This window comes from Erythrolamprus reginae, chromosome Z (assembly GCF_031021105.1).
Source record: "Erythrolamprus reginae isolate rEryReg1 chromosome Z, rEryReg1.hap1, whole genome shotgun sequence".
Lineage (NCBI taxonomy): Eukaryota > Metazoa > Chordata > Lepidosauria > Squamata > Dipsadidae > Erythrolamprus > Erythrolamprus reginae.
In genome coordinates this window covers 65356057-66273556 of record NC_091963.1, presented here as the reverse complement: position 1 = coordinate 66273556, position 917500 = coordinate 65356057, and the positions used below count along the sequence as shown (strand labels likewise).

The following is a 917500-nucleotide window of genomic DNA, read 5'->3' as shown; positions in this document are numbered from 1 at the left end:
GGGAAGAGGAGAGGTGGAAAACCCTCCGTGAAAGGTTGAGGACACATGGAGAGCAAACTGGGAAGAGGAGAGGTGGAAAACCCTCCGTGAAAGGTTGAGGACACATGGGGAGCAAACTGGGAAGAGGAGAGGTGGAAAACCCTCCGTGAAAGGTTGAGGACACATGGGGAACAAACTGGGAAGAGGAGAGGTGGGAAACCCTCCGTGAAAGGTTGAGGACACATGGAGAGCAAACAGCTTTCGGAGACTGCTGGGGAGCTGCACGGCTGTTTTAAAAGGTGACAGCCGGGCTGGGGGGCTTCCCAGCAACCTCCTGAAGCCAACCCGGAAGTTCGGGTTTGGTATTCGTAACATGAAAAAAGTTCGTAAGAAGAGGCAAATTTTTTCTGAACCCCGGGTTCGTATCTCGAGTTGTTCGTAAGACGAGGGGTTCGTATCTTGAGGTACCACTGTATATATATATATATATATATATATATATATATGTTTTCGTAGATTTTCACGGGTACAGGTATGACGGTCTTGGTATATTCGGGTTTCTTCCCGTGTAGGATTTGGAAATTTCTGGCGACGTTTCGATGAGGTCCCACTCATCATCTTCAGGCTGGTGTTTCTGTCCTTGTTCTCAGGCGAACACTGCGAGACCTTAGCTGCCTTCCTTCTATAAATACTGGTGGCTGGGTGTGGTTTGATGGCTCAGCAATTGCCTGCTGTGTAGAAACTTCCTGGTGGGTCAGAGGGGTAACAATTGGGGTCGTTGATGTAGCTGAGGTATGCTGATTAGTTAATGGTTGTAGATTAGGCGTGATGTCCTGAGTAGTTAGAACTTGCAGGCTGCTTGATTGCTTTACAATGTGTGTCCTGAGTCTGGTTTCTGTGGCTGGGATATGTTTGAGGGCTGGTTTCCAGATGTCTGGTAAGCGAGAGGTATCATCCCGCTTGTTCATATTTTGGGGATGTTTTTCTATCTCGATAGCTTCCATGATTATTCTTTTGCTGTAGTGTTCTGTTTTGGAAATTAATTTGGTACTGTCAAAATCAATTTCATGTCCTGTGGTTTTGAAGTGTTGGAAAAGGGAGGAGGTTTTTTCTTTTTTCTTTAATGCATTCTTATGTTCTGCAACACGTGCATTTACTCTCCTGTTTGTTTGTCCAATATATGTGGCTGGGCAGTTTTTACACGGTATTTGATACACTCCCTGGTTTTCAAGTTGGATATTGTCTTTCGGGTTTCTTAGGATGTTGGCTATTTTTTTATCTGTACCAAAGGCTGTCTTGATGTTGTGTCTGCGGAGAATTTTACTGATTTTATCTGTGGTGCCCTTGATGTAAGGGAGGAGGGCGATGCCATTGTCCTGTTCTGTGTCTTGGTTCTTGGGGGGTGTCTCTTTTTGGATTAAGTTGTTGATTGCCTCTCTTTGGAATCCATTGGAAATTAATACATTAGTGAGACTGTGTAATTCAGGTTCCAGGTGGTCTTTGTCGGCTAGGCGTTTGGTTCTGGAAATGAGGGTCTTGGCTACGGAATTGATCTGTGCGGGGTGGTGGTGGGATTTTGCGTTCAAGTAGCGGTTGGTGTGTGTCTTCTTCTGGTATACGGTGTGTCCTAGGGAGCCATCGGGTTTTTTGTAGATTAGGACATCCAGGAAGGGAAGTTTGTTGTTGGTTTCTATTTCCATGGTGAATTGTATTTTGGGGTGTAGGCTGTTGAGATGTGTGAGAAAGCTGTCCAGTTTTTCTTTCCCATGTGGCCAAATTACGAAGGTGTCATCTACATATCTAAGCCAGAGTTTGGGTTTGTATTCAGATTTGTCCAAGGCATTGGTTTCAAAATATTCCAAATCCTACACGGGAAGAAACCCGAATATACCAAGACCGTCATACCTGTACCCGTGAAAATCTACGAAAACAAATATCTTACCTCTACGGGGAGGATACCTTCTTGCTGACCAGGACCTATGAGAAACTCGAGGTCCAAAGAGCTACCATCCTATGTGACCTCAAATTTCTACGCAACTGCCGAGACAGAAACCTGATCCCCAAATGCTGCCAACTAAAATTCCATTCTAAAACCCCATCCACTGAACGGATCCTGAAAAGAACTGAATTAGCCCTAATCAGAAACGAACTCCACAGAAAAAGATTCCTACTAGACCAAACCAACAAAGACCTACTCAGTCTTCACCTCAAACTCAGCAACAGAATCCACCCAATACTCTGGGACAAATCCAAACAACTAGCCCTCTGGAGAGCTGAAACAGAAACCTCCCTCAATACAGACATACACACCAGGAAACTCCATAATTTGGAAAAACACCAGAAGCCAAAACCTTTTCCACAGCAACTCATAAAGAATACAGTACATAATATATCGGACAGGACCCTCACCACAGCAGAAACCAACGTCCTCTCCAAAGGATTCAACTTTGCAGTTGCCCCCAAACGCATACCCACTGAAAACATCATATGCGGAGTTGAAGCCACCCTAACCAAAATCAACCAAGATGAAGCCAACAAAATCAGACTCGAAGTCACCAATGTCCTCTGCTCTAGCATTCCACCCAGAAGCAACTTACATAAAGATGAACAAAAAGCACTCACCAACTTGAGGAAAGACAATAACATAATCATCCTCCCAGCAGACAAAGGCAATGCCACCGTGGTGATGAACACATCTGACTACCAAGACAAGCTATCCAACCTACTCCAAGACCCCGCCTACAAACCTCTAAGCACAGATCCTACCACCTACCTGGAAAAAACCACCAAATCCAAAATAAAAGCTTCTCCCATCAGTCAAGAAATCCAGCAAAGAATCATCCCCAGAGAAAAATCATCCAGATGCCCCAAGCTCTATGGCCTCCCCAAGATACACAAAGAAGGAACACCACTCAGACCCATAGTCAGCTCCATAGGCTCACCCCTACAGAATCTTGCCAAATTTCTCGCCAAACAACTCCAGCCCTATGCAGAATCCATCATGTCTCATGTACAAAACTCATTCCACTTCATAGAAATCATAAAGGAACAAAACCTACAACCCAGTGACCTTCTCGTAAGCTTCGATGTCATATCTCTCTTCACCCAAGTGCCTATCAAAGAAGCCCTGACAGCCATCCAAAACAAATACAACCCCCCGAAGCACATCTTAGATCTGACCAACCACTGCCTGATGAATACATACTTCATCCACAATGGACAGAGATACAAACAGATAGAAGGAGCCCCCATGGGATCACCCCTGTCACCCGTCATCGCAAACTTATACATGGAATATTTTGAAACCAATGCCTTGGACAAATCTGAATACAAACCCAAACTCTGGCTTAGATATGTAGATGACACCTTCGTAATTTGGCCACATGGGAAAGAAAAACTGGACAGCTTTCTCACACATCTCAACAGCCTACACCCCAAAATACAATTCACCATGGAAATAGAAACCAACAACAAACTTCCCTTCCTGGATGTCCTAATCTACAAAAAACCCGATGGCTCCCTAGGACACACCGTATACCAGAAGAAGACACACACCAACCGCTACTTGAACGCAAAATCCCACCACCACCCCGCACAGATCAATTCCGTAGCCAAGACCCTCATTTCCAGAACCAAACGCCTAGCCGACAAAGACCACCTGGAACCTGAATTACACAGTCTCACTAATGTATTAATTTCCAATGGATTCCAAAGAGAGGCAATCAACAACTTAATCCAAAAAGAGACACCCCCCAAGAACCAAGACACAGAACAGGACAATGGCATCGCCCTCCTCCCTTACATCAAGGGCACCACAGATAAAATCAGTAAAATTCTCCGCAGACACAACATCAAGACAGCCTTTGGTACAGATAAAAAAATAGCCAACATCCTAAGAAACCCGAAAGACAATATCCAACTTGAAAACCAGGGAGTGTATCAAATACCGTGTAAAAACTGCCCAGCCACATATATTGGACAAACAAACAGGAGAGTAAATGCACGTGTTGCAGAACATAAGAATGCATTAAAGAAAAAAGAAAAAACCTCCTCCCTTTTCCAACACTTCAAAACCACAGGACATGAAATTGATTTTGACAGTACCAAATTAATTTCCAAAACAGAACACTACAGCAAAAGAATAATCATGGAAGCTATCGAGATAGAAAAACATCCCCAAAATATGAACAAGCGGGATGATACCTCTCGCTTACCAGACATCTGGAAACCAGCCCTCAAACATATCCCAGCCACAGAAACCAGACTCAGGACACACATTGTAAAGCAATCAAGCAGCCTGCAAGTTCTAACTACTCAGGACATCACGCCTAATCTACAACCATTAACTAATCAGCATACCTCAGCTACATCAACGACCCCAATTGTTACCCCTCTGACCCACCAGGAAGTTTCTACACAGCAGGCAATTGCTGAGCCATCAAACCACACCCAGCCACCAGTATTTATAGAAGGAAGGCAGCTAAGGTCTCGCAGTGTTCGCCTGAGAACAAGGACAGAAACACCAGCCTGAAGATGATGAGTGGGACCTCATCGAAACGTCGCCAGAAATTTCCAAATCCTACACGGGAAGAAACCCGAATATACCAAGACCGTCATATATATATATATATATATATATATATATATATATATATATATATATATATATATATATATATTTGTATTTAAATTTATTTAAATCAAACCAGTCTGCAAACTCTTGCTCCAGTTGTATCTCTGGGTCATCAAAAGCTAGCCATTAATTCCAGGTTGTAGAGATTAATATGAAAGGACAGACAGATTCCTGATCAAAATGTTTTAAATTTACATCAAATCACACCATAATTCTTCTTCCAGAAGTCTTTTAAATGTCCGCCATTGTATATGCCTTCCTTCCGCTTGTTAATGACAGTCCACCAGTCTCAACGGAGATTCTCTGGAAGATCCTAGATCATTTGAGTCTTTCTGTATCCTTCTCTGTCTTTCCAAGGTAAAAATCCCAGTTCTCAGTTCCCCAGTCTTTAGTCTTAGTCCAAGTCTTTTTATTTTAGTATACAGTAGTCCCTCGCTATACCGCGCTTCACCTACTGCGGCTTCACTTCATCGTGGGTTTCTGAGGAAGCCGATCGGCAGATTTAAACAGCCCGCCGAACTCGAACGGCAGGTTTTTTAAAAAAATAAATAAAAATCTAAAATTGTAAATACTGTATTTAAATACTGTATCTAAAATAAATACTGTGTGGGAAGGGTTTATAAACACTTAAAACAATGAAAACTTACCAAACAATTACAATATAAATACTTAAATAAGTACTATCAGTCGATAAATTCCCCATCGCGGATTTCACCTATCGCGGCCAGGTCTGGAACGTAACACCAGCGATAGGTGAGGGACTACTGTATGTACAGTATAGTCCACCACGTAAAGTGAGACAAGACAAGAAGGGAAAAAAAATACATAAAGTAAGGTCTAGCGTGTCCTGATATTAGGTAAATCCACTGTCACTATTTCTCAAACAAAAAAGGAAAAAAAGCATTGTTTTTTGTAGCTTTTAATTGTCCTCAGGGAGCGTCAGATCTTCTAAGTGAAAATAGCAAAAGATTTAGAGGCTTCTTTGACCATTTTTTTCGTCTTTTGTTTTAACTTGCCGCTAGCGGAGGGGGGGGGGAGATGGCATCTCCCTCCTCTTTCCTTCTGAGATCTTTACAGTTCGTAAATAAAATTGGAAAATGGCTCAGTTCCAAAGGGTAAACTCACTGTTTACTCTCAAAGTTCATCGGATTCTGGTATGTTTGGAATCAGATCCACCGTCACGATCGCCCTTGCTGGTTAGTGCTTCGTCTCCAGCTGGAAGCACTCTAGGCCACCATGTTGCTCCTAGTTTACAGGCACACGATCTTTCCGGGGGATATTTCGCTTCGTCGATCGGGCTGTCGCCCCAAAAATCAGACTGACGATACCCCCTTCCTTCAGACTTTTGCATGTAAGGTCTGTGGCCCACAAAGACCAATCGGGTGTCTATAGAACAGCAGTGTCAAACGGAGCTCAGCTCCACACCGACCGTCCGGCTCCACAGTTGGCTCCGCCCCCGTCAACTATTTTCCTTTTTCATGTTACGGTTCATATTAGCTAATTAACTAATTATCCCTTGTGTTTAATGTATATGTACAAATTGATTAATTAAGTGATTATTATTTTTCTTATCCTTTTTCTTTTTTTCTTTTTTTTCTTTGTTCTTGTTTCTTTTTTCTTTTTCTTGTATGCTCTATTGTATGTTTTAAATGTTCTTTATGTTTTGTTTTTAATATAAATATTTCAATAAAAACTTTTTTTTTAAAAAAGGAAGTAGATATAAGAAAGAGGTGGGGTAGAGAAAGGATAAGGGAGAGCAGGATAAGGGAAATAGATTTGATACAATTGAGAATAACAAAGAGAAGGGAATGGAATACCCTATTAAAATTGAAAAGGAATCAAATGAAGTTGATGAGATCCAATTGAATAAATTTGGATGACAATGAGACAAAAATAATGAGTTGGGGGACAAAATCAATGAAACAAAGGGCAAGATATTTAAAGAACAGGAAAGAAAAATCATGTATATTAGCATTAAGAGACCCTTGTGGAGTAGTTAGATATGGTAAAGAGCAGCTGGAGCAGATAATGAGGAAATATTATGAGGATTTGTATAAAGAGGAGCAGGTAAATTTGGAGTTATTAATGCAGAAATCACACATGATGAAATTGCTAGAATAATTAAAGGGTTAAAACAAGCCAAAGCACTGGGCCCTGATGTGTATACAGGAGAATTTTATAAAACTTATGTGAATGAATTGTTGACAGATTTGGGGAAATTGTTTAATGATATACAGTACTTCAAACTCATGATATTCCACAGACATGGAAGATTTCAGAGATTGTTACCATCCTGAAGATCTATTGTGATCTAAGAGATCCAGGGTCCTATCGTCGCATGAGTTTGGCAAATCAAGATTATAAAATATTTATGAAGATATTGGCAAATATTAAAAATATCTTACCAAAAATTATTGAAGAAGAACAATATGGGTTTGTAAAGGGTAGGAAGTAAGTGAACCAACAAGAAATGTAATAAACATGATGCACCATGCTATTGTTACTAAAAGGAAGCTGAGAATTTTGAAATTAGCCTTTGACAAAGTTAATCATAGTTATTTATATAAATTATGCAAGAAATTAAATATGGGGGATAAATTTTGTGAGACTATAAAAGGAATATATCAAGGAAATGAAGCATATATAAGTGTGAATGGACAAAGAACGCAGAGGATTAAAATTCAAAATGGCACTAAACAAGGCCCAATGTGATTTGTAATGGCAATAGAGACATTACCTTATAAGATAAGACAAGATAATACTGGGGAGGATATAAAGTAGGAGAATTAGAAATGAAATTAAATCTATTTGCAGATGATGCAATCATATTGACCCCAACCCCGACAAAGATAATTAAAGGTATATTTTGCAAGAGTTTAAACAGAAATCAGGATTATCAGTCAATATGGAAAAATCAGAGATCGTGTGTTTAAATATAGACCTGAGAGAGCAGATAGAAATTAGGAAGGTATCAGGATTGAAGTTGGGACTGAAGAAAATGAAATATCTGGGAGTTTTGTTATTGAGAAATCCAGGGGAAATTGTGGAGGTGAATTATAGACAAATATGGAGGAAAATGTTAAAACAGATGAGGAGTTGGAAAGAGAAAAGGTTAAGGAGAATGGCCAAAATAAGAGCATTAAAAATTATGATAGCTGCCAAGATGATGTATCTGTTTCAGGTATTGCCAGGTGGTTTATCAGTAGCAAAGTTAAGGGATTGGGACAAAAAACTTAATTATTGGGTTGAAGAAGATAAAAGACCATGAGTAAGGAAAAAGTGGTTAATAGCTAATGAAAAAGATGGTGGTTGTGGAAGCCCTTGTTTGGAGCTGTATAGAGATGCATTTCAAATTGAAAGATTAATGAAGTTGCAATTATTTGAAAATAAATGGGTTAAGTTGGGAAAAGAGATGAATGGGATAAAGAATAGATAATTAATATTTATAAGGTGGAATCAGAGTGATCTAGATAAACTAAAAGGTTCCTTGAAAGGGACTGTAGAAATTTAGAAAAAATGGCAGGGGAAACTAGGATTACAGTGTTCCCTCGATTTCCACGGGGGATGCGTTTTGAGACCACCCGCGAAAGTCGAATTTCCGCAAAGTAGAGATGCGGAAGTAAATACACCATTTTTGGCTATGGACAGTATCACAAGCTTCCCTTAACACTTTAAACCCCTAAATTACCATTTCCCATTCCCTTAACAACCATTTAGTCACCATTATTACTGGTACTCACCATTGAATAAGACACTTAGTGATCCTGATATTTATAAACATAATTATTTATTAACAATAATTAATTTTTTTGTTATAAATTTGCAAAAATTATTAGTTTGGCGATGGTTTTTCCCACCCGATGTTGTCATATGTCATCGCGAAGTATTTTTTAATTAATATTTTTTGAAAAACCGTGGTGTAGATTATTCACAAAGTTCAAACCCGCGAAAATCGAGGGAACACTGTATACAAATCAAAATTGTTATCGTTATATGTAATAAACAGAGATAATGAAACAAATTTAAATAGGGCAATAGGAGAGTTGAAGGGAAAAGGGATAACCAGGATAAAACAGTTATATGAGAAGGATGGGAGGGTTAGTAGAAATCGTATAGAATGGTGGTTGGGCTAGGGATGATGGCTGCAAATAAATGTGATATGTAAATATTTGAATAAAAGCGAGAATAAAGAAGTACTGCTAAGGGAGGAGATAGAGTTAGGGAAAATAATGAGAGAGAAAAATGATGGCACCAAGGCACAGGCAAGTAATATATATAAGATGTTATTGCAAGCAGACAGGTGTGTGATCCAAGGATTGACTAGATGGTGGCAAAGTGAATTACAAGTAGATGTGCAAGAGATGAAGAATATAATGGAGAGTATAAGAAAAATTAAGAATACAAGGGTTAGAGAAATGAGGAGGAAAATATTCCATAAGTGATATAACACACCTGCCCAACTTGCATATTTTCAGCAGAATGTTAGGAATACTTGTTGGCATGGGTGTCAAGATAAAGGGGTGTTTATGCATATGATCTGGTAATGTCCAGTAGTGCAGAAATTTTAGAAAGAAGCACAAGAAGATAGTAATAGGATGTTAAATATACGATGGACAATTACAAAGGAAATGGCAGTATTAGTTAAAAGGAACGAGAGGGGAAAATTTACAGAAATAAAAGAAGCAGCGATAGTAAGTGCTCAGGTGGTAATAGTCCTAGATTGGAAAGATGCGACAAAATGGACAATAGAAAACTGGTGGATCATATTCAGTTTGAGATTATGGATAAGAGGATGAATTCGGCCAATGAAACTAGTCTGAAGGAACTGATGGGACGATGGGACATGGTAAGAATGTGGTTAGTAGAATTCGAGACCAAGGTACAAAGAATAAATTAGAATTACTTTTTAATATGTAAATAAATATATTGTTCTTAAGTTAAAATGTTATATAGAAAATATGCCCTCCTCTTAGTGGAGGGATATGAATGATGTTTGGTGGTGGGCACTCTAAACACTGAGTGTTACTTGTTATGTGAATGTTCTATTATTGCTATAAAATCAATTAAAAATTCTAAAAAAAATATGAAAACTGATTGTAAGACATTTTTTTCAATGCTGTTGTAACTTCAAATGATTGCTATACAAATCCTTGTAAGTCAAGAAGTATCTCTACAGCATAAAAGATAGTATTCAATTACACAACAAATATTTTAAAATACCAAAATTGTATTCATGTAGTTATCTGTCAATCATTGAAAGCTCTGCTTTCACTATACCCTTCAAAATTGGCAGAATCTCTTTGTGCTACCAACTGGGGGATTTCACATCATAAAGTTCCCAAATTTGAAAAACATTGCAGTGCTTTTACTCAGGATCAAATTGGGGTGACAGCACAGAACAGCAGATGAAGGGGGAATTAAAAAGATCTCTCAGCAATATTATCAGAGTATTTTGCTTGTTATAGCACAAAGATGGTCATTTAGCCAAGGAAAATACTCTCATAAATGGCTTTCATCTTGGAAACACTCCACCGATAAGGCAGGCAGAAATTGGGCAATGGTTAAGTCTAAGGCTTTCCATCTTATAGCAATATCACATAGACTTGTAATATGCTTTATAGTCCCCTCTAAGTGGTTTACAGAGTTAGCATATTTTCCCAATAATGTGGGTTCCTTTTCCCCAACTTTGGACAGATCAAAGGCAGCATCAAACTCCTCATGCCATCATTGGACTTCCTATCTGGACAATTCATGACATATGGAAGAGTTACTAACCTGTGAAATTCTACTGGCATGTTGAAGGACTACACACCTGGTTGGCTCCCTCGAGGGGTGTGTGGGTGGGTGGGTGGTATTCCTCATCTTTCCCGGAGCAGTTGCCCCCCCCCAACCGAGCATGTTTTCGGGGTGCACTGGGCTAGCAATGGACTGGCCCTCAGGAAACCCGGGTGAAGGCTATCTATCCATCCATCCATCCATCCATCCATCCATCTATACATCATCTATCTATCTATCTATCTATCTATCTATCTATCTATCTATCTATCTATCTATCTATCTATCTATCATTATTATGTCAATACAACACAACAAATGAGATCACTATATGCCGGATTTCGTATTTCACCACCAGTCAGGTGCTTCCCAAATACCTAGGACTGCGTGATGTAGCGGCGAATTATGTTTGCCAATCCCAGTAAAGTCAGCTAATGCATGCTTCTCTTCTTCCACTGTCTGCTTCACTTGCAAAAGTCCTCTGCCACCTATTTTCCTTGGTAAATACAGCCTGTCAACATTACTGCAGGGGTGTAGTGCATGATGGATCATCATTAAGTTTCTGGTTTTCCTGTCCAAGTTGTCCAGCTCTGCTTGAGTCCAGTTCACTATGCCAGCTGTGTATGGCCCAAGTATTTATAGCTTTGATAGTGTTGCCACCATTCAGTTTGCTCTTCAAAAATTTTCTGGTCCTCTGGACTATTTGCTAATCACAGTTTTCACATGACCATGCTTGATATTATCCAGTTGCAAAATGCCCAAGCATCTGTAGGCTTCTGGCTGGTGGCACTTGATGGTTTGACCATTTGGCATTTCAATGCTCTTGCTTTTAGTGATTTCCCCCTTTTTCAGTGCCACTGTGGCACATTTATCCAGGCCAAACTCCATGCTAATGTCATTGCTAAAGATTACCACAGTGTTGGTTAATGACTGTATCTCAGTTTTTGATTTTCCGTACAACTTCAGGTCATCCATATACAGCAGGTGTGAAATTTTTGGTGAAGTCCTAGCAGTTTGGTAGCCTAGGTTTGTTTTCTGTAGAATGAGTGACAGCAAGATTATAGCAATGATGAATAGCAATAGTTTCCTGGTATGGCTCCTGTCGCTGCATCTTTCTGTATTAAATATGTTCTGACAGTTGTAAGCCATTCACTGATATCTCCTGTCTGCAGCATTTTGTTGAACTATTCGGCCATTTTTGCATGCAGGTTGGTCAGGTATTTCAGCCAAAACTCATGCACATGATTAGTGCCAGGGGATGTCCAGTTCTTTACTTTCTTCACTCTTTTTGCAATCATTTCCAGCTGCTGCATATTGCTCTTTGAGAATTTTTTCTCAAACTCCTTTATCCACCCAGCAGTTTTGTTATAGACCTTTTCGACCTCCCAGAGATCTTTCCAGAACTTTGTTGTTATTTTCACCTCTGGCTTTTCAATTTTCTTATCTGTTTGCTGATGCAGGTTCTGGTAGAACTGCCTCTGGTTGGATTGAAATGTTTGATTAAGCCTGTACTGGGTGATCCTAGCTTCATATCGCTCAATTTTCCTGGCTGTCGCTGTTATCTGCTGCTTTACAATTTCCAGACCTTCCTCGATTTTTCTTGTATTAAGCCAGTATTTTTTGTCATATAGTCTTTGATATTTTGATTGTTCAGTTTCTGCTCCTTAATGTTCTTCAAGTTACTTGCATCTGATCTCAAGCTTTTGATTTTCAGTTCTAGTCAGATTTTCCATTTTGGTTTTCCAGTTGGTTTCTATTGCAGTAACCCTGGTTCTTCAGTTACTATTACAGCTGTACTGTAGGCAAGCTGATTCAATTCTTCAATCTTCTTCTTCTTCTTCTTCTTCTTCTTCTTCTTCTTCTTCTTCTTCTTCTTCTTCTTCTTCTTCTTCTTCTTCTTCTTCTTCTTCTTCTTCTTCTTCCCAGAAATCGAACATTCCCCCTGAACACTGAGGATTGAATTTCTAGAGCTCACCTTTTAGACCTTGGTGACTTGGTGACATCATTGCTGACTTGATTATGAATTCGATCTACCTCCTATTTTCTTAATAATTTAATAATTAATACTTTTGTATTATTTAGAGTAATTTTAGAGTGATTGATACTAAGTATTAATTATTTTTAGAGTTGTATTTTATTGATATTGATGTTTTAGCAATTAATGTTTTAGCTAATTTATTGGGTTTTTAAAAAAATGATAGATATCGGGTGGGTGGGAAGGTATGCATGGGATGGATGGTTAGGGGGGGTCGGCATGTACGAGATAAATGGGAATAGCATGAATGACCAATTGTGCTGACCAATTGGCCCCCATCTTCACCCAAATCTTCAACAAATCACTAGAGTTGTGCTATGTTCCTTCCTGCTTCAAACGCTTGACTATCATCCCAGTGCCGAAGAAGCCCTCCATCAAGGAACTGAATGACTACAGACCAGTTGCTCTAACATCTGTAGTTATGAAAACCTTTGAAAGGCTAGTGATGTTTCACTTGAAAACCATCACGGATCCACTGTTAGACACCCTGCAATTTGCATACCAAGCAAATAGATCAACAGATGATGCTGTTAATATGGCTCTACACTACATCCTTCAACATCTTGAATCTCAAATGACCTACGCTAGGGTCCTCTTTGTGGACTTCAGTTCAGCATTCAGTACCATCGTACCGGACATTCTCTTAACCAAACTAAATCAGCTAGTGGTACCTGAACACACTTGTAAGTGGATCACAAGCTTCCTAATAGACAGGAAGCAGCAGGTGAAGCTAGGAAAAATCACATCAGATACATGTACAATTAGCACAGGTGCCCCCCAAGGCTGGGTACTCTCACCACTTCTCTTCTCTCTATACACTAATGACTGCATCTCAAACGATCCATCTGTTAAACTACTGAAGTTTGCAGATGATACAACAGTGATCGGACTCATTCGAGACAATGATGAATCCACATACAGATGGGAAGTTGAACAACTATCCTTGTGGTGTGACCAGAACAATCTAGAGCTGAACACACTCAAAACCGTAGAAATGGTGGTAGACTTTAAGAGAAACCCTTCCACCCTTCCACCTCTCACAATACTAGACAACACAGTATCAACAGTAGAGACCTTCAAATTTCTAGGTTCTATCATATCTCAAGACCTAAAACGGTCACCTAACATCAAAAACATCATCAAAAAAGCACAACAAAGAATGTTCTTTCTGCGCCAGCTCAGGAAGCTCAAACTGCCCAAGGAGCTGCTGATACAGTTCTACAGAGGAATCATTGAGTCTGTCATCTGCACCTCTATAACTGTCTGGTTTGGTGCTGCAACCTAACAAGACCGACACTGACTTCAGAGGATAATCAGAACTGCAGAAAAAACAATTGCTGCCAACCTGCCTTCCATTGAGGACCTGTATACTGCACGAGTCAAAAAGAGGGCAGGGAAAATATTTACTGACCCCTCACATCCTGGACACAAATTGTTTCAACTCCTACCCTCAAAACGTCGCTATAGAGCACTGCACACCAAGACAACTAGACACAAGAACAGTTTTTTTCCGAACGCCATCACTCTACTAAACAAATAATTCCCTCAACACTGTCAGACTTCCTACTAAATCTGCACTTCTATTCTACTAGTTTTTCTCATCATTCCTATCACCCATTTCCTCCCATGTTGACTGTATGACTGTAACTTGTTGCTTATATCCTAAGATTTTTATTAATATTGCTTCTTCATTGGTTATTTGACCCCATGACAATCATTAAGTGTTGTACCACATGATTCTTGACAAATGTATATTTTATTTTATGTACGCTGAGAGCATATGCACCAAGACAAATTCCTTGTGTGTCCAATCACACTTGGCCAATAAAAATTCTATTCTATTCTATTCTATTCTATTCTATGAGAATAGGCTACCTGGCGATGGAGAGGCAGGAGGGATGGGGGGTGTCTATCTCTGGGGTGGCAGAGGGCCAGAATATTCCAGTCCTGCTGGGGAGAGGCAGATATGGTGGGAGCCATGGGGCAAGCTGTTTGAGGGGAAGAAGGGATCACTGCTTGAAAGTGATCCCTTGTTCCGGGCCCATGAGCTCAACCCGGGGTATTGGTGACAAGTGTAATCTGGGCCCTGGGCTCAAGCTGCTGCTACTCAATGCCAGGTCGGTGGTTAACAAGGCTTTCCTCATCCGGGATTTGATCCTGGATGAGGAGACCGACCTGGTAAGTGTGACTGAAACCTGGCTTGGCCCAGAGGGAGGAGTTCGTCTCTCTGAAATTTGCGGAGCCGGGTTTCAGGTATGGCATCAGCCGCGACCCCAGGAAAGGCAGGGGGAGTGGCTGTAATAGCCAAGGAGACCTTTTGCCTACATGGACTCATTGCTCCCAAGATTGCGGGTTGTGAGTCCCTCCTGGTGAAGTTTGACTTAGGGGTGCGGGTGGGCTTGTTGCTCATGTACCGCATGTGAACAGCCCTGCCTGTGCTGCTTGAGGGGTTGGCCAGGTTTGCGGTGGAGTTCCCCAGACTTATTGTTCTGGAGGACTTCAATCTACTGTCACTTGGCAGATCTTCTGGGTTAGCCCAGGAGTTCATGGCCACCATGACAGCCACAGACCTGACTCAAGTAGTTCCAGATCCAACTCACAAGGGGCAGCACGCACCCAACATAGTATTATTCTCGGAGCAGCTGAGCAATGGTCTGAGACTAAGGGACTTAGGTGTGTTGTCTTTGTCATGGTCAGACCATTTTCTACTGTGGCTTAACTTCTTAGGTCCAATTCTCTCCCGCAGGGAGATGGAACCAATTAGGTGGTTCCGCCCCAGATGCCTAATGGACCCAGAGGGCTTTCAGAGGCTGCTTGGGGTTATACCAGATTCACCCGTCCACAGTTCAGGAGAGGCTCTTGCCGTGGCCTGGAACAGGGCTACGACAGAGGCTCTTGACCAGGTTGCGCTGTTGCAACCTCTCTATGGCACTAGACCTCGGAGAGCTCCTTGGTTCACGTAGGAACTCCGGGAGTTGAAATGCTAGAGGAGACGTCTACAGAGGAAAAGTAAGTCCGAGTCCGATCGAACACATATAAGAGCTCACATTAAGACTTACAAAGTGGCACTCAAGGCGGCAAGATGTGCGTATCATGCCGCCTTGATTGCATTAGCGGACTCTCGCCTGGCCGCTCTTTTTAGGGTGACCTGCTCCCTTCTTAATCAGGGGGGAGTTGGGGAGCCCTTGCAGAGCGGTGCTGGGGATTTTAACAAATTTTTCGCTGATAAAATCGCTCTGATCTGGGCGGACCTTGACTCCGATTGGATAACAGAATCGACTGACAATGAGTCAGTGGAGGTGACTGGGGGCCATCCTTGTCCATCTTTCTGGGAGGAATTTGACCTGGTGACACCTGATGAAGTGGACAAGGCCATTGGAGCTGTGAGTTCGGCCACCTGTTTGCTGGATCCATGTCTCTTTTGGCTGGTTTCGGCCAGCAGGGAGGTGACACGGAGCTGGGTCCAGGAGATTGTCAATGCTTCTTTGGGGAGGGGGTCCTTCACAGCTCCCTACAAGGAGACACTTGTGTGCCCCCTCCTCAAGAAGTCTTCCCTGGACCCAGCCGTACTTAATAACTATTGTCCAGTCTCCAACCTTCCCTTTATGGGGAAGGTTGTTGAGAAGGTGGTGTCACTTCAGCTCCAGCAGTATTTGGAAGAAGCCGATTATCTAGGCCCCCAGCAGTCAGGATTCAGGCCCGGCTGCAGCATGGAAATTGCTTTGGTCACACTGATTGATTATCTGTGGCGGGCCCAGAACAGGGGCTTGTCTTCTGTCCTGGTGCTTCTTGACCTCTCAGCAGCTTTCAATATCATCGACCATGGTATCCTTCTGCGCTGGATGGAGGGGTTGGGAGTGCGAGGCACTGTACTGCAGTGGTTTTCCTCCTACCTCACCGGTCGGTCACAGTCAGTGTTAGTGGGGGGTCAGAGGTGGACCTCTAGGTCTCTCCCTTCTGGAATCAACTCCCCCCGGAGATTAGAACTGCCCCCACCCTCCTTGCCTTTCGCAAGCTCCTAAAAACCCACCTATGTCGCCAGGCATGGGGAAGTTGACATGGCCCTTAGCTACTACAATTTATGTATGGTTTGCTTGGATTGTGTGATCAATTTTTTATGATAAGGGTTTTATTCTGTTTTTAATATTGGATTTGTACATTGTGTATTATGTTGTGAGCCATCCTGAGCCTTCGGAGAGGTGTGGCATATAAAGTTAATAAATTATTATTATTAAATTATTATTGTTATCTATCTATCTCTATCTATCTCTATCTCTATATATCTCCATCCCTCTATCTATCTATCTATCTATCCATCCATCCATCCATCCATCCATCCATCCATCCATCCATCTTCTATCTATCTATCTATCTATCTATCTATCTTTCTTTCTTTCTTTCTTTCTTTCTTTCTTTCTTTCTTTCTATCTATCTATCTATCCATCCATCCCACACACTCACACACACACACACCCCGCTCTCTCTTTCCTTTCCTGTTTCTCCTTCTCTTTCTCTTTATGATGGGCAGGAGGGGTGAGGAGAACTTGGAGCAGTTTCTCCTGGACAGAGAAGCCATGCAGGGTTGCCGGGGCTGCCGAGGATCAAGCGGAGGGAGGAGAAGCAGTGGCCGGATTAGGATTTCGGGCTGCTACTTCAACTGGCCGCCACTTCTTTGACCGAGGAGACAAAGGAGAGTGCGTGGCTGTCCCCGCGGGCTCTGGAGAAGGAGGAGGGAGGGGGCATCTCGCCCAGATGCTGGAAAGCAAAGGGAAAATCCCAGGCATTTCAGCCGTCAACAATCGATGTTGGCAATCTGGAGGTGGGGAATCCTGGTGGGGGCCGCAAGCAAATGGGAAATCCTAGTGGTGACAGTCACAAGGCAGGGGAATCCCTGTGGCAGTAAGAGAGCGCAGCCACAGTAAGAGAGCCCACGCACCCAGGCTCCAGTTCGTAAGGTGAAAATGGTTCTTAAGACAAGGAAAACAAATCTTAAACCCCGGGTTCGTATCACGAAAAGTTCGTATGAAGAGGCGTTCGTAAGACAAGATATCACTGTATATATTCAAAGCAGGGTTGGCTTTAGGGAACAGCAAGCAGGCACTGGCCTAGGGTTCTAAAACTTAAGGACTACACATGCTGCCTCTCCTTTTGAATCATTCTAAAAATGAAAATCTTTATAACAACAGAAGGAAGTACCACCAGTCAGTGTGCCATATAATATTTAGTCAACTATCTTTTTGTGTGTGGGTATTTTCTTCTCTTTTTTGCAGGTATGTTTTACTCAGGAGGATAGAAATCTTCTGGAAAGCAAATTTCTCTTCCATGAGGTTAATATTACAACTACTAAGGATAAAGCAGAACTTCATCCAGCAATGTGGAATGGGAATGAGCAGCTGCAGAGTATTTTTCCCATGAATACTATGCCATTAATATTTTATCCATCCTGGAATAGCAAAATCATCAGAAGACAATTACACATTTTCTAGATAGTTTTTGGATCATGAAGTCTTTGAAACTAGTTAAATGTTATTTTAAGTATTTGTACAGTCAGTTACTCTGTTTAGATAAGTACATACTGAGCCTAAGAGAGATAGGCTCTAAGGCTCATCATATTACTCTAGGCGTTATTTCCGATAATGGTCTCTGCTGGGCTGGCAAAGAAGAAGAAACAGGAAGACATAGAAGAAAATTACTCTGAGAAAAAGGAGAAAAATGGCTGGCAAAGGGGAATCTATATAGGATTGGCTATTAAAATTTTATTTATCCCAGAACATTCTGGGTCAAGATTCTTGAAATAATTGTGAGTAAAGAGGAGTCCACAAATCTATTGAAGGAAGAGCACTTGCGGTGGAACATTTCTATTCAATAAAAATGAAGCATGCGTCAATAAACCAAAAACTGCCGAGACTTCTGTTGTGGACAATAACTATATTCTTCTCTAAGAATCTGAAAAGGAATGAGTGTTGTGCATTTTGGATATTCTAATCTTTGAAACATAATTTAGTTGGTCATCAGCAGACTTACCCAAAATTTCTTCAACAGACACTAAACTTCTTCAACAGACACTAGCATGTAAAGCTGACACAAATTAATAAACCACCAATGATAAAGAAATAAGATCACTTTCAGCCTGCTGGAAAAGAAATTATATCCCTATTATATCAGGAGGATAAAAATAGGCATGCTAGGTTTGCTGCTTAAACTGATACAAGAAGCAACTGGAAGCTTTTAGGTCAAAACTGATTTCACTAAAGTAACCTTAAATTGTGATTATGAGTGCCAAAATATTATCTGCATTATGATACCTGTGAAGGAGATTTAGGACGTGTAGGTGCTGGAGAACTCGGAGTTGCCAATGTATGATTTGCATTAGCTTCAGGACTAAGTGGTGGGGAAGCCTCTTCAGGTGGTGATGGAGTTTTTGCAATTCGGAGTGGACCGGAATCACTGGGGGAATGCAAAATATTAATATATGTAAAGTATACCCATTCTCAAGGAACATCTGGGGACATTTACAAAAGAAAATAAAAACATTTTGCTTATTTATGTTATCTATAAAATGCAATAAATCCCAGAAACCAATCTAATGTTTGCTTAGATTTTGATTTTATAGGCTTCTTCTTTTCCTGAATTCTAAAACCCGCTATTATCTACAACAACTACTATAATAAGTTTATACAACTTTCCTATATTATACAAAATTAAGTGGATGTGAGCACTTAATATAGTCCTAGTTTATTTTATGAATATCCACAAAGATATACCTACTTTCTTATTTTTCATGCACTGACATGTGAAGAGTCAACATTCAGATTTTATCTCTGAACATAATCTTTGATTATATGGCATTGCTAACTTTCACTTCTGAATATCAATGCTCATCAGATTTTATTAGAAAATATTTTTCTATATCTCTCTGTATTACCATTTATATTTTGTGTCCTAGTTTTTATTTATTTATTTATTTGTTTGTCTGTCTGTCTGTCTGTCTCTATCTATCTATCTATCTATCTATCTATCTATCTATCTATCTATCTATCTATCTATCTCGATTTCTAGACCGTCCTTCTCTGCGGGACTCAGGTCGGCTTACAAAATAAAGTCAAATACAAAATTAATATATATTTCATTAAAAAATACATATTATGGCCCTTGGCTTTTAAGCTGCAATAAGAAATATATTTGGAAATGAAAACCATTGAGCTAGTCACTGAATTAGTGAAGTCTCACTGTACTATAGTTTCAGTGTTAAAGAGCCAAGCACTTAAGCATCATTTTGGATTAGGTGCCCAAAATCCACCTAAGATTTATAATTTATAAAAATACTAATGTCATATTCTGAAGGTACTGTTCTGTCCAGCTCAGTCAATTAGCAGCAATTAAGCCCCAATGAAGACTCGGAATCCAAAGTAATATGTACATTAGTCTATTTACTGAGCAGCATGCTGAAAACAGTGAGGAAATCAAAGGCATAGTACTTCGCCTGCCAAGAATCCAACATTATCAGTCCCACTGATAATGAATGTCCAGAAGAAAGTCTTAAATTAATTCTTGGCATGAACAAATACTCACAAAGGTTTCTCAAGACTAGATTTTTCAAGGTTGCAGACAGAAAAACACTTTTGCTATTAGCTCTCTATCTATTCAGAAAGGAACATTGCAATTCTGCAATGAACTTCCTTTTTTCCTCCCCTTTCATGCTACCTGTGATGATGTGATCTACGTTGTCGGAAATATTCCTGTCTCCCTCACATTCTTCTGACTCTCACATCTAAAATGGGTCCACCATACCCCGCTCCTCCTCTGACTCTGACACCCTCGTAGTGGTGTGTGTGTCTGTAGCCTCCGGAGTGTCTCAAGGCCCCAACTCTCCCTCGCTTTCACTGTCTGACTCCTCAAATACACTGGCCTATGACTCTCAGATAGACCCGGTTCATACTCCTCAAAGTCTGAGACCAGAGAAGCCGGACATGAGCCAGGTACATGCAGCTATTGTATTCTAAAAGCATCACCAGGTACATGCAGCTATTGTATTCTAAAAGCATCACAACAAGAAGACATGTGCTTTTCAATATCTTTGTGAAGTACTAAAGTAATACATGATTGTTTAAATTTCAATCATGTTTTCTATACTAAAACAGAGCAACATCATTTTTAAAATACAAAAAAAGTTGGTGTTCACTCACCACCTCTTTCTATGGAAAGAGAAGAAATATAAAAGAGAAAGTTGTAATAAAAGAAAGAAAGAAAAAAATTTTTTTCCTTATTTTATTTGCCTCTATTCTCAAAGAAGGTACAGCTACAAGACACTTCTTAAGGCTTATAAATATTTTTTGTGCAAACATGTCTGGTGCAAAAGAGATGTACTTTCAGAAAGTATAATATATTTTTGAACTCAATCATCTTCAGACTTTTCAATGATTTATTTACGTGCTACTTTAATGTTGTTTTCTTGTTAAAATGTTTGAATAGTTCCCCAATCCCGGGCAATAAAGATTTACATAACCCACTCTTCACCTAGCCTTCAGATAAAATAGACTTTATATCCCATAATCAGAAACCAGTCTGAACAATCCCCATAGTCATGCTGGCAGGCATCAAAGTAGATGAAGACTAACCCATATTGGTTGAGGAGACATGAAACAGCCAGTTAAACAGTATCAATACACTTCCAACCAAGATAGGTTTGATGTGCTGATTCCAAAAATATGCTTAGTTTTGCTCTATCACATAAAGTTTCTGATATAGAAGCATTTTTCTTATTACATTTTTTCTACATTTCCAATGTATGTCGTTTTTCTGTTATTCCCAATATCAATATCAACTCAATATCAACACTTCCCAGGATTGTTATTTTGGAGAAAATAGCAGGGGGAAGATCTATTGGATATATTCACTGCCTTGAGTTATTTGTAAAATAATATAGGTGGGATACAAATAAATACAGTAGAACCCCGACTTACGAGACTAATTGGTTCCGGAAGGAGGCTCGTAAGTCGGAACGCTCGTATGACGAAACATTGTTTCCCATAGGAAACAATGTAAAGTCAATTAATCCGTGCAACAACAAAAAAAAACCGCTGCCGCCGAATGTGGAAGTTAGCGTTTGGCTTCAGGAGACAGCTGCGAAGCGGCGCGGGTGTTTTAAAACGTGGCAGTCGGCCTGGGGGGTTTGGGGGCTCCGAGCCCCCCAGGCCGGCTGCCACGTTTTAAAACACCCGCGCCGCTTCGCAGCTGTCTCCTGAAGCCAAACGCGGAAGTTAGCGTTCTGGCTTCAGGAGACAGCTGCGAAGCGGCGCGGGTGTTTTAAAACGTGGCAGCCGGCCTGGGGGGCTCGGAGCCCCCGAACCCCCCAGGCCGGCTGCCACGTTTTAAAACACCCGCGCCGCTTCGCAGCTGTCTCCTGAAGCCAAATGCGGAAGTTAGCGTTCTGGCTTCAGGAGACAGCTGCGAAGCGGCGCGCGTGTTTTAAAACGTGGCAGCCGGCCTGGGGGGCTCGGGGGGAAGCCCCCGAAGCCCCCAGGCCGGCTGCCACGTTTTAAAACACCCGCGCCGCTTCGCAGCTGTCTCCTGAAGCCAAACGCGGAAGTTAGCGTTCTGGCTTCAGGAGACAGCTGCGAAGCGGCGCGCGTGTTTTAAAAGGTTGCAGCCGGCCTGGGGGGCTTGCCAGCACCCCCCCGAGCCCCCCAGGCCGGCTGCAACCTTTTAAAACACGCGGAATACGAGCGCCAAGGAGCTGTCTCCTGAAGCCGAACAAGACAGCTCCTTGGCGCTCGTATCCCGAATGTGAGCTCGGGAGGCGAACAAAAATGTCACTCCCCTCCCAGCTCTTATCTCGAGTAGCTCGTAAGTAGAGCTGCTCGTATGTCGAGGTTCCACTGTAAATGAAAAATTCTGTAATAATGCTATACATTTTATAAATTAATGAGCTGCTCTTTGTCAGGAGCAGCCCTCCCAAACAAGGTCTCCTCCAGACAGAGGCGGGCCACCATTTCTGAGGCTACTCGAATGTGTGCGCAGAAGCTGAATCTCACGCAAGGACGTGTGCATGCAAGATTTCTGGGTTTTTTCGCTTGTGCGCATGCGCAGAAGCAAAAATGCCTGGAAATAGGCCAAAATAAGGTAAATGACCACCGCTGCTCTCCCCACTGCTCCCCTCACTGTCGCTCCCACTGCCGCGGGGTTTATGGTGGTTCCATCCTGCCGCAAGTGGCAGTTCTGCAGTGAATCGCAGCGGAATCCGCAGTGAATCATAGCGGAATCGCAGCTCTGCTGTGAGTGGCTCGCCCACCATCTGTTCTGCCACACCACCCGGCCCTTATTTTGCTCTGGCGCATGACCTCCTGCAGGGGTGCTGAGAAGATGGGCCAGGGCACTGGGAGTAGGCCAGGCAGCCCCAAGCTCTGGACGTGCAGCTTCTCTGCGCTCTCCCGCGCTGCAAGCATATTTCTCCTGCAGTGCGGGAGAGCAGAGAACATATCATGTGGCCAGAGCTTGGGCAGGCCGCTTTTGCCACTGGCCCCAGCTGCCGCTCTAGGCTCCATGAGATTTGGCTGCTGCACATGTGTATCAGCTGAAATCTCACATGCAGACATCCTTCTGGCAGCAAAAATTGCAGTTTTTTTGCTTCCTATATGCTTCCTTCCCATTTAATGTCAAGCACTTTTAATTTTTGCTCATATTTTGGTTTATATTTTGCATGTGAAATTATTTTGGTTCAATAAAAATTGTTTTGTAAAGTCAAGCATTTTTTTCTGATACACGGTGCATTCCAAAAGTAATGCAATTTTTAAAAGTAATTTATTGAACAGATTTGCACAAACACTTAAAATTCTTCAAAGTCCTTGGGCCTCTACACATTTTTTCCAGAGACCCTGCCATGACCGGTATGCACCCTGGAAGGCATCTTCAGGGACCTCTTGCAAGGTCTTCGTCATGGCTGATTGGATCTCTTCTATGGACGAAAACCATGCTTTGCCACAAACCGCTACAAGTCCACGAGTTCCTGGCCAAACACCAGGTGCCAACACTGCCCCACCCCACCCCATGGTCCTGATGTCACCCCAGCAGTCTTCTTTTGGTTCCCAGCCCTGAAAGGAACCCGTTTTTCATCCATAGAAGAGATCCAATCAGCCATGACGAAGGCCTTGCAAGAGAATAATTAACTATGATAATATACTGCCACCTTCTGGTCAGAGGAGCTTTTACAAGGAATTTTTACAATGCATATTCATACCAGATGGTTCTACATTTGTTCTTTGCTGGAAGGATTGAAGGATTGAAGCTGCCCGTTATTCATCTACACTGTGGAAAGAATGTTGTACCTAACTCTATTTCTGATTATGGCCAATTAGAAGAAATCTTTTTGAAGCTGGAAGGTGTTATAGTTTGAAGAATATGCTAATTAATCCCATTGGAGGTAGACTGGGACATATTGGATAACCTCAGTGATCTAGCAAGACAAACCTTGCAACAAGGGGTGGAGGCAGGAGGACTTAAATAAAGCTCTGCTGTTTCTGACCCCAGATGCCACTAGATATGTTGTGGCTCCAGCCAGATATCATAGACAGCTGGAATAAGCAAACCACTCAAAAGGATTTGCTCTTATATGGTGCCATATGCTTCCATCCACCATTTTGTATGGCAAGTACAAAAGAATACCATTCACTGAAAGATTTTGCCCTTGTGGCTCAGGAGAGGTGGAAACTGAGGGACCCATGTTCCTGAGATGCTCCTTTTATACAGACATTAGGAAAAAACATATTTTGCCACTAATTGCAAGGTATCCTGGCCACTCAGACACTTCCTATCTCCAGTGGTTGCTTAAAGATGAACAGGCCATAATTACAGCACAGGTGGCCAGATTCTGCACAGCAGCAGTGGGGATTCATCGCAAATGTGTGCCTTCATCATAGCGAGATATGTACATCTTTTGTATATTTACAATGGGTCAATTTTGGTTGGTCAGCCAAAAGTCATGAATTTTGTAAGTCATTTGTCTCCAGATGTCCAAGAACCTCAACACCTAGCATGCCTTTGTTGACTTGGGTGATGACTAACTTTGGATGGTCAACAAACTGCTGTAAGTCAAGGACTACATTTATCACCCAAGGATCTGCTATAGCAGCGTTTCCCAACCGGTGTGCCGCGGCACACCGGTGTGCCGCGAGACATGGCCAGGTGTGCCGCCAAGCTCCGGCTGGGCGGGGCGCTGCCGGTACTTCCGTCCCGGGGCTCCCGCTCGCAGCTGTCCCCCGGCTCCTGCTCGATGCCGCGGTTTTCGGCGCTCTCCTGCTGGGCTCCAAAGAAGGAAGGCGGGAAAAAGCCTTTTTCCCGCCTTCCTTCTTTGGAGCCCAGCAGGAGAGCGCCGAAAACCGCGGCATCGAGCAGGAGCCGGGGGACAGCTGCGAGCGGGAGCCCCGGGACGGAAGTACCGGCAGCGCCCCGCCCAGCTGGAGCTTCTCTGTCATCCACGGCAAGTGTCCTTTGTGGCCCCGCGGGAGGGCACTGGCGTTGGGAGCGGGGGGGGGCGGCCGCAGCAGCCGCAGGCAGTCGCGAGGAGATGTTGGCGGCGAGAGGGAGCTCTCTCTCTCTCTCAGCTGACTGCAAGCGGGAGCCCTGACGGTGGCGGTTGAACGTGCTGCTGGCGCTGCGGGCCTGGCATATACGGTGTCCAGCAGCACGTCCAGCTGCCGCCGTCAGGGCTCCCGCTTGCAGTCAGCTGAGAGAGAGAAAGAAAGAGAGACATAGCAAGAGAGGCAGAGAAAGAGAGACAGAGCAAGAGAGGCAGAGAAAGAGAAAGAGAGATAGAGAAAGAGAGAGAGAAAGAGAGACATAACAAGAGAGGCAGAGAGAGAGAGAAAGAAAGAGAGACATAGCAAGAGAAAAAGAGAGACTTAGCAAGAGAGGCAGAGAGAGAGAGAAAGAGAAAGAAAGAGAGACATAGCAAGAGAGACAGAGAGAGAGAAAGAGAAAGAAAGAGAGATAGCAAGAGAGGCAAAGAGAAAGAAAGAGACATATAGCAAGACAGTGAAAGAGAGAGAGAGAGCAAGAGAGAGAGAGAAAAGCAAGAAAGAGATAGCAAGAGAGACAGAGAGAGAGAGCAAGGGAGAGAGAAAGACATAGAGGAAGGGAAGGAGGGAGAGAGAAAGAGAGAAAAAAAGAGAGGAAGAAAGAAAGAAAGGAATGGAGAGAGAGAAGGGAAGGAAGGAAAAGAGAGAAAGAGGGAGAAATAGAGCGAAAGGGAGGAAGAGAGAGGGGTTTTTTGTCCAAACTTTTCTTTAGCCCGCCCCCCCGCCCCGCCCCCCTTCAGTGTTCCCCAGGATTTTGAAAATATGAATAATGTGCCGCGGCTCAAAAAAGGTTGGGAAACACTGTGCTATAGGATCAAAGAAATACTAAAATGTCTAAGTTCTAAGAATCTGAAACAGTTCTTGGAAGTTCTGCTTTTTAAAAATTATTATATTGATGGTCTTTGACTGTAATAAAGGTCTATTGGATAATATCAGTGGAGACAGATTTGAGACTGATTGAAGTGACATCTGGGCAAATATGGATAAAGGAATACAAAATGGAAATATGGATGCTGATAGGATTTCTAAAGAAGAAGAACATTTTCATTAAGGAATTTAAATGAAGACTTAAAAACTCTTAAATGTATCTTTAAATTAAATTGGACTTTTAATTGGACTTTATTATAAGGAAAATGTAATGAAATTTTTAGGAACAAATTGTTTTAATGGAGGGGGAATTAATTAAAGATTTAGATTTTAATTGAGTTGAATTGAATGTTTAACTAAGACATTTGAGACTTATAAAATTTTCTTGGTGGGAAAAAAATAATGAAATATTATTGTCAAAAGAGAAATTGAAAATGGTTAGGTTTGATAGGGTTAATTAGCTTTAATGATTAATGTAAAGATTAAGATTTTAATTGAGTTGCATATGAAATAAAGATCAACTACGTTAATGTTTGAGATGTATAAAATTATTTCGATAGGAAAAATTTTAGAATAATGAAATAATATTATTAAAAATGAAATTGAATTGAAAATATTTAGGTCTGGTAAGATGATTAATATTAATGATTAATGTTTAATGATTAATTTGGTTAATTTGGTTCAAATATATAGAAGGGAGGGACTATGGAATTATATAAGTAAATAAACTATAAGTAGATAAACTGATGAATACAAAAAGAAAAAGCATGGAAATAGAAAATATTCTTAATGATATTTGCTGATATTTATTTTTTTTAAGTTAAAGAAAAGGGAATAATGATAACTAGAAATATTGATTATATGTTTAATTTGGAATGTGATTATTAAATTTAATTTAATATTTCCCCCCTCTTTTTTCTTTTTCTTGCTTTTTTAGAATAGGGTATGATGTTTCTATTAGATTGAAAGTGTCAAAATTAAAGTAGGGCAGATGATTTCACTGGCTATACAATGACTTTTATACAGTGATTTTTTTCCTATAGAATAGGGTATGATGGTTTTATTGGATTGAAAGTGTTATAATTAGAGTAGGGCAGATGTTTTTACTCTTTTTTAGTGCCTTTTTATTTTCTTTAGAATAGGGTATGATGATTCTATGGGATTGAAAGTGTTTTAATTAGAGCAGGGAAGATTATTCCACTGGGTATACAGTGATTTTCTTTTTCTTTTTAAAGAATAGGATATGATGATAGACTGAAAGTGTTATAATTAGAGTAGGGAAGATGATTTCATTGCAATTACAGTGACTTTTTTTCTTTTAGGATAGGGTAAGATGGCTCTATTGGATTGAAAGTGTTACGGATTGAAAGCCTTATAACCAGTAGGGTATGATGAATGTATGAAGTATTTAGTTCTGTTTTTATTCTTCCTTTTTATCTTCTTTCTTATCTTCTTTCTTATTTTTTTTCCTTGCTATTTTTAATCCTCTTTACTCTCTATCTTTATTTTGCATTTTTATTCATTAAAGGGAATTATTTTTAATCAGATTTGTTATTAATTTGGTTTATTAATCTGGCCATATTTGGGATATACTATTTGGTGGGTTCTCCTTTTTGCCCCCTTTATATATATTTTAACCATTTTTTAGCAATGGCTGGATTTAATTTAAATACTGTGCTGCAGGTATTTGGAAATTTTTGCTCCTTTTCTTTTCCCTTAATGTCCTTTTTCCTTTTCTCTTTTATTTTAAAGGGCATTTATTATGGAAGAGGGTTTAAAATATACATGAAAATTGATATGGAGGAGATTTTGAGAAAATTGAAGCATTATGATCTAATTAATTTGATTTGATTAAGAATAGTAACAGCCTAAAATGTATATTGGTTAACAGTTTTTTCTTTCTTCTTTTCATATAAGGAATTGGAATAATTATTTTTTGCTCAGATGTCAAATGGTAAGTAGGTGGCATTGGTTAATCTATGTATACCGAAATTGCAGAAATGATATATTGTAATGTAACTTAAAATTAATGGTATCTTTTTTTCTGTACACGTGATTGGAGAAAAAAAATTTTACACCCCCCCAAAAAACCCCTAGACAATGTCACCTGGCGGGGCCTATGGGAAAAGCCTTCTCTGTGAGGGCTCTGGCCCTCTAGAACCAGCTCTCCCCAGAGATTTGCACTGTCCCGACCCTTCTCACCTTCCACAAGTGTTTTCAGTCTCATTTGTGTTGTCAAGCTTGGGGACATTAGATACTAGCCCCCTGGCCGATGAATGAAATGTATGTTTGCTTGTTTGAATGAGATTGATTGATTTTTAATGAACTTGGGTTTTAGATTAATTAGTTTTGCATTTAATTGGATTTATTTATTTTTATTTTATTTTTTTATTTTATTTATTTTGATCTGGTGACACCTGATGAAGTAGACAAGGCCATTGGAGCTGTGAATTCCACCACCTGCTTACTGGATCAGTGTCCCTCCTGGCTGGTCTCCACCAGCAGGGAGGTGACACGGAGCTGGGTCCAGGAGATTGTCAACACTTCTTTGGGGAGGGGGTCCTTTCCAGATCCCTACAAGGAGGCACTTGTGCGCCCCCTCCTCAAGAAACCTTCACTGGACCCAACCATTCTCAACAACTATCGGCCAGTCTCCAACCTTCCCTTTATGGGGAAGGTTGTTGAGAAGGTGATGGCGCTCCAACTCCACTGGTCCTTGGAAGAAGCCGATTATCTAACCCTCAACAGTCAGGATTCAGGCCTGGCTACAGCACGGAAACTGCTTTGGTCACGTTGATGGAGGATCTCTGGCGGGCCCGGGACAGGGGTTTATCCTCTGTCCTGGTGCTTCTTGACCTCTCAGCGGCTTTCGATACCATTCACCATGGTATCCTTCTGCGTCGCCTGGAGGGGTTGGGAGTGGGAGGCACTGTTCTTCAGTGGTTCTCCTCCTACTTCTCCGGTCGGTCGCAGTTAGTGTTAGTGGGGGGTCAGAGGTCGACCTCAAGGTTACTCCCTTCTGGGGTGCCTCAGGGATCGGTCCTCTCCCCCCTGCTATTCAATATCTACATGAAACCGCTGGGTGAGATCATCCAGCAGCATGGGGTGAGGTATCATCAATATGCAGATGATACCCAGTTGTACATCTCCACCCCATGTCCAGTCCACAAAGCAGTGGAAGTGATGTGCCAGTGCCTGGAGGCTGTTGGGGTCTGGATGGGTGTCAACAGACTCAAACTCAACCCGGATAAGACGGAGTGGCTGTGGGTTCTGCCTCCCAAGGACAATTCCATCTGTCTGTCCATAACCCTGGGGGAGGAATTATTGACCCCCTCAGTGAGGGTCTGCAACTTGGGCATCCTCCTTGATCCACAGCTCACATTAGAGAACCATCTTTCAGCTGTGGCGAGGGGGATGTTTGCCCAGGTTCGCCTGGTGCACCAGTTGCGGCCCTATCTGGACCGGGACTCACTACTCACAGTCACTCATGCCCTCATCACCTCGAGATTCGACTACTGTAATGCTCTCTACATGGGACTACCTTTGAAAAGTGTTCAGAAACTTCAGATCATGCAGAATGCAGCTGCGAGAGCAATCATGGGCTTCCCCAGGTATACGCATGTTACACCAACACTCCGCAGTTTGCATTGGTTGCCGATCAGTTTCCGGTCACAATTCAAAGTTTTGATTATGACCTATAAAGCTCTTCATGGCACCAGACCAGAATATCTTCGGGACCGTCTTCTGCTGCACGAATCCCAGCGACTGATTAGGTCCCACAGAGTTGGCCTTTTCCGGATCCCGTCGACTAAACAATGTCGTCTGGCGGGACCCATGGGAAGAGCCTTCTCTGTGGTGGCTCCAACCCTCTGGAACCAGCTCCCCCTGAGATTAGGATTGCCCCCACCCTCCTTGCCTTTCGTAAACTCCTTAAAACCCACCTCTGCCGTCAGGCATGGGGGAATTGAAACATCTCCCCCTTGCCCATGTTGTTTTGGTGTTTGATTGATTGTGTGCTTGTTTTTTATATATATTGGGGTTGCTTTTATGAATTTTTAACCTAAAACTGTAATTAGATTGGTAAATATTAGATTTGTCACTATGTATTGTTTTTGCCATTGTTGTGAGCCGCCCCGAGTCTGCGGAGAGGGGTGGCATATAAATCCAATAAATCTAATCTAATCTAATCTAATCTAATCTAATCTAATCTATAGCTTTCCTAGTTTAGGGTATTCCAATAGTTTTTTCAAGTTTTCTTTAATGTGCACTTCCTGTATACAGGTTATATACATATTTTGTTTTTTAAGACATAGCTATACACCAGTGATGGCAAACCTTTTTGAGGCCGAGTGCCCAAACTGCAACCCAACACTCATGTATTTATCTCCGAGTGCCAATAGGGCAAATTACCGTATTTTTCAGACTATAAGATACACCAAGATTTCAAAGAGGTAAGTAAGGAAAAAACTTTTGTCCCCCCTGCCACCCCCCCACCCCCCAGGAGCACCTTGCAGGCCTCTGAAACAGGTGAAAAGCAGACCCATTTTTTCAAAAAAAAAAAATAGAGCACATAGAGATTTGGGAGATCTCAGAGTGCTTTTGAGGGGTCAGGTAAGGCACAAACACTCCAGTTTTTGTGAAAACTAGGTGCCATAGGTTCACCATCACGGGGCTAGAGGATGAGCTTAACATCTTCATTGTCCACGTGGCTTAAAGGTAGCCTTGGCTTCTGCTTAGGAAAAGCACAACTAGCAATAAAGGGACTGAAGAACTTGAAGGAATTGTCCTCTAGTCGCAAAAGGGGAATCTTTGAAAATATCTTTGGTTCCCCTTTCCTCCTCCTATTCCCCCCTCCCATGTGCAGGCTTGGCTTTGTTGATAATCTTGGAAGGGAAAATGCAAATGGGTAAGCGAGTCCCTTGATGTTGGGAAATGAGGCTGCTTCAGCCGGTCTCAAATCTTCAATCAATCTGGTAAACATTGTGATGAAGCGGCTAGGACTGGGGGGAGGCAGAGACTTTGCTTCCTTTCCTCCCCAAACAGAAACCTGACAGGGAAAAGCTTCACTGAGTGAAACGCACAGCCAGCTCAATCAGCTTGAACCTGGTAGCTTCTGCCTCTCCCGATTGCAATCAGGAAGGCAGCTTCACACTTTTGTGGCTTTGGCTTCAGGGAAATAATACAAAGATATTTTCAAAAATTCCTCTTTTGCGGCTGGAGGGCAATTCCTTCGTATAAGTGGTAATAACCAATTAAGACTGTGTTTTGAAAAATTATACATATAGCTTTTTGATTAAGTTTTCTTTCTCCTTTTTTTATATATAGATATATTACTTTTTATTGGATTGTCTAGTATTCTTCTTTGACATTGTATTACAGTATTCAACTTGCATTTTTTCTTTCTCTTCTATTGTATTATTGTATTCAGTTTGATTACAGTTGTTATAACATAACAGTTGCAATATCAAAATTAAATAGCCTAGAATATTAGAGGTATGAGAAGTTCTTCCAGGATGTCAAGTACGACCACCACCACCACAACAACAACAGAAAAACAGACATCGACTCCATCTTCCACTCCAAAAGGATCTCCAATACCATCTCCACTACAACAAAGATCAATAACAACTATGTTGGCCAAGGAAAAAGAAAAAGAAAAGGAGAAAGCTCCGACAGAACCAAACTTTCAGACTATACAAGATTCCTTGGCCATTATCCAAGACTTTATGCAGAAAACTCAAATTTCTATGGATACAAATAGAGAAGAAGTGAAAAAATATCTTGAAGAAATGAAAGTTGAGATGGGAGATCTTAAAGTTGAAATGGGAGAAGTGAAAGGAAGCATGAAAGAAATGGATGGAAACATGAAAGTTATACAACAAAATTTTCATGATAATGAAAAAAGAATTAAAACAATGGAAGACAAAGTGGAGAATGTAGGACAGAAGATGGGAGAATTTGAAGAACATAGTTACATAATTAACAGAGGCTTTGATGAAGCAATAACCCATCTGGAATTACAATCTGCCTCACACGGACTGAGATTTCAAAATATAAGTGAAGAAAAGGATGAAGATTTAAGTGTACAGATGGCAGAGATAATAGGAGAGATCCTGCAGATGGACCCACAAGAACTCTTAAAAGAAATAGATGAAATTTACAGAGTCCAGACCGGCTATGCGAGGAAGCAAAATCTGGCAAGAGAGGTTCATATTAAGTTTTCCAGGAAAACAATCAGAGATGATATTTTAAAATCAACAAGAAACCAAAATTGGAAGTATAAAGGGAAAGACGTCATCATATTAAAACAAGTTCCAAAAAGAATAAGAGAAATCAGGAGAGAATACTATTTTCTTACTAGTATCTTAATAAAAGAAAATATAACCTTCCGATGGTTGGTACCAGAAGTACTTTCCTTATACTGGCAAGGAGCGAGGATCAAGATAGATAACGTAGAAGAAGCTAGAGCCTTTTTTATGCAAAGTGGATTGAATAGAACCGAACAATCATGCAAAGAAATCAAAGACAAAGAAGAGGAGCAGGGGGCTGCCTGTAAAGAAAGGGAGGAAATACAAGATGTTAGAAGGAAACAGCCACAAATACAACAAGAATTGGTGTTACGTAGTAGATTACGAGAGCCCAAAGAAACCAAGAAATACTACAAATAGAGATGTTACCAGATCTAAAAATTTTCTCGGTCAATGTAAATGGATTGAATAACCCTAGAAAAAGAAACCAAATATTAACTAAACTTAAAAAACAAAGAGCACAAATAAATATCCTGCAAGAAGTACATATAAAAAAATCAAATAGAAAATTACTAAATAAACCAAAATTAGAAAATATCTATACAAGCTTAGCTGATCAAAAAAAGAGGTGTAGCAATGTATATTGATGAATTCAATTCAATTCAATTTATTAGATTTGTATGCCGCCCCTCTCCGAAGACTCGGGGCGGCTCACAACAATAATAAAAACAATATTCCAGCGAAAAGAAATCTAATATTAAAAAGCACATAAAATCCTATCATATTTTTAAAAAGCAAACAACATATACATACCCAAACATAAATATAAAAAAAAGCCTGGGGGAAAGGTGTCTCAACTCCCCTATGCTTGGCGGTATAGATGGGTCTTGAGTAATTTACGAAAGACAAGGAGTGTGGGGGCAGTTCTAATCTCCGGGGGGAGTTGATTCCAGAGGGCCGGGGCTGCCACAGAGAAGGCTCTTCCCCTGGGGCCTGCCAAACGACATTGTTTGGTCGACGGGACCCGGAGAAGGCCAACTCTGTGGGAGATAGGATGAAGCAATAGATTCAAAACAAATATATAGTGATCAAGAAGGTAGAATCTTAATTGTACAATTAGATTTAGAACCAAAGCCTCTAGTTATTATATCTATATACGCACCGAATGATAACCAAAAACAATTTTATAAGGAATTACACGACAAAATAATTGAATTATCAATAGAAAATATGATAATAGTAGGTGACTTTAATGCAATCTCTAACAGACAAATTGACCATTCAGGTAAAAAGAAAGAAAAGAAAAAAAAAAAGGTAATCTCAACAAAAACTTTCTGGAAAATGAGCACTGAATTGTTGCTAAAACATGTATGGCGTGAATGCCATCCACAAAACAAACAATATACTTTTTACTCAAACCCCCACAAAATTTGGACTAGAATAGATATGGCTTAGGCACCAGCCCACACGATGGAATGGATCACGGATATCTAAATAGAAACCAATAGTTTGGCAGACCATAACCCACTAGTTATATATTGGAAAGGTGAGGAAAAACCCAATAATTGGCATATGAATAGAAATATTTTGCGAGACCCTTTATATAAAGAATGGATCAAAAAAGAATTGGAATTCTTCTTCGATATAAATAAAAATAATGAAACAACCCCACAAAATCTCTGGGATACAACAAAGGCATATATTCGGGGCCTGACAATCTCCTATATGGCCAAAAAAAGAGAGAAAAAGATACAATATCTAAAATTAGAGGAGGAATTTAAAAAATTAGAATTAGAAATGCAACGTAATGAATAAGATAATAAAGTTAAAAATCAGAACGACCTACTAAAACACAAAATAAAGTTGATAGAACAAGAACAAATAGCTGAAAAAATAAAAAGAGAAAAACAAGAATATTTTGAGCATGCAAATAAACCAGGAAGATGGTTGGCTTATAAACTAAGAAAATACAGAGAATCTAAAATTATTAAAAAATTACTAGATGGTAAAGGAACAATAAGACACAGAATAGACGAAAAGAAGTAAATTACATCAACCTTTTACAAATCAGAAAAATAACAAAGCTCCAGGTCCAGATGCAATACCTGCAGAATTTTACAAATTAGACAGTAATATACTCTCTTTGAATATGTTAGAGATATTTAACAAGATTATAGCGGATGGTAAATTACCTAGATCATAGTCAGAAACTTTAATAACATTAATACATAAAGCGGGAACAGAAAAGGAAAAAATTGAAAATTATAGACCGATTTCGGTATTAAATGTAGACTATAAAATGTTTGTATCAATATACGCATTTAGGCTTAAAAATATTATAAATGATCAGAATGGATTTTTGCCAGGTAGACAAATTAAAAATAATCTGAGGACAATCATAAATACTTTGGAATATTACAAACAACACCAAGAAAAACAAATGGCACTAGTATTTCTAGATGCCAAAAAAGCATTTGATAATGTAGACTGGGTTTTCATGAAAATGCAATTAAATAAAATGAATGTGGGAACCAAATTTTTTAACATAACAGACGCTATTTATTCAAACCAATCAGCTAAGATTATATTAAATAATGAACAAGCAGAAAGATTAGAAATACAAAGAGGAGTCAGACAAGGTTGCCCTATATAGCCATTATTATTTATTTTAACACTAGAAACATTATTAATAAAGACAAGAACAAAAAATGACATAAAAGGATTATAGATAAAAAAAGAAACATACAAAGTCCAAGCATTTGCTGATGACATGGTCTTTATAATAGAAGATCCTTTGACATCAATACTAAAATTAATAGACTTAATAGAAGAATATGGGAAAGTGGCAGGTTTGAAAATTAATAAGAAAAAGACACAATTATTCACAAAAAACATGATGGATTCACAGATAAAACAATTAGAAAACTTAACAAATGTGAAGATAACAAAAAAAAGTAAAATACTTGGATATTTGGATCACTGTCAAAGCTATATCTTTTAAAAAAATGATAACTACACAAAACTCTTAGTTCAAATTAAAAAAGAATTGGAAATATGGAATAATCTATAGTTATCTTTATTAGGAAGAATTTCTACAATTAAAATGAACATTCCCCCTAAAGTATTATTTTTATTTCAGGTAATTCCAATAAACCCGGGAGGGAATTTTTTAAAAAGAATTAACTAAGTTTACCCAAAAATTTATATGGGAAGGTAAAAAACCAAGAATAAAACAAAGTTCACTAGAAGTTCAGAAAGAGAGGGGCGGGCTCGCCCTCCCAAACTGGAAGTTATATTACCAAGCGGCAGCATTATCTTGGATAAAAGAATGGTTAACTTTGGATAATAGAAGATTATTTAATTTAGAGGGCCATGATTTAATGCTAGGTTGGCATGCCTTTGTCTAGTATGAAAAGTTTAAAACCCACTCATATTTTAAAAGACACACAATCAGAAAGGCATTATTAGATGTCTGGAATTAGATAAAAAAATCATTTCCTGGTAATGCCAGAATGGATTTCACCAATAGAAGCTATATCTCCCCCTAATTTATTAAAAGAAGGTAAAATATGGAAATATAGAGATTTACTTGATAATCAACTAAAACTGAAAACAAAACAAGAATTACAGGAGGTAGGTGTAAAAATGGATTGGTGGCAATATGCCCAGATCAATTCCAGATTTCAAAAAGATGTAAGAATATTTATGTTTAAGAAAGATACATTAGGGAAATTATTAATCCAAAATCAAGGAAAACTGATTGGGAAAGTGTATAAATATTTAATAAACTACAAGATGTTGTGGTTAGCTCTGGCTAGCTCCTGCCCCAAGGACTGTGGATGTGGGGGAGACATCCACATGCTGCAGGCCTGTTTTGCCCCCGGTGGAATCTGCTGATGAAGGCACCTCTGACCAAGAAGACATGAGTGACAGGGAGGAGGAGAGTGTGGCAGACAGCTCAGAAGGAGATCAATTATCTAGCTCCTCCTTGGATTCAGAACAAGAGTTAATGATACAGCCACCCATGCGGAGAGCGATGCATAGGCAACAACAACTGAGAGATTATTATCAAAGAAAATGAGGCCACCTGTGGTTGGGTGGGGCTGTGGTAATTAGCTACCCTTCTGATTGAGAAGGCTGCTAACTCGGAGATCCTACGGGCCGAAGTGATGGCCATGAGGAAGGACACCTTGAGTGTCAAGTTCTTGATGGATATGCTCTCTGCCGGTTCAAATGGGTCCCTAGTGAGAGCCGAGAGTACCAGTGCCAGGTCCCAGTTAGGGAACCTGTGCACTGTGGGAGGGCATAGCTTAGAAATCCCTTTAAAGAATTGCTTAATGAGATCGTGGCCCACCAGCTATTCCGGCGGGTGACACTTCAAGACTGTTGACAGTCAGTGTTCCCTCTAATTTTTTGGGGGGGGGGGGGCGGAAAAGTATAGTGTCTGAGCGGCAGTCCCTTCGGGACTAGGCGGCACAGAAATAATAAATAAATAAATAAATAAACAAACAAACAAACAAATAAAAAACCCACCCTGTTTTGCCTCAGAGAATTTCAAAATAAAATACTGTACTGTGTGTCTATAATAGTGAGCTCATAATAGGGCAACTCTATCAATATCAAAATGCCACTTAAACAGTTGAGCTAGTTTCAAACTAGATTTTGATTTTCTTTCTCTCTTCCTTACTCCCATTCTTTTTCTTTCTCTTTTCCTTCCTCTCTTTTTTCTATCTGTTTCTCTCTCTTCCTCTCTTCCTCTCTCTCTCCTTCCCTCTCACTCTTTCCCTCTCGGCTTCTGGGCAGTTTGGAAAACTCTGAGTTGATGATGATTTTTAAGTGAGCGATTGCTCACTGCTCAGCTTAGAGGGAACTATGTTGACAGTGCCGCTATTTGACGCCTGAGTGTGTTGACAGACAGGCCTAAGCTTATGCCCTTCTTTAGGAATTTGAGAATGTCTACTATAGAGAGATCCAAGGGGGATCGAGCCGTCTCCGCGCACCATTTACAGAAGCTCCTCCAGGTTGAAGAGTATATGCGCTCTGTAGACAACCTTCTGGCTGATAGCATAATGTCCGAGATGTCCTCTGGGACCCTGCGTAGCTTTAACGTGAGCCGCTCAAGCGCCAGCCGGTCAGTTGCCACCAGTTGGGATCTGGATGCGGGATGGAGCCCTGCGACAGCAACCACTCTGTCACTGGAATCCTCCAGGGGGAGACTATTGAGAGAGCCACTAAATCCGCAAACCAGGTCCTCCGGTACCAATGTGGGGCCAGTAGTACCACTTCTGCCCGCTCTTGTACAATCCTTCTGACTACCCTGGGGATGATTGGAGGGGGTGGGAAGGCATACAGAAGGCCCTTCAGCCAGGAGCAGTGGAGAGCATTTATGCCCTCTGCCCCGTGGGACCTGAATTTGGAAAGAAATCTGGGGACCTGAGCATTGAGAGGCATGGTGAAGAGATCCATTACCGGGCAGACGAATCTGGAGGTGAGTTGCTTGAACACCCACGGGTCCAGGACCATTCCGCCTGGTCGATGTTGTGGTGGCTGAGCCAATCCGCCGTCACATTGTCCAACCCAGAAATATGTTCTGCCGTGATTGAAAGGAGCCGTGCCTCTGCCCACAGGCCTAGAGACATGGCTTCTGCCATCAACTGTTTGGACACAGTACCCCCCTGTCTGTTAATGTGTGCTTTGGCTGTGATGTTGTCTATTAGCACCAGTACATGACGCCCCTTCAGAGTTCGCTCGAAGCGACCCAAGGCCAATGCAATGGCCCGCAGTTCCAGCAGGTTGATGCTGAGGAGCGCCTCCTCTAGGGACCATGTGCCTTAAGCCACCATGTTCCCCAGATGAGCACCCCACTCCAGAGTACTTGTGTCTGATGTGACAGTCACTCTGTCTGGTTCAGGAAGCAGGTTCCTTTGTCGATGTCTCCTGATTCCCACCAGCGCAGCGACGACCGGGCCTCTTTGGTTAAGCGAACCTTGAGCGGCAACACTCCGTACCCTGCTCGCTGAAAAGGGAGAAGAAACCACTGGAGACCCCTCGATTGGAGGTGTGCCCAGGGAACAATGTGAATAGCTGAGATCATCTTCTCCAGCAGTGAGGACAATGTATGGAGCTGTGATACTGGGGAATCCCTTACTGCCCTGGTCAAATCCTTGAGACTGTGCCGTCTTTCCTCTGATAGGAACACCATGCACAACATTGTGTCTATCGCCGCCCCCAGATGGGTTAGGGAAGTGTTTGGGGTCAACTGACTCTTATTTTGATTGATCATGAACCCGTGGCCCTCCAATACCTCCCGAGTAATGGCGACGTCCTGGAGGGCTCGCTGTCTGGATGCTGATTGAACTAAGACATCATCGAGGAAGCACTGTACTCTGACTGGGACTGTCCTGAGGTGTGCTGCTAGCACCGAAAGGACCTTGGGATGCTGAGGAAAGGCCAAAGAGAAGGGCCTTGTATTCATAGTGCTGACCTCCGTATGCAAATCTGAGGAAACGGCAGTGGGAGTCTCTGATGGGGATGTGGAGGTAGGCTTCCGAGAGGTCTATGGAAGTGAGGTAGTCACCTTGCCTGATTCCCCCCAGGATGGTGTGGAGGGTATGCATCTTAAACCTCTGGTACTTAACATACTCATTTAACCGCTTTAGGTCTAAAATGGGCTGCCACCCCCGATGGTTTTGGCACGACAAACAAAATGGAGTAGAATCCCTGTCCTCTTTGGGCCTCGGGCACGGGACGGATGGCTGCTATGTCCAGAAGGTGCTGGATGGCTTCTTTCATGAGTGCCCTCTGTGCCAGGTTTTTTGGCTCTGGGCAGCCCACGAAGAAGTCTGGGGGAGCTGTGAGGAATTCTATCACTAGGGCCTTGGATACGGTCTCCCGGATCCAGTGGTCACTGGTCGTAGCTTCCCACCAGCTGGCAAAGGCTGCCAGATGACCCCCAATGGGAGGGCAAACCCCTTTAGCGGTTTCGGTGGTAGGGGTAACCGCCTGCCCCTCGAAAGGGGCGTTTGAACTGATTACCCATATGGGGGTTCTAGTCACCCCCGTTCTTGGCCTTATAGTTGTAGTGGGAAGGAAAACTGTTGTAGTTTGAGTGGAAATGGTTGTAATTGAAGTCGTGGGGCCTATACCCCTTCTTGGGGGGGGGGCGACGAACCGACGACCGGGGGCTGTCCGTCCGTGTTGGGTGGTGCAGGGCAGGCACAGGCAACCCCAGGGGAGAACAAGGGAGGGAGAGAAAGGAAAGAGAGAGAAAGGGAGGGAGAGAAAATTGAATGAAGGAGGGAGAGAAAGAAAGAGTAAGAGGTAGAAAGGATAGAGAAAAAGGAAGAGAAAGGGAGGGGGAGAAAGGAAAGAGGGAGGAAGGGGGGAGAGAAAGAAGATATGAAGGAGGGAGAAAAAGAAAGAGAGATAGAAAGGAAAGAGGGAGAGAAAGGAATGAGAGAAAGGGAGGGAGAGAGAGAGAAAGAGAGATAGCAAATGAAAGAGAGAAAGAGAGATAGCAAGAGAGAGAGGGAGGGAGATAGCAAGAGAGATAGAGAGAGAAAGAAAGAGATAGCAAGAGAGACAGAGAGAAAGAGAAAGAAATAGAGATAGCAAGAGAGAGAAAAGAGAGAGAGAGATAGCAAGAGAGAGAGAGAAAGATAGCAAGAGAGAAATAGAGAGAGAGAAAGAGAGATGGCAAGAGAGACAGAGAGAGAAAGAAAGAGAGATAGCAAGAGAGACAGAGAGAGAGAAAGAAAGAAAGAGAGAGAGAGATAGCAAGAGAGACAGAGAGAGAGAAAGAAAGAAAGAGAGATAGCAAGGGGGGGGAAGGAGGGAGAAAAAAACACATAGAGGGAAGGAGGGAGAGAGAAAGAGAGGAAGGAAGGAAGAGAGAAAGAAAGAAGGATGGGGAGAGAAAGGAAGGAAGAGAGAGAAAGAGGGAGGGAGAGAGAAATAGAGCGAAAGGGAGGAAGAGAGATTTTTTTGTCCAAACTTTTTTTAGCCCCCCCCCCCCCCCCAAATGTTCCCCAGGATTTTGAAAATATGAAAAATGTGCCGCGGCTCCAAAAAGGTTGGGAAACACTGCCTTATACTATGGCTCTGGATGTAACTATGTATTTTTGTCTTCCATACCGTACAAATGCACGTGGCAAATAATTTCCCTCTAACATCATAAGTCTTTCATTTCTAAGCATAATCCATTCTTTAATCCACGTCATTGCTGTACCCTGATATTAAAGCTCCCAATTTGTGCGTCCGAATTCCCCTCTTGTTCTTGCATCTTGTAGCATCTTTAAACTAATCCTCGGTCTTTTCCCTTGCCAAATGAATTTCATTACTGTCTTATTCATATCATTAAAGAAAGTTCAATTAGAAAGAGAAGATTAACCTAAAAAATTAACTTATTAACTAAACATTCAGCAATCATACTTAAGGCATTCAGTAGTCAGGGGAAGATCTAAGAGTCCCAAGCCTGGCGGCAAAGATGAGTTTTTAAGCTCTTTCAGAAGGCAAGGAGAGAGGGGGCAGTTCAAATCTCTGGGGGGAGTTGATTCCAGAGGGCCGGGGCTCCCACAGAGAAGGCTCTTCCCCTAGGTCCTGCCAACCTACATTGTTTGTTCGACGGGACCCTAAGGAGACCAACTCTGTGGGACCTCACTGGTTGCTGGGATTCGTGCGGCAGAAGGCGGTTTCGGAGATAATCTGGCCCTGTTCCATGTAGGGCTTTATAGGTCATAACCAACACTTTGAATTGTGCCTGGAACTGATCAGTAGCCAATGCAGTCTGCGGAGTGATGGAGAGATGTGGGCATTTCTTGGAAGGCCCAAAACTGCTCGCGCAGCTGCATTTTGGACAAGTTGAAGTTTCCGAACACTCTTCAGAGGTAGATCCATGTAGAGTTCCTAACCCACAGTTAGGAACTCATCCGGTAACAAAAGGATTCCCTAATCACCGGATCCCCAGCTGAGCCATCCCATAGCCTCTTATAACTTTTAATTCGCCTAACTTCCAGCTAAGCCATTCAAAGCTTCTAATTTTTAGCAAATGCTAAAAGAGTCTTTTTACTCTGCATTGCCTGATCCCCAGCTGAGCCATCCTGAAGCCTCTAATAACTTTCAAATCGCCCAACTCCCAGCTGAGCCATCCCAAAGCTTCTAACTGACTCCCAGCTAAACAATCCAAAGCTTCCAGCTTCTAGCAACATCAAAAGGAGTCCAGCTGGTGGCGAAAGGGTTTCTAGCTCCAGGCAACAGCGAAAGGAGCCCAGCCAGTAATAGAAGGACTCATTCCCAGCCGAGCCAACCTTAAGATTCAGCGTTAGGAGCCAAGCCAGTGGCTGAAAGACTCTGAAAGTGCCCAATTCAAAATTGCCTGATTCTACAGCGTAAACACTCAGCTGCAGCAGCAACAGGAGCCCAGCCATTGGTGGAAGGTCTCTGAAAGCACCCATTCCCCAGCTGAGACATTCAGAAGCTTTAGCACTGGAGATTCTCAGCAGAGCCATCCCAAAGCTCCAGCCTAGCTGGTTGCACAAAATTCTGGAAAACACCCGCTCCCCAACTGAGCAAAGAAAGTATACTAATACAATAAACATAATAATAAATAAACAAAGCCCATCAAGCCAGGACTCATTCCAGATTTCCAAATTCCTGCTGATCCTGATTTTACTGCAACCCACTCTTACACCGGAGGTCAGCCACCATTTAAAGAAACAGTCCATGTGGCTCCCTAGGGTAACAATAGACCACTGACCCTGTTTGTGCATGAACCATCCCAAGAAACAGAAATCAACTGTGAAACGTAGCTAAAGCTTCTTGACACTCTAACTCAACTGTAAAAAAGCTAAATCTTCCTAACACTCTAACACAACCAATACCTTATCATTAATCATGCCAAACAAAAAATAAAAAAACACTGCATACAAACACCTCCAAATGGATGACACCTCTAAGAAAGATAACATTTGTTACAAATGCAGTAAATTCATCTATTATATAGAAGAATACAACAGATGCCAGATATGCCTGAACTACGCCCATAACACCTGCCTTGAAATAAACAAAAAGTTAACCAATTTCCTTCAAAGAGCTCCCACCTTCCTTCATTTTTGCTTAATGAACTGATCACCATGTCCAATAAATTTCTCAATCTCGAATCAACCTCATCTGCACAAAAAGATTACATTGAATCTGTGGAAGCCTGTATTAAAAAAGCACAAAAGAAGCATGCTTCACATCCTTGGACAATAAAATCAGAACACAGGCAAAAATAAATTCAATAGACCTAAATCACACTTCAACACAACAACAAAACCCTCAACCAATAACCCACCACCGTATGAACAACCACATCAACCACCTCCTCATCAACCACCCAAATAAGATATCCCTACTAATCAAAAATACCCTTGAAAGAGAACAAAAATGTAATAATGCCATCGTATTTGGACTAAAAATCACTAATCAACCTGACATCAATAAAATTCGCAATATAATTGCACCAATATTCCCTATGGACGAAATCATTGCAGTGTCCAGAGACGACCCCGAGTTCAAATACAGAAATAAAATTCGCAATATAATTGCACCAATATTCCCTATGGACGAAATCATTGCAGTGTCCAGAGACGACCCCGAGTTCAAATACAGAAATAAAATTCGCAATATAATTGCACCAATATTCCCTATGGACGAAATCATTGCAGTGTCCAGAGACGACCCCAAGTTCAAATACAGAGATGGCTCAGCAGCACTTCAAGTCGTTTGCAAAAATGAAATTAGCAAACATAAATTCACCAACACTATAAACTCCATCAACTGAAATGACTCTAACCCTAAAAAACTTGGTACAAGACCAGATCTATCCATATTACAACGAATACAATCCCATGAACTTTGTGCTGAACTTAAAAAGCATCAAGATCAAAGACAAACCAACCTATACATCGACTACCAACCATGTTGCATTAGGACCAAGACCCACATCCCACCATCCAACCCTCCAAACTCCATCATCCAAAAGCAACCTAGCATACATCTCTCCATCAACCAAGAACAACCCTCTGTCAACCAAGTACAACCCACCATAAACCTCAAACGTCAAACAACGATAACTCAAATCCATCCTAACTACCTACCCACCTCCAATCAAAACCTCAACCCTCCAACAAGTATCACTCAAATCCACAATAACTACCTACCCACCTCCAACCAAGACCAGCTCCCAATCAACCAAGACTAGGGATGCACTCCCCTTACTTCCTCATCATCAACCACTTCTAACATTAAATTAAACTTAATAAACTCAAGAAGCATTGCTAACAAAATACCTGAGCTCCTTATCTTACTAAAAACCGCCATATATGACATCATATTTATATGCGAAACATGGTTAAACGCATTTCTCCCCAACTCCATTATTACAATTAATGACTACCACATTTTCCAATCTGATTGCAAAATCCATAGAGGAAGTGGAGTTGCAATCCTCTATTAAAAAAATCACTCAGCCTAAAGGAAATCCAAGGTTCTTTACCTTCCAGAAACTATCATATGTGAACTAAACTCAGTCACCACACTCTGCTTCCTCCTATGTTACAGAGTCCCTGACTATGACATCTCACATGCAAACAAGCTAACCACACTACCAACATGGGCAAACTCCTACCAACATCCTCTTATATTTCTTGGTGATTTAAACCTACCACATATTAACTGGTCCCTAAATGAATGCACAACTGAACCCATCTACTCAACACTCTACAATGCTAACACCATCTAGGACTAGTGTAATTAGTTACATACAACACCAGACTCAACAACTGCCTAGGCTTCATCTTCTGCAACAGTTTACACTCAATTTATGGACTCAAAGTAAGAGAACCCTTTTCCAACAGCAACCACAGCACAATCAACTTTTGCCTCAATGTACTTCCTCAAATAAACAACCCCAAGAACAAGACAACCAACTTCAACTTTAAAAACGCCAACTATGAAAAGGACCGTTGAACTTACCTGAACGGTCTTCTCGATGCACTGCAAGGAGAGTCCAACATGGGGTAATTCTACAGTCTGATTGGTAGGGACTGAGTTTAATTTAAATATTAGCCAGGCACCGCCCCCTTAGCCCTCCAGTCTAATATGAACGAAGGAGCAGTAATGTAAAACAAAACAATTTATTTGAACAATAACATTCAAACACCACCTCCAACAAGAACTTCAACCAACAGAGACCCTGGTCCCGAATTCGGGTGGGTTTGGACTCTCCTTGCAGTGCATCGAGAAGACCGTTCAGGTAAGTTCAACGGTCCTTCTCCAATGCACTTGCAAGGAGAGTCCAACATGGGATATACCCAAGTTACTTATTAAAGGGAGGGAGAAGGCTGGACCAGGGGCATTGAAAAGGAACAAACCCCTTGTAAAACCCTCCTCCCAAACACAGCCTCCAAAGAGGCAAAAGAGTCAATCCTGTAGTGCTTAATGAACGTGGACGGGGTCGCCCACGTTGCCACCCTGCAGATGTCTTCCAATGGCGCCTGAGTCCTCCAGGCCGAGGATGTCGCAGCACTACGTGTAGAATGCGCTGTTATCCCCTGGGGGATAGGAGTGTTCTTGGTCTTGAATGCCTCCGATATGCAGACTCTCAGCCATCGACTGATAGTCTGGGAAGATACCTTATGTCCCATGGCCCTTTCCGAAAAGGACACAAAGAGGGCTTTCGAAACTCTAAATGTCTGAGTTCTGCGCACATAAATCTTTAAAGCTCGTCTTACGTCCAGCTTGTGCCACTTAAGTTCTAAAGGGTGAGTTCCATGGGCGCAAAAGTCAGGGACCACAATGTCCTGAGACCTATGGAAGCTGGAGTTAACCTTAGGCATGAAGGTCGGGTCCAATCTCAGCACTACTTTATTAGGATAAAAATGACAAAGATCCTGTCTGGTTGACAACGCCGAGATCTCTGACACCCTCATGGCAGACGTAATGGCTACCAAGAAAGCAGTCTTGATGGTCAACAACCTTAAGGAGATCTGGTGAATAGGCTCAAAGGGAGGGCCTGTGAGGGCGTCAAGGACCAGGGGCAGATCCCACGATGGAAACCAATGAGCAGCGGGAGGCCTAATGTTGGTAGCCCCCCTCAGAAAATCCCTGACCCAAGGATGTCTTGCAAGGGGCTGGTAATGATCTTTCCCAAGAATTGTGGATAACGCCGCCACATGGCGCCTAAGGGTATTGGGTGCCAGGCCCTACTCCAGACCTGACTGCAGAAAGGACAAGACCCCTGTGGGTCTAACTGTTGATGCTCGCAAAAGGTACAAAAAGCCCCCCAGGTGGCTTGATAGATCCTCCTAGTAGAAGGCCTATGGGCAGCTAGCATGGTGTCTATAACCCTGTCAGGCACAAGCTGATTTTTTAGATGGAACCGCTCAAGTGCCAAACGGTTAGTTGCCACCACTGGGGTTCCGGATGGTCAATTGTCCCTTGGTGGAGTGAGATCCGATGGTCGGTAATCCTCCAGTGGGGTGACACTGAGAGCTCTGCGAGATCGGCAAACCAACTGCGTCGAGGCCAAAAGGGAGCCACCAGCAGCACCTCCGCCCTTTCCTCTAGTATCTTCCGGACCACCTTTGGTATTATGATGACCGGCGGAAAGGCGTAGAGCAGACCGGGTGGCACAACGCATTCACTCCTTCCGCTCCCGGGGAGGGAAAGCGAGAGAGGAAGCAGGGAAGCTGAGCATTGGAGCTGGTGGCGAAAAGATCCATAACTGGACTCCCAAACCTCCCAACAATCTCCTGAAACAGTGAGGGGTCCAGACTCTATTCCCCTGGGTCCACAGTCTCCCGACTTAACCAGTCCGCACACACATTTTCCGCCCCTGAAATGTGCTCCGCAGACAGAGAGGCTAGATTGGCCTCTGCCCATGTCATCAGGGACTCAGATTCCTCCATCAATCTCCGCGACCGTGTTCCCCCTTGCCTGTTTATATGTTACCGTGTGGAGACATTGTCCGTCATGATCAAAACGTTGTGACCCCTTACCAAGTGGGAGAAGCTCCGAAGGGCTAGCGAGACCGCCCGCAGTTCCAACAGATTGATGTTGAAGTCTCGTAAGTCCTCTGACTCCCAAAGGCCCTGGGCCATCTGAGAGGAAGTGTGAGCCCCCCACCCAGTTAGGCTGGCGTCCGTTGTTACCGTAAGAAGATCCTTCTGTAGGAACGAGGATCCCCTCTCTAACGCCGGGGAAACCCACCATCGAAGGGACCTGCGCACCTTGGTGGTGAGGAACACCTTCCTGTGAAGATGACTGCACTTCTCCCTCTGAAAAGGGAGCAGGAACCACTGAAGCGGGCGTAAATTATGTCAAGCCCATGGTAAGATGTCTATACATGACACCAGGGTTCCTAAGACCTTTGACAGGAATGAAAGGCGCGGACATCGTTGTTTCTGCAGGTCTCGCAGCAGCATCCGGATGGAGGATTGTCTCTCCTGGGACAGAAAAACCATCCCCAGGGTTGAGTCTATAGTCGTCCCAAGATGTGCCAGACGCGTCGTCGCTGTTAGATGGCTCTTTTCCCAATTTACCGAAAAACCGTGAACCTGGAGTGTCCTGATGGTCAGGGGGAGATGTCTGTCCGCCTGCTCCGTTGTCCTTGCCAGAATGACGATATCGTCGAGATACGCCATCAGGTGTACCAATCGTTGTCTCAGCCAGGCCGTGAGGACGTCCAGCAACTTCGTGAATGTTCTCGGCGCTGAAGACAGTCCAAAAGGCATAGCCCGGTATTGGAAGTGATTGTCCCCCAGACTGAATCGCAGAAACTGTCGGTGCGAAGGACAAATGGGGACATGGAGGTAAGCCTCCTTGAGGTCGATTGAAGTCATCACATCTCCCTGCCGAACGGAAGCGAGGATAGACCGGAGCGAATGCATCTTGAACCTTCGGTACTTGATGTAGAGGTTTAGTTGCCGAAGGTTCAAGATCAGTCTGACTCCTCCAGACGACTTCGGGACAAGGAACACCACAGAGTAGAACCCCTTGCCCCGTTGCCCTGGGGGTACCTCTTCTATGGCCCCTATTTCCAACAGATGCAAGACCTCTTGGTGTAAGAGGGACCTTTTCTGGGGCTCCGAAGGAACAGGGTATGGAAGAAATCGCTGAGGTGGAGGGTGGAAGAATTCCAGCATCAGGCCTTGAGCTACCGTGGAAGTCGCCCACGCGTCTGTTGACGTGGACTCCCAACGGTTTGCGAAATGTGCCAACCTGCCGCCCAATGGAAGAGAATCCCAAGAGTCACTTATTTTTCCTAAAGCCACGATTGGCTCCCCGGAATGGGCGGCGGCCCTGTGAGGATCTGTTGCGGTCCTGCATGTAGGGCCTGTCAGATCTAAAAAACCCCTGGTTGGAGGAGCCTTGGAAATAAGGCCTCGCCGCCTGGGTATTGGTGGAGGCGGGCTCCTGCCGAAAGGGCTGGCGCCTTTGATAAGGCGTGAAGCGTCTATCTTGCCTCCTATTTGACTTGGGCATCACCTTCTTCTTGTCCTTGTCCTCTATTAACACCTCATCAAGGACTTCACCAAAAAGCTTTTTACCCGTAAAGGGAGAAGATGTCAGGGACCACTTTGACTTCACGTCCGCCTGCCAGTGGCGGAGCCATATAAGACAGCGAGAGGCCACCGACGAGGCCATGGCCCTGGATGCAAACTTGGCAGCGTTCGCTGTGGCGTCAGCCGAGAACTCAGTGGCCGCCAGAAGCTTGTTGAGATCTTGCCTGAGGCGCCCATCCTCCGGATTTACCCTCGATTGAATCTCCCTAATCCAGAGGAGGGTGGCCCTGTTAAAAAACGAGGCCGCAGAGGCAGCTCGAATAGCCCAAGCCACCATCTGGTGAGTCTTTTTGATCAAGTTCTCCGCCCATTTATCTTCGGCCTTCAGTCCTTCCTGGGACTCAGAAGGCACCAGGGCAGTAGATACAAGGCTTGTGATGGGCTTGTCCACAGATGGAAAGATTAACAGGTCTTCCATTGCCTGATCAAAGGAATAAAATTTACGGTCCAGGACAGATGGACCCTGAGCCGCTGCTGGGTTTTCCCAAGGACGTTGGATGGTCTCGAGTAACATCTGCAAAGACAGTATGCTCACAGTTTCTTGCTTTGGCAAAACGAAGAGGCCACCCGTGGTAGGGGTGTCAGTAGTGGGCTCTGTCTGTCTCCCTTCACCAGCTTGATCGATAGTCCATTTAGCCTTGTTTAACAAGACCTTGTAAAGGGAGGACTTGAACAGACCAGTGAAGGAGGGTTGCTCTGGCGGTTGTTCATCGCCTGACAGGTCATCACCTTGGTCACTGAAGGTCTCCCTGGCTGAATCCTCCTCCTCCATAGAATCAGCCAATGACTGCGTCACTGGGGCTGTCCACGGATCCCGGAGCCTCAACGGTGGTGGCCCCGCAGGTTGTTACTGGTGCGCCCCTATTGCCAGGCCCTGAGAGTATACCTGAGCAATCAAGTCCTGAAGGGCCGGAGGCATGCTCTGCCAGGCATTTTGAGGGCCACGCAGCCCCGCCGCTGTCGGGGTAAATGAGGCCGACTGCGCTGGGCCATAGGAAAAACTAGCAGAGGCTTGAGAAGATGGATAAATTCCAGGCCACACAGAGGGTTGTGGTGCATAGGTGTATGTCTCATGCGCAGGGCCTGGAGCCTGTGTAGGGCGCTCAGGGGACCAATCCCTCTCTGAGGCCGAGCCTGCAACCCCTGGTGTAATCACGGGGGAGGCTGGCAGGGGAGTTGGCCCAAATGGCAATGTTGATAAAGAGGCCTGTTTCTGGGGAGCCTCCAATTGCCTCTCAAGGGCTTTAATCCTTTTTTCTGCCTCCCTCAGCGAGGCCCCTTGAGATGGTTTTGCCTTGTGGCCCTTCTTCTTGGGAGTGCTGGGTTTATTTGAGACCGAAGTCTCCACCGGAGGAAGGGCTGGTGTCTCTGCCATTCTATTTTTAACTGAAACACTCACTAACACCATCTTGAAGACACAGACCGGTCAGCAAAACACGCCAGAAGAAAGCCAAGCTCAACTGTCATTCCTCTGAGAGCTATTGAGGCTGCGTGTCACCCAGCAGATTCAGGCAGGCAGGACTTCAAGCGTGACCTCACGCTGTCTCCCGGCCTATCAAGAGGCTGCATCCCGGTTGCTGTGGCAACCACATGGGCCCACACAGAGCGGCTGCGCTTCCCAGCGAAATTCATGGCCACCGTTACCCTAGAAACGGGCGGGACGCTCCTTCACTTTCCCGCCCGATTTTCCTCTTTAAACATGGCCGCCGCCATAGAACGGCGATCCACCTCAGACTGAGGAACCGCTCGCAGAAGTCCTTAAGGCGGCCAGCGAGGATTGGAGGGGGCGCTTCCAGCTCCGAATCTTCTCTCGGCGTCTCCGCCACAGGGGGCAGGCCCCCCATGACGTCAGCCGCTTTAATGGTCACCGGGGGCTCCCTCCAATCCATGCCTGGATTGGGTAACTGAGGAGAGGAGCCGCAGCCTCAAGGGTTCGCCCCGCGGAGGGTAGGAACCCTATGCTGCCCAGGAGCTGCCCCATCTTGTGCCTGTAAAGAAAGAAAAAGAGAGAAAAAACACCAATTAACAAAAGGTAACTCTCAAACATTCTTAACCTATTTAAACTTTACTTAAACATTAACTTTTTTTCACTTTCAACTCAAGTTGAAACCCAGAACGAAAAACTCTTAAGTCCCATTACTGCGACTGAGTTTTTAGACTGGAGGGCTAAGGGGGCGGTGCCTGGCTAATATTTAAATTAAACTCAGTCCCTACCAATCAGACTGTAGAATTACCCCATGTTGGACTCTCCTTGCAAGTGCATTGGAGAATGTACTTCCAATGTACTTCCTCAAATAAACAACCCCAAGAACAAGACAACCAACTTCAACTTTAAAAACGCCAACTATGAAAACATAGAATCTTCTCTCTAATCTCTTGACTGGACCACAATATTCTCCAGCTGTATCATCATAGATGACTATTACAATATATTTTTGCTCAAAATCCAAATAGTCATAAAATTACATGTACCTCTAATATTCACCAAAACCAAGAAAAATAAATCACCCATAAAAATAAGAAAGCTACAATCCAAAAAAAGATTACTCTGGCCTAAAAATACAACAGGCCATGTTGCAAACTTTAAAAACCACTATAAAAATTTATGTCATCAAATAAAGACTGAATGTACCAAATATTGCATTAATCAAAAAGAAAACCTCCTACGTACAAAATCCATTCAGGCCTTCTATAACTTTGCAAACAATAAACTCAAAGACTCTGGATCCATCCCACCCCTTAAAGGACTTAACGATAGAGTATAATGATGAAACAATTAAAGCCAACCTCTTAACACCTTCTTCAGCTCTGTCTTTGTTAACAGCAATGGCTCATGCCCAGCATTTCCTAGTCACAACTCAACTAACTTCAATGATCTAACACAAATCGAATTTACACAGGAAAAAGTTAAAAAATAATTATACAACCTAAAACCTTCCCTTTCTATCGTACAAGATGGACTATGTGCATACTTCTTTAAAAAGCTCTCCTCAACCCTGGCTGAACCCCTAAGCATAATTTTTAAAATATCTTCTTCAACTAACTCCCTACCTAAACTCCGGTCTCTAGCCACAGTCATCCCTATCTTCCAAAAAGGCAATCCAAGAAACGTTGAAAACTACAGACCAATCTCCCTGACTTGTGTCACTTGAAAAGTCATGGAATCCATCATAAACCAATTCATTACACTTCATCTTGAAACCAATAACCTACTTTCCACCGACAATTCCGTTTCAGGAAAAAATTATTCTGCAATCTGCAACTCTTACACTGTAAAAACATATGGACTACCCAACTTGATCAGGGTAGATCAATAGATGCAATCTATAGAGACTTTTGTAAAGCCTTTGACTCAGTAGTTCATGACAAATTTCTTTTGAAACTAAAATCCTATGGCATCTCTGGACCTCTGCATGATTGGATTTCAGCGTTCCTGTCCAACAGACAACAAGTGGTCAAAATAGGTAATGTCATATGTAATCCTGCTCCAGTTAACAGTGGTGTCCCACAAGGCAGTGTTTTAGGACCTATTCTCTTTACACTCTACATAAACAATCTCTGTTACAATATCACAAGCAATTGTGTTCTCTTTGCTGATGATGTTAAACTGGACCTTGACCATGTAGCTGAATGGCCTAACAACTGACAACTTCAAATCTCTATCAACAAATGCTCCATTCTACACATTGGTAAAAAGAATCCGAATACTAAATACATACTTGGTAAAACTGAACTTACAGAGGACCCTCACTCAGTCAAAGACCTTGGAGTACTCATTTCCAATGACCTAAGTGCTAGAGCCCACTGTAACAGCATTGCCAAAAAAGCATTAAGAATTGTAAACCTAATCTTATATAGCTTCTTCTCTAGAAACACTGATTTATTAACCAGAGCATACAAAACATTTGTCAGACCTATTCTAGAATACAGCTCACCTGTGTGGAATCCACACTGCATATCAGACATTAATACAATTGAAGGAGTCCAGAAATACTTCACAAGAAGAGTCCTTTACTCCTCCTCATGTAACAAATTATCCTACTCCTCCAGACTTCAAATACTACATCTAGAAAATGTACAACTACATCATCTCCGCACTGATTTAACTGTTGTTCATAAAATCATATATCATAATGTACTCTGTGTCAGTGACTACTTCACCTTTAACAACACAAGAGCACGTAATAGATACAAACTGAATATAAATCGCTCCAAACCTGACTGCAGAAAATAGGATTTCAGCAATAGAGTGATCACTGCCTGGAATTCATTACCTGACTCTGTTGTTGCTTCCCCCAACCACAAAATCTTCAATCTTACATTATCTACAATCGACCTCCCCCCTTTTCTAAAAGGTCTGTAAGGAGCGTGCATAAGTGCACTTTTGTGCCTAATGTCCCTGTCCTACTGCCTTATTATCCTTTCTATTTCTACATTCTACTTATGTTATATTATGTTAATATGTACTATAATACTATACTTGTTTGACAAATAAATAAATAAATAAATAAATAAATAAATAAATAAATAAATAAATAAATAAATAGCTGATGAGTCATGCACATTCCAATGGCTAGATGACCAGTAGAGGAGGAGAAAAGTCACCAAGCAACCAGCTCCCATCTTGGTTGGACAATGTGACAGGTTGTTTTGGAAAACTTAAGAATCTGAAACTTATATTGGGATGAAAAGCCCAGCAATTTCAGTACTGGCTTTTTACCAGTTAGTGCCAATCAAGTGCATCTAACAGGATATTTTGGAAACAACCAACTGTACTAGTAGTATTGACTAACCCCACTGTGCTGATCTCTTTGGAGGGTGTGTGTGTCCCTTCTGTTCAGGGGAGTGTCCATTCTGTTGAGCTGCAACCAACTGAGGAAACATTCTATTGATGGGATATTATATTGATAGGAGCCCTACCTTGTACCTTGCCTCAGAGTTCACTTTATGATCGGTGCATTACTTGGAACCTGACATTAATCCAATACTGTCCAAAAGAAAAAAGAAAAAAATCATACTTCACTCCAACCAGAGCTACATTCTGGGGTCCTGAGCCCTTACTGCTTCCTGGTCAGCCCAGGGAGTAGGAAGACTCAGGGAAGATGAAGGATGGAAAAGAGTCAGATGAGGACAATGGGGGCTGCCTGAACAAATGAGCCCCTGTGAATGCCTGGTGATGGGCTGGATTGGCAGTGGAGAGCACCTGTCTGAGACGTGCAGCTGGCACCCAGCGATCTGAGCACAGCTAGGGGAAGCCTACCTAAGGAGTCATCAAAGGGATTGATGGCTGTAGTTGCCCAAGGAAAGTGGTGCCTATCAGCCCTAGGTAAGTCGGAACCACATGATCCATTGAGGTTGGCCCACAATTGAGGATGGAGGCTCCTCCTCCCACAATTGAGGATGGAGGCTTCTCCTGAGATGCTCCCATGGGACAAGCTACACCTCTGCAACCCCAGCTGGTGGTTCCGGTGCAACCTTGTAGGAAGTGCAACATGGGTCATAGCTGGCTTAATTCACCATGGGCTTTTGTTTCTCAGTTGCCTCATATACTTCGATAACATTCTCATCTTCACTGAAACCCTAGAGCAGTGATGCTGAACCTGTGGCACGCAGAGCCATATCTGCAGGCATACGAGCTGTTGTCTTAGCTTAGTTCCAGCACACATGTCCACACCAGCCAGCTGATTTTCAGCTCACATAGAGGCTCTGGGAGAACATTTTTGGTTTATGGAAGGCCTCTGGAAAGATTGGGGAGGGTGTTTTTGCCGTCCCCAGGCTCCAAGGAAGTCTTTGGGCAGGGTGAAAAACAGGTCTACTGGGCCCACCAGAAACTGATAAATGGGTTCTTTCGGGCCTCCAGAGGGCCTCCAGGGGTGGTAGGGGATGCAATTTTTGCTCTCCCCAGACATTGAATTATGGGTGTGGGCACTTGTGCAGGCACGATAGTGTGTGTGCACATACGTTCAGCACCCGAGGGGAAAAAGATTTGCCATCACTGCCCTAGAGGACCATGTGAAGCTAGTATATCAGATGTTACCAAAATGTCTGGTGGCCAAACTATATGAAAAGCTGTCAAAATGTAAATTCTACAAAACCCACCTAGAATACCTGTGTTACTGAGTGTCAAACAAGGAACTGGATATGGATTCAGGTAAATAAGAGTAGTACTGGTTTGGCAACCCCACTGCATACACAAGCAACTACAATGTTTCCTGAGGCTTGTCAACTTCTACCAGCAATTTATCCCTGCCTTCAGTGAACTGTAGCCCAGCCTATTACTGAATGGTTGAAGATGAGGAAGGGCCCAGAATATTCACAACTGAATCAACCGTTAGAATGGACCCTAGAGTGCTAACATGTGTTCGAGCAGCTGAAAGTATAGTTTGCCAAAGAGATAACCCTCAAGCACCATGACCCAGAGCAGCCTTTTGTGATCCAAGCCAATGCCAGTGACCTGGTCATCATGGCGAGCCTCCTCCAAAAATACGCAGAGGGCATCGTACATCCCTGTGCATACACCTCTAAAAAATGAACAGAAACCAAGTGGAGATGGGCAGTGTAGGAGAAGGAAGCTTATGTGATCCAATGGGCCTACAGATATTTCTTCAATGGAGGTCCCATGTCTTTCTAAGTAAGAGCTGATCACAAATACCTAGAGGCATTACAGACACCTCACTAACTCTCCCAAAAGCAGGTCAGGGGGGGTGCAATACTTGAAGTGATTCAATTTTGAACAGAAGTATGATGTATTCTGGGGTGGGGGTGGAGAACCTTATAGCTGATATTCTGTTGTAAAAACCACAACGCCACCGCAAATGCAAAGTGGTGGTTCAAGGGTTGATTCACCTCTTCAACTGGCATCACAAGTGCTAACCCAAGGGCAGGCCACCTGAAGGAGAACTGCAAATGGCAGAGGGATGACCCAAAAACTGAAAGACAAGCTACCAGCTGACCCATGGCACAAGGCCAACCAGGGAATGCTAAACATTAAGGATGTACTGGGCTGGAAGGGATCGAAATTGTATGTGCCCAGCAGTTTGCAGCTCCAGGTCCTTTAACAAAGTCATGACTCCAAGTAAGCAGGGCACTTCAGCTACCTGAAGACCCTGGACATGGCCAGGTGACAATTCTGATGGCCGAGAATGAAAAGAGACATTGAGGACTAGGTAAAGTTCTGTGCTATTTGGGCGGCAATGAAGACGAGGTCAGGGAGCCCCCCCCCCCCCCTTGGATTACTCCAGCAACAGGCAGACCTGTCTCAACTCTGGAAAGAGATAGCTATGGATTTCATCATCGAACTCACTGAGAGTGGGGGGAGTACACTCATTTGGACAATCATAGACTTGTTTTCCAAACAGGCCATTTTGTGGCCTGCCCAGGACTTCTGCCTGCGTGGAAGTTAGCTAACTTATTCATTTAGCATATCAATAGGTTGCATGCAGTCCCCCACAGAATCATTTCCGATCAATGGGTCCAATTCACAGCTAAGTTCTGGAGGAAATTCATGAGGGCCATCGGGTTCTTGCAAGGACTTAGTTCTGCATTTCATCTGAGTACTAATGGGGCCGTAAAATGGATTAACATGCATAGTGGAACAGTACTATCAGCAATTGAACTGGGAGGAGCTGCCACCATTTACTGAGATGTCATACAATAATGCCATGCACAGCAGCATTGGTCTGACCTCCTTCCAAGTGACAAGTGGAGTGAAATTTGTCCCTATGCCAGAACTGCCTAGGGAGCCCCTCTCCTCCATGTCACTAATGGAATGGATTGATTCAATGAAGAAGGCATAGGAAAAAATGAAACAGACCCTATGTGAAGCAACAAAAGCATATAAAAGGCTGATAACCACCAGTATCCCCAACTGGAATTTAAGGTGGGGGATACAGTTTATTTGTCCACAAAGTATCTGAGAAGCTCAGTCCCGTGTTCTTAGGACTACAGTGATCCCTCGATTTTCGCGATCTCGTTCTTCGCGAAACGCTATATCGCGATTTTTCCCACCCGATGACGTCACTCTCTTCCTTCCTTTCTCATCTTTCTTTCTCTCTCTCTTTCTCTATCTTGCTTCTTCCTCTCTCACACTCTCTTCCTCCCTCTCTCATCTCTTTTTTTCCTTCTCTCTCTTTCTCTATCTCTCCCCCTCTTGCTGGCGGGCGGCGGGCGGCGGGCGGACGGGCGAGCGGGGGCATCAGCGTTCGGCCGCCCAGCAGCTGATCTGCTCGGTAGCGCAGCAGCAGTGAGGAGCCCGAATCGGGGTTTCCCCTTTGCGTGGGCGGCGGGGAAACCCCGATCTTCGTCTGCTCGCTGCTGCTGCGGCCGCCCAGCAGCTGATCTGCTCGGCAGCGCAGCAGCAGCGAGGAGCCGAATCGGGGTTTCCCCTTTGCGTGGGCGGCGGGGAAACCCCGATCTTCGTCTGCTCGCTGCTGCTGCGCTACCGAGCAGATCAGCTGCTGGGCGGCCGCAGCAGCAGCGAGCAGATGAAGATCAGGGTTTCCCCGCCGCCCACGCAAAGGGGAAACCCCGATCTTCGTCTGCTCGCTGCTGCTGCGCTACCGAGCAGATCAGCTGCTGGGCGGCCGAAGGAACCTTCCCTGGGTCTTCCCCGCCGCCCACGCAAACTCCACCATCTGCGCATGCGCGGCCATGAAAAAAAGGGCGCGCATGCGCAGATGGTGTTTTTAATTCCGCAACCCTACATCGCGAAAAATCGATTATCGCGAGGGGTCTTGGAACGGAACCTTCGCGATAATCGAGGGATCACTGTATACCCCATAGTGAAGGTGATAAACCTGGTCACAGTATGTCTTCAATTCCCCCAGTTACTGGGAAAGGTACATCTGGCATTCCTCTGCAACCTGTTGAAATCTGCAGTGAACTCAAAACTCCAACCAATGGGGGGGAGATCCTACAAGCCCATGGTGATGAGGGTCAACCTCACTATGAGAGAAAGAAAATCTTAAACTCAAGGGTGCAATGAGAGCAATTGGATTACTTGTTGTATTGGAAGGGGTATCCACCAGGCCACCTGGTGAAGATTAGGAAAATAAGGACAGATAGATTGGTAAAACAGTTCTATGACAAGTACCCCCAGAAAAACAAGAGGCCTCCCAAAGGGGAGCTAGTAGCATTGACTAACCCCACTGTGCTGATCTCATTGGAGGGTGTGTGTGTCCCTTCTGTTGAGGGGAGTGTCCATTCTGTTGAGCTGCAACCAACTGAGGAAACATTCTATTGATGGGATATTATATTGATAGGAGCCCTACCTTGTGTGTGTGTGTGTGTGTTTCTTTGTTCACACACAAAACCAGAGGCCATACTCAGGAGAAGATACAATCTCCATGAAGCAAAACATGCTTCGTCTCCCTGTAGGCTACCTCTCAATTTCCATCTATTTTGCATTCATTTATATTTGTTACAAAAAGGAATGTGAAAATTCTATTAGTAATGCATTATCTCCAAATGTAGTACACATATATAGTTTTATATTATTTTAATCCTTTAAGCTGCCAAAATATGGGGAACTGAGAAATCTAGATGATAATTGCATACTGAACTCCACTTGAATTGGAAGTTACCATTGAAAACAGTTTGCACTGGAACTGGCAACAAATGGCTCCCTTAATCATCTCTAGTAAATATCCAACCTCTTTCCAGTGCAAAATATAATTTACTTTTACAAAATTATAGCAAATTTCTAACAACTAAAGTGTCCTTTTTATGCACAGATAAGAACTGATAGGAAATAGGAACACACATATTTAAAAACTTTTTTTTACTCTTAGCTGATTTATTTCATTCTGTCTAATAATCAAGTCATATTATTTGTACATTTAGCTGCAGTTTGATAAAATATTTTTACCTGGGTGCCCCAAGGATTGTGAAGGCTTTGTCAGCATGTTGCTCTCCCAATTTAGTTATCACCTCATAAAGTTTGTGGCAGAGCTGAGAAGAAAAACCACCACAACAAAACCGTCATTTTAATAAAACTATTTTAGTATTTGTAGAATATAACACATTTTTTTCACACAATGGAACTAAGGTTATACACAATTTCAAATATGGGACATTATTGCGGTCACACAAATTACAAATTGCACAAATGCAAAATTTCACCCTTAATACTTATAATATACTAAATAAGAGTTTGTTTACTGGGATGATTCAATGCAAAAAATGAAGGAAAAATGATGTAGACATGCTTGGTGTAATTAATATAAATCAGAACAAAGACAAGATACATTTCAGGTTTAGCACCTTGGAATTATGAAGCTCAAGTTATGGTTAGAAAGGATGATTTAATCAACTCTAAAATCTAACCAAATCTGTTACAATATATAGAAAAGGCTAGGGAAACAGAACATAGGGGTCCAGTGAGCTCCTTCTCGCTGTCTAGTTCTACCCCACACCTTCAACAAATTTGATTGCAAGAAGTATGGCTATGAATTTCCACTTCTCTTTGCTGCCACATCTAATGGTTGTTCAGTAGTAATGGGCAAACCAAACCCGCACAATTTGGGTCCGTACCGAATTTTGCGGTGTTCGGTATGTTGAAGATGAACCTGAAAGTTTTTCAAACTTCGGACAAACTCCGGGGTCGTGTTTGGCATTCGGAGCTTTGACGTCACCAGCAGGTTGCTAAGGACGCCACGGTGATCACTTCCTGGATTCCATGGAATCCAGGAAGTGATCAACCTGGCGTCCTTAGCAACCTGCCGGTGATGTCAAAGCTCCACCCCCGGAATATCTTCATGGGAGGGATTCCCCAGTTCCTTCAAAGGGAGGTCTTCACGTAAAACTAAGCATTGTTATTTTTACGAAAAAGGACGCCTTAGCGGTGCTGCAAGCAAAGGGCGGTCTTTTCATGTAAAAATAAACATGTTTATGTGAAGACCTCCCTTTGAAGGAGCTGGGGAATCCCTCCCATGAAGAGATTCCAGGGGCGGAGCTTTGACATCACCGGCAGGTTGCTAAGGACGCCAAGGTGATCACTTCCTGGATTCCATGGAATCCAGGAAGTGATCACCTTGGCGTCCTTAGCAACCTGCCATTGACGTCAAAGCTCTGCCCCCGGAATCTCTTCGTGGGAGGGATTCCCCGTTCGGGTTCAAGTTCAGGTTCGGTTCAGGTTCAGCCGAATTTTGCGTAAAGTTCGTCCGATCTTGCCGAACCCAAACACCGTTGGGTTCGCCCATGACTATTGTTCAGATATTTGTAGCACAACACAGTAGCCCAAGAATGAACTTGGAACTATTTCATCACAGCAGCACACATAAAAATTGGGGGGGGGGGGAGCACACTGCACTATTACCTCCCCCTATTTTTTTAAAAAAAGAAGGAATGTTTATTCAGTACATCCAAGAGTTGGCTACTAGCAGAAATTCTTAATTGGGCTCACCTCTACGGCTCTGGAGGTCCCATGAATTTGAGCAGAGTTATGTTGCTGCACCCATGCAGATAGTGAAATCATGCACGGAAATGTAGGTCCGCCTGTGTTCTGGTGAGGTTTTTTTACTTCCATGCATGCGCACGCACATTCTCCATGCACGATTTTACTATTTACACGGGCACAGCAGCATAACTCTGCTCAAACTCACGGAACCTCCAGTGCCACGGAAGCAAGCCTAATTGGGCATTATGGCTCGTAGCCCATCACTAAGTACATTTTACATCAGCATCTTTCATGTTTGGTTTCTGGAATGTACTACAACTAAGCTATTCATGTACTAGAGACTCATAAAAAATTAATTCACTTCATCCACTGTATGTTTTATTCTGCACTGTTTCCTTCATTTAAGCAATTCACCAACTAAAAACTAAGAGAATCTATTCACTGAAGACTGACACAAATATAACTTGCAGAGCTCTGCATATATAAATGAACCTCAGTTATCTAATCTGGAAGCCTGATTAGAACTGTTTCCTAGAAAAAAACATTGTGTGAAATAATACCAGATTACAGTTAGAATGTTTAGCCCTGTGTACAAAACTAGAGTGTTGAACAGTTACTTGTTTCCTTCTGAAATTAGGCCCAAATTCCTCAACTTGGTGCCTATCGATGATAGCTTTGAATTCTTGGGATTTTTATCCTTAACACTTCTGGTGAAACCAGATTGGGGAAGATAATGTTTCTAAATAGCTACTGCATATTAATTGAACTCAAATATTTATCCTTTCCATGCTCTACTTCATTTAGCAATAATTTCAGTCACTGCCAAATTTGAAAGGATTGTCATCCCTCCACTGCCAACCCTGAAAAAAAGAGTGGGATTAAGCACAAATTCATATCATTGACAGCTAAATTCAGTTTGTTTTTTAGGGGAGCAGCAGAATTTTATTTTCTATTGTACTTAAATATACATAAAACAGAGGTGTCCAACCCTGGCAATCTCAAAACCTATGGACCTGAATTCCCAGAATCCCCCAGTCAGAACTGAACACCCCTGACAAAAAACCTAGATGCTCATACATTTACCAAAACTGACTTACAATGCTCAAATTGAAATACAAAAACACACACAAACTATTGCTTTTCAAATGTTGCTCCTGCTTGAAAAATAAGAGAAAGATATACAGTAATACCTCGTCTTACGAACTTAATTGGTGCCGGGAAAAGGTTCGTAAGGTGAAAAGTTCGTAAGACGAAACATTGTTTCCAATGGGAAAGCGATTAATGCGTGCAAGCCGGCTGCCACCATCGAAGGAGGCTTGAGCCTCCCGATCCTCCCCGCCCCTTTGCCATGCATATCATCCTGGGTGAAGCACTGGGGGGAGGGAGTCAGGAAGGTCCTCCTGCTCCCCCCCATCCAAAAACACAAAGGCGGTCTGCCGCCGCCCGCGGAGCAATGGGAAGCTGAAGCCGCCAGCGGTTTGAGCCTCCCTTTGCTGCATGCTGCTTCGCCCTGCCTGTGGTGCTGGGCGAAGTGCTGGGGGGAGGGAGTCAGGAAGGTCCTCCTGCTCCCCCCCAGCCAAACACACAAAGGCGGTATGCCGCCGCCCGCGGGGCAATGAGAAGCTGAAGCCGGTGGCGGTTTGAGCTTCCCATTCCTCCACGCCGCTTCTTCCTCCTGGCTCAAGCGGATGGTGGCAGACCGGCTTTGTGTTTTTGGCTGGGGGGGGGGAAGTAGGACCTTCCTAACTCCCTCTCCCCCCCAGCCAATAACCCAAAGCCTGTCTGCTGCCGCTCGCTTGAGCCAGGACAGGAGGGGCGAAGTGAGGTGGAGGGATGGGAAGCTGAATCTGGCAGTGGTTTGAGCTTTCCATTCCTCCACGCCGCTTCTTCCTCCTGGCTCAAGCGGATGGTGGCAGACCGGCTTTGTGTTTTTGGCTGGGGGGGGAGAAGTAGGACCTTCCTAACTCCCTCCCACCCAGCCAAAAACACAAAGCCAGGCAGCCCCCAGCGACCAAAGGAGCCTCCTGATTCTCCCCGCCCCTCTGTCCCGCTTATTGCCCGTGTCTGGCAGAGGCTGCTGCCCGAGTGCTCTTGGCTGGCAGGATGCAAAATGCTGGGGTGGGGGGTGCCAGGCCGGCCCTCCTGCCTCTCCCCCAGCCAAATACACAAAGCCAGGCACCCCCCCAGCCGCCAAAGGAGCCTCCTGATTCTCCCCGCCCCTCTGTCCCGCTCATTGCCCATGTCTGGCAGAAGCTGCTTCCCGAGTGCTCTTGGCCGGTGGGATGCGAAGCACTGGGGTGGGGGGTGTCCTGACAGCCCCCCACCCCAGTGCTTCGCCTCCCGCTGGGCAAGAGCGCTTGGGTGGCAGCTTCAGCTGGATACGGGCAATGGGTGGGACAGAGGGCGGGGTTAAGCCTCCTTCGGCGGCTGGGGAACTGCTCAGCTTTGGCTTTTGGGCTGCAGCGGGTGCTCTGGTGGGGACCTTTGGGTTTTTGGCTGGGGGGGAGGTGAGGCGCTGGGGTGGGGTGGTCGGCCCTCTTGTCTCCCCCCCCAGCCAAATACACAAAGCCAGGCAGCCCCCAGCCACCAAAGGAGCCTCCTGATTCTCCCCGCCCCTCTGTCCCGCTCATTGCCCGTGTCTGGCAGAAGCTGCTGCCCGAGTGCTCTTGGCCGGCGGGATGCGAAGTGCTGGGGTGGGGGGTGTCCTGACAGCCCCCCACCCCAGTGCTTCACCTCTCGCCGGGCAAGAGCGCTCGGGTGGTAGCTTCTGCTGGATACGGGCGATGGGTGGGACAGAGGGCGGGGTTAAGCCTCCTTCGGCGGCTGGGGAACTGCCCGGCTTTGCCTTTTTGGCTGCAGCGGGTGCTCTGGTGGGGACCTTTGGGTTTTTGGCTGGGGGGGAAGGTGAAGCGCTGGGGTGGGGTGGCCAGACCTGCTGCCTCCTCCCCCAGCCAAAAACCCAAATGTCTCCGCCGTAGCAGCTGCTGCAAGAGGCTTCCCCGCCCCTCGCCCGTGGCCGGCAGAAGAGCGCTCTTGCCCAGCGGGAGGCAAAGCGCTGGGGGGGGGTGTCAGGACACCCACCCCCACCCCAGCTCTTTACCTCCCACCGGTCAAGAGCGCTCAGGAGGCAGTTCTGCCGGCCACGGGCGAGGAGGATCGGGAGGCTTAAGTCTCCTGCAGCGGATGCTGTGGTGGGGACCTTTGGGCTTTTGACTCTGGGGGGGAGACAGGAGGGTCGGAATGACACCCCCCACCCCAGCGCTTCATCTCCCACCAGGCAAGGGGAATCCCTCAGTCAGTAAGAGAACCCACGAACCCGGGCTCAGGTTCGTAAGACGGAAAGTGTTTTTAAGACGAGGCAAAGAAATCTTAAGCCCCGGGTTCGTATCTCGAAAAGTTCGTATGACGAGGGGTTCGTATCTTGAGGTACCATTGTATATTACTTTAAGGATTCTACTTTACCTAGACAGAGAAGGAAATGCAATGGCAACTAAGTGGTATTGAAACCAGCACAAAATACAAACTAAAGAATGCAAATTGATCAGCATTTCATTCACATTTGTTTGAATTGGAAGCCCACTGAAATCAAGAAAATCAAAAAAAGAGCAGCAATTTTAAAAAGTTTATACCAACTCTATGAAGAAGGCATAAGAAGATATACTTAGAAAGAGTTATAACATGACAAAAAGCATTTGCCCTACTACATGAAGTAAAGATATCAAAAACTATTCCAAGTAGATATGTTTCTTTAAAATTCATTTTATCCATGAAACTGAATACAGTACACTGTGCTTGTTTCTGTTTCTAAGTTCATCACATTTCCTCCCCTTTTTACAGTACAAAATTTATTGTTATAATAATAGCCTGAATATGCAGTAGAAGTGAAAGGCTTGGGGGTCAAGATCAATATCTCTATTTTTTTTCCAGCGTGGGTGCAAAAGTATAGTGTCTGAGCGACAGTCCCTTTGGGATTGGGCAGCATAGAAGTGTGTGTTTATGTATGTATGTATGTATGTATGTATGTATGTATGTATGTATGTATGTATGTATAAATAAATAAATAAATAAATAAATAAATAAATAAATTTTCATGCCTGAGCACCTGATTTTTTTTCACAGATGTCACCCAAGACAACTTATTGTGTAATTATTTGGGGCTCGGTGCTGGCCCCTTCCCACTATGTTATTCTGTTATTTTATATTTCAATTAATATCATTATCCTATATAAATCCTTATAAATCCAGATAGGCCGTCATGCCTACTCCTCCTTCTTATACATTCTTCTTAAAAGAAACAAAAACCCTTATACAACTTTTTCCTAATTAATGGGGGGCGGGATTCCCTTTTTTTAATTAAAAGAAATTAATAATAAAACAAAACCAAAATCTATTACTATTAAAACTAAAACAGCCAGCAAAACCAAAAACACAACTATTAATAAATCCATGCTTTAAAATCTTCAACAATACTATGAAAATCTATCTGAACACCAATGCATCAATTAATATATTTCCATATTTACTTTCCTATAATTTCTTTCAATATTTCCAAGCTATTATTAACTTTCATCAATCTTCTACATTTCCAAGTATATTTTAAATTTATAATGCAAAGTCAAAGTCCAATTTAATATTGAGTGTAATTAACATTGAAACTACTGAAATAGAAAATTGAGAGATTGGTAAAATAGATACCATGATTTAGTTAAACTGGTATCCAGTAAAGGACAAAGTTGACCACGGGTCAGTAGTGCCATTAAGCCTGTCTTATGGCAATAGAAGCAGCCAAGTACCAGTACTTCTCTATTTTTATTTCATCTCCTGATTGCTCCCCTGTAGTCCTACTTTGGATGACAAATGCCCTATTGGGCATAGAAAAATTCTAAAAGGAATGTGGAAAAACATGTTGCATAAAATTGGATTCATTACCAGGAAAGATGCCACGGAAGAGTCTTGTCAATTTAGTTGGGAAATCTCAGTTTGAATATGAGAAAGTGGATACTAGTGGATAACAGTATTCCGTTATTTGAGGGGTTGCTACAAAGAAGATGTATTTTCCAAAACACCAGAAGGCAAGACAAGAAACAATGGATGGAAACTAATCAAAGAAAGAAGCAATCTACAACTAAAGAGAATTCTACATAAAAAAAATTTAATTAATTTTTTTATTTAGTTTTTTTAAATGTTACACACACAGACTGCACATCATACAACATAAAACAGTGCCCTGTGAGGGTGCACCCACCACCTAACAACATACATACCCCGCCACCAATTAGAGGGTCTGTACAAACATCTTTAACATTCTTCTAAGCTAGGATCTGCATTTTATTTACATATCAAAGAGTGATTCTAATTTATTCTGTATGGCTAGATCACAAATTCTACTTGTCATATAACCTCTCACCATGTCCCATCGTTCCATCAGTTTCTTCAATTTATTTTCATTGTACATATTTATCCTTACCTCCATAATTTCAAAGTGAATGTGGTCCACCATGTACCGATACCAATTCTGTATCGTCCATTTTGCTGCTTCTTTCCAACCCAATACAATTACTGCTTGAACGCTTTCCAGTGCTGTTACTTTTATTTCTCTAAATTCTCTTAAATTTCCCTTTTTTACTAGTACTGCCATTTCTTTTGTGATTGTCCAGTTAATATTTAACATTCTGTTCATTTCATCTAGCACTTCTTTCCAAAATTTCTGTACTACTGAACACTCCCAGAACATATGCATAAAAACTCCTCTCTCTTGGCATCCATGCCAACAGGTGCCCTTCCCCTTCTTCTGAAAATATGCAAGTTGTGTTGGTGTATAGTAATTTTCCTTCTCATTTCTCTAACTCTTGTATTCTTTATTTTCTGTGTATTTTCAACTATATCCTTCATCTCTCTTTCAGCTATTTGTAATTCATTTTGCCACCATCTGGTTAATCCTTTTATCACACCCTCTTACGCCTGTGATAACATTCTGTATATATTACTTGCTTGTGCCTTTATATGATCCCTTTTTTCTTTTAATATTTCCTCTAAGTGAGTTTCTTCTCTTAATAATGCTTCTTTATTCTCCCTTTCATTCAGATATTTACTTATTGTGTTTATCTGCAACCATCTCTGTTGGCCCAACCACCTTTCTAAATGAATTCTACTGACTCTTCCATCCTTCTCATATAACTGTTCTATTCTGGTTATCCCTTTGTCATTCAATTCCTTTATAATTTTATTTAAATTGATTTCGTTATCTCTGTTTAATACGTGCAACATTGACAGCTTTGATCTCCTTATTCCCATTTTCCCCTGCCATTTTGACCACATTTCTAAAGTCCCCTTTAAAGGGTCCATTAATTTATCGATTTCCTTTTTATTCCATTTTATGAATAACAGCTCTCTATTTTTAATTTTATTAATCTCTTTTTCCAATCTAACCCATTTATTGTTCTCTAATATCTGCAATTCCATTAATCTTTCAATTTGAAACGCGTCTCTATATAGCTCCAAGCTAGGGCTACCCCATCCTCCATCTTTTTCATTAGCAATCAGCCATTTTTCCTTATTCTAGGTCTTTTATTCTCTTCTATCCAATAATTCAATTTACTATCCCATTCCCTCAATTTTGCCCCTGAAAAGGTGCCTGGTAAAACCTGAAATAAATACATCATTTTGGGGATAATCATCATTTTAAGTGCTCTTATCTTTGCCATCCTTCTCAATTTTTTATCTTTCCAACTCTTCATCTGTTTTAACATTTTCTTCTACATCAGATTATAATTAACCTTCACTATATTATTTGGATTTTTTAATAACCATACTCCCAAGTATTTCATTTTTTTACATCCTAATTTCAGTCCTGATACCTTTCTAATCTCAATTTGCTCTTTAGGACCTGTATTTAAACAGATTATCTCTGATTTTTCCGTATTAACTGATAGTCCTGACTGTTGTTTAAATTCCTGTAGTATAATCATTATTTTTTTAATCATTTCAATCGGAGTCTCAGTTAATATAATAGCATCATCTGCAAAGAGATTTAATTTTAATTCTAATTTTCCAATTTGGTATCCTCTCCAGTTTTTTTCCTTCCTTATCTTGTTGGCTAGCACCTCTATTGCCATTGCGAATAACATTGGAGATAATGGGCAATCCTGTTTAATGCCGTTTTGAATTTTAACTTTTTCCATTCTATGTCCATTAACTCTAATATAGGCTGTATTTTCTTTATATATTCCCTTTATAGTTTCACAAAAATTATCTCCCATATTTAAATCCTTACATAAGTGATATAAATAATTATGATTAACTTTATCAAAAGCTTTATACACATCTAATTTTAAAATTCCCAGTTTCCTTTTAGTAGCGGTAGCATGGTGTAACACATTGACAACATTCCTTATTGGTTCATAGATTTTCCTTCCCTTTATAAATCCATATTGATCTTCTCCAATTATATTCGGTAAGATATTCTCAATCCTATTAGCTAATACCTTCATAAATATTTTATAATCCTGATTAAGCAAACTGATGGGACAATAGGAACCTGGATCCTTCAAATCATGATCTGGTTTCGGAATAGTTATAATCTCTAAGGTCTTACATGTCTGTGGAATATTAAAAGTTTTGAAATACAATATTAAACAACTTCCCCAAATGCGGTGTTAATTCATTCATAAAAGTCTTATAATATTCTCCTGAAAATCCCTCTGGGCCTGGTGCCTTGGCAGGTTTTAACCCTTTAATAACTCTAATTATTTCCTCATTTGTTATTTCTGCATTCAATATTTGCTTATCCTTTTCAGTTAGTTTTTCCTCAACCTCTATAACTCCCACCTTCACTTGCTCTTCTTTATATAAATTCTCATAATACTTTTTCATTATTTTTTCCAATTGAACATTACTGTATTTTATTTCACCATCAGCATCTCTTAAAGCTAATATACAAGATTTCTCTTTTCTCTTCTTCAAATAGCGTACCATTTGTTTCACTGATTTCTTCCCCCATCCCATAATTATTTGTTTTATGACCATCCTCATATTATTCCACTGTAACTCATCAAAAAGTTTCAATTGTTTTTTCTTTGTTTTCAATAGATTGTTCCATTTCTTGTTACTCTTAATTTCTCTTGTATTAAATCTATTTCTCTTATTTTCTTCTCCCTTTCTATTCCCCATCTCTTTTTGATATGGGTTTCTGTACTAATGCATTGTCCTCTCATAAAAGCTTTCTGTGCATCCCAAACTACTGTTTGCTGAATTTCTCCTGTGTCATTTATACTAAAATACTTACATAATTCTTTTTGCAATTTAAGTTTATCATCTTCATTTGCAGAGTTATATCTCCAGATTCTTTGATTTCTATCTAAACCCATTTCCACTACTGATAATAGTGGGGCATGGTTTGATAACCAAATGCTTTTTATTTCTATCTTCTTAAGATGTATATTTCCCACTCTATTCATTAATATATAATCTATACAACTAAATTTATTATGTCTTGCTGAATAATATATACTTCCATTTGGTAAGTCTGCATGGAGGTCCATCATATTAAGTTTATTTAAATGCAACATTTTTTAATTCCCTTTTCCTGCTGTTAATTGGATATTGAAATCCCCTGCCAAAAACACTGTGCCCTCCCCAAAGTTATCCAATTTCCTTTTTGTATTTATTATAAATTGTTTTGAATTCACATTTGGGGCATAGATTACTGCAAATGTTATCTTCTTTTGATTCATTTTCCCTTTAACAAATAACATTCTCCCATCTTTATCCCTTTGAATTTGAATTTCTTCAAAAGGGACTCTGATGAATTAGCAAAGCTACACCCCTACTTTTTGTATTTCCCTGCGATTCATATCCACTTTCAATTGTTATCATTTATAAGTTTATCTGTCCCTCTACGTCTTTTATGTGTTTCTGTTAATAACAAAAAATCCATCTTATTATCCCTTGCCAATTTCAAAACTCTATGACGTTTCAACTGTGAAGCCATACCATTCACATTCAAAGTCATTATAACCCTTTCACTCATTGTAAATGCTTTAAAAAAAAATTCTCCCCATTCTTGCAGTCCCAGGCTTAATTAAAAAACTTTTAACTACTCTACAGACTCCCCACCTCTGTGCCTCCACCCGTGTGTTTCCCCTAAGGGGAAATAACAAGGCTAACCCTTGTCTTACTTTGGAGACACTCATAGGATTGCTTATCCAACTTCACCCGCCCTCTTTACCCACTTTTAAAAGTAAGAAGAAAACCCCTCCTTCCCCCTCTTCTTCGCTTTCACTTTAACAGAAAAGAAAGAAAGGAAGAAACTTTAATTTACAGAAATTACGCAATACCAATCATTAAGATACCAACATAGATTATTTCTTTCTTTGGCGTCTCACTCTGCCTTCCGCTTTATCTTCTCTCCATAAGGCTGTAATTTGATCTTGCAAGGCAGCAATCTTGGCTAAATTATCCTGCTCATCCAGAGGGGGTTCCTCAAAAGTCACTCTTTCACTTAAACCTGCAGATATTTTCAGTCCCCCCCCCCAGCCGCTGTAGATGAACTTGCTTCTTGCTCCCAAACAATTCCAAGCTGCTGCAACATAACTTTGCCTTCTGAAACATTCCGTGCCCGAAGAATTTTCTCTCCTCTGAAGACTATTATAACAGCAGGGAAGCTCCAGGTGAATCTGACTCCATTTTGGAACAAAAGGCTTGAAATTGGTCTCAGTTGATTCCTGGCTTGCAGAGTCTGAGCAGAAAGATCATTTAAGACCCAGATCGGATTTCCTCCTTGGTTGAGATTTGGAATGGCTCTTAGCTCTCTATATCAGTGTTTCCCAACCTTTTTTGAGCCGCGGCACATTATTCATATTTTCAAAATTCTGGGGAACACTGAGGGGGGAGGCGGGGGGGGGCTAAAGAAAAGTTTGGACAAAAAAAATCTCTTCCTCCATTTCACTCTATTTCTCCCTCCCTCTTTCTCTCCCTTCCTTCCCTTCTTTCTCTCTCTCCATCCCTCTTTCTTTCTTTCTTCCTCTCTTTTTTGCTCTCTTTCTCTCTCCCTCCTTCCCTCCCTCTATGTCTTTCCCTCTCCCTCCTTCCCCCCTCTCTTTCTCTCTCTCTCTTGCTTTCTTTCTCTCTCATTCTCTCTCCCCTCCTTTTTCTCTCTCTCTCTTTCTCTCTCGTTCACCACGCCGGCAACAAAGAGAAAAAGAAAGTGAGAGAGCCGGAGAGAGTGGAGGGAGAGAGCCGGCGGCTGTTGTCTTCGCCTCCGCCCGCCGGCTCTGCAGCTAAGAGGCAGCAGCCATCAGCCCCCTCGCCCTCCCAGACATCCCCAGCGCCCAGCCACACGCCGCCTCCCGTTAGCCCGGCTGACTTTTCCCTGCTGCCGTTTTCTCTTCATGGCGCAAAGCCACAGTCCCGGACTCCCGGATCGCTCGCTTCTCCAGCCAGCAAGCCGGCTGCCGGAAAAGCATCGCACTTTTTCAATGCGCGGCGCTTTCCTGGGCAGATGGCTTTGCTGACCGGAGAAGCGAGCGATCCGGGAGTCCGGGACTGTGTGGCTTTGCGCCATGAAGAGAAAATGGCTCGGGCAGCAGGGAAAAGTCGACCGTTTTCTCTTCATGGCGCAAAGCCACACAGTCCCGGACTCCCGGATTGCTCGCCCCAAGGCAGGAAGCGGCGGCGGAGGAGAGGGGGCAGATCATGCCCCAAGACAGGAGGCGGCGGCGGAGGAGGAGGAGGAGAGGGGGCAGCTTACGGGGAACGGTGCTCGCAGCTGTCCCCTGGCTACTGCCAGATGCCGCTGTTTCCGGCGCTCTCCTGCTGGGCCCCAAAGAAGGAAGGTGGGGGAAAGGAGGCGCGAATAATGAAGCTCTCCTTTTTCCCGCCTTCCATCTTTGGGGCCCAGCAGGAGAGCGCCGGAAACAGCTGCATCAGGCAGTAGCCGGGGGACAGCTGCGAGTGGGAGCTCCAGGTCCAAGGCACCGGCGGTCCGGCACTGGCAGGGCCCCGCCCAGCTGGAGCTTCCCTAGGCTTCACGGCACACCTGGCCGTGTCTCGCGGCACAACGCTGCTCTATATAGTTCAGCAGCTCTTCTTTCGGATATAAATGCAATAATAACATCTCTTTGCCAACCTGGACCCTTCTGGCCAAAACTCCAGTGGGCTCTTTCGAATTAGTGTATTTCGACTTTTATATTATTTTCTTGAAGCCACTGATGAACTGCCTGGGTCAATTTTTTACTTTCTGCAAAGTCCTGTGTGAACCCACATAAACGTAAGTTTTTTCTTCTTTGCCTATCTTCCAAATTGTTAATTCAGAGATCCTGCTGCTTTTTAAAGTCAGCTAACTTTTCACTTTGAATTTGCTGATTTGTTTCAAGCTTTACAATTTTTTCACTTTGGTCTTTTGTCTGTGTTTTAAGCTGCTTAGTTCCAGCAGTCACATCTTCTATAGCTAATTGCATTTCTTTAAATTGTTCACCCATCGATTCAAATAACATTAAAATTTTATCCATTTTCTCCCCCAACTCAGCAGAGGCCGCCATCTTTTCTTTGTTCTTTATTCCTTTGTTTAACTCATGGTTTTAGACTGAAGATTCCAAGCGTCTCGACCTCTTCCAGGCTTTTCCCTCCACGTTTTTATATTCTCATTTAGTTTATCTTCCTCTCAATCCACTTTTCTTTTAGTTTGAGAGGATTTGTCAGGGGTTTTAATTACTTTTTCAACTCACACTTAGAGAGCATCCTGTGAAAGCGTCTAATCCCGTTGGAGACGCATGCACAATCCCCGAATTCTACATAAAGTTTATAACAGTAAGAACGATTAATCCATTGAACAGATTGCCTTCAGAAGTTGTGGGTACTTCATTACTGGAGGATTTTAAGAAAAGACTGGACAAGCACTTATCTCAGGTCGACTCTAACTAATCTCCAAATTTATATTACCCTAAATTGGTCACTCTCTTTGCTTTTCCAAGGTCTTCACAACTTCTCTACTGCACTGCTTTTCAAGCTTTTCACAGATTGTACCACTTTGGGGATTTGGCAATATTTTAGTACCACCAATTGCCTAGCAAAGTGTCAAAAACGTGATGACAAGAAAAAAAAAGGAAAAAAGTGATCAAGTACAGATAATCCACATCTTACAACAGTTTGCTAATTACAATTTACAACTGCACTGAAAATAATGACTGACCATTTTTCACACTTATAGCCATTGCAAAGTCTCCAGGGTCACATGATTTACATTCGGATGCCTGGCAACATATTCATATTTATGATGGTTGCAGTGTTTCAGCGTCATGTGATTCCCATAAATTTTGGACTCAATTATGATTGTAGGTTGCGGACTATCTTATACATCCACTTACCACACTTTTAATGGGAAACTTTTGCCTGTTTCTCTGACATCAATCTTTGTCCTTTTTCTTCCTCTGCTTGTCTCAAGGAAGCCTAACCCTTTCTCCATGTCTCTTTCTCCATCCCCTTCTCTTTCCCATCATCTTTTTATTTTACATCCTTTTATTATAATTTAGATTTCTTACATATTGTTACATTTATAATGTTGTATGCCGTCCTGAGTCACCTCGAGAAGGGTGGCATAGAAATCTAATAAATGAATGAATGAATGAATGAATGAATGAATGAACGAACAAACAAACAAACAAACGAACGAACGAACGAACAAACAAACAAACAAACAAACAAACAAAATGTTTCTCTCTCTCCCTTGCCTGCAAAACTCCTATTTTTGTATCCTATACTCTATCCCCTCTTCTTTTCTGTTTGGTGCCACTCAGCTAACTTTTCTCCCCAAGAATATATGCTGGTCTTGGAAGTGCCAATCAACTGGAGCCACAAAAGCAGATCCTGGGTGTTCAGCAGAGCCTCAACAATGCCACAACTCCAGCTGACTCCCCCAGAGACTGTGTGATACTACCACTCCTTTAGCTCATCGTGCCCCCCCCCCACTATATTTTACCATTTTTTACAGTACTTTTCAACCCATGGTACCTGCCAGGTACACCTGCTAGGTGCTGAAGTACCATCCAAAGTATGTACACCATGAGTTGAAAAGCAGTACTCTACTGGATACATATGGCACATTTATTGATTGTTTCATATTTTTGCACAATATGAGAGGGCGAGGCTGACGTCTCAGCAAGACAATGTGCCTCTCATGGGAAGTTCTCTGAGACTATCAAAATTCCAGCTGCCAGGCGGTCCTAATTGGACCTTAATCATCATTGTAGGGGTGATAAACGAGGGGAGCTCACTCCATTGGTCTCAGGGAGTCCACAAATTCCCTGATTGATCCAGAGAAGCTGCCTAACCTGACAGCTGGGAAGGCGGCCATTGTGAGCTGCTACAAAGCTGAGGTAGTCACCATAAGAATGAGAAAATGGAAGATGTGATTGATTTGGGTGAGATACTTTTAATACTGGACTTTTAAGGTTTTTCAAACTTTTTAAAAGAAGGGCCTCCTGGGGAATAACAGAGGAAAGTGTGACTCAAAAAGAGGGGGAAGAATTGGTTTTTTTTCCCCACCTCCAGAAGAAAAGCTGTGAGGAAGGTTTTGGAGCCAGAATAAAAAATGAATCTGGCTTATAAGGATTTGCTTGAAGAGTAAAGTTAGAAATCTGCACTGCGTATCTTAACTTTTAAATTTGGAATTATTGGCTAATATAAAAGTGACTATATAAGTTTATACTTATAAACATTGCATTTTAAAACTTGCTTTGAGATATACAATTAAAAGAGAAAGAAAGAGGGGTGCAGAGCAACAGTGCCATTTACAGGCAAAAGTGAAAACTGGAAGACATTTATTTATTTATTTATTTGTAAAATTTATATGCTGACCAGTTCCACATTGGACTCTGGGCTACTTACAATAAAATATCAGTTAAAACAATTTAAAAGTATGTTAATAACCCTTAATAAACCATACATATCTGAGAGCCAATCATTCACCTAACGGCCCCAGGCCTGATAATAAAAACAGGTCTTAACAGCTTTTTGGAAGGCCGGTAGGGTGTTGATCTCCGGGGACAGATGGTCCCAGAGCATTGGAGCTGCCACAGAGAAGTCCCTTCCCCATGGCCCTACCAATCAACATTGTTTGATAGATGAGACCTAGAGAAAGCCAAGTCTGTGGGCCCTTATTGGCTGCTGGGAAATGTACGGCAGAAGGTGGTAATAATCAATACCTTGAATTGCATCCAAAGACCAATGGGAGCCAATGCAGCTCACAGAGAGTTAGAATACCTCGGTGCACCCACAATACCTTGCGCAGCTGCATTTTGGACCAACTGAAATCTCTGAATGCTTTTCAACACTGTTCCCTCTAAGCTGCGCGCGTCTGTGCGCACGCACCCCAAAACACCCCCCGCACACCCTTTTCCAAGGGTGCGCAGGGAGCCGCGGCCGCCCCCACCACCCCTGCACCTCTGGCCCCCTTGCGCCCCTGGCTTCTCGTTGCTGCCTCCTGCCCGCCCGCCTGATCTGCCTCTCTTTCTCCTCCTCTGCTTCCCGCCTTGGGGCACGACTCCTCCCGCAGTGGGAACGCCTGCCCCGCCCCTCGCAGTCCCTTCGCCGAGAGCACTTTCATCCCAGCCTGTCAGCAAGGGGGTTGCAGGAGAGGCGGGACAGGCGTTCCCAAGTTGCAAGCCCAATCTGAGAGGGTTATTTCTTCCTCCTCCTACCACCAAAGATGGAAAGATGGTGTGGTCCCTAGGGGGCAAAACCCCACAGCCACTCAGTCTTGTCAGGGTTGAGCTTGAGCCTGTTAACTCCCATCCAGACCCTCATGGCTTCCAGGCACTGGCACATCACAACTATTTCTTCACTGAACTAGCACAGGGTGGAAATGTATAGCTGAATATCATCAGCAAACTGATGCCCTGTGCCCTCAGATGATCTCATCCAGTGGTTTCATGCAGATATTAAACAGAAGAGGAGAGAGGACCGAACTCTGTGGGATTACACATGCATCACAGACAGCTGTAGACGCTCTTATGGGAGCTCCGATATGAGAGTTTGAAAAAAGTGGTAAACATCCCTCAAAACACCATAAATCTCCTTTAAAGATAAGCAGAGATGTATAGCAATTACAAAACTTAAAAGAGAATCTAAGATTTATGGCTGCAAAGGAAGACGGACTTTCTTTCGCTATCATAAAAGTGAGTACAGTGATCCCCCGTTTATTGCGTCCCCAACCATTGCGAACAGGGTACTTCGCTATTTTTCAACCCGGAAGTCAAAATACCATCTACGCATGCGTGCCCGTGGGCACGCATGCGTAGATGGCAACCGGGAGATCAGCTGCTGGGCGGCTTCCCTGAGTCTTCCCCCTCTTGCTGGCGTCAGCGAGGAGTTTCCCCACCGCCCACGCAAACTCCTCGCTGCCGCCCGCCCTTCGCCCGCCCACGCCGTTCGTTCTCGCCGCTTTCGAGCTGAATCCGGGAGCGAATTCGCTCCTGGATTCAGCTCGAAAGCGGCGAGAATGAACGGCGTGGAAAAGGCGTTCCTTGCCGTTCGTTCTCGCCGCTTTCGAGCTGAATCCGGGAGCGAATTCGCTCCTGGATTCAGCTCGAAAGCGGCGAGAATGAACGGCGTGGAAAAGGCGTTCCTTGCCGTTCGTTCTCGCCGCTTTCGAGCTGAATCCGGGAGCGAATTCGCTCCTGGATTCAGCTCGAAATCGGCGAGAATGAACGGCGTGGAAAAGGCGTTCCTTGCCGTTCGTTCTCGCCGCTTTCGAGCTGAATCCAGGAGCGAATTCGCTCCCGGATTCAGCTCGAAAGCGGCGAGAACGAACGGCAAGGAACGCCTTTTCCACGCCGTTCATTCTCGCCGCTTTCGAGCTGAATCCAGGAGCGAATTCGCTCCCGGATTCAGCTCGAAATCGGCGAGAATGAACGGCGTGGAAAAGGCGTTCCTTGCCGTTCGTTCTCGCCGCTTTCGAGCTGAATCTGGGAGCGAATTCGCTCCCGGATTCAGCTCGAAAGCGGCGAGAGCCAGCGCCCCCCGGACCCCCAACCCGGGTTTGGGGGGCTGCTAGGAAGCCCTCCATGCCGGCGGCAAACAGCCGTGCCGCCCCCAATCTTCGGCTCCTCGCTAGCGCTGTGGGAATAAAAACACAATCTGCACATGCGCAGAAGGTGTTTTTACTTCCGCATCGCTACTTCGCGAAAACCCGCTCGTTGCGGGGGCTCCTGGAACGGAACCCTCGCAACGAGCGGAGGATCACTGTACAATAAATCTTAACAAAGGGGAAAAAATGGCGCAGGGAGGAGACCCGAGCCTCTGGGGGAAAGTTGAAGCGAAATTAGATAAACTGCTTCAAATTGTTGGATGCTTTGAAGAAAGATTTCAACATGTAGAAGGGATGCTGGGAACCCTTGCCCAAGATATTAAAATAGCTAAAAAAGGAGCAGAAGTGTCGGCTGGAAAAATTCAAAAATTAGAGCAACAAGTTAAGAGCCAACCTGATGAATATAAGCAGTACAATTATAGGCTTACCAATCTGGAGGATTGTCAAAGGAGAAGAAATTTATGTTTGCATGGTTTTAAACCACGTTTTGCTCCAGGCTCAAAATTAGCTGAAGCACTTTTTGATTGGATGAAAGCAAACGGCATTCAAATTGTTTTTTGGGGGGGGAGTATACATTTTTTATTATTTTCACACACTACAGAGATTCCAATTTACATACCTCAAATCAAAATATAATACAATACAATATCAAATGCCAAATTCTTAATCAAATTAATCAAATCTATTTATCCAATTATTTCTGGTATATATCATTCATCCTGTGCTACCTCCTTTCCAAATGCTATCATCCAGATTTTAGATAATGTTCTTTGCTTTCATTTATATTTAAATTGTTATAACTATCTAGATTTCTCTTGGCTATTTGCTATTTGCTATTTTTCTTAACTGTGCCATTATGCTTCAGTCCCTTTCTAGCGTTCTTAGAAAACACATTTGAATAGAACCCTCATTTTATCGTAGCTGCCCTTAACAATAGAAAATATCCAAATTCACATCTCTTTAAAAGCCCAGAAAGGAAGAAAAATAAAAAAAATTAAAAAGGAAAAAGGAAAAAAAGAAAGAAAGAAAAAAAGAGCGGAAAAAAGAAAATAAAAGAAGAAACACTATTCATATCGTATCTTAATACAGTGGTACCTCAAGATACGAACCCCTCGTCTTACGAACAACTCGTGATACGAACCCGGGGTTCAGAAAAATTTTGCCTCTTCTTACGAACTTTTTTCAAGTTACGAACCGGCATTCGGAGACTGCTGGGAAGCCGCGCGGCTGTTTTAAAAGGTGACAGCTGGGCGGCGGGGCTTCCCAGCAGCCTCCCGAACGCCAGTTCGTAACTCGAAAAAAGTTCGTAAGAAGAGGCAAAATTTTTCTGAACCCCGGGTTCAGTTCGGGAGGTTGCTGGGAAGCCCCCCAGCCCGGCTGTCACCTTTTAAAACAGCCGCGTGGCTTCCCATCTGTCTCCGAACGCCGAACGCGGAAGTTCGGGTTTGGTGTTTGGCTTCCGGAGACAGCTGGGAAGCCGCGCGGCTGTTTTAAAAGGTGACAGCCGGGCTGGGGGGCTTCCCAGCATCCCCCCGAACTCCGAACCCAGAAGTTCGGCAAAAGTTCGGGGTTCAGGGGGGTGCTGGGAAGCCCCCCAGCCCGGCTGTCACCTTTTAAAACAGCCGCGCGGCTTCCCAGCAGTCGCCGAACGCCGAACGCAGAAGTTCGGCTTTGGCGTTCGGCTTCGGGAAGCTGCTGGGAAGCCACACGGCTGTTTTAAAAGGTGACAGCCGGCCTGGGGGGCTTCCCAGCAACCTCCCAAACCCTGAATTTTTGCCGAACTTCCAAGTTCGGGGTTCGGGAGGTTGCTGGGAAGCCCCCCAGGCCGGCGGTCACCTTTTAAAACAGCCGCGCGGCTTCCCAGCAGTCGCCGAACGCCGAACACGGAAGTTCAGGTTTGGCGTTCGGCTTCAGGAGACAGCTGGGAAGCCGCGCGGCTGTTTTAAAAGGTGACAGCCGGCCTGGGGGGCTTCCCAGCAACCTCCCGAACCCCAAACTTTTGCCGAACTTCCGGGTTCGGGGTTCGGGAGGTTGCTGGGAAGCTCCCCAGGCCGACTGTCACCTTTTAAAACAGCCGCGTGGCTTCCCAGCAGTCGCCGAACGCGGAAGTTCGGGTTTGGCGTTCGGCTTCGGGAAGCTGCTGGGAAGCCGCGCGGCTGTTTTAAAAGGTGACAGCCAGCCTGGGGGGCTTCCCAGCAACCTCCCGAACCCCGAACTTTTGCCGAACTTCCGGGTTCGGGGTTCGGGAGGTTGCTGGGAAGCCCCCCAGCCCGGCTGTCACCTTTTAAAATAGCCGCGCAGCTTCCCAGCAGTCGCCGAACGCCATTTTTTTGCGGGGGGTTTTTTTTTGTTGCACGGATTAATTGACTTTACATTGTTTCCTATGGAAAACAATGTTTCGTCTTACGAACCTTTCGTCTTACGAACCGCCCCCTGGAACCAATTAGGTTTGTAAGACGAGGTATGACTGTATATACATAGGAGAAAGGGTTGTTATTAGAAATTTTTAAATACATTTCCTACTCAATTCATTTATTTCACTTCTTTCATTATATCAGTATATCATTTCTACTATAATAATAATAATAATAATAATAATAATAATAATAATTTATTATATTTGTATGCCGCCCCTCTCCGCAGACACAGGGCAGCTCACAACAATAATAATAACAATGTGACAGGGTAACAAATCTAATATTTAAAAGAAAGCATCCAAAAACCCATCATTTAAAAACCATACAACACAAGCACACCATACATAAAACTATATAAGCCTAGGGGAGATGTCTCAGTTCCCCCATGCCTGGTGATATAGGTGGGTCTTAAGCAATTTACGAAAGGCAAGGAGAGTGGAGGCAGTTCTGATCTTTGGGGGGAGTTGATTCCAGAGGGCCGGGGCCGCCACAGAGAAGGCTCATCCCCTGGGGCCGGCCAGACAACATTGTTTAGGCGATGGGACCCGGAGAAGGCCAACTCTGTGGGACCTTATCGGCTGCTGGGATTCATGCGGCAGAAGACGGTCCCGGAGGTATTCTGGTCCGATGCCGTGTAGGGCTTTATAGGTCATTACCAACACTTTGAATAGTGACCGGAAACTGATAGGCAGCCAATGCAAGCCACGGAGTGTTGGAGAGATGTGGGCGAACCTAGGTAACCCCATAATAGCTCTTGCGGCCGCATTCTGCATGATCCGAAATTTCCTAACACTTTTCAAAGGTAGCCCCATGTAGAGAACGTTGCAGTAGTCGAACCTCAAGGTGATGAGGGCATGAGCAACTGTGAGCAATGACTCCCTGTCCAAATAGGGTCTCAACTGGTGCACCAGGCAAACCTGGGCAAACGCCCTCCTCGTCACAGCTGAAAGATGATATTCCAATGTTAGCTTTGGATTGAGGAGGAAGCCCAAGTTGCGGACCCTCTCTTAGGGGGGCAATAAGCCCCCGCCAAGGTAATGGATGGACAGATGGAATTATCCTTGAGAGGCAAAACCCACAGCCACTCCGTCTTGTCCGGGTTGAGCTTGAGCCTGTTGACACCCATCCAGACCCCAACAGCCTCCAGGTACTGGCACATCACTTCCACTGCTTCGCTGACTGGACATGGGGTGGAGATGTATAACTGGGTATCATCAGCATGCTGATGATACCTCACCCCATGCCCTTGAATGATCTTACCCAGAGGTTTCATGTATATATTAAATAGCAGAGGGGAGAGGACCAACCTGAGGCACCCCACAAGGGAGAGACCTAGAGGTTGACCTCTGACCCTCAACTAACACCGACTGCGACCAACTGGAGAGGTAGGAAAATAACCACTGAAGAACAGTGCCTCCCACTCCCAACCCCTCCAGCCGGCGCAGAAGGATACCATGGTCGATGGTATTGAAAGCCACTGAGAGGTCAAGAAGCACCAGGACAGAGGACAAGCCCCTGTCCTGGGCCCGCCAGAGATCATACATCAGCGTGACCAAAGCAGTTTCCGTGCTGTAGCCGGGCCTCAATCCTTAGTGTTGAGTCCCTAGATAACCAGCTTCTTCTAAGGACTGCTGGAGTTGGAGCACCACCACCTTCTCAACAACCTTCCCCATAAAGCACGACTGGGTCCAGGAAAGACTTCTTGAGGAGGGGGCGCACAGGTGCTTCCTTGTAGGGAGCCAGGAAGGACCCCCTCCAATGGGTTTGTCCACTTCATCAGGTGTCACCAAGTCAAACTCCTCCCAGACAGATGGACAAGGACGGGCCCCAGTCACCTCGACTGACTCATGGTCAGCCGACACTGAAATCCAATCGGGAGTTGAGGTCCGCCCGGATCCGAGCGATTTTATCAGCAAAAAATAAGTTAAACTCCTCGGCACTACTCTGCAAGGGCTCCCCAACCCCCAGATTCAGAAGGGAGTGGGTCACCCTAAACAGAGCGGCTGGGCGGTATTCCGCTGTTGCAATCAAGGTGGCATGATACGCGCATCTTGCTGCCTTGAGCACCACTTTGTAAGTCTTAATATGAGCTCTTACAAGTGTTTGGTCGGATTCGAATTTAATCTTCCTCCATTGCTTCTCTAGACATCTCTTCTGGCATTTCAACTCCTGGAGCAACGGCGCAATTTGGTCAAGAGCCTCCATCACAGCCCTATTCCAGGTCACGGCAAGAGACTCTGCCAAACTGTGGATCAGTGAATCTGGTAAAGACCCAAGCACCCTCTGAAAGCCCTCTGGGTTCATCAGGCGTCTGGGGCGGAACCATCTAGTCAGTTCCGCCTCCTTGTGGGGGGGATTGGAGCCAGGAAATCGAGCCTCAGTAGAAAATGGTCTGAGCATGACAAAGGCAACACTTCTAAGCCCCTTAGCCTCTGACCATTACTCAATTGCTCCGAGAGGAATACCATGTTGGGTGCATGTCCCTCCTTGTGAGTCGGACCCTGAACTACTTGAGTAAGGTCCATGGCTGTCATGGTGTCCATGAACTCCTGTGCTAACCCAGAGGAACCGCCAAGTGAAGGCAGATTGAAGTCCCCCAGGACAATGAGTCTGGGGAACTCCACTGCCAACCCAGCCACCTCCTCGAGCAACATAGGCAGGGCTGTTGACACGTAGCTGGGAGGCAGGTACGTGAGCAACAAGCCTACCTGAACTCCTAAGTCCAACTTCACAAGGAGGGACTCACAGCCCGCAATCTCGGGAGCTACGAGTCTACATAGGCAGAGGTTCTCCTTGGCTATAATAGCCACTCCTCCCCTCCTTCCCTGGAGTCGAGGCTGATGCCATACCTGAAACCTGGCTGGGCAAATTTCTGAGAGAGGAACTCCTCCCTCTGGGCCCAGCCAGGTTTCAGTCACACATGCCAGGTCGGCCTCCTCCTCCAGGATTAAATCCCGGATGAGGAGAGCTTTATTTACCACCGACGTGGCGTTGAGTAGCAGCAGCTTGAGCCCAGGGCCTAGATTACACTCATCACCAGTACCCCGGGTACTGGTCACAGATCAAAATAAATATAAATCATTATTATTTCACTATTTTGTATGAAAAGTATCTTCCATTAAAAAACCCCAAAGTTTTAATATTCTTCCTTAATCTAGATATTTTCCACTGCCATTCTTAGTGTGATAATCTTCCCTAATCTACAAGCCCCACTGCCAATCCTAGCGAAATAATATTCCCTAATCTCTCTGTCACTGTCATATCAGTGCAATAATCTTCCCTATTCTAATTATTTTCACTGCTAAATGCAGTGCCATAATCTTCCCTAATCTATATATTTCCCTAATCTATATATTATCCCTAATTCTTTTTTTTTTGTAAAATAAAGTTTATTGAGTATATATACAAAACTATATACAAAAACAATACAAACAGTATGGACAGGACAGGGTGTTCTTATCATATGTATCTAATTGTTATTCTCATTAAGGTCGAACAAACCATATCTAACACTAACAAACAACAAAAAAAAAAAAAAAAACAAAAAACAAACGTAGGACGCCCCTTCCCCCCCCCCCCCTCTGCCAACCTGCAGTTATATTTATATTTCATTTTTCCGGTTATATTTTCAGTGGTATCCTATTTCTTAATATTTGCTTGATCTATTAGTCTAGTATTTCCTTTTCTAGGTGTTGCGTTTCAAATTCTAATTGTTATGTTTCTGGTATATTCCTTCATATTGAATAAATAAATAAAAGAGTAGAATATCGGCGAGCAATCAAATAAGTTGTTTTGTCTTGTTCTTCTCCTCCTTTCTCTTCCTTCCTGGTCTCTTTGTAATTTGTTCTAGTTTCTTCTCGTTTTTGTCTCTCTCTCTCTCTCCTCAATCCAGTTATAGAATTTATCCCATGTGGTTATATTTTCTGTTTCTTTATTATCTTTCAGTTTTTGTGTTAGGGAATCATATTCGGCGCAGTCAAATATTTTTTTAATTATTTCTCTGTCTGATGGTACCTCCTCCCTTTTCCAGTTTTGAGCTATTGATATTCTGCTTGCTGTTATAATATGTTGAATTATATGATAATCTGTTTTCCTTATTTTTATGCCTATTATTCCCAATAGGAAGATCTCTGGCTTGAGAGGTAGGTTTGTGCCCGTAATCTCGAATATCCAATGTTTTATTTTAGACCATAATTTTTTTATCTTTGGACAGCTCCACCAAATATGGAAAAAGGTTCCCGACGGATTTGAACACCTCCAGCAATTTGGTCTGGTTTTTGGAAAGATCTGTGCTAGTCTTGATGGCGACATATGCCACCTGTAAAACATTTTTATGGTGTTTTCTTTGAATGATACTGACTTCGTAATTTTATAATTTTTATTCCAAATTGTCTCCCATTGATCTATATGGATGTTATAGCCAAAGTTCTTTGCCCAGCTGGTCATTGGGTCTTTAGATATTTCCGTTTCCATTTCATACAGACTCTATGGAGACTTCCGGGGCGGGGCTGGGCCGGTGCGACGTGCAAACTTGGGGCTCCAGGTTTGTAGTCGAAGTTTTCGCTCATTAGCCGTGATAACGGAGATAGTCTCTCACGGTCGAGGGTGCTAAAGAAAGGGGAAGTCCTAGAGAAAGGGGGTCTCGCAAAACCCCCTGGAAATAGAGACAAATCCCCGTGAGTGGGCGGAAAAAAAAGTTGTGGTTTACCTCATCCCAAAGGCCGAAGGGCCCGCGGCAGATTACCACCAGGGAGTCGAAACTACAGGCGGTTTATTCAGTGAGAATTTAGTTAATTTCTAATAGTTAATCAGGTGTTGAGTTTACCTTTACATCAAAAGTTGTGTGTCTCCTGGAGTGCGATATAGCGGCAATCGTTGTGTGCGGAGCATAAGTTTAAGAAAGCAAAGTAAGTCGGAGTGTGGGGAAGGAAGTGAATGGCGGAGGAACGGAAGTGAAGGAAGTGAGGAAGAGAGAGAAGATACGGCCAGACTTGACTTCTGTGCATTTTGCTGACAACTGAGAACTGAGAACTGATTCAACAAGCCGAAGAACAGAACGGAGGAGTATTGTTTGTAACGTAGGCTTGGAAGAAAGAGCGGCGAAACAAAGCTACACAGAAGAGGAGAAAGGCGTGGTGGAAGGAGAAAAACGAAAGAGTCATTGCGGCGGAGCGGCGGAGTAGCGGAGTGGCGGAGAGGTGGTCGAACGGTAGCGTGAGACAGCGTGAGACAGAAGGAGAAAGGAGAGAGGAGCGGTGTGGATAAAGCAGAAGAAGACCTGCCGGTTTGCCGATTTGCTGATTTACTTGAGTTGTTATTCTGCCTCGTTTGAGGTTGGGAGAGCATTCGGGGGGTGGTAAACTGGTTGTGCAGCGAAAGAAGTTAGAAGTGACGCAGAGGGAACGAGAGCCGACACCAGACGCCGAAGAACAAAGTGAGACGAAGACACGGAAAAAGGAAGGCTAACACCTTAACGTAACCCGGAAAGTGGACTTTTGTAAACTATTTTAAATTACCTTAGATTACTTTAAGCTAGCTTTTTAGTTTGTAACCTTTACTCCAAACTAGTTTTTTTTTTCTTTAGTCAGTAACTTTTCTTTTCCTCCTCTCCTATCATCCTTTTTCTCCCTTTTGTTGTTCTTATCCCTTAATTACTATCAAAATCTGCATATAATAAATTTGCCTAATTAATTATTTCATAGTACATTTTAAATAACCTATCTAATTTGCATGCATCTGTTTCATAGTTTAAATATATTTCAAATATTGTAGAGTATAAAACTTCTGAACCCTATCCCCATACCATTAACTGTGATTTAACTGTGATTACTATTGACTATTTAATATTGATTATTACTTATTGGTAGACTAAACAGACTTAAGAGACCTGAGAGACTCAATGAATTGTATTGGTATTTGGTAGAATTTTATGTTTAGCATTTAATGGTTGATATTTAAAAGTTAATATTTAAACATTTAAAACATAGTATTTAATATTTAATATTTAATATTTAATATTTATTGAAGATCAATTATATAAGTTTATTAAATATATTAACATAAGTACACTAAATATATTAGCACTAAGAGAATTTTTAACTCTACAAAATTATCTTTAACGCTAAAAAGGGCCATACAAAGTGATATACAAGTCTTTTACAATCTATGATATTTGGTACTTCAGTTGAAATCTAATTAATTGTTTTTATATAATCAACCTGTTTATAATATACGTTGTATAACGAAAAGACTTGAAAAGATAGAAGTGACTGGGAATTGTGGCCTAGTGGAAAACAGAGGAAGACTTATTTATTGACTGAACCAAAACATTTAAACAGTGTTAAGACACACTACACATAAAATCATTCATTTAGTAAATTTAATAAGAAACGGATTTAGGTTTTTTTTTAGCAGTAAGATATTTAAACATTTTAGACAATTCACGATGAAATAAAAAAAAAAAGAAAGCTTAGGTAGATGGTCTGAGGGCAAAAGAAGAAGTGGCTCAAATTTGTAAACCCGCTTATGAGAAAAAGAAGCAGACTAACTATCAACTAAACACTGTTAGAAAACGGCATTATTTAACAACAAACCTTGTACCATTAATTTTATAAGTAATCTCCCTCCAAATATGTCAACCACCTTTACCAAAACAGCCAAGAAAACAAACATTACAGGAAGCCCGAACACCCTCAACTTGAAACAGACTACAGAGATGGCCTTGACAGAAAAACAAAATCAATTACCAACATTACAGTCAATCCAAGCCTCTCTGGATTTGATCCAAGAATTTATGGCTAGAAGCCAAGAGACCTCTATTGCAACACAAGAAACAATGGCCAAAAACCAAGAAGAAATCAATAAAAATTTTGAGAAGATGGCTGATAAAATCGAAGGCCTAGAGGCAAAAATGGGATCAATCCAAGAAACGGTCAATAACCATGAGTTGAAAATCAGAAACATGGAAGAAAACATAATAAAAGCAGACAAAAACACCGTTCTTGTTGAGGGAAGACTAAGGGCGGAAAATAAGGAGTTGGAAGGGGCTGTGGCGGTCCTAGAGATGGAGAAAGCCTCCTATTATCTCCGTTTTCAAAACGTCCCCGAGCAAGCGGACGAAGATCTGACTTCTAAAATGGTAAAAATCTTATCAGAAAATCTGCAGATAGACGAAGAAGAAGTAAAAAATCATATAGACGAGGTCTTCAGGATCCAGACAAACTATGCCAAAAAAAACAAAGTCCCAAGAGAGGTACATATCCGTTTCACAAAAAAACCCGCAAGGGATGCGATCTATAAAAACACAAGAAACGAGCAAATTCTGTTTAACGACAGAGAAATAACTATACTAAAGCAGGTACCCAAGAGAATTAGAGAGGGACGAAGGGAGTTTCACTTCTTGACCGCTAAACTGATGAGAAGGGGAATCTCATATAGATGGCTGATCCCAGAAGGCTTGTTGGTGACATGGAAAGGAAGAAAATATAAGATCGATTCTTTCGAAAAAGCAGACAACTTTATTATACAAAACCTAGAAGGAGAAAACACACTTGGCCCTGAAGGAATCCCTCAGACCAGACCAGAAGAAAACGAGCAAGGACAACAAAGTGCAGAAAGCGAGAAGGATCTTAGTTTTAGAGAAGAAAACAGAGTAACAACAAGAGCAACAGCAAAGAGGAAGTAGAAAGGAAAATACACAATATCAACCATAACAGACCATACATTTAGATAAATAATACACAACAGGGGAGCCCATCGGCGAGCAAGCAAATTATTTTTACTCCCTCCGTCTTTCTTTTTCTCTCTCTCTCTCACTCCCCGTATCCTTTATAAATAAATATGAAATTATTAAAAATTTTCTCAGTTAATATAAACGGACTAAACTCAATTATAAAAAGAAAACAAACGATGATTAAATTGAAGAAGGAAGAAGCAGACATAATCTGCTTACAAGAAACGCACATTAGATCGCAAGATCAAAACCTACTTAAGAATAAAAAATTAGGGAAACTGTTTACGGCGCTAGCAGAAACAAAGAAAAGAGGCATAGCAGTGTATGTAAAAGAGAGGCTACAACCAGAGCTAATTTTTGCTGATCCCGACGGAAGAATACTCAATTTGAAAATCAAAATTGGTCAAAGTCTTGTAGTCTTGATGGTGATATATGCCCCAAACTCAAACCAATCAGAATTTTACCAAAAAATAAAAGATCAATTAATACAATTAGAAGCGAAGAATGTGTGTATATTAGGAGACTTCAACGCGATCACTGATAAAAAAAAAGACTACAAAACATCTAAAAAAAAAATTCAGGATAGGAAAATCCTACCTAACAAATTTTTTGAACTAACAAGAGAATTTAATCTTATGGATCTATGGAGAGAAAGACACCAGGGGAATAGTGAATATACCTTTTTTTCTAACCCACATCAATCCTGGTCAAGAATAGATATGGCCTGGGGTGACCTGAACATGGATAAATATACAGAACAAGTGGAGATTGGTCCCAATATTTGGGCAGATCACCACCCAATCACAATCATGATAAAAGAACCAAGGAAAAACTTTCAGAAGTGGTCTTTGAACCAATTATTACTTAAAGAAAAAAATTACACTGACCAGGTCAAAAAAGAACTAATTCTATTTTTAAAAGATAACTGGAATGATGATACTTCTGTACAAAATCTATGGGACACCTTAAAGGCATATCTAAGAGGAATTACTATATCATACTCCTCTAGAGTAAAGAAAATTAAAAATCAAAAGATTAAAGATTATCTAGTTAGAATTAAACAATTAGAAATGGCAATACAACAAGATCTCTTGAATGAGAAACTTACAGAGGAAAAGGATAAATTAACCCACCAAATTAATCTAATGGCTCAGGAGGAGTTAGCAGGGAAAATAAAAAGAGCTAAATTAGACTACTTCGAAAATGCAAACAAGCCGGGCAGATGGCTTGCCCACAAACTAAAAAAAGAAGAAAAGGAACGATATATTCAGTCGTTAGAAGATAATAGGGGAGAAAGACAATTCACTCTAGAAAGGAAAAAACAAATTGCTACTGATTATTATATAGAATTATATAAAAGGGAAATAAAAACCCCAGAGAAACAAAAGTTGTATATAACAAAATCGGAACCGGGAGAATTGACGGACAACGAAAGGGAAAGATTAAACAAAGAAATTACGATAACGGAATTGGAGGAAACAATTAAAAATCTAAAAAACAATAAAGCCCCAGGCCCAGATGGCATTATTTCTGAATTCTATAAAGAATTCTCCATTGAGTTAGGAGATCTCCTACTAACACTCTACAATGAAGTTCTAGAAAAAGGCCTAATGCCCAACTCATGGATGGAGGCATTCACAAGTCTGATTCCTAAAAATGAAGAAGAGAAGCATAAAATCCAAAACTATAGACCTATCTCCCTGCTAAATGTGGATTATAAAATTTTTATGTGTTTAATGGCAAACAGACTAAAAACAGTTTTAAATAATAAGATACATTCTGACCAAAACGGCTTTCTACCTGGCAGGCATATAAGGAATAACACGAGGATAATATTAGACGTATTAGAATTTTATGAAAAACACTCAGACAAACAATTAGCTCTTATTTTCCTAGATGCCCAGAAGGCTTTCGACAATCTAAATTGGGGATTTATGATAGAAGTAATAAAACATATGAAATTTGGTGCCAAATTTATAAGAATGATCGAGACAATCTACCACAAACAACACACAAGAATAGCAATAAATGGAGATTTAACCGATAGAATTCAAATTGAAAAAGGAGTTCGGCAAGGCTGCCCACTTTCCCCATTACTATATATTCTCACTACAGAAACTATGCTAAGACAAATTAGAGCCAACTCTAAAATAAGAGGATTAAAAACTAAAAGACAAGAGTTTAAATTACAGGCATATGCGGATGATCTGGCCCTGATAATAGAAAACCCACTGGAATCGGGGAAATTTACTATGAAAGAGGTGGAGGATTTCGGCGAGGTAGCAGGTTTAAAAATAAATATGCAAAAAACCAAAATTATAACCAAAAATATGACAAAGGAGCAGGAAAATGATCTGGAAGAAATTTTGAAAATTAAAATAGTCAAAACAGTTAAATACTTGGGGATTTTACTTACAAAAAAATGTAGTACCATTAAAGAAGATAACTACGAAAAATTATTAAAGACAACTGAGAAACAATTAAAAGACTGGGACAAGTTGCAAATCTCATTACTAGGTAGAATAGCGACAATTAAAATGTCAGTACTGCCGAAATTCTTGTACCTCTTTCAAACAATCCCAACAAAACTAAACAACGACTTCTTCAACAGATTGAATAAAATCACTTCTAAATTCATATGGAACAACAAAAGGCCCAGGATCAGATTAAAATGGCTACAAGATAGAACTAAACAAGGGGGTCTAGGATTACCGGACTTTAAGATCTACCACTTATCTTGTAATTTGCTATGGATAAAGGACTGGATAGAGCTTAGAGCAGAGAGAACATTAGCTCTAGAAGGCCATGACTTACTCTCTGGTTGGCACAATATGCTATGGAATCAGCACCAAAAGATTCCAACTTACTTTAAAAACCACATGATCAGAGATGTTTTAATAACAACATGGCTTAAATTAAAAAAGGACCATTATACAAAAATACCTAGATGGTATTCCAGTCTGGAAGCTCTTACTCACCCGAACACTATTGAATTAAAAAATATGATAACTTATAACCACTTATTAAATACAGAAGGAAATATAAAAACGAAAGAAGAGTTAGCAGAGCAGAATATAATCTTGAACTGGTGGCCATATAGGCTAATATTTTCAAAATGGCAAAAAGACTCTAAAGAAGAAGGAATAGCAACACACAACACTTCCCTGGACAAACTTATATTAGGAAGTGATAAACATTTTATTACAAGAATATATAGTTATTATCCCTAATTCTAAATATCTTCCACTATCGAATTCAATGTGATAATATTCCCTAATCTATTGATTTTAATTCTTTGTTGTTTCATCTGTCTTTCCTTATAATGCCAAACATAATTAGTGCTAGTTATTATCCCATGTTAATCATACTCCTGTTATTGTAGATTTCCTCCCTTTTCTTTTCCACCTTCCTCCCACTTTGTTTATCACCATAAATCAAATAAGCAATTTATAATTCAATCAATCAGAATAATAATTTTAAAAAAGAAATGAGAGAGCAAAGAAGAGGAAAAAAAAGTCATCCCAAAATAATCATAATCATTGTCAAATATCTCACCTATATTATACACAATGATCAAAGCTATTTTCAATTTTTTTCATTTATAAGCCATTAAATTTTCTCCTCTTATGTAATTCTTCCATTTTATACTTATATATCACTTGCTTATATTTGTATATATATAGAGAATATATATATATTCATTGATAAGCTCCCATAAGATTAAAATGTTAATAAATCCCATTCATTATGTATGCTCAATTCTTTTTTATAATTTATAACTGTGAGAGAAAAGAAAAAGAAAGTGCTAATATCTTTTAGTAACTTCTAAATAATTTTAGTAACTTCTAAATATTCTTACAAGTATTTTAATTTTAATTTTTTAAAAAGTATATAATTCTTAAAAGTATTTAATTTCACTTTATATTATTCAATGTAATTTAAGTGAGATCAGGCAGTCCAAATGTAATTTCAGTCAAATCAATGTCCAATTAGATCAAATCAATTCAAATCAGTTTAATTCAGATCAAATAATTTCAGCTTGAACATTGTCTTCCTTCCATGCATTGTCTTCCTTCCATGCATTAGCTAGACAGCAAGAATACTGTCTTTAAACCTGTAGCAAAATGCTATTTTTCCTCCAGCCACACAATGTCGCCAGGTGATCAATTTTCCAAGTCTTCTCTGAATCGCTCTTTTATAGTTCCTTCCAGTTTTAGTGATTTGAACTTCTGGTCTTACGTTGCTCTTTGTTTATAGAAGAAAAGATAAGGATTTCACAACAGAAGTTTAAAATTCCAAATTCCAAAAGGCGAATTTTGAAGAAAACCAATTAGGCAGTTAGAAAAAATCAAATGAAGGGCAATTCGCTACTTTCAAAGCTTCTGCTGAAATGCCACACCACAAAGATAGCTGCTTTCTTCAATCTCAGGACATTTTAACTCTGTCCAGAAACCAAGCTAGAAACAAAAGTCTAAAATCCCATTCAGGCACTCTCCGCTTACCACCATAGACAAGAAATCCCTTATTCCCCCCCTGCAAGTAACTACTCCAATTCTCTTTCCAGATCAATTCATTTGGGCACCATCCCAGGATGCATAGTCTCCACAGCTGTATCAGAAGAGGCATGGCTGCCTGTCCGGCTTCACCACAGCCAGTGCAAGACAAGGCAGTTCGCCCAGCGGGGCATGCCGGCCCCTGCCAGCATCCCATGTGTCACTCTCCCTGCAGGACCATCCCCAAAAGGACCAGAACCCCCAGACAATGGGACTTTGGGACATTTCCCAGGAGAGAGGGAAATATCCCGGTGCTGCGACCATGAGACTCTACCCCCAAATCATCCCAAATTGTTTTTGATGACAGAATGAATTCATTGGGGCTTTTCACATAGAAAACTTGAGAGAAAAAGAGACATTGTTATGGCCTTCGCCAGTGAGAAGAAAGCATTTGTCATGGTCAGACCATTTTATATTGCGGCTTGACTTCTTGGCTCCAATCCTTCCCCGCAGGGAGGCGGAATCGACTAGGTGGTTCCGCTGCAGATGCCTGATGGATCCAGGGGGCTTTAAGAGGGCACTTGGGGTTATTCCAGAGGCACTCGTCCACAATTCGGCTGAGTCTCTTGCTGTGGCCTGGAACAAGGCTGCAGCGGAGGCTCTTGACCGGATTGTGCTGTTGCGACCTCTCCGCGGCACTAGACCCCGTAGAGCTCCATGGTCCAACGAGGAGCTCCGGGAGTTGAAACGCCAGAAGAGACGTCTAGAGAAGCGATGGAGGAAGAGTAAGTCCAAATCCAATCGAAAACTTGTAGGAGCTTTTATTAAGACCTACAAAGTGGCACTCAAAGCGGCAAGATGCGTGTATCATGCCACCTTGATCGCATCACCCGAATCTCGCCCGGCCGCTCTGTTTAGGGTGACCCGCTCCTTTCCTAATCAGGGGGAGTTGGGGAGCCCTTGCAGAGTAGTGCCGAGGATTTTAACACATTTTTCGCTGATAAAATCGCTCAGATCCGAGCGGAAGTGGACTCCAATTGGAACACAGAGTTGATTGAAAATGAGTCAGTCGAGGCGACTGGGGCCCGTACTTGTCCATCTGTCTTGGAAGAGTTTGATCTGGTGACACCTGATGAAGTGGACAAGCCCATTGAAGCTGTGAGTTCCGCCACCTGTTTACTGGATTCGTGTCCCTCTTGGCTGGTTTCGGCCAGCAAGGAGGTGACACGGAGCTGGGTCCAGGAGATTGTCAACACTTCTTTCGGGAGGGGGTCCTTTCCGGCTCTCTACAAGGAGGCATTTGTGCGCCCCCTCTTCAAGAAGCCTTCCCTGGACCCAGCCATTCTTAACAACTATCAGCCAGTCTCCAACCTTCCCTTTATGGGGAAGGTTGTTGAGAAGGTGGTGGCGCTCCAACTCCAATGGTCCTTGGAAGAAGCAGATTATCTAAGCCCTCAACAGTCAGGATTCAGGCCTGGCTACAGCACGGAAACTGCTTTGGTTGCATTGATGGATGATCTCTGGCGGGCCTGGGACAGGGGTTTATCCTCTGTCCTGGTGCTTCTCGAACTCTCAGCGGCTTTCGATACCATCGACCATGGTATTCTTCTGCGCCGGCTGGAGGGGTTGGGAGTGGGAGGCACTGTTCTTCAGTGGTTCTCCTCCTACCTCTCTGGTCGGTCTCAGTCGGTGTTAGTGGGGGTCAGAGGTCAACCTCTAGGTGGCTCCGTTGTGGGGTGCCTCAGGTGTCAGTCCTATCCCCCATGCTGTTTAATATCTACATGAAACCGCTGGGTGAGATCATCCAAGGGCATGGGGTGAGGTATCATTAGTATGCTGATGATACCCAGCTTTACATCTCCACCCCATGTCCAGTCAGCGAAGCAGTGGAAGTGATGTGCCAGGGCCTGGAGGCTGTTAGGGTCTGGATGGGTGTCAACAGACTCAAACTCAACCCTGATAAGACAGAGTAGCTGTGGGTTTTGCCTCCCAAGGACAATTCCATCTGTCCGTCCATCACCTTGGGAGGGGAATTACTGACCCCCTCAGAGAGGGTTCACAACTTGGGAGTCCTCCTTGATCCACAGCTAACACTAGAAAACCATCTTTCAGCTGTGGCAAGAGGGAAATTTGCCCAGGTTCACACCAACACTCTGTTCAGTCTGCCTTGGTTGCTGATCAGTTTCCGGTCACAATTCAAAGTGTTGGTAATGACCTATAAAGCACTTTATGGCATCGGGCCAGAATATCCCCGAGACCGCCTTTTGCCGCACGAATCCCAACGACCGGTTAGGTCCCATAGAGTTGGCCTTCTCCGGGTCCCGTCGACTAAACAATGTCATTTGGCAGGACCTAGTGGAAGAGCCTTCTCTGTGATGGCCCCGACCCTTTGGAACCAACTCCCCCCAGAGATTAGAATTGCCCCCACCCTCCTTGTCTTTTGTAAACTCCTCAAAACCCACCTCTGACGCCAGGCATGGGGGAACTGAGACTTCTCCCCTGGGCCTATACAGTTTATGAATGGTATGTTTGAGTGTATGTTTTCTTTTTAATAAGGTTTTTTTAAATTATCTTAATTATTAGATTTGTCATATACTGTTTATTATTGTTGTGAGCCGCCCCGAGTTTACGGAGAGGGGTGGCATACAAATCTAATAAATAAACAAACAAACAAACAAATTTACAAGTATTTGAAAAGTTGTGCTGCCCTCAATCAAGATAGAAACAAGATAAGAGTCCTCAGAGATCTCTCCCGGGAAATCTTGAAAGAGAGAGCTGCTTTATGTCAGAAATTAAAAATACCTAGGTAATATCATAATGCAGAAAGTAGGCCTCCGTTAAGAGGCATTTGAGTGTGAAGCAACCTAATAATTATGAGAAAAGTATTTAACTAGGCAAGAGCTCCCTGCTCTTTCTCTCTCTGTCTGTTCGCTGTTAGCTGTGTGCTGGTGCTGTTCGTGGAAGTATGCTTTGAAGAAGCTGTAATACTGTAAAAGTTGGTTCCTGTGAGTTATTGAACTAAGATAGTTGTAGCAAGGTACTAGTAAGATACTAGTTTATTCTATGTATAGTATAGACAGCAGCAGTAGTAGCAGTAGTATAAAGAAGTAAATATATTTTTCCACAACTTTCTACTACTGCTGTGTTTCATTGAAGACTTCAACTCCATTTCTACTGGTCTGTGGCTGGCTGGCTGGTTGGGTTTGTGAGCTGGCTGGACTGGTATGCTGCTTGGGAACAAACAGGCTAGCTTCTGCAAATGCAAGTTCTGATAGTTTATGGGCCCAGACTCTGGCGCCCAGGATCTGATAGGTTATAAGCCAGGATTAAGCCCAGGATAGGCCAGGATTAGCTTCAAAGTAAACCAAGATTAAGTACAGAGTAACCAAGCTAAAGCCCATATCAGGCTAGCCCAGACTGAAGACACATGTTCCTGTGTGGGAGAAGAAGCAAGAAGACCAGGATTGGTGGAAGCCAGAATTGGTGGCCAGTGCTGGTGAGATTTGCTACAAACTAGTAAAAGTTAAAGTTTTACAAGCCAGGTTTCTGTATGAGAGAGAACTTAGTGGATTGCTGAAGAATTGCTTAAAGTGAACTGTTTCTCTGCAGGTAGGGTCCTGTGTGCTGTTTAAGAATGGCGTTTTCAGCAGCAAATTGGCCATTTGAAAGATTAAACGAAACAAACTATCATGCATGGAGCAAAAATATGAAAAGTCTGTTAATTAGGGAAGAACTTTGGGAAGTGATAGATGCTCCTCCTGAGGAAGATGATGAAAATAAATATGAGAATCAGAGGTTAGTTCAAAAAGCAAAGGCAACTATTATTCTGGCTTTGGATGATAACCAACTTGGTAACGTGAAAAGTGAACATAGTGCTTTTGAAAGATTTAAGGAGCTGTATCAGAGAGACACAGCTGGTGCCAAGGTTATTTTGACCCAACGTTTGTATAATATGAAGCTGTAGCCGGGGCAAAGTATAATGAACATTTAACAAGCATGAAGATTATTATTATTATTATTATTATTATTATTATTATTATTATTATTATTATTATTATTTATTAGATTTGTATGCCACCCCTCTCCAAAGATTCGTTTGCAGAATTGTTGTTTGCAGAATTGAATTCACGCGGTTTGAATTTTCCAGAAGAGCATAAAGTGTATATATTGTTATTCTTGTTAGATAAGACTTGGGAGAAGTTTGTGCTAAGTATTTCCGAAAGTTCACTGAATTTGGACTTTGTTAGATTGTGATAAACAGAGACAATTTATGGCCGAGAGTAAAGAAGGGATTGTTAAAAAGAGAACTGAGCACATTGCAGTTATAAAATGCTTCACATGTGGTAAAACAGGCCATGTAGCTAGGAATTGCTTCATCAAGAAAAAAAAGCAGCAGTTTACAGCCAAGAAGGAGCGTATCGACGCAACCACAGAGAGCTCAGCGAAGCTGGTGTCTGGCAGAGATCACCTGGAAGAAGCAAAATGGATCCTGAATTCTGCATGTTCTCAACATATTGTTAATAATAAAAACTTTTTACATGGTGGTTTAAAGTCTTCGCAGATAAGCTATGTTAGTTTGGCAGATGGAACTGAGTCAAAAGTACAAGTATCAGGATCAGCATATGTTTCCTATTTAGATAAGATAATTGACAATGTAATTTGTGTACCTACGCTTAAATTTTGTCTGCTAAGTGTAGGAAAACCAGCTGCTGAAGGTTATATAATTAACTTTTCTGAAAACAAATGTTGTATTATGAAAATTAACCTGGTTTGTGCTGAATGGGAATTGCACGATAATTTGTATGTAATGAAAAATAAGAATAATATTGTTAAAGGAAAGCTACATGTATTGTAAACCAACCTTTAGGTGACAATTGTTCACACTATTATCGTAGAGTATTAGGTCATGTTAATTTTGGTGCTGTGAAAAAAATAAAAGAGAATTGTGGTTTAAAGGTAAAAGACGGCAGAAAATTTATTTATTTATGTATTAAATTTGTATGCCGCCCCTCTCCGGAGACTCGGAGCGGCTTACAACAAGTAACAATACAAATCCAAAAATTAAAACAGATTTAAGACCCTTAATATAAAAAACAATCATCCATCTCATACAGACCATACATAAAGTGGAACAACCAAGGGGAATCAATTTCCCAATGCCTGACAACAGAAGTCGGTTTTGAGAAGTTTGCGAAAGGCAAGGAAGGTGGGGGCAGTTCTAATCTCCGGGGGGAGTTGATTCCAGAGAGTCAGGGTCGCCACAGAGAAGGCTTTTCCCCTGGCTCCCGCCAGACCACATTGTTTTGTCGAAAGAAGGCCAACTCTGTGGGACCTGACCTGTCGCTGGGATTCGTGTGGCAGAAGGCGGTCTCGGAGATATTCTGGTCCAATGTCATGAAGGGCTTTATAGGTCATAACCAACACTTTGAATTGTGACCGGAAACTGATTGGCAAGCAATGCAGACTGCAGAGTGTTGGTGTAACATGGGCATGCCTAGGGAAGCCCATGATTGCTCTCGCAGCTGCATTCTGCACGATCTGAAGTTTCCAAACACTCTTCAAAGGTAGCCCCATGTAGAGAGTGTTACAGTAGTTGAACTTCGAGGTGATGAGGGCATGAGTGACTGTTAGCAGTGAGTCCTGGTCCAGATAGGGCCGCAACTGGTACACCAGGCAAACCTGGACAAACGCCCTCCTCGCCACAGCTGAAAGATGGTTCTCTAATGTAAGCTGTGGGTTGAAGAGGACACCCAACTTGCGGACCCTCTCTGAGGGGGTCAATAATTTTCCCCCCAGGGTAATGGATGGACAGATGGAATTATCCTTGGGAGGCAAAACCCATAGCCACTCCATCTTATCTGGGTTGAATTTGAGTCTGTTGACACCCATCCAGACCCTAACATCCTCCAGGCACCAGCACATCACTTCCACTGCTTCGTTGACTGGACATCACCCCATGCCCCTGGATGTCTCGCCTAGTGGTTTCATGTAGATATAAAATAGTAGGGGGAGAGGACCGACCCCTGAGGCACCCCACAAGGGAGAAACCTAGAGGTCGACCTCTGACCCTCCAGTAACAACGATTGCAACCGACCAGAGAGGTAGGAGGAGAACCACTGGAGGACAGTGCCTCCCATTCCCAACCCCTCCAGCCGGCACAGAAAGATACCATGGTCGATAGTATCGAAAGCCACTGAGAAGTCAAGAAGCACCAGGACAGAGGATAAACCCCTGTCCCGAGCCCGCCAGAGATATCCATCAACGCGACCAAAGCAGTTTCTGTGCTGTAGCCAGGCCTGAAACCCGATTGTTGAGGGCCTAGATTATCGGCTTCTTCCAAGGACTGCTGGAGCTGGAGTGCCACCACCTTCTCAACAACCTTCCCCATAAAGGGAAGGTTGGAGACTGGACGATAGTTGTTGAGAATGGCTAGGTCCAGGGAAGGCTTCTTAAGGAGGAGGCGCACAAGTGCCTCCTTGCAGGGAGCCGGGAAGGACCCCCTCCCCAACGAAGCATTGACAATCTCCTGGACCCAGCTCTATGTCACCTCCCTGCTTGCCGAAACCAGCCTGGAGGGACACGGATCCAGTAAGCCGGTGGCGGAACTCACAGCTCCAATTTGCTAGACTGCTTAGTTTGCAATAGTATAAAAGTGAAGTAATACCCTATTCCAGAGTGTAGCACACGCATAACCAAGAAGCCATTTGAATTGGTATGTGGACATTTGTCTGGTCCATTTAAAGCCAGTCAAGGTGGTGCTAAGTATGCATTTGTACTTGTATATGACTTTACTAGATATACATTCTGCATCTTATTAAAGTTCAAGAGTGAGGTTTTGGAATGTTTTGGAAAGTTTAGGGAATGGGTGGATAGAATTGAAAGACAGTTTAATTACAAGGTTGGAAAGCTGCAGTCGGACAGAGGTGGTGACTTTGTTAATTTACAATTTAAAAGATGGCTTGAAGTAAAAGGGATAGTTCATAGAATGACTAATTCCTACTCTCCGGCTGAAAATGGGGTTACAGGGAGAAAAATTGGAGTGATAAATAGTATGAGAGACATGTTGTTGGCAGACGCGAATATGCCGTTTAATTTCTGGGGTGAGGCTGTGATTACAGCGACTTACCTAGTTAATAGAACATGGAGTTCAGTAATTGATCAAACTCCATATTATAGATGTTTCATAAAACATCTCAATTTGCAACACTTAAAGATCTTAGGTTCTTATGCTTATGTGCTGGTACCTGAGGAACAGAGAATAAAAGGACAGAAATGAAAGAAACTCAGGTTTGTGGGATATGCTGAGCACTCCAAAGGTTATAGATTCTCTTTGAGTTATGGCAGATTAATGATTACTAGAAGTGCAATTTTTGAAAAACACAGTAATTGGGATAGGATTCATTCCGATACAGAGGTATTTTTAGAGAATAAACCATCAGAGGTTAGGCAAAGTGAGATTGAAAATAAGCCAGCAGAGTCTAAGCAAAGTGAAGTTAATGATAGACCACAAGGTGAAAGCAGTATAAAATGTGAAGTAGAAGAAGAACAGATAGAAGAGCCTGAGGAAACACCAGTAGTTAGTGAAGAAAGAGAGTTACTTAGGAGGTCTGAAAAGTCAAATACAGTGATCCCTCGATTATCGCGAGGGTTCCGTTCCAAGACCCCTCGCGATAATCGATTTTTCGCGATGTAGGGTTGCGGAAGTAAAAACACCATCTGCGCATGCGTGCCCTTTTTTTCCATGGCCGCGCATGCGCAGATGGTGGAGTTTGCGTGGGCGGCGGGGAAACCCCGATCTTTATCTGCTCGCTGCTGCTGCGGCCGCCCAGCAGCTGATCTGCTCAGCGGCAGCAGCGAGGAGCCGAATCGGGCTTTCCCCTTTGCGTGGGCGGCGGGGAAACCTCGATCTTCGTCTGCTCGCTGCTGCTGCGGCCGCCCAGCAGCTGATCTGCTCGGCGGCAGCAGCAAGGAGCCGAATCGGGCTTTCCCCTTTGCGTGGGCGGCGGGGAAACCCCGATCTTTGTCTGCTCGCTGCTGCTGCGGCCGCCCAGCAGCTGATCTGCTCGGCGGCAGCAGCAGCGAGCAGACGAAGATCGGGGTTTCCCCGCCGCCCACGCAAAGGGGAAACCCCGGCTTCTCGCTGATGCCCCCGCTCGCCCGCCCGCCCGCCGCCCTCCAGCAAGAGGGGGAGAGATAGAGAAAGAGAGAGAAGGAAAGAAAGAGATGAGAGAGGGAGGAAGAGAGTGTGAGAGAGGAAGAAGCAAGATAGAGAAAGAGAGAGAGAAAGAAAGATGAGAAAGGAAGGAAGAGAGTGACGTCATCGGGTGAGAAAAATCGCGATATAGCGTTTCGCGAAGATCGAGATCGCGAAAATCGAGGGATCACTGTATAGGAAATCCTCCAGATAGGTATGGTTATACAAACAGTGTTTTTGTATGTAGTGTGATAGGTGAGCCAGGTACTTATAGTGAAATGTTAATGAGGCCACTGGAGGAAGTGGAATAATGGCAAAGTGCAATGAAGGGTGAATTGGAACAATTGCAGAAGCAAAATGTTTTTGATATAGTTGGTGTACCCAAGGACAGTAAGGTAATTAGTACAAAATGGGTATACATTTGATCCCGCAAATGCAAGCTCTGATACTTTACACCCAATCTCAAGCTGTTTATATCAAAGTGGAGTAAAGTTTACCTGGGCTTTCCCTGCTGCTATTCTGGTGTTCCAGAAAAATAAGATGTTTAAGGCACGATCATTGGAGGAGGGGAAAGGACTATTGCACCAACTGGGTATCGAGTTCAGAGAAACGGAGCAATTGAAGAGCCACAAGGAGCAGAAGGGGAAGATTATTCCAGCGGTCGCAGTACCCCAGATGAGGAGGAAGGGCAAAGGGAGGAGCAGTTGATGGAGTTGTTGGGGCAGGTGGAGGCCATCAGAAAGGAGCAGAGGAGAAGATTGAGAGTCCAGCCCGAGAGGAGAGTGAAGAAGTAAAGAGTTGAAACTGATTCTGTCTCCTCTTTTTGGAGATGTTTCCGGAAATTATTGTCAATTTTTATTCTCTTTGGGAGAGAGATGGGAAAAAAGTAAAAGAAGGTATTACTTAATGGTAAAATAAAGGAGGGTGGGAGGGTTCCCCCCCCCAATAAAAATATATTAAAAAGTGGTTGTAAGGAGAGCTCAGTGACGTCGGAATGTAATCATCAAAGATGCCTCATGATTGGACAAGGGAAATTCTTGTCCTCCCCCTCTTTGGGGAGGGGTGATTGGGGTGAAGAAAGGGGAAATAAGTAAAACAAGAGTAAAACAAGAGGGGAAAGGGTTATTTTTGTATATTATGAGTGAATATATTATAATGGTTTTAAATGTGAATGGTTTAGGATCGGACTTGAAACGTTATAGAATATTGAGGATGGCTAAGCAAAAAAATTATGATATTATTATTATTATTATTATTATTATTATTATTATTATTATTATTATTTATTAGATTTGTATGCCACCCCTCTCCAAAGACTCGGGGTGGCTCACAACAGTAATACAAAAACAATATAACAGTGAGACAAATCTAATATTAATGGTAACTTGTTGCTTATATCCTAAGATTTTCATTAATATTGCTTCTTCATTGCTTATTTGACCCCTATGACAATCATTAAGTGTTGTACCACATTATTCTTGACAAATGTATATTTTATTTTATGTACAGTGAGAGCATATGCACCAAGACAAATTCCTTGTGTGTCCAATCACACTTGGCCAATAAAAATTCTATTCTATTCTATTAAAATAAAACATATCTAAAACCCCAACAATTTAAAAACCATACAACACATACATACCAAACATAAAATATATAAGCCTGGGGGAGGATGTCTCAGTTACCCCATGCCTGGCGATAAAGGTGGGTCTTGAGTAATTTGCGAAAGACAAGGAGGGTGGGGGCCGTTCTAATCTCTGAGGGGAATTGATTCCAGAGAGCCGTGCCGCCACAAAGAAGGCTCTTCCCCTGGGGCCTGCCAAACAACATTGTTTGGTCGATGGGACCCGGAGAAGGCCAACTCTGTGGGACCTTATCGGCTGCTGGGATTCGTGCAGTAGAAGGCGGTTCCGGATATATTCTGGTCCAATGCCATGTAGGGCTTTAAAGGTCATTATCAACACTTTGAATTGTGACCGGAAACCGATCGGCAGCCAGTGCAGGCCACGGAGTGTTGCAGAAACATGGCAAATCTAGGGAGCCCCACGATGGTTCTCGCGTCCGCATTCTGCACGATCTGAAGTTTCTGAACACTTTTCAAGGGTAGCCCCATGTAGAGAGCATTGCAGTAATCGAACCTTGAGGTGATGAGGGCAGGAGTGACTGTGAGCAATGACTCCCGGTCCAGGTAGGGTCGCAACTGGTGCACCAGGTGAACCTGGGCAAACGCCCTCCTCGCCACAGCCGAAAGATGGTGTTCCAATGTTAGCTGTGGATCGAGGAGGACGCCCAAGTTGCAAACCCTCTCTGAGGGGGTCAATAATCCCCCCCCAGGGAAATGGATGGACAGATGGAATTGTCCTTGGGAGGCAAAACCCACAGCCACTCTGTCTTCTCTGGGTTGAGTTTGAGCTTGTTGACACCCATCCAGATCCCAACAGCCTCCAGGCACTGGCACATCACTTCCACTGCTTCATTGACTGGACATGGGGTGGAGATGTATAACCGGGTATCATCGGCATATTGATGATACCTCACCCCATGCCCTTGGATGATCTCACCCATCGGTTTCATGTAGATATTAAATAGCAGAGGGGAGAGGACCAACCCCTGAGGCACCCCACAAGGGAGCCACCCCCCACTAACACCAACTGCGATCGACCAGAGAGGTAGGAGGAGAACCACTGAAGAACAGTGCCTCCTACTCCCAACCCCTCCAGCCGGTGCAGAAGGATACCATGGTCGATGGTATCGAAAGCAGCTGAGAGGTCAAGAAGCACCAGGACAGAGGACAAGCCCCTGTCCCGGGCCTGCCAGAGATCATCCATCAGCGCGACCAAAGCAGTTTCCGTGCTGTAGCCGGGCCTGAATCCTGACTGTTGAGGGCCTAGATAATCGGCTTCTTCCAAGGACCACTGGAGCTGGACCGCCACCACCTTCTCAACAACCTTACCCATAAAGGGAAGGTTGGAGACTGGACGGTAGTTATTAAGCACGGCTGGGTCCAGGGAGGGCTTCTTGAGGAGGGAGCGCTCAAGTGCCTCCTTATAAGGAGCCGGAAAGGACCCCCTCCCCAAGGAGGCATTGACAATCTCCTAGACCCAGCTCCGTGTCACCTCTCGGCTGGCCAAAACCAACCAAGAGGGACACGGATCCAGTAAACAGGTGGCGGAACTCACAGCTTCAATGGCCTTGTCCACTTCATCAGGTGTCACCAAGTCAAACTTCCTCCAGACCGATGGACAAAGACATTTAGCCCCAGTCACCTCGACTGACTCGTTGTCATCCGATACTGCTATACAATTGGAGTCGAGGTCCGCCCGGATCCGAGCAACTTTATCAGAAACGCTTTTGATAGAAACGCATAAAAGACGAGGAGGAAGGGATAAATTGGTTAATGATAGAAATTGGAAATGAGTATATGAATCTCGAGGAACGCAAAATAATAGAGGCACTGTGATTTTTATTCATCAAAGGGTTTTATTGGAGAAGGTTGGAGTTCAGAAAGGTAGATAAGGGAGGTAGGTGGCTGTTTGTTAAAGGGAAAATAAATCAAAAGAAATTGACATTGGTGGCAATTTATGCCCCGAATGCGAAAACAAAACAATTTATAATAAATACAAAGAGGAAGTTGGATAACTTTATGGAGGGCACAACGTTTTTGGCAGGAGATTTTAATATGCAACTAACAAATAGGATTGGAAATAGCAGGATGTTACAGACATACCAAATAGAGGTACAGTGGTACCTCTACTTACGAACTTAATTTGCTCCGTGACCAGGTTTGTAAGTAGAAAAGTTCATAAGAAGAAGCAATTTTCCCCATAAGGATCAATGTAAAAGTGAATACAGTGATACCTCATCTTACGAACCCCTCTTCATACGAATTTTTCATGATACGCACCCAGTGTTTAAGATTTTTTTGCCTCTTATTCCGAACTATTTTCACCTTATGAACCTGAGCAGCTGCTGGGATTTCCCTGAGGCTCCTCGATTCCCTTCATTTTTGCCAGCGCTGTTTTGAATCCCAGCGACAAACTCCCCCCTTCCAAACTGCATGGGGAAAAGACTCATGGAGCTCAAGAGAGGAGAAAGGTGTGGGGAAAATGAGCAGGACAGGGTGGGCAAAAACAGGAGGGACCCATGGAGCTCAAGAAAGGAGAAATGTGTGGGGAAAATAGGCGTTGATTGCTTACCTGAACGCCTCTTCTCGTACGGTGAGTGGGTACAGCAGTCACGTGGGTTGCTCCTGTCCAATCCGATGGGACTGAGCCTAGTATTAAAAAAGCCTGCTGGATCCGCCCCTTCCCCAGAATTCGCAAATCCGTAGACTAGGCTCAGTAGTGAAGCTCCATAATGTTCAACTCTCATGTGTTAGAAGAAAGGTAGGAATAGAAGTCATAGAAGACCACACAAAAGGGAGGGAAGTGACTGCTGTACCCACTCACCGTACGAGAAGAGGCGTTCAGGTAAGCAATCAACGCCTATTCTCCGTACTGAAGGAGTGGGTCCAGCAGTCACGTGGGACATACCCAATAGATAGGTCCCTAGGGTGGGATTAGATTGCTATTGTGAGAGATAACGGATTGCAGTACCCTTCTGCCAAAGGCAGCGTCCGCTGAGGCGTAAGAATCGATTTTGTAGTGCCTTATGAAGGAATTTGGCGAGGCCCAAGTGGCTGTTTTGCAGACTTCCTCCAACGGGGCTTGAGTCGCCCAAGCGGCAGATGTGGCAGCACTTCTGGTGGAGTGCGCTGTAATATTCTTTGGAATGGAGAGGGAAGCTGTCTCATAGGCCTTAGAGATGGTCCCTCTGATCCAACGGCCTATTACTGTTGAAGACACTTTGGATCCCATAGATCTGGGATGATAGGCCACGAAGAGTGCTTCAGACCTCCGAATGGGTCCTGTGCATTGAATATAAATTTTTAGCGCTCTAGTAAGATCCAGAGTGTGCCATCTAATTGCCAGGGGGTGCTCCCGTTGGAGACAGAAGGAAGGTAAAACAATATCCTGGGATCTGTGGAACATGGAACTGACCTTGGGTAGAAAGGTGGGGTCCAGTCGCAGAACCACCTTGTCCTGATGGAACTGACAGAGGTCCTGTCTGATAGAGAGGGCTGCCAACTCAGATATGCGTCGGGCGGATGTAATCGCCACCAGGAATGCTACCTTAAAGGATAGGTACCTGAGGGACGCAGATTTCAGGGGTTCGTAGGGTGCCCGAGTAAGGGAATGGAGAACCCGTGGCAAGTCCCAGGAAGGATATCTGTGGATCTTAGCAGGCCTGAGGTTGGCCACTCTTCTGAGAAATTCTTGGATTTCCGGAAAGGAGCGGAGAGGCTGCCTGCGAGGCCCCGCCAAGACAGAAGAGATTGCTGCCATGTGGCGATGGATGGTGCTGGTAGAGAGGCCTTGGTGGAAACCTTTCATGAGGAAGGAGATTATCCTGTGAATGGGAAGACACAGGGGAGATAAGCCCTCCTGCGAGCACCACTGATGGAATTTGGACCAAGTATGGTCGTATATCCGGTTGGTAGACCCTCTTCTAGACTTCAGGATGATTTCCACTGTGTCCGGGTCGTACCCTCGCAGGTCTAGGTCTCTCCGGATAATAGCCAGGCGGTGAGGTGGAACCACTCCGGATCCGGATGGAAGGAGGCCCCCTGCCGCAACATATCCTCCGAAACGGGGAGTCGCCAGGGGTCCTGGACGGACAGCTGTTGGAGGTCCGCGAACCAGGGCCTGCGAGGCCAGTGAGGGGCGATCAGAATTACTCGAGCCCTCTCCAGGATGATCTTGTGGACCACGTCTGGCAGAATTGGAATTGGAGGGAAGGCATACAGTAGACCTGGAGGCCAAGGACTCCTGAGAGCATTGATTGCCTCTGCTCCCGGGGATGGAAACCTGGAGATGAAACGAGGGAGCTGGGCGTTGGCTTCGGTCGCAAACAGATCCAGCACTGGATGGCCGAACCTGAGGCAGATTTGGTGGAACAGTGCTTGATGGAGATTCCACTCTCCTGGATCTATGGTTGCTCGTGAGAGCCAGTCCGCTTGGACGTTGAGGCTCCCCGAGATGTGATCGGCTAGGAGCGACTGGAGATGTTTCTCCACCCAAAGGCCTAACTTTAGGGCCTCCCTCATGAGGGCCTTGGATCTTGTGCCTCCCTGTCTGCAAATGTGGCTTTTGGTGGCTATGTTGTCGGTAAGAATCAGAACATTCTGGTTGGAGATGTGAGGTTTGAATTGCTTTAGAGCTAGAGACACGGCTCTTAATTCTAGCCAATTGATGGGCCTGGAAGCCTCCTCCGGTGACCACGTGCCCTGGGCTAGTAGACCCTGGGCATGGGCTCCCCAGACCGAGAGGCTGGCATCTGTGGTGACAACAAACTGGTCTGGGCACCGGAAGGGAGATCCCTTGTCTAGGGCTGGAGAAGTCCACCACTTGAGGGATCTGCGAACTGTCGGTGGAATGGCGATGCGACGAGTCGAGTTGCTGTGGCCCGATCTCTGGAATGGTAACAGAAGCCACTGTAGTTCCCTGGCGTGAAGGCGGGCCCAGGGAACAATGCCAATACATGACACCATCTTTCCCAGTAGGGAGGATAGGGTGACGATGGAGGCAGATTGCTGGGATAGGATGCGAGCGATGAGATCCAACATGCTGTGTTTTCTCTCAAGAGAGAGGAAAACCTGGGATATCTCAGAATTAATGACAGTTCCCAGATGTAGAATGGAAGTAGATGGCTTAAGGTGGCTCTTTTTGAAATTTATAGAGAAACCATGGTTCTGTAGAACCGACATGGTGGAGGAGAGATCTGCAGCCACTCCATTTTTTGAATTCCCATGAATTAAAATATCATCTAAATAACATAAAATATGAATGGGCGTGGCCCGGATATGAGCCGCCAGGGATCCCAAGAGCTTAGTGAAGACTCTGGGAGCTGAGGAGAGCCCAAATGGCATAGCCCTATACTGAAAATGCCTGCCTTGAAAAGCAAAACGCAGAAATTTTCTATGGCCTTTGGCAATGGGGATATGGAGGTAGGCTTCCGTAAGGTCCAGGGAGACCATAAAATCCCCCGGATGTAGGGCAGCTAAGATGGAGGATAAGGAATGCATTTTGAATTTCCTATATTTTATGAACTGGTTCAATTTTTTTAGATCTAAAATGGCTCTCCAACCTCCAGAGGTCTTAGGGACCATGAAGAGGATGGAGTAGAAGCCCAAGCCTCTCTGGAGAGAGGGGACCGGCTGGATAGCTTTAATAGCTAACAAATGAGAAATAGCCTCCTCCATTCGGATACGAGATGTAGAGGAGCTGGGAGAAGGACAAGAAATAAAACGGTTAGGGGGAGGAGAAATGAACTCTAAACGGATACCCCTTTCCACAGTATCAATGACCCAGGGGTCCTTACAAGAACGGTGCCAGGCGGAGGAGAAACAGGCCAGGCGACCGCCTATGGGAAAAGAGGGAGACTCACCATCTGCATTTTTTGGAGGCTCTGGTAGAGGAGGATCCCCTCTGGTAGCGGGAACCTCTGCCCCTGGAGTTTCTAGATTGGGATCGAAATTGAGGGGAATACTGACCTGGATTCCTTTGAAAGGCGAAACCTTGATCCTGTTGACGACCTGTGCGCCGAAAGGACTGCGGTTTAGAGGCCTTCTTGGTGGTAGGTCCTAAGACCTTTTTCTTGTCCGTGGTCTCTGTGAGAGGGTCCAGAAGGTCTCCGAAGAGGAGATTGCGTTTCAGAGGACCCATGGCTAACTGCCACTTCTGCCTTACTCCCGCCTGCCAAGGGCGGAGCCATAGAAGTCTTCTGGCCGTTGTGGAGGCCGCTACTGACCTGGCTGCAAATCTGGAAGATTGGAGAGTAGCATCCGCTACATATTGGGCAGCTGCGAAGATTTTGTTGAAATCTTGTTGGCCTCGTAGATCATCTGGAGGTAGATGTTGTTGGAGCTGACGAAGCCACAAGAGCATAGCTCTGGAAAAAAAGAATGCTGCTGCAGCACTTTTAATGGCCCATGAGTCAGCGAAGAAATCTCTTTTGAGCATTTGCTTTGCTCAAGACGCTTGTCTTCTGGATGGAGGACCTCCTCTGCTTCGCCAGGCATGGCAGCAGCCGAGTGAAGAGTCTTCACCGGATCATCTGGCCTGGGACAGGCTAGGAGTTCCTCATAGGAGGGAGAGAGCTTGTAAAGCTTCTTGTCCTTGGAAGTGGGAGTGAAGCCAGAGGTTGGGTGGTCCCACTGTTTGAGCAAGGCGTCCTTAAACAATTGGGGCATAGGAATTACCTCATTGTCTTCCTGTTCTTCCATGAAATAAGGAAGATTTTCCTCCGGAGGGTCTGTGGAAGGAGTAGCCTGCTTTTCTTGCGCGGCTAGCCCCGTGGATACTCTTGCCTTAAGAAGGAGAGATTTGAAGAGTTGAGGTGGAAAGATGGCAGCTGGGGCTGGAATCTTAATTTGAGAGTCCTCATCTTCCGACAGATGCTGAAAGGGGTCATCATCCTCTTCTGCATCCACGTCCTCATTCTCTTCCTGAGAGGAATCAGAGTCCTCCATGACTGGGGCTCTGTAGGAAGGAGAAGAACTCACGGGACGGGAGGAACGTGGAGGGGGATGAGACAAGGAAGGAACATTGATGGCCGAGAGTTTAGCATCAATGGTTTTAGTCAAAACAGACAAGATAGACTGAAACTCCGGAGGCAAGGAAGAAATATCAGCCGGAAAAATAGGAGGATTCCTGAAGGCCTGAGAGGGTTCTGGCTGGGAGGAATCCTCAGTAATATCTGGCTCCTCTGGACCTAAGCCCCATAGGTTAGGTTGGGGTGGATTTAGGTTTGGCTCATCCAGGGATAGCACAGGAACCCCAGAGAGAGGCAGGTTAGAGGCCTCTGGGGGGGTTGGATTCATATGCACTTGGGCCTGCACCTTTAAACGTTTGGCTGATTTATCATGTATTTTTTGCAGGGCTAGGTCCCTTCTCTTCTCAGCCCTGGTGGACTTAGCCAAGGAATGGGCCCCTGAAGAAGAGGAGGAAGAGGCCTGGGGGATATTAGTAGATACATCACCAGTAGGCCTAACCTCTCTGGGACCTTTAGTAGTGCCTCTCTTGGGAAAAGAAGCCATAGTCTGAACAAATTACAGAAGACGAGGCTTGAGCCAAGAAAATTAGGGGGGAGAAGAATTTAATGAGCTTCCCAAGAGGAGAGGTGACCCTGCTCCTAGGCCCAGGAGCGGCTGCGACTTAGGGGCAATCCGGACAGTACCAAGAGTTCATGTCCCTAAATGCAGCGTGGCAGGCCTCACTAAACTTAACTTAAGTAAACCAAGGCACACTGGTTGGAGGCCACTTCCGTGGAGAATAGACCTGAGGGACTCACAGCTACTCCAGGGTCAAGCGGCGGACTGGAAGCACTGATGGCTGACCAAGAAGGGCAAAACCGAAAGTGCGAAGTTACTGGATGCGAGGGCCTTCGCGCCAAAACCCCCGCTCCGTTTAATTTGCAATCGGAGGGAACTAAGTCCGGGAGACAATCAAGTCCCACATCGCAGGAGGTAAATAGCCCTTAAATCCTTATATAAACAGTGGCTTGCCCCGGCAGGACCTCCAGGCCGAGAGGAATAAAGTTAAATTCCAGGCCGGCCGCAGCGACAGCACGGAGGGAAAACAAAACCGCGAATGGCTGTGCCGCTCACTTCTCCCCCAAACTCGAAGCCCGGTAGGGCTGAGTAGAATCCACTGCCGGCAAGCTTTAATAATAGAATAATCTTACTGTTTTTAGAAGAGAAAGATCGAAGGGAAGGTGTTTTGAGAGGAACGAGCGTTCACACGACCGCAGGATAGCGGGACTGAGCGAATTCTGGGGAAGGGGCGGATCCAGCAGGCTTTTTTAATACTAGGCTCAGTCCCATCGGATTGGACAGGAGCAACCCACATGACTGCTGGACCCACTCCTTCAGTACGGAGAATGAGCAGGACGGAGTGGGCAAAAACGGGAGCGACTCATGGAGCTCAGCAGAGGAGAAAGGTGTGGGGAAAATGAACAGAACAGGGTGGGCAAAGGCGCAATTCGGTCCAGAGCCCCCAATGCTCTGGACCATGCCATCACTAGAGACTTGGTCGAACTGCAGACAAACAAGTCGGGAATTTCCCCAAGCTCTGTCTGAAACCCATCCAGGTCCATTAGGCCCCTGGGGAGGAACCTCCTAATTGGGGGATTTGCCAATCAAAGTCCAGCCTCAACAGAGAGTGATCTGACTATGACAAGGGTATGGTGACTATGCCCCTTAAAACCAGATCAGTTTCCCACTGCTTCAAGAGAAATACCATGTCGAGAGTATGTTCCCCTCTATGAGTTCGACCCTGAATTACTTGGGTCAGGTCCATGGTTGTCATGGAAGCCATAAACTCCTGTGCTGCCTCTGAGGTTTCACCAAACAATGGCAGGTTGAAGTCCCCGAGGACCCCAAGCCTGGGGAACTCTACCGCCAGCCAGGCTACCGCCTCAAGCAGCACAGGGAGGGGTGTTGCAACATAGCTGGGAGGCAGGTATGTTAACAGCAAGCCCACCTGAACCCCTAAGTCCATTCTCAAGAAGAGAGATTCACATCTGACAATCTCCGGAGCAGAGGTCCTGTGAGGGCTTAAAATCTCACCAACGATGGAGGCCACTCCCCCACCCCTTTCCTGGTGTTGCGGCTGATGCAGGACCAGAAACCCACCTGGGCACATTTTTGAGAGTGGAACACCTTCCTCAGGACCCAGCCAGGTTTCAGTCACACAAGCCAGGTCAGCCCTCTCCTCCAAGAGTAAGTCTCGGATCAAGGGGGCTTTGTTGGCAACCAATCTGGCATTGAATAGCAGCAGCTTGAGACCAGCGCCCTGACAACATCTGACACCAGCTACACGGGATGAGACCGGGGGGCCAGAACAGGGAATCACTTCCAAGCAGCGAGTCCTCATTCTCTGAGAGCGGCTCCCGCCATACCTGCCTCTCCCACTGCCTTTCCACCACTGACCTAATCGTCAAATGTATACTTGCCTTTGGAAAATCTCCGGCTCTAAAATTTGCATTAATGTGTGACACAGTCTCAGAAGTGGGCACCATTTTCACAGCAGCTCCAATTAATTATGCCAGCTGCCTCCATAACCATGCCATGTGTTGTGATTCAGCCTGAGGCTCCTCAGGGACCGGCTGGATCTCTGCCGGATCCATGCCCAGAGGAGGAGGACAGTGAACAGGAGGGGGAGGACCAGGCAGATGGGGGAGAGGAACATCAGGAAGAGGAGGAGGGAGAGCAGCCTGAGACCCCCGGGGGGGGGGCTCTCCCCAGCTAGTAGCCTTGATTGATTGGATGAAGACGCACAGGATATAATAGACATGAGGCAGCAACGTGCAGCTCAAAGACGGGGCCAATTAGAAAGGTATTTCCATCCCTGAATTGGCAACAGCTGCGTTTGGGTGTGGTTCTCCTCAGCATGGGTGAAAAGGCAGGCCCGCCCTTACAGTCTTGTGGAGAGTTATCAACTAGGAGTCCTGTGACCTTGCTTTGATTCTCGGCATCTCTGATCGTGGCTTGTGGCCTAGAAGTCTGGAAGACTTTATTTATTTATTTATTTACTATTTAGATTTGTATGCCGCCCCTCTCTGCAGACTCGGGGCGGCTCACAGCATAACACAACAGTTTATAACAAATCCAAATATAAATTTAAAATATTTAAAAGAACCCCATTTTGCTAACAAACACACACTCAAACATACCATACATAAAATGTACATGCCCGGGGGAGGTGTTTCAGTTCCCCCATGCCTGACGACAAAGGTGGGTTTTAATGAGTTTACGGAAGGCAGGGAGAGTAGGGGCAGATCTAATCTCTGGGGGGAGTTGGTTCCAGAGGGTCGGGGCCGCCACAGAGAAGGCTCTTCCCCTGGGGCCCGCCAACCAACATTGTTTAGTTGACGGGACCCGGAGAAGGCCCACTCTGTGGGACCTAATCGGTCGCTGGGATTCGTGCGGCAGAAGGCGGTCTTGGAGATATTCTGGTCCAGTGCCATGAAGGGCTTTAAAGGTCATAACCAACACTTTGAATTGTGACCGGAAATTGATCGGCAGCCAATGCAGGCTGCGGAGTGATGGTGAAACATGGGCATACCTAGGTAGGCCCATGACCGCTCTCGCACTGCATTCTGCACGATCTGAAGTTTCCGAACACTTTTCAAAGGTAGCCCCATGTAGAGAGCATTACAGTAGTCGAACCTCGAGGTGATGAGGGCATGAGTGACTGTGAGCAATCACTCCCGGTCCAGATAGGGTCGCAACTGGTGCACCAGGCGAACCTGGGCAAACGTCCCCCTCGCCACAGCTGAAAGATGGTTCTCTAATGTGAGCTGTGGATCGAGGAGGACGCCCAAGTTGCGGACCCTCTCCGAGGGGGTCAATGATTCCCCCCCCAGGGTAATGGACGGACAGATGGGATTGTCCTTGGGAGGCAAAACCCACAGCCACTCCGTCTTATCCGGGTTGAGTTTGAGTCTGTTGACACCCATCCAGGCCCCAACAGCCTCCAGACACCGGCACATCACTTCCACTGCTTCGTTGACTGGACATGGGGTGGAGATGTAAAGCTGGGTATCATCGGCGTACTGATGATACCTCACCCCATGCCCTTGGATGATCTCACCCAGCGGTTTCATGTAGATATTAAATAGCAGGGGGGAGAGGACCGACCCGAGGCACCCCACAAGGGAGAGACCTCGGAGTCGACCTCTGACCCCCCACTAACACTGACTGTGACCGACCGGAGAGGTAGGAGGAGAACCACTGGAGAACAGTGCCTCCCACCCCCAACCCCTCCAGCCGGTGCAGAAGGATACCATGGTCGATGGTATCGAAAGCCGCTGAGAGGTCAAGAAGCACCAGGACAGAGGATAAACCCCTGTCCCGGGTCTGCCAGAGATCATCCATCAACGCGACCAAAGCAGTTTCCGTGCTGTAACCGGGCCTGAAACCCGACTGCTGGGGACCTAGATAATCGGCTTCTTCCAAGGACCGTTGGAACTGGAGTGCCACCACCTTCTCGACAACCTTCCCCATAAAGGGAAGGTTGGAGACTGGGCGATAGTTGTTAAGTACGGCTGGGTCCAGGGAAGGCTTCTTGAAGAGGGGGCGCATGAGCGCTTCTTTATAGAGTGTTGGAAAAACTCCCCTCCCCAAGGAAGCGTTGGTAATCTCCTGGACCCAGCTCCGTGTCACCTCCCTGCTGGCCAAGACCAGCCAGGAGGGACACGGATCCAGTAAACAGGTGGCGGAACTCAAAGCTCCAATGGCCTTGTCCACTTCATCAGGTGTCACCAGATCAAACTCTTCCCAAACAGATGGACAAGTACGTGCCCCAGTCACCTCGACTGACTCGTTGTCAGTCAACTCTGTTTTCCAATTGGAGTCGAGGTCGGCCCGGATCTGGGCGATTTTATCAGCAAAAATGTGTTAAAATCCTCAGCACTGCTCTGCAAGGGCTCCCCAACTCCCCCCTGGTTGAGAAGGGAGCGGGTCATCCTAAACAGAGCAGACGGACGGGATTCCGCTGATGCAATCAAGGCGGCATGGTATGCGCATCTTGCCGCCTTGAGCGCCACTTTGTAAGTCTTACTAAAAGCTCTTACAAGTGTTCGATCTGATTCAGACCTACTCTTCTTCCATCGCTTCTCTAGACATCTCTTCTGGCGTTTCAACTCCCGGAGCTCCTCGTTGAACCATGGAGCTCTACAGGGTCTAGCGCCACGGAGAGGTCTCAAAGGCGCAATCCGGTCAAGAGCCTCCGCTGCAGCCTTGTTCCAGGCCTCTGCAAGAGACTCCGCCGAACTGTGGACGAGTGCCTCTGGAATAACCCCAAGCGCCGTCTGAAAGCCCTCTGGGTCCATCAGGCGTCTGGGGCGGAACATCTTCATTGGTTCCGCCTCCCTGCGGGGGAGGATTGGAGCCAGGAAGTCAAGCCGTATTAGAAAATGGTCTGACCATGACAAAGGCAATACTTCTAAGCCCCTTAGTCTCAGACCATTCCTCAATTGCTCAGAAAGGAATACCATGTCAGGTGCGTGCCCTCCCTCGTGAGTCGGACCCTGTACTACTTGAGTCAGGTCCGCGGCTGTCATGGTGGCCATGAACTCCTGTGCCAACCCAGAGGTTTCGCCGAGTGACGGCAGGTTGAAGTTCCCCAGGACGATGAGTCCAGGGAACTCCACCGCCAACCCGGCTACCTCCTCGAGTAGCACAGGCAGGGCTTTTGACACGCAGCTGGGAGGCAGGTACGTGAGAAATAAGCCCACCTGAACCCCTAAGTCCAACTTCATCAAGAGAGACTCGCAACCCGCAATTTCCGGAGCAATGAGTCTACGCAGGCAAAGGCTCTCCCTGGCTACAATAGCCACTCCTCCCCCCCTTCCCTTGGGTTCGAGGTTGATGCCATATCTGAAACCCGGCTGGGCAAATTTCAGAGAGAGGAACACCTCCCTTCGGGCCCAGCCAGGTTTCAGTAATACATGCCAGGTCGGCCTCCTCATCCAAGATCAAATCCCGGATGAGGAGAGCTTTATTTACTACCGACCTGGCATTCAGCAGCAGCAACCTGAGCCCAGGGCCAGAGTTACACTCACCACCAGTACCCAAGATTGGGCTCACAGAGCCAGAACAAGGGACTGTTATTAAGCAACGGTCCCTCATTCCCCTGGAACGGCTAACTCTGTGGCCCCCGCCATATCTGCCTCTCCCCAGCAACACAGGGATATTTCGACCCTCTGCCCCCCCAGAGATCGGCGCCCCTTCCTCTCCTGTCTCCCGAGCATCAGGTGGGCCAGACCTATCATTCACACTACTATCAATAAACTCATCCATACCACACACACACACACACCCCACCCACCCAATCATACCAGTCATTCCATTCATAGCCACAAGCAAATTTATCCCAGTCATCCATTACTTAGAACCCCAATTACTTTAAAAATCAATTAAATTAATAATAGTATAAAATGGCAATTAATAACAATTTAAAAACACTAAAACCGTTAAAATATAACTATATACAATATACACTAAAATTATAAGTTAATATAAAAATTGATTTCGTTGATGGTATAAAACAGATCTTAAAATATTCTTCAATCATCAGTAATCAGTCAGTCCAGGCATGATGTTCATCTGGTCTTCGAAGGTCTTAGGTCTTAGTCTAATTTAAAAAGGCTTGATCTTAATTTCCTCTCTTTCTAGGAGTCTTTTTAAATCAGTCCACAGGGGGGCAGTGTTCTTCAATTCATCCACAGTCCGCAGGGGGCATAGTCTTTCAGCAATAATATACATAGATCACAAAAATTAAGGTTAAGAGGGGAAGGAGGGGAGGGGGGGGAAGGGAGTAGATAGAATGGTCCTCGGTTTTTTGACTCCCCTTGGCCCCCAGTAGCTCTCACCCACTGGTGCCAACGGGAGGGGGCTAATTTAATTTCCCCTGAACGTCCTCATTCATCTGTTGGTGTTACAGCTGACTTCCGACACTAGACTCCATTTCTTCCCCGCTGTCTCTCTCTCTCCCTCGTGTTGTCTCTGCCGTTCCCAATCATCACCATCTCGACACCGGACCTCTCACCTCCGGAGTCGGGCTGGGGATCCATCTCAGTGGAGGACTCGACTCCCTTTGCTCCCCAAAATTCCTCTTATCACCTCTCCGCCGGCGCCGCGAGCCTCCGACCTCTGTCCGGTCCTGCCGCATTCTCCGCGCCGGCCAGATGTTCCTCCGGTGCCGCGCTCTCTGTCAGCTCTCCCTCGGCACCCTCGACACCCCCTCAGCAGTGAATCGGTGTTCCTTCGTCCTCTCCTCTCTCTCCAGCAAGGCTGCATCTCACAGAGGTTGTATCCTCTGCGAGGCTCCGCCAAACGCCAAACGCCGCCGCCATCTCCGCGTCTCAGCTGGCCACCTTTTCCTTGCTGCGGTCTTTCTCGCCCCCCCCCCAGGCGGGAACATTCCCGACCCTCAGGATCATAAAAGTAGGGGGACAAAGTGACCGGTGGACTCTGACCCGTCTCCAACCGTCTTGAGCCCAGATTGACCCATTTTTCTGATGATTCCCGTCGTTTCAGAGGAGCAGCGGACCCACCATGCTCCTCACCGCATCTGCGTCTCCGCGCACAATTCTGCTACCTTATCTCTTAAGCCTGGAGATTCAGACAGGAAATCTTTTGTCTTTCCCAGTGTGGTGAAGAGGGCCTGTGTCCCAGGTGAGTGCATGGAGCCAATCTGGATTTATACTCCTGATTTTGAAGTTCTGCAGCCCCTTTCTCAAATTTCTTTAATTGAACATGCTGTGATCATTCTTGTTAAGGTTGTGTCCTCATAATTCGTTCCAGCTTCTCCCTGCAGGGAAGGATTGGAGCCAGGAAGTCAAGCCATAGTAGGAAATGGTCTGACCATGACAAAGGCAATGCTTCTAAGCCCCTTAGTCTCAGACCATTACTCAGTTGCTCGGAAAGGAATACCATGTCAGGTGCGTGCCCTCCCTCGTGAGTCGGACCCTGTACTACTTGAGTCAGGTCCATGGCTGTCATGGTGGCCATGAACTCCTGTGCCAACCCAGAGGTTTCGCCGAGCGACGGCAGGTTGAAGTCCCCCAGGACAATAAGTCCGGGGAACTCCACCGCCAGCCTGGCTACCTCCTCGAGCAGCACAGGCAGGGCTTTTGACACGCAGCTGGGAGGCAGGTACGTGAGAAACAAGCCCACCTGAACCCCTAAGTCCAACTTCACAAGGAGGGACTCGCAACCCGCAATCTCCGGAGCAACGAGCCTACGCAGGCAAAGGCTCTCCCTGGCTATAATAGCCACTCCTCCCCCCCTTCCCTGGGTTCGAGGTTGATGCCATATCTGAAACACGGCTGGGCAAATTTCAGAGAGAGGAACACCTCCCTTCGGGCCCAGCCAGGTTTCAGTAATACATGCCAGGTCGGCCTCCTCATCCAAGATCAAATCCCGGATGAGGAGAGCTTTATTTACTACCGACCTGGCATTCAGCAGCAGCAACCTGAGCCCAGGGCCAGAGTTACACTCACCACCAGTACCCAAGATTGGGCTCACAGAGCCAGAACAAGGGACTGTTATTAAGCAACGGTCCCTCATTCCCCTGGAACGGCTAACTCTGTGGCCCCCGCCATATCTGCCTCTCCCCAGCAACACAGGGATATTTCGACCCTCTGCCCCCCCAGAGATCGGCGCCCCTTCCTCTCCTGTCTCCCGAGCATCAGGTGGGCCAGACCTATCATTCACACTACTATCAATAAACTCATCCATACCACACACACACACCCCACCCACCCAATCATACCAGTCATTCCATTCATAGCCACAAGCAAATTTATCCCAGTCATCCATTACTTAGAACCCCAATTACTTTAAAAATCAATTAAATTAATAATAGTATAAAATGGCAATTAATAACAATTTAAAAACACTAAAACCGTTCAAATATAACTATATACAATATACACTAAAATTATAAGTTAATATAAAAATTGATTTCGTTGATGGTATAAAACAGATCTTAAAATATTCTTCAATCATCAGTAATCAGTCAGTCCAGGCATGATGTTCATCTGGTCTTCGAAGGTCTTAGGTCTTAGTCTAATTTAAAAAGGCTTGATCTTAATTTCCTCTCTTTCTAGGAGTCTTTTTAAATCAGTCCACAGGGGGGCAGTGTTCTTCAATTCATCCACAGTCCGCAGGGGGCATAGTCTTTCAGCAATAATATACATAGATCACAAAAATTAAGGTTAAGAGGGGAAGGAGGGGAGGGGGGGGAAGGGAGTAGATAGAATGGTCCTCGGTTTTTTGACTCCCCTTGGCCCCCAGTAGCTCTCACCCACTGGTGCCAACGGGAGGGGGCTAATTTAATTTCCCCTGAACGTCCTCATTCATCTGTTGGTGTTACAGCTGACTTCCGACACTAGACTCCATTTCTTCCCCGCTGTCTCTCTCTCTCCCTCGTGTTGTCTCTGCCGTTCCCAATCATCACCATCTCGACACCGGACCTCTCACCTCCGGAGTCGGGCTGGGGATCCATCTCAGTGGAGGACTCGACTCCCTTTGCTCCCCAAAATTCCTCTTATCACCTCTCCACCGGCGCCGCGAGCCTCCGACCTCTGTCCGGTCCTGCCGCATTCTCCGCGCCGGCCAGATGTTCCTCCGGTGCCGCGCTCTCTGTCAGCTCTCCCTCGGCACCCTCGACACCCCCTCAGCAGTGAATCGGTGTTCCTTCGTCCTCTCCTCTCTCTCCAGCAAGGCTGCATCTCACAGAGGTTGTATCCTCTGCGAGGCTCCGCCAAACGCCAAACGCCGCCGCCATCTCCGCGTCTCAGCTGGCCACCTTTTCCTTGCTGCGGTCTTTCTCGCCCCCCCCCCAGGCGGGAACATTCCCGACCCTCAGGATCATAAAAGTAGGGGGACAAAGTGACCGGTGGACTCTGACCCGTCTCCAACCGTCTTGAGCCCAGATTGACCCATTTTTCTGATGATTCCCGTCGTTTCAGAGGAGCAGCGGACCCACCATGCTCCTCACCGCATCTGCGTCTCCGCGCACAATTCTGCTACCTTATCTCTTAAGCCTGGAGATTCAGACAGGAAATCTTTTGTCTTTCCCAGTGTGGTGAAGAGGGCCTGTGTCCCAGGTGAGTGCATGGAGCCAATCTGGATTTATACTCCTGATTTTGAAGTTCTGCAGCCCCTTTCTCAAATTTCTTTAATTGAACATGCTGTGATCATTCTTGTTAAGGTTGTGTCCTCATAATTCGTTCCAGCTTCTCCCTGCAGGGAAGGATTGGAGCCAGGAAGTCAAGCCATAGTAGGAAATGGTCTGACCATGACAAAGGCAATGCTTCTAAGCCCCTTAGTCTCAGACCATTACTCAGTTGCTCGGAAAGGAATACCATGTCAGGTGCGTGCCCTCCCTCGTGAGTCGGACCCTGTACTACTTGAGTCAGGTCCATGGCTGTCATGGTGGCCATGAACTCCTGTGCCAACCCAGAGGTTTCGCCGAGCGACGGCAGGTTGAAGTCCCCCAGGACAATAAGTCCGGGGAACTCCACCGCCAGCCTGGCTACCTCCTCGAGCAGCACAGGCAGGGATTTTGACACGCAGCTGGGAGGCAGGTACGGGAGAAACAAGCCCACCTGAACCCCTAAGTCCAACTTCACAAGGAGGGACTCGCAACCCGCAATCTCCGGAGCAACGAGCCTACGCAGGCAAAGGCTCTCCCTGGCTATAATAGCCACTCCTCCCCCCCTTCCCTGGGGTCGAGGTTGATGCCATATCTGAAACCCAGCTGGGACTTGGGGGAGGCGTGGGTTTTATTATCTCCAGCGTTGTTTTTGTCAGCAAGAATCCTGTTTTATTGCCTGCCCTTCATGAAACCTCTGTGAAGCTTCATAGTGTTCCTGTCTGTAAGAACAGTTTTTGTTACCTGTGTTTGCTTTGAATTATATAAACTGCCTTTGCTTTTTACCAGTGTGTCTGGCTACTCTTTTTGGTTGGTGTTGGCGCCTGGGGGGACCCAGACAGAACACCATGTAGCTTGTAGGGATCTCAAGGGGCTTGGCAGTGGAGGGGCTGTTCTCCCTCCTCAACATGAATTCTATCCCTTATGTTCCTGAGGCTGCATGTTGCGGTCCCAGAAATGGTATTTCTAGGAATATGCCACACAGCCTAGGGAGAATGAAAGATGAAGTGGCCTGCTCTGTTTCTCCAATGTGAACTTCAAGGCTTTGGAGATATACAAAATCAGTAATCTCTGTGCTCAGTCATTCAAGCCCTAATAATTGCAACACACTCTATATAGGGCTACCTTAAAGAGTATTTGGAAGGTACAGCCTGATACAAAGTGCAGTGGCGTGGGCAGTGCTTGGGGTGCCTAGGGTAGCCAATGTAACATCATTGCTCTGTGAGTTTCACTGGCTGATAATTTATTTCTGGGTGCAATTTACCATGTGATAATTACCTTTAAAGTCTTTTGGCATAGGTTCAGGTTACTTGAGGAATTGTCTCATTAGCCCACACTATCTATGCTGGTGGAAGAGGTATATTGCAGGCTCCATTGACTACGGTATTCTGGCTGGTAGGATCCAGGAGAAGTGTCTTCTTTGCCACCTCTGCTTTGGAACATCCTGCCCCCTGGAGGAGGTCTTCTCCAACCTTCCTGATCTTGTACAAGAGCTCTGCCAGTTGGCTTGGGGCTCCAAAACCGTGGCTTTATGTTGTAGGTAGTTGACAGATTAAAATCAGATCTCACCTGCTCATCCTATTCCCTCCTTCCCCATCTTTTACCTATTGTACCTATTATATTTTGGAGCATTTTATTCATATAGTTTTATCTTTTAATTAATTAATTTATTTATTTATTGGATTTGTATGCCACCCCTCTCCGAGGACTCTGGTGGTCACAACATGTCAAAAACAATATACCATATACATGTCTAAAAATCCAATTAATATACTAAAAAAACTTTTAAAACTCTAATAAGGTTTAAAATCATTCATCACCATTCACACAGCAAAACATACTACACTTGTCGGCCAAGAGTTACACTGTAGTAAGAATTCAATTTCAATTCAATTCGCAGACTCGGGGCGGCTCATAGCAATAATAAAAATCGATATACAATGGCAAATCTAATAAATAAGATATCTAAAAACCCTTATTTAAAACAATACATTCACACAAACATTACAATGCATAAACTATATAGGCCAGGGGAAATGGCTCATTTCTCCCATGCCTGATGGCAGAGGTGGGTTTTAAGAAGTTTTTGAAAGGCAAGGAGGGTGGGGGCAATCCTAATCTCCAGAGGGAGCTGGTTCCAGGGGGTTGGGGCTGCCACAGAGAAGGCTCTCCCCCTGGGTCCCGCCAGACGACATTGTTTAGTCGACGGAACCCGGAGAAGGCCAACTCTGTGGGACCTAACTGGTCGCTGGGATTCGTGTGGCAGAAGGCGGTCCCAGAGATATTCTTACAGCCAACTAATTATTAAATAAATACATTATAAGTGAAAGATTGTAGGTTGGGGTATAGGCCACTTACTTTCTGCAGCTATCTGTATCTTTGGAGAGTCACATAAGATAAGTGCATGATAGGTGATGGAGTGAAAAGGAAGGCAAGAGATTTGGTTGAGTTGGAAAGCAGGCCCTAGACCTGTAGGGTCTGAGGGCAGGAAGTATAGCACAAGGTACCTCAGGAGGTGGAAGAGTTTTGGGAGACCTGGGACAGGTAGGCCTCTCTCACATCTCAGGTTCTCCACGTTCCATTTAACAATTCATATGGTCACTTAATGATTGCATCTGGGAAAATAGTCAGATTTGTTAAGTGAGATGATTGTGATTTGCTACCATAATGGCAGGCTCCATTACAGTCATAAATCAAGGATTACCTGTAATCTAGGCTGACATTTGTGATCATCCTAATAAGTTCCTTTGCTCTATTGTACTAAGTTCAGAATCATTCACAGGGGTTTTGTTTGAGAAGCATAAATCCTCTCTTAAATTCCAGTTGCCGAAAGCTTATTTGTTTTATTATTATCATATCACCTAGTAAGCATTCATTCATTCATTCATTCTACATGAGTGTCCATCTCAAGCATATCACTCTGGTGGCTAATAGAAACCCCCCCCCCCCCAAAGATTAAAAATAATAATCATAGAAATTGATTTTTTTTAAAACCCAGCATAGGCAAGATACAAAATTAACCACACAACCTGGGCAACAGCAAAGTCAAGGAATCAACTCAACAAATGATTATTGCTATAATAATTTTAACATCAGTCTAGTCTTCTCCAATAATTATAATTAGAGCAAATATTAATAACAAAAAGAGACTGCTGCAGTTAGCAATAGCACTTAGACTTATATACTACTTCGCAGTGTTTCACAGCCCTCTCTGAGCATTTTTACAGAGTTAGCACATTGCCCCTAAAAATCTGGGTTCTCATTTTACCAATTTTGGAAGGATGAAGTTGATTTAACCTTGTTACAAATTAAATATGTATTTCTTGACAGCTTTATATTTTAATCCAGTTCATACCTTTTTCCTATCTCACTTTTACACTGCATTTATCTATATCTCTCTATGTATTTACTCACCAATGCTATTTCTTTATGAAATTTGGCTTCAAGACTGGAGATATTTTTAAATGTGTTCACATAGAAGCCCACACGCCTAAGTAGAAATGACAGGTAAAGATGAAAAGTTTGTAAAAAAAAGAAAGAAAAGAAAGAAAGAAAAGCTGTTTATTGTACATGGACACAGCACATTTTATTCTTATTCAAAAAGTCCTGAAAATGTAAAACATATATCGTTTACATGTGTACCTTGAATGGGCAAACAACATCCTTCTTTGCAAATTTCTAGCATGATACTAAGCTTAAATTAAGCTTTCTTTAGATACATTTATCTCCATAATGTAGATCCCTATTGCTTGGGCTTGTTCTTTACACAATGGATGTCAGTGAAGCAGCTGTGGAAGCACAAGGTTTGCCCATTTGTTTTCATTGTTTTATTGTCTTATTGAAAATAAAATTAAGATTTAGTTTCTCAACAAGCTCCATTTTTAAATCATAGTTAAATAGTTCACTGTGCTAATAAGAAAATGACTATTAAAAAAGCCAAGTGAATTCTTCTAAGGGTACAAACATACCATTTAAAGTTCAGGGAGAAATAACAATTTAATTGTTTAAAAACTTTGGGGAAATACAAAGATGAAGCACATAACTTTCCAAACAATATACCTTGACCATAAGGATGGTAGTTCTTCTTGCAAATCAGTGTTAAAATCTTCAAATACCTTCTGTGCTTTCTGAAACTCTTCTTCTGCCTACAAGAAAGTAAAATACCTAGCAAACCTTTTTGGGGAAAAAAAACAAAACAGTTCTGAACAATGCAACATATTATTCCTGGTGGGATTTATTTGGGATTGTACGCCTTTTAAAGACAAAAGCAGTCCATCTCAGAGCTTAATCCAGAGGTTGACTATTTTTCAGATACCAGGGACCAAACAAAAAGGAAAAGAAAATTAAACTTCATTAGATTTTTGTTAATCTACCAGAGATTTAATGAGATTCCAACTTCCTTGCTTTAAATATGAATGAATTTAAGGCATTCATTATTGTATGAGGTTAATAATTTTAATTTTTCTTAATTTCCAATTATTGGGATATATTGAAAGTCATCTGAATTTGACTCAGAATGTGAATAGCATATTATTGGCTTGGTTACACAACAGAAGTTGCTGACTCTAGAGCCAAACTTAAATTTTAGGGACCCTATACAACCAAACCTTTAAAAAGAAAGAAAAAGTTACTATTGTAAATGTCCTGATTTAGAATCACAATAAATGTGAACTTATTCCTTCTTTCTCCATTCCTAATTCTTTAAAATAAGTGGATGATGAGATAATGTCATTTAATGCTTATGGGAACTTTTTAAAGGAAAGCTGACAGTCCTACCAAATGTGGTTTTCTTTCTTTTTCTTCCTTTTTTCCTTGCAGGCAGAAATCATAGCTCTAAAGGGAAATGTTAAGCTTACTCGTCCAGTGTGCTACTATCCTTATAAAAGCCATAACTTCATAACTGTTACTATTTTAAACAGTCATATCAAAATACTTCGCCTCCTAAGGCTGCACAACAAGCTTTTATTTCCATTATCAAAGATTATTCCAAGCCAATCATTTTGAATTTTGATACAGAAATCTTGAAGCACATACCTAGTACCTCCCAGGCACTAAATATAACTTTAATTAAATTATCAGTAGGAAAGTAGAGCAAAAATAAAATGACAATCTGCAAATTTCCGCTTTCCTATAAGGGAGAACTAGTCCCTTACAGGAGGAATCCCTGCAGATATTTAATTCACATCTATACTAAGGTTTTCTGTCATTAATCTGTACAGATTTTATCAAAATCAAAGTAATCAAAAGAGATATTACTCCCAGAGTTTTATCAGCTTTTGTTAACATGTTATTGTTGTAAATATTGGATTATAACTGTCATACTTTCCCAAAATTAAACAGAATCATATTATCACTAAGATCACAAAGAGATTTCAGCAGTGTAGGCTGAAATCAGGCTAAAAAGTTGAAAAACAAATCATAAATTTCTTAAGATTGAATAAAATAACTTTTGTACTATGGCCAAGGAAATGGATGGACCAGATGTAAATCTCCTTTAAAAGGAAAAGACAAACTAATACATCCAGGAAGGACCTCTCATAAAATTACATCTAAATCTGTTCAAACTGATGTCATGCACATACTGAATTCATTTCCAATGCAATGGTGAAGAGAAAATGCTATTTTATTTGGAAATGCTAGTCTCAGAGGCATGACCTAAATGTCATTTATGGACATCTTAATCATTAGCTATCTGTGATATACTATCAATATACTGCAACTAGTAATATTTAACATGATTGGCTCACACTAAGCTTTTATTCACTATTTGGTTTACTCAAGGGAAGGTTTGCAAGTATCCTCTTGTATTTCTGAATAAATAACATTCATGATTTGTCTCTTGGCCTTGACCAAAAACTGACCAATGTTTATTTTATTTATTTATTTTATTTGTCAAACAAGTATAGTATTATAGTAAATATTAACATAAGTAGAATGTAGTAATAGAAAGGATAATAAGATAGTAGAACAGGGACATTAGGCACATAAGTGCACTTATGCATGCCCCTTACAGACCTCTTAGAAAAGGGGAGAGGTCAATTGTAGATAAGGTAAGGTTGAAGATTTTGGGGTTGAGGGAAGCAACAACAGAGTCAGGTAATGAGTTCCAGGTGGTGACTAAGATAACAATTTTTTCTAGTGTGAGAGGTGCTAGTTCCTATCTCACTAGCATCAATATTGCAATATTGATCACCCAAGCAAATGATAAAATGAGTAATCACTTGTATCTCTTTCTCTCTCTCACCTTACAAATTCTTCCTTCATCTTTTCTTTTTGAACTTTGCAAAGCTTCCAGATGATGTCTTGCACTATCATAGTCTACTAGCTTCCTGCTCCGCTTTGCAATGCGATTCTGTAAATAATGATATCCAAGTCAAAAATCACAGTATAATGCAAGGTACCTGAATAGAACTTTCCTGTTTTAAAAAATATTATGAGTTTTTTCCATCACTTAAAAACTACAGTAAGTCAGTGTGATGCATGTCAGTGGAAGATACAAGTCTCTTTTCGCCATCCAGACACTTGAACTATCATTTTCTCTGTCTCTAATATGTCTGGAAAAATTGTTATGAAACTAAAATGATAGGATTTTAGATAACCACAAATATAGTGTTTTTTAAAAAAAAAACAGGCGTAGGGATTGTATTTTTCAAACTGAAATCTCTTGATGAAAGAAAACACATAGATTCAAAAGCCACAGACTTTGAACTTTTAAAATTCCATATATATATTTTAATATACAATTTAAAATTTGCAGACTTTATTGAAAACATATGAAATCTTCTCCAAAGATTAAAAAAAGAAACCCACAAAAGTATTCAGAAGCTAATTTTCAGCAATGTGTATAAATCAACAAAATAGTCTCTTCCCTCTCTATCATTCTGTAAGTCTCCTGAATGAGAAGGGGGTTAGACAAGATGGCCACTGAGGTTCCTTCCCTCTCTTTCATTCTGTAAGTCTCCTGAATGAGAAGGGGGGTCAGACTAGATGGCCACTGAGTTCCCTTCCCTCTCTATCATTCTGTAAGTCTCCTGAATGAGAAGAGGGTTCAGACTAGATGGCCACTGAGGTCCCTTCCCTCTCTATCATTCTGTAAGTCTCCTGAATGAGAAGGGGGTTAGACAAGATGGCCACTGAGGTCCCTTCCCTCTCTTTCATTCTGTAAGTCTCCTGAATGAGAAGGGGGGGTCAGACTAGATGGCCACTGAGTTCCCTTCCCTCTCTATCATTCTGTAAGCCTCCTGAATGAGAAGGGGGTTCAGACTAGATGGCCACTGAGTTCCCTTCCCTCTCTATCATTCTGTAAGTCTCCTGAATGAGAAGGGGGGGTCAGACTAGATGGCCACTGAGGCCCCTTCCCTCTCTATCATTCAACTGGTCGGTGTGTGTATGAAAGAGCAAACTGTCCCATTCTTTCCTTCCAAAAGTAGCATTTTGTAAGAACCATTCTGATTGGATGGTGGTGTAGTGTCCCATGTGGCCAAAAGGCTGTGGCTGAATATGGATTTTTGTGATGAAAGGGCTGGGGCGAAAAGCTAGGGGCCTTTGGGCGAGGGAGAGAATGCAGCGGCCGATCAGCTGCTGCGGAAGAAAGAGCTTTGTCCAACTGGCAGAGGCAAAAAGTCCCATCCCCATACAAGGGATACAGAAATGTTAGACCGTTGTGTGAGCGGGACAGAATTTCTGCTGTAATTTCCCACTCTCTGGAATCCCAAGAATTGACTGAATATCAGGTGCATTGCCAGCCTTATTAAATATTTCAAAATTTAGTCACATTTGTGCAAAGGCAAAACAAACAATAAAGCCATTTGTGTCCATCCCACCTAGAATTCCCAGTCTTATTAACATTTTAAGTTGAGGGGTAAATTTCTAAGGGAGTGCCTTTTAGCCAAAGGGGTCAGGCCCAATTCTCTTTGCCTGTTTTCTGGTAATTAAATGTAAGCAGCTGGAAGAAAGCTTTCATAGAGCATTATTATACATGAAGCTGGCAAATCTAAAGTTCAAATCATCTGCTTTTCAAATGGAGTATTTTTTTAATTCTATTGCTAAGCATTTGACCTAAGTCGCATAGTGACATAATATACCTTTATATCAGGAAACTGTCCCAAATATGTATCCAAAGTCAGTAGTGACCCATCTACCAGCTTTTGGTGAAAATCTTCCCAAAGTACATCACATTTCTGTACAGAAAGATAAAATACACTGAAAATATGGATTAAAACAAAAAAATTAACACCTACAAACATAAATAGGCATTTTTATCAAACCAAAAGTCCAAAATTGAAGGAGAAATTCTGGTTATTTGAATTTTAATGACATTTACTTTTACATTAATGTACTTAATATAATCAAAACAGTGATTTAGGATTGACCATATGTTTTTTCAACATTAATTCAAGAGAATGGAAAGTAGGGAAAGTATTTACACACTCATTCTTGTCAAGTGCAAAACCAAAAATTCATGGTTGCCTAGACAGGGCGTTTTGAAATTCCCTGATATTTCCCTGATATTTCCCTGTAACTTGCAATCTAGTTAAGGTGCGGTTGTAGATGATGCTATACCAAACGGCTAAGCTGTGGAGAAATATTGGTAGTTGAGGAAGCAAGTTGTTGCCACAGTTATGCTCATTTTTGCTGGACTCTGCCAGCCAGCGCAATCCATTTTTTTAAACATGATTTTTCCCTGACTTTAAGACATTTTTATACAGTTTGTCTCCCCCCCCCCGATTTATTCCATTTTTTCAAAAATTCCCTGATAATTCCCTGATATTTCCCGAACTCTGATTTCTCTGATAATTCCCTGATTTCCCTGTTTTCCAGGTTTGCTGGACACCCTGCTAGAATATATTATTTATAATTGAAAAATTTTTGCTCTCATTTCCCTAAGGTTGTGATGGGGAACCTATGCCACATGTGCCAGAAGATGCACACAGAGCCATTTCTCCAGACATGGACAGTTGTTGCCCCTTGTTCTTCCAGGTTCCAATGCCTTGGCAGGCTGATTTTCTTTCTTTGGGTAATTTTTTTTAAAATTTTCTCCATAAAAGCTTCTTCAATACATTTTAAAATATTTTCATATTATAATAAAAACAATATCGAATTAGTAAATTATTTATAATTAATCTCCCCAAAAAAATTATTACATCCCAATTAATTACTTCTAGTATCAATTCAGCCACCCCAACCTTGATCTATAATTTGTCATCTAGATATCCAATTTTCATCTAACTGAATTCAGATTTAATTTCCTTTAAACCTCATTAAATTAACATCATTCTCCTTAAGTAATTCAAGTATGCCATAGTGCCTACTCCTCCTTCTTCTGTATTCTCCAAAACCCCTACAAAAAAGAAGACTTTATCAACTACAACAATAAAAAAGGAAAAATGTAATTCAGAAAAGAAAGAAAAAAGAGAAAAAAACAAAATAATCAAAGAAAAAACCAAGCTCTATTATTATAACAATAACAATATAACAATGTAAAAATTAACCAAACCATTATATAAATCTTCAATTAATCATCATCATATTATAATCTTATTTCATTCCAAATCATAACCAGTTATTATCACTTCATTATCATTATGTTTCCATATCAATAATCCAATGATATAAGTATTTCTATCTATTTCTGTATGATTCTATATTTCAATAAAATTCTGTAACTTGAAATATATCTTCAAAAACAACACCCAGTAAATCTAACTACATCGTTTCAAAATTAATAGATATTTAATAATCTGTCATCCCTCCTCAAAATACCATGTTTGCCAAATCCCAGGGTTTTTATTTCTTATCATTTTAGACCCATATATTCTCTCGTTCCCTCTCTTTTTACCAAAATACAGAATCTTTTTCATTTCCATTCTGACTTCTTTCTTATCCTGCCATTTCTGGGGTATCAGGTCATATCTATTCTTCATTTTCTTAGTGCTTAAATATTCAAGAATTTGACCATCAATCCCCTCAACCCCTTCTCCAACCAAACCATCTTCTAATTCATTTATAAAAACCACTATTTCATTAATGTTGTGTCCTTTAATCAGTTCCCTTTGAGAATGCCCCTTTGATGCCCCTTTTCTATTTCCATTTCTTAGTTGCTCATTCAATTCCAGCTCATGAAGACTTTTTTCTTCTTCTCCTTCAATTTCACTACAATCTTGATGAAAACTTTCAATATACAAGATGGTGTTGTCATTTCTATTTTCTTCTTTCCATTCTTGGATATCTTTTAGAATATCTTTGAACAGGGACTTCCGGTTTGGACTGGAGCTGCAGCGGGAACTCCGGGACAGGGCTCTGTCCCCAAAGTTCTCTTTTTCCCTCCAAAGGTCGCATTTTGCGATTAGATCGGATCCGGACGGTCCGACCATAGAACAGGGGGCTTCCCCGATCCTGAGGAGCTAACGCCGAAGCTCCAAAGGGAAGGGTTTGCCCCGCAGCTTTGGAGACCGACAAACCATAGCAGCCATAGCAGCTCAACCTTACCTGCAGAACAGAAGAAGACCAGAAGAAAAAGTCAAAATTGTTGCAGCAGAACAGAGAAAGAATAAGAAGAAAATAAGAAAATAAGATACAAGTCTATTTCAACAGTTTGAGAACGCTTTAAAGTATTAACTTTTTAAAATAGAAGGCGAACAAGAAAGGAAAAAAGGGGGGAAAAACCCATATCCTTGGGCAAAAAAGAACTTACAGCCGAAACTTCTTTATTAAGTACATTGACTAAAGTTATAAGAATAAAATTAAGGACTACAAAATTACTGTTTGAATGTGAATTTCCTATCTCCGAAGAGGATTCTAGGAGATGAGAGTTCATTAATTAAAAATTTAAAACTTAAAGACGAAAGAGAAACGTAAAAACTGGCAGCTGTTTTTGGAACTCTTTCTTCATACTGGCTGCGGAAGGATTGTTTCTTGAAATAGTCTTGAAATAAAAAGTACGAAAGGAAAGAAATAAAAACTACGAAATAAAAGACATAAACAGAAAATAAAGGAGCGACCTGGAATAGATTAATTGGGTTTTCAAAGAAGAATGGAATATAATTTTTCTACATAATATCAAGAATAAATCTTTTTAAAAGAAAGTTGAATATCTGAATTGTTTCTATTGCTCGGAGGGAACCATCTTAAGGAAATGTTTAAATTGTAACAGATATTAAAAATTAAAACTGGATGTGGATTATAATTGAATCATAAACTATTGGATTAAAATTACTGCATTACAATTTGCAATAAATGGATTTCAACGACAAATTGGATTATAATGAACTTAATTGAGATTAAAATTAGAAACTTGGATTTGCATTTTAATATACTTTTAACTCTTTTGGATTATAATTACAATTTGATTTATTGGACTACATTGGAACTATAACTGGAATATACTTCAAACCTAGACTTGGATTATAACTGGACAAACTTTGGATTATAATTAAAGACTAAACTGACTTTAGAAGAAGATACAAAATTTGGGCCCTCCTATTTATAAATAAGAACATTCAAATGGATTTTTGAAGAAAAGAAGAATTATATATTAAGTATATTTGAATATTGTTGGCTTATTAAATGGTTTTTTAAATATATATTTTTTACTTTATAGTAATAATTAGATTCAACCATATTTGATATCTATCTTGGTGTTTTCTTTTTCTTAAATATTTTTTTCTTATTGTGCTTATTTCTGTTTTATCATTTTGATATTTTCTTTAGATTGAAAATTAACTGATATAATGAATTGCTAATTTGAATTTTCCTCCTTCCAGGTTTGGTGCACTTTAACTTAAAAGAAAAAGGTTGCTATTGTTAAAGCTAGATTAAAACTAATTTACTTGCTCAACTTTTTCAAATTAGTATAAATTAGTATTTCTTTTTAATTAATTCATTTAATTATATAATATATTTTACAATTATAAGCTCAAAGTTTTATTAAGTTTTGTGTAATAACATTTTACATTAAGTTTTTAGATTTTAAGTCTTTATATTATTTTACATTATTAAGTTACATAAATTTTAGAAATAAAATAACTAAGTGATATTATTGTTCATGAAGTATTTTAAGTATAAGATAATTAAGTTGTTGATAATATTGATTCTTAAGTTAATTGTCTGTTAAAGTGATAGATTTAACTCTTATTGCCTTTTTTTGCTTAAGAGTGAAACATAAATATATAAGAAGACTATTTTCTCTTCATTTTTTGAATTAGACCCACAGTAGAAATTTTTAAATCTTGTTTGGACTTTATTTGGATAAATCAATTTTTTATTAAAAAGTAAGTGAAAATTTAAAGAAGTGGAAGGATTTCCACCTCTTCTATAATACATTATATACAGAATGTCAAGTACATCCACCACTATAAAGACAATTTAAAAATCAACCTTAACTTCTTCTATATCTCCACAAGTGTCTCCATTACCTTCTCCTGTACATCAAAAAACAATTACAAGTATGTTAACTAAAGACAAAGAAAAGGAGAAGGAAAAACCACAATCACAGCCTACATTACAAACAATCCAGGAAATGTTGGCGGTTATGCAAGATTTATGCTGAAATCTCAAAATGAAGCAAAACAATAATGTAAAGAGTTAAAAGCGGAAATGGGGGAGTTGAAAGTTGACACAGGAGAAATGAAAGCAACGATGAAAGAACTGGACAACAAAGTAGCAGAAATACAACAGACATTGAAAGAGAATGAACAAAGAATTAAGACAGTAGAAGATAAAATGGATAAAGTTGAACAAAGAATAGATGATTTTGAAGATAGAAGTGATTTTCCAAACAAAGGATATGACGAATCAATAACACATCTAGAGTTACAACGTGCATCTTACGGCTTGTGATTCCAGAATATAACAGAAGGAAAAGATGAAGACCTCCAAGCAAAAATGGCAGAAATTATAGGAAGAATCCTTCAGGTGGATCCTCTAGAACTAATAAAAGAAATTGATGAACTTTATACAGTGCAAACAAGCTATGTCCGAAGACACAACTTACCACATCAAATTTGTGAGGAAAACTATAAGAGATGACATTTTGAAGTGGACAAGAAATGAAAAACTGCAAGACAAAGGAAAAGAAATTACAATACTTAAGCAAGTTCCAAGAAGAGTACGAGAAAGCAGAAGAGATTATTTTCTGACCAAAATTCTAATTAAAGAAAATATAACCTTCCGCTGGCTTATACCAGAAGGCCTCTCTTTGTATTGGCAAACACAAAGAGTGAAATTGCAGAATATAGAAGATGCCAGAGAATTTTATGAAACAAGCGGTATATGAAAATTTGAGCAACCAACAAAGGAAGTATCAATAAGGAGAGAAGAAGAGTGGGGTGACACCAGCCAGGAAAAAGAGGAAGCCATGAGTGTAAGAAGGAAGCAACCACAACGCGAATCTAAAGATACCAAGAAGTACTACAAATAACTATGTCAGAAGATATGAAAATATTTTCTGTAAATGTAAACAGACTTAATGAACCAAGAAAAAGAAACCAAATATTTTCTAAACTTAAAAAACAAAAAGCACAGATAGCGATATTACAAGAAGTTCATATTAAAAAAACAAATAGAAAACTGTTACATAATCCAAAAATAGGAAATATGTACACCAGTTTTGTGGATAAAAAAAAAAGAGGCATTGCAATGTATATTGAAAATTCAATAAACTCCAAACAACTATATACTGATCAGGACGGTAGAATACTAATTGTACAAGTGAATATAGATCCAAAACCTCGTGTCATTGTTTCTATTTATGCACCTAATGATAACAAAATGGGATTTTATAAAAAATTACATCAAAAGATAAATGAATTAAATATCGAAAATATTATCATAATTGGCGATTTTAATGCAATTTTGAATAGATCATTGGATCATTCGGGAAAGATAAAAGATAAAAAGAGAACAATTCTGCCAACCACTTTTCAGAAAATGAGGTCAGAATTGTTATTGAAAGACATTTGGAGGGAACAACATCCTTTAGACAGTATACTTTTTATTCGAACCTCCACAAACTTTGGACAAGAATAGATATGGCTGGGCTTTGAAAACAGTAGATACAAATACGTGGGCAGACCACAATCCCTTAGTGATATACTGGAAAAGAGACAAGAAACAAATTGGCAGATGAATAGAAATATTATTAGAGACCCAAAATACAGGGAATGGATCGAAAAAGAATTAGAAATTTTTTACAAAATTAATAAAAATTCATAAACTTCTCCTCAAAATTTATGGGATACTACAAAGGTGTATATTAGAGGCTTAACAATTTCCTACACTGCAAGGAAAAATAAAGAAAAAAAGATACAATATGAACAATTAGAAAAAGAATTAAATCAGAAGTACTTTCACAATGCAACTCAGAAGATCGAGATATTTTAAAAAAAATAGAACTAGTCAAACATAAAATAAATCTCATAGAACAAAACCAAATAGCTGAGAAAATCAAAAGAGCCAAACAGCAATACTTTGAATACACTAATAAGCCTGGAAGGTGGCTCACATATAAACTAAGAAAACATAGACAATCAAAAATAATAAAGAAGCTAGTAGATAAGAAAGGTATGATAAAATTCAAAACTGAAGAAAAATCAAAAATAGTATAGGAATTCTACAAAGAGTTATATAAAAAAGAGGTAATAAAAGAAGAAGAGATTTTTAAATATCTAAACTCTTTAGATATACCTCAATTATCAGAAGAACAACAGACAAGTTTAAATAGTTTATTTACAATGACTGAATTACAGACAACAATAAAAAATTAAAAAAATAATAAAGCTACTGGGCCAGATGCTATTCCGGCAGAATAGTATAAAATAGAAAGTAATGTTACAATGACGAACATGTTAGAAACTTTTAATTGGATCATAATGGATGATAACATTCCTAAATCCTGGTCAGAAGCCTTAATAACATTAGTACATAAAACAGGTTCAGATAAAGACAAGATACAAAATTATAGACCCATATCTCTATTAAATGTTGATTATAAAAATTTTACTTCTATTTATGCATCAAGACTTAAAAAGATTTTAGATGAAATGATAGATGAACAGCTTTTTACCAGGTAGACAAATAAAAAATAATTTAAGAATGATTATTAACACTTTAGAATTTTATGAACAACACCCAGGAAGACAAATGTCATTAATGTTCCTAGACGCATAAAAAGCTTTTGACAATGTAGATTGAACATTTATCAAAATGCAATTAAACAAAATGAGATTTGGAACAAAATTTGTTTATGTAATAGATGCAATATATTCAAATCAAACTCGAGAAGTTTGAAATTTTCAAAGGAGTGCGATAGGGTTGTCCTCTCTCGCCCTTACTGTTTATTCTAATTTTGGAAGTTTTATTGATTAAGATAAGAGCAAAAGATAAAATCCAAGGACTAATGATAGGAAAAGAAACTTATAAAGTGCAAGCGTTTGCAGATGATTTGACTTTTATAATTGAAAATCCTATAACAACAATACCAAATCTAATTAAAATGATAGAAGTATATGGCAATGTAGCAGGTTTAAAAATAAACAGAAATAAGACCCAATTAATAGTTAAGAATATGACAGAAATTCAGAAAAGAAAACTAGAACATATTACAGGTATGGAAATATGGAATAATTTGAAATTATCCTTCATAGGGAGAATTTCAACAATTAAGATGAATATATTACCTAAGGTATTATTTTTATGTATACCTAAGGTATACATTTTCCAAATGTAAAATAATGCACTTGGGGAAAAGGAATCCTAAATCTGAGTATTGCATTGGCAGTTCTGTGTTAGCAAAAACTTCAGAAGAGAAGGATTTAGGGGTAGTGATTTCTGACAGTCTCAAAATGGGTGAGCAGTGTGGTCGGGCAGTAGGAAAGGCAAGTAGGATGCTTGGCTGCATAGCTAGAGGTATAACAAGCAGGAAGAGGGAGATTGTGATCCCCTTATATAGAGCGCTGGTGAGACCACATTTGGAGTACTGTGTTCAGTTCTGGAGACCTCACCTACAAAAAGATATTGACAAAATTGAACGGGTCCAAAGACGGGCTACAAGAATGGTGGAAGGTCTGAAGTATAAAACGTATCAGGAAAGACTTAATGAACTCAATCTGTATAGTCTGGAAGACAGAAGGAAAAGGGGGGACATGATCGAAACATTTAAATATGTTAAAGGGTTAAATAGGGTTCAGGAGGGAAGTGTTTTTAACAGGAAAGTGAACACAAGAACAAGGGGACACAATCTGAAGTTAGTTGGGGGAAAGATCAAAGGCAACATGAGAAAGTATTATTTTACTGAAAGAGTAGTAGATCCTTGGAACAAACTTCCAGCAGACGTGGTTGGTAAATCCACAGTAACCGAATTTAAACATGCCTGGGATAAACATATATCCATTGTAAGATAAAATACAGGAAATAGTAAAAGGGCAGACTAGATGGACCATGGGGTCTTTTTCTGCCGTCAGTCTTCTATGTTTCTATGTTTCTATGTTTATTTCAGGTGTTACCTATAAACCCAGGAGGGAAATTTTTTAAGGAGTTAACAATGAGAAGAACACTAAATTTAGGTCATGATCTTATGTTTAGTTGGCATGCCTTTATTTGGTACGAAAAGGACAAAATACACCCTTATTTTAAAAAACATATAATAAGAAAATATCTACTAGAAGTCTGGAAAGACATAAAGAGAGACTACTTTTTAACTATTCCGGATTGGATCTCTCCATTAGATGCAATTTGTCACTTTAGTTTAATGCAGGAAAGGAAGACACCAAAATATAAAGAATTATTAGATGACCAAATGAAATTAAAATCAAGACAAAAATTACAGGAAGAGGGAACAAAAATAGATTGGTTGCAATATATCCAGATACAGTGTAGATGTCAAAAATATACCAAAATATACTTATTTAGGAAGAGTAAAAACTATTTAGGGAGTTAAATAACAAACCAGAGTAAATTAATAGGGAAAGCTTACAAATATATCATAGGATATAAAAATATAGATTAGACTTTGACAGATAATATGATAAGTTGGTGTAAAAATTTAGGAAGAGAAATTGACTTAGAAACTTGGGAGAAAGTTTGGATATCCAATTGGAAAATGACAAAATCGGTCTCATTAAAAGAAAACCAAATTAAGATGTTTTACAGGTGGCATTTTCCACCAAACAGAATTGCCAAGATGTTTCCTAATATGTCCCCAAATTGCTGGAAATGCAAGCTAGAAATAGGCTCCTATTATCATCAGTGGTGGACTTGCCAAAAAACTAAACTATATTAGAATAAAATAGCAAAGTGGATAAAAGAAATTACTTCACAGGATATAAAGAAAACTCCAGAATTTTTTTTATTAGGTATAACGAAACAAAAATATAAAAAGGATATTTTTTTCTTAATTATTCATATTCTGACCGCGGCTAGGATAGTATATGCACAAAATTGGAAGGGAGAAGATATTCCCAAGGAAGATGAGGTAATAAGAAAAATTATAGAATGTGCCGAAATGGACATGATGACAAGGCGGTTAAACAATGAAGATGAATCAGATTTTTATAACATATGGAATAAAGTTTACGTATGGTTAAATAAAAAAATAAAATAAAAAATGCAAATAATTTGAAAGTATGTAATTGTATTAAAATAGCTTATTTTTGTTCAAAATATTAATGGTGAAATTACATAAATATAAAAAAAATTCATTCATTTAAATTACTATGCTGATTTTATAAATTATTAGTATATTCTTTTTCTGTATTAAAATGACTTTTTTTAAAAAGTGGGGTAATTGTAACCCCAATTACATGTTAAATGTATGTATGTCTGGGGTGGGGCAGCAGGTAGAGTGCTGTACTTCAGGCCACTGAAGCTGACTGTAGATCTGAAGGTCACCGGCTCAAGGTTGACTCAGCCTTCCATCCTTCCGAGGTGGGTAAAATGAGGACCCAGATTGTGGGGGCAATATGCTGGCTCTGTTCAAAAGTGCTATTGCTAACATGTTGTAAGCCACCCTGAGTCTAAGGAGAAGGGCGGCATAAAAATTGAATAAATAAATAAATAAATAATAAATGTCTAGTTTGTCTTTTTTATGAAAATTAATAAAGATATTTTTTAAAAAAGAATATCTTTGAACAGGAAAAGACATGGTCATCCACCAAGGCACTACAGCATTTTTCTTCTCCTGCAGAAAATTGCTGAAACCCCACTTTTGAATCATCCCAGAATCTCCCTGAAGGGGAGGGGAAGAAGATGATCCAGGCTGGTGCCTGTTTGGGGTTTTTTGCACACTCCACAGTTGTTGTCCAAGAGCCTCCACTAGCAGTGGAGTGGAAGCAGCTCGCTGCCTTTAGCCTTGGGAGACTATGAACAGGAAAATTGAAGTGATTAATGGATGTCATCCAGAATGAAAAGGGAAGTAAATTTTGTGTTGGAGGAAGAGAAGCAGAGAATTATTGACTGTGATTTGCACTTTCGCCAGAGGAGAGATTTTGTTAAAGAACTGTGTTATGATAAAGGAACTTTCTGACTAATTGGGGTAAGCAGCTAAATTGAAACCAGAACTTTCTAACTTGCAAATTAAGGAGAATAAGCAAGCAATTATAAAATCCATTTAGATAAAAATTGAATGATTTGAAGTTTTGAAATTGGATTTAAAGAAAAAGGAAAAAGAATTTTAAGAGTTTAAATAGTTAAATGGAATCTTTTTGGTTTTAAATGATCTTTAATTGTTGTTTGATAATGATTTGGTGAATTGGTGGAGCCATCTGTTGGTCAAAGCTTATGAGAGCTTTCATTTACTCAGAATTTGTTATTTTAGCACTGGCCTTTGGAAAGAGAAATTAACTGGATTATTGATATTTTGTCTGCAAAGGAGGGCTTGCAAAACTTGTGGAAGCCTGAACTTTGTTTGAACTGTTTATTTATTTGGTGACTTCAAAGAATTGAGAGGAATGATGAATGGGTTTTTTCAAACTACGAAGGAACTTACAATTGAAGCTAATAGAAAACTACATGATGTGGTAGAATTAAAGGAGACATTTGAAGATGAAATATTATGGATTTGCAGATCAAGGAAACAACAAGGGACTAAGGCGAACTAAGCAAAGATAAGAATGAAGTTCTACTAGTTAGTGGACACGATATTAAATACTCTTTTGAGTGATGATATAACAAAATCTTTTAAGAATTTCCTGGATATGGAAAGGGCTGATGACCACAGATTTTGCTATATACAGATTGAGATAAGCACAACTAAGGGGAAAGATGTGGTCAAAAGCACTGAAATTTCCAGAATAACAGAAGAGTTAAAAATAAAATTGATCGGTTGGGATTTGTAAGGAAGCAAAGGATGAATAGAAAATGAAAGCGAAGGAAATGGGGATATAAAATGACTAGAAAGAAGTTTAAATTTAGATTTATACAAAAGATATGGGATTATGAGAAGGGTTGCAATTATGAAAATTGTTGATTAGATTTAGATTAATTTCTAATTATTAGCTTCTGTTAGATGTCCTATTTAAGATTTGATGTGTGGATTTTATGGAAATTTTAGGTTTATTGATTATATTAAAATAGGTTTAACTGGATTTAATAAAATGTATTAAATATGCTCAGAATTTTGGGAAATATTTGATTCATTGAATATATTAAAATAGGTTCAAACAATTTTAGTGAATATATTAAGGAAATATTAGGTTGGTTGATTATATTAAAATAAGCTTAATTAGTTTTATTGAAATGTACAAATAAAGCAAAATGAATATAATAAGTAAAATTAGAATATAAGAATAGAGATATTTTAAAAATAAGTATATTAATAAAGCAATTTGAATTTGATAAGTAAAATTGGCATATAAGAACAGATGGTTTTGAAATATTCATAAAAATGGAATTAATGAACAATAGATGATTTATGGTCCACTGGAAAAAAAAGTATGAAATTGGTTCTTTTCTTTTCTTTTTTTCCTTTTTTAGTATTTTCAATGTTTGTGATTTGATAGCCTATATAGGGTTTTTTTTAATTAAATAAAATGTGTAAAGAGAAATAGGAGGCGCTACAGCCCACCAGTTAATTAGAATGTTAGAAATATTGTTTACTTGTCAGTATATACTTGAGGGAACATTAATGAAGAGAGGTAATACATGATGATTGTGATTGCTGGATGACAAAATTAGATTTAAAAAATTGCAATAAGGGATAAAAGATCTATAGAGAAATTAATAATTTTGTATTATGATTTTTTTCTGGGATTATACAAGAGTTACTAACAAAATACTGCATTTTATTGTACTGGAAATAGAAGATATTTGACATTGTACTAAAGCTTATGAAGGAAAAAATAAAAAATTTATACTAAAGAATATTTTTGAACAAATCTCTTGTGTCTTCCATCTTTTGCAGAATTAGTATATCAAAAAGCTTTATCTAAATATCCAATTAACCTTTATATCATCCAGAAGCCAAAATTTTCCAAAACAGGTATCCTTTCCTTCTCACCCTTTCCAAGTCCAAATAAAGTTCAAGTCGAAGATGTTCTCTTTCTATTTATTTTCAGTTCCTCTTTATCACTGGCCAGTTGTTTTTCATGTGCATGAGTATGCCAGAAAGCAGAAATACAGCTGCCCACTCCACCCTCTACAATGCCATCACTAATCTAGGGCTAGAGCAACTAGTTACAGTTAATACCAGACTCAACAACTGTGTCGACATCATCTTCTACAACAGTTTACACTCAATTTACAGGCTTCAAATAAAATAACTCCTTTCTAACAGTGACCATAGCACAATTGACTTTTGTTTCAACATACATCCCCACAGAAACAACCTCAATGATGGGACAACCAATTACAACTTTAAAAAGGCCAACTATGATAATATAAAAGCTGATCTCTCATCTTTTGATTGGCATACAATATTCTCTGGGTGTATCACAGCTGAAAAAAATTACAATATATTTTTGCCTGAAATCCAAAGAGACATAAAATTATATGTACCATTAATATTCACCAAAACTACGAAAAATAAATTACCCATAAAAATAAGGAAGCTTCAATCCAAAAAAAGATTTCTTTGGCGTAAAAATAAAACAGGCTATATTGCAAATTTTAAAAGCCACTACAAAAATTTGTGTCACCAGATAAAGATTGAATGTACCAACTATCACATCAATCAAGAAGAAAACCTTCTATGTAGGAAGTCCACTAGTGCCTTCTATAATTTTGTAAACAATAAACTCAAAGACTCTAAATCCATCCTACCCCTTAAAGGACCAGACAATAAAGACTATAATGATGAAACAGTTAAAGCCAACCTCTTGAACACCTTCTTCAGCTCAGTCTTTGTTAACAGCATTGGCTCATGTCCAACATTTCTTAGTCATACCACAACTAACTTCAACGATCTAACACAAATTGATTTTACAGAAGAAAAAGTTAGAAAGACATTATACAACCTAAAACCACCTCTATCTACTGGATCTGATGGACTATGTGCATACTTCTTTAAAAAGTTCTCCACAACCTTGGCTGAATTTCTAAGCATAACTTTTACAAATCCTTCAGGACTAGCTTCTTACCCAAACTATGGTCATTAGCCACAGTCATCCCTATCTTCAAAAAAGGAGATCCAAGTAACATTGAAAATTACAGATCAATCAATCTCTTTATGTTATGTCACTTGCAAAGTCATAGAATCTATCATAAACCAATCCATTACACTCCACCTTGAAACTAATAAATTATGTTCCAACAAACAATTTGGTTGTGAGAAAAAATTATCCTGAAACCTGCACCCTGCAAAAACATATGGACTACTCAACTTGATCAGGGTAAATCAATAGATGCAATCTACATAGACTTTTGTAAAGCCTTTGATTCAGTAGTCCATGATAAATTTCTATTGAAACTAAAATCCTACAGCATCTCCGGACCACTACATGATTGAATAAAAGTGTTCCTGTCTAATAGACAACTAGTGTTCAAAATAGGTAGTGCCCAGGGGTGGACTGCTGCCCAGATGGGAGGGAACACTGTGGGATAGCAAAAATTGAGCTCCACCCCAGAGTACCCAATTTGTAGTGAAAGATGTTGAAAGAAAATGCAGGGCATCCTGCATAAGCCATGCCCACAGTGTAGTAGTAAAAATTTTGGTAGCCCTTCACTGGTAGTGCCATATCTAATCCTGCTTCTGTCATCAGTGGTGTCCCTCAAGGCAATATTCTAGGACCAACACTCTTCAAACATAAATGATCTCTGTGACCTTATTATCAGCAATTGTGTTCTCTTTGCTGATGATGTTAAATTATTTAATACCACTGACTATACTGCTACTCTTTAAAATGATCTTGACCATGTAGCTGGCAACTTCAAATCTCAGCCAAGAAGTGCCTTGTCTTACACATTGGCAAAAAGAATCAGAACACAAAATACATACTTGGTGTTCTGCCGGGCTCTATGGTATGAGTTTCCCGAAAATTCAAGGGTAAAAATTTCAAACACACACACATTTGAAACAATGATTTTTATCACAAAATTCAAAAGAAACAAAGCACCCTTTTTGTATTGCAAAGAGCACTCATCCCAAAACAACTTTGTAGGCTGTACAATCCCCTTAATCAGTCCTTAAGTACTTAGCTAGCAGCTGTGAAGAAACGTCACAGCCCTCCTTCTTCCACGAAGTGAGACACACACACTTTGCCCTGCTTTGGTTTCAAAGTCGTGAAAAATCAACAAAGTCCGGAAACAGCAAGGCACGGTCCTGAAGAAACAACGATCAGATAATCTTCCACAACGGCCAAGCCAGCACACTGCTATTTATATCAGTAGCTCCAATTGCTGGAGCCCCATCCAAACACAGGTGGCCTCTCTTATCTCCTGTAATATTTCTTCAATTGATCTCTTCTATGCATAATTCTGCGCCTGCATGGGTCTAACACTTCCTCATCCGAATCGATCAAAGATAATGGATATTGGCTTCCTGGACTGTGTGCCAAGCCCCCCTCTTCCAAGTCACCACCACCTTTGTCTTCGTCTGAGAAAACTGCACTACCTGACTCTGTTGGCAATAAAACAGGCCTATGACATGTTGATGTTTCTCCTGTATCCACCTCCACATTCCTTGGGGCAGGAGCTGGGCCAGAGTCAACCACAATACTTGGTGGAAATGAACTTGTAAATGACCCTCACTCTGTCAAAGACCTTGGAGTACCCATATCCAATGACCTAAGTACCAAAACCCACTGTAACAACATTGCCAAAAAAAAGCATTAAGAGTTATTAATCTAATCTTATGTAGCTTCTTCTCCAAAAACATTGAACTGCTAACCAGAGCGTACAAAACGTTTGTCAGACAAATTCTAGAATACAGTTCACCTGTATGGAACCTGCATTGCATATCAGACATAAATACAATTGAGAGAGTCCAGAATTATTTCACAAGAAGAGTCTCCTCCTCTTGTAACAAAATACCTTACTCCACCAGACTTAAAATACTGCATTTAGACAATTTACAACTACGTCGCCTCCAATCTGATCTAACAGTAGTTCATAAAATCATATACCAAAATGTCCTTCCTGTTAGTGACTACTTCACTTTCCACCGCAACAACACATGAGCACATAATAGATTCAAACTTAACGTAAACCACTCCAAAGTAGATTGCAGAAAATACAACTTCAATAATAGAGTGATCAAAGCCTGGAATGCATTACTTGACTCTGTAGTTTCTTCCCCTAACCCCAAAATTTATTTTTATTTATTTATTATTTAGATTTGTATGCCGCCCCTCTCCACAGACTCGGGGCGGCTCACAACAAAGTGAAAACAATTTACAACAAATCTAAATTACTATTTAAAAATATTTAAAAGACCCCATTTTCTAAACACACATACATACAAACATACCATTCATAAATTGTATATGCCCGGGGGAGATGTCTCAGTTCCCCCATACCTGACGACAAAGGTGGGTCTTAAGGAGCTTATGAAAGGCAAGGAGGGTAGGGGTAGTTCTAATCTCCGGGGGGAGTTAGTTCCAGAGGGCCGGGGCCGCCACAGAGAAGGCTCTTCCCCTGGGGCCCGCCAACCGACATTGTTTAGTTGACGGGACCCGGAGAAGGCCCACTCTGTGGGACCTAATCGGTCGCTGGGATTCGTGCGGCAGCAGGCGGTCTCGGAGATATTCTGGTCCAGTGCCATGAAGGGCTTTAAAGGTCATAACCAACACTTTGAATTGTGACCGGAAACAGATCGGCAACCAATGCAGACTGCGGAGTGTTGGTGAAACATGGGCATACCTAGGTAAGCCCATGACTGCTCTCGCAGCTGCATTCTGCACGATCTGAAGTTTCCGAACACTTTTCAAAGGTAGCCCCATGTAGAGAGCATTACAGTAGTCGAACCTCGAGGTGATGAGGGCATGAGTGACTGTGAGCAGTGAGTCCCGGTCCAGATAGGGCCGCAACTGGTGCACCAGGTGAACCTGGGCAAACGCCCCCCTCGCCACAGCTGAAAGATGGTTCTCTAATGTGAGCTGTGGATCGAGGAGGACGCCCAAGTTGCGGACCCTCTCCGAGGGGGTCAATAATTCCCCCCCCCCAGGGAAATGGAAGGACAGATGGAATTGTCCTTGGGAGGCAAAACCCACAACCACTCCGTCTTATCCGGGTTGAGTTTGAGTCTGTTGACACCCATCCAGGCCCCAACAGCCTCCAGACACCGGCACATCACTTCCACTGCTTCGTTGACTTGACATGGGGTGGAGATGTAAAGCTGGGTATCATCAGCGTACTGATGATACCTCACCCCATGCCCTTGGATGATCTCACCCAGCGGTTTCATATAGATATTAAATAGCAAGGGGGAGAGGACCGACCCCTGAGGCACCCCACAAGGGAGAGACCTCGGAGTCAACCTCTGGCTCCCCACTAACACCGACTGCGACCGACCGGAGAGGTAGGAGGAGAACCACTGGAGAACAGTGCCTCCCACCTCAACCCCTCCAGCCGGTGCAGAAGGATACCATGGTCGATGGTATCGAAAGCCACTGAGAGGTCAAGAAGCACCAGGACAGAGGATAAACCCCTGTCCCGGGCCCGCCAGAGATCATCCATCAACATGAACAAAGCAGTTTCCGTGCTGTAACCGGGCCTGAACCCGACTGCTGGGGACCTAGATAATCGGCTTCTTCCAAGGACTGTTGGAGCTGGAGTGCCACCACCTTCTCGACAACCTTCCCCATAAAGGGAAGGTTGGAGACTGGCCGGTAGTTATTTAGTACGGCTGGGTCCAGGGAAGGCTTCTTGAGGAGGGGGTGCACGAGCGCCTCTTTATAGGATGATGGAAAGGATCCCCTCCCCAAGGAAGCGTTGACAATCTCCTGGACCCAGCTCCGTGTCACCTCCCTGCTGGCCGAAACCAGCCAGGAGGGAGATGGATCCAGTAAACAGGTGGCGGAACTCACAGCTCCAATGGCCTTGTCCACTTCATCAGGTGTCACCAGATCAAACTCTTCCCAGACAGGTGGACAAGTACGGGCCCCAGTCACCTCGACTGACTCGTTGTCAGCCGACTCTGTTTTCCAGTTGGAGTCGAGGTCCGCCTGGATCCGAGCGATTTTATCAGCGAAAAACGTGTTAAAATCCTCGGCACTACTCTATAAGGGCTCCCCAACTCCCCCCGGTTAAGAAGGGAGCGGGTCAACCTAAACAGAGCGGCCGGGCGGGATTCCGCTGATGCAATCAAGGCGGCATGATACGCGCATCTTGCCGCCTTGAGCGCCACTTTGTAAGTCTTAATAAAAGCTCTTACAAGTGTTCGATCGGATTCAGACTTACTCTTCCTCCATCGCTTCTCTAGATGTCTCTTCTGGCGTTTCAACTCCCGGAGCTCCTCGTTGAACCATGGAGCTCTACGGGGTCTAGCGCCACAGAGAGGTCGCAAAGGCGCAATCCGATCAAGAGCCTCCGCTGCAGCCTTGTTCCAGGCTTCCGCAAGAGACTCCGCCGAACTGTGGACGAGTGCATCTGGAATAACCCCCAGTGCCGTCTGAAAGCCCTCTGGGTCCATCAGGCGTCTGGGGCAGAACATCTTAATTGGTTCTGCCTCCCTGCGGGGAAGGATTGAAGCCAGGAAGTCAAGCCGTAGTAGAAAATGGTCTGACCATGACAAAGGCAGTACTTCTAAGCCCCTTAGTCTCAGACCATTGCTCAATTGCTCAGAGAGGAATACCATGTCGGGTGCGTGCCCTCCCTCGTAAGTCGGACCATGTATTACTTGAGTCAGGTCCATGGCTCTCATGGTGGCCATGAACTCCTCTGCCAGTCCAGAGGCTTCGCCGAGTGACGGCAGGTTGAAGTCCCCCAAGACAATAAGTCTGGGGAACTCCACCGCCAACCTGGCTACCTCCTCGAGCAGCACAGGCAGGGCTTTTGACATGTAGCTGGGAGGCAGGTACGTGAGAAACAAGCCCACCTGAACCCCTAAGTCCAGCTTTATCAAGAGAGACTCGCAACCCGCAATCTCTGGAGCATTGAGTCCACGTAGGAAAAGGCACTCCCTGGCTATAATAGGCACTCCTCCCCCCCCTTCCCTGGGGTCGAGGTTGATGCCATATCTGAAACCCAGCTGGGCAAATTTCAGAGAGAGGAACTCCTCTCTCTGGGCCCAGCCAGGTTTCAGTAATACATGCCAGGTCGGCCTCCTCATACAGGATTAGATCCCGGATGAGGAGAGCTTTATTTACCACCGACCTGGCATTAAGCAGCAGCAACCTGAGCCCAGGGCCAGAATTACACTCATCACCAGTACCCAAGGTTGAGCTCACAGAGCCAGAACAAGGGATCGTTATTAAGCAACGATCCCTTGTTCCCCTGGAACGGCTAACTCTGTGGCTCCCGCCATATCTGCCTCTCCCCAGCAACACCAGGATATTCTGACCCTCTGTCCCCCCAGAGATAGGTGCCTCCCCCCTTCCTGCCTCTCCAGCGTCAGGTGGGCCAACTATGTTATTTGCATCCTTCCCATTCATCTCGCCCATATTGTAACCCCATCCATCCCATCCATACCAATCATTCACTCCATACATACTACACCCACCCCAATTATCCATCGTTAAATCCCCCCCCCAATAATTTAGTTAAAATATAAATCAATTTATAGTTAAAAATACTAAAAATTAAAATACTAATAAAGGTAATAGATACACATAAAAATATAAAATATATAAAATATAGATAATAATGCAGTAATTTAGTTGATTAAAATGAGTCAAATCTAATCAGTAGTGCATAAAGTGCATATATAGAGAATATAGGAATATAGGAATTTGGTTAGCAGCAAAGTCGTATCAGTTCTCAGTTACTAAGTTCTGGATTAATAGTATGTTCTATGTCCCGGGGGGGGGGGAAGGCAAAAAAGAGGGGGGTTGGGGTAGGGGAATGTCCCAGTCCTGGATAAGTCGTCTCCTCTTGATGTTACCCGATTCTGCCGCCGGCTCCTTGGCTCCGCCCAGGACCCCCGGCTCTCGCCAGTCGTTGGTCTGCACTTTCTGTTGGTGTCGCTGCAGTCCAAATGATATTTCCGCCACTCCCTTTTGCCAAACAGCACTGCAGGACCACCAAGCATTCATTCCACAGCTCCAAACGCTCACAATACAGCCTCAGCGTCGCCCCGACATCCTCCTCAGCTCCTCTCCCCTCGCAGACCTCGCTTTCCGTTCCTCTCCGCTCACAGACCTCGTTCTCAGCGACGACAGTCAGTCCGGCCTCTCCACGCTGGCCCTTCAATCGGCAGACCCTCCAGCGCTGAGCGCTCCCACCAACAGCGCACCAGCGTCCCAGGCCCATCTCCAACATCTCCAGCCAGCACAATCCAGGACACTCGCCTCTCATTCTCTCACTCCTCACTCTCCTGCCTCTCGTTCTTTCCGCCTTCGTTCTTTCCGCCTTCCATGTAAGTCAGTTCGCTGTGGCGGTCGCCATTTTCCACAGCCCAGCTGATCAGAATCCGACTCTTCCGTGGCCAGTAAAGTTCTTAATTGGCACACAAGAGTGTCAAGTGGGGGCTCCAAAGGCAGGGACAACTCACCCCACAAGAATTTCCAGAGACAAGTTCGCTGACACAATCAAATCCCCCTATATTCTAGATGTTTCACCCGTTGTCCGAGGAGCTGCAGCTTCCTCCCTCCCTCCTCCCTCCCTCCTCCCTCTTTAACCTCAGATTGTCTACAGTTGACTTCTCCCCTTTTCTAAGAGGTCTGTAAGGGGCGTGCATAAGCGCACACTATGCCTACCATCCCTGACCTACTGTCCTATTGTTTTCTTTTATCATTACTACTTACGTTACGCTTATACAAACTGCAATCCTATACTTGTTTGACTGACTAAAAAAACAAACAAACAAACAAACAAACAAACAAACAAACTGTACAGACATTCTTGGTATAGAATTCTGGCCCAATTCAAATGCAGAATTTTTTTTAAACTTTAGTTTTAGTTTTTAAACTAATGTTATGAAAAATTAAAAGGTAAAAACTAATACAAACAAAAAACAAAGAAAAAATAGAAGGTACAGAAAATAAAAGTAGAGAAATAAAAAATAAAATAATATAGTAAAAAAATCCATAAAGCAGTAAATTCACTCTTCATAACAATAAATATAAACATTTGTAGTAATTTATCATTTTTTAATAAAACAAACAATCACTTCTTTCTATATTTCAACTTATCTATAAAGAAATTCTTAGTCCTCTTGTTTCAGATCAAATTTCAAATTTCAACTTTTATCAAAAATTAAGTGTTACCACAGATAACCTTAATCAAATAAACTAACTAACTAACTAACTAACATATATATATATATGTTTTCGTAGATTTTCACGGGTACAGGTGTGGCGGTCTTGGTATATTCGGGTTTCTTCCCGTGTAGGATTTGGAAATTTCTGGCGACGTTTTGACGAGGTCCCACTCGTCATCTTCAGGCTGGTGCTTCTGTCCTTGTTCTAGGGTGAACACAGCCACCAGTATTTATAGAAGGAAGGCAGCTCAGGTCTCGCTGTGTTCACCCTAGAACAAGGACAGAAGCACCAGCCTGAAGATGACGAGTGGGACCTCGTCGAAACGTCGCCAGAAATTTCCAAATCCTACAAGGGAAGAAACCCGAATATACCAAGACAGTCATACCTGTACCCGTGAAAATCTACGAAAACAAATATCTTACCTCTACTGGGAGGATACCTTCTTGCTGACCAGGACCTATGAGAAACTCGAGGTCCAAAAAGCTACCATCCTATGTGACCTCAAATTTCTATGCAACTGCTGAGACAGAAACTTGATCCCCAAATGCTGCCAACTAAAATTCCATTCTAAAACCCCATCCACTGAACGGATCCTGAAAAGAACTGAATTAGCCCTAATCAGAAATGAACTCCACAGGAAAAGATTCCTACTAGACCAAACCTAGCAACAGAATCCATCCAATACTCTGGGACAAATCCAAACAACTAGCCCTCTGGAGAGCTGAAACAGAAACCTCCCTCAATACAAACATACACACCAGGAACCTCCACAATTTGGAAAAACACCAGAAGCCCAAACCCTTTCCACAGCAACTCATGAAGCATACAGTACATAATATATCAGACAGGACCCTCACCACAGCAGAAACCAACATCCTCTCCAAAGGATTCAACTTTGCAGTCGCCCCCAAACGCATCCCCACTGAAAACATCATATGTGGAGTTGAAGCCACCCTAACCAAAATCAACCAAGATGAAGCCAACAAAATCAGACTCGAAGCCACCAATGTCCTCTGCTCCAGCATTCCACCCAGAAGCAACTTACATAAAGATGAACAAAAAGCATTCACCAACTTGAGGAAAGACAATAACATAATCATCCTCCCAGCAGACAAAGGCAATGCCACTGTGGTGATGAACACATCTGACTACCAAGACAAGCTATCCAACCTACTCCAAGATCCTGCTTACAAACCTCTAAGCACAGATCCTACCACCTACCTGGAAAAAATCACCAAATCCAAAATAAAAGCTTCTCCCATCAGTGAAGAAATCCAGCAAAGAATCATCCCCAGAGAAAAATCATCCAGATGCCCCAAGCTCTATGGCCTCCCCAAGATACACAAAGAAGGAACACCACTCAGACCCATAGTCAGCTCCATAGGCTCACCCCTACAGAATCTTGCCAAATTTCTTGCCAAACAACTCCAGCCCTATGCAGAATCCATCATGTATCATGTACAAAACTCATTCCACTTCATAGAAATCCTAAAGGAACAAAACCTACAACCCAGTGACCTTCTCGTAAGCTTCGATCTCATATCTCTCTTCACCCAAGTGCCTATTAAAGAAGCCCTAACAGCCATCCAAAACAAATACAACCCCCCGAAGCACATCTTAGATCTGACCAACCACTGCCTGATGAATACATACTTCATCCACAATGGACAAAGATACAAACAGATAGAAGGAGCCCCCATGGGATCATCCCTGTCACCCATCATCGCAAACCTATACATGGAATATTTTGAAACCAATGCCTTGGACAAATCTGAACCCAAACCCAAACTATGGCTTAGATATGTAGATGAATGCTCGAAGCTTGAGCAACAAGCTCTGTGAGTTAATGGCCATAATATCTAGAGATAATTTGGATCTGGTTGCCATAACTGAGACATGGTTTAAGGATTCCAATGAATGGGAAATATCCATACCAGGATATACACTGTATAGGAAGGATAGAATAGAGAGAAGGGGAGGTGGAGTAGCCATTTATGTTAAAGAAAGTCTAAAAACAATACTAATTCAAAATACATGTAAAGATCTGGAGACCCTCTGGATTTGCATGCAAAATAAAGACGGTTCTGTCATTAGAATTGGGGTGATCTATAGGCCTCCAGGGCAATCTGAGGAACATGACAACAAGATGGTGGATGAGATTACCCTAATGGCAGTAAAGGGAGATATTGTGGTTATGGGTGATTTCAACATGCCTGATGTTGACTGGAATATCCCCAGTGCCCTTACATGCAAAAGTAAGAATATAGTAGAGGCCTTTACAGGAGCAGCTATGGCACAGCTAGTTAAGACACCAACTAGAGGGGAGAATATTCTAGATTTAGTTTTTACAAATGGGAATCGGGTTTCAGAGGTCAAGGTGGGAGAAAATTTAGGTTGCAGTGACCATCTATGTTTGTGGTTTGATGTAAAAACTGATGGTGAGCAATCCTATACTGCAACCAAAGTATTGGATTTCAGAAAAACAAATTTTAATGCAATGGGGGAATATTTAAATAATGAATTAAAGGGGAGGGATAAAATGGCAGGAGCGAGCACCCAGTGGACTGTATTAAAAAAGGCCATCTTAAAAGCCACAAGACTTTATGTAAAGCAAGTAACTAAAGGTAAAAGGAAGAAGAAACCGCTATGGTTTAGCAATGATGTAAGGGCTATAGTCAATGAAAAAAAGGCTGCCTATAGGAGGTATAAAGAGTCTGGAAGTATAGCTGATAGAGAGGTGTATAAAATGAGACAGAAGGAGGCGAAACAGATAATATATGCTGCTAAAGCCTCAAAAGAGGAAGAAATAGCAAAATCTGTAAAGAAGGGGGATAAAACCTTCTTCAGATATATTAGTGATAGGAAGAAGAAAAACTGCAGCATCACAAAGCTTAGTACCGGGAATAATACATGCATTGATGGGAATAAGGAGATCGCTGACCATTTCAATAGCTACTTCTGTTCAGTTTTCTCAAAAGACACCTTACAAAATAATACTATAGAGGGATATAGCATTGCTTCCAGCTGTACGGATTCAGCTCCAGTGATCTTAGAAGCCGATGTCTTAGAAGAACTTGAAAGATTAAAGATAAATAAGGCAATGGGTCCAGATGGCATCCATCCCAGAGTTCTTAAAGAACTCAGATCTGTCATTGCTACCCCCCTGACTGATTTGTTTAACCAATCCCTGTTAACAGGAGATGTTCCTGAGGATTGGAGAATGGCCAGTGTTGTGCCTATCCACAAGAAGGGCAGTAGAGAAGAAGCTGGAAACTACAGGCCAGTTAGCTTGACATCAGTTGTAGTTAAAATGATGGAGACTCTACTCAAAAAGAGGATAAATCAGCATCTAAAAAACAATAACTTATTGGACCCAAATCAGCATGGCTTTACTGAAGGCAAATCGTGTCAGACTAATCTCATTGAGTTCTTTGACTATGTCACAAAGGTGTTGGATCAAGGTGGTGCCGTGGATATTGCCTATCTGGACTTCAGCAAAGCTTTTGATACGGTTCCACATAAAGAGCTGATAGATAAATTAGTGAAGATTGGACTTAATCCCTGGATAGTTCAGTGGATTTCAAGCTGGCTGAAGCATAGACATCAGAGAGTTATTGTTAATGGCGAGTATTCTGAGCAGAGACAGGTTACAAGCGGTGTGCCACAAGGGTCTGTTCTGGGTCCTATTCTTTTTAATATGTTTGTGAGTGACATAGGGGAAGGTTTGGTAGGGAAGGTTTGCCTATTTGCCGATGACTCTAAAGTGTGCAATAGGGTTGATATTCCTGGAGGGGTCTGTAATATGGTAAATGATTTAGCGTTACTAGATAAATGGTCAAAGCAATGGAAACTGCAGTTTAATGTTTCCAAATGTAAAATAATGCACTTGGGGAAAAGGAATCCTAAATCTGAGTATTGCATTGGCAGTTCTGTGTTAGCAAAAACTTCAGAAGAGAAGGATTTAGGGGTAGTGATTTCTGACAGTCTCAAAATGGGTGAGCAGTGTGGTCGGGCGGTAGGAAAGGCAAGTAGGATGCTTGGCTGCATAGCTAGAGGTATAACAAGCAGGAAGAGGGAGATTGTGATCCCCTTATATAGAGCGCTGGTGAGACCACATTTGGAGTACTGTGTTCAGTTCTGGAGACCTCACCTACAAAAAGATATTGACAAAATTGAACGGGTCCAAAGACGGGCTACAAGAATGGTGGAAGGTCTGAAGTATAAAACGTATCAGGAAAGACTTAATGAACTCAATCTGTATAGTCTGGAAGACAGAAGGAAAAGGGGGGACATGATCGAAACATTTAAATATGTTAAAGGGTTAAATAGGGTTCAGGAGGGAAGTGTTTTTAACAGGAAAGTGAACACAAGAACAAGGGGACACAATCTGAAGTTAGTTGGGGGAAAGATCAAAGGCAACATGAGAAAGTATTATTTTACTGAAAGAGTAGTAGATCCTTGGAACAAACTTCCAGCAGACGTGGTTGGTAAATCCACAGTAACCGAATTTAAACATGCCTGGGATAAACATATATCCATTGTAAGATAAAATACAGGAAATAGTAAAAGGGCAGACTAGATGGACCATGGGGTCTTTTTCTGCCGTCAGTCTTCTATGTTTCTATGATACCTTTGTAATTTGGCCACATAGGAAAGAAAAACTGGACAGCTTCCTCACACATCTCAACAGCCTACACCCCAAAATACAATTCACCATGGAAATAGAAACCAACAACAAACTTCCCTTCTTGGATCTCCTAATCTACAAAAAACCCAATGGCTCTCTAGGACACACCGTCTACCAGAAGAAGACACACACCAACCGCTACTTGAACGCAAAATCCCACCATCACCCTGCACAGATCAATTCCGTAGCCAAGACCCTCATTTCCAGAACCAAACGCCTAGCCGACAAAGACAACCTGGAACCTGAATTATACAGTCTCACAAACGTATTAATTTCCAATGGATTCCAAAGAGAGGCAATCACCAACTTAATCCAAAAAGAGACACGCCCCAAGAGCCAAGACACAGAACAGGACAATGGCATCACCCTTCTCCCTTACATCAAAGGCACTACAGATAAAATCAGTGAAATTCTCCGCAAACACAACATCAAGACAGCCTTTGGTACAGATAAAAAAATAGCCAACATCCTAAGAAACCCCAAAGACAATATCCAGCTAGAAAACCAGGGAGTTTATCAAATACCGTGTAAAATCTGCCCAGCCACATATATTGGACAAACTAACAGGAGAATAAATGCACGTGTTGCAGAACATAAGAATGCATTAAGGAAAAAAGAAAAAACCTCCTCCCTTTTCCAACACTTCAAAACTACAGGACATGAAATTGATTTTGACAGTACTAAATTAATTTCCAAAACAGAACACTACAGCAAAAGAATAATCATGGAAGCCATCGAGATGGAAAAACATCCCCAAAATATGAACAAGCAGGATGATACCTCCTGCCTACCAGACATCTGGAAACCAGCCGTCAGACATTTGGAAACCAGCCCTCATTAACAAATGTATCCCAGCCATAGAAACTGAAACCAGACTCAGAACACACATTGCAAAATAACCAAGTAGCCTGCAAGCTCCAACTACTCAGGATATCATGCCTAATCCACAATCGTTAACTAATCAGCATACCTCAGTTACATTAACGACCCCAGGTGTTACCCCACTGACTCACCAGGAAGTTTCTACACAGCAGGCAATTGCTGAGCCATCAAACCACACCCAGCCACCAGTATTTATAGAAGGAAGGCAGCTCAGGTCTCGCTGTGTTCGTCCTAGAACAAGGACAGAAGCACCACCCTGAAGATGACGAGTGGGACCTCGTCGAAACGTCGCCAGAAATTTCCAAATCCTACACAGGAAGAAACCCGAATATACCAAGTCCATCATATATATATTAATATTAATATATATATATTAATTTTCAAATCCAGCAAAAAAACATGTGACACATACGAGATAGAATTATCAGCTATCAATAAAATTAACTGCCTTGGAAATGGCCCTGGGTTGGGCTGAGAGGCAAATAAGGAGCTTGTGATGTTCCTTCAATACACCAGGGTGATTTGACAGAAAGATATGTAACCCTTCCCTGGTGCAGAGCTGAAGGGATTGGATACTGTAGCCTAGAGGATAATTCTCTGCCTTACAAGGCAAAGGTTGCAGGTTCAAGTCCCAGTGGGTATGGCTAGCTGATGAGGCCAAAATAAGGCCAAAATAGATCTATCCTAGTCTCCCTTAATTTTCAAATTCAGCAAAAAAACATGTGACATATATCTATCTATCTATCTATCTATCTATCTATCTATCTATCTATCTATCTATCTATCTATCTAGTTAGTTATATCCCTTGTATTTTTCAACAATCTTGATCTTTAATACCTTTATATAATGTCCTAAAATTTAATTTCTTTTCATTTCTTTTGTCTCTTTTCACAAAATTCTTCAAATCTTTAACATTTTTTGGAAATACAGTATAGGCAAATAATTTCTTGTTGTTGTTTATAACAAATAATTGTTTTAGAAAGATGGGCAGTTTAAAAATGTAAAAAAACCTTCATGTAAATAAATAAATACACATTTTAATTACTAAAATATCAGCCAGTTATGCCAGAGTAGCATCTTTTTCTTTATGCACCCTACCATTTTTAAGTCTACTGAGTTCACTTTCAATTTTGTCAGGTAAAAACTATTCCTCTTCTATAACTTTTTAAAAATGTAGTATCTATAGAAGCAGACATTTCTGTGTCTATTATTCAAAAATATAATTCAGTTTGCCCCATGTTAAAATATTTTGCTTTGTACTTACTGGAGATCACTATCTGCAATCTCCTCATAAGGAGCAACAGTCTGAAGCACTTTTTGACAATCTCAAGTGCTCTCCTTCAGAAAGGAATTGTGAAGAGATGGTCTACTAGCTGGCTCTTTATCCTGCTAGCAGTCATCAATTCTACTTTTAGTAGAACTGTCTACTGTCAACTGTAGCCCCACTGCACATGTGCCTCCCACCAACCAGCTAGACTTTGGGTCCCTGCCCTGTATGCAAGGGCCACGTTCACATGCACAAGTGGAGGGTATGTGTGGGGTGCACCCATGTGGGGAGGCACATGCAGGGAGAAGTGGGCACATGCAACCAGGGGGAAAATGCAGGCATTGCATTTTGGGAGTTGGGACATGCACACAATTTGGGCATTCAGTTTAGAAAAGGTTAGCCATCACTGGTATATCAGAACAAGAAAGCAAAATCCAAACATGGAAGTAATATAATGGCTTAAAGATAAGAATAAGCCACCATAACTGCTATACAGAATCAAATTAAACCTCAAGGATAGACCCAGCAGTGAAGTGCAAAGTTAAAGTTGATACCATTTCTTATAAAACACAGGAAGGGAGAGTTAAAGTCTCAGCAGAGATGTACTATAAATTTTCCTTTCAAAATGAAAGCCTTTAGGACTGAAAGGACCTGAAGGAGTGGATGGTTCAAATCAGAAAATCTATAAGAAGTCACTTATAGAAAGTGGTTTATGGACGTATAGTAGAAAGATCATATTAAAAGGACTTTTCTCTTTTTTGCTCTAGTCAAGACAGAACTTTAAAAAAACTCTGACATTTATTCACTGATACTCCAAGTGCTGAAAGCAATGTGACAGAAGACAGTAAATCTTCAGTAGTAGATAAGATCTTAAACTATTCAGAGATGAGATACAAGGGGAACCAGACAACTTTGGAGAGAAGGGAGGATTACTGGAAACAGATGCAGTCAAATCAACCATAATATGAGTCATAAATGGGATGACTGACTGCATCTAAGCTATTTAATAAACACTTGGCAATGTTTATATGAGTATTATTATTATTATTATTATTATTATTATTATTATTATTATTATTATTATTATTATTATTTAGATTTGTATGCCGCCCCTCTCCGCAGACTCGGGGCGGCTCACAGCAGTAACAAAAACAATATACATTGACAAATCTAATAATTCAAAATCTAAAATAACACTTGTACATTTAAAAATCTAAAAGCAAAGAACCCCAATATAAAAAACATATATACAGTCATACCATGCACTAAAACTACATAGGCAGGGGGAGATGTCTCAGTTCCCCCACACTTGATGACAGAGGTGGGTTTTAAGGAGTTTACGAAAGGCAAGGAGGGTAGGGGCAGTTCTAATCTCTGGAGGGAGCTGATTCCAGAGGGTCGGGGCCGCCACAGAGAAGGCTCTTCCCCTGGGTCCCGCCAGACGACATTGTTTAGTCGACGGGACCCGCAGAAGACCAACTCTGTGAGACCTGACCGGTCGCTGGGATTCTTGCGGCAGAAGGTGGTCTCGCAGATATCCTGGTCCGGTGCCATGAAGGGCTTTATAGGTCATAACCAACACTTTGAATTGTGACCGGAAACTGATCGGCAAGCAATGCAGACTGCGGAGTGTTGGAGTAACATGAGCATACCTGGGGAAGCTCATGACTGCTCTCGCAGCTGCATTCTGCACGATCTGAAGTTTCTGAACATTCTTCAAAGGTAGCCCCATGTAGAGAGCGTTACAGTAGTCGAGTCTCGACGTGATGAGGGCATGAGTGACTGTGAGCAATGAGTCCCGGTCCAAATAGGGCCGCAACTGGTGCACCAGGCGAACCTGGGCAAACGCCCCCCTCGCCATAGCTGAAAGATGGCTCTCTAATATGAGCTGTGGATCGAGGAGGACGCCCAAATTGCGGACCCTCTCCGAGGGGGTCAATAATTCCCCCCCCAGGGTGATGGACAGACAGATGGAATTGTCCTTGGGAGGCAAAACCCACAGCCACTCCGTCTTATCAGGGTTGAGTTTGAGTCTGTTGACACCCATCCAGGCCCCAACAGCCTCTAGACACCGGCACATCACTTCCACTGCTTCGTTGACTGATGCTTGGCATTTCCCAAGGCATAAAAGCAAATATTCTATCCCCCTATCTGGCACCTGCAGAAAACTCTGCAGCTAGAAAACTGTGCCTTTATGAGGTGTATGAAGATTACTTAAATAAGATAAAAATAAAAACAAATGGAAAAACCAAACATAAAGAATTCATCATGAAGAATGAATACCTGATCACCATGGGAGTTGCGGAATAAAATTAATACTGTTCTTATTAGTAAATGCTGTATAGAAGGAAGGCACCTGCCAAGAAACTGATATGATTTGCAAAATTTTGCTAGGCTTTGGACAGGCAGATATTGCCAGTCAGGGTTCAATATTACCTGAATGACATCCTCATCCAGTCATCCTCCCCACCCCAGGTAGAAAGGGATGTCCATGTAACACTTGAAACCCTCCAGCATGAGTTCCTGGTTAATAGGGATAAAATCCATCTATCCCCTTCCACCAGACTGATGTATTTGGGGGTCATTATTGACTCTCTGGAGTACAGAGTGTCCCTGTCTCAGGAGTGGAGGGACAACCTATTGGATATAGCTCATCAAGTCCTGGCTAAGGGTATGGTTCCCCTGAACCTATTGTCCTCTCTCCTGGGAAAGATGATCTCTGCCATCCACATTACACCTTTGGCTCACCTGCACTCCAGAGCCTCCAATGGTTTCTTCTCCCATTTCAGCGGTCAGCCTGCAGTGTCTTGCTGGCCAAGGTCCAGGTTTCAGCTTCTGTTTGTGACTCCCTCCAATGGTGGTTATTGCCAATCATAAACAAGGGAACCAGTTTCTGGAGCCCCACAGATTGACAGTGATCACCAACATGAGCACTCGGGGCTGGGGGGCTCACACATTATTGGAAGTGGTGCAGGGAACATGGTCACCAGCTGAGATCGATATCAACATCAATCTGTTGGAACTTTGAGTCATATACCTGGCCCTGCGGCAGTTCCTGCCTCTCCGGTCAGGTCAACATGTGTTGGTGTTAATGGACAATGTTATCACAAAGGCAGATGGAAATCATGTCCAAGCACCTGATGGCTGAAGCAAAAAGACTGGGTTTCTGGGCGGAGAACCATCTTCAGTCTCTAGTGGCAGAACACATTTCCGGGATGAGAAATGTTATGGCAGACTTGCTCAGCCAACACAAAAATCGACCAGGCGTACTGGAACCCAGATCTATTCCAGCAACTGGTGGGGCACTTCGGGATGCTAGTCATGGACCTCTTTGCCACCTCAGTAAACGCAAAACTGCCCAGGTTCCTGACCAGGTACCAGATTCAGGGGGCAGAGGAAACAGATGCTATTTGTGGCACCTGGCCTCAAGGCCTATTGTATGCATTTCCACTCCTGCCACTGATCCCCTAGGTCATCAAGAAGGTTCTGTGTAAGAGGGCTGAAGTGGTTCTCCTGACCCCCCACTGGTTCACAGATCCATGTTCCCTCCCTAGAGGATCCCTCCAACAGAGTGGTTGCTTGCCCAGGGGTCAGTCCAGCATCCTGATCTACGCTGTTTACAACTGATCGCCTGGTGTTTGAGCGGCTCACTCTGATGTACCATCAAAACCCTGAAGACATTGTACAGATAATATTGGCCTCCAGGAGGCCATGCACAGAACAAATATATTCTACCTTCCGGTTCCGGTGCGAGTGGTGAGAAGATAGTGGGTCCACCGCTCCTCTGAAATGACAGTGAAAATCATCAGAAAATGAATTAGTCCAGGTTGGAAATGGCCCGAAGTCCATCTGCTGCTGTGTCCCCCCATCTTGAGGGCTTGAGGGCTGGAAATAAAATGCTTCCGCCCTGTTGAAGGGGCGCCGAGAGAGATTACTGCATTGAGAGGCAATCAGCTGAGGCGCGGAAGATGGCGGCAGTGCCTGACGCAGAATACAAACACCGGAGGGGAGGAAAGGAGTTGAGAAAGCGTCGAGCAACTGCCGAACCGAGCCTCCCAGCTGGGCCCCGGTGAGTGAGAGTGACCGGTGCCGAGGCGGTGGAGGCCAGGGGGTGACGGAGGCGATGGAGAGGTGATGGAGGCGATGGAGAGGAGCGGGGGCCGACACTGAGGTTGAGATGGGAGTGACCTGTTGTCAGTGGCGGAGGATAGCTGCAGACGCCGATGGAGATGTGGCGAGCGAGGAACATCCAGGGGCAACAACCCAGCCCCCCCCTGCATGGCACCAGTGGGTGAGAGCTGCTGGTGCCGAGGGGAGGTTAAAGTGGGATTGAGTTATTGAGGAGACAGATGGAGTTGGTAAATATCGGAATAACAACGACTAGAATGATTAGGGGGGTGAGAATGATGGAATCGGTTGCTCGGGAACATTATGGCCAATTTGACTGGGGGCATTGCCAATGTCAACTTTGCCAATGTTTGTCATCATTTGTCGTCTCTCCCCCCATCCTCCTAATTATTATTTACGATCATAGAAGAACTGTGCCCCTAGTAGAAAGACTGTAGAAGACAGCAGACTTTAAGACTTTAAGACCTTATGGAAGATCTATAGAGGACATCATACCTGGATTGATTGATTGACTGATGATTAATAATGACTAAGATCTGATTTTATATTATCAATATTAACTTATTATGAATTTTTTCTATCTTCTATTTTATATTTATATATTGTGATATATTTTATTAGTGTTTTTTAATTACCACTAATTTAATCTATTTTTAATATTATTGGGTTTTTTTTAAATTAATGGATGACTGGGGTGGATGTAATAATGTGTACGGGATGAATGATTGGTATGAGTGGGATGGTTGGGGTGGGTGGGGCTATGGTATGGATGAGATGAATGGAAATAGTATGAATGATAGATCTGGCCCACCTGAGGCTGGAGAGGCAGGAGGGGAGAGGGCACCAATCTCTGGGGTGACAGAGGGTCGGAATATTCCAGTGTTGCTGGGGAGAGGCAGATATGGTGGGGGCCACAGAGTTATCCGTTCCAGGGGAACGAGGGATCGTTGCTTAATAACGATCCCTTGTTCTGGCTCCTTGAGCTCAATCTTGGGCACTGACTCAAGTAGTACAGGGTCCGACTCATGAGACTAAGGGGCTGAGACTAAGGGGCTTAGAAGCATTGCCTTTGTCATGGTCGGACCATTTTCTACTATGGCTTGACTTCCTGGCTCCAATCCTTCCCCGCAGGGAGGCGAAACCGATTAAGTTGTTCCGCCCCAGGACGCCTGATAGACCCAGAGGGCTTTTAGAAGGCGCTTGGGGTTATTCCAGATGCACTCATCCACAATTCGGCGGAGTCTCTTGCAGAGGCCTGGAACAAGGCTGCAGCGGAGGCTCTTGATCGGATTGCGCCTTTGCGACCTCTACGTGGCGCTAGACTCCGTAGAGCTCCATGGTTCAACGAGGAGCTCCAGGAGTTGAAATGCCAGAAGAGACGTCTAGAGAAGCGATGGAGGAAGAGTAAGTCTGAATCCGATCGAACACTTGTAAGAGCTTTTATTAAGACTTACAAAGTGGCCGCCTTGATTGCATCAGTGGAATCCCGCCTGGCCGCTCTGTTTAGGGTGACCCGCTCCCTTCTTAACCAGGGGGGAATTGGGGAGCCCTTACATAGTAGTGCCGACGATTTTAACACGTTTTTCCCTGATAAAATCGCTCGGATCCGGGTGGACCTCGACTCTAATTGGAAAACAGAGTCGACTGACAACGAGTCAGTCGAGGTGACTGGGGCCCGTACTTGTCCACCTGTCTGGGAAGAGTTTGATCTGGTGACACCTGATGAAGTGGACAAGGCCACTGGAGCTGTGAGTTCCGCCACCTGCTTACTGGATCCGTGTCCCTCCTGGCTGGTTTCGGCCAGCAGGGAGGTGACACGGAGCTGGGTCCAGGAGATTGTCAATGCTTCCTTGGGGAGGGGGTCCTTTCCAACACCCTATAAAGAGGCGCTTGTGCGCCCCCTCCTCAAGAAGCCTTCCCTGGACCCAGCCATACTTAATAACGATCGTCCAGTCTCCAACCTTCCCTTTATGGCGAAGGTTGTTGAGAAGGTGGTGGCACTCCAGCTCCAGCAGTCCTTGGAAGAAGCCGATTATCTAGGTGCCTAGCAGTCGGGTTTCAGGCCCAGTTACTGCACGGAAACTGCTTTGGTCACGTTGATGGATGATCTCTGGCAGGCCCAGGACAGGTGTTTATCCTCTGTCCTGGTGCTTCTTGACCTCTCAGCGGCTTTCGATACCATCGACCATGGTATCCTTCTGCGCCGGCTGGAGGGATTGGGAGTGGGAGACACTGTTCTTCAGTGGTTCTCCTTCTACCTCTCCGGTTGGTCGCAGTCGGTGTTAGTGGGGGGCCAGAGGTCGACCCCAAGGTCTCTCCCTTGTGGGGTGCCTCAGGGGTCGGTCCTCTCCCGCTTGCTATTCAATATCTACATGAAACCGCTGGGTGAGATCATCCAAGGGCATGGGGTGAGGTATCATCAGTACGCTGATGATACCCAGCTTTACATCTCCACCCCATGTCCAGTCAACGAAGCAGTGGAAGTGATGTGCCGGTGTCTGGAGGCTGTTGGGGCCTGGATGGGTGTCAAAAGATCAAACTCAACCCTGATAAGACGAAGTGGCTGTGGGTTTTGCTTCCCAAGGACAATTCCATTTGTCCGTCCATCACCCTGGGGGGGAATTATTGACCCCCTTGGAGAGGGTCCGCAACTTGGGCTTCCTCCTCGATCCACAGCTCACATTAGAGAACCATCTTTCAGCTGTGGCGAGGGGGGCGTTTGCCCAGGTTCGCCTGGTGCACCAGTTGCGACTCTATTTGAACCGGGACTCACTGCTCACAGTCACTCATGCCCTCATCACCTCGAGGTTCGACTACTGTAACGCTCTCTACATGGAGCTTCCTTTGAAAACTGTTCAGAATCTTCAGATCGTGCAGAATGCAGCTGCGAGAGCAGTCATGAGCTTCCCCAGGTATGCCCATGTTATACCAACACTCCACAGTCTGCATTGGTTGCCGATCAATTTCCGGTCACAATTCAAAGTGTTAGTTATGATCTATAAAGCCCTTCATGGCATCGGACCAGAATATCTCTGAGACCGCCTTCTGCTGCACGAATCCCAGCGACCTATTAGGTCCCACAGAGTGGGCCTTCTCCAGGTCCCATCAACTAAACAATGTCGGTTGGCGGGCCCCAGGGGAAGAGCCTTCTCTGTGGCGGCCCCGACTCTCTGGAACCAGCTCCCCACAGAGATTAGAACTGCCCCTACCCTCCTTGCCTTTCGTAAACTCCTCAAAGCCCACCTTTGTCGTCAGGCATGGGGGAACTGAGATATCTCCCCTGGGCCTATACAATTTATGTATGGTATGTTTGTATGTATGTCTGCTTAATAATGGGGTTTTTAAAATATTTTAAATTGTAAATTATTAGATTTGTCATGAACTGTTTTATTGTATTGTGAGCCGCCCCGAGTCTATGGAGAGGGGCGGCATACAAATGTAACAAATAAATAAATAAATAAATAGATAGATAAATAGATAAATAGATAAATAGATAAATAGATAAATAGATAAATAGATAAATAGATAAATACAGTAGATAAATAGATAAATAGATAGATAAATAAATAAATAAATAAATAAATAAGGCCTGTCCCTGGTGTGGACAGGTGGAGTATTAATGTCTTCCAGTTCTTGCATCAAGGTCTGGCCAAAGGTCTTTCCCGGACATGCTCAGTTGCCAGCTTGCAGCTATTTCAAAGGTCCTCGTCTTGCAGGTCCGTGGATGCCCTGGATGCTCAGCCCTTACTTGGTAGGTTCTTTAAAGGGGCAGACAACTTTTGTCTATCTGCAGTTCATAGATACCCAACTTGGGATCTGACCAAAGTACTGCAGGCTCTGTTGGGAAATCCATTTGAACTCTTAGCGACTATGTCCCTCAGACATTTGACTTACAAGGTAGTTTTTCTTGTGTCCATGACATTGGCCCCCTGAATCTCCGAGGTTGCTGCCTTGTCTGTGAGGGGGGACTTGTGCATTTTCCACTCCAACGTGGTAGTATTAAGACTAGACCCAAAGGTTAATTCCTACTTTCACAGAGCGCAGGAAATTGTTCTCCCCAGTTTTTACTCAGTTCCAACCACTGATGCTTAAGCATAGTGGCATCAGCCAGATTCGCATAGGGCCCTAGATACCTATGTACAAAGCCTCTCTGGGTCATAAGGCCTCATCTTCAATGGTAGATTCAATGGTGGATCATTGGGTTTGCTGTTATTGCATTGTCTTATGATTGCCTTTCTTTACCTCGATCTTCTATTCTACATGTAGCGACGCAAATACCGCAGCTTGGACAATGTAGGCATCCATTGAGGAGATCTGCCAGGCAGCACCTGGTCATACCCAACACCATTCATCCATCACTATATACTGGATGGGTTTGCCTCACAGGAGGCAGCCTTTGGACAGTGGGTGTTACAACAGGTGACTCAATACATTGGGAATACCTTCCCTATGGACAAGAAACTTTGGAATGTCCCATCCTAACAGATAGGAAGCAGCAGGTGAAGCTAGGAAAAATCACATCAGATACATGTACAATTAGCACAGGTGCCCCCCAGGCTGTGTACTCTCACCACTTCTCTTCTCTCTATACACTAATGACTGGATCTCAAATGATCCATCTGTTAAACTACTGAAGTTTGCAGATGATACAACAGTGATCGGACTCATTCGAGACAATGATGAATCTGCATACAGACAGGAAGTTGAACAACTATCCTTGTGGTGTGACCAGAACAATCTAGAACTGGACACACTCAAAACTGTAGAAATGGTGGTAGACTTTAGGAGAAACTCTTCCATCTCTCACAATACTAGACAACACAGTATCAACAGTAGAGACGTTCAAATTTCTAGGTTCTAACATCAAAAACATCATCAAAAAAGCACAACAAAGAATGTTCTTTCTGCGCCAGCTCAGGAAGCTCAAACTGCCCAAGGAGTTGCTGATACAGTTCTACAGAGGAATCACTGAGTCTGTCATCTGCACCTCTATAATTGTCTGGTTTGGTGCGGCAACCCAACAGGACTGACACAGACTTCAGAGGATAATCAGAGCTGCAAAAAAACCACAATTGCTGCCAACCTGCCTTCCATTGAGGACCTGTATACTGCATGAGTCAAAAAGAGGGCGGGGAAAATATTTACTGACCCCTCGCATCCTGGACATAAACTGTTTCATCTCCTACCCTCAAAACGTCGCTACAGACCACTGCACACCAAGACAACTAGACACAAGAATAGTTTTTTCTCGAACGCCATCACTCTACTAAACAAATAATTCCCTCAACACTGTCAGACTTTTTACTAAATCTGCACTTCTATTCTACTAGTTTTTCTCATCATTCCTATCATCCTTTTCCTCCCACTTAGGACTATATGACTGTAACTTGTTGCTTGCATCCTAAGATTTTTATTAATATTGATTGTTTCTTCATTGCTTATTTGACCCCTATGACAATGATTAAGTGCTGTACCATATGATTCTTGACAAATGTATCTTTTTCTTTTATATATGCTGAGAGCATATCCACCAAGACAAATTCCTTGTGTGTCCAATCACACTAGGACAATAAAATTCTATTCTATTCTATTGTAGGCTAGCTCCACCTACTGGAGAATAGGTATTGGATACTCACCTGAACACCTCTTCTCATACGAAAACTTTCTTCTGCCATAGCTGAGCCCTTAAGCATTATCTTCCAAAAATCCTTCAGGACCAGTACTCTCCCCAAGCTGTGGTCTAAAGCAGTAGTCATCCCCATCTTCAAAAAAGGAGACCCATCACTAGTTGACAACTACCGACCAATATCACTATGCTGCGTCCCTTGTAAAATCATGGAATCAATCATAAATCGATCAATCACCCTTTACCTAGAATCTAATAACCTACTATCAAAAAAACAATTTGGATTCAGAAAGAAACTATCCTGCAACCTACAACTACTTCACTGCAAAAACATCTGGACTACCCACCTTGATCAAGGAAAATCCATAGATGCAATTTATATCGACTTCTGCAAAGCCTTTGACTCAGTGGTTCATGACAAACTTCTCCTAAAACTCAAATCCTATGGCATCTCAGGACTCCTCCACAACTGGATTACTGCATTCCTGTCAAACAGGCAACAAGTTGTCAAAATCGGAAGCGCCATTTCCTCCCCTGTCCCTGTCAAAAGCGGAGTTCCCCAAGGCAGCGTACTAGGTCCTACTCTTTTCATCCTATACATCAACGACCTCTGCGATAATATCGCAAGCAACTGTGTGCTCTTTGCCGATGATGTAAAACTTTTCAACACCACTGACAACACACTCACTCTCCAAAAAGACCTTGACTATGTTTCAGATTGGTCAAACATCTGGCAACTTCGAATCTCATCCAACAAATGCTCTACCCTCCACATCGGCAAAAAGAACCCAAACCTCATATATGAACTGAACAAACAAATTCTCACAGCAAACCCACACTCAGTAAAAGACCTCGGAATACTAATTTCAAATGACCTAAGTGCTAAAGCCCACTGCAACAATATTGCCAAAAAGGCTTCCAGAGTTGTAAACCTGATTCTACGTAGCTTCAGCTCTGGCAATCTCACACTACTGACCAGAGCCTACAAAACCTATGCCAGGCCCATCCTCGAATATAGCTCATCTGTCTGGAACCCTCACCACATCTCAGACATCAACACTCTCGAAAACGTCCAAAGATACTTCACCAGAAGAGCCCTCCACTCCTCCACCCGAAACAGAATACCCTACGAAAACAGACTAACTATCCTGGATCTTGAAAGCTTAGAACTGCGGCGCCTAAAACAAGATTTAAGTACTGCCCACAAAATCATTCGCTGTAATGTCCTTCCGGTCAACGACTACTTCAGCTTCAACCGCAACAACACAAGAGCATGCAACAGCTTCAAACTCAATGTTAATCGCTCCAAACTTGACTGTAAAAAATATGACTTTAACAATCGAGTCGTCGAAGCGTGGAACTCATTACCTGACTCAATAGTGTCAACCCCCAACCCCCAACATTTCTCCCTCAGACTCTCCTCGATCGACCTCTCCAGGTTCCTAAGAGGCCAGTAAGGGGCGTACATAAGTGCACTGATGTGCCTTTCGTCCCCTGTCCAATTGTCTTTCCTTTCCATTTTATCATATATATTCTCCCCTTCCCACCTACTTCTCTTCCTCTTCACTTCCTATCTTTTATATACCACTTAATGTCTATTCCCTTTCATATGTATTGTATATTGGACAAAGAATAAATAAATAAATAAATAAATAAATAAATAAATAAATAAATAAAATAAAAGACTTAGTTGACTCTCTTAGAGAAGTTAAAGAAAGGTAAAGAAATAGAATAGGGAGGGAGATGACTACTGTCCCTGCTCTGTGTATGAGAAGAGGCATTCAGGTAAGTATCCAACGCCTATTCCCCATACTTGGGAGTGGGGCCAGTAGTCATGTGGGACATACGTAAGAGATGTGTCCTTGTAGGGAGGGATAACCTTTAAAGATCATGAGAGATCACACTTTGTTTTGGTTTTTTTTTCAAAGATCACGCTTTGGAGGACTCTTCAGTCAAAGGCCGCATCTGCGGAGGCATAGGAATCTGTTTTGTAGTGATGAATGAATGAATTCGGCGAAGACCAGGTGGCTGCTTTACAGACTTCCTCCAATGAAACTTGATTAGCCTATGCTGTTGAGGTTGCTGCGCTTCTTGTGGAATGAGCAGTAATGCCTCTGGGAACCAACATGGCAGCTGATTCGTACACATTGGCAATTGTGCTTCTTATCCCTCTGCCCAAGATGGTGGAGGATACTTTGGTGCCTAATGACCTGGGATGGTAGGCATTGAAAAGGGCCTCCAATTTATGGAATGCCTGGGTGCATTTGATGTAAATGTGTAAAGCCCTGGTGACCTCCAGGGTGTGCCATCCAATGCTTAGACAGTGATTCGGTCTGTTGCAAAAGGATGGGAATGTAAGGTCCTCTGTTCTGTAGAACATGGAGCTCACTTTCAGGAGGAAAGTTGGATCCAGCCTGAGGACTGCTTTATCTGGGTGGAACAGACATAGGTCCTGCCTAGTAGATAAAGCTATCAGTTCTGAGATGTGATGGGCAGAGGTTATTGCCACTAGAAATACTACATTTCATGAAAGGTGTTTCAGGGAAGCCGTCATGAGAGGTTCATGTGGCAGAGATGTAAGTGATGACGGGACTTGAGGTAAGTCCCAGGTTCAGTATCGGTGGGTGGTTGGAGGTCTCAGATTAGATATCCCTTTGATGAGTTCCAGAGAAGGTTCCCAACCAGACCCGGCGAGGACCTAAGATAAGGCAGCCATTTGCCTACGGAGGGTGTTGACCAAAAGGCTTTGATGAAACCCTCTCATGAGGAATGTAACAATTCTGGGGAGAGGAATACATACTGGGGAGATTCCTTCTTGAAGACACCATTCACAGAACTTGGACCAGGTATGATTATATATATGGTTAGTGGATGGTCTTCTGGAAGTCTGCATGACCAGAATAGCGTCAGAATCATAGCCTTGGTATTCTAGATCTCTCTGGACAACCTCCATGTGGTCAGGTGGAACCAATCTGGATCTGGGTGGAAAGATGCACCTTGCTGTAGCATATCCTCCAAAACAGGGAGTTGTCATGGGGATTCGACGGACAGTGCTTGGAGATCCGCGAACCAAGCACGTCTTGGCCAGTGTGGGGCAATTACGATCACTTGAGCTTTCTCCAGCAGGATTTTGTGGATGAAGTCCGGGATGATCAGAATTGGAGGAAAGGTGTAAAGCAATTCCTGTGGTCATGGGCTCCTGAGGGCATTAATCGCCTCTGCTCCCGGAGAGGGGAAGCGGGAGAAAAAGCGGGGTAGTTGTGCATTGTCTGGGGTCGTGCATAAGCTGATTGAGGGGAGACCAAATTTGAGGCAGATCTGGGAGAAGAGTGATGGGAAAAGCATCCATTCTCCTGGGTCTATCACCTTGCGAGACAGCCAATCTGCTTGAAAATTGAGGTCCCACGAGATGTGAACTGCTGATAGAGACTGGAGGTCTCTCTCTGCCCAGAGACCCGGTTTCAAGGTTACCCACATTAAGGCTATGGAATGAGTGCCCTCTTGTCTGCATATGTGACTCTTGGTAGCCATATTGTCGGTGAGTATTAGGACAGGGTGATGTTTGATGTGGTGCCTGAAGTGTTTGAGGGCTAGGAATACAGCTCTGAGCTCCAGTCAGTTGATGAGGCAACTGGCTTCTTGCTTCGATCACGTGGCCTGTATTATCATACCTGTTGACTGGGCACCCCACCCTGTGAGGCTGGCATCTGTTGTGATGATTGTGTGCACTGAGATCCTGAAGAGGGTACCTTTAGCTAGAGCAGAGGATAGCCATCATGAGAGAGATCATGTGACGGATTGGGGAAGTGAGGTACTCTGTCCAGATCTCTGAAATGGTCACAGTAGCCTTTATTTCTCTACTCAGCCACTGCATTTTCTCAGTGTTTGGTATTATCTCATTCAATCCTTTTTCTGTTCAAATTAGGTGTCAAAATAATTCTCTTCACTTTGCTTATGTAATGCTCCTCTTTGTATTGCTATGTTTATTTGTTATTTTTGAATCCAGCACAACCTTCAGAATCTTCATAGCTTTGGGTAAAAACTATATAGAATCTAATAGAAATAGTGTGCTGTTTTCAATGGCATCAGGCTGGTTTCCAAGCCTTCAAGCAATTCAAGCTCTTGTTTTCAACCAAAACCATAAAAAAGCTGAAGCAACATATGATCTTCAGGAAAAATATTCACAGTTGCTTTAGTTATTTTAAAATATAGGTAGTCCTTTTGTAAGTCAAGGACTACCTATATTGAACTGTGTCTACACATCCAAAATTAATTGAGTGCAATGAAAGATAGATTTTTTCAATAGCTGTTTCTTGGAATTTGTATCCTGCAGGAAATCAGTTCAGTTGATTAAAAGTTCAGTTTTAGACACTGTTTAAAACTCTTTATTTGGAAGATCAAGAATAGAATTACTGGAAATTAAAGATGGATGTATTAACTAATAATTTGTTTTCTTCTGCTATATCACTTAATTTTAAATATTTTTTCTTAACTTCCTTGTATTAATTATTACACAAATTAGATTCAGTAAAGTTAGTAATATTTAACTTAGTCATTGTTTGCTTATCACATTAATTTCATTTGTCTATTCTAAGCACAATTCAATCTAAATGTACAATTTCTTAAATAAATAAAATAAATTCTTACCTCACCAACCATTTTCACATCTTCTCGGCCATACCAATCAGGTTCATATACTTCATGAAGAGATTCTGTAAGCTTTTTGGAAGCATCTTGCATGCCTAAAATTTTGATCAGAAAGAATCTGTTGTTCACATCTATCATCTCAAAGTTGGATTCCATTTGATTTGCCTTTATGAATGTCATCTCTAAAGTTCATAAACATTCAATAAAGCTCTCAATCAGGATTTTGTTAGAATTTATTATTTTGAACATTATTTCAAAAATAATAAAATGACAAAAATTAATAGATTTGATATTAATGACAAATGTGAATACTAAGAATGAATGAGATTGACTATATTTTTTTATTTTTTTAAAAAAGTTTATTAAATATATAAACACTAAAAAATACAGTACATGATCTTTTAACTTCTGTTACATATTCATTTACATTAATATTGTATTATATAGTGTCTTGAGTCAGACAAATAAATATAGAAAGAAAACAAAAAAAAACAAGTAGAAATAATAGATGGAAAAGAGACATATACACATATAACAACCTCCTCCCTTCCCCCAAGCTGTCTATATAGACAGCTCTTTCTCTTATGTAATTCTACAGCAGTTAGTACCAATGGTCATTTTTCGGTTTTATGTGAAACCTTTTGAATTGTAATATGTTTTTCTTATATCTCATTTCCAAAACGTTTTTATTATATTTTTATATTTATTAAACATAAATCTTTCTATATACAGCTTTATTTCTGTTTGCAAAATTCTTTCCAGATCTCACAGTATTTTGCTTCATCTTTGTTTTTCAGCTCTTGTGTTAGCTTGTTTAATTCCGCACAGTCATATATATTTTTTAATCACGATTCTTTCTGTTGGCGTTCCTTCTTTTTTCCAGTTCTGGGCTATGCAAATCCTAATCACTATGATGATATGCTGAATAAGATAGTAGTATTCTTTTTTTCATTTTTAGATCTATTATGCCTAGCAGGAAGATCTCAGGTTTTAGTTTAAGGTTTTGTTCAGTAATTTCAAAAATCCATATATTTATTTTGTTCCAAATTTTCTTTATTTGGGGACATGCCGACCACATATGGAAGAAAGTTCCATTTCCATTTCCACATCTCCAGCACTTTGGCTTTAGGTTATGGTATATTTTTGCTAATCTGGCTGGTGCTAAATGCCATCTGTAGAACATTTTATGGGTATTTTCTTTATATGCTATTGATTTTGTCATTTTGTAGTTTCTGGCCCACATAGTTTCTCATTGGTCTAGATCAGACCTGGGCAAGAGGCGGCCCGCGGGCCTCATCCAGCCCACCAGCTGTCTGTAACCGGCCCGCCGCCAGAGCCCTTCCAGCCTGGGCTCACCCAGTCACATGCCAGTCCTTGTTGCCGGCTGGATGGGCTTTAACTCTTGGTGGCCCGGGCTCCTCCTCCTCAGTTCCAGGCGAGCAACAGTAATGAAGGGCTGGGCAGGCCTGGGAAGAGCAGGGAGTCCCCCTCCCAGCGCCCTTGACCATGGAGGCCTCAACCCGCAGGTAGAGAACAAAGTGGGGAGGTGGCCGGCATCACAAACTGCCACAGCCCGAATTGGCGCTCAGCCTGGCCCCGCTTCCACAAGAGGTGACAGTGGCAGGGAGCCTTTGTCTCCCAGTGCCCCCAAGGACCAGTGTGGCTGACCAGGAAGGGATGGGCAGGGGGAGTGGGCAAGCCAGCGGCAGGTGGCAAAGGGAGCCGGCCGGTCACAACCGCTGCATACATGGGCTTCTTTGTGTGCCTCACCATCACCGCCCTTCTTCCCAGCCACCTTCTGCACGCTCGCTGCGGGCCGGCTTTTATAGTCATGCCGGCCACCCACCTGCCAAGGGTTAGAGGAGCTGGGCAGGTTGTCCCTGCCAGCCCGTCCTCCTTTCCCCTCCCCGCCCGGTTGCGAGGGATCGGGGGCAGCATGGCCTGGCTGTCTGGCCCCTTTTCCAGTGCACAGCTGCCCGGGGAGTGCAGCACTGGTCCTTGCCGGGAGAAGTAGCCCGAATGGAGATGTAAGCCAGCCAGCCCAGCCTCGCCTCACCGGCAGCGCCTCCAAGCCCGCATCTCAGCCATGAGGGGAACCCAGGCTGAGGCGGAGATGGCACAGCCAAGCCAGTGGGTGGGTGGGAGCGCTCCTTAGGCAAGGCTCCTCAGGCAAGGCTCTCCACAGGCCGGGAAGGCTCACTCTCTTTCCCCCTCCCCGCTGGCCCCAGCTGGGAAAGCCGGAAGATCTCTTAAGTCTGGCCCTCTAAAACCATCCCAATTTCTCATGCGGTCCCATGGAAAAATTAATTGCCCATCCCTGGTCTAGATGAATGTTATACCCTATATTTCTTACCCAGTTAATCATGTTTCCTTTCACTATTTCAGTTTCCATTTTATATTCAATCTAAAAATTATATAATTTAGTTATAAGATTTTTTCCCCTCAACTAATAGTAATTTATCCAGTATTGAGAATTTTTCTTGAATTCCACTATTTTTAAAAATCTTTTTGTAACTTTGACTGAATTTGGGCATATGGCCACCAATCAATTGTAGCACCCTGTTCCATCAATAGTTGCCTTGATTTTAAATTTCCCTTTTCATCTAATATTTGATCATAGTTAACCCTTTCATTTAGTTTTATTGTGTTTGGTTGTGTTATTGCTTCCATACTGGAATACCATCTTGGTATCTTCCTGTAACGTTCCTCTCTAATTTTATTCCATGTCTCCATTAGTGCGTCTCTTATTTTATGGTTTTTAAAATATGCCGGAGTCTTGTTTTTCTAATTCCATAAAAATCCATGCCATCCCTGTAAAAGATCATGCTCTTCCAAAGCCAGAAGTCTCTGATTTTTAATTTCAATCCAATCTTTAATCCATAATAGTGATGAGACTTTATGGTAAAGTTCAAAGTCCAAAACCCCCTTGTTTTTATTTATATTACAACCATTTTAATTTTATTTTTGCCTTCTTACCTCCCCATATAAATTTAGATATAATTCTATTAAATTTTGTAAAGAAAGTGTTAATTTTACTGGATTTTTTTTGAAAAAATAGAGAAATTTGGGTAATATTGACATTTTAATAGTTGAAATTCTTCCAGTTAGGGAAATGTGAAGTTTATTCCATTTTACAAGTTGTTCTTCAGTCCTCTTTACTATTTTTTGTATGATATTTATCTTCTTTAATTGTACTACATTTGGCGGTTAATAGTAACCCTAAATATTTAACTTTCTTAACAATTTGAATTCCTAAATTTTTTTCTAGTTCTTGATTTTGTCCATATCTCATATTTTTGATTATTATTTTGGTTTTCTGTTTATTAATTTTAAGCCCTGCGACATTTCCATAATCATTTATTTCTTTTAATAGTTGTTGTCCTGCCTCTAATAGTTCATCTAATATAAAAACTAGATCATCCTCGTAGGCTTGTAGTTTAAATTCCTGTCCTTTAATTTTCAAACCAGTGATTTCTGAGTTTCCCCTAATTTGTCTTAACATTGTTTCAATAGAAAAGATGAAAAGTAAAGGGGATAGAGGACATCCCTGACGTACCCCCTTCCAAATTTGAAATGTCTCAGTCAATTCTCAATTTACCATTATTTTTGCCGATTGTGTATTATAAATTGTTTCTATCATCCTAATAAATTCAGTGCCAAATTTTATTTGTTTTAGTAGTTCAAATATAAATTCCCATTTCAGGTTGTCAAAGGCTTTCTGTGCATCCAAAAACATAAGTGCCATGGATTTTTCTGCATGAGTGTCATAAAATTCTAATGTATTAAATATTATCCTTGTATTGTTTCGAATAAATGTACTAGGTAGGAACCCATTTTGATCCATATGTATCCATTCGTTTAAAATTGGTTTAATTCTATTTGCCATAATTGTCATAAATATTTTATAGTCCGCGTTAAGTAGTGAGATAGGTCTATAATTTTGTATTTTTTGTTTTTCTGAATTATCTTTTGGTATTGGGGGATTTGCGCATGCGTCCAATTAGCTAGACGCATCTACAGAAAGCTCCCGCATGTGAATTAGGAAAAGGGAAAGTTAACCCCTGACAACCCTCTCTAGCTTGGTGAAAAGTGGTTGGGAGGAACTGGATTGAACAGTGCTGTTGAAAACTCTACAAAAAAGAGTCAAAAGAAGGATTAAGTCACAGTTTTAAACGTGAGTAGGGGGAAAAAGTGAGAACAAAGAAAAGATGGCGTCTACTACGGAGCTGGAGGGAAAAATGGATTCATTGTTAACGGCATTTGCCAATATGGGACAGTTGCTCCAAGATATGAAAAAGGAGATAACGGCCGTTGGGGCTAGTGTTGCAGATTTAAAAGAGCAGTCAAAAATACAAGATCAAAGAATTGTGAAATTGGAGGAGGTCAAGAGTCATCAGGAATTACGTATAATTAACTTGGAGGACAGACAAAGAAGAGCTAATCTCCACCTGAGGGGATTTAAAAAAGATTTTGCGGAGGGTAAACATCTTATCCAAGCAATTTACCAATGGTTCAGTGAAAACAACATTAAATGTGATCTAAGTGAATTTGAAAGAGCGCACTGGGCATTTGGATCTCGGAATCAAGGAGATCAAAAAGATGTTATTGTAAGATTTAATTCGGAAAGGAAAGCAGCAGAAATCTTCAGAGAACTAAAGCAGATTTCAAACTTACGTTACAAAGCCATTCCAATACGCATTTTAAAAGACTTGTCTGCAGAAACGCTCAAGATGAGAAACCAGATGAGAGACGTCACCTCCCAATTATATGAAAATGGAATCCGTTTCACATGGCGTTATCCTGCCACAGTAATCGTTTTTAAAGACTCCAAAGTTTTCCAGGCGAGATCTCTGGAGGAGGGGAAGAAACTGCTTCAACAGCTGGGGATTGATTCGAAGGTAACTTCCCAGGCATCAACATCGAAGGGCAAGCCAGAAGTTGGAGACGGGGACGGGAGACACAGAAGAGGAGAGGAGGATTTGTTTATGCTCCAACCAATTCGTGCAGCAGAACAAAGTAAAGAGGAAAAAATTGCAGCTCTGCAAAAGGAACTTGAATTACTTCAGGAGAAGGAAAAAAGAGAAGAACCGAGAATCACGCGCCAGAAGAAGAAATAATGAACTGAACTGAGCTGATCTGCCAATATGGTATTATTGTTCTCAACTAACTAACTTCTTCTTCCTGTATTTTTTGCTAACCAACAAGGGGAAAAGAGGGAAGGAGGGGGGATCTTTCTTTATTGTGACAAAAGGGGAGAGATGGGGGAGGTTTCTAGTGGAACGCAAATTCAGGAGTGCCTCTTGGATAACGAAAGGTTTTTTCGTTGCCTCCCCTTGGGGGGGGTGTAAGGGAAGAGGCACTAGGGTGGGGATTCATGATAATTAACAAGCATTTTTCCAGCAGGCTCTGTTTTGCAGGAGGGGGAAATATATTTAAAATTATGTAAATGGGTGAAACAGTGTTATTATCGTTAAACGTAAATGGTCTTTCATCACAGAAAAAACATTATAGAATCATGAAGCTGGCTAGGGACAGTAAAGCTGATATCTTATTTTTATCAGAAACTCATAAAGGAAGGGAAAAATCAGATAAATTAGTTACAAATAGCGAGTGGCAACGGGCTTATGAGTCGAGAGGGACGGCAAAATCCAGAGGAGTCGCCATCTTGATTAATCAAAGACTAATAAGCTAGTAACCTTAGCAGTAATCTATGCCCCCAATGTAAATGCAAAACAATTCATAATGAATGTAAAGCGTAAATTAGATAATTTTGCGGAAGGCACAGTGATTTTAGCAGGCGATTTCAACCTGGAATTAACAGAAGGGAGGGGAGAAAAGAAAAAGTTACATTTAAATAAAATTAATATGATGGACTTACATGAAAATATAGTAAACAGGGATACATTTTATTCAGCAAGACACAATAAATTTAGTTGCATCGATTATATATTAATTAATAAAACAGCCGAGGTACAGCTTAAGAAAGTAGAAGTTAAAAGTATTTGGTTATCAGACCATGCCCCACTGTTAGCAGTGATTGAGATAGATGGTAGTAGGCAACAAAGGATTTGGAGATATAACCCTGTGGTTTCAGCTAGTGAGAAAAATAGACTCAAATTACAAAAGGAATTGAGTGAATTTTTTAGTATTAATGCAACAGGCGAAATAAAGCAAACAATAGTTTGGGATACACACAAGGCTGTCATGAGGGGTAATTGTATTAGCACTGAAGCTTTTATTAGGAAATCCTGGGAAGTTGAAAGAGAAAACCTATTAAAAGAAATAGATTTAATACAAGAAATTTTAAAAATTACAAGAAATAGAGCTTGGAATACATTATTATTATCTAAAAAAAAGAAATTACAATTACTTGATGAAGAAAGATGGAATAAAATGAAGATGATTGTAAAACAGAGAATCAGGGGATGGGGGAACAAATCAATGAAACAAATGGTACATTATTTGAAAAAAAGAAAAGAGAAATCCCATATCTCTGCTTTAAAGGATAAGGAAGGTGTAATAAAACGTACTAATGCAGAAATGGAAAAAATAATGAGTGACTTTTATGGGAATTTATACAAAAAAGAACATATTACATTGCAAACCATAGAGGTTAATGAGAAAGTAACGGAAGAAGATAGACAAATTTTAAATGCAAAAATAACAAATGATGAGATATCTAGAGTTATTAAAGGATTGAAACCTGCTAAAGCCCCAGGTCCAGATGGTTTTACTGCTGAATATTATAAGACTTATATGAATGAATTATTACCGTATTTGGAAAAATTGTTTAACAATGTAATTGAGACGTTTGAAACTCCACAGACGTGGAAAATCTCAGAAATTATAACTATCCCAAAGCCGGATCGTGATCCAATGGACCCAAGTTCTTATCGCCCTATCAGCTTACTCAACCAGGATTACAAAATATTTATGAAAATATTGGCAAACAGGGTAGAGAATATCTTACCAAAGATAATTGGAGAAGACCAATATGGATTTGTTAAAGGGAGAAAGATTTATGAACCAATTAGAAACGTGGTTAATGTTATACACCATGCTACCAATACCAAAAGAAAACTAAGTATTTTAAAGTTAGATGTGTACAAAGCCTTTGATAAAGTTAACCATGAAATAAAAAGAGGACACATTTTCTTGTGGGTGATTCGACCGTTAGAGGTGTTGATTTGGGACAGAGCAAGGATGTGGTTAAGGTGCTGAGGTGTCTCCCAGGGGCCACTGCCAGCAGGGACAGGAGGCGGATTACAAACATTGTTAAGACTGTGAGTAAAGGTAATAACGTTGATGTGGTGGTGCATCTTGGCACAAATGATTTGTCCCAGAGAAATGTTAATGTAGTAAAAAGAGATTTTCAATGTCTAAGTGTGGAGCTGGGTAAAATAACTGATTCAGTGACTTTCTCAGAGGTGTTACCGCTTTGTGGCCAAGAGGATAAAACAACGTGTATCAGAGAGTTTAATGTGTGGTTAAGGCAGTGGTGTAAAGCTGAAGGTTTTGGCTATGTAAGTCATGATGTCAGTAGGTGGTCTAATAGGGAGTTGTTTAAGAGGGATGGTTTGCATCCATCAAACAGAGGTACCCAGGTGCTCGGTGAGGAATTCAGAACTTTTTTGGACAGGCATTTAAACTAGGTAAAGGGGACAGAGATGTAACTGATGTGGGTGATTTCTGTCCCCGACCAATGAGGATAAAGCAGTTTTTGGAAGCTTATGAAAAGGGAGCTACAAATAATATAGATGTAGTTGTTGATGATAAGGGGCAAACTAATAACGAAAATAATGTTCTTCGGGTAATGTGCACAAATGCTCGAAGCTTGAGCAACAAGCTCTGTGAATTAATGGCCATAATATCTAGAGATAATTTGGACCTGGTTGCCATAACTGAGACATGGTTTAAGGATTCTAATGAATGGGAAATATCCATACCAGGATATACACTGTATAGGAAGGATAGAATAGAGAGAAGGGGAGGTGGAGTAGCCATTTATATTAAAGAAAGTCTAAAAACAACACTAATTCAAAATACATGTCAAGATCTAGAGACTCTCTGGATTTGCATGCAAAATAAAGACGGTTCTGTCATTAGAATTGGGGTGATCTATAGGCCTCCAGGGCAATCCGAGGAATATGACAACAAGATGGTGGATGAAATTACCCAAATGGCAGTAAAGGGAGATATTGTGGTTATGGGTGATTTCAACATGCCTGATGTTGACTGGAATATCCCCAGTGCCCTTACATGCAAAAGTAAGAATATAGTAGAGGCCTTTACAGGAGCAGCTCTGGCACAGCTGGTTAAGACACCAACTAGAGGGGAGAATATTCTAGATTTAGTTTTTACGAATGGGAATTGGGTTTCAGATGTCAAGGTGGGAGAAAATTTAGGTTGCAGTGACCATCTATGTTTGTGGTTTGATGTAAAAACTCATTGTGAGCAATCCTATAATGCAACCAAAGTATTGGATTTCAGAAAAACAAATTTTAATGCAATGGGAGAATATTTAGATAATGAATTAAAGGGGAGGGATAAAATGGCAGGAGCGAGCATCCAGTGGACTGTATTAAAAAAGGCCATCTTAAAAGCCACTGGACTGTATGTAAGACAAATAACTAAAGGTAAAAGGAAGAAGAAACCGCTATGGTTTAGCAATGATATAAGGGCTATAGTCAATGAAAAAAAGGCTGCCTATAGGAGGTATAAAGAGTCTGGAAGTGTAGCTGATAGGGAGGTATATAAAATGAGACAGAAGGAGGCGAAACAGATAATATATGCTGCTAAAGCCTCAAAAGAGGAAGAAATTGCCAAATCTGTAAAGAAGGGGGATAAAACCTTCTTCAGATATATTAATGATAAGAAGAAGAAAAACTGCGGCATCACGAAGCTTAGTACCGGGAATAATACATGCATTAATGGGAATAAGGAGATCGCTGACCATTTCAATAGCTACTTCTGTTCAGTTTTCTCAAAAGACACCTTACAAAATAATACTATAGAGGGATATAGCATTGCTTCCAGCTGTACGGATTCAGCTCCAGTGATCTTAGAAGCCGATGTCTTAGAAGAACTTGAACGATTAAAGATAAATAAGGCAATGGGTCCAGATGGCATCCACCCCAGAGTTCTTAAAGAACTCAGATCTGTCATTGCTACCCCCCTGACTGATTTGTTTAACCAATCCTTGTTAACAGGAGAAGTTCCTGAGGATTGGAGAATGGCCAGTGTTGTGCCTATTCACAAGAAGGGCAGTAGAGAAGAAGCTGGTAACTACAGGCCAGTTAGCTTGACATCAGTTGTAGTTAAAATGATGGAGACTCTACTCAAAAAGAGGATAAATCAGCATCTAAAAAACAATAACTTATTAGACCCAAATCAGCATGGCTTTACTGAAGGCAAATCATGTCAGACTAATCTCATTGATTTCTTTGACTATGTCACAAAGGTGTTGGATGAAGGTGGTGCCGTGGATATTGCCTACCTGGACTTCAGCAAAGCCTTTGATACGGTTCCACATAAAGAGCTGATAGATAAATTAGTGAAGATTGGACTTAATCCCTGGATAGTTCAATGGATTTGCAGCTGGCTGAAGCGTAGACATCAGAGAGTTATTGTTAATGGCGAGTATTCTGAGCAGAGTCAGGTTACAAGTGGTGTGCCACAAGGATCTGTTCTGGGTCCTATTCTTTTTAATATATTTGTGAGTGACATAGGGGAAGGTTTGGTAGGGAAGGTTTGCCTATTTGCCGATGACTCTAAAGTGTGCAATAGGGTTGATATTCCTGGAGGCGTCTGTAATATGGTAAATGATTTAGCTTTACTAGATAAATGGTCAAAGCAATGGAAACTGCAGTTTAATGTTTCCAAATGTAAAATAATGCACTTGGGGAAAAGGAATCCTCAATCTGAGTATTGTATTGGCAGTTCTGTGTTAACAAATACTACAGAAGAAAAGGATTTAGGGGTAGTGATTTCTGACAGTCTCAAAATGGGTGAACAGTGCAGTCAGGCGGTAGGGAAAGCAAGTAGGATGCTTGGCTGCATAGCTAGAGGTATAACAAGCAGGAAGAGGGAGATTATGATCCCACTATATAGAATGCTGGTGAGACCACATTTGGAATACTGTGTTCAGTTCTGGAGACCTCATCTACAAAAAGATATTGACAAAATTGAACGGGTCCAAAGACGGGCTACAAGAATGGTGGAAGGTCTTAAGCATAAAACGTATCAGGAAAGACTTAATGAACTCAATCTGTATAGTCTGGAGGACAGAAGGAAAAGGGGGGACATGATCGAAACATTTAAATATATTAAAGGGTTAAATAAGGTCCAGGAGGGAAGTGTTTTTAATAGGAAAGTGAACACAAGAACAAGGGGACACAATCTGAAGTTAGTTGGGGGAAAGATCAAAAGCAACATGAGAAAATATTATTTTACTGAAAGAGTAGTAGATCCTTGGAACAAACTTCCAGCAGATGTGGTAGATAAATCCACAGTAACTGAATTTAAACATGCCTGGAATAAACATATATCCATCCTAAGATAAAATACAGAAAATAGTATAAGGGCAGACTAGATGGACCATGAGGTCTTTTTCTGCCGTCAGACTTCTATGTTTCTATGTTTCTATGTTTCTATGATTATCTGTTTCAATTATGTAAAGATTTAAATATGGGAGATTCATTTTGTAGAATTATAGAAACAATTTATAAGGATAATATAGCCCATATTAGAGTAAATGGTAACAGAACAGAGACGATTAAAATACAGAATGGAACCAAGCAGGGTTGTCCACTATCCCCAATGTTATTCGCACTAGCAATTGAGACTTTAGCAAATAAAATTAGAAATGATAAGGAATGGAGAGGTTATCAAATAGAAAAATTTGAATTGAAATTAAATTTGTTTGCAGATGATGCTATAGTGATGTCCGAAACCCCAATCGAAATGATGAAAAGAATAATGATATTACTCTAGGAATTTAAAGACCAATCGAGACTTATGGTAAATATAGAGAAATCGGAGATAATTTGTTTAAACACAGGCCCTAAAGAGCAAATTGAGATACAAAAAATATCAGGATTGAAATTAGGATGTAAAAAAATGAAATATTTAGGAATCTGGTTGTTTAAGAATCCGATAAAAATTGCGACAGCCAACTATAATTTAATATGGAAAAAAATTCAGAAGCAGATAAAAAATTGGAGGGGGAAAAGGTTGGGAAGAATTGCCAAGATCAGAGCCCTTAAAATGATGATAATACCAAAAATGATGTATTTGTTTCAGGTTTTACCAGGTACCCTCCCTGGGGCAAAACTGAGAGAATGGGATAGTAAATTAAACTTTTGGATTGAAGGAAACAAAAGGCCTAGAATAAGAAAAAAATGGCAGTTTGCACAAGAGAAAGAGGGGGGGTGGGGGAGCCCATGCTTGGTACTATATAGAGAAGCATTTCAAATAGAAAGATTAATGGAATTACAGTTATGGGGGGAAAAGAAGTGGGTAAATTTAGAAAAGGAAATTAACAATATAAATAATAAAGAGCTATTATTTAAAAATTGGAGTAGAATAGAAATCAGTAATTTAATCGACCCTCTGAAAGCATGTTTAGAAATATGGTCTAAATGGCAGAGAAAATGTGGAACTAGGAATTCCAAGCTATCAACGTTACATGTATTGAACATAGGTGATGATGTTAATTTAAGCAGAATTATTAAAGTACTAAATAGCAAAGGGATAATGAGAATTGAACAATTATATGAGAAGGATGGAAGAGTTAGCAGAACTCGATTGGAATGGTGGCTTGGTCAACAGAAATGGCTGCAGATTAATGCAATAAGCAAATATTTAAATAAAAGTGAGAATAAAGAAGCTTTCTTACGAGAAGAAAATTGTTTAGAAAAAATAATAAAAGAAAAGATTAATGAGATAAAAGCCCAAGCCGGTAATATATATAGAATGTTATTGCAGGCGGAAGAGGAAGTAATAAAAAGTTTGACAAGATGCTGGCAAAATGATTTACAAATAGATGAAAGTGAAATGAAAGAAATAGTAGAAAATATACCGTTTTTTCCGGCGTATAAGACGACTGGGTGTATAACACGACCCCCTAACTTTTCCAGTTAAAATATAGAATTTGAGATATACTCGCCGTATAAGACTACCCCCGGCGGGGAGAGCAAAGGTGGCAGCGGGAGTAGCGGAGGCGAGGCGGAGAAGAAAGAAGCGGCGGAAAAGTATAGTGTCTGAGCGGCAGTCCCCTTGGGACTGGGCAGCATAGAAATACAAATAAATAAATAAATAAATAAATAAATAAATAAATAAATAAATAAATATAAATAAATAAATAAATAAAATCTCTACTTTTTTATTAAAATAAATTAATAATAAAACAAAACCAAACTCTATTACTATTAAAACTAAAACAACCAGCAAATCCAAAAACATAACTATTAATAAAAACAGGTGAGGGCTGGGGGTTTTTTTCTCTGTTATTATTTAAGTGCTTTTACCATATGCTTTAAATCAAGAGTCACTTCTCTCTCTATTTCTCTCTCTTTCCTGTCATTCTCTGCCTCAATCATTTTCTCATTTCTCTTCCCCCCTTTTTTCTATCATTTCTCTCTCCCTCTCTCTTCCTTCCACTCCTTTCTCTCTCTTGCTTTCTTCCTCTCTCTCACTCTCTCTCTCTTCCTTCCTCTCTCCTCTCTCACTCTTTCTTTCTTTCCCTCTCTCACTCTCTCTTCCTTCCTGTCTTCTCTCTTTCTCTCTCCCTTTCTTTCCTTCTCTCTTCCTTCCACTTTTTTCTCTTTTTCTTTTCCTTCCTTCCCCTCCCTCTCTCCCTTTATATTTATCTCTTCATTCCTTCCTCTCTTCCTCCCTTTCTCTCTCCCTCTCGTTCATTTTGCTCTCCCTTCCCTCCCTCCCTCCTTCTTTCCTCTCCTCTATCCCTCCCTCTCTTTCCTTTATCTCCACGTCTCCGGCTTTGCTGACATGCACAAGGCTCAAGCCAGCTGCCCGGAAAAGCCATGAAGGTCCTCCTGCCCCCCACCCCCAGCAGAAAACACAACGGAGGTCTTCCGGTACCAGCTTGAGCCTCGCATTGCTCCACCCCGCTTCGCCTGTCATCCTGGACCTCCGTTGTGTTTTCGGGGGGAAGCGGTGGGAAAGCCCTGTGCTGGCCAGGAAAGCCGGGTTTGCTTTCCGTGAAAGCAGCGCGCCTTTTAAACACGCTGCTTTCTTGCAACATTTTCCTGGGTGGGGGGGGAGGAGGCGCCCCCCCCCCAGGAAAGAGGTCCAGGAAACAGCGTGTTTAAAAGGCACGCTGCTATCACGGAAAGCAAACCCGGCTTTCCTGGCCAGCACAGGATTTTCCCACCGCTTTCCCCCCCCCCCCCGAAAACACAACGGAGGATTACAGGCAGGACGAAGCAGGGTGGAGCAATGCGAGGCTTGGCGCGTTTCTTTTGGCGGAAGAGGAGGCGAGGGAACGGATCGGGCGGGGGCAGCACCTTCTACTGTCGGCGCCTACCCGCCCCCGACCCCCATGGGCTGGCAGGGGGATGGAGACTGCGCACCCATGGAAAAGGGCGCGTGGGGCGGTATTTTGGTCTGCGTGGGCGCAGCCTACGGGGAACGGTGCTATGGAATCAGTATCCGGCGTACAAGACGACCCCCCACTTTGGGAAAGATTTTCAGGGGTCAAAAAGTCGTCTTATACGCCGGAAAATACGGTATATAAGATTAAAAATACAAGAGTTAAAGAGATGAGAAGGAAATTTTTACATAAATGGTACTATACACCGGCTCAACTTGCACACTTCCAGGGGAAAGAGAAGGGTAATTGTTGGCATGGCTGCCAAAAAAAGGGAATCTTTATGCATATGTTCTGGGAGTGTGCAGAAATTCAGACATTCTGGAATGAAGTACAGAACGAAATTAACAAAATGTTAAATATTAACTGGATAATTACAAAAGAAATAGCGATTTTAATTAAACAAAGAAAATTAGGAGAATTCAAGGAAATAAAATCTGCAGCATTGGAAAGTGCTCAAGCAGTAGTGGTATTGGGTTGGAAAGACTCCACAAAATGGACAATACAGAATTGGTACTGGTACATGGTGGACCACATACATTTTGAAATTATGGAAATAAGATTAAACAACTTTGATGAAAACAAACTGGAGAAGCTGATGGTACGATGGAATAAGGTGAAGGATTATATGTTGAGTAGAATCTGTGATGTAAATGTGAAAAATAAACTGCAATCACTCTTTTAGTAATATCTAATGCAAGATAGAGCCAAGGAAATACAGATAAACAAAAATTAAAAACCTTTGAATCCCCTTGTATGGGTGGTGGTGGTGAAGGGGGGTGTTTTGTCTGTTAGGTGATGGGCACACGCACTGTGCACTGTTATATGTTTGTTTTATGTAATCATTTTATAAAATCAATAAAAATGTATTTTTTTAAAAAAATTATCTTTTGGTATTAAAGTTACCAATGCTTCAGTCTAGGATTTTGGAATTTCCCCATGATATAACACCTCATTAAATATAGATAGTAATAATTCTTGTAGTGTTTCTCTTAGCTCTTTGTAATATTCATTCAGAATCCCATCTGGCCCTGGTGTCTTGTTGTTTTTTTGTTTCTGAATCGCGTTTTCTAATTCTATTGCTGTTATTTTTTTATTCAGTAATTCTTTATTTAGTTCCGTTAATTCTCCTAAATCTATTTTGTTTATATATGTCTTCAACTGTTTCTCATCTACCTCTTCTTTTTTGTAAATTCTTTAAAATATTCTACCGCAATTTTCTTCTTTGCTTCTATTGTATGTTGCCTGTCTCCATTCCTATCCTTTAATTGTTGTATATATCTTTCCTCTTTTTCTTTTTTTAATTTATACACTAACCCTCTGCCCACTTTATTCGCATTTTCAAAATAATTCTGTTTTACCATTTTAATTTGTGAAGCTATCTCTTCCTGAACAATAAATTAATTTTGTGTTTTAATTTATCCCTTTCTTCTCCTAATTCCTCATTCTGTGATTCTTTTTGCATTTCTTTTTCTATGTTTTGGACTTTATTTCGATACTCTTCCATCTGTTTAGTTTTAAATTTCTTTTTCTTAGCCGTATATGCAAGCGTTAGGCCTCTAATATATGCTTTCATGGCATCCCATAAATTCTGGGATGTTGTTTCTTCATTCCAATTATTCTGAAAAAAAATTATAGTTCTTCCTTCATGTATTTAATGTAATTATTTTCTTTTGTCAAGGCTTGGTTCATTGTCCATCTATAGTGTTCCATTTTTGGTTCCTTTAGTGTTAATATTACTGGGTGGTGGCCAATCCAAATTTTCTCGATGTTGTTTTCTACTTCTTTGTCTGCCCAAATGTCTCTCTTCTTTTAATAACCGAATTTAAACCGTTGAGGTTAACTGATTTTTTTTTTAGTGGTTTCATCTCTCTATTGTTTTCTCGTTGCCGCTTTTGTCACTATTTTTTCTTCTCTTTGCATTCTACTTTTTTCTCTTTTGTCTTCTAATTCTTTCCTTTCTATTTATTTTTCTTCTTCTTCCTGGCTTTGAGAGTCTACATCTGAGCTGCTTCCTCCTTCTTTTTCCAGATATTGAGAAATAAATTGGTCTGCTTTTTTGAAAGGGTCCATTTTTATCTCCCCCCCCCCCCCCCCATGTTATCAAAAGTCCTTCTGGCATTAGCCATCTAAATGGTATTCCATGTCTCAGTAATTTGGCAGTTTTTTAAAAAATATTTTTTTTTTTTAATAATATAAAACACACACACAACATATAACAAGTGCACAGTGATTGTGCCCACTACCAGACAATCATTCCTACCCCACCACCAATGGGGGGTATTTCTTGAATAAACCATTTTAACCCAAGAGCAAAATATCTTTTTACATATTATAAAGTGATTCCAATTTGTTTCTTATAGCTTGGTCTCGGATTCTACTTGCCATGTATCATCTTACCTTGTCTCATTGTCCCATCAGTTGTCGCAATTCAGTTTCATTGACCAAATTCATCCTTTTGTCCATAATCTCAAAATGAATGTGGTCCACCATATACCAGTACCAATTTTGCATTGTCCATTTTGTTGCATCCTTCCAACCCAGGACTATTACCACCTGAGCGCTTTCTATCGCTGCTTGTTTTATTTCTCTAAATTCTCCCATCTCATTACTTTTGACTTAATACTGCCATTTCCTTAGTGATTATCGATCCTATCTTTAACATCCTATTAATATCCTCTTGCACTTTTTGCCAAAAATTCTGCACTACTGGGCATTCCCAAAACATATGCATAAACACTCCTTTATCTTGACACCCATGCCAACAAATACCTTTAACATTCTGCTGAAAGTATGCAAGTTGAACAGGTGTGTAATACCACTTATGTAATATTTTCCTTCTCATTTCCCTAACTCTTGTATTCTTAATTTTTCTTATACATTGATATGTCGTCTTACAAACCCTTTGTCATACAAACTTTTCGAGACACAAACCCGGGATTTAAGATTTTTTTGCCTCTTCTTCAAAACTTTTTTCACCTTACAAACTCAAGCCGCCGCCACTGGGATGCCCCACCTCTGGACTTCTGTTGCCAGTGAAGCACCCATTTTTGCGCTGCTGGGATTCCCCTGAGGCTCCCCTCCATGGAAAACAACACCTCCGGACTTCCGTGTTTTTGCGATGCTGCAGGGGAATCCCAGCAGCGCAAAAACAGGCACTTCGCTGGCAAGGGAAGTCCGGAGGTGGCGATTCCTAGCAAGGGGAGTCTCAATGAAATTGCAGCATCACAAAAACACAGAAGTCTGGAGGTGGGGTTTCGAGGACTTCTGTGTTTTTGCGATGCTGCAATTTTGCTGAGGCTCCCCTCACTGGGAAACCCCACCACCGGACTTCCGTTGCCAGCAAAGGACCCATTTTTGCACTGCTGGGATTCCCCTGCAGCATCACAAAAACACGGAAGTCCGGAAGTGGGGTTTCCCAGTGAGGGGAGCCTCAGTGGAATCCCAGCAGCACAAAAATGGGCGCTTTGGCTGGCAAAAGGGGTGAGTTTTGGGCTTGCATGCATTAATCGCTTTTCCATTGATTCCTATGGGAAACATTGTTTCGTCTTACAAACTTTTCACCTTACAAACCTCATCCCGGAACCAATTAAGTTCGTAAGATGAGTTATCACTGTATTCTCTACTATATTTTTCATCTCTTGAACCTCTACTTGTATCTCATTTTGCTGCAATTTAGTGAATCCTTGGATCACATCCCCGTCTGACTTCACTAACATCTTATATATATTACTTGCTTGCACCTTGGTACCCTCACTTTTTTTCTTATTTTCTCTAACTCTATTTCCTCCCTTAATAGTGCTTCTTTATTCTCTCTTTCATTCAGATATTTATATATTGCATTTGTTTGTAGCCATCTTCCCTTACCCAACCACCATTCTATACGATTTCTACTTGGCCTCCCATCCTTCTCATATAGCTGTTCTATCTTAATTATCCCTCTCCCCTTCAACTCTCCTATAACCCTATTTAAATTTGTTTTGTTATCTCTATTTATTACATATAGCGATGACAGTTTTGATTTATATAATCCTATTTTCCCCTGCCATTTTTTCCAAATTTCCATAGTCCGTTTCATGGGATCTATTAATTTATCTAAGTCACTCCTATTCCACCTTATAAAAATGAATTCTCTATTCTTCATCCCATTTATCTGTTTTTCTAATTTCACCCATTTATTTTCGAATAATTGCAGCTCCATTAATCTTTCAATTTGAAATGCTTACCTATACAACTCCAAACAAGGAATTTCCCATCTGTCCTCTTTTTCATTCGCTATTAACCACTTTTTCCTTATTCTTGGTCTCTAACCTTCTTCAACCCAATAATTAAGTTTTTTATCCCACTCTCTAAACTTGGATGCTAATAACTCCCCTGGCAATACCTGAAACAGGTACATCATTTTGGGAACTGTCATCATTTTTAATGTTCTTATTTTAGCCATTCTCCTTAGCTTTTTTTCTTTCCAGCTCCTCATCTGTTTCAACATTTTCCTCCATATTAGTCTATAATTCACCTCCTTGATTTTCCCTGGATTTCTCAATAACCAAATTCCCAAATATTTAATTTTCTTTAATCCTAACTTCAACCCTGAATCTTTACTAATTGCTATATGTTCTCTCGGACCTGTATTTAAACACATAATCTCTGATTTTTCCATATTGACCGACAATCCCGATTCCTGTTTAAACTCTTGCAAAATATTTCTTATGCCTTTAATCATCTCCATAGGGTTCTGGGTCAATATAATTGCATCATCTGCAAATAGGTTTATTTTCACTTCTATTTCCCCTATTTTATATCCTACCCAAGTGTTATTTTGTCTTATTTTATTAGCTAATGTCTCTATTGCTATTACAAATAACATTGGAGATAAAGGACATCCCTGCTTAGTGCCATTTTGTATTTTAATTCTCTGCATTCTTTGTCCATTCACCATTATATTCGCTTCATTCTCTTTATAAGGAGTTAGACAAGGTTGTCCCATTTCTTCATTGCTATTTATTTTAACATTAGAAACTTTATTGATAAAGGTAAGAAAAGATAAAAACATTAAAGGCATAGAAATCAAAAAAGAAATATATAAACTACAGGCTTTTGCAGATGACGTTGTCTTTATATTAGAAGATCCATCAATTTCTATTTCAAAGTTAACAGACTCATTAGAAGAATATGGGAGAATAGCCGGTCTGAAAATCAATAAAAATAAGACACAAATATTAACTAAAAATATGACAGACCTCCAGATAAGGCAATTAGAAATAAAATCAAATATGAAGATAACCAAGAAAGTAAAATGCTTAGGAATTTGGATATCAGCAAAATCCATGTCATTAACAGAGGATAATTATACTAAACTTTTAAAGCAAATTAAAAATTACTTAGTAATTTGAAATAATCTGCAATTATCACTGTTAGGTAGGATCTCCACAATTAAGATGAATATTTTACCTAAAGTTTTGTTCCTATTTCAAGTAATTTCGATAAACCCAGGAAAATATCTTTTTAAAAGACCTAACGAGGATAACAAAAAAAATTATATGGCAAGATAAAAAACCTATAATAAAGCAGTGTGCATTAGAAAATGTAAAGGAAAGAAGAGGCCTTGCCCTCCCAAACTGAAGGTTATATTATCAAGCTGCAACCTTAACTTGGATTAAAGAGTGGCTTACTTTACAAAACAGAAGACTATTAAATCTAGAAGGACACGACCTAATGTTAGAGTGGCATGCCTTTATATGGTATGAAAAGCATAAAACACATTCCTACTTTAAGAGACATATAATTAGAAAGGCACTTATAGAAGTCTGGAATGATATAAAAAAAGATTATTTTTTAGTTTTGCCAGAATGGATATCCCCAATTGAAGCTATAAGTTCCCCAAATGTAATACAAGAAGGTAAGATATGGAAATATAGGGACCTAGTAGATAATCAGTGGAATTTAAAAACAAACCAGGAATTGCTGGAGGCGGGTATCATCATAGATTGGTGGCAATATGCACAGATTAAGTCTAGGTTTCACAAAGATAAAACAACATACATACTTAGACAGGATAATAATATTTTAGGTAAACTATTAACAACAAACCAAGGAAAACTGATTGGGAAAACATATAAATACTTAATTAACTGCAAAAATATAGAATGGATACTAAAAGACAATATGATTAGTTGGTATAGAAACTTAAATAAAGAGATAGATTTAAATACCTGGGAAACGGTATGGACATATAACTGGAAAATAACAAAGTCAACTTCCTTTAAAGAAAACCAAATTAAGATGTTTTATAGATGGCACTTGCCACCAAACAGAATCTCAAAAATGTTTCAAACTAAGTCACCTAACTGTTGGAAGTGCAAAATAGAAATAGATACTTATTATCACACTTGGTGGATATGTTCAAAAGCAAAAGAATGCTGGAACTTAATAGAAAAATGTTTAAGAGAAATTAACAAGCAAGAAATTAAGAAAACACCAGATTTTTTTTTATTAGGTACAGTGGAACCCCGACTTACGAGTTTAATTGGTTCCGGAAGGAGGCTTGCACGTCGAACAGCTCGTATGTCGAAACATTGTTTCCCATAGGAAACAATGTAAAAGCGATTAATGCGTGCAAGCCCGAGGGCTGAGGGGAAAAGACGTCGGCTGAAGCGGGGAAGTTCGCCAGGAGTCAGCAAAGAAGCCCCGCGTGTGTTTTAAAACATCGGAGCCGGCATGGGGAGGCTTTTAATCAGCCCCCGAGCCCCCAACCCGGACTCCGGGGTTGATTGAGAGCCTCCCCATGCCGGCTCCGATGTTTTAAAACACACGCGCAGCTTTTCCGCTGCCTCCTAAAGCGGGGAAGTTTGCCAGGAGGCAGCAGAAAAGCCGCGCGTGTGTTTTAAAACATCGGAGCCGGCATGGGGAGGCTTTTAATCAGCCTCCGAGCCCCGAACCCGGACTCGGGGGTTGATTGAGAGCCTCCCCATGCCGGCTCCGATGTTTTAAAAGACACGCGCGGCTTTTCTGCTGCCTCCTGGCGAACTTCCCCGCTTTAGGAGGCAGCGGAAAAGCCGCGCGTGTGTTTTAAAAACATCGGAGCCGGCATGGGGAGGCTTTTAATCAGCCGCCGAGCCCCGAACCCGGACTCGGGGGTTGATTGAGAGCCTCCCCATGCCGGCTCCGATGTTTTAAAAGACACGCGCGGCTTTTCTGCTGCCTCCTGGCGAACTTCCCCGCTTTAGGAGGCAGCGGAAAAGCCGCGCGTGTGTTTTAAAACATCGGAGCCGGCATGGGGAGGCTTTTAATCAGCCGCCGAGCCCCGAACCCGGACTCGGGGGTTGATTGAGAGCCTCCCCATGCCGGCTCCGATGTTTTAAAAGACACGCGCGGCTTTTCTGCTGCCTCCTGGCGAACTTCCCCGCTTTAGGAGGCAGTGGAAAAGCCGCGCGTGTGTTTTAAAACATCGGAGCCGGCATGGGGAGGCTTTTAATCAGCCCCCGAGCCCCGAACCCGGACTCGGGGGTTGATTGAGAGCCTCCCCATGCCGGCTCCGATGTTTTAAAACACACGCGCAGCTTTTCCGCTGCCTCCTAAAGCGGGGAAGTTCGCCAGGAGGCAGCAAAGAAGCCCCGCGTGTGTTTTAAAACATCGGAGCCGGCATGGGGAGGCTTTTAATCAGCCCCCGAGCCCCCAACCCGGACTCCGGGGTTGATTGAGAGCCTCCCCATGCCGGCTCCGATGTTTTAAAACACACGCGCAGCTTTTCCGCTGCCTCCTAAAGCGGGGAAGTTCGCCAGGAGGCAGCAGAAAAGCCGCGCGTGTGTTTTAAAACATCGGAGCCGGCATGGGGAGGCTTTTAATCAGCCTCCGAGCCCCGAACCCGGACTCGGGGGTTGATTGAGAGCCTCCCCATGCCGGCTCCGATGTTTTAAAAGACACGCACGGCTTTTCTGCTGCCTCCTGGCGAACTTCCCCGCTTTAGGAGGCAGCGGAAAAGCCGCGCGTGTGTTTTAAAACATCGGAGCCGGCATGGGGAGGCTGTTAATCAGCCTCCGAGCCCCGAACCCGGACTCGGGGGTTGATTGAGAGCCTCCCCATGCCGGCTCCGATGTTTTAAAAGACACGCGCGGCTTTTCTGCTGCCTCCTGGCGAACTTCCCCGCTTTAGGAGGCAGCGGAAAAGCCGCGCGTGTGTTTTAAAACATCGGAGCCGGCATGGGGAGGCTTTTAATCAGCCCCCGAGCCCCGAACCCGGACTCGGGGGTTGATTGAGAGCCTCCCCATGCCGGCTCCGATGTTTTAAAAGACACGCGCGGCTTTTCTGCTGCCTCCTGGCGAACTTCCCCGCTTTAGGAGGCAGTGGAAAAGCCGCGCGTGTGTTTTAAAACATCGGAGCCGGCATGGGGAGGCTTTTAATCAGCCCCCGAGCCCCGAACCCGGACTCGGGGGTTGATTGAGAGCCTCCCCATGCCGGCTCCGATGTTTTAAAAGACACGCGCGGCTTTTCTGCTGCCTCCTGGCGAACTTCCCCGCTTTAGGAGGCAGCGGAAAAGCCGCGCGTGTGTTTTAAAACATCGGAGCCGGCATGGGGAGGCTTTTAATCAGCCCCCGAGCCCCGAACCCGGACTCGGGGGTTGATTGAGAGCCTCCCCATGCCGGCTCCGATGTTTTAAAACACACGCGCGGCTTTTCTGCTGCCTCCTGGCGAACTTCCCCGCTTTAGGAGGCAGCGGAAAAGCCGCGCGTGTGTTTTAAAACATCGGAGCCGGCATGGGGAGGCTTTTAATCAGCCCCCGAGCCCCGAACCCGGACTCGGGGGTTGATTGAGAGCCTCCCCATGCCGGCTCCGATGTTTTAAAACACACGCGCGGCTTTTCTGCTGCCTCCTGGCGAACTTCCCCGCTTTAGGAGGCAGCGGAAAAGCCGCTTATTTTTTCTTGCTTATTTTTTCCCGCCACTCGCAGCGAAAGTGCCCCAGTTTTTTTGCCGCCCCCCCCCGCCCGCCTCTCGCAGCAAGTGCTTGTCCGGGTGTTTTTTTTGCCCCCTCCCCCCCGCCCGCCTCGCAGCAAGTGCTTGTCCAGGCGTTTTTTTTGCCGCCCCCCCCCCGCCCGCCTCTCGCAGCAAGTGCTTGTCCGGGCGTTTTTTTTGCCCCCCCCCCCGCCCGCCTCGCAGCAAGTGCTTGTCCGGGCGTTTTTTTTTGCCCCCTCCCCCCCGCCCGCCTCGCAGCAAGTGCTTGTCCGGGCGTTTTTTTTGCCGCCCCCCCCCCCGCCCGCCTCTCGCAGCAAGTGCTTGTCCGGGCGTTTTTTTTGCCCCCCCCCGCCCGCCTCGCAGCAAGTGCTTGTCCGGGCGTTTTTTTTGCCGCCCCCCCCCCCCGCCCGCTTCTGCACCCCCAGCAGAAGCCAAGGACTCACCAAGAGCTGGATACTGAGAAGAGCCGGCCTGGCTTGCTTTGCTTCCGAGCTGATGCAGAGCCGAATAAAGCATCACGCCCCCCTGACGCTTTTGGCGGCAAAAGAGCCCAGCATCGCTTCGGAAGCCGCCGAAAGCGTCAGAGGGGCGTGACGCTTTATTCGGCTCTGCATCAGCTCGGAAGCAAAGCAAGCCAGGCCGGCTCTTCTCGGCTCGTATCCCGAATGGAAGCTCGTGAGTCGAACAAAAATTTCTCTACTCTCCCAGCTCGTATCTCGAGTAGCTCGTAAGTAGAGCTGCTCGTATGTCGGGGTTCCACTGTATATCAAATAATAAATATAAAAAATACATATATTACTTGTTCATATATTAGTAGCAGCTAGGATAGCTTTTGCTAAAAATGGAAAGAAATGGAGATTCCAAAGGAAGAAGAAATACTTAAGAAAGTTTTAGAATGCGCCGAGCTCGACATGATGACGAGACGGTTAAATAACCAAGAAGACTCAGAGTTTTATGATATTTGGCAGAAGGTCTATACTTGGTGGGATAAAAAGAAAAAGAGATAAGCTTGTTGTTATATCACTTTGAAAATTTGGAATTAATAGTAAAAGCGTATTAGATTGTGATTATTTACAATATAAATGTTATTTTTTTTCCCTTTTCTCTCTTATCTTCTTTTCCTTAGTTTGACTTAATTTACAAATTAAGAATTTCCATATATATCTTTATAAACCTTTAGATGTGTTTTTATGTACTGTCTTATAATAGATATTTTCATATATTTTGTTGACGGTGTTAGACAACAATAAGATCTTTCCTTTTTTCTTTATACAAAGAAGACTTCTATTTCGAGTAACGGTAGCATGGTGCATCACATTTATTACATTTCTAATTGGTTCACTTATCTTCCTACCCTTCACAAATCCATATTGATCCTCTTCAATTATTTTTGGTACAATATTTTCAAGTCTTCATAAATATTTTATAATCTTGATTTGCCAAACTAATAGGACGGTAGGACCCAGGCTCTCTCAAATCTCGATCAATCTTCAGGATGGTAACAATCTTTGAAAGGTTCCATGTCTGCTGGATATCATGAGTTAACAATATATTATTAAACAATTTCCACAAATGCGGCAACAGTTCATTCATATAAATTTTATAAAATTCTCCTGTAAATCCATTCAGGCCCGGTGCTTTGGCTTGTTTTAACCCTTTAATTACTGTAGCAATTTCATTTTGTGTAATTTCTGCATTCAATATTTGTTTATCTTCTTCACTTAGTATTTTCCCAACGTTAAGGACACCTATATTTACTTGCTCCTCTTTATACAAATCCTCATAATATTTTCTCATAATCTTCTCTAGCTGCTCTTTACCACATCTAACCTCTCCACTAGGGTCTCTCAGTGCTAATATACATGATTTTTCTTTCCTCTTCTTCAAATATCTTGCCATTTGTTGCATTGATTTTGTCCCCCAGCTCAATATTATTTGCCACATCATCATTCTCATCTTATTCCATTCGATCTCATCATACACCATCAATTGTTTCTTTTTCAATTTCAATAGAATATTCCAAACCCTACTCTTAGTTAATCTCAGCTGCTCTTGTATCAATTCTATTTCCCTTATCTTCCTTTCCCTTTCTCTACCCCACCTCTTTCTAATATCTACTTCCGTACATATACATTGTCCCCTCATATAATCCTTACATGCATCCCACACAATTGATTGTTTAATATCGCCCACATCATTAATTCTAAAATATTCACATAACTCTGTCTGCAATTTATCTTTATCTTGTTCACTAGAAGTTACAACTGCATTGTATCTCCAAAATCTTTGATTGCATTCCTGATCTATTTCCAATTCTGCCAGTAGTGGGGCATGATCTGACAACCAAATACTTTTAATATCTACTTTTTAAACTTGTATATTGCCCCCCCCCCATTCATTAATATATAGTCAATGCAACTAAATGTATGATATCTTGCTGGATAATATGTACCTCTATTTGGAATATCTGCATGGAGATCCACCATGTTAAATCTATTTAAATGTAACATCCAAGTATTTCCAATCCCATTTGTTAATTGCATATTAAAATCTCTTGCCAAAAACGTTGAGCCCTCCATAAAGTTATCTAACTTCCTCTTTATATTTATTATAAATTGTTTTGTTTTCATATTAAGGGCATAGATTGCTGCCAATGTCAACTTCTTTTAATTAATTTTCCCTTTAACAAATAACCACCTCCCTCCTCTATCTTTCTGAACTCCAACCTCTTCAAATAAAACCCTCTGATGAATAAAGAAGGGGGATAAAACCTTCTTCAGATATATTAGTGATAAGAAGAAGAAAAACTGCGGCATCGCGAAGCTTAGTACTGGGAATAATACATGCATTAATGGGAATAAGGAGATCGCTGACCATTTCAATAGCTACTTCTGTTCAGTTTTCTCAAAAGACACCTTACAAAATAATACTATAGAGGGATATAGCATTGCTTCCAGCTGTACGGATTCAGCTCCAGTGATCTTAGAAGCCGATGTCTTAGAAGAACTTGAACGATTAAAGATAAATAAGGCAATGGGTCCAGATGGCATCCACCCCAGAGTTCTTAAAGAACTCAGATCTGTCATTGCTACCCCCCTGACTGATTTGTTTAACCAATCCTTGTTAACAGGAGAAGTTCCTGAGAATTGGAGAATGGCCAGTGTTGTGCCTATCCACAAGAAGGGCAGTAGAGAAGAAGCTGGTAACTACAGGCCAGTTAGCTTGACATCAGTGGTAGTTAAAATGATGGAGACTCTACTCAAAAAGAGGATAAATCAGCACCTAAAAAACAATAACTTATTGGACCCAAATCAGCATGGCTTTACTGAAGGCAAATCATGTCAGACTAATCTCATTGATTTCTTTGACTATGTCACAAAGGTGTTGGATGAAGGTGGTGCCGTGGATATTGCCTACCTGGACTTCAGCAAAGCCTTTGATATGGTTCCACATAAAGAGCTGATAGATAAATTAGTGAAGATTGGACTTAATCCCTGGATAGTTCAATGGATTTGCAGCTGGCTGAAGCGTAGACATCAGAGAGTTATTGTTAACGGCGAGTATTCTGAGCAGAGTCAGGTTACAAGCGATGTGCCACAAGGGTCTGTTCTGGGTCCTATTCTTTTTAATATGTTTGTGAGTGACATAGGGGAAGGTTTGGTAGGGAAGGTTTGCCTATTTGCTGATGACTCTAAAGTGTGCAATAGGGTTGATATTCCTGGAGGCGTCGGTAATATGGTAAGTGATTTAGCTTTACTAGATAAATGGTCAAAGCAATGGAAACTGCAGTTTAATGTTTCCAAATGTAAAATAATGCACTTGGGGAAAAGGAATCCTCAATCTGAGTATTGTATTGGCAGTTCTGTGTTAGCAAATACTACAGAAGAAAAGGATTTAGGGGTAGTGATTTCTGACAGTCTCAAAATGGGTGAACAGTGCAGTCAGGCGGTAGGGAAAGCAAGTAGGATGCTTGGCTGCATAGCTAGAGGTATAACAAGCAGGAAGAGGGAGATTATGATCCCGCTATATAGAATGCTGGTGAGACCACATTTGGAATACTGTGTTCAGTTCTGGAGACCTCACCTACAAAAAGATATTGACAAAATTGAACGGGTCCAAAGACGGGCTACAAGAATGGTGGAAGGTCTTAAGCATAAAACGTATCAGGAAAGACTTAATGAACTCAATCTGTATAGTCTGGAGGACAGAAGGAAAAAGGGGGACATGATCGAAACATTTAAATATATTAAAGGGTTAAATAAGGTCCAGGAGGGAAGTGTTTTTAAAAGGAAAGTGAACACAAGAACAAGGGGACACAATCTGAAGTTAGTTGGGGGAAAGATCAAAAGCAACATGAGAAAATATTATTTTACTGAAAGAGTAGTAGATCCTTGGAACAAACTTCCAGCAGACGTGGTAGATAAATCCACAGTAACTGAATTTAAACATTCCTGGGATAAACATATATCCATCCTAAGATAAAATACAGAAAATAGTATAAGGGCAGACTAGATGGACCAGGAGGTCTTTTTCTGCCGTCAGACTTCTATGTTTCTATGTTTCTATAAGAATCGCCGTACCTCTACTATCTTGCGTTCCTCGTGATTCATATACCCATTTCCAATTTCTGTCATTAATCAATTTATCCCTTCCTTCCCGTCTTTTATGTGTTTCTGTCAAAATCATAATATCCACCTTGTTTTGCTTAGCCATCTTCAATATCCTGTAACGTTTCAAATCTGATCCCAAACCATTCACATTTAATACCATTATAGTACACTCACTTATAATATACAAGAATAACCCTTTCCCCCTCTTGTTTTGCTCTTGTTTTGCTTATTTTCCCCTTCCTCACCCCAGTCACCCCCCCCAAGTGCCTCCCCCCGTGCTGCCCCCACCAAAAGGGGGGAGGACAAGAAAAACCCTTGTCCAGTCATGAGGCACTTCTCCTGATTGCGTTCCCACACCGCTGAGCTCCACTTGCAACCACTTTTTAATATAATTAGAGAAAAATTCCCCTCCCAACCTCCCTTATCCATTTGAATAATACCTTATTTTACTTTTTTTTACTTCTTTTACCTTTTTCCCTTCTCCCCCAACAAGAATAAAAATTAACACTAAGTTCCAGAACATCTTCAAGGGGGTACAATAGAATCAATCAACTCTTCACTTCTTCCCTTTCTTCTCATGCTGGGCTCTTGTTTTCCTCTGCTCCCTTCTGATGGCCTCCACCTGCCCCGTTAACTCCTTCAGCTGCTCCTCCCTTTGCCTTTCCTCCTTGTCTGGGATACTGTGACCGCTGAAATAATCTCCTTCTACTCCTTTTGGCTCTCCAACTGCTTTGCACTGTCCTCCTTCCATTCCTTGTGCTTCTCTTTCTCCAAACTCAATACCCACTTGATTCAATAATGCCTTTCCCTCCTCCAATGATCGTGCTCTGAACATCTTATTTTCTTGGAACCCCAAAATGGCAGCTGGAAAACCCCAGGTAAACTTTTTTCCACTTTGATATATATGGCTTGAAATTGGGCGTGATGCAGCTCTCGCTCTCAAACTTTCCCAGGAGAGATCTCTAAGAACTCATCTCATTTCCATCTTGCTTCAGCCCGGCACAGATTTTCAAATACTTGTAAATAATATCAGGTTTTTTCTCAGTGGCCAAGGCCATAACAATGTCTCTTTGTCTCTCCCGGTTTCTATGTGGAACGCCCCAATTAACCCATAAAATGTCATCAAAAACAACCTGGGTACCCTGTGTTTTCATCCAACCAAGGATTGCTTCAGCTAATTTTGAGCCTGGAGCAAAATCTGGTCTAAAACCACGCAGGCGTAAATTTCTTCTCCTTTGACGATCTTCCAAATTAGCAATTCTATAATTCAATTGTTTACGTATATCATCCTGACTTTCAGCTTGATGCTGTAATTTCTGAATTTTTTCAGCAGACACATCTGCTCCTTTTTTGACTGTTTTAATATCTAAGGAGAGATTTTCCAATACAGATTCCACTTTCAGAAATCTTTGTTCAAAGCCAATAACAATTTGAAACAGTTGGTCTAGTTTCATTTCAATTTTCCCGAGGCTAGGGTCAGCCCCTTCAGCCATTTTATTAAGATTTATTGTACTCACTTCGTGATAGCGAAAGAAGATCCGTCTTCCCTTAAAACCGCAAATCTTGGGTTCTCTTTGAACTTCTGTGAATGCTCTACACCTCTGCTTTTCTTCAAGAAAGATTTATGATGTTTTGAGGGAGAATTTCCTTTATTTAATTTATCACATTAGAGCTCAAGATGGGTGTGCCTAGAAAAAACTGTGGCACATGCACAATCTGTAATTTGGCAGGTAGATAGTGAAAATCACATTTTCTTCATCTTATTCTTTTAGGTATATTTTAGAATTATTTTTTCCTTTCGTTTGTAGAGTATTTGTTCATTTCTTGTACTTTTGTAGATTTCATCTCTAACCGGGTTTTTTGTGAATCTTATATGTACAGTGGTACTGCTACTTAAGAATGCCTCTACTTAAGAATGTTTCTACATAAGAATCAGGTGTTCAAGGTTCTTTTGCCTCTACTTAAGAACTATTTTCTACTTAAGAACCCGAGCCCAGAAATATTTCTCAGGAAATTTGAATGCCCGGCCAGTTTCCTGCCATTCCCCGGCAAGTTTCCCCCTTGATCCCAGCCATCTGGGCTGCCAGTGGAGCCTTTTGATGGCGCTTAAGGAAGCTTTGGCAGTCCAGAGTGAACAAAGCATTTTTCTTTCTCTGGGCGCTTGGCCAGGGAATAAACCTCTACCAGCACCCAGAGAAAAGAAAAGAAATGCTCCCTTCTGTTGTACATACTCCTGATCAGTTGGAGGATGATGAAGATATTGAGGACTCAAATTCAGATAGTGTTTATGAATTAGTGGGGGGCCTGGGGTTACAGGTAGTAGAACAGGTGGGAGGCCAGCCACAGGATGGGGCTATGAGTTCAGGATCTAGCGAGGAAGAATCAGATGCTCACTGGGTTAACCCTAAATTCAGAAGGGCTGAAAAACATAGAGAACAGAGGTCTGGAAGAAGATATTAAGGAGAGGAATGGGTTAAATAATATAGTGATGTATTTGGCACGTCAGGTGGTCAGTGGATAAGAAGGGTGGAGTTTCAACATTGCCGAAGGGAAAATGGATGTGTTTTTGCCGTGCTAAAGTAAGCAAAAGTAGTTCTGTGTTGTTAACAGTCAGTTCTGCTGTTTTTCAAAGTTATGCTGTTAGGAAAATAAATCTTGTTAAGTGGAGCAGGAGGAGGAATGTGAGGAATGCAACTAAGAGAGATAACGGACCGAGTGCATGTATGGAATGTGTTTGAATTACAGGAGAGCAGAGAAATAAATGGAGTTTCTTTATTCAAGAAATGATGCATTTAATAAGAGCTGTTTGTAATTGCTAAATTTCTACCAGAAACCAGAACACCTTCGGTCTGGGCAGCTGAGGAGTCACCTCAGTCAAGGAAAGGTGCTGGCTATGAGTGTGAGGAGAGGGGAGCCCTTCACTATGGGAAGGAAGAGGCAGCAGGTAGCAGCAGCAGCCATTGTATGGGAGGCAGTGTATGGGAGACAGCCTTGCATCGGGTGTATTGGAGGCACATGCTCCTCCTCGTCGCCTCAGAGTCCCTCTTTTTTTTTTAAGCCTTAAAGTTTTGGATTTTTTTGATTCCCCTCACCTCACCTTCTTCCTTTGGCAGCAACTCTCCTCCTCCTCCTCTTCTTCCTCCTCCCACCCAAATTCCAAGCTTTTATTTCTTTCCTAATGGTTTTGCATGCATTATTTGCTTTTACATTGATTCCTATGGGAAAAACTTAAGAATGTTTCTACTTGGTCACGGAACAAATTAAGTTCTTAAGTAGAGGTGCCACTGTACTTCCTTCAGAAGTTTGTGTCTTCTTGCACAGTTTGTTTGAACTAAAGACTTCATCTATGTGATTTTTAACTCCTTCCTCATCTATTTGGAGAGTTTCTGTTAATAATTCAACCATTTTATTAAATAAGTTTTCCTCCATCGTTTCTGACACATTCTGAAAATGTAAATAAAAAGCCAATTTCTCCAAATTTCCACACCTTCCGGTTCTTTATTACATGCTCTAAGCCTCCTTTCTGCTTCGTCTATTTTATCCTCTGTCTTCCCCATATTTAGTTCATGGTTAGTAATCGTTGTATATTTTCCATTCTTGCTTCCAGTCCTTCAATCTTTCCTGACATTCTTTCAAAGTTCCCATTTCTTTCTTCTTGGTTCTGTTTCATCATATCTTACGTTTTCATCATAGCTTCCTGGCTCCTAATCATAAATTCTCGTATCATCTCTAATCGATTGTAGTGTTGGTACTTGACCTTGTTTATCTGCTGATGCCATTTCTGTACTTGTTTTAGTTCCAGAGGAGGTTGGAGTCCCAGGTGTTGTCTTCTTCAATGTTTTGTGATTGATGTTGACATATTCATAACACTCAGAAAGTTGCTCCAAATTCTCATTCACTCTTTATATCTACTTTAATAGAATTAGTCTTATTATTTTAAATACTCTAAAATAACAATTATTTTAACTATTTCAGTTAGTCAATTAATTAATGAAATATTAAATCAAAGTAAATAATAATAAATTTTAATACCTATTAAATTAACTTAGCAAATTAAGTATGTTATCTATTCAAATGAAATAATTAGAATAAATATAATTTAAAACAAGAGTTGAGGAAAAAATGAGACAAAAAAGAAATAGATTGAAATATAGAGTCACAAAAGAGAAGAGACAGAAGAGAAAGAGAAAAGAGAGGAAAACAAAAAAGCAGAAAAAAACAATCTTTACATATCAATATCAATATATAAGCAGTCAGCTCTCCGTATCACATCTAGCTGGGAAGTTCCTTCTCTTTTTACATTCCTTTCAAGTCAAAAGTAAAAAAAAGAAAAAAGTTTGTTTGATGTTTCTCTTTAAAGTTCATGTGTTTTCTTCTTAAATCACCCCAAAGTCCAAGAGTCAGCAATCAATAATCAATAGATAATAGATAATAGCCGGGGTGGTGCAGCAGGTAGAGTGCTGTATTACAGGCAACTGAAGCTGACTGTAGAACTGTAGGTCAGCGGGTCAAATCTCATCACTGGCTCAAGATTGGCTCAGCCTTCCATCCTTCCAAAGTGGGTAAAATGGGGAGCCGGATTGTGGGGGCAATATGCTGGCTCTGTTAAAAAGTGCTACTGCTAACATGTTGTAAGCCACCCTAAGTCTAAGAAGGGCAGTATATTAAAAAAATTGAATAAATAAATAAATAAGTCATCGATGGTCGGTAATCCAACGGTCCAGATGGTGCCCGCCACTTTATTCTTCCTCTCCCTTCCTAGATGTCAATTCAGAGTGTCATGTCTTTGGACCAAAAGAAGCTTCATTTTTTTCCCCATCCGATCACAGGGGATTCCACTTATCACAATGTGGGCTTGCACCTTCACCCACTGCCTTAAGTTTTCCCCTTTGTTTTGCTTTCCCCTCCGAGGAGTTGCATTACCAAATATACGGTTTCAGAATGGAACAGAATATATATATGTAATCATTTCTTATTTAGCCGTTCTGTACTTTCTTTATTGCCAGTATAAATGCTAAGTTAAGCTTAGCAGAAAATTCAGGTTTTGTCTGGATTTCATTATGCAAGAAAATTTCAGATGTAGTTACACACAATGGATGAACAAAGGTAAATAGGTCAAGGCAACAGCTTTGCTGTTTGCTTTGTTTAAAACTGCATAAAATTCCAATTCAAAATATACAGGTCAAAACTATCATATGGCAATTGATGAAAAATAGCTCTTATGGGTAGCTAGATTTTCAGTGATATAAATCAAATAGAAACAATCACATTCTAAGCCATAAATTATTACAGAACAATTGTCAGTAGAAAAGTTGAATAATTTCATAGTTCTTTTAATGTTGTTCAGTAGGATCCCCATTTGAAAATAATTTCATGGCATCGGACAGGAATATCTCCGGGACCGCCTTCTGCCACACGAATCCCAGCAACCAGTTATGTCCCACAGAGTTGGCCTTCTCCGGGTCCCGTCGACTAAACAATGTCGTTTGGTGGGACCCAGGGGAAGAGCCTTCTCTGTGGCGGCTCCAACCCTCTGGAACCAGCTCCCCCCAGAGATCAGAATTGCCCCCACACTCCTCGCCTTTCATAACCTCCTTAAAACCCACCTCTGTCGTCAGGCATGGGGGAATTGAGATATTCCTTTCCCCCTAGGCCTATACAATTTATGCATGGTATGTTTGTGTGTATGTTTAGTTTTTAATAAGGGTTTTTAATAATTTTAAATATTAGATTTGTCATATGCTGTTTTATTATTGTTGTTAGCCACCCCGAGTCTGCGGAGAGGGGCGACATACAAATCTAATAAATAAATGAATAAATAAAATTTTAAAACATTTTTGCCATTCTAACGCTCCCCTTCATTTTTGGCTTATCTGCTTCTCTTTACTCTTTGAGTGTTTTCTTCGGCAACCTCTGTTTCTTCTAAACATCTCTTTCTTTTCTAAAACTATTTCTATACTTTATTCATTCATTCATTCATTCATTCATTCAACTTCTGAGTCCCGAAGGACTCAGAGCAGCTTACAACAATATAAATACAATATAAAAAGATACAAAATGATAGAAAGAAGTTGAACATTATCTAAGACTAAAGCATTATCTAAAACTAAGATCCCATTAAAAAGTTATTATACAAAAGAGAGTCACAATCATATACATGCACAACATTCAAACAGCTGGCCCTCAAAGAAGTAAATATATGACCCCCAGGCCTGCAGGCAAAGCCAGGTCTTCATGGCCTTACAAAAGGCCAGCAGGGTGGGAGCAGTATGGACATCGGGCGGTAGTTGATTGATCCCAGTAGTTGATTTCACTCCATGCCTCTTGCTTTTCCAAGTCTATAAGAACAAATCTGACAGGCTGATTTTGAAAAATATCAGGATTGGACCAGATGAAAAATCACCAAGAAATACTCAGTTGTAGGCCAACCACGTCCATATTTTGCCACCACATTCTACTCAAGGCAAATATGATAGTCATATCAAACAGTGGGTATCTGCAATCACATACCACAGAAATGGGCTGCTGCCCCCATGGGGAGGGGTAAGCAGTGGGGATATTAATTTTATGCACTACTTAACTTCCTGGCTCCAATCCTTCCCTGCAGGGAGGCGGAAGCGATTAAGAAGTTCCGCCCCAGGCGCCTGATGGACCCAGAGGGCTTTCAGAGGGCGCTTGGGGTTATTCCAGATACACTCATCCACAGTTCGGAAGAATCTCTTGCTGAGGCCTGGAACAAGGCTGCAGCGGAGGCTCTTGACCGGATTGCGCCATTGCGACCTCTCCGCGGCACTAGACCCCGTAGAGCACCATGGTTCAACGAGGAGCTCCGGGAGTTGAAAAGCCAGAAGAGACGTCTAGAGAAGCGATGGAGGAAGAGTAAATCTGAATCTGATAAAACACTTGAAGGAGCTCATATTAAGACTTACAAAGTGGCGCTCAAGGCGGCAAGATGTGCATACCATGCCGCTTTGATTGCATCAGTGGAATCTCACCCGGCCGCTCTGTTTAGGGTGACCTGCTCCCTTCTTAACCAGGGGGGAGTTGGGGAGCCCTTGCAGAGTAATGCCGAGGACTTTAACACATTTTTCGCTGATAAAATCGCTTGGATCTGGGCAGACCTCGACTCTGATTGGATAGCAGAGTCGACTGACAACGAGTCAGTTGAGTGACTGGGGCCCGTACTTGTCCACCTGTCTGGGAAGAGTTTGATCTGGTGACACCTGATGAAGTGGACAAGGCCATTGGAGCTGTGAGTTCCGCCACCTGTTTACTGGATCCATCTCCCTCCTGGCTGGTTTCGGCCAGCAGGGCGGTGACACGGAGCTGGGTCCAGGAGATTGTCAACGCCTCCATGGGGAAGGGGTCCTTTCCGGCACCCTATAAGGAGGCGCTTGTGCGCCCCCTCCTCAAGAAGCCTTCCCTGGACCCAGCCGTGCTTAATAACTATCGTCCAGTCTCCAACCTTCCCTTTATGGGGAAGGTTTATTATTTATTTATTTATTATTTGGATTTGTATGCCGCCCCTCTCCGAAAACTCGGGGCGGCTCACAACAAGTGAAAAGACAATCCAATACATAATCCAATTAATTAAAATATTATAAATTTAAGAAAAACCCCTATACTAACATACACACACACAAGCATACCATATATAAATTCAACGTGCCCAGGGGAAGATGTTTAGTTTCCCCATGCCTGACGGCAAAGGTGGGTTTTGAGGAGTTTACGGAAGGCAGGAAGAGTAGGGGCAGTTCTGATCTCCGGGGGGAGTTGGTTCCAGAGAGTCGGTGCCGCCACAGAGAAGGCTCTCCCCCTGGGGCCCGCCAACCGACATTGTTTATTTGACGGGACCCGGAGGAGGCCCACTCTGTGGGACCTAATCGGTCGCTGGGATTCGTGCGACAGAAGGCGGTCTCGGAGATATTCTGGTCCAGTGCCATGAAGGGCTTTAAAGGTCATAACCAACACTTTGAATTGTGACCGGAAACTGATCGGCAGCCAATGCAGACTGCAGGGTGATGGTGAAACATGGGCATACCTGGGTAGACCCATGACTGCTCTCGCAGCTGCATTCTGCACGATCTGAAGTTTCCGAACACTTTTCAAAGGTAGCCCCATGTAGAGAGCATTACAGTAGTCGAACCTCGAGGTGATGAGGGCATGAGTGACTGTGAGCAATGAGTCCCGGTCCAGATAGGGCCGCAACTGGTGCACCAGGTGAACCTGGGCAAACGCCCCCCCTCGCCACAGCTGAAAGATGGTTCTCTAATGTGAGCTGTGGATCGAGGAGGACGCCCAAGTTGCGGACCCTCTCTGAGGGGGTCAGTAATTCCCCCCCCAGGGTAATGGACGGACAGATGGGATTGTCCTTGGGAGGCAAAACCCACAGCCACTCCGTCTTATCCGGGTTGAGCTTGAGTCTGTTGACACCCATCCAGGCCCCAACAGCCTCCAGGCACCGGCACATCACTTCCACCGCTTCGTTGACTGGGCATGGGGTGGAGATGTAAAGCTGGGTATCATCGGCATATTGATGATACCTCACCCCATGTCCTTGGATGATCTCACCCAGCGGTTTCATGTAGATGTTAAATAGCAAGGGGGAGAGGACCGACCCCTGAGGTACTCCACAAGGGAGAGACCTCGGAGTCGACCTCTGACCCCCCACTAACACCGACTGCGACCGGCCAGAGAGGTAGGAGGAGAACCACTGAAGCACAGTGCCTCCCACCCCCAACCCCTCCAACCGGTGCAGAAGGATACCATGGTCGATGGTATCGAAAGCCGCTGAGAGATCGAGGAGCACCAGGACAGAGGATAAACCCCTGTCCCGGGCCCGCCAGAGATCATCCATCAACGCGACCAAAGCGGTTTCCGTGCTGTAACCGGGCCTGAAGCCCGACTGCTGGGGACCTAGATAATCGGCTTCTTCAAAGGACCGCTGGAGCTGGAGTGCCACCACCTTCTCGACAACCTTCCCCATGAAGGGAAGGTTGGAGACTGGACGATAGTTGTTGAGTACGGCTGGGTCCAGGGAAGGCTTCTTGAGGAGGGGGCGCACAAGCGCTTCTTTATAGAGTGATGGAAAAACTCCCCTCCCCAAGGAAGCGTTGGTAATCTCCTGGGCCCAGCTCCGTGTCACCTCCCTGCTGGCCGAGACCAACCAGGAGGGACACGGATCCAGTAAACAGGTGGCGGAACTCACAGCTCCAATGGCCTTGTCCACTTCATCAGGTGTCACCAGATCAAACTCTTCCCAGACAGGTGGACAAGTACGTGCCCCAGTCACCTCGACTGACTCATTGTCAGTCGACTCTGTTTTACAATTGGAGTCGAGGTCGGCCCGGATCTGAGCGACTTTATCAGCGAAAAACGTGTTAAACTCCTCGGCACTACTCTGCAAGGGCTCCCCAACTCCCCCCTGGTTAAGAAGGGAGCGGGTCACCCTAAACAGAGCGGCCGGGCGGGATTCCGCTGATGCAATCAAGGCGGCATGGTACGCGCATCTTGCCGCCTTGAGCGCCACTTTGTAAGTCTTAATAAAAGCTCTTACAAGTGTTCGATCAGATTCAGACCTGCTCTTCCTCCATCGCTTCTCTAGACGTCTCTTTTGGCGTTTCAACTCCCGGAGCTCCTCGTTGAACCATGGGGCTCTACGGGGTCTAGCGCCACGGAGAGGTCGCAAAGGCGCAATCCGGTCGAGAGCCTCCGCAGCAGCCGTATTCCAGGCCTCCGCAAGAGACTCCGCCGAACTGTGGATGAGTGCCTCTGGAATAACCCCAAGCGCCGTCTGAAAGCCCTCTGGGTCCATCAGGCATCTGGGGCGGAACATCTTCATTGGTTCCGCCTCCCTGCGGGGAAGGATTGGAGCCAGGAAGTCAAGCCGTAGTAGAAAATGGTCTGACCATGACAAAGGCACTGCTTCTAAGCCCCTTAGTCTCAGACCATTGCTCAATTGCTCGGAAAGGAATACCGTGTCAGGTGCGTGCCCCCCCTCATGAGTCGGACCCCGTACTACTTGAGTCAGGTCCATGGCTGTCATGGTGGCCATGAACTCCTGTGCCAACCCAGAGGTTTCGCCGAGTGACGGCAGGTTGAAGTCCCCCAAGACAATAAGTCTGGGGAACTCCACCGCCAACCCGGCTACCTCCTCGAGTAGCACAGGCAGGGCTTTTGACACGCAGCTGGGAGGCAGGTACGTGAGAAATAAGCCCACCTGAACCCCTAAGTCCAACTTCATCAAGAGTGATTCGCAACCCGCAATTTCCGGAGCAATGAGTCCACGTAGGCGAAGGCTCTCCCTGGCTATAATAGCCACTCCTCCCCCCCTTCCCTGGGGTCGAGGTTGGTGCCATATCTGAAACCCAGCTGGGCAAATTTCAGAGAGAGGAACACCTCCCTCTGGGCCCAGCCAGGTTTCAGTAATACATGCCAGGTCGGCCTCCTCATCCAGGATCAGATCCCGGATGAGGAGAGCTTTATTGACCACCGACCTGGCATTAAGCAGCAGCAACCTGAGTCCAGGGCCAGAGTTGTTGAGGTTGTTGAGAAGGTGGTGGTGCTCCACCTGCAGCGGTCCTTGGAAGAAGCCGATTATCTAGGTCCCCAGCAGTCGGGTTTCAGGCCCGGTTACAGCATGGAAACTGCTTTGGTCGCGTTGATGGATGATCTCTGGAGGGCCCGGGACAGGGGTTTATCCTCTGTCCTGGTGCTCCTTGACCTCTCAGCAGCTCTCGATACCATCGACCATGGTATCCTTCTACGCCTGCTGGAGGGGTTGGGAGTGGGAGGCACTGTTCTTCAGTGGTTCTCCTCCTACCTCTCCGGTCGGTCGCAGTCGGTGTTAGTGGGGGGTCAGAGGTCGACCCCAAGGTCTCTCCCTTGTAGGGTGCCTCAGGGGTCGGTCCTCTCCCCCCTGCTATTCAATATCTACATGAAACCACTGGATGAGATCATCCAAGGGCATGGGGTGAGGTATCATCAGTACACTGATGATACCCAGCTTTACATCTCCACCCCATGTCCAGTCAACGAAGCAGTGGAAGTGATGTGCCGGTGTCTGGAGGCTGTTGAGGCCTGGATGGGTGTCAACAGACTCAAACTCAACCCTGATAAGACATTGTGGCTGTGGGTTTTGCCTTCCAAGGACAATTCCATCTGTCTGTCCATCACCCTAGGAGGGGAATTATTGACCCCCTCGGAGAGGGTCCGCAACTTGGGCGTCCTCCTTGATCCACAGCTCACATTAGAGAACCATCTTTCAGCTGTGGCGAGGGGAGCGTTTGCCCAGGTTCGCCTGGTGCACCAGTTGCGACCCTATTTGGACCGGGAGTCACTGCTCACAGTCACTCATGCCCTCATCACCTCAAGGCTCGACTACTGTAACGCTCTCTACATGGGGCTACCTTTGAAGAGTGTTCGGAAACTTCAGATCGTGCAGAATGCAGCTGCAAGAGCAATCATGGGCTTTCCAAAATATGCCCATGTTACTCCAACACTCTGCAGTCTGCATTGGTTGCCGATCAATTTCCGGTCACAATTCAAAGTATTGGTCATCACCTATAAAGCCCTTCATGGCACCGGACCAGGGTATCTACGAGACTGCCTTCTGCCGCACAAATCCCAGCGACCGGTTAGGTCCCACAGAGTTGGTCTCCTCCGGGTCCCATCAACTAAACAACATCATTTGGCAGGACCCAGAGGAAGAGCCTTCTCTGTGGCGGCTCTGGAATCAGCTCCCTCCAGAGATTAGAACTGCCCCCACCCTCCTTGCCTTTCGTAAACTCCTTAAAACCCACCTCTGTCATCAGGCATGGGGGAACTGAAACATCTCCCTTGAACACCTATGTAGTTCTTTGTGTATTATATGATTCTATGTATGGGTGGTTTTTTTAATATATATTGGGGTTTCTTGTTTTTTAGACTTTAAAATGTATTATTGTTATTTTAGATTCTAACTATTAGATTTGTCATTATATAGTTTTTATCATTGCTGTAAGCTGCCCCGAGTCTACGGAGAGGGGCGGCATACAAATCTAATAAATAATAATAATAAATAATAATACTTATTGAATGCTTAATAGTTTTTTTGTCCTTCCTTCGCTAGGATCTTAGTATGATCCTTAATTACTTTTGAAATGAAAATAATTAAATAATATGTTTTAACCCATAAACATTTTAATCATTTTAATCATTATCTAGAACTGAATTTTTATAACAATTAAAGAAAATTGAGGTGCTTGAGGTTTTATAAGCAGTGTGACAGAATGAATGGATGAGTGACTGAATTGGGAGAATGAGTAAGCGAAGGGCAGGAATTGGAGGGCTCCTCCACCCCCCGCCGAGTGTGCAAACAGAAGCAGGTGGTGGTCTGACTGTAACCCCCGGCTTGGTATGAGTAGTATGAATGAGATGTGGGTTGGGGGTGGAGTGGGGAAGGGGATCTCTAGGGGGTGGGAGAGCAGGAGCTTTATGGTCATGACTGGGAGAGGTAGGTATGGCAGGAGCCAGAGAATAGGCCACTCAAGGGGAAATAGAGCCTGCTGTTTAAGTGCGATTACTTGTACCAGCCCTCAGATTCTAATGTATTGAGCTTGCCCCGTATAGCTATTGTCAACAAGGCCCCATTTATCTGAGATTTACTCTTGGAGGAGGAGGCAGGCCTGGCATGCATAATCAAAATCTGTCTAGGCCATGACGGGTGTGTTCCCCTCTCAGGAATGTGCCTAGATGGGTTTCAGGCATTGCACCAGCCATAACAGCAGGGAAAAGGTGGAGGAGTGGCAATCATTGTTTGGACATCTCTCAGTCCTCACAGGATCCCTACCCCTGAGATTGTTGGGTGTGAATCTCTCCTCTTGAGATTGGGCTCAGGGATTCAGATGGGCTTGCTGTTATTATCTGCCTCCTAGCTGCAATAGCTCTGCCTGCACTACTTGAGGTGGTAGCTGGGTTGGTGGTGAAGTTCCCCTGATTTATGGTTCTGGGAGACTTAAATTTACCATCACTTGGCAAATCCTCAGATGTGGTGCAGGAGTTCATAGTTTCCATGGCAACCATGGACCTGGCCCAGGTAGTTCAGGGGTGGGTGTACATTTGACAGTGTTCCTCTCAGGGCAGTGGAGATATGATCTGGTTTTAAGGGGCCTAGATTTTTTGTCCTTGGCATGGTTAGATCATTTCCTGCTGAGACTGGACTTTAATATACCTATTGTCCATCACAGGGAGGCAGAGCTGATTAAGTGGCTCTGCCCCAGATGCCTACTGGACCCTGAAGGGTTCCAGAGGGAGCTTGGGGAAATACCTGACTTTCTTGTCCACAATCCAACCAAGTCCCTGGTGGCTGCCTCGAATAGGGCTTCATCAGGGGCACTGGATCGGATTGCGTCTCTGTGACCTCTCCATGGCAGTGGATCCAGGAGAACTCCTTGGTTTACCAAGGAACTCTAGGAGATGAAGTGCCAGAAGAGACATCTAGAATGACACTGGAGATCCAGTAACTCCAAATCTGACTTAACACTGCTAAGAACCTTTATTAGGTCTTACCTAGTGGCAATACAGGTGGCAAAATGTTCAAATTTTTACACACTTACTGCATCCACAGATTCATGCTCCCATTTAGGGTGACCCATTCCCTCCTCAATAGGGAGGGAGCAAAAGAACCCTTACAAGGCAGAGCTGAGGAAATTGCTCAATTTTTAGCAGACAATGTTGCCCAGATTCGGATGAATCTGGACTCGGATTGGGCAGGTCAGACTGAAATGATAGGGGCATTTCTTAGTCCTATTGTGTGGGATGGACAAGGCTATGAACTTGTGAGGTCCTCCACTTGTCCGTTGGACCTGTGCCACTCCTGATTGTCGGCCAGTAGTGAGATTACATGAGGCTGGTTCCAGACACTGATCAACGCTTCCTTGAGTGAGGGATCTTTTCCGCAACCATTAAAGGAAGTGGTTGAGAGGCCCCTCCTCAAGAAGCTTTCCCTGGATTCAGCGGAGTTAAAGAACCTCTGTCCGGTTTCCAACCTGCCCTCTGTGGCCCCTGGCATCTTTGAAAGCCTCATGGAATGGCTTCTCCAAGGTCTTCAGGGGGTGATGCCATATTTAAATTATGTTCTCTTTTCGGGATCATCTCTGCCAAACCTGTCCTCTATACTCAGAGCTGTCTCATCCACTTCAGGCAGGCTGGAGTTAAGCTTAGAAAAGACAAATGCATTACTGGGGTGTCTCAGGTGGAGTTTTTAGGATTTCTTATTGATGCCTCCAGCGTCCATTCAACCCCATCCAAACTAGAAGCTATCAAGAATGCTCCTGGTCCTGTCTAGGGCTCAGCTGCAGGCTTTCTTGTGTCTGTTTAACTTTTATGCCATATTCTTGCCTCAAGGCTTCTGTGACTGAACCATTACACAGGCTTCTAGACACTAATGCTGTTTGTCGCTGGGGGCTAGCAACGGCAGGGCTTTCCAATCTGTTAAGGGTCTGTTAACCTCACAGACTATCCTTGTCCAATACAGTGACCATTTGCCACTACTTTTGGCATGTGATGTCTCTCTCTATTGCGTACAGGCAGTGCTTAGCCACATCTTGCCCAACAGATCTAAGGCCCCCACAGCATATTACTCCAGAATCCGGTCTCAAGCTGAACACAACTCAGCCAACTAGATAGGAAGTCATTGCGTGTGTGGCTATAGTATGATGCTTCCATGATTACCTCTATGTTTTCAGTCAGTTTCATTTAGTGACTGACCATAAGCCACTCCTAGGCTTACTTGTGGGGGATCGACAAAGCCCTCGAAACTGTCTCTCTGCATATTTCAGTGGTCAGAGTTCTTAGCTGGGTACAACTACCAACTGCAACATAGGCCTGGCAAGCTATTAGGGCATGCCAACATCCTAAACCACTGCCCACTGCCCAAAACCATATTGGATTCAGCTCCTGCTATTTCTGTTCTTCTTGTTGAAGAATTACTAAGCCCCATTTCTGCTAGACAGATTAGCTTCCCTCATGAGCACTGATCCTATTTTGTCCCTAGTCTTGGGCATGAAAAGAGTGGCCCATGGACTTGTCCCTTCCCCATTGCTAGGCAACATGAGATCTCTATTCAGCAGGGATGCCTACTGTGAGGACATAGGTTATGATATCTCAAGGGGTTAGGCAAGCCATACTTACATGCTTGCACTCCACCCACTCTGGCATTGTGCAGATGAAAGCATTGGGACACAGCTATGTCTGGTGGCCTTCATTGGAGCAGGAGATAGCCTCAATACCCAAATACCACACTTGCCAACAATTCAGGCCTGCACCACCTCCTGCCCTGATTCATGAGTGGGAATCCCCAAGGGCATCCTGGGCCAGGCTCCACATGGCCAGTCCAGGGATGCACATTCCTTGTGGTTGTAAATGCATATTTAAAGTGGGTCAAGCTGGCACACTGGCTATTCTGAGGCTATTATTAAGATTTTAGACAAACTGTTCACCACCCATGAGCTCCTTGACACAGTGGTAACAGTCAATGCCCCCAATTCACTGCAACCTCATTCCAAGTATTTCTGGTCAAACTGGGGATCTGCCATGTCCCATATGCCCAATCATCCTGCAGTCAATGGCATAGCTGAAAGAGCATGAGCTACATTGGCTACCAATTGGTCTCCGAACACAATTTAAAGTGTTGGATACATGAGGTAGGAGACGGTAAGTAATCTGGTCCTAAGCTATGTAAGACTTTATAGGTAATAACCAACACTTTAAATTATGTTTGGTGACCAATCGGTAGCCAATGCAGGGGCCGGTCAGATCCCACAGAGTCAGCCTTCTACAGGTCCTGTCAGCCAAGCAATGTCACCTGGCACGGCCTAGGGGAAGGGCCTTCTCTGTGGTGGCTCTGATCCTTTGGAATCAACTCCCCTTGGAGATTAGCATCGCCCTCACTCTCCTGGCTTTTCAAAAGGTCTTAAAAATGCACCTTTGCCAGCAGGCTGAGACTGTTGAGCATTGATATTCTGCTACAGCTGATAGTATGAATGCATTAGAATGAATCGGGTTAAATGGTTTTAAATTGTTGGGGTTTTAGATTTAGATTTTATACTTGGGTTTATAAATTTTGTTTTTTCTATTGACTTTATAATGTAAGCTGCCCCAAGTCCCTTGGAGCAGGGCGGCCTAGAAATGTTAACAAAGAAACAAACAAAAAATAACTGATGCACTAACCATAGTTAGTTATACATACTATTCTCCAGATGTGGACTTTTTAACTGTCATTTGTCGGCCTTTTTTTTTTTTTGCCTAGAAAGATTTTTATTATAATTATCACCACTGATTACCTGGAGCAGTGTTTTTCAACCAGTGTGCCATGACACATGGTCAGGTGTGCCGTGGGGAAATTAGAGAATGCTACAAAAACTGCCTAAGTCACGTGTCAGCCCCCCAATGAGGGTGAGGCCATGCTTTCTTAACAACTCCCCTCAAGCGGGAGTGGCAGCTGGCATGTACAACCACTTTTCAGAAAGGGTAAGCAAAAGGCCGAGCCTTGGGAAAAGGGGGACATGGGATTCAGGAGGTGTGTGTGATTGACGGGGCACAGCTCAATAGGCGCCCAGCGGTCCCCCTCAGCTTTCCCACCCCTCTCCAACCATGGGCGGGGGTGGAACAATGGGAGGAAAAGGAGATGGAAGCAGGAAAATGGCAGCAGTGTTGGCAGCAGCGGCGGCTTTAGCGGTGGCTTCAGGCAGTGGCAGCTCACGGCAGGGTGTGGCGCCCACAGCCAGCTTCCCCGCACTGCTCCTACTTGCAATTCTTTCATCCCTGCGTGAGTCTCAGGCATGTCATATTGGACAGCTCTGGAGCTGGGGGGGACGACAACCAAGGGGAGTGCAGATGGAAAAAGAGGCTACTTCTTCCTTGGAGACCCACCACCCTCTTAGCCAGACATGGTGTGTGCTGAAGGTAGAGGAGGAAGACCAGTACTAGTTTGCCTGGGGTGCAGTGGGGAGGAAAAACAAGAACGCCAGGCTGGCTGCTGGGCGAAAGGCAAAGGGAGTGGAGGGCAATGCTGCTTTTGTAGGATGGATGGGAGGGCTGGATAGAATGGAATGGAATAGAATTGAATAGAATAGGATTCTTTATTGGCCAAATGTGATTGGACACACAAGGAATTTCATCCCGACCACTAGCAATGAACCAATAGCAGGCCGCCTCTCATCCACACCCAGGAAGGTCCCCACTCAGGCTGCTACACACTTGTCATTGTGTGGCCACGGTGAGTAGTTGAAGCTGCTATTCCGCCCCATGGTCCCGATTTCTAATCCTGGTCAGGACTGGAGGTAAATGTTGCCACCACTACTCAGCCTCAGCTGGTTATGTCTATCTTGATGGTATATATAGATATTTGATCTTTTTCTTTTTGGAAGAGGCCCCTGCAGAGGGTGATATACAATGCATCACAAAGCATCACAATGGTATCTATATTGTATATGGCCTCCTGAAGAGTCATCTTCTTAAAGAGCTCAAATCTCTATATACACCATCAAAGCAGACAGAACCAGGGCCCCTGCATTCAGCTGACACTATATGTATAACATGTACCGTGTTAGAGTGTCATTTTGCGTCAATTTGGTTGGTGGTGTGCCCCAGGATTTTGTAAATGTAAAAAATGTGCCGTGGCTCAAAAAAGGTTGAAAATCACTGACCTAGAGAGATTTTTGTTATAGTTTTTTGGGGGGAGGGGGGTGGGTATTTTTTTTTCCATACAAACTTTTTCAATACAATTTAGAATAGTTTCATACAATAAAAACAGTATCAACTTAGTAAATCAAATTATAATTAACCACCCCCAAAAGATTTTAGTTCCCAATTAATTACTTCCTGTGTCAATCCAACCCTCCCCCCAACCTTGACCTCTAATTTTGTCATCTAGATATCTGATTTTCTTATAATTGAATTCAACCTTGATTTCCTTTAAATCTTATTAGATTAATATCTTTATCTTTTGGTAATTCAGATATGTCCTAGTGCCCACTCCTCCTAATGTATTCTCCAAAACCCTTACAAGAAAGAGAAGACTTTATCAACATAAAAAGAAAGTTATAATTCATAGAAACATAGAAGACTGACGGCAGAAAAAGACCTCATGATCCATCTAGTCTGCCCTTATACAAAAGGAGGGAAACAAAAAGAAAAGAAAAAAAAGAGAAAAAAAGAATCAAAGAAAGAACCAAACTCTATTATTATAACAATGTGAGCATTAACCAATCCATTATTTTAAATCTTCAATTAATATTTATCATAATATTGTAATCATATTTCATTCCAAATAGTAACCAATTATTATTCAAATATTTATCACTTCATTGTCATTATCTTTCCCATAATTTCAATAATCCAGTGATCTAGATAATCTATTCTATAATTCTCTTTAATAAATTTTCATAAATTGAAATATATTTTAAAACAACACCCAAATAGATCTAACTACATCATTTCATAATTAGTACATATTTAATTATCTGTCATCCCTCTTCAAAATACCATCTTTGCCAGTCCTCAGGGCTTTTGTTTCTTATCTTTTTAAACTCCCATATTTTCTCCTTCCCTCTCTTTTTATCAAAATATAAAATATTTTTCATGTCCCTATTAATTTCTTTTTTACTCTGTCAGGTCACATCTATTCTATTAAATCATCAAGAATATTACCATCAACCCTATCAATCCCTTCTTCAATCAAACCATTTTCTAATTCATTTGTAAAAACCATTATTTCATCAGTGTTGTGTCCTTTAATCTGTTCTTTTTGAGAGTGACCCTCTGATGGCCCTTTTCTATTTCCATTTCTCTGATACTCATTTGTTCCAGCTGCAGAAGGCTCTTTTCTTCTTCTCCTTCAATTTCACTACAATCCTGATTGAAACTTTCAATGGGAAGAACAGTGTTGTTATTTCTATTTTCTTCTTTCCATTCTTTATTTCTTTAAGCATATTTTTGGACAAATCTCTTATGTCTATGTCATTAAAACACGCATAGACAATGTAATAGTGAACAAATGCATCAGAGTTTACAGTAATTGTAAACCCTGGATGTCAGCAGAAGTACATACATTTCTGAAAGCCCGAAACTCCATCTTCAAGGCAGGAAATGAAGATGAATACAATAATGCCAGGGCAAACGTGAGAAGAGGAATTAAGATGGCTAAACAGAAATACAAATAGAAGATAGGGAAGCATCTGGATGATAATGACTCAGTAACTCAAGTCAGGTATGGCAGGGGCTGCAACACATAACCAACTATAAAGGCAAACCAACTATAAAGACAAAAAATAGCCAATGTTGATACCCTGGTGATGGAGGAGCTAAATAGTCTCTTCGCCTACTTTGAGGTCAAAAGCCCTCTAACCTCCAGCCATTCACCCTGGATGAACATTAAGTGAGAGCTGTGTTGAAGGCAGTAAATCCCAATAAAGCTGCTGGTCCAGACAGGGTGCTAAGGAAAGTGGTAAAAACCTGTATTGACCAATTAACAGGGATCCTTACAAGGATTTTTAACACTTCTCTGGAACAGGCTAGAGTCCCGTCATGCTTGAAAGTAGCTATAATAATCCCAGTTCTGAAGAAAGCAGCCATGAATAGCTTGAATAACTATAAACCCATTGCACTGACTTCTAAAGTGATGAAGTGATTTGAGAGACTGGTCCTGTAATACCTCAGGTCCTATCTTCCACCAAATTTCAGTCAACATCAGTTTGCTTATAGAAGCAACAGGTTGACAGAGGACACCATCCCCACTGCTCTATATATTGCACTGAGCCACCTTGAGAAATCTGGGAATAATGACAGAATGCTTTTTATAGACTATAGACTCGGCCTTTAATACAATATTGCCAGGCATTCTCATTGAAAAGCGGTTTGACCTAAATTTCCCTCCCCTCACTTGTGACTGGATCAAAGACTTCCTAATGGATCATCCACAAATTAAGGACTGGGTCCTTTAAGATCCACAGGTTTCCCTCAGGGCTGCATTGCTATATACACATGACTGCATATCCTCTGATCCATCTGATATCATAATAAAGTTTGCAGATGACACAATGGTGCTGGGTCTCATAACTGGACATAAGGAAAAAGTCCAGAAGGTATTGACATTGTGCTCAAAAACAATTTATATTTAATGCTAATAAGATGAGGGAGATGGTGCTAGATTTCGGGAAGCACAGAGAGGAATCTGCCCCACTGGGGGGGGGGGGGGCTATGTGGAGAGGGTTTCCTCTTTTACATTCTTGGGAGTGCTTATTAGATCTCATTTGGAAAAACAACATGTCCCTGATGATTGGTAAGGCACATCAGAGACTTCATTTCCTTAGAGTCCTGTGAAAAAAATCAGGTGGAACACGGCTGAATTATCTCTTTTTATTAGTCCATAATACAAAATGTCCTCATGGTACACTGGTTTAACTTGCTGCAGACAGATCTATTTGGCATAAGAAATCATTGGTTGCCCTCTAATACTACTGGATGACATCACCAGGTCTCGCTGCTTTAGTAGCGTAAGGAAGATACTCAGAGATGATTTACTCCCTAGTCAGTGTCTCTTCACACTTCTACCATCAGGCAAAAGATATTAAAACATAGCCAGCCGAACAAGTACATTTAAAAATAGTTTCTATCCTTAGGCTATCAGACTCTTAAACAGCCACAATCACTCCATGCACATGTAGAAATTTATTATTGGTTTTTCTTTTTCTTTCTTTTTTTCCTAATTACATTGGAACTTTGGCTAACGACCACAATCCATTCTGGAATGTTGGTCGTTAACCTAAATGTTCGGTATCCGAAACAATTTTCCCCATAAGAAATAAAGGAAATGGATTTAATTGGTTCCCAGCCTTTATTGCTTATGGGGAAAATTGATCCCTCATTTATCGCGGGTGTTCCATTCCAGGACCACCCACGATAAAGGATTTTTTTCTCACCCCTCACACCCATTTTCCCTCACTCCCCCACTCTCCTTACCTCTTATCTCTCTGCCTTCATCTCCTCAGCAGGCAGGTGCTGAGTTTGCTGGTCCCAAGGGGGCTTCTCTTTGAGGACAGCGGCGGCTGTGGCAGCGGCTGCAGTGGCTTCTTTTCAAAGACAATGGTGGCGGCGGCAGGGGTCTGGGAGCCTGGGCATGGATATGAGGTTCCTGGCGCTGCTGATCCTCGAAAGGAAGCTGCCAGAGTGGCCTCAGCAGTTGTCAATGCTGCCACTGGGACCAGCTTCCTTTCGAGGAGCAGCAGTGCCGGGAACATCAGGTCCATGCCAGGCCCCCAGGCTCCAGCCACCGCTGCTGCCACTGTCCTTGAAAAGAAGCTGCTGGAGCTGCCGCTGGAGCCTCCATCGCCGCCGCTGTCCTCAAACAGAAGCTGCCGCCTGGACCAGCAAACTCAGTACCTGTGTCATAGTCAAAGTGACGCTTTGCTGCTCCCCTAGCGAGGAGATAAAGGCAGAAAGGCAAGAGGTAAGGAGAAGGGGGGAGTGTGGGACAATGGAGTGTGTAAGGGGTAAAGAGGTAAGGAGAACAATCAAAAATTTCTGCTTGGTATTCGAATTTTTGTTCGGTATCCGGTGCAAAGTTTTAACAAAATTTTTAGTTGTTATCCAAAATGTTCGCTATCCAAGGCATTCGTTAACTGAGATTCCACTATACTTGCATAGGAATTATTCTCTATGCTATTTATGTTGGTTTTTTCAAAAGAATAGAATTCTTTATTGGCCAAGTGTGATTGGACACACAAGGAATTTGTCTTTGGTGCATATGCTCTCAGTGTACATTAAAGAAAAAGATATATTTGTCAGGAATCATGAGGTACAACACTTAATGATTGTCATAGGGGTCAAATAAGCAACAAGGAAACAATATTAATAAAAATTTTAAGGATACAAGCAACAAATCATAAATGAGAGGAAATGGGTGATAGGAATGATGAGAAAAAACTAGTAGTAATAGTAGTGTAGACTTAGTAAATAGTTTGAGGGAATTGTTTAGCAGAGTGATGGTGTGCAGGAAAAAACTGTTCTTATGTCTAGTTGTCTTGGTGTGCAGTGTTCTGTAGCGACATTTTGAGGGTAGGAGTTGAAACAGTTTATCATGGATTGCACCAGTGAGGCTAAAATCAATTTTGTAGTATACATAATGTACAAAGATGATAAAGGCTGCTGCTGCTGTTGTTTTTGTTGTTGTTGTTGTTGTTGTTGTTGTTGTTATTATTATTATTATTATTATTATTATTATTATTATTATTCACATTAAATTTTATTTTGTTTGATAGAGCCCATTATTTAAGTCCTTTTGAATCCTGAGCTTGTCTTCTGGAGAGTTGCTATTCCTGCCAACTTAGTGTCCCCTGCAAATTTGAGGAGTTTGTTTGTTTGTTTGCTTAGATTTCTATGCCGCCCTTCTCAACTGACTCAGGTTGAGGTTTCCATTCTATTCCCTCAGCTAGGTCATTTATGAAGACTTTGGGCCTAAGATAGAACCCTATAGTATCCCATTACTTATTTCCCTCCATGTAAATGTAGTATCATCAAGGACTGTTCGTTGAATATCGTTTGTCAGCCAGTTACAAAGCCATCTGGTCATGATGCTATCTATCCCAAATTTTTCTAGCTTATCAAGGGGTAGGTTGTGATCTATTTTCAAAAGCATTGCTGAAGTTGAAACATACTATGTCCACAACATTTTGCTGATCTACTAATTTAATCACTTTATCAAAGAATGAAATAAGATTAGGTTGGCATGATCTGTTTTTAACAAACCCATGATGGTGTCTAGTTAGAATAGAATGGAATGGAATGGAATAGAATAGAATAGAATTTTATTGGCCACATGTGATTGGACACACAAGGAATTTGTCTTGGTGCACAACATTTATTCATGTCTAAATCTTCACAAATCTGTTTTTAAATAATCTTTTGCACTACCTTTCCAGATATTGATATTAGACTGATTGGTCTGTGTTGTGTATACTCCCTTGCAGCCTGAGGAATGTTCAGATTCGGAGGTGGAGGGTGATTTAGAGATCGTAAATTTACCTAATTTAGCAACCAATGGCAATGTTAATGATGACCACAGAGCTAATGACATATACATGAGTTCGCATGAATCAAATGGGGGAGATGACAGATGGATGGATGCCCGTTTTAGGCGCTATCAGAGATGCTTGGAAGAAAGAGGAAGGAGATATTAGAGAATGAGGAGTTAATTAATCAATTACCTCACATCCGGGTGTGAACGGAAGAAGAAGCTGATTCCCTTCAATCTTGTAATCCCAAAATAGGAGAAGGCGTGGTCATCCACCAAGGCAACATGGCATTTTTTTGCTCCTGCAGGAAATTGCCGAACCCCCACTGTCTGGGGGGTGCTGATTCTTTTGAATCAGCCCAGAACCTCCCTCAAAGGGAGGGGAAGAAGGGGACCCGGTCTGGTGCCTGTTTTGGGGTTTTTGCACACCCCACAGGTGTTGTCCAAGAGCCTCCACCAGCAGCGGAGTGTAAGCAGTTCGCTGCCTTTAGCCTTGGAAGACTGCGAATGGAAAATGGGACTGATTAATTGATGTCATCCGGAATGAAAAGGAAAGTAAATTTTGTGTTGGAGGAAGAGAAGCAGAGAATTATTGACTGTGATTTGCACTTTGGCCAGAGAAGAGATTTTTTTAAAGAACTGTGTTATGATAAAGGAACCTTCTGACTAATTGGGGTAAGCAGCTAAACTGAAACCAGAACTTTTTAACTTGCAAATTAAGGAGAATAAGGAAGCGATTCTAAAACCCATTTGGATAAAAATTGGACAGTTTGAGGCTTTGAAATTGAATTTAAAAGATTAAAAAAAAGAACTTTAAAAAAAACTTTAAAAGAACTCTTAAATAGTTAAATGGAATCAAATTGGTTTAAATGATCTTTAATCACTGTTTAATAACGAATAATGAATTGGTGGAGCCATCTATTGGTCAAGGTTTATGAGAACCTTTATTTATTTGTTAGAAGATTATTTAAGCACTGGCCTTGGAAAAGAGAATCTATCTGGATTATTGACATTTTTTCTGCAAAGGAAGGCTTGCAAAACCTTGTGGCAGCCTGAACTTTGTTTGAACTGTTCTGCAAAATATAACCAGGCTGCTGGGAAGAGCTTGGAACATCTGGAGATACAAGACCTGAGCAAATGGAAATGGAAATTCAAGAGATAAGAGAATTGTGTAAAAATTTATTTGATGACCTCAAAGAATGATGAATGGATTTTTTCAAACTACTAAGGATCTTACAATTGAAGCTGATAGAAAATTATATGATGTGGCAGAATTAAAGGAGACATTTGAAGACGGAAATATTATAATTATGGATTTGCAGATCGAGGAAACAACAAGTGAACTAAGCAATGATAAGAATGAAATTCTACTAGTTACTGGACACGATATTAAATACGTTGATTATCAAATTTTGAGTGATGATTTTATTGAGTTTTCAATATACATTGCTATCCCTCTTTTTCTTTGATTTGCCAAACTGACATACATATTTCCAATTTTAGAATTCAATAATAATTTTCGATTTGTCTTTTTGATGTGAACTTCTTGTAATATTACTATCTGTGCTTTTTGTTTTTTAAGTTTAGAAAATATTTGTTTCCTTTTTCTCGGTTCGTTTAGTCCATTTACATTCAAAGAAAATATTTTGATCTTCTGACATAATTATTTGTAATATTTATTCGCGTTGTGGTTGTTTTCTTCTTGCACCCAATTCCTCCTCCCTCCCCTGGGCAGTGTCACCCGTCTCATCTTCTTTTCTTTCAGGTATTTCTGTACATCAAAGCAAGTATCTTTCCCAGTATGTTAGGCTGAATGGTCCTCTTTCTTTAATTTCTTTCAATAATTTTAATTAGGTTTTTCCCTTGCCAAATAAATTTAGATAACATTTTGTTCAAATTTCTGAAATATTCTTGGCCCAATTTTAATGGTATGTTCTGAAATAAAAAAAGAATTTTTGGCAAGATGTTTATTTTTACAGTTGTAATTCCCCGTATAAAGCAGAGTTGCAACTTTCTCCATCTTCCCAAATCCACCTTTATTCAATTGTTTAAATTGTTATAATTATCTTTTAAAAATTTTTACACATCTTGCCATTAAGAATATTCCCAAAAATTTTCATTATTTGAAGACTTATTCTCTCCTTCAGTTCTTTTTTTTCTGTATCATGGACATATTTTAACTATCATTTTAGTTTTTTCTTTATTTATTCTCAATCCAGCTGCTTCCCCATACTCTTGTAGTACTTCCATAAGAGTGTAGTAGCTCTTCTATTAGAAATATGAGATCATCTGCAAAAGGTTTCGGCTTGTAAGTTTCTTTCTTAATTTCCAGTCCTCTGATTTGTTTATTCTTGTCAATACCTTTATAGTTAATATAAATAATAGCAGTGATAATGGGCATTCTTGCCTCATATCCTACTGAATCTTAAAGATTTGCATTATTTATTATGACTCTTGCCTCTTGATTAGTATATACTGCTTTAAACATATTTATTAAATTGTTTTTATTTTTTTTATAAAACATTTATAAAATTATAAATTCAATATAATTTAACTGTTTTACATTTTACAATGTTTCATATAGTCAAAAGCTTTTTGAGCATCTAAAAATATTAGTGCCACTTGTTATTTTATTAATTGGACTTATATTTGTTAATTGGAATTATATGCTGCCCCTCTCTGTGGACTCATACTACACACTACATACTATTCTAAAACATCTAATATCATCCTCATATTGTTTCTTATTTGCCTTTTGGGCAAGAAACCATTATGATCAACATGTATAAATTTATTCAAGTATCTTTTTAATCTTTCAGCTATTATTGTCATAAATACTTTATAGTCCAAATTCAACAATGATACTGACCTATAGCTTTAACTTAGTGAGGTCAATATTCCCATTAATTAATTAATTAATTAATTCAAAACTAACCCCATATAAAAATCAATTTATAATAAAAGACATAATCATATACATACACACCATTCATACAGTTTGGCCATGAAGGATGTACAATTCATGGGCCCCAGGCCTGCTGGTAGAGCTAGGTCTTTGTGGCCTTACGGAAGGCCAGTAAGGTGGGAGCAGTATGAACATTGGGGGGTAGTTGATTCCATAGAGCCGGGGCAGCAACAGAGAAGGCTCTCCCCATGCATTGCTTAGTCGACAGGACCCAGAGGAGGCCAACTTATTGGTCTCTAGGAGATGTGTGGAAAGAGGTGGTCCCATAGATAGTCTAGCCCTGAGCCATAAAAGGCTTCACAGGTAATAACCAATGTCTTGAATTGTACTCGGAGACTAATAGGAAGCCAATGCAGCTCGCAGAGCATAGGTGTTATATGGGTATACTGAGGCATACCCATGACAGTTCTTGCAGCTGTATTCTGGACTATTTGCAGTCTCCAAACACTTTTCAAGGGTAGCCCTTTGTAGAGTGCATTGCAATAATCAAGACGGCAGGTGATGAGGGCATGAGTGACTGTGTATAGAGCCTCCTGGTCCAAATAGGGCCACAACTGGTGAACCAGGCAAATCTAGGCAAAGGTCCCCTTGGCCACAGCCAAAAGATGATGGTCAAGACTCAGCTATGGGTCGAGGAGGATGCCCAAATTGCAGAATCTATCTGAGGGGGACAGTGTTCCCTCCCCCCAGAACAATGGACAGACAGATTGAAGAGTCCTTCGGAGGAAATGCCTGCAGCCACTCGGTCTTTTTCTGGGTTGAGCTTGAACCTGTGATCAAAGTGTTGGCCTCCATCCATGAAACTGGTATCTTTGTTTCTTTTAATACCACATTGAAGACATTGAGTAGCATTTCTCCTAAGGGGTCTTGTATTTCTTTATACAATTCTGATGGTAAACCATCAGGACCTGGTGTTTTATTGTTTTTCTGATATTTGATTGCTTCTATTAATTCTGATATTCTTATAGAATAGAATTCTTTATTGGCCAAGTGTGATTGCACACACTTCCTCTATGTTCTGTGAGATCATCTCTGGTTCTATGGAGAAATCCGTTTTTAATTGATTTTTTTACAAATTTAACATGAACTTCTTTTGATATATTATATCATCTAGCATAATTAGTATGTGTTCGGTAGATCTCATCCATTTCTATCAACATCTTTTCTTTTCCAATTCCCACTAATATTTCTGCTATCATCTCTGACAGGTCTTTCCTTTTTTTTCTTTTAGATTTTGGAAGCACAAGTAATGTATTGCTTTCTCAGATTTTCTCATTCATTTCATCTACTCTTTTTTCTCTTTCCCCATTCTCTCTACCATCTCTTGAAGTTTTTGTTCATTTCTCATAATTTAGTGTTGGAAGATTTCAGATTTTCCATCCATTGATTGTATTTTTTTTCTTTGACTTCTCCTGTGTCGCTTCTCCCTTTTTAGATCTTTACGATTCTTTTTCATTGCATCTTACATTTGATGCAACATGACATGTAAGTCTATAAATGAATTAAATCTTTCTTTTGTCACCATGTCTTCTATTAATCTTTCACCATTAGGACTTGAAATAATTGATGTGGACTGGAGTGTCTGCTTCCTCCCCATCCCAATCCTTGTTAGATTTATAATATCTGTCGTCTTTAACTACCTCTTTGCTTCCCTTCTTATATCTCTCTCAACTGCTCTGATATGTTTTTCTAAAAAATAATCTTTATTAACTATTTACATTAAAAGCAAACACCATAAAAAGAAAAACAAAGACAAGACACATCTTACAAATACACACACATAAACATATATGATCTTTCATAATTACAATTATATATCAAATCTTAAACACTCAATGATTTACACAGACATCAACCATCCTGTGACCTTATTTATTACAGCCTAGTTATAAAAGCCTATTAAAATATACTTTGATATTATGTATCTTTTGTTTTCTATATCTTAATCATATTATTTTTAATAATATTACTTTTTTTTGTTATAAATTATTAAAATTGCTAGACAATGACTTAACTTTGTATTATCTATGCATCATGGTTTGATTAAAGGATTAATAATCTTTATTACTCTTTAAGTAGAATAATCTACTTATATTGTTTAGTTTACTTTCAAATTATGAGAAAACTTACAGTTTATAAGTATTTAAACTTTTAGATATTTTTTTCTTTTCTTTTTTTTAATATATTTTTATTTTATTTATATGACTTACAACATTAAACATTTACACTTAATATATTTACAAGATTAATTTTTTAACAATTCTATTTACTATACCTTTTTCTTGATTTCCACCCAGTTGTAAATTTTTTCCCACACTTTGTAATAGTCCTTATTTTGTTGGTTTTGAATTTCGTATGTTAATTTGCTAAATTTGGCGCAGTCTAATATTTTTTTAATTACCGTTTCTTTGTTTGGAATCTTATCTTGTTTCCAGACTTGTGCATATGCTAATCTTGCAGCAGTAAGTAAGTGATTTATTAAGTAGTAATTTTCTTTGCTATGTTTGCCTCTAATTATGCCTAATAAATACATTTCCGGTTTTATTTCAATTTTATAGCCCAATATTTCTTCCATCCATGCCCTAATTTGAATCCAAAATTTTTTTGCTTCGTTACATTGCCACCATATGTGGTAGTATGTTCCCACTTCTTTTTTGCACTTCCAACATTTGTTACTAATGTTTACATTCATTTTGGCTAGGCGTGCTGGCGCATAATGCCATCGGAAGAACATTTTATAAAGATTTTCTTTATATGGTGTTGACAAAGTCATCTTATAATTAACTGACCATAGTTTTTCCCAGTCTTCTAGCTGAATTGCATATCCAAAGTTGGTCATCCAAGATATCATGTTAGGTTTAACAATTTCTTCGATGTTTTCATAGTTTAATAGATAAATATACATTTTGGTTATAAATTTTTTGTCAGATCCTGTCAATATTTTGTCTATTTCATTTTGTTTATTACATATTCCAAATTGTACCAAGTCCCTTTTATATCTGCTTTGAATTTGGTAATATGGAAGCCAATCTATTACTATACCTTCCTCTTTAAGTCTTTCTCTAGTTTTAAGACTTCCTTTAGTATTTAATAGGGCTTCGTAGGTTATTTTTTGTTCTTGGCTTATTATGTTTGGATGAATTTGAGCTTCTAGAGTGGATAGCCATCTGGGAATTTCATTGTAATGTTTTTTCCTGACTTTCCGCCAGTGTGTCAATAGTGTATTTCGAATTTGGTGTTGTTTAAAGTGAGAATGTTTTGAATGTTCTTTTTCCCACAAATGTGCGTGCCATCCTTCATTTATATCGTGGCCTTCTATTGTTAGAATTCTAGGATTTTCAAGGTTGACCCATTCTTTAATCCATAGTAATTTAGTGGCTTGGTAGTATATTTCTAAGTTGGGTAAACCGAATCCTCCTCTTGTTCTTAAATCTTGTAGGGCTTTCATGTTTATTCTAGGTTTTTTATTGCACCAGATAAATTTAGAAATTATTTTATTTATTTTAGCAAAGAACGATTTGTTTAGTTGTATTGGTGCTGTTTGGAAGAGATAGAGCCACCTTGGAAGTATATTAGACTTTATTGTATTGATCCTTCCCATTAAGGATAGATTTAACTTTGACCATTTTTCTAAATCTTCTTTTGTTTTTGTTAATAATTTTATATAATTTAGTTCTTTCAGTGAAGAATACCTTGTCGTAAACCAAATCCCTAGATATTTAATTTTTTTTTCTATTTGAAAACCTGTTTCTTTTATTAATAATTTGTTTAAATCTTGATTACAATTCTTGGTTAATATTTTAGTTTTATTCCTATTTATTTTTAAGCCAGCCACTTTCCCATAGTTCTCTAATTCTTTTACTAAATATATCATTGAGCTAACTGGATTCTCTAAGAAGAAGACCAGATCATCAGCGAAGGCCTGTGTTTTATAAGTTTGTTGTTTAATTTGGGTGCCCTGTATTGATGATTCCCCTCTAATTCGGTTTAATAGTATTTCTATAGACATTATATATATTAAGGGAGATAGTGGACAGCCTTGTCTCACTCCTTTTTTAATATCGAATGTATTGGTTAAATCTCCATTTATAATTATCCTTGCCTTTTGTTTGGAGTATATTTTATTCTCTAGTCAACGAAGCAGCGGAAGTGATGTGCCGGTGCCTGGAGGCTGTTGGGGCCTGGATGGGTGTCAACAAACTCAAACTCAATCCAGACAAGACGGAGTGGCTGTGGGTCTTGCCTCCCAAGGACAATTCCATCTGTCCGTCCATCACCCTGGGGGGAGAAACATTGACCCCCTCAGAGAGGGTTCGCAACTTGGGCGTCCTCCTCGATCCACAGCTCACATTAGAGAAACATCTTTCAGCTGTGGCGAGGGGGGCGTTTGCCCAGGTTCGCCTGGTGCATCAGTTGCGACCCTATTTGGACCGGGAGTCACTGCTCACAGTCACTCATGCCCTTATCACCTCGAGGCTCGACTACTGTAACGCTCTCTACATGGGGCTACCTTTGAAAAGTGTTCGGAAACTTCAGATCGTGCAGAATGCAGCTGCGAGAGCAATCATGGGCTTTCCCAAATATGCCCATGTTACACCAACACTCCGCAGTCTGCATTGGTTGCCGATCAGTTTCCGGTCAGAATTCAAAGTGTTGGTTATGACCTATAAAGCCCTTCATGGCACCGGACCAGATTATCTCAGGAACCGCCTTCTGCCGCACGAATCCCAGCGGCCAGTTAGGTCCCACAGAGTGGGTCTTCTCCGGGTCCCGTCAACGAAACAATGCCACTTGGCGGGACCCAGGAGAAGAGCCTTCTCTGTGGCGGCCCCGGCCCTCTGGAACCAACTCCCCCCAGAGATTAGAATTGCCCCTACCCTCCTTGCCTTTCGTAAGCTACTCAAAACCCACCTCTGCCGCCAGGCATGGGGGAATTAAGACCTCTTCTCCCCCTAGGCTGATACAACTGTATGTATGGTATGTTTGTACGTATGTTGGTTTTATACATTAGGGGGTTTTAAGTTAGTTTTTAGTATTGGATTTTTACTGTATATTGTTTATGACTGTTGTTAGCCGCCCCGAGTTTTCGGAGAGGGGCGGCATATAAATCCAATAAATGAAATGAAATGAAATGAAATGAAATATTTATTGTATTTTCAAAGTTCTCTCCTAAATCCATAGTATTTATTAATTTTTTGAAAAAGTTCCAATTGAGGTTATCGAAGGCTTTCTCAGCATCTAGAAATAGCATTGCAAACTCCTTATCATTATGGCTTTCATAATATTCTAGCATATTTAATGTAATTCTTATATTATTTCTAATTTGTCTGTTAGGTAAGAAACCATTCTGATCAGAGTGTATTATTTTGTTTAATATTTTTTTAAATCTGTCTGCTATTATTGCCATATACATTTTGTAGTCTACATTTAACAGAGATATTGGTCTATAATTCTTAATATACTTTGGATCTGTGTCTTCTTTATGTATCAGCGTTATGTTAGCTTCTTGCCATGATACCGGGCATTCTCCGTTCGTTAACATTTTATTATAAATTTCTAATAATAATTCTCCCGTTACATGGAATGTTGCTTTATAGAATTCAATTGGGAAGCCATCTGGGCCTGGTGTTTTATTATTATTCTGTTTCATAATTGTTCTTTCCAATTCTTCTTTTGTTATTTCTTTGTTTAATATTTCTTTATCTTCTTTACTTATTAAATTGATTTTACATGTCTCTAAATATTTTAATATATCTTCTTCCTTAATATTTTCTTCACTATACAATTCTTTATAGTATTCTAATGCAATTTCTTTCTTTTTTTTTAACTGGTAATGTGTTATTTCTTTTTTGTCTGTTAATTGTTGGATTAATTTCTTCTCTCTTTCTTTCCTCAATTTATACGATAGCCATCTGCCAGGTTTATTTGCGTGCTCAAATTGATTTTGTTTTACTTCTCTTAGTTTCTTAGTTACTTCTTCTATCTCTATTAATTCTAGTTTGTGTTTTATCAGCATAATTTGTTGCCTTATATTTGGGTTTCCTGGGTCTTTTTGGGATTCTTTTTCTAATTTTCCTAATTTAAATATCCACTCTTTTTGATTTTGTCTTTTTTCCTTGTTTTTTCTTGATTTATAGGCTATTGTTAAGCCTCTTTGATAGGCTTTTGCTGTATCCCATAAATTCTGGAGGGAGGTATCTGGATTGTTATTTTCTTTTAAAAATAATTTCATTTCTCTTTCAATCCAATCTATATGCTTCCGGGGGCGGGTCTACGGCGAGCAGGCGTGCGAGATCAGAGCTCCGCTCTCCCAGGCCTGATTTTGCAGTTCGGGGGGTTGAAATTTGGCAGAATTTCGACGCAACCACGTTGGAGAGGTGGCTGAAGTAGCGAGGGTTCCTCCTAGCACGGAGGTGTGAAGCAAGCACCCCGTGTGCAGGAGTGAGAACCTCGCAAACCTCGAAGCAAGACAGTCACCAAACAACATGGTGACGTTAGTGCTGTGACAGCCCAGCGTAACAGAGGAAGCAAGAGAGTGTAACTATAATCCTATTTACAAAGAAGAAGAACCCAAGTATGATGACAAAAAATATATATAGTCAAATGGAAGATTAAGTTAAGAGAGAGAGAGCAGTAGCGTGGGACCCACCAAAGTTGGTTAGCGGCTACTCAGCGGTGTGGGAGAAAAGACAAAAAAAAAAATTCTACTGAGAAACCTGGAAGACCCGGAAGACGTTTGGAGTTAAAACCTAAAACAACAGGAGTGGACTAACAAGCACCCCGTGGAGGAGAAACCTGAAAAACAACTTAAATAACTTAACAACTGTTTGTGAGTTTTGTGACTGAAAGAAGTTTTGTGACTGAAAGAAACGGTGGAGAATACTAATTTTTGGGGAAAAAAAGAGCCAAACGACGGAGACTGCAGGGACTACGGAATCAGCGGAAACAGCGGTAGTGACGGAGACACGGAGATACGGAGGTTGCTGAGAGATCGGAAAAGGGAGGAAGTGCTCCAGAGTTTAAAGAAGTTTAAAGAACAAACGGTAAAGATCTGAGGTCCACGACCAAAGGAATAAATAAACAGCAGCGGTGGAGTGTGCTTGGAAGTGACGAAGGAGCCTGCAGAAGCTGACGAGATAAGCGGGAAGAGTCAAAAGAAGGTGCAGAGAAGAGGAACATTGTGGGAGGAGGAAGTCAGCTTAATTAAGCACTTATTTATATCTCTTTTCTCTCCTCTTTACCTTCCCTAAATCGAAAAAACTGACTAACTGATTTACTAATTAACTTTCTCCCTGATTAACGGATTAACAGATGACTTGCTATTTATAGCGGAAGAAAAAGAAATTTGACCGAACTTTGATTGAACTCTGATTGAACCTTGATTGAACCCTGACTGAACTCTGATATACCGAACCTGAATGTGAACTTAAAAATCTAAGGACGAAGAATTAGGTAAAACCTCACAACAAATAGAAAGGCTGATTATTATTATTTTCTGGATGAATTGAATTCCTATGAAGTGAATGGTATTAACGATACAACGAAATAAGTAATTAATCTGTATTTCTATTTCTATCTCAGCTATAACATATCTACAATATCTATACTTAGAATATATATATTAGCTTAATAATATTAATATTACTATTGAATATATTGAATTACATTGTATGAATTATACTGATCTATTGGAGTAAAGGAAGAGGGGGGAAAAAGGGGGGGAATATAAGAAAAGAACAATAACAATAACAGCTCATCAACAAGTAGCTCATATTAAAAGTCTAACTGCGCATTATATACCTTAAGTCTAACTATATATTAGACTCATCTGATTCTAAGAAAATATTAGACATTCAAGTTAATAATCAATTAAAAAGATTAAAATGGCAACTTTCCAGAAATATACAAAAAAACCATCTGGCTCCCCCTCAACCCAAAAATCAATAGTTAGCATGTTAGCAACAGAAAAGGCCAGCAGTACTGGTAATATTAGCAACACCCCACAAACAACGCAGGAGGCATTAATGGCAATTCAAGAAACAATGCTCAAACTGGAGGAAAAATTAGATAGGAACCATGAGGCAATGAGGGAAGATATGCAAAAAATGGATAATAAAATTGAAATAATCCATCAAATTTTGGAAAAAAATGAAAGAAGAATAGAACAAATTGAAAAAAAAGTAGAACAAAATGACAAAAAAGTAGTAACAATGGATGATAAATTGATGCAATTAAATAGAGAGTTAGAAGAATCAATAATTAATTTTGAGGTCGATAGAGCAGAATTTTATGTTAGATTCCAAAATGTAGAAGAAGAGAAAGATGAGAATTTAGTAGAGACAATGACAGAAATGATAGCTAATATATTACAAAAAGATAAACAAGAAACAGCTAATGGAATAGATGAGATTTACAGGGTGAACACTAACTACGCCCGAAAACATAAGCTTCCTAGGGAAGTACACGTGAGATGTGTAAAAAAGGAGATTAGAAATGAAATATTAAAAATTACAAAAGACGAAGCAATAATTCATAATGGGAAGGAAATCAGAGTTCTTAAGCAAATCCCAAAAAAATTAAGGGACAATCGAAGGGGATACCGACCGTTGGCAGATTTGTTAAATCAAAGTAAAATTACCTTCAGATGGTTAATTCCGGAGGGGATGCTTATCACATGGAAGGGGAAAAAAATAAAAGTAAATAATGAACTAATGGCACAGGAATTTTATGATGAATTAATAGCGGAAGAGAGGGTGGAAACAGGAAGTCAAAAAGAGATAGAAGAACCCCAGGTAGATTCAGATAGCGGGAAAGAAGGAACTTCTAAAGATATAGTACAGGAGGAAGAAAGAATATTGACAAGAGCACAGAAAGAAAACAGGACAAACAGAAGACAAATAAGGAATTAAAGGGGGATGGGAACAGAAATTAAATTAATCTCAATTAATGTAAATGGCTTAAACTCATTTATGAAAAGAAATAGTATATTCAATAAATTACAAAAACAAAATTTAGACATTGTTTGTCTACAGGAAGTACACATTCCACAAAAAAATGAAAAGCAATTAGAAAATGAGAAAATTGGGAAAGTATTTACGTCCTTATCACATAACAAAAAAAGAGGGATAGCAGTTTACGTTAAAAAAGAATTAGATCCAAGGAAAATATATGCAGATAAAAAGGGAAGAACTTTAATCATGACAGTTAAAATTGTTAATGTATTTGTATCATTAGTAGTAATTTATGCACCAAATAAAAATTTAAAAAAAATTCTTCTATAACTTGCACCAGAAACTGATTGAATTAGAAGTAGAAGACATTTGCATGATAGGTGACTTTAACGGTATTATCGATCCCATTAAGGATTACAAAAGTGCTAATAAAAATCGATATAAAAAAAGAAAAGTACTGCCAAAAACGTTTGATCAGATGTGTGAAGAATTAAACCTGAGGGATTGTTGGAGAACAAGGAACCAAAATAAAAAAGAATATACATTCTACTCCAATGCGCACCAAAGTTGGTCTAGGATTGATATGGCGTGGGTTAATAATAAGATAGGAAACTTAATAAAACGAATTCAAATTGATAAAAACGATTGGGCTGATCATAACCCAATTAAAATTATATGGAATGAGGAGGAGAAGGAAAATAGGAGTTGGAGATTAGATCTACAATTATTAAAAGAACAAGAATATATAGATATTTTTTTCTGATTGACCCATTCATACCACCTGCTCCTTGTTTAGTAAAATTCTGTACCATCTGTTTCCTATAGTTCAAGTGTCAGTTTATTCATTTCTGCAATTTCATGGATTTTATTCATTAGATTTAATGTTGAGGGGATGGTGTCTAATTTCCAATTCTGCACATATACGAGCCTGGCAGCGGTTATCATATGCAATATTAAGTATCTGTCTTTGGATATTTTTTTGTCTAATTACTCCAGGTAAATATAATGGGATTTGCTGAGTGGTAATTTGCTCTAAATAATGTCTAATTTTTTTGCAAATGGGCACATTCACCATATATAATAATATGTTCCATTGTTTTCTTTACATTTTCAACATTTTGCGGACAAATTTGAATACATTTTAGATAAGTGGGTAGGTGGCAAATGACACTTTATGTTTTCCTTGAATGTGGATGATATTGTTAATTTATAATTGATAATCCATATTTTCCCATCTGTTTAAATTAATAGTATAATAAAAAATTGGGGCCCATGCAATCTTCTGATGATCACCCTGGGGAACAGCAATTTCATTGTCTTAAATCTGTGACTTATTTTCAACCAACTTTTGGCTTCTGGATCCAAAAATAACCACAGTTTTTGTCTATCACATCAACTTTTTAAGCTACAGGATACCCTCAAGTCATACAAATTGTGCATATAAAGGAAAGGAAAGTAAAAAGTTACCAAATATACTGTTTACAAAGAATACTTTTATTCATACAAAGGCTATAATAGTTACTGCAAGTTAAATTGTGTTCATAGTTGTTTTTTACCTAAAGTAATTACTGTATTTTTAGAGTATAAGACATACCTTTTTCCTCCCTAAAAGAGGCTGATAATTTGTGTGTGTGTTATACTGCATTTAGCTCCCCCCCAACCCTAACTAGCTGCTAATGATCTTTCCAGCTCTTACCTTGCAAGCTCTTTCATTGTTTCTCTCTGTGAAGAATGTTTTCCATGCCCTAACTCTTTGGAGGGTTATTTTCATTCCTCTAACTTACTCCGAATAAATTTCATACCAGCTCTAACCAGGTGATAACAATATTACAGCTCTTACCAGCTTGAAAGCTCTTTCATTGTTGCTCTCTGCAAAGAATGTTTTTCAAGACCTAAGTCTTTGCACGATTTTTTTTCTGCAGTGGTCTAACCTGTTCCAAATGTTTTCCAGCTCTAACCAGGTGCTAATGATGTCCCCAACTCTTACCCCCTTGCAGGCTCTTTCATTGTTACTCTCTGCGAAGAATGTTTTCCAAACCCTGTTTTTGTAGGCTTTTTTTCCATTGCTTTACTTGCTCCGAATGTTTCTTTCTAGCCCTAACCAGATACTAACAATGTTCCCAGCTCTTACTGGCTTGCAAGCTCTTTCATTGTTACTTCTGCAAATAATGTTTTGCAAGCCCTAAGTCTCCCCCCCCCCCCATTATTCTACTTGCTCCGAATGTTTCTTTCCAGGTGCTAATGATGTTCCCAACTTTTACTGCCTTGCAAGCTCTTCCATTGTTTCTCTCTCCTAATAAAGTTTTTTTAAAGCCCTAACCAGGGTATAAAATAATGTGCTGAAGCTCACCAGACTAAGGACGCTTGGTAAGCAGATTCTTTTCCCTATGTTCCTCCCAAAAAATTAAGGTGCTTCTTACACTCCAAAAAATACAGTATACATATTAAGGTAAAATTTTTCACTTATAGCTTTTTCTGGAGTATTTAATCTGGGAACATTCTTGTGTGATGCTCAGTGATGGGTTACCAAAAGTTTTACTACCACACCGTGGGCGTGGCTTATGCATTTTGTTTCAACATCTTTCAGAGCGAATTGGGTGCTCTGGGGTGGAGCTCCAAATTTTGCTACCGGAACTGCATTCCAGACCATTCCCATAGGAGCCCATCACTGATGATGCTCCAACAATAGTTAGCCATCATATGTATTTCTATTTACCTTGATAACATGCCTCCATGACCTTCAAATCTTGGTGGAATCACTCACCCTGCTCATCACTGACTGCATCAAGATTTTCCGGGAAATTAGCAAGATGGCTATATAAAAAATACAATTTGGTGCTCATGTTGCCTCTGTGTGTGTGTGTGTGTGTGTGTGTGTGTGTGTCACATGTTTTAGCTGATTTTTTAAAATTAAGGGAGACTAGGATAGCGCTATTTTTGCCTTGTTCTGGTCTCATCAGCTAGCCATACCCTTACTGGGATTTGATCCTGGGGCTTCTGCCTTGCAAGGCAGAGAATTTGTGACGTTCCTTCAATATGCTAGGGTGATCCAATAGAATATATATATCCCCAAACGCATCCCCACTGAAAACATCATATGCGGAGTTGAAGCCACCCTAACCAAAATCAACCAAGATGAAGCCAACAAAATCAGACTCGAAGTCACCAATGTCCTCTGCTCCAGCATTCCACCCAGAAGCAACTTACATAAAGATGAATAGAAAGCACTCACCATCTTGAGGAAAGACAATAACATAATCATCCTCCCAGCAGACAAAGGCAATGCCACAAGCTATCCAACCTACTCCAAGACCCCGCTTACAAACCTCTAAGCACAGATCCTACCACCTACCTGGAAAAAACCACCAAATCCAAAATAAAAGCTTGTCCCATCAGTGAAGAAATCCAGCAAAGAATCATCCCCAGAGAAAAATCATCCAGATGCCCCAAGCTCTATGGCCTCCCCAAGATACACAAAGAAGGAACACCACTCAGACCCCTAGTCAGCTCCATAGACTCACCCCTACAGAATCTTGCCAAATTTCTTGCCAAACAACTCCAGCCCTATGCAGAATCCATTATGTCTCATGTACAAAACTCATTCCACTTCATAGAAATCATAAAGGAACAAAACCTACAACCCAGTGGCCTTCTCGTAAGTTTCTATGTCATATCTCTCTTCACCCAGGTGCCTATCAAAGAAGCCCTGACAGCCATCCAAAACAAATACAACCCCCCGAAGCACATCTTAGATCTGACCAACCACTGCCTGATGAATACATACTTCATCCCCAATGGACAAAAATACAAACAGATAGAAGGAGCCCCCATGGGATCACCCCTGTCACCCGTCATCACAAACTTATACATGGAACATTTTGAAACCAACGCCTTGGACAAATCTGAATACAAACGCAAACTCTGGCTTAGATATGTAGATGATACCTCCGTAATTTGGCCACATGGGAAAGAAAAACTGGACAGCTTTCTCACACATCTCAACAGCCTACACCCCAAAATACAATTCACCATGGAAATAGAAACCAACAACAAACTTCCCTTCCTGGATGTCCTAATCTACAAAAAGCCCAATGGCTCCCTAGGACATACCGTCTACCAAAAGAAGACACAAACCAACCACTACTTGAACACAAAACCCCACCACCACCCTGCACAGATCAATTCCATAGCCAAGACCCTCATTTCCAGAACCAAACACCTAGCCGACAAAGACCACCTGGAACCTGAATTACACAGTCTCACAAATGTATTAATTTCCAATGGATTCCAAAGAGAGGCAATCAACACCCCCCAAGAACCAAGACATAGAACAGGGCAATGGCATCGCCCTCCTCCCTTACATCAAAGGCACCACAGAAAAAATCAGTAAAATTCTCCACAAACACAACATCAAGACAGCCTTTGGTACAGATAGCCAACATCCTAAGAAACCTGAAAGACAACATCCAGCTAGAAAACCAGGGAGTTTATCAAATACCGTGTAAAATCTGCCCAGCCACATATATTGGACAAACTAACAGGAGAGTAAATGCACGTGTTGCAGAACATAAGAATGCATTAAGGAAAAAAGAAAAAACCTCCTCCCTTTTCCAACACTTCAAAACTACAGGACATGAAATTGATTTTGACAGTACTAAATTAATTTCCAAAACAGAACACTAAAGCAAAAGAATAATCATGGAAACCATCGAGATAGAAAAACATCCCCAAAATATGAACAAGCGGGATGATATCTCCCGCCTACCAGACATCTGGAAACCAGCCCTCAAACGTATCCCAGCCATAGAAACTGAAACCAGACTCAGAACACACATTGCAAAACAATCAAGTAGCCTGCAAGCTCCAACTACTCAGGATATCATGCCTAATCCACAACCATTAACTAATCAGCATACCTCAGCTACATCAACGACCCCAAGTGTTACCCCACGGACTCACCAGGAAGTTTCTACACAGCAGGCAATTGCTAAGCCATCAAACCACACCCAGCCACCAGTATTTATAGAAGGAAGGCAGCTCAGGTCTCGCTGTGTTTGCCCTAGAACAAGGACAGAAACACCAGCCTGAAGATGACGAGTGGGACCTCATCAAAACGTCGCCAGAAATTTCCAAATCCTACACGGGAAGAAACCCAAATATACCAAGACCGTCATATATGTATGTATGTATGTATGTATGTATGTATGTATGTATGTATATGCTGAAAGAGATCAGATCTGGTGGCCTAGAGGTTAATTCTCTGCCTTACAAGGCAGAAGCTGCCGGATCAAATCCCAGTAAGGGAGTGGCTAGCTGATGAGGCCAGAACAAGGCCGAAATGGTGCCATCCTAGTCTCCCTTAATTTTAAAAAATTCAGCAAAAAACATGTGATATACACACACACACACACACACACACGTCTGTAGAGAAAAAACTTGATGTGGTAGAAGAAAACTAAATACAGTTTAGAAACCAACATGCCTAATTGACTATTAAAAAGCTCAAAAATCAAACTCAACAGAATTTGTGTTACAAACTGTTTCCCAATTTAACAAAAAATTATATATTTTGGAAAGGAGTTTTTTGTCCATGCCCAATAATATTTTATCCAATTCATTTGTTTTCTGAAATCCTATTTTGTTTTTATCTTCGTTATATTTGGATTTTATCTGTAAATAATGTGTCCAATCTACAACAATCCCTTTGTTTTGTAAATCTTGAATTGGAATAAGTTGATTGTTTTCATTGTAATTGTTCATAGGTTAGAATTTTGTTTGTAGCCAGTGTATTGGGATAAATTACAGCTTCTGTTGCTCTGATACTGTTAATACTGTTAAATTGCTACTATTACCTATTTTCTATCTTATCTTAGAATTTGCTAAGCTAGTAGCATTGGTACAATAATTACCACGAGATCCTTATTATTTTAATTATCTATATCTTAATATTAGAAACAAAGAGAAAAAAAGATTAGTTAATAATGACAATCATTTAAACATACAAAAATACATTAATATAAACATCACTATTTAATATTGTTATTATTATTTCTATACCCCCCAGGAATTGCTCATATATATATATATGGTATATGTATGTATATATGTATGTTACACATATGTATGTGATTTTTTGTTGAATCTCCCTGGCATATGGAAGAAGCACCACAGCTTCCGTTTTTGCCTCTTGACCCCAGTAGGGGCCATATTCCAAGGCAGATAAGCTTTTTATAGCCAACAACTATAATCTATAAGTGTAACATATTTTTTGCTGATAATAAAAAAGAAGGGAGACTACTATAGATCTATTTCAGGCTTGTTTGGCTTCATCAGGTAGCCACACCCTTACTGAGATTTGAACCTAAGGCTCTGCCTTGTAAGCCCGAGTAAGCTTGTAAGCAAATATGATTCGACAAAGAAATCACAAATAACCCTTCCTTGGTACAGCTGATACAGGAGATGAGCCTGTAGCCTAAAGGCTAAGGTCACTGCCTTACAAGGCAGAGGCCCAGGTTCCAATTCCAGTAAGGGTATGGCTACCTGATGAGTGCAAATAAGCTCAAACTATATCTATAGAAGTGTCCTTTCCTTTTCATTATCAGCAAAAATGTTACACTCACTCTATCTCTCTCTCTCACACACACACAATTATATATATATTTGAGTATTCTTTTCTTCAAAAAGTCTTTTTCCTTAAACAAGAGTTTACAAGTTCAACTAATCTTATAAAGACCCACTTTTTATCATTGTTGTTGTATTCTCCCCACCCCCATGTCAACTTTCATAGAAACCAATCTTCTTTTCAACCAGTAGATGTCCTTCTTGTCACTTCTAATGTATAGTACTGTATTTCCTAGTTGTCAGTTCTAATGTATAGTATTTCTACTATTAATTAGAAGTGACAAGAAGGACATCTACAAAATGTTAGCTTACACTATTAGTCATCTCTTTTTAATTATCAAAGCTGTGACAGTCTACTTTGTACCTTCTTCTTGAGTCTCACCCTGATTTCTCCTTGATTTGCTTAGATGATTGCATTTGTTCAACTTCCTCTTGTTCACCCAAACTTTCCCTTGCTGGCTTAAATCACGAAGGAGGGAAGAACTTTCCACATTTCTTCTTTCTGGGGCCCCTTCTCTCTTTTAATCTACCACCTAGCGTCTTCTCCAGGATGCTCTTCTCCCAAAACCACTCACTTGAAATAATCAGAATCAATTTTCTCCAGGATAAATCATTCTGTTGTCCCGCTAGCTTGTCACCAGTCTCATCCAGCTGTCAGCTCTTCATGACTGTCATTGCAGACCATCTTGTTTCTCATCCAATCTCTCTGGTGCTTCTCCTGCCTATCCTACTTGGATCACCATCCTAGATTCAATTGTCAGGATGTCTCATTCTTCCCATCCCCTACATCTCCAAAAAATTTATAGGACAGCTGGAAGTGGCTGTGTTTCATGGAAAGCCATTTTATACACTTGGTAAGCTTGGTAAGTGGCCCAACACCCCCCCCCCCCCCCTTTGTGCTGTTCTTGAAGAAATGGGCAACATCAAGGATTGTAAATGCAGTGGTTGGCCAGGAAATTAATGCAGCAGATGAAAGACACATCAAGCTTACTTGCCTTTGACATTGGAAGTTGTGCAGCAGTGCCATCAGTACGAAACTGATAGAAACCAGTGTAACTCAAGTATATTCATCTACTGTTTGAAGAAGTCTTCCCAGAAGTGATTTTCATGGAAGAATTGCAGCCAAAAAGTCATAGCTTTGATGTGAAAACAAGGCTAAGCGATTCCACTAGGCAGTAAAACATCAGAACTAGAGGGCAAAAAAATAAAAATAAAAATGGCAGGAGGTTGTCTGGACTGAAAAGTCAACATTGGAAAGATCTGGCTATAGCAGGAGGCAGTTTGTTTGCCATAGAGCTGGAGAACAGTACAATAAGGCAACAATGTAGCATGATTCCTTTCAAGTCTGGGACTGCATATCTGCAAATGGAGTTGGAGATTTGGTCAAGATCAATGATTCCTTAATGCTGAGAAATACAGGCAGATACTTATCCATCATGCCACACTGTCAGGGAAGCATATGATTGGTCTCAAATTTCTTCTGCAGCAGGGCAAGTACCCAAAATATATAGCTAATGTCATTCAGAACTATTTTCAGCACACAGAAAAACTAGAAGTCCTGGAAGTGATGACTTGGCCTCCACTGAGACCTGATTTCAAGTCTGTTTTGGATTACATGAAGGGGCAGAAGGTTTGATGCAGCTTACATCCATAAAAGATCTGTGCTTAATTTTCTAAGATGTTTGGACCTTGAAGGAATTTTGCTGAGTTATTTCAAAAACAGTATGCAAGTATACCTAGAAGAATATATGCTGGTTTGAAGGGAAAGGGTAGTCACATCAAATATTGTTTTGATTTGGATTTCTCTTCTTCTGTACATTTATTTTCAATTTGTTAATTGATAAAAATAGACTATTAATATTTCTATTTCTGAAAGCATTTTGAATTTACATCATTTTTGCACAACTGCCTAACACTTTTGCACAATACTTATATGTAGGTTTATATTTGGGGATACATCTGCAGTTTAGTAATAATAATGACCTTTCTCACTGAGCTGTTTCTTGTATATCATGTGGACTAGTAGTTTTATTCTTTTAGTAGTCTCAGTTTGCTTGATAGGAGACCTGGAGAAAACAACTTCACAAGTTTCACAAAGAAATGAATTAAGTTTTACATTTAAACTTTGTAGCAAAAAATGTACTGTTTTCATTGCAATTACCTTTAATTGCAGCTAAATATCCTCGGAGCTCTTTTTGAAGTCTGGAACCTTCTGCCTGAAATACAAAATATAAATAAAATAAAATCCTGTAAGCAACTCAGAACCATGAAGAAAATAACTGAATTATCACATATGATTATTATATATACTGTTGTGAGTGATCTGTGTCTGGCTCATCTGGTCATGGATTTTGAGGAAGATGAGCTGGATCTGTTTTGGTATCCTAGGCCAGCATTGCTGCCAGCTGAGTCTGAGAGTGAAGGAGAGTTGGAATCTGAGGGACCATCAGAGACTGTGGAACCCCCAATTATGATAGGGTCTGAGTCAGAGGGTGATGGGGACATTGGGGATCAGGAGCCACTATTAGATGCCAGGGTGAGGAGGTTAAAATCCAGATATCAATATCTCTATAGAAGAGGTCTTGGAGGTGAATATTTCTATGAAACATTTGGCCACACCTGGCAGTATATAAAAAAGGCTGATGGGAACATGGGGTTTGGAAAGACAACATTCGGCATGGCTGCCATACCATCAAAACTGAGAGCCGTATTTTGTCTGGGTTTTGCTAAAGCATTGAAATTTCCCTGGGACATATGTTAGTACTTTGTCAAAGTAAGAAAGACAATTAAAGATTTACGATCCTTTGTTGGCTAATATCCCAGATGAGGCCATCATAATCTCTGGCTAATGAGGGAGATGCAGCTAAGATCAAATGCAGCCAGTGCTTAACTCTTGTATTTCTGAAATTGATAAAATAAGAGACTTGCTTTGCAGAGGTCCATTGTTTAAACAGGAAATACACAAGACACACATTAATGTACTGCATTGCATTGTATTGGGGATCTGATATAGGTATAGCAGTTAAACAATGCTGGAATAGAACATTTAGGTTCTAGTCCTCTATTAGGAATGGAAATTGGAAACATTAGACATTAACTGTATAAAACCTTCCTCTTGTTCAGCTTAGTTCTGAGGGGCAATCTAAAAATGGTCATATGTCACTTTTTCCAATTGTAATTTTGATCATTAAACCATTGTAAGTCAAGAACTACCTGTACAATTTTCTCTCACACAGCTGATGGAAAGACTTTGTTAATGAAGATCTATTTAAAACAAGCCCAGAAATATTTCAAAGAGAAAAAAATAAACATCAAAGCATGAGTTGCTGTAGTATCATTCTGAATATGTTAGGAACATATTAGGAACAAATACACAGTTATTCAAAAAGAATGAACTGATTTTATGAGCAATATTTTATTAAGGAAAAGTAATACAAAACTCCAGCCATCTCACAATCAACTTTTATTTCCTGTCTTACAAGTGTTCAATGTGACTACCACCTGCAACATGGGCAACATCAATGCGATAAGAGAATTCCTCCCAGGTGCATATCTGCATATCAAAATCCACCGAATTGATGCTGTTATTATTCGAATATTTACAGTCACTGAAGTTAGTGGGTAATGATAAAACATAAACACGATCTTTTACTTATCCCCACAAGAAAAAGTCACACGTGGTTAGGTCTGAGGATCTCACAGACCAAACACAAAGAGCAAGGTCTTGGGCTCGCAAACAGCGAATGTCTTTTCCTGAGGACTTGCCATTCCAAGGGTAAACAAACAACTGAACATTGCCGGAAGAACGACGTGATTACATTGCTATTGTGGCAATCATTCAAAACTTAGATAACTACTCTTTCAAATGGTCACTGACTCATTTTATTTATTTTATTTGTCAAACATGTATAGGCTAGTAGTTGTTTATATAAACAAAACATAAGTAAAAAGTAACAATAAAAGGACAGTATGCTTATGCATAGCCCTTACAGACCTTTTAGAAACAGGGAGAGGTCAACAGTAGACAGGTTAAAGTTTTGGGGGTTTGGGGAAGAAACCACAGAATCTGGTAGTGCGTTCTCAGGCATTGATCACTCTATTGCTGAAGTCATAATTTCTACAGTTGAGTTTGCAACGGTTTACATTAAGTTTGAATCTATTACTTGCTCGTGTTTGCTGCAGTTGAAGATGAAATAATTATTAACATGACGATGCTTGAGAATTGAAGCAATGTATTATGAAATTAGCTCCTTTTTAAAAATAATCCCGTATTTCACATACTCTCATGGGTATAGACCAAAAATGACGATTTGTTTTTTAGGTCAGTAAAAACAGTAAAAAGTGTTATTATGGCAAATTTGAAACTTTTGGCAAATACCATCTCTTTCTTTAACATATAAGGACAGAAAACTACAACATATTTGTAATCAACAGCAAATTCATCCGTAAGTATCTCACACATAATTTAGTCACATCTTTTTCATTTAAGCTTTTGAAAACTGCTCCAACTAACTTCAAACCCTGATACTTTGGTTGGAGCTATTCCTTTGGTTCTTAAAAGATATATAAAATATACAGAATGAATAATAAATAAAACCTATAACAAATTTAGCAAATTTTAAGCCAAGAGTTTCCCTCAGGATTTATCATTAATCATTAATGCTACATGTAAGAATAACTTGAGTGAAGCTTTCAGAATACCACAGTTTGTATCTCTTAACATTTGCCTTGGAAAATGGACAATAGAGGAAGCTGCTAGAGTTGAATCATGCAAGAGGTTTTGTGAACATCAGGAGAGCCTAATTAGAGAATCTCCTTTATTTTTTTAATCAACGCTCACAAATAATGGTACAGTGATACCTCGTCTTACGAACGCCTCTTCATACGAACTTTTCGTGATACAAACCCGGGGTTTAAGATTTGTTTGCCTCGTCTTAAGAACCATTTTTGTCTTACGAACCCGAGCCCGGATGCATGGGCTCTCTTACTGTGCATGCGCTCGCTTACTGCCACAGGGATTCCCCTGCCTTGTGACTGTTACCACCAGGATTTCCCATTTGCTTCCCGCCCCCGCTGGGATTTCCCACCTCTGGACGTGCATAAGAAGACAAGCCAGCCGAGTGGGTAGGGGGGCTGAAAGAGAGGGAAGCCACCGCCAAGCCGAGGAGGGCAGCTCCCTGCTTCTCTGACCCTCCCCTAAAAACCCCCGGTCCTCAGAACAAAAGAAAAACTCAGAACGAAAGACAAGTCAGCTGGGGGGGGGCCTGAAAGACAGGGAAGCCACCGCAGATGAAGCCCTTGGGGGAACGAAAGACAAGCCAGCTAGGGGGCCTTTCGTTTTGAGTTTTTCTTTTGTTCTGAGAGCCGGGTTTTTTTAGGGGAGGGTCAGAGAAGCAGGGAGCCACCTTCCTGGGCTTCGGGGGTACCAAGAGAGATGACTCCCTCCCCCAGCTGGACATCCTCCCAAGGGCTTCGTGTGCGGTGGCTTCCCTCTCTTTCAGCCCCCCACCCCGGCTGGCTTGTCTTTCGTTCTGAATTTTTCTTTCATCCTGAGAACCGGGGTTTTTTAGGAGAGGGTCAGAGAAGCAGGGAGCCACCCTCCTCAGCTTGGGGGTGCTGAGTAGAGGCGACTCTGGACCCCCAGCTGGACATCCCCCTAAGTGCTTCATCGGCGGTGGCTTCCCTCTCTCTCAGCTCTCCTCCCTCCCCACCCGGCTGGCTTGACTTTCCTTCAGAGAGCCAGCAGCCAGGAATGGAGCATGGGTCCCAGCTTCGGGGTTTCTGAGGGGAGGGTCCACCCACGAGGCTCCATCCAGGCAGCCTGCACTGTCTCCCCCTCTCCTCCACCCCCAAACTAGGATCTGAATGCCGGCAGTAATGAGGCAAAAAGGGTGAGTTTTGAGATTGCACGCATTATTCTCTTTTACATTGATTCCTATGGGAAACATTGTTTCATCTTCTGAACTTTTCAGCTTACGAACCTGGTCATGGAACGAATTAAGTTCGTAAGACGAGGTACTACTGTATTTGGTTGACTAAAGAGAAACAATTGAAATAAAATACAAATTTGAATACTGCCTTCTTTCTAAATTAAGGTACTAATCTATGTGGACAGATTACCTATCTAAAATCTTTAATCTGTGTTCTGCAAGCAGAAATTAGACGCCCAATTCAGCCATTCCACTCTATTGAGCTGCCCCACTATCAGCCCCCTCTACCACAAAGATCCTGCAGGAAAAGGCCAGTATGAACAATCATGGAATCTGGTAGTGTGAGAGCTGTGAACCATAGACACAAAGCTTTCACATTACAGCATAACAGATTACAGTGCCCTTGCTGACATTAATAGAAACACTCAACTGACAGGACAAGGTAGTTGTGATAATGATAACTCAAATAAGTAGAAGATGAAGAACTTACTTTGAAAAGGGAAAGTGTGAATCAGGTATTGCACATCAGTCACACAAAAAGAGCAAGGTATCCAAAAAGAGAAGCCACCTTCTGGTAGGTGATTCACTTGTAAGAGATATAAATTTAGGAAAGGATTTGAAAGAGGCCAGGTATCTGCCAGGTGCTACTGCCAGCAGAGACAAGAAGCATACTTAAGATAATCAAGAATATCAATAAGAACTGTGATGTTGTTGATATTATACATCTTGGCACAAATGATATGAATAAAAAAGATGTACTTTCTGTACAGAATGATTTCCAGAGCTTGGTGTATGAACTCAATAGTATAGGTGGTAGACTTATATTTTCAGAGGTTTTACCAGTATATAAGGAACAAAAAGGGAAAGGGCAGTGTGTAAAGGAATTTAATGTGTGGCTAAAAGACTGGTATAAAAGGAAAGGCTTTGGTTTTATTAGTCATGATCCTGCAGCTGGTCCAATGAAAAACTCTACAAAAGAAATACACAGTTATTCAAAAAGAATGAACTGATTTTATGACCAATATTTTATTAAGGAAACGTAATACAAAACTACAGCCAACTAACAAGTATTCTACTCACAATCAACTTTTATTTCCTGTCTTACAAGGGTTCAATGTGACTACCATCTACAGCTCCGAGTCTTCGGAGAGGGGCGGCATACAAATCTAAATAATAAAATAAATAAATAAAATAAAACATCAATGCGATAAGATAATTCCTCCCAGGCACATATTTGTATATTGAAATCCATTGAACTGATTGCTTTTATTATTCGAAGTTTAAGGTCATTGAAGTTAGTGGGTAGTGGTAGAACATAAACCCAATCTTTTACTTATCCCCACAAGAAAAAGTCACACATGGTTAAGTCTGGGGATCTCGCAGGCCAAACACAAAGAGCAAGGTCTTGGGCCCCCCAACACTGAATGCCTTTTCCTGAGGACTTGTCATTCCAAGGGTAAACAACTGAACATTGCCAGAAGAACGATGTGATTACATTGCTATTGTGGCAGTCACAAGAGATGGTTTGGATCCATCAAAAAGAGGGACTGAATTACCTGGCATTAAATTCACCTCCTTCTCTCACTAGGCATTAAATTCTCCTCCTTCTCTCACTATCTCAAAATGCCAATAAAATTGTCCCTTTCTTGCCTTTCTCCTTCTTCCCAGTCAGTAATATCTGCCCAAGCTCTTTGAATTCAAGAAATAGAAAATGTCTTAAAAAGCACTACCTTTCTCTCCTCCTTCTCTCACTAGGTCTCAGGTCCCAGCCAGGAGCAGTTTTTCTGACCTCTGTGATCTGAAAAGCTCTGCAGTCTGCATTGGCTGTCAATTGGTTTCTGGGGTCAATACAAAGTGTTGGTAATGACCTACATGGCATTGGACCAAATTACCTGCAGGACCATGTCTTGCCGAAAGAATCCCAACGATTGATTAAGTCCCACAGAGTCGGCCTTCTCCATGTACCATCAACTAGACAATGTCACTTGGCAGGACCAAGGGGAAGAGTCTTCTCTGTGGGGGCCCTGGCCCTCTGGAACCAGCCCCCTGGAGATTTGTACTGCCTGCCCCCCACCTCACTTTTCGTAAGAGTCTTAAGATTCATTTATGTTGCCAGACTTGGACCGATTAGATCTTAACCCCTGGCCAATGAATGATTGTATGGATGTTGTAGGAATGAATATGATTGATTTTAATGTAGCTTGACATTTTAAATAGTTATGCAATTTTTAATGTAATTGGATTGATTTTCATTGTAATTTACTGTTTTTTATATGTTGTAAACCACCCCGAGTCTTTGGAGTGGGGCAGCATAGAAATCCAATAAATAAATAAATAATAAATAAATAAGGAATAAACAGGGTGAATTAGAAATTCAAGGAAATGCAATATCAGATATGATATTGTTGCCATTACAGAAACTTGATAGGATGAAACCCACAAATGGAACATACAGCTAGAGCAGCGGTCCCCAAACTACGGCCCGTGATGCCATTTACCCGGGCTGCGGCAGCGTACGAGATTTTACCATCTATATACAGTACTAAGTTCCTGAATCTCCCCTCCACTCTGCTGCTGAGCGTCTGGTGGCGGCAAGGAAGAGGAAAGCCAGGGGGCGGGGAGGAAAGCACCCTATGGCAGAGCAGCAACAGTTCCTCTCCCTAAAGGCGAGAAAGAAATTGGCCAATTGCTTTCCTCCCCACCCCCTGGCTTTCCGCCTCCTCCTCCTCCAGAAGCCCTGCAAGAGCGTCTGGGGGGGCAGTAAACAAGCCATCATGATCCCCCGTGCACTAACTTGTTAACGGCCACGCCGTCCCAGATCGCAGGGAGGGGAGCTTTTCCCCAGCCAGGTGACGGCGAGGCCCTTCCGATGCTTGCCCACTGCCCAGACCCCGTGCTTGGAGCCAGGGGCGACGGGCCTAGCCTCGGTTTACTTGGCCCCGGCGCGGCCGAAGCACGGGATGGAGTAGGCGGCAGCGGCGGCTGCTTCAGGCCCGCCCCTGAGCTGAGCTTCCTTTGGCTTCCTTCGAGGCAAAGCTGCAAAGCTCACCTGCCGCCTCGAAGGAAGCCAAAGGAAGCTCAGCTCAACGAGGACCAGCTGTTGGTCCCTTGAAGCTGCCGCCCAATAAGGAGATCCCTTCGCCCGAACGGAGGCGGCGGCGGGCTCAAGAGACCAAGAGCCGGTCTTTCTCGGGGCTGAATTGTTGCAGCCTCTGAGGCCGCCTCCACCTCCGGGCGAAGAGATCTCCTCGGTGGGCGGCCTCGGAGGCTGCAGCAACGCAGCCCCGAAAAGGACCGGCTGTTGGTCCTTTGAACCCGCCGCCACTGCCACCTCCGTTCGGGTAAAGGGATCTCTGCAGTGGGCGGCGGCAGCTTCAAGGGACCAACAGCCGGTCCTTTTCGGAGCTGCGTTGCTGCAGCCTCCGAGGCCGCCCACCGAGGAGATCCCTTCGCCCGAACGGAGGCGGCGGTGGCGGGCTCAAGGGACCAAGAGCTGGTCTTTCTTTGGGCTGAATTGTTGCAGCCTCTGAGGCCGCCTCCGGGCAAAGGGATCTCCTCGGTGGGCGGCCTTGGAGGCTGCAGCAACGCAGCTCCAAAAAGGACTGGCTGTTGGTCCCTTGAAGCTGCCACCGCTGCCGAAGGAAGAGAGAAGAAAAGGAGAGAGAGAGAGAGAGAGAGAAAGCAAGAGAGAGAGGGAGAGAAAACAAGTGAGAGGGGGAGGGAATGTGAGAGAGAACAAGAGAAAAATGAGAAAATGATGGAGGGAAAAAAGGAGGGAGAGGGAAAAAACAAATGAGAAAGAAGGGGGGAAAGGGAGAGGGAAGAGAGAAGTGGGAAGTGGGAAGGAGGGAAAGAAGGAGAAATGGAGGGAAAAGGAAGGAAGGAAAGGAAGAAGGAAGGAAGGAAGAAGAAATGGAGGGAACAAGGAAGGAAGGAAGAATGAAATGAATGGAGGAGTGGAGGAAGGAAGGAGGTTTTTTGGGGGGGGGGTAAATTTTTTAAAATTTTTCTCTCAACATACATTCAAACAATACAATGTACCATCTAATTTTCCCTGAATAAAATGTCAGTGACTAATATCAATCATCAAAAAAGATGCAAAAGTTTTTTTTCTAATGTTGTCATCAAGGTACATAATTTTCTTTTAATTAAGTTCCCTCCTTAATGTTCCTTCAAAAAGTACAACACCAATTATATTTCTAACTTATTAACCATTATGCCAAAGTGCTTCCTTCTTTCTTTATATATTTTTCTATAAACATTTTTATACATTTTTCTATAAACCAAACAAACCTTGTATAGCCAATCAAAAGAAAATTAAAAACAAAACAAACATGTATGAATTTCAGACTTCTTCCCCCCCCTCTAAATAGTACATTCCCATTTTGTTTTTTTACGTTAAAATAAGGCATGTGCAGTGTGCATAGGGATTTGTCCATAGTTTTTTTTTATAGTCCGGCCCTCCAACAGTCTGAGGGACAGTGAACTGGCCCCCTGTGTAAAAAGTTTGGGGACCCCTAAGCTAGACGGATTAAATTATTTAATTTTTTAAAAAATGAATTTTAAAAATAAAAACAAAACACAAAACAACAATGACATTAAACTTTAAATAAATTTATACAGACATAATGGATGCAAGCAGTGAAAAACAAAACAAAAAAACAAAACAGCAGAAAAGAAAAAATAAACATAAATAAAACATACATTTGGGATATTTACATCCCCTTTTCATTCAGAATTTCGATCAGAGATATGTGCATTTTTACTTTGTTTTTGTTAATGTATTACTTTGCATATTTACACACTTGCATACTTTTTTACGCAATTAAATTACTTAAAAGAGATAAACCAAATTAAAGAGGATGTGGAATTGTATTATATACAGTGGTACCTCAAGATATGAACCCCTCGTCTTACGAACAACCCGAGATACGAACCCGGGGTTCAGAAAAATTTTGCCTCTTCTTATGAACTTTTTTCGTCTTACGAACGCCAAACCCGAACTTCCGGGTTCGGCGTTCGGGAGGCTGCTGGGAAGCCCCCCGGCTGTTTTAAAAGGTGACAGCCGGGCTGCGCGGCTTCCCAGCAGCCTCCCGAACCCTGAACTTTTGCCGAACTTCCATGTTCGGGGTTCGGGAGGCTGCTGGCAAGCCCCGCAGCCCGGCTGTCACCTTTTAAAACAGCCGGGGGGCTTCCCAGCAGCCTCCCGAAGCCGAACCTGGAAGTTTGGGTTTGGCGTTCAGCTTCGGGAGGCTGCTGGGAAGCTCCCCGGCTGTTTTAAAAGGTGACAGCCGGGCTGCATGGCTTCCCAGCAGCCTCCCGAACCCCAAACTTTTGCCGAACTTCCGGGTTCGGAGTTTGGGAGGCTGCTGAGAAGCCCGGCAGCCCGGCTGTCACCTTTTAAAACAGCCGGGCGGCTTCCCAGCAGCCTCCTGAAGCCGAACCCGGAAGTTCGGGTTTGGTGTCTGGCTTCGGGAGGCTGCTGGGAAGCCCCCCGGCTGTTTTAAAAGGTGACAGCCGGGCTGCGCGGCTTCCCAGCAGCCTCCCGAACCCTGAACTTTTGCCGAACTTCCATGTTCGGGGTTCGGGAGGCTGCTGGCAAGCCCCGCAGCCCGGCTGTCACCTTTTAAAACAGCCGGGGGGCTTCCCAGCAGCCTCCCGAAGCCGAACCTGGAAGTTTGGGTTTGGCGTTCAGCTTCGGGAGGCTGCTGGGAAGCTCCCCGGCTGTTTTAAAAGGTGACAGCCGGGCTGCATGGCTTCCCAGCAGCCTCCCGAACCCCAAACTTTTGCCGAACTTCCGGGTTCGGAGTTTGGGAGGCTGCTGAGAAGCCCGGCAGCCCGGCTGTCACCTTTTAAAACAGCCGGGCGGCTTCCCAGCAGCCTCCTGAAGCCGAACCCGGAAGTTCGGGTTTGGTGTCTGGCTTCGGGAGGCTGCTGGGAAGCCCCCCGGCTGTTTTAAAAGGTGACAGCCGGGCTGCGCGGCTTCCCAGCAGCCTCCCAAACCCCGAACTTTTGCCGAACCTCCGGTTTTGGGGTTCGGGAGGCTGCTGGGAAGCCCCACAGCCCGGCTGTCACCTTTTAAAACAGCCGGGGGGCTTCTCGGCGGCCTCCCGAACGCCAAACCTGGAAGTTCGGGTTTGGCGTTCGGGAGGCCGCTGAGAAGCCTCCGGGCTGTTTTAAAAGGTGACAGCCAGGCAGCAGCGGTTTTTTGCGGGTTTTTTTTGTTGTTGCACGGATTAATTCATTTTACATTGTTTCCTATGGGAAACAATGTTTCGTCTTACGAACCTTTCGTCTTATGAACCTCCCCCGGGAACCAATTAGGTTCGTAAAACGAGGTATGACTATATAACAAATCACTACTTCTTTACAGAAATTGAGCACAACAATGATGAAAATTATCTTGAATGCATTTGGGTCAATATTAAAGGGGGATGGAACATGACATCACCATAGATCTACACTATAGGCCAGTGTTTCTACCTGTACCCCCAGTGGTACGGGAAGAGTTTTGTAGGGGTACGCATTGCACTGGAGTTTGTTGGGTATATGCAATGCACCGTGGTTATATGTGCCTAATTCTACATTCTCATGAGTCAAGTAAAGACAGTCTTGTGAGGCATGACGTAGTCCGGTGTGACACAGTGTTAATATACCCCACATCGTTACAGAGACAACTTACTTTGTTAATAGTGGCTTCTCCAGGCGCCTGTGTATTTTTAGTTTTGTGCGATTTTTATTATAGGAAAGGTTTGTTATGTGCTTTAGTAAGTCCCACTGACTTTGATTATTTTTATAAAATATAACTTTTATCCCTAATATAGATTAGGGATCGCTAGTTAAAATCTGGAACTACTACACTGAAAGAAAGTAATGATTAAAGTGGCAATCAACAAACAGAAAATAATGAAATTTTTCCAAGTATAAAAGTTTTTATTGTTTTTTTTCCTTTGTACACTTTAATACAAAAATCAAATATCTTCTATTTCAAGTACAATAAAATGCAGTATTTTGTTAGTAACTCTTGTATAATCCCTGGGGAAAAAATCATAATACAAAATTATTAATTTCTCTATAAATCTTTTATCCCTCATTGCAATTTTTTTAAATCTAATATGGTCCTCCAGCAATCACAATCATCATGTATTACCTCTCTTCATTAATGTTCCCTCAAATATATACTGACAAATAAACAATATTTCTAAAATTCTAATTAACTGGTAGAGCCTCCTATTTCTCTTTACACATTTACTTAAATCTAAAAACCCCTATATAGTCTATCAAATCACAAACATTAAAGATACTAAAACAGAAAAAAAGAAAAAAGAAAAGAAAAAATATAACCAATTTCATACATTTTTTTCAGTGCACCATAAACCATCTATTGTTCACTAATTCCATTTTTATAAATCTTTCAAAACCATCTCTGCTCTTATATGGCAATTTTACTTATCAAATTCAATTTGCTTTATTAAAATACTTCTTTAAAAATATCTCTATTCTTATATTCCAATTTTACTTATCAAATTCAACTTGCTTTGTTTGTACATTTCAATAAAACTAATTACCGTATATACTCGAGTATAAGCTGAGTTTTTCAGCCCCAAAAATGGGCTGAAAAACCCGACCTCGGCTTATACTCGGGTCGCCACAAGAGGGCGCCGGATCACCACAAGAGGGCGCACCGCGGGAGCCTGTCAGACATTGCTGGCTTGGGCGGGGTGTGGGAAAGGGCAAAGTGCGGCAGCAAAGGGCGCTCCAACCGAAGCGGCTGTGGCAAGAGTGGGGCAGTTGCCTCCTCCCCAGCTCTAGCAAAGACGCCAGCCCTTTGCCTTTGCTCTTAGAGCTGGAGCTTCTGTCTTCTTGCAGGTGCCTTCCCTTCCCTGGCTCCAGCAAAGGCGCCAGCCAACTGCTCCAATGGCGTGCGAGAGGGGGAAAAGGCGATGGTGAGGTCGGGGGGTGGATTCCTGCTTCACGAGTCCCCCCCCACCTTGCCGGCTTCCCCTCGCCTTTTTCCCCTCGCACGCCATCGGGGCAATCGCGGGGAAGAAGAGAGAGAGGGTGCCTGCATGCGCCCTTTCTCTCTCCCCCCCTCCACCTTGCCGGCTTCCCCTCGCCTTTTTCCCCTCGCACGCCATCGGGGCAGTCGCAGGGAAGAAGAGAGAGAGGGTGCCTGCATGCGCCCTTTCTCTCTCTCTCCCCCTCCTTGCCGGCTTCCCCTCGCCTTTTCCCCCTTGCACGCCATCGGGGCAGTCGCGGGGAAGAAGAGAGAGAGGGTGCCTGCATGCGCCCTTTCTCTCTCCCCCCCTCCACCTCGCCGGCTTCCCCTCGCCTTTTTCTCCTCGCACGCAGCTGCCCTACCCTTCCCACAGCCGCGTCACTTGGAGCCCCCTTTTACTTCCCTCTTGGAGCTCCTGTCGGCATCTTGCAGCTGCCTTCCCTTCTCCGGGTCCAGCAAAGTTGCCAGCCAACTGCTCCGACAGCGTGCGAGAGAGGAACAGACGATGGGAAGTCAGGGGGGAGGGGATTCCTGCTTCATGAGTCCCCCCCCCGACCTCACCAGCTTTGCATCGTCTGTTCCTCTCTCGCACGCCGTCAGAGCAGTTGGCTGGCAACTTTGCTGGACCCGGAGAAGGGAAGGCAGCTGCAAGATGCCGACAGGAGCTCCAAGAGGGAAGTAAAAGGGGGCTCCAAGTGACATGGCTGTGGGGAGGGTAGGGCAGCTACCTTCCCTTCCCCAGGTCCAGCAAAGTTGGTGGTGAGTTGCCTCCTTTCCCCGGCACCAGCAAAGTTGCCAGCCAACTGCTCCGACGGCGTGCGAGAGGGGAAAAGACGATGCGAAGCTGGTGAGGTCGGGGGGGGACTCATGAAGCAGGAATCCCCCCCCCAGACCTCACCGGCTTTTCCCCTCTCGCACGCCGTCGGAAGCAGTTGGCTGGCAACTTTGCTGGTGCCGGGGAAAGGAGGTCAACTCACCCTTCCCAGTGTTTCGAAAGACAAGTTCTCTGTCATTTCGTCATTTAAAATAGCCCGTCGAAGCCGTACATCCAAGAGACCAGCCTGTCGGAAAAAATCCACCTTGCCAAAACCGCACCCGCATGTGTTTTGTGGTTCACCAGGTGCAGTTTGGCTCCTGTTCTCTCCTTTAGCAATTATTCCAGTTCCCCGTTTGAGCAAAGGGCTTAAGGGATCATTAAGGCATAATAGATGAGTCTGCATATTTTTCTCCAGCTAAATGTGGTTGCTTCATTGTAAACTCTAGGCCGGTGAGAATTACAATCACTTGGCTTCAACTTTTACAATCTTGGAGGCTCAGCCTGGCTTTGGAAGAAACTGGTGAACTTAGCTTCTTGTCATTATTATTATTTATTTTTATTATTATTTATTAGATTTGTATGCAGCCCCTCTCTGTAGACTCATTAGTAGACCATGTGGCTGACATGGACAAAATATAGCAGCAACAACAACAACAAAAACAACAACAAAATCAACAAACAACAATAACAGAGTTGGAGGTCATGCTGATAACCTCACAGCAGCTAATGCTGAAGCTCTTCTTTGGATACAGATTTATTTATCTATCTATCTATCTATCTATCTATCTATCTATCTATCTATCTAATTGGATTTGTATGCCATCCCTCTCCAAGGACTCAGGGTGGCTGACAGCATATATAAAAACAGAACAATAATGTAAATCCAATTAATGATGAGAAGGAATCCAGTTTTGAAGAATTCTAACTCTTAGGTTTTAGCTTTGTTGCTGATTGAGCTACTTTTTTTACTTTTTAATTTATTGTTAATATTGTTAATTTGTTTACCCTCTTTTAAATTTACAGAGCTAGTTTACTGGTTTTCTTTAAAATAAATATTCTAAAACATGTCTCAATTAATGTAATTTTATTGGTTTCCATTTTTATAAGTTACCAGTAGCCACTGCATTTTCTAACCTCGGCTTATACTCGGGTCAATAAGTTTTCCCAGTTTTTGTGGCAAAAAAATTGGTGCCTCGGCTTATAGTCGGGTCGGCTTATACTCGAGTATATACGGTAAGCTTATTTTAATGTAATCAACCAACCTAATATTTCCTTAATATATTCATTAAAATTGTTTGAACCTATTTTAATATATTAAACGAGTCAAATATTTCCCAAAATTCTAAGCATATTTAATACATTTCATTAATCTCCTTGTGAAGTTAGACCTAGGGGTTCAGGTTGGCTTGTTGCTCACATACCTGCCTCCCAGCTGCGTGTCAACAGCCCTGCCTGTGCTGCTCAAGGAGGTAGCCAGGCTGGCACTGAAGTTCCCAAGACTTATTGTCTTGGGAGCCTTGAATCTACCGTCGCATGGCGAATCCTCCGGGTTAGCACAGGAGTCCATGGCCACCATGACAGGCATGGATCAGACCCAAGTAGCTCAAGGTCCAACCCACGAGGGGGGGCACGCACCTGATATGATATTTCTCTTGGAGCAGCTGAGTGATGGTCTGAGACTAAGGGGCTTAGATGTTTTGCCCTTGTCCTGGTTAGACCATTTTCTGCTATGGATTGACTTCAAGGCTCCAATCCTCCCCCGCAGGGAGGCGGAGGGGTTGGGAGTGGGAGGCACTGTTCTTCAGTAGTTCTCCTTCTACCTCTCCGGTCGGTCGCTGTCTGTGTTAGTGGGGGGGGTCAGAGGTCGACCTCTAGGTCTCTCCCTTGCAGGGTGCCTCAGAGGTTGGTCCTCTTCCCCCTGCTATTTAATATCTACATGAAATCACTGGGTGAGATCATCCAAGAGAATGGGGCAAGGTATTATCAGTATGCCAATGATACCCAGTTATACATCTCCACCCCATATCCAGTCAGCGAAGCAGTGGAAGTGATGTGCCAGTGCCTGGAAGCTGTTGGGGTCTGGATGGGTGTCAACAAGCTCAAACTCAACCCTGACAAGACAGAGTGGCTGTGGGTTTTGCCTCTCAAGGACAATTCTATCTGTCCGTCCATTACCCTGGGGGGAGAATTACTGACCCCCTCGGAGAGGGTCCGCAACTTGGGCGTCCTCCTTGATTCACAGCTAACATTGGAGCACCATATTTCGGCTGGGGCGAGGAGGGCGTTTGCACAGGTTCGCCTGGTGCACCAGTTGCAGCCCTATTTGGACAGGGAGGCATTGCTCATAGTCGCTTATGCCCTCATCACCTCGAGGTTCGACTACTGCAACACTCTCTACATGGGGCTAACTTTGAAAAGTGTTCAGAAACTCCAGATCATGCAGAATGCGACCACGAGAGCAATTGTGGGCCTCCCTAGATACGCCCATATTTCATCAACACTCCGCGGCCTGCACTGGCTGCCGATCAGTTTCCAGTCACAATTCAAAGTGTTGGTTATGACCTATAAAGACCTACATGGCATCAGACCAGAATACCTCTTGGACCGTCTTCTGTCACAAGAATACGAGTGACCAATTAGGTCCCACATAGTGGGCCTTCTCTGGGTCCCATCGACTAAGCAATGTCATCTGGCGAGAAGGGGAAGAGCGTTCTCTGTGGGGGCCCCAGCCCTCTGGAACCAACTCCCCCCGGAGATCAGAACTGCCCCCACCCTCCTTGCCTTTCTTAAGTTGTTGAAAACTCACCTTTGCTGCCACACATAGGGAAATTGACACCTCCCCTAACTACTGCTTTATGTATGGTTTGATAGGGTTGTGTGATTATTTTATTAATAAGAGTTTTTAAATTGTGTTTTTAAATATTGGATTTGTACACTGTTATTATTGTTGTGAGCCACCCCAATTTCTTGGAGAGGGGCGGCATACAAATCTAATAAATTATTATTAATTATATTATTATTAAATTCAGTTAAACCTATTTTAGTATAATCAATAAACCTAATATTTCCATAAAATCCACACATCAAATCCTAAATAAGACATCTAAATCTAATCAACCATTTTCATAATTGCAACCTTTCTCATAATCCCAAATCTCTTGTGTAAATCCAAATTTAAACTTCTTTCTATCATTTTATAGCCCCAGTTCCTTCCCTTTGGTTTTTTATTCTGTTTCCTTCACTTCCTTACAAATCCCAACCGATCAATTTTATTTTTAACTCCTCTTTTATTCTGGAAATTCCAGTGCTTTGACCACATCTTTTCCATTTTGTATTTGTACTTACCTCAATGTACTCATAGTAAAGTCTGTGGTCAACAACCCTTTCCATAGCCAGGCAATTCTTAAATTTTTTTGTTATATCATCACTCAAAATTTGATAATTAGAGTATTTAACATCATGTCCACTAACTAATAGAACTTCATTCTTATCATTGCTTAGTTCGCCATAGTCTGTTGTTGTTTCCTCCATCTGCAAATTCATTATTATAATATTTTCATCTTTAATTCTACCATGCCTTGTAATTTTCTATTAGCTTCAATTGTAAGTTCCATAGTAGTTTGAAAAAATTCACTCATCAATCCTCTCAGCTCTTTAAAGTCTGCAAATAGGGCTTTACACAATTCTCTTATCTTTTGAATTTCCATTTTTTCAGGTCTCGTCTCTCCAGATGTTCCAAGCTCTTCCCAGCAGCTTACTTATATTTTGCAAAACAGTTCAAACAAAGCTCAGGCTCACACAAGAGCCTGACCCTCCTTTCATCTCTTCTTAGTCTCCTTTGCAGACAAAATCTCAATAATCCAGTTAGTTTCTCTTTTCCAAGGCCAGTGCCGAGACATCAAATTCTCTAAGTAAATGAAGATTCTCATAACAATAAAGCTTTGACCAGCAGGTGGTTCCACCAATTGGTTCTCAAAAAACACTTAAAATCATTTTAAACCAAAAAGTTTCCATTTTAATTATTTAAACTCTTAAAGTTCTTTTTTTCCCTTTAAATCCAGTTTCAAAGCCCTCAAACCATCCAATTTTTATCCAAATGGGTTTTAGATTCGCTTCCTAATTCTCCTTAATTTTTGCAAGTTAGGAAGTTCTGGCTTCAATTTAGCCGCTTACCTCAATTAGTCGGAAAGTTCCTTTATCACAACACAGTTCTTTAACAAAATCTACAAGTCTCGAACAACAATTCTCTGTTTCTCTTCCTCCAACACAAAATTTACTTTCCTTTTCCATTCCAGCTGACATCCATTACTCATTTCAATCTTCCCGTTCATAGTCACCGAGGCGAAGGGAGGCAAGCTGCTTCCACTCTGCTGCTGGTGGAGGCTCTTGGACGGCGCCTGTGGGATGTGCAAAAATCCCAAAACAGGCACCAGACTGGGTCCCCTTCTTCCCCTCTCCTTCAGGGAGTTTCTGGGCAGATTCAAATGAATCAGCACCCCCAGACAGTGGGGGTTCAGCAAATTTCTGCAGGAGCAGAAAAATGCCATGGTGCCTTGGTGGATGACCATGCCTTCTCCAGAAAATAATGAAATTAATGATGAATCAACTTCAATTCTGAAAGAACCCGTTAAAAAAAAAAGCAAGGAAAACTCGCAAGTACAACAAAGAATATCTTAAATTTGGATTCTCATGGACTGGAGATGAAAATGAGCCTATTCCACTTTGCATCATTTGTTTTGAAAGTCTAACAAACAAAAGCATGAAACCATCCAACTTAAAGCACCATTTTGAGATATACCATAATTAGTACAAAGTTAAACCCATAGATTTTTTTGAAAATAAACTTAAAGATTTAAATCAGTCTCGAAAAGTAATGTTTGACAGGAGATAACAATCAAAAAATACTAGAAGCTTCATATCACATGTTGCTTTTAATTGCAAAATGTAGTGCAAAGGAAACCATTGGTGAAATTTTAATCAAGCCGGCAGATAATGACAGAAGTAATGATAGGAGATAGAGTGAAACAAACTTTTGACCGTGTTCTTCTCTCAAATAATACAGTTCAATGACAAATCATTGATATGTCTGATAATGTGAAACAGATGTTATTATCTGATATTTCTCAAAGTCGTTATTATGCATTGCAAGTCGATGAGTTCACTGATATTGCGAATTTTGCAAATCTTATGGCGTTTGTTAGATACAAAAAAAATCAAGAAGTTAATCATGACTTTTTATTTTGCCAGCCTTTATTAGGTCACACAACAGGAAAAGATATCTTTAATGTTATGAATAAATTTATGCAAGAGAACAAAATAGATCAGAATAGATGTGTAAGAATAAGCACAGATGGAGCAAAAACTATGGTCAGAATTAATAAAGGACTTGTTGCAGGAATTCAAAATATTGCCCCAAATGTTATATCCACACATTGTTATATACGCAGAAAGGCTTTGGAAACACATAAGATGCCCGCTGATCTACAGAAAGTTCTGGATGAAAGCATGAAAATCGTAACTGCATTAAAAACCATTCTTTGAATGCATGACTTTTTTCACAAATATGTGAAGAAATGAGAAGCAGTCATACCCAGCTTCTTTTTCATACCGATGTTCATTGGCTATCTCGAAGAAAAATTGTTTGAACTTAGACATGAACTTCAATGTTTCCTAATGATAGATTTGAGTTGAGAAATTGTTTACATGACTGGAAATGGCTTTGTAAACTAGCATACCTAGTAGATATATTCTGTTTTAAATTGCCTCAATTTATCGTTACAAGGCAAAGAAATTTCATTTTTTCATGTTCAAGATAAAGTGAATGTTGTCATTGCAAAATTAAATGTATGGCAAAAGAGAGTTGGTAATGGAGAAGTAAACTCGTTTCCCTCTCTCTTCATGACTTTATAACAAGTTCGGCTACTAAAATTGATCCTGATACTCTGAAATGCATAACACAGCATTTGGAGAGTTTGCAAGTGGGCTTGAAAAACCATTTCCCTGATTTAAACAAAAATATTGAAAGGATAAGATATCCATTTAATATTAACACAAAATCCATGCCAGAAGGTTTGTCGCATGCGGAAGAAGAACAATTGTTGGAATTGGCTGCAGATGGATTCTTGAAAAATAAACATAAGGAGTGTATTTTAACATCATTCTGGTTACAAATGCAAAATACGTATCCGGTTTTAACAGAAAAAGTTCTGAAATACATCTTGCCTTTTCCAACTTCATATTTATGTGAAGTTGCTTTTTCAGCATTTGTAGACATTAAGTAAAAAAAAAAGGAACAGACTATTGGATGTGGAACCACATCTCAGATTAAAATTAACAACCAGGGAACCAAATTATGACGATCTGTCATCTCAGCACAAACAGTTTCATCCTTCTCATTGATCCAAATAAATGTTATTTATAATATAACTTGGGCGTCCTCCTCGATCCACAGCTAACATTGGAACATCATCTTTCAGCTGTGGCGAGGAGGGCATTTGCCCAGATTTGCCTAGTGCAGTGATTTTCAACCTTTTTTGAGCCGCGGCACACTTTTTACATTTACAAAATCCTGGGGCACACCACCAACCAAAATGACACAAAAAGACAGTAAATATTATTTATTTATTTATTTATTTATTTATTTATTTATTCAATTTTTATGCCCCCTTCTCCTTAGACTCAGGGCGGCTTACAACATGTTAGCAATAGCATTTTTTAACAGAGCCAGTATATTGCCCCCACAATATGGGTCCTCATTTTACCCACCTCGGAAGGATGGAAGGCTGAGTCAACCTGGAGCTGGGGATGAGATTTTAACTGCTGACCTTCAGATCTACAGTATTTCTACATGTATTTATACATAGAACATACAATCCCATGTAACATCCCCTTATAAATACAGTCAATCATCAATCATCCCTCCTCAAATTTATACTACTGTCTCATTTCTGTCTCTCCCCCCGCCCCTTATATGTCTGTGTGTACTCAAACCATTTCCAAAACCAGGTGAGGGCTCGGGTTTTATTCTCTTTTATTCTTTTCAAAAACAGGTGAGGGCTGGGGTTTTTTTCTTATTATTTGGGTGCTTTTTACCATGCTTCAAGAATCACCTCTCTCTCTCTTGTTTCTCTCTCCTCTCATTCTCTGCCTCAATCATTTTCTCATTTCTCCTCCCCTTTTTGTTCTCATTTCTCTCTCTCTCCTTTCCTCTTCCTATCTGTCTCTCTTGCTTTCTTTTTTTCTCTCTCTCTCTTGCTTTCTTTCAGTATCTCTTGCTATCTCTCTTTTTCTCTCTTGCTTTTCTTCTCTCGTGCTTTTTCTTGTTCTTTCTCTCTCTGTTGCTCTCTCTCATTCTCTTATTTTCTCTCTCTCTCTTTTCTTTCTCTCTCTCTTAGTCTCTCTCTCTCTCTTGTTCTCTCTTATTTTCTTTCTCTCTTTTGTTCTTTCTCTCTCTCTCATGCTTTCTCTCTCTTGTTCTTTCTCACTCTCTCTCTCTCTCTGTTGCTCTCTCTCGTTCTCTCTCTTCCTTTCTTCTCTGTGGAGGCCAGCGAAGGTTTCCCTTAGTTTGAATGTTCCGAGCAAGCAGCCCCTTTACTGACAGCCCGGGACGGGACTATGAGAGGGGTGGGCGTTCCCACAGCGCTTGGAGCGGCTAGCGGCCGGATTGCCAGCGCCGCTGCAGCCACCGCTGTGGAAGAAGCCGCACCCCAAAAAAGCCGGAGAGAAGGAAGGATCGGGCGGGCGGGGACAGCCACAAGTGGAAGCCTCAGCCCTGGAGCCCCCTCGCGCCCATGGCTTCTCGTCGATGTCTCTGCCTGCCCGATCCGCGGGAGTGATAATAGCGGCGGCGGCGGGAATAGCGGGGGGGGGGGGGCTCCTGCAAGTGGAAGCCTCAGCCCTGGAGCCCCCTCGCGCCCATGGCTTTTCGTCGATGCCTCTGCCTGCCCGATCCGCGGGAGTGCTAATAGCGGCGGCGGGAATAGCGGGGGGGGGCTCCAGGGCTGAGGCTTCCACTTGCAGGAGCCCCCCCGGCTATTCCCGCCGCCGCCGCTATTAGCACTCCTGCGGATCGGGCAGGCAGAGGCATCGACGAGAAGCCATGGGCGCGAGGGGGCTCCAGGGCTGAGGCTTCCACTTGCAGGAGGCCCCCCCCGCTATTCCCGCCGCCACCGCTATTAGCACTCCCGATGCCACAAGTGAAAGCCTCAGCCGCTGCTATTGCCATCCCGCCGAGTCCCAAGCTCACCTGCTGCAAAGAAGGCACGAAGAAGAAAGGCGCGAAAATGAAGGTGTGAAGAAGCAAGCCGGGACACTCAACTTCCGGTTTGGAAGCGGAACTTCACGGCACACCTGACCTTGTGTGCCGCGGCACAGCGGTTGGGAAACGCTGGCCTAGTGCACCAGTTGCGGCCCTATTTGGACAGGGAGTCATTGCTCACAGTCACTCATGCCCTCATCACCTCGAGGTTCAATTACTGCAATGCTCTCTACATGGGTCTATCTTTGAAAAGTGTTCAGAAACTTCAGATCATGCAGAACGCAGCCGTGAGAGCCATTGTGGGGCTTCCCAGATTCACCCACGTTTCTACAACACTCCGTGGCCTGCATTAGCTGCCAATCAGTTTCTGGTCACAATTCAAAGTGTTGGTTATGACCTTTAAAGGTCTACATGGCATTGGACCAGAGTACCTCCGGAACCGCCTGCTACCACACGAATCCCAGCGACCGATAAGGTCCCACAGAGTTGGCCTTCTCCGGGTCTCGTCAACTAAACAATGTTGTTTGACGGGCCCCAGGGGAAGAGCCTTCTCTGTGGCGGCTCCGGCCCTCTGGAACCAATTCCCCCCAGAGATTAGAACTGCCCCCACCCTCCTTGTCTTTCGTAAACTACTCAAGACCCACCTATATCACCAGGCATGGAGGAGTTGAGACACCTTCCCCCAGGCTTTTTTATATTTTATGTTTGGTATGTATGTGCTGTTTGGTTTAAAATATGATAGGGTTTTATATGCTTTTTTAAATATTAGATTTGTTTCACTGTAATATTGTTTTTATTATTCTTGTGAGCCACCCCGAGTCTTCGGAGAGGGGCAGCATACAAATGTAATAAATTATTATTATTATTATTATTATTATTATTATTATTATTATTAATTATTATTATTATAAATAGATAAACTATGATGAATGCAAAATGAAAAAGCACGGAAATTGAAAACATCTTTAATAATATTTGCTGATATTTATTTTTTAAAGAAAAGGGAATAATGATAACTAGAAATATTGATTATATTTTTAATTTGGAATATGATTATTAAATTTAACCTAATGATTTTTTTCCTTTTCTTTTTTCTTTTTCTCCCTTTTTTTAGAATGGGGTATGATGATTCTATTGGATTGAAAGTGTTATAATCAGAGCATGGCAGATGATTCCACTGAGTTTACAGTGTCTTATTTCTTTCGCATTTTTAGAATAGGATATGATGTTTCTATTGGACTGAAAGTGTCATAATTAAAATAGGGCAGATGATTACGCTGGCTACACAGTGACTTTTTTTCTTTTTAGAATAGGGCATGATGATAGATTGAAAGCATTATAATTAGAATAGGGCAGACTATTTCACTGGATTTTCAGTGTTTTTTTTCTTTTTTTTAGGATAGGGTATGATGGTTCTATGGGATTGAAAGTGTTTTTAATTAGAGCAGGGAAGATGATTCCACCGGGTATACAGTACAGTGATTCTCTTTTTCGTTTTTTAAGAATAGGGTATGATGGTAGAATGAAAGTGTTATAATCAGAGTAGGGAAGATGTTTTCACTGGAATTACAGTAACTTTTTTTCTTTTTCTTTTAGAATAGGGTAGGATGATTCTACTGGATTGAAAGTGTTATGGATTAAAAACCTAGAGTAGAGTATGATGAATGTATGGAGTATTTCAGTTCTGTTTTTATCCTTCCTTTTTAATATATTTTTTCTCTTTTATTTTCTTTCTTATTTTCTTTCCTTGCTATTTTTAGTCTTCTTTAATTTCTATTTTTTTATTTTGTAATTTTATTCATTAAAGGGAATTATTTTTAATTAGGTTCTTTTTTAATTTGGTTGATTAATTTGGCGATATTTGGGACACTATTTTTTTCTGCCCCATTTATATATATTTTAACTATTTTTTTTAGCAATGATTGGATTTAATTCAAATACTGTGTTGGAGGTAATTGGAAATTTTTGCTCCTTTTCTTTTTTCCCCTCAATGTCTTTTCTCTTTTTCTTTTTTAGTTTAAAGGGCATTTATTATGGAAGAGGGTATAAAATATACATGAAAATTGATATGGAGGAAATTTTGAGAAAATTGAAGCATTATGGTTTAATTAATTTCATGTGATTAAAAATAGTAACAGCCTAAAATGTATATTATATATTAGAATTTTTTTCTTTCTTATCATATAAGGAATTGGAATAATTATTTTTATTCAGATGTCAAATGTTAAGGAGGTAGCATTGGTTAACCTATGTATACCAAAATTGCAAAAATGATATATTGTAATATAACTTAAAATTAATGGTATTTTCTTTTTTCTGTACACATGATTGGAGAAGAAAATTTAAAAAAAATTTAACCTCCCCCCCAAAAAAGGAACGGGTTAGGCGAGGTGGGGCTGTGTTGTGGACGGGGTGGTGGTGGTGGCAGGAGTGCGCCTACCTCTCCAACCCCTCCAGCTGCTTATCCAGTGCTACGATTCCCCCATTGGCACGCACAGTTGGCAGACCAGTCAGCAGTTTCTACTAGTCTGGCAGCTGCTCCTCCTTTTTTTGTGTCATTGCACATGTGCTCCAGAAACCTGGAGGTTTCATGGCCACCGTGTGGTATGCCCAGGGAAATGGCTTCGCGTGCCACCTCTGGCACACATGCCATAGGTTCGCCATCATGGCTCTAGGGGAAACAAACTCTGGAAATTTTGAAAACTGAGATTATAAAAGCCCAGTCTAGCACAATACCAATAGAGAAGAAAAATAACAGCTCTCCAAAGGAACCAGCATGGCTTCAAAAAGAACTCTGTGACAAATTGAAAGAGAAAAAGGACAAGTATAAAAAGTGGAAAGAGGGGCAAATAAAACAAATAAATAAGGCAGAATATTAGTAAATAGCCCAAGCCTGTAAAAATGAAGTGAGGAAAGCTAAGGCTCACAATGAACAAAGACTTGTGACAAAACTGAAAAATAACAAAAAATGCTTCTTCCAATGTGTTAAAAATAAAAAAAAAAGTCAAAGAAACAATTAGTCCATTGCTGGGAGAAAGTGGAAAGAAGGTGACAAGCAACAGGGAGAAAGCAGAACTACTTAACTTGTTTTTTTGCACCCTCTTTACACAAAGAGAAAGAAACAGCCCAACCTATCAAAAACAGCACCACAAAAACAGATTAGAAACACAAATTAAAATAGGGAAGAATATGGTAAGTGAACACCTGTCTACCCTAGACGTTCAAATCACCAGGACCAGATGGATTACACCCCAAGTTCGAAAGGAACTGACAGATGAGATCTCAAAATTACTGAACTACTGTATATATTTCAATAATCCTGACTGGAAAAGAGCTGATGTAGTTCCAATCTTCCAAAAAGGAAAAAAAAATAGATCCAGGAAACTATAGACCTATCAATCTGACCCCAATACCAGGGAAGATTCTGGAAAAGATAATCAAGCAATGATTCAATGCAAATAAAGCCAAAACCAAGAGCCCGCATGGGTTTGTCAAAAATAGATCATGCCAGATTAATTTTATTGGACAAGGTGACAAAATTAGCGAACCAGAGGAATACTGTTGATATAATTTACTTGGACTTGATAAAGTTGATCATAACCTACTACTACATAAAATAGAAAAATAAAGGTTAGACAGCATCACCCCCAGATGGATTTGTAACTGGCTGAACATGAACACTGCACTCAACATATAGTCCTCAATAGAACTGTATCCACATGAAGGGAAGTATCCAGTGGAGTACCCTAAGGTTCTGTTTTAGGCCCAGTACTCTTCAACATCTTCATCAATGACTTGGACGAGAGAATAAATGGGAAACTCATCAAATTTGCAGATGACACCAAGCTGGCAGGAATACTCCAGAAGATAGGCTTAAGATACAGGAAGATCTTGACAAACTTGAACATTGGGTGCTATCTAACAAAATGAAATTCAATGGTGAAAAAAGTAAGGGTCTACATTTAGGCAAGAAAAACAAAATGCACAGGTACAGTATATGTGGTACCTTGCTCAATAGTAGTAACTTTGAGAGAGATCTTGTGATCCTAGTGGACAACATTTAAATATGAGCCAGCAGTGTGCAGCAGCTGCCATAAAAGCCAACACTGTTTTAGGCTGCATAAACAGAGGGATAGAATCAAGATCACATGAAGGGTTGATATTCCTGGAGGCGTCTGTAATATGGCAAATGATTTAGTTTTACTAGATAAGTAGTCAAAGCAATGGAAACTGCAGTTTAATGTTTCCAAACGTAAAATAATGCACGGGGAAAAGGAATCCTCAGTCTGAGTATTGTATTGGCAGTTCTACTTTAGCAAAAACTTCAGAGGAGAAGGATTTATGGGTAGTGATTTCTGACAATCTCAAAATGGGTGAACATTGTGGTCAGGCAGTAGGGAAAGCAAGTAGAATGCTTGGCTGCATAGCTAGAGGTATAACAAGCAGGAAGGGGGAGATTGTGGTCCCATTTTATAGAGTGCTGGTGAGATCACATTTGGAATACTGTGTTCAGTTCTGGAGACCTCACCTACAAAAAGATATTGATAAAATTGAACGGGTTCAAAGATGGCCTACAAAAATGGTGGACGGTCTTAAGCATAAAACTTATCAGGAAAGACTTAATGAACTCAATCTGTATAATCTGGAGGACAGAAGGGAAAGGGGGGGACATGATCGAAACATTTAAATATGTTAAAGAGTTAAATAAGATTCAGGAGGGAAGTGTTTTTAATAGGAAAGTGAACACGAGAACAAGGGGGCACAATCTAAAGTTAGTTGGGGGAAAGATCAGAAGCAACATGAGAAAATATTATTTTACTGAAAGAGTAGATGCTTGGAACAAACTTCCAGCAGACGTAGTTGGTAAATCCACAGTAACTTAATTTAAACATGCCTGGGATAAAAATATATCCATCCTAGGGGGTAAAGCAGGGCTATGAGGCATTGCTTTGAAGGTACTTTTCATTGATCCCTTCCCCTCACTGTTATTCCTCTTCCCCTTAGACACACACATTGCCCCATCTAACATCTGTTTGGCCCATGATCTTGTGATGGGTCTCCATTGTTCTTCACTCACCATCTTCCTCATTCTGCTGATTTTTCAGTATGCTCTCTTGCATTCAGTTGGGGTTTATCACCCCTTCATTGGACCAATTGCTATGCCTAAAGGGGAGAATTTGCACCTGATCTCCATTCAACCATAATGATCCGTTCCCCCTTGAGTCCTTCCTGGTGTCTTAATGCCTAGTATGTGTTCTGTCTTAAACAGCCGCCGGCCAGTAATTAGCCCCAAATTAGAACTCAAACACAAAGGTTTCAAAAAGAACAAGAGTCCATTTATGAGACGTTTGTTGAACTGCACAAACACAAACCAAAACAATGCCTTTCCCCTGCCAAAATCCAGGGGTGAGGCCAGCTTGAGAAGATAAAGTCACACACAGTGTTCCCTCTAATTTTTTTTTGGTGTGAGCAGAAAGGTATAATGTCTGAGCGGCACATTTCCATGCCTGGGCGTGTATCAGTTAGAAACAAAAGGGGGTCACGTGACCTCAGGACACACAGCAACGGTCATAAAAATGGAATGGCAGCAAAGTTTTGATCCTCTGATCATCGGGCTGCTGCAAAGGTCCTAAGTGTGAAAAGGGGGCATAAGTCACTTTTTTTCAGGGCCGTTGCGACTTTGAACGGTCAGTAAATGAACCAATGAGGGCAACATTTCTATCTCCTGAGTAAGATGGTTATTAAGTAAGTTCTGCCTCACTTTACCACCTTTCTTGCCACAGTCGTTAAGTGAATCTCTGCAGCTGATTGAACATCCCAAAAGATGTTCACATAACCCTGGGACGTGGCCACCATCATAATTAACTTGTCAGTTGTCCATAGTTTGATCCAATAACCCCTTTATTTCTCTAACAAAATCCTTTCTTCCTAGAAGGAAGAATAGAAAGAATAAAATGGAAAAGGGGATTAAAAGGGGATACAAAAAATAAAAAAGAAAAGGGTTTGGTTCAAAGTTCTGCTCAGATTAAAGAAATTGGAGTTTGAGAAGGGTTGATTAAGCTTGGAGTATTGTTTTGTTTGCTCCATTTTAACTTCTATTTTTCTATTTAGATATATGAATTTAGGAATTGCTGATCTGTTTTAATAAAGTTAGAAGTATTCATTATAATAAGATATGCAGTAGGTGATACTGATTTGGATTAATGCATAAATGGAATTGAATTTAGCACTTTGGCATACTGGTTAATCAGTTAGAAATATGATTGGTGTTGTACTTTTTAAAGGAACATTAAGGAGGGAATTTAACTAAAAGAAAATGTATATAACTGGATGACAAAATTAGAAAAAAAAACTTTTGCAAATTTTGGGATGATTGATATTCGTTACTAAGAAAATACTGCATTTTATTCATGGAAAATTAGATGGTACGTTGTATTGTTTGAATGTATGTTGAGAGAAAGAAAAATTACCACCCCCCCCCAAAAAAAGTCCTTCCACCCTCTGTCCCTCCATTCATTTCATTCTTCCTCCTTCCTCTCTCCATTTCACTCTCCTTCCTTCCTTCCTTCCTTCCTTCCTTCCCTCCTCTCCACTTCTCTCTTTCCCTCCCTCTCCCTTTTCTTTCTTTCTCTCTTTTCCCTCTCTCTCATTCTCTCCTTCCAGGTCTCTCTCATTCCTGCGTCCTCTCCCTCTCCCCCCCTTCAATCTCTCATTTGTTTACTTCTCCTCCCTTGTGTGTCCAATCACACTTGGCCAATAAAGAAATAAAGGAAGGATTGTCCCGGAGCAGATTCCATTGATTCCAAAACAGGGGGTGGGGGGACCCAGCCGTGTTGGAGGGAAACAGGGTGGGAAAGAGATGTGCTGCCAGGCATTCGGCTCCAGCCCCCCCGCATTTTCTTCCTCCCTCTCTGAAGCTTCACCCTTCCTCTCCAACCTCCATCCCTCTCTCCGAAGTTTCACAACTCCTCCCATTGTCTCAGCACTCACAATGGACAGCTCGCCTCTCTTTTGACTCCCAGATTCTCCATTTCAAAATGCAGTGGGGGGGGGGGCAATCTTCCAGGTCCTGCTTTAAATCCCCTCAGGAGGCTTTTGAGACTCCTTCACAGCGATTGGGTGGTTGCCGTCAGCAGCTTTGCTGGCCATCGCAGGTCTTGATGTCAGGGGGCCCCTGCTGCCCTGACCGCCATGCTCGCCTTGTGCCATGGGGGGGGTGCGTGCAAGCCCCTTGCCTCCACCGCCTCCTCTTCCACCGCCCTGCTGTCTGAGCCTGTTTACAAGGAGCTGGTGGAAGACCCGATGTCGCTTTTGCTAAAGGTAGGGGGGGGGAAGAGTAAAAGCAACATCGGATCTTCCACCAGCCCCTTGTAAATGGGCTCAGGCAGCGGGGTGGTGGAAGAGGAGGTGGTGGAGGAAAGGGGTTTGCATGCGCCCGCCCCCCGACTGATGTTAACTCTGCCCGGGGAAGCGGGCTTCTTGCAAAGAGCATCTTCCAACTCCTCCCCCTTATATACTATTGGAGAGTGCACAGCTGAATTCACTTCCTCTTTCTGAACTTTCTTAACTGCCCCTGCTGCCCCTGCATTCTTCTCACCTGAACATTCAGGATTGAGTCCCTTATCTCCTCTTCCTCCTCCTCAGACCCTGACAAACCCCAGCTGGGGCTGCAAATCCCCAATTGGGGGTTCTATAGCCTCTGTAGGCTCCTCACACCAAGATTCTCCCTTCTCCAGCTTGTTGTCTGACTCCACTGACAGCCACACAGGCCAACCGTACCCAGATGACCCCCATTCATTAGGTTCAAAGTCTGTTGCCAGAGGGCCTGCCTGCGAGCCAACCACAACACTATCCCCCCCGGAAGGCCCCTTCCCGGGTCCTGCGCAGAGGACTGGGTCTGAACGAATGCTGTAAATGAAAAGCCAGGAACATTGACAAAACTGGTGTTCACCCATGGCCAATTGTCCGGTCCCCCATCAGTCCACTGCACCAGGTACTGGAAATGGTCCTGAAGCTAACGGGAGTCCCAGATGGTGGCAATCTCTACTTTGGGCAGGTAGTCATGGACAGTGGACACAGGCAGTATTGGGACAACAGGCCGAAGTGGACACTCGGGACTGACTGGAACCAGCAGGGAGTGATGAAAGACTGGATGGACCTTAAGAGTGGGAGGCAAAGTCAAATGCTATGTCATGGGATTGATTACCTGCTCCACCATTAAGGGACCCATAAAGCATGAATCCAGCTTGTGGCATGGCATCTCTGAGGAGATGAACTTGGTTGAGAGACACACAGTCTCCCACAACCAATGGGGGAACATCTCAGCAAGAGCGGTCTGCATACTGCTTAAAGTTATCCTTGGGCTTAGTCAAGTAACGCTTGACCATTTCGTGCATGGACTGGACCTCAGACAGGAAGTCCTCCGCGACTGGGATGGAAGAGTCCAAGAGCATGAGTAAGAAGAAATAAGGATGGTAGCCATAATTTATAAAGAACGGGGTGGTCTGCATGGACATATGCTGTGCGTTGTTGTTGTTCTGCCACCGGGAGATACTCTGACCAGTCCTTCTGCCGATCATTCATCAAGCACCACAACTATTGCTGCAGAATGCCAATCACCTTTTCCATACTGCCGTCGGTCTGGGCATGCTGCATTGAGGCCAGGCAGATCTAAACATTCAAAGCCGAAATGAGCTCCTTCCAGAACTTGGCTGTGAACTGAGCTCCCCTGTCTGACACCACCTTGTCAGGAAGGCCAGTGGCCTGGGCTTTCAGCACCCATCAGCAGGGAATAAAATGGACCATCTTCGTGAGGATGTACAGGACCACTAGCACACCTGTGAACCCATAGGACAGGGGCAAGTGCATGACAAAGTCCATGGAAACAGCCGCCCATGGTTTCTTGGGCAGTGACAACAGTTGCAATAGTCCCGGAGAGGCCCCTGGGGCTGCCTTGGCCTGATGGCAATGGCCACAGGTGTTGACATAGGAATGAATATCATGCCAAACTCTAGGCCACTAGAACATTCTCGAAACCAAAAGGAAGGTCTTGAACAGACTGGAGTGACCAGCTGCAGTGGTGTCGTGGCACTGAGTCAGTCTCAAACCTCAGAGTGGCCCCGCAGGAATATGCAGTTTTCCCCGGAAGTGGAGCAGTCCCTCGGAGAATTTCCAGGGGGAGTTGGGGCTGAGCTCCTGCTTCTTCTGGTTCAGAAATCTGTCTTCCGTTGTGCCTCCCGAATCCGCCCTCGCAGGTCCACCAAATCGTATGTAGCTGTGATGGACTCCACAGGCAAGATGGTCTGAAGTGGTGCTGGCTCTTTGGGGTGCAGGTACCTAGGCTTCTTGGACAGGGCCTCCGTGCGGGGTTTTCACCAACTCAGTGTGAACTGGATACAGAAGTTGAACTGGCCGAAGAAGAACAACCACTGGATTTGCCTCTGGTTCAATTTCCTGGCAGTTTGCAAGAACTTGAGATTTTTGTGGTCAGTGGGGACCTCGACTTGGTGCCTGGCCCCTTCCAGGTGGTGCCTCCAGGTCTCAAAGGCTGACTTGATGGCCAGGGGTTCCTTCTCCCAAATCATGTATTCCTCTCTGAGGACATCAACTTTCTCGAGTGGTAAGCGCACGGAAATAGAGGACCTCCATCCTGATGTGCCTGAAGAAGCAAGGCCCCTGCCACAATGTCCAAAGCATCGGCTTCCACAATGAAGGCACGGAAAGGATCTGGTGCTGAAGGATGGGCTCCCATGTAAAGGCTTCCTTGAGAGACTGGAACACTCATTGCTCTGCCTCCCCCCACTGAAGGGGCACTTTCTTTCTCAGAAGCTGGGTGAGGGGTGCAGCCAAGGTGGCAAAACCTGGGGTGAAGGTCCGATAGTAATTGGTAAAGTCCAAAAACCTCTGTATATCTTTGATTCACTGTGACAGTTGCCAAGTTTTCATGGCCTTGACTTTCCTGGGATCCATCGCGATGCCTTCAGAAGAGATGATATGCCCAAGGAACTCGATAGTGGACTGGAAGAACTGACACTTCTCCAGCTTTGTGTATAGGAAGAGTTCCCACAAACGCTGCAAGATGTGGTGCAGGTGCTGGAGGTGGTTGGAGCGGGACGATGAATAGATCAAGATATTGTCCAAATAGATGTCCATGAACTGATCCAACATATCCTGAAAGATATGGTTCATAAAATGTTGGTACACTGAGGGCGTTGGTGAGGTTGAAGGGCATGGCAGTGTTTTCAAAGTGGCTGTACAAAGTGGTTCCAAACATGGTCTTCCACTATATCACCGGGCTGAATGTGCACCAAATTGTACATGCTCCACAGGTCAATCTTCGTAAAAATCTAGGCCAATCTTAGAGCTCGGGGATGAGGGGCAGAGGGTACTGGTTGTGCAAGGTGATGGCATTGAGTTTCCGGTAATCGCAGCACAAACACAGGGCTCCTGTCTTCTTTTTCACGAATAAGACTGGGGCAGCAAGGGCCGAATGTAACCATTGGCCAGGTTCTTGTCCACAAACTCTTTCACCCGGACTTGGAGTAGAAGCTCGGCCTACTAGAGGCTGGGCATTGGGGATCAGGTCGTTGGCACATTTATTTATTTATTTATTAGATTTGTATGCCGCCCCTCTTCGAAGACTCGGGGCAGCTCACAGCAACAGAACAATACAAATCCAATAGTTTTAAAACAATTTAAAACCCTTAATATAAAAACAAACATACGTCTCATACAAACCATACGTAAAGCGGGAATGGCCCAAGGGAATCAATTTCCCCATGCCTGACAGCAGAGGTGGGTTTTAAGAAGTTTGCGAAAGGCAAGGAGGGTGGGGGCAATCCTAATCTCTGGGGGGAGTTGGTTCCAGAGGGTCGGGGCCGGCACAGAGAAGGCTCTTCCCTTCTTTGTCGACAGAACCCGGAGAAGGCCAACTCTGTGTGACCTAACCAGTCACTTGGATTCGTGCGGTAGAAGGCGGTCTCTGAGACATTCTTGTCCGATGCCATGAAGGGCTTTATAGGTCACTTTGAATTGTGACCAGAAACTCATCGGCAACCAATGCAGACTGCGGAGTATTGGTGTGACATGGGCATATCTAGGGAAGCCCATGATTGCTCTCGCAGATGCATTTTGCACGATCTGAAGCTTCTGAACACTCCCAAAAGGTAGCCCCATGTAGAGAGCATTACAGTAGTTGAACCTCAAGGTGATGAGGGCATGAGTGACTGTGAGCAGTGACTCCCGGTCCAGGTAGGGCCGCAACTGGTGCACCAGGCGAACCTGGGCAAATGCCCCCCTGCCCCCCACCACCGGATGGTTCTCTGATGTCAGCTGTGGATTGAGGAGGATGCCCAAGTTGCGGACCCTCTCTGAGGGGGTCGGTAATCCCCCCCCCAGGGTGATGGATGGACAGATGGATTTGTCCTTGGGAGGCAAAACCCACAGCCACTCCGTCTTATCAGGGTTGGGTTTGAGTCTGTTGACATCCATCCAGACCATAACAGCCTCCAGGCACCGGCACATCACTTCCACTGCTTCGTTGACTGGACATGGTGTGGAGATGTACAACTGGGTATCATCAGCGTACTGATGATACCTCACTCCATGCCCCTGGATGATCTCGCCCAGTGGTTTCATGTAGATATTAAATAGCAGGGGGGAGAGGACCAACCCCTGAGGCACCCCACAAGGGAGGAGCCTAGAGGTTGACCTCTGACCCCCCACTAACACTGACTGCGACCGACCCGAGGAAGGAGGAGAACCACTGAAGAACAGTGCCTCCCATTCCCAACCCCTCCAGCCGGCGCAGAAGGATACCATGGTCGATGGTATCGAAAGTGACTGTATGTTAAAATCCCCCAAGACAACGAGTCTGGGGAATCACACCGCCAACCCGGCCACCTCCTCGAGCAGCACAGGCAGGGCTGTTGACATGCAGCTAGGAGGCAGGTACGTGAGCAACAAGCCCGCCTGAACCCCTAAGTCTAACTTCACTAGGAGGGACTCAAAACCCGCAACCTCTGTAGCAATGAGTCCAAGGAGGCAAAGGCTCTCCCTGGCTATAATAGTCACTCCTCCCCCCGTCCCTGAGGTCGAGGCTGGTGCCATATCTGAAACACGGCTGGGCAAATTTCAGAGAGAAGAACTCCTCCCTCCGGGCCCAGCCAGGTTTCAGTCACACATGCCGGGTCGGTCTCCTCATCCAGGATCAAATCCCGGATGAGGAGAGCTTTATTTACCACCGACCTGGCATTGAGCAGCAGCAGCCTGAGCCCAGGGCCAGAGTTACACTCATCACCAGTACCCTGAGTTGAGCTCACAGAGCCGGAACGAGGGATCGTTATTAAGCAACGATTTCTCGTTCCCCTGGAACGGCTAGTTCCGTGGCTCCCGCTATGTCTGCCTCTCCCCAGCAACACTGGAATATTCTGACCCTCTGCCACCCCAGAGATCGGTGCTTCCTTCCCTCCCACCTCTCTCTCATCAGGTTGGCCATTTAAATCATTCATATCATTCCCATTTGCCCCATCCATACCATAATCCCACCCACCCAACCCATCCCACTCATACCATTCACTCATTCCATACATATAATTAAACCCAACCCAATTATCCATAATTTAAAAAATTAAAAATTAATTAATTAATTACTACTATTAATATTTTAACAAATCTAAAATTAATAATAAAATTAAAAGTTGAGGAAATAGGAAATAAATTAAAATTCATTAGTCAGCAGTCAAAGATAGCACCAGTTCTCAAGGTGGACTCCAAATGTTCAATGTTCGATTTGGCACAATTCAAAAGGGAGTTGCAAAATCCTAGGTATATAAATTCTGTCCTCCAGAGTCTCTGAGGCAGGTTTCTAGATCTTTCTCTATATTTCAACCACCACTCACGGCCTCTCTGACAATACATATTCAATACATCAGTTCATTTACAGCAAAGTAGCAAAAAGGTACCAAGTTCTCAATGGTAAAGTCAAAACTCGCTTAGGATCTAAAATTAATTCAATGCCCCCTAAAAGTGGGGGGGGGAGATATCCAGGGGAGGGAGATGTCCGAATCCTGGGTATGCCAGTTGTTAATTACCCTATCCTCCAGGCTCTTTGGTGCCGGCCGCTGCCACTGGTCGGCACTCCCAGGTCTTTCTTTCTATCTATCCTGGTTCTTGTAGCACCTCCGTTCTTCGCTGGTTGGCCTCCAGTTAGATCCCAGTAACACTGCTGCTTTTAGGCAACACCTCCAACTCCCACTCACCCAGCGGCGTGGCATGGCCTCCAAATGTACCCAAATGCTCCCAACACCTCCAATCACCCTCCAATCACCCTCAAAACGCCTCCGAATGCTCCTGGGCAATCCCAAGCAGTCTCGGTGCAACCTTGACATCGCCCTCGGCTTTCTCTCCTCTCTCGTGACCATCTCTTCCACCGCCACAGCCAGGCCCAGTCTCTCTCGCAGGCCCATCATCCGGCAGACCTTCCGACACCGAGTGCCCCCACCAATCAGTGATCCAGTGTCTAGGTCCACCCAGGGGGGGCTTGAATACCATCGGCAATGTCCCTTCCGTCCAATCCACCAAACCTGGGGCTTCTTATTCACTTGATCTCCCACCACTCAATCAATCAATCTTAAATATTAAAAAGCAGCAGCAATCAATCTTAAATATTAAAGCAGCATGGGTCAATGAGTCAGCAAGTCCTACACAGTGGCTGCCATTTTCCACAGCACAGCTGACTGCCTCCCAATCTTTTGCAGCTCTCTAATTGCAAGGGAAGACGTCAGGCAGGGAGCTTCAGAAACAGAAACAACTCACCAAGCCAAATTTGCAAAGGAGTAAGTTTGCTGACATGATTTATTGCCTATATCCGAGATGTTTCACCCGTTGTCGCAGGGAGCAGCCGTTCCTCACCTCCTCCTTGCTGCCCCACCGGAACCGGAAATCCCCCCATTACCCTGGGGGGAATCATTGACCCCCTCAAAGAGGGTCCGCAACTTGGACATCCTCCTTGATCCACATTTGACTTTAGAACACCATCTTTCGGCTGTGGCGAGGGGGGCGTTTGCCCAGGTTCACCTGATGCACCAGTTGCGGCCCTATCTGGACAGGGAGTCCCTGCTCAGTCGCTCATGCCCTTCTCACCTCGAGGTTCAACGCTCTCTACATGGGGCTAACCTCATGCAATGCTCTCTACGTGGGGCTACCTCCGAAGAGTGTTCGGAAACTTCGAGTCGTGCGGAATGCAGCCACGTCCATGTTTCTACAACACTCCGTGGACTGCGTTGGATGCCAATTGATTTCCGGACACAATTCAAAGTGTTGGTGATGACCTATGAAGCCCTACATGGCATCGGATCAGATTACTTATGGGACTGCCTTCTGCTGCACAAATTCCAGCGGCCGATTAGGTCCCACAGAATTGGCCTTCTCCAATTCCCATCAACCTAGAGGAGGAGCCTTCTCTGTGGCAGCCCCTGCCCTCTGGACTCAGCTCCCTCCAGAGATTCGTACTGCTCCCACCCTCCTCGCCTTTCGCAAAAGCCTTAAGACCCATCTATGTCGCCAGGCCTGGAACAGTTAGATCATGCCCCCTCTTCTTTCTGACCATTAAATTTTATGTGTGGATGTGATTGAGTTAATTAAATTTAAGGGGTTTTTTAGTTTAGAGTTCTTAACTATTTGTAAGATTTGTACACATGTTATTGTATTGTATTTTGTGAGCCGCCCCAAGTCCTTGGAGAAGGGCGGCATATAATAATAATAATAATAATAATAATAATAATAATAATAATAATAATAATAATAACGACTACACATCTCGATCAGAGCAAATCAATGGATGCAATTTACATTGACTTTTGTAAAGCTTTCAATTCAGTGGTTCATGACAAACTACTTCTAAAATTCAAATCCTATGGCATCTCAGGATCACTATATGGCTGGATAACTGTGTTCCTATCAAACAGACAAAAGTTGTCAAAATAGGGAGCACCATATGTAATCCAGTTTTGGTTAACAGCAACATACCCCAAGGCAGTGTACTAGGACCAACACTCTTCATACTCTATATAAATGACCTTTGTGATCACATTACAAGTAACTGCATTCTCTTCACCGATGATGTAAAACTTTTCAACACCACCGATAACACAGCTACTCTCCAAAAAGACTTTGACTTTGTGTCTGAATGGTCAAACATCTGACAACTCTAAATCTCAACCAAAAAATGTTCTGTCCCACACATTGGCAAAAAGAATCAGAACACCAAATACAAAATACAAGCTGAATAAACAAGACCTTATCGACAACCCTCACTCTGTAAAAGACTTTGGAATACTCATATCAAATAACCTATGTGCCAAAGCCCACTGCAACAACATTGCCAAAAAGGCTTCAAGAATTGTTAACCTAATCCTGTGTAGGTTCTGCTCTGGTAATCTCACACTGCATTTCGGACATATTAATTGGATATAAATCCAATAAACAAACAAACAAACAAACAAAACTTTAGAAAATTTCCAGGTACTTTACTAGAAGAGCCCTTCACTCCTCCACTTGCAACATAATACCCTACGCAACTAGACTTACAATCCTAGGTTTAAAAAGCTTAGAACTATGTGGCCTTAAACATGACGTAAGCATAGCCCATAAAATCATTTGCTACAACATCCTTCCTGTCAATGTCTACTTCAGCTTCAACCACAACAGCACATGAGCACACAACAGATACAAATTTAAGTTAACTGCTCCAAACTCAACTGCAGGAAATACGACTTTAGTAACCGAGTAGCTAATGCATGGAACTCACTACCTGATTCTGTAGTATCCTCACCTAACCCCCAAAACTTTACCCTTAGACTATCCAACACAAGCTGACCTCACCCGATTCCTAAGAGGTCAGTAAGGGGCATGCATAAGTGCATCAGCGTGCCTACCTTCCCCTATCCTAATGTTTCTCTCTTATTAGTATCATATACTGTACATAAAGATTGCTATATCTTTGTATGCTACCAATACATACTTGACAAATAAATTAAAAATAAGAATAAGAATAGGAGGAGGAAGAGAAAGAGAAAGAGAAAGAAGGAGAAGGAGGAAGAGAAGGAGAAGAAGAGGGACAAAAATGCCAAATCCAATCTGAACATCTGATTGGCTATGTGATGGCAGGTAATTTGTGCTAACAAATTCACCACTGGTCAATTGTAAAAGATAGCTTTATTCGTAACAGCTTAGATTCTTTGACAATATCTCTAACATCATCAAACGTGAAAATCATTGGGAAGGATTGATAGCTAGACAAAAATGCCAAATCCAGTCTGGACATCTGGCTGAGCGTGCAGTAAATCGTAATAATGACAACAGAAGGCTGCATGAGATAAATATATGAAACATAATATCCACATTATCTCTAGTATAATTTTCCAAACAAACAAAGTAATGCCTGAAAAGCGCTCCCAGGAGTGCTTTCTCCGAGCTCTTTGGGAACGCCCTGCCCCGCCTCTCCTGCAAGAGGATAGTGGCGGCGGTAGCGGTTTACCTTTCAGAAGCAGCAGCGCCGGCAATCTCTCCCCCCGCTGCCACCCCCCCTGAACAAGGATCTTAATGCCAGCAGTAATGGGCAAAAGGGGTGAGTTTTGGGCTTGCACGCATTATTCGCTTTTCCATTGATTCCTATGGGAAACATTGTTTCATCTTACGAACTTTTCACCTTACGAATCTCGTCCCGGAACCAATTAAGTTCATAAGACAAAGTATTACTGTATTTCACACTCACGCTTTAATATAAATTCACACTAAAGGATTTTGCTTGAATGCAGATGATTCTAAACAGGCAGACAGTGGGAAATACAGGTAGTCCACAATTTACAGCCTTTCATTTAGCAATCATTTGAAGTTGCAACAGCACTGAAAAATATGAATAATAATAGGTTCTCATACTTACAATCATTGCAGTATCCTCACAGTCACATGACCATAGTTCATGTGTTTGGCAACTGGCATGTATTTACAATAGTTGCTGCATCACAGGATCATGTGATCCCCATTTGTGACCTTCCCAGTTGGCTTGAGGATGAATAAACTGGGATGTAGTCCAGAGAAATATGAATTTCTACACTAGATTATCTATATTTATTTGATATAATTTGGCCTAAAGGATTTCCTTAGCACTTTACTAATAGAATCTGAGGCAATTTTTTGCTAAATCGTGGTTGATCTTAAAGCTTTGACAGAACTTTTGAAACATAAGGGTTTCATCCACATTTGAAACTAAATGTATTTTCTGTTCTATTTCTCAGTTATAGTCATAGTTTTTGTCCTGAAAGGAGATCCAGGAAAAGCATTAAGCACCTAAATATAGAATAAATTACATACAAACACATTTCTAGTTAATGTATTTGTTAGCCTATGGGTTAAGATCTAGTGAATTAATATGATAATCAAACCAACAAAAATTCCTACCTCTTGCCGTTTGAAGTTCTGAACATACTCTTCAAACTGTTCATCTTTTGTTTCATCAGCTTTGCCTAGTTTCTGAAGCACCTGTAAGTGAAGAACAGGAGAACTCATTACTTTGAGCAAGTCTCACTAAGTATCAGTGGAGTTATTATACATTTGACATTATCGCTGCTTCATTTTATATCTTACTATCTTTTTTCTCATCAGTTTATATCACAATACTAATACAATAGTAGCTATGAAGCTACTATTGAAAAACATTCAAGAGGAAAGTGTTGATTCAAAGTGTTGATTCACCAATCTCATATCATTTTTCAACACCATAACCAAATCAGTAGACCAACACAATGTAGTTGACCTCATATACTTGGACTTCAGCAAAGCTTTTCATAAAGTAGATTACAATCTCCTAATCCACAAATTAGAAAAAATGGGGTAGACTACAACACATGCAGATGGATAAACAGTTGGCTGACCAACCACAGGGCGGACATGATAGCAGTCTACACGTACTTGAGGGGTTGCCACAGAGAGGAGGGGGTCACGCTGTTTTCCAGGGCACCAGAGGGTCAGATGAGGAATAACGGTTGGAAGCTGACCAAGGAGAGATTCAACCTAGAAATAAGGAAGAACTTCCTGACAGTCAGAGCGATCAACCAGTGGAATGGCCTGCCAGCAGAGGTTGTGAACTCCCCAACTTTGGATGTTTTCAAGAGGAGATTGGACTGTCATTTTGCTGGGGTGCTGTAGGATTTCCTGCTTAAGCAGGGGGTTGGACTTGATGACCTGCAAGGTCCCTTTCAACTCAAATAGATAGATAGATAGATAGATAGATAGATAGATAGATAGATAGATAGATAGACAGACAGACAGACAGACAGACAGACAGACAGACAGACAGACAGACAGACAGACAGACAGACAGACAGACACCTGGCAGAATAATAAACTGCTAGGGTGTTGAAGACTAAAATATACAGTGGAACCTCGACATACGAGCAGCTCTACTTACGAGCTACTCGAGATAAGAGCTGGGAGGGGAGCAACATTTTTGTTCGCCTCCCGAGCTCACATTCGGGATACGAGCGTCAAGGAGCTAACTTCCGCTTTCGGCTTCAGGAGACAGCTCCTTGGCGCTCGTATCCCGCGTGTTTTAAAAGGTTGCAGCCGGCCTGGGGGGCTCGGGGGGGTGCTGGCAAGCCCCCCAGGCCGGCTGCAACCTTTTAAAACACGCGCGCCGCTTCGCAGCTCTCTGCTGAATCCGGAACGCTAACTTCCGCGTTCGGATTCAGCAGACAGCTGCGAAGCAGCGCGCGTGTTTTAAAACGTGGCAGCCGGCCTGGGGGGCTCGGGGGGAAGCCCCCGAGCCCCCCAGGCCGGCTGCAACCTTTTAAAACACACGCGCCGCTTCGCAGCTCTCTGCTGAATCCGGAACACTAACTTCCGCGTTCAGATTCAGCAGATTGACTTCAACTATGGATTGACTTCAAGGCTCCAATCCTCCCCCGCAGGGAGGCGGAGGGGTTGGGAGTGGGAGGCACTGTTCTTCAGTAGTTCTCCTTCTACCTCTCTGGTCGGTCGCAGTCGGTGTTAGTGGGGGGTCAGAGGTCGACCTCTAGGTTACTCCCTTGTGGGGTGCCTCAGGGGTCGGTCCTCTCCCCCCTACTATTTAATATCTACATGAAACCGCTGGGTGAGATCATCCAAGGGCATGGGGTGAGGTATCATCAGTATGCAGATGATACCTAGCTTTACATCTCCACCCCTTGTCCAGTCGGCGAAGCAGTGGAAGTGATGTGCCGGTGCCTGGAGGCTGTTGGGGTCTGGATGGGTGTCAACAGACTCAAGCTCAACCCGGATAAGACGGAGTGGCTGTGGGTTTTGCCTCCCAAGGACAATTCCATCTGTCCGTCCATCACCCTGGGGGGGAGTCACTAACCCCCTCAGAGAGGGTTCGCAACTTGGGCGTCCTCCTCGATCCACAGCTCACATTAGAGAAACATCTTTCAGCTGTGGCGAGGGGGGCATTTGCCCAGGTTCGCCTGGTGCACCAGTTGCGGCCCTATTTGGACCGGGAGTCACTGCTCACAGTCACTCATGCCCTCATCACCTCGAGGCTCGACTACTGTAATGCTCTCTACATGGGGCTACCTTTGAAAAGTGTTCGGAAACTTCAGATCGTGCAGAATGCAGCTGCGAGAGCTATCATGGGCTTTCCTAAATTTGCCCATGTCACACCAACACTCCGCAGTCTGCATTGGTTGCCGATCAGTTTCCGGTCACAATTCAAAGTGTTGGTTATGACCTATAAAGCCCTTCATGGCACTGGACCAGAATATCTCTGGGACCGCCTTCTGCCGCACGAATCCCAGCGACCAGTTAGGTCCCACAGAGTTGGCCTTCTCCGGGTCCCGTCAACTAAACAATGTCGGTTGGCGGGACCCAGGGGAAGAGCCTTCTCTGTGGTGGCCCCGACCCTTTGGAACCAACTCCCCCCAGATATCAGAGTTGCCCCCACCCTCCTAGCCTTTCGTAAGCTCCTTAAAACCCACCTCTGTCGTCAGGCATGGGGGAATTGACATGTTCCTTCCCCCTAGGCTTTAAAATTTATGCATGGTACGCTAGTGTGTATGATTGGTTTTTTAACTTTTGGTGTTTTTTAAATTAATTTAAATATTGGATTTGTCTTACATTGTATTGCTATTGCTGTGAGCCGCCCCGAGTCCGCGGAGAGGGGCGGCATACAAATCTGATTAAACTTAAACTTAAACTTAAACATGAACTGACAATTGAGTTTTGGTATTTATCACCCAAGTTAGGCTTCAAGTATATTTAATGCCATACAAATATGTACAAAATCAATAATGGTAAATATTTGCATTGCTCAAAAATATGCTGAAAGGACCACGCTAGGCATAACATCTGTGGGTGAATTTTCAACAGAGTGGCAATAGAAGCACTTCACGAACAAGCTGAGATAAAATTGAATGGGATTTAAAACAAGTGCAAAATAGGATATACATGTTTTCCCAGAAAGAAGCTTCAGACCCCTTAGACATTGAAGAGTTTAGCTCTGCTATTCATAGAATACTGTGAAGATCAGCTGCATATGAATCAGACAAAATTGAAGCATGAACTTCTTAGATGGCAGAACTCAATTATACACACAATGAACAACTCCACAATTCCATTAAAACAGAAGAGCATTTAAAGCTTGTTCTGCAAACTCTTACTCTAACCCAGGGGTAGGGTATGATGACTCTTTTATGACTAGTGGGCTTCAATTCCCAGAATTCCTGAGCTAGCATGATTGGCTAAGAAATTCTGGGAGTTGAAGTCCGCAAGTCATAAAAGAGCCACCGTTTCCCAACAGTTCTAACGAATGCACCTTCACTCTGTTCTTTCTTGGCTGTTTTCCTTTTTAAGAAAAGAAAGAGGTGGAAGAGAGAAAGAGCTGAAAGAGGTAGGACTAGATAGTGATATTTAAAAACCCAGGACAATTAAGTCTTGAATTTAACAAGACTTACGTTTCAAATTTTAGATAATGTTGGAAGAAATTTTTTCTGCTGTCAATCTTCTATGTTTCTAAGAAATGTTCATCTGGGTTCAGTATTAAGTGGGAAGAAAGACACTGCAAACATGGATGATTAGAAAGATATTTTAATGATGGACAGGATCATATGGTTTGAAGTCCTAGGCAATCAAGCACATGGGTCGGAGAGAGTGAGAGAGATTCTCTTTTAGGGGAAATATTCTGCCTTTTTAATATTTCATAGAATATTTCATTCTTCTAAGAGAGGGGGGTAGGTGCTAGCTTTCTATAGATAACTTGGTCTTAAAATGGGAATTTATCTGAGATTTAATGAAAGTAAAGAAATTGGTTTTGATTGAGGGGATTTTTCTATATAAAAAGGCAAGATGTGAGTAAAGAGACTGTGTGCATGTTTGTACATATACACCACCACATGTACACTTCTCTCTCCCTCCCCCCTTCCCCCAAGTCCCATATGTTTCTATTGGGATGCTGGCATTCTGATGGGAAAGGAAAGATTAGAGGGATCTCTATATGAATTTTTTGTTTCTATTTCCTGCTTGGATAGATTTCTATATGAAGGTCTGTTTCTGTTTCCTTTATTGTGAATTTCTGATTCCTGCATTGCTGTAAAGTGGGAAGAACTTTACACTGCTTTAAACTGCAGTTTTTTAAGTGTGAAAATTGAGTTTCTGTCTAGACCTTTTGTTATCACAAGTCTTTCAATAAAAGCTCCTTTTTGAACAACTGCAGTTTCAAGAGTTCTGCTTTCTTGAGAAGATTGGAGAGGTGACACCCCTCCCTCCCTCACACACATCTGCAGTCAAGAATGTGAAGAAAGTTACATGATTTTGTCAGTTTTTGTTTTCTGGATTCTGCAGGAGACAAAAGAAAGGCACATTGCACATCTTTATGTTTGATTTGGTCTGCCCACATGCATTCACAAACTATGAATACACACATCCATAGATAATGTCTTCTGCAACAGAGGATATCTGAAGGCAAAGACTTAGATTTATTTTATTTATTTATTTTGTCCAATAAACAATGAGGGTTTTAGTGGGTATATATATATACACACACATAGAAAAATACATGATGAAGGTTATAGAGGAGATATTCATAGTAAAATATATCTAAGAAAGAATAGAAAAGAAGATATAATAATAGAACATATCAATGAAAGAATAGAAGAGATATAGGAATAGAAGAATATAGAAGATATAGGAGAGTAATAGGAGAGGGGACGGAAGGCACTCTAGTGCACTTGTACTCGCCCCTTATTGACGTCTTAGGAATCTGGATAGGTCAACCATAGATAATCTAAGGGTAAAGTGTTGGGGGTTTGGGGATGACACTATGGAATCCGATAATGAGTTCCACGCTTTGACAACTCGGTTACTGAAATCATATTTTTTACAGTCAAGTTTGGAGCACTTAATATTTTAGTTTAAATCTGTTGTGTGCTCTTGTATTGTTGTGGTCTCCTTGATTTCCGTGAATGAGATATCCTTGATCAAGATCAAGGAGTCTCCTTGATCTCCTTGAATGAGATGTCATGGCCTAGGGCACTGAGGCATCATCAAATAAAACAGCTCTGACTCATTCTTGAATCTCCAAGAGTGCCTTTTCCCTGCCTAGAAAAATAAAAGTGAAGATTAAAAGGGAGGCATCTCAAGAGAGATGACAACTAGTGATGGGCAAACCCAACGAAGTTCGGGTTCGGCGGATTCAGGCAAACGTTTAAAAAAATTCAGGTGACGTCACAGAACCCAAAACCCAAACCCGAACCAAACTCCGATTTTTTAGAAAAATAGAGCCGCGGAAGACAGCGCAGCCCTGTGCTTGCCCACACAAATTAAATTTGCAGGAGGGTGAACAGGGACGCAGACTAGCAGGAGGAGGCAACAGCAGCCACCCAACCAGATTTTACCCAGCAATCCGATATGCCGCAGGCATCACATTTTTCACAGTAATCCCGTGTGATGGAAGGCCATGCGCTCTGTGGTGCCATCGGTCTCTGGCCACTGTGACCAGTAGTAACAGCTTGAGGCTTCAGCTTACACAGAAAAAGGAAAGGCAGAGAAAGATGTCCCTGCAGTTGACCCAAATGTACATTACAGGTTCTCAGAACAAATCTGTGCAAAAAATAAGTTTATTGAACACAAACTTTAGTCAAACACAAATGCCCAAAAGCCCGCGAGGGGCCAAAGCTGGGTGTGGGGAAGGGCGGAACTTTCAGCTTCTGGATGGACAGGAGAGCCCAGAACTGCCACCTTCCCACCCAGCCGCCTTGCCAGTCACCACCCCCCTTGTAGAAGGCAGGAGAGCAAGAGAGAGAGAAATGAGCCTTCTCCAGCGGTTGTTGGGAGCTCCAGTGGGAGGAGCAGTAGCCTGGCCGGGTAGGTCTGCCCTGCTGCAGCGCACCCGAGAATTCGGGACCAACTCCTTTTCCTTCGGGCGGCCGAAGGCTAGTTTCTCTCTCTCTCTCTCGCTCTCCTGCCTGCTACAAGGACACCGCTGCTCATCTCGCTTGCTCACTCACTTGCTCTCCTACCAGCTGCAAAGACAGGGAGGCACGGCGTCAGGACTTTCTCCCCGCGATGTCCTTGTAGCGGGCAGGAGAGTGAGCAAGAGAGAGAAACGAGCCTCCTTCGGCCACTTGAAGGAAGAGGAGTTGGTCCCGAATTCTCATGCGCGCTGCAGCGGGGCAGCTCTGCCCGGCCAGGCTACTGCTCCTCCCACCGGAGCTCCCAAAGACCGCTGGAGAAGGCTCATTTCTCTCTCTCTCTCCTGCCCACTACAAGGACACCACAGCTTGTCTCTTGCTCGCTCACTTGCTCTCCTGCCACGTTGGGAGCTCCAGGGGGAGGAGCAGTAGCCCAGCCAGGCAGAGCTGCCTTGCTGCAGTGCACACGAGGATTTGGGACCAATTCCCCTTCCTTCTTCCTGGCAGCATCTTTGCAAGGATGGTCTCAAGCATCCCCCCCTCAAGAATCCCCCCCGAAGACAGCCCACTCCAGATGGCTTCAGCATTTGTTTTCCACCGGGCCGGGCCAGCTGCCACCGCCTGCCCAAGATACAGTGGGGTGCAGACTGGGGGTACCAGCTGAAATGCCACAGTGAAGGAAAACTTTTTTGTCCTCCATTTCGGCAGCAACCACCAGCATGGAGTGAGAGCCAGGGAGCCATGTCTGAGGCCGAAGCACGGGTCCTTGTTATAGCCAGGATTCCCCACCTCGGGACTGCTGGTGCAAGCGAAAGGAGGCAGGAAATCCCAGCAGGGGCAGCAAGCAAATGGAAAATCTCAGCGGTAGCAGTCACAAGGCAGGGGAAATCCCTGCGGCAGTAAGAGAGTGCACGTGCAGTGAGAGAACCTATGCACCTGGCCTTGGGTTCATAAGGTGAAAATGGTTCTTAAGAAGAGGCAAACAAATATTAAACACTGGATTCATATCTTGAAGTCCGTATGAAGAGGCGTTCGTAAGAAGTATCACTGTACACCAGGGTGATCCGACAGAAAAAAACTAATAGTAATAGTTGGTATTGTGCACCGTAAAATAATTTTAAAATAAAGATTAAGCTGTCAAAGAGATTACATATAGAGTGATACCTTGTCTTACGAACTTAATTGGTTCCAGGATGAGGTTGGTAAGGTGAAAAGTTCGTAAGATGAAACAATGTTTCCCATAGGAATCAATGGAAAAGAGATTAATGCGTGCAAGCCCAAAATTCACCCCTTTTGCCAGCCGAAGTGTCCATTTTCGCACTGGTGGGATTCCCCTGAGGCTCCTCTCCATGGGAAACCCCACCTCCAGATTTCCACATTTTTGCGATGCTGCAGGGGAATCCCAGCAGCGCAAAAATGGGCACTTCTTTGGCAATGGGAGGTCCAGAGGTGGGGTTTCCCAACAAGGGGAGCCTTTACCTGTCAACAGAAGTCCGGAGGCAATGCTGCAATTTCACTGAGGCTTCCCTCGCTGGGAAACCCCACCTCTGGACTTCCATTGCAAGCGAAGCGCACGTTTTTGCAATGCTGCGATTCCCCTGCAGCATCGCAAAAACGTGGAAGTCTGGAGGTGGGGTTTCCCATGGAGGGGAGCCTCAGGGGAATCCCACCAGCATGAAAATGGCGCTTCACTGGCAACAGAAGGTCTGGAGGTGGGGTTTCTCAATGAGGGGAGCCTTCGCCTGGCAACGGAAGTCCAGAAGCAGGGCATCCCAGCAGCGGCAGCAGGTTCGTAAGGTGAAAATAGTTCGGAAGAAGAGGCAAAAAAATCTTAAACCCCGGGTTCGTATCTTGAAAAGTTTGCATGACGAGGGGTTCATAAGACCAGGTATCACTGTAGTTTGTTTTCATTATGTCTATGTTTTTCTCCTTCATTTTTTTTCTGTTTTTCTTTTCTTGTGTATGTCCTTAAATGTAGACATAATAATGATCAAATGCAATGGTGCAATGATTGAGAAAACATCTTTTTAAATGTATATATACCAAATAAATAATATTGTTTTTTAAAAAAATTTAAGTGTGGCTGCCAATATAGCACCCGTTGTTCCTATAACTATTTGGACCACAGTTAGTTCATGTCTTACTCTTTTAATTTTGATGTTAAGATCTTGATATTTTGTGATCTTATCCAATTCTTTGTCCTCTATTATCTATTATCTGATATTATTATTATGGTTAGTTGCACAATCAGTCAAACATTTAGACATAATCTGGCATTTTTATTCATCTATCGACTGGGAATAGGCAGATGTAGATGTTTGGTGGTATTAAAGGTACTGTTGTTGCAGAATGTAAGCTGTTCTGATTAAAGTCACTTTTTGCAATTGACTGATTATTAATTTGTTAATGTCAATAGCGTTTAACTTGTGTTCCAGTTCAGTTGGGATTACATCCAAGGTGCCTATTAATAGGCACCTTAATTAAAACCTTTGTTTAATTAATTAATTTTAATTAATTAAAACCTTTGTTTTCTTTTGTCATAATCATTATATTTCTATTTGCAGGTGTTTGTATTTAGTTGCCTTTTCTTCTATTAGTTCCTTTTCTTCTATTCTGTTGTCTTCTGGTGTTGCCATATCAACTAACTAACTTTTTCAGCCCCCCCCCCCCCCGGCTGCCTGAGAAAACACTTTTCGAGAACCCAGCAGGTGAGAGCTGTTGGTGGGCCCGAGTAAATTGGGTGAATTGATGGGAGAGGGGGTGAACCACCCAGTCAGAAAGGAGTGTGAGCAGATGCCCCTGAGGGAGTCAAAGGTGACCAACATTGCTGAGATTTCCGAACGTGAGCAGCTAGCAAGAACCAGCATTGGCGAGAAAGCTGTGAACTGTGGTTCCATTCCTGTCAGAAAATGAAAATGGCTGACAAGGACAAGGACTTTACCAGCATGTCAGCGTTTTCTGTTTGGCTACTTTTGAACTGTAATATTGGAACTTGTCACCACCGGACTAGAGGAAGGAGCAAGGAGGGACTCATAAATTATGATATGCCCATGATAACATTTGTTTGGGCCACTCTCTTCCCACAAATGGACCTTATTAGGAAGGCTGTTAAGTTGTTATCTTACTTAAAATTTTACCATTCTCCAGCTGTAGGAGAACAATCCCTAGTAGGACTGGGCTAGACTGGACAGTATATCTTTTCTCATCTGGACCTGTTTTTTAATTAATTTAATACTGTAATTTTATTGGGGATAATTTTTGTTTATTAAGTGGGGAAAGGTGAGAATGGAGAGAGGTTGTGTGTGTATTGTTTAGAAGGGAATGCATGGCTTATTTTAATACTAGAAGAAAGAGACAGGGCTGGTTTTATTGAATATATATTTTTATTATTGTAATTTTAATTAATTTTTAATTATATCAAGGCTAATTCTAGGGACAGATGAATTGATATGTTTGGAATGATAGAATGTTTGGGACGAATGGTGGCCTGGAGGCAAAAGGAGTGGAGGATCCCTTCTCTGGGCCAGAATATCCCAGTTTTGCTAGAAAGAGGTACCTGCCTCCCAGCTGTATGTCAACAGCCCTGCCTGTGCTACTCGAGGAGGTGGCTGGGCTAGCGGTGGAATTCCCCAGACTTATTGTCTTGGGGGATTTTAATCTGCCATCACTTGGTGAATCCTCTGGGCTGGCGCTGGAGTTTATGGCCACCATGGCAAACATGAACCTGATCCAAGTAGTTCAGGGCCCGACTCATGAAGGGGGACACACTACAGATACGGTATTCCTCTCAGAGCAGTTGAATAATGATCTGAAACTAAAAGGCTTAGATATCTTGTCTTTATCATGGTCAGATCATTTTCTGCTATGGTTGGATTTTTAGGCTCCAATCCTCCCCTGGAGGGAGGTGGAACTGATTAGGATGTTCCGCCCCAGATGTCTGATGGACCCAGAGGGCTTTCAGAGGACGCTTGGGGCTTTGCTGGATTCTCTTGTACACATATCGTCGGAGTCTCTTGCTGCAGCCTGGAATACACCCCAAATCTTTGGAGAAGGGCAGCATACAAGTCTAATAAATAACAATAACATGGCTGCGACGGAGGCTCTTGACTGAATGCAATGTTGGCTGACAATGAGTCAGTCGAGGTGACGGGCTCATCCTAGTCCATCTATTTGGCGGCAGTTTGACCTGGTAACACCTGATGAAGTAGACAAGGCCATCAGATGAAGAAGACAAGGCCATTGGAGCTGTGAGTTCCGCCACCTGCTTACTGGACCCATGTCCTTCCTGGTTTGGGGAAGGTTGTTGAGAAGATTATGTTGCTCCAGCTCCAACAGTCAATGGAGGAGGGCAATTATCTAGGCCCTCAACAGTCAGTATTCAGGCCCGGCTACAGCACAAAAACTGCTTTGGTTGTGCTATGGATGATCTGTGCAGGGCCCAGGATAGGGGTTTATCTGTCCTGGTGCTCCTTGACCTCTCAGCGGCTTTCAATACCATCGACCATGGTATCCTTCTGCGCCGACTGGAGGGGTTGGGAGTGGGAGGCACTGTTCTATGGTGGTTTTCCTCCTACCTCTCCAGTCAGTTGCAGTTGGTGTTAGTGGGGGGGTCAGAGGTCAACTCCTACGTGTCTCCCTTGTGGAGTTCCTCAGTCCTCTCCCTCCTGATGTTTAATATCTATATGAAACCGCTGGATGAGATCATCTGAGGGCACAGGGTGAGTTGTCATCAGTATGCTGATGACACCTAGTTATACATCTCCACCCTATGACCACTCAGTGAAGCAGTGGAAGTGATGTGCCGATGCCTGGAGGCTGTTGGCGTCTGGATGGGTGTCAACAGATTCAAACTCAACCCTGATAAGACGGAGTGGCTGTGGGTTTTGCCTCCCAAGGACAATTCCATCTGTCCATCCATCACCCGGGGGAGACTTTTGACCAACCCAGAGGGGGTCCACAACTTGGGCATCCTCCTTGATGCACAGCTGACATTAGAATATCATCTTTTGGCTGTGGCGAGGGGTGGGTTTGCCCAGGTCTGCCTGGTGCACCAGTTGTGGCCCTACCTAGACAGGGAGTCTCTGTTCACAGTCACTCATGCCTTTATCACCTCGAGGTTCGACTACGGCAATGGTCTCTACATGGGGCTACCTTTGAAAAGTGTTCAGAAACTAAAAATTGTGAAAAATGTCACCGCGTGAGCAGTGATGGGCTTGCCCAGACATGTGCACATCTCTACAACACTCCGCAGTCTGCATTGGCTGCCAATCATTTTCCAAACACAATTCAAAGTGTTGGTTATGACCTATAAAGCCCTACATGGCATGGGACCAGAATACCTCCAAGACCGCCTTCTGCCATAAGAGTCCTAGCGACCGGTCATATCCCAGAGAGCCGGCCTTCTCCAGGTCCCGTCAACTAGAAAATGGCATTTGGTGGGGCTTAGGGAAAGAACCTTCTCTGTGGAGGCCAGCTCCCCCTGGAGATTTGTACTGCCCCCACCCTCCTTGCCTTCCATAACAGTCTGAAGACTCACTTATGCCGCCAGGACTGGGGCCATTAGATCTTGCCCCCGGCCAATGAATTTGTTGAGAGAATGGGGAATGAATGGAATGATTGTTTTATTATTATTATTATTATTATTATTATTATTATTATTATTATTATTAATAATAATTAGCTTTGTATGCCGCCCCTCTCCGAAGACTTGGAGTGGCCTTTTGGTGGGGTATAGATTATGGTTTTTTGGTGGGGCATAGATTTTGAATTAGTTAATTGGATTTAAAATATTGTGTACTTTCTATTTTATATGTTGTGAGCCACTCTGAGTATCAATCATGTTGGGTATCATGGATACATGTTTCATCCATAGCCTTGTAGTTTCAATGGTCAGGTCACAATATTTTCCAGGTCTTTTTCTTCAACTCTGGCATCTCCTGGTAGTGATAGCAATAAACTATATGTTTCAGCCCTTGGCAACTATGATGTCTGCTATGTTGTATTCCAAATGACAATCCATCTGTATTCAAGTCCCACAAGATCTTCATGGTCTTATTTTCAGTAACTTTTTCCATTTTCATGGGAGCATAAAATATGTAATATGTAAAGCCAAATGTTTTACATAATGACCAGTGAATTAATTTAAGAAGTCAGTCATGTCTTTGTAATAGGTTTGTGCAATTTTGTTGTATTCACATATTAATTGTGAAACAGTTTCAACTTTGTTCTTGAGCAGCAAGTATTCATCCTTCTGTTTCTTTCTTGATGATTCCCGTCTTAAGCCATGTCCATGTAAAGTTGTCATCACATTTTCCTTCAATGTTTTTAAAGTGTTGTATATGCAAAGCTTTGATTTTCCATCTATTTAATTTTTTGTCCAGCTGTTTTTCCTTATATTCTGCCTTTGTTTCTGTTGTTTTTATAATGTTCTCAGTTTTCAGAGTCTGCAGCAATTTTTTAGACTGGACTGGCATTTTTATCCACCTAGCAAGTATTTTCCAAGATTGGATTTGGCATTTATAGCTACTTATGAAGTTCTTTCTAGGGACCTGGAATAATTATTTGTAATTAGGTTACAGTATGGTGTCTTAAACCATCCCATACTACCACCTCTTACAATACTAGACAACACGGTATCGACAATATAGACCTTCAAATTTCTAGGTTCTATCATATCTCATAACCTAAAATGGACACCTAACATCAAAAAGTCATCAAAAAAGCACAACAAAGAATATTCTTTCTGTGCCAACTGGACAGACCTGGACAGGCTACCTGGCTTTTAAGCATAAGGACAATGATTCAACAGTCCAATTTGGAAACCTAAAGCGGCCCAACTCAAACCACAGCTTCCCATGACTCCTCGCCTCTCCAGCCCCGTACCTGTACAGTCTGGGTAAAAAAAACAGGTAGCCTGCCGAATGCCGCCGCCACCATGGGAGGGCTGCCACTTGGGATGGGGAGGGAGAAAGAGCCAAGGACCTTTACTCGGGAGAGCTGGAGAAATGAGCAGAAGGTGTCTGTCTCTGCTCTGCTCGCAACTGGAAGCGTCCTAGGCAGCCTGGTCGATGCACTGGGATTTACGAAAATGCGAGGCAGCCTCATTGTCTCCTTTTTTCCTTCTTGTGAACAACTTTAAGTGACAGCTGCCAGTAGTTTCCTTTCAGGGAGAGAGCACATGATTCACCTGCCCCCCCTGCAGTCGCTTCTGCTGAGGCAGCCAAATGAGAGCAGTGCCCATGGAGTCCTTAGGTGGCTGTACCTCCAGAGCTGCTGCCTGCCCATGGCACCCTGCAGGTGGCTCAAGGTGGCAACAGCCATAGCTGTGAAATTCTCTTGCGAAATTTCTGTAGATTTGAGTGTGTTAAAAAGTTTTCCTTGGCTTTTTGTGTTGTGTCCTGGCTATCCCTTTATAATAATTCCCGGCCCATACCTCTCCAATGGCTCCCTTTAGCTATTGCAAGAATGGTGAGTGACCTTTATATAAATTGTTTCCTTCCCCAGTTTTTCTGGCACGATCCTGAGTTCCCCTCCCTCCTTCCCCAAACCCCCAATGGGTACTGTATGTTCTGCCCGTTGTTCCTTCCCACTTCGGCCATGGCACGTTCCAACAGACCGAGGGAGGGGAGGTGGATGTTAAGGGAGGAGAGAGATTTGTTGTCATGTGTATTCCTTTACTTTCAGTTTGAGGGATGTGTGTTTGTATGTATGTGTGTATGTGTGCATGTATGTGCATGCATGTGTGTGAATTCAGCCCAGCGACTTTTTAAAAAAGAAAAGCGGTTCAGTGTGTTCGGCTCCCTCCTGTTTCTCAGTGCCAGAGCCCGTGCGTGCTTGAAATTCCTCAGGGCAAGTTTTCCTCTTCCTCCCAGTCCTACTGGCCGGCTGCTGAGACCCTTCTCCTTCCCCCACTCCTCCTCCTCCCGTCTCTCGCCTCCCATCCAGCCCCCCCCCCGACCGGCCAACAGCTCCACGGCATTCGCCTTCCTCCACTCCCACCGGCTCCTCCTCCTCTTCTCGCTTCTGAGAAGGTCCGCTTCCAATCACCCGATTCTCCCAGCCTCCGCACCGCCGCCTGGATGTCATCTTGTCCTGGGGGTGGCGTGCTCGAGCCCTGCACAGGAGCTGCGCCTGGCACCCTTTCTGAGCTTGGGAAGGCTCTTCAACTGGGAGGCAGCGGAGAAAGAGGAGGAGGAGGAGGAGGCGCGGCTCTGGCTTCAGGTCCTGCCTGCCTTTCTCCTCCCCCTCGGCTGGCCTGGCTGCGCCTCTTCCCAACCTCCCTACCTCCCTTCGGTGAGGAGTGCGCTCGCAAGGCGGGCCGGGGGTGGCGCTAAGAGTGGGTGGGTGGGGATGTCAGCCGGACCGTGCCCCCAATGCGCTCTCGACAAAAGGGGCTTTGGAACTGCCGATGGGACTGCCGACTGACAAGCAAGCCAAAAGGAGCCGCCACTACCGCATACTGGGAGAGCACAGAGGGTTCTGCTGCAAGTGGCTATGGAGCCTGAGGAAGTGAGTGGCTGAGGAGTGGCAGCAGCGGCAGCCGGCCGGCCATCCCGTCCGGCCAAGGTGGCCAAGCTGGGTGTCGCTACCCTGCTCGCCCCAAGGGAAAAGCAAGGTGTTGGCTGAGAGTGAAGCGGCACTGCCAATGGGCAGGTTTGGCTAACCCATCCCGGAGGGAGAAAGCCTTGGCGAAGCTAAAGGGTTTTGCCGAGTCCTTGGAAAGGAAGGACCTGTCTGCAAATTCACCTTGCCTGTTTCCCGGCCGGTAAAAATGCCGGGTAACCTGCCAAATGCCACCGCCACACCATGGGGAGGAGAGAAAAGGAGGCTCCCTCCCTCTCAAGTCTTTGGCAGTAGAGCCAAGCACCAATGGTAGTCACCAGCTTGAGTCACCTGCCGGGCGCTTTGGGCAGGCAGCAGCTCTGGAGGCACAGCCGCCTAAGGACTCCATGGGCACCACTCTCTTTTGGCTGCTGCAGCAGAAGTGACCACGGGGGGGGGGGGGCAAGGTGAATTGCACGTTCTCTCCTTGAAGGGAAACTACTGGCAGCTGTGCAAGCAGGCAACTCGGGATCGAGGCCCATTCTGGGAGGACTCTGGCACGGGAGATGCTGCAATGGGATGCTCCGCACCACACTGACTGTAAGGGACTCCCATCCCTCCCCATTGCCTTCAAAGGATGTTGTAAGCCTGGCTTCTCCCCCACCCCCTCTTTCGCTGCCTCCCAAGGGCTTTGCTAGACTTTCTTTATCAACCCGCCACCCTGGGGCGGCTGTGGACAGCTCCTTGGACACTCTGTTTTCTAGCAGAAGGGATTGGGGGGGGTGAAGACCCTGTACGGCAAAGCCTGGCCCCAGCTCCCTTAGGTTTATCAGAGCCTGCAAACTTAAAATCGCTTGTTTTGGCCGCTGCTCGCAGCAGCAGCAGCCGGGAGAGATGTGAGGGTTCGTAAAACGAAAATGGTTGGTGAGAAGAGGCAAAAAAATCCTGAACGCCCGGTTCATATCTCAAAAAGTTCGTATGAGGAGGCATTCATAAGGCGAAGTATCACTGTATTAGAGTACCTTTATACTGTCTATGTTTTTAAAAATGCAGAGCTATCTTGCAATTTTTTATATTTTGGGAAGTAACCATCTCTGCTGCCTACAATCTTACATAAAAATATGTTTTCTACCTTTCTTTTATTTTACTATTGCTTATCACATTAACAATGCCTAATATCTCACAGTAACTGTTAGATAATTGTATATACTGAATAAATTATTTCATTCAAAGAAGATTTGACTCAAACTGTTATCAAATTTTCAAAGTATTTTAAAATATTCTATCAGTTTTGAATTCCTTTAGAGATATTTATAGGTTATTCAGAGGATAATAAGATTTTCTCATTTTGCAAAAATGATTTTCTCATTTTATAATCTATATAGATTATAATATATCACTGCTAGATTATATAACTAGCAGTAATATCTTAACAACATTTGCATATATTTTTTAAAAATGTTTAATCTCCTCTAAAGGAATTAAAGGAACTTCATATTTGTATTGCAATTTGGGGGGGGGGGGGAAGAAATCTCAGGTACTTTGTTTTTACTTTATCATAGCCCATGAATAAAGAAAAACTTATATAGGTTCAAACTGGATTCCCTGACAACTCCTTCTGCTGTAGTCTGAATTTGGAGAAAACCCCGCTAATTGGGGTCCTGAAATTGAAGACCAGTTAAACCTATTTTAATATAGTTAATAAACCTAAAATTTCCATAAAATCCACACATCAAATCCTAAATAAGACATCTAATAGAAGCTAATAATTAGAAATTAATCTAAATCTAACCAACCATTTTCATAATCGCAACTCTTCTCATAATCCTAAATCTCTTGTATGAATCCAAATTTACACTAGTGATTTTAAATCCCCATTTCCTTCTCTTTCATTTTTTATTCTGTCTCCTTTGCTTACTTACTAAACCCAACTGATCAATTTTATTTTTAACTCTTCTTTTATTATGGGAATTCCAGTGCTTTTGACCACATCTTTCCCCATTTATATTTGTGCTTGTCTCAATGTGCTCATAATAAAATCTGTGATCATCTTCCCTTTCCATATCCAGGGAATTCTTTAAAAAAATTGTTATATCATAACTCAAAATTTGATAATCAAAATATTTAATATCATGTCCACTAACTAGTAGAATTTCATTTTTATAATTGCTTAATTCATTTATTGTTTGCAAATCCATAATTATAATATTTCCGTCTTCAAATGTCTCCTTTAATTCTGCCATATAGTGTAATTTTCTATTATTTATTTATTTATTCATTCATTCATTCATTTATTGGATTTGTATGCCGCCCCTCTCCGTGGATTCACTTCAATTAGCTTCAATGGTAAGATCCTTAGTAGCTTGAAAAAAATCCATTCATCATTCCTCTCAATTCTCTGAGGTCATCAAATAATTTTTTACATAATTCTCTTATCTCTTGAATTTCCATTTCTATTTTCTCAGATGTCGTATCTCCAGATGTTACAAGCTCTTCCCAGCAGCCTAGTTACATTTTGCAGTTTAAACAAAGTTCAGGCTGCCACAAGGTTTTGCAAGCCCTCCTTTGCAGAAAAAATCTCAATAATCCTCGATCCACAGCTCACATTAGAGAACCATCTTTCAGCTGTGGCGAGGGGGGCGTTTGCCCAGGTTCGCCTGGTGCACCAGTTGCGGCCCTATCTGGACCGGGACTCACTGCTCACAGTCACTCATGCCCTCATCACCTCGAGGTTCGACTACTGTAATGCTCTCTACATGGGGCTACCTTTGAAAAGTGTTCGGAAACTTCAGATCGTGCAGAATGCAGCTGCGAGGGCAGTCATGGGCCTACCTAGGTATGCCCATGTTTCACCAACACTCCGCAGTCTGCATTGGTTGCCGATCAACTTCCGGTCACAATTCAAAGTGTTGGTTATGACCTTTAAAGCCCTTCATGGCACTGGACCAGAATATCTCCGAGACCGCCTGCTGCCGCACGAATCCCAGTGACCGATTAGGTCCCACAGAGTGGGCCTTCTCCGGGTCCCGTCAACTAAACAATGTCGGGTGGCGGGCCCCAGGGGAAGAGCCTTCTCTGTGGCGGCCCCGGCCCTCTGGAACCAACTCCCCCTGGAGATTAGAACTGCCCCTACTCTCCTTGCCTTTCGTAAGCTCCTTAAGACCCACCTGTGTCGTCAGGCATGGGGGAATTGAAACATCTCCCCCGGGCATATACAATTTATGAATGGTATGTGTGTATGTATGTGTGTTTAGAAAATGGGGTTTTTTAAATGTTTTTAGTAGAAATTTAGATTTGTTGTAAATTGTTTTTTTCACTTTGTTGTGAGCCGCCCCGAGTCTGTGGAGAGGGGCGGCATACAAATCTAAATAAACATAAACAAACATAAACATAGATTCTCTTTCCCGAGGCCACTGCTTAAATAACAAATTCTCAAAAAAAAAAAAAAGTTCTCATAAGCTTTGACCAACAGATAGATCCACCAATTCGTTATTAAACAGCAATTAAAGATCATTGAAACCAAAATGATTCCATTTAACTATTTAAGAGTTCTTTTAAAGTTCTTTTAAAGTTCTTTTTAATCTTTTAAATCCAATTTCAAAGCTCAAACCATCCAAATTTTATCCAAACGGGTTTTAGAATCGCTTCCTTATTCTCCTTAATTTGCGAGTTAAAAAGTTCTGGTTTCAATTTAGCAGCTTACCCCAATTAGTCAGAAAGTTCCTTTATCAAAACACAGTTCTTTTAAAAAAATCTCTCCTCAGGCAAAAGTGCAGGTCATAGTCAATAATTCTCTGCAATTAATCAGTCCCATTTTCCGTTCGCAGTCTTCCAAGGCTAAAGGCAGCGAACTGCTTCCACTCCAGTGCTGGTGGAGGCTCTTGGACGATGCCTGTGGGGTGTGCAAAAACCTCCAAACAGGCACCAGACCAGGTCCTCTTCTTCCCCATCCCCTTCAGGGAGGTTCTGGGCTGATTCAAAATAATCAGCTCCCCCCAGACAGTGGGGGTTTGGCAATTTCCTGCAGGAGCAGAAAAATGCCATGTTGCCTTGGTGGATGACCACACCTTCTCCTCCCCAACCCCCCAAGCAAACTTTTGGCTGCTCACTGCACCAAGAAATCTTTCTCTCTTTCAAACTCTGCCAGAAATGACTTTCATCACATGCCTCTTGAAGCAAAAGGGGAGAAATGTTTCTTATGTTCAGTGTGCAGCCAAAAAGTTCCTTCTCCTGGTGCTGTGTCTTAAATGCAAGGCCACCTGCTGAGAGTAAGAGGGGCAGGTTTGGAAGATAAAAGAAAACACTTACCCAGCTGCTTTTGCTGCTGAGTCCAGCTAAAGGTTTGGCTAACAGCTTGGCTTCCATAGGTATCCCGTGAATGTTTCTTCCCCTTCCCGCTTTGCTGGAAGGTGGGGGAGGATCAGTGGATACAACACCAACGAACAAAATGAAGCTACAAGTCCCATGTAGGATGCGCATGTTACCTGCGGGACCGCCTTCTGCCGCATGAATCCCAGCGTCCAGTCAGGTTCCACAGAGCTGGCCTTCTCCAGGTCCCGTCAACTAAAGAATGTCGTTTGGCGGGTCCTAGGGGAAGAGCCTTCTCTGTCGGAGCCCCGACCCTCTGGAGTCAACTCCCCCCAGAGATTCGCACTGCCCCCACCATCCTTGCCTTCCGTAAGAACTTGAAAACACACCTATATCGGCAGGCCTGGGGTCACTAAAATGTATTGAATGTGACAGCATGGATGTTATTGTTCATTTTTAAATGACTAGCTTTTTAAGACATATTTTTAAAAGTAATTATTTTATTAATTGGCTTAGGACAACGGTTTGTGGCCAGGAGGATAAAACAACTTGTATCAGAGAGTTTAATGTGTGGTTAAGGCAGTGGTGTAAAGCTGAAGGTTTTGGCTATGTAAGTCATGATGTCAGTAGGTGGTCTAATAGCGAGTTGTTTAAGAGGGATGGTTTGCATCCATCATACAGAGGTACCCAGGTGCTCGGTGAGGAGTTCAAAACTTTTTTGGACAGGCATTTAAACTAGGTAAAGGGGACAGAGATGTAACTGATGTGGATGATTTCTGTCCCCGACCAATGAGGATAAATCAGTTTTTGGAAGCTTATGAAAAGGGAGCTGCAAATAAAATAGATGTAGTTGTTGATAATAAGGGGCAAACTAATAATGAAAACAATGCGGGTAAGGTGCACGAATGCTCGAAGATTGAGCAACAAGCTCTGTGAGTTAATGGCCATAATATCTAGAGATAATTTGGATCTGGTTGCCATAACTGAGACATGGTTTAAGGATTCTAATGAATGGGAAATATACATACCAGGATATATACTGTATAGGAAGGATAGAATAGAGAGAAGGGGAGGTGGAGTAGTCATTTATGTTAAAGAAAGTTTAAAAACAACACTAATTCAAAATACATGTAAAGATCTGGAGACTCTCTGGATTGCATGCAAAATAAAGAAGGTTCTGTCATTAGAATTGGGGGGATCTATAGGCCTCCAGGACAATCTGAGGAGTATGACAACAAGATAGTGGATGAAATTACCCAAATGGCAGTGAAGGAAGATATTATTATTATTATTTATTTTATTAATCAGATTTGTATGCCGCCCCTCTCCGCAGACTCGGGGCAGCTCACAGCAATAATAATTAATGTAAACAAATCTAATATTTAAGTTAATTTAAAAAACCCAAATTTAGAAACCAATCATACATACTAGCATACCATGCATAAATTTTATAAGCCTAGGGGGAGGGAAAATGTCAATTCCCCCATGCCTGACGACAGAGGTGGGTTTTAAGGAGCTTACGAAAGGCTAGGAGGGTGGGGGCAACTCTGATATCTGGGGGGAGTTGGTTCCCCCCAGATTCCCACCAGAGATCATCCATCAGCACGACCAAAGCAGTTTCCGTGCTGTAGCCGGGCCTGAATCCTGACTGTTGAGGACCTAGATAATCGGCTTCTTCCAAGGACCGCTGGAGCTGGAGCACCACCACCTTCTCAACAACCTTCCCCATAAAGGAGATATGTGTGATTTCAACATGCCTGATGTTGACTGGAATATCCCCAGTGCCCTTACATGTAAAAGTAAGAATATAGTAGAGGCCTTTACAGGAGCAGCTCTGGCACAGCTGGTTAAGACACCAACTAGAGGGGAGAATATTCTAGATTTAGTTTTTACGAATGGGAATTTGGTTTCAGAGGTCAAGGTGGGAGAAAATTTAGATTGCAGTGACCATCTATGTTTGTGGTTTGATGTAAAAACTGATTGTGAGCAATCCTATACTGCAACCAAAGTATTGGATTTCAGAAAAACAAATTTAATGCAATGGGGGAATATTTAAATAAGAAATTAAAGGGGAGGGATAAAATGGCAGGAGCGAGCACCCAGTGGACTGTATTAAAAAAGGTCATCTTAAAAGCTACTGGACTATATGTAAGACAAATAACTAAAGGTAAAAGGAAGAAGAAACCGCTATGGTTTAGCAATGATGTAAGGGCTATAGTCAATGAAAAAAAGGCTGCCTATAGGAGGTATAAAGAGTCTGGAAGTATAGCTGATAGAGAGGTGTATAAAATGTGACAGAAGGAGGCAAAATAGATAATATATGCTGCTAAAGCCTCAAAAGAGGAAGAAATTGCCAAATCTGTAAAGAAGGGGGATAAAACCTTCTTCAGATATATTAGTGATAGGAAGAAGAAAAACTGCGGCATCACGAAGCTAAGTACCGGGAATAATACATGCATCAATGGGAATAAGGAGATCGCTGACCATTTCAATAGCTACTTCTGTTCAGTTTTCTCAAAAGACACCTTACAAAATAATACTATAGAGGGATATAGTATTGCTTCCAGATGTACGGATTCAGCTCCAGAGGTCTTAGAAGCCGATGTCTTAGAAGAACTTGAACAATTAAAGATAAATAAGGCAATGGGTCCAGATGGCATCCACCCCAGAGTTCTTAAAGAACTCAGATCTGTCATTGCTACCCCCCTGACTGATTTGTTTAACCAATCCCTGTTAACAGGAGATGTTCCTGAGGATTGGAGAATGGCCAGTGTTGTGCCTATCCACAAGAAGGGCAGTAGAGAAGCAGCTGGTAACTACAGACCAGTTAGCTTGACATCAGTTGTAGTTAAAATGATGGAGACTCTACTCAAAAAGAGGATAAATCAGCACCTAAAAAACAATAACTTATTGGACCCAAATCAGCATGGCTTTACTGAAGGCAAATCATGTCAGACTAATCTCATTGATTTCTTTGACTATGTCACAAAGGTGTTGGATCAGGGTGGTGCCATGGATATTGTCTACCTGGACTTCAGCAAAGCCTTTGATACGGTTCCACATAAAGAGCTAATAGATAAATTAGTGAAGATTGGACTTAATCTCTGGATAGTTCAATGGATTTGCAGCTGGCTGAAGCGTAGACATCAGAGAGTTATTGTTAATGGCGAGTATTCTGAGCAGAGACAGGTTACAAGCGGTGTGCCACAAGGGTCTGTTCTGGGTCCTATTCTTTTTAATATGTTTGTGAGTGACATATGGGAAGGTTTGGTAGGGAAGGTTTGCCTATTTGGCGATGACTCTAAAGTATGCAATAGGGTAATATGGTAAATGATTTAGCTTTACTAGATAACATAAAATACATAAACATAAAATAATGCACTTGGGGAAAAGGAATCCTCAATCTTAGTATAGTATTGGCAGTTCTGTGTTAGCAAAAACTTCAGAAGAAAAGGATTTAGGGGTAGTGATTTCTGACAGTCTCAAAATGGGTGAACAGTGCAGTCAGGCTGTAGGGAAAGCAAGTAGGATGCTTGGCTGCATAGCTAGAGGTATAACAAGCAGGAAGAGGGACATTATGATCCCGCTATATAAAGTGCTGGGGAGACCACATTTGGAATACTGTGTTCAGTTCTGGAGACCTCACCTACCGTGTTTCCCCGATAGTAAGATCCCCCCGATTGTAAGACCTATGGGGGGTTTCAGGGGGGTTGGCTAATATAAGCCATATCCCGAAAGTAAGACATATGTCTTACTTTCGGGGAAACACGGGGGTATTGCGGGGGGGGAGCCCGATGACCAGCGCCGTCCTTCGCCTCGCATTTCCGGGTTGGCGAGCCTGGAGTGTTTTTCCTGCGAGCGAGAATTCTCCATCTTCCGCTGAAGGGGTTATGGCGTTTCGGACCAGCGCCGTCCTTCGCTTTGCCAAGCCCGTGAAGAGGCGGTGGCGGCGAGGCGAAGGACGGCGCTCCCCTCCGCTCGGCTCGCTTCGGACCAGCGCCGTCCTTCGCCTTGCCACGGCGCCACCGCCTCTTCCCCAGCTTGGCAAAGCGAAGGACGGCGCTGGTCCCCGCTAAGCCTTCTGAGCCTGACTCGGCGAGGCGAGAGGGAAGAAGGAGAAGCGCAAGTGGATGCGGAGCGCCCGGGAGACATTTATCCGCCCGGGAGGCATTTATCCGTCCTTCGCTTTGACGGCGCTGGTCCGCCTGCTCGGCTCGCTTCGGACCAGTGCCGTCAAAGCGAAGGACGGATAAATGCCTCCCGGGCGGATAAATGCCTCCCGGGCGCTCCGCATCCACTTGCGCTTCTCCTTCCCTCTCGCCTCGCCGAGTCAGGCGCAGAAGGCTTAGCGGGGCTCCCGGGGCAAAGGCCGGGGCGCGGCGGCGGGCAAGGCACGTAAAAAAACCCCGGGCAAGAAGAGCCCTCCGGGAACGGCTGCCTTCACCCTGTCAATTTGGTGAGTGGAGGCGGGAAACGGCGGGGGGGGGGTCTGAAAGGACACACGCGCCGCGACACTCGCACCTGGCTCCGCGCCTTCCCGGCGCCCGTAGTTCCCTTCACTTCCTTTGCCTCGCGTCCCCCCGCCCCCCCAATCGTCCGGCCCGTAAAGCGGTATGGGGCTGGGGGTGGGTGAACGCCTAACGCCGCCCGCCCGGAGGAGAAGAGGCCTCGCCCGGGCCAAAGCCCGAAGACGAGCCGGCCCCGGTGCCCAGGACAATATAAGACATACCCCCAAAGTAAGACACAGTGGGGCTTTTGGGGGTAAAAAGATAGTAAGACACTGCCTTACTATCGGGGAAACACGGTACAAAAAGATATTGACAAAATTGAACGGGTCCAAAGACGGGCTACAAGAATGGTGGAAGGTCTTAAGCATAAAACGTATCAGGAAAGACTTAATGAACTCAATCTGTATAATCTGGAGGACAGAAGGAAAAGGGGGGACATGATCGAAACATTTAAATGTGTTAAAGGGTTAAATAAGGTCAAGGAGGGAAGTGTTTTTAATAGGAAAGTGAACACAAGAACAAGGGGACACAATCTGAAGTTAGTTGGGGGAAAGATCAATAGCAACATGAGAAAATATTATTTTACTGAAATAGTGGATCCTTGGAACAAACTTCCAGCAGACATGGTGGATAAATCCACAGTAACTGAATTTAAACATGCCTGGGATAAACATTCAGTGATCCCCCGAGTTTCGCGATCTCGATCTTTGCGAAACGCTATATCGCGATTTTTCCACCCGATGACGTCACTCCCTTCCTTTCTCATCTTTCTTTCTCTCTCTCTTTCTCTATCTTGCTTCTTCCTCTCTCACACTCTCTTCCGCCCTCTCTCATCTCTTTCTTTCCTTCTCTCTCTTTCTCTATCTCTCCCCCTCTTGCTCTCGAGCGGCAAGCGAGCAGCCGGGCGGGCGGGCGAACGGGCAAGCGGCAAGCGATCTTGGGGTTTCCCCTTTGCCTGGGCGGCGGGAAGACCCAGGGAAGGTTCCTTCGGCCGCCCAACAGCTGATCTGCTCCGCAGCGCGGCAGCAGCGAGGAGCCGAAGATGGGGTTTCCCCGTTGCCTGGGCAACGGGGAAACCCCATCTTTGGCTCCTCGCTGCTGCCGCGCTGCGGAGCAGATCAGCTGTTGGGCGGCCGAAGGAACCTTCCCTGGGTCTTCCCCGCCGCCCACACGCAAACTCCATCTGCGCATGTGCGGCCATGGAAAAAGGGGTGCGCATGCGCAGATGGTGTTTTTACTTCCGCACCACTACATCCCGAAAAATTGATTATTGCGAGGGGTCTTGGAACGGAACCCTCGCGATAATCGGGGGATCACTGTATATCCATCCTAAGATAGAATACAGAAAATAGTATAAGGGCAGACTAGATGGACCATGAGGTTCTTTTACTTCCTCATCTAAATCATTTATAGAGATATTGGAGTACTGGGCATAAGACAGATGTTTGAGGTAGCACATTGCATACTTAACCTTCATTTAGATATAGTTCCATTGAGAACTAGATGATGAGTATGGTCAGCCATCTGATGATGCTATTGTCTATTCCAGTGATTTTCAACCTTTTTTGAGCCACGGCACATTTTTTACATTTACAAAATCCTGGGGCACACTGAGATATTGGAGTACTGGGCATAAGACAGAAGTTTGAGGTACCACATTGCATACTTAACCTTCATTTATATATAGTTCCATTGAGAACTAGATGATGAGTATGGTCAGCCATCTGGTGATGCTATTGTCTATTCCAGTGATTTTCAACTTTTTTTGAGCCGTGGCACATTTTTTACTTTTTCAAAATCCTGGGGCACACTGAGCGGGGGGAGGGGGTGGCTAAAAAAAATCTCTCTCTTCCTTCCTTTCGCTCTATTTCTCTCTCCCTCCCTCTTTCTCTTCCTTCCTTCTTCTTTTTTGCTTTCTCCCTCCCTCTCTCTATGTCTTTCTCTCTGCCTCCTTCCCTCCCTCCCTTTCTCATCAACTCTGTGATGTAATCCATTCGGTCATGGAAATTTGAACTTATCTGAAGTTTAGATATTACCTTTTCTTGCCTATCTTGATTTGTATTCCTAATCTATCTTTTTATAGATTGAGCTACTGGTGAAAATTGAAAAATTAGAATATCATGCAAACATTCATTTATTTCATAATGTAACTTAAAAGGTGAAACTTAATATATGAGAGATATTCATAACATGCAAGGCAAGATAGTTCAAGCTGCGATTTGTCATAATTGTGATGATTATAGGGTACAACTCATGAAAACCCCAAATCCCCAATCTCAGAAAATTAGAATATTACATGTGATCAATAAAAAAGGATTGTACATAGAACAATATTGGACTTCTAAAAGGTATAAGCATGCATATGTTCTCAGTATTTCGTTTGGGCCCCTTTTGCAGCAATTCCTCAGAGGGGCGGCATACAAATCTAATAAATTATTATTAATTATTATTATTAATTACTGCTTCAATGTGACGTGGCATGGATGCTATTTAGGATCCATGGATAACTGTCCTTGATTAGCCAACAAATTTGCCTGACTGAACCCCATGGAGAATCTATGGGGCACTGCCTAGAGAAAGATGAGAGACATGCTACGGTACAATGCAGGAGAGCTGAAGACTGCTATTGAAGCATCCTGTTCTTCCGTAACATCTCAGCAGTGCCACATGCAAATAGCATCCACGCCACAGGCTAAAAGCGTCCATGCCATGCTGCATCGAGGCAGTAATTGCTGCAAAAGGGGCCCAAATGAAGTATTGAGTACATATGCATGCTTATACTTTTCAGAAATCCGATATTACTCTATGTACAATCCTTTTTTTATTGATCACATGCAATATTCTAATTTTCTGAGATGGGGGATTTGGGGTTTTCATGAGCTATACCCCAAAATCATCACAATTATGACAAATCACTGCTTGAATTATCTTGCCTTGCAAGTTATGAATATTTCTCTTATATTAATTTTCACCTTTTAAGTTATATTATTGAAACAAATGAACGTTTGCATAATATTTTAATTTTTTGAGTTTCACCTGTATTTTCTTTTTCTATAAAGAAAGAATTAAATTAGTTTGGGTTCTGGTTAAGGCATCGGGATAACAGTTAAGACACTATGAATTCTAGACCCATCTTAAGTATAACACATGAGTTATTTGGGTCAGTCACTGTCTCTCAGCCTTAAGAAGGTGGGGGCAATGGCAACTACTTCTGAAATCTTGCCAAGAAAACACCAGGCATTATTCCAAGGAATTGTCAGTATCCAACCTATCTCAAAGGTACAGACACGCAAATGTAAGATAAGGGAATATATACCGTATATACTCGAGTATAAGCCGAGTTTTTCAGCCCAAAAAATGGGCTGAAAAACACAACCTCGGCTTATACTCGGGTCATTGACAAAGTCACCACACGAGGGCGCCATTGCTTGAGCCAGAGCGAGGAGGCACCAGTTTTTGCCCCCTCTCGCATACCGTAGTTCCTCTCCCTGGCTCAAGCAAAGGAGGCAGCCATTTGCTCCAACCGAGAGGGGGAAAAAGCAATGGGAAGCTGGTGAGGTCGTGTGTGTGTGTGTGTGTGTGTGTGTGTGTGTGCATGCCCCCTCTCCCCCCCACCGTGAAAAAAGCCAGCTACCTCTTGCTGAAACCCAGAGGCTTTTTTTTTTACTCCCTGTGTGTATTTGTCAACAGGTTTACAGTAACTATTCCTATCTATCTATCTATCTATCTATCTATCTATCTATTTTTCTATCTGTCTGTCTGTCTATCTATCTTTCTATCTATATCTATTTGTCTGTCTGTCTATCTATCTGTATCTATTTCTATCTATCTATCTATCTATTTTTTCTATCTTTCTATCTATCTATTTTTCTATCTATCTATTTTTCTTTCTTTCTATCTATCTATCTATCTGTATCTATTTCTATCTATCTATCTATCTATCTATCTATCTATTTTTCTATCTGTCTGTCTGTCTGTCTGTCTTTCTATCTATCTATATCTATCTATCTGTATCTATTTCTATCTATCTATCTATCTTTCTATCTATCTATTTTTCTTTCTTTCTATCTATCTATCTATCTGTATCTATTTCTTTCTATCTATCTATCTATCTATCTATCTATCTATCTATCTATTTTTCTATCTGTCTGTCTGTCTGTCTACCTGTCTGTCTGTCTATCTATCTATCTATCTATCTATTTTTCTATCTGTCTGTCTGTCTGTCTATCTTTCTATCTATCTATCTATATCTATCTATCTATCTATCTATCTATCTATCTATCTGTATCTATTTCTATCTATCTATCTATCTATCTATTTTTCTATCTTTCTATCTATCTATTTTTCTATCTATCTATTTTTCTTTCTATCTATCTATCTATCTATCTATCTATCTATCTATCTATCTGTATCTATTTCTATCTATCTATCTATCTATCTATTTTTCTATCTTTCTATCTATCTATTTTTCTATCTATCTATCTATTTTTCTTTCTATCTATCTATCTATCTATCTATCTGTATCTATTTCTTTCTATCTATCTATCTATCTATTTATTTTTCTATCTGTCTGTCTGTCTGTCTGTCTGTCTGTCTATCTATCTATCTATCTATCTATCTATCTATCTATCTATCTATCTATCTATCTATCTATCTGGTTTTCTATGCTGATAACCTCACAGCAGCTAATGCTGAAGCTCTTCTTTGGATACACTTATTTGTTTGTTTGTTTGTTTATTTATTTATTTAATTGGATTTGTATGCCATCCCTCTCCAAGGACTCAGGGTGGCTCACAGCATATATAAAAACAGAACAATAATGTAAATCCAATTAATGATGAGAAGGAATCCAGTTTTGAAGGATTTTAACTCTTAGGTTTTAGCTTTGTTGCTGATCGAGCTACTTTTTTTACTTTTTAATTTATTGTTAATATTGTTAATTTGTTTACCCTCTTTTAAATTTACAGAGCTAGTTTACTGGTTTTCTTTAAAATAAATATTCTAAAACATGTCTCAATTAATGTAATTTTATTGTTTTCCATTTTTATAAGTTACCAATAGCCACTGCATTTTCTAACCTCGGCTTATACTCAGGTCAATACGTTTTCCCAGGTTTTTGTGGCAAAAATTGGTGCCTCAGCTTATACTCGGGTCGGCTTATACTCGAGTATATACGGTAAATACAATTGTTCCCTACTTTCCTGGCAGATGAAACAACTGGAAATAATGACAGTAAACTATAATATTTATATATTATAAAACTATATAATCATTCAAGGTTGCAGCATGTGAGTGCTGGTGAAGCAATCCCACCCCGTTCAAGGATATTCTATTTCACTCCTTTTCCCAACCAGTTGTTTTGGAAAGCAGGTCTGTCATCATCACATTATGACATTTTTGCCATCCTCCAGCACCCAGGACTCCCTGCAGGCTTCCCAGAACTTTGTCCCACCCAATTTATCCCTTTTTAACCAGGGGGGAGTGAGGGAGCCCTCACAGAGTAGTGCCGTGGATTTCAACACGTTTTTTGCTGATAAAAATCGCTCAGATCTGGGCAGACCTCAACTCCAATTGGATAACAGAGTTGACTTACAATGAGTCAGTCGAGGTGACTGGGGCCCGTACTTCTCCATCTGTCTGGGAAGAGTTTGATCTGGTGACACCTGATGAAGTGGACAAGGCCATTGGAGCTGTGAGTTCCGCCACCTGCTTACTGGGTCCGTGTCCCTCTTGGCTGGTCTCAGCCAGCAGGGAGGTGACACATACCGTGTTTCCCCGATAGTAAGGCAGTGTCTTACTATCTTTTTACCCCCAAAAGCCCCACTGTGTCTTACTTTGGGGGTATGTCTTACATTGTCCCGGGCACCGGGGCCGGCTCGTCTTCGGGCGCGGGGAGCTGCCGGAAAGGAGGCGGGCGCCGACCTCGACGTTCGGCGGGTTGCGGGGAGCATCCCCTCGCCGCTCCCGGCAATGTTTCTCGGCAGGGGAGGCCAACTCCGCGGCGACACGGACGCTCGGCTGGCTGGCTAAAGGCAGGTCAAGGGGTGGATGGGCAGTCAAAAAGGGTGAGCGGCCGCCGCTGTGCCCTCCTTCGCCCGCCTCCTTTCCGGCAGTTCCCTGCGCGCCCCTCGCCTTCGCTCGCCGCGGCGCCACCGCCTCTTCCCCTGCCGAGGCTCAGCTGCAAGCGGCTCCGAGGCGAGCGGAAAGGAGGCGGGCGAAGGAGGGCGCAGCTCCGGCCGCTCGTCTCGGAGCCGAGCGGCCTCGCTGGCCGCTTGCAGCTGAGCCTCGGCAGGGGAAGAGGCGGTGGCGCCGCTGCGAGCGAAGGCGAGGGTGCGCGCAGGGAGCTGCCGGAGCTGCGCCCTCCTTCGCCCGCCTCCTTTCCACTCGCCTCGGAGCCGAGCGGCCTCGCTGGCCGCTTGCAGCTGAGCCTCGGCAGGGGAAGAGGCGGTGGCGCCGGCAGCTCCCTGCGCGCCCCTTGCCTTCGCTCGCCGCGGCGCCACCGCCTCTTCCCCTGCCGAGGCTCAGCTGCAAGCGGCCAGCGAGGCCGCTCGGCTCCGAGGCGAGCGGAAAGGAGGCGGGCGAAGGAGGGCGCAGCTCCGGCCGCTCGCCTAGGAGCTGAGCGGCCTCGCTGGCCGCTTGCAGCTGAGCCTCGGCAGGGGAAGAGGCGGTGGCGCCGCTGCGAGCGAAGGCGAGGGGCGCGCAGGGAGCTGCCGGAGCTGCGCCCTCCTTCGCCCGCCTCCTTTCCGCTCGCCTCGGAGCTGAGCGGCCTCGCTGGCCGCTTGCAGCTGAGCCTCGGCAGGGGAAGAGGCGGTGGCGCCGGCAGCTCCCTGCGCGCCCCTTGCCTTCGCTCGCCGCGGCGCCACCGCCTCTTCCCCTGCCGAGGCTCAGCTGCAAGCGGCCAGCGAGGGCCGCTCGGCTCCGAGGCGAGCGGAAAGGAGGCGGGCGAAGGAGGGCGCAGCTCCGGCCGCTCGCCTAGGAGCTGAGCGGCCTCGCTGGCCGCTTGCAGCTGAGCCTCGGCAGGGGAAGAGGCGGTGGCGCCGCTGCGAGTGAAGGCGAGGGGCGCGCAGGGAGCTGCCGGAGCTGCGCCCTCCTTCGCCCGCCTCCTTTCCGCTCGCCTCGGAGCCGAGCGGCCTCGCTGGCCGCTTGCAGCTGAGCCTCGGCAGGGGAAGAGGCGGTGGCGCCGCGGCGAGCGAAGGCGAGGGGCGCGCGGGGAGCTTGGAAGCAATGTCATCGCCCCCCCCGCAATACCGTTTATACCGTGTTTCCCCGAAAGTAAGACATATGTCTTACTTTCGGGGTATGGCTTTTATAAGCCAACCCCCCTGAAGCCCCCCATATGTCTTACAATCGGGGGGGTCTTACTATCGGGGAAACACGGTAGCTGGGTCCAGGAGATTGTCAATGCTTCTTTGGGGAGGAGGTCCCTTCCGGATTCCTACAAGGAGGCACTTGTGTGCCCCCTCCTCAAGAAGCCTTCCCTGGACCCAGCCATTCTTAACAACTATCGGCCAGTCTCGAACCTTCCCTTTATCAGCGGTCCTTGGAAGAAGCTGATTATCTAGGCCTTCAGCAGTCAGGATTCAGGCCCGGCTGCAGCATGGAAACTGCTTTGGTCACATTGATGGATGATCTCTGGAGGGCCCGGGACAGGGGTTTATCCTATGTCCTGGTGCTTCTCGACCTCTCAGCGGCTTTCGATACCATCGACCATGGTATCCTTCTCCGCCGGCTGAATGGGTTGGGAGTGGGAGGCACTGTTCTCCAGTGGTTCTCCTCCTACCTCTCTGGTCAGTCGCAGTCATTGTTAGTGGGGGGTCAGAGGTCAACCTCTAGGTTTCTCCCTTGTGGGGTACCTCAGGGGTTGGTGCTCTCCCCCCTACTATTTAATATCTACATGAAACCTCTGGACGAGATCATCCAGGAGCATGGGGTGAGGTATCATCAGTATGCTGATGATACCCAGCTGTACATCTCCACTCCATGTCCAGTCAACGAAGCAGTGGAAGTGATGTGTTGGTGCCTGGAGGCTGTTAGGTTCTGGATGGGTGTCAACAGACTCAAACTCAACCCTGATAAGACAGAGTGGCTGTGGGTTTTGCCTCCCAGGGACAATTCCATCTGTCCATCCATCACCCTGGGGGGGGATCATTGACCCCCTCAGAGAGGGTCCATAAGTTGGGTGTCCGCCTCGATCCACAGCTCACATTAGAGAAACATCTTTCAGTTGTGCTGAGGGGGGCATTTGCCCAGGTTCACCTGGTGCACCAGTTGCGGCCCTCTTTGGATCGGGAGTCACTGCTCACAGTCACTCATGCCCTCATCACCTCGAGGCTCGACTACTGTAAAGCTCTCTACATGGGGCTACCTTTGAAAAGTGTTCGGAAACTTCAGATTGTGCAGAATGCAGCTGCGAGAGCAATCATGAGCTTCCTTAAGTATGCCCATGTTACACAAACACTCCGCAGTCTGCATTGGTTGCCAATCAGTTTCCGGTCACAATTCAAAATGTTGGTTATGAGCTATAAAGCCCTTCATGGCATCGGACCAGAATATCTCCGGGACCGCCTTCTGCCGAACGAATCCCAGCGACCAGTTAGGTCCCACAGAATTGGCCTTCTCCAGGTCCCATCGACTAAACAATGTTGTTTGGCGGGGCCCAGGAGAAGAGCCTTCTCTGTGGCAGCCCCGACACTCTGGAGCCAGCTCGCCCCCAGAGATCAGAATTGCCACCCTCCTCGCCTTTCATAAGCTCCTTAAAACCCACCTCTGTTGTCACGCATGAGGGAATTGAGATATTCCTTTCCCCCCAGGCCTATACAATTTATATATGGTATGTTTGTGTGTATGTTTGGTTTTTTAATAAGGGTTTTTAGTTATTTTAAATATTAGATTTGTCATCTGCTGTTTTATTATTCTTGTTAGCCGCCCTGAGTCTACGGAGAGGGGCGGCATACAAATCAAATCAAATCAAATCAAATCAAATATTAAATATCAAATCAAATCAAATGAAATCATAAATAAAAACAATGGGCAAAAACAGTCCATTTTTTTGCAAAAATGGGGCTGGTTTGGCCTTCCAGTTGCCCCATCTAGCATGACTGGAGGAGGAATTCTGGGAGTGGAAGTCCACTAGTCTTAAAGCTATCAAATTTGAAGACCCCTGGGTGCAAGGATCTTCAAACTTGGCAAGTCGAAGACTTGTGGACTTCACCTCCCATTCCTGAGCTAGCATGACTGAAGAAGAAATTCTGAGAGTTGAAGTCCACTAGTTTTAAAGCTGTTAAGTTTGAAGACCCCTGAGTTAGGGGTTAGGGGTGCAAGGATCTTCAAACTTGGCAAATTTAAGACTTGTGGACTTCAAGTTCAATTCCCATTCCTAAGCTAGCATGACTGGAGAAGGAATTCTGGGAGTTTTAAAGCTGTCAAGTTTGAAGTTTGTAAAAAGTGTACATGGTTGCAAAAGTATGCATGTTATCTGCCACAATGATATTTTATTAAATATTACTACACCGTTTGGTTCAGAATACCTTTTTCTTTGTTTTCCACCTCTAAAATCTGGGTGCATCTTATATTCCAATGCCTCTTATACTCTGAAAAATATGGTATACAGTGGTACCTCTACTTATGAACTTAATTCATTCCATGACCAGGTTCTTAAGTAGAAAAGTTTGTAAGAAGAAGCAATTTTTACCATAGGAATCAATGTAAAAGCAAATAATGCATGCAATTGGGGCAACCCCAGGGAGGGTTGTTTCCTCCCAGGAGATTCCTAGAGGCCCGACAGAGGCTTTCCCCTGCCTTTTCCAGCCTTGCTTCCTTCCAGGAGATTCCTAGAGAGGTCCCATGGAAGCTTCTCCTTGCCTTTTCCAGTTACAGTTTCAGAGGCTCGAGTTTGTAAGTAGAAAATAGTTCTTGAGAAAAGGCAAAAAAATCTTGAACACCCGGTTCTTATCTAGAAATGTTCATAAGTAAAGACATTCTTAGGTAGAGGTACCACTGTATTATAGAGTAGTATAAATTGGATCTGTTGAAATAAATTTAAAATGACATATTGGTAATATTAGAGGGAAATATACAGTATAATGAATAATGAATGATAAATGGTTGATTGTTATGTGATCATTATTTGTTTATTATATAATGACTCCTTGCCCCTAACATATAATGGATTATATGATTGAATATATTGCATGGTTATAATTAATATTTTTGATTTGATGGATTAAATTAAAAATTGTTAAATACATATTGGTATTTTGAGAGGAAAATAATCACAATTAGTAATGGATGAAACAACTTAATCTTGGGAAATTTGGGGTTTTGAATGATTAATAGTTGATGATAATCAATATTGACATTGATACTGATTAATTTTATTTAAGAATTACACTTAACATGTATTTAAAAGTAATAAATTATATAATAAAGTAATAATTTGGGGGAAGACATAATTATACCATAGATTTGTTTAAATTGAATTTGTGGGGGGAAAAGTTAAAAGGTTATATCTGAAGCACTAGAGGGGAAGACCCAGTATAATGAACAATGAATTTGTTTAAGCTTTGAAATTGGAAAAATATCTGCTTTCTCCTGAATTGTAAAAGAATGAGCCATGGTCGCAGTGGTTGGAGTGCAGTACTGCAAGCTGCCTTTGCTGACTGCTGGCTGTAGTCCACTAGTTCAAATCTCACCAGGCTCAAGGTTGACTCAGCCTTCCACCCTTCCAAGGTGGGTAAATTGAGAAACCAGATAGTTGGGGGCAATGTGCTGACTTTGTAAATCTCTTAGAGAGGTTTGTAAAGCACTGTGAAGCAGTATATAAATCTAAGTGCTATTGCTATTATTATATATAAGATATAAAATATTTAATATGAATGGACATTTCATTTCTAAAAATAAATAATTCTGGAGGGTGACCAGAGCAACTGATGAGAACCATCATTGTTCAAGCGAGGTAAAGAGACAGGGACTACCTATCATCATTTCCAGAGACCTGAATACCAACATTGGACTTTCTAGAACTTGCCAGTCTGTACTCTGGCACCATCTTGCTGTTGCTGCTGTTTTTTAATGACTATCTAGCTGACTTATGACCAAGAACTATTAATTAATAACTGATTCCCTATTTTATATATTTTTTGTATATTCTATATATTTTATAGCCAAATGTTTATGTTTATTGTTTTTAGCTAAATTATCTGGGGATTTTAATTGATAGACACAGTGGTACCTTATGATACGAACCCCTCATCATACAAACTTTTCGAGATACGAACCCAGGGTTCGGAATTTTTTTGCCTCTTCTCACGAACTTTTTTCACCTTACGAACCTGCCGCCGCCACTGGGATGTCCCACCTCCAGACTTTCGTTGCAAGCCAAGCCCTAGTTTTTGCGATCCTGGGATCCCGAGGCTCCCCTCCATGGGAAACCCCACCTCCTGACTTCCGCAAAAACGCGATGCTGTAGGGAAATCCCAGGAGGGGAATCGTCAGATCAAAAAAACGGGCAGAGTAGGGGGGACAAAAACAGGAAGAAAAGACTCATGGAGCTCAAGGGAGGAGAAAGGTGTGGGGGAGATGAACAAAGTGGGGTGGGAAAAAACAGGAAGAAAAGACTCATGGAGCTCAAGAGAGGAGAAAGGTGTGGGGGAGATGAGGAGAGTGGGGTGGGCAAAAACGGGAAGAAAAGACTCATGGAGCTCAAGAGAGGAGAAAGGTGTGGGGGAAATGAGCAAGACAGGGTGGGCAAAAACGGGAGGGACCCATGGAGCTCAAGAGAGGAGAAAGGTGCAGGACAGGGTGGGAAAAAATGGGAGGGACCCATGGAGATCAAGAGAGGAGAAAGGTGCAGAACAGGGTGGGAAAAAACGGGAGGGACTCATGGAGATCAAGAGAGAAAGGTGCAGAACAGGGTGGGGAAAAACGGGAGGGACTCATGGAGATCAAGAGAGGAGAAAGGTGCAGGACAGGGTGGGCAAAAATGGGAGGGATCCATGGAGATCAAGACAGGAGAAAGGTGCAGGACAGGGTGGGCAAAAACGGGAGGGACCCATGGAGATCAAGAAAGGAGAAAGGTGCAGGACAGGGTGGGAAAAAACGGGAGGGACCCATGGAGATCAAGAGAGGAAAAAGGTGCAGGAGAGGGTGGGAAAAAACAGGAGGGACTCATGGAGATCAAGAGAGGAGAAAGGGGCAGGATAGGGTGGGAAAAAACGGGATGGACCCATGGAGATCAAGACAGGAGAAAGGTGCAGGACAGGGTGGGAAAAAACGGGAGGGACCCATGGAGATCAAAAGAGGAGAAAGGTGCAGGACAGGGTGGGAAAAAACGGGAGGGACCCATGGAGATCAAGAGAGGAGAAAGTTGCAGGACAGGGTGGGCAAAAACGGGAGGGACCCATGGAGATCAAGAGAGGAGAAAGGTGCAGGACAGGGTGGTTAAAAAGGGGAGGGACTCATGGAGATCAAGAGAGGCTCTTTTCGCCTTGCTTCGTTGGGACTGCCACCTCTTGCCACCTCTCGCTGTCCCTCCCCCCACTCCGTTCGCCTCAGCTTCGTCTGCCGGCAGCTTTTTTTTTTAAGCCTTAATGTTTTGGATTTTCCTAATCGGCTTGCATGCATTATTGGCTTTTCCATTGATTCCTATGGGAAACATTGTTTCATCTTACGAACTTTTCACCTTACGAACCTCGTCCTGGAACCAATTAAGTTCGTAAGACGAGGTATTACTGTAATTGGGATGGATGTATATTAATTCTTTCTTAACTAATTTAAGGGGTTAACTTATATATGCTATGAGTGAATGGACTATTTTATTAATGTTTTAATTAATTTGCATTTTAAATTAATTATTAGGGTCACCTAACAATGGATGTCTATAACTACTGGAATGAATGGAATGGTGTGAATGGGAGTGGATAGGAGGGGGATGGTAGATGGAATTATAATATGTATGAAGTGAAAGTACGATATGAATGAAATTCTTGGCACACCTTATGCTGGAGAGGCAGGAGGGGAGGGGACACTTATCTCTGGGGTGGCAGAGGGTCAAAATATCCCGCTCTTGCTGGGGAGAGGCAGGTATGGGGGAAGCCATGGAGCTAGCCGTTCCAGGGGAAGGAGGGATCGCTGCTTAGTAGCGATCCCTTCTTCCGGCTCCATGAGCATAACTCAAGGCACTGGTGATGAGTGTAATTCTTGCCCTGAGCTCAAGCTGTTGCTACTCAATGCCAGGTCGGTGGTAAACAAAGCTCTCCTCATCCGGGATTTGATCCTGGATAAGGAGGCCGACCTGGCTTGTGTGACCGAAACCTGGCTGGGCCCGGAGGGAGGAGTTCCTCTCTCTGAAATTTGCCCAGCCGGGTTTCGGATATGGCATCAGCCAGGGAAGGGGTGGAGGAGTGGCTATTATAACCAGAGAGAGCCTTTGCCTACGTAGACTCGTTGCTCCAGAGATCGCGTGTTGCGAGTCCCTCCTGGTGAAGTTGGACTTAGGGGTTCAGGTGGGCTTGTTACTCACGTACCTGCCTCCCAGCTGCGTGTCAACAGCCCTGCCTGTGCTGCTGGAGGAGGTAGCCGGGCTGGCGGTGGGGTTCCCCAGACTTATGGTCTTGGGGGACCTTAACCTGCCGCCGCTCAGTGAAACCTCTGGGCTAGCACAGGAGTTCATGGCCACCATGGTAGCCATGGACCTGACTCAAGTAGTGCAGGGTCCGACTCATGAGGGTGGGCATGCACCCGACATGGTATTCCTCTCTGAGCAATTGAGTAATGATCTGAGACTAAGGGGCTTAGAAGTGCTTCCTTTGTCATGGTCAGATCATTTTCTACTGCGGCTTAACTTCCTGGCTTCAATCCTTGCCCACAGGTAGGCAGAAGCAATTAAGAAGTTCCGCCCCAGGCGCCTGATGGACTCAGAGGGCTTTCAGAGGACGCTTGAGGTTATTCCAGATACACTCATCCATAGTTCGGCAGAGTCTCTTGCTGAGGCCTGGAACAAGGCTCCAGCGGAAGCTCTTGACCAGATTGCGCTGTTGCGACCTCTCCGCGGCACTAAACCCCGTAGAGCACCATGGTTCAACGAGGAGCTCCAGAAGTTGAAACGCCAGAAGAGACGTGTAGAGAAGCAATGGAGGAAGAATAAGTCTGAATCCGATCGAACGCTTGTAAGAGCTCATATTAAGACTTACAAAGTGGCGTTCAAGGCGGCAAGATGCGTGTACCATGCCGCCTTGATTGCATCAGCAGAATCTCGCCCGGCCGCTCTGTTTAGGGTGACCTGCTCCCTTCTTAACCAGGGGGGAGTTGGGGAGCCCTTGCAGAGTAGTGCCGAGGACTTTAACACATTTTTCGCTGGTAAAATTGCTCGGATCCAGGCGGACCTCGACTCCGATTGGATAGCAGAGTTGACTGACGAGTCAGTCGAGTGACTGGGGCCCGTACTTGTCCACCTGTCTGGGAAGAGTTTGATCTGGTGACACCTGATGAAGTGGACAAGGCCATTGGAGCTGTGAGTTCCGCCACCTGCTTACTGGATCCGTGTCCCTCCGAGCTGGTTTCAGCCAGCAGAGAGGTGACACGAAGCTGGGTCCAGTAGATTGTCAATGCCTCCTTGGGGAGGGGGTCCTTTCCAGCGCCCTATAAGGAGGCGCTGGTGCGCCCCCTCAAGAAGCCTTCCCTGGACCCAGTCATGCTTAATAACTATCGTCCAGTCTCCAACTTTCCCTTTATGGGGAAGGTTGTGGCGCTCCAGCTCCAGTGGTCCTTGGAAGAAACCGATTATCCAGGTCCCCAACAGTCGGGTTTCAGGCCCGGTTATAGCACGGAAACTGCTTTGGTCGCATTGATGGATGATCTCTGGAGGGCCTGGGACAAGCGTTTATCCTCTGTCCTGGTGCTCCTTGGCCTCTCAGCAGCTTTCAATACCATCGACCATGGTAGCCTTCTGCGCCGGCTGGAGGGGTTGGGAGTGGGAAGCACTGTTCTTCAGTGGTTCTCCTCTACCTCTCCGGTCGGTCGCAGTTGGTGTTAGTGGGGGGTCAGAGGTCGACCCCGAGGTATCTCCCTTGTGGGGTACCTCAGGAGTCGGTCCTCTCCCCCCTGCTATTTAATATCTACATGAAACCGCTGGGTGAGATCATCCAAGGGCATGGGGTGAGGTACCATCAATACGCTGATGATACCCAGCTTTACATCTCCGCCCCATGTCCAGTCAATGAAGCAGTGGAAGTGATGTGTCAGTGCCTGGAGGCTGTTGGGCCCTATATGGGCCGGGAGTCACTGCTCACAGTCACTCATGCCCTCATCACCTCGACTACTGTAACACTCTCTACATAGGGCTACCTTTGAAGAGTGTTCGGAAACTTCAGATCGTGCAGAATGCAGCTGCGAGATCAATCATGGGCTTTCCAAAATATGCCCATGTTACTCCAACACTCCGCAGTCTGCATTGGTTGCCGATCAGTTTCTGCTCACAATTCAAAGTGTTGGTCATCACCTATAAAGCCCTTCATGGCACCGGACCAGGGTATCTACAAGACCGCCTTCTGCCGTACAAATCCCAGCGACCGGTTAGGTCCCACAGAGTTGGTCTCCTCAGGGTCCTGTCAACTAAACAATGTCATTTGGCGAGACCCAGAGGAAGAGCCTTCTCTATGGCAGCTATGACCCTCTGGAAACAGCTCCCTCCAGAGATTAGAACTGCCCCCACCCTCCTTGCCTTTTGTAAACTCCTTAAAACCCACCTCTGTCGTCAGGCGTGGGGGAACTGAAACATCTCCCCCTGCCTATGTAGTTCTTTGTGTATGATATGACTGTATGTATGGGTGTTTTTGTTTTTTTTAAATATATATTGAGGTTTCTTGTTTTTTAGACTTTTTAAATGTATTATTGTTATTTTAGATTCTAACTATTAGATTTGTCATTATATATTGTTTTTATCATTGCTGTAAGCCGCCCCGAGTCTACAGAGAGGGGCGGCATACAAATCTAATAAATAATAATAATAGTAGTAATAATAATAATAATAATAATAATAATAATTGTGGAGGTTTTAGGGATATTTAGTTATGAGAAAACGGGTTTAGAAAAACAAAGAATTAATTATATAATAAAGTAATAATTTGGGGAAAGACATAATTATACCATAGATTCGTATAAATTGAATTAAGAAAATAAATGAAGCACAATGGCTTTGATTTATTAAGCAAGAGAGAATAGCTAGCAGAGGAAGTAAATAATAGCATTAAAAATTAATTGGAGAATGAAACAATCTGTGTAAACTGCGTGACAAAATTAGACAAAGGAGGCAGCATGAGACTAATGACATATACTGAGAGTAACAGATATGAAATTAAACAGTATTAATGATATTTAGTAGATGATATATGTTTACTAAGTTGATCCATATCAGTGATGGCGAACCTATGGCACGGGTGCCACAGGTGGCATGTGGAGCCATATCTGCTAGCATGGGAACTGTTGCCCTAGCCCAGCTCCAACTTGCATGGGTGTGCGGCCAGCTGATTTTTAGCTCATGCAGAGGCTCTGGGAAGGCAGTTTTGGCTTCCAGAGAACCTCGGGGGGGGGGAAGGGTATTTTTACCCTCCACTGGCTCCAGGGAAGCATTTGGAGCCTTGGGTGGGAGAAACATGAGCCTACTGGGGCCACCAGAAGTTGGGAAAGAGGCCTTTTCCGGCCACCAGAGGACCTCCAGTGGGCAAGGGAAGCTGTTTTCGCCCTCCCCAGGCATTGAATTATGAGTGTGGGCACTCGCACATTCACGATAGCACACGCCCATGCTCTTTTGGCACCTGAGGAAAAAAGATTCACCATCACTGACCTATATGATATGTTTTGTTTTGTTTTAATGGGGAGAAAAATAATAAGAAAAAATCTTTGTAATTAAAACTATCCACTCAGGGCAGGATATAGAGGCCGTAAGAGGAAATAGGAAAAAAGAAGAGAAAGGAGAGAGAGTAGAAGGGGAAGTAGAGAAGGAGGAAGGAAAGAGGAGGAAGGAGAAAGAGTAAAGGCAGAGAAGGAAGAAGGAAGGAGGAGATGGTAGTAGGAAAGGGGAAAGAAGGTGTAAGAAAGTAGTTACAAGAGATGGAATAGCCACCTGAAATAAAAAGAGGGGAGTGAAAAGAGGAAAGATTGAGATAGATTGAATAATAAAATTAAAATTGGAATGTAACTTAGGTTTTATACTATTATTTTTAAACGACAATATATGTATATTGATCTCTATTGAAGATGTATGTAAGATACCCAGAAGTTTTTTTCAGTAAGTTTTTTTTATTTTTTCCTCCACATCAAAAACATAGATAACGTACATATTATCTATGTTTTTTATGTGGAGGAAAAAAAATTAAAAATTATTTTTAAAAAATCTGGATATCCTGCTCATAACAATATATGCACATATGCCAGCCTATACAGCCATAATGTGGTTTGTTTGATTTTAAAGATTTTATCATAATTGGCATTATGTGAGAACTAGGTTCAGTCAACAAAGCAAAACTAGCTTAGCTTGGTCTATGAAATCAGCAAATAAGATGTTTCATGACCCAGCTAGGTAACATCATCAATTAGGAAGAAGGGAATGGGAAGGCAAGAGCTGACAATTAGAGCAACTGAGTAAACAGCAAATTGCAATTATACAACTTGGATGGAAGCCAGTAGGTGGACCACTCCCTTTAATTCCCATGAAATGCAGCATGCCCTTTTTTTAATGAGCAGGGAACAGCCTTTCAGTTTCCTCTGAAGGGAAGAGCTGTCAAGGCAGCCTCTGTTTAACTCAGGGGTCCTAAAAGAAGGGTTGCAGAAAGTTGGCATGGCTGGTTTAGTGAAGAGAAGGACCAGGAGGGCATGATAGCAGTCTTCCAATACTTGAGGGGCTGCCATAGAGAGGAGGAAATCAAGCTATTTTCCAAAGCAACCGAACCAAACAAGGAATGGATGGAAACTGAGTAAGAGATTCAACCTGGAAATAAGGAGAAAGTTTCTGAAGTGAGAATGATCAACCCATGGGACAGTAGTTGTGTTCAGATGTGGCAACTTCATCACTGGAAGATTTCAAGAAAAGATTGGATCAGATCTCTGGCGGAGCCTGTACCGTATACTGGTACTGTTTATGTCCCTTCAAGGCGAGCCTTGAATATTAAGGAGGGAATTTAATAAAAAGAAAATATTTATTTATTTATTTATTTATTTATTTGATTTGATTTGTATGCTGCCCCTCTCCGTAGATATATTACAAAATATATGTAACTGGATGACAAAATCAGAAAAAAAACTTTTGCAACTGTTTTGATGATTGATATTAGTTACTAACAAAATATCACATTTTATAAAGTCCTTCCTTCCTACGTTCCTCCATTCATTTCATTCTTTCTCCTTCCTTCATTCCTTCCTTGTTCCTATTTCTCCTTCCTTCCTTCCTTCCTCCATTTCTTCTTCCTTCCTTTCCTTGTTACCTCCATTTCTCCTTCTTTCCTTCCCTCCCTTCCTTCCTCTCCACTTCCCTTTCCCTCCCTCTTTCCCTTTTCTTTCTCTCCACTTCTCTCTTTTTCCTGTCTCCTCTTTTCCCTCTCATTCTCAACCTCCAGGTCTCTCTCATTTCTGTGTACCTCTCCCTCTCTTCTCTCTCTCATTTGTTTCTCCTCCCTTTTTGCTCTCATTTCTCCCACTTTCATTTGTTTTTCTCTTTCTTTCCTCTTCCTCTCTCTTCCTTCTCTCTCATTTATTTCCCCCTTCTCCCTCACATTCTCTCTCTCTCTCTCTCTCATTTCTCTCTCCCTTCTCTCTCATTTGCCTCTATTTTCTCTCCCTTATCCTTTCCCTCCATCATTTTCTCATTTTTTTTCTCTTTCTCCCTTTCTCTCTCATTCCCTCCCCCTCTCACTTACCCCCTTTACCTCTTTACCTTGCACAGACAGCACCAGCGTGTAGAAAGGGGGGGGAGTGCGGACATCGCTCTGGTCCCTTCAGCCTGGGGTTGGTGGACGGGAGCTCCCTGTGCCTCTTCTTTACAGAGCAGCGCCCCCGCCAGAAAGAAACAGCAGATGATCGGCAGGGTGGGCATGGTCCAGAGAGCTAGAGCAGCCAGGCGGCGCGGGGCTCTGACCCACAGGTTTCTCCCCGCCCGACAGCTTAGTTGCCGGTTGCAGCTGTCGGGCAGAGAGAACAGCACTAGCTCCGCAACACGGCATTTGAAAACACTGCGCGGGGGTTCGTTTCCTTAGAGGGAACAATATCCCCGAATAAGCATTCTGGGAAAAGGAGGAGGCAAAAGCGGAGTAAGGCGGAGGGGGTGGCGAGGGCTGCTGCTGCTTCTGGTTGGTTTCTTTTTTTTCCTCATTAAGTCGTGGAACCCCTGGCTGTTTCTTGCAGAACCCTTGGGTTCCACAAAATCCCGGTTGAAAAACACTGGTATAATCTCTTATTTGTTTCTATTGGGTCTTTCTTCCTATGAATTAGAACTGACTTCCAGATTCAGCTGCAAATCATCAGGAATCTGATTGATGTGGATTTTGTTTCCTTTTAATGCATTTAAATAGCTGGAACTCTGAATCTTGAATAAAAACCTGGCAAGAGTTTCTGATAAAACACTGGAATAAGGGCTGTTTGGTGGCCATTGTGGATTAGTGACAGATGCCATTTGGAGAATGCCACTCTGATCAATGCTGCTTCAGTCTTCAAATGAATACAGCCAGGAAATCAAATAACTTTACACTAAGCTTGGGCAGTTATTAAAAGAAACACAATCCTCTTTTAGTCTAGTGAAATGGGCACATAAGGATGCTTAGGGAGAATCAAATCTTTATTTATGCAGAGAGAACTATAGTTCCAATCCTCCTTCCAAGCTGCAGGTTACCAAGAGGCTTATGATTCTTTGATAGCAGCTGCAGTATTAACAAAGCACCAGAATGCTGGAAAAGAAAAGTGGGAAGTATAAGACTGAGGGGCCCAATGTCTTTCCAAAATTAATAAATAAATGGTCTTAGCAAGACTATCCCCAGAAAGTAGTGAAATCATACATCTCTGGGGACCTTATTATTCAACAAAAAGGATCAAAACTCCAGTGTTTTGTATGGAGCGCACTATCTCTTGGCAAACAATTTTTGACTCTGAGCAAGCTAACTCCAAAAGCAATATTCTTGGTCCAGGCAAAACAGCACATCACCTGCAACTGTTTGATTTTCTGTGGTAGGGAATAATAGATTGGATTAATGACAGAAGAACAGGTATAAAACAGTCTGAATCTAATTCTGCCCTACATCCTTCCTCTGATTATAAAGGCTTCATAAGGATCGTAATTATTCAATGGGCCAAGGGATATTATATAACACCACTGATGAGGGCAGTTTACCAACAGAAGAGGGAGGGAAAAACATCACCATCAGAAAAGGTATTAACTAAAAGTTAATAGACGAGGTATTAACTAAAAGTTCCTTGGGGAGGGAGGAATTTTTCCGGGGCCCACCATCTCTTTATCAAAATGTATTTATGCTCCAGTCACAAATACAGGGCACACTTCTGGCACACAAACGAGCACAAAGTCCACGCCTGTATTTCTATGCCGCAGCTCCCCAACCCACTGAGCCCAAATTCAACCATTTTCCCAAAGCGCGCTGTTCTGTGCACAAGCAGGGACGGTGGTTTTTGATGGTACATGGCGATTCCTCTGGGTTTTTAAAAATTTTTTGCAGAAGACAAAGAACGCCACCTTTAACTGCCCTGCAAGGCATTGAGGCAAATGGGGCAACGAAGATCAGACGACCTTGAATATTTCATTTTAATTTCCCGTGGGGAGGGATTCGATAGAAAATTTAAAATTATGATTAATTCAGTTACTTGATTTTCGCTCGCCCTACTCGTAAGAGCTCCAATTCATACAGATAATGCCCTCTGGGCAAACCAATCTAGAGAAAGCCGATCGGGCTAGGGCGGCAGCACAGCTGTAAAAAGCCAGACGTTGATCCACGCCGGCAGCCGCTAACTTGTCCGAAATCTAATTTCGATTAGAGCGATGGAAGTGCTCAGCATTTGCATTTGCATTTGCAACGCAGTAGCAGCGCTGCACATTTGCTGACTCGGCTTGGTTGTGCAACTGTTCTTAGATGGATCCGCAGGGTGCTGATCTCTGTCCCCCGCATTTACTGAAAGATCTGCAGCAAGGTTCCCCCCACCCCCGCTTCTTCTTGCACTTCTGTGCTTCCTCTCCAACGCTGTGAAATCCCAAAGCGCAAAGACTCAGCTTTTTGTTTAGCAGTTGCTGCATCTTCGCTTACCTTTTCTTGTGCCCTGTTCAGCCTCTTTTGGACATTTTTCGCAAAGATGCCCGTTTTCATGTCAGCCATGGTGGTTGGTTCAAGGAATCCTGACGCGGAGGCAATTCAAGAACACAACTGTAAGAAGGCGAGAAACAAGGCCGAGCAGTAGCAGAGAGTGAGAGCGAGAGCGAGCGAGCGAGAGAGAGAGAGAGAGAGAGAAAGGGGGGAGGGTCATAGGGAAAAGGGGGCGGTTACTTAAAGAGAGTTGGCGTCGAGAAGACTCAGATATAGGATCACGCATGACACAATCTGACAGAGTGGGAGGATCAAATTAGAAGACTACGGTTTTAAGCATATTTCTTAAAAATTAAGCTTACACTAATGTGATAACGCCTAGCGCATCTTGTTGGTTCTTTTTCCTCCCCCCTCCCCAAAAAAATCCTGCGTGAGACCACAGGGAATTCCAAGTACAGGTATTGCGATTTTGAGGTTAAGGCGAGGCGTATTTTTTTTAAGTCCTGGAATAATGCAAGAAGAGAGTTATCCTCCATATTGCTGCCTACAGGCATACTAGCAATTGGTCTTTCTCTTTATGTTATTACAAAATTACACGACAATTAGGAAAAAGTTTGGAGAAGTTTTAGAATTATGTATAGAATTAAACCTGGGAGGTGACGAACAATCTTGGTTGACTGAAATCGGGATTTTCTCGTCCATTTGCTCAGTCCAGAGGGATGCTGGGAATTGAAGTCCCTCAAAGCTGAAAAAACTCAGGTTGCCCACTCCTGGACTACAATAGTACAGCTTGTGTCTTTTTCTCCGTTCTTATTAATTGTATTTACATGTTAAAACCACGTTAAGGCAAATCATTCAAAGAATGTCCAGAGTCTATGATTCTGCAAGAGAACTCTTTGTCATTAAATCCCCCCTCCCCCGCAAAAAAAACCCATGTACAGTGCTACCTCTACCTAAGAACGCCTCTACTTAAGAACTTTTCTAGATAAGAACTGGGTGTTAAATATGCAGAGAGAGTTGCTAAGGCTCAGTATTTGAATTTATTTATTTATTTATTTATTACTTAGATTTGTATGCCGCCCCTCTCCCAAGACTGTTGTCTCGGATTAGCTATTCGTTCTGGCGGGAGACTTGTTACCATGTCAAATAAGGTTTGCTACTTTGTGAAGCCTATAAATAAGTTAAAGACGCGCCACTTTCTCTCAGAGAGAATTTTGCCTATACTCTAACCGATCTGTTTAACCTGACTGTTGTGACTAAAAGAAAATAAAAGAAACTGCTAATTCACCAGTTGACTTCTCTGAGTATTTTTCACTGGGTGTTCAAGATTTTTTTGCCTCTTCTTAAGAACCATTTTCTATTTAAGAACCTGAGCCCAGAAAAAATTTCCAGGAAATGTAAGAGCGGCACAAAGGCCCGGCCAGTTTCCTACCATTTCCCCTGGGTTTCTCTCACTGGCACAGTGTATGGGAGGCAGCCTCGCGCCGGGGTTTATGGGAGGCGCTTGCCTCTCCTCTCTGCCTCAGAGTTCCTCTTTTTTTTAAAAGGATTTTTTGATTCCCCTCATCTTTCCTTCATCCTTCAGCAGTGACTGGCCTCCTCCTCTTCTTCCTCCTCCTCCCATCCAAATTATGAACTTTTATATCTTTCTTAATGGGTTTGCATGCATTATTTGCTTTTACATTGACTCCTATGGGAAAAATTGCTTCTACGTACTTACAAACTTTTCTACTTAAAAACCTGGTCATGGAATGAATTAAGTTCTTAAGTAGAGGTACCACTGTACTTTGAAGGATGGCAGCTTCTTAATGAAAACCTACAAAAAGATACAGGAATCAAACATAAGATAATAAGCAAGGCAGAGGAGATTTCCGGGGCAGGGCCACGAACAGCAGGTGAGATAGAACAGGGCTCTGTTCCCCAAACCTGGATCCATAGCAATCGGGCCCAGGATCGGGCACATCCACTTTGGAGGAGTGGGTGAGAGAGTGAGGTTGAGAGAGTGAAGAGGGAAACCCCAACGCAGGAGAGCTGCCTGCTATTATTATTATTATTATTATTATTATTATTATTATTATTATTATTATCATCATCCTCCGGTCTGAGTGGCGAGAGGATGGTGGATCTGCCGCCCCTCTGAGATTGTGTAGAGGACCCCGAACAATGACTCATTCTGGGCCAGTTGCTGCCTATGTCTTCTTTGCTGCTGGGCCCTTCGTTGGGGGTTCAGAAAATAAATGCTGCTATCTTGCTCTGGGAGTGCCGGGACAACAGTGCCAAGAGGCCGGCCAAGAGGATCAGCTGAGGCGCGGAAGATGGCGGCCGCTCCTCGATGCCGTTCTTTAATGCCGCCCCTTGATGCCGAGGGAAAGAATTAATGGCAGAAAGATCCTGCCACAAACAGCACCAGTGAGTGGGAGCGACGGGGGTCGAGGTGATGGAGCAGAGATTAGAGTGGTGGTTGGGAGAAACTTGCTCATCGAGTGGAGCCGAGGACACCGAGGATGCAGAACGGTGGGAGCGGTCTGCTGTCGGCGTCGGAGGGTGACTGAGGAGATCTGAAAAGCCAGGGATTCCGGCTGGGGATGGCTGCTGATGCTGCTGGGCAAGGAACAACAGCCCAGTCTCCTGTATGGCTCCGGTGGGTGAGAGCTGCCGGTGCCCGGGGGGGGGAACAAAAGAAACAGGTGGCCAGTGGAACAGAGGAAGGAAGCCGAGGCTGGCCGAGGACCACCATATGAACTGAGGTAGTTGACTGATGAGGGAATGGAGGGAGAACGACCAGTGCTCGGGGAGGAAGAGATCAATGTGCTGAACTGCCTGACCATCAAGGCTGATTGACTGGGGGTAGCAGCCAGTATTAGAGCTTGCCTGTCATCTTTCCCCCGCCCCCCTCTCCCACCTCTATCTTCCCACTCTTTTTGAAGAACTTTACCGAGGAACTATGCCCCTGGTGGATGATTTGATATATAGCAGACTTAAGACCTAATGGAAGACATTGTCTATCTACCAACCTGGAATGACTAATTGTTTGATTATATTTTTATATAGAATTGATTTTGGATTAATTAACTATTACTGATTAATGAATTTTTTAATCTATTTGTTAATCTTTTAACCTTTTAATTTTAATATTAACTTTTAGACTTTTTAATATTAATTTTGTAGTAATATCTAGATTTTTTCATTTTTAATTGATGGATAATTGGGGTGGGTGTAATAGTATGTATGGAATGAGTGAGTGACACAAATGGGATGGGTGAGGTGGGTGGGATTATGGTTTGGATGTGGTAAATATGTATGATATGAATGATTTATATGGCCCACTTGATGATAGTAAGGTGGGAGGGGAGGAGGCACCGATCTCTGGGGTGGCAGAGGGTCGGAATATTCCAGTGTTGCTGGGGAGAGGCAGATATGGCAGGAGACACAGAACTAGCCGTTCCAGGGGAATAAGTGATCGCTGCTTAATAATGATCCCTCGTTCCGGCTCTGTGAGCTCAACCCAGGGTACTGGCGATAAGTGTAACTCTGGCCCTGGGCTCAGGTTGCTGCTACTCAATGTCAGGTCAGTGGTAAATAAAGCTCTCCTCATCCGGGATTTGATCCTGGATGAGGAGGCCGACATGGCATGTGTAACTGAAACCTGGCTGGGCTCGGATGGAGGAGTTCCTCTCTCTGAAATTTGCCCAGCCGGGTTTCAGATATGGCATCAGCCTCGACCTCAGGGAAGGGAGAGGAGGAGTGGCTATTATAGCCAGAGAGAGCCTTTGCCTGCATAGACTCATTGCTCCAGAGATTGCGGGATGTGAGTCCCTCCTAATGAAGTTGGACTTAGGGGTTCAGATGGGCTTGTTGCTCATGTATCTGCCTCCCAGCTGCATGTCAACAGCCCTGCCTGTGCTGCTCGAGGAGGTAACTGGGTTGGCGGTGGGATTCCCCAGACTCATTGTCTTGGGGGATTTTAACCTACTGTCACTCGGCAAAACCTCTGGATTAGCACAGGAGTTCATGGCCACCATGACAGCCATGGACCTGACTCAAGTAGTGCAGGGTCCGACTCACGAGGGGGGGCACGCACCCGACATGGTATTCCTCTCTGAGCAATTGAGTAATGGTCTGACATTAAGGGGCTTAGAAGTGTTGCCTTTGTCGTGGTCAAACCATTTTCTACTGCGGCTTGACTTCCTGACTCCAATCCTTCCCTGCAGGATTAGGCAGTTCCGCCCCAGATGCCTGATGGACCCTGAGGGCTTTCAGAAGGCGCTTGGGATTACTCCAGAGGCACTCATCCACAATTCGGCGGAGTCTCTTGCTGAGTCTTGGAACAAAGCTGCAGCAGAGGCTCTTGACCAGATTGCGCCGTTGCGACCTCTCTGCGGCACTAGACCCCGTAGAGCTCCATGGTTCAACAAGGAGCTCCAGGAGCTGAGCGAAAGAAGAGACGTCTAGAGAAGCAATGGAAGAAGAATAAGTCCGAATCTGATCAAACACTTGTAAGAGCCTTTATTAAGACTTATAAAGTGGCGCTCAAGGCAGCAAGATGTGCATATCATGCCACCTTGATTGCATCAGTGGAATCCCGCCTGGCCACTCTGTTTCATCTGGTGACACCTGATGAAGCGGGCAAGGCCATTGGAGCTGTGAGTTCCACCACCTGCTTACTGGATCCGTGTCCCTTCTGGCTGGTCTCCGCCAGCAGGGAGGTGACAAGGAGCTGGGTCCAGGAGATTGTCAACGCTTCTTTGGGGAGGGGTTCCTTTCCGGATTGCTACAAGGAGGCACTTATGTGCCCCCTCCTCAAGATGCCTTCCCTGGACCCAGCAATTCTTAACAACTATTGGCCAGTCTCCAACCTTCCCTTTATGGAGAAGATTGTTGAGAAGGTGGTGGTACTCCAACTCCAACGATCCTTGGAAGAAGCCGATTATCTAGGCCCTCAGCAGTCAGGATTCAGGCCTGGCTACCGCACGGAAACTGCTTTGGTCGCATTGATGGATGATCTCTGGTGGGCCGGGGACAGGGGTTTATCCTCTGTCCTGGTGCTTCTTGACCTCTCAGTGGCTTTCGATACCAGTGGCTTTCGATACCGCCGGCTGGATGGGTTGGGAGTGGGAGGCACTGTTCTTCAGTGGTTTTCCTCCTACCTCTCCGATCGGTCACAGTCAGTGTTAGTGGGGGGTCAGAGGTCGACTTCAAGGTTACTCCCTTGTGAGGTACCTCAGGGGTCGGTCCTCTCCCCCCTTTTATTTAATATCTACATGAAACCTTTGGGTGAGATCATCCAGAGGCATGGGGTGAGGTATCATGAGTATGCAGATTGATTCCAGAGTGTCGGGGCCAGCACAGAGAAGGCTCTTCCCCTGGGTCCCACCAGATGACATTGTTTTGTTGATGGGACCCGGAGAAGGCCAACTCTGTGGGACCTAACCGGTCACTGGGATTCGTGCAGCAGAAGGTGCTCCGATGCCATGAAAGGCTGTATAGGTCATAACCAACACTTTGAATTGTGACCAGAAACTTATCGGCAACCAATGCAGACTATGGAGTGTTGGTGTAACATGGGCATACCTGGGGAAGCCCATAATTGCTCTCGCAGCTGCATTCTGCATGATCTGAAGTTTCCAAACACTCTTCAAAGGTAGCCCCATGTAGAGAACATTACAGTAGTCAGACCTCGAGGTGATGATGGCATAGTCCAGGTAGGGCCACAACTGGTACACCAGGCGAACCTGGGCAAATGCCCCCCTCGCCACAGCTGAAAGATGGTTCTCTAATGTAAGCTGTGGATCGAGGGGGACACCCAAGTTGCAGACCCTCTCTAGGGGGTCAGTAATTCCCCCCCCAGGGTGATGGACGGACAGATGGAATTGTCCTTGGGAGGCAAAACCCACAGCCACTTCGTCTTATCAGGGTTGAGTTTGAGTCTATTGATACCCATCCAGACCCTAACAGCCTCCAGGCACCGGCACATCACTTCCACTGCTTCGTTGACTGGATATGGGTCCGTGGGTCCATGACTGCCCGTAGAAACAGAGAAAGACAAGAGATACAATACATGCCCAATCTACTAAGAAAAATCTGATATGGTATTTATTTATAATATATTTCATAAGAATAAAAATTGAAAGTTTTGAAGGTGAAAAAGAGAATTTAAAAGTTAAGACAACGATTGCATAGTGGTGGAAAGAGAGGAGAAAGAGGGAACCATCGAAGGGTACATGCAGATTTGTGCAAAGTGAACTGAATTGAACTGATCTGAAATAAGAAGAACACAGAGGAGAATTAAGGAATAAGAGAAATACAAAGAGAAGTGATTGTGATCATAAACTGCAATCTTTGAACAAAATATTTTAGATTGTACAAATACTCTTGATAGGTGTTGAACAGAAGTGCGAACTGAATGGTAGACTTAGATAAGCAGAAAGATAAGATAAACAGAGCGTGCGGCGTGTGGTGGTACAAATAAGAGAGATGTTTGGCAAAAACTAGGATGAGAGTGAAGTAGCTATCGGGTGGAGATTGGACACCAGATGCATACAACAACCAATATTTGGCATTTGGCAGAGATCAGAGGCGATATCTGCAGAAAAACTAAGTGGAGACATCATCCTAGATAGAGACTGGAGACCAAAGATCGGTGACTGGTGGAAGAGAGGATGGGGGATCGAGTTTGAAATTGCTGATGACAAGAGGCTGAAAATGCAACGAATGAGGAGGAAGGGACCATAAGATCAGCATCTAAGATGGAAGACTGGGATCTAAAGTGGGCTACATTAATTTGGAAAACAAATAAAACTGATAACTTAATTGAATTTTTTATTTAAATCCCATTTTGAATAAGAAGAACATTGGACTCTGATGATAATAATACTCTAAGTTAAAGGCGATACTGGTGATCCCATAGAAAGAACATTTAATTAATTAAATAAGGGATCTTCAGGTGCCACATGAACTGAACCAAGTGATATGATTTGAATGGTTTCAAATAACCTTTATCTTTTTCCTTCTGTTATTCTTGATAATTTAGTATAACTATTTATTATTTCTTACTATAATATCATTATTGTTTATTTAGTGCATTTACTGTAAGCAATATTCTAATTAACTCTAAAGTAATATAGTTATGCATTGATATGTATTTATTCATATTTATATTTACATTTATAACTAAAGACATATTTCATATTTAGAATAAATTGATATACATTTAATTAGTTACTATTATTGCCATATTTTACCTTTGTTGATACTGTTAATATTAATTGCATAGCATTGGTATAATTCTTTTTTTAATAGACAATATTATTAATTATTATTTCTAGGAATTATTACAATCATTATTTTTGCTAGTATTATTTGTATTTGAATCTTTAACTGCATTTTGTATCCAAGATAGATAAAAAAGATATCTTACAAGTGAATGGTACAATTAAGCCTAAACATTAAGCAAATCAAAATGATAACTGTAACTACAGTTCAGAAATTAGCCAGAGAAACCAGTGTCCAATGGGTCATTTATTGTATCCATTGTATATAATTCCTGATAAAATTGGTGTATTATATGTCTTTTGTTTTCCCTGTTTGATTTTAATGATCCTGAGTCGTCGTATAAAGCTTCTATGGTTTTCTCAACTTTTTGTTGTGCCAGTTTAAAAGCTAACCAGTGCCCTGGTTTATTAGCAGATTCAAAGTGTGTTTGTTTTTCCATTTTTAATTTGTAGGTAAGTTGTTGTTGGGTTATTAGATTTATTTCATATCTGATGGATTTTTTTTCAGTTAAGGTCGCTGTATGATCGGGATTTTGTTGGAGGGTTGTTTCTGCATTTTGTAGCTTGACATTGAGATTATGAAGTTTCTCTTGTTTCTGTTTTCTAAAATTGGCCATGTAGGATATATAGATTCCGCGAACGTAGGCTTTTACTGTATCCCAGACAGTCTGCAGTGATGTATTTCTGTTACAATTAATTTGAAATAAACTGGGTAGGTCACGTTGTATGACATTCTTAAATTGTTTGTCATTGATATTAGCCTGATTTATGGACTATATCTGTCGTTTTTAATATTTAAGCCTTTGAAAATTAACACTAAGGGGTTGTGGTCTGCACAGGAACCAGATAAGATCTGAATGTCTGTTATTTGATTTGTGATGTGGGAATTAGACCAAGCCATATCGATACGGGACCAGGTTTTGTGGGGGGAGGAAAAGAAAGTATATTGTTTAAGGTCCGGATGATGTGATTCCATATATCTTTTAATGCGAATTCATATGTTAGGTGGTCGAACGTAGTTGGTAATTGTTTTCTTGAGTTATATTTAGTGGTGCCCTTGTAGTCTCTTGTTTTGTCTAGTATGGCATTGAAGTCACCTATAATAATAAAATTTGTTAAATTCAGATCTAGTATTTTTGCGTGTAATTTCGCAAAGAATGTGGCTTGTTTAATGGAAGGTGCGTATAATCCTATTATTGTTATTTTTCCTGTGCTATGGTTACCTGGACCATTAAGATCTGGCCATTTTGATCAGCATAGATAAGTTTGGGTGCAAGTTTAGGTTTGATGTACATAGCTTTACCCCTTTTTTAAACTGATGCTGAGGATGTAAAGAGTTCACCGAGGTTGGGAGAATAAAGTACAGAAATATCATTTTTGGAAATGTGGGTCTCTTGCAGACATATTGTGTGGAAGTTGTAATTGGCCAATTTGTGAAAGATTTTCTTCCTCTTATGATTTGAATTTAGTCCATTTATATTAGTTGAGAATAATTTAATAACTGTTTCCGTGTGGTTAATATGTAAGATCTCTTGTCTGTTCTTTCCTCACTTCGGCTTTCACTCTTGTAATTGGGCCATGTCTTCCATGATTACTGTGTCTGTGTGTTTGTTTCAATTCAATGTCCTTGTCTAAAATATTGTCATCTGAGCTGAGTTCTCCTGTGCTCATCTTGTCTTTACTGTCGTCTTCTTTATGGTTTCTATCTTCAAGAGGTTTAAGTATTTCTTCGTAAAAGTCTTTTGCATCCTGAGGTGTATTAATTTTATATTTCTTGTCCATTATTGTCACCAGCATACCCTCGGTGGTCAGCCATCTAAACAAAATCCTATTTTTATTTAGTTTATTTGCTAGAGTTTGATACGGTTTTCTTTTCACTCTCACATGTCTGGGAATCTGGTGAAGCACGGTAATCTCTTTTCCTTTATGGGATATGACATTCTCTTTCAACATTCGATAAATCTCATCTCTAGTGGTTCTTTTGATGAATCTAATATGGACCTCTCTCAGAAGTCTGTGGTGTCTTGTGAAAGATGTAGAAATTCGATGTATCTCATCGATTTGGTGGATCATCTCTTGTGGCGTTTTACCTGTTATTTTTGCAAGTATTTTAACCATCGTTTGAGGTAGGTCTTGTTCGTCGGATTCTGTCACGTTTTGGAATCAGAGGAAGAAAGCTGACTTTTTAAGTTACAAATTCATCACTGCTTCTTTGAGATTTTTGTTTATGTATTCAGTCCTTGCTTCCGCAAATTGTAGGCATGTCTCCATCCGTTTGTTTATCTCTTCAATTTTCTTTATTTTTTTATCATTATTGGTCAGAATTCCATGCACATCCTCCATTTTTTCATCCATCTTTTCCATGCGGTCGTCAAGGTTGCCTACATGGTCTTGTATTTTCTTTATATCATCTTTCATCACCCCCATATTTGCTGTCATGACTTCATAATTACGGTCAATAAATTCTTGCATTTTCATCATCATATCAAATAGTGAGACTAGTATGATTTATTTATTTATTTATTTATTATTTGGATTTGTATGCCGCCCCTCTCCGAAGACTCGGGGCGGCTCACAACAAGTGTAAAACAAATCATAAATAATTCAATTAATTAAAATATTTAAAGATTAAAAAAACCCCATATACTAACAGACACACACACAGGCATACCATGTATAAATTAAATGTGCCCAGGGGGACATGTTTAGTTCCCCCATGCCTGACGGCAAAGGTGGGTTTTGAGGAGTTTACGGAAGGCAGGAAGAGTAGGGGCAGTTCTGATCTCCGGGGGGAGTTGGTTCCAGAGAGTCGGTGCCGCCACAGAGAAGGCTCTCCCCCTGGGGCCCGCCAACCGACATTGTTTAGTTGACGGGACCCGTAGGAGGCCCACTCTGTGGGACCTAATCGGTCGCTGGGATTCGTGCGGCAGAAGGCGGTCTCGGAGATATTCTGGTCCGATGCCATGAAGGGCTTTAAAGGTCATAACCAACACTTTGAATTGTGACCGGAAACTGATCGGCAGCCAATGCAGACTGCGGAGTGATGGTGAAACATGGGCATACCTGGGTAAGCCCATGACTGCTCTCGCAGCTGCATTCTGCACGATCTGAAGTTTCCGAACACTTTTCAAAGGTAGCCCCATGTAGAGAGCATTACAGTAGTTGAACCTCGAGGTGATGAGGGCATGAGTGACTGTGAGCAATGAGTCCCGGTCCAGATAGGGCCGCAACTGGTGCACCAGGCGAACCTGGGCAAACGCCCCCCTCGCCACAGCTGAGAGATGGTTTTCTAATGTGAGCTGTGGATCGAGGAGGACGCCCAAGTTGTGGACCCTCTCTGAGGGGGTCAGTAATTCCCCCCCCAGGGTAATGGACGGACAGATGGGATTGTCCTTGGGAGGCAGAACCCACAGCCACTCCGTCTTATCCGGGTTGAGTTTGAGTCTGTTGACACCCATCCAGGCCCCAACAGCCTCCAGGCACCGGCACATCACTTCCACCACTTCGTTGACTGGGCATGGGGTGGAGATGTAAAGCTGGGTATCATCGGCATATTGATGATACCTTACCCCATGTCCTTGGATGATCTCACCCAGCGGTTTCATGTAGATGTTAAATAGCAAGGGGGAGAGGACCGTCCCCTGAGGCACTCCACAAGGGAGAGACCTCAGAGCCGACCTCTGACCCCCCACTAACACCGACTGCGACCGGCCAGAGAGGTAGGAGGAGAACCACTGAAGCACAGTGCCTCCCACCCCCAACCCCTCCAACCGGTGCAGAAGGATACCATGGTCGATGGTATCGAAAGCCGCTGAGAGATCGAGGAGCACCAGGACAGAGGATAAACCCCTGTCCCGGGCCCGCCAGAGATCATCCATCAACGCGACCAAAGCGGTTTCCGTGCTGTAACCGGGCCTGAAACCCGACTGCTGGGGACCTAGATAATCGGCTTCTTCCAAGGACCGCTGGAGCTGGAGTGCCACCACCTTCTCAACAACCTTCCCCATAAAGGGAAGGTTGGAGACTGGACGATAGTTATTAAGTACGGCTGGGTCCAGGGAAGGCTTCTTGAGGAGGGGGCGCACGAGCGCCTCTTTATAGAGTGTTCGAAAAACTCCCCTCCCCAAGGAAGCGTTGGTGATCTCCTGGGCCCAGCTCTGTGTCACCTCCCTGCTCGCCGAGACCAACCAGGAGGGACACGGATCCAGTAGACAGGTGGCGGAACTCACAGCTCCAATGACCTTGTCCACTTCATCAGGTGTCACCAGATCAAACTCTTCCCAGACAGGTGGACAAGTGCGTGCCCCAGTCACCTCGACTGACTCATTGTCAGTTGACTCTGTTTTACAATTGGAGTCGAGGTCGGCCCGGATCTGAGCGACTTTATCAGCGAAAAATGTGTTAAACTCCTCGGCGCTACTCTGCAAGGGCTCCCCAACTCCCTCCTGATTAAGAAGGGAGCGGGTCACCCTAAACAGAGCGGCCGGGCGGGATTCCGCTGATGCAATCAAGGCGGCATGGTACGCGCATCTTGCCGCCTTGAGCGCCACTTTGTAAGTCTTAATAAAAGCTCTTACAAGTGTTCGATCAGATTCAGACTTACTCTTCCTCCATCGCTTCTCTAGACGTCTCTTTTGGCGTTTCAACTCCCGGAGCTCCTCGTTGAACCATGGGGCTCTACGGGGTCTAGCGCCACGGAGAGGTCGCAAAGGCGCAATCTGGTCGAGAGCCTCCACAGCAGCCGTATTCCAGGCCTCCGCAAGAGACTCCACCGAACTGTGGATGAGTGCCTCTGGAATAACCCCAAGCGCCGTCTGAAAGCCCTCAGGGTCCATCAGGCGTCTGGGGCGGAACATCTTCATTGGTTCCACCTCCCTGTGGGGAAGGATTGGAGCCAGGAAGTCAAGCCGTAGTAGAAAATGGTCTGACCATGACAAAGGCAATGCTTCTAAGCCCCTTAGTCTCAGACCATTTCTCAATTGCTCGGAAAGGAATACCATGTCAGGCGCGTGCCCCCCCTCGTGAGTCGGACCCTGTACTACAGTGATCCCCCGGTTATTGCGTCCCCGACCATTGCGAACAGGGTAATTTGCGATTTTTGAACCCGGAAGTCAAAACACCATCTGCGCATGCGTGCCCTTTTTTTCTATGGGCACGCATGCGTAGATGGCGCCCGGCAGATCAGCTGCTGGGCGGCTTCCCTGGGTCTTCCCCCTCTTGCTGGCGGGAGGGCGAAGCCCCCCCAGCACCCACTCGCCCGCCCTTCGCCCTTCGCCCAGGAAGTTCGCCAGGAGTCAGCGGAGAACGGCGCAACTGTTTTAAAACGATCGGAGCTTTCCAATGAGTCCCGAAGACAAACGTCAAACTTCCGTGTTTGTCTTCGGGACTCATTGGAAAGCCGCGTGGGTGTTTTAAAACGTCCCCGCTGACATGGGGGGCTCGCTAGCACCCCCCCGAACCCCCAACCCGGCGGGAGCCCGAGCGCTGCCGCTGCCTTTTGTCTCGCTCCTCGAAGTGCTCCAGCTCGAGGCACCGCCGTGGGTTGGCCATGGACGGGGCTTGGGGTGGTCGCCTGCACCACACACACACACACACCCCTCCCTCGCCTTTCCCAAATAATAATAATAAATAATAAAAACAACCCAAACCTTAAAAACCGCCTCTTAAGCCCCCTGCCCAACGAGACGACCCCGAATGGGTAGCCCGCCCAGCCTCCCACCCATACGAAGGCGTCGGCGTCCGGTCCCTCTGCGGCTCGGCGTTCACACCACCCGCCTTCCCCAGAGACGCAGCAGCGGCAGCAGCAACCCCGAGCCGTGGCCGGGACTCCGTGTCCATGAGGAGACGGGCAGGTCGTCGGCTCAGGTGCGCGCGAGCACAGCCAAACCGGGGGGGCCGGGCGCTTTCTTGGAGCCGCGGCTCAGCATCTCGCGCCGTCAGAACGTGACTAGCCAAAGCAAGCGTCCGCTAAGGGATTCCCGTTATCAGCCGCCAAGCCTCCCCCCCGGCTGGCTTCCCTCCAGTTTGAAGCCCGAAGGACTTTGGGGGGGTGCTAGCGAGCCCCCCATGTTGGCGAGGACGTTTTAAAACACCCGCGCGGCTTTCCAATGAGTCCCGAAGACAAACGCGGAAGTTTGACGTTTGTCTTCGGGACTCATTGGAAAGCTCCGATCGTTTTAAAACAGTTGCGCCGTTCTCCGCTGACTCCTGGCGAACTTCCCCGCTTTAGGAGTCAGCGGAGAACGGCGCGCCTGCTTTAAAACGATCGGAGCTTTCCAATGAGTCCCGAAGACAAACGTCAAACTTCCGCGTTTGTCTTCGGGACTCATTGGAAAGCCACGCGGGTGTTTTAAAACGTCACCGCCGACATGGGGGGCTCGCTAGCACCCCCCCGAACCCGGGTTGGGGGTTCGGGGGGGTGCTAGCGAGCCCCCCATGTCGGCGGGGATGTTTTAAAACACCCGCGCCGCCCCCAATCTTCGGCTCCTCGCTAGCGCTGCAGAAGTTAAAAACACCATCTGCACATGCGCAGATGGTGTTTTTACTTCCGCAGCGCTACTTCGCGAAAACCCGCTCGTTGCGGGGGGTCCTGGAACGGAACCCTCGCAACGAGCGGGGGATCACTGTACTTGAGTCAGGTCCATGGCTGTCATGGTGGCCATGAACTCCTGTGCCAACCCAGAGGTTTCGCCGAGTGACGGCAGGTTGAAGTCCCCCAGGACAATGAGTCCGGGGAACTCCACCGCCAACCCGGCTACCTCCTCGAGTAGCACAGGCAGGGCTTTTGACATGCAGCTGGGAGGCAGGTACGTGAGAAATAAGCCCACCTGGACCCCTAAGTCCAACTTCAACAATAGAGACTCGCAACCCGCAATTTCCGGAGCAATGAGTCTACGGAGGCAAAGGCTCTCCCTGGCTATAATAGCCACTCCTCCCCCCCTTCCCTGGGGTCGAGGTTGATGCCATATCTGAAACCCGGCTGGGCAAATTTCAGAGAGAGGAACACCTCCCTCCGGGCCCAGCCAGGTTTCAGTAATACACGCCAGGTCGGCCTCCTCATCCAGGATCAAATCCCGGATGAGGAGAGCTTTATTTACCACCGACCTGGCGTTAAGCAGCAGCAACCTGAGTCCAGGGCCAGAGTTACACTCATCACCAGTACCCAAGATTGGGCTCACAGAGCCAGAACAAGGGACCGTTATTAAGCAACGGTCCCTCGTTCCCCTGGAACGGCTAGCTCTGTGGCCCCCGCCATATCTGCCTCTCCCCAGCAACACAGGGATATTCCGACCCTCTGCCACCCCAGAGATCGGTGCCCCTTCCTCTCCCGTCTCCCGAGCGTCAGGTGGGCCAAATCTATCATTCACACTACTATCAAACCACTCATCCATACCATAACCACCCACCCACCCACCAACCCAATTATACCAATCATTCCATTCATACCCACAAGTATACTTATCCCAGTCATCCATTACTTAGCACCCCAATTTTATTAAAAAACAATAACAATTGATAAAAAATTTAAAACACTAAAACTTTAAAATTACACTTATATAAATATAGGTTAAAAATTATACATTAGTAAAAATTGATATTCTTTGATGGTATAAAATCAGATCTTAAAACATTTTATAATCATCAGTAATCAATCAGTCAGTCCAGGTACGATGTTCCTTGGTCTCCATGGTCTAAGGTCTTAGTCTAGTTCAAAGAGTCTTGATGTTAAACCTCCTCTCTTCCTAGCTGTCTTTTTGAAATCAGACCACAAGGGGGCATAGTTCTTCAATCCATCCACAATCCACATAGTTTTTCAATCCATCCACAATCCACAAGGGGGCATAGTTCCTCAGTGGTGATACACACAAATACACACAAATCAGGAATCAAGGTTAAGAGGGGAGAGGGGGGGGAAGTTGGAGAAATAATCCTCAGTTCTTAGTTTTTTTTTGTTGTTGTTGTTTTTTAATCTCCCCCTGGCCCCCAGCAGCTCTCACCCACTGGTGCCATACAGTGGAGGGGGCTAAATTATTGCCCCTAGATGTCTTCATTCATCCATTGGCGTTGAAGCTGGCCACCGTCACTGGGCTCCATTCCTTCCCAAAAAAGCTGTCTCTCTCCCCCCGTCGTTCCCCGACACTGCCATCTCGACACCGGACCTCTCACCTCCGGAGTCAGGCTGGAGGTCTATCCCGGCGGGGACTCGGCTCCTCTCGCTCCCCTCGGCTCCTCTCATCGCCTCCCTGCCGGCACTACGACCCTCCATCCTCCATCCGGTCCGATCCCGCCGCCCTTTCTCCGCATTTCTCCGCACCAACAAGATGTTTCTCCGGTGCCATGCTCTCCCTCGGCTCTCCCACGGCATCTCCACAGCGGTGGCTCGGCGTTCCTCCGTCCTCTCCTTTCTCCAGAAGGCAGCATCTCCCAAAAAGGCTGCTTCCTCTGCGAGGCTCCATCAGACGCCGACGACGCCGACGACGTCATCTCCGCGTCTTAACCGGCCACCTCTTCTTGCCGCAGTCTTACTCGGCGTCCCCCCCCAACAGGCGGGGACATTCCCAGCCCTCAAGCTCACAACAACAGGGGGACGAAGTGGCCCGTGGGCTCTGACCCAACATCGACCGCCTCAGACCTGGACTGACTCATTTTTCTGATGATTTTCCGTTGTTTCAGAGGAGCAGCGGACCCACCATGCTCCTCACTGCTCGCACAGGAACCGGATAAAGTGAATTTAAAACCAAAGTTTGCTTACAAGAATGGTCTGCTGAGAGGAAAAGATGGATAAAAGACTAGTGACTTTACAGCTGCTCCCACAGAGAACTGCAATCTTTAAGATTCTCCTCCATCATGGGTTCATAGCCATCCAAAAGTCATCTTGGGTCTTTCCTGAGTGCTCCAATTCAAATCTAGGGAATAACAATGTCAAAGAACCAGCTTTGGCAGCAAAACCAGCATATTGCCAGCAGGAGAGAAAAAACTTCCTACCGGTGAGCAGCCATCTTGTTTTTGAAGTGATGTTCTGTGATGGTTGGGGGGGTTGGGCAGTCACTGTTTTTTCGTTAGAAGTCATTTCCGATGGATGAGGTGGTGAGGGACAATGAATAGACAGAGTAAATTTAAGGTCCTGGGGGTGCAGAAAGTAAAGAGAGGAAGGGGGAAAGAAAATTCTGATTGTCTTCTCTTTGACCTCTGACTCAATCCCCTCAAAAAATGATCGAACGACACCAGCAAAGTCACATCAACTTTCACTTGCCTTCTACACATTCCAAACAATCTCTCTCACGTTTTGTAGTAAGTATCTGGGGTGTTATGCTTCAGAATTTGGTCAGTCTGAAGTCGGAAGTCCCACAGTAGTTTTGTTTGCTCATTTTCAACCACTTTTTCAGGCTTATGATCCCACCACTTATTTGCCACTAGTAAATAGTAGTTCTGGCACAAGTTCCAGTGGATCATCTGTGGCACAGCATCATGTCTATGCTTGTAGTCAGTCTTTTTGCAGCAGCTGAGTATGTGATCGATTGTTTCATCTGTTTCTTTACAGCAGGGGTCCCCAAACTTTTTACACAGGGGGCCAGTTCACTGTCCCTCAGACTATTGGAGGGCCGGACTATTAAAAAAAACTATGAACAAATCCCTATGCACACTGCACATACCTTATTTTAACGTAAAAAAACAAAACGGGAATGTACTATTTAGAGGGGCGGGGGAAGAAGTCTGAAATTCATACATGTTTATGTTTTGTTTTTAATTTTCTTTTGTTAACATCTGATTGGCTATACAAGGTTTATAGAAAAATGTATTAAAATATTTATAGAAAAATATATAAAGAAAGAAGGAAGCACTTTGGCATAACGGTTAATAAGTTAGAAATATAATTGGTGTTGTACTTTTTGAAGGAACATTAAGGAGGGAATTTAATTAAAAGAAAAGTATGTACCTGGATGACAACATTAGAAAAAAACAATGTGCAACTTTTTTGATGATTGATATTAGTTACTGACAAAATACCGCATTTTATTCAGGAAAAATTAGATGGTACATTGTATTGTTTGAATGTCTGTTGAGAGAAAAATTTAAAAAAATTTACACACACACCCCAAAAAGTCCTTCCTTCCTCAGCCCCTCCATTCATTTCATTCTTCCTTCCTTCCTTGTTCCCTCCATTTCTTCTTCCTTCCTTCCTTCTTCCTTCCTTCCTTTTCCCTCCATTTCTTCTTCTTTCCCTCTCCCTTTTTTTCCTTCTTTCTCATTTGTTTTGTTTCCCTCTCCCTCGTTCTTTCCCTCCATCATTTTCTCATTTTTCTCTTTTTCTCTCTCACATTCCCTCCCCCTCTCACTTGTTTTCTCTCCCTCTCTCTCTTGCTTTCTTTCTCTCTCTCTCTCATTTTCTTCTCTCTTCCTTCCTCTCTTCTTTTTTTTCTGCCCTGCAACACGCCGTGGGGCAGTCAGCTGCAAACAGAAGCTCCAAGACGGTGGCACCAATGTCGGGTCGCAGTACATTGCTGGCGCTGCACTGGGCATGGGCACGGGCTGGCACTGGCCTGCTGGCTGGGCCGGGACAGAGGTGCCAGCCCCATGCCCAGCGCAGCACCAGCAATGTACGGCGTCCTGCAACACATCAAGCTGCCGCCGCCGCCAGTGCCTTGCAGCCAACCGCCCCACCGCCGCCCCACGCTACCGCTCAGTGCCCTCCCGCTCGACCCACGTTTGGCTGCGCCACCTTCGCGGCTTGCCCTGCTGCCCCACGCCCACCAGAGCTGCCTGGTGCGGACTAAGTGCGGGGCAGAGTAGGTGGCGGCGGTGGCTTCAGGCCCGCCCCCAAGCTGAGCTTCCTTTGGCTTTCTTCGAGGCAAAACTGCAAAGCTCACCTGCCGCCTCGAAGGAAGCCAAAGGAAGCTCAGCTCAATGAGGACCGGCTGTTGGTCTCTTGAAGCTGCCGCCGCCGCCCACTGCAGAGATCCCACCGAAAAGGACCGGCTGTTGGTCCCTTGCAGCTGCCGCCGCTGCCGCCTCCATTCAGGCGAAGAGATCTCCGCAGTGGGCGGCGGCGGCGGCAGCTTCAAGGGACCAACAGCCGGTCCTTTTCGGAGCTGCGTTGCTGCAGCTTCCGATGCCGCCCACCGAGGAGATCCCTTCGCCTGGAGGCGGAGGCAGCCTCAGAAGCTGCAACTATTCAGCACCGAGAAAGACCGGCTCTTGGTGACTTCCCGGTGGAGCCCAATCGCGCCGGAGGAGCGGAGGCTGAGCTCCGGCACCGCTGTCCTCCTTTCCAGCTTGCTGGACGCGGTTGTGTGATTTTAGAGGCGTAAGGATATTTTTTGTGTTTTTACTCTTCTACTCCTTTTTGTTCTTTCTTTTTTTTAAAATATATAATATAGAAACTTGGACTATTTTATTAGTATTTGAATTTAGAAATTTCTCTGGACATTGATTTTGGATCTATCTTTTTTTTCTCCTTTTTTTTTCTGGATAATTTTATTAGAGCATAAGTTAGGCTCACTGTTTTTGGACCCAGTAGAAATTTTTGGACCCCTTTTTCTTTAAGAGTTTTTGATATATCTTTCTTTTTTAACAAAAAGTTTGTTCATTTCAATTACTTTTGGATTAATTTTTATTTTTTCATTTTATTTTATTTTTCCATTCCTATACATACAAGTATATTTTCTGAATATTAGAAATAATCTCAAATATATTTTTTTACAATTTTCTAAATATATAAAATATTTTCTTCTCTGCTCTCTTTTCTGTCCTCTTAAAAGAAACTCTCTCTTTCTTTATATTTGCCTTTCTTTGAAGAAACTTCTCTGTATCTTTCTTTCTTTTTACTTTTCTTCCTTTTTCTTTTCTTCTTTCCTTATTACTAAATAGTTATGTGCTAGAATATTGGTTTCTTCCTTTCCCCTACCTGATCCCCATTTAAGGAATTTAGGAACTCACCAAAATATTTTTTCTTTCTCTACCTTTACCCCTTTACTCTCTTTCTTTTCTACTTTCCTTTCAATTAAACTCAACAATTAATCACAGTATTAATTGAATTAAATCAATATATTTAATCTTTTTCTTCACCTTTCGCTGCCCCATTTTTCTATAAAGATACATAAGATCCAGATTAAAATATTTTTCTTTTTTAACATCAAATAAATAACAGTAAATTTTGGATTATGAAAGGTTCCCACAGGGCACAGAGTGTGACTTCAGTGACTACAATAACAACGTGAAAACAACCAACTACTCCTGCCCCAACTTCCATACCCAGGTCCTCCCCAACCTCATCACCGCTACAACAAAGGACCATACCCACAATGTTAGCCAAAGAGAAAGAAAAAGACAAGCCTACGATGGACCTTGGTCTTCAGACTATCCAAGAAGCACTAGCAGACATCAAGGCATTACAAACCCAGGCAAAAACCCAAAGTAACACAGACAAAGAAGAAATGAAAACCTACCTACAAGAACTGAGGCAAGAGATGAAGGAGATGAAAGATAAAATTAAAAAAGAAATTGCAGAACTTCGAACTGAATTAACTGAAGTAAAAGGAAATGTTGCCGAAATGGATGGAAATATAAAAGTTATTCAACAAAAATTACAAGACAGCGAAAAGAGAATACAAGTGACAGAAGGGAAAATCCAAGATGTGGGACAGAGAGTAGAAGAATATGAAGATCGTAACTACGCCGCCTGCAGAGACTTTGACATAGCAATAACCAATCTAGAACTCCACTCTGCACAACATGGCCTGAGATTTCAAAACATCAAAGAAGAAAAAGACGAAGATCTGCCTGCAAAAATGGCAGAAGTTATGGGAGCTATTTTGCAGTTAGACCCAACAGACCTGGTAAAAGAGATCGACGAAGTCTACCGAGTTCAGACTGGATACGTTAGGCGCCACAATTTACCCAGAGAAGTCTACATCAAGTTCACAAGAAGAATTGTCAAAGATACGATACTGAGATACACAAAAAACGAGTCTTACCAACGTAATGGAAAAGAAATTGCGATTCTGAAACAAGTTCCGAGGAGAGTCCGAGAGGCTAGAAGACAATATTATTTTCTTACAAGTATTCTAATCAGAAAGAGCATAGCTTTCAGATGGCTGATACCAGAAGGTTTGACCCTAACATGGCAATCAACGAGAGTGAAAATAGAAAGCGTAGAACAAGCACGATCCTTCCTAGCACGTAGTGGACTGGACAGTACTGCACAAATTCAGATTCAACCAAAGCCTGGCGACGAAGTGTTGGGGGCCACAGGTGGTGGAGGGGAAGAAGCGTTGGTGGTAAGGCAGAAACAACTACAGATCTCACAAGACCTAATTTTAGATACCTGACTTCGAGAACCAAAAGAACCCAAAAGGTACTATAAATAAAGATGATACATGATCTGAAAATATTTTCAGTCAATGTAAATGGATTAAATAACCCAAGGAAGAGAAACCAAGTATTAACTAAACTTATGAAACAAAAAGCCCAGATAAGCATCCTACAAGAAGTCCATATCAAAAAATCAAAAAGAAGTCTCCTTAAGAACTCAAAATTGGGAAAATTATACACAAGTTTGGCCAATCAAAAGAAAAGAGGTGTAGCAATGTATATTGATGATTTAATTGAATCCAAAGAAATATATAATGATGGTGATGGAAGGATTTTGATAGTACAATTAGATTTAGAAATAAAACCTTTAACAATTGTCTCAATTTATGCACCAAATGATAATCAAAAACAATTCTATAAAGCCCTACATGAAAAAATCAATGAGTTATCAATTGAAAATATGATAATAATAGGAGACTTTAATGCAATATCAGATGACCAAATGGATTATAATGGGAAAACAAAAGAAAAGAAAAAAAAGGTAATATTACCGGCATCATTCTGGAAAATGAGAACAGAATTGGCATTAAAAGACGTATGGCGAGAACAGCATTTAAAAGATAAACAGTATACTTTTTATTCCAATCCACATAAGACATGGTCTAGAATTGATATGGCATGGGCCCCTACTCATATAATGGAACAAATAAGTGAAATAGAAATAGAAACAAACACTTGGGCCGACCATAACCCTTTATCCATATATTGGAAAGGTAAAAGGATAATAAAGAATTGGTCAATGAATAGAATTATAATAAAAGATCCTGAATATAAGAAATGGATAGAGAAGGAATTAAAGATTTTCTTAAAAATAAATAAAAATGCAGATACTACCCCTCAAAATTTATGGGACACAACCAAAGCATATATATGTGGATTAACAATAGCATTCATAGCAAAAAAAGAATAAAGAAAAGAAAGAATACCAAGAAACATTAGTAGAAGAATTAAGAAAATTAGAAATTTTAATGCAAAAAGAGGAGAAGGACGACAAATTAAAAAATCAGAGAGAATTAATAAGACATAAATTGAGATTAATAGAACAAGAATCAATTGCAGAAAAGATAAAAAGAGCAAAACAAGATTATTTTGAATATGCAAATAAACCTGGAAGATGGCTGGCATACAAACTTAGAAAAGAGAGAGAAAATAAAATTATAAAAAATCTGATGGATTCAAAAGGTACAATAAAACATAGAATAGAAGACAAAAAGGAAATAGCTTCGGAATTTTATAAACAATTATACAAGAAAGAAGAGATAAGCGAGGATTTAATTTTTGAATATTTGGAACAAATAAAACTTCCAGTTCTAACGGAAGCTCAACAGCAAAGACTAAATAGACCCGTCACAGATATAGAATTAAAACAATCTATAAAGAATCAAAAAAATAATAAAGCGACTGGTCCAGACGCAATACCAGCTGAATTTTACAAACTAGATTTAGAAATATTCTTTTCCAACATGCTTGAGATATATAATCAAATATTGACAACAGGTAAATTACCAAAAACCTGGTCAGAAACTTTAATAACCTTAATACATAAGGCTGATACCAAGAAAGGAAAAATTGAAAATTATAGACCTATCTCATTGTTGAACGTAGACTATAAATTTTTTATGAAAATACAATTAAATAAGATGGAAGTAGGAACAAAGTTTTTTAATATAATAGACGCTATATATTCTGAACAAACTGCTAAAATTATAATAAACAGTGAACAAACAGAAAAAGTAGTTATACAAAGAGGAGTAAGACAAGGTTGTCCAATATCACCATTGTTATTTATTTTAACTTTAGAAGTATTGCTGATAAAAATAAGAGCAGATCAGAAAATAAAAGGATTGAAAATCAGAAAAGAAGTTTATAAAACACAAGCATTTGCAGATGACGTAGTCTTTATTTTAGATGACCCAACAGAATCTATCCTAAATTTAATAAATGTGATTGAAGAATATGGGAAAGTCGCAGGATTGAAAATAAATAAGGAAAAGACACAGATACTAATAAAAAATATGACTAAAATACAGAGAAAACACTTAGGAGACTTATCAAACATGAAGATCATGAAAAAAGTGAAATACTTAGGGATATGGATGACCTCCAAAGCCCTATCTTTAAAAAACGACAATTATTTAAAATTATTAAGTCAGATTAAAAAAGACTTAGAAATATGGAGTAATCTACAATTATCATTCGTAGGAAGAATCTCCACAGTTAAAATGAATATCCTTCCAAAAATATTATTCCTTTTTCAAGTGATTCCAATAAATCCAGGAGCGAAATTCTTTGCCGAATTGAATAAGATAATAAGAAAATTTATTTGGCAAGGTAAAAAATCAAGAATAAAACAAAATTCATTAGAAGACCGTAAGGAGAGAGGGGGCCTGGGGCTCCCAAATTGGAAACTATATTATCATGCCACGGCTCTGACATGGATAAAAGAATGGCTTACACTAGAAAATCAAAGATTGCTTAACCTAGAAGGCCACGACTTGATGGTCGGGTGGCATGCATTTGTATGGTATGATAAGTTAAGAACCCACTCATATTTTAAAAATAATGTTATTAGAAAGGCATTGATAGAAGTGTGGAATGAAATAAAGAAAAATCATTTTTTAGTAATGCCAGAATGGGTTTTACCCCTTGAAGCCATAGTGCACCCAAATCTTAAAGGAAAAGGTAAGATTTGGAAATATAGTGATCTGTTAAATAATCAATTAAAATTAAGAACAAAACAAGAGTTATACGAGTTAGGTATAGATTTAGATTGGTGGCATTATATGCAGATTAGTTCTAGATATCAAATAGACGTAAAGACTTACATTTTTAAAAAAGAAAATAATGTACTGGGCAAATTATTATTCCAAAATCAAACAAAGACAATTGGAAATGTTTATAAATATTTACTAAATCATAGAATGATAGGTTGGATATTGAAAGATAATATGATCAGTTGGTGCAAAAATTTTGGCAAAGAGATTGATTTAGATACTTGGGAAAAGATATGGATGTATAATTGGAAAATAACAAAATCAATCTCTTTCAAAGAAAATCAAATTAAGATGTTTTATAGAGGGCACCTTCCACCATATAGAATCTCTAAAATGTTTCCTTCGGTATCGCCCATATGTTGGAAATGCAAAAAAGAAGCTGGCACATATTACCATGCATGGTGGACCTGTCCGGAGACAAAAATATTTTGGAATAAAGTAGAGAATTGGATAAATGAAATAACAAAGGAGAAGATTAAAAAATCTCCTGAATTTTTTTTATTGGGTATTTCAAATATAAAGTATAAAAAAGAAATTTACTATTTAATAATACATATATTGACGGCGGCACGAATAACATTCGCGCAGAAATGGAAAGAAAAGACGATACCGAAAGACACTGAGGTGTTTAAAAAAATTATAGAGTGTGCAGAACTAGACATGATGACTAAAAGGTTGAATAATCAAACTGATACAGAATTTTATAAAATTTGGGATAAAGTATATGATTGGTGGAATGTTAAAAATAGTATTAAAAATTAAACATATAAGAATAAATGACTATTTAAAAATCATAAGATAGAATTATATAGTTTATATAGTTTATATTATAACTAACTCAGAAGTGTTTATATTATCTTCTTTTTGTATTACTAATAATTTGTTTATTGTTCTTTGATATATATATACATATAAGTATATTATTATTATTTTTTGTTAAAAATATATATATATATATAAAGAAACTCAATCAACAATCTTAATTTTAAAAATCTATAATTAAATTTAATGATAATGTAATCTTCAAGTGTGGCTTTTCTGCTTAGATCTTGTAACAGTTAGAGTTTTTTATATTTTGTATTAGTTAGACTTCTATGATAAGCGGAGCAATAGTAGCTCCTTAAATGTTCAATGTTGTATGTCTTTGTTCGTTTTACTTTGAAAATAATAAATTTTAAAAAAAAAGAAAAGACCGGCTCTTGGTCCCTTGAGCCCGCCGCCTCCACCTCCATTCGGGCGAAGGGATCTCTGCAGTGGGCGGTGGCGGCGGCAGCTTCAAGAGACCAGCAGCCGGTCCTTGTTGAGCTGAGCTTCCTTTGGCTTCCTTCGAGGCGGCAGGTGAGCTTTGCAACTTTGCCTCGAAGGAAGCCAAAGGAAGCTCAGCTCGGAGGCGGGCCTGAAGCCACCGCCACCGCCTACTTCGCCCCACGCTTTGGCCACACCGGGGCCAAGTAAGCCGAGGTTAGGCCTGTCGCCCCCGGCTCCAAGCGCGGGGCCTGGGCGGCGGGCAAGCATCAGGAAGGCCTCGCTGTCGCCTGGCCGGGGAAAAGCTCCCCTCCCTGCGATCCGGCCGTTAACAAGTTAGTGCATGGGGGTCCTGATGGCTTGTTTACTGTCCCATCCAGACGCTCTTGCAGGGCTTCCAGGCTCCCCGTGGGGCAGCGAAGAAGCAAAATAGCAGCACTCTCCCGCTGTCTCTCCCCCTCTTTCTTGCTTTATTTCTCTCTCTCACTCCCTTTCTATCTCTCCCTCTTTCTCTCTCTTTCTCTCTCCCTCTCCGCAGCAGACCCCTCCAATGCAAAAGTGCCCAAACGCGCGCAAACCTCTCCGGTGCAAAAAAAAAAAGCAAAAAAGCGGCACTGGAGGGACCAAGACGGTCTGCAGCTGAGTGTTTGGAGGAGGAGGAGGCGTAAAGCCAGGGGGTGGGGAGGAAAGCAATTGGCCAATTTCTTTCTCGCCTTTAGGGAGAGGAACTGTTGCTTCTCTGCCATAGGGTGCTTTCCTCCCCGCCCCCTGGCTTTCCTCCTCTTCCTTGCCGCCACCAGACGCTCAGCAGCAGAGTGGAGGGGAGATTCGGGAACTTAGTATATAGATTGTAAAATCTCGTACGCTGCCGCGGGCGGGGCAAATGGCCTAAGCAGACCACATCCGGCCCGCGGGCCGTAGTTTGGGGACCGCTGCTTTACAGAGTCTGCACTTTGGATCGTCTGTTGATTTTTCAATTCTGGCTTTGACAGCATTTGTTCTAATGGCCTGTTCTTGTGCCACCAGTATTAGTCCTTCTGTCTCCTTTTTGAGTGTTCCACTTGTAAGCCATGACCAGGTCTTTTCTTTATCCACTTTGCCTTCAATCTTCTCCAAAAACTGTCCATGCAATGCTTTGTTCTGCCAACTGTCCATACGACATTGAGTTACATTTTTTCTGTACTGGACCTTAGTTTGCTTCACCTTGAGAAGCTTCCTATTGTTGACCTCCATCAACGCTGACTACTTCTTCTTCTTCTTCTTCTTCTTCTTCTTCTTCTTCTTCTTCTTCTTCTTCTTCCTCTTCTTCTTCTTCTTCCTATTATTATTATTATTATTATTATTATTATTATTATTATTATTATTATTATTATTGATTAGATTTTTATGCCACTCCTCTCCAGAGACTTGGAGCGGCTCACAACAACAAAGCACAGTACAAATCTAATGATTAAAAACAGTTTAAAACCCATTAATATAAAAAACAATCATACGTCCTAAACAAACGATACATAAAATGGAATGGCCCGGGGGAATCAATTTCCCCATGCCTGAGGGCAGAGGTGGGTTTTAAGAAGTTTGCGAAAGGCATAGTGGGTGGGGGCAGTCCTGATCTCCAGGGGGAGTAGATTCCAGATGGTTGGGGTTGCCACAGAAAAGGCTCCTCCCCTGGGGCCCACCAGACAACATTGTTTCATCGACGGGACCCGGAGAAGGCCAACTCTGTGGGACCTAATCGGTCGCTGGGATTCGTGCGGCAGAAGGCGGTCCCAGAGATATTCTGGTCCGATGTCATGAAGGGCTTTATAGGTCATAACCAACACTTTGTGTTGTGACCGGAAACTGATCAGCAACCAATGCAAACTGCAGAGTGTTGGTGTGACATGGGCATATTTAGGAAAGCCCATGACTGCTCTCGCAGCTGAATTTTGCACGATCTGAAGTTTCCGAACTCTATTCAAAGGTAGCCCCATATAGAGAGCATTACAGTAGTCGAACCTAGAGGTGATGAGGACATGAGTGACTGTGAGCAGTGACTCCCGGTCCAAATAGGGCCACAACTGGTGCACCAGGCGAACCTGGGCAAACGCCTCTCTCACCACAGCCAAAAGATGGTTCTCTAATGTTAGCTATGGATCAAGGAGGACACCCAAGTTGTGAACCCTCTCTGAGGGGGTCAGTTGTTCCCCCCCAAGGGTAATGGATGGACAGATGGGATTGTCCTTGAGAGGCAAAATCCACAGCCACTCCATTTTATCAGGGTTGAGTCTGTTGATCCAGATCCAGACCCTAACAGCCTCTAGGCACTGGAACATCACTTCCACTGCTTCGTTGACTGGACATGGGGTGGAGATGTATAGCTGGGTATCATCAGTGTACTGATGATACCTCACACCATGCTCTTGGATGATCTCACACCATGGTTTCATGTAGATATTAAATAGCAGGGGGGAGAGGACTGACCCCTGAGGCACCCCACAAGGGAGAGACCTAGACGTTGACCTCTTCCCCCCCCCCACTAACACCAACTGCGATCAACTGGAGAGGTAAGAGGAGAACCACTGAAGGACAGTGCCTCCCACTCCCAACCCTTCCAGCCGGCGCAGAAGGATACCATTGTCGATGGTATCGAAAGCCGCTGAGAGGTCAAGAAGCACCAGGACAGAGGATAAACCCCTGTCCCGGGCCCGCCAGAGGTCATCCATCAACGTGACCAAAGCAGTTTCCATGCTGTAGCTGGACCTGAAACCTGACTATTGAGGGCCTAGATAATCGGCTTCTTCCAAAGACCGCTGGAGCTGGAGCACCACCACCTTCTCAACAACCTTCCCCATGAAGGGAAGGTTGGAGACTGGATGATAGTTTTTGAGAATGGCTGGGTCCAGGGAAGGCTTCATGAGGAATGGGCACACAAGTGCCTCCTTGTAAGGAGCTGGGAAGGACCCCCTCCTCAAAGAAGTGTTGACAATCTCCTGGATCCAGCCCCATGTCACCTCCCTGTTGGCCGAGACAAGCTAGGAGGGACACGGATCCAGCAAACAGGTGGCGGAACTCACAGCTCCAATGGCCTTGTCCACTTCATCAGGTGTCACCAGATCAAACTCTTCCCAGACAGATGGACAAGGACAGGCCCCAGTCATCTCGACTGATTCGTTGTTGTTATCCAATCGGAGTCAAGGTCTACCTGGATCCGAGCGACTTTATCAGCGAAAAATGTGTTAAAATCCTCGGCACTACTCTGCAAGGCTCCCCATCTCCCCCCTGGTTAAGAAGGGAGCGGGTCACCCTAAACAGAGCGGCTGGGTCAGAGCGGCAATCAAGGCACAATCCAGTCAAGAGCCTCCATCGCAGCCTTATTCCAGGTCACGGCAAGAGACTCTGCCGAACTGTGGATGAGTTCATCTGGTATAACCCCAAGCGTCCTTTGAAAGCCCTCTGGGTCCATCAGGCATCTGGGAGGGATCCACCTAGTCAGTTCCGCCTCCCTGGGGGGGAGGATTGGAGCCAGGGGGTCAATCCGCAGTAGAAAATGGTCTGACCATGACAAAGGCAACACTTCTAAGGCCCTTAGTCTCAGACCATTACTCAATTGCTCAGAGAAGAATACCATGTCGGGTGCGTGCCCCCCTTCATCAGTTGGACCCTGTCCATGGCTGTCATGGTGGCCATGAACTCCTGTGCTAGCCCAGAGGTTTCACCGAGTGATGGTAGGTTAAAGTCCCCCAAGGCAATAAGTCTGGGGAACCCCACCACCAGCCCGGCTACCTCCTCGAGCAGCACAGGCAGGGCTGTTGACACGCAGCTGGGAGGCAGGTATGTGAGCAACAAGCCCACCTGAACTGCTAAATCCAAATTCACCAGGAGGGACTCACAACCCGCAGTCTCTGGAGCAACAAGTCTACGTAGGCAAAGGCTCTCCCTGGCTACTCACTGGCCACTCCTCCTCCCCCTTCCCTGGGGTCGAGGCTGATGCCATACCTGAAACCATACCTGAAACCCGGCTGTGCAAATTTCAGAGAGAGGAACTCCTCCCTCTGGGCCCAACCAGGTTTCAGTGACACATGCCCAGTCGGCCTCCTCCTCCAGGATCAAAACCCAGATGAGGACAGCTTTATTAACCACCAACCTGGCATTGAGTAGCAGCAGCCTGAGCCCAGGGCCAGGATTATACTTGTCACCAGTACCCTGGGTTGAGCTCCAGGTGCCGGAACAAGGGATCACTATTAAGCAGCAATCTCTCTTTTCCCTGGAATGGCTAGCTCCGTGGCTCCCACCATATCTGCCTCTCCCCAGTAGCACCGGGATATTCTGATCCTCTGCAACCCCAGAGATAGGTGCCCCCTCCCTTCCTGCCTCTCCAATGCCAGGTGGGCCAAATATGTCATTCATACCATTTCCATTTACCTCATCCATACCATAATCCCACATCCTCCACCCATACCACCCATACCATTCATTCATTCCATACATATTACTACACCCGACCCAATTATCCATCAATAACCCCCCCAATCATTTAATTAAAATATAGATTATATTATTTCCCTCATTGGGGCTTGTTTTCTCCCCTATCAGAGCATGCTTGTTTCTTCCATTGGAGCTTGTTTCTCCCATCAGAGCTTGTTTCCCCCATCAGAGCTTGTTTCTCCCATTGGAGTCTGCTTGTTCCCCCTCATCAGAGCCTGCTTATTTCTCCTATCCAACCAATTTAAATAATTGATTGATTGTCTCAAATACTGAATGCATGCAAACAAGGAATTAATTAGAACTTAAACTTCAATCTTATTATTATTATAAATTATCCATTTACTATGGATAATTTCCAGGGGAAACTAACTATCTAAACCTAGTCAAGAGCCAGCAATCTTAAAGATGAAGGGATATAGGTGCACCAGTGTGCCTTCCATCCCCTGTCCAATTGTCTCTCCTTATCTCATTTATCTTTTCTTCCTTTCAAATATATTCACCTATACTTTTATATCTTTTCTTCTATTCTTTTCTTTATTTATATTATTACATATCTATTATCTTCAATGTGTATTATGTATTGGACAAAATAATAAATAAATAAATAAATAAAATATCAACTCATTGTCTCCAAGTATGTCTCATGTTTTATGTGGCAGCAACCTGCAGCTTGTCTCTTTACTGCAGGAGAACGCCAGATTTTAGTGGCACTTTATTGTGGAGCTCCACTGGGAAAAACTGCAGAATGCAGACTGTTTTTGGGAGTGGGTCCCTGGAGCATCAACACCATCTTTGCTGGGGGATTAATCATTGGCATCTGTACCATTGACTCTCCCAAGTCTTGTCATCATGCTGCAGAGAATTATGGTTCGGACATCATTCTGAGGGAGAGTGACATATGGCTGCAAAGAGTTCTGCAGAGGACATTTTCTCCCCTGGGAGCTGCTGTCTGTTGCAGCAAAGACACCAAAGAGAAAGACAAACTCTGACCAGTTTGGCACCTTCCATACTTGCTTTCCTTACATGTCCCTCCATTAACTTGCTGGGTTTTTTTTTACATTGATATTTTATCTCAGGGGGAGTGCTTCGGTATATGTATGAAGATATGGATGATTCAGATAGAGTGAGTGGCTGGAGTGATTAATTTGAAAGAGTGAGACATCCAGGGGCAAGAGATGGAGCACACACCCTTCTGAGTGTGCAAACAAAATCAAGTGGGGGCCTGGTTATGACTCTGGCTTGCTATGAGTGAGATATATGGTCTGCCAGAGAAGAAAAGGGATGAAGGGGTGGGGGAAAGGATCTTTGTGGGGTGGGTGAGCCTGAGTATTACAGTCACCACTGGGAGAGATACTATATATATGGTGAAAACTGAGGGGTGGGCTGCTCACAGAGAACTAGGACTTGCTTTTTCAAAACAATTACAGCTCGTACACCTGGCAACTTGGGATGTCAGGAACCTGGGCTCAAGATACTGCTGTTTAATGCAAAGTCTATTGTCAACAAAACTTCCCTCATTTGTAATTTAATCACAGAGGAGGGAGCCAACCTGGTATGTATAACTGAGCCTGGCTGGGCCAGGAGGGGGTTGTCCCCCTCTCAGAGATGCGCCCAGACAGGTTTCAAGTATGGCATCAGCCACAACCCCTAGGAAGGGGTGGAGGAGGGGCAATTATAGCATGCAAGAGTCTTCTTCCTCGCAAGATCCCTGCCCCAGAAATTGTTGGGTGTGAGGCTTCTCCAGAAGTTAGACTCAGGGGTTCAGTTGGATCTATTGCTGACGTATCTGCCTCCCAGCTGTGTTACAATGGCCCTGTGCTGCTAGAGGCAGTAGCAGGACTGGCGGTGGAGTTCCCCAGGCTCATGGTACTGGGGGACTTTAACTTGCGATAGCTCGGTGAATCCTCTGATGCAGCTCAGTTCATGGCTTCCATGACAACAATGGACCTGACCCAAGTAGTTCAGGGTCTGGCTCATAAAGGGGGTCACATGCTTGACCTAGTGTTTCTCTTGGGGAAGTGGAGAGATGATCTGAGATTAAAGAGCATAGTCATTTCTCCCTTGTCATGGTCAGATCATTTCCTGCTGAGGTTAAACTTTAAGGCACCATTCCTCCATTACAGAGAGGTGGAACCGATTAAATGGTTCCACCCCAGATGCCTAATGAACCCAGAAGAGTTTAGAAGGAGCTTGGAGAGTTACCTGAATGCGTTGTCCACAGTCCATCTGAGTCCCTAGTAGTTGCTTGGAATAGAGCAGCATCTGGGGCACTGGATTGGATTGCGCCTTTGCAACCAACTTTGTTGTAAATTGTTTCACTTTGTTGTGAGCCGCCCCGAGTCTGCGGAGAGGGGCGGCATACAAATCTAAATAATAAATAAATAAATGAACGAACGAACGAACAAACAAACAAACAAACAAACAAACAAACAAACAAACAAACCTCTCTGCGGCAGTGGATCCAGGAAAGTTCCCTGGTTCACTGAGTAGCTCCAGGAGATGAAACACCAAAAGAGATGTATAAAGTGACACTGGAGGCCCAATAACTCTGAATCTGACCAAACACTACTAAGAGCCTTTATTAGATCTTGTTTTAGTGGCAATATGGGCAGCAAATATTCACATATTTCTGTACTTATTGCATCTGCTGACTTGCGCCCAGGTGCACTATTTAGGGTGATTCGTTCCTGCCTTCAAGTAGAGGGAGTGAAGGAGCCCTTACAGGGCAGAACTGAGAAACTTGTACAATTTCTCTTGGATAAAGTTGCTCAGATTCGGATGGACCTAGACACTGATTGGGCAATGCAGGCAGAGATGATAGCGGCAGATCTTAGTCTTATTGTGTGGAATGAATTTGAGCCCACAGCTCCTGAGGAAGTCGACAAAGCTATGGGACTGATGAGTTCCTCTACCTGTTTGTTGGATCCGTGCCCCTCTTGGCTGGTTCCAACCAGCAAGGAGGTGTCAAGAGGCTGGCGCCAGGTTTGCCTTCATGAAGGTGGGTTTTGTCCCACAACCAGTTGTGAGTCTCCTCCTCAAGAAGTCTGAAAATAAATGTTTACAAATACACTGTATAAGAAATGGTATACTTTCAGTATGGGAAAAGGTAAATGCAAAAATGTATATTAAAATTTAAATTAAATTAATAAAAAATGTACTAAATGTATTAAATTTCCAGTTTGGCCCTCAACAATGGAAGAATTTATACATCCAAATATAGTAAATCTGGAAAAAATGTTAACATATAAAGATATTTTAATGTGGAATGTGAACTTAAAACCAAACAAATCAACATGTGGACCCATCATGGTGGCTGCATACGCAAATAAAATCAAAATGTTAGATAGATATTGTTAGAAAAATACATGTATAGGGCCTACATAAAAACAATTCTTTAGATTTCTAAACTTGTGAACTTTTGTTTCAAACAAGCAGGCCTTGCCGGGAAGAGATTGCAAGACAATGTAAAACGGGGAAAAACAAGATGGTGTCGGGAAAAGTTTGGATATAAAGCTCTAAGAAATGTCCTTATAAGGGCACATCGACCTTACAAGACCTGAGTTGAGCCAGAAAATGTTCAGAAGAGTGAGGAAAACAACATGATGGATAATGTGGAAATTCCCGAAGAAAGGATGGTAGAATATTAGGATGAAGTAATAACTTGTGTGAAAAACAACTCCAAATATGGACAGAATATGGACAGAAGCAAGACATCAGGAAACCTATATAAGATGATCCCTGTAGTTGAGTAATTTACCTCCAGAGGAACATGGGTATCTTCCTGTGACCTCTTCGGGTCCCTGTATGATCATACTGGTCTGATGTTTTCTATGTTTTCTATATTTTCTATATTTTGTTGTTAATAAAGACTTTTGCTTTTATTCTCTTGGTCTCTGGGGAATTTTTCTAACAGTTTTGGCACCCAACTCATGGCCCAAGAACTTTTTTCCTGGCTGGAGGACAGGGGGAACCTGGCAGGGTGCCCTTACTGGATTTTTTCCCCAGTGGCTGATTTTCTTTTGCTCCCGTGTCCAGGAATTAGCTTCTTTTCGAACTCGGGGGGGGGGCAGGAGAATAGGAGGTTTCCCCGGAAAGGTTGCAGCTGCTGGCGAAAGCAAGCGTCCTTGGTAAGTAAAGTTGACCAAGGGGTCTGAACTGGGGTCTGAACTGGGTTGGTGATATGTAGAAATATGATTGGATACATGTGGGCACAATGAGCATGTGGGAAAATGTCTCTATATTTGTGTTGGGCTCTTGTACACGAGAGCTAATTTAAAATACATGTTGGGTGGTGATACCATTAAGTGAACGTGTTTATGTATCAGTTTAAATATTTAGATATTGGGGCCTGGCTTGCTTTTGTTTCACCTCTGGGTGAACGTCTACGATATATTGAAACAGTGGTTTTATTATGGAATGTAAATATGAGTACAGTGGTACCTCGAGATACGAGTTTAATTCGTTCCGGACCTGGGCTCTTAAGTCGAGCAGCTCTTATCTCGAACGACTTTTCCCCATAGGAATTAATGTAAATAATTTTAATTGGTTCCAGCCCTCAAAAAACTCACAAAGTTAGTCTAAATTATGCAGAAAGACATGTTTTTAATGAAGAAATGTACATGTACATATAAATGAATAATGAAGTTTCTTTCACTTAACTTGTAAACTTTCTTAAACTTTTAAATTTACATATGTTCAACTTCTCTGCCACCCAATCCTGTAGGACAGAGGTCCCCAACCCTTTTTGCACCAGGGACCGGCTTTAAGCGATCAAGAGAGGAATGGGTGAATGAATGGACGGAGGGTGGGAAGGAAGGAAGGAAAGAGGGAAGGGACAGGAACAGAGGAAGGAAGCAAGGAAACTTATGAAAGGGGAGAGTAAGAGAGGAATGAGTGAAGGGAGGGAGGGAAGAAGGTGGGAAGGAGAAAGAAAAGAAGAAATAGAGGAAGGGAAGGTAAAAGAGAGAAAGAAAAAGAGCAAGAAAGAAAGAAAGAAAGAAAGAAAGGGGGAAGGGACAGGAACAGAGGAAGGAAGCAAGGAAACTTATGAAAGGGGAGAGTAAGAGAGGAATGAGTGAAGGGAGGGAGGGAGGGAAGAAGGTGGGAAGGAGAAAGAAAAGAAGAAATAGAGGAAGGGAAGGTAAAAGAGAGAAAGAAAAAGAGCAAGAAAGAAAGCTGCAAGCACTCCCCCGAGCCCCCCAGGCCGGCTGCAACCTTTTAAAACACGCACGCCGCTTCGCAGCTGTCTCCTGAAGCCGAACGCGGAAGTTAGCGTTTGGCTTCAGGAGACAGCTCCTTGGCGCTTGTATCTCGAATTTGGGCTTGTAAGTAGAACAAAAATATCTCTCCCCTCCCAGCTCTTATCTCGAGTTGCTCTTAAGTAGAGCAGCTCTTATGTCGGGGTTCCACTGTATTTAAATTTTGGATGAGAGCATAGAAAGGTTTTAGTCCACTTAAAATGACAGGAGATGCTCCCGTGGAGTGTTGAATTCTTCTTTCTTTTCTTCTCCCCTCCACCCCGACAAGGGACATAGGCTGCTTGTAAGTTGAAGAGCAGAACAGTGATTCTATAGGGTGAAATGTGAAATGTAGTATTTTGCCCTTTTGCTGGTATTATTTTTTGGTTCCGGCTGGGGCAGCAGGAGAAAGGAGAGAGGCGCTGCTCTGCCAGATTACGGCATACCATCCAGAATATAGACAGTTTTATGCAGTTTGAGCTAGTATTGTAACACTGTCCTATTGAATAAAAACCTGCAGCCGAGTTTCGTGCTTGTCTGAGGTTCTGGAGACTGAAGCAACCAGTGAGAAACCTCAAAGAACACAGTGAGGAGGGTTGCACATACGTCAAAGTTTTTTCTGACGCTCCTATCTCGAGCTCTGATGTGATATATTAAATAAAGGGGAAATTCTTCCTCAAAATACATTAAATTCTTCTTGAAGAAAAGCAGAGGCGTAGAGCATTCACAGAAGATAAAAGAGAATCTAAGATTTGTGGTTTCAAGGGAAGACGGAACTTCTTTCGTTATCACAAAGTGAGTGCAATAAATTTTACTAAAATGGAGGAAGGGGGTAAACCTAGCCTTGGTAAGATAGAAGCAAAATTAGACCAGCTGTTACAAATTGTTTTTTTTTTCAATATTTTTTTATTAATTTTCTTAAAATAACAGACAGACTTACAAACATTCAACATAGAATGTGGGGATGTATCATCCCCGCTTTTCTCAAAAGTATAAATGCAGATACAGAAAAAGGAATACATGGTTAAATGCGTAATTCAATACTACTAATACAAAAATATCTAGTAAGGAAAAGAAAAAAGAAAAAGAAAAAAAGGTATAACTAATATAAAGTCAAACAATCTTGTCAATTCTATGTATATAAACTAAATCTAATATTAATCTCAATAAAAAGAAAAGAAATATTTAAACCAAAATATCTATACTTATTATTAATCTTCTATTATTATTATTTTTTCTTATCTATCCATTCATAAACATTGTTCCATGTTTCATAAAATTTCGTTTCTTCTTGATCATTCAAGCGTCTTGTCATCATATACATCTCCGCGCAGTCTAATATTTTTGTAATAACTCCCTCTTCTTTGGGGATATTTTCCCCTTTCCAATTTTGCGCGTAAATAATCCTTGTCGCTGTAAAAATATGTATGATTAAGTACAAGATTTCTTTTTTGTAATTTTGGTTAGTAATTCCTAGTAAACAGAACTCCGGGGTAATTTCTATTTTTTGCTTTGTAATCTCTTTTGTCATTTTCTCTATCATTTTCCAATACATTTTGGCTTTATTACATGTCCACCATTGGTGGTAGTAGGATCCTATTTCTTTCTTACATTTCCAACACAAAGGTGATGTCTTAGGGAACATTTTTGCTATTCTACTTGGTGGGAGATGCCATCTATAGAACATTTTAATTTGATTCTCTTTCAAAGAAACTGATTTTGTCATCTTCCAATTGCACATCCAAACTTTCTCCCATGTGTCTAAATCTATTTCTTTGCCTATATTTCTGCACCACAGTATCATACTATCTTTTAATGTTAAATCAATATTCTTGTGAGCAATCAGATATTTGTATATTTTCCCAATTACCCTGTTTTGATTTTTAGTAATTAAATCACTTAACAAATTTTTATTTTTATTGAATATATAAAGTATATTGTCTTTCTGGTATCTAGATCTAATCTGTGCATAGTGCCACCAATCGATTTGTATCCCTTCGTCTTGTAATTTAATTCTAGTTTTTAATTTCATTTGATCATCTAACAAATCTTTATATCTTATTTTTCTTGTATCCTTGATGGAATTTGGATGTATTATTGCATCTAATGGGGCAACCCAATCCGGAATTGTTAAGAAGTGGTTTTTCTTTATATCTTTCCATACATCAAATAAATATTTTCTTAATGTATTATGTCTTTTAAAATAAGAATGTTACAAATTGTTACAGGTTTTGAACAAAGATTTCTGACAGTGGAATCTGCACTAGGAAATCTTTCCTTAGACATTAAAACAGTTAAGAAAGGTGCTGATGTGGCAACTGAAAGAATTCAGAATTTAGAAGAACAAGCTAAAAGTCAGGAGGAGGCTTTTAAACAATTGAATTACAGAATTGCTAATTTGGAAGATCGCCAAAGGAGAAGAAATTTACATCTAATTGGATTTAGACCAGATTTTGCTTCAGGTTTGAAACTAAACAAAGCAATTCTTGGTTGGATGACAGCGCAAGGTACCCAGGTTGATTCTGATGATATTTTACATGTCCATTGGGCCACCCGACGTAGAAACCAGGAGAGGCAAAGAGACATTGTTATGGCCTTGGCCAGCGAGAAAGGAGCTGAGATCATTTACAAATATCTGAAAAGATGTGCTGGCCTTAAGCAAGATGGAAATGAGATAAGAGTTCTGAGAGATCTCTCTTGGGAAACTTTGAGAGCGAGAGCTGCCTTACACCTAATTTCAAGCCGTTTATATCAAAGTGGAAAAAGGTTTACTTGGGGTTTTCCAGCTGCCATTTTGGTGTTCCAAGAAAATAAGATGTTTAGAGCACAATCATGGGAGAATGGAAAGGCACTATTGAATCAACTGAGAATCGGGTTTGAAGAAGGAACTGAAAGAGGGGAGAGCACAGTAGTTGGAGAGCCACAAGGAGCAGAAGGAGGAGAAGATTATTCCAGTGGTCGCAGTACCCCAGATGAGGAGGAAAGACAAAGGGAAGAACAGCTGAAGGAGTTAATGGGACAGGTGGAGGCCATCACAAGGGAGCAGATGAAAACAAGAGCCCAGCATGAGAAGAAAGCGAAGAAGTGATTTTGTTGTCCCCCCCCCCCTTGGAGATGCTTCTGGAATGTAGTTTTAATTTTTATTCTTGTTGGGGGGAGAAGGGAAAATGGTAAAGGAAGTTAAAAAAGTAAAAGAAGGTATTATCCAAATGGGTAAGGGAGGGTGGGAGGGGAATTTCTCTCTCTAATTATATTTTAAAGTGGTTGAAAGTGGAGCTCAGTAGTGTGGGAACGCAATCAGGAGAAGTGCCTCATTACTGGACAAGGTTTTTTCTTGTCCTCCCCCTTTCTGGTGGGGGGAGACATCTGGTGGGGGGGAGCATGGGGGAGGCACTTTGGGGGGGTGACTGGGGTAAGGAAGGGGAAAATAAGTAAACCAAGAGCAAAACAAGAGGGAGAGAGGGTTATTTTTGTATATTACGAGTGAGTGTAATATAATGGTTTTAAATGTGAATGGTTTGGGATCAGAGCGGAGATCATCTACAAGTTTTTGAAAAGTTGTGCCAGCCTTAAGGGAGTGAGATAAGAGTTCTGAGAGATCTCTCTTGGGAAACTTTGAGAGCAAGAGCTGCCTTACGCCCAATTTCAAGCCGTTTATATCAAAGTGGAAAAAGGTTTACTTGGGGGTTTCCAGCTGCTATTTTGCTGTTCCAAGAAAATAAGATGTACAGGGCACATTCATTGGAAAAGGGAAAGGCATTATTGGATCAACTGGGGATCAGGATTGAAGAAACCGAAGAACAAGGTGCATTGGGTGAGACAAAAAAAGCAGAAGGAGGAGAAGATCTTTTCAGCGGTCGTAGTACTCCAGACGAGGAGGAAAGACAAAGAGAGGAGCAGCTGAAGGAGTTAATCAGACAGGTGGAGGCCACCAGAAGGGAGCAGAGGAAAACAAGACCTCAGTGTGAGAAGAAAGCGAAAAAGTGACTTTGTCGCCTCCCCCCTTTCAGAGATGTTTTTGGAATGTAGTGTATCTGTTATTCTTGTTGTGGGGAGAAGGGAAAATGGTAAAGGAAGTTTAAAAAAAGTTAAGAAGGAATTATCTAAATGGATAAGGGAGGGTGGGAGGGGAATTTTTCTCTTTAATTACATTTAAAAGTGGTTGAAAGTGGAGCTCAGTAGTGTGGGAACACAATCAAGAGAATGTGCCTCATGACTGGACAAGGGTTTTTCTTGTCCTCCCCCATTTTGGTAGGGGGAGCATGGGGGAGTGACAGGGGTAAGGAAGGGGAAAAAATTAAACTAAGAGCAAAACAAGAGGGTGAAAGGGCTATTTTGGTATATTACGGCACAGGTGGCCAGATTCTGCGCAGCAGCAGCGGGGATTCGTCGCAAATGTGTGCCTTCATAGCAAGATACATACATCTCTTGTATCGTTACAATGGTTCAATCTTGGTTGTTCAGCCAAAAGTCATGTTTCCTGTTTTTTTCCCTTTTAATTATTATTAATATATTGATGGTCTCTGACCATAAATAAAATTTTATATTATATTATTGGTATATTATAATTGAGTGTAATTTAATGGTTTTAAATGTGATTGGCTTGTGATCGGATTTGAAACATTTCAGGATATTGAGGATGACTAAGCAACATAAGTGGACATTATGATTTTGACAGAAACACATAAAAGAAGGAGAGGAATAAATATACTTGTGGTTATGAATGGAATGACTGGTATGATTGGGTGGATGGGGGTTGGGGGTATGGTATGGATGAGCTCATTGATAGTAGTGTGAATGATAGGTTTGGCCCACCTGACGCTTGGGAGACAGGAGAGGAAGGGGCACCGATCTCTGGGGGGGCATGGGGTCGGAATATCCCTGTGTTGCTGGGGAGAGGCAGATATGGCGGGGGCCACAGAGTTAGCCGTTCCAGGGGAACGAGGGATCATTGCTTAATAACGGTCCCTTGTTCCGGTTCTGTGAGCCCAATCTTGGGTACTGGTGATGAGTGTAACTCTGGCCCTGGGCTCAGATTGCTGCTGCTGAATGCCAGGTCGGTGGTAAATAAAGCTCTCCTCATCCGGGATTTGATCCTGGATGAGGAGGCCGACCTGGCATGTATTACTGAAACCTGGCTGGGCCCAGAGGGAGGTGTTCCTCTCTCTGAAATTTGCCCAGCCGGGTTTCAGATATGGCATCAACCTCGACCCCAGGGAAGGGGGGGAGGAGTGGCTATTGTAGCCAGGGAGAGCCTTTGCCTGCGTAGACTCATTGCTCCGGAAATTGCGGGTTGCGAGTCTCTCTTGATGAAGTTGGACTTAGGGGTTCAGGTGGGCTTATTTCTCACATACTTGCCTCCCAGCTGCGTGTCAAAAGCCCTGCCTGTGCTACTCGAGGAGGTAGCCGGGTTGGCGGTGGAGTTCCCCGGACTTATTGTCCTGGGGGACTTCAACCTGCCGTCACTCGGCGAAACCTCTGGGTTGGCACAGGAGTTCATGGCCACCATGACAGCCGTGGACCTGACTCAAGTAGTACAGGGTCCGACTCATGAGGGAGGGCACGCACCTGACATGGTATTCCTTTCCGAGCAACTGAGTAATGGTCTGAGACTAAGGGGCTTAGAAGCATTGCCTTTGTCATGGTCAGACCATTTTCTACTATGGCTTGACTTCCTGGCTCCAATCCTCCCCCGCAGGGAGGCGGAACCAATGAAGATGTTCCGCCCCAGATGCCTGATGGACCCAGAGGGCTTTCAGACGGCGCTTGGGGTTATTCCAGAGGCACTCGTCCACAGTTCGGCGGAGTCTCTCGCGGAGGCCTGGAACAGGGCTGCGGCGGGGGCTCTTGACCGGATTGCGCCTTTGCGACCTCTCCGTGGCGTTAGACCCCGTAGAGCCCCATGGTTCAACGAGGAGCTCTGGGAGTTGAAACGCCAAAAGAGACGTCTAGAGAAGCGATGGAGGAAGAGTAGGTCTGAATCCGATCGAACACTTGTAAGAGCTTTTATTAAGACTTAAAAAATGTGGCTCAAGGCGGCAAGATGCGCGTACCATGCCACCTTGATTGCATCAGTGGAATCCCGCCCGGCCGCTCTGTTTAGGGTGACCCGCTCCCTTTTTAACCAGGGGGGAGTTGGGGAGCCCTTGCAGAGTAGTGCCGAGGATTTTAACACATTTTTCGCTGATAAAGTCGCTCAGATCCGGGCCGACCTCGACTCCAATTGTAAAACAGAGTCGACTGACAACGAGTCAGTCGAGGTGACTGGGGCCCGTACTTGTCCACCTGTCTGGGAAGAGTTTGATCAGGTGACACCTGATGAAGTGGACAAGGCCATTGGAGCTGTGAGTTCAGCCACCTGTTCACTGGATCTGTGTCCCTCCTGGTTGGTTTCGGCCAGCAGGGAGGTGACACGGAGCTGGGCCCAGGAGATTACCAACGCTTCCTTGGGAAGGGGAGTTTTCCATCACTCTATAAAGAAGCGCTCGTGCGCCCCCTCCTCAAGAAGCCCTGGACCCAGCCGTGCTTAATAACTATCGTCCAGTCTCCAACCTTCCCTTTATGGGGAAGGTTGTTGAGAAGGTGGTGGCACTCCAGCTCCAGCGGTCCTTGGAAGAAGCCAATTATCTAGGTCCCCAGCAGTCGGGTTTCAGGCCCAGTTACAGCACGGAAACCACTTTGGTCGCGTTGATGGATGATCTTTGGAGGGCCCGGGACAGGGGTTTATCCTCTGTCCTGGTGCTCCTTGACCTCTCAGCGGCTTTCGATACCATCGACCATGGTATCCTTCTGCACCGGCTGGACGGGTTGGGGGTGGGAGGCACTGTTCTCCAGTGGTTCTCCTCCTACCTCTCTGGTCGGTCGCAGTCGGTGTTAGTGGGGGGTCAGAGGTCGACTCCTAGGTCTCTCCCTTGTGGGGTGCCTCAGGGGTCGGTCCTCTCCCCCCTGCTATTTAACATCTACATGAAACCGCTGGGCGAGATCATCCAAGAACATGGGGTGAGGTATCATCAATATGCGGATGATACCCAGCTTTACATCTCCACCCCATGCCCAGTCAACGAAGCGGTGGAAGTGATTTGCCGGTGCCTGGAGGCTGTTGGGGCCTGGATGGGTGTCAACAGACTCAAGCTCAACCCGGATAAGACGGAGTGGCTGTGGGTTTTGCCTCCCAAGGACAATCCCATCTGTCCGTCCATTACCCTGGGGGGGGGGAATTATTGACCCCCTCAGAGAGGGTCCGCAACTTGGGCGTCCTCCTCGATCCACAGCTCACATTAGAAAAACATCTCTCAGCTGTGGCGAGGGGGGCATTTGCCCAGGTTTGCCTGGTGCACCAGTTGCGGCCCTATCTGGACCGGGACTCATTGCTCACAGTCACTCATGCCCTCATCACCTCGAGGTTCGACTACTGTAATGCTCTCTACATGGGGCTACCTTTGAAAAGTGTTCGGAAACTTCAGATCGTGCAGAATGCAGCTGCAAGATCAGTCATGGGCTTACCTAGGTATGCCCATGTTTCACCATCACTCCGCAGTCTGCATTGGCTGCCGATCAGTTTCCGGTCACAGTTCAAAGTGTTGGTTATGACCTTCTCCCCCTGGGCATGTTTAATTTATACATGGTATGCTTGTGTTTTTTAAATCTTTAAATATTTTAAATTTGTCAGATTATTTATGTTTTGTTCCATGTGTTGTGAGCCGCCCCGAGTCTTCGGAGAGGGGCGGCATACAAATCCAAATAATAAATAAATAAATAAATAAATAGGAAGGGATAAATTGATTAATGATAGAAATTGGAAAAGGGTATATGAATCTCAAGGAACGCAAAATAGTAGAGGTACGGCGATTCTTATTCATCAGAGGGTTCCTTTCAAAGAAGTTGGAGTTCAGAAAGATAGAGAAGGAAGGTGGTTATTTGTTAAAGGGAAAATTAATCAAAAGAAGTTGACATTGGCAGCAATTTATGCCCTGAATACAAAAACAAAACAATTTATAATAAATACAAAGAGGAAGTTGGATAACTTTATGGAGGGCACAACATTTTTGGCAGGAGATTTTAATATGCAATTAACAAATGGGATTGGAAATAGTAGGATGTTACATTTAAATAGACTGAATATGGTGGATCTCCATGCAGATATTCCAAATAGAGGTACATATTATTCAGCAAGATATCATACATTTAGTTGCATTGACTATATATTAATGAACAGGGTGGGTAATATACAAGTTTAAAAAGTAGATATTAAAAGTATTTGGTTGTCAGATCATGCCCCACTATTGGCAAAATTGGAAATAGGTCAGGAATGCAATCAAAGAATTTGGAGATATAATGCAGTTGTAACTGATAGTGAACAAGGTAAAGATAAACTGCAGACAGAGCTATGTGAATATTTTAGAATTAATGATGTGGCTGATATTAAACAATCAATTGTGTGGGATGCATGTAAGACCTATATGAGAGGAAATGTATATATACGGAAGCAGATATTAGAAATAGGTGGGGTAGAGAAAGGGAAATGAGTATAAGGGAAATAGACTTGATACAAGAGCAGCTAAGATTAACTAAAAGTAGGGATTGGAATAGTTTATTGAAATTGAAAAGGAAACAACTGATGGTGTACGATGAGATCCAATGGAACAAGATGAGAATGACGATGCGACAAAAAACATTGAGCTGAGGGACAAAATCAATGCAGCAAATGGCAAGATATTTGAAGAAGAGGAAAGAAAAATCATGTATATCAGCACGGAGAGACCCTAGTGGAGAGGTTAGATATGGTAAAGAGCAGCTAGAGAACATAATGAGAAAATATCATGAGGATTTGTATAAAGAGAAACAGGTTAATATAGGAGTCCTCTATGTTGGGAAAATAGTAAGTGAAGAAGATAAACAAATATTGAATGCAGAAATTACACAAGATGAAATTGCTAGAGTAATTAAAGGGTAAAAACAAGCCAAAGCACTGGGCCCGAATGGGACTACAGGGGAATTTTATAAAACTTATATGAATGTATTGTTCACGCACTTGGGGAAACTATTTAATAATATATTGTTAACTCATGATATCCCACAGATATGGAAGCTTTCAGAGATTGTTACTATCCCAAAGATTGATTGAGATTTAAGAGAGCCTGGGTCCTACCATCCTATCAGCTTGGCAAATCAAGATTATAAAATATTTATGAAGATATTGGCAAATAGACTAGAAAATATTTTACCAAAAATAATTGAAGATGATCAATATGGATTTGTGAAAGGAAGGAAAATAAGTGAACCAACTAAAAATATAATAAATGTGATGCACCATGCTACTGTTACTATTAGGAAATTGGGAATTTTGAAATTAGACGTTTATAAAGCTTTTGATAAATTAACCATAGCTATTTATACAAACTATGTAAGGAATTAAATATGGGGGGACAAATTTTGTGAAACTATAAAAGAGATTTATAAAGGGAATGAAGCATATATAAGGGTGAATGGAGAAAGAACGCAGAGAATTAAAATACTAAATGGCACCAAGCAGGGATGTCCTTTATCTCCAATGTTTTTTGTAATAGCAATAGAGACATTAGCTAATAAAATAAGACAAGATAACACTTGGGCAAGATATAAAATAGGGGAATTAGAAATGAAACTAAACTTATTTGCACACGATGCAATTATATTGACTCAGACCCCGATGGAGATGATCAAAGGTGTAAGAAATATTTTACAAAGGTTTAAACAGGAATCGGGACTGTCGGTCAATATGGAAAAATCAGAGATTATGTGTTTAAATACAGGTGTGAGAGAGCAGATAGAAATTAGGAAAGAATCAGGGTTGAAGTTAGGATTAAAGAAAATTAGATATCTGGGAATCTGGTTATTGAGAAACCCAGCAAAAATTGAGGAGGTGAATTATAGATCAATATGGAGGAAGATGCTGAAACAGATGAGAAGCTCGAAAGAGAAAAAGCTAAGGAGAATCTCTAAAATAAGAGCCTTGAAAATGATGATAGTTCCCAAAATGATGTACCTATTTCAGGTACTGTCAGGGAGGGTTAGAGAGTTTAGAGAGTGGGATTGAAGAAGATAAGAGACAAAGAATAAGGAAAAAGTGGTTAATAGAGATTGAAAAAGAGGGTGGATGAGGGGTTCCTTGTTTGGAGCTGTATAGGGAAGCATTTCAAATTGAAAGATTAATGGAGCTGCAATTATTCGAAAATAAATGGGTGAAACTGGAAAAACAGATAAATGAGATGAATAATAGAGAATTAATTTTTATAAAGAGGAATAGGAGCAACTTAGATAAATTAATAGGTCCCATAAAAGGGACTATGGAAATTTGGAAAAAATGTCAGGGGAAAATATATAAATCAAAACTGTCATCACTTTATGTAATAAATAGAGATAATGAAACAAATTTAAATAGGGTTATAGGAGAGTTGAAGGGAAGAGGGATAACTAAGATAGAACAGCTATATGAGAAGGATGGGAGGCCAAGTAGAAATTGTATAGAATGGTGGTTGGGTAAGGGAAGATGGCTACAAACAAATGCAATATGTAAATATCTGAATGAAAGGGAGAATAAAGAAGCACTATTTAGGGAGGAGATAAAGTTAGAGAAAATAATAAGAGAAAAAAGTGAGGGTACAAAGGCGCAAGCAAGCAATATATATAAGATGTTAGTGCAGTCAGACGGGGATGTGATCCAAGGATTGACTAAATGGTGGCAAAATGAGATACAAGTAGAGGTGCAAGAGATGAAAAATATATGAAATGAGAAGGAAAATATTACATAAGTGGCATTACACACCTGTTCAACTTCCACATTTTCAGCAGAATGTTAAAGGTATTTGTTGGCATGGGTGCCAAGATAAAGGAGTGTTCATGCATATGCTATGGGAATGCCCAGCAATGCAGCATTTTTGGCAAAAAGTGCAAGGGGATATTAATAGGATATTAAATATAAGATGGATAATTACTAAGGAAATGTCATTATTAGTTTAAAGTAATGAGATGGGCGAATTTAGAGAAATAAAACAAGTAGCAATAGAAAGCCCTCAGGCGGTAATAGTCTTAGGTTGGAAGGAAGCGACAAAATGGACAATGCAAAATTGGTATAGGTACATGGTGGACCACATTCAATTTGAGATTATGGACAAAAGGATGAATTTGACTAATGAAACTGAATTGCAACAACTGATGGGGCGATGGGACAAGGTAAGATGATATTTGGTGAGTGACTAATGAAACTGAATTGCGACAACTGATGGGGCGATGGGACAAGTTAAGACGATATTTGATGAGTACGATCCGAGACCAAGCTATAAGAAACAAGTTGGAATCACTTTATAATATGTAAATAAATATTTCGCTCTTGGGTTAAAACGATTGATATAAGAAACACCCCAGATTGGTGGTGGGGTATGAATGTTTGTCTGGTGGTCGACACAATCACTGAGCACTTGTTATATGTTATGTGTGTGTTTTTCTTATATTATAAAAATAAATAAAAATTATTTAAAAAAAGAACACAGCGAGGAGATTAGTTGTAGGGCGGAAGATGGCGGCTGCCTTTTGGAGCCACCTCCACCTCCACACTTGCCTTTAATGCCCTGGGAATCCCGAGTAGAGGGGAGCGGAGGAATTGGACTGAGTGACCAGAGACCACTGAGCCGGAATTGTGAGTCCTGCAATTTTAATCTGTATGAGGAAGGCGAAGAGAGCGATTAGCCGCTAAACCGATGGAAGCCAGGCCGGGCAAAGCTAGGAGAGCGAAAACAGACTGAGCAGAAGCTAGGCCAGTGAAAATCGAGCAGAACGACATTGGAAACTGCAGGTGGAGATTGATCGGGTGAGTCTAGGACCTGGCCGGTGAGAGCAGGCAGACCAGGGATGCTGGCAAGAAAGAGCAGCCAACGCCGGGAGATCTGACTGACGAGCCCCAAACTGGCCACCAGAAAGAGAGTTATTGAGGAGCTGATGGTCGGACATGTTACGAACATGTGAGGCACCAGGAGGCCGGATGGCACCCAGTATGTGTGGCCGGCATCGGAGAGGGCCCTTGGGAAGTCAAGATCCAGCCAGCGACGACAACCCCCCCCCCTTCCCCATGGCATCAGTGGACAGAAAGGTGGACGAATCTGGCACCAGGAGACGGAGGTGGCAGAGGTGGGGGGGGGGAGAAGAGACTATTGAAGGTGGAGGCTGAGGTGATACCCCTCCCCCCCATGGACTGTCACCATCGGAAGGACAGTCCTGTTCCCCCATTTCCCTCTGTAAAGACTGTAAAGACTTCTTATTTGTGAAGAACCTGTGATCTAACTGTCTCTAGGACAGTGCTGCTAACTGACTCAACCTATCTCTTTTATTGCACTTTATTGCACATTAATTAATTGATTTTAGCGGGATTGGATTTTAGCATAATTATTCTGTCTATATTCTTGTATAATTTTAGCTTGATAATTTTAGTTAAATTATTGGGGGAGGGTTAATTATGCATGGATGTTTTATGGAATGACTGGGATTGCATGTATGGAATGGATGATTATAGAATGGATGGATATGGAATGAATGATTGGTATGGGTGGGGTGGATGGGATTATGGTATGGATGAGATGAATGGGAATGGTATGAATGACATACTTGGCCCACCTGGCATTGGAAAGGCAGGAGGGGAGGAGGCACCTATCTCTGAGGAGTCAGAGGATCAGAATATTCCAAGGCAGATATGGTGGGAGCCATGGAGCTAGCCATTCCAGGGGAAGGAGAGATTGCTGCTTAATAGCGATCCCTTGTTCCAGCTCCATAAGCTCAACCCAGGGTACTGCTGATGAGTGTAATCCTTGCTCTGGGCTCAGGCTGCCGCAACTCAATACCAGGTTAATAAAGCTGTCCTCATCTGGGATTTGATCCTGGAGGAGGAGGCCGACCAGGCATGTGTGACTGAAACCTGGCTGGGCCCAGAGGGAGGAGTTCCTCTCTTTGAAATTTGCCCAGCCGGGTTTCAGGCATGACATCAGCCTCGACCCCATGGAAGGGGGGGGAGGAGTGGCGATTATAGTCAGGGAGAGCCTTTGCCTACATAGACTCGTTGCTCTAGAGATTGCGGGTTGTGAGTCCCTCCTGGTGAATTTGGACTTAGGGGTACAGGTGGGCTTGTTGCTCACGTACCTGCCTCCCAGCTGCATGTCAACAGCCCTGCCTGTACTGCTTGAGGAGATAGCCGGGCTGGTGGTGGGGTTCCCCAGACTTATTGTCTTGGGGGATTTTAACCTACCATCGCTCAGTGAAACCTCTGGGATAGCGCAGGAATTCATGGACACCATGACAGCCATAGACAGGGTTCGACTCACAAAGGGGGACATGCACCCGACATGGTATTCTTAGAAGTGTTGCCTTTGTCATGGTCATTTTCTACTGTGGCTTGACTTCCTGGCTCCAATCCTCCCCCACAGTGAGGCGGAACCAACTAGGTGGTTCCGCCCCAGATGCCTGATGGACCCAGAGGGCTTTCAAAGGGTGCTTGAGGTCATACCAGATGCAGATCCACAGTTCAGCAGAGTCTCTTGCCGTGGCCTGGAACAAGGCTGCGACGGAGGCTCTTGACTGGATTGCGCCATTGCGACCTCTGTGGCACTAGACCTCGGAGAGCTCCTTTGTTTACTGAGGAGTTCCGGGAGTTGAAACACCAGAAGAGACATCTAGAGAAGCGATGGAGGAAGAGTAAGTCCGAATCCGACCAAAGACTTGTTAGAGCTCACATTAAGACTTACAAAGTGGCGCACAAGGTGACAAGATGCGAGTATAGTGCCACCTTGATTGCATCAGAGGAATCTCACCCAGCCACTCTGTTCAGGGTGACCCGCTCCCTTCTTAACTAGGGGGGAGATGGGGAGCTCTTGCAGAGTAGTGCCGAGGATTTTAACACATTTTTTGCTGATAAAGTCGCTTGGATCCAGGCGGACCTCGACTCCATTTGATTAACAGAGTCGACTGACAATGAGTCAGTAGAGGTGACTGGGGCCCGTACTTGTCCATCTGTCTGGGAAGAGTTTGATCTGGTGACACCTGATGAAGTGGACAAGGCAATTAGAGATGTGAGTTCCACCACCTGTTTGTTGGATCCTTGTCCCTCCTGGCTGGTTTTGGCCAGCAGGGAGGTGACATGGAGCTGGGTCCAGGAGATTGTCAACCCTTCTCTTGGGAGGGGGTTCCTTTCCGGCTCCCTACAAGGAGGCACTTGTGCGCCCCCTCCTCAAGAAGCCTTCCCTGGGCCCAGCCATTTTCAACAACTACCATCCAGTCTCCAACCTTCCCTTTATGGGAAAGGTTGCCGAGAAGGTGGTGGCAGCGACCGGTTAGGTCTCACAGAGTTGGCCTTCTCCGGGCCCCCTTGACTAAACAATGTCATCTGGCAGGACCCAGGGGAAGAGTCTTTTCTGCGGCATCCCCGGCCCTCTGGAACCAACTCCCCCCAGAGATCAGAATTGCCCCCACCCTCCTCGCCTTTCGTAAGCTCCTTAAAACCCACCTCTGTCGTCAGGCATGGGGTAATTGAGATATTCCTTCCCCCCCAGGCCTATATTTGTGTGTATGGTTGGTTTTTAATAAGGGTTTTTAGCTATTTTAAATATTAAATTTGTCATACGCTGTTTTATTATTTTTGTTAGTCATCCCGAGTCTACAGAGAGGGGCAGCATACAAACAAACAAACAAACAAATTGCAAGACACTTTTTATTTGTCCATTTAGGAGAAAATAATTTGGTGGGGCCTAGGAGAAGAGCCTTCTCTCCGGGGACCCCAGCCCTCTGGAATCAGCATTACCTCCACCCTCCTCACCTTCTATAAAAGTTGAGAGACCTATTGGGGCCATTAGATCCTAGCCCCCTGACCAATGAGTGTTTAGTATGTTTGGTTGAGCAAATGGTGATGCATGTTTTAAAAATAATATTAGAGCTTTTAAGCCTTTATTAGCCATATTAATTGGATTTTTAGATGTATTGTTATGTTATATTGATAAGTTGCGAGCCCTCCGTAAGGAGTGGCATAATTAATAGATAGATAGATAGATAGATAGATAGATAGATAGATAGAAATAGATAGATATAGAGATAGATAGAATAGAATAGAATAGAATTTTATTGGCCAAGTGTGATTGGACACACAAGAATTTGTCTTGGTGCATATGCTCTCAACGTACATAAAATAAAATATACATTTGTCAAGAATCATGTGGTACAACACTTAATGATTGTCATAGGGGTCAAATAAGCAATGAAGAAGCAATATTAATAAAAATCTTAGGATATACGCAACAAGTTATAGTCATACAGTCAACATGGGAGGAAATGGGTGATAGGAATGATGAGAAAAACTAGTAGTATAGAAGTGCAGATTTAGTAGAAAGTCTGACAGTGTTGAGGGAATTATTTGTTTAGTAGAGTAATGGCGTTCGGGAAAAAACTGTTCTTGTGTCTAGTTGTCTTGGTGTGCAGTGCTTTGTAGCGACGTTTTGAGGGTAGGAGTTGAAACAATTTGTGTCCAGGATGTGAGGGGTCAGTAAATATTTTACCCGCCCTCTTTTTGACTCGTGCAGGATACAGGTCCTCAATGGAAGGCAGATTGGCAGCAATTGTTTTTTCTGCAATTCTGATTATCCTCTGAAGTCTGTGTCGGTCCTGTTGGGTTGCAGCACCAAACCAGACAGTTATAGAGGTGCAGATGACAGACTCAATGATTCCTCTATAGAACTGAATCAGCAGCTCCTTGGGCAGTTTGAGCTTCCTGAGCTGGCGCAGAAAGAACATTCTTTGTTGTGCTTTTTTGATGATGTTTTTGATGTTAGGTGACCATTTTAGGTCTTGAGATACGATAGAACCTAGAAATTTGAAGGTCTCTACTGTTGATACTGTGTTGTCTAGTATTGTGAGAGGTGGAAGGGTGGAAGGGTTTCTCTTAAAGTCTACCACCATTTCTACGGTTTTGAGTGTGTTCAGTTCTAGATTGTTCTGGTCACACCACAAGGATAGTTGTTCAACTTCCCGTCTGTATGCAGATTCATCATTGTCTCGAATGAGTCCGATCACTGTTGTATCATCTGCAAACTTCAGTAGTTTAACAGATGGATCGTATGAGATGCAGTCATTAGTGTATAGAGAGAAGAGAAGTGGTGAGAGTACACAGCCTTGGGGGGCACCTGTGCTAATTGTACATATATCTGACGTGATTTTTCCTAGCTTCACCTGCTGCTTCCTGTCTGTTAGGAAGCTTGTGATCCACTTACAAGTGTGTTCAGGTACCGCTAGCTGATTTAGTTTGGTTAAGAGAATGTCCGGTACGATGGTATTGAATGCTGAACTGAAGTCCACAAAGAGGACCCTGGCGTAGGTCATTGGAGATTCAAGATGTTGAAGGATGTAGTGTAGAGCCATATTAACAGCATCATCTGTTGATCTATTTGCTCGGTATGCAAATTGCAGGGGGTCTAACAGTGGATCCGTGATGGCTTTCAAATGGAACATCACTAGCCTTTCAAAGGTTTTCATAACTACAGATGTTAGAGCAACTGGTCTGTAGTCATTCAGTTCCTTGATGGAGGGCTTCTTTGGCACTGGGATGATAGTCGAGCGTTTGAAGCAGGAAGGAACATAGCACAACTCTAGTGATTTGTTGAAGATTTGGGTGAAGATGGGGGCCAATTGGTCAGCACAGACTTTTAAGCAAGAAGGAGTTATCTTGTCTGGGCCTGGTGCTTTTCCAGGCTTCTGTCTGAGAAATAGATCTTTCACTTCCTTTTCTGTGATCACTAGGGGTTGTAAACACAATGGGATGGGTTCAGTTGTAGAAGATTTAGCTGTTGTTGGTGTGTCTGGGATGGAGGTTGTGCACATAAGTGGTTGAGGTTTCTTTTCAAACCTGCAGTAGAACACATCCAGGTCATCTGCCAATTGCTGATCTCCTTCAGCTTGGGAAGGTAGTTTGCTGTAACAGGTGATGTTTTTGAGAGTTTTCCACATGTTTGCTGGTTCATTTGTTGAGAATTGATTCTTTAGCTTTTCAGAGTACAGTGATCCCTCGATTAGCACGGTCTCGATTAGTGCGAAACGCTACAACACGGTTTTTCAAAAAATATTAATTAAAAAATACTCCACGGTTTTTTTGCTATACCACGGTTTTTCCCACCCGATGACGTCATACGTCATCACCAAGAGTCACTTCTCTGTCTCTTTCTCTTTCTTTCCTGTCATTCTCTGCTTCAATCATTTTCTCATTTCTCTTTTTTTCTCCCCTTTTTTCTATCATTTCTCTCTCTCTTTCTTCCTCTCTCACACTCTCTTCCTCCCTCTCTCATCTCTTTCTTTCCTTCTCTCTCTTTCCTTCTCTCTCCCCCCCTCCACTTGCCCACGAGAAGAAAAAAAGCAACCTCTGCCGGGCAGCTCCCCTTGTGCCCCCGCTTTGTGCCTGCCTCTTGTCCCTCTCTTTTGGGGATTTTTTTCCTTTTCTGTCTGAGTGCGTCTGTGTGAGCGTGAGAGAGGGAGTGCGTGTATGTGTGTGTGTGTCTGTTGCGGCTTGGGCTGGTCGGCCTCGGAGGCGGGAGAAGGCGAAGAGGTAGCAAGCGGGGAACCCGGCGGGGTGGATGGCGGCGGCGGCGTGTGTGTGTGTGGTGGCCACCTTCAGCTTGGGGTCGCTGCCGGCGTGCTCAAAGGACGCGCCGCCGCCCGCCTTGGAGCCCTCGAAAGCCTCGTCGTCTTCTGTGCTCTGCTCGCCACTGCTCTCCAAGTGGGGCGCAGTGGCTGGGAGCGCGCGCCTTTTCTCCCCTGCGTGGATCCTGGCTAGCCGTCGCGCCTCTCTTGAAGATGGGGAGCCTGGCGACGCGCTGTTTTCCCCCACCGAGGACAATCGGGGTAAACTCTTTTGGTTGGGAACCAACCGGCCCGGTGCTTTTTTGGCTCTCTTGGGGTTTCCCCTTTGCCTGGGCAGCAGGAAGACCCAGGGAAGGTTCCTTTGGCCGCCCAACAGCTGATCTGCTCCGCAGCGCGGAAGCAGCGAGGAGCCAAAGATGGAGTTTCCCCGTTGCCCAGGCAAAGGAGAAACCCTGGGTCTTCCCCGCTGCCCACACGCAAACTCCACCATCTGCGCATGTGCGGCCATGGGAAAAAAAGGGCGCGCATGCGCAGATGGTGTTTTTACTTCCGCACCACTATAACACGGAAAATCGATTAGCGCGGGAGGTCTTGGAACGTAACCCCCGCGCTAATCGAGGGATCACTGTAGTTCCTTTTTGCTGCTCTGATCTCCCTTGTTAATATATTTCTGGTCTAATTGTACAGCATTCTATCACCTTTTCTGTAGGCTTCCTCTTTGGAATGACGTAACTGCTTGAGTTTGGCTGTGAACCAAGGTTTATTGTTACTGTATATTTTCAAGTTCCTGGTTGGTACACAAAGGTCTTCACAGAAGCTGACATATGATGTTACAATATATGTTAGTTCATCTAGATCTGCAAAGGTGTCTTTAAAAATATTCCAGTCTGTGCAGTCAAAGCAAGCCTGTAGCTTTAACTTTGCTTCCTCAGTCCAAGTCCTCACTGATTTAATTATTGGGTTTGTGGCTTTAAATCTTTGTTTGTAAGCAGGTACAAGGTGAATCATGCAATGATCAGAATGGCCCACAGCTGCTCTTGGTAAAGCCCTGTATGCATTTTTTACAGCTGTGTAACAATGGTCTAAGATATTATTGCCTCTGGTGGGACAATAGATAGATAGATAGATAGATAGATAGATAGATAGATAGATAGATAGATAGATAGATAGATAGATGATAGATAGATAGGAGAGCAAGGAGAGGGAGAATGATGGGGTGAAACTTCCACCACCACCCTGCTAGAAGTCTCCTTCTGCCCTGTCGAAGACATCAAAACTAGCTTGGAGGACCCCATGAAGCCCAGATGCTCAATCAGAGTGGGGAAGAAAGATAATTGGGGTGGAAGAACCCAAGGAGTCACCCCCACACAAGGCAGTCGACAACCAGGCTGGAAATGTGATGATATGCATTCCTGGTCCTGCCTGACCAGTAAGAGACAATAGTAGGACCGGTCAGAGATGACCACCTCAAAATAAATGTTATGCAGTTTGTGGTGGAGGTTTTTGAAAACCTCAGAACCAAGGGGGGATTAGATCAACACCAGAGGGGAGGCAGCAGCAGCAGCAGCCAACAAAGTTGGGGCCATCATTCCAGATCCAGCAGCAGCAGACCAAGCAGATGCAGCGGGGGGAGGGCAGTAGACATCCAGAGTGGACGGGCCAAAGGACATTCTAGTGATCTAGTTTAAAGATACCTGCCTGGCTTGAGGGGCCCCAGACCACCTCCATGACTGGTACATCCTGGCTGAAGAAGTGGAGATTGACATGGCCAGAAACCAGTATCAATGGGGAAAAGCCTGAAAGAGATTCCCACCCCAGGAGAAGCAAGAGCTATTCAAGCTGCAAACCCTCTGGTGCTGAGATCATCTGCCTGCTTCAAATGCAGGAAGGAGAGGCATCATGCGGCTGAGTGTCATTCAAAAATTCGCACTTGAAAGCCAAAATGCCTGTCCAGAGGAAAGCCTGTGAAAACAACCCCACAATGAAAAGACACTACTCTTGAGAAGTGGAGAGGCCTTAGAGTATTGCCCCCTCACAAAATCAGAGGAAGGAATTCTGACATCACCCAGAGAGAAATTGGGCTTGTCCAAGAGCAATTCTGAAGATGCCTCACTGGTAAGTGAATTAGTTGAGTCACTCACCTTGCCCCTAGTTGAGTCACCTTTATCCCCAGTGGGGGTAGGGGGAGTGAAAATCTCACTCTTGGACTCAGGGCGCACCTGATATTTGATTAGCTCAATCCTAGTGGGAAAATTGAACATATGCTAAAAAGCTAAAAAAATCCCCCATCGCATTCTGCCAGTTAGATGGGTCAGTCGCATGGAGGAAATTGGCCATTTTTTGCCACAGAACTCTGGACATAGCTATGGAGACTCACAATGATACTCATTTTCATTATGATACTTGGAATGGAATGGCCACTAGTTCTGAGACTCAACTGGCTAAGGAAATGGCAACAGGGAACTCTAAGATTCCAATGGGGAGTGACTGACCAGTTGATTGAACGAACTGGGAGGAAATCCAAATAAAGAAACAGTTGTGGCCAGAAGAGCCATGCCAATGCAGGGCATTCCAGGGGAATATAATGATTTAGCTGAAGTGTTCAGCAAAGAAGGCTCCGACAAGCTCCCGACCACCACCACCACCATCTAACTGGCAGACTGCAGGACTTCAGATCCTCCCAGGCACCAAACTATCAAAGCCCAAGAAGTATAGCATGCCCCCCAGAGAATTCTAGGAATTGAGGATCTTTATAGAAAAGAACCTGGCTAAGGCATTCATTGAACCAACATGACCAAAAATCGCTGCCCCAGTGTTTTTCTGAGAAAAGAAAGATGGATCTTTGTGCTTATATGTAGACTATAGAAACTTAAACACTGTAGGCATAGAGAACATGTACCCCCTTCCCCTCATGAATGACATGTTAGCCCACCTATCCAAGGGGAAATATTTTCAAAACTGGACCTACAATAGGCTTACTACCAATCTAGGCCCTCAGCAATCAGGATTCAGGCCCGACTACAGCACAGAAACTGCTTTGGTCGCACTGATCAATGATCTCTGGTGGGCCCAGGATAGGAGTTTATCCTCTTTCCTGGTGCTCCTTGACCTCTCAGCATCTTTTGATACAAACGACCATGGGATCATTCTGCGCCGTCTGGAGGGGTTGAGAGTGGAAGGCACTGTCCTATGGTGGTTCTGCTACCTCTCCGGTCAGTCGCAGTCGATGTTAATGGGGGGTCAAAGGTGGACCCCTAGGTTACTCCTTTGTGAAGTTCTTCAGGGGTCAGTCCTCTCCCCCCTGCTATTTAATATTTATATGACACGTTGGGTGAGATCATCCAAGGACATGAGGTGAGTTGTCATCAGTATGCTGATGATACTCAGCTGTACATGTTCATCCCATGTCCACTCAGTGAAGCAGTGGAAGTGATGTGCTGGTGCCTGGAAGCTGTTAGGGTCTGGATGGGTGCCAACAGGCTCAAACACAACCCTGACAAGATGGAGTGGCTGTGGGTTCTGCCTCCCAAGGACAATCCATCTGTCCATCCATTACCCTGGGGGGAAATTATTGACCACCTCAGAGAGGGTCTGCAACTTGGGTTTCCTCCTCAATCCACAGCTAACTTTAGAACACCATCCTTTGGCTGTGGCGTGGGGGTCGTTTGCTCAAGTCTACCTGGTGCACAAGTTGTGGCCCTATTTGGACAGGGAGTCCCTGCTCACAGTCACTCATGCCCTTATCACCTCGAGATTCGACTACTGCAATGTTCTCTACATGGGGCTATCTCTGAAGAGTGTTTGGAAACTTCAAATTGTGCAGAATGCAGCTGTGCGAGTGGTCATGGGTCTTCCCAGATACACCCATGTTTCTACAACACTCCACGGACTCCATTGGTTTCCAGACATAATTCAAAGTGTTGGTGATGATCTATAGAGCCCCACATGGCATCGGACCAGATTACTTATGGGACCGCCTTCTGCCGCATGAATCCCAGTGACCAGTTAGGTCCCAGAGAGTTGGCCTTCTTCGGGTCCCGTCAGCCAGACAATGTTGTCTGGCGGGGCCTAGGGGAAGAGCCTTCTCTGTGGCGGCCCTGGCCCTCTGGAATCAGCTCCCTCCAGAGATTCGCATTGCCCCCACACTCCTCACCTTTTGCAAGAGTCTTAAGACCCGCCTGTTTCCAGGCATGGGGCAGCTAGACTATGCCCCCCAACCATTAAATATTATGTGTGGATGTGACTGAGTTAATTGACTGCTTTTTGATGTAGTGGGATCTTAGCTGATAGTTTTAACTAATTAGATTTGTATACATATTGTTTTTGTATTTATCCTGTGAGCCGTCCTGAGTCTTTGGAGATGGGCAGCATACAAGTCTAATAATAATAATAAAATTAGGATTAGAAAATGGGACAAATGGAAAAAAGTTTTTAACAGCCCCTTGGGGTGTAACCAATTCAAAGTGCTCCCATTTGGACTACAAGGGGCTCCGATTGTGTTCATGCAATTCTTAAATGAGGTGTTCCATCAGCACCTATACAAAGGAGTTTTGGTGTATTTAGATGACATTTTAATATACACAAAAATGAAAATTGAGGATGTAAAACTCATCTGGGCAGTCCTAAACAAATTCTGTGTCATTAAGCTTTATGCAAAACTGTTTAAATGTGCATTACACAAAGATACTGGATACCCATGAGGGCATGAGATGGACCCAGGGAAAGTACAAGTGGTGATTGACTGGGTCCCTCCCTGCACAGGCAAGCAACTGCAGAGTTTCCTGGGGTTTGCTAAAGTCTATCAACAATTTATCCCAGCTTTCACACAAATTGCACTCCCCATCACTAATCTTTTGAGAAGAAGACAAGGTAAAACTGAGGCAACCCTTAAACTAGACTATGGAATGTCAGGAAGTGTTTGAGATATTGAAACAATTATGGGCACATGCAGTTCAATGGGCTCTCCTGAAAACATTTTTTAGAGGGGAACCAAATCCTTTTTGAAGCATGGATCGATCATATGTATCTGGATGCGCTGATGATCCTGCGGAAACTCTCCCCCCAAATAAGTGTGCTGGGCTCAATAATTTAAACATTTTGACTTCAGCCTCAAATATTTTCCTGGGGAAAAAAATTTCTAGCAGATGCACTGTCCAGAAAACCACAGTATAATAGCAAAAAGTCTTCTCCCAGCCTCCCAATTGGCAGCCAAGTTGATAACCAGGGCACAAGTTAAAGAAGACTCCCTAGTGGGCAATACCACGGTTCATGTGTCCAATCAAGCCCTACTTAATGACAAATAGTTTCAAGTCCATAAAAAACCTGTTTACTTAGAAATATGGTTTTATGGTTTGGTTGAGGGGGGGGGATTATCCATTCCAGCTAGCCAGAGGCTGCCACTCATGAAAGTTTACCATGATTCCAAACTGGCTGGCTACTTCTGCTTTGTGAAAATCTTGCACCTTATCAAAAGACAGTTCTGGTGGCCATCCCCCAAGGATACAGAAATCTACATTGTCAGTTGCCCTGTCTGCGTAGCAGGAAAAAGGAGCCAGGAGAAAACTCCAGGACTCTTACAAACTATAGCCAAGCCTTCAGGATCCTGGAGAGATATCTCTATGGATGTTATTGTACAGCTTTACTTCAAAGTTGTGGAAAGCTTTTTTGGGGCCCTCTAGGTACTGGATAAGGCCTAAATTCAAGTCATCATCAGGTCACTAATGGTGGATCAGAGAGAATTAACAGCTTTCTAGAGCAATATTTGAGATGTTTTATTAACTATCAACAATTGGACTGACCTTCTGCCCTTTGCAGAGGTTGTATATAATAACTTTGTGCATTCTAGCACTGGATTCACCCCATTCCAAATTGCAACAGGCCAGGATTTCACAGTAATGCCAGAGCTTCCAGTAGAGGAGCAACGATGCTCTCCCTTAAAGAGTGGATGCAGAACACCTGGCCTGTGTAAGATTGGCTCTGAATGAGGCTAGGACTGCTTTTAAAGCTCAGGCTGACCAAAAAACCTCACCAAACCAAAAAAAACCAGAGCCAAAACCTTCCAACATATATGATAAGGTCTACTTATCCACCATGTTTCTCTCCCAAAACATGTGACCTAAGTTCATAGGACCTTTTCCTATAACTTGGATCATTAACTCAGTGAGTGGAATTTATTCTAACGGCATTGCCGTAGGGGACCTTAGAGCCTGCTTTGCTTTTGTTCTGCAACAACTTTTCAATGAAAGGTTCCTTTTGAAATTCTGGTATTTCAAGAGTTTGGAATTTATTGAATGGGAAGGAGAGGAAGGACCTTACACCAGGTTTTTTTATAAAATAGACACCAGGTTTTTCCATCAAAAAGCAATACTTATGGATCTCTGAACCATAGACTTTGAGAAAAGGGAGTCTCACCAATAGCTTCCAACATGGTGCACACATTGGGGTGGGAAAGGTTTGATTCCATGTGAAGGAGGTAGTTTTGCAATGTGAGGGAGGTAGTTTTGCACAGCATATCAGGTTATAGAGATAACAGTTAATTACATCATGGATTAATTATCAGCTTGGAGCATGACTGGAATAACTCAAAAATGCAAAGTTCCTCCTTGGTTCTTTGAACAAACTGTAATTCCTGATTACTCGTGATATTTATTGTTGTTTTTCAGATACTGTGTTTCTCTGAAAATAAGACCCTTAAAATTTTTTGCCCTTGGTCTTATTGCCATGCTTTCAAAGCCTGATTGGGCTTTTAACAAGGAATATCTTATTTGGAGGGAAACAGGGTACCTATATTTTCATTATTGCAAAAGTGGACAGCTATATTTAGGTAGGATTTGTACCTATGTTCCCTCTAAGGTGCGCAGCCTTTTCCAAGGCTGCCCAGCTGAGCTGGGCGTCAGAGTTGGGGGCAGAGAGCGACAAGGTTTTTCTTCATTTGAAAAACCGCACGCTCTCCTTTCCACTGTGCCCTCCCCAGTTCAGGGAAAGATGGCGGCGCCCGTCAGGCACTTCCCCCCTTTCCCTCAGTAATTGAGGCTCAGCCTGCGCTGTGATGGAAGGGGGGAGGCGGCGGCAGCATTTGAAAAGCGGCGGGTTTGAAAAGCAGCACGTTTTTCAAACGCGCCACTTCCCCAGGCAGCCGGCTTCACCTCCTCCTCCCCCACTGCTGCGCTGGGGCTGCCCCCTGGAGCTGGGGGCAATGGGCCACTCGGCCCCGGTGTGGCTGAAGCACGAGCTTTGCCTCCTCTTCCAGCGCCGTGCTTAGGGCTGCCCGCCGCCGCTGGGTCCCCTCTGCCACCCAATCTCAGTACAAGACGGCGGCAGCCGCATCAAGACGGAGCTGGCCACCGTTAAACAGGTAGGAAGAGGGGGGAGAGAGAAAGAGGGGGCAAGAGGGGGAGAGAGAAAGAGGGGGGGAGAGAGAAAGAAAGCAAGAGAGAGAGAGAAGAGAGGAAGGAAGAGAGAGAGAGGGAAATGAGAGCAAAAAGGGAAGAAAAAAGAGAAATGAGAAAATGATTGAGGCAGAGAATTAAAGAGAGAGAAACAAAAGAGAGAGAGAAGTGACTCTTGATTTAAAGCACTCAAATAATAACAGAGGGGAAAAAACCCAGCCCTCACCTGTTTTTGGAAATAGTTCAAGAGTTCACACACATACACAAGAGAGGAAGAGACAGGGATGGAAAAAGAGAGGGGGGAAGGAATGAGAGAAAAAGGGAGGAAGAGGGAGAAATGAGAGAGAAAAGGGGAGAGAGGAGAGGTACCCAGAATTTTTCCCAATTTTATTTATTTATTTATTGTTTGTTTATTTATTTATTTTTCTATGCTGCCCAGTCCCAAAGTGACTGCCGCTCAGACACTATACTTTTCCACCCACACCAAAAAAAAATTAGAGGGAACATTGATTTGTAGTTTGAGATGACTTTCAAAATCCACAGGATGGCTTTCAAAGGCCACAGGATGACTTTCAAAATCTACAGGATTAAGGATTGGTGATGTACCAGGAAAGTTGAGGGTTTTTTAAAGGGAAAATAGGTATGTTGGTTTGAACTTAACAGTCCAAATATTGCACCTATGAATGTTCGTGCCTTGTTTCAGAAATTCAGGAGAATAATTTATTGAAAGTGTAGGTATACAAAAATGGGATTGTATTCAGCCTATAGATTGTGAAACTACCTATTTATTAGGAAAAAAAACCAGCAGTTAAAATCTAAAGGCAAAAGAAACCTTGGAGCAGATATGAATGTGATCATGCACTAGTCTATGCCTCTTTAAAGAAGCTGCATCTTTTCCTGAACTTGCATGATAGTTGCCATGATCCTATGAACACATATTTTGTGTGGCAACAATACATTATAGGATGTTTCTCAATACATACAGATTCACTGTTGGTAATGTTTCAACTAAAACATCTATTTTCATGATTGTGGAATCTCACAAAAAAAATTACAATTTAAGGAGCTACTGACAGATATTGTATACATACAGATTCACTGTTCATTCTAGCTGATCATCCTATTTTTTCTCTTTATATTATACTTCCATTTTCCTACGTTTCTTTCAAAGATAACTCTCCTTTTAAAACTACTTCTGTCAGTTTAAGATGCATCATCCAATAATGTGAAATACCATAGAATGATTTATTACACCAATCATTGGTTACCTTACTCTGCTTTTAGATTTGATTTCCTACCCTATTTTGTTATATCCAAATTAATGAAATATATTTATTTATTTAGATTTCTATGCCGCCCTTCTCAACTGACTCAGGGCTGCCTCATAGGCACTATTGCCATTAAAAAGCATGTAGATAGATGTATGTATGTGTGTGCATAATGGTAAGAGCTTATTTATCTCTCACAATAATGGATTATGATATGGGTCTCTCTCTCTCTGATTTGAAAGATAGCACATTTAAAATTTGTCCAAGATGTCATCCTTGTGAAACAGTATGAGTCTACGTGAAATTCATATCACATACAATGTAGTATTGAAAATGTTTCCCCAAAATAATGGTTAATATTTACAACACGGTATATAATATGTTAATAGTTATATGGTATTTATAAAGACATGAATTACAATATGACAAAATAAACTGGATAAAAGAATTTTGTGACATCCAAGAACTACTTTAATGAGCAGTGTATATTTAATCATACAATTCTATATAAAAGCCATGCAGGTGCTATGGAAACAGATATTACTGAAATCATACAGATAATAGAAATAAAGATTAAATATTGCTTCAGATATATTAAACATAACTGCTCCTACATTTAAAGCACAATGTGAAAGTTTGGATATGACAGATAAGAACATGAAAGAATCTTCAAACAGCTGGGAAGAAGTAACCCAGATGACAGCATGGATGTACAGCACATGATTGCATATAATTAAAGCTTGCCAGATTCATTCACCATGGGAATGCTAAATCTATTATTATTATTATTATTATTATTATTATTATTATTATTATTATTATTATTATTTTATTGGATTTATATGCGGAGACTTGGGTCGGCTTACAACATATAAGAACATAAGAACATAAGAAGAGCCATGCTGAATCAGGCCAAAGCCCATCGAGTCCAGCATTCTGTGTCACACAATGGCCCACCAATTGTCCATGGAGATCTTGAGCAGAAAGAGTAGGCAAGACGCTCCCTATCCCCACCAAATGGTACTTAAGGGAATCCTGCCTGCCTCAACCAACATAGAGGCAGCACATTGACATATGTTTCAATAACCACCGTTATAGTTGGCATCCATGAATCTGTCTAATCCTGCCTTGAAGCTATCAAGGCTGACAGCTGTCACGACCTCTTCTGGAAGTGAATTCCAAAAACCAACAACCCTCTGGGTGAAGAAAATATTTCCCTTGATTTGGCCTCACTTTCTTATAAAAAAACCCCAATACAATATAATGCATTAAATTCAATTAAGTAAAAATAAATAAACTACTCTAAAATCGTTAGCTACATTAAAAAAATCAATCATACCCATTTGAACCACAACTATACATAACATTTTGTCGGCCAGGGGGTAGATCTAATCACTCCAGGCCTGGTGACATAAGTGAGTCTTAAGACTCTTATGGAAGGTGAGGAGGGTGGAGGCAGTACGAATCTCTGGGGGGAAGTGGTTCCAGAGGGCCGGGGCCCCCACAGAGAAGGCACTTCCCCTAGGTCCCACCAAATGAAATTGTCTAGTTGACGGGACCTGGGGAAGGCCAACTTGAGTTATGGGGTTTTTAAATTGGGGTTCACAGTTTTAGATTTTCCTTATTTGACTTCTTTTTTATTGTATTTGTATTTTTATATTGTTGTAAGCCGCCCTGAGTCCTTTGGGATTGGTCAAACAAACAAACAAATAAACAAATCAGCATTGTAGTTCCCTGTCGGGTGGCCGGGGTAGGTGGGATGGAGAGACAGGATGGACACTTCCTGCAGCACCCTGCTGGCCCAAAGGAGTTGGAGGGGGCAGCAAACAGACCATTTTGACTGTCAGAGGCACTGTGGGCCAGTCCATTGCTATTTCCAGGCCAGCCCCGTGGACTAGATTTAAGCACTCAATGGGCTGGATCCAGCCAACAAACTGGGTTCAGTCTATGGGCCTTAAGTTTTACACTCCTGGCATACATGGTAAAACTTATTTGCAATTCAAATATCCACATTTGCGTCACCCAACCTCCAGGTTCCATTTAAGGTTTCGTACCGTATTAACTAGTTCAATTATAGAACATGAAATAATTAGTTTGTTATATATTGTCTATTGCTACTGACAGTTGTTGCCTGATATCATTTTTAGGATTATAAGCTTCTTGAAATTGAAAATTGGAATGATATTATGAACCCAGGAAAAAAGTAGACAAGATTTGGAAATACTTTAACAGCAGTGAACAATATATTAGCAATACTTTAATCACTTCTTTAATACTTTCTACCATTAGTCACACCCACAACCCATGTTCTCTCTCCATATCTGAAACAGTTTTAGAATGCTCAAAGCTACAGATTTTCCATTCAAATGAAATTATTTTGCAATTTGAAGAGCATAGGGGAATCTCCATTTAAAACAGGATGTTTAAATTTAAAATGGGCCATGTTTTGCATATTATCTGATATGTCACAAGGTTTCCTGATTATGCACAATATATATTTAATCTATCACTGTACTCAGTCACACATATAAATTATCTGCACCCAAACCATGTCATACAGAGAAAAGTCCCATTAATTTCAGTGTTCTCTTTGGACAAATGAATTCAGGGCATTATTTGTGGTCATGTAGGAAAAATACAACAACAAAGTAAATAAAACTTTAAAAAGATGTTATATACCAGATGACTGTCATCTGGTATAGGCAGAAATTGGTGCCTATAGTTCTTTTCATCAAAGCATCTTTCCGCTTGCAGAACTAAGTCTTTTCCCATTATATATATTTTCAATAACTCCAACCATATTTTGTATATGTAAAAAATGATTATAAGCTTCTTATAGATCTTCAGGCTCTACTGCAGGGGTGTCAATCTCAATTTCATTGACAGCTGCATCAGGGTTGTGGTTGAACTTGGGGGGCTGGGTGAGCATGGGTGGGATGGTCATGGCCAGCACACTCCAGCAAGCAGCATTCCCATGCCATGGGCAGTGTTGGTTCCTGCATCCGGCCAATTCCGATTCCATGGTGGCCTTACTGTTTGAGGGCAGGAACAAAGCCTTCAACTGAGTGAGGAAGCACCCACATCCAGATTGTCAGAGTTCATCATGCCAAAGGAGAAATGAGAGACCCTATTGTTCAGCAGAGCCCGCTGCCATTTGAGTGGGGAGGATGAGGAGAAGAGGAGCAAGGTTTTGTGCCAGCCAGCCAGTAGGTCAGGCAATGTTGGCTGGCTGGGGAGGGTTATCAAGGCTGCTCAGGTGGTTCCCACCACCACCACCACCACCAGCAGCTTGGGTGTCCCGGCTGTGTCTAAGCTGAAGAAAGCAGAGGCACAGCAGTGGGATGGCCCTCAAAGATAGTTCCATTTCCAAATGCCCCATTTGCACACAGACACCCCATTTGCATGCAGGTGGGTCTGCGAGACAATGGGGTCTTATTCCTCCCGAGGTGCAGCAACCTCCAGCAGGCTGGATGCTGGTAGGAGGGGCCTAGACCTGCAGTGTTTCCTTGCTCAGCTATAGGCTTCATTCCTGAACTCAAACATTAAGGCCAGTACATGTGAGTGAACAGCGCACCTAGGCCACGGATGGCATTGGTTCCTGCACCCAGCCTTAGATTCAACCCTTGGGGCCACTCTGGAGCCAAGAAGGGACTGCCAAGCCACCTTGGCTCCACCTCGAGTGTATGCATAGGAAGTGATAAGCACAAAGGGCTTGTCGTCCTGGGTGAAAGGGACTCAGAATGCAATCAGCCTCTGGGAGAAGACCATCCCCAGGGATGCCATGCCCTGTGCACTCTTGCTGCCTCTCATTGGCTCCAGGGTGGCCCTGCAGATCTAAGTCTGACTGCTTTCCAGGCCAGATGGCTGCCACTGGTTGTCAGCTTGGGCTGAGCTGAGGCGCCACAGGCCAGTACTTCACTGTTTCCAGGGTGGCTCTGTGGGCCAGATCTAACCACAGTGGGCCATTCCTGCTCTATTGTCTTCTTACTACATTGAGTGAATTGTAAAAAAATATCATTTCCAAATTTTCTTGTCCCAGAGTTTTTTTCTTTATCAATCCCATAGTAAGTTCTAAACACATGTCTACAAATTATATTCTTTAAAATTCCATTTAAACTTAAAACATGTCTTTATTGAAAATTTAAAACACAAATACATTTAACAACCCTTTATCCATTTCCACCATAACTTTGTCCAGTATCTTGTTACTTTTTAAATGTTCCGTACAGAGGATCTATAGCTACTCTTTATTTTATTTGTTCCACAAATTACTAATATAGTTCAAGTCAGTAGTCAGGAAAAGTATATTCTTGAGAGCTGCTTAGCACCCCCTCAAATAAAAGATAAATATCATGACTATCTAATAGAACTTTTGATCAGCCACCTCCTGCTGAGGTCTTTCTAGAAGTTAAATTATAATTTCCATCATCCCATATTTTCAATAGCCAATGATACTAAGATCAGTTGTTCTCTGAATCAGTTCTGCAAATTCCCAAGGGATTCCAATTCTATGTAATAGCACAATAAATTTGCATAACCCTCTAAATATAATTCGGAAGATAGGATTATTTCAAGTGACAAAGGGGAAAATCTTTGCTTTAAGCTTTTTAGAGGCAAATGCTTGCATCTAGTATCACTTGAATATTTAAATATTTCAGCATATTTAAATATTATTAACACTGCCTGTCTTGCTACCAACAAAAACTGTTTGGAATTCTCAGAAGAAAAACCATGGATAAGATCTAAACAATGATGAATGTTTGAACCTGTCCATAAATGCAGATTCAAATTGCATTCTGTATAACATGATGTATCAACACTATACATTTTCCGATAGACATTTATCTTATGTCATATAATATAGATTTGGCTATACAGAAGACCAATTTGAACTCTAGCAATAATGTATCAGTAACAGAAAGAAAGGTATATATGAAGCATTGTTCTTTTGTCCCATATGAAAGCAGTCACGTACACATACAGATATTTTTGATATGCCAGAGAAGGTTATTTTTTCATCTCCAAGATGGCACTGCCTTGTTCACGGTGTTTAGCACTGCAAATATTACAGAAGTGTAATGAAGATTCCTGGAAATTAAAAAATAGATTGGTTTTATAATATTACTGCATCTTTGGCAGCAAATGAAAACAAAACTAACAAGATTATGACTTTTTTAAAAAAAGTGCAACCAACATTACTTTATTAGCAGAATTGAAATAAGAGGTTATATTTTTTGCTTGTTTTATTTAATAAAGAGTGAAGTTTGGCCAGAGCATTACAATATTCACCCTTAAGTTAAAATTCATATACCCAATCTATGGTTCAAATCCATTAACTGTGTCACATGCAGTCACATAACAACATTGTGATAGTGTTTCGTCAGTTTCTGGCAAAAAAAAAGAGAGAGAGCTCATTTGGGAAAATGGAATTCCTTAACAACCAAGTAATTTACTTAACAACAGCAGTGACTTGTTTTATGACTATTTATAAAAACATTGTAAACTTAAGTCAGTAACCCGCTTAAAAATTGCAATGACTTATGACTAAGATTCCAGGTTCAGTTGTGCTTGATAAGTGAGGATTACTTGTATCTCACAATATTTTATTGTATTGCTTTACTATATATATATCATGTTCATATTCTTTGAAGTAAAGGCTTTGATATAATTACAAACTACATTTGATAGCAATTTGCTTTAAGAATGATGGATTGTACTGTTGCAAAAAAAACCCCACATTCAGATTTTTTTTTTGCATGCATGGTGTTAATCAAATGCTTTTTCCAAGATTAATAAATATTTATGAAATATGCTCAGTATGAAATGTGCCCCCCTATTTTGTAAACTGCACTGATTCTCTGTTTGCTTTGAAAAAAACCCAGAAAAAGACCCCCAAAGACACTTGACTCAGCCGGTCAATTTGCACGCTTCCTGCACCTTCGCTGTGCTTTGGCCAAACCTATCTGCTCACTTGAGGAGGGTATTCCCACTCCTGCGCACCCTCCCGACCCCACAAGAGCTGGCAGGAGTCACATGAAGAAAGTCATATTCATGGAAGCCGCCACTACAATTTGTGCTCGCTTCTTAGCTGTGGGCCTGTTCCCTTTCCATCGTACCCTCCTCCCAGATCCCATTCCCACCCCACCAGCCCTCGTGATAGTGATGTTGGCATTGGCCATGGCTGACTTGGGCCAATCTCTTGGGGCAGAGAGCAGGTCGCATGACCAGGTCAGCAGGATGCCGCTGGAGAGAGGTCAAAGAGCCACATGCAGCTCTGGAGCTGCGAGTTGATGACACTTGGACTAGGACAGTGATGGGCAACCTTTTGAGCTTGGTGTGTCAAAATTCGCCAAAAAACCGAGCATAACTCGGGTGGTGTGTCACCTTGAGAAAAAAACCGGAGGGTCAGGAGCGGTCCCAGCTACGTCTTTTTTTTCACTCCCCTCCTCCTTCCACACGTTTTGCAGTCATGGCGTTGTGGAAAGAAAGGAAGGAAGGAAGGGGGGAGAGAGAAGAAGCGTGCAACACAGTTACTACTTGGGAGAGAAAGAGGGTGGGGGGGAGAGAAAAAAAAACTAAGGAACACCCCCAAGTCAGCCTTTCTATGCTTTGATTTGAATTAGGGTTAGTTAGGATGTAAAGCTTCGGGGTCTCACTTTCAGGTGCCTCCAGCCCAGCTTGTGGTGCATTGTGGGGGAGAAAAGGTCCCTTTTATTTTGTCTCTTTTTTTTTTTTTTGCTGCAGTCAAAATATCAATTCATCCAAGACTGTGCCCTGGGCAGCACGGAACTGGGGTTTACTTTCGAGTAACATGCATAGGATGACACTGCGATCTATTCAACCCACTCAACCTACTTGATCTTCTCAATCTACTTGATCTCCTCAAACCTTTCCCCCCTCCTCGTCCCCACCCCTCCCGGCATGTGCTTTTATTTAGAGGGGAGTTGTAAAAATCTAGTTACGAGCCGCCAAAGGAGGAAGCAAATGGCGCCACGTCCACGCAGTTCTTTTTTCGGACTCTCTTTTTTGCGAGCCCGGCATGGTTTTTTTTATTACAAATTAATAACCCCTCATCCTTTACGTTTAAACCGGTAAGGGTTTACCTTAGTACCGTCTCCTGTAACAGCTATAAGAGGAAACGGCGCCTTGAGCAGGACTCCGCCGAGGGGTTCCAACTATTATTATGACTACAGCAGCAACTGCTGCTGCTGCTGCTACCTTACTTCCGGGTTTACAAACTCAGGACAAGACCCATCTCGGCGGAGGGGTTTCCATTTTTCTCTTCCGCCCTACCCGATGCAATCGCCCCAAGGGGAGGGGCCATCGCTCACTGCTCGTGGAGGGAAAGAAGCGAAGCAGGGGAGGGGAGGTTGGAGTAGATTTCCTGGCGGAGCAATATTTGTTTACGGGATGAGCAGTTTAATGTAAGCAAAGTAGGACCCCAGGGTAAATAGCCCTGGGAGTGAAATTAAAATTGCAACCGGTGCAATTTTTTTTTAATAGGTGCAAAACAAATTTAAGGGGAGAGGAAAAATAATAATAATAATTGCGCTTGCTGTACCTGCTTGCAGTCGGTGTGAAATTGGAAAGTGGGGAGATTTGCATCTTGGCCACTCCCTAAAGCTCCCCGTTTCTCCGGCGGCCGCGTGTCACCGAAAATGGCTACGCGTGTCAGTGCTGACACGCGTGTCATAGGTTCGCCATCACTGGACTAGGATAATGTTCAGAATACAAAGAGGTTAAATTGGTCACTTACTGTGTTAGGTTCAGGAAAACATTCTTTGTGGAACATATGCCTGCAATGGAATATTATTACACTGAAAGATTTAGATGCATCTGGCAAGGGGAAAGAGAAAAATACATGATGTACATTAATGTAAGTAAGTAACAAAAATCAGCAAAATATTGTACTATGATAAAATATTACTTTATTAATGAGGAGATATTTATGAACATTTTTCAAATTTCTTTCACCAATTACATAAACTGAGATTTTTTCTGTGTATTCATGGAGATAGCCTGTAACTATGTATTATTATGTGGAAATGTTAACATCTAAAAGTCATTAGAAATACCTAGATATTTCCTACTGTTTTATAGCTTTATCCAAGAAAGATTGTCTTGTAATGTTCTGTTTGCATGTTAGTGTGATTGTGACTACATCTTTCAGTCAATCCTAATACCTGATGGTTATTTACACAGGTCCATGTAACTTTTTTGCATTTTCTGAAGTGGTTTCCCATTGCCTGCTTCCTAAGGCTTTTGATCAGCACAAAATCAACCACCTGGTTTAATGGCTAAGATAAAACTAAAATTCACTGTCCTAATTTCTAGCCTAGTGCCTTTAACCACTCATACTATACTGGCTTTCTAATGTCCTGCTTACAAATGCAAATACTCCCTACCCCTATATTAAGACACTCCATTCTTTTAAAAACATTCCTTAGGCTATTGTAATATTGTGATTCCATTATTGGCAGTTGGAAATAAAAAATTTATCAGAAAGAGAGATTGCTGTATTTTTGCACTAGAAGGAAATCGAGAAAAAAAATTGCCTCTTTCTTTCAGCAATTTGCCTCCTTGTAGCAAACAGCAAACAGCCTGGCCAGCTTCAGCACAGTTTGATTTATCACAAGCTATTGATTGACAACTGGATTGTCCACCCAGAATACTGCCGGTAAGTTGTTCCAGGCTGCAGGGATCACTGCTGCATATTGCTGCCTCTGCACACCCTACCTTTGGCCTCCACATGTCCCATTTTTGGTTTCCATGTGTTCTGTTTTTGGCCATTCCAGGCAGCAGTGATCCCCACCACCTGGAAAGGGCCTAAACAGGATGTGTGGGCAGGCGGAGTCTAAAAATGGGATACACAGAGGCCAAAAATGGGGTGCACCCCTGATGATAATAGGCAGCAGTAGTGGTGATCCCCAAAGCCTGGAATGGGCAAAAAATGGGATACACAGAGGCTGAAAATGGGACAAAAGAGTCTGGAAATGGGATGTGGGAGGCCAAAAATGGTGTGTGTGTATAGGTAGTGATGATGGGTAGCGACAACAGTGATCCCCACAGCCTGGAAGAACAGTTGAACTTACCTGAATGGTCTTCTCGATGCACTGCGAGGAGAGTCCAATGTGGGTTATTCTTCAGCCTCATTGGCAGAGACTGAGTTAAAAATTAACATATTTATTATGTCCCACCCCTTAGCTGCCCTATTAGGTCAGTCAATAAAAACGAAGGAATAGTATAAAACAATGAAACTTTTTATTGACTGCCCTATTAGGTCAGTCAATAAAAACGAAGGAATAGCGTAAAACAATGAAACTTTATTAACTATAAGTACCGTATTTTCCGGCGTATAAGATGACTTTTTAACCCCTGAAAATCTTTTCCAAAGTGGGGGGTCGTTTTATACGCCGGATACTGATTCCACGGCCGGCGGAGGAAGTGCGGCGGCGGCGGCAGGCTCCGGAGGGAGCTCAGGCGGTGGCGAGAGGATGGGATTCCGGGTGCCGAGTGCCACCTGCCCGCCGTTCCAGCGCCTCGGCCTGCTCGCCCGGCCTCTTGCCCGGCGGGAAGAGAAAAGGCGGCGGCGGGAGTAGCGGAGGCGAGGCGGAGAAGAAAGAAGCGGCGGATAGCTGCCGAGGCACCGGCTAGAGGGCTGGACCCCGCCGCTTGGTGGCGGGAGCGGCGGCAAAGCGGCAGGGTCCAGCCCTCTAGCCGGTGCCTCTCCAGCTATCCGCCGCTTCTTTCTTCGCCTTGCCTCCGCTACTCCCGCTGCCGCCTTTGCTCTCCCCGCCGGGCAAGAGGCCGGGCGAGCAGGCCGAGGTGCTGGAATGGCAGGCAGGTGGCGCTCGGCACCCGGAATCCCGTCTTCTCGCCACCGCCCGAGCTCCCTCCGGAGCCTGCCGCCGCTGCTGCAGAAAGAGAAAGCTGGCACCAGGCTGCGTAAGGGAGACTCTCCTGGGCGCGAAGCTCCCTCGCCAGCGCCGCGAACTGCTCCGACGCCTCCGACACCAGCCGGTAGCGCCCGAAGAGGGGTAGTCTTATACGGCGAGTATATCTCAAATTCTATATTTTAACTGGAAAAGTTAGGGGGTCGTCTTATACACCCAGTCGTCTTATACGCCGGAAAATACGGTAATATAATAAAGGAACTGGAAAGTGTGTCCCTGGGCCAAATAAGCCGGGAGGGTTTGGACTCTCCTCGCAGTGCATCGAGAAGACCATTCAGGTAAGTTCAACGGTTCTTCTCCACTGCACTGCTACAGAGAGTTCAATGTGGGATATACCCAAGCACAGTAATCAGGGTGGGATAGGCTGGACCAGGGGCGCTGGTTTGCATACCCTTTGCAGCACTCTTCGGCCGGAGGCTGCCTCCGCGGAAGCATAGGCATCTAAGCGGTGGTGTCTTATGAACGTTGTAGGGGCGGACCAAGTTGCCGCCCGACAAATGTCTTCAATTGGAGCTTGAATAGCCCAAGCCGCATGTGGCCGCACTCCTGGTGGAATGAGCGGTCACTCCGGTTGGCAGAGGAGTAGAACTTGCCTTATATGCCTCCATGATGCAGTAGCGGATCCATCTGCTGATCGTCTTCCCTGACACATTGGTGCCCATAGATGATGGGAAGAAGGAGACGAATAGTGACTCAGTTCTCCTAAAGGGCTTAGTGTGGTGTATATATACTTTTAATGCCCTACGGACGTCCACCTTGTGCCATCACAATTCTAACGGATGTGATCCATGAGTGCAAAAGTCAGAAAGAAGAATGTCCTAAGAGCGATGAAATCTAGAGTTGATCTTTGGCATGAAACAAGGATCTAATCTCAAAGTCACTCTGTCAGGGTGGAAGGTACAAAGGTCCAGTCTGACAGATAGTGCCGACAGCTCTGAGACCCTATGTGCTGAAGTAATTGCCACCAGGAAGGCCACTTTGGCAGACAGTAAGCGTAGTGGGACATCCCTTAATGATTCGAATGGAGGATTCATAAGAGCCTGTAGGACTAAGGGAAGGTCCCAAGATGGAAAACGATGGATGATTGGCGGAGAAAGGTTCGATGCTCCCCTCAAAAAGTCCTTTATCTGTGGATGGTGGGAAATCGGGGATAAGGGATCAGGTCAGAGGACCATGGCTATGGCCGCCACCTGTCTGCGCAGGGTGTTCAGTGCTAGGCCCTCCTCAAGGCCTTTCTGTAAAAAGGCTAGAAGTTGGAGTACAGAAGACACTTGATGTTGTATCCCCTGGGCTCTACAAAAATGGCAGTAGGCAGCCCAGGTGGCCTGATAAATACATGTTGTCGATGGCCGATGGGCCGCTTGGATGGTATGTATGACCTTGTCAGGAAGATGTTCCCTCCTCATACAGTCATCTTCAATTGCCACACGGCAAGTCTCCACCACTGAGGGTCTGGGTGGACTATTGACCCTTGAGAGAGGGAAACCTGGTGTGTGGGAGCATCCATGGCAGGAAGATTGACAGGTCCATGAGATCCGCAAACCATGGTGGTCTGGGCCAATATGGTGCGACTAGGAGGATCTCTGCTCGTTCCATTATGATCTTGATGACCAACTCTGGGAATCAGATAAATCGGTGAGAAGGCATATAGAAGACCTCTCGACCATGGGGAAAGGAGGACACTGACATGCTCCGCTCCTGGGGATGGGAATCGGGAGAAAAACGGTGGGACCTGGTTGTTGCGGTGGGCCGTGAATAGGTCCATGGTAGGTCTGCCATAGCGGTGACAATTTCCTGAAACATCTCTGAATTCAGGCACCATTCCCCTGGGGCGAGGATCCTGTGACTCAGCCAGTCTGCTTGTATGTTTGATGTTCCTGAAATGTGTTCCGTGCGGATTGAGGCTAAATGTAGCTCCACCCAAGAAAGGGGTGTGTGGGCCTCCTGCATCAGTGGGCCTGATCTCGTGCCGCCCTGATGATTCACATGTGCACGAGTCACTACATTGTCATGATTAAGATGTGTTGTCCCTCGATCAAGTCCTCAAAGCTCAGTATTGCCTTAAACACTGCCCGGAGTTCCAAAAGGTTGATGTTGAAGCCTCTCAGGTCCTCCTGTGTCCAGAGGCCTTGTGCCACCTGAGAGCTTGAGTGAGCTCCCCAGCCCGATAGGCTGGTGTCCATAGTGATAGTCACCTCCCAGTGGTAGAGAAAGGGTGACTCCTTGGTTAGAGCTGAGGAGGTCCACCAAGGCAGTAGTAGTTGTGATAGGAATGCCAAGGTTACTCTGCTGTGATGTTGTAGATAGGTCACCATGGCTGTGATTTTCTCCTGCCTTTCTGATGAAAGGAAGACTCTGCATTCTGTTGTGTCTATCATGGTACCCAAATGGTGTAGGTACCGAGTAGGTTCTAGGTGATTTTTGTCGTAGTTGACTGTGAAACTATGGAGTTCCAAGGACTTGTGGTTTCTGTCAAATCTCTCCGGGCCTGCTGTGGACTCCTGGACAGGACAATGATATCGTCCAGGTAGGCTAATAGGCATAAGGAGTGCATCCGGAGGTTGGCCGTCCACACATCTAAGAGCTTGGTGAATACCCTCGGGGCTAATGACAAACCAAAGGGCATGGCTCAGTATTGAAAGTGCTGATCCTGGAAACAGAAACGGAGGAAGCGACGATGTTGTGGGTGGATGGGTACATGCAGATATGCTTCTTTGAGGTCGATGGAAGTAATCCAGTCCTGTTGTCGAATGGACGCCAGGATGGTGCGGAGAGAGTGTATCTTGAATCTCTGATAATGGACGTATACATTCAGCTGTCGAAGATTCAGGATTAAACGGCATCCGCCAGAGGCTTTGGGGACCACAAAGACTATTGAGTAGAACCCCTTTCCTCATTGCGCCGATGGTACTGGCTCGATTGCCCCAATGTGCAGTAAATGGTTGACTTCTTGGGACAAAAGAATTCACTTCTGCAGATTGGTTAAAGTTGGGCATTGTATGAACCTGTTTGAAAAGGTCTGTAAGAAATTTATCCACAGGCCTTGTGCCACAGTGTCCAATGCCCAAGTGTCTGTAGATATAGCCTCCCAAGATTCGGTGAAGGACTGCAACCGACCACCAATGGGGATCCCTTCTAGGGAGTCACTTCTGTCTACAATATCCGCCTCTGCTGGACCCTCTGAAGGACTTCCGGGGCTGTTGGAACAGTCTGTTCCTGTCTCCGTATCCGGTCCTCTCGGATCTGTAGGATGACTGGTTGTAGGGCCCCTGCCCATAGATCCTGGAGACCGGGGGCGCAGTCATAGAGGGGTCTACTCGAAAGGGCTGCCCCATCTGTCCTGTCTCCTGGCCGTCCTTGGTAGTAGCTTTTTCTTATCTTTATCTTTTATCAGTACAGTATCCAAGGATTTGCCAAAGAGTTTTGATCCTTGGTAGGGCGCTGTGGCCAGGTGCCACTTTGACTTTGCATCTGCTTGCCAGGACCTTAGCCACAGCACACAACGTGATGAGAGGTTCATTGCAAGGGCTTGAGAGGAAAATCTGGCTGCCGATAAGGTTGCATCCGCTGAAAATTCGGCAGCAGCAATGAGTTTGTTAATATCCTGCTGTAGGCGGGTATCTTCTGGGCCCAGTCTAGGTAGGATGTCCTGTAGCCTCAGGATGGATGCCCTGTTGAAGAAGGATGCAGCCGAAGCTGCTCTTAGAGACCATGCAGATAGTTGGTGCTTCCTTCTGGTTAGGTTCTCCGTCTTCTTGTCATCAGGCCTTAAACCGTCCGCCATGTCCGACGGTACCAAGGCGTTGGATATCAGTGCTGTCATGGGTGTGTCCACTGATGGATATTGAAGCAGGTCCTCTATGTCTGGATTGAAGGTGTAAAACCTCCTGTCTAGCGCAGAAGGCCCTAGTGCTGTGGCAGGGTGTTGCCAAGGTCTTTTTATGTTCTCAGAGAAGATGGGAGACGAGGGTATATGTTCCGAGTCTTTCTGAGGTTTGGTGAAAAGATGGACGGCAGGCAGTATGCCCACAGATTGGCCTACCGGCTTTTCTGTGGTTTCTAAAGCCACCATCTGCTTTGCCTTATTTAGTAAAATGCGGTAAAGGGATGGTTTGAAGAGACTAGCCAAGGCAGGTTGCTCAGGCAGGTTTGTTTCGTCCTTGGAAAGGTCATCTTCTGGGTCTGTGGCAGCCTCTCTTGGCATCTGTTCCTCTTGGAAGGAGTCATGCTGAGAGGGAGGTGGGGCTGGTGCTGTCTAGAGGTCTTGGCGACTGGTATGTGGTGGTACCTGGAGCGGGCGCTGCTGTGCCCCAAGCGTAATGCCCTGTGAATAAGCCAAGGCAATCATGTCCTATAGTGATGGGGACATAGTTTGCCAAGAGTCCATAGGGACATAAAATCCTGCTGCAGTTGGGGTGAATGTTGCTGCTGCAGGCGGAGGCTGGGCAAATTGTTGCCAAGACTGGGACGGTGGCCTGGCCCATTCTGGTCTTTGGGCCCCATCAGAGAGTAAAGGGGCGCTTAGTGGGCGATCTGGGGACAGATCTCCTGGCCTATTAAAGGTGGGCCCCATATAGGGTAAAGTTGGCAAAGTAGCTGGGGCTGAGGGGCTCAGTTGATGGGCAGGAAGAACGCTAGCTGATGGGCTGGTCCCAGACCTATTCCTTGCTGCCTGCAACTGGGCCTCAAGGGCCTTGATTTTTTCTCTGACTCTTTCAGTGCAGTAGAGGATTGAGAGTTCTTACTTTTAGTTTTTGAGGCATGGCTCACTCGATTTGGCTTAAGACTGAGGCATAGTGAAAATTGGTACACTCACAGATCAAAATTTTCCTCAAGATAAAGGCACACCAAAACGCTCGAGCAGAGGCTCTGACAAAATGGCAGTGTGCATGTGCCCGCAAGCCTCATTGAGGCACTAGCCTGCTTGTCACACCCTGGCACCCCAATGACTGGTTGCTGCCTAGTAAGGGGGTTGGCCGTCAGCTCCGGTTGCCATGGCAATGCCCAATCAAAGTGTGCAATGTTTTTGGCATTTTTGTGAATCCAAAATGGCGGGCGCTACTTGTCAGCAGCACTGTGGATCCGTTTAGCCTGGAAACACCCCCAAAATTGCGGGTGCAACTTTGGGCGGGAAAGGCAATTGTACCGACTTTTTGTTGTCGGTAATGCTAGCCCAATTCGGCTTCCCTCTGGCTCCGGCGGCTGCGCTGTCGGCAAGTGAAAGTAAATGAAGCTGACAAACAGCTGATACAGACTCGCTTGACAAGGAATCCCTGGTACGGCCGTTTGCAATGCTTGAGGGGGCAATTTCATTGTCGCTGGAGCTGACCAGGATATTTGCTGTTTGCTGCAAGGTGGCAGAGGATAAAAAATGGGGGCTGGGGGGTGGGCAAGGCTTCATCAACATTCGCTCTATAAGAAAAGAACGGGGTCCCTCCCGCCACCCATTGTTGAACAGGGAAATCTTTACTTTTTGTTGAGTGGCTTTATTTATTTTTATTTTGTTTGCCAAAAAGTGTACAAGGTAATGGGTATGGGTATGGTATAAACATAAACAAAAAGCAGAGTAGTCTAGAGCCTCGCAGAATCCCTAGGGAGATGGGCGGCCTACAAATTGAACAAATAATAATAATAATAATAATAATAATAATAATAATAATAATAATAATAATAATAATAATGCAGGTCTAGGTAAATTTGGACAGTAGGACAGGGATGGTAGGTGTAATGGTGTGCTTATGCACGACCCTTGCAGACCTCTTAGGAATGGGGTGACAGTCTAAGATTAAAGTTTGGGGGGTTTGAGGAAGACATATTGGGAATGGGAGATGGGTGGCATACAAATTGAACAAATAATAATAAAGGAAGTATAGGTAAATTTGGATAGTAGGACAGGGATGGTAGGTGCAATGGTGCACTTATGCATGGCCCTTGCAGACCTCTTAGGAATGGGGTGACAGTCTAAGATTAAAGTTTTACTGGGTTTGAGGAAGACTTATTGGGAATGGGAGATGGGTGGCGTACAAATTGAACACATAATAATAATAAAGCAGGTAAAGGTAAATTTGGACAGTAGGACAGGGAGGGTAGGTGCAACGGTGCGCTTATGCACGACCCTTGCAGACCTGGGGGTTTGAGAAGACGTCTTGGAAATTGCAAAAATCTTCAGGGGGAAAAAGGAAAATAGGTACTGTACTTCTTTACAGATTGGGAGCCAGGTGATGATCAGCTATCTGGTTTAAAGTGAAGTCTGAAAGAGTGATACTGCTTTTGACAGCTCTTTCCTATTCTATAGTTCGGTATGGATTTCAATCTTGGGACCTGAGTCAGAACACACCTTTGTGGAGTTTCTTCCATTCATTGAAAATATCTCTCTATCCTCTGCCAATGTCTAATAGAATTACCTAAGTTCTAGCCATTGTTGAGCTGCTAGAACAGTAGCAAAGAAAGATTTATATTGCCTCCATGGTGAACGACTGCTGGAAAAAATGCTCATCATTGGCATCCTTCAGTCTCAAAAGGCTATGGTATTGCGTTCTAGAAAGAGTTCCTAAAATGCCATATGCAAAGTTGGAGTAAGTTCTCCAGAGTAGGAGGCCTGGGTAGGTTAGTATGGAGGATAGACTGTTACTCAAGCAGCAGATCCCCACTCTCCACGTCTCTGAAATGGAATGGCAAAACCAATACAATTGATTCCAGCTATGTCACGGGAGTTGTCAGAACGTGGCTGTACACAGTCATGAACTGCTTCCGGGACTCTGGATTTTGCTTCAAGGTTCATTCCTGAAGCCTTCTCCAATGATGGATATAGTCACAAGGGAGTGCAGGTTTGGAGTCAGTTTCCCTTCTCCTAGAAGATGGTTCTGCCACTTTATCTACCTTTTGTAGATAAAAAAATTGCTAGAATGCAGTATAAATTACAAATAAGGAAATAGCTTTAAGAATCATCTTGCACTGAATTAATGGTCTTGGCTAGTTTTGAACCATGTTGTGACTTATAACAATGTTTAAATGAATGCATTTCTCAATTCAGTTAGATATGTAGTGTAACCATGACCCCTATTCATTATTCATTCAAATCTAGTTATAAACGATCTTGATTTAGTTAAAATAATTGTTGGATATTAAAAAGGTTGATTATAGCATGAATTGGGATATTTAGAACTCTGTGCAGAGGTTCTATAAATTATATTGCCCAAGATGATGATTATGTCATTTGTTTAAATACTGTACTTGAATATAGCTTGACTTCATTATTTTTTTGTGGGAAGTAGAATGTATTGCAATTTTTGTTTTTTGCTCTGCTATTTTAGCTTGTTTTAGGTTGTATGAAGTTATCAAATATGAGATTGCAGATTCTTGTTTAGGCACATTATTGAAGGTCACCCACATTATTTTGTTATTAATTAGACATCATAGCATGGTTGGGCCTGTTACACAAGACAGTTTGTTGCTCTGATGAGTAGATGGCATTCTAAATGGGATTCAGTAAGGGTTATCAATACTAACATATTGCTAATATGTCCAGATGCTAATAAAATCTTACTGATTTATATTTAGTTTAGGAGTTGTATTCCAAAAAAGATAAAATAGATATATCCAGCTTACTGGAGACATGCCTTTTTCTTTGTATTTCCCAACCTACAGAAAACTATCGTACTATATTATTCAGCAATTTGTTGGTGTAAACCCAGCCTGCCCAATTAATCCATACTCTATGACTTGTCAACGTACCATCAGTAAAAACGTAAGGGTTTATGCCACGTGTAAATTGCTAAAAAATATATGTATGTATGTATTCCACAGCAAGGACATTTTCTTTCCATTAATAAAACATGGTATATTGCTGCTTCACTTGTTTGGTAGCCCAGTTAATCTACTCAAGAAGTTTTGTAATAAATGAGTCATTCCGTGTCAAGTGGACCAATTTTAAAGATCATCCCCACCTTACCATCTCAGATTTTGATGAAATTTGGCACATAGTTTCTTTATGACATAAAACTAGGCTGTGCAAAATTTTAGTTCAAAAGACTAAAAATGGGGAGTTTTAGGAGACTTCAAGTAAAGGGTTGCAAAATGCTGAGTCCGTAAAAGTGACGTTTTGAGCCATATTCCAGAAGCTGTAAACGCGGCAGTTTCAGTAGTATGTTGGAGATATTTGGATAACCTGATATTATTGAGATAGCAAATAGAATGATATTTGAAATTGAATAGCCCCTGTATTACTAGCTATACTTCATATAGCTCTAGTATATTAAAGAATGTTGGTTTCATTTCTGGGATATACAGTGGAACCCCGACATAAGAGCTGCTCTACTTAAGAGCAACTCGAGATAAGAGCTGGGAGGGGAGAGATATTTTTGTTCTACTTACAAGCCCAAATTCGAGATACAAGCGCCAAGGAGCTGTCTCCTGAAGCCAAACGCTAACTTCCGCGTTCGGCTTCAGGAGACAGCTGCGAAGCGGCGCACGTGTTTTAAAAGGTTGCAGCCGGCCTGGGGGGCTCGGGGGGGTGCTTGCAGCTTTCTTTCTTGCTCTTTTTCTTTCTCTCTTTTACCTTCCCTTCCTCTATTTCTTCTTTTCTTTCTCCTTCCCACCTTCTTCCCTCCCTCCCTCCTTTCACTCATTCCTCTCTTACTCTCCCCTTTCATAAGTTTCCTTGCTTCCTTCCTCTGTTCCTGTCCCTTCCCCCTTTCTTTCTTTCTTTCTTTCTTGCTCTTTTTCTTTCTCTCTTTTACCTTCCCTTCCTCTATTTCTTCTTTTCTTTCTCCTTCCCACCTTCTTCCCTCCCTCCCTTCACTCATTCCTCTCTTACTCTCCCCTTTCATAAGTTTCCTTGCTTCCTTCCTCTGTTCCTGTCCCTTCCCTCTTTCCTTCCTTCCTTCCCACCCTCCGTCCATTCATTCACCCATTCCTCTCTTGATCGCTTAAAGCCGGTCCCTGGTGCAAAAAGGGTTGGGGACCTCTGTCCTACAGGATTGGGTGGCAGAGAAGTTGAACATATGTAAATTTAAAAGTTTAAGAAAGTTTACAAGTTAAGTGAAAGAAACTTCATTATTCATTTATATGTACATGTACATTTCTTCATTAAAAACATGTCTTTCTGCATAATTTAGACTAACTTTGTGAGTTTTTTGAGGGCTGGAACCAATTAAAATTATTTACATTAATTCCTATGGGGAAAAGTCGTTCGAGATAAGAGCTGCTCGACTTAAGAGCCCAGGTCCGGAACGAATTAAACTCGTATCTCGAGGTACCACTGTAATAGGAATTCTGTTGGTGCACTGATACTGCCTAAAAACCTGCCTGCCTGAACTGGCTCAAGATTTCATAGTTTCTGTGCCTCTCTTCTTTGCCTCCCCAAAGTGGAATCATATGCCTCTTCAAAGTAATAACTAGATATAGCTTGTGATATTTGTTTGATCTATTATTTTGTTTTGGGATAGAAAACTGGTTTTGGGAGTGGATAAAACTGCTTGGGCTGTTGGTTTCTTTCAGAACTCAAATTGTTTGGGATCTATGTTTCTTGAGGACATTTTTCCTTTGCTCTGTTTTTTCCTATATATGTTTTACTCTTCTAGAACTTTCATGAATTTAGCATGACATTCTCCATTTAGCCCCAAAGTTTGTGATAAGACTTAGGCCTTCCCATGCAGTGTAGCAACAATTTTTAATTTTGACTAAGATTGCTGAAAGTGTCATTCAGCAATGTCTTGAATTTGTAAGTTTCTTTTTGTAGGTATAATAACCTATGAAATGTTTTCATGATGTTTTCCCAATAGAACTGGTATATATGGTGATGTATAAAATTTGCTTTTTAGGAATGTGTTTAATAAACCTAGTTATTTATATTTTGGGAGCCACAGCTAAGCAATTTGGTAAACTTTTACCCTGATGTAGACTACAAATTTTTATCATGGAATATAAATGAAGTAAATGCTCCTCAAAAAAGATAAAAGACTTCATTATTAGAAGAAAGAAAGCAAAGCCAAAGAGGTGGGCGGAGGGCGCTGGTTTCACGAGGGAGTTGGTGGAAGGAAAGTGCCACACCGTTTGGGGAGCTGAGGAAAGCTTTGGGCAGCAGAGTTTTTGGCCCAGTTTCCTCCCCCCTCTCCCGTTTGCCTTGTACAGTTCAGAAAGAGAGCTCTGACTCAGCAAAGGCTTGAACGTCTGCTCTGGACGCATCCACGGAGGGTCGAAGATCCCCTTGATGGGGCTTTGTTGGGCAACCGAGTCTGGAAAAGAGAAACTTTTCACCATTTTTGATTGTTGCCTGGCACAGGAAGGGTTTTTGGGAGGAAATGCGGTTTCTTATCCAGTGATAGTCCACTTTCAGAAAGGTCAAGGAGCCAGACACCTTCACATATATATATTCAGGTAGTTTACTTAAAATGGGAACTCGGGTTTTTCTGGTCTAATACTGTCTCCAGTATGAAGTCACTGGGTGTTTATTATAGAGTAAGTCAGCTTGGCATTGTGGTTTTATTGTTGTAAGCCGCCCAGAGTCTTTTGGGAGTGGGCAGCATACAAATTTAATAAATAAATAAATAAATAAATGCACAGATATTTCCACCAACCTTTTCAAAAAAATATGGAAGCAGGTAGATCTTAGAATATATGGTTCTAAGATGAACATACATCGTGAGAAAGAAACTAGATGTGACACATCTAGTTTAGTAAAATATCCTATCCTGAGATCTCTATCTATAATTGGATTATTATGGCCACTTGAAATACAGCAGTGAAATTTAAAATCAGCTATTATTTCTTTTCCTACTTAATCTCTTGTAGCTTCTCAATTTGATTACATAATAATTATAGTAACCATAACAGAGTTGGAAGGTACTTTGCAGGTCTTCTAGTCCAACCCCCTACTTAGGCAGGAAACCCTACACTACTTCAGACAAATGTTTATCCAAAATCTTCTTAAAAACTTCCAATGTTGGAGCATTCACAACTTCTGGTGGCAAGCTGGTCCACTAATTAATTGTTCTGTCATGAAATTTCTCTTTAGTTCCAAGTTATTTCTCTCCTTGTTTATTTTCCACCCATTGTTTCTTCTTCTACCCTCAGGTGCTTTGGAGAATAGGTTGACTCCCTCTTTTTTGTGGCAACCCCTGAGATATTGGAACACTGCTATCTGGTCTCCCCTGGTCCTTCTTTTCATTAAACTACACATACCCAGTTACTGCAACCGTTTTTCATATGTTTTAGCCTCCAGTCCCCTTATCATCTTTGTTTCTCTTCTCTGTACTCTTTCTAGAGTCTCAACATCCTTTTTGCATCGTGGCAACCAACTCTGAATGTAGTATTCCAAGTGTGACATTACCAAGGCATTATAAAGTCAAGATAACACTTCGTGTTATCTTGATTCTATCCCTTTATTAATGCAGCCTAGGACTCTGTTGGCTGGTTTGACAACTGTTGCACACTGCTGGCTCCTATTTGGCTGCCCATTAGGACTTTTAATTTTAATTAATTTGTGAATGAACTATGACATTGCACCGTCATATTGTGAACCGCCCCGAGTTCTTGGAGAGGGGCAGCATACAAATCTAATAAATAAATAATTAATACTTAAATAATTAAATAAATATTGTAAATTAGATTTCTTTATCATAAAAAATAGTATAGCCTAATCTCCTTTTTAAAAAAGAAGAGGTAATTGGATTATCACTTTAAATTTGGGAGGCAACATTTTGATAGTGGAGACTAGAGTTATGAATTTTGGAGAACCACAGGCTTTTTTTTTCATATTTGGAACTGAAGTGAACTCACTTCCCAATTCTGCAAAATGGGTTATAAGTCATGAACTACCTGTAATTTGAAATGTTTAAGATATCTCTTGAAGCAATATCAACTGTTTCAAGCAAGTATCAGAAAGGGTTCAAATGGTATTTTTTGATACCATTTAGCTCAGATCTTAAATTACTCAACTGAATTCATCTGGCAAAAAAATGCAAATGGAAAAGAAAAGAAGACAGGACAAGGACTACTGGTTGGGCACTAAAATAATATTTGTAATAACTAACATTATAGTAACCAAATATTTTGAACAGATTCCAGTCAGTATTTATTCTCTACAGAACATGTATAGTGAATGCAAAGTATAATCATATAATCCTACCTGTAGGCAGTATAGGAGAAAGGCATATTTCACAGATATTTTCCTCTATATAAAAAAATGACATACAAAGGTTAATATAATACATTGGTTTCTGTTTTGAGCAGTAATTCTCAAAGTTGATAATTTTTTTAGTACAGGTAGTCCTTGACTTATAACCATTGTTTAGTGACCATTTGAAGTTACAACAGCATTGAAAAAAGTAATTTATGGCCATTTTTTATATGTACAAAAATTGCAGCATCTCCATGGTCACATGATCAAAAAGGGATGCTAGGCAACTGGCAAGCATTTATGATGGTTGCAATATACCAGGGTCATGTGATTACCACTTATAACCTTCACAGACAGCTTCCAAAAAGCAAAATGAATGGGGGAAGCCATGTTCGGCTTAATCACTAAAATTAATGGGATAAAAGTCACTTAACAACTGTTTTGCTTAGCAACAGTAATGTTAGGCTCAATTGTTGTTATCAATCAAGGACTACCGATATATGAAAAAATAGGTTTTGATATCAATGAAAATATTAATATATATTCAGCACTTATAAATATCTCATTAACTATATTTTGTAAACTAATAAAATTGAGAATACTGCTCAAATATTGTTATAGCAAGCAAAAGGCTTAGCTCTTAAATCTGTTAGTTGAAGGATACATAAACTGAAATAATGAGATAATTCCAAAATCTCTTCAACTGCTGTGGTAAATTTTAAGAGAAGAGAATATTTGTAGCTCAGGAATGAAGTCCTTGGTGCTCAGAGATAGGCTTATACAGTGATACTTTGTCTTATGAACTTAATTAGTTCCGTGACTGTTGTGGTTGGCTGTGGCCCAGCTCCTGCCCCAGGGAATGTGGGCACATGTCACATGTGTTATTGCCGACAGAGTCAGTTCAGAGTTTAGTTTCCTCGGATAAAGAAGAAGGTGGGAGTGACTCGGCAGAGGGGGGCTTGGCACACAGCCCAGGCAGTCAATCTCCCTTATCTTCCATTGATTCGGATGAAGATGTTTTGGACCCACGCAAGCACAGAATTATGCGTGGAAGAGACCAACAGGCCAAAAAAAGTGAAAAGGCTTCTTGATCGGGGAGCGCAGCTGCTGGGGGTGAGGGCGCGTGTGAGCGGGCAGGGAGAAGAAGGAGGAAGAGACAGAATGAATGCCGGCAGCCAGGACCACGGCGCTGTCTCCCAGACCCAATTCTCCAAATTCTTCCTAATTGCATGGCCGAGAGCAGAAAAGAGAGCCAAGGCCGGAGAGGGAGGGAGCCTCCTCCCTTTCTCTCCTCCCCCCGGCATGGCGGCAGCATTCGGCACGTTACCCGGCATTTTTACCAGCCGGAAAACAGGCAAGGCGAGTTTGCAGACGGGTCCTTTCTTTGCAAGGACTCAGCAAAACCCTTTAGCTTTGTCAAGGCTTCTTCCCTCCATCCGCTTGCTCCCGAGTAAAGGTCCTTGGCTCTTTCTCTCTCCCTCCCCCTCTCAAATGGCAGCCCTCCTCCCAACCTGGCATTTCAAATCACTCTTTTAAATGTCTGGGTGGCCCAGCCAGACCTGGACAGGCTACATGACTTTTAAGCATAAGGACAATGATTCAACAGTCCAATTCAGAAACCTGAAGGGGCTCCAACTCAAACTGCAGCCTCCCATGACTTTTCTCCTCTCCAGCTCTATCCCTATACAGTCTGCGTAAAAAAACCGGGTAGCCTGCCGAATTTCACCACCGGAGGGCTGCCGTTTGGGATGGGGAGGGAGAGAGAAACAGCCAAGGACCTTTACTTGGGAGCAAGTGGACAGAGTGATTGTCCACTGGAGAAATGAGTAGAAGGTGTCTGTCTCTGCTCTGCCTACAACTATAAGCGTTCTAGGCAGCCTGGTCGATGCACCGGGATTTGCGAAAATGCAAGGCGGCCTCATTGTCTCCTTTTTTCTTTCTTGTGAACGACTTTAAGTGACAGCTGCCAGTAGTTTTCCTAGAAGGAGAGAGAACGCGATTCACCTCCCCCCCAGTGGTCACTTCTGCTGCGGCAGCCAAAAAAGAGTGGGGCCCATGGCGTCCTTAGGTGGCTGTGCCTCCAGAGCTGCTGCCTGCCCACGGCACCCTGCAGGTGGTTAAAGACTGCGACTGCCATGGGAGAAGCAGGAAAGTAGGAGACGCGGGCGCCCTTTCTCCGAAGCTCCCGCCGTGTGGAAGCTGCATTGCCTGGTTCCTGGATGGCTCAGCCTGAGCTGTTGGCGCTGTGCCAGAACAGGGCAAGACTGGCTCGGGGCAGCAGGCCAATGGCTACAGCCTGCCCAAATTTTCCTGACCCCATTCGCCCAATCCTGTAGCAGGAGAGTGAAAAGAGTGGTTGGCCCCCTTCTCCTCCTCTGCCCCCCCTTCGAGAAAAGGCTTCGCTCCCCTGGAACGACGCGGTCCATGCAGGGACAGCGAGAGGGGCAGCAGAAGTGTCTCTTGGAGAGCCTTCCACAAAGACCGAAAATCCAGAGTTACTGTCTGGCTGCAATGACTGCAAGGGAAGGAAACGCACGGGCCGTTTGTACGTGCGTCTTCTCCAAGTTTTTGTGTCTGGGAGGCCCTCTGGGGTTCTAGGATCATCCTGTGGGAAAGAGAGAAGCTCGTCGAGAAGATAACATCTACTTCGCCCGCTTGCCAGGAATGAGAGCTGCTTTCCTTCCCGGAGGATTTCTTTCCGCTCATGGCTTTTAGGCAGGATCTCTAGATATGGCCATTAACTCACAGAGCTTGTTGTTCAAGCTTCAAGCATTCATGCACATTACCCAAAGAACATTAATATCATTATTAGTTTGCCCCTTATCATCAACAACCACATCTATTTTATTTACAGCTCCCTTTTCATAAACTTCAAGAAACTGATTTATCCTCATTGTTCGGGGACAGAAATCATCCACATCGGTTACATCTCTGTCATCTTTACTTAGTTTAAATGCCTGTCCAAAAAAGTTATGAACTCCTCACCGAGCACCTGGGTACCTCTTTTTGATGGATGCAAACCATCCCTCTTAAACAACTCCCTATTAGACCACCTACTGACATCATGACTTACATAGCCAAAACCTTCAGCTTTACACCACTGCCTTAACCACACATTAAACTCTGTGATACAAGTTGTTTTATCCTCCTGACCATAAACTGGTAACATCTCTGAGAAAGTCACTGAATCAGTTATTCTGCCAGCTCTACGCTAAGACATTGGAAATCTCTTTTTTACTACATTAATATTTTTCTGGGACAAATCATTTGTGGCAAGATGCACCACCATATCAACGTTATTACCTTTACTCACAGCCTTGACAATATTTGTAATCCGCCTCCTGCCCCTGCTGGCAGTGGCCCATGGGAGACAACTCATCAGCTTCACCACATCCTTACTCTGTCCCAAATCAACACCTCTAACAGTCGACTCACCTACAAGAAAATGCATCCTCTTTTTATTTCTACTAACTGCACTTGATGTTTTGGTAACACTATGCACCTAACTTACAACAACTTCCCCTTGGAACATCCCCTCATCCTCCGCCTGAGGGGCCTCGCCAATATCTGCAACATCCTTACCATTTAAATCCGCAAGAACGTTATAGGAATTAGATACAGAGAGACCAAAATTGCTATGTTTGTGCTCCACTGCACGTAATCTTCCTGAACTGACAGTTGTCCACAAAGCCCTCCTTCTCAAGGGCGCTGAGGAAGTGGAGGCTGCACACATGGCTGCGTTACAGCATGTGGCTGGGACAATCTTTCCACTTCTGACTGCAAGCTACAAACTAAGGACTGCAATCTAGATATCTCGCCATATAAACTAGATGTCCTTATGTAAAGAGGGCAGCATCCCAAGTTCCACAAGGTACTATGGAACACAACAGTCAAACAAGTGTTACACTGCACCAAGCCAGACAGTGTAACTATGTATTATTATTATTATTATTATTATTATTATTATTATTGTTGTTGTTGTTGTTATTGTTGTTATTATTGTTATTGTAATTTATTAGATTTGTATGCCACCCCTCTCCGGAGACTCGGAGTGGCTTACAACAGCAAAACAATACAAATCCAATAGTTAAAAACCATTTAAAAATCCTTAATATAAAAAACAATCATACATCTCATACAGACCATACATAAAGTGGAGAGGGCCCAGGGGAATCAATTTCCCCATGCCAGACGACAGAGGTGGGTTTTAAGGAGTTTGCGAAAGGCAAGGAGAGTGGGGGCAGTCCTAATCTCTGAGGGGAGTTGGTTCCAGAGGGTCAGGGCTGCCACAGAGAAGGCTCTTCCCCTGGGTCCTGCCAGATGACATTGTTTCGTCGACGGGACCCGGAGAAGGCCAACTCTGTGGGACCTAACAGGTTGCTGGGATTAGTTTCTGCAGAAGGCGGTCCCACAGATATCCTGGTCCGATGCCATGAAGGGCTTTATAGGTCATAACCAACACTTTGAATTGTGACCGGAAACTGATCGGCAGCCAATGCAGACTGCGGAGTGTTGGAGTAACATGGGCATATTAGAGAAGCCCATGATTGCTCTCGTAGCTGCATTCTACACGATCTGAAGTTTCCAAACACTCTTCAAAGGTAGCCCCATGTAGAGAGCATTACAGTAGTCGAGCCTTGAGGTGATGAGGGCATGAGTGACTGTGAGCAGTGACTCCCGGTCCAAATAGGGCCGCAACTGGTGCACCAGGCGAACCTGGCCAAACGCCCCCCTTGCCACAGCTGAAAGATGGTTCTCTAGTGTGAGCTGCGGATCGAGGAGGACACCCAAGTTGCGGACCCTCTCTCAGGCGGTCAATACTTCTCCCCCAAAGGGTAATGGATGGGCAGATGGAGTTGTCCTTGGGAGGCAAAACCCACAGCCACTCCATCTTATCAGGGTTGAGTTTGAGTCTGTTGACACCCATCCAGGCCCCAACAGCCTCCAGGCACCAGGACATCACTTCCACTGCTTCATTGACAGGACATGGGGTGGAGATGTACAGCTGGGTATCATCAGCGTACTGATGATACCTCACCCCATGCCCTTGGATGATCTCCCCCATCGGTTTCATGTAGATATTAAAAAGCAGGGGGCGAGGACTGACCCCTGAGGCACCCTGCAAGGGAGAGACCTCGAGGTCGACCTCTGACCTCCCACTAACACCGACTGCAACCGACCGGAGAGGTAGGAGGAGAACCACTGAAGGACAGTGCCTCCCACTCCCACCCCCTCCAACCGGAGCAGAAGGATACCATGGTCGATGGTATCAAAAGCTGCTGAGAGGTCAAGAAGCACCAGGACAGAGGATAAACCCCTGTCCCGGGCCCGCCAGAGATCATCCATCAACACGACCAAAGCAGTTTCCATGCTGTAACCGGGCCTGAAACCTGACTGCTGAGGACCTAGATAATCAGCTTCTTCCAAGGACCGCTGGAGCTGGAGCGCCACCACCTTCTCAACAACCTTCCTCATAAAGGGAAGGTTGGAGACTGGACGATAGTTATTAAGTACGGCTGGGCCCAGGGAAGGCTTCTTGAGAAGGGGGCACACAAGTGCCTCCTTGTACGGAGCCGTAAAGGACTCCCCCAAAGAAGCATTGATAATCTCCTGGACCCAGCTCTGCGTCAGTTCCCTGCTGGCCGAGACCAGCCAGGAGGGACATGGATCCAGTAAGCAGGTGGCGGAACTCACAGCTCCAATGGCCTTGTCCACTTCATCAGGTGCCACCAGATCAGATTCTTCCCAGACACATGGACAAGTACAGGCCCCAGTCATCTTGACTGACTCATTGTCAGTTGACTCTGCTATCCAATCAGAGTCGAGGTCCGCCTGGATCCGAGCGACTTTATCAGCGAAAAATGTATTAAAGTCCTCGGCACTACTGTGCAAGAGCTCCCCAACTCCCCCCTGATTAAGAAGGGAGTGGGTCACCCTAAACAGAGCAGGCGGGCGAGATTCTGCTGATGCAATCAAGGCGGCATGATACGTGCATCTTGCTGCCTTGAGCGCCACTTGCAGGACCCGTCTGCAAACTCGCCTTGCCTGTTTCCCGGCTGGTAAAAATGCTGGGTAGCCTGCCGAATGCCACCGCCATGCCAGGGGGAGGAGAGAAAGGGAGGAGGCTGCCTCCCTCTCCGGCCTTTGGCAGTGGACCCAAGCGCCTATTGCAGTCGCTGCTTTGAGCCACTTGTGGGGCGCTGTGGGCAGGCAGCAGCTCTGGAGGCACAGTCATCTAAGGATTCCATGGGCACCGCTCTCTTTTGTTTTTTTTTTAAAGATAGTTTTTATTATATTACAAAGCTCTCTTTTGGCCGCTGCAGAAGTGACCAGGGGAGGGGGAGGCGTGCTCTCTTCCTGAAGGGAAACTACTGGCAGCTCTGCGAGCATGCAGCCCGGGATCAAGGCCTGTTCTGGGAGGGCTCTGGCATGGAAGATGCTGCAATGAGACGCTCCACACCACACCGACTGCGAGGGACTCCCATCCCTCCCCATTGCTTTCAAAGGACACCGTAAGCCTGGCTTCTCCCACCCCCCCTCTTTTGCTGCCTTCCGAGGACTTCGCTAGCCTTTCTTTATCCACCCGCCACCCTGGGGTGACTGTGGAGAGCTCCTTGGACGCGCCGTTTTCTAGCAGAATGGATGAGGGGTGAAGACCCCGCACGGCAAAGCCTGGCTCCAGTTCCCCTAGGATCATCAGAGCCTGCAAACTTAAAATCGCTTGTTTTGGCCACTGCTTGCAGCAGCAGCAGCCGGGAGAGAAGCGAGGGTTCGTAAGATGAAAATGGTTCGTGAGAAGAAGCAAAAAAACCCTGAACGCCCGGTTCGTATCACGAAAAGTTTGTATGAAGAGGTGTTTGTAAGATGAGGTATCACTGTATTTCAATATTTGCAACAATTTATGGAATTTACCATCCGCAAGTACTCCACGCATTTGTGTTCGGTGCATCTTTTTCAACAAAGAAAGAGAGTCAGCCACAAGTATCTTCTTGCATCCTTCTCGAAGCAAAATCTAGGAAAGACAAAAACACAATTATATGATAATTTGTCAACAGATTTTAAAATTTTATTACTATTTTATTATTATTAAAGATAGTGACTTCTGGAGCTTTAAAAAAGGAATAATTAAAATTAAGCATAATCAATGTTAAGTACATGTCATAATACTGAACAATATGTGTAATCCTACTGAAGATGAAACTCAAATACTTTGGCCACCAAATGAGAAGGAAGAACTCACTTAAGAAGAGCCTAATGCTGGGAAAGATTGAGGGCAAAATAGGAAAGGGACGACCAAGAATGAGATGGATGGATGAAGTCACTGAAGCAATAGGTGTGAGCTTAAATGGACTACAGAGGATGGTAGAGAACAGGAAGGCCTGATGGAATGTTGTCCATAGTTTCATAATGGGTCGGAATCAATTTTGTAACTCACAACAACAATCCTACTAGAATTTCAGGATAAAACATTTTTCCATAAGTTTTCTTAAGAAAGATATAGATATCTTCAAATGAATTAATTCATATTTTCTGATACATTTTAATGTCACTTTTGACAATAGCATTTAATATCTTTTTTGAAAACAGCATCTACATTTTCTTAATCAGCTACATTATAATAATTAAAGGAAATCTATATCAGGAGCAACATAGCCTTCTAACAAATAGCTATCCAATCAATTTTAGATGAATATTCCTAATTGATTAATCAATTAAATTTTATTTAATCTTTTACATATTGATATCTATTGCTTCTACTTTCTGCAATATTTTTCATTCTATCTCATTTTAAAATTTCCTTTTGCTAAAGCTTTGTCTTAGAAGAAATAACAGATTAACTAATTAACTAATTATTATTTGAAGCCGTGCATTAACGGCAGTATATCTGGGTTAGGATCAAGTATTCTAATTATTTGACCCAAGTAAACAAAGGAGAAATGAAAGCAAGTGTCCGGAAGTCTGGGAAATCAGTAGGGAAACCATGCTCATGACTGAACCTTATTGTCTTTGAGACAATTTCATTTCACATTTTGTTATAAAAAAACCTCTCATTCTTACCATTTGTCTGCCAATTTTTAATGATTGTCCAAAGATTAAGAATTCTATGTACTAGTGCAAAAGTTCTCAGATTTTATGCTACTGTAATCTTCTAAAATCATAAAGCTATTTGTAACCCCTCTATGAAACTAAATAATTAGGATTATAAGATATAAACACTTTTTAAATAATTGAATTGTAATTTATACATCATAGGACTCTCAAATATTTTGGCCTTGCACAAATAAAAAGTGACCAAGTTTTGACAATACTTTTTTAATCTTTATCCATTAGGCTTTTTGACTAATTTGTTCATCACCTTGGAAGTAGATCACAAAACAGTTTGAGAACCTCTGCATTAACAGAGAGTTGTAAAACTTTTCATTTCTTTGATTTCTACAGATATTATTTCTTCTTTGTCATAACACTGCCTTTAATCAAAAAAGAATATACTATAATGAGTTAACAAGACAGTATTTATTCATCTTAAAACATGTAGATTTCAGTTCCCAGAATTCTACAGCTATTATGCTGGGAATTCTGGAAGTTCAACTCACTCATCTTAAAGTTGTCAAATTTAAGAAACACAGCCTTTGAAGCCAGAATTAAAGACAAGTACAAGTCTATTGCCAAAACCAGGATGTTCATATGGGGTGTTTCTCCCCACATTTTCCTACTTATATCATATAATTGTGAAAAGAGGCTCTGTATTAGTCATCTCACCCAGCTAAAACCTGTGACATCCCAAAACACCACCAGCAGATTTTATTTAATTAATCTATAATCAGATTTTTCTCCCACCACATTTTAGAAAAAATGAGCTGTTGAAGAGCAGGATATAACTGAACAATAAAATGTTATAAAAATAAAAGGACAAAGAGTGAATTTTATATATACCTCTTCATTTCCTAAGCCTAGGAAGTCAAGGCATATATAATAATAACCACAAATACTGCAGTTTGCTTTTCTGTATTATTGATTGCAAAATGTCAAATGTACTGTGATGCTAGTCTAAAAAAATGATTTTTTTAAAAGAATAAATGTGTCTGATTCTTTGTGCTGCATACATTGTTGTTATTTTGTAATGCAAGAGCTATTTTTAATATAACCTGAAGTGGCTAAAATAACATGATAATCTCTGTAATGTCAATGGCTCAGATCAATATCAATATTAAGAATCTGAGCTAGGATCAATGGCAATTTATTCCTGAATTCAAAGGGGTGTAAAATATGCTCATTATTAGCAAATGAGATCTGAAAAATGTTCTGTGAAAAAGTTGCAGTGACTTTTCACCCTCTGAAAACAAGCATCACATAAATTGCTTCAGCAGTACCCAAATACACTTATTTTCTGGATGAATTAATAAAATGAATTTTCATAAGAAAAGTTACCCCCCCAATGACAACAAAAGCAATTTTCCCATTATGCAAAAGTGCAGCCATATACTAAACACGTGAAAGGGTTTCTCTGACATCCATTAGATTAATTTTTACAAGTTTATTTAAAAAAAGAACCCAACAGCTTGCAATTTTGTATTTAGTCATTTGCTCCATTGCCTGGATCCAGAGAATAGGAGATGTAAACTATTCAAATAAGAATCTTGTGATGATTTCCTCATACAATGTTTTGTTATCATGTAGAAAAATCTAAGTATGTCAGCTGTGAAGAGCCTATGCTCTGTACATATTTAATATTTTTATTATGGAAAGTTTATCTGTCAAATAAGTGAAGGAGCCAACTCAGCCTGAAAAGTCCATACTAGTTGAAATATGAATATATGGAAGATAAAGAAAGCAAGAACGTATTTTATTTAAAATTTAGTTTACTAGAGTATTAGAAATCCTACAGCTCACCCTGAAAGATCATTTTTTCATAATTTATCGAAGCAAAATATTCAGGTTTTTGAAGCCTGTTGTGTGCGTGTTGAAAATACAGGATCCTTTGTATGTGTGTGTTTGTGAGAGTGTGCGCACGCATGCATGTGCCTGTGTGCACATGTGAAATGTAAAAATTAGGAAATTATTGCTTTATTGCTTAAAATTCAATGTAATCTTGCTCACCCTGGCAGATCTGTCAGAGTGTCTATTGTGATTTAATTATAATAAAAAAACATTGCCAGTGAACGGCAATGTATTTTCTACTAGGTATATACTGCTCCAAGGCATGTGTCACTTTTGATACACGAGTGGCTCTACTTTAAGAGAACACACAATTATGGCTATATAAATTAAACTGCAGTTGCCAGAACTCTTACTTTATTTATGAGTTAATATTCACTTTATTGAATAGTGAGATATAAAATACAGAGTTTTAGAATGCAGCTTTAACTTACTTACTTTTTAATTATAGACAGACAACTTTGTCTTGCCCTGCAATCAATATTAGAATACCATCTCATAATACTGCCATTATTAGATAGGCTTAAATTATTGTCAGTGAGGACAATATCATTACCAAATTTAGTGATCTTCATGCTACTTCTATAAAAACAGTAGCAAGCATACTACCTCATGCAAACCATATCTTGATGACTAGAATTGCTTGAGCAATATTGTCAAATATGAAATTTCATGAGCTTCCTTTGAATGAGGAGATACCAGTATGTAAACCAAATAGTGAACATGGGTAATGATTTGGCACTTATTGGCCTTGATGATCATTTTTTTCAAAGAAAATCATAGTGTGAATGGATCTTAGATTGCTCTGACTCTTGCTTGGTATATCTGCTAAAGGAATTCATGTAGATGGTTATTGAGTTTCTATTTAAAGATCTCCAAGTAAAATTAAATATATTCCTTTGAGAGGCAGCCTATTCCACTGATTGATGGCTTTTATTATCAAGAAATAACTCATTTCTAATTTGAATCTAGTTTCCTATAATTAAATTCTGCTGCTGTTTTCTTGGACGACATAGTTCTCCTCCATTTGACAACTCTTTCCATATTCAAAGATTGCTATAACATTTCCCTTCAATCTTCTTTTCTGCAAGTTTATATACCGTATATACTCGAGTATAAGGCGACCCGAGTATAAGCCGAGGCACCAATTTTTGCCACAAAAACTGGGAAAACGTATTGACCCGAGTATAAGCCGAGGTTAGAAAATGCAGTGGCTACTGGTAACTTATAAAAATGGAAAACAATAAAATTACATTAATTGAGACATGTTTTAGAATATTTATTTTAAAGAAAACCAGTAAACTAGCTCTGTAAATTTAAAAGAGGGTAAACAAATTAACAATATTAACAATAAATTAAAAAGTAAAAAAAGTAGCTCGATCAGCAACAAAGCTAAAACCTAAGAGTTAAAATCCTTCAAAACTGGATTCCTTCTCATCATTAATTGGATTTACATTATTGTTCTGTTTTTATATATGCTGTGAGCCACCCTGAGTCCTTGGAGAGGGATGGCGTACAAATCCAATTAAATAAACAAACAAACAAACAAACAAACAAATAAGTGTATCCAAAGAAGAGCTTCAGCATTAGCTGCTGTGAGGTTATCAGCATAGAAAACCAGATAGATAGATAGATAGATAGATAGATAGATAGATAGATAGATAGATAGACAGACAGACAGACAGACAGACAGACAGACAGGGAGACAGACAGGGAGACAGACAGACTAGCGAGACAAGCAAAACTTGCTAAACACAGACAGCTCTTGTGGTTTTGTATCCTAAATATGCAGGTCCTATTTAGAATCAAACTCATTTTTAAAATATGTAAAATGCTTCACATTATTAGATCCTATCCAAGCAAGGACAGCAACTACCACAAAATACCATTTTTTAAACAGTTTAAATCCTTTCAAAGGAGGGGGAGGAGAATCTGACAGCAGGGGGCCTTTTTAATCCAACTAAGGGCAATGCAGAGAGAGCAAGGAATAGTTACTGTAAACCTGTTGACAAATACACACAGGGAGTTTTTTAAAAAAGCCTCTGGGTTTCAGCAAGAGGTAGCTGGCTTTTTTCACGGTGGGGGGGAGAGGGGGCATACACACACAGACACACACACACAGACACACACACACACACACACACACGACCTCACCGGCTTCCCATTGCTTTTCCCCCCTCTCGGTTGGAGCAAATGGTTGCCTCCTTTGCTTGAGCCAGGGAGAAGGCACGAGCTCCACCCCTCCAACAGCTCCTACAGGGTGCGAGAGGGGACAAAAGCTGGTGCCTCCTCGCTCTGGCTCAAGCAATGGCGCCCTCTTGTGGTGACTTTGTCAATGACCCGAGTATAAGCCGAGGTTGTGTTTTTCAGCTAATTTTTGGGCTGAAAAACTCGGCTTATACTCGAGTATATACGGTATTTAGTTTCTTTCACCATTCTTTACAGGCCTTGATTTTCATTCCCCTTAGTATCTTGGTTCTCTTCTGTACTTTTTCCCATTTATTAACGTTCTTTTTAGACTATGGTATCCAGGATTTAAAGTTGGCTTGAGTAGGATGCAGTAGAATGAGACAATTATTTTTATGGCCTGATTATTCTTTAAATTGTCTTGTCATCTGTTCCTTAAAAGCTTCTTTTATTCTTCACAAAAATATACTCAGTTGTGACATGAGTGGAGGAATCGATAAAGGCAGCCATAATCTTAAATTTTACCTGCAAATTATAATCCTGAAGAATCTTTACTAATGAATCTCTCAGGTTTGGAATCTCCATACTTTCCTTAATACGATGAATTAGGAGAATAGGGTCAACATGAGTACCTATATTGTTTAACAAGCCTGTAATAAAAGCTGTAAAAACACAGAGGATATTTAAGTCAAAATCTTAAGTGTACGTACATTATTCTTAAAAGCAGAGAATGGAAAATAAATGGAAAACTAAAAATGTCTCTATGAAATATCTAATTATCTATAGGACTTTTATTTAAATAAAGATAAGCTATGTTTTCCCCCCACTCTAGGTTTTCTTGTAGATCGAATTCTTTGAATAAATTGAGAGGACAGTCTGAAATACTGTTAATTTTTTTGCTGAAATCTAGGTTTTTTAGACATCTTGGTTTTAATATGGGTCTCCTTTTATTCATATTTTCTCTTTGATTGTAGCAAGAATAATCTTGATAGTTTTACTGTAATCCATTCTCCCGTATTCCATAAGGTCTTTTCATTCTACATCATAAAATCATATCTGTTCTTTGTTCACTGCCTAATTCATATCATTTTTTTCACTGTACTTTGTATTTAAGTTCCTAGACTTCAAACCTGCCAGTGTTTATTTATGTGTTTATTTAGATGTATACATTATTGTCCTTCAATAAGATATATCTCCCTTGTCTCTCTAGAACAGGGGTGTCAAACTCAATTTCTTTGAGGGTCACATCAGGGCTGTGGCCAACTGGGTGGATGTGGCTGACTGGGTAGGTGTGGCCAGCGTGATGCCACTCACTGGGTGTGGTTGACTGGGTGGGTGTGGCCAGATGGATGAGTGTGACCAACTTCATGCCACTCCCCAAACTGCTGGCATGCTTTCTCTTTGCATTGAGTGGACTGGGCCGAAGCTATGTTAGTTTGATGTTTCCTCTTTGCTTTGAGTAGACTGGGCCAAAGCCACACTGGCCCAATGTTTGCTCTTTGATTTGGTAGACTGGGCTGAAGCCACACTGGCCCAATGTCCTGTTTGCATTGGGTACACCAGACTGAAGCAACATGGCCCGGCCTCTTACATTTTCCAAGATGGTCCTGCGGGCCAGATCTAACCACCCTGCAGGTCTTGTGTTTGACACTCCTGCTTTAGAAGTTTTCTTACACCCTATTCCTATTAGTATCTTTTCCTGATACATTTTATTATTGTTTTATATCAAACCTCTGACTATTATTTCTGAAGGCTGTGTCTTTGTCTATGACTTTTGGGCAATTTTTCTAGTCTATGTTTCTCAGAATTATATTTTTCAATTTTACACTATTTCCCCAAATCAGCTTTTGCACTTAAAAAATCTTTCTCTTCTTCTAATATATATTAAAAAGTCCCCCCCCCCACAATCAGAACATCCTACTAATTCCTATTAATGTATTTACATGTAGAGAGAAATTAATTTTCTTTGTAGAATGATTTGCAAATGCCATTACTGACTTTACATTTTGGCAGGAAAAATACTATTAAACATTTCATGAAATTATAACAATTCCAGCAATAAAAGATAACATGTTTGCAGATGTATAAGGAGAAGGCACTTTCTTTTCTTAAGATAGTCTAGTCATACTTAAAGGAATTTTTCTTAAGAAAAAAATGTATTATATTTTAAAAGTTTCTATTAAGGAAGGCAAATTGCCTTTATAAAGATGCTTCTAAGGAAAACCCTAAAGTTCCTAGCAGCTTCCCTAATTTGTTAGACAATTACAAATGTCACACAACTATGGAATAATGTAATCATTTACCTTTTTCAGAGCCATGGTGTTCTTTCAATAATTAAACTGATGTTTATTTACAGTGATTATATTGCAACTCACTTCTTTGTACCAGTTATTCAGGTTGGCATTATTTTAAAATCAATCCAGCTGTACTGTTCTCCTTACCATTAATTAAATTAATTCTCTGTCTCACTGACACAGACATAATAATATGATAAACTGGGCAAAGACTACATTGCTTACGAGGTTTGTCTATTGAATACAAAATAAGGTCTTCCCAAAGTTCAGCATCATCTTGCTCCTTAGCAAACTCTATAGCTTTATCTACATCATTTAGGTCTTCCATGATCATTTTCAAGGCACTCTGACTATTGCCCATTCGACCTGGAAAAAAATGCAAAAAAACCCAACAACACCATTAAAAACAACAGCAAAGCATCAGTTAATTCTATGAGCAGAACCCCACTTCCCTTCTGGTTTTATTGTCTTCAAAAGTACCATCTCTAACCTAATGGTATGTATGAATGAATGAATGAATGAATGAATGAATGAATGAATGAATGGAGCACAATCATTGCACCATCTTTCCAAATTGGGGGAAGCTTTTAAAAAAAATCCATGATTTTTTCCCCTTTTTAGGAAAGAACATCTATTTAAACAAAACCAATATATTCAATTTCCAAAAAAATCAATAGTCTCAGAGTACATTCAAATACTTTTTGTGGAATTCAGTTACATACTAAATTATATGCAGCAATACAGGTTAAAAACAGTATAGAGTGTAGGCAGGATAAAAACATTGCCTTCAGATTCCTGCAAAATAGCAACAATGCAGCTTCTTACCATTTTCAGTTGGAGAACTTGATTTAAGAACTAAAATTCTTAATTCTAACATTAGTTAACATGAATTAAGTAATAAATTTTAAACAAACTCTGCAGGCAAAAAACCCTCAGAATTTTAGAAGGAAATGTACTAGGAACCTCTTGTTAAAAGCAACATCCATGATCATATCAGAACAGCCAGAATATGCAAAAAGCCATCTGAGGTAGTCATAACAATCTGGATCATTCATCAGCAATGTTTCACATTCATTAGCTACTGGTTACACATGTTTATTTTTACTGCTTTAAAAAGTATTTCCCCTTCCCTCTCCCAACTCCCTGCCCCCTCATTCTGAAGTTCCTAACTTGAGGATAATTTTATACAGTGCTGATAAAAAGTCTTTATGTTCCTGTTAAAATGCCAAGTATTTGAGGTGTAAAATTCAGATTTATTTTCTACATTTTTTAACATATAAGTTGTACTATTCAATTGAAAAATAAACTGAAATCTTTCAGTGCAGAAAATAACTGTAAGAAAAGTACACGGTTGTATACATGGTTGTATAAGTGTATATACTCTTATAAATAGGGATGTGGCTATGTTCAGAAGAACCGTTGTACATACCTGAACGGTCTTCTCGATGCACTGGAAGGAGAGTCCAACATGGGTAATTCACCAATCTTATTGGTAGAGACTGAGTTAATTTAAATATTTAAATATGAGGTAGTCACCGCCCCTTAGCAGCCCCCAATACCTCAGTTTTAAAAACGAAGCCAGTTTAAGGATAACCTGTTTATTGAACAATAACCATATAACCTCATAACTGTTTAACTTGTATCCCAAACTCCGGCGACCTGGCGAAACAACCATGCCGGGTGGGTTTGGACTCTCCTTCCAGTGCATCGAGAAGACCGTTCAGGTATGTACAACGGTTCTTCTCCACTGCATCTGGTAGGAGAGTCCAACATGGGATATGCCAAAGATTACTGCCCATGGGAGGGAAAAGGCTGAGCTACGGTCGCAGGAGTTGAACACACTTGCTGCAAAACCCGTCTCCCAAACGCAGCTTCCGCCGAAGCTATTGTGTCCAGTTTGTAATGGCGTATAAAGGTGGTAGGAGATGCCCACGTAGCCGCCCTGCAAATGTCCTCTATGGACGCCTGAGTCCTCCAAGCCACCGAAGTGGCTGCACTTCTAGTGGAATGCGCTGTTACCCCGGTTGGTGGTACTTGAGACCGAGCTTTGTAAGCTTCCTCAATACAATCCCTCAGCCAGCGACTGATGGACCTAGCTGATACTGCCAGACCCATTGACCGCTGACCAAAGGACACAAACAGCCGCTCAGATTTCCTGAAATGTCCAGTCCGTCTGATGTAGATTTTCAAGGCCCTCCGAACATCTACCTTGTGCCATCTCAGCTCGAGAGGGTGCTGTCCATGTGTGCAAAAGTCTGGCAACACTAACTCTTGAGCCCTGTGGAACCCCGAGTTAACCTTGGGAATAAATGTAGGGTTTAACCTCAACACCACCCGATCAGGGTGGAATACACACAAATCTGCACGGGTAGATACGGCCGACAGCTCCGATACTCGGCGTGCCGACGTAATTGCCACTAAAAAGGCAGTCTTTAAGGAGAGCAATCGTACTGGAATCGTCCTCATCGACTCGAAAGGAGGGGCTGTCAACGCCTTGAGTACCAGGGAAAGGTCCCACGTCGGGAACCTGTGTACTGGAGGCGCGTGGGTGTTAATCGCGCCCTTAATAAAATCCCTAATCCAAGGATCTTGCGCCAGGGAGCGAGCGTGGGGTACTCGGATGATGGTCGCCAGAGCAGCTAAATGCCTTTTCAATGTATTTGGGGCTAACCCTTTCTCTACCCCTGACTGTAGGAATCGTAAGATTGACACAACCGAAGCCTCCCCCGGATTAAGGTGGTGGTTCGAACAAAACCTACAGAAGGCCGCCCACGTGGCCTGGTAGAGTCTTACCGTTGATGGGCGACGTGCTGCCTGTATGGTGGATATAACCTCGTCTGGCAAGGCTTGCTGTCTCAGACCCGCCCTTTCAAGTGCCAGGCGGTCAGTTTGAACCACTGAGGTTCCGGATGGCAAACTGACCCCTGAACTAACACTACCTCGGGATCTGGAATCCTCCACGGGGGAGACACCGACAGGGCTACTAGGTCTGCAAACCAAGGCCGTCTCAGCCAATAGGGAGCTACCATTATTATCTCCGCCCCCTCCCGAATTGTCTTGTCTAATATCCTTTGAATGAGACACGTCGGGGGGAAGGCATACAGTAACCCCTGGGGCCATGGTGACCATAGGGCATTGACCCTTTCTGCCCCTGGCGTCGGAAACCGGGAGAAAAACCTCTGCAATTGGGCGTTTGCTGGGGTTGTGAAGAGGTCCACCAATGGAAGACCAAATCGTAGCACTATCTGCTTGAAGAGTGCCGGGTCCAGTTGCCACTCCGAAGGATCCAGAGTGGACCTGCTCAGCCAGTCCGCCTGCACATTGCTGGTCCCGGCAATATGCTCCGCTGTCAGAGAGGCCAGATGAGACTCGGCCCAATCGAAGAGATCCGTGGCTTGAACCATGAGACGATGAGATCTCGTACCTCCTTGATGGTTCAGGTGGGCTTTTGTGGCCACGTTGTCCGTCAAAACCAGGACATGTCTGTCCTGAACCCAGGGAGCGAAGGCCTGAAGGGCTAAGAAAACCGCTCTGAGTTCGAGAACGTTGATATTGACCTGGGTTAAGTCCTCCTGAGACCACAAGCCCTGAGCTATATGAGGACCCATATGGGCGCCCCAGCCCGACAAGCTCGCGTCTGTTGTGATGATCACACGCTCGTGACTGTGAAGAGGAGAACCCTGGATCAACGCTGGGGACAACCACCATGCCAGCGACTGTTTGACTGAAGCCGGGAGTCTCACCTTCCGGTGCGAGTGACTCACCTTGTCCCTCTGGGCCGGAAGGAGGAACCATTGGAGGCCCCTCATGTGATGACGAGCCCATGGCACAATCCCTATGGATGAGACCATAGTGCCTAGTATCTTGGACAACGTTGCCAACGGTGTCTGCCTTTGTCGGCGAAGACTGGTTATCAATCTCCGGATATTGAGTATCCTCTCTGGTGTTAAGGAAACTGTGTCCTTTGCGGTGTCTATGATGGAGCCCAGATGTTGGATTGATGTGGTGGGATGAAGATGGCTCTTCTCCACGTTGACCGTGTACCCATGCCTCTCCAGAGTTTCCCGTGTGAGCGCCAGATGGTGTTGCGCTTGGCCCATAGACTTGGACATAACGATTATGTCATCCAAGTACGCCATAACCCTTATGGACTGGGCCCTTAGATGTGCTGTCAGAATGTCCATCAGCTTCGTAAATGTACGGGGTGCCGAAGACAGGCCGAACGGCATGGCACGGTACTGGTAGTGGACCCCATTGAGACAAAACCTGAGGTAGCGACGATGTGCTGGCCAAACCGGAACATGCAGGTAAGCCTCTTTGAGGTCAATAGAGGTGAGGAAATCGTTGTGGCGAACAGAGGCCAAGATTGATTGCAGGGAGTGCATGCGAAATCTGCGATACCGAATGAAGGTATTCAGGAGTTTCAGGTTTAGAATCATCCTGAACCCCCCCGATGACTTCGGCACCAGAAACACAATGGAATAAAATCCCGTGCCCTTGGCATGCTCGGGCACCTTCTCTATCGTTTGTATGTTGAGAAGGTAAATTATCTCCCGTTGTAGATGACACCTTTTGAGTGGGTCTCGTGTTAGCGGACAAGTGACAAACCGGTTCGGCGGGGGCTGCAAGAACTCCAGGCGCAGTCCTCGTGATATTGTGGCTATAGCCCATTTGTCGGAGGAGGTAACCCTCCAGGAGGCACTGAAGCGTTGAAGTCTGCCTCCTATGGGCTGTAATGAAGCCAAGTCATTTTGTGCGCCTGAAGCCCCTTTGGTTCCCTCTGAAAGGACGCCGGGACTGCTGGTATCCTCTGGTCCTATCCTGAAAGGCTGCACGGTCCCCTCTAAAGGTGGGTTGGCCATACTGATTTTGAGCGTATGACCTGTTGTTCTGTCCAGCCGAGGAAGAGGGGTCCCAACGAAATGGCTGACGGCGAGCGTAGGGATTGGGCCTGCGCTCTTGGCGCCGGTATGCTCTGGGAAGGGTCTTCCGTTTGTCCTTATCCTCAATGAGGACAGGGTCCAAGGCTTCTCCAAAGAGCTTTTCCCCTTGGTATGGAGATGATGCCAGGTTCCACTTGGACTTCAGGTCCGCTGGCCAGCTCCTCAGCCAAAGGAGGCGTCTGGATGCAAGTGACGCCGCCATCCCTCTAGCTGAAAATTTTGCGGCATGTAGGGTAGCATCCGCAGAGAACTCTGCAGCCGCCAATAATTTACTGAGGTCCTGACGTAAGCGACCTTCTTCTGGACCTAGGCGGGCTTGTACCTCTTGCAGCCACATGATAGAGGCCCGATTGAAAAACGAGGCTGCGGTCGCTGCCCTAAACGCCCAGCTTGCCATTTGATGGGATTTCCTTAATAAAATTTCCGCCTTTCTATCCTCTGGTTTCAGGCTATCGCCGGTTTCAGATGGTACCAAGGCCTTAGAGATCAAAGTCATTACCGGCTGGTCTATGGGCGGAAATTCCAGCAGCTTTTCCATGTCATCATCCAAGGTATAAAACTTCCTCTCGATGACCGAAGGGCCTTGTGCTGCTGCGGGCTGCTGCCATGGGCGCTTAATGCTTTGGCGGAATATCTCCGAGGATGGCACATGATCAGTCTCGGGTTGGGGCTCCTTGAACAGTACTGCCGATGGCTTAGGGTCATCTGAGGCCTCAGTAGGCTTGGTTGGACCCGGTAAGTCTGCCACCTGCTTAGCTTTATGCAACAGTATCTTGAAAAGGGGAGCCTTAAAGAGCCCAGCTGTCACAGGAGGATCAGGAGTTGTCTCATCATCCGAAAAGTCATATTCTTTTTCGGTGTCCTCTAGGGGTGACAGCTCCTCCATCCAGGACCCCATACCCGAGGGGGGCGGTGCAGCCCATAGGTTCCTGGGCTGTGCTGAGCGGGGGTGTTGGACACTCTGTTGCACCCCCGCTGCCATCCCTTGTGAGTAAACATCAGAGATGAGTCCCTGTAGGGCAGGGGACATCTGCTGCCAGGTGTCTGGTTGCACACGCAGCCCAGCCGCAGTGGGTGTAAAGGTGGCAGATGGGGCACTCCTCAATGAGTGGCTGGCAGACCCTGGTCTTAGTTGCTGAGGGCCAGAAGGAGGAACCACCTGAGGCATAAATGGGTGCTGCCTCTCTGGAGACCAATCTCTCTCTGATAAAGTTTCTGAGGGTCTCAAAACAGATTGGGCTGGTGGATCCCTGGCCTGCAATAAGGGAGAGGCGGTTCTTGGAGTTAAGAGGGCTGCCTCCAGCCTCTGCTCCAACGCTTTAATGCGCCTCTCAGCCTCCTTGATAGAAGAAGAGGCTGGAGCCTTAGATTTATCTTTTGACTTCCCCTTGCCTTTATCCTGAGGCAACCCAGTGGGGGAAGAAGTCTTCTCTAAGGTCTTATCCTCCATTACTCACAGTTGACAGTTGTTAATTGACAGCAAGCCGAAAAGACACGTTGACAGACACGACTGTCAATGGCCAAATGACAGCCAAAATGGCGTGCAGGCACTTCAAAGGTTAATTCTGCCCTGCAACAGTTGGTCGCACCCAGTGATTGGGCGGAGAGCAACCAGTCTCCCGCCCAAACATGACAGGCGCGGGAATCAGTCGCCCGCAAAATGGCGTTCCCACTCATTTTCCTCGCCTTCAGCACTTCCTGGTAAGGGGCCATGCCCCCCCCCCACGCTCGTATAGTAAAGCCGACGAGCTAGCCGATCCCAGCGGCTTCTCCGGCTCGGCGAGCGGCTTGCGGCGGCGGCGGCGGCTGTCAAACAAGAGCCGCCGAACAGCTGAGAGGCGCTGGCTCGGCGCCAAGCCCCAACCACCTTCAGTTCTCGCCGGAACTTCGCTTTCCAAGCTTCCCAGTGAGGGGGACGGACCCCCTCACCTTCAGCTGGCAGCCGGGTATGGCCACTGAGGCCGGGGACCCTGGGCTGAGGTGCTCCTCGGTAAGCATAGTACCCTCTGAGGGAAGGGAAGCTCGAGGAGAGATACGGTGGGGGTGATTCTGCCCGCGGAGGGCAGAGGCCCCTAGAAATTCCTTTCACGATTCACAGCACCTGTAAATAGAAAGGGAAGAAAAACAGAATTTTTAAAAATAATTTATTATCATTATTATTATTAATATTATTATTAATATCAATATTATTATTATTAACATTATTTTAATTATGATACTTCACAGAGAAGAAAACTCTACAGTCTCTACACTAAGACTGAGTTTTTAAAACTGAGGTATTGGGGGCTGCTAAGGGGCGGTGACTACCTCATATTTAAATATTTAAATTAACTCAGTCTCTACCAATAAGATTGGTGAATTACCCATGTTGGACTCTCCTTCCAGATGCAGTGGAGAATTAACCAGTCACATTCAAACTGATGTTAAACAAGCCAGTACACAGCTGCCTTTAATTAACATATTTATATTTATTTATTTAATTATTTAGTATTAGAGTTGAAAGGGACCTTGCAGGTCATCAAGTCCAACCCCTTGCTCAAGCAGGAAACCCTACACCACCCCAACTCCAATTGGCAGTCCAATTTTCTTTTGAATATGTGAAGTGATGGGGCAATCACAACCTCCGCTGGCAGGCTGTTCCACTGGTTAATTGGTCTCATCGTCAGAAAGTTCTTTCTTATTTCCAGGTTGAATCTCTCCTTGGTCAGTTTCCATCTGTTGCTCCTGGTCTGGCCCTCTGGTGCCCTGGAAAATAGTGTGACCCCCTCCTCTCTGTGGCAACCCCTCAAATATCTGTATACTGCTATCATTCCCCTCTGACCCTCCTTTTTGCTAAACTATCCATGCCCAGTTCCAGCAACCTCTCTTCGTATGTCTTAGTTTCCAGTCCCTTTGTCATTTTAGTTGCTTTTTTTCTGTACTTTATCTAGAGTTTTTACCATGGGATGTCCTTTTTGCCATGGGATGACCAAAATTGAATGCAGTACTCTAGGTGTGGTCTGACTAGGGCATTATAAAGTGGTATTAATACATTCTTAGTCTTGGGGTTTCCCCCTGTTGATGCAGTTTAAGATTGTGTTGGCTTTTTAAACCACCGCTGCACATTGCTGGCTCATGTTTAGTTGGTTATCCACCAAAATTCCAAGATCTTTCTCACAGTCGCTGCTATTAAGTGTGGTTTCTCCCAATTTGTATGCGTGTCTTAGGTTTTTCTTATCTACGTGTAAGATTTTGCTTTTTTCAACATTAAATTTCATTTTGTTAGTTTCAGCCCACAGTACTAATCTATCCAGATCTTTCTGTATTTTGAGCCTATCCTCTGGGGTATTGGCTATCCCTGCCAGCTTGGAGTCATCTGCAAATTTGATTAGTTCCCCCTCTATTCCCTCATCTAGGTTGTTGATGAATATGTTGAAGAGCATTGGGCTCAGGATTGAACCCTGAGGTATCCCACTGCCTACCTCCTCCCATATGAATTTGGAAGCTGTTGAAGACTACTTGTAGGATGCAGTTCATCAGCTAGCTATTAATCCATCTACATGTGTTGTAGTCTATCTAATTTTTTCCAATTTGTAGAGTAGCAGGATGTGGTGCCCCAAATAGCATCTGAGAAATAAATCAAGCTCCAGTGCAATTCCTTCACTCAAGGTTCAATTTACTAACAGAGTCATGTTGGGCACGCCATCTCCATTCCAATACTAACGTTTTCCCAGTTCCCACCCATGTTAAGGTTTATCCCCACACCCACAAGTCCATCACGAGACCCAGTCCGGGGCAGGGATTACACCAACTTTGTCTTTTCTTCAGTTGATGCAGAACAAAAGATGACCTTATCTCGAAGAAAGAAATTTGTTATGTCTAATAACTTTTCCTCTTATGCTCTACCCCTCCCAAGGTCCCTAATGCTAAACTACTGTGGCAGGCCAAAACCTCTGAATCCACACGATGGCTTCAGCCTGACAGGCGCCCCCCCCCACCGCGCAAGGACCACCTCCTGTAACATATAATAAAACATATAGGCGTTAGTATCATTCTTAAAGCCTTCCCCTCCTGGGGGACTCTGGTTTGGTTGGGTAATTTTCGTGAAACTGCTTAATTAATCTATCAGTTTTGACATCCCGACTCTTATCCCAAGTAGCTTCCACAGAAGATACCCCTTCCAATGAATCAGGTACTGCAATTTACCTCGAAATATATGGGAATCCAAAAAATTTTTCACTTCATAGTGGGTCTCCCCCTGTATCACTACAGGGGTCGGGGCGACTGTGCACGTGGCCTGATGTTGGACCCAATCACTGGCTTAAGCAGGCTGCAGTAAAATACAGGGTGGATCCTCCCTAGGATTCTAGGCAATGCAAGTTGCACTGTGACTGGGTTGATTACTTTCACAATTGGGAAAAGGCCCAGGAATTTGGGCCCCCGCTTTTTGCTAGGCAGCTTTAGCTGAATATATTTGGTTGACAGGAAAACTTTATCTCTCTCTCTAAAAGGGGGTTGGAGAGATTTGTGCTTGTCTGCTTGATTGGCTTGTGCTGCTTCTGCCAGCGCCTTTTGGTGTCCTCCCATCCTCTCTTTAAAGTCTCCATCCACTCCACCAACGTGATGGACGAGGGAGGTTCTGCAGGTAGTTCCGGCATGCAAACGAAATCTTGTCCACTGGTGACCTGAAAAGGAGTTAATCCTGTGCTGCTGTGCATGGTGTTGTTGTGCGCTGCCTCTGCGAAAGGCAGCCCAATTGGTTTGTTGGTAACACACATAACATCTGAGGTATTGTTCCACTAAGGCATTAGCCTTCTCTGCTGCTCCATTTGTAGAAGAGTGGAATGCAGAACTAAGTCCTTGGGTGGAACCAATGGTGCAGACGAATTCTCTCCAGAATCTGACAGTGAATTGGACCCCCAATCTGATATGATTCTATGGGGGACTCTATGCAACTTGTAAATGTGTTTTAGGATAAACCTAGCCAGATGTCTGGCTGTGGGTAGCGATAAAATGAGCTTGTTTGGAAAATAAATCAATGACAGTCCAAATAACAGTGTTACCATTGCTCTCGGGGAGTTCCACGGTGAAATCCATCGCTATTTCTTCCCAGGGTCTGCTAGAATTGGCAAGTTGCTGCAGCAACCCTGGAGGTTTTCCAGGTCTATGTTTCCGGGTGGCACAACTTCTCACCCAATCTTCGACTTCTGCTCGCATTCTAGGCCACCAGAACTGCCTCCGCACTAGGTGCAATGTTTTCAGGAACCCGAAGTGACTCCCTAGTCTGGAGTCATGATTCCGTTGGAGAATCTCTAATCGCATGCTGCCAGGCACATATAATTTGGTGCTCTTCAAAGCTAGACCTTCCCTCAGTGTTAAAATGTCCTTGTGGTTGTTGAACCACTGGTCAGTTGGCAAGGCAGACTTCAATTTGTTCTCCCACTTTTTTTCTCTTGGTAAGGGTTGTCTCCTAGTCTGGCATCAGGTGTGGACTGGTGCAACTTTCTCTGTACTTTCCAAAGGTAGTGGAAAATATGGAACGATCGGATGGATTTCTTACTCTCTCTGGCTGTTGTTGTTGTTAGTATTATTAGTATTAATATTATTATTAATTAGATTTGTATGCCGCCCCTCTCCGTAGACTCGGGGCGGCTCATAGCAATAATAAAAACAATGTACAATAACAAATCTAATATTTAAAAATATCTAAAAAACCCTTATTTAAAAACAAGACATACACACAAACATATCATACATAAATTATAAAGGCCTGGGGAAGATGTCTCAATTCCCCCATGCCTGACGGCAGAGGTGAGTTTTAAGGAGTTTACAAAAGGCAAGGAGGGTGGGGGCAATCCTAATCTCCTGGGAGAGCTGGTTTCAGAGGGTCAGGGCCGCCACAGAGAAGGCTCTTCCCTTGGATCCTGCCAGATGACATTATTTAGTCGATGGGACCCGGAGAAGGCCAACTCTGTGGGACCTAACTGGTTGCTGGGATTTGTGCAGCAGAAGGCGGTCCTGGAGATATTCTGGTTCGATGCCATAAAGGGATTTATAGGTCATAACCAACACTTTGAATTGTGACCAGAAACTTATCGGCAACCAATGCAGACTGCGGAGTGTTGGTGTAAGATGGGCATACCTAGAGAAGCCCATGATTGCTCTCGCAGCTGCATTCTGCACGATCTGTTATACTGTTATACTGGGGTTTACATGTTAATGAGTCAGCAAGAAGATTCTTTTTGGCTGGAATATGCTTCAGTGTGAAGTTGAATCATTTAAAGTATTTGGCCCATCGTACTTGCTTAGGAGAAAGTTTCCGAGGGGTTTTTAATGCCTCGAAGTTCTTATGATCAGTCCAAACCTCTAAAAGAATTGTCCCCCTTTCTAGGAAATGCCTCCATGTCTCTAATGCCACACATATAGCAAAAGCTTCCTTCTCCCATATGGCCCACCTTCTTTTGGTGGGGGTCAGCTTTTTGGAAAAATATGCTCATGGTAACAACTTGCCCTTCACATTCTCTTGTAACAACACAGACGCTATTGCCACATCACTGGCGTCTGATGGAATCACAAACTTTTGCCCTGGGTCAGGGTGTTGCAGGATTGGCTCCTTGGCAAAAAGTCTTTTGAGCCTTTCGAAAGCCTTCTGGCATTCCATTGTCTACCTAATAGGCTGAGAAGGTTTGGCTTAGTAGGAGTAGACCTAGTCTTTAATAGTTCAGTTAGGGGCAAGGCAACTTCAGTGAAAGATGGAATGAACTGTCGGTAGAAGTTTGCAAATCCTAAGAAACTCTGCAATTGTTAGCATGTGCGGGGAGCTTGCCAATCAAGTACAGCCTTCACCTTGGCTGGGTCCATCTCTATGCCTCGATTTGAGATGTGGTATCCCAAATAGTCTACTGATGTTTTGTGAAATTCGCTCATTCGCTGATGTTTTGTGAAATTCGTACTGAGCTGCAGTGCCACCACCTTCTCAACAACCTTATCCAAAAAAGAGAGGTTGGAGACTGGCCTATAGTTCTTCAATTTGGCTGGATCCAGGGACAGTTTTTTGAGGATGGGTCACACAAGCACCTCCTTCAAAGACTGCAGGAACAGCCTCTCACTCAAGGAAGCGTTAATCAATGCCTGGATCCAGCCGTGTGTCAACTCCCAACTGGCCGAAACCAGCCAGGAGGGGCACGGGTCCAGTAAGCAGGTGGAGGAACTTACAGCTTCCATAGCCTTGTCCACTTCCTCAGGGGTTACCAGGTCAAGCTCTTCCCAAATAACGGAACTAAGATCTGACCCTTGTTAGTCTCTGCTAAGAATTTTTCCCAAACTCTGTCTTTGTAGGGGGTTTTTTCATTCTCTACTTGCTCTGAATGTTTCTTTCCAGCCCTGACTAGGTGCTAATGATGTTCCCAACTCTTACAGGCTTTCAAGCGCTTTTACTGTTACTCTCTGTGAAAAATGTTTTCCAAGCCCTAAGTCTTTGCAGGTTTTTCAATTGCTCTACTTGCTCCGAATGTTTCTTTCCAGGTGTTAATGATGTTTCCACCTCTTACTGGCTTGCAAACCCGTTCATTATTACCCTCTCAGAATAAGGTTCCTTTTTAAAGCCCTAACCAAGGGATAAAATAATGTGCTAAGGACACTAGCCAGATGAATATCTGGTAAGCAGATTCATTTTCTTCCCCAAAACTAAGATGCGTCTAAGGAGGTTCCGCCCCAGATGCCTGATGAATCCAGAAGGCTTTCAAAGGGCACTTGGGGTTTTGCCGGATTCACTTGTACACAGTTCGGCAGAGTCACTTGCTGCAGCCTGGAATAGGGCTGCGATGGAGGCTTTAGACTGAATTGCGCCTTTGCGACCTCTCTCTGGCAACAGACCCTGGAGGTCCCCTTGGTTCACTGAGGAGCTCTGGGGAATGAAATGCCAGAAGAGATGTCTAGAGAAGTGTTGGAGGAAAACCAGATCCAAATCTGACCGAACACTTGTAAAAGCTCATATTAAGATTTACAAAGTGGTGATCAGGTCGACAAAATGTGCATAAAATGTCGGCCTGATTGTGTCTGCGGAATCCTGCCCAGCCCCCCCTGTTCAGGGTGACTCGCTCCCTTCTTAATCAGGGAGGAGTTGGGAAGCCCTTGCAGGGTAGTGCCGAGGCTTTTAATCACTTTTTCTCAGATAAAATCGCTCAGATCGGGACTGACCTCGACTCCAATTGGAGTGCAGAGTTGGCTGACAACGAGTCAGTTGAGGTGACGGGCTCGTCTTAGTCCACCTGCTGTTTGGAGCAATTTGACCTGGTGACAGCTTATGAAGTGTACAAGGCCATTGGAGCTGTGAGTTCTGCCACCTGTTTGCTGGACCCATGTCCCTCCTGGCTAGTCTCAGCCGGCAGGAAGGTGACATGGAGCTGGGTCCAGGAGATTATCAATGCTTCTCTGAGGGAGGGGTCCTTTCCAGCTCCATACAAGGAGGCACTTGTGCGCCCCCTCCTCAAGGAGCCTTCCCTGGACCCGGCCGTATTTAACAACTATTGTCCTGTCTCCAACCTCCTGTTTATGGGGAAGGTTGTTGAGAAGGTAGTGTCGCTCCAGTGGTCCTTGGAAGAAGCCGATTATCTAGGACCTCAGCAGTTAGGATTCAGACCAGGCTACAGCATGGAAACTGCTTTGGTCGCAATGATGAATGATTTCTGGCAGGCCTGGGACAGGGGTTTATCCTCTGTCCTGGTGTTTTGTGACCTCTCAGTGGCTTTCGATACCATCGATCATTGTATCCTTCTATGCCGACTGGAGGGGTTGGGAGTGGGAGGCACCGTTCTACAGTGGTTATCCTCCTACCTCTCTGGTCAGTCGCAGTCAGTGTTAGCAGGGGGCAGAGGTCAACTCCTAGGTCCCTACCTTATGGGGTTCCTCAGGGGTCAGTCCCCTCCCCTCTGCTGTTTAATATCTACATGAAACCGTTGGGTGAGATCATCCAAGGGCATGGGGTGAGTTACCATCAGTACGCTGATGATACTCAGCTGTACTTCTCCACCCCATGTCCACTCAGAGAAGCAGTGGAAGTAATGTGCCGGTGTCTGGAGGCTGTCAGGGTCTGGATGGGTGCTAACAGGCTCAGACTCAATCCAGACAAGACGGAGTGGCTGTGGGTACTGCCTCCCAAGGACACATCCATCTGTCTGTCCATCACCCTGGGGAGGGGGGAATTATTGAGCCCCTCAGAGAGGGTTCACAACTTGGGCGTCCTCCTCGATCCACAGCTGACATTAGAACACCATCTTTCGGCTGTGGTAAGGGGGGCGTTTGCCCAGGTCCGCCTGGTGTACCAGTTGCAGCCCTATCTGGACAGGGAGTCTTTGCTCACAGTCACTCATGCCCTTATCACCTCAAGGTTCAACTACTGCAATGCTCTTTACCTTTGAAGAGTGTTCGGAAACTTCCACTTATCCAAAATGCAGCCCCACGAGCAGTCTTGGGCCTTTCAAGACATGCCCACATCTCACCATTACTCCACGGACTGCATTGGCTACCAATTTGTTTCCGGTCACCATTCAAAGTGTTGGTTATGATCTATAAAACCCTACATGGTATAGGACCAGACTATCTCTGAGACCGTCTTCTGCCGCACAAATCCCACAGGTTCCATAGATTTGGTCTCCTTAGGGTCCCATCGACCAAACAATGTCGGCTGGCGGGACCTAGGGAAAGAGCCTTCTCTGGGGGGGGGGGCGGCCCTCTGGAATCAGCTCCCCCCGGAGATTTGTAGTGCCTCCCACCCTCCTCATCTTTCGAAAAAGTTTAAAAACTCATCTTTGCCGCCAGGCCTGGGGTTCCTTAGATGTTCCCCCCTGACCAATTAATGCTTTAGTTTGACTGTTGAATGAATGATATTGATAGCTTTTTAATTAGAATTTTAAGATTGTTTTTTAAGGTATAAATTGGATTGTTATTATTGTTTCCTGTTTTTCTGTACATGCTGTGAGCCGCCCCAAGTCCTCGGAGAGGGGTAGCATACAAATCCAATTAAATCTAAATCTAAATCCAAATCTACTCAGGTGCATCTTATACTCTGAGAAATACAGTAGTTGTCTGTTACAACAAAAGCCATGGTCAGCAAAATGTTTACAAAGCATCAAAGAGGTCTTATTGTTTGAAGGTATTACTTAAGAAAAGGATATTAAAATTTCTTAGGCATTCGATAAACCATGGAGCACAATAAAGACAGACGTCAACAAGTGGAGAAAATATATCACAACAGTAACATTATCAAGAATTGGATGTCCCTCCAAAATTGACGAAAAAACAAGAAGAAAATTAGCCCGAGAAGCGGCTGCTAGAATCAATTGAAAATCTGTGGGGTGACATGAAGAAGGCTGAATACAGGATATGCCTTTATAATCTGATAGATTTGGAGCACAATTGCAAGGAAGAGTGGACAGATATCCAAGGTGAGCTATGCCACGCTGATAGGTCCTATCCAAAAAGACAGAAATGACATTTAACTTACCTGAATGATCTTCTCAATGCGCTGCATGGAGAGTCCAACATAGGTTATACTTCAGTCTAATTGGTAGGGACTGAGTTTAAAATTTAAATATTTAATATTCAATTAGGTAACACTCCCTAACTGTCCAAAGAGTTCACTTTTAAACAAAGGCATAGACAAAAAAAATTCACCAAAGGAACTTTATTAAAAATAACTATAACAACCACAACTGCGACCCTAGGCCCAATGGCGGGTGGTTTTGGACTCTCCATGCAGCAGGAGAGTCCAACATGAGATATACCCAAGCTAAGAAGGCCGGGAGGGAGAAGGCTGGATCAGGGGAGCAGGAGGAACACAAATGTCCTGAAGGACCATGTCTGCCAAAGACTGCCTCCGTCGAAGCAAAAGAGTTCATACAGTAATGTCTTATGAACGTAGATGGTGATGACCAGGTGGCCACACTCTTTGTGGAGTGGACTGTGATACCATCTGGGACTGGTCGAGATTGGGACTGATATGCCTCTGAAATGCAGGAGCGTATCCAGCATTCAATGGTTTGAGATGAAACTTTCTGACCTTGGTTCGTAGGCAAGAAGGAGACAAACAAGGCCTTGGACTTTCGGAGTGGTTCAGTCCGGTGAATGTAGAGCTTTAAGGCTCGTCGAATGTCCAATTTGTGCCAGCGAATTTCAAGGAGATGGGATGCCCATGAGCAGAAGTCAGGAAGTACAATCTCCTGTGACCGATGAAAGGGTGTATTAACCTTGGGTAAAAAAGTCAGGTCTTGGTGGAAAAAGCAGAGATCTTGATGGAAGGAGAAGGCTGACAGCTCTGACACCCTTCTGGCCGAGGCAATCATAACAAGAGAGGCCGTCTTTAAAGAAACGAAGGGAGGACCTGTAAAGGCTGGTAACACAAGTGGCAGATCTCAAGTAGGATAAAGATGAATGATCTGTAGCAGAACCGTTGTACCTACCTGAACGGTCTTCTCAATGCACTGGAAGGAGAGTCCAACATGGGTAATTCTCTAGTCCTATTGGTAGAGACTGAGTTTAAAATTAACATATTGTTAGGCACCGACCCTTGCCTGCCCCCAATGAGCTCAGTTTTAAAAATGAAGGTATTATAATCCAGCACAATTTTATTGAACCAACAGAGGAACTATAATTTCCGAACCCAGCTTCCCTGAAAAACAATCTAATGCTGGGTGGGTTTGGACTCTCCTTCCAGTGCATTGAGAACATCGTTCAGGTAGGTACAACGGTTCATCTCCATGCATCTGGAAGGAGAGTCCAACATGGGATATACCCAAGTTCAGGTTCCATGGGTGGGAGATTGTCACTTCAGGGTAGCTGGAGAGGAACTCACTCTCTGTAGAACCCTTCTCCCAAATGATGCCTCTGCTGAAGCATAAGACTCTAGTCTATAGTGTCTGATGAACATAGAGGGTGTAGTCCAAGTTGCAGCCCGGCATATATCATCGATTGAGGCTTGTGTCATCCAAGCTGCCGATGTGGCTGCACTGAGGATAGAGTGCGTGGTGACTCCCTGGGGAGGAGTCTGAGCTCTTGCCCTATACGCCTCATAGATGCAGTCCCAGATCCAGCGACTGATTGACCTAGGAGACACTCCCAGTCCCATCTTCGGTTGTGAAAATGAAATAAATAGCGTCTCTGATTTCCTAAAGGACTCTGTCCTTCTAATGTATATTTTAACTGCTCGTCTGACATCCAGTTTGTGCCACCTGAGTTCCGCGGGGTAGGTCCCGTACGAACAAAAGTCAGGTAATGCCAGTTCTTACTTCCTATGAAATATCAAATTGACCTTAGGAATAAAGGTCGGATCTAAACGTAGAACAAGTCTGTCCGGATAGAAAATACAAAGGTCTGGATGGGTAGACAGCGCTGACAAGTCCGAAACTCGTCTAGCCGATGTTATTGCTACCAGAAACACCGTCTTGATAGAAAGAAATCTAACGGGAATCATCCTCAAGGGTTCAAAGGGAGGGCCCGTTAATGCCTTCAGTAATAGTGATAGGTCCCAAGTCGGGAATCTATGAAGTGGCGGGGGGTTCTTGTTCATAGCACCTCTGAGGAAATCTCTTATCCAAGGATGAAAGGCTAAAGACCGATAGTCCTCTAGTTGAATAACAGTTGCCAGTGCCGCCACCTGTCTCTTAAGGGTGTTTGGGGCCAGTCCACTCTCGAGACCCGCTTGCAAGAATTCCAGTACCGTAATCACTGGAGTCGTTTCCGTGTTCACCTTTTTGTCGTTGCAGAATTTGCAGAAGGCCGACCACGTTGTCTGATATATTCTAGATGTGGATGGATGGCGGGCTGCTTGCATCGTGGAGATGATCTTGTCAGGTAACCGATGTTCTCTCAGCCTGCTCCGCTCAAATGCCAAACGGCTAATTGGAACCATTGAGGGTCCGGGTGACAAACTGACCCCTGGCTGAGGGAGATTTCCCTGTCTGGAATCTTCCATGGGGGGGGGGGGAAATCGACAGGGCTGCCAGGTCCAAGAACCACGGGCAGCGTGGCCAGTGTGGTGCTACGAATAGCACTTCCGCCTCCTCCAGTAGTATTTTGTCGATGACTTTCTGTATCCGATTTGTTGGAGGAAAGGCGTATAAAAGGCCGCGTGGCCAACTCGACCTCTGGGTATTGACTTCCTCTGCTTTGGGCGAGGGAAATTAGGAGTAGAATCTGGGGAGCTGTGCATTGGTGTGAGACGTGAACAGATCCACCAGCGGTGTGTCGAAGCGCAACGTGATCTCCTGGAACAATTGCGGATCCAGTCTCCACTCCGTCAGGTCCAAAGTGGTTCTGCTTAGCCAATCGGCTTGGATGTTGTTGACACCGGCGATGTGCTCCACAGACAAGGAGGCCAAGTTGTTCTCAGCCCAATTGAAGAGGGCCATGGTCTCCTGCATGAGGCGCGGTGATCTTGTGCCTCCCTGGTGGTTGAGGTAAGCCTTTGTCCATTAGGACTAATATGTGCTTGCCCTGAATGAGTGTCACAAAATGTTGAAGTGCCAGGAACACTGCTCTGAGCTCAAGGAAGTTGATGTTCACAGGGTTGAGGTCCTCCCTGGACCAGAGACCTTGTGCGACTTGAAGACCAATATGTGCACCCCAACACGATAGGCTGACGTCTGTAATCAGGGTGACCTGATCGTGAGTCCGGAAGGAACACCCTTGTAGTAAGGCTGTTGACGTCCACCAGGCCAGGGAATCTTTGACCCTCCATGGTAGCAGGATTTGTTTGTTTGAGTGGCTTACTTTTGCCTTTGGGGCCGGGAGTAGAAACCACTATAGAGTTTGAATGTGGTGTCTGGCCCACGGTACAATCCCTATGCAGGAGACTAAGGTCCCCAGAACCTTGGACAACAAGGCCAGGGAGACTCTCCGTTGCTGTTGAAGGGAAGATATCAGGGTTACGATATTGTTCTGTCTTTCCGGTGAGAGTGACACTATATTTGCTGTCGTGTCTATTACGGACCCTAGGTGCAGAAGCTTTGTAGACGGGGTCAGTTGGCTCTTGGGCATGTTGACAGTAAAGCCGTGTTCTTCCAGAACCCTCATTGTAAGAGTGAGATTCTCCCGCGCCTGAGTCTGAGACTTGGACAAAATTATTATATCGTCCAAGTATGCCATCAGACGGATAGATTGTGCGTGAAGACTTGCTGTAAGTACATCCAACAGTTTGGTGAAGGTTCGAGGGGCCGATGAAAGGCCGAACAGCATCGCCCTGTACTGATAGTGTGTCCCTTCTACACAGAATCTTAGGAACCTTCCATGTGGAGGAAAGATTGGTACATGGAGGTAAGCCTCCTTCAAGTCCAGAGAGGTAAGGAAGTCCTGAGGGTGGATTGCCGCTAGGATTGTCTGTAGGGAGTGCATCCTGAACCTCCTGTAAAGAATATACTGATTCAGCTGTTTTAGATTCAGGATTAACCGGCATCCTCCCGATGTCTTCGGAACTATGAATACCACAGAATAAAATCCCATGCCTTCCACATGTCTGGGAACGGGTTCTATGGTTTGGATGTCCAGGAGGTGTGATATTTCCTGGAGTAATTCCATCCTTCTGATAGGGTTCCTGGATCTTGGACAATGAAGGAAGTGGTTGGGTGGGGGCTGGATGAACTCCAACCGCAGTTCTTGGGCCACTGTGGCCAGTGCCCATCTGTCTGATGATGTGACATGCCAGTGTCGGGATGGAGAGACCCCCTTACCTTAGACAAGGCGCTCAGCCCGCGAGGAGTGAGCCGGGAGCTTCCAAAGGCGATGGATATTGAAGTACAGACAAAGCATGTTCGAATGAACAAGTTACTTTATTTAAAAGGCATAAAATAATAATGTCATGAGAGACAAAGATGGCACATCTTGTAGCTAACAAAAGATGGACCGGAAAGTTTGAAAGTACAATGGACTCTGAATAGAGACCGCCCTTCTTCATCAGAAAGAGGGGATGTGAGCAAACAGGTTACATCACACAGGAGGAGCTATCTTACTAGACAGAATTAACTCTCTAACTACTGGATGTTTCTCAATGTCGTTGGGGGCTGGCAATTTCCAGCGCGACAGCCAGGAGGTACTGTAAGGATGGAGCTTCCCTCCTACAGGCTGTGTCATGGTTGAGTCATTTGGGGCGTTTAAAGCCCTTCTGGCTAGTGCCTCTGAATGGGCGCCTAGCTTGTTGGTATCCCCTTGTCCTGTCTTGGAATGGCACACAGTCGTTCCTGTATGTATTTTGGTTGAAGTTGCCCTGAGAAAAGGGCCTTGATGATTGGCCTGACCTTGGGGAAGGATCCCAACGAAATGACTGATGCCGGTTGTAGGGGTTCTGCTGGCGGTCTTGTCTCTTGTAGGATTTGGGCAGTATCTTGCGCTTGTCCTTGTCCTCTATGAGGACTTTATCCAACGCCTCCCCAAAGGGCTGAGCGCCTTGAAAGGGTGATGAGGCTAGGCACCACTTCGATTTTGTATCCACCTGCCAATTGCACAGCCACAACAGTCTACGCGATGAAAGGGTGGTTGACATCCCTCTCCCTGCGAACTTGGGGGTGTGTAAGGTGTGTAAGGTGGCCGAAAACTCCACAGCCGCCAACAACTTACTAAGATCTTGTTGCAGTCTCCCCTCCTCCAGTCCCAGTCGGGAGAGCTTGTACTCAATCCATACTATGGAGGCCTTGTTAAAGAAGGAGGCAGCTGCCGCTGCGCGGAATCCCCAGCTGGACATCAGATGTGTCTTTCGCAGGAGGACTTCAGCTTTCCTGTCCTCTGGCTTCAGGTTGTCTCCCATCTCAGTGGGAACCAGAGCGTTGGATACCAGAGTAACCACTGGCTGGTCAATCGGGGGGAATTGAAGCAAGGCCTCGACTTCATCGTCAAAGGTGTAGAATTTCCTTTCTAAGACCGATGGGCCTTGAGCTGCCGCTGGATGTTGCCATGGTCTTTTTATGCTTTCCACAAAAATCTCTGATGCCGGGATGTGGTCTGTTTCAGGCTTGGGTTCCTTGAACAGAGTGGTGGATCTGGTTGTCTCGGTGGTCTGTGCAGGTTTCGTTGGACCTGGCAAGTCCACCGTCTGCTTTGCCTTATGCAGCAGGGTTCTAAACAATGAAGGCTTGAATAGACCTGCCGCCAATGGTTGTTCTGGAGATGTCCCATCATCTGACAGGTCATATTCCTTGTCACTGTCTTCAAGTAAGCCTGGTTCCTCTGCCACGGACCCCAGACCTGAAAGGGGCAGTGCAGACCAAAGATCCCGATTTGTGGCTTGACATGGTTGTTGAATACCTTGTTGTACCCCAGCTGCCATGCCCTGTGAGTAGGCATTCTTAATCAAGTCCTGTAGGGCTGGTAACATATCTCGCCAGGTGTCAGGCTGAGCCCTGAGTCCAGCAGCTGTAGGGGTGAATGTAGCAGTTGGAGCCACCCTAGGCTGGGGGGAAAACCCCCACAATGGTCTGCAGAACTTGGTCTGCTCATAGAAGGAGGTAACTGAGGTAATATCTGGCGATCTGGAGACCAATCTCTCTCTGTTATTACCTCCCCAGGAACCAATCGTGGAGTTGTTGACCCAGAAAGATGGTCAAGGCTTAGGGGTGGTCCTGCTTTAGCCAGGGGAGTCACGTGGAGGGCTGCCTCCAGCTTCTGCTCTAAGACTTGAATTCGCCTCTCGGCCTCCTTGAGGGCTGAGGAGGATAAGACCTGTGATGATTTAGCTTTTTGACTTCCCCTTGTCCTTGGGCTTGGGAACAGGGGTAGAGGGAGTCACCTGATCCCCACCGACAGTTGTCTCCATGGTACTCACTGTCAAAGAGCTGACAGAGTAAACGGCTATCGCCTTCCACTCTCTATCAGGATCTCACAAAATGGCCCCCGATCCTCTCGCAGACTACGCTTGCATCTCTCCGCACCTCCAGCCTTCTTTTCACGCCCTTTCGTCATCCGTTACAATAAGGGAAGAAGGGGGCGGGGCGGACCTCCCACCAACCGCCAAAATGGTGGGCGCGGTGCGAAAACGTTTCCAACATGGTGGTTCTGCCCTTGTAAGCCCCAGTCTTTTGGGCGCTGAGGAAGTGGCCGTTAATGTATTCACGGTGACGGCGGCGGTCCCCGGCAGCTTAAGGCCGGCTGCCAAACATATGGGAGGCGGTAACCTCCCCTTTCCCGATTATTTTGCTGCATTTTCCTGGTCCGGCGGCGGTTCCTGGCGCTCACAGCTGCCCGTTGAACATATGGGAGGTGGTAACCTCCCCCTCGCTAATGTCTTGTCACGGTTGTTCGGCTCGGCAGCGGCAGCGGGTCCTGGCAGCTCATGGTCGCCCGCCGAACATATGGGAGGCGGTAACCTCCCCTTTGCTGATTTCCTGCCGCATTGTTCTGCTTGGCGGCAGCAGTTCCCGGTGGCTCACAGCCGGCCACCAAACATATGGGAGGCGGTAACCTCTCTTGCCGATCTTTCTCGCCGCTTACTTTGTCTGTTGCTGCAGCCGTCCAGGAGATGGAGGCAGCTCCTCAGCTTTAAAGGTGTTGCCTTCATCCTACTATCTTCGGGGGACTCCGAGTCCCCAAGCCTCCCAGTGAGGGGAGGTAGACCCCCCCCTACCTTCGGCTCACAGCCAGGTTTGGCCGCGGAGGCCAGTGACCCAAGGCTGGCACCCCTTGAGGAGACAGTACCCTCTGAGGGAAGAGGTCTCGCAGGGGCATTCGAAGGGGGTGGTGCCTGAGGAGGGCAGAGACCCATCCCGATCTTCTGCAGCATCTGAAACACAATAAAGAACAAGAAGGAAAAAGGTTAGTCAATTTATAAATTAATTTATTTACTGGCTTAAACTCATACATCTCTTCACTTGGACTGAGTTTTAAAAACTGAGCTCATTGGGGGCAGGGAAGGGGCGGTGCCTAACAATATGTTAATTTTAAACTCAGTCTCTACCAACAGGACTAGAGAATTACCCATGTTTATTTATTTATTTATTTATTACTTAGATTTGTATGCCGCCCCTCTCCTTCTAGATGCAGTGGAGAATCTTGTATGCATGGGTGGTGATACAGGGATCTGAAATTGTCCAGTTGTATGATAGTAGAAAGAGCCACCATCGGGCGATGAAGGATATTAAGTGCCAGTCCTTTGTTGAACCCCGCCTGGAGAAAGGCTAGGATCTGCTCCATTGATTCTTGCAGTGGATCCTGGCGCTTGGAAGCGCAAAAGGCATAGTAAGCCGACCAGGTAGTGCCATAGATTCTGGTGGTTGAAGCATGGTGCACTGCCTGGAGCATGGTTATCACATTACCTGGCAAGGAGGGGATTACGCATGTGTCACAGACAACAGTGGACGCCTCCACAAAGACCTACCAAATGTGGGATTGAAAAGTTGAAAATAACCCCCCAAACCCCCCTTAAATTCCTTAAAAGACAGATAGAACTGAAGAGAAAGTAAAGCAGATCAAAGAGGGTTGAAAGGAGAGGATGCTTCTAGATTTCGCTATCGGCAAAAGTGAGTAGAAAACAACAGAACAAAGGAAAGATGGCGGAGTGAGGAGCTTTAAATCCCATTGAAGCAAAATTGGATAAATTGTTGATATTTGGATCTATGGATGAGAGATTTAAAGCTGTCAAAAATGTGTTGGAGAATCTTGCCAAGGACATGCAAACAGTTAAAAAGGGGTCTGTTCTGCCTGGTCGGCTGTGTCACGCTGGAAATTGCCAGCCCCCATGACATTGAGAAACATCCAGTAGTTAGAGAGTTAATTCTGTCTAGTAAGGTAGCTCCTCCTGTGTGATGTAACCTGTTTGCTCACATCCTGTCCCTTCTTGGAGAAGAAGGGAGGTCCTTAGTTAGAGGACATATTCTTTCTATACATCCTAGCCAGAGGATGTGCTTTTCTATGTCTCTTCAGACATTTGTTGTTTTTATACTTTCATAATAAAAATAACTAGTTCATTCGAACATGCTTGTCTGTACTTCAATATTCATCACCTCTGGAAGCTCCCGGCTCACTCCTCACGGGCTGAGCGCCTTGTCTAAGGTAAGGGGGTCTTCTAAATCCCGACATGGTAGCAGAGGATGGTTATTATTGAAGTAACAGACCCCGCTTACACCCCGTAAGCTTCCTAGGAATTTTTCCCTGATGCCAGCGAAAAAGAAACGTAATCCTCTCACGCAGTCATACGTTGATTCCCTCACGAGTGACCAATTGGCCCAACTCAAGGAGACAATTCGTGTAACCGATTGTAAAAGGAATCCAACCATGTCTCTACAAGGTGAGAAGGAACTTCTTCTAGCTGACCCCTGCACTCAACAAACCGTAAGTGAATCTTACTTGATTGATGTAGAAACCAGGGAAAAGGATTGTAAATCTACCCAGGGTGAGCCCTCCGGCAGTCTTTCCATTAATCCTAGCGAAGATGAGGAGGAGGAGACGTTAACTCTGTTCCCCTCGCAATCATCTGGTACCCACGTTAAGGCTCAAACCAAGACAAAGCACTTAGATGATTTTAGCTCTCTCACTTCTGCTAAAATAAAAGGAACTTCCTTAAACCTGCAGAAAATTGAAGAGCTCATTGACAAGGATGAGAAGGAGATAAATTCTTTAGAATCAGTCTGTCTCCGTTTCGATAATCTTCCTACAATGAAAAATATAGAGCAGCAAGAAATCTATTTCAGTTACTTAAAAAAGGCTAATGAAGTCAGGACTGAATTACGATCTCTGAAAAAACTTCAGCTTAAACTTCTTGCAGAAAAAATGGAGTTTATGTCCCTGAGAGGCAGTTCACGTGCTCATTCTCCACAGGGAGAGATAGAAGGAATCCATTCCTCCCACTCACCCCAAGATACGCATGGGCACATCGTAAATCCTCCTGTGGTCACACATTTTTTCCCATCACGCTCTCACATAGAACACATTCCTTACAAACAAGGGAGGGCTACCCAGCTCGAAGATAAAAAAATGGTTCATTTGCAGTTTGAAGCCGTTGCAAGCCGAGAAGGGGGGCTTTCCCCCACTGCTGCAAGTTACGCAACAGCGGCCACTAGTGGATGGAACGTCCGAAAGGAAAAACCATTGCCAGAAGCCAGACAGGGACTTTCCCAGGCAGACATGGCTGCTGAAATGCAAAGAAAAGATCCATTTAATCCAGGTACTTCTGTTTCATCGCAGATACCTCCAGTTTTTATTCCACAGATGCCTGCACAACTTCCCCAGGTGGTACAGCCACAAGGTTTGTCAGGAGGGGTTGGGGCTCAACCCCAGCCGCTCCAAGCGGTCCAGCTGACTGCATCAACAAGACAGACCATCACCTCCTCTGTTCTGAAAGGTGAGTTTGTGCTGTTACCTAATGGACACAATTATAGGAAGTGGCTTCACAGAATAAATTTGCACCTACTGGCTCATGACATAGATGGGATTGCTCATAATCCACCAGTAAGGCGCTGGACTGCAGAAGAAAGGGAAGCTGACATAAAAGCCAAGCTACTCATTCTCATGAGCATGGATTCACAGTTGTCACAGAGATATGACACACATGACATTACTTCAGCTCAGATATTGCAGTCAATAGATGGCATGTTTAGGCCAATATCAGATGAAAGCAATTACATACTGATAGCCAAGTTTAACAATACTAAACTTCCAACAGGGGGCGAACTTGCACCTCACCTTTCTAAAATCCTTACAATGCATAGAGATTTAGAAGAAAGAGGATACCGCTATGATGATAATCAAGTAAATGCGGCTATTATAACTTCTCTTGGTCCTGAATGGAAGGAAGTTATTTACAAGTTCAGCATACTCCCAATGGCCCAGAAATCTACTCAGAGACTCTGTAACATGCTAACTGAAGAAGCAGAGTTGCTGAACACTGGCCTTAGACCTATGTCAGCAGCATTTAAATCTAACTTGGCCAAGGGCGGTCAGCAGAAAACACGCCAGAAACCTTTTAAGAAGGATGACACCCGCATTTCTCCTGATGTGCAAAGTGTGAAGTCTGGCGAGACTGATCATCCACCTTATCCAACCCAGCCTAAAGGCGCACACAAGAAAGGATCCAGAGGAAAGAGTTCTGGAGCTGCAAAGTCAACTCCCAAAGACTCAAAAGATGAGAAACCTACTTATGTTGGTACCATCCACCTCAGCATTGTTCCTGACAAGAGTCCACTCTACGACATTCGTGAGTTATGGACCCTAGACAGTGGAGCAGCGGCACACATCGCGTACCGGAAGGAATCCTTCAGTGAGCTACACCCGACACATGTCAAGGAAGTGTATGGAGTTGGTGATCTACGTTCCAAGGTGGAAGGAAAAGGAAAAGTCTTCGTCAAAGAACTGGACTCCCTTATCTCAAATGTTTTCTACGTTCCAACTGCCAAGAACAACATTCTTAGTGGATATTGCCTGAGAGAAGAATTGAAGGTTGTAATAAACTTTGAACTTGTTGACACCAACATTTTCAAGGATGGCAAACTTCTTGCTACTGCCATCCCCATCAAAGGTGTCTTTTATTTGCAACCCAAACCTGCCAACAAAGGTAGTGTAAGTATAAGCGTTCCAAAGGGCGATTGCACAGGTCCAGAGAGAAACCCTGGTGCCACCGCTAGTTCAAAGGTTCCTAAAACCAATGAAACCCCTGAGGTTCCTAATGCTGTTAAAAATGTTAAACATATGTTAACAAACAAATCTTTTCATTCCAGGTGCATTCACAGATGGCATCGTCGCTTGGGGCATGCTTCTTACCCCGTCTTAGCAAAGATGTCTGAATATGTTGATGGGTTCACAATTGATGGGGCTTGCAAGGTTTACCTAGATTGTAAAATTTGTAATTCCGCAAAATCCCGTCATTCCCCAGTTCCAAAAATTGCTGTCCGGCTCTGTACACGCATCTTTGAATTGGTCCATACCGACGTTGTCGGTCCATTTCGGCCTACTGTTGGTAAACGTAAGTACTTCTTAACTGTAGTTGACAGTTACTCACGATTTGGCTTTGTTTTTCTTTTAAAACAAAAATCAGAGGCGTTTGAGGCTTTTAAAGGCTTTGCTGCAGATATACTTACCCAACACGACGTCTGGATCAAGCGGATTCAAAGTGATCGTGGAGGCGAATTTATGTCGCAACAGTTCCAAGGATGGATGGCCAGGAATGGAATCCGCCAGCAGACCTCATCACCCGGGACGCCGGCTCACAATGGTGTGTGCGAACGCAGAAACGGGATTCTGCAGACAATGTTTCGTTGTCTCATTGAGGATGCAAACGTGGACTTTTCATACTGGGGCGTAGCATTAAGGTATGCTAATTACATTGTTAACAGAACATGGAGTAGCGTCATTCAAGACACTCCTTATTACTTGCTCCATGGCAAGAAACCTGACATTCAAAACATTTACATTTTTTGTTGTTATGCCACTGTTAACATTCCAGTTGAACAGAGAAGAAAAGGAGGTCCTGTGTCAGAAAGAATGAGATTCATCGGCTTTGATGAAGTCTCCAAGTACCACAAATTTGCTGACTCTCATCACAGAGTTTATATTTCTAATTCAGCCAAATTTGAGGAAGACACAAATTGGTCCAGTATACATAGTAATGATACTTCAGTTTATTTCCCTAAGGAAAGTGTCCAGAGTCCTGAAGCCCAGGAAGCTGTGCCAGATTTCCCTGATGTTCCAGATGATGAACAGCCTTTGACAGTTGCCGAGGAAACCTCTGGTGATGAACTTGAAGGCGGAGATGATGATGAAGGATGGACCAGCGTTCCCAGACGTTCCAAGAGAACTACCAAAGGAACTCCTCCAAAGAGATTTGCACAGCAAGTATCTGACTCTCCTTATCTTTTCATGTGTAACAATCTTACACTTCCACCTGATCATTTTCACCAGATCAAACTTTTGCCTGAATCTGAACAAGAAAAATGGCATGAGGCTATGGAACACGAACTGGACTGTTTAAAGAAACTTAATGTGTTCCAGAAGGTGGAGCCTCCTAACAAGAAGAAAGTCATTGGCACACGCTGGGTGTATAAAGTCAAACAAAAGCCTAATGAAGAAAAGCTGTACAAAGCTAGGCTTGTAGCTCAAGGATTTTCCCAAATTTATCCGGATGACTACACTGATACATACTCACCCACAGTCAGAAATGAAAGTGTCAAGATTGCCTTAATCACTGCTGTTGCTTTGGGTTTAGAAGTTTTCCAGTTTGATGTAGAGACTGCCTATTTGAACGCTGATCTGAATGAAGAGATCTACGTCAAAGGTGCTCCTGGATTCCAGAACCGAGAAGGAGAGGTTTGGTTTCTGAGCAAGTCTTTATACGGCCTCAAACAGAGCGCCCTCTGCTGGTACAAATTATTATCCCAAAAGCTAAATTCAATGGGCTTTATTAAGTCCGAATCTGATGGATGCGTGTTCACAAAAGGGCAAGGTAAGACTTATGAAATTGTTCTTGTTTATGTTGATGATATTGTTTATGTAGGTCTCAATGAAAGCACTAGTCAAACTTTTGCTAAGGGCCTTGAGAAACATTTCACCTTGAAAAGCCTAGGGCATATCAATGATTATCTAGGTGTTCAGTTTGAGAAAACTGAGAAGGGGTTCTCTCTTTCACAAGAAAGTAAGGTTGACCAGCTTTTGCAAAATTGTAACATGTCTGATGCGCATACTTGTCGTTCTCCTATGCAAACTGACTTTTACAGGTTAACCCGAGAAGAGTATCCTGATTTTGAGAACAAAACATTGTACCGGTCAGTGATTGGTTCGCTATTGTACATCAGCAGCTGGACGAGACCTGACATTTCACTGAGTGTGAATCTACTGTCCAGATACGTTGGAAAGGCTACCACGTTTCATTGGTCTTGCATAAAGAAGCTGCTCAAATACATGAAGCTCACGAAAGGCAAGAAGCTGTACCTTGAGCCAGATCATGTTGGGTACCCTGAAGTGATTTGTTATGCTGATGCTGACTGGGCAAGTGACACAGAAACACGAAAAAGTACTTCTGGTTATATCATGTTTTTAAATGGTTGTCCTTTCTTTTGGAAAGTTAGGCAGCAGAAGTTTATTTCTTGCTCTTCAACTGAATCTGAATATGCATGTGTTTCTGATTGCTGTAATGCATTAATGTCTCTTTTTCCTCTCATTGATAGTATTTGGAAAGGTCCTATGACACCAATTGTTATTATGGAGGATAATATTTCAGTTGCATTCATTGCTGAAGCTGAATTTGTTGGAGCTCGTTCACGGCACATTCACATCCGGTATCAAAATATCCGAGAGAAGGTGAAAGATGGTTTCGTGAAATTTCAGTATGTGGCTACTACTGAGCAGATCGCTGACTTGCTGAATAAGCCATTGCCAGCTGATCAACATGAATACCTCACCAACAAATTGTGCCTTAAGTGAATTGATGTCTTGATGTCCTGATGTCCCTCTTGTCTCTGATGACTGACAAAGAAGGGGTGTCACGCTGGAAATTGCCAGCCCCCATGACATTGAGAAACATCCAGTAGTTAGAGAGTTAATTCTGTCTAGTAAGGTAGCTCCTCCTGTGTGATGTAACCTGTTTGCTCACATCCTGTCCCTTCTTGGAGAAGAAGGGAGGTCCTTATTCAGAGGACATATTCTTTCATACATCCTAGCCAGAGGATGTACTTTTCTATGTCTCTTCAGACATTTGTTGTTTTTATACTTTCATAATAAAAATAACTAGTTCATTCGAACATGCTTGTCTGTACTTCAATATCCATCACCTCTGGAAGCTCCCGGCTCACTCCTCACGGGCTGAGCGCCTTGTCTAAGGTAAGGGGGTCTTCTAAATCCCGACATGGTACCCGAGCACGGTTATTATTGAAGTAACAGACCCCGCTTACACCCCGTAAGCTTCCTAGGAATTTTTCCCTGATGCCAGCGAAAAAGAAACGTAATCCTCTCACGCAGTCATACGTTGATTCCCTCACGAGTGACCAATTGGCCCAACTCAAGGAGACAATTCGTGTAACCGATTGTAAAAGGAATCCAACCATGTCTCTACAAGGTGAGAAGGAACTTCTTCTAGCTGACCCCTGCACTCAACAAACCATAAGTGAATCTTACTTGATTGATGTAGAAACCAGGGAAAAGGATTGTAAATCTACCCAGGGTGAGCCCTCCGGCAGTCTTTCCATTAATCCTAGCGAAGATGAGGAGGAGGAGACGTTAACTCTGTTCCCCTCGCAATCATCTGGTACCCACGTTAAGGCTCAAACCAAGACAAAGCACCTAGATGATTTTAGCTCTCTCACTTCTGCTAAAATAAAAGGAACTTCCTTAAACCTGCAGAAAATTGAAGAGCTCATTGACAAGGATGAGAAGGAGATAAATTCTTTAGAATCAGTCTGTCTCCGTTTTGATAATCTTCCTACAATGAAAAATATAGAGCAGCAAGAAATCTATTTCAGTTACTTAAAAAAGGCTAATGAAGTCAGGACTGAATTACGATCTCTGAAAAAACTTCAGCTTAAACTTCTTGCAGAAAAAATGGAGTTTATGTCCCTGAGAGGCAGTTCACGTGCTCATTCTCCACAGGGAGAGATAGAAGGAATCCATTCCTCCCACTCACCCCAAGATACGCATGGGCACATCGTAAATCCTCCTGTGGTCACACATTTTTTCCCATCACGCTCTCACATAGAACACATTCCTTACAAACAAGGGAGGGCTACCCAGCTCGAAGATAAAAAAATGGTCCATTTGCAGTTTGAAAAAGTTACAAGCCGAGAAGGGGGGCTTTCCCCCACTGCTGCAAGTTACGCAACAGCGGCCACTAGTGGATGGAACGTCCGAAAGGAAAAACCATTGCCAGAAGCCAGACAGGGACTTTCCCAGGCAGACATGGCTGCTGAAATGCAAAGAAAAGATCCATTTATTCCAGGTACTTCTGTTTCATCGCAGAGGCCTCCAGTTTTTATTCCGCAGATGCCTGCACAACTTCCCCAGGTGGTACAGCCACAAGGTTTGTCAGGAGGGGTCGGGGCTCAACCCCAGCCGCTCCAAGCGGTCCAGCTGACTGCATCAACGAGACAGACCATCACCTCCTCTGTTCTGAAAGGTGAGTTTGTGCTGTTACCTAATGGACACAATTATAGGAAGTGGCTTCACAGAATAAATTTGCACCTACTGGCTCATGACATAGATGGGATTGCTCATAATCCACCAGTAAGGCGCTGGACTGCAGAAGAAAGGGAAGCTGACATAAAAGCCAAGCTACTCATTCTCATGAGCATGGATTCACAGTTGTCACAGAGATATGACACACATGACATTACTTCAGCTCAGATATTGCAGTCAATAGATGGCATGTTTAGGCCAATATCAGATGAAAGCAATTACATACTGATAGCCAAGTTTAATAATACTAAACTTCCAACAGGGGGCGAACTTGCACCTCACCTTTCTAAAATCCTTACAATGCATAAAGATTTAGAAGAAAGAGGATACCGCTATGATGATAATCAAGTAAATGCGGCTATTATAACTTCTCTTGGTCCTGAATGGAAGGAAGTTATTTACAAGTTCAGCATACTCCCAATGGCCCAGAAATCTACTCAGAGACTCTGTAACATGCTAACTGAAGAAGCAGAGTTGCTGAACACTGGCCTTAGACCTATGTCAGCAGCATTTAAATCTAACTTGGCCAATGGCGGTCAGCAGAAAACAAGTACTCCAAAGTACTCACGCCAGAAACCTTTTAAGAAGGATGACACCCGCATTTCTCCTGATGTGCAAAGTGTGAAGTCTGGCGAGACTGATCATCCACCTTATCCAACCCAGCCTAAAGGCGCACACAAGAAAGGATCCAGAGGAAAGAGTTCTGGAGCTGCAAAGTCAACTCCCAAAGACTCCAAAGATGAGAAACCTACTTATGTTAGTACCATCCACCTCAGCATTGTTCCTGACAAGAGTCCACTCTACGACTTTCGTGAGTTATGGACCCTAGACAGTGGAGCAGCGGCATACATCGCGTACCGGAAGGAATCCTTCAGTGAGCTACACCCGACAGATGTCAAGGAAGTGTATGGAGTTGGTGGTCTACGTTCCAAGGTGGAAGGAAAAGGAAAAGTCTTCGTCAAAGAACTGGACTCCCTTATCTCAAATGTTTTCTACGTTCCAACTGCCAAGAACAACATTCTTAGTGGATATTGCCTGAAAGAAGAATTGAAGGTTGTAATGAACTTTGGACTCAAAGACTCTAACATTTTCAAGGATGGCAAACTTCTTGCTACTGCCATCCCCATCGAAGGTGTTTTTTATTTGCAACCCAAACCTGCCAGCAAAGGTAGTGTAAGTATAAGCGTTCCAAAGGGCGATTGCACAGGTCCAGAGAGAAACCCTGGTGCCACCGCTAGTTCAAAGGTTCCTAAAACCAATGAAACCCCTGAGGTTCCTAATGCTGTTAAAAATGTTAAACATATGTTAACAAACAAATCTTTTCATTCCAGGTACATTCACAGATGGCATCGTCGCTTGGGGCATGCTTCTTACCCCGTTTTAGCAAAGACATCTGAATATGTTGATGGTTTCACAATTGATGGGGCTTGCAAAGTTTACCTTGATTGTAGAATTTGTAACACTGCCAAATTTCAGGATCTCACTATCCCCAGATTTCCTGTCCGCCAGTGTACACGCATCTTTGAATTGGTCCACACCGACGTTGTCGGTCCATTTCGGCCTACTGTTGGTAAACGTAAGTACTTCTTAACTGTAGTTGACAGTTACTCACGATTTGGCTATGTTTTTCTTTTAAAACACAAATCAGAGGCGTTTGAGGCTTTTAAAGGCTTTGCTGCAGATATACTTAGCCAACACGACGTCTGGATCGAGCGGATTCAAAGTGATCGTGGAGGCGAATTTATGTCGCAACAGTTCCAAGGATGGATGGCCAGGAATGGGATCCTCAGGCAGACCTCATCATCAGGAGCGCAGCAGCACAACGATGCATGCGAACACAGAAGCGCGATCCTGCAGACAATGTTTCGTTGTCTCATTGAGGATGCAAACGTGGACTTTTCATACTGGGGCGAAGCATTAAGGTATGCTAATTACATTGTTAACAGAACATGGAGTAGCGTCATTCAAGACACTCCTTATTACTTGCTCCATGGCAAGAAACCTGACATTCAAAACATTTACATTTTTGGTTGTTATGCCACTGTTAACATTCCAGTTGAACAGAGAAGAAAAGGAGGTCCTGTGTCAGAAAGAATGAGATTCATCGGCTTTGATGAAGTCTCCAAGTACCACAAATTTGCTGACTCTCATCACAGAGTTTATATTTCTAATTCAGCCAAATTTGAGGAAGACACAAATTGGTCCAGTATACATAGTAATGATACTTCAGTTTATTTCCCTAAGGAAAGTGTCCAGAGTCCTGATACCGAAGGATCTGTGCCAGATATTCCTGATGTTCCAGATGACGAACAGCCTTCGACAGTTGCCGAGGAAACCCCTGGTGATGAACTTGAAGGCGGAGATGATGATGAAGGATGGACCAGCGTTCCCAGGCGTTCCAAGAGAACTACCAAAGGAACTCCTCCAAAGAGATTTGCACAGCAAGTATCTGACTCTCCTTATCTTTTCATGTGTAATAATCTTACACTTCCACCTGATCATTTTCACCAGATCAAACTTTTGCCTGACTCTGAACAAGAAAAATGGCATGAGGCTATGGAACACGAACTGGACTGTTTAAAGAAACTTAATGTGTTCCAGAAGGTGGAGCCTCCTAACAAGAAGAAAGTCATTGGCACACGCTGGGTGTATAAAGTCAAACAAAAGCCTAATGAAGAAAAGCTATACAAAGCTAGGCTCGTAGCTCAAGGATTTTCTCAAATTTATCCGGATGACTACACTGATACATACTCACCCACAGTCAGAAATGAAAGTGTCAAGATTGCCTTAATCACTGCTATTGCTTTGGGTTTAGAAGTTTTCCAGTTTGATGTAGAGACTGCCTATTTGAACGCTGATCTGAATGAAGAGATCTACGTCAAAGGTGCTCCTGGATTCCAGAACCGAGAAGGAGAGGTTTGGTTTCTGAGCAAGTCTTTATACGGCCTCAAACAGAGCGCCCTCTGCTGGTACAAATTATTATCCCAAAAGCTAAATTCAATGGGCTTTATTAAGTCCGAATCTGATGGATGCGTGTTCACAAAAGGGCAAGGTAAGACTTATGAAATTGTTCTTGTTTATGTTGATGATATTGTTTATGTAGGTCTCAATGAAAGCACTAGTCAAACTTTTGCTAAGGGCCTTGAGAAACATTTCACCTTGAAAAGCCTAGGGCATATCAATGATTATCTAGGTGTTCAGTTTGAGAAAACTGAGAAGGGGTTCTCTCTTTCACAAGAAAGTAAGGTTGACCAGCTTTTGCAAAATTGTAACATGTCTGATGCGCATACTTGTCGTTCTCCTATGCAAACTGACTTTTACAGGTTAACCCGAGAAGAGTATCCTGATTTTGAGAACAAAACAATATCATCCAACAAGGCAGTATACAAACAAACACAGACATAAGCTTGCAAAAGGCAAAGGTTTCTTTATGTACACAATTAGATAAAAGCCACAGCAACTGCAAAAGGAATGCTGGTTTATGAGTCCAATGGTCAGGGTTAACGACTCAAACCAGCAACAAAAGTGGCTTATTTCAGCCAATTAGTCACTTGGCTTGAGTGTCAGAATTCCAAAATTGTCCAAAGAAAAAGCTAAACCAGAAAGCGTCAATGTCTCTCTCTCAAATCCGAATGATAATTTCCCACACTGCCTTTCGGCAGCCCTTCTCGGAGAATCTCTGTCTGCGTCTGCGCAGTTGCTCCTGGCATCCCATCGTTTTATGACCCTGACATTGAGGATGGGGTCATCCATCACCCTCTCCTCATCTGTCCCAGATGAGGCTCTTACTGGACATCCTACAGGCTCTGCAGGCCTCTCTGCCTCTCCGGCACCTTTCACATCCCCTTCTTCTCCTTCCCCTTCACAGTCTGACTCTTCGTTAAGCCAGACAGATCTTCTTTGATCTGAGGGACCTGGGTCCTCTGAGTCAAAATCAGTGGCCAGAGGAGCTGGTTGTGAGCCAACTACAACAGGGTCAGAAGAACAAGCAGGAAAAAAAATAGAGGGGCAGGTGAAAAGCCAAGTTGAAGTGCACAGGGAGCATAATTACAGACTTACTAATTTAGAGGATCATCAAAGGAGATGAAATCTTCGTTTGCAGGGTTTTAAACAAGTTTTTGGTGCAGGATTGAAATTGGCTGAGACACTACAAGACTGGTTAAAAGTGAATGGAATTCAAATATCTTTGGATGACATAGAAAGGGTTCATTGGAGTGTTCCGCGTGGAAATCCGGAGAGGCAAAGAGATACTGTGATCCCGTTTGCAAGCAAAAGGAAAACTAAAAGGTGGGCAACACGTCGAGGTGCTGCTCTTGCCTTGTGAGTATGCATTGGCAATCATATCTTGTATGGATGGAGACAGCTGATGCCACATGTCTGCTCCAGAGGGTAGTGGTGCTGGTCTCTGTGGAACTTGTGCTGAGGTTCAGCTAACAGGATTGCCATCTCCCTGATCTATGACTGGCAATGGACTTGGAGGCAAGGTAAGAGAAAGGATCTCAGGGCGTTCAGGTGGCTACCCCTTTGTCCATAGCCATCCATATCCACTTGATAGTGGAGAGGCAACCACGGGTTGAGGTGGAACCATTATTGGCCCAATGTGGCTGCAATTGTGGAAAAGGAGATGTTAAGGCCTGTTTCTGAGCCTGCTCCATCATCTTTTCTAATAATAATAATAATCATAATAATAATCATAATAATAATCATAATCATAACAACAACAACAACAACAACAACAATAATGATATTTGTATGCTGCCCCTCTCCGCAGACTCGGGGCGTCTCACAACATAACAATAGTACAATGCATTACAAATCTAATATTAAAATTTAAAAAGTCAATTAAAAAAAGCATTAATATAAAATAATCAATATCATAAAAGCACAACTACGCACTTATCCACACAACCTAATTAATCATACTACAGAGGTCAGAGAAACAACGAAGGGGGGAGATAATCATTCTCATGTCGGGCGACAAAGGTGAGTCTTCATCATTTTACGCAAGGCAAGGAGGGCGGGGGCTGTTCGAATATCTAGAGGGAGTTGATTCCAGAGGGCCGGGGTCGCCAGAAAGAAGGCTCTTTCCCTGGGCCCCGGCAACCGACATTGTTTAGTCGACGGGACCTGGAGAAGGCCAACTCTATGGGACCTAATCGGCCGGTGGGATTCGTGCGGCAGAAGGCGGTCTTCTAGATATTCTGGTCCGATGCCATGTAGGGCTTTATAGATCATTACCAACACTTTGAATTGTGACCAGAAATTGAAGTCTTTTACTGAGTGGGGGTTGGCTGTGAGAATTTGTTTATTCAGTTTATATATGAGGTTCGGATTCTTTTTGCCGATGTGGAGGGTAGAACATTTGCTGGTTGATATTTGAAGTTGCCAGGTATTAGACCAATCTGAGACAAAGTTGAGGTCTTTTTGGAGAGTAGATGTGTTGTCTGTGGTGTTGAAAAACTTTACATCGTCGGCAAAAAGAACACAGTTGCTTGTGATATGATTGCAGAGGTCATTGATGTAGAGAATGAAAAGAGTAGGTCTTAGTACGCTGCCTTGGGGAACGCCACTTTTAACCAGGACAGGGGTGGAAATGGCACTTCCAATTTTGACAACTTTTTGCCTATTTGACAGGAATGCAGTAATCCAGCTGTGGAGGAATCCTGAGATGCCATAGGATTTGAGTTTTAGGAGTAGTTTGTCATGGACCACTGAATCGAAGGCTTTGCAAAAGTCAATATAAATTGCAATAATGGATTTTCCTTGATCTAGGTGGGTAGTCCATGTTTTTGCAGTGAAGTAGTTGAAGTTTGCAGGATAATTTTTCTGAATCCAAATTGTTTGTTAGAGAGTAGGTTATTAGATTCTAAGTAAAGGGTGATTGATTGATTTATAATTGATTCCATGACTTTACATGAGACGCAGCATAGTGAAATTGGTCTGTAGCTGTCAACGAGAGAAGGGTCTCCTTTTTTGAAGATGGGGATGACTACTGCTTTTGACCATAGCTTGGGGAGTGTGCTGGTCCTGAAGGAATTTTGAAAGATGATGCTTAGTGGTTCAGTTATAGCAGAAGAAAGTTTTTTTAGGAAGTATGCACAAAGACCATCTGGTCTGACTGATAGAGAAGGTTTGAGGTCTCGGATTGCTTTTTCAACACAGTCTATAGTGAAGTCTACTTGGGTTAGGTTGTTGAGAGAGTTTGAGGTACGATTTGTGAAGATGGGGGATGAGCCATTACTGTTAACGAAGACAGAGCCAAAGAAAGAGTTGAAGAAGTTAGCTTTGGATGGATCATCATGGTATTCTTTGTTGTTGAGTCCAACGAGAGCTGGAATAGGTCTAGAGTCTTTGAGTTTGTTGTTGACAAAGTTGTAGAAGGCTCGGTTAGATTTGGTGCGAAGGAGATTTTCCTCTTGTTTGCTGTGGTAGTTGAGACATTCTGCTTTTATTTGTTGGCAAATGCTTTTGTAGCATCTTTTGAAGTTGGTTACTTAGCCTTTTTTATTTTTACGCCAGAGAGATCTTTTTTTGGTTTGTAGTTTCCTTATTGAGAAAGGTAAGTTATTTTTTGTTTTTCTTCTGGTTGAAGCTAGTGGTACATGTTGTCTGATAAGTCTTTTAACTTGTAGTAAGAATGTGCTGTAGAAATCATCAATAGTGTTGCAGTTAGAAAATATAGTTCGCCAGTCGAGAATTGAGAGATTGGCATCTATGAGTTCATAGTTGGCTTTCCTAAAATTGTACTTAGGTGACACATTATACAGGTGAAAGTTATCCTGATGTAGATTGAGATTGAAGTTAATCATACTATGATCACTGTTGTAAAAAGGTTATTTTACATGCAGACCATAGATTACGCTTTTGCTATTACAGAATATGAGGTCAAGACAGCTGTTATGTCTAGTATTGTTTAATACTAATTGGTCAAGTCCTGGGCTGGTGACGGCATTGTATAAGGTAGTGTGGAGTGGTCCCGTGCTGCATTTATTTAAGGTCCAGTTAATGTGAGGTAGGTTGAGGTCACCTAGGAAGATAATGGGGTAAGGGCAGGAGGTTGCCCATGTTAGCAGTGAGGTTAATTTGGTTGTATGAGTGATGTCGGAGTCAGGAGCTCTGTAGCATAGTAGGAAGTGAAGTGTGGTATTGAGGGAAAGATCACATATAATGGTTTCTGGGTGGATAAGATATGTGCAATTTGGATGTTTTTTAGATTGAGTGATTTTTTATAGAATATAGCTACACTGCCTCCTCTGCGGGATTCACGGTCAGACCGAAGGACAAGGTAGTTACTTGATGTGATGATGGAGTCAGGATAGGATGTATTTAGCCATGTTTCACAGACAAAGATCAAATCAAATAAGTTGGTGTCTAGAAGGAGGAATTCAGAGAACTTGTTAATTATACCTTACATTGATTAGTTTACATTTGAGATTGAGTTTGGGTTCTGGGTTGAAGTTGGGCTGAGTTGAGTTGAATTTAAATTGGAATGGATTGAGGTTGGATTGAACTGAGGAAGTAAGGGGCGCGCTTTCCTACTCTTGGCTGAAAGTACTAGGGATGACAATTTGTTAATGAGGGGTGGTGGGTTGGGAAGTGTGGGATGATTGAGGAGGGACGGGATTTTTGAAGGGAGGGTTATAGGTCTTGGTTTTGATGCATTCAGTGTGGTAGTCTACATATAGGTTGGTTTCACCAAGCTCAAGACATCTCTTGAGTTCGGCCCGTAGTTCATGAGAGCGGATATGTTGAAGTAGAGTTAGATCTGGTCTGGATCTGAGTTTGTTATAGTTGTCATTATTTCTGGCGATGGAGTTTGTTGGCTTGTCTCGGTATAGCTAGGCTATGAAACCTTCGACATCACCGAGCAGAGAATTTTAACAGAGCATGGATGTGTGATAAAGCCAAGACACAGACTTAGTTAAATAAGTATTATTTACATATAAACAAAATATAGAAACAATCCAGAATAAGCACGAAGCAAATACAGGATAATAAGCACTGAGCAATTACAAGATTAGAAGCACAAAGCAAAATACAATATAGATAATAAGCACGAAGTTAATACAAAGAAGATACGCACGAAGCATAAACACAACTCCCCCCCTCTCAGGCAAAGTAAGAGAATGACTGAGCAGAAATGTGCGTCACAACCTCATTTGAGGGATGGAACACTGGCACCCTCTAATGACGTACCAGCCTAGAATAGTTAACAGTTAAAGTGACAGTACACTTTACAGTGATAGTACAAGTTTAAAGTGATAGTACAAGTTTACAATGGCAAACCCTAACAAACATGTACCTTGTACTAACAGAGTTCATGATTTTGATGAACAGTTGTTTGGCAGTTTCATTTTTGAAGACTAACTTACAGAAATGAGGGGCCTTTGATCCATCGCTGTACCTAAGTGCAGGGCTGTTTCTAGTAACCTCTAGGATGTCATCAGGGGCAAACGTTTGTGGATGTAGGCGGCGGATGATGTTGCATATATTTGTTAAATCAGATTCCCCATTTTCCTCAAGGCAAAAAAGGATGGCATTCTGTCGCTTTTGTTCGCGTTCCATGACATCTTTTACAAGGGTGGGGATGTCAGTAGTTGAGCTTGCAGATAATGATTGTGGAGGACTTGGTGGAGTATAGACAGGTGGTGGTGGGGTAGTATAGTGTATTTGTTTTGGTGGTCAAGATGAGCAGAAATTTGTTCCCGCTGCATTTTTTAAAAAATGCAGCGGGAACCAATGGTGGCAAAAAAAGGCACGAAAAGGAAGGACTTGTTTGCACTTTCAATCATTAGAGAAGTGAGCATTCAGCTGCTGTAATACCTGGGAGATGATTGTCGGACCTGAAGGGAGATTCTTAAACAGTGGAGGGACGGACCCTGCCAGCTAACAACAACAAGGCAGTAGAAGCGAGGCAATAACTGCGGAGGACAGGGGCCGCTCTGCCCACGGAGAGCAAGAAACTCTATTTCAATCAATATATCTCATGAGTAAAGTGATTTGTGTAGAATGCAAAGAATTTTTGCCAGTTCTTGCCAGCGTACCGACTAACCAGACTATTTAATTCATTAACTTACCTGGAAACAAGGGGGAATTTTTTTTTTTAAAGGAGAGTCCAACATGAGTAAATTACAGCTTGATTTGTAGAAAGATAAAACAGACATCCCTCCTCTACAACTGAGTTTAAAAAACTGAACCCTTTGGGCAGCTAGGGGGTGTTACCTAATTGAATGTTAAATATTTAAATTTTAAACTCAGTCCCTACCAATCAGACTGAAGTATGACCCATGTTGGACTCTCCTTAGCAGTGAATGAACTTATTTATTTATTTATACTATTTATTGATTCCCATCTTGCCTAAGGGTACTCTGGGTGTGTCATAAAATCAAAAGGTACTTCAACGAAGTATTGATTTAAGGGTGTGCATACTTTTGCAATCACATTATTGTAAGATTTTTATTTTTTCCCTAAAATATTTGTTTGCTCTTCAATTCAGTTGTACAGATTAAATGTTATATTAAAGGTTGAAAAGTAATATATCTTCATCTATTTTTTTTACATCTCAAAAACTTGGCATCTTAATAGGGATGTATAGTATCTTAAAAACTGTATAATACCTATGCTTTTTCTTCCTTTCTTTTTTGAATTTTCTTCTTCTTCTTCTTATGAAATGGACAGTATTTGCAATAAATATAGACAAAAATGTTCTCAATTAATGTAAAAATGTATACGGCTCCATATGTGCTTCTGATGAAAATTGGAATGTAAATCATCCCTGATGTGTGTATTTTTCTTTTATGTTTGTTTTTATATATTTTGTTTTAAATAAAAAATAAAAAAACCTGTATAACACCTGTATACAGGTGATAAAAATACTTGATAATATGTCAGTAAAAACAAACAAAACGAAGCATAATACAGCTACTTACTTAAAAGATAAACTGTCTCTTCCACAAAGAATCTTTGCTGACAAATTTCAAGAGCCTGTAATTTCAAAAACAAAGTGTTAATATGAAACAATTTAATATGGATAAATAATGACATCAGCTACACATCTCTAAGATCCACTGCATTCAATGGAATATAACGTTTCTGAAAGTTAATGAACATCAATTTTTTTCTGGTTTGGTGAATGCTAAAAGGGGACATATTTTATTAATTGCCTTGTAGAATCATTTCTAAATATAATGAATAAGAGTACATAAGTGACCTTAATTTAAAATTTCTAAATAATTCCAGAAAGACCAGCCCAGTGATTTTTGTAGTGTTGGGGTCTATATTTAAGATTGAGAAGCAAAATTTTCAAGACATTTTTGAAGTTATTTTCATAAACAGAAATGCATGATAAACATAGGCAAGAAGCCTGAGAAGCTAGAATGTTATAATGAATTAAATATAGTTTAATTCTCTACTTTCTGCTCCTTCAACATGAATACAGTATAATATAATGGGGGGGGGGGGGAATATTCTACATGGATTTATTTGTCATCTTTTTAAAATAGAAATTCCAATTCCTTGGGGGAAGGCAGGGAAGAATGGAGGCTGCCTTTCATTTTGAATAACAATTCTATAACAACCAGTATGTTAAACAAACTGAATCAGGGAATGAGGTCCCTGTCCAATAGAGGCATGAATCCGGATCCCAGAACATAAAAATTTAAGATTTTCCAGATCAGCAAAACTTGTCCTAGAGAAGCTCGTTGGCAACCAATCAAATTACTGTTTTCCAATGCTAAAAAGAAAAATGACTGACTTTAATTTATAAAAAAGTTTTAGCTTACTGTGAAATTAATTTTCTGTTTTACGCTGCTCTACTATTTTATTCCATACATTACTTTTTAAAAAATTATATTTCTTATGATTAAACAGCCCAATATTAAACAAATGCATAACTATTAAAATAAAGAACAGTGCAGTGAGAAGAGTGAAACATTACATTTAGTTCTCATATTTTCCAGCAGAGGGTAGTGTTATATAAAGAGTTGACCCAGGTTTTAAAACCCATTGAAAACAAATACCAAGCTGATTCTGATTAATAAAAGAAAGTCTTTTACATTACATATCAAAATAAATAAAATCAATCATACTACACTAGGTGAAAAAAAGGCATATTTTGAGATATCTTTCTTACCTTTTCCAATGGGCAATGAGTGCTATTTTTCAAAAAAGGGAGTAAATTTGGTCGGTCGTATTCAGCATACAGACTGATTTGGTTCTCATGATACTTTTGTCCTTTGTGATGATCTCTCTTAAACAGCTTATGCAAATACTATAAACCAATCAAATGTATTAAACCATAAGAACTTGTAAATCACCATTATTACTTTTTATCATTGCTTTTTCTAATGTTATGTTTATACAAACTACCATCCTATAATTTTTGACAAATAAAATAAATAAAATAAAATAAATAAATCACCCCAAATATGGATTTCAGAATAATAACTAATTCAGTTTTCCAATTTCCTTAAGTATCAATCCCAAAGAAAATCAACCCCCAATTCCATCTGTCCATCCATCATCCTGGGGGGGGGGGGGAATTTAGATCCCCTCACACAGGATCCACAACTTGGGCATCCTCTTCGATCCATAGCTGACCTTAGAACATCATCTTTTGGCTGTGGCGAGGGGGGCGTTTGCCTAGGTTTGCCTGGTGTACCAGTTGCGGCCCTACCTAGATAGAGAGTCTTTGCTCACGGTCACTAATGCCCTTATCACCTCGAGGTTCGGCTACTACAATGCTCTCTACATGGGGCTACTTTTGAAAAGCGTCAGGAAACTACAAATTGTGCAAAATGCAGCTGTGCAAGTAGTCATGGGCTTGCCCAGACACGTGCATATCTCTCCAACACTCCATGGGTCTGCATTGGCTGCCAATCGGTTTCCGAACACAATTCAAAGTGTTGGTTATGACCTATAAAGCCCTACATGACATGGGACCAGAATACCTCTGAGACCGCCTTCTGCATGAATCCCAGCAGTCAGGTCCCACAGAGTTGGCCTTCTCCATGTTCTGTCAACTAGACAATGTAGTTTGGCAGGACCTAGGGGAGAGCCTTCTCTATGGAGGCCCCAGCCTTCTGAAATCAGTTCCCCCCAGAGATGCATACTTCCCCCACCCTCCTTGCCTTCCGTAAGAATCTGAAGACTTATTTATGCCGCCAAGTCTGGGGCCATTAGATCCTTGCCCCCTGGCCAATTAATGTGTTGAGAGAATGTTAAATGTATGGAATGATTGTTTCTTATGCTTTTTTGGAGTTTTAGATTTTTAATTAATTAATTGGATTCAAGATATTGCATATTGTTTATTATATGTTGTGAGCTGCCCCGAGTCCTTGGAAAGGGGAGGCAGAGAAATCCAATAAATAAATAAATAAAAAATAAATTTCATCTTCCTTAGCATTGCTAATTGATGGCAAAATTTGATTAAGAACAATGTATGGAGTTTCAACATACAGTATATTTCTTCCTTATATCATTAAATATAGATAGTCCTCACAATAATTCATTTAGTGACCATTCAAAATTCCAACATCACTGAAAAATTAATTTATGATCATTTTTCACATTTATGATTGTCATGTGATTTACATTCGGATGCTTGACAATTTTGTTCCCATTTATGACATTTGTAATGTCCCAGGATCACATGATCTCCTTTTGCGACCTTCTGATAAATAGAGTCAATGGGAAATCAGTTTCACTTAACAAATGTGGCATAAAAAATCATAAAGTGGGGCAAAACTCAACACATTTTTCATTTAGCAACATGTATTCTGGGCTCAATTGTGGTCATAAGTCGAGGACTATCTGTAAATGGATGAGGAAAGTTCAAGGAAAAATCAGAGGTGGGAAGTACACTATAAATTGAAGTCATTTTATTATGTGATAGCATCTTTTCACAATAACAAATGTGTTAAAGAAATGTGTTCATGAATATTCATGCTAACGTCATCAGATACATAGATATAAGATTTAAATTGGATGAGATGGGAGGAAGGAAGGAAACAAGAAGGCAGATTCTTGTTATAAATTATCAATTAACTTATTTTTTGGAGTATACCTTAGGTTTTAGGGAGGAAAATAGGGGGGGGGAATCTGCCTATCAGATATTCATTTGGCTAGTCAGATATTAATTTGGCTAGTCCTTAGTCTGGTCAACTTCAGCACATTATTTTATCCCCTGGTTAGGGCTTTAAAAATGTTATTTGGAGAGAGTAACAATGAAAGAGCTTGTAAGCCACTAAGAGCTGGGAACATTGTTAACACCTGGTTAGGGCTGGAAAGAAACATATTTGGAGCAAGTAGAGCAGTGAAAAAAAGCCTGCAAAGATTTAGGACTGGAAAAACATTCTTTGCAGAGAGTAACAATGAAAAAACCTGCAAAGTAAAAGCTGGGAAGATCATTAGCACCTAGTTAGGGCTGAAAGAAAAAGCTTTAAAAATGCTACATCCAGGGTATAAGACGCACCCAAATTTTCAGCCTCTTTTAGGGAGGAAAAAGATATGGTAATAATTGTAATGTTAAAAACCCAGTACAGTATATAAGTTTCAATATATAGTTTGTGATGCATCTGAGTTAATCAATTTCTGATTTAATTATGGTTATAATTTCTCCCTCCGTTCTCCAAAAATACAGTGATACCTCATCTTACAAACCCCTCGTCATACAAACTTTTCGAGATACAAACCCAAGGTTTAAGAGGGCATTTTCTCATCAAATATACATATTGCAATATCCTTGAAAGGTTCAGGGTTAATATAAATGTAATAATAGTATGGCATGGCATGGCATGATATAAATATAAATATAAATATAATATAGTTCAATACAATAAAATACAATACATTTATGTTTCATACATTTTAATGTTATAAAATACAGTATAAATATAAATAATATGGCTTTTAATGAAAGCTAACAGGTGACTTTGGCCAGTCACTCACTCTCAGCCCAACACAGCTCACATGACTAATGGAGGGAAATGGGGGAAGGAAGGTGTATTGGAACACTAGTCTTCCCCAACCCAATGATTTATGATGTGATGAACTAAGCTTCTATATCAGTCAGAATATGGAAGATTAGGGAAGGATGGTCTATGCTATAACTGGCTAATGTATTATGGAATTTGAATTGGCAGCAACCTAAAGCTGATCCACAATATTTTAAGCAGGGTCAAATCTGGTTAAGATTTTGAGGTCAACATAAAATTCCAGATTCATTAGAGGAAATGAGGACCTGGATTGTGGAGGCAATATGCTGGCTCTGTTAAAAAGTGCTATTGCTAACATGTTGTAAGTCGCCCTGAGTTTAAGGAGAAGGGTGGCATAAAAATTGAATGAATAAATAAATGTAAAAAATTCAGAAGAAGTCAGTTACAAATGGCCTTATACATTATTGATAAGAAAACAGCGCGGACATTTTCAGGAACTAAGCTTAACTTGAAGGTTTCCCACTTAGACCTATAATGTGATAAAATTAGCATTGTTTATTTCAGACTGATCCCAATGAGTTGTCTTGGTTAACCATGTGTTTTTCTTTAATAAGTGTGCTTGAATTTTATCTTTAAAATATTCTATACCACTCTTGTTAAAATTGAATTATATAGCCACTGTATTTATGATCTTATGTGTTAAGACAAAGAACAAACAAATATACTTACCACATGCTGCAATTCAGGCCTATCTTTTAATTCTTCCACAACTTTATCCATCTAAACCAAAGAGCGTTAAGATTTAAGACTTGATTGTTTTTGTGGCAAATAACATAGTTATTATTTATAAAAGATAATGGGGCAATCATCAAACAATAACATAATTAGATGTTTAAACTCACAGAGATTTTGTCTTCATTATCCAAAAACATGTCAACAGCTTTCTAAAGGAAAAAAAGAAGTCCAAGATAGTGAACAGATAGACAAGAGACAAAATGTCAACTAATTACAAACATCTACAGACTCTGAAGAGCTATGTTGAAGAAAAATGACATAGCTGTGACATGATCACAGTTGCACACCCAGGAAGAAGAATACTACAAATATTGAAGCAAAATTATATAGTAAAGATGGGATTCTCTTCCTGCATAGGAGAGCCAGTTTGATGTAATAAACTGGCACTAAGCTAGAAAGCAGGATATTATGAGTTATAATCCTGTTTTAGGCACAAAGCCAGGTGCAGGATCTTGTGTCCTTAACTCTCAACTCTTGGAAGAAGACAAGGGTAAACTACTTTCAAAAATCTTGCCAAGAAAAACATAGATACATATCCAGACAGTTGCCAGGAATGAAGATAGTCACCCATTCATGAAAAAACAACCCACCATCAATTGTGGCCTACAGTTAAAATATTTGAGTTCTGAAGTTCACTGTGAGTTCACATAGCTGATGCTTGGCAGCAATCAAAAAACTGGTTCATACAACCTAATTCAGCCACTAAAGAAAATACTCAGGAAAGATGAATGGTACTGTGTTTCTCCAAAAATATTTTCCCTTCCAAAAGAAGCATTAGGGTTTATTTGTGTGTGTGTGTGTGTCTTATTTCTTTCATATATAGAAGGCGTTGAGTGCAGGGATTGATGGGATTGCCGGCCCTGTCCTCTCCATCTTACTGTCTGCTTGCCTGCAGCTGCAAAGGGCCAAGCTCTCAGCATAACCCATCTTCTGCCAGCCCTGCCCTATTGGTCCTGCTGGAAGACTTCTCGGCTGTTAGCTGCTGAGCAGCTGCCCATGTTGCTGCTGGCCTTGTGGGGGTTCTTCGCCCTCCTGGCAGTGCTGTTCTTGGCTACCCTGCTGGCTACTCCTGCCTAGTGCATGGAAAGTTGGTCCAGATCTACGACCTCCATGCTGCCTGGCCCACCACCACTTTTGAGCTGGTGAGTGCCAGCCTGAATGTCTGCTCAGTGCTGCAGGCAGTGGGCTATAGGCTGAGCCTGGCAGTCTTCAGGCTCTGGCCCTGGTGGATGCTGCAGCTCTTGGTTGAGGTGGGCATAGGGCTGTCCCTCAACTTCTACCTCACCTGCAGCTGCTCTGCAACTGGCTGCTGTTGCCACCAAGCTCCAGCTGCTATCCAGCAGCCTTAGTACCTTGTGCTGGAGCTACCTCATGCAATCTGCAGCCTGGATGATATGCCCTTTCCCTGACCGGCATGGCTTCAGTATGTGGCAGGTGGAAGGAGGCAGCTCTACACTCCCATCACTTGCCTCACCTCACTGTGTAGTAGCAGCACTGTCCCAATAGGTGGACCAGGTGAAAGAGGAGGAGGCAGCATTAGCTGGCCGCAGTGTGGTCTCAGGTGAGTAGAGGCTGAAGGGGCTGCCCCATGCCTACTTCAAACAGCTGAAACAAGAACTGCATCATCCACTAGGGCTAGGGCCCAAAGTGTGATAGGCTCAGCCTATAGCCTGGGACCTGCAGCATAGGTTAGCCCTCAGCAGCCTAAAGATATGACCGGTAAGATGGCATGGGCAATGCAACTCCACTGGCGGCCGCTGGCAAAGGGTCCTTACAGGCTTGTGAGGTTATGCTCCAGCAGTAATAGATCGGGGCCAACTCACCTTGAACTAGGCAGGAGTAGCCCAAAAGGGGGCCGAGAGCAGTATTGCCAGGAGAGCAAAGAGCTTTGTATGCTGCCCCTCTCCGAAAACTTGGAGTGATTCACAACAACAAAACACAGTACAAATCCAATGATTAAAAAAACCATTTAAAACCCTTTAATATAAAAACACATACATACCAGACAAACCACACATAAAGCGGAAACGGCCCGGGGGAATCAATTTCCCCATGCCTGATGGCAGAGGTGGGTTTTAAGTAGTTTCCGAAAGGCAAGGAGGTTGGGGGCAATCCTAATCTCCAAGGGGAGTTGATTCCAGAGGGTCGGGGCCGCCACAGAGAAGGCTCTTCCCTTGGGTCCCACCAGACAACATTGTTTCGTCGACGGGACCCAGAGAAGGCCAACTCTGTGGGACCTAACTGGTCGCTGGGATTAGTGCAGCAGAAGGTGGTCCCGGAGATATTCTTGTCTGATGCCATGTAGGGACCCGTTTTCAAACTTTGTGACCCTGAAAAAGGTTTTCCCTGCATATCTGAAACTTGAAATTTCATGAGTTTGCATCATTTCAGGGGTTCTCTATATGAGAATTTTACTTGGGGGGGTGGGGGGCTTCTTTCTTGCTGAAAAAAAGTCACACTTGTACTCTTCCCGGGTCAGCCTGACCCGGACCAAAAATTCTTCATTTGAGGTGCTTTTGTTTGGTCAATTTGAAAACTTTTTTCACTTGGAGGGTAGTCTGAACACAATGATATGAAAATTGAACTTAAAAAATTGATGCTTATTGGTTTATTTTGCTGATATAAGGTGGGCCCCCTTTTTGTGAACTTTTTTTCAATATAGATAGTTTAGCGTGCAAAATGCATTCAATTTTACTAAAGTTGGTGTGGGATTGGTAGCTTGAACATTACTGAACATAAGAAAAATATAAATGAACTAAAAAATGATGCTTATTGGGTTTTTAAAATCAGAAATAAGGCCTCACCCACCCACCCCCAGGCGGCTTGCAAACATTTTCACTTAAAAAAAATTTTAGGCTCCAAATTCGAAATATTTTTAACATCTTAGGCATTGATTAACTAAATTTAACATTGCTGATCATCATAAAAATATTTTTGGGGGGTGGGGACAATTTTTTTTTGGGGGGAAAGATACACTTGCACTGTTTCGAGTTGTATAGGACACGGACAAAACAAATTTTTTTTTAGTATTTAAATTTGGTCTTTTTGAAAACTGTTTTCACTGGGAAACTAGTGTGAACATTTCTGTACACAATGATATGAAAATTGAACTGAAAAAAGTGATGCTTATTGGTTTATTTTGATCAAAAAGCCCCCGCCCCCATTTTTGAGCATTTTGTGTCAGTTTATATTTTTTTTAGGCTACAAATCTCCAAGGGATTTTTCCCCAAAAGGTTTGATATTCAAAATTGAACATTCCTGAGCATAAGAAAAATATAAATGAACTGAAAAAATTGATGCTTAGAAGCCTACTCAAGTATAAGCATGGAGGGTGGAGAAGGCCCTTTTATGAGCAAAATAAAACAATAAGCATCAATTTTTTCAGTTCAATTTTCATATCATTATGTTCAGAAATGTTCAAGCTACCAATCCCACACCAACTTTAGTAAAATCGAATGCATTTTGCAGGCAAAACTATCTATAAATTGAAAACAATTTCACAAAAATGGGCGGGAGGGCTTTTATGTGCAAAATAAATCAATAAGCATTAGTTTTTCAGTTCAATTTTCGTTTCATTCTGTGCAGAAATGTTCAAACTAGTTTCCAAGTGGAAAAAAAACTTTCAAAAAGACCAAATATAAGTACCTAAAATAAGCAATTTTCGGTCCAGGTCAAATAGACCTGGGAAGAGTACAAGTGTATAGTGTTTTTGAAGAGAACAGCAGGGTTAAATGGGGCCTAGCAGAGCAAGCCCTGGTCATCTGTTTTGCTCCAATGGAGCCTCTGCCATTGACCATGGGAAAGGAGCTGAGCCAACAACAACCACTTTCCCTGTGGACAGCTGCTACAGGTGAAGCAGAGCGCTCGCTGTAGCTGGGGGCCCCTGTTAAGCATAAACCCTCCCTCGGAAAGGAAGAAGAGCCCCATGCAAAAGCAGACTGAGCAGTTGCCACGCCCAGTGCCTCAACCCCCACTGGTGACACTCTTAACAGGGCTTATTTTGAGGGTTGGGCTTATATTGTAAGCAGCATGAAAGGGCTTATTTCCTTTTACTTTTGAAGAAAGTAGTAGTAGAAAGTTAGTAGTAGATCTTGGCCTAAGATGCTGGCTAGCATTTCTACAAGCAGTTTCAACAGAAATGCAAATAAACTTGTTTTCTTGTTTGCAAAGAACTGTACTTTCAAACACAATATGGTATTTTACAAAGTATAGTACAGTATTTTAAAAGAAGCAAAGCAGTTCTTACAAATAGTACTGTACTATAATGTAGAAAGTCAGCATCCAGCCCCCAGAAGAATGAAATATTTTGTTAAATATCAGAGGCAGAATATTATAGTTCCCTAATGTAGAAACATGTTTTTTTAAAGAGACTTAATAGCCTACCCTCAGCAGATATTTTGTGCCCATTAAGAAAGACTGGGCCAGCCTAACTATAAAACAAAAGATCTTCATCTGTAGGGTGATGGTATTAAGAACAGAATATGATCCTTTAGGACATAATAAGATTAACCCATTACCATTTAGTAGAAGACACAGACATTGTGTCTTCTACTTCTCACTACATTGCACAACCTCCTAAAGGTATTTCAGTCATTGCATTATCTTAAAGCAGTCCAATCTTCAACCAAACTTGGGAGCTCAGACAAACACCTAGGATTTGCATTTCCTATTTTGCCTATAGAGTCAGTTATGATGCCTATATAACCCCAACATGACCCCTCCATAGCAATCTGACAACAGCCAACAGAAAACATTCTTGCATTGGAAGATGAAGCTCAAGTGTAAAGCCCCAAAAGAAGGTAAAAAAGCCACCCACTCTCAACTCCATTTTGTCCAAAATCATAAACTACGTGGTTCTGCTTCATCAGTAAACCATCTTTCCAATCAGCCTCCATATTTCCAGTATCTTTCTCCTAGGTTAGAACTGAACCAGATGGATATTCCTTTCAACAATAGAGTAACAAAAAACAATATTTTAAAATACTTACAAGAGCACTTTTAGTAATCTAGTTCTCAAGCCCAAGCAGCAGCAGATCCTGTATAACCCCCAACACACACACACACACACACACACACACACACACACACCAGTTGGAGCCAGGCTGGTTGCAAAGATCACCAGGTTTTGTTTGTTTATGTGATCAGAGATTTAAAAAAAACCCATTGCCTTCTGGAAATTATATCGTAACCCTGAACGTCTCAAGCAAGATATGGAGTTAAAAATGGTGGCGGCTACAACAGTGACTGAATCCAAGTCACATCACTAGAGAGGCCTGTTTTTGATCACAGTTTTGAATTTCTAATGTATGTACCCTTTCTAAATAAGCTCATTCTGGTGAAAATTTGCTGAAGGAACCCTCATATCTGAGGGTTTACTTGTATAAACTTTTACCAGTACTAAACAGGGATACTGGAAGCTATATTAAGAACACCAAACCTAGGGAGACTACAGTGTTTATTGCAAAAGTCACTGTAATTTGACATTTCTGTCACTTGAATTCAGCTATCTTACTTCTCTCAGGAGTAGCAATACTGGGGAGGGCATGGAGAGTCTGCAGGAAAACCAGAATGGTTATTTGTTGGATCAAGTTATAATAGAAGAATGTTTAAAACATATCAGTCAACAGCAAAAAGAACAGAATGAAAAGATTCTGCATCTGTGTGCTAAATTAAAATGTTTTCCTCACCATTAAACAGCTTGGCTCACTATTCCTCGTGTTCATTTGGAAAAAATGGATTATTTAAGAAAATGTTTATTATTTAAAATTGTTTATAGACTAGAGTATGTTTTTTAACATTTTGCGCTTTCAATTTATACAACAATTATGGATTTTGATTAGAAAAATGAAGAGTCTTCTCCCAATATAATATTATATCTTTTTCCTTAACCCAATGTAGCTTGCCCACTTTTAAAATATTTTAGAAAAAGCAAGCATTATTGTTAATAACAATTATGTGACTGTATAACTAATCTACCTTTCTCAGATATCATAAAATAAAGTTCTGAATAATGAATAATTATTTTTATCTGCAAGCATTCTTAAAGAGAAAAAAGTGTTAACAAATAACTTATAATTCATCATACCTCTGAATCAAACTCCATTAGTAGAACAATTTTGTCTCTGATGGAACTGAAAAGATTGTGTTTGTGGATCAGCTGAAAAACATCTTTATGTCTCAGTGTGAGGTAAATTTCAAGGGCCTTTCTATAGCGCTGGTCATAGGTGTACCTAATAAGAAAGATCATGCTTTATGAATAGATCCAAATGTGGACCTTTTGAGAAAGCAATCCAATAGCAAAGAAATCATTTGGCTAAAACATCCCATTTATTTGGAATACTAGAAAACATTTTCTGTCTATATGTATTAGAAAAGTAATAGGATATCACTTTTTTTCTTCAATTTTCTTCAGACCCTCAATAGTCTTTAGCCTTTTAAGACATGCTTCAAGGATAGCAAAAACCTTAAATAGTGCAGGCCAATCTGCAGTATTGTTAAGGATGTATTCAAGCATTCCTGAGAATAACACAAAATAGAAGAACATATTTATATGTGGATATTGCTATGAAAAACTTATGAAAATGAAATTTGCAAAGCAGCTTGTTTCCAGCCTCTGACTGAACACTGCTAAGTGCTTATGTTAAGACTTACCAAGTGGCGCTCCGGGTGACAAAATGCATGTATAATGTCGCCCTGATTGCATCTGCTGTATCCTGCCCAGCTGCCCTGTTTAGGGTGACTCCCTCCCTCCTTTTTAAAAAAATATTTTTTACTAATTTTTCAAAGACAGACATTACAAACATAACATAAAACATATAGAGGAGCTACCGTCGCTCCGCTCAGAATAGAAGTCTTCATTGTATAGGAACAAAAAAGATTACATTGTATTTGATAAAACCAGAGAATATTTAAAGGTATCTGTAACTATGCTCTATTATATAAAAAAATAAGATAAAATAATAAGAAAATAATAAAAAATAAAGGAAGATATAAAAAGAAAAACACATCTAATAATTTATATGTAAAAAAAAGATTTATAAAGAAAATTTGAATCAAAAAAGGTAAAGTATCTACTGTAACTCGCTGTATAAAAACACATTTAGTCATATATTATAAAATGTATAAAACTTAATTATAGATCAAATCAAACTAAAAAGAAGATATTACGTTTTAATCTTGAAATGTCCTAATTTACATAACAAAATCTATTGAATTTAATCTTACCAATATTGCAACAACTTTATGAATTTTTTGTTCTATCCCACCAAGTATATACCATTTGCCATATATTATAAAATTCTGATTCTTCCTAATTATTTAACCTTCTTGTCATCATATCGAGCTCAGCACAATCCCGAATTTTCTTCTTCCTTCCGTATCTCCATTTCTTTCCATCTTTGTGCAAAAATGATCCTAGCGGCTACCAATATATGGACTATTAAAAAATAAATATCTTTTTTTATATTTGTAATTCAAAATTCCTAATAAAAAGAATTCCGAGGTTTTCTTAATTTCTTGCTGGGTTATTTCTCTTAGCCATTTTTCTATCATGTTCCAATAATTTTTTGCTTTGTGGTAAGTCCATCATGTAAGTACCTATTTCTGTTTTGCATTTCCAACATAAAGGAGATTTATTTTGAAACATTTTTGAAATTCTATTGGGTGGTAAATGCCATCTATAAAACATTTTAATTTGGTTTTCTTTGAAAGATGTTGATTTAGTTATTTTCCAATTATAGGTCCACACCCTTTCCCATGTGTCTAAGTCTATTTCTTTGCCTAGATTGCTGCACCAACTAATCATATTGTCTTTTAGAATCCAACCTATGGTTTTAAAATTAATTAAAAATGTATATGTTTTCCCAATCATTTTTACTTGATTTGTAGTCAATAATTTACATAAAATATTATTGTCCTTTCTAAACGTATAAGTTTTTATATCTTTATGAAATCTTGACTTAATCTGTGTGTATTGCCACCAATCTAACGCAGCACCTGTATCTAATAATTCCTGTCTTGATTTCAAATTCCATTGATTATAAATTCCATTGATTATCTAATAAATCTCTATATTTCCATATTTTTTGTTCTTGTATTAAGTTTGGGTGACATATAGCTTCAATCGGGGATATCCATTCTGGCATGACATAGAAATGATCTTTTTCGATATTAATCCAAACCTCTAAAAGAGCCTTTCTAATTGTATGGTTCTTAAAATATGAATGGGTTTTATATTTTTCGTACCATATAAAAGCATGCCAAACTAACATCAAGTCATGGTCTTCCAAATTTAGTAACCTTCTATTTTGTAAAGTAAGCCACTCTTTAATCCAAGATAAGGCTGCTGCTTGGTAATATAGCTTCCAATTTGGAAGGGCGAAGCCTCCTCTTTCTTTCATGTCTTCTAATGTGCATTGTTTTATTCTGTTTTTTCCCCTTGCCATATAATTTTTTTTGTTATTTTTGTTAATTCTTTGAAAAAATCTTTTCCTGCATTCATTGGGATTTATTTATTTATTTATTTATTAGATTTGTATGCCGCCCCTCTCCGTAGACTCGGGGCGGCTCACAACAATAACAAGAACAATGTAAGAACAAATCTAATAATTTAAAAAACGCTAAAAACCCCATTATTAAAAGCAAACATACACACAAACATACCATGTATAAACTGTATAGGCCCAGGGGAGATGTCTCAGTTCCCCCATGCCTGATGGCAAAGATGGGTCTTAAGAACTTTACGAAAGGCAAGGAGGGTGGGGGCAGTTCTAATCTCCGGGGGGAGCTGGTTCCAGAGGGTCGGGGCCACCACAGAGAAGGCTCTTCTCCTAGGTCCCGCCAAACGACATTGTTTAGTCAACGGGACCCGGAGAAGGCCAACTCTGTGGGACCTAACCGGTCGCTGGGATTCGTGCGGCAGAAGGCGGTCTCAGAGGTATTCTGGTCCGATGCCATGAAGGGCTTTATAGGTCCTAACCAACACTTTGAATTGTTACCGGAAACTGATTGGCAACCAATGCAGACTGCGGAGTGTTGGTGTAACATGGGCATACCTTGGGAAGCCTATGATTGCTCTCACAGCTGCATTTTGCACGATCTGAAGTTTCCGAACACTTTTCAAAGGTAGCCCCATGTAGAGAGCATTACAGTAGTCGAACCTCGAGATGATGAGGGCATGAGTGACTGTGAGCAGTGAGTCCCGGTCCAGATAGGGCCGCAACTGGTGCATCAGGCGAACCTGGGCAAACGCCCCCCTCGCCACAGCTGAAAGATGTTTCTCTATTGAATGAATTGAATGAATTGAATTAACAGCGATAATATAAATTATTTACTAAGTAAAGCTTATCAGCAATAGGGTATTTTAGTAATTAGCAATTTTTAGTGAATTTGAAATACATTGTGATAGACATACTTTCTGATGAAATAAAAAGGAGAAGTATTGCAAATATATAAAAAATAAGGAATAACAAAAAAGGGAAAAAAATCTTTAGTCTATTTCATTCGGTTTGATCCTTACGCTGTTGCCATTTGTAAAGTAGTCCCTCTGCAGATAGCTCCAAGTCACCAAAATCCTTTTTATGCAAGAAGATCGAGTTCAGTCAGGTTAGAAGTTGGAAAGTTAAAATTTAATCCGTTGATATATAAATTCAGTAAAAAAAATTAATCCATATGCCGCGATTCCTTTTAAATTACTTGAGAATTTATAAGGATCTCAGATAAGTTCGTAGAAATTCATTTTATAAAATGTGGGTAATTTATATTAGGAGATTTCAGTCCATAATTTTCAAAAATCAGAATCAAAAATCTAATATACAATAATTAAAATATAGAATCATCTCTTTTTTAAAAAAAATCTAGACAGACAAAGAAAAGTAGATCTGGCCGTGTCTTACTTTTGCGGAAGGATTTAACTCTGAGGAATAAACTTTTCCTTTGTTCGCCTTTTAGGCTCAAGTTCTTCCCAGCTGTCTCCCAAAGCCGAACACCAAAGCCAAACTTCCGCGTTCAGCGTTCGGAGACAGCTGGGAAGCCGCGCGGCTGTTTTAAAAGGTCACAGCCGGACTGGGGGGCTTCCCAGCAACCTCCCGAACCGAACCCGGGGTTCAGAAAAATTTTGTCTCTTCTTACGAACTTTTTTCGAGTTACGAACCGGCGTTCGGGAGGCTGCTGGGAAGCCCCGCCGCCCGGCTGTCACCTTTTAAAACAGCCGCGCGGCTTCCCAGCTGTCTCCGAACGCCGGTTCGTAACTCGAAAAAAGTTCGTAAGAAGAGGCAATCAATAGAGGCTTTGACGAAGCAGTAATTAATCTCAAACTACAATCCGCCTCACATGGCTTGAGATTTCAAAACATAAGTGAGGAGAAAGGCGAAGACCTAACAGCAAAGTTGGCAGAGATAGTAGGAGAAATTTTACAAATGGACCCACAAGAACTTACAAGAGAGATAGATGAAATTTACAGAGTCCAAACTGGCTATGCACAGAGACACAACCTACCAAGAGAAGTTCACATCAAGTTTTCTAGAAGAGTAATTAGAGATGACATCCTAAAACAGGTAAGAAATCAGACCTGGAAGTACAAAGGGAAAAACATTACAATCGTGAAACAAGTTCCAAAGAGGATAAGAGAAAGTAGAAGAGAGTACTATTTTCTCACAAGCGTTTTAATTAAAAAAGACATAATTTTCCGATGGTCAGTACCAGAAGGACTTTCTTTGACTTGGCAAGGAATGAAAATCAAGATAGAGATTGTGGAAGAAGCAAGAGCTTTCTTTGCACAAAGTGGATTGAATAGAACAGACCAACTACAGAAAGAACCTAAAGATAAAGAAGAAAGGGGCTACCTGTAAAGAGAGGGAGGAAATACAAGATGCTAAAAAGAAACAACTACAAATTCAACAAGAATTGGTGTTAGACAGCAGATTGCTCGAAACAAAAGAAATAAAAAATTACTATAAATAGAAATGTCACATGACTTGAAAATCTTTTCAGTTAACGTAAATGGACTGAACAACCCCAGGAAAAGAAATCAAATATTGACTAAACTCAACAAACAAAGAGCACAAATAAATATTCTACAGGAAGTCCACATTAAGAAATCAAATAGAAAATTACTTAATAAACCAAAATAAGGGAAACTTTATACCAGCTTAGCAAATAAAAAAAAGAGGCGTAGCAATGTATATTGATTAAATAATAGTCAAAACAAATATATAGTGATAGCGAAGGTAGAATCTTAATTGTACAATTGGATTTAGAATCAAAACCTCTCGTTGTTGTATCAATATATGCACCAAATGACAATCAAAAACAATTTTATAAGGAATTATATGATAAAATAATTGAGCTATCAATAGAAAACATGATAATAGTAGGTGATTTTAATGCGATCCCAAATAGTCAAATAGAAAAAAGAAAGAAAAGAAAGAAAAGGTAATTTTACCAACAACATTTTGGAAAAACGAGTACAGAATTATTATTAAAAGATATATGGTGCGAATGCCACCCACAAAATAAACAATATACTTTTTACTCAACCCCCCATAAAATCTGGACTAGGATAGATATGGCCTGGGCACCAGCACACATAATGGAAAATATTATAGAGATATTGAGATAGAAACTAATAGCTGAGCATATCATAATCCATTAGTTATATATTGGAAAGGTAAGGAAAAATCTAATAATTGGTTCATGAATAGAAATGTATTACGTGACCCCGGATAAAAAGAGTGGATAGAATTAGAATTTTTCTTTAGAACAAATAAAAATAATGATACAACTCCACAAAAACTTTGGGACACAACAAAGGCATAACAATTTCTTACATGGCAAAATAGAATAAAGAGAAGAAGATACAATATACAAAATTAGAGGATGAATAAAAAAAATTAGAACTAGGGATGCAACAAAATGAACATGATGATAAAGTTAAAAATCAGAGGGATTTACTGAAGCATAAAATAAGGTTGATAGAACAAGAACAAATAGTAGAAAAAAATAAAGCAAAATAAGAATATTTTGAACATGCAAATAAACCAGGAAGATGGCTGGCTTACAAACTTAGGAAAGAAAAACTAAAATTATTTAAAAAAACTAACAGATAGTACAGGTGTAATAAGACATAGAATAGATGAAAAGAAGGAAATAGCATTAGAGTTTTATAGGAAATTATATGAAAAAGAAGAAATAAAAGAAGACATAATTTCAGGTTATTTAAGCTCTATAGATTTACCTATACTAACTGAAGATCAACAACAAAAATTAAATAAACCCTTTACAGAAATAGAGTTACAGCAATCTATTAAAAACCAGAAAAATAACAGAGCCACTGGCCCAGAATATTATGAACAACTCCCCGAAAAACAAATGTCACTCATATTCTTAGATGCCAAAAAAGCATTTGATAATGTAGATTGGACCTTCATGAAAATACAATTAAATAAGATGAATGTGGGAACCAATTTTTTTTAATATAATTGATGCCATTTATTCTAATCAATCAGCAAAAATTATAATAAACAAAGAACAAACAGGAAGATTAGAAATACAAAGAGGAGTTAGACAAGGTTGCCCTATATCAGCGTTTCCCAACCGGTGTGCCGCGGCACACTAGTGTGCCGTGAGACACAGTCAGGTGTGCCACGAACCTCCCCGCCCGATCTGCCCCCTCTCCTCCTCCGCCGCCCCCTGCCTTGGGGCGCGCCTTCTCTCGCGGCGGCTGCGGCTTCAGCTCCTCGGGACGAAAGCGCTCTCAGCCAGGGGGCTGCGAGAGGGGCAGGGCGGGCTTTCCCGAAATGGACGGAGAAAGCCTTCTCTCGCAGCCCCCTGGCTGGGAGTGCTTTCACTGCGAGAGAGGGCTTTCTCCGTCCGTTTCGGGAATGCCCGCCCCGCCCCTCTCTCGCGCGCACCGCTCTCCTTTTCTCTCAGCCCTCCCTGGCTTCGCTTCTCAATCCCTCCCTCCTTCCGTCTTTCCTTCCCCTCAGCCGTTCTTTCTGGGGGTCTCCCGCTCTTCCCTTCCCCGCCTCCCAGGCTTTGCCTTCGCCACCCCCACCCTTTTTTGGTTGGCAAGGAGTCCGTTGCCGCATCCTGCAGTTCGCACTCAGCTCGAGGCCGCTTTCCCTGGCTGCGCTCGGAACCGACAGGGCGCTGCTCTTTCTCTCTCTCTCCCTCTCCCGTGAGGCGGGGGAAGGAAAAAAGAGAGCAAAAAACCCTTCTTGCAGCGGGACCGCGTGCGCGCTTGTGCCCGCGCTCGTCCCTTCAGCAGCGAGGGAGGGAAGTCAGAGGGCGAGGGAGCGAGCGAGCGCTCTTGTCCTCGGTGCCCTCTGCAGCCTGCCTGCCTTCCTTCTTCTTTGCCGCCGCTGAGGCATGGAGAGAAAGATAGAAAGGAAAGAGGGAGGGAGGGAGAGATAGAAATGAAAGAGGGAGGGAGGAAAGAGGGAGGGAGAGATAGAAAGAAAAGAGATAGAAAGGAAAGAGGGAGGGAGGGAGGAAAGAGGGAGGGAGAGATAGAAAGGAAAGAGGGAGGGAGACAGAGAGAGAGAGAAAGAGAGACATAGCAAGAGAGAGAGAGAAAAAGAAAGAAAGAGATAGCAAGAGAGAGAGAGAGAAAGAGATAGCAAGAGAGACAGAGAGAGACAGACATATAAAGAGAGAGAAAGAGAGATAGCAAGAGAGAGAAAGAGACAGAGAGAAAGAAAGAGATAGCAAGAGAGACAGAGAAAGAGAGAGAGAGAAAGAGATAGCAAGAGAGACAGAGAGAGAGACAGAGAAAGAGAGAGAGAAAGATAGAGAGAGAGAAAGATAGAGAGAGAGAAAGAAAGAGACATAGCAAGAGAGACAGAAAGAGAGAGAAAGAGAGAGAATGAAAGAGAGAATAGCAAGAGAGGCAGAGAGAGAGCAAGGGAGAGAGAAAGACATAGAGGGATGGAAGGAGAGAGAAAGAGAGCAAAAAAGAGAGGAAGAAAGAAAGAGGGATGGAGAGAGAGAAAGAAGGGAAGGAAGGAAGAGAGAGAAAGAGGGAGGGAGAAATAGAGTGAAATGGAGGAAGAGATATTTTTTTGTCCAAAGTTTTCTTTAGCCCCCCCCACGCCGCCCCCCGTTCAGTGTTCCCCAGGATTTTGAAAATATGAATAATGTGCCGCGGCTCAAACAAGGTTGGGAAACACTGCCCTATATCACCATTATTATTTATTTTAAAACTAGAAGCTTTACTAATAAAAATAAGAACAGAAAACGAAATAAAAGGTTTGAAGATTAAAAAAGAAAGATATAAAGTTCAAGCTTTCGCTGATGATGTGGTTTTTATAATAGAAAATCCCTTGACATCAATTTTAAAATTAATAGATTCAATAGAAGAATATGGGAAAGTAGCGGGTTTGAAAATTAATAAGGAAAAAACACAAATACTTACAAAAAATATGACAGATCTACAGACAATACATCTTGAAAATTTAACAAATATGAAAATAACAAAAAAGGTTAAATACTTAGGTATTTGGATTACCTCCAAAGTTATGTCTCTAAAAAATGATAATTATATAAAACTCATAGGACAAATTAAAAATGACCTGGAAGTATGGAATAATTTACAGCTATCCTTAGTTGGAAGAATTTTCACAATTAAAATGAATATTCTTCCCAAAGTATTGTTTCTATTTCAAGTTATCCCAATTGACCCTGGACCAAATTTCTTTAAATAATTAAATAGAATTACAAAAAAATATTATATGGCAGGGTAAGAAACCAAGAATAAAGCAAAACTCATTAGAGGACTGGAAAGAGAGAGGAGGGCTCACCCTCCCTAATTGGAAGTTATATTATCAAGCAACTGCACTAACATGGATAAAAGAATGACTAACCCTGGAAAATAGAAGATTACTAAACTTAGAGGGTCATGATTTAATGTTAGGCTGGCATGCCTTCGTATGGTATGAAAAGTCTAAAACTGACTCATATTTTAAAAGTAATAAAATTAGGAAGGCATTGATAGATGTCTGGAATGAGATAAGAAAAAATCACTTTTTAGTAATGCCAGAATGGATGTCACCGATAGAAGCTAATTTGTTAAAAGAAGGTAATTTGTTAAAAGAAGGTAAAATATGGAAATGTAGAGACTTATTGGATAATCAATTAAAATTGAAAACAAAACAAGAATTTCAGGAGACAGGAGTGGATATTGATTAGTGGCAGTACGCCTAGATTAACTCTAGATACCAAAAAGATGTCAGAATATTCATCTTTAAAAAAGATAATAATATACTTGGGAAATTACTCATTCAAAACCAAGGGAAATTAATTGGGAAGTTATATAAATATTTAATAAATTATAAAATGATAGGTTGGATATTGAAAAATAACATGATTAGTTGGTGTAAAAATTTTGGAAAAGAAATTAATTTAGACACAAGGGAAAAGGTATGGGTACACAATGGGAAAATAACTAAATCGATCTCTTTCAAAGAAAATCAAATCAAGATGTTTTATAGATGGCACCTTCCACCATATAGGATTTCAAAGATGTTTTCAAATACCTCCCCTATTTGCTGGAAATGTAAAAAAGAAATTGGTACATATTTCCATGCATGGTGGACTTGCCCAAAATCTAAGATCTATTGGAATAAGGTAGAAAAATGGTTAAAGGAAATTACAAATAAGGAGATTAAGAAGACCCCAGAATTCTTCTTATTAGGTATTACCAATATTAAATACAGAATTTTTTTTTTTAATAATCCATATATTAGTAGCGGCAAGAATTACCTTTGCACAAAAATGGAAAGAAAAGGAAATTCCAAAAGATGAAGATGTCTTTAAGAAAATTATGGAATGTGCAGAATTAGATATGATGACGAGACGGTTAAATAATCAAATGGAAACAGAGTTTTATAAAACTTGGGAGAAAGTATATAATTGGTGGAATGTAAAAAAGGATTATCAATAATACAAAAACAAATTATAGAAAACTTAAACTTACCAGACTGAATAAATTGTATACCGAAACTTTATGGATAAGTTTTAGCTTTATTAACGGATTTCAATTATTTTAATCACAGTGCTATAACGAAAATGCTGAAGTATTTAGATGTTATATTATAGTAGTATGTTAAAAAATATGTTATTAACAATTTTTACTTTTCTGTACTGATCTAAATCATAACTAGTCTTTCTTTTTTGTATTAGTAAGACTTCTATGCTTAGCGAAGCAATGGTAGCTCCTTTACATGTTAAATGTTGTTTGTCTTGTCTTGTCTTGTCTTATATTTAAAAAAATCAATTAAAAATGTCAAAAAAAATAAGAGTATTCAATATTTAAATACTGACTCAATTAACACAATTATTATAGGTCTAATATAACAAATCACTTATTATATTATGAAAGACAAAAGAAGAGAAAGGAAGAGAATTGGGTAAAAAAGATGTAATATATAGGAAAAGGAGTAGGGGCTTACCAAGGAAGAGGGAGGGGAAAGAAATTTGGCAATTCATTTATACTTTAAGTAAAGTTAGATAAAAAAATTTTTTTTTAACCAACAGTAGTTTAAAAAAAAAGGGGGGAAAGGCTTTAATCCAATTTTCGATAATGTCCAAAATAGTCCAGGTTTCTTCTTCTAGTAGTTGAAATAAGGCAACTCAGTCTTATTATTATTTAAGAGTAAATCAATGTCCAAAGTTTATATAATATCAAGAAGAAAGTCCAAATTATAAACCAAAAATATAATTCAAATGATGTCCAAATGAAGTTCTAGTCAGGTTCAGAGAGGGGAGAAAAAAAAGGAATTTTTTTGATAGACAATATAAGTCACAATTCAAACTAACAATGGCTTAAAATATTTTAGTCCCAGTACTTTAATACATCAAAAATAAAAATAAAAATTAATCCTCTTGCTTCGTAGATATTCCAAATCAAAAGTTCAATTCCAATCCAAATTATTCCATTATAAGGTAATCCAAAATTAGTTTAAAAATCTCTGGAATCTCTTAAATCTTTTGAATTAGTCCATCAATTTAAACTTTTCCATTTTTATTCTAGTGGCGTTGGTTCAATTACTTTACTTTTTTATAACATCATATAGTCAATTCTTATTTCATGTTATAGCTTCTTTCTCACTGTCTCTTTAAGATCACACGATTCACTGTTTATGTTTCAGGACAAACTCTCTTTACTTGGTTTATAAGAAAAGAGTCATACATTACGAATCCTAAACCCCAAACCCCTAAAACTTAATTGAAATGTATTATAAAAATTCTTAGTTTTTAGTTGTTTCCAGGGTTTGGATTGTCAAACGTATAGGGAAAAAGAGATATTAATGCGGTTTACACAGCTTCTTTGTTCTTGTCACGTATTCAAGTTCCGGTTAGTGATTTTCCACTAGTGCAGGCTTTGTTTTTTGTTTTTTTACTTCTCTATGTCACCTTGTTTCAAGATCTTTCCTTATAGAATTAATTCATTTTATGCTTTTACCTTTTCTTCTTTTTTGGTGATCTGCTTTATTTGACTTCTTTTACCACTTTTCTCCCTCCTTCTGCGTGTGCACAGTGCTATGGCTGAGAACCTGCCATCGCTGGGTCTCAGTTTTTCTTGCCGGAGCTGCAGGGCAATCCCTCATTGTTGGGGCCGTGGTGATCAGCCCTTCCGGATCTGGGAGACCCCCTTTTCTATGACCGAGCCCTCCAAGCTCGGTTGGATCGCAAATCGTGGCACCCGAGAAAAAAAACGGAGGTTCAGGGACGGAGCTCAATTCCCTGCCTCCTGTCACAGCACTGCCACAACCCGGAAGTCGACTCACTCCCTCCTTAACTGGGGAGTGGTGGTGTTTGAAGAACCCTTGTGGGGTAGTGCTGAGGACTTTAATATGTTTTTTGCGGATAAAATCGCTCAGATCTGGACAGACCTTGACTCCAATTGGAATGCAGTGACAGCTAACTACAAGTCAGTTGAGGTGACAGGAGCCCGTCTTAGTCCTGTTGTGTGGGAGAAGTTTGACCTGGTACCATCTGATGAAGTGAACAAGGCCATGGGAGCTGTGAGCTCCGCCACCTGTTTGTTGGACCTGTGTCCCTCCTGCCTTGTTTTGGCCAGCAGGGAGGTGACACGGAGCTGGGTCCAGGAGATTGTCAACAATTCCTTGAGGGAGGGGTCCTTTCCGGCTCCATGCAAGGAGGCATTTATGTGCCCCCTCCTCAAGAAGGGTTCCTTGGACCCAGCTGTATTTAATAACTATTGTCTGGTTTCCAACCTTCCCTTTATGGGAAAGGTTGTTGAGAAGGTAGTGTAACTCCAGCTCCAATGGTTCTTGGATGAAGCTGATTATCTGGGCCCTCAACAGTCAGGATTCAGGCCTGGCTACAGCACATAAACTGCTTTGGTCGCACTGATGGATGATCTCTGGTGGGCCCGGGATATGGGTTTATCCTGTCTCCTGGTGCTTCTCAACCTCTCAGCCATAATATCCTTCAATACCATCTATCATAGTATCCTTCTGCACCAACTGGAGGGATTGGGAGTGGGAGGCACCGTTTTATGGTGGTTCTCCTCCTACCACAGGGAGTTTTGCCCATTGTCACAGTCAGTTTTAGCAGGGGGTCAGAGGTCATCTCATAGGTCCCTCCTTTGTGGGGTTCCTCAGGGGTTGGTCCTCTCCCCCCTGCTGTTTAATATTTACATGAAACTGCTGGGTGAGATCATCTGAGGGCACGCGGTGAGTTACTATCAATATGCTGATGATACTCAGCTATACATCTCCATCCCATGTCCACTCAGTGTTAGGGTCTCGATGGGTGCTAACAGGCTCAAGCATAACCCTGACAAGATGGAGTGGCTTTAGGTTCTGCTTCCCAAGGACACTTCCATTTGCCCATCCATTAACCGGGGAAAGCTTTTGACCCCCTCAGGGAGGGTCCACAACTTGGGCGTCCCCCTCGACCCACAGCTGACCTTGGAACATCATCTGTCAGCTGGGCGTTTCCCAGGTTTGTCTAGTGCACCAGTTGTGACCCTATCTGGACAGGGAGTCTTTACTCACAGTCACTCATGCCCTTATCACCTCGAGGTTTGACTACTATAATGTTCTCTACATGGGGCTACCTTTGAAGAGTGTTCAGAAACTGCAAATTGTTCAGAAACTGCAAATTGTTCAGAAACTGCAAATTGTGCAGAACGTGGCCACACGAGCGGTCATGGGCCTGCCCACGCATGCCCATGTTTCTCCAACACTCTGTGGTCTGCACTGGCTGCCAATTGGTTTCCAGACTCAATTCAAAGTGTTGGTTATGACCCATAAAGCCGTACATGGTATCAGATCAGATTACTTGTTAGACCACTTACTGCCACATGAATCCCAGCGACTGGTTAGGTCTCACACAGTTAGCCTTCTCCAAGTCCTGTCAACTAGACAATGCCGTTTGGTGGGACCTAAGGGAAGAGCCTTCTCTGTGGGGGTTCCGGCCCTCTGGAATCAGGTCCCCTCAGAGATCCGTACTGCCCCCACCCTCCTCGCCTTTCGTAAGAGTCTTAAGACTGAGTTATGTCGTCAGGCTTGGGCTGATTAGATCTTGGCCCTGGCCAACAAATGATTATATGCTTGCTGTAGAAATGACTGGAATTGATTTTTAATACAATTAGGGATTTTAGTAAATCATGTAGTTTTAATTTAATTGGATTAATTTTATTGTAATTTACTGTTTTTCATATGTTGTGAGCCGCCCTGAGTCTTCGGAGAGGGGCGGCATACAAATCCAATAAATGAATGAATGAATAACTTGAATATAAATGGAAGAAAAACTGGAATGGAAGAATAAATAACTTGAATATAAATGGAAGAAAAACTGCAATTATTTATTTATTTATTTATTTACATTTGTATGCCGCCCCTCTCCGCAGACTCGGGGCGGCTCACAACAAGGTGAAAAACAATTTACAACAAATCTAAATTTCTACTAAAAACATTTTAAAAAACCCATTTTTTAAACACACATACATACACACATACCATTCATAAATTGTATATGCCCGGGGGAGATGTCTCAGTTCCCCCATGCCTGACGACACAGGTGGGTCTTAAGGAGCTTACGAAAGGCAAGGAGAGTAGGGGCAGTTCTAATCTCCCGGGGGAGTTGGTTCCAGAGGGTTGGGGCCACCACAGAGAAGGCTCTTCCCCTGGGGCCCGCCAACCGACATTGTTTAGTTGACGGGACCCGGAGAAGGCCCACTCTGTGGGACCTAATCGGTCGCTGGGATTCGTGTGGCAGCAGGCAGTCTCGGAGATATTCTGGTCCAGTGCCATGAAGGGCTTTAAAGGTCATAACCAACACTTTGAATTGTGACCGGAAGTTGATCGGCAACCAATGCAGACTGCGGAATGTTGGCGAAACATGGGCATACCTAGGTAGGCCCATGACTGCTCTCGCAGCTGCATTCTGCACGATCTGAAGTTTCCGAACACTTTTCAAAGGTAGCCCCATGTAGAGAGCATTACAGTAGTCGAACCTCGAGGTGATGAGGGCATGAGTGACTGTGAGCAGTGAGTCCCGGTCCAGATAGGGCCGCAACTGGTGCACCAGGTGAACCTGGGCAAACGCCCCCCTCGCCATAGCTGAAAGATGGTTCTCTAATGTGAGCTGTGGATCGAGGAGGACACCCAAGTTGCGGACCCTCTCCGAGGGGGTCAATAATCCCCCCCCCCCAGGGTAATGGAAGGACAGATGGAATTGTCCTTGGGAGGCAAAACCCACAGCCACTCCGTCTTATCCGGGTTGAGTTTGAGTCTGTTGACACCCATCCAGGCCCCAACAGCCTCCAGACACCGGCACATCACTTCCACTGCTTCGCTGACTGGACATGGGGTGGAGATGTAAAGCTGGGTATCATCAGCGTACTGATGATACCTCACCCCATGCCCTTGGATGATCTCACCCAGTGGTTTCATGTAGATATTGAATAGCAGGGGGGAGAGGACCGACCCCTGAGGCACCCCACAAGGGAGAGACCTCGGAGTCGACCTCTGACCCCCCACTAACACCGACTGTGACCGACCGGAGAGGTAGGAGAACCACTGAAGAACAGTGCCTCCCACCCCCAACCCCTCCAGCCGGTGCAGAAGGATACCATGGTCGATGGTATCGAAAGCCGCTGAGAGGTCAAGAAGCACCAGGATAGAGGATAAACCCCTGTCCCGGGCCCGCCAGAGATCATCCATCAACGCGACCAAAGCAGTTTCCGTGCTGTAACCGGGCCTGAAACCCGACTGCTGGGGACCTAGATAATCGGCTTCTTCCAAGGATCGCTGGAGCTGGAGTGCCACCACCTTCTTGACAACCTTCCTCATAAAGGGAAGGATGGAGACTGGCCGGTAGTTATTAAGTACGGCTGGGTCCAGGGAAGGCTTCTTGAGGAGGGGGCGCACGAGCGCCTCTTTATAGGATGATGGAAAGGATCCCCTCCCCAAGGAAGCATTGATAATATCCTGGACCCAGCTCCGTGTCACCTCTCTGCTGGCCGAAACCAGCCAGGAGGGACACGGATCCAGTAGACAGGTGGCGGAACTCACAGCTCCAATGGCCTTGTCCACTTCATCAGGTGTCACCAGATCAAACTCTTCCCAGACAGGTGGACAAGTACGTGCCCCAGTCACCTCAACTGACTCGTTGTCAGCCGACTCTGTTTTCCAATTGGAGTCGAGGTCCGCCCGGATCTGAGCGATTTTATCAGCGAAAAACGTGTTAAAATCCTCGGCACTACTCTGTAAGGGCTCCCCAACTCCCCCCTGATTAAGAAGGGAGCGGGTCACCCTAAATAGAGCGGCCGGGCGGGATTCCGCTGATGCAATCAAGGCGGCATGATACGCGCATCTTGCCACCTTGAGCGCCACTTTGTAAGTCTTAATAAAAGCTCTTACAAGTGTTCGATCAGATTCAGACTTACTCTTCCTCCATCGCTTCTCTAGACGTCTCTTCTGGCGTTTCAACTCCCGGAGCTCCTCGTTGAACCATGGAGCTCTACGGGGTCTAGCGCCATGGAGAGGTCGCAAAGGCGCAATCCGATCAAGAGCCTCCGCTGCAGCCTTGTTCCAGGCTTCCGCAAGAGACTCCGCCGAACTGTGGATGAGTGCATGTGGAATAACCCCAAGCGCCGTCTGAAAGCCTTCTGGGTCCATCAGGCATCTGGGGCGGAACATCTTAATTGGTTCCGCCTCCCTGCGGGGAAGGATTGGAGCCAGGAAGTCAAGCCGTAGTAGAAAATGGTCTGACCATGACAAAGGCAACACTTCTAAGCCCCTTAGTCTCAGACCATTGCTCAATTGCTCAGAGAGGAATACCATGTCGGGTGCGTGTCCTCCCTCGTGAGACGGACCCTGTATTACTTGAGTCAGGTCCATGGTTGCCATGGTGGCCATGAACTCCTGTGCCAGTCCAGAGGCTTCGCCGAGTGACGGCAGATTGAAGTCCCCCAAGACAATAAGTCTGGGGAACTCCACCGCCAACCCGGCTACCTCCTCGAGCAGCACAGGCAGGGCTTTTGACACACAGCTGGGAGGCAGGTACGTGAGAAACAAGCCCACCTGAACCCCTAAGTCCAACTTCATCAAGAGAGACTCACAACCCGCAATCTCTGGAGCAATGAGTCCACGTAGGCAAAGGTACTCCCTGGCTATAATAGCCACTCCTCCCCCCCTTCCCTGGAGTCGAGGTTGATGCCATATCTGAAACCCAGCTGGGCAAATTTCAGAGAGAGGAACTCCTCCCTCTGGGGCCAGCCAGGTTTCAGTAACACATGCCAGGTCGGCCTCCTCATCCAGGATTAAATCCCGGATGAGGAGAGCTTTATTTACCACTGACCTGGCATTAAGCAGCAGCAACCTGAGCCCATGGCCAGAATTACACTCATCACCAGTACCCAAGATTGAGCTCACAGAGCCAGAACAAGGGACCGTTATTAAGCAACGGTCCCTCGTTCCCCTGGAATGGCTAACTCTGTGGCCCCCGCCATATCTGCCTCTCCCCAGCAACACCGGAATTTTCTGACCTTCTGTCACCCCAGAGATCAGTGCCCCTTCCCCTCCCGCCAGTTTTGTACCATGATTTATGTGCTGTGATTTTAATGATATTTTAAATAGTAATCCCTCTCTCTGAATCCCTTCAATTTCATTATTAAAACTTTACTGACAGCATTTTCCTATTAAAAATTTTATTTTAATATTTAATATTTAAAATAATTAAAACAGAACATACTACTAGATTCTGTCTGTCTGTCTGTCTGTCTGTCTGTCTGTCTGTCTGTCTGTCTGTCTATCTATCTATCTATCTATCTATCTATCTATCTATCTATCTATCTATCTATCTATCTATTAGAATATAATTATAAATATATATAACTATAATTAAAACAGAACATACTGCAGTGGTACCTCTACTTACAAACTTAATTTGTTCCGTGACCAGGTTCTTAAGTAGAAAAGTTTGTAAGTAGAAGCAATTTTTCCCATGGGGATCAATGTAAAAGTAAATAATATGTGCAAACCCATTAGGAAAGAAATAAAAGCTCGAAATTTGGGTGGAAGGAGGAGGAAGAAGAAGAGGAGGAGGACAGTGGCTGCCGAAGGAAGAAGGTGAGGTGAGGGGAATAAAAAAAAAATCCAAAACTTTAAGGCTTAAAAAAAAAGGACTCTGAGGAGGCAAGGAGAAGAACGCACCTCCCATACACCCGACACGAGACTGCCTCCCATATACTGCACCAGAGAAAGAAACCAGAGTGAAGGGAGCATTTCTTTTCTCTGGGCATTGGCAGAGGTTTATTCCCTCTCCAAGTACCCAGAGGAAGGAAAATGCTTTGTTCACTGTGGACAAAGCCTCCTTAAGCGCTACTGAAAGGCTCCTCTGGCAGCCCAGAAAAGCCCGAGATGGCCGGGATTAAAGGAGAATGGCAGGAAACTGGCCAGGCCTTGCTGCTGCTCTCAAATTTCCTGGGAAATTTTTCCGGGCTCAGGTTCTTAAGTAGAAAATGGTTCTTAAGAAGAGGCAAAAAGATTTTGAACACCCGGTTCTTATCTAGAAAAGTTTTTAAGTAGAGGTACAACTCTACTAAATTCCATCTATCTGTCTGTCTGTCTATAATCTATCAATTATCTATCTATTTATTATCAATCTATCATATATCATCTCTGTCTATCATAAAATACAGATGGGGATAATAATAATAAAATTTTATTTACAGTCAAAGACCATCAATATAGTATTAATAATAATTAAAAGGAAAAAGAACCAGAAACAGGACTTTTGACTGAGCCACCAAGATTGACCCATTTTAACTATACAAGAGATGTACATATCTCGCTATGAAGGCACACATTTGCGACGAATCTCCGCTGCTGCTGCACAGAATCTGGCCACCTGTGCCGTAATCCTGGCCAGCTCATCCCCAAGCAACCATCAGAGATAGGCAACGTCCGAGCGGCCAGGATATCCCTCAATAAGTAGTAGAATATGCTTTCTCCTAATGTCAGTGTAAAAGGAGCATCTCAGGAGCATGTGTCCCTCAGTCTCCACCTCTCCTGAGCCACAAGGGCAAAATCTTTCAGTGGCTGGAGTTCCCCTGTACTTGCCGTACAAACCGGTGGATGGAAGCTCACAGCACCGTACAAGAGCAAATGCCTTTCGATGGCTTGCTGACTCTAGCTGTCCCAGGTATCTTGCAGGAGCCACAACATATCTAGTGGCATCTGGGGCCAGAAACAGCGGAGCTCTACCCAAGTCCTCCTGCCTCTCGATGTCCTCCACCCTTTGTCACAAAGTCTGTCCTGCTAGATCATAGTTCATCTTGAGTATTAAATCTGGGGAGAAGCCTAATTTGTGAAGATTGAACTTGATGGCCTTAATCCATGAGGAGGAAAATTCATCGTGAAGGATTAACGGAGCAAGACCTTGCTGAAAAAAATTAAACTTTAACCACATATTTAGGGACGCTATACAGATTCTTGCTTCAACTTTTATCAGTCCAGTCTCCAGGCGCAGAAGTGCGTTTGAGACGCAACGTGGCATCTGGAGAATTGCTCTAATAAATTTGGATTGAACTAATTCTAGTGGTGTAAAGTGTAAAGCTGAACCTGGCGGTCAAACCGTAAAGAAGCTGAGCTAGCGACTTGGCCTTAAAAAGCTTGATAGCAACAGGAACATAATAACCTCCCTTCGTGCGGAAAAAATTGAGAATGGCGTTCGCTGATCTTTGTCCCAAGGCAGCTGCATATTCTCCATGTGCTTTCCTTGAGCCATTGGCCTGAAAGACCACCCCCAGGTAATTAAAGGTGGTTACCTGCTCTATTTTGTGCCCATCAAGATACCATGAGTAAATTTTTGGCCTTTTTGCAAAGGCCATGATCTTTGCTTTTTCATAATTTATACTCAGGTTATTGTTATTACAGTACTGAAGAAGGACTCGCAAGGCTCTTTTAAGGCCTACAGTACTGGCATCCTGGAGAGGATCATGGCATCATCTGCATAGAGCAAAAGGGCGATGTTTCGGTCGTCTATTGTGGGGTGGTGGTGATTTGGTTTGTTCAACCATTTTGCCATATCATTTATATAAAAGTTGAAAAGTAGGGGGCCAGGATGCACCCCTGTTTAACTCCTCTTTCAGTTTTAACTGGCTTTGAGAAGGACCCTTGCATATTACACCTTACCTTGAGGGACATCTTGATATCTAGGGCACACAGTAAATGAATCAGTAAATCACATTTCCAGCCTCTTTTGTCCCATTTTCAGCCTCTGTGTATCCCATTTTTTGCCCATTCCAGGCTTTGGGGATCACCACTACTGCTGCCTATTATCATCAGAGGTGCACCCCATTTTTGGCCTCTGTGTATCCCATTTTTAGACTCCTCCTGCCCACACATCCTGTTTAGGCCCTTTCCAGGTGGTGGGGATCACTGCTGCCTGGAACGGCCAAAAACAGAGTTCAGTTTTCTCAAAAGACACCTTACAAAATAATACTATAGAGGGATATAACATTGCTTCCAGCTGTACGGATTCAGCTCCAGTGATCTTAGAAGCCGATGTCTTAGAAGAACTTGAACGATTAAAGATAAATAAGGCAATGGGTCCAGATGGCATCCACCCCAGAGTTCTTAAAGAACTCAGATCTGTCATTGCTACTCCCCTGACTGATTTGTTTAACCAATCCCTGTTAACAGGAGATGTTCCTGAGGATTGGAGAATTTATTTATTTATTTTATTTATTATTTAGATTTGTATGCCGCCCCTCTCCGAAGACTCGGAGAGGGGGGGCATACAAATCGAAGAATGGCCAGTGTTGTGCCTATCCACAAGAAGGGCAGTAGAGAAGAAGCTGGTAACTACAGGCCAGTTAGCTTGACATCAGTTGTAGTTAAAATGATGGAGACTACTCAAAAAGAGGATAAACCAGCACCTAAAAAACAATAACTTATTGGACCCAAATCAGCATGGCTTTACTGAAGGCAAATCATGTCAGACTAATCTCATTGATTTCTTTGACTATGTCATAAAGGTGTTGGATCAAGGTGGTGCCGTGGATATTGCCTATCTGGACTTCAGCAAAGCCTTTGATACGGTTCCACATAAAGAGCTGATAGATAAATTAGTGAAGATTGGACTTAATCCCTGGATAGTTCAGTGGATTTCAAGCTGGCTGAAGCATAGACATCAGAGAGTTATTGTTAATGGCGAGTATTCTGAGCAGAGACAGGTTACAAGCGGTGTGCCACAAGGGTCTGTTCTGGGTCCTATTCTTTTTAATATGTTTGTGAGTGACATAGGGGAAGGTCTGGTAGGGAAGGTTTGCCTATTTGCCAATGACTCTAAAGTGTGCAATAGGGTTGATATTCCTGGAGGGGTCTGTAATATGGTAAATGATTTAGCTTTACTAGATAAATGGTCAAAGCAATGGAAACTGCAGTTTAATGTTTCCAAATGTAAAATAATGCACTTGGGGAAAACGAATCCTCAATCTGAGTATTGCATTGGCAGTTCTGTGTTAGCAAAAACTTCAGAAGAGAAGGATTTAGGGGTAGTGATTTCTGACAGTCTCAAAATGGGTGAGCAGTGTGGTCGGGCGGTAGGAAAAGCAAGTAGGATGCTTGGCTGCATAGCTAGAGGTATAACAAGCAGGAAGAGGGAGATTGTGATCCCCTTATATAGAGCGCTGGTGAGACCACATTGGAGTACTGTGTTCAGTTCTGGAGACCTCACCTACAAAAAGATATTGACAAAATTGAACGGGTCCAAAGACGGGCTACAAGAATGGTGGAAGGTCTTAAGTATAAAACGTATCAGGAAAGACTTAATGAACTCAATCTGTATAGTCTGGAAGACAGAAGGAAAAGGGGGGACATGATCGAAACATTTAAATATGTTAAAGGATTAAATAGGGTTCAGGAGGGAAGTGTTTTTAATAGGAAAGTGAATACAAGAACAAGGGGACACAATCTGAAGTTAGTTGGGGGAAAGATCAAAGGCAACATGAGAAAATATTATTTTACTGAAAGAGTAGTAGATCCTTGGAACAAACTTCCAGCAGACGTGGTTGGTAAATCCACAGTAACCGAATTTAAACATGCCTGGGATAAACATATATCCATTGTAAGATAAAATACAGGAAATAGTATAAGGGCAGACTAGATGGACCATGAGGTCTTTTTCTGCCATCAGACTTCTATGTTTCTATGAAGAAGCTTTTGATCAATGGAGGCAGCTTCCAACTTCTCCCATAATTTAGTCCTAGTTACTGAATCAAAGGCTGCCTTGAGATCTATAAATCCAGCATATAGTGATACAAGACTATTTGAGATATATTTTTCTATAAGATGGCGGAGGACTAAGCACTGATCAATAGTGCCCCTTCCCTCTCTAATACCGGCTTGCTCTTCAGTGATCAGATTCTCAGAATCCAGCTACTCCTTTAGCTTGCCTTGTAGGTGTTTGGCGTAAAGTTTACTAATTATATTTAATAGACTTATTGGTCTATAATTGGCAGGGTCATCTTTTTTCCCCCTCTTAAAATTGGGATCACAATTACCAAGCCCCAATCTTCTGGGACGTAGCCAGTGGAATCAATATACGTGAATACTGTAGCGCTGCCAAAATTGGTGTCCACCACTCTAAGTTATTCTTCAATATTTCTGAGGTAACCGAGTCAGCTCCCGGGGCTTTGCCTGACCTGAGTTGGCCAATGAGCGATTTAATTTCAGACTCTGAGACTGGGGGCCAATTTGGCAAGTCCTTCTTTGTAGATCTTATACTTTGTTTAGATGGGTCTTCATACATCCTCTGAAAGTGAAGTTCCCAGGTGTTAGTAGGTATAGGAACGTCTAAAGGAGTATGTATTTTATCTGAGTGTCTGGCTATTAAATGCCAGAATAGAGAGGAGTTCTTTTGTTTTGCAGCCCCAATAAGCTGTTCGCAGGAGGATCTTTCATCTTGTCTCTTCTTGAGGGTAATTAGTTGTTTTTTGAGGGTAACAAGATGGTTTAGGCTTGTTTTGTTGCCGTTCCCAGTCTCACTGTGATGAGAGTCTCAGTCTCATGGGTGGCTGGTTTCCCCCCTGCCATTGATCTATCCAACTGGGTAAATGAAATGGGGGACCCTCAAGCCTCATAACCTGAGGCCCAAACTCTCCGCCACCTCCGGAGACAAAAAGATCTGGTACAACCTGAATCCAAAAGGGCTAACATAGTTCCCCTTGTCCCCTCGGTCGGGTCCCTTAATGTGAGGGGAATGTATAGGCATCTGGGGGGGGGGGGGACTTACCAACACAGCTTCTTCCGGCTCGCTATCCATGATGATTGGATGCACCGGAGATCCCAACTCCTCCCCTTTTTGGGGGGGGGGCAACCTCTATAGTTTTCTTTCTTTCTTTCTTTCTTTCTTTCTTTCTTTCTTTCTTTCTTTCTTTCTTTCTTTCTTTCCTTCTTAGATTTGTATGCCGCCCCTCTCCGTACACTCGGGGCAGCTAACAACAATAATAAAAACAGCATATAACAAATCTAATATTTAAAATAACTAAAAAACCTTATTAAAAACCAAACATACCATGCATAAATGGTATCCAATTGGAGTCAAGGTCCGCCCGGATCCGAGCAATTTTATCAGTGAAAAACATGTTAAAGTCCTTGGCACTACTCTGTAAGGGCTCCCCAACTGCCCCCTGGTTAAGAAGGGAGCGGGTCACCCTAAACAGAGTGGCTGGGCGGGATTCCGCTGATGCAATCAAGGTGGCATAATATGCGCATCTTGCCGCCTTGAGCGCCACTTTGTAAGTCTTAATATGAGCTCTTACAAGTGTTCGATCGGATTCGGATTTACTCTTCCTCCATCGCTTCTCTAGACGTCTCTTCTGGTGTTTCAACTCCCGGAGCTCCTCGTTGAACCATGGAGCTCGACAGGGTCTAGTGCTGTGTAGAGGTCGCAACGGCACAATCCGGTCAAGAGCCTCTGCTGCAGCCTTATTCCAGGCCTCAGCAAGAGACTCTGCCGAACTGTGGATGAATGCATTTGGAATAACCCCAGGCGCCCTCTGAAAGCCCTCTGGGTCCATCAGGCATCTGGGGCGGAACCACCTTGTCGATTCCGCCTCCCTGCGGGGAAGGATTGGAGCCAGGAAGTCAAGCTGCAATAGAAAATGGTCAGGCCAGGCGTCTGGGATTTTCTTAGTGCATTGTTCCAGCTTCTTTCTGCCAGTAGGGATCACTCTCGGCACAGGTTTGGCCAGGCACTCTGCTGCTTGGTGCCCCTTCTTCTCGCATCGGAAACAAGCTGTAGTTTTGGTTTTCTCTGGAAACGCCCTGGTGCCCTTCTTCAGGCCCATTCCCTCGCTGGCTTCTCAGGAGGTCGATCTCTACCTCCGCCGCCAGCTGGAACCATCTGCTGAGGTTTCTCGGGGTTGCTCTGGTTCAGCAATGCTGGTAAACATCATCATTTAACCATAAAGTACTCCATAAGGATGTTCATTGGATACGAACTGACATAAGCCATCAGCTCCTGGAACTCTTGGATATATTCTGTGACTGATTTCCACCCTTGTTTCAGGGTTTTCAGCTTGGTTCTGGCTTTTCTTTCAGCCTAGAGATCTTCAAAGCGTGCTCTGAGGGCAGTCATAAACTGATCAAAATTCCTAAGGACGGGGTCGCCCTGTTCATGGAGGGACACAATCCAATCTGCGGCTTTCGTGTTTAATGAGCAGGTTATGACCCTCACCCGGGCCGGGTCATTAGGGAACTCATCCTCATAATCTTCCATGTATTGATTTACTTGGGCTAGGAAATATTTCAGGCCTCCTGGAGCTTTGATGTCATGGAGACGTCCTTCCTGGCCAGCCGAAATGTGGACTCCAGGAAGGACGTCTTCGTGATGTCAAAGCTCCACCCATGGAATTCCCTATTGGGATTCCCCACCTCCGTTTGAGCCTCCCGACCGGCAAACAGCTCCACGGTTCTTCTGCAAAGGTGACAGCCGGGCGGCGGCACTTCTCAGCGGCCTCCTAAACCCGAACACCGAACCTGAACTTTTGCCGAACTTCCATGTTCAGCGTACGGAAGAACACCAAGAAGCCCCTCAGCTGTTTCGGAAGGTGACAGCTAGGCAGTGGCATTTCTTGGCGGCCTCCCAAACCTGAACCTGAACTTTTGCCAAACTTTTCAGGTTCGGCGTTCAGGAGAATGCTGAGAAGCGCCCGGCTGTTTCAAAAGACAGCCGGGCGGCAGCACCCAGTGGAGCACCATATTTGCATATTTTTTCTTTGCATGCATTAATCCGTTTTACATTGTTTCCTATGGGAAACATTGTTTCGTCTTATAAACTTTTCACCTTACGAACCTCCTCCCGGAACCAATTAAGTTCGTAAGACGAGGTATCACGGTATATAAGTGTTTAAGATAGCTCTATAATGTTACAAACAGGCTAAAATAAATAACAGTCAACAGGATGGTTTACATTCGTGTTAATCATTAAGTACTTAAGCTTTGATATAGATTTGTAAATATGGAATTTCTTTTTTTATGTGTGTATGTTTTGTATGCTATGTGCTGTTTTTGTTTGTCTTTTTAATGTAAATATTGAATGAAGATATTTTTTTAAAAAAAAGAATGAGGAAAATTAACAAGATTGTTGTGGTTAGCTCTGGCCCAGCTTCTGCCCCAAGGACTGTGGATGTGGGGGAGACATCCACATGCTGCAGGCCTGTTTTGCTCCCGGTGGAATCTGCTGATGAAGGCTCCTCTGACCAAGAAGACATGAGTGACAGGGAGGAGGAGAGTGTGGCAGACAGCTCAGAAGGAGATCAATTATCTAGCTCCTCCTTGGATTCAGAACAAGAGTTAATGATACAGCCACGCATGCGGAGAGCGATGCATAGGCAACAACAACTGAGAGATTATTATCAAAGAAAATGAGGCCACCTGTGGTTGGGTGGGGCTGTGGTAATAAGTGAGGCTGCTATAAATAGCAGCCTGTGGGTTTGGCCATTGTGGAGGATTATCTGATCGTTGTGTTTCGTGACTGCTTTACTGACTTTGACTTTTTGTGTGCTGATTTTTCCCCGCTTTGAAACTAAACCAGAGCAAAGTGTATTTCACTTTGTGAAAGAAGGACTATGAATTGCCTCACAGCTGCAAGCTAAGTATCACAGAACTGATAAGGGACTTGTACAAATTACCAGTTTGTTTGGAGACCAGTGCTCTTTGCTATACCAAAAGAGGGCTTAGTTTAAGTGAATTTTCATTATAAAGAACATTGTTTTGAATTTTTTAAAAAAAAATATAGTTTTTTATTGGGTTTTTTTTTAAATTTAACAAAAAACAAAACAGAAAACATAAGTGTACCATCACCATACAGAAAAAAACCCTTCACCAGGGAAGAATCAATTTTTGTCCTTCATATGCTTTGTCTCTGGGTTACATTGTTCATTCTTTATAGAGTGATTGAATTTTATTTCTTACATTTGCATCGCTTACTGATGTTAATATATAATTTTTTACCTTTTCCCACCGCCTCATTGTTGCTGCTAATTTCCCTTCATTATAATTATGTAGTCTAATTTCCATAATTTCATAGTGAATGTGATCCACCATATATTTGCACCAATTTTTAATCGTCCATTTATTGTCATCTTTCCACCCAAGCACTATAGTTGCTTGGGCACTTTCTATCGCTGCAATTTTGATTTCTTCGTATTCTTTTACCTCACTATTTTTAATCAATAATGCTGCTTCCTTGGTTATTTTCCAATTACCATTTGTAATTTTGTTCACTTCCACTTGTATTTGTTTCCAAAATTTTTGAACTTTATTACATTCCCAAAACATATGCATAAATACTCCTTTTTCCTTGCACCCATGCCAACAATTTCCTTTCTTCGTCATTTGAAAACGTGCTAATTGTACTGGTGTATAATACCATTTATGTAATATTTTTCTTCTCATCTCTGTTATTCTTGTATTTTTAATTTTTTTAATATTTTCAATTATACCCTCCATATCCCATTCATCAATTTCTAATTCGTCCTGCCAATATCTTGTCAATCCTTTTTATATTAACATTGGAGACAAAATAAGGAGCAACAAAGAAAATATGCAGAAGATATACTAATTTTCCTACAAGAACCGATAACACTAGGACAATAACTAATCAAAGAAATTGAAAAATATGGAGAATCAGCAGGATTAAAAATTAACAAACAAAAGAATAAAAAATATGATATTAACACCAAAAGATAAATTGGAAAGATTGTTGAATTTACAAACAACTAAAAAGATTAAATATCTGGGTCTAATAATAACAAATAGATGTTCATCTGTTAAAAAAGACAATTACAATAAACCAATGCAGTAAACAAAACAGGATTTTGAAAATTGGAAAAAAACTACTACTTTTTTATTGGGCTGCAGAGTATCTAAATTTTTCAATGAACTGAACAGAAATGTAACAAAATTCATTTGGCAAAACAAGAAACCAAGGATTAAAATTACAAAAGCAGAGGTGGCCTAGGGCTTTCAGACTGGAAACTTTACTATAAAGCAGACTCCCTAAATTAAAGAATGGATATATTTATCTAATAAACGGATATTAACAGTAGAAGATCACCATTTGCAAGCAGGATGGCACACAAATTTATGGAGAGATGGTTCAAAATTGCAAACAACCTTTAATGAACATTTAATTAGGAAATCACTTATAAAAACATGGCAAGAAATTAAAAAGAAAACTTATACAAGAATTCCAAGATAGCTTTCGATCATGGAAGTGATAATCTATCCTAATTTGATTGACCTAACTAAAATTCTAAAATATAGCAATATTTTAGATTCAACTGGAGATATAATAATATAATATAAAAATTGACTGGTAGCCATGTAGGCAAATCAAATGAAGATACAATAAAGATAGGGATGGCATAGGCATAGATAGAAACATACAGTACAACAATACGACAAAATTCTGACAGGTCCAGGTGAAAAAACAATATCAAAAATATGCAAATACTTATTAGAAATGGACAAAATGGAAAAAGTAGTAAAAGAACAAATGATAGTGTGGGTGAAAAATATTAGGTATAGCATACATTTGGCTAACTGGGAGAAGACCTGGAACATAAATTGAAAAATTACAAAATCAGTGGCATTTAAAGAAAACTATTTATAGATGGTATCTGGCACCATCAAGATTAGTGAAAATTTATCCAAATTTAAATTCAAAATGTTGGAAATGCAACAAAGAATTAGGCACCTTCTTTCATTTGTGGTGGACATGCCCCTAAGCAAAAGGATTTTGGAAAATAATACACAAATGGCTACTGGAGATAACAAACATAGAAATAGAATTTACCCCAGAATGCATGTTATTAGGAATTAAGAAGAAAAAATAACCCCAATAATACAATATCTAATGAAGCGTATAACAACGGCTGTAAGGATATCATATGCACAATTTTGGAAGAATAAAGCAATTCTGCCGGAAAACAATATTATAGACAAAATTTACAGATGTGTAGAAATGAATGACAATGGAGATTAAGGGAACATGTAATTCAGAATATTATCAGATTTGGAATAATTGATATAATTGGATTGAATATAGAAGCAAGAGACTGTGATAAAATGTGTAAGGACATATGAAAAATGAGAAATATATAAACATGAAATATAATGTATATGACTATATAGATGTATATATATCTGTATTAAATTAAAGTGATGTACAGTGGAAACATTAATAAATAAAGTGGATAAATAAATAAATAAATAAATAAATAAATAAATAAATAAATAAATAAAACTTTAAAAAAACCTCAGAGTCAATCCCATAGCTGAGCATCTCTTTCCAGCAAAAGGAACCAACTAGAGCTAGTGGCCAAGACAGTCTAAAAGATAAGTTGAAAAGGAGAATAGTTTTGATAAAACAACATTGGGAGATTCTGCTTAAGGTTTAGATTTAAGATTTAATTGGATTTGTACGCTGCCCCTCTCCAAGGACTCGGGGTGGCTCACAGCATATACAAAAAGAGAAAACAGTAATAAACAATCCAATTAATAATACATTAAGACAATCCTTAAAATTCTGATTTTAAAATGCTATCATTAAAATTCATTCGACAATGATACTAAAACATTCATTGGTCAGAGGGGAAGATATAAAAACCCCAGGCCTGGTGGCAAAGATGACTTTTTAAACTCTTTCGGAAGGCGAAGAGGGTGGGGGCAGTGCAAATCTCTGTGGGGAGGTGATTCCAGAGGGTCGGGTCCCCCCAAAGAGAAGGCTCTTCCCCTAGGTCCCCCAAGCCGGCATTGTTTGGTCAATGGGACCCTAGAGAGACCAACTCTGTGGGACCTCACCGGACGCTGGCAGAAGGTGGTCTCGGATGTAGTCTGGATGCAGGACTTTATAGGCCATAGCAACACTTTGAATCATGTCCGGAAACAGATCGATAGCCAATGAAATCCATTGAGTGTTGACAAGATATGGGCATGTCTTGAAAGGCCCAATACCGCTTGCGCGGCTGCATTTTGGACACTCTGAAGTTTCCGAACACTCTTCAAAGGTAGCCCATTGTAGAGTGCATTGCAGTAGTTGAACCTCGAGATGATAAGGGCACGAAAGACCGTGAGCAAAGGCTCCCTGTCCAAATAGGGCCGCAACTGGTGCACCAGGTGGACCTGGGCAAATGCCCCCCTCGCCACAGCTGAAAGATGGTGCTCTAAAGTTATCTGTGGATCGAGGATGCCATCCAAGTTGCGAACCTTCTCTGAGGGGGTCAATAATTCCCCCCCGGGTAATGGATGGACAGATGGACATGTCCTTGGGAGGCAGTACCTACGGCCACTCCGTCTTGTCTAGATTGAGTCTGAGTCTTTTGGCACTCATCCAGACCCTAACAGCCTCCAGGCACCGACATATCACTTCCACTGCTTCGCTGAGTGGACATGGGGTGGAAATGTACAGCTGAGTTTCGTCAGCATACTGATGGTAACTCACCCCATGCCCTTGGATGATCTCACCCCACAGTTTCATGTAGATATTAAATAGCAGAGGGAAGAGGACCGACCCCTGAGGAACCCCACAAGGTAGGGAACTAGGAGTCGACCTCTGACGCCCCACTAACACTGACTGTGACTGTCCAGAAAGGTAGCAGGAGAACCACCATAAAACAGTGCCTCCCACGACGAACCCCTCCAGTCGGCGCAGAAGAATACCATGATTGATGGTATCGAAAGCCACTGAGAGGTCAAGAAGCACCAGGACAGAGGATAAACCCCTGTCCTGGGCCCGGCAGAGATCATCCATCAGCGTGACCAAAGCAGTTTCTGTACTGTAGCCAGGTCTGAATCCTGACTGCTGAGGGTCTAGATAATCAACCTAATCTCTCCATAAAATCAGTTATTAAAACTGATACAGCATGAACAACAGCATTCATAAATATGGATTGCACGAAAAAAGAACCAAGATACCACATTCTGATATTTGGGAGCCTCCGCATAGCATTTCTCTTCCCTGCCTTATAAATTTTATGTATGAAAAAGTAAAGTACAATAATATTATCTCTTAACCAATCTTGCTGTTGATGTAAACTTTTTCAAATGAAATTTCTAATAAATATTTGAACTTTGCCCCCCCCCCAAAGTAGAGATGGGAAAATGTCAAATTAGTTTTATGTGAAAAAACATATTTAAAATTTTGATTATTCAAGGAAAGAACCACAACTAGTTATTTAGAGCTTAGACAACTGTGAGTATCATTCGAATTTCTGAGTCAACAGACTTACAATTCTGCTAGGGTTTTCAACAATGTCCTGTTCTGTGGGTCTTTCTTCAGATGCTCCAATACAGCATGGACAATGACTGGATTGTTGTACAGGTTCCCAGGCCATTCCTTAATTAACGTTGCAAAACCCTTAGAATAATTGAAAATATGATGTTATTTTAAATATTGTATATACTCCTTCATTAAGAACAATTCCATCTTTTCCTTTTGTTCAATTTGCTCAATTTGCAAAAAGGATTGTCTTAAAAAAATGGAAGCCTATATAATAGTTGAACAAATAGGTGGCTTATTGAGGCATATGAATAAACACTTGATAAGTGTTTGATTTTTTTTTTAATTGGCAAGTTGTAATGCCATGCCTGTGGTCTCCTCAGATTTCAGATCCTGGTTTGTGAAAATATCTAGCATCAGAGTCTGGGTGATAGTCTGCCCAATGACTAGCTTAAGCAATTTACACTTTGGTGTAACATTGATTAGAAACTGCACGCACAATGCAATTAATTATAAAAAAGCCTCTATATGAGAGATGGATTTACTTGAGAGACAATTTTTGCTTGTCCATAAGTAGCTTGGGTGATAAATCATTCAAAATCTCATTATACTTTCCCTCTCTTAAAAAGGATTTTACTTGCAACAATAAATATTTAGTGCATTCAAATTATTTCAGATGAGAGCCAGTATAGTGTAGTCAGTGATCGGCAAACTTACACACTCAAAATGCCATTTGGACCCATTTCACACAGGGAAAAAAAAACATTGGGAGCCACAAAACCTGGATGTGCATGGCTAACTCAACATCACTTACTCCCACCTAGTCATATACCCCCTCCTAGCCATGCCTACCCAGCCAGTCATTAGAACAGATGTTGGATGTTGGATTTCCATGTGATTTATGATTATAAGTGATCTTCTTCGCTTCATCCAACAGAATCTCTTTATAGCAGAACTGTGCTACAATGTATATTTGAGTACACAATACAATGACTCCAATATAAAACTTATGCTTTTATTTCTTCTTTTCTCATTGAACTGGTTTCATATTTACACAAATAAACAACTTGATAGTATAACTATATTTCTCTACAATCTGCTCTCTATGATGCAGATCCACCAACAGTCAACATACGAATCCCCTGGAATCAAATTGCCAAAAACTGATTTACATACCAATATGCAAATTAGCTCTCTCTTAACATTCCATTCCCTTTTTCCATGCTATATGCTGAAATAATTTACTTTTTTTTTTCAAACTAAAACAATATAAATTCATTTTGTATTTCATTTGTACGGAAAAAACATTATTTACATTTTCTTTACTGCTAGCAAATCCATCAAGTCTCTATGTCTTTCATTTGTAATGGCTTTGTAAATATATCAGTTAGCATATTTTCTGTTGGCACATATTCTAAGACAATTTATTTCTTAAACACCATATCTTTTACATGAAAATAGCGAATATCAATATGCTTAGTTCTATTCTTAACCTTTTCTGTTGTGATTCTTTTTAAACAAGCTTGGTTATTGTTCTACCGGACTTCTCGGCACGAGCCCTCAATTAAGTTCAAAGGTAGGAATTCAGACACACACAGTTATCAAAAGTCAGGCAAAATGCTCACCTTCAAAGCAACCGCCTTAAGTGCTGTGAAGAACAATAAACCAACACAAAGCAGATAACAAGCAGCTGTGAAGACGTCACAGCCACTCTCCTTCAAGAGTTTGCAAAGTCACAAGCTTGACTATGATTTAGTTCAAAAGTCCTGGAAACAATTCAAAGAGAGTCCTTGTAGAATCCTGATACAAAACACACGTCCTCTTTTACCGAACGATAAACTTCCACACCCAGAGGCCAGAACGCTGACTATTTAACAGCAGCCCCAATTAGTCTAATTACACCCAGCCACAGGAAATCTACCTTATCTCCTGTAGTATTTACGTAATTGCTCTTTCCTAGACATTGCCCTGCCCCTGCATACATCAATGAATGTCTCTCCTTCCGAATCCATTGATGATAATGATGATGATGTCTGCCATTACCCCCTCTGAGGATCCCATTTCACTTCCACTATCTACTTCAGACACTTCACTGTCAGAAGCAGTTGGCAATAAAACTGGTCTCTGACCCTGGGAGGATTCACTCACATCCACCCCCACAGTCCTCGGGACAGGAGCTGGCCCAGAGCCAACCACAACAGTTATCTTCATATATTTTCACTATTTCACTTGCATTTACACCTGCATATTTCAATAATTGTTTAATCTATACTGAATGATTACAAGCCTCTGACAATGCTATAAATTCAGCTTCCATTGTGCTGACACTTACTAAAGTTTGTTTTTGAGATATCTAATCAATTGTACATTTTCCATATTGCATAACTATTCCTGTTATTGATTTTCTATCCGATATGTCTTGAGCAAATGAAGCATCTTCCCATATGTTCTGCCGAGCTCCATGGCGCAAGCCCCCAATTAAGTGCAAAGATATGAATTCAGACACGCACACTTGGAAAGTGAAGAACACAGTTTTTATCAAAAAGAAAAGAAAAGCAAAACACCCTTTTTTCAGTCAAAGGCACACTTTCAAAGCCAGACTTGAAGGCAGTGAAAAGCAATAAACAAACACAAAGCAATTAGTAAGCAGCTGTGAAAACCTCTCAGCTACCCTTCTTCAACCGTTGGCAACTCAAACACTTGACTATGGTTTAGTTTCAAAGTCCTGGGATCGATGCAAAGAGAGTCCTTGTGACGAAAGCAACTTCCTCTTTCTCCAAACAGATAATCTTCCGTTCTGATTGGATGGTGGCGAAGTGTCCCATGTGGCCAAAAGGCTGTGGCTGAATGTGGATTTTTGTGACGAAATGGCTGGGGCGAAGAGCTAGGGGCCTTTGGGTGAGGGAGATAATGCAGTGGCCTATCAGCTGCTGCAGAAGAAAGAGCTTGATCCAACTGGCAGAGGCAAAATGTCCTAAACCCCACTATGGTGCTTCTATACAAATCTTGTTGCAAAAATATTTCGCTCTCATCTATATGATTTGTATATAAAGTTGAAATAGGTGTATTTGTTATATTTGCCTCTTCCTTATTGCATTCTTGCAATAATTGTTTTATCTTATTTTCCTGTGATATACAATGTCCTTTATCTGTTTTTTCTATTATTATCCCTATGTAATAAGAAACATTTCCTAACTCAACCAGTTTGAAATTCTTCTTTAACATCTTGACAAAATCTTCATAAATTCCTTCTTCACTATATATTATAAGTATATCATCTACAAATACAATTACTTTAGTATCTATTATACTCTTTTCTTTGGTATACAAACATCTGCTTTGCTTGCTGTAAAACTCATTCCTGTCAACACTTTAGTTAATTTATTATTCCAGTTGTGAGCTGATTGCTTCAGTCCATAAATGGATTTTTCCAGCTTACATATCAAACTTTTATCCTTACAAAACCCAGGAGGTTGTAACATATAGATCTCTTCTTCTATATCTCCATAAAGAAATGCAGTTTTATATCCATGTGTTATATCCACATTTTGGCTGGCCAGGAAGGACGTCTCTGTGACATCAAAGCTCCGGCCATGGAATTCCCTATTGGGATTCCCCACCTCCGTTTGAGCCTCCCGACCAGCCGACAGCTCCGCGGCTCTTCTGCAAAGGTGACAGCTGGGCGGTGGCACTTCTCGGCGGCCTCCCGAACCCGAACACCAAACCCAGACTTTTGCTGAACTTCCAGGTTCGGCATTTGGGAGAACGCCGAGAAGCCCACCAGCTGTTTCAAAAGGTGACAGCTGGGCGCCGGAGCTTATCGGCTGAACCCGAACGCCGAACCTGAACTTTTTGCCGAACTTCCAGGTTTGGCGTTTGCGGCAGGTTCGTAAGGCAAAAAAAGTTTGTAAGAAGAGGCACAAGAATCCCGAACCCCGGGTTTGTATCTCAAAAAGTTCATAAGATGAAGGGATCATATCACAAAGTACTACTGTAATACAGAAAAACCATCCTTATTTAGTCTAGACACAGACAATAAATTGCTACTAATTTCTGGAACCAACATAATATTGTTCCACACATTGTTGTCTTGATCTTCTGGATGTTTCAGTGCTGATATCTTCGCCTTTCCAACCCCTGCTATTCTTATCTCTCGTCCATCAGCTATCTCGACCCATCCATCCGACTCTTCTTGCTTTCTAACCTGCAAAAAATTATTTTTATTATAACTCATATGATTTGATGCGACCACCCGGTGTTGTAATTCATCCTCCCCTGCATCATTTTCTCTGCACATCATCATCTTCTCAGGTTTCTTTTCTTCTATAGCTTTGGAAGTTTTCTTTATTTTTGGTACTCTGTTTCTCTGAACGTTGTCCAATAAGATGTTTGTCAGACCCACATCTGAAGCATCTTTTCTTCTTCACCTTTAATGCTTTGTCCACATTGCTCTAAGCTAATCTGGTGCTTCCATTGTCATCCCCTGCTGATGTTTTAGTTCTTTTATTGTATTCTTCTATCAATCTACTTGTTACATTTTCTACAGTTATCTGTTCATTTGGCAAGTTTTCAAGAATACTATGATTGAGTAACTATTTCCCACTGAACTTACAATTACTGCAACTTGCTCCTCTTCATCTATTTGTGCATTATTCTTTCTCAGCTCACACACAGTCTTTTCAATTTTGTCTAGGTGATTTATCATGCTTGTGCCAGGTTTCATTTTCATTTGATACAACATTCTTCTCAGAAACAGCCTCTTGCTTACTGATGGCCTTGCAAATAAATTTTCAAGTGTATTCCAAATTAATTTAGCTGTTGGTATATCTTGAATTCTGAACAACATTGAATCTTCTATATTCATAACCAGCAACAATTTAGCTTTGGTGTTTTCTCTATTGTATTTCCTTCTGGCTTCACATTCTTGCTCAATAAGATGCCATAAGGCTTCAGACTCTAATAATAACTTCACTTTTTAAAAAAACTTCCGGTGGCTGTGAGCCGCGTCGGGAGGCTGGAGACAGAGCTCCGTCCCCAGACCTCCGTTTTTGCCCTGGTGGTCACGATCCAGCGGTACAATCGGGCCCGGAGAGCCCAGTCAAGAACAGGGGGTCTCCGTGCATCGGAGGGGGTGTTTGCCGCCGCCCCCAGGTGCAGGATTGCCCTGCAGCGTCAGGCGCAAAGATCCAGGGGCCGTATTCCACTGGCACCTCCAAGCAGAGGAAGAACAAAGAAAAAAACTGGAAAAGTCCTAAAGAGTGTTTGGAAATAAAGAAAACTGAGAAGAACAAAGATTAAAGGTAAAGTGATCATTACCCCCACAAATAAATCCATACGCTGAATTAATAAATTAAAATAAGGTGAAGAAGAATTAAAAAAAGAAATTCCTGCCAATGTGAGCGGACTTTGGCAAGCGGAAACGGCCTCAGCTTATGTAATCTTAAAGACGGCAAATGGAATACCAGTCCAAATTTTTCTTTAACTTTATTCCTGGAAGGTTATTTAGTACATCGAAACTGAGGGGATAAGAACTGTTTAAATTGTATTTCAAATTTAAAATATCCGGTATTCTTTTCTCTTTAATTTGCCTTGAAAGTGGATTGCGCACGATACGTTTGCAGCACTGAATGCAGTTTAGAAAAAACTAAATAACATACAAGATGGAGGATTAATATTTTACAATAACAAAGAATTTGATTTGATTTGGACGTGTTGAATTTTCTACTTTTACTATTTTCTTTTTTAATATCATATTTTGCTTGGATTATAGTTTATTACTTTCTGATTTTCTTTTTGCCTTTTTTGGGAAAACATTGTCAATGAAGATATATTTGTTTTTTTAGTTTGAAGTACTATTTGATTTATTTGGATTATTTGGATTCTATATTGGACTCATTGGATTAAACCCTGATTTTTTCTTCTTTCTTTTTCTTTGAAGAATAATAAGAACATTTCGTAAATACTGGACTTATAAATATTAAATGAAATTTGAACATTGAACACTGATTCATTTTTAACTTACTTTTAACCCGGATTTTTTTTGGGGGAAAAAGACGGTTTAAGTACCTTTTTCCCTTTTTCTCCTCCCCCCCCCTTTTTAATATTTTCCTTTTATATAAATTAGCCTTTTTTAACTTTGTAAATGAATTGCTAAATTCGTTCTCTTCCCCTCCTTTGTCTGGTGGCTCCTTGCAATTCTGTATCCCCTTTTTACATATAGTTTGATATTAAGTATTTTTAAATGTTCCAGGATTGATCCGGATCGGTTTAAAGATATATAGAAATTGCTCTAAATATATTCTCAGCTTGTTTTTCCTTTATTGTGCTCCTTTTTCTCCTTGTTTAGGTTTCTTTTAAAATTTTAGAGCATAAATAGATTTGGTGCCAAAGCAGATTTATAAATAATTATATTTTTTTTCTGACTTCCCCTCTCACCTACCCTTCTTATTTTAACGAATTTTAAATGAGTGTTTAATAATAATAACTATATTAATTGACTTAGGGACCTAGTGATTTGGTACTATATTTGATATTATAGTTCTATATTTTTCAACTGAAAATTAAGTTTGCATAGTGTTGGAAGTACTCTTATATATATAAGCTACCTAAGTATTGTTGATATATCCTTTCTTTTATTTCTTTTCAATTTTTGTCTTCTCTTGCCTTTATTAATTGATGAAATTCAGAGTCCAAACTAGCTATGCCAGAAAACATAATCTACCAAGAGAGGTACACATTAAATTTATTAGAAAAACCATAAGAGATGATATCTTGAACTGGTCAACAGATGGAAGTTTAAAATACAAAGACAAAGATGTTATAATACTAAAACAAGTGCCAAGAAGAGTACGTGAAAGCAGCAGGGAATTTTACTTCTTAAATTTTTTGATTAAAGAATTTTAATCAAAGAAAAAATAATTTTCTGATGGCTGATTCCAGAAGGGGTATTTTTCTATTGGCAAAGATCCAGAATAAAACTAGAGACTGTCGATGAAGCAAGAACCTTTTATGAGCAATCCGGTCTGTATAGACATTATGTATCATACAGAGAAATCGGAGCGGGAGGAGAGGAGCAGGGGGCGACCTCCAAAGGGGAGGAAGAGACTCAAGATCCTAAGAAAAAACAATCACAATCACAACAAGAATTGGTACTAAGCACTAGACTTCGAGAACCCAGAGAAACAAAAATATACTACAAATAGAAATGTACTCAGATGTAAAAATCTTTTCTGTAAATGTAAATGGATTGAATCACCCAAGGAAAAGAAAATAGATATTTTCTAAATTTAAAAAATTAAGAGCGCAAATTATGATTTTACAAGAAGTTCATATTAAAAATACGAGCAGAAACTTATTATGTAACCCTAAATTAGGTAATTTGTTTACTAGTTTTGCTGAAAAAAAGGGGAGGGATAGCTGTTTATATTGATGAAATGATTGAGGTTCCGCAACTTTATAGTGACAATGAAGGTAGAATTTTAATTTTGCAAATAAATTTAGAAACAGGACCTCTCGTCATTATATCGATTTATGCCTTAAACGAAAACAAAAAAATATTTTATAAAGAATTACATGAGAAAATATTAGAGTTATCTATTGACAATATGATTATAATTGGAGATTTTAATGCGATAGCCAACAGCCAAATGGACTATTCAGGTAATAAGAAAGATAAGAAAAAGAAAACAATTCTACCCACAACCTTTTGGAAACTTACTTCAGAATTAACACTACAAGATTTATGGCGAGAGCACCACCCCACAGATAAACAATATACTTTTTTTTTCAAATCCACAGAAAATTTGGACTAGAATAGATATGGCATGGATTCCAACCCAAATTTCCGAACATGTTTCAAACATTGAAATTGAAACAAATAATTGGGCAGATCACAACCCATTGACAATTACTTGGAAGGGAAATAAAAAACTAAGATATTGGAGAATGAATAGAAACATTTTGCGAAATCCTCAGTATAAAGACTGGATAGAAAAAGAATTGGAAATGTTTTAAAATTTAAATAATAATAATGAAACCACACCACAAAATTTATGGGATACAGTTAAAGCATATATACGTGGTTTAACAATATCCTACACAGCAAAAAAGAATAAAGAGAAAAAAATACCAACTTCAAAAATTGGAGACAGAACTAAAAGATTTAGAAGTACCATCACAAAATAGCCAAGGCGAAGATGTGAATAAAAAGAAAAGGGAGTTAATTAAACACAAAATAAATTTAATAGAAGAACAGTTAGCAGAAAAAATTAAACAGGCCAAACAGGAATATTTTGAACATGTTAACAAACCAGGGCATTGGTTAGCATTTAAATTAAGAAACCAAAAAGAGGCAAGACAAAATTAGAAGACAGTAAAGGCATACTGAAACACAGAATCGAGGAAAAGAAGGACATAGTGTTAGAATTTTATAAACATTTATACCAAACAGAAGATAAAAATGAAGACAAAGTCTTCGATTTTTAAAGCGCAATAGATTTACCTATTTTAACAGACGATCAACAACAGAAATTAAATGCCCCATTCACTATGATCGAATTACAGCAAGCACTTAAAAGTTAAAAAAACAACAAGGCCACTGGTCCTGATGCTATTCCTGCAGAATTTTATAAATTAAATAGTAACATACTCATAAAAACATGTTAGAGATATTTAATAATATAATACTACACGGTAAAATCCCCAAAACATGGTCAGAAGCCCTAATAACTTTAATACACTAACCTGACACTGAAAAAGACAAAATTCAAAACTATAGACCAATTTCACTATTAAACATGGATTATACAATCTTTGTTTCAGTATATGCTTACAGATTAAAAAATATTATGACTGGAATAATACATGAGGATCAAAATGGATTTCTCACAGATAGGCAGATTAAAAATAATATGAGAACAATTATAGATACATTAGAATATTATGAGCAATATCCAGGAAAACAAATGGCATTAATATTTTTAGATGCACAAAAAGCATTTGATAACGTGGACTGGTCCTTTATGAAACTACAACTTAACAAAATGAATTTTGGAACTAAATTCTTTAACATAATTGATGCTATATACTCAACTCAAACAGCTAAAATTATTCTTAATAATGATCAAACAGAAAAATTTGCGATACAAAAAGGTGTTAGACAAGGCAGTCCTATCTCTCCACTATTATTTATCTTAACATTAGAAGCTTTATTGATAAAGGTAAGGAAAGATAAAAATATAAAAGGTTTACAAATTAAGAAAGAAATATATAAATTACAGGCCTTTGTAGAAGATGTTGTTTTTATATTAGAAGACCCAATAAATTCCATTTTAAAGTTAATACACTTTCTAGAAGAATACGGAACAACGGCCGGCTTAAAAATAAAAAAAAACAAGACACAAATATTAGCCAAAAACATGACAGATTTTCAGACAAAACAACTAGAAATAAAATCAAACATGAAAATAACTAAAAAAGTAAAGTATTTAGGCATCTGGATATCAGCAAAGTCCATGACATTAAAAGAAGATAACTATACTAAACTTTTAAAGCAAATTAAAAATAATTTAGCGATCTGGAATAACTTGCAGTTGTCACTGTTAGGCAGGATTTCTACAATTAAAATGAATATTTTGCCTAAAGTATTGTTTTTATTCCAAGTAATTCCGATAAACCCAGGGAAAGACTTCTTTATAGAATTAACTAGAATAACAAACTAATTTATATGGCAAGACAAAAAACCTAGAATAAAACAATGTGCATTAGAGGAGACAGTCCAGAGTCCACTTGCTGCTATGTCCCCCTATTCTGAGAACTTGAGGGTTGGGAGTGGAATGCTTCCACCTGTTGGAGGGACGCCGAGAAAGACCGCAGCACTGAGAGGCGACCGGCTGAGGTGCGGAAGATGGCGTCGTCGTCTGGCGGTGTCTGGCAGAAGGTGCAGCCTTCGGGGGTGAGGAGAGGAGTCGAGGGAGTGTCGAGCCACTGCCATAGGGGTGTGCTGAGAGAGAACAGAGAGAGAGCGCGGCGCCGGAAAATGACCAGCTTGTGCGGAAGATGGCGGCGGGGCCGGATGGAAAGTATCAATATCGGAGGGGAAGAGATGAGAGGAGCCGAGAAGAGTTGAGAGGAGTCGAGCCTCCGCTGAGTCAAACTCCCAGCCTGACTCCGGTGGGTGAGAGGGACCGGTGTCGAGACGGTGGTGACCGGGGAGTGACGGAGACGACGAAGGGGAGAGAGACAGCGGAAAGGAACGGAGTCTCGTGGCGGTGAATAACTTTAGACGCCAACGGAGATGCGGCAAATGAGGAACATCCAGGGGCAACAACTCAGCCCCCCCCGTATGGCACCAGTGGGTGAGAGCTGCTGGGGGCCGAGGGGAGGCTAAAGTGAGGATTATTGCCATTGTTTGTTACCGCTTGTTGTCCCACCAACCCCTTTCCCCCCTCCCCTCTTAATCTTGATCTTTGTGTACCATCGTTGAAGAACTATGCCCCCTTGTGGATTGATTAAAAAAGACAGTTGAAAAGACAGTAGTTTTAAGACCTTAAGACCCTATGAAGACCTAAAGGAACATCACACCTGGACTGATTGATTGCTAATGATTAAATAATGATTAAGATCTGATTTTATACTATCAAAAATTAATTTATATAATTATATAACCTTTTTATCTTATATTTTATATATTTTATATATATTTTTAGTGTTATTAGTGTTCTTAAATTGCTATTAATTTAATCTATTTTTAATACTATTGGGGTTTCTAAATTAATGGATGATTGGGATAGATATACCTGTGTGCATGAGTTGAATGGCTGGTATGATTGGGATGGCGGGGGTGGGTGGGGTTACGGTATGGATGAGATGAATGATAACAGTATGAATGATAGATTTGGCCCACCTGACGCTCGAGAGGCAGGAGAGGAAGGGGCACCGATCTCTGGGGTGGCAGAGGGTCGGAATATTCCAGTGTTGATGGGGAGAGGCAGATATGGCGGGGGCCATGGAGTTAGCCGTTCCAGGGGAATGAGGGATCGTTGCTTAATAACAATCCCTTGTTCTGGCTCCGTGAGCCCAATCTTGGGTACTGGTGATGAGTGTAACTCTGGCCCTGGGCTCAGGTTGCTGCTGCTTAATGCCAGGTCGGTGGTAAATAAAGCTCTCCTCATCCGGGATTTGATCCTGGATGAGGAGGTCGACCTGGCATGTATCACTGAAACCTGGCTGGGCCCAGAGGGAGATGTTCCTCTCTCTGAAATTTGCCCAGCCGGGTTTCAGATATGGCATCAACTTCGACCCCAGGGAAGGGGGGGAGGAGTGGCTATTATAGCCAGGGAGAGCCTTTGCCTACATAGACTCATTGCTTCGGAAATTGCGGGTTGCGAGTCTCTCTTGATGAAGTTGGACTTAGGGGTTCAGGTGGGTTTATTTCTCACGTACCTGCCTCCCAGCTGCGTGTCAAAAGCCCTGCCTGTGCTACTCGAGGAGGTAGCCAGGTTGGCGATGGAGTTCCCCGGACTTATTGTCCTGGGGGACTTCAATCTGCTGTCACTCGGCGAAGCCTCTGGACTGACACAGGAGTTCATGGCCACCATGACAGCCATGGACCTGACTCAAGTAGTACAGGGTCCGACTCGCGAGGGAGGGCACGCACCTAACATGGTATTCCTTTCCGAGCAATTGAGTAATGGTCTGAGAATAAGGGGCTTAGAAGCATTGCCCTTGCCATGGTCAGACCATTTCCTACTACGGCTTGACTTCCTGGCTCCAATCCTTCCCCGCAGGGAGGCGGAACCAATTAAGATGTTCCACCCCAGACGCCTGATGGACCCAGAGGGCTTTCAGACGGCGCTTGGGGTTATTCCAGAGGCACTCGTCCACAGTTCAGCGAAGTCTCTTGCGGAGGCCTGGAACAAGGCTGCAGCGGAGGCTCTTGACCGGATTGCGCCTTTGCGACCTCTCCGTGGTGCTAGACCCCGTAGAGCTCCATGGTTCAACGAGGAGCTCCGGGAGTTGAAATGCAAAAAGAGATGTCTAGAGAAGCGATGGAGGAAGAGTAGGTCTGAATCTGATCGAAAACTTGTAAGAGCTTTTATTAAGACTTACAAAGTGGCGCTCAAGGCGGCAAGATGCGCGTATCATGCCGCCTTGATTGCATCAGCGGAATCCCGCCCGGCCGCTCTGTTTAGGGTGACCCGCTCCCTTCTTAACCAGGGGGGAGTTGGGGAGCCCTTGCAGAGCAGTGCCGAGGATTTTAATACGTTTTTCGTTGATAAAATCGCTCAGATCCGGGCGGACCTCGACTCCAATTGGAAAACAGAGTCGACTGACAACGAGTCAGTCGAGGTGACTGGGGCACGTACTTGTCCACCTGTCTGGGAAGAGTTTGATCTGGTGACACCTGATGAAGTGGACAAGGCCATTGGAGCTGTGAGTTCCGCCACCTGTTTACTGGATCCGTGTCCCTCCTGGTTGGTTTCGGCCAGCAGGGAGGTGACATGGAGCTGGGTCCAGGAGATTACCAACGCTTCCTTGGGGAGGGGACTTTTTCGAACACTCTATAAAGAGGCGCTCGTGCGCCCCCTCCTCAAGAAGCCTTCCCTGGACCCAGCCGTACTTAATAACTATCGTCCAGTCTCCAATCTTCCCTTTATGGGGAAGGTTGTTGAGAAGGTGGTGGCACTCCAGCTCCAATGGTCCTTGGAAGAAGCCGATTATCTAGGTCCCCAGCAGTCGGGTTTCAGGCCCGGTTACAGCACGGAAACTGCTTTGGTCGCGTTGATGGATGATCTCTGGCGGGCCCGGGACAGGGAATTATCCTCTTTCCTGGTGCTCCTTGACCTCTCAGCGGCTTTCGATACCATCGACCATGGTATCCTTCTGCACCAGCTGGAGGGGTTGGGGGTGGGAGGCACTGTTCTTCAGTGGTTCTCCTCCTACCTCTCCGGTCGGTCGCAGTCGGTGTTAGTGGGGGGTCAGAGCTCTCTACATGGGGCTACCTTTGAAAAGTGTTTGGAAACTTCAGATAGTGCAGAATGCAGCTGCGAGAGCAGTCATGGGCTTACCTAGGTATGCCCATGTTTCACCATCACTCCTGTATCTTGTTGTGAGCCGCCCCGAGTCTGCCGAGAGGGGCGGCATACAAATCTAAATAATAAAATAAAAAATAATAAAATATAAAAGAAAGAGGCGGCTTTGCCTGCCCAAATTGGAAGTTATATTACCAAGCTGCAACTTTGACTTGGACTAAAGAATGGCTCACCTTACAAAATAGAAGATTATTGAACTTAGAAGGATATGATTTAATGTTGGGATGGAATGCCTTTATATGGTATGAAAAGTACAAAACGCATTCTTACTTTAAGAGACATATTATTAGAAAGGCACTTATAGATGTTTGGAATGACATAAAAAAAGATCATTTTTAGTCATGTCCGATTGAAGCTATAACTCTCCCAAATTTAGTACAAGAAGGTAAGATTTGGAAATATAAAGACTTAGCAGATAATCAGTGGAATTTAAAAACAAAACAGGACTTGTTGGAAGCAGGGGTGGTTATAGACTGGTGGCAATATACACAAATTAAATCAAGGTTTCATAAAGATAAAACAATATATATACTTAGAAAGGATAACAATATACTAGGCAAATTATTAACAACAGATCAAAGAAAACTGATTGGAAAAACATACAAATTTTTAATTAATTGTAAAAATATAGAATGGATATTAAAGGATAACATGATAAGTTGGTGTAGAAATTTAAATAAAGAGATAGATTTAAATACCTGGGAAAAGGTATGGACATATAACTGGAAAATAACAAAGTCAACTGCTTTTAAAGAAAATCAGATTAAGATGTTTTATAGATGGCACTTACCACCAAGTAGAATTTCAAAAATGTTTCAAACTAATTCGCCTAATTGTTGGAAATGTAAAACAGAAATAGGTATCTATTACCATAGTTGGTGGACGTGCCGAAAAGCAAAAGAATATTGGAATTTAATAGAAAAATGGTTGAGAGAAATAAAACAACAAGAAATCAAGAAAACACCAGAATTTTTTTTTTACTAGGCATATCAAATAATAAATGCAAAATATATTATTTAATGGTTCACATATTAGTTGCAGCTAGGATAGCCTTTGCACAAAAATGGAAAGATACTGAGATCCCAAAAGAAACAGATAAGAAGGTCTTAGACTGTGCTGAGCTGGATATGATGACGAGACGGTTAAACAACCAAGAAGAATCAGAATTTTATGATATCTGGCAAAAAGTATATACTTGGTGGGAAACAAGGAAAAAGGGATAAGTGTGTTGTTATATTACCCTGAATATTTGAATTTGGTAGTAGAATTGTATTAGATGGTAATTATTTACTTATATAAACATAAATTCTTCTTTCTTCTCTTAAAATTTCTTTTTCTTATATATACTTTTATAAACTTTGATATAGCTTTAGATTTACTATATTGAAACTGACATTTTCACTTTATACATTTTTATAGACAAAGTTTTTCTTTTATTATTATGATGATGACTTCTATTTTGAGCGGAGCGACTGTAGCTCCACTAAATGTTGTATGTTATGTCTGTTATATTTGTTTTTTGAAAATTAATAATATACAGTATATATATTTTTTAAAAAATAACTTCACTTTTATTATACACGATGAACTATAATTTTCTCCATTCAATTTGCTGACTAGTGACTTTTGTATCATATCCTTGCCTTTTGTGAACTCCTTAAAACCCACCTCTGCCATCAGGCATGGGGGAATTGAGACATCTCACCCGGGCCTATACAGTTTATGCATGGTATGTTTGTGTGTATGTTTTTGCTTTTTAATAAGGGCGTTTTAGTGACTTTTAAATTATTAGATTTGTTATACATTGTTTTATTGTTGTTGTGAGCCGCCCAGAGTCTACGGAGAGGGGCGGCATATAAATCTAAATAATAATAATAATAATAATAATAATAATAATAATAATAATATCCCCAGCCATTTTGATAAATCTTCAGAGAAAAAATTGAACTTATAATACTATGCCTTTAAATTTTCTCCTCACACTGACAACTGTCACAGAAATTCCTGCTGCTGCAGTTAACACCATCAACTACCACAGCCTTCAACTGTCTTCTCCACAGAAATTTTTCTTTCTTCTTTTTATTATTAAACTTTAATGAAGCACATTTTGGAGCCATAACACATTATGTTGGATTTCTACGTGATTTATGATTATAAGTGATCTTTTTCATTTCATCCAGCAGAATCTCTTTATAGCAGAACTTTGCTACAATGTATACAATGATTCCAATGTAAAAGTTATGCTTCTATTTCTTCTTTTCTCATTGAACTGGTTTCATATTTACACAAATAAACAACTTGATAATATAACTATATTTCTCTATACATCTGCTCTCTATCATGCAGATTCGCCAGCGATCAGCATACAAACCCCCTGGAATTCTATCTTCCAACTGCCAAAAGCTGATTTACATACGAATATGCAAATTAGCTCTCTCTTAACATTCCATTCCCTTTTTCCATGCTATGTGGTAACAACAGGGAACTGGGAACCACAAAAACCTTCTCTCTCTCTCTCCCTCCCTCCCCCTTCTCTCTCTCTCCCTGTCTCTATAGCTCACTCAATCTCCCCCTTTTCTGTACCTCTCTCCCCTTCTCTCCCTCTCTGCATCTCTCTATGGCTCTCTCTCCCTTTCCCACCCGATCTCCCCCCTCTCTCTGTATCTCTCTCCTCTTTGTATCTGTGTCTCTCCCCCTCTCTGTCTATATCTCTCTCCCTCCTCCTCCTCCCTCTATGTAACACACTCTCTCTCTGTATCTCTGTCTCTCTCTACCCCTTTGTATTCAATTCTCTCCCTGCTCCCCAACCTGATTTTCCCCCACTGGGAGTGGGAGAGGTTCCGCTGCAAATGCCCAAAGAAGGTTAAGTCAACTTACGAGAAAGGTGGAGAGGGTGAGGCGAGAGTTCCGGTGTAGGCAGTGCCATCAGCCAAGCAACAGGCACGACGCGACTGCCTTTGTGCTTTTTGCTTCTGTGCGCAGATGGCAGGCTGTCCGACTCCATTGCCCGGCTTTTGGGAACGCCGCACGGCTTTTGTAAACGCCGCACAGCTTTTGGTTTTTGCCTGCACACCCAAGTTGGACCAACCTCTGTGTGCTGGTCACAGACAGCGAGTGGGCCGGATGCAGCCTGCAGGCCGCATCTTGCCCAGGTCTGCTTTGGAGTGTGGCGAGTTGGGGAAGGCTGAGCAATTTCACTGCCTGACTGTGCTGAACATGGGAAAAAATTCTTGAGAAAGGGCTTTTTTAAAAAAAACTTTAAGCAAAATCTGTGTTTAGTTGCTAGCTAACATGGGTCTTTCATTTGACATTGAGATATCTAAGCATGTAGACATCCATCCATCCATGTAACAGAAACTGGAAAATCAGCAAAAGCTTCCTTTCCCCTTTTGTGCTAGAATTATTTTGGATCAAAATGTCTTGATTTATTATGCTGTTACTGTCAGAGAGTGGGGTGGGCTGTGTGTGGACAGCTCCTCTCTTTCTTTCTCTCTCTCTCTCTCTCTCAAAATGAGCCACACTCAAGGGGGCAAAGAGCCATACGTGGCTCATGAGCTGCAGTTTCCACCCCCTGGTCTAGGTGATTAAGAAAACCAGAAGACTATAAGTTCTGGTACTACCTTAGGTATGAAAGTTGGCTGAATGATTTTGGGACTGTCACTTTCTGTCCACCCTAGAAAGGAGACAATAGCAAAAACTCTTGCTAAAAAAAGCCAGTGTCCAAGAATTGGTCACCACTAAAAAGAAGACAAAAAACTATACTATACTATATTATACTGTACTACACTACACTACACTACACTACACTACACTACAGTATACTACTTCTATTACTTCTAATACTATTACTACTACCACCACTACTACTAATTATTATTTATTTGTTTATTTGTTTATTTATTTATTTATTTATTCGATTTTTATGCCGCCCTTCTCCTTAGACTCAGGGCGGCTTACAACATGTTAGCAATAGCACTTTAACAGAACTAGGCTATTGCCCCCACAATCCGGGTCCTCATTTTACCCACCTCGGAAGGATGGAAGGCTGAGTCAACCTTGAGTCAGTGATGAAATTTGAACCGCTGACCTTTAGAAATACAAGTCAGCTTCAGTGGCATTATTATTATTATTATTATTATTATTATATTATACTAATATTCCTTTGTACTATATACACCATGTACCAATTTTCAAAAATAATTTTGTTCCCAGTTGTTAAGTGTGTTTTCCTGATTGTTTGTACCTTAAATGAATAGAAAAAAGTTATTATTCCCTGCAAACTTTGCTTTTGTGGTCAGCACAATGATATTTTGAAATTGATCTATTTTTAAGGATATTTGCAATATTTCATGATACTTAAGAAGCTTCTGGAATTGTGAGAACTATCAAGAAGTTATATAGGGCCACTATAGCCCTTCCTGAGAGACGGAGAGACAGGATCTAATTGATTGGCATTGCATAGTAAGTGGGCAATGGCCATCACAGACAAAGGGGAATTGACCTAGAAAGACAGGTGTGAATTCAATATCTATTCAGATTCTGATAACGACAGTATTCACACTTCACCCCACACCCATTACAGGAGGAGCTTAGGAATGTAAATGTATATATATTGTGTTACTCTGGTACCAGGTGATCAATCTTGCTCTGCTGAATCCTCAGTACACTCTTGTACTTTAATACTGCATGGAATAAAGACCATTTTTATCAAGTTTGGAGAGACATCCTTTTTCCCTACAGGACACAGCAACTTAGTCAATTTAGATGGCATCAAGAGGTTGCATACATCCAGCAGACACATTTTGCTACGTATGTGGCCAGTTTATAAAGAGAAGAGCGAAAAAGTACTCCGTGGAAGCATCTGCTAAGATGTGTGAGGCCTTCAAAGCATACTTCGGTATGCCTGTTGGTGACCAAGACAAACCATGGGCTCCTCATTTCACATGTGAGCACTGCAAGAAAACTCTTGAAGGTAAGTGGATAAATTATACTCTCTTAAATAGCAGATTAACTGTGTTAATATTGTAAATATCACTAGTCTTTAGTGTGAAATAGACCTAAATCAAATTCTCAATCCAAATTTTATTTTGTTTGCTTATAGGTTGGTACAGGGGAAAGAAGAGAGCCGTACATTTTGCTATCCCAAGAATTCGGCGTGAACCGACTGATCACTCAACAAATTGCTACTTCTGCATGGTGGACCCTTCCAAACGTCGCACTGGCAAAAATGCACCGCCTGTAACGTATCCTGACATTCCTTCATCTATTGTCCCAGTACCACATTGCCCTGAACTTCTTGTACCAACACCTCAAGACAGAGCTACACCACCTTCAAAAGAAAGCATCAGGTCAGACACCGAGGAAAATGATTTGCAGTATAGTCGTAAATCTCAGAAAACCGCACACTTCTGAACATTTTTGATAATTTGTGTAAATTTGCAATGTATATAGTGTTCTTAGTCTGACTGTATAAATGAGAAGATGCAAAATTGTCTTTTTCTTTAGTAAAAATTCATAATTTTCGTTACCGTGGTCACAAAAGCGAAGTTTATGATGAATGTAAGCAATTTCTAATTTGTTTTAGACATAAGCAATTGGTCAGCTTCAGTGACCTGCAGTACAGCACGCTACCTGCTGCGCCACCCCGGCTCATCATCCTGGAGAGGGTTGATTAATTAAAATCTAATCTCCCCCCTCCCTCCCTGTATCCAGCTCCTGCCTGTCTCATCTGGTTTTAATGTTTGTAATTGTCAATGATTTTATCTGCTGTGTGCCCTGACTGTTGATTTAAATGTCTTTTCTGTTTTAATGTCTTACACTGTAAGCTGCCCAAAGTCATTTGATATGAGATGGGAAGCAAGTAAGCTTTCTAAATAAAAGAAATAAAATTAAAAGGTTGGGCACTTTAGTCAAAAGTACTAAGAGAATAACAAAAATCATCATTATCATCTGGGCCAGGGGCAATGTACCCTCTAATTTTTTTTCGGTGTGGGCGGAAAAGTATAGTGTCTGAGCAACAGTCCCTTTGGGACTGGGCGGCAATAGAAGAAATAAATAAATAAGAAAAAAATCCCTTCTTTTTTATTAAAAGAAATTAATAATTTAAAAAACCCCAAATCCATTACTATTAAAACTAAAACAAACAGCAAAACCAAAAACATAACTATTAATAAAAACAGGTGAGGGCTGGGGTTTTTTTCTCTGTTATTATTTAAGTGCTTTTACAATATGCTTTAAATCAAGAGTCACTTCTCTCTCTGTTTCTCTCTCTTTCCTGTCATTCTCTGCCTCAATCATTTTCTCATTTCTCTTTTCTCCCCTTTTTTCTATCATTTCTCTCTATCTCTTCCTTCCACTCTTCTCTCTCTCTCTTGCTTTCTTCCTCTCTCTCACTCTCTTCCTTCCTCTCTCATCTCTCTCTTTCTTTCTCTCTCTCTCTTTCTCTCTCTCCCTCTTGCTCTCTCTCTTTTTCTCACTTTCTCTCTCTTGTTTTCTTTTTCTCTCTCTTGTTTTCTTTCTCTCTCTCTTGCTTTCTCTCTCTCACTCTTTCTCTCTTGTTTTCTTTCTCTCTCTCTTGCTATCTCTTTCTCTCCCCCTTTCTCTCTCTCTCTCTTTCTCACTTTCTCTCTATTTTGCTGTCTGTTGCTCTCACTCACTCTCATTCTCTCTCTGTTCTTCTCAGCGGAGGCTGGCGAAGGTGATATTCAATGTCGGGGGGGCGCGGGCGGTTGCGCGCGCTCCCTATCTTCATACCAGCCCACTCGGAACATTCAAAATAAGAAAAGCCTTCGCCAGCGAAGGTTTTTCTTATTTTGAATGTTCCGAGTGGGCTGGTATGGAGATAGGGAGCGCATGCAACTGCGCGCGCGCCCCCGACATTGAATATCACCTTCGCCGGCCTCCGCTGAGAGAACGCCTGCCATGCCTCTCCTGCAACCCCCTTGCTGAGAGCCCGGGACGAAAGTGCTCTCGGCAAAGGGACTGTGAGATGGGCAGGGCATGCGATCCGGGTGCGGGAGGAGCCGTGCCCAAAGGCAGGAGGTGGCAGAGGAGCAGAGGGGGCGGATCGGGCGGGGGGCAGCGCCAAAAGGCCAAGGGGGCCGGAGGTACCGTGGGGAGGCAGGGGCGGCCGCGGTTACCTTCCCTTCTGCTGCCGGCGCCTCCCCGCCCCCCCACGGGCTGGCAGGGGGATGGGGAGTGTGCAGCTGTGAAAAAGGGTGCGCATGGGTATTTTGGGGCGCGTGCGCATGCCTGCGCACAGCTTTCAGGGAACAGTGGCCAGGGGTAGGCAAAGTTGGCTCTTCTATGGATTTCAATTCCCAGAATTACTGAGCTAGCATGATTGACTCAGGAATTCTGGGAGTTGAAGTCCACAAGTCATAAAAGAGCCAACTTTGTCTACCCCTGATCTGGGCAATATGAATTGGGTAAATTTAGCCCAATAAACTGCCCTCCCCCACTTTTAAATACTATTGTAGGAACTACAATAGGAGCTTCAATTAGGCGTCCATAATTCCAAGTGGAAAAAACTATTCCAATTTCAAGAGGGAAGGACACAAGTATAAAGATTTCTGTCTGATCCAGAATATATATGTGTCCTTTCAATTTTCTGGAGAACCTTCTTCATGGAGAGCTCTTTCATTTTCTTGGGGCTAACCTAGATAGAATATATTTTATGTATGTATGTATGTATGTATGTATGTATGTATGTATGTATGTATGTATTCATTCATTCATTAGACTTCTATGCCGCCCCTCTCAACTGACTCAGGGCAGCGTACAACATAATAAATATAGTACAAAGTGTATGGAAATCTAATATTAAAATATTAAAAATTTAAAAAATTCTAAAACCCCATTTATTCTAAACACAATCATCCACATTCATCCAACTGGGTCCTGCCGGCAAAAATGAGTCTTCTAGCTTTATGAAATGCCAGGAGGGAGGGGGCAGTACATATCTCCAGAGGGAGTTTGTTCCAAAGGGCTAGGGTTGCCACAGAGAAGGCTCTTCCCCTAGGCCCCACCAGACGATATTGGCTGGTTGACGGGACCTGGAGAAGCTGACTCTGTGGGACCTAACCGGCTGCTGGGATACATGAGGCAGAAGACGGTCCCATAGGTAATCTGGTCCTAAGCCATGTAGGGCTTTATAGGTGATAACCAACAGTTTGAATTCTGTATGGAGCCCAATCGGCAACAATGAAGCTTGCAGAGTGATGTTGAAACGTGGGCAGATCTTGGAAGACCCACAATAGTTCACGTGGCTGATTTTGCACTATTTGCAGTCTATGAACATTCTTCAAAGGTAGCCCCATGTAGAAGTCATTGTAGTAGTCGAACCTTGAGGTAATAAGGGCATGAGTGACTATGAGAAGTGACTCCCTGTCTAAATAGGGCACAACTGGTGCACCAAGTGCACCTGTGCGAATGCCCTCCCTTGCCACAGCCGAGAGGTGGTCTTCTAAGCTCAGCTGTGGATCAAGGAGGACACCCAAGTTGCAGCCCCTCTCTGAGGGGGGCAAAAACTCCCCCCCCAGGGTAATGGACAGACAGGTGGGATTGTTCTTGGGAGGCAGAACCCAGAGTCACTCTGTTTTGTCGGGGTTGAGTCTGAGTCTATTAACACCCAACCAAATCCTGACAGCCTCCAGACACTGGCACATTACGTCCACTGCTTCACTGAGTTGACATGGGGTGGAGATATAAAGTGAGTATCAGTATAGTGATGGTAACGCACCCCATGCCCTTGGATGATCTCACCCAGCAGTCTCATGTAGATATTAAACAGCAGGGCCGAGAGGGACGACCCCTGAGGAACCCCACAAAGGACTAGAAGTTGACCTTTGGCCCCCTGCCAACACCGACTGCAACCTGCCAGAGAGATAGGTGGTGACCCACTGTAAAACAGTGCCTTGGACTCCCAGCCCCTCCAGACGATGCAGAAGTATACTATGGTCGATGGTTTTGAAAGCAACTGAGAGGAGAAGGGGCAGGGTCAAATGGCCACAGCAACACAGACTCTCCCATGGAGGGACTCCGATTCCCCACCGTCCAGGGGTTTTGGTTCTTTTGAACCTGACCCAATCCTCCCTGAATGGGAGATGATGCAGGGGACGCTACCAGGGGTCTGGTTTGGGGTCAGCATACCCCACCAGACGTATCAGCCTAGTCTCACGCCAGCAGCGGTGCAAAGTCAGCCAGATTGCCAGGCTTGAGCCAACACTAGCCACAGAAGACAACACAATGCAGCCGTGGAAGACAACACAATGCAGGGATTGAAGAATGGCAACACCTGGAAAGAGGATGGTTCTAAGTGTTGGCAAGGTGAAGAGAGATTAAGAGAGGCACTGGAAAGTGAAGATTGCAGAAAAGAGATTCAAATTTGATTTTTCTGATTTTTTTAACAACGAAAACTTAAAATGCCGGAAATGGAAACGGAAGTGGCTGTTCAGTGATGAGGCGAATAGCGAAAGCTTCAAAACTACAGCAAATTGCTCAAGATTGGACTTCTTTTTAAAGAGCTTAAATATTTTCAATTTGGATTTCTATTTGATTATCAAGCCTTTTTTTTCTTTTTATTGAAGCTATTTTCCTTTGCATTAAAAGAAGAGAATTATTAACTGTGTTAATTGACTGCCATATTCTGGTTGGAGGAGTCACTGCAAGAAGAGCTATGATTTATATTTGCAACAGATGGTACCTTATCTGTTCTGGTTAGGATGATGGAATGTGCTTGTTATGCATTTACTCTTGTGAAGATAGGATGTTATCAGCTTTGGTTTGGTACAAATGAATTTCTGAGAGAAGAGACATGGGAACCAACTGATTGAGATATGGTTTCATGGACTGACAAAATTAAATACTTGAAAAGCCTGAGGATACATTGGAGAATTTTACCAAAAACAGATTCGAGACACATCTTGGCAATATGGATTAAGGAATATGGAAAATATGGATGGCAGCAGTATTTTAAGAAGAAGATTAAAATTATGATAAAGTTATAAATTTATAAGAATAAATTTATGTAAAATGATGTATTGGAATTAAATGAGGAACTTTCATTTTAATTGGAATTTATTATAAGGAAATTATATAGGGAAAAAGAATGAATTTAGACTAGGAGACTGAAATGGTTAGATGGAAAGGGAATTAATTAAATTGAAAGATGTTAATTGAGTTATGCATCATAATGTTTAATTAAGGTATTTTAAGATTTGTAAAATTATTTTTGTGGGCAAATATTGGAACAATGAAATAGTAGAATATTGGAAATGGTTATGCTTATTTGGGATGATTAATTTTTTTATTCTTTTAAATATTTGCAGGAGAGAGATGGAGGAGAAGAAAGGAAAGGGACAATATTGAGAATTAATTTTATAGTTAAGAAGGTTTTATCAAGGATAAGCACAGATTATGGAAATTACACATGTGGATGAATTATGGTATAGAATTATGGAAATAGAAAATAATGACGATTATATTAGAGAATTATTTTTTTTAAAGAAATAATGGTAGTGTAAATTATTGACTATAGAATTTATAGTAGTACAGAATTTAAGATCATGATTTATTAATCATAATTTTTATAAACTTATAAAAAGTTATAAACTATTTTGATTTAGAGAGGGAACAATGTTTTTATTGGGATTACAGTAGTTTAAACTAAAATAGGATATGAGGTTTTTAATGGATTTATTGTTCTATAAAAGGGACTAGGCAGGAAGATCTTACTGAGTTCAGAGTAATTTTTAAAATAGAAATAGGGCATGATGATTCCACTGGGTTTACAGTGACTAATTAGATTAGGGTATGCTGATTCCATTTGGTTTACAGTGACTTTTTTTTTTAGATTAGGGCATGATGATTCCATGGGGTTTACAGTGATTTTTTTTCTTCTAGAATAGGGCACAATGATTCCACTGGGTTTACAGTGATACAATTAGAGTAGGGCACGGTGATTCCACTGGGTATGCAGTGATAAAATTAGAGTAGGGTATGATGATTTTACTGGGTTTACAGTGATATAAATGGAGAAGGAAATGATGAGTTTACCATTTCACTGAGTCTACAGTGATATGAATTAGAGTAAGGTTGGAGGATTTTATGGGTTGACTTTAGAACCATAAAATTCAACAGGGTATGATGACTATAATGGGCTCTATAAGGAATGTATGAAAGAAAAAGGAGAAATATATATTTTCTCTTTTTCCTTTCTCTTCTTATTTATTTATTTATTTATTTATTTATTTATTTATTTATTTATTTATTTATTTATTTATTTATTTATTGGATTTGTATGCCACCCCTCTCCGCAGACTCGGGGCGGCTAACAACAGTAATAAAACAGTATATAATAATAATCCAATACTAAAAACAGTTAAAAACCCATTATTATATAAACCAAACATACATACAGACATACCATGCATAAAATTGTAAAGGCCTAGGGGGAAAGAGTATCTCAATTCCCCCATGCCTGGTGGCAGAGGTGGGTTTTAAGCAGCTTATGAAAGGCAAGGAGGGTGGGGGCAATTCTAATCTCTGGGGGGAGTTGGTTCCAGAGGGCCGGGGCCACCACAGAGAAGGCTCTTCCCCCGGGTCCCACCAAGCAACATTGTTTAGTTGACGGGACCCGGAGAAGACCCACTCTGTCGGACCTAACTGGTCGCTGGGGTTCATGCAGCAGAAGGCGGTCCCTGAGATAATCTGGTCCGGTGCCATGAAGGGCTTAACCAACATAACCAACACTTTGAATTGTGACCCGAAACTGATCGGCAACCAATGCAGACTGCGGAGTATTGGTGTAACATGGGCATATTTGGGAAAGCCCATGATTGCTCTCGCAGCTGCATTCTGCATGATCTGAAGTTTCCAAACACTTTTCAAAGGTAGCCCCATGTAGAGAGCGTTACAGTAGTTGAGCCTCGAGGTGATGAGGGCATGAGTGACTGTGAGCAGTGACTCCCGGTCCAAATAGGGTTGCAACTGGTGCACCAGGCGAACCTGGGCAAACGCCCCCCTCGCCACAGTTGAAAGATGTTTCTCTAATGTGAGCTGTGGATCGAGGAGGACGCCCAAGTTGCGAACCCTCTCTGATGGGGTCAATGATTCTCTCCCCAGGATAATGGACGGACAGATGGGATTGTCCTTGGGAGGCAGGATTCACAGCCACTCCGTCTTGTCTGGATTGAGTTTTCTTTGTTTCTCTCTCTCTCTCTTTTCCTCTTTTTTCCTTTTAAAATCTTTTTCTATTTCTTTATTTACCTACCAAAGGGTGCATCTTATACTCTGAATGTAGCTTTTGCCCTTTTACCCCCAGCCCTAACTAGCTTTTAATGATCTTCCTAGCTCTTACCTTGCAGGCTCTTTCATTGTTTCTCTCTGTGAAGAATGTTTTCCAAGCCCTAAGTCACTGCAGGGTTTTTTCATTGCTCCAACTTGCTCCAAGTGAGTTTCTTTCCAGCCCTAACCAGGTGCTAACAATGTTCCCAGCTTTTACTGGCTTGCAAGCTCTTTCATTGTTACTCTCTGCCAAGAATGTATTCCAAACATTGTCTTTGTAGGAGTTTTGTTTCATTTCTTTACTTGCTCCAGATAGTTCTTTCTGGCCCTAACCAGGTGCTATTAATGTATTTCATTGTTACTCTCTGTGAAGAATGTTTTCCAAGCCCTAAGTCTTTACAGGTTTTTTTTAATCTCTAACTTGCTCTGAGTAAGTTTCTTTCCAGCCCTAACCAGGTGCTAATGATGTTCCCAGGTCTTACTGGCTTGCAAACTCTTTCATTGTTACTCTCTGCAAAGAAGAATGTTTTCCAAGCCCTAAGTCTTTGCAGAGTTTTTTCTTCATTGCTTTACTTGCTCCAGATATTTCTTTCCAGCCCTAACCAGGTGCTATTAAGGTACCAAAGTTCTTTCATTGTTACTCTCTGCGAAGAATGTTTTCCAAGCCCTAAGTGCAGGTTTTTTTCCCCCATTGGTCTAACTTGCTCCAAATGTTTCTTTCCAGCCCTAACCAGGTGCTAATGATGTTCCTAGCTCTTTTCCGCTTGCAAGCTCTTTCATTGTTACTCTTTGCTAAGAAGAATGTTTTCCAAGCCCTAAGTATTTGCAGTTTTTTTCCATTGCTCTACTTGCTCTGACTGTTTCTTTCCAGGTGCTAATGATGTTCCCAACTCTTACTGGCTTGCAAGCTCTTTCATTGTTACTCTCTCAGAATTTTTTTTAAAAAAAGCCCTTAACCAGGGGATAAAATAATGTGCTGAAGCTGACCAGACTAAAGATGCTAGCCAGTTGAATACCTTACCTGGCAAGCAGATTCTTTTCCCTATTTCCCTCCCCAAAAACTAAGGTGCGTCTTATACTCCGAAAAATACGGTAATTGTCTATTTCATTACATAACTAGGTAATATCAGAGGAAGTGAGTATGGAGTTTCCCTTTCATATCAATTGGCTTCGTTAATTTGGTTCATGGTGATATATGTCACACATTATTTGGATTTTTTCCCCTTACAATTGATTCCCCCCCCCCTTTCTTTCTTGTAAGGGTTAGATACAAATTAAGAACTACATGTATTGGATGTAATTGGAAATTTTTGCTCATTTTTCTTTTTTAATGTTTCTTTTAAAGGGCAATTATTATAAAAGTAAGGTTAAGAAAAATACACAAAAATTGATATTAAGAAGATATGGAGAAAATTGAAGCACTTTGGCCTAATTAATTAGATGTGATTAAGATTAGGAAAACCCTAAAAAGTATATTAGCTAACACCTTTTTAATGTCATATAAGAAATTTGAGTAATTATCTTTTGTCCAGATGTCAAATGTAAAGGAGGCAGCATTAGATGGATTATGAATACTGAAATTTTAAAAATGATTCATTGTAATGTAATTCAAGATTGATGGTATTTGATTTTGCATTTGTGATCGGAGTGAAAAATAAAAAAAATCTTTGCCGAAAGCTGCTCAGATGTCCAGAAGTACCGGGATAGATGAATAACCCCTATCCCAAGCCTGCCAGAGATCATCTGTCAGCATGACCAAAACAGTTTCAGTGCTGTAGACGGGCCTGAAACCAGATTGCCGAGGGCCCAGATAATCGGCTTCATCCAAGGACCATTGGATCTGGAGCGACACCATCTTCTCAACAACCTTCCCTATAAAGGAAAAGTTGAAGACAGGATGATAGTTGTTCAGTTCCCTTGCCCAGGGAAGGCTTCTTGAGGAGGCACAACTACCTCCTTTCAGGGAGCCGGAGAGGACCCCTCCCTCAGGGAAGCATTGACAATCTCCTGGACCCAGCCCCATGTCACTCCCTGCTGGCCAAAACCAGCCAGGATGGACACGGGTCCAATAAGCAGATGGCGGAGCCTACAGCTCCCATGGCTTTGTCCCCTACATCAGGCATCATCAGATCAAACTCCTCCCACACAACAGGACTAAGATGAGCCTCTGTCCCCTCGACTGATTCGCCAACTGCATTCCATTCGGAGTCAAGGTCTGTCCGGATCTGAGTAATTTTATCTGTGAAAAACTCATTAAAGTCCTCAGCACTGCCCTACAATGATTCGTAAAACATCCTCCCCCGGTTAAGGAGGGAGGGAGTCACCCTAAACAGGGTGACTGGCCAAAATTTTATTTATTTGTTTATTGCATTTGTATGCCGCTCACTCCAAAATGGACTCTGAGCGGCTTAAAAAGACCCCCCCCTAATAAATTAATTTTTAAAAAGCAGCTGTTAAAAAGCTATTAAAAACAAATATTAAAAGCATAAAGTCCAATGTATAAAAAAGGTTTCCCCTCTCTTTTGCCAAGGGGTATCCCCTCCCTTCCAAGGAAGGGGGGAGCAATGTTCTTAAAGAGTTCATTCAGTCTGAATAGTCTATTTCCATGTTCACTATAATGTTCACTATAATGTCTGCAGTAAAGTCCACTAAAACAATAAGAGTCCAAATGGCCCTGGAGGAGGTCGGCAATATATTGCTCAGATTGCGAGCAACCTCTATTTACAAATGTTGGCTAGTAATAGCTTGTAATGATGTTATATTGTGCTGTTTGCGGTCTCACCTTCCTCCCCTGGATGTTCCGTTATGGTGTCAGTCTCTGGGGTGGGTAGTCCTTTCTCAGTAATTTCCAAGTGTTACCCCTGCTAGCAACTCTCATCTGCTCGTTCTCTTCCATCCACCGCATTTTTCTCACCATTCTACTGTCCAACTCTGCCTCCACCGACTGCTTGCACCAGCAATGTCAGCAAAGATGGTTCAGCTTAACTGTGAGTCTGTCAGCTGCTCTCACCAGTTGGACAGACATTGGCTCTTTTGGTTTTGTGTCCCCCATTCTCAGTGTCATCACCTCCGCCATCACCACTCTATTCCTTCAGCTGCCAATTCCATACGCCCTCCACATCTCCAATCCAATGCCAGCCATTCTCTCTTAGAGGATCTGTTCTCTGTTTGGCCGCAGCTCTGCTTGGAAACCGTCGACAGTGTGGCTCTGAAATCTACAATCTACTCCTTCTCCTTCGCTGCTGTATCAGATTCTCCACAGTTTCTTAATGGCTTCCTTGCAGTACACTCTGTTCTACGCAGCTGCAGTTTTCCAGCCTGCCACCTCAGCGATCTTACAGTCTTGCAGGACAACTTGTAAAAAATCCAATGAAATGGCCCACTGCAGTATGGCGAATCCAGCCAATTCAGTCTCAGAGATATAAAAACCCTTGGTGTGGTTGAAAAGCAGGGGTATGCTACTTTGGCTTAGGTTAAGTAGATGTTTTTACTGTAGTTCATGGCAGCACTCTCTCCCTACCTCCTTCCTTCTCTGCCACTGGAACTGGATATACCTTGCTTTAGCAATGTAGGAATAATAAATACTTTATTGTAATTGTATGTATATACACAGAATACCCATACAATGAAATTCACAACGCCTAAAGGCCAGTCTCAACCTAATCTCGTCTTTATCAATAGTGACAAATTTAGAATTAAGCTGCTGCTCTGTTTCAGTGTTATTGCAACAAATAATACTTTACCTCATAATCGCTCTCTAGAAATTCATGCAGAACCATTTCATAAATGAAAGGCTTCAGGATTGAATCTTGTCTTGGCAAATAGTGGCTAATTGCCTAAGGAAAGAAACAATTAATGTTTTAGGAAACATTACCAAAAACAAAGTTAGAAAAAGTGACAGTATTCTAACTAAGCTATTTAAAATCCTAAAGTATTATGCTGTTAAAGGGCTGCATGTTAAAGCTGACTGCTAGATCTGCAGATCAGAGTTTCAAATTTCATCACCTGCTCAAGGTTGACTCAGCCTTCCATCCTTCCGAGGTGGGTAAAATGAGGACCTGGATTGTGGGGGCAATATGCTGGCTCTGTTAAAAAGTGCTATTGCTAACATATTGTAAGCCGCCCTGAGTCTAAGGAGAAGGGTGGCATTTAAAAGAAATTGAATAAATAAATAAATAAATAAATTCTATATGCCGGAAGACTTTGAAAACTCCACTATAAACACAGGATTGGAAAAGGTCAGTTTAGCGACTTCCAGTGGTAGTGTTAGGACTCTGCTTATACACCTCCTTTTTCTGCTCTGAAGAACCTTTAGAAAGTTCAGCTGGACTTTTTCAATGGAAAGGGGAGTTTCCGAAGCTCACGAGACAAATCACCATTGCTTCATAGGACGAACATAAGCCCCTCATCTTCAACAGGAAAGAACCGGCATTTATTGTCTGGCCTAAGCAGGGATGGGCACACAGCAGAAGGAGAAGATTGGGTTACAATAAGTGATATCAGAGAAGCAAGAATTTTACTTGGTGAATTGTACTGAATAGAAAGAAGAGTGAGAGGATTATGAATTGAAATTCAATTCAGCAGCAAACAGAAGGAGGGACTTGAGAGACCATGAAATGGACACCGCATTTCATGACAGTGTGAGAAAGACAGGTGGAAAGATTGAATGCCTTACAGTGAAAACTTTGTGTTAACGTAAATTCACAAGAACTAAGCTTCTAGTCCAGTGGACCTGTTCTGGATACAAAGAGGTGAGCTGCTTTAAATAATAAGATAAAATACAGAAAATAGTATAAGGGCAGACTAGATGGACCATAAGGTCTTTTTCTGCCGTCAGACTTCTATGTTTCTATGTTCTATGTTTCTAATAATGGGAACAAGGAGTTGGACGGGGGGATAAAAAAAAACCAGGAAACAACAAGAACTCAGCGCTATTATTGTCCCAGATGAGAGTGACTGTGCAAAAAACCAAAAAGGTTTTTACGAACAGAAAAAAATAGAGTTTGGACTCCATGACTAGGATATTTGTGACAGATTAAAAAAGAACTGACTAAATATAAGAATCGGATTCTTGATTGTGGATTTAGAACTTTAAAAGTTTGGTTAAAATGAGGAGCACTTGGGAAATAAACCATGATCACAGCAACAGACATGAATAAAGGATAAAATTAAGATCGGATTGGACTATATACAATCTCTTCAATTCATGATAATAGGACCTTGTAAGTGTGAATAACCAGATACAGAGGAAAAAAATACAAATATATTTTGATTGGACATGCATATCTAAAAAAGAAGGGGGAAAAGAGAAGGAAGAAATAACAAAGGTGTAAACTGCAATTCCATATTCTTCTTTTTTTCTTCTCTTTTCTTTCCTCTGCAGCTCATATGAATAATGGTTATTAACTTTTCAGTGCTTGCCTTCTCCTCTTTGCTCTCCCACTTTTTCAGCTCCCATCATTTCTCTCTCTTTATTTAGTTCTTCTCAACTTTCTATTCTTGATATTTTACTACCATTGATAATTTATATTTACCTTCTTTGATCTTTTTCAAGCGAAAATATAATTTGTAATAACAGAGTCTTAGAATCACCAGAGTAGCGACAAGTGGATATAAAATAATCAATGTATATATTAAAAGTTTATTATATTTTCTCTTTACCTTTTTCAGGTAATTAATTGCTTAGGAATTATGTGTACATTTATTAATTATATAAATGAAGATATCTATTATTTATATCTACAATTTAACATTTACATGAAGCCACTGAGTGAGATCATCCAACAGCATAGATGAGATATCATCAGCACATTGATGATACCCATTTATACATCTCCACCCCTTGCCAATTCAGTGAAGTGGTTCATGTGATGGGCCAATGCCTGAAAGTTGTAAGGATTTGGATGGGAGCCAACAGACACAAGCTCAACCCAGACAAGACCAAGTGGCTCTGGGCATTTCCTCCGAAGGACCACTCCATCTGTCCATCAATTGTTTGGGGGGGGGGGAAAATTTGACCCCCTCAGACAATGTCCACAACTTGGGTGTCCTCCTGGAACCACAGCTGGTTACCATCTCTCAACTGTGGCCAGGGGGATCTTTGCCAAGGTTCGCCTGATATACCAGTTATGGCCTCTTTGGACCAGGCTTTGCTCAGAGTTACTCAGGCCCTCACCTCCCATCTTGATTATTGCAATGCGCTCTACATGGGGTTACCTTTGAAGAATGTTTGGAGACTGCAGATAGTCCAGAATTCAGTTGCACAAGCCATCATGGGTATACCTCAGTACATGCACCAGTACATGCTCTGTGTGCTGCACTGGCTATCAATTAGTCTTGGTCACAATTCAAGGTTTGGTTATTATCTATAAAGCCCTACATGGCTTAGGACCAGACTATTTATGGGACCATCTCCTGCCGCATACTTCCCTGAGACCAATAAGATCACTTCTCCACGTCCCACTGACTAAGCAATACAGGTTGGCAGGACCGTGGGTAATTTAGAACTAAGGAGAAGTTTCCTGACTGTTAGAACAATTAATCAGTGGAACAGCTTGCCTCCAGAAGTTGTAAATGCTCCAATACTAGACGTTTTTAAGAACATGTTGGGTAACCATCTGTCTGAAGTAGTGTAGAGTTTCCTGCCTAAGCAGGGGGTTGGAGTAGAAGACCTCCAAGGTCCCTTCCAACTCTGTTGTTGTTGTTATTATTATTATTATCATTATTATTATTATCTAAAACAAAAAAGAAATAAATATAATAGTGAGAATAATTAATTTAGAGATGTATTAATTGTATTAGCTATAGAAATATTTAAGTTAACTAAATATTGTTCTGGGCATGGCTATGTTTCCCACAAATTCTCATTGTCCTCAGAATCAGACATGTCTTGAGGCTGACAAGGATCACTCACAACAAATATTAATAATTAACTATCTGTAGATTATTTACAGAGAAGTTATATATAAGGAATTTAAATTTTGTTTTTGAATAACCATAATATGGAAGAAATCTTTAATAAGGACTAATTAGAAAAGTTGGATCATTTATCTCTTTTATAAAGACCTTTTAAATTAAAGTATAACAATTATATGTTACTTTGGAAAAATGTACGTAGCTCACTTAATATATACAATTATAACTACTAAAGTGAACAAAAAACAAACATCTAATTCCACTCTAATTAGTCAAGAGTCACCTTTGCATCAAAAAACTATTGATACTATGCTATCAAAGGAAAAATCAGGATCTTCTATTCGCTTGCAATCTATTCAAGAAACATTATTACAAATGCAAGAATCAATGGCTAGAATCCATGCTAGCTACCAGAAGTAAAAACTGTGTTTCAAAAAGAGAGGCAGAGGAACTAGAAATCAAATTTTCAACGTTTCCTGGGCCTTGGAGAAATAAGGAACTTATTAAAAAATGTACTTTTGCATCATTGATTATGTTAAAACCTTTGATTGGGTAATCAAAGGTTTTAACACTTGATCATAATAAAGTGTGTCAAGTTCTTAAAGAAAGGGGAGTACCAGACCAATATATCTGTCTTTTGAGAAACCTGAGGGAAAATAGGTGAAGAGGTATAAGCGGGCTGTATATTAAATAAACATTCTGCTTATTTAACTTACCTTATTTTTCGGTGTATAAGACACATTTTTTTACTTCAAAAAAGTGTGTCAAAAACTGGGTGCGTCCGAATGTATATACCGAATGTTGCCGAGGGGCACATTTTCATGCCTGGGCGTGGATCAGTTAGAAACCCAGTCGTTAAGCGAATCTGGATTCTCTCCCCCCATTGTCTTTGCTTGTGAGACAGTTGCAAAAGGGGGTCACGTGACCTCAAGACACAGCAACAGTCATAAATATGAAACACGGCCAAGTTTTGATCACACGGTCGTGGGACTGCTGCAAGGGTTGTAAATGTGAAAAAGGGGCATAAATCACTGAAAAAAGTGTTTCTGTTCTGACCCCAATGGAGGCCAACGTTTCTGTCTCCTGAGTAAAACAGTTGTTAAGCGCGTTCTGCCACACTTTACCATCTCTCTTGCCCTAGTCATTTAGTGAATCCCTGCAGTTGCTTGTCAGAAGATCCAAAAATAGGTTCACAAAACCCTGGGACATTGCCACCATCATAACTACAGACCAGTTGTCAAGTGTCCAAAGTCTGATCCAATAACTTATTTTTCTAACAAAGCCCTTCTTTCCTAGAAGGAAGAATAGAAAGAATAAAATGGAAAAGGGGATTAAAAGGGGATACAAAAAAATAAAAAAGAAAAGGGTTCAGTTCAAAGTTCTGCTCAGATTTAAAAAATTGGAGTTTGAGAACGGTTGATTAAGCTTGGAGTATTGTTTTGTTTGCTCTTTTTTAAAACTTTAATTATTTTTTTCTATTTAGATATATGAATTTAGGAATTGCTGATCTATTTTAATAAAGTTAGAAGTATTAATTATAATAAGATATGTAGTAGGTGATACTGATTTGGATTAATGCATAAATAGAATTGAATTTAGAATTATTGGGGAGATAAATATGTTAATGATTTTTAATTGATTGAAAATAGAGAATATTTTTGATGATTGGTATTAGTTACTAACAAAATACCACATTTTATTCATGGAAAATTAGATGGTACACTGTATTGTTTGGATGTATGTTGAGAGAAAAAGAAAAATTTGTCCCCCCCCCCAAATGTCCTTCCTTTCTCCTTCCCTCCATTCATTTCATTCTTCCTCCTTCCTTCCTTCCTTCCTTCCTCCCTCCCTTCTTCTCCACTTCTCTCTTTCCCTCCCTCTCTTTCCCTTTTCTTTCTTTCTCTCTACTTCTTTCTCTCTTTTTCCCTCTCTCTCATTCTCTCCTTCCAGGTCTCTCTCATTTCTGTGTCCTCTCCCTCTCTCTCCCCCTTCACTCTCTCATTTCTCTCTCCTTCCTTGTGTGTCCAATCACATTTGGCCAATAAAGAAATAAAGGAGGGATCATCCCGGAGCAGATTCCATTATCTCCGAAACAGGGGGGACTGTGCTGAGGGGTCTGGATCCCGGGCGTGCTGGAGGAAAACGGGATCGGGAAGAGATGTGCTGCCAGGCACTCTCACCTTTTCTCCCCCCTCCCATTGTCTCAGCACTCACAATGGACGGCTCGTGTCCCCTTTGACTGCTGGATTCCCCATTTCAAAATGGGGGCCCCGCAATCTTCCAGGCCCTGCTTTAAACCCTCTCAGGAGGTGAAAAGCACCGTTCCTGGGGATGGCCCAAGACTCCGGTGCCTGGTAAAGATGGGGGGAGAGATGGGCACGAAAGGCAGGGCTGCCCATTGCCATCCTCAAAGACTTTCTCAGAAACAAAAGCCGGTCTAGGAAGTCTCGTCCTGCCAGTTTGTTGTGAAGGTGGGGGGAGGGAAAGGATGGAAGGAGAGAAAAAAGAAATGGTGTTTGGTCCCATGACAACCCCGGCTTTCCCGATTCCGGACACAAAGGGCATCACCTTACCACAACAGGAGGCGACGGGGAGCAGGAGCTGCGCTGACCTCCAAGCAATGGACTCTTCTGTTCCCCAGCAAGAGGCCATAACATCGTCATGCAGGGGAGGGAGGGGGGAGGAGGAGGAGACCAACCAGAGTTGCATCGCACAAGCCCCACAGCGGAAGGGTCTCGCCATCGGCTGGCTGGGGTAGCGTTCCCCTCTTCCCCCTCCGCAGCCTGGGCTTTGCTGGGGGCTGGCTTGGAAAGGGAGTCCAAGGCACAGGACCAATACTTGGGGTTGGGGCCAAGGACCCTGGGAATAGCGCTCGGCTCCTGCGCAGGGTTGAAAAATTCTGCACGATAGTTTGTTGCTGGGTGCGCCAGCGTGCATCTTAGGGGAAACACTGTTCCTTGTGTGTCCAATCACATTTGGCCAATAAAGAATTCTATTCTATTTTATTCTATTCTGTTCTGTTCCATTCATTCCATTCCATTCCATTCCATTCTACTATTACTATTTAATACTACACCATTTGGTTCAGAGTACTTTTTTGCTTGTTTTCCTCCTCTAAAATCTAGGTGCGTCCTATACACCGGTGCGTCTTATACACCAAAAATACGGTATATGCAGATTAATGTGAAATGCTGGGCTGGATGAATCATAAACCAGTATTAAGATTGTGATGAGAAATATAAACAACCTCAGTTATGTAGATGATACCTCTCTAAAGGCAGAAAGTGAAGAGGAACTAAAGAACCTCTTGATGGAAAGAGGAGAGTGAAAAAGATGGCTTGAAACTCAACATTAAAAAAAACCCCTAAAATCATGTAATCCAATCCCATCACTTCTTGGCAAGTAGAAGGGTAAGAAACGAAAGCAGTTACAGATTTTATTTTCTTGAGATCCTAAAACACTGCAGATAGCAACTGCAGTCATGAAATTAAAAGATGCCTGCTCCTTGGAGGAAAATTATAAGAAACCTAGACAGAATATTAAAAAGCAGAGATAAGTTATTATTTTCCAAATAGTTTTCTATGGCTGTGAGAGTTGGACTAAAAGCTGAGTGCCAAAGAATGGATGCTTTTAAGTTGTGATGTTGGAGAAGACTTTTAAAATTCCTTTGGACTTCAAGGAGGTCACACTAGTCAATCCTAAAAGAAATGAATCCCAAATGTTCTTTGGAAGAACAATCACTGAAGCTGAAACTCAAATATTTTGGCCAGCAAATGAGAAGAGATGACTCACTAGTAAAAAAAACACTGATATTGGGAAAAGATATTGAAGACAAAAGAAAGGACAGCAGACAATGAGAAGGTTAGATAGTGTCATTGATGAAATGAGCATCAATTTGAGCATTTTTGGGGGGACAGGGGCCTAGTGGGCAATATAGTCCATGGGCAATATAGTGGGCAATATAGTCCATGGGGTTGGTTATGACTTGAACAACAAAAACAATGATCACTTTGGAAACTCATTAATTTCCCTGACAGGCTTTTTGGACAATCTACAAAGATTTTCTAAATTTAAAAGTATTCTGGATAGCATAAGGCACTATTGTTAGATGTTTACACCCAACTTGAAAATAAATCTAGAAGAAAGTGGTGGTGGCAGAAATAGTATATCACCCATTTATCCATACATATTTTAAGGTGAAGTGAAATAGAGGAAGGCAAGCAAACCTGAGAGGCTATCTTCTAATCTAGCAAAATATCTGCCTATTATACCTACTCTTCCCCCATAAATAGTGCTGTTGTTTTACCATCCATCTTTAATTCTGTACAAGACAGCTGCTATGAGAAAAACTGCAGTTTTGCAATACTTTCATACAGTGAAGTGCTACCAAAATTTTTACTACCACACTGTGGGCATGGCTTATGCAGGATGCCCTGCATTTTCTTTCAACATTTTTCAGTGCAAATTGGTTGCTCTGGGGTGGAGCTCCATGTTTGCTACCCCACTGCGCACCCCCCACCGGTCTGAGCCCATCCCTGCTTTCAGACTCTTGAGCAGAATTTAACAACTTAAAAGGACTATCTACTGAGATTTTAATAATATGCTCCTTTTGGTTCATTGAGTTTGAATAGGAAGACATAAGATCTATAGTGAGAATATGGATATGAATCAATACACAGGTTCATAAATTATTTTTACTATTTGAGAAGTAACAGCCTTTTAAGCAATATGCTATGGTCAATCTATTAATTTTGATGTTTGCTAACTAATATGTCCATTAAAAATTCCTGATCTGCTCTGCCAGTAGTCAAAGTGCATGAGTTTTTTCTAATCTTGCAGTACACAACAGGCCCAAAATCTGTCACTTTGAAACACAATTAATGCTGAATGTATTATTAATTAATCAGTCTACAAACTCTTGAATCAAGAGACCATAAGTGTCTACTGTGCTTTTAAAGACTCTTGAAAGTTTACAACTCTCTGAAGTATGAAAGAGAATGGACAAACTCAGACAGACATAATTCAGCTTCCATGTCTGACATATAAAAAATCGTACAAGGAACCAAAATACTATTTTGTTAAGTTTCTTGTTTCAAAAACGATTAATAGCATGTTTCAACATTTTATTATGCCATGAATATCAACTTATTTCTGTTTTAGATTCTAGGATATGTAATGCTATTTCTTGAAATTCAATGAATAAACTTACCATATTGTGCATTAAAGAAATATAGAAGCATCTAGACAGACCCAATTCACATAGAGAAAATAACAGATGAAATATAGTACAGCAAATTTTGAATATGCCTACTTTTGGGAAAAGTAATAAAGACATAAAGAGTATATGATTTATTAACTTCTACATGTGACAAGCAAGCAGTGTTAAGTCATACAAACCTTAAGTTGCCCAATTTCTTTAAATCTGTATACTTCACATTCCCATAAATTTGTGTTTTTGCCAAGTATCTTCTGACATTTTCTGAGAAAATATATAATAAGCAAAGTGTTCATAAATAATATTTTCAATGTTAAAAAATTTACTTGCATACTTCATTACTTGTGAATTAACAGAACAGTAATTTAAAATGAATTATGAATTACTTTTTATTCTGACTGCGAGCACTCAAAAAACATAAAATTCAACAATTACAATCAAATATATATTTGTATGTGCACAAAAATAAGCTAAAAACATTACCTTGCGGCTAAATCATAATCTCCAATTTCTAATAGATGGTTTATGTATGATAACCCTATATCCTAAGATAAAACAAAATGAGTCAAAATTAGTTAAAAGTTAAAGGTAGTACTCAGTAATTAAATTTGTTCTTAAGTATTGTAAACTGTTAAACATAATTTAGTTCATCCCTCATAATATACAAATCTACATATTTCCACTTGTCAAAAGTACTATTAAAATAAAGTTTGAAAAAAATGGACTCAGGCTGAATATTATATTGTTTGATCAGTCCTACAAATAGTCGTGGAAAAAGACCATGCTCTTCTATTCATTGAATGTAATTGTGCTCCCTTCAATGCTCTTAATCGGTTATCCACATATAATACTGAAGATAATGTAGACTTGAAGAAAGAAATATGATCAAATAATTTGATCAGTTTCAAGATACGCATCTTCTCATCCAGACAATGCAATAGCTTTTAATGAGATAATATATTCTTATTAAACACATCACAACATATATAATCATATTTTCAGATATGGGATGAATGAAAATAATGACTGAAGTATCATTTCTCTATCATATGTAGAGATGACAATGGAGTGTGAAGTATAATAATAATAATAATAATAATAATAATAATAATAATAATAATAATAATAATAATTTATTAGATTTGTATGCCGCCCCGAGGACTCGGAGTATCCAAATGAGACCAAAGATAGTGATTTTAATTCAAGCATAAGTATGATATTATTCTCTTATACACTTCTTGTGAAAGTGAAAGACTCCAAGCTCCCTATACACAGTTTATTATCTTCCCCTATCAGCTCTGAGACAGAACTTCTATCTTGGAAGGATGATTCTGAGAGGAAGAAAAAGTATTACAGAGAACAAGGCATTATTACAAAGGATTAAATATGCCATCACTCCTGCATACATAAAATTCTTTGATATGTCCAAATTATTTTGCTTCAACCACTTCAGGCTATAATAAACTACCATAATTCTTTCTGTAACTAAATATTGTTTTACTGGTTTCAAATGACAACTTTATAACAAACTTTGAAAACCGTTTTTGTTCCTGGAACACTGCCTTCCAGTAGGGGTAAGGAAATCTGAAGCATATTTTGTTGGGAAAGAAGTAGACTGTAAAAATTCTACATTTTTGTTGGAAGGATCTCTATTCCTGTGCTTGCTTCAATAAAAAGCTCTGTGAGGACCATTTGCATGTTCAAATGAAAATACAAATTAAGTACAAAAATACCTATATTTTCTTGGGAATATATTATAGATTAGTATTATTATGTCTTCAAGAATAGCTAGAGAATTAAAATAACTTTCCAATTTTGGTGTTATTAAATCAAATGAAACAATACAGATTATTGCAGCTAGTATGAGAAAGAAATGAGCACCATTTACCATTTTTGTGAGCTCTTAATCCTACCTCTGCAGAATACAAAGTTTTTTCCCTACTCTTTTAATATTCCATGATCTCAGAATACAAAGTTTTTTGTTATGTATATTTGTACCAATAAGCATGATCAACATTCAGCAAGATTTTCAAATACTTGAAAACATCTAAGGATACTTGGTGCCTTTTTAAAAATAAATAAATTTTATTTACATATATAAATATACAATAACAATACAAAAATAACACAGACACATAACATTAAAGAGAAAAAACATAAAAACATAATAGGAAGCCGGCGAGTGTGCGACAGATCTGTATGGTGGTACTAATTACATACATTCTCTATAACCTATAGCGTATCATTGTGGATAACTTAATAATCTGAATTGCTGATTATTAAAAATAGTTAAATTAACAGAAAATAGAAAAAAATATAAGAAAAAACCAAGTAATAGCCTTAATTATTACACATATCTTTATCTCCTTTATACAATTGACTTTAACATCAGGTAAGTTTCTTTTACATAGTTGATAATTTAAGGTTTATTTGGCGGATTTTGTCTTCTTCAAGCCAACGATAAAATAGATCCCAGCAATTGTGAAATAGAGATTCACCATTATTTCTTAATTCTAATGTTAATTTAACTATTTCTGCACAACGTGTAATTTTCTCCAATATTAGCTCTTCCTGTGGTATTTCTTCATTTTTCCACATTTGTGCGAAAGCTATTCTAGCTGCGGTTGTGATATGGATTACCAAATATGTGTGATTTTTATTGAAATGTTGCCATAAAATTCCTAAGAGAAAACACGCTGGGGTTTTGTCTAGATTAATATCTAAAATTTCATCAAACCAATTTCCTATTCTTTTCCAATAAGTTTGAGATTTTTCGCATTCCTGCCATAAGTAGTAATACGTTCCATATTCTTTTTTACATTTCCAGCAGTTGGACGGTAGTTTTTTTATCTATCCTTGCTAGCTTGGCGGGAGTGGTATGCCATCTGTAGAACATTTTAATCCAATTTTCCTTGTATGATGTTTCTAAGGTCAATTTATAATTCCTACTCCACAATAGTTGCCATTCCTCGGGTTTTATCTCACATTTAAAATTAAAGTTCCATTTTTCTATATTTGTTTTTGTTTTTGTCATGTCTAATTTGTTAGTTAGCAAACAGCAATAAAGTTTTTTATTTGTTTTTCATGTGGCCCTAATAATATTTTATCTAGCGGCTTTTCTTTTTCAATGCCTAGCACATTTTTGTCTTTAATAAATCTTGATTGGATCTTTAAATATTCCCACCATTCTATTTTCATGCCTTCGGCTTCCAACTTGGATCTTGTTTTGATCTCTCCATTTATTTTTGTCATATCCTTGTATCTTATTATATTACTTCTTTTTCTCAAGTTTAGATGTATAAAAGCCTCTAGTGGTGCATACCATGTCGGGATCCCTTTATAAAATTGTCTTCTAATTTTTAGCCAGGCAGTTAGAAGGGATTTTCTAATAAGATGGTTGGTGAAATATTTATGTATCTTGGGTCTTTTGTCCCACAGATAAAAGTACCATCCTGATTGGAGATCATGGCCTTCTAGGTTAAGTAATCTAATTTTAGCCAGTTGTATCCACTCCTGAACCCAAGCTAAGTTGATGTGATATAGTATTCTTTCTAATTAGGTAGGGCCAGTCCGCCGTCCTCCTTTTTATCTTGCATGTATTTTAGCTGGATTCATATTTTGCCATATGAATTTGCTTGTCAATCTGTTCAATTTTATAAAATAGTCTTGAGTTAAGTGGATGGGTATTGTTTGGAATAGAAAGATAATTTTAGGTAAAATATTCATTTTGATTGTGGCTATTCTTCCTAGAAGGGAGAGTTGTATTTCCCCCCATTTCTCTAAGTCTTTTTTAATTTTCCATTCAATTTATCATAATTGTCCTCTTTCAAACTTGAGGCCTTTGCTTTTAGATTGATCCCTAAGTATTTTATTCGTTAGTTATTTGAATGTTTAGTTTTGTAGATAGACTAAATTTTTTGATCTCATTCATATTTTTAACTATCATTTTGGTTTTAAGTTTATTGATTTTTAGTCCTGCCACTTTACCAAATTCTTCAAGGATTTCTAATAATTTTGGGCCTGATTCAAGCGGTTCTTCTAGGATAAATACAAGATCATCGGCAAAAGTCTGAAGTTTATATGTCTCTTTTTTACAACTCAGCCCTTTTATCTCTTCATTCTTTTTAATAATTATGGTAAGGGCTTCTAAGGTCAAGATAAAAAGAAGGGGTGAGAGTCGGCAACCTTGTCTTGTACCTTTTTGTATATTGATTTTACATGTTGCATCTCCATTTATTATAATGTATGCAAATTGTTCAGTGTAAATTACTCTAATCGCTTTTATAAATTTCTGTCTGAACTCCATAAATTCTAATTGTTTTACCATAAAGTTCCAGGAGACATTGTCGAAAGCCTTCTGGGCGTCTAAAAAGATTAGAGGAGTTTGTTTATCACTGTGAAGTTCATAATATTCGAGGGCATCTATTATAATCCTTATATTATTTCTTAGTTGTCTGCCAGAGAGGAATCCATTTTGGTCAGAATGTATAAATTGATTTAATATCCCTTAAACCTATTTGCCAATATGAAGATAAAAATTTTATAATCCACGTTCAGGAGTGAGATAGGTCTATAGTTGGCTATTCCGGTTGGGTCTGCTTTTTTTTTTTTTTTTTGCTATTAAAGCCAAATTTGTACCTTTCCAAGATGGCGGTATTTTACCTTCTAAAACTTCATTGACGTATCTCTTCTACTTCTTCTGATAGTTCTTTATATAGCTCAATTGGAAGGCCATCTGGCCCTGGAGCTTTGTTGTTTTTTTGCCTTTTGATTGTCTCTCTTAATTCTGTTATTGAGATCTTTTTGTTTAATAACTTTTTTGTTCCATTCGGGATCTTTGGGAAATTGCCCTGGTTAAAGATATCTTTTTATTGATACTTCCTTATTTAAGTTGTCCTGGTTTTCATATAGTTTACTGTAAAAGTCAGTAGTGATCTGTTTTTTCCTATTTCAATCATGACATATTTCTCCTCCTTTTACTTTAAAACAGTTGATCAATTTCTTTTCTTTTTGTTTTTTGAGTTTATTAGCTAACCACTTGCTAGGTTTGTTTGCGTTTTCAAAATAATATTGTTTATTGCTTTTAATATGTTGAACTAACTTTTCTTTATCAAATTTAAATTATGTTTTATTAAAAACATCTGCTATTTTAGTTCATTATTCTGGGATTGCTTTTGTAGCTCTTCTTCTAATTTTCTATATTCCTATTCCAAATTATTAATTTTTATTCTTTTCATTTTATAGTCTTTGGCCATATATCAGATTGAAATTCTTCTAATTACCGCTTTGGCTGTATCACAAAGATTTTGTAAGCTAGTATGCTCTTTTGTATTTTCTTGGAAAAAGAAACTGAGTTTTTTTTCATTTTCTGTTTGAAATCTTCCTGTTTTAAAATTGACTTTTTAAGTGTCCATCTGTTTAACTGCTTTTTACCTTTAGTGCACTATGATCAGAGGCTAAATTAGTTTCTATCTCAATTGTTTCTATTTGGGTGTTTATTTCGGTCATTGTCCAGATTATGTCTAACCTTGACCAAGATTTATGACTATTGGAATAGTAGGTGAATTTTTTAGATTGTAGATTTCTTTCCCTCCCGCTGTCTTTGAGGTTGAATTATTTAATTAGTTTTTAAAAAGAATTTGGGAGGGTTCTTTTGTTTTGTTTTTTATTTCTGCCATTTTTATAGTCATAATCCTTATTGATTATTCCACTAAAATCACCCATCATGCAGATGTTATCGTTTGCAAATTCCCTAACTTTGTTTTGCAGTTTTTTCTTTGGGGAGATTATGATGTCTGGCATAGTCGCCCCGAGTCTTCGGAGAGGGGCGGCATACAAATCTAAGTAATAAATAATAAATAAAATAGTATTAATTCTATAGACCTCATCTAGCTCATTTAGCTCTTCCTTCTCTGTTCCCAAAGCTTTGGATAAGATATCAGCCATAATATCGGGGAGATCTTCGCTCTTTTCCTCCCTTAAGTTTTGGAAACGAAGGTAGTGATTAGCTTTTTCCGTTTCCAGCTGTATCACTGTATTTTCTAAATTTCTGTTAGCCTGAATTAGTCTTTCATTCATATCGTCCATACATTTGTGATCCCGTTCAATTCTATCCTCTAGTTCCTGAAGTTTTTGTTCGTGTTTTAAAATTTGTTGTTGGAAGATCTCATGTTTATTATCCATATTTTGCATTCTCTCTTTCAGTTCGCTCGTATCATTTCTTACTTCCCCAATTTCCCTTTCAATATGATCATGATTTTTGGTCATCATATCCTGCATCTGTATTAGCATCATCTGTAGATCCTTAAAAGAGTTGGATCTTTCCCTAGGTAACATGTCCTCAAGGGATCTCTGTGTAGATGGACTGGGGATTGCAGAGGTAGACTGATTAATCGATCTCCTCCCGGAAGCAAGTCTAAATAGATTAGAAAGGCTCATCATTTTTATGTATTCCCATCAAAAATCCCACTTAGGCAAAACTTTTTTGGTTCCTTCCACAATTTAAAATGCTGTGTTATCCTTGATCATAAACAATAAATAAATAAATTTAGCAAAGTATCATGAATTGTTGTTGTCTTACTCTCAATCCCAATAAGTTTCCTTAATACTAACAGCTTTTGTAAACAGTAGTGATAATGGTAGTTGTAATAGTAATTATCAATTGCAAGGATGGCTTACAAAACAGAAGTGAATACAAAATAGAGCATGTTAGAAAGCCAACTTAAAACTAATCTAAAAATCGTAATTATTAAAAGCAGACTTCCATAATCATTCCATCACAATCACACATTCGACTGGAGCAAGATAGAAGTGCTAAATGGCCCCAAGCTTGGCTGCAAAAGTACGTTTTTAAGACCCTACAAAAAGCCGAGAGAGTGGGAGCGATATGAATCTCTGGGTGGAGTTGATTCCAAAGGAGCTGCCACAGAGACGACTCTACCTCTATGACCCGCTAGCTGGGATTGCTTAATTGACGGGACATGGAGAAGGCCAGCTCTGTTGGACCTGACTGGCCACTGACTCCCACATGAGGTGGGAGACAGTCCCATAAATAACCTGGTCCTAAGCCATGGAGGGCTTTATAGGTCATGACCAGCACCTTAAATTGAGTTCGGAGACCAATCAGCAACCAATGCTGCTCGTGGAGTGATGTTGCAATATGGGTATATCTTGGAAGGCCCATCAGAGCTTGCGCAGCTGCATATTTCACTAACTGCAGTCTCCAAACATTATTTAAAGGTAGCTTCATGTAGAGGACATTGCAGCAATCGAACCTCAAGGTGATGAGGGCATGAGTGACTGTGAGGTGCAAATAGGGCCACAACTAGTGCACCAGATGAACGTGTGCAAATGCCCCCTTTGCCACAGCCGAGAGATGATGTTCTAAGGTCAGCTGTGGGTCAAGGAGGACTCCCAAATTGCAGACCCTCACTGAGGGGGTCATTCTTCCCCCCCAGGGTGATGGATGAACAGATAGGATTATCCTTGGAAGGCAAAACCCACAGCCACTACTTTTTGTCACGGTTGAGCTTGAGCCTGTTAACACCCATCCAGACTCAACAGCCTCCAGACACCAGCGTATCACCTCCACTGAATTGACACGAGGTGGAGATGTACAGCTGAGTGTCATCAGCGTATTGTTGGTAACTCACCCTGTGTCATCGGGGTGATCTCACCCAGCAGTTTCATTAAACAGCAGGAGGGAGAGTTCCGATGCCCGAGGAACTGCACAGAGGAGGGACCTAGGAGCTGACCTCTAACCCCCTGCTAACATTGACTGCGTCTGACAAGAGATGTAGGAGGAGAACCACAGTGTCTCCCACTCTCAACCCCTCCAGTTGGCACAGAAGGATACCAAGGTAGATGATATCGAAAGCTGCTGAGAGGTCAAGAAGTATCAGGATAGAGGAATAATCCCTATCCCAAGCGTGCCAGAGATCATCCGTCAGCATGAACAAAGCAGTTTTGGTGCTAGAGGCACGCCGGAAGCCAGGCTGTTAAGGACCGAGATAATCGGCTTCATCCAAGGACTATAGGAGCTGCAGCACCACCACCTTCTCAACAACCTTTCCCAGAAAAGGGAGATTGGAGACAGGACGATAGTTATTTAAAATAGCTGGATCCAGGGAATGCTTCTTGAGGAGAGGACACAGCACGCCTCCTTTAATGGAAATGGGAAGTACCCTTTCATCAACAAAGCATTAACAACTGCCTGAATCCAGTCTCATGTCACCTTTATATTGGTCGAGACTAGCCAGGAGGGACATGGGTCCAATAAACAGGTGGAGGAGCTTACAGCTCCCATGGCCTTGTCCAGTTCATCAGACGTCACTAGATCAAACTCTTCCCACATAATTGGACTAAGATGGTTCCCTATCACTTCAACTAACTTACTGTCAGTTGAAAGTGCATTCCAGTTGGAGTCAGGTCCTTTCAGATCTGAGCTTCATCTGCAAAAAAAATATTAATAATCTTAGCATTGCCCTGCAAGGGTTTGTCCACCTCCCTGCCCATATTAAGGAGGGAGTGAATCACCCAAAAAAGAGCGGCTGGACGAGATTCTGTGATGCAATCAAGGTGGAATGATACAGGTATCTTGCCACCTTGATCACCAGTAAACAAATTTTGATATAAGAACTTAATAGTACTTGGTCAGATCCAGATTTACTGGCCCTCCAACTCTCCTTTAGATGTCTCTTCTGGTGTTTCATCCCCCTGAGTTCCTTGGTGAACCAAGGAGATCTCCTAGGTCTACTGTCATAGAGAGGTCGCAAAGGCGCTATCTAGTCCAGAGTCCCCCTTGTGTCCATGTTCCTGGCCATTACCAGGGATTCCGCTGAATTGTGTATAAACAAATCCAGTAATTCCCCAAGTGCCCTCTGAAAGTCCACTGGGTCGATTAGTCATCTGGGATGGAATCACCTCGGTTCAGCCTCCCTGCGAGGAAGGACTGGGGCCCTTAAATTCAAGCCATAGCAGAAAATGATCTGACTATGACAAATGTGAGATGTTTAAGATCATTGCTCAACTGTCCTGAAAAGAATACCATGTCGGGAGTGTGTCCCCTCTTTGTGAGTTAGGCCCTGAATTACTTGGGTGAGATCCATGGTTGCCATGGAAGCCCTGAACTCCTGCGCCAGCTCAGAGGATTCGCCGAGCGATGGTAACATTAAAGTCCCCCAAACCTATTAGTCTGAGGAACTCGATCGCCAGCTTGGCTACCTCCTCAAATAGCTCAGGCAGGGCTATTGTCACGCAGCTGGGAGGCGGGTACATGAGCAACAAGCCCACCTGAACCCCTAGGTCCAACTTCACAAGGAGGGACTCACAACTGACTAACTCAGGTGCAGAGAGCCTGCGTAGGCTGAAGGTCTTCCGAGCTATAATAGCTATTCCTCCCCCACTTCCCTGGGACCATGGCTGGTGCCAGATCTGAAACCCGACTGGGCACATCTTCAAGATCGGAACACCTTCTTTGGGATCCAGCCAGGTCTCAGTCACACACCCCAAGTTGGCCTCCTAACTATCATGAATCATACCAACACCACTCACACTCTTCCCTCCCCCCATAAAATTACATAATAGTTTAATTAAAACAAGGTCTAAATAGAAAGAATTACTGTCCAGTCCTGCCAGAATTCTTCTCTCTCCTACAAATGGAGAGCAGTAGGAGGAAGATGACAAATTAACAGTCATTCTAATAGACTCTATTTGTAGGGAGATGGTAGCCTACACAGATGTTGTTATGGATATAGTATACAGTGATCCCTCTATTATCGCGAGGGTTCCGTTCCAAGACCCCTCGCAATAATCGATTTTTCGCGATGTAGGGTTGCGGAAGTAAAAACACCATCTGCGCATGTGCGCCCTTTTTTTCTATGGCCGCGCATGCGTAATGGTGGAGTTTGCGTTCCCCGCCGCCCACGCAAAGGGGAAACCCGATTCGGCTCCTTGCTGCTGCTGCGCTACCGAGCAGATCAGCTGCTGGGCGGCCGAAGGAACCTTCCCTGGGTCTTCCCGGCCGCCCACACAAAGGGGAAACCCCGGCTCCTCGCTGATGCCCGCCGCTCGCCCGCCCGCCAGCAAGAGGGGGAAGACCCAGGGAAGGTTCCTTCGGCCACCCAGCAGCTGATCTGCTCGGCGCAGCAGCAGCGAGCAGACGAAGATCAGGGTTTCCCAGCCGCCCACACAAAGGAGAAACCCCGGCTCCTCGCTGATGCCCCCGCTCGCCCGCCCGCCGCCCGCTGCCCGCCAGCAAGAGGGGGAGAGATAGAGAAAGAGAGAGAAGGAAAGAAAGAGATGAGAGAGGGAGGAAGAGAGTGTGAGAGAGGAAGAAGCAAGATAGAGAAAGAGAGAGAGAAAGAAAGATGAGAAAGGAAGGAAGAGAGTGACGTCATCGGGTGGGAAAAATCGCGATATAGCGTTTCGCGAAGATCGAGATCGCGAAAATCGAGGGATCACTGTACTTCACAAGTCCCTCCTTATTTCTTTCCCTAGTCTGATAATGAAGGTCTACAACATTGTAGTTCAGAAATAATCAAACATATATAGAAAAAGCAATGGAAATATTTCATCAGATAAGAGGTGGAGACTCCCAATCACGTGAAAAATAGGAATTAGAAGGAAGACAAGACTAAAGAAATAGAAGGACAGCCGAAGCCAAAAGACACAAGAACAAGGGCTCAGAAAGCAAATAAAGGAAACTAAAATGAAGTAAAGGGAACATAATAAAGGAATGCAAAGAGAGGTATAATTAATATTGATTAACATACAAAGCTTAAATGGTACAGCCAAAAGAAAAAAAATATTTACAAAATTAGCAAAACAAAAAATGATATAATGTGTTTACAAGAAACACATATTAAATAAAATGAAAAGAAATATCTAAAGTTTCCAAAATTCGACAAAGTATATATAGCATCAGCAGGGGAAAAAAAGAGGACTGGTAATTTATGTTAAAAAAGAAATTAAAAGTAAAGAAATATATAAGGATCTCAAAGGAAGAATATTAATAATAGAATCAGAATTGAAAAAACAAACATTTTGATTGCAAATATATATGCTCCCAAAAAGAACCAAAAAGAATTCTATAAAATGGTACACGCAAAAATAGTTCAAATAGAATATAACAACATTTGTATAATTGGAGACTTTAATGAGATAACAGATGAGAGAAAGAATCATGTGGGACGGAAAGAGAAAAAAGCAAGGAAATCTAAATTGCTAAAGACCTTTTGGGATATGGTAGAAGAATTTAATCTGATAGATCTATGGAAGACTTTTCATCCTAATACTACACAGTATACATTTTATCCAACCTGCATAAAACATACAGTAGAATAGAAATGGCGTGGACATCAAGTGAACTTAGCAGGAAAATGGAAACAAAAGAAATTATGCCTAATATTTGGGCAGATCACAACCTGATAAAAATAACCTGGAAGAATATATATATATATATAAGAATAATAGGAGATGGACTTTTGATTTGCAGTTAATACAGGATGATCAAATTATACAAAGGCTAGAAAAAGAGTTAAAGGTATTTTTTGATAGAAAATAAGAAACAACCGACCTCTAAACAAACTTTATGGGATACAATGAAAACATTAATCAGGGGAGTAATAACATCATATAAAGCAAAGAAAAATAAGGAAGAAAAGTTTTAATATAATGACATATTAAAGGATATTAAAAAACTAGAAATCCAGTTACAGAACAAACCAGGGAATGGACAAATAGAAGAATTATTAACTGAAGCTAAACAAAATTAAATATAAAGGAACAAAGAGAATATATTAAAGCTCTTAGGGAAATCTGCAAAATAATGATGGAAAAATTAAAGAGACTGTAGTGGAATTTTATGAAAACCTATATAGACAGGAAGAAAAGGGGAAAGATAAGATACTGTAGAAGATAATTTGTAACAAGCAGATAAATATGCAGAAGATAAAATAATGTTGAATGATGAAATAGCTATGGAGGAATTCAGAAAAGCCCTACAAAAAAACCCACAAATCACCTGAATGCTGGACGGATTCCCTGCAGAATTTTACAGAATAGATATGGAAGGAGTAATGGAATTGCGGCTGGAATTATATAATGAAGCATTACTAGAAGGGAAAATCTTGTACAGAGTCATATATCAGCATATTGTTGAAAGAAGGTGCAGAGCCAAATTTGATCCAAAAATTACCGGCCAATCTCATTGTTAAATGCTGATTACAAAATTTTTATGAATATTGTGGCAAAAAGAGTAAAAATAATTTAAAATAAAATAATACATTCAGATCAAAATGGATTTCTGCTAACCCGACAAATTAGGACAAATTTGAGGACAATTATAAACAGTTTTGAATATTACAAAGTGCTTCCACAAAGGCAGGTGGCAGCTGTCTTCCTGCATGAGCAAAAGGCATTTGAAAATGTGGATTGGCAATATATGAAATTACTAATCAGGAAAATGAAATTAGGCGACAAATTTATAAAAATGATCGAAGTAGTATCCTCTTCCCAATCTGCCAAAATAATAATAAATGGAGACATAAAAAAAACATTCCAAATTCCTACATTCCAAACATTCCTTGCCTTTCATGAGTTGTTGCATGGGGAAATTGACACGTCCCCTAACTACTGTTTTATGTATGGTTTGATTGGGCTGTGTGATTATTTTATTAATAAGGGTTTTTAAATTGTGTTTTCAGATATTGGATTTGTACATTGTTTTATTGTTGAGAGCTGCCCTGAGTTGTCGGAGAGGGGCAACATACACATCTAATAAATTATTATTATTATTATTATTATTATTATTATTATTATTATAATACACAAAAAGGAATCAGACAGTGATGCCCATTATCCTCTCTGCATTTTATACTAACATTGGGAGTATTGTTGAAAATTCAGAAATTAAAGGGACAACGGTCAAAAAAGAAACTTATAGGTGCAAGCTTTTGCGGATATTTTTTTTCTTTTGGAAAACCCCCATGAATCAGGATTCAATTTGATTAGAGAATTGGGAAATTATGGCTTAATAGCTGGCCTCAAAATAAATAGACAAAATACTAAAATATTAACAAAAATATGACACTTCAACAAGAAAGAAAGAAATCTGAATTTACAAGCAGTGAAGACAATTAGATATTTAAGTATTTATTTAACAAACAACTGTTCAATGATAAAAGAGAATAATCATTTAAAAAGTGATAGAACAAATAGATTTGGATTTTAAAAATGGAGAAACCTACCGCTATCCTTGCTGGGTCGAATAACTATAATCAAAATGAACATTCTTCCTAAATCATCACACCTATTTCAAGTGGTCCCACTCAAACTAGATAAAAATTTTGTTGTAAATTTAGATAAAGTCATCAAAAATTTTATGTGGCAGAATAAAAAACCGAGAATAAAAAGAATTGATCTGCAAGATGATAACAGCAGAGGAGGTTTTGGGCTTCCTGACTGGAAGTTATATCAAACAGTTGCAATGTTAGCCTGAGTCAGAGATTGAGTGAATTTTGAAAATAACAGAATATTGGCATAAGAAAGCCATGATTTAGAAACAGGATGTACTCCTTTCTATGGAGTAAGGAGAAAAACCCAACATAAAAATAAAAAGGAAACATTATACTAAAATATCGAGCTGGCTTTCATTGGTGAAAGCAGTGATATACCCAAATGTACTTGAGAGAAATAAAATAAGGAATTATAAAGACATTCTAGATGTAACTGGGAAACTCAGAAATAGGGAAGATTTATGTAACCAAAATATAATCATAGACTGGTGGCCATATGTGCAGATACAATTTAGGTATAGAACGAATGTAAAGAATATGGGATAGACATGACATCAAGTACATTAGACAAGCTTCTGACTGGTTCAGGAAACAAAATCATTTCTAGAATCTAGAGTTACCCATTACAATAAGAAAGGATCAAAGATGTGGTCAAAGGACTGATGGTAATATGGGCACAAAATATAGGGCATAATATTCATTTGGCAGATTAGGAACAGGTATGGAAAAGAAATTTAAAACTATCTAAAACTGTATCATATAAAGAAAATTATTATAAGATATGTTATGGATGGCATTTGACACCAACTCAATTGGCAAAAATATATCCAAAATTAAATCCAAATTGCTGGCGATGCAAAATATCTAATGGCACCTTCTGGTGGTGGTTGTGCTCTGAGACAAAAAAAAATCTGGAACAAAATCCATACATGGCTACAGGAAATAACACACAAAACAATAGAGTTTACTCTGGAATTGTTCTTATTGGGAATATTTTAAAAAGAATACAGTAAAGGAAAATAATAATAATACTGCATATAGCAACTTCGGCTAGAATCACTTTTGCCCAATTTTGGAGAAATGCTGAGATCCCCCAGATAAGGTAATAATAAATATAATTTATGAATGTTCCGAGATGGACAAACTTACATTGGACCTAAGAGGCCAAACGGAATCTAAATATTATGAAATGTGGGAATAGTGGCATAAATTGATTGAATTAAGGAAAACAAGTAAGAAGATCATGGGTAACTTTTTAAATTAGTAAGACGAAAAATGTAAATATGTAAATACAGTAATAGAAAAATATAAGTATACATTTATATAAATAGAAACATATAAACATTATTATGCTGAAGAAATAAGATTTGAATAAGAGTACTGTGATGATATGTGAAGTGTGATTTTTTTCTTTTATGTAACAATACAGAATTACTGAAAATATAATTATGTTTCTGTTTTTAAAGAAAATATGTGAAAATTAATAAAGTTTTGGAAAAAAAAATGAAATAACCAAATAAAGAGTGTTGACAAAGTGCTGGTACAAAGCACATTGCCAGCCATTCTCATTTGCTGACAAGAAACAGTGACGGGCCTTGGTCATTCCATATCTCCCTCGCCAGCACTATCTCTAACTGGCCTCTCTCACCTGCCAGTCTCAGTAGTGCTGGATCTTCCTGTCTCTCCTGGGGACGTTGGCTCACTCTCTTTCACCGCCTCTCTCCTCTCAGGAACAGTGACAAGCCTTGACTGCACTGCAGCCCCCTCACCAGCGCTACTTCCAACTGGCCACTCACAACCACCAGTCTCAGCAACGCTGGCCACCTCTCCTGCAGGCGTCGGCTGGTCCTCCTCCACCCCCCTCTTTTCTCATAGTTCTTGTTCTTGCCACTGCCCATCTTCCACTAGCGTAAAAGCCGCCAGCCGCCAATTGCTCACACCAACTGGCATCTAGGGGTCGGAATCCCACCAGGGTAGCTCCTTCCTGTCCCATTTGTTTGCCAGTCCACATGCAACCGCCAAACCCTCTCTCCCGGTGGCGTTTGCAAGCACAGAAGTAGCACTCCAGCAGGGAAGGGCAGCGCGGAAATCTCACTCTATTTCATTCTGCCCACCTTATTCCACTCAGCATTCTTCCTCCTAGCCGCCATCTCTGCCTCTTCTGTCTCCCACTAGCAGTCACACCGCTCCACACTCAGAACGTCTCAGCTGCAGCCTGACAAGACTGGCATGGCTCCCAAAAGACAACCAGCAGACGCAGGTGCTGGCACAGCTAAAATTCATGGACAGCAGACACTGTTCGATCTTAAAAACTGATGTTAATTCATTGCTGTCTGTGGCAGTATACACCCTCCACTTCTCTTCTGCCGCCACTGGAACAAAAAATTGTATAACTAATCCTTTTATTAGTTATATAATTGGTGTGCATTTGATTATTGGGAGCTCGGCGCTGAAGCAGAACAAGAATAAAACTCTTTATTGGCCAAGTATGATTGAACACACAAGGAATTTGTCATTGGTGCATATTGCTCTCAGTGTACTTAAAGAAAAAGATACATTTGTCCAAAATCATGAGGTACCCATCTCCACTCAGTTATGACTATACAACTGTAATGATTGTCATAGGGTACAAATAAGCAATCAGGAAACAAACAATATTAATATAAATTATAAGGATACAAGCAACAAGTTACAGTTATACGGTCATTAAGTGGGAGGTGATGGGTGATAGAAACAATGTGAAGACTAATAGTAATAGTAATACAGCCTTAGTGAGTAGTTTGACAGTGGTGAGGGAATTATTTATTTATCAGAGTGATCGCGTTCGATAAAAAACTGTTCTTGTATCTAGTTGGTCTTAGTGTACAGTGCTCTATAGCATCGTTTTGAGGCTAGGAGTTGAAATGATTTATGTCCAGGATGCAGGAGTCAATAATTATTTTGACAGCCCTCTTTTTGATTCGTGCAGTATACCGGTCCTCAATGGAAAGCAAATTGGCAGTAATTGTTTTTTCTGCAGTTCTGATTATTCTCTGAAGTCTGTGTTTGTCTTGTTGGGTTGCAGAACCATTATAGAGGTGCAGATATAGAGGTGCAGAGGACAGACTCAATAATTCCTCTGTAGACATTTATCAGCAGCTCCTTGGGCAGTTTGAGCTTTCTGAGTTGGCACAGAAAGAACATTTTTTGTTGTGCTTTTTTGATGACTTTTTGATGTTAGTTGTCCATTTTAGGTATTAAGATATAGAAATTTGAAGCTCTGTACTGTTGATACTGTGTTGTGTCGTCTAGTCTAGTATGGTGGTAGAATGGGAGGGTTTCTCCTAAACTCTACCACCATTTCTATGGTTTTGCGTGTATTCAGTTCCAGGTTGTTCCAGTTGCACAACGAGGCTAATTGTTCAACCTCTCAACAATATGTGGTTTCATCGTTGTCTCGAATGAAACCAATCACTGTTATATCATCTGCAAAATTCAGTAGTTTAACAGATGGATCATTTGAGATGCAGTTATTGGTATAATAATAATTCATAATAATAATTTATTAGATTTGTATACTGCCCCTCTCCGAAGACTCGGGGCGGCTCACTACAACAATAAAACAATGTTACAAGGAAACAAATCTAATATTAAAAAACAGTTAAAAACCCATCATTTTTTAAAAAAACAAGCAACACACACATACCATACATAAAATGTAAAAGCCTGGGGGAGGTGTCTCAGTTCCCCCATGCCTGGCAATACAGGTGGGTCTTAAGTAATTTGTGAAAGACAAGGAGGGTAGGGGCAGTTTTAATCACTGGGGGGAGTTGATTCCAGAAGGCCGGGGCCGCCACAGAGAAGGCTCTTCCCCTGGGGCCCGCCAAACGACATTGTTTAGTCGACGGTACCCAGAGAAGGCCAACTCTGTAGGACCTTATCAGTCGCTGGGATTCATGCGGTAGAAGGCGGTTCCGAAGGTATTCTGGTACGATGCCCTGTAGGGCTTTAAAGGTCATTACCAACACTTTGAATTGTGACCGGAAACTGATCGGCAGCCAGTGCAGGCCACAGAGTGTTGGAGAAATGTGGGCAAATCTGGGAAGCCCTTCGATAGCTCTCTCGGCCGCATTCTGCACAATCTGAAGTTTCCGAACACTTTTCAAAGGTAGCTCCATGTAGAGAGCGTTGCAGTAGTCGAACCTCGAGGTGATGAAGGCATGAGCGACTGTGAGCAATGACTCCCTGTCCAAATAGGGCCGCAACTGGTGCACCAGGCGAACCTGGGCAAAGAGAGAGAAGTGGTGGAAATACATAGTCTTGGGAGTCCCCTGTGTTAATTGTAATGATATCTGATGCTCCATCTGTTGCTTCCTGTCTGTTAAGAACGTTATATTCAAACCAAGCCATCTTTAATGTTTTATTGTAATTTCTTTAGATTGTTATAAGCCTCCCACAATCATTTTAGTCAGGTAGAATATAGATTTAATGACTTGTTGCTTTTGCTCTAATTATAGCTAAGGTCACAATTAGTCAAATGTTTGTTTTTTTAAAATAATTTTTTAAATTACATTTTTATCACAACAAACGAACAAAAAAATCTTAAAGAAAAAGTGCCGAACACCAATAACCCCTCCACCATTTAGGGGGTTAAATTATTTACAGTAAATTTCAATTTCTTCCTTGGCTCCGGTTTACATTTCTTTACATACAAAGAGTGATTGGAGTTTATTTTTCACATTGTCGTCATATATTCTACTTAAGATATAATCTTTCACCTTATTCCATCGTGCCATCAGCTTCTCCAATTTATTTTCATCAAAGTTATTTAATCTTATTTCCATAGTCAAATGTTTAAATTGGATTTGGCATTTTTGTCCACCCATTGAGGACAAAAGACATTGTTGGAGGGATGTAAGCTGTTCCAATTAAGGCTGCCTTTTGCGACTGATTGATGATGCTTTTGTCAAGCCAATACTGCTCAAGTGCTGCTTCAGCTGTATTGGTATTGCATCTAAGGTGCCTATTACTATTGTTATGATTTTTGCTTTTTTTTTGCAACAGATATTCTAATTTTATTTGCAGGTCTTTGTATTTTGTGATTTTTTTCTTTTTTTAAATTAATATTTTTATTGATTTTTATAATATGAAACACAGACACAACATATAACATATAACATGTGCTCAGTGATCCCACCACCAGACAATGTGATTTTTTTTCTAGTTCTTTTTCTTCTAGCCTGTTGTCTATAACAGCAAATGAAAATTAAAAAAATAGAGCTGGATAATAGTTAAAAAAAAGAGAATACTCTAGTTGTGTATTTTTTTGTAACCAGTTTGTAAAACAACCATTCCATGGCTTAAAATCTCCTTGAAGGAATAATCTGTTTTACTTGATTACATCTACCATATTTTTTGGTGCGTAAGATGCACCGGTGTATAAGATGCACCTAGATTTTAGGAGGAGGAAAACAAGGAAAAAAGTATTCTGAATCAAATGGTGTAGTATTATATTATAGTATTATACCAGTATAGCAGAATACTCTTTACAACCATGTATACTTTTTAAAACCATGTACATTTTTTACAAACTTCAAATTTGACAGCTTCAAAACTTGTGGACTTCAATTCCCTGAATTCCTCCACCAGTCATGCTAGCTCAGAAATAGGAATTGAAGTCCACAAGCCTTCAACTTTCCAGGTTTGAAGACCCTTGCACTCATAATCCCTAACTCAAAGAAACAAACAAAACAAACAAATGAGGACAATTCATTTTGTTAATTGTTCTTTTAGTCACAGAAATGGCTAGTGATAGAATAATTTACAATTACAGTTCGCTGCTGAGGTTACCTTAATATTACTACTTTACCATGAGGTTTCAAAGACCCCTCTCTTAACTACTCCAATTTTCACAATTGAATTGCATACAAATAAATATATGGTGACGATGATAAACCTGAAATACTCCTTAAAATAAGTGTTTCTAGAACAGGGATCTCCAACCTTGGCAACTTTAAGACTTGGGGACTACAACTCCCAGAGTTCCTCAGCCACCTTTGCTTGCTGAGGAACTCTGGGAGTTGAAGTCCACAACTCTTAAAGTCGCCAAGATTAGAGACCCCCATTTTAGAGCACTAAAGATTCAGCTAAACTCCTGTTTTCCTCAGGAGAGAAGGCTTTAAGAAGCCACAAGATTTACCTGGAAGTTATAAACTGGGAACACATCTTATTCCACCCCCCTTTATTTATGCTGCCGGTTCCAGCATTGCTTATAGAGGTAGCTATTTGCATCTTTTTTGAATGGGCTGCTTGGATTAGAAAACCGGTTGGCTTTGAACCACAAGTGCTTGGAATGGTGCGGGCTTTGAGCTTTTCTCTCTCTCTTTTTTAATAAACTTTATTAATTTTCCATAAAAATTGACACACATACAAACAAACACTTAACACACTTTTCTCTATGGCGGTGTGAAGTTCCCTTTGTTTTCTTCTCTGGCAGGTCCTGGGGAACGGGCTCGTCCAGGTTCTGGAGCACCACCACCATCGCTCCCGCCATGAAAAGGCAATCGAGTGGAAAATTCAGGTCCTGGGGGATGGGCTCGTCCAGGTTCTGGAGCACTGCCACTCCCGCATGGAAAGGCAGCCGAGGGGAAAAGTCAGGTCCTGGGGGGGGGGGCTCATCCAGGCTCCGGAGCACCACCACCACCACTCCTGCCATGGAAAGGCAGCCGAGGGGAAAATAAGACTTTGGAGACTCTGGAGTGGTGGTGCTCCGGAGCCTGGACGAGCCCGTCCTCAGAACCTGCCACCAGGACCTGGGTTACTGGTGGCTCCGGATAAGGGAGTGTGGGCAATGACCTGCCTGAGTAGCTTTCTAGTGTGGACTGTACGGCTGGCAGGGATGAAGCTGCAGCTGATCCTCCTGTGTGCAGTACTACTGTAGCCGCCTCAGCAGTTGCCACCACTGCTGTTGCCTCTGCTGCGACCGGCTAACTCAGGTGGCATGCCTGCCTTGTCCCTGCCAGCTGGAGGCCCTGGGCAGCCAACTGGAAAGCGACCTTTGCTGCAAGTGCTTAACCTGGTGCAGGGCGGAGCTGCTCGGCCAAGCTGCTTTTTGGCCTGCAGGGAGGGCTCCTTGGCCAACACCCGCTGGTCTCCCACATGAAGGGAAGCTCAGGAATTCTGCAGCTGGCGCCCTCTGCTGTGAATGCCTGGCACCCCACCCATCCCCGGGGCTCAGCTGCAGGCTTCCTGCTGGGAGCTGCCAGGTGGCCTCAGCAACATTCAGTATATAACACGCTCCCAATTTTAAAAACACTTTTGAGGTTAAATGTGCCTCTTATACACCAAAAAATATGGTCATAGCACAGCTGATAGAGATTATTTAGTGGTAAGAGCATTGTGCATGTTTAGAAATAATAGCTTCTATGACTTTATGCAATTAGAGACTGAAACATATTGGTAACAGCTAAGAATAAACAAACACTAGTTAAAATACAATCCTGAGAATCTTCGTTGTAAATTAAGTAGATTGCATATATTATATAAATCACATAATGCTTCTTGGCTGATGATTATTATTCTTGATTGGACCAAAACAGATGGGATGCTAAAGCAATTTCTTGCAATTGACACAATATTTATGTTTTTGTTTGTTTTTTAATATCATGTCGTTTGGTTCTTTTACCCACATCTTGATGCTATGGTATGCAGTTTCCTACATCCATTTAAAATCATTAGCTGCCGTTGGCAAAGGAAGGGGAATTTAAAACACTAATACCATGTCACAAATCTGGAAATATTCCATGTTTAAGAGAAAGATGGGAAATTAGAAACTTTAAGATACAAGTTTAATGTAGTAATGCTCATATTTGGTGACATATCTGAAGCTGAATTTCAAGTCAAGTTTGTAGACATACCTGAACCTTGTGCTTTTTAATAGTCTTCTGACTGATCTCAGCTGCCATCAAAGCTTCCTATATAATAAAATAAAAATGACATCTACTGAAAATTTCAAAAGAAAAAACATAGATCATCCTTTGTTTCTTGGCTCTTCTGCACAAGCATACTAGAATGTTTAATGTCAGGGTAAAACAAACAGAATCAAATTTATAATCAGCAAAAGCAATAGTTAATCCCCCTCAAAAACAGACTTTGGCTTTCTCCGGTTTCAATCCATGTTAATATCACAAGACCAAATCTCTTTTTTTTAAAAATAATTTTTTTAAATTGATTTTAAAATATAGAGTATAAAGCACACACACAACATACAACAAGTGCTCGGTGATTGGTGCCCACCACCAGACAAACATTCACACCCCCTCCATCAAAATGGGGGCATTTCTTATATATACCATTTTAACTCAAGAGCAATATATCTATTTACATATTATAAAGTGATTCCAATTTATTCCTTGTAGCTTGGTGTCGGATTCTACTAACCATATATCGTCTTACCTTGTCCCATCGTCCCATCAGTTGTCGCAAATCAGTTTCATTAACTGAGTTCATCCTTTTGTCCATAATCTCAAATTGAATAAGATCTACCATGTACCAGTACCAATTTTGTATTGTCCATTTTGTCGCATCCTTCCAACCCTAGACTATTACCACCTGAGCGCTTTCTATTGCTGCTTGTTTTATTTTTCTAAATTCTCCTATTGCATTGCTTTTAACTAATATTGCCATTTCCTTTGTAATTGTCCATCGTATATTTAACATCCTATTAATATCCTCTTGCACTTTTTTCCAAAAATTCTACCAGGCATTGCCAAAGCATATACACAGACACTCCTTTATCTTGAGAGTACCCATGCCAACAAGTATTTTTAACATTCTTCTGGAAATATGCTAGTGTGATACCACTTATGTAATATTTTCTTTCTCATTTCCCTAAACTTTGTATTCTTAATTTCACTTATATTCTCCACTATATTTTTCATCTCTTGCACATTTACTTGTAATTCACTCTGCCACCATTTAGTCAATGCCATCTGACTGCACTAACATCTTATATATATTACTTGCTTGTGCCTTGGTACTCTCACTTTTTTCTCTTATTATTTTCTCTAACTCTATCTTCTCCCTAAATAGTGCTTCTTTATTTTCCCTTTCATTCAGATATTTGCATATTGCATTTATTTGTAGCCATCTTCCCTTCCCTGGCTCAGCCACCATTCTTTATGATTTCTACTTGGCCTCCCATTCTTCTCTTATAACTGTTCTATCTCAGTTATCCCTCTTCCCTTCAACTCTCCTATAACCCTATTTAAATTTGTTTCATTATCTCTATTTATTACATATAACGATGACAGTTTTGATTTATATAATCCTATTTTCCCCTGCCATCCTCCCCCCCCCCAAATTTCCATGGTCCCTTTCAGGAGACCTATTAATTTATCTAGATTGCTCTTATTCCACCTTATAAAAAATAATTCTCTATTCTTCATCCCATTCATCTCTTTTTCCAATTGCACCCATTTATTTTCAAATAATTGCAACTCCATTAATCTTTCAATTTGAAATGCTTCTCTATACAACTCCAAACTCCACCCTTTTTTTTTTTTTAGCTATCAACCACTTTTTCCTTACTCTCGGTCTTTTATCTTCTTCAACCCAATAATTAAGTTTTTTTGTCCCACTCCCTGAACTTTGATGCTGATAAACCCCCTGGCAATATCTGAAACAGGTATATCATCTTGGGAACTATCATCATTTTTAATACTCTTATTTTGGCCATTTTCCTTAACTTTTTATCTTTCTAGCTCCTCATGTTTTAACATTTTCTTCTATATTTGTCTATAACCTCCTCAATTTTTGCTGGATTACTCAATAATCAAATTCCCAAGTATTTACTTTTCTTTAGTTCTAACTTCAACCCTAATTCATTCCTAATTTCTATCTGCTCTCTTGGACCTGTATTAAAACACATAATCTCTGATTTTTCCATATTGACCGATAATCCCAATTCCTGTTTAAACCCTTGCAAAATATTTCTTATACCTTTAATCCTCTCCATCGGGGTCTGGGTCAGTATGATTGCATCATCTGAAAATATTCCCCTATTTTATATCCTACCCAAGTATTATCTTGTCTTATCTTATTAGCTAATGTCTCTATTGCTATTACAAATAACATTGGAAATAATGGGCACCTCTGCTTGGTGCCATTTTGAATTTTAATTCTCTGTGTTCTTTGTCCATTCCCTCTTATATATGTTTCATTCCCTTTATAAGTCTCTTTTAAAGTTCCACAGAATTTGTCCCCCCATATTTAATTCCTTACATAATTTATATAAATAAATGTGGTTAACTTTATCAAAAGCTTTATAGACATCTAATTTCAAAATTCCCAATTTTCTTTTAGTAACAGTAGCATCACATTTATTACATTTCTGATTGGTTTGCTTATCTTCCTACCCTTCACGAACCCATATTGATCCTGTTCAATTATTTTTGGTAAGATATTTTCAAGTCTGTTTGCCAATATCTTCATAAATATTTTATAATCTTGATTTGCCAAACTGATAGGACGGTAGGGCCCTGGCTCTCTTAAATCTTGGTTGATCTTCGGGATGGTAACAATCTCTGAGATCTTCCATGTCTGCAGAATATCATGAGTTAGCAATATATTATTAAACAATTTCCCCAAATGCAGCAACAATTCCTTCATATAGGTTTTATAAAATTCTCCTGTGAACCCATTTGGGCCCAGTGCTTTGGCTTGTTTTAACCCTTTAATTACAATTTCCTCTTGTGTAATTTCTGCATTCAATATTTGTTTATCCTCTTCACTTACTATTTTCCCAACATTAAGAACTCCTACATTAACCTGCTCCTCTTTATACAAATCCGCATAATATTTTCTCATTATCTTCTTTAGCTGCTCTTTACCATACCTAACCACTCCACTAGGGTCTCTCAATGCTAATATACATAATTTTTCTTTCCTCTTCTTCAAATATCTTGCCATTTGTTGCATTGATTTTGTTCCCCAACTCAATATTTTTGTCGCATTGTCATTCTCATTTTATTCCATTGGATCTCATCAAACACTTTTTTAAAATAATAAAATATAGTTTTGATTTAAATTCTTTAAAAAAATAACAACCAAAAATAGATAAACATACATTTACAGAATACAGGAAAAGAAAAAGAAAAAAGAAACAAAAACGACACCAAAACAAAAAAGGAAAAAAGAAAAAAGAAAAAACAACAACACCATAACAAATAACAATCAAAGTATACTTTATACCATCATATGAGGACGGAAAATGTAATTCCTTCTATTGTTAAATATTTCATGTTCTGGTAAATACAGCCGGTATCCACTATTAATTATTTTGGTTATCCATATTCTGTCAATAGTAATTTATTTCTTAGCCGCCTTCTATGCACTCTTTATTGAGTATTTAATTTTCTAAATATCTTTATTTCCATATATCTATTATGCCCATATCATATCAAATTTGTTATACCAATAAAGAAAAAACAAATGAATTGTTAATGTCATAGTTTAATTTAAACTTTCTTTCCTTCTCTTGAACCAATCATAAAAAGTGTTCCAGATTTTATAGTAAAGAAGTGTCTTCTTTATTTTTTAATTTAAGAGTTAATGCGTCTGCTTCTGCGCAATCCGTAATTTTTTTAAAGATCAGTGAGTCATCTGGCAAGTTAGGTTGCTTCCAACATTGGGCTACCGCCATTCTAGTTGCTGTCAATATGTGTGTTAAATAATATTTATCCTTGTCTAATTTCTCATCTATAATTCCTAAGAGGAACAGTTCGGGTCTTCTGTTTATTTCAATTTAAGTATATCCATTATCCATTTTTGTATCTTAATCCAAAATTTCTTTATTTTTGGGCAGGTCCACCAGATGTGGTAGTAAGTCCCCATATTTTCCTTGCATCTCCAACACTGTGGCTTTATTCCAGTGTACATCTGAGCTAATCTTGCCGGGGGGAAGATTAGCTCAGTTTTCCCTGTATGCCGCTGATTTTGTTAGTTTATAATTTTTTGACCAAATCATATCCCACTTATCTAGATTTACACTATAACCAAAATTTCTATTCCAACTATGAATATTATTCTTAACTATATAATCCTCCATTTTATAGTTCAATAAATATTTATAGATTTTGGAGATCATTTTTTTATCTTGTCCCAAGATTATTTTATCAAGTACTGTTTTTCCCTTTTGTATCACTATTTTCCTTTTATCTTCTTGGTATCTTGATTTTATCTGGGAATACGGCCACCAATCCATTCTTACCTCATTTTTTTTCTAATTATTCCCTGGTCTTCAATTCACCTCTCTCATCCAATAGTTGGTAATAATTAACCATACTATTTAAATCTTTAGTGTTCGGATTTAGTGTTTGTTTTTGCATTTGGGGCATAAATTACCATCAATGTCAATTTCTTTTGATTTATTTTCCCTTTAATGAACAGCCATCTCCCTTCTCTATCTTTTTGAACTCCAACCTCCTCAAATAAAACCCTCTGATGAATGAGAATCGCAGTGCCTCTACTTTGCGTTTGAGATTTATATACTCATTTCCAATTTCTATCATTAACCAATTTATCCCTTCTTCCTCGTCTTTTATGTTTCTGTCAAAATTATAATATCAAAATAATATAATATTATTTTGCTTAGCCATCCTTAATGTTCTATAATACAATCCCAAACCATTCACATTTAAAACCATTATACTACACTCACTCATAGTATATAGAAATAACCCCCTTTCGCTCTTGTTTTGCTTTTGGTTTAATTATTTCCCCCTTCCTCACCCCAATCACCCCCCCAAAGTACCTCCCCCCTGCTCCCCCCGCAAAAGAGGGGGAGGACAAGAATTCCCCTTGTCCAATCATGAGACACCTCTCTTGATTACGTTCCTACGTCACTGAGCTCCCCTTGCAACCACTTTTAAATATATTTTGGAAAAATCCCCCTCTCACCCTCCTTTATTTTACTATTGGATAATACTTTCTTTTCCTTTTTTCCCATCTCGCCCCCTAAGAGAAAAAAATTGACAATAATTTCTGGAAACATCTCCAAAAAGAGGAGACAGTCAGTTTCAACTCTTCACTTCTTCGCTCTCTTCTTGGGCTGGACTCTCAGTTTTCTCCTCTGCTCCTTTCTGATTGAAGTAGACCCAGAGACAGGGTTAGGTGAGAACGGTTCCTTTATTTCAGCTCAGTAGGATAAGTGACTTCAGCGGAGACCGTCTGCTCTACCTGGGAGAAACCGCTTCTTTTATACATTTGCGGCTCCCGCCAGAGAGAGAGCAGCCGCGTCTGAGCCAATCAGGAGCGACTTCCTGATTCTCGCTCAGACAGCGTTTTCCACACGGAACCAAACTATTTACAAGGATACAACACCCCTCCCTCCTTAGTCAGGATACATCAATCACGAAAGCCACGTGACGAAGTCCTCCAATCTGCTGGGTCTTCGCGAGGCTCGCTCCGACCTGCGCAGTTCAATTGAGTCCTCGCTGCCGACGGTGGAGGTCGGTTCGTTTGCGCTTTACCGGCGCGGCTGGGGCCTGGTTTGGGCTCCGGCCTGCTGGGTTGATCTGACCGGCGCAAGACCGACCTCGGAGGACGAAGATGGTTCGGCGTCGCTGGAGGATCCTTCCTGACCCGATAAGTCCATTTGCCAGTCTATTAAATCGGGTTGCGCGTTACAGTCTGTTAAAGTGGGAGAATCTGTTTCAACGGGTTGTTCCGATGAGTTTCCCATGCGCTTACGTACATGGTCAATGTGCCGCTTCCACATTCGACCATCCTCTAACTTAACAATGTATGTTTTTGGAGCGGTCTGTTGTACAATTTTTCCTTTCATCCAATTTACACCCCCATCAAAATTCTTTACAAACACATTTTGTCCCAAATACATTTGTCTCTCAGGGTTCACATACATAGGATTTTTGGTACAAAACCTTGAGTGTAACCTATCCAGGGGGGACCTCAGTTTCCTTCCCATTAGTATCTCAGCAGGGCTTATCTGCGTATGGGAGTTTGGGGTAATGTGCTGGGTTAACAAAAACTGGTCCAAATTCTGTTTAAGGTGAGATGAGCGCATGTCTGATTCCTAAATTATCTAGGAACAATTCAAATTGCCTGGCTGTCAATTGGGGCCCATTGTCAGACACTAAGATATCAGGACAACCATGGGTGGCAAACAAACGGCACAGAACCTTAATGGTGGCACTTGTAGTTATATTGTTCATTGCTATGATTTCCACCCACTTGGAAAATGCATCAACTACTATTAGAAAGTATTGTGACCCCACTGGCCCTGCAAAATCAATATGGACCCTAGACCATGGCCCTGCCGGTTGTTCCCACTCTGCTGGAGTTGTTTTGGGGGGGTTAGGCCGTGACTCTTGGCATGGATCACATTTGGCTACCCAGTTTTCAATATCATTGTCCAAACCTGGCCACCATAAGTGCCCCCTAGCTAGGCCCTTCATCCTGACAATCCCAGGATGGCCCACATGTAACATTTTGAGTACTTTGGTCTTTAGAGTTCCAGGAATGATTACTCTATCACCCCACAACAGGCAACCTTTCACATATGACAATTCTAGTCTTTTGGTTTTGAAATCACACAATGCAGGTTCCACAGAGTCGTTCTGCCACCCCTTAAGTACACAGTTTACCACCTTTTTTAGGATTGGGTCTTGCTGCGTGTGTGCAGCCACTTCCCTTGCAGTGGTTAGTGGGTTGTCTTCAAGTTCTATCATTAGGACATCCGCAGATGGGGCAGGGTCCTCTACTAACTCTGCCATGGGGCACCTACTGAGACCATCTGCGTGGTTGATGGTTTTACCCCCTTTATGAATGAGCTCGTACTGGTATCCTGAGAGGAAAAGGGCCCATCTGATTAACCTTGGGGACATAAATGGGGGAGTAGGTTTGTTGGGGGCTAAGAGGCCTAGTAAGGGCTTGTGGTCGGTAACCAATTCAAAACTCCTGCCAAAAAGGTAATTATGAAACTTCTTCACTCCTGCCACTAAAGCTAGAGCCTCCTTATCGAGTTGGCTGTAATTCCTCTCCGTATTGGTAATTGTTCTTGAAAAGAAGGCAATTGGGGCCTCTGTATTATTTGGCAAAACGTGTGCCAAGACCCCTCCCACGCCATATGGGGAAGCATCGCATGTAAGCCTGATGGGTAGCGAAGTACTATACTGGACTACCACACTTTTAGAAGTTAGCAACTGTTTTATTTGTATAAAGGCTTCGTGTTCAGTTCTCCCCCATGTCCAAGGGGTTTCTTTCTGGAGCAAACGGTGTAGAGGCTCTGCTGCTGTTGCCTTCTGTTTTAAAAAGACGGAGTAAAAGTTAAGAAGGCCTAAAAAGGCTTGCAATTCTGTCTTATTTTGTGGTTCTGGGGCTTCTCTAATGGCTCTCAATTTCTCAGTAGTGGGGTGGATGCCTTCCCCATCAATTTTTATAACCTAGGAATTCTACACTGTTGGTTCCCCACACACATTTGTCAGGTTTGATTCTTAGCCCTTTGTCCTGTAATCTCTGAAGTACTTCCCTTATTCTTTTGTTGAGCTGCTCTTGGTTTTCCCCTGCAATTAAGATGTCATCAAAATAGGGGATGGCCCCTTTAATCCCTGATAACAACCGTTCCATTATGCTTTGGAATATCCCTGGGGCTATGCTTACTCCAAACTGTAATCTGGTACATTTAAAGGCACCCCTGTGGGTTACAATTGTCTGTGCGCGTGCTGTCGGTTCATCGACAGGGAGCTGCTGGTAAGCTTGCGCCAAATCGATTTTTGCGAACCTTTTCCCTTCCCCCAGGGAGTGAAGGAGCTGTTGTACCACAGGAATGGGGTAAGGGTGATGTTGGAGGGCTTTGTTGAGCGTAGATTTATAGTCAGCGCAAACCCTTAAGGAGCCATCAGGTTTCAGAGGCGTGACTATGGGTGTTTCCCATGGCCCCTGCTCTACAGGAATTAAAATGCCTTGGCTTATGAGCTTATCCAGATGTAGGTCTAGTTTGGGGAGGAGCGGAAGGGGTACCCTGCGAGGTTTGAGCCGTACAGGCGGGACCTTGGGGTCAATGGAAAACGAGATAGGGGGCCCTTTATACGATCCCAAGGTGGGGCTAAACACTTCTGGGAATTCTTGTAAAAAGTTAGGCATGCTATCACAGTTAACAGTACAAATACCAGAAATTTCAATTCCCAAAGGTTCCATCCAAGCCAACCCCAGGAGGGAGTGTTTAGCCCCTGTAACAACAATCATTGGTAGGGTACATTTAACATTTTTAAACATGATAGGTACATTCACTTGGCCTAAAACATGAATTATTCCCCCTTGAAAATCTCTAATTACCAACGAGGTTTGTACTAGCTCAGATTTGGAGAGGTTAGGCATATATAGTTTAAGCTTTTCCCACGGCATAATGGTGTATTTAGACCCCGTATCAAGTTCCATAGAACATGGTTTGTTGTTCAAACGCAGGGAAATTACAATTTTGCCCCCATTTTTTGTTGCCGTGTTATTCACAGAAAATTGATTGTTACCTCTTGAGTAGTCGCGGTTAGCAGTTGGGTAGTTCTTGCGGCCGGAAAACAGGAAGGACCGGTTTTCGCGCAGTTGAGGTGTTTGATTCTGGAAACGCTGAGGACGCGGGGTGGAGAAGGCTTCTTCAGGCACAGCTGCTCTGCAGGCTTCGGCGATATGGCCGCGTCGGTTGCAGTGGCGGCAAATGGCGTCCCGGAAAGGGCATCGTTGGCGCGGATGGTTTCCTCGGCAGCCGGCGCAGGGGGCGACAGGGCGAGGGTACCTGGGATGTCTTGGCTGGTCCTGTTGCAGCAGGAAACAGCTGTCCTTGTTGAGAGCTGGTGGGCTGAGGTCGTCTGGGGCCTCGGCGCGGGAAAGCGAGGAGTCGATCTTGGCGATGACCTCCCGCTTGTCATGCTCCTTCAGTTCCTTGGCAGCAGCGTCGGCAACCTCTGCGGTTTGAGCCAGCTTTATTACTGCCTGTAGGGTCGGCTCGTCTTCGGTGAGGAGTTTGTTCCTGACCGTGGCATTTCTCATGCCGAAGATTAAGGCATCGGTGAGGCGAGCTTCCGGGTTATCAAACTTGCATTTTGCAAGCACCGTTCGAAGTCGCGTTGCGAATTGATTGATGGATTCCGATTCGAGCTGAGCCATTCTGGAAAATTGGTGCCGGAAAACGATGGCTGGTTTCGTTGGCTTGAAATGGCTCGCGAGCTTGGCTTGCAGGACGTCCCAAGCGACGGATTTGGCTGGCAGCAGGTCGGTGAGTGTCTGGGCGAGGTCGAAGATTTCTGGACCGCAGTAGTTCAGGAAGATGGCCCGCTTTCGTTCGGCGTCGGCGTCCCTTATTCCCGCTGCCTCGAGGAAGATCTCGAACTTGGCTATGTAGGCGTCCCAGGAGGATTTCTCCGGGTCGAAGAACTCGGGAGCCCGGCCGATCTGTAGGTTGTTCATTCTGCACGCGTGGTTCTTCCGTCCGTCGTCGCCAGTGAAGTAGACCCAGAGACAGGGTTAGGTAAGAACGGTTCCTTTATTTCAGCTCAGTAGGATAAGTGACTTCAGCGGAGACCGTCTGCTCTACCTGGGAGAAACCGCTTCTTTTATACATTTGCGGCTCCCGCCAGAGAGAGAGCAGCCGCGTCTGAGCCAATCAGGAGCGACTTCCTGATTCTCGCTCAGACAGCGTTTTCCACACGGAACCAAACTATTTACAAGGATACAACACTGATGGCCTCCACCTGCCCCAACAACTCCTTCAACTTCACCTGCCCCAACAATTCCTTCAACTTCAAAATGCACTCTTTGGCGAGTCAACAGGAAATCTAAATTTTAATAGTCAAGTAAAAAAGACATGGTAGACCATCTACAAATTCTACAGTCAAATTCTACAGTCAAAGTTGAGAGTGAACCAGAAAATTACATATAAATGTCTGTACACAAATGTTAGAAGCCTTCGAGCAAAAATAGGGGAATTGGAATGCTTGGCGAAAGAAAATAATATTGATATTATTGGCATAACAGAAACCTGGTGGACAGATGAAAACCAATGGGACACAAGGATTCCAAGGTACAAACAGTATAGGAGGGACAGGAGAGGGGAAAATAGTGGTGGTGTGGCCTTGTACATAAATGAGGACTTAGAATCTCATGAACTCGAAATTCAAGAAAATTCAAACTCAACCACAGAACCATTGTGGATAAAAATCCCAAGACAGGAAACTAATCTGACATTATGGATCTGCTATCGCCCTCCCAACTGAACTCCAGAGGCAGATTGCTATTTGAAAAATGAATTTAAGGTGGCCTCAAAAAGAAATAGGGTAGTCATAATGGGGGACTTCACTTATCCCCAAATAGATATGGTAAATTCTTATTCTACACATGAAAGAGAGACAAGGTTTCTTGACATGTTAGCTGCTAATAATCCCATTGAGCAGATGGTCATGGAACCAACCAGGGGTAAGGGGATCCTGGACTTGGTTTTAACTAACGCACAGGATTTGGTTCATGGTGTCTTTGTAACCGAGCCCATAGGAACCAAAAAACAGAATAACCTTCAACTTAACCATGGATAGTCTGGTGGAGGGCTACAATTTTGCTTCTGGCTTCCTTCAACAGCTCTTTCGTCTTCACCATAGTGGAATTTAGAATGTGTCTGTTTGAGGTTGTGGACAGGTTTCTTTTATAATGATAATAAGTTCAAACAGTTGCCATTACTACAGGTAATGAGAAACCTCTTAAAGAAGAAGTTACAGGTCTGTGAGACCCAAAAATCTTGCTTGTATGTAGATGACCAAATACTTATTTTCCACATACACACACACACACACACACACACACATATATATACATACAGGCCTATATATATATATGCATGCAAATATTTAAATGACTATGGTCCTTTTACTGTCTAACTGGCATATCAAAATAACTATATTATGTTAAATAGGAATAACATCAATACATTTTGGATGCTAAATTCATATATAACAAAGGGATAATGGCAGATGCATGATTCATAGATTGTTATTACCAAACTAAAGCTATGTATACGTGTATACATGTATATATATGTTTGCCTTTTGTGATTCCTGATTCCTGATGATTGCTTGGACTAGTCTCTTCAATGTTACTTAGCAAGATTTCTAAGTTGGCTTGTAACTGCTTCTTCCTAGGGATGAGAGAGAATTGCCCCAAAGTCTCCCATCTGTTTTTATAAAACTAGAACTTACAGATTCTCTGGCCTGTAGCCCAGCATCTTGATTACTATAGCAAAATGGCTATCTAAATAAATAAATGTAATTGGAGAGAATGTAATTGGGTATAAAACCACATCACCTATAATTATATTGATTGATTGATTGATTGATTGGTTGGTTGGTTGATTTGATTTGATTTGTATGCCGCCCCTCTCTGGAGACTCGGAGCGGCTCACAACAAAAAACACAGTACAAATCCAATAGTTAAAAAGCAATTTAAAACCCTTAATATAAAAACAGCCATACATCCCAGACAAAAACCATACATGAAGTGGGAATGGCCCGGGGGAATCAATTTCCCCATGCCTGACCGCAGAGGTGGGTTTTAAGGAGTTTGCGAAAGGCGAGGAGGGTGGGGGCAGTCCTAATCTCTGGGGGGAGTTATTCCAGCGGGTCGGGGCCGCCACAGAGAAGGCTCTTCCCCTGCTTGCTATACTTAATAGCCATTGTTCCTTACCTGAACACCTCTTCTCAACCGGTGGAACCAGCCTTCAGGATTGGTTGACCTCAGCCAATCAGCTTGAGAAATGAGTCAGTCAATTTGCATGCTTGCCAGAATCTACCTAGTATAGCCAAGATCTGACACATCCTGAAGACTAGACTTGAGCGTAGTGATTCAGTGCCAGATACATGACTGAGTGAACTCCTTCGCCCGACTTAGAGAAAACAAAGACTTTATAATACCTAACATTCTAAAAATAAACTAATATGCTAAATTACTACCAATATGTGCTGGGAATCAGCTTGCCAGTTTTTGAGCCACTGGAGGTGTCTATACACTACTGAGGAAGCTATTACCCTGGCTGCGAAGCAAGCCAACTGTAATGTGGAGTCTGTTAGGAACTGGATTGATGTGAGGGTCTCATTTAAGTCCTGATGTGCCTTCATGTTGGTAGAAGGAATATGTTCTGTATTTGTGACAGACACATGAGAGTCGTCAGGGTAAAGGAGGATGTTGATGCAGACATAATGCTGCTGACTGGAACGTCTTGATTAGCGACTGCTCCACGTGCTTCTCCTACAGTTTCAGGATGTCCTCAGTCTCACCTGGAATGGTTATGGTAGAGTGTAATGGCCTGATGGGGGCATCTACTTTGGGAACAGAAAGCAGGTCAGATAAGTTAGAAGCCATGTTAAAACATTTTTATCCTGCGAAGAGATGGAAGGGCCTGCTGTGGGTGAGGCCTTCTGATTGTCCACTGTTTCTCCAAACATTTTTGGAATAGGAATGACATCCATTTTTGGTTTGATCTCTGAAAATAGTGGATTCTCCTGATCTCCCTTGGGAAAGGAGCGGAAGGATCTAGGATCTTCATCCCTGCCACTGCATGTGCTTTGTACAAGAGCAATTTGAACAGACTGGGAGGAAAGAGGCTTAAGGAAGGAGGGTGATCTGTTGACAAGTCTTCATCTTCTGAGAGATTCCACCTGGAATCATTTTCCTCATAATTTTCCTCTCTGTTTCCCATGATGACTGATTCTTGATCAGAATCCTCAGAGCTATGTTTCTCTGTAGGCCGCCTCCTTTTTGATGGAACCTTGCTTCTGGTCTTCAGGATTTGGAGGAAGAGGAACTGGAGGATGCCCCTCCTCCCCAAAAGGAGCCTGGCTGCTTTGACAGCACTTGCTGGAGGATCTCTGCCATGAGTGCCCTAAGGCTGGTTGCATTGAGGACCAACTGTGGAATAGACTAGAAAGTGCACCTTTGGGAAACTGAAAGCGTTTGTGAGTGGGCCGTGACTTCTGAATCCTGACCACTCTGTTTCCTGTTGTTCTGATACTCCCCACAGATTCCCAATTGCTCTGGGAATGTTAGTGGCATCACGTGCCATGGGATCCCCCTCTATAGACACAGGCTATTGTTCCCCACCCATTTTTGGGTTGAGAGCTGCCTCCGCCTCTGCTTGTACTCTACTGCAGAGTCTCTGGAGGATCTTGTCATGTCTCTGTTCTATCTGGATAGTAGCTTACAATGGTACCCTGTATGATCTCCCTGAATCTAGAGGTTGAGCATTCTTGAGATTGAGTGTTCCGAGCGCAAAGGTGAGTGATCTGGGGAAGAGGCATCCAACAAATCCCTGTTGGTCTTCTTGCTCTCTTTCCCCTTCACTGGTGCTACCGGAGGGCATAATGCTGCAAGAGTGGAGTTTGGAAGTCCTGCCCCTGATATTTAAAATGTATGCCCCAGTAATGACTATGTGGTCGGAAAAGATGGCCACCGCCTGTGTCACCATGTGAATCTGCTCAGCCCTTTGATGCCTGTGGGCACAGTTTTTTTTTTTTTAAATAAGTTTTTTTATTAAATTTTATCACAACAAACAAACAAAAAACTTAAAGAAAAAGTGCCCAACACCAATAACCCCTCCACTATTTAGGAGTTTATATTTTAGATTATATTTTACGTAGAATATATAACGACAATGTGAAAAATAAACTCCAATCACTCTTTGTATGTAAAGAAATGTAAACTGGAGCCAAGGAAGAAATTGAAAATTATTGTAAATAACTGTGGGCACAGTTTATGCTGCTTGTTTGATGCTTCCCCCCTCCTCCTCCTGAGCTCGGTCTCCAAGCAGGCTCAGGCATTACCAGCCGGCACTGGAAGCATAGCCAATAAATGGCTGTGCTTGGGCTCCAGTCATGAGAGAGGTACCTACCTGGGCACTGCGAAGCGGCTTCCAATTTCCAGCTGGTAGCCCCGAGAGTTCAAAGCAGTAGTGGTCCTGTTTCCTGGGGGTGGGAGGAATGGCTCTGCTCCCACCCAATAGCCTGGAAATTGGTGGTTTGTGGGAAGGCCGGGAGCGGTAGAAGAGGGGGCAGCCTGCTCTGAAGCTTCCAATGGTGTCGGCTGTGAAATTTGCATTTGCTTGGAGGAAGGAGAAGATGGGTGGAAGCTCCTGGCTCTTTCATTAGCACTGGCTGGTTACCCCATTTGCGCCAGTCTCTCTTTTCCAAATGAGTCCACAGGAATTTTAGAGTCACGGGAAGAACAGGAGTCCCAGGACAAAAGGTAGAAAGAGCGAGGGTTATTTCCTATCCAATCGATGTGCTTGTTTGTCGATCTTTCCTGCTGCTGGATTTCCAGGAGCTTCAGCAGAGCCCTGAAAAGGGCTGTTGGTAAGAAGCAAAAACAATCCTATCCCTGATAGAAAGCTCTCTCTTCTACAGTATTCTATTTCTTTGCTATTTAATTCCTATCTAATTCCTAAATTAGGCCTAGGGAGAACTTTCTTCAGGAGGGAGTCCAGCCATGACCTTTCCTCTGAAGGAACAGGTCAGATCTGACTGTACTAGGCGGATCCTGGCAAGATGAAAATTGACTGACTTGTTCCTTCAGCTGATTGGTCAAGGTCAACCCATCCTGAAGGCTGGTTCCACTCCAGGGTGGAGAACGCCTTTTATTGTAGCAATTAGAAAATAGAGAACTGTATTTCCCATGGCATCATTAAAGAAAGATGGAAAAGAATTAATAATTACTTCATATTTCTTTTTCTCCAACAGCCATTCAATGTGATCATCTTGATCTCGTTCTTTGGCCACTACCACATCACTTGGGCTGACAATATAAAAAAGGGATTCACCTTCAGAATATTCTGTAAAAGATAGATAACTGAATCAATTTTCCCTCAAATTTCTGTACAGGGAAACCAAGTGTACATGAAGCTTTGTATTAAACTTAGCCCTTTTCATACTGCAACTCACTACAGCCACAAATTAATACCTCAAGGGTGGGGGATCACATGCAAATATACTACATTTTGCTACCTTACTTAAGAAATTATGATTAAGAACTTGGGAACTTGAGATCAATTTCAGAAAAAAAAACCTCTTTCTCTTTGTCTCTCTGACAAAATCATCAATAACAGCAGTCCCCATACACCTAAACTGAAAGGACAGGTTACTTATCAGTGAACATTCTTCAGTTAGTCCTTTCTATACTCACATGAGAGGATTCTGAACATATGCAGATTATCCTCATTGGAGAATTTTTAGAGAGATTTCTAGCAGGAAATCCTGAAAGTATCACAAGAGTATCACAACAAATAGTAGAAAAATTAGAATCTTCTTTGGAAAAAAAGAAAAATGTTTCCAAAATTTCCAGATATCATAAATGGAAGAGAATTGAGGAGAAACATGGGATCCACATTGCATATGTATACCTTGAAGCATCTTTTGCCAAAGTTCCTTAGTTCTCAGTGAATCTTAAGGAGGCTTTAGGCAGGCACTTCACCCATACATGCAATAATAGCAATTACAAAGGAAAACATATTTAATGTGATAAATAATACAATAAATTATATTATAAATATACAAAACATACTGTAATATTTGATTTAAGATAATATAGATTGGAGAATATTATTCTTATCTCTTTCTGATAAATAGGTCAATTCTATTTTAAAATGTAGACTATAATATAGACTTTAGAATATAGATTTTGCTGTAAAAATTAGCAAACAGATTGAGAATAATTACCTAAACAATAATCTCGACATTCATTTTCTTGGAAGCATCTTACTGTGAGTGCATCAGAAGATATTTCTTCACAAGATTCAGGAAATGGTTGAATTATATCAAGTCTTGGCCGGGCACAACATTCTCTTTCCTGCAGAATGAAAATAATGCTCAGCCTTCAAAATTCTCATCCTATATTACTGATTTATCTATAGGAATGTATGAGGGTTGCCCAGAAAGCAATGCACCACATTTTTTTCCTCAGCCTACAATAATGATATGAATGCAAAATTTTAGCTATACAGTGATACCTCGTCTTACAAACCGCTCATCATACAAACTTTTCAAGATATAAACCCAGGGTTTAAGATTTTTTTGCCTCTTCTTCCAAACTATTTTCACCTTACAAACCCAAGCTGTCGCCACTGGGATGCCCCACCTCCGGACTTCTATTGCCAGCGAAGCACCCATTTTTGTGCTGCTGGGATTCCCCTGAGGCTCCTCTCCATGGAAACACCACCACTGGACTTCCGTGTTTTTGCGATGCTGCAGGGGAATCCCAGCAGTGCAAAAACGGGCGCTTTGCTGGCAACGGAAGTCCGGAGGTGGGGTTTCCCAGCGAGGGGAGCCTCAGGGGAATCCCAGCAGCGCAAAAATGGGCGCTTCTGCTGGCAAAAGGGGTGAGTTTTGGGCTTGCACGCATTAACTTGCAGCGTTCGGGGCGGCCAGCCATGGTTGTCACACCTGACAAGATGCAGCTTGCTGATGTGCTTATTCATGAGGACCGACGCATAATGATTTGGCAGTTGGCGCTGAAGCTCTTAATCAGCAAAGGAAATGTGGATGCAATCATCCGTGCTCTTGATTACTCAAAAGGGTGTGCACAATGTGTTCCGTGCTGTCTTACAGTGGACCACAAATCTCTCAGAATTTTTTTTTCTGAGCTCTGAAACGTTTTGAAGCTGAGGGGGATGCGTTCTTGTCCAGGATTGTGACAGGTGATGAAACCTGGGTTCACCATTTTGAGCCTGAAACAAAAAGACAGTCAATGGAATGGCGTCATCCTCAATCTCCACAGAAGAAAAAATTCAAAGCAACTGCTTCTGCTGGTAAGGTCATGATCACTGTGTTTTGGGACTGTGAGGGTGTCATACTCATTGATGTGATGCCAAGAGGAAACACCATTAATTCTGAAGCTTATGTGAAGATATTAACCAAACTCAAAAACTGCTTCCAGCAACTTTGCTGCCATAACAACCCAGGTGAATGTTTGATTCAACATGATAATGCTCGGCCTCACACATGTTTGAGGACTTTAGAACACAAACTAAACAAGTTTGGACAGTGTTACCCCATCCACCCTACAGCGCTGACCTAGGTCCCTCAGACTTCTACTTGTTTGGGCCATTAAAGGATGCCACTTGTGGAAGACATTTTGAGGATGATGAAGAGGTGATTCTCACAGTGCAGAAATGGCTTCATGACCAGAACAAAGAGTGGTACCATCAGGCACTGTTCCCTCTAAGCTGAATGGCTGCGCAGACGTACACACAAAACCAATTGAAACTTCCTGGGTGAATTTGGGCCAATCAGAGCAGAGTTCCAAGCAGAGTTCCAGTGCCACCTAATTCTTATTGGAGTGGGGTGTAGAAAATGAAAAACAAAAATCATATTAATTTGGGATACCAGTAGGATACTGGCTGAGGGGAAAAAAACACAGTGGAAATTTGTTTACACTTTACTTTTTTTAAGTACCCCTGGAGGGGCCAATAGGCAAAAAGGAAGCTGTGTGCTACCTCCCATATTTAGGTATACCATGGTGATTCTACAGCAAAAGGAAGATGGCTCTTCCCTGGAACAAGCTGAAGGGATGAGATCCTGTGGTCTAGAGGTTAAAGCTGCTGCCTTGCAGGGCATACCCCACAGGTTCAAATCCCTGTATGGCTAGCTGCAGAGGGCAAAAGAGCTCGAAATAGACTATACTACTCTCCCTTTTTTTCATTATCAGCAAAAATATTTATTTATTTATTTTGTGTGAAGTACACATCAAAATAAAAACAATCTCAAACTGAAATCCCATACAGCTGTTCTGCTGAACACATAACACTGATTTCATTGTCTTGGGTGACATCTATGGAAAAAATTCAGGTGCTCAGGCATGAAAATGTGCTGCTCAGACATTGTGCTTACCCGCACACACACAAAAAAAATTAGAGGGAACATTGCAGATAGGCACACATGTCCTTGTGTCTTGCTGGAGGAAGGCCATAGAACGGGATAGAGATTAAGTGGAGAAATAGGGAATGTAGAAGAAGAATAATTGTTGAAGAAAAAAAAAGGTACATTACTTTCTGGGCGACCCTCATATTAATCCCAACTGCAATTGCCTTAAACAGTTTCACCCAACAGGAATCAAATGTAGTACAGTGATACCTCGTCTTAAAAAACCCTCATCATACAAACTTTTCGAGATACAAACCCAGGGTTTAAGATTTTTTTGCCTCTTCTTCCAAACTATTTTCATCTTACAAACCCAAGCCGCCTCCGGACTTCAGTTGCCAGCGAAGCACCCGTTTTTGCGCTGCTGGGATTCCCCTGAGGCTCCCCTCCATGGGAAACACCACCTCCGGACTTCCGTGTTTTTGCGATGCTGCAGAGAAATCTCAGCAGCACAAAAATGGGCGCTTTGTTGGCAACGGATGTCTGGAGGTAGGGTTTCCCAGTGAGGGGAGCCTCAGAGAAATCGCAGCATCACAAAAACACGGAAGTCCGGAGGTGGGGTTTCGAGGACTTCCATGTTTTTGCGATGCTGCAATTTGGAGATATAATGCAGTTGTGACTGCTAGTGAACAAGATAAAGTTAAATTGCAGACACAATTATGTGAATACTTTAGAATTAACGATATAGGTGATATTAAACAATCAATTGTGTTGGATGCATGTAAGGCTTTTATGAGGGGACAATGTATATGTATGGAAGCAAATATTAGAAAGAGGTGGGATAGAGAAAGGGAAATGAAGATAAGGGAAATAGACTTGATACAAGAGCAGCTAAGATTAACTAAGAGTAGGGATTGGAATAGTTTATTGAAATTGAAAAGAAAACAATTGATGGTATATGATGAGATCCAATGTAATTCTGCCGCACAAATCCCAGCGACCGGTTAGGTCCCACAGAGTTGGCCTTCTCCAGGTCCCGTCGACTAAGCAATGTCGTTTGGCAGGACCCAGGAGAAGAGCCTTCTCTGTGGCGGCCCCGACCCTCTGGAACCAGCTCCCCCCAGATATCAGAGTTGCCCCCACTCTCCTTGCCTTTCGCAAGCTCCTTAAAACCCACCTCTGTTGTCAGGCATGGGGGAATTGAAATTTCTCTTCCCCCTAGGCTTATATAATTTATACATGGTATGCTTGTATGTATGAGTGGTTTTTTAAATTGGGGTTTTTTAGATTGTTTTTGATATTAGATTTGTTTACATTGTCTTTTTATATTGTTGTTAGTCTTCGGAGAGGGGCGGCATACAAATCTAATAAATAATAATAATAATAATAATAATAATAATAATAATATGAGAATGATGATGAGACAAAAACTTTGAGTTGGGGGACAAAACCAATGCAACAAATGGCAAGATATTTGAAGAAGAGGAAAGAAAAATCATGTATATTAGCACTAGTGGAGTGGTTAGATATAGTAAAGAGCAGCTAGAGAAGATAATGAGAAAATATTATGAGGATTTGTATAAAGAGGAGCAGGTTAATACAGGAGTCCTCAATGTTGGGAAAATAGTAAGCGTAGAAGAAATTGCTAGAGTAATTAAAGGGTTAAAAGAAGCCAAAGCACCGGGCCCGGATGGGTTTACAGGGGAATGTTATAAAAATTATATGAATCTATTGTTGCCGTACCTGGGGAAACTATTTAATAATATATTGTTAACTCATGATATCCTGCAGACATGGACGCTTTCAGAGATTGTTACTATTCCGAAGATGGATCGAGATCTAAGAGAGCCTGGGTCCTACTGTCCTATCAGCTTGGCAAATCAAGATTATAAAATATTTATAAAGATATTGGCAAATAGACTTGAAAATATTTTACCCAAAATAATCGAAGAGGATCAATACGGATTTGTGAAGGGAAGGAAAATAAGTGAACCAATTAGAAATGTAATAAATGTGATGCACCATGCTACCGTTACTAAAAGGAAATTAGGAATTTTGAAATTAGATGTTTATATCTAATGTCAGGCATGGGGGAATTGAGATACTCTTTCCCCCTAGGCCTTTACAATTTTATGCATGGTATGTCTGTATGTATGTTTGGTTTTTATATTAATGGGTTTTTAATCGTTTTTAGTATTGGATTATTATTGTACACTGTCTTATTGTTGCTGTTAGCCGCCCCGTGTCTCCGGAGAGGGGCGGCATACAAATCCAATAAATAAATAAAATAAATAAATAAAGCTTTTGATAAAGTTAACCATAGTTATTTATACAAACTATGTAAGAAATTAAATATGGGGGATATTTTGTGAAATTATAAAAGAGATTTATAAAGGGAATGAAGTGTATATAAGGGTGAATGGACAAAAAACGCAGAAAATCAAAATATTAAATGGCACTAAGCAGGGATGTCCTTTATCTCCAATGTTATTTATAATAGCAATAGAGATGTTAGCTAATAAGATAAAACAAGATAACACTTGGGCAGAATACAAAATAGGGGAAATAGAAATGAAATGAAACCTATTTGTAGACGATGCAATTATATTGACCCAGACCCCGATGGAGATGATCAAAGGTATAAGAAATATTTTACAAAAGTTTAAACAGGGTTAATGATTGTCGGTCAATATGGAAAAATCTGAGATTATGTGTTTAAATACAGGTCCGAGAGAGCAGATAGAAATCAGGAAATAATCAGGGTTGAAGTTAGGACTAAAGAAAATTAAATATCTGGGAATTTGGTTATTGAGAAATCCAGCAAAAATTGAGGAGGTGAATTATAGATTAATATGGAGGAAAATGTTGAAACAGATGAAGAGCTGGGAAGAGAAAAAGCTAAGGAGAATCTCTAAAATAAGAGCCTTGAAAATGATGATAATTCCCAAAATGATATATCTATTCAGGTACTGCCGGGGGCATTGTTCCCTCTAATTTTTTCCCGGTGTGGGCGGAAAAGTATAGTGTCTGAGCAACAGTCCCTTTGGGACTGGGCAGCATAGAAAAATAAATAAATAAATAAATAAATAAGAAAAAAATTCCCTTCTTTTTTATTAAAAGAAATTAATAATAAAACAAAACCAAAATCTATTACTATTATTATCTTCTGTTTTTCCATCCCTGTCTCCTCCCTCCTTGTGTGTGTGTGTGTGTGTGTGAACTCTTGAACCATTTCCAATTAGAGGTGAGCTATTGGAAATGGTTCAAGAGTTCACACACAAACACACAAACACACACACACAAACGGCTGGGGGATTTTTTCTCTGTTATTATTTGAGTGCTTTTTACCATATGCTTTAAATCGTGAGTCATTTCTCTCTCTTTCTCTCTGCCCCTCTTGCTCTCTCTCTCTTTCTCTCTCTCTATTGCTTTCTTTCTCTCATTCTTTCTTTCTTTCTATCTCTCTTGCTTTCTTTCTCTTCTCTCTCCTGCTAGCTCTCTCCCCCTTTCATCTCTCTCTCTTTCTCTCTTGTTTTCTTTCTCTCTCTCTATAGCTTTCTTTCTCTTCTCCCTCTTGCTATCTCTTTCTCCCCCCTTTCTCTCTCTCTCTTAGCAGCAGCATTGGGCAGTAGCCATGGGGCGGCGGCAGGGTGATCAGCTGTGAGGCGGAGCTCCGGAACGGAGGCACCGATGGCGAGGGGGCTGCAAGAGCGCTTTCTCCAAGCGCTTCGGGAACACCTGCCCTGCCTCTACTGCAGCCCCCTTGCTGGAAGTCTGGGACGAAAGCGCTCCCAGCGAAGGGGCTGCGAGAGGAGCGGGCATTCCCGAAGCCCGCGGAGAAAGCCCTCTCTCGCAGCCCCCTGGCTGGCAGCGCTTTCGTCCCGCAGCCGCCACCGCTGCAAGAGAAGTCGCGCCCCAAGGCAGGAAGCGGCGGAGGAAAAGAGGGGGCGGATCAGGCGGGCGGGCGTAGGGCTGAGAAGCTAGGGGCGCGTTTGGCCGGAGGCACCGTGGGGAGGCAGGGGCGTCCGCGGCTCCCTTTTCTCCTACTGCCGCACCTCCCCGCCCCCCGCGGGCTGAGGGAGGATGGGGAGCGCGCGCCCATGGAAAAGGGTGCATGCGGGGTATTTGGGGGCGCGCTCACGCACACAGCTTATGGGGATCGGTGGCCGGGGGGGGGGGGTTGAAGGAGATAAGAGACCAAGAATAAGAAAACAGTGGTTAATAGCGAACGAAAAAGAGGGTGGATGGGGAATTCCTTGTTTGGAGCTGTATAGATAAGCATTTCAAATTGACAGATTAATGGAGTTGCAATTATTCGAGAATAAATGGGTGAAACTGGAAAAACAGATAAACGGGATGAAGAATAGAGAATTAATCTTTATAAAGTGGAATAGGAGCGACTTAAATACACTAATAGGTCCCATGAAAGGGACTATGGAAATTTGGAAAAAATGGCAGGGGAAAATAGGATTATATAAATCAAAATTGTCATCGATTTATGTAATAAATAAAGATAATGAAATAAATTTAAATAGGGGTATAGGAGAGTTGAAGGCAAGAGGGATAACTAAGATAGAACAGTTATATGAGAAGGATGGGAGGCCAAGTAGAAATCATATAGAATGGTGGTTGGTGGTTGGGTAAGGGAAGATGGCTACAAATAAATGCAATATGTAAATATCTGAATGAAAGGGAGAATAAAGAAGCACTATTTAGGGAGGAGATAGAGTTAGAGAAAATAATAAGAGAAAAAACTGAGGGTACTAAGCCGCAAGCAAGCAATATATATAAGATGTTAGTGCAGTCAGACGGGGACACGATTGAAGGATTGACTAAATGGTGGCAAAATGAGATACAAGTAGAGGTACAAGAGGTGGAAAATATAGTAGAAAATATAAGGAAAATTAAAAATACAAGAATCAGGGAAATGAGAAGGAAAATATTACATAAGTGGTATTACACACCTGTTCAACTTGCACACTTTCAGCAGAAAGTTAAAGGTATCTGTTGGCATGGGTGCCAAGATAAAGAAGTGTTTATGCATATGCTCTGGGAATGCCCAGTGGTGCAGAACTTTTGGCAAAAAGTGCAAGATGATATTAATAGGATATTAAATATAAGATGGACGATTACTAAGGAAATGGCAGTATTAGTAAAAAGTAGTGAGATGGAAGAGTGCAGAGAAATAAAACAAGCAGCGATAGAAAGCGCTCAGGTGGTAATTTAAGTCTTGGGGTGGAAAGATGTGACAAAATGGACAATGCAAAATTGGTATAGGTATATGGTGGACCACATTCAATTCGAGATTATGGATAAAAGGATGAATTTGATTAATGAAACTGATTTGCAAGAGCTGATGGGGCGATGGGACAAGGTAAGACGATATATGGCGAGTAGGATCCGAGACCAAGCTATAAGAAACAAGTTGGAATCACTCTATAATATGTAAAGAAATATTTCACTCTTGGGTTTGCATGATTTATACAAGAAATACCCCCAACTGCTGGTGGGGTATGATTGATTGTCTGGTGGTGGGATCACTGAGCACATGTTATATGTAATATGTTGTGTGTGTGTTTTATATTATAAAAATCAATAATAACATTAATAAAAAACCATAAATGTTCAGTGCTGGACGCACATCAAGTGTGTGCCATTGTCACTCTAAGTCAGTAGACGGGGATGGAAAAAGACAAGTAGAAAGACCTCTGGACCCCGATGGAAATTGGAATTTACCTTAGGCTGGAAAGTGGAATCTAATCTAAGAACAATCCTGTCTAGAAGTCACTTTGTACCGACAGAGCTGCCAGTTCAAAGATCCGATGGGCTGAGGTCACTTCCACAAGGAATACTACCGTATATGTGAGGTGACAAAGGGAAGTGGAGTCCAAGGGTCAAATGGCCCTCTAGTTAATGAGTCCAATACTTTAGACAAGTCCCACGTAGGGAACCTGTGGATAACTGGGGAACACGAGTTAGTTCACCTTTAAAAATTCCTGAACCAAAAGATGGACAATAAGGGAATCTAGTGATTTACATGATACTACAGTAGACAGAGCTTCCAGTTGGCGGCGAAGAGTATCAAGAATAAGGTTTTTAGCCAGACCCTGGTGCAAGAATTGAATAACATTTACAATGGATAGATCAAGGGATGAATACCCCACCCTATTATGCCCTACAGAAAAAAGGTCTCCTCCAATTTGCTGAAAAATGGCAAATAGTCACCTAGAAAGCAATATAATATTCACAAGGACCTCGGGGACCTGACTGTGTGTCAAGGTGAGTTACTCAAACAGTTATGGTCAGTTGTATTCAACCTGGAATGGGATGCGGCGCTGACCTCTGGGCAATCGACCACTCCGTCTGAGGGATCTGGCAGTGCGATAGCACAGAATGGACATAAAATCAGCGACCCAAGCTCTCCTGCCCCAGTGGGGGGTAGAAGAAGGAATTAGGCCCTCTCTTGCCGAGTCTACCACAATGCTTTACTGGTAAGGTGATACTGAAAGGAATGCATAAGTCAGACCTCACAACCATGTGCAGGAAATAATGCTTGTTACACCTGTCCCTGAGACCAGAGCCAGGAGAAAGGACTGAGAAAGCCAATGTTGTGGCAGCTGAGTAAGCCTGCCTCCGTGTTGTTCGCTTTGAAAGAGTGTTCCATGGCGAGAGACAGAAGGTAACAGTGGAATCGTAATCCAAGGTCCATGGGTTCAACATCAGAGCCTGAGACATGGTGTCCCCCTGCTGAGTGATGTATGCCATCATTGGTATCTGCATCGGCATGGTAGACTGCAAGAGGCAAGACCCTTGTTGATGGCTGCTGACATTCACCACTGTAGGGGGTTTTGGCCAGTGACTGGGAGCTTGACGTTGACTGGGGAAGAAATTTGCCATGTCCACTGGAACGGAGCCAAGCCCCTGAAGAACCATTGAATACAAGAAGGCTCCAGAGCAATCAATGGTTATGCCCAAGATGCTAATCTTTCTTTTCTGGGGCAGGAACAGTTTGCACTCCAGAGGATCTAACACGATCCACAACAGGTGATGCCCAAGAGGCTAATCATTCTGTTCTGGGACAGGAACAGCTTGCACTCCAGAGGATTGAAAATGATCCCCATAGGAGTGATTCTGGTGCATGTTAATGATCGGTTCTTATTGGTAGGGCAGGGAAGAAATGGCATCTCAATGTATGGAGAGGTATCTGGATATTCTGTTCTGCTTAGGACAAGGAAGATAGTGGCATAAAGGTGTCAATAAACCAGCATAGTCCATAGAGGAGTAGTGAAGATAATCATACCCAGTAAAAAAAACACCCGTGGTGTGTCGAGCTGAAGGGGATGACTACATACTCGTAATATATACCTGTGTAGGAGGAGGGTAGATCCAGTGGATGAAAAGATTGGTGGTATATAACTCCGAGACCACCTTCTGTTGCATAAATCCCAGCGACCGGTCAGATCTCACAGAGTTGGCCTCCTCCAGGTTCTGTCAACCAGACAATGTTGTTTAGCGGGGCCCAGGGGGAGAGTCTTCTCTTAGGGGCCCCGGCCCTCTGGAATCAGCTCCCCCCGGAGATTCGTACAGCCCCCACCCTCCTTGCCTTCCATAAGAGTCTGAAGACTCACTTAGGCTGCCAGGCCTGGGGCCATTAGATCTTTGCCTCTTGCCCAATGAATGTGTTGAGAAAATGTATAGTGAATGGAATAATTGTTTTTTTAATGGTTTCTGGGTTTTTAAAAAGATTTTTAATTAGTAATTGGTTTAAGAGATTGTGTATTGTATATTTTATATGTTGTGAGCCACCCCGAGTCCTTGGAGAGGGGCAACATAGAAATCCAATTAATTAATTAATTAAATATACAAACACCTTCTGAGGGATCAGCCGGTGATTGAGAACCTCTTATTGTAATGTACTCAAAAAGGGATTGTAAGGCATGCCTCGTAGTCTTATGGCATGCTATGTACCTGTTAAGCCGTGCTAAGCAGAAAAACTGTAAACAACACATAACCAAAGAGGAAGCACCTGATCTAGCTGGCCCCCAGAGACCTGCTGAATGTCATTTTAGTAGCCTAAGCCATAGCAGCCTGCAAAAGAGCTGTCAAAAGGAGAACTACATCTTTCATTTTGTTGTTCGTGATGATTGCCATGCATATGATTGCATAGAATTGCATTGCAGTGCATTGCATCATATCAGAATACGTATTGTATCGTGTGAATCCATTGCAATGCCTTGCACTTGTAGCTTTACCTTGCTTTGCATTGCACTTCATATCACTGCAGTGAATTGCATTTGATTGTGTTGCATTGCATAGCATTGCACAGCATTGAGTCACATTGTAATGCATTTCTCGATTGCATTGATTGCATTGAATTACAATTGCATTGTAATGAAATGTACAGGATTACGGTGCATTGCAGTAAATTACTTGCTATGTTGCACTGTATTATATTGTAACTCATTAAATCGCACTGCATTGCATTGCATATCTTGCATTGCATAGAGTACATTGCACTACATTGCAGTGAATAATATAATAATAAGAGTCATTTTATTTAACACTATCCCAGTGCGTTCTGAATTTTTTAAATTTGTCCTTATTTTTGCATATTTTTATTTCATTTTATTATTATTATTTTATATACAATGGTACACTTAAAATAACTGTCGCCATAAATCAGGTACATACAAAATGGCCACTGACAGAAGTGCATTCAAAATGGTTGCCAAAATGGTCACTTCCATAGCTTAAAATTGCCACCTGCATAAATGCATGCAAAATGGCTACCAAAATGGCCACCATCAGGGCATTCAAAATGGTTCCCTACATAAGTGCTTCCAAGATACGAGCTATTGGGCTAGATTGGCTCTTAAAATGGCCATCGCCCTTATTACCACTTTCAAAATGGCTACTGTGACTTCTCCAAAATAACCACCAACCACTGGGCAGGGGAATTAATGCATTCAAAATGGTCGCCAGTCACATGACACTATTCAAAATGGCCAACAGCAGGCCCCAGAAGAAAATTGTTGGCTGGGACACAGAAGAGCATCAAAGCAGAAGAAGCAGTTGAGGACTTCATTGGAAGCAGCAGGAAGGCAGCCCAGCAAAAATATATTGGAGTACCGCCCTGCATTTAAGGGAGTAGCCTGTAGTATCGCCCCACATTTAAAACATTCGTTGTGAGGCTATTTTTTCCAGACAGGCCTCATCCCACATTCCCCCCTTTTGCAGCCAGCATCTGGTAGTAGAAAATCATCAGGTCTTCGGCTGGAGGGTGTGAGCGACAGCTGGCCAGAAGTCCAAGTCTGCCTCACCCCAACTATAGGCCAGATTTTGTTGGGGAAGCTCGCAGGGGGGAAGGACACTTACGATCAAAGAATGATAGAAGCAGATGACAGGTAGATGATAGTTAGGAATTCTTGATTGTTAGCAATCAAAGGCACCAAGGTCCTGGACTAGGGCTGAGCAAAGAGAGGGAATGTAAGATGGAGGGCGCTATTTATACTTTTCTAAGATTCAGTCCTGATTGGCTATCGGATAAGGTCAAACCCATCCTTGGAGACTAACTCCACCTACCATGGAGATTAGCAAGGATAATACATTGATTAAGTAAAGTTCAAATAAAGTAAAGTTCAAATAAAATAAATAAGAAATATCTTTAGAGTTGCCTCCCCATTTGCTGAGTCACGTACCAACTTCATCCACTAGGTTCTTTCTGTCCTACTTCCACATTCAGTCCGCACTTTCCATAGTCCTTCTGGCCCCTCATTGCCAAATCCACATCAGATTTCTCCTTCTATTCTTACGATCCATTAATGCCACATTTCTTTGGGGATCTCCGACTTCACCATAGGATGTTTCCTCCTTCCCATCTCTTTCTGATCTTGGAGTTTGATGACTGCCTCTTTGTCCTTGGAGCATCAAATCTTTTACACAAACAATACTCCAACTGCGGAAAATGGGCAAACCCTTTAATCTCTCTCTCTCAAAGGCAAAATTACTCCAACCAAATCCTTCTTCAAGGCATCCACACCTAATTTTTTCTGTTTCACTCAGCTTCCTCTCTTGAGTCGGGCTGCCACACTTCAGGACGGGCAGTGATGCTGGTTTCTTCGAGCTCCATTGGGGTTTTCCCTTTCCCTCCAGGAATTGCCTTTCCACCGAAAGTTCTGCGGGAGTTCCCCTTCAAATCGCCATCCCTCCAGGCAACAATCACTTCCTCGGCTACCAACAATCCACCGAAATGCAGAAAACAACCCTGAGAAATGTTGGAGGCTGCCCTGCTTCAGTGTGGCATCAAACCGGAAGTCTTCTCATAAGAGTTTCTTAATGGCAATTATTTATTCAGTTTCCTCCATTTCTAACCTTTAATTATTTCCCTTTTTACGCAACTACCACTGTCACTGCACAATAATAGCTCATATATAATAATTCTTTCCCAGGACAGTATATAGACCCTGGAGACTTGGTTTACCGGGGAGCTCCGGGAGTTGAAACGCCACAAGAGACGTCTATAGAAGTGATGGAGGAAGAGTAAATCCAACAGAACACTTGTAAGAGCTCACATTAAGACTTACAAAGTGGCGCTCAAGGCGGCAAGATGCGCGTATCATGCCACATTGATTGCATCTGCGGAATCCCGCCCGGCCACTCTGTTTAGGGTGACCAGCTCCCTTCTGAAACAGGGGGGAGTTGGGGAGCCCTTGCAAAGCAGTGCTGAGGAGTTTAAGTCATTTTTCGCTGATAAAGTTGCTCGGATCCGGGCGGACCTCGACTCCAATTGGATAGCAGTGTTGGCTGACAATGAATCAGTCGAGGTGACTGGGCCCCTCCTTGTCCATCTGTCTGGGAGGAGTTTGATTTGGTGACACCTGATGAAGTGGACAAGGCCATTGGAGCTGTGAGTTCTGCCACCTGTTTATTGGATCCATGTCCCTCTTGGTTGGTTTCAGCCAGGTGAGAGATGACACGGAGCTGGGACCAGGAGATTGTCAACGCTTCTTTGAGGAGGGGGTCCCTCCTGGCTTCTTATAAGATGGCACTTGTGCACCCCCTTCTCAAGAAGCCTTCCCTGAACCCAGCCGTGCTTAATAACTACCGTCCAGTATCCAACCTCTCCTTTATGGGGAAGGTTGTTGAGAAAGTGGTGGCACTCCAACTCCAGCGGTCCTTGGAAGAAGCCGATTATCTAGGCCCTCAACAGTCAGGATTCAGGCCCGGATACAGCATGGAAACGGCTTTGGTCACGCTGATGGATGATCTCCGGTGGGTCTGGGACAGGGGCTTGTCCTCTGTCCTGGTGCTTCTTGACCTCTCAGCGACTTTCGACCACGGTATCCTTCTGCGCCGGCTGGAGGGGTTGGGAGTGGGAGGCACTGTTCTTCAGTGGTTCTCCTCCTACATCTCTGGTCGGTCGCAGTTGGTGTTAGTGGGGGGTCAGAGGTCGACCTCTAGGTCTCTCCCTTGTCGGGTGTCTCAGGGGTCGGTCCTCTTCCCCCCTGCTATTTAATATCTACATGAAACCGCTGGGTGAGATAATCAAAGGGCACGGGGTGAGGTACCATCAGTATGCTGATGATACCCACCCCATGGCCAGTCAGTGAAGCAGTGGAAGTGATGTGCCGGTGCCTGGAGGCTGTTGGGGTCTGGATAGGTGTCAAAAAGCTCAAACTCAACCCTGACAAGACGGAGTGGCTGTGGGTTTTGCCTCCCAAGGACAATTCCATCTGTCCGTCCATTACCCTGGGAGGGGATTAATGACCCCCTCAGAGACGGTCTGCAATTTGGGCGTCCTCCTCAATCCACAGCTAACATTGGAACATCATCTTTCAGCTGTGGCGAGGAGGGCGTTTGCCCAGGTTCACCTGGTGCACCAGTTGCGGCCCTATTTGGACAGGGAGCCATTGCTCACTTTCGCTCATGCCATCATCACCTCGAGGTTCGACTACTGCAATGCTCTCTACATGGGGCTACCTTTGCAAAGTGTTCGGAAACTTCAGGTCATGCAGAATGAAGCCAAGAGAGCTATCGTGGGGCTTCCCAGACTCACCCACATCTCTCCAACACTCTGTGGCTTGTACTGGCTGCCGATCAGTTTCCGGTCGCAATTCAAAGTGTTGGCAATGATCTTTAAAGCCCTACATGGCATCGGACCAGAATACCTCTGGAACCGCCTTCTGCCGCACGAATCACAGCGGCCGATAAGGTCCCACAGAATTGGCCTTCTCCGGTCCTGTCAACTAAACAATGAGCCTTCTCTGTGGCAGCCCTGGCCCTCTGGAATCAACTCCCCCCAGAGATTAGAACTGCCCCCACCCTCCTTGCCTTTCGTAAACTTCTTAAAACCCAGCTGTATCACCAGGCATGGGGGAATTGAGACACCTCCCCCAGGCTTTTATATTTTTATGTATGGTATGCGTGTGTTGCATGGTTTTTAAATGATGGGTTTTTAAGATGTTTTTTAATAATAGATTAATTTACATTGTAACACTGTTATTATTATTGTTGTGCACTGCTCCGAGTCTTCAGAGAGGGGCGGCATACAAATCTAATAAATTATTATTATTATTCTTTGAATCTAATAAGGTGGATTTAGGTTTACAAAACCTATATGATAATAAAGTGCTGCAATGCTAATTTTAATTTTCCATGGATTCTACTGTTTTCACGGTAGCAAAATAACAAGACTATTCCTCCAGTATATTCTTAAATTTTTTTCCCATGTGAACATAATAAACAGTATCTAATGCTTTCAATGAAGCTTCACAACATGACTATTAAATACGCTTTATAAACTCCAAGTTTTTATTGCCTTGGAACTTTTATGAGAATGGTAGTCTAATTTTCTTAAAAAAAGATGTACAGTGGTACCTCTACTTAAGAACTTAATTCATTCCGTGACCAGGTTCTTAAGTAGAAAGGTTTGTAAGTAGAAGCAATTTTTCTCATAGGAATTAATGTAAAAATAAATAATGCATGCAAATCCATTAGGAAAGAAATAAAAGCTCAGAATTGGGGTGGCTTGCCAAATTGGCCCCTGGTCTCAGAGTCTGAAATTAAATCACTCATTGGCCAACTCAGGTCTGGAAAAGCCCCAGGAGCTGACTCAGTTACCTCAGAAATATTGAAGAATAACTTGTAGTAGTGAACACCAGTTTTGGTGGCGATATTCACATATTTTGACTCCACTGGCTACGTCCCAGAGGATTGGGGCTTGGCAATTGTGATCCCAATTTTTAAAAAGGGAAAAAGAGAGGACCCTGCCAATTATAGAATAATAAGTCTATTAAATATAATTAGTAAACTTTACGCCAAACACAAGACAAGCTAAAGGAGTGGCTGGATTCTCAGAATCTGATCAGTGAAGATCAAGCCGGCTTTAGAGAGGGAAGGGACACTATTGATCAGTGCTTAGTTCTCCACCACCTTATTGAAAAATACATCTAAAATAGTCCTGTATCACTATATGCTGGATTTATAGATCTTAAGGCAGCCATTGATTCAATTACTAGGACTAAATTATGGGAGAAGCTGGAAACTGCCTCCATTGACCAAAGGCTTCTTCATTTACTATGTGTCCTACATACCAAAACGTCCCTCAAGGTGAGGTGTAATATGCAAGGGTCCCTCTCAAAGCCAGTTAAAACTGAAAGAGGGGTTAAACAGAGGTGCGTCTTGGCCCCCCCTGCTTTTCAACTTTTATATAAATGATATGGCAAAATGGTTGAACAAACCAAATCACCACCACCCCACAATAGGTGATCGAAACATTGCCCTTTTGCTCTATGCAGATGATGCCGTGATCCTCTCCAGGATGCCAGTAGGCCTTAAAAGAGCCTTGCAAGCCCTTCTTCAGTAAATTATGAAAAAACAAAGATCATGGCCTTTGCAAAAAACCAAAAACTTACTCATGGTATCGTGATGGGAACAAAATAGAGCAGGTACACCTTCAAATCCCTGGGGATAGTCCTTCAGGCCAATGGTTCAAGGAGAATATGCAGCTGCCTTGGGCCAAAGATCAGCGAGCTCCATCCTCAATTTTTTTCGCACAAAGGGAGGTTATTATGGTCCTGCTATTATTAAGCTTTTTATGGCCAAGTCGCTAGCTCAGCTTATTTATTTATTTATTTATTTATTTATTATTAATCAGATTTGTATGCCGCCCCCCTCCACAGACTCGGGGCGGCTAACAGAAATAATAATACAATGTAAACAAATCTAATATTTAAGTTAATTTAAAAACCCCAATTTAGAAACCAATCATACATACTGACATACCATGCATAAATTTTATAAGCCTAGGGGGAGGGAAAGTCTCAATTCCCCCATGCCTGACAACAGAGGTGGGTTTTAAGGAGCTTACGAAAGGCAAGGAGGGTGGGGGCAACTCTGATATCTGGGGGGAGTTGGTTCCAAAGGGTCAGGGCCGCCACAGAGAAGGCTCTTCCCCTGGGTCCCGCCAAACGACACTGTTTAGTTGATGGGACCCGGAAAAGGCCAACTCTGTAGGACCTAACTGGTAGCTGGGATTTGTGCGGCAGACGGCGGTCCCGGAGATATTCTGGTCCAATGCCATGAAGGGCTTTATAGGTCATAACCAACACTTTGAATTGTGACCGGAAACTGATCGGCAACCAATGCAGACTGTGGAGTGTTGGTGTGACATGGGTGTATTTAGGAAAGCCCATGATAGCTCTCACAGCTGCATTCTGCACAATCTGAAGTTTCCGAACATTTTTCAAGGGTCCTTGCTTGGACCGCCAGCTTCAGCTTTACACTTAACACCACTAGAAATAGTTCAATCCAAATTTATTAGAACAATTCTCCAGATGCCGTGTTGCGTTTCAAACGCACTTCTGCGCATGGAGACTGGATTGATAAAAGTCGAAGCAAGGATCTGTATAGCGTCTCTAAATATGTGGTTAAAGCTTAATTTTTTTTCTGCAAGGTCTTGCTCCGTTAATTCTTCACAAAGAATTTTCCTCCTCATGGATTAAGGCCGTCGAGTTCAATCTTCACAAATTAGGCTTCTCCCCAGCTTGTGACAAAGGGTGGAGGACATCGAGAGGCAGGAGGACTTAAATAAAGCTCCACTGTTTCTGGCCCCAGATGCCACTAGATATTGTTGTGGCTCCTGCCAGATATCTTAGAAAACTGGAATCAACAAACCACTGAAAAGCATTTGCTCTTATACGGTGCCATGCGCTTCCATCCGCTGTTTTGCACGGCAAGTACAAGGGAACTCCAGCCACTGAAAAATTTTGCCCTTGTGGCTCAGGAGAGATGGAGACTGAGGGACACATTCTCCTGAGATGCTCCTTTTATACAGACATTAGGAAAAAACATATTTTGCCACTTATTGCAAGGTATCCTGGCCACTCAAACACTAACTATCTCCAGTGGCTGCTTAAAGATGAACAGGCCATAATTACAGCACAGGTGGCCAGATTCCGCGCAGCAGCAGTGGGGATTCATCGCAAATATGTGCCTTCATCATAGCTAGATATGTATATTTACAATGGGTCAATTTTGGTTGGTCAGCCAAAAGTCATGAATTTTATAAGTCATTTGTCTCCAGATGTCCATGAACCTCAACACCTAGCATGTCTTTGTTAAGTTGGGTGATGACCAAGGACTACATTTATCATGCAAGAATCTGCTACTAGGATCAGAGAGATACTAAAATGTCTAAGAATCTGAAACGGTTCTTGGATGTTTTTTAAAAAAATATTATTATATTGATGGTCTTCGACTGTAATAAAGGTCTATTTATTATTAAGGATGGGAGGAGGAGGAGGAAGGAGGAGGACAGTCGCTGCCCAGAGAGAAGGGAGTGTTTCTTTTCTCTGGGCGCTGGCACAGGTTTATTTCCCATCCAAGCAACCAGAGAAAGGAAAATACTTTGTTCGCTCTGGACTGTCAAAGCCTCCTTAAGCACCACTGAAAGGCTCCTCTGGCAGCCCAGAAAAGCCTGAGATGGCCGGGATTAAAGGAGGAATGGCAGGAAACTGTCCAGGCCATCGTGCCATTCTCCAATTTCCTGGGAAATTTTTCCGGGCTCGGGTTCTTAAGTAGAAAATGGTTCTTAAGTAGAAGCGTTCTTAAGTAGAGATACCGCTGTATTTCACTTAATCCTAGCAAAATTTATACAATATGCCACATAGGCAACATCAACTTACCAAAAAGTTGACAATGCAGGCCTAAACTTTATACACCACAAATATAGTACACCACAGGTGTACTATATTTTATCCCAACTTTCATTCACAGGATTCAACTTCACTTTGTAGCTTGATTTTTTTTTGAGACTCAATCACAGAAAGGGCCTACACTATTAATTTTCCTGGGAAAAACTGCAGCTATGCCTCTGAGTCTTTCTTTAAAATGATTTTAAAAAATAACAGGCCATTCTGCATGAGGGCTAGGAGTACACCCTATCGATTTAAATATATGTGTGTTACTTTGAGTCAATTTTGCTTCATTGCTTAACAACAATGTGTATCTAATTATTCAAGATTACTATAACAATGACTATATAATGTCAGTTTGCTACAAAGGAGAAACAGTGATAAGTGAAAGCAATTATCATGAAAACTTTTTAGAGTCTCCTAAGAAATGATAGTGATTCAATATTTTCTCTGTATATCTACACATTTGGAACTGAAGCAGACATTGTCAAATTGAAAAAACTATATTAAATAGTTCTTGTCTCCATGTCCCACATTATATGCTTATTATTATTTGAGAATAATTATCTTGACAGACTTTATTCAACTGTCTGCATCACTGTGTAACTATTGAACTTTGCACCACTTGAGCCTTAGGATCTCCAGACCTCTTCATACTGCTACTGAATATTCACTCCATTTTGTTCAAATGTTTAAGCAGTGATGTGAATAAGATCCTGCTCTCTCTTGTTTTCCACATCTCTCCTGCCTCCCCCAAATCTGCAAAGGCTATTGCAAAGGAATGAAGATGTGATTACTTGTACCATTTACTTTTTACTACAGGTTAAGAAAGTCACTGATCGGACTTCAGTTTGCAATGGTTGGAAATTTTCTGATGCTAAGTTGCATCCTGAATGCAGTTTATATTAAAATCTACCTGCAGATGAAATATGCTGTAATAGATGTCTTCGATACTATTTTGCTGGGCAATTTAAATTATTCTAAATTTTCTAAACTTTTTCCTTGGAAGATTTTTAAAATTATTGTTTTCTTCTTTTTTAATCCACTACCTCCGTGATGGTGAACCTATGGCACATATGCTACAGGTGGCACAGAGAGCCATATCTGTGGGCATGTGAGTCATTGCCCTAGCTCAGCTCCAGCATGCATCGCACACCAGGCAGCTGATTTTTGTCTGGCTCTGTCCACACCACCCCTCCCAGGAGTCCCCAGGTGGCCTATTTTAGATATCAGAGCATGCTCAGAGTCAGTTTTAGTCCTCCCCAGGCTCCAGGAAACTGGGGAAAAACGGGCCTACCGTGCCCACCAGAAGTCGGGAAATGGCCCATTTCCACCTCTGGAGAGCCACCAGGGGGTCTTTTTTTGACTCCCTCAGGCTCCAAAGATGAAAAACAGGCCTACCAAAAGTCAGGAAATGGGCCATTTCTGGCCTCCGGAGCCTTCAGGGAGGTCTATTAGGCCCAAAACAGGACGCGGGGGGTTTATGTGCATGCATTCATAAGGGCAGTGCAGTGCACACATAAAACAAAATTAAAACAAATTGGTATTAATAAGACCTTGACTCTTTTTATTAAAACAATATTTAAAAAATATGATACATTTAAATATTTATTTAAGTATGTCCCTCTTTATTTTCTGATTTGGCATTAGAAATTTTTAGTACAGATGGTCTTTGATTTACAAGTGTATTGGAATCAGAATTTCTGTTGCTAAGCAAGGTGGTGGTTAGGTGAGTCATACCTGATTTTATGATCTTTTTTTCACAATTGTTAATCACTGCAGTTGTTAAATGAATAATACAATTGTTAAGCAAATGTAGCTTCTCCCACTGACTTTGCCTATCAGAATCTGGCTAGGAAGGTTGCAAATGGTAATCACAGTATGCTTTTTTGACTCAGTATATCAAGAACCACTTTTAACTTGGAAGATATTAAAACACAAAGTCTTGGAAAATTATGAATTCTCTACTGCTGTCTTATAAATATCAGTTAATATCATGCAAAAAAAAATCCTAGATAAAGGTAGTCCTACTACTTAACATTTTTGAGTATTTCAAATATGAATATAGAAAGGGAATAGTTTTGTTTAAGAACAGGTGTGGAATACATATCTTAAACCAAGCACTTATGTAACTATCAAGGCAATTCAATAGACTAATCAATGTAGTCACTAAAAGTTGAGTTTTACTCAACAGAATCTTTAGTATTTGCATATATATTATGTCACTTACCATTTTCTCTGGAATCTCTTTTACAAATGAAAGAATGACAAGCTGGTCACAGAGAGGTGCAATCCCACTGATATAAAATTCAGTGTTGAACTGAGACACTAAGCAGCAGACAAATAGAGAAAAAAATATTTTACTATTAATCCAAATTATTAGTTGTGTTTTCATGATGAAATAATATCACAGACATTTTAATATGTAAATAAAGTCAATATCATTATAATAATTTTCTGAGAGACAGATCAGCATACATTTAATTTTTCTTTAAAATTAATCTCTAAAATTTGACAAATTGGTATTCTATGCCAAAATTGATTACCATAAAATTAATTATTATGATAATCAACTTTATTTTTTGTAGGCAAAAAGATGTATACTATACCCTATATGCTCAAGAGTCATCAAACTGACCTTCAGTTACACACAGAGTAGTAATTAAACATAAAGTGCAATGTGAATATATATTTTGGAAATTTAACAGTTTAATACAGGTGATTATTTTAAGGTTACTAAGAATATTATGGAGCTTGGATGTTGTAATTACTGTAGCTGTCTATAGAATGTGGTATTTCCACCATCTGTGGAAAGCTGCAGTAATGACAATATCCAGAAAGATAAAAAGAAGGAACATGGATTTTACTAAATTTTATAAGAACTTTCTGTATGTCTGCATTATAGATTAATTATGTCAAAAGCCTATCATAACACATATTATGAATGAAAGACTTCACCTCAAAAGATTGGGTAATGGTGCAGAATCAACTCTAATTGATATGTGGCCATTACACATATATTGGTTTTAAGATTTTGTGAGGTTTTTGTAATGCTGAAACTGTTAACATTTGTAACAATCGGTTTCTCCATTATTTTGCTTCAATTCCCAGTTTCTATGTCAAAAACAATGTATCTACCCTTGTGAGTGAACATAGATCAACTTCAATTATATCGGATGATGAGGATGAGGAAGAACTAGGGCGGTCTGGATGCTCTGGCCCCATGGCCTTCCCAGCCGAAGCAGAAAGTGAAGGAGGGACAGAAATTGAAGAAGGGTCAATGCAGACTATTTCTGAGTCAGAGGAGGAGGGATATCTTAGGAAAATGAACCTTTGTTAGACCCTAGATTTAGACAATTCTATAGCAGACAGCAGAAATTGTATAGGAAAAGGAAATAAATCTGTGCTATGTGTAGTTTAGAGGGCTGTTTTGTCACTAGAGATATAAAAGAATGGGAGTCTGGATAAATTCCTTTGTGGAGCGCAACTATTCGTGTAAAGCTTTTTCTTCTAGAGTGCTTTGATGGAGTTTCCTGGAAAACACTGTTTCTAGCTAAAAAGAACTGTGAACAGGGGAAGGTGATGTAAGGTACATGAATGTTTTGAATGTCAGAGCTTGTGATGTACGAGGAATGTTATCTATCTGGACAGTAATGAATCAGCCTTTGGCACGGCTCCTGGAGTAATTACAGTAGAAGTGAGATTAGAATGCAGAATTGCTGAGAACCAATGAACTTAGCTGGAAATGAGATGATTTTGATACTTTGGATAAAAAATGTTATGAATAAAGATTGTCACAGAAGACTTTGATTGCAATCTATGTAATTAAGGGACAGAACAGATTGCACTCCACCCCTACCCTCAGTTCACAGCATGGGAAATGGTGACATCATGCAGCAGTTACAAGCAGATACTCAGGCTTGCCGCCAAGATATTCAAACTCTGCAAGCCCAAATAGCTAATTTACAGCAGACCCAGCACCCTGTACTTCCTCTGAGACCAATGTTCTCTCTAATTTTTTTTGGTGTGGGCGGAAAAGTATAGTGTCTGAGCAGCAGTCCCTTCGGGACTGGGCAGCATAAATGTCTAAATAAATAAATAAATAAATAAATAAATTTTCGTGCCTGAGCGCCTGATTTTTTTTCATGGATGTCACCCAAGACAACTTATTTGGGGCTCGGTGCTGGGGCAGAATAATGTTATTCTGTTATTTTATATTTCAATTAATATCATTATCCTCTTATAAATCCAGATAGGCCGTCATGTCTACTCCTCCTTCTTATACATTCTTCTTAAAAGAAACAAAAAACCCTTATACAACTTTTTCCTAATTAATAGGAAAAAACATTTCCTTCTTTTTTATTAAAAGAAATTAATAATAAAACAAAATCTAAATCTATTACTATTAAAACTAAAACAGCCAGCAAAACAAAAAACACAACTATTAATAAATCCATGCTTTAAAGTCTTCATTTCTTAAATATTTATCATAGTATTATAGTAATCTAATAATACTATGAAAATCTATCTGAACACCAATTCATCAATTAAATTTCATTCAATATTCCCAAGCTCAATTAATTTTCAGGCACTTAGCATTTACTATTATTAACTTTCATCAATCTTCTACATTTCCAAGTATATTTTAAATTCATAATGCAAAATCATAAAATCATACAGTAAATATCATAAACCCCTTATTTAGCATACATATCTTCCATTAATTTTACCTATGTAATTGTATATAGTTCTAAAATGCTAATCCAATTTTACGAATTAATACATCCTAATATTAAACAACACCTAAATATATCTTTTACCATCATTCTATAGTCAATCCATATTTAATAATCAATCATCCCTCCTCAAATTTCCACTACGGTCTCATTTCTGGGTCCCGCTTCTGTCTCTACCCCTTTTCTCTCTCATTTGTTTCTCATTTGTCCCTCTTCCTCCCTTTTTCTGTCATTCCTTCCCCCTCTCTTTTCCCATCCCTGTCTCCTATCCCCTCCCCTGTATGTGTGTATGCACACTCTTGAACCATTTCCAAAAACAGGTGAGGGCTGGGGTTTTTCCTCTCTTATTCTTTGGGTGCTTTTTATCATATGCTTTAAATCAAGAGTCACTTCTCTTTCTCTCTAGTTTCTCTCTCTTTCCTCTCATTCTCTGCCTCAATCATTTTCTCATTTCTCTTGTTTCTCCCCTTTTTCTCTCATTTCTCTCTCTCTCTCTCTCACTTCCTCTCCTTTTCTCTCTCTCTTGCTTTCTTTCTCTCTCTTTCTCTCTCTCTTTCTCCCTCTCTCGCTCTTTCTCTCTCGCTCTGTCTCTTTCTCTATCTGTTGCTATCTCTCTTGCTTCCTCTTCCTCTCTCTTCCTTTCTTCTCTCTCTTCCTTCTTCTTTCTCTCTCTCTCTCTTGCTTTTTCTCTCTCTCTCTTGCTTTCTTTCTCTCTTTCTCTCTCTCCCTCTCCCTTTCTCTCTCTCTCTTGCTATCTCTCTCTTTCTCTCTCTCTTGTACACCATGTGGCAACAGAGGCATCAGGCAGTAGCCTTGGGAAGGGAGCTCCATGGCGGAGGCACCGACGGTGGTGTCTGGACGTGAGAGAAAGAGAGGAGAGAGAAAGTGATAAAAAGAGAGAGAAAGAGTGAGAAAGAGGGGGAGAAAGAGAGAGAGGAAAGAAAGAGAGTGCAGGGCTGCTTGCCAGTACACGGTGCCCTGGGGGAGCGGCAAAGCATGGCCCCAGCGCTGGATTTCACTGTTGCCTCTGCCCCTGGCCGGCTCCCCAGCTAAGAGGCAGCAGCCACGACCACCCCTTCACCCTCCCCAGCATCGCCAGCCATGAGCGTGGCTCTCCAAGAGCTGAGCGGCAATGTGAGTTGAGCAGTGGCGGCTGCTTTCGACCCAGGGCAGGCTTGGGGTGGTGGTTGGCCAAAGCGAAGCACAGCACAACCTGAGGCCGGGCAAAGAAACCACCCGATCCAAAGGCTGGAGGGGGATGCTTTATTTGGGGGGGGGGGGGAGGAATGCCACGGCTGCAACTTTTATCCCTTGCGCACTCTCTTTCTCTCTTGTACACCACACCAGCAACTGGACGTGTTGCTGGATGCCGTGCATGCTGGCGCTGCGCTGTGCATGGGTGCTGGGCAGGTACTGGCCCACTGGCAACACAACCAGCCGATTACTTACATAGATATGCCTGTCATCCTAGCTCAAGCGGGCGACGGCGGACCTCCGTTGTGTTTTCAGCTGGGGGGGGCAGGAGAACCTTCCTGACTCCCTCCCCCCAGTGCTTCGCCCAGGATGAAAGGCAGGGTGAAGTGGTTTGGAGCAATGGGAGGCTCAAGCCGCTGTCGGGCTTGAGCCTCCCTTTGCTCCACGCCGCTTCACCCTACTTGTCATCCAGGGCGAAGCGCTGGGGGAAGGGAGTCAGGAAGGTCCTCCTGCCCCCCCCAGCCTAAAACACAATGGAGGTCTGCCGCCGCCCGCTTTCAGCCTGAGGAATGCTTGGATTTGGAGGGGGAGAGTGATTTAGAGCTTGTCAGTTTACCTGACTTAGAGATAGATGGGAATGTTAGTGAAGGAGAAGAAGATTGTGACATACATGAGTTCAGATGATTCAAATGGGTAGCATTGGAGATGGGTTAATCCCTGCTTCAGAAGCCATCAGAAACGCTTAGAAAAAGTAAGAGAGAGGAGATTTTAGACTATTAGAGAGTGAGGAATTAATTAATTAATGACCTCAAGTACGGGTGTGAACGGAAGAGAAGCTGCTTGTGTCAATCTTGTCACACCAAGATTTATTTATTTATTTTTATTGATTGATTTTGTCCAATACACAATGAGGGTTTTAGTGGGTATACACATAGTTAAATACATAATGAAGGTTATAGAGGATATACTCGTAATAAAATATAAGAAAGTATAGAAGATATAGGAGTAAAACATATCAATGAACGAATAGAAGAGATATAGGAATAGAAGAAAAGTATAGGAGATATAGGAGAGCAATAGGACAGGGGACGGAAGGCACTCTAGTGCACTCGAAATACATGCCCCTTACTGACCTCTTAGGAATCTAAATAGGTCACCCGTGGATAATCTAAGGGTAAAGTGTTGGCTGTTTGGGGATGACACTATGGAGTCCAGTAATGAGTTCCACACTTCGACAACTCGGTTACTGAAGTCGTATTTTTTTACAGTCAAGTTTGGAGCGGTTAATATTAAGTTTAAATCTGTTGTGTGCTCTTGTGTTGTTGTGGTTGAAGCTGAAGTAGTCGCCGACAGACAGAACATTGCAACATATGATCTTGTGGGAAATACTTAGATCATGTTTAAGGCGTCTTAATTCTAAGCTTTCTAGGCCCAGGATTGAAAGTCTAGTCTCGTAGGGTATTCTGTTTCGAGTAGAGGAGTGAAGGGCTCTTCTGGTGAAGTATCTTTGGACATTTTCAAGGGTGTTAACGTCTGAGATGTGATATGGTTTCCAAACAAATGAGCTGTATTTGAGGATGGGTCTAGCGAACGTTTTGTAAGCTATGGTAAGTAATGAGAGATTGCCAGAGCAGAAGCTACGTAGGATTAGGTTTACAACTCTTGAAGCCTTCTTGGCTATGTTGTTGCAGTGGGCTTTGGCATTTAAGTCTTTTGTATACCATGGTCTTTAACCGAGTGGGGGTTATCTGTAATATGCTCCAGCATGAGAGCAAATGATCGTGTGATTTATAACCTGTTTTTATGGCTCTTTGCTAGCACTGATTAGACCATAAATTTTAGAATAACTTGTGGAATGCATTGAAGTTGCTGCTGAGAAAATCTGCCTAACTGCTTAAGAGGGAAATAAGAATGAATGGAACTGTGCAATAGAAGAGTGAAGGAAAAATAAAGAGAAATTTTGCTGTGTTTTTTTACAATAAGGCGTCTAGCAATATATAGCCAGGATGTGTTTCAGCTCAGATTTAAATCTCCTGAAGTATTGTGTCCAGTGGACATGTTTTGGTGACAGTCTCCTTGGACTCTTCAGAGCTTCAAGGTTTTTATCGTCAGTTCATATTTTGAATTGCACTTTGCCCTTTTTTAGGAATTGTCTCCAAGTAAGTAATACACAATGGATGGCATAGGCCTCTTTCAGGAGGGGAGATTCTTTTAAATGTATGTGCACAGTAAGAGTTGTCCCTCTTTGTTTTTCTGCAATAGCACTGCCACCACAGCTAAATCGCTGGCATCAGACTGGATTATGAATTGCTGTTCAGAGTCGGAGTGTTGCAGAATAGGCTCTTGGATGAAGAGCCACTTCAGTTTTTTTAATACTTTTTGACATTCCGTCATCCACCCAATAGGCTGGTTTTGGCTTGGTTGGTGTTTTGAAAGTTCGGTCAGTGGAAGAATTACCTCTATAAAAACTGGCATGAATTGCTGATAGAAGTTTGCAAAGACCAGGAAGCTTTGTAGTTGCTTCCGGGTGTGTGGAGGTTGCTGATCTAGCACCGCTTTCAGTTTTTCTGGGTTCATCTGTATTCTTTCACTGGAAATGTGGATATTCCAGATACTCTACTGAGGTTATGTGGAATTGGTACTTGTACAGCTTTGCATATTAGCTTGGTCGCCAGAAGTTTTTCCAGGACTTGCCACTTGTTACTTGTTCTTTTAGGGTGCTGCTGAAGATGAGTGTCTTCCAAATAAATTAGTACTGTCTTGTACAGGTGCGATTATTTCATTTATGAATCGCATAAAGACTGCGGGGGACCCTTGCAGTTCAAATGGCATGACTTTGAACTGGAAGCACCCAAGAGGGCAGTTAAATACCGTTTTCTACTCCCCTTCCCTAATGTGCATTTGGTAATATGCCTCTCTTATGTCCAATTTGCTGAACACCTTGCCTTTGGCTAGGTGGTTCAACAGGTTCTACATAAGGGGCAGTGTACGTGCTTTTGATGTAGATGGCACTGATCCATTGGAAAGGCCATTGGAGCTGGAGCAACACCACCTTCTCAACAACCTTCCCTATAAAGGGAAGATTGGAGACAGGATGATAGTTGTTTAAAACAGCTGGGTCCAGGGAAGGCTTCTTGGGGAGGGGCACACAATTGCCTCCTTGCAGGGAGCTGGAAAGGGCCCCTCCTTCAGAGAAGTGTTGACAATCACCTGGACCCAGCCCTGTGTCATCTCCCTGCTGGCCGAGACCAGCCAGGAGGGACACTGGTCCAACAAACAGGTGTCCGAACTCACAGCGCCAATGGCCTTGTACATTTCATTAGGCGTCACTAGGTCAAACTCCTCCCACACAACAGACTAAGTCGCAGTCACCTCAACTGACTGATTGTCAGCTGACACTGCATTCCAGTCGAAGTCAAGATCTGCTGGATCTGAGCGATTTTATCTGCGAAAAAACTTATTAAAGTCCTCAGCACTGCTCTGCAAGGGTTCATCAACCCCTCTTCCCTGGGTAAGGAGGGAGTGAGTCACTCTAAACAGGGCGGTTGGGCAAGATTCCACTGATGCAATCAAGATGGCATGATTCATGCATCTTGCTGCCTAAGATCTGAACAGTGTTTGGTCAGATCCAAATTTACTTTTCCTCCAATGCTCTTCTAGCATTTTATCCCCCAGAGGTTATCGGTGAACCAAGTAGATCTCTTGGGTCTACTGCCACAGAGAGGTTGCAAAGGTACAATCCAGTCTAGAGCCCCTCTTGCAGCCATATCTCAGGCCACTGCCAGGGACTCAGCCGGATTGTGTATAAGTGAATCTGGAATTTCTCCAAGCACCTTCTGAAAGCCAATTGGGTCCATTAGGCATCAGGGGCAGAAACATCTATTCAGTTCTGTCTCTCTGCAGAGGAAGATTGGAACCCTAAAAATCAAGCCATAGCAGATAATGATCTGACTATGACAAAGGCGTGATATCTAAGCGTTTCAAATCCAGATCATTACTCACCTGTCCCGAGAGGAATACCACATCAGGAGTGTGTGTCCCTTTGTGAGTCAGGCCCTGAATTATCTGGGCCAGGTCCATGTTTGCCATGAACTCCTATGCCAACCCAGAGGATTCACCGAGTGACGGCACGTCAAGGTCACCCAAAATTATAAGTTTGGGGAATTCGACTACCAGCCTGGCTGCCTCCTCGAGTAGCACAGGCAGGGTTGTTGTAACACTGCTGGGAGGCAGGTATGTGAGCAACAAGCCCTCCCGAACTCCTAGATCCAACTTCACAAGGAGAAATTCACAGCCAGCTAACACAGGTGCAGTAAGCCTGCGTAGACTGAAGGTGTCACGGGTTATGATAGCCATTCCTCCTTCCCTTTCCTGGGGTCACGGCTGGTGCCACACACAAAGCCCGGCTGGGCACATCTTTGAGAGGGGAATACCTCTCTCGGGACCAGCCAGGTCTTGGTAACACATGCCAGGTCGGCCTCCTCATCCATGAGTAGATCCCGGATGAAGGGAGCTTTATTTACAACCAACCTGGCATTCAGCAGCAGCAGCCTGAGCCCAGGTCTGGATTTCGTCTATCCCCAGTACCATGGGTTGAGCTTGAGAGGGATTGCTTTCAAGCAGCAAGCCATAATTCCCAAAGAGCAGCCTACCCCCTCAGCTACCACCATACCATACCCCCATTACAACTGGGATGCTCCAGCCATCTGCCACCCCAGAGACCGCCTCCCCCACACCTCTATCCTCTCCATCCCTTGGCAGACCAGACCATCCACTCAATACATTATCTTCATGCATAATCCTTATGCAATCCATACATACCTAAAAAAACCTTCCCTCAAAAACCTTAGAAAAAAACCCTCCTTTAAGCACCCTCCCTTAAAATAAGATTAAAATAAATTAGTTAGGAACAAAACTATAAATATATAAAAAGTATCCCCCCCCACCTCTTGCCAGTAGATATCCTCTCTCCTTAACAAGGAGGAGATAATATCCTTAAAATAGTATTTTTGTTGTAATCTATAAGAAGGGAAGAAAACTTTCTTACACAGGTGCATAATGATATAAGTCTGACATAAATCATAAGTTCTTCATTAGTCTTTGTTTCAATAAATTCTAAATTCATTAAAGCAGCAAGAGTCAAGAAACTAGAGTTACTAACAAGAACGGTCCCTGACATGTTGTTAAAATCATGGATAATCAATGTTTGTTAAAACAAGTAATGACGGTCAAACAATGTTCTCCAGTCAACTACGACAACGAGAGAGAGGGGCGGGATCTTCCTCTCCCTTGGAAGGGTTCCGAATCCCCACTGCTCAGGGGTTCTGGACCTTTTGGACCAGACCAGATCCTCCCTGAAGGGGAGGTGACGCAAGGGACACTTCCAGAGGTCTGGTAGGGGCTGGCATGCCCCACCAGACGAACTGACCTAGTCTCGCACTGGCTGTGGTGTGAAGCTGGCCAGGCAACCATGCCTGAACCGACATAGCCATGGAGACAACACAACGCCGGGATGGATAGATGATTGGTAACATCTGGAAAGAGCTGGAGGTGTTACTTACAGAGAAAGGAAAGATTTAAAGCTGTGGTAGTGAGTTAAAGTGGCCAAAAGGGATTTTTTTTTTGCTCGATTTGATTTCAACGGAGCAAAAACAGCCAGAAATGAGGAAGCAGCTGTCCTTGCAATGAGGCAAAGTGCAAAGGCTTTTAAAATCAGCAGTTGCCCAAGACTGGACTTTTAAAATTCTTAACCATTTTTAAATTAGATTTTTTTAAATTGGGACCCCTTAAATTTTTGCTGTGGGGGCTATTATTTTTTTTTCTCATTTACACGTATGAAAGAGGAAGAGGAAGTGGAATTCTAAAAATACCAGAAGATTTGAACAAACCTGTTTTAGCACCATCTAGTGGTCGGAGGAAATATAAGCAGCCAATCTGTGTATATAGCTTGGAAGCATCTGTTTGGCCTTCACATTGGTGTCTTTTTTTTAAAATGAAAAGGTAGGTTGTCAGCTGTGGCCTGGAAGGAAGAAACTATTCAAAATGGAACTGACCTAATTGTTTGAAAACATATTGGATAATGCAATTTGAAAAGAGGTTTGAGATATTTTAAAAACATTGACATTGAAAACCCAGAAGACAGCAGTACTTCAGAAGAGGAAGTGACTGAGTTTTTCCCCATAAAGCTATAAATTATAAAAGGAATTGACTATGAAACTAAATGAATTGAAATTATTACTGATTTAATTTTAATGGATTTTATTACCAAAAAGAAAATTAGAGATAAAAAAGTTAAAATGGAATTATGGAATAAGGAGAGGAAATTGAAATGATTATGAATGGTTATGAATAAGAAATTTGAAAAATGTTATGATTATGATTATTATGGATGAGAAAATAGAAAATGGTTGTTATTATGGTTATGATTATTTTGAATGATTACTACTTTTGATAGTTTTACTAATTATTTGAATTATAAATTGATCATTTATTGATCATTTGAATTATAAATTCATCATGTTAAATAATAGGTGGAAAGGGGAAAAAGGATTATTAAAGGACGATTAATATGGGATAATAATTAGAATTGATTATGTTGGTATGAAAGTAAAAATGGATGGAGTAGGGAAAAGCTGAATCTAATACATTAGGGAAGATTATTACACTGAGTTCGATAGTGGAAGGTACATAGAATAGGGAAAATACATAGATTAGGGAAATATATAGATTAGGGAAGATTATTGCAATTGGCAGTGAAAGCAATTAGAATAGGGAATATTATTGCACTGCTATGACAGTGATACATAGAATAGGGAAGATAATTACACTGGGCTTGGCAGTGGAGTTTATAGATTAGGGAAGATTATTACACTAAGAACGACAGTCGAAGATATATAGATTAGGGAAAATATTACTATTTTTTAGTTCGGATTTTTGATACTTTTATTGAAAAATAATTCAATAATATGATATATAATGATTATGATTTATTAAATCAGAAATGGTATACTGGTATAATGAAAGAAACGAAAGGAATGAACTGAATGGGAAATACGTTTTTAAAATTTAAAAACACAACCCTTCCTCCTATGTATATTGATATTGTTATAATTAGATTAAGATTTGATATGAATGGTTATCTTTCCTTTCCTTCCTGGGATATAAAGAGAAGTAAATTTTGATTTTTTTTCTTGTTAAGGGCAGTTACGATAAGATGAGGGTTTTTAAAAAGTAAGAATGAATTTAAGAATATAAGAAATGGATTGTAGCACAACAGCCCAGTTTTGATAGATAAACAGCAAATAGCCACGAGAAATTGAGCTAGCTAAAGGCACTTTGAATTCAAATCAGGGCGAAGGAGAATATCTGAAATCCAGATAATAGGATTTGAAAAGGAGGTAGCACAGGATGAATGATATGTACCAGAATAAATTGGATAAATAATTAGGGAATTTGGATTAAGAATTTGACATTTGGCATTATATTGTATTGTATTCTAATTTGAGGATGTGAATTTAAATCTCTGTTAGGCATGGAAAAACAATAAAAATTAAAAAAAAAACCTCCTAAAAAACCCCCCTACAACAACAATGTACCCCAACTTCCTCCTCTGGGCTCCAATCAATGCAAACCTGGGTTGACAGTCCTTCCATGACAACGGGAGATTTCTTGGGGCTCACTTTCACTCATCTGCCCTCTCTGTTCTGTCCCTTCAATCCTCTGGGCTCTCATAGTTATCCGCATGCCTCTGGCACCACTTTTCCCACTAGCCGCTCTCGCCAGCTGGCATTAAATGGTTAAGTTCTTTTCCAGGTGGTTCCCATACTTTCTAAAATTCCAGTCTGCTTGTTGCACAATCGCCGCAGCTAGGACAGCTTAACAAAACCGATTTCACACCACCGCTGGTCGAGGCCCCAAGCTGGCTCTCTGTGGGGTATGTCAACCCCAAACCAGATTACCCACAGCATCCCATTCTTCACCTACTCTCCAGGGAGGTTCTGGCCTGGTTCCAAAGGAACCAGGACCCCCCAGACGATGGAGATTTGGGGCCCTGCACAAAGTACAGGGGAGCTCTGTGTTGCCACAGCGCTTGACAATGCCCCTTTCAATGTCTTTTGGTCAGGGGCTTTTGCACCGGGTGAAGATCATAGTCCGGGACAATTGCAGTGTTATACCAGTCTTGGATCCAGTCCAGAATTATTTGAATGCTGCAGCCTTTTCTCAGCTCCAAATCTAAAGCAGCTTTGAATGTGTGCACCAAGAGCTGCTTGGGCCAGTTGTTTCCCGGTTGTCTTTCATTTTTTTGCTAGGTGGCCCGCTTACCTCAACCCTTGGATTTGCATCTAAGCTTTTACTTGTTGGATTGCATTGTTGAACCAAACCATCACCAGCCAAATGAACCTGCCAGCCTCTTCGAACTTCAGGGTGCTTCGTCATGCATCTCTGCCACCCATTTGGACGTTTCACACTCATTCATTCCTTCAGTTATTACTATGATTAACTTTCAGTTCAAAAGGTATTGGTTCCCAAATTGATCAATGTGTGCTCAGACTTGGTTTAGGAAGTAGGTTAGCTTCTAGGAGTTCCCATCAAACATCACTCAAAACCGAGGGGGGGGGTACAAAGGGATCGGTAGAGTAGCTGCTGGGATTTGTGCAGCCGATTGGGTGAGTGCATGCAGATTGGAACTCCCCCTGTTGCACCATTCCTTGCGGTGGCAGTTGGCAGGGCCTGGCTGGGTCCCAGTGGCTTGTGGCTGCCCTTGCAGAAGTGGTTGGGCAGGAAGCTGAACCGGGCCAAATGTCTGCATGGGGTCTGTAGGGGCTCATGAGCCCATTGATGTTGTATCCATCCTAGGCCCAGGAAGAAGGCCCACCCCAAAGGGGCCTGAATCGTTATTGGTAGGTCATGCATCAGTGGCTAGCCAGGAATCGGTATTCCCCATGCGCTGCACTGCCAAGTTGATGAGGCCCCAAACCCAGTTTGTTGAGTCATCTGCATCTCCAGGCAGAGGGGTATCCATGTAGGCTTCGACCCAGTGGCGAGGTTTGAGGGTGACTTGCTTTTTGTGGTATGGAAGGAGATTGAATCTGTACTCCAGTGTGCTAAAGGATTTTGCCCTGGGAAAGAGAACATTGGCTGGGCCAAGTCCTCCCTGGGCATCTCAGAGCTCAAACAAGGATTGGTCCAACTGACACTTATTCATCCGAATTGGTCTGGGAGCCCTGCAAGAGACTGGTTGCATGACAGCAAATGGAATCCCTCATTTTTGGAGTGCCCGGTCAGCATCTGGTTGTCTCTACTCATGAAACGAGCCTGATCCCGCACTCAGGTTTGGCTCCAACAGCATCTTTGAAGGGAAGGTTAGCCCTCCAGCTGTGCCCTGAGGGGCTGTCTAGCTGGGAGGTCCGCCCAGGGGCTGGCTGTTTGCACCAAGTCTCACTCCCTCTCCGTGGCCTCTTTGACTTCCACCACAGCTTGAGAAGGCAAGTACTATTGGTTTTCCCAAAGCTTCCTCTTTTCCCCCCATCTTCCCTGAGTCTTTACACCACCCAGTACCAGGTCGGCATTGAGGCTCAGGACCCCGAACAATGCCCAGAGTTTTCAGAGTAGCTGGTTTCTATTTTAAAGCAGATTCAGGTTAACGTCCAAGGCAAAGTATTCCTCAAAGTTCCAATGTATTAATAGAGTCATGGGGCACACCTGGATGAAACCTAAATCTGAAGCTTCCAAGGTTTCACCACCCAGTTGAAAGTTCAAGTCCTTGCCCCCACATCCACCATCATATTGCCCAATCTTTTATTGCCATGCTGGCAGAGTCCACCCATCTCTATCTGTGCAGGTGTAGAGGGGCAGAAACAAAGGATGACCTTGGCTTTCTAGAAAGAATTTGTTATAGCTACATACTAACAACTTCAGATAATCCCCCTTCCCATTTTCTCACAATAGAAAATACACAGTAGAACAGCATAAAGTGTGGCAGGTCTAAGATCCCAAATAAAATGGCTTTGGCCTGACAATTGAACCTTGTGATGGACATGTGGGTGCAGGGGAAGGGACTCAGACTTTCCTTTGGGTAGGGAAAACCCAGGACACTTTCAGAATTGGGTTTTCCCAGATGTGTTAATATGACATTTCTAATAAAATAGAATTTTGAGGAAATGCCTGCCTCGGAGTCTTACTTCTGTTCAGGGTGTTACTTGGAACCTTGATATAAAGAAGATGTGGGCTGGGAAAGGGAAAAATAAAGAAGCTGTTGTCAGGCCAAAGCCATTTTAGTTGGTCTGCCACACTATGCTATTTTAAAATGTATTCTTTGCTGTGGGAATTTGGGAGGGGTAATTGCATGAGGAACATCTGCATGTAGCCATAACAAATTCCTTCTAGGTCATCCTTTGTCTTTGCATTCCTGCACCTGCACAGAAGGAGATGCGAGTTTCTGCCAAATTGGCAGATGAGGTCTGGTCAATGTGATGGATTTGAGGGTATGGCTTGAACATTCAACTGGGTGGAGAAACCCCTGGGAGTTCAGATTTGGGTTTCTTCCAGATGTACCAACATGGCTCTGTTAATAAATTGGAACTTTGAGGAATATTTTACCTTGGACTCTGATTTAGTTTTCGATATTATTTGGAACACTGACAATTGTATCCAAAATATTCCACTTTCGTTGTACGTACTGACAGATTTCTAAGAAAGTATTATTTGGGTTGGTTGGTTGAAGAATGTTTGAATAGTATACATCATTTATTCTTGTTGTAAAAACTACACTGCAGCAATCAGAAGAATACTGCACATATCCAAATATTTTCCTAAGCATAACAATGAAATATCCACATATAATATGGAAATATAATTTCTGATTTAGCGTCATGTATTATTAAGAGAGCATGCATCTTTATCCATATTTAATACATTGGTTAAGTAAACTGGATCTCGCATCTACAAGGGTCACCCAGAAAGTAATGCACCACATTTTTTTCTTCAACAATTATTTATTGAACACAATAAAACTTACACACAAGAATGAATGTTTCTTCTACACTCTCTATTTTTCCAAGTAATCACCATCCCATTCTATGGCCTTCCTCCAGTGGGACACAAGGGTATGCATGCCCTATTGGTACCACTCCTTGTTCTGGTCACTAAACCATTTCTGCACTATGCGAATCACCTCTTCCTCATCCTCAAAATGTCTTCTGCGAATGGTATCATTTAATGGTCAAAACAAGTGGAAGTCTGAGGGAGCAAATGTTTGTGAATGTTCCCAACAGTTTCTTTCTCCGCAGTGAGAAATTCAATGATGATACACTGCTTGTAACATACATCACTTACAGACGCCATTTTAAAACACTGCTGCAGCTATGCTCTCTGAAGAAACGCAAAATTTACACAAACACTCCTGATAATTCGAATAATGTATTTCTAAAGTTTTGCATTCGTACCATTACTGTAGACTGAGAAAAAAAATATGGTGCATTACTTTCTGGGCGACCCTTGTATAAGTATGGTCTACTAATTTTGGTTTGGTTTTCTTTTTGTTGATTTTTTCAAATCAACCAGATGTTGCTGAATTGGTTGCAAAATAAATTTATTGACCAGCTTTCCATTTGAGGCTGGTACCACAGACCAGTGATGGCAAACCTTATTTTCCTTAGGTGCTAAAAGAGTGTGGGTCTGTGCTATCACACATGCGTGAGTGCCCATACTCATAATTCAATGCCTGGGGAGGACGAAATAAGCTCCCCCCGCTCCCCAGAAGCCTCTGAAGACTGGAAATGACCTGTTTCCTAACTTCTGGTGGGCCCAGTAGGCTTGTGTTTTGTCCTCCACAGGCTCCAATGTAAAATGGAGGCTCCAATGGGAGGATAAAAATGCCCCTCATCCCACCAGAGGCTCCCTAGAAGCCAAAAACGCCCTCCCAGAGCATCTGAGTGAGCCAAAAATCAGTGGCTGGCACACACATGTATATTGGAACTGAGCTAGGGCAATGGCTCGTGTGCCAGCAGATATGGCTCTGCCTGCCACCTGTGGCACCAGTGCCATAGGTTCGCCATCACTGCCATAGACTATGAGAGAGTAAGTAGCCTAACTTCACCCAGCCAATTTTCATGCCTAAGATAGGAGCATAACTCCTGGTTTCCAGCCAAGTGTTTTAATTAGTAGATCAAATTAGTTTCCCCCAAAATACTTTAAATATTTGGTATTTTTATTAATATTGCTTCTTCATTGCTTATTTGACCCCTATGACAATCATTAAGTGTTGTACCACATGATTCTTGACAAATGTATATTTTATTTTATGTACGCTGAGAGCATATGCACCAAGACAAATTCCTTGTGTGTCCAATCACACTTGGCCAATAAAAAATCTATTCTATTCTATTCTATTGTGAGTACATATCTTTTTAAAAAGAGAGAAACTTGTGATTTTGAATGTTTAATTGTAAAAACTATTTACTGTAAGTTAACTCAAAAAAATGTTACATTCGTACCTATTTCCACATAACGACTAGGTAGATCTCGCATTTCGCTTGCATGCCGTTCTTTCACTGAACATATCTATAAAGAAAAATATATTAATTATAATTATTTGTTTTAGAAAATAGTATGAGATCATACTAATGTATTGGCAAAAGTGCCTAACCACAGTAATGTTAAGATTATACTTTCAGTAAATACTACAATTTAAGAGGCCAATCATAGTAGCAGCAACATATAAAGTAAATAAATGTTTCAGAAAACATGTGTAAGAGTTCGTTCTTGTTTAAATTTGAAGTCTAACATTAAGTTTAGTATCATAGCTTTGATAGATATCAGATTAAGAACTCTATCAAGCTATCGTGGTAAAACCAACAAAAATTTTTTTCTCATTTTGAAATCTACCAAATTTATGCTGTTTGTAATACTGTAGAATTCCCCCACCCCCAGATGCATCCAAGAAACGTTTTTGTCTATGCAAAGTGGTAGAACTATGATTCTTTGTTACTTGTTTTTATTTTTGCCACAAAATAATTCTTTCCATGTTTTTACCTTTTTAAAATTCATATGAATATATGTTTGGTTGGTCAAGAAAATAAGCATTTTTATATACATAGTATCATACAATTTCCAAAAGTCCAAAAAGGACAGGATTTTAACCTTATAAATCTTATAAAGACTACTCAAGTGCCATTGCATTTAATGGTATTAACTTCCAGGAAAGGTTAAAATCCTGTCCTTTTTGGACTTTTGGTTAGAAATGAAAGGCAATTTTTGGTAGAAAACTATTGTCTGCCCCCTCCATAACTGTTCTGATCTTTGGCTAAGGCCACTGATAATTGGAATAAAGGATTGCTAAATGTATATATTTGTAAAATACCACATAATCTTTATTTTTCTTTCCTTTGTTCCACACTGAATCTTCTCAGCACGCAGCATTAATCTCTTATCTTAAACTTCGGTATTCAAGGCAACATCAAAATCATTAAAACATTCTACAAGTCATTCTAAGATTTATGGCTAGTCAGAGTTAGCCCAGAGTCATAAAAACTGCAATTAAAAACACACAAGGCATAGCTTACATTCGGAGCTGCTTGAAAAAACCTCCATATTTCTTAACGGCGAATTGACGACTCAACTCTTCTCTTCCGGACGTGATGAATTAATTACTTAATTAATTAACCCGTTCCTCTCCTTAATATTTCTTTCCTGACACTTGCTCTCTTTGCCTCTGCAAGTGTCTGAAATAAGGATTTACCTATCTAGCATCTGCTTCTCCTTGACTTGAATCTGAACTCATAGAAACATCCTGTGGTTGGTCTCCTATTTCTTCTGCCTCTAAATCAGGCCCTACCACTAATTCATAACACTTTCTGAATCAGAATCCGAAAAATCCCCAAACTGAACAGGAGTATACATAATAATAACCATTCCAAGAAAACATGTGTTCAATATCCCACGATTCATTATTCACTAAAGTTAAGACTGATGTTTATAATTGATAAAACATTCAGCTTATTTACTTCCTTTCAAAACTAAGCAGTTAATGAAATTCCAAACTCTTTCAGCAGCTCTCAAAGCACACTGCTGGAAGAGAACAGAGGAAGATAATCCCAGTCTTGCCCCTTCACACACTTAAGAAATCTGTCTGACCATTGAACATTTGTCATTATTTCTTCTTATGAAGGTCAGCTCAATGATATTTCTATGGCAGCAGGAGTTCTCTGCACAGTAGTCAAATCAAATGTCTTTCTCTCCCCCCATATCACTTTGGAATAATCCTCTGTTGTCTGTGATAGCAGCAAGCATTTATTACAAAGACAGATGATTGTACCTTTACTGAATTTCCCCAGCCAATAATCAGTGTTAAATTATCTTTCCAACAAAGGCTGCAGGGATACATATCAGGACGGAGGCTTATATCGTCTCGTGGCACATTGGTGATTCTTTGCTTAGCAATCATGTCGAATATCTTCACGCCCTGGAAGTTTAATTCACAGTAAGAGAATTCTGTGTAACATTTTACACACAAAATATAGAGGCATCACAGGTATATCAAGGTGGCAGCACTATTCTATTGGAGTCACAAAAAATATTTTGGTGGACAATTGGAAGAATTTGGCAGAAAACTTAATGTGAATTCTCATCTACAACAAACTCTTTAAATTTTTTAAGTAAACAAGGTAAGCAGTTATGAGATTTTTCTTTGTTGCCTTAGTTTACAATCAAAACTTACATATAAATACAAATATCCATGCACATTTATCTTTATTTTTTGTATTTCTTATTCTGCAAGAAAACTACAAATGTGTGATAAGATTTACAAAATACATGAAAAAAATATTTTTTTTGTTCTTTAAATTGTGAAAATTAACTTGGGCTACCTTCTAAACATATAGCTTAGATGCTCATTTCTTTCTTGAAGTTAGGTTTGTCTATGCTAACAAAATTGATTACAAATTCTGTACAAATGCATCACATTCTTTGTTATGGCAGAGATCTGCAACCTTAAACACTCAATGAACAAATTGGACCTGTTTCCTACAGAAAAGAAAACACTGGTATGCACAAAACCTGTGGGTGGGTGGGCATGGCCAACTCAAGATTACTCACTTCCATACCCTCACATGATACTCACCAGTCATGTCTACCCAGGTTTTGTGGCTCACTGTGTTTTCTTTTCTGTTTCATCTCTCACAATAATGGATTATGATCTGGGTCTCTCTCTCTCTCTCTCACCTTCCCTCCCTCCCTCCCTCTCATCTCTGCCTTTCTTCTTTCTTTCTTTCTTTCGCTCGCTCATCTCTTTCTCCCTCTCTTTCTTTTTTATCTCTCCCTCTCATCTCTTTCTTTCTCCCTCATTTCTCTTTTTCGCTTTCTCCCTCATTTCTGTCTCTCATCTCTCTTTCCCTCTCATCTCTCTTTCTTTCTCCCTTTCTATCTCTCTCACCTCTCTCATCTTTCATCTCTCTCCCCCACATCTCTCTCTCTCTGTCTTTCTCTCATTTACATGCGTGTTCCCTCTTGAATCATTTACAAAGAAAAATGAGATAAATGAAGCTCTTTTGTCCCCCTCCTCTGACTTCCTGCTGAATGAACCCAACACTGGCTGGCCCTGCTCCTCAACCTCGCTCACGCACTCCAGTCAGTCCTCTCTTGAAAAGGTAAGGGCGATGGCAACAGATGGAAATTTGTTGCATATTCCAGATTGAGAGTGAAGTGGCCCTGAATTTGTCTCTTCTTCCACTCCTCAATGCTGCGAACACCTCAGTTGCTCAGGGAGATGGACAACTTTCTCTCTGCCTAAGACACGGGCTTGGCCCAGCTGCGGCTGATGCCAATGTTCTTGCCGCCTTCATGGCCTGCTTGCTGCTCTTGCCATCTCCATGAGCTACTCACTGCTCTTGCAGCACCTTACATAGCACACTTAAATTTAGCATGCTTCACAATGGGGGAGACGGAGTCCCCTCCTCCTCTTGGAGCCCATTAAAACACAGACCATTGGTTGATTGGGGAGACGCATGACTTTCTCATGTTCCCAAAACACTTGCTTGGCCTGGCTGCAGCCGATGCTCCATGTTGAATTGGGCTCCAGGAGGAGCAGGGGACACTGTCTCCCCCATTTATTATTTATTTATTTATTAATCCAATTTATATGCCACTCAACCTCCCAAACAAAGAAAAACAACGTTTAGAAACAATTTAAAATACCTAGTCAAAAACCCTAATAAAAACATACAAATCTCAATATCACTCATGGCCGGATCTAGGCAGTATCACATACAATCAATGGACCCAGGCCTGTTGGAAGAACCAGATCTTTACAGCTTTGTGGAAGGGCAGTAGGATGGGGAGTGTATGGATCTCAGCTGGTTCCACAGAGCTAGAGCCACCACAGAGAAGGCCCTTCACTGAGGTCCCACAAGTCTACATTGTTTGGCAGACTAGACCTGAAGAAGGCCAACCCTGTGGGCTACTATCAGTCACTGGGAGCTATGTGGAGAAGGCAGTCCCAAAGATAGTCTGGACCTAAGCCATATAGGGCTTTATAGATAATAATCAACACCTTGAATTGTGTCTGGAGACTGATTGGGAGTCATTGCAGCTCACCGAGCATTGGTGTAATGTGGCTGTACCTAGATGCATCCACAATAGCTCTGGACCAATTGAAGTCTCCGAACGCTTTTCAGGGATAGCCCCATGTACAGCGCATTACAATAGTCGAGCCATGAGGTGATAAGGTCATGAATGACACTGCAAAGAGCTTCCGGGTCCAGGTAGGGTTGCACCTGCTGCACTAGGCGAACCTGTGCAAAGGAGGCTCGAGTCACATCTGAGAGATGTTGATCCAGTCTCAGCTGCAAATCTAGGAGGACATCCAAATTGCGAGCCCAATCTGAGGGGAATATTTTGAAGCACATTAACTTTAAATGTGCTGTGCAAAATGCTGCAAAAGCAGTGAGTAGGTCATAGATGCAGCAAGAGCACTGGCATCAGCTACAGCTGGCTGGGCTAGTGTCTGGGGGTGGAAAGGCATGTGCCTTCCTGAGCGACCGAGGTGCATGCAGCACCAACAAGGGCCATAAGAAGATGCAAGTACAGGGCTGCTATGCTCCTGCTCTGGAACATGGAGTGAGTCAGTATCCACAACCGTCACCCTTACCTTCTCAGGTGAGGAGTGACTGAGAGGGGAAGAAGGGAGATGGGCAGGATTAGCCAATGGTGGGATCCAGTTTGGCAGGAAGCCACAGCAAGGGGCTCAAAGAGCTGCATCTGGCTCCATAGCCATGGGTTGCCAACATCCATGTTATGGGAACTGAACAAGGTGTGCTTATAATCAAGAGATGAAACTCTTTAAGGAGCTCAATGCTTCCACTTTTGGAATTTACAAAATTATAAATTATTGGACAATATGTCTACTTGTACAAGAATGTCAAATCATGGGACTTCCGGTGGCGACGTGGGATGTAGCAGCTGTAAGGAGGAGATCTCTCCTTCCCGATGTTGCTTTTTCTTTTGATTTCAGAAATCCTTTGAGACACAGATTAAGCACCAGTTGGTAGGAGGCATTCACCATCTGGTGCAAAGGTAACTCTCCCTATAGGGGGCAAAAGTGCCCGCCTTTGCTACTCCCAGCATGGCGGGACTGAAACCCTGATGTGCCACACAAGAAGGAAGCAAGCGATACAAACAGATCACTCCCAAAAGAGTAAGCTGTCGTACACAATGTGGACTTTTATAAAAGACAGATTACTATAATAATAACCAAGTGCCTCTAAGAAGAAAGTGATGATCCAAAAAGGAGAAATAAAAGAAAGGAACTCTTGAACAACAAAGGCAGTGATAGTGAAGACGAGAGAATAGGATTGACTGTTGCTGAGATTGGTAACTGATTAAAAAAATGTGTAATCTCTAAATAGAATTGGTCTATATCCCTATGAACTGTGGAAATGTCATTTCTGAGCAGTAAGTTCTGTTATTTTATATTAATACCTGGTTTGACTTGATTCTACTTGATTCTGGACAACTGACAATCAGCTGCTGAGCGGAGTGGAACAGAGAGGATGGAACAAGGTGCTTGAGAAGACAGCGGAGTAGACATCTGAGAAATGAGGGTGAAGGGATAATGTGGCTGTTGACTGATGACTTTGTGTCACTGGACAATTTGTGCTACAAACCAACCAGAAATTTTAACTTTCTGGAGCAGTGCAGCAACTGAGGAACAACTGAGAACAGACCAAAAGGCATGAAGATATTGGAACTATTGGGAGACTAGAAGCAACAAAGGCAAATGGAAGACACATCAGAACTGAGTATTTGGACTTGCTGAGGTGGGAGCAGTAACATTTTAGAAAAACTTTAGCCATATTTTCCAGTATTCCAGTATTCCCAGTTTATAGGTTTGATGGCTTCTGGTGAATCGTAAAAGAGAGAATGACCAAAAAACCAAAGGAACTTGGTACACAGAGACTTAGAAAATCATAGAATCCTCTGAAGGATCATAGACATTGGACTACAGAGGGCTCTTTTTTGATTGCCAACTTTTGCTGTCCAGAAGCTTCTAGAAACTTTAAGAAATTTACTAAAAACATTGAATATGGAACAGTGAACAGAAAACTGCTATTGTTGACTATAGAACTTTGAGACAATACAAAGTATAACAGTAATATAATTCATTATAGGTGACTGCACAAGGTAAAAATCATTGGACATTCATTGTAACAGGTTTAATACAAAAGTAGATATTATTTATTCAATCCATTTAATTAATATTTAAGATATTTAACTTGCCCTTTATATTTAGAGTACTTAAACTTATGTGGCTTTTTAGAATATTTTCATAGTATTTATTGTATTTATTGATAGCTGGATAAATACATAAATATGAAACACACAATGTGTAAGGGTATACAAAAATAGATGGATATATAAATTTATCTATATACATGTCTATATATTTTCATAAATTTGTACACCTATATATCTATATACAGACTCATCCTGTATAGCTGGAGTCAGACATAGTCAGGACCCTGGTCTCAGGCTGCTGCTACTCAATGCCAGGTGAGTTGTCAGCAAGGCCCCATGGTCTGAGATTTGGTTTGGAGGAGGGGGCTGATCTGGCTTGTGTGACTAAAACCTGGCTGGGACTTAAACAAGTGTAAAGTTATGCATATCGGGGCAAAGAACCCTAATTGTACCTACCAACTGATGGGGAGCAAGCTTTCTGAGACAACCTAAGAAAGGGATCTGGGGGTTTTGGTGGACAGCTCAAGGATGATGTCAACCCAGTGCGCAGCAGCAGGGGAAAAAAGCAAATTCCATGCTTGGCATGATTAGGAAGGGCATCAAAAATAGGTCAGCAAGTGTTGTATTCCCTCTGTAAAAATCAATGGTGAGACCACATTTGGAGTACTGTGTACAGTTCTGTTCAACGCACCTCAAGAAGGATACAATGGAACTGGAAAAGGTACAAAAAAGGGCAACAGGAATTGTCAAGGAAATGGAGCACCTCCCTTATGAAACCAGGTTGCAACACCTTGGTCTCTTCAGCCTTGAAAGACGGTGTTTAAGAGATGATCAAAGTGTATAAAATCATGCATGGAATAGAAAAGCTGGATAGAGAAAAATACTAGGATGAGGGGGCATTCCCTAAAGCTCATAGGTAAGAAAGTGAGGACAAATAAAGACGAATATTTCTTCACCCAGAGGGTTATTGGTTTATGGAATTCACTTCCAGAAGAGGTCGTGATAGCTGTCAGACTGGATAGCTTCAAGGCAGGATTAGACAGATTCAGGGATGCCAAGTATATCGGTGGTTATTGAAATGGATGTCCAAGGGCCGCCTCTATGTTGGTTGAGGCGGGCAGGATTCCCTTGGGTACCATTTATTGGGGGTCAAGGGAAAGGGAGAGTTTAGCCTTCTCTTTCTGCTCAAGATCCCCATGTACAATTGGTGGGCCACTGTGTGACACAGAATGCTGGACTCGATGGGCTTTGGCCCAATTCAGCATGGATCTTCTTATGTTCTTATGAAGATGTACCTCTCTCGGAAATGGGTTTCTAGTCTTGCATCAGCTGCAACACCAAGGAAGGGGTGGGGGAGTGGCCGTCATTCTCCGGAAGAATCTAAGTCCTTGCAGGGTCCGTGCTCCAGAGGTCGTTGGGTGTGAGTCTCTCCTCTTGAGAATGGACTCAGGGGTTCAGGTGGGCTTGCTGTTAACATACCTGCCTCCCATCTATGTTGCAGCAGCCCTGCCTGCATTGCTCGAGGCGGTAGCTAGGCTGGTGGTGGAGTTCTCCAGACTTATGGTCCTGGGGGACTTCAACTTGCCATCGCTCAGAGAAACCTCGGATGCAGCAAAAGATTTCATGGCTTCCGTAGCAACCATGGACCTGACCTAGGTAATTCAGGGTCCAACTCATAGAGGGGGATATACACTTGACTCGGGTGTTTCTTCCGGAGCAGTGGAAAAATGATCTGGTTTTAAGTGATATAGTCATTACACCCTTGTCATAGTCACATCACTCCCTGTTGAGGTTGGACTTTGACAGGCCAATCTCCCACTGCAGGGAGGCAGAACCAATTAGATGATTCTGCCTCAGGCAGTTAATGAACCCTGATGGGTTTTAAAGGGAGCTTGGAGAAATTCCCAACTCGTTTGTCTGTAGTCTGGCTGAGTCCCTAGTGGAATAAGGCCGCATCGGGAACTCTGGACCGGATTGCACCTTTGTGGCCTCTCCAAAGCAGTAGATCTTAGAGATCTTCTTGGTTTACTGAGGAACTCCGGGGGATGAAACGCCGAAAGATATGCCTAGAGCGACTATGGAGTGCCAGTAATTCTGAGTCAGATTGAACAATTAAGAGTCTATATTATGTAAGAAAGTGAGGACAAAGTGTGGCGATAGAGGTGGCAAAGTCTACGTGCATTACCGTCCTTATTGTGTCTGCAGATTCTCATCCAGCCACCATGTTTAGGGTGACCCACTCCCTCCTAAATAAGGAGGCAACAGTGGAGCCCTTACAGGGTCAAACTGAGGAATTTGTTCAGTTTTTTGCAGATAAAATAGCACAGATTCATAATGACCTGGTGTCCAATTGGGTAATTCAGACCGAGGTGACAGGGTCAGGTCTTAATCCTGTTATTTGGGAGTTTGACGTGGTAATTCCAGATGAAGTAGAAAAGACCATGGTAGCAGTGAGTTCCTCCACCTGTTTACTGGACCCGTGCCCCTCCTGACTGGTTTCACCTCAGCCGGGAGGTGACATGCGGCTGAATCCAGGCATTGATTAATGCTTCCTTGAGTGAGGGGTTGTTTCCGCAGCTGCTGAAAGAATCGGTTGTGTGTGACCCCTCCTTAAGAAACCATCCCTGCATCCAGCCAAGTTGAAGAACTTTAGGCCAGGCTCCAACCTGCCCTTCTTGGGTAAGGTTGTTGAGAAGGTGGTGGCACTCCTTGGCACTCCTTTTCAGTCTGGTTTCAGGACTGGTCACAGCACGGAAACCTCTTTGGTCACACTGGTGGATGATCTTTGGTGGTCCTGGGGGTTATTCCTCTAACTTGGTGCTTCTTGACCTCTCAGTGGCCTTCGATACCATTGACCATGGTATCCTTCTGTGGCGGCTGGAGGAGTTGGGAGTGGCAGGTACCGTTTTACAGTGGTTCTCCTCCTACCTCTCCGGTCGTTCACAGTTGGTGTTAGTGGGGGGGGCATAGGTCTACCCCTTGGCCCCTACTTTGTGTGGTGTCACAGGGATCTGTCCTCTCCCCACAACTATTTAACATTTACATGAAGCCACTTGGTGAGATCATCCGACAACATAGGGTGAAGTATCATCAGTAAGCTGATGATACCCAGTTATACATCTCCACTCCATGCCAATTCAGTGAAGTGGTTGATATGATGTGATGTGCCAGTGCCTGAAAGCTATAAGTGTCTTGATGGGAGCCAACAGATGCAAACTCAACCCAGACAAGACTAAGTGGCTCTGGACATTTCATCCAAAAGACTATTCCATCTGTCCATCCATTGTTCGTGGGGGGGGGGGACAGGGGACTTTGAGCTCCTCAGACAAGGTCCACAACTTGGATGTTCTCCTGGATCTACAGCTGAGCCTTGATTACCATCTCTCAGTTGTTTCCAGGGGGATATATCAGTTGTGGCCCTATTTGGACTAGAAGGCTTTACACACAGTCATTTAGGCCCTCAACACAACCTGTCTTGATTATTGCAATGTGCTCTACATGGGGCTACCCTTGAAGAGTATTCGGAGACTGCAGATAATCCAGAATGCAGCCGCATGAGCTATTATAGGTGTACCTCGGTAAACCCATATAACACTAATGCTTCGCGAGCTGCACCGGCTACCAATTAGTCTCCTGGCACAATTCAAGGTGTTGGTTATTACCTATAAAGGCATACATGGCTTAGGACCAGACTATCTTCAGGACTGTCTTCTGTCACATGCCTCCCAGAGACCAATAAGATTTCACAGGGTTGGCCTGCTCCGGGTCCATCGACTAAGCAATGTAGGTTGGCAGGGTCATGGAGGAGGGCCTTCTCTGTGGCTGCCCCGATTCTATGGAACCAACTCTCCCTTGATGTCTGTACTGCTCCCACCCTACTGGCCTTCGAAAGGCAATGAAGACCTGGATTTGCCAGCAGGCCTGGGGGCCGTGAATACTATCATCTGTCAGGGCTGAATTGCGCCGATAGGTTAGGTATATATGTTGATTGATTGGATTTTTGTGGGTTTTTAAAAAAGGCTTTTATTGTTTTATTATTTTAATGTTTAGTTTTAATATTAATATTGGCTTCTATTATTGTATTATATTGTGTTTTATATTGTTATAAGACCCCTTGAGTTTCACAGGATTGGGTGGCATAGAAGTCAAATAAATAAATAAATAATACTTATTTATATCTATATACTTATATACTTATACCTATCCATCTATGTATGTTTTTAAATATAAAGAAACATGTTTGTATAAAACACTGTAAAATAAGAAACAAGGAAATGAGTAAAGAACTGTAAAAAATTATTGTGATGCATATATTTTTTATTTGAAAAATTCAATAAATAAAACTTAAAAAAAGAATTTCAAATAATAGTATACAGAAGTGAATGCTACCATTTCTTCCTCTCAGGAGAAAAAGCATATACTGACAAGATGCTCCACTATTTTAACACTGATTGCCAACATTGAATTAGAAATGTTTAAAGTAGAAATCTCTGTCTTTAATTTATGAGAGGGGCCTACAAAATTGCTCTACAACTACTTTATATGTGTGTGTGTGGGGGGAGCCCCTTCTTAACTCAACCTTACAGCATGATTGAATACTCACAAGATGCAGCATTTGAAAGGTTGTACATCAGTGGTTCTCAACCTGGGGGTCAGGACCCCTTTGAGGGTCAAACGACCATTTCCCAGGGGTCGCCTGACCTTGGGAAAAGACAAATTTCCCATTGTGTTAGAAACTCTAGAGTCTTGGAACATATTTTTACAATCTGACCAATCAGACATTTACAGTGGAGGTGACCCTCTGACTTTCCTGCCAACCAGCTTAAAGCTCTGTTGGGAGAATTGGCGCTTGATTTATGGTTGGGGATCACCACAACAGGAGGAACTGTATTAAGGGGTCGTGGCATTAGAAAGGTTGAGAACCACTGCTGTACATAATGATCTTTCTAGTTGCACATCTTAGTCCCTGTAAATGTTTCTAAATTACAGCTCCAATAATATTTTACCATTGATTGTGGTTTGAGGAAAATTGAAGTGTTCAAATTTCCAAATTAGAATATTTGGAAGCTATAGGTCTCCTAGTTCCGACTTTAAGAAAATTCACTGGTTTTAGGAAAAATGTTAGCACCAAGTTTCCTGGAAAAGAGAGTGGGAGTACTCGCCCCCACCCCCGAACTTTGATATGAGGAGTTATTCTACAGATTTGTTATTCTACTAGCAGAAAGTGAGAATTACACTAAAATCATGGCAGAAGATAAGAAAAATATTTATGACTTCATATGATAGTAAATCAACAGTTCTTGTTCATAAAGCAATCTACCATATATGTTTCTGGGCTGAAGAAACCAAATAAGAATTTATTTTACAATCTTCTGCAAATTAATTTTCTAAATATGTCCTGAATGATGACAATAACAATGCATCTTAAGTTACAGGCTTATCTCTGCCTTCAGTTTTCTGCCTTCTGCCTTCAGTTTTTAAAATATAAATAAGTAATATTTCACAAGCACATGCAATATGAACACGCTCACACATATGAAGCAACTTTAAAATGAATTAATTTAAGGATACAAGAGAAGTACACTATCAACTCAGCATAACTCACCATATTGTTGGCCCATGCAATGAGATTTCCTCTCCATTTCACACTTCTTATAGGTCCCTCTCCTTCATGTAAAACTGAATGCTTCCATCTGTTCATCCAATTCTTTTCAAATAACAATAACTGGGAAGAACAGAAATTTTAAAGTTTTTAAAATAGATTAATATAAATGTGTGTGTGTGTGTGTGTGTGTGTGTGCCCTGTTTCTTCCAAAAGAAGTCGACTGACAATGAGTCAGTTGAGGTGATCGGGGCCCGTATTTGTCCACCTGTCTGGGAAGAGTTTGATCTGGTGACACCTGATGAAGTGGACAAGGCCATTGGAGCTGTGAGTTCCGCCACCTGCTTACTGAATCTGTGTCCTTCTTGGCTGGTCTCCACCAGTAGGTAGGTGACACGGAGCTGGGTCCAGGAGATTGTCAATGCTTCTTTGGGGAGGGGGTCCTTTCTGGATCTGTACAAGGAGGCACTTGTGCGACCCCTGCTCAAGGACACTTCCCTGGACCCAGCCGTACTTAATAACTATCGTCCAGTCTCCAACCTTTCTTTTATGGGGAAAGTTGTTGAGAAGGTGGTGGTGCTCCAGTTCCAGCGGTCCTTGGAAGAAGCCGATTATCTAGGCCCTCAACAGTCGGGGTTTCGGCCCGGTTACAGCACGGAAACTGCTTTGGTCGCGTTGATGGATGATCTCTGGTGGGCCTGGGACAGGGGTTTATCCTCTGTCCTGGTGCTTCTTGACCTCTCCGCAGCTTTCAATACCATCGACCATGGTATCCTTCTGTGCCGGCTGGAGAGGTTGGGAGTGGGAGGCACTGTTCTTCAGTGGTTCTCCTCCTACCTCTCCGGTCGGTCGCAGTCGGTGTTAGTGGGGGGTCAGAGGTCCACCTCTAGGTCTCTCCCTTGTGGGGTGCCTCAGGGGTCAGTCCTCTCTCCCCTGCTATTTAATATCTACATGAAACCGTTGGGTGAGATCATCCAAGGGCATAGGGTGAGGTACCATCAGTACACCGATGATACCCAGCTGTACATCTCCACCCCATGTCCAGTCAACGAAGCAGTAGAAGTGATGAGGCTGTTGGGGTCTGGATGGGTGTCAACAGAGTCAAACTCAACCGTGATAAGACGGAGTGGCTGTGGGTTTTGCCTTCCAAGGACAATTCTATCTGTCCGTCCATCACCCTGGGGGGGGGGGTTATTGACCCCCTCAGAGAGGGTCTGCAACTTGGGCGTCCTCCTTGATCCACAGCTCACATTAGAGAACCATCTTTCAGCTGTGGCGAGGGGGACATTTGACCAGGTTCGCCTGGTGCACCAGTTGCGGCCCTATTTGGACCAGGACTCACTGCTCACAGTCACTCATGCCCTCATCACCTCGAGGTTCGACTACTGTAATGCTCTCTACATGGGGCTACCTTTGAAGAGTGTTCGGAAATTTCAGATTGTGCAGAATGCAGCTGCAAGAGCAATCATAGGCTTCCCTAGGTATGCCCATGTTACACCAACACTCCACAGTCTTCATTGGTTGCCGATCAGTTTCCGGTCACAATTCAAAGTGTTGGTTATGACCTATAAAGCCCTTCATGACACCGGACCAGAATATCTGCGAGACCGCCTTCTGCTGCACGAATCCCAGCAGCCAGTTAAGTCCCACAGAGTTGGCCTTCTCCGGGTCCTGTCGACTAAACAATGTCGGCTGGCGGGACCCAGGGGAGGAGCCTTCTCTGTGGCAGCCCCGACCCTCTGGAACCAGCTCCCCCCAGAGATTAGAACTGCCCCCACCCTCCTTGCCTTTCGTAAACTTCTTAAAACCCACCTCTGCCATCAGGCATGGGGGAACTGAGACATCTTCACTTGCCTATGTTTTATGTATGGTATGTTTGTGTGTATGCTTTTTATATAATGAGGTTTTTAGGCTTTTAATAAAAAATTGTTATTTTGGACTTTAATATTAGATTTGCTATTGTATATTGTTTTATCACTGCTGTGAACCACCCCGAGTCTACGGACAGGGGCAGCTTACAAATCTAATAAATAGCAATAAAATAATAATAATAATAATAATAATAATAATAATAATAATAATAAATAATAATAATAATAATAATAATAATAAATAAGACATCTCCCGATAATAAGGCTGTTGAAATTGGGCTTTTGAGCACATGGCAATAAGGCCAAGCGCTTATTTCAGGGTTCAAAAATCTATAAGACAGGATCTTATTTTCATGGAAGCACAATATATATTAGAATTCTTTATTGGCCAAGTGTGACTGATACAAGAAGTTTGTCTTGGTACATATGTTCTCAGTGTACATAAGGGAAAAAATACATTTGACAAGAATCATAAGGTACAACACTTAATGACAGTCCAGGTCCAAATAAGCAATCATATCAAATAAGCAATAAGTTAGAAAACTGTCAATATAAATTGTAAGGATACAAGTAACAAAATTACAGTCATGCAGTCATAAGTTGAAAGACATGGTTGATGGGAACGATGAGAAGATTAATAATAGTACAGATTTTGTAAATAGTTTAAGAGTGTTGAGAGAATTCTTTGTTTAGCAGAGTGATGGCATTCAAGAAAAAAGTGTGTGTGTGTACGTGTGTGTGTATAATATATACTGTATTTTTTGGTGTATAAGATGCACCTTTTTACTTCAAGAAAGTGCGTCAAAAACTGGGTGCATATTATACACCGAATGTAGTTGGACGGTGGTCAGTGGCGGCAGCGGTAGCCTTTGCATGCTTCCCCGGGGGCTGTCCTTGAGGCCGCCCAGCAGCCCTCAGTTGCTTCCCTCCCCACAGGAGACCAGTGGGCATTGGCTGTGGAACCCTCCCGGCAGGCTAAAAAGCGGCTTGGGCAAACGGCTGGGGCAGGGACCGGGCAGGGGCCACCTCTTGCAGCTTCACTGTGCTCCCTCCCGCCGGATGATCAGGGCTGCCCCATGGGCCTCCTCCGCCGGCTGGAGTGCTGAGGGGACGCCCACCCGCTTCTCCACAGCTGCCGCCATGCATCCTGCCTCACCTGCCCGGCAGTGGGCGTTGCTCGTGGAGTCCCTGCTGGCATCTGAACTGGGGGCAGAAGAAAAGGCACAATTTGCACGGAGGAGCTCCCCAGCCATTGGTAAGCTGACCCATCTTCCCCCCCGGTAATGAATTGGTGGGAGCTTTTGCGCTATTCTGTCGGGGGTTAGCGGTGGGCCATGAGGGGAGGTGCGGACTCGAGCTAGAGCTCATGACGAGAAGAGTGAAGGGAGCCACCATGGGAGCCACAAGCACTGCCTTCAAGCTCCGCACAGGACAGCCACAGGCGCCTCCAGCATTCTTTGCCCAGGCAAAAGATGAGGAGGGGAGGTTATGAGGTATCCTCCTCCACTGCCGCCGCCTCTCCCTGACTACAGTTGCCTTTTTTGCCGCTTGCTAAGTCCAAGCGTGGCCTGAGGCAGAGGAGCTGTCAGGCAAAAACCAGACAGGGCTTCTGCTTTTCAAGCTGAAGGGGAGGACAGGCTTTTTTTTTGCTCGCAAGGTGGTGTTGCATTACATCTTATGGCTTTTGACGCTTCTTCCTTTTTTCTCTCCCCCATTTTTCTTCAAACTTGACAGCTTTAAGATTAATGGACTTCAAATTCTACACAACTTCTTCTCTAGAAACACCAATCTATTAACTAGAGCATACAAAACATTTGTCAGACCAATTCTTGAATACAGCTTACTTGCATGGAATTCACACTGCATAACAGATTAATGCAATTGAAGGAGTTCAGAAATACTTCACAAGAAGAATCCTCCACTCCTCTTCACGCAACAAATTACCTTACTCCTCCAGACTTCAATTACTACATTTAGAAAATTTACAGCTATGCCGCCTTCGAACTGATTTAACCGTTGTTCATAAAATCATACATCACAATGCACTCCCTGTTAGCAACTATTTCACTTTTAATAACAACAACAACAACACAAGAGCACGCAATAGATACAAACTAAATGTAAATCGTTCAAAACTGGACTGCAGAAAATATGATTTCAGCAATAGAGTGGTCAACGTCTGGAATTCACTACTGGACTCTGTTGTTTCCTCCCCCCAAAACCTTCAACCTTACATTATCTACAATAGACCTCTCCCCTTTTCTAAGTGATCTGTAAGGGGCGTGCATAAGTGCAACTTTGTGCCTACCATCCCTGACCTAATGTGTTTTTGTCTTTTCTATCTCTACTTTATACTATATTATGTTAAACATACTACAATACTATATGACAAATAAATAAATAAATAAATAAAATAAAAATAAGGAAATGAGAGTTTGCCCATGGGAGAGTCTAGACATTTTTTTGTAAGAGTAATTACATAGTGGAGCAACTCTACATATTTCTAAAATTAATAAAGAAAATGTGACTCAAATTAAAAGATGGAGATCTAGAGCAACTAGATCTAGTTTTAGCACCAGGTTCTAGATGTATCAACAGTGGAAAATATATTTTTGTACTCCTAGTTGTACAGCATGGTAGGGTGCACCATGCTGGACAACTATTATTTCAACATTTTAAAGATAATTTATTTCAGACAGCAGGTCCAAGCTAGAAGTTACTACAACTATAAAGTGTATGCAATTTAAAGTAAATCTCCCAAAACCTGAACAGACATCGCTCTGGCATTTACTCTTATTTCACTTAAATGGGACTTCTCAGTATTTACTGACTGATATTTTATAGCTTACAAAGCAATCTGCCTTTCTTTTCTGGTCCTCTTCATCTACCAATGTAATATCAAACAGCTGACTACCCTGTTTCTAAAAAAGGACTGTGCTGCAAACAGCATCCTGACAATTTATTAATTTGTCAAGGTGATCTAAACAGTTATTATGAAGCACATATTATGGGGGTTCAGAGCTTGCTCACAAAGCAAAGAGAGATTGGATTTGCTGACACTAAAATTCAAGGCAATTAAAAAAACAAAAACCTTGCAAAGTACTTTGCAAGATTAATAGGAAAAATATAAATCCTACAGCCATTCCTGAAATACTAACAACTATTCAAAATATTACTACTAATATTCTACTTCACCTATATTCTGAATTTAATGATCTAATGTAGAAGTAATTCTTTAATTTTCTCTTCTACTTTTGTCTAAGATCAATTGGCATGCCTGTGTGTGCGTATAAAAAGGCTATATATAATGGGAATTTTCATAGAGTTTTCAAATCCATCCTGTAGTTCTACAAGCTCATGAGACATATCATTTGTAGGTCCAGGTACAGTATATTAGAGTGATGTACCATTTCCATGTTATTGGCAAGAAAATTGTGCAGACATGTATAAAATATCCTTAGGAGCTCAACTAAAAGAAACTTTATATTTACGTCAAATCATTTGTCATTCCTTTTTTCCCCAGGAAATGTCAGAGCGCCCCCCCCCCCAACAATAATTAGTAACAAATGAAACTAGGTTTACTGTAAAACAACTTTTAGAAAAAAGAATCTTAAAACAGTAAAGGGATGAACATCATCAACAAAATGGAAAAATGCACTTCTTCCATTAATATACCATCTATTTCTTAGTCATCAAAAAAGATGGATCATATTCATTAAAAACTGAATGTGGAAAGCTATCTGCCATTCAACTAACTGTAGACCTACGTTCTTCAATATTTATATTTGTTTCTAAATTGTAAAAACATTATTTTAAGATAAGATATATTGTTACCCAAAAGTTTAAGATGTTTAAAAAATAGGAATAAACCAATTATTTCAAAATTGATTTTCTTTTTTTCCATTTTCAAAATTTAGCTTTTTAGATTTTTTAATATACTTTAAAAAACTAGGTACAAAATTCATCTAGAAAGCCTTGTGAGATAAAAGTTCTTCCTTCTAAAGAGACAACGACTGTCCCTCCATGAAGTTCCTTCCTGCACTCCTAGACATACTTCCTGCTTCTCTCCATACTTCCTGCTTCTCTCCAAGATATAGAGATATTCAACCTTCCAGGATACAGAGATATTTCATTGTATTTATCGGACTGTATTATATTTATTGTTACATAGAAACATAGAAACATAGAAGACTGACGGCAGAAAAAGACCTCATGGTCCATCTAGTCTGCCCTTATACTATTTCCTGTGTTTTATCTTAGGATGGATATATGTTTATCCCAGACATGTTTAAATTCAATTACTGTGGATTTACCAACCACGTCTGCTGGAAGTTTGTTCCAAGGATCTACTACTCTTTCAGTGAAATAATATTTTCTCACGTTGCTTTTGATCTTTCCCCCAACTAACTTCAGATTGTGTCTCCTTGTTCTTGTGTTCACTTTCCTATTAAAAATACTTCCCTCCTGAACCTTATTACAACCCTTTAACATATTTAAATGTTTCGATCATGTCCCCCCTTTTCCTTCTGTCCTCCAGACTATACAGATTGAGTTCATTAAGTCTTTCCTGATACATTTTATGCTTAAGACCTTCCACCATTCTTGTAGCCCGTCTTTGGACCCGATCAATTTTGTCAATATCTTTTTGTAGGTGAGGTCTCCAGAACTGAACACAGTATTCCAAATGTGGTCTCACCAGTGCTCTATATAAGGGGATCACAATCTCCCTCTTCCTGCTTGTTATACCTCTAGCTATGCAGCCAAGCATCCTATTTGCTTTTCCTACTGCCCGACCACACTGCTTACCCATTTTGAGGCTGTCAGAAATCACTACCCCTAAATCCTTCTCTTCTGAGGTTTTTGCTAACACAGAACTGCCAATGCAATACTCAGATTGAGGATTCCTTTTCCCCAAGTGCATTATTTTACATTTGGAAAATGTTTCCATTGCTTTCCATTGCTTTGACCATTTATCTAGTAAAGCTAAATCATTTACCATATTACAGACCCCTCCAGGAATATCAACCCTATTGCACACTTTAGAGTCATCGGCAAATAGGCAAACCTTCCCTACCAAACCTTCCCCTATGTCACTTACAAACATATTAAAAAGAATAGGACCCAGAACAGACCCTTGTGGCACACCGCTTGTAACCTGTCTCTGCTCAGAATACTCGCCATTAACAATAACTCTCTGATGTCTATTCTTCAGCCAGCTTGAAATCCACTGCACTATCCAGGGATTAAGTCCATACAATAGATACTTATCAGACTGAACTTACTATATAGGATATCAAATAAAACTAATCAGCAACCATGCCAGAAAAAAACTCCAAAAGTTCACAAACAAAACAGCAGCAACCCAAACAACCCCAGCACATGCTAAAAATGCAGTGTTGCTATCAATGAACATAACACTTCCAAGAAATACCACATGCATATGCACCAAATTTGCCCAGCACTCCTGCCTAAAAATAACCAAGGAGTTAGCTAACTTTCTTCAAGAAACTCCTTAATCCTGATTGGGCCAGGGCATTATAAGATGCAGATCACCTTCACCATTCTCTTGTGGTCATTGGTGGTTATTTGCTGTTGGTGGTGGTTGGCTGACTGGAGCAGTTTGAGTGTGAGTTAGATATTGAGTAGAACTGAGATAGTGATATGAGGAAACCTGGATTGGTTTAATATCTACTAGAAACCTGGATTGGTTTTGTATCTACTTGAAACCTGGATTGGTTGAATATCTACCTATAAGTGTTCTTCCTGGCTTCTAGCCACCCAAGAGTAAGTAATAAATAAAACTCACAACATGGGAGCAATAAAACAAAAATGTTTCCTTTATATACAGAGGGCTGTATGCCTCCGGGAATGCACGAGCAATGCTGAGTTATTAGTTCAGAAGGTCAGAGTTACTCACTCAAGTCCGCACAGTACCTCCTGCTTGAGTGTCAGAAAGTTAACAGAAGCAGTGGAAGTGATGTGCCAGTGTCTGGAGGCTGTTGGGGCCTGGATGGGTGCCAACAGACTCAAACTCAACCCTGATAAGACGCAGTGGCTGTGGGTTTTGCCTCCCAAGGACAATCCCACCTGTCCGTCCGCAACTTGGGCGTCCTCCTCGATCCACAGCTCACATTAGAGAACCATCTTTCAGCTGTGGCGAGGGGGGCGTTTGCCCAGGTTCGCCTGGTGCACCAGTTGCGGCCCTATTTGGACCGGGACTCACTACTCACAGTCACTCATGCCCTCATCACCTCGAGATTCGCCTACTGTAATGCTCTCTACATGGAGCTACCTTTGAAAAGTGTTCGGAAACTTCAGATCGTGCAGAATGCAGCTGCGAGAGCAGTCATGGGCTTCCCTAGGTATGCCCATGTTACACCAACACTCCACAGTCTGCATTGGTTGCCGATCAATTTCCGGTCACAATTCAAAGTGTTGGTTATGATCTTTAAAGCCCTTCATGGCATCGGACCAGAATATCTCCGAGACCACCTTCTGCCGCACGAATCCCAGAGACCAATTAGGTCCCACAGAGTGGGCCTTCTCCGGGTCCCGTCAACTAAACAATGTCGGTTGGCGGGCCCCAGGGGAAGAGCCTTCTCTGTGGTGGCCCCGACTCTCTGGAACCAGCTCTCCCCAGAGATTAGAACTGCCCCTACCCTCCTCGCCTTTCCTTAAAACCCACCTTTGTCGTCAGGCATGGGGGAACTGAGATATCCCCCCCGGGCCTGTACAATTTATGTATGGTATGCTTGTGTGTATGTCTGTTTAATAATGGGGTTTTTTAATATTTTAAATTGTAAATTATTAGATTTGTTATAAACTGTTTTTATTGTATTGTGAGCCGCCCCGAGTCTACGGAAAGGGGCGGCATACAAATCTAATAAGTAAGTAAGTAAGTAAGTAAGTAAGTAAGTAAGTAAGTAAGTAAATAAATAAATAAATCCAAAATCCAAAATGAAACCACGATGCATCAATGCCTCTTCTTCAAAGCTCAAATGATAATCTCCCATACAGGTCACTCCAACCCTCCCTTTTTTTTATCAAGGTTACAGCAGTATCATTAAGTCTTATCAGCCATGCCTTCCCAACATTCTCCGGACCCAAGGATTCAGAATAGGGTTACCCATTAAGTCTTTCCTTTCTGATTCCGAGGAACCTCTGGCTGGAGGGCTGGCTGAATCCATTCCCCTCTCTGCCTATGCTGTCCCTTCCTGCTCCCTGTCTCTCCCTGTCTCTGCTTCTGATTCCCTGTCTGACTCATCTGACTCGTGCAGCAGCCAAACTGATCTTTTGTAAACAGACGCCCCCCCCCCTCACTCTTCATCAAAATCACCAGCCCCAGGAACTGAAGCCAACCACAACAGTAAGCTGAATATAGTTGATTTCTATATATTCCTGTACATAGAAGACTGAAGATATTTTTCACTGAAAACTACTGTTTTATACAAACGTATTTTCGTCATTTATCTGGTTCATTAAATTGCCACAGTATATTCCGATATCTTATCTAGTCCTTCTGCGTTACCTTGCATATATCCAGACAGTTTTCATAGATGGCCCTGAGGGAAAGAATAACAACAGCTTGATGGGCCCCGAATCGGCAGAGTGCTTTGTAAAAATGAGTCCAGCAAACAGAAATTTATCTATGCTATAAATTCCATTTCCAGAAACTATACCAATCACAGCAAACTTAGATCTAGACCAGATCTATCTCTATTACAATGCATCCGCTCCCGTGAACTCTGTGCAGAACTCAAAAGACTAGATCTAGGTGAAACAAATTTATACATTGATTACCATGCTAACCGCATAAAAATCAAGATCCACAGTCCATCCCATAACATCCAACCACCATCCCCCAAGAACAAAACAACATCCAACACACCATCCCTTACTTCCTCAATCCAATCCAATACTAATCTCAAATGCAAACTAATCAATGGAAGAAGCGTAGTTAACAAAATGCTCAAATTCCTACTTCTACTAAACACCAACATCCCTCCTTGACTCCATCATTATAACAAAAACTACCTTGTCTTTCCGTCCGACCATGAAACCCACAGAGGAGGCAGAGTAGCTATATTCTACAAAAAGACACTAAATTAAAAAAATGTTCAACTTACAAATGATCTCACCCTTTCTGAAACCATCATTTGAGATCTGTCCTTAAATACCATTACTTTGTTATATAGCTCCACACTACGACATCACACATGCAAACAAATTAACCTCACTGCTAATGTGGGCAGCTTCCTGCTCATACCCCTTTATTTTTCTTGGAGGGCTCACTCCAACTCTCATTAAGTGGACTCTAAACAAATACACGACTGAACCCATCCATACAACCCTTTTAATAATCTGGGACTCGACCAGGGGTGGGCTGCCCTTGGGACTGGCGGTGGGGGCACCATTCCAGTAGTGGAAATGGAGCTGTGCATGCAGCTCCAGCTGATCGGCACAAGATTTGCTTCCTGTGCTTTGGCAGGAAGTGATATCTCACGCGACGATGTGCAACTGTGAGATTTCGCTGATTTTCGCCAATTCTTTGCTTCTGCATATGTATGAAAGCAATAAAACTGACAAAAATCACCAAACTCTCATGGTCCTGTGAGTCCTCGTGCCAGGTGCGCATGCCAGACCCCCACCCATGCTCCTATGCCCACCTAACCACGCCCGCCTAGAGGCATCCTTGTAAACTAAATTGCTTGTTTGAAAGTAGGTTGTTAGTTTCTAGGTGGAGTGCAATGGGTTGGTTTATGATTGATTCCATACTTTGCATGTTATGCAGCATAGAGAGATTGGTGTGTAGTTCTCTATTAGCCTGGGATCTCCCTTTTTGAAGATGGAGATGACCATGGCTAGTAACTATTGGTTAGGTAGGGAACTAGTGCTGTAGGATTTTTCAAAGATTATACTGAATAAACAAGACCTTGCAGACAACACTCACTCTGTCAAAGATCTTGGAACACTCATATAAAATGGCCTAAAGTGCCAAAGCCCACTCAACAACATCACCAAAAAGGCTAATCTTACCTATTATACTACTAACCAGAGCATACAAAACATTAACCAGATCAATCCTTGAATACAGCTCATTTGTCCGGAACCCACACTGCGTATCGGACATAAGTACATTAGAAGTTTCCAGAGATACTTTATTAAAAGAGTTTTCCACTCCTCTTCTTGCAAAAGAATACCTTACGCAACCAGATTTGAAATCCTGAACTTAGAAAGCTTAGAACTACATCACTTTCGGCATGACCTAAGCATGAGTGGTTAATGCCTGGAACTCACTACCTGCCTCTGTGTTTTGTCACCAAACTCCCAAAACTTTACCCTAAGACTATCCACTGTTGACTTCACCTGATTCCTAAGAGGTCAGTAAGGGACATGCATAAGTGCACCAGCATGTCTACCATCCCTGTCCTAATGTTCCCTCTTATCAGTACCCATCTGATGTATATAAACAATGTTATATCCATGTATATTATAAATACGTACTTGACAAAATAAATAAATAAAACAAATAAAAGTGAAAAATGTGCCACCTCTTTAAGATAACTGAAGACCTTCAACTTCAGCTTTTCCATCTTCATTTTAGCAAGCCTTTCATCCTATTATTTTTTAAGATTAGGCCATCTTTTAAAGGTAGAATGTTATGGGTACAATAGCATTATGTATTTGTCTTTTTCTTTATGTCACAAAATTCTAACATTCTTCTTTGTTATTCTTTCTTATTTACAAAGTATTATTATTGTAACATTACCATCTTCTACCAAGTGTTCCATTCAATTTTTACTATACAGTGGTACCTCAAGATACGAACCCCTCGTCTTACGAACAACCCGAGATACGAACCCGGGGTTCTTAAAATTTTTGCCTCTTCTTACGAACTTTTTTCATGTTACGAACCCCAAACCCGAACTTCTGGGTTCGTCGTTCGCCCGGCTGTCACCTTTTAAAACAGCCGGGGGGCTTCCCAGCAGCCTCCCGAAGCCGAACCCAGATGTTCGGGTTTGGCGTTCGGCTTCGGGAGGCTGCTGGGAAGCCCCCCGGCTGTTTTAAAAGGTGACAGCCGGGCGGCAGGGCTTCTCGGCGGCGGTGGCAGGTTGGTAAGACGGAAAACATTCGGGTTCGGGAGGCCACTTTGGGTTTTTGTCTGGGAGGGAGGGCAGGAGGTCCGGCACTGGGGGAGGGAGTCAGGAAGGTCCTCCTGCTCCCCCCCCAGCGAAAAACACAAAGACGGTCTGCCGCCGCATGACAGGCAGGGCGGAGCAGCCTGGAGCAAAGGAAGTCTGAAAGCGCCGGCGGCTTCAGCTTCCCATTGCTCCGCGGGCGGCGGCAGACCGCCTTTGTATTTTTGGCTGGGGGGGGGGAAGCAGGAGGCACAGGATCGGGCGGGCGGCGGGCGTGAGGCGAGGCAGCAGGTCTGCATCCTGGGCGGGCGGGCGGCTGAGGAGGCGCGGCCGAGCAAGATGGGGTGGGCAGCGAGACGGGGCAGGCAGCGACTGGGGGCGGCGGCGGTTGCGGCGATGCTGTGTCCGACTCGGGGCTGGTGGCGCCCGACGCAGCGGGCAACATTGTCGGCTGCTCCGGGCCACTCCCGGAAGCGGCCATGGGAGGGCGAGCTGCCTCAGGGAGGAGGAGGATCAGGCGGGACCAGGTGGGGGCTGGAATTTCTCCGCTGGGAAGAAGCGGTGATGGATCCTTTGTCTACCTCTGTCGGCTGCTCCGGGCCATGGGGGCGAGGATGAAAGGGCAGAAGGCGTGCTCGGCTCTGCCGCTCCAGCCCCTTTCGATCGGCGCGGGAGGCAGGAGAGAACCGGGCGACCGGAGAAGCAGCGCCCCTTGCCCCTGTGGCCCGGAGCAGCCGACAGAGGTAGACGGATGATCCATCGCCGCTTCTTCCCAGCAGAGAAATTCCAGCCCCCACCTGGTCCCACCTGATCCTCCTCCCTGAGGCAGCTCGCCCTCCCATGGCCGCTTCCTCCACCCTCCATCGCAAGCCCTCGCCACCGCAGCCAACGCGCGCTGCGATCTTCCGGGCCGGCCAGGCTCAGTGACGGAAGGCAGCCGCTTGGCCCGGGATGCTCGGCCGAAAGGAGCCGGGCTTGATCCGCTGAGCCTGGCCGGCCCGGAAGATGGCAGCGCGTGTTGCCTGCGCCGGCGAGGGAAGCCAAGCCGGCCAGGCTCAGCGGATCAAGCCCGGCTCCTTTCGGCCCAGCATCCCGGGCCAAGCGGCTGCCTTCCGTCATTGAGCCTGGCTGGCCCGGAAGATCGTAGCGCGCGTTGGCTGTGGCGGCGGCGACGTTGCTGCCAGCTTGGCTTCCCTCTCCGGCGCAGCCAACGCGCGCTACGATCTTCCGGGCCAGCCAGGCTCAGTGACGGAAGGCAGCCGCTTGGCCCGGGATGCTGGGCCAAAAGGAGCCGGGCTTGATCCGCTGAGCCTGGCCGGCCCGGAAGATGGCAGCGCGTGTTGCCTGCGTCGGCGAGGGAAGCCAAGCCAGCAGGAATGTCGCCGCCGCTTGGCTTCCTTCGCCGGCGCAGGCATCATGCGTTGCCATCTTCCGGGCCAGCCAGGCTCAGTGACGAAAGATGGCAGCGCGTGTTGCCTGCGCCGGCGAGGGAAGCCAAGCCGGCCAGGCTCAGCAGATCAAGCCCGGCTCCTTTCGGCCCAGCATCCCGGGCCAAGCGGCTGCCTTCCGTCACTGAGCCTGGCTGGCCCGGAAGATCGTAGTGTGTGTTGGCTGCGGCGGCAGCGACGTTGCTGCCGGCTTGGCTTCCCTCACCGGCGCAGCCAATGTGCGCTATGATCTTCCGGGCCAGCCAGGCTCAGTGGCAGAAGGCAGCCGCTTGGCCCGGGATGCTGGGCCGAAAGGAGCCGGGCTTGATCCGCTGAGCTGATGTTCCCCGGTGCGTCGGGCGCCGCCAGCCCCGAGTCGGACGCACCCTCGCCGCTGCGCCCAGCCACTGCCCGCCCCGTCCTAGCCGGAGCCTGAGCCGGTCGGTCGCGCCTCCTCGCCCGCCCGCTCGCCCAGGATGCAAACATGAAAAACATGGAGGCTGGTGAACAAAGGCCAGAACTTTCGGCTTCTGGGTGGATGGGAGGAGCTAAGCGGTGGGAGGAATCAATGCCGCTGGGCTGGTAACATCTCCCCAATGTAAAAAGCCGCTGGGCTGGCTTAGCTCCCCCTTTCCAGCCCGAGGCCGAAAGAAAAATGCGGAGGCTGCAGGAGTCGGGATGTGTGGAAGAGGTCCGCGGGAGAACTGGGGGGACCCCAGCCCACGCCTGCTGCTTGCTCTCCCGGAAAGACCCCAGCCCACACCTTCGGGAGCTTCCCAGCCGGGTCCCTTCCACGGGGCAGTGGCCACGGCTCCCCCCAGTTCTCCCACTGACCCTTTCCACACACGCACACCATCCCCACCCTCCACGTTGGCTGTCATCTTCTAAAGAAGCAAGAAGAGGAGGAGGAGCTGGGCGCCGGTGGTGGTGGAGGAAGGCGCCCAGCTCCTCCTCCTCTTCTTGCTTCTTTAGAAGATGACAGCCGGCCGGCGGCGCGGAGAATGTGGCCCGGAGGATGGGAGGGAGGCGGAATACAGGAGGAGGAGGAGGAGGGAGGCCAGGAGGGAGAGGGGGAAGGAGGGAGGGAGGGAATCAGAGAAGACGCACGTACAAACCGCCTGTGCGTTTCCCTCCCTTCCCTTCCAGTCATTGCAAGCCGGACAGTAACTGTTGACTTTTCCGTTAATCCACCCACGAGGTTCCCTCCGGGCAACCTGCGCTGTCTCCCCCCATCTCCCCCCCTCCACCCACACCCGAACAAAATCCGAATGCCGGCGGAAATGAGGCAAAAGGGGTGAATTTTGAGCTTGCACGCATTAATCGCTTTTCCATTGATTCCTATGGGAAACTTTGTTTCGTGTTACGAACTTTTCACCTTACGAACCTCCTCCTGCCACCAATTAAGTTCGTATCATGAGGTATTAGTGTAATTAATTATAGTGTGAAAAGAGCAGGAATGATTCAGTTAGTCAGCCCTTTAGCAATTGGAAAAGAAGATTACGTTTCTGTTTGTATTATACCAAATTCTCGATAACATAAAAGAACACTGTAGTGGAATTGTGGTCAAGGGCAAAATACCATACTCCAAATTTTATGATTGGTTTTGTTACTTCATCTCAGACTTCTACCATGATAGTTGGGAATTATGGTAGTTGAAGTACAACTTGATAGAATGGCCAGTATGATCTTTGCACAACTTTGACCTGTATATCAGTTTTGCACCTTCATGGACTGGGGGACTCACTCATATCTCCTGACTGTACTACTGTATACTGTATATGCCCTTGAAGACCATTCAAAAGGTTCAGTGTGGTGGTGCAGATTGTTATGAATATTTCTTGTTACAGTTTTGTAACATCTGTGCTTTAAAAGCTGCATTGATCCCAATATGCTTCTAGGTATAAGTCAAGGTAATGACCTAAATGGGGAAGACACATTCTGGACTCTTGTGGGACTCAGAAGGCAGATGGTCCCTGCCTTCTAAAACAATCTTCCAATTGACATATGGCGCCAATTTAAAAGGCCTTTAGGAAGCTAATTAAGACCTTGAGGCCTTGAGATTAGGATGAGAATCCAAATGATAAATATTTCAGTTCTAATTGCACATTTAGTATGTTTTATATTGATTTGTATTCATTGATTACATTTTTTTCACTTTTTTTCTTGTAGTTTTGTATATCATCTAAAGAACACGTGGTTTCAATTGAACAAGTGTATAAATGCTTAACAGCAATGATTTGGTGCAATTTCTAGATTTCTTTCAAAGGCATGTTTGTGTAAACTGTATTGCAATAATCCCTTTTCGTAGTGATCAATGATACCAGATATGTCCTATGTGGATATAGTTCAAAGAGTCTGCGGAGAGGGGTGGCATACAAATCTAATAAATTATTATTATTATTATTATTATTATTATTATTATTATTATTATTTAGTAATTTTGTATCTACAGATATTTCCTTATTTCTTTATTAATCACAGATCATTCCTTTTATGCAATTACATAATAAATCATTTTGTTAGAAAGGCTACTTGCTTCTATATCCATGACAAATTAATTTGCTTTTGTAATTTAAGTATTTCTAATAATTTGTACATTATAATTTATTTTTCAAATTATCCCAAACATAATATTTGCATCTTTCATGTATACACCTCACTCTTTGTGTAAAATGAAAGGGAGAGGGGAAGAATTATTTAAAAATGACCAGGGAATTATGGTTGCAAAATACAAACAAGAAACATACATAAGAGAATAACATATGCATTTTTCGGAGTATAAGATGCACTGGAGTATAAGATGCACCTTAGTTTTGGGGGAGGAAAATAGGGAAATAATTTGTTTACCAGGTATTCATCTGGCTAGGGTCCTTAGTCTGGTCAGCTTCAGTACATTATTTTATCCCCTAGTTAGGGCTTAAAAAACCTTTATTCGGAGATAACAATGAAAGAGCTTGCAAGTCAGTAAGAGCTGGGAACCTCATTAGCACCTAAAAAGAAACATTCGGAGCAAGTAAAGCAATGGAAAAAATCTGCAAAGACTTAGGGCTTGGAAAACATTCTTTTCAGAGAGTAACAATGAAAGAACTTGCAAGCCAGTAAGAGCTGGGAACATTGTTAGTACCTGGTTAGGGCTGGAAAGAAACATTTGGAGCAAGTAAAGCAATGAACACCCCCCCCCCTATAAAGATAGAGTTTGGAAAACATTCTTCAGAGAGTTAGCACCTGGTTAAGGCTGGAAAGTAACTTATTCAGAGCAAGTAAGAGCAATGAAAAAAAACAGCAAAGACTTAGGGTTTGGAAAACATCCTTCGCAGAGAGACTGCAAGGTAAGAGCTGGTAAGATCGTTAGCAGCTAATTAGAGCTGGGGGGGGGGAAGCTACATTCAGAGTATAAGACACAACCAAATTATCATTCTCTTTTAGGGAGGAAAAAGATATGTTTTATACTCCGAAAAATACGGTAATCTATACTAGAAAAAAGCCTTGATATGAATCAATAAAAATCATAACCTAGTAAGGGGCAGGGTCTCATGACTGCAGCACCAGGATATTTCTCTCTCTCCTGGGAAATATTCCCAAGTCCCATTGCCCAGGGGTTCTGGCCCTTTTGGACCAGACCGGATCTCTCCTGCAAGGAGCGTGATGCTTGGGATGCTACCAGGGGCTGGCATGCTCCACTGGGCAAACTGGCGTGTCTCACACCAGCTGTGGTGAAGCCGGACAGGCAGCCATGCTTGTTCCGACACAGCTGCAGAGACTACCCATGCCGGGAGGATAGCCGAATGATTCCATCTGGAAAGAGAATTGGAAAGAGTTACCTGCAGAGGGGAAGCAGAGATTTTCTGTCTATGAAACCAAAGCGGAGAGTGCCTGAATGGGATTTTAGACCTTTGTTTCTCGCTTCATTGCTGGACAGTGTTAAAATGGCCTAAGATTGAAGAAGGCATCTAACTGTGCAACATGGCATTTCAGCAAAAGCTTCTAAAATAGCGAAATTGTCCATCATTTGGATTATTTTCAACTACCTAATTGGTTCTCTTTGAAATTTGCCTCTTGGAATTTGAATTTTTTAACTTTTGTTTTGGAATCCTTATCTTTCCTCTCCTCTATAAACGAAGAACATCGTAAGACAGGAAGGACGAAACAGGAAGCTACAGTAAGAGCCATTTAAAGCTATTCAGAGAAGAGTTACGTAGAAAAGACTTGGAGATTTGATCACCTGGCCGGAGGAAATATAGCAGTTTTCTACTGATTTTTAAATACAGTATTCTAGAGAAGAATGACCAGCCAATGCATTAAGGAAGTCAACGTTCAAGATGAAATTATTTGAACTGAATTAACTTATTTGAATTGATTTGATTTAATTGGACTGATTGATTTGATTGAAATTACATTTGTCACAGGTTTAAATACAGTATTCTTGCCGTGGGAAGACTTATCAGCTAAACCCATGGAAGGAAGATAATGTTCAAGATGAAATTACTTGAACTGAATTAAACTGATTTGAATAGATTTGATCTAATTGGACTGATTGATTTGACTGAAATTACATTTGGACCGTCTGATCTGACTGAAATTACTAATACAGTATAAATTGAAATTAAATACTTCTAAGAATTAAATGTCTTTAAGAAAATTAGAATTAAAATATGTGTAAGAATATTTAAAAGTTACTAAAAGATATTAGCACCTTCTTTTCTCTTTTCTCTGTTCTTACAATGTTATAAATTACAAAAGGAATTGAGTATACTTAATGAATTGGATTTTTAAATATTTTAATCTTATGGGAGCTTATATATATATACAAATATACAAGCAAGTGATATACAATGTAAAATGGAAGAATTATATAAGTGGAGAAAATGTAATGGCTTATAAATGAAAACATTGAAAATAGCTTTGATCATTGCATATAATATAGATGATATATTTAGTAATGATTATGATTATCTTTGGACGACCTTTTTTTCTATTTTCTTATTTGCTTTTCTTTCTCTCTTTTTATTTTTCTATTCTGATTGATTGAATTATAAATTGCTTATTTGATTTATGGTGATAAATAAAGTGGGAGGAAGGGGAAAAGATAAGGGAGGAGAGTTACAATAACAGGAGTAGGATTAATATAGGATAATAGCTAGCACTAATTATATTAGGTATAATATAGGAAAGACAGATGAAACAACAAAGTTAAAAACAATAGATTAGGGAAGATTATCACTGAGTTCGATAGAGGAAGACATTTAGAATTAGGGATAATATATAGATTAGGGAAGATTATGGCACTGCATTTAGCAGTGAAAACAATTAGAATAGGGAAGATTATTGCACTGATATGACAGTGACACATAGATTAGGGAAGATTATTACACTGGGATTGGAAGCGGCACTTATAGATTAGGGAAGATTATCACACTAAGAACAGCAGTGGAAAATATCTAGATTAGGAAGGATTACTTTGGGGGGGTTGGTTTTTTTTTAAATGGATGATACTTTTTGCATAAAATAATAGAGTAATAATGATTTATATTTATTTTGATTTGTTAAAGTAGAAATGACATACTGATATAATGAAAGAAGTGAAATAAATGAATTGAGTAGGAAATATATTTTAAAATTTCTAATAACAACCCTTCCTCCTATGTATAGATTAAGATATAAGATACAATATGAATAGTGTTTTTCGTTTTCTTATTCTTTTCCACTCTTCTTTTTTCTTTCCTTTTCTCTTTTATTCTTTCTTTATTTTTCCCCCCTTTCATTCCTGGGCTTTTAAAGAGACGTAAATTTGGATATTTTCTATTGTTAAGGGCAGTTATGATAAAATGAGGGATTTTTTTAAAAAAAAAATGAAAGTAGGAATGTGTTTTCTAAGAATGCTAGAAAGGGACTGAAGCTTAATGGTTAGGAAAAACAGAAATAGCCAAGAGAAATTCAGATAGCTATAGCACTTTAAATACAAATGAAAACGAAGAACATTCTCTAAAATCCAGGTGATAGCATTTGGAAAGGAGGTAGCACAGGATGAATGATATATACCAGAAATAATTGGATAAATAATTATAAAAATTTGATTCATTTGACTAAGAAATTGGTATTTGATATTGTATTGTATTATATTTTAATTTGAGGTATGTAAATTGGAATCTCTGTAAGATGTGAAAAACATTAAAAATTTATACCCAAAAGAATCATAACCTAGCAAAATCATACATGCAAAAAACACTATATGTAATTCAGAATGCAAATTTGTTTGCATGTTCTATCCAACATCACTCTTTTATATTAAAGAATATGCACCAGGTTGGGAGCTGCATGCTCATTTGTATATTTAGTAAGGATTTCAGGGTCACACAGCAAGACCTTGATTCCACACAGCAAATAGTTTCACTAAGCTGCAAATCAATTGTCTTCAGATCAAAGCAAAACACTGAGAGTACAATCTTTAGCAACAAGCCTGAGGCCTGTTTGCTGTAATATGCATTCAACGTTTTCCATGGATGCCACCACTTAAGTTGAAGGACTTATAGATACCTGAATCCTTTTGCCTGCATACAGCTATTTCTTTCATTGTAATAACTGAACAAATTCAAACAAAAAAGATCAGTGTACATACATGTACAGAAGATATATACAGGAAAATGTATCTTGTGTACTCTATATTCTATAGTGATCTATATTTCAAGTTTAAACATACTCATTCTCCAACAAAATCAAAGAATCTTACATCATTTAAATATGAACTCTTGTAGATAATTTTTTTAATTATTATTATTATTATTATTATTATTATTATTATTATTATTATTATTATGATGTCAATACAACACAGCAAACGAGATCACTATGCTGTATTTTGTATTTCATCACCAGTTGGACGCTTCCTAAGCCTACGGAGAGGGGCGGCATACAAATCTAATTAATAAATAAGCACCTAGGACTGCGTGATGTAGTGGCGAATTATGTTTGCCGATCCCAGTAAAGCAGCCTTTTGCAATTGACAGATGGAGATTTTGTCAATTCCGATGGTTTTCAAATGTCCACTTAGATCCTTTGGCACTGCGCCCAGCGTGCCAAGTACCACTGGGACCACTTTCACTGGCTTATGCCAGAGTCGTTGCAGCTCGATTTTTAGATCTTCGTATTTCACTAATTTCTCTAGCTGTTTCTCCTCAATTCTGCTGTCCCCTGGGATTGTGATGTCGATGATCCATACTTTCTTTTTCTCTACAATCAGGATGTCTGGTGTGTTATGCTTCCGAATTTGGTCAGTCTGAAGTCGGAAGTTACACAGTAGTTTTGCTTGCTCATTTTCGACCACTTTTTCGGGCTTATGATCCCACCAGTTCTTTGCCATTAGTAAATGGTAGTTCCGGCAAAAGTTCCAGTGGATCATCTGTGCCACAGCATCATGTCTATGTTTGTAGTCAGTCTGTGCAATTTTTTTTTGCAGCAACTGAGTATGTGATCGATTGTTTCATCTGTTTCTTTACAGAGTCTGCACTTTGGATCGTCTGTTGATTTTTCCATTCTGGCTTTGACAGCATTTGTTCTAATGGCCTGTTCTTGTGCCGCCAGTATTAGTCCTTCTGTCTCCTTTTTGAGTATTCCACTTGTAAGCCATGACCAGGTCTTTTCTTTATCCACTTTGCCTCCAATCTTCTCCAAGAACTGGGAATGCTTTGTTCCGCCAACTGTCCATGCGACATTGAGTTACAGTTTTTCTGTATTGGTCCTTAGTTTGCTTCACCTTGAGAAGCTTCCTATTGTTGACCTCCATCAACGGTGACTCTTTGCTCTCCTTCACATAGTCAGCTAATGCATGCTTCTCTTCTTCCACTGGCTGCTTCAGTTGCAAAAGTCCTCTGCTGCCTATTTTCCTTGGTAAATACAGCCTGTCAACGTCACTGCGAGGATGTAGTGCATGATGGATCATCATTAATTTCCTTGTTTTCCTGTCCAAGTTGTCCAGCTCTGCTTGAGTCCAGTTCACTATGCCAGCTGTGTATCTAATGACAGGTATGGCCCAAGTATTTATAGCCTTGATAGTGTTGCCACTTTTGTTATAGTCCTTTTCGACCTCCCAGAGATCTTTCCAGAACTTTGTTGTTATTTTCACCTCTGGCTTTTCAATTTTCTTATCTGTTTGCTGATGCAGGTTCTGGTAGAACTGCCTCTGGTTGGATTGAAATGATTGATTCTGCCTGTACTGGGTGATCCTAGCTTCATATCTCTCAATTTTCCTGGCAGTCACTGTTATCTGCTGCTTTACAATTTCCAGAGCTTCCTCGATCTTTCTTGTACTAAGCCGGTACTATTTTGTCAAATAGTCTTTGATCTTCTGATTGTTCAGTTTCTGCTCCTTAATGTTCTTCAAGTTACTTGCATCTAATCTCAAATTATTATTATTATTATTATCACTTTCAGATTACAGAGAAGGTGGAGAGAAAGGTAGTGCTTTTTAAGACATTTTGTATTGTTTGAATTCAAGGAGGTTGGGCAGATATTACTGGCTGTAAGGGACAATTTTGGCAGTTTGAGTTCAAGCTGTAAGGGACAATTTTATTGGCAGTCTGAGTTCAAGCACAGACCACTCAGATTAGGCTGGGGTGGGACTAATCATATAACTTTAAACCATAATCAGCAAAGTTTGGGAGCGATAAGGGTTGTTGATTTTCTTGCTAAGTACTTGTATTTCAAGTACTTAGCGTGCCCCTTACTTCCTCTGACCACCCCAAAACCAATCCCCAACACAAGACCAATCTCAAATGTAAACTATTAAATGCTAGAAGTTTAGTCAACAAGATATCTGAATTCCTCCTTCTACTTGACACCTCCAATTTTGATATAATTTTCATATGCGAAACATGGCTAAATGCTTCCTACCCAGACTCCATTATCACATCAAAAAACTACCATGTTTTCCGCTCAGACCGTGAATCCCGCAGAGGAGGCAGAGTAGCTATATTTTACAAAAAATTGCTGAACCTAAAAACCCTCAAAGTTGCACAGGACTTATTGGTACCTGAAACTATTGTCTGTGATTTATCCCTAAATACCACAATTCGCTTCTTACTCTGCTACAGAGCCCCGGACTATGACACTGAACATGCTAACAAATTATCCACATTACTAACGTGGGCAACCAACTGCCCATACCCCATTATCTTCCTCGGAGACCTCAACCTACCACACATCAACTGGTCCTTAAATGAATGCAGCATGGAAACCATCCATTCTACTATATATAATACCGTCACCCATCTGGGACTCGACCAACTAGTAACTAAAAATACCAGACTTGATAACTGTCTGGATCTCATCTTCTGTAACAGCAAAAGTACAATATATGGCTTACAAATAACAGAACCATTTTCCAACAGCGACCACAGCACGATAAACTTCAGTCTCAACTTAAGCCACACTATGAACCACCAAAATAATACAACACCAAAATTCAATTTCAAAAAAGCGAACTACGAACTCATCGAAGCCCACCTCTCAACATTAAACTGGAAAACTCTATTCTCTGAATGCTACACTACTGATGATCTCTACAACACATTCCTACTCGAAATGAAAATTATCATCAGACTTCATGTACATCTAACATGTACCATAAACAAAAAAAATAACCTTCCCATTTCAATAAGAAAATTACAAACAAGAAAAAAATCTCTCTGGAGGAAAAACAAAAAAGGACAAGTTTCCAACTTCAAAAGCCGATATAAAAGCATTTGCAATCAAATAAAAGCAGAATGCCTTAACTACTACAGCAAACAAGAGGAAAACCTCCTACGCACCAAATCTAATAGAGCTTTCTACAACTTTGTCAACAATAAACTCAAAGACTCTAGACCAATCCCACCTCTCAAAGGACCCAACAACAAAGAATACCATGATGATTCATCCAAAGCCAACCTCTTCAACTCTTTCTTTGGCTCTGTCTTTGTTAACAGCAATGGCTCATCCCCCAATTTCATCAATCGCACCTCAAACTCCCTCAACGACTTAACCCAAGTAGACTTCACTGAAGACCAAGTTGAAAAAGCATTACGTGACCTTAAACCTTCTCTATCAGTTGGACCAGATGGTCTATGTGCATACTTCCTAAAAAAGCTCTGTTCTGCCATAGCTGAACCACTAAGCATAATTTTTGAAAAATCCTTCAGAACCAGCACACTTCCTAAGCTATGGTTGAAAGCAATGGTCATCCCCATCTTCAAAAAAGGAGACCCCTCTCTTGTAGATAACTACAGACCAATTTCACTATGCTGCGTCCCATGCAAAGTCATGGAATCAATTATAAACAAATCAATTACTCTCCATTTAGAAACTAATAATTTGCTCTCTAACAAACAATTTGGTTTCAGAAAAAACCTATCCTGCAACCTGCAGCTCCTCCACTGCAAAAATATATGGACAACTCATCTAGATCAAGGGAAATCTACAGATGCAATTTATATTGACTTCTGCAAAGCCTTTGATTCAGTGGTCCACGACAAACTACTCCTAAAACTCAAATCCTATGGCATCTCAGGATCCCTCCACAGATGGATTACAGCATTCCTGTCAAACAGACAACAAGTGGTCCAAATAGGAAGCACCATATCCACCCCCGTCCCAGTTAAAAGCGGTGTTCCCCAAGGTAGTGTACTGGGACCAACGCTCTTCATTCTCTACATCAATGACCTTTGCGATTACATCACAAGCAACTGTGTCCTCTTCGCCGATGATGTAAAACTCTTCAACACCACCGATAACACAACTACTCTCCAAAAAGACCTTGATGCTGTTTCTGAGTGGTCTAACACATGGCAACTCCAAATCTCAACTAGCAAATGCTCTGTCCTACACATTGGGAAGAAGAATCTGAACTCCAAATACGAACTGAATAATCAAATTATCACAGATAATCCCCACTCGGTTAAAGACCTTGGTATACTAATAACAAAAGATTTAAGTGCCAAAGCCCATTGCAGCAATATAGCCAAGAAGGCTTCAAGAGTTGTAAACCTAATCCTACGTAGCTTCTGCTCTGGCAATCTCACACTACTTACAAGAGCTTACAAAACTTTTGCCAGACCCATCCTCGAATACAGCTCATCTGTTTGAAACCCATATCGCATCTCAGACATTAATACCCTTGAAAATGTTCAAAGATACTTCACCAGAAGAGCCCTTCACTCCTCCACTCGAAATAGAATACCCTATGAGACTAGACTTTCAATCCTGGCGTAGAAAGTTTAGAACTAAGACGCCTTAAACAAGATCTAAGTATTGCCCACAAGATCATATGCTGCAATGTCCTGCCTGTCGGCGACTACTTCAGCTTCAACCACAACAACACAAGAGCACACAACAGATATAAACTTAATATTAACCGCTCCAAACTTGACTGTAAAAAATATGACTTCAGTAACCGAGTTGTCGAAGCGTGGAACTCATTACCGGACTCCATAGTGTCATCCCCAAACCCCCAACACTTTACCCTTAGATTATCTACGGTTGACCTATCCAGATTCCTAAGAGGTCAGTAAGGGGCGAGTACAAGTGCACTAGAGTGCCTTCCGTCCCCTGTCCTATTACTCTCATATATATATATATATATATATATATATATATATATATATATATATATATATGTAGATTGTTACGAAAACAAATATATATATATATATATATATATATATATATATATATATATATATATATATATATATATATATGACGGTCTTGGTATATTCGGGTTTCTTCCCGTGTAGGATTTGGAAATTTCTGGCGACGTTTCGACGAGGTCTCACTCGTCATCTTCAGGCTGGTGTTTCTGTCCTTGTTCTCAGGCGAACACTGCGAGACCTGAGCTGCCTTCCTTCTACAGTAGAACCCCGACTTACGAGACTAATTGGTTCCGGAAGGAGGCTCGTAAGTCGGAACGCTCGTATGACGAAACATTGTTTCCCATAGGAAACAATGTAAAGTCAATTAATCCGTGCAACAACAAAAAAACCCGCTGCCGCCGAACGCGGAAGTTAGCGTTCGGCTTCAGGAGACAGCTGCGAAGCGGCGCGGGTGTTTTAAAACGTCGCAGCCAGCCTGGGGGGCTCGGGGGCTTCCCCCTGAGCCCCCGAGGCTGGCTGCGACAGCTGTCTCCTGAAGCCGAACGCGGCGTTTTAAAACACCCGCGCCGCTTCGCAGCTGTCTCCTGAAGCCGAACGCGGGAAGTTAGCGTTCAGCTTCAGGAGACAGCTGCAAAGCGGCGCGTGTGTTTTAAAACGTCGCAGCCGGCCTGGGGGGCTCGGGGGCTTCCCCCCGAGCCCCCCAGGCCGGCTGCGACGTTTTAAAACACCCGCGCCGCTTCGCAGCTGTCTCCTGAAGCCGAACGCGGAAGTTAGCGTTCGGCTTCAGGAGACAGCTCCTTGTCGCTCGTATCCCGCGTGTTTTAAAAGGTTGCAGCCAGCCTGGGGGGCTCGGGGGGGTGCTGGAAAGCCCCCCAGGCCGGCTGCAACCTTTTAAAACACGCGCGCCACTTCGCAGCTGTCTCCTGAAGCCGAACGCTAACTTCCGTGTTCGGCTTCAGGAGACAGCTGCGAAGCGGCGCGGGTGTTTTAAAAAGTCGCAGCCGGCCTGGGGGGCTCGGGGGCTTCCCCCTGAGCCCCCCAGGCTGGCTGCGATAGCTGTCTCCTGAAGCCGAACGCGGCGTTTTTTTTTTCCTTTTGTTTTTTTTTCAATTTTTTATTAATTTTCATGAAACAGATACACATACAAACAATAAACATAAAGTGGGGGTGTATTTCCCCCGCTTCTTTTGAAAGTATACATTCAAATATAGAAAAAGAATACATAATTGAATATATGTTAACTATTAAAAAATTTAGTAAATTTGAGTTAAAGTTTTACAAATCTTGAATACGATGTAAATGTTAGATAAGGTTAGTATAACATAATCGTCAAAAAATACCTTTAATGTAATCCTAATTACTATGGTAAAATAACATCAAACCATCAAACCAAACATTTAAGCTAATTTCAACTATTATACATCAAAAATCTTAATATGTTACTTATACTTATGCATACACTACTATGTATAATCATCAAAAAATACATTTGAACTAGTATTAGTATTGTTATCACCTAGGTAAAAACAAATGCAGAAAATTAACTAGAAATCTTATTTTTTCTTATCTATCCATTTATAAACATTGTTCCATGTTTCATAAAATTTAGTATCTTCTTGATCGTTTAATCTTCTTGTCATCATGTCCATTTCAGCGCAATCTAGTATTTTGGCTATAACCTCTTCTTCCTTGGGGATTTCCTCCCCTTTCCAATTTTGCGCATATATTATTCTAGCCGCGGTTAATATGTGTATAATTAAATAAAGGATTTCTTTCTTGTAGGTCTGATTTGTAACACCTAGTAAGTAAAATTCCGGGGTATTATCTATATCTTGCTTTATTATTTCTTTTAATATTTTCTCAATCATCTTCCAATATATTTTAGCTTTACCACATGTCCACCATTGATGGTAATAGGTTCCTATATCCTTCTTACATTTCCAGCATACTGGGGATGTTTTGGGAAACATTTTTGCTATCCTATTTGGTGGGAGGTGCCATCTATAGAACATTTTAATTTGATTTTCTTTTAATGAAACTGATTTGGTCATTTTCCAGTTATTGATCCACACTTTCTCCCATGTATCTATGTCTATTTCCTTGCCAATATTTCTTCACCATCTTATCATAGTATCTTTTAAAGTCAACTCTATATTTTTATGAGCGATGAGAAGTTTATATATTTTCCCTATCATTTTTATTGAATTGGTGGTAATTAAATTACTTAAAGGATTCTTACTTTTATTAAAAATGTAAAGAGTTTTATCCTTCTGGTATCTAGATCGGATCTGGGCATAGTGCCACCAGTCTATTATTATCCCTTCTTCTTGTAATTCAATTCTAGATTTAAGCTTCATCTGATCATTTAGTAATTCTTTATATCTATGAGTTATTTTCTTGTCCTTTATAGACTTTGGATGCGTTATTGCTTCTAGAGGAGCTAGCCATTCTGGGATATTTAAAAAGTGGTTTTTCTTTATGTCTTTCCAGACTTCTAGTAGATACTTCCTTAATGTGTGCCTTTTAAAATATGAATGGTTTTTGTCCTTATCATACCATATAAATGCGTGCCATCCAAGCATTAAATCGTGTCCTTCTAAGTTAAGTATTCTTTTGTTATCTAGGATTATCCACTCTCTAAGCCATGTTAATGCAGCAGCCTGATAGTATAGTTTCCAATTTGGAAGGCCGAATCCTCCTCTTTCTTTAATATCTTCTAAGCAATTCATTTTTATCCTTGCTTTTTTCCCTTGCCATATGAATTTTTTAACTAGGTTTGTTAAAGTTTTTAAAAAGATTCCCCCTGGGTTTATTGGTATTACCTGGAAGAGAAATAAAACTTTGGGTAAAATATTCATCTTAATTGTTGCAATTCTTCCTAAAAAAGATATTTTCAGATTATTCCACATTGCTAAATCTTTTTTAATTTCTGCTAATAATTTTATATGATTATCATTTTTTAATGTTATTGTTTTCGCTGTTAAATTTATTCCTAAGTATTTTACTTTTTTTACAGTCTTTATTCCAGAGATACTTTCTAATTTAGTTTCTTGTGTTTTATTCATATTTTTGGTCAAAAAATGTGTTTTGCTTTTATTTATCTTTAAACCTGCTACCTTTCCATATTGTTCAATAGCTTGCAGTAAAGTAGGAACTGTTGTTGTCGGTTCTTCAATTATGAACATTAGATCATCTGCAAAGGCCTGGACTTTATAAGTTTCGTCTCCTACAGTTAAACCTTTTATTTTAGGGTCCGCTCTTATTTTAATTAATAAAGTTTCAAGAGTCATGATAAATAACAAGGGTGATATAGGGCAACCTTGACGAACTCCCTTATTTATATCAAGTGTTGGTAATTGATTGTTATTCAATATTATGTTCGTTGTTTGTTTTGAGTATATAGTATCTATTAGGTTAACAAATTTTGGGCCAAATCTCATTTTATTTAATTGCATTTTTATGAATATCCAATTAACGTTATCAAAGGCCTTTTGAGCATCTAGAAACATTAAAGATGCCATCTTGTCTGAATATTGTTCATAATACTCTAGTGTATTTATTACTGTTCTAAGATTATTTTTAATTTGTCTCCCTGGTAGAAACCCATTTTGGTCTTGGTGTATTATTCCATTTATAACTCTTTTGAGTCTCTCTGCATAAATGGCAATAAATATCTTATAGTCTACATTTAATAATGATATAGGCCTATAGTTTTTAATTTTTTCTGGATCTGTGCCCTGTTTATGTATTAAAGTTGTCAGTGATTCTGACCAAGATTTGGGGATTTTACCCTCAAGTCTACATAAATTAAAGGTTTCTAACATGTGGTTTCTTATTGTTTCATTTTCTATCTTGTACCATTCTGCGGGTATGGCATCTGGGCCTGTGGCCTTGTTGCTTTTCTGTTTTTTAATTGTTGTTAGGAGTTCTTCCATTGTTATTGGTCCATCCATGGTGGCCTGTTGGTCTTCTGTTATTTGTGGTAATTTTGAAGCTTTTAAGTAGTTAAAAACTTCATCTTCGGTAACATGATCTTTGGCATATAGCTCTTTATAAAAATTATACACAATGTCTGCCTTACCTTCTGTATCATATTTTATTATACCGTCTTTATCTTCTAATTTTTGGATTAATTTTGATTGGCTCTGTTTTCTAAGTTTATATGCTAGCCATCTGCCAGGTTTATTTGCGTGTTCAAAATATTGTTGCTTTGCTCTTTTGATCTTTTCAGTTAATTGGTTTTGTTCTATGACTCTAATTTTATGTTTAGTTACATTTATTTCTGTCTTTAAATCTCTGTTCTTAATGTGTTGCTGCGATAAGGATTCTAATTGTTTTAATTCATTTATTAATTGTAGATACTCTGATTTCTTTTCCTTGTTATATTTTGCTGTATAAGATATTGTTAAGCCTCTTATATACGCTTTAACTGTGTCCCATAAATTCTGTGGAGTAGTGTCTGAGGTTTTATTAATTTCAAAAAATATTTTTAGTTCCTTTTCAATCCAATCCTTGTATTTCTTATCATTTAATATATATCTATTCATCCGCCAGTTGTTCTGTTTATTATTCATCGTCATAGAGACCACTATTGGGTTGTGATCAGCCCATGTATTAGCGTCTATCTCGACCTCTCTTATTTGTTCTGCAACCATTTTTGGTGCCCATAACATGTCAATTCTCGTCCAAATTTTATGAGGGTTGGAGTAGAAGGTATATTGTCTTTTGTGAGGGTGTCTTTCCCTCCAAATGTCACTTAGTAATAATTCCGCTTTCATTTTTTGGAAAGTACTAGGTAGCAAATTCCTTCTTGTTTTTTTCCCTTTTTCCCTTTTTTTATTACCTCCCCCTCCTGAATGGTCTAATTGTCTATTCGCAATAGCATTGAAGTCACCTATTATCAATACATTGTCAATAGCTAGATCTATTATTATTTGATGTAAATTTTTATAAAATGTCATCTGGTCTTCATTGGGGGCATAGATAGAAACAACCACTAGAGGTCTAGGTTCAATATCAACTTGTACAATCAATATCCTACCCTCTTTATCCTTATATATTTGTTTGGAATTTATAGAATTCTTAACATACATCACTACACCTCTTTTTTTTTGGTCTGCTAATGCAGCGTACATTTTTCCAATTTTGGGATTCAACAGTAATTTTTGGTTATTTTTTTTAATATGAACTTCTTGTAATATTGCAATCTGAACATTTTGATTTCTAATTTTAGAAAAGATTTGTTTCCTTTTCCTTGGTTCATTAAGTCCATTAACATTTACGGAAAATTTTTTTAAATCTTTATTTGTTGTCATTTAGTGGGTTTTTTGGTTACTCGCTGAGGTTGAACTCTTCTAGCACCTTGGTCCTGCTCTATTACTTGAGCAGTAGCCCCCAGATCTTCTTCTTGCTGAGTTGGTAATTTTTCCCCTGGTTGCTGTTGAGCTGGTTGTAGTTGGACCACTTGTTGCTTACTTGTGTGATCAAAATGGCTGATGCCACTCTTTTCAAAAAAGTACATAGCTTGTTCTACGTTTTCCAGTTTGTATCTTGTAGAACGCCATGTCAGAGAAAGTCCTTGTGGAATAAGCCAACGGTAAGTGATGTTTTCTTTGATCAAAATTTTAGTTAAAAAGTGATAGTCTCTTCTGCTTTCTCTGACGCTTCTTGGAACTTGTTTTAGTATCTTTATGTCTACTCCTTGATGTTGAGGCTGGGAATTTCTTGAATAATGGAGTATCTCATCTCGCAACGCTTTTCTTGTAAACTTAATGTGTATCTCTCTTGGGAGGTTGTGTCGACGGATATAGCTATTCGAGATTCTGTATACTTCATCGATTTCTTTCAGTAAAGCTGTAGGATCCTCTTGGAGTATACCTCCAATAGTTTCCGCCATAGTCATTTTTAAATCTTCATCTTTTTCCTCTTTTATATTCTGAAATCGAAGTCCGTACGAAGCTCGTTGCATCTCCAGCTGAATGATTGATTCATCATATCTTCTGTATCTTTCATCAGCTCTCCCTTCAAGGTAGTCCATTCTTTTCTCATTTTTGTCAGATTGCTCTTCAACTTTTTTGACTCGTTCATCACTTTCTTGGAGTGTTTGTTGAATCTGCTTTATCTGATCTTTCATCTCACCCATGTCAGCTTTCAATTGGGCCATCTCCACTTTGAATTCTGCCAGGTCGGCTTTTATAGCTTCTCTTTGTTGTGTTGCATCCTCTTTTATGGCCTCTCTTTGTTGAGTGGCGTCTTCTTGTGATTTAAACATAAAGTCCTTCAAAGTATTTAAAGTCTCATGTAAAGTTGCAAAGTTAGACTGCATTATTTTGTCTTTGTCTTTATCTTTGGTAGACATGGTTAACATCTGGTGCGAGGGGGAAGAATGCGGTGACACTTGTGGAGAGAGAGTAGTTGGTGTAGTTTGTTTTTTTGCTGTTTTAACAAGGGTTGAGGTACTGGACATTGTCAAATTAGAATCCACTATTTCAAATTTAGATTAGTTTCAATTTATATGTAGTAAAAAAGAAAGGAATTACTATAAATTCCAAATCTGTTCAATGTATTTTGTTAAAAAAAAATTCCCTTATAATATAACTATACCAATTCAGTACCAATTCAATTAATAACAGAATTCAAAATGTATTATTATTTTTTAAAAATTAAAATATTCAATGCCACAGAAAAAAGAAACAAGTATTAACTTTTGAGAATAAGAGAGAAGTAAAAGTTAAAAATAAGTAATGTGATGGGAAGGCAAGAAATAGAGAAAAGAAAAAAAATATCAGCTATATATAAAAAACAGAAAGAAAAGCATAGGAGGAAAAAATTTGAGAGGAGGGAAGGAAAGGGAGAGAGGAAAAAAGTAAAAGTTATTAAAAAAAGTGAAAGGAATTGTTCAAAGGGGAAAGAAAGAAAAGAGGAGGTAATGTTTTAATTCAACTAATTAGAATAGAGCAGGAACCCAAGGCTTGTTAACAATGCATATGGTTCAAGCTAAACTTCTTTTAATAATAACAATACACAAGGAATAGAGAAAAAAAGAAAGTCAAAGGAAAGTCAGGAAAAGAAAAATAGTTATTCAAAAGACACAATATCAATATTATATACTTATATTCTTCTTATAGGTCCTGTAGTTTTGCTAGAGAGTAAAGATGAAAGTCCAAGTCTCAGAGGATGAAGTTGTGTTTAATTTCAATTCCAAGTTCAAAGGGAAAGACAAATCAAAAACTTTCTTGTATTCAAAATGAAGTCAGTTTATTTTCCAAGTTCAAGGCAGGAACAAAGAGACAAATCCCAAGATGGAGTCAAGTTAAGTTCCGTGCAGCAGGGCAGATGTTAACAAAAATTCTCAACAAATAATCCAAAAGGAGTCAGCAGATAATCCAAAAAGGCTCAGCAAGTAATCCAAATAGGTTAATCCAATAGTAGGTAATCCAAAAAAAAAAAATGATTTCATTCTCTTCTAAATTCCATTTATTTCATAGTTATTGAATTATTTCATGTTGTGAAAAAGAACAACAAGAAAGGAAAAAAGGCAGCAAGACTGTGTTCCTCCGCTTTCAGGATTTAAGCCCAGAACATTATGATTTTAACAGTCTATCAAAAACAAATTCTAATCATCACTAGTAATTTCCTTTAGCAGTTTGGGTTTTCTAAATAGTCATATCAAATTTAAGTTATTTTATTAAACCATAAAGTCAAGAAATTATTTTGTAGATTTCAAAGTTCAAGTTCAAAATGGAAAAGTAAAAGTGAAAAAATTAGATCCGGCTGTTGTTTGCGGATGAGTTCAAACAGGGAAAAACTTTCACTTTCGCCCTGAAGAAAAAAAACTTTTACTTAAAGCTTTCACGATCTTCTGCTTTTAAACACGAAACAAAAAGGAAATTTTTTACCTTAGGTCCTTTCTCTACTGTATTCTTTTTCAATCAAAATAGTTTATACTTTCACTTCTTAGATTTTTTTTCTTCTTCCCGCTGGGTGAGGGGAGAAAGCGCTGGCCGGTCCTCTTATGCAAAGAGGAGCGGTTCTCCCGTCTCCGAAGCTGCGGGGTGAACCGCTGCCTCCGGAGTCCTGGCGATGGGTCCTCGGGCAGAGGGGAGCCCCCTGTTCTTGGATCGGGCCATCCGAGCCCGATCCGATCGCAAATGCGACCTTCGGAGGGGGTAGAAGGGATCGCTTGGCAGAGCCCTGCCAGAAACGTCCCGCCGCGATCTCCTCCATCACCAAGCCCCCCAGGCCGGCTGCAACCTTTTAAAACACGCGGGATACGAGCGCCAAGGAGCTGTCTCCTGAAGCCGAACGCGGAAGTTAGCGTTCGGCTTCAGGAGACAGCTCCTTGGCGCTCGTATCCCGAATGTGAGCTCGGGAGGTGAACAAAAATGTCACTCCCCTCCCAGCTCTTATCTCGAGTAGCTCGTAAGTAGAGCTGCTCGTATGTCGAGGTTCCACTGTATAAATACTGGTGGCTGGGTGTGGTTTGAGGGCTCAGCAATTGCCTGCTGTGTAGAAACTTCCTGGTGCGTCAGTGGGGTAACAATTGGGGTCGTTGATGTAGCTGAGGTATGCTGATTAGTTAACATTAACTTACATATATATATATATATATATATTCTATTCCTATATTCTATATATTCTATATACAGTGATCCCTCGATTATCGCGAGGGTTCCGTTCCAAGACCCCTCGCGATAATCGATTTTTCGCGATATAGCGGTGCGGAAGTAAAAACACCATCTGCGCATGCGCGCCCTTTTTTCCATGGCCGCGCATGCGAAGATGGTGGAGCTGGGGAGCGACGAAAGTTCGGAAGCCGACAGGTTGCTTTCAATGTCGGCTGCCCCCGCCCCCCCAGCATCCGCTCGCCCGCCGTTCGCCGCTCGCCCGCCTGCCCGGCCGGCCGCTCACTCACTCGCCGCTCTTCCGTTCGCTCGGTCGGTCGCTGCCCGGCTGGGGAGGTGGATTCGCCGCCCCCACCAGCCCGATCTCTCTCCGGTGGCTGGGGAGGTGGATTCGCCGCCCCCACCAGCCCGATCTCTCTCCGGTGGCTGGGGAGGTGGATTCGCCGCCCCCACCAGCCCGATCTCCCTCTGGTGGCTGCCGCCCCCACCAGCCCGATCTGGGGAGGTGGATTCGCCGCTCCTCGCCGCCTTCGCCTCGCTTCGCCTCAGCTGCTGCCCGCTGCCTTCATCTTCTCCCCAAACTCCTCCTTCCCTGCCAAAGCAGCCACCGCAGTCGAGCGCGTGAGTGATGCAGGGCAGCCCAATGCTGCCGGGAGGGGAATCCAAGCCGGTGGCTGGGGACACGGATCCACTGCCCTTGCAGCCCGATCTCCCTCTGTGTGAGGGGGGGGCCGACGAACCGACGATCGGGGGCTGTCCGTCCCTGTTGGGTGGTGCAGGGCAGGCACAGGGAGGGAGGGAGAGAAAGGAAAGAGAGAGAAAGGGAGGGAGAGAAAATTGAATGAAGAAGGGAGAGAAAGAAAGAGTAAGAGGTAGAAAGGATAGAGAAAAAGGAAGAGAAAGGGAGAGAGAAGTGACTCTTGGTGATGATGTATGACGTCATCAGATGGGAAAAACCGTGGAGTATTTTTTAATTGTTATTTTTTGAAAAATCGCGATATAGCGTTTTGCGAAGATCGAGATCGCGAAAATCGAGGGATCACTGTATTCTATTCCTATATATTCTATTCCTATATGTTCTTTTCTATTATTTCTTAGATATATTTTACTATGAGCATCTCCTCTATAACCTTCATCATGTATTTTACTATGTGTATATTGATATATACTCACTAAAACCCTCATTGTGTATTCGACAAAATAAATAAATAAATAAATAAATAAATAAATTGTTAAGATGACTGGCTTGGTGCAGTGTAACACTTGTTTGGCTGTTGTGTTCCATAGTACCTTGTGGAACTTGGGGTGCTGCCCTCTTTGCATAAGGACATCTAGTTTATATGGTGAGATCTCTAGATTGCAATCCTTAGTTTGTAGCTTGCAGTCAGAAGTGGAAAGATTGTTCTAGCCACATGCTGTAATGCAGCCATGTGTGCAGCCTCCACTTCCACAGCATCCCCCGAGGAGGAGGGCTGTGTGGACAACTGTCGGTTCAGGAAGATTACGTGCAGTGGAGAAAAAATATAGCAATTTTGGTCTCTCTGTATCGAATTCCTATAATGTTCTTGCGGATTTAAATGGTAAGGATGTTGTAGATATTAGCGAGGCCCCTCAGGCGGAGAATGAGGGGATGTTCCAAGGGAGAAGTTGTTGTAAGTGAGGTTCATAGTGTCACCAAACCATCAAGTGCAATTAGTAGAAATAAAAAGAGGACACATTTTCTTGTGGGTGACTTGACTGTTAGAGGTGTTGATTTCGGACAGAGTAAGGATGTAGTGAATTTGATGAGGTGTCTCCCAGGGGCCACTGCCAGCAGGGACAGGAGGTGAATTACAAATATTGTCAAGGCTGTGAGTAAAGGTAATAACTTTGATGTGGTGGTGCATCTTGACAAAAATGATTTGTCCCAGAGAAATGTTAATGTAGTAAAAAGAGATTTCCAATGTCTAAGTGTGGAGCTGGGTAAAATAACTGATTCAGTGACTTTCTCCGAGGTGTTACCGGTTTGTGGCCAGGAGGATAAAACAACTTGTATCAGAGAGTTTAATGTGTGGTTAAGGCAGTGGTGTAAAGGTGAAGGTTTTGGCTATGTAAGTCATGATGTCAGTAGGTGGTCTAATAGGGAGTTGTTTAAGAGGGATGGTTTGCATCCATCATATAGAGGTACCCAGGTGCTCGGTGAGGAGTTCAGAACTTTTTTGGACAGGCATTTAAACTAGGTAAAGGGGACAGAGATGTAACTGATGTGTATGATTTCTGTCCCCGACCAATGAGGATAAATCAGTTTCTGGAAGCTTATGAAAAGGGAGCTGCAAATAAAATAGATGTAGCTGTTGATGATAAGGGGCAAACTAATAATGAAAACAATGTTCTTCGGGTAATGTGCACGAATGCTCGAAGATTGAGCAATAAGCTCTGTGAGTTAATGGCCATAATATCTAGAGATAATGTGGATCTGGTTGCCATAACTGAGACATGGTTTAAGGATTCTAATGAATGGGAAATATCCACACCAGGATATACACTGTATAGGAAGGATAGATTAGAGAAGGGGAGTTGGAGTAGCCATTTATGTTAAGGAAAGTCTAAAAACAACACTAATTCAAAATACATGTAGAGATCTGGAGACTCTCTGGGTTTGCATGAAAAATAAAGAATGTTCTGTCATTAGAATTGGGGTGATCTATAGGCCTCCAGGGCAATCTGAGGAATATGACAACAAGATGGTGGATGAAATTACCCAAATGGCAGTAAAGGGAGATATTGTGGTTATGGGTGATTTCAACATGCCTGATGTTGACTGGAATATCCCCAGTGCCCTTACATGCAAAAGTAAGAATATAGTAGAGGCCTTTACAGGAGCAGCTCTGGCACAGCTGGTTAAGACACTGACTAGAGGGGAGAATATTGTAGATTTAGTCTTTACGAATGGGAATTGGGTTTCAGAGGTTAAGGTGGGAGAAAATTTAGGTTGCAGTGACCATCTAAGTTTGTGGTTTGATGTAAAAACTGATTGTGAGCAATCCTATACTGCAACCAAAGTATTGGATTTCAGAAAAACAAATTTTAATGCAATGGGGGAATATTTAAAGAATGAATTAGAGGGGATGGCAGCAGCGAGCACCCAGTGGACTGTATTAAAAAAGGCCATCTTAAAAGGCTATAGTCAATACAAAAAAGGCTGCCTATAGGAGGTATAAAGAGTCTGGAAGAATAGCTGATAGAGAGGTGTATAAAATGAGACAGAAGGAGGTGAAACAGCTAATATATGCTGCTAAAGCCTCAAAAGAGGAAGAAATTGCCAAATCTGTAAAGAAGGGGGATAAAACCTTCTTCAGATATATTAGTGATAGGAAGAAGAAAAACTGCAGCATCATGAAGCTTAGTACTGGGAATAATGCATGCATTGATGGGAATAAGGAGATCGCTGACCATTTCAATAGCTACTTCTGTTCAGTTTTCTCAAAAGACACATTACAATATAATACTATAGATGGATATAGCATTGCTTCCAGCTGTACGGATTCAGCTCCATTGATCTTAGAAGCCGATGTCTTAGAAGAACTTGAACGATTAAAGATAAATAAGGCAATGGGTCCAGATGGCATCCACCCCAGGGGATCCTGGAACGTTTTGAATAAGGGTGGCTGAAAGAATAAAAGACAGCCACCCTTATTCAAAATGTTCCAGGATGCCATGCCTTTTATTGTTTCAGCCACCCTCATTCAAAACGTTCCAGGATCCCCTGCCTTTTATTCTTTCAGCCACCCTTATTCAAAACGTTCCAGGATCCCTTGCCTTTTATTCTTTCGGCCACCCTTATTCAAAACGTTCCAGGATCCCTTGCCTTTTATTCTTTCGGCCACCCATATTCAAAACGTTCCAGGATCCCCTGCCTTTTCTTCTTTCAGCCACCCTTATTCAAAACGTTCCAGGATCCCCTGCCTTTTATTCTTTCAGCCACCCTTATTCAAAACGTTCCTGGAGCTTTGACGTTTTGACGTTCCCGGAGCTTTGAGGCTTTGGCCTCCAGGAAGGACGTCTTCGTGACGTCAAAGCTCCACCCATGGAATTCCCTATTGGGATTTCCCTCCTCTGTTTGAGCCTCCAGACCGGCCTGAAACGCCACCGCTGATCACAAAAACGGCGCTCTGCTGGGCCGTGGCGCCGCCCAGCTGTAACCTTCTGAAACAGCCGGGCGCTTCTGGGCAGCCTCCAGAACCTGAACTTGAACCCGAACTTTTGCTGAACTTCCGGGTTTGGCATTCGGGAGAATGCCCAGAAGCATTCTCCCGAATGTTTCAGAAGGTGACAGGGCGGGGGCACTTCTCCCGAACGCCGAACCTGGAAGTTCGGCAAAAGTTAGGATTCCAGAGGCCACCAAGAAGCGCCCGGCTGTTTCAGAAGGTTACAGCTGGGTGGCAGCGCCCAGCGGAGCACCATTTTTGCGATCGGCGGAAGGTTCATAAGGTGAAAAAAGTTCGTAAGAAGAGGCAAAAAATTTCCAAACCCTGGGTTCGTATCTTGAAAAGTTCGTATCACGAGGGGTTCGTATCACGAGGTACCACTGTACTGTGTTCAGTTCTGGAGACCTCACCTACAAAAAGATACAGTGATACCTCGTCTTACAAACGCCTCGTCATACAAACTTTTCGAGATACAAACCCGGGGTTTAAGATTTTTTTGCCTCTTCTTACAAACTATTTTCACCTTACAAACCCAAGCCAATTCCACTGGCATGCCCCACCTCCAAACTTCTGTTGCCAGCGCACCCGTTTTTGCACTGTTGGGATTCCCCTGAGCCTCCCCTCCATGGGAAACACCACCTCCAGACTTCCGCATTTTTGCGATGCTGCAGGGGAATCCCACCAGTGCAAAAATGGGCACTTCGCTGGCAATGGAAGTCCGGAGGTAGAGTTTCCCAGCGAGGAGAGCCTCAGCGAAGTCACAGCTTCACAAAAACACAGAAGTCTGGAGGTGGGGTTTCGAGGACTTCCGTGTTTTTGTGATGCTGCAATTTCACTGATTCTCCCTTCACTGGGAAACCCTACCTCCAGACTTCCGTTGCCAGCTCATTTTTGCGATGCTGGGATTCCCCTGCAGCATCGCAAAAACACAGAAGTCTGGAGGTGGGGTTTCCCATGGAGGGGAGCCTCAGGGGAATCCCAGCAGCACAAAAACGGGCGTTTTGGCTGGCAAAAGGTGTGAATTTTGGGCTTGCACGCATTAATCGCTTTTCCATTGGTTCCTATGGGAAACATTGTTTCGTCTTACAAACTTTTCACCTTAAGAACCTCATCCTGGAACCAATTAAGTTTGTAAGACAAGGTATCACTGGAGTGACAAAATTGAACGGGTTCAAAGATGGGCTACAAGAATGGTGGAAGGTCTTAAGCATAAAACATATCAGGAAAGACTTAATGAACTCAATCTCCATAGTCTGGAGGACATTATGAAAAGGGGGGGCCATGATCGAAACATTTAAATATGTCAAAGGGTTAAATAAGGTTCAGGAGGGAAGTGTTTTTAATAAGAAAGTGAACACAAGAACAAGGGGACACAATCTGAGGTTAGTTGGGGGAACGATCAAAAGCAACATGAGAAAGCATTATTTTACTGAACGAGTAGTAGATCCTTGAAACAAACTTCCAGCAGACATGGTTGGTAAATTTTATTTATTCATTCATTCATTCATTCATTCATTCATTCATTCATTCATTCATTCGATTTGTATGCCGCCTCTCTCCGAAGACTCGGGGCAGCTCACAACAGCAAATCCACAGTAACTGAATTTAAACATGCCTGGGATAAACATATATCCATCCTAAGATAAAATACAAAAAAATAGTATAAGGGCAGACTAGATGGATCATGAGGTCTTTTTTTGCCGTCAGTCTTCTATGTTCTTATTCTTATTCTTATTCTTATTAATTAGATTTGTATAACGCTCTTCTCCGAAGACTCGGGGAGGCTCTCAGGATACAAAGCAACGCAACGCATATAATTAATTAAAAATTACTACTAAAACCACGTATATAATAAATCAGTCAGCCAATTCATTCACAACCACACATTACATCTCTTGTTTTTTGCCTACCGCCCCTAAACTGGGTTTAAATTAGATGGCCTCTCCATGGACTCAGCAAGCTGAGAGAATGGCCAGAAAAACCTTTGGTCCATATTTTAAAAGTGCCCTTGACCCAGAATTGAGAGAGTCTTGTGAATTGTTGTTTTTAAAAATTTTTAATTGATTTTGAAAATAAAAAGAATAGCATATATACATTTCTAAACAGTTCATACTCCGTATCTGCTACATTTTGAATTGTCAATTCTACACATTGTCTTAAATTAAACTCTATGCACTTATATGTACTGTATGAAACAAGTAAAGATATTCTTTGTTTTATAGCAATCGATAATTAAACATAAATAGTTGTTTCATATATCCGTGTCTCTTTATATTTTTATATTGATTTTCTTTCTGTTTGTGTACACTGATACTTTGTATTGTTAGACTTGATTTTTGTTGCGGATCCATTCATGCCATTTTTGCCAAGTCTCATTGGTATCTTTACTTTTCATTCCATTAATTGCATTCGGCATTTGGTCCATTTCCGCACATCTATATATTTGTCTATAATTAAATTTTCAGGTGGAATCTGATCATTTTTTCACATTTGCGCGATAGAGATTCTTATCTCGGTAATTATATGCGTCATAAGATATAACATTTTTGGGGGGTATTGTTTTTTCCAAATTCCTAGAAGCATACCTTCTAGTGTAAACTCTTATCTTTTCTTTTGTAATTTCTATAAGCCATTTATGAGTATTTTTCCAAACGTTTTGTATTTTCAGGCAGGATCACCACATTGCTTACATTTCCAGCAGATATCATTCAATTTCAGATAAATCTTTGCGAGTTTTGATGGGGGCATGTACCATCTGTAAAAAAGTTTATAGAAGTTTTCTTTGTAGGCAGCTGATAGCATGATTTTGCATATAGTGTTCCATGATTTTTCCCAATCAGCTAAGTGTATGCTATATTGAATATTTTTAGACCAAGCAATCATAGATTCTTTAACTATATTTTCTGGCCTATCAAGTTCTAGCAGTTGTTGGTAGATTTTGGTTATTAATCTGTCCTCATGTCCTGTCAGTATTTTATCTAAGGTGTTAGTCGAAGAATTAATACCAGGGGGCAGCTTTATCTTTATTATATCTGGAATTTATTTGTAAGTATATCTACCAGTCTATCGTATTGTTTTGTACTTCCAGTTCTTGCCTTGTTTTTAGGTCTCCATTTGGATGTAAAATGTCATTGTATTTTAAAGTTTTATTAGGATTGATCAGATTGGGGTACACTATAGCTTCCATGGTGGATAACCATCTAGGAATTTTAATATAGTGTTTCTTTTTAATTTCATTCCAAATTTTAATAAAGATTTTCTGATTAAATGCCTATTGAATATCGATTGCGATTTGGTTTAGTCCTTCCATAGATGGGCATGCTAGCCCATCTGTAAATCATGTCCTTCCAATGTGAGGTCCCTTTTATTTGAAAGATTGATCCACTCTTTTATCCAGGTTAAGCCTGCTGCATAGTAGTATAGTTTGAAATCTGGAAGTCCTAGTCCCCCTCTGTTCTTATTATCCTGGAGATATGTATATTTGATTCGAGGTTTGTTTTGCCAGATGAATTTTGAAATGGTTTTATTAATTTCCCTGAAAAACTTTTGATTTATGCTAATGGGGGCGGTCTGAAAAAGATATAAAAATTTTGGAAGGATGTTCATTTTAATTACTGCTATTCTGCCTAGAAAGGATATTTGTAAATTCCTCCATTTTTCAAGATTGGTTTTAGTTTCCTGTGCGGGTCTTTCATAATTATCTTTTTTAATAGATGAGACCTTATTAGTAATTGTTAATCCTAAATATTTAACCCTATTAGTCAGGGGTCCCCAAACTTTTTACACAGGGGGCCAGTTCACTGTCCCTCAGACTGTTGGAAGACTGGACTATAAAAAAACCCTATCAACAAATCCCTATGCACACTGCACATAACTTATTTAAGTTATGTAAAAAACAAAATAGGGACAAATACAATATTTAAAATAAATATTTCTCCTTCCCTCTGTTTCTTTCCTTTCTTCCTTCCTTGTTCCCTCCATTTCTCCTTCCTTCCCTCCCTCCTTCCTTCCTTTCCATTTCTCTTCCCTCTCTCTTTTTTCCTTCTCTCTCTCATTTGTTTCATTTTCCTCTCCCTCGTTCTTTCCCTCCATCATTTTCTCATTTTTCTCTTTCTCTTTTTTTCTCTCTCTCTCACATTTCTCTCTCACATTCCCTCCCCCTCTCACTTCACCCCTTTGGTATTTCTCCCAAAAAAACTTTTTTGGCTTACCAAAAAAGTGCTGCTGAGTGTGTGTGTGTGTGTGTGTATGTGTGTCTCCCTTCCTTTGGTTTTCTTAACGCCGCCCTGGGGGAGGAGGAGGAGGCGAAGTAGAGCAAGTCCCCAACTCCTTGCCGAGTTTTCTCTTTCTCTCTCTCTCTTCCTTCCTCTCCTTTTCTCTCTCTCTCTCTCTCTCTCACTCTCTTTCTATCTCTCCCTCTTCCTTTCTCCCTCCCTGTCTATCTCTCCCTCTTTCTCTCTGTCCTTTCTTACTTTCTCTCTGTCCCTCTGCCCTATGGCGGAGCAGCAACAATTCCTCTCCCTAAAGGCAAGAAAGAAAGGGGCCAATTGCAGGCCCACTTTCCTCCCCGCCCCTTGGCTCTCCACCTCCTCCTCCTCCTCGCCACCGCCAGACGCTCAGCAGCAGACCGCGGTGAGTGGACGGGAGATTTGGGAGCTTATTATATCTATGTGTAAAATCTTGTGCACTGCTGCGGGCTGGATACATGGCCTCAGCGGGCCGCATGCGTCCCGCAGGCCGTAGTTTGGGGACCACTGCTATTAGTAATTTGGAAGTTTGCCGTTTTTTCTATTTCTTTTACTTGTTTTGTGGTCATATTTTTAGTCATGGGTTTAGTTTTTTGTTTATTGATTTTTATTTTGAAAAATAATTTTTATTATATTACAGAGATTAAAAAAGAGCAGATATATGTTATTTTAGATCTTATATCATTTTAGAGCATTACCATTATTGTATAGTTGTTATGCTTAAATTCTAAATATTTTATAGATACTTTATACAGCGCTGCCCTTGATTCCCCCCCCCCCTGTTGAACTGTTAACTTAACAGTTCCAATTTTCTTTTAAATATCAATGTGCAGCTTATGGAATCAGCGGTTATCACACTTTTGTTCTGCCATACAATTAATCTAGAGTCAGATTGGATTGATCTTAACTCTATATCTCAGAGTGATTTTCAGAACCTCGTTTATTTACTACCATTATTGTTATTGTTATTGTTTTTGTTTTTTTTCCTTGATTCTACCCAGTCATAAAATTTATTCCAGATTTCATAATATTTTGATTCTTCTTTATTTTTAAGTTTTGGGGTTAATCTATCCATTTCTGCGCAGTCATATTTTTTTTAATCATTTCTCTTTCTCATGGTGTTTCTTCTTTTTTCCAATTTTGTGCTATTATAATTCTTGTTGCACTTATTATATGCTGTATCAGATAATAATGGTCTTTTCTAAGTTTTTGATTTATTATGCCTAGAAGAAAGGTCTCTGGTTTTAATTTCAGTGTAATTGTGGTAATATCGAAAATCCATCCTTGAAGTTTTTTCCATGTCTTTTTCATATGGGGACATGTCCACCATAAATGAAAAAAGGTCCCATTTTTATTGTTACACCTCCAACAATTTGGTTTCAAATTTGGATATATTTTGGCTAGTCTGGCTGGTGCTAAGTGCCATCTATAAAACATTTTTTGGATATTTTCTTTATATGGAACCGATTTTGTTATTTTAACATTTTTCCACATTAGTTCCCATTGATCTAAATATATATTATGGCCTATATTTTTGGTCCAACTAGTCATGTTTCCTTTAACTATTTCTGTTTCCATTTTGTACTCAATTAAAAAATTATATAGCCTAGTTATAAAAAAAATTTCCTGGCCTAATATTAATTTGCCTAATAAACTGTCTTTTTCCTGGATTCCATTATTCTTTTTATCTTTATGCCATTTTATCTGAATTTGTGAGTATGGACACCAATCAATAATAATATTTTGTTTTTTTAATTGTTGTCTTGTTTTTATATTTCCTTTCTCATCTAATATATGATTATAATTCACCAGTTTTTGGATTTGAAAGATATTGGGATGTGTAAGGGCTTCCATACTGGAATACCATCTTGGGATTTTAAAATAGTGTTCTTTTTTAATCTTTGTCCATGTTGCCATTAAGAAGTCTCTAATTGTATGATTTTTAAAATATGTTGGGACTTTATTGATTTTTAATCCCGAAAATTCATTAACTGTCTCAATTTCTATAATTAGTTCTGGGCCATTGCTTATTGGGTCTTCTAGGAAGAATACAACATCATCAGCATATGCCTGAAGTTTATATTCTTCATCTTTTATGTTAATCCCTTTTACATTTTTATTGTTCTGAATTTTGTTTAATAATATTTCTTGTGATAGAATGAACAAAAGAGGTGACATCGGACAACCTTAGCAGACCCCTTTTTCAATGGAGATTAAGTTTGTTATGTCATTATTTATTATAACCACGGTGAATTGACAAGTATATATATTGTGAATTATATTTTCAAAATGGTTACCCAGTTTTAAAGCTCTGATTATTTCTAATAAATATTGCCAACTAACATTGTCAAATGCCTCTTGCGCATCTAGGAAGGCAAGAGCAACTTGCCTCCCTGGATGTACCTCACAATATTCCAGAATATCAAAGACTGTTCTAGTGCATTGTTTTATTTGTCTTTGTGGTAAGAAACTGCATTGGTATGTATTTATTATTTTATTTAAAAGTTTTTTTGTTCTTTCTGCCAGTATTGACATAAAGATTTTATAGTCTGCGTTTAACAACGATATGGGTCTATAATTCTGGATTTTATCTTTCTCAAGCCCTTCTTTTGAAATTATAGTACAGTGATATATGATTCCCTCCATGTGTCAGGTATTTTAGCTTGCTTCAGAATTTCATTATATACTTCTATAAGGATGGGTTCAAAAGTTTTGTTAATCTCTTTATAAAATTCGCCTGGAAAGCCATCCGGACCTGGTGATTTGTTGTTCTTTTATCATTTTAAGGCTTGTTGGAGATCCTGGATGGTGATCTTATCATTCACCATTCGTCTATCTGAATCCTCAATTTGTATAGTATTATTATCAGTTAGGTATTTTGTTGTTTTTGAAGTTTCTACTGGGTCTTGTTTGTATAAGTTTTTATAGTAATCAAATCAAATGTGATTTCTTTTTTCCGTTGTTCCATGTGTTGAACCAGTCCATTTTTATCTACTAATTGGTATAGTACTCTATCACTTTTACTCTTTTTAATCTTTTGGGAGAGCCATCTGCCTGGTTTGCTAGCCATTTCAAAGTATATTTGTTTAGCTTGCTTTATATTTCTAATGTGTTCTTGTTGATATTTACTTTGTGTCTGCTTTCTGTTAGCAAGTTTAATGTCTTATTATTGGTTGGGTCTTGTAAGTTCCTTTCTAAAGTTTTAATAATAATAATTAATAATAATAATTTATTCGATTTGTATTTATTTTTATTATTTTATTATTTATTAATCAGATTTGTATGCCGCCCCTCTCCGCAGACTCGGGGCGGCTAACAGCAGCAATAATACAATGTAAACAAATCTAATATTTAAGTTAATTTAAAACCCCATTTTAGAAACCAATCATACATACTAATATGCCATGCATAAATTTTATAAGCCTAGGGGGAGGGAAAGTCTCAATTCCCCCATGCCTGACGACAGAAGTGGGTTTTAAGGAGCTTACGAAAGGCAAGGAGGGTGGGGGCAACTCTGATATCTGGGGGGAGTTGGTTCCAAAGGGTCGGGGCCACCACAGAGAAGGCTCTTCCCCTGGGTCCCGCCAAACGACATTGTTTAGTTGACAGGACCCGGAGAAGGTCAACTCTGTGGGACCTAACAGGTCGCTGGGATTCGTGCGGCAGAAGGCGGTCTCATAGATACCCTGGTCCGGTGCCAAGAAGGGCTTTATAGGTCATAACCAACACTTTGAATTGTGACCGGAAACTGATCGGCAACCAATGCCGACTGCAGAGTGTTGGTGTGACATGGGCGTATTTAGGAAAGCCCATGATAGCTCTTGCAGCTGCATTCTGCACGATCTGAAGTTTCCGAACACTTTTCAAAGGTAGCCCCATGTAGAGAGCATTACAGTAGTCGAGCCTCGAGGTGATGAGGGCATGAATGACTGTGAGCAGTGACTCCCGGTCCAAATGGGGCCGCAACTGGTGCACCAGGCGAACCTGGACAAACGCCCCCCTCGCCACAGCTGAAAGATGTTTCTCTAATGTGAGCTGTGGATCGAGGAGGACACCCAAGTTGCGGACCCTCTCCGAGGGGGTCAATATTTCCCCCCCCCCAGGGTGATGGACGGACAGATGGAATTGTCTTTGGGAGGCAAAACCCATAGCCACTCCGTCTTATCAGGGTTGAGCTTGAGTCTGTTGACACACATCCAGGCCCCAACAGCCTCCAGGCACCGGCACATCACTTCCACTGCTTCATTGACTGGACATGGGGTGGAGATGTAAAGCTGGGTATCATCAGTGTACTGATGATACCTCACCCCATGCCCTTGGATGATCTCACCCAGCGGTTTCATGTAGATATTAAATAGCAGGGGAGAGAGGACTGACCCCTGAGGTACCCCACAAGGGAGACACCTAGAGGTCGACCTCTGACCCCCCACTAACACTGACTGTGACCGACCGGAGAGGTAGGAGGAGAACCACTGGAGAACAGTGCCTCCCAGTCCCAACCCCTCCAGCCGGTGCAGAAGGATACCATGGTCGATGGCCTTGTCCATTTCATCAGGTGTCACCAAGTCAAACTCCTCCCAGACTGATGGACAAAGAAGTTTAGCTCCAGTCACCTCGACTGACTCATTGTCAGCCAATACTGCTATGTAATTGGAGTCGAGATCAGCCCGGATCCAAGTGACTTTATCAGTGAAAAACCAGTTAAATTCCTCGGCACTACCCTGCAAGGGCTCCCCAACTCCCCCCTGATTTAGAAGGGAGCGGGTCACCCTAAACAGAGCAGCCGGGCAGGATTCTGCTGATGCAATCAAGGTGGCATGGTACATGCATCTTGCCACCTTGAGCGCCACTTTGTAGGTCTTAATAAAAGCTCTTACAAGTGTTCGGTCGGATTCAGACTTACTCTTCCTCCATCGCTTCTCTAGACATCTCTTCTGGCGTTTCAACTCCCAGAGCTCCTCGTTGAACCATGGAGCTCTACGGGGTCTAGTGCCACAGAGAGGTTGCAATGGCGCAATTCGGTCGAGAGCCTCCGCTGCAGCCTTGTTCCAGGCCTCAGCAAGAGACTCTGCCGAGCTGTGGACGAATGAATCTGGTAAAACCCCAAGCGCCCTCTGAAAGCCCTCAGGGTCCATCAGGCGTCTAGGGTGGAACCTCCTAATCGGTTCCGCCTCCCTGCGGGGGAGGATTGGAGCCAGGAAATCAAGCCGCAGTAGAAAATGGTCTGACTATGACAAAGGCAATTCTTCTAAGCCCCTTAGTCTCAGACCATTATTCAATTGCTCCAAGAGGAATATCATGTCGGGTGTATGTCCGCCCTCGTGAGTCGGACACTGAACTACTTGTGTCAGGTCCATGGCTGTCATGGTGGCCATGACCTCCTGTGCTAATCCAGAGGAACCGCTGAGTGACGGCAGATTGAAGTCTCCCAGGACAATGAGTCCAGGGAACTCCACCGCCAACCCAGCCACCTCCTCGAGCAGCACAGGCAGGGCTACCTTGAGTAGCACAAGCAGGGCTGTTGACACGCAGCTGGGAGGCAGATACGTGAGTAACAAGCCCACCTGAACCCCCAAATCCAACCTCAAAAGGAGTGACTCACAACCCGCAATCTCAGGGGCAACGAGTCTACGCAGGCGAAGGTTCTCCTTGGCTACAATAGCCACTCCCCCCCTCTTTCCTGGGGTCGAGGCTGATGCCATATCTGAAACCCGGCTGGGCATATTTCCGAGAGAGGAACTCCTCCCTCTGGGGCTGCTGTCCTCGAATTGGCAGGCTGAATGAATCCCCTTTTTCAGGTTGGTGTCTATGTATTTTCTCAGCTCTCCCAATTCCGTTGGTGACATTGCGTACATTCTACATTTTGGGAGAGTTGCCCCTGGTTTAAATTCTATTGCACAATTTGTTGATCTGTGAGGGGGCAGTTCATTGCAATGAAAACTTTTTCCAAATCTCTGTATTTCAAGGGTACCCTCTGGAGACCTGCAAGTGTTCCTTCTTTCATCGCAGCCACTGCTAAGGACCCATCTGGCTCCTCCCGCGGAGGGGTTTTTCTCTTGCTAGTCTCTGGAAAAGGGTTAGAGCCGACGGGGAGGATAAGCTTTTCCTATCTACCAAATACATTCAGTTAAGGATGCCTAGCAAAAAGCTAGATCCTAAATTCCTAGGCCCTTTCCCAATTGTGAAAGTAATCAACCCGGTCACAATGCAGCTTGTGTTGCCTAGAATCATAGGAAGGATCCACTCTGTATTTCACTGCAGCGTGCTTAAGCCGATGATCAGGTTCAACATTAGGCCCCACGCACAGCTGCTCCCTCCCCATGTAGTGATACGGGGGAATCCCACTATGAAGTGAAAAAAAAATTGGATTCCTGCATTTCCTGGGGTAATTTACAGTACCCTATTCATTGGAAGGAGTACCCTCTGCTGGAGGCTACCTGGGTAAAGAGTCAGGATGTCAAGGCTGATAGGTTAGTCAAGCAGTTCCATGAAAATTACCTGAACAAGCCAAAGGATCCCAGAGGGGGAGGTAGAATGGTTTGAAGGAGGTACTAACCCCTATGTTTTATTCTATCGTTCCAGGGGATGAGTCTTTGCAAAAGGGGGGCCACCTCTGAGGCCCAAAGTAATTATGTGAAGTTAGAGTCTTTGGCCTGCCACAGTTAGCACAACGATAGGGAAATGGGATGAGTGAGAGAGAGAGAGAAATTGATAACCACCACACATTCCTTTACACAGAGTCCAAGGTCACCTGAACAAATGAGGAAGCCAATGAATCCCTGCATCGGATTGGTCCACGTGATTGCACTTGCACTGTGGGTGTGGGGATGTGAAATAAACATTAACCTGGATGGGGAACTGAAGAGAATTTAGTGTTGGAATGATAGTTACGAATCCAACATGGCTTTGCTAATAAATCAAACTTTGTGTGAGAGCACAGGAGTGGAATGTGATTTATTTCTAGATGCTATTTGGTTCTCTGACAAGTATACACACATGCACGTGCAGCAGCACTCCCATATGCCAGCACCCATAATTGGATGAGTGTCCCTCTGCATGCGCACACACACCTGTGCGCACTCTCCACACATATATGTGCCCTGCACCATGCATGAACCCTGTACTGGGCATGCATGCATGCATGCATCCACCACACATGGCCCCCACACACCCAGTTTTGGACCAACCTTTCTAAGCACAAATGGCTTGCCTTTGCAGAGGCAACAGCAACTCCTCCACCTGCCACTGTCTCTCTCCAGACTGCGTCCAGCCAGCCAGCTGGCAGGATAACAGAAAAGCAAGCCACCAAGCCTGCTGCTGCACTTTCCTTGGAACAATCCTACACTCTGCCCGCAGATACACTTGGGAGCAGCCAACAAGGAACAGAGGGCACTGAGGCAGCTGTGTTCACTGGGGTTGAGCACATCCTCGCACTTTTCTCTGGCCCTGCTTCCTGGAAGGCATCTCACAGCCGAGAAGCAAACACCCTTCTAGCCGTCCAAGGCCTTCTAGTCTGCTCAGCACCCGCCTCTCGCAAATGCTTGCCTGCTGCCATGTGACCCATGGTGTGGGGGGAGGAAGAGGGAAAAGAGGGCTGCTCCCAAGAGAAATTTAATCACGTTGCAGGTCTGGAAAAAGTGGTTTTGCTTTTGGGTTCACCCAGCAGCAGCCTGACCTTCGTACACTCCTGCACCTACCCAAGTGAAGTGTTGAAACTGTCTGCCACGTAGTAACAGCAAGGGGTGGGGTGGGTAGAAGAGACCTGTCTGGGTGCCCAACTGACAGTTTCCCTCCTAAGCAGAGTGATTACAGGTCTAAAAGGAGACATGATGACTCTTCGCAGCTGTCTGAAAAATGTTTCTCCCAATGGCCTTTCTTTTTCATGCACTCAGAGTCCCATGTCATCAAAACATGGGGACTGCGTTGCTCTCTTGCCCACCCTACCCTGAGCCAATCTGCCAGCTTGGAATTCATTGCAGCTTCCCGTCTGGTAGCTAATCCTATCTGAGCCAACTAAACAACTCCTCACGCTTCTCAAGCAGGGGAAAAGATGGGAGAGATGAGGGGAGGGCAGAAACTGATCCAAACTCTCTCCCTTCCTCTTTCTTTCTCCCAACCCCACCAGCTGCTCTTTGTTTACCCCTAGTAAGAGAGGATAAATACTCAGAGCTGGATCACACAATTGAGTTTCAGGGAATGGCTCAGAGAAGCTGCTTTGTTTAAGGAGGAAGGGAAAGGATTGAAGGGAGAAAGATTCTGGCAGCCACTGGAAAAACATTTGGCTCATTGATTCCCCACCCCAGGTGTGGGACAGTATGTACTCCCAACCCCCAGCATCCTTGTGAGAGGAACTACTCCCTCACTCACACGGGCGGCTTTGGCTACTGCCTGCCTCTCATCTGGCACCCAAGCAAGGCAACTGGGGAGATGCCTGCATGGTTCACAGCAGCAGAAACTGCAGTAGCAGTGGTGATAAAGCTCCTGCTCCCCCCCCCCCCAGTCTGCTGGCCCAACTTCATCCTCTAGATCTTGGTACACTTGTATTATGGGGAGGCGGCAGCACCTCCTCCTCCTCCTGGTTGGTCTTGCAGGCTAAAAGCACAGTGACACCTAAGCAGGGCTGCATGTTTTTGCCCTGGTGATGCCAGCAGAACCACAATCTGCCACCAGCCACACAAGTGCCAATGAGCAGTCATAGCCCAGCCCATGAGGTCCTCCCCTCTTGGGAACTGCAAGCTGGCACCCAACCCCGCCAGCTGCTTTTAACTTATGTTGCCTCAGTGGCACCTCCTCCTCCAAATGTCCAAGCCGGCCAGGTGCTCTTGCCTTTACCCTGCATCTGTCACTACTACTGCTCTTTTGGAGCAGCGGAGCTGCACAGGAGGAACAACCAGAGGCAGTGTGCCAGCCAGCCATTGCCATTGCTGGTTATTGCACAAGCATACGTGCCAGAAACCAGGAGATCAAGTGGCCGATGCCCATGCGCATTCCTGAAACAGGAAGATGGTCTTCCTGGAGCATGCATGTACAATGGACAGCTGCTCTTCTGGTTTCAGGAGTGGCAGTGCACATAAAAACAAGCTGACTGGCTTGCTGGAACCCGGAAGAGCAACAGGTGATGGTTCCACATGCCTGGAAAGATGGCTCTGCGTACCTCTGTATACTATATGAAGGAAAGAAAACATAAGCTTGACTTGCCAATGTAATGTAATGAAATGGAATGGAATAATCTAATCTAATCATATCGTAATATAATATAATATAATATAATATAATATAATATAATATAATATAATATAATATGATATGATATATGATACGATACGATACGATATAATATAAATAATAATATATGAATTTTAAAATATGGCTTCTAAAAAGCTTCTCATTAAAGTTACAATCAGTAAACCTGAGATTTCTAAGCAATTATCTTTGTCATAAATCCCCTTATTTGGGCCAAACTGAATTCTGCAATGAGAAGACTTACTTTGTTTCCTCCTGTTACAAACTGCTTACAATGTGTTCTCACAAACTGAGGGTGAACAGCAACAATCTGGATACAATGGAGAGAAAAAATAAATACATTTGGTATTGCAGTGCTAGGAATACATTGGTGCCTAGTTAATGAGTTTATTTATTTATTTAGATTTATTTATTTATTTATTTAGATTTGTATGCCGCCCCTCTCCGCAGAGTTACTGAACAAGTAGTACTTATGACCAGTCCTCAAAATTCCATTTATTGCAGCATCCCAGCAATCATATAATTGTGATCTGGTCACTGGATATGCAATTACGTCATAGCAACCTGTAATCGTACAATTGTTATTTATGTTCTTCACTAGTAGCATGATTGCAAAGATGTTCTAAATAGCAAATATACAATGTTTCACTTAACAACATCCCAGGATTTGCTTAATGATGACAAATGAAATGGCCAAAAATGCTGTTGTGATACAAGTGCTGTCCTGACAAGTGATATAAAAATTTAGGTTGCAGTGACCACCTTTGTTTGTGGTTTGATGTAAAAACTGATTTTGAGCAATCCTATACTACAACCAAAGTACTGGATTTCAGAAAAACAAATTTAAATGAAATGGGGGAATATTTTTTTATTATTATTATTATTATTATTATTATTATTATTATTATTATTATTATTATTATTATTATTATTATTTAGATTTGTATGCCACCCTTCTCCGAATACTTGGGGCAGCATACAAATAATGAATTTGAATTAAAGAATTTAAGTATTGGACTGTATTAAAAAAGCCATCTTAAAAGGCACTGGACTGTATGTAAGGCAAATTAGTAAAGACAAAAGGAAGAAGAAACCGCTATGGTTTAGTAATGATGTAAGGGCTATAGTCAATGAGTAAAAGTCTGCCTCATCCTCTTTAACTATATTTAAAGAGGATGGGAGTATTAAAGATGGGAATTAGAAAAAGAAGAAATTAAGTTAGAATGGTGGGAATACTTACAGATTAAATCTAAATATGAAAAGGATAAGAGAGATTTAGGAATTCAGAAAGAAAATATATTAGACAAATTATTGTTAGGGCCCCAGGAAAAAACAATCCAGAAAATATATCGCTATCTACTTTCTCAGGATGAGGAAAAGGGAAAAATAAAGTTAAATATGAGGAAATGGGAACAAAATTTTGGATACACTATAGAATTTGAAATCTGGCAAAAAGCATGGGAAAGAAACTTAAAAATGACTTTAGCCGCATCTTACAAAGAGAATTGGTTCAAAATGTTCTATAGATGGCATATAACACCTGTACAATTAGCCAGAATTGACAAAAAATGCCTATCAAAATGTTGGAAATGTAAAAGTGAAATTGGCTCTTATTACCATCTTTGGTGGAAGTATGACAAAGCAAAATGTTTCTGGAATACAATTACAAATTGGCTGGAAGAAATTTTAGGCATTAAAATAGAAAAAAATCCAGAAAGCATTTTGCTAGGAATATGCCAGAAAAAATTAGAAAAACACCAAATATATTTGATTATCCAAATAACTACTGCAGCCAGGTTAATTTATGCCCAATATTGGAAGAATGAAGAAATCCCTCAGGAGGAAGAGATCATAGAAAAAGTCATGCTCTGTGCAGAAATGGATAAGTTAACATTAGAAATCAAAAATAAGGAAGAATCGGACTTATATAAGTGTTGGGAGAGGTTCTATTGGTGGTTAGAGAAAAAAGAAAAAAAACGTGATTAAAATAAGATCAGAAAAACATTTATTTGACAAAACTATTCTCTGATATTAGAATTTATTGTTAATATTAAGATGTAGAATGTTTTGTATAATTTAAGATGTGTATTCTTTTCCAAAACTGGCATATGAAAATAATTTAATAGAACTATAATAGAATGTTACCATAGTTGGAAGGGGATGGGACTTTTTGCCTCCGCCAGTTGGATGAAGTTCTTTCTTCCATTGCAGCTGATCTGCCACTGCATTATCTCCCTTGCCAAAAGGCCCCTAGCTATTCGTCCCAGCCCTTTCGTCACAAAAATCTACATTCACCCACAGCCTTTTAGCCACATGGGACACTTTGCCACCATCCAATCAGAACGGTCCTAACAAAATGCTACTTTAGGAAGGAAAGAATGGGAGAGTTTGCCTCCTCTTGAGTTATCCTTCCCTGTTTGCAGAGACAGAAGTCCGTTCATGCTGTGGGCATCTAGACGATCCGATGCTCTTTTCACACACCCTTTTTGTTCATGTGGAGAGTCCCCAAAGTGTGGGGGAGGGGGCTTTTGGGAAAAAAGAGTTGGAGGGCTAATAATCCCTCCCTGTTTGCAGAGAGAGAGAGAGAGGTCCGTTCATGCTCTGGGCATCTAGACGATCCCATGCCTTTTTCACCCCTCCTGTTCATGTGGAGAGTCCCCAAATTGTGGGGGGAGGGGGCTTTAGGGGAAAAAGAGTTGGAGGGCTAATGATCCCTGCCTGTTTGTAGAGAGAGAGGTCCGTTCATGCTCTGGGCATCTAGACAATCGCATGTTTTTTTCACCCCCTCCTCTGTTCATGTGGAGAGTCCCCAAAGTGTAGGGGGGGGGACGGGGCTTTGCGGGAAAAAGAGTTGGATTGCTAATGATCCCTCCCTGTTTGCAGAGAGAGAGGTCCGTTCATGCTCTGGGCATCTAGACGATCCCATGCCTTTTTCACCCCCTCCTCTGTTCATGTGGAGAGTCCCCAAAGTGTGGGGGAACGGGGCTTTGGTGGAAAAAGAGTTGGATAATGATCCCTCCCTGTTTGCAGAGAGAGAGGTCCGTTCATGCTCTGGGCATCTAGACGATCCCATGCATTTTTCACCCCCTTCTCTGTTCATGTGGAGAGACCGCAAAGTCAGGGGGAGGGGGCTTTGGGAGCCCTTTCATACACACACATACACCAGTTCTAGTCTGAACCACTTCTCATGCAGGAGACTGTTATCGAATCATAGAGATGGAAGGGATTTCAGAGGCCACCTAGTCTGACCCAAAACTCAAGCAGGAGGCTGATACAGAATGATAGAGCTGGGGGGGATCTCAGAGGCCATCTAGTCCAACCACTGCTCAAACAGGAGATTGAAACAGAATGATAGAGATGGAGGGGACCTCAGAGGCCATCTTGTCCAACCCTCTTCACAAGCAAGAGAATTGGTCTCCCAGTCAAATTTTTGGGCTGCTAAATTGGCTGGTGGAACTCCTGCCTCACAACATAATAATCCTTAAAAAGCTAATTTGGGAAACCAATCAGATTGGTTCTAAAGGGGTGGGTGGGGGAGAGAGCTAAGTAGCATCCTCTTAGCAAAGGACAGAAGTGAAGTTACTGGTTACGGTCTGGGCCCCTTTATGACCTGCTCATCATGGTAATCTGTGGAATTATTACAATGCGTTAAGCACTTATGACAAAAGAAAGTGGCAAAAACTTTGAGGCCTCAGAAGTGGGGTTAGGGGCCACCTCCACCCTCCACCCATTCACATTTAACAAGAGTTTGAAGGGACCTTGGAGAGTCCCCAAAGTGGATCTATGGAATTTTTACGATGCATGGAGGCTGATGCAAAAGGAACAAGTGGTTATGAGAAAATAAACTTGCTGGCATCTAGTCCAACCCCCTTCTCAAGCAGGAGACCCTTACAGAATTGGATGGGATATTAAGGAGATCATCTATAATCATAGAGATAATCTAATCCAACCCCCTTCTCAAGCAGATTTCTACAGAATCTGAGAGATGGAAGGGACCATAGAGGTCATATAGTCCAACCTTTCTCAAGCAGGAGATTTCTACAGAACAACAGAGTTTAAGGAGACACCAGAGGTCATTAGTCCAACTCCCTGATCAAGTCGGTGACCTCTTCAGATTCCCATACAAATTAACAAGTGTTGGAAAGGACCTCGGAAGTCTGTGACCACCCTCCCACCCTCCACCTGTACAAATTAACAAGAGTTGGAAGGGATTCTGGAGAGAGAGAGAGAGAGAGAGAAATGCAAAGGGAGTTTGAGAGAGGATCATGTAGCAGTGAGTTCCCCGGCCAATTTAGCAGCTCAGAATTTGTCAAATGTGTATGGATGGAAGGGGCGGGGTGGGACTGGATGACCTCCAAGGTCCCTTTCAACTCTTGTTAAAAGTGTATGAGTGGAGGGCGGGGCTAGCCCCCTACCCCCACTTCTGAGGCCTCAGAGTTTTTGCTTCTCTCGGTAAACACTTTATTTTGTCATTAGTGCTCCACGCATCGTAAAAATTCCACAGATTACCATGACAACCAGGTCATAAAGGGGCCCCAGACAGTAACCAGTAACTTCACTTCTGTCCTTTGCTAAGAGGATGTTACCTAGCTGTCTCTCCTACCCCTTTTGTGAGGACAAATCTGATTGGTTTCCCAAATTAGCTTTTTAAGGATTACCATGTTGTGAGGCAGGGAGTTCCACCAGTCAATTTAGCAGCCCAGAAATTCTCCTGCTGGGACTGAGTTAAAAATTAGTATAAATAACAGGTCCCGCCCCCATGCTGCCCTTAGTGGGCCAGTCTATAATAAATTGAAGTCATAGTGTAAGTAAACCAAGAACTTTTATTAACTGTAATTAACATAAGTAAACTAAGGCACTGAACTGTGCCCCTTGGCCAATGGCCAAGAGGGTTTGGACTCTCCTTGCAGTGCATCGAGAAGACCGTTCAGGTAAGTTCGCCGGTTCTTCTCCACTGCACTGCTACGGAGAGTCCAACATGGGATATACCCAAGCTTAATGAACTAGGGCGGGAACAGGTTGGACCAGGAGCGCAGGAACTTTGCACACCCTCTGCAGCATTCTGCGTCCGAATGCTGCCTCGGCTGAAGCATACACATCGAGATGGTAATGTTTGATGAATGTATTGGGGGCAGCCCAGGTTGCTGCGCGACAAATGTCCTCAATCGGTGCTCGTTTCGCCCATGCTGCTGCAGTGGCTACACTTCTAGTGGAGTGGGCTGTGATGCCCTTGGGCGGTGATGTGGAACTTGCTTGGTACGCTGAGATGATGCAAGCACTAATCCAACGACTAATTGTTCTAGGCGAGACCCTAGATCTCATGGAAGGTGGGAAATAGGACATAAATAGGGATTCTATCATTCGAAATGTACTTGTACGCTTGAGGTATATTTTAAGGGCCATCTCACTTCCAAAGGGTGTGAGTCATGAGTTCAAAAATCCGGCAAAGTGATCTCTTGAGTTCGATGAAATACTGTGTTGACTTTAGGCAGGAAAGTCAGGTCCAGGCGTAGTACCACCCTGTCCAGGTGAAAAACGCACAAGTCTGGCCTAATTGACAAAGCTGATAATTCTGACACTCTCTTTGCCGATGTGATGGCTACCAAAAATGCCGTTTTAAGGGATAACAGATGTAGGGGAACCTCACGTAGAGGTTCGAACGGGGGACTGGTTAGGGCCTGCAGTACAAGCGGTAAGTCCCATGTTGGGAAACGGTGTATTGTTGGGGGCCGTATACTGGCTGCTCCCCTGATGAAGTCCTTCACCCACGGGTGGTGTGAGAGGGGCTGAGAAAAGTCCATCTTGAGGATGGTGGCTATGGCCGCCACCTGTCTCCGCAGTGTGTTGAGTGCTAAGCCCTTGTCTAGGCCTGCTTGCAGAAATGACAGCAGTTGCACCACCACGGGAGACTGTGGGTTGAATTTTTGACTTTTGCAGAAAGTGCAGTATGCTTCCCAGGTAGCTTGGTAAATTTGGGTTGTAGATGGTCTCTGTGACACCTGAATGGTGTTGTTGACCTTCTCTGGCACTTGCTCCTTCCTTAATCTGTCCCCCTCAAGTGCCACATGGCAAGTTTCCACCAATGGGGATCTGGATGAGATATCGACCCCTGTGTTAAAGATATCTGGTGGCAAGGGATGCACCAAGGGGATGAAATTGATAGGTCCTTCAGGTCGGCGAACTAGGGGCATCTGGGCCAGTATGGAGCTACTAGAAGAACCTCTGCTTGTTCCTGTAGTAATTTGCTTACCACTCTTGGAATCAAACACACTGGTGGGAAGGCGTAAAGTATGAGGGCATGGGCAGACCAGAGCGTACACCTGCTCCACTCCCGGTGTTGGGAAGCGGGAGAAGAATCTTGGCAATTTGTTGTTGTGATGCATCACAAATAGATCTACTTCTGGCCTCCCATATTTGTTGATGATATCCTGAAATAGATCTGGGCTCAGACTCCATTCCGCCAGATCGATGGTCATCTGGTTCAGCCAGTCTGCCTGAACATTGGAGATGCCGGAGATGTGCTTGGCTCTCAGAGAGGCGAGGTGCCGTTCTGCCTAGTTGAATAGGTGGTGAGCCTCCAGCATGAGGCGACCTGATCTTGTGACCCTTGTGATTGATATGAGCTCGTGTAGTCACATTGTCCGTTAGTATGAGGACATGTTGACCTTTCACCTGTGGAGGAAAACTCCGTAGAGCCAAACGGACTACCTGGAGCTCTAAAAGGTTGATGTTGGGGTTTTCCAGCTCCCCTGGAGTCCACAGCCCCTGGGCTACTCCTGAGGTGGAGTGGGTGCTCCAGCCCGAGAGGCTCACATCTGTTGTTATAGTCATCTCCTGATGCAGTAGGAACGGTGAACCCTGTTGGAGCGCTGAGGACCTCCACCATGCGAGCGATCAGTGCACTTCTGTCACGATTGCTACGGATCTGCGAGAGTGGCTGATCCACCCCTTTTGGAAGGGGATCAAGAACCACTGCAGGGGTCTGGCATGGAGCCTGGCCCATGGAACAATGCCTATTCAAGAGATAAACATCACGAGCAACTGAGAGAGGAAGGCCAGTTGGACTTTCCTCCTGCACTGTAGGTCCAATACCATGTCTCTGATCTTGGATCTATTGTTCGGTGGACAGGAACACTTTGCCAGTCATGGTATCGATATTGGTACCCAGATGTGGTAGGTACCTGGTTGTAGTCATGTGGCTTTTCTGGTAATTGACCATGAAGCCATGCCTTTCCAGTGTCTTGATGGTTTCTGCTAAGTCGCAACATGCCTTGTGGGGGCTCTTGGATAGTATAATGATGTTGTCCAAATAAACCATCAGGCGTAATGGACGAGTTCTGAGGTCTGCCATTAGAACGTCCAGAAGTTTTGTGAACGTTCTTGGCGCTGAGGAGAGACCGAACAGCATGGCCCTGTATTGGAAGTGGTGATTTTCGAAACAGAATCGGAGGAATTTCCTGTGTTCCGGATGGATTGGAACATGTAGGTATGCCTCTTTCAAATCTATGGATGTTAGCCAGTCTTTTTGCCAAATGGATGTGAGGATAGACTTCAAGGAGTGCATTTTGCAGCCACGGTACCTCACATAGATATTTAGCTGTTTGAGATTGAATATGAGGCGAAACCCGCCTGAGGTCTTGGGGACCATGAATACTATACCCCTGCCCCTCTTGTTGTGCGGGGACTCTCTCAATCGTGCCAATCTCCAGTAAATGATAGATCTCCTGATGTAAGAGTTGTCGTTTGTCCAGATTGAAAATTACTGGACACTGTAAGAACCTGCTTGGAGGCAAATGGATGAAATCTATTCTGAGGCCCTGGGATAAGGTTTCTATGGGCCAGGTATCTGCAGAGATAGCTTCCCAGGAGGCAGTGAAATGCTGTAGCCTGTCTCCTATGGGGAAGGGGCCTCGGGGGGTCACTTGTTCTTACGGAAGCCTCCCCTGTTAGGTCCTCTGAAGGACTTCCTGTATTGTTGAAATTGTCTATTCCTGTCTCCAAAGTTACTCCTATCAGATCTATAGGATGACTGTTGGTAGGACCCCTGGGTATACGACCTGCCGGTTTGGGGTGAAGTCAAGGAAGTTTCCACCCAAAAGGGCTGCCGTCTAAAGTATGTGGCTGAGCGCCTATATGTTTTAGGCAGGACCTTCTTTTTGTCCTTGTCCTCTATGAGGACCTTATCTAGAGACTCGCCGAACAGTTTGGACCCGTCGAAGGGTGCTGAGGCCAGAGGCCATTTTGATTTGGCATCTGCCTACCAAGTGCGGAGCCAAAGGAGACGGCGGGAAGACAGATTCGCAGCCAAGGCCCGTGAAGAAAATCTGGCTGCTGAGAGTGTGGCATCCGCCGAGAATTCAGCTGCCGCCAGGAGCTTGTTAATGTTTTGTCTGAGGCGCCCCCTCCTCCGGTCCCAGTTTCATGAGCATATCCTGAAGCCAAAGGATTGATGATTTGAAAAGCCCTGCGAAGGCTGGTGTATCAGGAGGTGGCCCCTCCTCTTCAGACAAACCATCATCTGGCTCTGAACCTGGATCTCTCAGACCTGATCCCTCATGAAGGGAATCATGCGCAGGAGATGGGGGTGCTGGGGCTGCCCATATATTCCTGTGCGTAGAGGGCGAAGGTGAGGCTGGGGGGGGGGCGCGGTTGTTGCATATTGCTGGACCCCTGCAGTGATCCCATGCAAATACGCTGAAGCAATCATGTCCTGTATGGCCGGGGACATGCAATGCCATGTGTCTGGGGAAGAGCGGAGCCCTGCCACTGTTGGCCTGAATGCAGCCGAAGCAGTTGATGGCAGGATGGGAAGCTGCCATACTGAGGTGGATGCTGCCACCGTCTTGGGTCTCCCTGGGGCCTCTCTAGTCAGGGCTGGAGCTGCTGATCTATCTGGTGACCAGTCCCCGTCCGTGGCCGATCCAATTCTTTCCGGGGGTGGGTGGGGTGGAGGTGGCCATAGGCCCCAGATTCTGACCTGTGATGTTTGCAAGGGCCAGTAGAGCTTGCCTTTGGGCTGCTTCCAATTGCCCCTCTAGGGCCTTGATGCGTTTCCCTGCTTCTTTCAGGGCAGAAGATGCTTGGGAACTTTTGGATTTGGATTTTGAGGAGTGGTTTTTCTCCTTTGTCTTTGGGTTAGGAGCCCCTGAAGTAGATGGATCTGCTACCATCGATTGGGGTAAATCTGCCATTAGGAAAGGTACAATTTGCAATATCACCCAGTAACCTCTCGATAGCTGCGTCAGCAATAAAATGAGGCCCAAGAAAATGGCGACCATTAGCTCGGCATTGTCACTTGCTGTGTCTTACAGGATGTCCTGTAATTGGGGCTCACCAGTGTCATTCATGCCCCAAAGAAAATGGCGGGTGGAAGTTACGGTCTCCGGGCACGCCCCCAAAATGGCGGCATCCTAAATGGGCTTTGCAGGCCAATTTCGCTATGTAGGGTACGCCCCTCTGCCGGCGATGTCTCCATTCAGGCCACCCTTGTGTTGTCTCTTCTGGCAGGTGGGGCCTGCGGATGTTAAATAAGCCATCCGGGGCGGTGGTATCACCGGAAATCGCCTGCGTCACTGTAAGTTCGTGCAGGATTTTTGAATTCCGGCTTTCCCCTTTCGGTTCTCAACAGCGCCGCTGAGCCTCCTCGATTCGCGCTTCGTTCTGGCCTTGGCCAGGCACCGATCCGGGTATCGAGTCGGTTGCTGGGTCTGGGGTGTGGCCGTGCAGGCCGGGGACCCCCACCCTTGCGACTCCCAGTCCCTGGAGCAGTACCCTACAGGGAAGAGGCTCCACCTGGGGTGAAAGGATTCAGGCAATACTCCTCAGAGCAGGGGCCTGTTCCAGCGAAGGTGTCACGCTGTTTCTGTAAGAAAGAAACAGAGAGAGATTATTAGCAATGAATTTTAACTGTAAATACTCTATCAAAGAAAGGTAAATTAATTCAGACTAAAGAAGTCATAGGAGAGAAAAACTCGTGTGTCCCTTCACTATGACTGAGTTTTTAAGACTGGCCCACTAAGGGCAGCATGAGAGTGGGACCTGTTATTTATGCTAATTTTTAACTCAGTCCCTTCCAATAAGGCTGAAGTATCACCCCTGTTGGACTCTCCGTAGCAATGCAGTGGAGAATACAGGAGATAGTATAAGGGCAGATTAGATGGACCATGAGGTCTTTTTCTGCCATCAATCTTCTATGTTTCTACAACCATGACATTGTGCTTTATAACAGTGCGACTTAGTAATTGAAATTCTGATCATAACAGCTGTCTTTAACTGACTACCTATATCTGTTATTTTGTTTCAAAAAGAAAAAACAAATATTATTTCATATAGAATTACAGTGGTACCTCTACTTAAGAACTTAATTCGTTCTGTGACCAGGTTCTTAAGTAGAAAAGTTTGTAAGTAGAAGCAATTTTTCCCATAGGAATCAATGTAAAAGCAAATAATGTATGCAAACCCATTAGGAAAGAAATAAAAGCTCGGAATTTGGATAGGAGGAGGAGGAAGAAGAGGAGGAGGACAATCACTGCCGAAGGAAGAAAGTGAGGTGAGGGAAATCAAAAAAATCTAAAACTTTAAGGCTTAAAGAAAAAAAAAGAGGAGCACTGAGGTGGCGAGGAGCACACACCTCCCATACACCCAGCGCAAGGCTACCTCCCATACACTGGCAGGCAAGAGGTGGGAACCTCCCACTCCTTTGACCGAAATGCGGCTGCTGCTGCTACCTGCTTCCTCTTCTTTCCCATGCTGAAGGGCTCCCCTTCCCTCTCGCTCGCTTGTTTTGTACCCACTGTCTTTCCTTCACTATGGTGACACCTCGGTTTGGCTGAAGCTGAGTTTATCCGATTGGGGCAAAGCGCCCCTTTTGCCTTTCTGCGCCCAGACGCTCCGGGAAGCAACCTCCCGCTGGGTGTATGGGAGGCAGCACAAGGGTGTCACCACAGCGAAGTGGTTTATTCCCTCTCCTAGCACCCAGAGAAAGGAAAATGCTCCATTCACTCAGGGCTATTGAGTAGGAGGAGATCATACTGCCTAAAATCGCACAGTGAGTCTGCAGTCAACAGTGATTATCTAGAAAAGTTCTTAAGTAGAGGGATTCTTAGGTAGAAGTACCACTATATATAGAGCCATCATGTCAAAATTATGGAATGTGTGCTAGAGGTGGCATACGGAGCCATATATGAGGGCACATAAGACACTGTCATGCGTCAACTCCAGTATGCATGTGTACGCTGACCAGCTGATTTCCAGCCTTCTGGATGGTGGGGGAAGTCATTTTCATTTCCCGAGGCTTCAAGAAAGTCTCCTAAAGCCTGGGGAGGGCAAAACGTATCCAATGGGCCTACCAGAATTTTGGAAATGATCTTCTGGTAGGCCCATTGGGTCGTTTTTGCCATCCAGTGGCTTTGAGGATTTTCCTAAAGCCTGGGAGGAGCAAAAAAAAGTCTGGAGGCTTCAGTGAGGCATGCGCGTATGTGCACAGAAACAGCATGGGAGTTTCTGTGCGCGTGCACAGACAGAGGGCATTACATTATGGATGTGGGCATGCATGTGCCCTTTTGGCACCTAAGCAATATAGAGTGATATTAACTAAAATCAATTGTCTGAACTTAAAATCAACCCTACTTTCTTTTGACCCTATCAATTTTCTTTGTCCCATTACAGGAGTATCAAACTCGATTTTGTTGAGGGCCACATCAGAGTTGTGATTGTTTTGTGGGGGGACTGGGGGGGGGGCATGACCAGCACAAGCAAGTGAGCAGCATAACAGGGCTTGCACCTTCATCCAGTCTGCTGGAACTCACTATGCCAGGGAAGAAATGAGAGACCCTGTTATCCTGCAGACTCCGCCGATGATTGAACAGTGAAGCTTTATGCCAACCATAATGCTGACCAGGTGGGTGTAGGTCAAGCAGGACAGGCTGGCTGAGAAGAGGGAATCACTGCCACCAGCTGCTTCCATGCCCAACCTGTGTCTGATTTAAAGAAAATAGAAGCACAGCAATGGGATTACCCTCAAAATAGCTCCATTTCCAAGAGCCCCGTTTGCACGCAGACTCCCCATTTGCAAGCATATGGAGTCCATGGGACAATGGGCTGTCAATCCTCCCCCGGTGCAGTGAACTCCAGTGGGTTGGACATGGGTCAAATGCTTCATTCCTGAAGTCAAACAGTAAGGATGGCACACATGAGTAGGCAGTGCACTTGGGCCATGGACAGCATTGGTTCCTGCACCTGGCCTTAGATCAGACCTGTCCCGGAGTAAGCAAGGGACTGCCCAGCCACCTTGGCCGCTGGGCATACACATAGGAGGCGGTCAGGATGTAGTGACTTGGGTGATAGGGAGGTTCTCAGAATGTAGTCAGCCTGTGGGAGAAGACGGTCTTCAGGGATGCCACACACCATGCGCACTAGCTGCCTCCTATCCATGAGCCCAGGGCATGGAGTTATGCTAGATCCTCATTGGCCCCAACCCTGCAGATCTAGGGCTGACTGCTTTCTAGCCTAGATGGCCACCATCAAGTTGTAGATCAGAGCCTAGTTGCCACTGGGAGGCCAGTTATTCCCTGTTTCCGGGGTGTCTCTACTGGCCAGATCTAACCACATCACAGACTGGATCTGGCCCCTGGGCCTTGAGTTTCACAGCCCTGTCCTAGTATCTTCCAGCTAACTGACTAAATGTACTAAGGCCAAGAAAGAAGGTAACTAACTATATTCCATCCTATTGTGGACTAGGATCCTACACAACATGATTCATACTATAACATATCTCTAATCTGATGATGGATATCTATAAAAGGGTATAAATCACAAAAGATCATTAGGTAACTGTTAATTTAACAAGTCAGGGAGCAATTTGTTAGTTATTCCTATCTTACTGGAACAGGTGCAACTATTTTTACATAATACAGTGATACCCCGTCTTATGAACGCCTCTTCATACGAACTTTTCGTGCTGCGAACACGGAGTTTAAGATTTGTTAGTCTCGTCTTAAGAACCATAAGAACCTTACGAACCCGAACCCGGGTGTGTGGGCTCTCTTACTGTGCATGCACTCTCTTACTGTACGTGCGCTCTTTTATTGCCGCAGGGATTCCCCTGCTTTGTGACTGTCACCACTGGGATTTCCTATTAGCTTATCGCCGTCCCCCTGGATTCCCCGCCTCTTTTTGCTTGCGCCGGCAGTCTCGAGGCGGGGAATCCTGGCCAAGGCAAGGACCCGCGCTACGCCTCAGACAAGGCTCCCTGTCTCTCCCTGGGTCAACCCGTCACCCTAAAGCAGCGAAGCCCCCCGCTGCCGCTTTTGCCTGGTCCTTCACGGGGGGAGCTGCGCCTGAACCTGGAGCCTGCTTAGGAGCCCTCGCCTGCTCGCTTCCTCTCGCTTGTTCCACCACGGCTCTTCCCTCCTGCGGTGGACCAGTCAAAAGCGACAGCAGGGTGGCTTCGCTGCTTTAAGGTGATGTGGCAACCTACGGAGAGCCAGGGAGCCTTGTCTGAGGCCAAAGCACGGGTCCTTGCCACAGTCGGGATTCCCCGCCTCAAGACTGCCAGGGCAAGCAAAAGGAGGCGAGGAATCCCATTTCCCATTTGCTTGCCGCCACTGCCAGGATTCCGTTCTGGGAGGTTTTGTTCGGCTGAGGTCCATCGAGTTCATCTCTTTCTCTCTCTCCTTCTTCCCTCCCGCTCCCTCCCTCCCTCCCTCTCTCCCCCCCCCTCTGCCTTGCTCCCTGCCTCTCTCCCCCTCCTCTTAATAGACCCTCTGTAGGGGATTTGGAGTCTCCCCGGGCCATTGGATACTCCTGCTCCCAGGAAAGCTAGGTTCTGTCCTGTGATGCCCTCCGGTAGCACCAACCACCCTCCTGTCCTGCCCTGGGGATGGCGCGCTTGGGCACCGTGCAGGAGCTGCACCTGGCACCCTTTCTGAGCTTGGGAAGGCTCTTCAACCGGGAGGCGGGGAAGAAGAGGAGGAGGAGAAAGAGGAGGCACAGCTCCGGGTTCGGGTCTTGCCCGCCTTTCTCCTCCCCTGTGGCCGGGCCAGCCACGCCTTTTCCCAACCTCCCTCCCTCCTCCTTCTCTTCCTCCTCCGGTCTCCGGTCTCCTGCCTCCCTCCCAGCCTCCTGGTGGCATTCGCCTTCCTCCACTGCCACTGGCGCCTGGCTCCTCCTCTTCTTGCTTCTTTACAAGATGACAGCTGGGCTATGGCGTGGAGGCTGGGGGAGTCGTGTGTGTGTGAAAGAAGTCCGCGGGAGAACCAGGGGAGCCACAGCCACTGCCCCGTGGAAGGGACCTGGCTGGGAAGCTCCCGAAGGTGATATTTGCGCCCCACTCCGGAGGGTAAAACGGCCCTTCCCAGAGACCTGCACAAAGCCAGGACCAGGGGAATTTAGCATTTTCCCAGCACCAGCAGAGGAAGCCAGTGCTCCACCAAGGAACGCCCAGTTGGCCGGAAGCTACCTGTCAGCCTAAGCTTTCGTCGCCTGTGAAGAAGCCATGGAACAGAACAAACGGCTCCAGTAAAGCGGAGGGCTTCTTCACAGGCGACGAAAGCTTAGGTTGAGAGGTAGCTGCCGGGAAAACCCTGGGCTCCACCAAAGCCCCTGCCGCTTCCGTGAAGGCTCTGTGTTGCTCAGGATGCCGTGGTGTCAGCACGCTTTCTCTTCCAGGTGCCTGAAAGCCTTGTTATGCAGAATGAAAAGCTGGGTTCTGTCCTGTGATTTCCTCCAGGGCACCAATCGCCCTTCTGCCCTTTTACATTGAAGGTCTCCGGCCGCTTAGCTCCTCTTGTCCATCCAGAAGCTGAAAGAAAAGGCTGGGGGAGTCGGGGTGTGTGGAAGAAGTCTGCAGGAGAACTGAGGGAAGCCGTGGTGGCTAGACACCCGCCTGCAGCAAAGCCACCCTGCGACCACCACCTTTGCCCCGAGGGGAAAGACCCCAGCCCATGCCTGCTGCTTGTTCTCCCACGGAGCACAAAGACCACCTTCGGGAGCTTCCCAGCTGGGTCTTCCACGGGGTGGTGGCCGCAGTTCCCCCTGGTTCTTTTGCGGACCACTTCCACATACACCTGACTCCACAGTCTCCATGCTGCTGCCCGGCTGTCATCTTGTAAAGAAGCGAGAAGAGGAGAAACTGGGCCCCGTTGGTGACGGAGGAAGGCATGAGACGGGAGGAGGAGGAGGAAAAGAAGGAGGGAGGTTGGGAAAAGGTGCGGCCGGCCTGGGCACGGGGGAGGAGAAAGGCAAGCAGGACCCGAAGCCAGAGCTTTGCCTCCTCTTCCTCCACCTCCCAGTTGAGGAGCCTTCCCGAGCTCAGAAAGGGTTCCAGGCACAGCCCCTGCACGGCGCCCGAGTGTGCCATTTCCAGGGCAGAGCAGGAGGATGGTTGGTGCCCCCGGAGGGCATCGCAGGACAGAACCCAGCTTTCTCAGGAGCAGGAGTATTGAAGGGCCCAGGGAGACTCCAAATCCCCTACGGAGGGTCTATTAAGAGGAGGGGGAGAGAGGGAGGGAGGGAGAGGGAGAGAGAGGGAGGGAGGATGGAGAGAGAAAGAGAGAGGTTTCTGCTTGAAGTTACAAATAGGGGTAGCGGTGGTAGCGTGAATCCGGCAAGGGCTTCCCCAACCTTTGGAAACAGCCGCTCCAACACTTGGGCTCTTTTGCCTCCTTTGGATCACCGTTTAGAACCCTAGGTAGAGTTTGCTGCCTCCCGGGCTCGGATGGAATTGGAGCAGCACCTGCTGGCTGATCTCTTGCCTGGCTGCAAAACTGCAGAATACGATCCGTGGGTCATTTCCACAGCCTTTGATGTAAATCCCCCCCTAGCATTTGCAGGACACGCCGAGGCTTCCCAGACTCACTTCTGGGCGCCAGCCTCCCACTCTGCCCTGCTAGAGGGGGGAAATCGGACCAAATCCGAAGCCGCTGCTGGACTCCCGCAAGACAATCCTAGAACCCCAGTAGGGTCTCTCAGACAAGAAAAATCGGAGAAGATGAACATAAAAACAGCCCGTGCATTTCCCTCCCTTTCCTTCTGGTCATTGCAGCCGAACACTAACTGGACTTTTTGGTCTTTGTGGGAGGCCAGACAGCTTCCCCCGCGTGTCAATCCACCTACAAGGCTCCCTCCAGGCAGCCTATGCTGTCTCCCCCGTCTTTCCCCCTCCTCCCCCGCCCCCAAACAAGGATCTGAATGCTGGCGGTAATGAGGCAAAAGGGGTGAGTTTTGTGCTTGTGCGCATTATTCGCTTTTCCATTGATTCCTATGGGACACATTGTTTCATCTTACAAACTTTTCACCTTACGAACCTCATTACGGAACCAATTAAGTATGTAAGATGAGGTATTATTGTAGTACTATATTGTTGAAAATAAAGTAAAATATTTAAATAAATTAAAGATTAATAACACAAAGAATAAATTAAATTAAATTATTTACTTTAATTGGGCAATCAAATGTTTCATGGAATTCTTCTCCTGTATACAATCCAAATACCTGCACCTGAAATAAATAATATGTTTTAGTATTGTATTGATTTATCTGTTATTTAATTGAAAAAATCAAAAGAATTATCATATATATCCAATTATACCTAAAAAACAAATGGTAGCAGTATTTTAACCATTTGAAGTAATTTATTTCTTATTGTAAATAAACAATAGTAATGGTTCTAAAGTTAGGTGTATAGTTTGACATTTTCATTCACTTCTCAAAAGTCATGCACATTTGTACTTGGTAGACTGTTCCACACTACTTTGCTTTGGCATAATAGATAATATTAATTTATATCTTCCTTCACACTATCCATTCTATTATTCCTGTAACAAAAGATACATAGAATCTTGGGCTTTTTCTATGTTGGAATTGATGAGGACAAAATAATGTTTTGCTGTCACATCATTTTTCCAGATCCCTTAATGTATGATGCTCTTTTTTTCAGCTTAAAATTCTGGGTTACATGTAATGTACCTAAATCTGAAACTTAATACTGTTAAAATATATTTTTAGCTAGGTACAATAAGCTTGTTTAATTTGGTACGAACCTTTCAAAGTATACAATAAAAAACAAGATTCAGATCACTTCCATCAGTCAGACCTTGAGGAGTGGTATCAAATACAGGCAATATACAAACAATATTATTTCCTGGAAAGGCATCTGAATAGATTACACTGGTGTTTTGTCACCCTGAATTACTATTAGTCAAGGTTGCTACACATTTAAAAATAAACAAATAAAGACATTCTAATAAGTGAAGAAATCAATCCTCAAACCTCAAAATCACTAAAATGCCATTGCTTACTTTGTTTCTGAAAAACATGGGTAATTGATGGCTGTGCAAAAAAAATGATGTATGTTTCCAATTGAGACAGAGGGTGCACAATTTTAAAAAAGAAACAGGGTGGGTGCATATGTTATTGATTTCACATTTATTTAATACTGTAATAGTTCAGTGACTATAAAGCCTGATAGATGGTGACTGCTTATCATAATATTGTAGAAGTAACAAACATAAAACTTTTAAAATATATGTGGATGAAAAACTACCAATCCATAGAAATTTTGCACATAGGAATTCAATTTTCTGGATTTATACCAAAGCATTAATATATATTGTTGCAGGAATATCAGACTAGTCAGTGAACTATAACTGGCACCACAGCAATAATTGCAGTGACACGTGCCTCTGCTATAGCTGTTAATCAGCTTAATACCAGTAACAGTATTGACATTTTTTTGTAATTACTTTTCCCAAAGTACATTTGAACCAAATACATTTGACTTTAATGATGAGTTTTCTGAAGCATGTTTAGTATTAGGGCAGATGCACCAAGGTAATATTATAGAATTTCACAGTACACAGATCTTCCATTGGTCTGGAAAAATAACACTGAAGAACTTTTACAGATAAAGAGAAAAAAAACCTTGCTCTTGATGTACCTTGCCATCTTCAGAACACACACTCATATGCTCACCACTTTCATCAAGGCTAATCTGATTGATCTTGACTGGACTCTGTTGAAAGTTAACAAATAGAAAAGAAAAATAAATTAAGAAAGAAGTATCACCTAGACTAAGCAAATTGTTTAGCTTTGTCCTCAATTCATCAAGTTCCGTACTATCCATTAATTATAGATAATTTACTAGAATTGTAGAAGAGATACCACATAAATGTGTGTGTGCATGTGTGTATGGATGGTGTGAGTGGTAATAGTAATGGACTGTTCAGACACAGAAATCAGTACAATATATATATATTATATACAGTAACCAAGGTAGAATAATCTCTTTACACTTCTAATCACAAATACAATCTCAATATCCAATACAAACCAGTTAACATCTACACAAAGCTCTAGACATAAAGTAATTATCAGGAAAAAAACCTTCCCCTAAACAGGAACTTCGTTGGCTCCCTCTTATGGCCAAATATGATCCATCTCTTAAAGATATATCATATAAACATTAATTCATAGCTTATATATATTGTAACCCGATATAATTACATGTAATTATGTTATTATAATTATATAATTATGTAATATGATTACATACAGGGTACTGACAATCTCCCTCTTGGGTTATCAATACATATCTATTACATTTTAAATTACATTTGTTACAACATTCAGAATTGCTTTATACGCTTTGAGCTTTTGTGAAATGATCAGCTATATTTTCTTCACTTGCTCAATATGTTAGCTTAATGAAACTGTTCTGCACACTCTGACGTACATTAGGTCAGTATGTTTTGACCTGGTTTTTACTGCTATATTATTTGCCATACTAATAGCAGATTGGTTGTCTTCATACACTACTATTAGATTTTTACATTCAATATTCAAATCCTTCAACAATTGCTTGTAAAATATAAATTCTGTACATAACAACGAAAAACTAGAAAATTCAGCCTCCATTGTTGATAGACTTATATTCATTCATTCATTCATTCATTCATTCATTCATTCATTCATTCAATTTTTATGCCGCCCTTCTCCTTAGACTCAGGGCGGCTTACAACATGTTAGCAATAGCTTTTCTTAACAGAGCCAGCATATTGCCCCCACAATCCGGGTTCTCATTTTACCCACCTCGGAAGGATGGAAGGCTGAGTCAACCTTGAGCCGGTGATGAGATTTGAACCGCTGACCTACAGAACTACAGTCAGCTTAAGTGGCCTGCAGTACAGCACTCTACCTGCTGCGCCACCCCGGCTCATTATATGCTGTTGCCTAAGTGATCTCCAACCAATTAAATTGCCATCTAATAATATAACTATCCCTGATGTTGATTTCCTAGTAACTGGATCAGTGGCAAAACTCACATCTGCATAAATTGTCAATGTTAAATCTTGATTAGGCTCCAAATACACTCCATACTGGATTGTATATTTTAAATATCACAATATCCTTTCAGCAGGTTTCCAATGATATTCTGTTGGCTCATTGTTATATCTTGCCAATTGATTAACGCTGTATGCTATATCAAGTCTTGACCAATTAGCTAAATATGATAAACTTCCTATTAACGATTGGTATAACTCCTTATCAACCACAGAAACTTTGCCATTGCTATGAACAAACCCAGTTTCCATTGGAGTCTTTGCACTCCAAACTTCTCCATTCCAAACTTATTTTATAATTTATTTATTTTCTTCGCCTGTAATAACCTATAACCTTTCTCAGTCCTTTTATATCCATGTCTAGATAATGATTTATCTAATCTAAATTCCTATTTTAAACTTCTTCTCCAATTCACTCACAATTCCTTTAACTTCTCCTTTAGTTTTAGCAATAATTGCTATATCGTCTGTAAAAAGTAATAACAATTCCATAGAATTACCTCTACATCTTCGGAAAAAACATGGATCAGCTACGCTCACTTCAAATCCCATTCTAATCAATTCCTTAACTATAGATTGATAACATTCATATCCAGATTGATTAGGACCATACAAACTTTTCTTCAATCTCCAACATTTACCCTTATTACATGCCATGCCTGGTGGTATCCTCATATAGATTCTATGCAGAGGAGGTGCATGCAAATAGGCAGTCTCAACATCAACATGATGAACACAATACCTATTCCTAGCAGTACAAACCAAAGCAGTCCTCAATGTTGTAGCATGCAGACTCGGTGCAAAAACCTCATCCTAATCAGTTTCTGTCTGTGAGAACCAGTCTCGCCTTCTATGTTATCTGTCCATCAGAGCTAGTCTTGCGTTTATAAAATCAATGACAGCCAATTACGTACTCACCTAGCGGTACTTGTGTTTCCTCATAAACATCATGAAAACATAGAAACATAGAACATTAATGGCAGAAAAAGACCTCATGATCCATCTAGTCTGTGCTTATACTATTTCCTGTATTTTATCTTAGGATGGATATAAGTTTATCCCAAGCATGTTTAAATTCAGTTTCTACGGATTTACCAACCACATCTGCTGGAAGTTTGTTCCAAGCATCTACTACTCTTTCAGTAAAATAATATTTTTTCACGTTACCTCTCATCTTTCCCCCAACTAACCTCCAATTGTGACCCCTTGTTCTTGTGTTCACTTTCCTATTAAAAACACTTCCCTCCTGAACCTTATTTAACCCTTTAACATATTTAAATGTTTCGATCATGTCCCCCTTTTGCTTCTGTCCTCCAAACTATACAGATTGAATTCATTAAGTCTTTCCTGATAGGTTTTATGCTTAAGACCTTCCACCATTTTTGTAGCCTGTCTTTGGACCCGTTCAATTTTATCAATATATTTTTATAGGTGAGGTCTCTAGAACTAAAAGCAGTATTCCAAATGTGGTCTCACCAGCATTCTATACAGTGGGATCACAGTCTCCCTCTTTTTGCTTGTTATATCTGTAGCTATGCAGCCAACCATTCAATTTGCTTTTCCTTCCGCCTGACTGCACTGCTCACCCATTTTGAGACTGTCAGAAATCACTACCCCTAAATCCTTCTCTTCTGAATTTTTTGTTAGCACAGAATTGCCAAAACAATACTCAGATTGAGGATTCCTTTTGCATAAGTGCATTATTTTACATTCGGAAACATTAAACTGCAGTTTCCATTGCTTTGACCACTTATCTAGTAAAGCTAAATCATTTGCCATATTACAGACGCCTCCAGGAATATCAACTCTATTGCACACTTTAGAGTCATCGGCAAATAGGCAAACTTTCCCTATCAAACCTTCCCCTATGTCACTCACAAACATATTAAAAAGAATAGGACCCAGAACAGACCCTTGTGGCACACTGCTTGTAACCAGGCTCTGCAGAGAATACTCGCCAATAACAACCCTTTGATATCTATGCTTCAGCCAGCTGCCAATCCACTGAACTATCCAGGGATTAAGAACAATCTTCACTAATTTATCTATCAGCTCTTTTTTCTTGCAATTCTGGCTTATCTCTCAAATTCTGAAGATCTTCACACCTTCTTGCTTCCTCCAATAAATGGCCAGTCACAGCAGTTACTGTAAGTCCATCTCTAGTTAGTATACTTAAAGATGAAACATAATCATCATAGCTTTCGTCAAGTGAGGAGAGTATAATGTACATTTGGTGCAACTCTGAAAAAAATAGTTCTTTTTCATGTAGCTCAGATAAAAGTTCCTTCATCTCTGTCAAATGAGCTAACATATTTTCATTCCTAGCCAAATGCTTACGAAACAGTCTCCTTGTAAAATGAATGTGAGCACCAACACTGTCCTGTTCATATAATTGACATAAAATGTTCCAACACCTTGCAGCTGAACTGACTCCACGAACATGAACTAGCTGCTTATCTTCCAGTGTGAGATCAATAATACTATAAGCTCTTTCATTGTCTCTTTTAAACTCAGATAGTTTCTTGGCATCTTCCTTGTCATCAGGGTTTATGCTGCCAAGTCAGGAGAATCAATCACTATGTCCCAAAGTCCTTTACAATACAGCAACATGGCACATTTCATTGACCATGTATTTTAATTTGCTCCATTCCACTGCACTACGGAAAAAGCTCTACTACATTGTAACTGTGCCATTTTTCAACAATTACTCATATACAATAATACAGACTGGATAGCACTGAACAAACTGTCCAAAAACTAGAATCACACTCTGACACCACTGCCTGGGCTCATAATCAATGATAGATTGTTTTAACAAATATCTACAATATTCTAATATTTAAAAGGTTAGCTAAATGAAAAAAAACCCAAGAATCACGGTTATGAAACTTTTCTGCTAGGGAAATTATAGACCTGGAAGATCATGCATGTTTCTCAAAATTATTATCAGACAAATATGAATTTTAATATGGCCCAAATTTCTAGAACAGTTTTGTTGCTCTGAAGAGGCACCTAAAATTATTCAGGTAACGAAAACTAATAGCTTCAGAACTCACTGTATGAAAAATTATCTTCTCTTCCCTTTATTGTCTGTCCCTATTTTACATTCACTGACTCCTTGATTTCTGATCACATTTTATTGGGATAAGGCTAGCTGAGACTGTGAAATAACCTTCTGAAAAAGTGGTTAGTCCTCTCTTTTTTAGAACTTAAAAAAGTAGTTGTCATACCTCAGCATATATTGCACTTTTCTGATTATTATTATCACTATTATTATTATTATTATTATTATTATTATTATTATTAATTAGATTTGTATGCCGCCCCTCTCCGCAGACTTGGGGCTGCTCACAGCAGTGATAAAACAATATACAGTAACAAATCTAATATTAAAAATCTAAAATAACAATTTAACATTAAAAAATCTAAAAGCCCCACTATTTAAAAAGCATACACACAAACATACCATACATAAAATTACATAGGCAAGGGGAGATGTCTCAGTTCCCCCATGCCTGACAGCAGAGGTGAGTTTTAAGGAGCTTACAAAAGGCAAGGAGGATGGGGGCAATTCTGATCTCTGGGGGGAGCTGGTTCCAGAGGGTCGGGGCCGTCACAGAGAAGGTTCTTCCCCTGGATACCGCCAAACGACATTGTTTAGTCGACGGAACCTGGAGAAGGCCAATTCTGTGGGACCTAACCGGTCGCTGGGATTTGTGCGGCAGAAGGCAGGCCCGGAGATATTCTGGTCCGATGCCATGAAGGGCTTTATAGGTCATAACCAACACTTTGAATTGTGACCGAAAACTGATCGGCAACCAATGCAGACTGCGGAGTATTGGTGTAACATGGGCATACTTAGGGAAGCCCATGATTGCTCTCGTAGCTGCATTCTACATGACCTGAAGTTTCAGAACATTTTTCAAAGGTAGCCCCATGTAGAGAGTGTTACAATAGTTGAGCCTCGAGGTGATGAGGGCATGAGTGATTGTGAGCAGTAATTCCCGGTCCAAATAGGGCCGCAACTGGTGCACCAGACGAACCTGGATAAACGCCCCCCTTGCCACAGCCAAAAGATGTTTCTCTAAGGTGAGCTGTGGATCGAGGACGGCCAAGTGATTCCCCCCCCCCAGGGTGATGGACGGACAGATGGAATTGTCCCTGGGAGGCAAAACCCACAGCCACTCCTTCTTATCAGGGTTGAGTTTGAGTCTGTTGACACCCATTCAGACCCCAACAGCCTCCAGGCACCGGCACACCACATCCACTGCTTCATTGACTGGACATGGTGTGGAGATGTACAACTGCGTATCATCCGCATATTGATGATACCTCACCCCATGCCCTTGGATGATCTCGCCCAGTGGTTTCATGTAGATATTAAATAGTAGGGGGGAGAGGACCGACCCGAGGCACCCCACACAGGAGATGCCTAGAGGTCGACCTCTGATCCCCCACTAACACCGACTGCAACCGACCGGAGAGGTAGGAGAACCACTGGAGAACAGTGCCTCCCACTCCCAACCCCTCCAGCCGGCGCAGAAGGATACCATGGTCGATGGTATCGAAAGCCACTGAGAGGTCAAGAAGCACCAGGACAGAGGATAAACCCCTGTCCCGGGCCTGCCAGAGATCATCTATCAACGCGACCAAAGCAGTTTCCGTGCTGAAGCCGGGACTGAATCCTGACTGTTGAGGGCCTAGATAATCGGCTTCTTCCAAGGATTGCTGGAGCTGGAGCGCCACCACCTTCTCAACAACCTTCCCTATAAAGGGAAGGTTGGAGACTGGCTGATAGTTGTTAAGAATGGCTGGGTCTAGGGATCCGGAAAGGACCCCCTCCCCAAAGAAGTGTTGACAATCTCCTGGACCCAGCTCCGTGTCACCTCCCTGCTGGCGGAGACCAACCAAGGAGGACACAGATCCAGTAAGCAGGTGGCGGAACTCACAGCTCCAATGGCCTTGTCGACTTCATCAGGTGTCACCAGATCAAACTCTTTCCAGACAGATGGACAAGTACGGGCCTCAGTCACTTCGAATGACTCTATTGGATTCAGACTTACTCTTCCTCCATCGTTTCTCTAGATGTCTCTTCTGATGTTTCAACTCCCGGAGCTCCTCGTTGAACCATGGAGCTCTACGGGGGTCTAGTGCCATGGAGAGGTCGCAACGGTGCAATCCGGTCAAGAGCCTCCGCTGCAGCCTTGTTCCAGGCCTCAGCAAGAGACTCTGCCGAACTGTGGACAAGTGCATCTGGAATAACCCCAAGCGCCCTCTGAAAGCCCTCTGAGTCCATGAGGCGTCTGGGGCGGAACCACCTAGTCGGTTCCGCCTCCCTGCAGAGAAGGATTGGCGCCAGGAAGTCAAGCCGCAATAGAAAATAGTCTGACCATGACAAAGGCAACACTTAGGGAAGCCCATGATTGTTCTCGCAGCTGCATTGTGCATGATCTGAAGTTTCCGAACATTTTTCAAAGGTAGCCACATGTAGAGAGCGTTACAGTAGTCGATAATACAGTAGTATTATGAGACACAGTCCCCCCCAAATGTGGGTGAAAATTGTAGTGTATCTTATACACAGACATTGCTGAAACCCCACCCCCATTTTCTGCCTCTGTTCGTTTCATTTTTTACCTCTGCACACCCTGTTTTTGGCCTTCATGGGTCACATATTTCGTCAGTTCCAAGTGGTGGGGATCGGTGGCATGAATAGACAGCAGCAAACGGTGATGGGGAACTGGCTGTGACAGCACCAAATGGGCCGTGGCAAACAGGCTGCAGAAGCTCAAAATGGGCCGCAGCAAATGGGTCATTTCAAATGGACAGCACCAAAGAGGCCATGGCAGATGGAAGCACATAGGCCAAAGCAAATGGGCTGCACCGGAGGCAAGTGAACTACAGGAAACCGGCAGTGGTGAAGGTGAACAGGCTGCAGTAAACAAGCAGTGGTTAATGGGCTGCAACAGCAGCAAATGGGTAGCGGTGAATGAGCCATGCTGAACAGGCTATAGTGACAGTGAATGGGCCGCATGAAACAGGCTGTATCGAAAGAACCGTTGAACCTACCTGAACGGTCTTCTCAATGCACTGAAAGGAGAGTCCACATGGGTTATACTCCAGTCTTATTGGTAGGGACTGAGTTTAGATTTGCATATTAATTACATGTTAATGATGTACCACCCCCTAGCTGCCCCAGAGGCTCAGTTTTAAAAAACGAAGAGAGTAATAAGGAAAAGCAAAATTTATTGAAACATAACATCAGACCAATTTAATAACTGTAAATATAAAACCCAACTGTCGAAACTTCGACGCCCCTGGGCCAAAAGGCTGGGTGGGTTTGGACTCTCCTTCCAGTGCATCGAGAAGACCATTCAGGTAGGTTCAATGGTTCTTCTCCAATGCATCTGGAAGGAGAGTCCATGTGGGATATACCCAATTTCAATTTAGGATGGACCAGGGGCACAGCAGGCACGCACACCTTCTGTAGGACTCTTCTCCCAAAGGCCGCCTCAGCCGAGGTGAATGTGTCAAGTTTGTAGTGTCTCCCGAAAGTCAATGGAGCGGACCTCGTGGCTGCCCTGTATATGTCCTCTATGGACGCTTGGGTGGTCCATGCTGCTGAGGTCGCTGCGCTTCGAGTAGAGTGTCCAATAATTCCATCCGGAGGAGGACACGAGCGTGCCCTGTAAGCCTCTGAAATACATAGTCTAATCCAACGGCTAATAGTCCGTGATGACACTTTGAGGCCCATTCTATGTTGGTCAAAGGAAACAAACAGGGCCTCTGTTTTCCTAAGTGGTTTGGTATGTCTGACATAAATTTTAAGTGCTCTACGCACCTCCACCTTGTGCCATTTCAGTTCTAACGGATGGGTTCCATGCGTACAAAAATCGGGCAGTACGAGTTCCTGCAATCTATGGAACCAAGTGTTCACTTTAGGAATGAACGTCGGATCCAGATGTAGGATAATCCCATCTGGGTGAAAGGTGCAGAGATCCGGACGTACAGAGAGAGCCGCTAGTTCTGACACGTGGCGAGCAGAGGTGATTGCTAACAAGAATACAGTTTTAAGAGACAGGAGTCACAACGGAATTGTCCTCAGTGGCTCAAACGGAGGAGCAGTGAGAGCCCTAAGGACCAATAACAGGTCCCAGGTTGGGAATCGATGCACTGGTGGTAAGTGCGTGTTGGAGGCTCCTCTTAAGAAGTCCCTGATCAATGGGTGATGGGCTAGGGAACCATCCTCCTCAGTCCATAAGATGGTTGACAGGGCGGCTACCTGTCTCTTTAAAGTGTTAGGTGCTAAGCCCTTGTCCAAGCCATCTTGAAGAAATTCCAAAATCGGAATCAGTGCCACACATTGTGGATGGATCTGTCTCCCAGAGCAGAAAGTTATGAACGCGGACCAGGTTGACTGGTAAATCCTTGTTGTGGGGGATCGCCTGGCTGCTTGAATCATGGAGATGACCTTGTCTGGTACTTTTTGGACCCTTAGTTTGTCACTCTCAAGTGCTAGATGGTTAACTGGAACCATTGTGGGTCTGGATGGGTTACGACCCCCTAGCTGAGAGAGACCTGTCGATCTGGAAACCTCTATGTGGGTGATATTGACAGACCCACAAGGTCGGAAAACCAGGGACGACGTGGCCAATGTGGTGCTACAAGCAGTACCTCCACTTGTTCGGAAATGATCTTGTATATCACTCTTGGTATGAGTCTCGTTGGTGGGAAGGCATACAGGAGAATTTGGGGCTATGGCAAGTGTAATGCATTGACTCCTTCGGCTCCGGGTGTCGGGAACCGAGAATAAAATCTGGGGAGTTGGGCATTGAGGTGTGTTGCGAAGAGATCCACTTCCGGCTCTCCGAACCGTTTGGTAATCTGAAGGAAAACATTTGGGTTCAAACGCCACTCCCCAGGATCCAGCATTGCCCAGCTCAACCAATCTGCCTGTATGTTGGTCATACCCGCATTGTGTTCTGCCTTCAGTGAAGCTAAATGCGCCTCTGCCCAATTGAACAAAGCCACCGTTTCCTCCATAAACCTATGTGACCTCGTCCCCCCCCTTGATGGTTCAAGTGGGCCTTGGTCGCTACATTGTCCGTTAAGATTAGCACATGTGCAAAGCCATGTAAGGCGAGCCGAACTGCCCTGAGCTCCAGGACGTTGATGTTGATTGGAGTTAGCTCCCTGAGAGACCAAAGTCCTTGCATCACATGGGGCCCAATATGAGCGCCCCAACCGGTAAGACTGGCGTCCATCATAAGGATTGCAGGTTCGTGGTGACAAAACGAAGAGCCCCAACGTAAGGCTGTAGGAGTCCATCACCTGAGGGAAGAGTGAACTCCCCATCCCAAGGTGATTCGCTTGTGTAAATTGCTGATCCTCTTTTTCTGGTATGGGAGTAAAAGACACTGTAAGCGACAAATGTGGTAACGCGCCCAAGGCACAATGCCGATACATGAAACCAGGGTTCCTAGTAGTCTGGGCAGAAAAGCAAGTGACACCTTGTACTGGCCCTGAAGGATGGCTACCAAATTTCGGATGTTTGACTGTCTCTCCGGCGAGAGATACACCATGCTGGTAACTGTGTCTATTATTGACCCCAGGTGTAGTAGGCTGGTGGTAGGTTCCAGGTGGCTCTTTGGAACGTTGATGGTGAAGCCATAATCTTCCAATAGTTGAATGGTTGCCCATAGATCTTCCCGAGCCTTCGTTGGATTCTTTGATAGAACTACAATGTCATCTAGATAGGCCATTACTGGACACATCACAAATGAAGGTTGGCTGTGAGGGTATCCAGGAGCTTTGTAAATGTGCGTGGAGCCGAGGAAAGGCCAAACGGCATCGCACGGTATTGATAGTGAATTCCTTCAACACAAAAACTGAGGTACTGTCGATGTTCCGGGTGGAGCGGGACATGCAGGTATACCTCTTTCAAATCCACCGATGTAAGGTCTTGGGTGCGCACTGACTCCAGAATGGATCCGAGGGATTGCATTTTGAACCTTCAGTAACGTATAAAAAGGTTCAACTGCTTTAGGTTCAGTATTAGCCTGCATCCTCCTTGTTCCCTGGGCTCTATGGTATGAGCCTCCTGAAAATTCAAGGGTACAAATTTCAGAAACACACACACTTGGAAGTTCAAAAACAATGTTCTTTATCCCAAAAATTCAAAAGAAACAAAGCACCCTTTTTGTATTGCAAAGCGCACTCTTCCCAAAACAACCTGGTAGTCTGTACAATCCCCTTAATCAGTCCTTAAGTACTTAGCTAGCAGCTGTGAAGAAACGTCACAGCCCTCCTTCTCCCACGAAGTGAAACACACACACTTTGCTCTGCTTTGGTTTCAAAGTCGTGAAAAATCAACAAACGAAGTCTGGAAACATCAAGGCACAGTCCTGAAGAACAGCGATCAGATAATCTTCCACAACGGCCCAAGCCAGCGCACTGCTATTTATACCAGCAGCTCTAATTACTGGAGCCCCACCCAAACACAGGTGGCCCCTATTATCTCCTGTAATATTTCCTCAATTGGTCTCTTCTATGCATAAGTCTGCGCCTGCATGGGTCTAACACTTCCTCATCTGAATCACCCGAAAATAATGGAGATTGTCTTCCTGGGCTGTGTGCCAAGCCCCTCTCTTCCAAGTCATCTCCACCTTCTTCTTCGTCTGAGGAAACTGCACTCCCTGACTCTGTCGGCAATAAAACAGGCCTATGGCATGTTGATGTTTCCCCTGCATCCACCTCCACATTCCTTGGGGCAGGAGCTGGGCCAGAGCCAACCACAACATTCCTGATGGTTTTGGAACGATGAATACTATGGAATAAAATCCCGTTCCCTCCATCTGGTGTGACACTCTTTCTATGGCTTGGATTTCCAGAAGGTGTGATATCTCCCGGTTCAGCAATCTCCTCTTGGACTGGTCGCGGGTCGGTGGGCAGGAAAGAAAACGGTTCGGTGGCTGTTGGAGAAATTCCAAACGTAGGCCTTGAGACATAGTGGAGAAAACCCATGCATCTGAGGATGTAGCTCCCCAGGAGATGCTGAAGAATTGAAGTCTGCCTCCTAAGGGGGTCATACTTGCAACGTCACATGGAACGCCTAAAATTCCTCTGGTTGGATCCTCTGTAGGAGCGCTTGGGCTGTTGGAAGCCCCTACTCCTGTCTTGAAAATATGCTCTATCGCTTCCCCAAAGTGATTGGCAGGCGCGCTGAGCTGCTATCCTCAAAAAAAGCCACTGTCAAATGCCAGTGTTTTTAAAGGTTTGCAATCAGCTGGGAAGCGGCCACAGGAAGCACCGGCGAAACTGCCCTTGTGAATATACACTTCGGAGTCCTCTCTTCTTTCTCAGCCTTTCGATGGGGGGGGGGGAACCCCCCCCCCCCACCGTCAGCTGTAATGAGCCTAGTATGGCCATGGAGGCCAGTGACCCAAGGCTCCAATCTCCTCTTCAGAGCAGTACTCACTAGGAGAAGAGGCTCCATAAGGAGAATGATGGGGGTGGTGCCCACGGAGGGCAGAGACCCGTTGTTAATATTTTAAGCTGTGAAGGGAAAACATGTTAATAAAACACAAGCCTTACATTTGAACTATCTATACCTTTTTATTCTAGTCATATGCATCAGACAGAAAACTCAGAGTCCCTATTCTTGACTGAGTTTTTAAAAACTGAGCCTTTGGGGCAGCTATGGGATGGTACATCATTAACATGTAATTAATATGTAAATCTAAACTCAGTCCCATAAGACTTGAGTATAACCCACGTGGACTCTCCTTCCAGATGCCTTGTAGAAGGGCCTTGGTGGCAGTGAACAGGCCATGTTGAGGGCAAATGGGTGCAAGTGAACAGGCCACGATAGCGGCAAACACGACGTGGCAAATGGGCAGCAGATAAATACCAGATGGATGCTGGGAGGCAAAAGCAGATTTTTTTTCATGTTTTCCTCCCCCAAAATGGGAGGTGCATCTTATAGTTTGGAGCATCCTATACTCTGAAAAATATTGGTAACTTTTATATATTGTTGCTCTCTAGTCCCATCTAGTGGCTAGAGTGACAAATCCTGACCCCACTAATTTATCCTTCAGTCCGCACTCTCAAAATAAGAGCATGCTTGGAACTCAGTCTTCATTTCCTTTAACATTTGGAGAAAGCAGAAGCACAAAGAAGAATCCATCTGTGGCAAATGGTCATCTAAGAATAAACCCATCCCACACATAGAGCATCACTGGTGAGATTTAAATTGTTTCTATTTATTAATTGTTACATTCAGCAGTAGCTCAATATTATCTTATATTTGGTTCTCATTGTATGTATCTCTATTTTCCCCAGTTTCACCATATCCTGTTCTTTCAATAAAGCATTTAGATCTATGCACACCATCTGTTTTATTGAACAAAAGGTGAGTTTAGTCGCATGTCGAGCTACACACTCATGTGTAGTGAGGACAGAACAGAAATTAAAATATTCTGATGTAGCCATGCTTTTGGTTCATATTTTACTGCATTATCACTGAAGTACAGTGTTCCCTCAATTTTCGCAGGTTGGAACTTCACAAAAGGTCTATACAGTACCATGGTTTTTCAAAAATATTAATTAAAAAATCTATATCACAGTTTTTCTCGCCCGATGATGTCATATATCATCGCCAAACTTTCATCCGCCTTTAATAAAAAAAATTTTAAATAAACTTTAATAAATAAACATGGTGAGTAATAATCTAAATGGTTGCTAAGGGAATAGGGAATTGTAATTTAGGGGTTTAAAGTGTTAAGGGAAGGCTTTTGATACTGTTCATAGCCAAAAATAGTGTATTTACTTCCACATCTCTACTTCACGGAAATTCGACATTCGCAGGCAGTCTCAGAACACATCCCCCATGAAAATTGAGGGAACACTGTACTATCGGAGTACTATTAAAAGGGAAGAATGTAAATAAAAATAGTAACTTAGTTTCAACAATCAGATGATCAGTTTAATTCTAAATGGAGAATGAAAAGGTTTTTGTAATCTTGAAAGTACAAGAGCAGATTGTACATGAATAGACTGATCTCACATCAATCAATAGCAGTTTTTTTTAAAAAAATGAGGATTTTGTTGCAGCAGGGTATATATGCTGTATGTACATACTGTAAATGGCTAATAATAAGGAATGGCAATTAATTGAAATGGCTCCTGGTAAATAAACCACAGACAAAAATTAGAATTCCACGGTGAATGTGAAGTAAGAACTGGTATCATCGTCTGAATCACTAGTAGTTGCAAAGTTATTTCTCACACAAGCCTCTTTGTAATTCTGGATGATATAATTAAGTTTATTTTTTAAAAAATAATAATGGTAAGCTGACATTATTATAACAAATATTTAACTTTAACAGGAGGGAAAAAAGTTCAGAAAAAATTTGGAGGTCTTTTGGCAGAAGATTGTTGAGTAACTTTATTTGAAGAAAATATGCCACTTACAATCTACTTTCTTTGTGACAATCAATTATGGATTATGTCAGCTTTTCAATTACAGATAAATTCATAGCCAAAGAACCCCTTTTAACTGTATGGCAACATCTTCTCCCTTGATGCTCATCAGCATCTCATCTTATAGATTCAGTCCCTCAACAGTGAACCTGAAAAATCAATCTGCTAATATCATCTGTAAAACTCTTTTGATAACGAATAAATAATTGATTCTTTCACTGCTACATCTCAATGGATAAAAGGGAGGGTGAATAACATCCATTTAGTCTAGAGTAAATTCCAATTCCAGGAAAGAAGCAATATTAGTGATCCAGAAAACTAAACATTTAAGAGTTTCCCGTACAATTTATACTTTCTACCTGTAGCTAATAACAGAATAGAATAGAAGAACCGTTGCACTTACCTGAACGGTCTTCTCGCTGCACTGCAAGGAGAGTCCAACATGGGTTAATCTTCAGCCTTGCTGGAAGGGACTGAGTTAAAAATTAGCATAAATAACTGGTCCCACCCCCATGCTGCCCTCCCTGGGTCAGTCTTACAATAAAACGAAGTCATAGTGATATTAAACCAATCAAACTTTATTAAACCAATTAACCAAACTCTCAAATAACCCTGTGGCCCTGGGCCAAACCGCCGGGTGGGTTTGGACTCTCCTTGCAGTGCAGCGAGAAGACCGTTCAGGTAAGTGCAACGGTTCTTCTCCACTTGCACTGCTTCGGAGAGTCCAATATGGGATGTACCCAAGCTTAACCAATTAGGGAGGGAGAAGGCTGGACCAGGGGCGCAGTATCGGTGCAAACTCTCTGCAGAACTCTGCGTCCAAAGGCTGCTTCAGCTGAAGCAAAAGTGTCCAAACGATAGTGTTTGATGAACGTATTAGGTGCAGCCCAGGTCGCTACCCGGCAAATATCTTCAATCGGGGCCTGCGTTGCCCAGGCTGCTGATGTGGCTGCACTCCTTGTTGAGTGGGCTGTAATGCCTTTAGGTATTGGTGTGTGCCCTGATTTATAAGCTGTGATGATACAGGAACGGATCCAACAGCGAATAGTTTTAGATGATACCCTATTTCCCATGGATGCTGGGAAATAAGAAACGAATAGGGCTTCAGTTTTTCTGAAAGTACTTGTACGTCTGATGTAGATTTTAATGGCACGCCTAACGTCTATCTTGTGCCACTTTAGTTCCAGAGGGTGTGCCCCGTGGGTGCAAAAGTCTGGTAATGTAATGTCTTGTGACCTGTGGAACACCGTGTTCATTTTAGGTAGGAATAAAGGGTCCGGTCGTAGGACCACTCTGTTTGTATGAAATACGCACAAGTCAGGTCTGACTGACAAGGCTGCAAGCTCTGAGACCCTTCTCGCTGATGTAATAGCTGTTAGGAAGGCAGTCTTTAGCGACAACAGTCGCAATGGAATGTCCCGTAGGGGCTCAAAGGGAGGCTCCGTGAGGGCTTGCAGCACCAAGGGTAAGTCCCATGTGGGAAAACGATGTACCGGCGGAGGTCTGATGTTCGTTGCTCCTTTAATGAAGTCCAGAACCCAAGGGTGTTGTGAGAACGGGCGAGAAAAGTCCATCTTGAGTATGGTAGCGATTGCCGCTGTCTGTCTGCGCAGGGTGTTAGGCGACAGTCCTTTGTCCAAGCCCGCTTGTAGGAATTCCAGGATCTGAATCACAGAGGGAGACTGTGGGTCCTGGTTCCGGGCCCTACAAAAGGAGCAGTATGCTTTCCAGGTCGCTTGATAAATGCGAGTCGTGGAGGGACGACGAGCTGCCTGGATGGTGTTGATTACTCTGTCAGGTACGTGTTCCTTCCTTAATCTCTCCCCCTCAAGTGCCACACGGCAAGACTCCACCACTGGGGTTCCAGATGGTAAATTGACCCCTGTTTCAGAACCACCTTGTGGTGTGGTATTCTCCAGGGGGAGGAAATTGATAGTTCCGCGAACCACGGGCGTCTGGGCCAATATGGAGCCACCAATAGTATCTCTGCTTGCTCCTGCAACAGTTTGTTGATCACTCTCGAGAGCAGGCAGACTGGGGGAAAGGCGTAAAGTAACCCGTCCGGCCAAGGGCAGGTCAGTGCATTGATTTGCTCTGCCCCTGGCGTTGGGAACCTCGAGAAAAACCTGGGTAACTGGCTGTTGTACTGTGTGGCAAACAGATCCACCCTCAGTGCTCCATATCTGTGAGTGATTTCTAGGAACAGGTTTCTGTCCAAACTCCATTCCCCCGGATCGATGGTCGTCCGACTGAGCGAATCCGCCTGTGTGTTTGACGTGCCCGATATATGTTCTGCTCGCAGGGATGCTAGATGGAGTTCTGTCCATTTGAACAGGGACTGAGCTTCCCACATCAGGAATGGTGATCCTTGTAGTAAAGCTGACGAGGTCCACCATGGGAGAGATCGACGCACCTCCAGTGGGATCGTGACCAACTTGGAAGAGTGACTGGTCCGACTCCTTTGGAAGGGGATGAGGAACCACTGTAGCGGCCTGGCATGGAGTCTTGCCCAAGGCACAATGCCTATGCAGGAAATGAAGACTCCCAGCAGCTGAGAGAGGAACGCCAGTGTTGTTGTTCGTTTGCGCTGCAGTCCCCTGACCAAGTATCGGACCTTTTCCTGTCTCTCCTGCGAGAGGAAGACTCTGCCCTTTATGGTGTCTATCTTGGTACCCAAGTGAGGTAGGTGCCTGGTTGGTATGAGGTGGCTTTTTGGGTAATTGATTGAGAAACCCATAGTTTCCAATGTTCTTATGGTCTCTGTTAGGTCCTGTCGTGCCCGGCTGGGGCTGCTGGACAATATGATGATGTCGTCCAAATACACCATAAGGCGTAATGGACGCGTCCTGAGCTCCGCGGTGAGTATGTCCAGTAATTTCGTGAACGTTCTGGGTGCTGATGATAGACCGAAGGGCATGGCCCTGTACTGGAAGTGGTGGTTTTCGAAGCAAAAGCGAAGATACTTCCTGTAATCCGGGTGTATGGGGATATGGAGGTAAGCTTCCTTGAGGTCTATTGACGTCAGCCAATCCCGCTGACGGATTGCTGCTAATATTGTCTTTAGTGAATGCATTTTGAACCTGCGGTATTTTATGTACACATTCAATTGTTTGAGGTTGAGTATGAGACGACAACCTCCCGAGGCTTTGGGTACTATAAACACCACGGAGTAGTACCCCTGTCCCTCCTGCTGAATAGGGACGGTCTCGATGGCACCAATGGTCAGTAAGTGATCGATCTCCTGGTGAAGGAGGTTGCGTTTGTGGTTGAAAAGTACTGGACAGTGCATGAACCGGTTTGGGGGCCTCTGGATGAAGTCCAGGGTGAGACCCTGGGTTATTGTATTTAGAGCCCAAGTGTCTGTGGATATAGACTCCCAGGAGCCGGTGAAGTGCTGCAGCCGTCCTCCTATGGGAAAGGTTCTGAGGGAGTCATTTATTTCTTCGGTAACCCCCTCTGTTGGAGCCTCTGAAGGGCTTCCTGGTCTGCTGGAACTGTCTGTTCCGGTCTCCAAAGTTACCCCTGTCCGTCCTGTAGGAGGGCTGGGAGAAGGACCCCTGGGTATACGACCTTCCCGCCTGGGGTACAGCTGTGGAGGTCTCCGGCCGAAACGGCTGGCGTCTGAAATAAGGGGTAGTGCGTCTCTCTTGACGTCTGTAGGTTCTAGGCAAGACTTTTTTCTTGTCCTTGTCTTCAACAAGGATGTTGTCCAGAGATTCCCCAAAGAGTTTAGCCCCATCAAACGGAGCTGATGCCAATCGCCACTTGGATTTGGCGTCAGCTTGCCAAGACCGTAGCCAAAGCAAGCAGCGGGATGACTGGTTTGCTGCTAAGGCTCGTGAGGAAAACCTGGACGCCGACAGAGTGGCATCAGCAGAGAATTCTGCCGCCGCCAGCAACTTGTTAAGATCTTGCCTCAGGCGGCCATCCTCCGGTCCCAGTTTCGTGAGCATCTCTTGGAGCCACAGGACTGAAGCCCTGTTAAAGAATGACGCGGCTGAGGCCGCTTTGAGTGCCCATGCAGTCATGTGGTGAGCTTTCTTATGCACGCCTTCCGCTCTTCGGTCCTCTGGTTTTAGTCCATCTGCCACTTCGGATGGAATGAGCGCATTAGACACCAGAGCCGCTATTGGGGCGTCTATAGATGGGAATTCCAGCAGATTTTCAAGTTCAGGTTCAAAGGCATAAAATTTGCGTTCAGAGGCTGTTGGGCCTAAAGCTCCCGCTGGGTATTGCCAAGGCCTCTTAACATTGTCCAAGAAGAGTTTAGGAGCAGGTATCAAATCTGCATCCTTTTGGTGTTCTGTGAGCACCCTGGAGACCGGCTGAGGGGTTGATGTCGCCTCTGTAGACTTTTCAGGGATGCTCGGGGTAACCGTCATTTTTGCCTTATTGAAGAGTACCCGAAAAATGGATGGTCTGAAGAGCCCTGCATATGTTGGTAGTTCTGGGGGTGCTCCTTCATCCTCGGATAAGCCATCATCTGGCTCTGAGCCTTGTTCCCTAAATCCAGGATCCTCATGGAATGAGTCCTGTAGAGGAGATGGAGGGGCTGGAGCTGCCCAAATATCTCTCTGCAGAGAAGGAGGAGGAGGAGGCGGGCGTGGTGAAGCAGGGGGGGCAGTTGCTGTAGACTGTTGGACCCCTGCCACTATGCCATGAGAATAAGCGGAGGCAATCATATCCTGTAGTGCTGGCGGTAAACGTTGCCATGTGTCAGGAGAAGAACGTAGGCCGGCAGCTGTTGGGGTAAATGTGGCAGTTGGCAGAGGTTGCGAAACCATGTGCCATGCTGGGGAAGCAGAAGAAGGTCTGGCAAATTCGGGCCTGATTGACTCAGCCACTTAAGATGGGCCCCCAAACCTATCTGGTGACCAGTCCTTATCAGTAGCCAACCCAGTTCCCTCCGGGAGCCTCGGGGGTGTGGCACTAGTTATTGTTCCCATACTCTGACCTGGTGCTTGTATTGAAGAACTCGTGGTCTGTCTTTGAGCCTCCAATTGCTCTTCCAACGCCTTAATTCTTCGTTCGGCTTCCTTGAGGGCCGAGGAAGATTGGGAACTCTTAGATTTGGCCTTGGGGGAGTGCGTTTTCTCCTTGGCCTTCACAGTCGGGGGTTCTATAGTCCCTTGCGGAGGCAGGTCAGCCATTCTGGATGAATAAAGCTGCTTCGCTAAAGGTACACAATATCGGCTCTTTGTTTTGTTTACGAGGTGACTCGGCAAGAAAAATGGCTGCCGCCGGTAAGTGCCGCCTTTTCCTGTGTTCTGCAGGATATCCGGCCCTTCCTGTGCATTGCCGGGTGAAACGGGGTGTCAATCAACCCCTAAATAGGCGGGCGGAAGTAGGCTCCGTAAAGGAGCGTTTTAAAATGGCGACCTCCTGACTAGCCTCGTCATGTTGCAATGGCCGCGCCCTTCGCTCTAGCCGTCTCTGACGGCGATCTGCGATTCGACCGCCGCTTCGGCCAGGGGCTCGTGTTCCTCCGCCTCCGCTCTCGAGGAGCTGATTCCGGCGGGAAATTCCTTTCCTTCTTCGTATGGCCGATTTTCAAGTCGCTCCGAGAAAGGTATAGCCGCGCAGGCTAGGGACCTCTTCCTTTGGCGCCACCCGGTCTTGGGAGCGGTACCCACACAGGGAAGGGGCTCCGACCTGGGAAAACACGTTGTGGGCTATACTCCACAGAGCAGGGGCCCAATCCATCCTTGTAAGTCCTCTTGATGCATCTGCAAGGGAAACAGAGAAAAAGAAAAACGTTAGTAATATTTATTATAAATGCTAAAAACTAAACTAGACTACAAAAGTCATAGGAAGAAAACTCAAGTGTCCCTTCACTATGACTGAGTTTTTTAGACTGACCCAGGGAGGGCAGCATGGGGGTGGGACCAGTTATTTATGCTAATTTTTAACTCAGTCCCTTCCAGCAAGGCTGAAGATTAACCCATGTTGGACTCTCCGAAGCAGTGCAAGTGGAGAATAGAATAGAATAGAATAGGTTGGACACACAAGGAATTTGTCCTGGTGCATATGCATTCAGTGTACATTAAAAAAAAAGATTTGTCAAGAAACATGTGGTGGTACAACACTTAATGATTGTCATAAGGGTCAAATAAGCAATGAAGAAACAATCAATATTAATAAAAAAAATCTTAGGATACAAGCAACAAGTTACAGTCATACAGTCTTAAGTGGGAGGAAAAGGATGATAGGAATGATGAGAAAAAAAAACTAGTAGAAATAGAAGTGCAGACTTAGTAAAAAGTTTGACAGTGTTGATGGAATTATTTGTTTAGTAGAGTGATGGCATTTGGGGAAAAACTGTTCTTGTGTCTTAGTGTGCAGTGCTCTGTAACAACGTTTTGAGTTTCAACATAGGAGTTGAAACAGTTTGTGTCCAGGATGCGAGGGGTCAGTAAATATTTCCTCCACCCTCTTCTTGACTCGTGCAATATACAGGTCCTCAATGGAAGGCAGGTTGGCAGCTATTGTTTTTTCTGCAGTTCTGATTATCCTCTGAAGTCTGTGTCAGTCTTGTTAGGTTGCAAAACCAAAGACTTCAGTCTTATTTTATACTCTGAGTATTCTTTTTTCAAATCATCTTAAAAATAAATTAGTGCCAGTCCCTGTTCCCTGTAAGCTCCCCAAAATACCTCCCATGCACCCTTTTCCAAGGGCGCGCAAGGAGCCGGGCGTTGGAGTTGGGGGCGGGAAGCGATGAAAGTGCGGAGGTGCCATGCGTGCTCCCCATCCCCTGCCAGTCCGCGAGGGGGCGGGGAGGTGCCGGCAGTAGACATGGGTGGAAGGAAAGGGAGCCGCAGCCACCCCGGCCTCCCCACGGTGCCTCCGCCCCCCCTCGCGCCCTGGTCTCTCGCCGCTGACCCCTGCCCGCCCGATCTGCCCCTCTCCGGCCTTCTCTGCCTCCCGCCTTGGGGCGCAACTTCTCCCGTGATGGCGGCGGCTGCAGCTTCTCATCATCATCATCCGCGCTCCCAGCCAGGGGGCTGCGAGAGGGTTTTCTCCGTGCGCTTTGGGAATGCCCACCCCGCCCCTCTCGCAGCCCCTTTGCTGGGAGCACTTTCGTCCTGAGCTTTCAGCAAGGGGGCTGCAGTAGAGGCAGGGCAGGCGTTCCCGAAGCGCTTGGAGAAAGCACTCTTGCAGCCCCCTGAGAAAGAGAGAGCAACAGACAGAGCAAGATGGAAAGAGAAAGGGAGAGAGAAAGTAAGTGAGAAAGAGAGAGAAAGAGGGGGAGAGAGAGATAGCAAGAGAGAAAACAAGAGAGAGAAAGAAAACAAGAGAGATAGAAAGAGTGAGAGAGAGAGAAAGCGAGAGAGAGAAAGAGTGAGAGAGAGAGAAAGAGAGAGAGAGAGAGCAACAGAGCGAGATAGAAAGAGAGGGAGAGAAAGTGAGAAAAAGAGAGAGAGAGCAAGAGGGGGAGAGAGAAAGAGAGAAATGACTCTTGATTTAAAGCATATGGTAAAAAGCACCCAAATAATAACAGAGAAACCCCCCCCAGCCTCGTGTGTGTGTGTGTGAACTCTTGAACCATTTCCAATAGCCCTCACCTGTTATTGGAAATGGTTCAAGAGTTCACATACACACACACACACACAAGGGGGGAAGAGGCAGGGATGGAAAAAGAGGAGAAGATAGTAATAATAGTAATAGATTTTGGTTTTGTTTTATTATTAATTTCTTTTAATAAAAAAGAAGGGAATTTTTTTCTTATTTGTTTGTTTGTTTATTTATACTTCTATGCCGCCCAGTCCCAAAGGGACTGCTGCTCAGACACTATACTTTTCCGCCCACACTGAAAAAAAATTAGAGGGAACATTGGTGCCACTATGAGTTTTGCACAATGTGCTATAGATTTCAATAAGTTTTTTAAAAGAAATTCTGTTAGGATATAAATTTGGCTGTATAATAGAATTTTCTCTGTAGAGCATGGATTTAGTATCTTTAAGACAATGTTTATTCATTCTGTGAAGAATGCAACATCAGTCTAAGTTAGTGTGCTCATCTAGCGCACTAAAATGGTTGCACTGTATTTATTTATGATTTCTCATATTTATTTCTCTTTATATACCAATGATTGCATTTCAAACAATCCATTTGTTAAACTACTTAAGTTTACAGATGATATAATAGCGATTGATCTCATTAGAGACAACAATGCATCTGCATACAGACAGGAGATTGAACAACTAGCCTCATGATGTAATCAGAACAATCTGGAATTGAACACACTCAAAACCATAGAAATGGTGATTGACTTTAGGAGAAACCCTCCCATAATACCACTTCTTACAATAATAGACAACACAGTATCAACAGTAGAGATCTTCAAATTTCTAGGTTCTAGAAGCACAACAAATAATGTTCTTTATGCGCCAACTCAGAAAGCTCAAACTGCCCAAGAAGTTGTTGATACAGTTCTACAGAGGAATTATTGAGTCTGTCATCTACACCTCTATAACTGTCTGTTTTGGTTCTGCAACCCAACAAGACAGACACAGACCTCAGAGAATAATCAGAACTGCAGAGAAAACAATTACAAGCTTTCCATTGAGGACCTGTATATTGCATGAGTTAAAAAGATAGCTGTGAAAATATTACAGACTCCTCACATCCTGGACATAAATTGTTTCAACTCCTATCCTCAAAACAATGTTATAGGGCACTGCACACAAAACAACTATATCCAAGAATAGTTTTCCCCCAAACATTCTGCCATCACTCTGCTAAACAAATAATTCCCTCAACACTGTCAAACTATTCACTAAGGCTGCATTATTATTACTATTAATCTTCTTATCGTTCCTATCACCCATCTCCTCCCACTTATGACTGTATGACTTGTTGCTTGTATTCTTATGATTTATACTGTTTCCTAGTATGATGATTGCTTATTTGTACCCTATGACTATCATTAAGTGTTGTACCTTATGATTCTTGACAAATGTATCTTTTTCTTTTATATACACTGAGAACATATGCACTAAATTCCTTATGTGTCCAATCACACTTGGCCAATAAAAAAATTTAATCTAATTTAATCTATCCTCCATGTTCTTACAACCCTCAGCAATATACGAAAACCAAATGTTTACCTCATTATAATAGGTGATATGTAACAGCAATTAAAATCACAATAATATAACTAACTTGTAAGCAAGATAAACAATTCCTATGGAACTATTAGCAATTAAAAACAGCCTCCTGAAGAACTGTTTGACTTGCTTCTGTAAAGCCAAAAACTGAGAGTTGGTGGGCCAGGTCAGGTGGGCGGCTACAAGAGGCTCGTCTTTGCGTCTCTTGGCTTGCCTGCAATTGTGTGGCGGGCTGGGTTTGCCTATCTTCCACCCTGTACCTCTCCTTCTGTCTGTTGCTGGTGCCACTGTGCAAAGACAAGCATTCTGCTCCAGGCCAACGTTTGGCTTTCCTGCAACGCATCCGGATAGTTTACCTAAGCTGCATAGACTGTGCAGTTCCAGATGTTGACCAAGGAACCAGTGGGCTGCAGTTGCTACAGGATATTGTCAGTTCCCATGCACTTCCCACCTTTTGTACATGCGGCTTTCAATACCATCGGCTATGGTATCCTTCTGCACCAACTGGAGCAGTACCGTTTTATGATGGTTCTCCTCCTACCTCTCTGTCACAGTCAGTGTTGACAGGAAGTCCTAGGTCCCACCTTTGTGGGATCCCTCAGGGGTTGGCCCTCTCCCCCCTGTTAAATATTTACATGAAACCACTGGGTGAGATCATCTGACAACACAGGGTAAATTACCATCAGTATGCTGATGATACTCAGCTATACATCTAACCCCGTGTCAACTCAGTGAAGCAGTGGAAGTGATCTGCTGGTGTATGGAGGCTGTTAAAGTTTGTTAACAAGCTCAGACTCAACCCCTACAAGACAGAGTGGCTGTGGGTTCTGCCTCCCAAGGACAATACCATCTGTCCATCCATTACCCTGGGGGGGAATCACTAACCCCCTCACTGAGGGTCCGCAACTTGGGCGTCCTCCTTGATCCACAGCTGAGCTTAAAACACCACCTCTCAGCTGTGGCTAGGGGGACATTCATCCAGGTTCACCTGGTGCACCAGTTGTGGCCCTATTTGGCCCTATATCTCTTCTCACAGTCACTCATGTCCTTATCACCTCAAGGTTCTACTACTGTAATGCTCTCTACATGGGGCTACCTTTGAAGAATGTTCAGAGACTTCAGGTGGTGCAAAATGCAGCTGCGCAAGCAGTCATGGGCTTCAAAGATACGCCCATGTTTCTCAAATACTTTGCGAGCTGTACTGGCTGCCAATTGGTTTCCAAACGCAATTCAAAGTGTCTACTACTCTTTCAGTAAAATAATATTTTCTCACATTGCTTCTGATCTTACCCCCAACTAACTCAGATTGTGCCCCCTTGTTCTTGTGTTCACTTTCCTATTAAAAACACTTCCCTCCTGAACCTTATTTAACCCTTTAACATATCTAAATGTTTTGATCATGTCCCCCCTTTCCCTTCTGTCCTCCAAACTATACAGATTGAGTTCATTAAGTCTTTCCTGATAAGTATTATGCTTAAAACCTTCCATCATTTTTGTAGCCCGTCTTTGGACCCATTCAATTTTATCAATATAGTTTTGTAGGTGAAGTCTCCAGAACTGAGCACAGTATTCCAAATGTGGTCTCACCAGCGCTCTATATAGCGGGATCACAATCTCCCTTTTCCTGCTTGTTATACCTCTAGCTATGTAGTCAAGCATTCTACTCGCTTTCCCTACTGCCTGACTGCACATTTTGAGACTGTCAGAAATGACTACCCATGTTGAGATAATATTTCTCATAATGAAAATGAATGGGGGGGAAAGGGGAATGTTCCTCAAATGTTAAAAAAATAAGGTCCTTTAAAAATTACTAGAATGCAAAATCCCTATAGTGAAAATACAATGTAAATGTAAATCAAATCAGATCACTTTCTCTACTCAGGAAATCATTGTCGACTTCTATATGGAGAAAGCAAAACTGATTTGAAGCAGCAAAGCAAGGCAATTAAAGAAACCTGCAAAAAATTCATGCTAAATCCAGCAGGAGATAAGAATAAATTAGCATTCAACCAGTTGATTAACATACAACAATAAAAATAAAAATAGAACAAAAAAGAGTAAAAAAGGAAACTTCAAATTGTGCAATTAAAATCAAACCGTGCTCAAAACAAACAACTGAAAAGAAAAAATGGAGACCTAAGTCTCTGGATGCTTTTACTGAAAATTGTAACCATTAATATTCCTTTTCCCAGAAGGTTCATTTTTAGTTATTACTAATTACTATCTTCAAATCTGGATAAATTCAGTTCTCTATTTTTATATCTGTGGTATCATTGGATCCTATGTCCTTATTCTTTCATAAATGATTACAGTGGTACCTCTACATACAAACTTAATTCATTCTGTGATCAGGTTCTTAAGTAGAAACGTTTGTAAGATAAATAGATCGATGGATGGCTGGCTGGATAGATGGATGGATGGATGGATGGATAGATAGATAGATAATGGATGGATGGATGGATGGATGGATGGATAGATTATAGATAGATAGATAGATAGATAGATAGATAGATAGATAATAGATAGACCCCACCCAGTTGGAGGGGTGGGCAACAGCCTTGGGGAAAGACCAAGAAGCCCCCCCACATTCCGCACACACACCATCCAGGGAAACATGAGGCAGGGAAACTGCATGAGGCATGTATGGGAGGAATCTTCTGAGGAAAAGGTTGAAATGACGAGGGGGGAGAAATAAAGAAAGAAACCCGCATTTGCCCGTCCCTCAGCTGCTATCTCATCCTCGGGTGTCATTGCAAAGGATAGGCAGTCAGCCTCTCTCTCTCTCTCACACGCACACACACACACACACTCCCCCTCTCTCTTTCCCTTCCACTCTTTCTCCTTTCTCTTTCTCTTTCCGATGGGCAGGAGGGGCAAAAAGGACTCGGAGCGGTTTCTCCCAGACGGGGCTGCCCAGGATCAAACGGAGGGAGGAAAAGCAGCGGCCGGATTAGGACTCCAGATCGCTACTTCAATTGGGCACCGCCTCTTTGGCCGGGGAGACAAAGGGGAGTGTGTGGCTGTCCCCGTGGGGTCCAGAGGAGGAGGAGGAAGGGGGGCATCTTGTCAAGGGAGCCTTGTCTGAAGCCAAAGTGCCGGGATTCTCCTTTGCTGTCACCGAAAACATTCAAGGAGAGTGGAAGCCCCATTGGTTGACAAGCCGCCAGGCAGCTTCCTGCACGTGTCAATCCACTCATGAAGCTCCCTCCGGGCAGCCTGCACTGTCTTCCCCCCTCCACCCCCTGCAGAACAAGGATCCGAATGCTGGTGATAGTAAGGGAAAAGTTTTAGGCTTGCACCCAGAACGAATTAAGTTCGTAAGACAAGGTATTACTGTATTTGGGAATTAGGGAATTAATTTGCTTAATTTGTTTTTTTCTTTTCTATATTGAATAAGCAATGGACTGCTATTACCATTCGTAATATTTAGCAACTTAATAATTTAGTTTAATAATTGAATTTAGAGTGTAAATTAATAGTTTGAATGTTACTAATAATAGATTTAATATTTGAGATACAGAATTAACTAAAGATTTAATTATTACTGAGTGATCTATTCAGATACTATTTAGAGTATACAATTAATTTGATAGTGATTTGGAGACGATTTAGGTATTTGATAGTGATAACAAATTTAATTATAGTTCCGGTGGAGCAGCTGGAAGGAGGAAAGGACCGCTGCTCCGCTGGACTATGGGAGGTAACATAGTAGCATGGAGGTTTTTTAGCAAATGCAGCAGCTCACTTTTTATACGATCAGGGAGGGGAGAAGTGCCTGCATTAGAGGACTCAGCCCCTGTGAAACATCGGAGGCATTGGGAGCCAACCTGCCGATTGGCTGGGATCAGCTGGGACTCCAAAAATGGCGGCCGCCATTACAGCTTGAGCCGCCTGTCTGCCTAAATGCTTGCCGCACGAGTCGTCTGCCGCGAGCTACCCGAATCACCTACAGCTTGGTGTGTCGGCTGTCTGTCATCTAGACTGTCTGTTGTCACCTGCTGCTCGCAGCATTGTGGGAGAACCGGCAGAAGGAGAAATGGCAGAGATGTTAAGGGCACCAAGGGCTGACCAGCTGATTACCTGGGACTCGGGAAATGGCGGCAGCAAGAAAAAACTGAGCCCCCCATTGCCTTCCGCCTGTCGCACCGACCTGGAGACAGGGAAAGATGGAGAAAGACCATGACCTTCTTGTTAGTGAACTAGCTAGACAGCTCTGCCAACCTTGGCTTATTGGACTAGACAGACCTGGGACACCAGGACGCCAAGTGGTGGGGGCGCCTGGTGTCGAATGGAATGCCGTCCATCAGTGGAAATTGAACCATCAACTATTGTGGAGAAGGAAGCAGTCGCAAAGGGGAAGATCAAAGAGATCGCAACCATCTGTGCCGGGATCGTGTGGAGGCTGCCCAGAAGCGGTTTGGAAGCTGTGCGGAGCCAAGGAGGGTGTGGGGAGCCGGAGATGATGTCCAATGGAACTGATAGCTGTTGGAAGGTGACTGGGGCGACCAACGAGTATTGGGACTGCCATAGGGAGAGAAGACCTTGGAAAAACCCCAACCGAGGCAAAGAGACAGAATTTCAGAATGCTGGTCAGTGGCAGTGGCCAGCACTGAGAAGACCATCCTATTATTGCACTCTGAGATTTAGACATTGGCATGGGACCTTTTTAGAACTTAACCAGCCCGGAGTTTGGCGCCCTCTTGCAGCTGCTTTTTCTTTTTCTTTTAGAACTATCAGCTAATCAATCATTCCTATGCTATTTTTTGTTTTATGTTTTTAGTTAATTTTAAGGGGGTTAAATTATATATGTCTGTGGGTGATGAAATGAATGGGATTGTTTTATTAGTATTTTAATTAACTTAATTAACTTATATTTTAATGAATTATTGGTGGGGGTTTAGTGATGGATGCTTATGAATATTGGAATGAATGGGGTGGATTGAATGGGGGTGGGTGGGGTGGGTGGGGTGGATGGGGTGGAGTGGGTGGGTGGGACTATGGTATGGATAAGGTGAATGGATACGGTATGAATGAAATGTTCGGCACACCTGACACTGGAGAGGCGGGAGGGGGCATCTTTCTCTGGGGTAATAGAGGGTCAGAATATTCCGGTCTTGCTGGGGAGAGGCAAATATGGTGGGAGCCATGGAGCTAGCCATTCCAGGCAAACGAGGGATCGCTGCTGAATAGCGATTCCTTCTTCCGGCTCCGTGAGCTCAACCCAGGGTACTGGTGATGAGTGTAATTCTGGCCCTGGGCTCAGGCTGCTGCTACTCAATGCCAGGTTGGTGATAAATAAAGCTCTCCTCATCCGGGAATTGATCTAGGATGAGGAGGCCGACCTGGCATGTGTGACTGAGACCTGGCTGGGCCCAGAGGGAGGAGTTCCTCTCTCTGAAATTTGCCCAGCCGGGTTTCAGGTATGGCATCAGCCTCGACCCCAGAGAAGGGGGGGAGGAGTGGCTAAAATAGCCAGGGAGAGCCTTTGCCTGCGCAGACCTGTTGCTCCAGAGATTGCGGGTTGTGAGTCCCTCCTGGTGAAGTTGGACTTAGGGGTTCAGGTGGGCTTGTTACTCACATACTTGCCTCCCAGCTGGGTGTCAACAGCCCTGCCTGGGCTGCTCGAGGAGGTAGCTGGGCTGACGGTGGGGTTCCCCAGACTTATTGTCTCTGGGGACTTTAACCTACAGTTGCTCAGCGAAACCTCTGGGCAGGCACAGGAGTTCGTGGCCACCATGACAGCCATGGACCTGACTCAAGTAGTACAGGATCTGACTCACGAGGAGGGGCACGCACCCGACATGGTATTCCTCTCTGAGCAACTGAGCAATGGTCTGAGACTAAGGGGCTTAGAAGTGTTGCCTTTGTCATGGTCAGACCATTTTCTATTGCGACTTGACTCCCTGGTTCCAATCCTTCCCCGCAGAGAGGCGGAACCGACTAGATGGTTCCGCCCCAGACGCCTGATAGACCCAGAGGGCTTTCAGAGGGTGCTTGGGGTTATTCCAGATGCACTCATCCACAGTTCGGCAGAGTCTCTTGCTGAGGCCTGGAACAAGGCTGCAGCAGAGGCTCTTGACCGGATTGCGCCGTTGCGACCTCTCCACGGCACTAGACCCCATAGAGCTCCATGGTTCAATAAGGAGCTCTGGGAGTTGAAACGCCAGAAGAGACATCTAGAGAAGTGACGGAGGAAGAGTAAGTCCGAATCCGATCAAACACTTGTAAGAGCTCAAATTAAGACTTACAAAGTGGCGCTCAAGGCAGCAAGATGCGTGTATCATGCCGCCTTGATTGCATCAGCGGAATCCCGCCCAGGCGCTCTGTTTAGCTCCCTTCTTAACCAGGGGGGAGTTGGGGAGCCTTTACAGAGTAGTGCCGAGGACTTTAACATGTTTTTCACTGATAAAATCGCTTGGATCCGGGTGGACCTCGACTCTAATTGGATAACAGAGTTGACTGACAGCGAGTCAGTCAAGGTGACTGGGGCCCATACTTGTCCATCTGTCTGGGAAGAGTTTGATCTGGTGACACCTGATGAAGTGGACAAGGCCATTGGAGCTGTGAGTTCCGCCACCTGCTTACTGGATCCGTATCCCTCCTGGCTGTTCTCGGCCAGCAGGGAGGTGACACAGAGGTAGGTGCAGGAGATAGTCAACGCTTCTTTGGGGAGGGGGTCCTTTCCAGATCCGTACAAGGAGGAACTTGTGCTCCACCTCCTCAAGAAGCCTTTTCTGGATCCAGCCATTCTTAACAACTATCGGCCAGTCTCCAACCTTCCCTTTACGGGGAAGGTTGTTGAGAAGGTGGTGGCGCTCCAGCTCCAGCAGTCCTTGGAAGAAGCCAATTATCTAGGCCCTAAGCAGTCAGGATTCAGGCCCGGCTACAGCACAGAAACTGTTTTGGTCATGTTGATGGATGATCCTCTGTCCTGGTGCTTCTCGACCTCTCAGCGGCTTTCAATACCATCAACCATGGTATCCTTCTGCGCCGGCTGGAGGGGTTGGGAGTGGGAGGCACGGTTCTCCAGTGGTTCTCCTCCTATCTCTCCAGTCGGACGCAGATGGAGTTAGTGGGGGGTCAGAGGTCAACCCCTAGGCTTCTCCCTTGTGGAGTGTCTCAGGAGTCGGTCCTCTCCCCTCTGCTATTTAATATCTACATGAAACCACTGGGCGAGATCATCCAAGGGCCTGGGGTGATGTATCATCAGTACGCTGGTGATACCCAGTTGTACATCTCCGCCCCATGTCCAGTCAACGAAGCAGTGGATGTGATGTACCGGTGCTTGGAGGCTGTTGGAGTCTGGATGGGTGTCAACAGACTCAAATTCAACCCTGATAAGATGGAGTGTCTGTGGATTCTGCCTCCCAGGGACAATTCCATCTGTCCATCCATCCCCTGGGGGAGGGAAATCATTGACCCCCTCAGAGAGGGTCTGCAACCTGGGCATCCTCCTTGATCCACAGCTCACATTAGAGAAATATCTTTCCGCTGTGGCGAGGGGGGGCGTTTGCCCAGGTTCGCCTGGTGTACCAGTTGCGGCCCTATTTGGACCGGGAGTCACTGCTCACAGTCACTCATGCCCTCATCATCTCGAGGTTCGACTACTGTAATGTTCTCTACATGGGACTACCTTTGAAAAGTGTTTGGAAACTTCAGATCGTTTAGAATGCAGCTGCGAGAACCATCATGGGCTTCCCTAAGTATGCCCATGTTACACCAACACTCCGTAGTCTGCATTGGTTGCCGATCGTTTTCTGGTCACAATTCAAAGTGTTGATTATGACCTATAAAGCCCTTCATGGCATCGTACCAGAATATCTCTGAGACCGCCTTCTGCTGCCTTTGCCAGCAGCCACGGGAACCCAGCCGGCAAAGGCGCCCCATTTAGTCCCAGATTTCTTCCTTCTGGCAGCTCCCCTACAGGACTAAACGGAGCTCCTTTGCTGGCAGTCACGAGGCTCAAGCAGAAGCTGAATCTCGTGTGCATGGTGCATACACGGCGCATGGCAATGGAGATGCATGCACAACTCCATTTTTGCCAATGGAACGGTGTTCCACGCCGTCCTGCCAGGAGCCCACCTCTGCATATAGTACAGTAATTCTCTGCAGATAAAAAACAAAACAAAAATCCTTGCTATGTCAGATATAAACTCCCTGATTTGATGGGAGAAAACCCATCATTCTATGGATAAAACACAGTTATAAAATATATATACAATATTATATATAAATATAAATATAAAATATTATTGTTTTATTTCTCCTGTGCAGGATGATTCAAACACAAGAATTCCCATCATATAGAGCCTTGCTGACAGTGCAGAATGAGCATTTTAAATTGAAATGTGAAGAATTAGATTACTAAATGGAAGCTCATATCTCTTACTTTCTGCACTTATAAAAGTTAAGTTTATAATTAATGTCTTGTGTTTTTAAAAGGTGATGTACATTTTTCATAAAATCAAACAATGCAAAAACAAATGTTTAGCATAAGATGTTGAAATAGTGAGTTTTCCCCCCGCCTCTATCAGTACAATGTGTATTATGTTTATAAAAATTATTTGTCCTATTCCTTGTAACTGAATAAAGGTTGTACAATGCAAAATAAACAAACATCCATTAGGTGTTATTCCACGAATGTGGTGTAGATTAAGAATCTCAGATGTCACTCCTTTTAATGCGACTTTTCAACAACCAGCTTTAACTTTTGTACTGACTTGATTTCGCTATGTTAAACGATCCCTTTCTCTCCATGCTCAGTCCATAAACTTTATCAGGACATTGCTCACCGTAGCGCCAGAGCTAAAACCAAACTTCATTTCCCGCAAGGGGGTTGGCGAGTTATGACTTTACGGTTCTGCTGGGAATTGTAGTCAATGGCTAGAAGGAGGCTTGGAGATGGAAGTATGAGGGAAGCGCAGCTTCTGCTTGCTGGTGGGATGTCGTAGATTGGTGCTCCTTAATTGCTTAAAAGGTGGACAGGTGGGGAGAATATGGGTCAATACTTTAGACAAAGCCATTAGGATACAAGCAAAGTCTGGCCCCGGCCACAGCCATTCGTCCGAGCCAAGCCCACAACCCAACAACATGGCGCCAGTGTGGATGATGGCTCTGCTCCTTCAGGGCCTGTTTGCCGACCTCCTCAGCCTCACGATTCAGTGGCAGTGAGTGGCTGAGGCGTGGACAGTGTTGCTGCTCCTCAAAGGGAAGCCACCGGAGCCACCTCATCAGTTGTCTCTGCCACCGTCGCGCAACCTCCGCTGGGACTGGTTAATTTGGGTGGTGCCATGTCCCTGCCAGTCGGAGGCCCTGGGCAGTGGCCTGGAAAGCAACACTTTGCTGCTGGTGCTATGCCCGGCACCCCGCCCATCCCCGGTGCTAAAATGCCGGCCTCCCACTGAGGGCTGCCGGGTGGCCTCGGCAACATTTGATGTGTAAGACGCACCCAATTTTAAAGCACTTTTTTGAGGCAAAAAGATGCATCTTATACACCGAAAAATACGGTAATAAAGATTAAGATTTAGGTAACAATGATATAATATAGCAATGTAAATCTAGTAGGCTGATTTAAAAAAAACCTGTAACAATAATGTGAACAGGTAGCTTAGCAAATGTGTAAATTGTTTACTGTTTAAGGTTTGATATATAACTGTAATTATGAATGACGATATCTATATGTCTGTATAAGTTGTGTTCCGTTTTTGTTTTTGTTTGTTTTGTGATATTTGTTTTTTTTCTTAATGTAAATAATAAAGATTTTTAAAAAAGAAATACGGTGATTTGTTTTCCAAGCAAGCCCACTTTATCTCTTGCTCAGATTACCAGTAACCACTGCATTTTCCACCCTAGGCTTATATTCGAGAAATACGTTTTCCCAGTTTTTGTGGCAAAAGTAAGTGCCTTGGCTTATAATCAAGTTGACTTATGCTCAAGTATATACGGGTAACTTCCTTGTGCTCACTTTCCTGTTGGGACCCTAAAAAATAGGTGTTGGATTCTTACATGAACGTCTGTTCTCATACGCTGAGCGGGTACAGCAGTCACGTAGGTTTGCTCGCCTTCCTATCCAATCAGGACTGAGCCTTGTCTTTAAAAAAGATAGCTGGATCCCCACCTTCCCAGAATTCGCGAATCCGTAGATTTGGCTCGATGGTGGTGGCTCAAAAGATGCTCTACTCTCAGTTGAAAAAAGTTGTTAAATAACAGTTAGAAAGGAACGGTAAGACATAGGGAGGGAAGTGACTGGTGTACCCACTCAGCATATGAGAAGAGGCGTTCAGGTAAGAGTCCAATGCCTATTTTCCATACTGAGGAGCGGGTCCAGCAGTCACATAGGACATACCCAATACTGTGGATTTACCAACCATGTTTGTTGGAAGTTTGTTCCAAGCATCGACTACTCTTTCAGTAAAATAATATTTTCTCACATTGCTTCTGATATTACCCCCAACTAACCTCAGATTGTGCACCTGTGTTCTTGTGTTCAGTTTCCTATTAAAAACACTTCCCTCCTGAACTTTATTTAACCCTTTAACATATTTAAATCTTTTGATCATGTCCCCCCTTTCCCTTCTGTCCTCCAAACTATACAGATTGAGTTCATTAAGTCTTTCCTGATACATTTTATGCTTAAGACCTTCCACCATTCTTGTAGCCTGTCTTTGGACCTATCTTTTTGTAGGTGAGGTCTCCAGAACTGAACGCAGTATTCCAAATGTGGTCTTATCACACTCTATATAGTGGGATCATAATATCCCTCTTCCTGCTTGTCATACCTCTAGCTATGCAGCAAAGCATTCTACTTGCTTTTCCTACCGCCCAACCACACTGCTCACCCATTTTGAAATCACTACCACTAAATCCTTTTCTTCTGAAGTTTTTGCTAACACAGAAATGCCAATACAATACTCTGATTGAGGATTCCTTTTCCCCAAGTGCATTATTTTACATTTGGAAACATTAAACTGCAGTTTCCATTGCTTTGACCATTTATCTAGTAAAGCTAAATCATTTACCATATTAGAGACGCCTCCAGGAATATCAACCCTATTGCACACTTTAGAGTCATCGGCAAATAGGCAAACCTTCCCTACCAAACATTCCCCTATGTCACTCACAAACATATTAAAAAGAATAAGACCCAGAACAGACCCTTGTGGCACACCGCTTGTAACCTGCCCTGTCTCTGCTCAGAATACTCGCCATTAACAACAACTCTCTGATGTGTATGCTTCAGCCAGCTGCAAATCCACTGAACTATCTAGGGATTAAGTCCAATCTTCACTAATTTATCTATCAGCTCTTTATGTGGAAGTGATGGCCACCAGGAAGGACAGGTGATGGGAAGAAGCTGCTCTAAGCAGTTCATAGGGAACGTGCGTGATTGATCGGCCGGGAGGCTTCCTCCGCTGAGACATGCACTGAACCTGTTGCATGGGCTCCCCAGCATGACATGCTGGCGTTCGTGGTGATGATGAACTGGTCTGAAATCATTGTGCAGGGTGGGGAAAAGCCATCATGACAGGGACCTCAGGATGGTCAGCGGAATGGTGATATTGCACTGATCCCTGTCCTGTGGAAGGGTAACAGAAGCCATTGGAGGTTTCTGGTGTGGAGGTGTGCCCAGGGGATGACCTCAATGCAAGAAACCATCTTCCCCAGGAGGGAAGAGAGAGTGGCAATGGGAGCTTTCTTTTCTAATTTGAGTTGGGAAATAAGTTCCCTAATACTGGTCTTCCTTTCAGTGGAGCAGAAGACTTTAGTTTGGACACAGTCTATCACTGTTCCCAGATGTTGGAGAGTAGTGGAGGGAACAAGGTGCCTTTTAGACATATTAATCGAAAAACCATGCTCTTGTAAGATTGACATGGAGGTCTGGACATGGAGGTCTGGAGATCTGAAAGGGTGCCCTGTCTGCGTGGACTGTGAATTAATATGTCATCCAGATAGCATTGTATATGAATTGGAATAGCTTGAATGTGAGCTGCTAGGGAGCCCGGGAGTTTGGTAAAAACTCGAGGGGCAGAAGACAGGCCAAAGGGCATGGTCCTGTATTGATAATGCCTGCCTTGAAAGGCAAAATGTAGGAACTGCCTATGCCCTTTGAGGATTGGAATATGGAGATACACTTCCATGAGGTCAAGGGAAGCTGTGAAGTCCCCTCGGGGGGGGGGATAGAAGCAAGAATGGAGGACAGGGAATGCATATTAAACTTCCTGCACCTGATGTTATTATTAAAGTGTTTCAGATCCAGGATAGCCCTCCATCATCTTAGGGACTACGAAGAGGATGGAGTAGAAGCCTGGACCTCTTTGGAAAGAGGGAACTGGCTGAATGGCTCTAATGGATAAGAGGTGAAAGATAGCCTCCTCCATCTGGAGGAAAGCTTCGGGAGACCTGGGGGATGGACATAAAATGCTTGGGACGTAAGACTAGGAATTCTAATTGGAGGCCCCATTGGATGGTAGAGAGGACCCAAGGGTCCTGGGTGGACTGGCACCAGCAGAAGAGAACCAGGCCAGGCACTCCCCAATAGGGATGTTAGATGAACTATCATCTGGTTCTCTTGGAAGATTTAGAGGAAGAGGAGCCTCTCTGGTTTTGGGCACCTCTACCCCTGGGGGATCTATCTGACTGAGATCAGAATCGGGAAGGGTACTGACCTGAAGTCCTTTGGTAGGCGAAGCCTTGGTCTGATTGGCGAAAAGGCCGCCAAAAAGGTTGCTGTGTTTTGGCTGCTTTCTTTGTGGTGGGCCCCAGGATTTTCTTCTTATCCATGGTCTCAGTGAGTAATGGGTCAAGCAAATCTCCAAAGAGATTTTTGCGCTTGAGGGGCCCCATGGAGAGCTGCCACTTCTGCCTGACCCCTGCTTGCCAGGGACAAAGCCATAGGAGCCTTCTGGCCACTGTAGAAGCTGCCACTGACTTGGCTGCAAATCTAGATGACTGAAGTGTGGCATCCGCCACATATTGAGCCGCCACAAATATCTTGTTAAGGTCCTGTTGACCCCGTAGATCATCTGGGGGAATATGGTGTCGAAGTTGTTGGAGCCAGAGCAGCATGGCTCTCATGAAGAATGAAGCTGCTGCTGCAAATTTTATGGTCCATGAGTCAGTGAAGAAGCTTCTCTTGAGCATCTGCTCCAGGCGTTTGTCTTCTGGTTTCAGGAACTCCTCCGCCTCACCTGGCATGGCCGCTGCTGAGTGGAGGATCTTGATTGGTTCATCCGCCTTAGGAAAGAAAAGGACCTCTTCATAAGAAGGTGAGACCTTATACAATTTCTTGTCCCTAGAAGAGGGATTGGATCCCGAAGTGGGGTGGTCCCATTGTTTGAGTAAAGCCTCTTTAAACAACTTTGGCATAGGGATGACATCTGCATCTTCCTGCTCCTCCATGAAGAATAGGCAGCTTTCTTCCAGAGCAGCAGAGGTGGACGGGGCAGGCTGGTCTTGAACCTGTGGCCACTCTAGCCTTCAGTAATAAGGATCTGAATAGCTGAGGTGGAAAAGTAGTGGAGGAGAGAGGAGCTATAATTTGAGACTCATCTTCAGAAAGGCCTTGAATGGAATCATCCCTATCCTCCTGTTCTTCATCATCCTCGTTGTCTTCTTGAGGTGAGGAGGAATCAGGATCCTGGACTGGAGGCCTATATGATAAGGTGCTCAAGGGCCTAGTCCTGTGGGATTGGGGACAAGGATGCAGGGGCATATTGAGGGCCATGAACTTGGCATCAATGGCTTGAAACGAGGCCGAAAACATGGATTGGAATTCAGGAGGTAGGTTAGTCAAGGATAGACGAAGATCAGAATTTACCATGTGGGCCTGGGCTGGGCCAGGTTTTGGGGGGGGGGTCTTCCACGCGAATCTCTGATTCTACTGGACCTAAACCCCAGAGATTTGGCTGGGGTCTATTTAGGTTAGGCTCATCCAGAGAGAGGACTTGGTCACATGGGGGGGCAGATCAGACAGATCTGTGGGTTCCGGTGAGCTAACATGAACCTGGGCCTGCACTCTCAAGTGTTTGGCTGACTGTTTATGAAGCCTTTGCAGGGTTTTGTCATGCCTTTTCTCAGCTCTAGTGGGTCTTGTAGCATTAGAAGCCCCTGAGGAGCTGGAGTCCTGGGGGGTAGGATCTATCTTGTCCCCAGAAGGCCTACTTCCCTGTTGCCTCTTGCCAGCTGTATTTTTCTTGGAAATAATGGAGGCCATTGGCTAGGAGTTATTAGGCCATTGGCTGAGCTACTAAGGGAGAAGCAATGGGGCTCAAGCTGCCACTCTGAGACAATTTTGACAATTCAAAAGTTCATGCCAGGGAGTACAGACAGGCTAGGCCTCTGAATTAAAGTCACAAGGGAAGAGAGGCCTAGCAGAGCAGAAGCCTGAGAGATTTCACAGCAAGCTCTGGGCCTGTGGTGGACTTTTTGGCACCAAGTGGATTGCATGGGCGAGCCGCTGGTGCCAAAGATTAAGGAGCCCTGAGGGCCGTTGCGCTAATTCAAAAATGACTAAAGTTTGGGAGACTAGGTAAGAAAACTTGTCTGTTGTCCCGGCCAGATAAATTTTTATAAATTAAATATGACCACCGGCAGTGCAAGACAAAGTGGCTAATCTAGCACAGCTAAAAGACCATGCTGTGGCTTCTCCGAGCCGGAGCCAAGCCCAGGAGGGCTGGTTCGTGTTTTAAGCCTCCACTAATGTAAAGTAACCGGGAAATTAACAAAAAAAGGGAAAAACTTATCTTTATTATTTTTTTGTAGGTGAATACATTGAAAGGGAAGGTGTTAGCAGAGAGGAGCTGAGCCACCACACATCCTGCCGGTAGGAGGACCGAGCGAATTCTGGGAAGGGGCGGATTTAGCAAGACTCGATCCTGATTGGATAGGACAGCAAGCAAACCCATGTGACTGCTGGACCCGCTCCTCAGTATGGAGAATACTATTTCTCAAGCACATCTACCACCTACATGGCATCCCAAAAAGAGTTATCTCCGACCAGAGCATACAATTCACCACCAAGTTCTGGGGAGTTCCTGAGAGCAATTAGATCCACACAAGGACTCAGCTCAGTTTTCCATCAGAGTACAAATAGGGCAGCTAAATATGCGAATGCAATGGTTGAACAATACATTTGTTGTTATGTCGATTACCAGCAAAAGTGCTGCTTTTTTGCAGAAGTAGTGTATAACAACACTGTTCACAGCAGCACTAGACTAACTCCTTTTCAGGCTACAGAGGCATGGAATTTGTCCCCATGCCTGAGCTACCTAGAGAGACTCCCACTTCGATGTCCGTGACTGAGTGGATGGAGATGCTGAAAAAAGGGTGAGAGAAAGAAAGCAGTAGCTGACACGGTGGAAGCCTATAAAAAGCAAGCAGACAAGAACTGATCGCTCCAGCCCCACTTCTGAGGGTGGATAAGTTTTCCTTGTCCACCAAATATATCCTATTAAAAATGCCCAGCAAGAAGCTAGGGCCAATTTTTTTAAAATTATCAGCCCAGTCACAGTACAGCTTGAATTGCCTAGAATATTTGGGAAAATTTATCCTGTATTTCATTGCAGTTTATTGAAACTGGTGACTGGATCAAATATAAGACCACAAACCCAACCATCACCTCCCCTTGTAGCAATACAAGAAGAGAGACACTATGAGGTAAGGAAAATGTAACACTCCAGAATGTTTAGGAATCAATTACAATATTTAATCCAGTGGAAGCTACATGTCAGAAACTACTTTGATGAAAAGTTGGAATGTGAAAGCTGACAACCAATTCCATGGCAAATATCAAAACAAACAAGGTGTGGTTAAAGGTGCTGTATTAACCCCCTATATTATTTTCTTTCTTTTCTTGCAGGACACGGTCTTTTTCTAATGAGAGGCCGCCTGTCAGGCCAAAGCCATTTTAGTTGTAGTCTTTGGCCTGCCAAATTTTATACTATTTTACTATGTATTAGTAAAATACAAACAACGTGGATGTAAGGCTTGCCTTACATGGCTGCTTTCCTACATACATTATAGGCTTAATTAATGCTCTTGATAGATCTTATATTTGAGGCTGATATTAACCGTGTTATTTTAATGTAGGTACAGATAAGTCAATACAAAATGCTTGCAACTACCTCTGTTTGTCTTTTGGCTGCATTATTTAAATTATTAAAAGGGGCTAATTATTTTAACTTTCATTTTTAAATATATTCATTAGCCAGATGTTTTTTAAATAAATCTGGAAGTTGTAACTAATTTAAAATGTATCAGCATGTCTTTTATTTGTTCATTTTCTATTTTCAAATTCAGTAAGAAGTTATATATAAAACGTTTTATAGATGGCACCTACCACTTGCTAGATTATCTAAAATGTTTAAAAATATGTCTAGCAAATGTTAGAAATGTAATCCAAAAATAGGCACATTTTATAATTTGTGATGAGCTTGTATCAAAGCTAAAAATTTTGGGCAAAGATACACAGGTGGTTAGAAAAGATGATAGGAAAACATGTAGATTTTAGACCTGAATTGATTGTATTAGTTATAGTATCAGAAAAACATGATAAGAAAATCCCTGTCAAAAATATGCAAATTAAGATCCTTTTTATGGATATGTGTTAAGTCTCCTATTTTTTTTAAAAAAATTACAGATTATCCTGAGCAGTGCATCTATATAGGAAGATTGTAATAGAAACATACTTTATGCATAAAAATGTAGAAAGGCATCTAACGATCACCAATCTTCCCACCTTCATGGACCATAATTTATGAGAAGAAGTTTGCAATAATCTCAAAGTAAATTTATTTCATCTCTGCTTTGTCTGAATATGTAAGATGTAGGAAAGATTACACATTCCATCTTCAATTTTTAGCTTCATCATTATGCAAGACCAATTCCTAAAGGACGCTTTGTATCAGCTTTTAACAGTACAGTGATCCCCCGATCATTGCGAGGGTTCCGTTCCAGGACCCCCCGCAATGATCGGTTTTTCGCGAAGTAGCGCTGTGGAAGTAAAAACACCATCTGCGCATGCGCAGATGGTGTTTTTACTTCTGCAGCGCTAGCGAGGAGCCGAAGATTGGGGTTCCTGGGAAGGGGACTCAGCTGGGAAGCGGCGCTGGGGTTTCCCCACCGCCCACGCAAACTCCTCGCTGCCGCTCGCCCGCCCACGCCGCTCACTCGCGCCGCTTCCCAGCTGAGTCCTGAAGCCAATTCGCTTCAGGACTCAGTTGGGAAGTGGCGAGAATGAACGGCGTGGACGGGCGAAGGGCGGGCGAGCGGCGGGGCGCGCGGGCAGGCAGGCGGCAGACAAGCCGTTCGCTCGCGCCGCTCGCTCGCGCCGCTTCCCAGCTGAGTCCTGAAGCCAATTCGCTTCAGGACTCAGCTGGGAAGCGGCGAGAATGAACGGCGTGGGCGGGCGAAGGGCGGGCGAGCGGCGGGCGCGCGGGCAGGCAGGCGGCGGACAAGCCGTTCGCTCGCGCTGCTCGCTCGCGCCGCTTCCCAGCTGAGTCCTGAAGCCAATTCGCTTCAGGACTCAGCTGGGAAGCGGCGAGAATGAACGGCGTGGGCGGGCGAAGGGCGGGCGAGTGGCAGCGAGGAGTTTGCGTGGGCGGTGGGGAAATTCCTCGCTGATGCCCGCCGCTCGCCCTCCCGCCAGCAAGAGGGGGAAGACCCAGGGAAGCCGCCCAGCAGCTGATCTGCCCGGTGCCATCTACGCATGCGTGCCCATAGAAAAAAGGGCGCGCATGCGCAGATGGTGTTTTTACTTCCGGGTTGAAAAATCGCCATATAGCCGTTTTGCAATGATCGGGATCGCAATACCCGGGGGATCACTGTATTGATTGTCTCATAAATAGTCCAGTTTATAAAAATGTTCAGTTAATAGAAACAACTTTCTATATGTTGTTCCTTGTGATAGTATGATTAGGAGATTTCCAAATCTAGAAATAATTTATATTGTCTAAGATATTTGCTTCTTTAAAAAAGTAAACACCAGACTTTCTGATTAAAATGTGTGAGTCTTTGAAGGGCAGCCCAGAAATCGAAATAATAAATTTTAGAAAATGCAAGCTATCAAATCATCAAGAGCCCCCAAAATTTTTTGTACAACTACTAATAAGTAACGTACAATAAATCTGAGCATCTCCTATCATTAATCAGCAGGTGCTATTTTTTTGTAAAGGGTTGCATTCCCTTTGTTCTAATCATTAAATGCATCTATTATACATTATAAAAATGTATAAATGAATTAATTAATAATTTATTAGATTTGTTTGCCACTCCTCTCCGAGGACACGGAGCGGCTCACAACAAATAATACAATATACAAATCCAATATAAAAAACAATATTGCTTGCCTTTCGTAAGCTATTGAAGAACTACCTATGTCGTCAAGCATAGGGAAATTAAAATACCCCTGGGCTTATATTGTTTATGTATGATATGATTGTGTTGCATGATTTAATAATGGGGTTTTAGATGTCTTCGAATATATTGGATTTGTCACATTGTTGTTCTCGTTGTGAGCCGCTCCAAGTCTCCGGAGAGGGGCGGCATACAAATCTAACTAATAATAGTAATAATAATAATAATAATAATAATTATTATTATTATTATTATTATTATCATTATTATTATTATTATTTTAAAGCCTTATTAAAAACAATCATGCAATCCAAATAAATCATACATAAAGCGGAACAGCCAAAAGGTATATCAATTTCCCCATGCCTAGGGACATAGGTGGGTTTTCAGGAGTTTACGAAAGGCAAGGAGGATGGGGCAGTCCTAATCTCCAGGGGGAGTTGATTCCAGAGGGTCGGGGCCACCACAGAGAAGGCTCTTCCCCTGGGTCCCACCAGACAACATTGTTTTATCGACAGAACCCAGGGAAGGCCAATTCTGTGGGACCTAATCAGTCGCTGGGATTCATCCGGAACAAGGCGTTCGTGTTAGGAACTAAAGCTTCTACTCTAGAGCCTTGGAACATATTTTTACAATCTGACCAATCAGACATTTACAGTGGAAGTGATCCTCTGACTTTCCTGCCATTCAGCTTAAAGCTCTGTTGGGAGAATTGGCGCTCAACTTATGGTTGGGGGTCACAACAGGAAGTATTAAGGGGTCGTGGCATTAGAAAGGTTGGTCTAGGTGTTACTGTGCTTAGTATTGAGATTTTATGCTATTCCATATAAATGTGTAATAATCCAAATTCAGAAGAGGGAATATGCTTTGTGTAACCCAGCAAATATTCTAAAGATTTGTGCAGCGAGGCAGAAAAAAGCACAATGGATATTAGATATAGTGTGTGCCCACACAAGCTATGGATTCCTCTTCCTCTTTCAAATCCATATTGCTGCACAGCTTCAAGAGAGGTAATTGAAAATTTGCAATCTTCATTTGGGGGGCATTTTTCAGGTCATTTTTTTCATTTTGAGCTGTTTTTCAGGCTGGATTTCAGTTGGTTTTCAGGCCGGTTTTGGGGCATTTTCAGGCCATTTTTTAGCCTGAAAAAATGGCATGAAACATCCAAAAACATCCAATAAAATGGGCGGTGGCAGAGCCAGCCAGTGGTGGGATTGGCCAATTCACTGAACTGGACAGTATTTTAACAACCAGTTTGCCTGAACCAGTCTGAACCAGGTGAAGCCCACCTCTCCTTTAAATAGCTATTTTTATTGATTGATTGATTGATTGATTGATTGATTGATTTGATTTGATTTGTATGCCACCCCTCTCCGAAGACAACCAGTTTCTTTTCTTCTCTGTAAAAGGCATGGGAAATATCCCTGAGAAATACAAAATACGAGGAAATTATACTATCAAGGCACTGGTCAGAAAAGCAGAGCTTGAATCTAGACCATAAAAATAACTTGAGAAAACATCTATAATTCACATACAATTAAAGAGTGAGAGAGGAAGAAATGCATTCAGACTTTGGCAAGATTCTGCTACTATATCTAAGACAATAATGGTTGTTCTGGTTAATATGGGACTATTTCTTAGTCTGGTTTATCATATAAGGATTTAAGGTCATTTTAGGGGCCCACTCTGGTATATAAAATCTTTTTTTAATAATTTTTATAGAATATATAAATATGAAAAAAGACATTACATAGTTTATCATGCATATATATACTTACGCCTTAAACTACAAAACAACACAAAACATATCCTCCCCACACCCGAACTGTAATCCAAAAAACAGTTCTTTCTTTATATGTTTGTACAGCCTATAACAGCAGCGGTTAGGTTATATTTATAAATATAAGCAATCTAGTAACAGTTCAAGTTGTAATCAGCTCTATATCTTAATTTTGTGAAACTTCTAAGATCTAGTAGCATAATGTTCATTATTTACAGCTATTATTTCCCCTATTGTCGACCCATGTATAAAATTCTTTCTAGATATCATAGTAGCATGATTCATTTTTATTTTTGAGTAGTTGTGTTAATTTATCTAGTTCTGCACAATCATATATTTTTTTGACCGTGTCTCTCTCTATCGGTACATCTTTTTTCCAATTTTGTGCAATAAATATTCTGATTGCTGTGATTATATGTTGGATCAAGTAGTAATATTTATTTTATTCTTAGAGATATTATACCCAAAAGAAAGGTCTCTGGTTTTAATTTCAGTCTTATTTTAGTGATTTCATAAATCCATAATTTAATTTTGTTCCAAATTTTTTTAATCTCAGGGCATGTGGAAGAAGGTTCCATTTTTATTTCTGCATCTCCTGCAGTCCGGTTTTAATTTTAGGGTACATTTTTGCTAGTCTGGATGGTGATAAATGCCACCTATAAAACATTTTAAAAATATTCTCTTTATATGCAGTAGATTTGGTCATTTTATAGTTTTTGGACTAGATCGTATCCCATTGTTCTAAGTATATGCTGTGTCCAACGTTTTTTGCCCACCTAATCATATTTCCTTTGACTATCTCTGTTTCCATTTTATATTCAATCAGAAATTGTATGTTCTTGTTATGAAATTATTTTCTTCTCCTAATATTAATTTATCCAAATTTGAAAGTTTCTCTTGAATCCCGATATTTTTTTTATCTTTCTGCCATTTCGAATAGATTTGGGTATATGGCCACCACTCAATATTTATGTCTTGTTCTATTAATTGTTGTCTTAATTTAATATTTCCACCCTCATCTAATATTTGATTATAATTTACCAATTTTTTTAGCTGGGTTGTGTTTGGGTTTGTTAATGCCTCCATGCTGGAATACCACCTTGGAATTTTTATATAGTGTAATTTTTAAATTTTTAACCATGTCATCAGTAATGATTCCCTTATGTAATTTTTGATATATGTTGGAATTTTGTTGTTTTCGTTCCAGAGGAATCCATGTCATCCACATAGTATATCATGTCTCTCCACTATTAACAGTCTTTCTTTTTTAATTTCTATCCAATCTTTAATCCAGAGTAGAATCGCTGTTTGGTAATATGTTTCAAAATCTGGAAGTCTGAATCCGCCTTTTTTAGGTTTGTCTTGTAACCATTTTATTTTTAACCTTGCTTTTTTACCTCCCCATACAAATTTGGCAATTATTCTATTTAATTTAATAAAAAAATTTAGCTGCATGTAGCGTAGCGTCTGTAGAAAATTCAGCCGCCGCCAGAAGCTTGTTTAAATCCTGCCTCAGTCGGGTCTCGTCTGAGCCCAGCCTCGCCTGGACCTCCTGGATCCACATGATGGATGCCCGATTGAAAAACGAGGCAGTGGATGCAGCCCGAAGAGCCCAAGCGGCCATCTGATGAGTCTTCTTCAAGAGAGTCTCCACCCTCCTCTCATCAGGTTTCAGGTTATCAGCAGTCTTCGAAGGCACGACCGCATTGGAGACCAATGTGGCCACCGGTTTGTCCACGGGGGGAAACTGCAACAGATTCTCCATGTCATCATCGAATGTATAAAATCTGCGCTCTAGGTTTGAAGGACCTTGCACCGCCGCTGGATGTTGCCATGGGCGCTTGATGTTTTCAAGGAATATTTCTAGCGCAGGCACCTTGTCTGATTCCTTGGTGGGTTCCTTGCACAACGTCGCCGATGTGCGCAGCCCATCTCCTGGTTCCACCGGAGTCGCCGATCCCGGTACGTCCAGGGCTTGTTTCGCCTTGTGTAACAAAACCCTGAACAAGGAGGGTTTGAATAGACCGGCCAACGCTGGCTGTTCGGGAAAACTAAACTCGTCGTCCGACAGATCATTCCCATGGTCGCTATCCTCCTCCAAATTGGAATGGTCACCTGACATAGAACCCAAACCAGTAGGGGGCGGTGGAACTGACCAGAGATCTCTGGGTTGGGTAGCCTGAGATGGAAAGGTATTAGAACGCTGGGTTGCCGCTGCTATGCCTTGTGTATACGCATTAGCGATAATGTCCTGTAACGCTGGTGAGAAGGCCTGCCAAGTGTCTGCGTGCTCTCTAAGACCCGCTGCCATTGGTGTAAATGTAGAGGAGGGAGCGTATGCTGTCTGCATCCCAATCTGAGGCATAGCCTGACTATTAGACGATGAGGGCCTTTCAGGCCTTGTGACAGGTGAAGGCAAAGGTGGAGGAGGAAATTGTGATGCCTGCCTGTCAGGTGACCAGTCTCTCTCTGTTGCAGTACCTTGGAGCCCCATTGATACACTAGGGGAGAGAGCTGATGGAGGAAGTGGTTGAAATGGACTTATAGCCAGTCCCCCTTGGATGGGGGGGGACAAGGCCGCCTCCAAACGTTGCTCTAGGGCTTTGATCTTCCTTTCAGCCTCACGAAGTGATGAGCCAGACTGGGAGGATTTGCTCTTAGGCTTGCCCAAAGCCTTTTTCTTTCCCTTTGGAGGTGCCTTAGGTGTTTGGGCCTGCTCCTCCCTGGTCTCGATTTGATCAGCCATGAGAGTTATAGGGGCAGCGTACTCACAAACGTGAATCCAACAAAGATCAGTCACTGGCCTGCACTGAAGATCTCACTCGCAAGTGAGACATGTGTGCAAACTGACAGCTAGTCTGTTCCTTCATTGGCTGTCAAGACACCACGTGACCCCCAGCGTCCGTCTCTGGGCAGAATAGGAGCCTCTACGAACGCTGGCAGCTTGCCCAGTTCGCGCCTTTTTAAAACGCCAAGTTAAGAGCGTTCGCACCTTCGGGTGCTAAAAAATGGCGGGTGCAAGGACGCCGCCTCATAGGCTGAGCGCTATGGCCACCAAACCCTGGGGGACTCTGCCGTTCGGTCCCAGTGGCCATTCTCCCTCAGGAGTCCCCTGGGCACCCGCAAAGCCAGCCGCTGTCCTCCGCTCCCTGCAACCGAGCGATCAGCTGTTAAGCGGCTTTAAATGGCGGCTGCGGCCGCAGCAGCGGCGTTTATTCTCCTGCTGCCCCCGTCAATGGGGAGGGGCGGAAAACCCCCCCCCCTGTCTGGGGTGTTTGGGCTTGGTATGGCCACTGAGGTCAAGGACTTAAAGCCCAGTTGCTCCTTTTTAGGGCAGTACCCACGGAGAGAAGAGGCCCCAGAAGGTGGGGGTGGTGCCCGCAGAGGGCAGAGACCCCAGCCGATCTCGAACCTGTGGTAAAAGAAAAAGAAAAAATTACAAGGTTCAAATATAATCAATTTATTTACTTCCATAAACATACTCATCCTAGAGGAAGAAAACTCATGTCCTTATCCTAGACTGAGTTTTTTTAAAACTGGCTTCTTGGGGCAGCAAGGGGGCAGTACCTAATTAATATGTTAATTATATTAATTTAAAACTCAGTCCTACCAATAAGACTTGAGCTAAACCCATGCTGGACTCTCCTTCCAGAGGCATGGGAGAATAATAGATTCTAGACAACAATTTCTGATTTTCTTATATATAACATGCTAAATTGTCACTGGAATAAAATGAATCTCTCTTCTTTAATGAACTTTAGGAAAGAGCATAAATCCTCTCTTTTTACCCAACTGTTTTAGCTGAAAATTTAGATTTTTTTGTAAACTGCCTACGGCCATTAATGTGGACTACATTTCAATCTATCAACTCTTGAATCATTCATTCTTGTCTTAATCATATTGCTGATTTCCAATGACATGGCAACAAAAACTGCTATGTGAAATGCATACAGAAGAATAAACCCAATATAAATATTATATTATTTTAAACACAGTTTTTCAGATTGCAATAGCCATACAATAAAATAATTTGTACTTACAATGTCAAACTTTTGTGTGATGTTCCCCTGGACATCTAACAAATAAACTTTGCCATAATGTGTTCCAAGTGCCAAAAACTAAATAGAAAAAATAATGGGAGAAATACATTATCCAGAGAAATGTACCATTGACTTACCTGAACGGTTTTCTCAATGCGCTGCATGGAGAGTCCAACATGGGTCATACTTCAGTCTGAGTGGTAGGGACTGAGTTTAAATTTAAATTTTTAATATTCAATTAGGTAATACCCCCTAGTTGCCCTGAAGGTCAGTTGTAAATGAAGACGTAGTGAAAGTCAACAAAGAACTTTATAAACGAGAAGAACAAACAACACAATGAAACTGTGACCCTGGGCCAAACAAGCCAGGTGGCTTTGGACTCTCCATGCAGTGCATAGAGAAGACCATTAAGGTAAGTTAACGGTATTTCTCCAATGCGCTGCTAAGGAGAGTCAACATGGGATATACCCAAGCTAATGAGACAGGTAGGGATAAGGCTAGACCAGGGGAGCAGGAGAAGCACAAATACGCTGTAGAACTCGTCTGCCAAAGGCATCCTCTGCTTCTGCAAATGCATCTAGCTGATAATGTCTGATGAACATTGATGGTGAAGACCATGTCGCAGCTCAGCAGATGTCTTCAATTGAAGCCTGCATTGCCCATGCTGCTGAGGTGGCCGTACTTCACGTGGAATGAGCCGTGATCCCAGGTGGAAGTGGGCAAGATTGAGATTGGTACGCCTCCGCTATATCATATCCAGTGACTGATGATCTGTAGCAACACCTTTTATCCTTTGGTCGCAGGGAGAAAGGAAATGAACAAAACTTCAGTCTTCCAGAAGGACTGCATCCAGCGTACATAAAGTTTAAGTGCCTTACGGATGTCCAATTTGTGCCATTATGTGGATGCAAAGTCCTGGCGCCAAAATCTGAAACAACTACCTTCTGCACTCAATGGAAGAAGGTATTGACCTTCGGCAGAAAAGCCAGGTCAAGTCTTAAGACAACTCTGTCCTGATGGAAATGGCAGAGGTCTTGTCTTATAGAGAATGCCAATAATTCAGACACCCTTCTGGCTGATGTAATGGTGACAAGAAACGATGTCTTAATGGAAAGAAACTGCAAAGGACAGATCAAAGAGATTCAAATGGTGGACTGGTAAGGGCCTGAAGAACAAGAGGCAAGTCCCAAGTGGGATATTGGTGGATGACTTGTGGGCAAAAGATGGCAGCTCCCAGTAGGAAGTCTCGGACCCACAGATGATGGTAGAGAGATCTGAGATTGTCCAAATGTATAACTGTAGAGAGGGCCGTGACATGATGCCAGAGAGAACTAGGTGCAAGTCCTTTGTCAAACCCAGCTTGAAGAAAGGCCAATTTGAGATAAGGCTGTAAAGGGTCAAAGTAATGATGGGAGCAGAACTCGCAATAAGCAGACTAGGTGGCCCCATAAATCCTGGTGGTGGAGGCCTGTCGTGCCACTTGAATGGTGGCTGTGACATTATCTGGCAACAATTGTAACTTCAATCAGAGCCCTTCAAGTGCCAGACAGTGAGGTGCCACCACTGGGGATCCAGATGTAGGATGGCCCCCTTGCTGAGAGATACCCAATCGTCCGGGATGCACCACGGCTTGGAGATGAAAGATCCAAAGGATCCGAAACCACAGACACTGTGGCCAATGTGGTTCCATTAATTGCTGTTCTGCCCTTTCCTCAAGAATCTTTTCAACCACACTGAGGATGAGGGGAATGGGAGGAAAGGCATAAAGTAGACCCCTTCAGCCAAGGGAGCGTAGTGCATTGATGCCCTCCACTCCTGGGGATAGAAAACAGGAGAAAAAACACAGATAGTGTTAGAGAAAATAATAAGAGAAAAAAGTGAGGGTACCAAGGCCCAAGCAAGTAATATATATAAGATGTTAGTGAAGTCAGGCGGGGATGTGATCCAAGGATTGACTAAATGGTGGCAAAATGAGATACAAATAGAGGCTCAAGAGATGAAAAATATAGTAGAAAATATAAGGAAAATTAAGAATAGAAGAGTAAGGGAAATGAGAAGGAAAATATTACATAAGTGGTATTATACACCCGTTCAACTCGCATACTTTCAGCAGAATGTTAAAGGTATTTGTTGGCATGGGTGTCAAGATAAAGGAGTGTTTATGCATATGTTTTGGGAGTGCCCAGTAGTGCAGAATATTTGGCAAAAAGTGCATATTAATAGAAATTAAAAGAGGATATTAATAGGATGTTAAATATAAGATGGATAATCACTAAGGAAATGGTGGTATTAGTCAAAAGCGGACCAGTTTCTTTGTGTGGCTGGTCCTTGCCTTTGAAAAGGCAAAAGAAACCATTACAATGGGAGAGAATGAAGCCTCACCCAGGGAATGATATCTATGCAGGACACAAACATCCCCAAGAGCTAGGATAAGAGGGAGAGAGATGACTGCTGTCTGCGCTGAAGGTGAGTTAAGATGTCCATGATGTTGGACTTGGCGGTCCAGAAAAACACCTGTCAAGTCACTGTATCGATAATGGTGCCCAGGTGCAGCGGAGAGGTTGAAAAACACTGCTGTAGGCAGAAGCGTAGAAACTTCCTGTGCATTAGGTTTATTGGAACATGGAGGTAGGCCTCCTGAAGATCTATCGAGGTGAGACTGCACCTTGAATCTTTTGTAAGCCACGTAGATGTTGAGTTGCTTTAGGTTCAAGATGAGGCGGTACCACCTGAACCTTGGGCACCAGGAAGATGATTGATCCTTCCTGGCTTCGGGGTACCTGCTTGATTGCTGCAATGTACAAGAGATGACAGACCTCCTGGTGCAGTAGAGCTTGCTTCACAGAATTGGATGAGGTGGGGCATTGGATGAAATGGTTTGGAGGATGGAGCAAAGTTCTATTAAGAGACCAAATTTGACAGTGGTCAAAGTCAAGATCCAAGCATCTGCAGACATGTGTTCCCATTGGGCAAGGAAGTGCTGCAGTCTGCCCCGTATGGGAATGTCCAGGGATGAGTCAGTTTTGTCTGCAAGAGCTCTGGGAGGCTGATCCTTGAAAGGAGTGACTTACGGATCAGGTTTCCACCTTACGATCATCTGGCTTGAGATCCTCCACCATGTCAGCCGGAACCAGAGCTTTGGACACAAGACAGGCCACTGTTGTTGTGAGTCACCCCGAGTCTTCGGAAAGAGGTGACATACAAATCTAATAAATTGTTTGTTTGTTTTTATTATTATTATTATTATTATTATTATTATTATTATTATTATTATTATTATTATTATTATTATTTCCCCCTCAGTGGCAGTGAGTCCCAGTGCCACTGCAGAATGCTCCCAAGGTCGCTTAATATTTTCTATCAAAATCTTAGATGACAGGATGCAGTCTGATTCTCGTTCTGGCTCGGTGAAAAGGCCAGCTGTCTGGTCTATACCCACCGATGGCTCAGAGGGACTGCTACGCGATAGGCAATTGTGAGTAGGACCTGACTTTAGCCATAGCTTTCGCTTTACGTAGAAGAGTCTTAAACAAGGCTGGTTTGAAAAGGCCCGTAAAGACAGGTTGATCTGGAACTGTTTCCTCATCTTCAGAGAGGTCATCCTCCAAAATGCATCTGGATCCCCAGACATCGACTCCAGACCAGAATAGTGCGCTGCTGCACTGGACCAGACGTCCTGAGCTGGGAGGACACTTGGCATGAGCGAAGGACGCTGCTGCATTCCTGCCACAAAACCCTGAGAATAAGCGTTGGCTATCACATCTTGTAAAGATGGTGGTAGCTATTGCCAGGTGTCAATTCTCTGATGTGGGCCAGCAGCTGTAGGTGTAAAAGAGGCAGAGGCAACTGATATCTGGCCTGCTTGAGGAGAAGGTTGAGCCTGCAGGGTGGCACTTGCCAGTCTAATGGGTATCTGCTGGTCTTGGGTGAGAGATGGTGGTAGGGCCTCAGAGCGTTCTGGGACCAATCTCTCTCCATGGATGTTTTCGCCGGTTCAGGATGGGCTTCATAATTTCCAGGCAGAATATGGACAAGCTATAAGCAGACTGTCTAGCTCAGTAAGTCTACCTAAAGGCTCCTTCAGAAACCTCTGCTTTCTAGACCAGACTCAATTGTTGTTGGAGAGCCACTGTACCCATGATCTGCCCAGCTACCAGTGATGTCACAGGCGAAAATGGCAGGAACCAATGGGTGGCCAAGGACTCAGGCAGTTGCAAATGAGCAAGGTTTGGAATGAAGGCCTGCTTTTTGATCTGCTCCATTTGCTTCTCTAAGGCCCTGATTCTCCTTTCTGCTTCTTTAAGAGTTACTGCTTGAGAAGCCTTGGATTTGGATTTTGAAGATTGCCCTTTTTCTTTAGCTTTAACAGGGGGTGAAGCAGATGAGGACTCCTCTCTTAACTGTTGCTGCTAAGAGGGCTCTGTGCCTCTTGCTGAACTGTCAGCTTCAACGAAATGGCTCACATTTAAATCCTTTCCTCACAATGAGCTGTATTGCATGGAAGGACAGACTCTCCTAAACGCTTAGAGCTGGTTAGTTACAGGAAAAATGTCCACGGATGACAGAGTCCACTGATCCAGGCGAAGTGCTCCTCAGGGTAGTCTCGCGCAGAGCAGGGATCCTGGGTGCTGGGAGCCAAAAATGCTCTATTAAGGGCATATCCATGTAGGATAGGGACCCAGAGCCTAAGGAGTGGTCAGGCCTGGTGCCAGCAACTATTGCTCCAATCCATCAAGTGACACATCTTAGCTGAGAAATCCTCAAGAAGGAAAAACAATAAAGGAAATAAAATAAAAGGAAGTAAACAAAGGAGAGTCCAACCCGTGTTAAACTCAATGTAGTTAGGAAAAAACAACTCCTTCCCTACACTGCGACTGAGTTTAAAAAACTGACCTTCTGAGCAGCTAGGGGATGTTAACTAATTAAATATTTAAATTTAAACTCATTTCTTATCAATCAGACTGAAGTATGATCCATGATGGACTCTCCTTAGCAAGGGATTGTAAAATATAATAGGAAGAGTACAACCTACCATTTGTTTGTGCTAAATATTACTGCGATAATGTACATCAAGCCTGAAACCTATCCAAAAAGTGTATAACAGAAAAATACAAATGATATCTAAACAAAGGTTTAATATAAAGCAAACACTTAAGAGTGCAATTGTAAAAATGTAAAACTGTCACTTAATCCAATCCTGAACACTGAAAAACTAGACAAAAATATTGCTAATTTAGCAACCAAAAAGCCAGCTCTTCTTCTGGCCTTTGCCATATTCGATCTTTAACTATCAAAGCAATATTCAAATAATCAGCACCATAATAAGAGAATAGAATAGAATAGAATTTTTATTGGCCAAGTGTGATTGGACACACAAGGAATTTGTCTTGGTGCATATGCTCTCAGCGTACATAAAATAAAATATACATTTGTCAAGAATCATGTGGTACAACACTTAATGATTGTCATAGGGGTCAAATAAGCAATGAAGAAGCAATATTAATAAAAATCTTAGGATATAAAGCAACAAGTTATAGTCATACAGTCAACATGGGAGGAAATGGGTGAAAGGAATGATGAGAAAAACTAGTAGAATAGAAGTGCAGATTTAGTAGAAAGTCTGACAGTGTTGAGGGAATTATTTGTTTAGTAGAGTGATGGCGTTCGGAATTGTGACAACACTGGAGTGTATACCCTATACTTCATTTTTGTAAAGAAGTATGATGGGAAACAGCAACAGAATAATAAATAAGCATAATACAAGAGTAAAAATAGCTGAAATTTTGTGTCATTTCTGCTTGCAGATAAGATCTTAGGAGATTTTGGCTTTTTTAACCAAACAATTTTTGTATGTGTTATAAACTACATACAATATTGTATGGGTGGTGTTTGGCAAGTAACTCTTTCTTAGTCCAACCCACCTCACGATTGTAAGGAAAATAGGAGGAGGAAGGAGTATGTTTGTTTGCCTCAACTTACCATATTTTTCAAAGTATAAGATGCACTGGAGTATAAGACGCACCTTGGTTTTGGGGGAGAAAAATAGGGGAAAGAATATGCTTATCACGTATTCATCTGGCTAGTGTCCTTAGTATGGTCAGCTTCAGCACATTATTTTATCCCCTGGTTAAGAGCTTAAAAAAACTTTATTCTGAGAGAGTAACAATGAAAGAGCTTGCAAGCCAGTATAAACATCATTAGCATCTGGAAAGAAACAGTTGGAGCAAGTAGAGCAATAGAAAAAACTTAGGGTTTGGAAAATTTAGGGCTTGCAAAACATTCTTCTTTGCAGAGAGTAACAATGAAAGAGCTTACAAGCAGTAAGAGCTGGAAACATTGTTAGCACCTGGTTAGGGCTGGAAAGAAACTTATTTGGAGCAAGTTAGAGCAATGGAAAAAAACCCTGCAAAGACTTAAGGCTTGGAAAACATTCTTCGCAAAAAGAGAAACAGTGAAAAAGCCTGCAAGGTAAGAGCTGGGAAGATTGTTAGCAGCTAGTTAGGATTGAAAAAAAAGCTATATTCAGAGTATAAGATGCACCCAAATTATCAGCCTCTTTTAGGGAGGAAAAAGGTGTGACTTATACACCGAAAAATACAGTACTTATAAAGTAATAAAGGCCAGATTTTTTTTCTTTCCATGACTCCATTTATATAATAAAGCCAGGTTAATTACTGTTCCCAAAAAGCACCTACACTATTTCTGCAAGTCTAAAAAACTATCTAAGCTCTCCTTTTTGTAAAATGTCAGATCTCTTGTTTAGCAAATCAGTCAACAGTCAACAGGAGAGAGTTTTGCACTGCAAATTACAAAGTCCACTCTGGTTTTAGAGGCATAACTTTTAGACCCAGATAGGAGCCAGTCTAGGGGAAAGACCAATCGAAGCTGAAAGGTACACAAAAGATATGTGCTGCATGAATGCACAGAATACTCAAAATAATGCAGAAGAGTCTTAGGTATTATTCCATCACAAAGATTAAAAACCAAATTTAAAATATATCAAAAAGTTTGTTACTGCTTGGTATAAAAGAGTGCCTTTTCTTCCTTTGGCATTACTCAAGTGGTCAGACTTCTAAATTCTCTGTATTTCATTGCATATGAACACGCTTCATTGCAGCCTATAATGAAATGCTCAAATTTACAGGCACTACTAAGCATGTCAGTCAAGCAGCACAATCTTTTTTTAAATAACCTTACAGAAACTCAAGGTTTAAAAGGATTTATCAAAATGGAATTGCTTAAAATGAAAATTCTGTTCAGGCACTTAAAATATGAAGCCACATTAAAGAGAAGTCAAAATGGGGAAAAGCGGGGCAAAGAAAGAAGGGGTTCATTAGAAATTCATCCCCTGCAATGCCTTTCACTTCTACAAGATTGCCTTTTTACAGAAAGAAAAAAGTCCCCTGAGTAAAAAAAATAAATACTAGTTAATAAAACATCAGGAATGCAGACATAACTAGGTATGACTATTCCACTGCAGAAGTCTGCTTGAATGCACTGGGTGCCAGGATGATTAGTCATCCAATGCAGACAGCAGGTCCAGTGTAAATTATGTTTTATCATTAGGGGGGAAATATTTCTGGAGGGAAAATAGTCTAAATATATACCAGATTTTATAGTCTGAACAAAATAAAATGTTCTAATCATAAAACACATCTATTATAGATGCTATAGTGTTATTTATTTTTATTTACTCATAGTGCAAGATGTAGGAAAGACACATTCCATCTTCAATTTTTAGCGTCAGCATTATGCGAGACCAAATTCTAAAAGACACTTTGTATCAGCTTCTAACATTATTGATTGTCTCATAAATAGTCTAGTTTATAAAAATGTTCAGTTAACAGAAACAACTTTGTTATTATGTTGTTGCTTGTGACAGTATGATTAGGAGACTTCCAAATCTAGAAAGAATTTATTTTATCTAAGATATTTGCTTTTTTTTTTAAAGTAAACCATACTTTTAGATTAAAATGTGTGAGTCTTTGAAGAAGGGTAGCCCAGAAATTGAAATAATGAATAAATAAAAATGCAAGCTCTCAAATCATCAATCATAATTAACAAGTACAGTACAATAAATCTGAGCATCTCTCAATCTTACTCAGCTGTTGCTATTATTTTGTAAAGGGAGGTAGAAAAGAGCATTCCCTTTGTTCCAATAATAAAACACATCTATTATACATTACAAAAATGTATACTTGATAAGCATCCATGGATATTTGATTTTATATAGAGAGCTTAATTCTCTGTCTTACAAGACAGAAACCCCAAACTTTTGCCAAACTTCCGGGTTCGGGGTTCGGGAGGCTGCTGGGAAGCCCCCCAGCCTGGCTGTCACCTTTTAAAACAGCCGGGCGGCTTCCCAGCAGCCTCCCGAAGCCGAACGCCAAACCCGGAAGTTCAGGTTTGGCGTTCGGCATTCGGGAGGTCGCTGAGAAGCCCCCAGGCTGTTTTAAAAGGTGACAGCCGGGCGGCAGCGGTTTTTTGCGGGGGGGTTTTTTTGGTTCCACGGATTAATTGACTTTACATTGTTTCCTATGGGAAACAATGTTTCGTCTTACGAACCTTTTGTCTTACGAACCTCCCCCTGGAACCAATTAGGTTCGTAAGACGAGGTATGACTGTATATTACATTTCCAGACTGCCAATCTTCTTCAAGAAGAGACTCTGGATGGTATATAATAAACACATAAAATTAGAATGAAAATGTTACTTTAGGATTAAAAAAATTAAAATTACAAGATATAGCAAATTACACAATATAGCAAATTCAAAAGACAAAACCAATTCCAAAAAGGCAATTAACCTTATTAAAATGGTTAATGAAGGCAGAGGGAGGGCTTTCATGGAATATAACTTGTATTATTCAATGATTTTGTTTGTCTTTTTTACAAAACATTTTATGCTATTTCACAACATTGATTTTACAACTTGAATTTTTAAAAAATTGCTGCATCACCAAAAATTACATTTTGCTATTAAATCTCAACAGTATGGTCCTGTGAATACAAGGAGCCAGATGAATAGTTCCATAGAGTGGCACAAAGCTTCAACAGTCCAAATTTTTCGAACTTCTGGGATAATTCTTTGGAATGCCTATAACTATACCTTGATAGTGTGAATATTTGGAAAAAATAGAAAATATAGAAATATGTAGCACTTTGATAGAATAGAAATACTGTATATAGCACTCTGTCTCAATCATTGCTTTAGAAACTTTGACATAAATTGTTTGAGAGATCTAAAAGTAAATATTACTCCCAGGGTTTCTTTCATTACTTTCATTCCATGAAGAGTTGAAAAAAAATCTTCACTATTGCAATCTATTAATTATATTTTGATTATGTACCATGTTTTCCCGAAAATAAGACATGTTCTGATAATAAGGCTAACAGGACTTTTTAGGACGTGCATTGAAATAAGCACACCTGGAAATAAGCACCCCAACTACAATGGTACCTCTACTTAAGAATGCCTCTACTTAAGAACTTTTCTAGATAAGAACCACCTCTACTTAAGAACTTTTCCAGATAAGAACTTTTTGCCTCTTCTTAAGAACCATTTTCTACTTAAGAGCCCGAGCACAGAAAGTTTCTCCAGGAAATTTCTCCAGGAAATTTGAGAGTGGCACGAAGGCACAGCCAATTTCCTGCCATTCCACCTTTAATCCCGGCCACCTCAGGGTTTTCTGGGCTGCCAGAGGAGCCTTTCAGTAGCGCTTAAGGAGGCTTTGGCAGTCCAGAGCGAACAAAGCATTTTCCTTTCTCTGGTCACTTGGAGAGGGAATAAACTGTTATGTTATGCTGTGAGCCGCCCCGAGTCTGCGGAGAGGGGTGGCATACAAATCTAAATAAATAAATAAATAAATAAATAAATAAATAAACCTCTGCTTGTGACCAGAGAAGAAACGCTGGCTTCGCTCTGGGCAGCCCAGAGCGAAAAGAGCAATTTTATTTCTCTGGGTGCTTGGTGAGGGAATAACCACTTTGCTGTGGCGACTCCCTCGTGCTGCCTCCCACACACCCGGAGTGAGGTTGCCTCCTGGAGTGTCTGGGCACGGAAAGGTAAAAAGGGGGGCTTCACCTCAGCTGAATCAACTCGCCTTCAGCCAAACCAAGGAATCAAATTTCAAGTTTATTGGATTTATATGCCGCCCCTCTCCGAAAACTCGGGGCGGCTAACAGCAATCACAGACAATATACAATAAAAATCCAATACTAAAAGCAAATTAAAACCTCTTAATATAGAAAACCAAACACACATACAAACATACCATGCATACCATTGTAACAGCCTAGGGGGAGAAGAAATCTTAATTCCCCCATGCCTAGCGGCAGAGGTGGGTTTTAAGTAGTTTACGAAAGGCAAGAAGGGTGGGGGCAATTCTAATCTCTGGGGGGAGTTGGTTCCAGAGGGCCAGGGCCGCCATAGAGAAGGCTCTTCCCCTGGGTCCCGCCAAGCAACATTGTTTAGTTGATGGGACCCGGAGAAGGCCCACTCTGTGGGACCTAACTGGTCGCTGGGATTCGTGCGGCAGAAGGCGGTCCCTGAGGTAACCTTGTCCGGTGCCATGAAGGGCTTTATAGGTCATAACCAACACTTTGAATTGTGAACGGAAACTGATCGGCAATCAATGCAGACTGCGGAGTGTTGGTGTGACATGGGCATATTTAGAGGAGCCCATGATTGCTCTCGCAGCTGCATTCTGCACGATCTGAAGTTTCCAAACACTTTTCAAGGGTAATCCCATGTAGGGAGCGTTACAGTAGTCGAGCCTCGAGGTGATGAGGGCATGAGTAACTGTGAGCAGTGACTCCCGGTCCAAATAGGGTCGCAACTGATGCACCAGGCGAACCTGGGCGAACGCCCCCCTCACCACAGCTGAAAGATGTTTCTCTAATGTGAGCTGTGGATCGAGGAGGACGCCCAAGTTGCGAACCCTCTCTGAGGGGGTCAATGATTCTTCCCCCAGGGTAATGGACGGACAGATGGAATTGTCCTTGGGAGGCAAGACCCACAGCCACTCCGTCTTGTCTGGGTTGAACCATGGAGCTCTACGGGGTCTAGCGCCATGGAGAGGTCGCAGCGGCGCAATTCAGTCAAGGGCCTCCGCTGCTGCCTTGTTCCAGGCCTCAGCCAGAAACTCTGCCGAACTGTGGCCGAGTGTATCTGGAAGAACCCCAAGCGCCTTCTGAAAACCTTCTGGATCCATCAGGCGCCTGGGGCGGAACAACTTAATCGGTTCCGCCTCCCTGCAGGGGAGGATTGGAGCCAGGAAGTCAAGCCGCAGTAGAAAATGGTCTGACCATGACAAAGGCAACACTTCTAAGCTCCTTAGTCTCAGACCATTACTCAGTTGTTCAGAGAGGAATACCATGTCAGGTGCGTGCCCCCCCTCATGAGTCGGACCCTGTACTACTTGGGTCAGGTCCATGGCTGTCATGGTGGCCATGAACTCCTGTGCCAGTCCAGAGGATTCGCCGAGCGACGGCAGGTTGAGGTCCCCCAAGACAATAAGTCTAGGTAACCCCACCGCCAGCCCGGCTACCTCCTCGAGTAGCACAGGCAGGGCTTGTGCCATGCAGCTGGGAGGCAAGTACGTGAGAAACAAGCCCACCTGAACCCCTAAGTCCAACTTCACCAGGAGGGACTCGCAACCCGCAATCTCCGGAGCAACGAGTCTACGCAGGCAAAGGCTCTCCCTGGCTATAATAGCCACTCCCCCCCCTTCCCCGGGGTCGAGGTTGATGCCATATCTGAAACCTGGCTGGGCAAATTTCAGAGAGAGGAACTCCTCCCTCTGGGCCCAGCCAGGTTTCAGTTACACATGCCAGGTCGGCCTCCTCATCCAGGATTAAATCCCAGATGAGGAGAGCTTTATTTACCACCGACCTGGCATTGAGTAGCAGCAACCTGAGCCCAGGGCCAGACTTACACTCGTCACCAGTATTCTGGGTTGAGCTCATGGAGCCGGAACAAGGGATCGTTATTAAGCAATGATCCCTCCTTCCCCTGGAACGGCTAGCTCCGTGGCTCCCACCATATCTGCCTCTCCCCAGCAACACTGAAATATCCTGACCCTCTGTCACCCCAGAGATAGATGTCCCTCCCCCTCCTGCCTCTTCAGCGCCAGGTAGGCCAAATATATTATTCACATTGTTCCCATTCATCTCACCCATACTGTGACCCCACCCATCCCATCCATACCAATCATTCGCTCCATACACACTACACCCACCCCAATTATCCATCACTAAAACACCCCCGCAATAATTTAGTTAAAATATGAATCAATTTATAGTTAAAAATACTAAGATTAAAAATACTAATAAAAAGATAATAGATATAAATAAAAAAATAGAATATATAAAATATAGGTAATAATACAGCAATTCAGTTGGTTAAAATAGATCCAGTCAGCAGCAAATGACAAAAGAGCCAAAGTCTCAGGTGGTAGAGTCAAAGATTTGTCAGAGTCAAGAGTCATTCTATATCTCCCCCCCTCCTCAAAGAAGGGGGGGGTAGAATGTCCTTATCCCAAGTATGCTTGTTGTTAAATTAATTTCCCTGTCTCTTGAACTCCTTGATGTCGATGTTTCCAGATCTTCCTTCTCCCTTGTCCCATCCACTCTTACAGTACCTCCAGACCTCCAGACATTTAGCGCCTCCATGCAGCCACAGTATGTTCCTTTGATGGTCATAATAGTATTCTCCTCCTTGGCCTCTTTGTTTTCCCATAGTCCTCTGTCTCCTCTCTCTCCTCCTCCTGGCTGGTCTTCTGATGCCGAACACCCCCACCATTCGGTGTTCCCACGTCTCAGGACAGTTTAGTGTGTCTGGTGGGTCTGGCTGTTTCAATTTGGCTGGCTCGATAGTTCAGCTCAGCCTCTCAGACTCTAAAAGTCATAGCTCAGCAAAGGAAAAGAAGAGAAAAGGGCTGCAGTTTCAGTCTAATTGGCGGCCGCCATTTTCCGCGTCCCAGCTGATTCCGCAGCAAAAGCTCAGTGGAGATGACAGTCTGAAGTAAACACTGCGGAGCAGGGGGCAACAGGATCTTCCTAGGCTGGGCACAGGCTGGGCACAAGGTTCCTTCTCCTGGAGCTCTAAGCCCCCCCTCCCTGTCCTCCACGGGATCGATGCGGCAAAGATGTTGCAAAATAAACGCCGCGGAGCAGGGGGAGCAGCGAAAACGCCGCAAGGCAGGGGGGCAGCGAAAACTTCCTGGGCTGAGACAAGCTGACTCCTTCTGGGATTCCAAGTTTCAGCTCTGTTTGGTCTTTCGGCAATACAGCTTAGGTCTTAATCAGGTCCTCGGCGTCAGCTTCAAAGGCAGCCGCCAACTTCCGCTCCCCAGCTGACTGGCTCCCGACATGTCTGTGGCCACAGCAGATCTAAGCCATCGTGGAGAGACCCTATTTCGGAGTCTCCAAAGGGTAGGACTTCTCACCACTCCGGAACAAAAAAGTACAAGTTGCTGGCCTGGATTGAATTGACCTATATTTGTGATGTTCCCCCCGTAGTCAAGCGGAGCAGCAGCCTCCGTCTCCTTCCTGCTCTGACAGTGAAGGAAAGGTGCCGGCTAAAAGTGATGGAGAGGAGAGGGGAGCCCTTCAGCATGGGAGGGAAGAGAAAGCAGGTAGCAGCAGCAGCCGCCTTTCAATCAAACGAGTGGGAGGTTCCCCCCTCTCGCCCGCCTGGGTTTCTCTCTCTAGCACAGTGTATGGGAGGAAGCCTCACGTAGGGTGTATGGGTGGCCCATGCTCCTCCTCGCCACCTCAGAGTCCCTCTTTTTTTTTAAGCCTTAAAGTTTTAGATTTTTTTGGATTCCCCTCATCTCACTTTCTTCCTTCAGCAGCGACTGTCCTCCTCCTCTTCTTCCTCCTCCTCTTCCCATCCAAATTCCAAGCTTTTATTTCTTTCCTAATGGGTTTGCATGCATTATTTCCTTTTACATTGATTCCTAGGGGAAAATTCCTTCTACTTACAAACTTTTCTGCTTAAGAACCTGGTCACAAGACTAATTAAGTTCTTAAGAGGAGGTACCACTGTACTCTGCACCTGTGATCATTATGGCCCTAAAATAGACACACGGTTCCTCAATCACAAGAATTGCCCTCCATTTTCTTTATTTATTGTAGGAGACCCTAAAAATAGACATAAAGTTCTCCCAATCATAAAACTGTCCTTCTCTGCTTTATTTATATTCTGGAATAGTTGCTAAGGTTCCAGGTAACATCCGCACTAAATCAAAATCCGAGTCAAAGTACTCCTCAAAGATTCCAATTTATTTCCGGAGCCATCCTGACACCTACACAGGAAAACCTGAATCTGAGTTTCCCACTCAGCTGAAAGTTCACATCACAGGGCCCCCATTCACAAACATGTCATGTTGCCAACTCAGATTGTGCCAGCATGACCAGCCCTTCCTTCACTTCCGGCCCCCATGAGTGGGCATAAGGTGTCCTTGAACCACTTGAAAAAATGCTTTGTGGCTGCATCAGTTCCCTCCTGAAATCCCCCATTCCAAGTTTTCATAAACATCTGGTCTTCTATAGATAATGTAGCAAGCCGTTAATTCATCACCAACCTCTGCACCGGCTTGACAGGGCCACTCAAGAAAAAAGTCGAGCAGAGAGAGATCACAAGGGGTTAATCAGTCTAACCACCCCTCCCTCCCCTTGAGCTTATCAGGATTTATTTATTTATTTATTTATTTAATTTATTAGATTTGTATGCCGCCCCTCTCCGGAGACTCGGAGCAGATAGGATAGGATATTTGTCATGGAATTGTTTAACTAACCTGTGTGGTTTCACTTTCCAACTTTTTACCCATGTGGATTGAGACAAAGGGTACCCCTTCCAATGAATAAGATATTGTAATTGGCCTCTAAATACTAGGGAGTTTAAGATTTTTTTCATCACCTCATAATGCATCCCTTTATTACGGGGAGAGAGAGCAGTGGCAGGGTTTGTGGTCCCAATCCAGATCTTGTCACCGGTTTTAATAAGTGACAGTGGAATACTAGGTGGATTTTTTTCCATTACTCTTGGCAATGCAAGTTGTATGGTGACTGGGATTATTATTTTGACTATTGGGAAGAATTAAGAATTTTGGCCCTAGCCTTTTGCTGGGCAATCTCAATCGGATATATTTTGTGGATAGGAAAACTTTAATTCCCACTCTGAAAGTGGGTTGCAGCAATCAGTGTTTGTCAACTTGTTTCTTGTATGCTTTGGCAGCATCAGTCAGTGCTCTCTTGGTGTTCTCCCATCCTTTCTTTGAGGTTTCCATCCATTTACCTGGGGACATGGAAGTGTGTGCTTCTGTGAGTAGTTCAAGTATGGAAATGAACTCTTGGCCAATGGTGACTTGGAAAGGGGGCAATCCATTGCTTCTGTGAACAGCGTTGTTATGTGCTACTTCTACAAATAGTAGCAGCTCCATACAGTCACCTTGTTGGTAATTTACATAACAACCAATGTACTGTTCTACCATTGCATTGGCCTGTACCGCCACACCATTGGTATTTGGATGGAAAGCTGAATTAAGTCCTTGTGTGGATCCAATTGCACTTATGAATTCTCTCCAAAATGTGGCGGTGAACTGTATGCCTCTATCAGATATGATCCTCTTGGGCACCCCATGCAAGTGGTAGATGTGCTTGATGAACAACTTTCCTAAGTGTCTGACAGATGGCAATCTGGGACGATTGATGAAATGGGCTTGCTTGGAGAACAAGTCAACAACCATCCAGATCAGTGTTGCCATGCCTGTCTAGGAGTTCCATTAGGAAATCCATAGTGATCTCTTTCCAGAGTTTATTGGGATTAGCCACCTGCTGTAGGAGTCTAGATGGTTTACCTGGCCATTGTTTCTGGTTGGCACAGGTAGCACAGCTTCTCACGTAGTCCTCCACTTTTGATTTCATCTTTGGCCACCAAAACTGTCTCTGCATCAGGTGGAGCATTTTCAGAGACCCAAAGTGTTCTCCCAGCTTGATGTCAAGGCTGCACTGGAGCACTTGCAATTGGAGGCTGGCAGGCATGTATAACTTGGACCCATTCCACGTCAACCCTTCTCTCATGGTTAGGTTATCCTAGTTATCATAAAGCCAGGGATCGCTAGGTACAGCTGCCTTAAATTCTGGTGAGGTAGGAATCACCCAGTGGAACTCTTCTTCTCTTTGACTATCATACTGCAGCTTCCTGGATTCCGTGTCAGTCAATGGGTTCTTCTCTGCAGGGATGTGTGTCAGTTCAAATTTGAACCTCCTAAAGTACTGCGCCCACCGCATTTGCTTGGGTTAATGTTTCTTGGGGGCCTTCGGGGACTTGAGGTTCTTATGGTCCATCCATATCTGAGTGAGATCATCCAAGGACATGTGGTGAGTTACCATCAGTATGCTGATGACACTCAGCTATACATCTCCACCCTGTGTCTACTCAGTGAAGCAGTGGATGTGCTGGTGCTTGGAGGCTGTTAGGGTCTGGATGGGTGCTAAGAGGCTCAAACTCAATCCCGAAAAGACGGAGTGGCTGTGGGTGCTGCCTCCCAAGGACACTTCCATCTGTCCATCCATTACCCTGGGGGAGGGGGACACCTCAGAAATGGTTTGCAACTTGGGTATCCTCCTCGATCCACAGCTGACTTTAGAACATCATCTTTCAGCTGTGGCGAGGGGGGCCTTTGCCCAGGTTTGCCTGGTGCACCAGTTGCGGCCCTTTTTGGACAGGGAGTCTTTACTCACAGTCTCTCATGCCCTTATCACCTCGCCTCAATTGCAATGCTCTCTACCTAGGGCTACCTCTGAAGAATGTTCAAAAACTGCAAATTGTGCAGAACACAGTCGTGTGAGCAATCATGGGCTTGCCGAGACATATACATATCTTTCCAACACTCCGCAGACTGCACTGGCTGCCAATTGGTTTCCGGATGCAATTCAAATTGTTGGTTATGAGCTATAAAGCCCGACATGGCACCGGGCCAGAATACCAATGGGACTGCCTTCTGCCACATGAATCTCAGCAACTGGTCAGGTCCCACAGAGTTGGCCTTCTCTAGGTCCCGTCATCTACACAATGTCGGTTGGTAGGTCCTAGGGGAAGAGTCTTCTCTGTGGGGGCCCTGGTCCTCTGGAATCAAATCTCCCTGGAGATTCTTACTGCCCCCACCCTCCTTGCGTTCCGCAAGAGTCTTAAGACTCATTTATGCCGCCAGGCTTGGGGATATTAGATTCTTGCCCTGGGGCCGATAATGTGCTGAGAAAAAGTTGATTGAATGGGAATGATTGCTTTTATGGCTTGGGTTTTTTGATTTTATATTTAAATAATTGGATCTAAAATGTTATACATTGTTTTATTATTTGTTGTAAGCCTCCTCCTAGTCCTCAGAGAGAGACAGCATAAAAGTCCAATTAGTAAATAATAAATATCTCAAATGGTATCTTGGCCCCTTCTGGGAATTGCCTCCAGGTTAGCAGTGCTTTGTCTTGGTAGGCATCGGGCCTGTTTTCAGCAGCTCCATCAGTGGCAGGGCTACTTCAGTGAAGACGAGGATGAATTGCCTATAGAAGGTTGCAAACCCCAGGAAGCTTTGCAATAACTTGAGAGTGTGTGAGGGCTGCCAATCAAATACTGCTCTCACTTTCCCAGGTTCAATTCAATTGGAGTTATGTTATCAAAACAGTCCAGTGAAGTCTGGTGGAACTCGCATTTGGAAAGTTTACATATATTCCTTCCCAACATAGGAAAGCCAGATTTGGAACTAACATTTCCACATAAAAATATATTACATAAATGAGAAAAAAACTTTTGCACAGGACCTTGGGAAGTTGTTGCTTATTATTATAGTGATAAACCAGTGGTCTAATTTATATAGAAGTGAACTCCTTATTAGAGTGTGACTGTTATTTTCAATGAAGATTGGTGAATTTCATACAATCCTAATGCTTCTTATACCACTTTATTTATTTTTAACTTTCAAAAATCTTAGCTTGGCTTACTAACTAGATACAGTTTGTGACAACTCATCTCTGTAGACATGAAGTTGCCCAAACTGATACCCTCCTGATATGTTGAACTGAATCCCTCATACTTTTCCAGACAATTTATTGAAAATTCTGAGAACTGAAACGTCCATATTGCATTCTTGAAATTGAATTTCAAAACAACTGGAAAACGTGCTCTAATTGTTTGTTTGTTATTTAATTTGCCATCCATGCTGCAACTCAAGGCAGTTTACAGAATATATGACTACATTTAAAACAATAAAAACCAACAAATAGAATCAAATAAATGAATGAATGTAGTACAAAAGCACAAAATCACCCCACACTTCCCACCCCCTGCCCTGGCAACAGCAAATCACACAAGCCCTTTAATGGGTTCCCACTCTGGGTTCCCCAGACCTGCTGGTAGAACCAGATCTTCAGCATCTTCCAGAGACTACTAGAGTGGGGGGGGGGGGCATTCTAATCTCTGGGGAAATGATATTCCAGAAAGAGGGAACAGCCACAGAGAAAGCCATTCTTATGGGTCACACCAGGTGTATCTCCCTCAGGGATGGGATCCGTAGCATTCCCTGCCTCCCTACTCTGATGGGTCGGGTAGATTTGAGCGGCAAGAGAAGTCCCTCAGATAACCGTTGATCTGATGGTGGTAAACATCAAGATCCAGCCATAAAACTGTTTAACTGTTGCATTTAAATTGTTTTTAAACTATTTTTAGAGGTTTTAGCATTATTTGGATGTTTTATATTTTTGGTTATGAGCTGCCTAGAGTCCCAAGGGAGTTAGGCGGTATAAAAATTATTTATTGTATGAGACCCTAAAAATAGACATAAAGTTCTCCCAATCATAAAACTGTCCTTCTCTGCTTTATTTATATTCTGGAATAGTTGTCAAGGTTCCAGGTAAGATCCGAACTAAATCAAAATCCGAGTCAAAGTACTCCTACAGTGGTACCTTTATTTAAGAATGCCTCAACTTAAGAACTTTTCTAGATAAGAACCAGGTGTTCAACAGTTTTTTGCCTCTTCTTAAGAACCATTTTCTACTTAAGAACCCGAGCTTGGAAAAATTTCCCAGGAAATTTGAGAGCAGCATGAAGGCCCGGCCAGTTTCCTGCCAATTCCCCTTTAATCCCAGCCATCTCGGGCTTTTCTGAGCTGCCAGAGGAGCCTTAAGTCGCTTAAGGAGGCTTTGGCAGTCCAAAGCGAACGGCGCTTCACCCTGACTAAATCAACTCGGCTTCAGCCAAACCAAGGATTCACCACACTGAATGGAAGGCGAGGAAAAGCGAGAGGAGAGAGGAGCCCTTCAGCATGGGAAGGAAGAGGAAGCAGATGGCAGCAGCCGCCATCTTTCGGTCAAAGGAGCAAGAGGTTCCCCCACTCGCCTGCCCGCCAGTGTATGGGAGGAAGCATTGTGCCGGGTGTGTGGAAGGCATGGGTTCCTCCTCCCCACCTCATGGTCCGTCCTTTTTTTAAAGCCTTAAAGTTTTGGATTTTTTTGATTCCCCTCACCTCACCTTCCTTCAGCAGTGACTGTCCTCTTCCTCTTCTTCCTCCTCCCACCCAAATTCTGAGCTTTTATTTCTTTCCTAATGGGTTTGCACGCATTATTTGCCTTTACGCTGATTCCTATGGGAAAAATTGCTTCAACTTACAAACTTTTCTACTTAAGAACCTGGCCACGGAACGAATTAAGTTCTTAAGTAGAGGTACCACTGTACTTTCTGAGGAAAGGGGGGACATGCCAAGAGCTGTTCTTTCTCTGGCAGAAATTCTTTTGGCTGGGAGAGCAATAGCAAGAAAGGGGCAGGTACACGCACACCCCAGGGGACTAGCTCAGCTCATCTGGACTCTGCCTACATCAGTTTGAAATGCACTCCTGCCTGTGAAGAACAGGAGGCGAGCAGAGATTCCTGCCTCACCATCTTCTCATAGGCAGAAACACATTTCAAAATGCTGCTGGAGGCAACTCAGAGGAGCAGCCAATCCCATCTCTTTCTCTCTCTCTCTTGTCTCTCTCTTTCTCTCTCTCTCTCGGCCAAAAGAATGCCCACCGGAGAAAAGAAAGACTGGCTCTCAACCGGGAGAGCCCAAGTATAAGCAAGCGAGAGGCAAGTGCACACACATATATCACGGGACTAGCTCAGCTCATCTGGGCTCCGTGTACATCAGTTTGCAACACACTCCTCCCTGTGAGGCTGATTGGGTACAGCGAGCCAAAAAATGCAGGACTTGAGCAGCAAATGTCCCTGTTGCTGCCCCTTTGGCTCTGCGCCCCACCACCGCCTCCCTCACTCGCTTGCCATCTCAAGTCCTTCAGATGGGGGATGCAAGTGAGGGCAGTGTATGAGAATCCCCTGCAGGAACAGCCACCCTCTCCCCTGTGCTGTGAGGGAAAGCCGCAGATGAGGAAGGGTTTTTTGTCTGTGGCAGAATTTCTTGTGGTGTTGCAAGAACTCTGGAATCTTTGGAATTGACGGAGCCTGCAAGGCCCTACTGAAACTTCTCTCTCACACGCATACAAACACACACACACACACATGGAAACTCCGCCACAGATAAAATGACCCCCTCCGTGCCTGCCCCCTTTCCCCATTTGAAGCTTTCCCCCAGACTTACTTAGCTGGGCACAAGTCGTTTGCAGAAGGCAAATCGGGGTCTATTCATTACTCCGATTGGCTGGTGAACAAGTCTTCCTGGCAGCGCTTGGTTGTTTAAATAAATCACTGGGAAGACAGTGCATGGCTATCTCTCTTCCCCTTGAGAAAAGAGAGGGGGAGAGATAGATTGATTTTGGCAAAGATGGAATGGACAAAGACAACGATGGAATGGACAAAGACAAGATGGAATAGTCATCACCAATGTGAGAGACAGACGTGAGAAACTCTAAGGTGAGTCAGACTTTTCTGAGTTATAATTAAATACATTTATGAATAATTATATTCATATAATAATTAATGTTTTTGATCTGAGACTGACAGACTAAACTTAAAGTTCTCAAATACATCTTGGTATTTCTAGAGGGAAAGATTTATAATTTCCAATGTCTGTTGTAAGAGGCTAATTTTAGGAAGTTTGGGATATTGAATTATTACTGTGTATTTGAAAATATACTATTGAAAATATAGAATTATGGATGTCAGAACTCGCGCATGAATGACAGCGCACGCCCACACATTCATTCATTCATTCATTCATTCATTCATTTAGCTTCTATGCTGCCTAGTCCCAAAGGGACTGCCGCTCAGACACTATACTTTGCCACCCACACTGGAAAAAAATTAGAGGGCACATTGTTGAGGACCACCTTGTCCAGATGGAATTGACATAGATCTTGCCGGATGGAGAGGGCTGCCAATTCAGATATTCATCTGGCAGAGGTAATAGGTACGAGGAATGCCACCTTGCATGACAAATGGCAGAGAAATGCTGATTTGGGCAGTTTGTCTGGAGCGTGAGTGAGAGATGCCAGGACCCAAGGTAAGTCCCAGGTGGGATATCTGTGGACGGTGGGAGGTCTGAGGTTCTTGTATTTCAGGGAAATTATGAAGTGGCTCTGTGTGAAGCCCAGTGAGGACCAGATGTCTGCGAATGGTGTGAACTAAGAGGCCTTGATGAAAACCTCTCATAAGAAAGGCAACTATTCTGTGTATAGGGATGCAGATTGGTGAAATGTTCTGGAGGCACCACTCATGGAATTTGGACCAGGTATGGTCATATATTCGGTTGGTAGAAGCTCTTTTAGATGTAAGGATGGCTTCTATGGTGTTTGGATTGTAGCCGCAAAGCTCTAGGCCATGCCGGATAACCGCCATACGGTTAGATGGAACTATTCCAGGTCTGGATGATATGAGGAGTTCTTTTGAAGCATATCCCCTGAAACGGGGAGTTGCCACGGGTCCACAACAGATAGAGCTTGTAGATCCACAAACCAGGCATGGCGTGGCCAATGTGGAGTCACTACGATCACCTGGGCATCTTTGAGGATGATCTTGTGGATCAGGTCCGGAATGATCGGGATTGGAGGGGAAAGCATAGAGCAGATCCCGAGGCCAGGGAGTTCCCTGGGCGTTGACAGCCTCCACTGCTGCGGAGGGAAACTTGGAGTAAAAGTGAGGAAGCTGTGTGTTGTTGATGGTTGCAAATAGGTCTAGCAATGGAGGACCGAACCTGAGGCAGGTCTGCTGGAATAGGTCTGGGTGAAGCATCCACTCCCCTGCCCAGAGGCCTAGTTTCAGCACTTCCTGCATTAGTGTCTTGGAGCGGGTTCCCCTTTGGTGACAGATGTGACTCTTCGTGACCATGTTGTCTGACAGAATTAGGACATGTTGATGCCTGATGTGATGTCTGAAGTAATTGTGGGCTAGGAAAAACACTCTCAATTCTAGTCTGTTGATCGACCGGCTGGCCTCCTCTGCTGACCACGTGCCCTGCATGATCATAGCTGTTGCGTGCGCTCCCCAGTCCATCAGGCTGGTGTCCATGGTGATGATGAGCTGGTCTGGAATCCTGAAGAGGGACCCCTTGTCCAGGGTGGAGGAGAGCCACCATGAAAGAGATCACAAGACGGGCGAAGGAATGGAGATGATGTGGGATGAGTTGCTGTTCCCTGGCCTGTGAATGGGTAATAGGAGCCATTGGAGGTCTCTAGTGTGAAGCATGTCCTGGGGGTGATGCATGATATGCATGAGACCATCCTCCCTAGGAGGGAGGATAGGGTGGCAATAGATGCTCTCCTTAACCTGAGAAGTTAGCTCCCTGATGCTGGATTGTCTCTCTGGAGAAAGGTATACCCTGGATTGGACAGAGTCTATGACTGCTCCCAAATGCTGCAGAGTAGTAGATGGGACTAAGTGGCTTTTGGCTATGTTAATTAAAAAGCCATGATCCTGCAAGACCGACATAGAGATGTGGAGGTCTGATAGAGTGCTTTCCTAGGATGGACCATGAATTAAGATGTCATCCAAATAGCATTGGATATGAACTGGGATAGAATGGATGTGAGCTGCTAGGGACCCTAGGAGTTTAGTAAAGAACTTGGGAGCTGAATACAAACCAAAGGGCATGGCCCTACACTGGTAGTGTCTCCCTTGGAAGGCAAATCTGAGAAATTGCCTATGAACTTTTGAGGATGGGAATATGGAGATATGCCTTTGTGAAGTCTAGGGAGGCCATGAAATCCCCTGGATGAATGGAGGCCAGAGTAGAGGAAAGGGAATGCATTTTAAATTTCCTGTACCTGATACAATTATTATTTGCGTTTCAGGTCCAGAATCACCCTCCATTGTCCCGAAGTCTTAGGGACCACAAAGAGGATGGAGTAGAAGCCAAGACCTCTCTGGAAAGAGGGGACCATTTGGATGGTTCTGATGGTTAAAAGATGGAGGATCGCTTCCTCCATCAGGAGCCTGGCTTCAGAAGACCTGGGGATGGACAGGAAGTGAAATGCTTTGTGGGGGGAGACGGGAATTCTAACTGGAGACTCCACTGGATGGTTGATAGGACCCAAGGGTCCTTAGAAGAATGGCACCAGACAGGGTAAAACCAAACCAGGCGCCCTCCAATGGGGATGTTGGAGATGTTAAAGGGCTTACCATCTGGATCTCTTGGAAGACTTAGAGGTCTCTGATTTCTTGCTCTGCTGCCCCTATAGTTTCTATCTGACTGGATTCGGAAGTGGGAGGAGTACTGACCTGGAGATCTTTGAAAGGCAAAGCCTTGGTCTGGTTGGTGAAAAGGCCACCAAAAGGACTGCTGGGTCTTAGTTGTTTTTTTTGTGGTAGGGCCCAGGATCTTCTTCTTGTCTGCTGTCTCCATGAGAAGAGGGTCAAGCAGGTCTACGAAGAGGTCTTGCACTTGAGGGGCTCCATTGCAAAGATCTTGTTTAGGTCTTGTTAACCTCATAGGACATCTGGAGGGATGTGATGTTGAATCTGTTGTAGCCATAAGAGCATGGCTCTGGAGAAAGATGCAGCTGCAGTGAATTTGATGGCCCAGGAATCAGCCAAGAAACTTTTGATTAGCATTTGCTCAAGACGTTTGTCTTCTGGTCTCAGGACACCCTCCGCCTCATCTGGCATGGCTGCCGCAGAGTGGAGAATCTTAATGGGCTCGTTCGCTTTGGGGAACATGAGAAGTTCCTCATAGGAAGGTAAGACCTTGTAAAAAAATTTCTTCCAGGAAGAGGGATTGCGTCCCAATGTGGGAGAGGACCATTGTTTGAGGAGGGCCTCCTTAAATAATTTAGGCATTGGAATGACATCCGTATCTTCCTGTGCCTCCATGAAGGGAAGGTTTTCTCCTTTAGGAGCGGATGTGGATGGAGCGGGCTAATCCTGTGATGTCAAGCCCGTAGCCACTCTTTCTTTATGTAGTAATGACCTAAATAGGTGAGGAGGAAATATAGAAGAGGCTGAAAGGCCCTGAAAGGGATCCTCCCTGTCTTCTTGGTCTTCTTCATTATTATCCTCTTGTGAAGAGGAAGAATCCGAAACCTGAGCTGGAGGCCTGCTGGGATAGACAGAGCTCAAGGCCTGGATCTGTGAGGTTGAGAGAGAGGGAGACAGATTGCGCATTAGGGCCATAAATCTGGAATCAATTGTTTGAGACAAGACAGAAAACATAGATTGAAATTCAGGAGGCAGGTTAGGAAGAGACTGAGAGAAATCTGGGTCTACCCTGGGGGTCTGAGCTGGGCCTGGCACTGGAGGGATTCCGTGATTAATCTCTATTCCTATAGGACCTCAATCCCAGAGATTTGGCTAGGGCCTGAACAGGTTTGGTTTGTCTAGAGTTAAGTCTTGATCACCTGGGGAAGGCAGATCAGGGGGATCTGTGGGAGCAAGTGAACTGACATGGACTTGTGCTTGGACTCCAAGGCGCTTAGCAGATTGATCCTGTAGTCTTTGTAAGGTCTTTTCTCTATGTTTTTGTGCTCTAGTGGGCCTGGGAGCTGCATTTCCAACCACTAGAAAAGTAGAGGCCTATGGGATGGGTTCTATTTCATCCCCTGAAGGCCTAGGTTCATGTTGGGATTTTTTGCCAGTAGGATTCCTCTTGGGGATTCTAGCAGCCATGGCCTAATTTTTTGCTAGGCTTGAAGGTAGTGCCAAATTAATGAGAAAGGCTAGAAAAACCCAGATGGCCCAAGCCCCTGGTCCATCTGCTAACCTGGAACAAATTGGAGCAACTCCAAACAGTGCAGAGAAAGGGCCAGGCCTCAAGTTAATTACCATGTAGAGAGGAGACGCCCAGCTGAGCGAGCAAGAGCCTTAAATGTTCACAGCATGCTCAGGGCCTGCGGAGGACTTTTCGGCACCAAGTGGTTAACATGGGCGGGCCGCTGGCGCAATTTATTACAGGTGCTAGGACCGTTGCGCAGTTTACCCAAACAGTAAATCTAAAGTCCAGGGGACTGAATCAAGCGACTTGATCACTTGTACCATACTGCAAGGGGGCGGACAATTTCCAAAATTAAACAGCAACCGTCGGCAGTGCGAGCGAAGCGGCCAGCGACTGGCTGCAAGCTGGAGCCAAGCCCCGAGGGCTGGCTCTTTAAATGCAAATCCCCCAGGAGAAGGGGGGTAGGGGGTGTCAAGTTGGAAAAACCTATCTTAAAGGAGGTTTGTTTTGCAGGTGAAAAATTCAGGAGATGATGGAGAAGGTGTTAATTCTACAAGAGGAGTGAGCCACCACACGTCCTGCTTGTAGGAGGACCGAGCGAATTCTAGTGAAGGGGCGGATCCAGCAAGCTTTTTTAAGACCGAAGGCTCGGTCCTGATTGGATAGGACAGCAAGCAGACCCATGACTGCTGGACCCGCTCCCCAATATGGAGAATAAGAACTTCTCACAGTGAAAATAGTTTATGTACTGTGCAAGTTATTTCCCTAAACAAACCAGCATAAATAAACTACAGAGCTGCCAAACTCCATTAAGACATGCATCTTGTGACCCACCCCACCCCGCTCGATATGCCACCCCAAATTGCATCCCACCACAAGATGCTCATTCTACCTGACTTATAGCTCTGTAATGTTCCTTGGTGTTATGTCCAGGAAGCCCATTGTTAATGAAAAGCTCTCACAATTTCAAGAAGTTTGACTGAACTCATGAGAAGTTTCTTTTACAATGGGCTTCTCAGGACACAATACCGAGGAATGCCACAGAGCTACAAGGATCAGGTAGGTCACATGTCTAGCGGTCCAACACGTCCCATCTGCCAGAAATGAGTCTTTGTGAAACACGTCATGACACTACTGCTGCCTTGTAGAACAGGACTCTGCAAGGCCTGTGCCATTGCAAGGACAAATGGCAACAGGACCCCAGCTGTGTTGTATGACGAGACTCACGACAGTCCTGCAGTCTGTGCATGCAATGGCACAACAAATTTGCAGGGTCCTGTGCTATAAGGTGGTGGTAGCGGGCCAGCCACACAACTGACATCAAGAACAGGGCGGCGGCAATGGGACATGTAGCACCACACTCACCACCTACTGTTTTTCCAAAATAATCTCCCCCACCCTATAATAAGGCCAAGGACATATTTTGGGGTTCAAAAAAATATAAGGCCCTGTCTTATTTTAGGGGAAAGACGATATTACCTAGATGAATAATTATAAATACAACATAATTATATAACTTATGCAACATTCATGAAACTTAAAATATTTAGCAATGGAGCCTAAGATTAATGTAAATAACTCACTATATTTAGGATCTGATCCAAATCTTTCTGATAAAAGTATCAGCAAAACTATTGGCTGTTTCTGCTCTTGCTAGAGCCCAGGCGGCAATACCCCTCAGCTGCCTGATTGGCAGCAGGCTGAACCAATTACAGCTCCTCCTTTACACAAAAAGGAGGCACTGGGAGAGCTGCGTGATTGGCAGCAGGCTGAACCAATTACAGCTCCTCCTCTACGCAGAAAGGAGGCAGTGGGAGAGCTGCCTGGTTGACAGCAGGTTGAACCAATCACTGCTCCTCCTCTAGCAGAAAGGAAGCACTGGAGGAAGAGGTGGGAGGGTTGAAGGGACTTTTGGAAGAAAGGAAAAATTGATGAAAACATGATCTTTCTTCAAGGGGAGCATAGCTTAATCTCCTGCTCATAAATAGAAGTCTCTTCCAGCAAGCCAGCAACAAATTTTACAAGTAAAATAAGTTACCCATTTAAATTTGATTCATTTCTAGTAATAGAAGAGGTTATTTTGTAAGAAAATATTGCTTCAAATGGGTATAACTGTGTAATTAAACTTTTACTTCCAACTACACTAATTATCATACCCAAGAGGTTTGTTATTATTATTATTATTTATTAGATCTGTATGCCGCCCGTCTCCGAGGACTCGGAGCGGCTCACAACAAGAAACAGTACAAATCCAATACTTAAAACAATTAAAAACCTTTCATATAAAAGCAATCATACATCTCATACAGACCATACATAAAGCAGAAACAGCCCAGGGGAATCAATTTACCCATGCCTGAAGACAGAGGTGGGTTTTGAGGAGTTTACGAAAGGCAAGGAGGGTGGGGGCAGTCCTAATCTCCGGGGGGAGTTGATTCCAGAGGGTTGGGCCACCACAGAGAAGGCTCTTCCCCTAGGTCCCGCCAGACAACATTGTTTTATCGATGGAACCCAGGATCTGATGTCATGAAGGGCTTTATAGGTCATAACCAATACTTTGAATTATGACTAGAAACTGATTGGCAACCAATTGCACACTGCGGAGTGTTGGTGTAACATGGGCATAGCTGGGGAAGCCCATGATTGCTCTCGCAGCTGCATTCTGCACAATCTGAAGTTTCCGAACACTCTTCAGAGGTAGCCCCATGTAGAGAGCATTACAGTCGTCAAACCTCGAGGTGATGAGGGCATGAGTGACTGTGAGCAGTGAGTCCTGGTCCAGGTAGGGCTGCAACTGGTCTAATGATGGGAGACCGAACCTGGAGCAGATCTGTTCGAATAGATCTGGGTGAAGCCTCCACTCCCCCAGATCCAGGACTTTGCGAGTGAGCCAGTCCGCCTGAAGGTTGAGGACTCCCGAGATGTGGTCGGCCATCAGGGATTGGAGATGTCTTTCCACCCAGAGGCCCAGTGTTAGAACTTCCTGCATCAGGGCCTTGGACCAGGTACCCACTTGGCAGCAGATGTAGCTCTTCGTGGCCATGTTGTCTGTCAGGATCAAGACATTTTGGTCCCTAATTTGATGTCTGAGTCTTTCTGTGTCTTTCTGTGTCAAATCTTTCTATGGAGTCCTTTTGTGTAGAGCCAGGAACACCACTCTATATCTCTAGCCAACTGATTGGCCTGGAGGCTTCCTCCACTGACCACATGCCCTGAGCTAACAAGCCTGTTGCGTGGGCTCCCCAGCCCGATAGGCTGGCGTCCGTGGTGATAGTGGTCTGGAATCCTGAAGAGGGACCCTTTGTCCAGGGCAGAGGAGAGCCACCATGAGAGGGAACTCAGAACAGTTGATAGAATGGAGATTGTCCCACAGAGTTGGCCTTCTCCGGGTCCCGTCGACTAAGCAATGTCGTTTGGCGGGACCCAGGAGAAGAGCCTTCTCTGTGGCGGCCCCGACCCTCTGGAAACAGCTCCCCCCAGATATCAGAGTTGCCCCCACCCTCCTTGCCTTTCGCAAACTCCTTAAAACCCACCTCTGTCGTCAGGCATGGGAGAATTGAAATTTCTCTTCCCCCTAGGCTTATAGAATTTATACATGGTATGCATGAGTGGTTTTTTAAATTGGGGTTTTTTTAAAAAAAAAATAGAGTTTATTGAATATATATACAAAACTATATACAAAGACAATACAAACAGTATGGACAGGACAGGGTGTTCTTATCATATGTATCTAATTGTTATTCTCATTAAGGTCGAACAAACCATATTTAACACTAACAAAAACAAAACAACAACAACAACAAAACGTAGGACGCCCCTTCCCCCCCCCCCACTCTGCCAACCTGCAGTTATATTTATATTTCATTTTTCCGGTTATATTTTCAGTGGTATCCTATTTCTTAAAATTTGCTTGATCTATTAGTCTAGTATTTCCTTTTCTAGGTGTTGCGTTTCAAATTCTAATTGTTATGTTTCTGGTATATTCCTTCATATTGAATAAATAAATAAAAGAGTAGAATATCGGCGAGCAATCAAATAAGTTGTTTTGTCTTGTTCTTCTCCTCCTTTCTCTTCATTCCTGGTCTCTTTGTAATTTGTTCTAGTTTCTTCTCGTTTCTGTCTCTCTCTCTCTCTCCTCAATCCAGTTATAGAATTTATCCCATGTGGTTATATTTTCTGTTTCTTTATTATCTTTCAGTTTTTGTGTTAGGGAATCATATTCGGCGCAGTCAAATATTTTTTTAATTATTTCTCTGTCTGATGGTACCTCCTCCCTTTTCCAGTTTTGAGCTATTGATATTCTGCTTGCTGTTATAATATGTTGAATTATATGATAATCTGTTTTCCTTATTTTTATGCCTATTATTCCCAATAGGAAGATCTCTGGCTTGAGAGGTAGGTTTGTGCCCGTAATCTCAAATATCCAATGTTTTATTTTAGACCATAATTTTTTTATCTTTGGACAGCTCCACCAAATATGGAAAAAGGTTCCCGACGGATTTGAACACCTCCAGCAATTTGGTCTGGTTTTGGGAAAGATCTGTGCTAGTCTTGATGGCGACATATGCCACCTATAGAACATTTTTATGTTGTTTTCTTTGAATGATACTGACTTCGTAATTTTATAATTTTTATTCCAGATTGTCTCCCATTGATCTATATGGATGTTATAGCCAAAGTTCTTTGCCCAGCTGGTCATTGGGTCTTTAGATATTTCCGTTTCCATTTCATACATTATTAAATAACTATATATTCTTGTAATAAAATGTTTATCACTTCCTAATATAAGTTTATCCAGGGGAGTGTTGTGTGTTGCTATTCCTTCTTCTTTAGAGTCTTTTTGCCATTTTGAAAATATTAGCCTATATGGCCACCAGTTCAAGATTATATTCTGCTCTGCTAACTCTTCTTTCGTTTTTATATTTCCTTCTGTATTTAATAAGTGGTTATAAGTTATCATATTTTTTAATTCAATAGTGTTCGGGTGAGTAAGAGCTTCCAGACTGGAATACCATCTAGGTATTTTTGTATAATGGTCCTTTTTTAATTTAAGCCATGTTGTTATTAAAACATCTCTGATCATGTGGTTTTTAAAGTAAGTTGGAATCTTTTGGTGCTGATTCCATAGCATATTGTGCCAACCAGAGAGTAAGTCATGGCCTTCTAGAGCTAATGTTCTCTCTGCTTTAAGCTCTATCCAGTCTTTTATCCATAGCAAATTACAAGATAAGTGGTAGATCTTAAAGTTCGGTAATCCTAGACCCCCTTGTTTAGTTCTATCTTGTAGCCATTTTAATCTGATCCTGGGCCTTTTGTTGTTCCATATGAATTTAGAAGTGATTTTATTCAATCTGTTAAAGAAGTCGTTGTTTAGTTTTGTTGGGATTGTTTGAAAGAGGTACAAGAATTTCGGCAGTACTGACATTTTGATTGTCGCTATTCTACCTAGTAATGAAATTTGCAACTTGTCCCAGTCTTTTAATTGTTTCTCAGTTGTCTTTAATAATTTTTCGTAGTTATCTTCTTTAATGGTACTACATTTTTTTGTAAGTAAAATCCCCAAGTATTTAACTGTTTTGACTATTTTAATTTTCAAAATTTCTTCCAGATCATTTTCCTGCTCCTTTGTCATATTTTTGGTTATAATTTTGGTTTTTTGCATATTTATTTTTAAACCTGCTACCTCGCCGAAATCTTCCACCTCTTTCATAGTAAATTTCCCCGATTCCAGTGGGTTTTCTAGTATCAGGGCCAGATCATCCGCGTATGCCTGTAATTTAAACTCTTGTCTTTTAGTTTTTAATCCTCTTATTTTAGAGTTGGCTCTAATTTGTCTTAGCATAGTTTCTGTAGTGAGAATATATAGTAATGGGGAAAGTGGGCAGCCTTGCCGAACTCCTTTTTCAATCTGAATTCTATCGGTTAAATCTCCATTTATTGCTATTCTTGTGTGTTGTTTGTGGTAAATTGTCTCGATCATTCTTATAAATTTGGCACCAAATTTCATATGTTTTATTACTTCTATCATAAATCCCCAATTTAGATTGTCGAAAGCCTTCTGGGCATCTAGGAAAATAAGAGCTAATTGTTTGTCTGAGTGTTTTTCATAAAATTCTAATACGTCTAATATTATCCTCGTGTTATTCCTTATATGCCTGCCAGGTAGAAAGCCGTTTTGGTCAGAATGTATCTTATTATTTAAAACTGTTTTTAGTCTGTTTGCCATTAAACACATAAAAATTTTATAATCCACATTTAGCAGGGAGATAGGTCTATAGTTTTGGATTCTATGCTTCTCTTCTTCATTTTTAGGAATCAGACTTGTGAATGCCTCCATCCATGAGTTGGGCATTAGGCCTTTTTCTAGGACTTCATTATAGAGTGTTAGTAGGAGATCTCCTAACTCAGTGGAGAATTCCTTATAGAATTCAGAAATAATGCCATCTGGGCCTGGGGCTTTATTGTTTTTTAGATTTTTAATTGTTTCCTCCAATTCCGTTATCGTAATTTCTTTGTTTAATCTTTCCCTTTCGTTGTCCGTCAATTCTCTCGGTTCCGATTTTGTTATATACAACTTTTGTTTCTCTGGGGTTTTTATTTCCCTTTTATATAATTCTATATAATAATCAGTAGCAATTTGTTTTTTCCTTTCTAGAGTGAATTGTCTTTCTCCCCTATTATCTTCTAACGACTGAATATATCGTTCCTTTTCTTCTTTTTTTAGTTTGTGGGCAAGCCATCTGCCCGGCTTGTTTGCATTTTCGAAGTAGTCTAATTTAGCTCTTTTTATTTTCCCTGCTAACTCCTCCTGAGCCATTAGATTAATTTGGTGGGTTAATTTATCCTTTTCCTCTGTAAGTTTCTCATTCGAGAGATCTTGTTGTATTGCCATTTCTAATTGTTTAATTCTAACTAGATAATCTTTAATCTTTTGATTTTTAATTTTCTTTACTCTAGAAGAATATGATATAGTAATTCCTCTTAGATATGCCTTTAAGGTGTCCCATAGATTTTGTACAGAAGTATCGTCATTCCAGTTATCTTTTAGAAATAGAATTAGTTCTTTTTTAACCTGGTCAGTGTAATTTTTTTCTTTAAGTAATAATTGGTTCAAAGACCACTTCTGAAAGTTTTTCCTTGGTTCTTTTATCATGATTGTGATTGGGTGGTGATCTGCCCAAATATTGGGACCAATCTCCACTTGTTCTGTATATTTATCCATGTTCAGGTCACCCCAGGCCATATCTATTCTTGACCAGGATTGATGTGGGTTTGAAAAAAAGGTGTATTCACTATTCCCCTGGTGTCTTTCTCTCCATAGATCCAAAAGATTAAATTCTCTTGTTAGTTCAAAAAATTTGTTAGGTAGGATTTTCCTATCCTGAATTTTTTTTTTAGATGTTTTGTAATCTTTTTTTTTATCAGTGATCGCGTTGAAATCTCCTAATATACAGACATTCTTCGCTTCTAGTTGTATTAATTGATCCTTTATTTTTTGGTAAAATTCTGATTGGTTTGAGTTTGGGGCATATATCACCATCAAGACCACAAGACTTTGACCAATTTTGATTTTCAAATTGAGTATTCTTCCGTCGGGATCAGCAAAAATTAGCTCTGGTTGTAGCCTCTCTTTTACATACACTGCTATGCCTCTTTTCTTTGTTTCTGCTAGTGCCGTGAACAGTTTCCCTAATTTTTTATTCTTAAGTAGGTTTTGATCTTGCGATCTAATGTGCGTTTCTTGTAAGCAGATTATGTCTGCTTCTTCCTTCTTCAATTTAATCATCGTTTGTTTTCTTTTTATAATTGAGTTTAGTCCGTTTATATTAACTGAGAAAATTTTTAATAATTTCATATTTATTTATAAAGGATACGGGGAGTGAGAGAGAGAGAGAAAAAGAAAGAGGGAGGGAGTAGAAAAAATTTGCTTGCTCGCCGAGGGATTCCCCTGTTGTGTGTTATTTATCTAAATGTATGGTCTATTATGGTTGATATTGTGTATTTTCCTTTCTACTTCCTCTTTGCTGTTGCTCTTGTTGTTACTCTGTTTTCTTCTCTAAAACTAAGATCCTTCTCGCTTTCTGCACTTTGTTGTCCTTGCTCGCTTTCTTCTGGTCTGGTCTGAGGGACTCCTTCAGGGCCAAGTGTGTTTTCTCCTTCTAGATTTTGTATAATAAAGTTGTCTGCTTTTTCAAAAGAATCGATCTTATATTTTCTTCCTTTCCATGTCACCAACAAGCCTTCTGGGATCAGCCATCTATATGAGATTCCCCTTCTCATCAGTTTGGCGGTCAAGAAGTGAAACTCCCTTCGTCCCTCTCTGATCCTCTTGGGTACCTGCTTTAGTATAGTTATTTCTCTGTCGTTAAACAGAATTTGCTCGTTTCTTGTGTTTCTATAGATCGCATCCCTTGCAGTTTTTTTTGTGAAACGGATATGTACCTCTCTTGGGACTTTGTTTTTTTTGGCATAGTTTGTCTGGATCCTGAAGACCTCGTCTATATGATTTTTTACTTCTTCTTCGTCTATCTGCAGATTTTCTGCTAAGATTTTTACCATTTTAGAAGTCAGATCTTCGTCCGCTTGCTCGGGGACGTTTTGAAAACGAAGATAATAGGAGGCTTTCTCCATCTCTAGGACCGCCACAGCCCCTTCCAACTCCTTATTTTCCGCCCTTAATCTTCCCTCAACAAGAACGGTGTTTTTGTCTGCTTTTATTATGTTTTCTTCCATGTTTCTGATTTTCAACTCATGGTTATTGACCGTTTCCTGGATTGATCCCATTTTTGCCTCTAGGCCTTCGATTTTATCAGCCATCTTCTCAAAGTTTTTATTGATTTCTTCTTGGTTTTTAACCATTGTTTCTTGTGTTGCAATGGAGGTCTCTTGGCTTTTAGCCATAAATTCTTGGATCAAATCCAGAGAGGCTTGGATTGACTGTAATGTCGGTAATTGATTTTGTTTTTCTGTCAAGGCCATCTCTGTAGTCTGTTTCAAGTTGAGGGTGTTCGGGCTTCCTGTAATGTTTGTTTTCTTGGCTGTTTTGGTAAAGGTGGTTGACATGTTTGGGGGGAAATTACTTATAAAATTAATAGTACAAGGTTTGTTGTTAAATAATGCCGTTTTCTAACAGTGTTTAGTTGATAGTTAGTCTGCTTCTTTTTCTCTTAAGTGGGTTTACAAATTTAAGCCACTTCTTCTTTTGCCCTCAGACCATCTACCTAAGCTTTCTTTTTTTTTTTTTAATTTCATCGTAAATTGTCTAAAATGTTTAAATATAAATCTATTTCTTATTGAATTTACTAAATAAATGATTTTATGTGTAGTATGTCTTAACACTGTTTAAATGTTTTGGATCAATCAATAAATAAGTCTTCCTCTGTTTTCCACTAGACCACAATTCCCAGTCACTTCTATCTTTTCAAGTCTTTTCGTTATACAACGTATATTATAAACAGGTTGATTACATAAAAACAATTAATTAGATTTCAGCTGAAGTACCAAATATTATAGACTGTAAAAGACTTGTATAACACTTTGTATGGCCCTTTTTAGCGTTAAAAATAATTTTGTAGGGTTAAGAATTCTGTTAGTGCTAATATATTTAGTATACTTATGTTAATATATTTGATAAACTTATTTAATTAATCTTCAATAAATATTAAATATTAAATATTAAATATTAAATACTATGTTTTAAATATTAACTCTTAAATATCAACCATTAAATGCTAAACATAAAATTCTACCAAATACCAATACAATTCATTGAGTCTCTCAGGTCTCTTAAGTCTGTTTAGTCTACCGATAATTAATAATCAATATTAAATAGTTAATAGTAATCACAGTTAAATCACAGTTAATGGTATGGGGATAAGGTTCAGAAGCTTTATACTCTACAATATTTGAAATATATTTAAACTATAAAATAGATGCATGTAAGATAAATAGATTATTTAAAATGTACTATGAAATAATTAATTAGGCAAGTTTACTGTATGCAGGTTTTGATAGCAATTAAAGGATAGGAACAACAAAAGGGAGAAAAAGGATGATAGGAGAGGAGGAAAAGAAAGGTTACTAACTAAAAAAAAACAAAACAAAACACTAGTTTAGAGTAAAGGTTACAAACTAAAGAGCTAGCTTAAAGTAATCTAATATAATTTAAAATAGTTTACAAAAGTCCACTTTCCGGGTTGCGTTAAGGTGTTAGCCTTCCTTTTTCCGTGTCTTCGTCTCACTTTGTTCTTCGGCGTCTGGTGTCGGTTCTCGTTCCCTCTGCGTCACTTCTAACTTCTTTCGCTGCACAACCAGTTTACCACCCCCCGATTGCTCTCCCCACCTCAAACGAGGCACAATGACATCTCAAGTAAATCAGCAAATCGGCAACCGGCAGGTCTTCTTCTGCTTTGTCCACACCGCTCCTCTCTCCTTTCTCCTTCTGTCTCACGCTGTCTCACGCTGCCGTTCGACCACCTCTCCGCCACTCCGCTGCTCCGCCGCTCCGCCGCAATGTCTCTTTCGTTTTTCTGCTTCCACCACGCCTTTCTCCTCTTCTGTGTAGCTTTGTTTCGCCGCTCTTTCTTCCAAGCCTACGCTGCAAACAATACTCCTCCGTTCTGTTCTTCGGCTTGCTGAATCAGTTCTCAGTTCTCAGTTGTCGGCAAAACGCACAGAAGTCAGGTCTGGCCGTATCTTCTCACTCTTCCTCACTTCCGTTCCTCCGCCATTCACTTCCTTCCCCACTCTCCGACTTACTTTGCTTTCTTAAACTTATGCTCCACACACAACGATTGCCGCTATTTCGCACTCCAGGAGACACACAGCTCTTGATGTAAAGGTAAACTCAACACCTGATTAACTATTAGAAATTAACTAAATTCTCACTGAATAAACCGCCTATAGTTTCGACTCCCTGGTGGTAATCTGCCGCGGGCCCTTCGGCCTTTGGGATGAGGTAAACCACAACTTTTTTTCCCGCCCACTCACGGGGATTTGTCTCTATTTCCAGGGGGTTTTGCGAGACCCCCCTTCTCTAGGACTTCCCCTTTCTTTAGCACCCTCAACCGTGAGAGACTATCTCCGTTATCACGGCTAATGAGCGAAAACTTCGACTACAAACCTGGAGCCCCAAGTTTGCACGTCGCACCGGCCCAGCCCCGCCCCGGAAGTCTCCTAAATTGGGGTTTTTTAGATTGTTTTTAATATTAGATTTGTTTACATTGTCTTTTTATATTGTTGTTAGCCGCCCCGAGTCTTCGGAGAGGGGCGGCATATAAATCTAATAAATAATAATAATAATAATAATAATAATAATAATAATAATAATAATATTAATATTGTGCGTGAAGAGTTGCTGGTCCCCAACCTCTGGAAGGGTAACAGAAGCCATTCGGGGTCTCTGGCATACAGGCGCCCCCAATACAAGATACATCTTTCCCAGGAGGTAAGAGAGGGTTGCAATAAAGAGCTTTCCTTTGAGATTTAATCTGGGAAATAAGCTCTCTAATGCTAGTCCTCCTTGCAGTAGAGAGGAAGGTCTTAGATTGGACTGAGTCTATCACTATTCCTAAGTGTTGGAGAGTAGTGGAAGGCACTAGATGACTTTTGGCTATGTTAATTGAAAAACCATGCTCTTGTAAAATTGACATGGAGATCTGGAGATCTGAAAGGGTGCTCTATCTGGATGAACTGTGAATTAATATATCATCCAGGCAGCATTGTATATGAATAGGGATAGCTTGTATGTGAGCTGCTAGGGATCCTAAGAGTTTGGTAAAAATTCTAGGGACAGAGGACAAACCAAAGGGCATGGCCTTATATTGGTAATGTCTGCCCTGGAATGCAAAAAGGAGGAATTGTCTGTGTCCTTTAAGAATTGGAATATGGAGATATGTTTCCGTAAGGTCAAGGGAAGCCATGAAGTCCTAATTTTGAGTTGTATAATAAAGTTCTGTTTGAATTTTTGATATGAACTTCTTGCAGGATTGTAATTTGCGCTCTTTGTTTTTTAAGTTTGGAAAATATTTGTTTTCTTGGATTATTTAATCTGTTTACATTTACAGAAAAAAAATTATATCAGAATACATATCTATTTGTAGTATTTTTTTGTTTCTTTGAGTTCTCGAAGTCTGCTACTTAACACCAATTCTTGTTGTATTTGTAGTTGTTTTTTCTTAGCACCTTGGGCCTCCTCCCTCTCCTTGGAAGTTGCCCCTTGGTCCTCTTCTCTTTCTTTGATTTCTTTGTGAGGCTGGTCAGACCTACTCAGGCCAATTTGTTCATAAAAAGCTCTAGCTTCATCCACGCTCTCCAATTTTATTCTGGCTCCTTGCCAATATAAAGAAATGCCTTCTGGAATAAGCCAGCGGAAGGTTATATTTTCTTTAATTAAAATACTAGTTCAAAAGTAAAATTTTCTCTGGCTTTCCCGTACTCTTTTTGGCACTTGTTTTAATATTATGATGTCTTTTCCTCTGTAATTTAGGTTTTCGCTTCTTGACTATTTTAAGATATTATCTCTTATAGTCTTCCTAATAAATTTAAAGTGGACCTCTCTCGACAAGTTATGTTTTCTGGTGAAGCTAGTTTGGACTCTGTAGATTTCGTTAATTTCTTTTATTAATTCTTGTGGATCCATCTGTAAGATTTCTCCTATTATCTGCCATTTTTGAGCCAAGATCTTCATCTTTTTCCTCTAACACATTTTGGAATCTTAGCCCATATGAGGCACGTTGCAGTTCTATATGGGTAATAGCTTCATTAAAACCTCGGTTTATTACATTGCTATGGTCTTCAAATTCCTCCATTCTCTGTTCTGCTTTCTCCATTTTATCTTCCACCATTTTCATCCTTTGTTCATTTTCTTTTAGGGTTTGTTGTATCACTTCTATTTTCCCATCCATTGCTTGTACACTTCCTTTCATGTTTCCTAGTTCAACTTTCAGATCTCCCATTTCTGCTTTTATATCTTCATAATGCTTTTTAGCTTCTTCTCGGGCATCTTCTCTATTAGCATCAATTGAGATCTGAGTCTTCTGCATGAAGTCTTGAAGGAGAGCTAAAGAATCGTGAATGGTCTGCAGAGTTGGCTGTGTCGAAGTCTTCTCCTTTTCCTTTTCTTTCTCCTTGCCCAACATACTTGTTATTGTTCTTTGTGGTGCTGGAGATGGAGATGGTGAAGGAGACCCTTGTGGAGTAGAGGATGGAGTTGAAGTCTGCTTTTTGGAGGTTTTTATGATGGTAGACGTAGTCGACATCTTAAGGGAATTTCTGAGTCTCCTAAAACCTATAAAATTTATCTTTTTCCAAAATGGCATCAACTTAACAACTTACAAAATTTGAAAAGGAAAATACTCTATTTCTATTTTACTTAATACTTTAAAATATTTGAAAATCAGTTATTACCACCTCAACTATTTGACTTAGTATACATGTTAGTAAATACAATAAAAATACTAAATATAATTAAATGTTAAAATATAATTCAAAATTAAAATGTTGAAGAGTATCAGGTATACAGAAATGGAGAAAGATATAAAAAGAATTTGTATTGTATATAAATCAAATACTGTTCTATGTTTATATATTAAAAAAAGAGAAAAAAACAAAAAAGATACTATTATTTCATCTTAAGAAAAATAAAGATGTAAGTGAGGAAAAAATGTTAAATATATCAGATTATATCTAAAAGGAATTTAAAAATATATCAAAAATCCTTAAAATAGCTTATATAAGTATAGAAATATTTCCCAAATATATGCAAGTTATTAATCAATGTAAAAATATAGAAATATAATGTCTAGATGCTTGATCAATTAATGCAATTATTATTAGTCTAATATATATATATATAAAAATTCCAAATATGTGCAACTGATTAATAAATATAACAGTATAGGAATTCTATATTTAAATGCTAGTTCAATTAATACAATTATTGTTGATCTAATATAGCAAATCAAATATTATACTATCAAATCAATCTTATTTAGATAAATGTGTCCCCAGCCTCTTGACACAGTTTGGCTGCCACCGGATGTCCTCGATGCTGCGATTTTACTGATGCTCCCTTCGCTGGGAAACCCCACCTCCAGACTTCCGTTGCCAGTGAAGCGCTCGTTTTTGCAATGCTGGGATTCCCCTGCTGGGATTCCCCTGCAGCATCGCAAAAACACAGATGTCCGGAGGTGGAGTTTCCCATGGAGGGGAGTTTCAGGGGAATCCCAGCAGCGCAAAAACGGGTGCTTTGGCTGGCAAAAGGGGTGAATTTTGGGCTTGCATGCATTAATTGCTTTTCCATTGATTCCTATGGGAAACATTGTTTCATCTTACAAACTTTTCACCTTAAGAACCTCGTCCTGGAACCAATTAAGTTTATAAGACAAGGTATTCTGCCGGGTTCTCTGGTATGAGCCTCCCGAAAATTCAAGGGTACAAATTTCAGACACACACACATTTGAAAATTCAAAACAATGTTCTTTATCACAAAATTCAAAAGAAACAAAGCACCCTTTTTGTATTGCAAAGAGCACTCGTCCCAAAACAACCTTGTAGGCTGTACAATTCCCTTAATCAGTCCTTAAGTACTTAGCTAGCAGCTGTGAACAAACGTCACAGCCCTCCTTCTTCCAATGAAGTGAGACACACACACTTTGCTCTGCTTTGGTTTCAAAGGCATGAAAAATCAACAAACAAATTCCGGAAAACAGCAAAGCATGGTCCTGAAGAACTGTGATCAGATAATCTTCCACAATGGCCAAACCAACACGCTGCTATTTGTATCAGCAGCTCTAATTACTAGAGCCCCACCCAAACACAGATGGCCTCTCTTATCTCCTGTAATATGTCCTCAATTGGTCTCTTCTTCGCATAACTCTGCGCCTGCGTGGGTCCAAGACTTCCGCATCCTAATCGACCTAAGATAATGGAGATTGGCTTCCTGGGCTGTGTGCCAAGCCCCTCTCTTCCAAATCACTCCCACCTTCTTCTTTGTCCGAGGAAACTGCACTACCTGACTCTGTCGGCAATAAAACAGGTCTATGACATGTTGATATTTCCCCTGCATCCACCTCCACATTCCTTGGGGCAGGAGCTGGGCCAGAGCCAACCACAACACAAGGTATCACTGTACTAGCATTAATTACATGCTCCCAAAGTCTTATTTCTTGGTTCAAAATAACAAATAGAAATATAAGGAAGATAGAATACATTTGTGCATATTTTTCAAAATTAATAACTTACTTTCTCATGGATTGTCATGCAACTGGCTATATCCTTTTGAATAATTTCTCCAACTCCATTAGAAAGCCTTTCATACTTCAATTTGGGCTCTTCTTCGCTGATATCTTCCTATATAAAGAAACAGCTTAAGAATTTATTTTTTTACTTCATTTTAGTAATTATATATATTTACTAAATAGGTGTGTTTGTGTGGGTATATATATATATATATATATATACACACAAATACATACAAATACACATGCGTATATGTATAAAATATATTATCTTCAGAATATTTTTGTTTTCTTCCTCATCATAAAATACAAAAAGCAATATACCCTCTCTTTTGTTACAATAAAATAGTTTTGGATTAGTACATCTTATATAATCAAATTATACATTCTTAAATCCCATCTATTTAATTTCAGTTATCATCACACACACCTTATCCCCTTGTTTCTAATTTCCTCATCCAGATAAATCTCCATTAAATTCTAATTAAGTCCATCATTAATATTCCTTAAACTATTGGTAAAATTAATATCTTTCACATCTTATAATCTTAATATCAAAGCCGTAGTGCCTTCTTCCCTCTTAGTAAAATCTCAAAACAGACTAAAAACCCTTATATCTAATTTTATCAGTATAAAAATTATATATATATACTTTATCAATTTAAAAAGCAAACAAATACAAACATTTAAATTCATTACTTATTATTATGCCATTATTATATTTCATCAAATCCCTCTTGATAAATTTAAATTAAGCAATAAAAACAAATACTTTGATTTTCAAATCCTTAAACCCCATTTAACACACCAGTCCAAATTGAATAAATCTTAAGACGTCTAAATTAAACCTACTTAAATCACCTTAATATATTCCATTTACTTATTTACTTATAAATTTTATCAAAATTCATAAATCTACTACTGCTAAATGAATAAAAAAATAACTACTGAAATTTAAAAACTATTGTAAGTATTATAAAATATTCTAAATGCAATCAACCACTTTCAAAAAGCCCTTTTCCTTGTCTATATTTAATATCTGTCTCTCCCATCTTTTTATATAGCTAATTTTTATTTTTCATTTTCATTTTACTCTTCTTCTTCTTCCTCACCTATCTCTTCTTAAAATAAAAAGTCCCCATTAAAAATCCCCTCTTTGCAAATTCCCACTCTTTTAATTCCCATTCCTTTTGAAATTGACAAAATCTGATAACCTTGCTTATGTCCTCCCTTAACAGTGCTTAACTTAATATACTCATCATTTAAGACATGGGCATTGATATCTTCAATCCTTTTTCAGACGTTTCTATAATTTTACCCCCAGATTTCTCTTGTTCCACCTCAGCATGTAACCATACACCATCAAAAAATATGTAATATATCCCCCAATTAATTCACCCTTAATCCCAAAATTATTTTTATTTCCACATTCAGTAATTGTCTCTTTATATGTTTCAAGTCCATCTTTTCTGGTACATCTACTACTCCCACCTAATGTTCTTCTACTTTTTCTATTCCAATTCCAAATTCATCAAGTCCATTATAACAGTTGTCAATGTCCTCTTTGCCATCTCCAATTTGTAATCCTATTCCAGTTCCAATTCCAATGTCAATTATTAATCTCATTTCATGGTGGAAACCTTTAATGTCCTCAGAAATCTCCATGTGAAGATCATCCAACAAATCTTTTATTTTTCTTAATTCCTCCATCTCCTTGTCCTTTACGTAAGAAATGGCTAATTTTGTCTAGCTGCTTAAACAAACAGCCTACAAAAAAGCCAACAAGGCGATTTTTTTTCTGCAGAAGCAACAATAGGTTTAATCAATCCAGATCCACGTTTCATGAAGGTCGAGTCTAAGTAAACAAAAAATTCCAACTCGAAAACTTTCTCATGAATACAGTCTCTACCAATAGATGGCAACCATACCGTCCTTAAATCTCTTGTTTTTTAAAAAAGTTTTCAACTTTTCAATCCAAGTAATACAGTGATCCTCCGAGTTTCGCGATCCTGATCATTGCGAATCGCTATATCGCGATTTTTCCACCCGATGACGTCACTCCCTTCCTTTCTCATCTTTCTTTCTCTCTCTCTTTCTCTATCTTGCTTCTTCCTCTCTCACACTCTCTTCCTCCCTCTCTCATCTCTTTCTTTCCTTCTCTCTCTTTCTCTATCTCTCCCCCTCTTGCTCTCGAGCAGCGGGCGGCACCCAGGGAAGGTTCCTTCGGTCGCCCACCAGCTGATCTGCTCGGCAGCGCGGCAGCAGCGAGGAGCCGAAGATGGGGTTTCCCCGTTGCCTGGGCAACGGGGAAACCCCATCTTCGGCTCCTCGCTGCTGCCACGCTACAAGCAAGCAGCCGGGCGGGCGGGTGAACGGGCAAGCGGCAAGCGATCTTGGGGTTTCCCCTTTGCCTGGGCAACAGGGAAACCCCATCTTCGGCTCCTCGCTGCTGCCGCGCTGCAAGCGAGCAGCCGGGCGGGCGGGCGGGCGAACGGGCAAGCGGCAAGCGATCTTGGGGTTTCCCCTTTGCCTGGGCAACGGGGAAACCCCATCTTCGGCTCCTCGCTGCTGCCGCGCTGCGGAGCAGATCAGCTGTTGGGCGGCCGAAGGGGTCTTCCCCGCCGCCCACACGCAAACTCCACCATCTGCGCATGTGTGACCATGGAAAACAGGACGCGCATGCGCAGATGGTGTTTTTACTTCCGTGCCGCTACATCGCGAGTTATCGATTATCGCGAGGGGTCTTGGAACGGAACCCTCGCGATAATCGGGGGATCACTGTGTGTATATATATATAAAATTCAAAATAAGATTTTACAAATTCACCAATGTTCTTCCGAAATGATTTTTAGACGTTAACTTCTACTTCCATTCAAAATAAAATAGACGTTGATTGCTTACCTGAACGCCTCTTCTCGTACGATGATCGGGTACAGCAGTCACGTGGATTGCTCACTGTCCAATTCGTCAAGGACCAAGCCTAGTCTTTAAAAAGCCTGCTGGATCCTCCCCTTCCACAGAATTCGCGAATCTATAGACTTAGGCTCAAGTGTGGTAGCTCAATAGTGTTCAACTCTCATGATAGGAAAGGATACAGGTTAAAGGAATAACCATAGTTAGAAAGGAAAAAACAGGAAGGGAAGTGACTGCTATACCCACTCATTGTACGAGAAGAGGCATTCAGGTAAACAATCAATGCCTATTCTCCATACTGAGAGAGCGGGTCCAGCAGTCACGTGGAACATACCCCAGTCCCTAGGGAAGGATTAGTTCACTATCGTGAGAGATAACAGATTGGAGGACTCTTCTGCCGAAGGCAGCATCCGCTGAAGTGTAAGAGTCAATTTTGTAATGCCTTATGAAAGAGTTTTGAGAGACCCAAGTGGCTGCTTTGCAGACTTCTTCCAATGGAGCTTGAGTTGCCCATGCGGCAGATGTGGCTGCACTTCTTGTGCAGTGTGCTGTGATACTTCTAGGTATGCTGAGGGAAGCTGACTCATAGGCCTTTGAGATAGTCCCTCGGATCCAACGACCTATTACGGTTGAGGATACCTTGGATCCCAGGGATCTGGGATGGTAGGCCACGAATAGGGCTTCAGACCTTCGAATGGATCTCATCCATTGGATATAGATTCTCAGCAATCTGGTGAGATCTAAGGTGTGCCATCTGACCGCAAGATGATGGTTCTGGTTGGAACAAAAGGAAGACAACATAATGTCCTGGGATCTGTGGAACATGGAACTGACCTTGGGTAGAAAGATGGGGTCCAGGCGCAGGACTACTTTCTTTGAATGGAACTGGCATAGATCCTGCTGAATGGAAAGAGCTGCCAATTCTGAGATGCGCCTGGCAGATGTTATCACCACCAGGAATGCTACCTTGTAAGATAGGTACCTGAAGGATGCTGATCTTAGGGGTTTGTATGGTGCGTGAGTGAGGGAGTGGAGAACTCGCGGTAAGTCCCAGGGCGGGTATCTGTGAACCTTGGAAGGCCTGAGGTTCGAAATACCTCTTAGAAATTCTTGAACTTCCAGAAAGGAGTGGAGTGGTTGTCTGCGAGGCCCTGCTAGGACCGAAGATAAAGCAGCCAGATGACGTCGGATTGTGATGGATGAGAGGCCTTGATGGAACCCCTTCATGAGAAAGGCTACGATCCTGTGAATGGGAATGCACAGGGGGGATAGACCCTCCTGTGAGCACCATTGGTGAAACTTGGACCAGGTAGGGTCGTAAATCCTGTTGTTGGAAATGCTTCTGGCTTTTAGGATTATTTCTATAGTGTCCGGGTCGTAGCCTCACAGATCTAGGTTGCGCCGGATAATACCCAAGCGGTGAGGTGGAACCACTCCGGATCTGGATGGTGAGAGGCACCATGCTGCAACATATCCTCCGAAATGGGGAGTCGCCAGGGGTCCTGGATGGATAGACGTTGTAGGTCCACGAACCAGGGCCGGCGTGGCCAGTGAGGGGCTCTCAGAATCACCTGGGCCTTCTCGAGGATGATCTTGTGGATCACATCTGGGAGAATTAGAATTGGAGGGAAGGCGTAAATCAGCTCTCAAGGCCAAGGGATTCTGAGTGCATTTGTCTCCTCCGCTCCCGGGGATGGGAACCTGGAGTAGAATTGAGGGAGTTGAGCATTGGACGCGGTCGCAAACAGGTCTAACGACGGGTGACCGAATTTGAAGCAGGTTTGCTGAAACAGAGCCGGATGAAGGCTCCACTCTCCTGGATCCAGAGTTGACTGGGAAAGCCAATCCGCCTGCACATTGAGAACTCCCGATATGTGGTCCTAATGACTGTAGGTGTCTCTCTGCCCAGAGACCTAGTTTCAAGGCTTCCCTCTTCCGGTCCTTGGACCTGGTGCCCCCTTGTCTGCAAATATGACTCTTTGTAGCTATATTGTCCACGATAATCAAGATGTGTTGATTGATGATGTGTGGTTTGAATTGTTTGAGGGCCAACAACACTGCTCTCAATTCTAGCCAGTTGATAGATCTGGAAGCCTCCTCTGCTGACCATGTGCCTTGGGCTATCAAGCCCTGATCATGGGCTCCCCAGCCCGTTAAGCTGGCATCCGTGGTAATGGTAAATTGATCTGGACACCTGAAGGGGGATCCCTTGTCCAGAGCGGGGGAGGTCCACCAGGTAAGGTATGTTAAGACTGTGGTTGGAATGGTGATGAGGCGTGCCGAGTTGCTGTTCCCCGATCTCTGGAACGGTGGCAGAAGCCATTGGAGATCCCTGGAATGAAGACAGGCCCATTGGATAATGCCAATGCAGTAGGGAAGACAGGGTAACGATGGTAGCCTTCTCTGAGATCTTATCTGGGAAATGAGCTCCCTGATACTGGTCTTTCTCTCAGTAGGGAGAGATCTGAATTTATGATAGCCCCCAGATGTTGAATGGAAGTAGACGGATGGAGCAGACTTTTCTTGAGGTTAATGGAAAAATAATGATCCTGTAGGATAGACATGGCAATATTGAGGTCTGAACAGATGTCCTCTTTAGAGGAACCGTGAATTAATAGGTCATCCAAATAGCATAAAATATGAATGGGCGTGGCTCGGATGTGAGCCGCCAGGGCACCTAGGAGCTTAGTAAAGACTCGAGGAGCCGAGGAGAGCCCAAAGGGCATGGCCCTATACTGATAGTGCTTACCTTGGAAGGCAAAACATGGAATTTCCTGTGACCCTTGGCAATAGGGATGTGGAGATAGACTTCCGTAAGATCCAAGGAGACCATAAAGTCCCCTGGGTGGATAGCGGCTAGGATGGATGACAAGGAATGCATTTTAAATTTCCTATATTTAATGAACTGATTTAATCTTCTAACGTCTCTCCATCCTCCCGATTTCTTAGGGACCATGAAGAGGGTGGAGTAGAAGCCCAGAGCTCTTTGGGAACAGGGAACTGGTTGGATAGCCATGATAGACAACAGATGTTGAATAGCTTCCTCCATTCGGAGACGAGATGGAGAAGACCTGGGGGATGGGAAAGAAATGAAACATTTGGGAGGTATGGAAATAAACTCCAACTGAATACCCCATTCCACAGTAGCAATAACCCAGGGGTCCTTACAGGAACGGCGCCAGCTGGAGGAGAACCAAACCAAGCGCCCCCCTTTGGGAGTGGAATGGTGCTCATCATCTGGGCTTTCTGGAAGGTCTGGTCGAGGAGGAACCTCTTTGGTAACGGGATCCTCTACCCTTGGCGTTTCTGCCAGCTCAAGAGCGAAAACGAGGAGAATACTGACCTGAGTTTCTCTGGAAAGCGAACCCTTGATCCTGTTGACAGTTGGGATGTCAAAAGGGTTGAGTTTTGATGGCCTTCTTGTTGATGGGCCCCAAAACTTTCTTTTTGTCAGCGATTTCTGTGAGAAGTGGGTCCAGGAGGTCACCAAATAGAAGGTCGCGCTTCAGAGGACCCATGGCCAGCTGCCATTTTTGCCTCACTCCCACCTGCCAAGGGCGGAGTCATAGAAGTCTTCTGGCTGTCGTTGAGGCCACTACTTACCTTGCCACAAATCATGATGATTGCAAGGTAGCATCAGATACATATCGGGCCGCTGCAAAGACTTTATTGAAATGCTGTTGGCCCTTTAGATCATCAGGGGAAACATGCTGCTGGAGCTGTTGAAGTCATAAAAGAATAGCTCTAGAAAAGAAAGATGCTGCTGCTGCACTCTTAATAGCCCAGGTATCCGCGAAGAAAACACCTTTTGAGCATTTGCTCTAAGTGCTTGTCTTCGGGTTTTAACACCTCCTCTGCTTCACCAGGCATAGCAGCCGCAGAGTGTAGAGTCTTTACCGGTTCATCAGCTTACCGGTCTTCATAAGATGGAGAAAGCTTATATAGTTTCTTGTCTTTAGTTCTGGGATTGAAGCCAAAGGCTGGGTGGTCCCACTGCTTGAGCAGAGCATCTTTGAACAATTTGGGCATGGGGATGACCTCATTGTCTTCCTGTTCCTCCATGAAGTATGGTAGATTTTCTTCAGGAGGATCTGTTTATCTTGCCCAGCTAAGCCTGTGGAAACTCTTGCCTTGAATAGAAGTGATTTGAATAGTTGAAATGGAAAATGGAAATGGAAAAATCACAGCCGGGGTTGGAATCTTGATTTGAGATTCCTCATCTTCTGACAGGCACTGGAATGGGTCATCCTTATCCTCTACGTCCATATCGTCATTCTCCTCCTGAGAAGGATCCAAGTCTTCATTAACTGGAATTCTGAAGGATGAGAAAGAACTCACGGGCCTAGAGGCGCATGGGGGGGGGGATGAGAGTGAGAAGGCACTTTGATAGCCGAGAGCTTGGCATCAATGGCTTTAGTTAAGGCAGAATACATAGATTGAAACTCTAGAGCAAGATTAGTAATGGTAGCAGGTAAAGATGGAGATTCCCTGAAGGCCTGGGATGGGACTGGCTCGGAGGGATCTTCCATAATGTCTGACTCCTCTGTACCTAAGCCCTATAAATTAAGTTGGGGTCTGTTTAGGTTTGGCTCATCCAGAGAAAGCAAAGGGACCCCAGAGGGAGGCAGGTTAGAAGCCTCTGGAGGGTCAGGGCTAATGTGCACTTAGGCCTGCACTTTAAACATTTAGCCGATTTCTCATGTATTCTCTGCAGAGCTTGGTCCCTTCTCTTCTCAGCCCTGGTGGGTCTAGCCATTGTAGGGGCTCCCAAGGAAGAGGATTTCAATTTCATCGCCAGTAGGCCTAACCTCTCTGGGACCTTTAGAAATGTCTCTCTTGGGAAACAAAGTCATGGCCTGAACAAGTTACAGGGACACGACTTGAGCCAAAATTTGGTGGGAGAAGCTCTCTAGGGCAACGTTCCCAAGAGGAAGGGGGGCCCTGCTGCTAGGCCCAGGAGCGTCTGCAACTCACAGTCAATCTGGTCGGTACCAGAGTTCATGCAGAAGGGCAGGCCTCGCTAACCTTAATCAAAGTAAACCAAGGCACACTGGTTTGGAGGCCTAGCCAGGGAGAAAAGGCCTGAGGGTCTCACAGCTTACTCCAGGGCCAAGCGGCGGACTTAGTGGCGCCAGGCAGGACACGTGTGGGCGATCCGCAAGTGCCAGAATTATTGGGCGCTGAGGGCCTCCGCACCAAAATAAACCGCTCCGACGCTTTTGTAAACGGAGGGAAGGCTAAAGTCCGGGGGACAATCAAGGGAAGCTTGCTAACAGTCCCACACCACAGGAGGAAAAAAAAGCCCTTTTTTTACAATCCTTAGCTTGCCGGTAAACTTCCTGGCCAATTAGATTTGCAAGAAAATACAATCTGTCAGCAGCACAAGCAGGGCGTTTTTAAAAAAATAGGTATAGCCACGCCGTGCGCAAACCAAGGCAAGCTTTCAGTAAAATACAATAGCAAATTTTATTTATATGAATAGAAAGAAGATGAAGGGAAGGTGTTTTCAGAGAGGAACAAGCCACCACAAGTCGGGTGGATCCAGGACCAAGCGAATTCTGGGGAAGGGGTGGATCCAGCAGGCTTTTTAAAGACTAGGCTCAGTCCTCGACAGATTGGACAGCGAGCAACCCACGTGACTGCTGGACTCACTCTCTCAGTATGGAGAAACAGCAATTCTAGTATCCATTTAGTCGCTCTCCCCAATTTCTCGAACTCCTTTTCCAGTAATCCATAAGCGGAAAGTAACAAAAAGATTTCTCCCTCCAGCAGCAATGCTTAACTTGAAAATCAATTCTCCTTGCCACAACACCAGCACAAAACTTACATTCCCTTTTTCCCCCCGGATGACTTCCAATTCTTCAAGCAACTCTTTCTAGCATGCAGACTCCTTGGCTAATGGTGCCTAGCCGCCTTCGCACAGCTGATGGTGGAGCTCCAGGTCTGGTCAATCCTGTAGTTTGCCAACCCCAAACAGGGACCAAACCAAGTCTCCCTCTTCCCCTCCCCTCCAGGGAGGTTTGGGCCAATTCAAACTGAATCAGCACCCCCAAACAGCGGGGAACCGGCGTTTCTCCACAGGAGCGAAAGAAACGCCGCTGCCACTGAGGCACTGACCATGCCCCTTCTCCGTATAAAATATATTATAAAATATATACAATTAAAAAATTAAAAAATTAAAAAATGAGCACTAAAATTAAGATGATTAATGTGTGTGTGTGTGTGTGTGTGTGTGTGAAGAATTGTCCTAAAAATGCGAGTTCCGGGTTATAGCTATAAATGAAGAGGCAATAGCCATTGCAATCTTTGGAATTTTTAAAATTGATTTTAAACTACTAAAAATTACTTAACTATAGCCAGTCCTCTACTGACTTTGTCAGAGTATTAAAATCCCCATTGAAGAAATGCTTGCTTTTACATAATGCTGCTCAATTTGCTCATTGCCTGTGTCATAGGTCCACACCTTTCTTCCCTCCTGTAATTAGTTTTGTTGTTTCTGCCTTAGTCATGCTGACAGATGGGATTTCTGTTGCCTCTTTCCCTTTTGTGTATTGCCTGTTTCTCTCTTTATCCCTGGGGAGGGTAAAGTAAGGCTATCAGGCATTGCTTTGAAGGTAATTATCCCTGTTTTCTTCCCCTTATTGATATTCCTCTCTTTCTTAGGCACACACATTGCCTCCTCTAATATTTGTTTTGATCATGATCTTATAGTGGGTCTACATTGTTCTTCATCCCTCCCAACTCTCTGCTCTTCCAGCATGCTCTTTAGCATGCGGTTGAGGTTTGTCATACTCCATATGTGTGTGTGAGAGAGAGTGTGAGTGTGTGCGCGTGCACACGTACGTATACGCATAAGTATATATATATACAGTGGTACCTCGAGATACGAGTTTAATTCGTTCCGGAACTGGGCTCTTAAGTCGAGCAGCTCTTATCTCGAACGACTTTTCCCCATAGGAATTAATGTAAATAATTTTAATTGGTTCCAGCCCTCAAAAAACTCACAAAGTTAGTCTAAATTATGCAGAAAGACATGTTTTTAATGAAGAAATGTACATGTACATATAAATGAATAATGAAGTTTCTTTCACTTAACTTGTAAACTTTCTTAAACTTTTAAATTTACATATGTTCAACTTCTCTGCCACCCAATCCTGTAGGACAGAGGTCCCCAACCCTTTTTGCACCAGGGACCGGCTTTAAGCGATCAAGAGAGGAATGGGTGAATGAATGGACGGAGGGTGGGAAGGAAGGAAGGAAAGAGGGAAGGGACAGGAACAGAGGAAGGAAGCAAGGAAACTTATGAAAGGGGAGAGTAAGAGAGGAATGAGTGAAGGGAGGGAGGGAGGGAAGAAGGTGGGAAGGAGAAAGAAAAGAAGAAATAGAGGAAGGGAAGGTAAAAGAGAGAAAGAAAAAGAGCAAGAAAGAAAGAAAGAAAGAAAGAAAGAAAGAAAGAAAGAAAGAAAGGGGGAAGGGACAGGAACAGAGGAAGGAAGCAAGGAAACTTATGAAAGGGGAGAGTAAGAGAAGAATGAGTGAAGGGAGGAAGGGAGGGAAGAAGGTGGGAAGGAGAAAGAAAAGAAGAAATAGAGGAAGGGAAGGTAAAAGAGAGAAAGAAAAAGAGCAAGAAAGAAAGCTGCAAGCACCCCCCCGAGCCCCCCAGGCCGGCTGCAACCTTTTAAAACACGCGCGCCGCTTCGCAGCTGTCTCCTGAAGCCGAACACGGAAGTTAGCGTTTGGCTTCAGGAGACAGCTCCTTGGCGCTTGTATCTCGAATTTGGGCTTGTAAGTAGAACAAAAATATCTCTCCCCTCCCAGCTCTTATCTCGAGTTGCTCTTAAGTAGAGCAGCTCTTATGTCGGGGTTCCACTGTATATATATACCCTTTCCAAGCATGGAGAGACAGAAAGCATACTGGCACCATCTAAAAAAGTCTATGATTCCTTGGTACCAGTGGTGGATTTCTACCAGTTCACCCCGTTCAGGCATACCAGACACTGTGAGCGAAGCAAGCAAACATACATCTTCGAACTGGTAGTAAAGGTAAGTGAAACACATTACTGCTTGAGACCCTCAATTCTGATGGTACATCCAGGTATTGAAGAAATCAGATCCTCAAAATTATTATGTACTAATCACAGAATATTAGAGAGTAACCACCACTGAAAGTTCTCTGTTCTCTTATTTTATTTTACAATACTAGTAATTTTAACCATACCAGGGCCATAAGGCATGGGGTTGAAGATGCTTCTTTTCACCTTTCTTAATAGCAATGTATGAAACAAAAAGCCAGTTATCTCTACTTCACTATACCATTCATAAATACCAGAATAAATTACACCAATTGCCACTGTAGTATAAATTCTACCACATTTAGCTATTTCTTGAAAGAAAAATTGCAGAAGAGTGGGTATTCAAAAAGGAGATATGTTAAGCTGTGAGAATGGTATTTTTTTAAAAAATCAAGAACTTTTCAATTTTTCTTTAAAACTGCATGACAGACAAATTCATTTATGAATGAAGATGAATATGCGTGTTCCAAGTTAATGTTGCAGGATCCTATCTGGATCAGTTGCCAGGATCAAAGATTTTGTCTCCCTCAGCCAGGAAAAATATTGAAGCCTGGAAAACAGGCTACTCATCACTAAAGAGGCCTGTTGATTTACCACTAGCCTGTAATGTATTTAGAAAGGGAGGGCTGGACAGCACAGGCAAACAATATCTTAAAAGCCAGCCATTAACACATGCAATTAACATCTAAAACCCACTGACAATAGGCACTATAAGTACGACACACGGAACAGCACATACTCTACTGCCATTGAGGGGGGTGTATACATATGTGTATACACACACATATACTGTATATTTATTACATATAACACGTAACATTGGAGAAGAAAAACTCTAGTCCCTACACTACGACTGAGTTTTTAAGACTGGGCTAATGGGGGTAGCGATGGGGTGGAGCTAATTATAATTATTCTAAATTAACTCAGTCCCTAGCCAATCAGGCTGAAATATTACCCATGTTGGACTCTCCGCAGCAGTGCATTGGAGAAACAGTATTCCTTTTAAGTGGCCTTTCCAGAAGGAATGCTAGTTACTTGGAAAGAAAAAAAAATACAAGATTGATACCACAGATAAAGCACAAGAACTCCATGAAATGCTGCTAGCAGAAAACAATTTTTTTAACAGGGAAGAAATTTTAAGCCAAAGTCAAGAAGCGATAGCGATAAAATCTTGAATGGAGGAAGGGGAGCTTAGAGAGGCTGGAGAGCTACTAGGAAATGGAAGAAAAGAAGCTAAGGCAAGAATGCCAATTGAGACGAGGTTGAGGGGTACTCTCAAATCTAACAGTCAATAATCAAATAAAAGGTTGTGAAACGAAAATCTTGTCAGTGAATATTAATGGTCTTAATTCATTAATAAAAAGGAAGCGTGTACTATTAGAGCTAGGTAAACAAAAAATAGATGTCATATGTATGAAGGAAACTCATATAGAGGAAAACTTTGATAAATTGCTGGAATGTCCGAAGTTGGGGAAAATGTTTTGTGTATCGGCACAAGTAAGAAAGAAAGGAATTGTTATGTATATAAAATAATATTTAAATCCTAAAGTAATCTATAAGGATAAAGAGGGAAGAATTTTAATGGTGGAAATTTCAATTGAAAAGGGTAAAGTCCTGTTGGTAGGAATTTATGCCCCAAATCAAAAACAAAAGAAATGAGCGTTGATTCACCTGATACGCTCTTTCTCTTGGTTGAGAAGTCACCAGTCAGGATGGGTTGTACTTGCTCGTCAGAGGCGTGTCCGAGTCAGGAAAGTATAAAAATGCTGGAACCGCCCAAAAGCCCACAAGATACATATGATAAGGGGTTTATGATATGTACTGTATGGTTTTATGAGTTTGCATTATGAATTTAAAATATACTTGGAAATGTAGAAGAGTGATGAACGTTAATGATAGTAAATGCTAAATGCCTGAAAATTAATTGGGCTTGGAAATGTTGAATGAAATTATAGAAAAGTATAATTTATGGAAATATATTAATTGATGCATTGGTGTTCAGATAGATTTTCATAGCATTACTAGATTACTATAATACTATGATAAATATTTAAGAAATGAAGATTTTGAAGCATGGATTTATTAATAGTTGTGTTTTTGGTTTTGCTGGTTGTTTTAGTTTTAATAGTAATAGATTTTGGTTTTGTTTTATTCTTAATTTCTTTTAATAAAAAAGAAGGGATTTATTTATTTATTTATTTATACATACATACATACATACATACATACATACATACATACATACATACATACATACATACTTCTATGCCGCCCAGTCCCAAAGTGACTGCCGCTCAGACACTATATTTTTCCGCCCACACTGAAAAAAAATTATAGGGAACATTGATAACCATCTGTCTGAATCCTGCCTAAGCAGGGGGATTAGAAGATCTTCAAGGTCTCTCCCAACTCTGTTTTATTATTATTGTTGTTGTTGTCATTGGTTGTTGTTATCAATAAAATTAATCTAAATAATTATTGTGTATAATGCTACTGTGAATCATCTTATAAAGGATATTAGAAGTTAATATGTGCTCCTTCTTTTGAATTATATAGGGTATTATTTTTTATTGTTATTTTATATCAAATGTTACATTATTTATTGATTGATATACACTCATACAGGACAAGACACCGTTATAGTACAGTACAATACCAGAATGTTTCAATAGATTAGTATCCTCACAAACCTGAGACACTGAAGATGTGATAAAAAAATGCCTTCTTTTTTTATATATCATAAGATTTTTTATGAGTTAAGAGGGCTTTACGGTACTTTTTTTAAACAGATGAAATTAATACAGAAATATCAACAATCTTAAAATATGTCAAAGTGTCCAGCAAGAAACAATTTTAATCAGTAAATCTAACACTGAACAAACTTGTTACCAGTCAAAAAGACTCAATGTCAAATTAGAGCGCAAAGCATAAATCAAACAAATTACCTGTGCTCCTTGAATTTTGACAGATGGTAAACAATTACATTCACAAACTTAACATAGCCTACAGCTTGTCGGTTTGGTGGCCATTAACGCATAATTACATTTTTGTACATCTTTATTGTGAATTACTCTTGCAATGCACATAGTATCTTTGGAGGGAAATATATAAGTTGGAATTGAATTCTAGGCATCACATCTTCATAAGATTCAATGGAAAGTTGGGCATCAAATGTGCAACCAAAGTGAAAAGTTAATTGCAGTTTTGCAAATATTTGCTAAAAGCATTGATCCATGGACCATTAGATAAATTTACTGGAAGTTTTGTTTTATTTATGAGTGAAAATTAAGTAATTTTGCATTTGCACACATGTAGCGTTCAAATAACATGTTTTCAAGCTCTCAGTTCATTGAAGCATTCTCCAATTTTTCAAGACAATATGACTAAAGGGAGAAACTTTCAATATTTGGCCTGCTGATTTATCTCACTCTATGATTATTTTTTTACAAATGTCTTTTATGTTAAATAAAGGCAAAGTTAAAAATGAATTTGAGGCTTTTCTTCACAATAAGGAAGCAAAAATTTTAAAAAACTATATTTAAAATATAACATTATTCCGTTGTCACAAAATATATCTCACCTCCTGAATAAAAAGACATAAATCATAAACAGTGTTTGATTAATCTGACTTTTGTGTTTTTATTTCTTACAAGCTTTTATGTAGATTCCAAAAATAAACACAAGGCAGTGTAAATAAAAAGTAAATCAATTTTTTTTAAAAAAAAATGGTCCGCTCCTGAGGAACCTCAAATCCCCATTGTTCGGGGGTGCTGATTTTTTTTTAATCAGCCCAGATCCTCCTTGAAGGGAAAGTGAAGAAGAAGACTTGGTGGGCAATCCGTTTTGGGGTCAGCGGCTTTGTTTGCATTTCCCATGGTGACTTACAGAAAGAGATGAATTGAAAGTTGGAAGTCATCTGGAAAGAAAAGAATTGTAAGCTTCTGTGTTGGAGGTGGAAGAGAAGAGAGCTTTTGAAATATGGTGAACTGTTTTACAGGAGGGAAATACCTTTTTAAGAACTGTTCTTTTGGATTAGCCTGTTAAAATAAGAGAAGAGGGGGGAAAGCAGCCAATTTACATCGGAAGTGTTCAATTGTTATTGAAATGACTTTGAAAGTTACAGTTAAAACCCAGGTTGATGCAATGCTTCTTATTTTGGACTTATAATTTGGATTTTAAAAGAACTAAAACCAGGCTAAAAACCTTTTTTTTGTTTGCTTTTAAATCAAAAGGAATTTGGTATTCAATTTTTTCTTATTGAAATAACTTGAAAAGCTACAGCTAAAACCCAGGTTGTTGGATTCTGTCTTTTTTATCTGAACATAATTTGGATTTAAAAGGAGCTTAAAAATTCTGAAACCTTAAATTTACTTTTAGACTTAAAATAAATATAAAGAAAATGAGTGTTTAAGAGTTGGTGCCATCTGCAGGCGAAGATTTGTTTTGCTCAACTCTGGAATGTTTGAACAGATGTGACCTTAGACAAAAAAGCTAGCTGGATAGTTCATAAATAAAATGAGATAAAGAAGAAATAGGAAGAAAACATAACAGCTTCTAAGTTTGAACTCTGAACGAACTTTGGGGGGGAAAGAAGGACAGTTACATTATACTCAAAATAATAAAGTGATCACTGCAGATGAATGGACAATACTGATGGTTTAGGCTGTTGAAAACTTTTCTCTTTAGACAACTGAAAAAATAGGAAGTTATTACTGTTGACATTGAAGAATTGAAAAGGCAGGAAATAAGTGATTTATATAATGATATTTGTGTAAATTTTAAATTTTAATTTCAATTTAAGTGATTGTATTGAATCTACATCGGGAGTTAATGGAAAACTACAAGAAGCTGTGGACTTAAAGGAAACAGTTAGTGATGATAGCAACAAAATGGCTAAACACAGAATGGAAGAAAATGCTGCAGAATACGATAGTGAATACTGCAGGAAGCTATGAAGAAGGAAACAATATTGAGACTGAAAGTGAACTGATCAAAGCACATTTTGACCTATACTGATTGCTTAATTTTAACTGGTAGTTCTGGAGAGGAAATTGATGGGTTTAAAATTATAAAAGAATTGAAAAATGGTTTGGTTGATGGATGGGCTGATAGTCACATGTTATACTATGAGTATACTGATGCTAGCACCAAGAAATGGAGAAGATGTAAGCAGAGGCATAAGAGTTGGCAGGTTAAAAAAGAAATAAAAAAGAGAAAGGAAAATGACCTGAACAGTCATTTTCTTAGATGGAGGACATAGCAGCCAGAGGTAGGTTGACTCATCCATTCAGGTAAGGAGACAACTGTTCATTTTCCATAATGGGAAGGAGATAGCAGCTAGACGTGGGACCTGCCAAAGCCTAAATCCTACGGGATGGAACTAATTCTCTTTAGAAGCAGAAGGCACTATCTGTTGGAGTACCCTGAGGCCAAATGCCACAAAAGTGTCAATTTTATAATGCTTTATGAAGGAAGAAGGGGAAGAATTGTCAACTGTTTTCTGTATTTATTCATAATAATTAATATTTATAATTGTATAGCACTAGTTTTATACCTTATATATACCTTTTATACATTTTTCTATATTTTTTATATTTTTAGTATATTTTTATACTTAGCTATTCTCGTATTTTATCTGTTTTAGCTGTTTTAATAATTAATTAATTAATTAATTAATTGGGAATTGTATTTTATATATTTATTAGTGTTCTAAATTGTTATTAATTGAAATTATTTTTAGTATTGGGGGGTTTCTAAATTAATGGATGAGTGGGGTAGATATACCTGTGTGCATGAGTTGAATGGCTGGTATGATTGGGATGGCTGGGGTGGGTGGAGTCACGGTATGGATGAGATGAATGGTAACAGTATGAATGACAGATTTGGCCCACCTGACGCTCGAGAGGCGGGAGGGGAAGGGGCACCAATTTCTGGTGTGGCAGAGGGCCGGAATATTCCAGTGTTGCTGGGGAGAGGCAGATATGGCAGGGGCCACGGAGTGAGCCGTTCCAGGGGAACGAGGGATCGTTGCTTAATAATGATCCCTTGTTCTGGCTCCGTGAGCCCAATCTTGGGTACTGGTGATGAGTGTAACTCTGGCCCTGAGCTCAGGTTGCTGCTGATTAATGCCAGGTCGGTGGTAAATAAAGCTCTCCTCATCCGGGATCTGATCCTGGATGAGGAGGCTGACTTGGCATGTATTACTGAAACCTGGCTGGGCCCAGAGGGAGGTGTCCCTCTCTCTGAAATTTGCCCAGCCGGGTTTCAGATATGGCATCAGCCTCGACCCCAGGGAAGGGGGGGGAGGAGTGGCTATTATAGCCAGGGAGAGCTTTTGCCTACGTAGACTCATTGCTCCGGAAATTGCGGGTTGCGAGTCACTCTTGATGAAGTTGGACTTAGGGGTTCAGGTGGGCTTATTTCTCACGTACCTGCCTCCCAGCTGCGTGTCAAAAGCCCTGCCTGTGCTACTCGAGGAGGTTGCCGGGTTGGCGGTGGAGTTCCCCGGACTTATTGTCCTGGGGGACTTCAACCTGCCGTCACTCGGCGAAACCTCTGGGTTGGCACAGGAGTTCATGGTGACCATGACAGCCATGGACCTCACTCAAGTAGTTCAGGGTCTGACTCACGAGGGAGGGCACACACCTGACATGGTATTCCTTTCCGAGCAATTGAGTAATGGTCTGAGACTAAGGGGCTTAGAAGCATTGCCTTTGTCATAGTCAGACCATTTTCTACTACGGCTTGACTTCCTGGCGCCAATCCTTCCCCGCAGGGAGGCGGAACCAATTAAGATGTTCCGCCCCAGACACCTGATGGACCCAGAGGGCTTTCAGACGGAGCTTGGGGTTATTCCAGAGGCACTCGGGGTTATTCCAGAGGCACTCGTCCACAGTTCGGCGGAGTCTCTTGCGGAAGCCTGGAACAAGGCTGCAGCGGAGGCTCTTGACCGGATTGCGCCTTTGCGACCTCTCCATGGCGCTAGACCCCGTAGAGCTCCATGGTTCAACGAGGAGCTCCGGGAGTTGAAACGCCAGAAGAGACGTCTAGAGAAGCGATGGAGGAAGAGTAGGTCTGAATCTGATCGAACACTTGTAAGAGCTTTTATTAAGACTTACAAAGTGGCGCTCAAGGTGGCAAGATGCGTGTACCATGCCGCCTTGATTGCATCAGCGGAATCCCGCCCGGCCGCTCTGTTTAGGGTGACCCGCTCCCTTCTTAATCAGGGGGGAGTTGGGGAGCCCCTGCAGAGCAGTGCCGAGGATTTTAACACGTTTTTCGCTGATAAAATCGCTCAGATCCGGGCCAACCTCGACTCCAATTGGAAAACAGAGTCGACTGACAACGAGTCAGTCGAGGTGACTGGGGCACGTACTTGTCCACCTGTCTGGGAAGAGTTTGATCTGGTGACACCTGATGAAGTGGACAAGGCCATTGGATCTGTGAGTTCCGCCACCTGTTTACTGGATCCGTGTCCCTCCTGGTTGGTCTTGGCCAGCAGGGAGGTGACACGGAGCTGGGTCCAGGTGATTACCAACGCTTCCTTGGGGAGGGGAGTTTTTCCAACACTCTATAAAGAGGCGCTCGTGTGCCCCCTCCTCAAGAAGCCTTCCCTGGACCCAGCCGTACTTAATAACTATCGCCCAGTCTCCAACCTTCCCTTTATGGGGAAGGTTGTTGAGAAGGTGGTGGCGCTCCAGCTCCAACGGTCCTTGGAAGAAGCCGATTATCTAGGTCCCCAGCAGTCGGGTTTCAGGCCCGGTTACAGCACGGAAACTGCTTTGGTCGCGTTGATGGATTATCTCTGGTGGGCCCGGGACAGGGGTTTATCCTCTGTCCAGGTGCTCCTTGACCTCTCAGTGGCTTTTGATACCATCGACCATGGTATCCTTCTGCAACGGCTGGCGGGGTTGGGAGTGGGAGGCACTGTTCTTCAGTGGTTCTCCTCCTACCTCTCCTGTCGGTCGCAGTCGGTGTTAGTGGGGGGTCAGAGGTCGACTCCGAGGTCTCTCCCTTGTGGGGTGCGTCAGGGGTCAGTCCTCTCCCCCCTGCTATTTAATATCTACATGAAACCGCTGGGTGAGATCATCCAAGGGCATGGGATGAGGTATCATCAGTACGCTGATTATACCCAGCTTTACATCTCCACCCCATGTCCAGTCAACGAAGCAGCGAAGTGATGTGTCGGTGTCTGGAGGCTGTTGGGGCCTGGATGGGTGTCAACAGATAGGGCCGCAAACTCAACCCGGATAAGACGGAGTGCCTGTGGGTTTTGCCTCCCAAGGACAATTCCATCTGTCCGTCCATTACCCTGGGGGGGGAATTATTGACCCCCTCGGAGAGGGTCCGCAACTTGGGTGTCCTCCTCGATCCACAGCTCACTTTAGAGAACCATCTTTCAGCTGTGGCGAGGGGGGCGTTTGCCCAGGTTCGCCTGGTGCACCAGTTGTAGCCCTATCTGGACCGGGACTCATTGCTCACAGTCACTCATGCCCTCATCACCTTGAGGTTCGACTACTGTAATTCTCTCTACATGGGGCTACCTTTGAAAAGTGTTCGGAAACTTCAGATCGTGCAGAATGCAGCTGCGAGAGCAGTCATGGGCTTACCTAGGTATGCCCATGTTTCGCAATCACTCCGCAGTCTGCATTGGCTGCCGATCAATTTCCGGTCACAATTCAAAGTGTTGGTTATGACCTTTAAAGCCCTTCATGGCACTGGACCAGAATATCTCCGAGACCGCCTCCTGCCGCACGAATCCCAGCAACCGATTAGGTCCCACAGAGTGGGCCTTCTCCGGGTCCCGTCAACTAAACAATGTCGGTTGGCGGGCCCCAGGGGAAGAGCCTTCTCTGTGGCGGCCCCGACTCTCTGGAACCAACTCCCCCTAGAGATTAGAACTGCCCCTACTCTCCCTGCCTTCCGTAAACTCCTTAAAACCCACCTTTGCCGTCAGGCATGGGGAAAGTAAAACACCTCCCCCAGGCATGTACAATTTATGCATGGTATGTTTGTGTGTGTGTGTGTGTGTTAGTATATTGGGATTCTTTTTAAACTTTTTAAATATTTAAATTTATTTGGATTTGTTACGATTTGTTGTGTTTTGTTGTGAGCCGCCCCGAGTCTGCGGAGAGGGGCGGCATACAAATGTAAATAATAAATAAATAATAAAAATAAATAAATAAGCCCAGGTGGCTGCCTTACCCATGTCCTCAAGGGAAGCTTTGGCGGACCAGGCTGCTGAAGTCGCAGTGCTCCTAGTCGAGTAGGCTATCATGCCCAGCAGACAGGTAGAGGAGGACGTGTCATAGGCCCTATCTATCACTGCCCTAATCCACCTACCCACCACCACAGCATACTTTCTGTCCCATAGAAGAGGGAAAGTAGAGTACGAATAAGGCCTCCGACTTACTCCACCCTTCTGATCGCTTCAGGTAGGTAAGAAGCTGCTGTCGAACATCTAGGGTGTGCAACTTATGTTACAGAGGATGGGAAGACGGAATAGAAGGAAGGAAGTGTTAGTTCTTGGGCTCTATGATAGCGGAAGTTGACCATCGTAATGAAGGTGGGGTCCAGTCATAGTACTACCTTATTTTGGAAAAATATATAGTTTTTTGTGAGCTGAAAGCACTGCAAGCTCTGAAAGCCTACGGGCAGATATTGTCACCACCAGGAAGGCCACCTTCTGGATGAGATATCGAATAGGGCAGTCTCGGAAAGGTTCATTGGGCAATTTTGTCAAGGAGTCCAGAACCTCAGTAAATTCCCATGTGGGGTAACAATGCACTACAAGGGGAGCTCGAAGGGACAGTCCCTGGAGAAGTCGTTTGATGAGGGGATGCTAAGACAAAGAGGAGCTCTCCCCACAAACTAGAACAGAAGATAGAGCAGCTACCTGCTTCTTAAGTGTATTGAGAGCAAGACCCTTGTCAAACACCTCCCTAAGGAACCCCAGTATTTGGCTTACTGTAAAGTCGGTGGGAGAACATGGAACACCTTTGCACCAGATACAGAAGGACTGCTAGGTAGAGGCATAGATGTGTTGAGTGAATTGATGCCTGTTGCCGAGAATGAGGTCCATGGCTCTTGGGTGTCCTGCTAAAATGCCAGGCGGTCAGTTTCATCCACTTGAGGTCGGGGTGAAGGATCGCCCCTTAAGAGAGAGAGGATTCTGACATGGGAAGGTGCCATGGAGGGGAGACAGACAATGCCATTACGACTGCAAACCAGGCCCTGCGAGTTCACTAAGGGGCCAGTAGGATTATTTCTACCCCCTTGTTGACCAGCTTGCGGATCACCCTTGGGATTAGGGCAAGAGGGAGAAATGCATAGAGTAGCCTCATGGGTCAGGGCGTGCAAAGGGCATTCGTCCCCTCCACTCCCTGACAGCAGAATTGGGAGAAGAAGCAGGGCTGTTGGTTGGCAAATAGATCCACCAGGGGGATGCCGAATCTGTTGCAGGTTCGGAGGAAGAGGTCGTGATGTAACCTCCACTCCGTCTGACCGATGGATTGTCAACTCAGCCAGTCCACCTGAACTTTGGACTCTCCTTTGATGTACTCCTCTGAGATGGATAGGAGGTGGTGGTACACCCATGTGCTGAGAGCTCTGGATTCTTCCATAAGTGCTGGGGATCAGGTGCCCCCCTGCTTGTTGACATGGGTCTTGGCCAATGTTCCCTCTAATTTGTTTTCGGTGTGGGAGGAAAAGTATAGTGTATAGTGAAGACCAAGATGTGCTTCCCCACTGTCAACCAGGCCAGTACTGGGAGCGCATTGCAGATAGCACAAAGCTCCAGAAGATTAATCAGAACAGAAGCCTCCTGCTTCAACCAGAGTTCCTGAGCCCTGTCGACTTGATAGAATAGAATAGAATGAATAGAATTTTATTGCCCAAGTGTGATTGGACATACAAGGAATTTGTCTTGGTGCATATGTTCTCAGCATACATAAAAGAAAAAGATACATCTGTCAAGAATCATGTGGTACAACACTTAATGATTGTCATAGGGGTCAAATAAGCAATGAAGAAACAATCAATATTAATAAAAATCTTAGGATGCAAGCAACAAGTTACAGTCATACAGTCCTCAGTGGGAGGAAAAAGATGATAGGAATAATGAGAAAAACTAGTAGAAATAGAAGTGCAGATTTAGTAAAAAGTCTGACAGTATTGAGGGAATTATTTGTTTAGTAGAGTGATGGGGTTCGGGGAAAAACTGTTCTTGTGTCTAGTTGTCTTGGTGTGCAGTGCTCTGTAGCGATGTTTTGAGGGTGGGAGTTGAAACAGATTGTGTCCAGGATGTGAGGGGTCAGTAAATATTTTCCCCACTCTCTTTTTGACTCGTACAGTATACAGGTCCTCAATGGAAGGCAGGTTGGCAGCAATTGTGTTTTCTGCAGTTCTGATTATCCTCTGAAGTCTGTGTCGGTCCTGTTGGGTTGCAACACCAAACCAGACAGTTATAGAGGTGCACAAGATTACTTGCCTTGGAAGGACATAACATTCAGTCTGGATGGCACAGCTTTATTTGGGACAATAAGGCCGCCACACACTCTTACTTCAAACATCACTTGATCAGGAAATCATTATTAGACACTTGGAATTTAATTAGGAAACAACATTACTCTAAAATACCGTTATGGTTTTCGAGTATAGAGGCAATAACTTACCCGAACACTCTAAACTTACCAAAACTGTTAAAATATTCACAACTATTGGACAAAGAAACAAACCTAAAATTACAAACACAACTAAAAGAAGAAGGAATTAAAATAGACTGGTGGCCCTATTACCAAATAACATTCAGATTACGAACAGACAGAGAAAAATATGGAATACAGAAAATGACACATCACTAGACAAAATGACATGCCACTAGACAAAATCCTATTAGGACCAAAAAAAAATCAATTACTAATATATATAAAATATTATTGGAATATCAAAATGTTGAAGAAATTATTAAAGGTAACATGATAGCCTGGGCTAAAAACATCGGTCATACAATTCAATTAGATCAATGAGAAAGAATATGGCACACAAACTATAAAATCACCAAATCTACTGCATACAAAGAAAAAGCAATTAAAATGTGCTATAGGTGGCACATGCCACCAGCAAGGCTAGCCAAAATGTATACCAATCTTAAACCTAATTGTTGGAAATGTGGAGAGAAACAGGGCTCATATTTTCACATGTGGTGGACTTGTAGACAAGTTAAAGAAATTTGGCATAAACTTCAAAAATGGATAAAAGAAATAATTAAGAGAGAATTAGAAATGAAGCCGGAAATGTTTTTGCTTGGTATTATTGAAAATCAGATGAAAAAAGAACAGTATTATTTGATACAACATTTAATAACATCAACAAGAATAACCATAGCACAATTTTGGAAAAATGAAGCAATGCCGAATGAATGGAACTTAATAAAAAAAATGTTGGACTGTGCTGAAGCAGACAAGCTAACAATGGAGCTAAAGGAACAAGATAAATCAAATTACTATCAGATTTGGAATGACTTCTACACATGGTTGAATAAAAAAATAGCTACTAGTAGGGCTGCGTGCGTGATAAAGAAATATTTTTTTAAAAATCACTAAAGAACTAAGATAACTTATTCTGACTATGCGTTAGATATGTTCTATTATTAGCTTAAAAATAAGAATTTAAATGCAATAGTAAATAATATAAATTACAAAGTATACGTTATCAATTAAACCATTGGTGTTAATACCGCTAAGAACAAAAGTAGGCTGACAACATAGCCAGCCGTAGGAGGGGAGGGGAGATATATTATATGCTCGTCTTTCAATTTTCATTTGTGTATTGTACATTGTTTAGATGTAATGTTATGTCTGTTTTTTTATTGTTTTTAATGTTTATATGTAAATAAAAAATATTTTTTTAAAAAAAGGAAGGCAGGTTGGCAGCAATTGTTTTTTCTGCAGTTCTAATTATCCTCTGAAGTCTGTGTCGGTCCTGTTGGGTTGCAACACCAAACCAGACAGTTATAGAGGTGCAGATGACAGACTCAATGATTCCTCTGTAAAACTGTATCAGCAGCTCCTTGGGCAGTTTGAGCTTCCTGAGCTCAAACTTCTTTGTTGTGCTTTTTTGATGATGTTTTTGATGTTAGGTGACCATTTTAGGTCTTGAGATATGATATAACCTAGAAATTTGAAGGTCTCTACTGTTGATAATGTGTTGTCTAGTATTGTGAGAGGTGGAAGGGTTTCTCCCAAAGTCTACCACCATTTCTAGTTTTGACTGTGTTCAGTTCTAGATTGTTCTGGTCACACCACAAGGAAAGTTGTTCAACCTCCCGTCTGTATGCGGTTTCATCATTGTCTCGAATGAGTCCGATCACTGTTGTATCGTCTGCAAACTTCAGTAGTTTAACAGATGGGTCGTTTAGTGTATAGAGAGAAGAGAAGTGGTGAGAGTACACAGCCTTGGTGGGCACTTGTGGTAATTGTACATGTATCTGATGTGATTTTTCATAGCTTCACCTGCTGCTCCCTGTCTGTTAGGAAGCTTGTGATCCACTTAAAAGTGTGTTCAGGTACCACTAGCTGATTTAGTTTGGTTAAGAGAATGTCCAGTAGGATGGTATTAAATGCTGAACTGAAGTCTACAAAGAGGACCCTAGCATAGGTCATTGGAGATTCAAGATGTTGAAGGATGTAGTGTAGAGCCATATTAACAGCATCATCTGTCGATCTATTTGCTCGGTATGCAAATTGCAATGGGTCTAACAGAGGATCTGTGATGGTTTTCAAGTGGAACATCACTAGCCTTTCAAGTTTTCATAACTACAGATGTTAGAGCAACTGGTCTGTAGTCATTCAGTTCCTTGATGGAGGGCTTCTTCGGCACTAGGATGGTAGTAGAGCGTTTGAAGCAGGAAGAAACATAGCACAACTCTAGTGATTTGTTGAAGATTTGGGTGAAGATGGGGGCCAATTGGTCAGCACAGACTTTTAAGCAAGCAGGAGTCATCTTGTCTTGGCCTGGTGCTTTTCCAAGCTTCTGTCTATGAAATAGATCTTTCACTTCCTTTTCTGTGATCACTAGGGGTTGTAAACCTAATGGGATGGGTTCAGTTACAGAAAATGGTGTGTCTGAGATGGAGGTTGTGCAGATAAGTGGTTGTGTTTTCAAACCTGCAGTAGAACAAATTCAGGTCATCTGCCAATTGCTGATCTCCTTCAGCTTGGGAAGGTGGTTTGCTGTAACCAGTGATGTTTTTGAGAGTTTTTCACATGTTTGCTGGTTCATTTGTTGAGAATTGATTCTTTAGCTTTTTAGAGTAGTTTCTTTTTGCTGCTTTGATCTCCCTTGTTAATATATTTCTGGCCTGATTGTACAGCATTCTATCACCTTTTCTGTAGGCTTCCTCTTTGGAATGACGTAACTGCTTGAGTTTGGCTGTGAACCAAGGTTTATTGTTACTGTATATTTGCAAGTTCCTGGTTGGTACACATAGGTCTTCACAGAAGCTGACATATAATGTTACAGTATCTGTGAGTTCATCTAGGTTTGCAGAGGTGGTTTCCAACTAATAATTAAAGACTCCAAGTTTTCATCACAGAATTTTTGTGATGTCTTGAGACCAGCTGTTGTTGATATATATACATAAGCCTCCTCCCTTTTCCCCCCTGATAATTCTGCATTCCGATCTGCACAAAAAACCCGGAAGTCCAGTATATGCATACTATTATCATCAATTTCCTCATTTAGCCAGGTTTCAGAAAAGCAGAGGGCAGATGCGTTGTGATAATCAGAATTGCTTCTATTTAAAAACAGTATTTCATCCATCTTGTTGGCAAGTGAACGTAAATTGGTGAGAAAGATGGAAGGGAGTGGGGTTTTTTTTAATTCCCTTGTTCCTTAGTCTATTTAAAATTCCCGCCTTTTTACCTCTTCGTCTCTGCCGTCTGTGTTTGGTTTTGATGATCCATGATTGCTGGGAAATGGCTTTGTCCTGTGCTAATATCTCCTCTGTGTTTGTAAAGACAGGTGGGGATGAAATTGCAGATAGCTGCTCCTTAAATAAATGTTCCTTAATTCTTAGCAGATGGTCTCTTGAGTAGGAAATCCGTTGAGAATTGCAGGGGATAGTAGAAAATGAAGAAACTGTTTGAGAGCATTTCACCAAGGCAGCCTTTGAGGGTGCCATCTTAGAAAGTCCAATGCGCTCCCCATCCAGAGAGGCTGGCATCTGTAGTTAGGGTAGTTAGGGTAAGAGAGGATGGCTCTGAGCAGATGGACCCTTGGTTCAGAGAGGAGGGCGTCCGTCACAGGAGAGATTGGCGGACCTTCTGGGGGAACAGGTCCTTTCAGGAAAAGTACCCCAGCCAGATTTCTGAAAAGGCAAAAGGAACCATTGCAAGTCCATGTAGACATGCCCAAGAAACAATATTGATAGCCAAAATCAGTTTTCCCAGGAGCATGGAGTCTCAGGGGCACCATGTGGTGAAGATCCAGAGTAGATCCAGAATGCTGTCCTGTCGCTTCTGGGATAGGAACACTCTACACTCCAGGGAGTCCACAATAACTCCTGGATGACAAATACAAGTGGAAGGGGAGAGATGGCTTTTCTCCTCATTAATGGAGAACCCGTGGTGTCTCAAGATGTTGATGGTTACCGGGATTATCATGAATGACCTGAGCCCTGGAGAAAGTCAGAAGGAGAATATCGTCCAGGTAACAGTGGATATGCACGGGGAGTGTCCTCAGGTAGGCCAACATCATAGTGAATACTCTGGGGGCTGAGCAGAGTTCAAAGGACAGAGCCTTATACTGATACAACCCCATAGCAAAATCTGAGGTATTGCTGATAATCAGGCTGGGTGGGAATGTGGAGCTAGGCCTCTGTTAAGTCTATAGAAGCTAGGAGGTGATCCCTCCAAATGCACACCAAGATGGACTGAAAAATATGACAGTTCAGCCTTTTGAGGTCAAGAATAGCTCTCCAACCCACCCCACCCCCTGAAGACTTCTGAACTACAAAAAGAATGGAGTAAAAGCCTTGCCCAGCTTGGGAATCTGGTACCTGTTGGATTGCTCGAATTTCCAGCAGGTGATCAATTGCTTCTCACATGATACACCTTTTTGTGGGGTTATTAGACACAGGGTCTCTGTCATTTGCTAACTCACTTAGTGCAACGGGCAGTACGGCCTCCTCTTCCTTGAAAGGGCCACATGTTTGATTTGCCCCTAGAGAAACAGTCCTGGTAGAACTACTGTCTCGCCCCGTATTGACCTTGGGGCCTTGGATTAGGCGGCGGCCGCACAAGTGGACGGTAAGGTCATCTGGGCTGGGAGGAAGGATGGGTGGTTCCCTAACAGGTGGCATCCGGCAGAATCTTACATTTATCCTTATCTTCGATAAGGAATGGCTCCAGTAGAGAGCCAAAGAGATGTTGGCCATCAAATGGAGAAGATGCCAGCTTCCAATCGTGGTGGATATCAACTTGCCAGGAACATAGCCAGAGAAGACGGCAAGCTACCACAAATGTTCCCATGGTGTGGGAAGCAAAATGCGCAGCTTGTAAGGAGGTGTCTGCCATATAATGGGCTGCAGCCAAAATTTTACCGATGTCTTGCTGGAGTCCAACATCAGCTGGTGGAACATGTTCCTGGAGTTCCTTGAGCCAGGTGAGGATGGCCCTAGTGAGGAATGATGCTGAGATGGCAGCTCGTACATCCTAGGCAGCAGCTTGGTGATTCTTGAGATCTGTTCTATCTTCTTCTCTTCCAGGCGAAGAAGCTCGGATGCATACCTGGGAAAGTTAGTAAGGGAATGCAGAACTGCTACCGGTTGGTCAACCGTAGGTGAATTAAGGAATTCACTAACTCAGGATCTATGTTAAAAAGATTCCTTCGTTGGTGGAAGGTAAAGGGCCTGCCCTGTGTTTTGCCACTGCCCAAGCACCGCCTCCACAAAGAGGGGTGGGCAGGGAACTACTGGGCCTCTGGAATAAGCTTGGAAAAGAGTGGTTTTCAGAGAATTCCCAGCTGAAGTAGAAGGAGTGGCAGCCCCTATATTGGCTGCATTATGCGCCTTATGTAACAGGGAATAGAATAGCAAAGGATGGAAGAGCGCTTCTGTTACGGGTGGCTCTGGAGGAATTCCTTTGTCATCAGAGTTCTAGATCAGGCCTCCCTGCTCTTCTAGTTGACCCCCTCTGACGTCTGTGCTGCAGGCCGGTTGAGATGCAGGCTGCCATGATATGCTCTGCCCTGGTATCCTGCTGCTAGAATCGGAATGACCTGGGAGATAAAGTAGTTCAGCAAGCCTTGTCCCCTCATGGATTGCAGGCACTCCGATAGTCCCTGCTTAATTCCAGCAGTTATAATGGCTTGAATGCCAGAGGAGTCTTGAATGTACATTGCAGCTAGAAAGGCCTGAGAAGGTCCTGGTAGGGCCATGGAAGCCTGAGGAGTCACAGAAGGAAAAGGCAACAGGAGGAGACACCACTGAAGGTTAAGGAAGGATAGGAGCTGAAGTTCCCCATATATCAGAGCTAGGGAGAGGCTCATTAGAGGCTCTTAGGAGAGTGTTATCAGTTGGATCAAGCGTCTAGTTAGGAGCAATAGCTTCATCACTAATACTCTGGGGGGTAGAGGCCTTATCACAGAGTTTGGTCAAGACCTTGTGATGCTTGGACTCATGCTTTTTGGCCACCTAGGTAGATTTAGGCCTGGTGACTTTGACCTTCAATTCCCCTTTTTTGAGAGTGGGCATAGGAGAAGCCCAGGGAGCTGGATAGTCCATTAGGTGGCTCCCCCCCCCATCATTAAGTGACTGAGGGGACTCCATTGCATCCTGATCCAGAATAGATTAAGTAGCCATAAGGAAATTTGGATTTTTTTTCCTTTCTCCTTTTTTAAAAAAATGACGGCAGAAAGTAAATCTAGAGAAGTGTCTAAAATGGCCACTGCTATAGTGACAGTTAGAAAAAAGTTCTTGTCAGGCTTCTCTGTTCCTCAGCCAGCTAAGCTCTGGGTAACAGCCTTCCTGAGCGAGCGAACACTCTGAGAGAAACGCACTGTAATCGGCTTTAGAAAACCAGCCCAAGTAGTGAATTTGCAATCTCAATTAAATATGCATACCCCACATCAGCATCAAACAGCTGAGAGGCTGTGATTGGAAGCTGCCAGCTGGGGAAGGCACGAGATCGCCAAAGCGCTGAAGGTAATTTGAGGCTGGGGCTAAATAAGCAGCTGGACACCAAGAGGAAGCAATTTTTGTTTTGCGAGTTTTGTTTTTCGCAACAATCAGGAAGGCTAAGGGCACCAATGTAGAATCAATGTAAAAGTAAATAATGTGTGCAAACCCATTAGGAAACAAATAAAAGCTTGGAAATTGGGTGGGAGGAAGAGGAGGAAGAAGAGGAGAACAGTCACTGCCGAAGGAAGAAGGTAAGGTGAGAGGAATCAAAAACATTCAAAACTTTAAGGCTTTTTTTTTTTTAAATGGGTGACTCTGAGGCAGCTAGGAGCTGCACGCTCCTCCCATACACTCGGCACGAGGCTGCCTCCCATACACTGCGCCAGAGAGAGAAATCCAGGCAGCCGAAGGGGAACCTCCCGCTCCTTTCACTGAAAGGCAGCTGCTGCTGCTACCTGCTTCCTCTTCCTTCCCATGCTGAAGGGCTCCCCTCCCCTCTTGCTCATTCGATTTGTAGCCGGCGCCTTTCCTTCACTGTGGTGACACCTCGGTTTGGCTGAAGCTGAGTTGATCCGACCGGGGCGAAGCGACGCCTTTTGCCTTTCTGTGCCCAGACTCTCCGGGAAGCAACCTCGTGCCGGGTGAATGGGAGGCAGTGCGACGGAGTCACCACAGGGAAGTGGTTTATTCGCTCTCCAAGCACCCAGAGAAAGGTATGAGAGGAAGGAAATGCTACCACTTAGCGTTGAAGATAATAGATATTGTTTGTATTAATTACTTGAAGGAACATTAACAATTAATTAAAATACAAGAAAATTGGTTTATCTGGATGACAAAATTAGAAAGTTTGGCAATATGAAAAAAATTATGTATACCAAAATCAAATAAGTATGAATTTAGAATTTTTTGTTATTATATATTAAGACGATACTGCCTTTTATTGTAATGAAAATAGATGGTATATTGCATTGTATGATTGTATGTGGAGAGAAAAAAGAATTTAAAAAATTTAAAAAGTAAATCAATATTTTTGTTAAATTTTCATAATACCACAAACCTACAAATAAAACCATCAGTAGCATGATTTAAGATGACAGTTTGCAATGTTTCTATGACAACCCATTTGAATAGTACATGTTTTGACTTGAATCAAAGATTCAAGATTTAAACAGAGTGACATTTACTCCATACAGGAAAATTCAGTGGGCGCACAAAAATAATCATATGTACCCCCACAAAAATGCACACATATTCAGTCACATACATACATATATAGTGTTATATAAAGCAAAACTAAAAAAAGTTTTTGTAGGATTATTTGTTCTTTACTTTGCATTTCAAAATATGTATGATTATCTCAAATATAACACAAAACATTTTTAAAATCCATATTTTAGGCTGCACAATTCTTTGGATCCTGGATATTATAGGCAATAAAAGTCATGTTCAATGTTCAGAAGTAAGAATAATGAAATAAAAAATAAACAGAAAGCTCTACTATAAACAGTTGCATCTTATATTAAGAAGTCTCATTAACTGCATGTAGCTATGTGCAATATAGCAGACTTGAAGCCAGATCTGTAATGTAATCTTGTATTGCAACCTACTTACTGTATATAATACATAAATGTCCAGCTCAAAACTTGAAATATTATTTGATCCTGTTTTTCCCCTTCATGTGGGGTCCTGCAGGTTTTTCCCCATCAAACTGCTATGGCTATGTAAGTCATGATGTCAGTAGGTGGTCTAATAGGGAGTTGTTTAAGGGGGATGGTTTGCATCCATCATACACAGGTACCCAGGTGCTCGGTGAGGAGTTCAGAATTTTTTGGGACAGGCATTTAAACTAGGTAAAGGGGACAGAAATATAACTGAATGTGGATGATTTCTGTCCCTGACCAATGAGGATAAATCAGTTTCTGGAAGCTTATGAAAAGGGAGCTGCAAATAAAATAGATGTACAGTGATACCTTGTCTTACAAACTTAATTGGTTCCGGGACGAGGTTCTTAAGGTGAAAAGTTTGTAAGATGAAACAATGTTTCCCATAGGAATCAATGGAAAAGCGATTAATGCGTGCAAGCCCAAAATTCACCCCTTTTGCCAGCCGAAGCCCCCATTTTTGCACTGCTGGGATTCCCCTGAGGCTCCCCTCCATGGGAAACCCCTCCTCCGGACTTCTGTGTTTTGGGATGCTGCAGGGAAATCCCAGCAGGGGAATCCCAGGATCGCAAAAATGAGCACTTTGCTGGCAACGGAAGTCCAGAGGTGGGGTTTCCCAGCGAAGGGAGCATCAGTGAAATTGCAGCATCGCAAAAACACCGAAGTTCCAGAAACCCCACCTCTGGACCTCTGTGTTTTTGCGATGCTGCGATTTCACTGAGGCTCCCCTCACTGGGAAACCCCACCTCTGGACTTCCGTTTCCAGCGAAGCGCCCGTTTTTGCGCTACTGGGATTCCCCTGCTGGGATTCCCCTGCAGCATCACAAAAACACGGAAGTCCGGAGGTGGGGTTTCCCATGGAGGGGAGCCTCAGGGGAATCCCAGCAGTGCAATATGGGCGCTTCGCTGGCAACGGAAGTCCGGAGGTGGGGCATCCCAATGGCGGCGGTGGGTTTGTAAGGTGAAAATAGTTTGTAAGAAGAGGCAAAAAAATCTTAAATCCCAGGTTTGTATCTCGAAAAGTTTGTATGACGAGGCGTTTGTAAGATGAGGTATCACTGTAGTTGTTGATGATAAGGGGCAAACTAATAATGAAAACAATGTTCTTCGGGTAATGTGCACAAATGCTCAAAGCTTGAACAACAAGCTCTGTGAGTTAATGGCCATAATATCTAGAGATAATTTGGATCTGGTTGCCATAACTGAAACATGGTTTAAGGATTCTAATGAATGGGAAATATCCATACTAGGATATACACTGTATAGGAAGGATAGAATAGAGAGAAGGGGAGTAGTATTAGCCATTTATGTTAAGGAAAGTCTAAAAACAACACTAATTCAAAATACATGTAAAGATCTGGAGACTCTCTGGGTTTCCATGCAAAATAAAGAAGATTCTGTCATTAGAATTGGGGTGATCTACAGGCCTCCAGGGCAATCTGAGGAATATGACAACAAGATGGTGGATGAAATTACCCAAATGGCAGTAAAGGGAGATATTGTGGTTATGGGTGATTTCAACATGCCTAATGTTGACTGGAATATCCCCAGTGCCCCTACATGCAAAAGTAAGAATATAGTAGAGGCCTTTACAAGAGCAGCTCTGGCACAGCTGGTTAAGACACTGACTAGAGGAGAGAATATTCTAGATTTAGTCCTTACAAATGGGAATTGGGTTTCAGGTGGGAGGAAATTTAGGTTGCAGTGACCATCTATGTTTGTGGTTTGATGTAAAAATTGATTGTGAGCAATCCTATACTAGAACCAAAATATTGGATTTCAGAAAAACAAATTTTAATGCAATGGGGGAATATTTAAATAACGAATTAAAGGGGAGGGATAAAATGGCAGGAGCGAGCACCCAGTGGACTGTATTAAAAAGGCTATCTTAAAGCCACTGGACTGTATGTAAGGCAAATAACTAAAGGTAAAAGGAAGAAGAAACCGCTATGGCTTAGCAATGATATAAGGGCTAAAGTCAATGAAAAAAAGGCTTCCTATAGGAGGCATGAAGAGTCTGGAAGTATAGCTGATAGAGAGGTATATAAAATGAGACAGAAGGAGGCGAAACAGATAATAGATGCTGCTAAAACCTCAAAAGAGGAAGAAATTGCCAAATCTGTAAAGAAGGGGGATAAAACCTTCTTCAGATATATTAGTGATAGGAAGAAGAAAAACTGCAGCATCACGAAGCTTAGTACCGGAAATAATACATGCATTGATGGGAATAAGGAGATCGCTGACCATTTCAATAGCTACTTCTGTTCAGTTTTCTCAAAAGACATATTAAAATATAATACTATAGATGGATATAGCATTGCTTCCAGCTGTATGGATTCAGCTCCAGTGATCTTAGAAGCCGATGTCTTAGAAGAACTTGAACAATTAAAGATAAATAAGGCAATGGGTCCAGATGGCATCCACCCAAGAGTTCTTAAAGAACTCAGATTTGTCATTGCAAACCCCGACTGATTTGTTTAACCAATCCCTGTTAACAGGAGATGTTCCTGAGGATTGGAGAATGGCCAGTGTTGTGCCTATCCACAAGAAGGGCAGTAGAGAAGAAGCTGGTAACTACAGGCCAGTTAGCTTGACATCAGTTATAGTTAAAATGATGGAGACATAACTCAAAAAGAGGATAAATCAGCACCTAAAAAACAATAATTTATTGGACCCAAATCAGCATGGCTTTACTGAAGGCAAATCATGTCAGACTAATCTCATTGATTTCTTTGACTGTGTCACAAAGGTGTTGGATGAAGGTGCTGCGGTGGATATTGCCTATCTGGACTTCAGCAAAGCCTTTGATATGGTTCCACATAAAGAGCTGATAGAAAAATTAGTGAAGATTGGACTTAATCCCTGGATAGTTCAGTGGATTTGCAGCTGGCTGAAGCATACAAATCAGAGAGTTATTTTTAATGGTGAGTATTCTGAGCAGAGACAGGTTACAAGCGGTGTATGCCACAAGGGTCAGTTCTGGGTCCTATTCTTTTTAATATGTTTGTGAGTGACATAAGGGAAGGTTTGGTAGGGAAGGTTTGCCTATTTGCCGATGACTCTAAAGTGTGCAATAGGGTTGATATTCCTGGAGGCGTCTGTAATATGGTAAATGATTTAGCTGTATATAAATGGTCTATATAAATGGTCAAAGCAATGGAAACTGCAGTTTAATATATCCAAATGTAAAATAATGCACTTGGGGAAAAGGAATCCTCAATCTGAATATTGTATTGGCAGTTCTGTGCTAGCAAAAACTTCAGAAGAGTAGGATTTAGGGGTAGTTAATTCTGACAGTCTCAAAATAGGTGTTGATCGCTTACCTGAACGCCTCTTCTTGTACAATGAGCGGGTCGAGCAGTCACGTGGGTTGCTCGCTGTCCAATCCATCGAGGACTGAGCCTAGTCTTTAAAAAGCCTGCTGGATCCGCCCCTTCCCCAGAATTCGCGAATCCGTAGACTTAGGCTCAATTGTGGTGGCTCAAGTGTTCAACTCTCATGATAGGAAGAAAAGATGTTAAAGGAATAACCATAGTTAGAAAAGAAATACAGGGAGGGAAGTGATTGCTGTACCCGCTCATCGTATGAGAAGAGGCATTCAGGTAAGCAATCAATGCCTATTCTCCATACTGAGACAGCAGGTCCAGCAGTCACATGGGACATACCAAATAGATGAGTCCCTAATGAGGGATTAGTTCTATATCGTGAGAGATAACGGATTGGAGGACTCTTCTTCCGAAGGTCCGCTGAAGCGAAAGTCAATTTTGTAATGCCTTATGAAAGAGTTTGGAGAGGCCCAAGTGGCTGCTTTGCAGACTTCTTCCAATGGAGTTTGAGTTGCTCATGTGGCAGATGTGGCTGCACTTCTTGTGGAATGTGCTGTGATACTTCTAGGTATGGTGAGGGAAGCTGACTCATAAGCCTTTGAGATAGTCCCTCGGATCCAATGGCCTATTACGGTTGAGGATACGTTAGATCCTATGGATCTGGAATGGTAGGACACGAATAGAGCTTCAGACCTCCGAATGGGTCTTGTCCGTTTGATGTAGATTCTCAGCACTCTGGTGAGATCTAGGGTGTGCCATCTGACCACAAGATGACGGTTCTGGTTGGAACAAAATGAAGGCAACACAAAGTCCTGGGATCTGTAGAACATGGAACTGACCTTGGGTAGAAAGGTGGGGTCCAAACGCAGGACTACTTTGTCCGAATGGAACTGGCATAGATCCTCCCTAATTGAAAGGGCTGCCAATTCTGAGATGCGTCGGGCAGATGTTATCGCCACCAGGAATGCTACCTTGTAAGTTAGGTACCTGAAGGATGCTGACCTTAGATGTTTGTATGGTGCCTTAGTCCCAGGACGGATATCTGTGAACTCTGGAAGGTCTGAGGTTCGAAATACCTCTAAGAAATTCTTGAATTTCCAGAAAGGAGCAGAGAGGTTAGCTGCGAGGCCCTGCTAAGACCAAAGATAGGGCTACCAAATGGTGATGGATGCTGCTGGATGAAAGGCCTTGCTGGAACCCTTTCATGAGGAAAGCTATTATCCTGTGGATGGGAATACACAGGGGGGATAGATCCTCCTGTGAGCACCATTGGTGAAATTTGGACCAGGTAGGGTCGTAAATCCTGTTGGTGGACACTCTTCTGGCTTTCAGGATTATTTCTATAGTGTCCGGATCATATCCTCGCAGATGTAAGTCACGCCGGATACTAGCCAAGCAGTGAGGTGGAACCACTCTGGATCTGGATGGAGAGAGGCCCCCTGCTGCAACATATCCTCTGAAATGGGGATCGCCAGGGGTCCTGGACAGACAAACGTTGCAGGTCTGTGAACCAGGGCCGGCGTGGCCAGTGAGGGGCTATGAGAATCACCTGGACCTTCTCGAGGATGATCTTGTGGATCACATCTGGGAGAATTGGAATTGGAGGGAAGGCGTAAAGCAGCCCTCGAGGCCAAGGGATTCTGAGTGCATTTGTCACCTCCGCTCCCGGGGATGGGAACCTGGAGTAGAATCGAGGGAGTTGAGCATTGGCCTCGGTCGCAAATAGGTCTAGCAATGGGTGACCGAACTTGAGGCAGATTTGCTGAAACAGAGCCTGATGAAGGCTCCACTCTCCTGGGTCTGGAGTCGACCGGGAGAGCCAATCCGTTTGTACATTTAGGACTCCCGATATATGGTCGGCCTTTAACGACTGAAGATGCCGCTTTGCCCAAAGGCCCAACTTCAGAGGTTCTGTCATCAGGGACTTGGACCTGGTGCCCCCTTGTCTGTAAATATGACACTTTGTAGCTATGTTGTCCGTGAGAATCAGAACATGTTGATTGATGATGTGCGGTTTGAATTGTTTGAGGGCCAAGGACACTGCTCTCAATTCCAGCCAGTTGATAGATCTGGAAGCCTCCTCCGTTGACCACGTGCCTTGGGCTATCAGGCCCTGGGCATCGGCACCCCAGCCTGATAAGCTTGCATCCGTGGTGATGGTGAATTGATCTGGACACCTGAAGGGGGATCCTTTGTCCAGAGTGGGGGGAGGTCTACCACGTAAGGGATCTTAAAACTGTGGATGGGACAGCTATGAGGCGTGTCGAGTTGCTGTTCCCCGATCTCTGGAACGGTAACAGAAGTCATTGGGGATCCCTGGCATGAAGACAGGCCCAGGGTATAATGCCAATGCAGGATACCATCTTTCCCAGTAGAGAAGACAGGGTAACGATGGAAGTCCTTCTGTGAGATCGTATTTGGGAAATGAGCTCAATACTGACTTTTCTCTCAGTAGAGAGACCTGAGAGAGATCCGAATTTATGATGGCCCCCAGGTGTTGAATAGAAGTAGACGGATGGAGCTAACTTTTTTTGAGATTAATGGAGAAACCATGATCCTGTAGGATAGACATGGTAATGTTGAGGTCTGAGCAGGTGCCCTCTTTATGTCATCCAAATAGCATAAAATATGAATGGGCGTGGCTCGAATGTGAGCCGCCAGGACTCCTAGGAGCTTATTAAAGACTCAAGGAGCTGAGGAGAGCCCGAAGGGCATGGCCCTATATTGATAGTGCTTGCCCTGGAAGGCAAAGCGTAGAAATTTCCTGTGACCTTTGGCAATGGGAATATGAAGATAGGCTTCCGTGAGATCCAAGGAGACCATAAAGTTCCCAGGATGGATAGCGGCTAAGATGGATGACAAAGAATGCATCTTGAATTTCCTATATTTAATAAACTGGTTCAAATTTTTAAGGTCCAAGATGGCTCTCCATCCTCCAGAAGTCTTACAGACCATGAAGAGGATGGAATAGAAGCCCAGACCTCTTTGGGAATAATGGAGCCGAGGAAAGCCCGAAGGGCATGGCCCCATATTGATAGTGCTTGCCCTGGAAGGCAAAGCATAGAAACTTCCTGTGACCTTTGGCAATGGGAATATGAAGATAGGCTTCCGTGAGATCCAAGGAGACATAAAGTCCCCAGGATGGATAGCGGCTAAGATGGATGACAAAGAATGCATCTTGAATTTCCTATATTTAATAAACTGGTTCAAATTTTTAAGGTCCAAGATGGCTCTCCATCCTCCAGAAGTCTTAGGGACCATGAAGAGGATGGAGTAGAAGCCCAGACCTCTTTTGGAAAATGGAACAGGTTGGATAGCCCTGATAGACAACAAATGTTGAATAGCTTCCTCCATTCGGATACGAGATGGGGAAGACCTGGGGGATGGGCATGAGATAAAACGTTTAGGAAGTATGGAAATGAACTCCAACTGAAGGCCCCATTCCACAGTAGCAATAACCCAGGGGTCCTTACAGGAATGGCGCCATCTAGGGGAGAACCAAGCCAGGCGCCCCCCTATGGGAGTGGAATGAAGCTCACCATCTGGGCTTTCTGAAAGCTCTGGTCGAGGAGGAACCTCTTTGTTAACGGGGTCCTCTACCCCTGGGGTTTCTGCCAGCTTGGGAGCAAAAATGAGGGGAATACTGACCTGAGATTCTTTGGAAGGCGAACCCTTGATCCTGTTGACGATTGGAACGTCGAAAAGGTTGAGTTTTGATGACCTTTGTGTTGGTGGGCCCCAAAACTCTTTTTGTCAGCGGTTTCAGTGAGAAGGGGGTCCAGGAGGTCGCCAAATAGGTGCTCATGCTTCAAAGGACACATGGCCAGCTGCCATTTTTGCCTCACTTCCGCCTGCCAAGGGCGCAGCCATAGAAGCCTTCTGGACGTTGTTGAGGCCGCTACTGACCTGGCTGCAAATCTTGATGATTGCAGGGTAGCATCAGCTACATATTGTGCCGCTCAAAAACTTTGTTAAAATCCTGTTGGCCTCATAGATCATCAGGGTTGATGTGCTGCTAGAGCTGTTGAAGCCATAAAAGCATAGCTCTAGAAAAGAAAGATGATGGTGCTGCACTCTTGATAGCCCAGGTGTCCGCAAGGAAACATCTTTTGAGCATTTGCTCTTGGCGTTTGTCTTCGGGTTTCAAAACCTCCTCTGCTTAACCTGCCATAGCAGCCGCAAAGTGTAGAGTCTTACAGGTTCATCAGGTTTAGTGCAGACAAGAAGATCTTCATAAGAAGGGGAAAGCCTATATAATTTCTTGTCCTTGGTTGTGGGGTTGAAGCCAAAGGCTGGATGGTCCCACTGCTTGAGCAGAGCATCTTTAAACAATTTGGGCATTGGAATGACCTCTTTGTCCTCCTGTTCCTCCATGAAGTATGGCAGACTTTCCTCAGGAGGATCTGTGGAAAGAACAGACTGTTTATCTTGCCCTGCTAAGCCTGTAGAAACTCTTGCTTTAAATAGAAGAGATTTGAAGAGTTGGAGTTGAAAGATCGCATCCGGGGCTGGAATCTTAATTTGAGATTCCTCATCTTCTGACAGGCGCTGAAACGGGTCATCATTATCCTCTACGTCCATGTCCTCGTTCTCATCCTGGGAAGAATCCGAATCCTCATTAATTGGAACTCTATAGGATGAGAGGGAAGTCACAGGCCGGGGGGCGCGTGGAAGGGGACGACAGTGAGAAGGCACATTGATAGCCGAGAGCTTGGCATCAATGGCTTTAGACAAGGCAGAAAACATAGATTGAAACTCTGGAGGCAGATTAGTAATGGTTGCAGGTAAAGATGGAGATTCCCTGAAGGCCTGGGATGGGTCTGGCTCGGAGGGATCTTCCATAATGTCTGGCTTCTCTGGACCTAAGCCCCATAAGTTAGGTTGGGGTCTGTTTAGGTTTGGCTCATCCAGAGAGAGCACAGGGACCCCAGAGGGAGGCAGGTGAGAAGCCTCTGGGGGGTCAGGGCTAATGTGCACTTGGGCCTGCACCTTTAAACGTTTAGCTGATTTTTCATGGATTCTCTGCAAGGCTAGGTCCCTTCTCTTCTCAGCCCTGGTGGGTCTAACCACTGTAGGGGCTCCCGAGGAAGAGGAGGAAGAGGCCTGGGGGATATTATCAATTTCATCACCAGTAGGCCTAACCTCTCTGGGACCTTTAGATGTGCCTCTCTTGGGAAATGAAGTCATGGCCTGAACAAATTACAGGGACAAGACTTGAGCCAAAATCTGATGGGAGAAGCTTCTAGGGCAACGTTCCCAAGAGGAAGGGGGCCCTGCTCATAGACCCAGGAGCGTCTGCGACTCACAGTCCGTACCAGAGTTCGTGCCAGGGAGTGCAGAAGGGAAGGCCTCGCTAACCTTAATCAAAAAGTAAATCAAGGCACACTGGTTTAGAGGCCTAGCCAGGGAGAAAAGGCCTGAGGGACTCAAAGCTTACTCCAGGGCCAAGCAGCGGACTTACTTGCGCCAGGTGGGATGTACGTGGGCAATCTGCAAGGGCCGACAATTACTGGGCGCTGAGGGCCTTCGCGCCCAAATAAACCGCTCCTGTATTTTAAAAATGGAGGGAAGTCTAAAGTCCGGGGGACAATCAAGGGAAGCTTGCTAACAGTCCCACACCGCAGGAGAAAAAAGAGCCCTTTTTTCCTTTTTAAATCAATCCTTAGCTTCCCGGTAAACCTCCTGGCTGAGTAGATTTACTAGTAAATACAATCCGGCAGCAGCGCGAGCAGGGCGTTTGCAAAAAAACCGCAGGGGCCGCGCCGCTGCTTCTCCCTCAGCGCCGAGCTCAGTAAAGCTGATGCGCAACCAAGGCAAGCTCTAAAGTAAAAGGCAATAAAGAATTTTACTTATCTGATAGAAAAAGGACGAAGGGATGGTGTTTTGCAAGAGGAACGAGCCACTACATGTCCTGCTGGATTGCAGGACCGAGCAAATTCTGGGGAAGCGGTGGATCCAGCAGGCTTTTTAAAGACTAGGCTCTGTCCTCAACGGATTGGACAGCAAGCAACCCATGTGACTGCTGGACCTGCTCTCTCAGTACGGAGAATGGTAGAAATCAAAAGAAAAACAGAAAAAACAGAGGATAGGCTAGAAGTCGTTAACCACGATTTAGAAGAGGCCATTCTTCATTTCGAGCTCGAAAAATCGCCCTTCTTCCTACGAATTCAAAACATAGAGGAACTTTGAAATGAGAACCTCCCAGACCTGATTGCTGAAATCTTAGGCCTTGTACTAGATAAGCCCAAAGAGGAAATGAGTAAGGAAATTGATTAAGTTTATAGAATTAGTACAAGCTATACAAGAAGGTTCGAACATCCAAGAGATATCCATGTCAGACTCTTGAAAAGAAAGCTACGAGATGAAATTTTAAATATTGTCAGAGGGGAATCACTGAGATATAAAGGAAAAGAAATCTTGATCCTGAAACAAATTCCCGCAGAGTAAGAGAGAAGATGTGAAAGTATCAATTTTTGTCAACACAATTAAACAGAAATAACATCCCTTTTAGATGGTTGGTTCCTGAGCAATGTTCCCTCTAATTTTTTTCCGGTGTGGGTGAAAAAGTAGTGTCTGGGCGACAGTCCCTTTGGGACTGGGCGGCATAGAAGTATAAATAAACAAATAAATAAACAAACAAACAAACAAACAAACAAGAAAAAATTCCCTTTTTTATTAAAAGAAATTAATAATAAAACAAAACCAAAATCTATTACTATTATTATCTTCTCTTTTTCCATCCCTGTCTCCTCCCCCCTTGTGTGTGCGTGTGTGTGTGTGAACTCTTTTTTTTTTAATAGAAATAAATTTATTAAATATATACAATAAAAACCAAATACAAAAAGACAAAAGAGATATGCATATTGTACATTTTTTACACTCTACTTATGTAGTAATTGGGGAGTGGGAGAAGGGGGTTGTGAAGGGAGGGAAGTAGATATAGAAGGAAGGGGGATAGGGAAAAGAAGGAGGGGGGATAGAGAAGCGAAAACCAGCGTTAGAGCTGGGTCTTTCATGATTTGCGGCCTGTAGTTTGAGCTCGTAGTTGGTGTGTTTTACCCTAAGGCTTTATCGATATGTTTTGAATGTAGTTTTTAGTGCCAATATGTATAATTGATTTAGGGGTTTATTTTCTTTGTAAAGTTGGAGTTCGTGTCGATCGATGTTTACAGTTTGTTGTTTCAGTTTGATATTATGATTTGTGATGTAAATTGCTATTTTTCAGGTTGTTTTTGTTGGATATTTTTCTTGATGAGTAATTTTTAGATAATTCCTTTTTTTTAACCAGAGGTACCATTTATCCCAAGCTTTGTAGAAATCTATCTCATCCTTGTTTTGCAGTTCCATTGTTAGTTTGGACATTTCTGCGCATTCCATTATTTTAATCAAGAGTGATAGAGTAGTTGGGGTTTTTTCTTGCTTCCAAAATTGTGCATATAAAATCCGTGCGGCTGTAATAATATGGATTATAATATATCTGTTTTCTTTACTAAAATTTTGTCTTGTGATTCCTAGTAGAAATAGTTCGGGTTTCGCATGGATAGTCTGAGAAGTAATTTGTTCTAGTATAGTTTTAATTTTTTCCCAATATTTTTGGGTGGTTTCACATGTCCACCAGATGTGGTAATATGTACCTGGTTTTTCTCTGCATTTCCAACATAATGGTGATAGATTTGGATACATTTTTGCAAGTCTAGCAGGTGGCAAGTGCCATCTGTAGAACATTTTATAATGGTTTTCCTTATATGAGGTTGCCATCGTTAGTTTATAGTTAGCAGTCCAAATTTTTTCCCATTCGTTTAAATAAATTGTGTACCCAAAGTTTTGTGACCACGCTATCATAGATCCTTTAACTATTTCTTCAACAGTATCGTGTTGAAGGAGGATATTGTATATATTTGATATTTGCTTTTTTTGTGGACCAAAAATTATTTTATCGAGGGGGTTATTTTTTTGGAAGTCTGATTTGTTCTTATCTTCATTATATTTTGATTTTATTTGTAGGTAGTGTAGCCAATCTACTTTAATACCTTTTTCCATGAATTTTTGCTTAGGGATTAGCTCATTATTTTCATTTAGTAGTTGGTCGTATGTTATAATTTTATCAGGGGTTAATGCATTCGGGTATATAATGGCTTCTGTTGGTGAAATCCATTTTGGGATGCAGAGGTAGTGGGTTTTTTTTAATGAAGTGCCAGGTGTTAATTAAGGTTTTTCGGATGTAGTGTGATCTGAAATATGTTGGTATTTTATCTATGTCTGTCATCAGAAACTTGTGCCACCCGGATTGGAGGTCATAGCCTTCAAGTGTTAATATTCTAGAATTTTTAAGTATTATCCATTCTTTCAGTAGGTTTACAATTGAGGCATGGTAGTATAGTTCCATGTTTGGTAACCCAAATCCACCCCTTGACCTATGGTCTTGTAGGTCCTTAAGTTTTATCCTGGCCTTTTTTTTTGTCCATATGAATTTGCGAATTTTTTTGTGTAAATTTTTGAAAAAGGTCCTATTTAGTTTAATGGGTGCAGTTTGGAAAAGGTATAGAAATCTAGGAAGTATATTGCTTTTAATTACAGCAATTTTCCCCATTATAGAGAGTGGGAGTTTTGACCATCTGCAAAAATCTTTGTCCATTTCATTGATTAGTTTATCGTAATTGTCTTTCTTGATAGTGCTGCAATTTGCGGTAATCCATAATCCTAAGTATTTAACTTTTTTGGCGGTTTTTATTTTAGTGGATTCTTCTAATTTCAATATCTGCTGTTTTGTCATATTTTTTGTTATCATTTTTGTTTTTTCTCTATTAATTTTTAATCCAGCAATCTCTCCAAATTTATTTATTTCATTAATTAGGATAGGTGCAGATTTTAAGGGGTCTTGTACAATGAACACCATGTCATCAGCAAAAGCTTGAAGTTTATAGTGTTCATTTTTAATTTTTAATCCTTGGATTTCCTTATTGTGTCTTATTTTATTTAGTAGAACTTCTAGTGCAAAGATAAAAATCAGGGGGGCTAAGGGACAGCCCTGCCTCACTCCTTTTTTTATACTTATTGTTTCTGTCATATCATTGTTTATCAGTATTTTGGCTGTTTGTATTGAGTATATAGTTTTAATGAGTTCTGTAAATTTATTACCAAATTGCATTGACGCTATTTGTGTTGTAAAGAATTGCCAGTATAAACTATCAAAAGCTTTCTGTAGATCTACGAATAGGAATGCTACTGGTTTATCTATGTTTTTATCGTAGTATTCTAAAGAGTCCAAAATAATCCTTGTGTTTGTTGTTATGTTTCTTGCCGGAAGGAAGCCATTTTGGTCTGTATGTATTCTAACAGTTAATATTCGTTTAAATCTTTCGGCTATGATGGATGCAAAGATTTTATAATCTGAGTTAAGCAGGGATATTGGACGATAATTTTGAATGTGAGCTCTATTTTGTGTATCTTTAGGTATTAAAGTTATGTAGGCCTCGTTCCAGGAGGAAGGAAGTTTTGAACCCTCGAGAATTTCATTAACAAGGGGTAACATTATAGGCTCCAGAATTTCTTGAAATTGTTTATAGAATTCGGCAGGTATACCGTCTGTGCCCGGGGTTTTATTATTTTTTTGTTTTGTAATTGCACTAGTTAGTTCCATTGATGTTATTTTGTCATTTAGCATATCCTGATCTTCCTTATTTATTTTTTCTGTATTTTCTAAGTTCTTGAATAGCTTATTTATTAATTGTTCATTTACGTCATCTTTTTTATATAATTCCTCAAAGAAAGATTTAATTATTTGTTTTTTATCGCTGAGTGTTGTTTTTAAAGCATCTGTATGATCATATAATGCCTCTATAATTTTATCTGCTTTTTGGTGAGCGAGTTTTGAGGCTAACCATCGCCCAGGTTTGTTTGCAAATTCAAAGTGCTTTTGTTTAGCAATCCTTAATTTATGTGAGAGTTCTTCTTGAGTTTGCAGGTTTATGTAATGTTTTGTAATATTCAATTCTCCTAAAATTTCGGCATTGTCTGGTTTCATTTGTAGGGTTTTTTCAAGGTTCTGAAGTTTTATTTTTAGTGTGGATAGACTGTTTTGTTTCTGTTTTTTCTTTTTATTTTGGTATGCAATATAGGTTCCTCGCACATAGGCTTTCATTGTGTCCCATAGGTTTTGTGTTGAAGTGTTACCATCATTGTTAATTTGGAGAAACTCACCCAATTGTTGTTTTAACATTTTTTGAAAGTTTTCTTCTTTAAATATTGTTTGGTTCATAGTCCATCGTCTTGAATGGTTATTAGTTGAATCTCTCCATTTCAACAATATGGGGTTGTGATCTGCCCAGGAGTTTGGAAGTATTTGTATGTCTGTTACTTCATTGATAAATTCTAAATCAGCCAAGGCCATATCAATGCGGGACCATGACTTGTGAGGAAAAGAGAAAAAAGTATATTGTCTATTGTTTGGATTAAAGTGACGCCATATGTCTTTTAGTGCTAATTCAGTTGTAAGTTGTTCAAAAGTTGTCGGTAGTTGTTTTCTCTTTTTCATTTGCTTAGTGCTTTTATGATCCTTTTTCCTGTCTAATATTGCATTGAAGTCACCTGTTATTATTATATTTGTTAAGTTTAATTCCGTGATTTTTTGATGTAGCTTTGCATAAAAAGTGGATTGATTTATTGTGGGAGCATAGATTGCGATTATATGTATTTTTTTTGTTCCTGATGTAATTTGTACTATTAATATCTGTCCGTTGTCGTCTGTGTAAATTAATTTAGTTTTAAGTTTAGGTTTAATGTATAGTACTACTCCTCTTTTCTTGACTTCAGCAAGGGATGAGAAGATTTCTCCAAGCTTGGGATGGTTTAAGATTAATTGGTCTTCTTTTTTTACATGCGTTCCTTGGAGACAGATTATATCTGCTTTTTGTTGTTCAATTTTGTAGAATGTTTTTTTCCTTTTACTAGGAGAGTTGAGGCCATTGATATTGATAGAGAATAGTCTTATTTCATTATTCGGTAAGGGTTTTTTGTGATGTAAGTTAGTTTGCTGGTTCTCTTCTTTTCTCCTTTCTCGTCTCCGCTTGAGATCTTGTTGTTGGGCCGTCTCTGCCATATTCTTCCGTTAATTTAAGTCCAGTTTCCTTATCTGCGAGAGTGTCTTCAGAGCTGATTTCATCCAGGCTAGATTTATCTTTTGATTCTTGCTCCCTAATACATTCCTCATCTACCTTTTTGATGACTTGATCGTAAAAGTCTCTTGCATCTTCTGTCGAAGTTATTTTGTATTTTTTGTCAATTAAGGAGATAAGCATGCCCTCAGGTGTCAGCCATCTAAATGGTATCTTGTTTGTGTGTGTGTGAACTCTTGAACCATTTCCAATTAGAAGTGAGCTATTGGAAATGGTTCAAGAGTTCACACACACACACACACACACACACAAACGGTTGGGGTTTTTTTTTTCTCTGTTATTATTTGGGTGCTTTTTACCATATGCTTTAAACCATGAGTCGTTTCTCTTTCTTTCTCTCTCCCCCTCTTTCTCTCTCTCGTTTTCTTTCTCTCTCTATTGCTTTCTTTCTCTCACTCTTTCTTTCTCTCTCTCTATTGCTATCTCTCTCTCCCCCTTTCATCTCTCTCTCTTTCTCTTTTGTTTTCTTTCTCTCTATTGCTTTCTCTCTCTTTTCTCTCTTGCTATCTCTCTCTCTTCCCCCTTTCTCTTTCTTTCAGCAGCGGCATTGGGCAATAGCTGTGGGGCGGCAGCAGGGTGATCAGCTGTGAGGCGGAGCTCCGGAATGGAGGCACCAACGGCGAGGGGGCTGCTAGAGCGCTTTCTCTGAGCGCTTCGGGAACGCCTGGCCTGCCTCTACTGCAGCCCCCTTGCTGCAAGTCTGGGACAAAAGCGCTCCCAGCGAAGGGGCTGCGAGAGGGGCGGGGTGGGCATTCCCGAAGCCCGTGGAGAAAGCCCTCTCTCGCAGCCCCCTGGCTGGCAGCGCTTTCATCCCGTAGCTGCCACTGCCGCGGGAGAAATCGCGCCCAAAGGCAGGAGGCGGAGGAGGAAAGGGGACGGATTGGGCGGGGGGCAGGGCTGAGAAGCCAGGGGCACATTTGGCCAGAGGCACTGTGGGGAGGCAGGGGCGGCTGCAGCTCCCTTTCCTCCTACTGCCGCACCTCCCCGCCCCCCCACGAGCTGGCAGGGGGATGGGGAGCGTGCGCCCATGAAAAAGGGTGCGCGGGGGGGTATTTTTGGGCGCGCGCACACGCGCGCAGCTTACAGGAAATGCTGTTCCTGAGTGAATGTTTGTTACTTGGAAGGAGAAAAGATACAAAATAGACTCTATGGACAAGGCACAAGAACTCCATGAGATGATATTGATTTAAAATGAAGGCTTCAATAGAGAAGAAACTGGAAATCGAAGCTTGGAGCTTCAAATCTTCAAATCAAATAATCGATAAGCAGACTACAGGTTGCGAAACAAAAATCTTTTCTGTAAATATCAATGGTTTAAATTCTCTGATTAAGAGAAAACATTTTTCTAGAACTAGGTAAACTAAATTTGGATATTATTTGTATGCAAGAAACACACATAAAAGAAAAATATAATACATTTCTGGAATGTTCAAAATTGGGGAAAATGTTTTGTGCCTCTGCCCAGGTAAGGAAAAAAGGTATATTTAAATCCTAGCATAATTTATAAAGATACTGAGGGAAGAGTATTAATGGTGGAAATTTTTACAAATGAAGGAAATATTTTGCTAGTAGAAATTTATGAACCTAATCAGAAACAAAAAAAAATTACTCAAAACTACATTAAAAAATTAACGAATTCAGCTGGCAAAACATTTGTATACTAGGCGACTTCAATGCTATAGTTGTTCTTAATTTGGACTATAAAGGGAAAAGTAAAAATCACATTAAACAAAAACTTGCAAATTCATGTACGATTTATATACTTGGGAATTAATCCCCAAAAGTCAACAGTATACCTTTTTCTCATACCCACATAAATCCTGGTCCTGCATAGATATAGTCTGGACCAATCTAGCTCTGCTCTCACAGATAACCAAGGTGGAGATACAAAATAACAATTGGTCAGACCACTCTTCAATTCTATTAAGCTTGGAAAAATTATGCCAAAGCAGGAATAGGTGGACACTAAATCAAAATTTACTACAGGAAAAGGAATATTTGGCTAAAATGGAAAAAGAATTAAATTTCTTTTTTAAAGAAAACCTAGACGAAGACATATCTACATATAACGTATGAGATATGATGAAAGTGTATTTTAGAGGCATATCTATTATTTATCAAATTCGGAAAAACAAATTACCAAAATAAAAAATTAATAAATTGCAAAAAGTACTTTGAGATATAGAAATCCAATGCCAGGAAAACCCCATAAATGAAAATTTTAAAGAAGCGAGAGACTTAATAATGCATAAAATAAACTTCATCAATCAGGAATAATTAGCACTCAATATTAAAGCAATGAAGCAAAACTACTTCGAACACGCCAATAAAAGAGGGAGGTGGTTGGCCTATAGGCTCAGGAGAAAGAAAGCTAGAAAAGTAATTCAATATCTTGAAGATAGTCAGGGACAAAGACAACAAGATACGGCAGGGAAAAAAGTATACCTCAAAACTTTTTTCAAGATTTATACAAAAAAGAAGAAATTTGTGAGTCAGAGGTTAAAAACTACTTACTGAAACAACAGCTGACTACCTTGACTGAGGACATGAGAACTAACCTAAATAGAGATATCACACAAGAATTACAAAAACCTCTGCAAAAACAAAAAAGCAATAAAACCCCAGGTCTGGACAGCCTTCCGGTAGAAATCTACAAAACCTTTATCAATGTATGCGAAGATAAATTATTAGAATTATTTAATAAAATTTTGAAGGAAGGTAAGTTATCAAAGTCTTGGCAGAAAGCATATATCACTTTACTTCAGAAAGAAGGTTTAGATGTGTCAAATCTAAAATTATAGACCTATCTCCCTCCTTAATGTCGACTAAATGTTTTTTGCTTCAATAATCGCAAAAAGATTAAAAACAATATTAAATGTCCTGACCCATCCTGACCAAAATGGCTTCTTTCCAAATCGGCATATTAGATACAATACTAGAACAGTGATAGATGTGTTAGAATATTATGAATTAAGACCAGAAAAACAATTGACCTTGCTTTTTATTGATGCGCAAAAAGCCTTTGATAATGTAAACCGAAATTTTCTAATGACATTAATTAAAATGATACAATTTGGAGATAAATTTAATAAATTAATAGAAATCATATATTCAGACCAAACAGCTACGATATTAATAAATGGAGATAAGACAGATAAAATCAACATTGAGAAAGGAGTTAAACAAGGATATCCAATCTCCCCGCTATTATACATTCTGTACATTGAAATTTTATTGAGCATTGTGAGAGCCAATCCAGACATTAGAGGTTTAAAAATTAAAAATCAACATTTTTTGCTTTTGCTGATGATATAGTCTATTTTATAGAGAATTCATTAACATCTGGACTGGAATTATTAATGGAAATGGAAAATTTTGGAAGTGTAGTGGGGCTCAAAATTAACAAAGATAAAACGAAGATGATAACTAAAAATCTAAAAAACACATAGAGGAACTGGAAGAAAGTATAGGAATCAAGTCGGTTTAAAAAGTGAAGTATTTGGGGATCTGGCTAACAGCTAAATGTACCTCAATAAAAGAAGACAATTACCAAAAATTATTAAAGGATATCCAGAAAGATTAAGGTGGTCTAAATTACAAATATCCCTGTTAAGTAGAATTTCAGTAATTAAGATGAACATACTCCCAAAGGTCCTTTATTTATTTCAGATGAACATACTCCCAAAGGTCCTTTATTTATTTCAGACAGCCCCAATTAGAAACGAACAAAAATTCTACAATGAATTGGATAAATCGGTTAGGAAATTTATTTGTAAGGAGAAAAAAACTAGAATTAAATACAAACTTCTACAAGATGCAAAAAATCAAAAATCCCAACTCTGTGGGACCTAACTGGTCGCTGGGATTATCTATCTATCTATCTATCCATCCATCCATCCATCCATCCATCCATTATCTATTTATCCATCCATCCATCCATCCATCCATCCATCTAGAGCAGTGTTTCCCAACCTTTTTTGAGCCGCGGCACATTATTCATATTTAAAATCCTGGGGAACACTGAACCGGGGGGGGGGTGGCTAAAGAAAAGTTTTGACAAAAAAAATCTTCCTCCATTTCGCTCTATTTCTCCCTCACTCTTTTTCTCTCTTCCTTCCTTCCCTTCTTTCTCTCTCTCCGTCCCTTTCTTTCTTCCTCTCTTTTTTGCTCTCTTTCTCTCTCCCTCCTTCCCTCCCTATATGTCTTTCTCTCTCCCTTGCTCTCTCTGCCTCTCTTGCTATCTCTCTTCCATTCTCTCTCTTTCTTTCTCTCTCTTTCTCTCTTTCTCTCTTTCTCTCTCTCTTTCTGTCTCTCTCTTTCTCTGCCTCTCTTGCTATGTCTCTCTTGCTCTCTCTCTCTCTCTCTCTCTGCCTCTCTTGCTATGTCTCTCTTGCTCTTTCTCTCTTTCTCTCTCTTCCTTTCTTCTCTGCGGAGGCCGGCGAAGGTTTTTCTTATTTTAAATGTTCCGGGTGGCAGGGGGATGTGGAGCCCGCACGCACACACCCCCGACATTCCAAATCCTGCCTCAGCTGTGAGAAGAACGCCTGCCCCGCCTGTCCTGTAGCCCTTTCGCTGACAGCCTGGGACAAAAGCGCTCGGTGAAGGGACTGCAAGAGGGGCCGGGCGTGCGTTAGCAGCCGGATGAGGAGGACGAGAAGCCGCTGCAGCCACCCCCAATCCCCCCCTTCCCTGGGTGCCTTCCAAAGGCCCCTGTAAAAAGGCAGGAGGTAGCAACGAGGCACGAGGACAAGCAGGCAGCTTGGCGGAGGGGAAGCGCTGAGGGCTCTCCTCCTTCCCCACCCCCGCGCTTCTCTCCCACCCTGGCTTTTGCTTCGCCCGCAGATTTCCCCGCAGTTCAAAAGGAGGCAAGAGGTGGCCTGGATGAAATTGCGGGGAAATCATGGGGCGAAGCGAAAGCCAGGGCGGACTCGCAAAGGCGGGCTCAGGCTGCATGAGGAGAAAGAGGCGGAGGGAAAGAAGGCGACGGCAGAGGGACCTGCAGCTCGGTGGGCGTCTCCTCGTGGGATAGAATCCTCTCTTTCTCATGCTGCTCCCACCATGGCTGCGCGCGGTCCCGGTGCCCCTGGCTGAAGGTCATCCTGTGGCTGGTCTTGGGCTTTACGGTTGCTTCCTGGTTCCCTCTCCTCCCTCTGCCTGTGTCTACCGCCAGCGCCTCATTCCTCGGAGCTGACGCTTCCTTCCAGGCAGCCCAGCCACGCTGCCGTAGAAAGTGCAGAGGTTATTGCCGCCACCTCTGCCTCCACTCAGGGAGCCATCGTGGTTGAGCTGAGCGAGAGGAAAAGGTGCGGTGACCACGGTGGCTCCCTGAGTGGAGGCAGAAGCGGTGGCAATAACCTCTGTGCTTTCTACGGCAGCGTGGCTGAGCTGGACGGAGGGAAGCGGCAGCTCCCACTCGAGGAACCCACGGCAACGGGCGACGGCTTGGTGGGAGGCGACGGCGGGAGACACAGGCGGTGGGAGGAGAGGGAACCAGGAAGCGACTGTGAAGCCCAAGACCATCCACAGGACGACACTCAGGCAGGGGCGCCGGCAGCGCCCCGCCCAGCTGGAGCTTCTCGCGGCACACCTGGCCATGTCTCGTGGCACACTAGTGTGCCGTGGCACACCGGTTGGGAAACGCTGATCTAGAGGCTTGCCAGAGAAGAAAACGGAAACAGTTTCCAGTCCTGGATATGTAACAAAAGTTGGGGGTGGGGGGGACTTTCACCTGGGATAGGGACAAAGCAGCCAGGCAGCTTTGGGTATCATTGCAAAGGAGAGGCAGTCAGCCTCTCTCTCGCTCACACACACACACAAATACACAAACACACCCCTCTCTCTTTCCCTTTCTCTCTTTCTCCTTCCCTTTCTCTTTCTGATGGGCAGAGGGGTCAGGAGGACTCAGAGCGATTTCTCCGTGTAGAAGCCGTGTAGGCTCACCCAGCTGCCGAGGATCAAACTGTTTGTTGGATGGGGGGGGCTTCTCTGTCTTTCCCGGAGCTGTTGCCTGGCAATGGGCTGGCCCTCACGAAACCCAGGTTGGGGCTTTCTTTCTTTCTACCTACCTACCTACCTACCTACCTACCTACCTACCTATACATCCTTCCATCCATCCATCCATCCAACCAACCATTATCTATCTATCTATCTATCTATCTATCTGTCTGTCTGTCTGTCTGTCTGTCTGTCTGTCTGTCTGTCTATCTATCTATCTATCTATCTATCTATCTATCTATCTATCTGCGAGATATCTGCGAGACCGCCTTCTGCCGCACGAATCCCAGTGATCAGTTAGGTCCCACAGAGTTGGCCTTCTCCGGGTCCTGGCGACTAAGCAATGTCGTCTGGCAGGACCCAGGGGAAGAGCCTTCTCTGTGGTGGCTCCGACCCTCTAGAACCAGCTCCCCCTAGAGATCAGAACTGCCTCCACCCTCCTTGCCTTTCGTAAACCTCTTAAAACCCACCTCTGCCGTCAGGCATGGGGGAATTGAAACATTTCCCCCTTGCCCATGTAGTTTTTGTGTATGATTCTATTGTGTGTTGTTTTTCATATATTGGGGGGGTTTTTTGGACTTTTTAATCTAAAACTGTAATCTAGATTTTTAAATATTAGATTTGTTACTATGTACTGTTCTTCACTATTGTTGTGAGCCGCCCCGAGTCTGCGGAGAGGGGCGGCATATAAATCCAATAAATCTAATCTAATCTATCTATCCATCATCTATCTACCTACCTACCTATCCATTCATCCATCTATCCAACCACCCAACCACCCAACCACCCACCCAACCACTCACCCATCCATCTTGAGGCTTGTCTGAGAAGAGAACGGAAACAGTTGCCAGTCCTGGATACGTAACGAAAGTTGGGGGGGACGGGACTTTCACCTGGGATAGGGACGAAGCAGCCAGGCAGCCAGGCAGGTTCGGGTATCATTGCAACGGAGAGGCAGTCAGCCTCTCTCTCTCTCTCTCTCTCTCCCTCTCTCTCTCTCTCACACACACACAACACACACACTCCCCCCTCTCTCTTTCCCTTCCTCTCTTTCTTCTTCTCTTTCTCTTTCTGATGGGCAGAAGGGGCGAAGAGGACTTGGAGCGGTTTCTCCCGAACAGGGCTGCCCAGGATCAAAGGGAGGGAGGAGAAGCAGCAGCGGCCGGATTACAACCCCAGATCGCTACTTCAATTGGGTGCCACTTCTTTGGCCGGGGAGAGAAAGGGGAGTGTGTGGCTGTCCCTGCAGGCTCTGGAGGAGGAGGAAGGGGGCATCTTGTCAAGGGAGCCTTGTCTGAAGCTGAAGTGCCGGGATTCTCCTTTGCCGTCACCGAAAACTTTCAAGGAGGGTGGAAGCCCCACCAGTTGACAAGCCGCCAGCCAGCTTCCTGCACGTGTCAATCCACTCATGAGGCTCCCTCCAGGCAGCCTGCATTGTCTCCCCCCCCCTCCACCCACCCCTGAACAAGGATCAGAATACCAGTGGCAGTAAGGCAAACGTTTTGGGCTTGCACGCATTATTTGCTTTTTCCATTGATTCCTATGGAAACATTGTTTCATCTTACGAACCTCACCCCGGAACCAATTAAGTTCGTAAGATGAGGTATTACTGCATAGGATTATGAAAGTAAATTGAAAAGCAGGAACACTGCAACCATTTAAGAAAATGGAAGTATTGTATTACAATTGGGTTGATAGAAAGCTGTCTCTATCAAAAGGTTTTCTTGACAGACATACCGTATTTTTCAGAGTATAAGATGCATTGGGGTATAAGACATACCTTAGTTTTGGGAACGAAAATAGGGAAAAGAATTTGCTTATCAGGTATTCATCTGGCTAGTGTCCTTAGCTAGCACAGCATATTATTTTATCCCCTGGTTAGGGTTTTTAAAAAACTTTATTCGGAGAGAGTAACAATGAAAGAACTTGCAAGCCAGTAAGAGCTGGGAAGATCATTAGCAATTAATTAGGGCTGGGGAGAAAAGCTATTCAGGTATTCATCTGGCTAGCATCGTTAGTCTGGTCAGCTTCAGCACATTATTTTATCCCCTGGTTAAGGGATTTTAAAAAATTATTCTGAGAGAATAACAATGAAAGAGCTGGGAACATCATAAGCTCCTGGAAAGAAACAGTCAGAGCAAGTAGAGCAATGGAAAAAAAACTCTACAAAGACTTAGGGCTTGGAAAACATTCTTCTTTTCAGAGAGTAACAATGAAAGAGCTTGCAAGCGGTAAGAGCTGGGAACATCGTTAGCACCTGGTTAGGGCTGGAAAGAAACATTCAGAGCAAGTTAGAGCAATGAAAAAAACCCTGCAAAGACTTAGGGCTTGAAAAACATTCTTCACAGAGAGAAACAATGAAAGAGCCTGCAAGGTAAGAGCTGGGAAGACCGTTAGCAATTAATTATGGCAGAAAAAAAGCTACATTCAGAGTATAAGACGTACCCAAATTATCAGCCTCTTTTAGGGAGGAAAAATGTGCGTCCTATACTCCAAAAAATACAGTAGGATTACCTATGTAAAAATCTCAGAGGTAAAAAAACCTACATATTGTATACCTCTGGAACATGTATAATTTGTTATGTATGGCCAGCATCTATTTCTAGAAAAATAAAATATTCCTATCAATTCCAATGATTATGGTGCAAGAGCCGTGGTGGTGTCATGGTTAGAATACAGTACTGCATGTAACCAACTGGCTCAATATTGACGCAGCCTTCAATCCTTCCAAAGTCAGTAAAATGAGGACCCAGATTGTTGGGGGCAATATGATGTAAACCACTTGGTGATATGATGTAAACCACCTCTCTCCAGCTGTAAAGCACTCTGAACTGGTATATACTGGTAAGGATATTTGCTTACTATTGCTATTCTATTTGTTTTACAATTTTTGTATATATCTGTATTGGTAGCATTGGTTAACCAGTAGGCCTGGGGATTGAAAACAACAATCTCAAACCATGACAAATTCCAAAAAGGATATTAATGGAGTAAACTTTAAGACATTTATAGAAAAAAAGAAATCATGTACTGTATTTTTCGGACTATAAGACGGACCAATGTATAGGACAAACCAAGATTTCAAAAAGGTAAGTAAGGGGAAAAAAATTTGTCCTCCCCAGACTCCAGAAGTACTCTACAAGTTTCCCAAAACCTCTGTGCAACTTGTTTTTTTACAAGAACAGGGATGTTTTTGCCTTCCCCAGTCACCAGGAGCATTGTGCAGGCCCTCCAAACCCTCTGTGCACTCTGTGTTTTGCAAAACAGATCTGTTTTTTACATGTTTTTGCAAAAAAGGGGGCAGGCAGAGGGTCTCGGAAGTATGGAGAGTGCTCTTGGGGGCTAGGGAAAGGCAAAAACACCCCCATTATTTGTGAAAAATGGCCCATTTTTCATCTTTTTTTTGGGGGGGGCAAACATTGAGTGTATAGAGCAGTGTTTCCCAACCTTGGCAACTTGAAGATATTTGGACTTCAACTCACAGAATTCCCTAGCCAGCGAATGCTGGCTGGGGGATTCTGGAAGTTGAAGTCCAAATACAGTGGTACCTCATGATACGAACCTCTCGTCATACAAACTTTTCGAGATACGAACCCGGGGATTAAGATTTCTTTGCCTCATCTTAAAAACACTTTCCGTCTTACGAACCTGAGCCCAGGTTCGTGGGCTCTCTTACTGCGCATGCGCTCTTACTGACAGAGGGATTCCCCTGCCTTGTGACTGCCCCGATTGGATTTTCCATTCCTTTCCCCGCCCACCGGGATTCCACGCTCGGGAGGCCATGGGTGAGGGGCGGGGAGGATCGGGAGGCTAAGTCTCCTGCAGCGGCTGCTGCAGTGGGGACCTTTGGGTTTTGGGCTGGGGGGGATGGTGAAGCGCTGGGCTGGGGGGTGTCAGGCTGGACCTCCTGCCTCCCCCCCAGCCAAAACCCCAAATGTCTCCGCTGTAGCAGCTGCTGCAAGAGGCTTCCCCGCCCCTCGCCCGTGGCCGGCAGAAGAGCGCTCTTACCCGGCGGGAGGCAAAGCACTGGGGTGGGGGTTGTCAGGACACCCCCACCCCAGCGCTTCGCTTCCCATCGGGCAAAAGCGCTCGGGAGGCCATGAGTGAGGGGCGGGGAGGATCGGGAGGCTGTCTCCTGCAGTGGCTGCTGCAGTGGGGACCTTTGGGTTTTTGGCTGGGGAGGAAGGTGAAGTGCTGGGGTGGGGTGGCCGGACCTCCTGCCTCCCCCCCAGCCAAAAACCCAAATGTCTCCGGACAGGCCACCCTCCCCACCCCAGCTCTTCACCTCCCAGCCGGCTGCTGTGGAGGTGAGGAGGGCGCGGCGTCAGGAGCCTCTCCCCGAGCTTCTCCCCACCAATCGGGAGGGCAAGGACACCATGGGGAGAAATTCCTGACACCCCCCTCGCCACCACAGCAGTTTCTGCTGGCTGGGAAGCTTGGCTTTGTACGAAGCTTGGGGGGCAGGAGGGGCATCCAGACCTGGAGAATTGACACCTCCCCCAGCGCTTCATCGCGGAAAACTTTCAAGGAGGGTGGGAGCGCCAACGCTTGACAAGCCTCAAGGCAGTTTCCCTCACATGTCAATGCACCCACGAGGCTCCCTCCAGGCAGCCTGTGCTGTTTCCCCCCCCCTCCACCCGCCCCCCCAACAAGGATCCGAATGCCAACAGCAATGAGGCAAAAGGGGTGAATTTTGGGCTTGCACGCATTAATCACTTTTCCATTGATTCCTATGGGAAACATTGTTTCGTCTTACGAACTTTTCGCCTTACGAACCTCCTCCTGGAACCAATTAAGTTCATAAGATGAGGTATCACTGTATCTTCAAATTGCCAAGGTTGGGAAACACTGGTATAGAGGATCTGGGAAGTGTGCAGTGTGCTTCTGTGGGAAGGCAAAAATCACCCCCATTTTTGTGAATAATGGCCCCTTTTTGCCCATTTTTTTGCAAAAATGACAGCGAAGGGAGGTATTATGGTTATGGGTGATTTCAACATGTCTGACGTTGACTGGAATACCCCCACTGCCCTTACATTCATAAGTAAGAATATAGTAGAAGCCCTTATAGGAGCAGCTCTGGCACAGCTGGTTAAGACCCTGACCAGAGGGAAGAATATTCTAGATTTAGATTTTACGAATGGGAATCGGGTTTCAGAGGTTAAGGTGAGAGAAAATTTAGCTTGCAGTGACCACCCATGTTTATGGTTTGAGGTAAAAACTGATTGTGAGCAATCCTATACTACAACCAAAGTACAGTAGTACCTCGTGATACGAACCCCTCGTCATACAAACTTTTCGAGTTACGAACCCAGGGTTTAAGATTTCTTTGCCTCATCTTACAAACCCTTCCCATCTTACAAACCCGAGCCCGGGTCTGTGGACCCTCTTACTGCGCATGCGCTTTCTTACTTCCGCAAGGATTCCCATGCCTTGTGACTGCCAACGCTGGGATATCTCATTCTCTTCCCACCCCTGCTGGGAATTCCCCCCTGGGATTCCCCACCTCCCGACTGCCAGCTGAAGCGCCTGGGATTTTCCCTTGGGTTTCCAGCGGCTAGTCGAAATACCCCCCTTCCTCCTCCTCCTTCCTGATGAAGTGCTTGGGGGGAATTTCAGGCTCCGGGTCCAGAGTCGCTGCTCCTGCCCACCCAAAGCCGAATCAGCAGCTCTGGGCTTCCAAAAGCTCGAAGCCAGGACGCCTCCCCCCGCCGCTCCCACCCAGCGTTGGCTTTCTAACCTGGCAAGAGGAACCTGCCTCCTGGGGACACAAAAGGCTTGGAAGGGAGGGGGGCGGACCCTGGGTCTGGAGTCACTCCCCCTGCCCCCCCAAGCCGAAACAGCAGTTCTGGGCTTCTTAAAACCCAAAGCCAGGATGCTTCCCCCCACCCCTCCCTCCCAGTGCTGGCTTTCTAAACCGTCAAGAGGAACCTGCCTCCTGAGGACACGAAAGGCTTGGGGGGGGGCCCTGGGTCCAGAGTCGCCCCCCTGCCCCCCAAGCCGAAACAGCAGCTCTGGCCTTCTTAAAGCCCGAAGCCAGGATGCCTCCCCCCGCCCCTCCCACCCAGCGCCGGCTTGAATCTATCCCAGCAAAGAGGAACCTGCCTCCTGGGGACACAAAAGGCTTGGGAGGGAGAGGGGGGCAGCCCCTGGGTCCGGTGTCGCTTCCCCTGCCCTCCCCAAGCCAAATCAACTCTGGGATCCCTTCTCCATTCCTGGATGGATGGGTGGATGTGTGTGTGTGTGTGTATGGATGGATGGGTGGGTGATTGATTATCTATCTATTTATCATCTGCTGTATCTGTCTAACTAACCATCCATCCATCATCCTTCTATCCAACCTTGACTGTCCTACAAACGTAAAGCAAGGTGGGGGTGGGATAAGAAGTGCAAGTAGTCTGTCCCAGAAACATAAGAAATCGGTGTGTGTGGAGGAAGGAATGTGAGTGAGGTGGGGAGGGGGACAGCTAGAGAGGGAAGTGTCAGGGGAGTTTCTCCCCTCTGGTGGGCCAGGGTGTAAGGAGGAGCATGCTCCTCCTTACTATCTCAGAGTTCCTTTTTTTCAAGCCTTAAAGGTTTGGATTTGTTTGATTCACCTCACCTCACTTCACCTCACCTTCTTCTGGCAGCAACTCTACTCCTCCTCTTCTTCCACCTCCTCCTCCCACTAAAATTCTGAGCTTTTATTTCTTCCCTAATGTGGAAGCAAGAGGGGCCATATTGGCAGGGGACGAAGAAGTGGCGAGTGGGGAAAGTGGCAGAAGAGTCCCAGTAGAGATAAGAATGAAAAAATACAGTACAGTTCAGTACACAACATTAACAAAAACTTAATTTATTAACTTTTAAGTAACTAAGTTTAGTTAAGTCAGACCTGACAACTTGCTGGAGGTGCTTGAGCTTGTTGGAGGACTAGGTGCTTGAGAGGTTGGATCATCCTCACTTTCATCAAGCCTACGTCTTTTTTCTTCTAGGGGACCTTTAACAAAAAAAACTATCGAGTAGTTTGTTTACTCCTCCCCCTCAAAATCTTTCTAAAGTGTGTAAGGCAGGTGTCATTGAAAAGGTCTGCTGCAGGAACTGTTGCAATTTTTTCCGGATGTTTCATTTCAACAAAGCTGCGCAACTTCTCCCACATCGACAGCATTTCTTTAATGTCCCTTGTGGGTATTTTCCCCTCCTACTCAGCTGTTTCTTCCTTCAAAGCTTTCAAAACCTCCAACTGCTGCTGCTGTAACTCCTTCAATTCCTCTGTTGTCAGCTCCTCACTATGTTTCTCTACGAGGTCCTCGATGTCATCTTCATTAACCTCCAGCCCCATGGATTTTCCCAGGAACACAATTTCTTCAATGATGATGGGTTCAGCTTCCTCCAACCTCTCGGACGTTCTGTTGGACACTGCTCCAGGCCACAGTTGTTTCCAGGCAGAGGTCAGGGTCCTCCTGGAAACCCTCTGCCAAGACAAATCAATGAGACTGATGCAGATGGCAATGTTGTAATGGTCCTCCCAGAACTCTCAAAGGGTGAGGTTGGTGCTTTCCATCACCTTGGAGCTCCTTTTGAATAGGTGCTTCGTGTAAATTTTTTAAAAAATTGCAATCACCTGCTGGTCCATGCGCTGGAGGAGAGGGGTGGTGTTGGGTGGCAAGAAAAGCACATGTACAAAATTGAATTCCTTGAGAATGTCCTCTACGAGGTTTGGTGGATGGGCGGGAGCATTGTCCAGGAGAAGTAGGGCCTTAAGGGGCAAGTCATTGTCCTGCAGAAACATCTTGACAGTGGGGCCAAACACGAGGTTGACCCACTGCACAAAAATATTCCTGGTGACCCAGGCCTTTGAATTTGACCACCACAGCACAGGAAGGGTTTCCTTGGTCAAGCTGTATGCCTTAAATGCTCGAGGGTTTTCAGAGTGGTAGACGAGGAGAGGCTTCACCTTACAGTTCCCAGTGGCATTGGCTCATAAGGCAAGGGTAAGCCTATCCTTCATAGGCTTGTGCCCAGGCATCTTCCTCTCCTCTGCTCTACTACAAATTCTTTTGCAGCTTTAGCATCTGAACTCGCAGCCTCACCGTGCCTCACAACAGAGTGGACGCCAGTCCTCATCTTAAATCTTTCAAACCAACCCCGACTTGCCTTGAAAGACCCTTCATGACTCGCGAGGGGGGACACACACACAACATGATATTCCTCTCAGAGCATTTGAGTAATGGTCTGAGACTAAGGGGCTTAGAAGCATTGCCTTTATCATGGTCAGACCATTTTCTACTGCGGCTTGATTTCCTGGCTCCAATCCTCCCCCGCAGGGAGGCGGAACCGATTAGGAGGTTTCGTCCCAGACACCTGATGGAGCCTGAGGGCTTTCAGAGGGTGCTTGGGGTTTTACCAGATTCACTCGTCCACAGCTTGGCAGAATCTCTTGCTGAGGCCTGGAACAAGGCTGCAGCGGAGGCTCTTGACCGAATTGCGCCTTTGCGACCTTTCTGTGGCACTAGACTCCGTAGAGCTCCATGGTTCAATGTGGAGCTCCGGGAGGTGAAACGCCAGGAGAGACGTCTAGAAAAGCGATGGAGGAAGAGTAAGTCCGATTGTGATCAAACACGTGTAAGAGCTTCTATTAAGACCTACAAAGTGGTGCTCAAGGCGGAAAGATGCATGTACCATGTCGCCTTGATTGCATCAGCAGAATCCCGCCCGGCCGCTCTGTTTAGGGTGACCCGCTCCCTTCTAAATCAGGGGGGAGTTGGGGAGCCCTTGCAGGGCAGTGCCGAGGAATTTAACTCATTTTTCGCTGATAAAGTTGCTCGGATCCAGGTGGACCTTGACTCCAATTGCATAGCAGTATCGGCTGACAATGTGTCAGTTGAGGTGACTGGGGCTAAATGTCTTTGTCCATCTGTCTGGGAGGAGTTTGACTTGGTGACACCTGGTGAAGTGGACAAGGCCATTGGAGCTGTGAGTTCCGCCACCTGTTTACTGGATCCGTGTCCCTCTTGGTTGGTTTCGGCCAGCCGAGAGGTGACACGGAGCTGGGTCCAGGAGATTGTCAACGCCTCCTTGGGGAGGGGGTCCTTTCCGGCTCCTTATAAGGAGGCACTTGTGTGCCTCCTCCTCAAGAAGCCTTCCCTGGACCAGTCCCTTTAACTAGGCAATATACTTTTTATTCTAATCCCCATAAAATTTAGACAAGAATAGATATGGTTTGGGCTCCGAAAACAACCTCAGAATAAATCAAAGAAATTGACATAGATACAAATACATGGGTGATCATAACCCTTTAGTGATATATTTGAAAAATTATAAGAAACATATGAATTGGCAGATGAATAGGAATATTATAAGAGATCAACAATATAAGGAATGGATAGAAAAAGAACTAGAATTTTTTTAAAAAATTAATAAAAACCCAGAAACTTATTTCCAAAATTTATGGGACACTGCTAAGGCATATATTAGAGGACTAACGATTTCTTATACAGCTAAAAAAAATAAAGAAAAAAAGATACAATATGAACAATTAATTACTGAATTAAATCAACTGGAAGTAGTATCGCAACATAATTCAAAAAACCGGGAGATCAAAAGAAAAATGGAATTAGTTAAGCACAAAATAAAGCTCATAGAGCAAAATCAAATAGCAGAGAAAATTAAAAGGGCCAAACAGCAATATTTTGAACATGCCAATAAACCAGGAAGATGGCTCGCATATAAACTAAAAAAATATAGTCAATCAAAAATAATCAAAGAATTAGTAGGTAATAAAGGAATGATAAAATATAAGACTGATGAAAAAGCAAAAATAGTACAGTACAAGAATTTTATAAAGAACTAAAGTCTTCGGAGAGGGGCGGCATACAAATCCAATAAATAAATAAATAAAAAGAGGAAACAAAGAAGATGAGATTTTTAAGTACCTAGACTCTTCAGTTTTACCGCAATTAACAGAAGATCAACAGAAAGGATTAGATAGTCCAATCACAATAAAGGAATTACAAATAACCATTAAAAAGCAAAAATATAACAAAGCAACTGGACCTGACGCTATACCGGTGGAATGGTACAAAATAGAAAGTGAAGTTATAATAAATAATATGTTTAATGAAAGTATAATGGATTGTAAAATACCTAAATCCTAGTCAGAGTCTTTAATAACATTAATTCATAAATCTGGAACCAACAAAGAAAAGATACAAAACTATAGACCCATATCATTATTAAACGTGGATTATAAAATATTTACTTCCATCTATGCAGAAAGACTTAAAAAGATTTTAGATGAGAAAATACATCAAGATCAAAATGGGTTCTTACCAGGCAGACAAATAAAAAACAATCTTAGAACTATTATTAATACATTAGAATATTATGAACAACATCCAGGAAAACAAATGTCATTAATGTTCCTAGATGCTGAAAAAGCTTTTGATAATGTAGATTGGACATTTATTAAAATGCAACTAAATATAATGAGATTTGGTACAAAATTTGTAAATTTAATTGATGCGATATATTCAAAACAAATGACAAAAATTATATTAAATAATGAACAATTTGAAAAATTTGAAATTTTTAAGGGAGTGAGACAGGGATGACCGATCTCACCATTACTGTTTATTTTATTCCTGGAAGTTTTGTTGATAAAGGTAAGAGCAAATAATAAAATACAGGGATTGACCATTGGGAAAGAGACATACAAAGTACAAGCTTTTGCAGACAATTTGACTTTTATAATAGAAAATCCTATGACAACAATACCAACCTTGATCGAAACGATAGAAGAATATGGTAAATTTGCAGGCCTAAAAATAAATAGAAGTAAGACACAATTTATAGTTAAAAACATGACTAAAACGCAAGAAAGACAACTAGAAAGTATTACAGATATGAAGATAGTGAAGAAAGTAAAGTATCTGGGAATTTGGATTACATCTAAAACTATATCTTTTAAAAATGACAATTATATAAAATTGATTGAAGAAATTAAAAAAGATCTAGAATTTTGGAATAATTTAAAATTATCTTTCATGGGGAGAATCGCAACGATTAAGATGAATTGTTTACTTAAGATGTTGTTCCTATTTCAGGTTTTACCTATAAATCCAGGGGGGAAATTTTTTAAGAACTTAACAGCAATAGTCAGAAAATTTTTATGGCAAGGTAAGAAGGCAAGAATAAAGTTAAGTATATTAGAAGATGTAAAAGAAAGAGGAGGATTTGCACTAACCAATTGGTAGCTATATTATCAAGGCAGCCGCCTTAACTTGGATTAAAGAATGGATAACATTACAAAACAGAAGAATATTAAATCTGGTCATGATCTTATGCTTAGTTGGCATGCCTTTATTTGATATGATAAGGATAAAATACATTCTTATTTTAAAAAACATACATTAAGAAAGTATTTATTGGAAGTTTCAAAAGATATAAATAAAGATTATTTTTTAACTATTCCTGACTGGATCTCCCCATTAGAGGCAATTAGCCACCCCAACTTGATGCAGGAAAGAAAGATATTAAAATATAAATAATTATTAGATGATCAAATGAAATTAAAATCAAGATATAATTTACAGAAAGAGGAGATAAAAATAGATTGGTGGCAATATATTCAGATACAGTCTAGATTCCACAGAGACAGTAAGATATATATTTTTAATAAGAGTAAAAACATTTTAGGCAACTTGTTAACCACAAACCAAAGTAAATTAATCGGAAAAGCATATAAATATATGATTGGATATAAAAATATAGATTTGACCCTAAAGGACAATATGATAAGCTGGTGTAAAAATATAGGTACAGAAATCGATGTAGAAACATGGGAGAAAGTTTGGATTACAAATTGGAAAATGACAAAATCAATTTCACTAAAAGAAAACCAAATTAAGATGTTTTATACGTGGCATCTCCCGCCAAATAGAATTGCCAAGATGTTTCCCAACATGTCCCCAAAATGTTGGAAAGGTAAGAAAGAAATAGGTTCTTATTACCATCAATGGTGGACTTGTAATAAAGCTAAGTTATATTGGAAAATGGTAGCAAAATTGATGAAAGAATTAACATCACAAGAGATAGAAAAAAACCCAGAGCTTTATTTATTGGGTATAACGAAGCAGAAATACAAGAAATATATTTTTTATTTAGTTATTCATATTTTGACAGCGGCCAGGATAGTTTATGCGCAAAATTTGAAGGGAGAAAATACTCCCAAGGAAGAAGAGGTAATAAAGAAAATATTAGACTGTGCAGAGATGGATATGATGACAAGACGGTTGAATAATCAAGAAGAATCAGAACTTTATATTATTTGGAACAAGCTGTATACATAGATAAACAAAAAGAAAAATAAAATGTAAATGCCATAGAAAAGTATAAATATACTAAAATGATTTTCTTTTCTCTTTTTTTCTTTGTTTTTATTCTTCTTTTCATTTAAATTAGTATGTTGACTTAATGAATTAATAGTGTATTCTTTTTCTGTATAAAAATAGACTTCTAAGATGAGAGGGGTAACTGTAACCCCAACTATGTGTTAAATGTTTGTATGTATGTCTGTCAATTTTATGAAAATTAATAAAGTTTATTAAAAAAAAAATAAAGCCCTACATGGCATTGGACTAGATTACCTCCGGAACCGCCTGCTACCGCACGAATCCCAGCGACCAATAAGGTCCCACAGAGTTGGTCTTCTCCGGGTCCCGTCGACAAACAATGTCGCTTGGCAGGCCCCAGGGGGAAAGCCTTCTCTGTGGCGGCCCCAGCCCTCTGGAACCAACTCCCCCCGGAGATTAGAACTGCCCCCACCCTCCTTGTCTTTCGTAAACTACTCAAGACCCACCTATATCGCCAGGCATGGGGGAGTTGAGACACCTTCCCCCAGGCTTTTTTATATTTTGTGTTTGGTATGTATGTGTTGTTTGGTTTTAAATATGATAGGATTTTATATGCTTCTTTTTAATATTAGATTTGTTTCACTGTAATATTGTTTTTATTATTGTTGTGAGCCGCCCCAAGTCTTCGGAGAGGGGCAGCATACAAATCTAATAAATTATTATTAATTATTATTATTATTCATCCTCTGATGTCCCAGGCATATCCCTCACCAGATCCTCATCTCCTGCAAGCTGTTTATCTTGCAGCCATATCAGCAGGAGCTTCTCCATCTAATTGTTAACATCAGAACGAAGATGAGACATTACTGACACTCCCTTGGCTTTTTTTGAAGCCATCACAACCTCCTTCTGCTTCAAAATGGTGGCAATTGTGCCTTTGCTCCGGCGATATTCCTTTCCCAGGTCCACCACACGTATGCCTTTCCCATACTTCTTGATTATTTCAAGCTTCATTTCTATACTCATTGCCTCCTTCTTCTGTTTACCCTCACTGCTTTTTACAGGAATCTTTTTAGAAGATATGGCTGAGATTGCTTTGGATGGTTTTTAAAAACTGTTTTAAAAACAGTTCTAACACAAAGAAAAAACTCAAGGACCACAGGAAAATTATGGACACAGAATGAGAAAATAAACTGACCAGCTCAGAAAAAGTCACCTGACCTACTCAGAGAAAGTCATTGGGGCCTGCTTGCTAGGAAGAAAATTGGGTGGGAGGAGGAGGAGGTGGAAAAATACTGTAGGAGGGCAATCAATGCTGAAACTTTAAGGCTTAAAAATAAAAGAGCGAATCAGAGGTGGGGAGGAGGAGCAGACCCCTCCCATAGAGCCAGTTTGCAAGAGGGGAGAAACTCCCCCATGGTTTCCCTCTCTCTCTCTGCCTCCCTCCCCACCCCGCTGGCTTTTCTTCTTATACATGCCCCCTTTCCTTCTGTTTCTAGGAGAGCCCACCACCCAACCTTTCTTTAGAAGAGACCCACATCTGCAAACACCTGCGGGGTGGTGGTGGTTTGTGAGGCGTTTGTGATTATGTACTGTATAAGTTATGGGAGAGCAGGCAGGCTCCATTCAAGGCAGCTGGGAATGGAGAAGGGATCCTGGCTTTAGGCTTCCTGAGCAGAGGCTCAGAGAAGCCCAGAGCTGCTGATTCGGCTTAGGAGGGGCAGGGGGGAACCCCCATTCCCTCTCTCCCTCCCAAGCCTTTCGTGTCCCCAGGAGGCAGGTTCCTCTTGCCTGGTTAGAAAGCCGGCGCTGGGTGGGAGGGGTGGGGGGAGGCATCCTGGCTTCGGGCTTTAAGAAGCCCAGAGCTGCTGTTTCGGCTTGGGGGGCAAGGGGGGGCAGGGGGAGCGACTCCGGACCCAGGGTCCTGCCCCCCCATGCTTCGTCGAGGAAAACATTTAGAGAGGGTGGTGCCCCGCCACTTGACAAGCCGCAAGGCAGGTTCCAGGAGTGCCAATCCACCCAGGAGGCTCCCTCCAGGCAGCCTGCGCTGTCTCCTCCTCCTCCTCCCCCCCGTCCCTGAAAAGGATTAGAATTCCAGCAGTAATGAGGCAAAAGGGGTGATTTTGGGGCTTGCATGCATTAATCGGTTTTCCATTGTTTCCTATGGGAAACATTGTTTCATCTTACGAACTTTTCACCTTACGAACCTCGTCCTGGAACCAATTAAGTTTGTAAGACAAGGTATCACAAATTTCAATGAAATGGGAGAATAGATAAATAATGAATTAAAGGGACGGGATAAAACGGCAGGAGTGAACACTCAGTGGACTGTATTTTAAAAGGCTATCTTAAAAGCCGCTGCACTGTATGTAAGGCAAATAACTAAAGGTAAAAGGAAGAATAAACCGCTATGGTTTAGCAATGATGTAAGAGCTATAGTCAACGAAAAAAAGGCTGCCTATAGGAGGTATAAAGAGTCTGGAAGTATAGCTGACAGCGAGGTGTATAAAATGAGACAGAAGGAGGTGAAACATGTCACGCTGAAAAAATTGCCAGCCCCAGAGACATTTAGTAATGAAAGAGTTAATTGTGTGTGCCTTACTAAGATCCTCCTATTGTGATGTATTATCCTGCCAAATCTCACATCACTTCCTTCTTCTTCCTCAACATTCTCTCTTCTCTTTTCTACTTCCATCATGTGAAGACATATTTGTTATGTTGTCCCTCGAGACATGTTTTATTTTCTGTTTTATAATAAAGAAATCTTGTTTTGAACAAATGACTAGGCTTCATCTATCACCTCCGCGGTATTAAGGTTTTAATGGACTTTAATCACTTACAAACCGTGACAAAATAGATAATATATGCTGCTAAGCCTCAAAAGAGAAAGAAATTGCCAAATCTGTAAAGGGGGATAAAGCCTTCTTCAGATATATTAGTGATAGGAAAAAGAAAAATTGCAGCATCACAAAGCTAAGTACTGGGGATAATATATACATTGATGGGAATAAGGAGGCCACTGACCATTTGAATAACTACTTCTATTCAGTTTTCACAGAAGAGTGCTTACAATATAATACTATGGATGAATATAGCACTACTTCCAGCTGTAGGGATTCAGCTCCAGTGATCTCAGAGGCCGATGTCTTAGAAGAACTTGAACGATTAAAGATAAGTAAGGCAATGAGTCCAGATGGCATCCACCCCAGAGTTCTTAAAGAACTCAGATTTGTCATTGCTGCCCCCCTGACTGATTTGTTTAACCAATCCCTGTTAACAGGAGATGTTCCTGAGGATTGTAGAATGGCCAGTGTTGTGCCTATCCACAAGAAGGGCAGTAGAGAAGAAGCTGGTAACTGCAGGCCAGTTAGCTTGACATCAGTTGTAGTTAAAATGATGGAGACTCTACTAAAAAATAGGATAAATCAGCACCTAAAAACCAATAACTTATTGGACCCAAACCAGCATGGCTTTACTGAGGGCAAATCATGTCACACTAATCTCATTGATTTCTTTGACTATGTCACAAAGGTGTTGGATGAAGGAGGTGCTGTGAATATTGCCTCTCTGGACTTCAGCAAAGCCTTTGATATAGTTCCACATAAAGAGCTGATAGATAAATTAGTGAACATTGGATTTAATCCCTGGATAGTTCCGTGGATTTGCAGCTGGCTGAAGCGTAAATATCAGAGAATAGTTGTTAATGGCAAGTATTCTGATCAGAGGCTGGTTACAAGGGGCTGTTCTGGGTCCTATTCTTTTTAATACGTTTGTGAGTGACATAGGGGAAGGTTTGTTAGGGAAGGTTTGCCTATTTGCCAATGACTCTAAAGTGTGCAATAGGGTTTATATTCCTGGAGGCGTCGGTAATATGGTAAATGATTTAGCTTTACTAGATAAGCGGTCAAAGAATCTGAGTATTGTATTGGCAGTTCTGTGTTAGCAAAAACTTCAGAAGAGAAGGATTTAGGGGTAGTGATTTCTGACAGTCTCAAAATGGGTGAACAGTGCGGTCAGGCGGTGGGGAAAGTAAGCAGAATGCTTGGCTGCATAGCTAGAGATATAACAAGCAGGAAAAGGGAGATTGTGATCCTGCTATATAGACCGTTGGTGAGACCACATTTAGAATACTGTGTTCAATTCTGGAGACCTCACCTACAAAAATATATTGATAAAATTGAACGGGTCCAAAGATGGGCTACAAAAATGGTGGAAGGTCTTAAGCATAAAATTTATCAGGAAAGACTTAATGAACTCAATCTGTATAGTCTGGAGGACAGAAGGGAAAGGGGGGACATGATCGAAACATTTAAATATGTTAAAGGGTTCAGGAGGGAAGTGTTTTTAATAGTAAAGTGAACACAAGAACAAGGGTCCACAATCTGAGCTTAGTTGGGAATAAATTCAGAAGCAATGTGAGAAAATATTATTTTACTGAAAGAGTAAATAGATGCTTGGAACAACTTCCAGCAGACATGGTTGGTAAATCCACAGTAACTGAATTTAAACATGCCTGGGATAAACATATATCCATCCTAAGATAAAATACATGAAATAGTATAAGGGCAGACTAGATGGACCATGAGCTGTTTTTCTGCCATCAATCTTCTATGTTTCTAAAAATGGGATGTGTAGAGGATCCGGGAAGCCTGCAGAATATTTTTGGGGGCTGGGGAAAGACAAAACGTTCCAATTTTTGTGAAAAACAATCCATTTTTTTCCCAAAAAAATTGGAGTGTTTTTGCCTTCCCCCAGCTCCCAGGAGCACTCTACAGGCCTTCCAAACTCTCTGCGCACCCAATTTTTGTGAAAAATGGGATGCAGGAATAGGACTTCGGAACGCCAAAAATGGCTGTATTCAGTATATCAAACGCACCAACATTTCCACCCTCTTTTACGGGGGGGGGGGGGGAGAGATGAATTTTATACTCTGAAAAAAATGGTACCTAAAGAGACTGGATCATATCCTTTTAGCTTGAGAAGAAACACAAATCAAAACAGCAAATAAGTTTTTGGCTGTTATAAGTGAGGACCTAGGACTAATATTTGAAGTTTTGTTTCTAAGAGTGCTCCCCAGTCAAATGTTCACCATTTGTAATCTTTGCTGGTGGCTTCTCATAGCCAAAGTGATTAGGGATATAGTAGTGATGGGCGAACCCAAAGAAGTTCGGGTTCGGTGGATTCGGGCGAACTTTGCAAAAAATTCGGGTGACATCACCAAACCCTGAACCTGAGCTGAATTCCGAACTTTTTAAAAATAGAGCCGTGGAAGGCTTGCCCACAAATTAAATTTGCAGGAGGGTGAATGGGGACACAAAGTAGCAGGAGGAGGCAACAGCAGCCACCCGCCAGCTTTTACCCAGCAATCCGATATGCCGCAGGTATCACCTTTTTCACAGTAATCCCGTGTGATGGAAGGCCATGTGCTCTGTGGCGCTATCCGTCTCTGGCCGCTGTGACCAGTAGTAACAGCTTGAGGCTTCCGATTACACAGAAAAAGGAAAAGCAGAGAAAGAAGGCGGCCCTGCAGTTGCCCACAAATTAAATTTACAGAGAGTGATAAAGGCTTCAGTAGTAACAGCTTGAGGCTTCCGATTACACAGAAAAAGGAAAGGCAGAGAAAGAAGGCGGCTCTGCGGTTGCCAACAAATTAAATTTGCAAGAGGGTGAACAGGGGGACGCAGAGTAGCAGGAGGACAGAACAGCAGCCACCCACCAGATTTTGCACAGTAATCCTGTGTGATTGGAGAGCATGCGCCATGTGGCACGCTGGGTCACTGGCCACTGTGGGCAGTAGTAACAGCAGACTGAACACTGAGGGTTTTCGGTCCACGTGTGATCTAGCACCTCGTCATCACCCCTGGTATCTTCTTCCACTGACTCCTCCCCGCTAGCCTTACTCTCAGACTCTACATTGCAGTAAGCTGCAGGATCGGTGATCTGGGTCTCATCATCCTTCCTAGATGATGCCCTGGACACCTCCTCTTTCTCTTGTTCTGTTGCCATGGCTGGATGGCTTTGCACACTGGACAAGAGTGGCACACTGGCAAATTGCAAGTGGTGGAGAGAGAACATAAACCGTGTTTGTCAAACCCAAACCAGACCATTACATCCCATTACTATAAGTCTGCATATCTCAGATTTACAAACGGTGACAGTTACTGGATTCAAACTCAGGACACACTAAAAGTTTTCCCATGAAAATACACATGGATATCTGAGATTTTCAATAGGTGATATAACTTGGAAGGAACATCCATTTAGGCTCTCAGAACAAAACTGTGCAAAAAATAGGTTTATTGAACACAAACTTTAGTCAAACACAAACTATACCCAAACTTTCACCATAAAAATATAACTGACTATATACATACATAACATGCATTTTACAACTGTGAGGGTGGTGGTGGTGGTGGTAGCGAATGCTCTAACCACTCACTCAGGTGGTGGCAGAGCAACGTCCTCTGTGATCCACGCCTGGTTCATTTTAAGAAATGTCAGTATGTCAACGTTGACTGTGGATAGGCAGATCCTTCTGTCAGTGATGACCCCTCCTGCGGTGCTGAACACACTCTGACAGGACGCTTGCCGCAGGGCAGGCCAGCAATTCCATGGCATAGAGGGCAAACTCTGGCCATGTGTTCAATTTTCCTACCCAAAAATTGAAGTTGGTGGAAGCATCGCTAAGAACCATCATGCGCGTGGACAGGTATTCATCCACCATGCGGGTCACGTGATGCCTCCTGCTGTGGGACATCGCATCCGAGGGTGGTGCATCTATGTGGCTGTCGAATAAGGTCTCATGCATATTTGCAACATCTTCCAATGACCACCCCCCTGTGGTGCTGCCAGTGTCCCCGCTGTGTTGCCGACTGCGTCCTACTCCTACTCCGCGTGGCACTACTGGCCAGTCCAATTGCTGTGGGAACTCTTTCAATAGTGCGTCCACGAGCGCACGCTTGTACTCGCGTATTCTGTGCTCCCGCTCGGGGGCTGGTATGAAGGAGGTGATGCTGTCCTTATAACGGGGATCCAGCAGGGCGGCCACCCAGTAACTGGCAGAGTTGAGGATACGGGCTACCCTGGGGTCATTCCGCAGGCATTGGAGCATGTAGTGGCTCATGTGAGCCAGGCTGCCCGGAGTCAAGGTGATGTTTTCAGCAACAGGTCTCTCCTCCTCCTCCTCTTCCTCCTGCTCCCCCCTCCAGCCACGCTCCATTGGTGCCCGTGAGATGCACTGGGGGCCGCCCTGCTTCAAGTCCTCCTCCTCCTCCTGCTCCAAAACTCTACGCTGGCTGGACAGCAGAGTGCCTGGCTGCTGTCAGCACAGCCCCCCACCCTGCGAGACATGGATTTGCTGGGAAAATGGGCCTTCCTCCGCCTGCTCCTCCTGTTCCACCTGCCGCTCTGTTTCTTCATGTCGCACATCCTGCATGGCCTGAAAAGTTTTTTCCAGTAGGCAAGCCATGGGGATGGTAGCAATGACGACAGAATTGTCAGCGCTGACCATATTAGTCACATACTGGAAGCCATTCAAAATGGAACAAATGTCCCTCATGGAGGCCCACTCATTGGGGTAAAGTGCTGTGGGTCTGCACTTCTACTTGACCGGGGCTTATGAAAGTGGTAATCCACTATTGCCTGCTGTTCTTCACACACCCTTTTAAGCATATGCAGCATGGAATTCCACCTGGTTGGCAAATCGCAGATGAGGCGGTGGGTGGGAAGGACAAGATTCCTCTGCAGGGAAGATAGGCGAGCAGCAGCAGGGTGGGAACGTCTAAAGTGCGTGCACACCGCACGCACTTTACCCAGCAGCGCCGACATACCCGGATAATTGGTCAGTAACTTCTGCACCACCAGGTTGACCACATGCGCCATGCAAGGGATGTGCGTCAACCCTGCTCGGCCCAAGGCTGCCACAAGGTTCCGCCCATTGTCGCACACCACCTTCCCCGGCTTCAGGTTTAGCAGCAACAACCACTCATCTGTCTGCCTCTGGATGCCGGTCCATAGCTCCTGGGTGGTGTGTGGTCTCTCGCCCAAGAAGATGAGTTTCAGCACCATGTGCTGCCGTTTACCCACGGCCGTTCTGAAGTAGGAGGTTACCGGGCTGCGCTTACTGGATGTGGAGGAAGAAGACGGGGAACAGAGTAGAAGCAGGAGGCAACAGCAGGCACCGACTGATGTCCAGTAATCCTGGGTGGTGGAAGGATATGTGCTGAACTGCTTCCCACCTCATTCCCAGCTGCCACTGCATTCACCCAGTGGGCAGTGAGGGAGATGTACTGGCCCTGGCTACGCTTGCTGTTCCACGTGTCGGTGGTGAGATGGACAAGGGAACTGACAGCATTTTGCAGTGCACACCGAATTTTTTCCACTGTTGGTGCAGGGCAGGGATGGCCTTGCGTGAAAAGTAATAGCGGCAGGGAACGGAGTATTGTGGACAGCCAATTTAACAAATTTCCTGAAACTTGGTGTCTCGACCAGGCGGTAGGCTAGCATTTCAAATGCCAGCAGCTGTGAAATGCTGGCATTTAGGGCCAGGGCTCGTGGGTGGGATAGGCCGAACCTCCGTTTTCTCTCAAAAGTTTGAGGGATGGACAGCTGATGAATGCTTCCCTGGGACGGTGTAGACATGCTTGGTGATGGTGGTGGTGGTGCTGCTGCTGCCGATGCTGCTGCTGCTGCTGGTGGTGCCGGTGCTGCCATTGGTGTTTGTGTTGGTGGTGATCCATCATTGTCCCTTTGGGGACAGAGAGGTAACCTTGTTGTTGGGGGGACGTTGGCAGTGGCCGAGGCAGCCACAGCAGAAGAGGAAGACCCAGGCGTTTGAATACTTTTAAGATATTGTCTCCACTGAAGGTCATGTTTTGAAATAAGGTGCCTGGTCATGCAGCTGGTGCTGAGATTATTAAGATCTCTCCCTCGCTTCAGGGACTGGTGGCAGAGATTGCAAACGACCTTTTTCTTGTCTTCTATTAACTGCTTGAAAAAATGCCACGCTAGTGAGATTCTTTGTGACACATGAGGCATGCTCGGCCCCTGGACACGGTGGGAAGTAGTACCAGCAGACTCAGCGCTGAGGGTTTGCAGCCTTCCCCCTCCGATTCTGCTGGCTGCCTGGGGCTGTGGGACTACCACAGCCTCTTCATCCTCTAAACTCTGTCGGCCTTCAGTCCACGTGGGATCTAGCACCTTGTCATCTTCTTCCACCGACTCCTCCCCGCTAGCCTCCTTCTCAGACTCTACATTGCAGTAATCTGCAGGAGCGGGGATCTGGGTCTCATCATCATCGATCGTGGTCTTCCCCGATTATGCCATGGACACCTCCTCTTTCTCCGGCAGAAGCTCCTGGCTATCCGGAAGCCCAAGGTCTGCAAATGGCATCCCAGTTGCAAGTTTCAGAGAACAGCATTAAAGACTCCGCTGCTTCTGGGTGAGACGGCTTTGCTGCTTTGGAGAGGGGGGGTGATGACTCAGGCAGTGAACACGCAGATGTGGTGGAGTGTGTAGAAGGCAATAACAAGGAAAAAGTAGCGCTGCATGCCATGTCATCTCCAACTTCTTCTTACATCAAACCCAGGCGCCTGCTTGCACCAGAGGAAGGGGTAGGACACGCAGATGTTACATGCCCTCTACCTGCCCCTGCAGCACCAGCTCCATCACCAGCAGCAGCAGCAGCAGCAGGACCATGTCCCTTTTTCGCGGCTTTCTTCATGTTTGAAGGCCTGCGGTGACACTGGTCCAAGGAACAGATGAAGGTGGAACTAGAATTAGAGAAAAAAATGCCTTGTAAAACTTAAATGCCCAGGCAGCAGTAGAGCCTTTGTATTAGACAGAAAAACATCAAAATCTTTTTCCCCCCCCCAATTTTTTTAATTAATTTTCATAAAATAAACAAACACACATACAAACACTAAACATAAAGTGGGGGTGTATTTCCCCCGCTTCTTTTGAAAGTGTACATTCAAGTACAGAAAAAGAATACATAATTGAATATATGTTAAATGTTAAAAGGTTTAGTAAATTTGAGTTAAAGTTTTACAAATCTTGAATACAATATGAATATTAGGTAAAATTAGTATAGAATAGTCATAAAAAAAAACCTTTAATATAATCTTAATTACTATAGTAAAATGCCATATTCATCAAACAAAACATTTAAACTAATTTCAACTATTATACATATATAGACCAAAGTTCTTAATATGTTACTTATACGTGTACCTATAGATAAACTACTATGTCATAATCATCAAAAAATGCATTTAAGCTAGTATTGATATTGTTATCACCTAAGTAAAAACAAATACAAAAAGTTAACTAGAAATAAGTGTGTATATCTTATTTTTTCTTATCTATCCATTTATAAACATTGTTCCATGTTTCATAAAATTTAGTATCTTCTTGATCATTTAATCTTCTTGTCATCATGTCCATTTCAGCGCAATCTAGTATTTTAGCTATAACCTCTTCTTCCTTAGGGATTTCCTCCCCTTTCCAATTTTGCGCATATATTATTCTAGCCGCAGTTAATATGTGTATAATTAAGTAAAGAATTTCTTTCTTATAGGTCTGATTGGTAACTCCTAATAAGTAAAATTCCGGGGTATTATCTATATCTTGCTTTATTATTTCTTTTAATATTTTCTCAATCATCTTCCAATATATTTTAGCTTTACCACATGTCCACCATTGATGGTAATAGGTTCCTATATCCTTCTTACATTTCCAGCATAATGGGGATGTTTTGGGAAACATTTTTGCTATCCTATTTGGTGGGAGATGCCATCTGTAGAACATTTTGATTTGGTTTTCTTTTAATGAAACTGATTTGGTCATTTTCCAGTTATTAATCCACACTTTCTCCCATGTATCTATGTCTATTTCCTTACCAATATTTCTACACCATCTTATCATAGTATCTTTTAAAGTCAACTCTATATTTTTATGAGCGATAAGAAATTTATATATTTTTCCTATCATTTTTATTGAATTAATAGTAATTAAATTGCTTAAAAGATTCTTACTTTTATTAAAAATATAAAGAGTTTTATCCTTCTGGTATCTAGATCGAATCTGAGCATAATGCCACCAGTCTATTATTATCCCTTCTTCTTGTAATTTAATCCTAGATTTTAGCTTCATCTGGTCATTTAATAATTCTTTATACAGTGGAACCCCGACATAAGAGCTGCTCTACTTAAGAGCAACTCGAGATAAGAGCTGGGAGGGGAGAGATATTTTTGTTCTACTTACAAGCCCAAATTCGAGATACAAGCGCCAAGGAGCTGTCTCCTGAAGCCAAACGCTAACTTCCGCGTTCGGCTTCAGGAGACAGCTGCGAAGCGGCGCACGTGTTTTAAAAGGTTGCAGCCGGCCTGGGGGGCTCGGGGGGGTGCTTGCAGCTTTCTTTCTTGCTCTTTTTCTTTCTCTCTTTTACCTTCCCTTCCTCTATTTCTTCTTTTCTTTCTCCTTCCCACCTTCTTCCCTCCCTCCCTCCCTTCACTCATTCCTCTCTTACTCTCCCCTTTCATAAGTTTCCTTGCTTCCTTCCTCTGTTCCTGTCCCTTCCCCCTTTCTTTCTTTCTTTCTTTCTTGCTCTTTTTCTTTCTCTCTTTTACCTTCCCTTCCTCTATTTCTTCTTTTCTTTCTCCTTCCCACCTTCTTCCCTCCCTCCCTCCCTTCACTCATTCCTCTCTTACTCTCCCCTTTCATAAGTTTCCTTGCTTCCTTCCTCTGTTCCTGTCCCTTCCCTCTTTCCTTCCTTCCCACCCTCCGTCCATTCATTCACCCATTCCTCTCTTGATCGCTTAAAGCCGGTCCCTGGTGCAAAAAGGGTTGGGGACCTCTGTCCTACAGGATTGGGTGGCAGAGAAGTTGAACATATGTAAATTTAAAAGTTTAAGAAAGTTTACAAGTTAAGTGAAAGAAACTTCATTATTCATTTATATGTACATGTACATTTCTTCATTAAAAACATGTCTTTCTGCATAATTTAGACTAACTTTGTGAGTTTTTTGAGGGCTGGAACCAATTAAAATTATTTACATTAATTCCTATGGGGAAAAGTCGTTCGAGATAAGAGCTGCTCGACTTAAGAGCCCAGGTCCGGAACGAATTAAACTCGTATCTCGAGGTACCACTGTATCTATAAGTTATTTTCTTGTCTTTTATAGACTTTGGATGCGTTATTGCTTCTAGGGGAGCTAGCCATTCTGGGATATTTAAAAAGTGATTTTTCTTTATATCTTTCCAAACTTCTAGTAGATACTTCCTTAATGTATGCCTTTTAAAATATGAATGATTTTTTTCCTTATCGTACCATACAAATGCGTGCCATCCAAGCATAAGATCATGTCCTTCTAAGTTAAGTATTCTTTTGTTCTCTAGAGTTATCCACTCTCTAAGCCATGTTAATGCGGCAGCCTGATAGTATAATTTCCAATTTGGAAGGCCAAATCCTCCTCTTTCTTTGATATCTTCTAAGCAGTTCATTTTTATCCTTGCTTTTTTCCCTTGCCATATGAATTTTTTAACTAGGTTTGTTAAAGTTTAAAAAAAAATTCCCCCTGGATTTATTGGAATTACCTGGAAGAGAAATAAAACCTTGGGTAAAATATTCATCTTAATTGTTGCAATTCTTCCTAAGAATGATATTTTCAGATTATTCCACATTGCTAACTCTTTTTTAATTTCTGTTAATAATTTTGTATAATTATCATTTTTTAATGTTATTGTTTTCGCTGTTAAATTTATTCCTAAGTATTTTACTTTTTTTACAGTCTTTATTCCAGAGATGCTTTCTAGTTTAGTTTCTTGTGTTTTGTTCATATTTTTAGTCAAAAAATGTGTTTTGCTTTTGTTTATCTTTAAACCTGCTACCTTTCCATATTGTTCAATAGCTTGCAATAAAGTAGGAACTGTTATTATCGGTTCTTCAATTATGAACGTTAAGTCATCTGCAAAGGCTTGGACTTTATAAGTTTCATCTCCTACAGTTAAACCTTTTATTTTAGGATCCGCTCTTATTTTAATTAATAGAGTTTCAAGAATCATGATAAATAACAATGGTGATATAGGGCAACCTTGACGAACTCCCTTATTTATATCAAGTGTTGGTAATTGATTGTTGTTCAATATTATGTTAGTTGTTTGTTTTGAATATATAGTATCTATTAAGTTAACAAATTTTGGGCCAAATCTCATTTTATTTAGTTGCATTTTTATGAATATCCAATTGACGTTATCAAAGGCCTTTTGAGCGTCTAGAAACATTAAAGATGCTGTCTTGCCTGGATATTGTTCATAATACTCTAATGTATTTATTACTGTTCTAAGATTGTTTTTAATTTGTCTCCCTGGTAGAAACCCATTTTGGTCTTGGTGTATTATTCCATTTATAACTCTTTTGAGTCTGTCTGCATAAATGGCGATAAATATCTTATAATCTACATTTAGTAATGATATGGGCCTATAGTTTTTAATTTTTTCTGGGTCTGTGCCCTGTTTATGTATTAAAGTTGTCAGTGATTCTGACCAAGATTTAGGAATTTTACCCTCAAGTCTACATAAATTGAAGGTTTCTAACATATGGCTTCTTATTGTTTCATTTTCTATCTTGTACCATTCTGCCGGTATGGCGTCTGGGCCTGTGGCCTTGTTGCTTTTCTGTTTTTTAATTGTTGTTAGGAGTTCTTCCATTGTTATTGGTCCATCCATGGTGGCCTGTTGGTCTTCTGTTATTTGTGGTAATTTTGAAGCTTGTAAATAGTTAAAGACTTCATCTTCACTAACATTATCTTTGGCATATAGATCTTTATAAAAATTATACACAATGTCTGCCTTTCCTTCTATATCATATTTTATTGTACCATCTTTGTCTTCTAGTTTTTTAATTAATTTTGATTGGCGCTGTTTTCTAAGTTTATATGCTAACCATCTGCCTGGTTTATTTGCATGTTCAAAGTAGTGTTGCTTTGCTCTTTTAATTTTTTCAGTTATTTGGTTTTGTTTTATAATTCTAATTTTATGCTTAATTACATTTATTTCTGTTTTTAAGTCTCTGTTCTTAATGTGTTGCTGTGATAAAAATTCTAATTGTTTCAATTCATTTACTAATTGTGCATATTTTAATTTATTTTCCTTGTTATATTTTGCAGTATAAGATATTGTTAATCCTCTTATATAAGCTTTAGCTGTATCCCATAAGTTCTGTGGGGTAGTTTCTGAAGTTTTGTTGATTTCAAAAAATATTTTTAATTCCTTTTCGATCCAATCCTTATATTTCTTATCATTCAATATATTTCTATTCATCCGCCAATTATTCTGTTTGTTATTCATTCTCATAAAAACCACTATTGGATTGTGATCGGCCCACGTATTAGCATCTATCTCTACATCCCTTATTTGTTCTGCAACCGTTTTTGGTGCCCATACCATGTCTATTCTTGTCCATATTTTGTGGGGGTTAGAGTAAAAAGTATATTGTCTCTTATGGGGGTATCTTTCCCTCCAAATATCATTTAACAATAATTCCCCTTTCATTTTTTGAAAAGTACTAGGTAGCAAATTCCTTCTTGTCTTTTTGTTTCTTTTCCTTTTATTGTTACCTCCCCCCCCCTGAGTGGTCTAATTGTCTATTCGCGATAGCATTAAAATCACCTATTATTAATACATTTTCAATAGCTAGGTCTATTATTGTTTGATGCAAATTTTTATAAAATGTCATTTGATCTTCATTAGGAGCATAAATAGAGACAACAGCTAAAGGTCTAGGTTCAATATCAACTTGTACAATCAATATTCTACCCTCATTATCCTTAAATATTTGTTTGGAATTTATAGAGTTCTCAACATACATCACTACACCTCTTTTTTTTTTATCTGCTAATGCAGCATACATTTTTCCAATTTTTGGATTCAACAGTAATTTTTGGTTATTTTTTTTAATATGCACTTCTTGTAATATTGTAATTTGAGCATTTTGATTTCTAATTTTAGAAAAAAATTGTTTCCTTTTCCTTGGTTCATTAAGTCCATTAACGTTTACAGAAAAGATTTTTAAATCTTTACTTGTTGTCATTTAATAGGTTTTTTGGTTTCTCGCTGAGGTTGAACTCTTCTGGCACCTTGGTCCTGCTCTATTACCTGAGCAGTAGCCCCCAGATCTTCTTCTTGCTGAGTTGTTAGTTTTTCCCCTGGTTGTTGTTGAACTAGTTGTTGTTCAACCACTTGTTGCTGGTTTGCATGGTCCAGGCGGCTGATGCCACTGTTTTCAAAAAAAGTACATAGCTTGTTCTACATTTTCCAATTTGTATCTTGTGGAGCGCCATGTCAGAGAAAGACCTTGTGGGATAAGCCAACGATAGGTTATATTTTCTTTGATCAGAATTCGGGTTAGAAAGTGGTAATCTCTTCTGCTTTCTCTGACACTTCTTGGAACTTGTTTTAGTATTTTTATTTCAGCTCCTTGATGTTGGAGTTTGGCATTTCTTGACCAGTGAAGTATGTCATCTCGCAGAGCTTTTCTTGTGAATTTAATGTGTATCTCTCTTGGGAGGTTATGACGACGGATGTAGCTATTCGAGATTCTGTATACTTCATCAATTTCTTTCAGTAGCGCTGTGGGATCCTCTTGGAGTATTCCTCCAATAGTTTCAGCCATAGTCATTTTTAAATCTTCATCTTTTTCCTCTTTTATATTCTGAAATCGAAGCCCATACGAAGCTCGTTGCATCTCCAACTGAGTGATTGATTCGTCATATCTTCTGTATCTTGCATCACAGATACATGAAGTTGCCCTGTGTTTGACCCAAAATTAAATTTCAGAGAGCACTAGAGGCTTCAGATTAGATAGAAGAAAGAGATGCAGAGATGGGAATTGGCCCTTGTTTTACCCAAAAATAAATTGACAGAACGCTAGTGGCTTTTTTTATATATAGAAAAAAAGGAAATGCACAGAAAAAATTGAAAGAAAGTGGCCCAGAGGTGGACCCAAAAATATGAGTGCCAGAGGTCAGTAGCAACACAAAAGTGTCCATCTACCCCTTTTTATGTATTTATTTATTTTTTCATTTTTTATGCCACGATTCTCCTTAGAGACTGGGCGGATTTCAACATGTTAGCCATTGCACTTTTTAATTACTAGAATGGCTTGATTTATCACTTCTACATGAACTTTTCAATCCAACCAATTTGCACGTTGGACAAGTCGTCCCCCCCTCTGGATACAGGAAATAGCTTTCGCCCTGGAAGCAGGTGTTGCTTTCCAAGACTAGAAGGACCCCAGAGGGCATGGGAGACATTTTCTTCAGACAAGAACAGGAGCCCCCTCCCTCTCGATACAGGAAATAGCTTTCGCCCTGGAAGCAGGTGTTGCTTTCCAAGACTAGAAGGACCCCAGACCGCACTGGAGACCTTTTCTTCAGACAGGAACAGCAGGCTTGTTCAGATTCAGCAACCTTTTTGGGGGGGACTTACTGAGTGGCAGTCTTGCCGCCCACAAAATAAAAATGAATGAGAAAATAACTCCCAAAATACCTCCAAAGTAATATTGTTATGCCCTAAAATGCATTTGTACACAAAATGCATGAATGGGAAAAAATTGTTTAAAAATTTGAAAGTGGAAGTATAGGATAGAGAAAATAACTCCAAAAATACCCACAAAGTAATATTGTTGTTCCCTAAAATGCATTTGTACACAAAATGAATGAAAGGAAAAAATAGTTTAAAAATTTGAAAGTGGACGTATAGGATAGAGAAAATAACCCCCCAAACCCCCACAAATAATATTGTTGTGCCCTTCCATGCATTTGGACACAAAATGAATGAAAGGAAAAAAGTTTTAAAAATGTAAAAGTGGAGGTGTAGCAGAGAGCAACTGGCCCCCTGCCTCCCCTGCCTCCCCCTGTTTTTTTCTTCTTCAGCCCTGCCCTGCCTGGTTGCTCACCAAAGTTTTCTTGTCTCTTCAACTTGTATGAAGAGTCTTTGAGGTCTCTCTTTCTTTGTAACAGAAACAAAGTGAAAGCTAATCTATTTCTCCCTCTCACTATAAGTAACATACTTTCCCTCGCTAGCTGGTATCTCTGACAATGGGACTGGACAGCAAGGTGCTGCCTTTTATAGAGGCAGGTCAGATGTCCTTGGGGACCAATCCAAGCCATGCATACTGCTGGCCAATCAGTGGTCAGCAGGACACATAGCCAATCCCAGCCTTTCATTTACCTTGATGTCCAGAGACCACATGGCTTCAGATAAAAAGAAGGCTGTCCATTGGTCTGCGACTTCAGCATGTTGCCCGAACCAAACCCGAACTTCGGCACGAATTTTTAAAAAACTTTGGGTTCAGGTTCAGGATACCGAACACCGCAAAATTCAGTACGGACCCGAATTGTGCAAGTTCGGTTCGCCCATCACTAGATATTAGCAAGAAAGGTCACAAGTATAATCAATGCCATGTCGGTGTTGTAATGCCATCTCTGGCTTGAAACCTAACTGAAAAGTTTCAGATCATCGCTTTTGTCAAGGGCAAGACTGCCTTCTTTTTAATAACCTTGCCTACAAAAAGGAAGTTGGAAATAAGACTAGAGCTGATCCACTTTCATTGTCTTCACTGTCTTCTTATATAACACCATAAAACACACATTCATATAACTCAACTTTCACCAATCTTTACTAGTAGCATGTGAGAATGAATTGCAATTTTGTAAAAAGGTCCTTGTACAAATTTGTGCTTATAAAGATCCAAAAGTCATCTTAGAAATAATTTTCATTCCATTTAAATACATTTTTTAAAAAAATAATATGACAATTTGTGTATTGTGGACAATTGTATAAGTTCAAAGGCCCAATCTGACAAAATAAATGAAACAAATTATAGCATTATAATAAATACCAATTCTTCTTTGTATCAATCTCATTTTATATATGCAAAACAAAAACAACAGCATATAAATTTTAATTCCTCTCATGATTAGTTAAGATATATTCTTCTAGCAGAAAAACTTTATCCAGACTTATTGGGACTTGTGTTGCATCTTCAGTAACAGCGTTTAATGAATCTGCAATGTGCAAAGGTAAAAAATAAAGGACTTTCATAATTTTACCTCAGACTCATCTGTTGTTTCTTCATCAGTCACAGACTCCTGAAAACCATATAAGAGGAGAAAGAAATTATAATGTGGAAAAGGTTAATAAATTAACAGCATAATCCAAAACTTTACTCTATTTAATGGAATTCATTCTTCAATGAACTTTTTCAAACTATGCCTTTTTTTGAGGAGCAGGGCCGAGAAAGAGTTATTTAAAATAAAATATAAATACACATCTTAGATCTGTAAAATTGCAATGTTATTCTAGCCAAAGGAAAGTATTTTCGGCATCCCTATACTGTGTGCACAATTACTAGGCAAGTGCGTATTTTGACCATATCATCATTTGTTATGCATATTTTCCAATTTGAAGCTGTATAAACTTGAAAGCTTATTGGATATAAAGTTGATGTTTTTTTGTGTAATGAAGGAGGGTGTGGCCTATGGAAATCAATAGCCTATATCAGGGTGAGCATAATTATTCGGCAGTTTCTTTTCTTCAGACAAAATAGATATTTAAATCTATTGATATCTTGAAAGATATTGGGGTGTGATCACAGAACCATCAAATATTTTGTTGTAAATAGTCAACAAGGTCATAAGAAATGTGTTGAGAAAAAAGATATACATTAATTGCCAAAGATTTAAGAAGAATCAAACATGAAATCAAAATTATATATAAATGTCTGTACACGAATGCTAGAAGCCTTCAAGCAAAAATAGGGGAATTGGAATGCTTGGCGAAAGAAAATAGTATTGATATTATTGGCATAACAGAAACCTGGTGGACAGAAGAAAACCAATGGAACACAAGGATTTCAGGTTATAAACTGTATAGGATGGACAGGAGAGGGGAAAATGTTGGTGGTGTGGCCTTGTACATAAATGAGGAGTTAGAATCTCACGAACTCAAAATTCAAGAAAATTCAAACTCACCCACAGAAACATTGTGGATAAAAATCCCATGACAGGAAACTAATCTGACGTTAGGGATCTGCTATCACTCTCCCAACCAAACCCCAGAGGCAGATTGCTATTTGGAAAATGAATTTAAGGTGGCCTCAAAAAGAAATAGGGTAGTCATAATGGTGGACTTCAACTATCCCCGAATAGATTGGGTAAATTCTTGTTCTACACATGAAAGAGAGACAAGGCTCCTCGACATGTTAGCATGTCAGTTCCAGGTAAAGTGATGGAAACCATTATTAAAGATAAAATTACTGGGCACATAGAAAAACAGGCATTGCTGAAAGAAAATCAATATGGTTTTTGCAAAGGCAAATCATATCTTACTAACTTGTTAGAATTCTTTGAGGGTGTAAATAAACACACAGATAAAGGGGACCCAGTTGATATTGTATATCTTGACTTTCAAAAGGCTTTTGACAATGTCCCTCACCAAAGGCTCCTAAAAAATCTCTTCAGCCACGGAATTAGAGGACAGGTCTTGTCCTGAATTAGTAACTGGCTAAATTGTAGGAAGCAAAGGGTGGCAATAAATGGACAATTCTCTGGATGGAAAGAAGTAAGAAGTGGTGTACCCCAAGGTTCAGTTTTGGGACCTTTACTTTTTAATTTATTCATTAATGATCTGGATGTAAGTAAATAGTGACAACACTAAATTGTTCCGGGTAGTGAAAAGTGAAACTGATTGTCGGGAGCTCCAGAAGGATCTCTCAAAATTGAGTGAGTGGGCAACAAAGTGGCAAATGCATTTTAACCTAAACCTAAAAGTTATGCACATCGGGGCAAAGAATTCCAATTATACCCACCAACTGATGAGGACAAAACTTTCCGAGACAACCCAAGAAAGGGATCCTGGGGTTTTGGTGGACAGCTCAATGAAGATGTCAATCCAGTGCGCAGCAACAGTAAAAAAAGCAAATTCCATGCTTGGCATGATTAGGAAGGGAACTGAAAATAGGTCAGCAAGCATTTTATTGCCTCTGTACAAATTGATGGTGAGACCACACTTGGAGTACTGCGTACAGTTCTGGACACTGCATCTCAAGAAGGATATAATGGAACTGAAAAAGGGCAACAAGAATGATAAAGGAAATAGAGCACGTCCCTTATGATACCAGGTTACAACGCCTTGGTCTCTTCAGCCTTGAAAGACGGTGTTTAAGGGGTAACTTGACCGAAGTGTATAAAATCATGCATGGGATAGAAAAGGTGGATAGAGAAAAATTCTTTTCTCTATCCACCTTTTCTATCCCATGCATGATTTTATAGTGCCCCCTTGTCCTAGTATTGTGTGATAGAGAAAAATTATTTTCTCTGTCACACAATACTAGGACAAGGGGGCACTCTCTAAAACTCATAGGTAAGAAAGTGAGGACAAATCAAGGGAAATATTTCTTCACCCAGAGGGTCATTGGCTTATGGAATTCACTTCCAGAAGAGGTCGTGACAGCTGTCAGCCTTGATAGCTTCAAGGCAGGATTAGACAGATTCATGGATGCCAAGCATATAGATGGTTATTGAAATGGATGTCCAAGTACTGCCTCTATGTTGGTTGAGGCAGGCAGGATTCCCTTGAATATCACTTGTTGGGGGTCAAGGGAAAGGGAGGGTCTTGCCTTCTCTTTCTGCTCAAGATCCCCAAGGACAATTGGTGGGCCACTGTGTGACACAGAATGCTGGACTCGATGGGCTTTGGCCTGATTCAGCATGGCTCTTCTTATGTTCTTATGTCATGAAGCTACTAGAAATCCAGTATCCTCCAGCGCTATCATATTCCAGAACTGCAACCTAGAATGCCTAGAAGTACAAGGTATTCAGTGCTCAGAGAAATGGCCAAGATAAGGGAGGCTGAAACCTGACCACCACTGAAGAAGACACCTAAGTTGAAATGGGAAAGGTTTTATGGACTGAGGAGATGAGAGTAGGCTTTGGACTCTTACCTGAACGCCTCTTCTCATGCGTATCCGGAGACGTTAGTCACGTGGGTATTGCTCGTCCAATCCCAGAGGCCAAGCCAAGTCTTTAAAATCACAGCCGGATCCTCCCCTTTCCCCTGATTTTGCAAATCCGAAACATGGCTAGAGTTGGCTGACGACTAAGTCTACTCCCGGCCAGGAGAAAAAAGTTATAGAAGGAAGTAAGAAAGACAAATCTGAACGATGTAACTACCATCTCCGGCTACGCATGAGAAGAGGCATTCAAGTAAGAGTCCAACGCCTATGCTTAATACTGGTGCTGGAGCCAGTAGTCACATGGAACATGCCCAATAGTTGTCCCCAAGGGAGGGGAGATTTAAGTGTCATGTTCAATTACCTTTGTAGAACTCTATTGCCAACGGCTGCGTCAGCGGAGGAGAAAAAGTTAATTTTATAGTGTTTGATGAAAGAGTTAGGAGTTAGGGCCATTAGCTGACTGCATATGATATTAGCAGTAAGCCCTTGGCGAAACCCACGCATTAGGAATCTTATGATTTTGGGGATGGGAATGCGGTTTTCTGGAAGCTAACATTACTTTAATGGCATCTGAATCATATCCCTGGGATTCTAGATCCCCCCGTACAACCTTAGCCTTAGCCAGTGTGGGGCGATGACGATGATGTGGGCGCCCTCTTGGATTATCTTCTATATGAGATCTGGAATTATGGGGAATCAGAGGAAATGAGTATAGGAGTCCCGGGGGCCATGGGGACCTCAGGGCGTTGGTCGCCTCTGCTCCCAGTGTTGGGAACTGGGAGAGGAAGTGTGGGAGCTGGGAGCTGACCTCTGTCCCTGTAGGAGACCATACCTGATGGAAATCTGACTGAAGAGGGTCAATAGTAGTTTCCATTCCCCTGGGTTGATCACTGATCAGGATAGCCAATCCGCTTGTCAATTGAGATCCCCAGAGATGTGGTCTGCTGTCAGGGAGAGGAGATGTGTTTCTGCCCATAGGCTCAGGGATCGGTAGAGGCACATCAGGGATCTGGAGCAAGTCCTGCCCTGGTGTTGGATGTGACTATTGTCCGTGAGGATCAGTATATGTAGAACCGCTACCTGGCTGTGTAAAATTGCAATGATAAAATTGCAATGAAGTGCCAAGAAGACCACTTGAAGTTCCAGCCAATTGATGGGATGCTGGCTTTCCGCTTGAGTCCATGTGCCCTGGGCCATCATGCCTTGTCCATGTGCTCCCCAGCCCAAGAGGCTGGCATCTGTGGTGATGATGAGTTGTTATGTTGTCCTGAAGAGGGTTCCCTTGGATAAGGCTGAAGATAGCCACCAAAATAGGGATCTGTTACCTTCAGAGGAACCTGGATGAGGTGCCCTGACCAGCTATCTGCAAAGGTAACAGCAGCCATTGGAGCTCCCTAGTGTGTGGGTGAGCCCACGGTGTAATTCCTATGCATGAGATAATTTTTCCCAGGAGAAATGATAACTGGGATATGGGAGCCTTTCCTGCCTTTTGGATCTGAGCGGCTAAAGTTCTAAAACTAGCCTGCCTATCTGGAGAAAAATAAACCCTGCACTGCCATGTGTTAATTTGGCTTGCCTTCACTCCGACCATCCCACCAGCCCCCCGCAGCCGCCAAAAAATGGGGAGGGAAAGTGGGGGTAATGGAGCGAACAGCCTCCACTTATTGCCCCGCTCAGGCCTGGCACTCCCAGTGAGGGTACACAGCGCAGCCTCTCTCTATCTCTTTTGCCCTCTCTGCTACTCCGCAGCCATGGTAGCAGCACTTGCTGATTCTGCCTACATCCTCTAAGCCTAAATTACTATTATTATTAGTCTTCTCATCATTCCTATCACCGATCTCCCACTTATGACTATGACTGTAACTTGTTGCTTGTATCCTTATGATTTATATTGTTTCTTGATTGCTTATTTGACCCCTATGACAATCATTAAGTGTTGTACCTCATGATTCTTGACAAATGTTTCTTTTTTTATGTATACTGAGAGCATATGCATCAAAGAAAAATTTCTTGTGTGTCCAATCACACTTGGCCAATAAAAGAATTCTATTTCAGCTTCAGGATGTACAGCTTAATGCAATGTTTTTCAACCAGGGTTCTGCCAGAAACCTGACGGCTCCAAAGGGTTCCCCTGAAGAAAAAAGAGGAAGACCCTTCCCTATTCTGACTTCTGTACTGTCTGCCTCTATTCCCTCTATCTGATTGACTCCTGGATCGAGGGATATACTGACCTGAGGAGCGTTGAAATGAGGTATTCTAGACTTCCGGGTGGCAACAGCGCTGCGACGGGAGGCAGGGAACAGAGCTCCGTCGCTGAACCTCCTTTTTCTACCTGAGGTCACGATTTCGCAGTTTGATCGGACTCGGAAGTCTGATCAAAGAACAGAGGGTCTCCCGGAGCCCGAGAGGCAGATCGCCACTGCCTCGAAGGGAAGGGATCACCTCGCAGCTGCAGGAAAGAAGAACCGGACACACAACCAGGTGCCCGGCCATAGCAGCACGACCATGAAGGAGGAAGGGAAAAAAAAATACTTTAAACAGAAGTCAATCGGAATAAAAAGATCATCAGAGGAAAAGAAAAGGTAAAAAAGAAAAAAAAAGAATCCACGGGATAAGTTTTCAAAAAAACTTGAAGGTTAAGGCGAACGAGAGAAGGTATCAGATTTAAAAGCCGGAGCGAGTAGAAATTTACGAACCGGAACTTATATTTTGCTGCAATTTAATATTAAGAACAATAAGAACAAAAAATTAGCATTAATGTTTTAAACTCCAGCGGTCCTATTCTTGGAAAGAGTACTTTTTTACATAAGATCTGAGGGACTAGGAGCTGGATTTAGGCAAGACAGAATTGATGAGATTCGGGGCGGTTATTTTTCTTGTGCACATGATGATGATGCCATTACGGATTTAAAGAGACAGTGTAAAACAGGTTTGTAGTATGGAAGAGAATAGGCGTTGATTGCTTACCTGAACGCCTCTTCTCATACGCTAAGCGGGTATAGCAATCACATGGGTTGCTCGCTGTCCAATCCGCAGAGGACTGAACCTAGTCTTTAAAAAGCCTGCTGGATCCGCCCCTTCCCCAGAATTTGCAAATCCGTAAACTTAGGCTCAAGTGTGGTGGCTCAAATAGTGCTCAATTCTCATGATAGGAAAAAATACAGGTTAAAGGATATAACCAGAGTTAGAATAGAAAAAGGGAGGGAAGTGACTGCTGTACCCGCTCAGCGTATGAGAAGAGGCGTTCAGGTAAGCAATCAACGCCTATTCTCTGTACTGAAGGAGCCGGTCCAGCAGTCACGTGGGACATACCCAATAGATGAGTCCCTAGGGAGGGATAAGTTCGCTATCATGAGAGATAATGGATTGGAGGACTCTTCTGCCAAAGGCAGCATCCGCTGAAGCGTAAGAGTCAATTTTGTAATGCCTTATGAAAGAGTTTGGAGAGACCCAAGTGGCTGCTTTGCAGACTTCTTCCAATGGACCTTGAGTTGCCCATGCGGCAGATGTGGCTGCACTTCTTGTGGAGTGTGCTGTGATACCTCTGGGTATGCTGAGGGAAGCTGACTCATAAGCCTTTGAGATAGTCCCTCATATCCAACGACCTATTACGGTTGAGGATACCTTGGAACCCAGGTATCTGGGATGGTAGGCCACGAATAGGGCTTCTGACCTCCGGATGGGTCTTGTCCATTAGATATAGATTCTCAGCGCTCTGGTGAGATCTAAGGTGTGCCATCTGACCGCAAGCTGATGGTTCTGGTTGGAACAAACTGAAGGCAACACAATGTCCTGGGATCTGTGGAACATGGAATTGACCTTGGGTAGAAAGGTGGGGTCCAGACGCAAGACTATTTTGTCCGTATGGAACTGGCATAGATCCTGCCGAATGGATAGGGCTGCCAATTCTGAGATGTGTCGAGCCGATGTTATCGCCACCAGGAATGCTACCTTGTAAGATAGGTACCTGAAGGACGCTGATCTTAGGGGTTCGTATGGTGCCTGAGTGAGGGAATGGAGAACCCGTGGTAAGTCCCAGGACGGGTATCTGTCAACCCTGGAAGGCCTGAGGTTCGAAATACCTCTTAAAAATTCTTGAATTTACGGGAAAGGGCAGAGTGGTTGTCTGCGAGGTCCTGCTAGGACCGAAGATAGAGTGGCTAGATGATGGCGAATGGTGCTAGTTGAGAGGCCTTGATGGAAACCTTTCATGAGGAAGGCTACAATTCTGTGAATGGGAATGCACAGGGGGGATAGGTCTTCCTGTGCGCACCGTTGGTGAAACCTGGACCATATGTGGTTGTAAATTCTATTGGTGGAGACTCTCCTGGCTTTCAGAATTATTTCTATAGTGTCCAGGTCATAGCCTCGCAGATCTGGGTTGCGCCGGATAATAGCCAAGCAGTGAGGTGGAATCACTCCAGATCTGGATGGTGAGAGGCCCCCTGCTGCAACATATCTTCCAAAATGGGGAGTCGCCAGGGGTCCTGGACGGACAGACATTGTAGGTCCATGAACCAAGGCCGGCGTGGCCAGTGAGGAGCTATCAGTATCACCTGGGCCTTCTCGAGGATGATCTTGTGGATCACATCTGGGAGAATTGGAATTGGAGGGAAAGCATAAAGCAGCCCTCAAGGCCAGGGGACTCTGAGTACATTTATTGCCTCCACTCCTAGGGATGGAAACCTGGAGTAGAATCGAGGGAGTTGAGTGTTGGTCGCGGTCACAAATAGGTCTAGCAATGGGTGACCAAATTTGAGGCAGGTTTGCCGGAACAGAGCCGGATGAAGGCTCCACTCTCCTGGATCCACAGCCAATCTGCCTGCACATTGAGAACTCCCGATATGTGGTCGGCCCACAGGGACTGTAGATGTCTCTCTGCCCAGAGACCCAGTTTCAGGGCTTCCCTCATCAGGGCCTTGGACCTGGTACCCCCTTGTCTGCAAATATGGCTCTTTGTAGCTATATTGTCCGTGAGAATGAATACATGTTGATTGATGATGTGAGGTTTGAATTGTTTGATGGCTAACTACACTGCTCTCAATTCCAGCCAGTTGATAGGTCTGGAAGCCTCCTCCATTGACCACGTGCCCTGGGCTATCAAGCCCTGAGCATGGGCTCCCCAGCCCATTAAGCTGCCATCTGTGGTGATGGTAAATTGATCTGGACAGCTGAAGGGGGATCCCTTGTCCAGAGCGGGGGAAGTCCCCCACGTAAGGGATCTTAGGACTGTGGATGGAACAATGATGAGGCGTGTCGAGTTGCTGTTCCCCGATCTCTGGAACGGTAACAGAAGCCATTGGAGATCTCTGGCGTGAAGACGGGCCCAGGGGATAATGCCAATGCAGGATACCATCTTTCCCAGTGGAGAAGACAGGGTAACGATGGAAGTCCTTCTCTGAGATCGTATTTGGGAAATGAGCTCCTTAATACTGACTTTTCTCTCAGTAGAGAAAAACCTGAGAGAGATCTGAGTTAATGATGGCTCCCAGGTATAGAATAGAAGTAGACGGATGGAGCTGGGTTTTTTTGAGATTAATGGAGAAACCATGATCCTGTAGGATAGACATGGTAATGTTGAGGTCTGAGCAGGTGCCCTCTTTAGAGGCCCCATGAATTAATGTCATCCAAATAGCATAAAATATGAATGGGCGTGGCTCGAATGTGAGCCGCCAGGGCTCCTAGGAACTTAGTAAAGACTCGAGGAGCCGAGGAAAGCCCGAAGGGCATGGCCCTATATTGATAGTGCTTGCCCTGGAAGGCAAAGCATAGAAACTTTCTGTGACCTTTGGCAATGGGAATATGAAGATAGGCTTCCGTGAGATTCAAGGAGACCATAAAGTCCCCAGGATGGATAGCGGCTAAGATGAATGACAAAGAATGCTTCTTGAATTTCCTATATTTAATAAACTAGTTCAAATGTTTAAGGTCCAAGATGGCTCTCCATCCTCCAGAAGTCTTAGGGACCATGAAGAGGATGGAGTAGAAGCCCAGACCTCTTACGGAAAAATGGAACAGGTTGGATAGCCCTGATAGACAACAAATGTTGAATAGCTTCCTCCATTCGGATACGAGATGGGGAAGACCTGGGGGATGGGCATGAGATAAAACATTTAGGAGGTATGGAAATAAACTCCAACTGAAGGCCCCATTCCACAGTAGCTATAACCCAGGAACCAAGCCAAGCGCCCCCCCATGGGAGTGGAATGAAGCTCACCATCTGGGCTTTCTGGAAGCTCTGGTCGAGGAGGAACCTCGTTGTTAACGGGGTCCTCTACCCCTGGGGTTTCTGCCAGCTTGGGAGCGAAAATGAGGGGAATACTGACCTGAGTTTCTTTGGAAAGCGAACGCTTGATCCTGTTGACGATTGGGATGTCGAAAGGGTTGAGTTTTGATAGCCTTCTTGTTGGTGGGCCCCAAAACTTTCTTTTTGTCAGCGGTTTCCATGAGAAAGGGGTCCAGGTCGCCAAATAGGTGATCGCGCTTCAAAGGACACATGGCCAGCTGCCATTTTTGCCTCACTCCCGCCTGCCAAAGGCGCAGCCATAGAAACCTTCTCGCCGTTGTTGAGGCCGCTACTGACCTTGGCTGCAAATCTTGATGATTGCAGGGTAGCATCAGCTACATATTGGGCCACTGCAAAAACATTGTTAAAATCCTGTTGGCCTCGTAGATCATCAGTGGGGATGTGCTGCTGGAGCTGTTGAAGCCATAAAAGCATAGGTCTAGAAAAGAAAGATGCTGCTGCTGCACTCTCCCAGGTGTCCGCGAGGAAACATCTTTTGAGCATTTGCTCTTGGCGTTTGTCTTCGGGTTTCAAAACAACAAACTTGCTTTAATTATATGCAGTAGTTTACTTACATGTAGATACTTAAACCAATCCAGGTTTCCCTGTATCAACACTACAGCTCTAACTCAATAATTAACTCACACTCAAAACTGCTCCAGCCAGCTAACTAACCTTACCACCAACAGTGACAGCCAACAGTTAAGAATCATTGCAATGTTGCTTTGCATTTTATAATGCTCTGGTCCAATCAGATTGCAGTTTAAACTAAGCATTCATTACTGCTTAATATGCTTACATCCTTCTTTTACCTTATATGGTAACATAATGGAATATCACATACGATTGAGCTAATCCTTGACAATTTCATTGACATATAAAGCCTTAAAAATAGTGATAAAGTGGAGGACATTATATGACAATGTCACATCCATTCTATCATTGTTTTGTCTTGTTTATTTTACACAGACATTACTACTACTATTGGTCCATAGTGACATTTTCACTACCAGTTCAGGCACTTGAACCAGCAACCCCATCACCATAGAGGACACTATGGTAATAGCAACAGCCTCATCTCTGTCCCTATTTTAGGGCTTTATACGTCAGCAATGAAATACCACCCCTACTTTTTTAGAGGGGGTGAAACATGCTCTTTCTTAAGAGAACGATTGAGAGAAGTGGAATATTGTTCCAGGAATAAAAGAGCAAGAGCGCAGCCATATTGTATGACATATTATATAACCTAGATAAATTTGTGTCAGCTGTTTCTTTGTTCTCAGAAAAAAAAGGGAAATAATAAGACATTTAATGCTGACATGGACAGGAAAAGATGGACAGGAAAAGATGTGTCGGACAAAGACAAGCTGACTTGAGAAAGGAAGCATTAATTGTTATGTGCAGATGTCAGGGTGTTATATGAAAATGTTAGGGATTTTCCATGCTGGAAATCCACTCAAAAAGATGCCAAAATGTTACATAACATGATCAGACAATTGAGTGAGAAGAGTAAGATCGCTGTTTGCATGAAATGACTAAATGTATTTATATGATGTATTCAGGCCAGAATGTCATTTGATTCAGATTTTTGGCCCCTCCAAGACCTTTTGTAAAAGATATGACTCTTGATATATTTTTCTTCCAATAAATGCTCATATTCATTAGCCTCTTGCTGAATTTTTGAGTTTATTTCTCACAATGATTTAACAGAATTCTCAGGTCTTTTTTTATAAAAGCGGGCTGAAAATGAACACCGGTTCCTATCTGATATATTACTTTTTGATCCTTGGCAGGAGTCGTCACTTGTGGGTATTAACTTACCTCTGTCTGGACACCGAGTGTCAGGCCCAGGGTAAAAATGTTAATTCAAAGGCTGGCCTGACACAGTAAAAGAAAAAAAAATGGTGTTTTTTTTCAAGTGAGTGAATATGCCACGTAGCACACATTCTTTCACGCAGAATCTAAAGTAAACGAACACAGGAAGGAATTAGAAATATCTGCATTGGATTTGATAAGACGGAGTGGCTGTGGGTTTTGCCTCCCAAGGACAATTCCATCTGTCCATCCATTACCCTGGGAGGAGAGTCATTGACCCCCTCAGAGAGGGTCTGCAACTTGGGCATCCTCCTCGATCCATAGCTCACATTAGAGAAACATTTTTCAGCTGTGGTGAGGGGGGCGTTTGTCCAGGTTCGCCTGGTGCACCAGTTGCGGCCCTATCTGGATCGGGAGTCACTGCTCACAGTCACTCATGCCCTCATCACCTCGAGGCTCGACTACTGTAATGCTCTCTACATGGGGCTACCTTTGAAAAGTGTTCGGAAACTTCAGATTGTGCAGAATGCAGCTGCAAGAGCAATCATGGGCTTCCCTAAATATGCCCATGTCACACCAACACTCCACAGTCTGCATTGGTTGCTGATCAGTTTCTGGTCACAATTCAAAGTGTTGGTTATGACCTATAAAGCCCTTCATGGCACTGGGCCAGTTTATCTCAGGGACCGCCTTCAGCTGCACGAATCCCAGCGACCAGTTGGTCCCACAGAGTGGGCCTTCTCCGGGTCCCATCAACTAAACAATGTCGGTTGGTGGGGCCCAGGGGAAGAGCCTTCTCTGTGGCGGCCCCGGCCCTCTGGAACCAACTCCCCCCAGAGATTAGAATAGCCCCCACCCTCCTTGCATTTCGTAAGCTCCTCAAAACCCACCTCTGCCGTCAGGCATGGGGGAACTAAGATAATCTTTCCCCCTAGGTTTCTATAATTTATGTATGGTATGTTTGTATGTATGATTGGTTTTATAACAAGGGTTTTTAGCTGTTTTAGTATTGGATTTTGACATTCTGTCTTTATCACTGTTGTTAGCCGCCCTGAGTCCACTGAGAGGGGCGGCATACAAATCCAATAAATAAATAAATAAATTGTCCTTGTGGGTGTGGGGATGGTAGATGAGCTTTTTGACCTGGATGTAATCTTAAGGGACCTTAAGTTAGAATGAAGCATGTTGAATCTAATTTGGCTCTGTTAATAAATATGACTCTACGCTAAAGAAATAAGACGTGGAAGTTCATTTATTTTCTAAGATGTCTTAATTGTTCACCTGACAATCAATTCCAACTTGCTCTTCTGAGGAATGCAGTGGGAGTATCCAGGAATGTGGAGATAGAAGAGTTTGGAATTTTCTACACAACCGGAATGCTACAGCACGGAAGGTAAAGGGGGAAGAGGAACAGCTTGAATTAACTAAGCCAGAGACAATGTACCAATGTACTTCCACACACACACCCTTGTTGGCTCCCTAAGTGAATTGCGAGATAAAGGCATACTCTATTACATCAAAGGGATTCCTTTGTGGAGGATTTTCAAATCTGCTCAGGTCCTTTTCTCCTGCTCTCTTGACGGAAAAACGAGACTTTCCTAAATTGCATAATGAGAGGGTTCCTCATTATGCTACATTGAATAGTGGAGAATTAGAGGAGTAACAAGGATTCAAATAAATCCCGGCAGGGAAGCCTGTGCAGCATTTAATGAAACCTGTTTGGTCCATAATTTCAAATGTGCCCTTGATCCAAAATTGAGAGAGGCAGTTGGGCAATTCAAGACTGGTATGCCACCACAGTTGCTTTGGGTGATGTAATTCTTGCTGGGAAGGGACCTCACCCCTGCCCCATGCCACAAAGGACCTGTTAAGAGGCCAGCCCTAAATTCTTGTCAGCTGGGTTCCCTTGATCAGATGTAATGAGGGGAACAAATTGCTACAGATGTGACCAGACGGGCCATAAGGGGACAGACTGCTTGACACCCCTCTCTCACCCAGAATCTGAGCCATGCCTGAGAGCAAGGGTAACACTGTTATTTGGACTGTCATCGATTTGTTCTCTAAACAAGCCCATTTCATCGCTTGTTCGGGGCTACCCACAGCCAGACATTTGGCTAAGCTGTTCCTAAAACACATCTACAGGTTGCATGGAGCCCCCCGCAGAATCATATCAGATCGGGGGGTCCAATTCACAGCCACATTCTGGAGAGAATTCGTTCGCACCATTGGTTCCACCCAAGGACTCAGTTCTGCGTTCCACCCTTCCACAAATAGAGCAGCAGAAAGAGCTAACGCCCTAGTGGAACAATACCTTAGATGTTATGTGAATTACCAGCAGAACAATTGGGCTGAATTGTTGCCTTTTGCAGAAGTAGCATACAATAATTCTGTACACAGTAGCACAGGACTAAATCCTTTTCAGGTTACCAGTGGTTGAGATTTCGTTCCCATGCCAGAACTACCTACAGAACCTCCCTCGTCCATCATATTGGTGGAGTGGATGGAGAAGCTGAAGAGAGGATGGGAGGACACGAAGAAGGCGCTGACAGAGGCAGCGCAAGCCTACAAGAAACAAGCAGATCTCCCCAACCACTTTTCCGAGTGGGAGATAAAGTTTTTCTGTCTACCAAATACATTCGGTTAAGGCTGCCTAGCAAAAAGCTAGGTCCTAAATTCTTGGGGCCTTTTCCAATAGTGAGAATAATCAACCCAGTCACGGTGCAGCTTGCATTACCTAGAATCCTAGGGAGGATCCACCCTGTATTTCACTGCAGCCTACTTAAGCCGGTGATCAGATCCAACGTTAGGCCACATGCACAGTCGCTCCCTTCCCCTGTAGTAATTCAAGGGGAACCTTATTATGAAGTGAAAAGAATTTTGGATTCCCGCATTTTCCGGGGAACATTGCGGTACCTAATTCATTGGAAGGGGTACCCTCTGTCGGAGGCTACCTGGGTAAAGAGTCGGGACGTCAATGCTGATAGGTTAGTCAAGCATGAAAATTATCCGAACAAGCCAAAGGGTCCCAGAGGGGGAAGGTAGGATGGTTTGGAATGGTGCAACCCCAAGTCTCAGGGAAGGCCGCCTGTCAGGCCCAAGGTAAAAATGTGAATTCAAAGGCTGGCCTGACACAGTAAAAGAAAAAAAAATGGTTTTTTTTCAAGTGAGTGAATATGCCACGTAGCACACATTCTTTCACGCAGAATCTAAAGTAACTGAACACAGGAAGGAGTTAGAAATCTCTGCATTGGATTTGTCCACATGATTGTCCTTGTGGGTGTGGGGATGGTAGATGAGCTTTTTGACCTGGATGTAATCTTAAGGTACCTTAAGTTGGAATGAAGCATTTTGAATCTAATTTGGCTCTGTTAATAAATATGACTCTACGCTAAAGAAATAAGACGTGGAAGTTCATTTATTTATTAAGATGTCTTAATTGTTCACCTGACACCGAGCTTATATCAATTTGGCTGGCCACTCTCCTTCGCTCCCATGATTGTGGCAGTTTCTTGCAATGAAAAGGTGAGCACCTAAAAAAGAAAAAAATTTACCCCAGAATTGAGCCCAGATCCTGACACAGGGAGGGAGTGATTACTCCTGCTAAGGACTGAAAAGGAACATATCACATAGGAACCAACATTAATTTTCCAGTACTTTTGGCAGGAGAAGTCATGTGTGGGACATACCCAACTTCGTTCCCCAAAAGGCGGAGAACAGCTGGGCCCATGGTGGAAGTGGGGGCAATTACTCTCTGGAGAATCCTCTGTCCAAAGGACACCTCAGCCAAGGCATAGCTATCAATCATGTAGTGCCGATCAAAGGGGATAGGAGTGGACCAGGTTGCAGCTCTACAAATGTCCAGTATTAAAGCTTGAGTGGACCAGGCAGCCAAAGTGACAGCACTCCTGGTAGAGCGTACTATGATCTGGCCTGGGATTGGAATAGCCTTATGATGATAAGCAGCAACAATGCAGGGCTTCAGCCACCATCCTATTGTAGAAGGGGACACTTTCTGACCCATGGCTGATGGCTGGAGAGAAACGAAAAGAGCTTCCTTCTGCCTGAAGTCTTTTATTTGTTTTATGCATCTATAGAGGGCCTGCCTAACGTCCAACATATGCCAATGTCTCTCGATAGGATGCCTAGGAACAGAAGTCAGGCAAGATATCCACCTGGGTCTGGTGCAACCAGGAGTTAACTTTGGGCAGAAAAGATAGATCCAAGCACAGCACGACCCTGTCTGGATGAAAGATACAGAGATCCTCCCGAACAGACAGGGCAGCCAATTCTAAAATCCGTATGAAGGAGGCAATTGCCACCAGGAAGACAACCTTGATGGTCAGAAGGCGGAGGCTGATTGACTGCAGGGACTTGAAAGGAGAATCCATGATTGTATCTCTGCAAGTATTGCATCATCAAAGCATTTACAAATGCTCATTGGAGATACATGTGCATGTTCACACCAAATTTCATCAAAATCTGTGATGACTGAGCTGGGAACCCCAGACCATTTGACATGCAATGACCCTACTCCATTGCATGCATTGAAATGCTCCACTATGTGGCTAGCCAGTAGAGGTCCTAAAGATGAAAGAATAATGATATGGTCCACTTCCTCACCTGATCTAAACCCTATTGAGAACTTGTGAGCCCTTTTTAAGTAAGAGATTTACAGTGAAGGAAAACAGCACCCACCTCTTTGAACAATGTCTGTAAGACTGTGACTTCTGCTGCTTAAAAAGTTGATCAACAACAGATCAAGAAACTGACAGACTCAATGAAATGTTTATAACTGTTACTGAAAAGAAGGGTAGCTAATATTGGTCATTGATTTTGTTGTGTGAAATGTCAGAAATGCTTATTTGTACATTTTGAGTTGTTTATTATTCTCACTTTAAGAAATGCAAATAAGTGAATGAGATAGGCAATTTTTTGTTTTTTATTTAGTTGTATAACAACTCTGCACACTAATAATTGCACAATAATTGTGCATACATAGATATTTTCCTAAGAAAGCCAAAACCTCACTTTTACTTTCTTAAATGTTCAGATTTCATATTTATTAACATTTTGAATTGACCAACACTGTAGTTGTTCAAAATTAAATTAATCCTCCAAAATATAATTTGCCTAAGAAATGTTTATGTTACCTAGAATATATAGAGCAGCACCAAAGAATTACAACATTGCTGCTTATTTGCCTAATTCAAATAGAATAAAATCATTCTGCTGGTTTCAGGTACACAGAAGCATTGGTAACTATCCAAGTTTTGCAAAGAAAACTCTTGCTTTACTGGCTTTTAATTCTCAGATATTTCATTAAATCACTACAGATATTGGTATTATTTGACATATTAACACCAAGGTCTTGAAATATTTAATTCTACCCCTTTGATTCATATATCAAAGTATAATTTCCCAATAAAAGTCAAACTGAGAGTACAGTGATCCCCCGATCATTGCGAGGGTTCCGTTCCAGGACCCCCCCCGCAATGATCGGTTTTTCGCGAAGTAGCGCTGCGGAAGTAAAAACACCATCTGCGCATGCGCAGATGGTGTTTTTACTTCCGCAGCGCTAGCGAGGAGCCGAAGATTGGGGTTCCTGGGAAGGGGACTCAGCTGGGAAGCGGCGCTGGGGTTTCCCCACCGCCCACGCAAACTCCTCGCTGCCGCTCGCCCGCCCACGCCGCTTCCCAGCTGAGTCCTGAAGCGAATTGGCTTCAGGACTCAGCTGGGAAGCGGCGAGAATGAACGGCGTGGGCGGGCGAAGGGCGGGTGAGCGGCGGGCGCGCGGGCAGGCAGGCGGCGGACAAGCCGTTCGCTCGCACCGCTCGCTCGCGCCGCTTCCCAGCTGAGTCCTGAAGCCAATTCGCTTCAGGACTCAGCTGGGAAGCGGCGAGAATGAACGGCATGGGCGGGCAAGCGGCAGCGACGAGTTTGCGTGGGCGGTGGGGAAACTCCTTGCTGATGCCCGCCGCTCGCCCTCCCGCCAGCAAGAGGGGGAAGACCCAGGGAAGCCGCCCAGCAGCTGATCTGCCCGGCGCCATCTACGCATGCGTGCCCATAGAAAAAAGGGCGCGCATGCGCAGATGGTGTTTTTACTAACGGATTGAAAAATCGCCATATAGCCGTTTCGCAATGATCAGGATCGCAATACCCGGGGGATCACTGTATTGCTTTTTCTATCAAAATGTCTTCTATTCACATCATCTTTTCTATTCACAGCATTTTGACAAATGCCCTCCAGGCAATCAATTAACGTAAAGCAAACACAGTTCAATAAAAACTGGACAGACTTTCCAAGAAGTGAACATACTTTCTACAGCTTTGAATATTTTATGCTGGTCAACAGAAAAGGATAATTTGAATATTCAGTAGAGTAATGCAATAAGTAACCCTCCTTTATTTATACTTTAGTGTTCTACCAATGCAGTGTTCAATGTAGAATCACAATGTAGATATACGAGCTAAAAACAAATATCAAAGAAGCTAATGTTGATATCTAAATGGATTTTGAACTATTATCTCAAAAAATAAGCATGTCTGTTACAACCAAATTTTAAACAAAAATGTATCCCATTCATTATAAAATTGGCTCTATTTCTGCTATTCATTATAAACATCCCTTAAAATGTTTTGGTTTTATGGTTTACACAGGAAGTATTTTTTTTCTTTACAGTAGAAAGTAGATTCTACAGGATGTCTTTCAAAGCTTAAGGAATTTAAAGTTACTCAAAAGGAACTCAGGAAGCAAGTAAGATGATAACCAACATTATTCTTGGTCTTACGTTGCTCAAATCATCAACAAAAAGTTTACTTTTACAATATGTTTCTCAGAAAGTAATATATCTTACCAAACACACAAAAGAAATTGAGTCAACTCGAAAATCTTTCACCTGTTCAGTTACAAAATCTGCTGATATCACACTTCCTTCGTCAGCAAAATGAAGATTTACTAAACTTATTTAGTTATCAATAGCAATAAAAGGTTACATCTAATATGCTGACATTGAATTTAAGCATTTTAACAGCAGCACACAATAAAAATAAAGATTTCATAAGAAGAGAAGGCTTTAAAAACTTTATGAGGTAACATTTTGACAATAAGATGAATAATTGCAAGTGTCTGACTATAACTGCTAATCATATCAACATATAGTACATGCTGTGCTATAATCATAGAAATATATTTATGCCACGTGAATTTGAAACAGTTAATTATAGCCAAAATTCATGTGGTAGTCATTTTTTAAAATAAAAATGCTTTATCATTATGAAATTTAAAGCTCAACTTATCAGGTACAAAATGGTGAAGGAATCACTAGTACAAAAGATGTTTCATGGATTCTTTATAAACATCATGATTTATACACTAACTTTGCAGGATAGGTGGGATGAATGAATTCTAGCTAATGAATCTGAACATTATTTCTAGATCCAAGTAACTTGGTGTCCTGAAATATTTCTGCCTCATTTTGTAAAGGTTTTACACAGCCTACTGCCACTACTGGACTCTCTTAATTTTTTGGGTGGCGGCGGGGTGGTGGTGTAAACTAACTAGAAAGTTGAATGTCCAAAAGCAGGTTTCAGACACTTATTTAGGCCCAAGTATAGCATTAAAAGGTGGTCCCTCTGAAGTCTTGGAAGGTTTGCAAATTCTCATGCAATTTAACTTCTACTTCAAATCTCCTCTGGCATGTAACTCTTAAACACTCTCTCTGGATTCAGGTCTCGCAATAGGATAGAAAAATATTGGTCATTGATTAATTGATTTGTTATTACTTGATAGAATGAGTAAAACATCAAGAACCCTCCCAAAGTTCTGTTAGACCTCTCAGGAATGGTGCTTACTCCAATGTTTGTTTGGTTTGTTAGATTTCTATGCTGCCCTTCTCCTTAGACTCCTTATTGTTGTACAGGTCCTACAAGTGTTATGAATTAGGCACAAACTTCTGTGGTACTACCATTCCTACTTGAGGTAGCAGTAATCCATCTGAAAGTTATGAAGGTGGGTATAATTGAGCCCATAATACTTCAGTATGACTTTCACTTATTCATTGATTTGAAGTAAATATGAAGAGACACAATTGTACATCAACATACTAGGCCATATTAATGACTCTGTAAAAGGCTTGAACTGTATCTATGGATAATGTAAGGCAGTGTTTTTCAACCAGTGTGCTGCGGCACATTAGTGTGCCGTGAGACATGGTCAGGTGTGCTGTGGGGAAATTGAACATCGGTTCCCAAACTATGGCCCGTGTGCCGGACATGGCCCATGGAGGCCATTTATCCAGCCGCCAGCCACTAAATTGAGATTGCAATCACCAAATGGAAATTATGTTTTAGCAATTAAAATCCTCGCTGCTCTAGTTTTTCCTAAATAAATTTCCTAAATATAGTTTCAACTTTAAGTCTTTATATGAAAACTAATATTTTTTTATTTTTTTATTTTATTTATTCGATTTTTATGCCTCTTTATTGGAATGCCTCTCTAAATGTTTATTTTATTAATATTAATTTTGCCTCATGAATTAATTTAATGGAATTTTCATCAATTGACATTGAAATAAATTCTTTTTAAAAGTTTCAACATGCTTATTTCCAAACCTTCCTAATCACCTTAAAGCAATTGTATATTTTCCTAGAAGTGCATGCACTTGCTTTAAGCTGTTGCAGATATGTTCTATATTCAAATTCCTTCAAGCCTTTGTAGATTGAATCTGAAAACTCCACAGCCTATTATTTAAGACTGTCGCAACTAAAGTTCATAAAGCAATCCGCTAAAGTGGAGGAAACTGTCGTCCAAAAACCTTAATATTTTTATAGCTCAATCTATAACACTCGTAGAGCAAGTTAATTATTATATTATTGCGTTATTCTGCAATCGGAAATGAAACTGCACGTTTTCACAATACTTTCTTTACATTCTTTCCCCTCATATAAACAAACGAATATTGTATCTTCAGGTTCCCTGTTTATATATTTTATTCATTATTAGGGTCTTTTTAATGTATACAGTAATAGAACTTTCCTCTTCCCATTCCTTTATCGTTTGTTCACTCGGCGATCCCGCTGGATTTCTACTTTATTTTATCAACATCAGTAACGGAAAAAAGCCCACATCTCCAAAGTTTCCGTTTTATAATTATTTTTCGAAACTCTTCAGGATTTTCCAGACAGTTCATAACATCTAGCTTAGGGTACATATAAGTTTTACCTTTTCCAGAATTTCCGCCATAACGATACGTGAGACGGTCACACGAGAATGCCGGAAGTAGGTGTCATTTGGCATGCTGGGTAATGTAGTTCATTTTCTCCGCTTTTTAAACTCCAGTTTCCCTAAAGATTAGAATTTCTAGACATGTGTTTTTAGAATTTTTTTTTGTGCGTTTACGGGTGTGAAGATAATAAACATTAAGCATAACATATAAGTCAGAACGTAACTACAATGATATCATACATATATTTTTTTTTAAATAAAGCGCTTAATATATGTTTCTATGTCGAAAGAAATGAAACAAAACAGTGGATTCACCAGAAAGAGCAGCGAAGTTGTCAATAAACACAAATCATGTTTCTTCCTCCTTGACTGCTTAAACGCTTAGAATTGCGTTTGTAGCCTGGAGCTTTCGGGATGTATTGAACTGAAACTGCCGAAATGTCTAAATCAACACGTTAATCTGAGAATTGCAATCCCAACATATATGAACAGCAGAGCGGGGAAGGAAGTTATTAAGATTTCACACGAGAGCATTAGCCACCCTTTTAGAAATGTGCTTTCTATACTATTTGTTAATAGGACCAAACTGCTATGTACGTTCAGTTTATTTGTTTGTTTGTTTATTTGTTTGTTTGTTTGTTTATTTATTATTCCAATACACAATGAGGATTTTAGTGGGTATATATATATATACACACACACATAGTAAAATACATGATGAAGGTTATAGAGGAGATACTCATAGTAAAATATATCTAAGAAAGAATAGAAAAGAAGATATAGTAATAGAAAAATAGAATAGAAGGTATAGGAGAGCAATAGGACGGGACGGAAGGCACTCTAGTGCACTTGTACTCGACCCTTACTGACCTCTTAGGAATCTGGATAGGTCAACCATAGATAATCTAAGGGTAAAGTGTTGGGGGTTTGAGGATGACACTATGGAGTCCGGTAATGAGTTCCATGCTTCGACAACTCGGTTACCGAAGTCATATTTTTTACAGTCAAGTTTGGAGCGGTTAATATTAAGTTTAAATCTGTTGTGTGCTCTTGTGTTGTTGTGGTTGAAGCTGAAGTAGTCGCCAACAGGCAGGTTGCTGCAGCATATGATCTTGTGGGCAATACTTAGATCTTGTTTAAGGCATCTTAGTTCTAGGCTTTCTAGGCCCAGGATTGAAAGTCTAGTCTCGTAGGGTATTCTGTTTCGAGTAGAGGAGTGAAGGGCTCTTCTGGTGAAGTACCTTTGGACATTTTCAAGGGTGTAGATGTCTGAGATGCGATATGGGTTCCAAACGGATGAGCTGTATTTGAGGATGGGTCTGGCAAAAGTTTTGTAAACTCTGGTAAGTAGTGTGAGATTGCCAGAGCAGAAGCTACGTAGGATTAGGTTTACAACTCTTGAAGCCTTCTTGGCTATGTTGTTGCAGAGGGCTTTGGCACTTAAATCTTTTGTTGTTAGTATACCGAGGTCTTTAACCGAGTGGGGATTATCTGTGATAATTTGATTATTCAGTTCGTATTTGGAGTTCAGATTCTTTTTCCCAATGTGTAGGACAGAGCATTTGCTACTTGAGATTTGGAGTTGCCATGTGTTAGACCACTCAGAAACAGAGTTCAGGTCTTTTTGGAGAGTAGTTGTGTTATCGGTGGTGTTGAAGAGTTTTACATGAATCAAAGGCTTTGCAGAAGTCGATGTACATTGCATCTGTAGATTTCCCTTGATCTACCTGAGTTGTCCATATATTTTTGCAGTGGAGGAGCTGCAGGTTGCAGGATAGTTTTTTTCTGAAACCAAATTGTTTGTTAGAGAGCAAATTATTAGTTTCTAGATGGAGAGTAATTGATTGGTTTATAATTGATTCCATGACTTTGCATGGGACGCAGCATAGTGAAATTGGTCTGTAGTTATCGACAAGAGAGGGGTCTCCTTTTTTGAAGATGGGGATGACCATTGTTTTCGACCATAACTTAGGAAATGTACTGGTTCTGAAGGATTTTTCGAAAATTATGCTTAGTGGTTTAGCTATGGCAGAAGAGAGCTTTTTTAGGAAGTAAGCACAAAGGCCATCTGGTCCGACTGATAGAGAAGGTTTAAAGTCATGTAATGCTTTTTCAACTTGGTCTTCAATGACGTCTACTTGGGTTAGGTCGTTGAGGGAGTTTGAGGTGCAATTGATGAAATTGGGGGATGAGCCATTGCTGTTAACAAAGAGCCAAAGAAAGAGTTGAGAAGGTTGGCTTTGGATGAATCATCGTGGTATTCTTTGTTGTTGGGTCCTTTGAGAGGTGGGATAGGTCTAGAGTCTTTGAGTTTATTGTTGACAAAGTTGTAGAAAGCTCTATTAGATTTGTTGCGTAGGAGGGTTTTCCTCTTGTTTGCTGTAGTAGTTCAGGCATTCTGCTTTTATTTGATTGCAAATGCTTTTATATCGGCTTTTGAAGTTGAAAACTTATCCTTTTTTGTTTTTCCTCCAGAGAAATTTTTTTCTCGTTTGTAATTTTCTTATTGAGATGGGGAAGTTATTTTTTTTTGTTTATGGTACATGTTAGAGGTACATGAAGTCTGATGATAATTTTCATTTCGAGTAGGAATGTGTTGTAGTGGTCATCAGTAGTGTAGCATTCAGAGAATAGAGTTTTCAAGTTTAATGTTGAGAGGTGGGCTTCAATGAGTTCGTAGTTCGCTTTATTGAAATTGAATTTTGGTGTTGTATTATTTTGGTGGATCATAGTATGGCTTAGGTTGAGACTGAAGTTTATCATGCTGTGGTCGCTATTGGAAAATGGTTCTGTTATTTGTAAACCATATATTGCACTTTGCTGTTGCAGAAGATGAGATCCAGACAGTTATCAAGCCATTGTTAGTTACTAGTTGGTCGAGTCTCAGATAGGTGACGGTATTATATATAGTAGAATGGATGGGTTCCATGCTGCATTCATTTAAGGACCAGTTAATGTGTGGTAGGTTGAGGTTTCCGAGGAAGATACTGGGGTATAGGCAATTGGTTGCCCACGTTAGTAATGTGGATAATTTGTTAGCATGTTCGATGTCATAGTCCAGGGCTCTATAGCAGAGTAAGAAATGAATTGTGGAATTAGGGATAAATCACAGACAATAGTTTCGGGTACTGATAGATCCTGTGCAACTTTGAGGATTTTTAAGTTCAGCGATTTTTTGTAGAATATAGCTACTCCACCTCCTTTGCGGGATTCACGGTCAGAGCGGAAAACATGGTAGTTTTTTGATGTGATAATGGAGTCTGGGTAGGAAGCATTTAGCCATGTTTCGCATATAAAAATTATATCAAAGTTGGAGGTGTCAAGTAGAAGGAGGAATTCAGACATCTTGTTGACTAAACTTCTAGCATTTAATAGACGTCTAGAGAAGCGATAGAGGAAGAGTAAGTCGGAATCCGATCGAACACTTGTAAGAGCTTTTATTAAGACTTACAAAGTGGCGCTCAAGGTGGCAAGATGCGCGTATCATGCTGCCTTGATTGCATCAGCGGAATCCCGCCCGGCTGCTCTGTTTAGGATGACCCGCTCCCTTCTTAACCAGAGGGGAGTTGGGGAGCCCTTACAGAGTAGTGCCGAGGATTTTAACACGTTTTTCGCTGATAAAATCGCTCAGATCCGGGCGGACCTCAACTCCAATTGGAAAGCAGAGTCGACTGACAACGAGTCAGTCGAGGTGATTGGGGCCCGTACTTGTCCACCTGTCTGGGAAGAGTTTGATCTGGTGACACCTGATGAAGTGGACAAGGCCATTGGAGCTGTGAGTTCCACCACCTGCTTACTGGATCCGTGTCCCTCCTGGCTGGTTTCAGCCAGCAGGGAGGTGACACGGAGCAGGGTCCAGGAGACTGTCAACGCTTCCTTGGGGAGGGGATCCTTTCCAACACCCTATAAAGAGGCGCTGGTGCGCCCCCTCCTCAAGAAGCCTTCCCTGGACCCAGCCGTACTTAATAACTATCGTCCAGTCTCCAACCTTCCCTTTATGAGGAAGGTTGTTGAGAAGGTGGTGGCACTCCAGCTCCAGCGGTCCTTGGAAGAAGCCAATTATCTAGGTCCCCAGCGGTCGGGTTTCAGGCCCGGTTACAGCACGGAAACTGCTTTGGTCGCATTGATGGATGATCTCTGTCGGGCCCGGGACAGGGGTTTATCCTCTGTCCTGGTGCTTCTTGACCTCTCAGCGGCTTTCAATACCGTCGACCATGGTATCCTTCTGTGCTGGCTGGAGGGGTTGGGAGTGGGAGGCACTGTTCTTCAGTGGTTCTCCTCCTACCTCTCCGGTCGGTCGCAGTCGGTGTTAGTGGGGGGCCAGAGGTCGACCCCGAGGTCTCTCCCTTGTGGGGTGCCTCAGGGGTCAGTCCTCTCCCCCCTGCTATTTAATATATACATGAAACCACCGGGTGAGATCATCCAAGGGCATCATGCTTGGTTTTTTTTTTTTTTTTAGACTTTGTAATGTAAAACTGTTATTTTAGATTTTAATTATTAGATTTGTTACCATGTATTGTTTTTATCACTGTTGTGAGCTGCCCCGAGTCTATGGAGAGGGGCAGCATACAAATCTAATAAATAATGATAATAATAATTTACTGGACTTGCTTGTACACAGATCAGCAGAGTCCCTTGCTGCGGCCTTGAATACAGCAGCAGTGCGGGCTCTTGACTGGATTGCGCCTTTGTGATCTCTCTGTGGCCATAGATCCTGGAGATATCCTGGATTTACTGAGTACCTCCGGGGGATGAAATGCCAGAAGAGAGATCTAGAGGAGCGCTGGAGGAAAAGTAAATCCGAATCTGACCGAACATTGCTAAGTGCTTATGTTAAGACTTACCAAGTGGCACTCTGGGCGATAAGATGCATGTATCATGTTGCCCTGATTGCATCTGCAGAATCTCGCCCAGCCACCCCGTTTAGAATGACTCATTCCCCCCTTAACCAGGGGGGTTGCCGAACCTTTGCAGGGTAGTGCTGAGGACTTTAATATGTTTTTCGCAGATAAAATCACTGAGATTCGGACAGACCTTGACTCCAATTGGAACGCAGTGTGGGCTGACAATGAGTTAGTCAAGGTGACAGGGCTCATCTTAGTCCTGTTGTGTGGGAAGAGTTTGACTTCATGACACCTGATGAAGTAGACAAGGTCATGGGAGCTGTGAGCTCCGCCACATGTTTGTTGGCTGGTTTGAGCCAGCAGGGAGGTAACACAGAGCTGGGTCCAGGAAATTGTCAATGCTTCTTTGAGGGAGGGGTCCTCCTTAAGAAGCCTTCCCTGGACCCAGCTATCATCTGGTCTCCAACCTTTCCTTTATGGGGAAGGTGGTTGAGAAGGTCGTGTCACTCCATCTCCAACGGTCCTTGGATGAAGCCGATTATCTGGGCCCTCAACAGTCAGGATTCAGGTCTGGCTGTAGCATGGAAGCTACTTTGGTTGCGCTGATGGATGATCTCTGGTGGACCTGGGATAGAGGTTTATCCTCTTCTGGCTTCTCAACCTCTCAGTGGCTTTTGATACCATCGACCATGGTATCCTTCTGCACCAGCAGGAAGGGTTGGGAGTGGAAGGCATCATTTTATGGTGGTTCCCCTACCTCTCCGGTCAGTCGCAATCGGTGTTAGAAGGGGGTCAGAGGTTGACTCCTAGGCCCCTCTTTTGTGGGGTTTCTCAGGGATTTGTCCTCTCCCCTCTGCTGTATATCTATATGAAATCTCTGGGTGAGATCATGCATATGCTGATGATACATCTCCACCCATGTCCACTAAGTGAAACAGTGGTGATGTACAGGTATCTGGAGGCTGTAAGGGTCTGGATGGGTGCCAACAGGTTTAAGCTCAACTTGGGCATCCTCCTCAATCCACAGCTGACCTTGGAACATCACCTGTTGGCTATGGCAAGGGGGGAGTTTGCCCAGGTTTGCCTGGTGCAACAGTTGTGCGCCCTATCTGGACAGGGAGTCTTTACTCACAGTCACTCATGCCCTTATCACCTCGAGGTTCGACTACTGTAATGCTCTCTACATGGGACTACCTTTGAAGAGTGTTCAGAAACTGCAAATTGTGCAGAACACAGTGGCATGAGTGGTCATGGGCCTGCCCAGGCATGCCCAGGTCTCTCCAACACTCCGCGGTCTGTACTGGCTGCCAATTGGTTTCTGGACTCAATTCAAAAGTGTTGGTTATGACTTATAAAGCTCTATATGGCATTGGACCAGATTACTTGCAGGACTACCTACTGCCACATGAATCCCAGCAATCGATTAGGTCCCACAGAGTCAGCCTTCTCCAGGTCCCATCAACTAGACAATGTCGTTTGGCAGGACCTAGGGGAAGAGCCTTCTCTGTGGGGGGGCCGTCCCTCTGGAATCAGCTTCGTCCGTACTGCCCTCACCCTTGTACTGCCCCCAACCTCCTTGCCTTTCATAAGAGTCTTAAGACTGATTTATGTCATCAGACTTGGATCCTAGATATTAGATCTTAGTCCTGGCCATCAAATGATTGTATGAATGCTGTATGAATGACTGGAAGTTATTTTTAATACAGTTAGGGATTTTAGATAACCATGTAGTTTTAATTTAATTGGATTAATTTTATTGTGATTTACAGTTTTTCATATGTTGTGAGCCACCCCTAGTCTTGGGAGAGGGGTGGCATAGAAATCCAATAGATAGATAGATAGATAGATAGATAGATAGATAGATAGATAGATAGATAGATAGATAGATAGATAAATAAATAACAGGAAGAGGATTCAATACAGGCTTTGATATCTTCTTTTGCTAATGTTTCTCTGGGAATCACAACGTTTTAATGCTGCTTGCTCTTTCATTCATACACATTGTAATCATCCATTCATTCCAATCCTGCTGATAAAAAGAAAAGTTGTTCTATATGTATAATAACAAGTTTAACTGATCAGTAGGAAGTATTTTGTACTAATAGTCCATTGATCTCAAAGGATTTTTTTCAGCTTCCAATAAATTTATATTCAGTAAAAGGGAGACTTTTGCTTTTCTTGGGAATTACTTTGTGGAACTTCTATTACTGTTGTAGAACATTAGCACCCACCCCTCTCCTAGAAGAATGAAATATTTTGAGAAATGTTAAAAAGACAGAGAAACATGCTCTTGGAGATAGAATGCAGTCTCAATAGCCCCCAGCAAATATTTTGTGCCCATAAAAAACATTGAGCCAGCCTATCTACAAAACAAACAACCTCCAACTCCAGGATGATGGGATTAAGACATGACCCTCAGAATGGGATTACCATTTCTAGCAGAAGAACTCACCAAATTGCACAATCTCCTGGGGACATTGCATCACCCTTCAGGCTTTAACCAAACTTAGCTCAGACAACCAACAGAGCTATGACCCCTACAACAGTCAACAGAATACATGTTCTTGCACAGGAATAGGAAACTCAAATTCAAAACCCAAGAGAAAGTATAAAAACCATCACTCTCAACTCCATGTGGTAGCTATCCAGAATCATATATGCTTGGGAGTTCTGCTTCACCAATAAATGGATCCTCTTTCCAATCAAACTCTAGCCTCCATTTTGTCTCCAATGCCTTTCTCTTAAATACTATTTATTTATTTATTTATTTATTTATCATTTGTTCATTAAATTTTTATGCCGCCCAACTCCCTAGGGAGTCTAGGCGGCTCACAACCAAAAATATAAAACATCCAAATAATACTAAAATCTCTTAAAACAGTTTAAAAACAATTGAAATACAACAGATTAAGCCCATTTATGGTCAGTTTCCATCATCAGATCAACAGCCCCAGCCCTGCTAGAAAAGCCAGATCTTTACCACTTTCCAGAAGGCTAATAGGGTGGGGGTAGTCTGGAACTCTGGACTCCAAAGTCCTGGTTCCAGAGAGTCAGATTAGCCACAGAGAAGTCCCTCCCCTGTGTACCCACCAGCAGACACTGTTTGGCTGAGGAGACCTGGAGAAAACCAACTCTGTGTGCCCTTTCTGTTTGCTAAGTGCTATGTGGTAGAAGACGGTCTTGAAGATAGTCTGACCCTAAATCATGTAGGGCTTTAAAGGTAATGACCAACAAACACCTTGAATTACATCTGGAGACCAATCAGGAGCCAGTGCAGTCCGTGGAGGATTGATGTAATGCGGGTGTACCTAGGTGCACCCATAAAGCTCGTATTACTGCATTTTGGACCAGCTGTAGTCTCCAAACACTCTTCAGGGTAGCCCTAGGTGGAGTGCATTGCAATAGTCTAGAGGTGACAAGGGCATGATTGACTGTGAGAGGAGCAACCTGTCCAAGTAGGCTCACAATTGGCACACTAGGCGAACCTATGCAAAGGTTCTCCTACCTACATATATCGGATGTTGGTCTAATCTTAGTCTAAGAGGACATCCAAATTGTGAAACTGTTCTGAGGGGGGTAATTCCCCCCTCCCGAACCAAGGATGGACAGTCGATATAGTTGTTCAGAGGCAATACCCACAGCTGCTTGGTCTTGTCAGGGTTAAATCTGACCCTGTTAACTCCTATCCAGACCCTTACAGCCTCCAGGCACTGGCACACCATATCCAACTGTGTTTTCTGTTTTTCAGTCATATTCTTTGTAATCAATTTAGTTTTATCTTTATTAATTTTAAGTCCTGCTACTTATCCACATCTTTCAATTTGTAATAAAAGCTTTGATCCTGATATTAGTGGGTTCTCAAGTATAAATACCAAATCATCTGCAAAAGCTTGCAATTTGTATTCTTGATTCCTTACCTGGAAAAATACCTAGAAACAAACAAGATAATATCCAACAGCTAACACGGTTTTGTCAGAAACAAATCATGCCAAACCAATCTCATATCATTCTTCAACACCATAACCAAATCAGTAGACCAATGCAACATAGTAGACCTCATATACTTGGACTTGGGTAAAGCTTTCGATAAAGTTGACCACAATCTCCTAATCCACAAATTAGAAAAATATGGGGTAGATTACAACACATGCAGATGGATAAACAGTTGGCTGACCAAGTGCACCCAACAAGTCGTCCTCAACGGCCCCAAATCCACATAGAAGAAAGTAGGCATTGGGGTACCACAAAGTTCTGTCCTGGGCCCTTTGCTCTTCAACATTTTCATCAATAACCTAGATGAAGGAATAGAAGGGGAACTAATCAAATTTGCAGATGACATCAAGCTGGTGGAGGTAGCCAACACCCTAGCCTAGAGAATAGGCTCAAAATACAGAAAGACCTAGATAGATTATCACTGTGGGCCCATACTAACAAAATGCTGTTTAACACCGAAGAGCAAAGTCCTTCACCTAGGTTAAAAAAAAAACCTAGATACGCATACAGTGTGGGAGAAACCCCACTTAGCAGTAGTGACTGTGAAAGAGCTCATGGAGTCTTGGTGGATAATCAACTAAACATGAACCAGCAATGTGCTGCAGCAGCTAAAAAAGCCAACATAATCCTAAAACGCATCAACAGGGGAATATGCTCCAAGACCAGTCTACTACGCCCTGGTCAGACCACATCTGGAGCACTGCATTAAGTTCTGGTCACCATACTTCAAAAGAGACATTGAAACTCTAGAGAAGGTGCAGAAAAGAGCAACCAAACTGCCTCCTAGCTGCATGTCAACAGCCCTGCCTGCGCTGCTCAAGGAGGTAGTCGAGCTGGTGGTAGAGTTCCCTGGACTTATAGTCCTGGGGGACTTTAATTTGCAGTCGCTTGGAGAATCCTCTGGGTTAGTGCAGGAGTTCATGGCTACCATGGCGGCCATGGACCTGAGCCAAGTAGTTCTGGTTCCGACTCACAAATGGGGGGCACGCGTCTGACATGATATTTCTTTCAGAGCAGCTGAGTGATGGTCTGAGATTAAGGGACTTAGATGTTCTGTCTTTGTCATGGTCAGACCATTTTCTGCTATGGCTTGATTTTAAGGTTCCGATTAGGTAGTTCCACCCCAGATGCCTGATGGACCCCAAGAGCTTTCAGAGGGCGTTTGGGTTTTACCGGATTCACTCATACACAGTTCAGCAGAGTCCCTAGCTGCGGCCTGGAACAAGGCTGTAACGGAGGCTCTTGACTGGATTGCGCCGTTGCGACCTCTCTATGGCACTAGACCCTGGAGAGCTTCTTGGTTTACCGAGGAATTCCGGGTATTGAAACACCAGAAGAGACTTCTAGAGAAGCGGTGGAGGAAAAGTAAATCTGAGTCTGATCGAACACTTGTAAGAGCTCATATTAAGACTCATATTCAGCGGAATCCCACCCAGCCGCCCTGTTCAGGGTGACCCACTCTGTTCTAAATCAGAGGGGAGTTGGGGAGCCCTTACAGGGTAGTGCCGAGGATTTTAACATGTTTTTCGCTGATAAAATCACTCAGATTTGGACAGACCTTGACTCCAATTGGTGTGCAGTGTCAGCTGACAATGAGTCAGTTGAGGTGACAGGGGCCCATTTTTGTCCATCTGACCTGGTGACACCTGATGAAGTGAAACTCACGTTGGAGCTGTGACACCTGATGAAGCAGAACTCACATTGGAGCTGTGAGTTCTGCCACCTGTTTGCTGGACCCATGTCCCTCCTGGCTGGTTTCGGCCAGCAGGGTGGTGACATGAAGCTGGGTCCATGAGATTGTCAATGCTTCTTTGAGGGGGGTCCTTCCCAGCTCTTCACAAGGAAGCACTCATGTGCCCCCTCCTCAAAAAGCCTGGACCCAGCCACACTTAATAACTACTGTCCAGGTTGTTGAGAAAGTGGTGTTGCTCCAACTCCAGTGGTCCTTGGAAGAGGCCCTCAGCAGTCAGGATTCAGGCCCAGCTACAGCACAGAAGCTGCTTTGGTTGCGCTGATGGATGATCTCTGACAGGCCCGGGATAGGGGTTTATCCTCTCTCCTGGTGCTCCTTAACCTCTCAGTGGCTTTCAATATCATCAACCATGGTATCCTTCTGGGAGGCACCATTTTACGGTGGTTCTCCTCCTACCTCTCTGGTCGGTGGGAGTCAGTGTTAGTGGGGAGTCAGAGGTCGACCTCTAGGTCTCTCCCTTGTGGGGCTCCTCAGGGGTCGGTCCTCTCCCCTGCTATTTAATATCTACATGAAACCACTGGGTGAGATCATCCAAGGGAATGGGGTGAGATGTCTCAGTACACGGATGACACCCAGTTGTACATCTCCACCTCATGTCCAATCGGCGAAGCAGTGGAAGTGATGTGCCAGTGCTTGGAGGCTGTTAGGGTTTGGATGGGTGTCAACAGACTCAAGCTCAACCCTGACAAGATGGAGAGGCTGTGGGTTTTGCCTCCCAAAGACAATCCCATCTGTCCCTCCATTACCCTGTGTGGGGAATTATTGACCCCCTTGAAGAGGGTCCGCAACTTGGGCGTCATCCTCAATCCACAGTTGACATTAGAACATCACCTAAAATTATAACCAAAAATATGACAAAAGAGCAGGAAAATAATTTGGAAGAAATTTTGGAAATTAAAATAGTTAAAATAGTCAAATACTTGGGGATTTTACTCACAAAAAAATGTAGCACCATTAAAGAAAATAATTATGAAAGATTATTAAAGACAACTGAGAAACAATTAAAAGATTGGGATAAGCTGCAAATTTCACTACTAGGCAGAATAGCGACAATCAAAATGTCAATACTGCCGAAATTCTTGTACCTCTTCCAAACAATCCCAACAAAATTAAATAATCACTTTTTCAATAGATTGAATAAAATTACTTCTAAATTCATATGGAACAACAAAAGGCCCAGGATAAGATTAAAATGGCTACAAGATAGAACCAAACAAGGAGGTTTGGGGTTACCAGACTTTAAGATATATCATTTAGCATCTAATTTACTATGGATCAAAGATTGGATAGAGCTTAAAGCAGAGAGAATACTGGCACTAGAAGGCCATGACATGCTCTCTGGTTGGCATAATATGTTATGGAATCAGCACCAAAAGATTCCGACTTATTTCAAAAATCACATGATCAGAGATGTCTTAATAACAACATGGCTCAAATTAAAAAAAGATCATTATACAAAAATACCTAGATGGTATTCCAGTCTGGAAGCTCTTACCCACCCGAACATTACAGAATTAAAAAACATGATAACTTACAACCACTTACTAAATACAGAAGGAAATATAAAAACAAAGGAAGAGTTAGCAGAACAGAACATAATTTTGGACTGGTGGCCATACAGGCTAATATTTTCAAAATGGCAAAAAGACACTAAAAACGAAGGAATATTGGCACAGGACACACCCCTTGATAAACTAATATTAGGAAGGGAAAAAAAATTTATTACAAGAATATACAGCTACTTAATAAATTATGAAATGGAAACTGAAATATCAAAAGACCCAATGACCAGCTGGGCAAAGAACTTTGGCTACAATATTCATATAGACCAATGGGAGACAATCTGGAATAAGAACTACAAAATCATTAAATCAGTATCATACAAAGAAAACATCATAAAAATGTTCTATAGGTGGCACATGTCGCCATCAAGACTAGCACAGATTTTCCCCAAAACCAGACCAAACTGATGGAGATGTTCAAATCCCTCTGGAACCTTCTTCCATATCTGGTGGAGCTGTCCAAAAATAAAAAAATTATGGAGCAAAATAAGGTCCTGGATATTCGAAATTACGGACATTAATCTCTCATTCAAACCAGAGACCTTTTTATTAGGAATAATAGACACAAAAAATAAAGAAAACAGATTACTATATAATCCAACACATTATAACAGCAAGCAGAATATCAATAGCTCAAAACTGGAAAAGGGAAGAGGTACCATCAGACAGAGAAATGATTAAAAAAATATTCGATTGCGCCGAGTATGACTCCTTAACACAAAAACTGAAAGACAACAAGGAAACAAAAAATATAACCACATGGGACAAGTTCTATAACTGGATCAATGAAAGGGAGAGAGCTATAGAAGGGAAAGGAAACAAAATACAATAAAATAAATTATAAAAAGATCAAGAACGGGGGGAGAGAAGGAGAAGAACAAAACAAAACAATTTATTTGCTTGCTCGCTGACACCCTTTTTCTTTTTTTCTTTTTCTTTTTTTTTCTTTTTCTTTTCTTTTTTAGGATAGAAACAAATTAGAACTATAACAATCATAATACTAAACACATTATTTAGAAAAGGAAGTTTTAGACCAACGATTAAGCAAACTTTAAGAAATATGATTCCGCTGACAGAATAGCCGGGAAAATAAAAAAATAAATATAGCTGCAGATTGGCAGCGGGGGGGGGGGGGGAAGGGGCTGTCTTATATTCAATGTTATTGTTAAATGTGGTTTGTTCGACCCTATTGGAAACAATGATTAGATGCTTATGATATGAACACCTTGTCTTGTCAACACTGTTTTGTATTGTTTCTTTGTATATATTTGTATATAACCAATAAACATTATTTTATAAAAAAAAGAACATCACCTTTCGGTTGTGGTGAGGAGGGCATTTGCCCAGGTTCTCCTGGTGCACCAGTTGTGGTCTTATTTGGACAGGGAGTCTCTGCTCACAGTCCCTCACACCCTTATCACCTTGAGGTTCAACCTATGCAACGGTCTCTACATGGGGCTACCTTTGAAGAGTGTTCGGAAACTTCAGATCATGAAGAATGCGGCTACGCGAGCAGTCATGGATTTTCCCAGATATACCCATGTTTCATCAACACTCTGCGGCCTACACTGGTTGCTGATTAGTTTCCAGATACAATTCAAAGTGTTGGTGATGATTATAAGACCCTACATGGCATCAGACCAGAATACCTATGGGATCACCTTCTGCCGCATGAATCCCAGCGGCCGATTAGGTCCCACAGAATTGGTCTTCTCCGGGTCCCGTTTACTAAACAATGTCATCTGGCGGGGCCTAGGGGAAGAGCCTTCTCTGTGGCAGCCCTGGCCCTCTGGAATCAACTCCCCCTGAAGATTCGAACTACCCCCACCCTCCTCGCCTTCCGCAGTACCCTGAAGACCTATCTATGTCATCAGGCATGGGGTAATTGATGTATCCGCTTCTCTGACCATTAAGAGTTATGTGTGGTTGTGACTGTATAGTATTGATTGTTTTTTAAGATAGTGGGGTTTTAGTTTTAACCATTAGATTCGTACTCTACTGTTTTATTGTTGTTGTGAGACACCCCGAGTCTTCGGAGAGGGGCAGCATACAAATCTAATAAATTATTATTAATTATTATTATATCCTGGTGGCGGAAATGACAGATCCAGGAGTACAGAGGGTGGTTGTTTGGATGCTGGTGAGGGAGGGAGAGAAAGAAAAGAGGGGGAGGAAGAGGAGAAGGAAGAGGAGAAGGAGAGGAGGAGGAGAAGGGAGAGGAGGAGGAGAAGGGGAGGAGGAAAAGAATCCCATTACCAACCCCTCCATCCCCTCTCAAAGTCCCTTCCTTCCTTCCTTCCCCAAGCTGTGCCAGCGCTGCCCTACAGCGCTCCAGAAGATACAGGCAGGGAAGAGTGATCACCTTTCCAGCCCTGCACGCCAGCGAATGAGTGAGCGACTTTGGTGGTGGGGGAAACAGCAGAGGGACAGGAGGAGGGGGCAGTCGTTTGGATGCCAGTGGAGGAGGAATAGAAAGAAAGGAGGAGGACAAGGGGGAGGAAGAGGAGAAGGAAGAGGAGGAAAGGAGGAGGAGGAGGAGGAGGAAGAAAGGAGAACAAGGAGGAGGAGGAAAGAAGGGGGAGGAAAAGGAGAAGGAGGCAGCAGGCTGTAAAGGATGGCAGAAGCCAAAGCAGGGCGGTCAAGGAGGGAGGAAGTCTCTCCTAGCGCTCAGAGAAAAGAAGCCCTCCCTTCGATCTGGGCAGCCTAGAATAAAGCGAGTGTTTTCCATTCTTTGGACACTGGGGGAGAGGATAGGTCTGTTCCAGCACCAGAGAAATGAGAGGCAAGGACTCATGGAGCTCAAAAGAGGAGAAAGGTGCTGGGGAAATGATCAGAGCAGGGTGGACAGAAACGGGAGGGAAAGACTCATGGAGCTCAAGAGAGGCTCTTTTCACCTTGCTTCATTGGGACTGCCACAGCTTGCCACCTCTCACTGTCCCTCCTCCCACTCTGTTCGCCTCCGCTTTGTCAGCCCCATAGAGACTTTTTTTTAAAAAAGCCTTATAGTTTTGGATTTTCCTAATGGTTTTGCATGCATTATTTACTTTTATATCGATTCCTATGGGAAAAACTGCTTCTACTTACGAACGTTTCTACTTAAGAACCTGACTATGGCATTGAAATCCCCAAATATGCAAAAACTCTCATAGTTTAATTTGTTAATTTTCTTGTGTAATTTTACATAAAACGGTTCTTGATTATAATTTGGAGCACATATAGCAATCAGTAATTTTTTTTGCAAATTTAATTTGATTTCCACCATCAATATTATTCCTTCTTTGTCTGAATAAATATGCTTAGAGTCAACTTTCTTCTGTATATAGAGGACAACTCCTCTTTTAGTTGATCAATCAGTGTAGTGTAGAGCTCTCCAAAGCAGTAATTTTCTAAAAATTTCTTAGGTTTGTTTTTAATATGAACTTCATGGAGGCAAATTATATCTAAATTCAATTTTTTGAGTTTATTAAAAGTTCTGTTTCTCTTAATTGGTGAATTAAATCCATTAACATTAATTGAAATCCATTTAATTTCTTCATCAATTTTTAATTATATTTGTCTTCCTATGTTAAGGTTTCTGCCTCTCTTTTGCTGCTCTTGTCATCACTCTTTGTTCCTTGCTCTCCATTGCAAAGAGTTATTCTTCAGTCAACATCTGTTCCTGCCCTTGAAATGTAGGTTCTACTCCTCATGTTGCCACATCCAATAAATACTCTTCCGTCAATTCTAAAAGCCCCCCCTCAATTGGAGCTGGTTCTTTTAAAACACATTCTTTCGGCCTCACAATCACTTGCATCTCCTTCAAAGCTTCCTCTGCTTGTTCAAACTTCTGATTGTAGAATAGTTATGCTTTATTAACTGAATCTAGTCTATATCTTTGTCCTTGCCAAACCAGAAATAAACCTTCTGGCACCAACCATCTAAAATTGATTCCTCTTTGTTAAAAATTTTGTTAAAAATTGATATTCCTTTTGAAGATCTCTTACTTTCCTTGGCACCTGTTTTAAAATAGTAATCTCTTTTTTGCGATACTTAAGAGTAGCAACTCTCAACTTCTGAAGTATTTCAATTCTACAAGATCTTTATGTAAATCTAACGTGAACTTCTCTAGGTAAATTGTGTCTCATAGCATATCTCATGCTCACCATGAAAGTTTCATCAATGTCAGTCAAAAGTTTCACTTTATCTTATTCCAACGGTTTTGCTAAAATATCTCCTAAAATTTCTTGTAAATTCTCTCCCTTCTCTTCTGGAATATTCTGAAATCGCAAGTAAGATTCAGTGTAATCCATCTCCAAAATTATGGAAATCTATTCCTGTTTGTTCTTCTCTATCTTTATCATGAAACTGAATTTTTTCTTCTGCTTTTTGAATACGTTGTTCATTCTTATGAATAATTTCTTTCATTTCTTTCACCTCAGCAGTAACTTGATCTATTTTTTTGATTACCTGATTTGACTTTTCTTTGACTACATTGAACTCTTGATTTGCACTTTCTCTACTTAATTTGATATTCTCTCTTAAAGCCTGAAGAGCATTTTTAATTTCAGCAAATTCCAATTTCTCTGAAGTACTTGAAGATTGTAATGATGTACTTGAAGCATAAAGAGGTTTCTTTGCAGCCATTTCAGATTGTAATCCAATCAGGTAATAATTGAATAAATTGGATATAAAAAACCAGCTGTGAAAAACAGCCAACAAAATCATTTTTTTAAAAAAATAAGGAAAAAAGAAGAATAACAAGATTTTAAAAAACCCAAAATTAAAAGTCAATCCAAATTATGAATTGGTGATGTAAGAAAAATATAGGGCCTAGACATAAGAACAATTCACTAAATTTATAAACTTATGAACCTTAGTTTCAGAGAAAGCAGGCCTTGCCAGGAAGAGATTGCAAAAAAGTGAAAGAGGAGAAAAACATGTTGATGTTTAGATATAAATTCTTAGGAAATGTATCCATTCTAAGTTAAAGGCACAGTGACCTCAAACTCCAAGCCAGGAAACAATCAGAGGAGAGGAGAAAACGAACATGATAAATCATATAGAAAGTTCCTAAGAAAAATGATGAAATAACAGAAAAACAAGTGCACATTTGGGGAATTGGACAGAGGAAGCTGGCATCATATCAAACACTATATATATGCAGATCATTTGTACTTCAGGTATCACGGTTACAGCCAGCCTGTTCCGTGGTCCCTTTTATGCACAATCGGTTTATACATTGTCTGTATTTCCTATAATAATTGACAATAAAGTATTTTTATTGTACAGAACTCTGGGGACTTTTTTTTTCTTACAGGTGATCAGGTCTTCAAAAAGAGACCCAATTAAAAAAAATAAATAAATGATGATCAATCCAATTTCCCAGAAGAGAAAAAAAAGTTGCAAAAAAGATCTAAAGAGAGGAAGGAAAAGGAAATAGCTTTAAAAATAGCTTTAATGAAAAGAAGAAAAAAATAAATAAAAACTCCAAAAAAATTTGAATCTTCCAAGATAAATATTTAAAATTTAAAAATTTTAATCCAAATTTAAAATTTAAAAATATCTAAATATTTAAAAGTGGGGAAATATGTATACTAAAAACCCCCCAAGAAATTCAACAATTATCCAGCCAAAAAAGGAAGAAAAAATGAAAAAAAGATAAAAAAATGAACCAAAAAAAAGGGAAAGAAAAGAAAATAATAGTTAAAGCTTTAAAAATAAAAATAAAAACATTTATAAATTTAAAAATCTATAATGGTTTAAATCTACATTAAAAACTTGAAAAAACCAAGAAATAGAAAAAAGAAAACATATTATTACATATGTACATGAATAAAAAGATACGCTAAAAAGATTCAGTCACTCCTAATCAAACTCCAACTCAAAATAATAATAAAAATGACATAAAAATAAAAAGTATAGGTTTTAATATTCTATTTATAAAATCACAGAAAGAGGTTTCTATGTATGTTCAAAGTAGTTTATCCAAACAAAAGTAAAAAATAATATCAAATTTGTAGCATAAGCTAGGCTGTATAAATAAACCGCAGCTGGCTTTATTATCTGGTTTCAAGGTTAGAAAGCTAGATAGTAAAACTTTCCCACATTGCAGATCTTCTATCCCATATACTTTATTCTGGCCACAAGGTGGCAGCAAAGTATACAAAATATAAAGTAAACCAAAATCAAAATATCAAAATATATGGTTAAAATAAAGAATCCAGAGAACTCTCAAAGTCAAAAACACACTTAACTACTAATAATAGCTTAAAAAGAGGAAAAGAAAAAAAACCTTTTAGCAAGAATATATGCTTCAATCTCCTTCTCTTAAAAAAAAAATCATGAAAAATGAAACTTTAATCCATGATCTTAAGCAATTTTTGTCTGTTTAGCCAGCCATACACAGGCACTCCAATTCACAAAAAAACAGAAAGAGACGCCATTCCACAATGCATTCCCCGCTGCTAAACCGGAAATAACAAGTTCCGGAATCACCTCATCTCTTTATTCTCATAAAGTCTTAAAAAAGAAATGTAGAAAAAGCAACTTCAGTTGTATTTTCTTCTTCTCAAAATACGCTTTAAATAAGACAGAAAATGATCTCACCCAGATGGAATCTTTCATCTCCTTAGAGCTCTCTGCTGCCAGAAAAACCATCCTGAGGCTATGGGTGATTTACTACTTCCAGTCAGCTGCAGGTCAAGGGACTGGCTACCAGCAGGATTTGCGATATCCTGCAGATTCACCAGAAACTCCCCTATCTCACCTGACCCTCCAGATCAGGATCAATCCTCAAATGGACTCATAAACAGCTGTGATTCGACAGGCTAACCCAGGACCCTTGGAAAAGCCATCGTGTTGCCTCAGGCTCCAGGCCTAGTTTTGGAATTTATTCATTTATTTATTTATTTATTTATTTTATTAATTGGATTTTTATGCCGCCCCTCTCCGTGGACTCAGGGCAGCTCACAACAAACAATTGATTATGAAAAGGGTGTTTTACTGTTCTTTAGAGTTTCTGAGTCAAAACATTTCAGAACTAGAGTTGGAAAGTTGTGTGGTGTACTGCTTGCCAAACATTAAGAATATAATAATTGAAATCTCTAGTAACTTAATAGATAGATTGTGACTTGCAGCATCTTTCCATCATGCTTCACATAAGGCTGTTCATGAATCTCACTTGATACTTTGAAAAACCTTGCTTTACTGTTGGAAATGCAGTGAGTCACCTGGCTCATTTTATCACATGTGGTGGACTTGCCTGGAAGTATGTAAATTTGGGGTGTGAATTCAACATTGGATTCAGAAGATTTCAAGAAAGACTATTGAACTTAAACCTGAGATATATCTCCTGGGTATTTTACCAGATAATTTTGATCAAGAAGAGACATATTTAATTATACATTGCAGCTACAATTGTATATGCACAAAGTTGGAAATTGAATAGTGTTCTGGTTTCAGGCTAATTCAGATAATAATGGGAATAAATGATTGCTCAAAGCATCTCTTTGTAAAAACACAACATCTTCTTTATTTCTCCTTATTCTCTCATTCATACACAAGCTTTGCATAGAGTGCTTTCTTTTCTTATCTCTATCTTTAGTAGTTAAGTAAATTATCTTGGTAGTAACATAAAAACATTCCACAAGTCATTCTAAAATTTATGGGCTAATGAGTGCTAACCAGGAATCATAAAAGCAGGTAATAAATCACACACTGTTTGTTGTGGTTAGCTCTGGCCCAGCTCCTGCCCCAAGGACTGTGGATGTGGGGGAGACATCCACATGCTGCAGACCTGTTCTGCCCCCACCGGTGGAATCTGCTGATGAAGGCTCCTCTGACCAAGAAGACATGAGTGACAGGGAGGAGGAGAGTGTGACAGACAGCTCAGAAGGAGATCAATTATCTAGCTCCTCCTTGGATTCAGAACAAGAGTTAATGATACAGCGACGCATGTGGAGAGCGATGCATAGGCAACAACAACTGAGAGATTATTATCAAAGAAAATGAGGCCACCTGTGGTTGGGTGGGGCTGTGGTATAAATAGCAGCCTGTGGGTTTGGCCATTGTGGAGGATTATCTGATCGTTGTGTTTCGTGACTGCTTTACTGACTTTGACCTTTTGTGTGCTGATTTTTCCCTGCTTTGAAACTAAACCAGAGCAAAGTGTGTTTCACTTTGTGAAAGAAGAAGGACTGTGAATTGCCTCACAGCTGCAAGCTAAGTATCACAGAACTGATAAGGGACTTGTACAAATTACCAGTTTGTTTGGAGATGAGTGCTCTTGGCTATACCAAAAGAGGGCTTAGGTTAAGTGAATTTTCATTATAAAGAACATTGTTTTGAATTTTCAACTGTCTGTGTGTCTGAGATTTGTACCTGTGAATTTTTGGGAGGAGTCTACCAGAGAGCCCGACAGAACACTGTTTAGCTTATGCTCCTGACCATGTCCTGGACGTGTCCATTTTGGGATTACAAGATTGAACAGAATCAGCTTCTTCTTCTTTTCACACCCAGATGTGAGGTAATTGATTAATTAATTCCTCACTCTCTAATATCTCCTCCCTCTTTCTTCTAAGCGTCTCTGAAAGCATCTAAAATGGGGATCCACCCATCTACCATCTCCCCCATTTGATTCATCCAAACTCATGTGTATGTCATTCGCTCTGTGGTCATCACTAAATTGCCATCTGTCCCTAAATCAGGTAAATTTACAATCTCTAAATCCTCCTTCTCCTCCGAATCTCAACATTCATCGGGCTACAAGGGCGTATACACAACACCATCCCTCTCTTCATGGCCCCTCCCCCAGTGGATAAATGGGGTTGGGTTTATAGGAAAATGAACATGAAAGTCAAAAAGTAATTCAGGAGCTTTAAAGTCCTTAGCATCCATCCAGACAGTGTTATCAGTCCTATCTCCCGACCATTCCACCAGGTACTAGAAATGGTCATCAAGCCAACGAGAGTCTCAGATGCCAGTAATGTTCAAGTGGGACACTGGAACGTGAAGTCTGGGCACAGGGTGTGGAGGAACAGGAAAAGCAGGAGCTGGAACTGGTGGGTGAAGTGGAGAGTCAGGTGACACTGGAACAAATAGTGAGTGGTGAAAAACGGGATGCACACGCATGGAAGTGGGCAATGTCAAATGGTAGGCAACTGGATTGATGACCTTTTCAACAGGAAAGGAAATGAAATGTTGGTCAAGCTTGCAGTGATTTTCAGAAGAAAGGTATTTGGTAGAAAGCCAAACTTGATCACCAACAATCAATGGGAGAGTGTCTTTCTGGGAACGGTCTGCAAAATGTTTGTAGTTTTCCTTGGCTTGAATCAAAGAATGCTGGATGAGTTGGTGAATGGCACGTAACTCAGTAAGAAATTCACCGGCAAGTGGAACTGGAGAATCAGAGAAACAGTTGAGGATGGAAGCCGCAATTAGCGCAGAACAATGTGGTCTGCGTGGAGGTATGTTTAGAGTTATTAAAGGCGAACTCAGCTAAGGGAAGATATTTCGCCCAATCGTTTTGTCTGTCATGAATGAAACAACGGAGATATTGTTGCAGGATGCCAATAACTTTTTCGGTGCCCCCGTCGGTTTTGGGGTGATGGGTGGATGCCAAGGCAACTTTGACTTGGAGGGCAGTCATGAGTTCTTTCCAAAATTGGGTAGTGAATTGGGGACCGCGATTGGAGACGATGGTGTTGGTTTAGGTGGAAGATGTGCTGGATGAATAGTTGAGCTGTGATCTTGGCTGTAGGTATTCAGCGACAAGGGATGAAGTCAGCCATCTTAGTTAACATGTCTACCACTACAAGCATAGCAGTGAAACTGGCAGAGACGGGTAAACAGGTGAGGAAGTCCATGGAAATGGTAGCTCAGGGTCTCTCAGGTGTAGGCAAAGGCTGCAATAATCCCAGAGGGGGTCCGGTGTCTGCCTTAGTTTGGCAACAATGGATGCAGGAGTTGACATAGGCGTGGACATCATGGCAAAGTCTGGGCCACCAAAAGGTTCAAGAGATGAGGCGTAGCATTTTGAATAGGTCAAAGTGGCCAGCTGCTGTGTTATCATGGCATTGGTTGAGGATGAGACCTCGGAGTGGATCTGCTGGAACATAGGGCAGGTCATGGTAGCATAGCAAGTCGTCAGAGATGGTCCATGGAGAATCAGGTTCTAGTTCTTGCTTTTTTTGGTCGACAAAGGGGTGCTGGCGTTGCAGTTCCCAAATTCGTCCTCGAAGATCTATCGTATCGTGGATGGCTGCGATCAATGCGAGTGGTAGAATGGTTAAAAGCAGCCAAGGTTCTTGGGTTTGGGGGTATTCAGGTTTGCGAGACAATGCATCAGCTTGTTTATTATCCCACTTGGAAATGAAGGTAATGCGGAAGTCGAATCTTGCAAAGACAAATGACCATTGGATCTGTCTCTGGCTCAACTTCCTGGCAGTTCGGAGAAATTCCAAGTTTTTGTGGTCGGTTCTGACCTGTACTTGGTGACGGGCTCCTTCCAGGTGTTGTTGCCAGGTCTCAAAGGCAGTTTTGATGGCTAAAAGTTCTTTTTCCCAAATGGTATAGTTGCGTTCAGCAGGTTTTAATTTTGTGGAATAATAGGCACAGGGGAATAAAGGGCCGCCGTCTTGACATTTTTGAAGAAGTACAGCCCCCACTCTAACATCGGAGGCATCAGCTTCTACGATAGATGGATGAGCGGGATCTGGATTTTGGACAATAGGTTCTTGCATGAAAGCCTTTTTGAATTTGAGAAAAGGTTGTTGCTCTGTAGTGCCCCATTGATATGGAACTCCTTTCTGGAGAAGACGGGTGAGGGGCGCCTTCAAGGTGGCGAAATTGGGAATGAAAGTTCGGTAGTAATTGACAAATCCCAAAAATCATTGGACATCTTTGGCTTGAGCTGGAGGTTGCCAAGTTTGCAATGCATCGAGTTTTCTGGTGTCCATGGTGATGCCTTGGGAGGAAATGACATGTCCTAAGAAGTCAATGGATGTTTGGAACAATTGGCATTTTTCTAACTTGGCATAAATATGATGTTGTCGGAGGCACTGGAGTACTTGTTGTAAGCGGTGTAGATGGGTCTCTTTAGAAGGAGAGTATATCAAAATGTCATCGAGGTTGACGACCATGAAGTGGTCAATAAAGTATTTGAAAATATCATTCATGAAATGTTGAAATACTGCTGGTGCATTGGTGAGTCCAAAAGGCATGACGGTGAATTCAAAATGGCCATATTATGTGCCGAAGGCAGTTTTCTATTCATCAACTTCGCGGATGCGAATGAGGTTGTAAGCGCCTCACAAATCGATTTTGGTGAAGATGGTTGCTGTGCAAAGGCACTCCATGAGTTCAGAGATCAAAGGTAGAGGGTAGCAGTTAGGAACGGTAATGGAATTGAGTTTACGATAATCACAGCAGAGTCTTAGGTCTCCAGTTTTCTTTTTGAAAAAAGTACTGGAGCGGAGAGTGGTGAAGAGGAGGGTTGGATGAAGCCTCTGGCAGGTACTTGTCAAGAAAGTCTTTTAAGGCGGCCAATTCAGGTTGAGACATTGAGTAGAGACATCCCCCAGGAACTTTGGCGTTGGGTAAGAGATCAATGGCACAGTCATAAGATCGATGGTGGTGGGTAATTGGTCTGCTCCTTTTTCATCGAAAACATCAGCAAAGTCAGAAATGTCTGGTGGGAGAGTAGGGTGGGAAGATGAGTGGTAAAAGGTGGATGAATGTGGTCTACACATTGTAGACTAAGAAAGGAAATACAATTTTGGGAGCACATGATGTGGGGGTCATGGGTTCTGAGGCATGCTAAGTCAAGGACTATAGGAAAGTGGAGACCTTTGGTGACATAAAATTGAATAGCTTCTTCATGGTGCGCGATGGTTGAGGTGATTGGTTGGGTCTGAAATTTGATTGGTCCGGACAAGAGAATGCAGCCATCGATAGTTTCAACAATAATAGGAGATGTGACTGGGCAGAATGGTATGGCGTGAAAACATGCGAAGGTCTCATCCATAAAGTTGGTAGTAGCTTAGGAATCTACTAAAGCAGTAGCAGGGAAGATTTTGTGTGGGTTTTTAAAGTTTACCACAGTGGCTAAGGTCAGGTGTCTTGAAGGTCTCGGTTCATCTACCAAAACATTGGAATCCGGTTGGGTGCCCGGCCAGCCTAACGTTTCTTTTAGGCTGGGCTCTGGTCGTTTCCTGGCAAGGTTGCCTGGACCTGGAACGTGGGCCTGCTGTTTGAGACTAGAGTAGGAGCAGGAGTGCCATGTCTTTTCTAAGGGCAAGCAGGTAGGAGGTGTCCAGCTTCTCCACAATACATGCAGAAGCCTTCCGCTCGACGTCTGGCTTTCTCGGCTTCACTCAGACAAGGTCTGGCCGTGCCTAAATCCATTGGTTCCTCTCGAGCAATGGCAGCTGGTCGGTTTCCCATGTCTGCTGGCATCTGGAAGGGGTGTCTTGGCAATGGGTTTAAACTGTTGTTTTGGAATCTTTGGCAAAGAGCTGGCACTGCTCTGGGTTTCTCCCCAAACTGGCTTTCATATCTGGTGACACAGTTCTGGGCAAATAACAATTTAGTCTCCATAGTCAAACAGGTCTGCTAGAGTTCATTTAGTGTGTCAGGAGTTGATTGATACATCAGCTCGTTCACAAACATGGGGGACAGACCATCCTGGAACAGTTCCATATGGGCTTCCTCGTCCTAATTCAAGGATGTGACTAGTTTCCAAAAGTTGGAGATATACTTAGAGATGGTCTTATTGCCCATTTGTAATTGGCGCAACTGAACAATAGGGATGCGCATGGGATCTGTACGCACATGGGATCTTCAAATTCTTGTTCAAGCCTCTGGTGAAAAGCATCATAATTTTGCAGGATTGGGTCTTGACGTGCCAGGAAAGGTGATGCCACTCGAATGCAGCACTTTTGCACAGGCTTGTAATAAAATCAACTTCCATGGCATCTCTAGCAAAATCCTCTGGAAAGGAGTTGAAAAAGTTGACACATTGATGAAGAAATGGGGTAACTTAATCTCTTGCCCCCGTAAAAACTGATGGCTTAGCCAAATAAATCTTTGATCTTGGTTGAACTATGATCTGTGGTTGGGCCGGGGCAGCTGCTGCAGTCTGATTCTGTTGCAATGTTATCACATGTGCTTGTAAGACAATGACTGTTAGCATTAAAGCAATAAATTCATTCGGTAAATTGGCCATCCTGAATGCTGGTGCTTTGTTTTCTTTTGGGGAATTCCATTCAATACTGTTCTGGTTTCAGGCTCGCAGCTGCATTCTGCACGATCTGAAGTTTTCGAACACTTTTCAAAGGTAGCCCCATGTAGAGAACGTTACAGTAGTCGAGCCTCGAGGTGATGAGGGCATGAGTGACTGTGAGCAGTGACTCCCGGTCCAGATAGGGTCGCAACTGGTGCACCAGGCGAATCTGGGCGAATGCCCCCCTCGCCACAGCTGAAAGGTGTTTCTCTAATAATTGGTATGTCACAAAATAAAGTAGTTTTAAAATGGCGGGGGGGGGGGCAGACACTTAGGCTGTATGGGGCCCCAAAATTCCTGATGGCAGCCCTGGGTGGGAGTCCATTCTGTTCTGCCTGACCACCCAGGAACAAAGTAATTAACACACACATGCAGACAATGTTCCCTCTAATTTTTTTTGGGTGTGGGCAGAAAAGTATAGTGTCTGAGCGACAGTCCCTTTGGGATTGGGCGGCATAGAAGTATAAATAAATAAACAAACAAACAAACAAACAAACAAACAAACAAATAAATAAATAAATAAGAAAAAAATCACTTTTTTTATTAAAAGAAATTAATAATAAAACAAAACCAAAATCTATTACTATTATTACTATCTTCTCTTTTTCCATCCCTGTCTCCTCCCCCCTTGTGTGTGTGTATGTGTGTGTGTGAACTCTTGAACCATTTCCAATAACAGGTGAGTTATTGGAAATGGTTCAAGAGTTCACACACACACACACACACACACAAATGGCTGGGTTTTTTTTTCTCTTATTATTTGGGTGCTTTTTACCATATGCTTTAAATCAAGAGTCATTTCTCTCTTTCTCTCTCCCCCTCTTGCTCTCTCTCTCTTTTTCTCACTTTCTCTCTACCTCTCTTGTTTTCTTTCTCTCTTTCTATTGCTTTCTTTCTTTCTTTCTCTCTCTTTCTATCTCTCTTGCTTTCTTTCTCTTCTCTCTCTTGCTATCTCTCCCCCCTGTCTCTCTCTCTCTTTTTCTCACTTATTTCGAGGGGGCTGTGAGAGTGCTTTCTCCGAGCGCTTCGGGAATGCCTGCCCTGCCTCTACTGCAGCCCCCTTGCTGGAAGTCTGGGATGAAAGCGCTCCCAGTGAAGGGGCTATGGGAGGGGCGGGGCGGGCATTCCCGAAATGGACAGAGAAAGCCCTCTCTCCCAGCGAAAGCGCTCCCAGCCAGGGGGCTGCGAGAGAGGGCTTTCTCTGTCCATTTCAGGAAAGCCCGCCCCGCCCCTCTCGCAGCCCCCTGGCTGGGAGCGCTTTTGTCCTGAGAGGGGGCGGATCGGGTGGGCGGGGCAGGGCCAAGAGGCCAGAAGCACGAGGGGGCCGGAGCACCATTCTCCGTAAGCTGCGCATCTTCTTGGCTAGTGCGCCCATGTGATTTCTTGGCCAAGGAAGAGAGCATCCTCCCAGGCAGTATGGCCATGCTGATTCTCAGTCGGGGGGGCACGAGCGTCCTCCTAGCCAGTGAGCAGGAAGTTCCGGTAAGCACAGGAAGCGCTGGGAACAGTGAGAAGCTCCGGGAAGAGGCACTATGGAGAGGCAGGGGTGGCCACGGCTCCCTTCTACTGCCTGCGCCTCCCCGCCCTCCCCCCCGCGGGCTGGCAGGGGGATGGGGAGCGCACGCCCGAGGAAAAGGGTGCGCGGGGGGTATTTTGGAGCGCGCGCGCGCACGCACGCATCTTACGAGGAACAGTGCACGCAGACTTGTAAAAATAAAGCAAGGGTTGTTCTTTATATTCAGAAAACTGCAAACCACAGAGATTCAGAGCAATGTTCGTTTAAGAGTTCAATAGGTCAGAGTTAATTACTCCAGTCAGTGCAGAAGTCTTTCAGGCTTACGTCAGCCAGAAATAACTTACAGCTTAAATGTCAGAATGTCCAGAAATCCACAGCAAACACAAAACCAGAATTCATCAAACTTTCTTCAAAACTGAACAATAGACTCCCACACAGGCCTCTGCAAGCCTCCCCTTTTTCAAGGTTGCAGTACCATCATTAATTCTTATCACCTGTGACTTATAATCTGTTTCTGCATTTGGGCAGCTGCTCTTGTCTTTCCAGCATTCTTGAACAAACATTCAGAATAGGATTGTTCATTAACTCCTCCCCTTCTGATTCAGGTGAAACTCTGGCTGGAAATCTGACTGACTCCATTCCCCTCTCTGTCTCCCCAGTCCCTTCCTACTCTGTTTCCCTCCCTGCCTCTCCTTCTGGTTCACTGTCTGATTAATCCTCCAGCCAGATGGGTCTTCTGTGAACAGACGGCTCCCATTCCTCTGCGTCAAAATCAGCAGCCAAATGAGCTGGCCTGAAGCCAACCACAACATATATAATTTTTTATTAGCTACATAATACAATATTAAAATTTAGATAAAAGAGATTTTATTAATGTTTGCATTGATGTAATATAATTTTTTATAGTAAGATGGAGAAAAAGAATTTTTATTTGGACTTTTAAGAATTGACAAATTAATTTTTAGATGAGGAGAAATAAGAGCCTCCATTGAGTGAGTAATAAGAAAAGTTTATATATGATTGATTTTAATTAATTGTTGTGTTTATAACTATACAGTGGTACCTCTACCTACAAACATCTGTACTTACAAACGTTTCTAGATAAGAACCGAGTGTTCAAGATTTTTTGCCTTTTCTCAAGAACCATTTTCCACTTACAAACCCGAGCCTCCGAAACTGTAACCCGAAAAGGCAGGGAGAAGCCTCCATGGGGCTTCTCTAGGAATCTCCTGGGACTAAACAGGGCCTCCGCCTTTCCTGTGGTTTCCCCAATCGCACTCATTATTTGCTTTTACATTGATTCCTATGGAAAAATTGCTTCTTCTTACAAACTTTTCTACTTAAGAACCTGGTCACGGAACGAATTAAGTTTGTAAATAGATGTACCACAGTATATTGTTTTATTTTATGGCAGAGAAAATAAAATTTATACCTTAAAAAAAGGAAAAAAACCTTGTATAATTAACTCTTTAATATTTTTTCATTATTATAACTTAGCTATCATATATTATATAAAGTTTAAGTGAAACCTAATACAGTGTAAATGAACAGTATCTATAAGACAGGGTTTTATATTTATGAGTATGGTTGCATTTCTAAAAAATACTTTTTGTGGGCTTTTAAAAAAAAGAAGATATCTTTTAAAATTATTATTGCAACATGCAAGAAAGTTGTAACACTATTTTGTAGAATAAATTTGCTGAAGAAAGTAAGTTTTATCTAGATAATGTAATCCATCTAATTCTTTTATCTTTATTCCACATTCCAGCTAAATAGTGTATTTTACTTTTGTTCTTTTTCTTTTTCAGAAATATTTTTTCTATTTCAAGACTTCTTTATAATAAAAAACTGACAGTATTTTTCTGCAAGTCTGCATGTTACTAATTGGATTTTGAAATGATTACTTATATTTACTCAGCTTGATTGTTAATAATGTGTTCAAAATAACATAACTGGTAATTGAAACCAATTTGGAGATTCAAGTTGGGATTTGAAAAACAGTTTTCATTGTTTTAATATATTAATAAATGCTTGTATGTGGTCTTTAATTGTTGAATACGGCCCTTTATTGGTAAATATATTTATCTTAATCGATAATATACATTTAAATTCCTTCCTATGTACACTGCATAGAATAAATATTTCTTAATCTCGTAAGACTTCAAAAACAAAATAAAACTTAATTTTGATCCGAAAAAATATCAATATATTGACAATTTTAAAAGTGACTAGAGATGAAGAATGATGAGCAGTTTTACATCCTAAACAATTCTGCTGAGAAATCAGGATAAGATGCTTAAACTATTAATCAATGTTTTTTTTAAATCTTGAGCTGAATTGTAAGCCATGGTTACTGAATGTGGTGAATAAGATTGGGTTTCCATACACTGACTCTTTCTAACATGAATTGATTGGCTCATCTCTGTTATCATAGAAATATCTTTGCAATCAGTAGGATCTAAACAATTTTGGTCAGAGCTTGAAAGAATAAGGCTGTAAGCTAAATTGGGAAGTCAAAACAAATTACTTTAGCCCATCAGGATTTTATTACAACATGCTGTTTTATGTAAAGAACAAATAAAAATTTGTTCACAATAAAATTACATGGGGGAAAGGGGTTGTGCTTGAGAAAGTTGTTTAGGAAGGTTTTTTTGCCAAAAGCCTGCCATCATTTATTAGTTTTAAGTTGACACTGATCTTCATATAGTCAACTCATGCCACATTGAAACTAGTAAACACTGATTAATCTTGAGAACAGACCCAAAAGATATCATATTTTTATAACCTCCAGCCAGTGAAGACTTTCCCCAAGATTTTAAGATTTACAGGAGGCTCTTTGCCACATCAATGTATTTTTCTTATACTGCTAAGGCCAAATTATCAATGTATCCAAATTTGCACCCCCTTGTTACAGGTATATTTGATATGTATAACTTTGATAGTGTAGTTGCTATCACATCTCCTTGTGGGAGGCTATTAATTAATCTTCTTACCTTACTTATGTTGAATCCTATTATTATTTGAAAGTAATAAGTCTCCAGAGCTCTAAGGGTAAAAAGACACTTCACTCTCATGAAAAAGTGCTTTCAGCTTTTGGCAGTCAGGCCGAACACTTTCTAAGTACCCTTTTCCCTTCTCTTTAAATGAAATTGACATTGGCATTGGTAGTCTGAAATATGGTAAATCACCAGGCTTTGATGTCATTAATTCAGAATTTCTGATAAACTCTGAGTAAAGTATGGAATTGGGTTGATAAATTCATTCATGCAGCTATTTCTCACCAGAATCAATTTAATATGTTGTTAAAACATTAATAGGCAATTGAACAATATATGCAGGCAATTCAAAATTACTTTTTTTTTTTTAAAAAAGAAAGGTCTAGTAGCATTTTAATGACTTCAGGGTAAATGCTTATAATATAATGATGCTTTGCATGTTCTCTCAATTAATTTATGTCCTAATAACATTGGGTTTTTTAAAAAAATGTTAAACTGGATTAAGCATGTTTATTATGGGAATAGGACATTTATTTGGGGGGTTGTTTAATCTACAGGTAGGAAATTACTAGGATTATAGGGTTGGGAAATAAAGCAGCTTCCTGGAAGAGACAATAATAGATAATGTTATGTCCAGCAATTTAAATGAAAAGTTTATTGTGATCGGTTCCCATGTGGCAAGAAGATAGAAGCCCCCAAAATTAAAAGGTTGTCTGCAGTATTGCCACGCTTTTGCAAGACTATAAATAAGGCAGTGGAGGAGCTGTTGCCTTTGTTGGGATCTAGCGTAGTTGGTGTATGTTACTGTTCCAGTTCCTGCTTTCAATAAATATTCAAAGAACTACAACAGACTCTCGTGGTCCTGACTTAACAGTGGCAATGAGGGTGTTCGGACTCTCGCAAGACCAGACTCACCATGCAATCGTCTATGGCTCAAGCGCCCAATTTCTTCAACTTTGAAAAGGAGACATGGACTTCATATATGTCCAAATTTCAGATCTTCCTACAACCCAGCAATCTACATGACGTCTCCGATGATTGCAAATGAGCGATTTTCCTCAATTACTGTGGACCCACTATTTACAGTCTAGCTAATACGCTTGCTGACCCAGAGTCTGTGGAGACCATCGCATGGTCTTCTCTTCAGATGAAAGTCGCCGCTCATTTTCAACCAACAACTCCTGGCAGGGCCAGCTGAAACCAATTTACTCACATGTGCCACGCTGAGGGAGAATCTACAAATGACTTCACCACTTGTCTCCGCATTGTCTAAATGTAAATTCAAAGTTCCAGAGGACAGACTGGTTGACCGACTCATTTTTGGTATGAGAAATGTGACCCTACAGAAAAAAAAATCCTCATTGAGGAGGATGCCAGCTTACAAGATGTTCTCAAAGCCGCTAAAGCTGCAGAAGTCTCTGATGCTTCTGTAGCGGAAATAAAGCGCTCCACCTCAGCCATCAATTATATTCCAGAAGTCATCGACTAGTCATCTGAAGTCCCAGACAACAAACAAGATGAATCTGTCGAGGATTCGGAAACCTGCCTCCAAATTTGTCACCCCTCTGATGTTGGAAGCTGTGACCCCTGCTGCAACCTAAAGTGCAACGGATGCCATGGAAACCATCCATGATCAAGATGCCCTTTCAGGGATGCCTACTGTCAATGCTGTCAGAAAAGAGGTCACATTTCTGAGGCCTGCTGCTCCATTTTGCCTGATGATTTCCACCAGTCAGCCCTACTACCATGAACGTCTGTGCTCGCCAAGAATTTCAAACCTCCTTACAACCACGGGAATTTCAAACTGCTCACTGACAGCCGGAAGATTGTCCATAGAGGTAACCAGCCCCTCTCCATTAACTGTAACTCTTCTATGACTGGTGGGAAACTATTCACCTCTTTACTTATTAATAATTTACTCTGTAAGATGGAGCTGGATACTGGATCCAAGTACTCCATTATGCGATGGCATAAGTTTAGACTGTACATGCCACAAATGCAGAAGACTCAGCTCTGCCTGTGAAACTTGGGGTTGACTGACTTCCAGGGAAACAGTATTTCTGTCGTGGGGTGCACTAAGGTTCCAGTCAAATGTAAACATTTTAATGGGTTCTTGCCATTGTTGTTGACGGCCACAAACATACCTTGTTAGGTCTCGAATGGTTACCCTCCCTGGGCATCGGAGTAACTGGGTTACATTCTGTCACTGCTGCTGAAAAGGGCCCCGAATCTTTAATTAAAGAATTTCCTGAGGCCTTTGCAGAAGGATTGGGAAAGTATAAGGGCACTCCCATCTCGTTTAACTTGGATCCTAAGGTGGTCCCAATCTGCCTTAAGCCACAGCGTGTCCCCATTCTCCTTTTGCCCAAGGTGGATGCACAATTAGATAAGCTAATTGCCCAAGGGATACTTGTTCCAATTGATCATGTGAGGTGGGAAATCTCAATTGTTACTCCCCTTAAGCCAGATGGCTTGGTTAGAGTATGCATCGATTACAAGGCAACTTTAAACAAAGCCCTGCAGCACAACGCCTACCCTATTCCTGTCATACAGACCCTGGGCAGCGACTCTATATTTGCAAATATTGACCTCTCTCAGGCGTACCAACAATTTCCTGTAGATCTCTTAATCACAGAAGTCCAAACCATAGTTACCCATAGGGGAGCATTCAAATGCACCAGACTGCAATTTGGGGTATGCGTTGCCACAGGGATCTTTCAAGGCCTTATGGAAAGGCTCCTTCATCAAATTTATTTGTTTATTTATTTATTTATTTATTGGATTTGTATGCCGCCCCTCTCCAGAGACTCGGGGTGACTAACAGCAACAATAAAACAGTGTACAATAGTAATCTGATACTAAAAACGATTAAAAACCCATTAATATAAAAACCAAACATACATACCATGCATAGAATTGTAAAGGCCTAGGGGGAAAGAGGATCTCAATTCCCCCATGCCTGATGGCAGAGGTGGGTTTTAAGTAGCTTACGAAAGGCAAGGAGGGTGGGGGCAATTCTAATCTCTGGGGGGAGTTGGTTCCAGAGGGCCGGGGCCGCCACAGAGAAGGCTCTTCCCCTGGGTCCCACCAAGCGACATTGTTTAGTTGATGGGACCCAGAGAAGAAATTCCTGGTGGGTCCCCTATTTCGATGATGTATTGGTCTCAGCTGAATCAGAAACCCAGTTGTGGGAAAGGGTTAGGGCAGTCCTTATCAAATTTAAAGATACAGGACTCCGAGTGAAGCCCAACAAATGCTCCTGGGGCATCCCCAGTGTGGAATTCTTAGGTTTCAGGATTGACAAAACAGGGATTCACCTTACAGAAAAAAAGGTTGCCACCATAAAAAACGCCCCAACCCCTACCAACAAAACAGAATTACAGGCATTTTTGGGCTTGCTTAACTTTTATTCCATCTTTCTTAAACAGAAAGCAACTGTGATGGAACCTCTGCATTACCTCCTTAAGAAAGGTGCAACTTGGATGTGAGGACCCTCTGAACAGCACGCATTTCAGTCTATTAAATAGTGTCTTAGTACAATATAATAATACCTTGCCTCTGACTTTAACATGCCCATTCAGCATAGGTGCCATCCTCAGTCACTCTTTTCCAGACGGCACCAAACCGTCTAAAGCCTTTTATTCCAAAACTCTGTTGTTAGCTGAAAGAAACTATTCACAGCTAGATAAAGAAGCACTGGCAGCCATTGTCAGCATCAAGCGCTTGAACCCTTATCTTTTCGGCCACAAACCACTCTTGGGCATTTTGGTAGGAGACAAACAAACCCCTGCTCCCATTTCCCCATGAATGACCCAATGGGCCATTTTTTTATCAGGGTATGATTATGTCTTACAACATCGGGGGGGGGAATAGGTAACGTGGATGTGTTGAGTCGATGTCCACAGCCAGAATTGGTAGAGAACCTAGTACCAACTAATAATGTCCTATAGATAAAAATAAGTGAGTCTCCCCCCCTATCCGTTACAGACATTGCAAAAGAAACTGCCAGAGATCCAATCTTATCCCAGGTTAAAAAGTGGGTTTTAAGAGGGTGGCCATTAGAAAAACAGACAGAACCATTTCAAATGTATAGAGCCAGGCAATTGGAATTGAATGTATTTAAAGACTGTGTATTATGGGGGGACAGAATGATAATTTCGGAAGCGTTATGAAAGAGAGTTTAAAAATTTTTATGCAAAGGCCACCAGGGCATGGTCAGAATGAAAGGTTTGGCCCGAAGCCATCAATGGTGCCCAGGTTTGGACAAGGATATTGAACTCTGGGTGGCCACTTGTGACCTGTGGCAACAAATTAGACCAAACCCCCCAAAAACAAAGCATATGGAGTGGGAAACCAAGGCCCATAGTCTAGGATCCATATAGACTTTGCCATTCCAATCATGGGACAATCTTTCCTCATCATTATGGATGTTTATTCTAAATTGCTTGAAGTAGCCCTGATGGGCTCTACAATGACAAGCGCCACAATAAAGGTTCTAAGGAGACTCTTTGCAACACACAGCATATCCGATGTACTCATTTCGGACAATGGCCCACAACTGACAGCATGTCAAATGGAACTATTCTTACCTGAATTGGGAATCAGGCATGTCCTGTTATCCCCTCATTTTTCCCAAGGAAATGGTCAAGCGGAACGGATGGTAATGATCACCAAAGAAGCACTTAGCCATTCTGGCAAGAGAGATTAGATCAATTTCACTTACCACAACACATAACCCCTTCAACTTTAACTAACAAAAGCCCAGCGGAGCTCCTCATGGGGAGAAAGCTCTGATCAAAACTGGACAGATTACACCCGGCATATTCAGCTGGGACAGACAAACCTAACCCCAAGCCAGAGAGAAGCTTCATGGTCGGAGACCTAGTTTTTGCAAGAGACTTTGACTCAGACATACAATGGAGAAAAGGGCAAGTTTTAGAAAGAACTGCCCCAACTCCTATGTAATTAAACTAAAGGATGGCAGAGAATGGCGTAGACATATAGACCAATTAAGGAAATGCCTGATACAAAACACCCAAAACTTAACTAGCAAAAATACTCTGCCTCTTCCAGACAATGGATTTAACTATAATACAGAATCAGAGGAACCAGGGTACTTACCGGACTGCATCCAAGCCTCCAGCGATGGCTACCCTCGACCCTTGAAGGCCGGCGATGATATGGCTGCATCGACGCAACCAGGCCAGGAAATACCAGGCCAGAGCAGAGCAGCACAAGAGCTGGCCTCTCAGGAGGGTAACTCTGCAGCAACTGAACTGCGCAGGTCACAACGTGAAAGCAAACCACCAATCAGACTTCAGGATTATGTGAAGTATTGCTCTGTATAGTTCTGAAATATTTTTAAAACCAAAAAGAAACATGCGATACTCTGTACCACATGATCTTCCTGGTTCTGACTTCACTACATTGACTGAACAGGCATTAAATAAACCAATTCTATCTAATGCATGGGTGTCAAATTCAATTTCATTGAGGGCTGTATCAGGGTTGTGTTTGATCCCAAGGGGCCAGGTGGGTATGAATGGACATGGCCGGCTCAACATCACTCATGATGGAGCGCCTGTAATGGCACTGGCGGGGCTGGGGGAATCCATTGTCTCCAGCAGACAAAGATAAGACCAGAGAGAGAGCCAAACCCTTGTCCTCCAAAGGAGACTTGCCATTACTCTTAGGCCACATGGATGACCATGGATGATGGTGTAAACTGTCCAGAGTGTTAGGCAGCAGAGAGCAAGTTCCCAGACCAGCCCTCGAACTCTGAGGGCACTGGAACT

General features: G+C 42.5%; 2 protein-coding genes across 13 annotated transcripts in view; both read right to left on the bottom strand.

Annotated features, from left to right (window-relative positions):
• The window catches only part of AMPH (amphiphysin), a 449568-nt gene extending 128732 nt beyond the window's left edge, over positions 1–320836 (bottom strand). For 6 of the 9 annotated variants that reach the window (XM_070726278.1, XM_070726279.1, XM_070726284.1 and 3 more), the window contains exons 1-10: positions 320661–320836; positions 276033–276113; positions 237731–237785; positions 166813–166907; positions 124875–124970; positions 123035–123142; positions 120850–120935; positions 120205–120280; positions 57580–57662; positions 18728–18869 (exon numbers count right to left, since the gene is read on the bottom strand). In XM_070726278.1, the coding sequence (XP_070582379.1) occupies positions 18728–18869; positions 57580–57662; positions 120205–120280; positions 120850–120935; positions 123035–123142; positions 124875–124970; positions 166813–166907; positions 237731–237785; positions 276033–276113; positions 320661–320729 (891 nt within the window). In that variant the 5' untranslated portion in view covers positions 320730–320836. Of the gene's footprint in view, positions 1–18727; positions 18870–57579; positions 57663–120204; positions 120281–120849; positions 120936–123034; positions 123143–124874; positions 124971–166812; positions 166908–237730; positions 237786–242579; positions 242666–276032; positions 276114–319171; positions 319299–320660 lie in introns of those variants that run through there. The other 3 variants (XM_070726281.1, XM_070726283.1, XR_011556728.1) reach the window with 3 other exon arrangements.
• A 64589-nt stretch (positions 320837–385425) lies between these two features.
• Positions 385426–881864, bottom strand: VPS41 (VPS41 subunit of HOPS complex). Of its 4 annotated transcripts, XM_070726288.1 has the most exons (30): positions 881781–881849; positions 861557–861595; positions 841874–841913; positions 779807–779914; positions 739432–739509; positions 692275–692349; positions 690774–690836; positions 674584–674649; positions 622984–623103; positions 612964–613110; positions 611144–611210; positions 594950–595047; positions 574388–574517; positions 573389–573504; positions 558545–558601; positions 537838–537899; positions 537537–537618; positions 528968–529060; positions 499859–499986; positions 469670–469814; positions 463692–463733; positions 463519–463569; positions 459987–460124; positions 458785–458839; positions 418029–418169; positions 416035–416171; positions 410299–410398; positions 403396–403440; positions 389072–389151; positions 385426–386403 (listed from the first exon to the last, which is right to left on the bottom strand). In XM_070726288.1, the coding sequence occupies exons 2-30, from the start codon at positions 861580–861582 to the stop codon at positions 386323–386325; spliced, it is 2571 nt and encodes an 856-aa protein (XP_070582389.1). In that variant the 5' UTR covers positions 861583–861595; positions 881781–881849; the 3' UTR covers positions 385426–386322. The 4 variants fall into 4 exon arrangements, with proteins under 4 accessions (XP_070582389.1, XP_070582388.1, XP_070582390.1 ...); XM_070726287.1 differs by lacking the exon at positions 841874–841913 and having other exon boundaries at positions 881781–881864; XM_070726289.1 differs by lacking the exons at positions 739432–739509; positions 841874–841913 and having other exon boundaries at positions 881781–881864.
• Positions 881865–917500: the final 35636 nt, after the last annotated feature.

Coding starts and splice junctions, on each gene's coding strand:
- VPS41 (XM_070726287.1), bottom strand. CDS start 881,855: ATGCCAAATGACACCTACTTCCGGCATTCTCGTGTGACCGTCTCACGT. Junction 739,510..779,806: donor GCATGACAATCCATGAGAAA/GTAAGTTATTAA, acceptor TTTTCTATTTAG/TTTTTGGCACTTGGAACACA. Junction 613,111..622,983: donor TTGCATGGGCCAACAATATG/GTGAGTTATGCT, acceptor TTAAACTTCCAG/GGCGTGAAGATATTCGACAT.